This window comes from Rousettus aegyptiacus, unplaced genomic scaffold, assembly GCF_014176215.1.
Source record: "Rousettus aegyptiacus isolate mRouAeg1 unplaced genomic scaffold, mRouAeg1.p scaffold_m13_p_6, whole genome shotgun sequence".
NCBI classification, from domain to species: Eukaryota; Metazoa; Chordata; class Mammalia; order Chiroptera; family Pteropodidae; genus Rousettus; species Rousettus aegyptiacus.
The window spans coordinates 78,937,122-80,090,554 of NW_023416309.1; the positions used below are offsets into that span (position 1 = coordinate 78,937,122).

At 39.2% G+C, this 1,153,433-nt stretch overlaps 23 protein-coding genes, 4 long non-coding RNA genes, 3 other non-coding genes and 10 pseudogenes across 69 annotated transcripts; 23 read left to right on the forward strand and 17 right to left on the reverse strand.

The window, feature by feature from the left end:
- Positions 1-4,181: 4,181 nt before the first annotated feature.
- BHLHA9 (basic helix-loop-helix family member a9) lies at positions 4,182-4,865 on the forward strand. The gene has a single exon (XM_016138744.1). The coding sequence runs from the start codon at positions 4,182-4,184 to the stop codon at positions 4,863-4,865; it is 684 nt and encodes a 227-aa protein (XP_015994230.1).
- Positions 4,866-11,673: 6,808 nt separating this feature from the next.
- Positions 11,674-28,939, forward strand: TRARG1 (trafficking regulator of GLUT4 (SLC2A4) 1). The gene is made up of 3 exons (XM_016138984.2): positions 11,674-12,382; positions 24,593-24,725; positions 26,156-28,939. The coding sequence occupies exons 1-3, from the start codon at positions 11,996-11,998 to the stop codon at positions 26,167-26,169; spliced, it is 534 nt and encodes a 177-aa protein (XP_015994470.1). The 5' UTR covers positions 11,674-11,995; the 3' UTR covers positions 26,170-28,939.
- An 18,831-nt stretch (positions 28,940-47,770) lies between these two features.
- LOC118604646 lies at positions 47,771-47,889 on the forward strand (annotated as a pseudogene).
- Positions 47,890-52,277: 4,388 nt separating this feature from the next.
- GOSR1 (golgi SNAP receptor complex member 1) lies at positions 52,278-101,873 on the reverse strand. Of its 2 annotated transcripts, none has more exons than XM_016138987.2 (9): positions 101,765-101,873; positions 99,364-99,478; positions 95,544-95,631; positions 95,100-95,207; positions 92,394-92,485; positions 89,952-90,026; positions 70,001-70,030; positions 59,123-59,205; positions 52,278-56,313 (listed from the first exon to the last, which is right to left on the reverse strand). In XM_016138987.2, the coding sequence occupies exons 1-9, from the start codon at positions 101,793-101,795 to the stop codon at positions 56,189-56,191; spliced, it is 747 nt and encodes a 248-aa protein (XP_015994473.1). In that variant the 5' UTR covers positions 101,796-101,873; the 3' UTR covers positions 52,278-56,188. The 2 variants fall into 2 exon arrangements, with proteins under 2 accessions (XP_015994473.1, XP_015994472.1); XM_016138986.2 differs by having other exon boundaries at positions 99,358-99,478.
- On the reverse strand, positions 60,035-68,163 carry LOC118603848. Its single transcript, XR_004951356.1, has 2 exons — positions 67,950-68,163; positions 60,035-61,864 (listed from the first exon to the last, which is right to left on the reverse strand). It is a non-coding gene; the product is annotated as an uncharacterized LOC118603848 (long non-coding RNA).
- LOC118604303 lies at positions 93,450-93,568 on the forward strand (annotated as a pseudogene).
- Positions 101,874-116,157: 14,284 nt separating the features above from the next.
- CPD (carboxypeptidase D) lies at positions 116,158-172,158 on the reverse strand. The gene is made up of 21 exons (XM_016138988.2): positions 171,353-172,158; positions 166,066-166,313; positions 151,150-151,292; positions 150,337-150,506; positions 149,148-149,497; positions 148,581-148,772; positions 147,039-147,206; positions 143,455-143,564; positions 136,152-136,254; positions 135,527-135,669; positions 134,054-134,223; positions 132,380-132,703; positions 130,177-130,372; positions 127,828-127,963; positions 126,963-127,094; positions 126,165-126,260; positions 125,997-126,061; positions 122,731-122,862; positions 122,003-122,188; positions 121,589-121,688; positions 116,158-120,253 (listed from the first exon to the last, which is right to left on the reverse strand). Exons 1-21 carry the CDS (start codon positions 172,078-172,080, stop codon positions 120,027-120,029), a joined length of 4,119 nt encoding a protein of 1,372 aa, XP_015994474.1. The 5' UTR covers positions 172,081-172,158; the 3' UTR covers positions 116,158-120,026.
- Positions 172,159-190,981: 18,823 nt separating this feature from the next.
- On the forward strand, positions 190,982-191,355 carry LOC107507640 (annotated as a pseudogene).
- A 13,353-nt stretch (positions 191,356-204,708) lies between these two features.
- TMIGD1 (transmembrane and immunoglobulin domain containing 1) lies at positions 204,709-213,416 on the forward strand. Its single transcript, XM_016138753.2, has 5 exons — positions 204,709-204,790; positions 206,408-206,686; positions 209,692-209,970; positions 212,311-212,414; positions 213,352-213,416. Exons 1-5 carry the CDS (start codon positions 204,709-204,711, stop codon positions 213,394-213,396), a joined length of 789 nt encoding a protein of 262 aa, XP_015994239.2. The 3' UTR covers positions 213,397-213,416.
- An 18,535-nt stretch (positions 213,417-231,951) lies between these two features.
- BLMH (bleomycin hydrolase) lies at positions 231,952-272,939 on the forward strand. Its single transcript, XM_016138989.2, has 12 exons — positions 231,952-232,140; positions 232,456-232,653; positions 235,405-235,514; positions 236,081-236,222; positions 236,813-236,901; positions 238,241-238,333; positions 252,915-253,070; positions 253,962-254,120; positions 254,233-254,300; positions 255,306-255,423; positions 258,025-258,094; positions 271,946-272,939. Exons 1-12 carry the CDS (start codon positions 232,128-232,130, stop codon positions 272,095-272,097), a joined length of 1,368 nt encoding a protein of 455 aa, XP_015994475.2. The 5' UTR covers positions 231,952-232,127; the 3' UTR covers positions 272,098-272,939.
- Positions 272,940-282,908: 9,969 nt separating this feature from the next.
- Positions 282,909-318,927, forward strand: SLC6A4 (solute carrier family 6 member 4). Of its 6 annotated transcripts, none has more exons than XM_036222574.1 (15): positions 282,909-283,169; positions 294,234-294,345; positions 294,649-295,116; positions 297,344-297,478; positions 297,952-298,171; positions 299,051-299,189; positions 299,726-299,860; positions 300,220-300,323; positions 301,413-301,540; positions 301,799-301,911; positions 302,569-302,700; positions 303,659-303,758; positions 305,200-305,300; positions 308,616-308,783; positions 311,466-318,927. In XM_036222574.1, exons 3-15 carry the CDS (start codon positions 294,774-294,776, stop codon positions 311,538-311,540), a joined length of 1,893 nt encoding a protein of 630 aa, XP_036078467.1. In that variant the 5' UTR covers positions 282,909-283,169; positions 294,234-294,345; positions 294,649-294,773; the 3' UTR covers positions 311,541-318,927. The 6 variants fall into 6 exon arrangements, with proteins under 6 accessions (XP_036078467.1, XP_015994476.2, XP_036078466.1 ...); XM_016138990.2 differs by having other exon boundaries at positions 294,234-294,312; XM_036222573.1 differs by having other exon boundaries at positions 294,239-294,312.
- Positions 318,928-319,229: 302 nt separating this feature from the next.
- Positions 319,230-358,268, reverse strand: NSRP1 (nuclear speckle splicing regulatory protein 1). Of its 2 annotated transcripts, none has more exons than XM_016138993.2 (7): positions 358,206-358,268; positions 356,934-357,027; positions 329,180-329,236; positions 324,948-325,076; positions 323,442-323,649; positions 322,398-322,506; positions 319,230-320,748 (listed from the first exon to the last, which is right to left on the reverse strand). In XM_016138993.2, the coding sequence occupies exons 1-7, from the start codon at positions 358,223-358,225 to the stop codon at positions 319,701-319,703; spliced, it is 1,665 nt and encodes a 554-aa protein (XP_015994479.2). In that variant the 5' UTR covers positions 358,226-358,268; the 3' UTR covers positions 319,230-319,700. The 2 variants fall into 2 exon arrangements, with proteins under 2 accessions (XP_015994479.2, XP_036078469.1); XM_036222576.1 differs by lacking the exon at positions 358,206-358,268 and adding an exon at positions 357,746-358,197.
- LOC118603842 lies at positions 335,620-355,988 on the reverse strand. The gene is made up of 2 exons (XR_004951331.1): positions 351,168-355,988; positions 335,620-337,082 (listed from the first exon to the last, which is right to left on the reverse strand). It is a non-coding gene; the product is annotated as an uncharacterized LOC118603842 (long non-coding RNA).
- A 6,215-nt stretch (positions 358,269-364,483) lies between the features above and the next one.
- EFCAB5 (EF-hand calcium binding domain 5) lies at positions 364,484-475,308 on the reverse strand. Its single transcript, XM_036223339.1, has 27 exons — positions 475,048-475,308; positions 470,679-470,849; positions 469,558-469,594; positions 464,220-464,269; positions 463,783-463,845; positions 462,760-462,844; positions 455,734-456,310; positions 447,158-447,314; positions 437,454-437,523; positions 434,410-434,477; positions 420,574-420,729; positions 404,915-405,014; positions 403,085-403,595; positions 402,516-402,931; positions 400,954-401,031; positions 400,765-400,857; positions 398,967-399,181; positions 397,623-397,779; positions 391,966-392,255; positions 390,384-390,553; positions 389,670-389,898; positions 387,927-388,079; positions 383,335-383,438; positions 381,139-381,392; positions 379,660-379,946; positions 375,874-375,970; positions 364,484-364,674 (listed from the first exon to the last, which is right to left on the reverse strand). Exons 2-27 carry the CDS (start codon positions 470,715-470,717, stop codon positions 364,484-364,486), a joined length of 4,647 nt encoding a protein of 1,548 aa, XP_036079232.1. The 5' UTR covers positions 470,718-470,849; positions 475,048-475,308.
- On the forward strand, positions 474,798-694,361 carry SSH2 (slingshot protein phosphatase 2). Of its 6 annotated transcripts, XR_004951359.1 has the most exons (17): positions 474,923-475,078; positions 528,305-528,385; positions 572,911-572,954; positions 635,372-635,475; positions 640,428-640,492; positions 648,611-648,732; positions 652,884-652,952; positions 653,702-653,767; positions 656,998-657,192; positions 660,995-661,088; positions 661,219-661,347; positions 668,758-668,804; positions 672,466-672,612; positions 675,912-676,112; positions 684,357-685,191; positions 687,386-690,059; positions 692,658-694,361. XR_004951359.1 is itself a non-coding variant. In XM_036222626.1 (16 exons), the coding sequence occupies exons 1-16, from the start codon at positions 475,016-475,018 to the stop codon at positions 689,459-689,461; spliced, it is 4,335 nt and encodes a 1,444-aa protein (XP_036078519.1). In that variant the 5' UTR covers positions 474,805-475,015; the 3' UTR covers positions 689,462-694,361. The 6 variants fall into 6 exon arrangements, 5 of the variants coding, with proteins under 5 accessions (XP_036078522.1, XP_036078519.1, XP_015994480.2 ...); XM_036222626.1 differs by having other exon boundaries at positions 474,805-475,078; positions 652,887-652,952; positions 687,386-694,361; XM_016138994.2 differs by having other exon boundaries at positions 474,806-475,078; positions 687,386-694,361.
- Positions 579,902-595,372, forward strand: LOC118603850 (annotated as a pseudogene).
- LOC118604607 lies at positions 627,804-627,922 on the forward strand (annotated as a pseudogene).
- LOC118604453 lies at positions 643,687-643,767 on the forward strand. The gene has a single exon (XR_004951757.1). It is a non-coding gene; the product is annotated as a small nucleolar RNA U2-19 (small nucleolar RNA).
- Positions 643,945-644,013, forward strand: LOC118604452. Its single transcript, XR_004951756.1, has one exon. It is a non-coding gene; the product is annotated as a small nucleolar RNA U2-30 (small nucleolar RNA).
- A 153-nt stretch (positions 694,362-694,514) lies between the features above and the next one.
- CORO6 (coronin 6) lies at positions 694,515-705,009 on the forward strand. 4 transcript variants are annotated; one of them, XM_016138996.2, is made up of 11 exons: positions 694,515-697,416; positions 698,559-698,819; positions 700,228-700,350; positions 700,802-700,931; positions 701,026-701,207; positions 702,392-702,511; positions 702,953-703,057; positions 703,148-703,293; positions 703,639-703,696; positions 703,798-704,028; positions 704,114-705,009. In XM_016138996.2, the coding sequence occupies exons 2-11, from the start codon at positions 698,622-698,624 to the stop codon at positions 704,237-704,239; spliced, it is 1,419 nt and encodes a 472-aa protein (XP_015994482.1). In that variant the 5' UTR covers positions 694,515-697,416; positions 698,559-698,621; the 3' UTR covers positions 704,240-705,009. The 4 variants fall into 4 exon arrangements, with proteins under 4 accessions (XP_015994482.1, XP_015994484.1, XP_015994485.1 ...); XM_016138998.2 differs by having other exon boundaries at positions 704,117-704,239; XM_016138999.2 differs by lacking the exon at positions 702,392-702,511.
- Positions 705,010-705,229: 220 nt separating this feature from the next.
- ANKRD13B (ankyrin repeat domain 13B) lies at positions 705,230-722,364 on the reverse strand. Of its 3 annotated transcripts, none has more exons than XM_016138995.2 (15): positions 721,749-722,364; positions 712,000-712,135; positions 711,783-711,907; positions 711,651-711,696; positions 710,866-711,009; positions 710,587-710,776; positions 710,443-710,509; positions 709,334-709,415; positions 708,492-708,556; positions 708,133-708,263; positions 707,852-708,009; positions 707,570-707,722; positions 707,296-707,459; positions 707,142-707,218; positions 705,230-706,629 (listed from the first exon to the last, which is right to left on the reverse strand). In XM_016138995.2, the coding sequence occupies exons 1-15, from the start codon at positions 721,860-721,862 to the stop codon at positions 706,401-706,403; spliced, it is 1,881 nt and encodes a 626-aa protein (XP_015994481.1). In that variant the 5' UTR covers positions 721,863-722,364; the 3' UTR covers positions 705,230-706,400. The 3 variants fall into 3 exon arrangements, with proteins under 3 accessions (XP_015994481.1, XP_036078524.1, XP_036078523.1); XM_036222631.1 differs by having other exon boundaries at positions 706,432-706,629; positions 707,310-707,459; positions 721,749-721,887; XM_036222630.1 differs by lacking the exon at positions 705,230-706,629 and having other exon boundaries at positions 706,648-707,218; positions 707,310-707,459; positions 721,749-721,887.
- Positions 722,365-725,816: 3,452 nt separating this feature from the next.
- Positions 725,817-741,181, forward strand: GIT1 (GIT ArfGAP 1). Of its 4 annotated transcripts, none has more exons than XM_016139001.2 (21): positions 725,817-726,138; positions 731,633-731,766; positions 732,236-732,348; positions 732,470-732,575; positions 733,123-733,340; positions 733,424-733,518; positions 733,855-733,897; positions 735,705-735,731; positions 735,913-735,961; positions 736,427-736,499; positions 737,071-737,168; positions 737,479-737,590; positions 737,726-737,859; positions 738,011-738,163; positions 738,269-738,499; positions 738,589-738,642; positions 738,833-738,919; positions 739,040-739,113; positions 739,223-739,405; positions 739,539-739,602; positions 739,760-741,181. In XM_016139001.2, the coding sequence occupies exons 1-21, from the start codon at positions 726,087-726,089 to the stop codon at positions 739,970-739,972; spliced, it is 2,313 nt and encodes a 770-aa protein (XP_015994487.1). In that variant the 5' UTR covers positions 725,817-726,086; the 3' UTR covers positions 739,973-741,181. The 4 variants fall into 4 exon arrangements, with proteins under 4 accessions (XP_015994487.1, XP_015994488.1, XP_015994489.1 ...); XM_016139003.2 differs by having other exon boundaries at positions 725,982-726,138; positions 738,011-738,118; XM_016139002.2 differs by lacking the exon at positions 735,705-735,731.
- A 357-nt stretch (positions 741,182-741,538) lies between these two features.
- On the reverse strand, positions 741,539-745,392 carry TP53I13 (tumor protein p53 inducible protein 13). Its single transcript, XM_016139004.2, has 7 exons — positions 745,247-745,392; positions 745,022-745,090; positions 744,761-744,802; positions 742,979-743,107; positions 742,642-742,842; positions 741,995-742,550; positions 741,539-741,907 (listed from the first exon to the last, which is right to left on the reverse strand). The coding sequence occupies exons 1-7, from the start codon at positions 745,325-745,327 to the stop codon at positions 741,795-741,797; spliced, it is 1,191 nt and encodes a 396-aa protein (XP_015994490.1). The 5' UTR covers positions 745,328-745,392; the 3' UTR covers positions 741,539-741,794.
- Positions 745,393-747,209: 1,817 nt separating this feature from the next.
- Positions 747,210-752,796, forward strand: ABHD15 (abhydrolase domain containing 15). The gene is made up of 2 exons (XM_016139005.2): positions 747,210-748,206; positions 750,262-752,796. The coding sequence occupies exons 1-2, from the start codon at positions 747,326-747,328 to the stop codon at positions 750,785-750,787; spliced, it is 1,407 nt and encodes a 468-aa protein (XP_015994491.2). The 5' UTR covers positions 747,210-747,325; the 3' UTR covers positions 750,788-752,796.
- A 4,267-nt stretch (positions 752,797-757,063) lies between these two features.
- Positions 757,064-891,463, reverse strand: TAOK1 (TAO kinase 1). Of its 2 annotated transcripts, XM_036222273.1 has the most exons (20): positions 890,804-891,463; positions 838,706-838,927; positions 817,671-817,742; positions 816,595-816,696; positions 815,122-815,167; positions 814,471-814,567; positions 812,622-812,735; positions 807,680-807,771; positions 797,143-797,236; positions 795,432-795,513; positions 792,827-792,994; positions 790,857-791,060; positions 788,416-788,550; positions 784,953-785,189; positions 783,323-783,451; positions 781,100-781,303; positions 779,006-779,245; positions 775,291-775,503; positions 774,227-774,409; positions 757,064-766,294 (listed from the first exon to the last, which is right to left on the reverse strand). In XM_036222273.1, the coding sequence occupies exons 2-20, from the start codon at positions 838,835-838,837 to the stop codon at positions 765,833-765,835; spliced, it is 3,006 nt and encodes a 1,001-aa protein (XP_036078166.1). In that variant the 5' UTR covers positions 838,838-838,927; positions 890,804-891,463; the 3' UTR covers positions 757,064-765,832. The 2 variants fall into 2 exon arrangements, with proteins under 2 accessions (XP_036078166.1, XP_036078167.1); XM_036222274.1 differs by lacking the exons at positions 812,622-812,735; positions 814,471-814,567; positions 815,122-815,167; ... (2 more) ...; positions 838,706-838,927; positions 890,804-891,463 and having other exon boundaries at positions 795,432-795,487.
- On the forward strand, positions 766,926-767,044 carry LOC118604483 (annotated as a pseudogene).
- A 27,197-nt stretch (positions 891,464-918,660) lies between the features above and the next one.
- On the reverse strand, positions 918,661-918,776 carry LOC118604885 (annotated as a pseudogene).
- Positions 918,777-940,868: 22,092 nt separating this feature from the next.
- On the reverse strand, positions 940,869-945,080 carry LOC107507642 (transcriptional activator GLI3-like). Its single transcript, XM_036222276.1, has 2 exons — positions 944,776-945,080; positions 940,869-941,380 (listed from the first exon to the last, which is right to left on the reverse strand). The coding sequence occupies exons 1-2, from the start codon at positions 944,937-944,939 to the stop codon at positions 940,900-940,902; spliced, it is 645 nt and encodes a 214-aa protein (XP_036078169.1). The 5' UTR covers positions 944,940-945,080; the 3' UTR covers positions 940,869-940,899.
- A 6,249-nt stretch (positions 945,081-951,329) lies between these two features.
- On the forward strand, positions 951,330-951,448 carry LOC118604209 (annotated as a pseudogene).
- A 136-nt stretch (positions 951,449-951,584) lies between these two features.
- LOC118603803 lies at positions 951,585-955,112 on the reverse strand. 2 transcript variants are annotated; one of them, XR_004951286.1, is made up of 3 exons: positions 954,947-955,112; positions 953,511-953,599; positions 951,585-952,558 (listed from the first exon to the last, which is right to left on the reverse strand). It is a non-coding gene; the product is annotated as an uncharacterized LOC118603803 (long non-coding RNA). The 2 variants fall into 2 exon arrangements; XR_004951285.1 differs by having other exon boundaries at positions 954,894-955,112.
- A 138-nt stretch (positions 955,113-955,250) lies between these two features.
- NUFIP2 (nuclear FMR1 interacting protein 2) lies at positions 955,251-983,695 on the forward strand. Its single transcript, XM_016139008.2, has 4 exons — positions 955,251-955,632; positions 960,316-962,040; positions 973,083-973,115; positions 975,238-983,695. Exons 1-4 carry the CDS (start codon positions 955,344-955,346, stop codon positions 975,288-975,290), a joined length of 2,100 nt encoding a protein of 699 aa, XP_015994494.2. The 5' UTR covers positions 955,251-955,343; the 3' UTR covers positions 975,291-983,695.
- Positions 983,696-984,347: 652 nt separating this feature from the next.
- On the reverse strand, positions 984,348-984,466 carry LOC118604529. The gene has a single exon (XR_004951777.1). It is a non-coding gene; the product is annotated as a 5S ribosomal RNA (ribosomal RNA).
- A 471-nt stretch (positions 984,467-984,937) lies between these two features.
- On the reverse strand, positions 984,938-989,572 carry CRYBA1 (crystallin beta A1). The gene is made up of 5 exons (XM_036223340.1): positions 989,528-989,572; positions 988,406-988,524; positions 987,046-987,187; positions 985,522-985,664; positions 984,938-985,085 (listed from the first exon to the last, which is right to left on the reverse strand). Exons 1-5 carry the CDS (start codon positions 989,570-989,572, stop codon positions 984,938-984,940), a joined length of 597 nt encoding a protein of 198 aa, XP_036079233.1.
- Positions 989,573-1,016,569: 26,997 nt separating this feature from the next.
- LOC107507643 (gap junction delta-2 protein-like) lies at positions 1,016,570-1,022,854 on the forward strand. The gene is made up of 2 exons (XM_016138748.2): positions 1,016,570-1,016,596; positions 1,021,973-1,022,854. Exons 1-2 carry the CDS (start codon positions 1,016,570-1,016,572, stop codon positions 1,022,852-1,022,854), a joined length of 909 nt encoding a protein of 302 aa, XP_015994234.2.
- Positions 1,022,855-1,031,119: 8,265 nt separating this feature from the next.
- MYO18A (myosin XVIIIA) lies at positions 1,031,120-1,121,063 on the forward strand. 17 transcript variants are annotated; one of them, XM_036222065.1, is made up of 46 exons: positions 1,031,120-1,031,258; positions 1,040,019-1,041,099; positions 1,072,946-1,073,023; positions 1,074,286-1,074,321; positions 1,076,346-1,076,433; positions 1,076,613-1,076,719; positions 1,076,834-1,077,010; positions 1,077,368-1,077,581; positions 1,077,707-1,077,849; positions 1,078,453-1,078,553; positions 1,079,411-1,079,474; positions 1,079,716-1,079,860; positions 1,080,181-1,080,201; positions 1,081,420-1,081,431; positions 1,082,050-1,082,226; positions 1,082,425-1,082,515; positions 1,082,808-1,083,000; positions 1,083,807-1,083,893; positions 1,086,065-1,086,206; positions 1,086,360-1,086,519; positions 1,087,277-1,087,463; positions 1,087,776-1,088,019; positions 1,090,459-1,090,568; positions 1,093,654-1,093,719; positions 1,096,847-1,096,975; positions 1,097,663-1,097,806; positions 1,098,198-1,098,287; positions 1,098,438-1,098,557; positions 1,098,771-1,098,882; positions 1,099,321-1,099,448; positions 1,099,746-1,099,900; positions 1,101,699-1,101,822; positions 1,101,908-1,102,108; positions 1,102,667-1,102,777; positions 1,103,281-1,103,385; positions 1,103,713-1,103,859; positions 1,104,257-1,104,370; positions 1,105,714-1,105,830; positions 1,106,023-1,106,106; positions 1,106,547-1,106,684; positions 1,108,337-1,108,522; positions 1,108,897-1,109,036; positions 1,109,832-1,109,876; positions 1,113,081-1,113,203; positions 1,114,550-1,115,844; positions 1,120,484-1,120,597. In XM_036222065.1, exons 2-45 carry the CDS (start codon positions 1,040,101-1,040,103, stop codon positions 1,115,838-1,115,840), a joined length of 7,446 nt encoding a protein of 2,481 aa, XP_036077958.1. In that variant the 5' UTR covers positions 1,031,120-1,031,258; positions 1,040,019-1,040,100; the 3' UTR covers positions 1,115,841-1,115,844; positions 1,120,484-1,120,597. The 17 variants fall into 17 exon arrangements, with proteins under 17 accessions (XP_036077958.1, XP_036077965.1, XP_036077962.1 ...); XM_036222072.1 differs by lacking the exon at positions 1,114,550-1,115,844 and having other exon boundaries at positions 1,120,484-1,121,063; XM_036222069.1 differs by lacking the exon at positions 1,109,832-1,109,876.
- Positions 1,056,979-1,057,097, reverse strand: LOC118604634 (annotated as a pseudogene).
- LOC118603781 lies at positions 1,064,925-1,066,866 on the reverse strand. Its single transcript, XR_004951245.1, has 3 exons — positions 1,066,612-1,066,866; positions 1,065,267-1,065,434; positions 1,064,925-1,065,184 (listed from the first exon to the last, which is right to left on the reverse strand). It is a non-coding gene; the product is annotated as an uncharacterized LOC118603781 (long non-coding RNA).
- On the forward strand, positions 1,119,691-1,119,810 carry LOC118604492 (annotated as a pseudogene).
- On the forward strand, positions 1,120,922-1,121,843 carry TIAF1 (TGFB1-induced anti-apoptotic factor 1; the record flags this gene model as incomplete). Its single annotated transcript, XM_036223341.1, is given in 3 exon segments — positions 1,120,922-1,121,269; positions 1,121,271-1,121,378; positions 1,121,380-1,121,843. Coding segments are annotated over 3 exon segments (570 nt in total), but the record flags the coding sequence as incomplete, so codon positions are not given.
- An 11,947-nt stretch (positions 1,121,844-1,133,790) lies between these two features.
- On the reverse strand, positions 1,133,791-1,145,498 carry PIPOX (pipecolic acid and sarcosine oxidase). Of its 2 annotated transcripts, none has more exons than XM_016139026.2 (8): positions 1,145,049-1,145,498; positions 1,143,683-1,143,831; positions 1,137,091-1,137,304; positions 1,136,641-1,136,823; positions 1,135,970-1,136,122; positions 1,135,463-1,135,621; positions 1,134,800-1,134,875; positions 1,133,791-1,134,510 (listed from the first exon to the last, which is right to left on the reverse strand). In XM_016139026.2, the coding sequence occupies exons 1-8, from the start codon at positions 1,145,160-1,145,162 to the stop codon at positions 1,134,380-1,134,382; spliced, it is 1,179 nt and encodes a 392-aa protein (XP_015994512.2). In that variant the 5' UTR covers positions 1,145,163-1,145,498; the 3' UTR covers positions 1,133,791-1,134,379. The 2 variants fall into 2 exon arrangements, with proteins under 2 accessions (XP_015994512.2, XP_015994513.2); XM_016139027.2 differs by lacking the exon at positions 1,145,049-1,145,498 and adding an exon at positions 1,144,358-1,144,474.
- Positions 1,145,499-1,153,433: the final 7,935 nt, after the last annotated feature.

The window sequence follows — 1,153,433 nt, forward strand, 5'->3', positions numbered from 1 at the left end:
ATCTAGGGGCAGGGTCTGAGTGTTAAGATGCTGCTGCAGCTACTACAACCACATGGTGAGAACCACAGCTTTAAGACAACCATCAAATTCCTTCTATGTACTGGGGCAGGGGTCAGGGAATTCTAAAGCATGTCTATTTGGCTGCAAGGTTTACTTCCTTTTAATATTGAGCTTCTATAGACAAGTTAATACACATGTTTGTGGCTATCAACACATGTGAATGCCTATAGCACTGGGCCTGTTATATAATAGGTGCTCAATAAATGTTTACTGGATTTGAATATAGAGATTGTTTGATCAGTGTAGAATTTCCAGAGTTTCATGAATATCTTAATATTGAGGACTGAACCATTTGTTCAACATTCATCAAATATTTCCTTGTACCTAGTATGTACCAAACACTGTGCTAGAAACTGGGAATATAGAGGTGACCCAGATGTGGACCCAGCATGAACATAAAAGTACAATATGATCTTCTAAATTCTAAGGTGGCATTTAGAAGCACAGGGGAGCCCTGTGGGGGAGGGCTGGTGGCTGGTTTCACAAAGGAGGAAAAATTAGCAAGCTGCATGGAGGCCAGTGACCACTTCAGGCGGTTGAACTCAGTCCAGAACTCTGACAGGCAGAGACCTGGAGACTTCCCAACACTGCATGCAGGTTGCTGTAGGCTGATTTTGAATCCCCTCAGGCTTCTCCTGGCTCACTGGAACCTTGCTTACCTGCAGTAGGGTCACCTGGTGGGCACTGGCCTGTCATTTCTGCTCTCTGGTGCTCTGCCTGGAGCCCCAGCAGCCATCATTTTGGCTGTGGTCAGTTCAGCTGAATTATCCAAAAAACTACAGGCAGCAAATCTCAGCCCAAGAGGCAGGCAGTTGAGCTGCTCTGGACTTCGGGCTTACAGCCCATATTCTCTGTTCTTTCCTGCCTGTCTCTCTTTATTTGGGAGATGCCCCCCATCAACTGACTCCCCTCCAGGTTTTCTCTATATTAGTCAAACTCTTTTTATTTTCACATTTGATCAAAACTATTTGAATATCTCACTGGCTTTTGTTTCAAAGGGCAGATGCCAGGCTTCTAATACCTGCAAGCAGTCAGTGAGGGCTGTGTGGGCTGGGCTTGGGGTGGGGGTGCTCTCTGAACTGAGAATGCAGGTACAGCCCAGAGGGGTTAAGAGATTAGTCTTCAAATAGGAGCCATGCTGCCTGATTTAAAATTCTGGCTCAGCCACAGCTCAGCCCTCTAACTTGGGGCAAGTTTCTTAATTCTCTTGAACTCTCAGTTTCTAGACTGTAAAATGGGTATTATAATAATAGCACCTTCTGCATAGGATGGTTGTGAGGCTAAGATAACGTATTTTTAAAAAGCACTTAGTACCATGCCTGGGTTATAATAAGCACTCAATAGAAGTCAGTACCAACATTATTAAGATGATTATTGTTATTATTACTAATTATTACTAAGCAGCATCCTGTCCATGGTGGATTGCAAGTTCTCACTGAAGAAGGAAGAGTGCTGGAAGCAGTTTAAGCTTGTTTATCACCTGACTGGCACCCTTCCCTTAGTTCCTGAGCTGCTCCAGGCAGATTCTCCTTTCTGGGAGGCTGCGCTGGGGATAAATGGGAAGGGAAGTCTTCCTTGGATATGTGGTCTCCATCCTTCATGGGTATTCGAGTGCTCTGAGTTTGCCCATCAATTTCCTCCTGATCCTGGGTCACCCAGGAGCACCACAGGGCGAGGGGATGCCTGTTAATGGTCACACTCAGGCTGAGGTTATGATCCAGGTAACCAGATGCAGCATTTCTTGAGGCCCACTCTTCACCAGGTTCCATTTCATTGAGTTCTCTGAGGCTAGTATCACTCCCATTTTGTAGGTAGAGAACTGAGGTTCAGAGCTTTTCTCAAGATGTGTATGAAAATGTCAACCATCAGGTGTGTTTAGATCCAAAGCTTATACTCATTACCACTACACTACTCTATCCTACACTCAGGGTCTGCTTCATGGATGTGGGACTTGGGCTTAGAAGGGCCCCAAGCTTAGTTTAGTGCTCTGCTATCATCATCTTCAAATTCTTAATAATTTTTAATAAAAGCCCCACGTTTTCATTTTGCACTGGGCCCTGCAAATTGCGTTCTGGTCTTGCCTACCCTCTTTTGTAGAGAGGGTGTCTTCTTTACAAAGAAAAGCAAACTGAGGTGCAGAGAGGGGAACGTGACTGGCATAAGGTCACTTTGCAAATTGGTGGCAAAATAAGTCTCCTGACTACCTGTCCAGTAGAATTCTCTGGAAGCACGCCTGTGCCCAACTATGCCCTAGTTGGGGTACGTTCTGGGAGAGGACACTGAGTAGGGGGTACGAGAGAAGATCTCTCACCCACCAAACCACCTCTCCCACCTGGCTCCTCTGGGACTGAAAGGCCCACCTGCTGCCTCGTGGCCTGCCCATCTTTGAACCCAGGGGTCATGCTTTTCTGAAGGGCTGGGGAAGACCGATGAGCAAGGCAGTGAGTCGAGTTTCTATAGAATGGCACTGAAGCACTAACGGGCATGGGGTGAGGGTGGGAGCAGAGGAGGCCATGGAATAAGACACTCAGGAACAAATCCCTCTGGGCTTTGACCTGATTCCCTTCCTCCCACTTTGAGACCCATTGAGACTGACATCCTGTTACATGGACGGGTGGATATGAATACTTAGACATCTGGGGACTACATTTTACGTAGAATACTCCTTGAGGCATGCATTTCTGTGTGACTGCATGTGCCTTTATGTATGTGCGTCTGTGTTTTATGGGAATGGTAGGAAACATATTGAGCATAGAGAAGAAAACATCCAATTCTAGCTGCTTTCTCATTCACTTTTTAATTTCACAGATATTTCATATTTGGAGAATATAGCCCCAGAAACACAAACATTCTTGGATGCTTACAGTCTAATGGGCAAGACAGATAATAAAACAAATAGTCACACAAACACTTATATTTGTTTCCTAGTGCTTGGTTCTTTTCCTCCACGGAGTAATTTGGTTGCTTGGTTCTTTTCCTCCACGGAGTAATTTGGTTGAAAATAATGGGGTTAATGGTATACTCTTTGGAAGACTGCATGGGAACCCCATACCCATCCCAGCTGACACCACAGCAGGCCTTGGCATTTTGGAGGCCTTCGGATCATGGCTGGAAATGAAATTGACCTACGTGCTCAAAATAACTCACCTGTGGATGCCCAAAATTCCATTAGGGGGTCTTTCTCTAGGATTACACATTATTCTTTTACTAACACCCTGTTTAAAATTCAAATTCCTGGGAGTAGGGGTGGTAGGTGGGCTCACTGATTTTGTAACATGGCAGGGCTGTGTCATGAGACAGGGCTGCCCAAGGGCCCTGGTTACCACCACAGTACTTTGTCCTACACGCAGGTGCTTTTGATGGATACTACAAGGGGATCCAGCGGGCCACAAGACAATCTTATATATTACCCTCTGCTGCTAACTCAGCCCAGCTCTGCCTATGGAAAGAGAAGCCAGGGGGAGGTAGGGGAGAGCAAGGCCTAATCAAAACCCAGACCCAGAGTTCCATAGCCTCACTCTGGTAGCTGAAAAGCAGGAAACTCCAGGCCCATTTACCTGCAGGGCCTGCTGTATCAGATCTATCCCTCCCTCATCCGTCCTGCTGGAACAGTCATGTTTCCTAACTGGTTGCCCACAGGACTTGACAAGAACTTTCAAGGTTCTTGAAACACATTCAACTACCACTGTGACCTTTCTGTGTGTCTATCAGCTCTTTTGCACAGAGGCCAACTTTTGGCATTCTCTTTGGGGTGAAGAGGAAGAATGTGGAGCCCAGGCACCTCCAGAGGAGCCCTGGGGTGAGGCAGGGCAAGTTCTCTTGGCAGCTGGAGCACTGTCCCAGGTGCAGCCTGGCTGCTAGGTCTGGTCCCCCCTCATACAAGAATCTGCATGTTTCCTCCCTTCCTTCCTTTTGGTCCCTCCCTCACCAACCTACCTAGAGGCAGGTAATAAAGCAGGAAGGAGATGGATGATGGGGAGGGCGGAGAGCCACGTGGTGCCATAAAGCCCAGCTAGAGAGGACGCATCCTGGGAGTGTCCAGCCTTCAGGAGCCAATACTCAGGACGTGGACTGTCAGCCTTGTGGGACAAAGCTGGGGCGGCAGGGCCCTGGAGAAGGCCATGCACCGAGGTGTGCCAGGACCAGGCCTTAGGGGCCTGAAGGGGGCAGAGGGCTCTGCTAAGGATTCGGGAGTCTCTCGCCAGGAGGCCGGGAGAGATTTTGGGGTGCTGAGGGAGAATGGCGCCCCCCGCAGCCTTGGCGAGGCAGAGGAGGTGCCAAGTAGCAGAAAGAGGGCGCGGCCAGTGAGGTCCAAAGCTCGGCGCGTGGCGGCCAACGTGCGGGAGCGCAAGCGCATCCTGGACTACAATGAAGCTTTCAACGCACTGCGCAGGGCTCTGCGGCACGACCTGGGAGGCAAGAGGCTTTCCAAGATCGCCACGCTCCGCAGGGCCATTCACCGTATCGCGGCGCTCTCCCTGGTCCTGCGCGCCAGCCCCTCGCCCCGCTGGGCTTGCGGGCACCTGGAGTGTCATGGCCAGGCCGCGCGCGCAGGGGTCGCTGGAGACTTCGGGGACGCGGGCTCCAGCTCACTGCGGCCCGCACCCCCGCCCGCTGGATTCTTCGCGCCGCGCTGCGCCTCGTGCTCTCCGCACACCCACCTTGGACGGCCAAGGGTGGTGGCCGAGGGGCAGGGCTTGTCTCAGGCCTCCGCGGGAAGCTGGCGCCGATGTCCAGGGGTTCCTTTTGCTTGGCCGCTGGAACACCCGCGAGCGGGCCCCATGCTGGGTTACCAGCACCCTTGACCTGGCCACGCAGGCGGAGGGAGGCCGGCATGGGGAAGCCAATGGCAGAATGACCACCGCAGAAAACGTCCCAGACCAAGCAAAACTGAGTGGGCTGAGGCCTGAGGGGAAAAGGAGGTGGCATTGCCAGTGGGAAGAAACTCTGGGCCCTGGGGCTGCACATTCCACTCTCCACAATCCCAACCGGGTGGCCGGTTGGAGAAAGCAAAATCCTGCCGGGCTCGCTCTTACATTTGGACTTGATGAACCCTTCTTGAAAAATGACTTGCATTCCTGTGCCTCTGAGCCCTATTTTCTCTTGCTGCTTTTTAGGAGAATGGGAGATTTTGGGCAGGGGGACTTGGATGTGGGAGTGCGGGTGGCAACCTGGTGTGATCTGATGGCACAGTGTGGGGTCCTCTGCCCCTACCTGTGCTGATGCCCCAAGTCTGTGATCTGGGAAAGGCAATCAGTAGCAGCCAAATAAAAGGAAGCTATCACCTCTGTCTACTGCCAGGACTCTATTGGGCCCAGTGGCCCAGGGTAGCAGGGGCTTGAGGCCTGGAGGCTCACCGTGGAATGTTGAGTCCCAGTCTGAAGCCCATAGGTGGGTACCTGGGGGCACTGGGTCATGGCAAAACCTCAGGAGTGAGGGGCACTGTGGGAGAGGACATTATTTGGAGAGGGGCCTGGGAGGCTGAAGATGTCGTCAGCTCCATCTCAGGACCTGCTACAGACCCACTATCTTCAGTGAGCCATGATGAGGGTGGCAATGGAAGCAGAGTCTGGGCTAGTCTCAGGGAAGAAAGCTGAAGGTAGGACCAAGGATTGGGCGTGGGGGTGGTCAGCGAGTCCTGTCTGAACCTCAAATGATAAGATGGAACTCCCAGTGAAGAGTGAGCCGGAACAGCCATGGCCTCTGTGATGAGGGGCAGACTTGGAATCTAGGGAAGAATATGTGGGTGAGGTTAAGGGAAGTGGGGCCTCAGGCCAAGGTTGCTGAGGAAGTGGGAAGCATAGCCAGCCCCTCAGAGATGTCTGGAGAGCTGCTCTCATCTAAGATAAATACTCCTTTGCTAGTGTCTGGCCTTACTCAGGCTGACCGGGTTGGTGGTACAGGTGCTGCTTGCTGAGTGAGGACCCAGGTGTGCGACGGGAGAGCCTAGGGCATTCTGGTCTCCTTGGAGAGCTGGGCTCTTGCCAGCTGGGAGGAAGAGTTACACAGCTCAGAATGGGGGACCGTACAGGAGCTGGGGAGATGCTCTTAGACCCAGGGAGGAGTGAGGGTTCTCCAGAACAGTCGAGGTGAGGCTCGCTACCATAATAGAAGATGTCTTTACTTTCTGCACGCCCTGAGACTGTACACTCAGCATTCTGTCCTCAGCTCACAGACTCCAATTTCACAGGCTAGATGGCTGTGGCACAGATCACAGAAATGCTTTGACTTTTATCATGAGGGTCATGGGGTCCAGCCAGGCATAATATGTGGAACTCTGGTGCCAGGCCTGCCCACGGATCCTTTCCACTCATGGAGAGGTAGTGGCATGGTCTGAGAGTGCACAGGATCCAATCTCTGCTCTGCCACTTACTATATGTGACCCATGGCATCGCCACTTAACCTGTTTAAGCCTCTAGTTCCTCACCTCTGACCCAGATGATTCCACCTTAGGGTAGCTGTGAAGATTAACATTCCTTCATAATGTATAGTTTCTGGCAATTAGAAGGTGTTCCATAAATGGTTACTGTTTATGAATTATAATCTTATGACAGACCAGACTGGACAATACTTCCATCTTGCTTCAGCCTCAGGTTTTTATTCTCTGGAAACATGATAATATGACCAGGAAGTCCTGCTTTCTTAAATTCAATGATAGAAATTGCTGAGGGTTCTTGCCCAGCTGCACTTTCAGCCCTGGGGTGGCACAGATGCCAAAGATGCCCCCTGCAGGTGGAAGAGTGAGTGTGCAGCAGACCGGTGGGGCCAGCTGGAGGGATGTAAAAGTGTTTCTCACTTACTGGCAACCTGACCTTGGCAAATCTCATGACTTTGAGCCTTGGTATTTCCATCCATATCATGGGCTTACATAATAACTACTTACATCAGAGGCTGTTGTGCAGACCAAATGGCATAAAGCATTTAAAGCACTTAGCGTAGTGCCTGGCTCAGGCAAGCACTGACTGAGTGGAAGCTATTAAGATATATTCTATTCACAAAGTTGTTATAAGTAAAGATTGCATGGGAAGGTGTTTTATAAACTAAAGTCCACAGCACATTAATTGTTATCATTATTTTATCAGGGCTATGTGTTTGAGTGCACACATCTGTATGTTTGCCTGCTGATATGTATTTGCCTAGCATTCAGAGGATTTTTTGACATGCACATATTATGTGCATTTTTATATAGATGTGTGGATGTGTGAATACTTATGTGTGCATATGTTTATGTATTGACCTAACGGATACCCCTGCCACCCTTTGATGCTTTAGGGGATCCTAGGCCAGAAAACTTTAATTATGTGCTTCTAGGTTTTCTGGAACCCTTGCTTGATTTTTTTTCTGCTTCCCAAGACCATATCCATTCTCTAGGATGACTGATTCACTGTGGAGAGAAGATAAATCTGTGATTGTTTTTTAAAAATGGAAATTATCAACCGAGACCAGATAGGTTTGTCCAAACACAAAGAAAAATAGTACAAGGATAGGTATTAGACGATTATACAATGGGAAGTACTGGAGAGAGAAAACATGTGAAACAGAGCTGTTAAAAGTTGTAGCCAAAAAGATATAAGGGACCAATACACCTAAAGACAAATTATTTATCTATAAGGTTAGTACCAATTGCCCACTCAAATAGTGTTCAAGGGAGAGAGTTAACTTTAAAGCACAGAGAGCGATAACAACTATAGCACTTTCAGCAGCCGTACAGCTCACAAAGTGCTCTCACGCACTTAGTTTTTTGACTTGTCTTGGAAGTCTGTGCCTTCCAGGTCCTTCCCTTGTGTTTTCCAAGTCTGTGCCTGCCAAGTCCTTCCTTCCAAGTACTTCCCATCACAGGAACAGTACCTCACCTCTCTAGCAATGAATGAGACATACCAGCAAAAATAAAAAACAATGATAAGACCCACTGTTGTCAGGGATGTGGAGAAAAGGGCACATTTACAGATTTCTAGTTGCACTGTGTATCTGTTCCTTTTTTGGTAAAGAACAATTTGGGAAAATCATAATAAAAATATTCCAAGGGAATAATCTAACAGGAAAACAAATTTGCCAAAAGGCAGTCCCAGCAGTACTGTTCATAATAGTGAAAGATTTGAAACAACATAGATGCCCAGACAGAGAGGCCTGGTAAAGCACTCTTGTATTTTACTGAATGAAAATCATGGTGAGTTAACAGAGTAGTTCACAAAATGACCTGTGCTTACTGATTATAACTATAGATAAACGTGTAGGTGCATGAAAAGACCTTGAGAGAATTTGGCGTGATGTAAACAGAGTTAATGTTCATTAGGTTTTTTGTCATTGTTTTTAAAAGATGAAAGATTTGTCTCCTTAGGGCACCCTCCAAAGAGGAGTAGGAAAATGTTTTGAAAAGGCAAGGACACAGTATCTTGAGTGGATTCCTTTGGAGGGACCCCACTTCACAGACGTAAACTTGCGGCGCCTGGTGTTGGGAGCAAGATCACACTGAGCTTTCCTCCCTCTGTGCATGTGTGCACGCATGCGCAGATGCCAGAAGGTCGCTGTTATTCCTGGAGCAGGGTGAGCTGGGCCCAGAAAGACCTCAGTGAAGAGGAATTTGCTTAATTACTCCTGCCATGTTAGCTTCTTAGGGTTTCTTAACACTCAGTGAGACACCAAAAATAAAAAGGACTGTGGGACACAGACATGGGGACTCTATTACCTCTTCCCCTTGGATTAGGGTCCAACTTAGCTACCCTTCCGAGGTTCGCTTCCCTTTCCATCCCACCCTCCAAAGGACCAGTATGCAGGTCCACTTTCCCCTTCGCTGTTTACATCTCAGCATCTTTCATGCTCAGGGTTTGCTGAGGTTGGGGGAGGCAGGCGTGGAGTGAGTGTTGGTGTGGACACACCCTGGGCACTTGCTTGGAGTCTTCATCTTCCTGTGGGGCACCTGGCTGGCCTTAACTGTGAGCCTGGCACTGAGCTAGGGAGCTAGGGGTATGCCTGCACCCTCCAGGACCTCGCAGCCCAGTGCGGAAGGAAGACAGAGAGGAGAATGACTTTCTTCAATTTTCTATGTCTACACCAGGGAGTAGTCAGCTGCAAAAGAGAGCCAGGTGTGGGCTCACAGCTCAGACCCCTGAACTGGAGGAGCTCAATGCCCTCCCTTCCTAAGGCTTCAGCTGACGCAGCGGCTCTGCAGGAAATGGGCCCAGGGTTCCCAGATCTTCATTTTTAAAGCTTAACATCCTAATTAATATGTGAAATGGATTTTTAAGAAAACACGTGTTTAGTCAATACTGTGCAGGCCAAACCCACTATGATGATTATGGTCTGTGGGTCTCCACTTAAGACTTCAGCTTGAGGGAGTGGGGAGGCGGCTCCTGTGGGTTGGAGCAGGTTCAGTTGGCTCAGCAGCGCTGGAGCCCAAAGCAGAAGCTCCCTCTGAGCCCAGCCTCTTCCCCTCCTCCTGGTCTCCACTCCACCTCTGGTTATTCCCCTCAGCACCATCAGGCCACTAGATGGCACCATGAGCCCAGCATCTCACAGGGGTCGAACAAACCTGAGTCGGCAAGCTCTGACCCAGCCCACCCAGCAGCCTCACAGCCATGGCCCTCCCTGCGGACTTCCTGGATTTTTCTCTTCTCTTTGAGTTTTTATTAAGTTAAAAAGTTCCCTTAATGCCAGATTCGTTCTGTCTTCTAGTCCAGCGCTGCCCAATAGAAATATACGCCAAGCCACGTTTTTAATTTTCAAGTAGGCACATTAAAAAAGTAAAAAGACACAGGTGGCATTAATATTAATAATGTTTTTTTAGCTCAATATATCCAAAATATTACCATTTCAATGTGTAATCAATGTAAAGAGTATTAGAGATATTACACCTTCTTTTTTATTGTACTAAGTGTTTGAAATTCCATATGTGTGTTATACTCACAGCACAACTTGATTTATACTCATAGCCACATTTCAAGGGTTCAGTGGTCACGTTTGGCCAGAGGCTATGGAATTGGGCCAGGGGGCTGTAGGCCCCATGGGGACTGAGTCCTGTCCCTTAAGGGTTAGCTCCCAGATTATAGCATGGAATTCTGTCCAAGCTGGATATTGACTTAGAGTCTATGGGTCTCAGGGACCCAACTTGCCACCCTCTGCACGAGGTCTCATATTTAAAAAGGCATTAGCACTTTTTTTGGAAATTCCTGAGTGTAGGAGCCCAGCTCAAAGCCTCCTCCTTTCCTGGCCTGGGGTGCAGAAGGGGCTCCCCGAAGATCTAGGTAAAGCACCCCCTCAATCTCATTGCCCTGGTGGTCTGCGTTTTGCAGATAACAATGGGTTTTCTTTACTGAGCAAAAATTCTTAATTTAGTACAGTCATATTTACAAACCTGAAATTTGTCACAAAGCCATAAACTATTTTTGAAACTTATTTGCCTCCAGGAGTCCTTTTGGCTCCTCGGGCTCTCTCTCAGGCCCTAGCGTGTGGCTCTTCTCTGCTCCCCCACCTCCTGCTAAAGGCCGTTCTTTTCTCTCTCTGTCACATTAGACTCCCTCCTCCACCTGTCGCTGCCCTTGTGGGAAGCAGCGTTTCTGAAGCCAGTTAGATACACAATCCAAAGCCATTTCTTTCCACTAAAATGGTTCATTTTGCTTTAAACTAGCCCTTGGACTGGACAGAGACTTAACATCTGGTTTGGACGCAGTTTGAGATCAACGTCTCTTTCCATTTCTGGGCCTTGGTTTTCTCATCTGTGATATCAAAGGATTTGAACTCTGCCACCTCTGAGGTCTCTTCCATCTCTAACTTCCCACCTCCCATCATGCATGACCCCAGGGTTCGAAACTATTTCCTACACCCTCCCCCAAACAACACACACCCACACCCTGGTGGTTCCAGGTCACTTTTATAAAACAGTGTAAGGAGAGATATTGGGGGTGGGACGGAAACAAAGGGAGAAGATGTAAAAAAGAATAGAGATGGACAGTAAGAATCAGAGCGGACAGGCAGCCAGAACCCAGGCCCTCCGCAGTGGACATGTGCCCGCAGACGCCCCTGTTGGAGGACATTTGACCACTCTTCGGAATCATAGAAAAGCTCTGAAGGGCATGAGATAGGGCCAGGGTCCCCCTAACACCTCTTCTGTGCCCCTTTGTGAGGGGCTCCCATCTCCCCCACCCTCCAGGATCCAGGAGCTCGGAGCCAGGCTCTGGACTGCATGCCTCTGTGAACTGGAAGTCAGGGTCAGGTGGGATGTGACTGGTTCAGGACCCAGGGTTTCCCAACGAAGAGGAGATAGCATTAGCTTGCTCCAGTAGAAGAAAAGCATAGGGCTCGGTTTCCCAGGATGGTTGAAGACATACTGCTTGTGACCCACTTCGTCTTTTTCCCCTTCCAGAGCCTCCAGCCTAGAGGAGCAGGTCCTGTGGCTGCAATGGAAAGCAGAGGCTGACCCATGTCCATCTGGGCTGGGCTTGGCTGGGCAGAGCAAGGCTGAGCTGGGGCAGAGGCAGAATGCTTCTGGGTGGTCTCTGGGGAAAGAGGAATTGAAAAGAAAAAGCATCTCTGAGGAGGGCAGGGAGGGAGGCTGCATGGCATAAACACACACACACACACACACACACACACACACACGCCCTGACTTAGCCTAAGCCTCACTCGGGAGAGGAGCATCTTCTTTCTGCTCTTGGAGCTGCTTTCTGTTACTTCCCCGCCCATCTGTGCTGTCAGCAGCAACCAGCAAAGTTGGCCTCAAACTTGAATGCAACTGAAACCTCCAGCTTCCAGGAGCTCCTCGGGGCAGCAGGCAGGATCCAGCCTCTGAACTTGGCTGGCCTGGAGAAGCTGGCCCTTTCGGCTCACAGCTAGCCCTGACCTGTAGGCCCTCAGTCCGGGCTGAAGAATGGTGCGCTGAGGTCCCTCTGGAGCCCCTTGTCACTGCCTAGAGCTGGAGCAGCCCAAGGCCCAAACCGACATGGCCAACCCTGTGCAGTCTCAGTTTTCCCCAGCACGGGAGCCAGGTCCCGTCTCACCCCTGGACCTGCCGGAGATGGAGATGCTTCTTACCAAAGTGGAGGGCAAGGACGACAAGCCCCTGAAGCTTCCCAAGTCCCTTTCGGGGGCTCTGGATCTGGAGCAGAATGGCCACGGTCTCCCCTTCAAGGTGGTATCTGAGGGACACCGGGAGGCCTCCCTCCCCCGATCGCCGTCTCGGGCCAGCTCGAGGCGGGCTTCCTCTGTTGCCACTGCCTCCTATGCCCAGGACCGGGAAGCCCCTAAAGACTACCTAATCCTTGCCATCGCCTCCTGCTTCTGCCCTGTCTGGCCTCTCAACCTCATCCCCCTCATCTTTTCCATCATGGTAAGTGCTACTCTTTGTTCTGGAACAGGGGCTGGGCCCAGGGGGTGGCAGGCATGTTCCCCTGGCAGGCACCATACATCCTGCCTAAGGTGTAGAGAAAAGAGCTGAGTGCCGGGGGCTTGGGGAGAGACTCCCTTCCTCAGGCCTGCTACTCCCTCTTGGAGAGGGGTCCATGGGCCTGGAGAGCTTCTGTTTGCTGATCTCTTCCATCTCTGCTCCTTGGCGTCACAGCTTGACTGCACACAACTCTGATGAGGAGAGGCCCTTAGGGAGCCCCCTAGAGGTAAATTCTGTATTGCAAAAAGACAGCCAAGTTGGGGGTCTTGGCTTTCGTGGGGTTTGGGGGGCCTGTCCTGAGGAGTCATTCTTGAGCTGAGCCATGTATCAGCAGCAGAGGCTGCAGCCGCCATGGTGTCCCAGGGCCTGTTCTCTGCCCAGAGTCGCTGGCTGCACCCCTGGGGCCTGGCCCTGCCCCCAACAGTTCCTCACGACTGTCCCCCATGCCAGCCCTGGGCCACGTGGGTGTTAGAACCTTCACCAGCTCTGGTTTCCAAGAGCCAGCAGTGGCTCCCCTGCCATGCACTGAGGGCTCTGGTTTCTGATTCCCCTGAAGCTGCTCCTCGGGGGGACAGTTCTCACTGGGGCCCTCTTGGCCTTGGTGATTGTGCCACGGGTGAAAAATGTGTCAGAGGGCATGGCTGCCCTTGCCAAGGAGGGCACATAGGCTAGTCTTTGTTTCTCACACTCTTGTGCTTCGGGGTATTGCGTAAATTGTCTCATAGTGTCCCCAAACCAAGCCTTTTGGATAGAGATACTTACAGAGGAGGCACAGATAATGTCGACAGATGTTGGCAAGTGACTTTTGAAGTCTAGGAAGGAAGGAGAGAGGGAAGGAGACTGGGCAGGCAACGACTTTCAGAATGAGGTTAGGAGCAGGGAAGAGCAAACTGTCAGTCAGTTGGGGCCAGAGGAGTGGGTGGGGAGATAGTGCCTGCTTCCCTCTGGAGTGACTCCACTGCTGAGTCATCTATCACTGAGTTTCCTGGAGCTGTGGTCACTCCGGCTGCCCCAAGCCTGTCCTCTGAGAAAGCCCCTATTTCCTCAGACATCTCCATCCTTTACTGATGCCCAGTCTGTAGCTGGGGAAGCCTTTCCCAGCCACCAGCAAATCCAACGCCACCTACCAGGATGTCAGGGGACACTGGCAACGTTTCTGAGTCCAAGGGACTTGGTGTGGGCACAACAGTCAGGGCTGGGCAGGGCCGAGGTTAGGGCCTTTGAGGAGCTTCCTGTGCTACCTGTTGCACTTGGGGGCTGTTGGGGGCAGGGCCAGGCCCCAGGGGTGCAGCCAGTGACTCTGGGCAGGCCCAGCCTCTTGGTTACAGGGAGAAGCCCCAGGAGGAAAGACAGACTTTGGGGAAGAAAACCATATAAGGGCCCAGGAGAAAACAATTGCTAGATTCTGTCTCCTGGTGGTGGTGGCAGAGCGCAGGCTGGGTAGAAGCTGCTTGTCAAAGGAAACCTGGGCCCAAGACTATGAGATCACTGAATGCCCCCCCCCTCCCCGTGCATTTCTACATCACTTTCAGGTTCTTAAGTCAGGTCCAATGGTCACTGGGCCTGGGCCAGAGAATAAGGTGCTAACGCAGACACCATCCCTGATTCCCAGGAGGCTCTAGTCCAGTGGGGAGAAACTTGTAAACAGATCCTTAAAACACATTGCAAGAAGTATCCATGCTAGACAAAACCACAAGGAATTGTGTGGCCTCGGGCAAGTCACCTAAACTTCTCTTCTCTTCAGTATTCCCATCTGAAAAATGGGTGTCACCATAAACCTGCATTACAGAGCTGTGTGAAGGTGAAATGAGACGAGCCATATAAAGCGCTTAAGAACGGCACCCGGCACATAGCAAGTGTGATTATACGGTGACAGTAATTTTGTGGCTGCTGAGCGTCTCCTTGGTGAGGGATGGCAGCCATCACAAGTTTGTTGTGTGTGGGATTTTTTTTTTAAAAGAGCATTGAGATATAGCTCACATATCATACAATTCACCTATCTGAAGTGCATGATTCAATGATTTTTAGTATATTCACGGGTAAGTGCAATCATAACCACATTAAATTTTAGAACACTTTCCTCACCTCCAAAAGAAACTCCATTATCTATTTTCTGTCACGACCCCCTATCTCTCCCCCGATTCCCGCCAGCCCTAAGCAACCACTAATTTTTCTATCTCTATGGAGTTGCCTCTTCTGGACATTTCATATAAATTAAATCATACAATATGTGCTCCTTTGTTACTGGCTTATTTCACTTGGTATCGTATTTTCAAGCCTCACCCGTGCTGTGGCATATACATTGTGGGAGTTTGAAGCCGCAGAGGGGTGTGGTCAGATTTCCATTTTGGTGGATTAATCTTGTACAGGGTGAGAGGAGGGACCAACGGGTCTCCTCTGAGCCTGGAACCTGGGAGAGGGCATGTCTGCAGGAGTACAGACGAGAGATGAAGAGGCCTAGACCCAGGGCCATAGCAAGAGGCGGAAGAATTTCTGGAAACCTTCTAAAAGTTGGTAACAGACCATTCATTCATTCAGTCACCCATTCACTTGAATGGAAAGTTACTTGTTTGGAAGGAACTAAGTGGTAGAAGATGATTAGACTCCCTGCCCCCACAAACGAATGTGCCTTTTTATGAGCCAGGCACCATGCTAGGCATTTGGGAAGTAGACGGATAAGATGTGGTTCGTTTGGCATGAGAAGGATGAGAGTGTGGTAGAGGGAGGCAGGTGGGAACTTTCTGTAGGGATTTGAGTTTTATTCTAGTGGCTCTGAGGAGCTCCTAAAAAATGTTTAAGCAGTGGTGTGATATGGTCAGTTCATATTTTAAAACCAACAGCCTACTGCATTGTGGGAAAGGAACTAGAGCAGGCAGGGCTGGGGCCAAAGAGACCCTGGAGGAGGCTCTTGAGATAGTCCAGACAGGATGTGAAGGCATGAGCTAAGCAGTGAGCTTAGAAAGGAGGGCGCTGATGAGGGAGGGACTTGTTCATGGGGTAGGTGCAACACTTGTTTTAGACTCCTGGCTATCCAATTCAAAAAGAACAGCGCTATGTTAGAGACCTCTGGGGACCACAGCATTTAAGGGGTGGACAAAGGGAAGTGGACAGAAAAGGGTTTGAAAAGAAGATTCTAGGATGTGGGAGGAACACTGGAAAAGAAGGAGAGACCCCCTTTCCCCCAGGGAGATTGAGTTTGAAGGAGGGCATGGTCAACTGCAGCAGAGAAATTAGGTTGAATAAGAATGGGAGTGTCCACTGGTTGGCCATTTACGGACCCTTGGTGACCCTGGTGATGGAGAGGCCAAGGCAAAAAGGAAAGAGGTGATTGATGAGATGAAGTCCCTGAAGAACAGAGAAATGGGATGCAGAAGTATGACCCCCAGGAGCCTGAAGGAGAAGCCAAGAGGACAGAGCAGATAGAATTACTCAGAGGAAAGGGATTTGATTCATACTGTATTATAGGCTCCATGCCACCAGGGATGTGGAAGGCGAGGTCATTTGCTGAGAAATAAGGGCCTAGTGGCAGAGGGGAGGAGAGGCAGCTGGGAACAGACAGGTCAATGGCCCAAGGGCTCTGCTGAGGCTGAAGACCATAGATTTGAGTTATTATCAGCCTGCATGGTAGTGTGGTTCTTCTCTGGCTGTAAGTACAGAGTCACAGATGTGACACTGGGCCCAACCAAGGCTGGGGGATGGCAGAGTAACTATGAGGGCAGGACCAGATGGCACAGAAGCTGATGGCCAGGGTGGCTGAGATGATGCACCGAAGGATCAGTCTGGATTGGGAGGGAGTGAGGCTGGAAGGACAGAAATAGACTTGGAGGAGAGGGAGGGGTCACAGGTTGGGGCTCAGAGAAGTCGAAGGGCAGGTGCCGTGAGAGGGAGGAGGCAAGAGAAAGGTTGCGAGGTTAAGATTTCAGAGGGGGAGCCAGGGCAAGAGTGAAAAATAGTTGTGGAAATAAATTTCTAAAGGGAATTGCTAGGAGCCAGGAAGAAGGAACTGGAGAGAGCCCGGCGATGAGAGCTCTCACTGACACTCACTGTGTGCCTACTGTCAGGTGCAGGTCCAAACCCTTTACATATACCATCTCATTTAATCCGGACTATAACCCTACAAGGTCTAGGTATAGTTATTATTCTTGATTTATAGATGAGGAAACTGAAGCACAGAGATGCGAAATAACCTGCTAGCGATTATGAGCCTGGGGCAGGATGCCTGGAGCCCGAGCTCATGTTCCTGACCATTATACTGGCCTGCCTCCTGGCAGTCAGGGGGAGCCCAGTAGGGAGCATTACTGGTGTAGTCAACATAGTCCTCACTCTTCTGGGAGGCAGTCTAGTTCCTAGGACACACCCGTTCCTCAGGGAGGGAAGGAGTCAGTTATTCATCTAGGGCTGAAACACTTGGTCCCACCCAAACAGAAGGAAGGGTGAAGGAGGGACAGAAAGTGTGGAAAGAGAGTAAATCTGTTGTGCTGATAACAGGTCCTCAGGACAGACTTCAGAACTCCTCGTCTGAAACATCCCACAATGGTTACCAGGTGAAGGGTCAAGCCCTTGATCTCAGGGTGGAAGGAGGCCCACAGCCCCGACAGCCTCTCTAGAGCTTACTGTTTGCAAAGCCTGCTCTAGTATGAGGCAGACAAACTGGCTCATTGTTCCCACTTAACAGCTGAGGTAGCTGAGATGTGCAGAAGAGTGCCTTGCCCCCAGTCACATAACTGGTAAAAGGCACATTAGCTGGATGCGGAATCCAGTGTTCTCTCCATGGCCCCACGCCACATCTACCTCTGGGGACAAGGATGACATGTCCCTCTCAGGAAAGCCAAACCTTTCAGGCATTTGGGCAGGGAAGGAAGAATTCTACTTCCTTCCGTCTTTTTCTCCCACCCTCCCACTCTTCCCGCCCCCACCTAACTCCATCAGTGGAAGACTAATGAACCAGCAGCATCCTTCCCACTTTGGCTTTGACAGGAGCCTGCTGTGTCCAGAGCTGGGGATCAGGGGCTCTACCTCAGGAGCTGATCAGACCTAGCTCCGCTCAGAACTGCAGACTCCTAGCGTGGCCAGGGCAAGGCTGGCTTCATCCATTTTACTCCTGGGTCAGGCTGAGAAATGGCCATACCCCTCAATGCCAGCAAGGTCTTCTGTGCATGAGGGGAGCTGGACCCCAAGCAGTGGGACTTCAGTCAACAATAGTGAGAAAATAAGCATCGGTTAGACCTGAGTGAGTGTCCCAGCTTTGTCCTTTACGAGCCATACGATCATGTCCAAATCACTCAGCCTCTGTCAGCCTCAGCTTCCTCATCTATAAAATGGGTATAATAAAATTATCTACCTTGTAGGGTTGTTGGGAAGATTAAAAGAGCTAATACATGTGAAAGCATCCAGCACAGAGCCTGGCTAGTGAATGCTTAATTAATGGAGTGGTTGCTGTTATTAACACTAGATGAGATTTTGCAATGTCAGAGGAAAGGGCAAATCCCCAGTGGTTGGGCAATTCTGACATTTTGGGGATAATGGAGTCTCACACCTTGTTACACCATCTGGAGGAGGTGGGCAGCCCTATCTTCGGTTTTGGTAGAAGCTTCTGAGAAGTCAGTCCCTTCTTTGTAGATTGTTACTGCAATCTACAAAGGCATTTGTGCAGGGAAGGAAGAATTCTACTTCCTTCCGTCTTTTTTTCTCCCACGGAACACGGCAGGGGTCAAGAGTGACTTCAATACTTTCTTTCTTAGGCATTTTTGATAACCTAGTTATTTAACTGATCTGTCACAGGCTCACTTTCATTCATTTATTCATTCATCCACTCACTCAACAAGAATGCTGAGCTCCAGCCAGGGCTGACTGTCAGCAGATCAGCTGGCTTAAAATATTGACAGACTTCGAATCGATTGGTAAATGGCTGCTGTCTCAAGCTCCTAAGTATTTCCAGTCCCTCCCATTCACCATTGCAGTTACCCTCCCCTGGACCACCCCACCACTCTTCCCCACTCTCCAGCAAATGAAGCGTTAACCTGTAGTCAGAAATAATTGTTGCAGAGAGAGGGCTGTGAAAGGGCATGGAGAAGCGCATCCTTTTGCTTTACCTGAGGGGAAATGCTTGATCTCAGTGGGAGGGCTAATAGATGATCAGCTCTGACACATCTTACTTACTTACATGTTACTTCTCAGACCTTCTGGGCCTTGGCCTGAGCCTCATGGGTAGAGGAAGCTCTTTCCTGAGAAATTCTGTTGCCACCTTCCTCTGGCTGGCTTCAGCCTCCGGCAGCTCTCCCCAGAACCCTCCTCACCTCCTACCCCTCTCAGACTTTTCAATGTCTTTCTTCCCTGACATATTAACTTGAATTCATTTTCTCCCTCACCATTCCCACAAACATTGCAATCACAAATGATCTATTAATTCACAGTCATTATGACCATTACTGCAATGATTATTATTGTGCCTTCGAGTTAAGACATTTTGTACAAGGAAAAGTGAAGCCACTAAGTGGGGATGAGAGAGCAGCTGATAATTTACTCATAAAAAGAAATGAAGGGGCTTCTTCCCCTGGACTCCAGGGATGGACCTTTCATTAGGTAACTAATGGGGATCTTCAAAATGAGTGCCAGTTAGCAGGGAGACACTTCTGTATCTAAAAGCAGGGCTCTACTGTTAGAGGCAGCGTTTTCTTTCCCTTTTACAGATCAGAAAACTAAGACTTACAGAAAAGTCATGAGGTTTACATTGGATAGTGTATATAATGCATCTGATGCGACAAAGCAGCCACAATCAGGTCTGCCCTGTTCCATTCGGCCATTTCCAGTGCATCTCCTTCAGTCGGGTCTCTTGGACTCAAAGGAGCATGCATGCCTGAGATGCGGGTGCTTACTTCTCTGTGGATAAAGAAGAGATACTGGGCTTGGTGCGACTGAAAAAACTCTCTTGCCTCCTCTCCTCACCTCTCATATTCAAGCAACCACACATACACTCCTCTCCGTGGTCCTGAATCATCACTTCACGCACAACTCTTTTTCTGGAAAACGGGGGTGGGGGGCAGGACTCATCTCAAACTTCGTGCTTCTTCCTCTGTGTGCCATGCTTACTTCTGAGAATGAGTCCCTTGGTCATGGCTCAAGGTAGCCCCAGAATTTCTAAAGCTGAATTTCCTGGCAGTCTTTGAAGCCTTCCTGTATGTTGCCCCTTCCCTCTTCCAATGTTGCCTTGGTGTTGGAAAAAAAAAGTCCTGAGCTCAGTGACCTAGGCAGGAAGTGGCATAGGTTAGCGGGTGGGGCCAAAGCCCAGATGCCAGATATCTTTCCTGTGGGACCCACTGCCCTTATTTCTTTAACAAATCTATTAACTTTGAGCATCCCACTGGCTAAGTTCAGTGGTTAGAAAACAGACTCTCCTCTTTTTCTTTTTCTCTCCTCTTTTATTCTTTATTTTATTTACTGAATTCCTACTAGTGTCTGCCCTTATGTTATACAAGAGGAATACGAAGATTTAGGATGCCTGGTCCCTGCCTTCAAGGTGCTTCCAGTCTAAAGAGAGAGTCTGACACAGCCACAAGAAATAATAACACAAAGTGATAAGGGAGAAAAAGAGAGAAGCGTAAGATGCTATGGGAGCCCCATAGAGGGGTCGATTAACTGTTTGTTAGAGCCAAGGAAATTTTACTGGAGGTGACTCCTGAAGGAGGAGGAGCTGTTGAGATGGCAGTATAATAAGGAGGAAAGGCATTCCAGCAGAGACCACAGTACATACAAAAGCGCTGAGGCATACAAATGTATCTGTTTTATAGGGAGTCATGTGACCAGGCTTATATTTCAAAGACCTTTCACCTGGGCTGTCAGGAAGAGGTTGGATGTGGGCAAGGCTGGAGCTGAGATACCAGTGAGGAGGAGGCCAATGAACTCTCCAGATGAAATGCATCGAAGAAGTGAGCTAGAGCTAGGGCAGTGGAGTTGAAGCTAGAGACGTAGAGACATACATGAAGGACATTAGAAACGTCAGGAATTCTTACCTGGTTGTACCTGAGGTGGGGAGAGACAGAGAGGAAGTCTAGGATGCTTTCCCAGAAATAGAAGCTGTGAGAAACAGCCACGCAGTGAGGCTTTGCTATTCATGGTGCACCCTGCCAGAGTGAGGAGACTTGCTGAGGCTGGGCGTCGAAGAGGAGAGCAGAGGAAGTATCGAGCTTCACAGAGGAGACAGATACCAGGAGGAGCCTCCCACACGCTCCCAATCCACTGCCATCACAATCGAACTGGGGGCAGGGGAGAGCAGGAGGAGGAAAGAAAGAGAAAAATGAGCAGTTGTGGCTTCCTACATGGGGGGAACATGAAAATAACATCCTAACTGGGACATTTCTGAAAGTGAAAGGGATGATCTTAGTAATTTCACCAAGATCTGCCTAATAGGCTTTTCGCCTAGAACAGATTCTCCCTTCTCTGCTGGGGTTGGTGTGTTATTATCCATTTTCTTTCTCGGACTCAATGGAGGGAAAGGAATCTCCTGATAACAACCACAAAAATATTATATTACTATATTTATTGAGCACTTACTATTGCTAGGCATCATGCTAATCCCCCTTACTTGTATTATCTCATTTAATCCCCACAACAATGCAATGAGGTAAGTAACTTTTTTATCTGATGAGGAAATTGAAGCTTAAAAAAGATAAGCCACTCATTCATGGCCACATAGTTGGCAAATGATGGAGCTGAGACAGGCATCCAGGACGTCTGGCTCCAGAACTTGTGCTTGCATCCAGACTGCCCGTCTGAGGGGCTAGAAGCTACACTTATTCCTGGTTGGGTTTCTGCCATGTCCCAATGCACTGGTGAGTCTCAGAGTGGCCCACTGCCTGAGCCCCACCCCATGCCCCCTCCTCAAGCTAGACCCATCTTTTCTTTCATCTCTCACTGGATGACGTTGGTCCATTGTCCCTGAGAACTCCGAAGTCCAGAGGCATAAACATACAGCTTCCTGCCCAGACCCACCTACAGAATGAGAGGTGTGAGTGCACCTGTACCCACATTCATCCAGTCTCCAAGGACAAGAGTTCATAGTTCATCCCTGTGCTCACATTTATACCTCAGCCTTTCTCTGCTGCTCTGGGACACTGGGGCATCAATTACTCCTTGGTTTTCTCACCCTCTCCCTCTTCACTGAGTTTTTTTTCCTGTCTTGAAGAAATCCTCTATTTGTCTCACCAAGTTGTATGCTCCCCAATGCCTAGAGGACAAATTCTAGGTTGTTTCGTGAGAGTCAGGGGCCTTCTTGGTCTGGCCTTTCTTCACTTCTCCTGTTGCTTCTCACACCACCTCCCCGCATGGTGCCCTATGCTTCAACTCCAGCTTCTTATCTGTAAAATGGCCTAATAACAATCTTAACTCAGGAGTGTTCGCAGGATGAAATGCCGTAATGGATGGCAAGCCCTTAACACAGTTCCTGACATGAGGCAAATATTCAGATAATGTTAGAGATTATTATTATTCCCACAGTGGTGGAGGAATCTCGGCGGGTTCCATAAGTGGGTGGCATTGAAGCCGGCCATCGAACGATGGAGAGGAGGTGAACACGTGGCACTGCAGGGGACCAGGAGTGCAGGCAGGAGAAATAGCACGAGCGAAGGTACATGGAAGTTAGTGCCCATATGCTGAGAGGATCAAACCGGCTGGGCCCAGAGGCTGTGGAAGAGAATACTGGAGGATATAATCAGGAAATGCAAAGGCAACTTGAATTTGGGCTTTGTTCTGGTGACGGTGGGGCCCATGGGAAGGTGCCAGGAGGGCGTGATTACCTCGGCCGCCATAATCTTGCTGAACTTTTGCATCAGGTCCTGATTCCCCACCTCCTCTCTGATCCCACACTACAACCAGAGGGGTCTTTTGGAAACCATTCCCCTGTCCCAGCCTTACATTTTCACTGGGATAAGAACCAGCCTCTTCCTGTGTGAGCAGAGCCCCTGGCCCGGCCCCACCCACCTCCTCTTCCTCACTCTCTCAGCTCCATCCACCCTGGCCTTCCTCCAGTCCCACCTGCTTGCTTCAGTCAACAACAGCGTAATGAACATCTACGTATTTGCCATGCAGGGCCTCCCTGAGGGCCTTTGCACATGATGTTCTCTTTGCCTGGAACCCTTCCTCCCTCCCTCCCTCCCTTCCTCCCTTCGTGTCCGTCTGTCTGTCTGTCTGTCTGTCTGTCTGTCTCTCTTTCAAAACCTATTTAATTCTTACTCATCCTTCACATCTCAATCCAAATGTTCTTCCTCCAGGAAGTCTTCTCAATTCTCTCACTTTTATAAGTTCTCATGGTACCGCATACCTCTCCCTTGTAACACAACCCATAGTTGCAATTTTACCTCTATTTGTGTGATCACAATGGAAGCCATCCTCTTCATCCTAAGCTCTGTGAGCATAGGAACCGGGACTCTTGCACACTGCTGCATCCTGGGGCCCTGGTGCAGTGCCTGGTGTGAATACCTGAGGAGTGAAATGGTGGTGGGAAGAACAGAATCGAGACCAGAGCTTCAGGGGACTGTTATTATGGCTCTAGTGGGAAGTGGCTCCTGGCACTAGGATAGGTGCAAAGGAGGAGAGTTGCAATGGAATTGACTAGGAAAGGAAATTGATTAGTAGGGGGGGATGAGAGAGGGGTTGGGACTGAGCCCATGGGAGGACTCTAGGCTGTGGCCAGTAACTGGTGCTTGGACAGGTAGAAGGAGGAGCCCAAGGCTAGGAGCAGATCTGGAAAGTAGGAAGCTACGGTTTGGGGCAAAGCAAGTTTGATGTCACGGCTGTGGTAGGAGGGTGGTGTTGGCCTGGAATGAGCTTGGAACAGGAAACTATGGGGTGGGGATGGGGCCTTGGTTAGAATTCAGAGAGGTAAAGGGGACAGACCCTAGGGGGAGGGGCGCCCACACGAAGAAAACAGAGAGGGGAAGAAAACAGAGAGGGGAAGGGTCACTTTTCTGAACTTTGGCTTCTTTAAAAGTGGGCAATACTGTCAATCTCATAAGATTATGAGGCTAAATGAGATAATTTAGGTACAGTCCTTAGCAAGTTGCCTGGCACAAAGTAAAGGCTCAGTGAATTAGCCTCCTCATCAACATCATCATCATCATCATCATCATCATCATCATCAAGATACTTGACTGTATTTCCGTGCTGAACTCAGGATCCTCGAATAATCAGAAAATAAATAAGTGGCCTGAGGCTTTGAGAGCAGTCACTCCTTTAGTGGACTCCTGGCTGTGCTTATTCTCGAAGTCCAAGAAACATCCAGGACTTCCAGAGCTAGAGGAATCAGGTCGTGGGCCAGCCTGGTCAGCAGGTCGGCGCCTGCACTGCCACTGGCAGGGAGGCCTTCCACGGAGACGCCTGGGACATGCTTCCTACTGAGCCACCCCAGGAACTCTGAGGAGCCTCTCTGTCAGACTGTGCACGCTCACCCTCAGCCACCCAATTAACCAAATTAAATAGAGCCAGGAAAAACCAAGCGCACTGAGAAGGAGTGAAATATATCAAACGGGGCCCCTGTGAAGCCATGCATGGCTCTTCCCAGTCCCAGCATTCCTGATTCAAACCCAAGACAGCTGCCTTTCTCGTGTGATCTGTGAAGTGGGCTTGGTTGAACAAGGATGTGGCTCCTGGGTAGAAAGGGAGGACCAGTGAATTTTTTCCTTTTGTGGCAACAGGGGTTTCACAAAGGAAAGAGGGCAGGTTTGTTTGGCCATTGAAAAAGCCACAGGGGCTGTCTCAGGATCTTGGTACAGCTGCAGCAGTGAGCCTAGGCTGGGGGTCTGGAGGAGCCTGGCTTATCTGCTTGCACCAGCTCAACATGGCCTGGACCCGGTCCACCTTCTCAGGCTCTCAGTCTCCACTGTACTACCCTGTGGTTCTGTAGTTCTGCGTTGCTTGGTTCTGCTTCCAGCTGTCCCCAGCCAGCAAGGGGAAGGTTTGGTTAGAGGTCCCCACAAGAGGTCTGGACCCCTTGAGTCCTGGCCACTTCTCCAGGAGGAGCTGGCTTCCACATCTGAGGTACAGCTGCTGGACTGCAGGCTGCAGTGGCGATGAGGTGTGTTCTGGAAGCTTGGGCGAAGGGGCCCCCACGGGGCTGCCAAGGACAGCCATCCTGAGGTCTCTGCCACCCTCTCTCTGTAGTCTCGAAGTAGCGTGCAGCAGGGAGACGTGGACGGGGCCCGGAGGCTGGGCCGCCTGGCCCGGCTACTCAGCATCGTCTTTATCGTCATGGGGATCATCATCATCATCGTGGCCACGACTGTCAACTTCGCAGGTGAGGCCCAGCCATATGCCAGCTTGCTTGGTGTGTGGGAAGCTAAGGGGGTAGCTTGGCCTCCTGGGGCAGGGGCAGTGGGGCGGGGAGAAGGTAAGGGCCCGGGGGGCCACAACTCATCCTCTCACTCCAGAAAAGCAACCCAATTCCCAGCTGAATGGGACTGGCTTTCTGAATTGTCTTATGCCTCAGTGGACCAAAAGGAAAGTGGGGAAGAGCGTGGGCCTAGGAGTCAGAGGCTCCAATGGCCCTGGGTCCTGGGCTGGTGTCTGGTTGAGCCTCACAGGTTTTATGTCTGAAGTACTAGGAAGAAGCTTCTAACACAGAGGCTTTTGTGAGTCACAAGATAATGGACGTGACTGTCTATAAACTGTGGGCTTGCCACACAAGCGCCCCTGCTGAGTCAGCAGTGACATGCCCCAAGTAAACAGCGCGTGTGGTGGAAGTCAGGAAGTGACACCTCTGTGAGCACCCAGAGGTGGCCCGGGGAAGTTATCCAGGCAGGGGATCATTTGACAGGGTGCCTCTAAGCTGTTCACAAGGTCCATGTGGCTTCTGGGCTATGTGGGTCGGCATCATCCATCTCCGTCCCTTCACGCTCTTGCATGGGGAAGCCCCCGGGGATCTCTGTCCCTTGCCATGATTGACCTAGCTTTTCCCCTAAAGACCTTGCTACTCCAGATGCGCTCCACAGACAGCAGCAGTGGCTGCTGAGCCCGGGAACATGTCAGAAATGCTCGATCTCGGGCCCCACCCCAGACCCACTGAATCAGAATCTGCATTTTAACTAAGATTCCCAGCCCGTTTATTAAAGTTTGGGAGGCACTGGTCTAGAGTATGAAGTACTCAACTTGGGACAAAAAGCCTGCGATTTAGCCGTGGGGTCCTGGGCAACCCTGACCGCTGAGGAGAGGGAAGAGTTCAGGTTTCTAATCAGCCTGCCTGGGTTCAAAACACACATCCTCCACTTTTCACCTGCCTGGACTGAGGCACATTCCATGATCTCTCTGACTCTGGTAGACACGCAGGTACGTGGGCGGCAGGAACCCGTTCTCCCCGGCATTAGCCCCGGTATCATTACGGTGCCTCAGTCTCCTTGGTCCTGCTGCTGCTTGTCATTTTAGCCACGACTCTTTCAATGGCAAGTGACAACTACTGAGCTCAGAATGGCAAAGGAAATCGTTTAGCTTTTACTAAGAAATCCAAGCATGGACCTTTCTGTGTTCAGAGGTCACCTGCTCAGCTCTGAACGAGTCACCCAGACTGCAGCCCTCTCACTGGAAGTTCAGTTCCACCAAGAGCCCCAACGCAGATGATCCTTGTTGTCATGTCCCACTAGGAAGTCCTCAAAACCCCCCACTCCTCAAAACAGGGACCTGAAGACTCCACGTTCTGAGCTCTGCTCTGACATACTGTTCTTTTCTTTACAGTTCAGAAGAAATAAAAGTAACCAGGATGCTGCTGGCAGAGGCAGGCTCTGGCCAGCTGGAATGCTCCCAACCCACACACCCCACACACAGCAGAGCACAGGACAGTGACTGCCCAGGGCCCACCTGTCCCTGAGCTCCAAAAGCACAAACTCGGAGAGAAACCCCCATGTCACTCCACTGTCAGCCTATATCCGATGGGTAAAAACGAGTGGAAGAGAGGAAGGAAACTGAATTTACTGTGAAACCAGAGAATAACGTGGTTTAATCTCATGGACACAGCCCAGCATTTTGACTCCAGTGTTCTGGCTTGTTTCTCATCCCTGGCATTTACTGAGTAGCATATATTGCCAGAAGGAGAAGAAACCAGCCCCGCAAAGAGCCAGACTATGGTGGGAGAGAAGCTGCACATTCCCTGCATGACCACGAGCAAAGACGTGTGGGACTTTCTTTGTACTTTTGTTGAGGAGAGAGAAAAAAGACTGTGTGCATGCCTTGTGCCACATGCTTGCTGCAACCCCAGCCGATGCCCGGACCGCAGAGGTGAGCAGCCACTCAGCACGTGTCCTAGAACGTCCAGCACGCAGATGTGCAGCTGCCCTGGAATGAGGTGACGGCCATATTTCAATCCTCCGTTGCAGGGTAGAGGTGCCAACAGGCATGTTGGCGAAGACAGGAACAGGGACAGTACAACCCATGAACCTCTCTCCCAAACTCGTTGGCCTCAGGAGCATCTCTGCCGAGAGCCGTGGTCCCAGCGAGCCTCCCAGGATGACCCAGTCCACCTGTTGTTCCCTGCATGTGCTTTAGCCTGGGGCACCAACTGAGAACCCCTGGGTCATGACCCCACAACCTCCCTGCATCAGCCGGTGAGGAGGAGCCGGGGCCTGAGCTCTTTCCTGCCATGGCCCCCCACAGTCTGGGGTGCAAACCTGTGGCTCCATGCAAAGTGGCTCAGATGGTGTGTGGGCGCCTGGCTTTCAGTTCAGCTGCATTGTATGCTCTTTGCTTCACCCTGTGCTCCTGGCCATCCACACAGAAGAGGCTTCCCGTGGAGGAGGCTTTGGATTCACCCCTGGCGGGGGGCGGGGAGAGGGATTCCTGTGGGCTCCCAGGTAGTGTCTGTGCTGCCTGTATGGGAGTAGGCCAGAGAGTTTTTATGAAGATTTGTTGTTTCTCAGCCTAGAGATTCCAAGACAGAGGAAAGAGCCTGGCTGAAGGATCCAGTCTGCAGGAGAGTCGAGGGCCCTGGGTTTGGGAATACACTCACTTGCCTGGGGGCAAGGAGCTGGACATCATGGCCTTTGTCTCAGGACCTAATGGGACACCCGAAAGGACCAAGCAGGGCCCCTGGGCCTCCTATCTGGCTTTTGGCCCCACCTTCTCCCCAGGCGTCTCTCTGGTATAGGCTTGGCCTATAGGGACCTCTCCTGCACACAACCTTCCCCACTGGTTTTAGCTTCCAGAATCTTGGAGCGGGATGCTCCAGGCTTTCTTGCCCTGGGAGGCCCTACTTAGCAGCCAGGGTTACTGTGCCCTTCGGGAGGGTAGGCTCCCCACACACTGCCAGAATGGGCCCAGGTTGGCCAAGAATGTTTCCTTGAGCCCATTCAGAACCCTCATGCCTCCTCTTGGGGCCCCTACCAGTCCCCCCCCCCACCCACACCCTCCTCAGAGGCCCCTGGGAGGGAGCCTGTTAGTGCAGAGGCTCTGTCTGCCAGGAAAGGCTCTGGGTCCAAAGGGTGCCTTCTAGGAGTGACCGTGTGACCACCAGGTTGGGAGGGTGCAGGTCCCAGGGCCCCTCGGTAGATCCCTCTGGGGTAGGCTTTCCTGAGTCAGTCCCCGCCAGGAAATAAACTCCAGCCTCTTCCAATCCTAAAGGAAGGGCTGGCTGGGTTTGCTTTATGGGACCTTTGAGGCCAAAATACAAGTGCCGTTTGCTGGGGGAGAGAGGAGATGAGCCCAGAGTATCTGTGTCACTTGCAAGTTCAGGTCAGGCCAGGGGAGATATGAGGTCTATGGAGTCTGACATTCATAGGCCCCAGCTCTGGAAGGAGGGTTCAGGCATCGATGGTCTCCCAGCAGGCCCCAGGGGTCCTCTGCCTCAACATTTCAAGGAGAAGAGAGAAACGAACCAGACAGTTTAGGCCTCATGGGGAAAATGATGGCGGAGATGAGACTCTGCAGCCCCCAGGCACTGGGACTGTCACACGCAACCAGGGCTGCCCCTCCCCCCACAGTCATACCCATACACACACACACACACTAGTTCACACTCAAAACCCAGAACAGCTGAGAAAGAGAGAAGCCACCAGCAGACAGCCACAGGGATAAGCGCAAGCTGGAACGCTATTTCATTCCGGCAAGAACAACCCCAGAGTTTTCTAGTTGTACCAAGAATGTAGCTCAGAGGTTCCAAGGTGTATGAAAGGGGCAGAGGCCCCAAGAGACCAGCTCCTCCAGCAGAGAGGAGCACAGGGCCTGAGGACAAAAAACCCTTCAGAGATAAGACTGGGGGTGGGGGCGGGAAGGTCTCCACCACACTGACCCCCATAGGCAGCCTGGCACCCCCAGGCCTTGCTGAAGCTGGAACTGGCCCTTCCCAGCTCTATTGTGGGTCCAGCTGCTGGCTGCATGAACACATTTGTCCCCAGCTCGGGGAGCCGACCCAGCCTCTCCCCGTGTCCCATGGGGAGCAGCAAGAACTACCCCTCACCGCCGGCACCACACTCACCAGGTCACTCCTCTGTATTTCTCAGCATGGAAAGAAATAAAGCTGACTGTATGTGTGTGCTGTGGGCCTGTGCATTTGTGCTGCTGGGGTCAAGGGTTTCCAAACAACTGGGTTGGGGGCAGTTCACTCAGCATGTCAGTCCAGGGTCAGGGCTGAGAGCCGGGCACTGGGAAGCCTGGGCACCATGGCCAGTGCAAGGCACTGCCCAGGGCAAGTCATTGTTCCTCTGTGTGCCGCAGTTTCTCTGGTGAGTAAGGCTGGTCCCAACTTCCCTCGTTGGTTCTTCCTGAATGTGAACAAAGATCTCAAAAATGAAAAGAAGAGGGCAGGAAGCCAGCACTTGCTGATAGCCCGGTGCATTCTGGGCCTTTTACACATACCGGTAAATCCACACAGCTGTCCTTGAGGGCTACTGTCTCAGGTCCCATTGTGCCTGGCACACAGAAGGCACTGAATGAATGCTGGTAAACTGACCCCACCCTTAGGTCTGACTCCAACGTTGGCTTCTTGCCGTTGCACTGTTGCCCAGAGAGGAAAGCCCTACAGAAGGAAAAGGAGAGGTAGCTGCATGTTGGGGGAAGAAGCAGAGACCCCTTCCCCAGGCTGCAGGATGAAGCAGGCAGGGGTCGCTTGACTGTGGAATGTGGCAAGAGCCTCAGGAGGGTAGGCCAAGAGCGGGGGTGGGTGCGGGCAGAGCCGCCAGGCTGGGCAGCCAGAGGGAAGGGAAGGAATTGCCACATGGCCATGATGAGCTGCCAATACCAAGGGCAAGAAGCTGGGGGAAGGAGAAGGGGAGGGCACAAGGTGGGGGTGGGGCAGGAAGGGAGAGAAATCCACAGGACCCAAGAGACCATGGAGCAGAGTGGATCAGGGGATGGGAGCGGGAGCCAGCTTGCCTGGGTTCAAATCCTGCATGGCCTCGTTTTAGCTGAGTCCACCTGGGGCCATGGGAGCACTTTCCATGTGCCAGGCGCCAGGCTCTATGCTTTGTGCAAATTATCTCACTTAATCCTCAGAATACCTCTAGGTGTTTCATCCCATTTTCCTGAGAAGAAAATGAAGCGTAGAGACCTAGTGACTTGCCCAAGGCCATGTAGCCGTAGCCAGGACATGGCGAAGCAGGACAGTTCTCCAATGCTTTGGTGGTAGGAGCCTCCCCTGCCTTATAAAGTCCGTAAACTATTCCGAGGGAGTCGGCCCTTTCCATGTCCTTTAACTGCACTGCCTGGCACTGTGACAGTCATCTCTCTCCGCCCGCTTTTTGTTTCAGTGCGGCACTGTGATCTTTTCAAAGGCATTTTAATCACCCCCTGGGGGTCTAAATTAAGATGAAACCTCACCTGTGTAATGCTACCAATTCAATGCAGGTGAACAGCCACCTTCCACACACGGCACTGCCAGGAACAATCACAGCACTTTACTGTCTGGCTTGGTGGCCTGGATGTTTTTTTGGCATCATTTGTCAGACACAACCCAATTTTAGAAACTTTAAAACGGAAAAAGGAGGGGTAATGTGTCTTAGAATCAGTAAGGGAAAAGTTGGAGCTTCCACAAATGACAGATGGCTGTGCCCTGGGAAAAGTTACCTGGCCTCACTGAAACTTGACTTCCCACTTATGAATGGAATGGGGTGACAATCTGCTCTGCACACCCGATGGGCAGTTGGAAGCCTGATGACACTTTCTGGTGAACCACGAGGGCTGGAGACACATGGGGGACACAAATATCCATTTCCCAGGGCCCAGCTTGGAGAGTACCCCAGAATCTGGGAGGTTCGGAGTCCCTGCTCTCCTCTACTCCCAGCCCTCAGGGTAAAGGAGTGTGAGCCGAGCAGGTGTAGAGTGGGCTTCTCAATCCTGGCTGCACATTGGAATCACCTGGGAAATTTGAAAAATGCTGATGCCTGGCTGCTGCTCCTAGAGAATCCGATTTAAATGGTCTGGGGTGTGGCCTGAACATCTGAATCTTTGAAAGCCTTCCAGGTGATCCCAATGGTCATCTGAGGTTGGGAACCACCGGGCTAGACTCTAGAGCTTTGCTACGCAAAGTTGCAAAGTTAGCATTGGAGTAACTGGAGCTGTCAGAAATGCAGAAACTCAGGCCACACCCTGACCTAATGACTCAGAATACCTGCCTTTACCAAGATTCCCAGGGCTCACTGCACTTTAAAGCTGGGGAAGCTCTGGACTAGGCACCCGAAGCCAAGTGGATGGGTTTTGAAACAGCTTTGCCTCAGGAGCCCCATAGGCACAGCTTCTCCAGTGGGTCTTTGATCTCCTCTCTGCAAATTATTGTTTTTTCTTTCTTTCTTTCTTTCTTCTTTCTTTCTTTCTTTCTTTCTTTCTTTCTTTCTTTCTTTCTTTCTTCTTTCTTTCTTTCTTTCTGTGAGGATCGGGAGGCGTGATGAAGGCATTCCTATTCCTTCCGGCCTTCCTTCCTTCCTTCCTTCCTTCCTTCTCTCTCTCTCTCTCTCTCTCTCTCTCTCTCTCTCTCTCTCTCTCTCTCTTTCTTTTTCTTTCTTTTCTTACTACAAAGGTCTATTGTAACCAATTGAGAAAATCTAGGCAATACTAAGAAGCAAAGAGGACAAAGGGAGACATCTCACATAAGTTTGGGGGTCTCGTAGAAGAGGTATGCACCCCACTTACCAGAGTGTTTGCCAGTGAGTGAGGCTGCAGACTTTGCAGAGAAGGCAGCCTGTGTGTGTGGGGCGGTTGGGGGTGGGGGGGGGAGGGGAAGGGGATGGGTGTGCCCCAAAGGCACAGTTTTCCAAGGAAACATGGACCTTCTCCTTTTCCCAACTTCTGGCTTCCCACTCTGGACCTGCTGGAAACTGCTCAGGATGGAGAAAATCAAGCAGGTATCTTAAAGCTGCTTGGATGGAAACTTCTACTCACAACCAAAATTAATGCCCAGTTTCTCCTGGGTCTCTAGCCCCCAGCCCCTAGGCATGGGAAGACGAGTGGAGGAAGGGACCTTGGGAAGCTGTGCTGTCTCTTGCACCCGTATCCTGTGGCAGGAATTTTTACACCCACAGTTGGTCCAGGTACATATAGTCCCTTTGAGCCGATGGAAATTATAAAAAGGTCCCCTTTCTGGGTGTGTTTTTAGCCTTGTTCCAGCCTGGTGCCAAGGACAGCTGGATTTGAGAGGCCTGGGCACAGATGCGTGCCACACTACCCCGCTGCAGGAGGGCTGTGGAGAGTCCCTTCCTGATGCCAGGGGTAAAGTTGTTCAGCTGGAAGCCAGGGCCATCTGCCTCCTGCATAATTGATCTGCCCCCTGGCCATGGACATAAATAATTCATCAGGAGAAGGAAGTGCTGAGGATTGCAAATTATAGGCATCCAGGCTCCTCCCCACCTCCCCGCTCAGGCTTGCTTTTCTTTGCTTAAGGGGCTTCTGGGGAGGCCCTATTGAATCTCAAGTTTCTCTTCCTGTCCACAGGGCAGGCCCAGGGAATGCCTCCCAGGTTTGCGTGGCAATGAAATGGTTCCAACCAGATAGAGCTGCCTGTAGCCCCAGGAGCTGGTGCCCATCCTTGCCGTTTCTGGTCACTTGGGGCTCTCATCACATGGCCTGACTCACACACTGAGCCCTTTAACAGCTCTCTGATTAGGTGGAACGTTTTATGCCTGAGAAGAACCTGACATTACCCTGACCTGCACAGTAAACATGAATCGTTACCATTGGTGTCATTTACAACAAATGGTGGCTTCTTTCATTATTGCCACATTCTTAGTGGAGGGCTGAGGGCACCAGTTGGGAAGGGGGTGAGCACTGGGGGTAAACCTGGTCGAGGTGGGGTGCAGTCAGCTTCAGGGGTGTGGAAACTCCGGATACGGGTGCAGGTGACCGGGACTGGAGGCGTGGGACAGGAGGTGCTAACAATGGTAGGGATGACATTCAGGTTTCCTACGGTGATTTTCCTTCTCTGATCAAACTTCAAACAACAGTTTCAGGGGCTTCAAAGTGGCCGGGAAAGGCAGGGGAGTGCCCAGGCGCGGCAGGTGTTGGATCTGCCAGCTCGGGCCATTTAACCCATGTTTATTAATGGTGCCGAACAATGTACAATCTCAGGCCAAACCCAGGTGTGCAAGAAACGTTTACATTTCTTTGTAACCAAATTTAATTTCTCCTTTGCTCCCTTTCTGCCTGGTGGCAGAAATATAAGTTCCGTCAGCTCAGACTTCTTTCCCCTTTCCTGGGGATTACAGCAGGCCGAGGTGTCCAGGACAGTGGCGGCGACAAGCTGGTCCTCGCTGTAGTCACTGAGACATCCTCGTTCCGTCGTCCTTCGTCCCTGCAGATGGCTGCTGCGTCGAACTTCCGTCCCCCACTTCCATCCCAGCTCTTGCCCCATCGCTCCTCTGACTTCTCACGTGCCCAGGGATAATTCAGTTGTTTCCTTACTGAGTGCGTTAAGAAATGTTTTTGTCTGAGGCCCTCCAATCGCTGGTCTTCACAAGATAGTAGTCGTTGTTGTTGTTATATGTTTTTGTCATTTAAGAAGTTCGGAGGTAGGCAGCCCAGGGAGGTGCGATGCCTCCATGAAGTCATCACCCGAGGTGTCTTTGCTCTCCTTGTCTCACCATCCTAGCTTAGGGCTACCTAATGGCCATGGAATGGCTGCCACACCTCTAGCCATTCCAGGTGGCAAGGGGGAGGAAAGGGGAGGAGGGCAAAAAGGGCATAGGAAAGCTGAGCAGGTTCCCTTCAAAGAGCTTTCCCGGAAGTCCCATTTAGTGACTTCCGCTTGACGTTCTGACCACAGCTGTGTCCCATGGTCACCCCTAGTTGCAAAGGAGGCTGGGTATGCTGGTGTACCCAGGAAAATCAAGGTTCCGATAGGAAGCAAGTGGGAACTGAAAACGGGTAGCAACCAGTGTTTGCGGCTGCATTTGCTGTGTGGGGCTGCGGAAATTCTGTCAGGCTGTCCCAGGTGCTGCCTGCCCAGATCCACTGAGGAATGTTGTCTTCTCCAGATTCTCCTTTCTACCTGCTCAACCAGAGAAAGGTGCTCAGGGCCCCTCTGTTCTTGGATCCTATACGCCGGTCTGAGGTTGCATTACTACTAAGGCCACCACGGGAACTCAGCCTGAGAGGAAGGATAGGAAGAGGGCCACCACTCCATTCTTCACTTTTCCTCTGACCAGAGATTCTTAGGATCCTTGCTCTGACTCATCTTACATTTATTCTTCTAGATCTATTTCTTAAGCTCCTACTTCTTTCTATTCCTCCTTAAAGACCAGCCTTTTGAAACTCAAAGCCAAGAGTTGTCTCCTCTTACTTTCTGCTTTTTCCTGGGTTTTTCTTACCTTGAGGTAAGGTATATGAATAAATGGAGAAGAGTATTCAAGGAAATACAGGAAAATGGAAAAACGTGGTTAATATTTCAAAATAATGCCCGATGTCGCCTTTGTGATTCTATACCATTGTGCCGAATGTTTTTCCTTGTTGTGTGAGCAGACGTACAGGAGTAAAGCATGTGTGGTCTCCGCGGAAACTTGCTCCAAGTCTTAGGAGGGGAGAGACGTGTAAAACAGACTGAAATCTGGGTGTATGAAAAGATGGCAGTGAGCAGAGGGAACCACAGCAGCTCAGAGGAGGGGGTCAGATGAGCTCTGAGCTGAGTGAGTGCTGGCCTGGGAAGAAAGGAGCGTGAGGAAGGGCATCCCAGGAGGGGACAGCCCGAGCAAAGACCCAGGGGCCTGAAGTGCTGTGTGCTGCAGAGGACGTCATGCTACCTGATACCCCAGGAAGGGTAGGAGTAGACAGGCGGTGAGGACCAGATCACAGGAGGCCTGGGAGCCCCTGCCTGTGGCCAAGGCTCCATCCTTGACGTTTGTTTTGTTCCTTGCTCCTGTCATAAGTGGAGACTGCTGACTATACCATCTCCTCAGAAGCAGGGCCTTCGCCTTGGGCCGCTTACTCTTTGAGTTGCCACGTCGGAGGGGATGTCTGCTTCTTACCACTCAACTGCTTTCATCTTCCTTATTAAAGCAAAGAGCTAAGATGGCCAACATGAACACCAGCATTATTATTATTATTGCAGTTGGTTTGCAGCCAGCAACTGGTAAAGAGTACGAGGTTGCTTTTTTGTTTTGAAACAGTATTTGCAATATACTGGCATACTTGATACTTTTCATCTCTTTATTGCACAAGGTGAAGCAATAATTAAAAATAAAACTTTTTGAGAAATCCTCTAAAGCAGGAATCTGCAAACTTTTTCTGTAAGAGGCTGGAAAGTAAATACTTGAGCCTTGGCAGGACATGCGTTCTCTGTTGCAACTACTAAACTCTGCTATTATAGCCCTGAAGGAGCCGCAGACTACAGGGATACCTCGTTTCATTGTGCTTTATTATATTTTTTACAAACCGAAAGCAAGACCCTCCATCAGCAAGACTTGCTTTATTGCAGTGGTCTGGAAAACGAACCTGCAATATTTCTGAGGTACACCCATATGTAAATGAATGCGTATGATGGGGTTTCCACAAAACTTTATTTACCAAAACATATGGTATATTAGAATTGGCCTATGAGCCATGGTCTGCTAACTCCTGCTCTAAACTCACTCAATATATTAGCTCCTTTGGCAGGAACTGGCTAGTTTTTTTTTGGGGGGGGGGGCGTGGTGAAGTAGGGGAGCCAGTGGTGGGTTGGGCCGAGGTCCAGGTGAGAAAGTGCTGGCTCGTCACACAGCAGTGTTAGGAAGGCAGCTAGTGCACCTAGCTCCTGCCCAGCTGGTGACTAATTCCTTATTCCGGGTAGATTAATGATAGTGGTGGGGTCGATTAACAGCTCATCCTACTATAATATCTTTGAAAAACACCATTTAAAGATGAAGGGGAAAAAAGTCAGATTATTATGATCTAAATTGGAAACAAACATGGACTCTAATTAATTCCAAATCAAAAGCTCTTACTGCACACTCCCAAGTGCCAGGCCATGGGTGGGAATCGGGGGCAAGGTGGGGAGACAGCCCCAGGAGCTTGTGCCCTGCGTCAAGGAGCTCCTGGGGCCTCCAAGGAGGTGTGCGGAGCTAGCTATCTGCTGGAGTCCTAGTGACTACCCCAAAAGGGAGACACTGAGGCAGGGAGACGTGCCTTGGCCCTGTGGTTGGGAAAGGGGGCTCTGCAGAAAAGAGCTCTATCATCAAATAGATCGGGGAAACACTGAATTAAATAAGGTTAAATATAGTCACTTGAATGTAAGACTTCTCAGAGCCTTTACAATCCAGCGTGCAACACAAATCTCTAAGAGAGGACAGAGGCGCAGCATTTCCTAAATTTAATGCACTGCCAAAAACCCTTTCTTTGAGGAGTATTTTCTCGCAAACTGAGCCAAGCATTTTCCTGTTATTAAAGACTCTTTGTGACCATCATTTTTTGTGGCTGTATAACAGGTATAAACCATCACTTATTTATTTACCTTTTCTCCCATTGCTGAGCACCTAGGCGTCCAGTTTTTCTCTCTTCCATTTTTTTTTTTTCTTTCTTGCCTATAATTTACAAAACAGAGCTTAAGCACCAGGGGAGCAAATTCTGAAGTGCCCCAGGAGCAGCTCTTGCTGTTGAGGCCTCCTTGGGGTTCAATGCTCTCAGGAGCCAGGGAGAGGAGCCCCACCTCCCCATGGAGGCAGCTATTTACCATGACAACCACTTGGGTCAGGGAAAGAGAAGATGCTGGCAGATGGGGCTACACAAGGAAGCTCCCAGGGCTGGGCAGCTGGAAGCCTGGGGTGCTGAGACTGATGAGACCTGACTGTTGGGGGACCCCCTGGGAATGATGGATGAACCTCTAAGCTGCATTTACTTTCTTCACGGCTCCTGGCAGCACCAGGCTACCAGGACTGAGAGCCAGACGCCTCGTTTTCGCCGTGAATTTGCCTGTCAGGGCCAAGTGGGAGGCAGAGGTCAGAGCTGGACAGCTGGTGGCTGGGGGCAGACTCGCCTTCATTCTTGCCTCAGTTTGCTTCTGTGTCTCCAGTTTCCTCACTTGTTTTTCACTGGATGAAGAATTTTCTTCCATATATTTCTTAATTTGGGTTGAATTCCAAGCTCCTCGAGGAAGTTTTCACAAGGATCCCCTTGTGCATAGCTGCCTGCCAGAGGAAGAGGTTTCTGGGTGAGAGGAGACCTAGTCTTCTCGGGAACTTTCCCAGGAATGCAGTGAGCATAGGGGAAGATCACGGTGCACAGACCAGCGTCTGATGGGCCAACGTTCACTCTGACTCTCACACGTGCACAAATGCCATTAAGCAACCCTCCTCCAAAAGAATTCTCTGTGACCCTCGAGCTATGCAATATTCATTCTTTAAATTTTTCTTAAAAAAAAAAAAACAACAAAAACAAAACATAAAAGCAATACAAGTTGTAAACACCCAACTGATATCGGCAGTCACCTATGGGGTGGGAGGCAATCGAAGTGGCCTTCCGGTTTTTATTCCATGTAACTCATGCCTCAGAATCCACGACAAGCATTTATTTCTGTATTACTTTTATAATTTAGAATTTGATTTAAAAAACAGAAATGGATGACGGAGTAAAAATATTCCCCATAATCCATTAGCCAAGGCAATCGATGGAAATACTGAGCCTTTTTCTTCCAGGCTTTTAAAAAGGAATTTGTTTTTAATATACGGCAATAGTCGCTTTATAATAAAAGGGCTCTTTGCATTGTAGTCAGACTTTGCGGTGCTTTTAAGTAGCAGGTGCCTTCGGTTCCCCTCTAACGTGCCTCTTCACATACTCCAGCATCACCTGACTGAAAGGATACATAAATGGGCACAACGTGGGCGGGTTAGAAGGGGTATTTTCAGAGGGGCTGGAAGCCCAGAGGAGCTCTCTCCCTTCTCAGACTGACAGGGCAGGTCTCCAGAAAAGCTCCCTCTCTCCAGGGACCTCCCCAGGACTCACTTCTGCTGACCTTTGCTTTGGATTCAGTCTTGTTTTGGGCCCTCGCCCTAGAACTGGATGCTTACATCCACAGTCTCCTCTCCATCCCTGCCCCCTGGGTTCCCTTTGCTGCGAGCCTGCCCTCCCATTGCCCCAGATGAAGGCAGTTGCCTCTGGTACCTCCTCCTTCCCCTGCTAGAAGTTGGAGCCCCTCTTCTATTTGCTAATCTTTCTGAGGGCCTGTGGCTGCGGCATGATGTTCACTTAAGGGGCCTCTTGGATGCTGGAAAGTCCACATAACAGTTTTGAACCCTGAGGTAAGAATGGCCCTGCATGATCTCCTTTTACCCCTCAAACTCCACTCCATGGCCCTCCCCAAAGCCACCCTTTTGTTGAGGGCTTTGAAAAGCTAAGGGAGGTCTTAGAGCATGGAGGTCCCAGGCCAGGCTCCCTCAAGCTGGTTGGCCAGGGGAGACATTCTAGGGTCTCAGGACATTCCCTAGAGAGGGGGACACATAGTTCCAGGCAGGGCTGGGCTGTCCTCCCAGGGGAACCAAGCATGATGAACTCATGTTTTGATCATGGCCCATGGGAGCTGCTCTTGGCACTGGTTAAATAGGCAGGAGGTAAACACACAGCAATGAGACTGGGGACAGTGGCTCCCTGCGCAGTGGGTTTAATTATAAGATCAACAAATGATGACTGAACAGAGTGGGAAAAAGAGAGGGAAGAACCTCTCTCACCAGATCCCACCTCCACCTTTCCATTGCTAGTGTGTAGGCTCGCTCTCCTCCTGGGTTACTTCCCCTAGAGTGTGGAGTGCATTTTCATTCTTTACTTTGGTTCTGATCACACAATTAATAAAACCTCATTGTGGCAAACTGGGAAAATGCAAAAAGTATAACGAACAAAACAAAAATATCCCCAAACTGCATACACAAGCCACGCTTTTTCACATGAAATGGCCTTATTTAGCACTTGACACCATCAGAACGCATCTTGTTGATTTTTTTGTTTATTAACTGTTTCTTCTCACCATAATCTAAAATCAAGTTTTTTTTTTTTTTAAGTGTTTGCCATTGGGTTTTGGGTTTTTTTGTTTGATTGGTTGTGTGTACATAGTATACACAAGTTGGGTTGTACAGAAGCCCAAGAAAGAGTCTGTCTTAAGTCTCATACACAGTTAATGCCCAGGGCCCAGGAGAGTGCCAGATACATAGTAGGTGCTTTACTGCATGTCTGCTGAATGAATAAATCAACGGTGATGTGTATGTTTCACTCAGTTGTGATCACCCTGTTCATGGTGACTTCTTCATGTCCTTTATGCCAGTGGGATGGGGTGGGGGAGAGCGGGGCCTAAGACAGTAGAGAGCATGGAGAAAGAAGTCCGGTGATGTTGATATCCAAGTTACAGCTCTGCCCAGGAGCACCACTGAGCTGGGCAGAGGGCAAAGGAGCATCTCTCTGCATTAGGCCCCACATGGGACTAAATCATACATTGGGGCATTTATACAAGAATCTGAGAGGTTAATTGAACTTGCTCAAGGTCTTGCAACTGGTCAGCCATGAAGTTAGACCTAGAACTACAGGTATAATAATAAGAGCGTCCTCATTTAGAAAAAAAAGTGTCAAATCAGAAGTATGGGTTGCATTTTAAGAAGGCTTTTAACTAAAAAGAAGCTCTGAAGCACATCTCAGGGACTTAAACATCCTTTCCATTTGGACACTGATCAAAAGCCTTTGTCTGTGCTGATAAGAAAATGGGGTTCACAAGGTTGAAATTCAACAAAAAGGTTTGGTTAGCTTATGTGAAGCAAAGGTCTGTGGGAATTTAAAATTGGGTGACACTTTGTTGTCATCAATGCAGGAAGATAAAGGTTCTCTTGCTGTCAGATTGGTTTAATGTAAGAGTTCATCTTAACCCAACTGAAACGCAAAGCTCTGTAGTTTGTAAAACATATTTTAGATAACTGTGAAAAAATTGTGATTTAGGAAGAAGATGGTAATAATCCACCAATTGTACATATTCATTGCTTCAAATGAAACCAAATATCAATTGTGCTTTGAATTAAAAATAAATTATCCCACCTTTCTGAGTCTTGTTCTTTCAAAGCTGAAAATACCTCAGAGCACTTTTGAGATGACTGTTGCAATTCACTGTCTCTCATCAGCAACTGTTTACAAGTGTGATCCCACAAAACAGCTTCTGACAGTTTCTAGCTCAAATTTCAGTGCAGATCTTTTTGTCCCCCAAACCCCAGCCCTTTCCCAGCTGTCAGTACTCTTTCTGGTCACCTACAGACATCAGCACTTTCCCAGCCAGAACTGTATCTGGTATGGATTTAACTTCACAGGCCAAACCATCGTTTTAATGAGAAGCCTTAGAGTTCTCATCTCTGGATTACCGCTCATGTTTCTGGGGATTCTGTTCCTAAAAGTTTCCTCCAGCTCAGTCCCAGCCCCAGTGGGAGACCTGCTCACCCCATCGACATCAAGGGCAAAGTCCCATCTGCCCAAGGAGCCTCCTTGAGAAAGCCACACCCCCACAGAATGTACTCCTCAGAGAGCCTCTGCCCCAGAAGCCTCCCTGGCTCAGTGGCACCTCCCTAGGGCAGATCAGGGGTGCAGGGTGGTTGGGGGTTCGCAGGAGCTGAGCCCTGGAGGCTCATTCTCAGGAGGGTACTTGGTCCTGCAGGGAAGGAAAACCACCTCCCTTGAACTTTCTCCCTGCTCGAAGGAGAGATTCAGTCACGCAGAAATTAAGAAAACCCTCCATTTGGGAATATGGTCATGTGATTGGAGAGCAAAGAGACATGAAAAAGTCACCCCCTTTACAGATGGCTAATAGAGGGCAGATAGGTAGAGCACAGATTAATGAAATCCATAGTAAACTAGATTTTCATTTTCACCAAAAACTTCAGTCTAGTTCTTAATGCTAATTACCTGGAGGAAAATCATGAGATATTCCCTTCTACTCTCAGCTTTATTTTAGATGAACAAATTCACATTTAACTAACATTTACTGAACATCTACTATGTACTACTTACTTTCACATACCCTTCTCATGTGACGACCTCTATTAGTCTTTCCATTTCACAGATGAGAAAACACAGGCTTATCAATGTTGACGTTATTATCCAAGGACATAGAGCCATGTCCACTAGAGAATAAAAACTGACATCTTTACCTTTTACCCTGACAGCAAAGAATCCTTCCTAAATCAGTTTTAAGCTCACAGTTTTTTAAAAAATTTAAATTGTGGTAAAAAAAAAAAAGATCTAACATAAAATTTACCTTCTTACTCATTTTTAAGTGTACAGTTCACGCAGTGTTAAGTACCTTCACATTGTTGTGCAGCCATCACCACCATCCATCTCCAGAACTCTTTTCATCTTATGAAACTGAAACCCTGCACTCATTTAACTCAACTCCCTATTACTCCCATCTCCAAGTCCCTGACAACCACCATTCTACTTTCTGCCTCTAAGAATTTGACTGTTCTCTGTACCCTGTGTAAGTGGAATCACACAGCAGTCGTCTTTTGGTAACTGGCTTCTTTCACTTAGCATAATGTCATCAAGGTTTATCCATGTTGTAGCATGTGTTAGGATTCCCCTCCTTTTTAAGGCTTAATAATGTCCCATTGTATATACATACCACATCTGGTTGATCCATTCATCCATCAGTAAGGGATAACTTGGATTGCTTTCACCTTTTGGCTGTTGTAAATCATGCTGCTGTGAACATGGGCGTGCAAATATCTCTTAGAGACCCTGATTTCAATTCTTTTGGGTATACACCCAGAAAATGGAGTTGCTGGGTCATATGGTAGTTCTACTTTTAATTTTTTGAGGGACTGCCATACTGTTTTCCATAGTAGCTGCACCATTATACTTTCCCACCAACAGTGCACAAGGGATCCAATTTCTCGACATCCTCACCAACACTGGTCTTTTTCTTTTCTTTCTTTTTTTTTTTTTATAGTAACTACTATAAGGGGTGTGAGGTGTCAGCCCTCGGTTTTATATCCTGCTCATTGCACCCAATAACAGGGAGGATGTAAAGAAAAAGGGGCTCTGTGTATATGGACAGTATTCAGACAGATATTAGGATCTGCCAGTAAAAGGCACTGAAATATCAAGTAGGCCTAAATTAAAGGAGGGAAATACCATGTACAGAGATTGGAAGTTTCAATATTGTAAAGGTGTTAATTCTCTTCCAATTGATCTATATAGTCAGCATAATCTCAACCAAAACTCAGCAGACATTTTGTGGAAGCTGAAAAAGCCCTTCTGAAACTTACATAAAAATGCAAAAGACCGAGAATAGCTAAGACAATTTTGAGGACAAGAACAAATCTGCAGGACTTAGACTATCGGACTTATTATAAAATTCAGTAATTAAGACAGAAGGGTATTAACTCAGAACAGAAAAAATAGGTAGAAAAGAATAAAGGTCATATGGTTACATATAATTAAGACAGAAGGGTATTAACTCAGAACAGAAAAAATAGGTAGAAAAGAATAAAGGTCATATGGTTACATATAATTAAGACAGAAGGGTATTAACTCAGAACAGAAAAAATAGGTAGAAAAGAATAAAGGTCATATGGTTACATATATGGTTACTTGATTTATGACAAAGTTGACACACCAGTGCAGTGAGGAAAGGATGGTCTTTTCCACAAATGATGTTAAATCTACTACATATTCATATGGGGAAATGAATCTTGACTTCTACTTCATATCTACATAGAAATAATCAACTGCAGGATAATTATCATTTTAAGTATGAGAAGTAAAACAAATACAGTCTAGAAGAAAATATTGGAGAATATGCTCCTGGCCTGGGATGTAGGCAAAGATTTCTTAACAGGATACAAAAAAACACCACTGTAAAGGAAAAAAATTGATAAATTGGGTTACATTAAAATTAAAAACTTCTATTCATCAGAACCGCCATTAAGCAAGTGAAAAGACGAGCTACAGGGCGGGAGGGTATATTTACCCAATAATGGCAAAATTGATTAGAAAAAAATAATTCAATTAACACATGTGTAAAATGTTGAGGGGCACTATATAAAGGATATCCTTATAGTGTGAGCATATAAAAAGGCTTAAATTCATTAGTTATCAGAGGAATGCAAATTCAGACTGACAACACAAAGTGTTAATGAGGATGCAGAGGAACTGGAATATTCATACATTACTCACGGGAGCAGAAACTGGCACAATCATTTTGGAAAACTGACAGTATATCCTAAGGCCGAATATATGCATAACCTATAATCCAACGATCCCACTCCTAGGTATATACAACCTCAGAAAAGTGGTTACGTATGTGTCCCAAAACCCATGTTCAGGAATTTTTGGAGCAGCACAATCTGTATTAGTTCCAAACTAAAAATAAAAAATATCCACCTACAATAAAATGGCTAAATACAATGTGGAAATTTATACGGTCAAATACTCTAGAGCAGTGGTTCTCAGATGTTAGTACACATCAGAATCGCCTGGAGGGCTTGTTAAACTGATTGCCGGGCTCTGTCTACCTGCCTGTCCCCTTGCACCACACAGAAGATGTTTCACCTTCCTTTCCCTTAGCGGCCCTCACCATAGTTGAAGATGGCTGCCAGCCACCCCTGAGTGTTCTCTCCTCTCCCATTTGAGCAAGAGGTGGGACTAAGCAGGCATAAGAGGAGGCCTGGTTTCTGATCATTAGCATAAACACACAATTCTCTCTTCTGGCAGGTCAGCTCTGCACCCTTGGCTTTGCTGATATACTGATGAGCATTACTTCACAAAACTCTGACAATGTAACTAGAGCATAATTATGGGTAGCCATCTTTATCTCTATTTTATAGAGAAGGAATTCACCATTAGCTGGATTAATTGCAAGGTCACGCTGCCAGGCAAAAGTAGAGATGAAATTCAAACCCACATCTTCTGGCCCTGGGTGTGATGCTCCTCCCACCATAGCTGGCTGCATCCCCAGAATGCTAAGCATCCTCCTCCCTCTTCTCCAACCATCCAGCTCCTACCAAGTTCCAGGTCCACGGCGAGGCCCTCTTTCTCCAGGAAGCATACACTGCAACCCAAAGCAAGATGCTTTTGCCTGATATGAACGTAGTATTGCTTAGCTACAAAATTTTTTGGGGGGCATTAAAAGCTCAGCCCTGAAAGAGCTCCGATAGGCAGTGTCTGCTGTTTCTGCAGCTAATTGGCTGTCTGGGGAGGTGGCTACAGCTGCGGTGAAATGTTGATCTTTCAGCCTAATCACTCAGAGTGAGCTGGGATATTGCTTCCTCCATGCATCAGCATTTTTTGAAACAGCTGCTTATGACTTTGACAGAGCCCAGTGGAAAGGGGGACACCCTAAGATTAGCCTGTGGCCTGGAAAGATTCAGCACCAAGGCCAGCAACTCAAGCCGCGTTGGAGGATAAGAAGCCACAAAGCAGAGGCTCTTTGTCCTGGCTGCAAGTTGGAATCACCTCGAGGGCTCCACTCCTGTCCAATTGGATTGAAACTTCTTGGGGTAGATCTGGCATACAAAAAATTTTAAACCACTCTTTTTTCCAGGTAATCCTAATATGCAACAAAGATTGAGAATAACCATAGTAATGAATCAACAAATTGGAGGTGGAGTGTTCCAAATAGACAGCACTGGGGGACCATGAGACTTAGAGTTTTAAAAGGAACCTTTCACAGAAGGTCATTTAGTTCTCCCCCTCAGCCCTGCTTCCGTGAAAACTATTTCTGGCCTACTCTCGATAGGTGAGTGCTACTCTCTCCACTCTGGCGCCATCCTCCTTGGGCTCACTTCTTATATCCACTAGAAATAGCCTAGACATTCCTCATGGCAAACTAGAGAGCTCACCTGGGTCCAAAAACAAATAAATACACACACACGCCCAGAAAGAAACCAGACATGACAGCAGCCTGGGAGTTGGCAGAATGTATCCTGCTTTGAGGATTTTAAAAAAGAAAAATCAGGTGTTGCTCAGGTGTTTATAATGTGATAAAAATTGGAAACCACTTTATAGTTTAAAAAATAGGGTGTTGGTTATATTTATACAATTAAACATTCAGGAGATGGGTGTCTGCATATTGAAATTCAGTGCAGCCATTGCAAAGTATGCTGCAATGAAAATTTAATGACAGAAGAAGCTGTGCATGCTCTAACACATGAAAATATCTGGTCACAAGATAATATGTATTCCAATGTTAAAAAGTGCATGCAAGTGTTTAGATATTTTAAAAATAAAAAACATGCCAAGTGTAACAGCCATCCTCATAGAAGGTCGGAGAAATTGGTAATTTTTATTTATTTATTTATTTATTTATTCTATTTGATCCTAATTTCTCTAATAAACACTCCATAAGAATTTGCCATTTTCAACAAAGGGAGTTGTAGGTTGAAATAAAATTTCATAGAATAATCAATAGCATTCAGATAATGACAACAATATAGATCGTCCCCTGGAATAAAGGACTTCTTTAAGACAAATGTCCATGTTCCTTTGAAGTTAAATATTAATCTGATAGAATGCAGCCCAGGCTAGGAGATAAATTTTAGTTTATGTAAAATTTTTATGAACTGATTAGTGGGTCGGATCAAAGAGCAGGACCAGAATAGAGTCACAAAGAGGTCTTGGAAGAATAAAGCATTTCTTGTTAATTCACTACCACTTTTCTAAAAGGACATGAACTTGGATGAGGCATTTAACTACCCAGGGTCGGCAACACACCTACAAACCTAAGTCATGCCCCAGGTGGGAAGTGGGGCTAGAAGCAGAAAGCAGACAATGAGAAGGAAACTTTAGCCAATCTTTCCTCACAGATAAGCTGGGAAAGCCACTCTTGGTTCTCTTTCCATAGGCACCTTCGGCAGGGAAGAAGAAAGGTATTCGCTTATGCTTGATGGGGTCTTAGAGGAGCCCTGGACCAGATGTCGCCATCGTCACTCATGCACGACCATAAATGATTAAGTATGATTCAATGTACAGTGCTCAAATTTCCATTAATGCTTCAGTGCTTCAATTTCCTACCAATGTGGAATTTCTGAAGTGCTCTTGGCTAAACAGAACAGTCTCCACCCATCCATTAAAAAACACAGTTTCAATACTGACATTTTCCAAAGCAGCCTATTTCTCTTTTTAAAACTATAATTGAAACAATTTAAAAAATGCAGTATGTGTGAGTGAGAAGTTAAGAGTCCATTTCATCTATGACTTCCAGTCTGCTTCATCTGTTTTCAGAGGCAACGGCTCATACCACCTTCCCGAATATCTTTACCAACATTCTACATGGAAAATAACCCATAAAAATGGGCAAAAGATTTGGACATTTCACCAGAAAAGAAATATAGATAACAAATAAACACATGAAAGATGCTTAACATCATTAGTTATTAGGGAAATGCAAATTAAAACCGCAATGAGACATCACTACACACCTATGAGAATGGTTAAAACTTAAAAGACTTATACTAAATGTTGGTGAGGATGTGGATAAATTGGAACTCTCATAGACTGGATTGTAAAATGGTATACTTTGGAAAACTTGGTGAGTTCTTACAAAATTAAACACACACTTGCAGTCGATCCAGTCATTCCACTCCTAGGTATTTACCTAAGAGAAAAGGAAATATATGTCCATACATAGGCATGAACATGAATATTCATAACAACTTTATTTGTAATGGCCCCAAACTGGGAACAACTCAAATGTCCAACAACAGAAAAGTGGAATGCTAGGCAGCAATGAAAAAGAACCATCTCTTGGTACACACAACAATATGGATAAATCTCAAAATAATTATGCTAAGTGAAAGAAGCCAAACCTACTCCAAAAGAGAACATATTGTATGATGCCATTAATAAAACTTTAGAAAATGCCAACTAACCTATAGAGATGGAAAGCAGAGCAGTGGTTGCTTGGGGTGAGGGGGTGGGAAGGGGTTGCAGGGAGAGATTTACAAAAGGGCACAAGGAAATTTTGGGGGATGATGAATACGTTCACTATCTTAATTATGGTGAATGTTCACTTTAGAAATATGGTGCTTATTGTACGTTAATTACACTTCAATAAAACTGTTTTTAAGAACACATATATGTGTATGTGACATGTGCACATCATTTTTTCCCCATTAAACAACATATCTTGGAGATCATTCCATATTAGTCCATAGTAAGTTAGCTTTTTAACAGCTGAATAGTATTCTATGATCTAGATTTACATAATTTATTTAGCATCCTCCTGACGGACATTTAGTCTTCTAGTCTTATAGTTACTTATAGTCTTTACAGTCAATACTGCTATGAACTTCTAGATATATGCATCTTTTTGCACCTGTAAAATAAATTCTTTGAAGTGGAATTGCTGAGTCAAAGATTAATTTATGATTTTAATAGAGACTATGAAACTGTCTTATTTTTCGCACTGGATCAAGTCCTGCCTGCTCTGAAATGGAAGGAATGGTCCCCATGTGGATTAAAGGCACTGCCAAGCAGCTATCTGAGTTCCACAAAGTAAGACTTCCTCGGTGACCATGCCCCTACGAGCTCATCGTGCAGTCCTGGGTTACGATCACTCTGTTTCCAAGCTCTCTTTGGCAATAGGATTGTCTTGAAATAGTTGTGGGATTCAAGTACCCCATACCAAGGTGCCTACTTTACCCGACTAATCACAGGGAAAGAAAACTGAAGGACTAGGCTGCTGTAAAATAGTGAGGCTGCGATTAATGACGAGACCACAGTGTCTGACATTAATTTCCGAGCGTCACGGCCACCACACTTCAAAGCACGGCAACTGAATCCTTCCACTTATCTCTCCCACTTTCTCAATAATGATTGAGCACCTACTATGTTTATTGATAGGGGTTGTGGGAGCACAAAGGAAAATAGGAGGCAAAAAGGAAGAGCAGGTCAGGAAGTCTTCCCAGAGGAAGAACCATTAGTCTTTCTTCTTGTAAAAAAAATTAAGGTGACTATGGCCCTGCCACCCTGAACAAGCCCGATCCCATCTGGTCTCGGAAGCTAAACAGGGTTGGGCCTGGTTAGTATTTGGATGGGAGACCACCTAGGACGACTGGGTGCTGTAGGCATAAAAAAAAAAATTGAGGGTGAAATTCATATAGCATAAAATTTATTTTTTTCGAGTATACGAGTCAGCGGCATCTAGTGCACTCACATCGTTGTGTGACCACCACTTTTATGTAGTTCCAAAATATTTCATCATCCTGAAAGGAAACATGTGCCCGTTAAGCAGTAACTCCTCACAGGTAAGATTTTTTTTTTTAAAAACAAAGAGGAGGTATTTCGTAGGCAGACTTGGGAAGGAGGGCATTCCAAAAGAGAAACCTTATGAAGTCACTTGGGATGGTGCAAATGTGAGCTGTGGGGGTGAAGAAGTGATGGGGCGAAGCAGGAAGGAAGAGTGGGGTGAGGGGCAGTGAGGATCGTATGTGTGCCGGCTTTGTCCGAAGCAGCTCGAGCCAGTCAAGGGTGGTACGGAGAAACTGGTGGTCACAGGACCCATGTGAGTAATCTTCACCCCTGGAGGGATATTGTCAACTTTGATAGGAATTCTATTTGAGCCAGGGTTTCTCAGCCTTGGCACTACTGACGTTTTGGGCTGGATCATTCCTTACTGTGGAGGGTTGTCCTGTGCATTGTAGGTTATTTAGCAGCATCTCTGGCCTCTACCTACTAATAACTAGTAGCATCTATCCCACTGTACCCCGATTGTGACAACCAAAGATATCTCCAGGAATTGCTAAATGTCTCCTGGAGGAGGAGCAAAATTGCCCCCAGTGGAGACCCCTGGAAGGACTCTGACCATGTACTTCACGATTCTAAGGATGAGCAAATCACATAGCTCTGTGGGAGGAACCCCTCCAAGCTATATGGGGACAACAGAACATGGGGCAGGATCACCTTTGAGGGCCGGGTTTGGGTTCTAAGCTTAAAAACACAAAATAATGTTTAAACTTTGTAGCATATTTTATTCCTTTCTCCATTTGATCAACAACCACTTAAGCCTACTATGTGCCAGGTACTGAGAATACCACCACGGATATGGGTTACTGAGGGATTTGGCATCTCATTCTTTTACCGACCCATTCCCACAAAGGACATCTCAGTACCCTGTTTCTAAGACAGCAGTGGCTCATCGTGGGAGGGGTGGGAAAGGGAGGAAAGTGGGAAGACTGAAGGAGCTGTGGGAGAGCTCCCTGTGGGAGACTGGGAAGTGGTAGGTGAGGAGGGCCATGGGTATCAGCTTGTGCCTTGCTCCCTGCTGGTGTCCCAGTCCCTCACAGTGCTCCCGGGAGCGGCGGCTCCTCAGGGAAACGGCTGTGGGGTGGGATGGGGTGCACCTGGGAGGCTGAACCCCAGGCCCAGGATCTTCTTGGCTGGGATCCCTGTGCCCAAGAGTGACATAGGAGCAGAGCAGCTGGTGGCTTCAAGGAGGACTATGTGGGCTCAAATAGGGAGCATATCGGTGGTGTCCAGTGTGAATTACAGTGTGTCCCAAATGTTCTGGACTGTGAGACTCTTGGGGACTTTGTACACCTAAGAAGCAGAGAAAGGAGATTCAATTATGACCAAGATTTTTTTCTTTCTTTTTTTTTTTTTGCTAGGCCCAGTAGGATGGGGACTCTGAGGCAGAGTTAACTGAATTTAGAAGTTATGTGAGTTTCTGCATGAAATTCATACACATGATATAAGGATAAAAAGAACACTGCCCTGGATCTCCAGGGACCTGTGGTCTCATACAAAACCCCCTGTGCCCCCACATTTGTTGAGAATATTCTGAGGAATTATACACCATTGTAATCTTTGATTTCAACAACTGCATAAAGTTGCTAGAATCCATTTTGCAGATGAGAAAACCAAACTCAGTGATTTAATAATTGCCCGTGGCCCCAAAGTATCAGATCCACAGCCAGAATACAGGCCTTCTGACTCCAAGCCTTGTTCTTTTCACTGATTATAGTTCACACGGGATGAGGAAACTCTGGTTCGGCTGATGGCTAACAATATAGTAAGTCCTTACTTAATGCGGATATAGGTTACGACTTTAAGCAAAATGATGTATAATGAAACCAATTTTACCATAGGCTCATTGATATGTATGTACGTATACATGTGGGAATGAAACAAAGTGCTGGCCGTACCTGCCATGTGTTAACTCACTATAACACACTGGCACAGATAATAGGGAACTGCCAGATATTCTTGAACAGTGTGATGAAAGGTTGCAAGTTGTTTAGGAAGATAAACTACACAGCTATGTGCGGATTGGATTGAGAGGGGTTATATGAGAAGCAAGGCATCCAGGTCAGAGGGCAGCTGTTACATGCAGTCCAGTAATGGAGAAGGCCCCAGCTTGTGGGCCATGTGTCAGAGGGCAGGAGAGGGAAATGGAGTCTGAGGGTGAAAAACACAGAATGCCACATTCTTAGCATATTATGCACGATGAGTGGGAGAACTGTAAGAATTAAGTGCCACATTCATTTACAAATAATTTGTCACTTGGGGGAAAATAATTATGTTTAAACCACACTTTTTGGCACTGAGTTAAAAGTAGATGCCAACCATTTTGTGTGCTCCGTCTCAAGCTGAAAACAATTTCAATAGTAAAAGACCAACTAGATGTTTGAAAATATCTGAAAGAAATATACTAATTAAGAAAGTGACTGTTTCCTGAGAGCTTTATATCTCCGAGGAAGGAAACTAAAGACCACAGATGAGGATAACAAATTAGAAGATAACTTTACCAATTTTGTTGATCTCAAGAAGCTAAGCAGGGTCAGGCCTGGCTAGTACTTGGATGGGAGACCACCTAGGAATACCAAGTGCTGTAGGCTAAAAAATATTTTAGTACCCAATCTTCTTAGCTTTTGAGCATCTTCCGAGAGTAATAAAGAGCTTTGCAAGCAAAGCTGCCCTGCCAAGTGGGAAAGCTTAGCCAAGTGGAGCATAAGACATGAGGCTAAAGTGCCTTCCTCTCTGTTACAACTTAGCCAGCACATCTGGATCTTCGGGAGGAGGAATATACTTGTTTTTCTCCTGGCTTTTGCTGTAGAGAAACAAGAGAAAAATGTCCTGATAGCGAACATCTTCGGTGAGATTCTGCAGCCACCTGTTTTTACTTCTAGGTATCTCTGGTATCAGACAAGGCATGTTGGGCAGATCCCTTCCCAAGGAAAGGCCAGATTAAATAGGAGTGGTTGCCTGTCAAAACCATTCCACCTGGAAGGGAAATGCGCCACTACCCTCGTTTGGGTGGCACTGGCTAAGGATCTGTGCCTAGGTAGTTAGCCATCTCTAAGAAGACCTGTTTCCAGACTAGAAGGTACAAAGAGCGGGGCAGAAATTTTGGTTTAAATCAAGTCACTAACAAAACATTTTCTACAACTTCAATGTATTAGTTCTTACAAAGGAAAAGTCATTTACAAACAATTTTTTTTTTAAGCGTTTTGCTAGTAGTTAGCAATCCTTGAAAATAATCAAGTCACAGGGCTTTAAATACACTCTAAATGTGTTGCCTTTAAATCAGGCCAAAACTGGTGGTTCTTTTATAGCTTCTCTCCTAATTATGAAGTATAGTTTAAAGTGTATTTTGTGGAACTAGCATAAGGTTTGGCATCAAAGAGCCCTCAAGATTCAAATCCTTGCTTTATTGTTCAGCCTGATTTTGGGCAAATTACATAATCCTTCTGGGCTTGTTTCCTTATCTGTAAAAAATAAGACTACCTCACTAAGTGGGGTTAGATTTTATGTATGTCTCTGTGGGGGTGTGTACATACAGGACGAGGAACATGTTAACCAAAAAAAGGAACCCAAGGAAGAGGCGGCACTTTAGAGATTATGTGAATGGATAGGACGGAAAAAGCTAGGGTGGGCAAGAAAGGAAGAATAGTGTGGTCAGATAAAAATGAAGAAGAGGGGTACGGTGAGTCACTGCTAATGGGGACAGGGTTTTTGAGGTGAAGAAAATGTTCTGAAGTTAGATAGTGGTGCTGGTTGCACAGCGAGTATACTAAAACCCATATGTACACTTTAGAAGGGTGAACTTTATGGTATCTGAATTATACCTCAATTATACTGTTATTTTAAAGAAAAGGATGCAGAAAACATAACAGTTGGAGAGGTAATGGGAAATAAGGAATTTTGAAATTCTCTGGTGGAGTAGAGAATCAAGTTCTGATCTATAGAATAAAAAGTCATTATGTAGGGAGGGTGGGAACATTTTTCTTGCTAAATTCTAAATTTTACATTCCCATCATACCTTTAGTAATTTCATTTTGATAAGAGATTCTCCACTTCTTGGGCTAAGTTTTTTTCCTGGGATATTCATATGATGATTGTGAATGATAGCTGATAGCTTTTTAGTACCTGTATTGTTTTACCCTGAGTTTTTTAGGACATCGCGATCCCAAACATCTTGATGGCAGTGTTCCAATACAAACAATCACAGGCACAACCATTTAGATTTCTAATTTATTATTAAATTACATAACAAAGCTTCTTCTCTATACAGTCTGAAAATGTGCATTTAGATGAGAACAAAAATTAAATACAAATACAATAAAACTGGTTCCAAGAAGCCATTTTAAAAGCAAAAAATTAGAAAGTGCATTTGGAATAGATTTTTGAAGATTTATATTGGCATTTTTCACAAGGAAACATCTTCCACCATGGTAAAGTGTGATTGGAATTGATTTCCCTTCCTCTCTAAGAGCTAAGAGGATGGCAATAAATGCAAATACGTTAATACTAAAGTGAGACCTTGGGTACAGAGAAAATGAGAAAGACCCCTCAAGACAAGGCTCAGCTTTGTCTCAGCTTCTGATCCAATAAACATCCTTAAGATTCAACTTATTCTTTCCTCATTTTCTTTTCCCCTGTAAAACTTAAGGATATGCAGATTTATAAAGGAAGAACAAGATTAGTTTATAAAGACCATGATGAAAAGCTCTGTATCTTTTTGGAGATCAGGTTAAACAACCCTTAACCCAAAAGGAGAATGGAACATAACCATTTTCATTTACTGAGTAGACTCCATTTGCTCTTTAGTTACATTTGCCACAAAATTCGGTGTAACACTAGACATGGCCATTTATCCTCAACAGCTTAATGTTGCAAGTTAGAAAACCCAGTCTATTTCCAAGAAATCACATCTGGCTAATGATCACGCAAGGTATTAGAAAAACATAAAACCTAGTCCAGTTCTTTAAAGTCCTTTTCATCAGGTTGAGATTGTTAACAGTGAAATAAAAAAATTAACGGTGGGAATACAAGTCTAAAGCGCCTCAATTCTAAAAGTCATTATATTAAAAGGCTCAATAAGTACACTTTTCTATTAGGATGTATGCAGCATCTAATAGTAAAGAACTAAATATTATTTGGTTCCAGGTACAAAAAGTGCCCTCATGATGTCTCCTCTCATTACCCATCTCCATTCTCAGGATCTTAATCCCCTGCCTGATCTGAGCACTGGGCACTAAGGAAAAAGTGAATTTTGGTATAAAGGAGAGAGGAATTGTAGAGAAGGAAAGCCCTTTTCCTAACAGGAAATAAAGAGTGAGCAATGCAGGTTTATAGGAAATCCTTCAGCATCTAATAGTAATAATAAAAAAGAATGTAGAGATAGCCAGGACAGATCAAGTAAAGCAGCTGGCTATCTGTGCTTGAACTTGAGTAGTAGAGTTATTAAACATTTTTTACTAAAGCTATCAGCACATGTTAAAAGAAAATCTCAGAAGTATACCTTTTTGAATTTTCTGTCCTTTATGTTGCCATGATTTTTCAAACTTTATGTGAAATGAAAAGTTTTGAGTGGTTACAAAAAAGATCTCAAAAGGAAAGATCCATTATATAAGACAATGGCTCAGGGAGAATACTTACCCTAAGACACAACATTTGGGACTATGAAAATACCTTCTGACCTCCCAACTCTGACTGGCTATGAAAAGCAGCTTACTGTTGACTCCTGAGCCTACCAATAGGTCTATAAGAACAGCAAGAAAGAAAATCAAGATGGCTTTAAAAAAAAAAAAAAAAAAAAAAGGAAAATGGGATGAAACAAAGAGTTCAAATCTGCTACCAGGGGATACAAATTGAGCCTCTAATTGTAAGTGGCATACTTCCATTTCCTTGCTCTAATGTTTCTTTCTGCAAACAAAGGATCCGAAAGAGGAAAGAATGAGCACTGTTCCAGCTATCTACTTTTGGCCCTGGGTCACCGCACTATGAGCTAAGGAACTGGGAGGTTAGTCAGGAGGATCTGACACTAGCATCTACATCACACCTTTTCAAATTCCTCGGAAGAACTAGTTTCTTTATTTTCATAAAGAAAATAACCAACACAATTCTATTACTTCATTTAAGCAGAACCTTAATGGAAAAGGCTCATCAGTCATCAAAAGTGTTTGTTTGCTTAGCTGCAGAAGGTTAGATTAGCTCAGGTTCTAGTTTTACTGTCACACAATCAGCTTCAATGAATGCACCAAATAATCAGACCAGTGAAAAAGACTGGTAGTATAATTAAATAAATAACTTTATTTATAATATTTCAGATTTTATAAATGCCAACTATATAGCAACTAAAGTTCCATATTCTAGCTGAGGCACAACCACCAATCAAGGCCCTTTGAAAAATCAAAGATAATAAAATATCAGGGGAGAAAAGTTTTGTTCTCCCAACAGAGAGTTTAATAAATGAACTTATTTCTCTGATCCTTTAATGTTCACATTGGGAAAACTTAAACTTTCTTTTAAGGGCATCCCCAATCAACTACTGATCAACCAATCCACATTTAGAAAAATAAACCCCATTGTTAAAAAAATATATATCAAATGCCCTTCACAACCAACATAATAAAACTTTGACACCAGAATGGAAAACTTCTCAGCCTCTGTATCAGACCACAGATTAGTCTACCCATCATCCTGTATATTAAGTTCATCTGAATGATATCATTGACACATTAAGATGTAGTTAAGAACTACATGCTAATAACCTTTTATTCCCCATGGCACAATATGAAGCCAAACTGTAAATACCATAATAAATTCCAATAGTGAGAAGCAGCCTTCTTTCTTGGTGAGGAGTGTAGATGCTGGAAGTCTTCAAACTATTTATGATAGTTCAGTTAGACAAGTAATGAATTACAGAAACTGAGAAATGGTTAAACTTAAAGGAATTCTGGTGGGTAGCTTAATATTTTGTCACTGTCCAGGGATGATAATAGAAGGGCAGGTGCAAATGGAGATAGAGTCTGTCACATGCACCTTCTACAGTGAAATCAATCTCTGGATGTTTGGAAAAGCTCAATAGATTTGGAATGAATAGGTTTTCAAAGGACATAGAATTCCTAGTACATCGGGCAGTAGTTCTTAAAACTTCTGTTCATAAATCGTGAAGCATCTACAAATGGAATTTTCTAAATGGTGACCCCTCCATGTCTTTTTTCATGTGGCATGCTGGGCAGATCCCACTGAACCTGAGCAGTCCCCTCACTCCATGACCAGTGTTAATCCTGACATGATGCGGCAGAGCTGGGGACACTGACAGACACTGGACATTAGTTTCTTTTGTCATGGTAGAATTGAGATTTCATTATTTAATAGTAGCAAATATTAATCTAATAAAAGCAATAACTGAATCCTTTAAAAAAAAAAAGCGTCGTTCTTGTTGTTTTTCCAGCAATACAGTTAACCCCAGTGTGCACACACTTAAAAAAAAATTTTTTTTTTTTTTTTTTTGCAGTGTTTGTCTTGTTTCAGATCACCTCAACTCTGTTGAAGTTGGCCTGTCAGCATCTCAAAGAATCTATGAAAAATGTAATTTTTCTTGAATACCAAAAGAGCTGGGGACTCAGAGTAGAAACTTTTTAGCACAGGTTACCAAGAAACGACCTGTGATTTTTCAACATAAGTGTAAACAGAAGGACAAGAACTATTTTTATTCACAACCCAATCTGGTGGCTGAAAGGTAAGCAGTCTTTGGATATAGAGAGACCTGGTTTTCTGAAGAGTCCAGCTGTTAAGACCTGGCTTGTCATCGGCCTTCCACACTGTCACTGAAGCACAGAAGCTCTGTTTCTGATTGGTTTACTTACCTCCTCGGGAGACAAAAGCAACTGAAAACTTTTTCTTTCTCTTGTTTTGTTTTTCAACTAAAAACATAAAGAAGTGTGTATTAGAAAAGACAGTACAGAAAAACTGTGGCTTCAGCTCGCCCTGACCACATCACCGAGTCCATCACTATCAGTCTTGAGTTAATCCTGCAGGTCAGGCTAATTATCAGGACAGTCAATTTCTTCTTTCTACTTTTCCTTATTCTAGATCAGGGAGTAAAAGTGGTGGTTGTCAAGAGTCCCTGAAGATGTCCCATCAATGGAAAGCATACAACAGCAACAGGATGGTACAGACACCAATGACGCCGCCCAGGATGAGTGAGTCTCGCCGCTTCCTAAGGTTGATCCGCTGGATCAGGCTGTTCACAGCAGGAAAACGATCTTTGGGGAATCGTTATTAAGGTCATATTTGGAAAAAGCCTCTTTAGTGAAAAGTCACAGAAATCACAAAAACAGAGATCAGTGGAGTCCAGAAATAATAAGTGATGGGAAGAAAATCACACTGAGTCTTTAGCAAGCACACATGTCAAAACTGGAAATGCCCAAGTCCCAAACAAATTCAAGTTTCCCAGTACACTGAAGTACATGAGTAATAATAATGAAAAGAAAAAAAAAAAATTAGAGAGGGAGAAGAAAATAACAATGACGACAACTACCATGTATTGAGGGATTACTGCCAGGCTTCACTGAGGTCAGGGTGGGCTAGTGTGGTCAGGAACAGAGGCGTAGGTACAGCCAGCTACGATCGCCACCACCACCCCCATTCCATCCCACGGTTCCTTTTCTCTCCCTCCCTCTCTCCTTCTCTCTTACTATGTCTCTTTCTCTTATTGTCTCTCTTTATCTCTTCTCTCAAGAGACTGAAAGGTTTTGCCACAGGCTTTTGAAGAGTACCTGATCTTCTCCCTACAGGATGATAAACCCCCTTGGATTTAGGCAATTGCTGGGAACCAACTCCAGGGTCTGTATAATCAGGCACTGTGAACTATTTAAAATATTTTATTTACATTGCATCAGTAGGCAGGATATGGTAGGGAAGTGAATTAAACTGTTCTGTACTATTGGGAGAACCTAAAAAAGGAAAGACAAGAAAATTTCAATTTTAACTATTCTATAGCAGTCATAACTATATTTTACTTAGTATTTCAAACTATCTTAATACGCTTACTTATTTGTATGTTGCAGACCACAGTACATGCCTGTGCATCCTACACTGTTTTGCATTTCTAGCAGTGCGGACTATACACCTGCAGGTGCATCCTCTTTGTTAATAGAGGTATTATAACAAGGTTGAGAAAACCACCAGCAAAATCACCTAGGATGGTAAAGAGCTGGAATAAAACCTACTCCCCATGAACCATCACTTCATTTTCCTGCAACAAAATGACTCCTAGCAGAGACTATACTTGTATATGTATGTATTCTACACATTGCATGATCAGGACCATGTTTTCTTCTGATAATGAATTTCTCTGTGCATTTAGAACAGAGCTTTATACACCGTAGGCATTAATGTGTTTCCTGAATTAATAATAAAAAAAATAATTTACAGAAATAAACCTTAAAATGTAGAACAAGAGGCAGGTACAGGTACTTTTGCAAGGTACAGATGTCATATAGGCAAATGCTTATTCCTCCCTTGCTTCGTAAAAGGAGGATCAACAATCCCCTTAGAGAAAGTATAAAAACTTTTGGCATTAGGAAACCCTGTCTATAGTGAACATATTTCTGTCCGACTTACTTTTAGAGACCCTTCCCTCTCCCCTTCTATAATAATCTAATTCAGTCCATGTAAGAGGGTGGAGCTGACCTTATCCTCTGCCATCAGGTGTACACACAACCTCAGGATGGGCCGGCAAGGATACATCCCTTCCCTTCACCAGTGACTTGGTTGGGAATAGACAGTGACTCAAGCTGGGGGCAAGCATAGTCCTCCTGGGACATTTTCCATAGCTGTCAGAAAAGACATCTTTTTCCCATGGGGATTTCTGAACTGATAGGAGGTAACCCTTGTAACCATCTCTACCACCATGAGGTCAACACACAGGAAAACAGAAATAAGAGATGGAGTAAGTTGGGGGAAACAGAGAAAGGAAAGGCAGACTCTTGATAAAATCTGAGCCGGTGAATCCAGCCATGCCTTAAGCCAAATTCTACCTCTGAATTTTACAGAGATAAACAAATTCCCTCCTTTTTCCTTGAATCAGTCCGAATTTGGTTTTTGTTACTACCTCTCTCTGGAGTCCTGACTAACTCACACACATTTTATTTGATTTTTTTCAACACACATTCTTTTGGAATCACTGTAATTTGTGATAATGGTAAAATGAGATAATGTATGTAACAGACTCTGTAAAATATATTGCCCTATATAAAATATAAATAAGTCTGGATGTGTGATTTTATACTTAGGGTGACAAGGCAAGAACAAAATTTACAAAAACCTAAAAAATATCAACATATTTCAGAATATTCTTTTTCTTAGGCAAATAAAGTATCAAACTAAAAGTGACTTAAAATTACCTAAGAGAAGATACTCAACTTTTGAAAATTATATAGGTCCTTTCCCACTTAGTAGTTTGGGAAGGAAAATTTTTTTTCCTAAAAGGCTTGACTTCTTAGAGAAGCGATAAAATGTTTGAGTAGCAAGTTGATCAGTTTCCCCATTGAGTTTCTCAGAAGTCTCAGTAACACTAATTTAAATTGGAAAACAGAACAATGAAAAAGGTATAGGTCACAACAAACAAGCAGCAAATCTATCCTAGAGTTCAGCTCGTGTATAACAAATCACAATGAACTCTATAAGCAGTTACACGCATGGCTGTCTCCTTCCTCCTGTGCATCTATCACTGACATATTCACCAAGCTGAAAAGAAAACTGATATAATTTATGATGTTAGGTAAGAATAATGTATACTGTTGAGTTCTAACGTGAATACGAGAGCTTTTGAAAATTCACACTTTTAATTTTTTCTCAATCTACTACTAATAAACCTCTGGTAATAAACAGTATGAACTTTCACAACGTAGGAGTGCAGGGCATATTCATGATATGTAATTAACGATGGCCTTTACTGCTACTGATGATGGCAACTTGCTGGAGTATGTGTGTATAAGAGAAAGGAAAGCATGCACAAAGATGTTTCCCCCCACAAAAAACATACAGATTTCAAACTTTCAAAAAGGATACTGGCCAAAGTGTTCATTTTGCTCTGAATTGATTTCAACATTCCTCTCTGTGAAGTCATATTTTCTTTTGTTGCCATAGCAATGCTGTAAGGAAGAAAAGAAGCTAATTAAACTGGCATTTAAGATTATTCTGCATGGATCCATCATACCCTTAAAACTGAACAGAAAACTAAGAACGTCATTTTGAAAAGCACTGGGCATGAAAATGAAAAGCAAAAAACAAAAAACACTTCCCAAGACACCTTCCCATTGTTCTTTTTCTGAATGACCACTCCATTCCCACTGTCATTTTCTGATTTCTTTTTGGGCAAGGCAGGAAGCTATTTCCTGCCGCACCCCGCCCCAAGTAACAAAATAAGACATTAACAGACAAGTTGCATATTATAAGAGTTTCTTTAAATGGCTTTAAAAGAGGCCAGCTACTAAAATACCCATAATTGGGAAACACTGTTGAGGGAAGTAGGGAATTACAGCATAAAAGTAGAACCAGAAATATAAATTTCACAAAATATTCATATATAACCAGCCCTCAATTTATGAAAAGATTATTTTCCAAAATCCTACTTGAGACCACCCAAGTGGATTTTAGGACACACATGCAACATGCTGCTGGATTTCTAAGCCAGGTGACAAAAGGTCATAGATTCACTGAACGACTGAGAGAGGAGGAAAAAAGTCACTCTTTGTAAAGTTTCTTCAATGTGACTATTTTGATGTCTTTTTAAAAAGAATCTCCATATCTTTTGTATCACTGCCAGGTTAACTTTCAACAGTCTTATCTCTATTAGAATCCTAGAGGCAGGGTCAGTATCCATTTTGATATGTAACACACAGGGGAGTGTTTTAGATACTGATATTATAAAAAGCAATAGGAAATAGAATATCCTTGAGTGATGCTGAAAATATGTGAAACTTTTTTTTTTTTTTTTAAGCCTATTGTATTGCTTCTAAAGAGATTCTGGGAAGACAACAGTCAAAGCACAAATTACTGACCTCACCACTGGCCCAATTACCTTCACGGAGGAATAGAAGAACAAAGGCAGATATGCTGGGGAGGGTTCATCTGAGGTCCCAGGTTCTCGTGAGATCTCCAAGGAAGAAAACCAGGGAGGTCTACACGCTCTCAAGCAAGGGAAGAACCAGGGAACTGATGGCAGGGAAGACTAGATTTTTCTTCCAGGCTGGGGCAAAGGCCTAGGTTTCACTGCATGTTCAGGAGGACAGACAGTGGAAGATGTGGATTTGCATGTACAGTCCCTGCAGCTAGAAAAGGACCTGCCACACACAGCCAGAGAGACCTATAAGCAGAGAGCTGATAAGCTACCAATTGGTATGATACCCAGCCCCTAAGAGGAAAAATTGCTGGGCCATCTACTACCACCTAGTATTGGGGAACTGACTGGACACACTTTTGGACAGGCAATACCTGGTATTCTATTGGAGGAATATGGTAGAGCAAGTACTATGAGCAAATGACAAATGAATCAAAATGGAAATTTTGAGATTTGAGAAGGAAAAGAAGAAGAGAGAGTGTATTCAAAGATATATGAAAGGATATTTATTGAAGAACTGTTTGGAAAAGTAAAAGATAAAAAACCAAAAACGAGAACCCCGCCCCCCCCATTAGAAACAATAGTTTCAATTATGGTATAACCATAATATTAAATAATATTTGGTTATTAAAAGAATGAGACATTATTTCTATTAACCAGAAGAGATGTTTATGATATACTGAATGATTAAAGCAAGCCACAAAATGTGTAGCGCATGAATCTTTTCTTATTTTAACGATCAAAACATCTTTGTGTATGTTTGTATGACAGTAAAAAAGGTATTAGAAAAGATACCCAACTGTCAGTTAATATAAATTACCTCAGGAGAAGGAATGGAGCAGCACTACGAGAAGATGCACCTTTTTTTTTTATACATTTATAGAATTATTTAAATCGTTATAATAAGAACATTGTACTTTTATAATATGTAAATATCTACTAAAGAAAATTAAAAAGAAAATTGGAATAACTCTACCTGAGTGATTCAGAAATGTTAACATTACCAGCACCAAAGCTACTACCATTATTCACTTTTGTACCACTATGAGTCAAGTAATGATTTATAAAAGCTTTCCCCAGATCTTAGAAAAGCTCAAGAATTGAAGAGATCAGGTATATCTGATGGCAAAACAATGGCATAGGGCTTAAAATAGAAATTTGTGGAAATTTGCACAAGGAGTTTTCAGAACCCTAAATTACCATCCCCAAACCAGGTGAAGATCTAACCTAAGAGAAGAGATCTAGAGATACTGACATTTAAAGTCCCCAGTGAAAACAGCTAGGTCTCTTCCTGATCACTTAATGTGAGGCCTACCACTCAACAACAAGTCCCAACACCCATGTATACGGTTAGCATCTGATCACTAGATTCTGGAGCCTCACCCTTAAATATGAATGAAGAGCCAAGAAGCAACAAGCATTTGAGGAGGGCCTCTAATGTAAACGGCAGAGACCCAAACAAACCAATCGGCAAACAGAAAAGTGAGTCTGAGGAAATATAGGTAATATATGAAGCACATGAAACTCTAAAATCAAATTATACTTAATGTCTTCAGAGGCATAAAAGAAGATATCTCATCCATGAAACCTGCAAACACACAACTGTGTGTGTGTGCGCGCGTGCATGTATGAGTACATTCATCCCTAGGGAAAGCGTGTGTAAATTTAAAAAAAGAAAAGTGGAAATAAAACTGTAACAGAAGTGTCGGAAGAACAAATTGAGTAAACCTCCCAGAAAGCAGAAAAAAAGGCAAGTGGAAAAAGAGAAAGGGAAGAAAAAAAAAGGGAAGAAAATTATAAACACAAGGTAATTACGTCCCAGAACTAAAGATGAATTTCCAGATTATAAGAGCTTATCAATGCCTATTGCAGTGGACTGAAAAAAATGCATGCTAATAAGCTCATCATGGTGAGGTTAAAAACAAACAAAAGCAAAGGGGAAAAGGGAAGTTCTGAAGAACTTTCAGAGGAAAAAAAGCTTGTATACAAAGGATCAAAATTTTAATTGACATTGGACTTAAAAAGCACTACTGGAAATAGTGCCTTACAATTTTCAAAATTATTTCTAACCTTGAATTCTAGGTTTCCTTGAATTCTAGGTTTCCTTCCTTCCTTCCTTCCTTCCTTCCTTCCTTCCTTCCTTCCTTCCTTCCTTCCTTCCTTCCTTCCTTCCTTCCTTCCCCCCCACCCTCCCTCCTTCCCTCCCTCCCTTTTCCCCTTCCTTCCTTCCTTCCTCCCTCCCTCCCTCCCTCCCTCCCTCCCTTCCTTCCTATGGGGACATTGGTTAATGAAACCCAGTAAGTTTCAGGTGTACAATTCAGCAGTAAGACATATGTATATTTCATTGTGTGGTCACCATCCATAGTTAGATTTCTTTGTTACCACATAGTTGACCCCTTTTACCCCACCTACCTCCCCCCTCCCCTCTCCCCTCTGGCAACCACTAGTCTATTGTCCATACCATGAGTCTCTGTTTGACCTGTTTGTTTATTGCTTTTAGGTTTCTATTACACATATAAGTGATGTCATGTGGTTTTCAACCTTTTCTGTCTGGCTTATTTTGTTATGATTATCTCAAGGTCCATCCACATTGTCCCAAATGGTAGTATTTCATCTCTTCTTACGGCTGAGTAATATTCTATTGTATATGTGTACCACAGCTTCTTTAGCCAATAATCTATTGCAGGACACTTTGGCTGCTTCCTCGTCCTGGCCACTGTGAATAATGCTGCTATGAACATTGGTGTGAAAATATCTTTTCAAATGTGGGTTTCAAGTCTTTGGGGTAAATACCCAGCAGAGGGATTGCTGGATCATATGGTAGATTAATTCTTAGTTTTCTGAGGAACCGCCATACTGTTTTCAATAGTGACTGTACCAATTTGCAGTCCTACCAGCAATGTATGAGGGTACCTTTTTCTCTGCATCCTCTCCAACACTTGTTATTACTTGTCTTGTTGATAACAACTATTCTAACAGGTGTGAGATGGTATCTCATTGTGGTTTTGACTTGCATTTCCCTAACAGCTAGCAATGTTGAGCATCTTTTCATATCTTTGTTGACCATTTGTATGTCTTCATGGGAGAAGTGTCTGTTCAGGTCCTCTGCCCATTTTTGATTGGACTGTTTGTTTTTCTGTTATTGAGTTGTATGAGTTTTTGTATATTTTGGATATTAGGCCTTTATCAGAGGCCTTGCTTGCAAATATCTCCTCCCATTCAGATGGTTCTCTCTTTACCTTGTTGACAGTTTCTTTTACTGTGCAGAAGCTTTTTAGTTTGATGTAGCCCCATTCATTTATTTTTGTTCTTACTTCACTTGCCTTTGAGGTCAAATTCATAAAATCCTCTTTAAGCCCAAGGTCCTTGAGTTTAGTTCCTATGTTTTCTTCTCTGCATTTTATTGTTTCAGGTCTTAATATTCAGGTCCTTCATACATTTTGAGTTATTTTTGGAGTGTGGTGATAGACAACAGTCTAGTTTTATTCTTTTGCAGGTGGCTTTCCTGTTTTCCCAGCACCACTTATTAAAGAGGCTTTCCTTTTTCTACTGTATATTTTTGGCATTTTTGTCAAAAATTATTTGCCCATATAAATATGGGTTTATTTCTGGACTCTAAATTGTGTTCCACTTGTCTGTGTATCTATTTTTCTGCCAATACCATGCCATTTTGATTGCTATTGCTTTGTAGTATAATTTGGAGTCAGGCAGAGTGATGCCTCCAGCCTCGCTCTTTTTTCTCAGGATAGCTTTGGCAATTTGGGGTCTTTTGTGCTTCTATACAATTCTAATGATTTTTTTGTTGTATTTCTTTAAAAAATGCCGATGGGATTTTGATGGGGATTGCATTAAATCTGCATGATGCTTTAGGTAATAAGGTCATTTTTACTATGTTGATTCTTCCAATCCAAGAACACGGAATATCTTTTCCATTTCTTTGTATCTTCTTCAATTTCTTTTAATAGGGTCTTATAGTTTTCTTTTTATAGGTACTTCACATTTCGTTAAATTTATTCCTAGGTATTTTATTCTTTTCGTTGCAATTGCAAAAGGAATTATTTTTTCCACTTCTTTTTCTGACAATTCAGTATTAGAGTATAGGAATGCTATGGATTATTGGACATTGATTTTGTATCCAGAAACTTTACTGTATTTGCTTACTGTTTTCTAGTAGTGTTCTTGTGGAGTCTTTAGGGTTTCCTATATAGAGAATCATGTCATCCACAAACAGTGACAGGATGACTTCTCCATTTCCTATTTGGATGCCTTTTATATCTTTCTCTTGCCTGATTGCATTCACTAAGACCTCCAATGTTATACTGAATAACAGTGGCGATAGTGGACCGCTTTGTCTTGTTCTTGATCTTAGAAGAAAAGTTTTCAGTTTTTCACTATTAAGTATAATGTTGGCTGAGGGTTTGTCATATATGGCTTTAATTATGTTAAGGTATTTTCCTTCTATACCAATTTTGTTAAGTGTTTTGATCATAAATGGATGCTGTATCTTACCAAAGGCTTTTTTCTGCATCCATTGATATGACCATATGATTCTTATTTTTTAATTTGTTTATGTGGTGTATCGCATTAATTGATTTGCATATGTTGAACCATCCCTGTGCCCTTGGGATGAAGCCCATTTAATTGTGGTATATAATCTTTCTAAAATGTTGCTGTATTCAGTTCGCTAGTATCTTATTTAGGATTTTTGCAACTATGTTGAAGAGAGATATTGGTCTGTAGTTTTCTTTTTTTATGTTATCTTTACCAGGTTTTGCTATTAGGGTAATATTGGCTTCATAAAATGAGTTAGGAAGTTATGCCTCCTCTTTGATTTTTTGGAAGAAATTGAGGAGAATAGGTATTAAATCTTTGAATGTTTGGTAGAATTCACTGGTAAAGCCATTTGTTCCTGGACTTTTACTTTTTGGTAGGTTTTTGATGATTATTTCAATTTCCATACTGCTGATTGGTCTATTTAGATTTTCCAGTTCTTGATTCAGTCTAGGAAGGCTGTATCTTTCTAAGTACTTGTCCTTGCCTTCTAGGTTATTAAATTTGATGTTATATACTTTTTCATAGTATTCTTGTATGATGTTTTGTACTTCTTCAGTTTCTGTCATAATTTCTCCTCTTTCGTCCCTGATTTTGTTTATTTGTGTCTTTTGTCTTTTTTTAGTGAGTCTAGCCAGGAGTTTCTCAATTTTATTAACCTTCTCAAAGAACCAGCTCTTTGTTGCATTTATTTTTTCTATATATTTTTTTGGTTTTCAATTTCATTTAATTCTGCTCTAATTTTGATTATTTCTTTCCTTCTGCTGGCTTTGGGCTTCATTTGTTCTTTCTTTTCTAGTTTTTTAAAGATGAAGTGTTAGGTTGTTTATTTGGGCATATTCTTGTTTTTGGAGATAGGCCTGTAATGATAGGAACTTCTTATTACCGCATTTGCTGTGTCCCAAAAGTTTTGATATGTTGTGCTATCAATATCATTCGTTTTTATGTATCTCTTGATCTCTCTTTTTATTTCTTCTCTGACCCAGTTATTCTTCGTAGCATGTTGTTTAATCTCCATGTATTTGTGGTTCTTCCTGCTTTCTTTTTGCAGTTGATCTCTAGTTTCAAAGCATTGTGATCAGAGAATATGGTTGGTATGATTTCGACCCTCTTATATTTGTTGAGGGTATCCCTGAGTCCCAGTATGTGGTCGGTCCATGAGGATGTTCTATATGTACTAGAGAAGAATGTATAAGCAGCTGTTTTGGGCTGAAAGGCTCTATAAATGTCAATTATGTTTAGCTGACCTAATGTGTCATTTAAGGATGTTATTTCCTTATTGATTTTGTTTGGATGATCTATCCATATCTGACAGTGGGGTATTTAAGTCCTCTACTATTATAGTGTTTTGGTCTGTTTCTCCCTTTAGCTCTGTTAGTATTGCTTTATCTATTTCAGGGCTCTCTGATCAGGAGCACAGATAGTAATAAGTGTATGCCTTCTTGGTGTATGATTCCCTTTGTCATTTTGAAGTGTCCCTCAGTATCTTTACCTTTTTTATTTTGAAATCTATTTTGTCCGATATTAGTACCACTACTCCCGCTTTTCTCTTAATGTCATTTGCTTGAAATAGCATTTTCCATCCTTTCACTTTGAGTCTATATTTGTCTTTGGAACTGAGATGTGTCTCCTAGGGGCAGCATATGGTTAGGTTTTGTTTTTTGATCCAATCTAAAATTATGTGCTTTTTTATTGGTGAGTTCAGTCCATTTACATTTAGGGTGATTACTGAAATATGAGGTTTCCCTATAGCTATTTTATCTTTTGTTTTTTGGTAGCTCGGTGTTTCCATTGCTTTCTTGTTCTTGTGTGTCTGTTTTGTTTTGTTTTGTTTTGTTTTGTTTTGGTTGGGTTGTGGGTTTTCCATCTGGTCCTTCTTGTTTTATGTTATATACTTCAGTTCTGAATCTTTGGCATATGGTTACCATTACGAATAGGTAGAGGATGGTTATATATATAGTAGTCCATTTTTTTCCACATTTGCCTTATCGCCATTCCCCTTTGCAAATATGGATCTCTGAATCTTCCCCTTTTCTGTTATTGTTGTCTCAATTTGTTTCTATGTATGCTGAATGTTCATTACTATCTTGCAATAGCAAATCTCTTGTTATTGTTCAGGTTTATATAATGCCCTGTTCTTAATAAGGGTTGCACTCCTCTGCTTCTATCTGCTTGCTAGTCACCTTACGCATAGTTATGCATTTTTTTTTTGTCATTTTGTTTAAGGTGAGCTGACCCCTTTCAGCATTTCCTGTTATGCAGGCCTCGTAGTGGAGAATTCCCTCAATTTTTTTTATGTCAGGAAATTACCTAGAATTCTGTACCTTAGCTAAACAATGAATCAAGAACATGGGTAGAATAGACTTTTTTAGGTGTGGGAAGTCCAAAAAATTAACCTCCTGTTCTTTCTCAGGAGACCACTAAAGAACATGGTCCAGCATAGTGAAGGAATAAACTAAGAAAGTGGAAGACACTAAGTCCAAGAAACAGGTGATCCAATAAAGGAGATTAAAATAATGATGAAAAGGAAAACCCAGGACAAGAACAGTATTATAGGCCTAGAGAACCAATAAAGATTAGAGCAGAAGGAAACAGGCAATGCCAACTTTATCATACATTGAATTTTAGATCCAAAAAATAAAAAATGATCACAAGAAGAGTCAAACTAACAATGTCCTTTGTATTATTAGTTCTTATTCATAATTTCTCAGTTTAAGTGTATGTCTATGACAGAATATGATACATTTAAAATGTGGTTGTTTTAAAATAAATTTAAACAGTATTTTAAAATAGGTATTATGGTCTTGTATAAAGTTACAAAATTCAAACCTGGGCTGAGCAATCTGAGGCCAATCTTTGAATCATATATGCCTATTTTTAAAACTAGGACTATCACCATCATCCATGCACTCTGACTCAGAAGTAGATAGAGAAGATTAAAAAACAATTTCCGCAAAGCACTTTGTATCCCTTGGAGAATGGATATTATCAACATACATTATGTTATTATCTTGTTGAATATGCATGATTTCCAGTACCACACAAAGTATATCTAGACATACTTTCCCATCTCATTCCATCATTTAGAGTCAAGCTGAGTGAAGTCGAGGCTGTTGTTATTTCAAGGGTCAAATACTAAGAGGCAAAACATAAGCTCCAAATAATATATAATGCTTTTAAAATGATAAATCATTGATGTGCTTACTGGAACTTCAACTTTCTTACCTGTTCTGTGAACTACTCAGACACATACGTTTCCAACAAAAGACAACACTAGTTATACATTTAAAGGTTAAGGATTTATATTAAAAATATTGGTTCAAGAAATTGATGTCAAAGTTTATAATTAGTTGTGTACATATTTTTAAAACATTTCACTAAAAGGAAAAGGTAAATTTTTACATATAGAATATGTAAAAGTAATTATTTGACAAATCAATTTTATATTATTCATAAGTAATCACAATTAGCTTTATATTTAATGAAATGTCACTTGTGATATTATAATATATTACAACAAAGGGAACTAGTAAAATAAAAAGACCTTCTAACTACACCTTTTTTGCTTTTTAACTAAAAAAATATTAGTTAACAGTGATACAATGGTTCTCAAACATTCCTATCCTATGAGGTACTTCAAAATTTTTATACTCATATATGAGGTCTTAAAGTAAGGCAACTTTGAATTGAAAAGCTTAATTAAGGCAGCCTGACTCTAGAAGATCAGGCAGAAAGAGGAAGAAATAAGCAGAAGAAAAACAGGAAAAGGATTATAGGGAAACTTTAAAAATCTCTGGCAAAATGTGATCTGACTTTATGTGCTGATGAAAGCGATAACATTGCAAGATATTTCAGCTGACAATTAGACAATTATGCAAAAACTTTGTTCAGATGAAAGACTCAGTGCATGCCATTTAAACAAAATTCCCAGATATGATCAGTTTATTATAAAAGATTATGACTTATTAAATTATTAAATAACAATAGAAACATTATAACCTATTAAATAAAATAAGACTGCGTGAATCCACATCAATATAGATTATTTAGGATATAAATACTGAAATATTTAGGGGTGATGAGGAATCACGTCTGCAACTTACTGTCAAATAATTTAGAAATAAGCTGAAAAAGCAAATGTCGCAAAATATTAACATTTGAGAAATCTATGTATAGGGTATATAGGAATTCTTTGTACTATTAGAACTTTTTCGAAATCCTAAATGATATCAAAACAAAAAGTAAATTAAAAAAATGTGTTGATAATAGAGCTACCATTTACAGATTACCTACTAGCAGCCAGGCATCGTAGTAGACATTTTACTCCTAGTATGTTTAACCTTCACAACAATCTTTTAGGGTAAGTCTTAACATCAATCCCACATTTTTAAACACCTAAGAAAATGAAGGTCCCAAGAAATTTATCCAAGAACAGAGCTCAAACAAGAGTATAGCCAGGTTTCAAAACCAAATCACCCTCTAAAGCTTGTACTCTTTTCTACAAGATGGTAACACAATAGTGGTTTAGACAGAGCTCTAGTTCTACAGTTAGAGACTCAGATTTGAGGACTTGAATCTTTAATGCTATTAGTCATGTGACCATTGGCATATTACTTACCTTAATTATTTTTTTTTAAAGTATGTAAAGCACTTGAGCATAGTACCAAGACCTATGGTAAGAATACCAACATTTGTTGTTTCATTCTACCTTTCCTGAAAAACGATGCTTTAAACATTGCTGAATTCTAAAGCACAGAGACCATACCTAGTTAATGTGCTTTCTTACTTTCATAAAATAAGTATTTAAAAATTCACTAAACCTTGAGAAGCAATTCAAACCAACAAATAAATCTCCTTAAGAAATTACTTCAGTGTTATTACAGATAATACTAAATATTACAGCAGATTGCCTATAGCTGCTGTAACAGAAACCAAGTCTACACAAATGGTATAAATAAGACATTTATCAAGCACATGCTTGAGGTTGTTTTCTATTAAAAAGTGAGAATAAAAAGACTGAGGCTGAAAATACTGAGTATGAATTAATTGAAAAAAGCAACTTATGTAAAACAGCTTAATTCTGGAAACACATGTTTTGGGCTTCAAATGTCTCTTATAAGGGAAAGACATAATAAAAATATATCACCATCTAATGAAATTCTCATCTTTAAGGAGAATAAATTAACTTTAACTCTGTTATAGGTTTAATCTTATCTGTTCATTTATGTACAAACAAACAAGAAACACAATAAAGTAAAACAAAATATTTTTCCTACCTTATTGTCTCTTCTATCAGACGATCTGAGCTGCAGCAAAAAACAAACAAAACAAAAAAACTTCAATTTCTGGAATTATTAAAAGCACATTTACTGGAATTATTAAAAGCACATCTAAAATTTGTACTTAATTTTTCTAAATTTTATAGACAGATTAATTTTCCAGTCATTTATTAAACAGAACACCCAGACTTTTGGAAGCATCTGAAAAAATTCTGGACTCTGAAATTAACTTACTTACATGTAAAATTTTCATATTTTTTTTATTTGTTGGCTTAAATTTCTTTCTTCCATAGAGAAACTTAAGATTAAAGTCAGAGCAGTTTTAATGTCAGCATAATAAATGAAACTTCTTTATTCTAAATATCTCAAAATTGTCAATATTGTCTATTCTAAATTTAAGAATTATAACCAACTTGTTGAGATGGGACAGGCAGATATAGTTCTGATGCCTATAAGCAGTAATTATTTACATCCTAAAGTTCCTTCCTTTTTTAGAAAACTAAACCAAATTTCAGCTTACTACACTTCAGAATTCATGAATCTGAATAAAGAAGTCAAATGCACCTTTGACCTGTGAAATATTTGCTTTTACGCATCACACAATGGAAAGAAAGAAACTCCTCGAAAAACCATTTTAGGGTCTACGGCCATGCCACCCTGAACAAGCCCAATCCTGTCTGATTTTCTTGGAAGCTAAGCAAGGTAGGGCCTAGTTAATACTTGGATGGGAGAGCGTCTAGGAAGACCAGATGCTGTAGGTGTAAAAACAAAAACAAAACATTTTAAGGAGGAATTTATAGGTAGCTAAGTTTGGTAAAGGGACAGTTTTATTTTAAATGTTAGCTAACTTTTCAGCTTTTGAAAATTTAATATTATTTTTAATTTATTTATTTAAATTAGTTTCAAGTATACAGTACATTGGTTAGACATCTATACAGTTCATAAAATGATCTCCCCAATTGCTCTGTCCCTCCATTGGCCTTCCACTTAGCCATCATATTAATGCTAACTGCGTTTCTTCTGCCATGCTTCCCACCCCCATGACCAACTATCAACTACTAATTTGTACTTCTTTAACCCTTCACCCCATTCTCCCAGTCCCCCAAACACCCTCTCCTGTCTGTCACCAAATTGTCCACTATATTTGTCAATCTGTTTTTGATCAATTTGTTCTTTTTGTCCCTTAGATTCTGCATATAAGTGAAATAAATGGTATTTATCTTTCTGTCTGACTTATTTCACTCAGCATAATAACCTCTAGGTCCATCCATGTCGTTGTAAATGCTAGGATTTCTTTTTTTTTAATGGTTGAGTAACATTCTAATGTGTATATGAACCATAATTTCTTTATCCAATTATTTGTTGATGGGCACTTAGGTTGCTTCCATATCTTGGCTATTGTAAATTGTGCTGCCACGAATAATGGAGTACATAGATCTTTACAAATTATTGTTTTGGTGTTCTTTGGATAAATACTCAGAAGTGCAATTGCTGTGCCAAAAGGTACATATCCATTTTTAATTTTTTGAGAAACCTCCATACTGTTTTCCATAGTGGCTGTACCAATTTGCAATCCCACCAACAATGTATGATGGTTCCCTTCTCTCTACGTCCTCGCCAAGACTTATATTTTGGTAAAGGGATAGCTTTAGTGCAGAAAGTAGGGAAACAAATTACCAGACAACTATTTCCATTTGGCACAGTGCATGGTATACAGCAGGCACTCAAATAAATACTTGCATATTTTCCCCCAATACTTTTTTCCAAAGGAAATTCTAAGCAAAATGAAACAAAAACAAATTCATAGATATGGACAACAGATTGGTGGTTACCAGAGGGGAAGGGAGTCTAGGAGGGCAAAATGGCTAAAGGGGGTCAAATATATGATAACAGATAAAAACTAGGCTTTTGGTGGTGAGCACGCTATAGCATATATAGATATCAGATTATAATGTACACCTGACAGTTATATGTCATAAACTATCACTTCAAAAATAAATACATTCTGTAAATAAGTTAAAGTTTCACTACAAAGTAGTGAACCAGGAAATCTAATTTACTGCATGAATTAGGGAACAAAGATGAGCTTTAAAAATTTCATAAATATATAAATCCTATGATTAAGAATTTCGAAAATTTCAAAGACACTAGAGGAATTAAGAGACAGACTATATGGCTTTTTAAATGCTGCCTCTACCACTTATTAGCTATCTGACATTAGGTAAGTTACTCTATGCCTCAGTTTTCTCATCTGTAAAATGGCAATGGTAATAAGACCTACTTGTGAAGAGGATTAAAGAAGTTTATATGTGTGTGTGTGTGTGTGTGTGTGTGTGTGTGTGTGTGTGTATAATGATTAGAACAGTACCTGGTACATAGCAAACACCAAGTACTTTTTGCTATTATTACAGTAGTTTCGCAATAACTACAGACTATTTCCTAATCTAAGCATCAAGTTGATATAAATTTCCAGATAAACCCAAGTTGTAGTGAAATATACAAATTATAAGTAAGCATTTATTTTGTTAATAAATGTGTTTCAAAGTGCCCCTGAAGGGTACTGGATCGGAGAGGGGCTACAAATATAATGCGCAGATCTTAGAATGGAGAGAGACAACACATATGCCTACAAGTGTCTTGGTAAAGTGGTCATGAAAGAGGGAGTGGTTAACTAGACTTGGGTTAATAGCTCTTTTTTCAAAACAATGGTTTGGTTGAGTGTCCTTATCAGGGCCTCTTAGAATATCAAAGGACGTAAAAATAAAATACAGTCATGCCTTCTGTAATGGAAATGCATCCTTAGGCAATTTCATCATTGTGCCAATATCAGAGTGCACTTACATAAACCTACTACACAACTAGCTATATAGTATAGCCTATTGTTCCTAGGCTACAAACCTGTACAGCATATTACTGTATTGAATACTGCAGACAACTGTAATACAGTGGTAAGTATTTTTATATAAAAAAATATCTAAACCTAGAAAAGGTTCAATAAAACTATGGCATAAAAAGATAAAAATGGTACACCTGTACAGGGCGTTTACCATAAACAGAGTTTAGTAATAGAAGTTGTTCTGGGTGAGTCTGTGAGTGAGTAGTTAGTGAATGTGAAGGCCTAGGACTGAAGACTTTATAAACACTGTACCACAAGCCCTCCCCTTACTTCTATCTCGCAGGGTCAGAAACCAAATATTGGTTCATAGAGCAGCATTGACCATAAAACTGTCAATGCTGCTCTATGAACAGGCGTGGGGAGGACTGATGGGAAACATCTAGGAGAAACTGGCAGGGTAAGGCATAGATCACAATTATAGTGATTGTCAGGAGAGAGTAAAAGGTGCCCTGAGGATCAGCAGGAATATGAAATCAAGATGGAGAGATAAAGGAACATCAGGGACTGTCAATGGCAATGTGGTTTTGGCTACTGCACGTTGAAGCAGGAGTCAGATTAAGGAACTCTGTTGTATTCATAAAAAAAAAGGGGGGGGGTGTTTAACATGGAGAGGGTGTAGAACTGAGAACTAAATATTGTGACTTTGGAATTTTGTTTTTGGTTCCATTGACCCTATCTGGCACAAAGGGCTCCTTCTGGCACTGAATTGATGGAAGAAATAAAACAGCTAGGCTTTATATCATTACAACCTGATATTTCCAAAGTACAGAAACAAGCTAGTCTCATACTACCACAGAAAGCTTCTACTAAAGTGGCAGTGACACTTAATACTTTTTAAGGCAGCTCTGTAGACCTGTGTCCTTGTACAGGATCGTAGGCCCTCAATAGGAATAAACCACAATGTACACTAAAATCACAACGATGTACTCTGAAGACCATCAGACTGTATCTGGGGGGTGGGGTGGGCTGTAGCACCCTCTGAATATGTAGTGCTGGGGGGACAGGCTCCTCTGTGCTGAAACAGGTGAGTAGCTGACTAACGGCGATGTAATCGGTGCATTCGAAACTGAAGTGCTGTGAGTGAGAGGGAATCTATCGGACTACCACTGCATATGCACTCTTTTTGACTGAAATGTTACTATGTGGAGCATGACTGTATTTAAAAATCCACAAAGTATATGAAATTAAATAACTCGATTGCCAAATTCAACAAACTAGTTTTGTGTTAATAGCTTTCATGAAGATAAAATCAATTAAATAAAGTACTAAGTGCAAAAGAGTAGACTATTATTGATTTGTTAACTTTGTTAAAAATAATACCTAATACTTACGGAGAACCTACTATTAGCCATGTACTATTCTAAATGCTTTATTTGTAACTTCATCCTCACACCTCTATGAGATTGATGCTACCATTCTCATCATTTGCAGATAAAGAAACTGAGGTCTAGAGAAGTAAACTACTCATGGGCCACATAATTGTCAGCACAGCTAGGACTTACTCGAGCAGTTTGTCTTCAGAGATTTGGTTCTTACTATCTTTATATATGCGATCTCTTTTCTCCTCTTTCCATAATCGGTTCTAGTTTTCCCCTACTACTTCTAGATCATCACTCGTTGCTACTCTTACAAAAATCTATACTCTGAGGTTCATTCTATTTCTCTGTCCTTTCCCTTTCTTCTCATCTAGTAACTTCAGGTCACTGGAGGATCTCTTCATTCCAAATTTTATCATCATTCTAGACAATCTTAAGACACAGAGAACAGACAATCTATACCCTAGACTCACAGTTCTTTGACCTCTTTTACTCCAAAGAATGAACACACGATTGCTCCTGTAACTTCTTTAGTCTTTCTCAGATTTGGTAACTTCTCTCCTTTTCCAGTCATCATTCAATTTTTGTCTTAATAACCAGGTAAAGGGATCCTCAAAAGGTTATTGAGACAAATAAAATTAACTTGGTAATCATGATTTCCAAAATTTTAAAAGAGAATTCGGCAATATATTAAAAGAAAAATTATACACCATGACTACGTAGGGTTTATTTCAGGGATGTAAGGCTCATTTAATATTCAGTATCAGTCAATGTAATCCACCATAACTGGCTTAAAAGAATTTGACAAAATCCTCAGAAAACTAAGAATAGAAGGGTACTTCCTCAACTTATAGAAAGCATCTATAAAAATTTACTGTAATTAACAGTGAAAGACTGAACATTTCTCCAAAGATTTAGAAAAGGGCAAGGAAGCCCATGTTCAGTACTCTTATTCAACATAGTACCAGAAGTTCTAGCTAATGAAATAAAGCAAGAAAAGGAAATAAAGCAAGAACAGGCATACAGATTTGAAAGGAAAAAATGAAACTATCTGCATATGGCAAGACTGTCTACATAGAAAATCCCAGATAATCTACATAAAAACTCCTAGAAGTAATAAGTGAGTTCAACAAGGTCACATGATACAATATAAACATACAAAAATCAATTGCATTTCTATATACAGTCCTTGACATATAATGTTTGACTTATGATTTTTCAACTTCACAATGGTGCAAAAACGATATGCACTCAGTAGAAACTGGCTAAGTTAAGTTATGATGTTTGGTAGGTTAGGTGTATTAAATGCATTTTCGACTTAGGATATTTTCAACTTACAATGGGTTTATCAGGACATAACCCACTGTAAGTCAAGGAGCATCCATACTAGCAATAAACATGTGGCCACCAAACTTAAAAATATAATACCACTTATAACTGTTCAAAAAAGAAATACTTAGGTATAAATCTAACAATACCCTTATAGGACTTGTATGCTGAAAACTACAAAATGTTGATGAAATCAAAGAAGATCTAAATAAATGGAGACATAACCACATTCACAAATTGGAAGACAACATAGTAAAGATGTCAATTCTCCCCAAACGGATATACAAGTTTAATAAAATTAGTTAGAAAATAAACTCATATTTTTTCAAAGACAATGTTCCTGAAGAAGTGAGGTTGAAATGGCCACTGAGGAACAACTTTCTATGATACATCGAAAGAAAATTCTTTGATTTTGTTTGTGGCACAGATATGACCCCTGCTTTATGTAATGAGTACTTTCCTTAAAAGGTATGCTTTCTGAAAATGACATTTTGACCAATTTAAATCACATTTAAAATGTAATGACTATTTTATTTTCATGAATCGAATTAAAAACCTCATAAAGCAAATACTCATGCCTCCATTTATTTTTCTTATAAAACTAGATTTTCAATAATGTTTCTTAAAAGATAAACTTTCGCTGTGATAGTCATTTAATGTATTTGAAAGCAACAATTTATCTTTATACCATGGTTAATTTTATAGTACCATCTGCATTGCAGTCAAAGACAACAGTTTGCTGGATTCACTTGAAAAGAAATCAACCCAATAGGCTTTATGTTAAAACAAACAAACAAACAGCTAAGATAATCCTAAATATCTTACTCTATGGAGGAAGAAGGCTCCTCTTCCCCTAGTATCCTTATACAGTGGCATAAGCAGAGGAAAGCCAGTGATTTAAAAATTTCTTCTCAGACTGCCCAAAGCCTCCAAGTCCTTACTCATTTGGCTAAGACCTCCACTAAACAAACATCATTCATTAAAAGTATCCTGGATATAGCAGATACAATTCAGTAACAGAGTGGCTCCATAAAAATGGCATACTTAAGTAAAAATACAATTTAAAATTGCTTTCCTTTGGGGCATAAAATATACAATCAAGTAAAATTACCCTTCTTAAACAAGTACTTACAACAGCCCAGAGGCATTCCATAAAGTCACCCAGAGTCTGTAATTAAGCAACAAGTAAGTTTCTGTTTCTCTCAAGACCAATTTAAACTAGTTGAAAATCATGAGCTAAATTTCATCACAAATTGTCCCAAGGAATAATTAAAGCCACATTTAAAAAATTCTATTTTCTTCAAAATAATTAATTTCTCCTATATATATATATACTGCAATTGCAAAAATTTCAAGAATAAAAATAGGATTTCGAGCCTATATTTTAAAGCAATTTAAACTAACAAAATGTAAGAATTTGGCAAAATCACTCAGAAAACATCTAATTAGAATCCTCTCTTAATATTTAAGGGTAGGTCAATAAGTAAATGATAAGTAAATCAGTAAGTAGTTAATAAGAGAAAACAAACAAGTACATAATAAATAAAATTAAAAAACTGATCTCTTTGTAAATTACAGTTAATGAGGTTTTCACTAACCAATTAGATCAAGCACTAAGCTGATGTAGTCTTTCACTTACAGTTAACCAGTGAGACCCTTAAGAACTGTGTCTTATTTCAACATAAATCTCTTTTAAAACATGTTAATACAATTAAGTGGCAGCAGGATACACGGAACTGTTTTAGTGCTAACAGATTTTTATTTTACAGGTAACATCTGAAAAATACAAAAAAACAAAGATGAAAGTAGAAATCATTTATAACCTCTCTACCATTAATATTAATATTGTGGCATATTTCCTTCCAGTCGGGGTAGACCAAGGAATATCTACTTGCTTTTCTCATGGTATATTTTATCACAGAAAAATTTTTTTTATAACCACATGTAGTTACCTTAAAAGTTAAGCACCTCATAGACTCAGAATTCTACCCAGTTCAGAGAGAGAAAAAAGAAAAATAAAAGCTTAATTATTAGTAGTGATATCTTGGAATGCCACATTTTCTATTTTTCTTAAATTAGTAGACTTATTCCCATATATCCATTCTCTCCCACCTGTTAACATCTTGCATTAGTGTGGGAGTCTATAGTTTACATTAGGGTTTACTCTTTCCATTGCACAGCTCCATGGGTTTGGGCAAATGCACAGTCATGTATCTACCATTACATTATTATACAGGATAGTTTCACCACCTTAAATATCTCCAGTGCTCTACCTCCTCCACTCTTCCTCTTCCCATTCTGAACCCTTGGTAACAGCTATCTTTCTACTGTCTCCAGTTTTGCCTTTTCTTGAATGTCATATACTTGGAATTCTATAGTATGTAGCCTTCCAGACTGTCTTCTTTTATGCATTTAAGGTTCTTCCATGTTTTTTTCAGTTTGATAGCTACATTCTTGTATCATTGAATAATATTCCATTATATGGATGTACTACAGTTTGTTTACCCATTCACGTAGCTTGGTTGCTTCCAATTTTTGGCAAGAACGACTAAAGCTGCTACAAACATTTGTGTGCAAGTTTTTATTTAAACAAGTTTTCAATTTATTTAGGTAAATACCTAGGAGTATGACTGCTGGGTCATAGAGTAAGACTGTTTACCTTTTTAAGAAAACTGACAAACTGGCTTCCAAAGTGGCTGTACCATTTTGTATTCCAAACAGCAATGAGAGTTCCTGTTGCTCCACATCCTTGCCAACATTTAGTGTTAGTGGTTTGGATATCATCCATTTTAATAGGTGCGAAATGGTATTTTATTGTTTTAATTTGCAATTCCCTTAAGATATATGATGTTGAACATTTTTTCATGTGCTTATTTGCCACTTGCATACATTCTCAGATGAAGTGTCTGTTCAGGTCTTTTGCCTAGTTTTTAACTGCTGAATTTTAAGAGCTCTCTGCATATTTTGGGTAACAGTCCTTTATCTGATATGTTTTGCAAATATTTTCTTCCGGTCTGTGGCTTTTGTCTTTCCATCTTTTGACAGTATCTTTGAAAGAGGAGAGGTTTTTAATTTTACTGAAGTCCATCTTACCAATTTTTTCTTTCATAGATAGTGTTCTTGGCACTGTATCTCAAAACTCATTACCAAACACAATGTCACCTAGATTTTCTATGTTATAAAACTTCTATAAGTTTTATAGTTTTGTATTTTACATTTAGGTCTATGATCTGTTTTGAGTTGTTTTTGGGAAAGGTGTAAGGTCAGTGTCTATATATTATTTTGCATAAGGATATCCAGGTGTTTTACTGCCATTTGTTGAAAAGACTATCTTTTTTCCTATTGAATTGTCTTTTCTTCTCTGTTGATTTTATTTATATGGGTCCATTTCTGGGCTCTCTATTCTGTCCTTTGATCTATTTATCTATTCTTTCATGAATGCCACATTGTCTTGATTGCAAATAATATATGCAACAGGAAATCAAGTTTAAATGGGGAAGAAATTTTTTTTTCCCCTTGTAAGGTATTTTAACCAAATATTTTAGTGCAAAAATATTTTTAATGTCAATAAATCTGTTCAATTATTGAATAAACAAAGCTTAAGAGAGAATGTGGGAGTCACAGTTGCCATTTGTTGTTCTTTAGAGAAATGGTATTAAAGACTGAAAAATCCTGAAAAACTACTTGAATCATAAGGAATCTATGAAATATTAAGTAAGCATTTTCTAGTTTGTTTCTGAAATCTCTAAAAAATAACTTGTGTATCAATATAACCTGATCTGTTTATATAAAAATGGAACTACATTTTTTATTATATGTATGTTTCTCTCACATACTTATAACTCAGAAAAAACTTTCATAAATATAATCACAGAAATTCAATGATATTAGCAATCATGACATTCATGAAACTATAAAAATAAAATGACTAGTTTCTCTTACACCCTAGAACTGGAGTTTTGGTCATGTCTCTAGCACTTGGCTGTATGAACTCACCTAATGGAGTTGTCATAAGGCTCAAAAGAGATAACGTAACAAGAGTATCTCATAAACTGTATAAGCCTACAGATATATGGTTGATATAGAAAAAAGCACTTTTATGCTTCATAGTCTCTTTCTTACTCAGCAATCCCTTTTTCAGATTCTCATAGATTGCTCATATTTCAAAGGCTAGCTCAAAAGTTGCATATTCTTTGTGAAGCATTCCCCATTCCATCTATATATCCAGGCAGAACTAAGTCCTCTTTATGTTTTCATAGCTCTTTGCGCTCCATCAATTCATTCAAGAATATAACGAGCATTTAAGATATGTCAGACACTGTAATATGCACTGGAGGAAAAATATCGTAAATCTGAAAAACTGAAATTTCTTCATATAGATTATCTCATTTGATGTTTTTTAAAATATATTTCAAAGGATATTATAATTATATGTTTATTATATCTCTATCCAGAATGACTTCCCATGGGAAAGAGATTGAGTCTGATTCATCTTTGATTCCCTATAGTATAGTATAGTATCTAACACACAGGAGATACTCATTAAATGCTTAATAAATGAATAAATAAATGAACAGATGCCTATATGGCTGGTACCTATTAAGTAAAGGGCAAGAGTAATATAAATGAAGAGATGGAAAGAAAGATACAATGTTGAAGGTTTAGGCAGTAGGTTAATCATGTAAAGCCTTAGGGGCTGTAAAAAGTTTCTAATTCATCGGTAGGGGAACAGAGAAAGGAATGGAATATTAAAGCAAAAATCCACTTCGATAAATATTACTAGAACAAAAGATTTTGCATAACTACACTATTTCTATGTCTGGCTTGGAGTATAGAAGAGAGTATAGTAAACCCAGAATGAAATGACTAAGTTGTCTGATGACTTCCCTGGAGTCCTTTTCTTCTGCTGGAAACAGACTTTCTAAGTTTACTGGCCACAAGAATGGATTCGTGGCAGGCTGGACCAACCACAGTCACCCATCCCTTAGGGCCCAGAGACATAGTCTTATATCTACCAAAGAAACTGAATTTGTAATTTAGAAATCTTGCCATAATGAAAACTCCAGGCTGAGATGGATTCACTCGTAAATTCTATCAAACATTTGAGGAGAAAAAAACACCAAGCCCAAACATTTGAGGAGAAAAAAACACCAAGCCTGCACAAACTCTTTCAGCAGACAGAAAGAACTCATTTTAATGGGGCCATTTACCCTTACATTAAAACTGGCAAAGACATTTCAAGGAAAGAAAAACTAAAGATATTCTTCACAAGCATAATGTAAAAATCCTTAACAAAAGAAACCCAGCAATATATAAAAATGATAATAAATATATTAATGTAGGGTTTATCCAAGAAATCAAGGTTGGTTTAATGTTTAAAAATAATGTAATTTATCATATTATAGCTTTAAAGGAAAAAAAATCAACTGATCATCTCAGTAAATGCAAAAAAGACAAAAAAATTCAACGCTATTCATAATAAAAACTTTTAGTAAGAGAAAGCCTTGAAACAATGATACTGCAATAGCAATAAGCACATCTAGCACACAGATCTTTGTTTCTGAACGCTTCTCCAATAAAAGGAACCAATGTTGCTTGAAAAGTGGTTGATTCTAGAGCTGAAGCAGGGAAAATACAAGATAAGCCATGAACATTTTGTAGTGCCAGACTGTAAAGGAAGTGCTCAAAAAAGGATGGGCATATCTAATGACCAAAGATACCTAAAGGAGCTCTCAGTGGCCAAAGGTGAAACAATCTGACTAATAAAGTAATAACAGTGCTGGATTATAACCCACAGTATAAGGATCTATGAGTCTACATTGATAATTAAATAAATGATGGAGAAAGGATGGCTCTAGTGAGTGCAATCAGGCAAGAGAAAGATATAAAAGGCATCCAAATAGGAAATGAAGTCAAACTGTCACTATTTTCTCTATATAGAAAACCCTAAAGACTCTATAAGAACACTACTAGAAACAATAAGCAAATACAGTAAAGTCTCTGGATACAAAATCAATGTTCAATAATCCATATCATTCCTATACTGTAATAACAAACTGTCAGAAAAAGTAGAAAAAATAATTCCTTTTGCAATTGCAACAACAACAAAAAATACCTAGGAATAAATCTAACGACACATGTGAAGGACCTATATAATGAAAACTATAAGACCCTATTAAAAAGAAATCGAAGAAGATACAAAGAAATAGAAAGATATTCTGTGTTCTTGGATTGGAAGAATCAACATAGTTAAAATGATCTTCTTACTTCAAGCATTATACAGATTTAATGCAATCCCCATCAAAATCCCATCGGCATTTTTTAAAGATATACAACAAAAAATCATCAATTTCATATGGAAGCACAAAAGACCTCGAATTGCCAAAGCTATCCTGAGAAAAAAGAACGAGGCTGGACGCATCACCCTGTCTGACTTCAAATTATACTACAAAGCGACAGTAATCAAACAGCAGCAAAACAGACACATGGACCAGTGGAACACAATCAAGAGTTCAGAAATAAACCTATATTTATATGGGCAAATAATTTTTGACAAAAATGCCAAAAATATACAGTAGAGAAAGGAAAGCCTCTTCAATAATTGGTGCTGGGAAAACAGGAAAGCCACCTGCAAAAGAATAAAACTAGACTGTTGTCTATCACCACACTCCAAAAATAACTCAAAATGTATGAAGGACCTGAATATTAAGACCTGAAACAATAAAATGCAGAGAAGAAAACATAGGAACTAAACTCAAGGACCTTGGGCTTAAAGAGGATTTTATGAATTTGACCTCAAAGGCAAGGGAAGTAAGAGCAAAAATAAATAAATGAGACTACATCAAACTAAAAAGCTCCTGCTCAGCAAAAGAAACTGTCAATAAGGTAAAGAAATAACCATGATAATGGGAAAATATATTTGCAGGCAATGCCTTCGATGAGGGCCTAATATCCAAAATATACAAAGAACTCATATGATTCAATAAAAACAAACAAAAAAAAACCAAACAATCCAACAAAAAATGGGCAGAGGACCTGAATAGACACTTCTCCCCAGAGGACATACAAATGGCCAACGAACATATGAAAAGATGCTCAAGAGCACTAGCTATTAGAGAAATGCAAATCAAAACCACGATGAGATACCATCTCACATCTGTTAGAATGACTATAATCAACAGGACAAGTAATAACAAATATTGGAGAGAATGTGGAGAATAAGGAAGCCTTATACATTGCTGGTGGGACTGCAAATTGGCATGGCCACTATGGAAAGAGGTATGGAGGTTCCTCAAAGAACTAAGAATTGACCTACTATAGGATCCAGCAATCCCTCTACTGAGTATTTACCCCAAAGACTTGAAAAGCCATATCCCAAAAGATATTTGCACACCAATGTTCATAGCAGCATTATTCACAGTGGTCAGGATATGGAAGCAAACGAAGTGTTCTATGATAGATGACTGGCTAAAGAAGCTGTGGTACATATATACAATGGAATACTACTCAGCCATAAGAAGAGATGAAATATTACCACTTGCAACAACATGGATGGACCTTGAAATAATCATACTAAGCAAAATAAGCCAGATAAAAAAGGTTGAAAATCACGTGATATCACATATGTGAGATATAAACCTAAAAGCAACAAATGAACAGGACAAATATCAGAGACTCTTGGACATGGACAATGGACTAGTGGTTACCAGAAGGGAGGGAAGAAGGAGAAGAGGGAAAATAAAATAATAAAATGTTAAAAAAAATTATGTACATATAATATGAAAAAAAATATATACTGGCATTTAAAAAAAGAGAAAGGATAGCTCTTCCTCACAGAATTACAATCAATAAATGTACAAGGAATAATGGAAACCAAAAATTGCCAGTAGGCAAACACCACAGTAATAACTGGGGAAGGAAGATTAACTAATGGATGCTAAAATTAGTGGGAAAAGTTTGAGGAGAAACAGAGTATTGCATAGTCTCAAAGCATCTTCTCCTGTATTGATTACAATTGTAAATACAGTAATTTTACAGTGGAGAAACCTAGCAGATACTACCTAACAAAGCAATCTATGTTAACATTATCAATACTGCTGTAGGTGTAAAAAAATAAAAATTAAACGACAACAACAACAACAAAACCAAATAAATCTCAGAAACATTATAATAAGTGAAAGAAATATATATTGTATGTATTCATTTATATGAAGTTCTGGAAAAGGTAAAACTAATCTATAGTGACAGAAAGAAGGTAAGCAGCTGCCTAAGATGAGGGACAGGGACTGATTATAAAGGGGCATAAGGAACTTTTCTGCAGTGATAGAAATGTTATGTATCTTTACTGTGATGAGCAGTTTAAAAAGTATCTACATTTGTTAAAACTTATTAATTGTGCATTTAAAATGGGTACATTTTTATTATAAGTAAATTATATCTTGTATATTTGATTTTTACCAAAAAAAAAAAAAAAAAAAAAAAGGCAGCCTCAGACTAACTCCACATGACCTTTCAGTTTACCCATCCACTGCTTTGTCTTGCTTGATTATAAAGCTGCCCTTTCCCGGCCATGGGTAAAATAAAGTCTGTAATCTGGAAGAGAGTTTGCACGTAGGCACTAAATGAATGACATTTCTAATATACCCATATTGATAACTTACCAGAAATAATACAGACTTTTGTTAAAAGGAAGATATGGTCATAAGGTTCACGTTTCACCTTTTCCCAAAACCTGTTCTTAGCTCTATTTGGTCAATGTCTACTCATTGTTCAAGACTCAAATCAAATGTTTTACTTCTATAACACCGTTCCAGAGTTAAACACTCCCTTTAATGTGTCCCTATAGTAGTATGCACAAATCTCTCCATATAGTAAAGCACTACAATTACCTGTTAACATTTCTGTTCTGCCCCCAACATCCTAGCAGAGCTCACTGAAGGCAGGGCAGAATGTCACTATATGTTACTATCCCGCCTCCAACACCTAATACAATGCCTTCCACATCGTAGATGTTCAACAAATGCTGGTTAAAACAACAAAAACTGATGCAAAAAAAAATTACATGTACGTTCAGATAAATGCAAAGAAACAGATGAAATGCAACTGAAATTTGAGAAATTCCATCTAAACATAATGAAGGTTGTAAATAAACCATTCATTACATTAACGAAAATCCAGTGAGTTATAAATGAAAAAAAAAATGATTTAAAGATAAACTTTTAGTTTTAATAGATAATCAGGGTTAGCTGACATTCATCTAGTCCTATGTCATTTTGGGATTGATGGGCTAGAGGGCTAGAGTCTCTGTCACCTAGCTCTAAGCACACAATTCAAGGGTACTAGTCTATTTTTCCATTCTAATGCCGCTGTGGGCAAGAACGGCTCAATGTAATTTGAGATTTGGTCTACTACATGTCAGGCACCATTCTAGGTAAACACTTTACACTATCATCTGAAATCATGTAATACTTTTCAAAGCAAGGATTAAATTTTCCCCATTTAAAAGCAGTAGAGAGTCAAGAGTGTTTAAGGCTCTTTCCCAAAAATATACAGTCCATACTGGGATTTGAACTCCAGTCTGTAGTGCTTCAAAGCCAATGTCCTATCCATTATACCAATTCAAGAAATAAATCCATTAAGGTTTCAAAGTCAAGATAAAAGTGGCATATTAATGAGGAGAAAAACTAAACTGTTAAAAAAAAAAAACCCTCTAAAAACCAAGGGTATATTTGTATGTTCTTATGATATGATGTAATTAAATGGAATTATATTTTAAGGATCGAAAAATTATATTATTTTAAATACCTTGACTACTTTGAAACACTGCCAATGGTCTTTTTAATGTGTCAAGAATATTAAGCTGCTGTGCTTAAAACATCTAGTCTGCAATTCCAGTTGTAATCATGACATGCCCGCAAATCAGAGTACTTCCATAAAAACAAACACAGCCTCCAAGTATGGATGAAATTTCTCAGCTTAACTCCTGAGTTGGTTCTATAGAATTTTGAAATTTGTCACCCTTCCTTCAGTTCTTTTATTGGTTTTATTACTCTTGGCAATAAAAAGAACCTCACCAGTTGCTTTTCCTATAAATCTGTAAATGAAATTTTTGATTTCTCTTTGCTAGGTCTTTTTTATAGCTGCCATCTCTGTGGAGGTGGAAGTGTTATGAAGTGTGTCAAGGACAAATAAACAAAAATAAGAGGGTAGATAGCAAATAAGTTTAATCTTGTAGACTAGCTGCAACTAATTTCTGCCTGGAGCAGTGTATGTGAAAGGATTCTGAGGCTGCATGTGAAGTCATTCAGGAAGTAAACAAAAAAAGAGTAGTAAGAAAGGTTTAGTGAAGAACCAGTAACCTTCATTGTTAAAGCAGCCTAAGTTTTGAAGGAGGGAAGAGATTAACAGTATTGAATTAGGTAGAACAATATGAAGAACAAACAATGTCTATTCAATTTGGCATTCAGGAGATCAATGATGTCTCCAATGGCAACATGTTCAGTAGAATTGTGAGGGGACAAGTCAATACGCTAAGAAGGAAATGATTACTAATACAGAGATATGGGCAAGTATATGGGCATACCTCAGAGCCATTGCAGGTTCAGTTCCAGACCGTGGCAATTAAGTAAATAAAGCAATAAAGTGAAACACATGAATTTTTTGGTTTCCCGGTACATACAAAAGTTGTTTACACTATACTGTTGTCTGTTAAGGTTGCAAAAGCATTGCGTCTAAAAAAACCAAAAGTGTATGTTTTAATTAAAAAATACTTTATTGCTAAAAAATGCTAACCATCATCTGAGCCTTCAGTAAGTCATAATCTTTTAGTTGGTGGAGAGTGTTGCCTTGATGTTCATGAAAATGCAATATCTGCAAAGCACAATAAAGTGAAGCACAATGAAGAGGGGTATACCTGTATTTATAAACTATAGAAAAAGAGCCAGTACATAAAATGACTAAAGAGTAAAATACTTGATATAGCAGATAAGGATAGAAACCAAAGCCAGATGGAATGTATTAGCCTTCTCAGGGAGAAACATCTCATTCTCTAAAAACTATAGGAAAAGGGTACTCCTATAGGTAAATCTGTAGTAAAGAGCAAAAAGTTATAAATTTCAATGAAGTATGAGGTGAGGACCTCTCTTTTAGGTAAAGTGACAGGAAAGTCAAGAAGGGGAATGAGAAGTTTTGGTAAAGTTCCTGAATAGAATGAGAGAACTAAATAGTGTCAAGCAAGTAAAGTAAAAAGCTAATTCACATACTTCTTTCAAAAAGGAAAACATAAAGGAGCTATGAAAGAGAACAATTCTATAAAGGGAGAGAAATTAATCTAAATAGAAACCAAAGAGCTCTACGGTACAGTAAAAAACAAATAGCTAAAAGCTTGACTCTGGGAAAGACAAGTGTAAGATGAAAGCTCCCTTATCTATCATATAGGAGGAGAAATTACTGTCATCCTTAAGATAAGCTATTAGATGATAACATTTATTTTTAGACAGAAAGATTATTAAAGGGAACTGATAAAAACAATTCATTTCAAAGTCTGTTTTCTTTTTAGGTTTGGCATTCATATATTAAAAACTGTCTTGCCACTTTCAAGGCAAAAATATGTACTTTTAAAATCAGTTATAGAAACAGTAACATAAAAAAAAATATTCTGAGGAATCAAAAATTTAAATATGCTTCCAGTCATAAAAAGTCCGACCTTGCTACATAAAATCAAACTAGTTACCTGAGTTACTGGGTATAAAACTGTTTTCATGAAAGATCAAAATAAAAAGTACCCTAGCAGCAAATGTGGCCTATTAATTACATATGGGCTTGATGATATATATCATCTTTTGCTGTCTATCTAACTTTTAGGTTAATTTAACTGTTACTTTTTATGTTTCTTTTGCTTGGCTGCTTAACCTACATTTTCTCCAGTGAAATACATTCTTTATATTTAAAAAAATTGACTGAAAATTTTTACTTATTTTTGTGGAATGAATTAAAAAAAAAATTTCAAAATATTAGTATTACTGAGGGCCTTGGGGAATGTTTACATATACACCACTAATGGGATTCCAAACTAGAAAACCTTTAGAGGGAAATCTGATAATACTATATCAAAAGCTTTAAGAATGAATATATTCTATAATCCTTCCATTCCAATCCTAGAAATTTATCATAAGGAAATAATTATGGATACATGCAAAGACTTTAATATGTATAACAGTAAAAACTGAAAATAATCCAAAAAGTCAACTTTAGGGAAATGGTTACACAAATTACAGTTTATCTGTTTAGGTAATATATGCACTATTAAAAGTTAAGAAGTCCTTCTCACTCTCTGTCTCTGAGAGGAAACCACACTCTGTCTGTGGAGTGTTACACCCCTTTTCTAATAAACTTTCCTTTTGACCCTTAAAAAAATCTATCCAAAAACAAACAAAAAAATTATCAAATAACTTGAGAAAGGCTCACAATCTACTAATGAATAAAAACAGAAGCTGTACTAATAAGTGATTTAAATTGTTTTTTATGTGTTGTTGAACTATTCAGACTTCCTAAAATGGGTACAATAAAGAGTACTTATAGTTTTTGTATTAAAGTTACTCTGAAAAAAATCTTGCTAATTCTTCCATAAAACATTTCATAAATAAATTACGAGATGTCATTGAAAAAAACAGAAAAAGTTTTTCATATTATTTTGTACACATTAGTCCATAATTTTATATTACCTAAGTAGCATTTGTAATTTACACAAATATTGATTTTTCAAAAATGTAAAAAGGAAAATATAAGGGAGCAATGAAAAATTGGAAGCTCTGTATTCTAATACTGAGAGCAACAACTAAGCCCTTGTTTTTAGTCTTAATAATTCCTCTAATTCATCAGAAGCTCACATTCCATTCACCTTCACCCTGTCTATTTCTTTCTGTATAGAATGAGCACATACAACCTTTCCACACTAACACTGAAAGAAATATAAGGAAAGCATGTCATATATAAAATTGTCCTAGAAACGAAAATAGAAAATACCCTTTTGATTTCTAATCCTTTTATCGTCTTTATAACCCTAAACAATTATTTAAGCTGTGAGCTCTGAACTGTTGTAATTTTTCCCCTGTAAGATGGACAATATTAAACTCCTGAAGATTTTATTTGAATTATTAAAAAAGGCAAAATTGCAAATTTTCATGTAAAATTTATAATAAACAATGTATTCTAAAATAATAAAGAGATATTAATCAGGTGATTACTCGTATACTCTTTTCAGCAATAAATTATTCTTGAAGTAATTAAACTACTGTATGTTTCTTTTTTTTAGGCAATAAATATAAAAACATTGATACGATCTAATCTTTATTTTGTGCTACTTGAGAATCCTATCGCCTAAAAATTACTCTATACGCCAAGAATATATTTAATACAGTTTTGGATGTAATGCAAAAGTTCTTTTTATGATGGTATTTATCATAAACGAAAGAAACACCGAAGCTATGAATAACTACAAACCAAACATGCTCTAGGAAAGACTGCCCCCTTGTGCCAATCGATAATATTCAACAGATTAGACACTAAAAGCATCCAGACTTATAAAAAGACCTTGATCCTTCTGTGTTCTGATTTTAACAGCTTATATTTAAAGTGGTAATCTTTAAAGAAAAATAAAATGAATAGTACATTAAGCTCATATGAACATGACTAATTTATGACATTCAGCAGCAAATAACATAATCCATGACATGTAACTCATGAACAGTAGCTGCTCAAGTGCTTAAAGACTGAGCTCACATATGTTAAGTAATTTTCCCATCTTTAAGTTCTGTAACAAAATACTGAGAAAATAATTTTAAAAATCAGTACATTTTAGAGAAAAAATAAATAAAATGAGGATAGAGTATGGTGCCTTGTAGTAAGATATACATGTACAGTTCATCCAAGGTTTTAGGCATTTCTTCTAAATTCTTAAAAAACGGTATTTTCTTTGGATTTGATAAATGGCTAATTACCCTTTACCAAGCTTCTTGACATATATAAGTGGTATCAGGCCATTTGAATATAAGTCAGCATCAGTATTACTACTATTATTTCTAATAACCTAGAATAGCAGACAGGAGTAGTAGAGCAATTGACTTGCTAAAGAAAAGAAGCATTAGGCAAGAACAGACATATTACAAATAACAATAAAGTGATGTGAATGCAGACTTTGTATAGTTGACAGCATAATTTCTTTCATAGTTACGGTCAAAATAGTTGCAATTCTATTTCCACTAAGTAGGATCATTAGAAGAATTAAATAAATTAGCATTGATAAAGCACTTATTATAATAAACACCATAAAATGTTTCTTATGTAAGTAAATGAATTAATAAGTATGGAAAACTACATAGTACAAATATATATATTCAATAATACCTACTTTCGAAGGTGATCATGTTCTTTCAAAAATAGTTCAGTTCTTCTGTTGTTTACTCCAGACCCACTTTTATAGGACCTAGAACAAAATAGAGAAAACTTACAAATATTTTTAGCAGATACTGCAAAAAAAGATTAAGTAACTGAGTCTAGTAATATCCAAAGTGGACAAATTGAGGCTCTCCACAGCTTTGAATGAAAATGAAAATGTATAATCCTTTTCATCATCTTCTAAAAATGACATCTATTACAAATAAATATGAATGCCTTTCTAATTTAGAGTTTATTATTTTTCACTAAAATAATCCAACATTCTCATACAAACAGAAATCTTACTTTTCCTTTTGTTGTCTATTATCTCCTGTATCTTTATTTTCTCCAAGTGGAAGTAAAACTTTAGAATGATTACTACACAGCACATGGGGTGGGGGAGCTACAGAAACAAAATGTTTCCTTCACAATGGCACATGCATTCCATCAACTGAAGCCTAAGGAGCATTAAAATGAAGCTAAAGATCTGTCAATTTTGGCATAGTTAAGGATTTCTATTTTGGTCTTAAGTGCATTGAAATTTATCAGAAAACGCTTTGTATCATTACTATCAACACTTTCATGTTTCCGTTCTTTACTTAAAGTGTCAAGAATAAAATAAATTCAAGTAACTGAACACATACTGCGGCTAGACAAAAGAGTGTCATGCTGCTAAAACTCAAACTCTGGCTAAGAATGGTAATGTGCAAGTGCAGCAGGAAAGAAAACACCAGGAAAAGCAGCCTGATGTAACTAAGGACATGTTGGATTTGGAAGACTTGACGATTTGGACTTAAATCTATATTCTATCATTTATTAGCCAGTTAACTTTAGACAAGTCTCTTAATATCTAGTTTTATAAAACAGAACTAATAATTTCTATCTATACCAGAAGATTACATGAAGCCAAGAGATAATATATGGAAATGTGGTATGTAATTGCGAAAAAACTTAAATCGTATTCTGCCTCATGTTATATTAATTTGAAATGTGCCTTACTCCCCTATGGCAACTAGATTATAAACTCTTAGAGGGCCAAGTTGGTCTTTTCATTATGACCTTCTTCTGTGACTGACATAGTGTCTTACTCATGCTTGGTAATCAGGAAACAGTTTAATGAATGCATGAACTTATTTTTTTTATGATCATCTTTCAGAAAGCAAGTTATTACAGTGGGCTGTATTCTAGTGATTTTTCACAAATTGTGAGGAAACAATGCCTATACATTAAAGGCTATCCCCTACACTGGTTCTAAATGCTTTCCTTAAGAGATATATGTAAATAGACTACACAGAAATTAAAAGATTTACATGTTTCTGAGAACTAAAAGTATTACAGAATTCCTAATTATGGTAAAAATGTTTCTTCTTTTACTCCTATATGTTACACAGAGTACATATGACTACATTAAAAACAGATAAAAGAGACAAATGATAAAAGTTAGTTTTCTAAGATAATTTCTGGAGGTAGAAATGTAATTTTGGTGGCTGGATAATCCTGGGTTAGAGTTTTAGATGCACTGAATATTCAATTATTTCTCCTGCAAGACTGTCTTACTACTACAACAAAATTAAGGATCTCTGGGAAAATTCTTCTCAGAGTACACATGATTTACAGCAGTTCATTATATGGTAATATATACCGCAGTTTATGAAACATAAGTGTCATACTTACAAAACTTAAGTATCATAAACTTAGCACAAGTGAGATAAGCATCATTAGATGGTCCAAAAATGGGAAGTCTTCAGTTTTAATTAGATACCAAATTAATTTAACCTTGTCAGCTGTGTTCAGTTGCAAAAAGAAAAATGTCAAAAATGTGTATGCAATGCTAGATTATTAAAGATGAGGTAAAGAGATAGAAGAATAAATCTTTAAAATTTTGGATTGAGATCAGCATAAAAATACTGGAGATCCTTAAATAATTTGATGTAAAACTGAGTTTGTATAAAATCTAGAAAAAGAAACAGGTATTTCAGTTCTAGGTAAGTAAAAGCTACTTTGATAACTACCTGAATACATAACTATTGGGGCAAGAAGAGGGTAGTGGGAATAGGTGGTAATCAGGAAGGGAAACACAGCTTTAATTACTGGTAATGTTATAATTCTTAAGGCAGATAGTAGGAGATGAGAGAAAAACTCATGAAGATATCATCTAAGCTGAACTTTGAATTAAGATAGGAAGGTCAAGGTTGGCAGGAACCATGATAAAACTAGAGGAAGCTAGAGATAAGACCAGCAAAGTAGATTAGGACCATACTGTAGCAGCAAAGTTTAAATAACAGTGAAATGAGAATTAGAAACCTTGAAATCTAAATCATAGTTCTGCTGCTCAATTTGCTATTAATCATGGATATATTCTAAATCTAAATCTGAATAAACATACTTCAAAATAATATAAAAAGAAGTAACTTACTCAATATCCTTTCGTACTGATCCCATGAGATTCTCCCTTTCCCGTACTGCCATAAAATTTGCTTTGGTTTTATGGAATTCATGTGTATAATCCTGCAATAAATCAATATCCAGTCTCAAAAGCTAATCATATATTTTCATCTTGAGTCAGTTAGTTACCCACTGTCATGTTATAAATTTCTGTCAAGAAAACTGTTACTGAAGAAATCAAACTGCTGAGAGATAAAAATAACATTATAATAACTTTCTTGAAAAGTGACCAACTTCTTTTAAATGAAAACAATGCAGTGCTAGAATAATAGTGACACTAAATCACCTTCTTCATTATCTTCTAGAGTACCTTGTTTTATAGGACAGAACTGTAAAGAAATAAATAATTTTAAGATAAAATGACTTCAAATAGTCTAGGATAAAACTTAAGGGACTTTTTCTACTCATTGGTGCACCTAATGGGGCTTATTTTCATATTTCATCCTTTTGAAATTTTTGGAGAAATTGAATTCTTAAACCATGAACAGAGAACAGAATCAAGAGAACTATAAACTTACAACTCTGTCATAATAAATTGCCTGTTGATGAACATTTTAGTTGCTTTCATTTTTTTGCTATTAAAAAATGCCCCAATAAATATTCTTATATATATATTTTACTGAACGTTCTTTTTAAAGTGTAAAGATTAGATGCCTAGCAAAATAACTGAATCAAAAATATTACATTTAAATTTAGGTAGCACTTAACTGCACCAATTTATGTTCCCAGCAAATGGATGAATGCCCATTTTTCTATACTCTTGCCAATTAAAGGCTGTAAGTGTTTTAATATTTGCTAATCTAACAGGTAAAAAATCATCTCATTTTGATTTCTGTATTTTTATTTGGGAATGTAGCTGAACATTTATTTATGGTTTTTGGCTACTCATTTTTTATAAACAAGTTCGTATCCTTTGCCTATGTTCACATTAGGTTCTCTCTTATTTCTATTATTTCTCTATGTATTAAACAAATTAGTCATTTGTTGTAGTTTCTGGTATTAGGTGTTGCTTAGAAAGTCCTTTACTGTCTATGGCCATGCCACCCTGAACAAGACCAATCCCATCTGATCTTGGAAGCTAAGCAGGGTTGGGCCTGGTTAGTACTTGAATGGGACCCCACCTAGGAAGACCAGGTGCTGTAGGCGTAAAAAATAAAAAATAAGGGATTGTAAGCTGACAAGGTCCTTGCAGGGGTTGTCTCACATAAAAAAAAAGTCCTTTACTACTCAAAACATGTAGTTTCATCCATGCTTCATTCTAAACCTTCAAGGTTTTTTTACATATAAGTCTTTGATCTATTTTGAATTTATTCTGTGTAGGAGGAATGAGATAGAATTTAAGAGTTCTCCCAAATAATTCACCAATTGTTACAGGTCTACTTATTCTATTATCTTTCTCAAGTTTTTAATTTTTTATAAATAACTTGTCAGTTATTTATAAATAACTGTCTTAATCTAGCTTCTTAACAGGTTTAATATCTGGTAGAACGAGACATTCTTTACTAATCTTCATTTTTACATGTTTTTTTCTCAGTTATTCTTGTATGTTTATGATTCTAAATGAACTTCGGTATCTTTCCAATTTGAAAAAAATGAAACAAAAAATCCTGTTATTTCTATTGGAAAAGCATTCACTTTATAAGTTGATTTAGAGAGAAATCTTCCCATCCAAAAGCAGAGTAAATCATCTATGTTTCTCAGCAGTTTTATATATACAAGTCCTATACATACTTAATAAATTTATGTATAAGAATGTTATAATATTTTCTAACAGGCTATTGTTTGCATGAGAAAAACTATTTTTATATATTAATTTTGTAATCCACCATCTTACTGCATATATTTCTGATACTTTTCAAGTTAGTTTTCTTGGTTGTTTTAGCTATACCATCTCATCACTGCCATATAATACAAATTTTGTCTCTTCCTTTCCAATATTTAAATCTTCTTTCTTTTTACTGTCTAATTGCACCACTAAGAACATCCAAAACAATGTTAAACATCTGTGGCGATTGTGGGTATCCTTGTTTGTTTCTTTTTCTTTAATGGAATGCTTTTAGTTCATTATTATTAAGCATGATGCTAGCGTTTAATCTGAGATACACATTTTTGCACTAGACTGATAAAGTATCCCTCTAGTCCTATTTTTAACAAGTTTCTAAAATGAGAAATGGTTGCTGGCCTTTTTTAATATTAAAAATATTTGCCTTCCTATTTGTATACTACATAATATCCCCATATGTAAATCTTTAAGAGTTTATTTTTGGTACACTTTTAACATTTTCTTAAACAATAGACTAAATACAGGAAATTACTCCTCTTCCATGTCATCTTCAAAGCCTAATGAAGTATACCCTAAACCACTATATTACTGCCTATGCATGACCATTGGCTATTTCACTGCTAAAGTTAGCTAGTGAGGTCTCCCATAGTAGTATATTTACCTATTGATGAATATTATTTAATTTTACCAGGCAAAAGCAGGAGCTATTAAGCATTTTCAGAATTTTATAATACCAAGAAAAAAAAGTAAAAAAAGACAAACTTCTATAGGGTGGCATTTATCCTCTTAGAAGATTTTTCCTTTTGTACTCTTAAATATACATGGACACATTCTATTCAGGGATTTAAAAAAAAATCTTATAATAACATAAAAATCTCAAGCCCAATATATTACCTGCAATATGTCTCTATGTCGTTGTAATGTATGCATCAGTGCCGCGTTCAAGGAGGGGACACCTGCACTGTTGGTATATTCTGCCATTTTATCGTTTACTCCTGTAAGCTAAAAAATAAATAAATAAATAAATAAATAAATAAATAAATAAATAAATAAATAAATAATAAAGAAGAAGAAACAATAAAAAAATTTCAGAAAGTACTATCGAAAGATAAAACAAACCAAAAACAAGAAGGCAGAGGCAAGGATTCATTTCTACTAAGTAATACATAAAAGCTAAAATAACATCCTTGGCTGTCATCAAAATTCAAGTGGTCTGGGAGGCACACAGCTTGAATGCAAGGTGATTTCAATAAATATGTCTACATTAATATAATCTAGTACCATACCTAACAAGCATACAGTTATTAGCAAAACAGCCATTTAAGAGAAGGAGCTTACCCTTGCCAAAAGCTGTTCAATCTCAATTGCCATTGTTTCAAACATTCTGTCTTGGTTTGATCCATTTAAAAGGGGTGTTGTGTCAGAACTAAAGAGACATTCAAGTAAAGAGAATCCATTACTTAAATCTAATTTTTAAAAACTTCTTAAAATAAGGCAATTATTCTTAAAGAGGTCAAGTGGAATCCCAGACATTCACTGTTTCTTAAGAAGCTATAATTTTTATAGAAGTTTTCCTGTAAAGATCACACGTGTCCTAAATATTAAGTTTAGTATAAAATATAACTGAATATAAGATTTTCCCAAGCTTTAATACATTCAATCTTAATAACGTAGAGACATTCCAAATGTTTTTTTACTGTTTCCAAATGAAAGTAACTTAAGCCATGGCAGTGCCCAATTACATCTTGAAGCTAAAAGAACAAATTATCTGAAAAACTGTAGAACTAATTAATATGAAGTATAATAGGAGCCATAAAATGTATTATGGATTATGCTATGGAATCGGTGAGGAATAATCTTTTAAATTTTTGCCCCAAAGCAATTATGGTTGCTTAGACCTTAAAATAAGTTCTCTTTTCTTTACTTGACTCTTATCAAGAATAAAAACTGAGATTTAAATGATCCATAGATTGGATAACTAGTTATTAAATAATCAGGAACTGGCTTTAAGTCTAACAGAGGTAGCCATGTCCAGTAGGGAAGTGGTAGTACCAACCCTCTACATTTCCACTTACATTGTACAATTGTTTCAGTTTTCTTTCACAAAAATGTGTTGACCTCTTTTAAGATCTGAATAGTCAGTCAAAAATCTAACTTTTTAAAAGTGAAACTTATGTCTGACAGATTAAAATTCTAAAACCACATGCCCTGAAAGTTTCTTTTGCCTCTTCTGAAAAACCACTAACCTTCATTAGGTCCCCAAGTGGTATGTATTATCATACAAGCAGCTCAATACAGATCTTAGTTATACTGAACACAGATAAATATCCAGGCAATGACTATGCTCACCAATCTTACTGACGACTTTGTCCTGCCCTGTGACAATGACTGGGTATGGCAAATGAAAACAGATTAAATCATCAGTTTAACATCAAAAAAGTATCTTAGTTACTATTATTTCCCTTCTCCATATACACTTCCACAGGAATAGTAACAAGTAGAAAAATAGACAAAAAGTAGCTGATAAGGATTTTTATTTTAAGATGTTTAACTAGGTCCAAATTTTTATTTATTCTTGAAATATTTCAATCTATTTGCCTTAAAAAATATAAAAATATCTAATTCTTTATTAAGTCTCAGAACCAATCCAAGGTTCTGTGGTTATCTCTTAAATGAGCCTAGGCAAAAATGCTCTATATACTACTAACACAGTGAATATAAGCTCCATAAGGCGGAAAAATGTCTCTGTTTTACTCACAGGTAAATGCCTAGCTCCTAGAATACAGCTTGGCACATGGTAGATGCTCACTGAATATCTGTTGAATGAATGAGGAGGCAATCTCTACATTCACCAGTCTCAGAAGAGTATGTGAATCTAGAGAAATGGTCAAAAACTCATTCTCCACAACACTAAAATTCAGTTAAATAATTCATTTTATAGGTATGTGATGATTCACAGACCATTAAGTTCTCAAACAGAAGGTAAAAAAAATTGATCCTGGAAGGAAAATTCTGAGTTCATTCATTATGACATGTTTTTAACCTGAACAACAAACAAAACACTTTAGAATGCACACTGGATCTTGATCCTCATGGCCTGAATGGGATAGTTAGGCTGAAGTGATTCCACAAAGTCAGTCCCTAATTTGTTGTATTTGTTGTAGAATTTAAGAAATGTCTTCAAGGTAGTTTTTCCTTTAAAGGAGTCACAAAAGTAATCAGTTCATGAAGTATGGAGAACACAGAAAAAGCATCATGTAATTTTAGCTTTTAACTATCTAAAGTTTTAAAATTGTATAATCATTGACGTAGCTAAAAGGGGGACTTAAATTCAGGAAATATGCTTTCTAGTGATAAGTTTACTCATAGAAAAGAACATTCTTCATTCTCTTAACTTGCTAAAGGCAGGCCAAAGCAATGCACTGCAATTAAAATTATGTGACAATTCAAAAGCTTACTTTTAGAAGCTAGAGTCAAAATGTTGTTCCTGCTAGCTTTCATTCTTTAATAATATGCCCTATTAAAAAGAAGCAACACTCTGGTTACAGTGTTGGAATGAGTCTATTTGTTAGAATGTGCAAAGAAAATTTTAGAGTGTGGGATGTGAAACAGAACGACCTGGGTTCAAATCCAAGCTCTATTTTTGCTATTAGCTGAAAAATATCCTATCCAGCACTAATTCTTTAAGAAGTATGTACAATAAAGAGAAGATCACAACTAATAACTCTGCTACCCATCAGTTTCACTGCTAGATATATAAAAACATTTTTATAAATAAAAGCAGTCTTTATATAAAGCTCTTAGAACAGTACCTGACACATGATGAACACTGTCAGGTATTCAAATTATTATTAATTAGCAAAAATTGGAAACAATGTCCATCTACAGAATACATTGTGATATAATCATACACTGTAATTCTACATGTAGCAAAAAATATACCAGAGTTAAATGTATTCATAGTTTAATCTCAAAGATGACCTTAAGCGAAAAGCAAAATAACTATAGTAGGATACTATGAATTGTTTAAGATTACAAACAGTACAGTAAAAATACATAAAGATTATGGGGAGGAAAAAAATGAATGCTGTCGGGGCCTTTGACTAAATTGGTAATGATTATTTCTTAAAGTGGGAGATAGACACATGGGGATCCATTATATTATTCTTTATACCTTTCTAAATGTCTTAAATATTTCCTAATATTCTTGAAACAAGGAGATAGCCTAAAGTGAGCATAGGATTCAAAGACTGAAAGAGAATTACTGTACAATCCAGCAATATATATAATGGAACGCTACTTAGCCCTTTGCAACAACATGGATGGACCTTGAGGGTATTATGCTAAGTTAAATAAGTCAGACATAAAAGAACAAAAACCATATGATTTCACTCATAGATGGAATAAAAAAATAAAAAAGAACACAAAATAAAACAAAACAAAAAACCAAACTAATAGATACAGATAAAAGATGGGTGGTTACCAGAGGAGAAGGTGATAGGGGGAGGGCAAACATGGGTAGAGGGGGTCAAATGTACGGTGACAGACGGAAACTAGACTTTTGGTAGTGAGCACACTAGAGTGCATATAGATATAAAATTACAATGTGCACACCTGAAACATATAATGTTATCAATCTATGTTACAATTATTTTTAAAAATTAATAATATATTTTCTATATGTTCAATATAGCAGTATGCTAGCTTTCTCAAAAAAGAACCAAAACTAAAATAGCCTAGATGATTAATAGTGAGAATACATATACTACATCAGATGCATTCTAAAATGCCAGAATAGCTGTAAGTATACTTTGCATCTGGATAGCTCCTCAGATCCATTTGGCAATCAGAAGGTATAAAAAATATAATGTGGGCAAATCAACCACATTTTCTTTCACTGACGGAGCTATAAACTTATTTCTGGCACAAGCTCATTCTTAAGTCTTAGCATTTTCCTCTTGACACTGTCATAATCTTTGCCTAGGGATACCAAAAAAAATAGTCTCAAGAATTAAGAATTTTTAAAAATCACTATTAAAAACTAAAAATAAAATAAAAAATTTGGCAATAGGACAAATTAGTTATATATTTTAGTTTAATTTGCAATGCTATAAAAATAGTTTAAGGAATAAGAGACAGAATCTGGTAGTACCTATACCTGTCGCGTCTTCCATCTCGGGCACTGCTGTGACTGTAACTTGTACACAGTTTACTGAAGGAAACTAGTTTCAGGTCAAGTTCATTTTCGAGCTGTCGAGCCTGTTTCCTGAGATCTTTAAAAAATTATAAAAGCAAATAATTAGACATAAAAAAATCCATTGGTAGATATAAAACTCACAAAACTATTCTGAAGAAAACTATGAAAATGATCATATACGGATCTAGATTCCCCAATAAAGAAAAGTGTTGAAAGGAATAAACTAAAGACATACCCAGAAGAGCAAATTGTCACTTATTTAAACTTCAGATGGGGCAAAAAGGGGAGAAATAGTGGCAGATGCAAATTTTCAGCTTTAGTCCAAACATAGTTAGACGACAAATGTTCTAACATCCCTGAAATTATTTCTATAGCAATAAATAATTTTTGTAATTCAGGGGAAAATAGAAGAAAATGCAAATCACAAAGAAACTGACTATGGTTTACAATCAGCATTATATCAATTTACCAGCTAACTTTATAAAAAAGAAACTATTACTGTTTTTGACAAGGATTTTCCTATCTCTTTATGTTCCAAAGCTTTATTAGGCTTATGAAATTCTTAATAGTAGAATGACAGTGACTGAGCATAAAGAAAATAAGCATTGACCAAAATAAAATCATTTTCTTTTAAAGCTTACTGAAAGAAACTTGGAGAGGCTGAAATTAAAATAAACAATGTGCTACTAATAAGATCAAATATAAGTATGACAAAAAAAAGAGTATAAGTTTTGAAAGAACAGGAACAAACAAGCAAGCAGAGAAATTGGTATAGTAGTTTGGTATCTAAGTAGTTGATTGAGAGGAGCCACAGTTCAAAATTCTACATCTAGATGTGAGTACTCTTATTTATGGAGAAGTGGCAGGTCAAAAATAAAAGGGCTGAAATAGAGAAAGAAAATAAGATTCTCATCTTTCAGAAATAAGGAACATAAATGTTATTTCAATATACGTACCAGGAACCAGAAGTAGGAAGCACCATAATACAATGAAACATATTTTCACAGAGACCAAATCTTTAGAATCTCAGCTCACTCTAAAGTTCTGAGATTCTGAGAATTGACTCTGAGATTTTTTGACCATCTACTTAACCTATGAACCTCAGCTTTTTGTTTATTAAACCCCTACCTTCGGGGCTTTTCTATGCATTAGTAACCATGTCTATAAGGCACATGACACAAGAGTAGGTTGTCAATAATAAGCTGCTATAATTATTACAGCATGGTGCATCAAAAAACTGTTGTCTAATTACCAGCATTAAAGATAACAATAGCCACTTCCACATAACTTAAAAATATTTTCTAGCTAGTACACACATTTCAGTAATTTTTAATATGTTTTAAACTATGAGCACACTTCTCTGTAACAAGCTACTGTCTTCCCCAGTAGAAAACATCAAGTAAAAGCATTTTGAAAGTTACGATGGGTATAAATGGATGAACCTAGAATAAGTATGTTAGATCCAGTGGTTGATAGTGGCAATACTGTTTTCTGTAGTGGTTTCCAGAGGTTTCAGTGGGTAACAATAGGAAATAAATTAAAAGGGAAAAAAGATTCAGAGAACAGTTTCTACGTTGCAGTAAAGCAAGAGACACTTGAAAGAAAAAGGTGAACCTTGTTTAATCTTTGCTTACTATTATGGTCCATGAATGAGTTTTACATGAGCCCACTTTATCCTATCATATTTTCAGAATTAAATAAATGGACTTGTTAAATCGGAAGATTTTGTTTGTTTGTTTTGGTAGAAGAGGTATAACAAATGCAATAATTACAATTCACACTGGTTCTCTCAACTTTCTCTTTTTAACAAAACCGATCTCCAGAGCACAGGGTAAAGTTATTTCCTCTGGCTTCAAACGCAACACAACACCCAATCCTCCAAGTCCCAGGCTGAAGCAACCAAGGGGATCTAGTAGGAGACATTCCGCTCATACACCTTTCCTCGACAAACCAACTAGACCGACAAGTTCTTCCTTTCTCTTTTCCTACTCAATTGTTTAAGCCCCTGACCCCTCCGGTCTACTGCGCTCTCGGAGTTCATACCCAAAGACTCGTCGTCCGAGTTCCGCTACCCTCCTCAACCCTGTTCTCCGGCGACTCAGGCCTGTCTTTCTCTACATCCCTGCTCAGCCCTTTCCGTTCAACTGGTGCCCTGGGTCCCGCTGCTATTCAGGTCAGCCCCCTGCCCCAGACCATTCGGTCTCCTAGGTCCCTAGGCCTCGAGGTTCCCACTAGACAAGCCCAGCCCCTCAGCGCGCCCGCTCTGGAGGCCCTGCTCTTTCCTCTGCTGCCTTGCCCACGATCCGTCCTCATTCACCCCCTCCGCCCCTAAGCGAGACCCACCCAGAGGCCTCGTTCTCACCTTCCCAATAATTGCTGGTTCCTGCCGCCATCTTTGTTGTCCAACGTCAGTCGGGATTGGAGAGTAGAGTTGGCGCGAGCCAGAGAGTCACCTTCCCGCCTTCTTCCGCCCTGGAGCCTGGGCCGATGGGATACGCGAACTTCCACAGACACCGCCGCCTGGCGGTCAATTCATCTTCTTACACATTTCGAGCAGCAAAACTGAAAATTACAGGTTTAGCACACCTGACACTCCCTGTCTTTCCAGTTTTCCTATCGGTTCTCGCGACCCAAACTTGCATCATCGCTGTAAGCTCGGCTTATCCCTTTCTTAACAGGGGCTTACCTGGCTAAGAAAAATCATCCTTAGACGCAACTCCCTGTGTCCCTCACCTTTTCTCAATGTATATCTTCAGGCAGCCTCTTTTCTTTCTCAGAGCCAGAAGTTCTTTCCTCCCAAGACCAGTCTTCCTCCTACCTGTGTCTGTGCTCCATTATTATATGATCTCTGACTACTATTTATTTGCTCTTCTTGCCACCTGTTCCTCTGTCTGCAGTAATTACAGTCCCAGCCCTCTTTTCAGTCCAGCCACCAAATCTAGAAAATGTGTACTAGCTGCTTCCATGTGCCTCATCCTGACCTATCAACTTGTTAAAATTTGCTGTCCTAACTCACTCTTTATAGATACATAAATCATCACAGTCTACTTGTGTCCACATTTTACCAGTTTAAATGAAATGTAGAAACCTTATCTCCCGTAAAAATACTTAAATCATACCTGTTCCTTTCCCCACTCCATTTATAATTGTCTTTAATATTTCCTCTACATTCATTGAGAATCATATCAGATAATGTTATAATTTTTGCTTAAACTGTCAACAAATTTATAGAATTCAAAAGAAGGAAAGCCTACTGTGTTTACCCGTATTTTACTCTTTCCATTTTTCTTCATTCCTTCCTAATATTCCAAGATGTCTTCTTTTAGCCATTCCTTTAGCCATTTTTTACAGAGTAGGCCAGCTGCAGACAGATTCTATTAGTTTTTCTTTATCTGAGAAGGTCTCAATTTCTCCTTCATTCCTGAAAGATATTGTTGCCAATAAAATCTGAGGTTGACAATTTTTATTTTTCAGCGCTTGAAAAAAATGTAGCAATTACTCCTGTCCTCCACAGTTTCTGATGAGAAATTGGCTGTTACTAGAATTGTTTTTCCATTGTAGACAAGGCTTCTTTCCTCTTCGATTTCAAAATTTTTTCTTTAGTTTTTGCAAGGTTGATTATGTTGTGTCTCAGTGTAAATTTCTTTGGTTTTATCCTGTTTGGGATTTGCTCAGCTTCTTGAATCTTAGATTTACGTTTTGCCAAATTTAGGGCATTTTCAACGATTAGTTCTAATACTTTTTCTGTTCCATACTTTTTCTTCTCATCTTCTGATGACTTGAATGCTAGATCTTTTGCTATAGTCTTACATATCTCTGAGGCTTTACTAATTTTTTCAGTCTGTTTTCTGTTGTGCAGATTGGGTAATTTCTACTGTTCTATTTTCAAGTGCATCCACAGGCATGTCTTTCCCTTGTCCCCTCCATTCTGCCATTGAGCCCATTCACTGAGTTTTTTATTTCAAATATTCAATTTTTTGGATCTAAAATTTCCATTCAGTTCCTCTGTATATCTTCTACTTCTTTGCTGAGACTCTTTTTTTATCATTTCTTCTAAGTTTATTTGTAATATCTCATTAAAATATTTTTTTATTATATCCTTGTCAGATAATTGCAACATCTGTGTCATCTTGATATTGGCAGCTGTTGTCTTTTTTCATCAGGTTGAAATTTTGTGGGTTCTTGGTATAATGAGTGATTTTAAAAATTGTATCCTAGATATTTTAGGTATTATAAGACTTGATCTTCTTTAAATTTCTGTTTAAGCAGAACTTCTTTGACAATGTGCTGGTGGGGAAGGTGGGGAACTACCTTGTTATTACCAGGTGGGAGTGGAAGTTCAGACTCTGCCTTGGCCTCTGTTGATATCCCCAGTGTTAGTGGGGTGTCTTGTTACTGCTTCCTACATGGCCTTCACTGTCACCAAGGCACGGGGGTCCTGACTCCCCATATGGCCTTCTTTGACGCCACCCAGGCAACAGGGAGTAGTACTTCATTACAGCCAGGTGAGGATGGAATGTAGGCTCCCTACTCAGCCTTTGCTGACAGAAGGTAGACACAGGCCTGTGTTTTGTTTTGTTTTGTTTTCCTGTAGAATTTGGCTGGAGTAGTTCAATCATTGTCTAAAATTATTCTGTCTTAGTAGGCTGCCTTTTTCCTGTTTTTGTTTGTTCTTTTGTTTTTTTGTTTTTTGTTTTGTTTTGTTTTGTTTGCCAGAGAAGGCTTTTCTTTGGAATTTTTTTTTTTTTTGTCTGCACCCTTTGACATTTCTGGGTTGCCAGCTTCTCTAGCATCCAGTATGAGATGTTTGAGGGAAAAAGAAAAACCAGGGAACTTACCATTGTGTCATTTCTTGGATCATGAGATCTCTAGCTAGTCTGCCTTCTTCTCTCTACCTTACCGAGTCTTCTTACCTGTTTTATATATAATGTTGTGTTTAGTGAAAGTTATAGAAGAGAAATACATCTACTCTATTTTGTCTAAAAAGTCTCCATTTAATTTAAAATATTTTAATTCTCCACTAAAATTCTTGATCTTGTCTTCTACTTTCTTGAACTGATCCATTTTAGTTTCTGGCTGATAACTGAAAACTCTGTAACTCCCATAAAACTGTTTATATTTTTTTTCCTAATCTTTCATCATTTGATAGTCTTTTTTTTTTAAATTAAGTTTATTGGGATAATATTGGTGAATACGATTATATAATTTTCAGGTGTACATTATAATTTAACATCTGTGTATTCCATTGTGTGTTTACCACCCAAAGTCCAGTTTCCTTCAGCTACCATATATTGGATCCCCTTTACCCGCTTCGCCCTCCCCCTACCCCCTATATTTGACCCCGTTTATCCCATCTACCTCCCCCCTCCTCCTCTACCCCACTAGTAACCACTAGTCTGTAGTCCTCTGGTAACCACTAGTCTATAGTGCGTGTCCGTGACTCTGTTTGTTTGTCCTGTTCGTTTGTTGCTTTTAGGTTTATATTCCACATATAAGTGATATGTGATTTTCAACTTTTTCTGTCTGGCTTATTTCGCTTAGTATGACTATTTCGAGTTCCATTCATGTTGTCATAAATAGTTATATTTCATCTCTTCTTATGGCTGAGTAATATTCCATTGTATATATGTACCACAGCTTCTTTAGCCAATCATCTATCATAGGACACTTCGTTTGCTTCCATATCCTGACCACTGTGAATAATGCTGCTATGAACATTGGTGTGCAAATATCTTTTGGGATATGGCTTTTCAAGTCTTTGGGGTAAATACCCAGTAGAGGGATTGCTGGATCCTACGGTAGGTCAATTCTTAGTTCTTTGTGGAACTTCCATACCGCTTTCCATAGAGGCTGTGCCAATTTGATGTCCCACCAGAAATATATGAGGGTTCCTTTTTCTCCACATTCTCTCCAATATTTGTTATTACTTGTCCTGTTGATTATAGCCATTCTAATAGGTGTGAGATGGCATCTCATCGTGGTTTTGATTTGCATTTCTCTAATAGCTAGTAATGTTGAGCATCTTTTCATATGTTCGTTGGCCATTTGTATGTCCTCTGGGGAGAAGTGTCTGTTCAGGTCCTCTGCCCATTTTTTGTTGTATTGTTTGGGTTTTTTTGTTTGTTTTTATTGAATCATATGAGTTCTTTGTATATTTTGGATATTAGGCCCTCATCAGAGGTGTTGCTTGCAGATATACTTTCCCATTCTGATGGTTGTCTCTTTACCTTGTTGATAGTTTCTTTTGCTGAGAAGAAGCTTTTTAGTTTGATGGAGTCCCATTCATTTATTTTTGCTCTTTCTTCCCTTGCCTTTGAGTTCAAATTCATAAAATCCTCTTTAAGTCTAAAGTCCTTGAGTTTAGTTCCTATGTTTTCTTCTCTGCATTTTATTGTTTCAGGTCTTATATTCAGGTCCTTAATCCATTTTGAGTTATTTTTGGAGTGTGGTGATAGACAAGTCTAGTTTCATTCTTTTGCAGGTGGCTTTCCAGTTTTCCCAGCACCATTTATTTAAGAGGCCTTCTTTTTGCCACTGTATGTTTTTCACTTCTTTGTCAAAAATTATTTGCCTATATAAATATGGGTTTTCTTCTGGACTCTCGATTGTGTTCCACTGGTCCATGTGTCTGTTTTGCTGCCAATATCATGCCGTTTTGATTACTGCCGCTTTGTAATATAATTTGAAGTCGGGCAGAGTGATGCCTCCAGCCTCGTTCTTTTTTTCTCAGGATGGCTTTGGCAATTTCGGGTCTTTTGTGCTTCCATACAAATCTGATGATGTTTTGTTGTATTTCTTTAAAAAATGCCGACGGGATTTTGATGGGCATTGCATTAAATCTGCATAATGCTTTAGGTAATAAGGTCATTTAAACTATGTTGATTCTTCCAATCCAGGAACATGGAATATCTTTCCATTTCTTTGTATCTTCTTAGATTTCTTTTAATAGATTCTTACAGTTTTCATTATATAGGTACTTCACATTTTGTTAAATTTATTCCTAGGTATTTTATTCTTTTTGTTGCAATTGAGAAAGGAATTATTTTTTCCACTTTTTTTTTTCTGACACTTCGTTGTTAGAGTATAGGAATGCTATGGATTTTTGAGCGTTGATTTTGTAACCAGAAACTACTGTATTTGTTTATTATTTCTAGTAGTGTTCTTGTAGAGTCTTTAGGATTTCCTATGTAGAGAATCACGTCATCCACAAATAGTGACAGTTTGACTTCTTTGTTTCCTATTTGGATGCCTTTTATATCTTTCTCTTGTCTGACTGCACTCGCTAAGACCTCCAATGTTATATTGAATAACAGTGGTGATAGTGGACAGCTTTGTCTTGTTCCTGATCTTAGAGGGAAGGTTTTTAGTTTTCACCATTAAGTATAATGTTGGCCGAGGATTTGTCATAGATGGCCTTTATTATGTTAAGGTACTTTTCTTCTATACCAATTTTGTGAAGTGTTTTGATCATAAATGGATGCTGTATCTTGTCCAAGGTTCTCTCTGCATCTATTGATATAATCATATGATTCTTATTTTTTAATTTGTTTATGTGCTATATCACACTAATCTATTTGCATATGTTGAACCATCCCTGTGCCCTGGGATGAAGCCTACTCAATCACAGTGTATAATCTTTAATATGTTGCAGTATTTGGTTTGCTAGTATCTTATTTAGGATTTTTACATCTGTGTTCATGAGAGATATTGGTCTGTAGTTTTCTTTTTTTATGTTATCTTTACTAGGTTTCGGTATCAGGGTAATAATGGCCTCATAAAATGAGTTAGGAAGTATTGCCTCCTCTTCGATTTTTTGGAAGAGTTTGAGGAGAATAGGTATTAAATCTCCTTTGAATGTTTGGTAAAATTCACTGGTGAAGCCATCTGTTCCTGGACTTTTCCTTTTTGGTAGGTTTTTGAAGATTGTTTCAATTTCCATACTGCTGATCGGTCTATTTAGATTTTCCAGTTCTTCTTGATTCAGTCTAGGAAGGTTGTATTTTTCCAAGTACTGGTCCATTTCTTCTAGGATTATTATATTTGGTGTTATATACTTTTTCATAGTATTCTTGTATAATCCTTTGTATTTCTGCGATAACATTCGTAATTTCCGCTCTTTCATTCCTCATTTTATTTGTGTCCTTTTTCTCTTTTCTTTAGTGAGTCTAGCCAGGGGTTTGTCAATTTTATTAACCTTCTCAAAGAACCAGCACTTTGTTGTATTTATTTTTCTATTGTTTTTTTTTTGTTTGTTTTGTTTTCAATTTCTGCTGACTTAAGGCTTCATTTGTTCTTTCTTTTCTAGTTTTTTAAAGACGAAGTGTTAGGTTGTTTATTTGGGCTCGTTCTTGTTTTTGGAGAGAGGCCTGTAATGATATGAGCTTTCCTTTTATGACTGCTTTTGCCGTGTCCCAAAAGTTTTGATATGTTGTGCTATCAATATCATTCGTTTTTATGTATCCCTTGATCTCTCTTTTTATTTCTTCTCTGACCCAGTTATTCTTCGTAGCATGTTGTTTAATCTCCATGTATTTGTGGTTCTTCCTGCTTTTTTTTTGCAGTTGATCTCTAGTTTCAAAGCATTATGATCAGAGAATATGGTTGGTATGATTTCAACCCCCCTATATTTGTTGAGGCTATCTCTGTGTCCCAGTATGTGGTCAATCCTTGAAGATGTTTCATATACACTAGAGAAGAATGTGTAAGCAGCCATTTTGGGATGGAAGGCTCTATGAATGTCAATTATGTCTAGTTGGTCAAATGTGTCATTTAAGGATGTTATCTCCTTATTGAATTTTTGTTTGGATGATCTGTCCATATCTGACAGTGGGGTATTTAGGTCCCCTACTATGATCGTGTTTTGGTCTGTTTCTCCCTTTAGTTCTGTTAGTAATTGCTTTATATATTTCGGGGCTCCCTGATCGGGAGCATAGCTAGTAATAAGTGTATGTCTTCTTGGTGTATGATTCCCTTTGTCATTATGAAGTGTCCCTTAGTATCTTTACCTTTTTTATTTTGAAATCTATTTTGTCCGATATTAGTACCACTACTCCCGCTTTCCTCTGAATGTCATTTGCTTGAAATAGCATTTTCCACCCTTTCACTTTGAGTCTATATCTGTCTTTGGAGCTGAGACGTGTCTCCTGGAGGCAGCATATGGTTGGGTTTCGTTTTTTGATTCATTCTGCAACTCTATGCCTTTTTATTGGTTAATTCAGTCCATTTACATTCAGACTGATTATTGAAATATGAGGTCTTCTTATAGCCATTTTATCTTTTGCTTTCTGGTAGCTCGATGTTTCCATAGCTTCCTTGTCCTTTTGTTTCTGTTTTCTTTATTTTGGTTAGCTTTTGTGGGTTTTGTCTCTGGTTCTTCTTGTGTTATGTTATATACTTCAGCTCTGAATCTTTGATGTGTGGTTATCATTACAAATATGAAAAGGATAGTATATATATATATATATATATATATATATATATGCATTATATATATATAATGCATTTTCTGCCGTGCATGTCTGATCTCCTAATCTCCATTCCCCTTTGTGAATTTGGATCTTCGAATCCTCTCCTTTTTAGTCATTGTCTCAATTTGTCCCTATATATGCTGAATGTTCATTGCTATCTTGTTATAAGAATTCACTTCTTATTATTTAAGCTATAATGCCCTGTTCTTAGTAAGGGTTGCACTCCTCTGCTTCTATTTGCTGGATAGTCACTTTACCCCTAATTATGTATTTTTGTTGTTGTTATTGTTTTATTTTAGGCGAGCTGACCCCTTTCAGTATTTCCTGTAGTACAGGTCTTGTATTGGAGAATTCCCTCAAGTTTTGTGTGTCTGGAAAGGTCTTAATTTCTTCTTCATATCTAAAGGAGAACTTAGCTGGATACATTATTCTAGGCTGGTAGTTCTTTTCACTAATAGTTTAAATATTTGATTCCATTCCTTTCTGGCTTGTAAGGTTTGTGCTGAGAAGTCCGATGATAATCTAATGGGTTTACCTTTACATGTTACCATTCTCTTCTCCCTGGCTGCCTTGAGAATTCTATCTTTGTCATTGATTTTTAATAACTTTAATACGATGTGTCTTGGTGAAGGCCTTTTTGGATTGAAATAATTGGGTGTTCTATTGACTTCTTGAATTCCAAGCTCCAGCTCATTCCTTAGATTTGGGAAATTCTTGTCCACTATTTGTCTAAAAATGCTTTCTAGTCCCTGCTTCTTTTCCTCGCCTTTGAAAATGCCTGTTATTCTTATGTTCCCTGATGGTATCAGCTAATTCTTGTATTTCTCTTTCATTATTTTTCATTCTTCAGTTTCTTTCTTCAATACCACTGATCCTTTCCTCCACTTGGTCCACTCTATTTCCCAAGCTTGCTATTTCATTTTTCAACTCTTGCAGTGTGTTCTTCATCTCCAGAAATTCTATTTGGTTCTTTTTGAGGGTTTCAATCTCCTTCCTCTGCTCATCTAGTTATTTTTTCAATTCCTGAAATTGTTGATATGATATGTTTTCAATCTCATTGAGTTTTTTCAGAAGTACTATCCTAAATTCTCTGTCATTTAAATCGCATATTTCTATGTTTGTAAATTTATTTTCTGGAGATTTTTCTCTTTTTTTTCTGAGATGCCTTGTCACCTTGGTTGTTTATGGTGTTTAATGGACTATTTCTCTGTCTGGGCATTAATGGAAGTGTATTATGCTGTTTTCCAGAAAGGTTTATTATATAAAGGTTTGAATATAGTCTGTTGTGAAGAAGGCGCTTTTCTTTTGGTTTCCAGTAGGTGGCGTCTAAGCTTCTTGGATTCCTGCTTTATATAATGCCTTAAGATACCTGTGGTAGCTCTTACGTGTAGATCCCACGCTGAGATGTGCTGGTGTGCAGTTTGGGTGTTTTTTATTGAGTTTTAGATATTCAGCTTATTGTTGTTTCAAAGGGAGAGTTCTGGGGACATCTTTCACTCCTCCATGTTTTCCATTGAAATGCGACTCATAGCACAGGTTGTCTGCTGGGAGTTGAAATGTAGCCTACAGGACTGGTTGCTTTTGCTGCAGTTGGTAAGGCCGCTCACAACAATGGCCACCCAGCTGTGAACACTTGGTCCTGAATCACTCAGAGCTGAGCTTGATAGCAAGCCAATAACTGCCCCAGGCAGTCTGCTGGTTGGGTGGGCGTGGGGTCTCAGAGAGACAGTGGCAGTAAGAATAATACAGCCTCAGTCTTGCTGCAGATTTAGTAACTGTTGTGATTTCCAGCATAAGGCCCAGGTCACAGCAAGACCAGCTGCTGTCTGAGACTGGCCCACAAGCCCTCAATATCTGCCCAAGTTTTGTTGGCAGCAGCGATCTGCCTGACCTTATCTCTGAAATGGGGCTCACAGCTGTTGCTGGGATTAGAAACGCAGCAGCTCACGCAACAACGCAACAACGCAACAACGGCCGCCCCACTGTGAATAATACTTCACTCTGAATCACTCAGCTCTGGGCTTGGCAGCCAACCATAAACAACTGCTCCTGGCAGTCTGCAGTCTGGGCAGTCTACAGGTTAGGCAGGGCAGGCTGATCTCCTCAGACCAGGGCTCTGTGGGAAGGGTCTGCACATTCAAGCTGGTGTGGTCTGTAGAGGGGCCAGACTAAGGCACAATGGTGGCTGCCTTTCTAGCCCTCCTTCTGACACCAGGTAATGGAGACATTTTCAGAAAGAATCCCACGTGAGCCTCAGACCTACCACCGATGTCCCGGGTGAGTGTCCGCAGGTCAGAAAACCTTCGTGAGGGGGTCTTTCAAAGGGACGTCTAGGGGCTCGGTTGCCTTCCGTCTCACCTAGACTGCCAGAATCCCCTTTAGTTTCTACAGAGTCATTGGAATCTCCTCTTCCCTGGGCTGAGACCCTGGGCTGGGGAGCCCCCAGATGTGACCAGGACCCCCCTCCTTCAGTAGAGCCTCTGCAGCCTTGCTCTCCCTCCTGGTGATCCTCTACCACCTGTGAGTGAGGGGCCAGCCGGATTCGGGACTTTGCCCCTCCTATCGGCTTCAATGTGGCTCCTTTATTGCAGCTTCCATTTTCTTAACATATCAGAAAGTTCATGTACTTAGCATCAAGCAAGAAGCAATTATGAAGTAATTCAAGTTGTAGGAGCTCAGCCTGTGTTTTGTTGTTGTTGCTGCCTTGTGAACAGTGTGGCTAGAGAGGCTCCATCCTCATGAATGTTCTGTTTCCACTGTTGCCTCCCAGCCTTGTCTCCCCACACCCCAGCCCAAGCCCTCCTCCCTCTCGATAGTCTTTTGATAATAAAAGTAACTTTTAATTGGATGTTGTATATTGCAGATTAAAACTTGTAGTAATCATTTGAGGCTCCAGATGATATTTTCCTCTAGAGATAGTTTACTGCTCCTTCTCTCAGGCATTTCAGATAGGGGTACATTGGCTTACTCCAATAAGGGATGAGATTAAGAACAAGTGGGATTGTATTTTTGTAAATATCAATCTGTTTCTGATAAGCCCTTACTTCTAAAGTGTAAGCCATTAAGGTGCCCTAATTGAAAGCCTATTGACCAGTGTCCCCTTCCTTGATAGGTGCTGAACTCATATTTTTCCTGATCCACTGATAGTGCCTAAAGCTTCTGCTTGGGTTCTCTGCCCCTTGCCTCGCCTCTCTGATAGTCACCACTTATGAATCAACAAATGCCTCAAGGTAAAAACTTTACTATCGTGTTCACCCCTGAACTTCTTTTGCTCTAGGATCTTGATTCCAAAAGTCCTTGTTAACTTTAGTAGCTCTCCAATCCTTCAGACAGGTGTTTTGTTGTTGTCGTTGTTTTGTTTTTTAATCCAGGTTTTCTAATTGTTCTTGATGGGAAGTTCTTTCTGTTCTTTCCAATCCACTTATAGATGAAAGTAGAACTAAATTCTTATTTCTAATTCACCTGTAGATTATTTTGTATCTTTCACATACACAATCATAACTACCAGTAATGACAAATTTGTTTCTTCCTTATTAGTACTCATTTATATATTCAGCTTCATGGCTGAGATCTCTTCTGTCAATATGGCAAAGTTTAGGTACTTGAGTGGTGTTTTTGTTGGTTTGTTTTGGTGATATAGAGGTGTTTTAAGTGCTCCAATTTTGCAGTTTCCATTTATCTTGCAGGACTCTAAATCTTCTTCTTTGGCTTCTTTTCTCTTTCATCACCTAATTGTCAAAGAGTACTTCTCCATTTCTTTTCACTTTTTTTCCTTCACCAAAAGTTATGTTTCAAAGACTGCCCTTTTAAATCATGTCTGTCCCTTTAAATTGTGCTCACTTTGAAGTCCCTTGCCTGTAGTTCGTGCTCTCATCTGCCTGAACATGATTTTTAGACCATTCAGACCCACTGGCATCCCTCTTCTGTCTTTCATGCAGTTTATCTCCATCTTCCCTCTCTCCACAAAGCCTCGTACTGAGGTGGAGCTGGGACAGGCCTATGAGAATACCTGCTGAAATTTGGTGATTTTTCTCATTTTATTCAGTTCGAAGATTCAAAATTCTCTGACTTAAAGTTATGCTGAAGTGTGGTTTCTGAATAGATTTACTTTTTCTTTTTGTTTTGTTTTTTTTTTTTTTTGCATTATTTTGCAATAAAATATTGGGACACAGGTAGCTTAGATTGCCACCAATGTTTTCAGCTATCTAAAGTTCACCTTCATTGTTGAAAGATATGTTCAATATAGAATTCTGTGTTCAGAGTTATTTAATGCTTTGTCCAGTACTTTCAAAGTATAATTTCTCTGTATTCTGGTTTCCATTGTTGGGAGTGAGTCCAATCTCTTCCTCTAGTACTTTGAATTTAATTTCTTTTCTCTCTCACTAGTTTACTTTTTTTTTTTTTTTTTTTTTTTGCCTTCGGTGCTCAGCAGTTTCACTGATGTGTCTAGACATAGATGTTTACTTTTCCTTGCTTGGATTAATTTTCATGATTATTAAACATGTATTAGTCTTATGTTAAACCCACATCTTTACCCTCTCCTTCATATTTTCTAACTTTTAGTCTCTGTGCTGCATAGGAGAGAATTTCTATGGATCTGTCTTCTAGTTCTCTGTATCCAATCTGCTATTACAACTATCCATTAACTTTAGTTTCTACACTTTCATTTCTAGAAGTTCTATTATTTCAGTTTTCTCTGGTAGTCTCAGATTTATATTTATTTCTTTGAAAATAGTATATTTGTTTTATAGTTGTTTTACAATGTTAACATCTGAAACTGGTATAGAACTTTTTCTTTCTTACTGGTGGTGTCTTATTTCTCTACATGCTTGCTTATCTTTGTCCATATTTGGTCAGTGCCCTTGAAAAACTGTGAGGTCTCCTCCAAATCTAGGATGGAGATAACTTCCTCTAGAGAAGACCTGAGTTTAACTCAGCCCCCTAGAAGTAGTAGCACATGGCTTGACGCCTGGCCCACCCAGCCAATGCATACCCAACTAGGTTCTAGACATATTTTGAATGTGTTCCATCCAACTCCTGCTGATTAGAAAACTGTAAGATATAATCCTTCCTCTTTGGCCTCCCACCATCCACACCTCCAAATAAAAAAAAAAAACCTAGCAGCCAACTCTATATTTTCAAACTTTTTTTTGTAAATCTAAAACTATTCTAAAATTATTTTTTTAAAAATCTAGCAATCATCCAATTTAGCCATTACCATTATCAGCCCACTCCCCATCTATCCCATTCCCTATCTTTAGGAGTAATTCTGGGCACCTCACAGCTTTCAAGCTCTAAATCAAAAGCCTGTTTGATCTTGAAAAACTCTGCTAGGAACCATACAATACATAATAAGTGACAATAACAATTATAAGTGTTGGAATAACTTCAAATACTTAAAATTAGTAGTGGTTCAGATCTAGCAATCTAGACCCTCACCATGACCTTTCACTTTGGCTGAACTTAAGTGATAATCCCAGAATATAAACCATGTCGTAACAATTTCTCTTTAATCTTCATTCTTTGTACATGTTCCGTCTTAGATTTATCCACTTGCCACTTTTATCTTCCACCTATACTTTTAACTGTATCACAGCTTCTTCATAGTGCTTCTCAATGACTCAATGAACTGTCTTTACTGAATTTGAGTCATCTATCTCAATATAGTACTCCCACTTCTGGTTACCATATTTTCAATCTAATTAATCTTCTCACCCTCCTATCTTCGAACTTCAGGCTCTAAACTTGAACACCTTTCTACCTCAATCCTTGCTCACCTCATCTACATTTGTTCACATAGTAATAGGAAATAGGAGTCCCTCTAATACCAACCAAAATGCCAAAGAAATACCATGGTTGCTTTTAACATTCTATTGGTGAATGTAAAATGGAAATTGGCTTTATATGTGGATTTCATTGAGTTTAAATTGTGGGTAATAATGACATTTATCTGAGGTTTGCAATAAATAGCATAGAATTAGTTGGCATTCTAACCGCAAGTGAGGATAAGAGATAAAGATCTAAATGATGGCATTTATTCATAACTGAGTAGTGTATTAGCCTTGAACTTTCATGTTTGCTGAGATCAGCTTCTAGAAATCTAAAACACTGAACATAACTAGATTACTGTTGCATGATACAAACCAAAAGGTTTGTATCAAAAGCCTCTGATGTAAATTCAGGAAAATATTTCAAACATTGGAGGAGAAAGAATCATCACCGCTTTTCAGATATCTTATAGCAGTTAAGGCTGTTTTCACTGAATAAGCATAAAAACAAACTTTACTGCCATGCTATAGGCAATCTATGGAAACACATAATGAAAATTTGTTGTTTTTTTTTTTTTAGTATTCATGTTTAGAGATTTTTTCTAAATTAAAAAGACCGCCTATAAACAGGTCTTTGTTTCCATATTTGATAACCTTCAAGAGGATCAGAAAACAGACAATGATGCTATTTACAACAGTCATTCTTCTGAGTCAAATATTATATTGGGCCCTTTGCTAACATTATTTCATTTAGTTCTCATTACAATCCTATCAGGTATTATTCCTTAACCAGCAGAGAAAATGAGACTCAGAATGTTAAGAAACTTGTACAAAACAAAGTCACATAGGGAGCTAGTGGCAGAGCCAAGAATCAATCATAGATTGGTTTAACTGCAAAGTCCATGCTCAAATTTCTATGCTGTACTTCTTCTACAGCAGACTTTCTTTTTAGAAGAACCAATCAGTATAGAAGTATAGCTTATTTCCATTTCTGTTTCTCTGGTCAGGACTATGAGTTCCTTGTCAGCACAGCCCATGTTTCTTATATAATTTTAAAACAAAGTTAGTTTTCCCAATTCCTAATAGTGCAGCAATCTCAACAAATTACTAAATGAATTCATCACCACTGTGACAAGAAATGCCAAGACAAATTTTTCTAACTGAACTCATCTATAAAAAGGGCCAAATTCTTAACAAGTTTAAAATGGGTGCATAAACCTTTTAATGGCCAGTTTTGTGGTGTTTATTGTGTAATGATTGGACATATGTCGATTGAGCTGAGCTACAAATGGAAAGGAGAAATGTGGCTACTATATAATGTGATTATTTCAGAAATAATCACATTTCGAGCCAATTCATGAAGACCAAAACACTACACACTGTATTCGTAGCCTGGTATTATTTTTCTCCTAGTATAGGTAGAAAAGCTAAATATATCACTTTCAAATTGGAACAATAATTTTTCTGGTCTATTGCTTTTGAAAAGAGATTATGAGACAAAACACAAAGAAAGACAGACATCATAAAATAACTTTTATACAGGATTAGTAGATCTGTTTACATATAAAAAACAAAGGACCTCATTACAGTTAGATTTCACATAAATTACACATCAACTTTTTAAAACTATGATTCAATTTTGTTTAAAGTCCCTTTTAAAAACTTCATTTTGAAGGCACAGTGCATGAAATAAACCAAAAACTGAAGCACTTGAGATGAATAAGTGTTGGGCACCTCATAGATAGCTATAGATTGTTCTGGAGCTGGGAAATGTCACTCAAAAAATGGAGAGGTGAAAATTTGATTTTTAATTGAAGCATAAAAAAATACCATTATGTCATACCTCCAGAAAATCTGCAGCATGGCCAGCATAAAATGTAGCTAGTACATTCATGTTATGCCATTTATAAAAGTGATAATCATACATATTTACATAATTTATATCCAATTACCTCAAAATGGTAGCCTACTTTCAAATTTCATAATAGTCTGGCAAATTAAAATCAACTAGGACAATATTCTGAAAGTCAAATGGAATATTAATTATTGCTAAAACAGAAGAAATGAGTATTGGGAGATATTTCTTCATGAACTAGAAATCCAAGTTCAATAGACATTAGTCAAGGGCCCTAATCATCCCCCCAAAATCTGCTTTAAAACAAATCAGAAACCCAGAGAGTTAACAAAAATTGCTAGACAGCAAATCATTGAACATCAACCACAATGGAATTTCTGTAATAACGATAAAGTTGCTGCTGTTAAAAACAATTCCACCAGAGAACCATAACATAGGGCATTAGTACAGCATTCACAGCTGAGAAGCTTTCAATATAGCAGGGACAAAACCTGGCACAAGTACATTCCTGGTCACCAGAAGATAAAACTATTTACTGCTGATAATAAATGAAAATGGATGAATAGGTCATGGTTACTGAGTAACCTGGTGTTAGCTCAGAAACACAATAAGCTCAGGCATAAGCACTACCTTTTATTTATTTGTCAGCTCATAATTGATTTAAGTTCAACATTCATTAATTCAGCAAATCTCATTCAGGTAAAAGTTACCAAAGATAAACCAATCAATCACACTGGGCCAAGTATACATTATGTTTCCTTTCTGGAGGAGGACAAAGTCAAAGCAAATTCCCTCCAACAAGAATTGCAAACAATCCTCAACTGGATGGGATCCCAATCACTACCCAAATGTTCAGCAAAATATATCAAAAACAAAGGGTCTTTCCTTCTGAAATTAACTTGAGTTCATCTTATAATCAGTACAAGTACATTTACACAGGCAGACACTTTGCACAATACCTACTCAATCACTTTGTTTTTATTAAGGAGCTGGCGGGGGAAGGCTTCCAAACTGATCATCAGGACAAAAAAAAAAAAAAAAAGCCTTGTGAGTAAATAAAGGCACAACTCAGGTTTGGGCAAATTTCTTAATACTGTGATACTTACTTGCTTCCATGACTCCAAGGAAATGGAAAGTCTCTAGGAGAAACACTGAAAAAATGCATTCCCCATCCCATATGGCTTCAATGCCTTATGCAGTTAACGTGGTCTAATATTAGATTAGGTCCACAAGTAAAAGACAAAGCAGGGCAGAGAACACAGTCTTAGTAGTCATGATCCTGTACATTCATGTTAATAGGCAACACAGGCTGAGAAAGCCTTGTTTTCCAGAACAATGCATTACTTAGAAATTAAAGATTCAAGATTTATAGCAGAATTTGGTTTTCTTTTCATGAAAAATTATTAAAAGGACTATTTGTATGTTCATTTCTAAAAATATTTTACACGTACTTAGAAGATGTGGACTCTAGCCACTGTGATGTACAGTTAAAGATATGTTTCATTGGAGAATTTAAAAGGCATCCTCTAGTGAAGACCTAATTAACTAAATAAAGGCTGTCACATCAACTTTGTTTTATTTCTACCTGTAATCTCTCAAGCAGAGCTAGCTACTCATAGGCCCTTTGTTGGTTTTCTGACTTTTCATTCTTAAAAATAAAGCTAAGAAGAGCAATATTCGCATCATCCCCTAGGAAAATGTAAAGTATTATTAGAAGAAATTAAATCATGTATACTTCATTAAGTATTAGCACCCTACAAACTCTGTTCTATGTATCTGGGGTAAGAGTAGGGTGGCAAGGGCTCAAAATTTAGTCGTTAATAATACAATTAATATCAGAATGGCTTAACCTTGAACCACCCAAATTTATCATAGATACTCATTAATAAATATCATGACTTCATTATTCCTGCTAAACCAAATCTCTTTTTATAAAGCCATTTGGGGTGCATTCCTCACAAAACTTGGTTGAATGACCTAGGTGGGCTGTACACCACTCCACATGAAAGCTTGGGATAATTGATACATTAATAGATACAGAATACAATTTGAAAGGATGGGAGTAAGCTTTTTGACCCCCTGATTTAGTACAAGTTCAGCAGCAACTTGGCCATTAAAACATTCAAAGGTATTAAACCATTAGATCATTGGTAAGGCCTACACTTAAAAAAAGCATCATTTCCACTGAATAGCATGATATTACAGACACAATAAAATGCAAATCTTTCAGGTCTTTCCAATAACCCAAGTGTCAGTGAAGATGATACTTTGTCACCACAGTGTTATATATATCACACAGCAGTTCATTGTTTACATTTTTTAAATGGAGGGAGCCATTTTAAATGCTTTTAACTGAACTTTTAACAAATCTGGTTAATAAAAAAGAGACTATCAAATGAAACATTAGGACCAAGAACCCAATCACTTGCAGATGCCTATATGAATAAAACTGGCCAAGCTATTTAAATAACAGTATGCTATAACAGGGCATAGATTTGGACTGGATCATGAAGTGCAAATATTTTGTGTTCAAATGTAGGTTAAGAATGTACAAGTAGGTTTCTTCCACTTCCAGACATTTTCAGGAGAATTCAGATCTTGCAGATTGTTGGGTAATCTGAAACCATAAGTGTATAACATAGAAAAAGGTTCAAATTTAGGAAATATTAAAGAATTAGGCATTCCTAGCATAAACTAGTGCTTCACAGATAAAAAGCAGCAGCACCTGTGGGTTTTTACCAAGTTAAAGACAGGCAACATGAGTTTTAGCTTTTCCTAGATCTCCCTCTTAGCTCCATTCACATGGACGTTTAGATCTTTTACAACAAAGTCAACAAGTTCTTCCTTAAAATGGAGATATTTAGAACTTTGCTAAACCTTAAAGAGAGGTAGTGAAATCCTGCTTAGAGTATATAGCCCACCAGTTCTGATCTAGCCTTGGAATAGGTAGAAAGCAAATGCAGAAGCCCATTTATTCATTTCCCAATGTTATATATGTTTAAAAATCAACTCAGCCTCCATTAAACCTGAATAATAAGAGAAACTCCAGCTATTTAATAACTAGAGAGAAGTACTCCTCAGTAGGTTGGGAAAACCTTGAGTTTTTAAAGCTGTATGTCAGATTCTGACTGCTGTCCCTGCCTTAATATTTCTGGATTCTTTTGGCCATTTAAAGAAAAAAGCTAAAGCCACTAGTAAACACCTAATGTGCAAAATATAACATCCACTAGTTGGCTTTATGCAGTTATTACAAGCTCTAAACAGCTCATCTTAAATTAAAAAGAAAAACAAAGTGGCTGTCCCATCTCTGCTGCATAAATACAAAGCAGATTTTTTTTTTTTTAAGGTAAGAATACTTTAAGGAGAGGAAGTTCAAAACTGTCAGCCAAATTCACAGAGAATACAAATTTAGCAAGTTAATTTCCCAAAGCTCTTTGAAAAAGCAAGACAGTCTCTCTTCTTATTGCAGTGTCTCCCAAAAGGAACTGTAATTTTGCTTGGTACTTATTCTGGGAGATATGCAAAGTGTGTGTTTCAGTGTTTGCTAGAATATAATGTTTCCTCTTCAGTGTCCGTTTCATCCTGGAACTCATGGCTTAAGAGGGATTTCTTGGAGCCAGTTGACATCATGCGAATTTCATCTTCATACTCATCATGATGCTGCCTGAGCCGATGAAAGCCATCCTTGTGTCTGTTAGACTTGATCGAGCAGATGCACCAAATAATGCAAGCTGTTAGGATCAATGCTGACATGGTGGCACCTGCCAAAAAAAAAAAAAAAAAAAAAAACCTACGTGAATGGTGTTCTACTTTAAGAATAAAAATAAGCAGCTTCTTATACTAGCGCTTCATTTATTTATTTTTATTTCATGCACTTAACTTTTTATTATAGAAGCAGTACATCTATAGTATGCAAAATTATAAAAATACAGATAAATAAAAACACTAAAAACCCAAACCAAAAACCCCATATCAAAATCATTTTTAACAACCCTAGTGCATATTTTCCCAGATTTTTCTTCATGCATGTGTATGTATATATTTATTTTCTTTTGTTACAATGAAATCAAACTGTCTACTGTTCTGGAACTTATCAATGACTACTTCTCCTTTCCAATAAATTTTCATCTCATTCAAGCTTTATTTAAAATATTTGTGCATACGGCTATCAGAATAAGAGTCTTATTAAGAGAAACTGATAATAAAGTCATAATTAAAATTAAGTTCACAACAGCAATGGGTGGCAGAGCCAGAGTTAAACCATGGCTGAATTCTAGCTCCCAGGTTTCTAAAGAACTCTTTACTTTAAACATTCCACAACAGGCTCTATGATTTGACCATGTTTCCAATATATCATTCTCCTTCAATGAAGGATCTCCCTCCCACACACTCTATAATAAAATTTCGTTATTTTGTATCAAGTCCAAGTTGCACTTAGAAATAAACTAAGGCTTATTTTGTCAAAAAGACAATACAACACAATATTTATTATTTTACCACAAACTTTGTCATTCTAACCTTTCAGTAATTCAAGCAATGGCAAACATTGATCCTAGCGAAAACAAATATTTCTTCCATGATCATGGAAAAATAGAATTACTGTGTCATCGTTCAAGGGATTTAGAATCTTAAAGCCAATCATTCACTGAGTCAACAACTCTTCATTAAGATCCATGACATGCCAGCCATGGTTCTAAGGCACTGGGGATGCAGATGAACTCCCTGCTCTTTCTGAGCTTAAGTTTCAGTGGGAGAGACTGAATGCAGACAGATAAATGCTTAAATATACAATATAATGTCAGATAGTGACAAGTGCTATAATAGAGTGGAGTGGAGATAGTGACAGGGGTACTGTATCAGCTAGGGTTATCAGGGAAGGCCTCTCTGTGGAGGTGACATGAGTATAGACCTGAAAACATGAGGGAGCAAGCCATGAAAACACATAGGAAAACAATGTTTCAGAAAAGTCATGTTTAGTTAAGGAGACATTAGAAGAAAAGTGTTTAGCTTCATGTGATTCTAGAGGCGATCCACTCTCAAATTAAAATGTCAGGACTGGTGTTAACTTCAATCACTAAAAATTTAAATTTCTTTACCTGATACAGTTACCACAAGCTCCCTTGGCAAACCAAATATCCGGTTATCTGTGTCAAAGACTATTACCACAGAACTAGCTGCATCATGATGCACAAAGACCTAGAAAGATAAATAGCAAGAATTATGAAAAAGTTTACTTAAGGTATATTGTATCCTTGCTGTATCCCTAGGGCATTTATAGCAAACCAAAGAGAGAATTCATTGTCATTTCAAGTATACAATATGCTATAAAAATTTCCCTTTTACTGCTAAAGGATAGAGAGATAACAAGGTATCATAATCAAGAGTTGGTCACACTTTTTATTTCTTTATTCCTCACAAGCTTTCTAACAAGTGTTTCAAAATAAAACCGAATTATTAAGAATAAGGATATACACTTATTCTTGGGATAGTGCCCAATTCAGGGTTCTTACCTGTGAATGTTGTTGCTGATACCCATCTGCGATTGCATTGATGTTGTGGACGCCTGGTGCCAATAGGACATGGAAAAAGCCTCCCTCTTTTGTGTGTACTTTTATTCCTTCATTGAGTACAATGACTGCTTTAGAGATTGGCTTTCCAGTCTTGTCTTTAACAAATCCATGAACTCCCTTGTGAACCTGAAAAAATGTTTAAAATATAAATTTATGTCTTCATAATATCAGATAACCTAGAGGCAATAGCTTGAGGTATGACAAAAACAACAAACAAAACAAAAATCTCATAAGACTGGCTATTTGTCCTTCCCCACTGACTTACCTTCTTAGCTATTCATTCACTGCTTCAGAGGCATAAATATAGAATAAGGAAAAAGAAAACTCTAATAGAGTCAAAGTCTAAAGTGTTAGAGCCCAAATCTTCTGATGCCTTCAATGATTTACTTTCTACCACAGTATACTGTCTAAAGTAACTCTGTGTGATATTCAAATGATAGAATGTGCAACATATCACAGGGTTAAGTTACCTGAATTATAGCAGATTCCAGACATATGAACTCATGGCACCTATTTAGGCACTATAAATTGAACAAAACTCTCCTTTCGATATACATTTAAAATAAATATTATAAATTTTTGGTAAAAGATTAAGAAAATGTTTTGACAAAGGTTTTCATTGAACATATTCCTGAGAATTTGTTTCTAGTTAAAAGGGAAAGACTCACCTCTACCAACATGCTAAGAAGAGATTTTTTATTTTCTGCCCACAAGGAAAGGAGTTGTGCTGCGCTAGGAAAGTAGCAGCAGCTTGTGTACACTGTGATTTCCGGACAGTGGCCATAGGTGACACTATAATCCTGGAATATAAAATTCAGAAACAAATGTAGGAAAATTAATAAGTAAGAGTGAGGCTTTGTAATGTAACAAATGGAATAAAAAGAAAGCCTGGATGATGAAAACAAAGAATATGTACAGCATTTCCCAACAAATATAAATAAACTACTTGGTATCATAATCAGTCACAAATACGGCTGCTCCTAAGAGGGCCCTTGAGACTAGGAACTATGTCTAATTCACTTTTGTATCTCTGGTGCTTCCCACAGTGTCTAGCAGGTAGAGGGGTTTAATAGGGTTTGCTGAATAAATGAATGAATGAATAAGTACATGCAGTAAGCCAGCTTCCTTCTAAATCCTGGAACTTCATTGTTGTTCTTGGAACTCTGGAGATTGAAACAGAAGGACTTGCCCTCTGATATCCTGGACCTGTGGCCTCAAGCCTGATTGTGACAAGTGCTACTGCTTGAAATATAACAATTATCCAGGCACAGAAACTGCTTGTGTGAATAAGTTCCAAAACCTAACTTACCACTTTCTCCCCCAAATCTGTTCTTTTTCCTAATTCAGTTAATGATATTAACTCATTTTCTCATACAGACATGAAATATCGTCTGACTCTACTTTCTTGCTGTTGCCTGTAATTTGCCAAATCCTGTCAATTCTACCACTATAATATCTCTGAAACTTCATCCCTTGACCATACCCCCATTGCTACTACCCCAATTGAGGCCTTCATTATATCTTGTCTAGGCTCTTATAAACCAGTCTTCCTGCATCACAGTTTCTTCTTCTTCCTACCTTAACCAACTGCTAAAAGATTAATTGTTCCATAGAACAGCTCAGATCACATCACCATATACCTGCTCAAAACCTTCAGTGGCTTCCCATTCCTTACTGAAAGCATTCAAAGCCCCAAACCCTCTTTTCATTCTTGTCTTCCACTACTTTCTACTATACCCCATAGTGCTTCCTCTTTCTGGAATGTCCTTTTCCATCCTTGTACCCAAATGCCATTTCTTGTATGAAGAGAAGGCTACATCTCTGACTAGATGGAACCTTTTTTGTCTTTAATTACTGATGACACGTTGAGAGTTGTTCTCTTCTAAATCAAATCGATTAATTCTGTAACACAGTTATTTGTACAATGGGCCTGGGAATGCATTTTATTTATGACTAATATAGCAAAGTACCTCACACATCGTTTTTAATAAATAAAGGAGAGACGACAGGTAGAGATGGGAATGAAGTTAATTTTCTGATTGCACATGTGAATGGAATGATGATCTAACTGCTTATCTGCTAAGAACTCCTAATTTGAAGTGGATGGACAACCGATTAAAATGGTATCAGAAAGAAATTAAAGAAGGCCTAAGTAAATAAGAAACATACTGTGCTCATGAATAATAAGACAATGCTGTGGAGTTGTCAATACAACCCAAAGTAATCTACGGATTCAACACAACCCCTAACAAAATTCCAATAGCTTTTTTTTTTTTCTTCAGAAAAATAAAGGCTAATCTTTAAATTCAAATGCAATTACAAGGAGCCTTGAATAGCCAAAACAATCTTGAAAAATAACAAAGTTGGAGTACTCACACTTCTCAATTTCAAAACTTACTACAAAGCTACAGTAATCAAAACAATGGTACTGGCATAAAAATAGACATATAGACCAATGGAATAGAATTTAGAGTCAGAAAAAAAACCCATACACCTATGGTCAATTGAATTTGACAAGGGTACCAAGACCAGTCAATGGGGGAAATAGCCTTTTCAACAAATGGTGCTCAGACAACTGGATTTCCACATACAAATGAATTAAGTCAAACTCCTATTTCATATTATACACAAAAATGAAATCAAATACAAGAGCTAAATCCATAAAACTCATTAGAAGAACACATAGGGGTAAAATCTTCAAGACCCTGGATTTGACAATGAATTCTTAGATATCGGGGCGGTGGTGGGGGAGCATCAGCAACAGAAGTAAAAAAAAATGGATAAATATAACTTCATCAAAATCAAAACTTTTGTGCATCAAAGGAAATCATGAAGAAAGTGAAACCACTACCTATGGAATGGGAGAAAGTATTGGCAAATCAAACATCTGATAAGGGTTTAGCATCTATAAGATAAAGAATACTTGTAACTCGACTACAAAAAGACAGACAATATAATTTTAAAATGGGTAATAGACTAACAGATTCTCCAAAGAAGATATATATGGCCAAAAAGCACATGAAAAGATGCTCAAAATCATTAATCATCATAGAAAAGCCAATTAAAACTATAATGAGGTACTACTTTACATCTACTAGGATGGCTTTAATTTAAAAAAATGAAAAATAGCAAGTGTTGGCAAAGATGTGAAGAAATTAGAACCACCATACATGGCTGGTGGGAATGTAAAACAATTCAGTTGATGTGGAAGACAGTTTGATGGTTCCTCAAAGGGTTGAATGTAGAATTAGAATATGACACACAATTCCACATCTAGGTATATACTCAAAAGAATTGAAAACACAAGCTCAAACAGATACTTGTCCATGAATGTTCATTGCAGTATTATTCTCAATAGTCAAAAGGTAGAAACAACTCAAGTATCCATCAACAGATGAATTGATAAACGAAATGTGGTACATACATTCAACAGAACATGTTTCTGCCATAAGAAGGAATGGAGTACTGATACATGCTACAAAATGGATGAACCCTGAAATTATTATACTAAGTGAAAGAAGCCAGACACAAGGGAGGACAAATATTGTATGACTCCATTTATATGAAATATCTAGACGAGGCAAAATACATGAAGACATAAAATAGATGAGAGGTTACCAGGCACTCAGGGAAGGAGGAGTTATTGCTTAGTGGGTACAGAGTTTCTGTTGGGGGGTAATTAAAAAGTTTTGGAAATATATGGTTTGAAATGGTGCTGGTTGCACAGCAGTGTAAATTAAATTAATATCACTGAATCATACAATTAAAAATAATTAAAATGGCAGAAAATGAGTAACAAAATGCTGTCAGAAATTAAGTTGAGGGTTATCAGATCAAGAAAGCCATGCTGCAGGATGCCATTCATTTTGCTTATATCAGACAAGTCAATGGCCAATATTTATATGCCATTCTTACTGTGTTCTACAACACATACCTTCATGCTGCCCAGGTGACTATGCCATTCTGCTCCACGCATTACTCCTCCTGGAATATTCTCATCTATAAAAGCATTAAGAGATGTAGGATTAACAAGACCATAAGGCAAGACCCCGTCCCTGCCCAAGCAGTAACAACAATAACAAGGGGTAGGGAAAATATTTACCTGATTTATTTGGGCAACTGGGCTGACCCATGTGCATTGATGGATGATTATTTGCATAAAGAGATGCTAAATGCTTCAGAGTCTCTTTGTTTTCCACTACAAAAGAAAAATTCAGAAGTCAGTGGAGAAATCCAAAAGATTTTTCTCAAAGTTCAACTTCATGGATACAAGCCGCCATCTTCTCTTTCGTGCACACCACTGAGGAATTATAATTAACCACACAGTTCTGTTTAGCTCAGGATAATCAGACTCAGAAGACATACATCTTGCTTATATGAAAAGGTACTATAAGCTGCATTGAAAACAACACGAACTTTCTCCATATGTAATGGCCCCAGAGAGATTCAATGAGCAGCTGTTTAACTCACCACAAGGTACAATCAGTCAGCGAAGGTTTAAAGCAGGGGAGGGTAATTCTGTATTGTTAATTATTTGGTTACATATGAGTTTCTTGAGGCAGGCATTGTGTCTTACTCACTTTTGTATTCCCAATGTCTACAGACATAATAATTGCTCAGTAAATGCTCGTGGTCTAAATTGAGCAGATGTGACAAGATAGCTATACTCCATAAAGCTAGACCAGAGATCTGACCTCTCTTTTCCAAGGAATCGTTTGAACTGTTGATACATGTAGTATTCTTAGGTTAGTTTATTTGCTCAAAGAATGTGCTCAAATGCTCACCATTTAAAAACAATTTAGAAGGAACAATACCTAATTGGAATTTCCTATCTAAGCTTAAATAGTGTGTGTGTGTGTGTGTGTGTGTGTGTGTGTGTGTGTAGTGATTTTCCACATACCTGTTTGTACTGGCTTGTCATATGGGTATGTGACCAGCACTGAACCACCATCCAAAGCAACAGAAAGACTGAAGTCCTGTTTTTGAATCAAATTTTCAATGATGGCTTTAGTCTCAGGCTGGGAGGCATTATCTAAAAAATTAAAGAAGTAAAATATAAAATAATATTTTAAAATTTTAATCTACGTAGCTGAGAAATATTCTCTACTTGACCACAATCAGAAAGCTAACTTATAAAATCTGTAGTAAATACTTTATTACTCTATAAGCCACTATCTCTAGCAAGAAAGATACATTTTAAAAGGTAGGTAATTCTGAATTTTACATACTTTGAGATAATATGTAAAGGTCAATGACTCTAATCAAGTTAAGAAAATTCTTATTGATAACAAAAAGGGGTGGATATATCTTCTTTTAAAAAATAATTTAGGGAATAGATAACCTATCTTTTACAGAAAAGATTTTCAGAAAGCAGGGTATTTTCTGCAGTATTGTTTGCAAAAAGCAAAAAGTTAGGAAGAAACTAAATGTCCATCAGTATAGAAATGGTTGAGAGTATTGTCACACATTAACAGCATACTCAGATGCCATTAATGTGAATGTTAAAGAATGTAAGTACTGAAATGGAAAGATGTCAATGATATATTCAACAAAAAAGTTGCGAAACAATATGTATAGTAGATAATCCTATTTAAGAAACAGGCCTTTTCAAATCAACATGCACACACAAGTTACGTTAATCTTCCTTCTCTCCTCCCAAATCAAGTAATTTGGAATTGTGGATGAAGGCACATAAGGTGAACACAGAGCCAGAGTCTTCCCTCAAGAACTGCAAAGTAGTTTAATGGCCTAAAAATTAGTCTTACTTGTAAAGTCTGTATCTAGGTCTTTGCCACGAGCATTTGCTTGTCCTGTATTTGAAGTACAGTCTTTCTCTTGTGCTCTCTCTCTCCCATCTGGATTTAGAGAAGGGACAACCACAATTCTAGTCCTGTCAACCAACTAAAAGAGAAACAAAAATAAATGAGTTTATTAGCTGTAAGTGGAATCAAAAGGTACCTACCACCACTCAAACAGAAAATTTTTATTGTTTGTTTTAAACACAGATTTAAAAGGCAGAAAAAAATAAAAATAAAATTCTTTCTTGTTCCAAGTACATTAAAAAAGGGAAACAAAAACCTACTGCAGAACTAATGTTCCCAGAGAACTCTTGATGACTTATAACAGGAGTTAAGAAACCACTGCCTGCAGGCTAAATCTAGCCTGTTGTCTAATATTGTAAATAAAGGTTTACTGGCATGCAGTCACGACCATGCCATAACTGTTTTTCTGCTGCAATGGCAGAGTTGAGCAGAACATCTGTTCCACAAAGCCTGAAATATATACTATACGACCCTCTATAGAATAAATTTGCTGACCACTGGCTTAAATCAACAATAATGGTGAGATTTTATTTTCCAGATCAGAAACAAGAATTCATAATCTGACAAATATCAACATGTATCTGAAAATAATGAGACTTGAAATCAGCATGTCAAAAAAAATGAAATATAATATTTGTCTTACCTATAATTTCTCTTCCAGATGATCTATAGGCATCAGTACCTACATTATGTGTCATGAACTAATTTCTGATATACTTCATCCTATGAATTTCTAATACTAAATCAGAAAAAGTGATCTCTATTTTATTTATTTTTAAAATAGTCTACAGATAAAAAATATTTGAGACCCTTTAATTTGTTCTTAAATCTCTCCCTGGTGAGATTTTTTTCTAAAGTATACATGTTTGGGTTTCACCACAGGTCTCTGGGTGTGTATATATTTTCTTGAACTTGCCAGACAATTCTGACTCTTGGCTCAAACAAATGGCAACCTAAAGTGATCCAGTTCACGCCCAATTAGGCCAATACAGCAAATTCTCATAAACTAGGAGTTTGAAATTCCTAGTAGGTATTTTAATTAGGGCATACAGTCTTTTATAATCATAAGATCAGTAGGTAGCAACTCTGCCCAAATATTAGAATAACCTAAGGAGCTTTTAAAGGAATATTTATGTCTCTGGGAATGGAGCCCAGTCGTTGATATTTTTAAAAACTTCCCAGATGCTACTAATGTGTAGCCAGGGTTAAGAACCACTATTCTAGGTACTCTCCTCATTTAAAAAAGAACAAAAAATGTCTTTGAGATACTCCTTGCAACACACATGAACAAGTCAATGGAATTTAACTTCTATTATAAAACTATTATAAAATAGTTACTGATCTGATTTAAATTAATCTCACCTAATTCCACAGTTCCCTTCTGATCCTAATCATGACACCAATTCTTTCCAAATCTCTTTTAGGGGAGGCAGCATGGTATAACAAAACAACAGCATAGGCTTTAGAGTGCGACACTTCGGTTCAATACCAGCTGTGCCATTTACTAGCTGTGTGACCTCCTGTAAGTTATCAAATATCTCTGCCTCAGATGTATAAAATGGAGATAACATAATCACAGGGTTGAGGATTAAATTATGATGTCTGTAAAGTACTTGGTATAGAACTTGGCAGACAGTAGGTGTTAAACAAATGTTAGTTCCTTTTTCTTTCCTAAATTCTATATAGCCAGTGCCAATTACTGAGTGTTCTAGAAGAATGCACACTCTTACCTTCTGATCTCTAAGACAACACAGAACTAGGTTGCTTAACTACACACGACCAAGCCTCTAAATCAAAGTTCTTTTCTACAGTAATGAATGGCTGAGGTAGAAATGACAAATTTCTTTTCCTAAAATTTCTTAGCAGCCAAGATGCCCAATAATTTTATATTTATTACATGAAAAGAAATATAAAAACTATTTGTCTTTCACCTCATTTTTCAATATAGTATCACAGAACTAAGTAACTAGTAATGGAAGTCCCTCGAGTTAGAATGTAAGTAAAGATTGGTAGAGTAACTTGACTATTAAAAAAGGGAGTAGAGGGCTGAATGCAAATCTTTAATATTTTTTCCTCTAGGTGTCTTATATCCAAAGAAATATAATAGAAAGACACTATTAACAATGAGTATATAGAAAATGCTACATTTTTAAAGAGTAAAGTTTATAATGCACTAATGGTGCTTCTGTGTAAGATCTAATAGGAAATTAAATTTTCAAAATGGTGCCTTGATATTAATGTATCACTGAGCTTTTCCCTTTTAGAGCCTATCAATACAGGCTATTCTCTTACTTGGGTAACAGCTGGGTTCTTTTTGTAGTTTAGGCAGAGAAATTCTGCCAGAGCCAAAAGCAGTTCAGTTCCAACTGGAGCATTTCCATGGATACCCGCAACAAAGCGAATCTTTGGTTCTTCAGGCTCAGATACGTTGGGCTTATTGGATATTTCAAGGGACCAAATATGACGATATTCAGCACTCTGTCCCAAACTTTCAAAGACCAGAAACAAAAAGTCAGCAAGTAATCAAGCATTATGTTAATGCTAACATAATAATTTTTTAAAAAGAAAACATGAGAAGCCTTAAAAAGTCTTTAAAAGATGAATCACTGTGTCAGAAAACCTTAAGAAAATTATTTTTCCTTGACCAAAGAAAGTCAAATAGAAGCTGACATATTATCAGATTCAGGATATATTATGATTTAGTTCAGCATGCCTCCAAATTCAGTCATTCTCATACCATCTTCACAAAAAGATATCCTATCTTCTACAACCTATATTACTATTTAGTTAACATATGTCTTTTAAATCAATTCAAAATCTGTTGGAAAATTTTAAATACAGACAAATATAGTGAACCTTACTTTTTAAATCTAAATTAATTTATGTATATAAGACATTTTATATTTTATTATAAATGCAATACCAGTATCATAGTAAAAATGATTTAGGATGCTGTTTGCCCAAGAGCACTGAAAATTAAGGCCTGCTTTCTTTAATATAGAGATTTACAAGAGTTAGAAAAAAATATATTCACATTAAAATGAGGAGGATTAATAGAATAGAAAATTATTGCTTTCTGACAATGCTATACAATGATATTTAGCATCTATTTATTGGTGGACTGCCTAAAACTGTCTTGAGTCCCACCATTGGTAGGTGTTGTCTATTTTGGGGGAAATATTTAACTAAAAAGTTACCTTGGATTGGAAGATTAAAAAAACTTAAATGAACTAAGTAAATGGAGAGCAAAATAATTTCCAATTTTTTGTTTATTTTTAATTAAGAAAGTCTATAAGCTCTATATGGCACTGAGATGGACAATGTTAAAACCTGAACTGGGCAGAAATATTCAAGAATCGGCTGAGGAAGAGAGGTAATTAGTATTGCCAAAGTAAATATTATTCTTTGCATCTAGGGACATTATAAACCAGTATTTGATTAGCTAAATTTGCTGGTACAATTAAAAGGACCAATGAAGAATAAAATAAAGTAAAAAAGTAAAAGGCTAGATAATGTTCATTAAGTATACAGTGGAAAACCACAAGCTCAGGCAAACTGTAAAGACTTTCAATAGGCAAACATTAGAAATCAACAAGTCAAAGAAATAACTTAGGAGTAACTGTAACGAGACCTAAATAGGATTTCTAATGAAACAGTGAAAGTAAGGCAGAGAAACCCTAGAAAGTAAAGGTAAAAGCTATCTCAGCCATTCGTTTTATTATTTATTTATTTTTTAGATGAGGCAACCTTGGTTGATCTTACAGATCGCAAGGACCTTGTCAGCTTACAATCCTTTATTTTTTACTTCTACAGCATCTGGTCTTCCAAGGTGATCTCCCATCCAAGTACTAACCAGATCAAACCCTGCTTAGCAGCCAAGATCAGATAAGGCTGGGCTTATCCAGCGTAGGATGGCCAGAGACTCAGCCATCAGTTTTAGATAAGCCAGTACTGTATGTATATTTTCCTGAGACCCTCAATCACATATGTCCTTAAGGCTTCTGGGAACAGCAACAATTCAATGTGAATAGAGACTGCAGTACAGAAAATAACAGCAACCAAGCTTCATTTTCTAATTTGAAAAAAAGAAACGATCCCTGACAAGTGAGTTCATAGTTTCAAAATTGTCCCTTGCCTCCAGCAAAATATAACTAAGTAATATTTAGCCATGAAGCTGAGAAGTGGATGGGGTTTTAAAATCTGTCAAAGTAACCAGTATGAAGAATAATTTTACATTTCCTGGAGGGAGGTACAAGACATACACTAATCTAACAAGTAATTCTCCTTCGTGTTCCTCATAAGTTTCCAAGATTCATTGTTAGAAAGCTCTCCAAGTAAATGTTTCAAAATAAGTGAACTTCAGCTCTCTGTATCTTTGGTTCCAAAATAAATTACAAAAACCAACAAACATGGCTGATGGTGACTATAACTTCCTTTTTTAAAAAAAAAAAAAGTAAAGAAAAAAGAAGCAAAGCAGTAAGAAGGTGATACTTACCTGGTAAGATTTGTAATATGTGGATAGTTCATCACAAGTCCTCTCAGAAACTCTGATAAGTCTTTGTATGAATGATATCGATAAAGAGCCAGATTTGAAGAGGAGCGCAACATGAGATCTTCCAAACCATTCTCAGCTGAAAGATCTTTGATTAGAGTTTCAAACTCTTTAGTAGTTGGATCACTGGCATCATCAGCATTAGTGCTGTCCCCCTTTCCTTTCTTTGATTCATTGTTTGAATCTGTTGAAGATCGAACAAGCGTGAAGTTGACCTGAATAGCACCTTCACTCTTTACGGTCACATTCTTGGTAACTGGATTATACCTGTGACAAAGGAGACAGATCAGAGCCACACTTCTGCAGCTGGAGTACCCAAGTATTGGGGAAATAGAGGTGTGCAGAGAATACGAGAATCCTTGAGAAAATGTGGTATATCTTCCTAAAAGAGTAAAAATTTTAACTTTGTGATAATTAATATTTGTTTTGAACATTAAACAAGGAACAGATATGGGTAGACTGTAAAATATGATTAAGTTTTTAAGATTAAATATATGACTTCAAAAGGAAGTTTATACTTGTAGTGAATGCCTCCGTATCTCTTGGAATCTGAGTTCACTTATCTGTCATCATGATATATGGCTGGAAAAGTTTGAGAAGTACTAACTTAGGACATTATCTACCAAACACATCATTCTTGCCCTATTTTGCAGATACTTTGCTGTTTTAGATTTCCAATACTATGCCGAAATGGAAACAAAACAGAAACAGCCTCATTACTCATTAGTGTCAAGTTCTAACCCGTCCATTTATGGACCACTAGATATTTGAAAATCATTTCCTTAAAAAAGGTTATGATAACTATGAATGTTTTCCTACACTTACTCTTACTTCAATGGGTGTTCAAACTAACTCTTCAGAAATAAGATAGCTAGTAGGGGGAGGGGATATCTGTACTTATCAAAATATAAAAAAGAAAACTGCAAGAGGGTAAAAATAATAAGTTTCAAATTAAACAGTCATGGGTCCCAATTCTAAACTGTTAGTAAAAAAGTGGGAAAATAAAGAAAACTAAGTTTTTCCAACGAAAAAAGGTCATAAGTTCATTTTTTTTTCTTTTTTAGTGCATATATCTTTGTGGAAAGAAAATCCATAAAAGATGAAAAAGGCCTTTCTTAGAGAATTGGAAATAAGAAAGAAAATTTCACCGAAGCAATAAAGCAAATATACAATAATAAAAATGAGTGTCTGTGCAAGAGCTTTACAAGGGTACAAATGTAAAGTGGTGGTATTTATTGGACGACATGACTGAAATATGCAGCAAAACAGGAGTGTTTTTTCCCCCAGCTAACAGGCACTTCCCAGAATAGCTACCAATAGAGAAAAAAGTCACTCGTTATGGCTTTACATCTATCTGGACAGAGGACAGGTGATCTGAGAGGAAGAACTTAGAAAAGGCCACTGTTCAAAGAGCCTAATTTCATAGATTTCTTACATCTGATAGTTCATATATTCACTTTGCCACCAGAGGTCAAATGTGTAACCAGCTCTAAACTTCCCCGTATTAAACACAACGTTGCCTAGCCTCTCTAGGGTTTTCTAGTAATAATCTTCCAGAATGGAATCACATTTTGTCTTATCCCCAAGCACTCAATTTCAAAGTATTCAGTCACTCACCCTCGAGCAGATGCTGTGATTTTATAAGTTCCTGGAACCAAGAGACGCCAGTAATCTCCAGTTTTGTAAGTAGTCACTGGGTGATTAATTTCAGCAACACTAATGGTGGCATTTAAAATACCCCTGCCATCTGTGGCATCTAGGACAAATCCTTTGACACCCTGATGAACCTGAATAAAGTACAAGGACACCCAGATTTCAATAGTAAAGATTATTATCTAATTATTCTGGGAGCTCACATGTGAAATAACAAATTGTTAATAACATAAACATGTGGAACAAACAGGAATTTAGGAGTACAGAGTAAAGCTGAATGTAAATATCCACTAAACAAAATATTTTAGTTTTCAAAAGGCTGATTTTTCATAGTCTAGGTTTGTCTTTATCATAAGTAATACAATCTGACAATTTCCCCATATTTCCAGCGCATCTGACAATTTCAGAATATATAGGACATTCTGCAAGACAATTGGCCTTGCTTCTTTAAAAGGAAAATGTCATTAAAAAAAAATGGAAGGACTATTCTAGATTAGAGAGAATAAAGATATGTAGCACCTAAATGCAATGCATGAACCTTGACTTGATCCTGGGTCTAAAATATAGCTATAAAAAAAACATCTATGGGACAAGAAGGGGAAAAATGAATATGGACTAGGTACTAGGTAATATGAGGGAACTACTGTTAATTTTCTTAGGTGGGTTAATGGCATTCGGGGATGGCATAGAGGAGAATATCTTTATTTTCAGAAGATACATTTAGAAGAAATATCAATGGCTATAATTTCCACTGAAATAGTTCAGCAAAAATGTGTGTATAATGTATATAAAAATAAAGCAAATACAGCAAAATGTTAAAAATTGTTAAATCTAGGTGAATGAATGGTAGTGTTTGTTGTATTTGTCAAAACTTTTCTGTAGGTTTTAAATTTTTTAGAATAAAATGTTTAGTATGCAAACTCAAAGCTTTTATACTACTCCACATAGCAAATACAATAAAGCAGAAAAGTACTGGCACATAGTATTATTTGGTTATTCTAATTATTAACCATTATTAGCCTATTTCTTAAAGTCTTTACTAAGTAGCCATGAATATCCAAACAAAAGGAAATTAATCATTTCACATAAACCACGGGCGAAAATAAAAAGAATAAAAATATTTACCCCATAGTCCATCTTTCTATCACTTGACAAAGTTTTCTGTGTGTATCCAATTTACATTAGCCTTTTATAAAGATAGCGTAAAAAGTAACCACTAACCATCACTATGTTATTTAATCATTTTCAGCTCTTCCCCATGCATACAAATAAACTCATTTCCATCCACAAATTTTCTAGATAAATGTACTAAAACATGAATAGGCTAAATTAGAGTTCAAAGGGGTATATTTTAAAATCACTCCATGAAAACCACATGTACCCTCAAAATTTCTTTGTTCTTGGGGGAAATTTCATACTTTGCTCCTGACTAGTCACCTGTTTCATAAACTGGATTAGAGATCTTCGATTCTGTTCCCAAAATTTTGGCAGATCCTTTTCAAATGGGTATTTCACACAACCCAGTTCAATAGTCACTTCAAAGCAATTTGTTTGTAAATAGTTCCAGTCCTGCATACCACCTAAAGGATAAAATATTAAAATCAGTCACTCTGAAGAAGTTCCTACTAGGTTGAGTTCTCAAAAGGTAAGCAACATTCCTAGTAAAAAGCCAAATTCATTTTTTCTCAGCATTGGTTGAAAACCAAAGTATGTTCATTTGAGAGCTCATTTGTGGTACAGATAAAACACTTATACCTTCATGTGCCAGAAGAATTCAAGTGTAGATTATCCTCTTCTTATTAGCACATCTAAGGTTCTTTGTAATAGCCAGAGGTAAAATATAACACTTTCATCCAATTTTAGTACATTATGTTTACACAAAGAACATCATAAGTAAAAATAGTTGAAAAGTTTATTTAAATGTTTTAAACTATTTAATATTTACATGATATTTTAAAAGAATGATTCTTTCTCAAAATTAAAAAATTAGTAACAAGCAGTACCATCCAGCGGAACAGAAAATCAATCAAGTTATACGGCCTTAGTATAAAAGAATGTTTACCTGGGACATTATACCAACTAGCTCCATTTGTTATTCCATGAGGAAAGTATTCATTAGGGTACATATTCTTGCAAGGTCTACCTTGAAACATCTGAGAATTCTCCTGAAGAAAAAAAAGAATCTTTACTTGTATTTGTTTGTATCTGCATCAAAAAACACAGGAAGGATAAGGAAAAATAATAAAAGTGGCTACCAACAGGGTGCATGTAGAGGTGGGAATGAGGTACATGGAGCTGTGAGAAGCAGTGAGGCTTTTCAATCAATGTACAGCTTCTTTGCTATTTTGACTTTTAATATATGATTTTATTACCTACTTTATAAATCAAAATTAAACATGCTTGTGAAAAAAATGGTATTTACTTCTTTCTCACAATAATTTAAAACTCAACAGAACTCCTCTAAAAAAAAAAAGCAAACAAAAAAACTGTTCATATTCATATTTCCATTTCATATTTTCAAGAACCTTGAAGTCCAGAAAAGATAATTCACATACAACATGTGTAAGCAGCTTTCTCTGACTTCTAGGGGGACTAAGATGGCCCCTCTGTGCTTTAACTGCACCCTGTACAATCATCTGTTGCACCTTTTATTTCCTAAAGAATATACAATACTCCTTGAAACCACTGTGTCTTTGTGTGCTCAGTATCTAGCATAGTTTCTAACATAGTACATGTGCAATACCTTGCTCAATGAAGAGTAAAAAAAAACACTGTGGGGGTACCAATAAATGTGATTGGAATCTAGAGAAGAGAAAGATTACTTCTGACTAGAGTGGCAGGGGAATTTTCCTGAAAAAAATTAAGCTTTGAAAGATGGTCAAAACTTCATTTCTCTCTTTTGGAAATAGAAAAGTACAGAAAAGGGTGAAGAGAATAATAATCTCCCATTTTTCTGCCACTGAGAATTAACCTTTTAATTTTTTTTTATAGTTTACAGTAAAGGGAATAATGGTGTTTTTTTTTTAAATTAAGTTTATTGGGGTAACATTGATTAATACAATTATATAATTTTCAGGTGTACATTATCATTTGACACCTGTATATTCTATTGTGTGTTTACCACTGAAAGTCCAGTTTTCTTCAGCTACCATATATTTGTAAACTTTTAACTTAAAAAACATATAAATAGCCCCTTTTCATCAAAGCTTAATATACTAATTACAGGCTATGATTCCACTGCTCTCTTATCAAAAAATTATTATTTTTAAATAACTGTGATGCTTGCTCTCTTGCTTTCCGGTTTTTCCACTAAAGACTTACACACTTCTTCTATGTCTCTCTCTCTCTCTCTCCATTTCTATTAATATCTGTCCATCCATTATTAATTACAAATTATTTAGATAGAATATTGTACTAATATATATGTTATAAACCTGCATAAAAATTTTAAAAACTTAAATATAAAACAGATTTTCTAATATATTCTTCCTACGTCTTTACTGGATCATCTAGTATATAAATCTCATTCTGGACACTACAGTTCTAGGCAGTACTAATATTTAGCCTTTGTTCTCAGAGCAATAAGAAGCCAGTAAAGATCTCTAAAGAAAGGGTCATATGATATATTCATGACTCTAAGATGTTTCTTCTGATAATAATGTTTAAAAATGGACCAAAGGCCCCCCCTCCCCCCGCAAATAAAAAAAACATCAGAGTACTACTGAAATAACCTAAGTGAGAGTTAATGAGCACATGAAAGGTTGTGGCAGTTTTATTTTACCATGTCCATTTTACTATCTCCCTTAATTCTTACTGTTCTACTTTGATAATTTTTTAAAAACCTAATTAAAATCTCTAAAGCAAACAGTTTGACAACTTAAAGAAGGATGAGAATGTAAGTGCCCAGTCTCAGTTTGTATACAAATAAGCAAAGAGTCTAAAAGTTATATGCCAAGATATCAAATGATAGATGATTTCTAGGTTTATTTTCTTTTTGCTTGCCTATATTCTCTAATTTTTTCACAATAACTTTCATTATATGATATAATTTTTTAAAGAGGCATTTATATGGTGGTGACAGGTAGAGAAATTGGATGCAACTGTCAAGAGTGTAAAAATGGCTAAGGATATATTGTGGAGAGAAAAAAAAAGTAAAAGACACAATGCTGAGCCAATGAAAGAGAAGAAACAAAGCAGAGCTCTCTACCATACGAAGTGACAAAGACCAAGGGGGAGAAGATAAAAGTGTCAGACTTCATGGTCAAGAAAGTTTTAAAAATAGATTTCTTTGAGAGGGCACTTCCAGGTCAAACAATGTAGGTATAAAACCATAAGATACTGAGGCATGAGAGAACAGTAATAGAGACAAATAGAGACTATTAACTTTACTTCTCCTCTTCTTTTAAGTTTCTTTGAAATAATTTTAGATTTGCAGAAAAGCTGCATAAATGGTACAGAGTTTTATCTGCATAAACAGTACAGAGTTTTATATACCCTTGACCTATTCTCTATGATTAGCATCTTATATAACCACAGTATAATTATCAAAACAAGGAAATTAATACTGGTATAATATTTCTTAATTGAATTCACTGAATTTCATTATACTTAAAATACAACTGAAGTTATTATAGAAAGATAAGAGAATCCAGGCAAGCAAAATGAAGAAAAATAGAAGCCTAGAAGTCAGTAATCATTTAATATTTTGTTATGTAAGATTTAGACCTTTTTTGACCCATATATGAACTGAGAATAGATGCCCCCCCCCCCATCTTCTTTAGGTTTTCAAAATCCACTTGGATATAATTCACACAGCACACAACTCACTCATTTAAAGTGTTCAACAACGGTTTTCAGTATATTCACTGAATTGTGCAACCATCACCACAATAAATTTTAGGACATTTTAATGAAAATGTCCTAAAAAGAAATGTCCAAAAGAAACCTATATCCATTAGCACTCCCCATCTTCCAACCTATTCCCTGTCCCTCGCCAATGCACAAGCCCTAGGCAACTACCAACTCTTTTTTGTCTCTATGGATTTTCTTATTCTGGACATTTAACAGAAATGGAATTATACAATATGTGGTCTTGTATGACTGGCTTCTTTCACTTAGCATAATGTTTTCAAAGTTCATTCATATTGCAGCATTTATTAGTACTTTATTCCTTTTTTATGGCTGAATAATAGTCCATCATATGACTATATCATACTTTGTTTATCCATTCATCAGCTGATGGACATTTGGGCTGTTTCCATTTTTGGCTATTATGAATAATGTTGCTATAAACATTTGTGTATAAGCTTTTGTTTGAAATTGTCAGGTCATGCAGCAATTCTATATTTAACATTCTGAGGAACTGCCAAACTGTTTTCCAAAGCAGTTGTACCATTTTACATTCCCACTAGCAAAGGGTTCCAATTTCTCCACATACTCATCAATGTTTATTTTGTTTTTTAAATAGCCGCCCTAAGTGGGTGAAAGAGGTACTTCGAGGTTTTGATTTGCATTTCCCTGATGGCTAATTATACTGAGCATATTTTTGTGAGCTTGTGGGTCATTTGCATATCTTCTGTGGAGAAATATGTATTCAGATCTTTTGCCCATTTTTAATTTGGATTGTCTACTTATTGTTTAGTTATAAGAGTTCTTTACATATTTTAGTGTAAGATCCTTGTCAGATACATGGTTTACAAAAATTTTCTCCTATTCTATGGGTTGTCTTTTTACTTCCCTGATGCTATCTGTTACATGTTTAATTGTGCCCCTCAAAAAAGATATTTTAAAGTCCTAACCTCAAGTACCTTAGAATGTGACTGTATTTTATTATAGAGGTAATCAAGTTAAAACAAGTTAATTAGGGAGGTCCCTATTCCAACATAACTGGTGTCCTTATTAAAAAAAAAAAAAAAAAAAAAGGACAGACACAAGAGAATGGAATGTGAAGACAGAGGGTTGAAGTAATTCACATAGAAGCCAAGGGGTGCCAAAGATTGCCAGTAAAATATCAGGAGCTAAGAAGAGAAAAGGAAGTATTCTCATACAGATTTCAGAGGAAACATGGCCCTGACAAAACTTTTTTGGACTTCTGGTCTCTAAAGCTGTGAGACAATAAACTTTTGTCATCTGAGACCCAGTTTGTGAACTTTGTTTTAGCAGCCCAAGGAAACTAATACAGTAGGTTTTGCAGCAAAAAGTGTTTTAATTTTGATGTCCAATGTATCTTTCTTTTTTGTCATTTGTGCTTCTGATGTCTTATCTAGGAAAACACCGTCTAACTCAAGGTCACAAAAATTTATTCCTATATTTTTTCCTAAAAGCTTTTTAATTTTAGCTTCTACATTTAGGTCTATGGTACATTTTGATATAGTTTTTGGGTATAGTGGGAGGAAGGGGTCCAAATTCATTCTTTTGTATATGGATCCAGTTTTCCCATTACCATTTGTTGAAAAAACTGTTCTTTCCCCACTGGCTTGTCAAAAAATCAACTGATCATAAACCTAAGAGTTTATTTCTGAACTCTCAATTCTATTTCATTGATCTATATGTCCATCTTTATTTCACTATCACAGTGTTTTAATTACTGTAGCTTTGCAGTCAGTTTGAAATTGGGAAATATAAGGCCTTTAACTCTTGTAATTTAGTCTTTATTTCTGAGATAACTCTTTTTCTTCTGTTTCTTTCCTGAGTTCTATCAACTCTTCTTCATTTCTTCTTCTTTTTTTTTTTTTTTTTTTTTTTTTTTTTTTAATATTTGAGCCTACATGGTTAGTCTCAGTGTGTGTTTGGGTATATTTAATCTGTTTGGAGTTTAGTTTTCTTTTTCTTCTTATTTTTTGGTAGTGGTGAGGTTTCCTTGGGTAATATGTGTGAAATTTCATTTCCTGATTTTCTGCAATGGTTCTCCATTGGTTTTATTTACCTTATGTTCATTTTTATAATATTGTGCTATTTTACATGATTCCTAGTTAATGGTGCCCCTTTCTGTCAGTCTAGTAGTTGAGGCGTTTTAGTGTTGTTTTGTTGCTGTTGTTGTTTGTTTGTCTTGGTTTAAGAGTGGGGTTGCAAGTTCTCTGATTTTACAACTCTCCTCTGTCTTGGACAACCTTATAGTTCCCCTTTTTCTTCTTATATTATTTTCTTTTTCCTTTCACTATTCAGTTGCCAAAGAGCACTGAACTTCTTCATTTCATTTTGCCCTTTTTCTCCCTCAGAAGCTATGAGTTTAGAAGATGTTCATTAAGATCCACCTAACCTTTTAAATTGTGTCTATCCCTTTAAATCACAACAGATCCTTTAAGTTGTAATATGCTTTGAAATCTCTTCCTTGTATTCTAGTGCTCTCAAGTGCCCAGTAACTTTTAAATATTTTCAGATACAGGGTGTATTTAATGTTTGATGGTCATTCCAAATCACCTTTAGGCCTGCCTATCATTTGCTCCCCTCTTCTGTCTTCACAGATTTTCTTGGTCTGGGCAAAGGTGGACTGGGTACATCCTAATCATGATAGATCACAACCAAGAGAAATGAGGCTGTAAGTGAAGACTAAGGATTTTAATTATCACCTTTCCCATGTGTAACAAAAAAGAAATAAAGATCCGATTCTAGAAGAGGTACTTATGGTAGGATGAAGTAAGGGAGGAATATTTGGGGTAAGAAAAAAATAATTGAGAGGACAGAATGTGAGTGAACTCACATTATGTTACTGAAAGTTCTACTTTAGTTCAAAGCAAAGTGATCTACCGAGAATAAGGAAAGTAAAGCTGGGATTAGAGGCTCAGGTAGAGGAGGAAGGCTTAGAATCACCATACTGGGAAATGAGCCAGGGTGTCAAGTAACAAAATGTAAAATATTGCCAAAGAGAACTGAATGCTCAGCTCTTTAAGTTAGAGAGCATATATGTGTAATGTAGCCAATTGCCATGACTGTGTGACTTTTCTGGACTATACTTTAAATACTGGGATGGAGAAAAGAGAAGGTAGTAATTACTGAGGACTGGATATTAAAAAGGCTGATACAGCAAAAGGATATAAAAGATCCTAAGATGTCAGTAAGAGCATCACTGAAAAGTATGTCCATGAGTCTTAGCTGAGTAGAAAGTAAATCAAATCAGAGTTAAAAGGTCAAAGAAAATTTAAAAATGCTAAGGAACTAGAAGTCACAATGAGGGTGAAAAGCAGAACTGTAAGAATAGGCACAGACTGTGACAAGGATATGAGCAAAATCTTATCCCTCAATTTTAATTTTGATGATTCTGAGGGTATCCCATTCTTCTGTTATTACTCCATGTACACCTCCCTAAAAAAGGTGTGCCCAAGCAGAAGACAACTATTCTTTACAGTGAAATAATAGATGCACTTCCATCAGAAATGCTGCACAATCTCATAAGGCCTATTTGTAGAGAATGAAACAGTGGGAAAAATGGATGAGAAATGTGATTAGAGAGCACAGAGTTATAGTATAATAATTTTTGTTATCTATAACTAATAAAGTCATTGACTGAGTCAGTAGTAAGATCAAAAATTGAAACTAACAAGCCTAGTTCCAAGCCCCAACTTTTAACGCATTTTCTAAGAACAAGTTTTAAATTAAATTTTCATATCCACATACACATACAAATATAACATTTCTAATTGTAAAGTAATATGTGTTTATTATAGAAGGTTTAGAAAATATGGAGATTTCTACCTGTTTTCTCTTGCTGCATGTTACCATAGGCTCTTAAATACCTTAGACCAGAGGTTGACAATTTTTTTTCTGTAAAGGGCCAGATAGTAAAAATTTTTGGCTTTACAGACTCAAAAGTATCAGTTACTACTACTCAACTCCACCTTCTGCGTCTATTGAGATGACTGCAGAATTTTTCTTCTTTAGTTTGTTAATATAGTGTGAATTGCACTCATTTATTTTCAAGTGTTGAAGAGAAAGCAGCCACAGACAATATGTAAAAGGATGGATATGGCTGTGTCAATAAAACTTTACTTGTAAAAACAGGTGGTGGACTGCATTTGGCCCCAGAGCTATAGTTTGTCAATCCCCATTTTAGACTAATTTACTAGGTTTGTAATTTAAGCACTTGTCAAATGAAATACTAGCATATATTATGTCCTAGGTACTGAGCTAAAAACTGTAGATGAAAAAACATTACCTGAGCTGAAGAGCTATTAGGGAAAGACATGTAGTTTGTTAAAAAGTGAGTTGAGAAACAGAGGAGAAAAGTGAGAAGGCTGCCTGAAAGGAATCATGGAAGGCTTAACTGAGAAGAAAGCACTTGACTTGAGACTTGCAGGACTTTTTTTTAATGCATTTTTTTAAATGACAGAATTGGTTGTCTAGCTCATTATGTTTAAGCACAAGCCTACCTTGGAATAAGAAAGTGCTATTTGTTGAAATATAGCATCATCTGGTGATTTACTGTATGTGGCAAGCCCTTGTTCATCATCATCAAAAGGGTAATTAACCACCAAAGACCCTATAAGGAAAAAGAGGAAAATGTATTATGTTATCTGTTTCATGATGGATCATTAACATAAAGTAAACTTTTTACAACACTGCCAGAGACAGGAAAACAAATACAATTTTTCAAGGCTAATTTCTTCAATAGAAATGAAAAAGCTACTAATTTCTTCAACAGAAAATCAAAGTAGATAATGAAGTATTAAATACCTATACGTGACACTTACAAGTTTCCTTAACTGGAAAGGTCCTGAGAATTAACCTGAACTTAAAGATATAATATACATGTCAGAGCTAAACTTCAAAACATACAGGCTTAATGTAAACAATTTTACTTTTATAATATTTAGGATCAGAAAATTTGAGCAAAATTTGACTTTTTTCAGTAAAATTCAGACATTTTAAGGTCATGGAATTCTAAAATAAGAAAAGACCCTTGAAGTCCAATTAATCTATACATCTTATTTTGCAGATGTGGAGTCTAAATCAAAGAGGTTAAATGGCTTATGTATGGATAGCAAAGCCAGTCCAGAACTACACTAAAAAAAAAAAATGCTAAAAATATCTCTTGTATTAAATATATCTTGTATTAAAAATTAGTTAATTGGAGTTATATAATTTTTCATGACCTGAGGTAAATAAAGTGATGCTTTGAAACATATGTAAAAGATATTAACTCTCTTCACAGGGCATAAAGCAGTTAGGGTGTTTCTCAGAAAAGAACCCTTAACTGCACATGCCCACTCCCCTACCACGGGATCTAACCCTTTATTTTCCTATTAATCACATTGTTTTCATTTGTCTATTTGTTCATTTATTCTGCCTCTACTAAGCCATTCATCTTTGCCTTTTTTATCATGCTATTTCATGAGAATGGAAGTAAAGGAACATATTCAACTTGAACTCAGATGAAGTAACCCTGTATAACAAATACCAGAAACATTTATATATCTAGAAAAAATGTTCTTTAAAAAGTGTGAAAACTAAGCTCATTCTATTTCCCAAAATAGTTCTAACAAGAACAAGTGTATTTCAACACCTCTTCTTAGACAAATTTCTCAAAAAAATTTAATTTCACCCATATCTAAAAATTTAAACCAAAAAAAGTCAACATCAACTTCTACTCAACACTGTTTCTCAAATGGCTAATTTTCAAAAGGCCAAAAAACAAAAAACAAAAAAACCCACCTCGCAGGCCACAAAAGACTTAACGATACTTCTAAGAAAGTTAATTTTTTAAAATAATTAGTATTGACACAAAAAGTATAAGCAATGAAAGAAAAAAATAGATAAATTTGACTATCATAATTAAGAGCTTTTATGCATCAAAGGACATTATTAAGAAAGTTAAAATACAACCTATAGAATGGGAGGAAATATTTTTAAGTCAGACATCAGTAATCAGATAAGGGTCTAGAATCCAGATTATATAAAGAACTACTACAATTCAGCAAAAAGATCCCCCTAAAAAAATTAAAAATAGACAATAGACATGAACAAATATTTATCTAAAGAAGATATGCAAGTAGCCAAAAAGAACACAAAATGATGCTCAGCATCTTTAGTCATCAGGAAAGTGCAAATCAAAATCACAATGAGATGCCACTTTTCACCCACTAGAATGACTATTAAAAATACAAAACAAAACGAACAATAAGTATTGATGAGGATGTGGAGAAACCGGAACCCATTGGTTGGAATTTTAAAAAGTTCAGTTACTGTGGTAAACATTTTGGCAGTCCCTCAAAAAGCTAAACACAAAATTACCCAAAAGAATTAAAAACAGGGACTCAAATAGGTATTGTACTGCAATGTTTGCAGTGATATTATTCATAATAGTAAAAAAGTGGAAGCAACCTCAATATCCACTGATGGAGAAATGGAGAAACAAATTGAGGTATATGCATACAATGGAATATTATTCAGTCATAAAAAGGAATGAAGCTATAATATGAACAAACCTTATAATCATTATGCTACTTGACAGAAGACAGGCAAAAAAGGCAACATATTGTATGATTCCATTTCTATGAAATATTCAAAATAGGCAAGTCCACAGAAGCAGAATACAGACTGGTAGGTACCAGGGCTTGAGGGGATGGGGGAACAGGAAGCATCTCCTTAATGGGTGAGGAGATATAAACACTGTAGATCTAGATAGAGATGGTGGTTGCACAACATTGTGAATACACTAAAAAAATTATTGTATTGTTCACTTTAACGTGATTGATTATATGTTATATGAATTTCACCTCAATAAAAAATTAGTATCAAAATTTACAAAAAGGAATTTACTTTTCTGTATAGTCTTTCAAAAATCCTCCTAAATTGAAATCTTCTTTTAAATTTATTTGATTGAGATATAATGCACATACCATATAATTCATCCATTTAAATTATATAATGCAATGTTGTTTAATATAGTCACAGTGTTGTACGACCTTCACTACTATCCAATTACAGAACATTTCATCACCTCTCAATAAAAGTATACCCATCAGTAGTCACCTCCCATTCCCTCAAACTACTATCCATTACTTCCTTATCTCTATGGATCTGCCTATTCTGAAATTTATAAAAATGTAATCATATAATACATGGTTTCTTATTTCTGGCTTCTATCACTTTAGCATGTTTTCAAGGCTCATCTATGTTACATCATACATCAGTACTTGATCCCTTTTCATGGTCAAATATGAAATGGCTATACCACATTTTATTTATCTAATCATCAGTTGATAAACATTTGGGTTTTTTATACTTTTTGATTATGAAAAATTCTATTATGAACATTTACATACAAGTTTATGTGTAGACATATGTTTTAAGTTCTCTTGGGTACTGACACTGTCACTCTTATTCACACAACCCTAGCTGCACATTGTGATAATTTTTAATCTTGACCTCTTATTTTATTCAACTCATCAATTCCTGCTAAATTATTTGGAAGTATATAAGCTTGAACACTACACGAGAATGAGATCATTGTACTACAGTTAAATATATAGCAAGTAATAGGTAAAAGAATGTCAAATTTTAAACCTATATAAAAAAGTATTAAACTTTAGGGAGAAAAAGGATGAAAGATATTTGGATCTAATAGTGTTTAATTTTTATAAATGACAAAAAGCATGTTACCAAATTCCCAGTGAGGAGGATAAATATAAAACACTTGTGAGGGATAAATTTAAAACACTTGAAGAACCAAGTGAGAGAAAAAAGAGAGAGGGACAGGGAAAAGGTGGGAGCGAGGGGGAGAAGGAAGAAAGGAGAGGAGAATTATGGGGGAGGGGTGAGAGAGAAAGAGGCAAAACACCCAGGAAATAGGCTTAAAACGTAATAAAAAAGGAACTTTATTGTTGTCTGCCACAAAAGCAATAACAGGATACCCAGTTTAAGATAGCCTAAGACTATAAACAGATAAAATTCCACCAAGATTTTCAAATGCTCTCAACAAGAATTAATTAGTAGAGTATCAAGTTGCTATTACCTCCATGCAGGTTTGCTGACAGGACAAATGGATAGGCCTTCATCCAGCTCATTACAGCAATAGTTTCAGGTTGGGCAGGATCTGTGATCTGAACAAACTGGTCTGGGAAATTTCGGTTTAAGTCAAAGTTGTTGCTGTTATTTCTGCCAATTACACTTATTGAATCTCCTGCATGATAAAGGATTCAAATTTAAGCCATATTTCACTTATATTTTAATCCAATGCATACTGCTTCAGCTATTTTAACTCAGAGGTAAGTATGAACATATCAGGTTTCACTATAATCTATCACACGATAATTAAAATGCACATCTTTTTTACATCGTACATTTAAAAAATCTATCTCTTGCGCATCTTTTGAATAGAGAGGTAAAAACATTTCTTTTTCGTTTCTGCCCTCTGGGCATACTTGGAAGGTAAAAAAAAAAAATCCAACTACACAAATTATATTAAAGTTTCGCTTAATTGTCAATAGTTCACATACAATAACTTAATCACAATGTTAAGTGGACATGACTGATCAGAGGGGAACTCTATTGTATTGGTATAAAGGTCACTAAAACATGGCAAAGAAACAGACTGCATGAAAAGAAAATTGTGGATCATATTAAAGTGATCACTAAAAGGTAAGGTCAGCCAAGAATACAGTTGGATGTTTAACCTAATGGAGGAGACAGGGTTTAACTTAAGTTTATTCCATTTTAATATGAGTTGGGAGCCCTATTATTGTTATAATGAGGAAAAAATTGCAAGTGAATGAAGAAAACAAACTGGAGGGCTTATTAGTAGTAGATAGTTCCACCTTTCTGAAAAGTCTTAAGGGAGGACTGTGAGAGGGATTTGTGAAGCTGACAAAGGATGAGGTACTTTGGGGAGGAATTTTAATAATATATATAAGGATTAACCTGGTCATTCATTAGTTGGTTCTCTCAGTGTTCAGTCAGTGACAGTAATAACTTATGTGGCTACATATCCATATTGTGGTACCTATTCTACTCACTGGTACTATTGCCTGGAAGAAAGCACAGCTTGGGAAAACATGGATTCTTACTCTCCTAGTGTTTTGCATAAGGTGGTCTGTGTAAGCCACTAGCTCTCCCTGCCCTTGCTAGCCCAGAGGCGGCAGAGGAATAGGAAGTCAATAACTCAGCAGGTTTAGAATATGCAGGGGTAGAACTGGCACTCAAAACAGTCACTGGTTTCAAAAGATACTTGGTTTGAGTTTTCACTTATGAGATAAGGTTCCCTATTTAATAATTAAACAAGAATCATTGTTAAATAATTTGTAAAACTCATATATTTTTAGTAAATAAAAACTATTACATAAGTGGAGAACTCCATTAAATATAAACTTGATCACATAATTATTAACTGTACTATCCTTTCATGCAAGAATACAAAAGCTAGAACCAATTATAAATTATAAGAATAAAACAAGAAGAATTCCAGGAAAACAACTAGATCAAATTCTCTTCTATCCCAAATAATCATGCCATATGATAATAAAAAAGGCTAAGCATTAACAGATAGCTTATACTTTACCTTCCTGGGCCTTTTCATACCCATCAGGATTCATAGATGGCATAAGGTGAATTCTAGTGCTATGGACCAAATCTGTTACTTCAGGGTCTGTTCCAAAGTTCTTACAAAGGTATTCTATGAGGTTCAGTAGCAGTTCTCTTCCAACCACTTCATTTCCATGCATATTTCCGATGTACTTAAATTCTGGTTCACCTGAAAACAAAGTAATTACATAGGACTTTTTTTCCTTTCCATTTATCATGAACTCTCTCTACTTTTCCCCCAACATATGCAAAGAAAATATAACCAACCTTGCTAGAAAAAAAAGAAAATTAATTTGATAATCTATATTAGGCATAGTATTTAACATACTGCATAGATTAGATTCTCTCTGCTAATATTTTTATTTTTATATGAATCAAAATTTAAAAAGAGACATTTCGACTACAGCAAGAAAAAGCATCTTAAAAAACAGCTTCCTTACTAATATATACATGCTATATGTGACCTTTCCAGATGAAACACAGCAATATAATACAAAGCTCTGAGAGGCAATACTGAATTTATGTGTAAAACGACACCAATTACCTGGTTCATGGACACCTGGATTATCAGATATCTCCATTACATAAAGTTCTCTTGATTCTACTGATTTTCCCAATGAATAAAGCCGAGTGATGTTAGGATATTCATTGGCAAACCTTCGCAAGAAGATTTCCATATCAGGGAAATGGTGGTGGTGAAAGTCCTTTGGTTGAATTGGCTGGTGAGATGACTGCGTTCCAGGAGAGCTATTAAGTATAGCAACTGTGCTAGCAGTTACTTTAACCTCAGTAGAGTCAGGGATTACTGAAGTCACAGTTGGACGAAGGGAAAAATTCACCTCTGTAGCTGGTCCTTCTTTCACTATTATATTATTAACAGTTACTGGCATGTACCTGAAAAAAAAAAATATTTGAAAAAGGAGATGGCTTGGAGTTAAATTAAAAAACACCATGCTTCAACATTGTAAAAGTACAAAAACCTTTCCAAATTCTAGCACTTAGAGGTTTATCAAAATGCAAACTAAATAAACATAAATGTGTAAATTCGAGACTTTTAGGATATTATCTCACAGAGAATCCCCCAATTAAATCTTTAAAGAACTACTTCTCTTACCATCTTCTCAGGTTCCACAGATTAGAATGCTTACAAAAAATTACATTCAAAGGAGAGAATATAATGGAAGATGGAAGTCATTAATCCATTGTAACCATTGCTACAATACTCAAAAAAGGGATACATTATCCAATTCTTTGTAGTCCCTTACCAAACTGACATTCCAACTACTTTTCTAAATGGGAAAGTTTAAAATTAAATGAAAGGTTATCAATGAAATCCTTAGCAAAGTGAAGGGGAGGGGTGAAACCACTCATTTCAGATATTAGAAAACTAATAAAGACAGCTCTTCAAAATGTCTTTTATGGAGCCTTGAGTTTTTTGTATTCTGGTAGTTAATTAGCCTTGAGGCAATGCTTTACACAGCTGCCCATCTTTTCAAGCTTTTAAAACTGTCCTTCCTCCCAAGTGTACAATTATACTTCATATTCATTTGTATTATTAGAGAATGTGACAAAAGACTCCGCAATAGTATTTTCTCCTTATAAAAGGGGAAAAAAGAACAGAGAACATGGAAAAATAAAAGCCAGATACAGTAAATAAGATTTTCTGGACAATATTTCTGTCTTAGATATAAAAAAAAGGCTTAGTATTTTAAGAGTCTAATTTAAATTCTTACCCAGTTAAAACTGCTGTAATGTTATAAGTTCCAGGAACAAGTAATCTGTGGAAGTCACCAAATTTGCCTGTTGTGATATTATGATTAATACCAGCCACTGAGATGGTTGCATTCTCTAAGCCAGATCCCGTTACTAAATCTTTAACAAATCCTTTAACTCCAATGTGGACCTGAAAAAGAAGAAGCAAAGTAGACTGCTCAAAGACAATTTGGAAGGCAAGAAAGCATAATCTCTCTGCATTGATACAGAATTTCTAAAAAAGTAAGGTTACTCCCTCTTTTTCCCTGAAATATTTTTGTATCCCTCCAAGTTAAAATAAAATGTAGACAAAAGTATGAAATTCTTAAGCTGAAGTCAATATGTCTGAAATCTAGACTGGTTAATGTGCTTATGAAATTTACTTTCCTCAAAGCCAGACTTCTAATAATTTCTGGTATACCCAATAGTATATTAGCCTACCTGATGTTTAAATTAAACTTATGTCTATGGTACAAATAGTGATAAAAGCTTTCTAGCAAATATGATCATATGACATTCTAAGAACTCGGTAGTACAAATTTGGCTATTTCAGTTTGCAAACGTGTTCTAAGACAGTCAAAGGAAACCCTTTGGAGAGACAAGGAGGCACAGCTAGAATATGTTCTAATAGATTCTAATATAAGTTTGTAAAGATAGTCTACAATTTTAAATAATAAAAACAGATAAAGGGTATCTAGTATAGATTGTTATTCACATGCAACCAAACTTCCCCCTTATTTAATCCATTATTTCCATACCCCAACCTTCCAAACTTTTCAGTCAGCTACTTTTACCTTTTCAATCAATGTGATCAAAGACTCACGATTGTTCTCCCATTCTTGTTGAAGCTGCGAAGCAGGTGGATATTTGCAACAAGACAGTTCTAATGTGATCTCAAAACAGTTGGCCCATACATAATTGTAATCTTGCATACCACCTGTAACATGAAAGAAAAAATAAGTTTACCCTCAATATTTTATTCTCAAGAAGACCAAAGATATTAAATCTGCCATCTCTGCATGCATAAATTGTCTTTTTATTAAATTGTTTGAAAATGGAGAAGGCTCTTAAAATAGAGGAAGGAAGGTTAAAGGCACATACATTGACGAGGAATATATGTAAAGAAAATATATCTGATTGAAAGGATGAATAGTTATGAATAGCACAAACACACCAGTTAACAATAGCAATAATGATAACAGCTCTACCTGTAAGACACATTCTATGAGAGCTATGTGTTATTAAAGTTTAATCTTTACAATAGTGGAGTTAGGTATTATTATTTCGCCCATTCTATAGAAGTGAGGCACAGAGAGGTTAATCTTTTCGACAGAAAGAACATGAAAGGTAAATATGATCTTCAAGTTGTCAAAGATATTCATGTCAAAGCATTATTAAGTGCCTACTATTCTAACTGTACTCCCTTTTATCAAGAAGGTGGCAAGAGGAAAAGAAAGGCTGTATATAGGGTGGCGCAGTTACACAAATCGGGGGTGGGGTGCGGTGGGGAGGGGAAACAAGACAATAAATCCTTTCAAAATGTATTTAAAGGAAGAGGGCAGTAAAAACGGGAATAAGCATCCACACTCAGTCACTTTCACTATTTCTACACCTTTGTAAGTCTACACACTCATTCTGTAGAAAACCTATTATCATTCCTGTCACTTGATTTTTTAAAAAATACTTTATTTTTTAGGGCAATTTTAGGTTCACAGCAAAACTGAGGTAGAAGGTACAGAGATTTCCATATAACCTTAGCCCCCATACATACATAGCCTCCATTACCATTATCTCCCACTAGAGTGTACATTTGTTACAAGTGATGAACCTACACTGACACGTCATTACCACTCAAAGTCCACAGTTTATATTAGGGTTCAGTCTTTTATATTCTATGAGTTTGGACAAATGTATAGTAATATGCTTCTACAATTATAGTAACAGAGTTGTTTCATTGCCCTAAAGATCCTCTATGCTCTGCCTATTTGTCCCTCCTCCCCTCTAAGCCCTCCCTGCTAACCACTGATCTTTTTACTATCTCCATATGGTTTTTGCCTTTTCCAGAATGTCATATAGCTGGAATCATATAGTATGTAACCTTTTTGGATTGGTTTCTTTCATTTAGTAATAGGTATTTAAGGTTGCTCCATGTCTTTTCATGATTTGATAGCTCATTTCTTTCAGTGGTGAATATAGTCCATTGTTTGGATGCACCACAGTTTATTTACCCATTCACCTACAGAAGGATATCTTAGTTGCTTTCATGTTTTGGTTATTATGAATAAAGCTACTATAAACATAACTGTGCAGGTTTTTATGTAGACATAAGTTTTCAACTCCTTTGGGTAAATAAATACCAAGGAGCTCAATTGCTGGACTGTATGCTAAGAGTATGTTTAGTTTTATAAGAAACCACCAAACTGTATTCCAAAATGGCCATACCATTTTGCATTACCACCAACAATGAATGAGAGCTCCTGTTGCTCCTGATCAGCATTTGCTGTTGTCAGTGTTCCAGATTTTGGCCATTCTGGTAGGTGTGTAGTGGTAACTTATTGTTTTAATTCTCATTCCCATGATGACCTATGATGTTTATTTGCCATCCATATATCTTCTTTGGTAAGGTGTCAGTTAAGGTCTTTGGCTCATTTTAAACTCCGGTTGTTTTCTTATTGTTGAGTCTTAAGAGGGTTTTTTTGGGGGTATATTTTGTATAACAGTCCTTTATCAGCTGTGATTTCCTTCTTTTGGGAGTTGAATGATATTTCATTTTATGTATATATTGCATTTCTTTTTCCATTCATCTGCCTATGGACATTTAGGGTGCTTCTAGGCAATTGTGAATAATGGTAGAGATGGGTGTACCATCTTTTCAAGAGGCTATTTTCAATTCTTTTATATCTATATACCCAGATGGTATATATGGTATTGTTGAATGTGGTAATTCTATATTTAACCTTGTGAGGCAGCTCCATACTGTTCTCTGTAATACCTGTGCCATTTTATATTCCCACTGTCCATGTAAAGAGTTCAAATTCTCCAAATCCTCATCAAAACTTGCTATTTTTTTTTGTTTGATAGTGGCCATCCTAAGAGGTATAAGATGGTTTTGATTTGCATGTCCCTGATGATCAATGATACTGAACATCTTTTTATGTTTGTTGGCCACGTGTATATCTTTTTTGAAGAAACATCTATTCAAGTCTTTTGCTCATTTATTAATCGTTATTCTTGTGTGTTTTTTTTGATGAGTTGTAGTTCTTTATATATTCTGAATATTAACCCCTTATCAGATATATGGTTTACAAATATTTTCCATAGGTTGTCTTTTCACTGTTGATTATTTCCTTTGCTGCACATAACACTGAAGTTTCTGAGCAGAGGTGTGGTAATGATATGAAATGCCTTTTTAAAAGATCATTCTGACTGCTGGGTGGAAAATGATGGCAGCAGAAGCAAAAAGAGAAGCAGGGAAATGAATTAGAAGAGAATAATGGCTTGAACTAGGTTGGTGGTAATGAAGAGAAGTGAACAGATCTGGATATACAAAGGACTTGTTTATAAGGAATCAAGAATGACTTCTAGATTTCTGGCTTGAGAAACTAGAGAGATAGTAGTGCCATTTGCTGAGAAGATAAAGGAGAACAAAAGCAGATATGGTATGCCTAAGGCTTTATTGTTGGTCTTTTCTTACTTATTCCCTTGGTGTCTCATGCAGCCCCATAGTTTTAAATATTATCTATAGGATGACAACTTTCAAATTTCTGTCTCCAGCCCAGACCTCTTTCCCAGAATCAAGCCTTGCATATCCAATTGCCTATTCAATATCTCTACTTGGATATTACAAACCTAATATAGCTTCATCTTCCCCAAACCTGCTCCACCCACAGTCCCTCCTACCACTGTTAATGACACTTTCATCCTTTTAGTTGTTCAAGCCAAAAGCCCAGAAGTGACATTCCACATGCAAAGTGTCAGGAAATCATGCTAGCTCTAACTTCAAAATATATCCAGAAACCAAAGGTTTCTCCTCACCTCCACTACCACTACCCTAGTACAAGCCACCATTCTTTTCCCCCTGGACTTCTGTAATCACTCAACAGATCTCCCTTTTCCTGCCCTTGCCCTTCTTCTATATTCTTTTCTCAACAGAGATGCCAGAGTAATTCTGTTGAAATGTAAGTCAGATGCTATTCCTCCATACAATGATTTCTGATATCATTTAGACTAAAAGCCAAAATCTTTACAGTGGCCTAAAGCCCTACATGACTTGTCTTCCACCACTCCTCTTCTCTCTTTAACCTCCTTTCATACTCTCCCCAGCACTGGGTCTGCACCTGCCACATTGGCCTTCTTGCTGTTCACTGGATAGACAAGGGACTTCCTGACTTTGGGTCTTTGCTCTAACTGTTCCCTTTGCCTGGAATGTTCTTCTCCCAGATAGCCCTACTTGACTCTCTCATCTCCAGCTCTCTACTCCAATTTCAACTTGACAATGAGGCTTAACCGTACCTCCCTACTTAAAGCTGCTACTTGAGAGGGGAGGTAAATGAGGGGGGCGAATTTAAATCATTTCTTCAATTAAAAATAAATTAATTAAAGTTGCTACTTACTTCTTTCCATTATTATCCCAAGCTCATCCCACTATTACTCGTAATTCCTATCATCTTTTTCTACTTTTGAATTTTTTTCTATAGCACTTAATAATTTACCTATTATGTTTATTATTTAGTGCCTGTTTCTCCCTGCTAAATCATAAGCAAACCCACTGATGGATATCCCAAGCACTAAAACAGTGCCTGGCACATAGTAGTCCTTTAATAAATATTTGTTGAAGTAATGAATGTAAGTAGGTTGGGGCAGTAGGAAATTAAGACTGATGTTTTGAGTGTATTAAATTTGAGATGCCCATTGAGCATACATGCAGAGATGTCAAAAAGACTTTCTTTTGTCAGCATATATACAGGTTTATAACCACCACAAGCTCAGTAATTTGGTCTTAGCCTTTTTTTCTTAAAAGGCAAGGTATCCATCTTTTGCCTTTCTATTTATCTTCCAACATCTTGGCAGTCACTTTGGGTCTAGCAGGAAACTGGTGAGGTGCTGAGTTTCATATCCCTTTGTAGTCATATTGTCATTAAGTGATATTAGTCACCTTTAGTCATTGTTGACCTATGATCATCCTTGGTAACTCTTACTTGTATGTACACATGCATATTTATTAACTCTTTCCAATTTTTACTATATATTGGTCACAGTAAATGGTCATTGTGTGTAAGATATTATATTAACATTATAGGGATTTATACATAAGAGACATACCTTCATTCAGAGTTTATAGTCTTGGTGAGGAAGCAGAACACATAAAAATAACAATTTCACAGCAATGTTAAGTGTGAACTAACCTGTTCTTTTTACATATGTAAAACTTGATAGCTGTGCTAAATTGCAAAAATGTTTGACTTACATTTTAATTATACTAGAAGGCAGTGAAGTAGACTACTTACAACACTATAATCACCAGGCTTGAGTCCTAGCATTCTTTTGTTTGTCCCTTTATTATTTTACTTTGGTAGCAATTTAAGAAATAGTAGCTAAGAGCAACAAGAAGACCAAATCTACAGTAATATTTTAGAGTGTTATCTAATCAGCTTTTTATAGTAACTTTAATAGGACTGTAACCAGCCAGTTCCAATCAATGATACATACAAATATAATCCCAGGGTAGGGGTGGGAAGGACAGAAGTCTTCCAAAAATAAGACTTAATTCTAAGAGAAGAAACTATATTCAGTGGTCTTTAGTCCCACAGATCACTATCAAACTGTTTTCCAAAATGGCTGTGCCAAATCACATTCCCACCAGCAACGTATGAATGTTTCAGTTGCTCTGCATCCTCACCTAACAAGCTGCTCGAGCAACTGCTCACCCTTTTTAATTTTAAGTATCCTACTGGTTTGTAGTGGTATGTCATTGTGGTTTCAGTTTGTATTTCCCTGATAACCAATGATATTACTCATCCTTTCATGTTTTTGTTTAGCATCTATTTTGGGAGACCTTAAAAACTAGAGACTATAAGTGAGATTATAGAGAGAAGGGAGAATAAAGGAATCTCATAAAATTTCCTATGAACTCCTGGGCTCAACTCTGAAATGTATACGTGTGGGTCTGACCCTAAAACTATACTAAAAGCACTGAACACTGAACTGCAGAACAGACCACTACCCTCATCCCAAACTGCTGCACACACAGGAAAGATCTGAACAGGCAGTGCAAAGGCTTTAAAAACTGAACTGATATTGGAATCACATCACAGAGAAGGTGAGTCAAAACTTGCAAATCCTAACTCGGTCATTAATTGCTCAAACAAACTAACAACAACAAAAATCACTATTTGTTATAATATTTAAACAAGGCTCAGATCTTGTAAAGTTCAAAATGTCCAGGATAAAATCCAAAATTGACATTCAAAGAACCATAAAGATGTCAGCAACTTGCAAAGAAAAAATAATAAATAGATACCAAACCCAAGATGATGCAGATTTTGGAATTATCAGACTAATCTTAAAGTAATTATGATAGACATGCTCTAAGGAAGTAATAAGATTAAACATTCTTGAAATGAAATAAAAGAAACAGGAGACATAAAAAATAAAATGGAAATTTTATAAGTGAAAAACATAATAACCAAAATTTTAAAATTTATTCAATGAGTTCAAAAGAGGAATGGAAATGACAAGGGGAAAGACTGAGTTAACTTTAAGATAGATATGTAGAAACTATCCAATGTGCACAACAGAGAAAAAAATTTTTTAAACAGAACAGATTTTTAGGAATATTACCAAAAGGTCTAAAATTCTTGTCATTAGTCTCGGAAGGAGAGGAAAAAGTATGCCATGTTAAAAAAGAAAGAAAGAAAGAAAGAAAAAGTTGAAGAAATACTGGTTGAAAACTCCCCAAATTTTGCAAAAGACAGAAACTTACATTTCAAGAAGTTTAGCAAATCCCAAAAAGAATAAACTCAAAGAAAGTCATGCCTATACACTTTATAACCAAATTGTTGAAAACTAAAGAAAAAGGAAAAAAGCGTTTCAGAAAAATGATACATTTGTATAGAGAAACAATTCAAATGACTATGAATTTCTTATCAGAAACCATGAAGGAAAGAAGGCACAAAATGTTATAAAAAAAAAAAATTGAGAATCATCAATCCAGAACCCAGAGTTTTATATCTAGTGAAAATATCCTTCAGAGAATGAATGTAAAAAGACATTCTCAATGAAGGCTAAAAGAATGTCACAAGCAAACTGGCTTTAAAAGAAATGGTAAAGAAAGTTCTTCAGGAAGAGAAATGACACCAGAGAAAAACTTGGAACTTCAGGAATGAAAAAACAGAAATGGTAAAATATCTGGGTAAACATAATAAACTATTTTTTCCTTAATAAACTATTTAAATTCTTTAAAATATATATGATAGCAAAAATCATAACACTGTCTGGCGGGGTTTTCAATGTATATAATACAAATGATGACTACAATGAAAGGGTGAGGGGCAAAGTACATTCACCTTGAAGTTGAAGTTGTAAAATATTAATTCTAGGCAGAACTGTGAAAAGTTAAGTAGGTAAACTGTAATTCCTAGAGCAACTACCAAAACAAACTTTACAAAGAGATATAGTAAAAACACTATAGATAAAATCACTACTAAACAATCCAATAGAAGGCAGGAAAGAGGAAGCAATGGAATAAAAAACAGAGAAAACAGGAAAATAATAAAAAGGTAGACCTAAATCCAAACATACCAATAATTACATTTAATGTAAATAGTATAAACACATCAACTAAAAGAAATTGTCAAAATGAATTAAAAAACAAGACCCAAATATATGCTATCTCTAAGAAATTCACTTTAAATGTAATGGTATAGGCTAAGTTAAAAGTAAAAGAATGGAAAAAGATATGCCTTGCAAACACAAATCAAAAGATGGAGTGGCTATATTAATATCAGATAAAGTAGACCTCAGAGCAAGGAAAAGTGGCAAGGATAAAGAGAGAAACTGAATAACCATAAAAGGTTCAATTCACCAAGACGACATAACGATCCTAAATATGGCACCTAACAACAGAACTTCAAAGTGAGTGAAACAAAAACTAATAGTTTTAAAAGGAAAAATGGAAAAATCCACAATTATAGTTGCCGACTGCACATTCCTTTCTCAGTAATCAATAGGACAAGTAGACAGGGAAACAGCAAAGGATAGAATTAAAACACACCATCGAGGAACTAGATCTAAATGATAATTAAGTACACCCCACCAAACAACAGCAGAATACACATTCTTTTCAAGTACACATGGAATATTCACCAAGATAGACCATATCCTGGGTAATAAAATAAACAAATTTAAAAGAACTGAAATAAGACAAAATGTTCTCTAACAAGATGGAATTACATAGAAATCAGTTACAGAAAGCTATCTACAAAACAGCTTTCTCTTAATGAAATCCCATTTCCTTTGAGTCTATAACAATGAACTATTCTCAGAAGACAATTAGTGAGTTGTGATATATACATAATCAATCTTTCTAAACTCATAGGAGTCAATCAATACTCTCAGAAGAGTAGCAAACTTTTACTTTGCAAGACAAAAAACAATAAAGCTATCCTAACTTTAGAAAATCAAAGTCTTTATTCACAAATAGCAAGTTTTAGTTTAAAAATTACTTTAAAAAGTTATCTAAAAAACTAGAAACAAATGGGAATATTAAATGAATTATGAATAATTTAAGAATTTTTTTGTGAGATGCCACGAATGTGTATTATTTGCCATCTGTATTAAACTTAACATTTATTTTTCCGATACTAAATGTCAAAGACTGTATCATAAGTAATCTTATCTAAATAGCTGGTTCAGATTCATTGTCTTGATTTTTTCCTTATACAACTCTAGAGCTCACTGTAACAGTGCAACCACTGATCTGCAGATAGGCCTGACGCTGTTGACAGCTGTTAACTACTGTCAGATTAAGTTAATACCTTTGTTTATTTTGTATGCTAATATGTCATATGGTTCAACATAGATTGAAGGATGAAATAACAGATTTCAGAATAATATCTTTATCTAATCAAAGAAAATTTGAAATTTGGAAGTGAAATATTCATTATAGGCATACCTCAAGGCAATAAAGTACTATACTAGAAGTATAAAGAATCTGTTATTTGTCTTACTTATTAACAGTCATAAATAAGTAAGATTCTATTATCCATTAGTCTCTCTCAGGGGACTATCTAAACCAATGACCTTCAAACTTTATTCCAACTAAAACAATTTTGAAAAATTATGCAACACTTCACACAATTTAAGTTGGTATCTAAAAGTTTTCATCTTAAGTTTGAATAGTTGCAAAAGTAATATGTTTACTTTAATACTTTCTGCATAATGTAAATTTTATATTTTAAATAAAACTTTTACATTTTTAGATGTAGCCAAGTAAATATATTATAGAAATTTAATTATCTATAGACTCATCTATTTAAAACTTGTATACCCTTTTCTTTAACAGTAGAAATTTTACATCTTCCCCTTTTCTCTTTGAATTTTCATTTCCATTTCACTTTGTCCAAAGATTGTTATTTGAATGTGATATACTTGTATGCTTGAAAGTCTTTTATTGATCATCCTATAATACTTCAATCTATACATATTTAAATTTTTCTTATTTTCCAATGACCTTAATGCCCTAAGTATTAAATTTTTGTCTTCTAGATTGAATTATTACAATAACTACTGACATACAATTTATCAGAAAGGCATTGTCTTATTATAAACTTTGATAAATAACAAACATAACAGGTAACAATTACTGAAAACATACCTTTTAGTGAGAAGTTTAGAGTGATGCTTTTATGATACTATTAATCACAAACTGTTCCCTTTGTTTTGGTGCCCTGAAAGTTTCTAAAACTGAATAAATGTACCACAGTGTGATTCAGATAGGTAGAAAAAGCATGTCTATCTTTAGTCAAGTGGGAGAAGAGAGTATGAAATAGCACCTCTGCAGCAAGTATACTTCTCAGGAAGACCAATTTTAGGAAAAGAGAAGGTATGGAAGAGCTGCAAATTTCCTTAAAGTTATATCCAAATTAACTAGTCTCTTTCTATTCCCCATACATACCTCAGTTTGAAAGCCATTGATTTTTACTATTTCCTCTGTTCACAAGGGGATTTGACAAAGAAAGAGAAAAGGTATAAATTTGTCTTTAGACCTACATATCAATCCAGAAAAAAATTGAATGTAATGTCCTTTGAAACCTACAACACTTTCATTCTTTTTATCAATGTCAAAGAACAAAACTAAAAGTTTAACCATTAGGAGTCTGTCCAGTATTACTGACAAATTGTGATCAAGACTAATTGTTATAAGTGGCTAAATTTTCTGATCAAAGAATCTATTCATGACCATTAAGCTGCTTTATTCCATATGTCTCACAATTAATCTTCATATGCTTTAAGATACTCAATTTCTCTTTATCATGGAACCAGTCCCTATTACTGTTTTCACTACAGAGATATCTAGCTTTAAAGGGATAGGGATGGGGTCGGGGGGCTTAAATAAATTCAGTGCTTCATTCAAAAATGGGGCATTAATGGTTTACTGTTACGTCTTTAGCAAATCAATGCTTCAGTGGTAAGACAAACATAGCAATTTTTTTAAACTTGCCTCAGTAATCCAACTATAAAGTATCAAACTGTATTATACAAGAATCCTATATATTACAGAAAAAAACTTCAATGTATTTTTTTCTTTAGGAAAAGCATTTTAGAGTGTAGGAATATAGATAGGCAATTTCTACTCTAAATTCGGAACTTACTCTTATTTCTTTAATAAAACTACTTCAAAAGATAGTGAGTTCTCACAACTTTGAGTTTTGTGAACAGTTTATTTATAGAGTTATTAAGTGATGATTTTGCACTTCTTGAAATATTTTTAAAAGCTCATTATAATGTTCATAAAAATTTTTAAGTGGAACATATGGGTCAAATCAATGGAAAAAACAAAGGTTGCCCTTGAAAAAAATTCCCATATTCCTGGTCTTTAAATTCAACTTCATTTTGACCAGTTCTTAACTGGAGTTGGTCTTTGTATTCTGAGCAACTTATCTTATGAAAATCTATTTCCTTCACCACTCCCACTGAATCTATATTTGCTAGCGTTATAATTCTACAAAGTTAAACTAAATTACACAGTCCTGCATCTGTTTGCAGATAAGTTTTATCTAACTTAGTCAATACTCTCTCTCATAGCTCTCTGAACTGAATTTTCCTTTTTTTCCAAAGAATTTTCCAATTCTCCATCGCCTGAGTTAAATAGAAAAAAGGAGAAAAGAAAGCACATCTAACTTTAGACATCGGATCTCAAGATTTAGAGGCCAAATCCTAAAGTAGTGTTTAGTGTTTGGTTCTCAACCTTCATATAAGTCTATGATCGCATTATAAAATATACAACGACACCACTTCCAGAGGTAAGATTTTACATTAGGCAATATTTGTTTACTAAAGCAAACTCATGACTCAAGCAGAAGCAAGTATTCTGAATATTGTTTTACCTTGCCACTTTCCTTTTAAATTAGGCAGCACTCAGATTAAAGGAGAGAAAGAAAAGGCAAGAATGAGCTCCAACCAGCTCCTGAATGTACAAGATTAGGTAAAACTAAATGCATTTTACTAATGGACATCTGAATTAGAATATCAACAGTATTCTTAAAACATGAACAACAGGCTGAGAATATAGGAACTGTCAGCATTCTTTAAAGAAAACATCCCAGTATGAAATGCCAGAAGTACATTCACTTTGGAGATGAAAAAGTACTCGTGTGCGTGTGTGCGCGTGCGTGCATGTGTATACAGTCTCAACAGACAGACAGAAAGATAGACAGTCAAGTGCAGCTTAATGACAGCATTCTGAGAAATGCGTTGTTAGGCAATTTCATATTGCGCAAACATCATAGAATGTATTTACACAAACCTAGATGATATAGCCTACTACACGCCTATGCTGTGTGGTACGGGTTATTACTCCTAGGCTACAAACCTGTACAGCATGTTACTGCACAAAAAAACACAAGATTAAATCAAACACAAGAAAAATTATGCAATCAAGACTCAGTAAATACGAGATGCTTGAGGCTGCTGCCAGCATACTGCTTTACAACAAATGTTTTTTAATAAGTAGTAAGAATATATTCTAAAATAATGATAAATATTATAGTAAATACATAAACCAGTAATATACTTATCTATGATCCTTATCAAGTATTATGTACTTTATATAACTGTACATGCCATACTTTTATATGACTGGCAATGTAGTAAGTTTGTTTACAATGGCATCACCACAAACATGTAATACTGCAGTATGATGTTACAATGACTACAATGTCACTATTTCAGCTCCATTATAATCTTATGGGACCACCATCATATATGTAGCCTATCATTGACCTAAACATCATTAGGCAATGTTTGACTGTATATATACTTTAGTTGAACTTCTGGCTTCAAGTAATTAAATTATGCCAGAAAACAATATCACTTCAATTTTCAAAATCAAGTACACTGCCATATGCTTTCCACATCTCTCATGACTCCTAAATTTCTTTACCATCTTGACCTCTCTCTCAAGCCAACTGTCCACTGGGTACTTGTAACTAGTATATCAAGTACCACATTCAATTTTTACTCCTCTCCCATCTAAAGAGAACACACACACACATGCTCCTCTAATTAATTTTTCCCATTCATTATCATTCTTACTTATCCAAGTTCAAAATCTCCAAGGTATATCTTTGGGTCCTTCTTCTCCTTGACACTCGTCTACCATCTAACTGATGATCAACCTGAATTGTTCTTGCACAATTTCTTATGTACCACATCTCATACTCCCTTTTCATTCCCACAGTATCCCTCTAGATAAAGCACTAATCTCCAAAAAAGGCTTCACTCCAAATGATTAAAAATCTCCCCAGTATCTCTCCCTCTAGAACTTTCTCTGCCAACACATTTTATATAAAGATAACACCAAAATGAAAAACACAACACTGTCCTTATTATCAAAGAACTCACACTCCAGCAGGAGACACAAAAAACTATTAATAGCATAAGTAGATAAGCATTATACTGATGGTATAATCGAAAAGCTCTAGGAAGGCATGAGAGTGAAAGTTACTACAGAGGAGGCTTCAGACGTTACAGCTGAACTGGAGAAGAGCTTTCCAGACAGAGAACAGCCCAACATGTAAAGGTTCACATCTGAGGGGAAGGACAAAAGTTCAGTCGCAAGGAGAATTAGACTAGAAAATGTCGGCTTGAGTCAAACTGTGGAATTTTCAGCGTCACACTAAGAAGTTTAGGCTTGATCCTATTAAAATGTGAAACAAGCACATATATAAGAAGGCTTTAAGTTTTTGTGTTTGCTCCTTTTTTTTAACATATAATTTTTAAAACAAAGTAACACAAAGCACCCATAGAACCAGGAACATCTTCCAGAAGTGTGACCAATGATAATTTACTTATCATCTACACTTCAGATAAGTAAAGAAACGCTAGAAAAATGAGATATGAGAGCGGGAATTTTTTGCTCCTCCTGTATCCCCATTACCTAATACAGTGTATGGGACGTGGCAGGTACTCAGTAAATATTTGCTAAGTGAGTATTGCACACAATATTTCTTCTTTCAGGCCTTAATTTCCTATAGTTCAAAAGGGTTAAACTAGATCAATATATTCACTTTCAGCTCTAAAAGTCATACTTCTTTGAACTAGAATTTCTAAATATATAATGTAAGACATCAGTAAAATTACTCCAAGACATCCGGGTCTGAAACATGCCTAGTCACAAGGTTTCACAACATCTTACAACATCTTACTTATGCAGTTTCACATAAGATAAACAATGAATTTACTCTGCTGAAAATATTGAAACAGCTTGATATAGCTGAGGTAGAAAGAAATATAAGCTAGCTATTGTAGAAATAATATATGTCTGACCATTCAGATAAAACAAGAGAAGTTAATGTTCGTAAAAACAATAACAATAGCAGCAGCAAAATTTAGCTTCTTCAGATATTTGAAGAATCAGAAAAATCTGTTACCTGGTTTAACCAAATAATCTTACTGTGAAGGCAGAATTCTTAGTTTTTAAATAGTATGACATAGATTAATCTCCCATAATTAATTGTTAATTAGAAATTACTTTCTAACTTTTTACAACTTTTTCCAAAAAGAAAAAATAAATCATTTTTAACTCATTATTTTAAATATCTCAAATAATAGAGCAACTTGACTATATCACAAAACCACCAGTTCATGAAGTCAAGTTTTATTAAATATATTTCCTAAAGATTGAAATGGAATTAAACATTAAAGAATATTCCTTATCTATATAAAACTTAAATGGTTTTTAAATCATCTGTAATTGTTATGAACAGAAAGTTTTGTTTCTAAATATTTCCAACCTCTTTGCGGATGCTTGTTATATATAAGAAACACTGGTAGAAACTATAGGGAAATCAGAAAACTCTAGAAAGTATTGAGTCCTCACATGTAGAGCCTAAGTTGAGTACACATGGCTTAACATAAAAAGTCAAAAGGTAATTCAAAAGTTTAAATAAAGGCACCTTAAGAGAAATGTCATAATTTATACTTTATAATATGACTAACTGCCTATAGAAAGGAAAGGAAGACCTAAGACATCATGGGCAGAGTTTAAGAAGAGAAAAAGTTCATACTGATGACATTTCTATGTTGACTTGTACCTTCTGCTTACTCTTAATTAAAAGGTTTAAACCTGTGCAGAAAAACAAAGAAGTTGTTATTCAAAGGATGCCAAAGGTTTAAATACAACAATAGCTGTTTTTATAACATTTAAAAGAAAAGGTAAACAATTCAAGCTTACTTTAACAATTCTTTTAAATATAGCATTCCATGAGAAATTGGAAACCTTGTATATTACTGATGGGAATGGTGCAGCCAATGTGGTAAACAGTTTGGTGATTCCTCTAAAGCTAAATATAGAATTATCATATGGCCCAGCAATTTACCTCCTGAGTATATACTCAAAAGATTTAAAAACAGAATTTATCATCATTAAGAAAAGAGAGTGTTAATATGACTGTTCTAGATCAGAGAAACTAAAAAGATACAAAGCTAAATGCAACTCTTGAACCCTGAGTAGATCTGAGCTGGAGAAAAAGGAGCTATAAAGGATATTTTTGTGATAATAGGAGATATTTGAGTTACAGACACTATGTGGGATGATAGTATTGAATTATTGTTGATTTCTCGGTTATAGTAATAAATGGTACAGGATTATACAAGAGAATGCCCCTGTATTAGGGAAATACATACAGAGATACTTAAAGGTGCAGTGTCATGAAATCAGCAATCTACTTTTAGTTAGTCTGGCAAAAGAGAATGTGGGAGTGGGTGAAGGATGGAGAGAATGTGCTGTAACATGTGGGGAAAAATAACAGTTGTGGAATTTAATTCATTTACATTATATATGTACTGTGGCTTTTTAAATTTCAAAATTAAAAAAAGATTTAAAAGAAAAGGAATTCCTAAAAGTATCTTTTCTTTTTTTTTACCACTGTATACTTAAGAAAGCTAAATGAACAATGGGAAAAATATAGCAAATTCAGTGTTTTACACACCTTCTACATCATACCAATGTGCACCATTCGTGATCCCATCTTTGAAAGTCTCATCTTCATCTCCAGGACAATGAGGTGCCCCAGTTTTCATGATGGGGTGGTTTGAAGCATAGGCTTTTGCCAAGTATTTAAATACTTCATCATCTGAGGTTTTGCTATAGATTCCAGTGGCCTTATGTTCTGGAGAATCATCAAAAGGATAGCTTGCTACCACTGAGCCACCATGCAGATTTCCAGAAAGCACGAACCTTTGAAAACACAACAAAATCATATATCACTAAAAAAAAAAAAGGGGTGAGGGCACAGAAAACATCATGTATTTACAGATTCTACATCTCTCATAAATAAACTCAGTATCTTTCTTGAGACCTAGAAGATAACTCTATCGGTTGTTATAAGTAGACCAACAACAACAACAAAAAGAAAATAGAAAGTAAGCTTTATCAATTCAACAAATTTCAAACAGTTCAAATTAACCTCAAATAATTTGAAAGAACTTTCTCATCATTGAAAAAGTAGCTGGATAACAGAATCTAAATTAATGTTTCAGGAAATGTCTTATTTGGGGAATTGCAAATTCATGTATTAAATATATCAACCTGCCAACATTCAATCATTTTTTTGACCTACAAAAATGCCAATTTCCTATAATTCAACCTAATACTTGTATTTCATAATGTGTTAATTTTGTAGAAAGTGTGGCTTGTATAAATATTTGTTGCATACATTAGCTAGATTAATAACTTTCATGCTTTTAATATTACCATCCAAGGAGAATTTTTAAGATAGGGAGTCTAATGTAAAACAGGATGTATTTTCTCTCACCCTGGGCTCACAAAATACTAAATTCACATTTTCAACAGAGAAGCCACAATTGAGAAGATTCAGGGCTGGGTAAGGGAAAACTTGATACACTGAGCTGCTTTCAGAGAAAAACAATACAGCACATAAAAGACTAGCCCCCTTATGCCACTGTAAAAGCATCTCTCTTTCTAGACTCAAGGTTCCTGATTGGGCCATTATAAAATAAAATGACATGGAGACAAGGCTGATCCTATAAAAGAAACATTTTTATTTTTTTATGTTTTTACTTTTAAGTAAACCTATTTACAATCTGGTCAAATTTATAGATACAGAAATACGCCTTTTATGGTGAAAAGTAAAGGCAAAACATGCTTAATTCCCATTTATACAACTTTTCCTCATGAAACAGGTTAAACCACTATGAGTAAAGATTAAATACTCTTCTCGTTGCACTTTAAATTGGATTTTCTCGCTTCTGCCTTTTTGTAGTTGAATGAACTGACCTACAGAAATTCTAAAGAGAGTTGATATATAACATTTATTTCTATATGCTTGAAAGAAAATTAAACCTATGACATGTTAAGTATGATCAGCACCATTCCAGAGATCAAACAATGAAAATTACACAGAATCTGTTCATCAATAGATGAACTTAGCTATTAAAGACAGTGATTAAATATTAGAATAGACTATGAAAAGATATAGTTAAAAACTAATATTAATATAATTAGTACTCTTCCAGACACCAGAGGACAATGCAATTTTATATAGTGGCAATAACACAGGTTTTGGAGCCAGCCAAATATGGGTAAGAACATTTGGTCCCTCAGGCCTGTCTCTCACTAATAACATGAGCAAGAAAAGTTACTGCCTCTAAATTCATTGAACCTTAATTTCCCCTCTCATCTGTAAAATGGAGATTAATGCTACCTGCTTTCCAGGGTTGTTCTGAGAATTACATAAGATAATACACATCTCTAGCATAATGACTGTTTTACAGCACCTGCTCACCAAATGTTCATTCTCTGGAGAGATCTAGCATCCTGCTTTACGGAATCACTGCCTTACAGACTACCATTCCACTCCCCATTTCCACTGCCAGGCCTTGGGTGACAAAAATGATACAGAAACAAAAACTAAGTACATACTTTAACATTCTAACTTCACCTTACCTATCTCTCCCTCATAGCTTAAGGTATTAACAATTTATTTTCTGGTTTGTATACCTAAAATAATTTAAATACCTTTTTCTACCCACTGACTTTGGGAAAGTTACAAGAAGGCTGACCCAGTTTAGGCAATCTATTTAGCAACAAATTTTCTTGAATGTCAACTATGTGCCAAACATTCTACATACTAGGGAATACCTCAGTGAATAACTAAAGACAAAAATGCCCTCAAGCATTCATATTCTAGTGAAATAAAATGGATAACCAAATATTCTAAATAAGTGAAACATACTACTTTATCTTTTCAATTAAAACTTTAAATTCCCCGATTCTCTACTAAATGCTGTTTTTTACTTTGTTAAACATTTCTTGTAACACTTCTCAGAAATATCATTAAAACAGCCTAACCAAATATGGTACTTTTAGTACATTGAAATATTTGCAATCTAGTTAAGTGATAAAATTGAATTATCAGATTTTCCTTACTCTACTTACACAGTTATAAAAGTACCAATGCCATTCTTATAATGAAGATTTTAAGAGAAAGTGATACCTATTACAGTCTTTGTCAAAACAACTTTGTATTTCAATCCAATTTTATTTGAAAGGTATGTTATGGTTTCCATTCAAATCATTCTCTTAAGTGTTTCTAATACTTGACTTTAGCAACATATACCATTCCTCGCATAAGATTTAAAGTAGCTGCTAAAATTATTACAAATATTATAAACAAGAATCTATACATATTAAAAAGTCAATCTCTAAGTTAACTCTATTATGCTCTCCAGATAACCCAATAAATAACCTTTAAAACTTAAGAGAACTTGATGTCTGGTAAACTAAATTCAAAAGACTCAGGAAACTGTAGATATATACACAAGCCCCCCAAAGTAATCTGCACTCACCCCCAACAATATGATAATGCTTTCCACAAACATACCGAAAAATTTTATATGCTAATCTATTAAAACCTAAGCAGACATCTTTAATTAAAGAAATCGAGTGTGACAAAAATATGGAAATCAAAGAAAATAAACTTCATTAAGCAGGAGGAAATGAACCTTAAATTTTTACATATTCAAAATAACAAAAATCTATTTCTAATATAATTGGGTGAATAGGATATCAAGATATTATTCAAATGATTTGTTTCACAAGATAAAATGAAAAGGGTCATTTCCCCATACAGGTTAATGTTTGCAGTTTTTAAATTTTCTATCCATAGCTGACTATATTTAGGCATCAGTCTCAAACCATATGTGTGCTTGTGTTTTGAATTTTATTCACAGATCAGTGTCTTTGGTTACTAATCATTAAAGAATATCTATTTTGAATTAATTCTTGAAGACTGAGGATGGATGGATGCACTTTCCACCCTATATAGTCACCTACTTACTCTTCTGATTAGAGTTACATGTTTGAAGAATGGTTGGGTATGATTATGGCAGTCCATAGTCACAGAACAAAATGACTTGCTATGTAATACCGACTGACACAGATAAGCTTTTAAAATCTTCATAAGCTCCTATCATTGAACTAATTGGCCCATACCATAATGTATAATCATTAAATACTAGTGATGTGAAAGAGTTAGCCAAAGAGCAAATTTGGGGCCCCAGATTTAAAGTTTAAAGCTTTCAGTATAGCTTCAAGCTGACTTGGATCCAAGACAAAGCTTATTTTCATTTTTGGTCACAGCGGAACTAATACTGAAGAGAAAAATCTAGTCACAGAATTTACATTCCTGCAAGGGTCGTGACAGGGCATTTTGAGCATGTCATTTAAGAAATGCAAACAGTGCATTTGATATATCATTTCAGAAAAAACTCTGGTCATCATAGCTTCAGACAATAAGATGTAAAGTCATATTTCTTATGCCAATGTTCAAAGATCATGACAAGGTTATCTTTAAAAGAAATCACATGTGAAATTAAATATCTACAAAGGATCTCAAAAGGAGTAAGTGAAAGGTGGAAGATAAAAGGAATCTAGAATTGTCACAATTCCCACAAATTTTCTAGGTGCTATATATATTGAAGTCTTGTAGAAGAGATGATTCCAAGTCCCACAGAGAAACTTCTTTGTTCGTTATGACTTTTATCTTATCTGTCAATCAGAAATCATCTTCAAATTGAGATGAAAATATTAACCAGCCTTATGAAGACAAAACTGGGGATATGCTGGCAAAGCTGATCCTTGTAAAAGGGAAGAGGTGCTTGCCCACTTCAGACATTATTCCATCTGAATTAAGCTCCCTCTTCCCTTATTCCTTTAGTCCTCCTTTTTGATGAAAATCCTACCCATCGCTCAAGATTCAGTTCAAGTTCAACTCTTCCACAGAGAGGATCCATATTATTGCAGCCCACACATATTTTGCCAGTATGAACAATTCCTGTAAAGTTTAACTGGGTACATAAATACACCCCATATATATTTATAATATTTCCTTGTTATATACCAATTTCTTGAGGTCCTCACGCTTTTAATTTTTTAAATCCCACATAGTGTTTAGTAACACTTAAGGTGTGTATTAAGTGTGACAATTAGCTAGCTATTCAGTTAAAGCCCACTAATAAAGTGACATCAGAAACCCTTCAGTGTAAAATGAAGCAGCTCACAGATGAAGGTTCCAGATCTGTACAAGTTCTCCAGCCACATCCATAATAAGCTCCTTAGCTGAATCAGAGGTGGTAAAAACTGGAAGAGAACCAGTTTCTGTCAAATAACCTAGAGGGAGACCCTGGGAGTGTCCTTTATCATTTCTGGGCTAGTCTCCCTCTATGGCTGCTGCTAAGAGCACTGACTAACAATAGCCTGAGTCTAAGTCCCAGCTACACTCTGTACTATGTAAATTATTTAACCAATCTGACCCTCAATTTCCCCATATGCAAAGGTTGTGGCCACGGAAAAGGCTTAACAGAGTACTTACAGTAATAAGACAATCACAATATTGACAGCTTATCTATAAAATGAGTGGGCTGACCTAGTTTATCTTTAAGGTATCTTCCATCACTCACGTTCTATATAGTCCTGTGAAAATAGGGAACAGAATATCAGGAAAGCGTCTCCCTTCCAGGCAAACTGCTTTTTTTGCATCCGTTGAACAAATGACAGCCTCAAGGCAGCTCTTCGCGGACAATTAGCGGGACAGGAGGCTACGCGGCTCTGTCCCGATTGTGGTATGTCGCCCTCCACCCTAACTACTCCGGTCCCTAAGGCCTGGAAGTACTGTTTGAGCGCCTACTGAGTGCGGGACCCATACTCTGCTCCTGGAGACTCACGTGGACGGTGGGGGTAGAAAGGACTACACTCACTTGTTCCTGCGGATCCAGTCAATAAGGGCGCGCACTTCGGGCACGTCGTCCAGGGCCGGGGGCTCGCCGGTACTGAACTGGTCCGGGAAACTGCGGTTGAGGTCGCGGCCGCGGCTGTTGTCGCGGCCGCTGGACCCTGGAGGTCCACTGTCGCTGACGCCGCAGTCGCCCTCGCGGGCGCGCTCAAACCCATCAGGATTGAGGCTGGGCAGCACGTACACGTCGGTGGTGTTTAACAAGCGGACGAGGCGCGGGTCCCCGCGGCGGTAGCCAGCTGCCAGCTCGCGGGCCAGGTAGATCAACACCTGGCGCGACACGGTCTCGTCGCCGTGCATGTTGCCTACCAGCTTCACTTGTGGCCGGCCAGGCAGGAGCGGCCCTGACGCGTCGGGCCCCGTGTCGCCGTCAGCGGGCGGCGGCCCCAGGCCGGCGGTGAGACGCAGCACCCACAGCGGCCGGCCTTCCACAGAGCTGCCAATGCTGAAGAGACGGGCCAGGCCCGGGGGCCCCGCGGCGGCCGCCTCCCTCAGCGCCGAGCCCAGCTCCTCTTCGTGGTAGTAGTGGTCGAACTGGCCCTTGTCCGTCTCAGCGCCCGCGATCGTCGTCGTCGCCTCCGCCTTCTTGATATGAGCTGCCTGGGCCGAGCTCCGAAGCAGCAGCAGCAGGCACAGCAGCAGTGGGAGGTGCCCCTGCCGCCAGGGTGGCCGTGAGTCCCAGCCGCTCGCCATCTTCCAGCAAGCAGCGCCGCTAAGCCCGGCTCCGCTCCCGCGGCTCCGCGCTTGGGGCGGCGAGGGCCCGCCGGATCCCCTCCGCACCTAGCAACCCCATCCCGCCCACCGGCCTCAGCCAATCGTGAACGGCTTTGCTGCTGCGTCACGTCGAGGGGGCGGGGCTTCGCTTAAAGCAGCCGATTCCCTCTGGGTGTGCCTGCCGTGTGTCCCAGACGAGTGCGGTCACTTTCTTCTTTCGCTAAGGTTTCTCTCTCTCTTTCCTCCTCTCCATTTCCTCTTCTGCATTTGCTTCTTCTCTACTCGCTCTGTATCCTTTATGACTTACCCCTTAATTTTCACTCTTGTTTCTCTGACTGCTCTTACTAGCGTCCTTATCTTTGTTACAGCTTTCCCCAGCTGCGCTTTAACGCTTAGAACTGAGAATTGAAAGAATCAAAAGATTCAAAAGAATCTATTTTGGAAAAGCCAAAGGACGACTTAGCCTTTTCTACCTTGCACCCTTTCCACCTGGTTGTCCTGCCTCACCTTGAGCCCAGCGCCTTGTAAGCCAATGAAAAGAATGGGACACTTGGCATGGTAGAAGCCTTGCTACCTCACAAGGCAGTCCATTCCAATCTTAGTTTCTGCGTTGAAAGAAGTCATCTTCTTGTTGTGTAGCGGAAATCTAGGTAGTAAGCTCCTTTTGTGTTCATGTATATATTTCTTAGATGTTAACCCTGGTTGTTTCACTGACACAAGTTCTTGTGTGTGTTGGTCTCAGCCCTCTGTACGTAGGCAGATTTCATTTTGTTGTTCACTTGTCCACCTCTCACAATTGTCTGGAGTGAGTTATTTGTTTAAGTGTGACATTAGACAGCAGGTCTAACATTTCTGGAAACACTTGCTTGGTGAGTATAATTCCTAAACTCCAATAATCTGTCAAAGCTGGCAAGTACAATGTTTTATCCCCTTAAGAGGCCTTTTAAACTGGTCTTTAAAGTAGGCATTAGTCACTTTAGCTTGAAGAAACACAAAACCTCACAATCTTTTCATCAAGTGTGAAATTCTACCCATCTAACAACATAATTGCCATAACTATTGTATTTCCTTATTTCAGAGCCCGGCATTTCAAAGCTCCTTCCTTGAACTATGATTGAAGCCTAATATGATTAGTAAAAAGTTAATTAATTCATTTATCAAATATTTATTGAGCAACTACTGTATGCCAGAGCTAGGTGCTAATAAGCAATCTATTCTGCTCAGTGGGAGATTCGATACAGTTTTTGATAAGTGCTGCAGTAGAGATATGAGAGACCAGGTGTGGGGAAACCTCATTCATCCTGAAGAGGAGGAAGGAAAAAGGAGAAAAAATGCCAGTAGAGGGGAAAGGAGGGATTCTGGGCAGAAGGAGGAGCAAGCACAAAAGGCTGCAAGGCTTGATTGCAAATACTACGTGTTCTGAGAACTGCATGCAGATCAGGATTATCGATGTGAAGGCTCTCATAGGTGTGGAGGTGATATGACAGGACACAAGCCAGAGAAGCAGGACCAGAACCTGAAGAAACTCACAAGCCAGGCTCAGGGGAGCACTTGATCTGAAAGACCATGGAGAGCCACTGATGGATTTTAAGGTAGTTTAGAAAATCCCTCTGACAGTAACATGGAGAATAGAATGGAAGGCCTAAGACTCAAGACTGAAAAACCTGTAAGGAAGATATAATCCAAGAAGATATTATGAGACCTGAACCCTTAACGGCAGTGCCAGTGGAGGTGGAGAGAAGGAAATGGATTTGAAAGACCTTTATGAGGGAAAGTAGACAGGATCTGGTGATAGAGCAGATTCTAGGCTGATTCCAAGTTACAGCCTAAACAATTTGCAGGTGTTTGCTGAGGTATGTAACAGGAGAAAGCACAGGCTTAGATGAAGATGATGAATATAGCACAGTCGCTCTGATCCTGTGAATGCTGTTTCTCCTCCATGCCCCATTTGGTCTGGTCTGCATCATACACAGCAGCTGCAACTCATCAGAAACAAAACCCCAACTCTATACAGAGACCAACCACTATTCCCCTAGGAGTGCTTAGTCATTACATTATGCACTTTTTCAATAATCCAAATCAAAGAAGCCCCAGGAGACATGTTAATGTCTAATCAAATATTTCCTTTTCTACCATTTTCACTCTCCTTTGAAACCTCTTCCTGCCACCTCATTCCTGTAACCTCACCCAGTGAGGCAGTCTTGAAACATAAATAAACAAGCGTAAGGACAGTGAAATAATGTGAGATAACTTGAGCCAGTGTCCTCCCAGGAATCCTCAGGCTCCCAGTGATGTGTTTGCAGCCTCTTTCAGGTCTGGAGCCTCCATCCTTAGCAGGTACATTGTGCCAGTGATTAGAAGTGAAAACCAAAGATCCCACCCCCTGGTCACTGTTCACTGGAGGGGAAACCTGCTAAATACCTCCCAATTGTCCCTCAGAACAGGTGTCCCTTTCCTCCTCTCCCCAAGAATAAGTCTTGGGTGCACAAGTGAGGGAACTTGTGAAAAGACTTCCTGTTCACAGAAGCAGAGTGGTTATGACCTGGATTTTTAAAAACAGGGCAGAGCTGTTAGATGGCCTGCCTTACTTCCGTAATCATTTTCTTTAAAAGACTCATAGATTTTTGAAGCATAGCATAGATCATGAACTTGTAAATATCACATTGTCTGGCAGAAACACCCACAGATTCACACATCCAATCTGGCAAATGTTTATGGAGCACCCACTCTAGTGAAAGGTCTGCTAGGCTAGGTACAAGGGAATTGGAAGATGAATGAAGGATTCTCCTGCCCTAGGAAGCTAGAGTCTAGTGAGGGAGATATAGAATATAGACCAGACAAGATGTGTCTGCAGGGCCAATGTTATGTAAAAGGCACTGTGCTGAACCCTTTACATTGGTTCATGCATTTAATCTTCACAACAATCCTGAGGTAGGTACTATTATTTCCATTTGAAAGATAAAGAGATTGAGGCATGAGGTCTGGAAATCTGGCTTCAATCTGTGTATTTAATTTCTATAATAAAATTAGTTCTATGTAGTGAACCAAAACAACAACAACAAAACCGATATTGGAACGCAGAGGAAAAAGCAACTGATTGTGATGAGTCAGAGGAAACTTCAACAATACTATTAAATCATGAACTTAGACATCAGAACTGAGTTCAAATCCTAGATCAACCATTTTCTAGCTGTTTTAACTTGGGAAAGTTATCTCATTTTTTTGAGAATTAAGTGAGATAATACATATATAATATTTAATGTAATACTTGATAGTTAGCATATAACAAGCTTTCAGAAATCATTATTTTTATTGTTTTTATTAATAACAAGAATTCTCAAACAGGAAAAAAAATGGAGAAAAGAGCACTTGAAGCAGGGGGACAAGAGACAGGGGCATTAGTGAATGGTAGCTGGCATATAAGATGTATTGGAGCAGCAGGTGCCATAGCTATGAGAATAAGATGATGCCAGATGATGAAAAGCCTTGACTACTATGCTAAGGAGATTTTGCTTGATTCTACAGCAAATGGAAAATCCACAGAGAAATTTCTGAAGGGAGTGGTGTGGATCACATCTATGTTTTAGCAAGAGAATTTCAGGGGCTGTATGAGACAGAATAAAGAGCAATATTACCATACAGACAAAAACTGATTCCAGCAAGATTAGTGAATACAAAAAGGAGAAGATAAATTAGAATGACCTTTGGGTTATTGGATTGACAAGATTTAGCAAGATTGGGTAAAGAAATGAAGAATAAATAAAAGATATTTCACAAACTGGTGAAGGTAACCAGGTAAATGGCCTTGCCAGTACCTAAAACAAGGAAGTCAGGAAGAAAATCTCTTTGAGATGTGGACTAACTTAAATTGACCACTAGATTAGCAGTGCAGAGGTTACTAATGACCTCTGCACTACTAATGTTGTCATGAAATGGTGCAAGGAAAACCTGAATGGACAGGAGAGACTAGAGGCGATGAAGTGCAGTTGGTGAAATAATTATTTTAATGATGCTATTAAGGGAAGTAGAAAAATCAGACAAAGCTGCATGGTGATGGAAGGCCCAGAGAGTTTTTTGGGCTTCGGGTTTTTGGTTTTTTTTTTTTAAGATGAGAGAAATTACAGATGGTTCATATAGTGATGGGAATGATCAAGTAAAGAGGAAAACTTTGATAATGTATTGAGGCAGGGAGCCTGGAATTGCTGGAGCCATGCCTTTGGATATGAGTAGTTGAGAAAGGATAGGTCTAATACACCAGTGGAAGGATTGGTTTTAGGTGGGAGCACAGACAATTTATCTGTAGTCACAAGTGGAAAAATAATATATGGGCATAGGTACAAGTGAGTGGTAGGAGAGATGTTAGGAGCTATGAATGTTCTCTGCTGATTGCCTTTATTTTGTAAATGAAATAGGAAGCAAGGCCATCAGCTGAAAGTAAGGATGTTATACTTGGTGTTGGAGGCTTGAGGAAAGAAAGATGTGACATAATCATTTAAAAGAGTGGGAGAGAGAAATAGGAAGTAATAATAGTTTTCAGCCATTAACACTTAATAGGGACCAGCAGTTTTCTAACTTGTAATCTAGACCTGAAAGCTAATGAGACATGGAACAGAAGGGTTTGTTTATTTGTTCGATGAGAAGGCTATCTGGGAGCATGAAAAGTGTGGTTACAGCCCAAATAATTGGGTTCTGAAAAGCCGGCCTGTGGGGCTGAAAAGTCCCTGAGAAGATAAACATAGAGACAAGGGAGAGGAAAAACTGGATCACAATTAAAATCTCCATTTCAATTTTGCTCCATGCCCAGATCCTCCTAGTGTTAACTCATCTAGACAAGTGGCTACTCATTCTGTTTCTCCTCTGCAGGAGAAAGTCAAATCCTAGCAACTCGCAGTCCAAGAAATAGAGATCAATGTAGTAAGAAATTAAGTCATCTCAGAACCCAAAAGCAACCATCTGAAATCAAATTTGGGGTTTGAAAGATAAATATCATGTCAATCACCGTCTGCATAATAATAATACCACCCAATGTGTACATGTGCTTTCCTGTATTGTTGTCTTAATCAGTACTCACAACTCTGAGGGCTACCAGGACGACCTAGAAAGTTTTTAATTTTAAGCTGCCACTAACCAGCTCAGGCAAGTCACATGGTGAGACACATAGCTGGTAACTCCAGCCCTAACTGCAAAATCTGTCCAGAGGTCCTGCCAACACATTCCAGGGTTCATTGCCCTTAGCTCAGTCTGAGCTATATGTATATTGTGTGCACATCTAACTGGGGAAAAAATGTGGGAATAATTTGCTGATGTGTTCCAAGCAACAAAAAGCAAGAATGATTTAATTTCTGAAGAGGAATTTTTTCGATGAAACGAAGTCCCAAATCGGACGAAACAAGAGAATTTTTAAGAGAAACTTTGACCACATCAGTTCTTGCAGGTGCTGTTGGTTCATACCCAGACCTCTTTACCAGACCAGCCTACCTCTCCACTAGCTGCTTCTTACACCGGAACCCTTCAGAAGATTTCCCCTAGCTGACAGGAGCTGCTTTGCCAAAAATTACTGCGAAGTTACACACTCTGCCTGCACCCTCACCCCTCTTACCACTAGGGTCCTCCAACTATCTCACAGATGCAAGGGCCCTTGCCTCTGAATGAAACAAAATTTGGAGCAATTTATGCTTCAGAGCTTTCTGTGGAATCAGGCGGAGGTAAGAGTTCTTTCATCCTTGTTTAGCTTCTTCTTGCATCTTTTTCTTCCTTATTGGTTTCTCCTAACAGCACTCCCTAAATAAATTATTCATCCACGAATCCCTGTCTCAGACTGAGCTTCTAGAGAACTTGCCTTCAAACAGCCAGATAGGATGTAATTCTGTAGTACTTCCCTTTATGAGTTAGATGGAATATATTTTGCTTTATGTTTTTGTTTGTTTTTTGTTTGTTTTTATTTTAATTTTTACAGAGTTTGCTTTTACATCCTTGGCTTCTTTATCTTTCCAGGTCAAAAATAAATGAAATATGTTTATCAAAATCTCTTTCAAAATGTGCTCTTGATTAAGTAGGCCTGTTCCATTTTAAATTTTAGTTAGGCCTGTTTGTAGGTTATAAATATAGAGCCATGACAGTAACTTTAATCTCTATTTCCAAAAGACTCACTATAAGCCAGCATAAAATGGACAGCCATTCTATTCTCATAGGGTAGGGAAGGAGGGAAGCAGATACCTAATACTTTCTGTTGTATATGTCAGAAAATCTGACTCATTCTAGTTTGAATAATAAGTGGAATTTATTGGCTCGTATAACTGACGAATCCAAAGGAGAAGTCTGGATTCAGGCATAGCTTTATCCTGTGGCTGAATGGTCCACCAAGCGCCTGGTTCTTGCTGTCCCTTGGCCCTGCCTTTTACAATGTTGATTTTATTCTAAGTCTGACTACGCTTGTGGTCCCAAGAGGGTTGCCAGAATCTCCCAAAGCCACATGCTTTCTCATTTTTACTGAGTAAAAAACAGAGGATGCCTTTGTTTTATCGATTTTACTGAGTTTTACTCAGATTGGTCACATGTCTAGGTTACATGTCTACCCCTGAACCAATCACCACAGCCAAAGACGAAATATGCTGATTGGCTTTGCTTAGGATATGAACTCCGTTGGTGGGGCCAGGGATAGAATCTGATTCCCAAGAATTATATGCATCCCCAAATGAAAATCAGGGCCTATGGCAAAGGGGAAGTGGGGAATGGAATCTGGGAAGACAACCAATCAATACTGACTTGCTTTATCACGCAAGTGAAATCAGTGGTATGTTTTATTCACTCAACACTTACAAGGTGTATCTGTGGGCCCTGTCTGGGGGTGGGCGTTGAGAAGGAAGAAGAGAGCGAGAAAGGAGTGCCGCAAAGCAGTGAAATAACAGTATGTTCAAAGTGCTGGTAACTAACACCTGCATGGGCCTTTAGAGTTTACAATATGCAGCTTGTCTCACTAATCCTCATAATTTGAAAAGGAACACTTGTCTTTATATTTGACTATCCAGCATCTGATTCCCTTTCCCTCATTTGAGGAACCCTTCACCTTAGGGTCTTGGTGAAAGGCAGGGCCTTCCCCTGCCATACAGGCTGAAAATGCCAGGTGCTTGCCCTCCCAGGATATGGGCACATAGTCTAGGTTTGGCCAGGAAAATGAACCTATAATAGACTTTAACTTGGGCACTAGTGACACAAAGATGCAGAAATTGTGGATACTTCTTTTTGACTGTTATTGGTGAGGGTGGCAGCAACACAGTTTCTGCGGCCAATGAGCAAACAGGACACCCAGCTTCTAGCAACAGTGGTGATGGCAGGACAAGCTGTAGCAGTTGGTATTTGGTGACTGTGGCAGCAGTCTCCTAAACTCTGCCACTTGTTTTGGGGCTGTTTTCCTATCTGTGTATAACCTCTGATTTTCCAGCTCTCCTAGCAATTCTGCAAGCCAACCAATATCCTTTCAATAGATTGATTTTCAATCAGAATCAGTTTCTAAGGGTGCCGTAGCTTACTGAAATACAACGCTCTGAGGTCATTATTACCATCCTCATTTTCCAAATGAGAATACAGGCTCTGAGAAATTAAGTAACTGATTCCTAGGACTGTACTATCTTCCAACTTTAAGTCCTATATGTTTTCAGTATATGCCTTATTTATAAGCAAAGAAGAAACTGAGAAAGTCTCCCTCATTCCCCAAACAGTCCCTTACTCTCCCATCTGTCTAGTGCCTAAAATGTACCATTAGAAAAGGATTCCTCTGAGTTTGAAAGGCTCTTCCCTCAAAGGCAAATGCTCCAGGGATCTTGAGATCTTGTCAGCTGACACCAGGGATGGGATGGGAAAGGTGGGGATTCTTACTTTAGAGAGGGCATTTTTTTACAGCTGTTTGAGAGCGAAGGCCCATGAGAGTGGGCTACAGGTGAGTGGGACAGGAGAGGAAGAGAAAGGCTAAAAGGAGAGGAATAAGGATGCCATGTGCCTGGGGAGAAAAATAGACCTTGCCTCCACATTTCTTAGGAGCATCTTTAGCTTGGCTTAGTCTACCTGGGTAAAGAGTGAAGGGAGGTGTCAGTAGGGGAAGCCCCGGGGAAGATTAGATGGCTTGATACAGACGGTTCTCAACCTTGTTTACCCTTTAGGTTCTCAACCTTGTTTACCCTTTAGAATCACCGAGGGAGCCAGTGCATGGGGGAATGGGAATGACGTCTTGATGGGTACAGGGTTTCCTTTCAGGGTCATGAAAACATTGTGGAACTAAGATAAAGCTGATGGTGGCACAACAATGTGAATGTACTAAATGCCATTGAATTGTACGCTTTAAAATGCTTGATTTTATGTTACATGAATTTTACTACAATTAAATAAAAATGTAAAAAATACCAGCCCCCTGCGTTCCCTGAGAGGTGGGAGAGAGCAATAAAGAACATCACGAGAGTGGAGGAGTTTCAGAGAGAAAAAGAAGTGGAGGAAGCTCTTGAAGAGTGTGAGACACAAGGAGGGAGGGTGTGCTCTATAATGGGCGCCATAACTTTCTTCTAGACGCCTTCAAGATAACTTCAGTGAAGACTTAACATACTTTACTTTTTAAGGCTTTTATGGGAGTTGTAGTTGGATTTTTTATTTTTTTATTTTTATTTTTGCTACAACTCTGTGCTGTGGTAGGGCTAAGTATAGCTTAGTTTTACTTGGGTTATACCTTATATCTATTTTATAGGTTCGCTCAATCTTGGCCCTAGATTCTAGGAACAAATTCGCATGAGCCCAAGTTTTCTCTTGCCCAGATGTCATAGGGTATGCCCAATTAAAACAGTAAGAAACTGGGACTGTGTATTCTTGCATAAAGGCCCCAGAACACAACTCATATCTCCTAACCAGAAAAATATCCAGTTACCAGGGATGCGCTGGCAGCCAGCAATTTCAGCCTTTAATTTTGATAAAAATACTTGCTGAGACTGACTTGGCACAAACAAAGCATATTCACACTCAGCCAGCTGGACTCCATCTCAAGAGTACAAGATGAAGCTCCAGAAGGTGAAGAGATTGATGCTATTTATGGGAACAATCTGCAATCTTTCTGTTCTGGGTCTGGGTGAAAATAGTGCAAAGAAATTATAGCATTTATAAGGAGAAAGCAGCTATAGAAATGCTGCAAGCCCACCCAAGAACCAAAGGTCCCCAGAGCCCCTGAGTGCCTGGGACACAGAATATGGCAGTGGGTTTGCAGAATGACCCTTATAAGAAGCAATTTCTAGTTCATGTGCTCAGTAGAGACAGGAAACACTTTTGCTAGCAGTCAAAGAAAGGAAAGGACAATGAAGCCAGATAAAACAAAGATATCTGATGCAACCAAAGACAAGTCAGATGGGTGGAAATTATAGCAAATCTCCAGAGGTACCAAAGTAGATGTTCCCATCAGGTTCTGTAATGCTGCTTCCCAACACCACCCCGCCCTCCTGACTCCCATCTTTACCCGCTTCCCAGCATTTCATTCTGCATTTCTATTCATTTATTAAATCATCCAACAGATCTTGACTAAACACAGTTTCTATGCCAGACCCAGTACAAGGCTCTGGATGTATAGAACCAAGGAAAACATGGTTAAAGCTGGTTTAAGAAGAGCCTCAGAGATTATAAAAAGTACATTCAAAATAAAATTTTATTTTTCAAAACGACACAAACCTTATACATATGCTAGAATTAAAATAGCTTCTTTCTAGCTTTGAGGATTACTAAATTCAAATTACCTTAATTAAAGATATGCGTTTTTCTTATTCTTATTTTGGTTGTTCCTACTTTGCTGGTGCCTTAGGAGGATAATCCAGCTATGAAAACTTTCCCTGACCTTCAAAAACTCATGGGAGGATGACTTTTGCCTCTCTGGCTTCCATGACTGCTCTATTCTTTCCCAATTTCTGGTAACCACCATGGTTCTTAGTGATGGGAAGAGGATAAGATGGCAACGGGGAGAGGAACTGATAATCTGGAAAGGGGGCAAGCTGCTTGCTGACAAAATCCCATGAAGTCATTGGGCTCTCGTTTCAGGATGCTGAATGAATTTTTGGTAGCTGTGCTTTAGGATATAGTGAAGGTTTTGAGAAGAACACCAAGATATCAGAGGGATAGAGTGGCTTTCATCTTATAATAAATTAAGTCATTTCATACTTTTAATACTATCTATAAATAGAAAAATTGGGAGGTCATATGACCCAAATCATAAAGATATGGCTTCAGCAAATGTGGTGTTGTCCATCATATCCTTGAACACTAGAATTAGAGGTCACTTCTTGTAACTGAACTCAGGTACCGATCAAGTTCAATAGCAGAAGTCTGGGGATGATATTAAGTCAGTCAGGACTTGGTGAATAGCAGGTCCAGAGAAAAGCAGTGTAGGAATGGGTCAAGGCCAGGGAGGAAAAGAGAGTTCCAAGGTGGCTTCCAATAAACAAAATAACTACCTGGAAATTTCAAGAAAAAACCAGAAATTTCCAAAGTTAAAAGTTGGACAAAGAGGAGTTAAAAGCCAATGATTTACCAAGAAGAATTTAGTTAGGTTCTAAAGGTGAGATTAAATAGTCAAAGGAGAATATGGGAAAAGAGAATGTCAACGTGTTAGCAAGGTGGAGTAGGCCGACTAGGAGGCCTAAATGGGATTTTGGTTACTGGGCCCAACAGAATGTTGCTTGCATGGATGGCACTCCTCTCCCAGTTCTTAAGTTAACCTGAGAGGTCACACAGGCCAAAGGAATTGTTTCACAGATGATTAGATAAGCTCATAGCTGAGAGATATACAATGAATTAAGATTAGATATGTCTGGGCTATAGCCCTGACTTGTGGTTGTCAGTGAATTAAAGAATCAGGGTTCTCAGAAAAGTATAAATTTTTCTTTAAATTCAGTGTGCATATGTAGATACTTATTGCTTTATCTGCCTCAGAGAGTCCTCGACTTCTTTGGAAGCTGCCTTTTCCCATTTCAAACATGGTTATGGTATGGTTGCCTAATTACAGTTTCTCCATTTTTCAGCTAGGGTGAGCACATAGCCCAGGCTGGTCTCCACCGTAAATATGGTGACTGTTTCTGGAGAGGCATGTATCTTAAGTCAAGATAATGAGAGTTCTCTAACTGGAACGGATGGGAAAATGCTTTCTTCCTTGTTCATTTGAAGGCTGTATGGATGAAAGTCTAGACTTGCTTGAAGACTGAGTTCCAAATTAGTGAGGACAATGAATTTCGAGAATGAAGCTAACAGGCAAAGAGAGGCAAAGAGTAGAGGACAGACAGGAGAGTGATCTGAAGGTAATTTCAGTCACTCCTGAGGGCAGCTCCACCTCTGCCCTCTATGTTTTAGTTGCGAGACGCAATATTCTGCTTTCTACTTAATTTAAATTGTATTTCTTTAACTTTTCTCCAAAGAATCCTGTCTAAGCAAAGCCATCTGGCAATATTCCCTGAAATTAATTGCCTGGAGGAATTTGTTAAAAGTTGCACAGGTACTACCTACCACACACCAACTAGAATAATTAAAAATTTTAAAACAATATCAAATGGCAAAAATGTGGGAAGCGAGGGGTAAATGGTAAAAATAAAATAAAACACTTTGGAAAACTGTTTGGCATCATCTAATAAAGTTACACATACACCCATCCTATGAGAGCAATTCCACTTCTAGACCTTTACCCAAGAGAAATGAAAATATATGTCCACAAAAAGGTAAATAAGAATGGTCACAGCAGCTTTATTGATGCTAGCCCCCAACCAGAAGCAACCCAAATGAGAATGGATAAACAAATTGTTTATGGTTGACCCTTGAACAATACAAAGGTTAGGGGTACTGACCCCTCATGCCCTGCATAGTTGAAAATCTGCATATGACTTTTGACTTCCCCCAAACCTTAACTACTAATAGCCTATTGTTGACCAGAAGCCTTATCAATAACAGTCAATTAAGACACATTTCATATGTTATATGTTCTATATAATGTATTCTTATAATAAAATAAGCTAAAGAAAAAAAAATGTTATTAAGAAAAATCACAAAGGAGAGAAAATGCGTTAACAGTACTGTGTGCATTTTTTGAAAGAAATCTGCATATAAATGGACCCATGCAGTTCAAGCCCGTTGTTGTTCAAGGGTTAACTGTATATTTATGTAATTCATATACATGAATTACAACAACGAGGATGAATCTCAAAAACATACTGAACAAAAATGCCAGGCACAAAAGCGTACATAATGTATAATTCCACTTACTTTAGGTTCTAGAACAGGTAAAACTAATCTATGATGATAAAAATCAAAATGGTGGGTTTTGGGAGAAGAGATTGAAAGGAGGCACAAGGGAACTTTCTGAGGTAATAGAAATGTTCTATATTTTGATGAGGGTGGCAGTTACATTGATCAATATATTTGTCAAAACTCATAAACAGTACACTTAAAATCTGTGCATTGTATTTTATGTAAATTATACCTCAATTTTAAAAAAGGATATTCGTACACATATGTTCATAGCAGCATTATTCATGATAGCCAAAAGGTGGAAGCAATACAAGTATTCACTGACAGAATGGATAAACGAAATGCAGTATATACATATAATGGAATATTATTCAGCCCTACAAGGGAAGGAAATTGTGACACATGCTACAACATGAATGAACCTAGAGTACATTATGCTAAATGAAAGAAATCAGTCACGAGTAGACAAATACTGTATGATTCCACTTACATGAAGTACCTAGAGTAGTCAAAATCAGAAAGTAGAATTATGGTTGCCAGGGGTTGAGAAAAGGAGGAAATGGAGAGTTGTTTAATAGGTACGAAGTTACAGTTTTGTAAGATAAAAAGAGTTCTGGAGATACATTATGGTAGGGGTTACAGAACAATATGAATTACTTAATACCACTGATCTACATAATCAAAAATGGTTAAATTGGAAAATGTTGTTATGCGTATTTAGCACAATCTAAAAAAAGAGAATTGAAAATGAGTTGCATAGGGACTGGCATGTAGTTGTCTACTTTCTACTTTGCCAAGTAAGGACACTGGAAAGCAAACAATCCACCATCTACTGTTATCTGCCTTTCATAAAAGGAAGGATATTTTTGAAATTAAAAATGTTAAGAAAGAGTCAGGATAAAGAACAGTTCTTTCCCAAAATATGATATTTGTACATCTTTTCCCACATTATTCTTATTTTTTATTTCGTTGCAGATTAATAATAAAAAATTCTTCCCATACAAGCACCAGTTTGAAGACTAGAGTTTGGAATTGCTACCGGTAGATACTTCAAAGTGAGGTTTGATGGCACCACCAGTGATTAAAAACTCCGAGTCCCTCGAACCATTATTCTGACCCAATATGACATTTTCAGCATCCTGAAAGCATGTTTTCATTCACATGTAGAAGAATATCATGCAAAAATGTCCCAGAGACAGCTATTGAAAGACCAAACACCAGAAAGCTCTCTGGACCAGAGGATAACAGTGGGAGTGAGAGTTAGGAAAGCAATGTTCTCACTCTGACACCATCAGATAGTGCATTTGTTTCTCTCCTGCACCTACATTCTAATTTGTGTGCCTTTAATGAGGTACTTGCTTAGCCAGCAAAAGCTCTCACAGCTGCTGCTTCCCAGAAGCCAGGAAGTGCTATAAACCAAAGTTGATACAGTCAGAGAGGCTGAGTTTGAGTGGGTGGTGGAAAAGTGAGAAGAAAATGAAACAAGTTTGAAACCACAAGGAAATTTATAGTTGATTCCAAGATTCAACCTTTGCAGTAAGTGGAGTCCCCCAAAATTCTGGGAGCCTGAACACTAGTACTAAATTTCATGTACCTGATTAGGAAAGAGGTGAATGAGCATTGCAAAGTGAGGCAGTCCAGGAATTGGCAGGGTCTACATGAAATCTACCCACTTCATATTGCTAAAGAGCATTAAAATATTTTATTAAATTGGCATAACAAAATTCCTTTAAGATACATTCAAAATTATTTACGTATTAGAAAAACAAGATACAGTCGAAAGGAATCAGTGTCATGTGATTAATATGGTAATTGCAGCCTTTGTATACATATGTATCAAATTAGACTTTAAATATATTTTCTATGTCATTTCCTCCCAGGTAAGTAGCTGCAAAATTAGAAAGAACTTGAATATGTTAAAGCACATTAAAAAAAAAATAACTGTATGCTTTCAGAAAAATTGCAAATAATGACAATTTTTTATGCCCTTGCTACCCTACTCAAGCTCTCATACCCTATGATCCCATGAGGAAGCCCTCCTCACCCAGCTTGGACTCTGACACCCCCACCAGTTTACCTGTCGTGTGAATACCTTCTTCATCAAGCTTAGACTCATACTCTGCTCAGAGCCACCATTACCATCACCATTATTCAATGTGAATGCCCTTTGCCACCCTGCCTAGACTCCAAGTTGTTACACTCAAGCAGCCCTCCAACACAGGAACCTGTTCAAATTCTGACATTCACCCTGCACTGGGCTGCTTTCCTGAGTATATGTCCTCTTTGCTCCACTCGGGCTCCGACACCCGTGCTGAGCCACACCACTGTATGGATGTCCTCATGTTGCTTGCCAGTTTTTTCGTTAAAACCTGTAGGTCCTATTTTGTACTATCTGTAATTGTTTTGCCTTATTGCTAGATTTACACTGATTCAACTTTATAATTAATCTTGTTATATCACATATTCCCCATCCCCTAGTTTTCGTTCTAAAATGTCTTTAATTGTCTAGATTTCATCATCAGGTAGCTTTTTTCAAGAAATATTTACATGTAATTTACCGGAGCTAAGCCTTTGCATACTTGAGACTATTTTTTGGTAGCTTGCATACAGAGGTAGAAATTCAGATGGGTATAAAATTCTTGGGTCACACTCATTTTTCCTTAGGACTAATCATTGCCCTGTCATCTTCTGGCATGGATCACTGTTGCAAGTAAATTTGAACCCAGCTTTACCTCCTCCTATTACAAATGACTTGTGTTTTTTGCCTAGATACTCCTAGGATTATTCATTTAGTTCATGAAGTTTAGTTACTTCATGTGGCTATGTCATGTTTCTATGCCTCTGTTAACATTTTCTTAGAATTCAGTGTGTCCTTTAAATCTGTAAATTTTTTCTTCATTTCAGGAAAGTTCTTTCATTTGTTCTGCTCTCTACCTGAGAGACACCAAATATGTATATGTTGGATTTCTGTTGTGTTATCTCAATGTATATAATTTCAATGACTTTGAACTTCTATAAGGTGTCATGGTTCAGTCTTCTAGAACAAAAACATTATAGGCTGGTTGGCTTATAAGCAACAAATATTTATTTCTCACAGTTCTGGAGGCTAAGAAGTTCAAACTCAAGGCACCAGCAGATTCGGTGTCTGGTGAGAATCTGCTTCCTGGTTCATAGATGGCCATCTTCTCATTGTGTCTTCACATGGCAGAAAAGGCAAGAGAGTTCTCTGGAGTCACTCTTTCAAGAGTGCTAACCCCATCCTCCCTTCTACTCTGAGAGCATGTGGCATAAAGAATAAGGAATTGATTATGATGTCCAGCAGCAGCAGTCACAGAAACACCTATTTACAAAGGCTACAACCTCAACAGTGGGGCAATGTCCAACGCCACTGGGGACTGGAGTCCAACCTGTGGCTTTTAATACTTCAGCAGTTATGATTGCAGTGTGTTTCTGGACTGATTTATAGCAATATTCAGAAAGCTATGGTCCTGGTTGCTACTGGGACCTCCTTGTTCTGACCATTTTTAGAGCCTACTTCTCCATCCTTTAATAAATTTTCATTTGTGCCTAAATCATCCAGAGTTAGTTTATACTGCTTGAAGCTAAGAACTCTGACTGAATAATGATTAAATTTTCATGTTCATTGTTACTATTATAGTACATCATATTTCCAAAATAAAAATGATCAATAGCTCAAGAGTGGTTCATTAAAATATTAATATACTATTAGGGAAATGCAAATTAAAGCCACGATGAGATACCATCTCATACTATAATCAACAGGACAAGTAATAACAAACTTTGGAGAAGATGGGGAGAAAAAGGAACCCTTATACACTATAAATTGGTGCAGCCACTGTGGAAAACAGTATAGAGGTCCCTCAAAAAACTAAGAATTGATCTACCATATGATCCAGCAATCCCTCTACTGAGTATTTACCCTAAAGACTTAAAAACTCATATCCAAAAAGATATTTGCACACTGATGTTCATAGCAGCATTATTCACAGTGGCCAGGACACGGAAGCAACAGAAGTGTCCTATAATAGATGATTGGCTAAAGAAGCTGTGGTACATATATACAATAGAATATTACTCAGACATAAGAAGAGATGAAATACTGCCATTTGTGACAACATGGATGGACCTTCAAATAATCATACTAAGCGAAATAAGCCAGCCAGAAAAGGTTGGAAATCACATGATATCACTCATATGTGAGATATAAACCTAGAAGCAACACATGAACAGGACAAACAAACACAGACTCATGGACATAGACAAAAGACTAGTGGTTATCAGAAGGGAGGGGGAAAAAAATTAAAAAATAAAATGTTAAAAATAAAAATAAATAAATAAAAATAGAAAAGAAAAAAATATTAATATAACCCACAGCTAAAATTATATGTAATGGTAAAAATCAATTGTATTTCTGTACACTAGCAGTGAACGATCTATAAATGAAATTAAGAAAACAATTTCATTTACGATGGCATCAAAAAATTCAAATACTTAAAAATCAATTTACCAAAGGACTTGTACATCAAAAATTATAAACATCATTGAAATAAATTAAAGACCTAAAGGAATAGAACAGCATCCCATGCTCATGGAACAGAAGACTTGATATTGTTAAGATGGCAATACTCCAAGTTAATATACACATTCAATGCAACTTCTATCAAAATATCAGCACCCTTTTTTAGCAGAAATTGATAAGTTGGTCCTTACATGCATATGTAAATGCAAAAGATTTAGAATAGTCAAAAGAATCTTGAAAAAGCAGAACAAAGTTGAAGGACTCATACTTCCTCATAACTTCCTAAAAAGCTACGGTATCAAGACAGTGTGATAATAGCATAGGATAGACATGTAGATCAATGGAATGAAACTGAACATTCAGAAATAAAACTTCCTATTTGGTGAATCGATTTTTGGCAAGGGTGACAAACCCATTCAATACAGAGAAAATAGTCTTTTCAACAAACAGTGCTGAGACAACTGGATATTAGTGTACAAATGAATGAATTTGGATTCATATCTCGCACCACATGCAAAAAAAAAAATTTAACTCAAAATAGATCATCAACCTAAATGGAAAAGCTAAAATTATAAAACTCTTAGAAGAAAACATGGAAGTAAATCATTATATCCTTGGATTAGGCAACATTATCTTTGATGTGACACAAGAAGTATAGTTGCAAAAGAAAAAATGATAAATTAGACTTCTTCTTCTTCAAAAAAACTTGTGCTTAAAGGATACCCTCAAGAAAGTGAAAAGACAACTCATTAAATTCGAGAAAATATTTTTAAATTATATATCCGACAAGGGGTTTGTATTTAAAATACATAAAGAATCTTACGACTCGACAATGAAAAGAAAAACAGCCCAATTAAAAATGGGCAAAAGATTGGAATAGGCATTTTCCAAAGAAGATTGTACAAATAGCCAATAAGCACATGAAGAGATGTTCAACATCACTACTCAGAAGGGAAATGGAATGGAAATGAAAACCACAATGATATTGCTAAAGGGTACAGAGTTTTTAATGGAGATAATAAAAATGTTCTAAACTGATGGTGCTGGTGGTTGCACAAATATGCAGTACTAATGACCATCGAATTGTACACTTAAAATGGGTGAATTTTATGCAGGCGAATTATATTTCAATAAAGCTGTTACCAAAAAACCTACAATGAGATGTCACTTTATATTTGACGGATAGCTGAAATAGAAAAGACAGACAATAACGAATGTTGCCGAATATGTAGAAAAATTGTGCCCCTCATTCATTGCTGGTGGGATTGTAAAATGGTGTAGCCACTTTGAAAAACAGTTGGCAGTTCCTCAAAATGTTAAATACAGAGTTAGCCTATGACCCAGAAATTCCATTCATAGATATATACCCAAGGGAAATGAAAACATATGTCCACACAAAAACTTGTACATGAATGTTTATAGTAGCATTATTCATAATAGTTAAAAAAAAAAGGAAGCAATCTAAATGTTCATGAACTGATGAATGAAAAAACAAAATATGGTATATCTATACAATGGAATAGTTAACAATAAAAAGGATGAAGAAATGATACATGCTACAACGTGACTATATCTTGAAAACATCATGCTAAGTGAAAGAAATCAGACATAAAGACCACATATTGTGTGATTCCATTTATAGAAAATGTCCAGAATAAGCAAATCCATAGAGATAGAAAGTATATTAGTAATTTCCAAGGGCTGGGGGGAAGAGGGAAATGGGGAGTCACTACTAAACGGCACGAGGGCCATTTTGGGCATGATAAAAATGTTCCAAAATTGGGTAGTAGACAGAAGGAGATTTGACTTTGAGTGTTGCACACACAATGCAGTATACAGATAATGTATTATAGAACTGCATACTTGAAACCTATATAATTTTATCAACCAATCTCACCTCAATAAATTTAATTTAAAAATTGGATGGTACTAATGGTTGTACAACTCTACATACATTCTGAAAACCATTGAATTTCACACTTTAAAGGGGCAAATTTTATGTGAATCATATCTCAGTAAAACTATTCCGAAAGTTTTTTTAAAAATCATGAAGATTGTGGGGCGCCAGGGGAGTGCGCTCTGGAGAACATGGCCACCGTGGACCCTGCCCAGATACCCAAAGCGGACATTCACCCTCATAGCGTCTTCAAGTACTGGCTGATTGGAGTCCACCAGCATTGCTCTCCAGGCCCCCTGCTGTGGAGAGCGAGGAGATCAGTGTGGCTACAAGTGGGCCAAACACTACGCTGATATCTACGACAAGGTATCTGGCCAAATGCAGAAGAAGGGTTATGACTACAAGTGTCTGGGAGGGGGGCACATCTCCCACCAGAGCCAGGACAAGAAGATCCACGTACAACTACTCTGTGGGATACAGTGGAGCCCAGCACTCCATCGCCCCCCAAAAAATCAAAGCCAGGTACTTGGACTGTCGGGTCACCTGGGCTGAACATGGCTACTGAGGCCCACCTTCAGCCTGCTGCCCCTAGCTGCCCATTTGGAATCCCGCCCTTGAGGCCCCCTCCTGAGGCCGTGGGCTGTACCCCTTCACTCCATGCCACCCTGGCCAGGCCTGGGAGACAGACACCAGCCTGGCCCCAGTGCCCAAGTTTACCTTGGGAATTAAAAGCATTGTCACTCCTGCTGGTCCCTGGGGGGATAAATCATGAAGATTGTAATGTTAATGCCACAGATCAGAATAGCATTATAAAGTTAAATAGCGAACAGGGCTCTAGTGAAAATGAGAGTATGGCTCTTTATGTTATTGGCTACACATCTGAAAATATGATTGTTTTGCACAAGTAGCCAAAAACTAATAGTGCCAATTGTAAAAGAGATGAGTATCTGAAAATTGGATTGTACTGGGCTAGTAATTTATTTATCTCTATTTCTCAGTGTATTGTTTATTATGAATGTGTTTGCATATGAGCATAAAGCCACCTATGATTTTTTATTATTTTCAAACAAAACACAATGACCTCTCTAGTAAAGAAGTGATATTCTTTCTAGAATAAGAACGAAAACAATACTTTCCAAATTGATGAATTTTGTTTCTAAAGGCAGACACAGAAATTGCCAAAACTATAGCAATATCATTGAAATCTAAATTTCTTCAGCAAAACAATGATATAAATCACTCTATTGCTGAAAAGGTATAAATTCAATTGAAAAGCTAATGGCATATTTTATGTTTGAAGAGAAAGCAAACAAAAGTCTGTAATCTGGTGACATTCTAGGTTGTGGCAAAAATCCAACAGCATACAATGTGAAAGAATAATTATTATCCTGTGTGCATCCTGGAAGATATTTCCCTTTACACAGGAAGGAAATGGCTGATATGCTAGGTACAAATCAGCCCTTGGCATGTGTGTGATACTTGCATGAGGGGAAAATGTTCTAAGATGTTTTATTCTATTTATCATTGCTGTGGAAAAGGAGATTTTTCATCTATAACAATTATTTTGTGAGAAAATATACATTGAATTCAGTACCGATAAAAACCTGGCCATATGTCTAGCAAAGAAGGGTGTTAACTACAGGAATAAAAGATTGCTCCTGAATGTCAATCCACACCCTGCTTCATTTACAGAGAGCAGTTAATTAGCAGACAATATGCACCCTGACCTTGAATCAGGAAAAAAGGAAAGAGTGAAGATTACAAATATGATCAGGTTGCAGTGACTGAATGTCTTTTCAGCATGCTGCAAAAAGAAATAAATGACTGCTTTTCTGTGCAGAGGCATGTTGCCTGCCAGGGAAAGGTGTGCCTGCAAACTTTTCTTTTTTTGATAAAGAAAGTGATTAATAGTATTTCTTTGTGATACTCATAATACCTATAGAGATATTTCTCTATTTTCAAGTGGATTATCTCAGCTGTGTTCAAAGTCTTGCATAGCCTGAATCTGTCACTTCAAGACTGATACAGCAACGAGTTTGAAAAGTTGAGAATGGGAATAAACTAGCTAAATTTCTTAAGAAGATATAAATGACATATATTAGTTATTTATTGCTGCATAACAAATTACCCCAAAATTTAGCAGTTTAAAACAACAAACATTTATAATCTCGCAGTTTCTGTGGGGCAAGAACCTGGGTGCTGCTTAACTGGTTGACTCTAGCTCAGGTTCCCTCATGAAGTTGTGGTCAAGCTATAGTCATTTTAAGACTTGACTGGAGAAAGATCCATTCCCAAGTTCATTCACTCAGGTGGCTGTTGGCAGTACTCAGTCATCCCTGGCTGTTTGGCTGGAGATAGCCATTCCTTGCTATGCGAGTCTCCCTTAAGGTATCTCGCAACATGGCAGCTGGCTTTCCCTAGAGTAAGTGAGCGAGAGAATGAGAGGGAGGAGCAAGACAGAGGCCATAGTCTTGTAACCTGATCTCAGAGGTGACATCCCATCACTTCCACCCTATTCTATTTGTTAGAAATGAATCAGTAGGTCCAGCCCACGTACAAAAACGTGGACACCAGGAGGTGGGGATCCTTGGGGCCCTCTCGGAGGCTGCATACCACACTATCTATATACTTCCGTGGGTATGGCTTTACCAAGACTGGGGTCCCACCCAATTTATCAGGTCTTAGTCAGTGAAGTTCTCTACTCTGCCACCTGGCATGGCCGGAATTCTCAGTGTTCTGTGATCCACAAGACAGAACTTGACCAGCCAGCCATGTTAGTTATTGAAAATGAGTGCAAATTCAAAAATGAAATCCTAATTTAGAAGTCCAGTGCCCTTGGGTACACAGCTATTACAGAATTGGTGGGTTTCCGCCGGCCCCCTTAAGCTGGCTGTTTGGTGGGACAGGTCTAAGCATATTGTTCTTCTTTCCCATGGCAGAGACAAAAGTTGTCTTCAGTAAGCATACTCTCTTAGCCAGGATACATTGAGAAACTAATTCATCCCAATTCCTAAAATGGAGTTGGTTTGACCTGACCTAAGAGGTCAGTGGAGAGAATTTGACCTGAGAGAATGCTCGTCTTTATGGCTTGGGAGTTTGCTCTCAAACTTTATGCATTTTATTTGCTTAGGCCAGTCAACCCAAATAAGGGTGGCTTGAATAGAGGCAATGAGTCTCTTATTGTTCTTCTCCACCAGGGATTAGAGATTGATGGTTTTCCTCCAATCCTCATTTTCATTTTTGTCCTTAGTAATAAAACCCCTAAATATAAGTTGGGAACATAGCTGCTTGGAGTATAAAAAACAATGACTATTTTTTTTTTTTTTTGCAGTTACATGTGGTCAGGTAACTGTGATCTGACCAACGAGATATAAATGATAGTTGATATGAGTAATATAAGTGGTTGGTATGAACAATTTCCAGAAAGTGGCCTTTAAGGAAAGTAGTATGCCTTACTTTGCCTTTCTCCTTTTGTTTTGCCTAGAATGTGGATGCAACGACTGGAACTTCTGAAGTAACCCTGGGAATAGAAGCCATACAGAATAAAGCAACATGAAAGGACACTGGCGTGCCATACCAATCCTGGGATGACTATCTCTGGACTTATTAAATATGAGAGAGAAATAAATTTTCACTTTTGTTTAAGTCATTTCCATATTTTTCTGTTACTCTTAACTGAATCTAATCTTAACTTACGATGTGGCTTTATTCAAGTCTAGATCCCAAAAGTATGCAATTCAAATCTAGTCTTACCATGACCTGAGCTGCCCTGCTACTTCCTACACTGTTCTTCCAGTGGACAGATATTTTCTATAAATATAGGGCAAAAAGTTATAGAAAATGTTGCCAGGTTCCCACTGGTAATGGTTGAAGACCTAGGATGTGCTGACTGGCTGTATCCAGAGTATGGAGCACCTGGAAAGGGCTGAGTGCTCTTGCTGAACTGCAGGGATGGGACTATGTCAGGGCAGGGATTCTAGTCCTTGGGGTTCTCTTCAGGTAGCAGGATCAGCAGGAGGCTGTGGGCCCTGCACTGAAATCTCCTGACATTTGCCCTGGCTGTTGCCTACGTCCAAAGGCCTGACAGGTTCAAGATCTGTAGGTCAAGTCCTTGTCTAACTCGTATATGCAGAGTCAGTAGGTACCTTTAAGAACAAGGAGTGAGAGTTTTCAGGGACAAGGAAATGAAGATAAAAGACAAGTGAATTTGTCTTCTGGAAGTAAGCAGGGAATAGACACAAACAAAAAATCCACATCAAGCACCAACATTGACAGTGTTTGCATTGTGTGGTGCAACGCCAGCCAGAGGCCTCTGGGGAACAAAAGCCATGTCTGTTTTCCTTTCATGGCCTCTGCTTCACAGTGTCAATGACTTTTTCTAGTGAAACCCACACCCAGGCTTATGCCAGGACTATACTCAACTCCCACTTTCCTTTTCACAGCATGCCAAGGAAGTGACTTGCCTCAGAGCACACACAGGGGGCATTTCTGGAGTAGTTTGTGCTGATCACCTGATGATAGCCGTGAAGAACCCAAGGTACTCACTAATTTCTCAGGCCCAAAGTGTCCACATTGTAAAATACAAGTCCTGCCTTCTGGAAAGGGCAGGCATTCACCTTAGAGAAAAGGAGATTTTTGGCAAATTATAACCAGCCATCAAAATCGTGGACTGTGCATATTTTTTTAAAGTTTCTAAACTAAATTTTAGTTTGATAAACTCACTCCATTATCTTCTGGTTGTTTTCTCTTGACTTATGTTGGCCCAAGAATGCCTCTAGTTCAAAATCTGTTTCTCAGTGTCTATTATTTTAATATATTTTAATATATTAAAATATATTTTCCAAAATTAGTCAGAGGGATACTCCCTGGTCCAGAATGGTCAGTGTGGGAGGCTCAGTGTGGAAATGGAAAGGACATGGGTTCTCAAGTAGGCAGATCCACACTGAAATTAAGACTCTCACGCTGGAGTCCAAAGATACTATCCATAGTTGTGTAATAGGAAATGAAGGAGTATATGCATTGCTCAGAGTTACAAAGGTGACCAGGTGAGGAACTTAAAGTATTGAAAAATCTTAGTATGAAGCAGTTGGGGAGGTGAAAGGGAAATGTTGTTAATGCACCAGAACCTTATCTCTCACAGCAGGAGGTCAACTGATAAATCAAGAAATGATGGTACACAACACAATATACACATGATGTATTACGAATTGTACACTTGCAACCTATTTGATTTTGTAAATCAATATCATTCCAATAATTTTAATTTTTAAAAAAGTGATTTTTTTTCAACAAATATATATGATGTGCCAAGCACTGTTCTAGGCATGTAGGGTACAAACAAAATAGAGAAACAAAGTCACTGCACTCATTATACTACTAATAAGCCTATTGGTTAAGGATAGAGATCACTAAGGTGATCTACCAGAAGAAACAATAAAAAGTCTAAAAAGAGTTGCCTTGGGAGTGGACTTAGGAGAGGGGAGGGGTTGAGAGAGAAATAGGGCAAGGGATTGTTTTTCCTGACAAACCCTGCCATGCTATTTGATTTTATATATATATATATATATATATATATATATATATATATATATAGAGAGAGAGAGAGAGAGAGAGAGAGAGAGAGAGAGAGAGAGAGACAGAGAGAGAGAGACAGACAGACAGACAGACAGACAGACATGTTTGATACTTGGATACAAACATTTTAAATTAACAAAATATCTTACTACTTACTAGCTCTATATCCTTGAATAGAGCACTTAAATTCCCTGGGCCTCCATTCTTCATTCTTTTGTCTGGAAATTTGGGATAATAATGCTACTGTCAAAGACTATTTATTGCAGGAGTACTTGGCATAAAGTAGGCACTAACGTGTCCGTCCCCTCCCTTACGTCTCCAATTTAAGATTTTGCAGTTCAAGGTTTTCAGGATATAAAACGACATCTGTTCTCAGGTCTGGCCTGAGCAAGTCTCATCTTTTCTTTGCCTGCCTCTGTCCATCTGAAACAAAGATGCTCATATCAAATTTTCCTGAGTGCAAAGGGAATGGGATGTACTTTGATGAAAACTGAGTGTCTTGAAAGAACAGTGACCAAACATAGTTTTCATTTGGACAATACTGTGCAATTGTTGATATAGTCTTTACTTACTGTCTATTCACTTATGGACAGCTAAGGTAATTTGCTGTCCTGACTACGTTATTGCCTCAGAAGATTTCACAATCCTGTACGTAATCCCTGAGACACTGAGGGCCTCATGATATGAGCACGAGAATAATTGTGAATTCAAGAGTGAGAGGGAGAGAGGGAGGCAGGGGGGGAGAGGAGAGAGGAAGGGAGGGTGAGAAAGAGAGAGGGAGCAAGCAAGCAAGCAAGCAAGCAAGCAATCACTGTCTGGGATCAGGATATAATTAGCAGAAAAACACTAAAGATAGCAGCATGACAGAGCAAGGATTGCTGACATCCAAGCTGGCTATGAAGGGGGAAGTGTACATATGTGATTCTCTGTGTGTTTATACATACACAAATACACAGGGTGATGTGCTTGCAGGCTCTGTGATGTGATGTGACGTGTCAGTATGTGTGTGTGAGAGGGATGGGGAGTATGTAAGGAGTGGAATACAGGTAGTGATATGCTGGTAGAGATCTAAGAAACAGTCCCGGAAAGGAGATCCCTGATTTATAGAGGTTACCAATTTTGATGGTGTAAATACTCCACTGTGGCTGATTGCAAGCTACTAAGTTAAAGTCACTGAATGTAGTTGAAAAGAAATGCTCAGAGTCAGCTCTCACCAGTCAGTACAAGCCACTTCCAGCACACTGCTGGCTGCAGGTTTCCAGCACCATTCTCTTTCAAAAAATCTCCCAGCTCCTAAAGTTGTGGATATTGCTTTAGCTTTTATTCCACAATCTATCCATACCTCTCAAACGGAATTGTTCACTCAACACTGATTAATTTTTTAGTCCTTTGAAAAGGTCATGACTCATCACAGCCCATAGGAATTCTAGAACTGGAATGGTTTTTTTCCTTCAAAATCTACACAATGTTTGGCAAGACCATTTGTTTATTCAGAAAGCAGCCAACAGGAAGCTGCTGGCCTATCAGTGACCCACACTGCCCCTAAAGATTTAGCAAGTTTCTGCTGGCCAAAGAAAGCTACCAGCAGGCAAGAGGGTGCTCCTTTGCTTTTGGTGCCCCCACAGTTATGGCTCTTTGGAAATTAAGTGGCTGCCTAGTTCTTTGGCACATCTATGAATCTCCTCCTCGTCTCACAGAAAACGGGCTCTCTTTAGTTTCCAATTAGGGTCAGCGGGGGCTTCCCTTTGAAAATTCCCCCACCTCTTTCCTCTCTGAAATCCTGTATCCTGAGCCAGACAGGGCTAGATCCAGGCCCTAAGGGGCCTGATGTTTGTATACTTTGGGGGGCCTTCTTTAAGGAAAAAAATACAAAATTACAAATATAAAGCTACTAAGGTCAGGGCCTTTAGAAGGGTCCTGTGAAATCAGGATCTTGAGCGGAAGCTTCATTAACTTCTAGTAAATACACCCCTGGAGTCAGACTACACTCAGAAGGAAATAGATGTTTGCCTGCCATTGGTGACTGGTGGAATGTCCTGTATTTTTCCTCTCGGTTGAGGAGGAAACTCCAACACCCCGCTCCTCCTTAAAAACTCTGCCTAGGAGCCTGATACTGGAAGATATTACCCCAGCACTTCTGAGGAAGCCATTTTATTCAGCATCACTCCTGTGTATCACACGGCTACTCCTCACTGCTTGGTACAAAATACACCAGTGACACCTGTAACAGGCAGAGACCAGTCCCATTGGTCCAAGGAAGTATCTTCTCTAACCCAAGCAAAGCCTAACTCCAGAATCACTGTGGATGAGAAGGGACCTCTAGTGGTCAATCTCAAAGGTCACATCACTTCTACCTATTCTCTTAAAGGTATTCTAGCATGTCATTTCTAGGGTGTCAATTCCAAGAGGTTGAGGAACTTTTGGTTTAGGTACAGCTAGGTTGTGGAGGGTAGAATCGCTTTTGCTGAGTGTTGTGTAGAGAATGTCGTGAATATTTTTCTGTTTACGCACAGACAAAATTTATTCATAGAAATAGAAATGTGACCTCAGCCCAAAGTAATAGATGTTCTGCATTTTGAAAGCAGAGTATTATACTACAAAAGAGTGGATTTTAATCTTTAAAAAAAATCATGAGTCCTTTGAGAAGCTAATTAAAACATCAGAGACTCTTCCTAGAAAAATACCCATGTGGATGTATACACATACACACACGGACACACACAAATGTTTGCCTGCAATTCAGACATTTCACTGACATTAAAAAGCCCATCCACAGTGGTCCAAGAAGCCAAGTTCAGAAACTCTGAAGTAAGGCATTTGGAAAAGGATGTGGTGTGGCAGCCAGGAATCTTGAATGGATTCTAATCCCTGCACAACTTTGGACAAGTCCCTTTAACCTCTCTTAACTTCATTTCCTCGCCTATTACAAAAAAAGTGGAGGATTAGACAGATGTAGAACTGCCAGATAAAAGACAGAACACCTAGTTAAATCTGAATTTCAGATAAACAATGATTTTTTTTTTTTAGCATTAAGTATATCTCAAATGTTGGCTTTCTTGTGGCTTAATGGATAACTGATGCACAGGACATGCTTATACTAAAAAAGTATTCATTGTTTCCAGGAAATTCAAATTTAATAGGGTATTCTGTATTTTTATTTGCTAAATTTGGCAATCCTAGACAGGAGGCTTTCAGGTCTTGATTTAGGGTCTAAGATTTTTGGTGATGATTTTTGAAATCCTAATGGAGGATGAGAAGTTAGAGGATCATTAATCAATGTTTAAGCTGGAAATTGCGAAGTCTCATGATCGATTATAAGCCATTTAGCGAACACTATGTGGGATTCTGGATAGAAAAGTCACCATGCTGGGTCCCTGCATTGCTCAAGAAACACTCCATCATTGCTAGGCTGTGACTGCCAGATTTCTAGCTTTTCTATCACTTTAAAACCCTCAATTTCATTTCCAGTGACCTCGCTAGATGACCTTGCTGGCCTATGACCTTCTAGCCATTTGCCAAGCTGCTGCCTCTGTCACATCAAGGTTGGTGACAGTAGATGTGAAGGCCTTTGGAGATGACATTGGTCAGCAGTAGCTGTGCTGCTCTTTAGGCCTTTCCTACATTATGGTTGCTTTTTTTCACTACAATACAATAAGAAGTACTATGAGTTCTGTCCCTGCAGAATCAGTCTCTCATAGAGCAGCCCTGTGTATACATTCTCTTCTAGGACAGAGCACCCAACTTGCACCTTTAATTTATCTCTGAGTTAGCATGCTTCCTGTCTCTCCCTCCCATCCTTCCTTTGTCTTTCCTTCCTTCCTTCCTGCCTCCCTTCCTTCTGCTATTTCTTGAGTACCCACCATGCACTGAGGACTGTGCTAGGTACTTCCCCTTACTTGAAGGGCTTCTACCTTTGTTACCCTCATCAATGCTTAGTTTCATAGCTTGTATTTCTCAAAATCATGAGAAACTTGCCTTCGTTACAATTCTCAGGCAGACAGATTACCAAAGCACAGTCATCTAATTTGGTTGTTAAAGATGAGATTCCTAAATCTCATCAGAACCAGTGAAGGAAAGGTGCCTGGAGACTCCTCAGGTACTTCTTATTCTTACCTAAATCAGAAGGCCTTGGCTGCCACTTCTTGGACCCCCTTCTCTGTCCAGAAGTGCATGAGCCTGATGTGGAACGGATTGGTTTCTACTCCCAGGAATTTCCAGATTCAAGGCTGCATTCTTTCTCTCCCTCTGCACTTGAGTTACTTGTGGAAGCTGTGTAGTATTAGACTCTATTAATACTTCAAACAACCAACCTACTTAGGTTTAATGGTTAACTACTAGGCTTCACTACTTCTGACGAAATGGTTTCCCCTATTTATTAAGTCCAGGAAAAAATGTTCCAGGGGCAACTTATATTACCGTGGACTTGTCATTTCTTTGACTCTCCAGAAGAGGCACCATGATACCATTTTTAAATTCTGAAATCCCTCTCCAGCACTGATTAAACTCTGACCTGGCTCTTGACCATCATTAACTTTCTCCTCTAGAATGTAAAGCCCTTGAAGACCAAGAGCTTTGTTTTGCTCACCTTTGTATCCCCCAGGGTACCCACTTAATGTTATGGGATTCGGGGAGTACTATTCATCTTGTAGACGATACAGATTTGCATAAAACAATTTTCCACAGATGGCAGTAGAGTGATTTGAGAAGCCAAGTAGTTTATTAATTCATGATAAAGACACCATATTGGCTTGGATGGCGCTGGCATCCCTTGTGCTAAGAGTACTTAGCACATAGAGGATACACAATAAAAACCTAAATATTTTCTCCTAACATTTTAATTATGAAAATGTCAAATATACAGAAAAGTGTAAAGAATGGTATAATAAACATTCATTTAACCCTATCTAGATTCTCGATTAAGTGTTAATTTTTACTATATTTGCTTTGTGTATGTATATATTTATTTTTGCTGAATCACTTGCCACTTGCAATCATCATAACACTTAATCCATATATATTTCAGCGGGCATCTCCTAAGAACATTTTCCTATATAACTGCAATAGCATTATCACACATAAAAATAATTAGCCATTATTTCCTGAAATCATTTAATATCCAGCTATAGAAGTTGATGTTGGTGCCCTACCCACATCCCTTTGGCTGACCTAAAGATCACCTGTAAATAGTTCCTATATATAGCAGGTGAATTCCTAAGTGTCTTTGCTTAAGCATTTATTGCTGGACAGAGGGAGTGCACTCTGCCCTCGTGGGGCAGGCTGAAAGTGCTGAGGAGTCAACGCTCCAAGAGTGTTCTTCGATCAATGATGGAGATAAATGGGTGGATAAATACCGGAGCTTCCTTCCCCCTCATGAGCTGATTCTGCGGTATGTTCCGGTATGTTCCACAGAACTTGTCAAAGGGCTCACAGTGACCGTTGCCTACAGCAGTAATCTGTTTATTGACACACCCTTTGTTGGTTTTCCTCCCTTCCTCTTCTCACTTCCTTACTATGCTTCCTGAGATCAGCTTTAAATAAATACTCACAGCCAAAGCTTTGTCTTAGGATCTGTTTTGGAGGGACCTAGAACCAAGTCATCAATTCATTGCTAAATTCATTTTTAAATGATAAAAGTTTAATATCCTGCTCTTAGAACCATAGAGAAGCAAACTCAAAACCTGCTTAGATGGCTCTTGAAGCCCAGCCAGCAGGAACTGCTCTTAGTTACGGTTCCTACTGGAACAATGCTATAGAGAGGTCCATACTTATTTATTATGCCCCGCCAAGCCTATGTTAAAAATATAATAGCTACTGCTTATTAAGAGCTTACTGTGCGGTCGCTTCACATGCTTTATTTCGTTTAATCCTCACACTAACTTCGTAGGGAGGGCATTATTATTTTCCCCATTGTATTGATGAAGAACCTGAGGCACATAGAGTTAAATAACTTTTTGAAGTCACACAGCTAGTAAGAGGCAGATCCCTGGTGTGGTTAACCAATATGCTAAAGTATGCGGATAACCACAAATACTATATATTCTATTCTCATATAAATGGGAACAATAGTACATGTCAGATAAAACTCACATTGTAATAACACCAAAAACATATGTATCTTTTACCCTTAATTGCCAGTTCTTATAAGTGTAAAGCAAGGATTCTCCAATCAGGTGAGAGTCTCAAAGGAATAAAACTTTCCCCATCCATGGCTAGTTTGGTACAGCTTACACAATGGGTTTGGATTACTAGTATTAAGTGATACTTTTCCAGCACTATTGTTTTGGCTGCTGTGAAAATCAAACCTCTCCTCAGACTTGCCTTCATCACAATTCTCAGGCAGACAGATTACCAAAGCACAGTCATCTAATTTGAGCATGACAATACTCAGTGAGATGAGCTACAAATTTTTGTGTAAAATCAGGCTTTCTTGAAAAATTACATTCCTGTTAGTAATATCTGGCCCCACCTAGTAACTTAGGTACACATAAACACTTAGATCTTAAGAAAATATCTCCCAATTATTGTCATCTTTAAGAATCCATAAAGAGAAACAGACTTTGAACCCACTTTAATTATTGACACGACCTACTGTCATAAAGTGTTCAAATTCAAGTATTATAAAGATGGCAACAAGGAAAGGGTTCTCAGACAGAGGAACGATTGACGGAGGAAGTTGGCTTTTCAGAGTTCGTCGGGTAAGTGGTCAGACTTTGTCTTGTATAGAAAATAAAGAGTCATGAAAATTAAAAAGAAATCAAGTGAGGGAAATTCATTTTGAAAAGTTGCAGTCTTGGTGGGGTGGAAGCGAAAGGTAGACATCAATATTCCTCCTTAACAGGTTCACAAGAGCCCTGCCAAGAAATCCATACTTTCAGTTTTTATTGAGAACCTAAAGGGGACAGTGCTTGAAAAAACTCTATTAATAATCAAATTCTGAAATCATCACTGTTACAAAGCTGGGATAGCAATCTTTTTGCAAAATTTTAAAATTATATAAGAATCAATATTATTACTAAATACATCTTATTGAAAGATTAACGCAGGCTTGCCGGCCAGAAAGGGTGAGCCTGGCAGGAATGATACCTGTTCCTGTCAGGACAGGCCTGGGATGGGGAGAAACAGAGCAGGCCCAAAAAAGTCATAGGTACGTTCCAGCTCTTGAAAGTTAATATAAAACTCCAAGTTGCTAAGGTCCGTGGAGTGGCCAGGGACTGAAAGGGATTAATGGCAGTTTCTTAAAGGAAGAGAATATTAATCTAGGCAGTAGGATGGTAAAAAAACATGGTCTTGAAAGTCCCGTGTTCAAATTTTAGCCCTGACATTTACTGTCTTTGGGATCTTGAGCAAATTATATAATTTCTCCAAACCTTTAGAAACGACCTCATGGAGGTCATTAGGGGCTTAATTGAGATTTGAAGAATGTATGTAAAGTGTTTAGCACAGTGTCTGTTGTATGGCTATATTTACAGTGATACTCTTGAAAGAAAATGATATGACTTTTTTTTTTTTTTAACGCCTACAGCACCTGGTATTCCTAGGTGACCTCTCATCGAAGTACTAACCAGGCCCGACCCTGCTTAGCTTCTGAAATCAGGCACGTTCGGGTGGCATGGTCGTAGACCAAAGAAAATAATAAATACACATTTTTCCTAGATGGAAATGGAGAATATTTTAGGGAGAGGGATTTCAGCAGCCAAGGTGCAGAAGAAGGGAGAAAAGAGGCCTTCATTACTTATTATTTTCAATCCATACTAGGTTAAGGGGAAGGAGTTTTATGAGGAGGACAGTTTTGGAAGGATGGCGGAAACCATTAACATGTTTAAGATTAGAAGCCATGTCGCGATTGAGTCTTTCCTAGGGTACAAAGCATTGAACCTACAGGATTTGGAATGGTCTCAAAAACTCTTGTTAGTAGACTTTGCAAAAATGACCCAAGAGAGGCTTTCAAAACAAGTTTCACTTTGTCCAGTGGGAACTATCTGAGAATGAAGCAAGTTTCATTTCTCTTTCTGATAAAATGACAGACAGTCTCGATTTCTCTAGGGAAGTCTGGTTTACCTTCCCCAGAGCTGCCCTAAGCTTCCCTATATCTTGTGACTTATTTCCTTGTGTTTTTCTTTTTTGTTGTCTTCATATCTTAATACTAAAAGTACTTCGAATTGAAGTAGTCAGAACAGGATTGTTTAAAAACGAGAAAAAATACCATTATAATTGGGATAACTAATCTGGGACTTCACTGTAGGTGCATAATAGACAAGAAGAAGGTTCATAAACCCAGTGTAGACTAAAGTACAGAAAAAACTGCACTCTTCTCCCCAACAGATCTGGCTCAAATTCATTAAAGATGGCATGGAAGAGCAGTGGACTAATGCGAATGCACAGCTATCTTCTCTTAGTGATTTTATTTCTGCCTCACGAGATGACCTGTAAGTTTGTATTCTTATTAGCCTGTTTTTAAATAAATAAAAATTTCAGATTAAAAAAATGATGAGTGGGCATTGGGAATATCCATAACCAAATTGAAATGACTACATAGTTAGTATAGCTCAGAGTACAGGAGTCAAAAAACATAATAAAAAATTAAATGGAAAAATATTTTTATGGTTCTGATATTATAAGCAGGGTGAAGTATTCTGTATTCTAGTCTCTCCAGAGCCACAGTTAGAATTTTCCTACTTTTTAATGCATTTAATTACTAATCATATCCAAAATAATCTTCTGCTGTTTATTTGAACATATCACTTCCACAAAAATCTTTCGTGCACTTGCTCCCCACCCCAATCTGGAAGTAGCTTTTCCTGGCCCCAGACTTCAAAAGTAATACATAGTCGTTGTAAAATAAATTAGGAAATATGTGAAAGAACAAAGAAAATTAAAAATCTCTCTAAATCCCATTATCCAAAAATAAACCACTCAATGTTTCGGTGTATATTCTTTCAGATAAAAAAAATATATACAAAGCAGCCATCTCATTATTTCCTTTAGTAGTTTATGCTTTTTAAAGGAAAAACTAACATGTTTACAGAATATATTAACCAATATGATGTAGGGGGCAAGTTTTTGGCAGCTAAGGTAATTTTTAGCTTTTGCTGCTTGCTTCTGAAACAGGAAAGTAAAAACTGAAATTCAAGTATGTTACTATATAATGAATGGATTTCTAAAAATCAGAGCTGAAAATAAACTAATATATATCCTGATAATCCACCCCACAACAACTTGTCTACCCCGCAAACCACAGCTGTTTAAACATCTTTTTATTTTACTACACTGCCAAAACAATATTAAAACATCAGAAATGCAAGACCAAATCCTATCATCTAATCAGAATTGTTTACCCATATGCATATTCGATGTTGATATATTTACAGTAATATTAGAGATGCGGTTTACATTCCACTTATTTACCTAATGTTACATCTTAAATATTTTTCCATTTTGCTTTAGTCCTTTTTCCTTTGTATTTCCCTACTCCCATGCTCTTACTTTGCTACTTCCACCCCCTTGGGGTAAACAAGTCTGGTAAGTATTTCTCTACTGTTTTCTCTATTTTTATCAATCTTATTCTATATATAGATAGAATTTTTCCCAACACTTTCACTTTTCTCATAAATGTGTATGTGTGTGTGTGTGTGTGTGTGTGTGTGTGTGAATGGAGTAGTTCTGTACATACTGTTTTATAGCCCAGTGGTTCTCAAACTTTGCTGCACATTAGAATTGGTGGGGGGCTTTTAAAAAACCCAATACCCAGGTTGCACTCATACCAATAAACAAGAATGTCTGGGGGTGGGGACATGGCATCAGTAAGTTTTTTAAGATTCCCCAGGTAATTCCAATGTGCGACAAATTTGGTAACCATCATTTTAACCTTTTCCTTTTTTTCAGTCAATAACACATTATGGATCTTTTTTCCTTGTAAAATCATACAGATCACTATGACTGTTTTTAATTGTTGCAGAGTATTCCATTGTACTGATGTAACATAATCTGTTTATGGCCATTGAGATTGTTCTCTCTATCTTAATAGTTTCTTCCTGCACTCCCAGGTTCTGTTTTAACTGTGAATGGTAAGACTGAGAACTACATTCTGAATACTCAGCGTGGCTTCCAAGAATCTCTGAACTGTGCTGTTCAAAACCACACTGGAGAGGAAGGACTTCTCTGGTACCGAGAAGAAGGGACAGTGGATTTGAAATCTGGAAACAAAATCAATTCCAGCTCTATCTGTGTCTCTTGCATCAGCGAAAACGACAATGGAGTCACCTTTACCTGCAAGCTGCGGAGGGATCAGTCGGTGTCCATCTCAGTGGTGCTGAATGTCATTTGTGAGTAAGGGGAAAGAAACTGCTAGTCAGTCTGTGTTGTCTGCACTACATAAAGTGGTAGTTGAAATCTGGGTCTAAAGAGTGTATGCATTTTAACTTTTGCTTGATATTGCCAAATTGCCTTATTTATGTTCCCATAACAAAGTGTGAGTGTGCCTATTTCCCTACACCCTCATGATCACTGAATTTAAAATTTGCCAGCCTGAGAAGATATTTATTTTTATTTTTCTAAATTAAGAATGACAGTGTTCATCTTTTTATAAATGTACTGGCTGTTCATGTTTAAAACCCCAAAAGATGAAACTCTTTGATGGTTGGGTTCTAGAAATTAGTAATCCATTGGTGGCACTATATGGGGTAGTGTGGATGGCATCCTAAGGGTGATTGATGTGGGATAAGGTGGTAATATGGTATGATTGGTAAAAAGAGCTCTGGACTCAAGTTTAGCAAATTTTTCTGTGAAAAATTGATGCCATTGCTCCTGAGATTTAAACTCAGGATGAAGAAAATGTGGAGAAATCCAGCTCTGGAAAATACTGCCATCCTGCAGCTCGCATTTCCAGAGTGACTCATTTGCTTGTTTCTGGGCAAAGAAACTTTGTTTTTCACTTTCTATAAATTAATAAAATGTGATTTTTAGCAAGCTTCTTCCTGCCTGCTTTGATAGAACACAAGACTATCAGTGGACCTTGGATGTCTTGTAATCCCTATAAAATGATAGATGAAGAAACTAAGGCTCAGGCTGGGCCTGAATTATCACAGCTGGAGTTGGGAACAAAACACAAATACCTAGGCTCCTAACCTACTGTTTTTCCCATTATATCTTTGTAAGAGAGACATGGCAGAAATGCCAATAATATGATTTGGTGTCTTTAAAAAAGGATTTTCATTTTTCTAGCCTGAATCTACATTTAAAATCATCTTTATAACAACCTCCCAAATTCTGTTGCTGCTAAGCACATATAAAAAACAACTGGTCTGTGACTCACAGTGTCAATAACTGACACAAACACATTAATCAATAAATCAAAATGAGCACATAAAAAGTGACAAGAATAGCACGAACAATCCTGAGAAAGTATTATTATTGTTATGAATAGCAGTTAGTAATACACTATTTAGGGGAGTGTGTACAGAAACAGGTCTTTCATATGTATAAATTGAGATTACCTCTTTTGCAATATCTATCAAAACTTAAAGTTTGCCTGCCCTATGACTCAGCATTTCTGCTTCTAGATGTTAACCTTGGAGAAACACATGCACATGTGCCTGAAGAAACATATACAAGGAATGTTTATTGAATCATTTAAAAATATTTAAAAAATGAAAAAACCTAATGTCCATCAAAATAAAATGATTAAGAGTCATATACTATAGCACTTTAAAAGCAATGGACTAGGTCTCTGTGATTCAATGTGGATATATCTCAAAAACATGCAAGTAATTGAGAGAATGAAGTCTTTTATGTAAATCCTTCTCACCCTCCTAAAACAATACAATACATTTCCTAGGAGTACCTTATATGTATAAAAAACTAATTTAAAAAAAGATCTGCAAGGGTTTACATCAAACTCATAGCAGTGGGTATCTCTGGGAGAGGATCAGGAAATGATGAGATGGAGTCAAGGAGGACCTTAACTATATCTGAAATGGACTAGTTTTTAAAAAGTGAATACTTATGTATAGCTAAGATGCATAAAAATTAATTTTAAAAAGTTAAATAGAAATGAACAACTAATAGGATCTGTGGAACTGGTTGGAAATGGTATATTTGGCAATGATGTTCTCTATTCTAGCAATTTCTTACATATCCGAATATCATATAACATCCTTGGATATGGATATGGAATTCAAGCTCATTCCAAAGAGCAACAAAATGTCATTCTTCTGGGAGAGTTATTAATAGCACAGCCTACACAGGGTCTAATTATTCAGTGTGCAGATTATACAAGCTCCTTTCTTCCTCCTTCTCTGCCTTCATCTCTTTCCTACTGCCCACTTTTCAAGCATTTTATTACACTTTTGTACCTTGGCCAGAAAATGCAAAGGGCGTAAAAAAGAAAGGAGAATCAGCTCAGCCATTTCTCCCCCTAGATGTTAGGTATGTGGGTTGGAATTATTTGCGAAGGTAAATGTGTTTGACTATCTATGGGTCTACAACTGCCCTTATCATGGCAGGAGTAGAGAATTGCTCATGCAGAGGGATGAGAGGGACTCAGAAGGCCACGCTCACCTTCCAAAATGCCAATGTTGTTACAATTGGAACACCTTCTGGAAGGAGGACGTTCTTTCTAGAGGATCCCTGAGGAAATGCAAATATGTATTGGTAAATATGTGGCTGGGGCAAATGTGGTTTGATAAATGAGAAAATAGAGGATGTGAGACCCCCCCCGAAACCATCACCTGAAACCATCACCACCAGCAGCACCAAGATAATAATAGTACTTACTAACTAGCACTGTGGTAAATTCTTTATAGGCATTATCTCATTTAATCGTCACTGCAAACCATGAGGTAGCTATTATCCCATTTTTTAGATGAGGAAACTGAGTAGTTACTTAACAGTTAAGTAACTTTCTCGAGGTCATAGTAAGTGATGTAGATGGAATTAGGGGTAACTGCAATACCTGCTTTCTTAATATTATCCAACATTAGCACAAATTGGTTTATTAACTCTCAGAGAGCAAATACTGAAGGCTTATACTCTTGAGGAATGTAACAAATTGTCTACTTGGCACAGGGTCATTATTATATATATTTGTTTCACCGTTTGTCTTCCCCACCACATTAAAAGTTCTATGAGGTTTGGAACCAATGTATTTTTTTTTTTTTATCATTATATCCTCAGTTCCTAGCCCAGTGCTTGGCATACAATAAATAAGTATTAAATAAATTTTCATCAAATGAATCAATAAGTACATGAAATAGACTGAAGAAAAATCTTGAACATTGACAGTAAACTATTGTTTATCTGCTAATGAAACCTAAATGCTTGAGTCTTGCAGTTCCTCCTCTCCTAAGTGGAGATCAGTTCCAAACAGTTGAGGAAGACAGTGATGTGAAGTTGGTTTGCAATGTGAAATCCAACCCTCAGGCTCAAATGATGTGGTACAAAGACAGTAGCATCCTGAATTTAGAGAAAAATCATCACCAAGTCCAACAGACAAGTGAGTCTTTTCAACTGTCAATCACCAAAGTCAAGAAATCTGACAATGGAACCTACAGCTGTTTTGCAAATTCATCTCTGAAAATAGAGACATTGGACTTTCACCTCTGTGTCAAAGGTAACTCTTTTTTAAAATAATATCCAGCACAATGCAAAACTAAGATCAAATGCTCAGTAAATATTTTTCATGACAACAAATGATTATTAAAGTTGTGATTAGCAGCTAGGATTTCCTTTGAAGAATTGTCCCCATCCAAGAAGTTTTCCACTAAGAATTGTAGTACTTCCTTTTAGGAAAAATATGCCCATTCTATATAGAACACTGCTTTTTGAACAAAAGTCCTTTTCTAGAACCATGTGGAGACAACGATTCTTGTCAGCTGTTATGTAGGAGTATTTCCATGAATTTTGGGCAACAAGGTTTGTAAGAACTGGACTTTCAAGTTCACAGCCTAATGACCAACACGTAGAGAAAAAAAAGATACTGACTAGATAAGAAAATGGATCTCTAAAACCACTCCTAACTCTGAAATTGAAACCTATAGGCTAATCAGAAGAGGGGGTAGGAGGAAATGGAGATAAAAGTTCTTTATTTTGGCTTCATGTTTCATCTACCAAGGTCTATAGCCCTGCAATACAGGGAACAAATGAACTCCAACTGTTTTTCTCTCCTCACATTCCTTTTTCGTACAAAAAGAGAGGCAAGATACTTGGTGTAACAGATGCAGAAAATGCTCATGCACATATTTCCTGGTCTAGGGACAGTATACTAGGAGCAACCAAACAAGGTGAGGCTCCCATATCTTGTTAGAACATTATTTACTTTGTCATTTGCCTCCCTGTGCCCACTTATTGCCTTTCTTGCCAGTTCCCAAGAAACTAACTGAACACTTGCCAGAAGTGTTAGACTGATGTGACCATAGGACTTCTATTTCCTCTTCTTCACGGGGGTCTAGGACACCAATAGAGTGGCTGCTGGGAAGAAAAAACCTGCTGCTGGTTGAATGCCATCACTGTGATTACTGGTGTGTTTAGTTGTTTGTCCTGCAGAGCAGCGACAGACAGTATACCAAGAAGCTACTTGCTTGAAAAACCAAACCCACAAATGACCTAAGTATTCATGGGTTAGAATCAGTGGAATAGCACCATATTGAAGCCTGTGGCTATTCACCTCCCCCAAGACCACAAAAGCCTGGTTAGTGGTGGCCTCAGGCCATGCCATTCTAACTGGTTTTAAAGACCGCACAGAGACTAAGGAATTATACCGTCTCTCTTGGTTAAGAAGGAATCGTGATTACTCCATGTCACATAACAAATATACAGCTTGTGTGGCAAGCAGGATGCCAGCTTGACAAATTGGCCTCAGAGGGACGGAATCCTGTTTGGAGTGGAGCTCTTCCAAATGAGCTTGTTTTTCTTATTTCTTCCTGCTTTACTACTTTCCAGGTTGTTGGCTGCCTTTGCAATATCAGCACTCTGCTGCTGGTAGTCAGGCTAAATGCCAAGTTTATTGTGAGCCTCTCTCAGCTTTACAATTCCACAGAGTAGTTTCTAACTTAGGTCATGCAAAGCTGGAAATAGCATCATAGACCTTTTATTTTACTTTTTAAATTTTATTTATTTATTTATTTATTTATTTTTACAGATCTTTTCTTCATCATAAGATTTTAACCTACGTGTTGGGATTATTGTACCATAATGAATATGGGGAGAAAAAACATACCAGGTCTGGTTACAAATAAGAGAGTAAAACAGGGCAAGGGGAGAGATGCTGTTACACTTGCTAAAGTCGCTTTCAACAGAAATTTGGAATCCAAAGTGAGCCACTGGGTCAGGCAATTTATTTAATCTTGTTTATGAAGTGAAAGCTGTCTCATGTAGCTTCATTGTCACCTTCTTGGGGCACTATCACAGTACAGCTACAAGGGTCCTCACTGCTCCTGGGGGCCACAGACCTCTGTCCCCTTAGTCCAGCAGGCTTTTTACCTTTTCTCTTCTTGCTCTTAAAGCTTTTCTTTCTCTCTTTCTCCTTCTGAGATACCTCCCAATATCTTTTGGGATTTTCAAAAGGCAGGAAAAGCCATTGACGTTGGCCAACTTCTGCTTTCTCCATGGCAAAAATTATGAATGAAGGAAGCACAAAAGGTCTGACTTCCTGTTTGGGAAAGTTAGTCATACTACCATAAATTAACCGTCCACAAAGGAATGGATTCATGAGCTGTCTCTACCAGTTATTAGTTCTGTGACTTTGGAAAAGTAAACTAACTTCTTAAAGTCCCTGGTTCCCCGCCTGTAAAATTGGGAATAATAATACTTAACTTTGGGGTTGTTGGGAGGATTTAATTAAGAGAACGATACATGTAAAGTGCAAGGCAGCATGGCTGGGACATATTAGAAGTATATAAATTAGAAGCATATCAATGTGAGTTCTCATTCCCTGTGTTTGCATTTTCAACAGACAGAGCTGTGACTGTACCAGTAGAACCCATTATTGCTGCAAGTGTTGTGGTCTTTCTGACACTGTGCTTTGGACTGATTGCTAGAAGAAACAAAATAATAAAGGTATTTAAGTATTCTAAGCTATTTTAGGTTAAAAGTTATCTCAATAAAGGTAGAGAACTAGCTATATAAGTGACTAGAGTTAGGAGCCATACTTGGACAACTTGGTCTCTTTACAATGAGGTCTAACATGGAAGTTGCTCAGGGAATGAAAAAATTGTATATATATTAGGAATACAGATTTATGAAGAATAGAAGTGCATATGGACGAGCCCTGTAGGAAAATCGCTGTGGTGTTAGGGGTAGCAGATTTGGAGCTGATTTTTCTACCTTTTGTTTTCTCTTTATTGTTGCTATGGTGCCTTTGGTATAATAAATAAATATAGAAAGGAGCATCTGCTCTGGAGTGGCACTTGCCACTCACCTCTTGAGTACAACCATAAGCCCTGGCTGTGGTGGGCTAGAGTTTGAATTGTTGAATAGTTAACCTTGTTGGTTAGCATGATGTAGAGTGCATGCATGCATGCATAGGTTAATGCCAGGTATTTGACTCCACCAGTTAATCCAGTGCCAAAGGGAGTCAAATATGGCAGAAAGGACAGTGTGGCCGAGGCTGAGTTCATTATCCAGCAAAAGGCATTCTCCATGAAACATGGTTACCGGGTGTTATTCAGGACAACATGTCTCCCAATAAGAAATCCACCCATTCCTTGTTCCAACCCAAAGCAAATTTTTCCTTAAGAATCCTGGAAGCATTTTGATTTAAGAGTTACATCTTCTCTATGTTCAATAAAAATGATTAATGTGGCCAGAGAAGTAAGACCTGGAGTGTAGAGGTGGCTGTTACAGCCACCTGTGTATCGGTATGTATCTTTCTAGTTAGGAGATTAACAGTCATTTGTGTTTCCTGTCCCTTGAGCCACCTTGATGCATTCAAAGTGTTTAGCCATGGGACTTAGAAAGCAAGCAAATTTATTGTCCTTGTTGTGTTTGCCTTTAGCTCTGCATAAAGGGTCAAGATCCTCAAAGAGAAACCGCTTTGTAAGTAAGTACTCTGGGCTGGGGCCAATGATCTGTCATAAGCAGATGGGTAGCAGTGGTGTGCATCATAAAGCCCATCCCGGGCAAATTCCTCCTGAGATGGGAGGTGCTGGAAGGTGAAGGGGTTCAGAGGAGAATGGAGTAGTGTAAGAGAATCTGACTCCACTTTAGAGGAAGACAGGTGAGGCAGATCGAAAGGTTTTCTAGAACTGAGAATACCTTTGGTCTTAAGCCTACTTTCTCTTTAAGCAATTTTGGGGTCATGCTTGTGCAACTGCATTTTATTGCTCTATAATATAAATATAGCTACCCCGAGGGAAGCTACTGCTGCATTCTCCTTCACAGCAAGGTCAGAAGCCACATTCCTCAACCTAAATCCCGCCTTCTCTTTGGAGCTGCCTTTGGTCTATTGGCTCTGGCACATGTGAAGTGGGCAGTGGGTAAAAAGAACACAGGCATTCTTTCCAGGAGTATGAATTTTATTTTTAATTTCTTTATTGCTATGATGATCATTATAATTAATTTCTTGGTTGGTTTCAGATGAGGACGCTAAAATGGCATCTAATACAGCAAGAATTATGTATCAGAACCTCCTCGATTTATGTAGTCCCATCTGTATTTATTGCTATTATTAAATTCACTTCTGTCAAATTGTCAGAGATTATGAAGTGTTTCATTAAGTACTTAACAGTAGTTGTTATGACTAATTTAATATACTTTCAGAACAGTTTTAGGGAGAAAGCTATTAAGAATGAAAAGATTTTATTAAGTCTTCTTCTCGAAGGGTATGTTATTTGAGATTCATTCCAAAAAGGTAGGTAATCATTACCATTTAGAATATATTTTTCTAGGTGGGAGATGAACAAATCAGTGCAACACACAAAAAATTTGGGGGAGGGAGCAACGGAGAGTGATAAATTTTTAAGTGGCTAAGGGAACATGTAAAAAACATCAATTATCATCTACCGTCACTGTTGTTTTAGAAAAGAAATGTTTTAGGATTAAAAAAAAATAGGGATATAATCTCAGAATGTAAAATACACCCTTAAATGGAAGAAATTTAATATTAAAAATTTAGCATATGTCCTTATTTTTCGTGGTTGACAGTCACAAACTTTGTGAGCTTTATGTAGTGATGAAGATGAGAACAGCAGGGGACAGGGACTAGTCAGCATGTTTATTTACAAGTGTCCCTTGCCTCTTTTTGCATAGTTATCTGTAGAGATCTAGCTATATCAATTATGAGTCAGCCCGTGCTCTTCTCATATCCCTCATATACCTTGTAGGTCTTTTATAATTTATCGCCGACTTTCTCTGCTTCCATTCTGTCTTCATTTTTTCCCCCATAATAGTCTCTGCTTCATTTTCCCACACAACTGGCCCAGGTTGAGGGGAAAAGCAGACCTGGCTAGAAACATCTTGATATTTATGCTCCCTTCCTTTATCTTAGAGAAAAAAATTTTGTTTAATATTGCAGTAGCTAAAAATTCCACAGTGAGAGAGGGAGGAAGAGAAGAAGGGGGGTAATAGGGGGTGTGGAGAAGAAGGGAGAGAGAGGCTGAGACCATTAAAGACTATAGTTTACAGATTTCTCCGTGTTCTTGGAAGCCCTAGCAGGTTTTTGTGGGGAAAACTTCAGATCATACCTCTCATTCAGGGTTTCTCAAAATAGAATTTGGAAGGCCTGCGAACATGGTTTAAGGACAAGGTAGGAGGACTGTGAAAATATGGAAGTTTAGACAATTATGTAGAAGCATAGAGGCCATAAAGAAAAAAATATTTCAGGCAATGGTGGTTTGGGATAGTTTAAAGTTGAAGAGGAGACAGAAAATCTCTCATATCTAATTGGACTTGGGATCAAAAAACCTGAGTTCCAATTCTGGCTGTTTCCTTGAGCAAGTCTCTTTTCCACTTTTGGGCCTTTGGAAAATCAGAAGGTGGAATTAGGAGGAGGATTAGGATTAATTTTCATGTTACTTGAAAATTCTCAACAGATTTCCACATAGTTTAGTTATATGCTGGACGGAAGTGGCATAAAAGAGGTAAAATGCAGTACCTTTGCCCCATCTAGAATTATGAATCAGCTTTGTTCTAGGATATGTAACAATCCTTGAGAATTACAGGTCATTACTGAAGAGTTTCCTCACCCTTATAAAATACGGTGACCTTGTACATTAGCACAGACAAGGAATATTAACTAGTTTTAACAGAGCACAGCAATATCATAAAATGGTCATCGCATTTCATTTTGTCTTAACATTTTTGAACAAACAGAGCTTGTATTAAAAACTATGTCTATTGTTTAAAATTAGAAGATAGACTAGAGGCTGACTTAGAAGGACATGAAATTCAAAAGAAGCCCCTATAGCTTTTCTGAAAATGTCTTATATACCGGCTATGAGATTCTAACATTTATTCTCCTGGTTTTGACTCTTAGGACTACAAATACCAGTGGAAAAGAGACAGACAAAGGCAGTTGCTCCCTTTTCAACCTTTTTACCAATAAGGACATATTTTATATGATTTTTCTCCTCCTTGGGCCCCATTTTTTGAAAAAACTAGTTTATCAAGCAAACTTTATTAATTAAATAATAGTACTCTATTTCCCAATTTTTAAAATATTTATCAATGATATCTACTTGCCAATCTAAATTTTTTTCCTGACAATACAATTATCCAGTTCATGTAAATCCACCTAAAAGCAAAGAAATCTAGTACTTTAGTTAACCTGTGCAGTCTTTTAGAGGTTAACAATATAATCATTGACAATAGACTTTTTGGATCACTGAAAAAGGCTTACAAATTCCCTCACCAACTTCACCTCTGTCATCACCATCATCATGATCACTTTCCTAAACCTATTGTCCAGAGGTCATAAACTCAAATTTTTACAATAGTCAAACAGATCACTAAGTAAAGCTGGCTAGATGTAAAACAATAGGGAATAAAGAGTACTATGGCACATAGAGAGCACAGTAGTTATCACCGGGGACAGATCTGATTTTTTAAAGAATTCAGAAATCTGAATTTTATGTGTAATTTTCTTAGTTAATTTTTTCTTACCCTAATATATGTCATTCTCTGTTAGGTAAGTTTACAACCCAGTGTTGACTTGGGCTTTCACTGCCTCATGAAGATTTTTGTGACACAGCTCTAATATTTTTCACTTATAGCCTCCTCTCCCCACAAACTCAGGTATGATCACAAGGAACTAACTTAAAAGACTGTTATATTGTGCTGAGGACTTTATCTGTGATTTGATTCTATAAACAACCCTATGAAGTAATCACAATTATTCCAACTCTGATGATGAGGACACAGACTCAGAATGCTTAACTAATTTACCGAGAGTGACTAAACTGGGAATCATACCAAGCTAATCCAAAGCCTGGGACTGGAGTGTGGCAGAAGATACCATAGAAGGAGCAAAGGTTAAATAATAAAGACAAACTTCACCTCTCTCATAATTTGCCAAGAGTGATGTCAGTATCAATCCTACTTCTAGTGATCTGTAGAGAATTTATTTTAGTAAGTAAAGGAAATTTAAAATAATCTTAGCTAAAGAGTGTTTTGAATATGTTACAACACTCCTCAAGATAATTTGAGTGAAGTGTTGCAGGATTGGAGCTGAGAATTGCTGCTCTAAATATTTTCTTGTCCTTAGATGATAATAATCACCAAAGGGTTTGCATAGATAATTTCTTGTTGGTGCAACAACCCTAAAAGGTAGGCGTTGGAATTCCATTTTGCAGATGATGAAATTGAGGCTTAAAGAAACAAAATAATTTGCTCAAAGTCACACAACTAGTATGAGGTACAGCAGCTGGAACTCAAACTCAGGGCAGTCTTACCCCACAGTTTGTACTCCTTCCTCTACATTGCACTGTCCTGGGAGAGGAGCTGGAGATAAAAGTACTGGAATGTGATTGAGTGCATTTCACTGCTTTAGGAGTTTGGGGGTTATAGCAGAGATATTTATCATTCACTGACTACCCTTGTGCTCTTCACATTTTCCTGTCCCCTTGCCATTAGCTAGTCTATGTGACTAGTTCGAGTCGAGGAGCTATGAATAGAATTAATGGTGTCACTTCTGGGCAGAGTGAAGCAAAATGGGTGCATGTTCTTTAGATGCTTTCTTCTGACATGGCAACTGTGGAGAGATACTGGAGCCTGTCAGCCTGATATTCTGAATTACTATGTGGAACAAAGCTACCTTCTCACATGTAAGTGAAACAGACCCATGCGTTAAGCCACTAAATTTTAGGATTAATTTGTTACTGCAGCATAACTTAACCTACCCTGACTAATGCAGGTATTTTTGTTATGATAAGAATTCAGGAGAAAGTTTCATCTAGTTTGATGAAAGAATGCTTAATTTCAGGGGCAAGTTCATAATAACCCTGTCCCTCCCATCAGAGACCCTAAGTCATATAAAATGCTGAATAACCTGCAATAAAATAGTGTTTTTTCTTTTGAATAGACATATCTATTGACAACATGTCTTTAAAAAACAAAACAAGCAGTAGTGCAAGCCAGAAAAAAATTAATTAATTTGTCCTATTTTATTTTAAAAAATCCAGATTATACTTAATCTCATGCCAGGGGCTATAGAAAACAAAATCTATACATTAATTACAGATTCTTTAACACTGAGGTAATCTTTTCTCAAAAGTCTATCTCTGCAATATCCAGGTCGTTGTATAGCAAACAACTTACGTTTGGATAGTTTTTATTTATGTAATACTGGAAAACCTGGAGAATACTACTGAGAATTCCCAAAAACCCGAGTTCTCAGAGAATTTATGTATATATTAAGAAAAAAAATTAGAGATCTGATGTTCCTGTCAATAGATTCCTACGGTAAAGTGTTGGTGTAGAAACTCATGAATTATTTGTCTCTATTTCTTTGGATGTTCTTCATAGCAACAATAGTATCAGCCTCTGTTTAAATTATAGTTATTAAGAAAAATCTTTTACATTCCCACATTATCTTATAGTTTATAAAACATTTTTGCACATATCTTGTTTGATCCTCACAGACATATTACAAAATAGGTAGTGCTGTCATTATGTATGATTCACAACTATAGATACTGAAGTCCAAGCTCACACAGCTAGTAAGAGTCACTCCTCTTATCCTCCTGCCTTTTGCCTCTAAGCAGGTACTACAATTGCTCTCAGTTTTGTACAGGACAATCCTTCAGCCCTTTTGCCTTATGAGTGATCGCTATATACCAGGAAGAATGGAAACAGGAGAAGAGAAATTAAATTAGCACACGCAATTGTTAGGAATTGTCAAAATTTAGTTCTCTGAGTTACCTAAAGTATAGTGACATTGCATAACAATAGTTACACTCCTAAAAGCACTTAACCTTGTACAGTCCTAAGCACTTTAAATATATTGTAACTCACTTAATCCTCATAACAATCACATAACAATGTTCCTATTTTTACAGGGAAGAGAAACTTAGACACAGAGAATTAGGCCGTGTGTCCTGGATCACAGCTTCTTAGTGGCTGGATCAGGATTTAGATCAAGGCATTATGGATCCTGGGTCCCTAACCACCAGGCAAAATTGCCTCTTACATTAAGAACTAACATATAGTACAGGAAAAAAGCATATATTGTCTCATTTAACTCACATTAGTGACACATTTAACATCTGAATTAAAATAGAAAGTAAACACAGAGAGATAGAGAGGAAGGGGAGAATGGGTTTTAAGAAAAGGTGGGTGGGAGACAGTGAGAGAAACAAGAAGAGCAACTTAAAAAGTGTCTGCTGTGAGGCTTGCCATTCAAATCAAAGAATATGTGCCCTGAAATAAGGATAGACGAGGAGAATCAGTTCCCGTGGCCAGTCCTAAGTCTCTCATGGATTTTAAAGTTGTGAGCATCTCATGTACTAAGGATGAGTCTTGTGTTCAAGAATTTGCATTTTTTTTTACAACATGGCCCCTAAACACAAGCCAACTACTTCATTTGGTTCTCACTAGAAACTAGAATGAAACTAGTTCATTCTATGCCATACTAGCATAAAAACCTGCTCTGCTGTGCTTATTAAGAGGAGGTGTTGAAAGTGATACTTTCCCTAGAAATTTCCAAGGATAATTTTTACATCAATCAATTTTTTCCTGACTCTGGAACTTAATCCTTAAGTAAGCCACAACCCACTTGTATCATTGAACATGATCAGTGCTGAAGGGAGTAGTTGGAGTCATGTAGTTTATAATGCAACTCTGCTGTATATATTCAATATTGCTCATAGAAAAGTTTTAGCTACCAGATGTACACAGAGCTACCAGATGCACAAACAGTTGCTTTGAAAAAATGACCTCTCATCCTGGCTTGGCTACTAATGATCTATCTGCTCACCACAACGATAGCAAATAATCTTTCAGAGACTGTAAACTAAGGGACAAGACGAGAAGATAATCTCTAAGATCCTGTAAGCCCTCATATTATATGATTGATAGTAACATAAATTTAAAAATAATGAATCAACTCTTAGGAGGACTTACTAACTTCTTATGTGTCATTTTGCAAACTGTATGTTACTTCTGCAACAGATTCTCGGCTCAAAACAGGTCATTTTTCACTCCAGCTGTCATTTGTAGGTTTTACAGGAGGCTCAAGAGCATCATTTAAAACATTCCACCAAAAAGGATACAAACTTTGTTGTTGTTAAATAATCATAGCCTTGAATTCCTGAATTTTATAGTTATGGCACTCATAAAAGTGTTTAATAATAAACTTGGATTACTTGGAAATCATCTAAAGGACTTTGCTCCAATTTGAGATGTGGATCATATTTGTTTTTAAAAAAATATTTAACAATTTATTAACAAGTTCATATATCTGCTAAAGATTTCTATACAATATCTCCCCCCCCCCCTTTAATTCCCCCCACTTCCACCCCTGACCTATGGATGTTGTTGTCTCCCTTTTTTTTTAAGAACTGGATCTCTGAAGGCGGGGTGTCTCCCTCCACATGCTCGCAGTGCACACCCAGAGCCTGGCACACCTGGGGTACGGTCTGTGGCTCCACCTGGGGCGCGAACCCAGGACCTTCTGTGTAACACAGACATACTAATTATTACACCATGGAACTACCTCCTACAGTATCTTTTGATCATTCTAAATGTAGGCATAATTCATTTTATGATTCCACAATGCTATTAATCATCTAATTAAGGCTTCTATCATTGATCCTTGTTTGTCTCATTGAGGTCATCATTATTTCTACCTATGTCAAACAAATTAAAATGGGCCAATGTGAGACTTAACAGCTGCATATGTATGTGCCTAAGAAAAGCTTCCTGATTGTGTTCCATTTGTCAAAACCTAGAGTAAAAGTGTTCATAACCTAAATCATCTACCGATGGAATATCATCTACGAATGATTGCTTTGTTGCAAGTTTAAAAATAACATAGAACAACACTCAGCAATTTATAAATCTGCAGGTTTATTGTTGACTGGCATACCTAAAGCACTTGAATTTCAAAATGCTTTCACTTGCATTATATCATTTGATTCTTGGGCTTAGAGAGTTTAAATTCTTAGTCATTGGTATCAGATACCTCGATATATATCCTAACTCTACCCCTTTACTATCTGTGTAACAATGTGTAAGTTTCCTAACCTTTCTGCTCCTGCATTTCCTCATCAGTAAAAAGGAGATAGTAATAGAATCTACCTCCTGGCATAGGGTTATTGTGAGGAATAAATGAGCTAAGATTTGTACATTGTAAGACCTGCGGCATAGTAAGCACTCAATAAATTTTAGCTATTATAGCTAGTGCCCAACTTTTCAGAAGAGGAGACCGAAACTCATTAGATGATTGTATATGCCTACAAATAGTAGTTAGGACATAAAACCAGGTCTAATAGCCTTCAAACCTTGGCCTCTTTTCTAAACTACATGCTGCCTTTCTTATTTAACATAAGAAATCAGATTTTCTAATTGAAAATTTTTAAGGAACAAATTATTTTCTTTCCAGTTCTAAAAAGAGAGACCAATTCTTTTTATCTACTTTCAGGATGAAAAGCATGATATCTTTTTTTGGTTTTGCAATTATCCTGTAAATGTGTTCAGTTTTACTTCTATCTAATGAATCATTCTTCTCGGAACAAGATCAATGACAGAAAAATAAGTTGAGATACAAAATTGGAAGTCTGATGAGAAAATATTACAAAGGGTACGTTTTGAAAAATGTGGATTTGAGGGTGGCTCCGCAGTGTAGTGGTTAGCATGTTTGCTTTACATGCAGAAGGTCACATACGGTTAGCACCCCAGGTGGAGCCACAGACCATGCCCCAGGGGTGCCAGGCCTCCCCCAACCCCAGGGACACCAGGCCCCAGGTGCATGCCGTGAGCGTGTGGGAGGAGACGCCAGCCTTCAAAAATCCAGTTCTTAAGAGGAAATGGCAACATCCATAGGTCAGGGGTAGAAGTGGGGGCGGGGAATTAAAAAAGGGTTAAAAAAAAAAAAAAAGAAAAATGTGGATTTGAGTCACCAACTCCTGCATGTTAACTTCATTTTATAAAGATAAAATTGTTTATTTTTTTTCAATTACCATTGACCTTCAATATTATTTTATATTAGTTTCAGGTATACAGAATAGTGGTTAGACATTCATATAATTTACAAAGTGATTCCTCTGACTACTCTAGTACCTACCTGGCACACAATGTTGTTAACTATATTCCCTATGCTCTACTATACATTTCTGTGACTATTTTGTAACTACAAATTTGTACTTCTTCATTCCTTCAATTTTTTCACCCTGCCCCCACCCCCAATCCCATCCCATCTGGCAATCATCAGTTCTCTGTATCTATGAGTCTATTTCTGTATTGTATGTTTGTTATTTTGTTCTTTAAATTATTAGTCTTTCTTTCTGGTATTAGTCTTTCTTTCTTGACTTATTTCACTTAGCATAATACTCTCTAGCTCCATCCATGTTGTTACGTATGGTAAAATTTCATTTTTTTATGGCTGAGTAATATTCCATTGTATATATGCACTATTTTTTCTTTATCCAATCTTCTGGTAGGCACCTAGGTTGCTTCCATATCTTGGCTATTGTAAATAGTGTTGTAGTGAACGTAGGGGCGCATGTATCTTTTTGAATTTGTGTTTTGGATTTCTTCAGATAAATACACATAAGTGGAATCGTGGGCTCATAAGGTAGTTCTACTTTTAATTTTTTGCGGAATCTCCATACTGTTTTCCATAGTGGCTATACCAATTTGCAATCCCTTCAACACTGCACGAGGGCTCCCTTCTCTACATATCCTCGCTAACACTTGTTGATTTATTGATGATAGCCATTCTGACAGGTGTGAGTGATATCTCATTGTGGTTTTAATTTGCATTTCTCTGATAATCAGTATGTTGAGCATCTTTTCTAATGTTTATTGACCATCTGTATGTCCTCTTTGTAGAAGTGTCTATTCAGGTCCTTCATCCATTTTTTAATTAGATTGTTTGGGGTTTTTGGTGTTGAGTTGTATGAATTCTTTGTAAATTTTAGATATTAACTCCTTATCGGATGTATCATTGGTGCATATTTCTCCTATTCAACAGTTTGCCTTTTTGTTTTGTCAATGGTTTCCTTTGCTGTGCAAAATCTTTTTAGTTTGATGTAATTCAATTTGTTTATTTTTTCTTTTGTTTCCCTTGTCCAAGAAGAGATATCAGAAAAAATATTACTAAGAGCAACGTTGGAGTGTTTACTGACTACGTTTTGTTCTAGGGGTTTTATAGTTTGTGGGTTTAACATGTAAGTTTTTAATCCTTTTTGATTTTATTCTTGCATATGACATAAGAAGGTGGTCCAGTTTTATTTTTTTGCATATATCGGTCCAGTTTTCCCAATGCCATTTATTAAATAGACAGGCTTTACCCCATTGTATATTCTTGCCTCCTTTGTCATAGATTAAATGATCGTATAGACACGTGTTTATTTCTGGACTCTCTACTCTTCCATTGATCTATGTGACTGTTTTTATGCTAGTACCATGCTATTCCAATTGTTATAGCCATGTAGTATAGTTTGATATCAGGTAGCGTGACACCTCCAACTTTGTTCTTCTTTCTCAAGATTGCTGTGGCTATTTAGTGTCTTTTGTGGTTCCATATAAATTTTAGGATTATTTGTTCTAGTTCTGTGGAAAATCTCATTGGTGTTTTATTTGTATCTTCTTCAATTTATTTCTCCAATGTCTTATAATTTTCCAAGTAGGTCTTTTACCTACTTGGTTAAATTTATTCCTAAGTAATTTTATTTTTCTGATCCTGCATGTTAATCTTATTTCTGAGATTTTTATGCTTCATCTCAAGAAAAGTCTCTGAAAAGAGGATGAGAATGCTGTAATTATTATATTTAAATATTTGCTTCAGATACTAAAGATCAGTAGCTCATCAACAAAAGAATTATTTTAAAAAGCTATGGATTTGTTTGTAGCAATTTAAGCAAAGCCAGTCTAACAGCACTCCTGAAAGAAAACCAGGAACTTTGGTCTCCAATGGTATTTAATTATTATTTCCTCTCAGATCCAATTTCTCCTTTTTTTATCTCTATCATTTTCTCTTCCATTTGCCTGCCTTTTACTTTTATCTTCATTTTGATCGTTCTATAGTTCCACAAAATTTAGGTTTTGATGATCATTTTATAAAAATGATTAGTACAAAGAGAAGACTTTTTAGAGTAGTCCACCTGGGACTTCCTTGTGGCCGGAGTCTTATACAGCATTATATCAGTATCTAATTTTGTAGTTCACAGAGATCTTCCTTTCTCCCTGGAAAAACTAAAGAAAAATGGAGGCAGTTGCCCTGCATATTTTAGAATAAGGTCACAACCCCTCAGTGAGCCCAGTTGGCCCTCCATGTTTGGCCCCTGCCCTCTCTCCCTTTAGTGCAGCTATGCTTAACACCTTCAGTTCCCAAAGACTTGTTGTCTTAAGACCTTTGCATGAACTATTTATTACCTCCAACTAGAATGCCTGTCCTTGGTCATTATCATTTAACAACTCTTAATTGTCCCAAACTCAAAACATCTGTCATCTTTTCCAAGAAGCTCTCCTTAGACCCCTCAGTCTGATTTAGATAACCCCTCTTCCATGCTCCACATTATGCTGTGCAAACTTCTACCAAAGCATGATATTTAGGGTTATGATTAAGATTAAGATGATTCATTTCTAAAATATATGCCATATGCATCCACCATTTTTCATCTCCACTACTACCTTCTTGATCCAGGTCACCATTTACCCTTTGCCTGGACAAAATATAGTCTCCTAAAAGTCTCCTGCTTATGTTCCTATATCTTTTTAGTCCATCATTTACACTGCAGCCAGAATGCTTTAAAAAAAAAACAACTTCATAGATACAGAAATATAGTGTATAAAATTAGGTATAGTGAATAAAACAAACACTCATGTTCCTTGCCATTGTTTAAGAAATAAAATATCTCAATACCTTTGAAGCTGACTACGTCTCTTTTCTAAAGGTGAATACTATCTTGAATTTGATGTTTAATATGCCCTTTAAAAAAATTTTTTTTTATCATGCATGTATGTATCTCCAAAAAATACATTGTTCAATTTTGCTTGTTTTTGAAGTTTAAAAAAATGGTTGTGTGCCATTTCCTTTGCAATTTGCTTTGTGCACTCAACATTACATTTCTGAAATTCAGCCAGGTTGATTTTCACTTCTTTGTAGTATTGTATTACATGAATATGTCACAATTCATGCAAATTCCTGTTGATAAACTATAGGATTTTTTCCAGGTTCTACACAATCACCAACAACGCTAAAATAAACAGTCTTGACTATGACTCCTAGTGCATGTATACAAGAATTTCTCTAGGGCAAGGCTGCCCAACAGAACAGACTAATGATGAAAATATTCTATATCTATGATGTTCAATATGGTAGCTACATGTAGTTGAGTACTTCAAATGTGACCACTACAATTGAGACAGTAAATTTTTAATTTTATTTAATTTCAATCAATTTAAATATAAATAGCTACAAGTGGCTATTTATATTTAGAAAATATACCCGGAGTAAAGTTACTGGCTTATAGAGTATGTACATCTTCAGTTTTACAGAACATTGACAAATGTTTTCCAAAGTGGTAATATTAATTTATACTCCCACAAACAGTATTTAAGAATTATCAATAGTACTTTTTAATATCTGCCTTTAAAACTTTTGCCTATCTAACTATAAAGTGACATCTTACAATTTTATTTTGCATTTCTGTTGTTACTATTTATTTGCCAGTCATGCTTCCTTTTTTTGTGAAATGCCTATTTAGGCCTTTTTTCCGTTTTTCTGTTGGGTTGTTTGTCCTTTTCTTATTTATATTTAGGTGTTATTTATATTTCTAATGTTAATTTTTCTAATTAAATATGCTCCAAATATTTTTGGTGTATCCTTAAAAACATATATCAGATCATGTTCCTTAATTCTTTCTCACTGACCTTGGAATAAAATCTAAACTCTTTACCATGGTGTAGTGAACATTGTGGTTGACTCCCAACATCCATCCCACAACTCTCACCACCCACACTCGGGAGAAGACATACAATTTGGGGAATTGACTACTGTAGCAGGGATAGGCCTGGCTGATATAAGGGTAATTCCATTATCCTTGCCAATGATTGGTTTAAGAAAAGGCACATGACCTCGTTTAGACAATAAAGTTCAGAGGGAAATCTGCTGAAAGCTTTTGGGAAACATGGTCTTCACTTTTTGGAGGAAGTGAAAAAAAGCCAGATGTTTTTCCATTGGACCTGAAGGAGGAAGCCTGAGAAGAATGAGTCCAAGGATGGTGCTATTACTGTAGGTGGCAAATCCCAGTGCTCTAAACAAGTTGGGTTCTTTATGACCTCTTTAAGCTTCGCTTATTCCCATCTTTGGGCCCTTGCACTTGCTTTAATTTCTTGCAATTTTATCCCACTGATGCTTATATGGCCAGATCTTTATTGCTATTCAGTCTCAGCACAACAGTTACCTCCTAAGAGGAGCTTTTGATACCACCACTATCCCTGGCCAGTCCCTATCATATCATGCTGTTTTATTTTTTATACCACTACTGAAATTATTTGCATATATTTCTTTATTATCTGTCTCTCCCACTGGAACATAAGCACCAAAGGATGGGAACCTTGTCTGTCTGGCTTTCTTTTGTATTTCTATATCTAATACAGTGCCTAACCCATAGTAAGTGCTCATTAAATATTTTTTTTGCATTAATGTAAAAAAAATAGTGATTAATTTTTTTTTTTAATTTTCCCCACTGGATTAAAGCTTCTTGAGGTCAGGGACCAACATCATTCATTTTTGTATTTCAAGTGCCTAGCACAGTTGCTGTTCAATAAGCTGTTAAATAAATGAATGAAAAAGAAAGGCAGGAAGAGAGATATATGAAATATTTGGGGAAAATACAGTACCACTTATTGCCTTTATGGGCAATATCACTTGAAGAAGATTCTCTCCCATTCCTCTCACTGCCTACAAGAGGATTTTGTGGATATAGTAATAGCCCCATGATTAAAGAATATATGCCCTTCAAAGCACTTCACAATTTGGCTATAAACCATCTTTTCAGCTTCATTTCTCACCTCTCATACATCTTCTTTTCCCCTACCATTTACTCTATACTCTCGCCACACCAAGTTCTAGTGCAGTTGAATTTTATGCAAGTGATATATTCCTGAAAACTTTACATAAAATTAAAACATCTATAATTCAAGATTTTTAGTAATAGTATTTAGAAAGATGATTTAGTGATAAATGTAAATTTATCAAAGGGAAGAAACTATTTTACCAGCTAAAATGTCTCCGCCATGTGGCAAGAGCTTAAAGTTTCTAATTCACTAAGCTAACCACCAACTTTGAAAGTATGCAACTCCTGACAAATGTTAAACATTGTGAAGGCTTCACATTGCTTCAAATTTTGTGCATATAATAAAGTGTTATTAATATAGTTTATAATAAACTATTTCAGATTTGCATAATTCAAATACTCACGAAATTTGACCAGACTTTCTCATCATTCCTGAATCATTCTTAAGCCCACTCATGCCTCTTTACCTTTGTAGAGGAAACATCCTCTTCCTGGCATGCTCTTTGAATTGTTAGCACCTAGAACAGTAAGTAGTAGAAATGTCATATTTAGAGGTAGGAATAATATTGCTGGTATAACAATGTCATTCCAGAGCATTGGAAAATGTTTAAAACACACACACACACACACACACACACACACACACACAATTTACAATGAAAGTAAAATATATTGAAACACTTAAAATATGAATCTGAAGTTCACTGAGCAGAGGGAGATAAGGGTTGGGTTAAGCCCTCATGGAGTGTAGGAATGGCAGGGAAGGTAGAAGTCCTAAAGCTGCCAGTTACCTATACTCAGACAGGTGTATTCCACATTCTGGAGGAAAGTTATAGTGAAGGCATGTAAGCTTTTTTGGGCCCAGAAAGTCCCAGGATCCAGTATCTGAAAGACTTAGTGGTGTCAGCTCCTGCTAGTTTTGCTCATCCCAAGGAGGTGGAAATTACGAGGTTAAGGGTAGGAATTGAGGGTAAAGGAGACAGGTAGTCCTTCCAAATTCTACCTAAGTCACTGTAAATCAGGGGTTGAAAAACTCAGGTATTAACGGACAATAAATGTAAATGAGTATAGCAAGCAAGATATAAAGAAAATTATGTGGGCCCCCTTGACTATCATGAAGAAACAACAATATTTTCAAGAGAAGCCAGCAACACAGATTTGTGTACAAAATTTCCCAATTCTAAATACTGGCTCAACATTTTTAAAATACCACACAGGCCAAACAGTACATCTAGGTGCTGAATTTGGCCCCGCAGGACACCAATGTATGACCCAAAATTTACTATCAGTTCTGGTGAAACATCAGGAGGCTTTCTGACCAAAGCAAATCTCAGAGTTAATTGAGGAAACACTTAAATGTGAATAAATTTCATAGAATTGCAGAATATTTGTGTTAGACTCTAGTCCGAACTTCCGTCCAACATAAAAATCTGGTCTTTTCCATCAAAATAGAAGCATTTGGCCAACACGTGGTAAAGACTGGTGGACGGCAAAGGAGGCAAGGTCACAGGATGGAGAATTTGCCTTGAGACTATCTTCGTTTACTTTAATTGGGGTGGGGGGTGGGGGAGTCCCATGGAAGCAATAAGCAGAAGGCATATCTGCAATGGCAGGCAATACCACTTTACAAGACTTAGAAAGATTCTTTTCCCCCCCTAATATTGTAGATTTCATACTAGAATTCTGTTTCTGGTTGCTTTCTTCCATGTGTCACAGGACCTAAAAACATCTCTTTTGGATGGAGTTAAAGGGGTAGATACTAAGAATTCTATTCTTGGGGAAATGTCCTCGTGGGTGGGTCATATAGGGTGGACCCATTGGGAAACCAGTTTTCTTCTGCACCTCTTTTCTGTGCCCACACAGAAAAGAGTGCATGGGTGTGTGTTGCTGGGTGGAAAACTGGTACTAAGGGTGCCACCCTAAAAATGAGGGCAGAGCAAGAGAGCTGGCAAAATGATGATGATAGGAATCTCTGAGCATGGGGCGGAAAAGTGTAATCGTTGGCTAAAAAGGGTGGCAGTAGCTGTAAAACTGGTCCCTTCTGCTCCCCCAGTGATTCCATCCCTCCTTTTTTTCCTGGGTTCTTATTCTAGCAATTGTACACTCTCTGGCATATATTTAATTACTTCATCACTTCTGGTTTCTGCTTTTCATCTTCTAGGCCCCAAAAGAGTTTCCTGTATATTTTCTTCCCTCTCAACTTACTATAATGTGGCTTCTGCCCACGCTGTTCTTTCACTGAAGCCGCCCCTCTAAGGTCCCTTTCACCCAGTGTGCCAAACTCAATCTTACCTTTCTGAAGCTTTCGCTCCCATTCACCAATTTTTCCTTCTCTTCCTGAGATTTAGGACATAACTCTCAAGGCCTTCTCCTACCTGCTTGTTCCTTTGCTTTCACCCACTCTCTAAATGTTATTGTTTCCAGAGCAAATGATACTCCCATGTGGCATTCTTGTAAGCAGTAGTATAAGGTGCACCATACTCTGACTTAGTATGGCCCTGGACCAGAGTACACGACTTAGCAATCAGAGCTTGAACTGGACTTCAAGCCCACCCACCCCACTCAGCCTGCTACCCTTGTGCCATGAACACCCTGTACAATTGCATGCTGCTACCAAGGGTGCAATTCTCAGTCCTCATCAATTTTTTTGCTTCATTATTTCTCTTCACAAACTTGTTGCCTTCATTGTTCTAAGACAGACATGTTCTACTTAATCTCTAGACATCTTTTCATCTGCCTCCAGGACTTTTCTTCCTGGGTGTCCTGTGGGTACTCCAAACTTGCCAAGTCCAAAACTGAATTCATTATCTGCTCACTCACATACTCCCAAATATGTCTATTTTTTTGTAGCCCCTCTCTTGGTTGATGACACCACCGTCCAGCCTCTCATTCAAATGAAAACTTCCAGATTATCTGTTTTATTTTCCTTATATAACTATTAGAATTATCTGCATTGATTTGTTTACCTGTCTCCCCCATTAGAACATAAGCACCAGGGGGGCAGGAAATTTGTCTGTCTTTCTACAGTTTAAGGCTTTTGTCATCTCCCAAAGGCACTACTGGAATAGTCTTCTAACTAGTTTCCCTATCTCCAGAATCTCTGCCCTCCAAATCACCCTCCCCACTACTACTGGGTTTCTTTCTTTACACAGAACTGGGTATATTACTCCTTCATTTAAAAACCTATTTTGGCTTCTAATTAACCACAGGATAAAGTCCAGATGCTCAGGTACAACATATAAAACCCATCGTATCCTGATCCAAACCTACTTTTCTAGTCCTACACCTTGCCCCAGATCTCAACACCTTCCTTGCTCTTAACCACATCAAACTATGATGCACAGTTTTTTGAACATGATTTTACCACATGCTTTGACTCCTCCTCTGTGCCTTTGCTGGTGCCTTGCATGCCCTTCTTCTGCTTTTTTTTTTTTTTCTCTTTGCCTTGTACAATCCCATCCACTCTTTAAGATTGTGCTTACTTGTCACTGCCCCCCCCCCCCACCCGGCCCCCAGGCACCTCTGGCCCTAATTAACAGCTCTCCCTGTTTCTACAGTATTATTTTGCATTTTTCCTATTACCTTGTGAGTTTCTTAAGGGCAAAATTAAGCTTTGTTAGTCTCCATATTATCAGCAGCTTACCCAGTGGTACATGGTAGACAGTGAATAAAATTTTATGAGTTGAGTTTGGCAGGATGCTTGAATATCATTTTGTGAGAGGACCAATGATTTCTTTCAGCATAATTTTCAGCCTGTTCTTTTTTTTTTAGACAGTGGAAAAATCTCAGAATAGGAGATAGGTGCTATGTCATATCCTCAAACTTTTGCTGGGTCTCTCTAAGGACATAGATATTGATTTGTCAAATAACTGATTGGTGTCTTGATTTTTCCAGATATTAGAGTTCCTTGGAATCAGTGATGACTTTCAAGCTAAGACCTAGATTCTAGGTTTCACAGAAGACTCATTGTTGTGAGTAGCAGAGTCAGGGTTTTCGATGGTAAGGCAGGTATATTTTTATTTATCACCTGTGTGTTCCATTCCAACATCTTATCAAGGGTGAGATTTCACAACACAAAAAACAATATAAGAGTACTTCACGATCTCAAAACTTTGGAAAACCATTGTGTTATCTTGGTAGCAGGGATGAATGGGGAGTCATCTGCAGATTTTGTAGAAAGTCTGGGAAAACAGTATTGATGCTTAAGACTGACCTCTGTCATTCCCTTTAGTTAGCCCCACAGCACATGTTGGGCTAGGTAGCAGACACTGACTTCACGAAGCCTAGAATGGATAGTTTTCTTGAAATGAGCAGATGCATATTTGTAGAAAGTGGTAGCAGCTTCTGAGTGGGAGAGAGCTTAGTACTAATTTCCTCTCAAATTCAAGAACTTGGTTCTGACTAGAATCCAAGCAACAAGTTGCCATTGAAAATGCAGTGATTGGTCAGCTAAGCCTGCCCACAGAAAGAGCTGTTGGGTACATTTTTTGTGATGAGTCAACTCATCCTAAGCCTTGTGCTTATATGTGAGGCCTCTCAGCTCCGCCCTACTGCCTAGAGGCCCCCTTTTGTCTTCTGAAAAGGCTTAATGGGGTCAATTCCCCAATGCTAGAGTCTTCGGGCTCTGAACTCAACATGGAACCCCTCAGGTTCTCTCAGCGTAGCAGGCTTATCCCAGTAGAGCGCCCCGGTGGCTAGGAAGCAGAATCACTGCTGGCTGAGGGCGCCGACGCCGCCCGGGAGGACTGTGGGCAGCCGGGAGAGGGGGCGAGGGCCGCCACAGTCTCGGAAGCAGCCCGGGGTGGCGACGCGGGCAGGACAAAGCACGTCAGCGAGCCCGCCCCCGTCAGCCCTCCTCCGGGCGGGGCTAGCCCCGCCGGCACTGACTTAGCAACGCGAGGGTGGGAGTTTTGTCCCTCCACGGACCCCGTTTTTCTCGGCCTCCGCGCTTCGCCGCCACCGTCCCCTTTCCTCTTTCCGGCGTTCCGGGTGCGAGGGGCAGGTAGGGTCGCGCAGGCAGCCGCCGGTGTGCAATCTCGGCACTCGCCTGAGGACCGCGAAAACTACCGTTTCCCCTCCGGGCAGCGTGGTCGCCATGAACTTAGCAGGTGAGGCGCCGTTCTTCCCCACCGGGTCTTTGCTGAGGTTCTCTCCAGGGGCTCAGCTCGGCCCCTGAAGCCGGCGGCGGGGAAGGGCCAGGGTTGGGACAAGGAGGGGTGATGGCGGGGATGGAGCTTTCTGGGGAGGCCGGAGAGGCAGGGAGGAAGACAGCATCGTGGGGAAGGACGTGGGTAAAGGGCTTCTCCACTACGGTGATTAACTCAGGTTGCTCTTACAAAGTTAAGAACCAGGAGGTGGGGAGTCCTGAATCAGCCCTCTTCAGTCTCTTTTTGCTGTTATAATCCCATTTGGTCTTCCGACAGGGCTGAATTCGGAGAAGGTAGCTGCTTGGATTCAGAGACTGAATTCCGACCCCCAGTTCGTACTTGCCCAGAATGTCGGGACCACCCATGACCTGCTGGACATCTGTCTGAAGAGGGCCACGGTACAGGGTGCTCAGCATGTGTTCCAGCACGTCGTGTCTCAGGAAGGCAAGCCAGTCACCAACCAGAAGAGTTCAGGTGAGATCTTAAAACTCATTGCACACTTTACTTGACCCTCCTGACTGCATCCCATTTTAATAATGGTATTAGGGGAGCGGAGATCTGTATTGAAAGAACTGGTAGTACATTCCTAGAGAACAGGCACAGGTAAAGGCAAGTTCAAGAACATTTCTTTGTAACTCGTTTCGGTGCTCTATGGCTTGTTAGTATATTCGATTTGAGCATTAAAATGAGAAGTCCATGGTCATCTGGTTGTAAGTCACTATGTACTGAAATTATGTGGTTGCAGCCCTATATCTTGGAGGTAGATGCTTTTGGTACAAAACAGCCCATGCAAAAATGTTCATGCCCTCGAAGACCTACCCCCCCCAGTTGCCCTGAAGGCCATATACACATGTATGAAATGGAAAATACACAATTTAATCCCATCGACATGTCATTAAATGTTATTTTTAAATATACTTTTTGGTTGCAACTTTGCCAAATGTGCAATGGCTCAGTTCCCACAAATAGAACAGTTCGTAATACAGAAAAATACTCAGTTCTCATGCCTTATTGGTCAAGAGCTCTTCTTTTGTTATCTGCTGTCTAGCACCACTGTTAGAGAAATAGCTACAGTGAAGGATTGGTTATCCAGGAATCTCAGTAAGGAGGACATTCTCACAACAAGTACTAAAGGGACTTTTTAAAGTCTGCATTTGAAAACAACTCCCAGTCTGTTTGTATAGACAGAAAGCACTTCAGTGCTTGCTTAGAACCAGTCAGAATTTAGTATAGCTATATTTTATCGTATGTAAATTATTCCTCAGTAAAGTTGACTTTTAAATTTTAAAGAAAAAATCATGACCTTGCAATAATTGTTTTGCTATGGTAGAAAGTGCTTGGGTACTGTCGACTGACAAGCCCCAAATTGTACATGTAGTAATGTCACAGTGGTCCTATGCAGTTTAGATTGCAGTGACCTCTTAGGGAAAAGCCTGGAAATGTTCATTTAGAAGGGAACAGGTGTTATATGTTTTGTTGTGTCACTTTTGTTTTAAAAAGATACAAATAGCACAAGTTATGTAATTTATTTTCATTCAGTTTTTATATTAATAGTTCATATAGATTCCATCTAATAGGAAGTAACATAGTAGATATGAGAGAGGTAGGGTACAGATAAACCCAAGGTAAAGATGAGCTGCTATACTGTTAATAGTGACTTTCAAAGAACGCTATAGTTACTTATTTTTAATTGTTTCTTTGTCTCATTATAAAATTACTGTTGTTCAGTGAAGAATATTTGCAAAATACTAGTAAATTTTTTTTTCTGTCAGGTCTTTATTCTATGTGTGCATGTGTTAAATATGGGATACCTTACATGTTGTTAGGTAACCTACCTACCTTTTTCACTTACTATCAATTTTGAACATATTTTCATAGAAGTAAAAAAGTTAAGCCCAAATAAAAGTCAAGTTTTCTACCCTCTGTATTTTTCTTCAGAAAAGAGTTACTCTATATTTGAAACCTTATAAAGACTCTCAAAATGAGCACTCTCACTTTATTTATTTTGAAGTATAGTTTGGCAAAGACATTACTCTGAAATGACCTTAATCATTACTAATTTGGGATGCTTATAGAGATCAGTTGATTGAATCAGTTTTTTGAAAAGGCAGAAAGTTTGAGCAAAGTATATTCCTAGGACATGACCTCACATGGAAATGTTGGCTATCATTGTAACTAGGCCTCCTAAAGATCACTTAAGTCAGTATAGGAAATGGCGACATTGCAGAGTTTGTGATTATCCACCTACAAGACAAATAAAGAATGTGATTATATGGTTGAGGCATGACATAAAGTGTTCAAAGACAGCATCATGCATTGATTCAAAACATCTTTGTAATTCAGACATACTTGATGGAAGAAAGATGAGTTCTGATTGAAAGGGTGGATCTAATCATGGCAAAGGCACTGATGCCAAGATACATGTGAAGAGTATGAATCCCTTTGAAAATGACATGTGAAAATGGAAAAAACAATGCTTCTACATTAATCTGTTTTGTTAACATGACTTAAAATGTCTATATATTTAAATTACTAACTTAAATATTATAGGGAGATAGTTACTATTTCATCTGTACCTTAAGCATTTATGTAATCCAGTTAAACAACTTTTTAAAAAATTTTTCTAGGGAGAACGGGGAATGGCTTATGTTAGGGTCACCTTATAGTAAAGCATATACTATATATTCCAGATTAAAGGGCAGAAACTTTAAACCTTTTACCACATATTGCCAAATTGCCCTCAGATGTTTAATACCTATTTAGACACCTGTCCAGAGTGTACTATAGTGTTATTTCCCCAGGTACCTGCCAATATTGGGCATTATCAATTAAAAAATGTTTCCCCACTTAACAGATGTCTTATGATGAACTTAAATTTTTTTTTTTCTTTTTGCCATTTGTATTTACCCATTCATGATCTCAGCTCATTTCTCTAGCAGCATTTCTAAATGTAATTTTCTTAGGTGATTTGTAATGGATTCTTTTGTGATATGTAAAGAGATTTTTTTTGGTATATTAAGGATATTAAACCTTTACATACATATAGTGCAAATAGTAGTTACTAATTTTCTTGTTTTGTTTTGTAGTTTGTTTTTAATCTTTCTCTTTCTGATTTAGTCTTATATTGTCCAAGATCTTGTCTTAGGTTCATTGTTGGGAAGTACAGTTGGAACAGTGTAATCTACATGAACACTCATAATTTATTGGTTTGCTTTCTTGTTTCAGGGCGATGTTGGATCTTTTCTTGTCTGAACGTTATGAGACTTCCGTTCATGAAAAAATTAAATATTGAAGAATTTGAGTTTAGTCAGTCTTACCTCTTTTTCTGGGACAAGGTATGGGACTGATCCCGAAATATTCTTTTTGTTTTCAATATGAACCTTGATAGGGACTTTTTCTTCACTTCTTCCTTTTCCAGTTGTAGTCTGCCTTTCATTATAGATGTGACACCATTAATTTGATTTCCAAAGTATCAAAAGTTGACTTTTCAAAGGCAGAACTGCTTTGTTTGGTAGGTGGCTACTTTCTGCAATGAAATAATAAGACTACTGACTCACCCTACTGCTTCCCTGTTTCTTTCTTATTTAAAACTTTTTATTTTATTTCAATAGTTTTTCCTTTTGGCATATTTATTTAGGTTATTTGGTCGTAATTACCAACTTTAGTTGAAAAATACCTACTATGTATACTTGAAACTAATATAATGTTATGTCAGTAATACCTTAATTAAAAAAAGCCCTCCAAAACCTCACATAAAACTAATATGTCAGTTATAATCAATTTGAAAAAAAAACAACCTGCTGTGTCGGGTCCACAGTAGTTCCAAGACTCCTGTTCTGTTGATAATGCAAATAAAGGTATTAGTTCTCTTTTCCTTTAATTTTAACTTTACTTACTCTAGGTTGAACGCTGTTATTTCTTCTTAAATGCTTTTGTGGAAACAGCCCAGAAAAAGGAACCTGAGGATGGCAGGCTGGTACAATTTTTGCTTACAAATCCTGCAAATGATGGTGGACAATGGGATATGCTTGTCAATATTATTGGTAAGAGCCTTTCTCTAATAGAAATAAAACTCAGCATGATCAAGCAACACTCTTTAGTTAGGCATAGGCCATTTATTTGGTGACTATGTACAGAGTAGAATTGGTCTCCCAGAACGGTATATAGTTAACTTTAAGAACTTTATCTCATACTGTCACCTATAAAGTACCTTTCTTAAATGAGAGATAAGGAGATAGGTACTGTGAAGGGTAGGTTGGAGAAGTAAAGGTTGCATTAAATAGAGCTCTTTTCCTATAAAACAGCTTATCTCTTGTTCATTGATAGAGTCACATACATTGAAACTGCAACTGTTTGAAAATGTCCTTTCTATAAAGGGTTGTCTTATGGAAAAACCTGATTATTTCTGAGCACTTTACAAAGTATGAAAGCTAAAAGAACAGAATTAATTCTAAGATGGATAAATATGCAGGTTATTACCTGTTTAATAATATTAAGCATAAGATTGTTAAGTTTTCTGAATTAAACCAGGAAAACATGGCCTATTTCGTAAAGTAATAGCTGTTGTTGCCAGGGTTTGTAATGCTGGAGTATACTTTTACCTTATTGAACACTAAAATTTGTTTTCTTTTAGAAAAATACGGTGTTATCCCTAAGAAGTGCTTCCCTGAATCTCATACAACAGAAACAACCAGAAGGATGAATGATATTCTGAATCACAAGGTACAACATATGGAGCAGAATGGGATAGAATTTAATGTACTTTATCTTAAAATTCCTAACTGATTTTCTAAGGGGATTCTTGGACATTTTAGTATGCATAGTCTTTGTACAAGATAGCTACCTCAGTGTTTCTAAAAAGCAACGTGGCTACATATTAACTTTAAAAATAATTGAGACTAGGGTGTTTTTTTTTTCTTTTTAAAAATCCTCCACTTTTATTTCTATTGATTTTAATATTTTCTTATTTGTACTCAAGAAAGTTAAGTCCTGTGTTCAATTAATATGGGCCAGAAGTACACTGAGTCCTATGCTTGTCACTAGAATCTAGTAGAGGTTGGCTGGGACAGCTTTATGTACTAGTAAAACCAAAAAGAACTGTTTGTGAGACTTCCTTAAAGAGTATGCTGAGTTCAGAGGCTTTCCCAAACCACATCAGTGTAGTTTATTCACACATTAAAGATTTGATGTAGTCACTGAACTGATTTTTATTGCTTCATTTATCTTAGTAAATCATCCTTTCTTGTCTACGTAACCCATTTTCCAAGGAGGATTGTAAATCCTGTGAGGATGCTTCTCTGCCAGCCAGACATCTTTTTGAGAACTTGAAGTTACTAAACCCTGCTGTCCTGATCTATGAGGCTAAAATTGGATTTGTCATTCTTGGGAGAAAGATTACATTTTAAAATAAACTGTACATATGTTTCCCCATATTAGAAGTAGATTATTTCCCAACCAGGAAACGCAGGGGGCTGGGGGCGGGGGGTAGTTATTATCAATAGGCTAAAAGATCACTGGGTATATTTTAGATGGTAGCAAGATCCTCTTTAGCACCATGGTTGGATTTGAGATTCACCTTTATCTTAAGCATATCTCAAAATTGAAAACAACAAAGATGAAAATTATATTGGGGGTTGACATAGCCATGGTCACAATGATTTGGCGGAGAAGTAGAGTCAGTAAAATTCTAAATAAAAATCTATTAGAATGATTTAATGGCATAATCATCTTAAGTCTCCTGTTTTTTCTAAGGGTCATGGACATTATGGAATCAGATGTTTTCCTCATAGCCAGGCATGTACTGTCACAGAGAGTACCATCTGTTAGAGAGCAGGAGCTGTTCATCTAATATTTGGGGGAATAATCCATGTGTTTTCTTTTTCATGGAAAGTGATTTTAGCTATGTGTTTAAGTGGACTGGGTGGGGAAAAACACATTTGCTTTTATGAACTTTCCCTTGGGGCTTAGTAACACTTCAAAATAGAACTAATGTTGATCTGTTAGGCTCATTTACGGTTGAATTTGGGTAAATATTGGCATGTCAAATAACTTTCTGTCATAGATGAGAGAGTTCTGTATACGACTACGGAACCTGGTACACAGCGGAGCAACCAAAGGCGAAATCTCAGCCACACAGGATGCCATGATGGAGGAGGTAATAACAGTTTTTTGGATTTTTTGTGACTCTTCTAAAGAACTCTCAGAATATTCCTATCTGTTAAACGGATTAGGAAGTGTAGTCATTGCAATAACTGCTGAATTCAAAATTTCTTATTTTATAGCTGTAAAAACTGAAGTATAAACTTTGCATTTTAGTATGGGACTTGAATGTCCTTCCATCATCTAATTCCCAAGTTAGTAGTATAATTCATAAATATTGAATACTTTCTGTGAGTTTGGCACTAGGGATTACAAAGATGAGAAAGACAGTCTCTACTCTCAAGAAGCTCAGTCTCTTGGGGAAAAGAAACACGTGAATAATTATAATAAATCCTGTGCTAGAGATGTGTAAAAAAAGGATTTGGTAGCCATAGAGGAGGGAGTGACTAATTTAATGAGTTAAAGGTTTCATAGGGAAGGTATTTAAACCAGCTCTCAAAAGTTCAGTAGGACTTTACTAGATGGTTAATAAGGACTGTTCTAGACAAAAGGAATTGCATGAACAAAGGCGGAATCCTCAGAGAATAGCATAGCCGAAACATGAATGTTGTGAGTGTGATTGGTAGCAAATTAAGCTAGAAAGGAGGAGTTGCGAGGGATCTCAGGAGAGTCCAGGACTTTTGGCTTTATTCTCTAGGAATAAAGATGGGAAATTATCGATGGCTGTATCAGTTAATATATGTGTACTAATGTATCGATGGTTGTATCAGAAAACATTCTGGAAAACCTAAAAAGCATTAAACGAATATAAGATTAGGTAATATTATCAAGGAAGTTAAGAATATTACTTAATACCATCCATAATCCAGATGAATATGCATAAATCTCTGAAATTACTTTGAGAAAAGAACAAATATTTCCCTCTTTCACCTAGTGGACCCATTACTAGGAATCACTGACAATTTTCTTTCAAGATTGTGGAATTTAAAATGACCTAAATATTTTACTGCAATAGACAACACTCATGTTTTCCTTTGTATTTTAGAGAGGGAGTGTAGTGTATTTGAGTGCCGGGTCTCTGATGTCAGTCTAAATTCTGATCATCCATTACTTAATAGCCATGTGATCTGAGACAAGTTCTTTAATCTCTCAAGTCTTAGTTTATTCAAGTGTAACATGTATAGCCTAGTGGTTAACAGAATAACAATTTCTTAGATATTTGTTGAATGGATGAATGCGGAGGTTTCATTTTGCCAAATGCATTTCAATTATCTCATACTTAACCCTCTCTTCTATTTAAGAGAGGCATTTGGGTGTAGTAGAAAAAAAATAGGCTTTGAAGTTAGGCACGGGTTTTAATTCTGGCTCTGTCACTTAACAGCTCTGATTTTACATTAGATACTTATCTGAGATTCAGTTTGGGTTTTGAAATACATTTCTCATTGGATTTTTATGGGGCTCAAATAAAGAATTAAATCTAAGAATGCAAGGCATAGTGCCCGGCACATAGCAGTTGGTCAGTAAATGTTCTCTTTCCTTCCTGCTTGGAATGATTTCTCTTGTTGAAGCCGTATCTCTTGTATAATTCGCTTTCATTTATGATTATAGTAAGATGGTGGGGATATAGTAAGGATGAATCTTCTATAAAGTTATGGAAAATGACTCAGATAATACTTCTTGCAGATTTTAAGCATCCTGTTGGCTTTTGACATTTGCTTTAATGATCTTCTAAAGGATGTATATCTTTTAAAGGATGTATTGAAGATCTACTCCTGACCATGAGATTGGCTGATAAGAATTAGGGCAGATAAGTTTTATATCTTTCTTCCCCTACCCTTACCTTGAAAAAATAGTAAGTCCCGAGGATGGATGCTTTATAGTGTTATTTACTTAATGATTCTGCCTAAACTGTTGACTACAGAATTCTGTATGGTAGGTTTTTAGATTTTACAATCCTCCAAATGACTCCTCTTTAATGAACCTGACTCTTTGGAAATGAGGAATGTAGCTATGGTTTTAAAGCCATAGATTAGTACCTATGATGTGCCTAGCCTTTTAGGCATGTTAGAATGATAACTTAAATCAGCAGCCATGAAGCTCCGAAAGCTTTGAATGAAAGAGGTCTATGCTAAAGGCATTCTTTTTGAGAAAGAGAAGAACAGGTTGCTAGTTGAGATTACAGACAAGGCATATCTGTTCGGAAATGTGTTGTTATCTCTATTGTGATCTTTTCTCAGTATATCTACTCTTTTTTTTTTTTTCCAGCCTCCAGATCCCCTTAGGATTAGTAATGTATGCTCTACCAAAACTGTTAAAAACAAAACATAAAGACTAGATACAGTATTCATCAGTGCCATGAAGAGACAAGTAGTGATTATTTGCTTAGGAAATTCTATAGCAGTGGCTCTCAGCTCTGCTATAGAAACAGTATAGTCAGTCCTAGGCTTACTCCAGACCTACAAAATTGGTTTCCCTGAGAATAGAGTCTAGTTATCTATATTTTATTTTTTAATTTTAAAGATTTCTTTGATTAAAAAATATTTTTAACAACAAAAATATGAAAAGTCTTTTTCCCATCCTGTTCTCTATTATCCCAGTTCCCACACACTCCCAAATTAGTTTTATTAGTTTGTTATTAGTATTAGCAGTTAGTTATCCTTTCAGAGATCTTTTATTAACAGTACAATACCAGTATATATTATTTTCTTCCTCTTTTTTTTCTTTGCACAGATGTTGTTATGTTATTCATATTCTGTATAGCGCTTTTATTTTTTATTACTCAACAATGCCTTGGAAATCTTCTCATATTAATATATAAACTTCTGCATTTAAAAAACAATTTGCATAATATTCTGTTTCTGGATGTACCATAATTAATTAGTCCCTCTTAATGGACATTCTAGTTATTTTCAAACTTCTGCTTAAAAAACTTCAATAAATAATCTTGTACATGTGTTATTTTGCATATGTATGAGTATGCCTGTAGGTTATATTTCTGTAATTAGAATTTTGAGTCAGAAACATGCATTTGTAATTTAGATAGCTAATTCTGAAGATTAAATCAATTTACACTCTCATCAGCAATGTCTCATAGAACCTATTTCCCTTTAGCTTTATCCAGGCAGTGTACTTATCAAACAATTAGATTCTTACCAATCTGATAGGTAAACAATTTGGTAGGTTAACTATCTCACTAGTGGAAAGCATTCTAAGCATGCTCAAGGCAGATTTGTTGAGCCATGAGTAGTCTAGTTTACCTAGAATCTTAGGGAGGAGCTAGAATGGTATTTCTGAAAAAGTGGTTTAAAGTTCATCTGCATTAGAATCAGATACTTGTTAAAAATGAAAATTCCTGGGTGCCACTCCAAATGTACTAAATCTGAATTTCTGGGGATAGTCCCTATAATCTGCATTAAATCAGTGATCCTGAGGCACATTAGAGTTTGAAACTAGAAGAGTAATGTGGAAAGTTAGAATTAGACATATATAATAAAAGTTTTGAATACTAGCGTGAGAATTTGTCCAAATTCAGTAGGAAATGAGAAGTTGGAAAGATTTTTGAATAGAGAAGTAATGTGCAGTGAAGCTTCATGTAAGGAGATTAATTTTGTTAAATGGGTAAAACTGGAAGAAATAGAGGTAGGAAAACCAGTTATGAAACTGTAGCAGTCTAGGTGGTACTAATTTGGCCTGAACAAGACTGTAACAATTGAAATAGAAAGGATGGGAGAAATGTGAGAGGCCTTAGAGGAAAAATCTGTAGGACTTGGCAACTTATCTGCAAAGTAGGATTCACCATTAAAAGTAACTTTTAATGTTTTAAGCCTGATAACTGGGATAATACTGCTGCGATTCCCACAAATAAGTCAGAGATGCTCTTTTCAGTCGTGACCATGAAGAGGAGGAACAGTGGTTTTAAATTGCCTAGTCCCAAGTCACAGTTCATTTGGAATTGGGTTTCAAGTACATGGAAACAATCCTGGAGCTTAGGAAAAAGAATGACCTAGCAAAGTGATAGTGATGATAGTACAGATAGCTGAAGTTTTAGGAATGACTGAAATCCCTGAGGGAGAATAGGATCGAACAGGTCTAAGCAAAGAATTCTAGCAAATACCTATTCCATAAAACATCTATTTCTGTAAAGGCAAGTGCCAGAACTATGTTGTGATATAGGTGCTAGTATCAGTGTCAGATCCTGCAGACAGGTCAACAGGTCAAAGAATATGAAGACAGAAAAGGCTGCTGAATTTCCTGAATGGGGGTTTGTATTAAGCAGATCAGTATTTCCAGATGACATATATAGAAAGCCGTAATGACTCAATCAGAGAACTATTTATTAAGACTGATAAATGAATTCAGTAAAGTTGCAGTATACAAAAATTTGTTTTGTTTCTATACACTAATAATGAACTATCAGAAAATTAAGGAAACAATCCCATTTGCAATTGTATCAAAAAGAATTAAATATCAAGGAATAAATTTAACCAAGGAGGTGAAAGACCTATATGTTGAAAATTATAAGATATTAATGAAAGAAATTGAAGAAAACATAAATAAGTGGAAAGTTATTCAGTATGCATGGATTGGAAGAATTAATAATGTTAAAATGTCTATTCTGCCCAAAACAATATCTAGATTCAATGCAGTTCCTATCAATATTCCAATTGCATTTTTCACAGAAATAGAACAAACAATCCTAAAATTTATATGAAACCATACAAAGCCCTGCATAACCAAAGCAATCTTGAAAAGTAAGAAGAAAGCTGGAGGTATCACCCTCCCTGATTTCAAACTATATCGCAAAGCTATCGTAATTAAAACAGTGTGATATTGGCATAAAAACAGACACATAGATTAATGAAACAGAATGGAGACCCCAGAAATAAATCCACATATACATGGTTAATTAATTTGCAACAAAGGAGTCAAGAATATACAACAGGGAAAGGATAGTCTCTTTAGTACATGATGGTTAGAAAACTGGACCAACTATCTTACATTATACACAAAAATTAACTCAAAATTAAGTTAAAGACTTAAAGACGCAAAACTATAAAACTCTTAGAAGAAAACATGGTCTGTGATATCCTTGACATAGGTCTTGGCAATGATTTTTTGAATCTGACACTGAAAGCAAAAATAAAAAAGTGGGACTACATCCAATTAAAAAGTTTTTCATCAAAGGAAGTCAACAGAATGAAAAGGCAACTTACTGAATGGAAGAAAATATTTGCATATCACATATCTGATAGAGCCAATATTTCAAATATATAAAGAACTCATACAACTTGATAACAAAAAAAAAATTCGATTTAAAAGTGGGCAGAAGATCTGAATAGACATTTTTCCTAAGAAGACATACATATGGCCAACAGGTACATGAAAAGATGCACAACATCATTAATCATCAGTCAAATGCAAATTAAAACCACAACAAGATGTCACCTTACACCTATTGAAATAGCTATTATCAAAAATACTAGAAATAACAAGTTATGAGGATGGGTAGAAATTTAAGTTAGTATAGTCACTATGGAAAACAGTGTGGAGGTTCCTCAGAACTTAAAAATAGAACTACCATATGATCCAGCCATCCCACTTCTGGATATTTATCTAAAGAGAACAAAAACATAATTATACATCTCCATGTTCATTGCAGCATTTCTTATAATACCCAAGATTTGGAAACAATCTTAAATGTCCATCAATGGGTGAATAGATAAAGAAATAGTGTATGTACACACATACTATGGAATATTATTCAGCCATAAAAAAAAAAGAATGAAGTCTTGCCATTTGCGACAACATGGGTAGACCTTGCAGGAACTACACTAAATGAAAAAAGTCAGACAAAGACAAATACCACATGCACTCTCTTATAGGTGGAATGAATATATATATATGGTTGCAAGAGGTAGGGAGAGGGGTGGAGGGTGAAAGAAATGGGTGAATTGGTTTTTTAAAAAAGTTTGAATAAAGGAATGAGTAACAGATGTGAACAAGTAACAATAACAAAATAAAAAGGCGAAACAAAGCTTTTTTACAGAGAAATGTAATAATGTTTAGGGAATGGAGGTAGAAGAATAAAGAGGACTGTTAAAAGCATACCATAATGAAATTCAAATCAATCCCAAGCCTTTTCTAACTTCCTTTGACAATATTAGTGAACTCTACACTGATCTAGTTCTAAAATAGGAATTAACAAAATCAAATGCCTTCTAGACTTGACCTTTTTTTTTTTTTTTTTTTTTTTAACAAATAAGTTTTTATTTTCTCATATCACTCAGATTAATGCCTCCTTTGAGAACCCATTCTCTGGAAGTGGCAGAATTAACCCCTCAGCAGGTTTGAGGTTTTCTCATATTTTGTTCCTCTCCCCACCCTAGGGAAATAATTTTTATGTCTAGGAGCCTGAATGAAAGAGAAGAGAAAGAAACTCAACTCTCATTCCAGTGATATCTCCCAAATACTTTGTCTGCTGACGTTTTGCTGTTGCCCTCCTCGAGGTCATCAACCTTTGGAGGCCAGAAATTGTCCTTTTTTTTTCCCTTTGTTTTCATATATTTCTTCCCAGAAAAAAAATAGGCATACATAGGGAATAGAAAAAATGGGGAAAATAGTTAATGCTTCAAAAATATTACTCTGCCACTCATATACTTTCTTCTGTTATCACTGTGTCTGGGTTTTTAGATAGAAGAACCTTGGCTAATTTAAATATAAAAGGAATATATTAAGTAATAAGAAGTAGCTCACTGGATCTCCAGGAAAGCTGGGAGAACTGGACTTTGAATGTGGAAATGTTAGGAATGATATCCAAAATTTCACAGCAAAATTGGTTTATCTCATGAATCTATTGCCACCAGTGGGCACAGACTCCTCTGATGCTGGATACCTGATGTTATGGCCCCTAGAAGCTAATGTAGCTTCTTGTGCTACCTTTCCCTCACCAGAATGACTTCTGGGCAGTCCCCATCTCTTGAAATTATTAGCTTCTGAGTCAAAATCCAAAGTGGGTGCATCTCACAAGCATATCCAGGAATATAGCCTTGTGGCATTCCGACAACAGGAAGAACAGGGAAAAGGTGTCCAGTTGCATTGGTGAGATTGGAGCTACTTCCCACCATGAATCCTCTAAGATGGCTAATCCACTGAACACAGTGTATTTGACCCAGTTTGCAGCATGCTGATGTGCTCAGCACTGCCTATCCTCTAGACCCTGGCCTTATGCCTCCTTTCCCTGCCAGAGTAGGTCAACAGTGGCTCACATTTTTCCCCTGAACATAAAGCCAATACTGACACTGTCACCTGGCCTCCTGCCATCATTGTCTCTGCATATCCCCTTATCCAGGGTGGGACCTGGGTTTTGGCATTGTCTCGGGAATACCCAACAAGTAGGGAGACTCTATAATACCCAGCATCTATAATACCCAGCATCTATAATACCCAGGCTCCTCCAGGGGCTGTCCATAGAAACCACACTACACATCCCAGAGGTAAAAGGTAATTAAGGTCTCAGGGGGCATGTTTGGTTAGCAACAGGAGGTGGGAAGAATCCAGCTGGTATGGATTTCACTTTTTTTGTGCCCTGGACCTCTCTTGCTATCTAGTGAAGGCCGTGGCTACTCCCAGAGTTGCTAGATTTAGCGGGGGTAAAAATGTGGGACACCCACCCAGTTGAGTTTGAACTTCAGATAAAAATGCATAGGACTACAAAGGATTCATTTATATTAAAAATGCAGTTCTAAAAATATTAAGTGATAGAGTATAATATGTATTTTAAAGAATTTAAAAAAAAGATCTAACAATGGGTCTAATAGGTATAATTTTCAAATAGTAACAAGAATCAAATATTTTGAGACATCTGCATCAATTAATTGATACAAAAATATTTGTGATGCCTATTGGTGACAAAGGAAGTACTGCTAATACTACTGTGGCATTTTATCTACATTCATAATAGAGGGAAATGATAAATTTCTGTTAGAGGTTGGTGAAAATAACAATGTAATTTCTTTTCCCATTCAAGTTCACTGATCCTCCTGATTTTTATTCACTTATCTTTAGGCCTCCCTAGACTCAAAGTAAGAGCCTATAGAACCTGGCAGGGAATACAGTGTATGAGTAAAACAAGCAGAATCAGGCATGGCTTCGCATCAGAAGAAGGCAGCTCTACTCAGCCACTTGTTACCTTGTAGGAATGCAGGCCCATTGCTGTCTGTTTTTCTTTTCTCAAAGAAATGAGAAATCATTTTAACATGCTGATAACTAAATAAAAGTTTAAAAAGAAAAATTCTTTGCAGGCCAAATTCAACATCTTTGTGAGCTAGATTTGGCCTGGGAGCCAAAAGTTTGTCCCTCCTCTCTAAAATATATTTTTCAGACTCTCTGAGCTGCTTTGGATTTCCCTTTCTCATCAGGTTTTATCAGGCTTTGTAATGCAGCCGCTTCCAGGAGGCTGTAGCCTCACATCCAATAATTAGTAAAATGAAGTATATATAGCTAGTTTAAAGATTATCATTTTCTATAAGAAAAAAATCTTAGTATAGATCCTTTATGTTGGAAGAGTAAAGAAGGCTGAAAAGGATCTTTTCATCATTTTCAGCTATGAAATAGCAAAAAGTGTAAAACCAGTTTTTGTTTTTTAAAAAAAAAGCAGATTCTAAGCACTGGGGCTATAGTGATGACCAAGATAGACGTGATCCTTGCTCTGATGAACTTTACATACTAGTTGAGGGAGACATAGTGCACAAGTAGATAAACTGTCTGCTGTGATATGTGTTCTGAAGAACATAAAATAGCGTGGTCATGAAAGACCTTTCTGAAATCAAATCTGAGCTGAGACATGAGTAACAAAAAGAATCCAACCATGTAAAGATCTGGATACAGAACATACCAGGTAGAGGGGACAGTGAGTACAAAGCCCTTACTAAGATGCGAGAAAGCTTGGTATTTTTGAGGAAAAGAAAGAAGGCAATGGTACTTGAGCTGAAATAGATCTTGTAGAGGAAATGGGTGTTTTGAGAATGGATTATAAAACAGCAGGAGAGGAAGTGAGGTGACCAGTAAGGAGGGTATTGTGGTTGGTTGTGTAGATGAGAGTGGTTTGGACCAGGTTGATGAGGTGAGGATGGAGAGGAATGAATACATTTCGGGGTATATTTTAGAAGCAAGCTGTTGGGACTTATGTAGAGGACAAGGAAGAGGAAAGAAGTGGGTGATGCCATGGTATCTTAAAGTGGAGCAGCTTGCAGATATAAGAAAAGGCCTTTTGGTGGTTAGGGCAGTGTGTGGGAACCTGTGTGGGGAAAGGAATATGTGGATGAGGGACATAATCTAAGAAGGAAAATTTTGGAGGAGGGACAGATTAGATGTGGCCTAAAGTAGTGCTTTCAAAGTGTAATGTGCCTGCAAATCCTTGGAGATCTTGTTAAAGTGCAGGTTAGGTCTCAGGTGGGGCTGGAGAGGCAGCATTTATAACTTTTTTTTTTATTCAAACACCACTCTAGTAGTCTCAAGATCGTTTGGCTAATATCATCTATATGTAGCTCTCTCTATGAGCTTATTTTCTTTAATATCACAGAAGGGTTCATACCTTTTAAGTGTACCTTCTTATATGTTTTCTCTCCCCGAAAATATGTTTAATGCCTCCAGAAAGTATCTTCCTACCTTCTAGGTGGTGGTTTTTGTTTTTTTTGTTTTTTTTTAATTTAAATCAGTCTTTGCCTTTCTTCCATTTTCCACCAGAAAACTGTAGAGAGCTGTATTCCTTTCTCTCCCCGTTTTCTGTATGTCAGTAGTCACCAAGTACCTTTTCCTTTCCCCTTATAACTAGCTCATTTATCATCAATACTAAACTTTCATCAAAGATTAGCTATTTTCTGTGACCACTTTTGTGTAGTTGTGGCCATTCTATTCCGTGATCAAGAGGTCATTTTACTTTTGAACCTAGTTTGTCCATCAGTAAAACTAAAAAGTGGAGGTAGATCATTTAAGGACACTACAGCTTTGCATTTTTCTAATATAAGTAACTAAGAGTTTTATAGTGCTTTACACTTTACTGTATCCTCTCTCAGTACCGTATCTGCCTGTAGCTGGCTTTAAACTCATTCTTCTAAGTGTTCGTGACCGACCGTCAACTATTGCACTCTCCCATCCTCCTTTCACTTGATGTCTGTTTCCCAAATTAGCCATGGGTATGGAAATTGACTCAGTTTTACATCATTTGTTTTTAAATTGGAATTCACACATTCTTTCTCCATATTCCATGTCTCATGCTGTCTGTGTTCTTTTTTTCCCCCCATTCCCTTTCCTATTACTCATTAATATTCAGTCTTTATGACTTGTATTCAATGTCCAGTGTCCTTTTGTGTTCTGAATGCCAAGTGCACCTTGTGAAAAGCAAGTGACACTCCCGAGTTGCCCACCAGAGAGCAGACTTGGATATCCAAAGCTTACTGCCAGTTTTTTACCTTTGGGAACAGAATGTTATTTCAGAACAGCAGAGTTTCATCAAGAAAATATAGTATCAGAGGCCCTGGAGGTTATACTTTGGAGAATTTTTTTTTTTTTTTTTTTTTTTTTTAATTAGAGCTTGTTTAACTATTGTTAGTTGGCTTGGAGCCAGGTATTCCTTTCAAAGTGTTAAAAACTGACTGGAATATTCACGAATGGCTTTGGATAGTTTATAAACTAATATAAAACAAAGCAACATGTCTCAGATTACATTTTTACTGAAATCCAAGAGAAAGATGTCACTGTTATCCTCATTTGTGCTTTATATAAATCTTTGATTTAAAAGATTCAGATATATAAAATATATGCAGTAGGTGGGGTATTAAGAAAGCAGGCAGTCTTAGATCATTACCTGGTGATTTTCTCTAGAACAGAGGCCAGAGCAGACATTTCTGAAGGGAGAGGAGGGTAAAGTAAGGGAAGAGGGTGAGTGGGCTCTGTCAGGTTAAGGACGACAGAGTTGGGATCCAAGGAGAGGTATTTTTCTTATAAGCTATAGCTTTGTTTTGCTCTTTAAGCCTTCTCTTTTGCCTGCTTTTCGGGTACCTTTGGGATTTGCTCAAGTCATCCTTTGTGATACCTGTAATCTCGCCCTGGTTGAGACCATAGGGATAGAAATACCCCATAAAATTAGTAGGACATATTTAAAAGATAAAATAGCTCCACTGCTTCCAAGAATGACTCCAACATGAGTAGGATTGGCTACCCTAATCTTATCCATATTTGGTACACCTCTCGAAATTTAGAAAGATGAAGTAAGGCAATCACTCTATCCAGATACAGAATTTGCCAGTGTATAAGATTTTAATCTATGAATTGAGAAAATAACAGTGTATTTTGGGAGCCATTCTTCTCTTAACTAGAGGGGAAAAAAAGGGAAATGTCCTTAATTATGAATGGAATCGATAGGTTCTGCTTTGCTGTAATTGGCTTATGGCAGATGCAAATCCATGGTCTGTCAGTTGGAATGGACTAGAGCTGGCAGCATGTTTGACTTAACTCCCAAGTTCTGGATGTGGAGTCTAGGAAGACATTGTCGATACATATGAGTAAAGCCTTGCTGTCAGCATGTTTTTAAAGAGAGCAGAAGCCCAGTTTGAATTCCTAAGTCAAATTTCACACTTGTCACTGGAGAAGAACTTTTGATTTAAGAAAACCATTTTTTTATATTAGTTTCAAATATACAGTACATTTGTTAGACATTTACATAGTTTAGGCAACGATCCCCCTGATTACTCTTTCTCTCTTCGGGCTCTCCACCTAGGCATTACATTAATGCTGACTGCATTCCCTATGCTGTGCTCCCCCCATCCCCATGACTACTAATTTGTACTTCTTTAACCCTTTACCCCTTTTTCCCAGCCCCACAACCATCCTCCCCTCTGTCTGTCTCCAGATTGTCCTCTATATTTGTGAGTCTGTTTTCGATTAGTTGTTCTTTTTGTTCCTTAGATTCCACATGTAAGTGAAACCATTAAACTTCTAGAGGAAAACATTAATCCCTCTGATATTGCTACTAGTAATTTCTTTTCGGACATATCTCCTCAGGCAAGGGAAACAAAAGAATAAACAAATGGGACTACATCAAGCTAAAAAGATTTTGCACAGCAAAGGAAACCATCAACAAAATGAAGACAGCCTACTGAATGGGAGAAAATATTCACTTATGATACATCTGATAAGGGGTTAATATCCAAAATATATAAAGAAGTCATATAATTCAACAACAATAAAAAAACAAATAATCCAATTAAAAAATGAATAGAAGACCTGAATAGATATTTCCTCAAAGAGGAAATAACAGATGACCAATAGACATAAGAAAACCATTTTTGATGTGGTTCTTCTAGGGTTCATTGGAATATGTCTAAGACCTAATTTCTGTCTCTGGTAGATTAAGTCTAGCTGGGAACACATTAGAGAAACATAAATGGCACTGGAATCAAATGTTAAATTTTATGGCAGAAATATTCAGAGAGGGAGCAATTAGTGTGAGCTGAAGTAATAAGTGAAAACTTTCTGGAGAAGGAGCATCTTGCACTGCGATTTAAAGTGTGTGACTAGGATGGGGATCTGAGGAACAGAAGAGACAACAAAGTTATGAAGGCGACGACAGTGAGCTGAGTGTATTGAGCACACAATAAGGTGGGACACAGATAAGCCTGACTAGAGTGCAGGGTTCATGAATAATACACAACAATAAAGAACAAATTACTGACATTCATACCACCATTAGTGTATCTCACAGCATTTTGTCAACAAAGGAAGCCTGATACAAAAGAGAGTATGCTGTATGATTCCATTTATGTGCAATTAAAAGAATAGGCAAAACTAATCAATGGTTATATTATCAAAATGGTGCTTACCTTGAGGAAGGTTTGTGTTATTGACTGCAAAGGGTCCAGGGTCCCTCTGGAGCCTTGTAAAAGTTCTGTATGTTAATCTAAATGATGGTTACATATATATATATATATATATATATATATATATATATATATATATGTAGAAAATTGAGCTGTATACTTAAGATTAGTGTGCTTTACATATTTAATAAATACAATTTATGCCTGCGTAAAAAAGTAATAATAAATCAGGTCGTGGAGTTTAAATTTGTTGTGGGAGGTGACAGGGAAGCATTAATGATCTTCAACAGGAAAGTGACTTGAAGAAAGCGGTGATTCTAATATTATTCTGTAGTGATGTGGAGAATGGAACAATTTTCAGATCAGCTATTCTATCTAGATCAGATAAGGTTCTAGATGCTATAGGAGACACAAAATATCCAAGACCTGGTCCTTATCCTTAAGAAGTTTGTCATCTTTTGGAAAAACTAAGAAAGTTACAGTAAATGATAAATGCTTAATTCATCAAAGTCAGATCTGAATCCAAATCCTAATTCTGCCATTTATTGACTTTGTTACTATTTCCTTGATCTTTGATTTCTTTATCTATAAAAAGTGGGAATGATATCTGTCACTTATGTTAAGAGGAATAAGTATTCAAAGATTTTGTATGGCACAGTACACATCAGTAAATGTTACTTTTTTAAAACCATGTACCCATGGAGCAATATTTTTTTTTTTTTTTTTTTTTGGACTGTATGTGACCTAAGTTTAGAGCATGGTTGTGCCACTTACTGGCTATGTGACCTTAAGTAGGTTCTTAATTCTTTGAGTCTTGATCTCTTTTGAAAAGAAAAAAAGGAGGAGAAATTATACTGTAAGAGAGTTCTGAGAACTTAACAGATGTGTAGTATCTAGCACAAAATAGACACACTTAATAAATATGATCCATTTCTCTTGAATGTATTGGAGTTTTCAAATGTGTGGTACAAATCATGCAGGCAGTAAGTGATGAAATTGGATCACAGTGGTAACTGGGGCAGAGAAAGAAGAGGTAGATCATAGTGTTGTATTTTTTTAAAGATAATAAATAGAAAATTTGATATAGAACAGGAAGTACTTTCTATACTCTGACTTTATCCAAGGGATGTCTCTGTATTTCTATTTCTGTCTTTCTATAAAATGAAAATAATAGTAAACGTATTCTTGGATTATAATGATGCTAACTTAAAGGTATTGTGCCTTCATTAGAAAATATGTTATGGTCTCACAATACAAAAAATAGTACCTTACTACTAAAAGTTGTTCTTGTTCTTGTTCTAATAATGCTTTTAACATGCAGTGTCATCCAAACTCCAGCTGAAAAGTTAATGACTTTTTTCTGAGTGGAGACCCCCATCACAATCAAAGTGAAACCTAGAAGATTAAAGGGAAGGAGATCCATTTATAAAATATGACATTATTTGTCACTTGAAATAATGTTTCAACAGTGAGCAGTTTCTCAATTAAGGAAGTTTAATTTTCAGGGCAAATACTGAGCTCTAAATATTAACATTTCAAAATTGTATTGTTCAGAGTATTTATTTAAGAACTCAGAGTTGACAGATATCAAATCCCGAACATCAACCTTCTAATTTTGGAGCAAGAATTGATTTCCTGTGAAGTTTCTGGCTTGTATTTGGCCACTGATTTCTTGTATTTCCCAAGCTTGAGGAAAATGAAGAGGTAAATTATAATGGTTTCCCCTAGCCATCTCTCTTTTGTCTTCCTTTTTTCTTCCAGATACTCCGAGTAGTGTGCATCTGTGTTGGTAACCCACCAGAGACATTCACCTGGGAGTATCGAGACAAAGATAAGAATTATCAGAAGATTGGTCCCATAACACCCTTGGAGTTTTACAGGGAACATGTCAAGCCACTCTTCAATGTGGAAGATAAGGTTGGAGACTGACACTGGCAGTTACCACTGTTTACTTTTAAATGCCTGTTGACTACAGGGAAGGGTATAAGATTCCTGGGTTAACATGCATGATCATCAAACTAGAAACTGAACAAACTTTTTTCCCCTCTTCCTTGAAGTATTTTATGGACCTAAAAAAGATGAACAAATCAGGATTCCCAGTGCTTCGCTTCAGAAACTTTTCTAACTGTAGGGCAACAGTATTAGTTTAATTCCTACGTGCTCCCCTGATTTGAGCCCAGAATCATTCTCATGTACAAAGACAATAAAAGTGTGTTGGGTGTTTCTTATTGTGGTTTCAGAGCATCTCTATTCTGTGCCTCTCCCCTTTTCCCCACGGCCAGAACTCTCATGAAAGGGAGCAGTGTCCCATCCTGGTTTTTCTTGCTCTCTTCAGGTCTTCTCCACTGCCCAGTGAGAAGACCAGAGCCCTTTTCTTTATTGTCATCTTGACACTCTTATAAGCAAATGCCTTTGTTTTATGGTTGGAATCCCAACTCTTTCTGAGGTATTGCCAGGTGTTGAGCCTGTCTTGTAATTTGAGAGTAGGGATGTTATAGTGATGGATCTCCATCTTGCCTTACTTAAGTGCATGCAATTCTTCAGAATTAGTTTGGAGGCAATTCTTGCCAGTAGGAAAGATGCAGCTCCCAAATGTGTCCCTTGCACTAATTAGAATATTCAAGGACCTTTCTCACTGTCTTTGCCACCTTTTGTTTCTTTGTTATTTAACAATGTGTTTATAGTGCTTATTCTTGTAGGCAGAGGTGGTGAGCTTTAATGCAGACATGTGAACTTAGAGGAGAGGTGTGTATTTAGCTTGATATTCCTGGTTTTATGTTCTAATAAACATGTTATTGATCTCAATAGATTTGTTTAGTGAATGACCCTCGGCCCCAGCACAAATACAACAGACTTTACACAGTGGACTACTTAAGCAATATGGTTGGAGGGAGAAAAACTCTATATAACAACCAGCCTATTGACTTACTGAAAAAGATGGTTGCTGCCTCCATCAAAGATGGAGAGGTTGGTATTTTTTCTGTCTTCTGCATTGGGGTTAAAACCTCTTCTTCCACTTCTTTGATGTAATAGAAAGGTAGGACTTATGCTGACTTTATTCCTTCCTCTTTGTTTGTAGGCTGTGTGGTTTGGCTGTGATGTTGGAAAACACTTCAATGGCAAGCTGGGCCTCAGTGACATGAATCTGTGAGTACAATAAATTTGAAAAAGAAAGTCATTTGTGGTTTGTTGCAGTTGGAGTTCATCCTTGGTATGAAATGACTCAGCCGAGGTTCACCCAAAGAGTAAAGTTGGCCTGAGGGTGTGTCTCTTTGGTTCCCTCTTGTAGAGTTTGAGGACTCATAGTAGAATGCTACTTATTTATATGCACTAACCTAGGAAGTCAAGATTATACTTTGTGTCTCAGTTGAAATAGTTGGATGTGCCTGAGAAGCCATAGTATATGAGAAAGACACTTTAAAAAAATAATTCCTTGTTATGTAAATCTGTTCAGCACATTAAGGAATGTAATAAAAGGTTTCCCAGACCTCTTGTTTCCTGTTTGAGCCATCTAAACGACTCTTGCTTTGATCCCTTCTGTATTTTGTCTTTGACAAGGAGGACTAATTTACATACACACTTTAAAGCATTCCTACTGGTTGTCCTTGAAAGTGAAGGTTGATTTGTGAACTAAATCATACAAGATTTCTTGACTGTTAAAAGATACTACTTTAGGGTTATTTATGGGAAGTTGAGTAACTTGATAGTTAATAAGAGAAAAGAACTTTGAAAATATTCTCCAATATTTTTGACATTATTTATTTAAATTTGACAGTCAGCAGTGGTCTAAATGAATTCAGAAACCGAATGGTTCTACCACTATAAAAGAGACCATTTTTGAAAGAAGTCACTTCAAAAGTGTTTTAAAAGTTTGCTCACCAAATTAAGTGCTGCAAGCCCATCTTGTCAGCTTTTTGACATGGGGACTTTATGTTTAATCGTTTCATATTTTCTTGAGTACTTTTCTGACACAGTAGAGACTGGAATCCCATTGAGAGACTAAATTCTGAATGTACCAAGTTCTCTGAAGAGCTACAACACACATTTATTTGGAGCTATTGGGCCCCTTCAGTTCTGTGTTTCTTTTACAACCAAAAGCTAGCTTTCCTCTTGATTGTACTCCCTTTATTCTGTACTGTCATTTTTTTACAGCTATGACCATGAGTTAGTGTTTGGTGTCTCCTTGAAGAACATGAACAAAGCTGAGAGATTGACTTTTGGTGAGTCACTTATGACCCACGCCATGACCTTCACTGCTGTCTCAGAAAAGGTATGACCTCAGCATGCCTACTGCAGTGTTTTCACAGATGGTCCCACGTTTTTCTTCAGACTATTTATCCAACAGAGCTTCATTCATAGGGTATATGATTTCTGTTAAAGTTAGTTTCCAAGTAAGACCTTGTACTTATGTCACAATGGGTGTGGCTGCATGCTCAGAGGCAATAAAAATAGGAGGTTTCCATGAGGAACAGAATTTGGGTCAGCAGGGAGTAAGAAGTAACTGCTTTCCTGTAACTTTGGAAGTTCTTGGTGTGAAAAGAGGTCAGCAAGGGAACCTGGAAGAAGATAACTTCTTTTGTATAAGGAATTTACATGTGCCCTGAAAGTGTTCGTATCTTGATGATTTATGTTCAGACTTGCCTTCCTTTCATTTGTCATTCAGATTCTTCTACAATAAAATGTCAGTAACAGTAATTTGTGGACTCTGTGCCCATTACTAGATTTATACAGAACTTCAGGAAATTGGATGTAAAGTATTTTGAATTTTTTATGAAATACTCTCGTAACACTACTATTTCTAGGACACAATTTGTTGGAAACAACTGAAATTTTATCTTTCACACATAAGCCTCCCCATTTCTAGGCTGTAAAAGGGATATTTTACACCTGTGCTCAGGAATCATAGGAAGAAAAGACCTTAGACTGCTTCAGTTTTTTATCACCTTAAACAGAAATGTTCTTTTTCTAACCTATCTAATACTAGAAAGAAAGTTACAGAATAACTACCGTGACATTAGAAGCAAAACATTAGAAGGAACTTTTCATAAAATACTGTAAATAGTAAAATATTAAAAGGAATAAAATAGAATAAAATACTACCAAAATAAGTTGTTCATATTTATATGTTTGGACCTGCTATATTATAAAATTCAGTGGATTTACAACTAAAGCTCTATAAATTAAGGTTAAACTTTTAAGTTATTTAGAGGACTATTAAGAAACAAACCTAAAGGTCTTATAATTTCTAAGAAGGGTTGGACTTTTATCATTTTTCATCTCCGTTAGAGAGTATTCTTATTTTTCAGAAGTAGAAATCATAGATACCATATCATTTTCTCAGAAACTTTCAGTCTTTGATTGGTGTGGTTTATTAATGTGCCACTTCTTCCTCAGGGGAATGGAGTTATCATACATGTTAATAATATAAAATACTTTATATTATCATAATTGGAATTTTACATTGAGATTTTTCCCCTCCCTCCAATTTGAATTTTTGACCACTAAAACTAATTTGCATTGCATTTGAACATTAATACAGAGATAAATGCTATTAGCTGTACTCTAGGGTATTCTTTCTTGTTTCTCATTTCTTAGAATCTCTATGGGGGAGGTTCAAGTCTTATTCTATATTTGTAGGTGAGACAGAGAACATCTTTCTCTAGGTCATGCAGAATTCATTGGCAAAGTAAAGAAGAGGAAACATTTTCAGATATATAACAAATGGCGGAGATTCTAGCAGTGGAAAGTAAAGATGGACTATAATGGGTAGAGCAGAAAACCAGAACAGACATTTAATAAGCTAGCATTAGAATATATAGTCTGATAATGTAGTTTGGAAGATTCCTGAGGCTAAGATTAAAGAGTATTACAGATAAGAGTGTTTGAAACTTGTGGGTTTGTTTGTTTTTTGAGACTGGAAAATTACTAAGATCCAAGAAAACTGCCAAGAGTAGAGTCAAATCTCATGTAAGTGAGACTCATGCAGTTATATACAAGTGGGAGTTGACAGATGAAATCATTAGTAGATAATACAGGAGCCAGCTCTCTTCTCATGCTACAAAGATTTAAGTTGTTTTGACATCGGCAAATGCCCTGGGTAGACATGAAAGAGAAAAGTCTTTTCCCAAATGGAGCCTTCTTCTTGTCCCTGTCTGTGTCACTGTAGTGAAGACTGTTAATGGAGGTTTTCATCATGTATATCATTGTTCCTTTAAGAAGGTGAAAATTGAGCTTATTTTATTAATACAGATAGAAGTGGGAAAGCAGTAGTACAACCTAAGTTTTGTTTTTTGCTTTGCTGTTCAGCCCGTATTGTATTAAATTCAGTATTAGTGTAACTGAATCAGTAGGAAAACACATTTGGAGAGTATCATTACTTGGTTCTCCTAAGTAGGGAATTAGGCAATATGATGAGAATTTTTTTGTTTTTTTTCTAAACTGACTAGATCTTAGAATCATTTGTAAAACAAATACAATGGGATGCCTTTGCAAAGAATGCTGATCAATTAAAAGCAAGAGCCACGGACTGGCTTTCAGATGGTGTTCACTGCTTTTAGTAATTTAACATTTTGTTTTTCTTAGCCAAGTAGCATTTTAATATGTGTATTTTCTGTATAAAATACAATGTAAAGGAGAAAATAGTATGTATTGGTTCCATTGTTTATTACATTTTACCCCAAGAGATTCAAACTCTACTTTAGAGTATCTCTTTAGTTATATTAGGAAATACATGGTCCTGATCATGTGTATCATGTCTGTATAGAGAAGGCTATTTCTTCTGAGTGGCTGACAAAGAGTTAAAATTACATGACATCTCACCAAAAGGGATCTAGTTTCAGACTATACACTGTTATCCACTCTTTTTTTGCAGGATGATCAGGATGGTATATTCCTGAAATGGAGAGTGGAGAATTCATGGGGCGAAGACCATGGCCACAAAGGTGAGCTTAATATGGTAATACCAACTCAGGAGGACTGGAGTCTACTTTACTGTCTGCTTCCTAGGCAATATGGGTATAAAGCTACCCTGGTGTGGAGCATTTTTCAATAATTTGTCCCTTTGGATAAACTATTTTAGAGAAAAATCTGAGGATCTAGTTTACCCCCAGGATTTCTATGACCAGCATGGCATGCTGGAACCCTGCAAGTTGATTCCGAGACCAATATATGTTGGCATTTGTCCCAGACCGTGCTGACCCTGCTAGACCTCTTTGTACCATTCATTTTGGCCAATGAGAAGGTTGAGTGCCCTTTACCGGAACACTTGCTGTATATATAGTGTTTGGCATATTTTCATCTACTGCACTAACTCCCTAGAAAGTCAGAGCCTTCTGAGTGGGAGAATGGGATTGGCAAGAAACTTTAGGTATTTATTGGAGACTCTAGAAGTTGTCAAGTATAAAGAGGAAAATGACACTTTGGTTACTGCTTAAAGCTGTTTTCTTCTGACAAATCAAAACTCAGGCATAAATTTTAAGTAAATTATAATATTTAGACTAACAAAAAAACCCACAAGTAATAAATGAGTTATAGAAAAATAAAAAATATGGATAAGCAAAAAGAAAATTAAAATCTCTAATAATCTACCACCCAGGGATCATCACTGATAAATCGTTTAGGGTATTTTCTTGTGAATTTTTGAGACCATATTTTTAAAGACTGTTTTCGCAGTAGATAAAAGCCTTTTAAGGAGCTTTTATGCTCTAATTTTTAGGATTTCAAACCAAAAGTGATGACTACTACAGAGTATTATGTATGTGAGCATGTATTTGCTTGGGTGTTATGCACTGGTGTCAACTCTTTCAGATTTCATATCCTTACTTTTAGCTAATGGATGCTAGCTAGGAAAAACACATTAACCTCAGCTTACTAGACTAGATAGAAGACTCAGAGGAAGTAGGTAGGAAAACCAGTGAGATACCCAGAAACTTGGAATCAGACTTCAGCATACATCTCACCCAAGCAGAAATCAGCCAAAATTTTCTTAGAGCAAAACAGACAGAGACAGAGAAATAAAATAGAGATTTCAATTATTTGCCTAGTGCCTTCCTTTATGTTTAGAATAGGAATTTTCCAACTATTCCTTAAAACCCTAGGATTTACAAGGGTAAAAGTTGGAGGAAGAAGAAGGATGTGGAGGTTTAGAATTAAGCAGTTGGGGCTTCAGTTGTTTATATTTGAAATTTTCTGTCTTAAAAGAGCCCATTAACCTAAGTTTTGAACTTGATAGGACTTGAGTATGCTGTGATTGAGCAGCACAGGTCGGGATATGATGACCAAAACCTGAAGGCCATCTAATTTGTCATTCCAAGTCTTTTTATCTCCCTATGAAATGGTCCTCGGTGGGTTTTGGCTAACTTTCTTTGGGATCTGCTGTGAAACTCAGCAGCTCAGTGTTTATATGTAAACAGATACAAGCGCTGTTAGTGCATTTCTGCTCATCATAAGATAGTTGCATGTCCTCCCGTGATTTTTGTTATTGTTTTGTGATTATGTGGTGCTTATTAAATTATTATTATGAATTAAAGTGCAACATAGTTTTTAATTGGTGATTTCTTACAAGATGAATTTCATTTTCAGACAAATGCACATTGGAATCAGGTAGAGAGGAATATAAACCTTAACAAAGCTAGCAGAAAGATTAAAAATAAATCACAATTCAGTTATATCTGTAAATTGGTGATAATTAAGTGGATGCAAGAGAATAGCTTATTTTAAATTGGAGGGATTTGATATTTATAACATTTTAAAACATAATATGTTGCTTCAGATGAACCACTAGCTTCTCTTTCATTTTTGGTCTAATTTTATTCATGTGGTTGGGTTTGTTATCATAAAGGTTAATGTCTAGGAAAAGGACTAAAGTTATGGTCTGTTGAGATGATCCTGGATCTTTTGGCTTGCTTTTGTGATTTTTAAAAAAATCTTCGACAGTCACTGAGTTTGTAGATAGTAGTGATATCCATTTGAAAGAGGATAAACACTTTTAAAGTCAGGCAAATGCTCTGTGTTTTGGGTAGTCTATTACTTTGAACGTAAGTACCTACTCTTAAAGAGGATTCTGGGCCACTTTACAATTTTTTTTCCCATTCAACTGTACCTCTTTACTCCTACTCAATAAAAGTTTTTCCTCTGCTGACTTACTTATTCTGTTATTACAGTCATCCTTCTGTGTCCATGGGGGATCAGTTCCAGGACCCTGTGGATACAAAAATCCACAAATGTGCAATTCCCTTATAGAAAATGGTGTAGTATTTGCACACAACCTACATACATCCTTCCATAGACTTTAAATCATATCTAAATTACTTATATATCTGATACAATGTAAATGCTTTATAAATAGATGTTATACTCTATTATTTAGGGAAGATAATGACAAGAAAAAAAGTGTGCATGTTCAGTACAAATACACCCATTGTAGGCCTAACTACATAGTTAATACACGTCAGCAATAACATAAGATTTTTTTCCCAAATATTTTCAATCTGCAGTTGGTCGAATCCATGGATGTGGAACGTGCAGATAAAGAAGGCTGACTGTATGATGTGAAAACAGGTCTTGATTCCTATGATCTGCCTGTAATCCTTCTTTGTAAAATCTACAGCTATCTAGTTAAGATTAAAGTAACTTTTTTGTTGTTCTGAATAACTGAAATGCCTGAGATTATACAGGGCAAAGCATTTCAGTAGAGAGCCAAAAGATAAGGAATTGAACCGAGTGAGGGTAGGGAATAGTTCTTTCAGAGCCAAGATAAATTATTCTCATGTATTTCTTGGTAATGAAGACTTAACAGGAAGGAAGGAAAGAAAACATGATCTAATTTAATTGGCACACTTGGCCTAACCTTAGGAGAGTACGTAGTATGTTGTTATGCTGGTAATGTGTGTTTATCCCAGCAGGGCCCTCTTGTCTGTTATCCTGGTGGGTATTGGCGGGCACATCTGAAGCAGAACCTCTGCTCTCTCACAAGACATGACAATCATAAACATCATTGCTGGTATTTGATTTCTGGAGATAACATTGTTAACAGTTTGTTACTATTCTCTTTGGGATTTCTCCCTGTTAAGATCGATGGTTTCTGAAAAAGCAGTGTCGATAATACAGCTGGAGGTAAAGAGAACAGAGATACCTGGGCAGGTTGCCCTTGCCCTCTGCCCAGTCCTGGCTTTAATCTTTCCCATTGGTCATGTTCATGGTCCTTCCTGTCCAGAGACTATTAAGTAAATCAGAAAACCCAGCTGTTTCAGAAAATGGACAGAGGTTCCTTCTCATCACAAGAGACATAAAAGAAGAAATTAATTCTTGTCTTACTGGGCCTGTTTGAATACCTCATGTTGGTGAATTTTAGTTCTTAGTTAGCTGGACTGAAAATTAGATGCATGTCTAACATGTCGTATAAACAACATGGCTTTCTTTTTCCCCCTGCTTCTTGAAGTACTTGACTGCATTTTATACCTTGTTTATGGATCATGCCAGAAACGGATTTCACAATTGGATGAAGGAACAAACCTTGGAACTTGGTACATTGTCTTTCATTTTAAAAAGTTGATAGGCTTGTTAGAGTAAATAGTTTGTAAAATTTCATCTGAAAAGAACATAATCTTTAAGCCAAAGTGACCCTAGTCTGATACTAGAGACTATTTTCTTAACCACTAAAAGGTGCTCAGCTTCTCTGTTCTAGTAGTATCTAGTCCACTCATGGAAATAACATAATTCATGATCTTTGGTGACCAGAAACTAGTGGCTAAGGGGACATAAAACTATATAAAGGATCTGAAGACATGTAAATGTCCGACGACAAGAGAAAAAGCTCTTAAAGCACCATTTTGAAATGCTGGGAATATGAATAAGGAGGGAGGGATGGGCATCTTATGAAAGCTTGTGTCCAAAGTTGGCACATTGTGTGTTGGGCAACTAAAAACTAGATAATGGCTGAAAATTTCCCAGAATTCTTTTGCATATGCTGCTTTATAATATGTTTTGTTGTTTTTTCCTTAACTTTTTATCATGGGCAATCTCAAGCATGTATAAACTTAACAGAATAATATTAAGGACAACACCCTCACCCCCACCCTGCACACACACAATGTGCCCATTAGTCAGCTTTAATAGTTATCAACATTCTGCCATGCATATAACAAAGTGTTTTAGGTAGTCATTAAATTAAATTCTTGGATGGTCTTCCTAATGAACCAATCTTTTTATAGAACTTCTTTATGATTGGTTCACTTAGTCGTGAAATATGGGTGTTCCAGCCCTAAAGGTTGGTACAGCAGAGCTCCGAACGTAGAATTATCATAATGTCGTTCTTAATGCCTTTTTAGTCTAGTTTCTTAATATAATAATAAAACTTTTAAGTGAGAGTAGGGGGAATATTATTCTCTAATTTTTCAATGGTCACTAAAGGAAAACTATCTTTTTAAAAATTCTGCTCTCCAGGTTTTCATTTTGAACCAAGATTAGCATTTCATTTTTCAAATTGCTTGTATGCCTTTCAAATACATGAACATTTGAAATTGTTTTGAACCCATATTCTTCATCTTTTTTTATAAATAAGTTTCTCTGTTCATGATTTCATTCTAATAAAATTTTCAGACTTTCTCCTAAAACGGAGTCTCTTGATAACTTCAGTTAAAGAGACTTTGGCATATTACAGATTAATCTGGAAAGAAACCTGTGTGGTTGATTCATATTATATCTGAACCTCTACTGCTTCCTGAAAACCAGTAGTATGGCCTTTAATTTGCCTCACCAGCCAAATTAACCTATGTGATTTTAAAGACAGTATGTCCCCAGCAAGGTACAAAACTCATCATATTCTTCATATAATGTTATATTGTAGTACCAGGAAAGACAGTTAATACTTTTTTGATTGTAGATCTTGGACAGTAATTTAACTCCTCATGGTTAAACATTTCTCTATCAGTAACATGGATAATTACTGGTTTTTTATGAGGTCCTACTGTTTCTTTGACACACATACTTTCGCTCGCTCTCCTCCCCCAATACAGAGATACATAATATATGTATATAAATATGTAAATATATGTATATAAACACAAATACATATGTATACAAATACATATATATGTATTTATCCATCAAATGAAAAAATGTATGAAAGCAGTTTTCAAACTGTACTATTATGTAACTCTAAAGAGTTTAATGAATATTCCATATATCTTTCAGAGGTACTCAGGATGTATAGTTCATAGCATCTTGTTGCTTCATAAGAATTCAAAGTTTGCTAATGTCTTTGTGTTTTTCTTCATGGCATCAACATAGAGTAACTCAGGATATGAACATGGGTGATTATGCCCATGTTTTATGTGGGAGAAAAAACTGAAACTTATTGAGAGGTTTTGACTTATTCAGTTGTACAGTGTCAGAGGTAGAATTGGGATTCAGATTTCTTAATTTCACATAGGCAGCTTCCCTAAAAATGTATGTTGCCAATTAAAGATAACTGATTATTTGCAGATCTTTTGAGATTCAGTTTTGGGTTTCTAGCACAAATAATGTAAATTATAGACAACAATGAGCTGAGCTTGCTGAAACAAGAGAAAATTACATGTGCTAAAAATAGAGGCTTCTGATTTCCTGAAAAGAGGCAAGATACAAATTTGTTATGTCATCTCAGGGTTTTCCTGTCTACAGGCTTGGGGAAAGTGCTGCTACCATCAAAAGTGGGTATCTGAGTTCTTGTAGAGGGACTTCTCACCCTCTATTTTTATTAACTAAAGAGCATGCATGACCGGGCTAAAGATAGTACATTTGAGTGAACCAGAGGAAACACGTACTTTCCGATTGCTGCTTTCTTATCAAAGTTTGTGACTAGAAGAGGTTACCATTTGTGCGAGGGAACATTCTATGGGACAGAGGTTCCTAACATAGAACCAGGTATTAGTTTCAGGGAGAAATCCCCTCATATTTAGTATAGATTTTTGTGTGTATATTTGCTTTCTCCTGTGGAGGGGATCTGCTATTTTCACCAGATTGTCTCCAAGGTACATTTGCATTGGTTTGAGGATAAAGGTTAAAGCACAGAACCTGGGACCAGACTGCCTGTGTGTGCATCCTGGCAACCCCACCTTTTGTCTGTGTATTTCACCTTTTGTCATGGCATTTAACCTGTTAAGCCTTAGGTTCTTCAACTATAAAATGGGGAAAATAATTATACCTATCCCAGTTATTGTGAGAGTTGTGCTAGGCATATAAGAAATACTCGAAAATATTAGCTATCATTGCCACTGTTGTTAATGTGGCAATGATAGCTAAAGCAGGGAAACAAGAACATAAGCCTCCTTAACCTTTCCCTTCTAGAAGATGGCTGCCTAACTTGCCCATGGTTCTAGCTTTAGATCTCTAAGAATTCAGGATTGCACCCCAGTGCAACCATTGTGCTATATCACCAGTTTACTGGATGGATGGCTCGTCATGTGGCCTTAGTTTCGTGAGAGAGAGCAGTTCAGGTGAATAAACCTAGTGCTGAGAGAAAACCATTAGCAATAGCATCACCTCACATTTATTGATGGGATGCAGAGGACCATGCACAGACCATGGTGAAATGAATGTCTCTCTTCCTCAGAGGAGTTCAGACTTACTCACCAGGGACACAGAAAGGAATTTGAAGAGGGCCGTGATGTGACAGAGTGACATTCATGGTGTGCTCCTCAGACTGTAAGATATAGGATAAGTAGACTGAGAAAAGCAAGAGAAGAGATGAATTCTCCAAGAAGGCAGATGACGAAAAGGAAGAACCAGAAAGGGCTTAGTGGGGAGATAATAGGGAGACATTGAGGCTGAGGTTATTGGAACAGATAAGGAGTTAGAAGCCAACAGACTTGATGATGTCAGGGAGAACTTGTAGAAAACATTACTACAGCAGAGCAGTCCAAAAAAATGAGTCAAGGAAAATGCTTTGGACTTTAAGGCAGTTTTTGAAAACTTTAGGAAGAGTAGGGGTGGAAGCCCAGTGGTCCTATTATGCCACATTAGCAACATTTTAGTACTTAATTCCTTCAAATGCTAGGTACAGTGTGTGTATGGGAGGCGGATTGAAGCTGGGCTAATTGAAGCTGTAAATCTTGCTCCATAAGGTAATAGTCATTTATTATAAAAACATGAAAAAACAATTATTATAAAAACATATAAAAATATAAACACAAGGGTAAGTAAAAATATAGCTGATAAACTGCAGAAGAGATGGGGAGTGATTGGAAAGGCTGAGTGAAGGCTCCTTATCTATTCTTCAGGGGTGAGTGGAGTTTGAGGAAAGATGCTAGGGTTGTGGCTTTTTTTGGAAAGGAAGTAGGAGGCCAGCCAGGAAAACAGTAGCTCTTAGCATGTAGAGCATTCTTTGGGCAGGTCTGAGGAGTGAGGCCAAGAAATAATGTGACCTGCTGTCCATGGAGCTTTTGAGGAATGATCAAAAAGCAGACTTTGGCTGAAACAGGGTAGTGATAGTTGGGATCAGCGAGAAGTCACTGAGTTTCTACAGGAAAACAGACCCTTGGATGACATCTAAATTTGTGTTTTCTTCTATCCAACAGCAAAATCCTGGCAGAATTGTGTGTGTGCTCTCAGACTTGCCTGGGTTGTGCTCGGTGGTTTAGTGAAAGGGGAAATCCGACTGGTTGGTGTGTGGCCTTCTCTCCCCAGCCCACAGGTGGACAGACTTCTGGACTCTTTTGCAAAGAGTACTTCCTCAGAAAGTGTAGACTTCTGCTGACTCAGCTTTGTTGTGGTTTCATGGTTTAACAACCCACAAACCAAAACACTGCCCTTTCCCTACCACACTTTTCGCTCTGCTTTTTCCTGGTATATTTATCAGGGAAATGGTATCTTCTCTAGCTTTTGTTTCTAAAAGAGGCCACGGTTAATATCCAGCTATGAGGGTATTCCTTCTCTTATCATCAGCAAAAGGTTCAGGAGCATGAATAGCCGGACTTTTATGTTTACTCTGGAGGAAAAAGAAGCCTCTTAGATGACTGTCCAGATGTCTGGCTTATAAGTGATGGTTTTGGTTCCCTTCCTCTGATTGTGTTTCTGTTTTGTTTTGTTTTGCTTTGCTTTTAATATCCAGCCCATGCTGTTCTTCATCCTTTTAAATACATTCACTTAGAACACATGCCATCTTTTAAAAATACAAAATACCTCATAATAGGACCCCACAAAAACTGGGTGCATGACTCTTAATATGGGATGTGTGAACATCTGGAATTGGTTCCAAACAGTTAGGTGTCTAAGCTAAGTTGCGTGCTGTTATCTGTTGCCAAAGCCATAACTACCTACCACATCTCTTTGCTGCTCACTGCTCTATTGGAGAAAGCCGAGCCCCACGTAAAAGACTGAATTTGATGTTGAAACCTGGAGCGTGGGCTTTTCTTACTGGCTACATAACTTTAGATGACCAGCCCTGACTACCTCTTAGTGTGAGGATTAAAATCAAAACAAGGATAGTGGATGTGGAATTGCTTTATGAAGTGTAAGCTCCCTGCAGACTTGTATGTATGTGCGTGTTTATTTTGTTTTGCCTTCTAAAGTGTAATTCATTTAACAAATAAAATTACATTATTCCAAAATCAAAATACAAAAAAGTATATAAAGAGGTATCTTGCTTACATCTCTGTCACTCTTCCTTCTGTTCTGCTCCTCTTCTTTTCAGGTTGCCATTTATTTCTCATACTTTTCTCATGTTTTTTAGTGCATCAAAGGTAGCATACCTTATATGCTGCTCTGCATCTTGCTTCACTTCACTTGACAGCATATCTTAGAGGCATTTCCTTATCAGTTTCTGTGTCAGTACAGTTCGACATCAGTACAGCTTTATTATCTTCCATTGTCTGGATGTACCATAGTTTATTTAACCAGTTCCCTTACTAGTAGAGTTTCTAGTCTTTTGCTATTGCAAACAGTATTGCAATGAATTAATATATGTACAATGCTTAGAACAGGGCCCGACACATAGAGCTAAATAAGTATTGGTTATTTTTTATGCATAAATACACAATGCATAATTTATATTGTGTGCATGCAAGTACTATGTGTGTGTAGGATGAAGTCTCAGAAATGGCATTGCTTAATGAAAGGGTAAATGCAGTCAAATTTTTTTAAGTATTGTCAAATTGCATTCCATAGGGATTATGTACGTTTGCAACATACTCTGTACAAACGTAAGGTGTTATTAGGGCATGTTTTACACAGTGGGTACCTAAAAGAAATGGTTGACAGATTGTCACTACTTAATTATCGGTTAAAATTGTGTATGTTCATAATTGGGTACTAGACTATGTCAAGGCCCTAGTAAGTGATGAGTTTTTCATTGAGATTATTTCTAATGTTTTCTTACCTCTTATCCCAATTTTTTCTCTTATTTATTTTTCCATTAGAATATTGCCATTATAATAACAGAAAAATGTTTTTATGCATTTACCAAATTTAGAAGTCATAAAGGAAAAGATTGATTGATAAATTTGGCTTTATAAAAATAAAAAAATTATAGTAAACTAGAAAACATCATAAACTAAATTAGAAGGCAAATTGCATAATAAGAAAAATGCATCCATTATTGTAGTATATAACTGTATAATGCACTATTACTCATTGCTATGAAAAAGGTAAAACACCAGTTAAGAATAGGCAGATGTTCCAAACAGGCACTTTACATAAGAAAACTGTAAATTGCAAGCGCAGGCTCACACATGCACACACACACAAGGTTCAGATTGGACCCAAAGAGAAAATCGTAATTATGTGTACCAAGTACTGATGAAGATATAAGAAAATTAAGTAGATAATTAAGGATGTAACAAAGATTTTGTTACAAAAATGTTTATAGCAGTATTGTGTCTAAGCATGAAAAAACATTTTATGTTCCAACAGCAGGGGACTGATTAAATACATTTTGATTTACTCATATAGATTCAGCACTTTAAAATTATGATGTAGATAGATGTATTCTTTTATCAATACAGAAAGAGCAAAATTGGAAAATAGCCTGTGTAGTACTTTGTAATAAAAGAGCATTGTGATATCTCATTTTTATTAACTGTATATAGTAACGTGTAGACACTATCAAAGGATACATGTAAAATTGGAAGAGGGTTTATCCCAAGGTGGTGGAATTGTAGGCAGTTTTTAAATTTATATTTGTCTTCTCTCTCTCATCCACCTCTTCCTCCTGCTCTTTTTTCCTTCTCCTCATCTTCCTCCTCCCATGTTTCCAAACTTGTTTATCGTGGGCATAAATTATTTAGATAATAGTTAAGGAGCCAGAAAGCGATATAACATTTCAGAAACTTGGGGGAAAAATCACCTACCCTATGGTAAAAATTATTTTATTTTTTTTCCCCCTGTATATCTGGATCTGTAATACAGTTGTAATAATATAGGATATACTATATTTATATACTTTCATTGCTTTTAAACATTTTTCCATGTGCTGCATAGTCTTCACAATTTCATTTTAAATGACTGATATTCTCTAGAGTGGTTTCTCAACTAATATGAAGTTTGAAATGCAAGACAAGTGTTAGGAAGGTTTTGCTTTTCTTTCTGGAAGCCTTTCTTGAAACTAGAATTATCACTGTTAGGTGAAAGATTGGCAGTGACTTAATGAGGCCTCAGTAGCCTAGCTTCCTTAAGTCTGCGCTTCCAGACAGACCCATCAGAGCAGAACAGATTACTCGATATTGTCACACCTTTTTTTAAAGTAGCAAAAAAAAAAAAAAAATTAGCCACAAATAGTTTGTTACTGAGGTGAAATACTTCATATAACAAAGCCAACAAAAAAATATAAAATAGATCTAATTTTATGTAAATGATAACATATTTGTCACCTTAATCTAGTCTGAGAGGTGTTTAAATCTTGGATCTGTGGTAGGATTTCAGAAAACTGTTTTCTTGGGTAAAGGTCTTCTTTCCTTAAACTAATCCATTTGAAACTATTCTGTTTCTGAGTAAATTTTGCCTAACTGTTCTAGAGCTATATCTATTTCTTTTTTCTTTTCTTTTTTCCCTTTTTCCTCGGGGAGTGCCCTTTTCTAGGCCAGAGGGCTTAACAGCTAGAAGTTGTGAATTTTCTCAAATCAAAATGGCAACTTTAAAGCTGCCCGAGTAGGTACTTAGCTCACTTGGGTTTCAGACATACTGATCCTAATCTTCTCAAAATCCAGGACACACAGTATCAACAGTTACAGCGGCCACAAGTTTATTATCTACTCAGAGTGCAATTACTTGGCAGCCACCTAGACTGTGAGGTCTTTGTGGGCCCCCAAAGAACTCATATCCTGAAGCAAGAGTCTAATCAAGGCAGGTCCTCTTGGCAAGGACACTGAAAGGGTGGATTGCAATTGATAGGAGTTTTAATTTGTGAGGACTTAATCTGATCTGCTTTTGGAACAAGATGTGTAGATGTACTTATTGTCCATTTTCTCTGTGCATTTTTGGAAGATTCATTTGATTGTGTGATGATAGTATTGTCGTAAGGACACAGAACTTTATTAGACATATCTGGCTCTATCCTTCACCTGCCTCACTGCCCAGAGGTACTCTAAGGATTTATTCAGCCTGCATATGGTGAGGGGAAGGACAACTCATATCTCAAATGGATAGTGGTTAGTAGTCTGGTCTGCCCACACTGTGAAAGTTCCTTTTTGGGAAGGCAGGTGCTGAGTATCTCAGGAAGCAGTTACTTAGGATGTAGCAAGAAATAGTACCGGTTTGCCCTTCACCTGATCAAACTTTGGTTGCTAGAACTCAGTGGTAAGTAGGGGCCAGGTCTTGATTGACTGACACAAGCAAAACCAGGGTCTCTGGAGTATATAATCAAGACAGAAACCAGAAACGGCACAGGCTACAATATCTGTCTGTGCTCTCCTTCCCTGTGTCTCCTGCCGAGAAAAGCAGCCCTGGATCAGGAGGCTGGCATCAGGGGACAAGGATGCATTCCCTTACCTGACTTGGTTAGAGCACTTGAGCACTTTTCTAGGGCATTTTCTTGTGAGGGTAAACATGCTGTGTCACATCAAGATGAGCTGGCTTTAACTTCTGTCAGAGATGAAGAGCAGAACTGGGTATAGATGACCTCACCAAAGCAGTTATGTTTTCAAGTTAAATAATGTCCTCTGCCACATCATTTAGCTTACAAAATTAGACTCACCATCTTGTTGCCTTTTAATTATTTAAAACAGTCTTGCTTTTAGAGCAGCAGTTAGCAGTATGGTCTGAGGACCCCTGCAGGTCCCTTTTAGGGGGTCTGCAGGGTCTTCCCTTCTCCAGCAAGCAGCATATCTGTCTGGGGTCAGAGTTTCTTCATCTGCTTTAGCTAGAACAACAGATTGTAGCAGATTGAACACAGAAGGCAGGTACAAGAATTCAGCTGCCTGCTATGAAGCCAGACATTAAATTATAAAATAATGCCACTTTTCTAACTAAAATATATTATTTATATTTATTTTTTAATTCTTATTTTTAGATGAATTAATATTTTTTAACTTTCTGCTTTAATTTCTATCATAAATATCAGTAGTCATAACTTACAGACAATTTCTTGGATTCTTAATAATTGTAAGAATGTACAGTCTTGGTCCTGGAGCCAAGAAGTTTGAGAACTGCTATACTAAAGGACCAGCTTCGGAGAAATACCTACATCCTTTTCCTTTCTCTGGTCCTATATAGCTTTACACAAACACTCTCAGAGAAAATTGGCTCAAGTGTCTGGTATACAGTAAGTGCTAGGTATGGTAAGATGGTGGTGATGATGATGATTGTTAGTTCCTATGAGTCCTTGTCTGTGTTGGTCCACACAGTGCCCCCGAGTCCACACAGTACCCTGTGCTCCTTCCTTGGCCCATTCTTGTTTTAAATACACGCTCTTTAGTCTCTTGCTTTAATTTTGCTCTTTATATTAACAATGGCCCAGGTGAAGCATTATTTTCCCCTATTTAAGTTTGTTGGAAGTATGTTCCAGAAGGGGAATTTGTGTTGTCCTAGTGGAAGTTGAGATATAAGTTAGTCTTCCTAAGAGGAACAGGCAGGTTTCTAGGCTGGTTACTTAATGACACCACACTTTTTGTCTCAGCTGAGTTCTCAGTGTGGGGGCTTGGTACAGCTATGTCTCTCCACAGCCCTACTACTGGAGAGATTCATAAACCCTAGGGCCTTACAGAGGAGGAGAGGTTGAGTGGGTATCTCAGTCTTCCAGTTCTGCCTGCTCCTCATCACAAATGTCCTCTTAGGAGTGACGACATGGTCCCATCTGGATTCCCCTAGCAGTTTAGTTGGTTGTTGTAGGAATGTATGACCAAGAGAAAGGAAGAACAGCCAGGATGCTGAGAATGTGGGTAAGGTAAGAATAGAACTGGTGTGTTTGCCCTAGAGATGAATACCCTCAGTGTGGCTGTATGAATAAGAAATATTTCCACCTACCTTCTGGCGTCATCCATTCACCTTCCGTGAGGCAGTCTGGATAGTGGAACAGCACAGGATCTGGTAACAGCCTTAGGTCCAGAGCCTAGCTCTGAACCTCACCTGTGTGGCAGGGCACGTCACTCAGTTACTCTGCGCTCCAGTTTCCTAAGTGATTAAAATATAGCTGTGCCTACCTTATGTGCTTCACAGAATTGCTAAGAGGACTTAGATGAAGTGACATCATAGATGGGAAAGCTGAAAAACATGTACAAATACTAGTTTTGTAAAAAGGCTTCTTTATAGTGCCGGGGGGGGGGGGTTGTCTGCTCTCTGCCCCTTGCCTTCTGGACTCATGAGGCTTCTATTCTTTCCTCCAGGTTACCTGTGCATGACAGATGAGTGGTTCTCTGAATATGTCTACGAAGTGGTGGTGGATAGGAAGCATGTGCCAGAAGAGGTGCTAGCTGTGTTAGAGCAGGAGCCCATTGTCCTGCCAGCCTGGGACCCCATGGGGGCTTTGGCCAAGTGATACTGCCTCCAGTTCTTTTCTCCTCCCATGGAACCTGAAGTAGCTGCAAAGGACAGATCCAGGAACTGAAGCCAAAGTTACACAGGTGACTGTGTTCCCACAGGACATAGTCAGACTCTGGGATTTCTCCTCCAGGAACCTCTTTGGGGAAGTGTGCTTTATGTTGAAACAAAATATTCTTAAAGAAAATAAAAGGGAAAGATCAGGACACACTATCTACTCTCCTCATCTCCAACAGCTCAGGTTCTCTTAGCATTTTAATCAGATGTAATTGTTTGTCTTAACTCTCTCAAAAAGGTTTGGATCATTATCTGTTTTAATAAGACAGGAGAGGATGAGCAATTGAGGAGTATGGAGAGAAAATGGACCTAATGCTCCCTGTTCCTACAGTAGAGTTAGGGGAGGGTAACCCTAAGATTTGAGCTCTCAAAACTGCATGCTGCCTGACAGTATCACTGTCCTTCCTAGATGGCAGTCACTGAATTCAGTTTTTCCAAGGTAATTTTATGTTCCTCTAGCAGCCCAGGAATGGGAGGTTGATCAAGTCTGACATGATTCCTTCCTGTTCCTCTGAACTGTGGGGGAGCACAGCTCTACTTGAGTCAGGATTAAATAGGGGCTGAGAGAAATTTGGGTGAGAGAACAACCAAAACCTTATCATGATCTGAATTATAATTATTAGATCATGATCTGAATTATAATTACTAGGGGAGCTCTAGCCAAATGGTTTAACTTCTGCCTCCGAAATTGGGAGTTGGGTGGGCAGGAAAAGGGGTACCCATTCTTTCTGACAACTAGATGGTGCTGAGAAGCTTTTGAATAAAATACTTTGCTAAATGAGAGTAATTGACTTATTTAATAATCTAAGAAGTTTTTCTTCATTTAGCTGCAAAGAAAAGCAACCAGGTGGCTCATGTTCTACAAAGTGAAAAAACAGCAAGATGGTTCAGGGCTTTCCTGCTCCAGCTTATCTCTGGGCTAAATGACCCTTCCCAGCCAGTGCTGATCCTCTCTGGCTTCTGCAGAGGGCTTCCAAGCACCTTATTTAAGAGGGCCCATGCCCCTGCCAGTTAACCGTTCTTTTACCCAAATCCAGAGTCCCTACAAGGGTGGGAAATGAGGCTCTGCTGGGTCCAGCCTTAGAATGGGCTGGCGGGTATGTATTTTGCTGAGACTGGTCTTCCCTTTCACTGAAAGCAAATAAACAGCACACTAATCAACATATCCATCAGCGCCTGTGCCCCCTACCTTTCTGGCTCTCTTAAGAATCTTCTCAATCTGAGCAGGGGATATGTTTTATCACACCACTTTCCAAGATAACATTAGATAAAGGCTTAAGCTTTGATCAAAGTGTTTACAAAATTCTGGTAATCCTTTTCCAGGCATGATAAATCCATTTCTAGGCACATCATTGTGAAACCCTAGAACAGATCTTAGACGCATCCAGGAAAAAAAGGAAGATTATCTCCAAGGAAAAGAAAATTAGATTGATAGCTAACTTTTCATTAGCAACTATATAAACCAGAAGACAATGAAATATACCTTCAAAGTGCTCTAAGAAATTAACTGTGAATATAGAATTCTATACTCAGTGAAACTCTTTATTTAAAGAACAAGGGTGAAATAAAAGACATTTTCATTCAAAAAATTCTGCCCAAACAGAAGGGACAGTCTGAAATACAACAAAGCATGTGTATCAAAGAAAGTGATAAGTACAAAGTGATGGTAGATAAATCTTAGAGTTAAAAAAATAACTCAAATACATTGAAAATAACTAATTAGGGAGAGGAGTGGTTGGAATAAACATATTCTAAAGTCCTTATGTCATTCAGGAAGTAGGTAAGTGTATTAATTAGACTTTAATTATATGTGCTGAAAATATTTGGATTACTAAAAAACAGAGGATGTAGTTCCCGAACAAGAATATAATCGATCCATAAAAAAGACAAGATAGGGGAGAGAAAGAAAAATGCAGGGCAAATAGTGTCCAAAATCAGGTAGTAGAAATAATCTAAATGTGTCAAAAATTACAATTTATGTAAGTGGGTTATATGAAAAAATAGCGTCCAAAAAAAAAAAAAAAAAAGACATTGTCAAACTAGATTTTTAAAAGAAATTCAGCCATAAAGTGATTACAAGAGTCATCAGCAATTTAGGATATAACAAAAGTATAAGAAAGATATATCAGGCAAAAACTAAAATAAATATGGTGTAGCTATACTAATAACTAGCAAAATTAGGGCCACTCTGAACAAATAGATCAACTCTAGGTATGTTATCCACAGCCTCCCTGGAGTTGTATAACACAGTAACCCTGGAACTAGGTGTTCAAATAAAAAGCATTACTAGAGGTAGAGTCACTTCATAATTATATGTTTACTTGATTCTCCAGAAAAATATAGAGGTTCTAAATTAGTATGTACCTAATAACATTACCTCAAAATATACAAAACAAAAACCGACGACTATGTGGAAGAACAGTATCGTAATGGAGGATTTTAACATCTCAATTATTGATAGATTGACCAAAAAAATCAGGTGACTATATAAAAGAATTAAATAATTTTGATGTGGAACACTGCATCTAACAATTGCACATTCTTTTTGTGCACACTTGGAAACTTTTTCAAAAATCGACCACATACTGGGGGGTAAAGTGAACCTCGACAAATTTCAAAGGATTGTTATACAGTGCAATTAAGTTAGAAACCAAAATTAAAAGATAACTAGAAGGCCATATATGTTTAGAAATTAACTCATAGGTCCAAGAATAAATGGAAATTTAACTGGAACAATAATAAAAATATTGTGTCAAAATGAGAAGCAGCTAAAACCGTACTTGAATATTATTTCTTAGATTTATTAAAAGTAAGAAAGACTGAAAATTGAACTAAGCGTCTCTTTCAATAAATTAGAACAGCAAAGTAAATCCAAAGAAAATAGGTAAAAAAGATGTGCAGGAATTAAACAGGATCAACAAAGCCACAAGTTCATTATTTTAAAAAAAGCAAATTTAACATTTCTGGTAAGCCCAATCAAAAAAAAAAAAGCACACAAGAAATTAAAAGGATACTATTATAGATGCAGTATTTGAAAAACATACTCTTTGTCAAGTGACAAAGGTATTTATTTAGAAGACAAATCCACAAGCTCAGCAAGAACAGAAGAGAAGCTAGAAAGAGGCATTGAAAGATACAGCAGAGCTGAATGAACCCTGAGCCGGTGGTGGAGACAGCTAATGATAAGCAAAGCAATTTATGTTGTATAATTCCCCAAAAGCTCAGGTGTGGTAGCACCAGATAGCCTTCCTCCCAGAATTGGGAGCGAAAGGAGGATAGCTGAAGGGTTCAATGTCTGCAGATCCTCTCCACTGCTCAGCAGCCAACTCAAGATTTATTTTCAAGAGGGTAAAAGTATGGTCTGGAAGTCAGAGCACAGCTGAGGGTGAAAGTACTACAATGAGATTAAGTGACTATTTGCATTCTGAATGTTCTTGGTCATTCTGGACTCCTAGAACTCTGGTGCCAGAAGATTAAAAGGCTTCTTTGGAAAATTGTAATTAGCTCGAGAGGAAAGATGTAAAGAACTATTTTACGGCATAAAGAATTAGTTTATAAGGCAGGCATAACCCTGACAAGAACAATAAAAGAAAAACATTATGTGCAAATCTCATCCGTAAAGGTAGATACAAAAGTCGCAAACCAAATCAGCAAATAAAAAGATAATCTTCATAACCAAATATTTAATAAAAGTTATTTCTCAACATTAGGATCCAATGGGGGGAAACAAAGAACGGTGGGTATGTTTTCTCTGCTGAAGATAAGGGAAAATGGGCCGAAGTTTTAGCCAGAGATCTGAACTGGAAGAATTTAGTTAATATTTGGGTAACTAGTGAGCTCAGAAATGGGAAAATGTGAATTATTTCCCCTTTAACTCTTTGGAGTGATACTGTGACCTTTGGAAAGTCTTCACCAGCCCCAGGACTCCTCTCGAGGACATGTAGAGTCATGCCGACCCCACACATCCCAGAGGCCAGGACCTGATAACGATGCGTGCCTTCAGGATGTGGTTGTGGACTCATCTGCTTGTTCTGGCTTGTCCTGAAAGAGCAGCTTTTTTTTTTTTTTTTTTTTTTTTTGGTGTTGGCAGAACCAGGGCACGTGCGCTTTAATTCCCATTCCTCCAGCCATGTGCCATGGGTGTGCATTGTTGCTTACTATGGCCATAGTCATTGGCAAAGCTGGAGTTCTTCTTTTAAGTAACTCCAGATGAGCATTCTTATATTTAGGACAACTTGTTCAGAACCACAAAATTGTTTCTTCCTCCCTGGAGTCTATGATACAGTTTGAAAACAAGGAATAAACTGGTCAGAGTTGTTTTGTTTCCCTTTTCAAACTCCAAGCCCTTTACACATCCCCATAAAGAGAAAGGAGAAGAAAGGGAGAAGGGGGATGTTCAGGTCCTACTGGCCGCAGTTCTTTGGGAACAGGACTGTGTGAAGATGGGAAGCACGCAGTTTCCCCTCTTGTGGCCCCTGCCCACCTCTCCACACTCAACTTCCTCTCTTCTTGTTCACTCTGCTACAGCCAACCCACTTCGTCCCTCAACCACACTAAGCTCATTCCCACCTCCTTGCTGTTTCCTCTTCCTAAAGCTCTTCCATCTTTGTGTGGCTGGCTTCTCATGATTTAGGTCATGGCTGGACTGTCAAGGCCGTCCTGATGACCTTAACTAAGTGGCCAGTTCCTCCTCCCCACTGCCTCTACCACCTTAACACCTGTCTATACTGGAACTGGGGTCTGTTCACAGTGCTGCTCACTTTCTGAAATGTTTTCTTTATATGTTTATATGTTTATGTCTGTTTTCCCCAAAGTTGATACTCCCTATCAGCTCCCTACAGGCAGGGGTTTTATATTTTTGTTCACTACTTTATTCACATATGGTTGGTTGACTGTTTGAAAATGCCCTATATTCTGACAGCTATACTTAATTAAAAGTTTATACATAAGATCTGAAGTCTGATGCCCTATAACTTGCTCAACAGGAAGGAGCAGAACTAAAACAAAGCCCTTGTGATCTTATTTCCATGCTTAACAGAAAGGTCTAGATTTCATGAGGGTAACTGGCATCAGGGGAGTAGAAGAGGGAGGGGAAACAAAAAATGGTTTATCCCTTCTCTCACTGCACCTTTCTTGTTTCAAATCGGCACAGCTCAGTGGGAAGCTCAGGGCTTTTGGATACAGGCAGCTAGGCTGGCCGTGCTGTTTGGAGCCTCTGTCAGCAGGGACAAGTTACTGAACCTCTCTGAGCTCAGTCACCATACCGCTTTTATTGAAAAATTATATTTCAGTGTATTAAATATGAAAACTCACAGTTCAAAAAAGATGAAATAAATCTATCATTTACTTCCAATAACAGCAAAATAACAGTCAAAGGGTCTATACTGCCTATTACCCATATGGTAGGAAAAGAACAAAAAAGAATGCAGATAATGTGGCTGGTAGATGCTCAGTAAAGTATAGTTTTTATTAATAACCAGTTCTCATAGAGCTTCTCCAATGTGTCCAGTATTATGCCATGTCCTGTGGGGGTTAAAACGATTTCCTGCTCTCCAGAAGTTTATCATGTAATTGGGACAATAGGATATAAATACATGAGCTCGTTGAAAAAGAAGGTGACTTTATTTGAGTGAGGTCTAATAAATGTCATAATAGTTACGAAAGGGCTTGAAGTTGAAATAAAAAGAAACACTGGCTGTTTTTAAACAAACTTCTAACTGGTGAGCACAGACATCAAGGATGAGGGTGATCAGCTTACCAAGAAGAGACTAACGGAAAACCTCCCTATATGCAGAGGCACAAGTTATCTCAAAGTTCTTGGACGGGAAGAAGAGCCAGAGAGAGGGTGGTGGTTTTACATTCTTGAGCAGGCACGAGAAAACCGGAAGCAGCAATGCAGGAGACAGGAATGACTTTGGGGACTAGAAGCAGAGGACTTGAGTTCTAAAGATAATTCTCTCCCTCTTGATCGGATCCTGAGCGAAGTCCTGGACTTACCTCTTGGATCACAACATCCATGCTAGTAAATTAGAAAAAATATTTGCCTCTTTCCTAAGGATAACAACACAACAAAAAAAAATTACAATGGTGCTGAGTAATTTGGCCCCGTTTGGGAAGGAAACAGGTCTGTGCTGCATACAGTGGAAAACTCCTTTAAGCTTCTTCCCTGCTTTGTGATAAGCTTGGGAGATTGGGGCCCCCTGGAATGTCTTCTTGGGTTCTTCCTTTCCCCTGTCTTTTTTTTTCTTCCTCTCCCACCCCACTTTCATAACTTTAAAAAATGTTTCTTTTCAGAAAAAGTTATAAAATTATTACCTACTCATGGCAACTATTTAAGTAGTATAACAGGGTATACAATGAAAAAGCAGGGTTCCCTTCTACTGCTAGTGCCCTTTCCCTCCAAGGCACTTACTAGTACTAGTTTCTTCTGTATACTTAGAGGAATTTCAATACACACATCAGCCTGGCTCCCCCTCTGCCCTCTGTCCCTCTCTCTCCAAATTGGAGTAACACCTGTTTGTTTTTTTCCTTTTTCTCAACAGTAAATCTTGCAAACCTCCCCAAACCAGCCCAGATAAAACTGCCTCACTCTTTTTATGGCACTCCATCATTGGATGTGCCAAGATTTGCTCACCAGTCCCTAAGGCACTGGTTTTTATGGCACTAAATCTGTTAGGAGTAAAAGGCATTTCCCTGAGTAAAAGGCATATCCCTCGTTACTCATCGCCAAAACATATGTTTATGGGGCCTGCCGTGTGCTGACATGGTGGTAGGTGTTGAGACGTGGAGAGAGGTAGGAACTCTGAGTCCCGTGGAGGAGGTGGTATTTAGGAGATATTAAAGGGCTATGACAGATTCTGTGTACATAGGGTTATGGGAGCCCTTCCTGGTACTCTGTGCTGCTCCTGGCTTCAATTTCTCTGCCAAGGAGGAAAGTAAAAACAGCTGCCCTCCTGAAAGTGACCCAAGCTAAGGATATTTGCAGTCAGGGAGGGAATCTTGTAAGAAGGAAGTAAAATTAAAAAAACCCTGGCTCAAAGACATTACAAATAGAGCACAGGGTACCCACAATACCTATAAAATCGGAGGGAACAGAGTTTATCTAACAAAGGCAGTAGGTTCATAAAGAATGGGAGAGAAGAGGCTAGGGAAAGATGACCAAAGACATAGTTCATCTACTTTCAAATATTTTGTCTTCCTCAGGGCTGACCCTGACCCAACCTCCCATTCCTCTCCCATACCTTAACACAGTCACCTTCCTGACACTTCTGAAGGGGCTTCCTCTCACATTCCCTTTGCCTTGCTGTCATTTGGATCAGAGAGGGTGCCCCAAGGGCCTCCTACATAGGCCTCTGTGGGGACAAGCTCAGGGTTCAAAGTGGCAGCAAATCCTGCCCTGGAGGTGCTGTGCTTCATGCGTGATTGAGTGTGAAGGCAGTCACCAAAACTATTTCACCCCCCAGGAAAAACCAGGGCAGGGTGCCAGAAAGGGATGGAGCAGGAAAACACTCTCAGGACTGGGAATGCTGCGGAAAAGGCCAGGAGAGGGGATGGGCCTCATCTTCCACTATTGTGTAAACAGACAGAGGCAGGACAGACAGATGGCACCAGGGCTTCCGCAGGGAGAGGCTCAGACTTACACCGTTCGTCCTGGCCTGGATCCACAGGGGAGCAGTCGCTGGGCCTTGATACACCCAGAAAGTGGGTCTTCTTGGTGGCAAGGGGAGAGAAGGGTGGTGAGGACATGTAATTATTTAAATGTGTTCCTTAACTCTCAAAGCTAAAGGTTGTTTACTCTGCAGCCTCACAGCAGGCCGAGGTTCCGCTATTTCTGGGCACGAGCTACTGGAACAAAGAGACATTATCACTGAACCGTGATCTCCTGGCCTGTCTCTTCGCCCAGTCACCCAAGTTCACAACATCTTTGACAGCTCCATCGCTTTCCGCATACACCAACCTGTCAATGAGCTGCACCGGGTCTCCTTCTGGTTCCTGACTTCCTTCCATCTCTCCCCTGTTCGCATTGGCGCCCCTCTGCCTCACACCTGCCCTCACATCCCAAGGAACCCATCTGCCTCCAGCCACCCCCATTCTGCTGTACCTCTAGCCCAAGTGGATCAAGTCATTGGATCCTTCCCCAAAACACGTCTTTCCCCCATGTCTTCGCCGCTCAGGGCTCCCTGCTGCCTTTCGTGTTCAGCATGGCTCCTCTCCCCATCTCCCCAACTCTGAAGGGCAAAGGCTACACCTTCTTCAATGCCTGGCAAGGAGTAAGTGCTCAGGTCACGAAGGAGCTGCAGCGGAGGGGGACAGCTGCAGAAGGCTGATCTTTTTGGACAGTAGATGATGTCTGTCCACTCACCCTGAGTCAGTGTCGAGGACGGGCAGTCAAGCGGAGCTCCACAGGCAGTGAGAATAGGGTCCCAGAACAGAGGCTCTTTGCGAGGGAGGGAGTCAGGGTGCTGGAGAACAGCAGGGCAGTTGTGGCAACGAGAATGGGAAGCAAGACAGGGAAGGGTTAGCTTTAGGAAGGAGAGAAGCTGGATTTGCTGAGGTAAAGGTGGGGCAGCTGAAGCTAAGTGGTCTCTGTGGAATGGCACCTACAGGGGACAAAAAGGAAGAGAAAGCACATGTGTAGAGAGAGAATGGACCATCTGGAACAATTTTCTGTGAATTGTGCAAGGGAGGCGATAAGGAACGAAGGAAAGGTCCAATCTGTGTCATTTTAACGTCTTTTTCTGACAGCCTTCCTCAGCCAGGGTGCACTGCAAGAGGCGAGAAGACTGCCCTGGGGTACTCCAGAGCAGAAGAGAGAGAAGCTGGAAGTCTCTCGCAGGAGAAGATGGCCCTGACGATATCACACGTGTCAGCCCCTGCGCTCCCGACGGCTGGCTGGCGCCCACCATTACTATGATTCCTATCTTACAGAGGAGGGACACAAAGGCCACATAGGCTGAGATTTACCTTTTGTGGGACAGTACCATGTTAGAGCCTGGATTTAACCCAGGGACCCACACCAAAGAATGCGGTTCCAAAAGGGGCCAAGGGTGGCTGGGAAAGAATAGGTTTCAGGGGGTATAAAGAAGGCCAGGAGCGGTGGGGTCAATGGTTCATGTGACTTTGGAATAGTGTTAAAAAACCACGTTGAGCCAGCGGGGAGAACAGACTGGGTGGAGACCAGAGCCTTAGCCAAGGACTGAAGTCACACCATTGCCTCTTAAAGCCTTTGGTCCCCTTCCCAGTGCCCTCCTCCCTTTGGTCTGCCCTGCCCCCTCCTCTGAGCCACACCTTACTTTTGTGTAGTCCCTTGTTTAGACAGAGCTTATACATTAGTTTACAAAGACCAAGTGGAACCTGGGATGCAGCAGATTCTGTGTTCATCTGGAAAAAAAAATTAAAAAGCCAACTGATGTGGGCTGTGCCACCCCCGCATTTAGGCAGGAGATGAAATTCTCACACTTGCCCAAGAACCACCAGCCTAGCTTTGGTGCCCTGAACAGCACACACAAGCAGCTAGCTCACCAAAGCAGGCTGGGTGCTCTCGGAAACGCGCCCCACTCTCCTTGCAATCGCCACCGTGACGTCTAGGTGGCACCAAAACCTCACACTGATTCCTCCCAGGTTGGGGTGCCGCCCACACGCGAGGACGGAGTTATTCTACCCGAGTCCCTCTGGATGCCGGCTCAGCCCAGATGGATGCGAGCTCAGCTTTCTGGATTTCAATCCTCCAAGCACAAGGGGGCTGCAAACTTGTCATTGCTATTTCCTTTCTGCCTTCTGCTTTGCTAGGTCCCCGCCTCCTCCCGGGACACGTAGGTGGGCAGCCTTCGCTCTCGCTCAGCTTCAGGGATATCCCAAAGCAAGTACTGCATCTGTTCTCTTCAAACGTGTTAAAGAAAAAAAAAAAAAAAGAAAAAAAAAAAAGCAAAACAAACAAACAAAAAGACAACAACAAAAAAACCTGAAAAAATAATATAACACATTTCTTTGTAAACTTATGTGTTTTTTTTCTTTTTAAATAATCAAAGTTATATAGTCACATGGTTCAGAACCTGGTTGAACCTCTTTGGGTAATTAAAATACTATAGTAACTCATCCACTCACTCCTAACACAGGCATGTACGCTTTTGCAGATCGCCACCCATGTAACTGTTCTGTGACTGCTTTGAACTGCGGCTGATTCACAAAGTGGAAGAGAATTCTTTCTTTTTTCTTTTCTTTCTTTCTGCAAGTATTCACTGTGAGCTACTAGGCCGGGCGCTGCCCTGCACTGTTGGAGGCACTAAGGATGGAGAGGAATTAGACAGGGTTCTCCTGGCTGAACTCGCAGCCCGGTGATAGAGCCAGATACACTCAGGGAATGCCAGGTGCTGTTAACTCCTGGGAAGAAAAATAGGGCAGGATTTTGGATGGGGGTGATGGGGAGGTGTCAGTGGTCAAGACAGGTAGCTCTGAGGAACTGACATGGAGCAGAAATCTAAATAAAATTTTGGGAGCAATTGGTAGGGGAGGAACTCTACCTGTCAGCGGCGGAGCAGCCACCATCCCCTGAAAGGTTAGGAAGTAAGAAAGTTGGGTGTTCTTGTCTCTGCTCGGCCTGCGGCCAGCCCCTCACCGCCCCGGGCTCCCTCTCTTTCTAGAGCACTGACCCTCCTCGAGAGCGTGCGTGTATGTGTCACCTCCTCAGTGCTCAGCCCCCGCCCCCCTTTCCACTTAACGCCCCCAAGCCCCTTGAGCGCGCACAGGCGGCCACCCCCTACCGCGGGAGGAACGCCGAGCCGTGGCCGCCGGGAAACGTAAAGTTTGTGCCGCTCAAAGTGACGCAAAAATTCTTAAAGAGCTCTTTGGCGGCGGATATCTAGAGATCAGACCATGTGAGGGGCCGAGAGTACAAATACCGGCGCTCGGGCGCAGCTCCCGCACAGGCAGCGGCCGCCCCGGGTGCCTCGAGGGCGGGAGGGTCGCCCCGCCTCCGCGAGCCCCGGGACCAGCCTCCCCACGGACTCCCGGCAGGTGCGTCCGCTTTCATTCTTGCTTCTAATCCGCACTTCTTTCCAGAACTTCGTCCCTCTCTGTCTCCCAGGCACTGGCGAGGGCGTGTGCGCGTCTGGCTCTGCGGCTGCGGTTTCGGGAAGAGCGAGTGTGGACCGCAGTGGGGCCGGAGGGAAAGGTGACCGCGGAGTGGACGAGCGGGCTCTGGAAAGCTCCTTTGTCTGTTGCATGCATGGGCTTTGTGGTGTCCCGAGTACCAGAGGAAGACCCTGTAAAGACGGTCTTAAGCAAAGAGCTGTCCTGCGCTTTGGGAAAAAGTTGCTTCGGCTTCATAGTTTATGTTTAATTGCCGTGGCGTGCAGGTGGCTGTATGCAAAGGCATTTTTCTGCACGGAGGGTTCTGGTTGTCATAAACGCCTAACTATCTAGAGAAATCTATGAATGACACTTAAGTGGCGGCGAGCCTCCAAGTGAGCTTGGGTTACTTTCACTGGCAGAGCCGCCGCACACTCAGCTCACAGGCCATTCAAAATTTATGTGAAGCCCAAACTCCAGCCAGTTGAAGTGTGTGACCATCAGTTGCTTGAAAAATGTGTACAAATTTGTTATTTGAAAGAGCTCTCTGGAGCTAAAGAACACTACGGAGCATATTCCCTTTTGCACTGGGTCTTTTGCATAATGAATTTCGTTTTCAGTTGGGGTTCTAAGAATTTGAGAGGGGTAGAACTCCTGAGTCAGAAATAACAAAGGCTTGTGTGTATGTGTTTTTATGATCAATTTTGTCCAGAAAAAAAAAATGAACCAGGTCAATGGATTATTTATGACCCTGCTAGCACTCCTTGTAAGAGGAGATCAAATGTTTAATGTGTTTTGCCTTCAGTTACATAGTAAAAATGTCTAAGAAAGCAACATTGGACTTTGTTTTATGAAATGGAGGGGCATTGTGGGCAGCATTACCGGTTGTGTTTCTAGGAGTGGAGTTAAAAACACAGCTTTGAGTCTTTGTCCTATACTTGTTTTTGTGTGGAGCCGCTGATGCCCAAAGGTTCAAGTTTTCTTACCACAGACTGGGTGGCTGCTTCCAGCATGGGTAAGAAGCAGGTTCTTATGAAGCTTGTGCAAACTGAGCAAGCCATTTGGGGCAAGAATAAGAGCCTGAATAAGAGCAGACTGAGACTGCCTCACAATTAATTAAAAGTCTCCACAAGAGTCTGGCAATCCATCTAGGACACTTTAGAGGCAATTCCAATAAAGATATTCAAACCCATTTATTTCAGTCTCCTTGCTTAAGAAATACATGTAGTAGGAGTAGGGGGTAGGGCGGGAGTGGAGATGGAATAACATTGAAGTTTTAATGGAATCAGCAAGACCTCAGAAATTCCTGTTTGGGGATTTTTAGAATTGTCTGAGCATTTTGATGAAAGTCAGAGGGGCATGACAAAGAGTTTCACCAATGAGTGTGATGATAGTGGAATAAAGTACTGGGCTGGAAGGGGTTGTCTCAGACAGAAGGCTTGCAAAAACCTTGGATGACACCCTTCAAAGAGGAGCATGGGTGATTCCAGAAATTTAGCCAGTAAGTGGCAGTTTCTTTTCCTTCATACTCGTTGAACGGCGTAGGTTGAGAAAACAAAGGCAGAGCTGCCTGAAGAAGTTTAATTGTAATTTGGCTTAATGAATCAACAGGATATGGTCATGACTTAACTTTTTTAAATCAAGATGCCTGGATGGCCAGAGGAAAAATTATGCAGTCATTTTTCTGTCAGTTTGAGAAAGTACTTTGGACCTTAGTTATTCCATCACAGATCAGCTCCTCTGGGTCTCATGGTCCTCAGTCTAAGTGAGGGAGAGCAGGGGGTCCCACACAATATGATGTCCAAGTCCTCTCAGACTCATTCTGTGACTGTGACCTTAACTTTTTTGCTTTAAGCAAACACAAGTTGAAATGATGGGGCAAAATGTCTGTGAGTCAGGACTTTCTACCCAGATGTTGCTGTCAAACCAGGGTCCTCTGGAGACTTCTTGGATTTCACTATAAGGTGGAGCCTTTGCAGACTCTGACACATGCAAGTCGAGTCGTGCACCTCAGCCACTTCTAACCAATGGCCCGAGTTCCCAACTCACCAGGTCCCCTTTGCAACCTGCCCAGAACGTGGTGCGGTAGAAATGGTTTCCAGGCAGTACAGATTTGGGCTGTGTGGTTTTCTTCCCAGTTACTGAACGGTTGCCAGTTGTCTGCACACCCTTGAGGTTTGTGCATGGAACAGGCTGGCGTGTGGAGTCAAAGGTCTGATAAAAAGCCTCGTTTCTCCATTCCTGGGGCAAGTGATGCTGACTCACCCTGTTTCTGTGGGTTTTGGCACTGCTGCCCCAACCCTGGACCAAGGTTATGTGTCACTTTCTGGGTTTAATTGGACAAAATAGCACGCTAAGGAAAAAAAAAAACTGTTATCTGTCTAGGAAAGACCCAGGTGGAACACAGGTAAAACTAGCCTTTAAAAGAAACCTGGCATAAGTGATGTTCCGTGGGCAGAGGGGTGAACTGCTTTTCTAGGGTGGGCTCGAGACCCGCCCCCCCCCACACGCACATTGGCCAACACAGACCCCTTATTTCTAGGTGGAGCTCATCATTGTACTGACTTGGGTCCACCTTCAGAAGTGGTCTCTGAGTAATGTCTCTGTGAAGGGGGCATTCCCTCCAACCTAGCTTTTGTCAGCTCTCAGTGACTGGGAAGATGAATGCTCATTTATTGAATATCAACAACACGTTTTTAAACCAAGTGAGTGTTTTCTCAGCCCTGTGTCTAATGGGGTGACAGAATGAGTAGAGACAAGGTGATTGTGACTGCATTATTTTCTTATTTCCCTTGGCTCTCTCGGAAACTGACAACAGCTCCCTTGCTGCCACCCTAGGCTTGTAAAAAGCCAGGGCCAAATAGCCCTCCATTAACCTCAGAAACCCCTGGACTGAAGAGCCAAGAGATGAACCCCAGTGACATGGATGTGGAGGTGATGTCCCAGGGTTAGCTCAGTGACCAGGGTCCCCAGGCACTGACAAGTGGCAGATGGCATGAAGAAGGTCTCCTGGGATCCGAGGTCCGGATCTTTGTATAATCATTTGAGGTAGGGAGGAAAGAGGTGAGAGGGAGGTTGTGACAAAGCCAAGTGGCAGATCTGGGAGAGCCGGTTGTGTGCTGTGGGAGAATCCGGAGCTGGAGGCTGGTAGGCAGGCTCTGTGGGAAGGAGCAAGCCAGTGGGCCTTCACCTTCTTGTGTTTTTGTGTTGTCTTCTGGGCATATTCAAGGAAAAAGACATTCTTTTTCCTTTGTTACTGAGCTGCTGAATGAAAATAGAATAAATCTAATCTTTTCCTTTAATTGAGGGGCTCCGGAGACTAGGGAGAGGCAGAGTTGAAAGGGATCACCTCTGAGTCCTCCATGGCTTGCTCAAGCTCGCTCACAGCCTGTAAGGACACAGCCAGGCCTGGAACCTGAGTCTCCCGCACTCAGTTCTTTTCTCTCCCCTGGGTGTGTTGTTTTTAAATGCTAATCTAGTTAGCTGGCTCTTTCCCTGGTCTCAGAGGAAGAGAGCTTGGGCTGGGAGGAAAGGGGAGGGAAGGGATTGAGGGCCGGGAGAAGATATGCTATTCTGGGTGCACCACCAGCTGCAGGGAGGTTTGACTGACTGGAAGTTTCCCAGCTCCTCTGAGAGGTAGAATTATTTTTCTCACCCCAAATTTTTATTTCGAAAAATTTCAACCAAAAATGCAGAGAAATGGTCCAGGGAAATCTCACCCAGATCACCAGTTGTTAACATTTTGACATATTTGTGCATGTACTCTCTCTCTAATTATACATATATATAATTTCTGCATATATTTTATATATATATATAATTTGATACATTGTATATAACATTTGACATTATCAATGTAATAATTATACAATTTATATACATATATAATTGTGTTGAACCTTTGAGAATTTGCAGATATCCAAGTACTTCCCCCTAAATACTTCAGCCCATGTCTCCTAAGAACAAGGATATTCTCCTACAGAACCCCATTATTATCACATTTGAGAAACTTCACATCGACAAAATATTATTATCAAATATATAGCCCATAAATTTCCCCCACTATTTCAAAGATGTCCTTTTTAGCTTCCAGGTTACTTTTTGAGACCAGAAACTCCTAGGGACTGGAAACTATCTCTCACATCTGGAAACTAGATCTAATGATCTGTGTCATGATGAACTGATTTTTTTATGAATGTCCCCAAACTGTGTGTGTGACTCCTTGTTAAACATATTCCAGAACTTTCTGACTTGAAAGTAGAGGCAGGCAGCTTCAATTCAAGTGACACCCAGATCGCAAACCTCTGGTGGCTGAAGAGTTGGCCACACCCGGCCTTCAGGCCCCCCTCCACTCTGCTACCTGACCCCATCTCTCTCCCCTCTCCGTTCTCCCCCCATTTTGTTCTCTCACCCAGAGAAATGGGCCCAGTTCCCCCGCCCCTCATCTTCACATTCACGATTCACGATTCGCGTGGTATTTAATTCCACCTCAAATGCTTTTCTCCTCCCCTTCTCTCCCCACCTTGCTCAGCTGCCACAAGTAACTCCACTCTCCTGTCATTATTACACTTTCCCTGGGGCTGGTTGTCTTCTCTTTCCTCCCTCCTCCCCCTCTCGGCTCCCTTTATGGGTCTAATCATGTCTGTTTCACACAAAATTTGTCTTAGTAATATTCCTATGACTGAGGAAAAAGTGTTTGGAAATGCTCTCAAGTTTTTATTATCTCGATTTCCATTTATTGCATAAACTGCATTATAACAACAATAAAGGAGTGTTTAGAAAGTGTGACGTGCCGAATGCTGCTTAATCTAACATCACTCGTTTGAGTTTCCCAAGTGTCTTTCCTGCCTTGTCCACGTTATAACATATAACAGCAACAGAGCGAAAGCAGTTTTGTTTTCTGCAAGAAGTAAGTTGTGGAGTTAAGTATAACAAGGAATTCGTGTCATCAACTTCTGAAGCACTGTAAAGGTGCCTAAAAGACCCCTGCGTGGAATCTATTCAAGAATGTCTCTACTTCCTTGTTCTTCTGTCCAATTTAGTTTTCCTCAAGAGCCAGAAAGAGTGTTAAAATAAATAAATAACTTCTGATCAGTTTCATTGTCATTGTCATTCCCAATCCCACCCCCTTTCGTAGTACTTAACAATGCTCCGTTTTACAGCTCGCATTTTAGATGTTTTAGAATTTTTACGGTTAAACTAGGATTCTGTAAACCAGCTTAGGAGACTAACTAGTGTTTACAACATTTATTTCTATGGGTAGAAAATATATTCCAAGTTCCTTCCAAACAAACGACTCACAAATGAACATTTGGAACTTAGGCCATCGACGGTTGTGCCTGCCGGTATTTGTTTCTAAGTCTAAAAAGCACAACTTTAATACGCTCTTTTTTAATCCAAGATATGTCAATCTTTTCCAGTCTATAGTCCATTACAATTATTGTTGGTGACAGTTCTCCATCCTCCCTTAGGATGCATGGCAGATCTTCCTGATCGGTGAGAGCAGAAGGGGCAGGGCCCCTGGGAATGGCACTCCGGGGAAGAGGAGTGTCTCCCCTGAGGCTCAAGCCCTGCCAGCGTGGCCTCTGAAGTTTCCCAGGCCCTGTGCCCAGAAACCCGAAACAGACCCTCCGTACTGGGAGCTGTGCAGTGCACATACCGGTTAGCAAGTATTGAACACAGGGATGTATAAACCGTGGCTCCTGCTTCCAGGGGAATGCAAAACCAGTGTGTGTAAAAAGTAACTAATGAGACCCGAAAATCAATGATGAATGATGGAGTAGAGAGAGATCATCTTGGGCTGGGGTGGCGAGAGGAAGCTTCATGGAGGGGTGTGGATAGAAACTTAAGCCGGAGCTCAGAGGATGCAGGGTAATTAGAGGGAGCAAAGGGGCAAGGCAGGGATGCACTGGGCATGCTCAGCGGACCACCTGCCCCTGATAACCTGGGTGCTTGTTAAAGTTCAGCACTGACATGGATCCCTTGAATTAGAATCTCTGGGAGAGCAGCCCAGGAATCTGCTGTTTACAAGTTTCCCAGTGACTCCATGCATGGATCAGAGAGGGCTCATGGAAGGAGATGGAGGCCCCAGCTTCCAGCTCAAGCTGCCCACTCCTTGTGTGCTAGACTATGAATCCCTTAGCCTTGTGGGCCTCAGTTTCCCTTAGTTGGTAAGAAGGAGAAAAGCAGAATGGGTTGCATATATGTGGGAGCATAGTGGCCATCAACTCATTGTCATTTACTGAAGCTTTCCATGTGCTTGACCCTGAGTTAAGTACTTATATTTTTATTTAATTCCCACAACAGCCTTTTGGAAGCAGGGAATTTTAATGATCTGTTTTATATATTTTATAAATAGAAGCTCAGAGAGGTTAAGCAACCTGCCCAAAGTCACATAGTAAGTGGTGGATCTGAGGTTCCAGCACAGATCTCGAGACGGGAAAGCTGTGAGTTGTGGATATATAGGAACTATTAAGGGATGCCTCAAGGAGGTAGTTAGTCTAGGGCTTAGCTGTACCTCTTCACTAAAGGAGGACTGTTCATGCCTGTTAAGGCCAAATTAATTTCTTTTTATTAAAGGCAAAATGAGTAATCCATTGTACTTTTGGGCAGCCTCTAGACTGATCTCAACCTCATGGCAAATGACTAATCCTCTAGATTTTACTTTCCCAGGCACAGAAAGTTCTGGACAGAGACCCTTTTCCTTTCTCATGGTAGCTAGCCCATAGGCCCTGAGGATTTTTGCCTACTTAATTCCTCTCCAAAAAATTAAACTGCCTGACTCTCTCATACAAGGAAGTCTTTGGATAATGAGATGGCTGGGATAGTACACTTCTACTCCTTAGGTCCAAAAAACAAGCAGATTTTCTCCACTCTCGTCATTCATATCATGAAGTCTCTATTTTGTTTGAAAGGTGACCCAGGAATCCCTGTCCTGTGCCTCACAACATGTGACACTCACAGTCATAGAACAGCCCCTTCAACAGATAGAAATACGAACCGCCTTCTTACACTGTGGAGCTTGTGAGCCAGAATCAACCAAAATGCAGGGCCCTGTGACAGAAGCTGTGCCATAACAACAAAAGGAAGACTTTTAAAACCTGAGGGCAATTTGGAGCTAGAAATGTGAGGTATTAAACATGCTGCACCAAGTCAGCAGACACCTCAGCTTACAGCAGGAGGTGCAACGGCCCTAAAGGTAGCACCAGCTTTTCCTACCAGTCAGATTTTGGCCTTGTACCGTGAACGCCATGAAGGCAGGACTGTGCCTGCTTTGTCTCCAAGAACCTAGCGCATAGTAGGTATACGGCATATCACTGCTGAATGAGGGTTGGCCCGTGGTGGAGGGCCAACTCTGTTAGTTGTGCCAGAGATCCGTGATTCCTATTATCCTTGATAGGTGTCTTAGGACCTTTAGACTCACTCTGAATAGAGGATGCAAATTGCTACTTAGCTATATGACCTGTAATTAATCTTATCTCAGTGGTAAACCCATAATCCATGCTGGGTTTTCTTTAGTTTGGTTTTTGAAATGGAAATCAAGTGTCCTGAGAAATGAATTTGCTTTGATCTCTACACGTGAAGTCAAAGTACAACATTTCTATAGTGTTTCTGCTTAGAAGGTGCTGATGAGTGACAAACAGACATGTAAGGACACGGGCATTTCCAAAGGCCTGGGTGGTTTCATGACTAATCACTGTAACTGTAATTACATGCTTGTTCAGATACTGGTTTCCCTGGCTACAGAGATAGGGATGTGGTAAGAATGGAGATTGGATCAGAAGTTTAGTTAGAAACAATTCTTTTTACTAGGGGGGAGATGAGGTGAATTAGCCCACCAACCTGTCTGAGAGGAAGCAGAAGTGTGAACAGGGAGCCGACTGTCAGCCCATCATCTTCACCACTGTGCTGCTTCTTGTGCATGGTGATGTGGGAGATGAAGCTCCTGCGTGTCAAGCTGTGGTCCCACTGAGGAGCTGGGTTTTATGTGGCATCACCCATGGCCTGTCCCTGGACAGCCCGGGACAACGGCATACATTCAAGGTGCTACTGACGGCTTCCAGGGCTTTTTCTGGCCGTGGAGAAACTCAAAGCATGCCTAGAAGCGGTCCTAGCTATAATATTGATCTCTTTTGCAATATCTCTATCCGGCAGGGTAAAAATATCTTTTAAAAAAGAAAGCTTCCATGAGACCATTCTTTGAAGCCAACCTTCTTAACAACTCTTACCTCTGTATACCTCTGTATACCTGGGCCAGCTTGCTCTCAATCATTGTTATCCTCTGGTCTCAGTAGAAAAAGCTGGTCGGTGCTGTGTAGAATCAGAAAAGGGGGAAAAGGAATCTGGGTCCACAGGCAGCATCCCACATACAGAAAGGGGCCGAGGCCAGGCCATCTGCTCTTCGCTGATCCAATTAGTACCTGGGAGGGGTTTTCTTCTCAGATGGAGATGCCAAGGAATGAGTTGAAAAGCAGACATGCTTCTCTACCAGTTTGGTGGCTTCAAGTGGCTATCACTTATCTGTTTGCATGCCAGGCTCTATGATCAGGCGCAGGAGCACAGTCGGAGAACCCCAGAAAGCAGAGCTGGATAGAGGGAGACCAATTTCTAGGGAGAAGCAACCCAAGGCTGTGAGTCGGGTTGAGGAACACTCTTCACAGCTTTCCTTATGACTTGGGCCGTTTCGGCCTGTTGATAAAATAATAAGAAGAAAAAATGTGTCGGGGTATTTCAGGAAACGAGACCTTTGTAATTCTCAGAACGAAAGTAGACGATAGTGTATTACTCTTCTAGAAGCTACTCATGACAGTTGCCAAGAAATCAAGATCAGATGCCTTGGGGACTGAACCTCTGAGGACCCTGAAGAACCCACATTGTCCCCTAAAATTCACCAACACACTTTTTCCAACTTCCTTGAAGAGTGCCCCAAGGGAGAAAGTTAATGAAATCTAGAACAAATCACTCGACTCCTGTGGCAGGGTGACAAGTTACTAGCATGGCTAACCGTTTCTTGCCCCTACCAACGTTTCCCTTTCATAGCCAGCGGTGGACATGCCAGAGAGAGGGTGGGCGATACATTTGCTCTTGAGCTTCAATTTAAATGAGAGAAAAGTTGCAGTCTTGAAGCTAGGAAGAAGTTCCTACAGAAAATCTTGGGTAAAATTTTGAGGATGGAGAAAGGAAGATCAAGGCAGAGGACCTCAGCCTCGGGTAGGCTCCGTAAGTTGGGCGCCATCTGGTTGCACATGGTAAAGCTCTTTATCTCTGCCATCTGGTCTTCCAGTTAGTTCTTCAGTTTTAATGCGGAAAGCGTGTTGTTGATACAGGCCAGAGGGAAGAGCAGAGGCCTTCTTCAAACAACACAGCCAGAGACCACCCCAAGTCCAGGTTTAATCTAGCCGTGAATTTAAATATATTGGCATCATCTCTCCCTCTAAAAAAAAAAAAACCCCAAAACAAACAAACAAACAAAAAGCGAACTTAAAAAAAATTTCTTGGCCTCATAAATGGTTATTTATGGTAGATGAGAGGATGTGTGGTTATTTTAAAAGTTCGTCAAGTCTAACTGAGGTCACAAGGAAAGGGGAGCAGGGAGAGGCTGGACAGCAACATAAAGGTGAACAGAATGGGGTTTTATATAGATCACTCAGTCAGAAATTTGTATCCTTCTATGAGTGGTGTTTGCATCCCAGAGCCTGGGATAGGGTCAAGGAGGGAGACCAAACGGCTGCTAGATATGCTAGATAAAAGAGAATTCAGGATTCCTACCCCACCTACACACACACACACACACACACACACACACACACACACACACACACACACTGGCTCCATAGAGTTGGTTTCTCTCTTGCTGCTGTAATATTTCTGGCAACAATCAATCCCTTAAAAAATTTTTATTTTCTAGTTTATAGAAAAAAAAGAACCCAACGAACATAAAACTCCGATTACTTGTGTCCCTTGGTGTTCATGTCTAATCCTTGCCAATATTTATGTACATAGTCACCATGGGACCCTACTGCTTTGTGTTTTAATTTTTCACTCATTATGTTTTTGTTTTCACATTTCCACGTGTGCATAGTTAAGTTATAGTCATCGAAGGCCCCAAGTAGGTAGGATGCATACACTGCCATTTTTATTAGCCACCAATTCCTGGCTGTCCTCCGACTGTTGGAGTTGTAAGATTAGGATCAGACCTTTGCAAGTATAAATAGTGGTGGCAGATGCCTTTTCCTAGAAAGATATGTGATCTGAATTAAGCAGAAACATCCTTCAACTCCCAGACTGTTGCAGGAGTTAGAAATGTTCAGGCCCAGAAGAAATGAAGTTAGCTGGAAGGGTTTGGCTGCTCATTACTTTATAACAGGCCATAGGTTTAAAGTCCAAAAGGACTCAGATTGCTACCCCATGTTTGACGTCTCGGACCTCACTACAGAGGAGAGTAAGCTGCGCTGCCGAGCTGAGCTGACGTCCCTGCACCCTGGCCCACAGCAGGGATAGGAAGGCTCAGCGGCCCGGGCGGGGCCAGCTCTCCTTACCACGGCATGTGGGGACAGAGACACTAGCCACGCTGGCATCTGCCACCTCCGTGCTCTTTCCCTGGCTCCTCCAACTTGAATGAGAGGTGACTCCACCTGCCCACTGTTGCTGGGGAGTGGGAAGAAGAACGAATGGTGAACAGCAGTGTAAGGCCCAGGTGGACTTGCAGAGGTGTGATGGGACACAGAAAGGGGAAGCACAGATGGACTGGACGCAGCTGGATGCAGCTGGAAGCTGCCCAAAGGCTGCTAAGAGCTGTGCTACGGGGAGAATGAAAATGTCCATAGTTAAGGAGCTCAGGGTGTCTCACAAAGGGTGGCCTTTTCACCTCTATCCTGTACTTTTTTCTTTCTAAGTCATATTGATAGTGTACATGAAATATATTTTGAGCATTCAGCTTAAATGATGGAGCGCTCTGTCCTTATCTACCCAAATATCTAAACTACCTCTTTATTTTTATTCTTTTCCCAGCACAGCATCCGAGACAGAGTAACTACTCTGTGAAGCTTTGTTGAAGCGAGCCTCCTTCTTACATTCTTCTGAATTACTGGTAAACTCCAGCATGAGATTCCAGTCCTTCAAAGTGAAGTCCATATTTTGTTCTTAAATAGAGCCTGCGCAGGACCTTGGCAATTTACTGTCTACTTTCGATTGTTTTGTTTTGTTTTTGCCTTTTCAGATTACTTGATTGTTGTTTGATACCTTATAAAGGTTGAAGAATATAGTTGATTTTATTCACTGCCATGTAGCAAATAGGTGTCTCACATTTAACAGATGCATTTATAATCCCATTAGATAGTGTAGTTTAAGACATGTGATGAGTTAATACCCAAGACAAGTAATACGCCTAATTCCATTCTCCTTTCTCCATGTATCTTTCTGACAGAGCTCTCAATCCCATTGATAAAAGCTCTGAGGACATCTACAGATCCCACACTACACTAAGAATTCAGTTCAGGTCCTCGACAGATGGGCATCTGTGTCATCTACTAGTGTCATATAACGAGCAAGATGGAGACCACACCTTTAAAGTCCCAGAAGGACCTGTCAGCGTGTAAGGATGGAGATGATTGTCAGGAGAATGGAATACTGCAGAAGGGTGTCCCCACCCCTGGGGATAAAACGGAGTCTGGCCAAATCTCCAATGGGTACTCAGCGGTTCCAAGCCCCAGTGCAGGTGACGGCACTGAACACTCCATCCCGGCCGCCACCACAGCCCTAGTGGCTGAGATTCATCAGGGGGAACGGGAGACCTGGGGCAAGAAGGTGGATTTCCTCCTGTCAGTCATTGGCTACGCCGTGGACCTGGGCAACATCTGGCGCTTTCCCTACATCTGTTACCAGAATGGAGGGGGTCAGTATCATGGGCCACCAGCAGAAGCGCTGACCCAGGGGTGGTCTGTAGAGCCTCTGGGGAGGTCAGAGGATAAATCGTGTCTTTTCTGTCTTAACTGATATGAGTCTGGGAATGTGATTGCTTAAACTGTGAAGCTTATCTAAAAGATAAACCTCTGGTAAGCAAACACTCTAAGTCAGTATGTCTGAGGCTCTCTGGGTTCTGAAGTTGGATGACATCTCCCAAACCTGACCCCGGCAGGTTTTCAACATCATTAGTGCTCCATTTGCTAAAGAGCCCCCTCCGCATCCCTGCATTTTCTAGGTTCCACTCTGCGCCCTTCGAGGGTCGCCCGGCAGCACTGTGCTGTGCTCTGTGCTCTTTCATTCCTCCCGTCAGGCTCTGCTCAGAAGACGCCAGAGAGGGTAGATTGGTGTACGGAAAGACTGGGAAGTAGCTTCAGCGTCCCAGATCCTCCCGGGCCTTTGGACCTGGGTGAGGTCAGAGAAAGGTGTCAGCTCAGGTCCAGAGTCTCAAGTCACAATGTGGGCATGATCCAGAGCTGAACCCAGCCACGGCATGATATGGGTGCCACCCCCAAACCATGCATGGCCGTGCCTTATATCTCTTACAAGAGCATAAGAGTTTTGAGGCCAGAGTCTATTTCTTGTTCCTCTTTCTGCTCCCAGTGCCTCAAAGGCAGTTGTAGATTATGAAAAATAGTAGCTGCATGTAGGCATGAATATGAGAGCCCTAGAGAGTAGAGCAGGAGAGAGGAGCGAGTAGGTATGGGGCCTCTGTGCCGACACTGGACTTGCCATCAGAATAGGAAAAGGAGAGATGGAAGTCAGATCAGTCAATATATATTTTGACAGGATCTCTGGCAACATATTTGGGAAGGTAGCTAAAATAAGGTTTGGGAGATAATTAATTTGTGTCCCCCTCATGTCTTCCATTACTTGACACAGGGTTGCCTGGATTTGATGCTCTTAAGGGCCATGGTCCATGCAGCTGCAAAGGCAGTTCTGGTTCGGGGGTGGGAGTTGAGTTGGGGAAGCTCAGTGCTCCCCACCTGGAAGGAGAGGAGGTTGGAATGACCTTATCTCCAGCTTGAGAGGACTCACCTTTAGCATTACGTAAGAGGCTGAGTCCCCTATGCCATTTCCCCTACACTCATTCTCTACTGTAAAGCCAGGCAAGCAAACCTTTTGGACAAATGCCACCATGAGAACACAAAGTAGTTCTTACTCTCAATCCAGATGTTCCCAAAGTGATTATAAGTCAGGTGAGACCTTTCTGAGCCACACTGACTTCAGGTTTCTAGGTTTAAAGCACTTTATGGGAGGGAAAGTTATCAGAGATAATCACAGCTGGCCCATCCTTTGGGCTAAAACTCAGGCTGTCAGTAAGCAGTCCCTAACTTGGTATTTCCAAATTCTGCCTCAGCCACGAAAGCCAGGAGACACAAGCATCACCAGAGATGCAGCAGCTTCATCATTTCTTGGTCCGTGACAAACTACCCCTTTAAGCCACACCTGCAAAGGTGGCTCAGGGAAAGCATTTTGGCTCAGTAGAATTATGGAAATATAGCCAAATATTAGTAATCAAGTGTCTGGAGCCAGGGATAATATAGATTTACAAGGATGCTAATTCAGTGACTCATAGATTATTATAGCTGTTGTACAGGTTGTCACAGGAGACCTGTCATAGGAGAGGGTCCCAGATTCTAGCCCATGTACTGGTTGTATCAGAATCACCTGGGGAGCTTAAAAACATTTGTGTTATACCCGTACCTGGAGCTTCTGCTTCAAGAGATCATAAGCTCACCAGGGATTATGATGCATGGCTGGGTTTGGGAACCTGAGCTCTCCTCAACCCTGTCATTTTATAGGGGAGGAAATACTCAGAGGAGAGAAGTAGCCAGTAGCCCAGGGTCCTCCAGGCAGTTAGAGGTGGAACTGGTCCCAGTGCCCATTCTGTTGATTCCCCAATTCAGCCTTCTTTCCATTTCCTCTCTGTCTCCTCCAAAACTTCTCTTATGCTGTGGAACTATGTCTGCTGCTGCTTCTGACAAAGCGCCAAGACCAAGGGAGGGCAGCGTGTGGCCACTCGGCACAGGGGCCTTCGCGATGCTTGAGCATTTAATGGTTCTGTGATTCTCGGCGTGACCTTCAGTGTCCAGATCACTTGGGCTATCTTGAGGCAGATGTGGACAGGGAGTGAAATTGTCTTTCATCTGTCACAGGGGCGTTCCTTCTCCCCTACACCATCATGGCCATTTTTGGGGGCGTCCCGCTCTTCTACATGGAGCTTGTGCTGGGCCAATATCACCGAAATGGATGCATTTCGATATGGAGGAAAATCTGCCCTCTTTTCAAAGGTAGCTGAAAGACTTGAGTTGGGGGGGGGGGGAGTGGGGGAGTGGGGTGGGAGGGTTTTCCAAGAAATGGTGATTTCTACAAGTGGATGAGAGCTGGGGACCTTCTTTTGCAATCAGTTAGGCCTCAGGTCACCCTAGGAGATAATTCGGGTATAGTAATTAAGTTTTTGACTGCTCGAGTGGCATGAGATTGTTAAAAGGAAATAATAAATGGCAATTAAAAGGAAACTAAATAGAAAAATTTTAAAGCATTAACAGCAAGTAACTGAAACATAACTTTGCAAATACATATAAGGCATTTACCACATTGTCTCTTTTCTACCATCTCCCCGAGTCTTTGGGGAATGAAATGAATGGGCGGCCCTGACATTCCCACCCCCCGCCCCAACCCCGTAGGGCCCTCCAAGGCCCTGTTTCCCTCTTTCACCTTCGGGCTGCCTTTTACACTCGGCCCCCCTCACCCTGCCTCCCAGGGATTGGTTACGCCATCTGCATCATCGCCTTTTACATTGCCTCCTACTACAACACCATCATGGCCTGGGCGCTCTACTACCTCATCTCCTCCTTCACGGATCAGCTGCCCTGGACCAGCTGCAAGAACTCCTGGAACACTGCCAACTGCACCAACTACTTCTCCGAGGACAACATCACCTGGACACTTCACTCCACGTCCCCCGCAGAGGAATTTTACATGTAAGTGCCTGTAAGTGAGGGGGTGATCTGTTGGGGACAGGCCACTACCCTGGAGTTTGGCTTCTTAGGACAGAGGTTGGGTGGGGAGAGCAGGAGCTGCAGGGGCAGGACTCTTCACCTCTTTCCTGCCAAATTTCTGAGAGAAGCAGCTGTCAGGGTGAGTAGGCGAAGGGCAGGGCCAGCCCAGGCCAGATTTGGAGTTAGGAGACTCCACCTTGAGTGCTCTGTAACCTGGCCCTCTGTGCCACCCCACCCTTTCTGATGTGCCATTCCAGGCGGCTCCAACATGCCCAGAACAATCCCACCTTCAAGTTCCCAAATTATAACCCCCTACTTCAAAACCTCCCTTCTTCCTGGGCCCTCCTCCCAGCCAATGTCATGGAAGCAAAGCCTTCTACCACCTCGGTAGTTTTGAAACTATTCAAATAGTTCCTGATTTTGTGTGTTCACTTCATAAGTAGGATATACCCTTCTCTGGAGTAGGTGGTATTTTTAGTGCTGGAATTTCAGACAATGGCAGCCCAAAGAGAGCTGTTTTGGGATAGGGAAGGGACCCAATTCCCACACAGACAAATCCTCAGGTACCCAAAAGTCTCGTTGGTCATGTTTCCTGGTTGGTCAGGTCCCAGCCAGGGAAGGAAAGACCTGGCTGTCGGCCTTTGGGCTGAGCACTCTTCCCGGGGTCAGTTGCCTGAATGTGCTGCCTTCTCCTTCAGGACAGGCAGAGCCGATCCCAGCTCTTCCTGAAGGCTGGTGACCACTAGACTCTTGCAGCACAATGCCCATTTCTTCTCTTGGCCCGCTCCTGGAGGTATCAAGACGATGCGCTCAGGTCATGGTTCAGGCCGTCTCACGGGCTTGCTTTCCATTTCACTCCAGGCGCCATGTCCTGCAGATCCACCGGTCTAAGGGACTCCAGGACCTGGGGGGCATCAGCTGGCAGCTTGCCCTCTGCATCATGCTGATCTTCACTATTATTTACTTTAGCATCTGGAAAGGCATCAAAACATCTGGCAAGGTAAGGAGGACTCTGGCTGCAGATCCAGGCTGCCAAGGGGCCCCAGAGAATCTCAAACTCAGCACTCGGGGGACATTGTTTCCTTCAACCCCAAACACATCCTGTGGTGCTCACCAAATCTGTTAGAAAATTCTAGAAGTGGGCCAGTCTCAAGAACCATTATATGATTTTTTAAAAAATTTCTTTAACTCGCTGGTAGTAGCACAATGAATAAGAGTGGCAATAATTTATTGAAAATCCATCACAGACCATGTTCAATGCTTTATACACACTGAGTGCTTGATTTTTGCTGCAAGATATTTCCCCCATTTCACAGATGGGGAGTGGGTGTCGGGGTAATTAGTACCAGCAAGCGGTGACTCTGACCCCTGTCTGATCCTAAAGGCTGTGTGATCTTTCTGCCACACAATCCTGTCTCTTAAAATTACAGAAAAGAGAGAGAGAGAGAGAGAGAGAGATCTCCTTTTTTGGAGATTTTCAAGAACAACAAATCGCCAATATCCACATGATGACAACCTGTTTTTTCTTCCTCACAGGTGGTATGGGTGACAGCCACCTTCCCATACATCATCCTTTTGGTCCTGCTGGTGAGGGGGGCTACCCTCCCTGGAGCCTGGAGGGGTGTGCTCTTCTACTTGAAACCCAACTGGCAGAAGCTCCTGGAGACAGGGGTAAGACAGTGAGAAAAACGATGTGCACCTAACTGAGATTTTACTAACTGAAGCCAGTCTTCTAATTAGGATAGTAGAAACAATGGAAATACGGGTTTAATGGCAAGTCCGCAGTGGTATTTTAAACCAAAAATACAAGCATGAAAAGTATAGTTGAGGCCACTGGATTGGTTTATGCCTACATGATAGGAACAGAAATCACATTTGTTTGCACTTGGTATGTGGCCATCCCTGCAATGAGGCTTGAGAGCTGGTTTTTCCTGTCTGCATGTGGCCATGTAGAGGCATGAGGATGCTGCTGCTGGTACCCAGCGTTGGCTGGGGCCTCAGCCCTTGCCCTCATCTCTGCTGTGTTCCAGGTGTGGGTAGATGCTGCTGCTCAGATCTTCTTCTCTCTTGGTCCTGGCTTTGGGGTCCTACTGGCTTTCGCTAGCTACAACAAATTCAACAACAACTGTTACCAGTGAGTATCAAAGGCCCCTCAAGCAAAGCTTAAAAGTGGGGTGAGTGTAAGTCCACTGGTCTGGAGGAAGGCGATCGAACTGATGGTCTCAAACCTGGCTGGGCTCGGGCCATGTTGACATTCGGACCCTCAGAGGTGCCATAGGTTCCTGACCAGTTCACCCATGGTCAGAGCACCCACCAAACCATAGTCTTGCCCAGGTCACTCGGGGCTTGAGAGAAGCCCCAGGTCACCTCCATTTTGTGAGAGTCTCTGTATAAAAAAATTAATTAAGAAATTCCAAAGCAGGTTTATAAAAAATCACAACAGACATTAAATGTTTAGATTTGATTTATTGTCTATAACAACAAAAATTATAGTGTGGTAATTTGTTTATATATAAGTACACAAAAAGTATAATGATTGAACTATTTTGAGCAATAGGAAATGCTATAATTTCTGTGCCAAAAACCTCATTTCAGAAATTTTGACGAATCAGAGAGTATTGCACCAATTATGATGTGAATATCACTCAATGTCTTTAAAGTAAACTTTGTTTTAATGTTCTATCACAGATGGCAATGTCCAGCAATCTAATCATGCTATAAATAAGATAATTACAGAATTAATTTTTTTAAAGAAGGAATTCACAGGCACTTTCAGCAATGTGGCCTTGCATCGAGACACCAGCCGGAAGTTGTGTGATGAGGCCAATCTTCTTTCAAAAGTGTGGCTGTCATAACCCCATTTGCACATAATGTCAAAAGTCTAAATTTGATGACTTCACAAATGTGAGGACAAGGCCTCCTTCTGGCCCTCACTCCAACCCAGGCCCTGCTTCTCAGCAAGCTTGGTTGGAAATGAAGAGAGAGGTCTGTGCCATGCTGGTTCCCAACAGGACCGTCTCTTAGAACCACTCCTGACCTGCTGTCCTCCCCATGCTGTGTGTGGCAGCTTGTGCATCAAGGCTGATCCAACCAGTCTGAGAAGCCAGGTGCCATGAGGGGACCCTGTGAGCTCGGCCTGCTCCCCTTTGCCATGGCTGGAGACAGATGCTCCTTATGCTGGAAATGCTGGAAATGTCTCAGCTCTTTTGATTTTCTACTCCAGAGACGCCCTGGTGACCAGCATGGTGAACTGCATGACGAGCTTCGTTTCAGGATTTGTCATCTTCACAGTGCTCGGGTACATGGCTGAGATGAGAAACGAAGATGTGTCTGAGGTGGCCAAAGATGCGGGTAGGATCCTGGGTTCTGTTTAGGTCTCTTGCTTCCACAGAATTGCTTTGCTGCTCTTTGGATTTTTTTCAATATCTAACTTGAATTATTTCTAAGTGTTTCCTTTAAAATTTTCAAAGGTTTTAGAGGAACTTACTGCCTTGGAGATCTCAACCCTTTCCGTGCGTTCAGGCCATGGTGGGGAGCGGGGACACTTGGCACCCAGCACCACGGCCTTGACTACACTGTGGGCTCCTCCTCTCTTCCCCTCTGTCTCAGGCCCCAGCCTCCTCTTCATCACATATGCAGAAGCCATAGCCAACATGCCAGCGCCCACGTTCTTTGCCATCATCTTCTTCTTGATGTTAATCACACTGGGCTTGGATAGCACAGTAAGTAAAAGGGGGGGGGGGGAGGAATCCGACTCTGGGGTGGAGGAAAAGGAAACTGTACCCATCCCCGCCCCCGATCCGGGCCACCCCAGGCATGTTGGCTGCTCCCTCCAGGTGCTCCTCAGCCCCTCCTCCACTCCACATCTACTATGTTTACTGTCCTCTAGCACATTAGGGAGTCAGTAATGGATAATGAGGGTGAAGCGCCCAGTGCAGGCCAGGGGCTCTGGATACGTAAACTGTTATTATTGTGCACTATCCCTTGACCACACAGTGGCACCTAAAGGCAGGGCAAGGTCATTCTGGTGTCCAGTGCCCCGCTACCCCCATCCAGCTCAGTGCCTTGCACTTATTACTGTGGAATGAGCCTCAGCTTTGAGTTGGGCTTTCTGTTGTAATCAAAGTCTCCCCAGGAGACTTCACAAAAAGAAGTCTTGTCCGTGTGCTATATTTTCTTTCCCTAGTGTCCTTAGAGATGGGTTCTAAATGACAGTGTAAAACAGGGAATTATATTTCCAGTGAAGGCTGGTGAATAAGGGGGACTGGTCATGATTACCTAGACTTGTCACTTGGCAATCTTAACCCCTCCTTCCTGTCCACTGTCCTAGAAGATTTGTTTCAGACCCTCCCCTGTGACAGTTTGTGCATCCCTCTCAGTTTGCAGGCTTGGAGGGGGTGATCACAGCTGTGCTGGATGAATTTCCACACATCTGGTCCAAGCGCCGGGAGTGGTTTGTGCTCGGTGTGGTCGTTACCTGCTTCTTTGGGTCCCTGATCACCCTGACTTTTGTGAGTACCACGACCCTCAACTTTGAGTCAACCTTCTCTCGGGCAACAGAATGCAACAAGAAGCCATTCCTTTCCTTCCATCCCTCATGGTGCCTTGGTTTTGGGGTTGTCACTGCTTAGAAAAAAGATTGTCATCAAGGATAAGAAGAGTCGTTTCTGGTGACATCTGTTTGTAGAATCTGTGCATGCTATCTGGACGCCCTTAGCATTTTATAGTAGATCCAGCTAGATTTTCACCTTCATAGAATATCTAGAGAAAAACTAGAATTTGATTTTCCAGTTTATTTTCAGTCCTTAGGGCTGTTCTCATGAGAATATTTCCCTAATGTCCTCCTCCAAGAATTTGCAATGGTGAAGGAGTCAGACCCTCTCCAGTGCTTTATTGTAGTAGCTGAAGGAAATACTGTAAAATATGCATCAGACAGTACCCACGGCATCTTAGGTTTGTGTCCTCCTGACTCAAGGCAGATTGTGCGGATATGCATCTTCTTGCCATGACCCTAATGGCTGTGGAGCTTCAGTGAGGTGGTGGGGCCCTGAGCAGGACCCAAGGGATTTGTAAGTAAGGAAAGAAGGCAAAACTGTGAGCAACGTGCTCAGTAGGTCTGGTACTGTTGAGTCCCTCAGATTCAGTCTTTAGGGACCGAATCCTTTAAGGACCAAGGTTAAGAACACAGTTGGTGTTCAGTAAATTAAAGGAAATTGGAAATAGATCCAGAGGCCCTTTTGAGTTTGTCTCTTAAAGCTTGGTGGGGAGAGGAAACAAGAAGAGAGTGCTCCATAGGGAGGGATGAAATCTGGCCCACACTGGCAAGGCTCCAGGATACTTCTCTTAGGTCCAAGGTCGACATTTTCCAGACTTTTCCTAAGTTATGAAGGTTCTTTTGGCCCCTGAAGACCCTAAAGAGGAGGCAGTGCTTCAGAGGGCCCTTAACCAGGCTCATGATCTCGTTTCCAGGGAGGGGCCTATGTGGTGAAGCTGATGGAGGAGTTTGCCACGGGGCCCGCGGTGCTCACCGTTGCACTGATAGAAGCAGTTGCTGTATATTGGTTTTATGGTAAGATGCTTCCTTCTGCCAGCCAGGATCTTTTCGACATCAGCCTGTAGCCACCAGAATAGCGGGGGGCTGATTCGTCAAAGAAAGGCAGGGCCATGTGCCAGATGTCACCTCCTGGTGAGTCTGTAAAGTAGGCTCAGCTGAGTGACTGCTTCAGAAACAGGTCATCATCAACTCCACACTCTCTATACCAGATCGCTCATACCCGTGGGAGGGTGTTTTTTTCATTCTGGGTTTAAATGTTTCCCCAGTGGAGAAAAGCTGAAGTGGTTCCCTGTAGCTCATCCACAGTGGATGCTTAAGATCCCCTCTAAGAATTGGACAGAACACAAAGAACTAGTGCACAGTGAATGCATTTGCAGAGTGTACTACTGTCAGAGAGTGGCCCTCAGTTTAAATTTCCCAAGAGCTCCCTCGAGGGCCCTGAGACAAAGCTGAACAGCTTCACTTTTAGGGAAGAGGCGAGAATGTTCCTGTTTGTATTATCTGTCCTGGAAGATCCCCCAGTTCACTTCCTTTGATCCTGGGATGGATTCTGATAAAGGTGAAACCACCAGGAGCAGAGAGAGAGAGAAAGAGTGAGAGCTGACATGGATCCATTGTCAGGGGCTCCAGGAGCCCCTGGGTGGAGGTGGGAAGGGCACAGGCAAGTAAAGTGAAGACAGCCAGGTTCGGAGATGCCTCTCTTCATCTTCGCAATCAAGAAGTGACTGTTTCATTCTGGAAACGTATTTATTTTCCTAGCTTCTATGATAATAAAACAGCTTTAGCATGTTTGTCATTACACATAATATGATGAAGGGGGCCCCCTATTTTGAGTTACATGGGAGCCCAGTGTTTGAAAAAGAAGTCCTCCCCAACTCCTCAGCAACTCAGAGAACAAGGTTCAAAGTGTAGGAATCGCCGCAGACCTGCTGGAGAATCGCCGGGTGCTCTCAGGGCAGCACCCACAAAACAACCTTCCTTCCCTGTCTCAGTTTCTCCCCAGAGTTTGCACTTTTCACTTTCAAGCCAGTTACTTTTTAGAGAAGGACATTGATCTGGGCAATATTATGGTTAAAATTTTCTCTCGAACGTTTCTAGTGTATGGTCAAAGTCAGTCTCTGTTGAGCATATTCATCATCCCTTTCTTTTCCTACTGTAACAATAAAATGAAATACATGCTGAGACTTTAGGAAGGCAGTGTGGGCACCAAGAGGGGGGCTTTTGGTTCCTCCCCAAATGTCCACCTATCCACCCACTCTATGTAGAAAGAACGTTGCTTACTATGACGTGCAGTTTTGTGACGAGTCCTCTTTGTCCCACTTCCAAACCAGATTGGTGCCCCTGAGCCCCTCCTATGAGAAGTTCCAGAGCTGCTTCTCTCTATGAGAATCAAAGGATAGGACAGTCCCTATTCTCTCGTATTTAATCAATATCTTTCTCTTTTGGATGATTTTAGGCATCACTCAGTTCTGCAGTGATGTGAAGGAAATGCTCGGCTTTAGCCCTGGATGGTTTTGGAGAATCTGCTGGGTAGCCATCAGCCCTTTGTTTCTCTTGGTGAGTTATCATTTCCCTTCTCCTCCTGGCCTTGGAGAAACACTTAGAATTGATCAATTTAATTGAAGTTTAACATATATAAAGAAAAAGGTGCAAATCAAAAGTGTACATCTCAGTGAAATTTTATAAATTGAGCATGGCTAACCACCCTTCTGGCTTTTCACATCATGGAGTCCTTGGGGATTCTATCACTTTATTGCACCACCCCCCTGCTCAATGATAATGATAAATAACAATTATTAAATATTAAGCGCCAGGCCAGACTTCGTGCAAAAGTTACTCCCATTGCTTTCTTAATCCTCACAACGATTCTATGAAGTTGTATAGTTCTAATACCCTGTTATACATTTAAGGAAACTGAGGCTTAGAGATGTTAAGGGTCCAAGGACCGAGGTCACGTGACAAGTAAGAACTGTTCAAGACAGGGGAAGGATGAACACGATGATCCTGATGTGTGACCCGAATCAAAAGTAGAACCTATTTATTGTCAGAGGACCTGGGCAAGACAGTTCAGTGCCAAGGGTTGCCCGTTTGCCGAGATGTGTTCAGTGTTCCCTTCATCCTCGTTGCATGTGCTTCTGCTTTTCCTCCTGGCGTCCTTCTGAAGGAGATGTTTGCCCCAAGATGGATAAGTGCCCTGCTAGCATCCCAGGTGAGCTCTGAGGTAGCCTGAGGTAAAGTGAGTCCGTGCACATCAGCAGGGACTGCTCTCCTGTCCTTTCGTTTATCTGTAATTTTACAGGGGCGGAGGAGCTTTTTGATCTTTTAGAGACAGGAAGGTTGTTACACCATTCCTTCAGCCTAGCTCCAGCTTACGGAGTATCTGGGCCACCGTTTTGTCTGAAGACATCTCTGCCTTTGCCGCACATCTGTGCCTTCCCCCTCTTTGAAAACAGCTCTTTTGTGTGTTTTTACTTTCTCGGGGCAGCCCTTTACTTTTGGTACTTTTTGTACCCACACATTAACCTGTGAGATGGACAATGTGCTCATTCTTGCCTTTGCAATGCTGCATGTGTCTCTTTCTACCACAGAATCCTTCCTTTACTTCCATTACCCTGGACCCTGGAGGCTTCCCAAACCAAGCAGAGGGTGTTCTCAGGGCCCAGGGGCCCTGGTGTGTGCTCTGGGCTCCAGTGTTCCCCCAGATCTTGGCCCGGTAGTTTCTTACTACCTCATCAACTCACTGTTGCTTTTACATAAGTTTAAAACATATATATTTTTAAATCCAGAAATTTTAGTTCTTTTCAGTGAGAGGTTGGTCTGAAGCACCTAGCCCGCCATTACTAGAAGTCCCGACATAAATAGGTTATTAATTTATATTATTACCAGTGCTTCTCAATAATCTACTTAAATCCTTTTGTTTTTCAAAGGAAGGAGAGACACCGGATTAGTTCCTTGAGGGAAGAAGTCATGTTTGTTTGTTTGCTTAAGTATTCCCCACACGTGGAAAAAATGAAGTCCAGGGCTGAGATTTGGGAGAGGCAACTAAGGCACTCATCACAGGTGTGAAATTTCAGGAAGTGCCAAAAATCTCCGTAATTAAGATAAATGCTATTTTAAGGCAATATTTTTTAAAAATCAAAATTATTGCAAAAATATCCCAGTGACCAAAATAGCAACATTTTAAATAAACACAAGATCCGACCCTATATTTGGATGACTTACCTCACTCACATCATCCTACTCTGGTCCTATCTTTTCAAAATATTATTTACCTTGATTACTGAAAATCTGTTACCCCTTTAATTATTATGCCTGCAGTGAGTACTTCATATGCCTCCCCCTAATCCTGGCCCCAGACATTAGTATTTGCATTTTTGTAAACTTCTGGTTGTTTGGCAGAGTGGGTGAACTCTTGGTGGACAGTCAATAAGTTTGGTGTCCAGCAAACCCCGCGTACAGATCTGGGTTCAGGCACATTACTCATTAAGTCCTGTGACATTCGCTCTACTCACTTCTAAAGGCAAGTGCTCCCAGGCATGATGAAGAGGAGGCAAATCTGTCTTCTTCTGAGTTTACTTAACAGGTCCCCTGCTCTGGGCTTTTTAAGGCTGCTTTAGGTAAATAATGAGTAGCTTACTAAAAATATTCTTTTTTCACTGAAGCCAAGTTACAAAAAAAGAAAATACTGTATATGAACATGGAGAGGCTGGGAAGTGTCGGGGGTTGTCTGCAGCAGCACTTACCGGCTGCAGCAAGAGCCTGGCGCCTCCCAAACTGTGCTGGCTTTAACACCTGACATCAAGATGAGACAAGTTGCAGCAGGGATGGCTCCTAATCAAACCTCTGTTCCCTGTTCTACAACTATCTTCCTTAGTGCCAGGTCTGGGGGCGAGGAGACTAAGTAGAGAAAAAGGTTTGCGACTGGCCAGGCTCCTGTTTTGAAAGCTCCTGTTTTGAATGTGTGTTTAACAATTTCCCTTTTTATTAACCTCAGACAAAGAAAAAAAAGATATAAATAGATGTTTAACCACACAAATAATTTACATTACTGTCTTCTTTATGACTATGAAATAATCAAATAAAATTAAATCAAGAGCAATAACGATTTCAGCACAGTGGTTACTAGGCAAAAACTGTTATTTACGCTCTCTCTGGAAAGCAAACTGAAATAAGAAAACTCAAACTGAGTGTTGGGAGCACACTGTGGAATTTATCTGGGTCAAAATTTTCACTGAAGTTTCAAGTAAAATGTCTAGTTAGCTGCTTTTTTCCTTCCATTATTCCTTTCATTACAAAGGCAGTCATTCAGTGTCAAGATTCCTTGAGGCAGAACCATCCTTGTTGAAACTCCAGGCTAAGGTGCTTAATGAGAACCTTATTATCTCTCCTGGACTTAGGTACCTTCCACTTGACCAAAAACAATCAGTGCCGAGAAATGCAGGGGTGAATGAAAGCAGAGCAGAGAGAAACAGGAAGTCCTAGGACTGGCAGGGGCCTTGGAGAGGTCACCCAGCTTATTCCTCATTGTCTGATAAGATGGCCCAAAGCACTCCTGATGAATGCCAACCTCTTCCCTTTCATCCTGAAGTGGGTGCTGTAACCCCCTTAAATAATGTTCTGAGGCTTTGGCATTCCCACTGTAGAGGTTGAGGTGGGAGGTAAGGAGGAAAATCAAGATAAACATCTGACTGTGATTTTTACAGCTTAGGCACAGAAATTAGTGAATTCTCCATGTTCAATCTAAGGCATATCATATTTTGGGAATTTCCTGAAAGTATTTTAGCTTTAGTATTTGGTGTTCATGGTATCAAAACTGTCTCTACTTGCACAAGTACTGTTAAGATTTTAATGTTTTTTTGGGATTTGTTTAAGTTCATCATTTGCAGTTTTTTGATGAGCCCACCACAGCTACGACTTTTCCAGTATAATTATCCTCACTGGAGTATCATCCTGGGTTACTGCATAGGAACCTCATCTTTCATCTGCATCCCCACATATATAACTTATCGGCTGATCACCACTCCAGGGACATTTAGGGAGGTATGTGCTACTGTGTGCATGTGTTCAGACTGGTAATTGTTTTGGGAAAAAAGGGTTCTCTTGTTATGCTCTGAAGGATACAATTCCATCATATGAAATTCACCAGGCGGCTATCAACCTTGCATATTTATATACCTACATCGTGTAGACCTGTAATGGCTGCCACTGTCATTTTAAGGCATCTCCCATAAACCTCAAATACAACAGAAAAAGAGTGAGCTGGTCATTGGGTGCACCACAGCATGCAGCTTGGGGCGTGTCCAGCAATCTAAACTTACCAGATAACTGCTTTGGTTCCTGCTCGCCATTGGGCATAGACATAAGATTGGTGGTGTCTGGGATGATATACAAATTTTGATTTAAGTGGAGAGTACAGTGGAAATGTCCGTGGTCAGTTTGCTAACAGCTATTTTCAAAAGTATCATCAAATAAAGATGTTGCAACAATATCATAGTTTTAGCTCTAGCCAATGGAGTAAAAAAAAAAAAACCAGTTGCCATTATAGCAAGACTCACTTCAGTAATGAATAATGAACTATAAAAATTTTAATAACAGAACCTTAAAATTTATATCATATTGTATACTTTTCAAAGCATCTTCCCGTAGATTATCTCATTTTGCTATCAAAATAAAATCTTGTGAATTAGATGGGCAGATATCATTAGCAGACAAAGATGCTGAGGCTGGGAATAATGCTGCTCAAAATTTCCTTCCTTCAGTGACTTTTCCATGGGCACACAGTACAGGGAGGTTCAAAATCCAGGTGTTCTGATTCCAGGTCCAACGTTCTTTCACTTTTAGGTGCATGTCTTGAAAGACATGCTCAGACCCAGAGTCATTGAATTTTGTTCCTTCAGGTTGTTCTCTATGGTGGTCATGATGGTCCACTGACTGTTGAAGATATATGCACCTGCAGCCTGGAAATCTCAAGGCTGGAGTCATCAACCTGATTAGGTTATTATCACAGAAGCCCCTAGTAACCTGCATAAAGATATTGGGAAGATGGCCCCTAATAAATAAGCATTTATAGATGTCAGCAGTGATCCACTTCTTTGATTATGACCTTGGAGAAGGCCAGGGCTTAGAAATTATGAGAGCAACTAAAATGCTCCAAAAATATGGAAAATGTAGGTAGGCCTGGCATTTTGGCAGGTTAGCAGCCAGAAGGGCACCAGAATGGGTGGGTAGGGGATAGGGCACAAAAACCAACTATTCTATTAATGTGGCTAATTGTGGGCCTTGTGCCCACCATTCGCCATACACCATACTGCTCTCTCTGCACAACACTTAAGACTAGTTAGAGTGATCTGTGTCCAGTTCACAGTTAGCAAGGTACAATTTTGTGTAATCGCGTTTCACAGTCTGTTTAATCAGGTTACATGTTCATCTACAGGAAAGATGATCTGTGAAATTTTGCCTTCTATGATTCGACATGTCCAGGTAGCTGCTGAGCACTGCAGCACTCCTTTTTAATTGGGTTTCCAGTGTGAGATTGCAGTATTTGAATGTTAAGGTCATTAAGAACACAACATGCACAATTTTGTGAATTTATTAACTCTGAGAATGAAACTTTCTGAAACTTTCTGCTCATTAAAGAAGAACAAACTGCCAGCACTAAGAAATAAAAATTTCTGATCCAAAATAAAAAGGACAGGTAGTAGCGCTTCACCTAAAATCGACATATCAAAAGATGCTTTCGGATCCAATTGGGCCTGTGTACCATACAGACTTTTGCCATCGAAGATTTTACTAAGCAACTTAATATATTTTTTAAATAATTTTTAAATTATAGTTGACATACAATATTATGTTAGTTGCAGGTGTACAACATAGTGATGACTATTGATATAATTTACAAAATGATCGCCGCACCCCAGTAAGTCTAGTTTCCATAATAAAGATTTTTCTAAGCCTCTACAGTGCTGCCATTTCTTTCCTCACATCCCTGAGCTGCTATATGTCATCCTGATGCTTTTACAAGGCGGGTTGCCTATTTCATACAGGAGCCCAAGAGTATTTCAGATCTGTCTTAAAGCTTCTATGTACTCAGCTTATTTTAATGTAAATATTTTCAGCTTTTTCCCTGTGAGCATGAGATTGCTTTAGGAGTGATAATCTTAAGGGTCACATCTTTTTAAATTTAATTATGTAATAATTTGTACCCTTGTATGAACTAGCCAGTACTCCTTTATAGGTGGATTCATTAAATAAGTAACAACTTGGCTGTTCTAGTGGCTAATGGCACTGTGCCTGTAGTGTGTGTATGCAGGGCTGAGGGGAGGGGAAGGGCTCAGGATCCAGCACTCAGTCTGCTCCACAAGCCCTGTGTGGCCACATGAAGCCTCCTCCATCCAGAGAAAAGGTGCCCTTACCTGGGTCATCAAAGGGATGTTATAGGCCAGCAGAGGTTCTATTGACAGCTCATCCTTTTCTCCCATTAGTGATATAATGACTTTCTTATTAGTTTATAGATGTTTATAGTTCTTGAATATTCCAGTTTTATCCATAGTTGAGAATGAATAAATTGGGAATGCCTTCCTTAAGGAAAGTCAATGAGACTATTCCAACTATTAACTGCCACTAAAATGCTATACAACTTTGTTTTAATATTAATATTGAACTATATTTACAATACTGTTAAATTACAAGAATGTTTATAACATTATATTTTCTTCCCGACAGCGTATTATTAAAAGTATCACTCCGGAAACACCAACAGAAATTCCCTGTGGGGACATCCGCTTGAATGCCATATAAAGTGCTTCAATGAGAGGAAAACGGCTTCCCAACAAGCTCTTCCTCCACTTCTGACAAGTCATGCCACGCCTTCTCACTCTAAATGAGTTTCCAGCTAAGCCTGACAATGGAAGGGTCTTCTTCATTGAGACACAGTCCTAAAAGACTACGGTGCCCAGACTCTTATGGCCTCCAGCCACTTCTTTCTGTGAAATCTCCTGGACATATTACCATGTTAGACTCTGTGATGCAGCTGAACTATTTTGGATGTGTGAGGGTGTATACGGAGGTGATGAAAACCACCATATAGTTAGGATTGGGTTTAGAATCAACTCTGTGAAAGTCTCCTGTATCATTCCTTGTTCTGATCATTGGTATCTGACGTCTGTTTGCTTCTAAAGGTTTCACTATACATGAATGCATAAACCATGTAGGAGAAAACAGGGATGCTGTCTTGCTAACCATGTATTTTCAGAGTAGCATAGAAATCTATAGTTGGACCTACTAGAACCCTGCAACCCATGTGCTGCTGTGGAATCAGGAGAGAAAGATGTAAGAAACTAAACTGAAAAATAATGTGTACATGTGAGCATGTGTGTCTGTGTATACTGTTGTTTCAGTGAATCCTTCCCTTATTCCAATACTTTGGGCCCATTACAAACTATATGAATTTCCTCTGATTTTTCTTACATTAACAAATTCTACCTACTCAAATGTGTATGTACGTTATTATTTGAAGAGTATACTTACAACATGCTCTGCCTCCTTCTCTTTTTCTAGTGACACTACATGAGCTCACACACCTTCCTTTATGGGCCAGTCTTTGGCATCTGCTGCACTTCATTGCCATCTCCTTGTCTCTTTCTACTAAACATTTAGGATAATGTTCCACAGGCAAATCTGGCCTATTTCATTAGTCACCGTGGCTTGGCCAGGAACTACTTTGAAGATGGATATTGACTAATGCACCTCAGTTGGCTATCTGATTCAAGTTCTGTATACTTCAAATGATTGAGTTTGACCATTGAGGTTATTTTGCTTTATGAAGAGAATAAATCCAGTTCTTGCTTATAGCATATGTAGACTTGGCACCCTAACCTAAATCAAGGTCATCCTCAATCCGAAAGTAATTGGAGAGTCTGGGATAGCCTTAAATGGCCCACCCCACCCCGGCCCCCGCCAACTCCTTGACCCTTCCTGGTTGAATACCAGGACTGTGAGCCCGCCAGATAATTTTCAAGATTGAAACTAAGTAAGGCTAATTGAGAAAGGGTCAGTAAATAACCTTTCATTCCACATAAAACCCTTAATACGGACCCAGTAAATTTGACCTTCGGTTGCTTGTGGCTCTCAGATGCATAGGTAGAGAAGCAAATTATACCTTGCAGTGTGAGTTTTACTTATCGAAATCTTAAAGGGAATAAAAACATAGTTAATGATAAAAGGACCCAATCATCTAGTCCTACATCATTTATTTTCTCTATATAAATCAAATTTAATTCTAACAGCCCTATATAGAAAGAAGACCCATATAGCAGAGGCCTGGTTTTATTCATTTATAGTTCTTCTGTTCGCTTCTTTTTCTCAATCTTCTCTGGCCATCTTCCTGTATTCTCCCTACATCTTTCTATTTCTGATTCTTTGTTTCTCCTAGCAGGATGTTTTCCTTATAGATGATAGTTGCTGAGAAGTTTCCTAAAGTATTAGAGGTAAAAACGAGGGGGATTAAGAAATATTCTGTACCTTCATTATCTTTACTTTTTCATTCTTTCTTGTTACCTTATTTCCATTCTCTTTGCTTTCTAGCATGCTTAGAGAGGTTTTATAAGTGGCAGCATATTCAGTGGTCAATAACTTTGCAAATTTTAAGAATTTGTTTTATAAAGATATTCAGATATGGATTCTCCCCAGTCCACACACATTTATGCAGTCTCCAAAGATAACATTTTTTAAAAAGCACTTTTCAGTGTTAACAAGACAGGTATTAAGGGAAGTATATAGGTGTTTTGAAAAGTTTTCAAACTTCAATAATTTTTTTAAAGAATCTAAAATCTCTGTTCTTCATAGTTTGCATTTACTTTACCCCTATTTATCAATACTACTATGGACTTTTTCAAGGAAGGCTTTAGGTAGACATACTTTAAAATAATCTTTTAAAGAACTTTTGAATCTAATGTAGCATTTACCTAAAAATATAAACTAAAAATGGAATTGTAACATTATTTATGTACTGAAGTTAATTTTTTAATGTGATTTTGTTAGTAAAAAATACCCAAGAAATAGGCAAGACACAAGACAAAGACATGGAGGCCATTCAATTGACAAGTTCTTTTACTGATATGCAGTGAAGTCCAAAGAATACATCTCCCTCCCTTCTAGAAAACTTACCACCCATTTACAATTAATTCCACTTGTGGTATGGAATGCATATAATGTATAACGTAAATTCATTGCCCTGGCTGCCCAATCTGGATATGTATGCAAAGACCCTAACAAACTCAAAAATCAATAGAATAGCTCCAAAATCAAATAATGAAATCTCAAAATAAGGCAAGTTATTGTCAGATGAGTCACTCCCTCACCATTCTTTTTACTTAGCTTGTTACTTTGGTGCCACTAATCTTAAAATTTAAGTGCAAGGATGAACTTCCAGTTAACTCACACACCCCACCCCATTCCTTAAAAGGGAGATTATTTTCCTGGAAGAATTGTATTCTTTCTGATAAGTAGAAAAGACTGGCCTAATTTTTCTATCTGTTGTATAATTGATTTGGAGTTCACTGTCAAAGCAAAGCTTAAAACTATGGAATGCAATAGCTCAATTGTGCTTTTACACATATCTTCGATAATGTTAAACTATAATGTGGTATAATACAAGCCTAGTTCTTTTCTAAGCATGTCTCTTTACTCATAAATCAACACTTGGTGCTAAAGATATCATTAAGGACAACAGTAATCAGAGGGCATTTTTCAACCTCCCATCTTTTTTTTGTTTTGTTTTGTTAGGAAGGGGTGAAGAAGAGCAGTTAAGTTCCTCAGAGAGACTATGCCACAAACTGCCATCTCCATAAGTAATGTAATAAAAGCAAAATAGTCATATGCTATGTGAGAAGTTGTTTAAAGTTATCATTGGGCTCACACATTATTAAAATGCAAGGAGAGTTATACAAAGGGTCTAAATTAGGAAAGTGAGCTTAGAATGTGCTTGCTTGAGAAGCATGTTAGAGAATGAAATTCATAAATCCAAATACAGAAATGTTAAGACAGGGAATATTCCTACACTATAGAAAGCTTCTTTGGTCCACTTGAAACAGTCTGAGTTTTTTCTTCAATATCAGAAATGTCAATATTTATTAAAATTTGTTGTGTCTAGTTTCATGAAGGGCTGTTTCAAAGCTCTAAAATTTTTTTTTACTTTCTGTAGTATCACCCTTTCCCCTCATTGCTTAACTGCCTCTAAATTTTAATGAGAGAACAATATTTTAAAGTCCAGATAACTATTTTAGAGGCAGGAACAGACCTGGTAACTAAGCTAATTTCTCTGCTCTTCTTGGGACCTGGAAATTTCTAAAGAAAGGTGAACTTAAGTTTTACTTCCTCTACTAGAATGAAATAATACCCCTTTCAATCAGTTTAGTGGGTATTTACCACAGTGGAAAAGATTTTAGGATGAGATCTTAGATATGCCTATCCTTTTGTTTCATATAGATAGAATCTATTCAATATTATTTCTACATTAGGTATTTCAAAACACCTTTTCAAGAGGAGTCTTTTTTGGGAAATGACACAATATATTTCCATTGGAATTTTAGGTGGTATTTCTCTTACCAATACATCACAAAATTCATGCAAAACTGCTGTGCTACCACCGCTGTAAGTTTTTGTTTGTGTTTTTAAGCTATCAAAATAGATTTTCTTCACTGGCCAACTCTAATTTAGAAACAGTGTGTATTCGTGGAGCACTTTATCTGCTGAAGAAGAACCTTACACTTAGTAAAGAGAACAGGTAACATCAGTCCTTCAATTCTATAACTGAAGACTCCAAATATGATAAATTCATTTCTAGCAATTTGTAAACACTGACATTCCGAACTACTAATATTTGGGGAGGAGTTATCCCATTTTTATGCTAAAATATCTAAATTCCTATAAACAAATAAGAGCACTTGCAAATTTTTTTTAAAAGGTTATTTTGAAAGTTTGTTATTTGAACTCTAATATTAAAGGTCTACCTATCTTAAGAAAACTTGATATAGAAAAAATATATTTTAAAAGATAAAATTAGGGACTTTAAAGAAGAATTTGCAGTTATTTCTCCAATGGCATATAAATATGATTTGACTTACAATTTTTCAGGATACTTTGTGCATTGGACACATCAATGAGGTACTTCAAACTCTAGATTATGGTTAAATTATATAAATGCTATTTCTTTTTCCCTCATTTTCACTTTCTCCCATATTACTTACGGCTAAGAAGAAAATTTCTTCCACTATTCACCTCTGTAAATGGTGGTAATATGAAATTTACCAATATTTTTTACATGAAACATTTCATTTTTAAACTTTAATGGCAGATTTAAACATGTTTTATTTGTATAAGAGTAGTCTCTTTAAGATGCAAACAATGCCCCTATATTAGTTTTTCAGCATTTTATCATAAATGCTCCAAGTTAGATTGAGACATCAGTAAATGCCTTACACTGTGAACTATTATTGTAATAACTTTTGTTCATTAAAAAAACCTTTCACACCCTTAACTAAACCTCTTAACTATACATGTCAAAACATTTACACATCTCCCCCAAACATCACTGCATATCATTTACAAATATGTAGTATCAAAACCACTTAGATATTAAATTTCTGTAAAGCTAATGTTTACAATTCTTTGCAATTTGTGCAGAACTTTATATGCTTCCACATATATCTGATTTGATTATCATAGCTCTGGATGACAGATGTTATTGTCCTAGTTTTGCAGATGAGGGGCCTGAGGCTGAGAGGTTAATCGATTTGCCCAAGTTCACACACCTAGAAAATGCCTAGGTTGGCCAAAGGTTACTTGTATGTCTTTCAAATCATCTATAGAAACTCAAAAACACAGATTCTAAATCCAAAAAAGAAAATTATGAGGGATATGTTCCCAACAAACAGGGACATTCATTCTCCTACATAACCACAACACAACTATCAAAATCAGGAAAGTAACTTTGATACATTACTGCCATTTAATCTGACCTCATTCAATGATTTTTTTTAACAAAAGGACCCATTCCAGAATCACACTTCTCATTTAGTTTCATGTCTTTTTTGCCTCCTTCAGTCTGGAAGTTTCCCAGGCTTTCCTTGACTTTTGTGAACTTGACACTTGACGACTACAAGCCAGTTATTTTGTTCAATGTTCCCCGATTTAATGATTGATTCCTAATGATTAGATTCAGGATATGTATTTTGGCTGAAATATGACAATGATGTGCTTTTCACTGCATCGTATCAGGTAGAGCACGATTTGATTTGTCCCCATACTGGTGATATTAACTGCAACCACTTGTCAGGCTTTCCACTGTATTCTTTTGTGATTAAATAGTATTTTTTAGGGAGCGATTACTCTGAGACTGTGCAAATTCCTTGTTCTTCATCTAATTCTTCATTCATTTTTAAAAGATACTTTAGTCAGTGGATTATAATCCATTATTTTGCTGTTCAAATTATCCTATATTGTTAATGAGAGGCCTTTCGAGCGGCTTCTGTCTTTTCTACATGTTCCATAATTCTTGAAAAACTTCCTTACTTTCTGGAATGACATCTCAGTATCATGTACTTTCTCCACCACAGCCATTTATTATTTTTAGTGAAAAATGTATTTAGAAACCAAGATCTAGGTGGTAGGTTTTGCTCATTGCAAGTAGTGTCACTGATACCAAGTCCTCTCACCGGACAGAACTAAAGTGTGTATGTATGTGTAAGCACATACGCATTTGCATCTATAATTATCTCTCACGAAAATATACTTTCACACCACTACTTCCAATTCCAACTCAAAACTACAAAGTTCATTTTAGTATTCTCTCTTCATATTTATAACCCCTTCTAATGCAGTGTGAAACCTGGCTCCCATTACCCTGAATATTTTATACTTATTTGATCAGTTGCCTTGAGTGCCAGCAATATTTCATTGCTGTTGCTACCTCTACACAGAAGCCCTCATAATCCATTCAGGTTCTGACATTTTGTGCAGCGATTGCCCCCCAGAACAAATGCCATTCTTAAATAGCTCAGGCCGACAATCCTTCAGCCCTATTTGAATCACTGGACTGTGTAGTGAAGGGGTACTCTCCCAAGGGAAGATCAAGGAACTGTTCCCAGAAAAGGGGTAAGTGCCTGCCAGAGAGGCAAAAACGTCTGTTATATCTGGGGAAGGAGAGAGAAGAAACCCTTAATTTGCAGCTTCTCCCTGAGTTATGTCAAGCTTAGTTATAAAAGTAATATAGTCGATCCCTGAATAATACAGAGCTGAGGTTAGGGGTACTGATCTCTCAAACAGTTAAAAATTCATGTATAACTTTTGACTCCCCCCAAATTGAACAATTAATAGCTTACTATTGACCAACTAAAAGTCTTACCAATAACAATTAACAAATATTTTGTATATGTATTATGTACTATATTCTTACAACAAAGCTCAAGAAAATGTTAAAATAATTTATATTGAAAAAAATCGGCATATAATTGTACCCACACAGTTCAAACCTATGTTGTTCAGGGATCAGCTGTAATATTTCCTAAAGCATCCAAACCGCTTTGTGAAAGTCTCAACTATTAGAAGAAGGAAATTAACAGCTTCTTATCAGATCCCTGACTCCAGTGTCTCCCTCTTGCATATCTGGTTAATCTTCCAAATATAGGGCACTAGTTATAACAACCCTAAGGAACCAAATTTTCTATCAGAGTTGAAGATTTTAGTCCAGCTCATGGTCTTCCATAATCCCACCCAAGCTTTTTCATAGTTACATTATACTATATCCCTCTGTGCACATAGAATCAGTGCTTTTTAAGTATTTGTCACCATCAATGATCCATTTTAAAGTATTGGGATATAATTAATATTTAATGTGTCAGTCAAGAGATAAGAGCATTAGCTTTGTTACTTTTCCTTTCTGGTTTTAAAGGTATAATAAAATGATTTATGAATGCTAAATTTGATCCTTATTATAATTTTTTTCTAAAAGTCAACATTCTTATTAAACAAAGTTTATCTTAAAATGTGGTTAACTATGATAAAGTAAGTATGAGATATAAACAGCACTTTCTTAAAGGGAAGAAGATCGATTAGAGAACTATTTTCTCCATATTATTCATCCTTTCCCACGAATAAATTTATAATATTTAATTTCAAATGGTAAGTTTCAAAGACTTAGAACAGAGTTTCTGGTTTTATTTTGATGTATGAATGGAAGCTATAAGCTGTATTATATTTTTTAGGGTATATAAAACAAGACATGTTCATAAATAGGCCAAATGGATCTTTAGTTAATTTCATTTAGGCTAAATATCTCCATCTTTTCACACTTAGCTAAAATTGATTTATATACATAACCAATTTACTAACTGGCACAAGTTTCAGAATTAAAGTGATTTCTAATGAAATACAAGAGAAACTGTGGCACAGGTGAGTGACTTTACTTTTAAAATAAAATATAAGCATGAATTACATGTATACACATACCATTATTTTTATTTTCAGTTAAGCCAAGTATGCTCTGAGCTAAAAAGTTATTAGGACAAGATGTACATCCATATTTTACAATTTAATACAAATTTAAAAACAAAGTATAACAATATTCCCTATTGTTCAAATGTACATAATTTTATCTTTAACAATATTTATAAAAGTTTCTGGAACAAAGCCAACATTATGAGAGTTGTTTAAATCATTTTTTAATGGTTGTACTGTAGCTAATATTCTCCAAACACCAGGATTTAGTAGACTGTTTAGGTTGGCTAAATACAATCAAGAATGTGGTATTGAAAAGTAAATATTATATATCAATTCAAACATTCAAGATAAAAGGACTTTTGACTTAAACCAAAAATAAATTTTGAAAATATATTTCAAAAATACCCTCCCAACCACTATTAACATGCTCTTTTATGTGTTTACACAACATGTTCCAGGAATTCAATCATCTTCTTTCTCAATATATGTCTTTGTATTAACCCGTGCCATTTGCCTGGCCAAGTACCTGTCTCTAGCTGACATTACGGTTTCTTCATTGTTCCGCTTCGCAAACTTGTTCAAGGCCTCGTCTGGTCTCTCTTGTTCTTTGCCTATCTCGTGGCATTCCTCTGTGATTCTGTGTTTTGCTCCCAGTGATGTTTCAGAGCTAGAGGGTTTCTCTGGGCTCCTTTCTTTGTCCTTTTCCATGTTTCTCATTTTACTGGATCTTTCCTGGTCCAGAAACCTATCCTTTGCCCTAGAATTCGGGCTGCTTTCCTTTCTGTCTCGCTTTCTTTCTGAAGATTGAACAGTTATTTCTTGTTTTTCTCTCTCTCTGTATTTATCACTGTTTTGATATTTTTCTTTCCTTGCCTTCATATGCTCCTCCTTTTCTTTGTCTTTCTCTTCCTTCTCTCCCCCTTTCTCACTGTGTCGGTCATGATCGTTTCGTTGTCTGTTTCTTTCTTGTTCTCTTGTGGGATATTTCTCCCTTTTCCATTCTCTGTCATTTCTTTCTATTTGGTCTTTTCCCCTCGGTTTATCTTCTTGTTCATGCCTCTTCCAGTGGTAATTTCTATGATTGGCTTCTCTGTGCCTATGAGAATCCTTTTCTTTTCGATAATCACGGTCAGTGCAATAGTTCTCCTGGTCCCTGGACTGTCTCCCTTGGTGCTGGTCTTCCTTTTTCTCATGTCCTCTTGACTTGGAACTTTTTGTGTGGCGTTTGGTACTATGCTCTCTTTCTTCACTAGGTGATCGAGAGTTGGTTTGATTCCTGTAATGCCTGGAGTTGTTCTCAGAGGTCTCTACATCCTTTTCCCTTCTGCGGTTCACTTTATTTTCTTCCATTTCGTCATTCTCACTGCTGTTAGCATCAAAGTCACTGTCTGCATCTGGGTTTTCCTCTACCTTCACAACAGTTTGGAGAATGCATTTCTCATGCAGTATTCTGTTCTTTGAACTTACTTCATCAGAATAACCCCTTGATTTCTCTTCCTTTATCCCAGACCTTTAAAAAATAATATAACACTGAATGCTACATTATCAATTGTAGTAAACAAATGAAGTGTTCATATAATTCTTCTCAATACTTCATATAACTAAAATTATATATACCTTCTGATTACCCAAATGCAAAAAGGTACTGATGTCTATTTACCTTGTAAACATATACAAACTAGCATTTTAAAACCATTCATAATTTTCAACATTGGTAGAAGTGCAAAAGAAAATGGGCCCTTCTGTATCGGACCACCAGAACCTTCAGGCAGGGATCTGTGTAGTCTTCAATTTGCTAAGCACGGACAAAGAATACTTGGGGAAGGTAAGATATATTTTGGATCTTACTAATCTTTTCACAACATGAAGTTGTGGTTCTTTGTTGGAGTTTTATTTTTCTTTGCAAAAAAATTTAAAGTCCTGGAAATAGATGAAGACATTTTTTTTTTCCCCACAGCAAAATGATAGTAAAATCTAATTCTAAATATCACTAAATAAACACTCTTATGATTAAAAAGGCACCAGTATCCTGATATACCCCTTGGCACCTATCACAACAGAACGGAAATATATGAATCCATCTAGCTATTATAATCAGTAACACTACAATTGTTTACATCATCTACATTTTCCCAGCTGATAAACATGATTAATTTATTTATATTATTCACACATTCATTCTTATTAATCACACTAAGAGAGCAACAACTATGGTTCTTTAGAAACTGCTAGCAGAACTATCTTCGCTAACATATTCACTAATAATTATAAATTCTATTAGACTCTGAGAAGTGCAACTATGAAAAGACACTATAAAGTTTCACAGCTGGCCTTACAATTATTCTGGATGAAATTTTAATAGAAATACCAATTTTCCATTCAAAATCTTCAATTTTCAAATATATTTTCTTAGACTCATAATTCTTATCAATATTTTAATCAAAACCTAGCAGTTGGGGGGATAGGTGGGAAATATAAGCCTAATTCTTTCTCTTCATCCTTAATTCCATTCTACCTTTCCCCAGCAACAGACTCAGATCCTCTTATCTAAAAGTTTCTGTTCCCCAAAAAAGTTTATTTAAATACAAATTTAGAACACCTTCTCCCTCTACTTTTAGCTATATACTAATGGCATAATCATTTCACCATTCCTATTTAGTACCTTATAATTTTATTCTGAAATCCTCCAATCCTTACTTTCCAAACCAATACCAATAGAAATGTCTATAGAAATGATCATGCCCTTATCTGTGCTGTCTGCTATGGTTAGCCACTAGCCAAATGTAGCAACTGAGTACTTGAAATAAAAAATTTAATTTTTAATATTAAACAACCATACATTTCCAGCCCTTGATATGCAAATCTTACATTTTATGGAGGCTAGGTTTTACTTATAAAATAAACCATCTCTCTTTCTATATAGTACCTAAACATATGTGTAGGTTTACTGCAGAATAAAAATGATCTTGAAGTAAATCTATAGGTTTTTAAATTAAGAAACTGTAAATCCCTATCCATTCTTTCAATTAGGTCAGGTGTGGCTAACAAAACAAATATGCAATGCTACAATTCTCTATCTTTTAGAGGGTTTAGATGATCTTACAACCACAGATCATGAGCAGTATCTTTCTTCTAAATATTCCATATATCACATCTTACCTGGCTTCACGAAAGCTGCATGTAGGTACTTCCTCTTCCCCAACTGCTTGATTTAATAGGTGCCTATAAAATCCACTGAGATCTTTCTGCTTGGTTACATCCAAACGTGCTAAGAGGGAAAGCAAAAGTGAGAATATATTCAATGAGGCAAAAATGCCGTTTAGTTTTACAAGAACAGAGTACATAACACAGTCTGTAAATTATTCTCTAGATCAACAGTTGGCAAACTACAGCCTCTAGGCCAAATTTGGTCTGCTGCCTGTCTTTGTAAATAAATTTTTATTGGAATATAGTCCTGTCTATAAGTTTATGTATTATCTAGGGCTGCTTCTGCATTACAAAGGCAAACTGAGTAGTTGTAACAGAGATCATATGATACACAAAGCCTAAAGTGTTTATTATCTGGTTCTTTACACAAAGTTTGTGGACTGGTGCTCTAGATAAACACACAGTACATGCTTAGACCAAGTCTTACAGATTTGGTTTTCTTCCACTTAAAATTGATGAGCACTTGCCAATTAAGCTATTTATAAGTACATATTTTACTTAGATCTTGAAAAATGATGAGTAGAAAGCACTGAAGTAAAGCACTAAGATATTTTTTGGCCTCTGCACATCTTTGTTCTGTCTTGAATTAATGTTATTGTTTTTCTAAATGCCCAGTTGATGCTCCTTGGTTGATATGCCTCTAGTTTTCTCATCCCCAAAAATATAGCTAGAATTTAAATCTCAGTTTATATTGCTTCTGACAAATTTCATGGTATTATTCCTTATAATAAATGTTTTCGCATTTAGAATCATTTTCCAAGGCAATGACTTGTAATGACCATAGTTTTAGACAACAAAATAAGATGTAATAGTTAATGAGAATACAACTGTTGTTTTTAGTTAAAATCTCCTGTAATATTATATTGTATACCTTGAATTCATATACATAAATTTTGACCATAACATTATAATCTAAAAGTTCAGTGACAGAGCAAACGGCTAACCATAGGGCAGAATTCTGCCGCTTCTGTTTCCTTCTACCCTCTCCCATTTCACCTTCGAGTGCAGCAGCTCTCTTTTCTCTTTCCTCCTCTTCAGCTCTCTCTTGCAGTTTTTTCTTATAAGCGGATGTCACAAATGCCTCTTTATCATCAAATTCTCCCTTTTCCATTTCTCGTTCTCTCTGTATTTTCTTTTCCATTCTTTTTTCTTGTTCTTTTTTTCTAATTTCAACTGCTTTTAGTAAGTTGTGAATATATTTGGGCTAGGGGGAAAATATGATTATTTAGGAAAGAGTAAAAGATAATAATTGTTAATATTCTAGTTTTTATCATGACTTAAGATTAAAATATCCAATACAAACAGGAAAGATTGTCATCTTCTCAATATAAATTTACTAGCAAGATGCAACGACATGGATGGACCTAGAGGTTATTATGCTGAGTGAAGTAAGACAGAGAAAGATAAATATCATATGATTTCACTCATATATGGGGTATCTAAGGAACAAAAAGAACAAACTAATCAAAAATAGAGTCACAAATACAGTGGACAATTTGGTGATGGACAGAGGAGACGGGAGTTGGAGGTTGAGAGAATGGGGTGAGGGTTAAAGAAGTACAAATTAGTAGTTGGTAGCTGGGCGTGGGGATGGGGAGCATGGCAGAGGGAATGCAGTTAGCATTAATATGATGGCTAAGTGGAGGGCCTGGGGAGGGAGGGAGCAATTGGGGAGATCATTTTATGAACACTACATATGTCTAACCAATGTACTGTATACTTGAAACTAATTTAAATAAATAAATTTATTTTTAAAAATTGACTAGCGAGAGTGAAACTAAAATTCTTTTCCAAAAATATCTAAGTGTAAAGACAAAAATTTTTCAAAGTGCTATTTTATTATTTTTTAATCTCAAACTAAATAAGTAATTTTCCATTTTTCTCACACTTTTACTGGTTATTGTCTTAATACTTCTTCAACGGACATGTGAATTGGAAAGGTTCCTACTAGTTTTTCACATTAGTTAAAAGATGATTATTTAAAATAGTTGCTTTAATTTCACGCCACTTTGTTGATAGATATTGTATGTAATATGCAAATATCCTTAAAACTCAATCTGTGCTTGTGAAAGAATGATAGATAATTTGAACTTAATTCAATTCTCCCTGTCTTCAAATTTTTTTCAAACTAAAAATCTGATATGTATACAGATGATTCCATTACCAGGTAGGAATAAAAAAATTGAGAGGATTGATAAAATACAAAGATAAACAAGATCAGAACAAAGACTTCCTATGAAAATTTTTTCAAAAAATTATTTACAAAAATTTTAAAGCAAAAAACAAAATTTACAAAGCTGTGAGATGATTCACTTGTTCCTGTTAGAATACTAAATGTAGGGCTTCCTGGGTTCTAAGTTCAATCTAGAATCACTGGAACTAGGGGCTCTTCACACTTTAAATATCTTAAAGCTTTTTCTCAGATCGTCTTCATGTGCAATAAAATTAAGATACAAAATACAAGTCAAGGTCAAAGAAAGTTTGTTATTTGTAGCTACAAACCTTTCGGTCTTTTCCCAATAGCAATTTGGAATTACTTTCTTCTTTTTTTTTCTGCATTTCATCATAAATACTGTCATATTCATATACAGTAGAATCTTCTGCAAGGGCCTTCTGGATTTCTAGTTTGGTCTTAAAAAAAAAAAATTAAACATGTTTCAAAAATATGAGCTAGCTAAGAGATACCACAAAAAGTCTAAGTAATTTTACTGAGACAGGATCATAAATCAGAAATGTATCATAAAAATTACATTTTTAAGGCAACGAATATGAAAATCAATTCCAGAGCCACGCTGCCTAGTTTTGAATCCTAGCTCTATACTTTCTAGCTACTCTGGCAGGTTTGAATGGTCTTTCTGTGCCTCAGATTTCTTCATCTAAAAAAAATAAAAATAATTATCTACACTGAGTTATCATGGTGACAATAAACTTAAGAACTGAACCTGACAGAGAGTGTTTAATAAATGTTCACTATTATTATCTATTCATGTGTACATTAATAAAATTATTCACATAAAAAGGTCAGAAGGTCCACAGTATAAGAGAAACATCTAACCTTGGTTTTAAGATGCCCATATTACATTACATACTAAACTTTCTTATCATTTTTAGTTGTTTCCAAATGGTAGGAGATAATTTTTTAAAAGCTCCCAACATAGCAGAAAAATGAGGACATTTTATAATTAATATTTTTGCAATTTTAATTGTATAAAGTCCTCTGCCTTTGTTCATTATGTTCCTTCTATCTAAATGTTCTTCCTGCTTTCAAAATCTTATCGAGGGCTTCAGGGCCAGCTCAAACTCTACCTCTCAATCTTAAATGAAGCTATTTGTCCTCAGGAGGACTTTTACCCCCAACGATTTCTTTCTGATGGCACATTCTATACTGCAATATTTAGCTCTTAATAATATGTCTGATGTTATCGCTTTCTAGTTGTTTCACAAATCTTAATCTCTTGTCCCAGCTTATAAATTCCTGAGGCACAGAGGCCACACATTTTAACTTTTTCTTTAATTGCTACATAGCCAACTGCAATGTGCAAAGAGGGATCCTTTTTAAGTGACACGGTGATATTGTAATTATTCACAGAATCAACCTAATATTCCTGGGTTTTTGAATAGTAATTTTCTGGAATACTATTATTGTAAGGCATAAAAATTTTTTTAATTTTCTTACTTTTCAACATTTACTCTAATCTCAGAAAAACAATGATTCTCCTGCCTACATGGTGAATTAACACTGTTGCTCTCTCCCCAAAACCAACCTGGAGAACTGAAAGAGGAAAACATGGAATACAAGAAATAATCATTAGCAAGGGAAAAGGGACAGTAGGGCTATTTTAAATTGATAACATGCCTTTATATTACTGGGACAGTACCAGGAGAGCACCTGTATAGAAATAAGTCATTAACTTCAGTCTCAAAATATATAAAGCAAAAGACTGAACAGAAATCTAAGTAAAAATAGACAAGTCCACAACCATAGTAGGGGATTTCAACATATGCCTCTCAGTGATCAACAGAATAGACAAAAATTAGTATGACTATATATGGATTAACACAACCAGTCTAAAACATTTTTCAAGCATAGAAGATATTTATAAAAACTATTTACTGGATCATAAAGTTAATATTAACACATTTTTAAAGATATGAAACAATACAATGCATGATCTTGGAACACAAAGAAATCATGTTAGAAATCAGTAACAAAAAGGTAACCCCAAACCCCTATATGTTTAGGAATTAAGTTCTAAATAACCCATGGGTCAAAAAAGCAATCATAATGTAAATTAGAGAATATTTTGAACTGAATAACAAAAGTACCAAAAAATTTGTGAGATGCAGAGATACCAGTGTTTAGAGGGAAATGTATAGCTTTAAATACATATATTAGAAAAGAAAAAGGACTGAAAAAGAGAGCTATGTACTCATCTTAAAAAGTTAGAAAAATAACAAAATAAACCCAAAGAAAGCAGAATAAAGAAAATATTAATTTGTGATGGCATAAATGAATAAAGCATAAACAAATTTTTAAAACATAATTATCATTAGCTCTTTAAGACCCGTCAAACCTTGAGATTGTAAGATTTTTATTTTTTTTCAATCGAGAATTACAGTGAAAAATAAGAAAAATTATAGGCCAATTTCACTTATGCAAAACTCAACGTTATACAGAAATCCTTAATCAAATTTCAGTTCACCAAATGCAATGATATATAAAAAGGATAATGCCTTAAGCCTATGTTGGGTTTATAACATTTATGGTACATTATAATGGGACTTTTCTAAAGTTGCACCGACCTTACTTTATTGGTATGAATCCAACACGGTCATAAAGTATTATCCTTTTTACACAGTTCATTCATGATTAAAAAATAATAATAAAATCTCAAATCAAGATTAGAAAAAACTTCCTTAACTTGACAACACAAAGACCTATAACAAATATTATATTTAATGATCACATGTCTAAAGTTTTTCCAATGATACAGGGAATAATGTCATCAGTTCTGAACACCTGAGGTTCAGATAAAAGAATAAAAAAGAAAGAAAAAAGTGACCTATTAGAGAAAGTACACCATTTCTAAGAGTATTTTCCTCTTAGATTTAGTAAATGCAATCAAGCTAGTATTCTTCATGATAAAAGTTAGGAATCAAAGCACAAGACAAGAGCTGAAACATCCAAGTGGGAATAAGGTGAAAAGTAGGAAGTATAGGTGGGAAAGCAAAGTAGCAGCAGGCAGATTAGAGGTACTTAGAAGCACTGTAGCAGCATTTCCAATTTCCAGGCAAACCATGAAAAAGTGGCTATGAACAAGCCAGAAATAAGAACTAAATTAGATTTGAGATTTATGCTTTAAGTGACCAAGAAAAGGCAGCACAAAAATGTCAAAAGAACTCTAGAAAATAAGATACCTACATGACCTTGGAGAAGTTACTGGACTCTCTGGTACTAATTCTCCCATTTATATAGCAAAGAAGTTGAACTTGATGGTGTCTCCAAAATTCTACAGAGCTCTAAATTTGGACTCAGAGCACTGCAGCATTTATGTTAATCACAGTTAGATTTTTTGTTTATATTAAATCATTTTGCGGCTACTGAGTTATACAATACACTAGGAAACTAAGATAAATAACTAAAGTAATTAAAATAACTAATAAAATATCTTAATATAACTAAATATAGAATTCTGTGCCCATTCCCCAGGCAGTAAAACAGTGGTTAAAAGCTTAGACTCTGCAATTTCACTGCCTGTGTTTGAACATACCTTGACCATTTACTAAGTATGAGACCTCATAAAAGTCACATAAATTCTTTTTGTCTTCATTTCCTCAACTACAAAATGGGGATCAAAAGGGTATTTATCCCAGGATTGCGGTAAGAATTAAAGATAATTCTTAGAAAGTAGTTGCTATAATGTCTGGCACAAAAAATATGTGTAACAAATTTATCCTTATGCCGGATTTTGGTTAAATGAGGGAGAAATAGGTGCCGAAAATTACAAAAAAAGGTGGAGGAGGAAAGAATTCAAACTGAAAGGAAAGGTACTTTGCCACTGTTTAATTTCACTATGTTCTGCAGCAGCTAAATCTACTGGTGTCACAGTAGAAAAATTAGTAAGTCTTCAGGCTTACTTCTGTTATTAGCTGTGTGACCATGAGGGGTAATTTATCCTTTGGAAGTCTCAGATTTTTTAATCAGGACCATAAAGAAGTTTGTAGAGTTTATAAAAAGATAACGTATGTATATAAAAAGTGCTTGGAAATATACTATATAAATATGAGGTGCTATCAAGTCTATTAAAATTATCTATAATTCCCCTTTCTTGGTAGATAAATTTCAAATAATTATAAAATAGTGAAATATCACTTTGGTTGTAAAGGATTTTTTAGCAAGTAAACTCACTAGTAGGAATTATTAGATCATATCATATAATCTACTATCAGACTACTGAGTCATCTGAAAGTAGAAATAGGTTTAATCTACAACAGCAATAAAGAGCTAATAGTTCATTGTGGTTTCTCCTTTAAAACTCATACAAGAAACCAGTGATCTATATAAATTAAGAAACATCTCACATTTTCAAAAAACAAGGTTCAAGATAAAATTATTATTTTTTTTTATACACACCCATTCTGTTTAGACTCAGCACCTAGATACCAAAACTGATCATTAAAAATATAAGCTGAAATACTTCACCAAATACATTTAACTTACTCTTTGACTTTACCTGTTTCATTGCTTGCTTTTTAGCAGCTTCCCTCTGAAGGCTTTCACTCACGGAGGTCTGGAACACAAAAAAATGTTGTCATTGTTTAACACTTCTTTTCCAATATTCTAACTGGCAACTCATTCCTTATAGTTAAAAACAAAAAAATAATTTAAATTAACATTTTTAAAGTCTTATTCCTAAATTTTTGGAAACAAATGAACTTTCACTGTAAATCACTGGATTAAGCTGTAGGTGTAAGAGATAACAGAATAGTATAGGACAAAATGAGGTAACAGGGTTTTTAGTCCCAACTTGACCATTTAGTCATTCAACCTCTGCGGATTTCAATTTGCTTTGTGTATTCGTGTGAATGTGTGAGTATGCATGTATTAGTTGAGAATTGGTTAGTTCCTTCAAATACTATGATGGTATGATTCCCAGCAACAAAAGCACTTATTTTGATATTTACCACTGAATACAATGTATAAAGCTCTTAGTGTATGCTTAAGGTTTATGGGCAGCCAGAACTATCTAAAGTTATAATCATTCAATAAATGTGTACTGAAATGCGTACCATATTAGGCATTGTTGTAGCTTCTGAAGATAATAGAAAAACAACAACAGTCTTAGAGAGATAAATGGGCTGAAAGAGAAGACAAATAACTAAAGAGATGATTATAATATAAATGTGGTAAGTAATATAACAAAGGGATAAAAAAGGACTGTGGGAGCACAGAGTATAAGGAAACTAAATGTATGAGGAATCAAGAAAGCACGCCCAAAAAAGGTATAATATTAGACAAATCAAAAAGAATTCAAGAGAAGGCAAGAGGAGTATAGGAAGTATTAATCACATGGGCAAAAGTAAAGACTTACACCTAAGACAACAAATATAGTTAGAATACTTCAGTAAAAATGTTTCCTTAAAAGTATAATGCTTTGTAAACATACTAACCAACACTGAAATATACGCTTCAAAAAGGTAAATGTTATGGTGTGTGAATTGTCTTAAAAAAAAAAATTAGGCTATTGATAAATGTATTTTTAATTAAAAATATAAGCCTCAGCCATAGGACTATAGTTCTCCAGACTACTGGAATTTACTGTTTTCAGCTATATAGTATCAATTGGTGCTTCCTTTGTTTTTCATGGCAACAAACAGAACAAAATAAACAAACCTAATTCTAGTTTCCTATGACCATGGAGACAAATACAGTTAATACACAAAGGCCATACAAGTAATAGAACACTGACTATACACTTCTTTTATTTTATTCAAAGAACTAAGGATATTTTAGATAGTAAATTCAAATTTCCTGTTACCTTATATGACATATTTTTCACTAATTAGAATATCAATATAAACATTCAAATATCAGATGATAATAAGCATATCTCTTCTCCAGTCTGTCAAAGTTCACCTGCTGTCACTTTAAAACTGATTGTTTCAACTTAAACTCAACTATTTTTCCTGAACTTCGAAAAATAAAACATAAGGCTATTATATTTAGACTTTAAAATAATGTAGAATAAGCAGGCTGGGAAGGATCCCTCCATTATAAGGTATATATATATTTTGAGACTTCTCAGGAGGCTTTGTTTCCATGTTTATAGCTGTTTAGAAGGACGAAGTCTGACCTTTGAAAAAACTCAGATGTTAATGGAGGGAGCAGAGGGAGTAAAGTAATTTTACATATCCTATTTACAGACTTATATCCCTGGAATTTCAACAGCATCAGTAGGTATAGAGGTTAACTCTGAACCTAAACTGAAAACTTCGGCAGGGTAATCTTTCGAAACTCATTGGATTATCAGTTTTCTAGTTAAAAGAACTCTGACAATTAAAGGTGACGACTAAAATGCCAACAACTTGTTTAAACACATATACATATAAAGTTAAAAATGAAGGGTAGCAGTAAAAATTTAAGCTGTCTCTATAAGAGTGATCCTATATAAAAATGAATAAATGTACTAAATGGTATTTTAAAATCTATATATAGATCCACATTGCGTTAAGGGTGGAAAATTTTCAAATGGCCAACTCCTGCTTCCATTGTTTAAACAGGGTGTAGTTCTAGGAAATATTCTGTGTAAAGATATGCTAATGTTAAGGGTGGAGTTATCCTGTGTAAAGATATGTTAATGGCCAGCCTCTACTTCTGTATACCTGCTTACTTGCTTGCTAGTGGGGGTTTTGGGGCTTTTTAAGCTATCCCTTTTGGAGGCTCGGGGCTGATTCTCTAGTGGGGAGAGTCAGTTGCCAGCTGGCTAATAAAGGCTCATAATTAATCTCAATCGGCTCCGTGGGTCTTAAATTTGATCACACCACAACAGTTGGAGGCCCCAGCGAGATTCTCCCCAAAAATAAAAGGGGAGCATCTCCTAAGACCCACTACCCTGGCCACCTTGGGTGAGGACCTGCCCCGTTAGGAGACGGCCGCTGAGAGACCTTCCTCAGCCCCAGAAGCCAGGCAGACTTGCCTGGGAGGGCAGGCGGACAAAAGGTACAATTCTGTAACAACTGGGCATGAGCCATCTGGAGCAGCTTCACCGGTGAGTCAGACTGCACTACAGGTATCCAGGTTTCTGCGTATCCGATGGGGAACTAGTGGAAGGTTGGATGCAGCAATACTTCCCTAGTTCGGTCAAGGTCTGAGACGTCAGGATTGACTTCTGGTATTACAGGTATTCAGGTTTCTGAGTATGTTTGTCTGAGCCCTAGGGTACGTCTAGGTTTCGGCTTAGACCTGTCTGCCGGTAAGCCCTAGAGCTTGTCTAAGTCTCGGCTTTGACCTGTCTGTGAGCTCTAGGGTACGACGTCTAAGTTTTGGCTTAGACCTGTTCCTGTCTGTGGGCCCTAAGAACTAGTGGAAGGCTGGATGTGGCACAACCTCCCTAGTACGGTCAGATCCTGACCCAGCACCTGCCTGATATGCTAGCGTTTTGTGTTACTTGTAGTCTGTTTTGTCTGTCTGTATTGTGCCTGTCTGTCCGGACTGGTCAAAATGCACTGTTACCTTCTTATTGCCTTGGCTTTCATAAGCGTACTCCAAATATCAATGTGTGGATTGATATTGTTTCTGATGCCCCCAAGTATTTGAAGGACTGCCGCAGCGGAAAAAAATCAAAGACGACTCCCAAGTCTGTCCTTCTCTCTACACCAAAGGAGCAAAAAGAGAAACCATCTGGACAAAAACCTAACCCTCTTTACCCTGTCTTACAGGCGCCCCCTGAGAACTCCGAGCTCACTAATCCTCCCCTCTTATGCCCCTTGTGATCTGGTCCTGTCTCCATCTAACAGGGAGAAGAACCCCTCCTGAGTCCTCCCCACACCCACACTGGGGTTGTGTACCGACCCCCACAATACCCTGATACTGTCCCTGTCGAACCAGTCAGCAGTCCTGGCCCCACTCTAGCAACTGGCTCCCCCATTGAGGGAAAAACTCAGAGGCCATTCATGGTCTGTGTCTTTTTCTCTACCAGCGATCTGTACAATTGGAAACACCGGAACCCCTCATTCTCAGAGAAACCCCAGGGATTAACCTCTCTCCTAGAGACTATTTTCTTTACCCACCAGCCGACCTGGGACGACTGTCAGCAACTCCTCCAGGTCCTGTTTACCTCAGAGGAGCGGGAGCGGATCCAGAGGGAGGCTGCAAAGGCGGTATTAGAGCCCAACGGGCAGCCTTCCACTGACCTGGCCCGCATCCAATAGGTTTTCCCGAACACCCGTCTGCCTTGGGACCCCAACACCGACCAAGGTAAGGAGGCTCTCCAATGATATCGCCAGCTTCAGCTCCAGGGCCCCCGGTCTGCTGCCTGACGACCCACTAACTTATCTAAGGTAAGCGAGGTCATCCAAACTAAGGATGAGTTGCTGACGGCATTCCTGGAACAACTCTTAAAAGAGTCGTACTGGTTATTTACCCCTATTGACCTGGAGGACCCTAATAATAGGAGGGCTGTGAATTTAGCTTTTGTCAGTCAGTCGGCCCCAGATATTAGAAAGAAAATGCAGATGATGGAAGGATTTGAAGGAAAGAACCTATCTGAGCTGGTCGAGATAGCCCCAACAATAGAGATGAGGCAGATATAGCACAGACTAAGAAGATGACCAAGGTCCTGCTTGCAACCATGCAAGAAGCCCAGCCAAAGGAACGCCAGGAAAAGGCAGAGGGTGAGAACAGGCACCTAGGGTGAACAATGGACCCAGGAGATTCAGGTTAGAGAAGGATCAATACGCATATTGCAAGAAAAAGGGACATGAGAAGAATGAGTGCCCTGAAAAAGAACAAGAAGCCCTCCAAAAGAAGGCCCCCCTCATCCTCTGAAGACACAGAATAAGGAGGTCAGGGCTCTTACATTATGAGCCCCTGGGAGCCCAGGGTAATTTTAGAGGTCAAGGGCAAGCCTGTGAACTTCTTGGTGGACATAAGAGCTTTGCAGTCCACTGGACCGGTGGATTTCCAATGCTCAAATCAACAATTGGAGATAGTAACTCGTAAAATTTAAAAAGCAGAATCAGTAAGATTTTAAAGGTCAAGTCATTCCAAGTTTTTAGAGATATCCTTAAAATACCAGTACAAATTTTAAGACCTAACTTTTTTTCCCCCCTCCCTCCACTTCCCCCCCTGACCCATGGATGTTGCCATTTCCCCTTAAGAACTGGATTTCTGAAGGCAGGGCGTCCCCTCCCACATGCTCGAGGCATGCACCTGGGGCCTGGCGCACCTGGGGTGTGGTCCCCTTGTCTTCATCTGGGGAGTGAATCTGGGACCTTCTGTGTGCAAAGCAGATGTGCTAACCACTACACTATGGAGCCACCTCCAAAATAGAAAGATCAGTATGATGAAAAAAATCTCAGGAAAATATATTTTAAAAAACCAGTAATAGTAGTTCCAAGTAAAAGAATATAAAATGTCTGGTCCATTTTATACATACTAATATACATAGGCAACATAAATTGCAGATTCAAGAGAAACACAACTCAATTTTCTTAGTCTTTACTCCTACCTCCATTGTTCTGTGTAGAGAATAAACAATTTTTAATCAATCTAATGTTTGTTTCACTGAATTGCAGTCAGACAGATATCTGACTAAAAGAGAGACTGTTTTAAAAGCCTGTGCAGTTAGCTCAGGTACATAGAAAATACATACATGACTGTGCACCTGTCTTACATTACAATGTATGTTTAGATGGGATGCCTCCTAGATCGGGATAAGGACTAAAAGATAAATAATTATGTATTATAGAACGCCTTTGCCGATACGTAAAATATAGTCTAATGACACTGGAAAAAAAATTGTAGATGCTGGACGACTATTTATATTAAATTACCTTTCTTCAGTCATAAAATTTTTTAAATTAAAAATTAACTAATAAATCACAAAAAAACATATGGGCTTCTTTCTGAAATAAGAGATTTAACTATCCACATATGCAAAATAACTCAGCTACAAAAAAAACAAAGTATCAATCGTTTTTCAAATGGTTTATGGATACAATTTTCTGTTGTACTCTGAAGAGTTAAAATATGAAAATTTCTTTTTATTTTTTTAAACTTAGCAACAATCATTTATTAAAAAGGATCTGTAACTCAGCAATCTCTATCATGGGCTTTATTTGTCCATATTCACATGACTCTTTTCTAAGTACAAAGCCTGTTTAATAGTTGTGAAAAAAATACACAAAATTTTTATTATATAAGCTCAGACAGAACAAGTAGACATGACTATGCACAAAAAAAAATTAGAAAATATAAATGTCCATTAACTAACTACATGAAAAAATGTTCAATTTTTACCAACTAAAGAGATGAAAATAAAAACATTAACTTTCATCATCTATCAAATTGGAAAAGATTTTAAAATTATATCATCCAACACTGGCAAGGTAATAAGCACATAACTCTACACAGCAAAAATGTGAAATAGCTTCAATTTGGTAAATGTATTAAGAGCCTGAAAAATATCTATTCTTTTGATTTAGGAATTTATTCTAAGGATATACAGAAAGATACACAAAAAGGTTTATGTATGATAATCACTGTTTTACATTGGGATACATATTCACATTAGTGAAAAACTTGAAGCAACCTATCTTTTAACATCAGGCAATCCAAAACCAAAACTCACAAGCTGCTCAAAAAGTACAACAGAACTTTCTGAAATAACTAAAATGCTGAGTTGTATACGGTAGCCACTAGTCACATATGGTTATTGAGTTTGTAAATGTGACTTAGTGTGACTAAAGAACTAATTTTAAATTTTTATTCAAGTTTAAAATTAAAAGTCTCTATGACACAGTGCTTACTTTATTAGACAATCTAGAGTAAGGGTCAGCAAATTCTCTTTAAGGGCCAGATGGTGAATATTTTAAGCTTGTGTCAACGGGGCCTTTGCTACAACTATTTAACTCTGTCATTGTTTCACAAAAGCATTCACAGACAACAAATAAGTGAATGGCAAGGCCATGTTCCAGTAGAACTTTATTTAAACACAATCAGAAGCATTTCATTTAACATACAAACAAGAAATGATGCCCAGTGAGGCTCTGTTCAACATACTAATGGAAGACTTGACTAATATAATAAAACAGGGAAAAAAAGAGGTAGAAGGAAGAGAGAAAGCAGATGGTATAGACAAATTATTACAATAAATGAGTTTAGAAAGACTGCCAGATACAAAATCTACTTACAAAATCAATAGCATTGCTCTATACCAGAACAGTGAACTGGAAAATATACTTGGAAATAAGGTACTATTCACGATAGCCATTAAAATGATAAGTATCTAGGAATTAACCTAAAGATCAGGCACAGAACATTAATGGGGTAAAAACAATTGCCTCTTGAAAAAGTCCAAATGCATGGAGAATTATACCATATTTACAGATAGTACCTTAAAGAATTATCTATAAATTCTAGAAAGTTAGTTCGAATACAAATCAGGAATTTTGTTTTAGTTTTCAAGGAATTTCACAAACTTACTCTAACATGCCTATGTAAGAATAAAGGTCTAAAAATAGTCCAATCAAGTTTGAAAAAGAAGTGTATGGTATGGGACTTATCCTATTAAATAGTAAGATTTACTGTGCCAAACAAACAAACAAAAACTGTAACAAACAAAACAAGAGCTTAGCAGCAGATTCATAGATATATGGGAACTTGACATGATAGAGATGACCCACGAATCAGAAGGAGAAGCATGCATTGTTTATAAATGGTATTGTGACAACTCCATTTTAAGAAAAATGTTAGATCCCTATTTCACAACATATACAAAAGTGAATTCAACATAGACTAAAGACTTATGTGTAAAGGAATTACGAATCTATCATAAGATAGAAGAATGTCTTGGTAGCTTCAGGGTGGCAAAGACCCATTTAAACAAGACCTCTAGAGCACAAACTACATGGAGGAAAACTTGAATACATTAAAAAGAGAATTTATGCTCTATTAAAGATACTACATTATAGTTATTTCTAAGCTGTAACAACAAATTAGCTCTCAAATATTGGACTTAAGTTTATTTCTCTTAGATTAGTGTTCCAAGGGGGCAGTTCAGTTTGGCAAGAGAGCTCTCTGTTCTCCATGGTCATTCAGAACCCCAAGCTCTTCCAAGCTTGTTGCTCTGCCATTTACTAAAGTATAGAAAAAGTTGGGTCATGCCCTGAAATAATAAACTGATCTTTATTCCAATTTACAACAAGGTAAAATAGAAGTCCAAATTAAAGAATTTTCTTTTTATGATATAGTTAAAATATTGAAAGATAAAAACTTCCAGTCAAGAATACTCTACCCAGTGAAATTATCCTTCAAACATGAAGGAGAAATAAAGGCTCTCTCTGACAAACAAAAGCTGAGGGAGTTCGTCACCACTAGATCTGCCTTATAAGAAATGCTGGAAAGAGCTCTTCCACCTAAAATGAAAAGGCAAAAGAATACAAAACTTTGATTAATATGATAAATAAAACCAGAAAATTGAAACGCTACTTCAAAAATGGGTGTTAATAAGTTTAGTTTAAATGTTAAGGGGAAAAAATACATTAACTGTAGTTACTTCTCTTTGATAACAAACTCACAACATAAAAAGGGACAATTTGTTCCAACAAAAACATAAAAAGGGAAGAAGGGGAGTGAGAAAAGGACAAAAACTGTATAGGCAAATGAAGATGAGACACTGTTAGCAGGAAAAGGGCTATTTTATCTGAGACATTTTTACAAAATACATGTGACCACAAAAGAAAAATTGAAAACATAAAAAATGAGGGAACTAGGGAGAACATAGAAAAAAACCGCCAAACGAAAATGGCAGACAAATGCAAGGTAAAAGAAGCAAACAATGGATATAGAGCAAACAAAGAAAAGATAAAATGGCAAGAGTAATAAGCCCTCATATATCAATAATTACCCTAAATGTAAATGGGATGAACTCACCAATCAAAAGACATAGTAGCTGGATGGGCTTAAAGAACAAACAAAAAAAGATCCAACTATAAGCCACCTGCAGGAAACTCATCTCAGCTCTAAAGACAAAGAGAGGTTCTAAGTAAAGGGGTAGAAGACCATACTCCAAGCAAACGGCAGCCACAAGATACAGTCATACTTATATTAGACTAAAAAAGGTGAGACAAAAATGGACCTTATATAATGATAAAAGGGATAATCCATCAAGAACTCATAACATCTATCAATATATACACCTAACATAGCAGCAATAAAATATATAAAGCAACGAGAGACCTAAAGAAACAACACAGTAGTAAGGAACTTTAACATCCCACTTACTTCAATAGATAGATCATCCAGACAGAAAGTCTACTAAGGAAAAAGTGGCCTTAAAAATGACATATTAGATCAGATGCACTCAATAAATCTATGCAGAACATTCCACCCAAAAACAACAGCATACACATTCTTCTCAAGTGTACATGGAACATAGTTAAGGATAAACCATATATTGGGACACAAAGTAAGTCCAAACAAATTTAAGGCTGAAATCATATCAAGTATCTTTCTGACCACAACAGTATGGAACTAGAAATCAACTATAAGAAAAATAAAATAAAATAAAATAAAAAACATGTGGACATTCAACAACATGCTACTGAATGACTATAAAATAAGATCAACGGGAACCAAAGAAGAAATTAAAAAATACATGGGGACAAATGAAAATGAAAATACAACATACCCAAATCTCTGGGATACAACAAAAGCAGTACTGAGAAGGAAGTTTATAGTAATACAGGTCTACCTCAAGAAAGATGAAAAATTTCAAATAATAATCTAATCATATACCAGTGAACAAAAAAAGGGCTCTGTATAAATCTGACAAGTTCAGTGACTGAAAGTAACTTCACAGGGTAATCTGATCTTAAACTCCTAACAGGGCAGGTCATGGTAGATAGTTACACTCCAGGCCTACCTACTCCTTTAGTAAAAAAGTTTATCTTTGCCTTTGCAAGCCCTGTCCATTGTTCTTCTGCATTTAGGTTAACAAACCTTTGAAATGCCAGAATAATCATCTTTTTCAGACCCTTTGGAAGCATAACAACCCTCAAGGGAGCACACAATCTTGTCGATTATTCTGTAATCCAATCATAAATTTCCCTGCCTTGTTTCCTCTCACCTTCATGTAATTTTCCTTACATTCTCTCCTTAATTCCAAATATATAAAAAGAACTACAAAACTGTCATTCACCAGAGCATCTGAGCTCTTGCTTTCAGAATGTCGTCAGTTTGGCTTGGATAAATTCTTATGAAAATTCTCTACAGGTTCAGACATCCTTACACTGATATGGCCAAAGTAACCAGAAAAAGAAAACCGAAGTCCAAAGTCAGCAAAGAGAAAAGAAAATAATAAAAATCAGGGCAGAAGTAAACTAAATAGGCTAAAAAGACAATAAAAAAGATTGATGAAACAAAGAGCTGGTTCTCTGAAAAGATAAACACAACTGACAAATCTTCAGCTAGACTCGTTAAGGAAAAAAAAAAGTAGGCTCAAATACAGTCATGTGCTGCTCAACAATGAGGATACATTCTGAGAAATGCATCGTTAAGCGACTGTCATTGTGCAAACATCATAGAGTGCACTTACACAAATCTAGATGGTATAGCCTACTACACACCTAGGCTACTGCTCTGTAGGGGACGAAGAATAATTTACCCTCTACACTCTGGGTTCTTGGCTAAGACATCTCTGAAATAAGAAAAATTAAAAGAAGAAAATCAAACAAAAGTTTAATAACATGTATACATGGAAGAGACCTAGGAATACGCATTAAATTCGCTGAAGCCACCACCTTAAATACCATCTTCAGCTGAAGACAAAAGACGTTGGAAGTAGAGGAGAGCTGGTTATGGAAGGTTATCAAGAAAAGCACAGTATAAAAGGGTAAGGTTATACATATGTAAGTCAATACCTTCTATACTGATAAGAGTTTCTAGAGGTAAGGTTATCCCCCTCTTCCTGGTACAGCCAGGGAGACATCATTACAAATGGAGATTTCCCTTAGAAATGTAAATGTCTCACAAAGGGTAACTTCTACCAGGTTTTCAGAGCTCCTCTCATGTCTGCCATTTCTTAAAATTAACCAGTCTAAAATAATCCTCATGCCAAATACACATATATGCAGGTAACTAATTGTTCCCCTCCAACTCCTAGGCTATAAACCTGTATAGCAAATTACTGTACTGAATACTGCTGTCAACCATAAAACAATGGTAAGCATCTGTGTAATGTGGAGCACTACAAGACATTATGATGGTTACTGCATCACTAGGCAATAGGATTTTTTCAGCTCCATTATAATCTTATGGAACTGCTGTCACATATGCAGTCCGTTGTTGACCAAAACGTTATGTAGTAGTACATGACTGTAACTGATAATAGAAAGAAAAGAGGAGAGCTTCAATAGATACCACATAAATATAAAGAATCATTAGAGACTATTTTAAACAGCTATATATCACCAAATGAGAAAATCTACAGGAAATGGAAAGGTTCTTAGAATCATACAACCTTCCAAAAATGAATCATGAAAAATATAAAACGTGAATAGACCAATCACTAGTAAGGAAACTGAAAGAGTAATCAAAAACCTCCCCCGAAAACAGAAGTCCAAGACCAGAATTCATTGATGAAATCTACTAAATATTCAAGGAAGATTTATCCTCAAACTCTCCCTAAAAAGTGAAGGAGGAAACGCTTCTTAATTCCTTTATAAGACCAACATTACACTGATACCAAACTGCGGGATGGGGGAGGATTAAAAAAATATATAGACCAGTATCTCTTGAACATAGATGCAAAAATTTTCAATAAAATATTAGTAGAAAACAATACATTCAAAGGTTCACAGACAATGATCCAGTGGGATTTATTACTGCAGGAATGCAAAGGTGGTTCAACATCCACAAAACAATCGATGTGACACAGTAACAAAATGAAAGATAAAAATCATATGACCATTTCAATAGATGCAAAAAAAAAATTTGATAAGACACAATATCAATTTATTGATAAAACTCTCAAAAAATGGATTTAGGAAGAAAGTACCTCAACATAATAAAGGCCACACATGACAAACCTACAGCTAGTTTTGTACTTGAAGGTAAAAAGCTGAAAGCTTTTCATCTACAATCAGGAACAAAGATACCTCTTCTCCTCACTATTATTCAACACAGTATTGGAAGTCCTAGGTATAGCAATCAGGCAAGAAAAAGAAATAAAAGGAATCCAAATTGGGAAAAAAAAAATTAAAGCTGTTACTATGTACAAATGACATGATTTTATATACAGAAAACCCTAAAAACTCCATCGAAAAACTATTAGAAAAAAAGTTGTAGGATACGAAATAAATATACAAGTCTGCTGCATTTCTATATAATAAAAAAAAAAAAATCAGAAGGAGAAATTAAGAAAACAATTCCATCAAAAATAATAAAATTCTAGGAATAAATTAAACCACAGAGGTGAAAGGCCTGTACACTGAAAAGTGTAAGAAAATGTTCAAAGAAATAGAAGAAAACAAAAATAAATGCAAAAATAGTCCATGTTCAAGAACTGGAAGAATTAACATTGTTAAAATGTCCACATTCCCTAAAGCAATCAACAGATTCATGCAATCCCTATCAAAATCCCAACAGCATTTTTCACAAAAATAGAAAAAAATCCTAAAATTTGCACTGAATTATAAAAGACCCAGAATAGCCAAAGCAATACTGAGAAAAAAAGAACAAAGCCTGAGGTAATAGGCTCCCTGAGATTTCAAACTATACTATAAAGCTTTCTAAACCAAACAGTATGGCATTGGCAGAAAAATAGAGGAATCAATAGAATAGAGAATCAAGAATCCAGAAATAAACCCACACATATACAGACACCTAATTTATGACAAAGAAGCTGAGAACATACAATGGAGAAAAGAAAGTCTCTTCAATAAATGGTATTGGGAAAACTGGATAGCCACATGCCAAAGAATGAAACTAGATCACTATCTTACATGACACATAAAAATTAACTCAAAATGGATTAAAGATTTGAACACAAGCCCAGAAACCATAAAATAGGCAGTTAGCGCCTTGATATTGGTCTTAGCCATGTTTTTATAAATTTGACTCCAACAGATATATATCTGTATCTCATGTCTATATACATATCTATTTCATACCTATCTCATACACATAGTTATGAAGAATGTCATGAAGGATGCAGTTCTGAAATAACAATCTTTATCTGTTTCATGTGACAATTTCCCTGCTATGAAATGACAGCAAAAAGTGGAAGGAGTGTAAAAAGGAGGGCAATTTTGGACTGCTCATAAAGAAAACAGTTCTTTAACACATATAGTTTAAGATGTGGATTAAAGGAAAAAAAAAAAAACAAACTCAGAACGTGGTTCTCAACACCCTACGTTGCATCAGTCAAAAACAGTGGTAGCGAAGCCACTCTTTATAAGGTTTAGTGAAAATATATTTACTATATTAATGACAACTCTTCCAACTATTGCTTAATTCATCAAAAAGAAAAACTACATTTTATTCTACTTGGAAACCCACACTTATTTTCCAAAGGAACATTATTAACTGTGTTAGTAATAACTTAGCACACTTAAAATCAACTAAGGTCTTGTAATCTTCCCCATCCAGGCCAAATTTTAATAAACTACACTTGGTAATGTATTTTTTTAAAAGACAAGTAACAGTTTGGCTCCTAATATATAATCACAACAACCAAGTCAGGTGTGCAGAGTCCCCAGTACAGACTTTATTAGAGTTCAGTTATAAATACACAATCTCTTGACATTGAAGATGTAGTTCTTGCAGATAAAGCCCAAAGGCAGGAAATGAATCTCCTCCCAAATGCTGCATCTTATCTTCAAAATAACCTCAAATTATTACTAAACTAATAAAGTAATTTTGTTTCTGAAAGTGATCTGATCTTATTTTCAGCTTCTGATAAATCCAAGAATGAGATGGGGGATTATTGCTTTTTGTCTGACTACACACATTGAAACATAACAAAAATAAAGAAAAAAAATTTTAATGATTTTTATAGTAAAATTATAATAGACAATATCAAAACCTGTCAGTATATGAAGATATATATGGTTTTGAAAATATAGAAGGCTAATTTTGTTATTTAACAGCAAATGGAAGTAAAGCATTTACTATCTTCTAATCAGAAATTGTCAGTTAAAAATGATAAACAGTGTAATAAGACTGTATACAAATCAAATAAAACAACAAAAATATAATTATGGTTATTACTGCCTTCGTGGAATTTTTCTAATATAATGATTTTTAGCTAACGGCCACACCCAAAATGGAGATTAAGATTCTATTAAAAAGTCACAAAAAAGCCAGGCAACCAAATATGACTGTCACTCACAAAGATATAGAGCACAAGAAGCATTCAGATGACTAATGATTAATGATAACAATTACTACATCTGTTATTATTTTTATTGTAGCAATACAGATAGCTACCATTTATTATACTTCTACTCTGTGCCATGCACTGTACTAGGTTTTACTATCTCTAATCCTTAAAGCAAACTTTTAGTAGTAATATTACAGAGATTTTTTAAAAATGCGCAACTAAAACTAGGGCATTAAGCAAATTACCCAAGATCTTAAAAGTAGAAAAACAATGCAAGCTTCTGATTCAAGATACCAAATAAATACAAGCCACAGTCTCCTCCTCCTCCAACCCTCAAAATGACAAAAAAGAAATCCATAATCATGCTAGAAAACAAGAAGCGGTACCTTCAATGGACTGGAAATTTGAGGAAAACGGAAGGCAAGAAATCCATCTGCCCACAGAGGTGGAATGCTAGAAAAGGTGGGAATGGTTCTAAGGTAAGGAATACAAAGAGCAGAAAGCAGAGGAGAGAGATTAATTGGTTTCTGCATTAGAAGCAGTAATGCAAGTGGATCCTTTTTGGGAAAAAGTAAATGACAAATTTCATTTCTGCCTTTAGTTGGGAATGGTGAATAAAGGATTAGAGAAAGAAATCATTGGAACAGAATAAAAATTCCAAAGGAAAAAATCCACGTATTTATGAAAATTTAACATATTTATATATAGTAAGTCTTTATATTAGGGAGGAAGGCACAGAATGGTAGTTCTCCATCCTACCATACTCAACACCCATCTTTTGTAGGAAGTATTTGTTAACATCTTTATCTATACTGAAATGAAATGCATAGACAATAACTTTCTACACGATTTTTAAAATTATATATGTACTACTTCTTTCTAATCCAGCTTTGGATGCACACATTTAAATATCCTTACACAAATGTAGAAAATAAAGGGAAAGCAATTTATAATAGAATAACATACTGTATTTCAATATGTAAATGCAATGACATTAGAAGACAGTAAGTTAAAATTCTTCTATCATGCAGAATCAACATGACCATTAATGCTAATGATACGAATGCATAGTCGGTGACTCAAATACAATGGTGACAATGGTGAGTGACCTGATTTTCTTAAATGGTCAACTCTTGGTAAAGTTCTAAATAACATAAGATATAATTTTCCCTCAACCTACAAAACAGTCACTTTAGGAGAAAATTTAGCCTGCATTTTGCCATGCAAAAACAATACTTATTTTTAAAGTATTTTATATTTTATTAAAAAGACTTTTATTTAATACAAATAAAATGTGCAAAACATATTTTGAGTTTATGTGAGAAAAGAACGTAGATCCTAGGCTCATAAAATTATAAATAACTTTTCATTTATATACATGTTGAGTGGGATTTTACCCATATGGATAGAGTTCATGAGATACAGAATATCTATTCTCCCTGGCCACATCCAAAATTGGTATCAGTAATACTCCCTCCCTCTCAATAACTGTGATAAGCAAAAGCTATTCGATAAATTTCTTAACGCCCCTCTGGAGGTAGTAACACCCCCACTGAAAACTCTTAGGATAAGGCTACTCAAAAACAAACGAACAAACAAAAATACTGGACAACAGAATGTCTACCTTGTGGAAATTAATAGCCCCATATCCTAAAAATATTCCTTAGTCACTGGAAGGCAGAGTTGTGTAATTTCACATGATAAAAACCATGTCTCTTTGAAGTTTAGCTGATCTTTGCCAGTTCCCCAACTAACTCTTTTTCTATTGCTTTTGCAATCTAATCTCCCAAACTTTTAAAATTCCATTATAAATTGCCTCTCAGAGGGAATACATTATTAATGTTTAAAAATATGGACTCTGGAAAGAGGCAGAACTTCTGGGTTCTACTTCTATTACCTAAGTACTGCGTGATAGCAGCCAATTTGTTTTTTTTGTTTTTTGGTTTTTTTTGGTTTTTTTTGCAAGGCAATCTTTGGTTGAGCTCACAAATTATAAGGACCCTGTCAGTTTACAATCCCTTATTTTTTATTTTTATTTTTTTCAGTCAATTTATTTAACTTCTTGACACTTTAGTTTCCTTAGCTACAAAATCTTTTTCCTTTAGCTTCTTCCCTTTTAACTTAAACATGCACAAATCACTTCTATTTTAAGACAACAAAAGGGAAAATTCCACCAACTCTACAATTATTCCTTTGAACTATCATTTCCATTTCCTTCCCTCTTTGTTGTCAAATTCTTTCAAAATAAGACCATGAATTAAATCAAATGAATTAATGATCAGATAATAGAACAGAAAAGATGGAAAGGGAGACTGTAGAGCTAAGAAAACATATTGAGGATGAAAACATCATTAGAGCTAACAGATAAGAAACAGAAAGAAACAGAAAAGACAACTGAAACACTGACGAATGTTGAACATAATCATGGCTAAATGCAGAGAAAAAGATAAATACTGAGTAATTCCCCCTCGAATCTGTTTAAAGCTCTCATCCTACCCAGCTCTACTTGTTCTTGATCCTTGTCATTTTCTAAATTAACATGTAATTTACCTATCTGTTAGTCTATTTATCACCTCTCCTCTTCCCATTAAAATTAAATTTAAGTTCCACAAGGGCAGCAGACGTGTCTTGTCTCACTGGCACGAAGCAAGGAATCACTAAATATTTGTTGACTGAATAATGAATAAATGCATGATGACATGGAAGACAAAAAGATGACCCTCCAAAAATGATAACCTAGAAAATGGATCAGAAAAAAGTACTCTGATACAATGATAAATTTCTATGAAATGAAAGAAAAGTTAAATATTTAGATTAAAAGCAATAACATGTAACTCAAAGGATAGAGAGATAACGGATATAAAGAAAATATTCACCAGGTGTGCAAGCCAATTAATTAACAGTCATTTAGAAGTGGGATAAAAAACTATAATATTGTACTTCATATGACTATTCAGTGCTGGAAAAACAACTTATGTCCACAGGTTTTGAAATAAATTATTATTCTAGAAACACTATTCTCATTCAAATTAGTTAGGTGGTAAACACAAAAGACAACCATTCCTTAACAATCAAGACCTGAGGAAATAATGCTCCTTTTGCACTGGCAAAAGGACTAGTAGAGTGCAATGAATCAAATTAAAAACAAAATATTACAGGAATGCAAGGATGATTTAACTTCAAAAATTTAATGTAAACTCACATTAATAAATGCTAAAAAAAATCACAATTTAATACTCATTTGTGATAAAACTTTTTGGTAAGCTAGAAATAGTAAAACTTTACAGCAAATATCACAGTTAATCGTGAAACTTTATTTAAGCAACTCCTATTAAAGTCAGCGATTTAACGATGTTTCTACCACTGCTTCTATTTATATTGTAGTTTTCAGGCAATGCAATAAGACACACATAACACACACAGAAAGAAATACATGGCAAAAGAACTGAAAATAAAATTATCCTTATTTTCAGACAATACGATTATCTACAAAGGAAATCCAAAAGAATTATCAGGCATACTATTAGAACGATATAGGTACTAGAATTAAACCAACAACAAAAAAATGAGAAGCATTCAGATACTAGTAATAACAAATTGGAAAAATTTCCCTCACCCAAGAGCAACAAGGGCTATAAGGTATATAGAAATAAATCTAACAAAAGATGAATATGAACTCTATGGAATAAATTATAAAAATGTACTACAGTATATATAATACACCTGAACAAATAAAGAAATATGCCAAGTTTACAAATGAAGGCTGCAATATTAAAATATCGATTCTCTCCTAATCTATAAATTCAATGCAAGTCCAACCAAAATTCCTTTAGTTTTCTTATTATGAAACTGAAGATGACACTAAAATTCACTTAGATGACCCAAGTCAATTTTAAAGGACAAGAATAGGACACCATCATGGAGAAAAGGCTACAGAGAAGAGAATGTAAGATAATACACAACTCTGCAGCTCAAAAATAAGGAGTCTGGCCTTTATCCTAAAAAAAAAATAGGAAGTCAATAGTTATTTTAAAACAAGCAAGATGACTTTGATTGAAATATGCAAAAATGTACTGGAGAGGCTTCAGAGATAGCCTGGGAAGTCACGGAAAATGGCAGAGTATGGACCAACAAAAATTATCTTTTCCATAAAAGCATGAAACACACTGGCAAAAAAAAGTCAGAATCAGCTTTTTTACAACTCTGGAAATTAATTAAAGGCTTACAGCAATCCAGGGAGCAATTATTCAAGAACACCTGGAGAGGAGCTCGCAAGATGGTGTAGAAGGTAGAGGTTGTGCACACCTCCTGTAGTGACTATACCAAAATTATAACAAAATTGCAGAGCAACCAATACACGGAGTCACCTGAGGAGTGGCTGAAGAGAAGCCCTACAACCAGATCATCTCAAAATGACAGGAGAAGCAGAGATGCAAAACAGCTCGGCCTTACAACTGTGTGTGGCCACTGAGAATTGAGAAGGCTATTTTAGCTGCAGAGCCACCTCTCCCACCTGAGAAGTGAGGGGTCCCAGCTGCACACTAGGTTCCCCAGTACAGGGTTCCAGTGCCAGGAAGAAGAGTCCCCACAACCTTTGGCTTTGAAAACCAGCAGAAGTTGTGGCTGAGTGAGATGATGGGCTGCAGGAAGCAGAGAACTTCCTCTTAAAAGTCCCATGCCCGGCTTTACTCGCTGATGGACCTGCTTGCTCTGAGCTCCAGCACTGAGGCAGCTGCTTGCAGGGTGACAGGGACATATAGGGAGGTGCTGAGCTGTCAGCTTCAGGGTGAAGACTGGAGGGGCAGCTTGCTTCCAGACAAAGGTGAAGCAGAAACCATTCTTCTTTTTGAGCCCCCCTCCTCCCAGCCTGCAGACATAGGTGCCATCAACCTAGAAAACACAGGTCGCTCTGCCCAGGGAATTCGAGACTCCGCCTCTCCCAACTTGTGGGCCTACCCAAGCAGATTCCAGTGACTTTTTCCATACAAACCGGCTGTCTTGGCTCCTGTTGCAAATTTTCATAAAATCTATCAAATTCTCACAAAACCCAAAGCAGCATCGTCTGGCCTCAACATAGTCTGTACCTCTTGCTGAGAAGTCTCAAGCTCCGCACTAGTGGCAGCCAGCCTCGGTTTCTGACTTGCCCCCTCGGGGCTCCTATGAGCTCAGCACAGGTGGCAGTCGTATGTGGATTGCTTGGTGACTCTTACCAGGTGGCCCCAGAGGGCACAGGCCGTAGCTGAAGTTGGCCTGCAGCTAGACCCCTCCTAGGACTGTGCTACCGGCCCCTATAGCACACTTACTACATAAAACCACTCTACTAAGACCAGGAGACTTAGAAGCCCTATCTAATTCATAGAGACACAGGGAGGCAGCCAAAATGGGGAGACAGAGAAGCATGTCCCACAAATGAGAACAGAACAAAGCTCCAGAAAAAGAATTCACCAAAATGGAGACAAGTAATATACCAGATGCAGAGTTCAAAACACTCGTTATAAGGATGCTCAAGGAACTTAGGGGAAAAGTAGATGAACTTTAACAGAGGTTAAAAAACAACAACAACAACATAAAAATGGAGATATAAAACAACAGGAAGCCAGTCAAAAATGAAGACTACAATATCTGGGATGTAGAGTACATTAGAAGGAATCAGTGGAGTGGATGAAACAGAGGACTGAATCAGTGACATGAGGATAGAGTAGCAGAGGACACCCAATCAGAAAAGCAACAAAAAAAGAATCCGAATAAAATGAAAATAGTTTAAGAAGCCCCTGGGATGTCAAATGTGACAACATCTGCATCATGGGGTACCGGAGGAAGAAGAGAGAGTGCAAGGAATTAAAAACCTATTTTAAGAAATAATGATAGAAAACTTCCCTAACCTGGTGAAGGATATAGACATACAATCCCAGGAAGTTCAATTGTCTCAAAGATGAACTCAAAGAGACCCACACCAAGACACATCATAATTAAAATGCCAAAGGTTAAATTCAAAGGGAGAATCTTAAAAGCTGCAGGAGAAAAGCAACTGGTTACCTACGAGAGCTTCCATAAGACTGTCAGCTGATTTCTCAACAGCAACTTTACAGGCCAGAAGAGCCTGGCATAAAATATTCAAAGTAATGAAAACCCAGGACCTACAACCAAGATTACTTTACCCAGCAAAGCTATCATTTAGAATTGAAGGACAGATAAAGAGCTTCCCAGACATGAAAATGCTAAAGAAGCGCATCATCACCAAGCCAGTATTACAGGAAACGTTGGAGGAACTTCTTTAAGAAGAAAAAAATACATATGAAAAGTCTAAATAAAGAATGGCAATAGCTATATATCCACTGACAAGCACCTCATTGAAAAAGAATTAAGTGCTCCAATCAAAAAGACAGAGTGGCTGAATGGATAAGAATACAAGACACTAACATATGCTGCTTATGAAGAGACCCGCTTCAGATTAAAAGACACACACAGACTAAAACTAATGAGATGGAAAAAGATATGTCATGATAGACCTAGAGGGTAGTGTGCAAATGCCATATGATTATACATATATGTGGAATCTAAAGAACAAAATAAACAAAAAACAGAATCAAACTCATACAGAAAACAATTTGAGGGTTACTAGCTGAGAGGCAGTTTGGGGGGCCAGTGAAAAAGAGGCAAGAGATTAAGTAGTACAAATTGGTAGTTACAAAATACATAGAGACAGAAAATACAGCACAAGGAATATAGCCAATAATATTGTAATAACTATGTGCAGCATCACGGGGCATTAGATTTATTGGGGTGATCACGTTGTGAGTTATATAGATGTCTAATTCCTATGTTATATACTTGAAACTGATTTTGTATGCTAACTAGAACTAAAACCTAAACTAATAATAATAATAATAATAATAATAACTAAATCTCAGTAAGAACGTTGAAACATTTTAACTTGCCCTACTTCCATCATTCCTTTCAAAGTGCCACAATAGCCTAAAAACAGCAGCCCACACTCATAGTAGAAACCAGCAGTCTGGCAGCCACTGGAGAGGGGGCTGAATGAGGTTAGAACTCTTTCAAGACCCTCCCTATCTCAGAGAATTATTTTTGGACCTCTCTGGTAGTTCCTAGAAGACACCAACCACTTTCAACTATGTCTTTATTTGACTTGACAGAGCTGCCAAGTAAAACAGTCTTTTCCCTGGGGGCAGCTGTCAAAAACAATCGAAGACAACTGTTGAACATCGGGGTTGCCTGAGGCAGTGGATAATAGCTCTAACAACTCAGATAAACAACAGGCTAATGGAACAAAGCTTAAAAAGTAAAGCTGAGGAATAGAATGTCCATAGGGGATTTTAAAAGCTCGAACATATACCTGGGAATCATGAAGTCCACATACATACAAAGACCTTTGTGCATGATCAGGAAATACCTGAGAAGTTCTAAACTCTCACAACTCATCACAAGCAAGAAGTGAAGGATAAAGCAAAGTTGTAAAATGCCTGGCTGTGTACTTAAGGTGTATCCTACACAAAGGGACTCAGAACCTCTAGACAGATCAGAAACTTAGTTGCAGGTATTTCAGGAAATCGCTGTCAAATATTGGCTGACCACTAAGTTAATAATCAAGAACACTTCCGTGGCCACAAACAGTGATGAATACAAACTTTAAGAATTCAGAAAAGTCACTAACAAAAACTAAAAACAACAAAAACATAAAAAACAACAAACAGGAAGAGGGGAGGCTATGATTCCCAGTCACTACATTATTTTAAATGTTTTCAACTGAAAATTATGAGACATGCAAAGAAACAATAAAGTGTGATCCACACACAGAATAAATTCATTCAAAGAACTAAAGGAAACTATGTCTATAGAACTATAAAGTATGAGAACGTTTCAACAAACAGAATACCAATAAAGAGAAATTATAAAAACAAACTCTAGAGTTGAAAAATTCAATAATGCCTGTCCATTATATTTCAGACCAAAAAGACTTTTTTGAAATAATTTACCCATGTGCCGACATAAGTAAATTTGGCCGAAACACAGATTTAAACAGAGATTCACAAAGCAATGGACATGAGGACTCAAGATTAATACCATTTCTTTTCTAAAAAAGAACAAAAATTCCTACTTGATTTCATCTTCATAATCTGGGTTCTTTCAGCTACTTCTGTAATGCTCTTATCCTACAGGTAGATAAAATAAGAATAGAATTCCTTTGCCATCTCTCCCACTCCTAACAGAATTCTATCATTTATTGCTATCCTTCTAGCATTTTTTTGTTTCACTCTCAGACATCAGGTCCAGCAGGTCATGGGATGAATTTTGAAAGCCCTCATTGCTAATACTGCTATCGGAGATATGAATTTCTAGAAATTCAGTTCAGTAGCATATGAGAAAAATGTAAACAATTCTTATCCATCATTGAAGTAACCCAATTTCCTGCCATTTTCACAATATGCTTTGTCATGTCTACACAAAACTGTCACTTTATTTGAACTATACCAGACTATATCCTGAGAAATAGGAAATTATAACTGATGAAAAATCACAACTGAAACAATTTATTGATTCAGCTGTACTACAATGTTCAAACAAGATTAAAATTTTAACTTTTTCCTACCATTAGAGCAAGCTAAACAGGCTTCTAAAATAAGACTAATTTTTCAATAGAAAAACAGACCTATGAAGACTGCTTTATTTTTTCAGGAAAGTGTTTTTTAAAAATTGGAATTAAAGTGAAGAAAGATTAAGATAGTGAAAGCAATGAAAGCATATCATGTAATTCAGTATCCTGTTAACGTTTCTAACTTTTGGAATATACAATTATGGTTATCTTTTTTTAAAGCTCTTATCTCCCATTCTTCAAAATTGTAACAATGAAGTGAAAACATAATTTAAAAAAAAAATAAAAACCTTGATACTATCATTAATAAGTTTTCATTTATTTTCTACATATATATGCACATAGTTTTGTCTGACCATTTGTACATATTTAATTTTGTTTTCTGCTTTATTCACCTTTAATTCCATGTTTTTAAATAATTCCAATATTCTCTATCTCCTTCTCATATTATGCCTTTAATTAGATGAAATGTTATTTCCTTGTATATTTTAGTATAATTTGAAAATGAAGTATCTTACAGGAATTCCTTAAAATTCACCATAAATTTTTCTTAAAAATATTTTTTCAATTACAAAACTATTGCAGAAATTTGGAAAATACAGAAAGGTATAAAAAACAAAATAACTCATAAGTTCACTGCAAAGACAATTACTATTAATATTCTGAAATGCTTTTACTTTTTCCTTTGATTTTAAGTATAACAATTTTGTATACACATTGCACCACACTTTAGCCATGCTTTCACTGCTGAAAGTTGAATTGACTCTAGGCTTTTGCTATCATAAAAAAAAAAAAAAACCTAATAAAGACCTCTGAATACCTATAAGTCTTTAATACAAATTTCTGACAATTTCCTTAAGACAATTCTTAAAGGGAAAATACTGGCATGGTTTCTGTCTTCTGATTGACACAGTGAGTTAAATATACTTAACTTTTAAAGGACTGATACAAATTCAAAACTCTTTCCAAAAAGGGACACCAATTTACACTAACAAACTCTGCATGCCCATTTCATCAAAACCTTATTATTTTTTACAAGTATTTGTTAATATAGTAAAAAAATGGCAGCTCAATGTTGTCCTAATTGACATGTCTTAAATATAGTAATATTAAATATTTTTAATGTTTATTAGATACTTATATTTCTTCTGTATTTGTCTATAAATGTAGTTTCCTCACTCTCCTGTTGGGGTTTTAGTGTTTTTCTTTGTTTTTATAAATGCTTTATACCTATGAAAAAGAATGCTTAACTTATAAAAAGACTAAACCATGACTTTCTGAGAGTCTCAAAGTATAATCATTACTATCATCCACCATTTATCTGACAGTTTATATATAAAACTAAATTAATAAATTTTAGCTATCTAGTATAACTTAGTACTCTCTTTCAAAGAGATCAAGGAATTTTGTATCTTTATCTAAAAGCAACAATTCTTAGGTTACATGGATCATTCCTCTTCAGGAATATGTACTATATTGCAAAATGGGATCTCAGAAGAATATCATTATCTAGAAATAAGCATATGAACTGCCAAAACTAAAGGAAAATTCATTATGTTCTGTGAAATGAGTATTTATCATGGAGAAATATCTAAAAGGAAGTTCCACACAACTTTCTTTGACTTTGTCATGCAACATTTAACTAATCATGAACCACCTTATAACACTTGTGAAAATTAGTTATCATATGTATTTTTGAGAATTGTATAGATCAGAGGTCAGCAAGTTAAAGCCAAATCCAGCTGCCTCCCTTTTTGTAGTTTATTAGAACACATCAGTCATGTTCATTCATTTACATATTTTCTACTGGCTTTCACTCTATGAGAGCAAAGTTGAGGAGCTGGCCTACAAATCCTCAAACATCTACTACTTGGCTCTTTACAATATAGTAAAATAAATATTTTACTCATTCTTGAAAGCCAGCACAGATATCCATATCCTGACTGATGGAGCTCATACAAGAATCGCATGCAAATAACTTATAATCCAAAGTATAAAAAGCTAAGTGCTCCAAGAAAGGTATAGAGCGTCAGAAAAAGGACGAGTTTGTTTCCAGGATGGGAAATCTTAAAAGCAGCAGCTTCTGCAATGGATTTTGAAGGATGGCTATAATTTTGACATATAAGATGGGAAGATTTCCAGTGTGAAGAAAAGTAGACTTGTGAAAACCAACATATATGCCAGTGTACTTCGCATGGAGGAACAATAGTTAGGAGAAAATGATAATAACCACTTGAAACCAAAGTGTAGGAAAGGCTTTTAGTATCAGGATTAGCAGTGCAGATTTAAATACAATTAGGTTCAAGAACAAGAGAATAACAGTGATTCAAACTGAATTTGAGGAGAGACAGGTAATAAGGAACTTAGTTACAAAGCTAGAATAATCCAAGAGAGTAATTAATGAAGGTGGTGGCAATGGGACTGGGAAAAAATAAGATAAACACATTACCATCATAGCAAAAACACTCAAACCCTTATGATCAGATAGTAACATTTAGACATACTATGACCCTCTTAAATCATATGGGGCAAAAACTCTTCATCTCTCCTACTTCTGAACCAAATAATAATTCCTAATTAGTTCTAATAATTTTAAAAAGAACGTTAAATAATAATTTAAGATACTAGATTATCACTATCCCATTTTTAAACCAACTCTGGGTACAAGTACATATTAAAATAGAATTCATTTGCTAGGGCCCTTCTGTTGGACCACTGAAAGGAAAAGTCTGATCTTAAATTTGGGCTCTTGACTCCTTCAGCTGAACTGCTGAAAACAGATGGATTTGTTTCAAAGTAGCTCCCTCCATGCATACCAAATGCCCTCAAGAGGGGAACCTTAAATAAAATAAAAAATGTAAACCAAAATATCTTTCTCTATATTTTCTAAAGCATCAATAATTTTATAGAGCTTTTACAGTCAAACCTCATATGTATTTAAATAATATACTCAACCAAAAAATTTACTTATTAGTATGAGGATAAGCTGGAATTCACCAAACTGATTTTTTTTTATATAGGTAAGGAAATTATGCTAAAGAAGAGTTTTATATTCTGTTCATTAAAAACAAAGCTGCAGCTCCCTTATCAGTGGGTTCTGGTTGGCCTCCTCTTAAAGAAGACAAAAGAATGTATATTGGAGGGTAGGAGAAAGAGAAAAGACAAGGTATTTCTCCCTGCTTTTCTAAGACTGAATCTCCCTAGTGGCTTCAACTCCTTCTGAAAATGTCCAGTTCCCACAAGGTAACCCCAGTCCCAGCCTCCAGGACCTGTCTCCTACCTGTACTCCTCCATTTATCACTATTTGCTTCTTATTACTGCTAATCTCTGAACTGCATCACTATCTTTGTTTGGCTTCTCAAGTATTCTATCACCTATGTAGCCAATTTTCTCTACTAAAGTCCTTCTACAAAAAAAAAAAAAAAAAAAAGAGGATTGAGGAAGGGAAAGAAAAACAAAATGGCCTAGACCTATCTTTTCTGACTCTAGCGTCCCCACTGTCCAGCCATCACTAGTCTCATTTCACAATGGAAAAGAAACAGTAATAACATAAGTAAACTTTCTAGATCGCTTGTATAAACCCATTCTTCTCAAACTGGAGTATATGTTGCTTTGTATTATTACATGGCGTGCCAAGATGATTTATGTGAAACTACAGAATAAGCACGCTATATTTTTCTGTTGTCTCCATGGATAAATGATTTAAAAATTATTTGTACATAAAATAAACCACAAGGGTGCTACCAATTCAATGGAAGAATAATCTTCAACAAGTGGTGTTGGGACAACTGAATATCCACATGCAGAGAATGAAGTTGGACTCTCTACTTCATACCGTATAAAAAAAAATTTAACTCAAAATGGATCACAGACGTAAATTTAAGAGCTATCACTACAAAATTCTTAGAAAACGTCAGCACAAATCTTTGTGACCTTGGATTAAGCAATGGTCTCTTAGGTATGATACAAAATTCTTAGCTATCACTACAAAATTCTTAGAAAACTTCAGCACAAATCTTTGTGACCCTGGATTAAGCAATGGTCTCTTAGGTATGATACCGAAGCAGAAAGCAACCTAAGAAAAGAAAAAAAAAAAATACACTTCCTTAAAACTGAACTTTTGTGCTTCAAAGGACATTATCAAGAAAATGAAGAGACAATCCACAGAATGGAAGAAAATATTTACAGATTATCACTAATAAGGGACTTGTATTTAGAATATGTAAAGAAATCTTACAACTCACAACATGTCAACCAATTAAAAAATAGGCAAATGATATAAAGACATTTCTCCAAAGACGATATACACAAATGGCCAACATAATGGCCATTAGTAAAATGCAATCAAAACCACAATGAAATAGAGGCAGAATGTGGGAAGTAGAATGAATGCAAAGGAGTATTAAAGAACTTTCGGGGCAGAGGGGAATGTTCTATATCTTGACCAGGGCATAAACATTTGTCAACAGTCTTCAACTTGTACACTTAAAATCCATTAGTCTTATTATATGTAAATTATACCTCCATTTTTAAAAAAGGTGAGCCATCTAGAGTCAATTTCTTCAACAGAAGGAAAGCAAGAAGCAAAGTATCAAATATGTTCAATTACCTACCTATACTATTACATAATTAGTAAAAACTGAAACAGAAGCTATTTTTCTGCCAAAGTAAAGGAAGTACCAGAATGATACAAAAGTTCCTTTAGAAATATAGAAAATGACTGAGGTATTAGATAAGCATATATTTGGTTTTGTTTCTGCTATAAACCGTGGGTTTCACAGGAAAACATAAAATGTTCATGTTAGATGTTATTACTGTAGTACTGTCTATAGTAACTTCACATACTATCATCATTAAAACACCTAGCAATTACACTTATAAGACACCGATCATAAAAGTACTCTCATTAAAAACTCTTTTGCTAATAAAAATCTCTAGGAAATTGGTGACATCTTGATAGCTTATTTTCAGGGAACTTTACACCCACAATTTTGTTACATCAGTATTAGTTGCCTAAAATGACCGCATACTTCCTTAAAAACAACTGAAGTTCATAGCTTTGGGGGAAAAAAATCAGACTGTCCATGTATCACTTACGAAGGAAAAAAATAATCAGCGGAGCGTCTTTCTTTAAATATTCCCTTTGATAATTCTTGAAATGATAACATACTCCAAATACACTGTATTGACAAATAACTAAGCCAACAACATAAAATTCAATTTTAAAAATATGTATTTCCAACAATTCGGTAGAAAAACAGGTTCCCTTACCTCATCATCATCATCAGAATCATTCCCAAACACTGATGGTTTCTGCAAAACAGGGAGCAACTGCTGTGCTTTCTTTGGCAAAATAAGGCCATACCTGCATTTTTTTGAAATAAAAATTACACCATTATGTTTAAATGTTTAAAAATGATGTATTTACTACTTCTTCCAGATGAAGCTACCAATTCAAAATGTCATACAGCCTATGAACATATAACAACACTGTTTCTGATTCTCAATCATCGCAAAAACCCTAAATGTGTTAAGATTTTATAATTATTACTCTAAGTAATTATTTGTGGACAGGGGCCAAACTTAAATACCATTTTAAGCAGAGAAGTAATTGAACTGTTCAGAAATGTTTTAGATGGTGAAATGATAGTAAGGTTTTAAAAAGAACATGTTAGTGGAAAGCTCAGTTTATGTCCATTAAAAATAAAAAAAAAAACTCTAAATTACCCTTGTGGTCTAACAAGAGTCAAGAAATTTTTTTTTTCCTACTGGGTACTTACACAATTTTAAATAAGTTATTGGGTAATATCACCCACAAAATTTTTTTTTAAGATTACATTAACTGAGAAACCCAAGTAGTCATAGGGTAAATTTCCATTACACTTTAGTAGGCTCACTTGCTTTATCTTGAAGCGTCTGAGAGAACATCCCATCAGAGCCAACTCATTTAATTTCTCACATTTTGGCCTTTAAAATGCAGCAATCTCAGAAAGCCACATCAAAGGACTGTACAGCAAAGGGAAAACTTCCAAGAACAATGTTTCTTTTGCGGCAAGGTAAACCCCAATTCCTTATATGCCTACCCTTTTCTGTGGCTTCTCAGCACATTCCTAAAACGAAAAGGGAAGGCGGGAGTCGGGACTTGAGCTGCCAAGGTGAAAAAGGCCCGCTAAGGAAGCCAGGAATTGTCTCTTCTCATTGCCTTTGAAGGCATCCAAACGGGGAGAGAAACTCAAGCGCGGGGTAGGAAGCAAGACTGAGGGGCCTCAGACCGAGCTTTTGGAAAATAGAAAAGTCTCGCTCTCTGCCCCTCAGCCTAACTTCCTTTATTTCCTCACAAGTTTCTCCCTCAAACTTCGGGCTTCCATCCTGGAAAATGTGAAGGGGGAGGGGAATACATGTTCCTCGGGATTTCTCGCTTTTTCCCGTTTCTATCCCTGACGACACAGCCCCTCCACTTCCAGCGCACTTTTACTCCTCAGCCAAAGACAGTTGCCGTTGTTTCTCATTCCCCAGCCTGACCCTAACTCCCGGATCACTCACTGCCTGCCCGGAATCGCCATCTTGCTCTCGTCTCCGCTGAACGTGGCCGACGCCGACGTGACGCTGACGCAGACGCTGACGTAGTCACGTAAATTCTCGCGCGGTTTTGGAACCACCCTAGCGGCTGGATCCCTCTTCTGAGTTAATTTCACACTGTTAGGAACCGGGTTCTTTGGCTTTTGGTTTCGTTTGGAAACCCTGGCGGCCTCGAAATCAGTGAGAACAAAAGAATGACAAAATTCTAGGCCAGTGGTCCACAAAGTGTGGTCCCAGGGCCAGGAGATACCATCATCCAGAATTTGTTAAAAATGCAAAATTTGGGGCCCTATCCAAGATCTATTGAATCAGGAATTGGGTTGGGGTCCAGAAATCAGTATTTCAACGAGCCCTCCAGGTCATTCTGATACGTTTGAAAACCACTACCCTAGGCTATTAACTTTTTTTTTTTTTTAACGTCAAATGTTCAATCTGAGTATACCTGGCTCAGGGTAATTTGATGAAAATTTCAAAAGATGAAAATCTTACATGCTGGTAGTGTCTCATAGGGCAAAAATGATTAATAATACTATGACATCTCTGGGTATAGAAATCAAAATCATGTACCACACTTACTCTAGTCACAATCTGTGTACCCACTCACTCTTGGCCCATTCCAAACTAGTCTTATAGCAGCCCAAGAACTCAACTACAGTAGGATGTTTAAATCTTGAACTCTAATTGTGAATTTGTCTATTTCTTTGAATTCTGTCAGTTTTTGCTTCATGTAGAAGTTCTGTTATTAGGTATATAAACATTTAGAATTGTTACGTCCTCTTGCATTGAGCCCTATACCATAAGGAAATGACCCCTTTTTTTTTCTGTATAAAATCTTCATATTTATTCCATAAAAGTGGTACCCCTCTCCTATCATCGGAAGTTTCTTCTCAAGTAAAAACAGGATTGCAATGCCATTATCTTGAATTCATGACTTCCCTTCAAATGTGATTAATAAGGAAACATAATGGTACTAATGATTTGTCCGGATGCCAAAATAATGTCTAAAATGTTCTCCAAACACTCTTCTGTAAAAAAATTCTTTCTCTGGAATTGAAGAAATGACTCTGTTTCTCTTAGCTACTTTATCCGCTATTAACATAACCAGCTTTGATTGTTAGCATAGTATATCTGTTTCTGTCCTCTTACTTTTAACCTTTATTAATCTATTTATGTCTGTATTCAAAGTGCATCTCTTAGTGATAGCATGCAGTTGGGTCTTGCTTTCTTATCCAGTCTGCCAATTGTTTCCTTTTAATTTGGGTGTTTAGAACACTTTTCATTAAAGCGTTTATTAGTATTGTCAATGTAAGAAACATCCAAATGTATAAAGAACTTAGGAGTTTATTTGAGCCAAAATGACAATGGCTAGGAAGCAAAATCTCAACGGATTGAGAAAATGCTCCAGAGAATGGCAGTTTTGTAGTTTATTTAATACATGAGAATAAAAGGAGGAGAGGTAAGGTAGATTAAGGGGGCAGGAGAAAGCAAAATGGAAGGGGAATCTCTGAGATTGGATAAAAAGTAAAATTAAGAGATACATACTTTTACATTGATGTGTTAATAATGTTTACAGCACATAGAGATGGTATGTGGGAAAGAACAAGGAGGGATTTGCTCTGGTTGTGCCCTCAAGTGTCTGGAAAGCAGATTACTTTGACATTTCAAAAGTATGTTATCTTAGATGCAAAAGGACAATAGGCTCACTTAAGGTAAAGCTTGACCTTTGTCAAGGAAGCTACAGGCCTAGGACATAACTACCCTCCATGACTCATTTTTAGTTAGAAACTTTTATGTTCAGACCGTCCTGTATGGTTACTTTAGGTTTCTGAGTTTGTAAAGCCTGCCATGCAGGCCTACCTTGAGTTTGGCAAGTTTAATTTGTGGCCCCTTTTTTCATCCACAGCATGGTTGCAATTTGTTTTCTATTTTCCCCATCTATTCTTCTCCCCCCAACTGCATTTTTTGGCACTCTTTTGGATTAATTATTTTTATGATTCAGTTTAAAATTTTTATGATTTAACCTCATTATTGGCTTCTTAGCCACACTTCTTAGCTTACTATTTTTAAGGTGTTACTTTAGGGATCCCTGTACATATCTTTGACTTAGCGCAGTCTACCTTCAAGTAAGAGTATACCACTTTATACACAGTATAAAAAAAACTTAACAAAAGTATACAGTACTTCCATTTTCCCTCTTTTAGACTTTGTGCTATTGTTGTCACACATTTTACTTCAACCTATATTATAAATACACAGTAAATTATTTTTTGCTTTAAACTATATTTCAAGAATATTTTAAATAATAAAAATATTATGTTTACCCGCATATTTACCTTTTCCAGTGTCTCCATATTTTTGTGTAGATCCAGATTTCTATCCAGTATAATCATCTTTTTAATTATATCTTTATTAAGATATAATTCACATACCATATAATTCACTCATTTAAAGTGTACAATGCATCGGTTTTGAGTGTATTCAGAAAGTTGCACTACCATCACCAAAATCAATTTTAGAATATTTTCAATATCCGCCCAAACGATGTACCCATTAGGCACTTCTATTTCTCCTAACGCCTCCACCCCCAAACCAAGCAACCGGTAATCTACTTCTGTCTCTATGGACTTGGGATTCTATCAGTTTTTGCTCCACATATTTTGAAACTCAACATTAAGGGAATAGAGATTTAAGATTATTATGTCTTAATCGACCCCTTTTTCATTATGAAATGACCTTCTTTATCATGGTACTATTCTTTGTTCTGCAATAACATCACTACTTTGTGTGATGTTATTATAGTCACTTCAGCCACTCCAAATATTTTCTTTTGACGGTAACTCCAGGGAAAGCGAAAAGATGTTCAGAAGGGAAAATAATTATGAATAGGGCTTACTCATGTAGTAAGCCCTATATAGCATACATATTCATAATAATGCAAAAACTGAATATTGATCTATTCTAATCTAAATTACAGTGTAATTATATTGAAAAGAATAGAGGGATAGGAAATGTGTGTGTGTGTGTGTGTGTGTGTGTGTACGTTCATGCTGAAATAAAAGTTTTGTGGGTCATAGGTCTCTGTGACAGCTACTAAGTTCTATCCTTGTAATGTGAAAATAGTCATAGACAATATGGGCATGGCTTTTCCAATAAAACTTTATCATAACAGGCAACTGGGCCAGATTTAGCCTGTGGGATGTTGATTAACTCCTAAGCTAAAAGAATTGAAAGTAGTTGACTTAGAAGCAAGGGAAATAGGGGTGAGGTGGGACTGGGAAATGCTCTGGTCTTAACAGACCTTGTACAACAGGGTGACTCTTTATGAGCACGTGTTACTTTGTTTAAAATAAAAAGAATCAATAAAAGGTAAAAATAAAGGCCCTGCCAGAGCTGTCTCCCTCTTGCTTAAAGAGACTGGGGAATTAGTTACACAAAGTTATAGCTCAATACCCTACATAAATGCAAGCTTTTGAATTGGCATATTGAATTGTATTCTCCCACTACCCTTGTGAGATTTCCCAAAAGCTAGAAGGCTGATTTCTCAGATGCAGTGTTGCAGAGTTCAAGTTTTTCGATCTCTTGGTAGGGTCTGCAGAAATGGTTGTATCTACAGTAGTGAATCAGAAACACAGAGACAGCTTCTAACATTTTGAACCCAAGTTCGGGAACTGCTCCTATGGCTATTTATAGATTGACTTGTCCATGGTTTGGATACTTTTATATTAGACTTTATATTAGGTCTCCCTTTGACAAGGGGTCAACCCCAATTTAAGCAGCTGGGACTGGAGTGTCAGGTCACATGGAACAAAACGTAGCCACCTAGAGGTGACTCACTCACTAGTTGCAAGACAGTCTGAGCTCAGCCAATAGATTGAAGACAGGTAAAATATGATTAATGACTAGTCAGTGGAACACCCACTAAGGGTAATTATCATCCCTAAGGACAAAGAAATAGGCAATATTTAATTGATCTTGTCTGTTGAGAGTGGTCTGTATAAGATCATATAGGAGAGAGTTAATAATGATGTGGGGTGAGGTTAGGTGGAAGTAGCATTGCATGAAACCTTACATGAGCAGAATGAAAAGTTCCTAAAATACCTGCAAAGGGTCTTCTGAATTAGTAGGTTGGGGATGTCTGTGGAAATTAAGGGCAGCTGGTTGTTTGATCATGTCACAAGAGACCACATATTGTATGATTCCATTTATATAAAATGTCCAGAATAGGCAAATTCATAGAAAAAGCAAAATTAGTCGTTGCGTAGGGCTGAGGTGAGGGAAAATGGGGAGTGACTGCTAATGGGTATGGGATTTCTTATGGTGGTGATAAAATGTTCTAAAATTGATTGTTGTAATGGTTGCACAATTCTGTGAATATTCTAAAAACCACTAAATTATACACATTAAGTAGGTCAATTGTATAGTATGTGAGTTATATATTTCATTAAAGCTGTTAAAGGAGCCAAAAGAAGCTTTTCTGAGATTCCAATATCATTGTATTGAAACCTTATGTTGTTCTTGGACCATGGAAAGCTGTAATTATAAAGGGTAGTAGTCTGGATGGTCTACACCATACAGTGTCATTGTTACCTAAAAGATATGGAGATTCAATAAAAAATTCAACTAATCAAGCCTAGGCTTCTGAAGTATATGTAATTGTAAGTAAATCAATAAATCTATTGGGTCAAATAGATTTAAATATAACTCTATATTTAAATTTTTGTGAAGTATAAGTAACATCTCCTTCACTAAAAAAGTAAGCTCCTGGTATTAAGGATAGTATTTTATTTAAATGATGGTTACATACATTCAACCAATCTTTCTTGTTCGTTTAACTTTAAAGTAGTTTCCAAAAGACATAACATGGTATTAGCCTAGTAAAGTTTAGAAAGTTTTAGTGAGATGTCTGGGGTGCTGGCAAAGGCAGTAAACCAGAAATTAGGACACATGGGTGCTAGGTCCACCCTGCCTCTGACTAGCTGTTGTTATCTAGGTAACTCACTCACTCTTTGAGACTGTTTCCTCATTTATAAAATGGGGATAATAATATTAAGACTGCTTACTTACAGGTTATTGGGAGCATGAAATGAATTAGTATGTGAAAATATCTCAAACAAGTTAAAGCACCACACAAATGTGTGATATTTGTTGTCATTAATCTAAATGCCATTTGGTTAACTTAACTCCCATGATAGTGGTTAAAAATGAGCATTCTGCAAAAATTTCCCCTCCTTGCTGCCTAAAATGCCATTTGTATCCACAGTGAACTCTTTAGAAGCTTGTTCTGAATCGATCAGGATATGTGGCTATCAGTTTAATATCTTCAGGAACATTATTCCTAGAAATGTTGCTGCAAATGCCCTGAAACAGGCTTATAGGTTAAAACTGGGCATACGATCATCCAAGAGATGAGGACTGGTAATAACACTGCCATCTTATCAGAAAAGGTTAAAAAGGGACCTCCAATCTCAAATTATAAGATGTTTGGAACACATCACATTTTGTCAACCAAATAAAGAAAATGTAGTTTAATTTCCCAAAGTTTTTATTAAAAATGAACTCTGTCATCAGATATTTTATTTCAAAGATGAAATCTCACAACAGAAGTAAAGTTTGCTCCAAAACAAGCTTTAAATAAATGTAAATTCTTTTTTGCAGTTCTTGAACTTGAGTGGTTTTTATTATAAAGACGGGTGTTCTCTTTTTTCAATGAGTCATAGACAAACATTTTCCCACAAAATTTCTATTCACTGAGATAACTTTTAAGTTGTTAAGGTAAGTGAGGCGGGTAGGGAGATAAAAAGAGAGAAAAGGTGCTGCTCATATAAGTCTTTGAAAAATTAGAAAAACAATTCCCAGTTTATTTCTTAAAATCTTTATTATTTGGTACTTTTTTGATGTAAAAACTGCTATTTTTCCCCCAAAATCTTCAGTCTTTACTTTGTACCTTAAAAGATTAAGATAACTTTACCCAATTAACCATAGTAGTCACATGGCAGATACAAAGCTAACTAAAAGGAAATTTTAAAATATATCCTATAACATACATTTGGTTATGGCTACCACAACTGGATATTTTTTAGATCAAATTTCTTCTTAGGTAGCACTTTTGGTTTTAGAAAGTGCTGAGGTCAGTGTCTAGGAGCTGAATATGTCTATGTGGCACTCCTTTCCAATTGAAAATATTTTATAGTTAAGAATAACGAACATAACAAAAACATCCTAAATACAGTACCAATTCCTTATTATTTATCGAACAAGCTTCCACTTGGCATTTTTGCATACACACAGGAGTCAGTCTTGGAGGGCAATGGGGGTGTAATAGCACTATTTAGTTTTTTGTTTAACTGCATGAGAGCTAAACAGATGTGTGACCAGTGGTATAGGTACTCGATGACAACATTACCAAATTTCCATACTTCGATTCGAGAATGACCTGCATCAAGACAAAAAAATTAGTGTAGATAGTTTTGTACTCTTATTATTAAAATTTAAGTGTTATGATGAAAGTCCAATAGATATGTTTTGAGTCAAAGGATGGCAGAATCTTGTTTAAATATGTAATTATAGGAAAATGGATAAATTTTGGTATATTCATCTAATGGACTACTATACAGTATTTAACAAAGCTAGAGCTACCTATATCATGTGGATAAATCTCAAAGACATTGAGCACAAAAAATTATAGAGTAATATATTCTTTGCGTACAATTAAAAAACAGTTTTAAAACTTGCAAAATAATATTATATTGTTTATGGACTCATAACCATGTAGTAAAAGAAATCATTCATGAAACTGATAAACACCAAATTCATAGAAGCATTATCTATAGGGAGGAAGAAAAGAGAATAGGATCAGGGAGGGGTAGAAAGTTTAAACTGTTCCTAAAATATTTTATTTCTTTAAAAAAGTCTGACTCAAATATGCATAATGCAAAGGTTGGATATAGAATGTGGTTCCATAATGACTACACAGGTGTTAGTCTCTAACTTTATGTTTGGAATATTGCCTAATTTAAAATCATTTTTAAGTATACAATACTGCACATCATTATGTTTCATTTGCAAACTATTGAACTGCCGTTTATAAATTTATACTTTCCCAGGAGTCAATGACTATTTTTGGATAGAATGGTCCAGTGGAAAGAGAATATACTTTTGGAGTTGAACAGATCTGGGTTCCGATCTTGACTACCCCAATTAGTCTTCTGACCTTGAGCAGGTCACTTAATTGCTCTGAGCCTGTTTATTCTTCCGTAAAACAGGGATAATACTGCAGAATTGTTATAAGGATTAATGAGAAAAGATCTGCAAAAATCTGTCACAGAGTAGCTACTCAAAAAATTAATTACTATCCTTCTTTCAAGTGTCTCCCACCCTCAGGTCTATGTTTTATTCAATTTTGTTAATTCTAGTGTCTAAGACAGTACCTAACCCAATAAATGTTTACTGATTTGAGCTGAATAAACCAGAACTGATACTTATAATTGAATAAGAGGAATTAAATTTCATCTTCTATCCATAACTCATTAATAACAATGACAATCATTTATAGTTATCTATTAGAATGACAAAACAGAACATATTTTATTTCTCTATCTTCTATCAACATGAGGGAACAGGTTCCCTAAATTAGATTTAGCTTTGTATGGTTTTGAAGGTATCACTATGATAAAAGGTACAATATGGGATAGGAAAAGCACATAAAATGTGGAAAATACAAGTCTCAATTCTTCAGGCCTACTTTAAAACATGCGGACACAAGGGTCTAAAATTCTTTTGAGCATGTGCACACACAGGCACTCTTTTTTTCTAATTGTAAGTGTTCAATAAATGTTGAATTGAAATATTAAATTATGTCATACATTATTTAATATTTCAAATGCTAAAAGTCTTTTTAGATTATAGCTCAGTAATATTAGTAACAATTATAATAAAAACAGAAGCAAATGCTGGTCATGAGAGCATATTAAAAACACCTGATTTATTTTATGTTATGGGCAATACTAGACCAATCAATATATATATACTTAAAATATTAACATGCATTTGTTATAATTGATCCCCTTTTGTATTTATTAGCTCCCTGGTACCTTTACAAGGTAATGTTATAGGCTGCAAAGATTACTCCGATTATCTTAATGTTCCAATGTTATGAATCTAAATTAAAGTGCACCCTAGAACACTCCTAAAACCAGTTCTGATTTTCTGAGATATAACAACTCTGCTACTCCCCACAGCTTTTATTCTGCCCTTCTTAAATCCCCATTAAGAGCTCTGTTCCACTGACGCCTGCCACAGTGCTCTTATCTGACATCCAAATGAACAGACCCCTATCTGCAACCATTATTAAGCTAGTCAGCCATCTCCATGGTGATTCAAGGACACAAGGATGAGTGAGGTCGCTCCCTTTCACAAGGCCCTGTTGCTTATTTCCTGTCTTATTGTTACCAGGGACAGAAGCTCTGAACCTGTCTGGGCCGTCGTTCCTGTTTTCCTGCCCTTTCCAATGAGAGATGGATGCGTTAACAACTGGCTCTAATGATTCCTCTAATGAAGCCTCCTTTGCTATTGGGTTCCCATTAACAATGGTTGAGCGCTACTGTCCTCTTGTGGTGGATAGGTGCCAGGTCTTTGCAGCTTGGTGGATGACAAAGCCCTTTGGCATAGATTTTATAATTCTTTCAAACAGACACACTACATTTTTTTTTCTTTTCTAACCATTAGAAATAGTGCTTTTTTGCTTTGCCCTGGTAAGGATTATAGTAAATTATTTGGATACATCTGAACTAAAATAATTGCTGAGTCAACTCTTGAATCTGTTTACAAACCTATTACTTTAGAAATATTTTATGGTATTTTTGTAGGTTCCAGTTTAATCAAACTTTTAATTATATAGGGAATTCATTTTGCTGAAAACATTGGGACACTATAGGATATTTCTAATTAAAACTCCATTCTGGATCTCTCTGCTTTAACACTGGGTTAATTTAAATCTTTTAGGAATTATAGACAATTAGAAAGTTGAGCAAAGCAAAAAAGAATGAAGTGCTTAAGCTTTAAGTCCAAAATTTAAAGTGTAACTTCGCCTTTCAACTAACCCAAGATCAGCAGTGTTTCCTGAAAGTTCCTCTTCTTACCATTAGTTCTCTTAGTTTTAGTTCTTTTATTTCTATTGTTTCACATACTCTTTGTCACCCCTTGATATTATTGCCACATACAATGAGCTGGAAGTTCTATGCAACATTATATACTTAAATGGGTATGTATGTGCAAATTTCATATGTAGGCAGGAGAACTCATATTTACCATGGTAGTCGGACATTTAATATGTCATTGTTAATTTAATGTGGTCCCAAATGTGGAGAGTTTAGCTTCCAGCCATCAGGAAAGAATCAACATTAAATGAGGAGGTAAAAAGACATTTTTTCTTGAGTTATCAAAGCTTGGGTAGAAGTTTGCTTCAGGCCGAACATTGAGTTCTTGCAAGTATATTAATTTCATTCCTATTGTTATCATAATTTCTATATAATATTATACTCATTGGCTTTTTTAAATGATGTAGCTATAAATCAAATTATGTATGAATTTTATTCAATTCAATTTATCTTTATGAAAATTCATACCTTTATGCAGTGGCCTCCAAGCCCTTTGATCATGGACCTCTGTCACTAATAAATGTTGAGCATGATCCCCATATATGTTTACTTATTTATAAATTAGTTTAAAACATTTTCTAAAAAACAGATATTAGACATTGATGGGAAAAATTATTACAAATAAAAGTCCCACAATATTTTTCTTGTATTCTAATGGTATAGGAGTACCAGTTATTTGTGTCTTTTGTTCGCTCCTGTTTGTTTGAAGCTCAGTGGGGGAGGCCTACATTCAGGTGTCTCAGTATTCAATAGACACACTGATACTCTCCCCATTTTCACTCTGTTACTCTCCTCAACTGCGTATGATATCCCCCAACCTAGAGACTCTCTATGTTACCTTCTCCAAGGAATAAATTTCTAGGGTTGGGAGCTGAATTTGCCCAGTGGTGTGATGTAGAGAAGATTAGATACAGAAACCAAAACACTAAAACAGAGAATGAGGAGAAATCACAGGGAGAAGAAAACTTCAAAAAATAATTATCATTAATACCCTCAGAGAGATAAGACGTTGAATTCCTGAAACATAACAAGATGTTGCAGAAAGCAAATATTTAAAGAATAACAACAACAATAAATCTATCAGACATTAAAATATGCAGAAACAAAAATTCAATAGAATTAGATGGTTGATAGAATGTCTTAGAAAGTGAAACAAAAAGATAAAAAGATGGAAAATCAGAGAGAAAATATAGATTTTTGAGACTGAATATAGGAGATCCAATATCTAAATAATAGGAGTTCCAAAAAGAGAACACAGTGAAGAAATGCCAGGGCAACCATCAACCTCTAGGTCACTTCTGTGTAAATGACAACAAAGCACCTATCATGGATGAATTCACTCTGTGAGCACACAGTTTGGTAAGCAGACAAAGATGTGTGAAGAAAAAGATGCCCCTTCCCCAAGTAGATGTATCCTTAAGCTAAAGTACACAATTTAGTGAATGAAGTCCTGGTTACATTTCGGCTCCCATCCACCTTCTCAGCAGAGCATCTTTGTGCAGTGCACAAATTAACACAGCCATAAGTAGCAACCTGAAGCCATGGAGGAAATCATCAAGGACTTAAGGACCTGAGTTTCACAGTTGAAAAGACCCACTGAATGCTCGAATCAATGGATAAAAATAGACCCATAAAGAGGCATATCATTATGAAATTTCACAATCTGGGGGATAAAGGACAGCTTCTGGAGAGAAAAAAAATAAAGAAATAAAGAAATAAAGAAATAAAGAAAGAAGGAAGGAAGGAAGGAAGGAAGGAAGGAAGGAAGGAAGGAAGGAAGGAAAGAGAGAGAGAGAGAGAGACAGAGAGAGACAGAGAGAGACAGAAAGAAAGAAAGAAAGAAAGAAAGAAAGAAAGAAAGAAAGAAAGAAAGAAAGAAAGAAAGAAAGAAAGAAAGAAAGAAAGGATTCAGACTTCTCAGTAGCAATTTTGGCACTTCCCAAGTTTCTTCTGATAATGGAGCCATTTCTTCAAGTAGTTAAACAAAGTTTCCATATGATCTAATTTTATGTCAGTGAGAACTAAAAACATATGCTTACATGAAAACTTGTAAATAAATGTTCATAGCAGCATTTATAATCACCAAAAAGTAGAAACAACCCATATGTCCATCAGCAGATAAATGCATAAATAAAATGTGACATATCCGTACAATACACTATTATTCAGCCATAAAAAAGCAATGAAGTATTAATACATCCTAAAACATAGATGAACCTTGAAACATTATGCTAAGTGAAAGAAGCCAGATATAAAGGCCACCTATTGTATGATTCTGTTTATACGAAATGTCCAGAATAGGCAAATCTATAGAAACAGAAAGTAGATTAGTGGTTGCCAGGAGCTAGGTGGGGATCGGCAAGGTAGAGTGACCGCTAATAGGTACTGGGTTTCTTTTGGAGTGATGAAAATGTTCGAAAATTAGATAGTGGTGATGGTGGCACAGCCTGGTAAATATACTAAAAAATACTGAATGATACGCTTTAAAATGGTGAAATTTGTGGTATGCACATTATATTTCAATTTCTTTAAAAAAAACCAATGGTAGGGAATATCTTCAAAATTATAGTACCTGATAAACTACAAATCAAATGTGACATTGAATAAAATCATTTTCAGACATGAGAGCTTTAAAAAAATTTACCATTTATGCACCGTTACTCAGAAAACTACTAGAGATATCTACCTCAAAACATGGGAGTAGACCAAGAAAGAATGAACCAAGAGAACAGCAAAGTCCTATGATAGTGGCAAAATAAATTTCAGAAAGGCAGTTGTGTAGCAGATCTGCAGTAGGGGAGGACTCCAGATAAAAAGAAAAGATTTTTAGAAATGGTGGCTTCAAGAATAAAAAGAAATTGGAACTTTGAAAATTGCCTTATAAAACTGACCTTTTGAGAAATTTTATGAAGAGACAAATGGAAAGAGTGGGAATTATCAAGAAGTACAAAGAAAACTAAGCAATTTTTAAAATAAAGGGCAATTTACTTCATGAAAAACTAAAAGTGAAAAAAGGAGCAATCAAAATATGCTATAACACTCAACTGTGGATAATATTTGCATAAGCAAAATTATGTAAACATGACATTTCGATTTAGTCCCCAACTGTAATATAGCTACATTAGGAGGATGAGGTGAAAGAACGGTGATGTAACAGAACTAAACTTTCATCTGTAATGAGGAAATCACTTGACAAAGTTTTAAATAATCAAAAGATAGCAGTATTGCATAATATTAGAAATAAAGAAATGTGCGAATACCATAAAAAAACAGTTAAGAGTCAAAAAGAATTGCCTCTAGTGAGGCGAACTTGAGAGAGTGAGGAGAGAGAAGAGGGATGGGCTAATAATGACTTTTTTGTTAGCAGGCATTTAGTTCTAATAGATCTTTTAAAGTACTTTAATAAAAATATAATTTTAACAACCCTTAGGGGATGAAAGATGGGTTTAACATCACTGAAATGAAAAAAAAAAAAAACGAGTGTCACGGGAACTTGAAAAATATGCTTACCTTAAATTGAAAAATGTTCTCATTAAACTGATTTTTAACAGCCTTTATCAGATATAAAAGCAGCAGTGATATTACTTAGACAAAATCATTTTTAGTTATTTTTCTTCATTTAAATAACTGCTGTTGAAAAACTTCAAAATTTAACACCAAAAGATATAATAAGGAACAAAAAGAAAATTGCTGAGTTGATTTTTTTTTCTTTCCTCCACCTCTCACCCCCATGACTTGGACCAAAATTGGAGTCTGCTTGCATGGGAAATGGTCAAGCATCCAAGCCCCAGGTTTTTAACAAACTCTCAACAGTCTCCTGAACAGTGTGTGAATGAATACTTGTCTAATATCTTAACTAAAGGGCTCTTAAGAAGTTCTTGCCAGGAAAAAAGGGAATCTATTCTAAAACTGAACAGACTTTTTCCTTCTCTAGAGCCTGAAATCTATGAACATCTCATAAATGGCACACTCTAGGCTCCCTGTTAAATCCAGTTTAACTGTGATAGTCACTCTTTGACTACAAGTAGGAGCCAACAACCTTGGAAGGGATCACCACCCAAGAATACTAGGTCTAAAAAGTTGGTAGAGAACTGTTACCAAATCCAAGCCAATGGCAGTATACAAAGGGTATACTGTGTCCTTGGTATCTTGTTGTTCATTTCACTCTGGCTCATAAGAGCCCAGCACATCCTTACAGTTGCAGATTCAGTTCATTGCTGTACTTATATTTGTTATTTCTGGACAATTGGTAGAATCTTGTGAAAGTTTCTTGTCTGATCTTTAGCCATGTAATGGGAGGTGAAGGAAAGAGTCTGGTTCCACTTTCGGAATGGAGAGGGACAGAGAATAGCACTTGGTAGAGCCATCATGGTGGCAGTAGCAATTAGAAAAAGATCTCCTGGAAGGTGAATCTGTAGGACAAACATTAATCAGTTGTGAGCCCAGTATTCCTTCCCCTCATTGGTGGGGCATCTCCCTCCGTTGTCATCCTTGGAGAATCACGATGGCAATCATCTTTACAAATAATAATAGCACTGAGGCTTTGGCTGCTTTGGCAGAGGAGGAGTCCTGGGACTCTTGCAGGAAAAGTGGAAGGCCTAGGGAACACCTGCTGAGAACAGTATCTGTGGACATATAGACCCTTAGTTTTCGATATGGGAAGGAAGTACAGCTATTTGACAGAAATACAGGTTCTAGACAGCGAAATGATTCTGGTCACATTTCAATGGAAGACAGCTCTTTTTGCCTTGAAGTCTAAGAACATTTCCTGGTATACAACATCTGTTCAAACCTCCTAGGTGGGGGACATGGGACAGGTATGGGGCACCCTACAGAAAAGCCAGGCAAGACTGACAGCAGAGGTCCAAAGTGGAGTGGGGAGAAAAGATCCTTAAGAAGGTGGTCAGGTCATGGGTCTTCAAGTAGAAGAGGACAACTACTGGGAGTACTTTAGGCAGAAGGTAGCAGGCAATTTATGTGCTACTGTAGGTACAGCTGTCTGGGAGTGGTCACTGGAGTCACTGGGTCCCCTACAGGGAAATATGTCAGCAACATTCATACGCTATGGCATAGCCTTGGTAAGCCAAGCCTGCTGAACAAAGTGGCTCCCTCATAGGTGACTGCCTCCCTCTAAAGGTGACATAGCTACCTAGAATGCCGTCAGAATCTAAAATACCCCTTTCTAGAAATACAAATCAAAATCACAATGAGATATCATGTCACACCTGTTAGAAAGGCTCTGATCAAAAAGACGAGTGTTGGTGAGGATGTGAAAAAATAACAAGTGTTGGCAAGAATGTGGAAAAATGAGAATATTTGTGCATTGTTGGTGGGAATGTACACTGGAACAGCCACTATGGAAAAGAGTATGGAGGTTCCTCAAAACATTAGAAATAGAACTACCATATGATCTAGCAATTCCACTTTTGCGTATATATCTGAAGGAAATGAAATCACTATCTTGACGAGATAGTTGCACCTCCCAGTTCATTGCAGCATTACAATAACCAAGACATGGAAACAATAACCAAGACAAGGAAATCGTGCCATTGCAACAACATGGATGGACTTGAGGACATTATGCTAAGTGAAATAAATCAATCAGACAGAGAAAGACAAATACTATATGACCTCACTTATATGTGGAATCTAAAAAAACTAAACTCATAGAAATAGAGAACAGATTGGTAGTTGTCAGAGGCAGGAGTTGGAGGCTGGAGAAAATGGGTGGAAATGGTCAAAAGGTACAAACTTCTAGTTATAGAATAAATAAATTCTGGAAGTATAATGTACAGCTTTGTGACTATAGTTAACAATACTGTATTGTTTATTGGAAAGTTGCTACAACAGTAGATCTCACTAGTTCTCATCACAAGAAAAGAATTGTACCTAAGTGTAGTGATGGATGCTAACTAAACCTATTGTGGTGATTATTTCACAGTATACACATATGTCAAATCTTTATGTTGTATACCTTAAACTAGTACAATTTTATATGTCGTTATTGCAGTGAAATTAGGAAAAAATAAAACGTAACTTTTCTGAACATTAAAAAATACTTCTATTCAGAACTAGGATAAAGTGGTGTAAAAGTTGGCAGCAGAAGCCCTAAGGAAGTGCAGGCATATCATCAGCCCTAATTCTATTTTTTTGGAAAAATTGTTAGTTTGGAAGGCTTGGTGGATTAGAAGCTATGCTAACAATCCCTCCCCATTCTGGGCAGAACCTACAGATACTGTTGGTAGCATTTCATTCTGAGTGGGGTCGTTGAGTAGGGGCCTTACTTAATGCTACTAAAAGGCTCAGATAAACTTAGAGCCACAGATTGCAATGCTGGAAGACTCCCCTCTTTCTGGCACAAAAGAAAATGTGCCTTAAAGAGTTCCCCTGTCTTTCCCCAAATGAGGACCTTAGAATTTCCTGATATGACTTCATCTGAAGGAGAGAGGGTTGGTATCTGGGCAGCTGATGAACTGTCTTGATTGCTGCAGAGGCTGTGATAATGCTATAAAGACTTGGTGGTGGTGGTGGTAGGGGAATCTAGGGGATATTGGTTTCTGGCTGAATCTAGTTTTGTTAACTGCAGTTGGTATTCCTGCCACCTAAGAATACTGCTGGGAAAGAGAAAGTGGTAGGGAGCTCAGGAATCAGCACAGATGAAAGTGGAGGCAAGCAGAGGAAACAAATTTGCATGGTTTCTGTATATGACAACAGGAGGTAGTTCTGATAAGCAAATCAAAGGTGGAGCCTGAAGAGATTTCTTTGAAGCACTGGTACAATATCATAGATGCCTTCATCTGGAGATGAACTTAAGGGCTGAGAGACATTTCCTGAATATACCTGCCACCTAAGAATACTGCTCAGTGAACAGTAAAGTATAGACCAAGTATGTGCAAGTATATATATGCAAGGTGGAGAGTAGAGGGGCCTTTCCTAATCTCCAGATTCCATCTGACAGAGCAACTAGTCGTGGATGCCTGAGTTCTCGCTCAAAAAGGGAAGCATCAGTCTGAGAGGATACAAGTGACCCTGACAGCAGAGTCTGGATCTAGGCCAAGAAGCTGGCAGGTTGGGTGGGGACCAAAGTGGATAGGGCTCAGGAAGTACATCAGTTCAACAAATTGGTCACACGTGGCGAGTGGTGAATACTGGGGCTTATGGTGGGGACTAACTCTACTCCAAAAGGAAGAGCAGCAATGGGGCATTGATATAGAAAACATTTCTTCAGAATTTTTAAGTCCTCAGTGAACAGTAAAGTATAGACCAAGTATGTGCAAGTATATAGTGAACAAGTAGTCATTTTCGTTGTTGCTGTTATTGTTTCCCTTGAATGACTTCCTTAGAAGAAGTGATACCTGTAATACCTATGAATCCAGAGGCTCCTATGAATCAGCCCAGAGCATTGAGGCTACAGTAGAAGCCATTCCAAATAAGAATTCTAATCTTTACTCACATTGCTCATAGTCCACATTAACTCATGTTAACTTTTATTTGAATCTCATGTTCTCTCTTATTCTCTAGCACTCCTAAACTTATGAAACTATCTTGCCTTCCTAGGCAAGGAGATCTCTCTCATCCTTGCATACTGGCTCGCTGTGATGTGCTTCCCCTGTACTACATGCATCCACTGCCACAGACACCTTGAGGAGTGTGGTTGTCTTCCTCTGGGTTGCCTTTTCCTTCCTCTTGTCTGAGGAGTCTCTCTGGTTTTGACCCTCACGGACCATTTTATATCACATAAGTCCAGAAACCCTTCTGACTTGGTCCAGAGTCTCCACAGAGCGTAGGAGGGGGATGGGGAAAGGGACAGGATTAGTGAGAAATTTCTGCAGAGCCATTTTCCCTATTAATAATTAGTTTTTCATAAATAACAAAAAAGAAACAAACTTTATATTTATTCCTTACTGCTCTATTCACATAAACAACCTGAGGTCTATGTGCCTGTGGAGGAATGTGTGCTCGTATATGTATATTTACTCTCATATGTGGCTAATTTTCTGTGGCCAAAGAGCTCATCACCTTCTCCAATATGGGAGCCTCACTGCTCTCAATTCCTGGTGATTCTCCTCCTCCAAAAAGTCTACATTATTTGTCTCTAAAGACTAATAATCTAATATTTGCTTTGATTCTTCATTGAAACTAAAGATAATAACAGTTCTTTTATTTAATGCTCTTGTTTCTTATCCTCACTGGAGCCCCTATTCACTTTTTTTTTTTTAAATGAATAATGCCCATACAGTCAATAAGTGGAACATAAACATGCTTCTGAATTCTCACATGTGTGGCATAAGAAGTCACTTTAGGGAATGCAGTAGATTGTATACAGGGTCCCTCCTTTTAAAAGGCTATAACCAGAACTATTTTTTTTCCTAATTGATGAATTGATGAGCCACTTGCTTTACTCAAGTATCTCTGAATGGCAACTGCTTTTTATTGCTGTTAGTATATATTTAGAACATAATTAAGTGAAAATTTACCTCTGATATATTCATCAATGAGCTTTAAATTAAGTCTCACATGTTTAGCAGTTGGATCAAAGGAACAAATTTTCTCGACTAAGTATCCATCAACGTACTGTGAACAAAAAACAAAACTTATGGGATCATCAGCAAGTGAAACTATAGTACTCAATTCACTAGTTTAAATAATTTTATTTATATAAATTTGAAAACAGGCAAAACCAATTTACAGTGTAGGAAGTCAGACTTCTGGTCACCCTTGGTGTAAGTGTGTGTGGGGGGGGGGCGGGGATAGTAGGAGAGGGTACAAAGGAAGGCTTTTTGGATACCATTGACGATGTTTCTTGATCTAGGTGCTGGTTATAAATGTTCATTGTGTAAAATTTATTGCATTTGGACACTTATGATTCATGCAATTATGATTTATATACCTAAATTTATGTGGGTTATTTTTAATTTTAAAAAAAAGAGTACTTATAAAAAAAATAAACTTAACCACTGTTTCTGGTCCAGATGGTAAAATAGGTAATGCTGTGCTCACCTCCTCCCACAACCACATTAGAATTACAAATAATTACAGAATTACAACACAATTCCAGACCAACCATCATTGAGAATCACCTTAAGTCTAACTGAAGTCCTATAACTAAGGATATACAGAAAAAGCTAAATTGAGACTGATAGAAGGAACAAAGATGAAGAACACGCTGGTCCTACACCCACACGGAGCACTTAAAAATAGAAAGGGATATCTCGGCTGCAGAGGTCCCCCCTGAGGAGTGAGCAGTCCCAGCTCCATACCAGGATCCCCAGCCCCAGCCCAGTGTTCCAGGGCCGGGAAGAGAAGTTTCCATAACTTTTGGCTGTGAAAGCCAGCAGAGGTTATGGCTGAGTGAGATAGAGGGCAGATGGAGTCCCAGGCATTCCTCTTAAAGGGCTTGCACATGAACTTACTCAATGACGGACTCACTTGCTCTGAGTTCCAGCACTGGGGCAGCAGCTTGAAAGGTACCAGGGACATACCATAAGAAATGAATTGTCTGGTTTCAGGGTAAGGGTTGGAGGGGCAGCTTCCTCTCAAACAAAAGTGCTGGCAGAAGTCATTGTTCCTTTGTTGAGCCTCCCTTCAAACAGGTTGCAGACATAGGTGGATGCCATATCTGAGTCTCCATCAATCTGGCTAATACCATTTGGCCTACCCAAGTGAGAGCCCACCCCACTCAAATTGTGGGCATACCCAAGCTGCTTCCAGTGGCTTTTCTATACAAACGACCTGTCTTGGCTCATACTGTGGACTTTACTAAAATCTCTTAAAGATTCACAAACCCCAAACATGCAGCATCTGGCGTCAACATACCCTGTTCCTCTTGCTAAGCAGCTCCAAGCCCAGCACAAGTGGCAACCATCTGTAGATCACTTTGTAGATCATCCAAGAGGCCCCAGGCAGAACACGAGCAGCAGTTGACCTTGGCCTACACAAGAGCCCCTCCCTAGAGGCCCCAGAATGAACACCTCTGGTGACCAGCTTCAAACTACACCAGAACACCACCCAACTACCTCCACAAGACACACTCCCAAAGGGTAGACTGGGCAGGCACCAGAGCCCTGCTAAAGTGAATCCTGCTCCATAGGGTCAGCCCCTGCACAACAGCTCCTCCACTGTAGATGTGGCCAGTCCTCACGATCAATCAGCCTGAGGGTCAATCCCTCCCATTGACATGCAAATAGCAACCATGGCTCAACTGCAACAGAAGAACGCATACAACTCACACAAGGAACACACCTGGAGCACCTGGTTCAGGTGACCAGGGACACTGTGCCACTGGTCCCCACAGCATACCTGCCATATAAGACCACTCTATTAAGACCCAAAGACATAGCAGCTCTACCTAATACAAACACGGTAAGGCAGCCAAAATGAGGAGACGAAGAAACATGTCCTAAATAAGAGAACAGAACAAAGCTCCAGAAAAAGAAACAAACAAAATAGAGATAAGCAATCTACCAGATGCAGAACTCAAAACACTTGTTATAAGGATGCTCAATGATCTCAGTGGGAACTTCAACAAAGAGATAGGAAACATAACAATCGAGATAGGAAACATAAAAAGAACCAGTCAAAAATGAAGAATGCAATAGCTAAAATGAAGAATACATTAGAGGGAATCAACAGTAGATGAGATGAAGCAGAGAACCGAATCAGTAATTTGGACGATAAGGTCACAAAAAACACCCAATCAGAACAGCAAAAAAAAACAAAAAAAAACAAAAAACAAATGAAGATACTTTAAGGGGCCTATGGGACAACATCAACCATACCAACATTTGCATCATAGCATCATTGGGGTACCAGAGGGTAAAGAAAGAGAGCAAGGAACTGAATACTTATTTGAAGAAACAATGACAGAAAACATTCTTAATCTGGAGAAGGAAATTGACATACAAGACCAAGAAGCACAAAGAGTCCAAAACAAGATGAACTCAAAGGGGCCCACATCAAGACACATCATAATTAAAATGCCAAAGATTAAAGACAAAGAGAGAATCTAAAAGCAGTGAGAGAGAAGCAGTTAGTTCCCTACAAGGGAGCTAACACTGCTAGCTGACTTCTCAACAGAAACTTTGAAAGCCAGAAGGGAAATAGTCAAAGTGATGAATAGTAATGACCTACAACCAAGACTACTCTACCCAGGCAAACTATCATTTAGAATCGAAGGACAAATAAAAAGCTTCCCAGACAAGGAAAAGCTAAAGGACTTCATCAACACCAAACCAATATTAGAAGAAATGTTAGAGGGACACAGAAGAAGAAGGAAGAGGAGGAGGAGGAGGAGGAGGAGGAGGAGGAGGAGGAGGAGGAGGAGGAGGAGGAGGAGGAGGAATCAAAAACACAAATAAGTAAATGGCAATAACTACATATATACCAATACTTATTTTAAATGTAAATGAATTAAGGGCTCCAATCAAAAGACACAAGGTGGCTGAATTGACAAGAAAACAAAAGCCTTACATATGCTGCCTATAAGACTCACTTCAGATAGAAAGACACACAGACTGAAAGTAAAGGGATGGAAAAAGATACTTCATGAAAATGGAAACAAAAATAATTGGGGGTAGAAATACTTATATCAGACAAAATAGACTTTAAAACAAAAGCTATAACAAAAGACAAAGAAGGACCCAGCAATCCCACTTCTAGGTATTTAACCGAGGAAACCCAAAACTAGTTCTAAAGGACACATGCATCTCCTATGTTCATTGCAGCATTATTTACAATAGCCAATAGACAAATGAATAAAGAATAGGTGGATACATATATACAACAAAATATTACTCAGCAAAAAAAAAAAAGAATAAAATCTTGTCATCTTTAACAACATGGATAGACCTAGAGGATATTATGCTAAGTAAAATAAGACAGAGAAAGACAAATATCACACGATTTCGTTTATGTGTGGAGTATAAAAAACAAAATAAATGAACAAACAAAACAGAAACAAACTCAAAGATATAGAAACAGAGCATTTCGATGGCTGCCAGATGAGAGTGGGACTTGGAGATGGGTGAAAAAGGGGTAGCAATTAAGAAGTACAAATTGGTAGTAACATAATGGTCTTGGAGATTTAAAATATAGTGTAGAAAATATAGTCAATAATATAATAACTATGTATGGTATCAGATGAAGACTAGATTTATTATAGTGATCACTTTGTAAGTTATATAAATTCTAATCACTATGTTGAAATTAACATTGTATGTCAACTATAATTAAAAAATAAAAAAATATGTTTTTAAAAACCTTACCAGTTTACACTTATTCCAATTTCCTAAGTTATTTGATAATTCCAACTCTGGATGAAAGAATAAGATAACCCCTTTCAGGATGTCTTGTACTAGTTTTGTGTCGGCTTTCCACTTCTGAAACTGGCGGTCTGGTGGAGACTTTTGCTCTGCTAGAGCCTCATAATCATAGAGCAACAGTGTTACAAAGTTCATGAAGGTAAGCAGTCTGATGCTTTCCTGAAGCTCCTGCAGCATGATTCGGAAGAAGAGAACTCCTGCCCGCTGGACTTCTCCTACATTTTCAATCGCTGGAATAACAAACAGAATGACATCCCACATGGTTGTTTAGTATATACATTACTTTTTCATAGGATTCTGAGCATAATGTGGCAAACTTTTTTTTTTTTCAGGAAAAAGAAAGCCATATCCTATGGTTTTAAACAATCTTAGTTTCTTTAGTTATGAAATCAAAAGACAGAAATGAAATTACACCTGGTGAAGTTCAGAAAAGAGGCTTTAAGGAAAGGTTAAAACTCTTGTTTTAGAGTTAGACCTCGGTGTTAATACCTACTCTCCCCCTTATTAGTTCTGTTGTCTCTGTACCTCCTCTTTCGTTTCTGTGAGAATAGGGCTGATCCCTGTATCTCTGGTGAGCTGTGAGAATTATTTGTAAAAGTACTTAGTCTCAGGCCTTACACATAGCAGACACTCAAAAGACATACATTTTCTTTCTTTTTCTTATCCCATCCTATATAATTGCTAGAAATCTTTCAGCTTAATTATACATGTGCTGACTTGTCTAATTTTATTCACTCTATTCCAGGTAGACAAAGGCTTCCATGCTTTCTTCTTCCCTCTTTTCTGCACAAATTGGTTTTGTGCTAAGAGTAGCCTAGTGGATGTAAAATCACAAGGATCAAGGTCTGGTTCTGGCTCTGCGCCTAGCTTGCTATTGGACTTTTACTTTGATGGGCTTTAGCCTCTTTATCTGTAAAATAAGATGTTCCAATGAGTTAATACTATGTAATATAGTGGAAAGAGGACCAAACCGCAGTGCAAATCTAGTTTTCACCACTTGTTAACTGTGTGATTTGGTGCAAATTGTTTTGTTTCTCTGGACTTTACTTTCCTCACCTATAAAATAAGTCATCACCATTCACCTCATAGAGTTACGATAAGGACAAATGGAAATAACGTATTTAATGTACTTGATACAGGTTGGAGCATTTAATAAATGCAAGTTGTATATTGCCTTTAGAGTCCTTCCAGTCCTAAAACCATGTGATTCTAGCAAAGAAAATGTGATTTTTTTTTTATCCTTTACTCTTATTTATAGACCATACTAATCAGCCTTAGACCGCATGAGGGAATTCCTTTTATGTGGAAAACCTGTATATTTCAACAACTCATTTTAGAAAATGCATCTTTTATTGCATCGTCTATGATTTCGCCAATATTTATGAAACCCATAAATCCAGACTGTCATAACATTCACAATACCTAAGACACGGGTTTTCGTTATTTCTCCAGATAATTCGCCCAGTATGTCATAGCAGGCAGCTTGGGTCACCTTCGCCATTTTCTGTAGATCTTTAAATTCTCGATACAACAACATCCTATTCCTGCCAATGTTAAAATCGAGAGCTCCCAAAGCCTCTCCTGTTCTCTCACGAAGTGGAATTGCTATGTGGTTTTCTCCACAGACAGAGGCCAAAACAACTTCTGAGCTGTCCGTACACTTAAAGAGGAAATCTCTGAAACCAAATCCAAATAAGCATAAGGATATAAAACAACAGCCTGTTCATACCCAAACATTGAATCATTCTCTTTTATGCCCACTACACTCCAACCCACCAGCTCTTGTTGCTATTTTATCTGCCTGGACCACTCCACCCCTTGATTTCACAGAGCTGTCTCCCTCAGCTCACTCACTTGTCTCCTCATAGAAAGTCTTTTTTCCCTGATCACACAATCAAAGTGGTAGCACCTGAATCATTCCATCATGCTATTTTGCTTTACTGACTTTACTAATACTTATCTAAGGAATTCATCTTTTGTTTACATGTTATCCAGTAAATAAATTTTTATTTACATATCGTCCAGTAAGTATTGGTTGAATGCCTGAAGGAAGGACGAGGGTGTTAGGTTCTCTAGAAGCAGAATCTTAGAAAGATATGCTTATGCAAATGATTTATTGAGGGAATTCTCTCAGGAGAAAGAAACCCGTAAGGGTCTGAGGAAAACAAGATAGAGCTATGTAAGAATGTGATTTCAGGTGAAGTCTAGCCACAGCCTGATCTCGAGGGGAGCTCTGGAAGGCAAATTGTGCCAAAATCTGCCCCATCTTGAGGCAAGGAAGAGGTCTTTTGTCAGTCATTGGCTCTAAGTTGCTCTGGGTTTATGTGGGGAGGGTGATTACATAACTCTTCAGCATCTCTTGGTGAGGGGTTCCCATCTCTCAAGGGTGTTCTTTCAGAGAAAGTAACAGTGTGAGTCATTAGCAGTGGTACCTGCAGCAGCTGGCAAAAGATGTATGGGGGATCTGGGCAAGGCATGGACATCAGCTGCTTCAATGAAGGACCTGAGGTTTCCAGAGAAATATAATGACTGCTTCTTTCTCTAGTGAGGTGTGAACAAATCCCTTTTTCTCTCTTTCCCTCTTTCTTCATATATATCAATATTGAGATGTCATTCCTCTGAGGTATTTGTAAAAATGTTGGTGATTTGCATAGCCTCAAAAAGCACATTTTTAGTTCATAATATCAATCATAGAATGACAGGTAAGATTATGTCTTTCTTTCGTTTCCCCACCCCTCCCTGAAGCTGAGCCACCATTTTGTGTCTTTATGATAAATATTAATGGATACATCATGCTAAACTTTCCAAGCATAATGATAAATTGGTCAACAAATTTCCTCAAAAGGCACCTGCTCTGAGTTACATACACGAATCTAAAGTTATGAGTCTGGATGTTACAAGGACTTCTGTAAAACTTGACTACCACAAGAAATAACTGTGGAAAAGAGCTTATAACTGAATGAACATTCTGTTATGAGGCTAAAATAAAATTTAATTAACATAGATACTTAAATATCAAATTAGCCTAAAGTCTGAGATACATTATTGCCTACTCACTACACTGACCCCTTAAGAAGCAGTTGGCCCTTTTTATAACAGATATGTTCTCGGTTAAGATCTGCTTTGCATCTGTCCACAGTTTGATAGTGTTCCCTGTATTCCAGAGGTTAGAGGCATTTAAAGTGACCTAGAACTGAGTACTTGTTAAAGACAACATTCTCTGCCTTCTCCCTATTTTCATCCAGCCTGCCTTCTTAAAAATATACATATATACTTGTTCCAAGCTAGCTAGCATTAAGAGGAACTCTGACAAGTAATGCGGATGTATTTGTCATAATCATGGTGAGATTTTGTTGAATTCCATGTTTACAAGAAAATCACAGAAAATAAAACACTATCATGCTTAAAAATACCAATGACATGTGTTTTTAAAAGGACTCGAGAGGGAAAGGAGTTAATATGGCCCATGCAGACAAGAGTATTTCTCTAAAACCAAATCCGAATGGGAGTCAGTAATACAGTAAGAGGCAAAAGCTGTGTCTTCAGGTCTATCGCACTGAGGGATGAGGGGTGTCTTCTGACAGTCAAACAAAACAGACATGAAGATGCATCTCATACCTGAAGATGCATGTTTTTCTGAAGATGGTTGGGGGATTTTTGTGGATTTCTGTTAGACCCAGGGACCCTGTCACCATCATCTTGCGTAAAACGTAGTCTGAACCCTTGAAAAGAGAAAGATTTCATTACAGAGAAGAATAATTAGACCTCATATTCTCATTAAAGCTTATGGGGACAGATAAATAGAAAAAAAAATAAGAAAACTTTAGATGATCTCTATCTTTAGGTACAGTGACATTTACTTATTCTGTACCATTAAGGAATGAGGTGCTCTACAAGATAAAAATTTCAAAATACAACATTCTTTTAAATGCACAAACTTATTTTTATAATTGTGATAGAATAGTGTTTATATTACTTTTCTGATATTAAAAGTGCATTGTAGAACATTTGGAAAATACAGAAAAGCCCCTTCCCCCCCAAAAAAAAAGTACAATAAAAAATATTCTCCAGTGAGGTCTTTATCTTTACTACCTCATCAAAACTGTTATGTCAAGGTTATTAATGACTCTCTCATTGTCAGATTCCTAATCCTAATCTTCCCCTACTTCTCAGCAGCATTTGATGCAAGGAACAACTTCCTTCCTGATATACTTTCTTCACTTGGCTTTTGGGACACCACTCTCTCCTGATTCTCCTCCTACTTTACTAAGCACACCTCTAAGTCTCCTTGCTTCTTGTCTCCCTCACCTCTAAGAGGTTTTTCAAACTGTAGGTCATAACCTACATATGGGTTATGAAAATATTTTAATGTCTTTTTAAACAGCTTTATTGAGGTATAATTGATATACAAAATGCACATAAGTGTACAATTTGATGAATTTGGACTAATGAGTCTTGGTAAAGTTTTTTTGGTAGAGACTATTTTGTTTTAAGGAAGTTATATTAACATAGTCTGTAAAATACACTAATCTGTAGGAAAGACGAATTCATTTGGGAGAAGCAAGAGGAGTTTTTATGCTCTCCTTAAAAAAAAATCCTTTTATTAAAAAGGAAAACTATGATAACGGGATCTATGAGGCTACATGATGAATGATGCTTGGAAGAACAATTGTGAAATTTTCCCTTGCCTCTCTAAACTCCATGACGTCATGTTCTGGATGAAATGTTTTCAACAGAATACTTAGCAAACTGTAAAGATTAAACCACATTGGCAATTGGGTTTCTAGTTTCTTTCCTAATTTATTTCTTCCATGATTTGTTATTTGGTGTTATGTATACTAGACAGACCCTTTTTTAGAATGTGCTTCTCTGTTTAAATCTTTAGCTAAAACCAAACAGTCCCTCTCCTGTTTCCCCCACAAAATTGTGTGTATTGACTGCCGTTAGACCAGAAGCCTAATATAAAAAATGAGGGGCTTGTAATAATATGTCTGAAAATAAACTTGTTTTTCTTTTACTTGGACCAAGATACTATAAATTCAGCAAGTGCCTTGGCAATTATTTGATAGTGAGATAACTACTGCTAAATAAAATTTCCTAGGAAATCATTTAGAGAAAGAACCACAATTACTTTTCCCTCCATTTTCTTCTGCTATTGTCTTGTTACTTTTTCCTCCTTTACCTTTCCAATATCTTTTCTTTCTCACTTTTCTCATTACACATTATCTTTAGTATTTATCCTATTTTACTTTTTTCTTTCATGACAAATATTTTTTAAAAGAATGAAATAAAATAGACTAGGAAATATCAGAAAACATCAATTGTGGTAAAAGTAGGTATTACTTGAGGGAACTTCTGTTTTAAGCATGTGTGTATGTTTGTAAGGGGTCAGGATATAAACTATTTTTCATACTATAGGTCAAGGTCAACAGAATTTTGAGCCACAATGATTCCAAACACCTGAAATGCCTCAGGGCTCAGACCTCAGGTTTTTTTTTGTTCTTTTCCTTATCTTTACTCATTTCCTTGGTCATCCCATCCAATCTCATGGCTTTTGTTTTGTTTGTGGTTATTTTGGTAAAATATACATAGCATTATATTATCATTCTAATCATTCATAAGTGTATAATTCAGTGACATTAAATACATTCACAATGTTGTGTAACCCAGTCTCATGGTTTCAAATACCATTTATTCACTAGTCTGGATTTCTCCCCACACACCAAGTTCATATGTCCAACTGCCTATTTAGTTATCTGCACTTAGATGTACAACATTTTAAATTATAGTTTTAAATTATAGTTTAAAAATATATTTTTCAATTTAGTAGATAAGTGTTCTTTTATTTAACTTTGTATTTATTTCATTATGAGAACAATTGAACATTTTTTTCATGTTTATTGACCACTCGTGTGAGAATTTTTTTTCCTAGACTTGTCCCTTGCTTATTTTTCTTTGGATTTCTAAAAATCTCATTGATTTGTGTACAACAATGTTCACCCTTTGTCAAACATGTGGCAATTTCACCCTAGTCTGTCAAGGGCAATTGTTATTTTCTATAACTTTGGTTCAAGAAAGTTTTACTTTTCTATATTGTCAATGTATCGCCCTTGCCTTAATTGTTTCAACCTTTCATGTAAGGAATTAGCCATATTTCCCAGACCAAGATTATAAATTTCCTGTCATCTCTCATTTTTTTTTAGCTACTCTCATGTATTTATTCTTCCTCCAGATGAAGATTAAAATCATTTGGTCAATTAAAAAAGTCATTTTGGGATCTTTTTGGAATTTTGTTAAATTTATAAATAATTTTTGAAAGAAATTGTATTTTTTCAAATGGTCTCGTTGTGAAAAAAAATCATGATATGACTTTCTATTTTATAAAAAAATTTGTATCCTTTGGTAAATTTTTAGTTTGTTTCATGTAGGACCTAAGGGTGAGGGGGTGAAGCAGGGAGAATAATCCAGGCAGAGTAACAGCATTTTTAAAGTCTCAGAGATAGGAAAAAAATTATTTTCTATTATGCATGGTTGGATGTGAAACATTAATTGTGGCATTATATTTTTTCCTCCTCCTGATAGTCTTCCCCCTCCTTCTTCCTTTTCATTAGATCAGAAAGTCTGTATTACTTTAGAAAAAAATGTGATGAGACGAAAAGCAGAAAGCACCGGCTAATCTCTAGCTTTCATTTTTTCAAACACCTACATTGATATGATTGAAGATTGCAAGTGCTCACCATTTGTCTCTCTCAAATACCTCAGGGAAATAAAAAACCAAGGTCTTGGTTTCCTTGCTGGCTGTCAGCCGGGGGCTACACTTAGCTCTCAGAGGCCTTGGGCCTTTATACACAGCCCTGTACATCTCAGAAACTGCAATGGGGTATCAAGTTTTCCTCATACTGTTATCTCCCTGATTATGCTCTTATCCTCTCATCTTTTAGAGACACATAGCCATCAAAGGTTTTCTGCTTTTAAAATACCACTGATACATTTTACTTTTTTGAGGCACAGAGCAGGCTGGAGAAGAGAGTAGATCTAGAGAGGCTGCAAAAGAGGAAGAGGGTGGCTTAGAAAGTTATCATAGTTGAGTGCTTGAAATACCTCAGCTATTTTTAACACCAAAACTTTACTGTAGTGTTCCACCTAGGACAAACCCCTGACCACATCCTTGGATAGCTGTAGTGGTCTCTGCCTAACCGTGACTCCACCCAGATGCTGCTGCTGAGTGGTCCTCCTCTCCTCCCCTCTGGGGATGGTCTGTACCTCCATAAGATGGCCCTGAGTGAAATGGATAGTGACCTTTGTGGTCTTGTCTGCAGCACTGTGACTCTGAAACTACACATCCCTGAAACCATGCTGATTGCTATGGGTGATTTTAAACTTCTTCATGGTACCCTAGGTGTCATTTCCTTTAAGGCCCCAACAAGGTGCTTCTTAAGTGTGGCGAGACACTGACCAAGTGGAATCCACCTTGGATCCCACATCTTCAGCCCCATTGTGACTGTGGCCTAGCAGACCAGGTGGTCTACCTCCATACTAAGTGGTCCTCACACTCACATACACATATTCCATCCCAGTTCTGAGGACACTTGGAGGCTCCCACCTCCACTCCACCCTGGAAGCAGCACCCACAACTTGCAATTATAGATAGGGGGCCTTTTAAAAAGGAATGTGATGTAATTGTGTTATTCTAAAACAACAATGCCTCATCCCTTCCCACTTCACCTATATGATTCTGGTGGGAGCTGTCAGTTACAGTAAACTCCCCATCCTGACCAGAGGGTTTTCCAAACTGAAACAGGAAGGAAAGATTCTTTTCTAGTTACTGAGCATTTGGCTTGCCCTGTGGAGAAAGCCCATCTTTAGCCAGAAGGGCAAAGCCAAACTGTAGAGGGAAGCAAGCACGAGAACTGGGGAGAGAAAGAACTTGATGGTACCAAATCCCCGGATCTGGTCATCCTGGAAGCCAACTTGACTCCTGCCCCTTCGTCATTTTGGTCACATGAGTTAATCAATTCTTCCTTTTATGTAAGGCAGTTTGAGATGGAATCTTGCCACTCACAACCAAGGGTCTTGAGTAGAGATCATGAGAAATATGCTCCTTGTCATGCTAATAGCTAATGAAATAAGGTTTTTAAATATCAGTAAAATAATAACATCTAGAAATTCTGTTACCTTGGGAAGGTGTAACACTGACCAGCCTTGCCTACCTGCTCTGGACCAGGCTCAATGAAGTACGTAGTGATGGCAGTAATGTCTGGTACAATGTCGTAGAGCCAGCTGATGCCAGTGATAACAACATGCAGGATGTGCTCCCGACTGTGGACATAGTGATAGGCAGTGCTAAAGAAACTGGCAACACCCTGTAGAGATAGAAAATTGTAATTGCCTTTTCTTTTTAAAATAGCAAAATAATTAGTAATGTATTAATTGGATTATCTTTTCATTAATAATAATCTTCCTACAAATTATTCATCAGTTTTCAAAAGGCAGTGTTCCAGCTTCTACTATATAAAAAAAAAAAAGATCATTATGAAATCAGAGGTGTAAGGAGAGATCTACTGTAAGATCCATATAAATTATTATGTTTCCTGATAATCATCCAGGGAAATTTTATGGTATGTGCAATCATAGCATAGCGTCAGAAGAATAAGACAAAACTTTGAAATGAGAAAACAAATGCTTAGAAGCCAAGAACTAAAGCTAGCCTTGGGAAGATAGGTAGGAGTTGCCCTGATCTGATGCAGTATTAATGCCTACATCTTTACATAGCTACTGTATTCAGATCAACAGTAAAGGATGTACTAGGTTCTGAAACTTGCAATATGTTAAAGTTAGTCTCCTTATAGGCATAAAGAGAGCCTCTTTGTAGAGAAGGAATGGGATGTCCTTAGAACTCTGCAGTCTTGTTAAGAAACTCCAGAGACCACAAATTCTTCAAAAATACATGCATTTTATATTAGGACCCAAGGCACCTAGGGTAACACAGGAGCCTTTACCTCCAAGGGCTAGAGCATGAACTTATAATTAATTTTGACATGTTCTCCGACAAGGTTATAAATAGCTCACCTACTGATAACTCCCACTCCTCCATTTTGCTTTTTAATATCTTCACATCATTCTTATGTTAGGTGAGAATGAATCTTATTATTAAAAGGATGTCCAGAGAAAAAGATTCTACCACTTTCCATACTTATAGATCCAGTAAGTAGGAGGAGAGATTTTAAGATAATGGTAAATAAACATAGAAAGCCAGGGGCTTATAGGGGAACAAATGATATGAGCATAGCAATTTCCCAATTGCTGCTACATCCCAATCTATTGTCTCCATAAAGGCTATCAAACTTCCTTCATTGCAATATCTATTCATAAAATTAAATTTAAATGCTTAAAGAAATAATCCAGTTATTTTATAGTCTTAAAAGTGCCTATCCTTTTTGTGATAGAACTTGAAAACATTACTACTCAAGAAACATTTATGCTTTTTCCTTTATTCTTCATCGTCAAAAAATTATAACACTGATATCAAGAGTTATGGAAATGCATATCATATTTAACATTATCTGTTAAAAGAGCAAAGAATTTCTGGGCACCACTATTAATAAAACATAAATATGTACTTATTCTTCCTATATGGGTCTTAGCTGTTTAATAGCTGGATTTCGGTTCTACAGAATAAAATTATGTTTCTATGATTAATGAAATGGAACACATATTAACAATCTTCCCAGAGAGTCTGAGGCCCATATGTGCAAGTGAGGCTGAAAGTCCTTCCATGTGTAATGGGAACTTCTACAAAGACTGACACATACACATAGGGAACTGGAACCAGTATGATAACATTATCTAAATACATAGTTCTACTCTCATCCAGTTTCAGGTTCTGCTTTTTAAAAAGAACAGAAGGAGAAGCCATCCTACCATTGCTAGTCACAAATTCTTCTATGGCTTACCTGGTAGAATCTAATTTCGTGAGGTAAGAAGATGTTTATTTCATGGGGATCTCTTAGGGTATCAATAGCCATGACCCCAAAGATTCTCATATATGCATCCTGAAGAGGCAGAGCCAGGAATGATCCATTTCGATCAGTCTTCTTGCGGGAATCATTCCAGAAGAAAATGTTCCCATGGTGCTGAACTTGGGGTACATGTATTGGTATCCCTTTGTCCACTACTGTAAAGCTGAGGAATAGGAATATAAGGATAGGAGAAAGGCACAGGAGGGGCTTTAAATCATGCAGGAAATAAAACCAATTCTCTATTAAATCATTATCATTATATGTCAATGAAGTGGACTCAAAATTACCAGTTTGTAGAGTCCAACTTGAGAAAAAGATTTAAAAAAAACAAGCTTAGGTCATAACTGAGAAAACATATATAAACAGGATACAAGACACATAACTTGTAAAGCAGTCAAAAATAATTAAGCTGATATTGTGAAGCAGAGTCTCTATGTGGCAAATTAATGCCTAACCTGAGTTCTAGAAATGATCAGGTAAAATCATGTAAGATTGGAAACCTACCACCTCCCGGGAGTTCTAGAAGCATTGGTGACCTGAGACAATTTCTCTCTTGGGCAGCTAACTAGGATTTTAATGCTAGCTTACTTCAGAAAGGGAATTATTATTTTTAGAAAGGTAAAACCAACCTTTTCAAGAAATTCTTACCTGATTCCCTTCATGTCCCTGTAGAGTACTTTGTTCAGTACAAATGGAGCATCATCTAAAGTACAAGCTACATTCCTCAATAGAACAGTCCCTCTATTAGGCAGCAGTAGGTTTTCTTCTAAGAGGGAAATGTGAGCGCTAATCTTCTTATTTCCATGGGCTTGAGCATCCTATGGAAAAATGTTTCTGACCATGTATTAGCCAGCTAGTTTGTACATCTGACTCCAATAATTTCATTTTCATGAATAAATGATGGGGATATTATCATTTATGGGCAGTGAGGAAAAGACTGATTCCACTGCTGTCCCCCAAACCTGAGTTTTTTAGTGAGCAGCATAGATTTACTTAATGCCAACTAGACTGGTTTACTAAGAAAAAAAATCTCTCAAAGTCTACTTAAATTTAGAGGTTTAAAACTTGGATCCCTTTGAACTATAGTTATATTGTCTGGGCTTCAGTTAAAAGTATTTATTTTAGGAAGCTGGTACAAGATGGCTTCAATTCACTCATATTTCTTAACCATCTACTATAAGGTGAATGTGGGAGAAAATGCTCTCGAGGAATTTTTAACACAGTTTGGCTATGACATTTGACTAACATCATTTCAGAAAAGGATTTCCTGGGACCCCAGATCGCAGACTTTAGGCAACTACTATTTCTAATGGAAATAACTGAAAACTCTCTGTACTTAAAATATTATGTTATTAAGAATATTACATGTTAACATATATATTGAGCATGTTTATAAATTGAGGGACATGAATGACATTATATTTGTTTCCACTTTCTATATATTTGGGTTTGCTTTCCATGCCTTTTCTTCTTCTGCCTTTATTACTCCTTTTATTCTACAAAGTCTATAGAGTAACTGACACAAATGTGGTGAGATTTCTCTTAGGGTACTGCAGATCTCTGAAGCAAGTTGGAATAACACCTCTTTTTCTTGATTGGTCTCTAGTTCTTGATCACCTGGAATGATACAGGTTCCCTGGATCAATGAAATCTGTGATATATGTAGAAGATAGCCATACTGTTTCTGAGAGGAGCAGCAAGCTGGGAGTCTTAGGAGCAGCAAAGCTTGAGCAGTGGCCTATCAAGATCATATGTTTTCAGTGACAGGATTCTGTAATAGTCTCAGCTTATTTCTAGGCAGTGCTATGAAATATTGTGTGATGTTGAATTCTAATTTATAATGACTTTATACTTTAAATAGTTTCTTTTTAAATGACTCCCAAAACATCATGCAAGGGGAATGTAGCTTGAATTGCTTGCACATCTCCCTACTGTTGTTTTTCAGCCTATTGTCTCTTCTAGGCTTATTTGACTCTAGGCACCCATTAAATTAGAAATCTCAAGACATAATTAGGTCTTTTATACTTTTCCTCTCTGCTTCTACCTCGCCATCCTACAATCATTCCAGTTGCATCTTTCCTAGGCTTTGGGTCATTGGAATGAATAAAACATCTACAGCAGTACCCAGAGAATTTTAAGAGAATTTAGTGTGTGCTCCTCCTTTGCAACCATTGAACATAACCTCCTGTGAGGAATCTTTTCCTTTTATCTATCATTTTAGAAAATATACCTGTGTCAGGGCCTTAAAGGTCTCAGTGTACACTGGCTCCAGGGATACTCCACTTGTCTCTGAAGCACGTCGAATTTGGTGCAGCCACTTCCGTCTGGCACAATTCCTCAGATCCTCAATATGGCTTCTTTCTAAAGCAGTCATCAGAAACTCCACAACACTTTCCAGAACATGATCTTCATTGCCCCTCAGTTCAGATACAACCAATTCTATGTATTTCTGAAACTGTTTTGAAGACAACCTCACTTCATGACCAGGGTGTGGCTTTGGAAATTGGATGTGTAGTTTAGCTAAAAGATATAAACATAAAACCAAGAACTAAACAAAAGTTCATTTGTCAGTGGAGGCAATTTTCATTCTCCTCTTACAGCAAATTGAAGCCCCTGACAACTGCTCCCCATGGAAAACTCCCATGGAAAAGGTATATCAAAGGCATCTCTAAGCCCAACAGAACATCTTACAATGACTTCCTTTGCTAAACTCAAGATGACTCCTACATCATCTTCTCTGTTTTTATTTTGTTTTGTTTAATTCTATCACTTAGGTGAAATCCCAGGGCCAACTTTGATTTCTCCATACCTTTTGCCTTCCATATCCAATAGACCACTTAGTCTTACCCTGTTAGTCTTTGACTATGTATCTTGTGGACATTCCTCTCCATTCCTATTTCTGTAATACCAAACCAATATTAATCACTTTATAATTGAATTACCAATAGTAAGGCTCAAAATGCTAAGAGAAATAAGTCAGATAGAAAAAATTGAGCATATCATTTTATTCATATGTACAATATAAAACTGAAAGCAACAAATGAACATGACAAACAAAAAGAGATTCATGGACACAAACAAAAGTTTAGTGGTTACCCAAGGGAAGTGGGAGAAGTGGGGAGGAGGATAAGGGTAAAGGGGGGGGGGGTCACATATAGAGTGATGGAAGGAACTTTTGGTGGGGAATACGCAATGTAATAAACATATGATGTATTATAGAATTGTACACTTGAAATGTATATAATTTTATTAACCAATGTCACCCAATAAATTTAATAAAAAAGTAATACATCAAAAAAAACCCAGTAAGGCTCAATATATATTTATAAAATTAAATTAAAACATAACTTGCATTATGTAATTCCCTGGTTCAAACCATATTTGGATCCAGTCCATGTTCCAATAATATTTGCCCATAATACCATACAGAAATTATTTGCTCCAGTATCCCCATTCCACTTATAGTCCCTGACCATGCCTTGCACACTTCTGTATCCATGTCTCTTTTATTTTTTTATAATACAATCATAAATCTACTACCAAACCTGAATATTACCAACAATTTACATCTCCCTTGCTGTTGTTAACTCCCCGGCTCCCCATACCTCCTACCAATTTCCTGAAATTTTGCTTTTGCTTTACCTTTTCCTTCCTTTTTTCTCCAATAATATTATTGTTTGTGTGTGTATGTGTACTTCTAAACAATATGTAAGTTCCTTCTGCCTGTTTGTATACTTTAGAAAAAGAACATCATACTATATGTAGTTTTCCAGGACTTGCTTTTTCATTCAACATTATGCTACCATATCCATCCATGTTGTTCTTGTGACTGTGACTTATTCATTTTCACCATTATATAATATGTCATTCTGTAAGTATACCACCATTGATTTATTTATTCTCCTGTCAGTGGACATGTCGGTTGTCGCCAATATTTTGCTTTTATGAACAGTGCTAATAGCATTTTTGTACATTCCCATGTACAAAAGACATGTATAAATGTCTTTGACTTTTATTATAAATTAATCAGTCACAGAGTATGTGACTTTCCCCCTTTAAAATTCAAAATCTCTCCTTCCTCAGGAAGGCTTTCACCATGATTTCACCCTTCCCTAAAAGACAGAAGCATTCATTCTATACCATTTATTTGACAATTAACAAATACCACTTGCTACTTTTAGTCATCTTGTCATATAAAAGCATCTCATTTCTGGAGTTGGACTTTTGTTGATTTTTGCTCTTTAGCATCCACTCATCTTTCTCCTGGTACTTATATCCCAAATTTAGCTTTGGAGAAATTACTTCACTGCCACTTCAGTTCATGTGTTTGAGTAGGGTTCCACTTGTGGTTCTAGAGGTGGAGCATGCATCTCAGACCTAAGCTAGAGTGGCCGGTTTAGTCCAGACTAATACCACACTCTGCTTGAATGATTAAGAAAAGGACATTTTCCTTCTTATTCTTATTGGACTTGAGTAAATCTATGAGTATGTGAGACTGGACCTGGTCACCACAAGGATAAAGGCTGTATAAAAATGGAGTTGACATATATTCTTTAGGTCTTTTACAAACTTTACACTACACTACACTATTTTCTTAGATTGCATCTAAAAAGAGTTTATTTAATGAAGTTTCTAAAGGCATAATGAGTTGGTTTCCATTTATAATATGGGGAGGTTTCATGACACAAAACCAGAGGAAAGAACACTACACAATGGTCAGGAGAGCTGGGTTCCAATGGATGGACATAGAGGGTATTGTGCTGAGTGGAAGACATCAGACAAAGACAAATGTCATAGGATTTCACTTATATGTGGAATCTAGAGAAGTGGATAAACAAACAAAAGAGAAACAAGCTCATAGAGAGCATTTTGATGGTTGCCAGATTGAGGCGGGATTGGGAGAATGAGTAAAGTGGGGAGGAGATACAAACTGATAATTACAAAATAGTCATGGAGATGTAGAGTATAGCATGGTGAATATTGTCACTAGTATTTTAATAACTATATATGGTGTTATATGGTTACTGGATTTATTGGGGTGATTGCTTTATAAGTTATATAAATGTCTAATTTATATTAGACATTTAAGTGTACAACTGTGTTGTACACCTAAAACTTATACAATATTGTATATCAACTATAATTGAAAAAAAAGAAAAGTCATGAAATAACAAATGTTAATGAGGATGTGGAGAAGGAATCTTTGTGCACTATTGGTGGGAATGTAAATTGTTATAGTCATTATAAAAAACAGATGGAGGTTCCTCAAAAATTAAAACTAGAACTACCATATGATCCAGCAATTTCACTTCCAGGTATATATACAAATAAAACAAAATCACTATTTCGAAGAGATATCTACACCCCCCTTGTTCACTGCAGAATTATTCACAATAGCCAAGATATGAAAACAACTTATGTCCGTCAAAAGATGAATGGTTAAAGATAATGTAGTATATACATACAATGAAATATTATTCAGCTGCGAGAAAGAAGGAAATCCTGCTATTTGCAACAACATTGGTGGATCTTGAAGGTATTATGCTAAGTGAGATGAGTCAGGCAGAGAAAGACAAATACGATATGATCTCATATACGTAAATCTAAATAAAGCCAAACTCATAGAAATAGTGTATAATGGTGGTTGCAAGGGGCTGTGAGCAGGGGAAATGCGGAGATGTTGATCAAAGGGTACAAACTTTTGTTATAAGATGAATAAGTTCTAGGGATCTAACATATAGCATAGTGAGTATAGTTAACAATATTGTATTATATACTTGAAAGTTGCCAAGAGAGTAAATCTTAAATGTTCTCACCACAAAAAAAGCAATGGTAATAAAATACCTAAGAATAAACTTTAAAAAGAGTATGAAAGAACTATACCTTGAAAACTGTTATTAAAATAAATTGAAGAAGATACAATGAAATGAAAAGATATGCTGTGTACATGGATTGGAAAAATCAAGTGTTAAAATGGTCATATTACCCAAAGCAATATATAGATTTAATGCAATCCCCATCAAAATCCCAATGGCATTTTTTAAAGAAATAGAACAAAAAAAATCATCCAATTTGTATGGAACAATGAAAGATCCCAAAAAGCCAAAACAATCCTAAGAAGAAAGAACAAAGCTAGAGGCATCACATCCCCTGACTTCGAACTATGCTATAAGCAACAATAATTAAATCATTTTTGGCAGAAAAATCGATAACTATTGGTATTGGCAGAAAAAAACAGACACACAGACCAACAGAAAAGAATCAAGAGGCTAGAAATAAACCCACATATATATGGGCAAATAATTTTCTACAAAGGAGTCAAAAATATAAAATGAGGAAAAGAAATCCTCTTCAATAAATGGTGCTAGGAACATTGGAAACTCACATCCAAAAAAAATGAAGCTAGACTGCTATTTGTCACAAAAGATACACAAAAATTAACTCGAAATAGATCACAGAGCTAAATATAAGACCTGCAACAATAAATGCATAGAAGAAAACATAGGTTCTAAACTTATGGTCCTTGGTCTTAGAGACAGTGTTATGAATTTGAACTCAAAGGTAAGAGAAGTAAAAGTAAAAATAAATGAATAGGACTCTATCAAACTAAAAAGCTCTGCACAGCCAAAGAAACCAACAAAACAAAGAGACAATTGACTGATTAGAAGAAGATATTTGCAAACATCACCTCCAAAAGGCAGCTAATTTCCAAAATATATAAAGAATTCATACAACTCAACAAAAAAAGCAATTTGATTAAAAAGTGGGCAAACTACTTGAAAATGCACTTCTCCCAAGAAGACGTACAAATGACCAACAGATAATATGAAAAGCTGCTCAACTTCACTAGCTATTAGGGATATGCAAATCAAAATCACAATGAGATACCACTTCACCCCTGTTAGAATGGCTATTATCATCAAGGTAAGTAATTAACAAATGTTAGAGAGATTATAGAGAAAAAGGAAACTTTATTCACTGCTGGTGAGACTGCAAATTGGGACAGCTACTATGGAAAACAGAATGGAGGTTCCTCAAAAAAATCAGAATAGAATTACCATATGACTCAGCAATCTCTTCTGGGTATCTGCCTGAAAATTTTGAAAACATTTATTTGTAAGGATATATGTGCCCCTATGTTCACTGCAGCATTACTTGTGGTGGCCAAGACATGGAAACAACCAACGTGTCCTTCTATAGGTGATTGAACAAAGGAGATGTGGTACTATATACAATGGAATACTATTCAGCCACAAGAAAAGATGAAATACTGCCATTTGTGACAACATGAATAGATCTTGAGAATATCATGCTAAGTAAAATAAGTCAGAAAAAGTTGAGAACTGTATTTTTTTCACTCATATGTGGGGTGTAAAATTGAAAGCAACAAATGAACAAGACAAACAAAAGCTCATAAACACAGACAACAGTATAGTGGTTACCAAAGGGAAAGGAGAATGGGAGGAAATAAAAAAAGTAAAGGGGTCAAACACAGAGTGAAAGAAGAAGATCAAACTTTGGGTAGCGAACACACAATGCACTTAGAATTGTACACCTTGGTAATTTTATTAACCAATGTCTTCCCCAGTAAATTTAATAAAATAAAAGAAATGGTAAGCATGTGAGCTGATGGAGGTGTTAACTAACATTACTGTGGGAATAATTTCACAATATATAAGTGCATCAAAACAACACATTGTACACCTTAAACTTATATATCAGTTATATTTCAATAAAACTGAAAAATTACAACCACACTAGTAGGTATGAAGGTGGTACGTCATGGTTTTAGAACAACCATTGTTTAACTATATATATGTCACAGTATTAAGAAACCTGAAGCCAAGATGCTACTACACTTAAATAAGAAAATTATTATATTATTACCTTTCTTCATAGATTCTTTTTCCATTCCTTCCTTGTATGTGTACAAAAGTTCATCAACTTCCTTCAGATCCAGGAAGCCCGAGCCATCACTGTCCCACTTCTGAAACAGAGCTTCTAGGAGAAGTCCCCGTCGGACTCTGGAAGCATTTTGTCTAGCCTAACATACACAGGACAAAAAAGCAAAGAAGATGTGCCATTCATTGTACGAGCTGGCATCCTAAGTTTATTCCCCCTAAAGAGCAGTACTTTTTTTTTTTTTTTAAAGGCTTTACTTTGGGGACAAAGCATGATATTAATGGGAAAATTAAGCATTTAATTTTAGTCTTCTAAATACCATTTCTGTTTCACCTCTAGAACAAAAAAGCAGGCATTCTCTGCACTGAATTAAAACATTAATTTAGGAAGAGGACTGCACTCCTTAAGAATCTTTAAAATATTCCTTTCTACTCACTCACTGATTGTTCGGGAATGTGATAAACACATGGGGTGCTCTGCCTGATTTCTTAGTGGGATATATTCTGTAGTGAAGGGAGATGAATGGCAGGGTTCAAACAATGAAAGATGATTGTATTCAAAAATTCTTTTTTATATTTAACATTGACCTAACTTGACATTAATTACCTTTTAGATTTTTTACTAGGTTAATTACGTCAATTAGATAGTAATTTAATTAACATCTAGCTAGATTTAATTGCTAAAAGAAAGTGAATATATACCATTTGGTTGAATAAGGAGAACTGCAATAGAGGAAACAAAAGAGATATCAACTCCATTATTAGACTGAAAAGACTCATAAGGCTGGTGAAGTTACTGAATATGCCTGGTGAATCTAATTTACACATATCGTTTAAGAGCACATAAATTGTTTATATTAGCTAATGTGTGTGCATTTATCTATCACCCAAGTAAGTTCTTAGGAAATAAATACTACCTGGGTGAAGTGCACATGAATAAAAATATATATATTCAAACCATAACCCTACTATATGCACTTATAAACGAACTCACGCAGCAGACAGACAGACAGATACACACATCTTTGCTCATACACATATCTGCTCCTCGAAAATCTGCTCTTCAAACTTCAGAGGAGGAAAAACAAAGCTGTACAATAAACCATCTCCTGCTCCAGCAATCATGATATTGTTAGGAAAATGAGTCCTTTAAAGTGTAATCTTAGAACATTTGGCAATAAAATAAAATATTTAATGGCTATACTCATTGAAATAGACTGACAAGTTTGGTGTAAATTTTTAAAGACGACCCATACAAGAACAACTGAGGTAGAGAGATTTACTTATAACAGTGACTTCACTTGTTTCATTGATAAAAAATATTACTCACCTCTTCTAAACCACTTATTTTCTCTTCTTTTGTTTCAACATAGCTTCTCTTAAAAAAGGAGGCGAGGGTCTCACTGACAATCAAGGGAGTATCTTCACCAACAAATGTCTCCAGGAGTTGCACAAACTGGAGCAGATTGACGGAAACACCATTGAAGGCACTCCTACCTTTTACTTCCTTATAAGACTGAATATTTCTGATAATTGAATGTAGGTCTATCAAGCAGGAAACACACCAAACAATAAAGTGAACAATTTTCTCAAAGATCCAGGAAAACATACAAGTATTTATTGTAATGGACATCTGCTATTTTTTTTTCCTATCAGGAATCCATGCTCCTTTCATGAAGACAGCACCCCTTCTTTAATTTGACCAAAAAAATCTCTCCCTCATTGTCAGTTTAGATAAAGCAGGTGGTACTGAGTCTCCTCAACCCTTTCCCAAGGATGGCCACATGATATAGGTCTAGCCAATGATTTATACATGACAGCAATGTAACACACTATAGGCCAATGAGAATTATACCCAGAACTTTTAGGGGAACTATTGGAATAAAAAAAAAAAACACACTCTTTTTATACTCTGAACTTGTAGGATGTAGGCTTAGAGATACTCTCATGGACATCTTTGTCACAGTATCAAAAAAAACAACCTAAAATTGAAAGTTACCCAGAGAGGAACGGGGCTGAGAGGCAGAGACAGTGTCCTATGGCTTTTGTTGAACCCTTGGAGTCACTGTGTCGAAAGCCAGCTGCAATTTCTACTTGCCAGTTAAATAAATTTGTAAATACCACCACTACAATCTCTTCCCCAAAGAGTCTTTAATATATTTATCTTGGCGATCAGTGTTATAACATAAAGAATATTTCATAAAATTTCAATTCAGTAACTGAAATTTTATTTATTCATTAATTTAACCATTCATGCCATTATGCCATCCATGTGAAATTTGATGTCACTTAAAAATGATCAACCATGAAGTGGATGTTTTGATTGTTTAGATTTTTAAAAAACATGGGAAAAAAAGATCATCCATGCAGTTTTTATAAATAGTAAAGCAAAATTGAAAGAAAGAAGTAAGACCGGAAGAACATAAACTAGTAGGCCGCAAGAGCTTGACCAATGTCATGCCTTTTCACCAAAATATTTTGAGGATAAAAAGTTTGTTATTTAACCCAGACTTAAATGAGAAAAAATTTGTCTGTAGGAAGAAAATAATCTTGATCTAATTAGTTCTACTACTTGTCGCTGAAAAGTAAAATGATGAAATAGTATTGCAGTCAAATATGACTACTTGTTGGAAATATCACTGTTAAATACATGGTCTATCTCAGGCTAAAAGCTATTCTTTGCTCTCTCTCTCTTGAGATTATTTTTTATAAGTCTTCAAAAACAAGCTAGACTCTCACCTGTATCACATGTTTGGATATGGAACTACTAAGGAGAGGAACGCTAGAGTGATTTCTAAAGAGTTCTAATATCTAACATCTGATTCCCTTTGTATACTTGGATCATAGCTTCGAAGCAGTTGTAGGACCATGTAATGGGAAAAAAAAACCCAACCATATACTAATGCATGTATTTTAAAGCAGAACATTCATCAATAGGTCATGCCTACTACCACCAAAAACATTCGTCTCATATGTTTAGATCCATCAGCTCAGGGACAAAATAATGCAAGGATCACACTGCTATTGTATTGTGGGTAAATCCAGTCTTTATCATGGGGTACCACAGTAAATTAAATTCATCAATTGGACTGCCATATATCCTTCTTAGTTTTGTTGTTAACATGTACCTGTGAATCTGGAGTTACCATAGATTAAGTTTGCTTGTTCCTCATCTTCACATTTGGCATACTTCTTCTCCAAGTTACAAGTCAAAAGTTCACCTATAAAATACACATTCTATAACATAGCCAACTTAACTTCACTTTCACAATATTTTTGTTCTGGAGTATAAATGAAAGGAAGATCAAATGAGTCACCTGACCATGATTTTCCTTCTATTTTGGGGGACTTGGGTTCACAGGATTTGTCTTTCTGAAGTTCCTCCTTTGCAGTTTCTAAATGGTACAAAAGAAAGTACCTATGAGTTGGACATTATGTATTCTATTAAATATGCTTAAGTTAATGAGTGAGAGAAATACCTTGCATATAGAATACTAAAAACTTTATTTCAGGTGCTCTCCAATAGATATTGTATCATAATCAACAACAATGACATCACTTAACAACTCTAGCTGTTAACAGAAGCTCTGTGACAAAAGCTATTTGTTTATGTAGCCCCAATTTGGCCATGCAAAATGAGGGCTACATTTCCTAGCTTCTATCATAGCCAGGTGTTCCTACACGCCTAAATACTGACCAATGACATGTGAAGGGAAGTGATGTGATATCTATCCTTTCTCCTTTCTCCTTACTTGTTGGTCAGAAAGAAGATATGGTTGTGAGCCATCTTGGACCATGTGGTTGGAGGAGACACAAAGTAGAAGGAGCTTGAGTCACTGCTGATTTCATGGGGCTGAGCTGTCATATAACTTTTGACTTTTGTCATATAACTTTTGGGGAAAAAACTCTTATCTTGTTTAGACACTGTTATCTTATTTTGTTTTTGTTTATCTTTTTCAGACACTGTCATTTTCAATCACTGTTACATATAGCCAAAATTATGTCCTCACTAGCATAACATCAGATTAAACAGTAACTTTGCTAATTTTTAAGCAGCATTCTTACTATGTAAGAAGAGCCAGAAATTAGTAGCTCTGTTTTGTGGAGAAATAAAGACAGTACTGAAAAAAAAAATGAAAGAAATCAAATTAGTTGATGATAGTGTAGAAACTAGAACACAGGTTACCTGTCTCTTAGGAGTTTTAAATAAGAATTTTCTTCGGGACTGTAGATTTTAGAATTAAAATGTGGAACTTTAAAAAATTATGCCTAACTGAAGTCTTAAGTGGTATTGAGAGTGACCCTCTAAAAGATAAGAATTTTTCAAAAAAGGGCATAAGTTGGTATAGATGATTCAGAATAAATGAATGAATGAATGAATGAATGAATAAATAAATAAAACGTCTTCTGCAGATAAATATTTGAAATGCAGAGTGCTTTCTGTCTTAAATGACTTTCAGAAACTCTTCTAGAACATGTCTTAGATGCAACTGAAAAAGGCAAGATCTATTTTATAGTTGAAATAGAAGAAATTTTAAAAAGTGGCTTCTAATACCAGATACCACATTTAAAACAAAAGGTCTTCTACTGCCTTTTCAGAGTTCCAATGTAAATTTCTCTATGTAACATTACTAGATTTCTTCCTTACAAATGGGCTCCTAGGGCAAAAGGAATTCTAGATAAGTTGACAATGGAGGCTTTCTGGTTTGCATTTAATTGATGGTTCAAGGTCTAGATTTATACTGAGTAGCAAAATATGTCTGAGGTTTGCATGACCTGATATGCCAAAAAATGCTAATTGAAATGTATTTTCTGAAAAGACTTTAAAAACCATTCCACAAAACAGGGAGCTAATGTTGTAGGAGAACTGCCTTACTACCTGAAAGATGATCTTTTTTACTTAATATTCTATCTTCCTCTTGTAGTTCAGAAATCATGAATAGTTCCTCCACATATACTTGCTCCTGAGGCCTCTCTTCCTGTGGAGGGATTTCAATGTTCTCAAAGTGAGTAGCCTCCCTAAACTTTTCACTTGATCGTGAAGTTGAGTCTATGTCCTGTTGTTCTAGAATTGTCCCTCTGGGTGGTTCTTGTTCTTCAGTTGACTCTTTTTGTGGTTCTTCTAATACTGACTCTCTGTGTAATCCTTTGTGTGATCCTTTTCGTGTTACTGACTCTCTGTGTGAGCCTTCTTCTGTAATCGACCCTCTGCGTGGTCCTTGTTCTGCAATTGACCCTTTGTGTGTTCCTTTTCGTTGTATTGACCCTCTACGCGACTCTTCTATTATTGACCCACTTTGTGGTCCTTGTTCTACTAATGACCCTCTACGTGACTCTTCTGCGATTGACCCTTTTTGTGGTCCTTGTTCTACCACTGACCCTCTAGGTGACTCTTCTGCGAATGACCCTTTTTGTGGTCCTTGTTCTACCAATGACCCTCTACGTGACTCTTCTGCAATTGACCCTCTTTGTGGTCCTTGTTCTACCAATGACCCTCTACGTGACTCTTCTGCGATTGACCCTCGTTGTGATCCTTGTTCTATTACTGAGTCTCTATGTAATCTTTGTTCTGAAGTTGATCCTCTGTGTGTTCCTCGTCCCATTGTTGACCCTTTGCCTTGTCCTTGTTCTGTTACTGATTCTCTGTACAGTTCTTGTTCTCCAGCTGACTCTGTATCTTGTCCTTCAGTTGAAATTTTGTTTGATTCTTGTCTTGCAGTTGTCTCTCTCTGCCATTCTGGTAGGCTTGGGGGTAGTGTCGATTTTCTATGTGTATCATGTTTATATTGATCTTCCAAATTTTCTAACAATTTATTTTGAGTTTTGCTAGCATGTTTTTCAGAAAGTAATGTATCCGTCTCCAAGAGCACATTGTCAAAGTCTTCATAAATGTGTTTTTGATTATCCATGTCTCCCCAAAACTCAGGCAAGTCTATTTCTTCGAATTCAACGAATGGCCCTAATACAGAAAACAAAACATTTACCTAAAAAATTGATCTTGTAATTCAGAATCGGAGCAAGTAAATTAATACAAAAAATTGAGCACAGTGATTATAATATAAGCCTATTGCTTCAAGTAAATATTAATTACCTTTTCCTGTAATGCAATAAAAAGCAAAAAGGTATCCAAAGGAACATAAAAGATGCTCCCTGTTGTGAGTTAAAAATCATCCTTTCCTAAAAGGCACGGTTTTAAAAACAAACGTGATTCCTCTTTGCTAGTTGGAGAGTTGCCTAAACTTCTAAGGCAAATAGAATTTAATCTTTACTCTTGGTCCACCCATAACAAAGCTAGCAGAGGGATGAGGAAGTTACACATGTCTTCCACCTTAAATACCCTTTCAGTATCTACAATTTCAAAATAAAAGCAAATCTCTATCCATGATAATCTTTCAGTGGTCTATTTTTTCCCAATGTTTATTTTCTCTCCCTTCCTACTTCCCTACCTTTCTATCTCCTTCATTCCTCAATTCTTTTTCTCCACAACTTATGTGGACACCTACTTCAGAATTCTAGGGAAAGATTGGATAGTATTCGCCAGAATCCCAGTGTTAAAAAACAACAACAGCAATAAGAACAGAATAACCCTGAAGTAAAGGACTATAGAGAGTGGGACCATACCATAAAACTATCCCTCTCTCTCCTAAAACATTTAGTATTTAAGCTAAATTGTGATTCCCATAGTTTTCAGAATATTCTATGTATATCACTCACAGATTTTTGAGTATGCGAGTAATACATTTTCACACAGAAATAAAATATTGACATTCTTTGGAAAACCTATCCATTCAAAGACTTTCTCTTTAAAAAAATAAAAATAAAATCCATAGTTTTGTTTGTTTTGGTAGTGATATGAAAAAGGTATTTCACTGTATAAGTACAGCAAAGGCATACAAATAAAATGCTTGGGAGGAGGAAACATTTTTCTTAGAAATCTTAGAATTCTAAGTTGGACATTAAAACTGGAAAATTTACCATTACCAACTTAAGTTCTAAAGCATTCAAATTATTACTAAAACACTTCTTCATTTGAATGAAACAAAAATTGAGTTTTACCTAAGTTCTAGCTTGACAACTTTTAGTTTTGAACTGTAGTGAAAAAATCATCCCATTTGGTGAAGAGCAAGGGGAATTTTGTGGGGAATGAATGACGATATAGCTGTCATGATCTAGGAAATGTATGTAAAGAAATTCCACAGAAGTAGAATGACCTTGTATTACCATATTAGTGTACTGTATCATTCTGGTTTAAGCATATTCCCTCTGAGTGGCACTTACATTGTCTTGGGTTTCGAAGTAAACTTCTAAGCCTTTTTGAACTTTGGTCATAGAATGTTTCCAACAAGGCCAATGTCCTCTGCCGATTCAAAAACCCTACCTAAGCAGAAAGTTTGCAATTAGTTGTTATGGGAAATTTGAGATTTTTATGTAGGTGGAATATGGCTTATTGAAGGATTTATCATCAACACCACCGTCATCATCATGTACATAAAAGCCAAAGGGTCAAAATCAAGAAAGCTATAACTTGCCTCTTTAGGGTTATACTCTCCTTCTCCAATCTGTGACATTTCAAAATGCCTTGCACTTAATAGAGGTTCAACATACATTCATTGTTAATGACTTAATTGTTAAATCCAATGTACGATGTTCATTTCTTTGCTAATCTGACCTGAATATGACACTTGGAACAATTAACTACTCCCTGCTTGCTCTTATTTTGCTTTGTTTTTATATTGGGAAAACTTTTAATTACTGAAAAATAAGAAAATAATAAAAGTAACATTTGTGTTGTCAACACCCAAAAGTGATGATTGTTAACATTTTCTGTACACATTTTAAAAATATATAACTGATAGTATAGTATATGTGTCCACCTTAAGACTGTTTTTAAATATGAACATTGAGATCTGATTCATGTATGTAAAGAAATATATTTTATTCCTTTGACTGCTGTATGGTATTCTATAATATGAAAACATCATAATTTTAAAAAACATCTCTCTTTAATGGCCATTTAGGTCATTTTGAGTATTTTGATGACAAAATAATGCTGCAATAAATATCCTTATATACATCTCCTGCATATATGTATAAACATTTCCCTAGGGTAAATTACTAGAAGGACAACAAATGGATTGTACACTACGTGCATTTTCAACTTTAGTAGTTCTTGCCAAATTGCTCCACAAAATACTTATATCAATATACAGTCTCACCATTACTGAATGAGAATATCATTACTCCATATTCATCCAATTTTAACTTGATATTGTTAAAATTCATAATTTTTCCCAATCTGATGGATAAAACCTTATATATTTTAATTTGCATTTCCTTGATTATTAGCGATGTTAAGTATATTTTCATATGTTTATTTTATATTGGGGTGTCTTCATCTATGAATGGCTTTTTCATATCTTTTTCCCTTTTTCAGCTAGGAAGAGTTGTCTATTTCTTATTAATTTGTAAATCTTTAATAATGATTATTCTGTTATTTATATAGTAAATATCCTTTGTAAGCTTATTTCTTAGTTTTTAATTTTAATATTGGTGAGTTTAGCCATATTGATGTTTTTAATTTTGAGGTAGTCAAATGTATCAATTTGACCTCTATGGTTTGTGCTTATTAGGAGTATTCTTTAGGAAATATTACCTATACTGAGGTCAAAAGATATGCTCTATATTTGCTTCTAAAATTTTTAAAATTTGTTTTCCACATCTAGATCACTGATCATATGGGACTTACTTCTTCTTCTTAATGATGTTAAAATACAATTTTATATTTTTTCCCATGTGGAAAGCTAATATCCCAATATCAATTATTGATTACTCCTTGTCACCATTTTTATTGCACTCATGTTATACTCTAAATTTCCACATTCTCATGGATCTGATGCCAGGATCAATATTCTGTTGGTATAACTTTATTTTTAAAAATCAGGGAAATTCACTCTTAGGGCTTCCGGACTCACTCATTCTGAGCTCCGGCACTGGAACAGCAGCTTAAAAAACACCAAGGACATATGAAAAGGAACTGAATTGTCTGGCTTCGAGGAGAGGTCTGGAGGAGCAGCTTTCTCCCAGACAGATGTCCTGGCAGAATTTATTGTTCCTTCGTTGAGCCCTCCCCATTCCCTGCATGCAGATGCAGGCAGCTGCCATTGTTGATCTTAATCAGGGTAACACCAGTCACTCCACCCTGATGATTCCCTGAGACTCCTACTCCATTCTACATGTAGGCCCACCCAAGTCACCTTCAGTGGCTTTTCCACATAAATGGCCTGTCTTGGCTCATGCTGTGGACTTTCCTGAAATCTCAAACCCAAACAAGCAGCACCTGGACTTGGAATGCCCCATACTTCTCACTGAGGAGCCCTAAGCCTGGCCCAGGTTCGTGGCTTGGCCTCTCAAGGCACCTCCAAGCCCAGTGTCGGTGGTGGCCATATGTGGATTGCTAGGTGACCCCAGGCAGGGCACAGGCTGTGGTGGACCTTGGAGTCCCTCACAGGAGCCCTTCACAGGAGACTGCAAGGCTGGCATACCTTGTGGCTGGCTTCAGACAGAGCCAGAGCACCACCTGGGGCTGTATCCAATGATGAAACATCAAAAGGCAGATTGGTAAGGCACAGAGCTGCTCATGAGGTCAGCTCCTAACTGGCTAGTCCTCACAACAAATCATCTGAGGGTCAATTCCTCTCACTAACATGCAAAGAGCAACCAAGGATCAATTACAACAGAAGGACACATAAATCCACACAAGGGACACACTTGGAGCACCCAGATCAGGTGACCAGGGAAGACTGCACCACTGGGCCCCAAAGGATACCTACTATATAAGGTCACTAAGACCAAGAGACAATAGGACTAAGACCAAGAGACATAAGAACCCTAATGAATACATAGAAACAAACACAGAGAAGTAGTTAACATGGAGAGACAAAGAAATATGTCCTAAATGAAACTACAGAACAAAACTCCAGAAAAAGAACTAAACAAAATGGAGACAAGCAATCTACTAGATGCAGAGTTCAAAACACTGGTTATAAAAATGCTCAATGATCTCAGTGGGAACTTCAACAAAGAGATAGGAATCATACAAATAGAGACAGAAAACATTTTTAAAAGAGTCATAAATGAAGAATGCAATACCTGAAATGAAGAATACATTAGAAGGAATCAATAGTAGCAGAGAATCAAATCAGTAATTTGGAAGATAAGGTAGCAGAAAAGACCCAATCAGAACAGTAAAAAGAAAAAAAGTCTGAAAAGATGAGGATAGTTTAAGAGGCCTATGAGACAACAGCAAGTGTACCAACATTCACATTATAGGGGTACCAGAGAAGAAGAGAGAGAATTGAAAATCTATTTGAAAAAATCATGATGGAAAACTTCTCTACCCAGGCAAACTATCATTTAGAATTGAAGGACAGATAAAGAGCTTCCCAGACAAGAAAAAGCTAAAGAAGTTCATCAATACCAAACCAGAAAAAAATTAAAAATATGAATAATAAATGGCAACAACTACATGTCTACCCATAATTACTTTAAATGTAAGTGGATTAAATTTCCAATCAACAAACATAGGGTAGCTGAGTGGATAAGAAAATAAAACCCTTACATATGTTGCCTACAAGAGACTCACTTTAGATTGAAAAACAGACACAGACTGCAAGTAAAGGGATGGAAAAAATATTTTATGAAAATGGAAACAAACCAAAAAAATCTAGGGTGGCAGTACTTATACCAGACAAAATAAACTTTAAAACAAAGTTTATAACAAGAGACTATGAAGGACCCAATAATCCCACCTCTGGATATTTACCCAAAAAACCCAAAACACTAATTCTAAAAGGCATGCATCCTTATGTTTATTGCAGCATCATTTACAGTAGCCAAGATATGGAAGCAACCTAAATTTCCATCAATAAATGAATGGATAAAGAAGAAGTGGTCCATATATACAATGGAATATTACTCAACCATAATAAAAGAATAAATTTTTGCCATCTGCAAAAACATGAATGGACATAGAGGGTATTGTTCTGAGTGCAGTAAGTCAGACAGAGGAAGACAAATACCATATGATTTCACTTACAAGTGAAACCTAAAACAAAACAGAAACAATCTCATAGATACAGAGAACATTTTGATAATTCCCAGATAGGAGGGGGTTGAGGAGTGAGTGGAAAAGGGGAAAGGATTAAGAAGTACAAATTGGTAGTTACAAAATAGTCATGGGGATGTAAAGTATAGTATTAGGGATACGGTCAATAATATTGTAACTATGTATGGTGTCAGATGGATATTAGATTTATCAGGGTGATCACTTTGTAAGTTATATAAATTTTAATCACCATATTGTACACCTGAAACTCATGCAATATTATATGCTAACTATAATTTAAAAATAAAATAAAATCATTTTCAGAAAATAAGAGAAATTCTCCCCATGTTTTCCTTTTTAAAATTGTTTTAGCGTTATTTGGACTTTTATTTTTCTATATAATTTTTAAAAGCTAACTCTCTTTTAAAAAAATACAAACACAGTGACCCTAACTTCTTTAAAAAAAAAATACAAAATACAAACACAGGGATACACTAAAGTAGTTCTAAAGAGAAATTCATGACAATACAGGCATATCTCAGAAATCAAGAAATATCTTAAATAAACAATCTAAACTTACACCTAAAGAGGCTAGAAAAAGAACAGCAAACAAACACTAAAGTAAGTATAAGAAGGCAAATAATAAAGATCAGAGTGGAAATAAATGAAATGGAGTCTATAAAACAAATACAAAGGATCAATGAAACCAAGAGATGACTCTCTGAAAAGGCAAACAAAATTGACAAACCTTTAACTATACTCATCAAGAAAAAGAGATAGAGGACCCAAATAAATAAAATCAGAAATTAAAGAGAAGTGACAACTGACTCCACAGAAATACAAAAGATTTGAAGAAAATAGTGCGAACACTTATATGCCAACAAATTGGACAATCTGGAAGAAATGGATACATTCCAAGTAACATACAATCTTCTAAGAGTGAGTCAAGAGAAACAGAAAATCCGAGCAGACTGATTACTACAAATGAAATCCAATCGGAAATCCAAAAAACTTCCAGTAAACAGAAGTTCTGTACCAGATGGCTTCACAGGCGAATTTTACAAAACATTCAAAGAATTAATACCTATTCTTCTCAAACTATTCCAAAAATTTCAAGAGAAGGGAAAACTCTCAAGCTCATTTGATGAGGCCACGATTACTCTGATTCCAAAACCAGACAAAGACATTACAAAAAAAAAGTTATAGGCCATTATTCCTGATGAACATAGATGGAAAAGCTTCAATAAAATATTAGCAAACCAAATTCAGCAATATATTAAAAAGATCATACACCACAATCAAGTGGGACTTATTCCTGGGATGCAAGGTTAGTTCAATATCCGCAAAGCAATTAATGCGATACACCACATAAACAAAATGAAAGATAAAAATCATATGATCATATCAATAGATGCAGAAAAAGCATTTCACAAAATCCAGCATCCATTTATGACAAAAACTCTCAGTAAAACTGGGAATAAAGGAAATACTCAAAGTGATGAAAAGCATGGTACTGGCATAAAAATAAACATATAGTTCAATGGAACAGAAGAGAGAGCCTAGAAATAAACCCATGCCTATATGGTCATTTAATCTTTAACGAAAGAAGGAAGAATATCCTATGGGTAAAGATAGTCTATGCAATAAATGGTGCTGAGAAAACTAAAAGGATATGTGCAAAATAATGAAACTTGACCATCCTTTTACATCATATACAAGAATAAACTCAAAATGGATTATGCTGAAACAAAAGACCTGAAACCATTAAACTCCTAGAATAAAATATAGGCAGAAAACTCTTTGGCATTGTTCTTAGTAATATTTTTTCTGATATATCTCCTCGGACAAGGGGAACATAAGAAAAAATATGTAAATAAATAAATGGGGCTACTTTAAACTAAAATATTCATGCACAGCAAAGGAAACCATAAACAAAATGGAAATACAGCCTACTGAATGAGAGAAGATATTTGCCAATGATACATCTGATCAGGGGTTAATATCCAAAATCTCTAAAGAACGCATAAAACTTAACACACACATACACAAAAATCCTATTAAAAATTGGGCAAAGGCCTTGAATCAGCATTTCTCCATAGAGGACATACAGATCACCAAGAGACATATGAAAAGATGCTCAACATCACTAATCATCAGAGAAATGCAAATTAAAACCACAATAAGATATCACATCACACCTGTCAAAAAGGCTATCATCAATAAATCAGATAACAACAAATGTTGGTGAGGATGTAAAGAAAAGAGAACCCTCATGCACTGTTGGTGGGATTGTAAATTGGTCCAGCCACTATGGAAAACAATATAAAGTTTCCTCAGAAAGGTAAAAGTAGAACTATATGACCCAGTAATTCTACTTCTGGGTATTTATCCAAAGAAACCAAAAACTACTTTGAAAAGACATATGCACAAAAAACTAATTTGAAAAGACATATGCACCCCTGTGTTCACTGTAGCACTATTTACAATAACCAAGATCTGGAAGCAACCTAAGTGCCCATCAATAGGTGATTGCATAAAGAAAAAGTGGTGCACATATACAATGGAATATTACTCAGCCATAAATAAAATGAAATTTCACCATTTGCAAAAACAGGGATGGACCTAGAGGGTATTATGCTAAGTGAAATAAGTCAGACAGCAAAAGACAAATACTATATCATTTCACTTATATGTGGAACCTAGGGAGCAAATTAAATGAATAAACAAAATGAAAACAGACTCAGATACAGAGAACAAACTGGTGATTGCCAGATGGGAGGGTAGTTGGGGACTGGGGCTTCTTCCCTATTAAGAAGTACAAATTGGTAGTTACAGAATAGTTAAGGGGAAATAAAGTACAGCATAAGGAATATTACTATAACTACCAAATTGTCTACTATATTTGTGTCTGTTTTTGGTTAGTTTGTTCTTTTTGTTCCTTAGATTCCACATGTAAGTGAAATCATATGGTATGTATCTTTCTCTTTCTCACTTATCTCACTCAGCATAATAATCTCTAGGTCCATCTATGTCATTGTAAATGGTAGGATTTCATTTCTTTATAATGGCTGAGTAATAATATTCCATTGTATATATGAACCATAATTTCTTTATCCAATCATCTGTTGATGGACAAATTGCTTCCATATCTAGGCAATTATAAATTGTGCTACTATGAATATTGAGGTGCATAGATCTTTATGAATTATTATTTTGTTTTTCTTTGAATAAGTACCCAGAACTGTAATTGCTGGGTCAAAAGGCATGTCCATTTTAAATTTTTTGAGAAATTTCTATATTGTTTTCCATAGCAGCTGTACCAATTTGCAATCTCATCAACAGTGTACGAGGGTTCCCTTTTCTCCCCATCCTCACCAACACTTTTTTTTTTGACTTGTTGATGATAGCCATTCTGACAGGTGTGAGGTGATATCTCATCATGATTTTAATTTGCATTTCTCTGATGATTAGCGACCTTGAGCATCTTTTCATATGTCTATTAGCCATCTGTATTTCCTCTTTGGAGAGGTATCTGTTCAGGTCTTTTGCTCATTTTTTAATTAGATTGTTTTGTTGTTGTTGAGTTGTATGAGTTCTTTATATATTTTGGATATTAACCCCTTATCAGATGTATCATTAGCGAATATCTTCTCCCAAACAGTCGGTTGCCTTTTTGTTTTGTCGATGGTTTCCTTTGCTGTACAAAAACTTTTTAGTTTGATATAGTCCTATTTGTGTAATTTTTCTTTTTGTTGCCCAAGGAGATATATCTGAAAAGAAATTCCTGTTAGTAATATCAGAGAGTTTACTGTCTATGTTTTCTTTTAGAAGTTTTATGGTTTCAGGTCTTACATTTAAGTCTAATCCGTTTTGAGTTTATTCTTGTATATGGTATAAGAAAGTGTTCAAGCTTCATTTTTTAGCATGTATCTGTCCAATTTTCCCAACCCCATTTATTGAAGAGACCATCTTTACTCCATTGTATATTCTTGTCTCCTTTGTCATATAATAAGTGAACATATAGGCATGGATTTATTTCTGGGCTCTCTATTCTGTTCCATCGATCAATGTATCTGTTTTTATGCCAGTACCATGCTGTTTTGATTACTGTAGGCTTATAGTATAGTTTGATAACAGGTAGTGTGATACCTCCAACTTTATTCTTCTTTATCAAGATTGATGTGGCTATTTGGGTTTTTTTATGGCTCCATATAAATTTTAGGATTATTGTTCGAGCTCTCTGAAAAATGCCATTGATATTTGGGGGCACTGAATCTATAGATTGCTTTGGATAGAATGGCCTCTTTAATGGTGTTGATTCTTCCTACCCATGAACATGGTATATGCTTCCATTTTTTTGTATCTTCTTCAATTTCTTTTTTCAATGACTTATAATTTTCTGAAAACAAGTCTTTTATCCTCTTGGTCAATTTGATTCCCAAGTATTTTATAGTTTTCAACACAATTGTAAATGGGATTGTTTTCTTAATTTCTCTTTCTGGAAGTTCATCATTGGTATATAAAAATTCCACTGACTTCTGAATATTTATTTTGTAACTGCTAGTTTACTGAATTCATTAATCAGTTATAACAGTTTTTTTTTGTGGAATCTTTAGGGTTCTCTATATATAGAATCATGTTGTTGGCAAATAACAAGAGTTTTACTTCTTCCTTTCCAATTCGAATGCTTTTTATTTCTCTTTCTTGTCTTATTGCTGTGGCTAAAACTTCCAACACAATGTTGAAGCGGAGTGGTGAAAGTGAGCATCCTTTTCTTGTTCTTGATCTTAAGGAAAATGCTTTTAGCCTTTCCCCATTGAGTATGATGTTAGCCGTAGGTTTCTCATATATGGCCTTTATTATGTTGAGGTTTGTTCCCTCTATTCCCACTTTGCTGAGAGTTTGTATGACAAATGGATGCTGGATTTCATCAAATGCCTTTTCTGCAGCTATTGATATGATTATATGGTTTTCATCTTTTGTTTTGTCAATGTGCTGTATCACATTAACTGGTTTTCAGATATCGTACCAACCTTACATCCCAGGAATAAATCCAACTTGATCATGGTGTATGATATTTTTAATGTTTTGCTGAATTTGGTTTGCTAATATTTTATTGAGGATTTTTGTATCAATGTTCATAAGAGGTATCGGCCTATAGTTTTCTTTTTTGTAACATCTTTGTCTGGTTTTGGAATCCAAGTAATGATTCCATTTGAATCAAGGTGGCCTCACAAAAGGAGTTAGGGAGCCTTTCCTCTTCTTGAATTTTTTGGAATAGTTTGAGAAGAATAGGTGATAATTCTTCTTTGAATGTTTGGTAAAATTCGCCTATGAAGCCATCTGGTCCAAGACTCATGTTTTTTGGGAGATTTTTGATTACTGATTCTATTTCCTTGGTGGTAATCAGTCGGTTCAGATTTTCTGTTTCTTCTTGACTCAGTCTTGGGAGATTGTATGTTTCTAAAAATGTATCCATTTCTTCCAGATTGTCCATCCAATTCATTGGCATATAATTGCTTGTAGTATTTTCTTATGATCCATTGTATTTCTGTGGAGTCCGTGGTTATTTCTCCTCTTTCATTTCTGATTTTATCTATTTGAGTCCTCTCTCTTTTTTCTTTGATGAGTCTGGTTAAGGGTCTGTCAATTTTGTTTATCCTCTCAAAGGACCAGTTCTTGATTTCCTTAATCTCTGTATTGTTTTTCTAGATTCTATTTCATTTATTTCCGTTTTGATCTTTATTATTTCCTTCCTTTTATTCACTTTGGGCTCTGTTTGCTTTTCTTTTTCTAGTTCTTTTAGTTGTAAGGTTAGATTGTTTATTTAAGCTTTTCCTTGTTTCTTGAAGTAGGTTCTGTATTACTATGAATTTCCTTCTTAGGACTGCTTTCACTGTGTCCCATAGATTTTGAGTCATTGTGTTTTCATTTTCATTTGTCTCTAGGTATCTTTTGATTTCTTCTTTGATCTCATTAAGAACTCATTCATTGTTTAGTAGCATGCCATTTAGTAGCATGTCATTTAGTGTTTGTGTATTTTCCAGTATTTTTCTTGTAGTTGATTTCCAGTTTTACACCATTGTGATCAGAGAAGACAGTTAATACAATTTCAATCTTCCTAAATTTACTGAGACTTGATTTGTGTCCTAAAATGTGGTCTGTTCTTGAAAATGTTCCATGTGCATTTGAAAAGAATGTATATTTTGCTGCTTTAGGGTAAAATGCTTTGAAAATATCTATTAAATACATATGTTCTAGTGTCTCTTTTAGGCCCATTGTTTCCTTGTTGATTTTTTGCCTGGAAGATCTGTCCATTGGTGTCAATGAGGTGTTAAAGTCTCCTACTATGAGTGTATTACTATTGTCCTCTCCTTTTACATCAGTCAATAATTGCTTTATGTATGTAGGTGTTCCTATGTTGGTTGCATATATGTTTACTAGGGTTATGTCCTCTTGATTTGATGATCTCTTTATCATTATGTAATGCCTTTCTTTGTCTCGTATTATAGCTTTTGTTTTAAAATCTATTTTATCTGATAGAAGTATTGCTACCTTGGCTTTTTTTTTTATTATTTCTGTTTGCATGAAATATCTTTTCCCATCCCTTAACTTTCAGTCCGTGAGTGTCATTTGATCTGAAGTGGATCTCTTGTAGATAGCATATGTGTGGGTCTTGTTTTCTTATCCACTTGGTCACCTTTTGTCTTTTGATTGGAGCATTTAATCTGTTTACATTTAAAGTGATTACTGATAGGTACATTGCTACCACTATTTTATTATTCATATTTGTTATTTCTATTTTTTTTCTTACCCCTTCTCTTTTTACAGAAGACCCTTTAACATTTCTTGTAATGTTGGCTTGTTGGTGATGAATTCCTTAAGCTTTTTCCTTAAGCTCTGGGAAGCTCTGAATCTCACCTTCCATTTTAATCAAAAGCCTTGCTAGGTGGAGTATTCGTGGTTGTAGATTCTTGTTTTTCATAACTTTGAATATTTCTTGCCACTCCCTTCTGGCCTACAAAGTTTCCATTGAAAAATCAGCAGACATTTGTATGGGGGTACCCTCGTAAGTAGCTAGTTTCCTTTCTCTTGTTGCATTTTAGATTCTCTGTCTTTGACCTTTGGCATTTTAATTATGATATGTCTTGGTGTAGGTCTGTTTGAATTCCTCTTCTTTGAGACTCTTTGTGCTTCCTGAACTTATATGTTTAATTCCTTTGCCAGGTTAGGGAAGTTTTCTGTCATTAATTCTTCAAATAGATTCTCAACCCCTTGTTCTCTCTCTTCCTCTTCTGGTACTCCTATGATCTGGATATTTCTTTGCTTCATGTTGTCCCAGAGATATCTTAAACAATCCTCATTTTTTAAAATTCTTTTTTCTCTTTGTTGTTCTGATTGGGTGTATTCTGCTACTTTGTCTTCCAATTTGCTGATTTTATCTTCTGCTTCATCCAGTCTACTGTTGAATCCTTCTAGTATATTCTTCATTTCAGTTATTGTATTCCTCATTTCTGTCTGGTTCTTTTAATGGTTTCTATGTCCTTTTTTACACTGTTGAGGTTCTCATTGTGCTCATCCATTCTCGCCACAAGTTCATTGAGCATCTCTATAAACATTATTTTGAATTCTGTCTCTGGTAGGTTCCTTGCCTCCATTTCATTTCGCTTATTTTCTGGAGATTTCTCCTTTTGTTTCATTTGTAGCATGTTTCTTTGTTTTCTCTTTTTATTAGCCTTTCTATGTTCATTTCTATGTGTCAGGAATATTTGTTTCATCTCTCAGCCTTGGCCAGATGGTTTAATGTGGAAGGTGTCCTATGTGGCCCAGTGGCACACTCTCCCTGATATCTTATGCCGGAGGCTCTGGATGTCATCTTTGTGTGGGTTGTGTGTAATTTTCTGTTGTTGCCAATCCTTTATTGTTATTAGCAGATCAGTGGATGGGATTAATGCTCAGGCTGACTAATCGTGGGAACTGGCTGCACCTACAGGGTAAGAGTTGTTGTGTGGAGGCTGATCCCACAGAGTGAGATTTGCCCTAGCAGGTTTGTGTGCTTGTTGCAACGACCCTTTGCATCACTAATGGGACTAGTCAGGAGTTGCTCTGTTGTGGTCTGGTGCCAGTCACCAGATGCATTGGTTTTGTGGCCCCTTGGGAGGGGCTCCTTCATAGGCCAAGGTCAGCTGCTGCTTTTGATTGCTCAGGGCTACCCAGTGAGAACTACAAAGTGATCCACAGGTGGTTGTTGCCTATGCTGGATCTATAGGTAAGTGGAAGAGATAACACTGTAGGCAGTGGTCAGTTATCCCCCATCCCTGACCTATGGCATTTTAGCAAAGGGACCAGTGCTCCTTAAGGCCTGACACTGCCTGTCAGTTGCCTGTAAGTCTCTGAAACTGGATGAGCCTCTGGGTGATATGCATGTTGGATGGTGCAGGAACCCTGGGAGTCTCCTGGTCTGTTGAGTAAATTTCCCCCTGCCACTGCAGTGTCAGTTTACATGCCAACGCTGTCTCTGTGGCTCCCTGTACAAGTTTCCACCTATAGCAAGGTCAGCTGTTGCCCATCCTGTGTCTAAATGTGCCACCCCGGGGCAGGGACAACTACCTATCAATGTGCAGTGGGCACTTTGTGTATTGGATGGAACAGGAGCTCAGGGAGTCAAGGGCCATCAGACCAGTACAGACCCCTATAATCCCCTCAAGAGATATTGCAGCTCGTACAGGCAGCAGTGGTCTGTCCACAGCTATTTTCTTCGAAATGCACTTACTACGCTAGCCAGGGTCTGTTGCCTGCGCTGACTGCATAACCCCAGAGCCAAGCAGGGCTTGTCAATGGGCTGCGGGCACTTTGTGGCTTGGGTGAAGTGGGATCTCAGGGAGACAAGGTCCATCCAGCTAATACAGCCTCAGTTTTGCTGCAACTTCTGTGCCTGGGTGTTCCCATAGCTTCGATGTGGCTTTTTTATATTATCAGACGTAGGTGTTATGATCAACTGGACTTCAGGTGATTCTCCACATTGATGATTTTATAATTTGGTTGTAATTTCAATGCGGACAACTTTGGAGGGGAGGCTCTCGAAGTGATCCCTACAGGGACTGCCAGTTCTAACTATCTATTCAATTTTTATGAAGGCTGCATGATATTCCGAGATGTAAATGTACCATCATTTAAAAAACATTCCCCTACAGACAAGCATTGCCTTAATCACAATTCTTCTTCCCCCCCCCTCCCTTTCCTTCTCTCTTTCCCTTTCTCTTTCTCTTTCCCTCTCCCTCCTTCTTTCATGTATAAACAATGTCACTGAAATCATTCTTGTACATGTGATTTCTATTTACTGGTGCTTTTATTTCTTTGGGATAAAAATTGCAGGAATGGAATCATGTGATTGAAGGGTATATGTATTTTTATTTAAATAGATATACACAGATAGCTTTACAAAGGTACTATAGCTATTAAATTTTTACCAGACATAATTGAGAAAATATTTTTCCTCTATCCCTACCAGCAATAGATATTATCATTTAAATATATTTTTGCTCATCTGTTGAGTATACAATGATTCCATAAATCATGTGTTCATATCCTTTGCCCATTTTTCCTTGGGGGCTTATTTAGCCTTCTACCATCAGAGAAAGGTGTATTTAGTTCAGTGACAGACATAGTACCTGTTGACTCTAACCACATGGAGTTCATTCCACTGAGTCATTTGAAAGTTTTTGTTTTTGTGTTTGTTATTTATGACCATGATTCTTGTCCTAATCCCAGGTGTCTTCCTGGGGATACTCCCAAAACTTTTACTGCCATCTTTTCTGCACGCCCGCTCCACCTCACACACAGGTGTTTGTGAATACTCATCACCTTTAGCCACAGGAGTGGGACTAATCTCAAGCCCACCCACTTAGATCCCTTCTTCTGCAGTGGTTAGCCTTCCTCTTTAGTGTCATGTTGGATTCAGAACTGCTCTATGAAGCTTCCACTCTCTAAGCTACACCCAGGAAATGAAGCACAAGCCATGCTGTTCTTAAATTTCTCCTCAACCTACTTGATATTTTCAAGAGTGTTTATAATGTTTCCTTCAACCTTCAACCCTGATTGGGGCTCAGGAATGAGGGATCAGATATTAACTCTGACTTAGTGACCCAGACGACCTCTAACCCCTAGTCACATCTCCTCCAATCTCCTTCTCCCAACAGCTGGTCACAATTTCCCAGTGATAGAAAAAGTTCCTTGATGTCATATGTTGCCTTCTTTCTTAATCTATGATTCTTCACGTTTTCTCAAGGTCCCAGGATTTTCAAGTGAAAGTACAGGCTTTTGAACTCTTGCCTCAGCTACTTGTTAAAAATATCCAGAAATGCAATTAACTTCTTTATTTTAGACTGTATCTACCTTCCCTACAAATCAGCACATGACTACTGTTTGAATACTACGGGGGAAATGCAAAAGGCATAAGAAAACCTCAGTTAATTTCTCCAAATATTATCCCACTATGTTTGTTATGGCACATGAGTTGATATTAAATTGGCCAAGAGAGGATAGTTGATATCCATGCATTTACCAGGGAGTAAAATCTTGACCTTTATGTCATCCAAGATCTATTACAAACTCTGTTAAAAGAAGCAGTGTTCAAGGAGAATTTCTTGAAAGACACATAGACATTTCAGATTTTATAAAATATATTCCTGGCTTAAGCCAAATTAGCAGAGATCTGAGAACCTAGATTGCAATATATTGATGCTTTGAGAATTGTTTTTTCTCAGTTGTAGTCAAGTGTGGCATCATTTGCTTACACTTAAGGTGGTTATGAGAAACTGCCCTAAGAAAGTAATTGATTCATTTATTATACGTCCATCATAAAGGATATTCACTTCAACACATAGGGCCCCTTTAATGAGTACTTGTGGAAGAAACTCCTGACTCCAAACCCCAAGTTTCTGTACCTCTTCTTAGCACCAGTTTGTATTTATCATATCAACATTTTCAATAGTGTTTAGTCATGTTTCCCTTTTCACATTCACTGACAGGAAAGTTAGATTCAAACTTGTAGACAGCCAAGAACAAATATTTAGGTCATTACAGTATGCATTCAGAGCATCGTTCCCAGCTTCATTTAGTATCCTCTCTCTTATTTTTTACTTTTTTCACCCTACTTTTAATTTATGTTCCTTTGTTGCATTTTATGTATTCTGGTAAGCTTCTCTAATTTTTTCCTGGAATATGGGGATACAAACAAAGTTCACAAACAAATATGTATCAGTAAAGTTTGTGTCTATTTTTGCAATTCTATTTGATATCCTCGCACACCTCCAAAATAGTGTTCTTAGAAATCATTTTTTATATAAACTTTTCTTGTTTTTAAGAAGCAGCATAATAAAATATGGTAGGCTTTCTATTCTGAGCAACTCTTTTCTATAGGAAGTCACTGAAAAAATCAATCTTAAGCAAAAACAATCTTAAGCAACCCATTCTTAAGAATGGGAAAGAGATTCGGAGACAAGTTATACATTGTAAAATGCCATGTCATGCAAGGTGTGACTCTGTAGGCTGGTACAAGTCTCTGATGAGAAAAGTACAGAAATTGAGAATAGCATCTAGAAAATTTCATAGCAATTTGAGAAAGTAACAGACAATAAATCAGATTTGAATCTGATAATAAAAAAAATGTGGGTTGTATTTTGTATGTCTTTTTCATTTCTACTAATCCATTTTCATTGAGTATCAGTCCACAATAGATTGGAAATTAAAAACATCACCATCAGCAATGACTTAAAAACTGGTCTTTCGCAATAAATAGTTGGAGAAGCATAGCTTTAAGGTTTTACCCTACCTTCCCACGGTCACAATACAGGAAGAGTTCAGCAAACATCTGCCTCCGCATATCAGTTTTTATGACCTCCCGGAATTCATCAGCACAGTGGCAAAGGTGCTTAAGGAGTTTCTCAAACATTTCACTTTTAAAGTCTGCAATGTGTGAAGAGATGTACTGCAAAGGAAAAGAGGATAGATGATTTAAAACCATGCTCTTTACTTGGATTTTCCCAAGGATCAGTTGATGTGCATGAAATTATCAACTGCAATTTTTTCCCATATCATTTATTTGTCACTTAGATAAAGCAGTTTCATGTTAGTGCCATTCTACAGGCTGTGCTGCAGAGAGAGATATGATCAGTACAGTCCCTAACACCATACAACACCAGTAGGACTAGATATTTTTGGAGAAATTTCCCTCTCTAGATCACATCAGCAATATATAGGGCAGATTTTTTACCTCATAGTATGGAATAGCAGCAACCACAGAATGTTGCCTGTAAATTAATAGTTTTAAAAATTGGGTGCAGTTTTTCTTTCAATGTATGGCATATAATACCATCTGTTTTAATGAACTGGGTACATTTAATTATTAGAGTGTAGGAATGGATGTTTTTTGTTTCCTGTTTTTTGATATTACAATAAGGTATTCTGTGTCTATGATTTTCTTTTCTTTTGAAAGTGTAAAGTCTGAAACATCTATACTCTGGGTCTTTTCTCTTGGTCCCTGTTTGAATAAATTCTCTGAAGCAGGATTGCTAGCTTAGAAGGTAAATGCATCTGTATTTTTGGTAGGTTTCGACGCAGGCCTGTACCCTTTTGTGCTCCCACCACTAATGTATGAGTATATTTTTTCTCAGCCTCACCATCAGTGTATATTGTCTTCCTTGTTTCAGCTAATTTGATAGGTCAAGAATGTTACATTCTTGATCTACACCTGACTATAATATCTCATAATAGAGACAAATGGCTCAAGCACTTGAATTGTTTCTGAGTGGACTCTTTCTGAAGTTTTAGCGGAGTTCACAGTCAATGATTTCCTCCTCTGCCCCAAGCACAGCAGTAACCAAATTTGTACTGGTAACCAAATTTGTTCTCAATGATCCTACATCCACAGCCACATGATGGAGCTAGGGGAGGATATTAACCTAAACAAAGCGATTCAGATTTTCTCCACTGGGAATTGGGAATTAGGACTCGGAAATGTCCAGTTGGTGTCTAAAAGAGGCTGGACCTGCAAATGTAAACTTAACAATTGTTGGATGACCAGATTCCTGCACATGAGCTGAGGATGCAGAGAAATTCTGTACATAGAGACAGGTGGATCAGAATGCAGAGAGAGCATCAAAAGCAAAGACTCTTGATGTTTTCCAAGTCCCTATTTTAGTCTCTTCTGAGGCCAGACCATATTCTTATACTTGGATTCTGCACATTTCATTTTTAGCTACATTAGCTCAGATTGCTTTCTTGTAATTAAAGAATAATAACTAATACAGTTTGTTTAAAATGAAACATTTTGTTGGAATATTTTGTTGACACATAATTTCTGAAATGAAAGATAAAGTCGATATTTCACTTCCTCATTAAAATTATCTAGGCAAATTTAGAATGTATTATGTAAGAGATACATTAGGCTTGAATCCATTCTAATGAATCATAAACCATTATTCAACTAGTTTAGAGATCAAAAGATAAAAATTAAAAGCAAAGAGCTTTTCTAAATATTTAGTTTCCTTAGCTGCCTAAACCACATAATTCTTATTATTCTTGATGAATCAATGAGTACAGTTAAGGTCTTATCTGTTACCTCGGGAAGCAGAATAACATAATGGTTAAGAACTCACATTTTGGAGCCTGTCTGGGTTCAAATCCCAGTTCCTATATTTACTGGCTGAGTAACCTTGGGCGAATCATTGAAATTCCCATTTTCTTCATTTGCGAAATGGGGTCATGGGGAGGATCTTGTGTATGTACAGCGCATTGGTATTTCATATAATAAGTTCTCTATAGCTATTGTTCTTTTTTCCTTTTGAGCTAGGTAAGAAATTGACCAAAAAAATTTTCTTTATAGATTAAAAGTCCAGTCAGCTGACATACATAATTAGAAGGAAAAACCCAATGAGATCAGGGGCTCTTTAAGTGTGGTCTTTTGATCACATCACCTGTGAGCTTGTTAGAAATGCAAATTTTGGAGCCCTACTCCACACCTACTGAGTAAGAAACTCTGGAAGTAGGACCCAGAATATAAGTTTTAAAAAGCTCTCTGTTGCATTTATTTTTTGTTGCATTTATTTTTTCTACTTTTGTTGTTGTTGTTTTCAATTTTATTTATTTCTGCTCTAATTTTGATTATTTCTTTCCTTCTGCTGACTTTAGGCTTTATTTGTTCTTCCTTTCTGTTTTTTTAAGATGAACCATTAGGTTGTTTATTTGGGCTCATTCTTGTTTTTTGAGATAGGCCTGTAATAATATAAACTTCTGCCTGACTTCAAATTGTACAACAAAGTGACAGTAATCAAAACAGCATGGCATTTGCAGAGAAACAGACACACAGACCAGTGGAACAGAATCGAGAGTCCAGAAGTAAATCCATATTTACATAGGCAAATAATTTTCAACAAAGAAGCCAAAAACATACAGTGGAGAAAGGAAAGCCTCTTCAATAAATGGTGCTGGGAAAATCGTACAGCTGAAACTTATTAGATTCCTTACCCAACGTCACCATAAATAAGTAAATAAATAAGAAGGACATGTACCAATAACTCTTTAATAAAAAAAAAATGCAGCTCTTGTGCTTACTCAATTTTGAAAACTGTTAAACTAGATGATCTGGGGCAACTGATCCTAATTATACCAGTATCCTAAGATCCAGTTGCTTGATTCTTAATCATATTTTGCTTGAATAGCCGGTATTTTTCTAATTACTAAGGTAGAATTATTGAATAGTTGACATTTTCTGGCAATATTGTGGCTCAATTCCCTAATGCTGAAAACAATTACTGATTCATGAAAAGAATCATCCTGTTTTATATTAAGCTTTTTGGAATTGACCTCAAAGCCATATGAGTTTTCTGGCTGTGGGAATGCTATTAAAGCAAAAATTAGTTTAACTGTTTCTTTGAGACACTTCAACATTCTGGATTTATAACCTATAGCTTTTCTGAATGGTCATTTTCTATAAGTGTGAGCTGTATGTCATAAAGACTACCAGTTACAAACTCAACTATAAATAAAATTCCAAATAGAACAATTATAGCAGTTTGCAGGTATCTCTTGTAAAATCAGAAAAAGTAAAAACATATAATAGCCTTGTGTTTTCATATCTTCCTAAGGAATAAATCAATTAACACCCATAAACCCCAAAATGATTGCTTAAATTAATCTAAGAATATAATTAACTACTAATATCCTTCACTTTAATAGTTCTGTGAGCTGGTAAACACTTAAATTGTACTTAATTGGATTGTCTTTGTGTGCTGGGTTCCAATGTAATGAATCTGGGGCTTTTCCTTTCTGACTTGAAAACTCAAAATATTAAGAATATGATGTCACATTTAACAAGTTCGTAACTACTATTAGATTCTACAGCTCTTGGCCATTGAGATTCACACTTAATTTAACTAGATATACTGGAGAGTTGCCGAACTGGGTGATGTAAGAGCAATAGAAAAAAAAAACTGTATTTGAAAATGATCTTAGGTATTAATTTCCAAACTGGTAGCAAATAATATTTTCAGGAGTGTCTGCAAACCAGGACTAAGGATATTGAAATACACAAAGTATATTTGCTATCTATCATTGAAGAGGTGGTGTGTTCACATAGTTTAAATATACTTTAACTCTTTTGCTTTTTAAAAATTTGCTTAACAAAAGAATGAACAAAATCCCCATTTAATGTCCAATAATAATAAAAGTCACAGACTGAAACACACAATTTTACCCCTACTGATGAAATGTAACTTAGACAATGTTATACGCTGAATCGTGTCCCTAGCAAATTCATATGTTGAAGACCTAACCCCTAGTACCTCAGAATGTGACCACATTGAAATAGGATCTTTAAAGAGGTAATCAAATTAAAATGAGATCATTAGGGTGAGCCCTAAGCTAATATGACTTTAGTTCTTAAAAGAGCAGGAAATTTGGAAACAGACATGTACAGAGGTAAGACCATGAGAAGACATAGGGAGAAGATGGCCATCTACAAGCCAAGGAGAGAAGCTCTCAAAAGAAACCAACCCTGATACCTTGTCTTGAACTTCTAGCCTCCAGAATTGTGAGAAATTAAATTTCTGATGTTTAAGTCACCCAGTCTATGGTACTTTGTTAAAGCAGCCCTAGGAAGCTAATACAAATAATAAGGAATTACTCATGAGGCAGTTCTAGGATTTTTGCATTTCTTACAGTTGAAGACCACCTAGGAAGACACGTACCAACTTGGAAGATAGTTCACCACAAGCTCTTCCATTTCCCTGGCCTAAAATTGCCTTTTTCCCCGCAAGGTTTCCTCATGTAGTTTCACAATATATTGCCGTCTCTACTTCCCTAAAGCCATCATTCTGTCCTTCCCTTCCACAGCTCAAAGCACATGAAAAACAAAATAAGCAAAACAAAACGAAAATTAAAAAACACAAAATTATAAATAATAGAATAGAAAGCCACTCAGATATATACTATTTTAGGGGGAAATACAAAGCCTGGATTTAGTAGAATAAGTTAAAGAAAAGACAATCTTTGGGTATAGTTGATGAAGCTTTTCTATTTAAAATGTAAGCTTTGAGCCATGTTGATTTGAAAGCCTCAGACTATGCAATTAATATAAAACAACCGAGCATAACAAAGTGACCATCTCAAAGTAGCCTGCTATGGAGCAAGAGCAGACCGAGTTCCAAAGAAGAGAATCCAGCAGAGGCATGGCCCTTATTTCTCTTGGCCAAGGGATGCACCAGTTCCTCAGTGTGGCAGAATCCAAAGTTGTTTTTTGCATATAATTATTCTTAATCCCATTATATATCCTCAGACTACTTGCAGCCCAGGCCCACTGAAGGATGCTCCAAGGAAACTGACCCTCACTTTATCAAGTCTCACAGTAAACAGGAACGTGTTGAGTTATTTTCACTTGCTCTTGGTAAGTGGGTAGATGTGTGGCCAGAGTCTCCATAATGATAAAGTGAGAAATAAGGTCAAAGCAAAGCGAACTCCTCAATTAGGGTGACCGACTGCCTCATTTTGCCTAAGACTTTCCTGGTTTTAGCAGGAAACTCCTAAGTCCCAGGCAAACCAAGATTCTTTGAAACCCTATACCTTAATCCATGCCAATAGTCTAATTTCTGCGAGGAGCTTTGGGAACCTCTGTTATATGATGCAGAATGCTTCATATTCTGCATCATATCCTGCTTTATATAACAAAATATTTCTGTAAGTATCTGTATCCTTTGCCATAAACTTTATAGCCTTTAACTGTGTCTGTGGCATCTTCTTATCACCATCCCATTGGGACAAATACACATAAAGCAAACTATATAGTTTTATCCTATTGTATGCATTCGCCCATTCTCAATTCTTTGTTGTATTTATGTAATCACAAGACAAAAATATCTAAATGTTTGTTATAGATAACTGAGAATGATGAACACAAATGATAATTCGAGACATTAGTCTGGAGCAGAACTGATAAGCAGGCCACACTTCCTTAGAGAACAGTCCTTTAAAAGGATTCGCTCTTGTCTGAGAAAGCTATGCTTTATATTACTTTGGAGAGAAGAGTTTAGGGGACCTTGAAAAGAATAAATCAGGAAAGAATATAATCCAGGCAGAGCCAACTGATAGTACCAATGGAAATAGAAGTGAGTCACCAGAGGTGGAGAAAGAGGATCTGATAAGAAGTCACCTCCCTCAGCGACTTACTCTGAGGTCTTTGGAGGCTCTCCTCTACCTGAGGCCATCCTTTCCCCTCACTCCACAAACCCTTCTCATACTAAAGATCTTGTATATAGTCATCATCAATGGTTTATAAATAAGACATTCCTTTCCCTGGCAATGCATGGTGTGCCCTCTTTTTCTGATACAATTTTTCTCACAGAAATAGTCACTCTTATTAAGAACTCCATTTCAAGCACATTGAAATCAAAGACCCCAGCCACTATATGAAATACTGCTTCTATCTGGGTAATAAGTTCCAAGTTCTAAACAATCAATCACGTTACAGAAACTTTTTTTTTTTGGAGAGGGGCATATAGCCAGCCACTTGTGGGAATGTCATTTAAAAAATTATGGGCACTTTAACAACTCAAGGTAACATTTACCTTAAGACATACCAAGAAAAATTTAGACATGCTTATCTCTCAGAATTCTCTTGAAGCAGATTAGTAGGAAATTCATCAAAATGAAGGGTATTGTAGAGTTCAAAAAGCTCAGGAATATAAGAGAACATTCCTACCTAAAAAGTTAACTAAATTTTCTATATCCACTTTAATGATATTTAGATAAAAAATATATACTTGAAATGGTCTTCTATTGATAAACAAATTAACTAATCACATAGTGAAATAAAAGGGTAGATCCTCCATAATATTGAAATCTGGGAATTTCAGGACTGGGCCATTTATCAGCACCTACTTACTCCTGGCCTGAACACAAGACAATGCAGTTCGTATTGCTAACAGGAGCCCACAGAATTAACTCTAAGAGTTAAGACTTCTGTTCCTTTTCAAATTTGTATAGGGAATACAATATCTACTTGAAAAACTCAATATCAGTGTTAAAACCTTTTTAAAAAATAGTAAGTTTTGTCTCCTAGAATGAGTTGTCTTTTGGGAACCAGAGTATCCTGAGAATTTAAAACAAGCCTGACACTCTTCCAAAACATACCTCGTATGTACCTAAATATTCAACTTATAAAACAAAATATAACAGTCTCAAAGAAACCAATATCATATATATTTTAAATTGCTCCCGTCAATACATAAATGTTTAAAGCATCATTCTTAAGGTTCTTTTAAAGGAGATACAAGGTATGGCAGGTAGAAGAAATTTAAAACTCATAACCACCAGATGAGTTTCCTACATGAAACCTGCCTCACTGAATTCTCATTTTTCTTTTACTATGCATCCCTTGGCAGGGATGAATATATTAATTCATAATATTTTTTACCTGTTCATCACTTCGCAATTGTCTTTTCGTGGTACATGTCCTTAATTTGCTTTTATTTTGATCCTTCCATTCCCTGGATCCTATTCTGGTTTTATCAGCATGTCTATTTATGCATCCGCATGCGCGCGCGCGCGCGCGCACACACACACACACACACACACACCACACGCCTGCATTTGGTCGTTAAGAGTAAGAAATACAACTTCTAATTTTGACATTTCTCCTACCACAGAGAGTAAATATTCAGTATATACTTAATAGCCAAGAAACTAGAAGTAAATATTCTAAAATAGTTACTTTTGGTCTTTATACTAGAATAAAGTAGAGAGTTATAGTAACAAAAACATCATATCTGTTCATTTATCTACCAGAAAACAGTTAAGCTAGGAAAAAAATATGTACACAGAGGCATCTGTGACCACCTCTCCATTTGTCTTTTTCTCTGCAGCAATTATTACTTAATGACTTCATTTTCTCCAAACATGATCCACCCTGAATGCTAAGTACACTGCTCATTACAAACCATCAGTAGAGCAATTGCATGGCATAGTTTCTCCACTGGATGGCACCTGTGTGTAACATCTTGACTTAAAGCCTGACATTTATTTCATTTTCTTCCAGTTTCGTTAAACAGGTTCTGACAAAAGAGCCTTAAAGCAAATATTTTTAAAAGCAAGTATTCCAAACACCACTTCTATGTCATATGTCATATAAGATAACTCCATGATTTATTGATCAGATAATTAAATATGTTCAATAAATATTTCTACACAAGAAATACTTTCTTGGTTTCTAATTAATATAACAGTTCTCATTTATAATGAAAATACATGAATATGTGTTATTTCCATTTCAGGAAGAGAAGCTGGGAAATGTCAGGAAAACTAATATTAATAGCCCAAACTACCCATTAAAAACAAAATTAGATAGATAGATATCCACAAAGGTATTATGTAGAATGTTAATGAGTTTGTATCAACTATTATTAGATAAACATCACTCGTATCCATTTTCTCCCTTAATTGTATGGATAATTGTATAATGGATGAATACACATATATTCATCCATGATATGTATATGTGTATATATATATGTTGAATTAATTAAAATTAATGAAAGGAGAAAAAAGTAAAATCAACATCATACTTTATAACATTCAGCACCAGAAAACAATGTCTATATTGTCTTGAGGTAAAAGAAAATGTGATTCACTTATAGTGTACTCATCCAAGGTATAATTTTAGAGGCAATATGCAGACATTTTCAACATAAAAGAACTTAGAAAATATAGCATCTATGTGACCTTCATGAAAAAAATTGCTTTACAATAAATTCAGCCATTTAAGAGATAAATCAAAAATAAATAACCTAGAAATGGAAAAGCCATTTAAAAAGGAATAGGAAGTGAACTTCAAATCCATTTAAATATAAGACTAAGATTAATAAACTATGGGAATAGTAATTATAAAAAAGAAAGTGAATGGTAAATATCTGGATAAAATAAAAGTTAGAAAATAACTAATTAAAATTGGAAAATACAAGAAAAAATATGGAAAGAGGTGAGGAAATATTAAATACCTTCATCTTTTTTAATAGGGTGTCGATTGTTATTTCTATAATTGAACTATGTGATTTAAAAAAATAAGTGCAACCTTTCTGATCTTCATCATATGGTCTTTTTTTAGAATGATTTTAGAATAACTTTTGTAAGAAGATATGTTCAATTTCAGCAATTTTCTTATTTTTACTTGCTTCTCTTTCTTCAGTTAGAATCAAGTACAATTAAATGTTTTAATTTTGTGTAATTAAAATTTCATAACAAAATTTATGATCATTTACATTGCCAAAGACCCATCTATCTATTGAGACAAAGTATGTAAAGCTGTTTAAAATGATGCTATCCTAAAGGTGACATTGGTTATTTCTGGGTAAGAAATTTATGGTGATTTTAAAATTTCCCTCTTTGTATTGTTTAAATTAATTTTTTGGTCATGATAATTTTTACAAAATTGAATAACTTTTTCTTGGAAAGTTTTATAATAATCATGGTTTTAAGAATTAATTCTAGGTTATGAGAATATGTATATAGTTATTTTATTTTTATACTTATCTCTGTTTTTAAAATTCCTCACCCCACCCCATTTTTAAAAGTTTAAGACTATAATTTCTCATTTGAGTAAACATTTAGTAGCCTTCCATAAAATTTGGTGTAAGATTTTGGCCCAAAAATTATTAAAGAGAGAATTTTTTAAATTTCCAAATTGTCGGGCTTAAATAATTTTAATTGGCTTATTATTCCAGTTTTATTACATAATAAGAGAGTCTAATATGTCAGAACTTATAAGGTTTTCTTGGTGGCCCATTTATAATAAATTTTGACCAGTATTCCATGAAAACTGGAGTAGTATCACTATAGGGAATGAAGTTTGATTCATACTTATATAATAAGTCTTACTGATAATATAATAGGTTCTTTATATTCTTATTTACTTTTTACCTCTTTGACTTATCAAATACTTCTTTAAAAAAATTTAATTCTTCACACTATATAGAAAAATGAACTCAAAATGAATCAAAAATTAAATAGATATATACACAAGAGTTAAAACCATAAAATATAAATGTCTATCTTTATGACCTTGAATTAGGAAATGATTTCTGAGATATGACACCAAAAGCAAAAACAACAAAAGAAGAAATTAGAAAAACTGGACTTCGTCAAAATTTAAAACTTTCATGCTTCAAAGAACACCATCAGGACAGTAAAAGGATAACCCCCAAACTAGGAGAAAATTTTTGCAAATGATTATTAGACAACGGATTGTATCTAGAATATATAAAGAATTCTTATGACATAGTAATAACCCAATTAAAAAATGTCAAAGTTTCTAAGTAGATATTTCTCCAAACTAGATATGCAAATGTCCAATAAACACATGTAAAGATGCTCAGTACCATTTTAGCCATCAGGAAAATGCATTTCAAAACCACAGTGAGCTACCATTTCGTACCCATAAGAATAAAACCAAAAATAAAAACCCAAAAAAATAACAAATGTTGGCAAAGATGTGGAGCAAATGGAACCCGGTGGAGAAAAGAGTATGGCAATTCTTCAAAAGGTTCAACACAGAGTTATCATGTGACCCAGCAATTCTATGCCTAGGTATATATATACCCAGGAGAATTGAAAACATACGTTCACACAAAAACTTATATACAAATATTCATATTTGCAATAGTCAAAAAGTAAAAACAACCCAAATATCCATCAAATGATGAATGGATAGATAAAATGTGGTATGTCCATATACAGGAATATTATTCTGCAATAAAAAAAATGAAGCACTGATACATGCTATAACATAAATGAAACTTGACAACAGTATGCTAAGTGAAAGATGCTAATGACAGAAGGCCGCATATTGCATGAAATTTATATGAAATTTCCAAAAGAGGCAAATCTATAAGAGACAGAAAGGAGATTAGAGGTTGCCTAGCCCTGAGGTTAGGAGAGAAATAGGAATGACTGCTAATAGGCATGAGGATTCTTTTCAGGGTAATGAAAATGTTCTAAAATGGATCATTTTAATGGTTACACAATTCTGTAAACCTACTAAAAGCCACAGGTGAATTGTAAGGGATATGTAGGAGGTTGAATAACAGTCCTCAAAAATATCAGGTCTTAATCTCTGGAACCTGTAAATATTACCTTATATGAGAAAAGAGCCTTTGTAGCTGTAATTAAGTTAACATGTTCGCGATGAGGAAATTATCTTGAATTATCTATGTGGGCTCTAAATGCAGTCACATGTATCCTTATAAGACAGAGGCAGAAGCAGACTTGACAGGTAGAAGAGGAGGCAACGCGATCACAGAAGCACAGACGCATGATGTAGCCACAAGTCATCAAGGAATGCAGGCAGCCAACAGAAGCTGGAAGAGGCAATTCTCCACTATACCCTCCATAATGAGTGCAGCCCTGACGAAACCTTGATTATGGCCCAGTGATAACAACTTTGGGCTTCTGGCCCCCCAGAATTATGAGAGAATAAATTTCTGTTTTTTTAAGGCACCAAATGTTTTTTATATATTCTATTATAATGTTCTATAAACTCGTGAAGCTTAAAAGTGTCCTATCATCTTTAATAATTTTAAATTTTATAAATGTAAAACTTTAACATTTACAAACATAAAAAATAGTCTTGGTTGCATTAAATGATTTTTAATCTTGAAATTTTCTCAATATTGTTTGTTTGACTCCTTATTTTCATTATCAGATATTCTTTCAACAATTCTCATAAGTTACCTTTTTGGTCATTTAGGTATTTTTCTTATAAAGTAGAAATAGCTTTTTTTTTTAATTATCAAAAATCACCAATCATAAGATAAACTATTGATTTAACAACAGATTATAGGAGTTGGAGAAGAGAAAAATATTATTTCATTAAATGTATACATTGATTGTAAGATGCATATTTTTAAACAATGCTTGATTGAGGTATGATTGACATGTAAAAGTTATACATACATATTTAATATATATAATTAAATGAGTTTGGGGTAAGTATACACCCATGAAATCATCATCACTAAGGCAATATAAACATCTCCATCACCTGTAAGATGCATTTTGATTTCAGAAGTGCAAAAAGAAAACTATTCATCTTAGAAATGAGGAAATGGGAAATATGAAGAGGTCTCCAATCACATGAAGGAACAGGCAAAGTTACATTTTAACATGACATTACTAGAAAAGACCTCTCTTTGAAAATTGAGAAGACCTGGAAGTTCATTTTTACAACATTATTCTAAGACTAGTTGTCTTAATTAAAAAAAAATTACTCCAATGTTGTTATTTTGGCAATTTATGGGTAAAATAGGGACTCTGGAATAAATCTATTTTCAACTGAAAAGGGGCAAAAAGTCACACCATGATTAATCTTTTCATTTCAGTCTGTCAAATTAAATTGCCTTTCTCGAGAAATATAAAAAGACAATGAGAGGCTGAAAGCTTTGCCAACTTTGTCAACAACAGGCAAGATAACAGAAGACCAAATGGAACTAGGATTTTTTCACCACTTCTAATTTATCTGGGAAAATTAAAGAAAATTTACTGAAAATTGTGATTTGCTATTTGCAGCTGAGTTTTTTAAAGTAAAGGAAAGCCTCTTTTCTGTCCTTCCAATTTTGATTTATCTGACCAAAGAATAATTCATGCATTAAAATATACACATTCTTAAGGAAATTCGTATCACAGAGAATACTCTTCTTTTTGGAAAAACTGAATTTATGTGGGCACTAAAAAATTTCAGTCATTCAAATTTTGTAAAATGTTCTACTTTTACTTCCCATTGGGAAGAAGGAAAGTGATGTAGAGGAAATTTCATGTGGAATATTAGTTACTTTTAAAAGAAAGTTTTTTAATAGAGTGGTATATTGGGTTAGTCATATTAGGGGGAAAGTGAAGTTAGATTCTCACTTCATTATTTATCAAAATAAGTTTCAAATTAATTAAAAAATAAAAAGAGCTAGGAAAAAAAATGGATGGATATTTAGTTGAGTTTGGAAAGGACAGAACCTCCTAAGCATAGGAGCCATGGAAAAGACCTCAATAAATTTCCATACATAAAAGTTAACAAAACTTTCTGTAAGTTAGAAATTTACTTAAGTTAGAAAACAGCTTTTAAAATTTTAAAACAATTGAAAAACTTTGAAAAATATTGGTTTTTTAAGTTAGATTTAGATACGAAGGTGGTTCAGAGTATGGGCTCTGGATCGCAAGGGAGATATAGAACAACTTTGACCCTTAGTTTGACCCTGTGACTCGTGAATACCAAATAGACAAATACAGAATCCAAGAAAACACAGAACATAACTAAGACAGGATTGCCAATTCTTATCTATATGGTAATCATATCAAGAAAGATTTCAGATATCCTTCATACAGAACCTTGAAATTGTATATAGTACATAGTTATCACCTTCAGTGGAGCAAGGTTGTAGGAGAGCGGGAGAAAGTTACTTTGGCTCAGACTCAGAGAAAAACGAAGGAAATTAGAAGAAAGACATGAAAAAATATAAAAGCAGACTATAGAAGACTTAGGATTCTGGTACCATTAATTACTTCTTTTGCTTATTCCATTATAATAGAATCATATTTTCTCAGATGCAATATTATGTAGACTTTGAAACCAAACTGACTAAATACAAATTTCCCCAGCTCGACTAACTGTGAGACCTTGTGCAAGTTACTTAACCTTTCTGCATCTCACTGTGTTCATCTACAAAGAAAGGAATAAGGACTGCTGAGAGGATTACCTAAGTTAATATATGGATAGCTTAGGACAGTGCCTGGCCCATAGCTAAGTTTTAAATCTTATTATTATCTGAATAACCAGATTTCACTAAATACAAGAGCTGATTTTTCTTGATCTTACCTGAAGATGTCAGTAAAAGTTTTTCACACTTTCACATCATGATACCACTGATTGAAAAAAAAATTGAGATGCCTTTGTTTACAAGATGCAACCTAATTTCAGAGGCATGAAATTATTTTAAAGTGTGCATCTTAGAATTGATAAAATAGTTATTATGCTTTCATTTATTTTAATTCTAAGTTAATGTAGACATGACATCTACCAAAAGACAATTGAAACTGGGAAAATAATTTGATTCGAATAATGGATAAAGTAACTTCTTACTTCTGTAAATTCCATTTTGTTCAATCTTGGTTCCATTGAGTCAGCAATATTCAATTGTTTGCAACATGCTTCTAATTATGGAATAAAAGTTATTTTCTAGTTAGTTTGGTTATAATACATTCATATTTTATATTCATATTACAGTGCTTTAAAGAAGAACATAAAAATATTTCTTAATTAATGTCCACTAATATTTACAATAAAGTAAATGATATATAGTTCGGTAACATTCCAATTACTACAAAATTATTATTTTTCCGGGTTTTCATTTAACCAAGCAACCCAAACACTGAAAAAATGTGCCTACCTTTTTAATGACCAAGTTAAGATAAAGCAAAAACAAGCATGCGCATCAATAGTATAAAAGACCACTAAAACCTCTGTGTTAGTTAATGACTATATTTATGCTAGCAGGTTCTAAAACACAACACTTACACAAACTTGCTCTTAAGTGTTTTATTTTGTCTTTTAATGTTTCTTAAATTAAATAAACAATATATAAATATGTTCTTTTAGTAAAAGATTCAAATAATGCAAAAATATAAGCAGAATAACATGAATATCTACCTTTTCCTCTATCCTCCACTAGTACTCACTCTGCCCCAGAAGAAATCTCTGTCAATAGTTTATTGTCACCCTTCCAGCAATCTTCATTTTCTATACACACATACACTTTTGTTTTTCTATATATAAATGTGATCATGTTGGTCAGCAACTTGCTTTTTCCACTTAACCAGTCATCTTGTAGATCTTTTCAAATAGGATCTGGAGCTCAGGGGAAGGTTCGGGATGGGACTATGGCTAAAAGTCATCAGCTGAAGTCATGGGTTTGAATAGGAAAATCCAGGGAGTGTATAGTGTATAAAATGATAATAGAGCCAAAATGAAATTCTGGAAAACAACATTTACGGTGCAAAGAAAAGAAGAACAAAGAAATAAAAATGCTAAAAAGTGATCTAGAAGGAAAGATCAAGAAAGAAAGAGATCATAAAAACAAAGAAAAGAGTTTCATGAACAACAGAGTAATAATTAATGGTGAATGTAGCAGTTAGTTTGAATAAAGATTTTTTAAACTTCCATTTAATATGACAATTATGTGATCCTTATTGATCTTATCAAGATACAAACACACAAAATTATATGAGAACTCAAAATGAAAGAACTAATACATTGGCTTCCTCTCCTACTTCTAACAGTTACTCCTCCTGTTAATCATGGGCTAGTACATAAAAAGATTCTTCAGTTATTCTTGATTTTTTTAACTGCTTATTATGAGATGTCAATTTTTGTCACAAGAGGATTGTATAAACTTTAGTATTAGCTTATGCATTAAATGCTGTTATCCCCAACCCAGATCTTCCCCCAAATTCTGGAAGATTATGCAAGCCAGACTGGTTTCTACCAGTAACAGTTGTTAATGGGTGTTTGTGTCTGTTCCCTGGCTGGAGTTTAAGCAATTTAAGGTCAGGAAATATTTCTTAGTCCTCTTTGCACCCTCTACTCTATCACAGTATCTGGAATTTAGTAAGGGCTCCAAAAGTATTGAGTGAATAAATGGTACAAAAAATAAATAGTATAGGAGGAGAGGAGAAACAGTCACTGTAAACTTGGAGTAGTCTAAATTTCTCAATTTTATCACAGTCTTAAATAGTGCTCTCTTAATTCATTCCCTCTGTACCTCCATTAATAACTAAATAAGTAAAATAAGTTATTTCAAGGATTTTCTGAAAGGGAAATTGAGGTTGTGCTGACTATGAAGAAAATTATAGTGTTTAGAGAGGATGAAAAGGTAGAAAGAGAAAAAAAACATTGCCATCAAGGTCCAAGCCATGTTTGAGGACTAGTGATCTAGAAAGCATATTTCATTTTTAAAAATGAGAACAGACTTTAGACAATCTATTATTATCAATGTAATGAAGTGGTCAATTGAATAAAAATCAATTGGATATAAATTATATAAATCTCAGGACCCCAACTCTAGTTCTCTATTCAACAAGTCAGATTTTTATTTTTACTTTTTTTTTTTTTTTTGCTTAATCTCATACAAGAAAACAAAAGCATCAAAATCTGTGTCTATCCATTGGGGTGGTACTTACTATCTCCCTCCTTCCCAGTGAGCGTGGAGGAAATTTGTAGGTGAGTTTTTGTCATCATAATGATGAGGAGAAGATTAGGGACAGAACTCCTACAACTCCTGCAAAATAAAAACTTTCCCCTTCTTGCCAGATATTCAAATAGGTGAAAAAAAACCCTGCTTATAATAATTCTGAATCTAGAATCTATCTGTATTTTATGTATAAACACAGAATATATTTTTGCTATTGAATTTTCAAAAAATGTAACCACTATAAAACTTTGAGAGAGGATTGTACTTTGCTTCATTCTGGAAATTTACCAAAAATTGTTCACCATTTCAGGAAATTAAATAATGGGAGGTAATATCATAAATTGTATCTAAACTCCAATACAACACACCTGTGTCAGTCTGCATTTTATAGCTCTCCTATTCATGGGGATTCTACATATATATACAAATCCATTCATTTGCTCTTATTTCAAAATGCCAAATACAAAGAAATGGTCAATTGGATATATTTTATTTTTTAAATATCTAAACATTCATTATAAGTAGGTAAGAATTTCTGACTACTACATTATGTCTTAGAGCGAAGTTATAACCAAGCATCTATATATTGAAATACAGAACATATAATTTTCTTATGTCTTTTCTTGTATTTCTCCTTTATATCACAAAGATATATGACATTATATCTTTCTTTTAAAATTCTACTTACGTAAGTAATATTTTCTAGGAATTTCATTGGATAATAAAGAGGTATTATAGAATATTTGTAATAAAGTGGGTTACTAGATTAAAAATCACTGATTGCATCTCTGCTTTTCTACATTCTTCATCTGGAAAGAGCAAAAGAGCTTACGTACATCTGTAGAGCTTTAAGTAACACTTATCTCAATACTGACTCATCTTATCAGCATTACCCACGCCCCACCTAAAAAAAAAAAAGAGAGAAAAATGTAAATACTATAGTAATAGGCATGCTTACCAAGCTGGAAATCTGGATTTTGAAAAAAATCATAAAGAACATTCTGAATCTGCAAATCAAAGAGATCATGTATTACTTCTCAATAACCATATATTTAGTATTTTAGACAAAAAGTTATCTATATTCAATTTAAGTCCTGAGTAACCCTTCTAACCCAGGGACAGAAATAGTAATAATTAACTATTAATAAATAGTTATTATTCATTATTTAAATGATAAAATAATAATAATTTAGGTCATAGAATATTTCAAGGTATATAAAATGCTTTCATGCATGTCCTCAATGATTACCAACCTTTTTGTCTAAAAACTAGAATGCCGAGAGTGATCCTGTTTTGCCCCTTCAAGGACACTTCTATCAACCCTTAGACATGGGCATGATGGAACTAAGGCCCCTTTGGCAACAAACATGGTAATCCAAAGAATCCTCTATAACTCCTCATTTTTCAATTATAAAAAACAACAAAAAAGAAACTTTTAGAGTTCTTCTTGATCCATTTAAAAGAAAATAGACTTTATTTTAGAGCAGTTTTAGGTTCACAGCAAAATTGAGCAGAAAATATAGAAAAGTCCATATACTCTCTCTCCCGGACCACATGCACAGCTTCTGATCCATTATCAACAACTGCCCCCTCCACTGTGGTACATTTGTTATGACTAATGAACCTTCATTGAAATATCATAACCCAAAGTCCTTAGTTTATATCAGGAATCATTCTCAGTGTTGTATAACCTATGAGTTTTGACAAATGCATAATGACATATCCATTATTATGGTATCATCAGAATTATTTTGCCACCCTAAAATCCTCTGTGCTCTGCCTATTCATCCTTCCCCCCTCACTCCTGGAAACGATTGATTTTTACTGCCTCCACAATTTTACCTCTTCTAGAATGTCATAGAGTTGGAATCACACAGTATGCAGACTTTTCAGATTAACTCCTTTCAGCTAGTAATATTTATTTTCATATCTTTTCATAAATTGACATGTCACTTATTTTTAGTGCTGAATAATAGTCCATTGTTTGGATTATCACAATTTGTTTATCCATTCACCTGCTGAAGAACATCTTGGTTGCTTCCAAGTTTTGGAAATTATTAATAAAGCTGCTGTATACATCTATGTAATATTTTTGTGTGGATATAAGTTTTCAATTCTTTGTGTAAACACCAAGAGACATGATAGCTGGATCGTATAGAAAGAATATGTTTTGTCTCGAAAGAAACTGCCAAATTGTCTTCCAAAGTGGCTGTACCATTTTGCATTCCCATCAACAGTCAATGAGAGTGCTTGTTGTTGCACATCTTTGTCAGCATTTAGTGTTGTCAGTATTCTAGATTTTGGCCATTCTGGTAGGTGAGTAGTGGCATCTTGTTTTTTTGTTTTTGTTTGTTTGTTTGTTTTTGTTTTTACTATATCTCCTATGCTTTACTTCAGGTGTCCCCAACGCCTGGGTCACGGACTGGTAGCAGTCCATGGCCTGTTAGAAACCAGGCTGCACAGCAGAAGGTGAGCAGTGGATGAGCGAGCAAAGCTTCATCTGTATTTGCAGCTACTCTGAAGCGCTAATGTCACCACTTTAGGTCATCAGGCATTAGATTCGCATAGGAGCACCAGTTCCTGTTGCCAAAAAGGTTGGGAACTGCTACTTTACATCCATGTAACTATTTTGTTTTTATAAAAAATATTTTTATTGTATAATTTATTGGGTATAATTTGTTGCGATATACAATATATACTGGTTAATATTGTTAAACTAGTGAGTAAATGAAGATAATATTTCAGGGCCCATTTTAATTTTAAAACAATTTTTTGCAATTACTATGTGAAAAACATTTTTTTTGAGTGTCTTGATTTTATTTATTTATTCTTTTGGCTCTAACCATGTTTTTCAATTGCAGTTGACATTCAATATCATTTTATATTAGCTTCAGGTGTGCAGCATAGTGATTAGATATTTATATAATTTACAAAGTGAATCCCCCCAATAAGTCTAGTACCCACCTGGCAGTACACATAATTATTACAATATTATTGACTATATTCCCTATACTGTACTTTATATCCTCATAACTATTTTTTAACTACCAATTTATACTTCTTAATCCCTTCAATATTTTCATCCAGGCCCCCAAACCTCCTCCCATCTGGCAACCAGTTTGTTTCTTGTGTCTATAAGTCTGTTTGTTTGTTTGTGTGTTTGTTTGTTTGTTTTAAGATTCCACATATAAGTGAGATCATATAGTACTTGTCTTTCTCGGTCTGACTTATTGCATTTAGCATAATACCCTCTAGGTCCATCCATGTTTTTGCAAATGGTAAGATTTCATTTTTTTATGGCTAAGTAATATTCCATTGTATATATGTACTACTTTTCATTATCCAATCACCTATTGATGGACACTTAGGTTTTTGCAGATCTTGGTTATTGTAAATAACCAAGTGAACGTAGGAGTGCATATGTCTGCAGTGAACATAGGGGTGCATATGTCTTTTCAAATTAGTTTTTGGTTTTCTTTGGATAAATATCCAGAAGTAGAATTACTGGGTCATATAGTTCTACTTTTAACTTTCTGAGGAAACTTTATATTGTTTTCTGAAGTTTCTGTACCAATTTACAATCCCACCAACGGTGCATGAGGGTTCTCTTTTCTTTACATCCTCACCAACATTTGTTGTTATCTGATTTATTGATGACAGCCATTTTGACAGGTGTGACATGATATCTCATTGCATTTCTCTGATGATTAGTGATGTTGAGCATCGTTTCATATGTCTCTTGGGTATCTCTATGTACTCTATTGAGAATGCTGATTCAAGTCTTTTGCCCATTTTTAATAGGATTTGTGTGTATGTGTGTTGATTTTTATGCATTCTTTAGAAATTTTGGATATTAACCCCTTATCAGATGTATCATTAGCAAATATCTTCTCCCATCCAGTAGATTGTATTTCCATTTTATTGATGGTTTCTTTTCCTGTGAAAAACCTTTTAGTTTGATGGAGTCCCATTTGTTTATTTTTTTCTTATGTTTCTCTTGTCCAAGGAGATATATCAGAAAAAATATTACTAAGAGCAATGCCAGAGTTTACTGCCTGTGTTTTCTTCTAGAAGATTATGATTCAAGGTCTTACATTTCAGTCTTTAATCAATTTTGAGTTCATTCTTGTACGTGGTGTAAAAAGTAACTTAGTTTCTTTTTTTTTTTTTTTGCACATATCCATCTAGTTTTCCCAACACCATTTATTAAATAGACTGTCTTTACCTAATTGCATATTCGTCCCTCCTTTATCATAGATTAGCTGGCTATATAGGCATTGGTTTATTTCTAGGCTCTCTATTCTGTTCCATTGAACTATGTGTCTGTTTTTATGCCAGTACCATGCTGTTTTGATTACTATAGCCTTGTAATATAGTTTGACATCAAGTAATGTGGTACCTCCAACTTTGTTCTTCTTTCTCAAGATTCCTTTGGCTATTTAGTGTCTTTTGTGGTTCCATATAAATTTTAGGACTATTTGTTTTAGTTCTGTGAAAAAATTCCATTGGTATTTTGATAGGAATTGCACTGAAGTCTATAGATTGTTTTGGATAGTATGAACATTTTAACTATGTTAATTCTTCCTAACCACGAGTACAGTATATGCTTACATTTATTGTATCCTCTTCAATGTCTTATAATTTTCCAAATATAGGTCTTTCATCTTCTTGGTTAAATTTATTCCTAGGTATTTGGTTTTTTAATGCAATTGTCAATGGAATTTTCTTATTTCTCTTTCTTAGTTCATTATGGGTGTATAAAAAGGCAACTGATCTTTGAATATTAATTTTGTGCCATGTTACTTTACTGAATTCATTGATCAGTTCTAACAGTCTTTTAGTGGAATCTTGGAATCTTTAGGGTTCTCTCTATATAGCATCATGTTATCTGCAAACAATGACAGTTTTATTTCTTCCTTTCAAATTTGCATAACTTTTACTTCTTTTCTTGTTTCATTGCTGTGGCTAACACATCCAACACTATGCTGAATAAAAGTGGTGAAAGTGGGCATCTTTGTCTTCTTCTTGATCTTAAAGAAAATGCTTTTAGCTTTTCACTGTTGAGTATGATGTTAGCTATGGGTTTGTCACATATGGCCTTGATTGTGTTGAGGTATATTTCCTCTATTCCCACATTGCTGAGAGTTTTTATCATAAATAAATGCTGGATTTTGTCAAATGCTTTTTCTGCATCTATTAATATAATCGTATGATTTTTATCTTTCATTTTATTTACGTGGTTTATCACATTAATTGCTTTGTGGATATTGAACTAACCTTGCATCACAGGAATAAATCCCACTTGATTGTGGTGTATGATCTTTTTAATGTATTGCTGAATTTGGTTTGCTAATATTTTATTGAAGCTTTACCATCTATGTTCATCAGGAATAACGGCCTATAATTTTTTTTTTTTTTTGGTAATCTCTTTGTCCGGTTTTGGAATCAGGGTGATCGTGGCCTCATCAAATGAGCTTGAGAGTTTTCCCTTCTCTTGAATTTTTTGGAATAGTTTGAGAAGAATAGGTATTAATTCTTTGAATGTTTTGTAAAATTCGCCTGTGAAGCCGTCTGGTCTAGGACTTTTGTTTACTGGAAGTTTTTTGATTACCAATTGGATTTCATTAGTAGTAATCAGTTTGTTCGGATTTTCTGTTTCTCTTGACTCACTCTTAGAAGATTGTATGTTACTTGGAATATATCCATTTCTTCCAGATTGTCCAATTTGTTGGCATATAAGTGTTCGCACTATTTTCTTCAAATCCTTTGTATTTCTGTGGAGTCAGTTGTCACTTCTCTTTAATTTCTGATTTTATTTATTTGGGTCCTCTCTCTCTTTTTCTTGATGAGTATAGTTAAAGGTTTATCAATTTTGTTTGCCTTTTCGGAGAGCCAGCTCTTGGTTTCATTGATCCTTTGTATTGGTTTTATAGACTCCATTTCACTTATTTCCACTCTGATCTTTATTATTTCCTTCCTTCTACGCACTTTGGGTTATGTTGCTTGCTATTCTTTTTCTAGTTACTTTAGGTGTAAGGTTAAATCATTCATTTGAGATTTTTCTTGTTCTTGAGATAGGCCTGTATTGTTATGAATTTCTCTTTAGGACTGCTTTTGTTGTATCCCATAGATTTTGGGTCATTTGTTTTCATTTTCATTTGTCTCAAGTTATTTTTATTATTTCTTCCTTGATCCCATTGTTAACCCATTCCTGGTTTAGTAGCATGTTATTTGTTGGGGTTTTTTTCCAGTTTTTTTTCTTGCAATTGATTTCTAGTTTCATACCAGTGTGGTCAAAGAAGACACTTGATATGATTTCAATCTTCTTAAATTTACTGGGACTTGTTTTATGGCCTAACATGTGTTCCACCTTGGAAAATGTTCCATGCGCACTTGAAAAAAATGTATATTTTGCCACTTTGAGGTGAAATGCTCTAAAACTATCTGGTCTAGTGTATCATTTAATGCCACTGCTTCCTTGTGTCAATGGGTGTTAAAGTCCTCCACTAAAAAAAAAAAATAATAAAAAAAGATAGAGTCCTCTACTATGACTATATTACGGTCAATCTCTTCTTTATGTCACTCAGTATCTGCTTTATTTTAAGTGCTACTATGTTGGGTGCATAAATGTTTACAAGGGTTATAGTCTCTTATTGGATTGATACTTTTATCATTATGTAATGTCCTTTTTTGTCTCTTATTATAGCCTTTGTTTTAAAGTCTATTTTGCCTAATATAAGTTATTAATACCCTAGCTTTTTTGTTTGTTTCCATCCACATGAAATATCTTTTTCTATCCTTTTAGTTTCAAGTCTGTGTGTTTTTTGGCCTAAAGTGGGTCTCTTGTAGACAGCATACATATGGGTTTTGTTTTCTTATCCATTCAACTATCCTATGTCCTTTGATTGGAGCATTTAACCCATTTATATTTAAAGTGATTACTGGTAGGTACATAGTTATTGCCATTTGATTATTCATATTCCTGGTCTTCCTCCCACCCTTCTTCTTAAAGAAGTCCCTTTAACATTTCTTATACTACTGGTTTGGTGGTGATGAACTCCTTTAACTTTTTCTTATCTGGGAAGATCTTTGTATCTCCTTCAATTTTAAATGATAGTCTTACTGGGTAGGGTAGTATTGGTTGTAGGTCCTTACTTTTCATCACTTTGAATATTCATGCCAATCTCTTCTGGTCTGCAAAGTTTCTGTTGAAAAATAAACTGACAGTCTTATGGGAGCTTCCACGTAGGTAAATAACTGCTTCTCTCTCGCTGCTTTTAAGTCTTTCTTCATCTTTGATCTTTGGCATTTTAATTGTGATGTGACTTGGTAAGGGCCTCTTTAGGTTTATTTCGTTTGGGACTCTCGCTGCTCCCTGGGGTTGTATGTCAATTTCCTTCTCCAGGTAAAAGAAGTTTTCCATCCTGATTTCTTCAAATACATTTTCAATTCCTAGCTCTCTCTCTCTTCTCCTTCTGGTATACCTATGATGCAAATGTTAGTATTCTTGATGTTGTCCCAGAGGGCCCTTAAACAATCCTTATTTTTTAAAATTATTTTTTCTTTTTTTCAGTTCTAATTGGATTTTCTGCTACCTTGTCTTCCAAATTGCTGATTCCATCTTCTGCTTCATATAATCTGCTATTGATTCCTTGTAGAGTATTCTTCTTTTCAGTTAATGTATTCTTCATTTCTGACAGGTTCTTTTTTTTTTTTTTCATGGTTTCTACATCCTTTTTTATGCTTATCATTTTTTTGTTGAAGTTCTTACTGAGTTTCTTGAGCATCCTTATAATCAGTGTTTTGAATTCTATGTCTTCATTTTGTTTAGTTCTTTTTCTGGGGTTTTTCCTGTTCTTTCATTTAGAACATGTTTCTTTGTTTTCTCAATTTGGCTGCCTCTATGTGTTTGTTTCTATGTATTAGGTAGATTCGCTATGTCTCCCAGGTTTGGCAGATTGGCTTTATGTCGTAGGTGCCCTGTGAAGCCCAGTGGCACAATCTCCCTCAGCACCTGAGCCGGGTGTTCCAGGAGTGTCCCTTGTGTGGGTTGTGTGTGCTCTCTTGTTGTAGTTAAGCTTTGATTGCTATTGGCAAGTCAGTGGTTGGGGTTGACCCTCAGTCTGACTGGCTGTGAGAAGTGGACATGCCCACAGCATACAAACTACTCTGCAAGAGCTGACTCAATGGAATGGGATTTGCCCCAGTTCTGGTGCTTGCTAAGATCACCCTTTGGGTGTGCCACTTGAAGGGCTAATCAGGTGGTGCTCTGTTGTGGTCCGAAGCTGGTCTTTGATTCTCAAGCCTCTTGGAAGGGACTCCCATGCAGGCCAAGGTCAGCTACTACCTATATCCAGCTCAGGGCTGGCTGGTAGTAGCTACAAAGTGATCTGCGATTGGACATGGCCAGTGCTAGATCTGGAGGAACATGGGATAAGCTATGCTATAAACTGAGGTCAGCTGCCACCAGCACCAGGCCCAGGGTACCCTAAAGCTTGCCACTACCTGCTGGCTGCCCATAAGGCTCAGCTACTAAAAGAGCCTTGGACAGTACTTGAGTTGGATGAGGCAGGGCATCAGGGAGTCACCAGGATGGAGCAAGTGGTGTTCATCAAGTTAATGCAGATTCAGGTTTTGCACCTGTGCTAAGCCTAGGGCCATTCAGCAAAAGGCTCAGAGCACACCAAACATACTGAAGCCATCACCTGCCTGGGGCACATGGACCCCCTAGAGTTGTCCAAGAAAGATTGCGGTGTGGGCCAGGACTTGATGCCCAGCGCCATAAGTGCCTCCAGCAGTATACAAGCCAAGGCCAACTGCTTGCAGCTGAAAGAGCTTCCTATAGCTCATGGTGCATGGTGCACGAGGCCGGGCTGGCTGTCCATCATTAGAAGTACCTCTGGAAGTTGGTGAGTTGGGTAGGGCAGGGTCCCAGGGAGTCACCAGGTTAGAAAGAGCAGATTTCACCAGATAAATTCAGATTCAGATTTGACCCTGTTGAGGGAGGGCTCAACATAGGAAAGATGGTGCCCACCCTATAGGCTACACAGCAAGAGAACTCAACACAGGGATAATGGTGGCCATCCATCCAGCCCTCACCCTGAAGCCACATGACTCCATTTCTCCCTATTTGTCTCTGGTGCCTTCCGAGCTGCCATCCTTCTGCCAGAGCTCAGGATGAATGCCTGGGAGTGAGAGAGTCTGTGTAAGCCCTCAAAGAGGACATCTGGATTTCCAGCAACCTTCTGCCTCACTCAGAAAGAAAGAATTCCTATTGTTTTTTACAACCATATGTTGTGGGGGCTCCTCCTCTCAGCATTGGTGCTCCAGGCATGGGAGCCTGGTGTGGGGCTGGGATATCTCTGCCCCTGAGATATCCCTCCCTATTCTCAGCCACGACACGTGGGTATGGAACCATCCCGCTTCACATCTCTGTCCCTTCTACAAGTCTCAATGGGGCTTCTTCTTTATATCATTAGTTATAGGATTTCTGTTCAGCTAGTCTTCAAATGGTTCTCCAGGCTGATTTTTCTATAATTTAGTTGTACTTTTTATGTCATCATGGGAGGAGGCAAGCAGAGCATTTACCTACTCTGCCATCTTGTCAACTTCACTGTTGTTTTAATTTGCATTTCCCTGATAATATATATGGAGCGTTTTTTTCATATGTTTATTTGCTACCTTTGGAGAACTGTCTATTCAGGTCTTTTGCCCATTTTTTAATCTGTTGTTCATTTCCTTATTGTTGAATTTTAAGAGTTCTTTGTATATTTCAAATAGTCCTTTATCAGATATGTCTTTTGCAAATATATTTTCCCAATCTGTGGCTTGTCTTCTTTGGTCTATTTTTATTGATTTTATTTTTTTAATCTTAATTTTTTTCATTAAATGTATTGGGGTGACATTGTTTAATAAAATTATATAGGTTTAAAGTATATAATAATACATCATATGTATATTGTATCATGTTTATTTTACCACTTAAAGTTGAATTCCTTCTGTCACCGGATATTTGACCCCTTTACCCTTATCTATCTTCCCCACTTCTCTCTCCCTCTGGTAACCACTAAACTATTGTTGGTGCCCATGAGTCTCTGTTTGTCTTGTTCATTTGTTGCTTTCAGTTTTATATCCCACATATAAGTAAAATCATATGGTTCTCAACTTTTTCTGTCTGATATTTGGTCTATTTTTAATAATTCACTTTGAATCAAAAAATGCTTGTCATTTTATCTAACCAGTGAGTATTCTCATATCTACATATACCTAAGAGAAAATATTTAAATCTTATTAGAGTAAAGGTATTTTCTGGAGCTAAGAGACATAGCCTCTGAGCCCAGAGAAGTAATTAGTCACAAGTATATAAAAAACAAACAAACAAATGAAAGCTATATCTGTAATAAAGAGTTTACAGACCCCAACCAGAGTCAATATTTTAGAATATTAGCTATATTTAAAAATAAATTCTCAAAAGGAAATTGAAGAAATCTACTCTCATGGACTAGATGTATCAAGAACTAACTTACCTCAGCAGGACTGAAAATTTAGAGGGAGGCTTTTAGCATTTTACTCAGTATTCTAGCAATCACCCTCTTATTGCCCACCCCACCTGCCCTTCACAGATACCCACCACTATCTTACCACTATCATAGGAATCATTCCTTTGGGATCTAGAATCCATTCATTGAACTGCTCCTGCAGAGCCTGTTTCCGTGTGTTGGCTACCTCGACTTTGACTTTGTTTATGCTTTCTCTTTGTTCTTGTTTCTGTTTAACCTTCTCTTTCATCTTAGAAACTCTGAAGATCATAGAAATAAAATATATGTTGAGTTAAGACCACTGGATTCGATTCAAATTGTTCAAATGTCAAAATACAAGAATTCAGAAGCTCATATAAACTTTGTACCTATCTTTTCTCCATGAAATTGTCCTTGATTCAAGCCTGCAGCACATTAATTATAGGTTACCTGCTACTATTATTTGACTTTTTGTAGAGGTGTGCTTATTTTACCCAACTAAATACTATACTTAGGGAGTGCTAAGAATATTCCTAGATGTTGCCACTTATATACTAAAAGCAAAGTTGAATGCACTAAGGTCTTAATGTGGTGTGCTTCTCTCTTCCATGGACATAGCAATCATGTGGAAAGACTCTGATTCAAGGTCTAGGATAGGATCCTGAAAGCTGTGTTTATAAAACAAGTATCTCAGTAATTCCGATGCCTTGGACCGAACTTTTCATTTCTGTCTAGGACTATATATTGCCAATTTCTTTTGTCTGGACAGAGTCAAATACATTGAAAGCCCCTAAGCATTATAGTTATATTTGTACTCAGGCAGAGCCAAATCACTCAGCTAGAAAATGTGCAAAGAACTATAATTTTAATTGTGCCTATGTTAATCATCCCTATTAGGACTTCCAAACCCTCAAACTGTTTTGACTGAAACACAGAATGTCTCAGAATAATAAAAATAGCTTCTGCTTTCAAATACAATTTTCCAATGTTTGAGACAGTTCTTCATCTTTCAGAGAAGAAAATCTAGGGAAATCTGACAGATTTTAAAATGAAAATAAATTTTCAGTAAGTGCTGGTAAATTGGATACCTTTAATAATCAAAACAACAACAATAACGACAACAACAACTACAATCTAAGTCATTACTTTAGGCCCATAAAAAGCCTTTGAAATTCTCCAGGAAAATATGCCTTCAAAAATAAACTTTGAAGCTTGAAAATGAAAACAAGCAAGTGGTTTAATAATGTAGAAGGGCCTGTTTCTGAACTACTGGAAGGATTAATTAGTGCTTCAAAGGAAGTGCTAAGTTCCTCTGGTAAAAATGCTAAGCAGCCAAACCTCTTCCACTTATCTCAGAGCCTCCAGTCCCTTCCTGTGCTGGCTCTCCTTCTGTTCTTCCCCTACTCTTTCTCCTTCTGCTGCTTTATCTACCTCTCACTCTCCTTCTCTTTCTCTCCTTCTCTTTCTCTCCTTTTTTTCTCTTTTCCTCTCTCTATACATTCTCCTTAATTTCCGTCTTCATTCCTGCATGACTCTCTATTCTGTATCTATCTTTCTTCTAGCTTTTTCTCATTATTCATTCATTCACTCACTTGCTCAATAAGTCACTTATTCACTCGTTACACTCATTACACAAACATTTATTGGGCACCTACAATGAATTCTGCTATTATAAAGCTTAGGGTCCAATGCAGAACAGTATTGTATAGTCAGTACTGGGTGTCTCCAGATTCTCATGTGTATTAGTCACTGCAGCACAAAAATAGATTAACAAAATTGGATTTCTGTCATATTTCCATCTGCTTGAAATAATTTTATTCCTCTTGTTGCTTGACTAGCTCCTCCACATCTTTTAGGTCTCAGCTTAAACATCATTTCCTTCCACTTATTAATGTCCACATTTAGAAACAAAACCTAGTTTTGTGCTTCAGGGCCACCGTACATGAGACTCCAAATATAATCTAAATAGATTTAAAATAGATTATGTAACTCATTCAAAGAATGAATAAAATTTCTCTTCTGTGGTCTGCATTATCTTATGAAGATATCCACATCAATCAACAGAATTCCATAACATCCAAAACTCTTAATTTTGGTCAGTGTTGAGTAGGCACAACCTATTCAACACTGTATAAATATAAGTATTAACCCACATTTAAGGAGACTGGGAAGGAGGAAACACTCCAGTGTGGAGTGCCCAAATGCAAAATCGGGCACAAATTCTTCCCATTTCTGTATGCATGTCTTTTTGTATGGAATATATCTTTGCACTTCCTCCCATCAAGAGGTGGAGTCCATTTATGCATCCTTGTCTCTGGTTGTGGCCATGTGACTTGCTTTGGCCAATGGACCATTAACAAACATGATAGAAGGTTGAAAAGTGCTATCAATTATACCACAATAAAACTGGGAAGAAAGAAGAAAAGAAAGTGCTTGAACATTGGGGCTTGATCTCTTTTATTGAACTTAGGAGCCCTTCCACCACCACCCTGGAAATGAGCCTAGGCTAACCTTCTGGATGATGACTCAGTTACATCCATTGCTTTTACAAACAAGTGATTAATAGACAAGGGATTAAGGCTATCAATTGACATCTTATTGCAATGCATAAGTAAGTCTGACTGATACCATGTGGATCAGAGATGAGCCATGAACCCAGACCAAAGTTACTATCCCACAAAATCATGAGCAAATACATGATAATTGCTTTAAGCCACTAAGTTTTGAGGTATCTTGTTATGCAGCAAAAGCTAACTAATAAAAGTTCCCTATCTTAACAAGTGTTTTGATATCTTTAAAAGAAAAGTATAGTATAAATCTAACTGATTAAAGAGTAAAAGTAAAAATGTTTCCCTACCCTAGTTGTGACAATCCAAATTCCATCCATCCATTCAAGCTGTACAAGAAAAATCTTCCACTTAGAGCTGCATTTGCCTAAATTATGTCAAAACTGGAAGTTGTATTTCATCAAAACTGGTTCTAACTAGCCTAAGTGGATGGATAATTGATCATGAACTTTGAGTGACCTCTGTATATCACACCATTACTGTAACTAAATGAAGACTCTTTCTTGACTGTTAAACAATGGGACTTGTTTTAATCAGTCATGTAGAAACCTATGGACTCACTCTGTCCTATACAGTGTGATAGTTACCAGATATTATAAGTGTAATTATTATGAAGTTCCTAATGCTTAAAAACCCCTTAATGTTCCTCTTTAACAGCAAATTCAGTGAATTCTTCACTGGGATATAATCCCTTGCCTGAAAAGTTAATAAACTCAGTGTTTGTTTTTAAGCTCTGGTGGTCTTAATTTCACAAAGCTAAACTGGACTTCTTGCACATCCATTTTATTCCTGTAATGAGTATTCTTATAAAAATCCATATATCACATGTGTCCATTTAATTATTATACTTAATTTTTATTTTCTTTTTGTTTATTCAACATATATCTTATGAAATGAGATTCCAAACATAAATGTAATGACTTAAGAAAAGTCTCAATTACTGGTTAATCAATGATATTTAAACAGATAAATAATTAGAACAATTTCAAATTTTAAAAAATGATGAAGAACATTTATCATAGTTTCCATTAAATATTGATGATTAATTCCAGAGATTTCAACATTAAATACGCAATTAACAATAAGGTATGAGAGAGGGGCTGAGGGGAGGTACATGGGGTCAAGGTGGTCAAATATGTGGTGAAAGAAAGCAATCTAACTATGGGAGGTGAACACACAATGTAAATATATATACCTTATTGTTAAAATGTACAGTTGAAACTTATTGGATTTTGTTAATCAATATCACCATGAAAATAAAATTATTAAACAAATTTTTTAAGATAAATACTCGATTACCCCAAATTAAGACATCTGATAGTAATGTTACTATCTAAAAAAAAAAAATGCAAAAAAACAACAACAAAAAAACGATACAAGAAAACTTTCATCATGAGGGCAAAAGCCAGATTAGATTAGTTAAATCAAAGTTAAATGGTATTTAAACTGAACTCTAAAGCAGGGGTCCCCAACCCCTTGGCCGTGGACTGGTACTGGACAGTGGTCTATTAGGAAATGGGAAGCGAGAGGCAGGCTAGCAAGTGAAGCTTCATCTGTATTTATAGCCACTCCCCCCCCCTCCCCCAGTGCTAGTGTCATCACCTCAGCCCCACCTCAGATCATCAGGTGTTATATTCTCATAGGAGTACTGGTCCCTGGTGCCAAAAAGGTTGGAAACTGCTGCTCTAAAGGATGAGTAAAATAAGGTAAGGAGGAAGAAGAGCGATACAGGCAGAAGGAATAGCATAGGTAAAGATCCTGAGGTAGAAAGAAGCATAGTATGTTGGAAGAACTGAAAGAAATTCTGTGTTTGGAGTAGAGAGTGTGAGGAGAGAGGCAGAAGCCAGTGCTAAAAAGAAAGTCAGGGATCAAGTCATACAAGGGATGTCTTATGACCTAGTTAAGGATTTAGAACTTTATCCTAAAAGGTTTTACATTGAAGAAAAACATGCGTCTCTTTCCCTTTTAGCGTTTACTCAGTTTGTATTTCCTTAATACTTGAACATTTATACTGACTTATTTTTCTTCTTTATGTAGCTGTGATAGAGAAAGTAATTCCATGGAATATTTCTTTGTGATTCTTTCTCAACACAGATTAAATGTTACATGATTAGTCCATAAGGCTGATAAAGAGTAGTCAAAGGAAAATGCCCAAAAGATACCTCAGGGTACATCACAGATACATAGTGATTATGAAATAAGTAACAGATGTAGAGATCAGAGATCATTACCAAGCCAAAATTAGTTATGCATCACTATAATTGCCATACAGGAAAAGATCTAAGTTTTTGCCTTGGGTTTCTTAGATCTACTTCATGGTTCATTTGAACTCTCATTCTAGGATTAGGACTGTGTATCAGGACTCTGGAGAAAAGAGAGGAAATTTATAGTATAATAGGCCCCACTTCTCTGGAATTGTGTGAAATTCTAACCTTAGTAATCATTTTCTATAATACTTTTTGTTTACTGTTTAAATGTTTTTATTTTTGGAAATATCATAAGCAAAATTGACCTTCTGGGTGCATAGGTGTACAAATTTCAGCACACATATATAAATATGTCTAACCATCACCATAATTAATCTACTGAAAATTTATAACCCTATTTTAAGAGCAAATTCTTTCATTATTAATTCATAAGGCAGTAGCGACTTATAGAATATGTGTTCTAATATGTGTCAGAGAGAAAAAATACCAAAAGAAAGATGCTAAAAATATATATGAAAAAAAGCAAAATGATACAAACCTAACCACTTCAATTTTATACCTTAATCTTCTAGAAATCCTGATGAAAAACAATAAAAACATATTTCATATATAAAACAAAAACAGCAGAAATATTTCACTTTTCCGATAAGTGCCTACTACCATAAAAATTGTTACAATTAATAAGAAATGTCTTCTCTATCTACTATCCTTAGATACCAAACAGAGATGAACCTTTTTTTGTGCTGGGAAGCAGACAATTGAAAACTTTGAATCAGGTTCTGGCAAATGAATATTTTAACATTATCACAAGAAGATAAAGTCTTAAAAAAATCGTCTTTTTTCTTGAAAATAAATAAGGAAAACTCTCATTTCCAAAATAATTTTCCAAAGCCCTCTAATGAATTGAGAACAACACAGTGATATAGTTCAGAGATTTAAAAGCAGGAGTGTTTTTGCTAAGATGCTGGATATCCAAGCTTTAAGTCAATAGACATTGTGCTATTGTAAAGCATCCCTAGGATTTCTGAATATTCTACAAAAGCCTGACATTGTCACATGTCGACATAGATCTTGGATTATTGCCAGAAAGAGACGGAGTACTAATCCTGACAATACAGGCGAAGAAAGTATCTTTGATTACTTTAACTCTTTCATAAAATTCCTACAACAGTATTCCTCCTATAGATACTAGGGCTCTTAACAAACCTCAAATGACTCTAACTATTCAAACTCCTAGTTCAAGAAACATTCGTGAAATAAACTAATCCTCTTGTGTCATGCTATTGGTTGGCAATGGATCCTAGACCAAAGTTCTATTGTGCCTATAACTACTCTTACTATAGATATTAATAAGTGCCTAGAGTTTTATGTACTGACTGAGATTTAAATATCCCTAACAGGAGAAAGGATTTATCAATATGTTGATTTACAGCCTTGACACCAGTTACTAAATTTTAAGTTTTTTTAAAAAATGGAAATAGATCTAAGTGCAAATTTGGTTTATTGCTCTGCAAGAACAGTTGGTGAACAGAAATATTCTTTAAGTTATTTATTAAATTTAATGACACTGCTCCCTGCTGCTGTCAGAACTTTTCACTAGTATTAAAACTCACTTAATTTGATTTTGCTAAATGATTGGTCTGGAAACTTTAGTGTGCATAAAAACCTCCTGTGAAACTTGTTTTAAATACATTCTTTGAGGTTCTGATTCAGATTAGAAATCGATTCACTTCTGATATTATTGGTAGGCAACAACACACTTAGTTTATTCTGAGGAACATAATAAGCTTCTAATTAGTTGCTTACTTTATAGGAATGATACTAAAACAAGTCACAAAGAATTTTAGATTCCTTTATAAATTTTAGTTTAAGTATCCATGCCAGAAGATATTAAAAGGAAAATGTGAAGATTCAGGAAGAGAATCAGAGATTCAAAGTGCCTTATTTGTTTTTTTTTAGGTCTGGAAGAGGCCAAACAGATACTAGACTTGATCTAGACTAGGGATCAGATTCTACATTCTAGGGGCCAAATCTGGCTTGCTGCCTGGTTTTGTTTCCAATCAAAAGTTAAAATTAGTTGTTACATTTTAAAGTAGTTTTTAAAAATAAAAATAAGAATAATACTTTGTGGCATGTAGAAATTCAAGAAATTCAAATTTTAGTATCCATAAATAAAGTTTTATTAGAACATGGCCATGCTTATTCATTTACATATTGTCTATGGCTACTTTTATACAACAGCAGAATCAAGTAGTTCTGACTCCATTTTCCCGTTAAATTTATAAAATTTATTAATATTTTCATGATTTTGAGTCATAGTTCAAAAGACTTTTTTTCTGGTTGTAAAAGAATTTAATCCCTGGTTTCTTTTAACTTTGAATGGCTTCAGTTTTTATATACACAAATTTAATAAGACATAGTGTATATGGACAAAAAGCTGAAAATAAATATAAAACCTTATTTAGTATTATTATTTTAAAGGTATTTTACGTAAATTGCAGGATAAAGAAGTAATTCTGTCAATTTTATTAGGAATCAAGGTTTTCAGTGTAATAAATAAAAATACAAATATAAAATCAAGGAATTAGGTAAAAACCCTGAAACATTGTATTTGATATGAAATGATTAATATGAACTTATTATTTTTAAAATTATATTAGTTAATAACGAAAGCCTAGAAGCAATGACGGTACAATATTTACGAGCATTCCTAGCTCCCAGATGAGTGATCCCCATTAAAAGGAACTAAGAATCCTTAAAAAAATACCTGAAGCTTCCAAGACTAAAGGAGTAATATTGGAACATAGGAACTAAAGTTGGGTCAAGTTGAGCATCAAAAAGAAAAAATATGACTATACTAGATTAAAATACATTGAATATATATTAAAATCCATGTGTCCATAATGTCACTGGCATTGACTATTGATGATAGACAGGTAGGTAGGTAGGTAGGTAGGTAGGTAGATAGATAGATAGATAGATAGATAGATAATTTATTCTGAAAACCTGGAATTAAAAGGTAAGAAATAAATATTTATTCTGTCTTACCAGTATAAAACATATTTCAACATAACCAAATATATACCAACAAAGTAGGATTTATTTCAGAAATTACAAAATAGCTCAACATTAGAAAATCTATTAATAAAGTTCATTATTAATGAATCTAGGGTGAAAATAAAATGATCATCTCCATATGTGCTGAGAAAGCATTTGACAAAATTGACAATTATTCTTGAATTTTAAAAATCACTCTACAAGATAGAAACTAGGTGCATTTTTCTTAATGTGATAAAATATAAATATTTTTCAAATATTTAGTTATGGTAGTAATATAAATATATTTAACTGTTCTGTTAAAGCAGTATTAGAAAAATCATTTCTACTTAAAGTCATAAACAAGACAAGGATGCATATTTCACCACTATCATTTAATGTTGATTTGGAGGTAATAGCCAATATAATTGAACAGTAATTATTTATGGCAGAGGGATAGTATTGGGTAAATAAAAGATAAGAATGGATAACTTTTCCCTGTATAACTCTATATGTTTTGGCTTTGAACCAGGTAAATATGTTGCCTATCTGAAAAGTTAAATTTTTAAAAAGTCTCTACTCTCATATACCTTATTTTCCAGTGCAAGGAGACAGAGAATAAATGAATATATACTTGGGATCTTAGTGAGGCAACTAAATCCATGAATACAAGGAACTTATTTAATATACTTTATTAGTCTTCATTAATGCCTTATGGTGAAGTACATAGTAGTAGTAGCTCAATACTTTTTGAATAACTATAAATTACTTTTTTTAAGTCCTTTTAAGTTGGTATGATTATGTCATTGTTTGATGCTCTTTTCAATATAAGGAGCTAAATCATCCACTGACAATATAACTGGCAATATATAATATTACAAAAATAGTACCTGTTGGAGATAGTGCTAGGAACATGTATCTTCAGGTCTTCTGTAACATCTCTCATTACCCTCTGATAACCAGACATTCCTGAGTCTTTGATATAATTAGGATTGTTTCTCATTAAGTATTCCCCCAAATAATTAATTGGATCAAACTTGATTGGAATATCAATTTCTGTCAAAAGCTCCCTGTTTTCCACTTGCATTAACATTTTTTCCACACCAGGAACTAAGGTGGGTAGAAGTTTGTCAAGCAAATATGCACGAGTGTTCAGTGTCATGTTTTCAGTATTAAACCACTCTTTGGCCAAATTATCCTTAGGGAGTTTTTTCTGAGCCTTTTTTTCTAGTTCCTTCTTCTGATTATCCTCATATATTCTTTTCTGCTGCATTGCCTGAGCTCTTGCCTCCACTCTTTCAAAAAGATTTTTCTTCCATGGTTGTTCTAGCTCTGAATCCAGGAGAGTTTGATCTAAGTTGAAAATCACTTTTGCAGGTTTTCTTACCACCATATTCTTTGAGACTCCGATGTTATTGTCCTTTATTGAACCAGCTGAGATTTCTGGCTGCCCCTCCAGGTCTAATTCTGAAGGGAAAAAAAGTGAAATGTAAGAAATATTAGAAGTAGATTTTAATCTATGTTACTTTATAATATCATTAGGAAAAAAGAGTTTTTTACATACCTTTACACGTTGTATTTAAACACAGCTGAAAGTAACAAAAAATTAGACAAGAGTGACTTTAACTATAGGACATTTATTGTTGACTTAATCAGAAATCATTCAGCAGCTCAGTGTTTTTCATTAAGTACCTAGCCTGTTTTGTTTTTCTTTATTCATTTTTGTGTGTGTGTGCTTGTACCTCAGGATCACAAGATAAGTATTGCAGCTCCAGTCATCTCTTCTTTATAGGAGAAAAAAAGATTAAGAATAAAGGGGATTTCTCCTCTTGAGGTTCTGTTTTATTATCCAAGAGAAGAAGAGCCCAGACTCTAAAACTTTCTTTACATTTCATTTAGCCTAATTAAGTTACATGTCTACCCCTAGCTGGTAAAGGGAAAAGGGATAATTATGAATAGTTTTGACCAATCATAATTTATTCTTTCATGTCAGGATTTAGGTCAAGTTCTTTGATATCAAGTGATTTCCATCTGCTATAAAATTGGGGTTCAGTGGGCAGGGAAAAAAGTTGGGAAATGTCTGCTGAGTGGGCAGTAAAGAGAGTCTATGACACGTTTATTTAAATAAAATTCTTTCCATGCTTCTATTTCCAGCCTCTTTTATGTGTTCATTTTAAAAATGTAGTGTGATTTTATTTTAGACCAATATAGTAGATTGAGAATAAGAACTTGCATTCTCTCCATACCAAAATCTTTAGAAATGACAGAAAAGGTTGTATGCATGTATATTTTAATATAAACATAAGAATGCTGGCAATTATGAAGGAGAACTTCAATAGTCAGAAATTTTGAGGGTCTCTGAAAATTATAGGGTAGGGAGGATTAGATTAAAGAAAATATAGAACTAAAAAATACAGGAGAAAAATATATACTGTGAAATTTGGGAGCAGCTTTGATGTGCTCCAAATTTTAAAAAATGTAGATATGGGAAGCAGGGGAATTAATGACTTTTTGTATGCCTTCATCCTTTTTTGAGCTACTCGGCAGACACCAGAGGCATTCACTCCTGCATTGGGACAAGAGGGGTTGGAACAGAGAAAATGAATTGCTGACAGATTTCACTGTCTGCACATCTTATTCCTCATCCATAATCACTGGTAGCAGACTACAGAAAACAAAAACCCCATCCACAAAAAAGCAAATGGGATTCCCAAATGCAAATGTACACACACACATAAGAATCACTAAATATTTAAATAACACTATCTCTGTGACTAAATTCGACAAATGCAGTAATTAATAGAATAAATGTAAGGAGTCTCTAAAAGAATTGTTATTAATATCCTCAGAGCAGATAAGTTAGAGAAAATAAAAAGAATTCTATATATTATGAAAAAGTAATTAAGAGAGTTTGGACACCTACTGCTCAGATCTTGGTTGCTAATATCATTCTCCAATTTAAAAAATCAAGACTCACTGGAGAAATGGCTGATTTAAGGACAGGGGAAAGAAATATATATGATGAGCATAGAGCATCTCGTAGTGCCACAAAGTAAAGAAGTGCTCAAAAAAACTCTACAATGATTGTGGTATGTCAAAGAGACACAGTAGCCAACTAAAGGAGCTCCTAATGGCCAGAGATAAAACAATTTGAGCAACAAAATAAAGTAGTATTAGATTACAACCCAAGTATAAAACAACTATCCATACTGATATAAATAAATACTTGAATGGCTAAATAAATAAATGGGGGGGGGGGGAGACAAATGTCCTGTGTAGAAGTATTCCAAACAACTTAATAGATACTCTGCCCTTGAGGAGGTAAAGCATAATTCTCTTCTTAAGTGTGGGTTGTGCATTGTTAGTTCTTCTCAAAATTACAATATGGAAATAGGGGGAAAGAATCACTTTACAGCGGACAAACCTGACAAAAACTATTTCGGCCAGATGAAAAAGATTAACGTCAACAATAAAAAGTCATGTTGAAGGACAAGTAATAATTACTATATGATCCAGCAATCCCTCTACTGGGTATTTATGCCAAAGACTTGAAAACCCATATCCGAGAAGATATTTGCACACCAATGTTCATAGCAGCATTATTCACAGTGGCCAGGGCATGGGAGCAACCAAAGTGTCCTATGATAAATGATTGGCTAAAAAAGCTGTGGTACATATATACAATGGTGTATTACTTAGCCATAAGAAGACATGAAATACTGCCATTTGCGACAACATGGATGAACCTCGAGATAATCATGCTAAGCAAAATAAGCCAGACAGAAAAAGCTGAAAATCGCATGATATCACTTATATGTGAGATATAAACCTAAAAGCAACAAATGAACAGGACAAACAAACAGACTCAGGGACATGGACAATGGACTGACTAGTGGTTATCAGATGGGCTGTGGGAGGAGGGGAGAGGTATGTGGGATAAAAGGAGTCAAATATATGGGGGTAGGGTAGGGCAAAGTGAGTAAAGAGAATCAAATATATGGTAGCCGAAGGAACTGGACTTTGGGTGGTAATCACACAATAGAATATATAGATGTTGAATTATAATGTATACCTGAAAGTTATATAATTGCATTAACCAATGTTACCCCAATAAATGTAATAAAAAAAAACACACAGAAAAAAAAAGTCATGTTGACAGTATATATGATATGTTTGATAGCATGTAATGAGAACAGTATTTTACCTCTGTAGTCTTCCTCCCCCAAACCCATAACCCAGGCTAATCTGATAACAGACAAACAAACAAACAAAAAAGCCCTTAGACGAATCCCATTTAAGGACTTTCTACAAAGATACATGATAGTATTTCTTAACGCATTCTTTATTTCTGTCACGTGTGATACTGGTGATCACTTTCTCTCTAGTAATTATATATATATAGTGATTATTATTTGTCTGTCCAAATTTCTCTCATTCTTAATTCATTTATTTTAGATAGGGCTGACCTCACCCATTTAGATCCAGGAATGGGTGGTGATCCAAACCTGACCACCAGCAAGGTCATTAAAAATAAGGAAATCTAAGAAACTGTCAGAACAAAGAAACATCTAATTAAGTAATCTATAAAGAAACTTTAGAAAAGCCAACATTTAATCTAAAGAATGTCCTAAATCCAATAGTGGATATCATTTATGAAACTCCCTTCCAAACTTTAATTTCCTCCTTGGCTAATTCTCTTATTCCAATATGGGGAAGTGAGTAGGATGGTATAATTGCTCTCCTTTACCTCTCAGTTGGATTTAGAAACAAACTGACTACTTTTTTGGGGGGCGGGGAGGAGAAGGGAGAGTTCTATTCTGTTTCATCATATTGCTTTTATTTTGATTTTTAATAGGTGTGAAAGAGAGCAATTCTTTAAAGTCTGCAGGTTCTAATGTACTCTTTGTCTCTAATCTTTCCAGCATAATCTAAGAAAAATATTCCTCCTCCTGCTTTAAGAGTAGTGCTACAGATGTACAGCAAATTAATATCTACCCATCTGCCATGGTTCATTAGCAAACTCACACATGAACTAGGGCATTCTCTATCTTCTTTGCAGCCTGTTAGTGCTCCTCTAGTGTGCTTGGCTATTATAGGTTGCTAAGCAATAATCCTAGTGCTTATATTATTCCCAATGATACGCAGAATGGAAGTAGATGTGTGTTTGGTTACAACTCTAGCCAAACATTTCTCTCACAGGGCCATAAAACCAAGAAAAGAAAAGGAGGCACAGCAATAGCAGAGTCAATAAATCAAGATTTATTGAACAAGCCTATCTGCAGCTGTCTTTTGATTAAGGGACCTCTGAATTCAAGGATCATAAATTACAGCACGGCCCCAATAGAAAATTAATCCAGAGAGTCAATTGAATATAGTTTTAAACAAGTACTGGTTCTTTAAGCAGGTTTGTGCTTGGACATTTCTAAACCTTTTATGGGTAGATTGATTCATTTACATGTGTACTCAATAAATAATTATTGATGTCTCACTTTGTGCCCAACACTATGCTAACTAAGCACCAAAATTCTATTTCAGGGTTGTATTCCTAAATTCTTTCTGAATTAAAAGCCTTTCAAATTCTGCCCCAACATATACATCATCATCCCTATATTAATTTGTCTTCTAACATATAAAGATCTGTTTAGGCACTATGGGCATAAATGCTTTCAACTAAATGAGTAGGAACACAAAAGAATACCTTACTTGTATTTTGAAAGGTCCAGCCTTATATGTGACTTTTATCATTTCCTGCACTTGGTACATGGCTCACTGCTATGTATGGCCTCAGTAAAACCCTCTTTAAGGACATAAACAGGAATGAACTATAATCCATAAGCGTTAGTAGACTCTTTCTTCACAAGAAGGCAGGTAACATTAGTGGGACTAGCTCTTGATTAAAGTGGTGAAAATTGACCCAGCAGGGCTATTTAACTAGATGTGTAATGTTCTCTTTAAACAAGGGCTCTGAAACTCAGCTGGTTTGGTCTTATCAAGATTTCTTACCATTTCTACATAATGTGGGTTGACAACTGAGAAAGCAGAGGAAAAGAAGCACTACTAAACACTGCTAGAATTAAAATTCTATAACTATATAGAAAAAGGCGTTTTCCTACAGAACTTTGTTAATCTTGGGGCTGTGTAATGAGAACAGGCTTGAGCAAATTGATAGTTTGAAAAAAAAGATATCTCAAAATGCAAGTTAAGCTCATAGCCTGAAAAGTAAAATAATTAGGGTAAAGAAACGAGGAATTCACATTTAACCACAATATTTTCTATGCAAAGATATATGCTGGAGAGTATTATGGGAGCTACCTGGCAAGATGTCATCATTTTGACAAGTATGTAACAGGGATAAAAACACTTCCTTCGACATGTTGAAATTGCAGCAACAGTTCCTCTTCTGACTTCTTACACACGCGCGCGCACACACACACACACACACACACTCACAAAAGGAGATTCAGAATATTAGGTTTAATTGTGACTGATCACAATAAATAAGTACATTGCATTGCATTTACTATCACAACAAGCAACTGTGATATTTTCAGCATATATTGTATTCTGGGATGAATAGATTTATCCAAACAATAGAATACACTTAGAATACACAAACACAAAGAATAGACTTACACATATTTCCCTCTAGCACACATGGAAAAGCAATAACAGAAACTGAAAGTACAGAAACAAGAAAGATAAAAAACTCTCGATCAATACGTTTTCTAGAAAGGCAATAAATTACATGAAGGAATACATGTTTGAAGTTTTGTGGGCGCAAATTTATCCATAACTGATTAACATAAATACCTAATTAAATTTATAAAAACTTACCTAGATCACAATTCTGTTTGGCATGTTTAAAATGAAAGAATTCATTTATAAACCTGACCCAAGTGATTCAGGTAAAGGCAAAGTGTGTGTGTGTATATACATATATATATATATATATATATATATATATATATATATATATATATATGGACTAGTGGTGGTGGAAGGTAGGAGTGAGAAAGAAGTAAAATTAAGAAACTGGTATGGGGGCGGAGTAGAAACAAGTGGAGAAGGACTTGGCAAGAAACTTTTTAGAAGTTAGTGAAGCTATGAAAATCATACTAAGTTTACAATAAGCACAGAATAAGTGTTGGAAAGTTTGGTTCTTAATGCGTATGTATTAAAATGTGCATTAAGAAATAATAAATCATTCCTTTTAATTGGTTTAAGACAAAAAAAGCACTTTGGAGAAAAGCAATCATCTAAAAATTATAACTAGAATCCATATATAAATTTCTAGTGTAGAAAATGCTTTAATAATAATTATTATTATAATTCAGCCTAGCACAGCCTACCATGTACTAAACACTCAATACTTGTAAATAGAATTAATTGAAATTGTTACATTTTAAATATTGTGAAGAATTTTTGTGGTTCAGGGTTTTACTATGCATCTGAAGTTAGAAGAACTGTGGCAAAAGGGATCAATGCCCTGCCCACTTATTCGGTATCTTCTTGATCCTATATATTTTCACTATGCATAATTATGTTGGATTTCATGGATGGAACAAAAGTCATACAGAACGAATGGGTGGTCAAATACAGTGGTAAAAAGAAACAGAAAAACAATAAGCAAGTCAAATCACTAGGGCTCCTCATTTTATGTTTGTATTAATATGTTGTTTGGTTTGTTTCAGTCAGCAATCTTAGCTAATTTTCACTTTAAGTACAAGATAAATAGTCATAAAGTTGTCTCAAAGTATTACTAGAAGGTGAAGGGAATATATTTTAAACTATTTCCAAAAATGCATTTAAAACACCCCTTAGGATATTTTAAAAGGGCAAAATTGTAAGGAATGTATCCCTAATGAAAACTTAATAGTTTTCAATTCTGTTGTACAAAGGAAAAGCTAGTTCTCTACCTTGGGATTTGATTTCATTTGTTGCTTCTTTTGCTACATCGTCGCCAGTGTCTAAAACACAACTGTCTGGTGGATTCTGTAAACTCTGAAAAAAGAAACATCAGTTGTTTTTCCTCAAAGTTGCATCAGCTCCAATTAAAGAATGCAGATAAATGCCTTAGTAGTTACCAAACATTCCTACTTAAATTTGCTAAGATTTAATGCTTTATATGAGAAGCAAAGTAGTAATCAGTCTACTTACTGCATTAACAAGGTAAGATATATTTGCTCAACATGTTAGCACAACTTCCTATTGCTAACAAAATAACAAGCCAAGAGTATTATCCTAGATGTAATTTAATCCTTGAATTATACAATACTTAACATAATTTGAGACTATAGCACAGTTAAATCAGACTTTTCAAAATGCTACTTTCTTTTACTATCAGGATTGCCTTCCATATTCGTTGTGGAAAAATTTCATCTTAACTGAGGAAATTAAAGATTGGTTTCATGAACAAATAATGTCAAATAGCTTTTGTACTCATGCTTATGTACTTCTAAAAGAATAATAATACTTTAAGACTCACATCAGTCAACTCAATAATAAATCCATATAACTATTTTCAATTGCCTCTCCTTTTCTATAAAATGTTTGTCCTCATATAAGTCTTGTACTTACTTAAACACAAAGTTACTTAAATGATTAACATGGAAGTTACATTTTCAGAATGATGGTGAAGTTACCCTAAAAACTAGTGGTTACTGTACTTAGGGTAATGGTTCTGTTTTATTTATTTATAATTTATCTATAATTCATTTATCTATAATTCATAAATAGCTCTTAACAAATAATTTATCTATGGAAGCTTCCTGCCACTGATTTAAATGAATCAGCTTAATGATCAACATGAGTTTGCCCTTTTCCATTTGCCACTTTATCTGTTTGAATACTTATATCTTTTCTTTTCCTTCTTCATAAGAAAATTAACTTGTCCAGTTTACTCTCCAGCATCAACATCTGATTACTGATGAAAACTCTACCTCTGTAGGCTCATTCACTTTAGTAGCTTCCTGTTTCTTTTCTTTTTCTTCATTTCCATTTTCCTAAGTGGAAAATAGCAGTGTTAGTAAGTGGTATCTAAAAGGAACTGGAGATAAAACTAATATTGTATACTATAGTATAGCAAGCTTTTTTATGTTAAAAAAAAAAAAAAGTAACATGGTGAGTAAACATTATACCAAATAAAACCACACCAAGTATTTACATTAACAAATTCAAATATTAACAGTAATCAGGCCACTGCTTCTTAATTGACCCCTTTGTTTCCAGCACTTTTTTTTGACAAACCCTGATGCAGAATATAAAAAGAGAAATAATTAAATGATAGAATATAATATTGCCTCTCAATTTTCCCAAGAGTGTTGAATCTCAAATCCTCTCATGGTGAAATGGTTAGGAACCTATTTAGGCCAGGTACCTGAGCAGGTTTAGGTTCCTCTTCAGATGCTGACTGACTCATCTGGACCACTAAAAAATATCACCAAGTGGTAGGGGTAAGGATTATTAGACCATTATTAATAACAAAAAGATACAAAGAAAATATTAATAAACAACAAAAAGTACTCTGAAAGATTAAAATCTTCCCCACCCCCAACACACCCCACCATTCTATTGAATAAGTTCTCAACTGCTAAATTTTTCAAACTGTACTACTGTTATTACTGTTATTACTGACCAAAGCCAGATTAGTGGTAGGCTAGTGCTCAGGCAGACAGAAAAATGCACCATAGTAATCATCATCATTATCATTAAAAAAAAGAAAAAACCCGGCAACAGTAATGCAATTGAAATTTTTAAAACATTATTATCATCCTAATTCATTTCTGAAATAATGATCAAGGTGAGGTAAGGTGAAACTTTGGTGGCTACCTAATTCATGTGAGAAAGGCTGATAGACCTTAGAATAATCTCACTAAAAAGCATCTTTTTGGAAGGGGTGTTCTGAGATGAATGTGATTTATATGGTTTATTTATTCACAGTAATGAATTAAAATGGGTAATTACCAGATCCCTACTTCATTGCAAATGACCATAGATCCAGTCACAGATTATAAAAATCACTGCTATGCCAAAATTCATTTAAGAGTTTGTGTATATTCAGACTAGGTGCTACGTAAAAAGTAAATTCATGGCCTCTGCTTCATAGGGCAGTTATAATCTAGGGATTCATAATTTGAAATACTGTTTTAATCAATATATGTTCTACGCGAATAAACCAAAAGTACTGCCTTTGGAGATGACACATTCTAACACTTAAAAATAGCTGCCATGAACTTTTTTTGAAGAAGGTCATAAATAATAAATAATATAAACTAGATTTCTTTGATAGGTCCCAATTGTACATTCTCACAGATGGCTTTCTTTGCTTGTAGTGTCCTTATCCTGAAATTACTAAGAAATGTCCTTTCATTTATTTTAAAATCTGTTTTGTTTGGATGCACCCAGATAAATCCAACTCAATAAATCTTTATTGGGTAACTTTTATATGCAAGTACTACTGTTATTACTGTTATTACTGGAGTTAAAAAAAAGATAAAAAAAAAAAAGATGAATAAGACCTGACTTTGAAGAGTTCCCTGTCTAGTGAGGGAAAAAGGGATAAACAGATACAATTCAATCTGCAAAGTGCAAAAGTAGAGGTACGTATAATATGTTAAGGAAAAAAGAGGAATATACAATATATTTTCTCAGAGAGGTCAGGGAATTTTTCACAGAAATATAGATTTTCAAGTTGGATTCAAGGGACTAGTAAGATCTTTTTGTGTAAAGAAGGAAGAGTAATTGAGGGAGAAGAAATAATACACACATATAAGGGTATGAAAATTCAAAAAGTGTTTGAAGCACTCATGTAGAGAGCATAGTATATAAAAGAAAGTGGCAGAAGATGAAGCTAAAAAGGTAACTTTTCGATTTGTAAAGAGTTATTCATGCTAAATCAAGGAGTTTGGACTTTATTCTTTGCTTTGTAAGCATACTAAAGATGTGATCAAATTGGTGTTTTAAAAAAGTTAATCCCACCAGCAAAGACTGGAAGTGTGAATGACTACTGGAGGGAAGAGAGACTAAAGGTAAGTTTTGTACCTTAAGTGTGAATACCTCACTATCCTCATTCTAGGCTCTGCCAGACATTGTCAGTACACTAACCATATCCCTTTAGCTTCACTTTCTCAGTTCATGCAGCTGGTTTCTCATTGCAAGCACCTGCAATTCTATCTGAGGGCTTCCTGTCAGTCTAAATGTGAAAACAGGCCAGAAGTACTTGGGAGTTAATATCTTACAGAGACCCTCAACCAATGAAGGATAGGAAGTTGCATATAGTCCCATGGGTAGAACATTTTTCAGATATATTCTATACTGTCTCCCAGAGTTCCTCAATAGATTGAGCTTCAGTTGCCCAAGTGAAACTTAACCAATAATATAGCCTTCCTTCATTTAACTGTATTACTTCCCTATTCCCCTACCACTGTTTCCTGGAAACACCTCCCAAGTGAACTTACACTCTACTCCCTGGATCAGGGTCTGTTCTAAGGGAACCCAAACCAAAAATACTATAATAATCAGCACTGAGGGCATAGCTGGACCTAAGAAGTGAAAGAGGTTAGTTAGTTAAGGCTCACTGAGTGTCTTTGTTTTCTTCATATTTAGAAGGCTGAATGGATGGTGATGCCATTACGTGAAATAATGAAAGGATAGAAAAACAGTTTTGAGGAATGATACGAGTTTGAGTTTGAGGTGTTACATTTAAGATACCTGCTTGATAGTCTGAAAGAAATATCTAATAAGAATATGAATGCCACTGAAATATATTATGATGCATTGGCATGAAGTTATGTAGAATCGAGTTCATTGGAAAATGATGAAGCATTACTCAGTCTGAATAGCAGTAACTTGCATTTTAATTACTCAAAGTGCATAGCATTCTGCACACCTCACACTCCCACTCATGATATTCTAGAGTCATTCCACTTAGTTGGCTGTGAGATAACTTTTGTGAATTTAGTTAAAGACCTTCCACAACACTCTCAATAGATTTGTAAATTGGTGAATTGCAACATTTGGCATCTTGGTTGGCAAGACTGTCATTCATATATAAAAGAGTAGCCAATTATCCTTGAAGAGGGGGTTTCCTAGTATAAGAAAGAAATCATACATCATTCTGATTACTCAGACTAATAAAAGATAAGATATGTCATTTACTTGGGTTGCTGGTGAATCTTTATCCCCTGGGTACTGATAGAAAGATGTATTTGTAGGAAGATGCTAGTAGAGTTTACCCAATAAGAATAGCTAAGAGAAGAAAAAAAAAGTCTTTAGATAAACTCTTGATAACAAAAGGAGGGCTGAGAAAGAAGAGGCAGTGAAAGATATTGACAACAATTGAAAATAGGAAGTTCCTAGGGCTGTGCACCTGCATATTGCTGGCCTGACTCCTTTTATAAGCCTCTACGGCTGTGCACACACCTGCAGCAAGTCCCTACAGCCCCACAAGCATATACCAACAGCTAACGCCCCCATAACTGCCGGTGGGCCCAGGTTTAACTTTAACTTCTGTCATTGTTCTACATGGCTCCACTCACCTACAGTTACCTTTACCATTATAGACTTTAAAGGTGCCTTCCCCAATTCCCATCATTGACTTTCACTGGTGAGCACATGCCCATGACTAGCCTCTATAGCAATAAAAGTACACATTTACAGCCAGGGACCTTGCAGCTACTTGTGGCACCTTAAGTTAGTCCCAGCTCCTACTGCTGGCCCTGGCCATTATCACTGCACATGTGTCTGCAACCAGCCTTTGCAAATGGCCCTGCATCCAAACACGTGCATACCACTGGCTCCAGCCACCACCACCACTTAGCATAGTCCCTAGCCATTAAATACCTCAACACACCTTGCAGTCACTGTGGACTGCCCACAGCTCTCATCAGTGATCATGCAGTTGTTGATGTCATGGGCCACAGCTGCACCATCTGATGATACACTATGTATCCCCCCAGTCCAGAGGCGCTACATGCCCTCACGTTTGGCACCCTCTTCCACTAGACCTAGGATCACAGCATGTTCCAGCATGCCTCTGCCTGAAGGTGAAGGTCTGCTTCTTCAAATGCACAGACACTTACAAAGGCTAGGGGCATCACAAAGAATCAGGGAAACAAGACACCACTACAGGAACACAATAAACTTCCAGTAATGGACTCCGAAGACGTGAGAGTCACAAAATGCCTAACAAAGAATTCAAAATAATTGTTCAAAAGGTACTCAGAAAACACAGATAAATAATTTAATGAAATAAGGAAAACAATACAAGAATGAAATAAGTTCCACAAAAAGATAGAAAACATAAGAAAGAACCAAACAGAAATTTCTGAGCTGAAGAATACAATGACTGAAATAAAGATTTCAACAGAGAGCTTTAATAACAGCCTAGACCAAGCAGTAGACAGAATTCACTAACTCTAACACAGATCATTTGAAATTATCTAGTCAGAGAACAAATTTTTAAAAAATGGAGAATGAAGAAAGTGTATGGGACTTATGGGACACCATTAAGAGAGGTAATCTATACATTATGAGTCTGAGAAGGAGAAAGAAGCAGACAGCTTATTTAAAAAAAAATAATGTCTGAGAACTTCTCAAATCTGGAGAGATTTGGACGTCCAAGTTTATGAAGTTCACGGGTCCACAAATAACAACAAACAACAACAACAAAAAATAAGATCCAATTATACACTGCCTACAAGAGACTCATATCAGCTTTAAGGACATCTAGGCTCAAAGTGAAGGGATGGGAAAAAATATTTCATGTAAGTGGAAACCAAAAGAGAGCAGAGGTATTATACCTGTATCAGATAAAATAGACTTTAAGCCAAAAACTGAGACAGTCATTATATATAATAAACAGGTCAATTAATCAAGAATTATGGGTTGCAGAATTATAATATTAATTGAATTCACAGTCCAGCCATGTGAAAATGGGGCACTGATTGGGAAGAAGGGAGACACTGAAATTTGGAATGGGGACATTTAATTGGATTAGGAAACTGATAATGGTAAACTCCTGAGTCAAACTCTGAGCCTCTTTATCAATGGAAGCAGTTTATTCACCTTTATTTGTAGAAACTAGCCTTTCGTAATTGAAAACTTTCTAATAATCTCATCTGGGACAATTACTTTGAAAGGGGATGCACATTTTTCCTCAAACTCACCACAACCACTTCTTACTTCTAGTAGAGTCATAACTAAAATCAGATCTTAAAATGTGCCAGCAGGGAAAATGCAAAGTCTGACCAGAAGATAATATTGTTTTTATAGCAAAAAATTTTCACTATTTGCCTTATACAGTGGCAGAAACCCAGGGAATACATGTGAGACAATATTATAAGGGAGCTAAAGCAAAGAGCACAGAATATAATACTGAGTTAATTATAATTTCTTGATATGGATACACTTATCAGAAAATAAGGATTTAATGTGTTAGCATTTACATCTGGAAGTGATACTAACTATTTACTTGGTAAGTTTACTGAAACTTTGACTCCACAGTGGCCTATGTTTAATTGAGATACCAGAAATTCCCTGACATAATGTAAGAAGAAATCCAAATGCTTAGGTAAGATAGGCATGTTGCAGTAGATTTATCACATATGACCTACATTTCCACCGCACCCCCCCTCCCCCAAGTATCGTCTAGGGAACTCTGGGGACATCCCTTTACTAAGGCATTGAAAGATACAGTAGAGAGTAGGAGTACTTACATCCTTGTAAAGCTCTATGGTAGCTTTCTTCCATACACTAGGCATGATGGAATGACCCAAAGTAGCAGAGGCCAAATACCAGTGGTGGGTACATTTACCATAAAAAGAAGTAGAGATATAGTGGTAATCAGATGCTTTGACCTTTAGTGATCTTTATTATTAAATGATTATGGTGGCCCTAGGAATAAAGTAGACTACTAAAATGTTGATCATCTACACATAATATTAATATATGGTGGCCAAAAATGACTTTAGTCACTGTAGTGGAGAGTTCTGACTTCTCACTCAGTTTCCAGACCTAAGCCCCTTAAATGAAAAGAAGACTAGATTCCTTTAAGGAAGCACTGCCATTAGTATATACTGAAAATCTTCCTCTAAGTCTTTTCCACAGGGACCTGTGGCCATTTCCTAATGACTGTGTATTAAGGAAAAAGAAATATCTAGGTTTTTCTAAACACTAGCACTAAAATGATATTAATTCCCGGGGACCCAAAAAATACTGCAGTCTTTCAGTTTAAGTGGGGGCTTGAGGTAAAAAATAATGCAGTCTTTCAGTTTAAGTGGGGGCTTAACTCAAGTTTGAATCACAGTAGGCTGAGTATGTCCATAGAACAACTCTAGTAATTTCATCAGTTCCTGGATATATAACTAGAATAGATACCTGGTAACTGGCAGAATTTCCATACTGGCTCTCTGATCCTGGAATAAACACCATTATAATATGAAGGGACAAGTCAAAGTCCTTAAGAACCTCCCTCCTCCACATACACAAATACCAGGAGATTAAAAATAGTTATTGATTTCCTGTAGTGGCATAATGGGGAATTACAGAGATTAGTGACACCAATAAAGATCTGAAAGAAGCAGGAGTGATGAAACCTATCTCAAGCTAATTTAACTTGCCTGTTTGGCCTGTGAAGGACTGGATAATTACGAATGACTGTATTATTACTGGAGAATGACAAGATTATTACAAATTTAATCAGGTGATACCTCCAATTACGGCTGTTCTTCCATATGTAGTATCTTTACTAGAGCAAAACAACATAGCCCTGGCAACCAAGTGTGCAACTATTGACCTAACAAATGTTTATTTCCCCATACAAATTGTCAAGAAACACCAGAAGCAAGTTGCTTTTACTCAGCAGGGCCAACAACATAACTTCACAGTCTTGTCCCAGGGCTCCATCAATTCTCCTGCTCTCCGCCACGGTCCAGAGATACTGAGCATCTTGACTTTCCTCTCAACATTGAATTGGTCTGGTACATTGATGACATTATGTTGATCGAATCTGGGGGGCAAGAAGTGACAAGTGGGAAAAAAGTAAGAACTATCAGAATCAAATATAATTTATACTTGTAAATTTTGAATTGTGAAATTCTTTTAAATTTATCACTTATTTGTATAAAACAAATTATCAATAATGACTACCAAGAGATCATTGTTAAACTGTCCCGTTCAAGAATTACATGCAGTCATTTCAATCACAAAACCCTACATAAAAAAGTTACATTTATAGAAATAATCTCAGGTTTTTCATTAAAATTTTGAGAAGAATTTGGAAGCTTACATACATTTAATATTTATCACTATCTACTTTATCTTATTTTTCTCATTATAATTAATTATATTAAGAAAACATTTTTTTTTTCACCAAGCCACATGTAGTTGCCTCCAAATCCCCTTTAATTTATTCCAGTATGCTGTACAAATATCATTCCTATGGATGTCATGATATGAAAAAAGGTTGAGAAACATTACTTTAAATTTTAGACCAGGATTCTTAACCTTGTCCCTGCCACCCAAAGGATTTCAATGAAATATACAATCATATCTTTCGGAGAGATGGTTAATAGTTCTCATCAGGTTCTCAAAGCTTAAGAGTCAGTTGATCTCAGAAATTTTAAAAGTTCCTTTATAATTTCACCCTCGAAGAAATGATGATACAAGTTAAGGGTTAAATAAATTCCAAGGGCACAAGTAGGCCTCTATTATCACATGTGAGAAGTAAAAAGGTGCTATAAATGTAACTAGGAGGACTTTTATCTCTGGCTAACTCTCTTGGGAATCCTGCTCTTAGCCTCTCTCTTCTCAAATTCATCTAGTGTTGCAAGAAGGTTCTAGGATTTTCTCTCTATTTTAAATAGATACCTCCTCCCTCAGGCTCCAGAAGACCAAGTAGGAACCAGAGTGGAGCCCAGAAAGAGGTATGTATAACTGGGACAGAGGACATAGATTTCAAATGCTCACATGCCATCCAACTCAGTTCACAAAGTAGCATATATTGAGATCTGCAGTCAAAGCCAGAAAACCAACATCATAAAGCATACATTTGCCCAGAACTTCTCCTGTGTTTCTAAACCATTTTGTACATATCTAGACTTCTATATATGTATCTCTCTTGGAGCCTAGCAGAGGTGGCTGGAGCCACAGTACCACTAAACCTTATTGTAATTTTTTGATGTGGTTTTCCCTAACAAGTTATTAACTGCTAAAAGGTAAATAGATTCTTATATTGTTCTTAAAAGCGTCTAGTATACAATACACACTAAATATTTTCTCAATTAATGAATAAATTAATGAACATGTATCAAAAATTTCTAAATCTAAGTTTTTTAAAAAGGTTATATACCAAGAAGAGATATTCCCCATAAATTAATAAACTAACTTCCTGATACAAACTTCAAGTAAATTTGGGTACCTTATAATCCCAGTTTTGACCAGGATTTCATCACCTCAGATATGCTGAATGAAGATGTTCTATACTCATCTACAGATGAGACATGTCTTGACCATTAATCTACTTTTATTATTAAAAAAAGGCATGAATCATGTCTTTTAGTTCCTTTTATTCCCTTTTTGCTTGATACTGTTTTCTCTATATAGGGTATACTCAGCAGAAGCTGATCGAACTTGGAAGAAACTTTAGAGAATAACAATCTTAATCACATACAGGGCTTTACAGTTTATCCTGCACTGTATCATACATTATCTCATTTGATCGCAAGAATCCTTAGTTAGGGCTCCATTGTAGAGATGAAGAAACTAAAGTTCAAGAAGTTTAAATAAACCTCGAGATAATCATGCTAAGTGAAATAAGCCAGACAGAAAAAGTTGAAAATCACATGCTATCACTCATATGTGGGATATAAACCTAAAAGCAACAAATGAACAGGACAAACTAACAGAGACTCATGAACATGGACTATAGACTAGTGGTTACCAGAGGGTAGGGGTTGGGAGAGAAAGGGGATCAAATATAGAGGGGTAGGGGGAAGGAAGGTGAAGGGGGTAAAGAGGATCAAATATATGGTAGCTGAAGGAAACTGGACTTTGGGTAATAATCACACAATAGAATATATAGATGTCGAATTATAATGTACACCTGAATATTATGTAATTATATTAACCAACATTACCCTAATATGCGTAATTAAAAAAAATATTCAGTATACACACACACACACACACACAAAGTTTAAGCCACTTGCTTAAGGTTTTACATAGCTGGGACTAAAAGCCAGGTCTTCCGATTTCTATAGTAGTGCTCTTTCCTACTGTAAAATAAATGGAATTGTCATCTTCTAAAAGAATTTAAAATTTTATTGCTACAACACTTTGTAGCAATATAAATACTAAAGTACATCACTAAGACATATTGATTTGAATACATTTTCTAGAATGATACTCTAGTTTATAAATCATGTTTCATTTATTTGAGTTCATTCAGATTTTGGCTATGCATATTTCTTGGCGATGCATATACTTCCTGTTTGGTCTCCTAAGCTTTGGTTCAAAGTTCTTCTGAACTTTGTCTACTCTTTTCCTGTTTACCACGTGACTATGGGAAAAACACAGTCAAGACTGTTTAACTTGCGAACCATACATCTTTAAATTTGTCTCGCAGGCACTCTTGACCACCACCAGGGGGCAAAAGCCTACAAGCTGGCTTCTCTGTAATACATTTCTACATGGGACTGTACTGTACAGGGACCCTCTCTGAGTCTGATTCTTGATGAAACCTCCTTGCTAATTATTTCAACCACAGGGCCCCAGGGATAGAACAAAGGCTCAGCACAGAGGGCTCTAGTGGCACTTAACCATACAGAAGCCAGAAAGAGGTCATGACGGCTGTCAGTTTAAAAGAAGCAATGATATCCAAGAGTTTGAGTGACAGATAGGTGGGCTTTAATAATTGCAAACTCCTGAATGTGTATTTTCTACAGCTTTGATGTGTATGGTGGTATTTACTAGCTCATCCACTCAAATTGAGAAATAGCTTTGTCAGTTCTCTTTCTCTGTGTAATCAATGGTTTTTACATAGTGTGATCTTTTCGCCTTTTTAATCTTGATGTTTCATTACCTTCGTGGCTTATATTCTGCTGACGGTTTCATTTAAAAAGTTATTCCTCATTATAAGAATATTTAATCTACATTTCACGTATATCTATGAAGTAATGAAATCTAGAGACAAGGAGAAGAAACCTCAAGAGGCAAATCCTCTTTAAGAGAATTTCTTCCCAGCAGGAAGCAAGTGGGACGTTAATAGCAGGTTGAACCCTTAAACTCTGTGATCCCAGCTTTCTCGGCCTCCCAAGCTCACTCGCCCTCTTTTCACCTCAGGAATAATGAATGAGTCCTTAGAGGCCAAGGTAACAGAGGAAGCATGAGGCTACCATTAGGCTTCCTAAGGTATAAAATGAAAAATCTTTCTTCCAAAAAGTCTTATCACAAAACATGGACTCTGAGTCTGAAGGGTGGGAAAACTCAGAAAAAGCCCCCGAGAGCCGGGTCAAAGCGGGGATAAAACTGGTCGCGACCAGAGGGTACTAGCCCAGTTACTCCCACCCACGCTCAGAAAAAGCGTTTGAACCCCTGCGGAGCCCTTTCCCAGAAAACGAGTTTGCGTCAGGTTTTCACCTCAGCTTCTTTTCACTAAGGTTGGTTAAGCTGTGCGCCCCACCTCACAAAATGGTTGTCTCGGAGGAGTGGGTACTCCAGTGGCCCCAGACCCGGAGCCCTCACCTCACCCCACTCCCCAGGCCCCCGCCGGCAAACAGCGCGATTCCTGCGCGGAGGAAACCGAGAGGGGGCGTCGTCCTGAGGCGCACACTCGCCGCCAGCTTCCGGCAACTCAAGGGTTACGGCGAGGCGGTGGCGCGCGCCGAGGGGAGAGGCGGTTGCTGACAGGTGGCGCCTGCGCACTGGGAGCGCTCATTGTGCCCCGCAGCTGCCGAACCGCCCGCCAGCCCGCCCGCCAGCCGCCGGTTCGGCGCGTCAGTCTCCGAGAGTCCAGTGGTGGGTGCGGAGCCTGCAGCCGTTCCCGCGGCCTCCCCCTATTCCCCGTTCCCCTCACCTCTACCCCCACACTCCTTTCCCCATTCCGGCTCCGTCACCCTCCCGTCCCCCACACTCAGGACAAGAATGCCCTGCCCGGAACAACCCAGCAGCGCCTAGATGGCTTTGGTCACGGTCCAGCGGTCGCCTACCCCCAGCACCACCTCCAGCCCCTGTGCCTCGGTGAGTCCCTCTTGGCGGCCGCTCCGCTCGCTTCTGTCACTGCGGCTCGGCTTTGCCTCAGCGGATCCCGCCGAGCGCCAGTGCGCACGCGCCGCGCCGCTTCCCAGGCCTTGGCACTCGGCTGCCGCGAACACCCCACACTCCCCATCTTAAAGACGAGCTGCAGGACATTAATTTTTGCCCCCATCTCTCTGTGCACCTAGCTCTCACAATCCTCGCCCGAACCTCCCTGTGGCATGCCTGCCTATGGCTTGAGCACTTCCTTTCGGGAATGAGTCATTCTGGCTTTTCTTCCTCCCCCTTCCTTTCCCCTCTTGCTCTGCTGCAGGGGGAGGACCATGGGACAACTGCGTTGCCCCTTATACCCACCCACGTCCCCTCACCCACACCCATTTCATGGACCCGTTCAGTATTCGCGCACTGCACGCCCTTCTTCAGGTTCTCCGTGATGTGTGTCTTCCTTCTAGTCACTTGCTGTCTTTCTTGTGATCTGTACTGTTCGGGCTTCGTTGGACAGCCGAACGGTAGTTACTCCTTGGTTTCTTCCCTCCTCTCCTCCCCCAAAGTGTAGCTGTGATCTCTGCTTCTCGGGTCTCTTACCTTTCCTCTACGCGGTCCCGAAACATCTGGCGCTGCTTGATGACCAGTGCCAATGCATTTACATCTTACAGACATTTATGCCTTACAATCATTGCTCATGATCGTTCTTGTTCTTCGGTTGTATTTGTTTGGCTCGTTGGTTCAGATGCCTATGTCAGTGAAGCATGCTTCAGCGGGAAAATACCCAGTAACCAGCCTTTTTCCTGCAGGGCCCTTCTTTGCCTTTGCTCTTAGCCCCACCCCCACTCCTTTACACTCCATTCTTTTAGGCTTTATTTTTGAAACTATTTATTTTTCAAAATAAAATATTGCACCAGAAGGGCGGAATGGAATCTTTAAAAAAATCCAAATGTTTTAGAAATAACCCGAATGAAAATATGGGAATTGGAAAAAACATCTTTAACTTTCTATAGAATTGTAATTTTTAAAACAGTGTTGGTGGATTTTAGTAGTTTCAAGTTGCAAAAAGGTATTCAATAAACACTGTCACTTTAGTCTGTAAAAAATTGGGTTACTCTTAATATTTATATGTTAACTAAGGTGTGAGCTTTGATATCTTGAAAATATACTGGCTTGTAATTTCAGCAGTTTCCTGAATTTCAAAATTTTGCGTGTACAGTGGTGGTTTCTTTCTTCTTTTTGTTTTCTGAGCTTTCTTTTGCATTTTGACCAAATTGACAAATATATCCTAAGTGATTATATTTCAAAGGTTAACTTACCTTGTGTTGTTCCAGAGTGCAGAACTAGGATCCTTGGGTGGAAGTTCAGCGAGGCCCAATGATTGTAAGGAAGAATTTTGTAACAATTGCAAAATAGTCCCCATTGCTGAAATTTTTCAAGCAAAGGCTGGGGGACCTTTTGCCTAGGAGGTGATAGAAAGTGTTCCTGTAATGGGGGACTTCTAAGGCTCTTTTCAACTCTTTAGATTCTGTGATTTGAGAATAATTGCACTTCAAAGCTGGGAAACATTTTAAGGTCCTCTAAAGACAAGTATCATAGGGATAGAAATTTAATACACAGTACTTTATTTTTATATGTAGTACTTTATGTTAGTTTTCAGAGAGTCATTAACATACCATTAGACCATCTAATTCACTCCATTAGTAAACTCTTTGAGGGTAGTGGTTACCAGGCCTGATTTTGGCTGGGAACGCAACCGAAGGTTAGGGTCATGCAAATAAACTAGAAACCAGAATTATGGTTACATAATTTTCCCTGGGCATTGTTGAAAACAGTTTATGCTATTAACAGTTTATGTACATAAAGTTATCATACTGATTTTCTTGAGGCGAATGATTAGTATACAGTAAGACTGTATTTACTTAATATGACTTTATTAGCCAAACTTGGTTATTTTAGAGTCTTGAGGTATGTTAATAGTCCCTTTTGACATAAGTAATTAAATTGTTCATGTGGTAAGCTCAGTTGTTGAGCTAAAAGACTGATATTTCTGCATCTACTTGTTATCCTAGCCTGATTATTTCAGTTGTTTTTATGTGGTCCAGGGTGCAAAGGAATCCTGGAACTGGTGTATGTGTAGAACAGTCAACACTGTTATTATGACTGATGAGCCAGTTACCTTTCCCTTTAAATCGTCTTCCTATTTCACTTCATCCAGAGTTGTGTTCAACTGAGTTATCTCCTGGTCCTTGTGTTCCGGTATTTGGCTGCTATCTGACTTGCCTATATTTGCTGTTGCTTTCATCTTTTGCTGCATGAATAGGTTGAGTTGTTTGTTTTAAAAGAAAGAGCAAAAAGAGTCTAGAGAACCATGAGAGGAGAGATTTAATTTTGTGAGGCTGGAAATTTAGATTTTTTTAAGTTAATCATTTTACGCATTTTATTATACTTTTTTTACTATCAGAAGTGGAACATTTTAATACTGTCGGTTCTTCAGTATTTTATTTGGGATTAAACAGACCTGTTGACCATCTATTGGGTATGAATGACTATTATAAACACTAAGATGTATAAGAGATATACTCTGTTTATCAAGATCATGTAATCTTGGGAGGGAGGAGGAGGGGATAGGAGGAAGAACAAACATGAGGGGTGAGGGTAGAAAAGGAGAGTGAGGGGAATGATACTATATGTACATGAACAATCAGTTTGTAATGGCCATAGCTATTGCCTGAATTCAGACTGAGATAAATTAATTAATGGCAAAAGTAATAACAATCTCTAACATATCTTGGGTCTTCCTCTATGCCAGGCATCATGCTAAGTACTTTACATGGATTAATTCATTTACTACTCACAAGATGCCCAAAGGAAGTTGCTATTATCCCCATCTTACAGATGAAGAAACTGAGGCAAAGAGCTATTATGAATGTACCCAGTGACACTTAGCTGTTGAAGCTGTAATTCAGACCCAGATGTGTCTAATATAGAATCTGCCATCTTATTCCTTTGTGGTAGTCAAGGAGAAGTGTACATAGTTGGTGGCTCTTGAACTAGACCTTGAAGGATAGGTTGAATTTCTATAGATTGAGATGGAAACTGGGAAGTAGAGAGTATTCCAGATGGAGAGAAGCTGTATACACCAAGACTTAGAAGCAGAAAAGTACAAGGCAAATCTTAAGGACTTAAGTAGACCAATTTGATGAAGGATTTGTTTGGAAAGAGTAGTAAGAAATAAAGGTGAGGAGGCAGCTAGGGCTATACAGGGACCGCTAAACTTAGGAGTTTGAACTTGATAAAGAAGGTAATGGAAAGTCTTCGGAGGTTTTTGAGCAGATATGATCGCAATGGTGTTTTAAGAAAATTGATCTAGCAGCTGTGGGCCAGAGGGATTTGAGAGGGAGAGAGCAGCCATGAATGGAGCCAGTTAGAAGTTGTTACAGTAGCCCAGATGTGAAATAATCAAGGCCTGACCTGGGAATGTGAAATGAAAATAGAAAAAAAAGGACAGATGTGAGGGATTATGGAGAAGACACAAAGGACCTGGGGACTGATTAGGTATAGGGGAGGAAGAGTCAGAGATGCCAACTTTTGGAATATACTGTTCTTCCTACATAAAGCTGTTTTCCAATTAATTGGGGGGCACTTTAAGAGTTCTCTCTTCTATTCTTTCTGGCGTGAATTTTCTGAATGGATACCTATGTTAACGTAGGGTCATATAGACACAATGGACTACCACAAAAATCTTTTGCTTTTCTGTAGTGCTTTATACTTTTCAGAGTGTTTTAGTGATCATGATCTAGAGCATTCTAGAGCAGCCTCTAAGTTATGCAATTCAGGCACCAAAGTTAAAGGACTTGCTAAAGGTTACAAAACAGATTGGTGTAAAAACCTGAACTAGAACTGAGTTCCTTGGCTCTTGGTCCACATCTCTTTCCATGGTGTGATAAGAGAAACAGCATATAAGTTTCTAATCCTGAGAACTTGACTGCCAGCCTAGTAAAGGAACCAAGACTTCAGATACAATCAAGAACTCTCTCTTTGTGGTTCATTTATATTTATACAGAACAGAATATCCAAGTCTGTGCAAATCGTTTTTAGGTGATACCGTATTTGAAGCCTATTATCTCTTAGTTTACACAGATTTTTTCTAAGCTTGGATATTTAGTTTCCTTACTCTTAGAAGATTATTACCAACAACAAAAGTAGACTAGAACATAGCAGGTGCAGCTAAAGGCAGGTACCCTTATAGCTCTGGAAAATGATAGCTGATGATTTTACAGAAAGGGAAGAGGAAGAAGTCTTGTAAATAGTTGGCCTAAGGAAAAAATTTAGCAGTTATAGACTAATATCAGGACAGATACCCACCTAAAACTCCCTCAGAACTACTATTATATGGTCATAATGACAGCTCAGAATTATCATAAGAAGGCTTAATCTTGTTTTATCTTGATTAAAACAGTCAGGATTGAGTGAAGTATATTTTTAGATAGATGTTCATCCAAGCTTCACCAGTTTTGATGTTTAAGTTGCACATTTTAATTAATCAGGAAAACCATTTACACATATGTTTTATCTCCTGATAATGATGAATAAATAAGATGTTGTTGAGTTATATATATTCAAATATGACCACACCTCTCTCCCTTGGCAGAGAAAATAAACTCATAGCAAATATGAAATTGACTTATATGAAGTATAAATACTCAAAAGTGATGCTTTTTAATTTTTTAAGACAGCTCTAGAAACTTTCTTAAACTGTGGAGTTAATATATGGCCATTGTAGGAAATTTGGAAAATACAAAGAAGCACAAAAAAGATAATAAAAGATATGTTCCATATAGCCGTGTGGGTATTTTACATAGCTGAAATGCTGATGTATATATAATTTTATATTTTTTAAGTGTGCTATATATCATAGATGTATTGCCATATCACTTAAATGGCTGCATTGAGTAAGTTATAACTCATTCTGATCATTCCATTATTGGTAAACATCTAGGTGTTTTCCAACTTTTTTTCTTTTTTTGCTATTATAAATTACGTGCAGTGAACATCATTGGGAATAAATATTTAACTGCATTTTGGAACATTTATTAAGAAACATTTATTTCAAGAAATAAAATTACTGTATTACAGTGTACAAGCAATTTTAAAACTCCTATTACATATTTATACTTTCTAGAAAGGCTGTTCTAATTAACATTTATTTCAGTCAGCATAGTGTAAGAATGCTTGTTTCTCCTAGCCTTAATAACACTGTATATTCTCGTTTCATATTTAATCATTAGAAATTTTCGAGGATAAAGATAGTTGATTTGATATGTATTTTATTATTAGGTCGAGTATTTTTCAGATGTTTGTTAGGCATTTCTATTAATTTTTTTTAAAAGATAGTTTTATTGAGGTATAGTCTACCAACCTTAAAATAAATGTTTTCATGAGTATACAATTCAGTGATTTTTTGAAAACTTAGAGTTGTGCAACCTTTTCTACAATCCCGTATTTCCATTTTATGAGCTATTTATTTATTCTTTTCAGTCTGTGTACCCTCTTGATATATTATGAATATTAATCCTTTATTAAAACTATTTGCTTTTTAATCATATTACCTTTAAAATAGAGTGTATACTCCAGGGTTTCGCTAGCAAGACTTTTAATGAGCCAGCCTTGCTTATTATCTCTTTAGCTTTTTCTCTTCCCAAGTCCCTGCCTTGCACATTGCTCAGGCAAGCTGACATGTCATGCTCTCTTTTATCTCTAGGCTTTGCACATGCTGTTTCCTTTACCTAGAACAATTTTCCTTCATCTCTTTACCTGACTAATGCCCTACTCATCCTTCAGGTCCCAACTTAAATGTTACTTCTTCTGGGATGCTTCCCTGACTCCACTCCCAGACTATGGTAGGTGCTCCTTTTATGCGCACCATAGTACCCTTACTTACCCATCATGGCTCTTTTCTCTTTATTGTATTTGATTGTTTGACTGCTAACTAACCTTTAAGCCAGGGTCTATTTGCGCATATTTTTGTAACACCAGGTTAAAAAATATTGGACACGTGAATCAATGGATAGCTCGATAGATATAGTCATATTTAGCAATCTTTTCCATGTTGATTTCTTACATTGTTTACAAGCTTTGTTCTGTTTCCAGAAGACCAAAGAATATGACCACCTTTAAGACTTTTGATACATATTGTTAAATTGTCCTCCAGAAAGGTTAAATCAATCTTGGTTGACAAGCTGTGTTTAAAAATGTCTGCTTCACTGTATCCTCATCCATTTTCTTTATCATAAGAGCTATTTATTGAACAGCTAGTACTGTGTACCAGATGCTATGCTGAGTACCCTATATGCATTATGCTATTTAATTTTTATATCACCACTGTGGGGTAGGTATTATTATCTCTGTTTTACAAAGAAAATCGAGTCTCAGAGAAGCAAGATGAATTGCCCAAGGTTATAGATCTAGTATCTGACCCCAGAACCTTTCTTCTTAACCACTAGTATTTTATTGCTGGTTTAATTTACTTTTTTTTTTTTTTATCAGAGGTTAAACATTTTTTCCAAACATTTACTATGTTTTGTAGTCCCTATTTTGTAAATCATTGATGTAATTAGCTCAGCTTTCTCCATGGATAGTTATCTTTTTCATGTTGATTTGTAAATATTCTTTATATACTAAGAATATTAACCTTTTTCTGTTATATTGCACATTTTGTCTCTGTTTTTCATTTGCCATTTTGTTTCATTTTATTAATTTTTATGTACAGATATTTTAAAAAATTTTAATGCCATCATTCCCAAGTCTTTGAAATTTTTTCCCATTGTTTTTCTACTTAGTTCAAATTTCCATCAATAGAGAAATATTTGCCTATATTTCCTTAAGTTGTTTTATAGTTTATTTTGTATTTAATTTTAATAATCTGAAATTTATTTTACTATATGCTATGAGGTAAATATTAAAATTTTTTTCAAATAGTTAACTTATCCCAGTTTATTTGATGAAATAGTCACTCTCTTTTTCTAATGGTCTGTAATTCCACTTCTGGGAAATACTAAATTGGGATATAAGCTAGATTGTGTTTCATCAAAGTTCCATTGCCAGTCCCACTGGAGTTTAGTTGGTTTAGCAGTATTTAGTTGGTTTAGTATTCATTAACTTGTATGGACAGAAAATAAATTTAAACTAGCTTAGATTTTAAAATTTGACTCAAGTACCTGGGAAGTCTGTAGAAAGAGCAGGCCTTTGGTACTCAAAAGATATCTTCAGGTCTCTCCTTTCTATCCGGCTTTAAGTGAGATGGAGCAGATTCTAGATTATGCCTATTTGGAAAAAGGTACTATGCAGATCCTGCACCACCTTCCTATATAGCACCATTAAATATTCCTGGTTCTAGCAGCTTTACTGTTTTTCCATTAAATGCCCGCTGTCATGCTGGCTACAGCGTGCCTGGCCCATGGTTCCCTAGATTTCTTGAAAGACGGGAAATATTTTGCTTACAGAGTGGGACATGATCTGCTTAGAAATAAATGAGAAGTAGTATACTATGTTCCAGCCTAGGTTTTATGGAACTGTGTGATTCAATTTTTTTTAATGTAATTTAATACCTTTTTGTATCCTGTGCTATACTTACTTGATTCTGAATATATCTATTTATTTCACTCATTCATACCAGGACTGAGGATCCAGCAGCCAGGTAAGGTAGTCCCTGGGCTCAGGAAGCTTACTTAGAGTATAAGTGGAAAAAATTGGTATTAAATAAGTAATTAGAATACATTATAGTAATCAAAAAATATATAGGCCTTTAGGAAGAAAGAGAAGGCTAGTAAGGACTCTTAGTTAAGCCTTAAAGAGTGAGTGGGAGTTGGTTAGCAAACAGGGTTAGAGATGAGTAGCATGAATTTAAGGCACAGTACTAGAAACGATATATGCTGGGAACCACAAACAGTGCAGTACTGATGCTGTGTAAAATGCAGAAACTGATGCTGGAGAAGTAAAGATAATTTGTTCTGAATTGTAACAGCTATGACCTTACTCTTTTTAATCTTTAATAAAGTAGCATATGTGTTCTCTTGGCTTTCCTTTAAAGTGAATTTGTTAAAATTTGTGATGATGAGCAAGAAACCTTAACATATAACTTGTCCTAATAGCTACCACATTTCAAGTGTTTGCTGTACTGTAGACATTGGGTTTAGTACTAAATAGGCATCACAACAACCATTCGAAAGAGTTCTATTATCCTTTCCATTTTCTGAATGAAGAAACTGATTTTCAGAGAGATATATAGATTCCCCCCAGCTAGAATTGGCAGAGCTGGGATTTAAACTTTGATTGTCACATAATCAGAGATTAAATTACTTTCTGGGTTTTAGAATTAGTCTCTATGTCTAGGTGTTGTTTGATTTCTTCCTTTTTTTTTTTTTTTTTTTTACCATTGTGCTTCATGGTCACCCTACTTTAGTTTGAAATCACTGCAGTTTGAATCATTTTTCTGCTTGTGCCTTGATAGACTGTTCAACAGAAGTTTGTTGGGAGCCTTCTCAAGCACTGTTGGATTATGTAAGGCATTAATCTTGCTTTAGAATTTACAAGTCTAGTGGGGGAAGGCAGCTATAAACTAAGCATGTATAATAATAATAATAATAATAATAATAATTATTATTATTATTATTAAAAAACCCTAGAATGGTGAATGCAATAGAGGAGGCACAAACCAAGTGTGTATATGGAAAGAAGATATCACTTCTGGAGGGGATAATGGACAGGGAATGTAGAACAGACTGGAAAAGATGGAGAAGCAAAAGATCTTTGTAGCTAAGAAATTGAAAGTTATGTTATTTACTTCTAAATATTGATACCTTTCAGTTTCATTTATAATTAGAAGCCAATTTTATCTGCAACATTATTATTGTAAGATATTCTTATCTAAGTTATTGAGCCAGAGACCAAAACTTCTATCTTTGGAAAGTATATATTTGGAGGTATTACCTTGCCCTTCACCTGTTCTTCCTCTCCTACTTCTATTCCTTTTCTTATCAAAACTTAAAAAACAAAAACAGAAAACACCACAAAAATCCAACCTGTTCTTTACAGATTCAGACAGATAGGGGAATATATGAAATTGTTTACTGAAGTTTAAGAAATGTTTATGCAACTTGCTCATTGGAGCAATGATTCTATGCTTGTTGCTTAGACACTTTTATAGAAATAGCAACAATTTGAGAGAGCCCCTTCTTAACAATTAACAATATTTAGCATGTCTCAGATGAGAATTAAACCATATGTTAGCTTCTTATAACATATTATCTTAATCTATTAAGGAAGCTTATTGATTCTTTGGGGTTTGAGAAAGCAACTGTGGTTTAGAATAAAAATAGTATCTGCCAGTGATTCTAATATAGTCCACATGAGGGTGGGGGAAGCCCTAAAAGTATTTTCTCATTTCTTTGTTCTTTAGCCTTTCAAAAATACCTATAGCAACATGAAGCAGTCCAGCAGAGTGGTTAAGAGCGTAGTAGGTTCTGGAAACTGCCTGAATCTGAATCCTGGCCTTACAGTTTACTAGATTTAGGCAAATCACTTAACTGCATTATGCTTCAGTTTGCCCATCTGTAAAATAGAGGTAATAAATAGTACTGCTTTCACAGAAGTAAGCATTAAATGAGAAAACGACTTAGCACCATGCCTGGCACCAAATAAGCATGCACTCTTGAAGTATTAGTCATTTTTATAATGATGGTGATTTGGGGTTGCTATTTGGTTATTAAGCAATTTTTCATTATAATACAAATTTGGTGGGGAAGATATTTGCTTTATGCCAGTTTAATTCAAATGAATAGCCTATTTCAGGGATTTATCTTTATTATTATTTTAGATTTCTTTACTCAATAATAGCTTCATTTTTTAAAATTAGAGAGTTTATTCTGGTTGCTAATCTCCACGGCAAAGTATATTGTGTATAATTTTGTAATGACCCTGGAGCACCATACAGAATGACTAATGCAACAGTAATCTTCAAAAAACTCCTTCCTTTGAGAACTTATCTGTTTACTAGGCCATGTTTAGCAGAATATTACTATTGGGTGTTTTGCTGTTTGGTAGGAGAGATCATTGCAAGTGGGCACCTTAGTCTGTATAGTCAAATCAGACCGAATGTGTTGGTGTTTTTAATGACCAAGGCTATAAATCATGTAGCCAAATAGAATAGAAATTGACAGATATTTTTTAAATATAAAGAATCTGAGGACACTGAATGTATTCATGGGTTTAAATATATCTTTGTACAAGGAAACAATAGTTTAAGAAGAATCATTTGTCTAATCCAGCTATACCAAGCAGTTGGCAGTTGGAATTGAATGCAGTTTTTAGAAGATGAATTTCCAAAGCAACTGAATGAACTCTCATATAACAGGAGGTCTTTGTTTCAGACTTTGGTTGCATTTTGATTACAGTTTTTACTATTGAACACTGTCAGAAAATAGAGACAACCTATGTCTTCCTGGAGAGTAGTGAAAAAAATTACACTAAGCTTTCAGTGAGTACAATATTTTGATTCGTCTTCTTGATCTAATACAAGGTGCAACTTTCTCTGAGCATTTTTATATTGGTTCTGTTGTTTTCAATTAAACTTCAAAGGAAACTGCACCGACTATAAAGGAAATCTGGTTAGGCAAGGTGTGGCTGAAAACTCCAGCAGTTCCTCCACTTGCCTACAATACATTCTTGCGGGATATAGAATCTTGAAAATTAAATTTAAGGCTTTTAGTAGAACAAAAATCTTAGGAAATTTCTACTTTCGCACCATTTTGTAGGATTTTAATCTATAAGATTAAAAAAATTATTAAACCCCTGATGAAAAGTCTTACCTTCTTGAAATTGTCTTATAGAAGACTATAGTAGTGGTGCAAAATGAAAATCTTTAAAGGCACAAGGTTGATTTGGACCTCTTCGTTGCAAGAGTTTGTTCAGAATGCCAGTCTGCTGAAAGTTAGAAATAGAGATGTTGCATACCAATTTGCCTTTGGTTTGTTTCTAGTTATCCTTTCAGATGATTCAAGGCACCTAGGGGAAGACTGTTTTTAGCAGGTCCTGGGCTTATGCTTTCTTTTTTTTTCATAGATTTTTTCTTCACTTTATTGAATTGCATTCATTTGCAAACCTTTATAAAGTCCCTATTGTGCAAAAAACTTTAGATCATTTAAACTGCTAGTAAAATCTATGTTTTTTAACACATTTCCTGTTTGCCCCGAGAATATTCACTGGCAGTACTTGCGGCTGCATCATTTATGCTGAGATAACTCACAGATTACAGTCCTAACTAACCTTATCCCCAAAATTTGCCACGAAATATCTTGCTTTTATTATTATTTTCTCATCGGTCTAGATTATTGATAGCCTTTGGGAACAAATGACATCGTTCTATTTATAGCATTCTGTTTTTATCAGTAGCATTTCTATTTACAAAATATAGTGATTCTTGATCACTGATAATGTCAAATCCTAGAAAACGTAGCATCCTTACACGTGATGTTAAATTAACTCTGGCAGCCTGCTGCACTTTTTTTTTCCTAAATGGGGAAAGGGTTCTTTGGGTGGTAAATACACAATAGATATACAGATGTCAAATGATAATGTACACCTGAAAATTATATAATTGTATTAACCAATGTTACCCCAATAAACTTAATTTAAAAAAATAAGAAAAGTAAATGGGGAAAGGGTTAAAACAAGTTGCCTTATCTTGAACATGTGATTTAGAAAATTGGATGATTGAGGTTCTGTATTTTATCCTTTCTTTATTCTGCTGATATACTGAAATCTCCCATTTGATTTCATATTTTTTTTCTATATTTTACTTGTGGCTCACATTTCTAAAATTACCACAATAGTGATTCTCTAATTAAAAATAACTTTTTTGCAATAGTTATGTGGCCTCTACAAGTGAAACTTTACAGTGTAGAATTAGATTATATACAGACCTAAATTCAAAGATGAAGAAAAAAAGTATGGAAATGGACAGTTACTTTTAAAAAATATTTGAATACACAAAATGTGTGGGCCCATAGTTGAAAAAATGCTTTATAAGATAGTTATTTCTTAACCACTCCCTAAAATTAGAAAGTTCTTTTTCCTCATTTTGCTTTTTGCCTACTTCACTCGATTTATTACTGACTTTCCAAAATACTATTTTGGAAGTTGAAGGCAGAATTTCTTTAAGATCTATAGACAATGTGACAGTGATGAAATTTAAAAAATCTCCCTAAACCTTTCTTAATTATATTCTTCTGAGGAAAAAAAAGTATTTTTATACTGGCCCTTAGTATACTTTTCTTCCCTGCCAAATCCAGACCCACAAGGGCAGTCTCCCTCTCTGGCTAATTTAGAATGATTTTCTGTGTTAAGTGCTTGTTTTCAAGGAAGTAAGCTTCATTAAAGCAAGTGGGTTAAATTGGCTTTAGGTTCTGGATCCAGATTTTGGAGTTAAAATCCCAGCTCTCCCAGTGACTAGGTGTAGACTTTGGACAAATCACCTTTCTAAACTTCAGTTTCCTTATCTTACAGGATTATTGTTGGCTTTCATGAAATAACTAATGAATGCTTAGTACAGTGTCTAGAACTACAGTATAGTGAGTGTTCAGTAACTGCTAGTGATTACTAATGTTAAGCAGATTTAATTCTTTGCCTCTTGCACAGTATTACATATAGCACTTAATTTAAAAAGATTATGATAGCTTGGCTTCCAAAGCATAGTTATTATAGATCATATATTTGAATCTTTACTGAATTGTGTCAAGTTTGTATTACTCTCAGATGCATTACTTTATAAGAAGTTGTACACCCTGGATTGAAATTGGCACAGTCATCTTTGAATGGTAATGGAGTAATATATAATGATGTGTATTCGAAGATAGTGAAAACTATAGCTGGTTTTATAGATAGCTCCTATTAAAGTTATTAAAATTCTTTTTCGATAAACATGCAGTGAAATTTTGCACTGAGCCTATGAGTTCAAAATGAATGCTCAATGAGCATACATGAGCGATATTTTAAAAATTCAGTCCTTCATCTTTACTATTTGTCCAAAGGATTGACAAGAAGTAGTCTTCGACAGTTGAGATCTGTGTCATTTCTTGAAACTGCTTCTAGTGAAAGTCTACGTTATTTAGCTATCCTAAATGACAGCCTTTTTGAAATGTACCACAACATTATCCCTCACCTGTGGTGTCTGAAGTTTTTGTGAAATTCTGTCTTAATAGAACCCTATTAGAACCCTAAACCTTTTCCCGGTAATGTGCAGTAGTGGTATAAGCTTACCTTGCTGCTAAGACCACCAAATCACAACCCTAGGTTCTTTTTTGGGTAATTTTGAATACAGAGAATTTTATGTTTCTTTGCTACTTCTATGTAAAAATTCAGGAGGTTTCTTGGACCTTTAATTATTATTAAAATCTTGAGATTTATTTGTAAATATTGCTTCCTTGGGTTTCACAGAATTTCAAAACTCAAAAGTTAACTTTTCTAACTCATCATTTTAGTGTTACGTAGTTTCCAAAGTCCGACTTCAGAGATAAAGGTCAGAATAACTCATCAGGAGAGTTTTTGCTAGAGTGAGAACCCTATACTACATTTTTAGTAGGAATCGATGGGAGGTTTTCTAGGTTGTTAGGCATTCAAGTGGACTCGTGGGTTCTAGGCTAGACTTATGTTGAAATATAAATAGAAAGTCACGCTTTTAAATGTGGCCATGGCATCAGGCAGATGACTGAAATTAGTGAAGCTGGCCAAATGGGACCTGTGGTAAGTTGGAGACTATGAATGAACTTTATCATCAGGGGTTGCCAATTATGACAAAGTGAAAGTAGACTCAATGTCAGAAAAGTCTTCTATTTCAAGAAACACTAGTGATGCAGTTTGTTAAGTGAAATCTCCTGATTTTTAAATGTTGGCCAATGAATGTCTGGGAATGATTTTGACTATGAGTAACAAAAGACCAAGTTTAAACCATAAGAATATTTTTGGTTTATCTCGCAGAAAATCTAAAGATATATAGTACAGGACTAACTCAGCAGTTTAACAATGCCATAAGGATCCAAATTCTTTATATCTTCATGTTCTGCCGTTAATAGTGTATTGGATTCCCATTTTTGTGCTTGTCTCCACATAAAATATGTCTGTTGTAGCTGTAGGCAGTACATCTATGTTTGATCCAAGAAGGGGTAAAAGGTTCAGTGCCAGCAGTTAGCTGTACCTTTAATTGGAAAGCAAAAGTTTTCCTGGAAACCAACCCTACATTCCTAGCAGACTTCTCTTTAAGTCTCTGGCCAGAACTAGGTTACATGGTTACCTTTAAATGCAAGAGATCCTGGGAAAGCAAGTATATGACTTTGAATCTTACTCATTGAGTGGCAGCAAGGGAGAAGGATGTTTGGAATGGCTGTTGTCAAACGTTGTCTGTCATAACAACTAATGACAATTTAAAGAAATGTATCTTGAAGGCTAAACAGAACATGTTTGTGGCCCAGGTTTACCTTGTGGCCACCAGTTTGTGAGCACTTTATATCAGTGATTTTCTGCCCAGTTTTTATACTCTTATTACTCAATCCTGGCTTTTATCAGTTAGTAATTTTATTAGGTTTCTGGGGTAACCTAATAAAAATTAAAAAACTTGAGTTTAAGTCCTGATAGAGACTTGCTAGCAGTGTATAATATTGGACGAGTATGCTTAGTCTTTCTGAGTTTCTCATTCTTCAACTGGAAAATGAGCATATAACATAGCAATATAGCATAGTGGTTAAGTGCAGAGGCTTTGGAATCAGAAAGACCTAAATTGAAATCCTGTCTCTGCCAAACTAGTTGCATAATCTGTGTACATGCTAATTCTTCTGTAAAATGGAATTAATAGTTGTACCTACCTCACAGAGTCTTTATGAGGACCAAATGAGATACAGTGAAGTCTCATCTTAGCAGAGTTCAAAAATTAGCATATAAGGCAAAAATCAAATTAGAGGCAAAATTTCTTTGAAAAAAAAATCTCTTCAGTCACCCATAAAGAACAATATTCATGGTTTTGGGCATACAGATCTATAACTGTGACTGTCTGAGGAGACACGGTTTCTCCCATCTCATGCTTTGTTACATGTACTTGTTGCATGTAATGGCAGGTAAAATCATGTATACTATAACATAACTTATGTTTTCATTCATCTTTATTGTCTTCTGTGTACATATAATCAAATTAGCATAAATTAAATGCACATTAGATGCAACTCCAGAGTTATTATTTGTGAGATACCTAGCATAGAACCTGGCCTTCAAAAATGGTAGCTGTCATTACTGTAGGTACAGGGTATGACGTTTGAGGATTAAAAAATTGAGATCGTCCAGGGGCTCAGCTTGGCTCCTGATGTGCAACGAAGACCAATGATGATTTTTTTCTCCTGCCACACCAACTAAAATTTATAATGATTGTGTGTGGCCAAGCGAATAATGTCCCTATTTTAGGAATTTGGATGAGATTATCAATTGTACTTCAAGGGAAAACTCATGTAACTACCTCAAAATTTATAGGCCACACTTAACATGATCCCTCAAAATAATATGCTAATTTTCTTTTTTGTTGTTTAAATTGTGAAGTATATCATTTACACAGAAGAATATTTTGATTTTTAAATGCCAAAAAGTTTTGCTCCCTTTCAAATTTATGATGTAAATGTTTCAAAGGGCAAAGTGATATTAAGAGAAATGCAAGGTATCGGGAAGCCCCAATGATAAAATTCATCTGGCAGTCATTTTTCAAAGATGTTAACCATTTTCAGCTAAATCTACATTGAGCAGTTACAGGTGATCTGTTTTACAGTGTTGACACATATGTCTAACAAGAGCTTATACTACTGACGAAAAATACTTATGACAAATACAACAATATGATAACCTTTGTACACTTAACTCTCTGAATAACATGTATGTGTAGCTTAAAATACTTTGAGACTTCAGTTGCTTGGGTCAGATTGTGGTGCTCAAATATAATGAATCATAGAGTGAAGCATAAATATAGCTTAAGAAATTGTGATATAGGAAGACAAATAGTGCCCCCCTTTTCTTAGAGGAAATATTTATTTTCCATATTACAATGGACAGGAATGCAACCTCTGAATGTTTCCTTGAGGATCCAAAATTTAAAAGAATAACAGTGATAGACAGTAAAACTCTAAGAGCAATAATATGCTTTTGTTCAAGTGCTGTCATGTGTTTTCCACTAAAAGTAAAGTTGTCTCAACTTGTACCTTATCACTTGTTGCTTGGTATAGGATTGTCTTGTTTTTAAACAAGGAGGAAAATCTTGTTTTAAGGTGACTCATAGTGACGTAGTATGTTAGTAACGGGGTGGTGTTTCTTTGCTCAGTATGAGCACTGGTAATAACAGAGTTACTGGCAGTTTTCCTGTAGAAATTAACTCATGTTGGGAATTCTTAGGAATCTGTGTTTACAGGTACCTGGTTCCAAGAAGTCTTCTTATAATAAGAATGGTTAACTATCACTGCTGTGTGACCATGGGAATTTAAGGCATGGCATTTATCATATTTAAGTTATAATTAGCTTATACTTTTAAGACTAAGTATCTAACAGTCTCTGTTATCTGTGGTTATTTTTCTCCTACTGTACCTTGATACTCGTTCATCTATGATTGGATGATTTATTCATTTTAATTAAATTTAGCTACCGAATCCTTTTTTTTTTTTTTTGATCTTACTGTGGTTGTGGAACTAGGTCTAATGGTAACTTGGTTTTGATATCGTTATAACTGTACAGATATTGCCATGATACCTGGAAATACTGTTTGCTAGTAGAAGGAGGACAGGTATGGATAACTGGAAAGATACATAAACATATTCTTCTAATTACAGAGATTTATAATATTCTGTAAGAAAAGTTTTATCAAAACTTAAACTCAAGCCATTTTTACAGTAAGGAAGAGTAGTTTTAATGATACATCTAAAGCTAAGAGAAATTTGGAGAAACTCTTAAGAAAAACTTAAGAAAAAGATTAAAACATGATTTAGTGTTTGGCAGGGTTGATACATTTTGACTGATTGATTGACAGTCTTATCTTGGAGAGAATTAGGGAGATTTTAAAAGTAAGAAAACATTTAAGACCAGATGATGAAGAGTAGCCTAGTTGGCTGTGGATCTTAGTTTTTTCTTTATTTGGAAAATTTCAGTTAGTTAATAAGTTCCAGGATATAGTATAATAAGACTAGTTCTTTGAACAAACATTATAGAGCTTATATATTAGAAAGACTGTTGGCTAGTTCCTAAGGATCATAGACAGTGTTCTTGTACAAATGATGCAACATTAGCTTGATATTTTAGGAGCTCCTTTTTGTTACTGCCTTCAATTTTAAATATCTCCAAGGGCAGCAAATCTTCCTTTGAAGGTGAATTTGATTTTTGGAAATAGCCAAGAATAGCTTGTCTCCATATTTGATGAATATTAATTAAACAAACCAAAACATTCTTTATATTACAGGCTCTAGGGGTACAAGAATGTTTAAAATAATCAGTCCCCACCCTTAAAGCTATAGGACTGTGGTTGGTGCATAACCCTGGGGCAGATGGCACATCAATATATTCTTAGGGATTTGGCAGGGAGATGCAGAACAGGGGAGGGTGCTCTAAGCCATGGACAAAATTAATAATTTTAGTAAAAGAAAGAAAAGGGAAAGAGACTTGTCTATAAATAGATAAATTTTTGTGAATCACAAAATATCCAAGCAGATATTCCTAAAATGTTTCAAGTAGTGGAATCTTATAGAACCTCTCAAGAAAGTGACTTGAAGAGAACATTAATTTAAAAATATATTTTGTTGTGTTGGCTAAAAAAGAAACTTTCATTAGTTTATTATTTTGTAGGATTAAATTGAATTCTTTATTTTTATCTCTCAAGATATTCTCAAAAAGTATTCACCATGTGAAATTAATATAGATTTTGTCCAGTATTTCTTATCTCTCCTAGATGCCTCTATCACTTATGTTTTTTTTTTTAATATCTAGAATAAAGAAGACAGTCTCCTTTCACAGCAAATATGAGGGGAAGAGGGGGAGAAAGAGGTAGCAAAACTGAAGAATATTTTAAGCAGATCCATCTCAGAGACAGAGTAGTTAAGATTAGATACTTTTTTTTCCTTGAAAGATGTTAAAGATATTAAATTATAGAAACAATCTTTAAAGTGAAAAGAACACATTATTGAGATTGTTTTTAGGGGAACAGGAAGTGGATGACAGATAAGGTGACTTTATAATTTATATCCCAAATGAGGATAATAATGAGAATGAAAGGAGGTGCTAGTAATCATATCACTTACAACAGATATTAACTAGGATGTGCAAATGGGGATATGTGGTATTATATTCTTTGAAATCACTTTACATAAGTTATTTCTTTGTTTTCTCATAGAAATTTTATACATATACATATCTTTATAGCATTATATTGGGGTTATTTGTAAGGGTCAAATTCCTCTGTTAGACTGAAGTCGGGAACTTTTCTTGTTCAGTATAGTAACTCCCTTAGTGTCTGAAATATTATAAATATGTAATAAATATGTGTCAGTGAAGGAATGTTACCTCATTTAATCATAGACTTCCTCTTTAATAAAATAAGACAATTTTGGGGCTGATAATTTACCTAAGCATATTGATTGAATTGCTTGTATTTTATGATATAAAATAGGTTGAGAATGAATATCGAAATTTATAGGCTGTGTTTTACATTTGTTATAGAGAAAATTTAAAGGATAAGAATGAAATAATATATAATTAAATCCATGAAGAAGACCATTGGAATTAACCAGAAATAACATGTGTAAGAGTGAGATCACATGTGCAAAGACATGACAGTATGACCATTTGTAGAAATACATATGATTTGATTTGACTGGAGTGGAAAGTGTGTGTTAGGATGGGGCATGGAGAGAGACGAGACTTAAGAAGCCAGATCATGAGAACCTTACATGATGTGTTAGGAGGTTGAATTTTTTTCCTGAAAACCATGAGGAAATACCGAATTTTAAGCAGAGGAGTGATATAATCTGATTTTGCACTTTAGAAGGATAACCATCGGAAAATGTATTGGAAAGAAGCCAGATGTACTTAGTTACGAAATTGGCGAGCAGAGGAAAAGATAGTAATTGAAAAAGTATGGCTTCGGTGTTTCAAGTTTGGAAGCTTGATGAAGAATAGTGTTTTCATTGAGCTAGGGAGTACAGAGGCCGATTTAGATGATAGGTTAGGAAGTGAGCGTCTTCAGTTTCAGCTATATATGAAACAACCAAGGGAAGTGCCAGGTTGGTTGGATACATCTGCTGCTCAGCAAGGAAATCCAGGCTAGAGAGAGTAAATGATTATGACCAGTGTATAAATATGCTGCGATAAATACTTTTATATTCATAGTGTCATTTAATCCTTGTGAATGGGTTATCATTGTTCCCATTTTATAGATTAGGAAAACAGGATCCAAGGTTATACAGTTAAGTGGCAGAATCACTTGTTCACTGTTAAGCTCGATTGGAAACATAAGGGTGTGAATGAGATCACTTATGGTGAATGTACAGGGTGAGGCAAGTGGAAGACTAAGTGGTAACTAAGACCCAAGACAATTGAAGCAGATTTTGGGGGAACTGGGACATTTGAGAGGCTAGACGAGGAAGAAGATTCTGCAGATAAGACTGAAAAAGAACATCAAGAGTGATGACCCAAAATATGTTCCTCAATCAATTTATTATATAAGATAGTTCTTTAAAAGGAAGAGAAAGGTTCTAGAGTCAAGTAAATTTGAGAAGCACTGCAGAACCCAATCTTGTAGTCACAATGCACATCAGTATTGATGGTGAGAAATCCTGTAGTAAAGAAACCCATTTAACTTTAATACCACATTTTCCAAACCTAGTTGATCATGACGATGCTCCTCTTCTTTTGCATACATTCCATTGACATCCCAGGACTGAAGAATCCAGGTGAGTGTGGCATCACAGACTCTAAAGCAAAAAGGGTGTTTCAAGAGGGAAGTGGTCACTGTTGGATCAGATGTCTCAGAGAGGTAAAAAAGGTAGTTGACTGGCAATTATGAGGCCACTAGTGACCTATGTGAGAAAAGCTATGGTGGAGTCGGTGGTCAGAAGACCATTGTGTTGCAGCAGCTTGGAAGATAAATGAGTGGTGAGGAAAGGGAGCTAGAAAGTAGACTCTGTTCTTTCCAAAACCTTGTGTCTGAAGGGAAGGAGAAGAAAGTAACTAGAAGAGGGTATAAGAGTGAAAGAAGGACTCTTTTGTGTTACTTGGAAGAGACTTGAGAATATCTTTCTGCTGGCAAGAAAAAGGTCAAGATATGCTAGAGAAGAGAGGATGATTCATGGACGAAAATTGTGATGAAATGACAGAAGAGATGTTACAGAAGGCAGTTGGAGAGATTAGATTTGGAATAGAAAGTATTGCACTGAGCTCTAATACAGTGATTCCCTTAGGAGCTCCTTTCCAGGAGGATCGTGTTTTGGGGACTACTTTTTATAACCTTATGTATTTGGTTTTTTTTCTTATTGTCACTTCCTACTGTCATTGTATCTTCCTGTAGTAACTCTTTATTTCTACTGATTGGCTGCTTCATATCTGCTTCCAACTAGGAAACCAGGAAACCAAATTTTTCAGAATTGCATAGAAAGTAAGAGTAAATAACCTGAAGGTCTAAAAAGCACCGCCGCCTCTTGCGCCCAAGAGATGGATGGAGTTCATAAGCTTTGGGTCATGTCTTTTCTGTACTTAGAATCTCTTTTTTGGGGGGTGAGATGGTAGGGGGGAATTGCTTTGGAATTTCTACATTTTCCAAATAGATAGAAATACCACATAAGTGATATCTAGAAGTTTTTAATATATATATATTTGCTATTGAAAATATCTACTGATTTAATTTCTCAACTTTTTAAAATTTAAAATGCCATTTTCCTCATTTGAAAAAGCTTCTTGGTGGTAGATATCTTCAAGCTATATACTGTTTGTACATAATCTCTTCAGTTTAAAGATGGCTTTTAACTAAACTCTAAAAAGGAATGGAATGGACAAGTCATAAGGTTCTGAATTACAACAATTAAAATGTGCAAGACTAAATATTCTTCAGTTAGTAGGACCAGGTATTTGTGGTGTGGTCTATAGCGAGGGCTTTTGATTGAAGTGAGTTGTTATATAACAATGCTCTTTGCTTTTATAGCTATTTATGGTTCTTTTGTCTAGAGCTAGATAGTTCTTTTGTTTAAATAAGTCTGGAAATTCTGCAGTTACCTTTGCACTACTTTTCACAAGTCATAAATATACAGGCTATTTCTTTTCTTTCTTTTCTTTTTTTTTTCTTATTCTGTGACTAGAGTATATGCTCAGAATTTATTTGGAATTTATTTAGAAATGTAGCTTAAATCTGGTAGGCTTCATCCAAATAGGATAATGCAGGAAAGTGTATTAAATGTGGTCACTAACCATCTGCACTAGACACATGTGGGAACCTAGCAAAGTAGGTTCATGCGCCTCAACTCTGTTCCACCAAATCTCTCTTGATGGGGCCTGGCACTGTTTTGTTAACAGGCCAATGGGTGATTCTCATACATTGTATGAGAACTACTGGTATGGATGATCTAGGCTGTGATTAAGACCAACCCAGCCTGGTTCTTCCGTTGAATGTAGCATAAGTATCTGTGGCAAGAACCTAAATCAGATGAGTACATATCCAGGAGCTTTTCATAGGATGATCTTTAAAAATTTTTTCAGACTTATTATTTTTTAATAGCCTTATTGAAATATAATTCATACTGCACAGTTAACACATTTTAAGTATTCATTGGTTTTGGTATATTCACAGATACATGCACCTATCACGACAGTCTATTTTTGAACATTTTCATCACCTCAGAAAGAAACCTCGTACCCTTTAGTTGTCACCATCTTATTCTTCTAGCCCTAAGCAACTACACTAATTTTCTTTCTGTCCCTATAGAGTTCCCTATTCTAGACTTTCATATATATGGAATCATATAGTATATTGTCTTTTGTGACAGGCTTCTTTCACTTAGCATATTCTCAGGGTTCATCCAGATCTAGTATATATTAGTATTTCATTCCTTTTTATAGCAGAATAATATTCAGTTGTATGCAGATACCATATTTTGTTTATTCTTTTTGTTTTGATGGACATTAAGGTTGCTTCCATCTTTTGGCTATTATGAATAATGCTGCTATAAACATTTTTGTACAAGTTTCTATCTAGACATATATATTCATTTCTCTTAGGTATAGAATTCTAAAGAGTAGAATTGCTAGGTCATCTGGCAACTTTTAAAAATCGTTTGAGGAACTATTAGACAGTGTTCCAAAGTAGCTACATCATTTTACATTCCTTGTAAAGGAACTTAAGTGTATGAGGGTTCCAATTACTCCCCATCCACATTAGAACTTTTTGGTTCTAGGCATCTTTATGAGTACGACGTGTTGCGTTTCCCTAAAGGCTAACAATGAACATCTTTTCATGTACTTCTTGACCATTTGAATATCTTCCTTTGAAAAATGTCTATCCATATACTTTGCCCACTTTTAAATTGGGTTATTTCTCTTTTTATTATTGAGGTTTTAAGAGTTCTTTGTATAATCTAGATATAAGTCTCTTGTCAGATGTATGATTTGCAAATATTTTCTCCTATCCTGTGGGTTATCTTTTCACTTACTTTAGGGTATCCTTTGAAGCACAAATGTTTTTAATTTTGATGACATCCAGTTTACCTATTTTTTCTTTTGTTGCTCATGCTTTTAGAGTCATAGTTAAGAAACCTTTGCCAAACTGTAGATCATGAGGTTTACCCTTTGTTTTTTTCTAAGGGTTTTAGAGTTTTACTTTAGCTCTATGATCCACTTGAATTAATTCGTGAGGTAAAGGTTCAACTTCATTTGTTTGTTTGCATGTGGCTATCTTGTTTTCTCAGCACCATTTATTTGTTCTTTCAAAAGAAATGACTCAATTTTTATATAAAATGCCTTTCATTATTTTAAATTAGAAAGATGGTAAATTACCTATGAAAGAATGTATATGCTATTTCAATTTTCTTTCTTGACTTTGTCTACTGTTTCTGTCATTGAGGTTGTTGTTAAGACTATAGACATATAAACCATAAAAATATTTGGTTTGTAAAAATTACTAAGTTTTTACTTTGCATTCGTGTGGAACCTATCCCAGAGGGTTTCCCAGCTTTCCAATTGTCTCTGCTATGAAACTAAGTCTTACGTATAAAACTCCAACTGTTTTCTTAGATTTTGGTGGGAAAGGAATACATGTCTGATTCTTTCCAAAGTCTTTTCCAACCATTCCATGGAACCATAAAGACTCCCCAGTTGAGCTTCATCAGTTTAGACTTTTTCTTTCTGGAATTTGTCAGTTCTATGGTGGGTCCAGTGCAGTCTCTGTTTAAGCACAGTTTCTTTCATTATCTTCACATATACAAAATAATAAAAACTGTTTTGCATTTTGTAAGAGCATCTTACTTTTTATAAAAGAGAGAAGGGCAAGTTTTCTTTATATTAAATTACAAAGCTGAAAATACTTTTCTTTCCTAAAATTAATATTTAGTAATAGCATCCCCGAACTTCCAGTGCAGAAGATCATTTAAAAATAAGTCTGTTTCTTGTCCCATGATGACCAGAAAATTTCTTCTCTCCAAAGAGAAAGAAATAAGAATAACCAACATTTATTGAGCACTTATACAGTTCTGAGCTCTTTATAGGTATGCTTGATTTAGTCCTCACGTCAGCTTTCTGAGGATAGGTACTATTATCACTCTCATTTTACAGATGAGGAAATTGAGGTGCAGATAAGGAGTAAAACAGGATTAGAATCCAGGTATTCTGACTTCAGAACCCATTGTGTTAACAGCTAAGTCAAAGACTGGGCTGCCTTATCCATCTTGTCTTAAAACTCCAGTCGTATTTCTGTATGTCATTTTTAGTGGTTCTAAGAAAGAAGATCTTAGAAATATACCTAAAGTACTCTTCATTAAACAATTCTATATTGATCCGATCCAAATGTACAAAAATCTTCTTGCGTGCTCTAAGACTTTAATGTTATGAAATGTGTTCCATGGTAATAGCTTGCTTTTATAACAATTAATTACTGATCCTAAGTATTACATTACGTTGTTACCAAAATAGCATACATAGGGTTATTATCAAGTAAAACAGGTGGCCCCAAGGTAACACAACCTGCATGTTGTGGAAGAAATAACATTGGCCTGATAGGAGAGCTGTTCATCTAGTTTTGCTCTCATTTAACTCTGTGGCTCTGGCCAGTCCCTTCATCTGTCTGGCTCTAGTTTTCTCATCTGAAAAATAAGAGTCGAATCTTTAAGGTCCTGTTGAGTTTTAGTATTCAAAGATACTGTATACTTTTGGCAAAGTGTCTTCAGAACCATGGAATAGTGGTTGAAGAAATACTGTAATTAGGTTTTGTTACTTGGATTTTATAGTGATTATTGGTAGGCATGCAGAACAGGCTAAGAGATAATTCTATTAACTGACCTCTGGATTTGTGTCCCTGTACAGGAAGCATGATTTATATGCTATGTCTTGGAAATGTATTTTTAGATGCTCTTAGTGTTTTATTAAGGATCTGCCCAGAGATAGTTCAACAGAGAACAGAGACTCTTCAAGGCTTAACTATACTCACTAATAAGTTAATACATTACTGACTACAATTAGATTTTTAAAAAATTGGTTCGAAAATAATTCTTAGAAATGGACCTTTGGTACAGGGGTAGGAATAGGAAGAACAATGGAGATTGAAGGATAATTAATGATCCAGATTTAATTTTGGCCTGGGAAACTGATAGACTTTTTTAGGATATGCTTTCTTGTTTGTTTTTCAGTATACCGTAACTATTAAACCCTTAATAATTATAGTGGCTACCATTTATTGAGTATCTTCTCTGCCTGGCAGCACTTTAACAAGAAATCTGTAAGACTTATATGAAACATATTGAAGGATATTAAAGAAAACGGGAATAAATAGAGATCTATCCATGTTCCTTAAAGAGAAGACAATATTGCAGAGACGCTGTTGTACCCAAATTAATTTACTTTCAATGCAATTCCAATTAGAATTTCAACGGACTTTCTTTTGGAACTTGATGAACTAAATTCTAAAAGTCATATGGAAGAGAAAATGCTTAGGCATAGCAAGATAGTTTTAAATAAGAGAGTGAGAGATGTGCCCTAGCAGATGTCAAAATGTGTTATAAACCATTACTAAAGCAGTATAGATTAATGGTACAGATACAGATCCATGCATATACATATATGGATTTACTATATGATAGAACTATTTCAAACCAGTGGGTATAAGAAGAACTAAAACTCAAGTTGGTTGCTTTCCAAATGGAAAAAAGTAAAGTTAGAGCCCCACATTAGATCAATCTCAAAAATAAATCCCAGATAGATTATAGGCCAAAACATTTTTTAAATATATAAAGTTTGTTAGAAGAAAAATAGAAGAAAGTATGTTTATGATCTTGAGAAAGGAAAGACTTTTTAAATCACAAAACACAAAAGCCTGAAAAGAAAGAAATTTGATTATATCAGAATATAAAATTTGATACAAGACATCACAATTATATTAGAAAACAAGCAACAAATGAGAAATATTTGCAATGTATATAGCAAATGCTTTGTATTCAAGATACAGAAAGGACTTCTACAAACAATAAGAAATATACCCAACAGAAAAAATAAAGAAATTTATAGAAGAGGGAATAAAAATGATCTATAAGAAAATATGTTCAATTTCATTAGTAATTGGTGAAATTTAAAAATAAGATACAATTTTCACCCATGGGGTTATCTTAATGTGGTAATATCTGGTATGATGAGGGGATAGGGAAAGAAGTATTCTCATAAACTGTTTATGGACATAAAATTGGTATAGCCACTTTTGGAGGGCACTTCGGAAGTAATTGTTAAAATTGAAAATACCTGTAGCTTATGACTCAGCAGTTCCCTGTCTTGGTATCTTCCCTAGAAAAACATTCTCAAATGTAGACAAGCATGTGCTGCAAAAACGATCATTGTAGCATTGTTTGTAATAGCAAAACAAGACAAAACAAAACCAAAGAATATGAGTGTCCATTAATTGAGGAATGCTTAAATAAACTCTGGAACACTATGCAGTGCTTAAGCATGGAGTAAAATGTATATGTCCTAACAGGGAAAGATTTTCTAAGTAGCATATTAAGAAAGCAAATTACAGAACAGCAAATACAATATAATACTATTTGTGTAAATTAAAATATTATTTATGTAGTTGTATAAATATATATATATATATCTAAAAATCTGGTAGTAGTTATACTTACCTCAGGAGGAGATTGAACCTGGGGTTTCTAAAGGGAACTTTAGGTTTATTAGTGTAGTTGGAATTTTTTAACAACGTACTTTTGTATTATTTGTTAAGTTTAAAATAAACTAAATTAAAAAATATATGGTGATAGTAAATTTTGATTTACAAAGCATATTTTAAGACACTTTGCACAGTGCAAACTCATTTTTACTTCATATTCATTTTTATATGTGTATATCCAGAAGGTAACACATAAAAACAGTGAATCTCCTGGATGGTAGAATTATGGATGGTTTTAAATACTTGACATATTCCTTATGCTTTTATATTTTTAATGTTTTTTTTTAATAGTGAACATATTTGTGTAACAGAGGCAGTTTTTAAAGAAAAACGAAGAGGCCCTCTTTTAAAAAATTCACTTAAATCATGATATTCAAGTTTCCCATAAAAATTACTCTTACTCAAACCTAATATTTACTGATATCAATTTGGAGGGTGGTGGTAACCTATATATGGACATGGACTTTCTTCTTCAAAAAGCTGTAGATTTACAACTTAATCCACTTTAAAACCATGAAAGGCATTGTTACATTTCCTCTTAAAAATTCCAGTTTTCTATCAGCAATTTTAACATAACAGGTCAAATGGGAGTACTTTATAGATCATTTTTGAAATCGTTGTTAATGGAAATGCCCAGAGAGTCTACATTCATTGTTTATGATTATATTAGAGTGTGAGATGCCTTTGATTTTTACAGTAGATTCTTAAAGATAGAGAATGGTAATATTTTTTACTTATTTTTTTAGTCATAAGCTTCATCTCCTTCAGAGAATGCACATGCTTCTAAAGGCAAGTGAGATGTTTTTTCCTCCTGAAACCAACCAACTCTCTGAGTCTCTAAGAACACTAGCTAGGTGTCACTTCAATTCTGACACTAACTACCCAGAGTTAACTTCAGATTCTGTAGGTTTAAGAGTTCAATCCCACAGGACTGCTCTGACTTCAGACACCCATCTCAAGTATTGGGTCCCCAGGTTACCCACACTTCTGTTCAATTTGGCTACAAAGTCAGGAGTTCCCACAACCCCCCTCTTCAAGTTCAATTATAAATGATACAACCCAGGAGAAGCCAAATGGGAGGGAGGGCCATAGAGCTTTCACACCTCCTCCAAGCTTGTCACCCTGCCAAGTACCTTGATATGTTCACCAATCTGGAAGCTCTCTGAACTGCATTTAGAGGTTTTTATGGAGGTTTCATTACCTAGGCACAATTGATTAAATCATTTGGCTATTGGTGATTTACTTAATCTCTAGCCCCTTTCCTCTTCCTGCAGGTTGGAGGGTAGGGCTGAAATTTATAAGATTCTAATCAAGATCTTTCTGGTCACTAGTCCCCATCTTGAAGCTGTTTAGGAACCTGCCAAGAGTCACCTCATTTGAATAAAAGATGCTCCTATTACCCTTATCACTTAGGAAACTCCAAGGGTTTTAGAAACTTTATGCCAAGAACGAGGAACAAAACCAAATATCTTTCTATAATATCATGGCAGAAAGCCCAGTCTTCAGTTAATAGGAGTTGGGGGCTAAGTACCTGCTTGGTAGAATAAAGGTAGTTTAGTTGTGAACTTTCTTTCATAATTCCCTGAAGGTTGAATAAGACTTGATGAGGTAAAGAAAGAGGAACAGCTAAGACATGGAAGCCAAAGAAAATGTCAATATTCTAGATAATAAAGCACTTAATGGGGGTGGGGGAAGAGAGAGAGAATGAGATGCTAGATTAGAGAGCTAAGTACACAAGGGCCAAGTAGTGGAAAGCCTTGTATGTGTTGGTACAAAATGTTGACTTCAACTTTAGCCTGTACTTCTCAAGCTTGAAATTGTATCACAGTCACTTGGAAAGTATGTAACAATGCAGATTGGCCTAGGGATGTGCATTTTTATGAGCATCCTTTGGTATCTCTAACACAGTTAACACTGCTTTGGGCAATGAAGAACAAAGGGTTTTATTCACAGAAGTAAGGTCAGAGGTGTGATTTAGAGTGTATCATTGCAGTGGCCAAGTCCTAGGACTACCAAGGCTCAAACTGAGACAATGTGGTTTGCATAGAGAGGACGAGATAGATTAGAGAAAAATATAAAAAGTAAAATGGTAGAGGCTTGATGATGGGTTGTGAGAGGCAGAGGGAGAAGCCTAAATGGACAGTTGCAGATTTTGAGCTTGGTTGAACGGAGTAGTAGATGGTGGGTACTATTAACAAAGATTCAAGAAGTAAAGCTTCAGTGGGAAGATGAGTTCAGTTGTGGTCATATTAAGTATGTAATTCTGTGGAGCATCTAAGCAAATATGTTCTCATTAGGCAATAGGATATCCAAGGGGACTGGGGTTGAAAATTTAGGAGTAATCTGTTTACAGCCTCTTGTTGAACCTCTGAGATATGGGATCACTGAAGGAATACCCGTGGAGATAGATACCAAGGACAGAACCCAAAGAGCCCCTCATGTTTAAGGGATAAAAGTGGAAAAGGAATATCTATCTGACAGAAACTGAGAAGCAACAACCAGAAAGCAATTTATGGAAGACCAATAGAGAATAGTATTACAGATCCCAAAAGAGTAGAGTTTTTGGAAGGAGTGAATGGTCCAATTCTGTCAAGTGCAACTGAGAAATCCAATAGGACAAAAGTGTTCTGAATTAGTAATATGACAACCCCCAGTGACTCTAGTGGAGAGGTGGGACAGAGAAACCCGATTATAGTAGGTTGAAGAGGAAATTGATTAGGTAGAAATAATGAGTAAAATATTCCTTCTGAAAGTGTTCCTGTGAATGGAAAGAGAAAAAGAGGATTGTATGTTGGATCGAATGAAGATTTGTTTTGTTTTGTTTTTAAAGTATAGCATAGATTTAAAAATGTCTATATGCTGAGAGAAATGAGCCAAGGGATGGGAACGAGAGAATTGATAATTAATGATACCCAGGTCACAGGGGTGGATATCTAGAACACTGAATAAGTAATTAGTCTGGAATAGGAAAAGAGCTAACTCATCCTCTGTGATTTAAATGTCTATTCTCTATTATGATTGAATTTTAGTTTTCAGGATGATGTTCTCATTCTTTACTCCCTGTAGAAGTTAAAATATAGCCAATGTGTAGTTTTATCAATTTGTACATCGATAAAAATTCCCATTAATAACTACTATTCAGATAATCTTGTATGTCATATATAATAAGGTTCATACTAATTTATTGCTTTGACTTCTGTATGGATTAGCAAAAATATTTCTGCAAAATGATAGGAAAATGTATCTTCTGTTCCTTTTTATATTCTTCTTTTCTTCATTTTACAGACATTCAACATTTAGTGGACACCCATAGAATGACAGCTTAAACAGGATTTGGAAAATGTTCGAATTACAAAGATATAGCCTAAAATATAAAAGATACTCATCATTCACAGGGTTTACAGTCCTTGAACTTATTAACTCTATAAATTAACACCAAACTCAAGTTTTAGTAGGTGCTTTTTAGGTGCTTTTCGTTATATAAAAATTCAGCTTGTTACTAGGCATAATTTAAAGGGGAAAAAATGTCTTGAATGATGACTTGGTAGACTTCCAGCCTGGAATATCATTTCATTAAAAAACATATTGTAGGGAGTGGCTCCATAGTGTAGTGGTTGGCATGTCTGCTTTACACGCAGAAGGCCCTGGGTTCGCACCCCAGGTAGAGCCACAGACCACACCTCGGGTGCACTAGGCCCCAGGTACACGCTGCGAGCGTGTGGGAGAAGACACCCCACCTTCAGAGATCCAGTTCTTAAGGAGAAAGGGTCAGGGCTGCAAGTGGGGAAGGGGAGGAATTAAAGAGAGGGGGAAAAACATGTATTATAGAGTTCTATGGGAGAATAGATGGCTACATTGAGTATATAATGAAAAAAAAAAGTCCAGTCTTATTCATTCTCTAGCATCTTAAGTCCAATTATAAATCCTTGATTTCAAATTTGTTGTGTTCATTTGATGGTGATAATAGTAGTAGAAGGAAACATAGCATATCAAAATGGATTTACTAGAAAAAAGGCAGTGTGCTTTTAAAAGGATTTTGGTAAGTGTGCCACATTGCTTTCCAGAAAAGTTGTATTAGTTTACATTTCCACCATTAGTGACAGTGAGTATGCCCCAAACGTTATTTTCCCAAATTTTAAAATTACATTCCTTTTTCAGAAAAAGTTAAGAAAATTGGTATTGCATAGCTTTTCAGGAGACTGGCAAAGTTGATAACTATGTACCAAGCTATGTATGTCCTAGAAGCCTCCAGCCATTGAGTTCTATAACCAGTCTGCTTCCTGAACATCTTGAGAAGCCAGTTATGCAGTCTGTTTTTCAATGGAGATGTTTAATGCATTTTTCTTTTTGAAGAAAGTTGAGTTGCTTTTACAGTCTTTAGGGAATTTTCAAGTTTTAATTTCATCTCCTGTGAGTAATTTACATAATTATTTTGTTATTAATGAAGAAAATTTTGTTGTTAATTGAAAAATAGGGACTACAGATTGTTTATAATTCCCTAATTCCTCTTAATAGAAGGATTTAATTTCTCTTTTTCATTTTAAAACCATCATACTATTCTTCAGTGGTCAATTGATAAACCTATAGCTACTCTAACTGTGGTTCAGGAAATCTTTAGTACTTCACATATGTGTAGATGTTAGCAGTGTTATTAAATTCTAGTTTCTAGTCTTTAGTTCTTTTTAAAACTCATTAGCCATTTAACACTTTGTTCATCTTACATTCTATTTGTGATCACTGGTGTTTGTATTTGTATTTGAAGACATTAATCACAACTCAGAATATATAATGGGCACATAGATACTGCTCTGTATCTTTCAGACCCCTTATATCTAGTGAAATATATTATTCAAAGTACAATATGTTCACTTTCAGTTTGATATAAATATTTTTCTGAAAAGAAGAAATCTATCTATAAATGACTTGTGGGATATGCTGTTTGGTTCTGTGATTTTGAAGCTTAATGAAAAGACTCCTGAACTGAGCCAGGAATCCTGGGGTCTAGCCTTAGCTCTGTCACCAATTAACTTTGTAACCTCGAACATATCACTTATTACTATACAAAGAATATGACTTATATGATAGTATTACTCAAATATAAGGTAATATTATAAGGGGGAAGAAAAAAACTTGGTGTTCAAGATTTGAGATGGTAGGGAAGTAAATTCCTTGATTAAATTTCACATGTGCTATTAAAGAAGGCAGCACAGTGCAAAGTAGGATCAAAGCTCATTCTACCAGAACCAGGCAGGTAGCATGATTATGTGAATTGGGACTATATGTATAAGAATTAGGGAATAGTTGGAGTCTGTGACAAATCAGTCTATGTCTATCTCTTGCTTTAAAACTTCAGATTAATAACAAAAATACTGTGAGGGCTATACAAAACTTCTCCAGGCAGGATTCTTCCCATGAGCCTCTAGTTTTCAACTTCTGGTTTAAAGGAAAGAATGCTGGACCAGAAATGGAAGTCCTACTTCTGCCATTAATTAGCTGGGCAATCTTGGGCAGATCATTAGATTTCCCTCAGCCCCAGTTCCCTCATCTGTGTAAGTTGAACTAAACTCATCTGTAACGACCCATCTAGTTTCTGAGAATTATGTACTTTTTTTTAAATTTTGTATTTTTATGTTAAGAAGCTTATATTCTGAGAGCAGCAAACTAATTCACCTGAGTATATATTCTGTCTCACTATTCCCCTTCCCAGGCAGTTGCTGTGTCTAACCTCTATTATTAGCTCAATAAGGTTAGGTCACAGATCCAAGGAGCCCAAAGAATTCTGTGATACTTGATTATCTTAGTTTTATTCATTAATTGGCCAGAGTAAGTAACTATGGCTCATGCAAGACTTATTAAAGAAAAACTAGGAAAGAAAATGTAATGTATAAAATTTTCTACCTTTTAAAATTCAGAAAAAGAAACTTCCTCTGATAATATTACTTTTTTGTAACTATTAATTGCTCCTCTCAAAATCCCAGTCAAGGCGAAGGGTAATATTGGCTCTATTTTACATTTTAGAGGTGGGAAGTATCTCAACATTTACAAATTAAGTGAGCTGAATTGAAAGCAGAATCATGGACTCCAAGATGATGCCTAGATTCCAAACAACCAACCCCTTTGCGGTATTCAACCTGCTGCCTCTACCCAGACGGATATACAAGTGCAGGCTCCTCACATTTCTGTATGTCTACATCTTCCCTGTGCATTAAGGTCCAGTTTAAACATCTCTCTTCCACAAAGCCTCTCTAATCCTTGAACAGAAAGTAACCTCTCCTTTCTATGTAGCAATTCTTTTTCCCTTCTAGTACTAAACTAGAGCCTACTTAACAATAGACTCCACATTCGATTCATCCTTATATACTGTTCAGCAGAGTGCCCTTTATAGCAGACATTCAATAAGATTGATGGTCAGCTAGTCACAGGAATAGTAGACAGATAAATGAATGAAGAAATGAACAAATGAATGAATGAATGAATGACTAGAAGGCTTTTTATTACAGCAGGATGTGTACATGGCTTGCATTTGGCTTGTGTTTTTTTTTTTTTTTTGATTCTCGAGAACAAATTATTTTGTAACATTGTTCTTTAAAGCATCTTCATCATTCTAACATTATTACATGTGTAGGTGTCAAGTTTTAGAATATCCAACATTATATTTATGGCATTAATTAAGCTTTTATTAGCTTAATTTTCAAGAGCCTTGGCTGTGACTTGGAAACAATGCATCTTGTTTTGAAGACTTTCTCATGGGCCAGAGGCCTCAAATAGATGTCACATGCTGTTTGAGCAGATCTAACAAAGAAGACAGTTGATTCTCTTTGTTTTAAGTAGTTTCCTTGCTCCCCCCACTCCTTTAGGCTTAGTTTGACTCTGGAAGTATTTATGGACTTTAAAGACAAATTATAATTTCCTTTTTAATATCCATTTCACCTAGTAGATACTCAATTAATATTGGAGTGAATGAAAAAATGAACAGCAGAAAGCATTGTAGCGAAGTGGGAACAGCATGAGCTCAGTTTGAATACTGATTCTACCTCATACTCATCTTGGATTAATTATTTGACTGAGTCCCTGCACCCTTATTCGTAATATGGAAATTATAATATTTAATTATAGATTTTTAATACTCTTAGTTTTAAATATTTGTCAACAGATATGCTGATCTTTTTTTGGTTTGGAAAATAAAGAAAGGATAGGAAAAGTCTCTAGAAGAAGTCATATTTAGGTTTGAAGAATGAGTAGGAGCCACAGGAAAATAAGGAAAAGAGTAGTTGAATTAAAGAGATTAACGTATGCAAAGGCCCTGAGATGGAAAGAGTTTGGCATGTCTGAGAATCTGAAGGAAAGCTGGTATGGTTGATCAACATGCAGTGAAACAGAATGAGGAAATTAGAGAAATAGGCAAGGGGCAGATCATGCAAGGCTTTGTAGACCATAGTAAGAAGTTTGGATTTTTTTTTTTTTGTCCAAGAGATGTGGGGAAATCATTGAAAGGAAACTGTATTCCTATTTGCAAAAGATAGCTTTAGCTGTTCTGTGGAGAACAGATTGTAGGAGATGTGGTTGGAATCGAGCAGGGCAGTAGGGAGGCTATTTCAGGTGAGATAGGAGTTGAATAATTCCAGGTAGAACCTGCAAGGCTTACTGATAAGTTGGGTGGAGGGTTGAGGCAAAGGAAAAAGTCAAAGATGACACCAGCTTTCTGATTAGAGCAACTGGGGTGTATGTTTTCGTTTTCACCATTTTCTGAGATAAGGAATACTAGGCCAGGGCTGATTGGGAGACAGGAGTGGGAGTTAGAATGGAGAATTTACAGATGACTATGAGATCCCTAGTGGAGATGACAGATAATCGAATATAGGAGCCTGGAACTTAGAAGAGAGTAATGGACTAGGGGTATATATACATTTGGGAATCATCAATGAATACTTGATATTTAAGGTTCTGTGACTAATGAAATCACTTTAGGAAGGAGAGTTATAGAGAGAGGAAAGAAGGCTCAAGACCAAGTTTTTTATCTTTTGAGATTCTGCATCATGTTAATTAACTTAACTTTCTGACCTAGTTAGATGTTATCTGATGGTCACACAGAATTCTTCTGCATTTCCATTTTCTCTTTTCCAGCCCCATAAAGGCAATAAGTAAAATAAACCCAACTGTAAATTTTTTAGTTAAAAAGTATTAATCTGAAAACTCTTTTAATTAAATGTCTTTCTTTAGTATATTCATAAACTTTCCTGGAAATCAGCCATAATTTTGAACACTTTTAAAGGAGTGCAGATGTAGAAAGTGAAAGAAACTGGTCCAAATATCAAATCTTCTGATGAACTTTTCCTAGGAGATTGTTTATAAATCAGTCGGTCAATTTGAGGTCTTGTCAATAATCTCCCCCAAAACAATGTAAAATGTGGAGGTTGGAGGGAGAACCTTCCCTTGGATTGGAGTTTCCGATTATTTTAAATTTGCTCTATTCAGAATAGATCATATGTCCTAAACTAATAGTAGAAGTTAATTGATGTTTGCCTTGGTAGGTAATGATAAAGTTCAGCTTTTCTTCTGGATATGTGGCCTTTGTTTTTATTTTATTTTATATACATATTTCTTGTCTTCGTGTGTTTGTTCCACATGTTTCTTTAGAGATTTTTGAGCCAGTCGTACATTTCAAAGCCTCTTTATTTTAAAAATTATATTAAAAGCCATCCTACTCAAGTTGCTTTTTTTTTTTAAGGTAACCCATTAGTAAGTGTGGATAGTTTGTTTTGCTTTCGTGTTGTCTTGCTTGCTCGTTTCATTAACCCCGTAGCTGTAAAACTCATTATTTAAATTCTTTTTTCAAACATAAAATATTTCAGAGTCTTATTACTTATATCTTATTGTGCCAAAAAATACCTTTTAGGCTACCAGGAATTTTCACCTGCCACTGTAAAACCCTCCTCTGTGCTCCATATCACCATGTTAAGAGAGCACTAGCCCTTCCACCTTCCTTAGTTCGTATACCCACCTACCTTACATAAACATCATTAAACTTTTGTTGGAGGAGGAGAAATTTGTCCTTTTTTAATGTAGGCTCAAAGCATAAGAATACACACTGATTTTTATTGTTGCTATTGTATTGTTTCTTGGAGGAGAGCCAAGACTTCATGCTAATATCCAGTGGGTACTAATAGTCACCAATTCCTATTGTGAGATGCTAAAACAAACTTCAAGCTGTAAATTTTCAGTTTTCAAAAATCAGAACTGGAGTTAATCTGAAACCAATATGTACATAATTGAAAAGAAATCATTTTACCCTTCTATAATTTTGAAAACCAAAAAGCAAGCATGTTTAAATTAACACTACTTTCCATCACTGTTTTTCTATTAAAAAAAATTAAGATTATTAAAGGATTTGGCTAAAATAAGAATCTCCCTCTGTTTTATAAAGATATTCATTTCAATGTGATGTAATATAACTATTGACCTATTGTCAGACATTTGGGTTCCAATATGGATAATTCTTTTTTCTTTAATGCCAGTTAATTTTTTCATACTAGACATATGTAATTTTTTTAAACATTTTATTTTTTATTTTATTTATTTTCCCCCTCCCTCCTAATATGCATAATTCTATTGGGAATATTTTGTACATAAATCTTTACATCTCTGATTATTTCTTTAAAATAATTTTTAGAATTTGCTGAGTCTAAGATATGAACATTTTTAAGGTTTTTGATACAATGTTATATTACTTTTCAGGAAAATTTTATCATTTTACACTCTCAATCATTGAAGTGCGAAAGTTCCTTTCTCATTTCCTTAGTAGCTTGAGAAACATTTATAATCTCTTTGTCATTCTGAAGGATGAAAATTGTATCTTGTTTTATTTGACATTTTTGATTAACTAATAAAGTAGGACATTTTTAATTCTGATTTCTTTTAAAAAATGAATCAGAAAGCACTAATGTATATCTTGTATTCCTCACTGAGATGAAAAGGATTTGCTTACAAGTGCTGCAAGAGAGTATATTTTCAAATCTTGTTTCTTGAGAGATTAGATGGAAACTTTCAGTTCTGCTATGAATATCTCAAACTTTAACCAGTGTTCAGTAGGATATTAACATTCTAAATCCAGTGTTGCAGAACATAAATTTGCCAGTTCTCCGAAAACATGGGAATACAAATGGAAAATTCAACAGCCCTAATTCAGTGACTTGCTTATGGTCCACCAAAGGGCAAAATGCGGACAAGACTGCCAGCTGCTCTACATCTGCAAGCATTTGTGCAGAACTAATTTTAATAGCAGATGTTGGAAATATTTAAAAAAATACAGCCTCCCCTCTGTGAAAGTCAGAACTATCCCGTGACTTCTCAGATGCCCCATAACCCTATTAGCCAGAGTTTCATTCCTAAAATTCCATATTTTGCTTCCCTTTCTTCTCATGTGAGAAGTTTCAGAAATACTTAAGGGAATCTCACTTCAGAAAGTCTTGATACGCTTTAGTTGGTTGCCTATGATGTTGTCATATTTAGAAGACTGTGTACAATTAGTGTTTACCCATGAAAGATTTTATTTTGACTTTTGGGGATGCCCAGACTTTATTTGCATTATATTCATTATAAGAAAGCCTATTTCATCATTTTGTATTGAGATAAAAGTTACAGGTAATGAAAAGAAACTTTAAGAGAAAACCATTATTTTTATTTATCAAGTGGACAGTGAAGGCAGGGTAATTCCTGTGGGAATTTGCTGAATCAGTTTCTGAATGATGCCACATACAGATTTGGGGTTTATGATATCAGCACTTCAGGTCTCCAAAGGAGCGCATACAGGCCCAGATAGGTGCCTCTGAGGCACTTGTCAGTATCTTCACTCACATTTCAGAGTTTAATAAAATCTGTTTGTTTTGTATTGTTTTTTGGAGGAAGAGCTTACTACTAAAAGGCTAAGTAAATTCTTTCATTGTTATTATTTCATTTTTAGGTTTATTTCTTTTTTATTTAATTTTTAAAACTAGATAATGCATTCATAAAATTCAAAGACCTATAAAAGTGAATATGTATAGTTAAAAGTTTTCCTACCTCTGTCCTCAGGCCATCCAGTTCTCCTTTTCACATACAAGTAATGTTATTAATTTTCTGTGTCTCTTTCTAGAAGTACTCTATGTATAGACAAACAAATGTGTGTGCCCTCACACGCCATTTTCCTCTTTTACACCAGTGGTACCACACTGTACACAATATTCTGTACCTTGCTTTTTTTCACTTAATCTAATTTAGGAATATTCCATATTAGAACATAAGAGCTCCTGGTTTTTATTATTCCTAGGTAGAATTCCGTTGCATAAGTGTACTATAATTCATTAACCAGTCTCCAAATTATTGTTATTGTAATAAATGCTGCAATGAACAACATTAGAAAAATGTCATTTTCTAAATTACAATAAATTCTACAAATAGAGTTTCTAGACCAAAGAGAAGGAAAAGTTTTATTTTTAATAGATATAAAGCTAAGATATGATCCAAGAGTTCAACCTTACAAACTAACCCTGAAAATAGTGGTCATAGTTTGCTGACCAAAGAGTCTGATCTGCATCACTAAATGAGATGACTTTAAAATATTTTTCTTTATGTTAAGTAAGGATGCTAAAGGATTACTTTCAGTAATGATTACTTTTCAGTGATGGCTAATAACCTTATTCACCAATTTAAATTATTTCCTTATTGCCATGGATAGTTAGGCAATTACATAATTCTAAGGAAGTTCATTTGTTCAACTTGCCACCATCCTAAACACTGCTCTATAGTTATATAAAAAAACAAACAGCATCATGATTTTAAACTCATTCGCATTGTACTTGGCTTAAACATTTATTAAGTTCCTGTTCCATGAAGACATTGTCCTCACCCTCAAGATCATTGTATAGTAGTTTATAATCTGGGCAAAAATTCAGAAAGGTTTTTTTTCATCTTTTAATATTATATCATGATCTGAACTATATCTGTTTATTTTCACATCAATAAATGGTACCTGGCTAGCATCTTTTCATGAGCTTATTTGCTGTGTCTTTTCTTGGTAAAGGGTCTGGTCAAATCTTTTGCCTGATTAGTAAATATTTATCTTCTTTAGTTGTTAAAATCATTTATATTATATAGTCTGTATACAAGTACTTTGTCAGACATATTTCACAAATATTTCTCCTAGTCTGTAGCTTACTTTTTATTTTCTTAAAAGTCTTTCAAATAGATAAGGTTTTTAATTTTGTTGAAATATATTTTATAATTTTTTTCTTTTATGATTCATGCTTTTTGTGTCATTAAGAAATTTTACCTAACCCAGTGCCGCAGAGATTTTCTCCTATATTTTCTTCTAGAAGTTACACCTATTTTTTGGCTTGGTAACCATTTATATTGTCACAGTGAGTCTTCTCAATTGAGGAAATAGGTTCAGAGAAGTTAAAATACTTTGCCAAAATCCTTTAGCCATTAGTTGTCACTGTGTCTTCTGATTCTAAATTCTTGTGCTTTCCCCACTGTACAAGTCTGTGCATATTATGTCAGAATATGTGCATAGTAAGATCATAGGCCCATATTGGTCTAATATATCCCGGAGGTGATTATTTAGTTTATCAGTTCCCAAAGCCTTGCCTTCCCTCATTTCCTATTGGGATCTACCATTTGTTTAGCAAATTGATCAGAGGGCAAGCAAAGGAGGAATTGTTAAACTTACTAATAAAATGTTATTTTGTTTAATGCCTCATAAAAGATATTTGTAATTACTTGAATTCAGTCCACATTTTGATTTATGGACTACAGTATTAATAATATAAAAATGCATATTGAATAGTCAGCTAGTAAATTTTTATTGAGTGCCTATTATAAATGCCAGGCACTGTGGTTAGTTGCTGGGTGTACAGTAATGAGTGAATTGGGTACACTTGATCTTTTCCCTCATGTAACTTGTAGTCTTAAGGAGTGGCTTTCAAATTCTTATAACTGAGATCTGCAGTAAGAAATACATTAACATTATGACCTGTTATGCTTGTGTAGGTGTTCTTGCACAAACATACATATCAAAAACAGAAGTTTTGTGAAACAAATTTTCCTCTTCCTTCATGCAGTGTATTCCGATGTTTTTTATTCTATTCAGATTAAAAAAAAAAACAAAAAACAAAAACAAAAAACGCTATGTTGCTGCAAACCACGAAATTGATTTCATAAGCCAGTAATGGGTCTCAGCTTTAAGTTTGAAAAAATGAGTGGAAGCCGATTGATTACTGAATTTTGGAGGGACTTTCAAAGAATATGTTTGTGGCCAAGAGGCTTGCTGGGAGAGCATGAATAGGCTGTCTCCTTCTTGAGATTTCACCTGTCCTTGACCAAAGAGGACAGAGTATAACTATACTTTCTCCCAAAACACACCAAAACTTTCAAAATTTCAGAGGAAGTGCTTTCTTCATAAGATTCTATAGTGCTAGAAATGACAATGCTTCTTTACGTGTTCTCAAAATTACCAGGCTCATTATAGATTTAGGAGTAAGTGGGATATAACTAGCTAAGGAAATTTGTCATTGAAAAGCTAATGTTCAACAATACAGAGAAACCTGAAAAACTGTTTCAGTAAGAAGATTAAAAAGTATCTTTCTTCATTTGATTGTTTGGAATTGAGAAAACCAGGTATAGTGAGTATTATTACTTGGCTAGATGTAAATTATGAACAGTCCTTAGAGAAGGGCCTTTTATGAGCCCTAACAATAAGAAATCTTTCTGCCAAAATATGAAACTGTTTCTTATCCTTTAAGCAGATAACTCAGAGATTCAAAACACAAGAGGGATCTATTTATTCATTTCAGTTTGCAGTTATTTGAGGATTAGAGAAGAAAGGACAATGCTTCAGAAATTTGAAATTAGAGACTTTTAATCAGTAAGTTTTATTCTGTGACACTGTGTAGTCTGGTTTCAAATTGGACCTAAAAACTGGGGTTTTGGTAGTGAAGGGTTTTGTTTTTTAACTCACGATGGGATTGTAACTACTTTAGTAGTGTGATTTTTACTTTGAATTTTTCTAATCACGTTCCTTTGACAAATCCACATGAGTTAATAACATTGAGCTAAGGACTTAGAGAAAATATGGTCCAGATTTAAAATTCCTAGAAGGTCAGGGTTCCATTGCATTTCATGGGTGGGCTAGTCCCCTTTCTAATGAAATTATTTTGTTATGGCAAAGGGATGATAGTAAATTCTCATCATATTTTAAACAATAATTTTCTAAGATTCACATGGTTTACTTACCAACCAAGAATACCAATATTGTTCTTATACCAATATTTATTCTCTATCTAAAATAGTGAAAATAACAAAATGGGCTTAGGACAGCTCCCAAGTCAAAGGTTTTTCAGGATTGTACTGTTTGTTGTTAACCTCAGTTAGAAACTAGTTTATTTGGAAAGAATGTCCTTGGTTTAGGGAAACAGAGACCATCCTCTCTAGAGGATATGTTAACATGAAAACTAAGATTTTTCTGTTGAAGGGATGCACATTTTCTTTCATAGAAATTATCCTTCTAGAAAGGTATTTTCTGCTGTAATATTGTGGTTTCTGGCAATCCTGACCAAGCTCTGACAACTCTGGCTCTCAGAACCTGGTGCCTATGTAGGATGTGGCACTCGCTTTGCTCAGAGGCTCTGCCTGGGCCTAGAGTTCTTCCTTGTGCTGACTAATGTCCCATGCAAGCAGTCTGTGGATAAACTCCAGGTTTTTCTCTGGAATCAGGACTGTGGCTATCATAAACTTTTATGTTTTAGTATTTATCACTGCTGCTCATGAAAAGAGCTCTCGTTTCACTGGGCCTGGGCCCTGTGCAGAGGCTGACATGGACTTTGATTTCTGCAAGGGTCCTTCCTGCACTTTGCTTCTGTTCCTGAGAAGAAGCCACTCAAAAGCAGCTAATCCTTTTCTGTAAGTTGCTTTTCAGAGGAACGCCTTTCTGTGATAGTAATCAGAGGGTCTTGTTTACAAGGGTCTCTGCTAAGCCCCTGGCCTGGCACAGTGACTCTTCTCTTGTGAGTTCCCTGACTCTGCATCCTTCTTTGATGCTTTCCTCTTTTGGGTCTCAAGTCTAGTATCTTTTCTCTTGTCAGCTGGAGCTAAATCCTTGTCCTGGCTCTTCCCTTTGGCCTAAAGCTTACGGAACCAAGGCATTCCCTTTGGCTTCCATGAGGACACACAGCAGCTGGAAAGATGCTATGGCTCTAGTGGAAACACTATGGAGATTGGACTCTGAGACCTTAGAAGACAGCCTAATTGAGTCAAGGATCATTTCCAGGAGACAGCCTTGTCGCTGGTCCTGGAGCCCTATCTCAAATTTGTCTCACTAGTGAGCTCCTCTCTAAGGAAGGCATGACTGGCTTGGATTTGGGGCAACCAACATTCTTAGTTGCAGGGGGTACTCCTTTGTCACTGGAGTCACTCCTTTGACTACTTTAGGTTTTGGGAGTTCCTCACCACAATAGCTTTTATGATGTCTTCCAATTGTGGTATAAGAGTTAAGACCCCCCTTGATATTAACTACCCCCTTGGAATCTCTGGCCCTTGAAGCAATTTCTGAATTCATCTCCAAAATCCTTTTCCTAAAATGAATACTAAACTTAGAGAAATGTCCCCTTTCTTTGATGAGTTCTTCTCTCTAGACTCTCTTTTCTCCTATTCTCTGGCTCTGGGGCATTGCTATTTTTTGTCTGGAATATCTTGAAATACTTCCACTCTCATTCCTTTGCTCATTTCCTGACATTGTTCAATTTATTGCTAGCTCTGGGCTGTTATTAGCCCTCAATAAAGTCCCACTTTTCGAGGTTATCTTCTATGATGCTGAAAGTCTTTTTCTCCCATTTAAGAGGAGTGGGGAAGACTTCATAGGCCCATGATTGGTATTTGATAGGGAATGTTCTCAGAATTCTCTGGTGGAAACTGAATTTTGTATGATACCCTTGTCTCCTACCTGTATGAGAGTTTTCCTCCAGGGAGTTTGGTGGTTTCACCATGGTGTCAGTCTCCGAAGTGTGGGTGACTGGGGAGAAAAAGGCAGAGTAGGGCAGATTCTGTATTTGGGCTTCTCTCTAAACAGTTTTTTGAATTCGAGGATTTTGAGAGGCAGGCCCTACCTTTACCACACTCAAAACTGAATGTGATTCTTTTAGCACATATTGAGATCTTGGATCAGGGAAGGAGAGCCCTGGATAGGTATTCAGATATTGTTCCTCTAAGATAGATTTAACAGTTGATAGAACTATTTCTCTAGAGAATAGGGAGTGAATTTTCTTTGAAAGATTTTACCTGAAGTTTACAACCTTTCAGCTCCTTCTGGGCAGCTTCTCTCATCATAGACCAGTTTATCAATTAGGATGCAAAACTGACCTTTACTGCAGTGTGAGGAGATCTTATAGTCAGAATGCTATATAGGAGCTTAATTACAAATAGAAAGTCATCACTCCATTTTACTCCCAGTTGAGCCTTTTAGTCTTTAATTTTAGGTATCTCTAGACTTCCTCGTTAATCAACCAAGATTTCTTCTCCAGTTCTAGAGGTAAATCTTTCAGTTATTGTATTTATTGAAGAAGGAATAAAGCTCTTTACTCACTGGGAAATAGGCCTGGCCTAAACCATGGTTCTAAGTGAAAACTGTTCTTTTCACAATCATCTGAAACCTGACTTGGTAATGTCTCAGGATTGTTTCTCAGTAACAGCAATCTTTCTGCACTTGTCTTTCTTTCCTGGCACACATCCCCAGACAGTTGTCCAAGAGAGGCTTTTCTCTTTCTTACTCAGTGTCTTGTGTCTTCGAATTCCTCTTGTTTTCTGAATTCTCCTAGTTTCTCTAAAATAACCTTCTCTGTGCTCTTCAAACCTACATTCCCCAAAGGAATAACAGAGCTTCACTTCTTTGCATACTCTACAGAAGCAGACAGTGGTCATATTACATGGTAGACACATTAGCATCTCTAAAACCCAATTTACTTTTATAGCCCAAGTTTCAAACTAAGCTACACAAAAAAATTTTTTAAAGGTATTTGTGTGGCAGGGGTTTGGGATAATTGATGATTGTGTTTAAACCACAGATAGCTCTCATACATTGGTTTGAGGAGGGAAATAAAAAATTTGAATTCTAAGGTTTTAAAGGCCATAAAGATGATATGTAGGATGACTTACCAAATAAATAGGGACCAACATGCATTGTATACTTTCAGCACATATTGAGTTAAGCTTTTTGTACGTTCTTGTTTGGCTAGCCTGCTGTCAGCTCATGAAGTTGACAGTACTGATTTTTTTTAAAACTCCTACACAAAACAGGAGGGAAGCAAGCAGCTAACTTGTTAATAGCAGAAGCCTAACTAAAAATTGAAAAAATAAAGTATTTGGTTTCTCTATGGATTTCATATCAAGATTAAGCCACCTAATTAGAAACTAGAGACATAAATCTGAAGTTTTCTTTTGTATCTCGAGATTCCAGATCTAGAAGTTCTGAGTTTCTATTTTTTTCTCATTCTTTTTGTGGGGTTTCAGTGAGGGTTGAGCATCTATCCACTGTCGGTTTCCATGCCTTTCCCTGTATTTATGAATTTCTTTACTACCTGTTTATTAATTTGTTCTTCTGCGAGTGATTGCTTTTCAGAAGCCACCATGATACCCAGCTTAGTTACCCTATGCAGGTGTTCATTAAATACATAAATGTCCCTTTATGTAAATTGAATAACCTGTGCATATGATGACCACTTTTTCATCTCACTAGCAATATACTAATTTCCTTTTGTTGGTTTTGCTTTCAAGATCTAGTTTTGGAGTAATATGATTTTACCATTCTGGTTCTAAAGCAGTGATTTAAGTGCTATCTACAGATACGTATATTTGAGACTAGTGGTTTTGGATTCTTTCCTCTTTTCTGCTTTGCCATCCTTAGCATGTTGCCTTGGGTCCTTTCAAGATCGCAAAATGGTTGTCACAGCTGTAGACATCGTATCTTTGCACCACTGCATCCAGAGGCAGAGAAAGGGCACTTTCTTTTCTCAATTCTTCTTTTTCAAGGTGGAAAATCTTTCCCACAAGACCATGGCAGACTTGCCCTCAGGTCTTATTGACCAGGATTAGGATATATGACTGTGTATTAGCTTCCCAGGAAGCTGAACTGACAGGTATGATATTTTCAGCTTCTCATTGGTAGGACTGGTAGGTGTGAGAGGTGAGAAGTGACTGTTGGTGGACAATGGAGAGAATCTACCACAAGGAGATAAGACTATGATCTATACAAAGGTTAGAGATAGTTCTAGGCAATTTATCAATATACTGAATTGCTCTGTCTAGGCCAAGGGTCAGCAAACTTTTTCTGTTAAAATTTTAAATATTAAGTAGTAAATATTTCAGTAAATATTAAACATTTATAGTAAATAGTAAATATTTTGGGTTTCGATAGCTACAGATGGTCTCTGTTGCATCTTCTTCTTTGCCTTTTTAAATTTTTTTTTAACCGACCTTTAAAAAATGTGAAAACCATTCTTAGCTTGCTGACCATATAAAAACAGTTCATAGTTTGCCAGCCCCTGCTAGGAAGGTTCAGAGGAGAAAGAGATCAGTGAAACTGAAGTCATCATTTTGAAGTTTCCTGAAATTCTGGGATTTGAGTGGTGCTTTGAAGGATGGATAAGATTTAGATTGAGGACACTTAGGTTGTTTCCATGTCTTGGCTATTGTGAATAATGCTGCATTGAACATAAAGGTGCATATATCTTTATGAATAAGTGCTTTCAAATTTTTTGTGTAGATACCCAGAAAAGAGATTGCTAGGTCATATGTTAGCTCTATTCTTAATTTTTGAGGCGTCTCCGTACTGTTTTCCATAGAGTCTATACCAACTTGCATTTCTACCAGCAGTGTATGAGTATTCCCTTTTCTCCAAATCTTCTCCAACACTTATTTCTTATCTTATTGATAGCAGCCATATAGTGGAATACTATCCAACCGTAAAAAATGATGAAATATTGCCATTTGCAACAGCACAGGTGGATCTTGAAAGTATCATGCTAAGTGAAATAAGTCAAACAGAAAAGGACAAGAAGCATACGATTTCACTCATATGTGGGATATAAAACAGAAAGCAACAAACTCATAGACACAGAGAACAGTATAGTGGTTACCAGAGGAGAAGGGGGATACGGGGAGGATGCAGAGGGTAAAGGGGATCAAATATATGGTGACAGAAGGAGACTAGACTTTGGGTAGTGAGCATACAATGCAATATACAGAAGATGTATTATAGAATTGTATACCTGAAACTTATGTAATGTTATTAACCAATATTACCCCAACAAGTTTAAAAAAAATTTTTAGATTGAGAGAAAACTTTTTTTTTCCTGAAGAGAGTGTTAAGTGGAGAAACAAGCCTCTGATGCCATAAAACAGCTCTGTGTTACATACAAAGAGTGCAGAGCAGCAATACCTTTGCTTGGCACATAGAGAGTTAGGGAGTACTGTGGCATGAATACCTGGACTGCCTCAGCCACTGACATGCCAACCTGCTGAGTAGCGCTGAGAAATGAAGATGCTCTTTTGGCTTAAAGCCTCTATGTTGACTTGGAGCCCAAGGGAGGCAGTGTCTCATGTAACAATTGTCTCTTCAGTAGGAGCTGTTGCTACTATGACTAATTAAAGGACAAACATCATGTGTTTAGGATAATGAAGACTGTTGGTCTCTTAACCATACCTGTACACAAATATTATAACTCATCTTCAATTTGTATTATTGTTATTGGCAGCAAGGAAGAATTGAAACAACTAATGCTAAGCATTTGTTGAATGCTTTCTGTGTGCCAAGCTCATAGAGATACAAGTTGAAAAGCTCACAGTCTAGAGGGAGAGAAACAATATATAGAGACATAATTACAATAGAGTGAGATAGGGTTAAAAATATATATGTGCTAGAAACTGTGGGTGCCTAGAAGGCACACCAATTCATCTTGATTTAAACTCTCAAGTAGACTCAGTCTAATTATTGCTGTCCTTCTATGGCTGTAAATTATATCCTTAAAACTAGCCAATTATCTTGCAGATCTATACCATTAATTACAAAGAGGCCTATGTGAAATATTATGATTGGATCAAAGACAATTCATCATCTCTCTAGAAAAAATAATTTCAAACATTCTACTGCTACTACTGAGTTTTTAGGATCCTCTTGATGTACAAAGTATATAGCTATAGTGTTGCTTGGTCACTTAATTTTGTGCTTCCTACTCTACTGGTATGAATATCAGGTTCTAAAAAACATTTATTTTCCCCAGTAAAACTTGCAGGAAAAAAAAAGATTCTGTGGTAGGCAGAATAATGACTCCCCAAAGCGTCCTTATCTTAGCTCCCTACGAACCTGTGAGTATATTATGTTATGTTGTGGGAGATGGGAATTAAGGTTGCAGATGGAATTAAGCTTGCTAATCATATGACTTTAAAATAGGAAGATTTTCCTGGATTACTGGAGTAGGAGGTAATGTAATCAGAAGGGTCTTTAAAATGGAAGAAAGAGACAGAAAGGAGCTTGCTTTGATATATGAGAAAGACTCAATCCATTTTTGCTGACTTTATGATGAAGGAAGGAGGCCACAAGCCAAGGAGTGCAGGTAGCCTCTAGATCCTGGAAAAGGCAAGGAAATGGATTCATCTGTGTAAGTTTATTAGGGCTGCCAGAACAAATACCATAAACTGGTGGCTTAAACAATAGAAATTTATTTTTCTCACAGATCTGGAGACTAGAAGTCAGAGGTCAAAGTATTCATAGGGTTGTTTGTTTTTTGTAGATGCCTGTTTTCTTCCTCTGTCTTTACATGGTCTTCCCTCTTGTGTGTTTGCCTTGATCTCGTTCTCTTACAAAGACACCAGTCATATTAGATTAGGGCCCCCCCTTATAACCTCACTTTAACTTAATTACCTCTTGAAAAACCATATCTCCAGATACAGCAACATTGTGGAGTACTAGGAATTAGAACTTTAACATACAAATTTGGGGGAGGGGGACACAGTTCAGCCTATAACACTCCCATAGAGTTTCCAGAAGGAACATGGGTCTGCCATCACTTTGATTTTAGGACTCTTCTAGAACTATAAGATAATAAATTCATGGTTTTTTAAGCCATCAAGTTTGTGGTAATTATTACAGCAACTTAGAAAATGAATACAATTGCAAATAACCTGAATTTATTAATAGGAGACTGATTAAATTATGGAACATCTATACAGTGGAATATTATACAGTGATCAAAAATAGTGAAATGTTCATTGATAGGTAAATGGATGAACAAAATGTGGTATATACATACAATGGAGTATTATTCAGCCTTAAAAGGGAAGAAAATTTTGACACATGCTACAACATGGGTGAATCTCGAGGACATTTTACTAAGTGAAATAAGACAGTCATAAAAAGACATATACTGTATGATTTCATTTATATGAAGTATCTAGAGTAATCAAACTCATAGAAATAGAAAGTAAGATAGTGGTAGTTGCCAGGGGCTGTGGGAGGGAGAAATGAGTTTTTTAATAGGTATAGAGTTTTGATTTTGCAAAATGGGAAAGTTCTGGAGACCGATCAAACAACAATGTGAATATGCTTAACACTAATGAACGCTACACTTAAAATTGGTTAAGATGGTAAATATAATGTTACATCATTTTACCACAATTAAAACATTTTTAAATAGTGAAACAAAGATACTATGTTAAAAAGGCAATGGCAGAAAAATAGGTGTAGTGTTCTTGCCTTGTATATTTTAGAGAAAGGACATATATATATATATATATACATATGTAATGCTTATATGTACACAGTATCCCAGAAAAGATATTCAAGAAACTGGCATAGTGAATATTTCTGGGAATGGGATTGTACAGAACTAGGAGATTACAGGACTGGGATGGGAAGAAAAATTAAATATTCTCTGACATTTTCTGAATTTTGTTTACCATACACATATATTACATATTGAAATAATGATTTTTACTGAGTTTATAGACACAGGAACAGATTAATGGTTGCCATGAGTCAGGGGTGGGGTGAAGGGAGTCAAAAGGTGCAAATTTCCAGTTATAAAATAAATAAGTCATGGGAATGTAATAATAATTTTAAAAAGAAATAATGATTTTTAAATGTGTTTCTTAGGCTTAGGGACCTCAGAGAGAATTTTCTCAGTTAGGTCATCCTTAGGCTATGAAATAACTTTATTGGTCCAGTTACACCTAAGTGTCAGGGTAAATAAGACTTACTTCGTGTCTTGGCCTTTAAAGGTTAAAAGCTCTTAATCCCAAAGTGGTCATCAGGCTTTAGGGTACACATGTATGTTATTTATGTCTAACAGCATAGTTTCAAAATCTCTAAGAACAATTACAATGTATATTTTTCACTTAAAACACCCAAAATAGTTGAGGGGGAAAAAGATAGAGGAAAAAGGAAAGACAAAAGAAATGTAATAGTCAGTGTTTTCTATTTCTTAAAATCACATAACCTATACCATATAGAATAAAAGAGACTTAACGGTAACAAGTTTTGACTCTTGTGGGATTATTTCTTAAAACTTCTGCTTGCAAATTGTTAGGTAACTGCACAAGTTAGATTTTAACACTCTTCAAAACTTCTTTCTTTGCACATGAGTCCTTTCACCATACATTCCATATAAAGATTGTAACGTTTTATTACTATAGTTGTTGCTTAGAAACTATTCTTGAAACTTCTTGTTATATATGGATGTGTTTTCCTTACTAACAACCTTAGCCCACGTTTTTCTCAAAACAATACATGGCCAAGGGGAATATTTCCACAGAGCTATATCCTTATATTTGTGGGTCTCGCATATCCATAAAAAATAAAAACAAAACACTGTTTTTGGAAACTGTTCAGATATCTTTCCCTTTGGTTTTAGCTACAGTTTTACTGTAGCTAACTCAGCACCCCAAAAAGTGCTCAGTGGGGTTACTATAAATTATAATTAATGATTCATTGTGAGCTCAGTACTTCAGAGCTATGTAGGGAATACAACTATGTATCTATTTGGAAGTGAAACACTTATAGTTTTATAGAAGCAAAATTTCCCGAAATGGCACGTTTCTTTGAAAGCGAATATAACCCAAATGTGTAAGCCTTTTTTTTACATGTAGGAAGAAGATTATTATTACTGTAATAATATTTGTCGTTGTTGTTGTTGTTGTTGTTGTTGGAAACAGCAGTAGTAGTAGCAACATCAGAAGCAAAGTCATGCTAAATGTTTTTCTTATATTACCTCTCATACAGTCTTCCCAACAACCCTATTAAATAGATGCTATTGTTGTGCCCATTTTTATGGATGAGGAAATTGAGCTCAGAGAGATGAGGTAATGTGTTCAATATCACAAAGTGATTAAGTGGCAGAACCAGGATATGAGCTCAGTTTAGTTAAGATTTAGTCTTGTACTTCCAGTGCAAGAATATGAGTTTGACTTTATTCTCTTCAAAATTCCTACTAAAACAGCCAAAGGGGCATTAAAAAAAGAAGGAAGGAAGAAAAAGGAAAGAAAATTGATATCTGCACTACAAACTGAGGAGGATCACCATCCTCATGCTAGAAGAAACATTAGAGGACTTTCCACAATGTGAAATTCAGGCGAGACCAGGTTGAGGTAAGGGCCTACCAACCTGAGAAGTACTATATATAAAAGCCCACCTTGGAAGTGAGTTAAGGTAGCATCTTTTATTCCTAGCTTACTAAAAATGTTTAAAGTCAGAAATGACTGTTAATTTTATCTGTCAACTGTAAAACAAAATTTGACTAGATATTCCTTCACCGAAAATGATTTATTTGGAAAAAAAGGATTGCAGTTCCTTTTGTGCAGACATGGCGAGCCACATGCACCATACTCCACAAGAAGAAACAGAAAAACCCTTTCGCATAGGGGAAAAGGAAGTTGAGGGAAAGAGCTGTTACAACCCTAGACTGTTATAAACAGAGAATTCTTTCCATAAGGCTTTTGGGAGGACATAGGTATGCAAGGTCCTCCCACAGTCCCTCCTGATTCCTGTCTAGGTTAAGATCTCGATCATAAATTTTGACATCTCAAAATTTATTTAGATAATCTTACAGTTTTCTTCTTTGACTTAATGTCATGCTAAATTATATTAATAGAGTTCCTAAATATTTATACATTCTTGGAATAAGTCTTTTATAGTCATAAGTAAGACAGTTCACTCTACAGAACAGTTCGCTCTGCAGAACCCAAGAACTAGGAATTGGAATTACCAAGTATCTCAGAAGGCAGAGGAAAGAACTTGAAATGTCCTTGTCTTCCATTAGGATTCTTAGAATTTAATTTAGAACTAAATATGTTAGATGCAAATAGATACTTTTCTACAAACTGATTATTTTTAATGCTACCAGCACACTTAAATTGATACTTTGTATATTATTGAATTGAATTTCAAGTAATAAGTATGCAGTAAAGTCTTAAAATAACTATAAGAATGCAGGTATCATTACATGACCTCTTTAGTGAAAAATCATTTTCAAAGAGCTAGTGTAAACATGCTGAAATGTGTACAAGAATGAAAACTTTAAAATCTTAACTAGTTTAATTTGGATTAATTAATTTATTGTTTTCTCTGTTTTCAGTTTATAGATGCTGTGGCAGTGACAAATCACTTTTGATATGCTTAATATTATCTATGTTGTCATCTTTTGTGATAAGAGATTTGGGGAAAATTTAAAGCGGCTTTGATTTCTACTTATTAATTCCTTCAAATATTTAGTTATTTATTAAGCTTTTTGCTTTTCTAATATGATTTTTAGAAAACTTCAAGTATTTTGAAGACTAATTAAAAAAAAAGACAAATGAAGAGTAAATGTTATTTTTCCCCCTCCAAAATGCAAGGGAGTAAGAAATAAAGAGACTACATTTGTAGGATTTAAAAAATGATTTTAAATACTTGGTTGTTTTTGTTTATTTTCTAAAAGAGGAGGAAGGAGGAATGATAGAAGATTAGACTTGGTTATAAGAAGGAAAACCAAAAGTAGACAAAAGATCATGGTAGGAAAAGGTAAGAAGGAAATAAACCAGTAGAAAGTAGTTACCAGAAATAATGACTCTGAGCTTTACTTTTTTTCATTTAAGTTTATTTGCACTTTCAAACTCTTAACCTCTGCACATATTCAGCTGATTGAAACACAGCCTCAGCTTTGAAAGATCAAAGTAGAGTCAAGTAGGATAGCCATAGAGTAGTTATATATGATTAAGGTTAAGCCAGTGGTGGTGAGAAGTTTTAGGTGTTTTTTTTTCCCCCCCAAGAACTTTATTGAGATATAATTGACATACAAAAGACTACACATAGTTAATGTATACAATTTGAAGAGTTTGGACATATGCATACACCTGTGAAACTATCATTATAATCAAGGTAATAAACATACTTATTACCTTCAAAAGTTTCCTTGTGCCCCTTTGGGGTTTTTTTTTTGTAGTTATTTGTTTTGTGGTAAGAACATTTAACAAGATACCTACCCTTAAAATTTTTTTTTAAATGCACACTGTTGTTAACAATAGGGACTGCGTTGTTCAGCAAATCTCTAAAACTTACTTATCTGGCATATCTGAAACTTTATGCCCACTAAAGAGCAACTCCCCATTTCTTCCTCCCCCTCAGCCCCTGCAACCACCACTGCTACAATAAATTTGATTATTTTGGTTGCCTCAAATAAAGGGAATCATGCAGTATTTGTCCTCCTGTGACTGGCTCATTTTGCTTAGCATGATTTCCTGCAGGCACATCTCTATTCTCATGTGATATGTATATACCACATTTTCTTTATCCATTTGTCTGTCAATTGGAATTTATGTTTTTTCATATCTTAGCTCTTGTGAAAAATGCTACAATGAACATTGGAGTGCAGATATTATTTGGAGATCCTGATTTCAGTTCTTTTGGATTTATACCCTCAAGTGGGGTTGCTGGGTCCTATGGTAGTGAGAAATTTTGATTACATAAGCATATATATTTCTGTGTAGGGATAGCTTGGTTTCTAGCAGCTGTTACCTAACACATTCGAATGGAACTTAATAGGTCAGAGTTGGAGCTTTTTCTCTTTTTTTGTGTTGTTAGTTATAAGGGGAAAGTACTCTCTGTTACCAGCTAATTGTTTCACACCTTTGTCTCATTTTTCTTATCAGTCTTTTAGACAGATTTTGAAAAAGATTGGAGAGTGGAAGAAAGGTTTTAAATTGTTTTCTGGAATCTGTCAGGGATTTCAGTAGGGCATGTCTTTTGCCTCTTCTTATAAACACTTGTTAGCAGAAAGCTAATGAGGCCAGGCTAGTGGTTAGATAGATCTCCCAAGTATGTCCTGTTATATTTTAAAGCCTGTCTCTAAACAGTTATATCAAATATGTACCTTTGAATATGAAGATACACGAACACAATTCTACCCATTCTGGGAAGAGTCCGGAGTACATATTATGAAGAATTAGCACCATTTTTACAGAAAAAGGACATCCAAATTGGAAACCAAAGAAATGCTTCTGCTAATCAGACATAATCAACTTTCCAATCACCTAACCAATCGCCTGTTAGCTTTATTCTCTCCAAAATAGCCATCGCTAATCACAATTGCAGCTTCTCGCCTATGAGCTAACACTGACTCAGTGATTTCTGCTGGCTTTTTCCTTCATGCTCTGTGGCCCCCTTCTTCTGGATCTCTGAAATGATCTTGTTTGTATTACAGAGCTCTCATTTGGAAGGCAATGAATCAGCAGCGTTACTTTGCTGTGAATGTGAAGAATCAGAAATCTTTAGTGATTCCAATGTACGTAGGTATACGATTTTATACAGCCTTTGGTGATTCAAATGAAACCTTTTGGGTAAATTTGGCTCTAAAATACAACTGGGATAGTGGCTATATATTATTTTATCTATTTGCTTCACTCAGCCAAATAGTCTGGGAAGGTAAATAAGTGACTTAGAATGAATGCACATATAAATAGTATTATGTATTTATATGCATAGTAATCTCTCCTCAAAGCATTATCTATCAAAGTAGGAAATGTATCACCCTGGAACCTTGAGTGAGTCTCCCTCAATAGGGAATATGATTGTTTTTGTGGGGTTTTTAACCCTTTTTTATGGTCAATAGGATCCTTTCCCTGTGACAGCTGCTTGGTATTGGTGCTGCCACTGGACCTTTATTCTCCACATACATAGACCTTACATATCTTGGCTATTGATAATGTTAAGCCAAATAGTATTATAATTACTGGGCTGGAGAGTCAGCTAGATCATCTCAAATGTAGAACTAATTACATTTCATGAGATGTTATAAATTTTATTTATCTCATCTGACCTCCAGTTGCTTTAATTATTGTAAATTGCCCATGGGATCAGGCTGAAGTCAGAGAATGACTTAAATTGACTTTTTAAAAACTTAAAAAGTTGAACCCCTGCCTTCCCCCTCCCTGTAAGCTGTGCCTTTCAAGTATATCACTGTAGGACTGCCTGCTCTTATACTGTCTTGAACGTGGGATAATGAAGGTGATCATTATGGTAGGACCTCATTCAACTATTGTATTGATTTACCTGGCTGCATTTCATTCAACATTGATGAAAAGTCTGGAAAGGCATGAAGTCTTTTATTGTGACTCACTAGTAGCTGGTGTGGTGCTCATTTCCCTAGTGCTTGAAAACATTAACTGATAAATTCATATGAGCACTCATTTATTATCAACATTTGAGAGTGGAAAGGTTGTATTCTTTGCCCAGTGTCGTGTGATAAGCGAGGGCAGCACTGACGTCAGATCTCAGCTGACAGTCATAAGTAAGCTCATTATTAGCAAGTGGCATTATGACTGGTGGAATGTGTACCAGTCTCCTGTATGTATACAGGATTAATTTGTTCAGTCTATAGTAGAGTCCTCTAGACCTAGACTGGGTTATTGTTTTGGCTGATTTTGTCTTAAAGAGACCAGCGAATGACAATCCACATGAAGAATATTCTTATGAAGTTGAGCACATGTGATGAAAAATAACTCTAATTTTAATGGTTTTCTTCCTTAGAAATAATTAGTTGGGTGTATGTATTTGCAGATTACTCTAGATTGCTTTATTTTATTGCCAGAACTTTCATTCATTTAAATCAGATTTGTTGTCTTTTCCTCTTAAAGAGGCAAAGGTGGTTATGTGTACTTTGCTGGTGTTTTTAAAGGTATTGGATCCTCCCTCCTGTTTTGTTTGCACAGGGAGTATTTCCTACACTTTTTTCACTTTTCTCAGATCCCCATTCCCACCCTTACATCAAAGATTAAAGAACTCCTTCCCAATTTCAAGGTTTAAACGTAAAAACAAAATTATTTATAGAGCAAACAAACAGATTGAAATCCTCACTTTGAATTTTCTTCAAAGGAAGTGGTATGGGATCTTGATAACTATTTGTAATAGAAGTTAACTGATGTAAAGAAGAGCAGAAGATAAAGTCAATCACTGAATAACTTCCTTCAATCTTGAGTTGACAGAACTTTGGTTAGCTATATTCGTTTATTTACTTATGCATGCATTCATCTATTCACCAAGCATCATCAGGCCCAGGGCTGTGGGGGTTAGGTATAAAATATATAATCTACTCTATAAACAAACTTTAAGCAATAAGAAGAATATGGTCTGAGGTTCTAATGTAAAATATGGTGACTCTAGTTGATAACACTGTATTGCGTAACTACTAAAAGAGCAGAACTTAAACATTCTCACTAGAAAAAAAATACATATGTGAGGTGATGGATATGTTAATTAAATTAGATAGGGGGAATCTTTATACAACGTATATGTATATGAAATCACCACAATGTTCACTTTAAATATCTTACACTGTTATTTGTCAGTGATACCTCAATAAAGATGAAACTTTCAAAAAAATCTACTGTAGAAAAATGGATAAGCTATGCTTCAACAAATTAGTTTTATGGATATTCATGGAAAGTCATGAAATGGAGAGGAGAAAATCATTTGTATTCAATAAATAGGGAGAAGAGAAGAAATCTGTGGGTGACTGGAAGAAAATTTGGCTGGAGGTAAAGAAAGAATGACTCTATCTGGAAGAGGGCCGGCTGCCTTAGATCTCTTGGGGCTTTTCTCGGAGGAGTATAGCCAGGTCTCTGTCCCTTCTTTAGTCTCCCCCAGGTTCTAGGGAACCAGGTAAAGCTTAGAAGCAGCTACTTGTTCCTTCTCCGGTGTACGGGGTTGTTGGAGGCCTCCATAATGGGAGGAGGGACTGCCTGCCCCAGAACAAAATGACAGTGTGATTAGAAGAGATCATAGAGGAAGGAGATACTGGCTCTAGCTGCAGGAATTTCACTTTGGCTCTAGATAGGAAAGAATGTAAGCAGTGACTAGAGCAGGTTGGGATACTAGTGGCTTCAAAAGCCACTGAAACTCCTGAGTGTCCTCTCTATTTCCCATCCCATACCTACTGCTATCCTGCCTCAAAGGAGAAAAAACTGCATGAGCTGAGATTCCAATTACTATTTGTGGAGAATCAGCTGAAAACAACTGGATTCACTACTGTCGTAGGGTTATTTCTTCCCCAGCCTGGAGGTCAGGAAAATTCTTGTTATATTACTTTATTTCCTAAGAATACAACTAATTTCTTTGCCTCCTTTTCATGCTCTTCAGATTCCACTCCCACCCCATCAGACAAGAAGAGGGATGCATATAGGTGGTTATACTTTTTTTGTGGTCTATTCATTCCTTTGCTTGGATATTACATCCTTGTGTGGAATGCATTTTCCCTCTGTGGAATCAAAGCAGCTTTTATGTTTGAATAACCCAGTGAAAGGAAGAGGTGCTAGCCTTTTGTTATTAAAGAAAGAAAGAAAGAAAAAAAAAAGCCACTCTCAGAATCAAACGTGGAAAAGGCAGACAAAAAGAAAATCTAAAATATAAGAATTATTTGGTTTATATTTTGAAACTGTAGATTTGCTTTCTCCTTTAGGGCAGGATAAATATCTTCAGAATAAAAGAGTATCCTTGTAGATGGCAGCTTTGGAGGTTTTTACATGTTCTCACTTTGTGAGGTGGGAGAATGGCTTTGGAGAGAATATTTAACCTAATACTAAGTTCAAAATAAAGGATTTAAGAATTTTTTAAAGTTATTAGTATTAAGATAAACCCTAATTCAGCGCCTACTATGGAGTAGTGTACCTGTGGATTAAAGATAGAAGAGACTTGAATCTTCAAGATTCATCTGAAGCATCCTAGTTTTCTTATATGTTTTAAGTCTTGGAATATGGTGTGTGGGATGATAAAAACAATGAATGATTTGTTAGCTCAGAAAGTAAAACTTTGGAGGGGTGAACTGCTATCATTAAATTTACTTTTGTAAGTCTCTAGAGATTATCAGTACAAATAAGATGCTTGTAGATAAAACTACAGCTACAATAATAGCAAACCGGTTGTCTGGAAGGTGATGATGGTGTCTGGGCTGACAGCGTGTACATCAGTCATTCCTGATGATTTGTGTTTACCTTTTCCTTTCAGCTCTATACTGTGTATATTTTTTATTTCTTTTTTTAGACTCATTTGCAGAGACATCATTTCACTAGCCAACACACACAAATATAAAAAGAAGAAAAGGGAAAATTTGTTGCCAAGGAGATCTGGGTTTTATTATGGGGTTCAAATGGCCAGTTAGCCAACAGTTAAGCAGCTGTCCAACAAGAGTTTGGGATTGTGTGAATTGTTTCTGCATAACCTCTGCTGATTGGGGCACCTGGTCAGAAAAGGGGATAAAAGTGTTGTTGGTGGCAAAAAAACATAGTTTCACCATGATCAGTATTATTATTTTTTCCATTGGAAGGGGTTCTGATCCAAATGATTTCACTAGTAGAAATCTCCTGTGATGTTAAACTTATTTTACTTTTTCAAGAATGAGATATAAGAATAGCTTGACTATTTTATCCTCAAATAACAAATGAGAAGTAATTTTCAACTTTTCTTTTTTAAAATTTTACCCTCTTGAGTTGCTTATTTGAGGAGAAATAAGATTTGTAGTAATCTTGGGTACAAAGGCTATTTTTTAAATTAGCTTTATCATTTACTGAGTGGTTCTCATCATGGCTGCACATTAAAATCACCTTGATGATCTTTTAAAATAATTTAATAACAGGGTCTCTCCCCCCCCCCCAGTCCAGTTAAATCAAGATCTATGTGAGTGGGACCCTGGAATTGTTTTTTTTTTTTTTAAATGCTCCCAGGATTATTCTAATATGAATCAAGGATTAAATACCACTTTTTAAACTCTAGCAGTGCTAATTTTTGCACCTCCAAATCAGAGCTTCTGTCTGAGACATGTTAATATGTCTTTCTTTGAAGGGCTGATAAAATGTTATATTGACTGGAATTATAAGAGTTGACTGCATACATTTGATAGCTCAGGTACGACATAATTAACATCTATTCCTTAGCTAGGCTTTTGTTAAAAAAGAGGAGCAAGGCTCTGAAATTAGGTAATTCAAATCCTCAGTAATCCTGTGACAATGAAAGGTAAAGTTTTCTATGAGGTTATTACTCTTCCTGTGTCAGTACTGCTGGGAGCTCACATAAAGATGAAGAATTAAAGAGCACTATTGAAATAAAATATACTGAAAAGCACACTTATTTTTCACTTTTATGTATATCTTGATGAATTTTCACAAACCAAAATTTTCACAAGCACATCAAAAGCTGTGCAATCTTTACCTAGATCAAGAAATGGAGTATTATTATTCCCCTCCATAAGTTCTCTCTTCCACCAACTCCCCCTACCTTTGCTCTCTTCTAATCATTACTCATCCTCCCAGCATCATTCCCCAGAGATAACCAGTATCCTGACTTCTTGACCACATGATTTTGATGTGAACATCAGGCTATGTGCTTTAGAGCAGGGATCCTCAACCCCTGGGCTACTGACTGGTACTGGTTAGTGGCCTGTCTAGAACCAGATTGCACAGCAGGAGGTGAGCAGCAGGTGAGAGAGCAAAGTTTCATCTCTATTTGCAGTCACTACCTAGTGCTAGCTAGCATCACTGCCTCAGCTCCACCTCAGATTATCAAGCATTAGATTCTCATAGGAGCATAGGTCCCAAAAAAGATTGGGGATCACTGCTTTAGAGGACCCTTCTGACCTCATGAGCCGAATCAGCTCGACATCACGTATATAATAGTTTAGGAGCTCAGGCTCAAGGTTCAGACAGCCTGGGTTAGAGTCCCACTGCATACTGGGTTTGTAACTCCACTTCTCTAAGACTCACTTCCACCATCTGTAAAATGGAGATAATAATAGTATTTGTCCATAGAGTTGTTATAATTAAATGAAATAATTTATGTAAAGTGTTTAGGGAGCCTGGCACATTATCTGTGCTGAGAGAAAGGGCAGATAAAGGATTCCCTGGTGTCACCATCTCTTCAACAGAGTCAGAACAATGCTACTGTTATTTATGGACACAATTAAGTTCATAGTCCAACCCTGGAGAGAAGGAGGAGGAAAAAGTGGGCATTCTTCACTATCCTTGATTTGGCTTGCATGACTAACTTGTGGCAGCTTCTAAAATATATTATTTAAATTCATAAATTGACTATCGAAAGGCCAAAAACTTTCTCTTATGAATCTTTATATTCTCCACAGAGCCTACCACAGTAACTTGCAAATTGCACATAGTTAATGCCTTGGCTAAAGGAATCTAAAAATGCTTTAGGCACACCATGCTTTCCTGTACTGGATTTGTATTGGTCAGAATTCTGGTCCTTCTTTTGACCAGAGACATATTTTTGAGACATCTAGCATAATAAGACATAGAATGTAGCCAGTGAAATAATTGTAGGTAGAAACAAGGATCCTAATTTACAAAATCAACCAAATAACAAACTCCAACTAGCTAAGCTTTCCTTCCATAATATGAGGCAGGACTTCCTCAGACTTTATTTTTTCTTTTCCAGATTATAGCTTGGAAATAATTTACCCTTTGGAAAGTAATAAGCAAGACAATTTATAGAGCACTTACTATTTTCCAGACATGCTAAGTGATTTACATACAATTTAATGTTGAATCCAACTCTTTTAGTATTTCTTGTTTAAAGCTGAAGAAACAGAGGTTTGTCTAAAGTATGTGACATGCTGGTGCTAACAGCCAGTTCTGCCTGACATTTCCTGCTCGAGCTCTTAACCTTAGGCTGGATTGCCTTTGCCCTTGAATGGAATATTTTTATTCTGGTCAGGGGCAAATGGAATAGTGGTTCTCACCTCTGGCTTTGCACCCTTTCAAAAACATAGACACTCAGATCTCACTTTTGGAAGTTTCTCATTCCGTGAATCTTGGATGAGTTTCAACATCTTTATTCTTTACAAAGCTCCACAGGTGCTTCTTCATTTAGCCGGAGTTGAGAATTGTGGCTCTTAGAAATTCCCTAGGGTAGAATTAAATTAAAGTTTTGGGAACATCTGAAGACTGATTTTGGAATATTACAATGACACATTGTTATTAGAAGTGTAGAGAAGGAGGAGATAGCTTAATAACAATTAGGTTTCAGGTTTCGGGGAGTGAGTAAAACAGTATTTATCACTGGAAATTGGATATATCACTGAGGTATTTTATAGCCAGATTAATTCTCCATTCTTTCAATAAATTTCTTGAGTGTACTCTAGCACAGTCTTTCTCAACCCTAGTTTGCCCTCCCAGATCCATTTTCTCAGTGCTTGGGGTGGAGTCCTAGTGAAGTTGCAGTTTCAGAGCTATTAGACAAGAACTGCTAACCCTGGAGAGGGCAGTAGGTGGCCCTGATTAAAACCAATGTCTTGGGAGAGTTGTAAATTTAACAAATTCTTGATCTTGATGGGTCCTGTCTTCTGAGTCCTTCTTAATGAGTTTTGTTTATATTTTTTTCATCTTACTGTGTGCTTTGGCAACAGGGAAGGGTTAGTAATTCTTCATTTCACTTTAAAATTAGGAAAGTTGAGTTACAAAGGCTATGACTTGCTGAGAACTATAACTGAAATAATGGCTAACATTTGTTGAGCATTCACCATGTGCCTAGCTCTATACTAAAGGTTTTACATGTATTATTCCATATTATACCTTTGACATGAGTAGTATTATTATCCCTGTTTTGAGGAAAACTGAGCTTATTTATTCTACAATTATTTGAGTCTGTTCTGTGGCAGGCACCATGCCAGGCAATGAGTATCCAGTGATGAACAAATCAAACCCTGCCCTTATGGGATTTACATATCATGGGGAAGAAATGTAAAACAAATAAGCATTCAATTACAAAATGTGATAGTGCTATAAAAAATACAAATGAGGAAATAATAAAAAAAAAATAACAAGGCAAAATACCCATTTAGATAAAGGAGGTCAAGAAGGGCGTCTCTAACTTGGTAATATTTTAGTTCAGAATGGTTAAGGATTTACTTAATGTCACATATCTAGTAAGTGGGGAAGTTCAACTCTGATTCCCAAGGCTATGTTCCATGCTATACTGTCTGTCAGATATGTGCTTGAAATCTACTCCAGGCTTGTGGCTTTCCTCTCTGGTCTGACCAGTATTCATACCATGATTGTACCAAATTTCCAGAAGGGGCATCATAGAATTTATAAATAATAAATTATAATAATAAGATAATTCTTTCAAAAGAAATCTGCCTCCTAAAGAGAACCCTAGAAGGCAGCAAGAAGAAGAGGGAGCAGAAGGGTTGCAAGCAGTATATGATTCAGCAAATGATAGAGAGATATACCTCCAAAGAAGCTGAAAATCTGTGCCATAACCACATTAGCCTGGGAGTGGGTGTTCAGTGTTCCAGTTTGGATCAACATCTTATTTCCTGATCTTACTTGAATTTAAAAATTTTGAAGAGCCTGATCCAGGAGCCAAGTGGAAGATTGCTCATGGAAGAAGCTCACAAAGGAGTATTAGATGGTATTAGATGGTGTTAGTATTAGATGGCTAGAACTTCAAGGTGCTTGGGAAGAATATGGGAGAAAGGGAGATTGTGCTCTTGGGAAGGGAAAGGAAAAAGGTGAACAGTGAAATACAACCTTGAATTCAACTGATGAAATCTTCTGAATCTACTGCAAAGCTTGGTTTGCCATGTTACTTTCTTAGAATTTTCCAACAGAGTCCTCTGAATTGCCCTTTGCTCCAGAACAATTTGTCCTTTTACACCCTTTCCTCCCAGGAAATAATAGCAATTCTTACGGTGATCAGATTCTGTTGAAGTGTGATGCAAGTTTTTTGAGTCTAGATTATCAGCCTAACTGTTTAGATTTGAATAGTGCCTAGTGTAAATTTCTTTTTGGAAAAGATTGGTGCATATTCATATATATATGTTACTTGATGATTGTATCGGTATATATTATCAATTGGTTAGATCCTGGCAATCTGACAGTTTAGTCAAAAGTCATAATAATGTTCAAACTCTTTGACCCAGAAATCTAATTCTGGAAAATTTCCTCTGAAGAAATTAAAAAAAAAAAAATGTAGGTATCCTAGCCAGCTGAGCGACCCTGCCCTGCCTCCTACCAAGACCTCACCAAAATTCCAGGAATGTGCCAGGGAAACCATGATGCTCACTTTTCATAGATTTGCTGGGAATAAAGGCTACTTAACAAAGGAGGACCTGAGAGTACTCATGGAAAAGGAGTTTGCTGGATTTTTGGAAAATCGAAGAGACCATCTGACCATGGATAAAATAATGAAAGACCTGGACCAAGACTGCAAAGTGGGCTTCCAGAGCTTTTTGCTAATTACTGGGCTCACTATTGGGTGCAATGACTATTTTGTAGTACACATGAAGCAGAAGTAGGCAACACTGAGCAATTACTTCCACCCTGATACAAGCTCTTCCAATGAATCACTTAAGGCAGGGATTCCCACCCTCGGGCCGCAGACCACTATGGTCAGGTCTGTGGCCTGTTAGGAACTGCACTGCACAGCAGGAGGTGAGCAGCAGTGAGCAAACAAACCTTCAACTGTATTTGCAGCCACTCTCCAGCACTAGCATCATCGCCTCAGCTCTACCTCAGATCATCAGGCATTAGATTCTCATAGGAGCACTGGTCCTTGGTACCAAATAGATTGGGGACCACTGGCTTAAGGAATCTTTCTACCTCATAGCATCCCTGAATTAGGATTTCGTGAACAGATTGGGACCCTTTGAAAGTATACAAATAAAATCCCACTCCCATTTGACAAGGGAAATAAAAACCAATTGAAGCCAAATAAGCTTTTGATTTTTATATTGCTTATATCCTGTTGCCCTCAATAAATTTCTTTTTCTTAAAAAAATAAAAAATATAATAAGTAAAAGTTTAATGAATATGTTTGGTAATAGGAGACAATAATGGTTAAGTAAATTATGGTAATATTAACTCATGAAGTTAATGAAAAACATGAAAACTATAATGAAAAACATGAAAACTATAGTTCTATAAGAAATAGTACAGAAATGTTAAGTGACAAAAGTAAATAAAATGGAAAATTTTTTATTTCTACCTTACTCTTAGGATAAAATAAATTACAGATGGATAAGAGAATTAAATGTAAAAAAAAAAATGGCATTACAAGGAAGAGCATATAGAAGAAACATTTCTTATAATCTTGGAGTATGACACAAAACCCAAAACCATAAAAGAAAACACAGATTAATTCAAGTACATAAAGTCAAAAATTTTACATTAAAAGCTTCTATAAATAACATCAGAAGAACATATTAAGAGAAAGATTTTTAACATGTGACAAAGCTAATTTCTATAATACATAATGCATTCTACACATTTTTAAATATCAGAAACGGTAGAACGATGCAAAAGAAATTAACAGACTTTAACAGAAAAAGATATACGAATGACTCTTCAACATGTGAAAAGATATTCATTAGTCCTTGTAAACATTTTTTGCCTCTCAGATTGGCAAATATCAAAAAAATTTGCTATTGCATTGTATTGGCAGAAGGGTAGTGGAAGAGGCATTGCTATATGTGTATTGTTAGTAGAATGTAAATTAGAATAACCTCCACGGAGGACAATTTGGAAACATCTGTCAAAATTCTGAATGCTCATAGTATTTGCTCCAGAAAGTTTTATTAGAAATTTATCCTCTAAAAAATTCCTCTATTTATGAAATTTCGTATATTCAAGGATAGTCATTGTATAACATTTTTGATAATAGCAAAAAATTAGAAGTAGATGTCTATCAAATGTTTCCATATCAACTAATATGGAACTGTCTCCTTTTGCTAAAAGAAAATACCAGAGTGCAAGGCAGTATTTGTATCATTTGTGTAAAACAAAATCAGAAACAAAAACTAACAGAAAAAATTTATTTAGATTCTTAAATATATCTAGATTGTATCTGATAATATACATAAAAATTTTAAATGGCAATTATTATCTTTAGGGAGAAGAACTTGTGTTGGCTAGAGGAGCAGGTGTGAGATGGAGACTTACTATTTAATGTTTGTCATATTGTCCTTTCTGAATTTTGTACCTTGTGCATGTGTTACCTACTTTTTTAAATACTAAAACCATTTAAAAGAGTCAGGGTGGGGGACAAAATTTCATAGCCATCATTTATTCATTCCACAAATATTATTTTAAAAGAAAGAAGAAAAAGATAGCACTTTTTCTTTCTGCCCAAAACCTAGAAAGAGAGACAGATACATAAATAAAATTATTGTGGTAGGTGTAATATGGAGTAGATGTGTTAAGTATAGTTGTGGCACAAGAAGAGAATAATCCTTCTTTGCTTGATATGTCAAGTTTAAAAACGAAAATTTACATATATACTCTGATTACAACTACATAAAAGCTATATATAAATAAAAAATAACAAAGAAGAATTGAAACTCAGAGGAAGACTTAAATATAAGAGTTTCATTCAGGTGGTGAGGATATAAAGGATTTTGGAGTGTCTAAGTTATTTATTCACATTTTAGAATCAAGTTTTTTTATTATTTACTTTATATTTTTAAAAAATAAAGTAAAATACAGGATTCTGTAAGCTTTTAGCTCCAGTTTAGCATCTCTTACTTGTATTCTTAAAGATGAGAAGATAGGAAACACTGTATTTGCCTCTACGTTAATAACAGGGGATAAACTCTTCACCACACACACACCTTTCTACTTTTCTCCACTATTTAGGCCTGAATCTCTCCAGGCTACTATGAAGAGCTTTGGACCTGATTAGTGTACAGGTTTTATCTGTGTAAGTGTTTAATTATCTTCAGAGGGGGTTTCTTTCTAAATTTTTTGGTATATAACTGCCTTTTTCTTTCCCAAGGAGCTTCTTTAACGCTAGCATACCCTCACCAGAGCCATTTTTAGATGCCTTAAAGGTGAGCCGCAGAGCAGCCAAGACTATATTAAGCAAGACTTTATGCCCCTTCCTGTTATGAGCTACATATAACAAGTAAATACCAATTAAAATCCACTGGAACATTAATCACATGTGATGTTGCTGTGTCATAATACTTTAAATTCTACCATGTGAAGTTACGTCCAGGTCTTATGATCAGTTCCATCTCTCATTAAGTCAGAATTTAAAGCACTACTGCTTCATTTCCTTCTCCATTCGTGGATTTCATTGGTCTGGTTCTGTGCCTCTATCTTGAACTATTTAAACTGGCTCAGTCTGGAGCAATGGCACCAGGCACAATACCAAAAAAAGTGGAGCAGAACTGGTCTCGATACTTCTTTCACTGCCTATAGTCACACTTCCTTGCCTGACCCCTATACCTTCAGGGCATGACCTTTTCATTTCTTGTGTATACCTTTTATTCAGTTATTCTTTCAGCAAATATGTACCTCCTATGTGCTAGGCACTCTGCTGTTTGCTGGGGATATAGCAGTACATATAACAAAGATGTTGCCTCCCTTTGAAACTTATGTTCTAGTAAGGAAACGTGGCATCAAACAGCTAATTATGTGGTGAATTTTTTAAGTTTTAATTCTGAAAAGAGGAAAGTACACCATACTATGAGAATATAGCAAGCCAGGACCTGAGTTGCTTACGTGTTAGTGGTCAAAGGAGGGCTTCCTTGGAGAACTGGTGTTTTGAGTTGTGCTCTAAAAGGTGAGTCAAAGTCAACTAGAGAAAAGTTGAATGGAGAGAGTAGGAAAGGAAATACAGGTCAGGACACTTATGGCATATTTAAGGAACTGAAAGAATGCCCATGAGGTTGGAACATAGGAAATAAGAGAGGAAATGCAAGATGATGCTGGGAAGGTCAGAAAAGGCCAGATGGTGCAGAGTCTTGTAAGCTAAATTAAGGATTTTAGACTTAATTCCTCAGACCATAAACCACTGAAGAGTTTTCAGTTGACGAGTGAGAAAGTTAACATTTTTGAAAGGTCTTCCCAGCTTTACTATGGAGAATGGACATCTGTTGAGTTTATTTTAGCCATAGACAGTTGGGACTTCATTTTTTTGTGATTTAATTTGGTTAACCTATTCATTGGGGGATGGAGCTCTTGATAAGAAGTGTGGTGGTGAAGAGTGTGTGACCCTGGATAAGTTACTTCTGTAAGTCTCAATTGCCTTATTCCAAGAATGGATATAACAGTATACCTGCTTCATGGGGCTATTGTGATGATTAAATGAGATAATGTCTGTAAAACACTTAGATTAAGGCCTCCTGGCACATAGTAAGCCTGTAATAAATGTTAGCCACTGTAATGGTCTAACAATCTCACAGGGTTTACTGTTCCTCTGAGAACTACCCATTCTTGGTGGCCCTTGGAGTAGTTTTCCATCCATAGATCGATCACATGTGGACTTGTCTAGCCACCATCACTGCATTATGGGAATCTGGCCTATTTAACTAGTAGAGAAACATCATGCATGAAGTTTAATTTTACAAATGTCTTTTAGAGATGGAAATAGAAGCTGAAGAATAGTTGCTTGCTTTAACCCTAGCTATAGTTTTGCTTTGAAGCTTGTTTTTTACAATTACCAATGAGAGGGTTCTGACACTTGGAGGAAACTCAACAATGTAGTTAGTTGCTTGGAAACATCTGTTTCTCAAAATACTAGGTAACTACTGTGTGTAAGTATACTGCCAAGCAAAACGTCAAGTTGATCAATGTTAATTGTTGACAGTATTTGAAATGTTAATAACATCTCCCCATAAACTGCTTTTCCAAAATAGATTGTTACAGCTTTACAAAAGATTTAAATGCCACTGATTTCTTCATTCAGCGAGATATAAGTCTAGGTCTGGAAACTAGGTGGGATCTTCTAATTTAATATTTTCTAGAAGTTAGTACACAGAAAGTGTGTTTTCTCTGATGCTTTAAAATTTGCCACATTACATGCTTACAGAAATTCTCACTGTCTGACTTTTGTTATCTTTAGCCTATTCTCCAAAATTGTACATTTCTGCCTTTGATCCATTGTGGAACTAGGGAGAAGGGCTAAATCATACCACCTTTATATGAGGCCTGCGGAGTTTTGGGAAGGTGGGAATCTGTTCTAAAACTTTGCAGTGGATTCAGATCCTGCCCATAAAATCGTGTGTGTGTGTGTGTGTGTGTGTGTGTGTGTGTTTAAATTTGTCTTTAGCTTGATGACATAGAGGGCAGGATTTGAAAAGGAGTTTTGCTGCCAAGTGCTACAAAGGGAAAAATTTTAAGTTTCTTATGTAGTCAATGAGAGTTCACTGCAATCAACTTTACTTACTAAATTTATCAGAGACTTTCTGTGGTAAGATGGTTCGCTGATAGTGAATAATTCCATTTTTAAAATACAAGTGAGCTTTATGTGTTTTTTTTTTCCTCTGTCCACATGATGGCAGCAGGGAGGGTGTTGAGTGGAAAGGAATAGGCCAAAAATAGTGTTTTACCCAGCTGTTAAAGGAAAATAAACAGAAATTCTACCGCATATAACTATCTTCTTTAAAATGATTAAGTAATACATATATAGCATTACTAGTAAAACCTAAGTGGGGTGGTCTTATGTTGATCTAGAAAAATGTTCACGTGCAGACGCTGTAGCTATGTTGGTTTTTTAATAGACTCTATTCTATTTTGTTTTTCTTTCATTGTTTTATATTTGTCCCTCTCAACTTCAAGAAGCTATACTGAAGAGCATACCAAGTCACAGTGTGTGCTACCTAGAACTTCCTGGGAACTGAGCATTTTATTCTTGTTGAAATTTTTTTACCCAATTTTAGAAGAACGACACATGGGAAAACCAACTTTATTTTATTACTGTTGATTATTACTTAAAATAGGAAAAGGAACTTAATCCTTTCACTTCTTCATCAACCACTTAGTATATGCCACACACTGTTCTAGTTGCTTGGGATACATCTGTGAACAAATCCAAAAAGCACTGCCGTATGAAGCTTATAGTCTGATGATTGTTGCCATTTTACCTTCTGCCTCTGCCAAGGGAAGTACTGGGTTCAAATCCTAGCACAACCAAATGTTGTCTGTGACCTTGGAAAGTCATTTCTCCCTCTTTGACCCTTATAATTGTAAGCCTAGTAATCCTGTTGTCATGTTATCATTCATTTGGGTGTCTTAAAAATCATGCATCACATTGGTTCTTGTTAATTGCTTGGATTTGTACTCAGAGTAGCCTTATGCAAAATAACTTAAAGAAATTTTGTCCCAGGATTTACCTGTATATGCTCCCTGGTGTGTTGTTATAACTGATCTGAATTAACATCAGCAACAATTTGTATTATGAAAGCCAAGGCCACATGAGTTTATGTTTATAGAATTTAATCTCGCACATGTCATCAAAGTTGGGAATGATGGAGGAAATGAAATAACAGAGTTCTCTGAGTAAAATAGCTGCTGCTTTTCTGGTGTGGTATGCTTTCCTTTTGAGAGCCTGTCCTACTTCATGCAATTCTGCTGGAACCAATAATCACCTGGCCCTGCTTTTCTATCACTGGGCTGGTCGTGTCTACAGACCCCTATCAGGCTGGTCAAAGTACCTCTTTGGTCCAGGGTAGCACATGACCCAAGCAGAGCCAATGAGAGTCATGTTGAAAGATAGGTACAGATGCTAGGGGTAAAAAGGATTAAGTTCTTCTGTACTATGATTAAGAGGATGATAAGTGCTTGGTGTGATTAGCGAAGAATAAGAAGGAAGCATAGTCCAAAGAGAGAGGGAGAGGAAAATAACATCAAATTTCTGAATCCTCCTTGGATTTACTAGTTATGTGAACCACTACTACTACCTTTTTTTGTTTGTTTTTCGTAAGTTAGATTGCTTGTGACTGACAACATCTTGTATAATACAGTATCCTTATTTATTACTGTGATAGTCATTCGTTTTTGCCAATATTTCTGGTTTTCCTTATTCCAGATCCTGGTAGGATAATACTATCTAAGGGAGTTAGGCATGGTCATGTGACTGCTTTGGCAAATGAGCTGTGTGACTTCTGTCACTTCTAGGTGGAAGCCTAGAAGTCTTAGCTAATGCATGATTCATTATATTTCATTCTCCCCGTCACAGTTATTATCCCTGTCATAGTTACCCTCTCATATCCCAGATGAGAGGGTAACATGGTATAGTATCTCCACCAACCTACATGTAGCATAAATGGGAAACTTATTTTAAACTACTAAGATTTTTTAAATTTATTTTTAATTATAGTTGAAATACAATATTATATTAGTTTCAGGCATATGGCATAGTGATTAGACATTTATATACATTACAAAGTGATCACCATAAGTCTAATACCCATCTGACACAATTACTATATTATTGACTATATTCTCTATGTCATGCTTTACATCCCCATGACTAATTTTATAACTGGCAATTTATATTTCTCAATCCCCTTCACCTTTTTTGCCCATCTCCCCTGTGTGGCAACTATCAGTTCATTCTCTGTGTCTGTGAGTTTGTTTTGGTTTTGTTTGTTTTGTTTTTTAGAGTCCACATATAAGTGAAATCATGGTATTTGTCTTTGTCTGATTTATTTCACTTAGCATAATACCCTCTAGGTCCCTCCATGTTGTCTCAAATGCCAAGATTTCATTCCTTTTTTTATGGCTGAGTAATATTCCGTTATATATGTGTACACCATGGTGAGGCAAATGTTATTAGCCAGGTTAATGGAGAATGACATATTGACCCACCTGTGCCAGGCTAGCTAGGTGGGAGAAGAGCTCAACTAGGAACAGTGGTGCCCACTAGTGGTTCCATCTCCTGAGAGAGTTCGCACCAATCCCTGCCCTTCTAGCCCTCACCCTAAAGTTAGTCCATTTAATTCCTCCCCATTTGACCCAGACACTTCTCAAACTGCTACCTGTGTGCTGGAGCATGGAGCAAGTGAGTTTGTTCATGAACTCTTTCAAATATAGCATCACGGTCTCCTACAACCCTTTGTCATACTCGGATATAATTCCCACTGGTATTCCAAGCCAGATGTTATAGGAACTCTGCTTCCTGGTACAAGTGCCACTGGCTGGGGAGCCCATTGTAGGGATCAGACCCTCACTCCTCAGGGGGACCTCTGGAGTCAAGATATCCCTCCTGTTTATTCATCACCACACCGTGGATGTGGGACCTGCCTGTTTCTCATCTCTGCCCCTCTTACCCATCTCCACGTGGCTTCTTTATAGCCTTAGTTATAGGACTTCTATTCAGCTAGTCTTTAGTTGTAATCTTGATGTGCTCGTGAACAAGTTTGTTTAAGATTTACATGCTATATGTTCATTACAGCCACTCTGACTGATACTAGTGTAAAATACATTTTTCTTTATTAAAATATTCTAAGTATTTCAGGTGAAAAATATTTTAGTATGACATCTAAAAACACTAATGTCCACAGAATGAGATTATTAAATATTTAGTATATGAAGTTATTCTAGTTCATTATTAAGCTGTAGTCTGGAAGCAAACAATTGCACTTCCTGGTTTACCATACAGGAACTAAATTTGCTTTTAGAGCTGTAATCTCTGACCAAATTATAGTCGCCTGTTTCATGTTATGTGGCAGGACAAAGTCTATAATGACAGGTGTTTATAACTCATACTACGTAAGCACTCTAGCCTTGCCCATGACAATTTCTCTTATGTGGCCGGGACAATGATGACATCTCTGTCACCAGGACTTGCTATCTAAAAATAGAGAAACCAGACAGGTAGGAGGAAAGGTTCAAGGACAAGTTGAACAAAAGCCTGATTTGCAGTCACATAGTGTCAGTATGGAAGCCTTGAAATTAACAGAGCCTTTGGGAGATAACCATCAAAGAAGGTGCATGTAGTCTACAAAGTGAGTGTATAATATAATACAGGCAGCAGTGAGCTCTGTGGACATGAACATCCTCTTTGAGGCAATGCCATTTGTTCATGCCACATAAATATCCTCTTTTCTCCAACCCCAGCAAGATTTTTCACTGAAATTTTAGGAAATATTTTGCTTGAAAAAGTTTTAGGGAGTATTTTGCTGAGGGGGCTGCTGCGGAGAGAAAGAGAAAGAAAGTAAGAGGGAGAGACAGAGACGGAGATAGGCAGACAGATTGTGAGAGAGCTTGATCTTCAGTATCTGTTGAACTCTCCAGCTCAACCGAAGTGTCAACATAGTCTCATGGGCATAATACATTAGGGCACTATGATTTTTCTACCTGTGTTTCCTCTCTTACCTTTGATTGTATGCATGGGAAAATGTGGTACATATGTATTTGTCAGGACTCTTAGTACAGAGTAATAGAAACTGGTTTACATAGGAAATAAAGGTTATTTGTTGTTGAAAACAAAAGTTATTTGTTGTTTCATGTAACAGCCAATTAGAGTATGGCATCCTCTTGCCAGCAGTTGGCTTAAGCATGAGTGTACAATTCAGTTCAAAATGGTCAAGTGAGAGGGAAGCTGGGGAGTGGGTGGGGGTGCAGGAGGCTTCTCGGAAAATTTTCCTTATACTTAAGAGACACAGAGGAAGAGCTGTTTTCTTCAGCTGACTGTTCTTGGATATGCATGTGATGGATTTGGAATGTGGCAGTCATCTTGGAACTATATTAGCCTGAGAGCAATGCTGACACAATCAGGATGGCAGAGCAAAAAGATGGGGAAAAATGCATTCTTGAAAAAGTTCAGCTACTGACTTGACAAGGTGATGCTTTTCCTTATTGTTTAAGCCATTTTTTGGTGGATTTTTTTTTCTTTTATTACTTGAGACTAAAAAACATCCGGAGTAATACATAGAGATATTTTAGGTTCCTCAGACCGAAAAGAAGCTGTTTGCTGCATAGTTCCACCGGACCTAGTAGAGCGCCTTGCACATAGTCGAAGCTCAGTAAATATTTGTCAGATAAATGTGATTGTCCTTATTTGTATTTATAATTGAAGCACTAGGAAAAAAACACCTTTCTTCCCCTTCTCTAACAATTCAGTACAAAAGTTATTAGATGGGACTAAGCATGATAGGTGTCTTCAGGTAGGCATCAAGGCCTAGTGTGGGTGGGATAGTGGAGCCCAAGAAGAGTGAGGAGGTTATTGACATGGAGGAGGTCCCCTAAAGCCAATTGCTGGAGGCTGAGTACAGTGAGGAGGAAGTCTTGGTGAGAAGCAAGGATTAAGGAGCAGCCCCTGTTGAGCCTTAGAGCCTGAGGAATGGGAAGAAGAGGAACATTGGCCCAATGCAAAGTGCCAGATCCTGAGTGGAGTGAGACGATACCTGCTTATATTGGAAACTTTACTGTAATTTTATAATGACATGTATCTAAAATGCACCTCCATTTCATTTTTTAATGAAAATTTTACAAATTTTTATTTGTAAAATGAAAACATTTTACTAACATTTGGCTAACATTTCTAATGTGCCTTTTAAAATATGAAATTACTATTTAATATATTACATGAAATTTCTTAAAGACATGTCTGTTTGATTAAAGCAACTTCACCTTCCCAGCAAGTCAGCTTATTTTCTATAATGCATAAATTTTGTTAATTATAATCTGCATTTCACCTGTATAGAAAATATATATATATTTAAATTCCCTCCACACACACAATTCCACTCCTGACCTACGGATGTTGCTGTCTCCCTTTAAGAATTGGATCTCTGAAGGTAGGGCATCCCCTCCTACATGCTGGCAGCATACACCCCACTAGGCCCCAGCACACTCGGGTATGGGCCGTTGCTCCACGGAGGCTCGAACCCAGGATATTCTGCGTATAAAGCCGATGTGCTAACCACTACTCAGAAAATATCCTTCATTTTAGTTTTCAATGGAGTAGAACTAATGTATTTACTTTTTTCACAATTGTACTATGGCACTTTAAAAAAATTTCAAAGGAAACCTGAGAGAAATTGTCTTTTAATAAAAAAAGATCAGGCTCACTGATGTCCCAAATTCTGATTTTGTAAGCAAAAATTGCATCTACCATTAATAACAGTACAACAGCACAATATGGTTGCAATCACTTTGCAAATGTGATTAGGTAGTCAAAATTAGCTCCATTTATTAATGATAAATATGGCCAACCCAGGCCCCACTGTGGTCTTCAGGCAGAACTAGAGCCAAGGCCAAGAGCTATATATATTGCCCATTAAATGTGCGTTTATGGAAATGAGAATTGGAGAAAACTAGGATCAGAAGAAAGGAAAGTGAAAGAGTATCTCGCTCATATGAAGTTTTTCTTCAATGATTATATGATATCATTTTAACAAAAGCTTTCCATATCTGGAAATTTGTACTACCTCAAATTTGTCTAATTTAATGAGGTTGAGGAAGTTTAACACTTGTAAGGAATAGAAAATACATTTACAGTATTTACTGAAAAAAAAATCCATGTATAAGTGGAACCTGTACTGTTCAAACTCAGGTTATTCAACAGTCAACAGTATAATTCAAGGAAGAAGATAAATTCAAGAAGAGCAGGAATTTAGAAAAGGAGAGCTCATACCCAATTGAGGGATATCAGAGACTTTAGGATTTTTCATGATTTTTCTTCCTAAAAAGCAGAAACCAAGTCCTTGATGAAAGAGAGTCAAAGGAAAATATGGTTTCAACTGAGGCATTTCCTTGGGAGATGGTGCTAAGAATAAATTGAAATGGTTTGGAATTCTGAATGGACTCTTTCAAATGCTTATAGATGGTATAGAAGAGAAAAATGGAAGTGTCTGGAGTTCTTATGGTTGACGGTTTCCTCAAGTAGCAGAGGTAGAACTTGCTGCACAGTCCAAGGACCCCTGGGAAGAGAAAGGAGGCAAGGGGCTGATCTGAATTTCATATGTATTGAAATATTTTTTTTATTTTTCTAGCTAACTTTCCAATAGGCTTCTTTATAATTTAAAATCCAAAGTCTATATTAATGGCCTCTGGTTGAGCCTCCAGGACAGCACTCTTATCAGAAATTAAATGGAAGTATTTTTAAATTTGTTTTATTCAGTAAACCAATTATAAGGGATGAAGAGAAGCCTTGAGCAATTACTCCTAGAAAAGAATTGGGTTTTTTACTACACAGAATAATAGTTGGGATCTGGGGCATGCCGTCAGTATATACATGTGATAAACACCAGTAATACTATTTTATTTCCCAACTATTTGTAGTTGCAGTTTTACTTTTGCTTTTGTGATTATTGGATTTCTTCTTATTAGATTGAAGCAGGAACTGGATCTATTTTATTCTCAACACCTAGCACAGTGCCTGGAGACTAGAGTGACTTGAGATTTTTCTCAAATAAATAGGCATGTAGATCTGAAGGATCATATCCCATTTTTCTGTGGTGGATTCATTTTGAAGAATCTAAGAGTTCTGACTCATAGAGAAACAGATTTTGCTTTTCTTACATAAGCTTTTTTTTTTGGTATTGCTTTTTTAAAAAATAAATCTATTTAAATTAGTTTCAAGTATATAGTACATTGGTTAGACATCTATAATGTTCATAAAACGATCCCTTCAATTGCTCCCTCCCTCCCCTGGCCCTCCACTTAGCCATCATAATGCTAATTGCATTCCCTCTTTCATGCTCCCTGTGCCCAACTATCACCCACTAATTTGTACTTCTTTAACCCTTCACCCTAGCCCATTCTCCCAGCCTCCCAACCCCTCTTCCCTCTATCTGTCACCTAATTGTCCACTATATTTGTGAGCATGTTTTTAATTAGTTTGTTCTTTTTGTTCCTTAGATACCACATATAAGTGAAATCATATGGTATCTATCTTTCTCTCTCTGACTTATTTCACACAGCATAATAACCTCTAGGCCCATCCATGTCGTTGCAAATGGTAGGATTTCATCTTTTTTAATGGCTGAATAATATTCTATGATATATGAATCATAATTTCTTTATCCAATTGTCTGTTGATGGGCATTTAGGTTGCTTCCATATCTTGGCTATTATAAATTGTGCTGCCATGAATATTGGAGTGCATAGATCTTTATGAATTAATGCCTTACATAAGCTTTTTGAGATATAGAACTAAAGTTAACTTGCAACCTGTTGTATCCCCTTTAGTTTGCATTTATTTTGCCTTACATTATTCACATCACTATTGTCATTGGTCTTTATTTTAATCAACATGAGGGCAAGAACCATGTCTTTTGAATTAGTTTGCCCTAACCCCCTGGTATGAAAATGTCATGGGACTAGTTAGTGCAAAGTAGAGTGGTTTAAAAGTAGATTTGTTTTACTTCACTACAGAGATGTTTTTAATATTTCTTATATTTTACTATGTAAAACTATTTTAAACTCTTTACTTATGTAGGCTAAGAAAAAATATTTATGATTCCAGCATTGATTGTTAAGTTATCTATGCAATGAAGTTGCTCTGAGACAGCAGTCCCCAGTCTTTTTTGCACCAGGGACCAGTTTCGTGGAAGACAGTTTTTCCATGGACCAGGGCGGCAAGGTGCAGGAGTGTTTCAGGATGATTTAAGCACATTACATTTATTGTGCACTTTATTTTTATTATTATTACATTGTAATATATAATGAAATAATTATATAACTCACCATAATACAGAATCCATGGTAGCCCTGTGCTTGTTTTCCTGCAACTAGATGGTCCCATCTGGGGGCGATGGGAGACAGGGACACCCGAAGTATATTGCTTACGTCCAGTCTACACCTTAATCTCAGTTTGGTTGCTGTCACTGCAGAAAACCCTGCTTCACAAAGATAGGATGTTGGAAGTGGAAGCAGGCTTTCCACCGCTTTTGTGGCAATCTCAGGATATTCTGCCTTGACTTTAATCCAGAATGTATGGAGATTTGAAGTTGTCTCAAGCATACTTTTACAGCTACAGTCATTTGTGATCTCAAGCAGTTGATTCTCTTTTAGCACAGACAGAGTCATTTCACCTGGCTTATTCACAAACAGGTTATGGATCCATTCCTTCCCAGTTTGAGGGGGTTTTTTTGGTTGGGAAGAAGTGCTCAAACTCTATTGCACCAGCTGGGAGAAAGAGCGCTCTGGCTCAGTCTCTTTCAAAATATCTGTTAATGTTTGAAACATGTCAAAAATCCCAATGTTCACTTGTCACCCCCATAATTCCAGTTTAGCTTTGAATATAGCCATTTTATCTGACAACTTGAACACAGTTTTCGTTCTCCCCTGATGTGACAGATTGAGTTGGTTAAGCAGGTCGAATATGTCACACAAGTAAACTTAGATCCCTTACATGTGCAGTTCATGGTATGGTTCCTGCTCCTATGAGAATCTAATGCCTGATGATCTGAGGTGGAGCTGAGGTGGGGGTGGTGGCAAACACAGATGAAGGTTTGCTCGCTTGCAGGCCACTTATCTCCTGCTCTGTAGTCCGTTTCCTAACAGGCACAGACCAGTACTAGTCCATGGCCCAGAAGTTGGGGACCCCTGCTCTAAAGGCTGAGGATCAGATCTGAATATATTACATAGCTTTCATAACTATCCCAGATAACTATCTATTAATGATTGCTTGCTTCCCATTTGGATTGTGCAGAGTATTCATTTATGTGACTCCTCAAAGATACGGAAATTGAAATTTATCACTCCATAAAAACTCAGTTCCATGATGTAGTCTCTGTGGAAGCACTTGAGGCTGAGAGTGACTATACTATACACATATGTTCATATAACAAACATAGGTATAACTGTAAGCCATTATTGATTTTCTTCAAAGCTTATAAAACCACTCTTGATTTTCTTCAAAGCCTAGTTTTTAAAAAAATTTTGGTCTCTTAGATCTTATTGAAAATATAACATGAAAGCATTTTGTATGTCATCTTAATTCATTTTGATAGTTTGTTTTTTTTAATCTACAGCATATTTTATAGCTACTATTTTATTCCATAGTTTCAGCTGACTCTGTTTAAGGTAAATGAAATAGAGCTGGGAGTGGCCAACACTGAGTAGTCTTGGTTATTCCTTTCATGGGATATTAAAGGCATTGTTTATCAGGAAAGTTATGGTTTTTAGGAAATTAGACAGTAATAAATATTTCCTAGTAGTTGCTCAAAGGTGTTTACTGACCAGGGTATTATCTGGGGAATGCCTTTTTATAACTACTTTTGCTTCCAGCAATTGTATTTTTATGGAATTGATGGTACCTTTTACTGGTTCTTTGAATTTATGCATACAGTTAACTCCCTATTAGGATTGTACTGGTTTCTCAAGAAGAAATATTTAACTAATGACAGTGAGGATAGATGTTTTCAAAGGTAAGCTTATTTATATTAGAATCTGTAAATAGGGGAGGGGGCATCCTATTAGATATACCCATTTTGCCTTTTATTGTTTACTTTTTTTCCTCCCTTTTCCTTCCCAGTTCTATGCAGTTTTGGGTGAGAGGAGAGTCTACATCAAAGAATATATTACTAATATTATAAGATAATTAGCAAAATAATCTATTTCATCATAGGCTTTCTGTAGTTATTTGTTTTAATTGTCAGAATTCTAATGACCTTAAGCATCATTGATGAGGTATATTCTGAGCTCCCTGAGGATGGCAGAAGAGGATTGCATTGAAAAGTCGGTTATAACAGATTCTTATGTCCTAGATTGTTAATTGGTGAGGAGGTTGCAGAGAGAGATGCATCAATAATATTTTTTTGGAGTTTAGAGCATTAATATTTTCTAAAGTTATCTCAAGATATAAAATTCAAAGAAGACCAAGGAGAGACCTTCTTGTGTAAAATGGAATAGAAAGGTAAATAGGGGCCTTATGGAAAGTAAAAGTGAGGCTGGAAGAAAAAATGAGACGTTTCGTGGAAGTAGTTAATGAAAAACAATAAATACTTAACAGAGTGAGTAGCTAAGAAGCTTCTGAGGTGGGTTATATAGTCTGTAAATTGATAATACATGATGTTGATTTTCAACAAATTGGAGGGCGGATTTAGATGATTGAGTGCTTTTCTCTCTCTCACTTTACCTTTTTCTTAAACAGTATTTTTGTATTCATATAGTTCTAGTTAGACTTATATTAGTGGGGGAGGTACTGTGTTGTGATATTAGAGTCAGTGGGTTGTCAAGGTTAACAGAGACTATGAGTGTAATTAAAATCTTCCTGCATTAGGTTGCTAATTAAACCTGCTCTTTTCCATGTTTTTTTTTGTTTTGTTTGTTTTATTTTGTTTAGATTCTACATATAAGTGAAACCATGTGGTATTTGTCTTCCTGCATGACTTATTTCACTTAGCATAATACCCTCTAGACCCATCTATGATCCTGCAAATGGCAAGATTTCATTCTTTTTTATTGCTGTATAATATTCCATTATACACACATGCACATGTGTGCACACATGCACACACACCACATCAATTTTATCCATTCATTTATCTATGGACACTTAGGTTGCTTCTATATCGTGACTATTGTAAATAACACTGCAATGCACATAGGGGTACATGTATCTTCTCAAGTTAGTGTTTTTATTTGAATAAATAAAATTGCTGAGTCATATAGTATATCTATTTTTAGTTTTATGAGGAATACTGTTTTTCATAGGAACTGCACCAGTTTGTAGTTCCACTAACATTGCACAAGTGTTCCCTTTTATCCATGTTCTCTTCAACATGTGTTATTTGTTGACTTTTTGATAATAGACATTCTAACTGGTGTGAGGTGGTATCTCACTGTGGTTTTGATTTGTATTTCCCTGATTAGTGATGTTGACCACCTTTTTGTGTGTCTGTTGGCCATCTATATCTTATTTGAAGAAATGTCTTTTCATGTTCTCTTCTCATTTTCGATTGGATTATTTACTTTTTTGTTATCGAGTTGTATGAGTTTCTTTTGTATTTTGGATATCAACCCCCTTATGGATATATCATACGAATATATTCTATTCAGTAGGTTGTCTTTCTGTTTTGTTGATGGTTTTCTTTGCTATGCAGAAAAAGCAAGGCATGTTTTAAGTGTGGAAGACTTTTAATGATTGGTCTTATGCTGTTCTGTGCATTAGCAAGGATCACTAACTAGGCCTAACTTGTATTAGGAATTAGATCACATTCTGATTTATAACTTCATTTTTTCCCCTTCATTTCAGTATCTATGTTTCACTTCGAGTAAGGTTGGAGGCTTTGGGTTTGTCTGTTTGTTTGTTTGTTTGTTTAAGTGGCAAATCAACTTTTTCAGCACTTTTGTTTTTTAGTCTTTTGTTTATAGAAGCCAAATAAAGTCTTAGAGGTAGATCAAGGAATTAGACAAGGGGTCATAAGCACGTGTTAACCTATCATACTCCTCAGAATTTAACTTATGTCTTAATTGTTCAATACTAGGCAAAGACTGAACATTAAAATTACATACAACAGTTTGCTGCAGTGCCCTTCAAATCTTTCCAGAAGTTTCTCTAACAGCAGAGGAACCCCTGGCAGTCTGGGTATATAGAGTTTAAAGGAGCCTATGACAAGGCTGAAATTTATTTGAATTCTTATGGTTTACTTTAATTTCATGCAAATATTTATGTATCTGTATCTCTATTACTATAAAAATATTATTTCCCATCAGGTAAAATGGACCATTTGGGAATATGCTTTATATTCATCCTTTGATTTCAGTAATTTACACCACACTAAAGCATGACCGTGAGGTGCTGGTATCCCAGTTTTAAAAGCACAGCTCTAGAGAAAGAGGACATTGAATAGGATAGAGAAATCTGTGAACTTGAGCTGAGTTCACATGGTTATATAGTAGTTTAGGAGCTGCCATTCAAAGAAGGAGGAAAGGGAATGTGTCATTTATTCAGGTAGCCACTTGCCAGCAAAGGCTTTTACTTGTTGATGATATTCCAGCTTATTAATTATGTCTCTTTTAAAACATCGGTTAGATGATATGTATAATCTTCTACTGAATATCTCAGAAGACATCTAATTACGAAAAAGAACAGACATCTGCATATTTTTCCCATGTCCCTACTCCACATTTTAAAAGTTTTTTTCTGATTATAACCATGATCATTGTAGAAAGTTTAGAAAATATAGATGATCATAAAGAAAAAAATAACCACTTATAATCCACATCCCATAAGAAACCTGCTTTTTCCCCCCAGTAATCATTATACTCTGATTATTTTTTCATTTAAATAGATAACATAAACTAATGGCTTGATAAAATTTTCTTATGTAGCATTTACCTCATTTACTAAACTTTTCCTGTCTTTCGTATACCAAGGTGGCTTACAACTTGTTTGCTATGATGAATAGTCTGTAGTTGGAATTCTTGTACATAAATCTTTGGGGATATCTCTGATTTTTTTGTACTAGAATACATTTCTAGACATGAAATTATAAAGTAAAAATGACCCACTTCTAAAGCTTTTGATACAGATTGCCAGAAAGAGTTCCCATTTTCCTAATCCCTTGATGGTATTGCACATTATCATTTGTTTTATGTTAAATAATTTAATAGGGAAAACATGGCACAGCATCTTTATTAATATTTTTGTTTTTTTAATTTTAAGTTACTATATTTTTACTTTTCAGCCCATTTCTATCTCTTTTGTGAATTATCTGCTCCTAGCCTTTGCCCATTTTTCTTTTGGGATGTTTGCCTTTTTCTTATTGATTCATTGAAATTCTTTGTTTATTGAGATTTATTAATCCATTGTTTTATATATGGTAAAAATATTTTTTTGTTTCTTATTGGACCTAACTTTTTAAACACTTCCCTCCCTCTTTGCATATACACTTTTATTTTTTAATATATGGCATGGTTTTAAAATTTATGACTACATAAGAACACATACCCATTCATGTGAAGATACTAAAAAGTAAATAGGCAAATTGTATGGTATGTGAATTATATCTCAGTAAAGATGTTTAGCAACCATAACAACAAAACACATACTGTGTGCCAGGTATTTGGATAGAAAGACAAGACACAGTCCCCATTTTCAAAGCTCACAATTTAATGGGTCTTCCTAGCTTCCTATTTTCTGTAGGGGTCAGAGATAAGTATTACCACTCCCTCCCTGATAACAGTTCTTATGTTAGATATGTATAATTTCCTTTTTTTTAATTTAAAAAATTATAAATACATTGAAATGCAAATTAAGTCTCAATGGAAAATAATTTTTTAATATTTTATCCTTGAGTATGCGTATCACTAGAGAATTATGAAACTTAGACTAAATTATTTGCTTTACATTCCATTTATAAGTAATTTTATTTGTGACTGCAAACACTTTATTTTAAAGAATAACGTCTTACATTTTTACACTTTGAAGAGAATGATACTTATCAAAAAGTTATAAAAATTTATTTTTAAAAACTTTAACTAGTTGATAAATATATAATTTTAAATATATATCAAATAAATATATAGAAATGAGTAGCTTTTCTATATTTCTAGCAATAACCAGTTCAAAATATAATGTAAAAAATTCCATGTATAATAACACCAATAAAATCTATAGGTATACATGTAACAAATCATAGGACTCAGATTTTTTAAAACTATTATATTCTATGGAGGACAAAAGAGAAAACTTACATTAGTGGTGATATAATCTGTGTGGCTGAGTGGGAAAAATCAGGATTGAAAAGATATAATTTCTTCCCAAGTTAATTTCCAAATTAACATTAATGTCGTTCAGTCCAACTTCTAAAGAGATATTTACAGTGGGGGAAACCTAACAAAGTTATTCTTAAGTTCATTTGGAAGAAAGAGACTTTCACAGTCAGATATTGAAATTATTGAAAGCTTATAACAATCAATAGTGTGATGCCAGTATAGAAAAGAAATAGATTAATGTAGCAGACTAGAAAGCTCAGAAGTGGACCCAAATACATGGAAATATTTAATGTATAATTAAGGAAGGATTTCAAGTCAGTGTAAGGGGAAATGGGCCCATAACCAGATAGTACTGAAATAACTGATTAACTACTTAGGGAAAAAAATTAAGATATATTGTATCCTAAACCATAAATCACAATAAATTATAAATAAATTAACGAGCTAATTTTGGGGGGGAAACATACCTAAATATTCAACTGAAAAAAAGAAAAGCTATAAAGAAAAATATTGCAGGTATGACAATCTAAAATAAAATAGTAAATAGAACTCAATCCTAAAACAAGAGGAGGATGATTTAGTTTAGTAACTTATGACTACTATTGACAGTGTTGTTCCATGTATCTTTGTTTTTAATCAGAATTCTGTTGTGCAAGTCTCTAAAATGATTGACCATGTGAAAATGTGGGATAGGTATGACTATGAATATTCTTGTGCTAGGAATTATTACTACATTTTTGTATTTAAATTATGTATAGTGAATAATGTTTGAAGACTTAATCTACAACATTATAGAAAATGAATGACCTCATTTGAAGGATCTGTCCTACTATACTTGGCCTTTCTTTTATGTTAGTCATCCATTCAACAAATATTTATTGAGCATTGCTAGATGCTGAGGATGTTGCAGTGATTAACATACAGTTCCTGCCTTCAAACTTATAATGTGGAGACCAACAAGTAAACAAACAGTATGAGAATTTCTATACCAGACAACTATATGGCTGCACTTGGAAAGAACACAGAACTCAGTGGTAGAGGCATCGAGGAAAGCCTCTGGAGAAAGGAACACCTAAGCTACAGGCCGAAGGATGTGTAGAAGCAGGCAAGCAAAGAGGGTAACAAAGTTGATACTAGGCAGAGGGAACGACAGAGCAAAGTCTAAGAGACAAGATGGCCTGGCTTGTCGGAAATACTACAAAAATTTCAGTAGAGCAAAATTTACTTGCAGTTGAAGGACCTATTATCTGAAACTAAAAGTCATTTTCCAAGGAGAAAGAAAATGCCTGTGATACTAGTATTGGTCAGGAATGGAAGAAAACTACTTCTAGCTAATGACGGGAAGTCAACCTACTAAATAGGATTGCCCTTGTACCTTTAATGATGGACATTTTGCAAAAGATCAAAACAGAAAATGTATTTATAGTACTGTGCAAAATCTAGCCTTAGTATCTAAAAAGTTTGATGAAATTCTCAGCCCTTTTATTTAGATGTTAATATTCATGCTATGACCTAGTTAGACCTGAGGACTCCCACCAACACCCCCATATAACAACTCCTCAGCCTGCTGAGGCAATTGCTCATATAAGAAACTCTTTATGATGGCCTCGCCTTACTCTGACTTTAAAGGGATATGAGTCCTTAACACCAAGCACTCACTCAGATAACTAAAAGGAGAACCTAGATTGAAATCATGGTCCAGATAGCATACACATTGTTAGGCTTTGGCTTGAGTGGCGGTTAGAATGTGAGTGAGATGGGTGGAGTAGCTAGATTAAGGTAAGGTAGCTAGTGATGATGAATGCTGCTGTCGGCATTCTAGGTATGCTTGTCATGTATAAGCACTGTCAGCAAAGTCAGATTCCCAAAGTATAACTTTTCCACTGGTCCATTTTGCAATTAAGAATTTTTTGCAATTTTATACCAAAGAAAGCTATTCTGTGAAAGATTTACCTGCCAGCTTAAGGCTCTGTCCAAGGTTCAAGGCACTGAAAATGGTCTTTAAACAATAAATTCTTTTAGGATTGTCTGTGGACGCACTGTTTCGCCTGTTCAACCACAGTGTAAGCTTTGACTTGTCTGCCCTCTAGTGGATATCTGTGATCAGTGTCTTCTGACTTACAGAAAAATACTTCTTCCTAAAATAAAGATCTTACTGATTGGCTTTCCAAGTTTAAGCCTGTTTCCTTAAAGAATGTTTTATTACTACCAAAGCAACATATTTATAATTTTATGCAATTTTTGAGATGCTGATACATACCTTCCCTGCCTTTCCCATAGAATCAGGTCTAGACGCCTGCCCTCTGCAACTTATCTTTGTGACCCACCACCACCCCAACGTGTCAACCATATTCCTGCTCTTTCCTTTTGCTTATATTTCAAATGCCCTGTCAGTCTCTGGGCCTCTTCAGATCTTTCTCTTCCTTCAAGATCAGACTCAGCTCATTTGTTTTTGTGAACATTGTACCCACAGTAGTAACTCTCTTCTGAACTCCTGTGAAATATATTTCCTGTGCCATACATTTACACTGTGCTTGTTGGATCACCATTTCCTATATAACAGCTTTACCTCCTCAAGCAAATAAACTCCTTTAGTATGGTACTGTCTCACACTTCTTTGTGTCCCCTATGAATTCTAGCAGCGCTCAATTAATATGTTGTTTATTTGGCATTCAAAAATATCCAGTATCCTGACTATATTTTCCCTTGTTGATGGCTAAAAAGCTGATTATCTGGACTTAAATATGAATATTAACAAAATAGCAATGTATTTCTCTCTAATCAAACTTGTCTTAGCAATACATCTGTGCTTTAAATATTCTAATTTCTTTTGGTCAGAACCATTAATTATATATATTAACTCCTTAGTTTGGAAATGACCTTGAGAATTTTTTTAAAAAAACATTTTAAATAATATTTGGTAAGTAATCAATGTTGCTGCATTACCTTTCTGCATGTGTTCTTTGGTCTTATTTCTGAGTAATGTTTCAGGTAATAATTTTGGTTGGTCATAGTCTAATTCTTTATATCTATAAACAATTCAGATGTATGATATTAAGAGAAATTTAATAAGCAGATTTTACTTAGCATCCCTCAGATGTTATCAGTGCCATTTGTAGTTTAAAAGCCTTGCAGAAGCATGGCAGTTGTTTAGCAGAGGACTGGTGCTAAAACGAGAAGCTAGGCTAAGCAATTGGACTGTAGCTAGTAGGACACAAAGAAGAGAACAGATGATAAAGGCAAAAGGAACAAACAGGCACTATCTCCAGGATTAAGATAAGATCAGAATCAAGGATTTTCAGCCAAACTTTAAAGAAAAGATGTTATCAGTAGAGATGATATTCAAAATATTTAGCAACTGGTATAGCACAGCTATTAACCAATCAGAATAGGCAGGAGCAAGACCTGGAAATCCTCTGTTGTGCCATGCATTAACCTATTTGTCTCAGCATCATGAAACATTCAGAGGGGCTCTAGGCAGCTACTAATTACCATCAGGTAGAGAAGTATTTCAATTTAAAAATTAGTGTAATTGTACCACTATGTCCTGGCTGAGCATAAGACCTTATGATCATATTGAAGAGTCAGGATATAATGAAGGAATGGACCAAGTGTGGGGTCTTCAAAGAATGGGATGTGGAATTTTTCACCACTGGCCCCTCCTCAGGACTAAGAAATGAGGCCTGGAGATTTTTGTTATTAAAAAGTTCTGAAGGGAGCTAGAGTTAAGAACAAGTGACTTATGAAGTTTACATATTGCATAATTGTCAGATGTACCAGGTTCAGAACAAATTAAGACCTTTTCTTTTTTAAAACCAAATAGCCTCATGGAGTTGCGTCTCTAGTGAGAGAAAAGACAGTATAACAACTCTGAAATTATTGCCAGTGGGTGAGTTAAGTTGTATATACTAAATAAGTTTTTAAAGCATACTAAGGATTGTAGAAAAAAGACATCCAGCGACAGCTCTCAGTTGTAACCCATAAACAGAATTGGGTAGTGCTGCAAGAAAGATACACATTAACTTCAGGTCTGGAGGGAGATAGACATTCTGTCAAATAGTAAAAGAAATGTCATTAACTACTACTGGCTTTTGGAACCAACTCTGAAAACTGGGGAAGGATATAGGAGAGAAGTTAGGGCCTTCCAGGTTGATGAAACAGCATGGACTACCTTTGAAGAATGATGAATGGTTCAACTTAGATTGGAGCACGTGGAAAGTGTAAAGAATCTTGAACAATTAGGTTTGGAGAAGTATTGCTTAACACCTGGCTAGCAGCCTAGTGTTTTTCAAGGCAGCATTTTCTTCCTCCCATTATATTTCTCAGCAGATAGGACGATGCTTACATTTTCCAAACATCTTTTACTTAGCAGCCTACATTTAGGCTCAGATATTAAGTAAGACAAACAAGAATGCATTAATCTTTCAATTCACACTTAATGGTTCCTGAATACTCTAACATTAAATGCACATTAGAATCTCACACTATATTGTTTATAGGTGAAATTTTTCTTAAGAATATCAAGAAGTAATTATATCCTTTAAATAAAAACTGTTTAACAATGGGACTCTGGGATATTTTTCAAAAGCCAACAAACATATATTTAGTCATTTAATTCATTAGTCCTCCTCCCATCAGAAATTATTCACTAAGAAGAATCTAAGAGCTATCTCTATACTTTCTCCTGATCATTTCTAATGTTCTGAGCAGATGAACTATTTGGCACTTTTTACTAACACTGTGTGACACTACTTGAGAAGGTGGATGTTATACCTGGTGTATGCACTGGGTAGAATAGAATGGTAAGCTTTCTCCCTTTAACTATTATCTCTTTAAATGCCTCTATTTAGAATAACTATTACCTGATAATTACTCTTATTGAATAAAAAGTGTTGTATATTTGCATTTTTGTCAGTGAGTTCTATTGAAATAAACATAATTGAACATTTTCTTCATTCCTTTTAAATCTATTTTACCCTAAGGTCTACAATGCCTTAATATACTGAGTTGAAGGGAAGCAAATCAATCATTAGCCTAACTATTATAATATTAATCTAAGAAAGAAAGAAAAAAGTCATTAAGAAACACCTTAATGTTATGTTAGAAACACCTCTCTCCGAGGATGTGGAGAAAAGGGAACCCTCACACACTATTGAAGGAATTACAAATTAGTACAGCCACTACGGAAAATAGTCTAGAGGTTCCTCAAAAAATTAAACATAGATATACTTTTTAACCTAGCAATTGTACTTCTGGGTATTTATCCAAAAGAAAACCAAAAACTAATTCATAAAGATCTATGCACCCTTGTGTTCCTGGCAATGCTATTCATAATAGCCAAGATACAGAAGCAATCTAAATGCCCATCAACATACGATTGGATAAAGAAGTTTTGGTTCATGTGTACAGTGGAATATTACTCGGCAATAAAAAAAATGAAATCCTACCACTTGCAACATCATGGATGGACCTAGAGGTTATTATGCTGTGCAAAATAAGTCAGACAGAGAGAGATAAATACCATGATTTCACTTATATGCAGAATCTAAAGAACAAAAAGAACAAGCAAATCGAAAACAGACTCACAAATATAGAAGATGATCTGGTGATGGCCAGAGGGGAGAGTAGTGGGGGGCAAGGAGAAAGGGGTGAAGGGTTAAAGAAGTACAAATTAATAGTTGAGAGATGGTCACAGAGATGGGGAGTAAGGCATAGGGAATGTAGTCAGCAGTAATATAATGGCTATGTGTAGAGCCAGATGGGTAATAGAGTAATTGGGAAATCATTTCATAAATAACATAAATGTCTAACCAATGTACTGTATACTTGAAAGTAATAATAAATAAAATATTTTAAAAATAATAGAAACACTTCTTTGACTTGCTTTTTTTTTTTTGATGCCAAAGGAATTTTCCACTCTTTCATCACTATTTCAGGTGTAGAAGTCATAGAAGAAAAGTGAAAAAGAATATCGTTTTATAATAAGCCAATAAAATAGATGCTGGGGCTGGCTCCATAGTGTAGTAGTTAGTACATCTGCTTTACATTCAGCAGGTCCTAGGTTCGTGCCCCAGGTGGAGCCACAGACATACCCGGGGTGCTCCAGGCCCCCCGAGTGCGTGGGGGGTGCTAGGCCCCAGGGGTTCACACCACGAGCATGTGGGGGTAGACGCCCCACCTTCAGAAATCTAGTTCTTAAAAAGGGAAATGGCAACATCCATAGGTCAGGGATGGAAGTGGAGGGGTAGAATAAAGAGAGGGGGGAAAGAGATATACTTTCTTCTGTAGCATCTTCCCTATCCCTTATCTTGGGCTATCAAAGATAGATTCAAAGTATTACAGTCAGATTCTTAGTTTAGAGGCAGCTGGTTATAACAGAAAAATAGACCTGAGTTCAGATCCTGACTACACTAAAAATTGGCTTTGTGACCTTGAGTCCACAGGATCATGGTACACATTAAATAAAATAATATAAAGAGTCTATGGCCATGCCACCCTAAACAAGCCTGATCCCGTCTGATCTCGGAAGTTAAGCAGGGTCAGGCCTGGTAGTCCTTGGATAGGAGACCACCTAGGAAGACCAGCTGTAGGCATAAATTAAAAAAAACAAACAAAAACAACGGTGTGGCACTGATATGAAGATTGACAAATAGATAAACGGAATTAAAAAAAAAAAAACCCAGGAGTAGACTTCACTTATACTGTCACTTGATGTTTTACAAAGATCCAAGTAATACAATGAGGAAAAGAACGTCTTTCTGACAAATAGGGGGAAACAAATGAACCTTCACCCCTACCTCACACCATTTAGAAATAGGGCAAAAGTGACCAAAGAGCAAATATAAAATGTCAAGAAGCAAATTTTTTTTTTAAAGTTAGCACCTTAATATCATTAATTCTCTCAGCTTTTCTCACTTTTTCTTCTTGTCAGTATTCTTGTCTCCTTGAAGATCTGTGTAATATCTTACCACATAATAATCTCTAACCTAGGCCAGGGAGGGGTGAATGATAGGCTTTTTCAGTGTGTTGGGAAGGCAGTATATATATATATATATATATATATATATATATATATATATATATTTAACTTTTTTAAAAAATTAGTTTCAAGTATATAGTACATTGGTTAGACATTTATATAGTTTGTGAAATGATCCCCCCAAATGCTCCCCTCATGACCCTCTACCTAGCCAATGTATTAATGCTAACTGCATTCCTTAGACCATGTTCCCCATCCCGGTGACCATCCATCAACTACTAATTTGTACTTCTTTAACCCTTCACCCCATTCTCCCAGCTTCCCAAACCCTCCACTCCTCTGTCTGTCACCAGATTGTCCACTATATTTGTGAATCTGTTTTTGATTAGTTTGTTCTCTTTATTTCTTAGATTCTGCATATAAGTGAAATCATATAGCATTTATCTTTCTCTGTCTGACTGAAAAGAAATACCTTCTAGGTCCATCAAAGCAATATCTCTTTCCATCTCCTTCCTTTTTATATGTAGGGGTCTTGTTTTCTTATGCATTCATCCACTCTGTCTTTTGACGGGAGCACTTAATTCTTTTCCATTTAAGATACTTATTGTAGGAATGTACTTGTTACCATTCTTTATTCCTGTTTTTGCTACATGTTTTTTTCTTCTTAAAGAAGTCGCTCCAACATTTCCTGTAATACTGGCTTGGTGGTGATAAATTTCTTTTGCTTATTTTTGTCTGGGAAGCTCTTTATCTGTCCTTTGACTCTAAATGATAGTTTTGCTGGATAAATTATTCTTGGTTGTAGATCCTGGTCTTCATCCTGTCTAATATTTTTTGCCAAGCCCTTCTGTCCTGCATAGTTTCTTTTGAGAAATCAGCTTCCAGTCTTATGGGCGTTCTCTTATAAGTACCGATCTGTTTTTCTCTTGCTGCTTTTAATATTCTTTCTTTGTATTTAACCTTTGGCGTTTTAATTATGATGTGTCTTGGTGTGGGCCTCTTTGGATCCCTGGTTTTCGGAATTCTCTGAGCTTCCTGGGTTTTTATATCCGTTTCCTTTACCAGGTTAGGGAAGTTTTCCATCATAATTTCTTCAAACAGCTGTTCAACATCTTGATTTTCTTCAATTATGCTGATCAGATGGATATTTAGACCCTTAATAGTGTCCCATATTCTCCTTAAATTATTTATAGTCTTGGCATCTTATTTCTTGCCGTTCTGATTGCATGTTCTTGGCCTTCCCATCCTTTAGATAAGGCATTTGATCCTTTTCTTTATTCATTTTAATTAATCTTTTGTTTATTCCATTTAATATACTTCTCATCTCAGATAATATATTCTCCATTTCAGATTGGTTCCCTTTTATAATTTCCATTTCCATTTTTATGTTTTTTATCTCTTTGTTGGAATTCTCTACACTTCCCAAAAGTTCATTGAGTATCTTTATAACCAGTATTTTGAACTCTGCATCTGTGAGATTGATTACTCGACTCCATTATATCTGGATCTCTGTTCTGTTCTCTCATATGGTTTCCACTTCTTTGTCTTCCCATTTTGGCTGCCTTTCTGTGTCTGTTTCAATGTCCTAAGCAAAGCTCCTAAGTCTCCTGGTCTTATTAGTGTGGCATTGTGTAGTAGGTGTCCAGTGGCACAGTCCTGAGAGGGGTTCAGCTGCAGGCCAATTTAGCCCAAGCCTCTGCCCCTCCTGGGCTACCTGTTAATATTCAGCAAGCAATCCACAGATGCTGTGCTTATAGTTGCCTCAAAAGGCCACATCAAAAACTAATAGGCCAGCTGCCCACAGTGTGAGTCTATGCGCTGCTCATCAAGGAGCACCTGACTTGCTTGAGGATACACCTGGATGTGGCTTGGCTGGGGCCACGAGTTGGGGGAGGCAGGTTTCAGGGAATCCTCTGGGCGGAGCGACTTCTGTTATCCAGTTTGATGACGTCTCAGCTGTGGTGGCGCTGTGTCCAGAGCACTGGCGGTGGGGAGAGCTCAACAGGAAACAATGGATACCATCGGCACTTCTGTACTGAGTGAGTCTCACCGAGGTCCTCAGTCCAGCAATGTCGCCTTGTAAGTCCCTGGTGCCCCCTGCATACAGCCAGATCGGCACTGGTGCTCAGAGCAAGCAGGTCCGTCACCACGAAAATCTGCTCGTAGACACAGCCTCCCCCCACTTTTTTTCATGACATACTTGTGTCTCAGCTGGTTTTATTTTCTATTTTTAAATTTATTAATTATTTTTTTTAATTGAAGGAAAGATTTAAATTTTTTCTTCCCCCATCTACTGTCCCCCTCCCCTCCCCCACCCTTTGGTAACCACTAGTCCATTGTCCATTTCCATGAGTCTCTGTTTGTTCTGCTCATTTATTGCTTTTAGGTTTATGTCCCACATATAAGTGATATCATGTGATTTTCAACTTTTCCTGTCTGGCTTATTTCACTTAGCATGATTATTTCGAGGTCCATCCATGTTGTTGCAAATGGCAGTATTTCATGTCTTCTTATGGCTGAGTAATATATTCCATTTATAGATGTACCACAGCTTCTATTGTAGGACACTTTGGTTGCTTCCATGTCTTGGTAACAGTGAATAATGCTGCTATGAACATCAGTGTACAACTATCTTTTCGGGTATGAGTTTCCAAGTCTTTTGGGGTAAATACCAAGTAGAGGGATTGCTGAATCATATGGTAGATCAATTCTTAGTGTTTTGAGGAACCTCCATACTGCTTTCCACAGTGGCTGCACCAATTTGCAGTCCCACAAGCAAATGAGGGTTCCTTTTTCTCCACATCCTCTCCAGCATTTGTTATTACTCGTCCTGTTGATTACAGCTCTTCTAACAGGTGTGAGATGGTATCTCATTGTGATTTTGATTTGCATTTCTGTAATAGCTAGCAACATTGAGCATCTTTTCATATGTTTTTTGGCCATTTGTATGTCCTCTAGGGAAAAGTGTATGTTCAGATCCTCTGTCCATTTTTTTATTGAATCGTTTGGTTTTTTTGTTGGTATTGAGTTGTATGAGTTCTCTGTATATTTTGGATAGTAGGCCGTTATCGGAGGCGTTGCTTGCAAATATATTATCCACTTGGGTTGGTTGTCTCTTTACCTCGTTGATGATTTCTTTTGCTGAGCAGAAACTTTTTAGTTTGATGTAGTCCCATTCATTTATTTTTGCTTTTACTTCCCTTGCTTTTGAGGTCAAATTCATAAAATCCTCTTTAAGTCCAAGGTCCTTGAGTTTAGTCCCTATGTTTTCTTCTATGCATTTTATTGTTTTAGGTCTTATATTCAGGTCCTTAATCCATTTTGAGTTAATTTTGGTGTGTGGTGATAGACAACAGTCTAGTTTCATTCTTTTGCAGGTGGCTTTCCAGTTTTTCCAAAACCATTTATTGAAGAGGCTTTCCTTTCTCCATTGTATATTTTTGGCTTTTTTATCAAAAATTTATTGCCCATATTAATATGGGTTTACTTCTGGACTCTCGATTCTGTTCCACTGGTCCGTGTGTCTGTTTTTCTGCCAATACCATGACATTTTGATTACTGTCGCTTTGTAGTATAATTTGAAGTCGGGCAGAGTGACGCCTCCAGCCTCGATTTTTTCCCTCAGGATGGCTTTGGCAATTCAGGGTCTTTTGTGCTTCCATACTAATCTGATAATTTTTTGTTCCATTTCTTTAAAAAATGCCAATGGGATTTTGATGGGGATTGCATTCAATCTATAACTATGTTGATTCTTCCAGTCCAAGAACACGGAATATCTTTCCATGTCTTTGTATCTTCTTGGATTTCTTTTAATAGGATCTTAGTTTTTATTACATAGGTCCTTCACATGTTTTGTTAGATGTATTCCTAGGTATTTTATTCTTTTTGTTGCAATTGCAAAAGGAATTATTTTTTCCACTTCTTTTTCTGACACTTTGTTATTAGAGTATAGGAATGCTATGGATTTTCGAACATTGATTTTGTATCCAGAAACTTTACTATATTTGCTTATTGTTTCTAGTAGTGTTCTTGTAGAGTCTTTAGAGTTTTCTATATACAGAATCATGCCATCCACAAATAGTGACAGTTTGACTTCTTTCCTATTTTGATGCCTTTTATATCTTTCTCTTGCCCGATTACATTCACTAGGACCTCCAATGTTATATTGAATAAGAGTGGCAATAGTGTACAGCCTTGCCTTGTTCCTAATCTTAGAGAGAAGGTTTTTAGTTTTTCACCATTACGTATAATATTGGCTGAGGACTTGTCATATATGGCCTTTATTATGTTAAGGTATTTTCCTCCTATACTGATTTTGTTAAGTGCTTTGATCATAAATGGGTGCTGTATCTTGTTGAAGGTTTTTTCTGCATCTATTGATATGATCATAACGATTCTTAGTTTTTAATTTGTTTATATAGTGTATCATATTAATTGATTTGCATATGTTGAACCATCCTTGTGTCTCTGGGATGAAGCCCACTTGATTGTGGTGTATAATCTTTTTAATATGTTGCTGTATTTAGTTCGCTAGTTTCTTATTTAGGATTTTTGCAACTGTGTTCATGAGAGAGATTGGTCTGTAGTTTTCTTTTGTGTGTGTGTTATCTTTACCAGGTTTGGTATCAGAGTAATATTGGCCTCATAAAACGAGTTGGGAAGTATTGCCTGCTCTTTGAGTTTTTGGAAGAGTTTGAGGAGAATAGGTATTAAATCTTCTTTGAATGTTTGATAGAATTCACTGATGAAGCCATCTGGTCCTGGACTTTTACTTTTTGGTAAGTTTTTGATGATTGTTTCAATTACCATACTGCTGATCAGCCTATTTAGGTTTTCCAGTTCTTGATTCAGTCTAGGAAGGTTGTATTTTTCTAAGTACTGGTCCATTTCTTCTAGGTTATTAAATTTGGTGTTATATACTTTTCCACAGTATTCTTGTATGATCCTTTGTATTTCTGCAGTGTCTGTCGAATCTCCCCTCTTTCATCTCTGATTTTGTTTATTTGTGTCCTTTCTCTTTTTTCTTTACTGAGTCTAGCCAAGGGTTTGTCAATTTTATTAGCCTTTTCAGCTCTTTGTTCTATTTATTTTTTTCTGTTGTTTTTTGTTTGTTTGTTTGTTTGTTTGCTGGTTTTCAATTTCATTTATTTCTGCTCTAATTTTGTTGATTTCTTTCCTTCTGATGACTTTAGGCTTCACTTGTTCTTCCTTTCTAGTTTTTAAAGATGAAGCATTAGGTTATTTGGGCTCACTCTTGTTTTTGGAGGTAGGCCTGTAATGATATGAACTTTCCTGTTATGACCACTTTTGCTGCATCCCAAAAGTTTGTATGTTGTACTATCATCATTTTTTTCTATATATTTCTTGATCTCTCTTTTTATTTCTTCCCTGACCCAGTTATTCTTCAGTAGCATGTTGTTTAATCTCCATGTATTTGTGGTTCTTCCTGTTTTCTTTCTGCAGTCGATCTCTAGTTTCAGAGCATTATGATCAGAGACTATGGTTGGTATGATTTCAATCCTCTTATATTTATTGAGGCTATCTCTGTGTCACAGTATGTGGTCAGTCCTTGAGAATGTTCCATGTGCACTAGAGAAGAATGTGTAAGCAGCTGTATGAAAGGATCTGTAAATGTCAATTATGTCCACTTGGTCTAATGTATCATTTAAGGATGTTATTTCCTTATTAATTTTCTGTTTGGTTGATCTGTCCATATCCGACAGTGGGGTATTTAGGTCCCCTACTATGATAAGTGTTTTGGTCTGTTTCTCCCTTTAGTTCTGTTAGTAATTGCTTTACATATTTCGGGGCTCCCTGATTGGGAGCGTAGATATAAATAAGTGTTATGTCTTCTTGGTGCACAATTCCCTTTATCATTATGAAGTGTCCCTCAGTATCTTTCTTTTTTATTTTGAAGTCTATTTCATCTGATATTAGTACCGCTACTCCAGCTTTTCTCTGAATGCCATTTGCTTGAAATATCATTTTCCACCCTTTCACTTTGTGTCTATATTTGTCTTTGGGGCTGAGATGTGTCTCCTGGAGGCAGCATATGGTTGGGTTTTGTTTTTTGATTCATTCTGCAACTCTGTGCCTTTTTATTGGTGAGTTCAGTCCATTTACATTGAGGGTGATTACTGAAATATGAGGTCTTCTTATAGTCATTTTATCTTTTGCTTTCTGGTACCTCAGTGTTTCCATTGCTTCCTTGTCCTTGCTTTTCTGTTTTCTTTATCTTTTTGGCTTTTGTGGGTTTTCCCTCTGGTCCTTCTTGTTTTATGTTATATACTTCAGTTCTGAATCTTTAGTGTGTGGTTACCATTATTAATATGTAGTTTCATACACACACACACACACACGTACATACATACATACCTACATACATACATACATACATACAGTTGTCCCTTTTCTTCTGCACGTGCCTTATCTTCATTCCCCTTTGTGAATTTGGATCTTTGAATCCTCCCCTTTTCAGTCATTGTTGTCTCAATTTGTCCCTATGTATGCTGAACATTCATTACTATCTTGCTATAGCAAATCTCTTCTTATTTTTAAGCTTATAATCCCCTGTTCCTAGTAAGGGTTGTAGTCCTATGCTTCTATCAGCCTGCTAATCACTTTACTCCTAATTACATTTTTTTTTTTATCATTTAGCTTTAGATGAGCTGCGCTCTTTCAGTATTTCCTGTAGTGCAGGTCACATAGTGAATTCCCTCAATTTTTATATGTCTAAAAGGTCTTTATTTCTCCTTCATATCTAAAGGAGAGCTTAGCTGGATACATTATTCTTGGCTGGAAGTTCCTTTCATTTAATAGTTTGAATATTTCACTCCTTTCTGGCTTGTAAGATGTGTGCTGAGAAGTCCAACAATAATCTAATGGGTTTTCCTCTATAGGTTACATCTTCTTTTCCCTGGATGCCCTGAGAATTCTGTCTTTGTTATTGATTTTTGGTAATTTTAACGCAACATGTCTTCGTGAAGGCCTTTTTGGGTTGAGATAATTGGATGTTCTATTGTCTTCTTGAATTCCAAGCTCCAGCTCATTCCTTAGATTTAGGAAATTCTCATTAACTATTTGTCTTAAAATGCTTTCTAATCCCTGCTCCTTTTCCTCGCCTTTGATAATACCCATTATTCTTCTTTTTCGTCTCCTGATTTTATCAGCTGGTTCTTGTATTTCTCTTTCATTATTTTTCATTCTTCTGTTCCTCTCTTCCTTCTGATTTATTTCTAGATTTATGTCTTTGATGTCACTGATCCTTTCCTCCATTTGGTCAACTCTCAAGCTTCTTATTTCATTTTTCATCTCTTGCAGTGTGTTCTTTATCTCCAGAAGGTCTATTCAGTTCTTTTTGAAGGTTTCAGTTTTCTTGCTAAAGAACTCATTCTGCTCATCTAGTTGTTTTTCCAATTCCTGAAATTGTTTATATGGTTCATTTTGGAACTCTGAGTTTTTTCAGAAGTACCATCCTGAATTCTCTCATGTAAGTCGTATATTTCTATGTCTGTAAGCCTATTTTCTGTAGATTTTTCTCTTTCCTTCTGAGATGCCTTGTCACTTTGGTTGTTCAGGGTGTCTAATGGACTATTTCTCCACCTGGGCATTAATGGAAGTGTATTCTGATTTTTTTTTTCCAGAAAGATTTATTATATAATGGTTCCTAGCCTGTTGCAAAGGAGGTGTTTTTCTTTTGGTTTCCAGAAGGTGGCATTTAAGCCTCTTGGAGCTCTGCTTTATATAGAGTCTTAATGATGTCTTTTTTTTTTTTTTCTTATAGATGTTTAATCATGTTCACTACCCTGTCTCAGTTCCTGTCAAGGTTAGCGGCAGATTCCGTAGCCTTTGCTCAGATTCCCCTGGGGCTCCGTGGCTTTCTGCCTCGGAGGGTGTCGGGGGAAAGGCCCTCTGAGTTAGTGGATGGGGGCTGTGCCTCAGCCTTCGTTTTGCAACCACAGCTGGTAAAAATCAACTGTTGTTTCTCTGCCATCCCCGTTTTTCTGCCATCCTCATTTCTCTGCCTTCTGCCCTGATGACTGGGCATTGCTGCCAGCTATGTGGAGCTCACAACACTCCCAGGCAGGGCCGTTCTACCTTCTCCCTCCTCTTACAGGGTGCTCTGGTGGCTGTGAGAGGCAGCTTCTTTGTTGCTCCCAGTCCACCACCCGACACCGGGAATTCTGACCTGTGGTAGCTCCTATGTGCAGATCCCACATTCAGACATGCTGATATTTTTTGTTGAGTTTTAGATATTTAGCTTATTGTTGTTTCAAGGGTTGAGATCCAGGAACGTCTCTCACTCAGCCATGTTTCTGATGTCACTCTGGACATGGCCCATTTAAGAGGCATCTGCTGCGGCTGCAGCCTCCATCTCACTCAGCCACTCGAGACCCGGCAGCTCCTTGTCCTCGCCCCATCCTACCTTCTGCCATTGCAGGGTAATTTCTTGGATTTCTCTCTAGTTGTGTGGCTTGTTCGTCCCAAGCGATTTTTCCTTGCTGCTGATCCTTGTTTCCCTCACAACTTTGATTTGGTCGCCAGAGGGATGAACAGAGCCTCTAGCATCTACGCCTTTTTTTTTCTCTGTCAGGAAGGCAGTATTTTATCAGTTTTAATTCTAGCTTCACAATATGAGTTTCCTTGGGCAACTTCTTTCCTCTTTGTGAATTTCAGTTTCTTCATTTGTAAAATATTCATATCTTGTTGAGTTTAAATTGCCATAAGTTGTAACACCCTCAATGATTTTTGGTGCCACTAAGAAAAACTAAATATTGCAATTAAACTATGATTCAGTGATTTTTTTTATCACATTGATTTATCCTAAGTTATGTGCGTATGTTAGAATCAGCGGAAAATATGGTACCATCAACCTTCTGAGTTTATAAGGAAAAGGTAGAACAATGTACTTAAAGTGTTGAGCAAGGTGTCTGACATGTTATACTAAAGAAGTGGTAGCTATTATGTTGGTGGTAATGGTGATTTGATAATGAGCACTTTGTGAAGTGGTGCTTATTGTTTAGGTTGTTCTTTGGGGATAAGAATCATTAATAGGTCATCTTGGTGAGATTTGGTGGTGGTAGTCAGAATGCCCACTCATTTTGAATTTGTAGCACAACAATAATATAACAATATATGAAAGAATAATATAATATCTTCATTTGGCTTTTAGAAGTAATTCTTTTAATTGTCAGTACTTTGTTATCAATGAAATTTGTAGACTATCGTTGAAATTTCCTCTGGGAATAAATTCTATTGATTTATATCAACCTCCTGGGTTGGTTGAAGTCACTTTTTATAGAGAGAATTTAGTTCAAGTGCACAGCATGTAAGGGATATTCCTACTAAAAAGCTTAGTAAAAGTGCATTGTTGATATTGTGATATGAGACCTCAGTTTGTAACTTATTTTTCTCATTTTCCTGTCTATACAGGAGGCAGACAGTGGGGAGGAGGAATGCCGGTCACAGCCCAGGAGGTATGTTTGTTCATTATATCCTATAGCATTTCTGTAGTTAATGCTTTTTCTCTGATTTTTTACTCTGGTTTTCCAAACTATTTGATTGGTATCTAATGGGATTGCTTTAAGAATCCAGTTACTGACTCAAAGATTTTAAATGGTAGATTGCATTATGTTGTATACCTGAAACTAATATAATTTTGTATGTCATCTTACTTCAATAATTAAATAAATGAAGTAAATAAAATAAGTAAAATGATAGATTGCTTATTAGAAAATGCAGAAAGGCCAATATTGGTCCAATTTTGAACCAAGTCTCTAGAACTATCTTGAATAATAAAAAAGCAAAAATTCTTTACCTTTTAGGAAAATATCAACTGAAGAAAATTTTAGCCTTTAGTTTTGTACTTATATTTGTCATTCATTTTGATAGATTTTGCAGTTCTTTTACTTCCCAAATACAAAGGATATACTGAATAACTTACCCAGTTCTTTCAAATACAATGAAACTTTTTTTCTCCCTCTCAAGCAGTAGGGGGCATGTTATTAAAAGGGTACCAATATCTGCTACCATTAAAAAAAAAAATTATGAGACATCTAGGAAGTGTATAATATTTCTGTAATTTCCTTTAAGTAGTTTTTTAACATTTAAATGTTAGTAAACTTGTATTCTCTGAACACAATCACATGAGCCATTCTATATGATACAAAGAAAAGAGACAATAAGCATGCTCATTGTGGAGAAGCTGGCTAAAGGAAATGTTTCCTTAATGATGAATTATCAGGTGTTTGTTGATATATACCTCGCTCTTAGTAACTAAGGTTATTAGCAATATTTTTCCAGACTTGGTTATCACAAAAATTTTGGCATAAAGCTTAATTTTTCACCGTCTCTTAGCCAAGATCTGACAGTGAAGTGTCATTGTTTTGCATAGGGCTAAGAGATAGAAACCAGAAAAAAATTTTACCTGAATGCTTACCAGAGGCATCATAACCTTATTCCCATTGAATAAAAAAGGATCCCAAAAAATTCTTAAATTTTCTATTAGACCAAATTTAAAGATCTCTGGATTAATTTTTAGCTTTACATATGACTTGGCATCTACTGGGATAACTGTTGTTCCAAAAAAATTACATAATGATGAGGCAATGAAGTTTATTCTCTTATTCACAGGACTGAATTATCAGTCCTGTGAATAAGAGACCCCTGTTTTTAAAGTTGTTGGCAATAAATCATAAATATGATTAGCAGAGGGTTTGTGTAGGCTTCTAGTCATGAGAAAAAAAGTCATTTATAGAAATAAATGAAGAGAAATCTAGTAGCACCCATTTGAAAAAATCAAAATTTTAATTGCCTATTGTACTTTCTTACAATGTGTGTTTCCCAGGCTGTTTCTAAATATAATTACTTAAGTTTGACTCAAAGCAAAAAAAACTCCTAAGTGCCAAATGAATGCCTCTTGAGCTAGGTGATTTGCAAGAGGTTGATTTTTGTGTGCTCGGCTGCTACAGATTGTTCTGGCATTCTCCATCACTTAACTGAGAATAAACCAGCATGGAGTTAGCATCTTTTCATTGAGCGTGCCTGAACTCATCTTGCTAGTTGTTGGTTCAATCGTGCTTTATAGTAGGGAATTGAATAGTAAAGTGCATATCATTAAAACTAATACCAGTTCCAGGTAATAAAAAACATGTTGCATTAATGATCTTTTATTTTAACCAAATTTCATTTATTTACATCATGTTTAAAGTAATCTTTTAATATAATTAGCCCAAACCACGATGCCTTTAAAAACCAATGTGCACAGGCAACAACAACAAAAAATAAATATTTTAGACTACATCAAAATGTAAAACTTCTGTGCATCAAAGGACACAGTCGACAGAGTGAAAAGGCAATCCACAGAATAGGAAAAAATATCTGAAAATAGTATAAGGGGTTAATGTCCAGAATGTATAAAGAACTCTTATAAGTCAACAACAAAAGACACAAACAGTCTGAGCTTGGGCTCTTATAATAAAATACCATAGACCGAGTGACTTAAACAATAGGCATTTATTTCTCACAGTTCTAGAGGCTGGGAAGTCCACGATCAATGTGCTGGTAGATTTGGTTCCTGGTGAGAGCTCTCTTCTTGACTTACAGACAGCTGCCTTCTTGCTGTGTCCTTACATGGCTGGGAGTGAAAGAGTGCTCTGATCTCTTCCTCTTTTTATATGGCTACTTATCCTTTTCTGGGGGCTCCACCTTCATGACATTATTTAACCTTAATTAGCTCTCAAAGGCCCCCATATCTAAATGCCATCTCATTGGGGTTTGGAGCGTCAACCTATGAAATTGGGGTGGTACACATTCCACCCCTCCTCCTAAAATATTGTCCTTCTTGCATACAAACTATATTTATGCCATCCCAACAGCCCCAAAAGTCTTAACTTGTCCTAGCATCAACTCTAAAGTCCAAAGTCTCATCTAAATACCATCTAAATCAGATATGAGTGAGACTTCAGGCAAAATTCTTCTCTACCTATGATCCTGTGAAACCAGATAAGCTATGCACTTCCACATACAATGGTAGGATAAGCAATGAATGGACATTCCCATTCCAAAAGGGAAGAACACAAAAGAAATAAGAGGTGACAGGTCCCAAGTAAGTCCAAAGTTTAGCGAGGCAAATTCCATTAGATCTTAGGGCTCAAGAATTATCCTCTTTGGTTTGATACTTTGCCTTCTGGACCTATAGGGGCAATGGTCCCCCTTTCAGGACCCACTGGAATGGTGGTGTCATCCCTGCGAGGCAGCCCTGCACCTTTGGCTCACTTGGAGTACTATCCATGCCATGTTCTACAAGGGCTGACCCACATGGCATGCTGTTGAGCAGTGGCCCTGCCCTTTGAAACCAGGGTAGAGGCCATCTTATATCTCAGGCTTTGCACTCTAGGCCTGTGGTGGGAGTAGCAGTCCTGATGATCTCTGAATCACCTTTGGGGTCCTTCCTTTTTCTTGAAGGATAATGTATTTCACATTTCCTTAATTTCTAATCATTTTGTTTCCTTTAGTCTTAGCTGGCAGTGTTTCTGCTGGTATAATTTCTATTCCTGCTTCTGTTGAGATAGCCAGTTAGTTCTATAGTTCACACTCACATTAATTTTACCAAATGGTTGGTCACCACACTCTTGGTGTTTTCTTCTGAACGTGCTCTCATTTTTTGTAATACGAACAGGCTGAGAATTTTTTTTTAAATTTTAAGTTCTTTTTCTTTTTCTGCTTCACAATTCTTTCTTCAATTCATTTATTTCTTCAACTGTTTAACTTTAAACAGTCAGGAGGAACTGGACTGCTCCTTCAACACTTTGCATAAAAATTTCCTGAGCTAAATATCCAATTTCATTGCTCACAAGTTCCACTTTTCACAAAACACTAGAACGGGACCACAATTCAGCCAAGTCCTTTGTTACTTTATAACAAGGATTGCCTTTCCTCCACTGTCTTAACATGTTCTTCATTTCCGAGATCTCATCACAATGGCCCTTATCTCCCATATGTCTACCGACATTCTATTCGTGAATATTATGTATTCTCTAAGAAGATGGAAAGCTTTTTCTCCTGCTCTTCTCTTTTCTTTCTGAGCTCCTGCCAGGATTGCCTTTTAACACTCTCTTCTTGGCAATCTCAGCCTTTTTTGGCATACAGCTCAAATCTCTTCCAGCTCTACCCCACTACCCAGTTCCAAAGTTGCTTCCACATTTTTAGATATTTGTTACAGTAGCATCCTACCCCTCAGTACCAAAATCTATATTAGTCAGGGTTTTCCAGACAGACTTAATGGGAGATAGATAGCTAGCTAGCTAGATTTATTTATTTATTTATTTATTATAAGGAATTGGCTCATACAATTATGGAACCTGAGAAGTCTCAAGATCTGGAAGTTGGAGACCCAGGAGAGCTGAAGACATAACTTCCAGTTCTGAAGTCAAGACTGATGTCTTAGCTCAAAGTCAAGTTAGGCAGAAAGAATGAATTTTTCCTTACTCAGCCTTTAGTTCTCTTCAGGCCTTCAGTGGAATAATGAAACTCACCCACATTGGAGAGGGTAATCTGCTTTACTCAGTCTACTAATTCAAATGTTAATCTCATCCAGAAATTCCCTCAGAGACATAATGTTTAATCAAATATCTAGGCACCCTGTGGCCCAATCAAGTTACATAAAATTAACCATTATATAACCTCAATTAAAAATGGGCAAAGAACTTGAATAGATATTTCTCCAAAGAAGATAAACAATGACCAATAAGCACATGAAAAGATGCTTAACTTCACTAAGCATTAGGGAAATGCAAATCAAAATTATAATGAGATATCATCTCACATTCATTAGAATGTCCGCTATCCAAAAAACAGAAAATAACAAGTGTTGGTAAGGATGTGAAGAATCCGAAAGCCTTGTGCACTCTTGGTGGGAATTTAAAATAGAATTACCACATGATCCAGCAATTCCACTTCTGGATATGTACCCAAGAATTAAAGGCAGTCTCGAGAAGTTCATACACTCATATTCACAGCAGCCAAATGTCCATTAACAGATGAATGGATAAACAAAATGTGGCATGTGCTTACTTACAATAGAATATTATTTAGTCCTAAAAAGGAAGGAAATTCTGACACGTGCTACAACATGAATGAACCTTGAGGACATTATGCTAAGTGAAATAAGCCAGTTACAAAAGGACACGTATTATATGAATCCCCTTATATGAGGTACCTTCGGTGGTCAAATTCTCAGAGATGGAAAGTAGAATGTTGGTTACCAGGGGCTGGGGGAAGGGGAGGATGAGAAGTTATTGTTTAATGGATACAGAGTTTCCCTTTTGGAAGCAAATAAGGTTCTAGATATGGATAATGATGATAGCTGCACAACAGTATGAATTTATTTAATGCTACTGTACACTTAAAAATGGTTATGATTGCAAGTTGTGTTATGTGTATTCTACTACAATTTAAAAACAAACAGGCCCCTTTTTAATGACATTTAAATTCTGGGAATAATTCGTCTTTCTCAGAAAATAGGCATAAAAAGATAACATGATTACAGAACTAAAAACCAAGTCATGTGTCATTAGTTTTCTAGAGAAAAGCTAAAATGGATGAAATTCAATGCCAATCTTCCCTTTGCATACTTATGAGCTCATAGATTTTATTCTTGTTGTGTAATGACCCACTTTGCTGACTGAGGAACAGCTGAGAAGGTAACTATAAAACTAAACCATAAAGCATGCCAATATTAAACTATTTTGACCTATAAACAGCTATCTCATATGAGACAACCTACTAAAATTATAACAAATGAAAAAAAGAAATATGCCAGTAAAATAAAAATTTGAAATCCAAAGACATCTTTTTTAGGGTGAATAGCTGTGGTAGGATACAAAGTACTTTAGATTTAAATTAAGAAAATAAATATTTTAATTACAATAGAGTTATTTCATTCCTGTCTATACCAACTTTAAGAATTGTATAAAGTTAAAAGGAATGACAATTTAGGACATTGTCTTTGGGGTGAGCAATTTATAGTACTATAAAATAACATGGTTTCAAAGACTTGGGAGAAATTGTTCTTTTTTAAATGTTTTTCCCCAATTCAAGCAATACATATATGTTGCCAATTTTTATTTTTATTTTGCAACTCAATGCAAAGTAACTTTTCATGTTCAACCCAAAACCTCTTCTGTTTTTAAGCCTCGTTTCTTCCTCCTTAGTCTTCATAGACACAAAGATTTATTCACTATCTACTGAAAAAGTTCTTCACCTTTGAAAACATATTGTTTTCCCTAAGGTACTTCAAACCTAGCAATGAAAAGAAAGTTTTCAGCAAATAGAGGAGAGAGAGAGCAATATGGGCCAGTGGAGTCTCAGACAATCTCTTGGAAGAGCCAGGTCTTGAATAAATGAATTTAGATAGGAGAGCAGAAGACCATTCTAAATGTAGAAGGATGGGAGAGAGGAGAAGGAAATCCTCAGTAATTTGGAAATAGATGCTAATGTGTTTGGGGGACAATAAGAAGATAATTGTCTATGTCTTAAAAGCAGAAGAGTTTTGGTGTGATAGATCTTTGTCTGGAGGAATGACATGACTGCCAAAAGAGAGTCTAGCAGTGTTATACAGTATAAGAAAAGGCAAGCAAACTCTCCAGGAAGCTGTCGCAGGGAAATGGCTAGAGGTGGGCAATCACCTCCCCATCTGACAGCAACATGAGGACAGGGACTGTCTTTTATCTTAGTATCCACAGCAATTAGCATTTAGTTGACGCTCAGTAAATGCTTGTGGAATGAATAAATGAGAATAGAAACGTTGATGTCTTTACTAGAAATGATATCTTTACTAGAAGTGAATCAGGGCATGTCTTTGTGTAAGATATAGTTTCACAGTGGCACTGTGTTCCTAATTCACTTAGTTTGTGGAAAAATCTTTCCTCTAGATCTCTGTCTCTGGTACTCCATCAAGTTCTTTATCTTTTATTTGTTTTATTTATTTTGTACTTTTGAGATATGATATCATTTAATTCCAGCCTATTTGGTAGAATAATTTTTGTATGGATTTATGTATCATAATGACAATAAATGTACTACATTGCCTATATTTTGGCTGTGAAGAGTACAGATGTACTTCTACTTCAGTATATGTTCCAGTTAAAGAGTATATTAACCTAAAGAATACTTTACTTCCAAAACTGAAACCCTGTATCCATTAAAGAATAATTCCCTATCCTCCTCTTCCCCTAGCCCCTGGCAACCAACATTCTACTTTTCATTTCTGAGAATGTGACTACTGTAGGTACCTCACATAAGGAGAATCATATAATATATGTCCTTTTGTAACTGGCTTATTTCACTTAGCATAGTGTCCTCAAGGTTCATCCAAGTTATAGCATGTGTCAGAATTTCCTTTTTAAAGCTGAATAATATTGTATGTAACATAAGCCACATTTTATTTCTCCATTCATCTGTTAATGGACATTTAGGTTGCTTCCACCTTTTGGCTATTGTGAATAATGTTGCTATGAACATGGGGTACAGATTTCTCAAGACCTAGCTTTTAATTGAGTATTACCCAGAAGGGAATCATATAGTAATTCTATTTTTAATATTTTAAAGACCCACCATACTATACCATTTTACGTTCCTACCACCAGTGCACAAGGATTTCAAGTTCTTCTCATCTCCACCAATACTTGTTATTTTCTGGGTTTTGGACAGTGGACATCCTAATGAATGTGAGGTAGAATTCATTGATTTAAAAAAAAATAGAAAGTGGTAAAGAGGAAAAGTCCATTGTAAATATGAGCTGACAATTTAATCCTTATATTTTATCTTTTTATTTTTTAATTTTGAAAAATCTCTTATTACAGAAAAGTTACAAATACAGTATAAAGAATTATTTTTTTGAATTATTTGATAGTAAGATGTTCCACTAGCTCGTTTTTCTGTTTTAAGAAATAGAATGATGACATCAGCATTTCATAGAGAAGTGAAACATTTATTGAGCTTATAACAGAATATATGTGTGATTGATTGATTGATTGGTCGATTTACAAAAGTAGAGCTTTTCATGTATTAAAAACTGCTTCTAACTGACCACATCGAAACTGTACTTCTTTTGCCATTGGCCCTTCTGAAGTTTAAATCTCTACCTCCCACTACGTGGGTTACTCTTCTAATTTGAAGAACTGTCAGCTGTTTATAAAACATTTGGGTGTGACCACGGGGGGGGAGGGTGCAGTGAACTATTCTCTCATCTCTGAGTTCTGCCATTGTATGAAGTAGCCCCTTTAAATTGCTGAGTGCACATTTTTAAAGGCTCTTTTCCTAGCCACTTGACAGGAATAAGAATTTTCATTTCACTGAAGTACTCTTTATTTCTGAAGAATGTATTCACAGGCCCTCTTTTATATTTATCTGGCATGTTCTGCTTCTGGTAGCAATAAAAGGCATTCTTAAATCTGATTTGAAAAGCAAATCTAATTATTGCAGCCATGATGAAATTAGGTATATCTTTTAAAGCTAGGTAAATAATCTTACTTTTTTTCCCCAGATGTTATTCTTCATGGTATAAACAAACATACAAAAAAAGCAAATTTCTCTCCAATTCTTGATTTTGCCAAAGTTTTGAAATAGTTGTTTTCTTGTATTGTTAAAAACCCAAAGACCAATAAAGTATCAAATACCTATCACTGCTGACAGAAGATTCTGAGAAGATGGTGGAATAGGAAGCATCAGGACTCTGTGTCTTTACCTAGACAACAACTGCACTGCAGTATCTGTCTGATATAACTATTTTGGAACTCTGGAGTCTGTTGAAGACTTGCAACTTCCAGGGGAAGACTTGAAAGATAAACTGTGGTCAATTTCAGCCCTTAGCTTTTAGCAGATACCCTTCCCCCACCCTCAGCCCATGGCAGGCAGTTCTGCATGTGTTCCTGAAGGAGCTTGCACACAGCTCTAGAAGACAGGATGGGCAAAAATGACTTTGTCTTCCCACCATCGGGGATCTGTGCTCTGATAGCTTATTGCTGCTTCTGATCACAGAGGTGCCTGCAAAGAGGCAGGCAGCTGTTGTTGCACCTCCCATTGTCGCAGGATCCTTTCCCTCCAGCTGAAATGACTTACAGACATTTAAATGGCTGGCAGCCTTTTTTATCTCCCTTCATTGTTTGCTTTTTTCCCTTTTGGAAGCCAGACATTAAAGACTAGGACATTTAAAAATAACTGCATATGAGGTGATAATTAGAAAGTGACCACACGTACCCACAGATAGGCCAAAAAGTGACCTTAAGTTTATACCTCAGTCTGATCTATTGCATAGAGACAGCTTGCAACAATCAAAATGATAATGATGATGATGATGATGATGATAATAATAATAATAAATAGTAAATCTTGGGGAAAATGGAGAATCTATTTTCCAAAATTACTACATTATTAGATTCAAATGTCCAATGTTCAACCAAAAAAAAACATAAAGCATACAAAAAAATAGGAAAGTATGACCAATTGAAAGGAAAATTGTCCCTGAAAGAGACCTAATGGCAGATATACTATATAAAGATTTTAAAACAACTGTCTTAAAGATGTTAAAATAACTAAAAGAAGATGTGAAGAAAATCAAGAAAATTATGTGTAAACAAAATCGAAATATTGCTAAAAACTTAAAAAGAAACCCAAAAGAATTTCTGGAGGTATAAAGCACAGTAACTGACATGAAAAATCCCTAGATGAATTCAAATACAGATTTGAGCAGACAGGAGAAAGTGTTATCAAACTTGAAGATAGGAAAATGGAAATTCTCAAGTCTGAGGAACAGAAAGAAAAAAGACTGACGAAAAGCAAACAGAGCCTAAAAGACCTATGGGACATTATTAAGAGGGCCAACGTACATATCGTGGGAGTCCCAGAAGGAGGAGAGAGAATATTTGGAGAAATAATGGCTAAAAATTTCATTAATTTGATGAAAGATGAAAGAATATAAATATCTAAGAAGGTCGGTGAACTTCAAGTAAGATGAACTCAAAGTAGAACTATACTGAGATACGTTATAATCAAACTTTCAAAAGACAAAGAATCTTCAAAGTAGTGAGAGAGAAGTGTATTGTCACATATGAGGGATCCTCAATAAGACTAAAAGCAGATTTCTCATCAGAAACTTGGAGGCCAGAAGACAGTCAGCCAATATATTCAAATGCTAAAAGTAAAAACAACAACAACAACAACAACAAAACAAAAACCTGTCAACCAAGAATTCTATATCTGGCAAAATTGCCCTTTAACAGTGGAAAATTAAGACATTCTAGATAAATATAAACTGAGGGAATTGGCAACCACTAGACCTGTCCTGCAAGAAATGCTCAAAGGCTTCTTGCAAGGTGAAATGAAAGGACACCAGACAGTAACTGGAAGCCATATGGAGAAATAAAGATCTCAATAAAGGTAAATACAAGGATAGTTATAAAAACTAGTATTGTAACAATGACTTGTAACTATACTTTTTTCCTATGTGATTTAAGAAATGAATACATTTAAAGAAAAAAGTTATTAATGTAAAAGCTAGTGTTACTATAACTTTGCTTTCTAACTCCAAATCTTGTTTTCTACATAATTTAAGAGACTACTGCATTTAAAATAATGATTATTTTATGTTTTTGGACACATAGTGTATAAAGATGGAGTGTTGCGACATCAACCACTAAAAGGGGTGATGATGGAGCTATAAAGGAGCAGGACTTTTGTATGTTATTGAAGCCAAGCTGGTATATGTTGAAATCAGAGTGTTATAACTTTAGATTGTTAAATATAACTTCCATTATAATCACAAAAATATTAGCTACAGAATATACAAAAAAGGAAATGAGAAAGGAATTTAAACATTTCACTACAAAAGAATTGAAGGACCAAAAAAATGCTGTAAGGCATGTATTTAAAAAAATAGCACAATAACAGAAGTGAGTCCCTTCTTATTAGTAATTACCCTGAGAATGGATTAAACTCTCCAGTCAAAACAGATTGGCATAAGAGTTAAAAACACATGACCCAAGTACAAGAAACTCATTTGAGATTCAAAGACACAAGACAGGTTGAAAATGAAAGGATGGGAATGTTTCCATGCAAATGGTAACCAAAAGAGAGCAGAGGTAGGTATACTAATACCAGTTAAAATAGACTTCAAATTAAAAAAAAAAAAATTTACCAGAGACAAAGGACATTACATGTTAACAAAAGATTCAATACAGCAAGAAGATATAACAGTTGTAAACATTTATACATCTGACAACCATCAAAATGTGTGAAGCAAAAACTGATAGAATTGAAAGGAGAAATAGACTAAAACCAAGGGGACATCTCCCTTAAGAACTAGATGGATGCTGTATAATATCTAATGATTAAATAAATGGCAATAGCAATGAATTTTTAATTTTAGCTACAGTCCAATATGAGGTTTCCGTACATTTTTGAAAAAGTCCACTTTCAGTAATTGCAAAGTGCTATACAAATATTCTTTATAGAAATACTTCTTTTAAAAGGGCATTGGCAGGGAGTTGCAAGAGAGAGCTAAAGCCACAGCTACTACCATCATCTCCAGTGTTCTACATGTGGATGCAATACCCCCCTTGGTACCCGCATGTACTTCTACCAGTTATGGACAATCCAGATGTAGCTCTTCAGCGATGTGAGTTGGAACTTCTTGCATCAATGTTTGTTCATCCCATCAAGGTCCAAAAGATTCAGGCTGGAGACCACATCCTAGGCTTCAGATTCTGAAGTCGCATCATAAGGCTGGTGGAAAACACAATTATTGGTTTTCAAATGGAATTAAACCAGATTAGAGCGACCTTTTATTATTAGCTAAGCCTTTGTATGGTGGATCTGTAGAACACAACTGGAGCATCCATCACAGTTGTGGCTATTACTTAGAACGCCTTTTTCGTTTGGCTCTTAATGACCACAGCCCTCTATTGAAACAGTTTGAAATTGATGGTGAATCCTTTGACCTAAGACTGTAATGGGACATGTCTCCTAGAAGTGGCAATGTATTTTGTCATGCCCTGTAAGGAAGGTCTTGAGACCTATTCAGCTCATGGATCCTAGATAAAACAAAAGTTTTTAGAGGAATCGTGTACTCCTTAGGTCTATCACCTTAGGTGACTAATTTTTGGCACTCTCAAGGAATATCTTCAACAATTTCGTACTTTATTTACACAGACCACATGAAAGAGGCCAACCTTGGGAAATCTCTGGCTTTGGGTTATCACTTTTTGCTGAGTCCACCAATAGAGTCTTCCTCAGTACTGAACTGTCCTTCAACCCTCAGGGCTAGTGGGCAGCAGTGCTCTAAGTGATTGTGGCAGAAACTGTGCCAACTGCTGCTGGAAGGAGTCTGTAGAGGCAGATGTGTAGATTCTTTTTTTCCCTTGTCTTAGGTCATATAGCTACTCAGTGTTGGATCAAAATTGAACCTACTCATACTACTACAGAACTTGTACTCATTTTTTTTACTATTATTTTTTCAATTATAGTTGACATTTAGTGTTACTTTATATTAGTTTCAGGTATTCAGACATTAGACATTTATATAATTTACAAAGTCTAGTACCCACTCAGCACCATACTAGTTATTACAATATTACTGACTATATTCCTTATGCCACGCTTTACATCCTGTGACTATTTCATGACTATTGATTGTACTTCTTAATCCCTTCACCTTTTTCACCTAGCCTACACACTCCACTCCCATCTGGCAACCATCAGTTTATTCTCTGTATCTATGAGTCTGTTTCTGTTTTGTTTGTTCATTTATATTGTTCTTTAAATTCCACATATAAGTGAAATCATATGGTATTTGTCTTTCTCTGTCTGACTTATTTCAGCAGATGTGTAGGTTCTACTAACCAGAGCCTAATCCTAGAAACTATTCATAATCCAAAGTCCTGCTAGGGCTACTGTGTTCCCCTTGCCATTGAGTTTTTGAGGCATATGAAGAGCTTTTTCTAGATTATGTTTAAAAGTAAAACCAAAGCCATGTTGTAAGGAACTCAAAAGTAGAGGTAGAGTAGTGATGACTTATATTGATATTGGCTCACCAAACTTAGCAAGACCATTAATTGGTATTATCTCAGGGTAAGGCCCTACCCTACAGACAGAACAGTGCAGCCAAGGAAACCCAGGGAATGAGTTTGAAGAGTAGAGATGGAGTAGTGATGACTTGTATTGGTATTGGCTCACCAAATTTAGCAAGACCATTAATTGGTATTATCTCAGGGTAAAGCCCTACCCTACAGACAGAACAATGCAACCAAGAAAACCCAGGGAATGAGTTCAAAGGCATACATCCAGGATAGGAGAACCACTATATTAAGGACTTTTTTTTCCCATCAATAACAACAACAAAAAATCATAACCTACAAGTTAAAGACAACTATATATCCAAAATAAAAGACACATTCACAGGATAGTTTCACATACTTATGAAAAAGTTTCAGTGAATTTGCTGTTAATCCTGCTCTAAAATTATGTTGAATTTTGGGGTCTGTTCTGTATTAATTTGGTTTATAAAATTAGCAATTAAAGTTCTTAATAAGTCACATATCTCTCTAAGGAAAGACTTCAATTTTTACTCTTTTTTGTCTCCCTCTAGGCTGTCAGCTCTTATGCATTCCTCATTTTTGCATTCCCGAGGTCCAGGCCAAGCCCTGGCAACTAATAGGCATGCATTACCTAAACGTAAAATTGCTGAGTAAAAAATGATAAATGTATGAATTGACACTAGGGAAGCTTGTATAGCAACGGGCATCTTGTAGCTTTAAAAGTAATTCATGACTGGATGATTACCTTTTATAGTGCTGTTATCTTCTCCCAAAATTATTTTCCCAATTAAATAAAAGGTATAATTAATTTCATTTTTTGAAGAAATAGCCCACAAATAAGAACCAAAGATTTGCCCATTCTTCTCCACTTCTTCACTCAAACCCCCAGAATTAGAATCTCACTTTTCACCAGGAAATATTCAAGGAATTTAAAAAAATTAATAAAATTAATATACTTTCCTTTTCGTTTACTACAAATTATTCATTTTAGATGAAAGGGTAAGAGGAAAAGTCTATTCTGAACACTTAATTCAGAACTGCTGAGTTCAGTATAAGGTCAAGTTCCACCCTCCCCCACTTCTCTTATATTCTTATGTTTATGGCTTGAAATAGTATAAACTGTAGGAACCCCTGATATACATAATTTTCTTTACCCGGAAACACACGCGCACACACACACACACACACACACATCCATCTATATGTGTGTGTTTGTGCACAAGGTATACACAAGCATATATTTCAGGGTAAGAAAAATTTTATATATATATATGTATGTATGTATTAGTATGTATGTATGTATCATCTGTGTCTATTTATGTTTTAAATATATATTAAAAAAATACGTGCTATAGAAAGATTCCCTGCTATAACCCAAATGAACTCTCAATTGCCATCGTGTCACTTCAACATTCATAATTATCTCAAAAGATGATGAGTAAACCATCTAATGGAGAATTTTTACAAAGTGAAACTAAAGAACACTTACTAGAACTAATATGTTGAATATTATCTGTAGACTATTTGTCTTCAGAAAAGGTAGTTCAAAATGCTTGTCATATTTTCATCAGATGCTTTTAGAGAACAAGATTTCTGAAAAACAATATTTCCCAGGTAAAGTTAAAAATTTATTCCAGAGCAGTATCTGTTCTTTAAATTAGGATTAAGCAGGAAATGTATATAAATTATAGGCATACAAATATTTTCTATCAACCTGTATAATGGCATTTTTGTAGATCAAAATTCAGTTCTGTTTTAACCTCCCTGTTTAGTTAGATAAGATTCCAAGTCTACAGTGTTGATTTTCTTTTTATATATACAAAGGGGTCATTAAGGGAAGTGTGGACATGTAGCAGTATAATAGAGGGAAAGAGCAACGAACTAAGAGCAAGAAGACCTGATTTTAGTTTTGTCTCACCTCTTACTATGTTAAGCTTCAGTTTCCTCATCTATGAAATAAGGATGACATCTGCCCATTTATCCTATAGGATTGTTGAAAAGCAAATAAAATAGTTTATAGAAAAGTTTTAACAAATATTAAGCACCAAATATTATGGCAAGATAGAAAGTGATTGTACTTTCACTAGTATTTGACTAAATTCTTTTCTATTTTATTTCACAAACACAGCCTAACTTCTCTGTCTGTTACTAACCCTTTACATCATATGGTATTAAGATCATGAATGAGAAAAAACAAGGACAGAAGTTGTAGACTTTAGATACCAATTAAGTTCTTATTTAACAAATGTAGTATTGCATTTGAAACTGGAGCTTCCCATCTCTGAGTCAGTAGGTCAAATCTGATTCAGCCTGGATGATTATTACCTAAAGTCACAGCCATTTGGAAAACCCTATTTAAAGGTACTGATCATTTTGTTTCATCCACTCAATGAATTTTTATTAAGGAAAGACTCATCGACTTGCTTCTCTGACTCACTACTATTCCACCATCCTGAGGCAGAAAGAATGTATGAATAAACATAATCAGCAGACTATTCTGGTGTTAATTATTCACTGGGAATTTCCCCAAGCTAAGCAGCCATTTGGAGAGAGAAGGACCTGTTATCAATGACCTAACCCAGCCCTAAAACAGCTGTTCTGCTGAAACACCGAACAAAACGTCAGAAAATTTAGAAACGGTTTGAAACACATAATTAGTTGTGAGCCACCTTTGCTTACAACAGTCCTTACTCCTCAGTGGAAAAATTCTCACTACATGTTCTAACAGAACACTTTACTTCCCTTTCACAGCACTGCTAACACTATTGTTACATGTTATTTGTTGTCTATTCTTGCCACTTAAAACTGAGTGAGGGCAGGAATGATCTCTATCTCGTTCATGGTTGTATCCTTGAATTCTGGCACATAGAAGAAGGTACGCAGTAACTTTCAGAAGTAGGAATGAATAAAGAACCAAACTTTTCATCCATTTACAGGCTTTGAGAAAAGATATTTAGCTTCTTCGAGCCCACTCCCCCAACTCTGTAATAGAAACAAGAATATTTTACAGTTTTTCATAAGGATTTAAGATAAAAGGTTAAGTGCCTATTACAGTTAATAGGCACTCAACAAGTAGTAACTATTATTATTTTTGCTATTCCTTTTTATCATTATAAACTGAGTTCTTCTAAAACTAGGATTATAATTTTATGCCCATAATAAACAAATCTTAACAGTACATATTTCAAAAACCTTCAAAATCACTACAGCCTAGTTCTTCATCCAAAAAAAAAAGCAGTTAATATTAAGATTAAAGCCTTTTTCAAATAAGTTAAAATATGCCTAGGAGGCCAGTTTGTTTTGTTGTATTTTGTTTTGTTTAACTATCCCTCTTCTTAAGAACTGGAACATCTAATCCATGGAATCGCTTTTAATATGCAATTAAGTTAAATGATTATCTTAGGTTAATGTACGAATTCTATAGAATACCAAATGACTCAATGTTAAGAAGAACAAACGTAGGGCTTTTTATTAAAAGGACGATCTATAACATATATTTTTTACACACATAGTCTCTCTTACAAATATATTGCTGCTGTATCTTTAGCCATATAAAATATTTATAATTGATATGAAAATATAGGCCTTATAGAAGAAAAGAAAATAAATAAATAACCTGATGGCCAGAAGATACATATGAAATTCCAAGTTCCTTAACCATAATTAGGTAACTGTGCAGGTGCTCGGTTTTTGGAGTACTAAGTTCCACAATGTAAAGGTCACTAACTGGATTCTTTCCCTCACCCCCTGGTTTTGTTTTTTACAACTGTAGTTTTATTTTGGGTGTACTGAACTCTAAATGCCACATAGCATGCTGGTAATTTTGTCTGGTGGGAGTTTGGGAACTGGCCTGGATTTGAGGAGGCGAGGATTACTTAGCAGCACGGTAATAATAATATAAACTAAGAGATTGATTGAGATTGCCAAGGGATTGGTTGAGATAGCCATTATTTTAACACACTTATCTCTGATTTTGCATCTACTCTTAGGCCATACAAACACATACAGAAAGGCAGAAAATAAGCCTCTACAGATCTCTTCATATGTCAGGCATATGTCAAGAATGAGAAATTAAATTATCCTTAAAACACACACACACAGTTACATTTTTCTGTCACTAGACATTTCTGGAAAATGGCTGACAAGCTAATTTGATATGGATCTTTTAGGTTCTAGTGTGTGAACACATTTAAGAAGGTTTTGAATCTACAAAACATTCTAATGGTCTTGTCATCTATACCTTTCTGTTTCTTAGAGTTTAAACTCTTTAAATATTGTATCCTTTAATTTAAAAATGCTTGCAGGTCAAGTTCAATTATTGTGACAATGTCCTCTTTTGTCATTGGGTTAAATATATAAATATATAATGAGGCTTGTTTCCATCATAAACGTGATCAGGTCTTTATCAGACTAAAAGAAATTAAAATATAATTTTAAAATACAATTCCATAACCTCGCTTTCACCTGAAACTAAAATTTTATTTTGATTTCTTAAAAGGACAGTGTGCTTACGGCCTTCGTCAACTCCCATTCTCTCTTAATCCATGAAATCTGACTTTTGTTTCCTCCACCACTCAAACTGCTACTCTCGTGAAGATTTCTAGTGAATACTTTTTAGTCCCCATCTTAAATGATACTGCTAACCATTCCTCTCTACAGTTCTCCTTTGGCTTTCTTATCATCATTCTTTTCTGGTTCTCCTTATGTTCTCTACCCATAGCCTCCCAATTGGTTTCACCAGCAATTCTTCCCCTGTCTAAAAGCTAATTTTCACCAGGAAACCATCCTTGCCTCTCTTTTACTTTATAGTATAAATAGAAACTTTCAAATTTTGGAGGGACATGGAGTCATTTGAAAAGCTGATTAAAACACTAGACCTTTCATCAAAGAAATGTGTCCATACAACTTAAATTTGCATATAATTTCAAGGGTGTTTATGGCTTCACATTCTCTATATGTAGTCCCTTGGCAACCTCATCCACCTCATTCTTTATGCCTGTGTGCCAAGAACTTTCAAATCTATCCACCTCAGATTTCTTTTTGAGCGTTAAACCCTATTTCTAACTGCCTACAATTTCTTGTGTATTCTGTGATTGTCTTTAATATATTTATCAAATTTATTTCTCTTCCAAAGTTTCTTCCTCCACTTGTTAAGGACCCCACCATCCACTTAGTATTTTAAGCTAGAAAATTCATATTCATTCCTGAGTTTTCCCCCAAAATTCAATCAATCCCTAAGCCTGTCACTTCTACCTCCTGAACCTCTTCCTAATGAAAAAAAAAAAAAAAAACCATAAGAAAATGGTTATAGACTGAAACAAAGTATTAGTACAGATGAAACCATTTTAAATTAGTGAAAGTAACTTCTTGAGCAAACATCCAAGTAGGAATCGTTGGCATCAGGTTTAAAGTAGACTTGGGCAGACTGATCCTTATATCCTATTGTAGCAGTACAAGCTTTATCATCTGGGTGTTCTTGACCATTTGGCAAAACCTATTTTAATCGAATTTTAAAATATAACATAGAGTTTATTTTAGTGGCAGGATTATATAAAATATACATACACATTTTTATCTCAAACTTTTCCCTTTCTCTTCATAACATCTGCTTCAGCTTACTCTAGACCCTCTTCTTGCTTGAATTACTACCTCCTAATATGATCTCTTTCCTCTGAGATTTTAAGAAAAAGGGTCCTCGGGAGAAAACATGGCTACTCCCTCATGTTTTTTGGATGCCGAGCAAAATTTGAACTCCTTCGGAGACGTGAGCTTAATAATAAATGGAACACATCCATCATTCAAGTAGTATCACCCATTATAGTCCAATATCAGTATGGCCCTTTGAAGATGGGGTGGCTGTGGAGAATTAAGATTCCTTTAAATAGGGATAACATCTTTACAAAGAAGACTAATCTTATAGCCCACAAAGGCAAGTATATGTTTTTGTTCTTTTTTTCAGTGGTGGGATTTCTTCTTAAAAGAATTAAGTTTTAAATGTGTAGTTAGGTTGCACTTTGGAATACATTCAACTTTTAAAAGTGTCAGAATGGAGGGTGAGAGAGCTGTTGGTTTTGTTACAATTTAATTGACTATTTAATCATCCACCTCTGTTCCAGTAATATCTAGGATAAATTACTCCTGGTAATAATATAAAAAGAAAATAACTTTCTTTAATTGTAGTTCATTTAGTGTTAGCTAAATCTGTCATAGGCTCTCACTGAAAGCCCAAAATTTTCTATGACATGAAAAGAACCATAATTATAAATGGTTTTCAGTAATCAATAAATTTCAGTAAGGACTTTATTTTTAACAGTCATTTATTATATCTTCCTATTTGCTCAGTTTTTAAAAATAAGCTTGGACATACATCCCTAAATGTCACTGAGATAAAAAAAAAAAAATTTTTAATAGCATCTTACTTTTAATATCGACTCCATGTTGAAATGATAATATTTTAGATATGTTGGGTAAAATGAAATATATCATTAAAATTAATCTCATCTTTTTTTCAATTGTAGTTATGAAAAAAATGTTTTAATTAATTTATTTTAATTATTTTCAAGTATTCAGTACATTGGTTAGATATCTATATAGTTTACAAAACGATCCCCACAATTGCTCACTCCCTCCCCAGTCCCTCCACCTAGCTAGTAATGCTAAGTGCATTCCCTGTGTAGTCTATTGTTCTTAATTATGTGGAAAGAGCACTGGTATTAGAGTGAGGAGACCTGTGCTTGTATTGGTTGCATGACCTTGAAAAGTACATCCATTGAGACTTACTTTCTCCTTCCTTAAAAAATTAGCATGCTTATTTTGAGGCAAAAATAATATATACATCAGAAAATAACCTCAAGTTGCAGGCAAGTATTATTGCATAAATGTTATGTCACAGTGGCATTTTATCAATAGTGAATGTCTTTTGTTTTAATTCTTCTCATAGCTTTAGCAGAGCAGTTTCCTAAGGTAAAGAATTTAGAATGTTTGGGGGGGGGGGACTATAAAAATCTTTTAAAAACTTTTAAAAGTATTTCTCCTCTAATTATTTAATATACTCATTTTATTAGAGATGCTTATTAATCATAAATAGTTTTCCAGCTTTGGGCTTAAATCATAGTGAGAGAGGGATTTTAACAAACCATTTTTATGACCTCTCCAAAAAAAGATGGAAAAGTCAAAGCTGAAATAACTGTTTTACAAGAACTATGTGAAGCTAAATCTCAGAGAAACTGATCTTTTCTCTTTTTATCTGTTATATACCATAAAGCAAGAGCTCAAACAGTAAGTAGACTATCGAGCCTAATTATTGTTTTCTGTAAGTAGTATAGGTCCTTAAGTATCTGAAACCAGTTGATATCCTACCTCACTGAGATTTTCAGACAAAATATGAACTAGAGGTTTTTGTTTTATTTTTTTTTCAACATTTTATTATATAAGAAGTAAACATGGAGATAAGTTATATAGTAAACACCCAAAAGCACATCCCTCCTGGAGTCACAGTTAACCTATTGCTATACAGTATTGGTCTTAACAGATATCTACTTATCTATCTATTCCTGAGCTAGAAGTTTGTACACAGGAAAAATTTTTTATTTACTCTTTTATAAGTATTTCATATAACACCCTTAAATTAAAAAAAAATTAAATGTTTTAGAAGCTAGAATTTTCTGAATGAATTGTAAAGAAAAATATACCACATACATAATATAAAAAACATGAATAGAAAGATAAACACCAAATTCAGGAGGATAATTACATGTACAGAGAGGGAGGAAAGGGCTCATAGAGAAGTTCACAATGAGCTTTAACTGTAACGTTTTACTTCTTAAAATCTGAGGAGTAAAATGTTAGAACATGATATTGCTGTCTATCGAGTGTCTGGCTGTTCGTTATTCTCTCTGTTCTTTGCTGTATGTTTGAAATATTTCACAATTAAAAATTAAAGGAAAAATTTCCTACTTAGTTTTTTTCTTTTCCCCTGGCAAAGTGTTTTTCACTTAAGATCTTTTGTCCAGTCAGCCTTCCAGCTGAGGTGGATTGAATAAAATTTAACAACACCACATCCTTCCTCAGTTATTTGATATACTAGCTAAAGAATGATTACAAAGTGCCCCCTTTCTACCAAGGATTGAGGAGTATAACTTTTGCATACTTCTTAGTTTTGCCTAACTCAGAGGGGAAAAAAAAAACCTCCTCATATTGTACTTAAATTCCTTGAAGCTATTTGACATGGTTGTTGATAAGTATATAACTGTGTAAGTATGTAATTTTGCATGTTCACCTGATTTTAGAGAAGAAAGACATGGAAAGTGAAATATGGCAAGGGAAGCTGATATATTAAAACTTGTAGAGATAATAGATGCTACTCTGCCAGGACCTGGAAACTTGACCAGTCTAAACAAACTGTACAGTACTAAGTTGCTTGTGAAAGGGCTGAATCAGTCCTGCTGCGATTTGAACTTTTGGTCCTGAAAGTCTAGGGCAGACTTGAAAATAAAAATAAAGCCCTTACCTATAGGGTTGTGTTCCAGACCCTCTACTGGATTCTCTATATAAAGGAGGCGTCTATCGAAAGAACCAAAGGTGGCAGGAGAAAGATGAAGCAGTGAAAAGGAATCTTAGGGGCTTCTTCCTATCCTAGGTGTGAGGGAGTGAGTGCCCAGGGAGAGAAAATCTCCATCATTGATGTATTGATTCCTTCAGGAAATATTTATCTAGTGCCCTAAGGAAAATATGGTGGGATGTAGTATAAGGGCTCAACCAACCAAAATATATTTAGTGCTTATGACTTGCCTAGCACTGTGCTAGACTCTATGAAGTGCATAAAAGAGAGTTACCATGTCTAATTTGCTCCAGCAGAGATTATGTGGCATAAAACAGAAAACCTTGAATAATAATATAGATTGTAAATTCTAAAGGAGTTAAAAATGTCATAGTATACTATAAACCAAGAAGTAAGCACTGGACTTAATCAGAAGACTTAAGTTCAAATCCTAGCTCTGATACTTGCTGTATAAACTTGGGGAAGTCCCTTAACTTCTGAGCCTCAGTTTCCTCATTTATAAAATGAAGCCTAGCAAGTTTTGCTTACTTACCTATACACAGCATTGCATTAAGAATCAAGTGAGGATGGATGTAAAAACACTATTGAGTTCCTAATTATTGAAAGAAATGAGAAATGAACTAGGCCTTGAAAAATGTTTTACATGGATAACCTTAAAGGCTAGACAAAAGTGGGCTCAGGGAGAGAGCAACTTGAACAGAGAGGAGAATGAGACTTGGATATAAGAGGACAGTATAAAAACCACCTAATTATAGCAAAGATTTGTTTTGGGAGAATGGGTAAAAAATACTTTTGCCATAATGACTGGATTATGGTAGGATTTAAATTATAGAGGGCCCGAAGGCTAGAAGGAAGAATTTGGACATGATCTTAAAGGGAATAAGGAAGTATTTGGGGGTATTGAGTAGGAAATCATGATAAGGGTATGTAACTCATATTCATTTTGATAGTCAGTATCTAACAAAGTCCCTGGCATACAGGTATTCAAGATTAGTCCAACTCAATTCAGTTAATCTGTCAACAATATATGAAATGAATTGGATATATCTAAGCCTGGAGTCTAGTTTCTTATCACCTAGATATTAATCTGGTTTATCTTCTTCTTTAACTGTAACAAGGAATGATAATACCTGCCCAGCTAATGTGTTGATTTCAACCGTCAAATTAGATGATGCCATCATTATCCACAAATACATTAAATGCCTTCATCATGTTTGATGCTATGTAAAAAAAAAAAAAAAAAGGAAACCAAAAAATCTACAGACATAATAAAGATGTCTTGTGATGGATATTATTAGTTTGAAATGCAGACTTCTAAAGGATCTAGTAGCAAGAGGATGGTATTCAACAGCTAAAGGATATCTTACAGCTATATTTATTACTGAATTAGGTCCCTATTATTGTCAGAACCTATGAGGCCTAGCTAGGGTCAAGTAGAGAAGAAACCACCAAGTACAGTAAGATAGGTATTTCAGGTCTCCAGAAATTCTTCCTGTTGGCAATAGAACTTTTCAGACTTAACCTGTTCTGTAGTGAACCCCTATCTTCATGGAGACAGTGTAGAATACTGGTTAAGAAAGCAGGTTCTGGAGCCAGAATAACTAGCGGGGTTTGAAATACTGCTGTGTAGCCATAGTCAAATTATTTAACCTCTCTGAGCCTCATAAAGATAATAACAGAATCATAGAGTTGTTTGTAAGAATTAAGTGAGATACTGCATGTAAACTCAGTGAATGTCAGCTTAACAAATATCAGTTACTGTTTTTATTTCAGCCTCTATTTTTTGTTACTCCCGAATTCACTTCCCATTTTTCTAACTCTGTCTCACCCCATTATAGGACACTGAAGGCCACATTTGGCTCATTCTGTAACATCTTCTACAGCACTAGGAGCAAATAAGATCTTCAAATATATTCTGAATTTTAAAAATTATATAATCTTCAAAGTAGTTTAAGTATTACATATATTTAGTTATATTCTAAGTAATTATTGGAAATCAATAATCCATGATGTAGTTCTTCATAATATTACTTTTTATAATTTAGCGTATTTTTAACTGCCAATTACACCTCTAGGTATCCATCCAACAAATGTATTCTCATGTATGCACAAAGATGGTGTGAAAGCATGTTCATAGTGATACTGTATATAATAGTAAAGATTGGAAATAACTTAAATGTCCACAACTTAAAAGTAGAGGACTGTTTAAATAAATTACATATAATTATAAAACAATACTATGCACTCCTTTAAAAGAATGAGGTAAACTATATAAACATGGAAATGTCCAAGATATAGTGATAAGTGAGAGGAAAAACAAGAAGCAGAGTAATATGTATAATATATTTCTTTGCATGTGAACATGTGTGTTTCTTAAAGGACAGCTACAATATATTAATGTTTGCATATGCAAGGAAAATTTCTGGAAATAGTATCAGTCATCCCTGTGAGTAGGATGGTGGGGATGAGAAGATGACTTTTACCTCTGAATACTGAAAAAAAAAGTTTTAATCATTCAGCATGTGATACTTTTATTATTTCTTTAAAACTAGTTTTCAAAAAGTGTTTAAAGAGATAGAGGCGATTATATGGTTAAATGTTTTGTAAGATATGTTGGATGTGAAAAGTGATCTATAAATGCCTATTATTTTTACTAAACAATAGAGTACGGGGCTTTTGTAACCTGAAGAAAGCAGCATTTCAGCATCTCTTCCTACTGGAGCATATGGTGGTTAAGACCATCGGGGATAAATGCCTTAGAGATTGCCTCTCATGGAGTTGATATGCAGATCTTTTAGTATTCCCCACTGCTCTTATGGTGGAAAATTCCATGGGAAGGAGTAGAAGGGCTCAGTGACATTGTTCATCCAGTTTTTAAAACTATTGTCAGATATTCTTTTAAATAAAACTATTAGCCACATGGTGATTGCAAAGCCAGATTGTTTTTAAGAACCTTTGTTTACAGTGTTTGGTTATTGTATGAAGAGTGCTTTTGACTAAATGTAGAGCGATATCTCATGGTGCTGTCTGTGCAACAAGTTTGAAAATTAGAGGTATTATCTTGAGAGTTTTACCTAGTGTTTTACAGATTAACAGGAGACAATGTTTTGCAACTCCAGGTAACAGGCTTTTTGTTTTGTAACTCTTTAAAGTGTTGATTTTCTCCCTTTTGACACTCAGGGGATTAATTTACTATTTATTTCTCTAGATCATACCCTTAGAGAAAACAAAAATACAAATAGATCTTCTGATTGGTATACAATTTTTTTTCTTATAACTTAGGTATTTTTAAAATAAAGTTATATGTTAATGCTATTTCAAAGCTTAAAAATAAAAAAATCCAGTGAACACTGCAGATCTCACATTACTATAGATTGCGACACTGAGTTAATGTAATTAACTACCTGTCAAACAATAATAATAAAGACCCTCAGGATGAAATGGTGGTATGTAGGGGAAGTTTGCATGTGTTTTAATTTTCATTCATTTATCAACTTCTCACCCCAAATACAAACAAATATGACTAGCTTTCTGATATTGGAAGCTGATTGGCCAATTTACGGATGATAATAATGAAATTTTAGTACTCTCTTGTTCACAAAGCACTTTTGTCTATGTATCTTAATGAAACTGTGAGGTAAACATTACCATCCCCACTTTAGGATTAAAGAAACTATGACTGGAACAGATTAAGTTTTGACCATGGACAAAGTAAGTCGAATCTAAACTTCCGATATCAGACTCATTACCACTTTAGTGTTGCCCACTTTAGCTACTTTTCAGATTAATGGAGAAGAGCATAGAGTATTATTTCTAGTCAATATCTTCATTTTCTCAGTGAATAAATTAAAATGAACAGTGGCCTTGACCTTAAGGTTGCCAGACTTCAGAGTCCCTCTGCCCCTACTGCCTCCCCACCCAACTAACTCACTCTCTCTCTTATCCTCCCTCTCTCCCTGTCCCTCTCCCCACCCCTCAGCTTTCTTAATGACCTGAAGAAAAGCACTTAGGTCTTTCCCTAGTAAGAGTTTCTACCTCAGAGAAATAGTCAAAAGATAAGATACATAGAGGAGTTAGAAAAGCAAAAAAATAAATATAAAAAATTAATTACAGTCATGTATTCTGATGTAAAATTCTTCACCAGAGACTCCAGCCTCTCTGGTTTTACTTCTGAAGGGCAATCTTGACTTTTCTCTTAGCTCTTAAGCTTTCAGAGCCAGTAAGTCCAAAGAGTAGGTTTTTGTGCCAGGCATTCTTTTAAGTGCTTTACATGTATTAATTAATCCTTACAATAACTTTATAAATTAGGTACTAATACTGAGCCATAGATTAAATAACTATCCAAGTTTTCACAGCTAATAGTGTACTAAGATTCAAACCTAGCCTGTTAATTTATTCCAAGGCTAGGATTTTTACCTGCTGGGCTCTTCTTTGAACTGGATAACTGTTTATCTTAAATGAGTTAAATGCATTTTTCAGAATCTCCAGATTGAATGAAATTCCTTTCCTAAGGTTCCCAAATCTCACAAAAACAGGTTTGGGGGCATTCCTTTAAGATTTTATTATCCCATTTTACAGATGAAATTAAGTGACTTGGCCAGAATCTTAGTTAATTATTAAGTGGCCGTGTTAGAACTAGAACTTAGCTTCCTCTGGGTTTTGGCACACTGTTTTTGGCACTATAAACTAATACTTTCACTTTTTAGCTCATTAGCTACCATCAGTTCAAGTGATCCACCCATTGTGAAATTTTGTTACAGCAGCTAAAGCATGTCCACATCTTTCACTCACATGTCAGTGCATCTTTGTGTCTTTCCTGGAATACAGTTAGGTCAGCACATAAGTCTCTGGTTTTATATGGTTTTACAGTGTTTATACCTTATGGAGGGACACATGAAGACACCTTAATGGAAGTACCTTATGGATATAAGGGACAGCTATAACTTTAAAAATCTTTTAATGCTTTAACATATAATTCTATAAAAATTTAATTTGATTATAGCTAATAGTGTAAAGAGCAAAATTAACATTTTAGAATATCCATATTTCTGAGCCTTGAAATGGTCACCAAATGACATGACAAAATTTGTTTCAAATCTAACTCAAGCAAGAGTGTAAAGAAATCCAACAATTTTTCTACAGGGACCTTTGTGCAGTTTTGTTTTTGTTTTTGTTTTTAATAGAAAGCTCCTTTTGACTTCATGCGGAATAAAAAACTAGCTTAGTTTATTTCGTGCTGCTCAGTCTAATTTGGAATCATTTTTGAAGTCCTAGATGCTTGGGTACAGAGAGCTTGCTCCCTAGAGCCTTATTTCCTGACAGTGCAGAGTAAAAGATTAAATTGAGCTGAAATGAAATTGACTGACATTTTGACTCTGCGGATTGTGAAAAGAAAGGGAATTTGTTCAACTTTTTAAAAGAAACAGCAGAAACAACTATTTCCTTCAAGGTACCCCAGTTTGCAAAGATTATTTAATTTTTTTCTTAAAAAACCAAGAGGCAGGTTCTAGCATTTTCCCAGTTTCCTATATTACAATTCAAAGGGAAAATTTAACTATGAAAAGCTTTTGAAAAGGCCTGGATGGGGGTGTTAAAATACTCTCCTTCGATGAACAGGCAGTGACAGGTCTTTTAAGGGGAAACAAAAGACTACGCACTTCTAGGGTGTCACTATAGGAACCTATTTATAAAAGACAAGTATACATATTTATGGAATCTTTATCTCTAGCATTTTTAAATGCAGGAGATATTAAGTGTGAACTGAATAAGATACATTTCCTGCTGACTTCTTTTTCAGACAGATACGATGATTATCATGCCATCATCTTTCCTAAAAGGCATCATTTAGTGTCAACTTCAATAAAATCATGATCTCTCATGTGTCATGAAAGGAACTGGACTCACCTTAACAGTGCTATTCTAAACAGCCTGCTGCCTTTTTTTGATCACTGAAGGAGGTTGTAATAAATTACAATCTGGAAGAAGTTTCAAACTGCCAAGTTTGCCAGATATTTAAAGCAATTTATTTTGGGGTGTATCAGCAGATTTTTTCTTGCACTGCCATTTGAGTGTCTGCTGACGCAGCCTGAACAAATCTTTCAAATATTTTTCTTCCTAGAGATGGATGAAGATGATGATGCACTGGACTCCAAGGTCCAGACCTTTCATTAACTCTTCACTTGCCAGTTGGTTCCTTCCTTTTACCAGATCTGTAGTAAATTTAGACATCTATTTCCAGTATGAGTTTGCAGTATTTTGCATCCTTCAGTGCCCCAGCAACAACTCTTAAGTTCTATGGAAGGATTGACTAACAAAAGAGTGGTTTTAGGCACAGAACTTATAGTTCAGATTATTTTATTACTAGTATTTTGCCAAATTGCCAAACTTCCCAACAGAAAGAGATCTGAAAATTTATATAAAACAAAGACTTATTTTTTCTTGATTCTAACATGTTGTGCCTTACAGTGACTTTTCTAATTTTAGTCTCGTCTCATAGTGAAATCTTTTTTCTTTTAACATTTATGTTCGACTCTGGAATTCCTAAGGCAGCTTTATTGATATGTATTTTAGCCATTTATTCAGAAAAGCTAAAAATACTGGTGCCTAAAATATTTGTTCTGATAAGACTGGAAAGCAAGAGATAAGCAAGCTAACTTTTATTGGGTGCCTGCATGGGGCCAGCCCCTTTTGTAAGCCACTACAAAGCGCTTGTGGGAGGGAAGAGATTCTCATTTTACAAAGAGCTGGTTCCTGGTCAGGTGAAAGGCACTGTTCAGTGAGTTAAGAACATGATAAAGGCTTAAACTCCGGAAGGCATCAGGGAATAAGGTTTGGTGAGAAAGGCCCTAGATCAGGAGTCATAAAACTGGAATTCCTAAGTGACATTCAACAAGGTCATTTGGCTAGACCCCAAATGTTTATACACATCTGTAATGTGAGGATATAATCTCTAGCCTGTCTTCCTTTCTAGATCATTTGGCACCTTATAGTTCTCAAGCACAGCTACACATTGGAATTACCTGGGAAGCTTAGAAAACTACTGACTTCTAGATCCCAACCTCAAGAGATCATGATTTGATTGGTCTGAGGTGCAGATGGATATTGGGATTTTTTAAATCTCCACAGTTGATTCATTTGTGCAGCTAAAGCTGTGAATCCTTGGTTTGGAGATGGTTAGGAAAGCCCCTTGTAAACTTATTTACAAAGTTTAACACGTTACCGACCGTGTAGATAGTTTTCTTTTCCCATAGCTTCAAATGTTTTGCTTTAAAAAAAAAAAAAATCCAGCTAATCTGTGAATGGCCCCAGTCTTTAGCACATAGGAAGCTTGATAAATATTTGTTGCTTTTGTGAGTGTACAGCCTTTTAAAGTTTTAGGATCGTTTGAAAAATGAGGTTTGTTTGCGGTTCAATGTATAGAGCGGGTTAAGAGACAGGAGCTGTCTTTTGAAACATTACCAAGAAATGCAAGCCTTTCTTGCTCACCCTCAGTTCGCTTCACTCCTTCGCCCACGCCACGGCGTCTTGGGGCCCACCCTTGCCCCCAGGTCCGGACGCAAGCAGCGGGACCTGGTGGGTGCCACGAGCTCCGGGGCGGGGCGTCAGCTAGGCCGACCCTCTGAGCCCGCCCAGCCCACTCCGTTGCGGCGCCCCGCCCCGGACGCGGGTTGGGGCGGGCTGGTGGCGGCGCCCGGCCCCTGGGACTTCACAGCCGAGCCCCTGGGCTGCGGCGGCTGCCTTCGCGACCCGGCGGGCCCAGTTTGGCCGCCGGGAGCCCGCGCTGCCCGCGCCTTCTGTCCCGCGGAGCCCCAGGCGAGAGCCTCGTACCCGAGCCCGGCGGGGGCCAGGATGCGGACCTGAGCTCCTAGAACCGGACTCATGACCCTGAGCACGTTGACCCGCGAAAGGAAGGCGCCTCCCGCCTGCACCTGCAGCCTCGGTGGCTCCGACATGATCCCCTACTTCTCCGCCAACGCGGTCATCTCGCAGAACGCCATCAACCAGCTGTGAGTGCACCGTGCGCCCTCCCGCCCTCCCGGAACCATCTGAAAAAGTTTGCTTTCAGCAGCCGCCTTCCCCAGCACCCTGGGGAGCCAGCGAGCGAACAAGGGCGAAATTGCCCTCTGCGTGCTTGGAGGTCTTGGGACGTCCGCAGGATAGTGGGGTGGAGGTGTAGAGTAGGTGGAGGCAGAAAGTGTCCCAGAAGGGTGGACGGACAGAAGAATCGTTATTGCGAGATTCCAGGAAAACTTTGAGGGAATCTGAAAGTAGGGTCGGTTGTCCCAGGGAAGTTGTCTGTGGTGCCCGAATGACAGCCGAGCCGTATGGCACTCGGGAGTCTTTGGGGGTGAAGGGCTGTCTAGATTCTGAACCGCCGGCCGGAAACGCTGGGACTCCGTTGCGGATCCTGCTGGTAATCAGGCTCCGGTGTTCGTTGTTATGTTTTTTGTTTCAAATAAGTTTGCGGGTGACCATAGGTTTCTGTTGCAAGGCGTTCACACAAAGAAAGACAGTTCATTCTTTGCTCCCGCTGATTGTAGTCTGGAGTTACTTCAGAAAGCTGGATTTCAGTAGTATGGCTGTTTTTCTGTCTTCCCCTGTAGTAATAGGTGCTCACAACCCAATCGTGCATGCACACCTTCATGTACTAAAGTGCAAGTTTCAAGCACATCTTTAAATCAGCACTATTTTTAAAGTCTTTGGCGTTGTCCTTTTACTTTTGTGGTTTAGCCATTTCTGAGAACTGTGTGCTGCAGCTTGTGGTTAATCTCACCTCACAGTTATAAAGTGCATCTATTCAAGTTGCACCTGTAGACTTGTAGAGTGGTTCAGGGTTACTTGATAGCAACAACTTGGTCTTCGTAGTGTATTAGCACTCACTCTGAAGTGGCTTGGGGAGATTTACCTTCTGAGGTTTTTCCACACTCCTGGCTCTTAAGGCCTCTGTCTTCTTCCCAGGTCGACCCTGAAGAACTTTTTAATTTAATGTCCAACGTTAAATAGAAACTTTCCATTATCTCTTGTTAAAAGTCCCAACAATGCCATGTAAAGTGATTTATAGATAATCTTACATCTAATTTATTATTTTAATTAATGGTTTGCACTCCGAACAAATCAAACTTATTTGAGTTTCCACTTTTTCCCTATGTGTAGATTCATAGTAGAGATCCCCCCCCAAAAAATAGCCACCCCCAAAAAGTGGTTTTACTGCTCCATACTGTAAAGTCTACAGAATTAAATCAACTGCTTATTTGTATTTTCTCTTAAATAAAAAGGACAAATGGAATAGAAGGGAAAGAGTGACTTATATGAAACTGGATAACCAGCCTCAAAATAATAGTGTTACAGTACTTTAAAAATAATAATAATTTTTAAAAAGGCAGTGGGAGCAATCAACATGTCCAGTGGAGGAAGAAACAAAATGTGGTATATGATACAACTGAATATTATTCAGCTTTAAAAAGGAAGGAAATCCTGACAAATTCTCTAACATGGATAAATTTTGAAGACATTATTCTAAGTGAAATAAGCCAGTGACAGAACAAATACTGTATGATTCCATACATGAAGTACCTAGAGTAGTCCAGTTGCCAGAGGTTGAGGGAAGTTTGTGTTATATAGATACAAACTTTCATTTGAGGAAGTAGTACTGGAGATGGATGATGGTGATGGTTGCCCAACAATGTGAATCTATTTAATGCCACTGAAATGTACACATAAAATGGTTAAAATGGCAAATTTTATGTACATCATTTTTAAAAAGATTAAACAAAATTCGAAAGGCAGAGATTTTAAGCTTTTCTTGGGAGGTGGAAATTTTGAATCTTGTTTCCTAGTATAATCAAGGCCAGATTTCTTGTCCTACTCTTGTCTTTGGGTAAGTCATTTGATTTCATTTTCTTCCACTGTAAAATGAAGATACAGTAGTTCCTACCCCAGAGGGTCATAAGAGATCATATATGTACAGTAACACTCTACAAACTATAAATTCCTACAAAAGAAAAAAAAGTTAATTGAAGTTAAACAATAACCAATAGCTACCATTTATTGACCACTTGTCGCTGTGTGAAGAGTTTAATGTATGTTATCTCATATAATCATCAGGGCAACCCTATGAACATATTTGTTCTGTTTACAGATAATGAAGCCGAGGCTTAGAGAAGTTAAATGCTCAAGGCCATATAGCTGGTAAATGACAAAAACTGTCCTTAGAAACCAGGTCTGTTTCCTGGACAGGTGCTATTAACCACTATAAAAATGATATTCTGTTTTAGTAGTTGCAAGGCCACTTTTGAAACACTCTTAGGAATTATCTTTTAACTGCTGACATCTTCAACTTAGTAGCAAAAACATAATTGTTATACTAGGAATTTTGCTGCTAAAGTAGCCTGTTAAAGAATTTGAAGAATATTTCTCTAGAGATTTTTGTCTCTTTTTTGCCACGTTTTTTTCCCTTAAAAGTCTTGCTAATATTCAGTTATTCTAAAGTGTATTTGTTAGTATTGCTTTAGTCATATTTTTATTTAGCACTTCTAGTGTTACCCAGTTTATCATCATTTAAGTATCTTTAGGGATCATTCTGAATAAAACCCTAAATTTTATTCACTTAAATATTTGCATTTTTGGCACCTAGTGCAGAAGTTTTTAATTTGAGAACCATGGTCACCTAGAGTTCCATGGATTGGCTTCAGAAGGTCAGTGAACACCTTAAGATCATATGAAAATGTTGGGTAGATAAATATATTTTTAAAATCAGATTCTCAGTGTGATTTCAGAAAAGGGCAAGAATCTCAAAGGGAAGTATTGTTTATAAAGCCTGATACTGTAAAACTCAACTGATGTGAGCATTTATTTCCCAGTGGTGCCAGATATGTAAATAGCAATGACTAGTGGAAGCAACTAAAAGATTAAGATTTAGGGTCCTAAGTGAAGACAGACTCAAAAAATTCAAAGTGTTTGGGGAAGGGAGTGCTCTTAGCCCAGTGGTTCTCTTGTCACTGCTGAGGACCCACTCAAGAGCTTTTTCTCATTTGCTGCATCAGATTTGCTGTGGGTTTAGAAACCAAGTAACAAATCCTGTGAGAACTGTGTCAGTAAAAAGGCCAAAGTGAGATCCTAGGGGCTCTCTTGTGGAGGAAGTTCAGAAACTTTAAAGTATGGCCTTTGGACACTTGTTTTGGTGACTTCACAGGCTCTAATTTCTTGACTTTCAACTATTATGTATTGTGTAGTTGAAATTAGAGAATAGCTGGGGAGCATAACTTTTATTGGAAATCATGTTAACCAATATTAGATTAAGGTCTCCCTTTGCCATTATATAAAACTCATCAAATATGGTGTTATTTTTGACAATGAAGAACATTAAGTGATTGTATAGTTACTATCGTAAGTGTTGGTCCTACTGGAAAAAATATGGGAGCAACTCAGATCATCATCTAATCAAACTTTAAAAGTCTTGTATCAGACTACTCAAATGATCATGAAAAGTTCCACACCTTTCAAGAGTATACATACTTTTTAATAAAAACAAAGTCTAAATTTCTGAAAATACAGGAACTTATTTTTAGAGAGCCAACATTTAATCTGCGAGAAGTGGTCACTAAGTGGGCCAAGGTTATATGCAAAACAAATAGCTTTTTGGAAAAATAGGTGCGGGAGCATTTGAGATCTTGCTTCCCTGCATATGTCGTTAGTTTGGCTCAAATAAACTCTAATAAAAATTCAAAAAAGTAAAAGTAACATGGTTCTTTTCGTGTCCTCAAACATTCAGAGAAGGTTCAGGAGTTAGTAGATAAAATGCTGGCAAAAGGTGCCATTAAAACAGTGTTCCCATTATGAAAACCTCTGATCAAAAGTCTTAAAACTTAAGTACTTGAGAGATGATTCGATTTGTTAATGAGGTTACCTTGAGCTTTTATCCTTGACCTAAAATACTTGCATGTATTTACTTGATTTCATATATGAGTTTGACTTTCTAGCTGAACATCAGTGCTTTCTAAAAGCTCAAGCTAATCTACAGAGGAGCATATCAAGATGATTTTCCAAAACATACCTTTTCATAAAATTGAAAAGTGGAAACAGTTTAATTTTTGTGTTAACTAGTAATAGTACTAGTGCTCTTTCAGTTTTGCTTTGTAGTTACCCAAATTATTTCACATGTGCTCATCTCTAAACTTAAGTTTGCATCAGAATCACCTAGATGACTTATTAAATTTAAAACACAAATTGCTGCCCACACTCCAGAGTTTCTGATTTTGTAGGTCTGGGGTGGGGCTAAAGAATTTGTATTTCTATCAAGTTCCTAGATAATGCTGGTCCAGGGACCATGCTTTGGAGACTATACCCTTAAAGTATTCTTCTGAGATATATTGGGCAAGTTGTCATCCACATTTTATAGAGTAATAAACTAAAAAAATTGAAATGAAGTGATATTTTTACATGGGGGTTTCATGATTTGTTATTGGTAGAACTAAACTAGAACCAGCATTTTCTGTCTTGTGATCCAGAGCTCATAGGATTTACACTGGACATGAGATGGATAGATAAATTAGATAGAAAGATAGATAGATAGATAGACAGACAGACAGACAGACTAGATAGATCTTTGTATACATATGGAAACATTTCTTTAGATAAATTTCTAGCAGTGGAATTTCTGGGTCTAATGGAATGTATATGTTAAAAATTTGATGCATTCCACAAAATTGCCTTCTTAAAAGGCTTTGCCAATTTGCTCTTACCAGCTATAAGGATATATCTTTCTCTGCACCCTCTACCCTGGTAATATTAATAATGACATTAAATAGTTAATTTTTTGCTGTGTGCCAGGCATTATTTTGAGCCCTGGGCATATTAGCCCATTCTTTCTTCTTAACAATCCTTATGGGTTAGATCTTACCCTCAATTACAGATTAGAGGCACAGAGATGTTGAGTAACTTGTCTAAAATCATACAGCCAGGAGGGAAACACAGGCAGCCTGATCCTAGGGCCCCTGCTCAAAATTCTTCTCTATTTGCAATCCTCTTATTACTATAGAAGTTTAGCATCTTGTTATATTTTTATTGGCCTTTTTCATTTTTCTATGATTTGCATGCTTGTACTTCTAACCGTTTTCCTATTATCTGTTTTTTTCTTTTTGATGTTCCTTGTATATTCCGAATATGTGAAAAAATACTTTCTACTAGCTTGTTGGGTGCCTTTAACTTTGTCTTGCATAAGTTTTTAATTTTTAGGTAGTCAAGTCTATTAACATTGTCTCTTACAATTGTAGAATTTTGTATCTTGCTTTAAGAAACCCTTCCCACCCACTCCCAGGATTATAAAAGTATTCTTTTATATTTTTTCTAATATGTCTATACTTATAATATGTCTATACTAAATATTTTACTCTTTAAAACATCTGGAATTTATCTTTATAGCATGAAGTAGGGATCCAACTTTACCTTTTTTCCAAATGATAATCAATTAGTTATTCAATATCATTTATTTAGTCCATTCTCACTTCACTGATTTAAAATGCTACACTTATATTAAGTTCTAATAGATATTTAGAGTCTGCTACTGTACTCTTAAGTCCTATTAAGTTTTTCTGTTCATACACCAATACCATACTGTTTTACTTAATATAGATTAGGTGGTTATTTTGATATCTTGTATGGCATGGCCTACCTCATCATTATTATTTTTAAAAATATATTAGCTATTCTTGCTTAGTATATTTTCCAGATATGTCTGAGAAACAGCTTGTCAGTTTTCACTTTTAAAAAGCTTGTTGGAATATTAGGGTGATCACTTTGTGGGTTATATAGATCTTTAATCACTATGCTGTACACCTGAAACTAATATAATATTGTATCCCAACTATAATTGAAAAATAAAAAATATTATTTAAAAATTCTATTGGAATTGTGATTAAAATTGTACTGAATTAGTTTTGGAGAGAATTAACAAATTTACCAAAGAGCCTTCCCAATAAAGTATATGTGTCTACTTATTCACTGTTTTTAAAATGTCCATTTAAATTTTACACTTTCCTCATATAATAGTTACTTTTCTTATTAGGTATATTAATGAGTGTTTCATAAAGTTTTTATTGCTCTTGTGAATGAGTTCTTCTTTCCCGGGACATTTTTCTATTAGTCACTGTAGATGTTTAATAAAACTGTTGCTTTTGTTTTTATATCAGACCACCTTACTAAACTCTTACTTGTTCCTAATATCTGATAGATTTTCTTGACTTTTCTGAGTGGATCATTATATCATCTATAAATGAATTTTGTCTCCTGTTTATAACTCATTGTTTTGGCTAGGGCTGTAGTAATATTAAATAGTTGCAGTGCTAGTATCCTTATCTTGTTTTCCATTGTTAAAGGAATGTTTGTTATGTTTTGTAAATAGGTGTATTGTGTGCTGTAGGTTCTGACATAGACCATTCATCAAATTGAGGGTATTTTGAACTACATTCCTAATTTTAAAAGATTTTAAAATTAGATGTCATTATTGAATTTTATTGAATGCTTTTTGGACATCTATTAGAATGATAATTCATGCTTCCCTCTACTGATAATGCAATGACTTATATTATGAGTTGCTAAAGTTGAATCATATTTACACACTGTTCGCATTATTTAACATATTGCGGGATTTGGTTTACTATTATTTTGTATAAGATTTTTTGCATCCAAGCATTCGTTGAATCTTTGGTGTTATCTTTGTCCAGCTTATGTCTGATTTGTAGAATGATTTAGGTATAGCTTTCCATCTTTTTCTATCTCTGAAACAGTTGTCTGGCAGAAATTATCTGTATTTTAAAAGCCTGGAACCAAGAAGTCCTAAACCAGGTGTTATAATTTTATGATTTTGGGGTTGTTGTTGTTATTGTTGTTGTTTTTTGCCTTTCAAGTTCTTTAATTTCCTTGTTCTCATTGAACAAGTGTAATTATTGTCCATGGTACTTTTTAAAATCTAGATCTTGTCCTCTGCAGAGATGGGCAAATGTTATTAGAATACTTGATAATTCAGTGGTTGAAGTCAGGCACTTATTTGTGATTTAAAGGTTTTTTTCCCCCTCTGGTTGGCAAAGAGACTAATATTAATACATAAAAGAGGCATGAGATGTCTCTTTGACTTTAAGTTAATACTGTTTTTGTGGTTATTTCTGATTCTTGAATAGAGAATATATCCTTAAAATGTGGAATATTGTGTAAAGGATTATCAAATAATTTTACATCTAGTGAATCTTCTAGATGTTATGGCCTTAAAAGATGAAGGAAAGTTAATGATCCGTTGTCAGCATATGAAGGTGCATTTGTGTTTTCATTAGCAGTGATAACTTTGTGTGGCTTTGTCTATACTTATGCTTGTTTGAAGTCAACAGAGCAGTAATTGGCTTGGAACCAAAGTGGGTAGGGGGAAAGAGCTCTTAACTTTGGCTTTAATGGAACCACGTTTAACTGAAGAGTAGATCTGCACAATGAAGATGAACAAGAATAATGATGTTATGAAGTGCTCAAGTCAAAATTTCTTTTTGATAAATCAAGTGGATTTTCTACCTCTGGCTTGTGTGCTCACCTGTAATCACTCCTGAAATTGGCCAATTTTTTTAAACTTACAGTGAGAAACCACTGCCCAAACCCAAATAATTAAGGATGTTCTCTATTTCTAAGAGCTGTAGACCTTGGTATAATAGAGTGGCTTAAACTTCTACAGATTATCTTGCTCACATTTCTTCTTGGGTCCCTCTAGTAAATGCAAGTCCTCTTAATTACCATATGTTAAACTACCTTGGGTCTAAAGAACAGTGGTGGAGATGTAATCACATATTTCTAAAATTCTAAGGTGAAAGCCAAAAAATAAAGGTATCTTAACTATTTTAAGATAGGGTTAGTATAGCTTTGCATTGTTGGCTGATGCAGGATGTTGCTGCCACTAACGTAATTAGGTTTAACTTGAAGAAATGTGCTAAGAACATCAAGGCCTTTCTAGGTGTTCCTGTGACTTGGAAAGGATGTAGCAAGTGATTTATAAATAGATTGCTAGTGTTGCACACCAAGGGGCAAATTTGGACTCCTTTTTTGCAGATTGTGTGAAATGAGCAATTCTTGTTTTCTGCATTAATCTGTTTTTAGAGGAGTGTGACCCTTCTTTTAGCAACCTGAGGGATTTGGCATTAGTTGTGTCTATTAAAACAACAGAATCGAGAAGCTTGAATTACTCTCAAATAAAGGAAAACCTCAGTGTAAGCCTATTCTAGAGTTGTTTTTTTTAAAAAGTTGTGACACTTTAGTTTTCCAGATGTAGAAGGCATAGAATTATTTGATTTTTTTGGTGATGAACTAGATGGTTCAAATTGTTGCATATGTTTGGGGAAAGTATCTACCTCACTTCAAAGAACCGTGATCAAACAAGATAATAAAGAAAAATAAAAATTTCAGATGTGAAACTTTTACCATCTGTACTTAATTTTTATTGATAAAAGAGTCATGCAGACATTCATGATTCATAACAGGACATGTCAAGCCCTGAAATTTTTAGTTGTGAACTGTATATTGCTTGTTTTCTGTGGCATCTATTCATAAAAGTTTATGCCACCAACTATTCTGTTTGCAACCCAAGAAACAACCTTCAACACCTGAGCAAAAGGCTGATCAGGTTTATGAGTTCAGCATTTTGTCTGTGTTTAGTCTCTGCTATTCTCTAAATTTTGTATAATAAAAGCCAGTTGATCTCCATGAGGGATTAATTGAATGAGAATGTTTTCTGATTTTTCTTCACTGATTTTACATAAGTATGACTTATAACAGAGTTCTTAAGGGAGATGCCATTCCTTTGGGACTCTCCTCTGTTCTGGGTACCTTTAAATTGCTATGTTTCTTCTAAAGTTGACATACCCAGTTCTCAAGAACACCACAAAATTTTCATTTTCTACTATTATATCATCTTTATTTTTGTGGAGAACTTTAGTTTGAGAAGTTGGTGCACCTATGGGGATATAAATTCTCAATGCAAATTTCACTTCCTAAGAGATGAATGAAATACAGTCAAACCATGTGCAAAACTGTACTTCTATGACATTCTTTTGACCAGATTTGGTATAGATCATTCTGTCAGCTCCACCTCTGATGCTCCTCCCTTCCCAATAAAATTTCACACTCAATTCTTAAAGTATCCCATTTCTTAAATATTCTTTTTAAAAATTCTTGAAAGATCTTGAGTCACATATTCAGAATCTGGTCATTTGCTCTTGTAGCTAATAGTCATAGTCTGGTGTTCAGAATGAAACTGACCTGAGTTCCAATCAGAGTTTCACACCTATAAACTGTGAAGCCTTCAACATAGCATATATAAACACTGTCCACCTTAGTTTTATCATCAATAAAATGGAGCTTATAATACCTATGAGGATTAAATATAATATTTGTAAAGTGCTGCTAATAGTAAGCACTCAGTAAAGGGTAGCTAATATTTGCTCTTTTGACGTGAGCCAAAGCATAGGAGAAAGAATTAGATTACAGAGTGGTATGCCAGTCTGATGGTAAAAATTCTGTCATTTGCATCATTGTCATAATTGCACCTATCCTGAGCAAAGAATGAGAGATACAAAGAAATACAAGATAGCTTCTACAGTCAGGATGCTCAGTCTGTTGAGGATATAAGTCAAGTCAGTAAAAGGATAAGAACACAATTCAGCACATGCTAAGTGCCAGATGAATGGTGTGCAGTTAGTTGGTGCTTTAAGTATTCAGAGGACAGAAAGGTATTGTAAATGAGCCAATTAGTAAAGGCTTAATAGGAGTAGGATTTGAGCTGGGACTCTGACCTTTATTTCTGGCCCTCCTAAATGTCTTGATTTGTGTAAACAGAGGTAAAGGGGTACTTGAGTGGTAAGAGAAAAGGAAGAACTAATGTGGCATGTTACGGCCGTATTACAGATAGTTTTCACCGAATAATGGCTATTAATCATTTGTGCGAAGAAGGGACTCTTAGGCTTTTGTATAGACTGGTGATATTCTTTGGGAAATTGCTATGGGCATATTTTGGATATATGGGCAGAATTTTTATCTAGTTTTTATTGAGTACCCTCTGAGTACACAGCCCAGTAAACCAGCATTTGCAAACTTTACATACCTCATTTAGGAAGGCTGCCAATTTTACAAGGTTTTTGTTATTGAATCAGTACCAGTGGCTGGGAACATAATGTGAAATCCCCACAGGCAGTATAAGAACAGAAATCATTAAACTATTTGCTAGTTGCTTTATGGTTAAAAAAAAGAAAGCGGAGAGGTGGGGCGGAGGGGAGCACATTCAAGTAATCCAAAGCAAAACCTCTTTCTCTGCTTCTTCCGGGTGCTCAGCAATAGATATTATTACATCAGCATCATGTGGTAGGCACAGGGGGCTTATGATATTTACAGTGGAGTGAGCTATAAGGGGTGGGGTGTGCTGATTGCTATTTTTCCTTGTTCTTATAGGCTTCACTGCCAGTTTAATGTCCTGGTTGCCAATTAATGTCATCCTATTTAGTGTTCTCTAAGCAATGTACAGCTCCTTAGTTTCTAAGTCAAATACACATGGAAACCATCCTAGTGGACGTGGGGATCTTTTACACACATAGTAAGCCTACAATTATACATCAATTAATAGAGATCAAGAACTATGTAAATGCCATGTTACTTACATTAAGCCCAAATAATATTAATTTAAAGAAGAGTTGCTGCAACTGCTATAAATTTAGCAGCGTTTTATTATACTCTCCTGCACTGAGAGTAATGGCAAATGAAGACCACGTAAGAGAAACTACGTATTTATTTCCATTTAGTGATTCTAACTAAACAAATATAAATCCGTTGTAATTTTTTTTCAAAATTAAAGAAAAGCTGAAGATCGTAGACTGGCTAGTTCTCTCTCTAAAGATTAATAGCTGTTGTTTTAATCATACTTCCTTGGAAGTACTTGAATATACTTGAGAACCAACCCACTTTGACTGTGGCTGTTAATGAATTGGGGCTTGCTCACTTCCATTGCTCTTCTGTGGTCAGTCTCAGTTATCATGGTAGTTGACTATGCCCACACTGCTGGATTCCCTTTGTTTTGTTGACATTTTAGATGGTTGGAGAAATTCTTAGCACGGCCATATTCCCCGTTGTCAGAAAATGAGAATGTTTATTATGCTTTAAAAATAACTTCTAGTCTCTTCCTCAACTAAAATCAAAATCAACAAATAAGTATTGAATACTAATGCTCTTTATGGCAATCTTGCAGATCAGCTTAGGGAAAATTTCCAAATGAATTGATCCCTTTTGCTTCAACAACTTGTCTGCTTTAATACATATAAATTTAATATCTCATTCCTTACCACTCACTCAGCTTAAAAGTAAACTTGGCTGATTTTTCTTTCATGGAACTAGTCTTACTGCTAATTAAAAATCAATGAAGCAAAATGTATTGTTTATTTTTTAATATTTGTAGGTAATGCATTTTTATTATAGAAAAACCAGAAAACATTGAAGCATTCTTCCTCCCCACAAAAATCATTACTCTTATTCTTATCTCCCAAATATATTTACTGTTAACACCATCCAGGCTTTTTCTATGTATGTATATACCTTTAAAAATGGAATTGTCCTCTACTACTTCATATCTGACTTTTTTCACTTAGCATATTGGGAACATCCTGCCATTGTCCTCAAATGCATTTCTTTCACATTCTTTTTAAGAGTTGTTTGTTTTCCACAGAACTGATTCAAATTCTGCCCTATTGTTGCACATTTTAATTGTGTCCAGTTTTCTGCAGTTATAAACGAAGTTTCACTGAATGATATCCTCATGCCAAAATCTTTGTACATGTCCCTAAAGAAAATATTCTAAAAGTTCTATTCTGGGCTTGCTAGACCAAAGAGTTTACATATTTCTGGGGCTTTTGATAAAGTTTGCTAGTTTGCTCACTAGAAATGTACAGTCTACATTTCCACTAGCAATTTCAGTAATTCATTTTCATAGCGTTCCTTAAATAAGTAAAATTGAAGTAAATACAATTTTAACCTTCAGTTCATCTGAACTACTTAGCTCAGAAAAGTTGATCCTTGTTTGCCTTTTCTATGAGGAACGTATTTCACACCTAAGCACTGATGGAAAATGCTTTCATTTGTAAGCTATTTGAAAAGAACTGGTGGACGGGTGAAATAATAGTACGTTGATAAGATGAAGAAACTAATTATCCTGAGATGTCATTGAATATATACATATTGCTTATCAATTTAGCTTTGCTCCCTACATTTTCATTGTATTCTAAAATCATCACCATTTTGACAGAGTATTTTAGACCCAAAAGATAAGTAAAAAGACTTACCTAGCATCCTACAGCAGATTAATTCATATCTTAAACATTTCATTGTTTTCCCTTTAGGAAGTGTTAAGCATAATTTAGATTTCCCATAGTGCCATCTTACTAAGGATACTGAAATTTAAAAGATAATCAAATACATTAGTTTGTTAATACTGTGACTATACTTATGAGGTAAGAATTTCCTGATCTTATTTATAGGAAGCAGTGTGTATATTTCTCACAGGTTAGATAAACTTTTTAGGAACAAGCTGTTATAATTTTTGAAACAAAAGTTTTCATCTTTGAGGCTATATGAATATAGGAGAAAGGAGAAGAGTGTATATATTTCATAAAGCTCTTAAAGAATCTTATTTTGAATGTCATTAGCAGATCTAAACAGTATCCAAAGGGCCTTCTGGTGGACTTAAATTTAAAAAGAAAAAAAAAAAAGACAAGAAAGGAATGTTAGAATGCAGGCCACATTTACTTGCTGAATTCAGTAGTATTGGTTGCCTGCATCTATCTGAAACTGAGCTGGTTCCTTAATGAAGGTGTATATTTAAATCATGGGCAGAGAAAGTGTTTTCAGGTGAAGTTTCACTTTTTGTAGTGGCAGCAGTCCCGGACATTCTCCTCGAACACAGAGGATAAGTTCAGTACCTTCTCTTCAGATGGTATCTCTGCCCACAGCTCATCTGTTACATAGCAAGCCCTTTGTTCACCTGAGAGTGGACCTCTGTGGGTTGGCCTGTCCAACTACTGACAGAGACCGAAGGTGACTGATAAGGAGTCCAAAGGTCAAAATGGACTAATGTGGGGTCAGTCTGGCTTTGAGGGGAAAAGGCATTTTTTTTGGCCTGCAGACATCAAAAACTGAATTGCTGCCTGGGAAATGTTCAATTCATCAGCTTCAGCCTTTCAGCTCCAGTCAATGAAAAACCGCCAGCTGTTTCTGCAGTCAGCAGGAGCAGAAAAGAAACAAAACATTACTTAAAGGGTGTGATTTAATTGAATTGGATTGTGTTAGAAATTTCACTCCAGAGATGACTTCTGTGGCAATGTTACTTTGCTTACTGTGTGATAGCAGATATCAAATCAGAAACCAAAGATAATCCACAATCACTAGAGTTCTTTACTGAGTTTCAAAATGTAAAGTCAATTAGATTTGATTCAGGTATTTCATTACTAACATCATCTTTTGGACTGTTGTTATGATATAATGGAGCATAAAATTGGAAAGGCAAATGACGTTCACATTTCGAATTTGAGCTACTGCTTTTTAATTAATTGGCTTTTTCTAGTATTTTACAATTTTTCAGAATTCAGATAGTTCAAAAATGTGCTCAACAACCTGATTAAAAGTCTACTTTTAGTGATCATTCTTTAAGTTAACAGTGGTCCTTGTATATGGAAATATTGAGACTATAAAGCTATTGTCCTTGTCTTCTAGTCTAGTGGAAAGATTGTGAGCAGAACCAGCTCCATAATTTTCAGGGCCCGGTACAAAACGAAAATGTGGGGCCCCTGGTTTAAAAAATTAAAAATTTCAAGATAGCAACAGTAGAGCCTTAAACCACACGTCGGCCCCTTCCAACCATTGAACCTTTCAGCTGCATAGATGACACATCCATGAAGCTGGTCCTGACTATGGGATATGAAATTAAATAGACATGAAGCTGATCAGAGCTTTGCTACTTATTCACATGTGTCTTTCTGAACCTGTGATCTCTCTTTATTATGTATCTTCCTATACTCTGTCTTTTTCCTGTTCTGTTCTATCCTTTCACCAAAGTTGGAGAACCTACAGCAAAGAATTGGGAGTAGGTGTACTTCTACCCATAGTCCATGTGAGTACATTCTGGAATATTTCCTTCTGTTGGGCTAGTAAAACAAACAAGATCAGGATTTCTTTAAGAAAAGGTAATTAATTGATTTAACTAAAAATATAAATTCTATGTGATAGTTTAAAAAGTGTTTTCACAACTAATATAATAGCAATTACACCTTTGAGGCAGTATTTTACCCCTCATTTCATAGAAAAGAAAATTAATTAAATTAAATTAATTAATTAAATTAAATCAGAGAAGTTAAGAAATTTTTTAAAAATCAGCCAGCTGGTAAGTGTAGTTCAAGCCCATCTCTTCTAATGCTGTGCTTTCTCACTATTTCATTCTGCTTCTAGGTTCTTCAAGACCAAGGATAAAGTGTCAATAACTTGCTTTCTCAAGATTAATCTGTTTTAGAGAATTTTCTATCAATTTTCCAAGAGTAACTGCTAGAATTTAATCATTATATGCAACAAGTTTTTACCTCTGTTCATTCCTATAACCCTTGCAATTAAACCCTTATAGTAATATTTCAGCATCATTTTAAAGGAAAGAGATTGAGGTTCAGAGATAAAATGACTTGTTCAAGGTTCTGTAGTAAGTACAAGAGCAGTGACTGAAATCCAAGCTTATTACTTTATGCCCATGCTTTTGTGCTAGGCTATGTTTGTCTCTAATTTCATATCTCTACTTAGTAAATATCTATTCATTTATTTATCGATCATCTAACAACGTTCTAGGCACTGGGAAAACATCAGTGATTCAAAAAGACTCAACTCTTAGAACTTACTTTCCAGAATGTAAAATAAACTATTATAAATAATCAGTTGATGATATTGCTATATAGGAAAAATAAATCAGTACAAAAAGATGGAAAGTAAGCTGGGAGTTGGGGGTGCTATTTTAGATAAATGATCAGGAAACTAATTGTTGTTTAAACCACAAACTGAAGTGTAGACATTTGATATAAATGTGTAAATCAGTTTTAATATAAGTAATATGAGGCCACTGCATTTATGGACATAATAGTGATAGATGAGGGTTGTAAACTCATAAACATTAACCTTTATAATAAAAGTTACACCTAGCATTTAACCTATTTTCCCATGTAGCATGGATCATAAAATCATAAGATTAATGAAGCTTTAAATCTAGTCACTTCCTTTTGCTGAATCACCCCACAGAGCAATGTTTAATGTAATAGTGATCTTAGATTTCTCACACTCTTAGAAAATAAGTACTGTAATGGCATAGTACATGAAATGCTATGCTCCGGATAGCTGTTAAATTTTCTAGAGCATCCAACAGATTTAGGACATGTAAAATCTCATCTAGTCAGATTTCATTTTAATAACTTTCAAAATCTTGTTCAAAATCCATTATTGTTTTGAAATTCTGTTATATCTAGTATTGCAGGGCTTCAGTAAGTGAACTTTCACCTAATGCTTGGAAATCTGTATAATATAAACATGTTTATTGTAGAGGAATTTTCAGAAATGGAGAAAAGGGGGCAGCATGATGGGACAGGTAAAGGACCTTTTCATGGGATTTGCCTCTTATGTGCTTTAAAATGGCAAAGGCCAAAGTATTAATAGAAGATCTTTAGAAAGTCCTAACCCTTATCTAATTCATGTGTGTTTCCTCTGGTTTCAAAGTTAAATCCAAGCATCAGTCATTCAGTGTTGTTTACCTCTTATGAAAGCTGCATTGTTATCTGCTAAAAGATGAGGGGGTAGTTGTAGGGACGCTGTTAATTCTCAGCAGCCCATAGTTTTTTTAGGGTACTTACCAGGTACCTTTAATCCAGAGTTTTAGATTAAAGTTTGTGAATGAAATCATATGCAAAGTGGATCTATGTATGATTAGTACTTTTTTTTTTCTGGAGGAAAAGTCCCATAGCTTTCATCAAATTATCAAAGAAATCTAATAACCTTCTCCCTCAACTCCCCTACCCCCAAATTAAGAACCTGGAATAGATTGTTCTAGGAATTTGATTTAGAAATTAAGTAAACTCTTTTTGAGCTTTTCAAGATTCATTTACCCATTCTTAAACAATCACTCATGATTTCCCCACACTGATTTTGAGCTAACAGTTTCTATTAAGAATTAAGCAGCTTTTTGAATTCTCTCTCTTGTCATAATCTTGGAATAAACATTCTAAGAATGGTACTTATTTAAGGAAAACTTGGAATATTACTGTAAATCCTGGATATGTGTGTCCTCAGCAAATAGTCAGAACCTATGTCATGAGGTACAAAGAAGCAATATTGTGGTAAAGTAGTTCTGGTACTTTGAACCAGAAAGGCAAAAATGACAGAGTTGTTACTGTATTGAAGAAAAAGATGAGGAAAAAGGAGAATTTCTTTTTTTGTTTTCTTTCTTTTTTTTTTTTTAGAATTTCTAATTACATTTTATCCAGATGCTTATTAATTATAAGGAGTTTGTTGGGAGGGGACTGTTACCCTAGGCTTAGACATTTAGTGTAATGAATGTGTTATTTAACTCATTTGTACACTGAAGGTCAAGAATTCTCCAACCCATTAAACCATTCTGTATTATTAATATCAATTTATTCAGGCTACCATGAATAGTTATGAGTTTTCAGAAGTGTGAGCTGTCAAGTTTTGTGTCCCATTTTTGCTTTCTTGCCATCTTACTTTATTTATTTATTTAGACCTTAATCCAATGCCTGTTTGCTCTGGTGAAAAAAATTCTGTGTTTTATATATAAAGCCTTGAGAAAACTCAGACCAGTGTATCTCTCTTAGAAATTAAACACTCTATTAAAAAAATTATTTATTTTAGAATTTTTTTCAAGAGGATTATTTTAGTTTTTCACTGTCCATTAGTATTTAGATATAGATGTTTTTCACCAAGTACAGTTTTAATGCAAAGGAAACAGAAAATGGGGTTTTTCAAAATTCACTCTTGAAAATATTGAACTATTTTTGTAGCTTTTAGTTTTAGAAGTAAATATTGGAAAATGAATATACAAGTATAGTATATACAAGTATGTAGTATATAAACTGTATACACTATACAGTTTAGTTGTTTTCTCTTCGGTAACTAAGCATGTTACTGTAGAAATGTTAAAATATGAAGAGAAAAAAACATTCAAAATGTCTTTTTAGCATTGACTATTAATCTAAAAAAATGTAAAGCAGATTCCATAAGCCTCTTCAGTGACACTAGAAAAACTTTGGGAAAACATCCAACATCTGCTTATCTTTCCTGCAGTAGAAATGTTCATAATTGAGTATGCAGTTTCCTTTGAATGAAGATAAACAGATTTCTATTTGTTATACTTAAATGTCAGAAGTATGTTTACCACATTCTTTAAATGTATTTAATTTTTTTCTCCTGACAGTTGGGGAGGTACCAAAGACATATGATTATTATTAGGGTTTTCTTAGCTCTCTTGAAATAACTCTGCTTTTTCCCCACTTGGAGCTTCCTTTGTTGGATTCTGAGATTTAGAGGCTGTCAGCTAGACTCTGCTGAAGGACTCTACCCAGTCAGACCCTGGTGTTTTTGATATAGTGGTGATTCCTGGGTTGAAACCTGTTTGTTCCAGTACCCAGGAGACCAGCCTACTGAACATTTTACCCTGTCGACCTGGGCAGCTCTCTGTCTCTGGCTAAGGCATGGCAGGCAGTCCTGGCAAGTGAGTTACCCAAAAGATATTCACTGCTTTGCTTTAGTCATGACTGTACCCCACTTAGGTGTGGTAGAGATTGCTCTATACATACTAGTGTTATACATCTATTCAGAATGAAATAAAATTGAGCATTGTTATATTGGTTGCTGAGAAATGCATTAATATCCTTTTTGTTGTTGTTGTTAGTGTCTTTCACCCTTGGCTCAGGTAATAATCCCACTGCTGTGATCCTAAGCCTCGGACTAAGTCTCCTATCTTTAATGGGGGTATGCATACCTGGTCTAAATATAGTGAGGTATGGTATTGGCTAATATGGGGAGGGACAATAGAATGACCTTAGCCAGTCTTCATTACAATTTTATTTAAAGAAATAGGGACACTGCTAGTTCCACTTTATAGGCTGAGGTACTCTTTCCAGCTGCTTAGCTTCCTCAGGTAAAAAAGTTTTCTGCACTAAACCAAAAAGTTATTTTAAAAGCTAAAGCAGATCACTTCAGAAAGAAACCCGTTCATTTCATGTGAAAACATGTATAGAGGGTGGTTTCTTTTTCTGCTTCATTGACTAAAGTTAACATTTATTCAGAATGTAAAGGTAAAACCTAATAACTCTAGAATAATAACTTGCATTTGTATAAAATTGATACTTACTATTTTCTAGAAAGCTTCCACAAACTTTGTCTACTAAGAAGAAAGGATATTTTATCCCTAAGCATATGAGACAAGGTAGATATTAACTAATCCTATTTTACAGATGAAGAAACTCAGGTAAAATGACTTTCTAGAGAGCTAAATCAGTAATATGGCCAATACAGGTGATTCTAGTATACCTAACCTTTTAGCACAGACAGCCTTTTTTTACCTTTTATGAGTGTAAAACTATCCAAGCAGGTTTCCCATCCCTTTCTTTTTCAATTGACCAACATTGGGGTGGGGGAATTGTGGGGGATTTTTGTGTGTGTTGAGGAGTTTTTTGTTTTTGTTTTTCAGAAAAAAAGTTTCTGGTAGAAGCAGCAATCCAATGAACAAATTAACCATTTGGTTATTGAACATAAACCTATATGGTTTAACAGTCACATTGGCCAAGTAGCCCAGCCCATTGTGACGTAACCTTTAGAGGCCTTTTCGAGAGTTACCTCTTCTGCTATGATAAACCTAGTAATATTTTTCCTGGTTAATATTTATACTATAGTAATATGGTGATCTCATCTCGAACTAATAGAGTACTTCTAAGAATCCTAGTGGTAATCTTTTTTATAAAGCTTAAGAGTTTATAATATTACATGAGGAAATCGAGATCTGGTTCATTAGTGACAGAGCAAGAACTCCAGGTCTTCATACTGTCAGTTCCATGCTCTTTCCTCTCTACTTGTTTCCCTGCAGCAGGTGAGATACTACTTTTCTCTTTTGTGAATAGAGAATCTGTCTAAAGTGCTAAAACTGACTCAAAGGCACCCAGCTATAGGTGAAGTGGGATTAGAAAACCCAGGTCAGTTGAGTCCTGGCCACGTATGTACCTACTGTTTACTTGCCTTCCCCTGAGTCAATGAAAATGTGATCTGAGTGTTATGATCCCATTTGTAGACAAGAAGAAGCAAAGTTAGTTGCCTATTGTAACATGGCAGCTTTACTTAGATTTAGATATATATTGAATCAAATATTCCTCAGATTTAACTCTAGTCCTTTCCTCTGGATATCCTGTGGTTCATCTTTTTAAATTCTCCAGCAGCTGTTTTACACAACTACTGATTTTAGAGATGGAGAAATTATCTGTGAGAACTGTCTTGTAGTCTTTAATAATGAGTAACTTCATTTAACCAAGAATCAGAAAGATTTAGCAGTTCTTCACTAATGTGTTTTTCTAACGTAATGCAGATGAATTTGTAAAATTCACTTGCTTGCTTTTGACTGAAGTTGGCCTCAAGTTTCTGATTCATCTCTTATTAGTTATCATGTTGAGACAACTAAGCTTTATTTATTTATGACTGGTTTAAAATGATGGGTTCAAAACTTAGTTGCATCATCTTTCATTTAACTTGAGCCTTGACTACTTATCAGTATATTGTCATATCCGTTGAATAGGGCTTAAGGAAGGAGGGAAGTCTTGTGTAAAAGCATTCTCTACAGCTGTTCTTCCTTGATGCTGGAAGTTTGGTGCCTGACAGGAAATGATATAGACATGTGTGATAACAAAGTGACATGAGGAAGAATTGCCTAGCTTGTCCAGGATGATTGGCTATCAGCTGGCAGATAGGTTCAGGCAGATTTGATCTCCAAATCTGAGGATTAGCAAAGAATAACTAAAGAGAATGTTGAGATGGTAGGGGAAAACTCTATTTTGAGAAAAGTTTGGACAAAAGCAAGTGGTGTGAAAGTTAATAGCCATGTAAATAGACCCTCGTGCCTGAGTGTTAAAGGGAAGGGTCTATCTGAAGAGTCAGGAAGTATGAAGAAAAAGATGTTCTTTGAGTACAAGGAGTTTGCACATATCACGACTTTTTCTCAGGTTTTTCTTAAAATTTGTACCAAAAAAGTAATATAGATATCCTTCCCAAATATCCATCTTTCTTTATTCCCATTAGCAGATCAATCAGAACACCCTTCTCCCTTACTTGGACTACTAAAGTAACATCTATCTCTGTTTCTAAGTCTCAGCCCTTTCCAGTCCATTCTCCATACTGTAGTTGGAGGAATCTTTCTGGAAATGCAGACTATGATCTCTGTTATCTTCAGAGTAAAGTCCAAATTCTTTGGCAGATCATATGAGACCTTTAAGATCTTTACCCTGCTTACCTCTCCCCATCTTTACTGTGACCCTTCTACTCTTTTCCATATAGTAAGATAATGTTAGCAGTTTGGGTAGCATTATCTTAACAAATCTATATATATATATATATATATATATATATATATATATATATATATATATATATATCAGCTTCACTGTCATGTTAGCAGCAAGGGGAGCTAATATACGACCTAAAAGAGGCCAATGTGCCTGAACAAGAAATTGCTAAATTTTTTTGTAGTTGACTTGCCCAGAAGACAGATGTAGGATAGTAGTAATCCATACTTCTCAGAAAAAGGAAGTTCGCAACAGAATACCAGATTGACCTTTTTGAGAACTTTGCAAGTAAGTTTAAAGTTCTTTTGTGAGTAGAAGTTCCCCACTGGCATAAGGCGTGATTGAAGGCTGCAAACAAGAACAAGTAAGGCAGCCTCTCCCTGTAGTTTGTGTTGTATACATGTGGGCTTGCACAATAGCCACATGAACACCAAAGAAGAGGTTTTACAATGACTTTCATACTTTATTATTCTCTGAAGTATGCTTGAGTCTTCAGGATCATCCTGTTATTTTCAGATCACCTGTAGATTGGGGTACTATATAAAGCAATGCGAAGGCACTCTCCCTTCATTGCCTTATACCAAAAAAGCATAAGGTATAGACCTAGGAGTATTCATCTTACTAAACAGAAATAAAGTTTAACATACACCAAAGCAAGACAATAGAACAGATGAACAAATGTGTGTATTTTTGCTTTTACATGAATTTTTCTGTACATGATAAGCATTTTTATTTAGAATTGGAATAAGAAGTGGAGAGTAGCTTACCTTGCTTCTCACTCAGATTTTTATACAGTAGGTTATCTCATCTCCCGCAGAGATAAGCTCTCTGCAAAGAGCTGAGTGGCACTGCTGACAACCTCAGCAGTCACTTGATTGGAGACATTTGGGCAGCTTGAGGCCCCCTTGTTTGAGTAGTAGATATTGCTGATGGCAAAGCATCTGGGGCAAAGGTGGCTCATAAATGAGGAACTTAATCTAAGAAACTGTTTCTCAGCCCTAAGGGTTTTAATTGTTGGTTTCTTCACAGCTCACTTTCTCTCAGGCTCCACCCCTCACTTTGGAGAACTTGTTGACTACAGCTTTACTTTTTTCAAGTCTTGCACAAAGGCAGATGTCTCTGAAAATGCAGCTTACGCAAAACATCTGTGTGCTTGACTCTGTTCCCACGGTGTGTTTTCCTGTACTGCTCCCTCCTGCTTTTTGGTCCTTTTTAAAAATTGAAAACACAGTATTAACAACATCATGGAAAAGAAATTTGCAAAAAAAGAAAAAAACACCCACAGTGCCACTTCCCTTACTAATATAGCCATTTCCACTCCTACCATATTACTTTTGATTCTTCACGTGCATAGCTTTTTGCCTGTTTATATTATTATTTTTTTTTTAAGCAGAAGTTCAGACATTTTGTCATCCAGCCACTTCCCTGTTTTTTTCCTGATTCTGGCACCATCTTTTGGTTTTTGGTCTTGAGTTACCGAAAGGGCTTTTGTAGCTTATCAGCATTTTGTCATTGAGCCCTGATTTTTATTTTCCTTTTCTAGACCCTAGTATTTTAGTTTTCAGACTATAGCTAAGATGCAAACTTTATTTTTAAAAGTAAGACATATATACATGTAGGGTTTTAAATTTTCTAATTTAAAAATTGGAGTTTTAAATTACACTGACTTTTCAAACATTACTGTGCCCACCCCAGGGCAGCCTCATGTAGAAAAAAACATGTCTACAAAGTAGAAATAATGACTTGCTGCATTAAATATACTTACTAAAATTTAAGGTAAGCATGTGAAAAATGAATAGAATATATGTTTTTTTACCCTAATAGATGAAAAGAAAGGAAACATATAAGGAAAATAAAAGCAGTATAAATAGAAAACACAAAACTAGTCCATATATCAGTATTATAGTAAATATAAATTTATCAGTTCATACAGCCAAAAGGAAAACCCATATCTACACTTTTTTGCAAGCCTCACCTTTCCCAGTACCTGGTTAATCTTGTCAGTAGCAGTGCTGCACTTATAACTGGTTGTCTACTTATCAAAGCTGTCTATTCGTCTTGCATTTTGTTTTTTTTTTTTCCTAGTGAATAAGTCCACATCTCTGCCTCGTTATTTTTGCTTTCTTGTTTGACAAGAAAAGGAATAAAATGAACTGTGTCTTCTTGTTTTGGTAGATTGTTTAGATGTTGAGTATCTTCAACCACCTTCCCTTTAGAAACCATGGTCCCTTGAGGTTAGACATTTAAAGGGTGGACCTCTGTGGTGTGTAGGGTTTCCTGATGACTAAGGAAGTCTGTAAGACTTAATGTACAGCCACACTAGCTGTCTATTGCCATGTGAGAAGATAATAGACCTTCCTTAGGATTGCAGCTTTCCTTCTAACCATTGTACAGAAATTTTGCCTTTGGCAGTTAAAATTTCCTTTTGTTCCTTATGTTTTCCTGTGTCCTATGTTGCCTTTTGGGGTAGTTTATAGGACCTAGTTCAACCAGTAACTAGAAACAATTTAGGCAGCAGGTGTGGGATTGTACTGCAATGTTTGTTCCTACATTGGAGCAAATATATGATGTTTTAACTTCTTTTCCTCCAGAAAGTTTAAAACACATATGAAATTGAAATTTACTCTTGGATCATTTTGATTTGAATATTTTCCTCTTTTTTCCAAATCCTGGCTGAAATGTTTGGAAGTCTCATTGCTTCACATTGTACTCTAGAGTATTGCAAAATACTATGTGTGATCTATTTGTCCCTAGCTGTCTGATTTATTATGAATACTATCTGGAAAATAGAAGAGAAAGTGTTGTGGGTCATTGCTTTGTCATAAATTTTTCTTAAAATGTACATTTAGTGATTTTGAAAAATAAATTATTCAACATTACATCTGGCACCAAGAAAGTTTTAAAAATTAAATTTGCAATGAACCAGTAAAATAAACTTTTCATGTGTCTTAGTGGTGCAATTCTGAAATGATTGTGTAAGGGGGAAGAGAGTAGGAAGTGAGGAACACTGAGTTGGTTAAAAATGAGTTAATTAAGGACTGCAACTGACACTTGCTTTCTCTTTTTCCCTCTTCTTTGACAACTCATTAAATTGTCCTTTGAACTTTACCTTTTGCTATTTGTTTTCCTTTTCTAATCCTCGTCTTCCTGCTCCTCCTTCATCATCATCAGCAGCATCATTATTATTACTATTTTACAAAAATTTACTGCTTTTGTATGTGACAGGACCTAAGCACTGGCAGCAGTGTTCCTCCTGGATTTCATTATGCTCTAGTACAGGGACAAGAGGATCTGTACTATGATGTTGTAGAAGTCCGAGTTAAGTATGAAGAGTTGAAGGAAGCAGGAGTTGGCAATGAGACCTGCAGAGAGTAGGGAGAGTTTGGAATAGCAAAGGAAAGGAGGAAGGGGGGGGCTATCTGGAGGTGTTTATATAGCCAGCTGAGCCAACTCAGTGTTGTTACTGTCACCTCTGACATGTTTGGCACTGAGACCAAGAATGTGCTGCAGCATCCAGATGCATGGTTTTATAATCCTCACTGTTGTGCTGCCTTTCTGTCATTTATTCTATATATGTTTATTGAACATCCACTTAATGTCAGGCACTGTGCTAGATATTAGATAGATAACACTAGACAAGGCAGATATTCCCGCTCAATGAGCTCACTGCTCAGATAATAATAACTCATCAAATCCTATAATTTTAAGCCGTAGTATTATGAAGGGAACTTGGAAACAAAGAACAGATTGTAGGGAAACTTACAGTTATGAAATAGAACATGGGACTAGGTTTGGTTAGGGAAGGAAGAAAAACCAAAAAGGGGTTGATGGCTTGGAAGAAAATTGAGAAATTGGGGACTAGGAGTTTCCCTCAGGTTAAAAGAGAGAATGAAGACATGAGAGTCACAAGAGATGGAGGTTATAGTCAGCAGGTGAGAGTTTGGTTTCTGAAATCAAGTTCATCAAGATCTAATCTCTTCCAAAGGGACTCTGGGATTTAGAAGTCTAAATGGAGTCCAGCTGAGGGGTTTTTTTAAGATTAGGAGGATGAGAAATTTGGGGGCAAAGCTATCAGATGTTCATCTATATAAACAATAGAATCAGAGAAGATTGAGCAGGATAAGCGATGAATAAAAGATAGGGCCAAAGATATCAGACGATGACAGCAATAAAGACTAGAAGATGGCCTGAGCCTCACAAGAGGTTTTGCATAAGGGTAAAAGAGAAATGGTCTAAAAGCAAAGTTTGACTTTTTGGCAGTGCTTGAAAGCCCAGCTTGCATTCTTTCTGCAGGTGTGTTTTAAATACCTGGAGAGGCGATTGTTGAAACACGCAAATGAAATAATTTTTCAGATGTTGAACAGTTTTTCTGAGTTGATCCCCTTTTGTTTATTACTACCAACTATTTTAAATTTGTTGTCAAGTAATATTGGTCATGTCTGTTGGTAATCAATACATCCAGCATTTTAAATATTGAGAAAAAATTGTTCAGGTCTTTTTTTTTTTTTTTTTTTTTTTTTTGTCCAGACAGCTTTTAAGTTTTATCTTTTCGAAATAAAAGTATTTAAGTCTAGAGTGTAGGGCCACAGGACTGAGAAGCTTTGTTAATTCAATGTATAAAGGAAACAGGCTCCTTTGAGCTGAGGCAGTTTGTCCTTTCCTTGAAGTTGGACCTTCTTGAAAATAAGACTCCTCACCACTGTCAGTCACCAGGAGGTCTAGGATCAGTTGTGCTTGGAATTTGCCTAAGACCAAGATTGTCTATAGGCACCTAGGGGGCTTTTGTTGTTGTTGCTTGGGGAGGGGGTGTTATTTTGAGATGGCTGCTGGAGACAAGGCTGAAGTTTGTTAGGGTAGCTGCAAATGGACAGAGACTAGAAGGCAGCAGTGGTGTCATGAGTAGGTCTGGTCTCTGGTCTCAAAAATGTTTTGGGGCCAGGCTGCTCAATGTAAGTCCAAGAGTGGAGGATCTAGAAAGGTGAGTGTGCTCTTCTCAAAGGTATTCAAAAATTAAAATGATTTTACATCTACAGCCATCCTACCCTTAACAAGCCCAATCCCGTCTGATCTCGGAAGCTAAGCAGGGTTGGGCCTGGTTAGTACTTTGATGGGAGACCACCTAGGAAGACTAGGTGCTATAGGCATAGAAAAATTTTAAAAAATAATAAATAATAAGGAATTGTAAGCTGACAAGGTCCTTGCAATCTGTGAGGTCAACCAAGGGTTGCCTCACCTAAAAAAATTAAAAAAATAAAATAATAAAATGATTTTACATCCATGCTGTTCTCACAAACTGTGCTGCATTAGGCCCACCTGCTACTAGTTGGAGCCCTGCCCTAGAGCCTCTCTGAGGTCCCTCCAGCTCTGACTTTCAATATTTGGTTTTACTTTTAAAACCCAAACCAAAAGCTAAAAATTTTAAATCCCTGAAAGGAGGTCAAGTGGATGCGTGACTACATAGCATCTAGAAGAAAGAAGGCCTTTTGCTCTCAGAGAAGACTGATGAGGAACCAAGGACTGGGCAGGCGTCCACTTCTTTTCCCATGTAGGCTTTTGTGCCCTCCTGCCTAGACCCCATGGTCTTCCTAATTTTTTGTTTTTGGCATGTAGTTTTTGATATTTTTTAAAAGCAATGTTTATTATCCAGCAAACTTACTAAAGAATAACAAAAAAAGAAGCAACTTTAGGAAACAGCGTGAGAGGATTTGCTTCATGGGAACATGTCTAAATCTTTCCCACTCACACCTGAACTTTGTCTTCAGGATGCTGTGAAAAATAGAACAAATGTCACACCAGGCTTTATAGTGAAATCCTGCCTTTGTTCTCTTTAGATGGACTGACCAGATGTGTTTTTAACTGTTAGTTGCTTCGAATTATTAGGTTACCAATATGTCCTGTTGTAGTAACATCTAACTCAAGATAAAGGGTTAAAGTGCTACCCCGGGTGTCAGATGACATGGGGGTGAGTGGTCTCTGCTGCACGCTGTGTGACTTGGGGCAAGGAATGAAAGCCTCTGAACTTCACTCCATATATCAGATTCTCTGTTGCAAACTCAGAAATGAATTTTAACTATTTAAGCAAAATATTTGTTAAAGGGATGTCAGAGCTCACCTAATAGACGGGAGGCTAAAATACCAAACTCCGAGAACAGGCAGGGACCAAAGACATTCAAGACAGGCCAGGGAGCAGGGACAGATTGGTCTGTACCTTGCCACTTTCCCCATGGTAAATGTGACCATTTCCCCACTGTCGCTGTTCCCTTGGGTCACTTGCCTAAGATTCAGTGGAGAGTTTCCAAATGGCCAGGCTTAAACCACTTGCCAGCTTCCTGTAAGGCCCCTTGCAGTTCCAGAGTTGGAGGCCACCAAAACCATGCATATTTGGGGGATTCCCCAAAAGGGTGAAATTAGGGAGGAGAGATCTATTGCTGGACAGCCAAAAACAATTGTCAACTCAGATGTATCCCAGTCTGTAGAAATGGGAAGGTTGAATTGTATGGCCAGCAGTAAAATTATTGCTCCTGGATTATGTTTCTTTCTGAACATTTCTAAAATGCACATGTTTGAGGCAAAAATGGAATCCATAATTATAAGATCATATCAGTAAATAATCATTCAAAATGAACAAATAAAAATTTCTAGGAGTTTTTTTTCCACCTCTTATTTATGGCCTATAGGAAGATTAGTCCTAATGGAATTTGTCCCTCAGCCTTGAACAAACAGACCTTTTTGTTTTCCCTTCTTAGATTGTAGAAAGTAAGAAAGAGGAAAAACAAATAGCTTCATCTGAGGGTAGTTGTGCAACAGTTTAAGTGGAAGATTAGCTGGAACTAAAATCGTCTGATGGTTATAGTTAATGAGTAAGAACTGGATTCTTAAGCTCTTCTCTACTTTGCCAATCATTGCTCTACTAATGCATCCCAGTCTCTACTTGTCTGCTGGCAGAAAGACAAGTAATTCTGCCTGGATTCATAGGCATATGACTGGGAGTTTATGTCCTGGGAGAGGGGGTTCCAGGTATCGATTGCCATTCTAATATTGTCACTTGAATGTATGTCACTTGAATGTCACTATCTGGTAGTGTGCTTTTGACTTTTGTAGCCATGTTTTATACATCAAAGCACAATTACTTTTTATTTCCTGTGTTTGGAGGTTTAGCCAGACTTTTTTAGTAGGCACTAGCATTGATAGCTCTGTGGGCCTTTGGCTTCTGGTCTGATAGTTGAAGCTTTTTATTATGAAATTTTCTTTTTATGTGTTTATGTTCACACTAAGTGGGGACATGAACCCCTTTCCACCTAGTGAGATTAACAGAAGCTTCATTAGTGTCTTCGGTTTGAAAAATCAAGCAACTAAATAAGCAGAGAAAGCTTATCAAGACAGGGAGAATATTAGGAGCATAGAATGTATTTGAAAGCTTCCCCCAGATGAATATTCTTCAAGACAGAACTATAACAGCTTAGATTATGTTTTAGATTTGATTTAGTTTAGATTTAAATTTTATTTATATTCCAGCCATCTCACCTTGTACAATTATATTGTGTGCAATCGATATTACATAATAATTTACCTCTAAATTTTGGTTTCAGGCAGAAATACCAAGCAAACTCAAGAGTTTAGCATTATAAACATTATAAACATAAAAATCTACTTCCTTCATTTTAATGTTAAGATAAAAGTATTACACCCACTTGCTGAAACTTGATTTTCCGTGGTAAATAATTTCTTCTTGTGTGTTGCATGTAAAACAGAAGAATGTCTCTCCAACTGACATTCAGCAGTTTGGCCAGGTGTGTTGTTGCTTTGTTTTGCCTCCTTGGCCGGCCTGCTGGTCATGCATGATCACCCTGGCCACATTCCTCAAAGATTATTCCAACCACAAAACAGTTAAGTATTTTCTTCCTTTAACTGACCTTTTCATCTACGCTTTGCCTGAGACGAAATTACCAGTTAACAAATTTCATGTTTTAGGAAGTGATTTTGATTGGGAGGGATTGGCACAGAGTGCTTCCCCAAATTTATTTAAAGCAGAGTATTCTTTCCTCTATTTTTGAGACTAAAATGCTACTATCATTCCCAACAGAAGTCACAGTTCTCTCTCTACTGTCCAGCCCATCTGGATTCATCTCTCAGCCAGATGTTCTTCATTCCCCTTAGTATAGTCTCTCTGTTCATGGCCTTGATAGAGAGAACAAAAAAGGAATGAGAAGAGTTGAGAGCTAGATGGATTTCAGTTCTCTCACTTCTGTACTCTGCTTTTAAATTCTGTTCAAAAGCTCTGTAAGGAGACACATATTTCATCTTCTATAAACTATATCATGAAACTAGAGCAGCACAGTAGAAAATGATTCAGAGCATGAACTTTCAAGTCAGACCTTGGTTTGAGGCCTTGCTCTAAAGATTACTAGCTGTATGATCTTGGGCAAATAACTTATGATCTTTGAGCCCCTGAGTCTCTTACACGTAAGTTGAGGGTAAAAAAAAAAAAAGTGGTACCTGCTTCATAGGAGTGCTGTGAAGATTAAAATAATGTGAAGTGCCTAGCTCAGTGCCTAGCATATAGTAGGCATCTAATCAAGTTAGCTATTGCTAGCTCATTTCATATATCTAACTAGGGATGAGTTTCTTTTGTTGAGCAAGTGATTTTATGGCAAGAGAGGAATAGATTTTCAATTGTATTCTGATAAAGATGACAACTTTACTGTCGCTGTGATAGAAAGATGATCCCGTGTCATTTTATCAAGCAGCTAATTTGTCTCCATTTTTAGATCGATAGTGATATTCTCTTTATCTTGTGTTTTCCTTAATATAGGATTTTTAAGTCCTTTTGGGTTTGCATTTAATTAGACATCTGTAATCATGCATGGATGGCTTCATAGAATTTACTGGGGAAGTCTTGTTTTGGAGCCAGACTAGAGAGAACTGGTCAATTAAGAATAAAAGTATAAAAGTTTTCACCTGACTTACAAATTTTTCATTAGAGACTAACTCTTTTCCGATTGAATCTTCAGGCTGCTGTTTCAGAAAGACTAATATTTACATAAATTAATCTCTTGCTATTCTAGCAAGATATACTAAGCTTTCCCCCTTACACTGAAGTATGTGTGATTAAATTTGCATATAATTTTCATATGCAAATAAAGCACTTAATTTTCAAGTTGAACTTGATCCACCTCAACTCAGGAGGTTGTGAATTTGATTTTTTCACTTCCCTGTTACCATAATGCCATCACATCTTTGATAGCATTTATAGAGTTTTGACATTTATAAGAGATTTTTGTAATCTGCCACATTCATTCCTTGTGACCAACAGTATATGCCATTTTTGTGATAACCTGAGAGTCATAATCTGGGGTTACAAAATAAAGAGGATTAATTGTATCATGTAGAGTGTGTCTACCGTGACTCTCTGGGACCCTATACTGTACCTAGAGCCGTCTCCTGGCCCAGCTAACTCTGTTGTGCATTTTGTTTTATCACAAAATTTATTGAGAATTGTGTAGATGATTCAAATAGAAAGGCATCTTTTTCCCTTTGCCACATGTGAGTTTGACTTCTGGTCTTCCTCTTATAAACAGAAACTTTCTAGGTAACTTTGAGTTGACCAAGGGTCCTTGTCCACTCACCCAATCCTCCCCTTGTGAAAGCACTACATACATTTTAAAGCATATTTAGATATGCTTTAAAGCATAAGCAGTAAGTGTATCTAAGAACAGTATTTCAGAACTCCAAAAACCAGGAAGGGCATTTTTAAACTAGTATTTGTCAAAGAGAAACTACCTCTCTCAGAAAAGGAATGACTGAAGTATGCCTGGTTGTTTTCAGCTCTTAACAAATATACTTCTTTTGTAGATGTAGAGACTACTTTGTTTACAGGAAACCAAAGTGCCCGCAGCTGTAACTTTGGTGATAGGTAGAATATTTAGCCTTTATATTTAAAATATTTTCATTTACTCAAGCAGACAGTTTGCTGTGTTGGCAGAAGTGTGAATTTCATTTCCTGTCTGTGGTGTACCCCACTCATCCTGTCACTCAGACATTTTGTTTTAGGTTGTTCCCGTAATGTGAGTGACCCACAGCAGGGGAACATGTGCATACCACGAATGTAACAAGAGACAAGACTTGTGCAACAGACCACAAGAAGAGCGCAATGCTTTATTTAAAGATGAAAACAAAACAACATAAAGGCAGCCCCTCCCAGCCAGCATACAAATTTTAAAGTGGTGTCTGTGGATTCTTATGTTTATTTTTAGAAGCCATGTTCCAGTCTATTTGGCAGGTTACCTCAGAGGTTTATCAGCTTCATGCCACTTGATTAAAGGATAGAATTGAGTCAGCAACTGACAACATTAGAGAGGTGACTTCATTTCATTTGCTAATTAATTTATCATCAGACATTTGTATTTATTGTCTATTAATCTGCCACATATGTTGAGTTCTGTAACAATAATTTTTTACATATGAGATTACAAAATTTCCATTTCATGGCATGAATGAATTCGATCATCAAATATCTATTGAGCGCCCGATATGTGCCTGGCACTATTTCCAGTGTTGTGGATACAGTGCTGACCAAAATAAAATCCTTGTTCTTCATGAAACTTTATTATAGGAAGATAACCACAATCAAGTATACAAGTGAATAAATATAATTTTAGTGCACGATAAATATCCTGAAGAAAACAAAACAGAACAAGATAGAATATGATTGGAATGGATAGAAGGGGGAGTGATGATACTGGAGCTCTGACTTAGTGATAGGGCAGGAGAAATGTGTCCCAAGTAGAAAACAAAAAGCACAAAGGCCCTGAGAAGGGGCCTGAAATATGGAAGAAACAGAAGGCATTGCAACTAGATCATAGTAAACAAAAGAAGAGATGGAACAAGATCAGAGAAGTAACTCATCAGATGTTACAGGGCCCTGAAGTCTAAGCTAAAGACTTCAACTTTTATTTATAAGCTCAAAGGGAAGCCATTGGAGGGTTTTAAGCAAGAAAGTTACACTATGTGATATATGACCTATAAATTTAAAATACAGAGATCTATAAACAGATCTATAATTAATCACTCTGGTTGCTGTTTGGTAAGTGCAGAAGTAGTTGGAGACAGACCAGTTAAGAGGCTTTATGGTGATATAATATCTGGGATTAATTTCACTTTGGGGACAAAGCAAAGGATGGTAAACAAAATTGGCCATGAATTAAAGTTGAAATGTATGAGAACATGAGAGTTTGTTACGTTATTCTGTCTACTTTTGTATATGTTTGATGTCTGTAAAAAAAAAAAAAAATGCTTTAACAAAAGCTTTTTACAATGGTCTAAGTGAAATATGATGGTGCCATGGACCACTGTTAGAGTGGTAATGGAGATAAGTAGGCAGATTCAAGATTTATTTGAAAGTAAAGCTCATAGGTTTTATCTAATGGAGTGTGTGTGTGTGTGTGTGTGTGTGTGTGTGTGTGTGTGTGTATTTTTTTTGGGGGTAGGGAAAAAGAGAAACCAGTGATGACTTATATATTTGGCCTAGACAACTTGAGTGGATGAAGCTAGGGATCAGGTTTATGGGGGACTCAAGAGATTAGCTTTGGCAATGTAATTTTGAGATGCCAATTAGTTTTCCAAGTGGAAACATTGAGTAGGCAGCATAATTTACAATACATTAGCTAACCCTGAATAGCATACATACTTATATACAAACTTAAAACCCTCCATTATATGTTTGTAAACTTTGCCATTAGTGATTTAAAAGTTCTACCTTTTTCGTATTCTGTGGGCAACAATGAAAGACTTAGTCTGTTGACAGGAAATAATTTAGATATATTTTCTATAGATATCCACTAGAATTGTATTTTGAATAGCCTCTCTCTTGAGTAATTCTCCACTTCTGTTGAACTGTCGGTCACATGAAGAATGATGTTAACATGGAGGGCAAACTCCATGGCTTTAACACACTTCCTGTGTACTACTCATTTTCAGTACATGTCAGAATGCAAGTTGGTGGAAGTAAAATTTTGAGTAACACTTTCATGTGATATGTATTTTAAACACAAACCATTTTTTGCAAACTTTGGATATATTATTAGTAACTAAGTATTTCAGCATATTCACATCTGATTAGAACACTATTGATAACCATAGAGCTAATAATAGTAACTAATATTTACTAAAGGCACCACTTTCAGAAGCTGTATTCTTATTGACTCCTTACAACACCCTCATTTTATTATCCCTGTTTTACAAATAAACTGCTTTAGGCCCAAAAACTTCACTCAGGTAAGATGTAGCAGAGCCAGGATTCAAAACCAGGCATTCTGGTTCCAGAGCCTTTACTCTTTTCGTGTGTGTTTCCGGAGACTTTACTCTTAACTGCTACTGTATAATGTATATAGAATGTTGTATAAGTTTTGTTTCAGAAAAATTGTCTAGAGTAGAGAGGGCTATGTGAATGACCAGTCTCTTTTGATTTTATTTTTACTTCATCCCATGAAGTTGGGATTTTGAGAGAGACAAGAGAGAATGATACCAAAGTGGGTCTCCATCTTACTCTTTAATTTCCTTCCTTAATTTATTTTCTTTTGACTTTTTCCTTGTAGCATCAGTGAGAGCTTTCTAACTGTCAAAGGTGCTGCCCTTTTTCTACCACGGGGAAATGGCTCCTCCACACCAAGAATCAGCCACAGACGCAACAAGCATGCAGGTAAAGCTTGACGTAACCCATTCTTTCTTTGATTTTTCTGTTCTGAAAGTCTGGCTACCTCATCCCATTTTACCAACAGTTCTGTAACAGTGAAAGAAAGCACGAGACTCTCCTATGAACACTTCTGTTTCACTCTCATAGATCATTTTTATGGCACTTAGCAGAATACCTTATATATCTAATAGATGTTTAGTAAATTTTTGTTGGAAAAATAATGTTACAAAAATACTCTAATAAAGTCTTATATGACTTCTCAATTAAGGTATTGATAGCTAAAAGATGTTCAGATGTTCCCTCAGATCTATGCAAAATCATTTCAGTTAACCAAAGGTTACAGTTGTTTTTCCTGTCTGCTCTCTAGTGATAGTATAAAGAAAAATGATATGATATGATAGACAGTTAATATATATACTAAGAAAAAGAAAACTCAGTGTCATGCTTGTGATAACAAGAATTATTATATCACATATCAAAATGCCAGTTCTTAAATGCTAGAATCTTCTTTTTGATTGTGTTTACACTAAAAAGACTAGAAATTTAACTCAGAGGACTTTTGTAGAACCAAGGAGTCATCAAATAAATATTCATCTAGGGATGAGTATAAGACTGACTTTGAAATAACCTGTTAATCTGTAACCAATTCTAATATGAGGATTTCCTCCCCACATATCCAAGCAATTCTTGGACACCAAGTGGGTGTCCTATGATTAACTCAATTCTGACACTGTTTACCTGGATTTAACATCAGATCCCACAGGTTAAAAGCTTAGTTGTACAAGGTTGGCCCCTCCCCCCCCTTTAGATGTCAATCACAAATCCAGGTTGTCTGTGGATTGGAGTTTCCAATGACCTCTTCTTTGGGTTCCATTAATTTACTAGAGGGGCTCACAGAACTCTAAGAAACCTATTATAAAAAGGTGTAACTCAAGAACACTCAGGTGGAAGAGATGCATAGGGCAAGGTATATGGGAAGAGACACAAAGCTTCTCTGCCCTCTCCAAGCATGCCACTCTCCCCAAATCTCCATGTATTCACCAACCTGGACACTCTTTGAACCCAGTCCTTCTAGGTTTTTATGGAGGCTTTATTACATAGTCACGATTGGTTAAATTACTGGCCATTGGCCATAGACTCAACCTCCAGACCCTTCCCCCTCCAGACCCTTCCCTCTTCTGTTCCCCTGCAATCAGCGTCTATATTTAGGTGCTTTCCAAAAGTCATGTTATTAACAAAACAAAATACACCATTATGGCTTTCATCACTTAAGAAATTCCAAGGGTTTTTAGCAGCTCCGTATTGGGAACAGAATGAAGACCAAATATCTATTTCTTATTATAAATCACAACAACACACCCACTAACAGTAGTAAATACTTTTATATTTCCATATGTTGGATTTTTCTAAAGTCAGATGCACTTGTGCTGATGAGGTTAAGAAACAATCTAGGGAAAGTGGTCTCTAGGTATGGAATATCCACAGTTTAGGAAGATCATCAGCTTCGTGCATGTCTTCTAACAGCAAGCCTCATATATGTCATTTGGGGGAAAAAATAAAAAGAACAGTAAGTGGAGAAATCCTGATCTGTGCTATACAAAGAGTGGTTGCTTATTCTCATATATGTGCGACTGTACTGATGTGTTACCTCCAGGAGTGGAATAAACTGGAAGTACTAGGAAGAGAACAAAAACGACTGCACACTTTGAGTGTGTAAGTCAAAGGTGAAGGCCAGAAATACTAGATCCCATTGAGAAAGTAGTTGAGTTAACTACAGTCCAGATAATCTCAGCTATTTTAGTGGCTGTCCTATTTGTTATTTGGACCTTCATCTAGTTACAAATGTAGCAGCTCAGAATTATAATCCATCTCATTGGAGAGTATTATCCTCCTGCAAAAATTCTCCAGCATGGAAAATTTTTTAAAGAGTAAGGAGAAAAACACTCTTTTGAAAATTAGCTTTGGATTACACTTTCTAGAACCTTCTTCTTCAATGCCTCCCACCAGGGGAGAGGGACACTTTTCCCCAAAATATGAATGCATAGAGGAAGTTGACCTGGCTAAGCTTTGTATTTCTGTTTCATGTGGATATTTATCACTTACAGTAAAAAGAAGACCAATTATTGGTTTAAATCCAGCTTGCCTTACTATAAAATGTTAGGCAAATTGCTCTGTGACATGTAAAGTAGACGGTCAGTGGCTTTTAAAGCTCCTCACCCTGGTTGGCCTTTTTCTTTGGTCTAACTTCTACATTCAACTGCCATCCAGGTTTCTACTTGACCTTGTTCACTTAGCTTTCCCAATACTAAAAAGAAAAGCAGATTTAACACATACTGAATGAGTTTGATATGTAATCCAGACCAGAAAAGACGAGGCAGTGTGCGTATAAATGCAGCTCACGAAGCCAGTTCTTCACATGTGCTGGAGCTGCTTTGGCTGAACTCGCGGTAACTGAAGGACGATGGCAGAATTGAGACCAAATCAAGGGCATACTATGTCTAATTGTACTTTCTTATGCATGTTTCTTGAACTGGTTAGAACTTCTTATCCGGGCTTCATTTGAAATATCCAAATAACTTTTCGTAATCAAAAAGTGATCATATGATTGAATATCTGCTAACATTTTAAAGGGAAATAGCAAAAAGTCTTTAAAAATCAAACCGAAATTGAAACTTAGCTACTCTCAGTGAAATATGTAGAAAACTCTAAGGGAGAGATCTTGATGGTACCACTATATTGCTTCTATTAGTCTGTGAAGGACAGTTTCCCAGTAGAAAATACCCAGTTTTCTCATGACAGTACTTTCACCACTAACAACCCTGAGCTTCCACATACCTAACCTTACAAGAGGAGCCTCACTGTGGGAGAGGGAGGGCTCCCTCCCTGACTCTTATCTGACCTTCAGAGACGGCAGCAGGCAGCCGGATCTTTGGGCCAGTAGTGCTTGGAGCCGGGACTTAGGGCTGCTGTTTGCCCAGAAATTGTTCTCCAGAAGTTCTCCGCCCTAACAATCCTTTCCTCAAGTTATTTGTCTTGATAGAACAGAAGGAAACTTAATTGTTAAAAAGCTTTAGCTACTTAAGTCAGTTGTAACTTGTTACTCTAATCATTCTTCATTGTTTACACTTAATATTTTGTCTCCCCACGCTGGGTCTTTTTTTTTTTTTTTAACAGCTTTATTGAGATGTAATGCACATACTATATAATTGACTCAATTTACCCATTTAAAGTATACATTCAGTGATTTTTTTAGTGTAGTCCCAGAATTTAGTATATTTGCGGAAAGATGTACAACCATTACCACAGTCCAATTTTAGAACATTTTCATCACCCCAAAAAAAGAAACACAATACCTATTAGCATTCACTCCCTGTGTCCCCCACCCTCCCTTCCAGCCCTAAACAACCACTAGTGTACTGTTTCTATAGGTTTGCCGATTCTGGGCATTGTATATGAAAGGAACCATATAAACAATATTTTGAGACAGGCTGCTTTCATTTAGCATGTTTTCAAGGGTCATCCATGTTATAGTATATATCAGTACTTCATTTCTTTTTATGAACATAATATTCCAGTGTACAGGTATACATAGCACATTTTATTTATTCATCAATTGATACACATTTGAGTTGTTTTCCATTTTTTGACTAATATGAATAATGCTCTGTGAACATATCTGTACAAGGTTTTGTGTTGGATTGTTTTCATTTCTGTTGGTTTTATAGCTATAAGCCCACACTAGTTCTTGCTCATGAGACTTAGCTCTGGGTTTGAAATGTAGTAGAATGGACCTGGCCAAACATAATGACTCTCTTTTTTAATTTTGAAAGTTGAAAGAGTCTACAGTAATGGAATTGGTCAGAAGCCAGCAGTGAAAATGGGAGGGGAGGGGACCGGGGGCAGGCGAGGAAGAAGGGCAAAAACAAACAAACAAAAAAAAACTATTCTCTAGGAGAAAGAAAGGTGAAAAAAAGAGAAAAGGCTTTCAGACTTGCTGACCTTTTAGACAAACCCGTTTGCCAACCTACTTATTTTTCTTCTTACCTTTCTCCACTTCATGCAGATATCTGTATTTCATCTCATAATTAATAGCTGTGAAGTTACTTAGAGGAAAATTATGCATGTATGTACCAAGACCAATATGAGAACAGGTTACACTGGCATCCATGATGTTTATGTGGCTGTGTCAGTCTCCTTAGACTCTTAAAAAAGGGCTGGACCTGGATGGGCAGGAATGAAAGTTTTTGTTCTCTGATTGTCATCATTTATGACAGCACATTATCTAATTATCTCCTACTAGCCACAGCCTCAGATTTCCTAGTGCAGAATAGGCAATATGAGGAAATCTATAATAGTTTAATACAAAGAAATTGCAACTTAGTTTTATAGAATATATAAGAACAGGTGGTTCACCATTTTAAAGCACCTAATAATGTAATATATTCACCATATATAATAAAAAAACTTTCATTTTAATATCAACTATTAATATGGAAATCATTTTAAACTATTGACATTATTCTAGGGGGAATCTAAAAATTTTCTTAGGTTAAGTGCTACCGGAGATTACAGTTACAGAAATACCAATGGCAGATTCCTTCATGTTACTTTCTGTGGGCCTGAAAGCACAGTTAGTGTTGTCTCTGCCCAACAGATCTCACCACCACTCTCATCAACATCCACCATAGTACAAAACAGATTAGTTTCAAGTGTACCTTCTACAGCACAAACACAAAGCAAATTTTAATGTAATATGTACTAAAAGTGAATGTATAGGGATGCAGACTACCATTCTTTCCATTAGAAAAGAAGTCAGTAATCATATTAATTTGTGTCTACTGTAAAGTCCTTCAGTGAACTGGAACTTTTCTTTTATACAAGTCTTTAGAGTAGAAGGAATCCTCCTTGTTGATATTACAATGGAGGATAATTATCCTTTGTTTTGTAAATTTCACCAGGTGATCTCCAACAGCATCTCCAAGCAATGTTCATATTACTCCGCCCAGAAGACAACATCAGGCTGGTAAGTTAGCAGTATCATTATAACTTTCTTCGTCAAAAGACTGTCTAAAGTAGTGAACATTAAGCAGTTCCAGGAACTCTGTGGAATAGAAAAGAATGACATGTCCCTATCATCAGAGAGCTTAGAATGTAATTGAGGATACAAGCTAATGTGAAATGACATGAAATAATTTGATGGTTCAAGACTTGGCGCCAGTTTTTAAGTTATTGACTATACAGCAATTGAAGTTCAGAAAAGAGAAAACTTGGTGACTTGACCTTACTGAGGAAGGTTTTGTGTAGACAGTAGAATTTGAGCTGGGTCTTGAAAGATGATGAGATTTAGATTGGCAGAAAGACAGTAGATAGTCATTCTAGATGAGGACACGACTGAAGAAAAAGCCCATATAGGGAGGGACAAGAAGAGAGTGACAAGACCAGGGCTTTGTGCTAGTCTCAGAATCGGGAGACTTAGGCATTAGTTTTTACTACTCATCTGATGCTGGACAAGTTACTAAGCCTGTCTGTGCCTGTTTTCCCGTCTCCTTTCTACCTCCCACAGTGTAGAGAATCAAATGGACATGAAAGCATATTGAAGAGTATAAAGTGCTGTCTAAATATGGGAATTATTATTACTATAAGGAAGATAAGATACTAGAAAACAAGGCAGGCAAGTAGGGACTTAATGCTCTAAAATAGAGGTTTCACACTGGCAGTCTATAGGCCAGAGGTATGTTTTGTTTGGACCACACAATGTTTTGGGTTTTTAAAAATCTTAGCCAGAATTTTGAATTCAGTGACTTCACATAAAAATTCACAGTTGGAGCTTTTCTTCTAAAATCAAAAATGCTGGCAACAGTGAGACCTTATTCTCATGCCAGACTCAGCTAGCCATGGAGAAGAGGGCATTGGTGGCCTAGGTTCGTAGTTTACCATAATTCCCATACCCTATTTTCTCCTGGACTCTAAAGCCAAATGTCACTGTCATCATTCCTTCAGTTTTCTTATAGTAGAACATCTAATAGAAGTAGGAAAACAAAAATTAGTTGAGCATATTTCTTTGTGGAAAGTGAGAAGTATTTCTACTCATTTATAATTCACGTGGCCTACTTTACTCATTTATATTCCTTACCTGACCTTTTAGATTAAGACCTGGAGGTGGTACCTCTACCTCTTCAGTAAGAAGTAGTGAAGCATAACAGGTTTCTGAGCCAAGGAATTACTTGGGACAGCTATAGTATTTAAGAAAGATTCCTTAGAAGCTAATATAGAACAGAGGGGAGGAGGTGGCCATCTTAATCAGGGAAGCCTGTTGGATGGTTATTGCAGTAATCCAGATGTGTGGTGATGAGCCCTTCTAGAGACTGAGGGTAAGTTGAAAATTGGATTTCCATAGACATGCTACATTCAAATAGCCAATCTCCGCTTTCTGTCTAAGAGAAATAATGAATAGAATACAGGAATGACTATGAAAAGTTGATCAATTGAATTTTGATAATTACTGATTCTTCATTCACTTATTCTGTGTAAATTTTCTTTTTTTTTTTTTTACTCTTTCTCTCTCTCTCTCTCTCTCTCTCAAATGCTGCCTCTGTCACCTCCTTGACATGGCCACTAATTTTTGTTGAGAAACTTCTTTGAGATTTAAAAGAATTGAAATGAATCCTTCCATAATCATTTTATATCCTAATCCCTAAGTAACATTATACACTTACGTAAATTTTAGGTAAATCTGGGAGGGTGTGTGTCTGTATTTCTATAAGTGAACAAAGTGGGTGCAGTTCTTACAGCATTAATATTCCAAAATAGTGATACTCAAACTAGAGTACATCGGAATCACCTACAGAGCTTTGTTAAACTGCTACTCACGACTCCACCTGAAGAGTTTGGTTTGGGGAGAGGGAGGCAGTGAAATTTGCATTTTTAACAAGTTTCTGAGTGATGCTGCTGCTGCTAGTTCAGGAGTCACACTTCAAGAACAATTCTTCTAAATCTGTAATAACATTTACTTGTACATATTGGATGTCCAATACGTATTTGTTGATAGTTTCCAAAAATTTTGTGATTTGGTAGAACTAAAGCTGACATCTATTACTCACTCTCTTTTTCTCATTGGGTAACCTCTGGAGTTAGGATTGTACCTCTAAATGTTAAAATAATTTTAACTACAAGAGCCATGGGAGAGCAATAAGAAAGCAGTTAGGAAGGCAGAATTGGCAATTAAATTTTTTTTCTCAGCTAAAAGCAGCTTCAACTGCTTTACATTTATAAAATATAAATTCAGAAAATGTAACTGATGCCTCTGAATTAATTCAGAGTTCAAATGACAGGCCACTTTACAGTTGTTTTGAATTGTTACAAACACATAGTCATTATGCTTCAGATTATTGAGTGAGTCATCTTTAAGAAAATGAGTGAATACATTGTGAGCTTTGGACAAATTAGCACTTTTCTAACTGAAAGGAGCATTTGTAGGCTCAAAGCAAAGCCTTTTGTTTTGAGTTAAATTTGGAATGCTAAAACTCTCATTCTGAGACTTGTGCATAAGGTTAAGAGTTTGATAGTCAACTAAAAGTCCTGCCTTTAATTTTTTGATAACCCAACAAATCCAGTCACCAAATCCCACATTCTGCTTTAGCATTGAAAACACGACTAAAACAGTTTTTCCTCCAGAGAACCCTGTGTTCAAAATACAGTCTCAAGCATTAACTACAGTGCTTAGGAAACCTAGCTGGTACAGTGAAGACAGTGGTTTTATAATACTCTTGCACACTACCAAAGACCCATTTATTTAATAAAATATAGACTGGTAAATTAAGGACTTTCCCGACATTTGAAGTAACATCAACTAATGTTTTTAACCAGAGCTGAGGTGCTAGTAAGATACAAGGATGTGTTTTTGAGTACGTTGCAGAAGAGTTTAAGAAAATTAGTTTTTCATTTTTTAGTACATTGATTATTTTCCAAAAAGAAATAGATTTATTTTTTCCTAAATATAAATGTATTATTATTTTTTTAATCAGACAGTACAGCAAGAGATTAAGAACAAAGCAAAAATTACTTTGTATCCTACATGCTGAGAAAACCATTCTTAGCTCTTTGGATAAGTGACCTTCTAGCTGTGGGTGGGTGGGTGGGTGGGTGTGTGTGTGTGTGTGTGTGTGTGTGTGTGTAATCATACATGTCAGATTCTCTGAGATCTACTCTTGCCAAAGTGGACAGCGACAAAAATAGTTAAATCTGAGCATCAGAAGACCTTTCTAATCTAGCAAATGCATGATATCTGTAGTTCTGAGAAGCAAAAGTATAAAGTCATTTTAAACAGTAAGGGCGTGTGTGTGTGTATGTGTGTGTGTGTGTGTGTGTGTGTGTGTGTGTGTGTGTAAAACTGACAATGGTAACTGAGGACTCGGCAATGGATAAATGAGGTTGTTGGGGGGGGGGGTGTATGTGTATAAAAGTCTAAGTAGTTTTGAGCCATATGAAAATGTCTTACTACTGACCTTTATAACTATGAAGGTTTCTGTATTTGATCTGAGCTCAGAATTAAAAGAAAATAAAAACGTGAGGTTTGGGGGATTTTTTTATTTGTTTGTTTACAAAAATGAGATGAAAATGTGCTATTTATAACCTGCTTTCTTCACACTTTATCATGGATATTTTTCCATATCAGTAAATAAATCTATTTTAAATGGCTGCACAGAATATGTCAGATTTTTTTAAATTTAAGAATTTCATGGTGATAGATTAAAAAAATAAAATAAAACCCAGAGATTCCCTCAAGCTCTATTTCTTTTGAAGACAGTATTCTTTAGTTTATTAGTGTCACATCTGAAGTCTCTTTTAATTTTGGATATTGACTTTGCTTTGTTCTTCTGGCTAGAATTTAATATTTACATACTTTTGAAACCTTTCTCTCTGATGGATTGGGTGAGCTGCCTGTCTAGACATTGAGACTTTATAATGTGGCTTCCTGAGAATAAACATTGCATGCAGGGACATGATGTTAGACTCTTGGTGGAAAAAAATAAAAATAAAAGGCAAAGGTGCAGTGTAAGCTTAGGGGGGAGTTTTTTCTGATACTAGATGATGCTGAGAAGAAACGTTATATCAGATGGTGTTTGTGAACTGCTTGTAATAAGATTTAGCATCTAAATTAGTTACTGAGGAAAATTTTAACATCACTTTTTGGTAGATGAACTTGAAAACAGGTTAGGTTCTTACCTCTCAGAAATAAAGCAGAGTCAGGAAATGACTATCTAGACCTACCTCAATTCAAGGATTGCTGGTTCCAGTTCACCTTAAACTTGTAGTAGGATTCCAAAGTTAGGTAGTAAATAGGCTTTCTTGGAATAATTCTCTCAGTTGCCTTTGCTGCCAAGTTTTAAAATCCAAACTATTGTTTTGTTTGGATAATTAGAATAAACTGCAATAGTATCTTTTTCAATGAGGACGTTAGCTAATCAGATGCATCCGAATCATTGTCTTATTCAAGTCATCTATTCCATGTAAATTCTGGAGACTGCAGAAACATTGGAATTGCTGCCAATTCTAATAATAGGGTATTAGGTACAAACTACCACTTTAAATTACATTTGTCCAATCGGCTTGATGAATTTATATAGATTTTGTTAATCTTCTCCCCAACAGAGGACTATGCAATAAACCTCAGACCAAGGTGGATATTAGTTTTTTCTTTATGCTGTAGCTCTTAAAATTTTGTTGAATACTTTAACCTAGAATCTCGAAGCTTAAAAGGAATTTTGAAGTCTCAGCTGCATCCCCTGACATTACTAGATTTTTTCTGTAAAAAAGTTCATTTCCTTCTAATTATGATGTAAGAGTTGAATTAATATCATGGCTCCTGACCTCCTGATTAAATAAAGCTGCGCTTCCCTTTAAGAAGAATTCAGTAATTACTTACAGGTACTATCTAGAGGTCCGTGATCAAATCCCAAAACCTCTAAATACTGTTCTTCCATCTAAGAAGCTTAAAATTCAGTGACTCTGAGATATGCCAGTTACTCAAACCTAAGTCAGTATGGGATGACTGGGACTTTTCCCATTAGATTTAGGATCTTCTCTTGTGATTAGATTAAGCAAGGGAGGGCCAAACATTTGAAATGCTCTTAATATGATTAATTGATTGATTGATTGATTGATTGATGAGAGAGAGAGAGAGAAAGAGGAAGGAAGGAAGGAGGAGAAGAGAAAGAAAGAAAGAATACACCTACTATACTTTTTTAAAGGAGGCAACTAGTGTTTATACTGAGTACCACAAAGAAACTCTTGCTGCTTACCTGCTAACTTAGCCTGATAACTTGCATTATTGTTAGAACTTATGGAGGTTATTTTTTTTCCTTTTATCAGCTTCATCTTAGCCAATCAGTTGGTGTAGAAGCTGTGGATAAATTATCAGAAGCACAGTTCAGTTGTTCCCATGCCATTTGTATTTGAGCCTTGCCAGAAATTCTCAAAGCTTTGACCGAGGATAAAAGAGCCTTTAATATATTCAGGAAACTGAACAGTTAGCTCAAAGCTTGCCGAGGCAAGCCCAAGTTTAGATATATAATAATATCTGACATCTTGTTTATAAGAAACTCGAGTTTACTTGCACTGGGTTTCTGGTTAGTTTAATATTTTGTCAATCATTTCTAGAATCAAGAGAGTCAGTGCTACCTCCCAGTCTTCCTATGCATTTACTCCTGTCCGTCATTCTAAGTGTGTAATGCTCACTTGGTCTCAGCTCACTAGGGCTAGACCTTAATTAACTTACATATTAGTTTCTCTTAGCTTCTCACAAGTGAATTTGTGTTAAAATGCTCTATTACATCATGGAACATAGAGCCAGCAGTACAGCTCTCTACCTTGCATACTTGGAATCAGAATGGTGGATATTACATTCTTTTCCCATCAGCTTTTACTAGAAACAGGCTTTAATGTAGCCACTTCTTCTGTTAGTGCTTCCCTGGCTTTTCCTAGGAGTATCAGAATAGAGTCAAAAAGATGCCAGGGAATCTCACCTCTGCCTTGCTAACTGGGTCATTTGAGCTGTGTAACTGTGTGTTTTTCTCTTTGCCTGGCCACTTTTGGAATAGTGACTGATGTAAGGGGAAAGAGACTCCAAGAAGAGCAGCACTAGAAGAATTCCAGATAGAAATTTCTGTCAAATTTCTGACAAATGTCTTGAGCCAGTTGATGGGTTTGGAACTCTGTTTCTCTTCTGAAATAAGGAATGGTGGTTGGCATATTTTATACAGAAGAAATTGCCTCCAGTGTACATTTTCCTGGCTTTTTATTAATAGATAAAAAGAGGAGAGGACTAGACGGTGCGCTCTTTCTCTTTTTCCCTTGAATCCTCAGCACTTGTACTTTGATTGTATGTATATACAGTAGATATATAGTAAATATTTGAATGAATGTTGACCGGAAGCCATTTTACTTTATTTTTAAGGTATATAAAGTATCTTTTTGAGTTTCTTAAGAAAATTTCCAAACACATGAAGTAGAAAATATATCCTCATGAACCCATTACCCAGCTTTAATGACTATCAACATTTGCCAGATTTCTTTCATGTGTCCCCTTCTTTTTTCCTTGCTTTTTTGGAACATTTTTAACCGTTTTATTGAGGTATAATTGATATGCAAAAAGTTGTACATATTTAATATATACAACTGTATGAGTTTGGAGATAATATACACCCATGAAACCATCACCATAATCTATGCCATAAACATATCCATTACCTCCAAAAGTTCCCTCCAACTCTATACTGATGATGATGATGATGATGATGATGATAATGAAGATGATTAAAACACTTAATATAAGACCTACCCTCTAAGCAGATTTTTTTTTAAGTAGACTTTATTTTTTGGAGCAAGTTTAGATTTGTAGAAATATTGAGCAGGAGGTACAGCAGGTCTTCGAATAACATTTCATGAAAATGTTGATGAGATTATAACTGTAGGAACATAACTCTTGTTTATATCAGTTAGCCTGTAGTAAAACTATTTTTGTTATACATCATTTTGCTTAAAGTCGCAGAATCTCTCTATCAACAATGTTGAGAACTTACAGAGATTTCCCATATACCCTCTATCCCCACTCATGCATAGCATCCCCCACCAGAGTTGTACATTTCTTGCAATTGATAAACCTATGCTGACACATCATTATTAACTCAAAGTTTATCGTTTACATTAGAGTTCATGCTTGCTGTTGTACATTCTATGGGTTTTAATAACGACATGCATCCACCACTTTAGTATTATACAGAGTAGTTTCACTGCCCCCAAAATCCTCTGTGCTCCCCTAACCCCTGACAACTAATGATCATTTTATTGACTATGCTTTTACCTTCTCCAGAATGTCATATAGTTCGAATCATATGGTATCTAGCACACATATTGGCTTCCTTCACATAGCAATATGTCTTTAAGTTTCCTCAGTGTCTTTTCCTGACTTAAGAAAGAGGCATAACCACAATGTCATTATCACATTAACAGTAAATTCTTAATATCATCTAAGACCCTGTCCATATTCGAATTTTCCAAAAGCCCTTTTAAAGTATCATAAATTAACAATAAAAAAACTTTTGACAAAAAATGATATAAGCTTCTGAAAAAGTAATTTCTTTGTTATTGAAACTAAAGAAAAGCTTTAGTTTTTAAAAGTAGCCTATAATCTGTAAGACTTCAATAGAGCATCTCCTTAGATATTAATAGTTTGCTTCACATTATAATTGTTTATGGAACATGGATCTGTATGTCCAATGCTTACATTTATGTAACTGATTCAAGCTTTAGAATATGCACTGGTGATTATTATTGTAAACTGTGTTTATCGCAAACATTTTTTGAGCATTTACTCTATGCCAAGCAGGTAAGCTTTGCATCCATTATTTCATATAATCCTTACAACTCAATGAGATAGGTATTATATCTCCTGTCAATCGATTTAGTAACTTAATGAAGGTTTTATAGTTAATGCATGAGTCGGGATTTGAATTTAAGTCTCCTAACTATGGGTTCTGCTGTCTCCCTGAATATGCTTTAAGATGCTGATATAAGAAAGAGTGAATGATCTAAAAGTGAGCTTCTAACTTTCTTAATTTCTCTGTTGTCTTTTAACCTTCAGGCTGTAAGGCTAGAAAGTACTTACCAGAATCGAACACGCTATATGGTAGTAGTTTCAACTAATGGTAGACAAGACACTGAAGAAAGCATCGTTCTCGGAATGGATTTCTCCTCTAATGACAGGTATGGGAGGATGAGAAGACTCCTTTTTAAATAACTTATTCCATTGCCTTTCGAGTTATCACAAAAACATCTTGGGCAGTTTTACTCTTAAAGTTTAGTGCTTAAAACCAGAGAACACAAAAATAGCCTCACAATCTTGAGAGACAAAAATGTCTTATGAATGTCTTTGGTAGTGTCTTTCTAATTGACACTGTTCTTTACCTTCTCATCTTTAGATGGTAATGTTATAAAGCAAATGGTTTAAACGTATATCCCCAGGAGAAAAAAAAAGCTGTGTTTTCTTTGTAGTTGACTTTATTTTAAGCAGTAATGATTTACTTTGGTGATTCTAGGGTACACACCCCTTGTGATATTGTACCAATGCCTCCTGGGCTCAAAGAGAGCCCACTTTAACGCCAATCTCTTGTTTTTATCCATGGCCTTACACCTTGCCTTTATGAAATGTTTTGCTTTATTTTTCATTCTGCGTTAAAAACTATGGGAGCGGGGGTGATTCTTTAACTCTAAAACAGAACCTTTTATAATCATGCACCTTTGGCTTTAGTAGCACGTTACATCATATGATTAAAGGTATCAGACATCACACAGAACCTGGCTTTACTGTGTCCCTGAGGTTTGTTGCTTTCCCTTTTTATATTCCCACTTTTTCTGGAGAAGCCTTGGGAAGACTGTGGAATGTGGCTGCTAGGCAGATCTCTGCATTCTAGATAATAGGCCTCAGGAAATCCTGCCAGATGTCTCAAAGCACTGACTTCCTGGCTCAGGACTAGAATGGAACTGTGGTGTAGCTAGGGGTGTGACCCAGGCCTGGGAGAATTTAGCCACAAAGAGAAGAGGAGACTGGGAATGATTCTAATTGTCCTGATGGTTGGGGGGAGGGGAATGGATCACACTGTCACTAGAAAGTTTTCCAAACTAGTGTTTACCAGAGCTTGTACATAACAATCGACCTGAAAATAATTTGTGGGTTCACAAGGATCACAAGGCCAGAGTCATTACCTTGTATACCAGTTACAACCCCTAATTGTATGCTCTGAAATGTGGCTTCCTAAATTGTAAGCCACATTTAGGAAGCTTTTCCTCTTGCATGGTTTTAACCTCTGGTGCTAGCTCAGCAACAGACCTTTCAGTAAACATTTATCCTGAAAGAGCACCTGCCTTGCCTACATTCATTAGTATTTTAAGACTATGAATAGATTTTATTCCTCTAGATCTGTACTGTACGGTATGGTAGCCACTAACCACATGTGACTATTTAAATAAATTAAAATTAAATAAAACTAAAATTTCTGTTCCCCAGTCACGACTAACCACATTTCAAGTACTCCAGCTATATGTGGCTATCATATTGGACAGGACATGTATAGAACATTTCCATCGTTGCAGAAAGTTCAGTTGGATAGTGCTGCTCTAGATCTTATTTCCTTTGTTTCATTTGTCCTGACTCCTCCCTTGGAACTCTCAAAACAGGAACTGGGGCTACATGAAAACTTCATTTGAGTCTTCCCTTAGAGAAGGCAACAATTTCAGATTCTCCTGACCCAGAGTGTGAGAAATCAGATGTCCAATCTTATCTCTTTTACTTTATCCTGAATATTCCCAGAAATCATAAGATTGCTTATGAAGATGGGTGCCCAGTATTTTACGCTCAGTGAACTGCACCTATCTTCAGCAGTTGTGCCTGAATCATATCTAACAAAGGAAAATTTTAGTTTATGGAAGACAAATTGATATGAAAAACTATAAAAACTAGTTTTCATTCTGTTAGGTAAACTTGATAGTATGAATTTCCATATATCTTCTGTTTGAATGAGCTCTTGGACAGTAAGAGAAATGCTGCCTACTTCAGAATAATGGTACTCAAGTAATCTAGTATCATTTTTAATCTTAATTTCTGTTGAAGGAATTCGTATCATTTTGTATCTTAGAATATAAAAAGTTCATGTTTCAAAACAGTATTAAACCAAAATAGAAACCAGATTGCTTATGACATACTCTTCCCAAGTTCTCAAAATATGTTACAGCAATTCATTTAGCCTATTTACAAGTTCTTTGAGTATTGTGTCATATTTTGAATACTAGTTTTTTTAGTACACATCATAACCTTGGTTTCCAAATTGCATTGGATATATTTCAAGTTTTAAAATAATAGAAGTTCATGGTGTTGTTTTATAAAATTTTTCTTTGTACCCCCAACATCTTGATTTGTCTGGTACATGTAGACAATAAATATTTGTTGAATGGTTGAGCATCTATTAAAATAAGTAACTATAATGAAGAAAAAAATCTCATGAGATTCAAGGTAAAGTGGATAAAAACACAAAATGTGCCTAATTCAGGCCTCTCTCTTATATTCTGTGAAAAAGCTATTCCTTACTGTAAAAAAAGCACTCTAACCTGAATAAAAGCTGAAAATGTGATGTTTAGTTCCTACATATCATTGTCACCTGACCAAAATTTAACTGGTGTCTGGTTACAAGCTCATAACTTTCTTTATCTTCTTCTGTAGTTGCTTAATTTCTAGATTTGTCACTAGGTTATCAATCCTTCATCTTTATACCCAAATTATAGTTGTTGCTAGGAATCTGGCTAAGCACTTAATAACAACAACAACAAAAACTAAACTAAAAATAGCTGCGCTCCACCTTGGGAAGCCATTTTTGAAACAAGTTTTCCTCGCCCTCACTCACCTCATCCACTGAACAAAAATAGTGGTGGTGCTATCTTTCTCCCTCCCAGATTCTGGCATGATAGTTGTGCGTCTAGAGTTCAGGCCCAGGGTTCTAGTGTGGATAAGCTGTTGCAATCTTGTTTTGAATCCCCTGAACTCTGGAATCACTAGTGGAGTGTTAAGTAACAGACCAGCAAGTGCAGTGTAGACACGGCCCAGCTAGGGAATGCCCTTCATTAGCCCTGTAGTGACTCCAACAGTTAAAGCTTGGCATTCCTATTGTTGATTTTAATACATTTTCATAATGTTCCCCTCTCCCAAAATGCACTTTTGGAGCACCTGTTATAGATTCATAATCAACATTTGTTTTATATCAGTATATTAATATATATTGTTTCACTTTATTAAAATTTTTTATGATAATCCTAGAAGAGTAGGTTTTGTTACCTCCATTTTAAGGTGAAGAAATTAAAGGTGAGAGAGGTTAAATAACTTGTCAAAAGAAATTGAAGTACTGAAGATCAGATCCAGATCTTTTGACATAACTGCTCAATAAGTGGTAGTTAAACATTTTTTGGTATAGTATCTAATTTTATCTTCAAAACAGCTCAATAAAAAAGATATTTCTATCTCAGTTTTATAGATGAGGAAACTGGAGCACAAAGCTATTAAATAAATAATTTGCCTAAGATTATACAGTTAGTGCCAGAACCCAGGTTCCAAAGGCCTTCTGACTCCAGAGCCTGTACTCTTAACCGTTCGCTGTTCCATCTCCCACATCCAAGGTTCCTTCTACTATACTAGTTTCCTCACTGGGCTAGCATGTGATTTAAGTGGTATTTTAATGTACCATACTAGGGCTACCCTTTTTTGGGTGTTAACGTTCCTATTCACTTTGCCTTTCAGCAGTTCTAGTTCAGTGCACAGTTACCTAGCACTGTTGTATTTAAGTTGTGTCTATTTTCTCTCTCTAACTCGATCACAAGCCATTAACAATTACTTTTTTGTATATTTTAATTCCCTTTTTTTTTTTTAGACTATTGAGTGTATTCTGGGGTTCAATAAATCTATGTAAACCTCAGAATTAGAATTGAGCAAATCACATAGAGGTCTTCAGCAACCAGCAGTAGAAATAATTCTTGGAATTGAGTTGGGTGCTGTGACTTTGGGCTGAAACCTGCCAATCATAAGTCAGCCGCAATCATTAGGATTTTTCAGACAGTACCCATTTTGCAAGACAACAATAGAAGGAGCTCAGTCAATGTTTTTTGTTGTTGTTGAATATTTAAGGACCTAACCTGTTTAATGCAGCTCTTGAACACATACATTGGAATGATAGTAATATAGAAATTTCTTCACTCTAACACTTATGCTAAAATTTAGAGCTTAGAGGCTTATCTTTTGTGTTGAAAGAGTTACTAAAACAAAGAACTGCTGCCTACAATAACAGGAAGTAACTGGACTATTTCTTGTCTTGCAGTAGCACTTGTACCATGGGTTTAGTCCTGCCTCTCTGGAGTGACACCCTAATTCATTTGGATGGTGATGGGTAAGAGCTTTTTCTTTTTATTCTCTTACAGAAAGCCAAGGGGTGGGGTTCCATCTTAGTGCCCATTCATTCAGCTGAATGGGAGGCCCAATGTGCCCAACTGAACTGTCGTGTCAGCAGCTCAATGAGTCCTTTTAAACTCCTATTTTGTAAAGTGGAGTGAAAATGCAACTTGCCAGGGCCTCTCACTTCTGTTCTTCTAGGCTGACTATGGTAAGATCCAAACAAAGAAGAACTAGTTTGTTGGCTCACTCTTTAATCTGAGCATGTGGGACTGTTGCAATGCTCTCCCAGAGGATGATATGTTCTGTTTCAAATAACCTCTTGCTGCCTCTGCCAGCTGTCAGCCTACAATATAACCCCTTTTCTGTGCCAATTCCTTCTAGTGACCCTCCACCCCCACCTCCTGGTGTTTTTAGAATGTGTCCCCAAGAGACCAAGATGTTTGCTCCAATTTATAAAACCAAGATAAGGTTTGCTAAGAACCTACGAAACTTCCAAATAGAAATATACAGCAGAACAGTTTGTTAGGAAATTATATGTAATTCCCTAATAACTCTAATGTAGGAGTCCATTCATTCTATTCAAGTCCTATACTCTAGTTAATTTCTTCATGACATGTCTGATGATTCCTTCTACTGAGCCAGAGGTTGCTAGCCTGAGAAACAACCTTGAAAACTCACAACTGAAATAACCCACTCTCATTTGTGGATTTTTGTTTCATTCTCTCTTTTTTTTTTTTTTTCCAGTGGGTTCAGCGTATCAACAGATAACAGAGTCCACATATTTAAACCTGTATCAGTGCAGGCAATGTGGTAAGAGGATGTTTAATATCACTATAAAAGTTTTTAAATATGTTATTGGAGCATTATTTTGTGAGAAGTAGTATTTGAAATGGTACAATTCTCTATGAAAATGATCTGTTTATATAGAATTTTTTGTGCTCTGTTTGTGTGGTCGTCATAGTTAAAGATGACTTAGAAGTTCAGTTTTCAAATCCCAAAGGAAGGTCTTGAGCATTGGTGAACGAGTAAAATTCAGAGGCGTTCTTAGACTTTGGAAGATACGTAATGGATAAGATAGCCAGTTGGAACTGAGTTTTAAAAGGACACATTGACTAAGTTAGTAGCAGTCTAGAGCCAAGTCTAGAACATCATGCCACTAGTACTATGCCTTAAGCTTTCATTTTCTTAAGGTAATCAGGGATAGCGCTGACAGAGTTACCTTATAGATAGATTTTCCATTTACATTGCTGGCAGCTGTCTGCCAGACTGTTTGCATAATGCAAATCCTAGAAAAAACATCATAGTTATTAATAACCATCAGCTGGTGTACTTACACTTTTGGGTTACTTACTATAAGTGTCAGGCACTGTGCCTAGTGCTTTACATGGATTACATCTAATCATTACACCAAGTCCCCAAAATAGTATTATTAGCTTCTTCTTATGGATGAGGAAACATTTTTTAGAGAGGTTATATAACTGGTCTTAGAGTATCTCTGATGTTTAAACAGAATAGACTCTTATTCTCCTGTTCTAGATTATCTAGAAAAATTATCTGATAACTAGGGAATGATGTGACTCTAAGATTCAGAGTCTGTCTCCTAGTCAGAGATTTGAATTTTAGTTCCTCATTTGGTTGCCTGTTTTGTAGTAGAAGTCCCCAAGAGAAACAGAATGGACAAAACATAAGGCAAATAAGAAAGAAATAAAGGAACTTGGAAAAGACTCCAAGGAGATAATTTACTCTTGAATAACAGAATTGATAGGCTTAAGGTGGGTGGGGTCCTGAAACAGAATAACTGGACAATTAACAGTCTTATCATTTTGTGCAGTAATAGGACTGAGTTTCAAATGATGTATTTAGACCAGATTTTTAGATTTAGGGCATATTTCACAGATAAATTTCTCATGTAAAACTTATGACTGCCTTTGACTAAGGCCCAGTTAAAAGGCAACTGACTTATCTATTCCCAGGTACCAAGTAAAACCAAACAGCATAATTCCCATAAGGGACAGTGTATTCGGTTATATTTTGGGGAGGAATACAAAGCAGTCTTAATTCTTAAGACAGTGAAGATTTAGTAATAACCTTAGTTCAAGCTTTCGTGTTCTAAAGTAGACTGACTAGTCCTAGCTCTGTTAGGTTATTGCCGAATAAACTTTTTTCGTTGTACCACATGGGGAGTAGTGAACCGAAAGTCACAGGGAAAAAAGATATAACGTATGGATCAAAGCAGCATTTAGACCAGGTGTTTCCTTCATAGGACGGTAGTTAACTGCAGCCTCTCACTACTGTATGCAGCTGAAATCTGAGGTGGCCAAGCCTTGAGTGTATTTTAGGGCACTCACACCAGGTGCTTGTGGCATATGCTTTTGAAGCACGTGTTTCCTGGTTGACGTAAACATGCATTGAATATCCTGTACATGGCACTAAGCTTGCCCTTACCTTTAAATCTGTGTAATAAAACTGAAATTCACTGATAATTTTCTGAGAATTTGACTTATTCTCGGAGAATATGGCTTACTTTGAGTAATAGAAAGCATTCTAAAAGATTCTGCAACTTTGTTTTTAAGAAAAAGTCTGTTTCCCTGATAAAAATGGACTGGCATGTTTTTCCCTTATCAAATTGGGAATGGTGTTATTTTTTTAATTTACATTATGTGAGATCGACAAAGACTTATGAACAGATGTTATATATTATTGGTGGGAGAGTAAACTCGAACAACCTTTCTGGAGAATGATTTGCCGGTATGCCTTATCATTTTGTGTGCCCTTTGACTTGGTAATTCTATTTCTAAGAATTTGTCCTAAGGTAATAATTATAGGTGTGTGCAAAAATTTTATCTGTATGAATGTTTATGGGTGTTCTGATAATAGCAAAAAATAGAAAATAATTTAAATGTCTGAAAAATAGGAATCAAATTATGATATATCCATGTTACTAAATATGAAACCATTAAAATTGTCTAGTTGAAGAATATTTATTGACATGGAAAGATGTTGATGACAAAATAAAAGGACAAGTTAAAATGGTATGCAAAATATGGTCATATCTTTATTACAGATCTGTGCATAGACAAAAAGATTAGGAAGATCTATACTTAAATCTTAACAGTGGTTATTTCTGGGTGTTTGGATTACAGTATATTTATGGCTTTTTTAGGAAAGTTTGGCCTTTTACCTGAGGTCCCTAAATTTTCTAAAGTGAACAGGGATTACTTTTTGTTACAAGAGAAAAAATAATAGCAAATAAGACATTTTATTCAACAAATACTGTGCTCCAGCTGTGAACTAGGAATTCTTTTAAACACTTGAGATACATCAGTAAACAAAACAGAAAGATCCATACTCTTATTGAACTAACTTTCTAGTTTCTGGCTTTAGCTTTTCCCGAGTATATAACTAAAAAGATACATTTCAGTTTTGTTTACCCTTCTTGGGTTCAGGAGTTCAGAGTCAGAGATTTAATTAGCCTCAGTATAACCAGAACTGTTCTTAGAAAGTAGCACAAGTGTATGAATAGTGATTTAAAGAAACTGAGAGACTAAGGCAGCAAGAATGATAAATGACATTAGATCAGTACTTCCTGGACATATTCTCAAGGCTTAGGGACGTTTATCTATGTGATCTTTGTGGAGCGTTTAAGAATCATAGGTAATGTATGATTCTGCACCAGGGGAAACATATATAGTAAATGGTTGAAATCTTTAGTTTTCTAGTGATATGGCATATTCACAGCATGGTTCCAAATATAGGATTATGAGTTCTGTAGATGCCTAAACCTATTTTTTACAAGTGGGTTCTCCTGCTTCTCTCTACCCCCACTGTAATAATGTATCCTGTCTTTCAGCAAGAAATGTGTAGTCAATTGCTATGAGTAGATAATATAGTATAATCAGAATCAGAAAATCTTGAATTTAGGCAGTAGATTCCTAAATTCTATAGGATTTAAAGATTGAAAGAGTTTGGGGCATACATGGATCATTGGCCTTTTGCTACCTGCATAGTTCTGCAGTGCTTATTCCCAGCGTATCTTTCAGGTCTGCACTACAGAGTTTACACAAGGCTTGTGAAGTGGCCAGAATGCATAACTACTACCCAGGCAGCCTTTTTCTCACCTGGGTGAGTTATTATGAGAGTCACATCAACTCAGATCAATCATCAGTCAATGAATGGAATGCTATGCAGGACGTGCAATCCCACCGGCCCGACTCTCCAGCTCTCTTCACTGACATGTAAGTCAATTTGCTGAGGATCCTAGAAGTCCTCTCTATTGTATTCTAGGATATTGGTAGCAACATGTTCCTCCCTAATCTCTCCTTTTGGGGAGTTAATCTTACCCAGCAATATTAGTTATTGTCTACAGTGCAGGACTGGCACAAAAAGCACCCTATTCTTTCTGTTCTCTGCAAAGACCTGAGGAGTTTTACTCATGGACATAATGGAGTCTCCAGAGTTAAGAACTCCAGTACCATAAAATCCCATTAATTCAGATGCCACTAATTTGAAATTTGAGTTTAAAAGAGTTGGGCTAAAGTCTGCCTTTGCAATATCTGGGAAAGAAATATTTGGTAAGCAAATTAATGACATAATGAAGCTTTTAGAGGGATGTTTCCAATACTTAAGAAACGAGATGTTTCCTGTCAATTTAAAAGAATGCCTAGGTTCTTACGCTAATTTTATACCGATTTCTGTTCAGATTTTTAAAAAGAAATTTTATAATCCACATGTCTTAAGTCAGCCCTACCTTTGCCTTGTTAAGTCTTTCCCAGTAAGATTTTGCTAAATCTCCATGGTATACTGTGAGTTGGATAAAGGCCTGAGGTGGAACTGATGTTTATTCCCCTTTTAGGTCTATGTGTTGAAACTTATAGATTGTTTTAGAAATTTTTATGTGCTTAGTTCCTGCTTTGAAAATTAATCAGGATGTTTATTTTGCTCTGAATTGATCTTTCTGCACTTCATTCAACAGCTGGGAAAGACGAGTAGCTGCTTACTATCTGACCTTACAGATTCCTGCAGATTCCTAAAGTGATACCAAAACAGTTCATGATTTTTTTAAAGGCTTAATTTAGATAAGATCGTGATCAATAATTTTTACTAGAAAAGGTGAAATTTTCAAGAATTGTGTGAACAGAACAGTCAGAAAAGCAATGGAAGCTATTTTTTTCTAGGGTGTTATTGGTACTAGGACCTCTTCTTCACTAACTCTAGTCCTTTCAAGATCCCACAATAACAAAAAGATAAAGACTAGTTTGGCCTTTCAGCTGGAACCACTATCTTCTAGTAAATCACCAAAGTGACCAACACAAAGGGAAACAGGAAAGGCACCCGCCATATGTTCTCTGGGCCTTTTAGAAAACATGGAGTTGTTCCTTTAGCCACATACATGCGAATCTACAAGAAAGGTGGTATTGTAGGTATTAAGGGAATGGACACTGTTCGAAAAGGAAGGCCCCACAAATGTTACCATGGCAAAATGGAAGAGTTTACAATGTTTCTCAGCATGCAGTTGGCATAGTTGTAAATAAACAAGTTAAGGGCAGGATTCTTGCCAAGAGAATTAATGTACCTTTTGAGCATATTAAGCATTCAAGGAGCCAAGATAGCTTCCTGAAACGTGTGAAGGAAAATGATCAAAAAAAGAAGGAAACCAAAGAGAAAGATTCAAATGAAGCGCCAGCCTGTTCCACTCAGAGAAGCTCACTTTGTGAGAACCAATGGAAAGGAGCCTGAGCTGAAGATTAATTTGGCTTTCAGAATCAGGAAATGTTACTCATTTCCTGCTTTACAGCTGGTTGATGGATATCAAAAAATGAACATTCTGAGCCAGGCTTACATAAAAGAGAGAAAACTCTTCTTATTTTTTATGATTTTATTAAAGAAAAATTGAAAATTATAAAACACAACAACAACAGCAAAGAAATTGCCCATAATCTCTCTATATCCCCAAGCAAAGGACATAATGTAAAATATAGTCCCTGGCACATGGTAGAGGCTTATTAAATGTTAGTTCTTAGTATGTACACTATAACCCCAATTTTAAGATGATTTTTAGACAGTGTTTATCTGTTCATAGAAAAAATAACTGAAAGTTGTCAGTCATTCTTAATAATGATCGTCTCTGGTAGAGAGATTTTCAGTGATATTTATTTTCTTGTGTTTTTACGTATTTTCCAAAGTTTTCTTCATTGACATCTAGGGAGAAAATGTGTTTGTGTTGTAATGCTTTTTCCATTCTCTCTTCCTCCCTAACTGGACTAGAAAAGTCTTAAAAAGTATGCTGAAACCACAGGAAGAATGTGTGCCAAAATGGACCTACGTGCTCTACTATGAAAAAGTTTGTTTTAAAACTCAAGGAAGGTGAAGAAGGGAACATATGTGTATGGTGCCTCCAGTTTATGTCAAATGCTATGCCAGGCACTTCATACAGGGTATCTCATTTAATCCTCGTAAGAACCTTGAGACAGATATTATTACTATCCTCATTTTATATGACAGGAAAGAGACTCAGAGAAGGGAAAGAATTTGTTCCAGGTCACACTACTAGCAAGAAGCAGGACTGGATTAAAACCCAGATGTATCTGTTCTCAAACCACTCTGCCTCAAATGTGAAGGATTGGAGTAAAGGTTGCTAAACTAAGGAATCTAGACCATTCATACAGGTGCTAAAGTTTGTTTTTACTAGTACTTCTTTTTATAAAAGACTAATGTGTATAGCTTTCTACCATTAAGTAAGCTCTGTCTAGGAAAAATGGTGGAGAGCATGTTTAAGAATTTTAATCTTAGTCAAGACAGGGATGCCTTGCCTAAATGACAGGGAAATGGCACAAGTATAAGCTATATTCTGCAGGGTTTATGAGAAAGTAAGAGGCCAAGTGGTAGAGAGCCCCAAGGTTGTGGAGTCAGAGCATCCATCTTTGGAGATTACCGAAGCTATTTTTGCAGCCAGTGATAAGACTGTAGGCAGCAAGGGCAGGCAGGATGCCTGAAGGCTTAGTCCATTTCTATCTCCAAATAAGGAGGTACAGAGCAGATACCATTTTTGAATAGGTAGGAGGGAAAGATGAGACAGAAAGTGCTCTCTGTCAGCTTCACTCAAATTCTGCATAATATGAAATAATCCTTTTAGAGATAAGCATCCAGTTACATTGAACCAATACCTGTCTAGTAATTGGAGAATCAGCTTCCTAGTTTGATTTCATATTAAAGTTCCAAGGGTAATTTTATTTTTTAAAGACTCAAAAAACTAAGAGAAGTAACATAATCCTGCAGGTAGAGTGTTAGGTTAGGCTGAGAGTTCTAGTTCTCCTGCCAGCGTTTCTGATCATTGGCAGGTCATTTAACCTTTCAGCTGTTTATTTCTTTTATCTGTAAAATGGGGATAAAAATTTCACAGAGCTATTGTGAAAGCTTTTGTGGAAAGGAAAGCATTTTGGATGGACGTATTCCAGGTAGTTAGTTTATCCTTGAAACCTATTTTGGAAGAGAATTTGCCTCATTGAAGAAGGCAGAAATCATCCTCCCTCTTTCCCACTTTCTAGAACCATAGCAATAAATAATGAGCATGACATGGCATTTTAAGGTACAGGAGATCAAGTTCACCACTGGTCTATGCAGCTTTGTATTCTACCTCAGCAGGTAGTGTTCAGGGGTACTTGATGGGAAAATATGGATTATGGTCCTCCATTAAAGTATTACACTCAGTATGGCCTGTTTGTCTACTCCTTCATGGATAACGTGAATGTGTGTGTGTGTGTGTGTGTGTGTGTGTGTGTGTGTGTGTGTATACGTGAATATATTTAAGGGCTTTTAGACATGTACAGCATCTTCAAGTAATAATGTCTGCATGTTTACATTCTATACATTCTGAAAATAAACTTTTTACAATATCATTTTCTTTTAGTCATGCCTCCAGAATATAAATTCGAGAGTAATAGAGGCAAGGCCTGCCAATTTGGAAACATAATCAGGTGGCACATTCATTAAATTAGTCAAATTCCTGCCTAAGAAAAATCACTATTTCTCTCTTCTCAGACCAACCGAACGTGAGCGAACAGAAAGACTAATTAAAACCAAATTAAGAGAGATTATGATGCAGAAGGATTTGGAGAATATCACATCAAAAGAGGTATGAGATTTTAAGTCTTCATTGTTCAAAGGATAAGAGTGGGATGGGTGTGGGGCTAAAAATTGTGAATGATTGAAAGTATAGGGGGACTTTCTATAGAGATTAGTGTAATATATCATCTTTGTTTCAGATACGAACTGAATTGGAAATGCAAATGGTATGCAACTTGCGAGAATTTAAGGAATTTATAGATAATGAAATGATAGTGATCCTTGGTCAGATGGATAGCCCTACACAGATATTTGAGCACGTGTTCTTGGTAAGTTTGGGGGCCACTTTAAGTGGTATGCCGAAGCTAGTTCATACCAACTTGTTGGGGGGAGCAACTGTTAAATTTCTTTATGTTTGAATAAAATGTAAATTACATTAAAAACAAAGGTAATAAATACTCAAACCTTATCACTTTCTAATTATTTCACTATTACCTGTGTTCTAATTATTTCACTATTACCTGTGTTGTATGATGGAAATGTTATACAATGGTATGCTTCTGCTTATTTCTTCCCAATTCCTCATTCAGTGACATCAAATTGGTGGATTAAAAATTGACTATGATGGGAAAATTTACACCAAGGAAATTGGCATATGTTACAAATCAGGCCTTTCCCCAGGGGTTATTAAAAATCTCATCTGTTCTTCATAATAGCGGAAGTCTGAAACAGACCAGTTCATAATAGTTTTCTACAGTATATCCAAATAGGATGATCTTTAAGGTCACTCTTTCAGATCTGCCAAATGTGTCTAAGATCTGATATATCTGAGAAAAGCAAGTGGGAACTAATTACAACTCAGAGGCTGTTGGACTTTTAAACATTTGGAACCTTGTAGTCACATTTTGAGACCCTGAAATACTTTTGTGATTACCAAAAATCAATGACAAAATTGTTCTTCATGATTTTCAAACATTCAGTGACCTGTAATTAGCCCAAGGAGACTCTTCTGACAGATGGATTAGGAGAACTTCTAAAACCTTAAGACACATATTCCTCTTATATGTTAAAGAGTTCTAGTGTTTTTCTGTACATAGTAGTGGGAACAAAGTTAACAAGGATAATTAAAATGGGAAGGGAGGGTGTGCCAAAACCTCATTTTTGTTTCCACTTCTAATACTTTAACCAAAAATGCTAGCAAAGAACTAACTGATTGGTTTGAATTTCACTTCCTTTCTGGTGAGGTCATTTGTGAACTGTGAAATGATTAGAAGCTGGGAAACAGGAGAGAAAGGAATAAATGCCTAGGGATTGACTAAACTGGATTGTTTCACCTTGAATATTTAAGAGTTTATTCACTAAGTAGTCAGACTTTGTGACATTGAAGGCTTATACCCTGAATTAGCTTGTTGACACTATAGAGTGTGTGTGCTTGCGGAGTGATTCATAGTGGTGTATGGCTATGAAATTACTCATGAAAAACTGTGAGCTGGGAAGAAAACTTCTTTTCCATTACTTTAACTTGACCAATGTATGTTGCCATTTCTGACTATAGATCATACTGCAAAGCTGCCATTGACCTTTCCATTTGTAAAGCACCTGTCTTCGTTGGCTTTTATGTGTATTTCCACAAGGATTCAAGTATTCCATGCTCTTTTATTTTTTTGGAGAGAATTTTTGTGTTATCTATAGAAAACTTGAGTCACTCATTCAAACGAACCCTGCCCTAAACTGTCTCCATGTATCATGACATTCTTCTAAAAAGAAAGTGCCTATAGCCACAAATGGCTCGTGTTAGAAAGTGACCAAAGCTGTAAACTTAGAAGTCACTTTTCTGTTGAGCTTGGATTTTAAAATCTAAAAAGGATATAGACATGATGAATATCAAATACAGTCAATATTTGACTGGTCAACCTGTTTAATTTCAGTCATACTTCCAGCGTCTCTAATGCCACCCCCTCAAGCACTACCTTCTACTTACCTCCCTTCCTTAAAGGATGTATTTTAGGACGTACGAACAATTTTAATATTACTCTAAGCAGAAAGAATAATCCAGTTCTCTCCAAATTACAGTCCCTAATCAACTACAAATGCATTCGAGTATTTGTACCAATAGATTCATCCTATTATTTCATGATTATTGGCACATTCTTCTGTCTTGGCATTTTTTTTTTCTTATTACAAAAATAATTCATGTTTATTGTGGAAAACTTAGAAAATTTTGGAAGACAATAGATAACATTAAATCATCACCAAGAGAGATAAGCACTATTATCTTTCATTATATAATACTGCCTTCGAGTTTTTTTTTTAGAGTGTATCTATGTACATATTCCCCTTCAGATATATTCTGTTTTCAAGAGAACGAATATATTTTTTCCACTGTGAGTATTTTTCTAATTTGGAAAAAAACATTCAAACTGGAAAATTCTGATATTTAACTCTTATTCAACAAAATAAGCACATAAACAGGTTGTCTAAACTTATTGTACTTCTTCCTTGATGGCTTCCTCCCTTTGTTTGCACCACCATATCCTGTGTCCAAACTCCTATCTCTTCTCCATTGAGTCTGTGCTCTGCTGGCTTTCCCAGCAATTGACACGGAAAAAGAGCTCTTATCCAAGCTGCTAGTGGTGGTGTTAATTTTCTGCAAAGTCATTTCATCTTGTGCATAGCTGCCATGCCTGGAGTGCAAGTAGATTGTGTGAAGGGAAGCAGCAGGATTTCTCCCTTCACTTTGGAAGAATGCACATCTCTGCAGTGGACTGCACAGAGATGTTTATTTGGAAAGGTGTCCAGCTGGTATGTAGAAAAAAAATGTAGAGCATAGTTTAAAGAAAATCTGCAACAAAAAGAGAGGATTCATTGGTTGGAAGCCAGGGTGTTTCCAGAAAAAGTTCTTCCACACCCTTAAGAGTGTACTGTTTCTCTGAGCTGGAAGCCTTTGCCCAAGCAAATCTCAATATCAACAGCTCTCCTGGAGGCTGTCCGATTTGGCTGAGAAAAAGCTAGATGTGAACAGAGACCCTTTACAGAAAGGCAGACAGCTTTCTTAGTTAAACAAGGGAAACATGGGAATATTGTACACACAACAAATCCTTTTTAGAATAGTGTTTATTTTTCATAGAAAAATTAAGCCTCAAATTGGTGATTACTTTTACAGTAAGTACAGAGAAAAGAAATCAGTCACTTGGGTCTTTGGGCCAGGGTACAGTATGGGGTACCACAGTGAAAGATGGAAATGCAGTTGCTTAAAAATGTATCATAGTCCCAAGATTTCATTTTACATTTCAGGAAAATTAGAAAATGCTTTGCATAACTACATAGAACATAGTGAAAACCCTCATAGAATTATGTCATTGTAAGCCTGAGAAGCATGGAGGAAAAAACAAAGATTGAGTCTGTGGAAAACCCCGGGGGGCTATTATGAATGGCATTTGTACTGAGGGCAGAAAAGTAATTACACCATGTTGACTCCAGTTCTTTCTCTCAGGTTGAACTTGAAACAACCCTGACCACAGCCCAAATCACTTCATATGGGTTTCCCTGAGTCAGTAGCCGGTGCTTTTAATTTATTTTGTTTCTGGATATGTGTCATTTCAGATTGTCAGATTGAATTTTCCCTGGCCAGGTAGATGAAAACCATGGACTTTTCCCATCACGTCAGGGTTATTTTCATCCAGCTGGACAGAGTTCCTCAGAGGATTTAGGTTTCTAAATTAAGAAGTTAGGTGGTCACATTTCCCTGGCTCCAGTTTAGCCACTCGACCCTTTATTGCTTGGCTCCTGCCTCCTTGAAGTCCTTTGTAGTTCTTCCTCTTTCTCTGGTGTGGGAACTAGTTTTCTAAGGTTGAGCACAAGCTTTCAGAACCTTCTATATTTTTTAAAAGCAAGTCAGCTGAGCCCTGGTTTGTAGAAAGGATCAGTCGTCCATCACTTACTGGAACTTCACCACAGTATCCTTGAGATTTCCCAATGCAATGGTCAAATTACAGATCACTTGTAATATGGTGATAGTGATTACATAATAACTAACAATTTCAAAGTACTTCATTTACTTAGCTCATTTGATCATTCATTCAACAAACATCTGTTGATATTTATTTTGCCAGGCATAAGGCTAGATATTTGTGGAGTGTGATCTAAAGGAGGGAGTGATGAACCATATCAGATAGATGATCAAAGAAGGCCAATGGAATAAGGATACAAAGGTGATTCTTGGATTAGACAATTAGAAGAGGTCATTTGTAACATTAGCAAGACTGATGAGGGCAGAAGCCACAGTGCTGTGGGTTGAGACACATGGGAAATGAGTAATGAGAGAAAGTGAATATTAGATTATATTTCTGTGAATCTTGGCTATGAAGGAAAGGGGAAGAGGACAGTGTCTAGAGGAAGATTCAGAATGAAGAGATAGTTTTTCCATTTTAATATGGGAGAACTGGGTTTTTTGTTTGTTTGTTTCCTGGCTTTAAACAGCAGAAATTTATTTTTCATAGTTCTGGAGGTTGAAAGTCAGGGTACCTTCACGATAGAGTGAGGGCCCTCTTCCGGGTTGCAGACTTCTCTTTGTAATCTCACATGGCAGAAGGAATTGGGAAAAACTTCATAATTTGAAGGGAAGTACCCATTAGATACATAGGACTATGGTAGGAGGAGTGTTCTATTTTATAGATAAGGAAAGTCGAAGACATGTTAAGCAGTTGGCCCAATGTCCCACAGTAGGAAGGAGAGTTGAGACTGGAACCTGAGTCTTCTAATGCTAAATTCCATTTAATGCATAATTCTGAAATAGGTAAATTCTTATTGTTAAATGTTTGCCTTTTCAAAAGACATAAACAGAGCTCAAAGATAAAATTGGCCTGAAACATTGAAAAAATTCTCACTTTTAAGAGAGATGCAAATTGAAATTACACAGAGATAACATTTTACACTATCAGATTGGCAAAAATTCAAAAGTTTAAACACATTTTGTTGGTAAGGCTGTAAGTGAAGTGGCACTCTCATATATTGCTGGTGGAATGCAGAATTGTTTCAAACTCTATGGAGGGGAATTTAGCAATGTGTAACAAAACTATGCATTTACCAGTGACCTAAGTATCTTCCACGAATATGAAACATTCATAGCAGAGTAGTTGAATAAACTGTATCACTACCCAATGAAGTACTTATGCAAATGTAAGAAAGAATAAGGAAGATCTCAATGAACTGTGATATAGAGTGATTTAAATATGTTTAAGTAAGTGAAGAAAGTGAAGAGTAAAAAAGTATAGTTAGTATCCTACTTTTGTGTAAGAATAGTAATAAGTATATATTTGCTTATAGTTCTTTCAAAATAGAACATAGATAGAATAAACCAGAAATTAATGAAAATGTTACTCACGGGAATTGAAGAGATATAGGGGTGGGAGTAAGACTTCAAGTTTACTTTCAAATAAACTTTTGATTTCCAACAATGTAAAATTTTACATATTCAAAAAACTCAGGAAAAATGGAAAAAGTACGCCCTCAAATTAAATACAAACAGGAACAAATGAACCCAAATGTATGTCAAATTGATAACCTCACAGAAAGAAATTAATTCAAATAACTTAAGCATAATACTCTAATTGTACCACATAGCGGGATATAATAAGGAAAAACTGCAAAGAAAATTTGACTTAACAGCTTTGTTATTAATTATGGTATTGGTGCAATAATGTTGAAACTATTTTGTAAGTAGAGCAAATTAGTTGTTGGGAACCAAGGTTCTCATTGTAGAGCAGGGAGATATAAATGAAGCAGGGAGCGGGGGGAGCAAGAAAGAAAGGAAGAACCTTGTGGTGTAGAATTTGAATCAGAGGTACCAGTATAAACTTAATATATTTTTGGAAATATTTCCCAGACCTATTTTAGAAGAGTTTTAGAAGCAGTGACAGACACCCAGTAGTTATGAGCATACCTCATTAATGCCCAGATCTTAATTAGAAAATACTATTTAGAAGTTCCCTAAAAGAAGCCACAACTCCTTGAGGAAATGGCAGATTTCACTCACAAAGTGACTCTAGAATGATATTTTTGTACCAAAACGTAAGGAATTAGAAAAGACTGATGGAGTCATATCAAAAGCAACCTGCTTAAAGAGATTCCCATTGGCAAAATTCAAGACGATTTGAGTGTCCAAAGTTTATATACATGACGGTAATGGATTGTAACATACGAAATACAAAAAGAATTCAAGAGTCCGTAGTGACACTCAAAGGGTGAAAAGATTGATTAGATGAAGCTCTCTTGTACAGAAAAATGCCAGCCAAGGTGCAGAAGGAATGATGGAGTTAGAAAATCACCATTGTATAACCTCCAGTAAAGTAATTGATTTAGACAAGATCAGCAGTTAATGCTAAAACAAGATATTCACATGGCTTCAAAGATTATTAATGATTACTAATTATTTGTAAAGGAGCCTTTACAATAGAAGCATGTGGCAGACACAAAGGTACCTACCAAGAATTCAAAGTCAGCATAATAAATAATGAGACAAACTGACATATGCCTCATGATTTGATGCAGTATTAAGTACACAACATCACCCTTATAATACTCTCGCCAAGAGTGCTTGACCTGACTCTAGTCATCAATTAGCATTCTGACAAATCCAGCTTGTGGGGTGGTCTCCTAAGATTGCAGACCTGTAGTCTATAAAAATGTCAATGTCATGAAAGTAAAAAAAAAAAATAGATGAGAGTGGGCTGTTCTAGGTTAAAAGAGAAACATGGCAGCTTAAGTGAAGTATGATCCTTGATTGAGTAAAGTACATTTTGCGGACGATTTTGAAATTCAAACATGGACGATGTATTAGATTGTTATTGTAATGATGTTATTTTTCTCAGTGGTAAAAATGGAATTACATAGGAGAATGTTTTTGTTCTTAAATGGTACATGATCAAGTATTAAAGTGAAGTAGTATGATGCTCAAATTACTTTCAGAATGGTCAGTGGAAAAGGATATATATTGAAGGAAAAGAGTAGAGAGAAAGTAAATGTGTCAAAATATTAAAAATTGATGTATCTTCCAGATAGTCTGTAGAATCTCTAAAATTTTTCACATTGTGTTTTCCTCATTTGTTTAACAGAAGCTGCTGTTTCACTCACACACACACACACACACACACACTCACACACTCTACTTCCCCAATTCCTTACATGCAACATAATGAACTACAAAGAGTGTGTGTGTTAGAATGAAATCTAGGTTTAATTCATAAAAATGCCACTTTGTTCACTCAACAAATGTTTATTGAATACCTGCTGGGTACCAGGAAGTATGCAGGGATTCCCATAGGAACGAGAGAAGCTTATATTATAATAGAGGAGAGAAGTCGGAAATAAGCACATAAATATACAAGTAAAAATTGTGATACATGTTATTTAAAATAATCAGAGCACTATAAATAAGAATAACAGACATTTAACTTAGTTTGGATGATGGTCAAAGATGCATATTTCCAGCAATATGCTCTTAAGCAAAAGTTACCTGAATTCTATAAGGGTTGGTTTTCTTATCTGTAAAACTTTCTTTAACTATCCTTTGTGAAAACTAAATGTGGTAACATGTGAAGTACCTGGCACATAGACAGGAAACTCAGTAGATGATTGACCCTTTTTTAGAAACTCTGCTTCTTCCTCACAGGACTGCTGTTCAATTATTGTATTTGGTTCCTATGATAATACTCCCTAACTTTGTCTTTTTGGTTCCAAAGGGCTCAGAATGGAATGCCTCTAACTTAGAGGATCTACAGAACCGAGGGTAAGCATCACTGTTTTATCTTTACTACATTTTCCAGTCAAAGAGGTGTCAATAAGTAACTTTAAGCTTAAGAGTTAATGCCAATTGATTCTAATCAGGTGTAATGTAATAAAAATTAAAACTGCTGTTCCTGCACTGTTTCATCCTCCCACTACCAAACTGAGCAGTTTAAGGATTCCCAGCAAAATTGAGGAAAAGGTACAGGGATTTGCTATCTACCCATTCCCCAACACATACATAGCCTCCCCCATTAAGAACATCCCCACCAGCGTGGTTCATTTATTTCAACTGATGAGCCTACATCGACACATCATAACCACCCAAAGTCCATAGCTATGGTTCACTCTTGGTATTATACATTCTATGGTTTTGGACAAATGTATAATGTCCAAATTATGGTATCGCATACTATTTTCCCTGCTATAAAAATCCCCTGTGCTCCATCCATTTATCACCCCTGCACCCCTAACCCCAACAATCACTGATCTTTTTACTCTCTCCTTAGTTTTGCCTTTGGTTCCTATTTTTATGTAAGGGTACACAGGACTGCATATGTTGGGTTCACTGCTGTTAATCTAACATTTATTGAGCATCTTCTTTGGGCCCAGCACAGTGCTAGGGGCTAGGGATCCAAAGATAAATGAGACTCAGTCCCTGTCCTTTTATAGTAAGGTGTTTGAAGACTAAGAAGGTTATAAATGTAAAATTAACAAGCTACCTTTTATTAAGAAATGTGCTTCTAAGAAACATAGTTATTGAGTTTTATTGTAGCAGTTGAGACCATTGTGAACATTCAGCAGGCAAAAAGCTGCCATTCTTCCCTTTTTACTTCTTAGCTAATGTGTAAGTTTTTCATTGAACTTGGCTTTAGGAGGTCAGATCATCCCAAAAAGAAAAGAGAAAATTGTGTCTGGAAATTAGCCATGCCAACTCTTCATTGTGGACATAGATAAGACCTACTGAGACTCAGAGATAATGATGGCTGCCTGGCTGGCTGCTGGCTGCCTGTTTTCTCAGCTACAAGTCAGCCTTCTGGTTATCTTTAACATGATTAGGTGCATACTCCCTACTTTTCCCCCAGAAGAAAGGTACCTCATAATTGCTAAAGTGAACTGGGAGTAGGACGTAAGCCAAACTATTATTAAAAAAAAAAAAAAAAAAAAAAGGTCCAGTGGGAATCTGGTTACTTGATGTAAGATATGAAAATAAATAGAACTTGGAAAGTTTAAATTGATAAGGATTAAGTGTAGAGTTCTTGAAAGCAGAGATGGTGTCTTAGCTTTGTGTAAAACATACATCTACCTAGTTTAGAGCTTTATATCAAGAGAGTACCAGTAAATGTGAAGGAATGATAGAAAATTTGACAGTATGACTTGTGGGAAACTAGCACATAGATACAGTGTTTAATGTCAAATCTGAGATTTTATATAGCAGTACTTGCCAAAAGCATTGGAATTGCATTATGCATACATACACTTTACTTTAGAATACACTGACTTTTGACTTATAACCCAAGCTGGAGATGAGACCTATTTATTTTTACTACTTACAGGCTAAATTATAAAACACAGTTATATATCTATTTGCCTTAAAAGACAGTATGGTTGGATATTCAGTCATCTACTTAGATGTTGTTTCTTAAATTTGCTGATTCTTAAATGTTAATGGGTAAAGAATTACCATTCAGGGATCTATACACAAAAATGTTTACTTCCTCCTATGGATGATTTAAGGGATTTTTCTAGAGTAAGTTTGACATTAAGACCACCTTCAGCCAATCTACTGACTTTAGAACCCCAATTAAAGATACTTCTCCATATCGAGATAACAAAGAAGTTTCAAGGAGTGACTGACTATTCCATTTGGTAATGGCTGCCGAGAGTCCTGTAATGAAAAGGATTGGGAAACCGTCTTGCCATAATCCATTACTGAAGTACAGGATTGGAGGTGGGAGGTTGCTAATCTTTATTTTAAATAAAATAAGAGAAGTGTGCTTGCCTTTATCCCAACCAGTTTTACTAAGATATAATTCACATACTTTACAGTTCACCCTTTAACATGTACACTTAAGTGGTTTTTAATATATTCCTAGTTGTACAACAAGCAACTTAAAACATTTTCAACCCAAAAAAAGACCTGCACCCTTTAACAGTAACCCCCGTTTCCCTTCTTCCCCTTACTCCCTGGAAACTACTAATATACTGTCTGCCTCTATAGATGTGCCTCTTCTGGACTATTTCATTTAAATGGAATCATCCAATATGTGGTCTTTTAGGAATGTTTTTTTGTTCTTACTTAACGTTATATTTTCAAGGGTTATTAATGTTGTAGCATGTATTAGTACTTCATTCCTTTTTTATTACCAAATAATATTCCATAATATGCCACATTTTGTTTATTCATTCATCAGTTGATGGACATTTAGGTTGTGTCACTTTGGGGCTATTATGAATACTGCTATGACCATTTATGTACAAAGTCTTATGTGGACTTATGTTATTATTTATTTCTCTTGGGTTTCTATCTAGGAGATGAATTGCTGGGTCTTATGGTAACTCAATGTGTAACTTTTGGGGGAACTGCTAGACTGTTTCCCACAGTTGCATGTGCTTGCCTTTTAAATTTAAAAGAAAAAAAAATTCTTTCTAGTAATGGACTTTAATGCTAAGTTAAAACAGATTCAAATCATATCCCAGAAAATTTTAGTCTCTTAACCTTAACCACAAAATTGGTTAGCTATGGCTCTCCCTTGCTGTGGTTATTTCTCTGACTTCAGAGACTAGGTTTGTAGAACCCCACATGTGGTTCTGAGAAGGAAGCAGCTTCTGCAGAGAAAAATTAATGAGTCTGTGTTGTGTTGTCGGAGTGAACTCCAGTGTGTCTAAGTCCACACGGCATTGAGAAAAGATAACCCTATGGCAAATTAAACCCTAGCAGTTGAGGTTGCACAATAAGAGAGAGAGAGCAGAAGGAATTTTTGATACAGAAACTTTTCTGCAGGCCTCTCAGTATGGGAGAACTCTCAGACACATCTGCTGCCATAGCAGCCAGGAATGCATCTTAGAGAGTTAAGAGAGTTTTAAATCCAACTTTCCTCTGACTCTCCCAGCCCTGGCCTCATTTGCATTTCATATAGTTTAGAGAATAGTAGAGCAAAATCTGACAATCTGGCATTTAGGGAGATGGGATGAAAATTTTCCCCCTTTCTATTTTTTTTGTTTTTCTTGAGATACATGATTTAATACAAATGATTTCCATAGAATAATATTACTGATAATTTTAGTGACTAAAGAGGAATTGTCAGATCATGGGCCGCAAGTTGATTCTTTGGAATAAAATACGAGACATGTTTTCAAAAGACTACCAGAGATGAGATTGTATAGATTGTATAATTATACATAAATTGAAAATGGAATTTAGATGTCAAACTTGGTAGACAGCTTTTCTCCCAGTAACTCCCTGGTGTCTAGGTATGCCCAGGACTTTGTCATATAATTTCTGTACTAAATAAGTATAGCCTCTTAGATTTTTTGTTTTCTTCAATTTTTTAGTGCTTAATTTCAGCCTAGGGAATAAACAAGTTTTAAATAAGAAAAACAGTGCTGGAAATTAGATTTAGCTTGAGTAGTAGAGCCCTTATTCTCCCGTGGTTTTCTTGCAGAGTGCGGTATATCTTGAATGTCACTCGAGAGATAGATAACTTCTTCCCAGGAGTCTTTGAGTATCATAACATTCGGGTCTATGATGAAGAGGCAACAGATCTCCTTGCTTACTGGAACGACACTTACAAATTCATCTCTAAAGCAAAGTGAGTAATGGATCCTGAACACATATGCTTACTCCTGTTCCTTGTGCACCATATATGTCTGGGGCCCAAAAGCTGTATATAACTTATTAATGGTACTTTGCCGGGAAACGAAGTAAAGAAAAAAAGACAGGTTTCTTAATCCTAGGGAAAGATGACTTAGTTACTTAATACTTTTCCTTTAAGTAGATGAAGCCCCTAGAAGAAAATAATCTCATGTTGGTTATTTCCATTGAGCACAAAATTAAAGTAAATAAACAAGCTGTGGCAAGAGAAATAGAAATGAGGAAGAAAGAAATTCTGAATGAAACACTTATTAAATTGCTAATGGGGACATTTGAAAGTTATATAATAGAAATTAATCCAGATAGGTAGAATATGGGGTCCTCCTCTCTGAAGACAAGGAAGTAAACGTAATGAACTTTAGAAATCTTTTCTCCTTTTTTTTACTTTTATGATATTATAGTTAGTGAAATTTTTCTCAGGCCTTTCTTTGATGTCTTTCTTAAATTAATTGGTCCTTTTTTAAAAAATTGAATTGGTTCTTTTAGTGAAACTATTTAATGTTCTTAATTTAGTGTTTAGTGTTAATTAGTATTTAATATGTCAACACTGATTTTTTTAAGTTTCTTAGGATTTCTTTGTCAATCTTATTTATGATTTCAATAGAAAGAACCATAAATGAGCATGTCAGTCACGCTCTCCTTTCTGGTGGGACCACATTCAAATCATCCCTGGAAGATGAGAAGCACTTCTGTTTTTAAAGTCCTCCTTCAAAAATGATTCCATACTTCTCTTAAAGACCTTTATGATTAGGAAATTCTTCCTTTTAGTTATTCTAAATTTCCATACTCTAGTTTTGAGTTCTTTCTCTCAGTCTCTAGCCCGCACCTAAAAGAGCATTTTATATTCTTGGATCCTATTACTAAATTATTCCCAATAATAATACCACTCATGGCATGCTTACTATGTGTCAGGTACTTTACATTTATTCTCTCATCTTTTCCAAAACTCAGAGAGGCATATATTGTCATCCTTCTGTACAGATGTGGACAGTGTAGAGTTAAGCTTCAGAGAGGTTAAGTAACAACTGGTAGAGCTAGGACTTGAACCTAAGATCATGTCTCATACCAAAGTTCATCACGTATATAGGAATGGTCTAGTCACTTACAGAAAATGGACTGGAAAAGACTAGGCAGGTTGTCAGGGTCACAGCTAAAGAGGCAAAAGTTCAAGGTGAGACCCTTGTCTCCATGAAAAAAAAAAAACGATTTTAACAGGGCCGGAATTAGGGTGAGATTCATGAGGCACCCAGGTTACGTTTAAGCAACTCTCACTCTCAGGTCAGCACCTGAGAGTGAGTACCTCCTTAAATGGCACCCTGGGCATCTCATGTGTTTCACCCTAAACAGGGCCCTGAATTCCAGACTATACAAATGAGTGGCTTTAGGATTACTAATGTGATGCCAAGCTTCATTTGGACAATCTAGCACTGGACAGGGTTGGGAGAGAGGCAGTTGCAGGATGAGTGTTAAACCTAAAAGCTGAAGTTGGATTAGGTGAGAACTGACTTCACATCTTTTGTTACATGAGTTAGGAACCATCCACTAGAACAAACAAACAAAAAACACACAAACCCAATTCAAAATGATGAAATGTTTTCATGGGAGTAGATTTTATAATTGTGTTTCTCTTAGGGTTGCCCACATTTGAGCACCTTCCATGCCTACAGGAATAGACCTGAAATTTAATGTGTTAAAGTTGTCAGAGCTTGATGAGAACATAGAGAGTAGGTCTGAACTTTCATCTGAGTTACTGTGCACTGGCTTCCCAATTGTAGTATAAAGGAAAACCCTTTGGTGCCATAAACAAAATAAGTATTTCCTAGTCACTTGGGATAATCACAGAAAGACACATACCAACCTTAGGACACCAAAATATTGCATCTAATTGCAAGGTTGTAGGTTGATCTTCCTTTTGAGACTGTTTCAATTATTCCAGACCATTCTCTGCATTCTTGTATCTTATCTGGCTCACTCATGTTGGCACTTAAACCCATGCTTCCTTGCATTGGCACTTAACTCTTTCATGTTACTCTGTCTCCAGCAGAAGGATAATAAGCTTTTGGAAGGAAGCTTGTCTATTATAATACAGTAAGTGAGTGAATAGATTTCCTGTTTAGGCTGACATGTACATTTTTAAAAATTTATTGGAATAGCCACTTAGGAAGAATTCCAACCCATGTATATTATACTAGTGATAAGAGTAAGCACTTTTTTCCAGACTTTAAAATGTTCCTACTCATAGCTGACATCTAATCAGCAGATCCATAAGTTTGTTCATACATTTAGAAAATATTTGAAGGCTTATCCTGTGCCAGACACTGTTATTAGCAGAATTAGCGTAACTGAGTAATGTTCCTATCCAAGGTAATACAGACTGCATGTTAAGACTAAGGGGTTTTGTTTTGTTTTTTAGTATCACTTTATGGTAACTTTGTTTTCTTGTTCTTCCACTCCATTCAAAAAAAAAAAAAATTGGTAGTTATTCATTCCACCCTCCTCACTGAGAAGGCCGTGTGGTACATCACACATGGTCCCCTCCAGCTCCACAGGTTGTCCTGCCAGTCCTTAGACAGAATATGGGTGGTGGTGTGAAAATTAATTTCCAGAGCTACATCTGAGTAAAGAGGAGGGTTAGTTTCATCTGGTTTGTGCTTTCCTCTAGGGCCAGAACCCTTATTGGAACTTGAACTGGAAGCAGTTCAGAACACTTGGATAAATTAAGTGAATCACTGCCACACCTGTAACTCAAGAGCAGGCCAGCCATGAAACATGCCCCTGGGGCTATGAAGGGACTGGCCTCCAACCACATACAAAATGAGGTCCAGTCTCTGAACTGAAAAGTCTTTTGGGACACTCTGTGACCAACTGTCATTGCAATTACCGTTTTGCATTTTAATTGTCTGCTTCTCCCACTGAATCCTAGCCCGTAGAGAAAAACTTATCGTTGCTTTGCAATATCTTGCTCATTGTCTTACATGTAGTGAATACCTAGTAAATGTTTGTTAAATGAATTAAAGAGGCTTAATGTTACCATTGAATATTGTTTGAGTACACTAGAATTGCCTGCCCTGGAGCACATTCGATTGTAGATGTCTACAAGTACACTAAGGTGGAATGAATGGATTGCATAGCAAGAAAATGAAAGGACAGGGCAAAAGACTTGGAAACATTTAAAACCCAGCTTTTAAAGTGTACTCACTGTTGTATTTTCCTCCTTACCTCAATCTCTCAAACTAGGAAACATGGATCTAAATGCCTTGTGCACTGCAAAATGGGGGTGAGTCGCTCAGCCTCCACTGTGATCGCCTATGCAATGAAGGAATATGGCTGGAATCTGGACCGAGCCTATGACTATGTGAAGGAAAGACGAACTGTGACCAAGCCCAATCCCAGCTTTATGAGACAACTGGAAGAGTATCAGGGGATCTTGCTGGCAAGGTGAATCCTTAAGAGACTTTCTCAGATTTTCCCACCTTTATGCTCTCTAGGGCAAGGTGAAATGTTCTTCTCTGCTGATAGTTCAGCCTAACTTCAATGTGTCATATGTTTTAAAAATTGAAATCTCTATCCATTTTTAAAAAAATAAGTATAAGCATTTAAGATTAGCACAGAAGATTAGGCATTTAATCAAAACTAAAGACATTTAAGCTAAAGGATGGAAATATTATTTCCTTATTTCAATTCTCAACTAGGTACAGATTTTAATGAACACTTCTCCATACCTTCTAATGCTAGATGCAGCTGTCTTATCAAAATGAATACTTATTGCTCCCAAGGTAATGCTAGGCATAGCTGGAATTCTTAGAAATTTTCTTAAATCATTCGTTTAAAAAAAGAAAAATGCCTGCTGTTTCTTCAGACATCATTTTTTATTTTTCAGTGCTCATTTTCACTGAGCTCTTTCCATTGATTTTGGTCATGTGACAAATGAGCAGAATTGAGATATATATAACCCATTTGAGGTATAAAGGTACATCCCAAAAATAGCTCTTTTTTTTCCCCCACATCTTTTAATCTCATTTTATATATAAACTCAATAGCCATAGAGAGCAGTTGATGTTATCTTACTTATTTCTCCAGGTCTTACTCTTATATATATTGATGGCTATTTTTTCACAAAAACTGTTCTTCAGCCTACCCCTCTACCTAGTACTCGTCTTTAACTGTAGCAATGTTTATTGAGCACTAACACTGCATTTAACCTTCACTGTTCCTTATTTCCCCCAGCTTTATTGAGATATAATCGACATACAGCATTGTTAAGTTTAAGGTGTATAATGTATTGATTTGATACATTTATATATGGCAACCTGATTGTCACCGTTGTATTAGCTAACATCTCCATCCCTTCACACACTTCTTTTTTGTGATGAGACTATTTAAGATCTCCTCCCTTAGCAACATTCAAGTGTCTAATATAGTAATATTAGCTTTAATTACCATGCCATACATTAGGCTTCCAGAATTTGTTAATCTTAAACTGGAAGTTTGTACCCTTTGACCAGCATCTCCCCATTTCCCCCAACCTCCACCCTTGGTAACCAGCACTTTACTCTGTTTCTCTAAGTTTGGCTTTTTTAGACTTTACATATAAGCGACACCATAGGATATTTGTCTTTCTCTGTCTACTCAGTACTAGGTCTTGATCTCTCTGTATCAGTAGAAACTAGCTGTTTCTACAATAATTTGATAATTGGTTATAAAATGAGTAATTAATTTCACTATTTATTGCCCCCTTTGGTGGTGAAACCCACCTTCATCTACTCTCAGGAAAAAGATTCAGGTATTAAACCGGATTTTAAGGATCAGTTTCCTGAGATGCCACATACCGAAGTTCTATAGATACTGTATTTTGCTTTGTTCTTTCCATGGACACATGTTCTAGGTGGTTTTGTTATGGTGAAGGCATAGCTGCCTAGAAGCAGTTGGGGCTCATGCCAGAGTTTGACTCCAGTGAGTCTCATGACTCAGTCTTGACTCTTGAATCTGGGCTGTGTTTCCCCTGAACAAAATGTTAAATAGCCTTCCAGCCTATCCAAGCAGAGGGACCCCCTCCCACCCCTGAAATATTGTGAAAATGTGGCCACAGCATAGCAGTCTGGTTTCCACTTAAAAAAGTAAACCCCTCCCACTTACTCAGTACTTGGCATAATTTCATCTGAGCCGTTCTCTTAGGGGGCTGGGAGGATATACAAGTCTCCACCACTTACAAAGAATTTATAGGTCTTTAGGGCCAGATTTTGATGACATTTTTAGATTAGATCAGAAGGTAGGACACAGCAGTTCTTTTTGGCATCTGAGGATTGGATGAGATATAAATATTGTATATTCCCAGACACATATGACAGATGTTAGGCAGTGTCCTCACGTGACCCGCTGAGAGGAAGGATACTACGTGTTCTGCCAATTTTAGTATTTATTCTGGAATCCCAGGCTACTGCAAGCTGTTGAGTTGGGTTTTTTAGTGTATGTGATTTTTCTTAGATGTTAAAGGAATTTCAGAAAAATCTTAGAAGGGCAGTATAAACCCACAAATCACTCTCTGCCTCTTTCCTTTGTGTTCCATCCCGCCTTACTGGATTTGATTCATGGAGGGAGGGGCAAGCTCTGGGGAATGAGGGAACCACAGAATTTGAGTCAATAGACCTAGTTTCCATTCCTAGCTCACCCCCTTGCTGCACCTCTGAGAAGTTAATACACGATTCTGATCCTCACCTGACCCTATCTATACAATGAAAATCAGGAGACCTACTTCACCAAGTTATTGTAAATAAAAATGTATATAAATGTACATTATGTACTGTTAAGGGTTGTTCAGATGTGATTCTCATCATTTCCTTCCTCCAGAAAACGCATATATATGTGTGCTATTTATTTCTTCCTCCTTGACACATGTACATGCCATTTATTTGCTCCTCCTTCCTCCAACCACTGCCTCCCACCACCCACAGACATACCAACTCAGTTAGAAACTGGAATAGGAAGTGGTCCTGGAATTACATGTATCGTGTTATCTCCTGGATTTTAAGAACTAGAATCCATTACTGGGTTATCACTTAGGCTGCTTTCAACTGCAAATAATAGAATACCTCCATCAATCGGGATCTCAAGAAGAAACTGCATACTTGGGTTAGGATTATTTGAGGAGGGTTTTATAAAGGGACTGTTTACAAAGGCATGGGATTGAAGTGAAATCGAGGGACTTGTATCACCAGAGCCCTTTGGTAATAGCTCTTAGGCCCAAAGAGGGAGCATTTCTAGAACCTAGAAGGCAAGTCTTGGAAAGAAAGGTGCCTTCAGAGAAGAGCAATAACCTTTAATTACGGGACACAGCCAGCCTGAAGTGATCCTGCAGAGAAGGGCTCGAAATTATCTGCCTTTACTCTCCTCCCTCCAGTCTCTTGCCGGGGTATCCTATTAGCCAAAGCCTGTGGAAGTCAGAAGACTAGGGGGCCCGTTGATGGTGTCCATAGATCAGCCTTGAGGTCAGATAACAGAGTAGAAAAGCTGACGAGTGGATCTGCAGGGCCAAACAAGATATCTGGCCTAACACCCAGCTATAGGTGGTTTAAAAAGTTGGACCATTTAACATCACTTGTAGCACAGAAGTAGACTCTAATAGCTTAGTGATATAATCAGGGACTTTGATACTCTCTATCTTTCTGTTCTACCTTCCTGGATAAATGGCTTGGTCCTTGAACTTGTCTCCTCATGATTGACAGATGTCTTCCACATTTCTGGGCATCTACATGTAAATTCCACCGCACCTGGCTGAGTGAATGGGTGTTTCAATTATAGGGGGAAGACCTTTCCCAGAAGCTCCCTAGTAGACTTCCCCTACAGGACTCATTGGCCAAGACTCGGTAATATGCCTAAAACTAATCACTGGCCAGAAAAATAGAATTTCCTGAGTTGGCTTAAACAAATTCACATTTACACTTTGGTGCTTGGGAAGTGCCACATTCTCTGAACCCTTGGGACAATAACACCCCAACCAAATCAGGCCTCTGCCATTGAGAAAAGAGTGGGAGTGCCTGTTAAGTGTACAGCCATTGAGGTCTGCAGTCTGTGGTGTGTGTCAAGAAATGGCACTTGCAAGATAACCTGCCAAGCTAACCTACCCAGTGATTGGGCCCAGCAGACTCTTGCCTAGCCCCAGAGCGCTGCTCCAAATTTGTCAGCTTAGATGAACAAAGAAAGAGACGACCCAGACTCCTGTGACTATCCAAAGCTCTGTCAAGCTCTGTAGCTCAGGTAACCAAGAGAGGAAAGTTCTTAGAAAAATGCCACTCATTCTTTTTGCAAAAAAATTCTACTTTCTGCCGAGGTGCTTAGATCTCATGTTTCATATCTTCTCCTAGGAAGCATGTGGCGATTATCCCAAAGAAATAGAGCCCTGATCCTAGCATTCTCTAGCCTCACAGTTGTCCAGATTGGTTGGCACTCAGTGCTTAACTTGAGGTAGCAGCCCTCTGTTTGAGGCTATTAGTTTGGTACTTTGACCTCTTGGTAGCAAAGAAGTTTAGCAAAGTGACACCAGGTCCTGTAGGAATTTATGAATTGATTACAGTCTCTTAATCAGAATATGAGGGTATGGGCCAAATAGTAATAGCCCCCTTGAAATACAAGGGGCTTTTTGCATCCTTCAGTATGTCTTTAAGAGCCTGAGGAAGACTGATATTTAATATTCTCCCTTAGACTTAAAAGGGTATGGCATCACAAAGCCACTGATATTGTTCATATCTAATATTTTTTTACGTTTTTATAGTTGGGGAATGGGAGTGAGGCAGGAGGGAGAGACGTGTGTGTGTGTGTGTGTGTGTGTGTGTGTGTGTGTGTGTGTTGAAACCTTCCATTAAACTGCCAGCAGCCCTGTTTGTTATTCTGCACTCTGATCATGCAGGTATCTGGCAGATTTGTGTTCCATTAGACAAGTTCAGATTTCAGGCTTTTGCAAGCTGACCATGTGTCTGTGATATTAGGTTTCAGTGTATAAGGCAAGGAAGAAAAACTGGGTGGTAGCCAGGGAGAGTTTGTGCCACATGTCCTCATAGATGTCAGTTTTGATTCTTTGAACACCCCTGTCACTAGGGGCAGAGGCTTTGCTGGTGGAGACATTGAAGTCTAGTTAGCTGGTACACAATGGTCAACCAGCAGGAGGGAAACCAAGAATGAGAGGACATGGCTCCTGGTCAGGTGACAGCCAATCACAATTGAAGTTTAAAGGATTTTCTTAATAGCTTTTTAGAGAAATAATCTTAAAGCATAGCACACAGAAAATGCTCAATTGAAGTTTTTTCCCTTCCTTCTCCTCCTTTCTACAGGCTGCCTAATGCCCCAAGAAGTAACTATAAATAGTCTGATTTCACCATAACTGATAATCCATTTTTAGCAGTATTTTCTTCTATATAACTTTATCAGAGTTAGTGCTTTATCAAACATATAATAAACAAGAAACCAAGAAAGTGGAGGAAAGAGAATGGGATATCATGTGTATCCTGTCATTTAACTTCCTGTTCATTTACTAAGTAAAAGGCCAAATTCTTACCCAGAATGGCCCAGTCATCTCATGTATGTCAGTGTGTTGATGTGAATCCAAATTCAGGTCAAAGGCCATTCAAGGGGGAAAAGAACCTGAGAGTTGATTGCATCATCCAGGCCACAAACCAACTCCGAGGTTCTTTTGGCAACTTGTTTACTTGCTGCCTACCTGGAATAGGTTGCAGGAGGAGTCAGCTGAATTTAAGCATTAACAGTTTAAAATAATAAATATCTAATGTTTTAATGTCTATCCCTACACGTAATGGAGCATTATAATAAACCGACTTGGGGAAAAGCTCCACTGGAAAACAGTTTGGTGTTACCGAGTAAAATTTATGATTCATACATGCCCTGTGACCCACCTTTTTGGCTCCTATATATAACACATTTGAGAATCCAAAGTGTGCACCAGGCAGAAGAATGTCTATGGCAGTGTTGTTTGTAATACCCAAAACTGTATCAACAAGATGGATAAATAAATTATGGCATATTCATTATACTCTGTGAAATTACAGCTGTACACGTTAGTCAAAAAAGCAGTTGTCGAAGAACATAAAATTCAAAATATGCAAAACTGAGCAATCTATCATTAAGAACAAAACGTGATAACTCTATAAAGAAAAGAAAGGGAATGATAAGCACAAAATTCAGAACAGAGGTTAATAACCCCTGAGAGGGGAGGAGGAGGGAGGGAACCTAGAAGAGCCACGTGGAGTAGCAGTGCTTCAAAAGCCATAGTAATGAATATCTTGACTGTAGCAGAGAGCTGCCTACCACTCTCACCACAGGTCCTATTATAAAAATGAAAAAGGAGGCAGAAGCAGACCAATCTTCAGACTGGGATATTTCTTTCTCCTTTACAAGTAAGTGTCAGTTTAATTCCAGAGCCCTGACCCAATATTTTCTGATGATTATCTCCTCCAGGAAGAGAAGGAAATCCCTGCTGGACAAAGCAGCTATGATGTCAGCCACTTCCTCTGAAACATGCACTGTTTGTGCCTGTTTAACTTTGGTTTCTCATTCTCTCTTGATCGGTTAGTGATTTGCAGGCAGTTTTTACAATCATACTCCAGAGGGTTCTTGGGATCATGAAAACATCCCATTTGCCTTTTGCCTGATAATATGTTCTTTTATATTAGTAGAAGGATGAGAACAGCCATTCCCTGAGATATCTTCTCAGTCATTTGCATGACAGGAATTGTCCTGCCATGGAGGCCGAGAGGAGTTGGTACAGATTTGAACATCTTTAAGATAGGTGAGGGATAAAAACTAGAGAACACACAAATTTTTTTTTAATCAAAAAATAAAAAAATTGAAGAACACAGTCACATTTAGGTCAGGAAACAAGGGTGTCTAAATATAAAAGAAAGAATTTTAAAGGGAAGTTCTTCAGTATTGATGCGTCACAGTGTGTAGTTTAGGCCTCACCAAGCAGTCAGCTTGCTTCTCCTGACAGCTACGCACTGGTTTGGGATGTGTGATATGTTGTCTCCTCCTAGGGGTGGCTGGAGTTCATGCAGCTTGGAAAGAGTGAAAACCCTCCAGCTAATTGATTATAGCTTGTCTTCATAAACTGATTGACCTGCTCCTTACCCAGAAAAGCATTCTCTGGCTGTGCAGGCCTGAGTCAGAGAGAGCCCCACCCAAGCAGCAGACAGGCAGGGGGAACTGAGAGCAGGTGCAGAGTTGAGAACAAACAGGGGCCACATTAGTGCAGGCATATGACTCAGCAGAGATTTACAGGCCTTGGAGGCAGGCGTGGCCCTGAGCCCAGGGTAAGTTGTTTTGGGCTATTTCCTATTCTACCCTGTTGTTAGGTTGCTCTTCGTCAGCTTGTAAGTCATGGAAATCATACCCATAAGCCATTTAGTGACCTATTCCTTTGGGCAGGTGATCCCAACCAGCCACAAGGCCATCTTTCTCTTTTTGGCTGGGGCTTTGGGAACTGTGCTTCCTAGTTTAAGAATGTGGTTTGAAATGAAATCTCATTCCCACATCATACTTTCCCTTCATAAAAAAACAAAAGGATTAATGTGTGTCTGGGGCTTTCTTTGGCCCACCTGCTCTTCCAGGTGTCACCTTAGCTTGATGATTTTTATCCAAAGATCCTTATGAAAGGAGCTTGTACTTTATGCTCATTCTCTTACCAGCCTTTTTCTCCAGATTTATTAGACTCATCTTTGCTTTCTAATTCAAGAAAGCTTACCACCGGCCTCACACTTCCATATCAGTGATTAATTCTGTATCAGCTCTTCATCCCAATTATGAGGATTTGTAATGCGCTCCAATAGATCATTTGTTTCTCTTCATATTGCTTGAACGCTGTTTTGTTTTAATTTTTTTTTTCTGGTTATTAAAGTTAAACATGCTCATTTTAAAACTTCAAAAATCATAGAAATACAGAGTACAGAGAGGAAAGCCCTTCCCAAAAGTATTTTGGCCTTCCTTAAAAAACTGTTACCAGTTTGGTGTCATTCCTCCAGATATTTTTCTATACTTATTCTAGCATGGGAACTGACCATTCCAAACGTGTTTAGAGTGCTTTTTCACTTAGTAATACGCCTCAGACATCATTCCACTAAAATACCTGTTTTTAACAGCCTCTAGCATGTAGGTGTATGGACAGTAATTTAAATAAATTTTTTTGGTGGCTTTTTTTTTTTTTAGGATGACAGTGTTATAGTGAACATCTTTCTGTGTATATCTTTGTGCATTTATAGTAGTATTTCTCCAAGAAAAATTCTTAAGAAACAATTGCTGATTAAAGGGCTAAATTATGAGAGCTATTTTCAGAGTTCACTCTTAAAAATGCTACAAATCACATTTCTACCAACTTGTGGGAGGGCTTGTTTGGCCATACCATCATCAACAGTGGGTATTAGCAAGCATTTTACTTCTTGTTAGTCCGACATGTAAAAAATCAGATCTCATATTTATTTGTTTTTGTTGTTTTGCTTTGTTTTCATTTTTCACTTTTAGTTAAATTGATCATCTTTTCAAATGGTTATTGTCTACTTCCACTGAGCATTGCAAAGCATTTTTCAGGTTAAGATTTAAGTTTACCTGGGAGCAGTTTCATGAAAGGGTGTTGATTATTTTCACACATCAAAGTAAGAGATTTCTTGTGTCTGTCCTCCACAGCAAACAGCGGCATAACAAGCTCTGGAGATCTCATTCAGATAGCGACCTCTCAGATCACCACGAACCCATCTGCAAACCAGGGTTGGAACTCAGCAAGAAGGAAGTTACCACCTCAGCAGACCAGATTTCTGAGGTGAAGGCCATAGAGAATCACCCACCCACACCTCCTGTCTTTGTGGAACATGTTGTCCCACAAGATGAAAATCAGAAAGGGCTGTGTACCAAAGAAAGAATGATCTGCTTGGAGTTTACTTCTAGAGAATTTCATGCTGGACAAATTGAAGATGAATTAAACCTAAATGATATCAATGGATGCACATCAGGGTGTTGTCTCAATGAATCAAAATTTCCTCTTGACAACTGCCATGCATCCAAAGCCTTAATCCAACCTGGGCAGGCTCCAGAAGTGGCCAATAAGTTCCCAGACTTAACAGTCGAAGATTTGGAGACAGATGCACTGAAAGCGGACATGAACGTCCATTTACTGCCTATGGAAGAGTTAACATCTCGCCTGAAAGAACTTCCTATGTCCCCTGATCCTGAATCACCAAGCCCCCAACCCAGTTGCCAGACTGAAGTCTCAGATTTCAGTACAGATCGCATTGATTTTTTTAGCGCCCTAGAGAAATTTGTAGAGCTTTCTCAAGAAACCCGGTCACGATCTTTTTCCCACTCAAGGATGGAGGAACTGGGAGGAGGAAGGAGTGAGAGCTATCGATTGTCAGTGATAGAAGTAGCCCCTTCCGAAGTGACAGCTGACGATCAGAGAAGCAGCTCTTTGAGTAATACTCCTCATGTGTCTGAAGAATCTTCAATGGATGAGGAACAGTCAAAGGTAAAATCTATCATTATAGTTCCCCACCTAATAAAGTTCTCTTCAAAGACAGACTGTTTGGGATTCTGCTATGTTCATGTTATTTTCAATGTTGCTAAATATTTAGAAAGGCAACATGAGAGAGTCTGGCTGAGACTTTCCTGGAAAACTTAGAAATTTTTTTTAAATCAGTTGGTTTTTGAGATATTTATCTTTCGTGGTTTTTGGTGTCATTGGAAGCACTTCTAAGAGGGGAAGAGGGAAAAAAGGGATTAGCCAAAAAAAAAAAAAATGCCCCGGCTGAAAAAGAAGAGGTCCCCTACTTGGACCTCTGCAGTTCAGATCAAATCTCACCAGTAATGAAATGCCAGGGACTCATACGCTGCCTGAGTGAGACTTGTTTCTCTCTGAGAAGATGGATTTGTTTGGAAAATTCTTTTTGTCTCAGAAAATTCAGGCTAGACATGTGTAAATAGTTGTTGGCATAGCACCTGATTCCTTTGCCGAGTTCTTGCTCTTAATAAAGTTCTGAATTGTTCCTCATCTCAGACCTTATAGTATTTAAGAATTGAGGGCTGGTTTAGGGGAATGATTTGAGAGTGAACAAAATCCCAAGATTCTTCTCAGTGGCATATGGAACTCTTTTGAGCCATCTCAGACCAAGGAAAGAATTATCGTATATCATAATTTCTAAGAGTCACACTCTTTCCCATTTTGACACTTCCGAAATTGGGATGCATTTTAATCAATATAATTGCAGTATAATACAGTAGTTGGGAAGTCCTTGGTGACAGATTTACTCTAACACACCAGACCTCACTTACTGAATTCGGTGGAGCTGAGCAGATTTTTAATGTCTCAGGATGTCTCTCCGCTTATATTTACCATCTTGTCCATTACTCATCCTTCCTCTCTCTTCTCAACTACCCTAGGGCAGTCATTGCCTCTGCTTCTGTCTTCTCCTATCCCCAAAGGCTATGCCTCTGTTTCGTTTCTGCTGGGAAATCTGAGTGCTTGAGCTCTCCTTTGAACCAATTGGTATAGCAGCTCTGACAGAAATAGCTTTTTTGCAAAATCCCTGGTCATATGAGCACTCTCTCCACAGTCTGTGCACACACCGGACCCGCTGTGGCTTCTCTCCCAGTCTTGGCAAGTTTGCCTCTGCCTGATGTCCCAGCAGATTTCTCCCAAAGGCATAACTGACCTTGTTGGTTTACTGTACTAGCTCTGTGGCTCTCTTTTGAAGGAGAAAGACCAGAAAAATTCCTAGGGAAATATTGTACTTTGAAGGCTTATAAAAATGTTAACAAAGTAGATTGATGGTCGTAATGATGTCATTTTAAAAAGTGTCCAACGGGCCGTTTTCAGATTTTGACATTCCTTTTTTTTTTTTTTTTTTTTTTTTAACAATAGGACTTGATTTTGCATTGGCCAGTTTCCTTTGGCCTTGTCCTAGGTCCACCTGGGAATTTGTAACTGGTAGAACAGTAAAATGTCAAAGTCACGGTTTCTAAGTTAACTCAGGCACATGGCTAAGCCAAATAAACCTTTCCCAGAAGGAACCCTGTGAAACTTGGGAATCGTGTGATCGGATACAGAGTGCCCTTATGTGCTGGGATGCTGCTGCTAGGCGAGGAAGTGGGAGGACGTGGAGGAAGGCTGGCAAGACACAGAGAGAAGACAGCAGAGAGTCTCCAAATCAGACATCAGATGATAGCCTCATCCATCTTTCCCTAGCATTGGGCATACTGAAGGTGGCCACTGAGCCCTTGAATGGAACTCTTCTCTCAGACTAGGTTAGAATTTAACTAAAAGTTGATAAGCCAAAGAGGAAAGGTTTCATATACCCGAGTATGGCCTAAATTCTGAAGGCTTGTGGTCTTAGAAAAATTAGGAACCTCCAAGGCTATTTGCTGTTTATTTTTGGAGCAAGATATTAGATTGGAATCCTGTTGGAGTAAACAGAACAGAAAGTTCAGTAGACAGTGATACAACCTGTAGCCAATTTTGTATCTCTGCATTTGATTAATCTGTTTTTTTCTTGTGTGACAAAGCAGATGGTCAGAGTACAGTCCTAGGCAGAGGACAGCACTCCATGATTTGTGTTCTCATAGCCAGAGGGTTCTTCTGGATCAGAGGATTAGTAAGCAAAAAATTTGGCATTTTCAATTAGACTATAATTCACCAAAACCATCTCATTATTTTCTCTTCTTAGGCAATCTCAGAACTAGTCAGCCCAGACATCTTCATGCAGTCTCACTCAGAAAATGCAATTTCAGTCAAAGAAATCGTCACTGAGATTGAATCTATCAGTCAAGGAGTTGGACAAATTCAGTTGAAAGACATTCTATCCAATCCATGCCATACACCAAAGAAGAACACCATCCACGAGATGCCCCTTGAGAGGGCCCAGGGCCCAGAGAACAGACCTGGAGATACGGAGCAGAATGAAGGTTCCTGCACAGCCCAGCCTGAACTAGCCAAAGACTTGGGGAAGTGGGATCCAGAAGGCTGCCTAACCACACACTTATTCACAATGGACTTGGAAGAAGAGGAACCAACTGAGGGAGAGCAAGAGCTCTGGGGCCCAGGGATGCACCCAGGTGCCAAGTGGTGCCCTGGGTCCGTGAGGCGAGCCACCTTGGAGTTTGAGGAGCGCCTGCGGCAGGAGCAAGAGCACCATGGTGCTACCCCTACTTGTACCTCATTGTCCACTCGCAAGAATTCCAAGAAAGATTCCTCTGTGGCAGACCCAGCACCAAAAGGGAAGAGTGATGAAGCCACCCTAGAACATTCATTTGTCGCCAAGGAAGCAGAGACGAACAAGAGCAAAAGGAAATGCAGTGGGTCCGAGGCTGGCTCACTACCCCATTGCGAGCAAGATGCCATTGTTCCAGCACCCGAGCAGCTGGAGTTTCACCCCTTGCCAGCTTCTCAGCAGTGCCCAGGGTCAGATACTAGAACAAAGCAAGAAGGAGTCCTAAAGGTGCATAGGACTATGGTTTCATGCCAGAGAGCTGAGACACAGGCATTTCCTCTTCCCCTTCCCAAGAAGATAGAAATCATTGAGTATACCCACACAGTTACATCACCTGATCACAATGGGCCAGGGGGTAGAATAGCCACCAGTGAAAAGAGTGGGGAACAAGGACTGAGGAAAGTGAAAGTGGAGAAGTCCATCACTGTCCTCTGTGCACTGGATGAAAATCTAAACAGGACACTGGACCCCGACCAGGTTTCTCTGCACCCCAAAGTGCTACCTCTGCCTCATTCTTCATCTGAGCACGACAGGCCCACTGATCCAGCCTCCACCATGAGCAGCCCTGCAGGCAATAGCCCATCAGCAGCCCAGGACACAGCAGAGCCTTTTGTCAGTCACACAATTCAAGTACCATCTGCGAGCTTGGATTACCTGAATCCCCAGACTGTGGTTCACCTAGAAGGCTTCACAGAGCAAAGCAGCACTACAGAAAGCGAGCCCTCTGCAGAGCAGAGTAGCTGGGAAGAAAACCAGGAGGGCCCCCTCTCCAGTGGCAACAAAGTGCCATATAAGGGCTCCCCATTAAGTAGTGAAGACCTAAGTTTAATTAGCAAACTAGGTGACAACATTGGGAAATTACAAAAAGCACTGGACCTGTCACCTGTAGCCTGTAGACTCCCACATAGCTCTAGTAGTGACAATATAAAGGGTCTCAGCCACAGCCCCGGTGTGGTGAAGGAGCGCTCTAAGGAAATCGAGTCTCGAGCAATTTGCCAGTTAGGGTTCACCAAACCATCCCAAATGAGGCGGTCAGCTTCCCTCACCAAGTTAGGTTACTTGGACCTCTGTAAAGACTGTTTACTGCAAACAGAGCCTGTCTGCTCTGAGTCCCCTCATCTCAAACTGCTTCAGCCCTTCGTCAAAACAGACTCAGGCATGCATACCATGGAGGCCCAGGGGCCCCCAGGAAACCCAGATACCCCCCAGAACCCAGAACCCACCAAGTATTTTATAGAACAACTTAAAACAACAGAGTGTATCGTGCAGAGCAAGCCAGTGGAGAAGCCCCTTGTACAGTATGCCAAAGAATTTGGTTACAGTCAGCAGTGTTTGCTCCCCAAGGCTGGACCTGAATTGACTAGTTCTGAAGGCCTTCCTTTGCTACAGACCCAGGGGCTGCAGTGTGCAGGCCCAGCTCCAGGGCTGGCCTTGGCGCCCCGTCAGCAGTACAGCAGAACTCACCCTCTTAGGAGACTGAAAAAAGCAAATGATAAAAAACGGACAACCAACCCCTTCTTTAATACCATGTGATTCTGAGCCTACACACGTGACTTTCTAAAAGAAATGTTTGTAAAAGGGGCAGGTGTAATACGTAAGGAACATGCACTTTATTGGTTAATTTTATAATATTTTGGTCATTTTACTGTTCCTGGCGCATGCAGGGTTTGGGGTTTTTATTTCTCTGTGTCTGTAAAAGAGAGATTTGGATGGCAAGACCTTTTTATCATTTTTTATTTTTAGAAAATTCAAACCTCAAAAACTCATTTTTAAAGAACACCTTTATGAAAGGCAAATTGCTGTTTTTCAATCAACTGCCACCTGCTCCTCATTTTGCCCTCTGAGAAAAGGCATACTTGCTTGATTAAGAAAGGAAGCAGATGGGGACAGTGGAGACGAAGCCGGAAATTGGAAATGCTCCCCCGGGCCTATGTGTCTGACGATTTGCTCTCTAGACCTGATGCATCAGATGGGCTGAAAGGCAGCCCGACATCAGCATGCTCTCAGCTGTGACCCCCCCAACCCCAGCCCATTGGAGTTCCTGAAGTGGGAAGGTTCTGCTTTGCTTTCAGAGGGGGTCTTCCAGAAGTAATTTCTTCTATTCTGGAGTGGATCATTACAGAAAAGCATGGTAATGGCTGGCTTTTTAAACTTACCAAGCAAATAGTTCTTTTTATTAAATTGTAAATGAACCCCAAATGAAATTCGAGAAGTCCTCTGTAGAAGTAAGCATAAGAAGGAGGAGGTGAAGTAGGGGGAAGAGAGGCTGCTGTCCACTATGTTCAGGGTCCCTGGGCTCCACACAGGTGGTCATCCAGCTCCTCCTTGCCAGGAAATGTGCTCTGCAGCATCCTCCCAACTCAGATACGATAGGGACAAGTTTGAAAAACAGCAATTGAAAGTCAGTGTGTTCTTGTAAAATGAATACATGTGTAGGGTTTTAACCCTTTCATTACTTGAATAATTCTGTGGGCCTTCTAAGTTTAATGGCCATATTTTTTTTTTCAATTTATTTTCTCCCCTCATGCTGTTTCTCCCAGTGCTGCCTATTTTTTTTTAATTTCATAGATGATATTTGAAATGTTACATTACATGTGTATAACCTCCATTGAATGCAAAGTTTTCTTTTTGATGTTATCACTGTTAACACTTGATGTAAGTTTTTTTCCCCCTTTTTTTCCCTGGAAGATTTGTCATTTCTCTAGTTTATACACAGTATTTATGTAGATGATGTCACTTTCTTACAATGTTTTGTTGTTGATATTGTAGGGTCTTTTTGATTAATTCTTTTTAAGTAGTAAAGCTACAACTGGAAAATACACCACAGAAATAAAACTGATAGGTGTTGGTAGGAATCTGCAGAGTATTGACAGTGTTTTTAATTGTTTAAATGAGTACTTCTAATTGCCAGCTCCTGCCAAATTATGAGTTAGTAACTTCCTCCTCAGAGAAACCCCTAAAGGTTCCCATTAGATCACAGTTTGATTGAAGGCTGATTCCTCTTTGAGACTGAAATCCCAGAACATTGTTTGCCAGTAGCTGAACCACAGCCAGGGAGGAAGTGCATGTGAGTGTTGCTGCTGCCCAGGATGGACGTTCCTAATGAGTTAGGCCAAGGGGTGGAGGAAAGCCTCAGCCACAGGCAGGCACCTTAATGACTCCATTGGGATGCTGTTGCTTTGCTGCTGTTGTGGAGATCCTCAACATAGGAGCACCTGCCATGAGTCTAATTCAGCTTCTTGCAGAAAATGTATTTAGGCTGGAATGAAACACCCGTTACAGCTCATCAAAACTGAAGAGGTTTGCAGATTTGCTCCCTGTTTGCTTTGGTTGATGTCCACATTGCTGAATGACTGACCGAGTACAGACTTGAGGTTTAGGTTTTTGGTTTATCACAGCACTGAGAGGAAAAGACAAATGCACAGACTGGTAAGGTGATGTCAGAGGCCAGTATCTAGTGAGGACAGTTAGTAGGATGACCCAAAGGAGAGGGAAAAGGTTGGCTGATCCCACCCATAATTGCTTGAGGAGTGTGAATCCAGTTGCCATGTGGAAGCTGTGGTTGAGTCTGACATCACTGCTAGGAGGCAGATTGGACAGAAACCTACTATAAGTGTATTTATGGTATAATAATTATACATATCTGTCCCTAATAGATTCCTTAAGTGTTTAAATGTATCATCTACACAGCTTTGTGACTCTGATATAATTAATGTGTTGTGAAGTGTTTTGTTGGGTGGCATACACCAGTATGAGGAGGCTTGCAAGACAGGGTTATGAATTTCCAAGTTCATTGATCTAAACTGCCCTGTCTTGAGGAAATTCCACTGCCACTATGATGGGGAAAGGACAGGAAATTGTAGTAGGGGTAGGGAGAAAAGGATTTGCATGGAGATTAAGTACAAGCAAGATAGTTAAGATTGTACTGTTTTCTCTCCTCGCCCTGCCACTGTGTTTAACGTTCACTCTCAGTGCATTAAATAACAACAGAGATGGGGAGGAAACCCTCTAATGCTGTGAAGAAAAACAAGGAGAGTATAGAAAATTTTCTTGCTCTGCCCTTTTTTTGGTTTTGTGTTAATCATTTAATTTACCTGCCTAAAGAAACATCCTCTACACTGGGTCTGTAATTCATGGGGTTTTGCCAGCCCACTCAAACTCCCACAACCAAGTGTTCTTGTGTTATTTACATAGCTGAGCGATGTCCAGGGGAAGAGCACGGTGAGCTATCAAGGACTTTTCAGACTTCTCTTCAAACATTTTTATAATCTCAGTTGGCCCGTTTCCCTTTTCTGTTCATGGAAAACCCAGCCCTAGAACAGGTCTGGTAGAGAGATGCATAGCAAAAGTCTTGACCTCTTCCTTGGTGCCTCTATTTTGAAACCACCACAGTCTAACTGACTCTCAGTTACTCTGGAGGAGAGATGGGGGTGGGGAGGGGTGGTATGGGAGGGGAATTAAGAGAGAGAGTGTATGTGCGTGCGCGCGCGCGCACGTGTGTGTGTGTGTGTGTGTGTGTGTGTAAAAAGTAATGTTCTGGTGCATAGGGTTAAAGCCCCAGAGAGAACACAGGCTTTGAGCTGTAATCTGGATGGTTACCTGGTCAGTAGAAAGGAGAGAAACCCCAACCCTTGATTTTAGAAACACTTAGGAGTAGTGTATACTATAGTAGACATGTAGTACTGTAGTGTTGTAATATTCATCACTCCTCATTTTGATTGCCTTTCAGATTCTGAAGGTTTGGGATCATTCTAGCATCTCAGCCTCTTTCGGCTGCTTATCTAGCATTATCCTGGTTCTGTACCTTTTTCCCGGCTGTATTTCCTGTTTCTCATTTTGGGAATTACCAAGAGCTTCGAGGACAGCCTGAGGATGACAACCTAGGCTCTGAGGTTCCCTTCTACTAAAGGGCCCCAGACAGATGCTGTTGGGTAGACCTGAAGCTTTTGAGACATGGCAGCTCACAGAAGTCTTCACCTGTTCCATCTGAGGATTTTAGTTCTGAAGTGATCTAGGCATGTTTGGTAAAGAAAGATGTTTTTGTGGGAGTTTTGTTTGTGTTTTAAGAAAGCATTATGCAAAAGGAATCACTTTTAAGGGCATTTTTAAATAAAGCCATCGTTTGGCTTTTTTTGGACAACTATTTGTGGATACCTTGTTTACATTGTGTGGGTATTAAAATGTGTATCATCTTGACAGCAGCTCAATCTCCTCTAGGCAGCCAGACCTGGCTGTCCTAGGAGTCCTCACACAGAGCCAGCCTGTAATGGTCAGCCCTCATGGGAAAATGGGGGAAACCTGGAGCTGACTTCCATCTGTGTCCAGTATTCCCTTCCAACACCCTGTATGGAAATAGTCATTTCCTCAGTGATCGTGTGTCTTATAGTGATGGTCGTAATGGTGAATGGCTAGTGTTGTTTTTGTTTAATTTCGTTTTGCTTTTTGATGGTAGACGAGATGACATTTTAGCTCCTTCAGCACCAATCCAACTTAATAGGATCTTGGACTTTGTTTTCCCTTCCAAACTAAAAAAAAAAAAAAACAAGGCATGTTTTAGGCATAAATGTATTTGCTGCCTCACCTCATCCAACCCCTGTATTAGGAAAAAGCCTGCCACTAAAGCAGGAAGCTGCACACTCCTAACCTTCTCCCAGGGATTGGGGTCCCTTGATGCCATGGGGAGCTATTGCAAGGTGCTTCTGTACTTTTTTAGCTTGGAAGTGGAGGGTGACTAGGCCTGGCTCCTGCTATGAAAAGAGAACCAGCCTCATTTTCTCAGTGCCCAGAGATCTAAGACAGAATTTCTAAACTGGAATCACCCCTCATGGGCTTGAAGATGCCACAAGGGGTATATGACTAGCGCTGCCATCTGTGTGTCCTTATCGTGACACTGGTTCAGCATCCTTTATACACATGCAGAGCGAATGCCCAGGGCTTAACTTGAGCTGATGTCCCAATCTGAAAACTGGGTAACTGGCCCTGAAATGTTTCCTAATCAGTAAGCCCACAGGGAATTGTTTGGTTTTTATGTTTTATTGGATTTTGGTTAGCTTGGTATAGGTTAAGGTGCCTTTTTTTTTCTTTTTACATTGTTTTGTAGGATTTGTTATAAATGTGGAAAACAAGTCCAAAAGACTGTCCCATTGACTGTTACCTTTGCCCCAGGCCACCCCAAACTTTTATGCTTACATTTTATTAAATAAAGCAGGTGCTCCCTGGAATCTCTGGGACCTTTTTGAGGCATTTGAAGCAGAATATAAAGAGTGGTCTCATCTCCTTCCTGAATCTTCCTGGTGGTTGGGATGTTCCACTTGTATCATAGGTTTTTTTATTACTGATGTGCTCCGCTGTTTTTAAATGTGAACTTGTGCGCAAATGTGCAGATTCAATGTTCTTGTTACAGACCGAATAAATTTTTATTTTGAAGATGAAACGTGTACTTGATCAGGTGCAACAAAGGGGGTGGGTGCTGGAAAAGGTAGAGGGACTAGAAGAGAACACTGACGATAAAGCAATTCTCATTCATTTCCATCAAGCATACCCTTAAGAGATAGCTGAGCTCTGGGGGGGGGGGGGGGGGAGTGTAACTTTCTAACTCCCAAAAAATAAAGATGGGAAATAAGTTCACTGAAGATTATATCAGATGTTGTGGCTCCAGTCAAGTGACCAAGCTGGGAACTTGCCTGGTCAAAGAGGCTCTTGCCAAAGCCATCACCTGAATGTTAAGAGAATAAATAAGCATAGGGGCCAAAATTCCTCTGCCATCTGTGGTGCAGAGTGCTCTGGAACAGCTGCAGTGACCTGTCCCGGCAGGTACTGGATATCTTGGGTGAGAGACCTCACAAGCTCAGTACAAGACACAGCTCAAAGATTTCTAGAAATAGTGCACAACTTTCCAAAAAAGTAAAAGCTTTAACTCTCCTACCTTTAGAAGAGAAGAAGCATTTGATGTCAGTGTTGGAGGAAGGGAAATAGGGCCAAAGGGCAGTTCTCTGAAACAGTCTGGAAGTGGAAGGAAAGGTTCCCCCACTTCTCCCACCCCTGCACAGACTCATCAGGAGATATTTAGTGGTACCATTCACCACATATAAGGCAACACTATTATGTAGGAAAAGCTCATTTTCCAGTTACCAAATTTCTGACAAAATAATTTTCTGGTTGCCAGAGAAAACACTGCCTCGAACTAAAGTTGTTAGCCTGCTTCATTCTGAATCATCCATATCAAATGAGAGGGGCACGCTTCTGGTCTCTGGCTGCATGATGGTCTCAGAGTGCATGATGGTGAAGGGGAAGATCATTTCACAAAATATTCTAGGGGTGCCCAGAGTCCCTGACCAATCTAAAGTTTAGTCTTGGCTTTCTAGCCAAAGAAAATGGACCAAATCATGTCTAAGTTGCCAGGTCACCTCTTCCAAAAAAATGGCTTTATGAAAGATGAAATCCATGCCTGTCTTCTACTTAATGCAGTTGAGAGCCCAATTAAAAGTTCAAATGGATATCAGGAAGTGAAAGCACCAAGCCCAAGCGACTTCTTCCTCTGGTTCTTCGTGCCTTGGCTCTGCCCACCCACAGTTCTGCCAGACCTTAGCAGCCAGAAGAAGGCTAGAGGGCTGGGCTGAGCCATGCCAAGTCCAAGCAATACCTTTGAATTCCAGCTCCTGTACCTGGAGAGCACCTGCCCTTTCCCATATGATGGAACTGAAGGCAAGATGGATTGAAAGATACCTGCTTCCTAATCCCCCAGGCTCTTCCCTTTAAAATGGTGTGCCTAGCTCTATTTAAAGAGGAGTGGAAGAGAAAGAAAAGATGCCGGTAGGAGGCAGCATGTCAAATTCCTTCTCTGCCAACAAGTGGCGCAGAGTTGGAAAGAACCTGACCCGGCCCTCTTCTTTTGACAGCTCAGAGGGCTGCATAAACAGGGTGATTGAGCCAGGGCTGGAACCCTGTTTTCTCATTAGCCCAGGTTTCCTTTCTTCTGTGCCACAAAGTGAAAGAAACTCTCAGTATCAGCCACTTGTGGGATAAAATGTCACTGTCCTTCAAGAAGAGGCAGAAATGCATGGTGCTGAAAAACAGAACCAGACACCAGACCACTTGGGTAAGAACTTCAGCTGCACCAACTACCAGTTGAGTGATGGGTAAACTACTCAAGCTCTTGTGCTTCAGTTACCTCATCCGTAAAATAGGGATACTAATAATACCCATCTCAGAATGCAATTAATATGTGTAAAGCCCTTAGGACAGTGCCTGGCATGTAAGTATGAGCTATTGTTCCTAAGGAGCAACTGAATCACTCATTCTTTTCCTCCTAATCATGAGCCTGAATCTTTAGGTAGAAGATCTACCCTTATGGCCCCCCATGCCATAAATTATTTCTGGAGCACCTGTAACGGCTTCTCATTCTGTTCCCCTACAAGCCATTGCATACCGGGACTCTTTCTGAGAAAGCTTTGTGGGTGGGTGCTTTCCAGATTCTCATCACCTTTCCTCCCCTTTACCCTAATGCTGATCCCTGCCCTCCAGAAGGCTGTGTTCCATTGATTCCCAGCTATGCCTTGGAGAGCGAGAAGTAATAACTGGCCCCATGCTGCCCTCCAAGGCCTTATGATCCAAAGGAAGAGATCCAGGCAGGGATTGGTGCAGAGTAGACTGCAACTACAGGGACGAGTTGTTCTTCGTTGGCTGTATTTTGATCAGGTGTCTTTTCATCTCAACTTTGGTCAAGACTCAGAGCGGTGGTTCCTGAGGTGGGTGGGAAGAGGCGGGGTCTTCCCTGGAACAGAATCGGGCACCAATTCAAACAGGGCGCAGAATACCTTAGGGGTCAGGCTGGACGTCTAAAATTTGATTGGCCAAAGACCTACACCAGAGGGTCAAGGTGGGTTCACTTTTCTCCCCCAGCGCATCTTCCGTGACCTCTCCCCAAGGGGGTCTGGACATGCCTTTCCAGCCCTGGCCCAGCCTGCTGGGTTGAGCTAAATTGGGAGCGCGATTACAGCAGGAATGTGGCGCGAAAGCACCTGATCTTGCGCTGCCGCCGGCTCTAAGAGGAGCACGCCCCCTCATCAGCCCCCCTCTCTTAGCGCCCAGCTCTGGGTTTGGGAACCTGGACCTCCCCAGCCCACCCGCGTGGCATCAAGAAAGAAGCGCGCGCACACGCACTTACTTTTGACGCTTTTCTGCCGCGCGAATCCAGCAGCGCTCAACTTTCCCGCCGCTGGAGGGAGCGGAGCTGCTCTGGCTCCGCCCCCTGCCTGGGCCCCGCCTCCGCAGGTTGATGGCAGCAGCAGCTGGGACTGCAGCGGCGCCGGGCCCCGAGAGCCCGGAGTAGCGGCCGGAGCTCGCAGCCGAACACCCGCGCCCCAGACGCCGCAGACACCCGGAGAGGCGGTTCCGGCGTCCTGACGCCCCTTTCAGCCCCAGCGAGCCCCCAGCCCCCTCCGCAGAGGAGTCGCAGCGTGAGCGCCTCTCGGCCAGCTCAGGACCAGGTACCCCCCACCACGCCGCCACCGCAGACAGCGGAGCAGGCGAGGTATCGCCGGAGGGGGCACAGGTCTGCGCCCCCTCCCCCGCGTCCACCAAATTCGGTCCCGGGCGGGGCAGACTTGGTGTCTATATTTGGATGGACATCGGCCCTCGCAGACACCTCGTCTCACAGGAACGCAGTGCCGGGGCAGGAGGCCTCAGGAGGGTGTGGGAAGGCCCGGCCTCAAGCCTGGGGCTGCAGAAGCGGCCTGAAGGGCACAGGGATGCCCGGGCCTGGGGAGGGGCAGGAGTTAGTGTCTAGGCTTTGGAAGAGCTCGGAGTGCCCCTGGGGAAGAGGTAGGGCAGGCCCTGGCTGGAGAAAAGGCACCTCACTCTCCCCACTCCAGCAAATCTGTCCCTGGCCCCAGAGGTGAAGAACCCCACCCCCAGGAGTGTCAGTAGGAGACAGGTCCCATAGGAGTAGCGAGACCTAAAGTATGGTGGTCAAAAGTCAGAAGAAGACCATGGTTAAGGCCTTTTGGAGAAGTTAGTGCAGAAGGGAGTGGAAGGAGGAGAGATCCACCTTACCCTATATCCCGTCAATAACATGGAAGGAAATCGATGAAAACAGCCGGAAGGACTCAGGTTAGCTGACAGAAGGAATTTCTCCTTGGCAAATTTTTAGAAAAAGGCAAAAACCCATCTACCTGAATTTTGCCAGAAATGCAGAGTTTAGGATCTTGGAGGGCTGCTGTCCTAGCCCCATAGCTGGTCTTGGGCCAAGACCACAGGGCCCAGGCCTCTGATATCTGGGAGATAAACTACTTCTGTGAAAAAAATGCTCATCCAAGGCTGGCTGTGGGAGAGCAGCCTGGCACTGAGGCTCCTCCCCAAACCACTTCAACCTCCAGGAAGCTTTTGGGTCCAGTCGGGCTCCATTGCACTCCCTCCCCCCGCACCAGTCTGTGTCTCTAAGGGGAAGTCAGGCCCCAAACTCTAACCCCTTGCATTAAGTAGCACTTTATAGGTGGCAACTTTCCCGTACCTTAATCATTTTGAAGAAAAGTCCCTGCTTCTAGGACCAGACTCTTTATTATACCCAATTCCTGGCCAGATACCCTTCTCACTTGCTATTCCGCCCACATACTCTTCCTCCCTCCCACAGCTCACAGGACTAAGGACCAAAGGCATTGCTGGGCACTGAGATCCTCCATCTCTGCCCCCAGCCATGAGCCGGCGTGTGGTTCGGCAGAGCAAGTTCCGCCATGTCTTTGGGCAGGCAGCAAAGGCTGATCAGGCCTACGAGGATATCCGTGTGTCCAAGGTCACATGGGACAGCTCCTTCTGTGCCGTCAACCCCAAATTCCTGGCCATTATTGTGGAGGCTGGAGGCGGAGGTGCTTTCATCGTCCTGCCTCTGGCCAAGGTGAGGGATGAGGGGAAGGAAGCAGGTGGGAGGACACTGGCTGTGGCTGGCCCCTGGAGACTCCTGACAGCAGCCTCCCCTAGTTCCCTTACTCAATCAGGAGGGCAATTTGTGTGGGTTGGCTGTTCCCCAAGCCCTCAAGGACATGTTGGGAGGCTCCCTCACCCTTCCCAGAGCAGCAGCAGCACAGTGGCCTGCACCCACTCACAGCCCAGCACCCTTTCCCAGCAGGGACCAGGAGGAGGTGCTGGAGATAGTTGAGAAGCAGTGGAGCCAGGGCCTGGCCAGATTCTCTTTCTATCTCTCCTAATGCCACACCCCTTCATGTTTTGGGTATGGGGATCTTTCTCTCCAGCCCATGGTGTCTGTTTAATTAAATCATACCCCAGAGCAGCACACTGAGGACAGGGTCAGGCTCTACCCAGAGTCTCTGGTCACCTCCCCACTCTGGTTCTTGCAGTGAGGTAGAATAAGAGCTAAGGACAGAGGGATACAACACATAAGGCCGGAGCCCTCCCTACCCCGGGGATGGGAGCCAGGCCATGACAACCACCTTTGCTGAGTAATCTCAAGCCCCTCAGCCATCTCCACCCCCAGGATGGCCATCCCAAGGCATGACCTTGACCTGGATTCTGCACCTACACCTTATTAGGGGAGGCCCCACAGGTGTCAGGGTCAGAAAGCGGCCTGACAATAGCCAGTGACTCACTCCAGGACAATGCAGACACCATCCAAGGACACTATCCTCAGGGCTCAAATTTCAGCTGAAGCTGCCTCCTCTCCCAGTACAACTGTCATTCTAATGCCACACAGCCACCCCTCTCCCCTACTGCCTGTTCTGGGCCAATGCCAGCCCCTGCAAAGGCCTCAGAGCCCCCCACAAACAGCCCATAAAGACCAAAATAGATGGGCCCCAGCTCAGGTTGGGGGATAGCAAGTACCAAGAGTGCCTGCTGCTCGTGGTTGCAAGGTAAAGCCAGTGAGATCAAGGGTAGCTAGGAAAGGGCTGTCAGGCACTGCACTATATGTATTATCTCACCTTGACCTCTTCCTCCAAGGGCTTCCCATAGACATCCCATCTGGGGAAACAGGCTCAAGAACAGCCTCCTCCAAGTAGTTGTTTTGAAAAAGCACTAAACTGAAAGTTCAAGTCTTGACTCTACCAGTATCTTGTGTGTCCTTGGTTAAGTCATATGACCTCTCTGTATCTGATTCCCCTATATTAAATGACTTCAACTGTCCACCTTCAAGGAAGTACAGGAAGTAGGCTGGATGGGGTTGGAGGTTCAGAGAGGGATCCACAAAGAGATAATAGATGATAGAGAATTGAGATGTAAACGGGTCCCCTGCCCACCCCCAAAAAACACACAGGAAAGTCGTTCCACATCTTCTTCTCCGACTCCTCCAGACAGGGCGAGTGGATAAGAACTACCCGCTGGTCACTGGGCACACTGCCCCTGTGCTGGACATCGACTGGTGCCCACACAATGACAATGTCATCGCCAGTGCCTCAGATGACACCACCATCATGGTAGGAGCCAGTTGGACGCTGCTGGGCACTGGGCAGTGGGCAGGGAGGGCTGCCTTACCTGTGCTGGGAAGGTAGTAAGGGAGGTGCTGGGTCCCAGAGCCCTGCCATGCCCAGCTCCCAGGCTATTTTTAGCTACCTGCCCAACCCCTCCCAGGATGCACTGCTTAGGACTAATTATAGCCATGGCCAACTTGGGGCCCGAAGAGCAGGGCGGCAGTGCTCTGAAGTCTCCCTGCTGTGGTAAATAGAGAGGTCTCTGAAGAGCTGGCAGTGCTCCCTCCTGGCTCCCAGCTTCTTCTGCCCTAGGTAGGCACCATCACATCTTGTTCTGCATCTGATCCCATTCAAGAAAGCCAGTAGGGTTGGGGTGGGGCAGGGGGAATTAAGGGAGGAACACAGGGACAAAGTGACTTTTCATCCCACCCACCCTCTGCCTTTTCCTCCTACCCAGGTGTGGCAAATTCCAGACTATACCCCTATGCGCAACATTACAGAACCCATCATCACACTTGAAGGCCACTCCAAGCGTGTGGGCATCCTCTCCTGGCACCCCACTGCCCGGAATGTTCTGCTCAGTGCAGGTCTGGAGGCCTAGGGAGGGGTCTTTACTATAGATCTGGGGGCAGGGGTGGCACAGGCAGGGCCCAGGTGATAGGGCTTGTCCATTCTGAGCAGGTGGTGACAACATGATCATCATTTGGAACGTGGGCACTGGAGAGGTGCTCCTGAGTCTGGAGGACATGCACCCGGACATCATCCACAGTGTGTGCTGGAACAGCAATGGTAGCCTCCTAGCCACCACCTGCAAGGACAAGACCCTGCGCATTATCGACCCCCGCAAGGGCCAGGTGGTGGCGGTGAGTGCCTGGCCGGGCCATTCCCCAAGGACCAGTGGGCCCGACCCTCTGAGCCCCTGGTCCCAGCTCTTACCTCCCCCGCCCCAACCCTAGAGACCAGTGCTCCCACTCCCAGACCCCAGCCCATCATGTCTGCAAACAGCTCCCTGCCTCAAGTAAGCCCCCAGCCTGCAGTTATCTGCCCCACTCTTCCCTCCATTCCCCATTCCTCTCTTAGGAGTTCAGAGGAGGGCTCCTCGATTTGTGATTGAGAAGGGGAGAAGCTGCAAACTATCCTCCCACCAGAACCTGCATGAAACCTGGGCTCCTCACCTATCAGCTGACACTCAAAGACATCCTCTGGGGTCTGGGGCCTGACATTGGCTGGCAGACAGACCCCTTCCTACTGTAGTTGACCCGCTGAATGGGAGAGAGGGGGGCAACCTTGGCGTTGCTGGTCCCAGCAGAGTGCCCTGGGAGGGAGGTAGCACCTGCCTTACCTGTCTAACGCGGGGCGCACGCGGCACGTGCAAAATCTGCACCGAGTGCGCTTGGCCGGCGGCGGCGGGCTGGCGGGCGCTCTAACCCACTAACCCCGCGAGCAGGAGCGAGCCCGGCCTCACGAGGGCGCCCGCCCGCTGCGGGCCGTCTTCACCGCAGACGGGAAGCTACTCAGCACCGGCTTCAGCAGGATGAGTGAGCGGCAACTCGCGCTCTGGGACCCGGTAGGCCAGGCCGCGCCGGGCGCCCGCACGCGCTCCTTCGCTGGGTCAGCCTGGAACACCCTCTCAGGCCGTAGCCAGTACTCAAGAAGGCTGAAGTGGAGCGGGGAGCTCTCATCTGGGAACGGCCTCGCTGAGTCCCCGGGGAGCCACCAAACATCTCCTACTCTAGGGATGAGCCTCTGAAAGCGCTTAAGGGCTGGGCATCTGCTGGGAGGCGAGCCTTCCTTCCACTTTCTCCGAGCCTAGACTATCTCCAGGCCCAGGGCCAGTCAGGGTCCCTAGGAAGCTGAGTACTTAGGCCCACTTTGTCTCGTCCCCCACCCCGACTCCGCCTCACCACCTCCCACCCCTGTCTTACCTCTTCCCTCCCGCCCCCATCCTCTACACCCAAGTCTGCAAGCTGGTGGCTTGGCCCTCCAGGCTCCCCAAGGCAGGAAGCTGGTTGACGCCTTTCCCTGTCTCCCCCCACCTCACCCCCAGGAGAGGTTTGCAGCCCATGAGGGGATGAGGCCCATGCGGGCCGTCTTCACGCGTCAGGGTCATATCTTCACCACGGGCTTCACCCGCATGAGCCAGCGAGAGCTGGGCCTGTGGGACCCGGTAACGCAGCTGGAAGCTTGGGGTTTGTGCCCCAGGGACTGGCATCACGGGAGAGGGACCAGGTGCCCCCTACCCACAGGGCATGCCCACCTGGACAGGGCTGGGAGCAGCTGCCATCTTTGCAGCGCCTACTGTCCACACCCCACTGCCCAGTTTTGCTGCATCGCCTGAAGGAGCCCTCGCTGGCGCCCCCACCTGGTGATGCCGAGTCCCTGGGGATGGTTTGCAGTGACTGCATGCAGCGGCGGAGGGGCGTATGTACAGGAGCGAGGACTGGGGGTAATGTGTCCATGGGCGGGGCTTGCCGCTAAGTTCACCAGAGCTGCGGTAGAAACGCATGGGAGTTTGGGGCGGGCAAGAAGCGTAAGGAGCTTCAAGGGTTCAGAAGCGGCACCGAAGGCACGACAGGGCTGGTCACGCCTCCCTCCTGTGCTCGGGCAGAACAACTTTGAGGAGCCAGTGGCGCTGCAGGAGATGGACACAAGCAATGGGGTCCTACTGCCCTTCTACGATCCCGACTCCAGCATCATCTACTTGTGCGGCAAGGTGCTTGTGGCTCGGAGGGGAGAAAAGGGGGCTGGAAGGAGATGTGGAGGGCTCCTTCCAGTTGCATTAATGAACTAACTGGTTTTGCAGGGCGACAGCAGCATTCGGTACTTTGAGATTACCGACGAACCACCTTTCGTGCACTACCTGAACACGTTTAGCAGCAAGGAGCCGCAGAGGGGCATGGGTTTCATGCCCAAGCGGGGACTGGATGTCAGCAAGTGTGAGATCGCCCGGTCAGCAGCCTTTGCCCTTCCAGCTTGCCTGTCTCTGTCCCCACTTCCCATCGGAGAAGACACAGGGGCTTCTCCAATGATGTAACCTTTGGAAAAGAGTGGGTTAGGGGGGAGCCAAACAGGCTCGTTTCCAGTGCCCGCCCTAGCGCTAACTAGTTTGACGTTCTCTGAACTTCAGTTTCCTCCTCTGTAAAATGATAAACACCCCATCAGAGGTGTTTTACCAGCTAGCGCCAACAATGTGTTTAAAGTATAATGCATAGTAGGCGCTCAGCAAGTGTTAGCCTCTAAGCCCTTGGTCCCAGGCAAGAGACTGCAGGGATGCTGAACACCACTCCCTTATAGGTTCTACAAGTTGCACGAAAGAAAGTGTGAACCCATCATCATGACTGTGCCCCGCAAGGTGAGGGCCTGGGAGAGGGGCTGGACGGGCTCTGAGGCTGAAGGGAGCAGAGCAGGTCCAGGACGATTAACAATTGTTCTGTCCCCCCCCCAACCCCTCAGTCAGATTTGTTCCAGGACGACCTATACCCAGATACTCCTGGCCCCGAGCCAGCCCTAGAAGCAGACGAATGGCTAGCGGGCCAGGACGCAGAACCCGTGCTCATCTCGCTGAGGGATGGTTACGTGCCCCCCAAGCACCGCGAGCTCCGGGTCACCAAGCGCAATATCCTGGACGCACGCCCACCCACCGGCCCCCGCCGCAGCCAGTCGGCCAGTGACGCCCCCTTGTCGGTAAGATCCAACCCAGCTCCACCCAGGCCCAGTCTACACGTTCCCCTTCCTCCCAACATGGCTTCTTCTGTCCTCCACATCCCAGCAGCAGCACACCCTTGAGACACTGCTGGAGGAAATCAAGGCGCTTCGCGAGCAGGTGCAGGCCCAAGAGCAGCGCATCACGGCCCTGGAGAACATGCTGTGCGAGCTGGTAGATGGCACAGACTAATGTAAAGGCTCAGAGCCTGGAAGGCCCACCCCGCCTTTTGGTCTGGAACGGACCCAGTCACTCTGGGCTGGGGCCAAGAGTGGGACTGGGAAGGGAACTCCGTCCCTCACAGGAGGCCTAGGACAAATGGAGCCTCGCATCTGTCTGGCGCCGGCAGGTCTGCGTGCCTCGTCCACAACTCAGCAAGAGCTGGCCTTGGGTGGCCCAGGGTGATGGGGCCTCAGCAATGGTGCTGCTTGGTGAGGCGGTGTCCCCTTCGTCCCCTACCCAGGGCAGGGGAAGTGCTTAGTATTAGCTCAATGCTTGGAGATATTGGGGAACTTGGGATTGACCTCAAAGGGGTAGCAGCGATCCTACAGGTGTCCTGAAAATTACTGAGGAAAATTGCAAGGCTTCTCCCCTCTAATCGGCTCACTTGACTCCACTACCCCGAGTGTGGTAAGCTGGTAGGGTGTCACCCCAGTTCTACAGACATACACAACCTGTTGGCTGTAGAGCTGGACCCACTGGTTACACCCAGCAGAGGGCTCTCTCTTCCTTCTTCCCACTCACAGGGGAGGGTGGCTTCCTCGCTGCCCACTTTGCCCACCTGAGAGCAAATGGGAGAACTGGCCTGAGGAAGCAGGTACACACATACACACACACACACACACACTCACTCTCTCTCTCTCTCTCTCTCTCTCTCTCTCTCTCTCTCTCTCTCACTGCCCCCAGCCCTCTGTTGTGGCCTTGACTCTAAGAGGAAATTAAATCTTTTACTAAGTGCTCAATATGTATCTCCTGTATGGGAGGGAGTGAGGGGAGGCAAAACTCTCCAGCTTCTGCAAATGCTACCCTCAAGCTCCGAGACCCCCTGACAGATGCAACCCTGGCTGGGCTCAAAACCCACCAAGCATCCTCTTACCTCAGTCTTCCCCACACTGAGGTTCAGAAGGACCCTCCAGACCTCAGGCGGGCATTCTTCCCGAGTAAAGGCAGGTAGGAAAAGGCTTGGGTTTGAAGCCTCTTTAATTTGTGCCTCAGAATCAGTCTGGTGCCCCTGGCATCAGGGAGGGGGTGAGAGGAACAGTTTCTCTTTGTTCTTCCATCCCTTTTGTGTCCCCTCTGAACCTTCCTGGCTGAGCCAGGAAAGCCAGTATGAGAGAACCCAGACAAAGGTTTGCAGTGGGCCCCTGCCCCTGACAGGGTCTGTGCTTCTCTGGGTGGGTCGGGTGGGGCAGGGGAGAGCCGGGGGTTAGCACCATTGGATGAAGGGTTTTAGTCAGCCCCTGGTGGGCGCAGTGGGACACACAACCACAGAGGGCTAGCAGCAGCTGGTGGGAAGGGGTGGTGGTGGTACCAGGGCCCTGGGCGACCCCTCTCTGTCCAGTCTAGTATAGGGTCTAGTGTTTTCCCCCAGCCCAATATGCCCCCCCATTTGCCAAGACAGCATGAGGGAGTCAAGCCTTGCCCAGGTGGGTGTGTGTGTGGGGGGGGCGCACCTTGGGCACCCTCCCTGATCACAGAAATATGTCTTGAGGAAGGGGATTCCAACCTTTGGCCGCCAAAATTGAAGCTGGGACCACCCTGAGACCTGGGAGGGGTGTGGGGGGCTGGGGGAGCCAGGCACCCCGCTAAGTGCACTTGACGCTGAAATGCTGGGGTGGGGGAGGGGCTGGGCCCTTGCCGTGCTGGTTTGTGTCTGGAACAAAGCAGCAACACAGCACGGGGGGAGCTCAGCTGTCCCCCGCCTCCTCCACCCCCAGGGACGAAGAGCGGAGATGCAAAGGCTTCAAGGGCAGTGTCCCGGAGTGGGGTCTGTGAGCGGAAAGTAGGGCTGGCGCCAGAGGAGCAAGGATGGGGACACTGCTCCTCTAAGGACCCCTCTCCGGCTCAGGACTGCCTGGCTCTGCCCTTGGACAGGCCTGAGCCCAGGGGAGAGGGGTGGGGTCAGGACACAGCAAAGCAAGGAGACCCGGCCATGCCAGCTGCCTCCAGGACCCTGGCCCAGAATGGTACTCTGTGGCCATGCCAAACCCCTCCCGGTCCTGTGCTTAGGGCTTCACTACGCCCCTGTGGCGGTGGCTCCGGCCTCTAGCCACATCTGGGCAGGCATACGGGGCCAGAGAGTGTCTCGCTCCTGGCAGGTCACACGTGGTGTGGCCGAGGGCTTGCAGTGGCGCTACTGCTCTGTTAGTGAGAGCTGTAGGATGCGCTCCAGCTCCTCCTCCTCCTGGCGCACGCGCCTCCGCCGCTCCTCCTGCTCCTGCGCCGATAGCTCCATGGCCAGCCGCAGCTGCTCGTCGTAGGTCCGGAACACCCGGCCGCTGGGGCCCGGGCCGGGGCTAGGCCGAGGGCTGGGAACCGCGGCACGAGGCGCAGGCTGGCGTTGCGGCGTGGGTGGGGTACTCCTGGGGGTGGAGAAGACACGTCCAGGGCTCTGGGCGCACCTGCCAGGTGAGCACAGCCAGGAGAGCACAGCCAGGAGCCAGCATGGAGGCCCCCCAGGATACCTCCAGTGGAAGTGAGGAGTGCCACTTTATCTCCTCGGATCCTATCCAATTGTGGCAGATCCTAACCCCTACAAGCTCATCTTCCCAGTGGAGGGGTGCCCAGGGCATGTGGGCATATTCTAGAACCCTGGCCCCTACATTCTCTTTGGTGAGGGTCTAGCTGCCACAAGGCCTGGTTCCTCCTCCTGGGCCTTTTTTAGAGTACTGTTCATCTACCCCAGTATCAGGAAAGGGTGGTGATACAAGTCATCTTGATACCCGTAGGGTCCCAAGCGAGGGTATCACGGTTTCTCTGGACCAAGAGGGACTCCTCAGCTGGCAGTGTCCTCATCTACTATGACAGGGTACTGGGGTACTCTGTACATGCGGGGTGGAGGGACAGGTGTCTCCAAATCCTGGCAGGTACTGACCTGGCTTGTCGGTGCCCCTCGTAGGACATGGGGTAAGTGCCGGGCTTGCTGTTGGTTAGTGCCTCCCAGATGGTGACCTGGAGGGAGGGGGCGTGGGCCAGTTGGCTATGGTGGTGCAGCCGACTGGTTGCCTGGCATAGCCGCGGGGACACACCTGGTCATACTCACTGCCCGCCTCAAGCAGGCTCTGCTGGATGGCGAACTGCAGCAGGTCGTCATCATCGTCGCGGGTCGCCGACTCCCGCTGGCCTCCCAGCACGCTGTAGCCACGAGGGGCCTCAAACAAGGCTGGGGAGATCTCGCAACCGCGGCACGAGGCTGAAGGCAGGCTGGAGTCAGACTGGCTCCCCAGGAAGGGGCAGTGAGCACCGGCGGGTGGGGATGGAGAGAGTAAATGGAAGGAGGGCTCAGAGGAGGACAGAGCTCACTTGTGGAACTGGAGCTGCTGACACTAGAGGAGTCGCTGCCCGGGGAAGGGGTCTCGCTGCCGGGGCTGCCTCGCACCAGTGGCACCGGCTCGTCGCAGCCGTTGAGGTTCCCGAAGGTGATACGGGCGTTGAGGATGTGGAAGATCGGGATTTCTGAAGATTAAGAAACCATCAGGCACCACCACCCGCCCCCTCACACCTTAGCACCCCCCCAACTCTTTGCCTCATCTAAGCCCCATACCCCTAACAGCTGCTGAGAGGAAATGGGGGTGGAGGTCTCACCAATCTTGACAGGGAAGCCAGGAGGCAGGCGCAGGGTAATGAAATCCCGGAGCTTGGCAAAAAGTGCATTGCTGACAGCCATGAGGTCAATGATGGGGGCCACCTGCTCACACAGGGACAGGGGATGCTCCTCACACAGCCACAGCTTGGCCTTGAACCTGCTCCCCCCGGATCCCAAGGGGTGAGGGACATTGTAGAAGCCATGGCCTCCCAGCATCTTCTGGAGCCCCTGCCCAGCTCTGCCCTGCCCATCCCTCCCCAGCACCAGCAGGGGGCCTCACTTCTGTGTCTTGGTGGTCAGTTCCATGGGGCGGCCCATGTCACGGTTGCCAAGCTCAAAGTTGGGATTGAAGTACTCTTCTGCAGTGATGGCAGTGGGGTTGGCTTGGCTCAGAGTCTGAGTAATCAGGGTCTGTACCATACCAGGAGAGACCCATGAACCCTTCTCTGTCCCTTGTTCCAGGCCAGACATTTTATTACAAGCCCTGAAGCTGTCCCCGCTACCAATGTGGAGCTGACATGGCCTTGGGCATTGTGGAAAAGAGGTCCACACAGGCCATGCTAAGCAGGATGCCTCCCAGGCCTCCTCCTGAGCCACATTCACACCCTTCCACCCAGGATACCCATAGCACACACTCACCCCATTTTGAGGGCCCCCATGCTGCTCAGCAATTCCCAGGAAGGACTGCAGAGGTGTCTTACAGCCTACAAGAAATGTGGCATCTCAGAGGACACAGAAGCCCTCAGAAGTGACCGCACCCAAGACCTAGGGAGGAAGCTGGTTCCTGAGGGAAGAGGAGATTGCTTATCCACACCACACATCCAGGCACCTTCAGCTGAAAGTGACTGAGGAGTCCAAAGGGCAGGGCCAGGACCACTATAGGCACATCTGAAATAAAAGTAGGCCTAGGGCTCCGGGTAAACTTCCAAAAGTGTCAGTCTCCAGGTTGGTGACACTGGACAAAAAAATACCTGCCTTTAGTGAGCAGTTTTGGGGTATGCATGGGAATGTGTATGTTTTGCTTCAGGCACTTCTATATTAATGACTTCATTTGTTCTCCTCTGAGGTAGGAACTGTCTCTCCACTTAGACAGACTAACTGATGCCAAGAGAGTCAGGTGCGGTATCAACAGATACAGGACTGTCAGGGCCCCCTGACTTTCTCCGCCAAGAGTATACGTCCCACTAGACTAGAATGGCCAATAAATAGCATGCATGACATTTCTCTCCCTTCCCAAATCCAATGCAAACATTGTATAATGTAAATCAATTCTGTCCCATTGAGCCCAAATGCTTTAGAATCATCTTAGCAGCGCTCTAAGCAGCCACTACCAATCATTAAGATTTGGCACTTGAATTGAAACCTATTTGCCTGAAACAACTACCCTGGCTTTTGCTAGGATGTCAGAGGGAATACTGATGTAGGTGCTCAAGTGGAAGCTGGTTCCTCCCACCTCCCGTGATATGCCTCTACCTCATTACCTTTGACCTTGCCCTTGTGCTGTTCTGAAAGATGCTCTGTCCGTGTCCGGGTAATGAGTTCCACGTTGGATGCCCCATATACCTGGGGAAAGATGAGGAAAGAGCTTAAAGACAACTCCGAAACCCCCAACAGCATTCTGAACACTTTCTGCAAGGAAAGGTGGTTGGGTGGGGAGCGAGAGCTGTTTGCTCCAATCTCCAGGCCTTTGGGTAAGCACTCTCCTATCTCAGGGCTTTTTTTTTCATTCATTCAACAAATACTTTGTGAGGAACCTTTATGTGCCAGGCCCTGAGGCAGGCATCAGGAATATGGTGCTGAACAAATACAGTTAGACACAATCCCTGCCCAACCGAGGCTCACAATCTAGTTGAAGAGACAAGAAAATGGACAGTTATAACACAGTGTGCTACGTGCTCTGGTGTGGGGAGCACAGAGCCGTGGAAACAAAAAGCAAATACTTTGACCCAGCCTACAGAACCAAGGAAGGCTTCCAGAAAGAAACAATACAGAACCCTGCAGTATCTGTTAGTACCTTCATTAGCGGCAGCACCATGTGGTCCCACATGAGTGATGTGGGAGTCCCAGAGTAACTGACAGTATAGGCCTGGCTTTGGAGTCAGGCAGCTAGGGTCTGAACCTTAGCCGACATGGTTGTGTGACCCTGTACATGTTATTTAACTACAACAAGCTTCCATTTCCTCATCATAAAATGGGCTGATATCCTACTTCATAGAGGTGTTGTGAAGATTAAATGGGATACCGTTGCAAAGAGCTCAATGAACATCTGTAAAATGGGAATAATAATAGCCCTACCCAAAAGGGTTGTTGCTAGGATTAAATGAGCATGCATGCGTATGTGTGTGTGACATACATACATACATACATATGTACATATAAAATGTCAGAACAGTGCCTTGAACATGAATATAGTAAGAGCTCAATATATTCTGGCCTTCCTCATCAGTTGCCTCTTAGTCTAGAGCCCTTCCCTCCATGCCGCATAGCCTCTGTACCTCCAAGGCTGAGACAGGGTGGTCAGAAATCCCCTGCCCCACTCACTGTAGGCAAGATTGTGGTGGGGTCTGGCACCCAGGAGCTGGGGCCTCACCTTGGCTTCGTACCCATTCACCATCTCAGTCTTCTCACTGCGCCAGCCTAGGATGCCAGTCTTGTTCCTGGGGAAGCAGAGTAGTCCAGGTGAGGGGGCACCTCACCAGGCTGGCTCCAAGCTATCAAGGTCATGCTCACTCACCTCTCAAAGGAGATGTTCTTGGTGTCAAGCTGTGTGGTGACGACGGGTGCGGTGAGCCGGCTCAGCACCTGCTCCTCGGTTGGCTGGGAAGCAGCCAGCAGGAGCTCGCGGTCCTGCCCGGCCAGCGCCAGAGTCTCCGTGTACACCACCCGGCGGTCATGGTCAATCTCCATGACCACGGCACTTGTATCTGCCAGCCACGGAATAGCACAGGGGGGTCAGGGGTGACATGGAGCTGTCTCCAGCCTCCCGCCCTGCCCCACTTCCCGCCTGCCTGACCTTGGCCCCTGAAGACGAAGCTACGGTTCCCTCGCTGCCACGTCATGTGGTCAAAGCCCAGGAGTGTGGTGTCTACCCGAAGGTTCTGCCCACTCTTCCACACTTTGTAGGTGTCACTAGGGCAGATCTTGGATACTAGGGGCACTAGGTAGAAGCAAAGGTCAGAGGTGGCTTCAATTTGCCTGGACCACCCAATATGGGCTACCTCAGGGCATGGGGGTCAGGGGTGTGTCCGGGAAAGGGTAAGGGAACTGGTGTGAGAGAAGCCCCTCCCCCAGTGACTCCCACACAAACATAGACTACAGTAACTCAGATATGAGCAATCTGGGGTCAGGGACAGGTGTGTCTCAGCTATCACCAAGTCCCTAGTATCTACCATTTGTTAATTTGTTCATTCAATCTTTCATCCAACAAATATTAATGAATATTCCAACAAATATTTATTAAACACGTACCATGTACCAGGCACTATTCTAGTCACTGGTGATTGCAACAGTGAACGAGACAGGACCCTTGCCTTCTTGAAGCATTGTGACAGGTAACAAACAAATGAGCAAATCATTACAAAGTAAAGGAAATAACAATAATGGAATTGAGACAGTGTCTGAGATAGTGTCTGAGACAGTGTAGAAAGGCCTAGCTGTGGAGCAGGCACTGAGCGGAGAACTAAAAGAAGAGGAGCCACAGAAAGAGCTATGAGCAGAGTGCTCCAGGCAAGGGAGCAGCAAGTACAAAAGCCCAGAGGTGGGAGAGTGCCCAGAGAGGCCCCCATCAGCCCCTCTTACCCCAGCTAGTGAATTCCCATTTCATCTCCACGTAGAAGTCCTGGGCCTGGAGGACAATAAGGAGAGTGGCTAAGTCTTTGCCACAGACACGGTTCAGGGCTAAGATGGGGAGACTGAGAGGCTGGTCCTCACCTTGCGCAGCTTCTCCAGGAGCATGGGGATGCCTGCCAAACGCTTCACCACCCTCTGGTAGTCCCGGTACCGCAGCACCAGCTGCACTAGCTCCAGGTCTCGGGTACTCACAGCCTCTTGAAGCACTGGCCGAGGGGGAGGAAATGTCACAAGGCAGGTGAGGATCTGATGCCGGGGAAACTCTGGCAGTAGGGCTGGAGTAAGCAGGGGTGCCTACCTGTCCAGCCACTGCGATTCTCCCTGCCCACATCTGCACCATGCGCCAGGAGTACACGGGCACACTCAAGGTGCCCCAGCGTAGTGGCCAGGTGTAGAGGAGTCCGCCCACGAGGATCCAGCTGCTCGATGTCCACCTGGAGAAAGAGGTGAAGAAATAGCCTCGGTCACTTCTGAGGCAGCCCATCTGAGCTCAACAGCCTCCAAGCAGGCAGCAACCAACTGGCTACCCTGCTTTGCCCATCTCACAAGGCGATGGAAAAAATGGACACAATGAGCTGCGGTCAGGTGAGTGAAGAGGGGCCTGCAGGACAAATCAGGAAGTAATTCTGAGAAAGGGAGGGCATTCCTCCTTTCCTGTGCACCTAGGTCCCCTCACTAGGTTCACTGCTCCAGTGTGCTGCCTGCGAAGAGTAAGCCTGGGGCTGCAGAATGATCTAGAAAGGCTTCCGGTCAAGGAGGGCACCTGAGACAGGATTTATCCTAGCGGCCCAAGATCACAACTTCAGGAAGGGTCAGCAATTTAGATCATTGACATTATCACTGAGTGAAGGTTAGCAGACAATTGCAGTAATACATCAATAGAAATGAAAGAATATGTTCCTCATACAACTTTGAACCCATGTCCTGTGCCTGTGGAACACTATGTATTAACATTTTTATAAATCCTATTACTGTTTTGCAAATAGCATGATTACACAGTATGAGTTTCTGTTGGGTGATAAAAGCATATGTTTGTTAAATATAAATATTTAAATATGTTTCTGGAATCTAAGACTTCTAGTTAAATACAGTGAACTGATCACATGCATGTAACTCCTCCTCTCCTTCCCAAAATTGATTAAATGCCAGTAAAAGGTTTCTACTCCAATCATGATGAGATAGCTAAATTACCCTTCAACTATAAATGGAGAAAACTACTGCTTCAAAATATATAAAATAATTGTTTTTGGATATTAAACAAGTAGTCCAGGGCTGTGACCCCTGAAATAAGAGAAACAAACAATATCCTAAGATTGCCTGGAATTCAAGACTGAAATTCAAAGGGAGAATCCCCAGCAGAACATAGTAGTCTCATTCAGGAGTTGAGGAAACAGAGACAAGAGTTCAGGGAGGCTAATGTAGCTAGAAGTTGCAGGGAAGAGTTCTAGAAAGGAATGAGCTATGCAACAAAAGAACTCCAGAAATCTTCATGGGGTCCCTTTGGGTCTTTGGTAAATACTAGACTTCATATGTGTAGAGTGAAACTCAACACGACCAGGCAGAAAAGGAGCAATAAGTTGCTAAATTCTTAGAGCTCACCCAGGGCAAGGTGACATTCAAGCTCCAACCTACTACAGTGAAGAGTACTTGATATTTACCCAGGGAGGGTATTCAATAGAGACCCAAGAAGGGTTATGCCTTAGTAGCAAGGCTAAACCATCTCTAGTGAAAAGGCTCACCTAGACCCAATCTAATAAAAATTTAAAATAAGCTCAAAAGGATTGAACTGATTTGCAAGTAACTTGGTCTGCCAGAATAAATCCTAACGCTCTTTAAAGAAAGACAGTAAAATTCAAATGCATAACATCACAACATTGACCATGTCCAACATCCAGTTAAAAATTACTAGACATGCAAAGAAAAAGAAAAATATGATCCATAATTTGGAGAAAAATCAAGTAATAGAAACAAATTCAAAAATAATAAAGATGATGAATGGCTTAATATGTTCAAGAGTTTAAAGAAAAACATGAACATAACATTTATGGGGAAAGAAATAGGAGATAGCAAGTATAATATCTGAAATGAAAAATCCGCTGAGTAAAATTAACAGATTAGACATTACAGAATTTTTAAAAATCAGTGAACTTGAAGACACAGCAATAGAACTATACAAACTGAAGCACAAAGGAGGAAAAAAAAAATATTGGAAAACATGCAAAGAGCCTCAGCAATCTGTGAAATGCTACAAGGTTCTAACGTAAGAGTAATTGGAGTTCCAGAGGATAGGTTAAAAAAAAAAATGGGGTAAATAAGGCAAATTTAAAGAAATAATAGCCAAAACTTTTCCAAATTTGATTTTTTAAAAACCTACTGTAGTGGGTTGAATGGTGGTACCCCCATCAAATATATGTCTGTGTCCTAACCCCCAGAGCCTATAAATGTGACCTTATTCAGAAAAAGGTCTTTAGAGATGTAATTAAGTTAAGGATCTCAAAATGAAATTAGCCTGGATTATCTAGGTGGCCCCTAAATCCAATACTTGTCTTTATAAGACACAGAAAGGTATGATACACAGAGAGGAGAAAGTCTGTGTGGCAATGGAGGCAGAGACTGAAGTTATACAACCACAAGCTAAGGTATGTTTGGAGCCACCAGAAGCTTGAAGAGGTGAAGAAGGATTCTCCCTTAGAGCCTTTGAAGGCAGTGGGGCTGACACCTTGAGTGTGGGCTTCCAACCTCCAAAATGATGAAAGGATAAATTTTTGTTGTTTTACCACACCCAGCCTATGGTAATTTGTTACAACAACTAATACAATGATATATCCACAGAAAGAAGAAACTCAATGAAGTCCAGGCAAGAGAAACATCAAGAAAACTACACCAAGGCCCATCAAAATCAAATGCTGAAAACTAGTGATTAAAAAAAAAAAATCTTAAAAGCTTTTTAAGAAATGAGACACGCTATATACAGAAGAACGAATATAGGATATACTACATACTTATCATCAGAAAACATGCAAGCTAGAAGACGATAGAATGACATCTTTAAAGTGCTGGGGGAAAAAATGTCAAACTAGAATTTTATATCCTGTGAAAAGTATCTTTCAAAAATAACGGAGACATAAAAGAGTTTTGTGAACAAACAAAAGCTAAGAGAATTTATCACCAGAAAATGTTCAGAAAATGTTAAAGAAAGTTATTCAGGTAGAAGAGAAATTATAACAGATGAAAACTTAGATCTATACAAAGAGTGCCCCAAACTAATAAATTTGTGAGTAAGTATGTCAATAAAATATTTAAAACTTACAAGAATAAAGAGATGTCAATAGATGAGAAATTTCAGCACATCTTTAGAACATAGAAAGTGGCTGGGGCGTCATTGACTTAGAGCAGCAGAGGGCATTCATAAGCACTCACAGACGGGAACCCCAGTGAATAGCAGTGAATAGCAGCAAGCCAGATCACCCCCTAGCACCCTTGAAAGGTACAGAACATGCAGGCAATGGAAACACCGGAGGTGAGAGTGAGACTCAAAGCTGAATACAGAGCACTGGTTCAAATTCAGAACCTCTGTCCCCACTACCCGATCTTGTAAAGCTGGGAGTGCCCCTCTTCCCCTCCATAGGATGCCACGGGTTTATTCTCTGTAGAAACTGAGCTTGAGATGCACTGGACTCAGGGACATTGGCCTGAGGATGAGATTATGGGGCTGAAAACAGGTAAGCAGTGAAAACCAAGTCTCTCCCCTGCCTTTGGTCCTGACCCATTGGCAGCCAGACTATACACCACTGCTCCATCCTACCCCTAGCAGGAGATTGGTGAATTCTTCCTTGGAGAAACTGGAGGCACCAAAGACCTCTGGTTACAGACATTGGAGAATCCTGCAGTAAGCAGGCCAGCTTGCCACCCAGTTATCTGACAGTAGCACCCATGCATCAGCGAGTACCACAGCCTCATTCTTAAATATGCCCCAACGGCCATGGGTAACTGGACATTTGAGGAAAGCCACCAACATGAAAGGAAACAAAACATGTACATGGATGCTAAATACCCAGAGGAAACACTGTCAATGTAGGAAACAGACGAAAATATTTTGGAAGAAAACAGTAATTTACATCCTCAGAAAAATATGAAAAGATAATTGTATTCATGCAACAGAGTAGGACATCCTGACCTCCCATAACTTCTCTTCTTTCCCTTGCTTCCTTCATTCCAGCTACTCCTGGACAGCTGCACTTGCCCCAGTTCTACCATCACACACATAAAAAACACCTCAATTCACTCCCTTTTCAGGTAAACAAAAAGAGAGAGAGAGAGAGAGAAAAACAACTTTGAAATTGTGTTTATCTCTTCCTTTTTTCTCACCTTCCATATCTAATCCATCAGCAAAACCTGACCTTATAGGCTCTACCTTCAAAACAGATCCAGAGTCTTCTCAGTTTCATCACCTCAGGCTTCCATCCTGTCGTAAGCACCTGATCTCTCACCTGGTGGTCTAGTTGCCTCCTCCCTGACCTCTTCACTCCTTGTCTGGTTCCTCAGGTCTATTCTCTACATGGCCCATCACAGCTACCGCGATCCTTTGAAATGGTCTTCAGGCTCCAACACCCTTTAGCTTAAGACCTTCCCACAGCTTCCCATACATGAGCCCTGGACATCTCCTTGAACTCATGTGCTCTCCCACCTCCCCTCCAAGGTCCGCCCCTGCACACCGGCCTTCCCTGTAGTCATCTTCTCCTGAATACCCTAGATAGCCGCAAAGCTTTCTCCCTCACTTCACTCAGGTCGCTGCTCAAATGTCTCAAATGTCACCTCCTTAGAAAGGCCTGCCTTGACAACCTACCTTAAATGACAAGTGCTATTTATTGATTGCTCCTTATCCTGCTTCAGTTCTCTTCCAACATTAAATTGCTTGTTTGTTTTTTCATTGTCTCCCTTACCTAGACTGTAAGTCCCACAAGGGGAGGGTCCCTCTCTATTTTGTTCAATGCTATACCCCTGTCCCTAGACAGTTCTTGGCATATAACTTGTGCTTAATAAATATGTGTTAAACAAATGTGTAGATGACTATATTTAAGGGGCAATGGGGAAAGGCAATAAAGTGTAAAACTGATAAGCCAAAAATAGTCGTAGAAGTATATTGTTTATAATTATGGAGGTAAATAACAGAACAGCCTAAAAAGTTCAAAGTGGTCACCTCTGGGGAATGAGATAGAGAGGTGGGGAGAGGTGGAGTGAGGACGGCTGCCTTTCATTATCAGCCTTCTAGCAAGAGTTAAATATTTTAAAACATGAGTATGAACTCCTTTATCAAAAAAATAATAACTTAAATTATTTATATAATTTTTATAATCCTGTGTTCACATTTCTTCATTTTTAAATATTCCAGGAGCTTCAAAGCAAACTGCGCCTGGCCCCTGTGGCTGAGAGATGTGAGCGGCCCTCCTGCTGCTCCTCCAGGCCAGCTCTCCACAGAGGGAGGCACTATTTCCTCTTTGCCTGTAATGGGTTGGGCTGGGCGCCTCGGTCCCAAGCTGGGTGGGGTCCTGAGCCAGGGGGTGGGAGTGGTGAAGGACCTACAGTTTCTGAGCTGGCTGGGCAGTTAGGAGGAGGCCTTCCCATGGGGTTGCAGCTGAGCTATCCATGCCTCCCACTGGCCCTGCCCCACGTGGTCTGCTGCTGCTGCTAATAAGGCCCCAGGGAGCTGGCAGGGCACCCTGCCCGGCCCCAGGGCTCCAGATGCTGCCTGCCTCCCACCCGCTCAGGTACCTCAGCTCCAGGCTCCAGAGAGAAACTGGCACTGCCTGTGGGGCAGAGGTGTGCCTCCCACCCCCACTCCTCAGAGGCTCTCCCCACTACCCTCCTCAGGGTCCCTAAGGCACCACTGTTTTCCAGGGCCAACATGCATCCTGCATAACCCAGCCAAGCCCCAAGGAAGCTCCCCTGACCTGTTGAAAGCAGGGCCTGCAATAGAAGTGGCACCGTGCCCTGGGCCCAGGTGGGAGAATTCATTAATTTCCTTAGCAAAGGCCTGCAGCTATTTAATTGCTGGAATTAAAAGGTTTCCCGTGAAACCTAACACCCAGCCCTTCCCATCAAGAGAACGGAAACTGCACCCCAGCAGGCCTCAGCTAGAGTCAAAAGCAGGGGTCTTTCCAGCTTAGGAGCCAGGGCTCCTTGGACAGACAGCTCCCCGCTTTCATTCAAGCACACACCTGTGCACACTCACACACACATGTGTACTATTACCATAAGAATATACACTCATGCTCCTGCCTCCACACTCATAGTGCATTTGCACTGGAAGTATGCAAGCACATTCGTGCCCAGCTGCCCTCTGGCTCTGCAGGTGTCTCTACTCATGTGTAACACACATTTATTGCCAGTATATTTGTACATATACACCCTTTGCACCCACATGCACTAGCAGGGTATTTTTCAAACAACTTGTTTAGCATTAGCAGAACCCCTTTGCTAGGTGCAATCTTACAAGGACACACCAAATTTATAGACTAAACATAGATGCTGGAGAAGAAGGGCGAGGGGCTCAGAGTGTGGGGTCTTGCCTGCTCAGCCTTTCTCTCCTTTTCCTGCCCCCTTCCTTATCCAGCCCCTAGGGAGGACAGACAGAGAGTTTGGTGTAGTATTGCTTCTAAGCTCTCCCACTTTACCATGACGTGTAGGGACAGTTATGCCTGAGTTGCTCAAGAGGGAGGGAGGCAGGATGCTTCCTCAAGCTAAACAGGTGGAGGTGGTACCTGTTAACTCTCCCTCTACCCTGCCCCCTCCATTCTGTCCCATACAACCCCTCCCCTCATCCTAGACACATTGATTTTTGGTTTCCGGGGTTTGTGGCTCTTTCCCCTAAGCTTCCCAACTCACCAGCTGTGGTGATGGCCCACAACCGGAACTGCCCACTTTAAGGGGAGGGGAGATCACAGATGCTCTTGGCTAGCACAGGTACCTTGGATGAGGCAGCCTCTGCCTAAGCATCCAGGGGCCCCACAATCCTATTTCTCCTGCCTCTAGGTCAGAAGGATGAACTAGGGAAAGAAGAAAGAAGGGCCATGGTGGAAGCAGCCCCAGGAAGAAAGAAAATGTTTCCTTGGGACCACATCTGACCCCCTCCTGCTCTTCTCGGCCCTCCCACAGAGAGCTATACAATCTAAACTCCACCTCCCATCCCCAGGGAATACCAGGCACTGGTGACTCCAGAACCAACCTCGGAGGCCTCGCCAGCCAAGGGGGAACTGGTGCACCCAGTGGCCTACAACCTTGGTCCCTTCCCAACCTGGCAGGGGATGTGAATGGCAGGAAGCAGGGTACCCAGCAATTATTATACTGCTGGGTGCTAGCTAGGGGTGGTCATGGACCCTTCCCTTCACTAAAACAAAAACCAAAAACAAAAATGCCCACTGAGCACCTCCCATCTCCCTGCTACTCCCTGCTTCCAGCCCCCAAATGAGCTGGAGGAAGGGTGTGGCTAAGCAAAGCTCATGAACCTGCTCTGAAGCCTCATGCCATGCCCTTCCTCAGGGAGCCAGCATTGCCACGCATGTCCAGAGGCGGGCCTCTGTAGGGCTTTCTTGGTAAAGAATAGGCAGCTACACCAAGTGAAGATAGGGAAACCCAGCTGCTTGCTGTGTGCTAGAGGAAAACCTGGCTGTTTTCTGTGACAGTTGGCGCCAGGAGAACCAGAAGTTGGGGACACCCAGCTGGGATGGCAGGGGTCTGTGGAGGTTTCATTATGTTAAGTGGCTTCCTGCAGGCCCATCCCCCGCAGGAAATGGCTGGATTGGGCACCCTCAGCTCTCCCTGGGAACCTGATGCCCTGGGGGCTGAGCAAAGCACACTTGGATCCAAGTATCATTCTGGGTCAGTCCCGGAGCTAAGATACAGCCAGGAACCTCTCCCACCCAGACCGATTGGCACTCCCCTTCTTAGCATCTCCAGAGTGAAGGAGATGACTGGTCTGATTCCTTTGTGATTGAACAACGGTTAACCTCAACCAGTGCCCTATATTCCCCTCGGCCTGGATAAGGGCAGGTGGTATCCATTTCAAGTAGACACGAACTCACCAGGGTGGAGGGGGTGGGGAGTGAGGGTGGGGATGGAATGAATCTGATGCCTGGTTTCTGTAACAGCCCAAAGAGAAAAGAAGAGGAACACACGCAGCAACCCTACACAACCCCTACCTTCAGTGAGTCAGTGCTCCCCACCTCGACCTCACCCCAGCAAGATGGCTGCTGACCTGAGGACTATCAATCAGAGGTTTGGGTGAAAGACTTTTCTTCTAGGGCATTTTGCTTCTCTCCAATCTGCAAGAAAAAGACCACCCACCCTCCAACAAAGGAGTGCAGACTGAGGCATTCTGGAGATTTGGCCACTAGCCCTCTGCCCAACAATCATTCAACTCATCATCCCTCAACCATCCCATCAGGAAGTTCCTTTCAGATCAGACTTAAGTCCCTCTAGCTGTAACCTCTATCAGAGGCTTGTCTTCTTTTGCCCTCAGGGGAGGAAAGTAGAGAATAGCCAGAAGAGACAGGGCTGTCTGTGTCTCAGAACCCTGCACATCAGACTTGCTTCCCTGATCACAACGCATCACCAGAACGGAGTCTTTGTTTCCCAGGAACTACTACTTTGACCTCACTTCCCTCACCAGGCCTCTGTGGCTGCAAACTACTTCCCTGATGACGGACAAACAGAGACATGAGCTAAGGGGCAACATGGAACATCCCTGTGTAAGCAGAGGTACGATGGAAGTGGACATCTCAATCAACATAAAGGTTTGGACCTAAAGGTCACTCCAACATTTCCTGGGACTGTTATGTAGAGCTGAATGCTATGCTGGCCTGAGGGGTCAGTGGTGGACTTCAGGGACACATTCTGACCCTCACCTCACTTGCTGTCTGGTGATATCCTGCTCTCTGCCTCACTCTTCCCTTGGGAAGCAGATGGTTGCTCAGACTGGAATTCCTGTGACTCGGGAAGTGGCCCTCAAAAGGTATATTCCCCAAAGGGACAACTCCTGAACAAAGTGCTCCCAGCCCATGGCCCCCAGGTCTCAGACCCAGGCCAAGTCTGCAGGCCTCAAGGTGAGACAACTCAGAGCAGGCTGAGCCCATCTCTATGTCCTGCCTTTCCACCTTGGAGAGAGTCATCGATGCCAGGAGTGCCTACTTGTGGCCTGGGGGCCAAGGACAGAGTTGGGAAGTACTTGTGACCTGTGCCAGCCTTGATCCTGAAGAATGGTCAGAAGACCCCACCTCGCCCCATCTTCCTGGAGGCCACTGTCCAGCCAAAGCTGGCTGACTCTGGCCGAACCAGAGTCCACTGTGTGTCAAGAACTTCAAACCTTTCCTGTGGCCAGTGACCCCCAGCTTCCTCAGAGCCTAGAAGCCAGGACCCAGCACCAGAGGGCAGGAGAGCGCCTTTCAGCACCTGGACAAGGCCCCCAAGGCTTCCCCAGGAGGATCTCTCTCCACTCCCCATTCCGGAGCCCGCTCTGGGGTCTGAGGGATCCAGGGGCTCTGCCCAGTCTGAGTAAACAGACTAAGCACTTATGGTGAGAGCAGAGGGCACTGGGTGGGGCTAGGATGCCTGGGAGTGTTACACAGCCTATTCTCTGATCCTTGACTTGTGAACCACCCCCCGCAACCCCCCACGCAGGCCTTTCCCACCTCCACACACTCACGCGGGAGGTGTCGCTGCTCGGCTGAGTGGGGCCGATTCTCCCACTACATGGAACACAGACCTAGCTGGCAGCCCCTCCCCCGCAGCCCTCACTGCCCCAGGGGAGGAGAAGAACAGTGTTCCCTACCTCAATATTAGAGGGTCCAGGACACATGTGGGTAGCCCGTCCCGGCCGGAGGGGAGCGGGCGGGGGCCGTCCCCATCACCCTCTCCTGGTCCACAAGCACAAAAGCCACGGTTCGAACAAAGAAGCGCCGCAAACTAGCCGGGGAGGCGGGACAGCCCGCGCCGCGCCCTCTCCCCATGCCCCGCGGTGGGGTCCCCGCGGCGCCCCGACGGCGCTCTTACCTGGCCGGCGCAGACCTCCTTCTCCAGCTCGCGGTGGCGGTTGTGCCACACGAGGAAGTGCAGTGGATACTTGCCCTCGGGCCCCTTCCTGGCGGAGGCGTTGGCGGGTATCATCGCCCGCTCCTCATGCCGGGGCCGCGGCGCCCGGCCCGGGAGGAGGCACGGCGCCGGATCCGGGGCTGGGGGCCGTGGGGCAGGGGGGCGGGCGCTGCCTGCTCGCAGGGCTGCGGCGCGGGCATGTGCGAGCGGCGCCGGCGGGCGGGGGCGGCGTGCCAGGCGCGGGGCGGGCGGCGCGGGACGCGGGCGTCCTCGCGAGGCGGCGGCGACGGCGGGAGGCGCGGAGAGGCCCCCACCCGCCCGGGGAGAGAGCGGGCACTCAGCGGCGCGGCGCGGCCTCGCGACTTGCCTTCCACACCCCCGCACACAAAGACAGCGCTCCGCGGAGAGAGCAGGCGCCCGCAGCGGGTGCGGGGGCGCACCGGGCTCTGGCCTCGGGGACGCCGCCGCCGCCACCGCAGGGACGCGCGCCCGCAGACCCCTGCTCCGTGAAGCCGCATAGCCCGGCCCTCAACCCCAGCGGCGGGCGAGGAATGCGGAGATGCGGGAGAGAGAGGAGGGGGACCTGGGTGCCCGGGACTGAGCTTGTTACAGCTCGGCCCCGCGGCATCATGGGGCTTGTAGTCCGCCTCGTAAAACTGGGGGTGGCGGGTAGCGGAAGAGGATCCTGTGCTGTCTCCCTCATCCCATGAAAGCGTAGAGAGGCAGTCAGGCCTGGCCGAAACGAAGGCATCATCCTGACGGCAGGTGGGCTGGAGCGCAACCTCACCCGCTGGCATTTTGCCTTTTGCTGAGGATGAAGGGGGCTACAGGCCTTGCTTCAGCATTGCGGGAGCGTGGGAAGGTGTGGCCTTCAGGATTGAGTTTGGGTCCCTGTGGAACCTGAGGAGGGATCTACATTCCCAAAAAAGAGTGACCGATCAGAGACTCCTGAGAATGGTAGGGGGCCTTAGTACCAAGGGTCACTGGAACGAACAGGGGTCTGGCACTTGAATTATTATATAGGAGTCTTCCCTGCCCTCATAAAGTTAAACTCTATCTTCTGCACTTGACATTAGAAAAAGAATGTCCACTAAAGCTGGGAAGACAGTGTCTCTCCCCCATACACTGTCTTCTGAAAGGTCCAGAATGGGGCTGGACAGAGCAGCAGGTGGCAGCACCCCACCTCAACCCTGTGTGGTCCCCTCAGGAGAGGAAATGACTGATTCCAGAGATTGTCTCCTTTCTGAATAACCCCAGAGCAGAGAGGTTCTTCCAGGTGGATCTCTGCAGACGCTGTAGTGAAAATGGATTTGGACCCTGTGGCCGCCCATTGCAAGGGCATGAGACCTAGAGGCTTAGGCCCAGTCCCTGGAGGGAGGAAGGACTGGGATGTTAAAGACACCTGAGTTCTAAATCCTCCTTACTAATTGCCTAACCTTAATTGAAGTAAATTGCTTAAATTGTTTGGTTTCTCAGACCACTCACCTTTAAAATAAAACTGGATACTGCCTCCTGGGTCGAGCTAAGGAAAGTAACTGCCCTGGAAACAATGCATCCCTTCCCTAACCAGGCGGACTGAGACAGGTTGTGGGGACTAGACACAGTGCCTTCTTGAGCCCACCTTAGAACAAGACTGGAATAAAGAATTCCACACCAGCCCTAACTTAGAAAAATCCAAGAAGTGTTTATGTGGGAGGTGCTAGCAAAAGCTTGCAAACTCTTTACGCCTCTCTCAGGTTTCTTTGTGTGGTCCTTTCTCCTTCCTCCTCCACACCCGGCAGTGCCAGGTCGGGGCGGCGAAGGATGAGGGAGGAGTAGATGGATGGCCTCGCCCCTTTCTCCAGCCTGGGAAGAGAAAGCCGGCGTCTCTCACAGCCGGGGACCGCTGCCCACCTCTACCACGAGGGGTCAGCAGAGTGTCGTGGCTGCAGCCAGAGTTGGGGAGGGGGCTGGAGCTAGGGAAGGACGACAAGGAGTGGCCGGGAGAATGCCTGTACGTTTCCTTATTAAATTGTTTTTAGAACCTTGTGGGTGATTCCTCTTTAACTGTCCTGCTTCCTGAGGTGACGATATCTCCAAAGGGAAATCGTGAAATCTTTTTATCCCTAGCCCCAAGCCCAGAAGCTCGGCCGTGGCAGGGCTGGGGGCTTCCGGAACAAAGTTGGGAGAGTAGATCCAAGCCTGGGCCAACCAGGAGATGTGGGGCAGGGATGGGGGAGGGGAGGAAAGGATGTTGGAAAAAGGGTGAATCATCTTTTTTCCCCTGAAAAGTCTTGGGATTCAAGGAAACGGGGAGCTCAGCCTGGATTGTGGGTCCTAGTCCCTGGGCAGCCGGCTCTCTTTTTGCCAGGCGGCCCACACACGGGCTCTAAACCCAGGCTGCTTTTCCTCCGGCCTGTGAGCTCCAGCTGCCACGTGCTCGAGACGCGCCTACACAGCAGAGAAACAAAGACAGCCAAGCGATGGGGCTGCCAGCGGAGGCCTCGACATTTAATAAATGAAATTCCATAGTTGGGGGTCGATCAGGTGAAGGCGCGCCAACCGCTGGTGGGCTGTGTGCCAGGTAGGAGCGGCCAGGCCACTCCTCCCGTTGCCGAGACTAGGGCCACCAAGCCCATGGACTGACTCCTCGGTGTGGGCGCAGCACCGGGCGGCAAGTGTCCCACCCCCCACCCCACGAGGTATCCTTGCATAAGCCCCGCCAGCCCGCGGCTGGTTGTGGGGGGAGGGGAGGCCTACAAGATTTTTTTAAAGGTGTGATTATAAATACATCCTGTGGATCGCGATTTCAAACAAACTTGTCAATCTGGGCTGCAGCGAAAAGCGATGGAGGCAGCTCTGCACGTATTTCGGGTGATGTGACTCATGAACATTACTTGTCTCCCCCAGGGAAGCAGCCTGTCCACCCACAAGTCAGTGCTGCTCTGGCACCTCTGGGATAAAATCAACCAATTCCGGCACCCCTGCCGAAGGACTCCTCCTACCCCCCACTCCTGTTACTAAGCAGGATTCCCTGCTTGGGAACTCTCAGTTCTGTCACCACGGACCTGGCCTTCAGGCCTGGTTCTGGACACCCCTACCTCCTCCCAACAAGCAGAGTGTTCTGGCCTTTTGTTGCAGCAGGGATGGGGGCTGGGTGCACGCGGGACACACGTGCATAGGGGAGCATGCTCAGTGTCGGAGTGCACCCACGTGTGGCCTGCGCCTCTACTTTCTGTCCCCCCACCCACCCCTGCTAAATCTCTGTGAAGTCCAGGAAGGAAGGCAGCCACACACACACACAAAAAAATAGTCCCTGTATGTTATATGCACACTCCGGTGGCCCAGAAACACAGTGGATGTATACAAGACGGATGACAAGTAGATATTATTGCACACAGGGACAGTGGTCACTCCTCCGGAGGTCTTAAAAAACCACCCATATTCTTTTCTCTCTGGATAGAAGCATTGAGGAACGTTAGAATGTATTCTGAGCCCGGAGGTAGGGCTATACAGTGCATGACCTCTCTGGCACCTGGGCGTCCATATTGTTGGCGGTGTGCATAGTCAGCAAGGGTGTGATCACATACGCACTTGGACACACAGATGTGAACACATGGGGGACCAGGACGCATATCTCACCCCAACCAGAGATAGGCGGAATACCCCAAACCACTGCCCTTTGACGAGGAGGGGACCTGGCCCTCCAGCTCTTCATTCTCTTCTCTGATACCCAGCGGCCCTGTCTCAGGGCCCGAGCGCCCGGGCCACTCTGCCATCTCGAAAGTGAAGGGGATAGGGCTGAGAGGGTGACTTACACTGCCTCCCGGCCAGGGGAGCGCCAGAGCTGGGGCCAGGGCCCGCAGGTGACGCTGCCCACTCAGGCCTGGCGGCGGCCGCGATCCCTTTAACCGCTCCCGCCCTCTCCCGCCCGCGCTCCCGGCTTCCTTTCTCAGGGAGGAGCGGCGGGCTGGGCCGGTCGGCGGGGCGGGTGCGCGGGCTGCCCCTCCCCCGGTGGGCAGGGCCTGCGCCGCTTCCTGCGGGAGCTGTCGCGAGCCGCGCAAGGGGCGGAGAGAGCGAGCGGCAAGCGGCGGCGGGGCGGCGCGGGGCGGCGCGGGGCGGAGGGCGCCCGAGGGCCAGCGGGCAGGCGGGCACGGCGGGTTCCAGGCCAGCTCCGGGGTCGGTCGGTTGGCCGGGCGCGCGGGGGCTAGCCGGGGCCTTGCCGGAGCCGGGCCGGGCAGCAGGGGCCGCCGCCGCCCGGGCCCGCCGCCCGCGCCCCCCACGCTGGCCCTGAGGGCTGGGGCCGCGTCGCCGCTGAGGATGTCCCGGAAGGGGCCGCGAGCGGAGGTGTGTGCGGACTGCAGCGCCCCGGGTAAGCAGGGCCTGGCTGGGGGCGGTACCGCACACCCAGGCCGCCACCGGGCGGGCGTCGGGGCCTGGCAGGAGCGCCGTGCGGGGCCGGAGGGTGGGGTGGGGCTGGGGGCTGCGGCCTCCTGCCTCCGGCCCCCGCCCAGGCCACTGCGGAGCTACGTCCTTGGCGGGAGGGCTGGCCTGGGGGCCCCTTTCCCTCGCGTCCGCGGACAAGCGAGGAAGGACATTCCCGGCGCCGCCTCCCACCCCTCAATCTGAGGGAGGCGGGCAGCTAGCTGCTCGCCCCCCCCACCCCCACCCCTCATCTCAGTATCCAAACGGAAGAGCCAGCCTGGGGTGGCAGGAGGGCTGTGGCGGAGGATGGCAGGGTTTAGGAGGTGGGGGCGAATGTGGTTTTGTGTTATCTCAGTGCCACCCCCGCGTCTTGCACCTGCTACTCGCATGGTCTTCTGGCCCGCTGGGGTGGCAGAGGGCAAGGGGTAGAGACCTGGGCAGATGGGCGGGGTGGAGGTGGGGGTGGGCTTGGATACTATTTCCTCTGGAGCAGATGAGGGGGTAGCTATTCCTAGAACTCCCTGCCCCTGGCTTCCAAGGCTGGGATTCCTTGTACGGCCTGGGGCCTGGTGTTCAAGGCCAGTACGAACCTGGGCATCTTACCCCGAGGCATCATCCCCAGGCCGCCTAGTGACTGGAAACAACTAGACCCGGCTTTTCCTGTGCCCTAGTAAGGCCTGCTTGGGAAAGGTGGGCTTGGCATTGCCCCAACTTAGTACAGACCCCTCCTCCCCAAGCCCAGTCTGTCCAGAAAATGGATAAGGAGTAGGGCTGAGAGGTGGGTGCCTTGATTCCCCAGGTCCCACTGGTTTCCTGGACTGCCTTCTCGCATTTACGGTGGTGTTTGCCTTCTTCCGAGCAAAGTCAGGTCCAGGCTGATGTGAAACCTCCTGACCTGCTGAGGAAGTGAGGAACAGTGACCCAAGAGGCTGCTCCCTTTTGTTGTGGGAGGACACTGCCAGTGATGGGACTCAGCAGCTGGCCTGGGGAAGGAAGCCCTGGCCTTTTCCCATCCCCTCTCTAGAAAAGGAGCTCTCTTCCCAGAGGGAGACCTCTGGGCAGGCTAAGGGGGTCAGTGAGCTCAAGGGAGACTGGGCACACTAAGTGTGAGAGTGTGGGGCGCTGTTTTATGGGGCCATAACTTCCAGCCACACTTTGGACAGGCCCAGGACCCCAACAGTTTGAGACTCACAGATGCTCTGGTGGTTCCGATGGCTCCAAGCTATAATGTTTGGGAATTGTAGATGCCTGGCAGAGGCATGGTACACTGTGAGTAGTTATGACCCTGAGTCCTCCTGTCAGGGCATGCCATGGTCTAGAGGGCTCTGAAGAAGCTTTCAGGGGGGTATGTGTCCTTAACCCTGATTAACTGAAAACTATCATCTCCTTGCTCTAAGCATGGGCAGGTCTGGGGATGGGGAGACTAAGAGGAGAGCTTCGCTTTTACACGTCTGTCCCAGGCCGTTCTGCACCTCTGCTGGGTGGGTGTAGCATATTAGGGAGAGCAACTAGGGCTGGTAGAGGGCCGCTTAACAGACATACTATCATACAACACTGGATTTTAGTGTTGCCTTTGTTTCCTTCTTACTCTCCAACCCATGGTAAGACTTTCCTCACTCTGGGCCTCAGTGTCCTCAACTATGAGGCAAAGAAATTGGAGTAGAAATGATTTTTGAGGACCGTCCCCTCTCTAAATCTGTGGTCCAGATCCTGGGCTTAAGGGACATAAGACAGCATCAGCAAGGCAGTTGTCCTTTCTTCAACAGTTTGGCTAAAATCTCTGGATGCTCAGTGGACTCGAGGAGGAGTGGTATGTAGCTAGTGTGCTGGACTGTCTATATCTCCTATCCCCAGTCCTTGTCCCACAGAGGCATTTGTGTCCTGGGTACCTCCTTTTCCCCTGATCCAGGATATAGGTCAGGGAGAGGCAGATGGTAAGAAGGTGAGGATGGGGAGGTGGGCAGGGTACTGACAAAGCCTTACCCCTCATTCCACCCCAGCACCTAGCATGATGCCTGGTATATAGTAGGCACTCACAAAATGTTTGGATGCTTGTCAGGACACCCACTGGCTACTTGGGGCTATCCCATATCCCACCATATGATGCATGGAGTAGCATTCTCAGTCTGGGAACAGTAGCAGCCCAGGTAACCAGCAGTCTGGGCTTGAAGGCAACCAACAGTCTGAAGCCCAGACCCAGAGCCACCCCTCTAGTGTACACCTCCTACCTGGCATCCTAGATGTCTCTCATTGTGATAGGAACCTTGCAGTCCCAGCCCTAAGAATGAGGTTGTGGCTTTTTTGGTAGTTGGTTAATTTGGAGGTCATGGAGGTAAAAGGTGAGATGCCCAAAGGCCCCTGTCCTCCTTCTGCACCCAGGCCTGAGCACTAAGAAGATAGATAAGTGCATGTCGTGAGGCAGCTAGACATGGCATGGCTGCTGTGGCAGCTGTTGCCACCTCTTTAGGCATCGTCTGTGTCCCTTTCTGTCTTGTGAGGCCAAGAGAGGGGCAGGGGTTAGGCAACCTGGAGAATGTGTGTTCCCCCCTTCCTTCCCCTCCACTCACGCTGTCACACAGTCCTGGCCTAGCTCTTAAGGGCCCACTCCTCATCCATGGGCCTCCAGGTCAATGTTTCCATGTTGGCAGCCCTAGGCACAGGAGTAAAGATCTACAAGTGCCTTGGATGAGCAAAGCTGGCCATTTGGGAACCTACAGGCTCATTTGTCTCTTCATAATGTAGATTGTCGTGGAGTGGGGTCAGGGTTGGGTTTTTTTCCTCTTTTATTGAGATATAACATGTATGGCAAAATACCTGTACCTTACTATTTAGCCTGATGAGTTTTTACATGTGTATATAGTTGTGTATCACCACAATTCCAGTCAAGAAGTAGAGCATTTCCATCACTCTGCAGGGTTTCTTTATGCCCCCTTCCAGTCAGTACCCCCCACAAAGGTTACCAGCATTCCGACCTGTATCCCTATGAATTACTCTTGCTTGTTTTCAAGATGGTGGGCTTCTTGCTCTTCCCTAGTGAGGATCTGATCCCTAGCTTGGGAGAGACTAGTCTTTATAGCAGATCTATTGGCCCCAGAGGCCACTTATGGCTTTAAGTGGTGACATGAATTTACTTTAGTAAAGGCCTCCATGGGGTTGGCACTGGTTAACATTATCCCAGGACCCCTCCTGCCACTTGCCTACACATACCAGACCCTCACCCTGACTGGAGGCAGAAGTCCAGGAGGAGGGTTGGCAGGATACTGAGAAGGTCACCACATCCTCTAGCCCTATGTTCCCTGTCTCTTCCCCCAAATTGGTCCCTTTAATCTTAAACTCCAATAGCCATTTGACTTTTCAGAAACCCTGCCTGGCCTTTCTGCTTAGGACCTGGCCTAGGCGGTGCTTAGGGCTTCTGCTTGGTTATGCCCGTTGGGCATAAGGAGTAGGTAGTAGGATAAGAGTGGGCTTCTCATCTGTGTCATCCAGAACGGAGCTGGTGCCAGTGCTCCCCAGACCAGGACTGTGTCCCTTGCCCAACCTTTCTATTTCAGGCCATGTGGAGGAGAAGAAGGACCCTTCCCCCAGCCTATGAGAGTGCAGAGCAAAGCTGTGGACCACATTCTCTGGGTCTTGGTCTCTTGGTCACTGCCATATTCAGGGGTTTGCTATATCTGGTCTGGCCCTGGATATCTTGCTAGTCTTCCCAGGCCTGGCTTCTCTGGTAGAGCCATGGGCCTAGGGTGGGGGTGGAGGCCTCAGGGCAGCCCATTTATGATCCTGGTCTGGGCGGCTCCCTGCTTACAGGAAACCCCACCATTTCAACAAGAGGAATGTAGGCTGCGTCATTTCCAGCTTCCTGCCTGGGCTGCCGGAGGTGGCTGGAGGGCAGACCCCTGACCCAGTAGTGTTTCGGAGTGGGGGGAGGGAGTTTTCCATGCCTGGGGTGCCTTACTGCATGGGTAAAGCCAATAATATAGTGTGCCTTAGGGCTCCCCCTCTGGGCCCCAGGAATCAGCGCCCCAGGAAGGTGTGTGGCGAATACCATGTATATCCCTCTGTTGCCCTATTTTGGGGACTCCTTAAAGAAGCCCTGACCTGAAGAGCTGAGCTCCCTCTTTTACTTCCTCTTTCCATGCCATGAGGGGATACTTGCTATGCTGCACCCTGACTCAGAGCCTCCTCACAATTCTCCTGGGAACTTTGATGGAAGTCCTTGCGGGGAAGGGTCTAAGAATCACCTTCTGGTTGGAAAGAATCTTGTTACCCCTGAGCACTATGGGGCAAGGCAGAGAGCCAACACCCTCCTCCCCTAGGACAGGCGGGGGCCTGGGCAGAGCACAATGTCCTGGGAGAGAGACTCCCTGCCCCCACTCTCCAGTGGCACACAATGGCTGCTTTCTCCCCCGTGACCTTTTCGAAGTCTGAGCTGTATACAGCTGTCTCTTCCCCCTCTCCCAAGGGATCTGGGATGGGAGGCATCTCCCCTGCTCTTGAGAAGGACTGCAGGGGCTCCCACCCTGTCCCGACCCCCCTTTCTTATTTCCAGAGTTCACTTCTCCCCAGGGAGTAGAGAGTGGCTCCCAGAGCCCTTGTCCACTGGGAGCTGCCCCCTTCATAGCAGAGGCAGAGGAACAACAGAGTTATGGACATGGCATGGTCTCTGGTATCTAAGCACCTGGGTCCACACCCCAGCAATCCCACTCATTAGCTGTGTGACCTTGAGCAAGTGCTCAGCCTTTCTTGACCACTGTCTTCCTCAGTGGTAAAGCAGAGATAGAGCATTCCCTACTTTGCCTGACAATTATAAGAGGCATCATACATAGAACACGCGGTTGTACACAGTGGGTACTCAGTCAGTGTTACCTCCTTTGCTCTCTCCAGCCCCCTTAAGAGGGGCTCCAGCTGTGTCCATCAGTGATGGTGACAGAAGGCTTAGGCATGAAAATGCCTCTTGCCTGCCAGGACAAAGGCAGAGTCAGGAGCCCATGGAGGAGTGTGGTGGGCCAGGCGGGTGGCACTGACCCAGATACAGGAGGAGTGCCTAGGGATGTGTGGCATGTAAGCATCAGGGTTGCATCCCCTAGGGAATTCTTGCCTCCCTTGGGGGAGGGCTAGGGGAGCAGTCTTGTTCCCTGGGGAAAGGCTGTGGGACTGGAAATGGTGGCTTTAGGACAGGAAACTGACCACTGAGTAGGCCCTGGGGACCACACCCTCTCAGAGAGGAAAAGATATGTAGGAAAGGACTTGGCTCAGTCGGTCACCAGCTTTGAGCCTTTGGGGAAATGCCTCCCACTGGCTCGCTCAGCTTCCTCATCGGTAACCTGTGCCTACTGGTTGAGTAAATGTGTGTGGCATACTAAGCACAGTGCTGGCCCGGAGCAGGTGCTCAGAGGGTCTCAGCTGAGTCTGGCTATGGCTGATCCTCGTCCCCAACCCTGCAGACCCTGGCTGGGCCTCCATCAGCAGGGGTGTGCTGGTGTGCGACGAGTGCTGCAGCGTGCACCGGAGCCTGGGACGCCACATCTCCATTGTCAAGCACCTTCGACACAGCGCCTGGCCTCCCACACTGCTGCAGGTATGGAGCGTGGCCAGGTGGTTCCTCCCCCACAGAGTGTGCTGAGCACAGGCACACTTTCCTCACACCCACATATATACCTGTCTGGATTCTGCAGCTCTTAGGGGGCAGCACCCACCTGGGGCAGAGCCAAATCCCGACCCTTTCTACCCATCCATTCGCCTATGGAGAGAAGAGATGTCCGTGACTGGAGTCAGACAGACCCGGACTCTCACCCCAGCTCTGCCACTTACTAGGTTGGCCATGTAGCATTGAGCAACTCACTTAACCTCTCTGAGTCTTGGCATGCTGGCCATGCAACCTGAAGTGCTAAACAGGACCCACATCTTTGTGTGGCTTGACTGGATGGAGGTGCAGGGGTGACAGGTACACAGTAGGCCCATTAGTACAATCTGCAGCCACACTGGCTGTGGCTGGTCCCCAGCTCACAGTGCCCAGAGCGCTCTCAGTTGGCATCTTCTCCTTGCAGATGGTGCACACGCTCGCCAGCAATGGAGCCAACTCCATCTGGGAGCATTCCCTGCTGGACCCCGCGCAAGTGCAGAGTGGCCGGCGCAAAGCCAACCCTCAAGACAAAGTCCAGTGAGTCAGGCTGGAGGCGTGGTGGCAGGGGCTGTGTGGTCTGGGACGTGGGCCCAGGAGGTGGCTGGGTGATTAGCTTCTCCCACTCTGCTCGCCATTTTCTCCTGTGTGCCCCACACAGCCCCATCAAGTCGGAGTTCATCAGAGCCAAGTACCAGATGCTGGCATTTGTGCACAAGCTTCCCTGCCGGGATGATGACGGGGTCACTGCCAAAGACCTCAGCAAGGTTTGAGGGGCCCCACAGTGGATGGGTGGCCTTCTCTTCTCTTCTCACCTACAATTCCCTGAAGGCCTCTCCTTCAACACTGAGCCCTAGGCCTCAAAGGCAGCCAGATCAGGCAAGAACAGTGGGCACAGTGGACGGACAAGATTGCATGGTCTGGCTACACGCGGTCAAGTTCCCTGAGCTCCTAGAATACAGGCTGAAATTCCCTAGCTCTCACCCAAAATCTGGGGAAACTTGGGGCAGTTTCCTAGCCTGTCAGAGCCTCAGTTTCCTTATCTGTGAAATGGGAAAGAAATAACAGCATCTACCTCATAGATAATGTCTGTTCTAAGCAGAGCATGCAGCACGTGGTAGATGGTGACAGACGACAGTGATTATTCATTGATATTAACTCCCAGTGGAAAGGCGTTTTTTCCTTCCTGACAACCCAGTTTCAGCTGGGCCCTTGGAGCTTGTAGGAGTCCCAGGTATAGCCTGGACTAGGTGCAGCTAAAGGAGGGGAGGGGCCTCACATACACACATTTGTTGCACACTCTGCTCCTTTCAGCAACTGCACTCGAGCGTGCGGACGGGCAACTTGGAGACATGTCTGCGCCTGCTGTCCCTGGGTGCCCAGGCCAACTTCTTCCACCCAGAGAAGGGCACCACGCCTCTGCATGTGGCTGCCAAGGCGGGGCAGACACTGCAGGCTGAGCTTCTTGTAGTGTATGGGGCTGACCCTGGCTCCCCTGACGTTAATGGCCGCACACCCATCGACTATGCCAGGTGAGGGTCGGCTGAAGGGTGAAGCTTGGGTGGGCGGGGGAGTGGGCTGCTGCTGCAGGCTGAGCCATACCCCCTCCCCACAGGCAGGCGGGGCACCATGAGCTGGCTGAAAGGCTAGTCGAGTGCCAGTATGAGCTCACTGACCGGTTGGCCTTCTATCTCTGTGGACGAAAGCCTGGTGAGCAGAGTTCAGGGCGGGCCTGGCTGTACCAGGCAGGTGGGACCCAGACACACCCCAGCAGCAGGTACCATGGTGACAAAGCCAGCTGGGGAACAGTGTTGCTAGGCAACTGGCTCCTGTGAAATTGCTGCAGGCACTGGGCTGCAGTACTTTGGGGTAGGGAGTAGGGGTGGGCATGACTTCCAGCCAGCTCCCAGGGCTCTTGGGGGTGGCCTGCCCTCCTTCCTTTCCCTGACGTTCCTGAGTGCCAAGCCCTGTTCATAACAGTGAGGTGGGCTTCCAAATGCTAAGGCTACCCAGCGCCAGTGACTTGGCATTTTTATTTTTGCTCAGATCACAAGAATGGGCATTACATCATCCCACAGATGGCTGACAGGTAAGTGCTCACCTAAAACCTCTTCCCAGAGGTTGTTAGAAGCCATGTGGGTGCCTGACCCCCAGAGGTCCCACCCTTCCTACTCCCCAAGCTTTAGGGGTCTGGGACCTCTCCCACCCTCCCACCTCCTCACCCCCATCATGGGCTGGAGGCACAATTATTTCATAGGTCATTCCTCACTCCTTAATGCTGGGCCCCAGGGCAGGTAAGAAGTGTCAGTTCAGCATATGGCCATCAGAGCTGAGCCCCCTCCTGTCAAACACAGAGGGCTTGAGTATAAGGAGCATCCCCAGGAGAAGTGGATCACTGGGTTCTGTTCCCAGTGGCACTGACCCCACTGTGAAGTCTTTAGATAAACTTCTCTTCAGTGCAAAAGTGGTGGGTTCCAGATATTTGACTAACTTTGGGACTACTGGCCAGGACTCTGTAGTGTGCTCAGAAATTAGGCAGGGGCCCAGAGGCAGGGCATGGCACAATTTAGGTGTTTCTGCCTCCAATCTGCCAGACGGCAGGTGCTCAGGCTCTGGGGAACACCCCCCATCCCTCACCCAGCTCACAAGATGGGTGCTGGTGCCCCCTGGTGGCCATCTCTGATGGCCACGTCTTCATGCTAAGCAATGCCTTCTGGCCTGCATCTGGAGAGGAGACTCCTTCCCTCTCCAAAGGCCAGTGTGTGCAGATGGGGACGGTCAGGCCTGGACCCCTCAGATCCCTGAACCTGGACCTCTCTTTTGAAACGCCAAGACTCCCTACTACTTCTCTGGTCTGATTCTGCTTGGTGTATGTGCCTGTATATGTGTATTGGGGAGAGGGGGGGTGCTATAAACCCATATGGGCATGTACTCAATGAAATGTTAACCAGGCATCTTCCCAGTACCAGCTGCTGTTCTTGGCACTGGGACACAGAGGTAACTCAGACATGATCTCTGCCCTAAAGGAGCTCACAGCCACTTCAAACAGTTAGAGTTCAGTGTGGGAAATACAGCAAGAAAGACAGTCATAGATGTTAGACATGACAGAGGCAGACTGAGGCTGGAGCATAATGTGAGAGGCAGGGAATCCCAGGAGCAAGACTGGAATAGAGATGGGGTGTGAGAGTGGCCAGTCCTGTGAGCCCCAGCAAGAACTGTGACCGCCCAAAGGGCAGACAGGTTCTAAGCCTGGATGCGTGGAGTCAGCTCTGCTGCTTACTGGCTGTGTGACTTCAGGCAGTCTACTTAACCTCTCTGAGCCTTAGTTACTTTTCCTGGAAATGAGGGCAGCATCCTGTCTTTCTGAGCTTTCGAGAGTATTAAATAAGATAATGCAAACAAAGCACTTAGCATATTTTTTTAAGTGAACTTTTTGTTAAAATATGCCATGCATACCTGTTGTTGAGATGTTTCTATGGCCAGGAGTAATATAGCCAGATAGATGCGTTAAAAAGATCACCCTGGCTGCTGGGTGGAAAAAAGGATTACAGGGGCAAGACTAGGAGTAGGGAAAGGATTAAGGAATTATTGCAAAACCCCAGGCAAGAGGAATGATGGCAGAACTTAGGGAAAGCCTGGCAAAGGCTTGAGGGTGAGGGAGATTTCAAGCGACTCCCAGGAGTTGACGTTGGTGCTGGATGAGTGGGTCACTGAGAAGAGAAGTGAGCTGTTCAGGAACAGGTTGAGGGGGGAGATGTGTTCAGTCTTGTATACTCTGGGTCTGGTGTGCACACGGAGGTGGGTCTGAGCTTGATGTGGGAAGGCATGCGCTGCCCTGCTCCTGGGTAATTGCTGCCTGTCCTGTTCTTCCTTGTGCTGCCTTCCTCTGGACTTAGATCTCGGCAAAAGTGCATGTCTCAGAGGTATCTGACATCTGCCATGGGAGCAGGCTCTGGAGGTCGGGTGGGGCAGGGTGGTGCTGCTTGTGTGACATCTGGGGTCTTTTCTCCCTGGGATCCCTGCATGTTTGGGAGGTCATTGGCAGGGGCCTGGCCATCTCTCATGTCTGGCCTCTCTCCTCTTCCCCATTCCGGTCTTCCACAGCCTGGACCTGTCCGAGTTAGCCAAAGCGGCCAAGAAGAAGCTGCAGGCGGTGAGTGCTCAGACAGGCCCCTAATGATTGCACCTGCTCTCATTTCTAACCCCCCACCCCTGCAATTGCTCCCCCTCCCTCTGACCTGGTGCCCTTTTCCAGGTCTTCGACCTGCCCTAACTCTAGCCTCCCTCCTCTTTTCCATCTCCTTAGGCTCCTCTTTTCACCTTCCCACCCCTTGTCTTTGATGCTGGCTCTGCCTTCCAAAGGCTCCCAAGGCCCTGGCTCTTCCTCTGACCTACAAGGGCAGTAGCTGGTTGCTCTAGTCTCCCTTCTGTCCTCTCCCACCTTGGAGCTTGGCAGACAGATCCCTACCACTGTTTCCAGTTCTGACACTATGGGGACTGAGTGGCACCAGGGGGCACAAGTCGTTTCCCCCATCTTATGACATCCCGGTGAGCCGGCCCTGTTGCCGCTGAGGGCCAGTTGATCTGACAAAGCCTGTGTACCCCTCTGTGCCTCTAGCTCAGCAACCGGCTTTTTGAGGAACTCGCCATGGATGTGTATGACGAGGTGGATCGAAGGGAAAATGACGCTGGTGAGCCGGGAGGGCATCGGAGGCCTTGGGCAGATGGGGCAGAGGACGCAGCTGCTGGGAAAGGGCTAGGACCTGGTGTGGCTCTTGGGTTCTTTTACTGAAACTAAGAAGGGGTGCCTGGGGTTGGTCTTATTGGCCTGCATATGAAACTCTGCCAGCTGTGAGCCCACCTGGACGGCTTCCCCAGCCAGGCAGAGTATGTTGAGCTAGAGGCAGCCGGCCTGCTCCTCCCACCCCACCCTGGACCGGGGCTCATCTCTGCTCTGGCTGCCTCCCATTTTGGCTCTCTCCCCAGTCGTACTCCACCCCCCTACATCACTCCTTCCTGGCCACAGCCAGATTCCAGCCCAAATTATGGGCCGGGCTTGGCACGTGGGAATCGCCTTGTTCTTTCCGTCAGTTCCCAGCTGGCTGTGCCCAGCCTTGCTTCGCCCGTCTAAAGACCACCCGTTTTGAACACCAAGCTTGGTGGGTGTGGGGAGGAGCTAGGAGATCACTGCTTAGTGCTTCTCTTGTTCAGCCCATGGGCCTGGCCACCTTGGACAATCTGCTTCCTGCCCCTCCCCCACAGTGTGGCTGGCTACCCAAAACCACAGCACCCTGGTGACGGAGCGCAGTGCTGTGCCTTTCCTGCCTGTTAACCCTGAATACTCAGCCACACGGAATCAGGTGAGGGGGCTTGGTGGGGAGCCTGGGGTGGTCTCCCTCCTTTCTGGGCTTGCCAGCTCTGTGAGCCCTGCCCTTTGTCACTGGCTGTTGCCTGGGACAGGCCCTACGCTGGGGCCTGTTATTCTCCATCCCTGGCAGAGGCCTCCCTCCAGGTCCAGCTCCCTGAGGTACCCTGAATCGTGCCATCCCTCACCCCCTGCCCTGGCCAGGCGAGCCGGGCTGGAGTGGTTTAGCTGTGGATAAAGCAGAGAGCTGACAGCAGATATCAGGGCGGGGCCCTCATGCCAGCCTGGCCCTTTCTGCCTCACAGGGGCGACAGAAGTTGGCCCGCTTTAATGCCCGAGAGTTTGCCACCTTGATCATAGACATTCTCAGCGAGGCCAAGCGGAGACAGCAGGGCAAGAGCCTGAGCAGCCCCACAGGTGGGAAGGGCAAAGGTGGGGGTGCAGGGAGTGGGCACTGTCCCAGGATATCCTCTTGCATAGCTCCCTTTTGGGGGTGGCATGATAGACGGGGGTGGTGTGGCTAAGCCCTGAGTGACAGGTCTGTGCCCGCAGACAATCTCGAGCTGTCTGCACGGAGCCAGAGTGACCTTGACGACCAGCACGACTACGACAGTGTGGCCTCAGACGAGGACACGGACCAGGAGCCCCTGCGCAGTGCCGGCGCCACACGGAACAATCGTGCCCGGGTCTGAACGCTGCCCCTCCCCAGGCCTCCGCCAAAGCCAAGCTCTGCCCTCTTATAGCCAGGGCCTGGGGGACAAGTAGGCTGGGAGCAGCCCTCTGAGGGCATTTGTCCCCTGCCCCTGATGGCTGACCAGCTTATGTCTCACTCTGCAGAGCATGGACTCTTCGGACCTGTCCGATGGGGCCGTGACGCTGCAGGAGTACCTGGAGCTCAAGAAGGCCCTGGCTACCTCTGAGGCAAAGGTGCAGCAGCTCATGAAGGTCAATAGTAGCTTGAGTGACGAGCTCCGGAGGCTGCAGAGGGAGGTGAGGGCTGCTGCTTTGGTGGGAGTGGGGGCTCCCAAGGCACCAGTGGGGAGATGGGGGTGCTGCCTAGATCCTCTGGAGTTTCTGACACCACTCCACTCTCAGATCCACAAGCTGCAGGCGGAGAATTTGCAGATCCGGCAGCCACCAGGGCCAGTGCCCACACCCCCACTCCCCAGCGAACGGGCAGAACATGCGTCCATAGGGCCTGGTGGGAGTGCCCACCGCAGGGACCGCCAGGCCTTCTCCATGTATGAACCAGGCTCTGCCCTGAAGCCCTTTGGGGGTCCACCTGGGGATGAGCTTGCCACTCGGCTACAGCCTTTCCACAGCACTGTGAGTTGCTAGCTGGTCTCAAAAGGGTAGGGAAACAGGGCTGGGACCACCACAGGGCCCTCCATGATACCCACTGTGCTTACCCCCAGGAACTAGAGGATGACGCCATCTATTCAATGCACGTTCCTGCCGGCCTTTACCGGGTAAGCAGGGCCGGGGGCAGGTGGGTCCATTTCTGCAAACAGGTTCTGAGCCCCGTGGGTGCCAGGCTTTGTGCTGGATGCTAGGCACAGGGACGACTAGATACGCACAGTCCCCACCCTCAGTGCAGGGAAGCTGGAAGGCGGGTGGCAGAGAGGAGGAGAGACTGACTCCAGCCCTCCTGGGTTTCAGATCCGGAAGGGGGTGTCGGCCTCAGCTGTGCCCTTCACTCCCTCCTCCCCACTGCTGTCGTGCTCCCAGGATGGAAGCCGCCACACGGTAAAGCCCCATCCCCTGCGCCCAAGGCATGGGCTAAGTGAGATGTGCGCATGGGAGGTGATGGCTGTGTGGGTCTGTGAACATGCACCTCACCTACCACCCCTCCCCTGTGCCCTCCAGAGCAAGCTTTCTCGCCACGGCAGCGGCGCTGACAGTGACTATGAGAACACGCAAAGTGGGGATCCACTGCTTGGGTGAGGCACCCTGGCAGGGGGAAGGTCAGGCGGGCCTTGGAGTGTCTGTGAGGGCACAGGCAAGGGGCCTCACTGCTGGAATGTCTCTCACTCTAACCCTGGACCGCAGCCTGGAAGGGAAGAGGCTTCTAGAGCTGGGTAAGGAGGAGGACTTCCACCCCGAGTTGGAAAGCCTTGATGGAGACCTGGACCCTGGGCTTCCCAGCACAGAGGATGTCATCCTGAAGACGGAACAGGTCACCAAAAACATTCAGGAATTGTTGCGAGCTGCCCAGGAATTCAAACATGACAGGTATGGGGATGGGGTACAGGCTCATGTGACCTCTGGGTGTTGCAGAGGTCAAAGGAGGGGCCAGTGCTCCACTATCCCTGGGGACCTTCCCTGAGAGCCCCCCTAATTTTTATACCCTCCCTTCCCTCCACAGCTTTGTGCCCTGCTCAGAGAAGATTCATTTGGCTGTGACCGAGATGGCCTCTCTTTTCCCAAAGGTACAGGGGCTGGAGTGAGGAGCAGGATTGGGAGGGCGTCAGGATGGGGCAGGTTTAGAGAATCTGCTCTACCTGGGTGGAGACACAGACACACTGGGTCTTGATCATGGATCATGGTTTGAAGTCCGAGGCCTAGCTCCTTCCTCCCTCTCCCCAGAGGCCGGCCCTGGAGCCTGTGCGCAGCTCTCTGAGGCTGCTCAATGCCAGCGCCTACCGGCTGCAGAGTGAGTGCCGAAAGACAGTGCCTCCAGAGCCTGGTGCCCCCGTGGACTTCCAGCTGCTAACTCAGCAGGTGATCCAGTGCGCCTATGACATCGCCAAGGCTGCCAAGCAGCTGGTCACCATCACTACCCGAGAGAAGAAGCAGTGACCACTCTCCCTGCACCCTCACCTACACCCTGGGACCTCACTGGCCAAGGGAGCTGGGCCACTCCAGACACTAATCCCCACCCCAACAGAGCCGCTGGCGCAAGTGCCCTTAGTGCTGCCCTCTCCCCTGGCAGCCAGGCGCCCTGGTGCCCGTCCCCCTCAAGCCCCCAAGGATGGGGAGGTGGGGTGACAGGAGCTTCTGTCCCCTACATTCCATGTACCTCCCCCCCCTGTACATAGCATCCCCTCCCTTTCTAGTGTGCAGGGACCTGTAAGGCATCACTCCCAGCCCCTTGCCCTCTGGGGCACCCTTAGCAGAGGGTCAGGTGGGGACACTCTGAGTAGGGCAGTTCCCCCTACATACACCCACCCCCATGAGCCAGTCCAGCCCTATTGGGGGCTGAGTGGGGCATCCCCCTTCTTTGTACATAATCTCTGTGGATGTCCCCACCCTGTAGCCACCAGCCCCCATGCTGCTCTCCTTTAATGCCAAACGGCCCCTGCCTAGGGCACAGGCTACAACCTGTGTTCCCGGGGTCCCCAGCAGCAAACACTGGAAAATCTTTTTTTTTTTTTTTTTTTTCCCTCTCCTCTATTCCACCCCTTAATTTTAACATTGTGGTAACTGAGTGTCCCTGCGTGCCTGTGTGTGAGTGTGCGGGACGGCAGTGCCGTTCCGGAGGCCTGGCCCATCTGGAGTTTTGTGAGGGGTGAGGGAACCAGAGCAGTGGAACCAGCGTTGGGGGTCAGTCCCCCCTCCCTCATTCTGGGGCCAGGGACTGCCAGGGTAACCTGCCGGGGTCCTGCCCACTGTCTCCCCTCATCACTCCCACCACTCATGCCCCTTCTCTATGAACGTAAAACCACTTCCTTCCATCTCTCCGCCTCCTCCCTGTGGAGGGCGCTGTGTGCTGGCTGGGGCAAAGAACTGAGCTCCTGAGCCTGGGGCTGGCTCCCCGGGGGTCCCTGACTTGGCTGAGAGGCCCCTCCCTATAACCTCTGAGAGGCCAGCACCTGTGCCTGCAGTGTCTGGGTATCTGGAACCCGGGCTGCAGCCTGGGAAGGCTAGAGAGGCAGATGGTAGCACCCACCAGCTCTTCTCATTGTCCTGCCTCTGTCCCAGGGGACCAGGCTCTACCTGTGTGGTGGTGGGTGGGCTGTCAAGATGTGTGTCATGTACATTTGTATCAAAAATAAATAAGTGACCATGTGCTGTTTCTGATGCTTAGAGAATTGAGGAGGGGACCTGGGGAGGTGGCAGATAGGAACTGGAGAAAGACAAACCTGGCAAGGACATGAAGCAAATGAACACACTGCAACTGCTCCAGACTCCACTGAGGAAAGGGCTGTCTTTTAGAAATGGAGCTCAGAAATAAGGTTTCAGTGAGTCACACCCCCCCACACACACTTTCCCATGGTAGCGGGAGCGGTTCCCCTAACACTTATAAAACCTTGCCTCTTAAGACCAGGTTGGTGGTGCCCAATTTGATTTTATAAACATCTCAAATGGTCTAGGACAGTGTCCTGAGATGGGAGTGAGTTTGTGTGGCAAGTGCATGAGCTGGACTCCAGGCTCTACTAAAATAATTTAATTAGAAATAACAATGAGTTTTAGTAAGGGAGGCTAAAACAGCTCTTTCTCCCCTGGCTACCTCTCCCCACTAACCTTATACATTAAGGAAGAACCCCTCTGCAGATGTGTAAGCAGGCCTGCTCCATCTGGCCACCAGAGGGCAGCCCTGGGTGCAATCCACGTGGCAGAGGTCGCGGCCTTCTGGCCGGAGGAGGGGCCGAACCTGCCACAGTGGCAGGGCTGGGTCAGGTCAGTCGGAGCTGTCCCCATCCGGGCCGCTGTCCGGCGTGGGTGGGAGGAGGGGTCTCCGGCGCGAGCGCTTAACCCGGCGCGGAGGAATCAGCAACCTCCCCTTCAGCACAGCTATGGGCAGGATGGGGAGCAGTCAAGGGCAGGGAAGCCATGGTGGGCAGGAAGGGGCTGGGGTGAGTAAGGAGGGGAACTCCTCACCGGCGACTGTGTCCTGGCTGTCCACTAGGGGCCCCCAGTAGATGCTTTCCCCGCGTCGGAAGTTTCGGTGCAGCCGAGTGCAGAGTGTGGCCAGGGTGAGCAGCACCAACAGGAAAGTCAGGGCCATGGCAGCCCAGGCAGCCTCCTCCGTGCGTGGAGTGGGGCCCCTGGCCGCCCTCGGAGGTGCTGCTGCCTGAGGGGCCCGGGAAGCCTGACTTGGACAAGCACAGCCACTTGGGCTGCTTTGCCCTTTGGGCACCTGAGCCTCTGTCTTGGAGCTGGCATTGCCTCCAGGCCTCCCAGGCAGCAGTGCGGCAGTGGGCACAGAAGGGGCATTACCCTGCTCACCCAGGGTTCCTAATATGGGCTGCCTGGGCTCCAAGCTCCATGGTAAAGCAGAGGGTAACCTCAGAACTGAGGGGGTAGGCTGGAGACCAAGGGCAGCCCGCAGCCCACGCCTCTTGGCACCACCAGGAGAGAGCTGCCTGAACCCTCTAGATGCCACCTCTCTGCCTGGGGGCCGCCAGCTCCGCAGAGTAAAGGCCAAAGTTGGGGCCTAAGGGGAAAAGAAACAGCACTCATACTTTCCCTGCCCAGATAACCCAATGACCATACCACCAACCAAGCCTGGGCCCAGCACCCCTCACCTGCACACACCCTGTCCGAGACAGCTTCCCTCTGCCTGGTGCTGGCACCAAGGGAGAGGGCTCAGAAAGGCTGTCAGAGTGGAACCATGCCTTCTCCTTCCTCTGCTTCCTCCTCCGCCTCTTCTTCAGCCAGTGGGCAGCCCAGGCTGGCTCTACCCATGCCATCTCCAGCGCCACTCCCCATGCTGCCAGCACCAGGGGCTATGAAAAGAGGTAACTGTTAGAGCTAAGATGAAGGTGGGAGTGAGCAAGAGGAAGCCCCTGAATTTTCCTTTCCCTGTACCTGGGGCTGCCGCCTCTGCTAATGCCAGACAACCACCTTTCACCAACCACTTACCCGATCCCTAGTGAGGCTGAAGTCAGGGGCCAGTGAGGGCTGGGCCACACAAACATGGGCCAGAAGGGCAAGCTGGAGCTTCAGCCAGGGGTGGGCACAGGGATGGTAGAGGAAGCTGACATCCTCAGCCTGGAAGAAAGGCATGGAAACGACAAGCCAGGCCCCAGGTCCCTCCCTGAGAATCTTAATTCTATCCTGGGGGCCAGCTTAAAGAAACTTCCGGGATGGCCACATGACCCTTCCACCATCACGTCTCAGGACAGAAAGTACTGGCGTGCACTGCCTCTTGCCGCTGAGTGTTCCTTTCACCCCTCTTCCATTAAGTGCTACCCCTCAAAGTTCACACCTCCCATGACAGCATGCTTGGTTAACCGTGTCAGACTCTGACCACACTCTTTTAGCTGTATTTCTCTGTATCTGCGATGATGGCTCTACAGATCCCCAGTCTAGACTGTGAGCATCCCCTTGATGGAGACTAGATCGTCTATTCATTGATTTTATCTATATATTTCTCCCCAAAGCATCCAAAAGCATCCAGGGCAGGCAGGCAGCAAGTGCACAATCCCAGGATGGAAATACTTTGTCAATTACTAATTATTCTTTGAGCTGACCTGATGCTCAACACTGTGCCAGATGCTATAGGAGATGCCATAAGAGGACTCCCAGACTCTATTTGCACAGAATGTAAAGGAAATTCAGGGAAACAGAACCAATGCAAATGAAAGAGCAAACTAATAAAACTCAAATTGATTAGCTGTTAAATTATAAGAGATAGGTTGTAAGCATTACATGAATATGGAGAAGGTGATGAGTAAGGGCTGATGTGATTAGGCAAGGTCTCATGGGAGAGCTGACTTGTACTGTGCTTTGAAGATGGATGAAGATGAGTGGCAGAGGCCAGGCAGCTAACTGCCTCAGCTTTGGGTCAGGACAGGCCAGGTGTAGAAGAGAATATGAAGGAGCAAAGGTACAGCAGTGAAAAGAGCCTGGCACTCACATGTGTGGTAGGTGAGCAGACCAACACGACTGGAGAGGAACCACAGATTTGGAAAGGTCAATCGAGGCTTACTTAACTAGGTAGGGCCTGAAAAGCCAGGCAAGGAAGTATAGCTAAGATAAGGTGGGGAATAAGGAGCCATTGAGGATTTCTGAACAGTAAAATGATTTAATGAAAGGGATGTCTGAGGAAAGGAATCAGGTAGGCGGCATGAGGTCTCTTGGCCTGGAGCTATTATGAGGATCAAAAAAGTGAGATGTTTCAAAAGGAAAACTAAAGGGGACAGGGAAGCTATGACTGGTAACAAAAATAGAGAGGCAGCCATACAAAGCGAACCGACAGTTTGGAACTTGGTAACCCAAAGCACACTCTTTAAATGATACAGCTTTATATTTTCCAAAGTGTTGTCACACACTATTCATTTACTCCTTTACTCATTTAGTGGGTAGGGACATCACTAATATCCTCTTACAGAAAACTGGGGCCCAGAGAAGTCAGGAGACTTCTCACAGGCACACAGCAGAGTTGGGGCACGAGTTTTTTCCCTACTACCCTCGGAATTCTCTCGCAGCCTCCTGCCCACACAATCAGCTACTCAACAGCATTCCTGACACAGCACAGCAGAGGACAGAGACCTATGGCTCACTGTTTTGGGACCAAGAGCATTGCCTCTTCCTGACGAAGTGGTAAAGGATGGGGCTAGTGAGCAGAAAAGGCAGAGAAACCCTGCAAGGAGCTCCATGTTTCCAGTGCAGACACCAAGGATGAATCCTGCTTGTACTTACCTGCCATGTGCTCACTCGTGTGTAGATCACTCTTGGTGACACCTGTATACGGGGAAATAAGAGAATTTAAAGTATCTGGGAGAGTCTGTGTGGGGATGGGGAGGGTATAGCAGGCCCCATGCCTCCAGGTTTGGATGGGGCGACCGAGGGCTGGAGGAACCGGCAAAGGTCCTCAGAGGGTTACTCAGAGGGTGCAAAGTGGACAGAGTGGGACTGGGCTACCCCTTTGACACCCTCTCCCACCGTCCTGCAGGCTCCTACCTTTGGGGGTAGAGGCCACAGGCCCTCGGGGCAACGGTCACCTGCCTCCTCTGCCGGCTCAGTCACCACCTATGGGTCCAAGACGCGGAAGAGCTAGGGCCCTGGCCTCAGCGAGGGCCCTGCCCGCCCTCTCCCCAGGCCCAGCCAGCCACTCTTTCCAGGAGGAACTTTTGGCAAAGCGCTGAGATCCCGGGCCGGAGCCTTCTCAGGAGCGGGTTGCCTCACCTCAGTGGGACTCAGGATCCCGGCCAAGGCTGCAACAAGAAGCAGCTGGGGCGAAGGCGGAGAAGGCAGAGGAGGCGCCATCCCGGGCGGGGCGCGCGGACCCGCAAGCTAGGGAGAGCGCGCCGCCCCGCCCCTGAGCTCCGGCGCGCTCACGTAGAGCCCCGGCTCGCGCGCGCCGTCCCACCCCCACCGCACCCGACTGCGCGCCCCGACTCTCCCAGCCAGCGCGCGCTTCGCCTAGCTCCGCCCCCGCAGCGCCGCTCCTCTCATGCCCCGCCCCCGCCCCGCCCCAATACCCTCCCACAGCCGCGGACGGTGCGCGCACGCGTCCTGAACCCCAAGCCGGAAAAGTTTTGTATGGGGGAAACTGGTTCAAGCGCAGCGCGCTGCATTGCAGGCGGGAACCACCTCCTCTGCCAGGCATTCGTCCCAGCAGGTCTCCGCAGCTGCAACGCCTGGGTGTGATCATGCAACTGGGCAAACTGGGGGCGGGGAGAGGGAAGGGACCCCTGTGGACCGGGTTGCCCAGGAGGAGAGACGGGTACTCTTCTCCTGCAAACCCGCTTCAGACCTGTCAATGTGAAGGGCAGAATCAAGGAGTTTGAGCTGCAAAAGGAAGAGGTCACTGCTCTAGAGCTTCGTCTTCAACCTATCCCACTCCTGCCCTCGCAAATAGGGCCCCGAAACCGGAGGAGCCTTGGGCGCGTTCGGGTCTGCTTTGTTTCCCACCTCCGCGTCTGCTCTCATTCGGTGTCCAACTTGTGTCCAGGAAGACATTGGTCACCGTGAAGCGGAGGAGCCGCGGGCCTCGCCCCCCTAACAGGGAGCGGTGGCCAGACCTCCCCTGAAGAGGGACGACGGCTTTGCTGCCCTGTTCCCGGGGCCTTTCTCCTTGGCTCGGCTCGGAATTTGAGGAAAGATGGGAACGTGGGTGGAGGGTGAAGGTTGACATGCCTAGCCCCAAACTCCCAAATAGAGCAAGAACGTATTCTTTCAGTAGGCTCTCACAATCCTGTGATTTACAAAGGGGTTCTTCACCATTCCCCTGTCCCTCCAGTAATTACCGTCTGTCGAGGTGATTGAAGAGACTCCAGTCTACTCCCTGCCACGACCCCATCGCAGGTGACAAGCATCTCTCTCTCGCGCCCAGCACCGTAGTGAGTCCTTTTCCCCAGCTCATTCTCGGAGGCTTGGGGCTGTTTCTTTCTGGGGAAGTCCTTCCTGGGGAATGGTGTTAAGGATTTCCTCTATCGGAAGCCAGGCTACTGGGCGAGCCCCAAATTCCCGGGGGGACGGAGACAGGCCAGGGAATGAGCAGACCCCGGCACTCTAGCCTACTGCGCAAACCCGCGGTCGGGGCTGGACGCCTGCCCTGGTCCTTGCCGGCCCTGAGCCAGCCCTCCCGCCCGGCCATGGTGTTGAACAGTTGCCTCTCCCCGCGGGGCCGAGACAAACACCGAGGTCAGAGAGCGCAGCCGAGCGGGTGAAGGGAGGCGCGATTCGTGGCTCCCGCTGCAGCTGCGAAAGCCCGGGAATCCACGCCGGGAGCTGCGGTTTATTCACGTCTCCTTTTCGGTACTTCTCAACAGCGGCCCCTAAGGGCGCAGTGACGCAGGGTCTCCCTGGCAGCTACACACAGCGCGGGCCGGAGGAGCAGGGACAGGGGACTCATGCACATCCTGGCTCCTCGAGCCTCAGTCTCGGAGTCTCCCCACTTATCTGCCGCCAACACCCCACTCCCCGGCTCGCTGTCCTCCCCACTCTCTTCCGGCTCTCCGGCGCGTGCTTGCTCCCTCTGCGTGGCCTCCACTCCTTTCACCCTCTGCTCCTGCTTGTCGCAATCGCTGTACAAAGGGCTGGGGGCGGGAGTGGGGGGCGGGCGAGGGGAGCCGGGCCCGAACTGGCTGCCTCCGAGGGGCCGCGGCCAATCCGGAGCGCCCCCCGCCCCCCGCCGCGCGCGGGAGGGCCCTGGGCAGCCGCCCGCGGGCGGGCGGAGCCGCGGGCAGAGCGGGGAACTCGCCGAGGGGACGGCCCCATCGCCCGCCGCCCGCCGCCCGCCGCGGCGTCTCCGGCCTCGCCATGCCGCCGTGGGGCGCCGCCCTCGTCCTGCTCCTGGCCGCGCTCGCCCTCCTTGGCCTGCTGGCTCCGCGGCTGCGGCGTCCCGGGAGTCGCGCCGTCGGAGACGGGACCCTGCCGGCGGCCCGGGGACAGGACGACGACGAGGCGGTGGACATCGGAGGCCCGGCGGACCAGTTTGGCAGCGGGCGCGAGCCGCTGCCCGGCGGGTGCAGGCTCATCTGCAAGCCGTCGGCGCTGGCCCAGTGCCTCCTGCGCGCCTTGCGACGCTCGGCAGCGCTTGAGCCGGGCCCGCGCTCTTGGCTCTGCGGGCCCCACCTGCAGACCCTCTGCCACTTTGTGTTGCCGGTGGGGCCGGGTCCCGAGCTGGCCCGGGAGTATCTTCAGTTGGCTGACGACGGGTTGGTGGCCCTGGACTGGGTGGTGGGACCCTGCGCCCGGGGCCGCCGGGTCACCAACGCCGGGAGCCTTCCGCCGGTGCTGCTAGTGATCCCCAATGCGTGGGGGCGCCTCACTCGCAACGTGCTCGGCCTCTGCCTGCTCGCCCTGGAGCGCGGCTACTACCCGGTCATCTTCCACCGCCGTGGCCACCACGGCTGCCCGCTGGTCAATCCCCGGCTGCAGCCTTTCGGGGACCCGTCCGACCTCAAAGAGGCGGTCACTTACATCCGCTTCCGACACCCTGCGGCTCCGCTCTTTGTGGTGAGCGAGGGCTCGGGTTCGGCGCTGCTGCTGTCCTACCTGGGCGAGTGCGGCTCTTCCAGCTACGTGACAGGCGCCGCCTGCATCTCGCCAGTGCTGCGCTGCCGCGAGTGGTTTGAGGCCGGCCTGCCCTGGCCCTACGAGAGGGGCTTTCTGCTCCACCAGAAGATCACCATCAGCAGGTGGGTGACGAAGACCGCAGACGGACAAGGGGAGGAGAGGGCGAACAGGGGTCTTGGGCTCACCCAGACAGATACGGCTCTGCCTTGTATTGAATCAAACAGTCTTAGGGTAATTTGGGCAAAATTTTCCTCACACACTTTGTGAAGCCGTCCAAACCTTCTAGATAGAAACAGGTAATCAGGTTTAAAAGCCGTATATACGACTCATCAGCATCATTATGCTAGAACAGGAACTCTTGCCCTGGGCCCCCTAGCCTCACTTCAGCCCCACTGTATCCTAGCAACCTGAGCACCTGCCCCATCCGCAACAGAGACAGCGCCTGACATTTACCACTTAGTCTACAGCTCGTCAAATCAGCAAAGAGGGCTCTGGAAGCAATTGCAACGGATTATCTGCCTGGAATGTTTCCTTGTAGTCTCTGAGTCTAGGGAATCAGAAATTAGGTGATATTTGATTTATTAAAATACTTTAGACCTGACAAATGTTTTACATATTCCTAGGTGTGTACTCGATATTTAATGCAAAAAAAAATATTAAAGAATATTTAAGCATAAGTTTTTTCTTAAATCTCTAAAAAGAGAACACTCTACCCTACCACTAGGGTAACAGGTGAGATTTTTTCCCACTGACAAGGCTGGAGTGACATCCTCACAGCACATAACCAGTCCTCAGCTTACACTTTTCCTAGGAGATGACAGAATGAGGCCAAAGATATTACAGCAACAGTGTAATGTGGCAGAAAGACCTGGGATATGTGGTTCAAATCCTAAATTTCCAGCAAGTTAGTTAACCCCTTGGAGCTTCGCTTCTCTCTGAAGTTAATGGAGTTAATAACTACCTCCTAAGGTGGTTAAAAGCACAAATGATATAACAGAAGTGAGGGCCTGGTACTGTGTAGGTGCTCAATAAGTGGTGGCACTTGTGATTTCTCTTTCTTTTCTTGTTACATTTTGCCTCTTGTTCTAAGACCGTCAAACCCCGAGCTGAACAACAGCATGCTGCCATGGCAACCCTGAGCTGACTGAGCAGTCTGGGAGCAAGGTGCTCTCATATGGCTTAATTGCCAGTTTCCATCCCCAAATGACCACCGCTAGCGCTGACCCTGGCACCAGCTGGAGGATAAGGTCAGAGAAGTAGAGAGGAAAACTGACCCTTTAGAAACGGCACTGCCCATAGAAGTTTGGAATGAGAAACTCAGGGCAAGCTTCTTTGGATGTTCCTCGGAGATACATATCCATATTCAGTGGGCTAATGATGGATTGATCCACTCAAAGGTCTGAGCTGCCCATCCTGGCCTTCTCGTCCGGGTGCCAGGCTCTCTCTAGTGAGGTGGCAACAGCAAAGATGTTCTTCTTCCCCAGAGCAGTTGCTCTCAGGCTCCCATTTGGTAATCACCTTGTAAATTAATTACACTCCCGTCACTTCCTCTGCCACCCAGCCCTCTCTAGGAATTTCTACCTCACTGATCAAGGTTACACTTATTTGTCATTATCTGGATAGCATATTAGTTTTTAAAACATAAACTAATATAATCAAAAGTAAAATGTTAATGATGGGGGCAGGCGACACCTACTGCTTTGGATAGTCTGAAACTATGAGTTTTAGGAGAGGTTCAGGAGGTGACGGTTCACAGCATGTTCCCCACAGAGGGTCAGAAGTTGAAGTCAGGAGGGGAGCTATCACGGTAGCTTAGTGCCTGTAAAGTCAAATGCTGCCCCAGGACTGGGCAGGTAATGAGGAATGGCAGGCCTGGTAGGAACTGTGACACAGGAAGGAGGGCGAAAATACCCGATTGTTCCCCTCAGAAATGCCCACCCATGGAGCCAGATCTTCTCATTTCCCTAGAAAAGCCAGAGAGCTGCATTTTATGGAAAATCTCTAGATTTTAAATGATGACAATGAAATGGAAGTTTTAGAAAACACTGTATCGCCAAAGAAAGCCTTGATGCGCAGAATCTGGCCTGTGGGCTGCCACTCTGTAACCTCTGCTGTTAATTTGTTTTCTCATTCTTCCCTCTCTTTCCTGCCTTCCCCACTCAACTTCCTCCTGCCAGGTATGCCACGGCCCTGGAGGACACAGTGGACACTAGCAAACTGTTTAGGAGCCGCTCCCTGCGAGAGTTTGAGGAGACCCTCTTCTGCCACACCAAGAGTTTCCCCATCAGCTGGGACACCTACTGGGACCACAACGACCCCCTCCGGGATGTGGATGAGGCAGCTGTACCTGTGCTGTGTATCTGTAGCGCTGATGACCCTGTGTGCGGGCCCCCAGACCACTTTCTGCCCACTGAACTCTTTCACAGCAACCCCTACTTCTTCCTCCTGCTCAGTCGCTGTGGAGGCCACTGTGGCTTCCTGCGTCAGGAACCCTTGCCAGCCTGGAGCCATGAGGTCATCTTGGAGTACTTTCGGGCCTTGACTGAGTTCTTCCGAACAGAAGAGAGAATGAAAGGGCTGAGCAGGCACCGAGCTTCTTTCCTAGGGGGCCGGCGTCGCTGGGGAACCCTGCAAAAGCGGGAGGTCTCTCCCTCTTCCGGCCTGGAGGAGATCTTTAGCTGGAAGCGATCTTATACAAGGTGAGACATGGCCCAAAGAACCTATCCATCCTGCAAGAAAGGACAGAGCTGGGCATGGCAGAGTCCTGAAAAGGTGGTAAGGCCTGAATGGGGCAAGCAGCTCCAGGTCTTTGCCAATGATTCAGCCCTTTTTTTTTTTCTTAAACTGATCTGTGGAAAGAGATGGAATGTCCAGCTAGCTGTTGCTCACTTACCCTGAGCAGAACTCCTGCCCAGGCTCTACTCAACACATTCCTGCTCACGCTGATCAGCAGTGGGTGGGTATTCCCAGTCACTGTCTCCTGTCACCGACCTGATAAGTCAAAGAATAGTACCGCTTAAATCCATGGACTCTCCCTAGCAATGACTACAAAGAAGATGAGTTTATGTGTGTCATTGGGCAGCTGTGTCCCACATAAATAATCAGCTCTGTGACTCTGATTCTCAGGCTGAAGCCACTTGATGTAGAGAAGACAGGATGTTTGTGTCTCGGTCCCACTTCCCTCATTTCATTCTGCGGTTAAGGCACTCTGCTGACTTCATGCGGTGGCAGCCGTGGAAGCTCGGTTCGCAGGCCTGCGTGGCTGCGTCTGTCTTGCGTGAGTGTGAGCAAAGCAGCAGAGGCCGTAAGTGCAGTGCTGAGACTGAGTCGGTGAGAGTGACAGGGTAGAGTGCGAACGCCTGCCTGTGTATGGAATACTCCCATCCAGTCTTTCAGATGACTTCTGCAAGTCTAGGTTGGGAATGGGGCTGATTTGCAACTTGAGCTTAGGACCTTGAGCCTCACTGGACAGATACCAATGATTTTAGGAATAGGAAGTCTTTGCATGCAGTTTGCTAGACCATGGCTCAAGGAGCCAGACTCTCAGGCACTCTAGCTACTCCCTCTGGTACCATTTCTGGGGATTACTCCAGAGAGCCCTAGTCAGAGTTGCTTTTCTCCTATGATCTGGGTTTTCTCCAAGTGGTGAAAAGTATAAAGTTCATATCTTAGGGCTTTTCTGATTAGCTGCCCCCTTTTCTAACAATATTATTACTTCTCCGTCTTTAGAGCCTAGACAAACAACTGGAATCAGAGAAGACAAAAGTTCCAAGAGGTTGGCTAGAGCTGACTCAGTAATTTATCAATATTTCACATTACTATATGCTTTTTCTGTTCAATTTTTTAAAAGGCCATCTATGTAGATGCAGAAAAAGCTTTTTCCTGAATCTGGCCACTTGGTGGCTGAATGTTTAGTTTTGTGAGGAATAATACTGAAGACCAGAGTAAGATAAGGCAGATCGTGTGGATTGATCCATGCAATCTGGTTTGGATTAGGTCATTGAACAATACAATTGGACATCTGTTTCCATATGTTGCTAAGAGCTTTGCCCTGAAGTTTTACTTTAGTTTGTCATTGAGAAAGAGGGCACCCGTTTTGACAGAAGCTCCATCCTGGCCTCACAAAGAGCAAAGCAATTTTAAAGAAGAAAAATGTTTACTGAAGCCATGTCCTAAGGCTTGGTATGAAGACTTACTGGGCCATGATTTCAGGTTTGTTCTTCTAGGTCAAATAAGAAACTGAACTACCCAAGAATCTAAACTGAAATGCAGACAACACAATTGTCTAAGACACATTTTCCTGTCAGGGAAAAAAAAATTACCTCCCTTCTTTCCACCTTCTTAATATTCATCATCAAATGTTCTTTCACCGTTTCTGAGCAGGAGAAACAAGGAACTGAAATTCAAAGAAGCCACGGTCCTGTTTGTTAACCACCTCTGTGTAACGTGTGGTGAGGGAGAATTAAATCAGGCCACTGCTCAACCCCAGCGTCTGGTACAGTGGGGATTTCAGTTAATTAGGATCCTGTAGTGCCATATGCAGGACCCTAGCTAGGATCATTCAGAACTGAACACAAGATGGGAAGCAGCCCAGTGGGTTTTAAACACTCCCTTTTCTGGCTGAAATTTCTTCTGAGAGCTAAATCTGTATTGTTTCTCTAAGCCAGATACCACAGAACTCTAGTTCTTTAAGAAAATAGCTTTTTGAGAAATCGTGGTTGGTTTTTCTTTCCCTTCCTTTCATATGCATACACACAGATACATATATTTATCTCCTCACAAGCTTTCTTTGTCTCTTTGTCTCTCTGGTAGTAGGGGCGGGGCGAGAGAGAGAGGGGCGAGAGAGAGAGAGAGAGAGAGAGAGAGAGAGAGAGAGAGAGAGAGAGAGAGAGAGAGAGCGAGAGAGAGAGAGAGAGAGAGAGAGAGAGAGAGAGAGAGAGAGAGTCTTAAAGCTCTCAGAATGGCAGGACAGCCCTAGTTCTGGTTTCATTAATTCCCTTGGACCACAACCCTCATGACCCTTAAGTATTTCTCCTCCATGTCCCTTGTGCCAGATGTGCTCTTAGCCTATCTCAGGAAGATACTTCTCTCTCATCTTCCCTTCATTGCTTGACAGCATCACTGCTTTTTAGCTCATTTTTGCCAAGAAAGTCTAGTTCCTGTTCAAGCAGGTTTTTAAAACCCTGTCCTTCAGTCTAATGATGATTAATAGTTAATTACATGGAACCAGCTGGAGGAACCCCCTATACACTATTCTGAGAGAATGTGTGGTCCTTGAACAAAATGACATATTATGAGTTTGAGAAAGCAAGAAACAAACAACAAAATAAAACAAAGCCCAAAGAAGTACCACTGAGTTGGAGTTTTCCAGGTAGCAAGTCTTTAGCAATCTCACCAGTCCTCATTCGTTTGCCTCCCTTTTGGTCTCTTCATTGTTTATAAACACTTTCAAATTGTAAGGGGGGGGGGTGGGAATCCCAATAACTTAAAGGAGGCATTATCTCACAAGTAGAGACTGAGTCTTCTGTCTCTACCCATTGGATCAGAATGCAGGAAACAGACAACTGCCTCTGAAGGTTTGAGTTCTACTAGGTTCTGACCTCTGATACTGAAGACTGTGCTAGATTATAACTTCTTTTAAAGATTTAGTATTTTATGTATTTATACATAGGTTTCCAGCATGGCTTGGCTGGAGAAAACAGTATGAAAAAGAAAGCACCAAATCCTGACACTATGAAGACATCATCTCTGTTTTGAGTGAAGATATACTTCCTAAGACTTGAAAACTGTTAGAAAAGAGGTCTTGACACAGGAAGTGTTATCATGGCTTTATATATAACCTCAAAACCACCCTTGAGTCAGAAGCTTCTCTGTACTCATCTTCCATCCAGACCACAAGATCCTGTTAAGTCAGTCACCCTCAGTAATGCCAAGGTCTCTTCCTTTACAAATGAACTCTAGCATGAATTGCTCTCAAGCAGATACACTTGGCCATTTTGGTAGAATTTGGTAACAATGCCGATAGGAGTATTTATGATTCTATAGCAAGGCCACCAATGATGGCATCGGAATTTTTTTTTCACCAGTTATCACAATTGGCAGAGGTAAGATCAAGAAGTGATACCTAGGGAGTATCTGAGTGCTCAGATAGGGAATGAAAGCCTCAGGAAGCAGTAAATCCCACATCATTGGTGGGACGTGCAAGCTAGGCTGCCACTTGGCATACATCATGGAAGGGACGTGTGCTGATAAATAAGGGTGGCTTAGGTTCCACATAACACATCTGAGAATCAGTGAGTTAAAATCATGCTAAGGAGTGCAGTGGGTTATAAAGACCTCTGGCTGATTTATGTACTTGAAGATCAGGAGATCACAGACCTGATCTGGATTCTGAGAGTTGAGAGACGACATAAAGATTTTAATGAAAATCACCCTACCCAAGCGACCAGATGTTGTTTTTAAGATATCCAATAATTATGCTCTAAAGTGTCCGAGAAGAGGTAAAAGTTGGAAGGAAAAGTGGAATTTCATTAAAATAAATAAAAAACACTAACATCAAAAAATAAATGCCTCTAGCCCCTCCAGTCTTCCCATGTAATAACATAATACTTTGCCTCTGTGTGTTACTAGTGTGAATAAAAATCTAACTTGTTTGCCTCTCAATAGTAAATATATTGCAGTCTCCCTGCAACAATGGAATGTCATTATTTTTTAAATCTCCAGAAACAAATGTGTTTATCTTCTGAAGTCCTCTGTGTACTGAGCCATGCTTACCTATCTGTAGAATTAACAGAGCTTCCCTGCACATTCTCTCCTCACTGGTTGTTGCTTCACTTCTGTAGATCTAGCCTTGGGTCTCCTAACACTAACCAGTGGTGGCTCTGTTTAATCAACAACCAGGCCTCTAGCTCTAGGTTAATAATTTCCTTGCAGGTTCGAAATTCTCTAATCATCAATGGTACCTACAGAGATATTTTCCAGTGGCCAATTAGTAAATCGTGTTGGCGAGAGTGCTGATGTAGTTTGGAGATGTGGGTTCTAGTTTTTACTTCATCAGTGACTCGTATGACCTTGGAAGAGTTATGAGTTGTTCCCTATGAAAAGACTGAGACTGTGAATAGGCCTTAATTCAGGAAGTGTGTTAGGATGTAATCAGACAGTAAAAGCAGAGAGATCCCATTCTCCATGTTTACTTAATTCCTCAGTTGGAGCTCAAAGGCCTTTCTGGTGAGGTGGCATCTACTTTCAGATCAGAATCTATTCTCTAATTCTTACAAGGCCGAGAAGTTCCAGTTATAAATTCTACTGCAAAGTTAGAAAGGGCCTGAAAGAGCAGCACCTTTTGAGGCTCACAGGCTGAGGCCTGGATTGCCCAGTTTTGGGCAGTCTCCCCTCTCCTGGTACTAACACACACGCACTCACTCACTCTGAGAACCATGTTATAGCTCATAGGTTTCACACCAGTTTGTTTGTTTTGGCCAAAACCTATTTTCCTATTTCTCATGGATGAATTTTCTGAGATGTGACTTTTCTCACAATTAGTATGGTGGGGCTAGACAACCAGAACCCAAATCAGTGCTACTATTTATGCCATACTTTGCCTTTTCCGTCATTCACTGGATGACTCCATAATGTAAAGGGTTTCAACAAAACGGTAAAGAATGTCTTCAGAGCTGCTGGAGTGCACAACTCTGTGGAGGAGCCATACCCATTAATTAGAAATGACACCCCTAAAGTTATTGTATAGCTTGTATAGCCTTAGCACCCTCCGCAGTCTCGTCTCCATCTACTTATTAAGAACAAGCACCTGAAAATATAGTAGTAACTAAAGTCACTAATTGCCCATATTGCATACAGAAAACCCTAGTTCTACAGCTGGAATTACTGACAGAGATGAAGGTGGTAGTACTAGCTTACAACCACTGGAGCTATGGAGTTAGTTGACCACTGTGGTAAATTTTTATTTATGTTCATATTTCTTTTACAGTCAAGTAGGACAGGCTTTAAACCCTAAGCATAACTAAGAACATCTTTGATGTGTTTAGCTAATGACATTTGTGTTGTTGATACAAGCTAGAAGCACATGTTTTACGATACTCTCCTTTCACTATAGTTTGAAGAGCCCAATAATGGGGATAAAGCAGAAAGAATTTTTTTTTTTTTAATTAAATCCTTTTTGAATTTCTCCAAATTTAAGGTGGGATGCTGGAAATACTAGAGGTAGGGACCTCTAGTTGCCACATAGTTGTTTGACCCAGGCAAATTAAACATTATATAAATGTTAATTTCAAAATAACTGACTACCAACATTCTAGGAATTAAAATGGCATACTAAAAAGTTAAAAACACCATTTCCTGATAGTCTTCTCTCCAATAAAGCAGGTAATCCCACTAATTTTAAAAAATGACACTTAAAACCATTTTTTAACTAAAAAATACATAACCCCAGTCCATGAAACCCCTCCCCCCAAATTAGTTTTCTGACAAAAATGTCACTTTGTGTTTTAAACAACAGAACTGGATTAGACATTCTTCTTCAGATAGGGCTTAAATGTGATGTTTTTCCAATCTAGACAGATAGGCCCAGATGGAATCACCTTTTGAAGCTTCATGCAAGGTCTGAGAACTGCATACATCTGTGTGTCCATATGTGGGAGGACTTGTAGTTATGTAGACCACAAAGAGGTCAATATAAAACTTAAGGACCTGCATCAAACTGTTAGAACCTAAAGAATCATCTCACACCCACACACCAATAGGCCACTTCACTCTCTGGGCAAATAGAATTTGAGGAAATTAGACTAGAGGGTTTATGTCTATATCAGAGTTTCATTCTTACCTATATCCTACTCATTTTTATAAGCCTAACATCCAGCACAGTACATGAGATTCAGTAATTATCCAATAGTTAGTCACTGAATTGAAATATATTTTATCTTTATGGAAATAAAATTACTTTAAAAAACTGAGCAGACACTCTGTGTACTAAAATTACTTTATTACAGTTGATTTTTTAAACATTTCCTTTGCTATGATACAAAGGATACTTACAAACAAAATATTACATGTAACCTTGTTTTCGCTCTTATGTTCTGACAACTTGGTAACAGCTTTAAATGCACAATCTATACAATTAATACAGGTTATATATGAACTATAAGGTATGTTGAACCAGAAGAATACTGACAATATACTGTACAATAAGCCTTACCAGTTAGTGCTGTGGACCATGTCTACCAAAAGGAAAATGCACATCTGTACAGTCACCTTTACCAGCTGGTGCTGACAGTGAGGGAGAGGCTTCTTCCCCATTGCAAACCTTGGTAAGCCTCCACTGTGGGCGTTTGTTTGGTCCGAAAATTGAGAGGACTGTGTGTATTTAAACTTAGTCATCAGTAAAGTGGCAGAACATCACTTTCAACAGGATAATTGCTCACCAAAAAGTCAGTCCTAGATTTAAAAGACCAAAAGTCCTCTGTCCACTACAAAAACCCTACAGGCTCAAGGGCTTTAGGAGATGAGAAGATGAAGGCTGCCAAAAAAGGAGGCAAGAAACCAAGCCAAAATCTAGGTCTTGCAAAATCATCATTTTCCCTTCACCAAAGGGAACTAGAAATGTACAAATTCATTGATGAACCTCAATGATAACATATCAGTAGCTGATAACCCTCATTTTATCTGGACCCCTGACTTGTGGGAATAGCTGAAAGAGATTGTGAATAAATATATACCATTTTTAGAAAAGAAACTCTTGCTTAGTTAAAATATTCCCTTTAGCCACCAAAGCTGGTCTTGGGCTATTACAGGTGTGCATTTGTCTCTCAATGGTCTACTCAGAAATGATAAGGTTACAGCTTTTTTTCTTTTCTTTTTTCTTTTTTTTTAAATAAAAAAGCAATTGACTGAAGCATTTTCATTTTTTTAAGTAAATAGCAAAAATAAAAATAAAAACCAACCCTGGCATTTGCACAAATAATGCAAATGGAGCGATATGGCCTTTAAGGTAAGGAGTTAGTGGAAAGGAAGGGAGAAGTGAAGAAAACCCGGAGAAAATGATGTATTAATTTTTCTTTTTAAAAATTTCTACATGTGCAAAAAAATCATGCTGGTTGAGGAAAACAAAGGGAAATGAGTATATAAAACTAAAAACATAAATAAAATGTTTGTATGACTGGTAAAAGCAGAAACCAACCTGGGTTACAAAAAAAGGATTATACATTCAAGATGCTCTTAAACCCAGTGGGATAACTTATGTTAAAACTGTGTTAATAATTACGTTAAAATCTCAAGTTTGTTTTTAAATCTTCACAATACAAGCAAAGCTGTTTTAAAATATACACTATACATATTTCTCATAGTCTCTCCAACCTCATTAATGCGCATTAGGCTATGTTTTTCATATACTAAAACAAGGGGGTTCTGAAAGCTAAATAACTCAGTGTAACCCATCCATTATTTAAATGTTTGTCTTAAGTTTTAAATGGGTTAAAAATTTCAGCAGACTTACATAAATAGGATTTAGCAACACAACTGTTAATTTAAAAAACTCTAAAGCATTTACAAATTATCAGGTTGGAATAATCTGGGGAAGTTATGTGCACTATACTTAAAAATGTTATTTACATCAGACCATCACTTTTGTAAAAATTTCTCTAAAAGATAAAAGACAAAATAAAATTAATTTGGAAAATTTACCTAGCCTAACCTCGTAGAGAAGGATCATAAAAGGAAAGGTAAAATAAGAACAAAATTATCTAATAGAAACCCCACATATCCCTTTCACTTGGATTTTGCTCTATGAAACCACCTGCAACTCCTAATAGGCTCATATATCAAGTGTCAAGATAATCTGATAAAATACCTTGTCTGATAAATTACTGGCCTCAAGTGGTTTTTTTTTTTTTTTTTTTTTTAAATTTCCCACCTTGTATCTCTGGCTTGGATTATTTTAGGACACGTGTATGTGATTAATTGGAGGGACGCTCTAAGTAGGCACAATTCCCATTTAATGTGGAATAAAAAGTATATCACATAAAATGTTGGGAGGAGTGGTATTATGTGATATGAAATGCAAGGAAGCACATTTGGAATGGACACCAAAAAAGAGCTATCTGGCAGCATACCAGGGGCAGCCAATATCTGAAACTAACTATACTTGTCTATGACAAAAAAAGGGGTTAAAAGGGTTCTGGGACTCCTCCACCCCCCGTGTGTTTGATATGTGCCAAATAGTCACATGGATCAGCCAGAATCTGCAAACATTAAGCAGTTACATCTTTTTAATAGTACAACTCACTCCATGACCATGTGCAATTTATAGTATCAATAATGTTCATGCTGAGGCAATGTATTTGAGGGCTCAGGAAAAGCAAAATGTGCCACTGAGAGAAACCTGTTCCCGTACAACTGGCCTTCATGCTTTCTAGTGGCCCTAATATACCTCTGATGCTAAGTCAGGCCGTGCAAAAGCAGAGTACACACTTTTCATTAACATTCGTATCTAATTCGTAAACTCCACTGACCTCAGAGTTGCCATAGAAACATTTAACACAAGTACTGAAAGCATACAGATGAGGGTTCATGGACTTTTAAAATTGCATTTCCCATGTCTATGTTCATCAGATTTAACTACCTTAGGCTACAAGGCATATTGGAAAAAAGTTAAGTGGGGATAATGACAAAAGAATATAGGTATTTCTCGAAATAGGAAAAATGCTCCAGAAATAGGATCAATGTACCAACAATACAAATAGTTCATTTCATTTGAAAATTCAGCTAGAGCGCCCAATAAACAGTTCCAAGCCATAATGTTACCTGCATAATTTACATGAATATTAAAACTCTTGCACTTTATCAACAAAACACACTTCTGTAAACATGGCCACTGGGGGAGGGAGGCTCCCTACCTCATTTATGATTGAGGACACGTAATCATTATATTAAATGACTTCACTTCAAAAGATTTTAAATCTGACCAATGATTAAACATCATTTCCCTGTTTAACAACATTAAGCATTAATTCTAAAAATGCCATCTAGGACAGTTTCAGGGTTAGATGCTAGGACCACAACCAGCAATGACAGCAACTCCTCTCTAGCTGGCACAGACTTATAAACTTTAGTACAAAAACAAACAAAAATACAGAAACTAGGTCAATTTGTTAGCTACATATTTACAGATAATTACATGAATTTTCACTCACAATTGCTAAAAACTATGAGTGAAAAGGAAACTGTGCAGGTTGAAATTACCCGTACTTTGGGGGAAATTATTGGGCATCGAGATACCCTTTCATTCATTCAGAAGTTTCATCTTCTCTCCACTTTTTCATGGCAAACTACCTACAGATGTTCAGATTAGTATATCCAGTGGGTATCTTGTTTCAGAAAAGATTAACCTTTTTCTCTATTCAAAGAAGAATCTCTTGTATATTTCAAAACAAAAACAAATCCAATACAGCTACATACATACATACACACAAAAATCTCCGAAACTTCAAAAAGTTACGATTGCTGGGAAAACAGTCAACAGTGCTGGTGACATAGTAAATGGCTCCCCAGTTTTAATTCTCTGCCTTTATTTTCTTTAAAGGGTATCTACTTTGGGGTAGATGAGAAGGAAGTGCAAGTTTAAGAAACCCACAACAGGCAGATAAGGTGCATATTAATTTATGTATTTCTTATAACCTGAAGGCTACCATAAGGCCAAATGGGTTCTCTTCCCTTGCATGGGTGAAAATTTGGAAGTCTGAATATAAATGAGGGGGAAATTATTCAATGTTACTTTAAAGGGGGCTATTGGAATTCAGTAGAAAATAAAAATGCACAATAAAGGAAGAGTTCTCAGCTTCACTTTCTTTTTCTAGACAGTGTTTAAAACTTACTTCATTAGTTATTTCCAATGTAGATCTACTGTAGTGATTTCAGAAAAGTGCAGACAACATAACCAGATACACAGCAAAACAGACTTCAATCAGTAGTCCTTGCATACAACAGGCAAGTCTGCTAAGTGTACAGCACACTCTTCCAACTTTAAGGAATCTGAGGATGGGAAATGTCCAGTTCTTAATAATGAAGACTGAGTCCCTTTTCAACAGCAATGCTACAACCTGGTTGGGGCACTATCATGTTAGATGAGGGAAAACAAAAGAGAGAATCTGTTCTTCTTGAATAATGATCTGTATTTTGGTAAGCAACTCAAAGATGACAGCCACGTTTTGATTTTGTTCCTTAGAAAAGGCTGTTTTCTACCTAAGAAACAAGAACCTCTTCTTCTATCATTATAGGAGATTCACACTTATATACTTTAAAAATATTATTTTCTGACTTGAATATGCACTAGACACTTCACATTGTTAAGTATGGGACAAAACACAGGACCATATAAACCTCCTAGGAAAGGGTAGCTGTGTTGGGCCAAATCTCTGCTTTAATAGTAGTGGCTCAGGAGTGGAAGGTGCACAAAAAACCTTACTATTAGCAAGCAAGAAAAGGCAGCTAAAGGGAGAAAGCCCCATGCCAATACCATATCCTTCTCTCCCAGTGGCCATTTCCTGTTCATTTTATAATTCAGTAGAACCTTAGATGCTTTAGCAGTAATTATTTTCTTGGCTGTTTTGGTTTAGCAAAATTAATAATTATTATTAATGGAGTAAAAAGAGGATCAATGACATCACTATTAAGAAGTATGTATAAGAGTGCACATGAAGTTTGTGTGATTTACTGGTTCTTTTTATCGTCTTTGCAGAGGAATCACCACCAGTGCTTTTAATTTCCATGGTTCACTTCTCTCTGCATCACTCATCTTTCATTGCATCATAACATAAAGCCATAGAAACTGGCTCCTTCACCAGCACTATTTTACTGCATTGCAATTTATGGTTCCACATTTTACTTAACTTTCTTTCCACCCACACAAGTGCGAAGAGGAGATTAAAAAAAGAAAAGACTGCATCTAATGACCATGTTCTCATAAATATCAACCCAGATTACTTTCTTAAACACATGCATACTTGCCTTAACTGAGGATTGAAATAACAAAATAACAGAACCCTAAGTGCCCTGATGGAAATGTACAGTATGAGTTATATCCATCTATCTGTACATACATATAGACACTCATATGTATATACAATATATACATACAAATAACAGCTATACCAGAAATGTGCATATTTAACACAGTTTTAAAAAGCCAGTAGATCATGGTATAATACAATTTATTTCCACTAGTGAATGGCACAAATGGAGAAAATGCAAAGGAGGTGTTTCAAGTACAATAAAGTCATTTTTCACAGGTGAAAATAAACAGTATTATTCCAGTGTCCAACACAATGTATTTTATAAAGTTTAAAATGCCAGACATTTAGCACTTAAAGAAGTAGAAAGTTACTAAAGTCTGCCTTATGGTCTGAAAGACACTCATAGAGTTTTTGATTTTTGAAAAGGGGGTGAGGAAGAGTAGGTGGGAGTGGAAGGGTGTCAAGGACAGCTCCTTTAGTGTCCTGAATGGTGTTTACCTGATGTCTGGGCAGCTGAAAATCATCATGACTATGCTAAAGAGTTCAATTTACAAATAAATCCTTGGCCCAGAGTACCAAATATATTATACTTGTGGGTGTGGCATCAAATGCAGGGTTATTTGTCTCTAGTCACAGAATGACTAAAAAGAATGGCAGCTCTGAATAAAAATAATATAAACATACTTTCCAGCTAACATTATCTATAAAATGAAGAAACTATAATCTGGTGTTAGAGCTGAAATTAAAATAAGGGGAGGAAAAAATATGTGCAAAAGGAAGGGAAACCAATTAGGAAAAATGTATTTCAAGGTATGGGGCTTTCCATTTTAAAAATGCTAACTGAAGAAAGGGAGAGACAGTGAACACAATAAATTTTTTACTGCCAAGCTCTGGATACCAGATATAGCATTTATGACTTTCTGATATGCTGGACAAACTTCCTACACTTTTAATTTTCTTAAATACATGTATATCGGGTGAACACCAACACTGGGGAGGAGGTAGTATTAATTTGATCAAATGCTGACATTTGTGTACTGATTCAGAAAGTGCCTGCTTCTTTCTTGAGGATCTCTCAAAACCTTTCAAATCTTCCTGCTACAAGCTTTACTTTTTGATGATTCCTACCATGTATGAGATTCCTCAGAAGTGAGATTTTATAAACACACACATACCAATTAATTTGAATCATTTTTATAAACTGTATATATTTTAATTAAAATTTAATGGCATAAACCATGTATACTCACGAACTACATGTAAAACTAGTTGCCACACAAGTAAATCAGATACAAAGTCCTACCAGATAAGACATTTAGCGTCAGTATTCAGGCCCAATTTTGCGAGTACATATGTTCCGCATGAACTCAGTAACTCAATTTGACTAATTTAAGCCCACAAGTGGACTTTAACATGTATCACTGGTAATACTTTGGATTTTTTAAAGAGGTCTGTCTACAAAACTGATCTGCTTCCCTAAGTCACCCCTCCAGTATAGAGGGGCTAATAAAAATTTTTAAAAAGGTATCAAATTCTATTATATTTTTGGACATTTAAAATTTTAAAGCTCTCTTCTATCATTTACCTCCACACAGGTAGATATCTCAATTTGTTTAAAATATTGTATAATATTTGAATGCAAAAAAAATATTGAGAAAATTAAAAGCTCCTTTCATTAGATATGACGAATACATGCGATGTTCAACTAAAAACTGCTGATCTCAAGCATAGCCAAGAGGACAATGTGTCAGAGTGCTACCTGAAACACCGCCTAAAATTGTGTATGAATTCTACTGTGATATTAGTTTAAAAAATATTTATGTTAAAATATTTTTCTTCCAGTTACCTTTAAATGAATGCTAGAAACTCCTGAAAGGAAAGATTCATGGAGATTGTACTGACATTCCTGGGGAAGACTTAAATTTGGTTGAGAAAACCAAGATTTCAACAGTGAGAAATTACTGTTTGTTCATCAGTCTGGTCTAAGAGAGACTTAAAGAATTCTAACTTGGAGCCCCTCGAACTATATTAAAAATCAGGATCCAGAGTTAGAAGCAAGAGTTTTTCAAGACAACTGGAAAGGGGGCAGGACAATTAACTTGTAAGAAACTCTGGTATGTCACTGGAAAGAACAGTTTTTTCTCCTTCAAGTACTCATAGCTCCTTACCCACCTTCAACTAAATTTCCACACTGGCATTGGAATACCATGTAACATCTTTCAGCATTGGGTTGTTCCTTCATTGCAAAACAAGACAAGACAAAACAAAAAGCAAAGCAAAGCAAAACAAAACAAAACAAAACATGACCCTCTCTGGAAAAAAATGTTAGCTTTTGTCAAGAGATTCCCTGACCATTATAACTTACTTTATTTTTTCTTTTTTAATTTGCCAAACTTGCTAGTTCCTTTTCAGTAGTAATTTAGCACTGGGGCTAGAGACTTCTGGAAGTGGTTTTCCCTATTGTATGATGTTAATATGATGCCAAATGGTCACTAAGTCTCAAGGAACTAGAAGTTTGTAAAGTACTACAGCAACAAAAACAGCATTAAAAAAAAAAAAAATAGAAGACGACATGCACCAAAATCTACAGTGGTGATGAGGTTAGTCAGCAGCTGGTAGTCATTGGCTCAGTGATTCCTGGTTCACTGTGGCAACTAAACATTTAAATAATTGGCTATTCTACTTGTAAACAGGAAATCCCATAAGCCAAAATGGGGTAATCAAATTAATGTTTATGTAGTGTGATGAAAATTCCAATAGATGACAGTTTACAAATATGGCATCATTCAAATACCTTTGGCATTTGATTTGTATTGGCTGTATGTTTTGTTTTTTTTTTTGTACAAAGTAAAAGTACTTTTTGGGGTCTTGGGAGTTATAGAGCTTAGCTAGGATGAACTATCACAGTATAAGCAACAAAACATCACAATATACAAGCTTCATCTCCTCCCTCTGCTGCTGTACCATATGAACTTTCAGGGACCTCTCTCACCCTCTGGTCTTCCCCCCCTTTGAAGGCTCACAGGTTTGTTGATGTAATTCCTACACCACTGGGGATCTCTTTAAGCACCTCCATCTCACCATGCCACAAAGAAGGCACAATTGAATGGCAAAAAAAAAAAAAAAAAAAAAAAAAGTCACTGATACACCTATGCAGCATTCAGAAAAAGAACTAAGTTGTTTTCTACTCTGAAAAAGTCAATGCAATCCTTTAGTGTTCATGGATTTCTACTTCTTTACTCCAAATGAGGCTGAGAAGTCAGATCAATTTAATAAAAAAAAATACATTGGGGATACAAGTGTGTTTCCATAATAACTTATTTCAGCATATGCTGCCTGCTGTGAGTGGCTCATAAGAATTGGGGGTATGGAGAAAGGCTTTAGATCTTTTCACAAACTTCTTAGGATACAGTTGCCCAAAAGTGATGACTCAAACCACTTTGCTGCATTCTGTTTTTGCAGCTTTCAGGATTCCCCTTTTCATAATTTCTATCAAAAGATTAAACAAACAAACAAAAAAAACCCCAAACAAAACCCGGCAGCCAAATACTATGACATCTCAATTAGTAAACACAAAACAGAATGCTTTACAAAAATGAATAAAATATACCATATGCACTCAGCTTCCACACTGTAGTACCCAAGTGAGGAGGCTGCTGTGACGATGTCTGTAGGCAGTTTCTTTTGGCAGACAGCTCCAGCGGAATTGCCACTTTCAATTATTAAGTTATGTATAAGACATGTGTGACCCATTGGATATTTGTGAAGTGACACTCGTGCTTCTGCTCATGCCCTGCTCCGTCCGTCCCCCAGAAGCTGTCCGCCTCAGAGCCTGAGGGCTATTGCGGACTCCCATACTGCTACCTCGAGGTACCCCTTGGATTGGCCCTGAGGGGTGCCCCCATGGCTGGGGTCCACCTTGCATTGGATGGCCCCAAGCTTGTGGTGGGCCGCCCATGGGATGACCCCAGTGAGGTCCTGGACCCCCAGTAGGATTGTGAGACCAACCAGAAGCTCCTGGGTAGCTGTGGCTGAATGCCTCAGGGGAGAGGTTAGAAAGGACCATGTTACTAAAACCTAGTCTCATACTTTCAGAGTCAAAAGCTTCAATTTCTCTGGCTTGACGCTCCAGCAGGCTTCGTATTCTTTCTGTGCGTTCATTCTGCAAAGCCAACATCTCTTCTTCAATCTGTTGGGGATTGGGGGTGGGAGGGATGAAGCAAAAAGAAAGCTGACTTATTTTTAAAAATCTATAAACTAAGGAAGCAATAATTACTCAGGTTTGAAGTGAATCATAAAGTTCACTCTGGCTACTTGGATGTACAATTAAAAATCAAAGAGATGTACTGTTGGAATAATACATAATTTATATTTCCAAAATGTGCAACATCAAGTCCTTAAAAGCAAAAGTAATAACCCCTATTAAAATAATAAATCGAGACAATTATCATCAGTAGCTACTAAATCCATTAGGTAAAAAGTTGAAAGAAAAAGAAAATGGGCAAGGGGAAACCAGCCTTATCAGACATACCATGATATCATTCTAATAAAATTAATGTGGTGATGGTATAGGAACAGACAATTCATGAAATAGAAATAGAGGCAGATCTCAGTTTGTAGGTTTTTAATGTACGACAAAAGCAATTCAATGGGGAAAAGATGAATTTTTAAACAAATAACACAGGCGCAATTGGCCAGCCAACTGGAAATAAAAAATGGCATCCTATCATATACCATAATCCAGATGAACCAAAGCCTTAAGTGACAAATGAACAAAAAAACAAATACTATAATGTTTTCATTAAAGAGTGAGGAGACTTGTCTACGGCCATGCCACTCTGAATAAGCCTGATCCTATCTGATCTCAGAAGCTAAGCAGGGTCGAGCCTGGTTAGTGCTTGGATGGGAGACCACCTAGGAAGACCAGGTGTTGTAGGCATAAAAATTAAAAAATTAAGGATTGTAAGATGACAAAGTCCTTGCAATCTGTGAGGTCAACCAAGGGATGCCTCGCCTAAAAGAGTTAGGAGATGCTATATACCTACAAATTAGTGGTTGGGTAGCCGTCATAATCAGTTCTGGAAAACTGGAAGATGTTACAAATAAACACAGTTGACTGTATAAAATTTTTAAAAAATGTTACAAAACTATACTAAAGTCAATAGACAATGAAAAAGAAAGTTGATGGAGAACCTTTTTATGAATGATCAGACCGACTGTACTTGAACCCAGTAATCAATATATCACTTAAAAGTGGAACAATCTCAGAAGAGAAAAAGAAATGGTATAGATGAAAGAGGCTCTGTTCATCCCCCTGGTGACCAAATCAAAGTTGTGATGGAAACAAGGAGCAAACAGTAAGGAAAAATCGCCTGGGATCTAGATGAACAAGCCATACAACTAGGGAGAAATCTAAGAAATCACCCTGCAATGGTAGAAGTTAGGACGCAGTGAGGACATGGGGCAGTCCAGTCTAGAGCAGCTGAATGAGATGGAGGCGGCAGTAGCGGCAGCCGCCTCTTAAAGGAGCCACCTCTGCGAGCGGATTTTCGTGGTGACAGACCTGTTTGCTCTGAGCACCAGTGCTGATTTGGCTGCGCGCAGGGGACACCAGAAACTTACAGGGAGACATCGTCAGAGTTAAGGGCCAAGGCAAGACTCGCTCTGCACAGAAGTGCTGGCGGTATCCACTGCTCTCTGCTGAACCCTCTCCAATACCTGTGCACCTGACACAGCATGGCCATAGCCCAGACATCATTAAACTGGATAACAGAGGTCACTCTACCCAGGGGATTCTCTGAAACCCTGCCTCCACCAACTCGTGGTCCCACACAAGTCACATCCAGGTATATCCTCAGTGAGTTAGGTGCTCCTTGCTGAGAGGTGCCTAGACTCACACCGGAGGCAGGTGGCCTTGATTTCTGGTGTGGCCTTTTGAGGCAACTATAAGCACAGCATCTATGGATTGCTTGCTGAATTTTAACAGGTGGCCCTGGAGGGGCAGAGGCTTGGGCTAAATTTGGCCTGCAGCTGAACCCCTCTCAGGGCTGTGCCACTGGACACCTACTTCACAAATCCACGCTAATAAGACTGGGAGACTTAGGAGCTTTGCTTAGTACATAGAAATAGAAACAAAAAGGAAGACAAGGCAGCAGAAACCATATGAGAGAATGGAACAGAGATCCAGAAATAACGGAGTCAAGTAATCTAACAGATGCAGAGTTCAAAACACTGGTTATAAAGATGCTCAATGAACTTTTGGAAAGTAGAGATGAATTCATTGAGAACTTCAACAAATATAAAAGACATAAAAATGGAAATGGAAATTATAAAAGGGAACAAGTCTGAAATGAAGAACCCATTACCTGAGATGAGAAGTATATTAAATGGAATAAACAAAGGAATAAACAAAGTGAATGAAGAGGATCAAATGACCTATCTAGAAGATGGGAAAGCCAAGGACATTCAATCAGAATGGCAAGAAAAAAGATGCCAATACTATAAAAATAATTTAAGGAGTATATGGGACACTATTAAAGGTCAAAATATCCATCCGATTGGTGTACCTGAAGGAAAAAAAGATGTTGAACAGCTATTTGAAGAAATAATGACGGAAAACTTCCCTAACCTGGTCAAGGAAATGGACATACAACTGCAGGAAGCTCAGAGGACCCTGAAAACCAGGGATCCAAAGAGGCCCACACCAAGACACATCATAAATAAAATGCCAAAGGTTAAATACAAAGAAAAAAAAATTAAAAGCAGCAAGAGAAAAGCAGTTAGTTACCTACAAGGGAGCATCCATAAGACTGGCAGCTGATTTCTCGAAAGAAACTGCAGGACAGAAGAGCTTGTCACAAAATATTCAATGTGACAAAGACCCAGGATCTACAACCAAGAATACTTTATCCAGCAATGCTATCATTTAGAGTTGAAGGACAGATAAAGAGCTTCCCAGACAAAAATAAGCAAAAGGAATTTATCACCACCAAGCTAGTATGACAGGAAATGTTGGAGGGACTTCTTCAAAAAGAAAAAACATGTATCAAAAACAGAAATAAAGAATGGTAACAACTACATTCCTATCAATAAGTACTTCAAATGGAAAATAATTAAGTGCTCAATTAAAAGATAGAGTGGATGAATGGATAAGAAAAAAAGACCCCTATGTGCTGCCTACAAGAGACTCATTTCAGATTAAAGGATATATATAGACTAAAAGGCAGGAGATGGAAAAAGATATTGCTTTGATGGACCTAGAAGGTATTTAAGTCAGACAGTGAAAGATAAACATTATATGATTTCACTTATATGTGGAATCTAAGGAACAAAAAGAACAAACTAATCAAAAACAGACTCGTAAATATAGTGGACAATTTGGTGACGGACAGAGGGTAGGGGGTTGGGGATCTGGGAGAATGGGGTGAAGGGTTAAAGAAGTACAAATTAGTAGCTGATGGATGGTCACGGGGATGGAGAGCACAGCATAGGGAATGCAGTTAGCAGTAATATGTTGGGTAGGTGAAGGGTCAGGGGACGGAGGGAGCAATTAGGGGGATCATTTTATGAACTACATAGATGTTTAACCAATGTACTGTATACTTGAGACTAATTAAAATAAATTTTAAAAAGTGGGACAATCTCTTATATGATACAAAAGGAAGTACATAGTAAACCTTATAAAAATTCCTTACAAAATTAAATAAAAAAAAAGGAATCTAAATATAATCATACATCTAAATCTAATTACCAGTTTACAGGAAAATATGAAGGAGAGAATACATTAAATGACATGAGGATGCAATCAGCCAAATCCTGAATGTGAGAATTCCTACAGAGCAAATGATCAAATCCACAATTTTTAAAAGGAGGGGTGAATGGGACCTGGTATGGACTAAAAGACAATTAAGCAAATGTCTGGACCTTGTTAGGGCCCCAATCTGAATGAACCAACGTAAAGAAGACATTCTTTTGAGATAAAAGGGGAAATTTAGACATGGACTGACTATCAGAAAGTATTAAGAATTTATAATTTTGTTAGATATCATGGTGGAATTATGGTTAACAAGTCTTTATATATATTTAGGAGTGAAATAATGTTATGTTGGGATTTGCTTTAAAGTACTCCATACACTCCCCCCTAATTCCTGCCCCTTTGATAAGTTGTGTGTATGTGGAACAGGGAAATAGATAAGAAAAAATTAGCAAAATATTGATAACTGTGAAAGCTAGGTGATGAGCACTTTAGGGATTTCATTGTACTTATTCCACCTACTTTTGCATATGTTTGAAAATTTCTGTAATAAATTTTTTTAAAAAAAGGAAATAAAGAGAATTTGTAAAAGAGCAATAAATAATCATGTTTCAAGATATTTGAGGACTTAAGCTAACTGTCATTGCTTTCTACAGAAATCTGGCTCAACAAATACATTTAGTTTTTATGTAAGTTTTAAAAAGTGCCCTTAAAAAAAAAAAAAAAAGATTAGCATGGGAAACACATGCAAATAAAAAATTGCAATAGAATATAAGCTATAATCAAAGATTTATAAGGTATAGTAGAAATACAAAGGGATGGAGTGATTCACTCTATACTGAACAGAGAGTAGGACAAAGAAATCTTCTCAGAGAAGGTGGTAGAGACTAGATTCTGAAGAATGAATGCAGGTTTACCAGGCAAACAAGGGGAGGGAAAGGTATTTTCATCAGAGGGAATATGTAAAGGCATGGAAAAGTGATAAAATAAGTGTTTGGGGAATTACAAATAGGCTAGAATGGACTTAAGTAATAAAAGTTTGAGAATTATTCAAAGTTCTAAATATTAAAGTGTTACAAAGGTTTAAAAGGGCATTTCATATGAAGGTTGAAGAACAGCTTAGATGTATGTGAAGGCTTCTTCTGAGGGTAAGAAATCAAATTGTTAACTGTGATGATTTCTGAGTGGTGAAATTAAAGACATTTGAACGTTTATTTATTTATTTATATTTATCCAGTTTAAAAAAATGATTATTTTTGTAAAATAATTTTTCCACTTAATATCTATACATAAAATACTCAATTCATATAGAATTAGATTTATATCTCTCTATGGATTCAAAGAACTTCAACTTTTTCTTCTAAATATTTTATATGTAAAAATTTCAAATATCCATCCATTTAATTGGAGAGATCTAATAAATGATGGGAATGTACAGAGCATATAATAATCTAAATGCCTTGCATATTATTTGAAGAAAATTCATAAAAATATTAAGCATATTAATGCTTCTTAATCTTTTATCAAGTACTGCTTCAATTTCATTTGATTAGTTTTATCCTTTAAAAAACTCAGAAAAGTTTTCAATGAAATAAAATAAAAACTAAGATTTATGATAGCCTACATTAATTCTCATTTCTTTTAAAACAGGCTACTTTATTGCAAATTAAAAAGGTGTTTTCATTGGGTAGATGAGTTACCATAAGACTTCTGAGAGACTCTCCCAAACTATTTTTTGAAACTAAATGTGGTATTTTTGTGTGAATATATTCAGTTTCACATAGAAAGGTCTTATAAGATATTTCAATTATCAATTCTTACTTCAAAACTTTCAACCATGATGTTGATACTAAATGAAATATTGAGACAACATTAAATGAAATGATACTACAAAAAAAGTCCATTTATACTTTGGAAATAATGCCACTTTTTATGTATTTATAAAATTCACATGGAATTTAACATTTATAGTTATGCTGTCATCTTGCTGAAATTTTAATGTGAATGAAGTATGAGAAGAGTTATAATAAAAAGACCTCACGTGAGTCAAGTGAGGCTTACTCTGTTGGTGTCTCAACCTAAAAGAACAATTCTTGGTTCATTTGGAGGCTTATGACAATCTTCAAACAGAATTATTTTTCATCTAGAAACAATGTTCACTCTAGTTCCGTCTCTATTTATTTTCAAATAACTGTTTCTTATCTGTACAAGAAGTACAAAGTATAGAAAATATATACCTGTTAAGTTTTCAAGGTTTTTGTAGAGAAGGTATATAGCCTTGGTAGGTGCCAAGTGACCCTAAACTGCTTTATAGTCATGTACTTCATTTGAAGTGTAAACATTAGCCCTAAAAATCAAGTAGAACCTCAAAGCACTATAGATTTATAAACCTATTGTTCTTTTATTATTAATACTAAATAATCTTTTCATTTCCCATTATCGAAGTAACATTAACCACATTAAAAATAGTAAACTGGGGAAACAAACTAATCTACCATATTAATATGGCCACTACTAGCATTACTTCAACTCAAAGATCTTTAAGTGTGATTTCTTTTTTATTTTATCTTATTTATCATCATGTGCTACCATATTCAACACAGTAATAGTAAAACTCTCTTTGTAACCATCATTTAAAGGGCTGAATGATATTTTATTAAGTGGCTTGGCCATAATTACTTGATTTTCTCTCTACTTTATTCATTTGTTTATTTTAGAATTTTTATGACTTTATCTGAGCCAAAACTGACATCATATGTTGGGAGCAAGATCTCAAATGCTCCTTATCTCTCTATTTTAGATGGTCAGGTGTTTTAAGCCATTACAAAATATGCTGCAATTATCATATTTATGCATATTTCTCCCCATAGTTTGGATTTCTTTTCTTCAGAATTCTAAGTCTTAAATACTTCACATTTCCAAAGCTCAGTACAGACTTCCAAATTACTTTCCAAAATTTATTAAGAATGCATGAGAGTGACACATCACCTTCACCAATGAGGACTAGTTTTATACTCACATTTTATTAGGCTTTGTAGAACATGCAGGCTTTGGTTCATATAGTGAAATGACTAGCACTGTCATTCATATAGTGAAAAGACTCCACTAGGTGGAGCTAAAAATACAAATATACTTTAAAAGTACCAATATTTCTCTCACGATGCTATTCCTGAAATACTATAGGGAGTTTTTCTTTTAGTAATAATTTTGAAGCATTAGAGACAAAACTTTGGACTGAATTTTAAATATGAAAGTTGGAATCAGATTTATGAATTTGTACACGGGACAATTTTTCTCAAAATGTTTATGTGTTTCTCTTTCCATCTTGAATATAATTGAAATAATTTTTAGAATTAAGTACCTCTCAAAGAAGCCAGTAATAAAGACAACTGTGCCAGAGAAACAATAACATCTTATTTAGGTGGGCTTTTTAAAAGTATATTTTTTAATTTAATAAGGCATTCTATCTTTATCCTAAGAACTGTAGGAAATAGAGGAAATCTATGAGCCGATGGTGCAGAAACAATGACAACTTTTATTAGGCAAGACCATTAGGCAAGTATTAACTTATAATGGATTAACGGACCTAAGACTATCAGCTATTGGGAAGTTAATACTCAGGAATTCTGAAACATAGCTTTGAATCATGTATACAACTGATATTCTACTACTTCCTAACAAATACCTTCCCTCTTTATCAAAAACCTTCTGCCCATCACCCTTTACAACACACACACACACACACACACACCCCTTAAGTATCTTAAAGGATAGAAATGAATTTGGTGATTAGTTCTATTCTCTAATGCATCTGACAAATAAAAAAAGAATTAAAAAAAAAAATACATCTGAAAGTAACATTTCCAGCCTGACTTTTCACCTGTGTGGAACTGGTTTTTTACCTTCTGTCATCTAGTAATCTTCCACCAATCTGTATACTTCCAGGCCCCAGATGTACGACTAAAATATACATTCCTGACCTTTTGTCCCTGCCTCTGACAGGGAATTACTAAGGTTCTTTTTCTTCACTATCCAAGTTTTTCTCCAATATCCTTAGGCAGAGCTAGGTACACAAAAGTGAGGAACATGGAGCCAGAGTTACTATCTCACAATTCAACTGTCTTCACATAATCCATACCCTTTTTCTAGCAATTACTACTTAATTACATTCCCTTGATATCTAGAACTCTTTATAAGGTTCAGTACTGAATCATTAATTTTAAAGGAAAAGAAAACCATAATCAAAACTAGATATAGGAAATATAGTATTGTGAAAACAGCCACCTCTGTCAATATGAAAATATGTTTATAAAATGTTTCTGAAGAAAGCACATACAAGCACAATTACCTTCCTTCTATTACTTATACCTTTTGTTCTAAGAGTGCCCTGCGGAGGGAGACCCTCTGTTCAAGCTCCCGAAGCTCTCGATCATGTTGTGCCTCGGCTTGCATCTTGATTTTGCTCTGATATGCATTCAACAGCTCCAGTTCCTGCTGTAGCTGCATCTTCAAAACCTGGCACTCTGCTTCCTGTGCTTCATCCAAACGCAGCTGAAACAGAAAGAAAACAGATATATCCTACTGTGAGCTACCTATTCATGACCTATGGAAAAGCGTGTGAGAGAAGACAGATTACTCTTGTAGGATACATCATTGTTCTCTCTTGTATCTTAGAGTAAACACCTCTGAAAAGGGATGGCACAGTAACCAATGGTGACGTAAAGAGAAAGCTATCATAAGCTATTTGGAGCATGCCTAAATAACTAAATCTTTCTTAAGAAATATTTAGAATCTGATTAGGTGATATAAGACTCTGAATCTCTTTTCTCCAATGGAAATAAATGCAAAACAGGGACTAGCAAAACTACAGCCTATGGGCCAAATCTGGGCAGCTGCGTGCCTGCGTGTGTGCATTTTAAATAGCCCATTAGTTAAGAATGGTCTTTACACTTTGAAATTTTAAATGGCTGCATAAGTACCTACAGAATATCATCGATTTTGCCTCCTGGCCCACAAAGCCTAAAATACTTAATATCTGGCCCTTAAGAAAAAGTTCACAATGCTCATATAGACAATACTTTTTATTAGCACTCAAATGTGACCATTTGGATTCCTAATTAGTATTTTTTGCTCAGTGCTTAACAATGCTGCTGTTCTAACCTTCATAAACTGTTGGGATATGTACTAAACATCTGAGAGGTACCAGCAGAAAGCCTATTTAGAACTTCATGTCTAAATGGATCAATGAGAATTCTGCAAATATGTCTGCTTATAAGCAATGCTGAGAACAGGAAGAATACGAACCACTACCACTATTTCCCAAGTTGTAGAAGAGCTATCACTTCCAACTAATATTTTAATTGCTGGGATTTTATTCAGGTGGCAGAAAGAAAGGGGCGCTGAATTGTTTTGTCTAAATAAAATAAACTCACAGCTTGTGTGGACAGCATTTCATTAATACTGTGGTCATACTGCTCAGCCAAGATGGCTAACTTCCGGGTCTGCTCCTCCTTGAGGCGTTTCAGAACAGCTTTGTGCTCACTCTTTGGTGTTGTCTCCAGTAGGTGATTTCTTAATGCTTTGTACTGTCTGGTTTGGATTTTGCAGGTGTCCTGAAACTGCTTTTTTATTTGTAGTTCTTTAGACTAGGAAGAAAAAAACAGATGTATATAATTTTAACGTATGGTATTTGGTATACCTTATGCTTACATGAAAACAAAGACTACTTAAAGAAAGGGAGAGAAAAAACAAAAAGGTCAGTTCACGAAGTTGTAGGTACTGGGTCAAACCACTGAATTCTATGACAAAACTCTTAAATCATGAAAATACCATGCACCTCATTTATCACAGGTCTTCAAGCAATATTCATTATTTTGCTAGTAAGTTTAGTGACTTGAGTAAATAGTAAATTTTGTTTTGATTACTGTATATATTGATGATAGAAAATTCTATCTCTTTTTATGCATTAAGTGTAGTACATATAAAAGAGCACTTATTGGCCAGACAATAATTTATAAGACTCTGAGGCATAAAATAAGCATATTTACTTTTGTTTCTTATCTGAGATACTTGGCTCCAATTTGTTTTAATAACAGTCTCAATCCAACTTCATAGTTTGTAACAGACCCCATAAAAACTGGGTATTAGTAACTAATACTGTTGTTACAACTGGTCTTTATCTTAAGGGAATAAACTAGGTAGACACATACTTAGTAACAGTTTACTCTTTAACTCTGCAAGCAAAACTTGAATGTCAATAGAGTTAACTAATCTTTCAAATGTCAAACAAAAGTTATGGGCAAGGGAGGAGACAACCCTTCTTGGGATGATGATAAACATGAACTACATAAACATTTCTGTGATAAAATAATTTGAGTTCAGAGATATAAGAATTTTGGCTTTAGTTTTTGGTTAATCATAGGTTAGGCATCCCATGAACTCAGGTTTTAACAAAACTTAATAAGGTGAAATATGTTTCTATAAGGTATACTTATAGAAACATATACTTATAGAAACATATACTTATAGAAACAAGCCTACTATTGAGAATATACTCATTTACTATACTAAGGCAGAACCTACAGTTGTAATTATTTTACCTTAATATAAATATCACCAGATATTAATAGGTCGATACAGTGTGCAACAAATGCATATATGACCAAAGTAATACACTTGTCAAGGAAGTAGTTGTTTGCCTCCCCCACCTATTCTACACTATCAAATATAGCCTTTCCATATTTTATACTAACTAAGGCACTAAGTCATGGTCATATACCTTTATTTTGTGAAGGGTCAATAAATGTCTAGCTAGAAAGAGAAACTTTTGGCTTAGTTATGCTTAATAGCATTGCTCTTAAACACTGTCCTCAGTTAAAAAAAACTCTTCCAAGTTAGCCAGGAACGGAACAATGAAATTTAGACATTCTCTTCTTCCTCTGTATAGTAGCCTCCAGTCTTTCAAACTTTATTTTTAAAATATTGTGCCCAGATAACTATAATCATTCCATATCATTAGCCTAATGAGAAAAAAAACTCCTTGAAAATAATTTTTTTCCACTTAATGATTTTTTCCCAGTTTTACTGAAAAATTTTTGATATATATCATTGTAATGCACAGAACATGATGGTTTGATTTACATATATTGTGAAATTATAGTAAGTTCAGCTAACATCCATTTTCCTCATACAGAGAATTTTTTTTCTCAACAAGAAGGGTAATACTTATACCAAGAATAAACTACATACATCAGTGTTTGACTCAGTGAAAGCGAGATGAATGTAAGTTAGTTGTTTCAACTCATTTAACACTGACAAAGCACCAGTTGGATGGCTAATGAAGAAACAGCAGAATAGGCAATAGGTGTTTACGAAACACATTTCATAGAAACGGTACTCCAACCCCAACAAATCTTGGTCAACTTAAATGCTCAAACTGTAGCTCCACCTTTAAAATCTTGGAAAAAGTTGGAAGAAGCAACTATTACTTAGATACATAAAAACGGGATAACTTGGTATTAAAATCTAGTCCGTTTTATTCAAATTGAGTAAGTAGGTCGATATACACAACTAAGAGCAACATGGTGATTTTCATGTCTACTAAACTAACAAAACAATTTCTTTTATTGGAATCCTTGAGCTCATTTGTCATCATAAGGAGGCATTCTATCCAAAGTCTGACTATGACTGTGAAACATTATTCTCCTCACTTTTTGTATAGTACCTGTGAAAATCAGACTAGTGTGTACAAGTTTTCAAACTGAAAAGGCTCTAACAACAGGAAACTGTGTTAAACATCAAACAACTATTTATCTCAGAGAAATGCAGTCATGTCAGATTTACAGTATAACTACAGAAAACTATTAAGCTTTCATATGGTTTACTTCTGGGTACTGCTGACTTTAAAACCATAGTTAATTTCACAGACATGTTGTTTTAAAAATCTATTCTGTAGCCAAAGAGTACATAATTCTCTACTAAAAAGGCAAAATAAATCTGAAAAATCATTATGAATTGCAATTTTTCTAAGTAATGACTAACAAAAGTTATGTGGGTAGTCAACATAAGCTACACTATAAATGATATTAATTAGCTGTTTTGATGACACAGCAGAGTGAAATTTTACTCAGGTTCACAACAAAGGGAAAAACAGCTGTGCTTCTTTATTTGTTTAGAACAGCTTGTTTGAATGGATGTGGTGTAGCTTCTAAATTTTGACTTAGAATACCTCTGAATGAATTTCACTTCATTCCAGGACAGTTATTCATTTCAGACCAAGAATGGTTTTATAGTTTAATTATCAAATAGTTTTGAAAAGAAAGAAGGGCTTAAAAAAGGAAATACTACGGAATCTGGGCCTTACTGGATATAAATAAACATTTTAAATGTGAAGACATGTACAGATTGAGGCAATAATATGGTTAGTAGCCCACAGAGTAGGTGGTTTTTGTTTATTAGGATCCATGTGACTATATTCCTTCAAATATTTATTATAAGTCATAAAACTTGAAAATTTCCTGGAATTGTTAACTCTGGTTGATTTTGGTGAATGGGGCTGGACCAGGTGGCTGAAGAGACAAGGGGAGAAAGGGAGACCTTTACCTTTTATAATATGCTTTGGTATCATTCAAATTTCATGTGAATGAATTCCTCTATTCAGAGCAAATATAAAATTTAAAGTCCTGAGATGATTCCACTATTTGTCTTAAATGAGTATTGACCATGAAGGGAGAAGAATTAAAAAGGTATTTTTTCATTCACTGGCTTCTCTAATGATAAGAAATTTAAGTGTTTGTTTTGCATACAAATCATATGTAGAGCAAATAACATTCCAAAACTATATTACTTGGAACTGATAGAAGCCAACAAATTAGCATGTTAACATGTAATATCAGCATTGAACATCTGGGTACATTTAAAATAATTTTGATTCTTATTTATGGCACTTCCCACAGTTAAAATTTGGCCATTTTGGGGTACTCTGCTGAGAAATACATAAGCGAAAGTCTGTAGCTATAGATACTCCACATTAAAACTAACCAAACATACTTAAAATGAAAGAAAATAGTCAATTTCTTTAAGACTTTTACTGATTATATGGATGCCTTTTATCTCTTTTTCCTGTCAAGAAGCTTAGGCTAAAGGTACCTTCAGGCTCTTGGGCTGTTGCCGAACCTCCATGACATGCTTTCGTCTTAGTTCTCGTTCTCTTCGCTTATTATATTCCAGCTGGTTAGTCAGCTCAGTTTGATGCTGCAATCTGATCAACTCACAGCGCATCTTCTGAATTGTGTTGAGGTGGCGGAACTCCAGTTCCTGCATGGACTCATGCTGTCGCAGTAGCATGGCATGCTCTAAGTCCTTTTGGGTCTGCCTTTTATTTAATTCCTAATCCATAACACAAAAGACAAAGGTGTACTTTACTACTATATAATGCTAAGAAAAAATCCCAAGAAACAGATGTAATCCTCTTATTCAATAATGGCTTCATAGTAAATATTAGAGTTTTATGACTTTTACTATAGTAAATGGGCAATTAGGAGCACAGATTTTCATATTCTGTTCATTTACTATTCATTAATACTATTTAACGCAGTAAGCTTAAAACACATCAAATCTATCTCAAGAGGCTTAATGTCTTTCCTTATGTCCTTCCTTCTTTTATTGTTTCCTAATTTTATATCTGAAGAGGGCTCCTAAGATATCCTTTGAATTTCTTCGGCCTACTATTCAATCCTACTACATGTTATATACCTACCATAGTGTGGTGATTAAGAACATGGATTCTAGAGCTACTCTGACTGTATTCTAATTCCTGCCTCTGCTTCTTATGAGCATTAAGTCCTTTGGTCAGTCCTTGTGCTTCAGTTTCATCACTTCTCAAACGGAAATAATAATAATATTTTATAGAGTTAATGCGAGGATAAAATGAGTTTGCAAATGGAAAGTTCTCAAAATGATACCTAGCACATGATACTCAATAAATATTATTCCTTTTTTTGGTTTAAAAAGAACGAGTATATAATATACACAAATGTAGAAGTAAACTTGTTCCTTTTGCCTCTGCAAACCCATTCTCCAGAGGCCAACAGTTGGTACAAATGCTTCCCAACCTTCCCTTATCCTTATTATGATATATCTATTATATAAAAACATAGTTTTAAAAGCTGAATAATAATATATATTATAGGCATGTAATATGTTTTCTTCACCTAACAATACAATGGGCATATATCTAGATCAGATCAGTACATATAGATTTTTTTCTAAGTTTCATAGCAAGCTTCTGCTTTGCAATACCATAATTTTTCCATTTTTTGCTTTATAAACAAAATTCAATAAATATGCATGATGCATCATATAATCATGTTATTTCTTCAGGATACATTTCTAGAAATGGATCTGATGGGGAAAAGTATAGGTGCATTCTACATTTTAAAAGCTACTTTTCAATTATGCTCCAAAAGGGCAATATCAATATATACTCTTACACTTCCCCTTGCCACTACTAGGACTTGATGTCACCAATCTTTTAAATTGTTCTTATCTAATTAATGTAAATTTTAATAAGAATTTTTTAATTATTAGTGTATGTGAACAATTATGCTATATTTAAAGTTTATTTTAAGCCACTCTTGGAAATAAATTTACCTATGCTCATAGGTATCTCTGATGAGAACAACTGTTTATTTCATTGGTATAAGAGTTTCTACATTTTCCCAATTAATAATTACATGATTATTAAATGTGTTAAGTAACACACTTCGTGACACTCATTTCAGATCAAAAGGCATAAATTATCCAATTTATTTTCTCACATTTAAAAATTCTTTCATTAATGATTTAATATTTATTATTTATTTAATAAATATCATATTTGTTGAATGCTTATTATGAGCCAGATACTAGGATATAAAGACCTGAATAAAATCTGTGACTTCATATAATTTCTATCTTAGTGGGGGGCAGGAGAAAGAGACTGCCTCCAAAAAAGTATGTGTACATAAAAGAGAGAGAAAGTACAAGGAATATTTTTAAAAAGGAGAAGGATTTTGTCATCAGGGAAGACATTTCTGAGGTGACATTTGAAGAGAGATATGAAAGAAGGGAGACAATAAGTCATATGTATATGAAGGGAAGAAGAATTTAGGCAGAGGGAAGTACAAGCACAATGGCTTTGAGGTTAGGATATGACTGACCTATTTTCAGGAAATATTCTGATTACACATCATTCAAACATACCTCTCTGACAAGATCCTGCTCCAAGTTATGGCGCCCAAGTAACATTCTTCTCTTGAAGCGACGGCATTCCAACTCTAGGTATTGTCTCTGACGTCGAAGAAGATTAGCCTCTTCTTCTGCTTGGAAATGCTGTATATTCTCCTTTTGCTTTGAAAGCCACTCCTGTTTTTCTTTTTTTGGAGTACTCTGGTTTTCATTCAGCTCCTAGCAACATAAAAAAAAACTTAGTTCAAAATACATAAAAATTAACTACATGAATCTACCATTTGGTATCCGGTAAATTTAAATAAAAGTACTTTATCTGTGTCCTCTCAAATGCTCAGGCAGGGCAATGACCTTAAGGAGGTGGGTAATATTTTCTCTTTCCTTGCATTACCTATGAAGTAGGTAGGACAGGAAAAGAAAAATGTACACTAGAAAGCATATATACCTTTTAACTTGGTACAGTGACATTTATGATAGTTTCTAGCTTCGAAAGCACAAAATGATTGGTAGATGAAGTAAAACACATCTTCCTGTAAATGCTTCCTGAGACTAAAGGCAGTGCTTTCAGATGAAACTTGTATGTGAATTAAACTTAGGGCTAAAATAGTTATGTTTCAGTTCTTGGTTTGACAGTCTAAACATAGGACAACAGAGAATAAACTCTCTAACACTGCTCTTGTTAATATTTTTTCTGATATGTTGCCTTGAGCAAGGGAAACAAAAAGAACAACAACAACAACAACAAAAACAAATGGGACTACATTAAAATAAAAGGTTTTTACAGCAAAGAAAAACATCAACGAAATGGAAAGACAACCTAATGAATGGGAGAAGATATTCACCAATGATATAGCTGATTAAGGAGTTAATATCCCAATTTTATAAAGAACTCCAGCAACTTAACACTAAAAAAACTAAAAATTAAAACTGGGCAGAAGACCCAAAAAGACATTTCTCCAAAGAGGACATACAGATGTCTGATAGACATATGAAAAGCTGTACAATGACACTAATCATCAGAGAAATGCAAATTAAAACCACAATAAATATTACCTTGCACCTGTCAGAATGGCCATTACCAATAAATCAACAAACAATAGGTGTTTGTGAGGATGTGGAGAAAAGGGAATCCCTCATGTACTGTTGGTGGGACTGCAAACTGGGGCAGACACTATGGAAAACAGTATGGAGGTTGCTCAAAAAATTACAAATAGAACTACTATATATGACCCAGCAATTCCTTTCTGGGTATTAATTTGAAGAAATCTAAAACATTAATTTGAAAAGCTATATGTACCCCTATGTTCATTTCAGCATTATTTACTACAGCCAAGATATGTAAGCAATCTAAGTGCAATCAATAGACAACCGGATAAAGAAGTGGTACACACACACACACACACACACACACACACACACACACACACAGGACTATTACTTGGGCATAAAAAAGAATGAAATCTAACCATATGCAACAACATGGGGTAGACCTGGAAGGGATTATGTTAAGTGAAACAAGTCAGACAAAGACAACTACAATATGATATACCATACTTACATGTGGAATCTAAAGAATAAAGGAAAAACAAAACAGAAACAGATTCATAGATGCAGGGAACAAGCTGATGGTTGTCAGAAAGAAGGGGACTGGAGGTGGGGCAAAAAAGGTAAAGGGATTAAGAATTACAAATTGGTAGTTATGAAACAGTCATAGGGATGTAAAGTAAAGCATAGGGAATATAGACAATAATATGAAAATAACTGTATAGTGCTAGGTAGGTACTAGTCAAAATTACTTCATAAATTATATAAATGTCTAACTACTATGCTGTATACCTGATACTAATATAGAATAATATTGAATGTCTACTATAATTAAAAAATCAAAAAAGGGCGGGGGTGGGGGAGTGAAGGGGAATAAGTGGCTCAAACTTCCAGGTCAAAAAACAGATTAAGTCATAAGGGTGTGATGTACAGCATAGGGAATGTATTAAAAAACATTGTGATAGTGTTGTATGATGTCAGATGGTTGCTGGACTTATGGTGTTCACTTTTTTAGGTATATAAATGTTGAATGACTGTGGAATATACTTGAAACTAATACAATATTGTATGTTAGATAATATTTTAATAAAAATCTTTAAAAAAAGAAAAGAAAAATTTACTAATGGTTCTTTGAGTTGATCAACACTGGACGTAATCAACATAACTGGCTTGAAAATTTTATAAAATAAGTACCTCCTTAAGCTGTTCTTTTCGAAGTTTATATTCTCTTTTCTGGGACTCCAAAAAGCTATTTAGTTCTTTCTTCTGTTGGGCCTGAATATGTTGCTGGAATTTTTTCTCTTCATTGGCCATCACTTTAGCCTTTAAGAAATTTTAAAAATGGATCTAATTAGTTAAGTAGATAAGATTCAAAGCAGCAGTTTAATATTTATCACCAAGGATACCATTATTCTCCCTCCCCCCAAAACGTAAAATCAGTATGAGCATTACCAAAATAAGAACTCTCAAAAAAATTATTAATAAGTATCACTCAGCATCTTTATATCTGAATTTTAGAGAACCAGTAAAACAGAACTCATCTTTAAAACGCTGACCTTTAATAGCTTAAAAGTTTTCACTTTTTTTAAATTTAACGAGTATGCCCTCCCCCCACTAAAACTAAACAAACATACATTTATCTAAAAATATAATTAAATCATTATCTTTTATCTAGATTTATTTGTATATTAAATGACCAACATATATTAAATAATGTAAAACTGTTAGATATGTATTATTTCTGATTATATATGCAATGCATATCCATTGTAGAACATTTAGGAAATACAGAAAACACAAAGAATAAAAATCTTATATGATTTTAGTACCCAGAGATAACCGAAATAAACATTTTGGTGCATACCTTTCCTAATTTTTTCTATGTACACATATTTTTTAAACAAATCTGTAATCTTATTTCGTGAATTGCTTTCCTAAATATGTTAGTTTCTACCTCTTTCCAAGTTATTAAAAATACTACACAATGCCCAACAAGATTCTAAATATCTGTACATTCTTTCACCAAATTATTTCAAATTCAAAATTTATTTATACCATAAATTATTTTGCCAACTTCTCTACCATAGTGAGAGAGTGGTTTTTTTTTCTGGGAGCAAGGGTGGACAGAATAGCTATGATAATGCCTCAATGTACACTAACCAGACATATTTGATGATATTGAATGAATTTACTGAGCTTACATTTTACTTGGAAAAAGTGACTATCCAAATAAAATGAAACAGATGGAACACCAAAAACAGAAGAAAAGGTTTCACATAAGAAGAATCCTTAAAAATACACCTTTATCATGTAATGGAATGATACTTATTTGTAAATAAACAAATGGGCTAAATCTTAATCTCTCTTAATTTATAACCTCTAACATGCCCTGTTTATATTGTAATAATCTTCAATTACTCCGACATAAAAATCCTGCTATAAATTTCAAAACATTTACAAAAAATACAGAGAATTATGAAGGCTTTTTTGAGACCACAAAAAATTATGATTTTGTGAAATCTAAACCACCTCTTCATGGGTAATCTATCAAACTCCTCAAATAACCAGGGTACCTGAGGCCTAGAACAGTTGAATGACTTATCATTGTTAACATTATGAAACTATCATGTGTCAGGAAATGATCCCTTGTCTATTGGTTCCCAGACTTAGTACTTAATATTATAACACATTATGTTAATATTTCTCCCTTTCCCCAAATGATTTTCTTGGTTCAAGAGAACAGATACCCTAATATCAAAATGCTACTTTGATTAATTCTAAGATGATCACAAGCTAGGAAAAATAATAATACTGAATCAGCCACCTCTTTTTCCATAGCAGCCTGATGTTTCTTGATAAGTTTCTCCATTTCTGCAGCAAAATTGTTACGCTGAGTTTCAAGATCTTTGTCTAATCTGAGGCGATGTTCATCCATCTCAGCCTTTAACTTATTTTCTAGAGTCATCAGCTGCTTTTGATGTTGCCTCCTCATTCTCTTATAGCCAGACATCTGTTCTCTAAGCTCTGAGTCCTGCTCATGTTCTTGCATTTGCCTCGTAACCTAGATGGAAAGAAAAGAATAAAACAAAGCAAAACTTTCTTACAGCATTTGAGACCACTGTACTATTAACTAAATAGGCAAGTAAAGTAAGATATTCCAGCTAGCAGTTTCCAGTTAAATTTCTAGTGAGTCTTTTAAACAAGTAGACACGCTGGTTCTAAAATTAATATGGGAATGTAAAGAACCCAGAATAGCCAAAACAATCTTGAGGAGAAAAAAAGTTGGGAGATGTACACTTCAGTAATCAAATTGGTATAGTTGTTAAGGATAGGCTGAAAAGATCAAAGGAACAAATCAAATCTAGAAACAGACTCATACATATTCAGTCAACTGGTTTTCTACCAAAAGTTAATTGAAAGAGGAAGGGAAAGTGTTTTTAACAAATCTGGCCAAAACAACTGGTCCTCTGCATAAAAAAATAAATAAATAAACCTTGACTCTTACATCATTCTATACACAAAAATTAATTTGAAAAGAATCACTTAACCTAAACATTAAACCCAGAATCATAAAGCAGAAGAAAACATAGAATATCTTCATGACCTTGGAGTAAGCAAATATTTCTTGGACAGTACACAAAAATCAGAGACTACAAAGAAAAAATGTATAAATTGGATTTTTGGGGGTAAAATTCACATAAAATTAATCATTTTAAAGTGAACAACTCAGTAGCATTTAGTATATTCACATTATGCAATCACCAACTCTATCTAGTTACAAAATATTTTTATCACCTCAGAAGAAAACGCTGTATCTCAAGGCAGTTGCTCCCCATTCTCCACTTCTACTAACCACTAATCTGTTTTCTGTCTCTATGGATTTATCTACCTTGTGTATTCATATAAATAGGATCATATAATATGTGACCTTTTATGTCTGGCTTCTTTCGTTTATCATGTTTTCAAGGTTCATTTATGTTGTAATATCATGTATCAGTACTTCATTCCCTTTTATAGATGAATAAATTCCATTGTGTATATATATACCATGATTTGTTTATCCATACATCTGTTGATGAATATTTGTGTTGTTCCCACGTTTCAGCTATTGTGAATAGTAATGCTATAAATATGTATACACATACACTTGAGTACCTGTTTTCAATTCTTTTGGGCATATACCTTGAAGTAGAATTGCTGGGTCATATGATCATTCTACATTTAACTTTTTGAGAAACAATCAACTGTTTTCCACAACAGGCAAACCATTTTACATTCCTACCAGCAATATAAAGGAGTTCCAATTTATCCACAAGTTCTCGAACACCTGTTATTTTCCGTTTTTTTTTTTTTTTTAATAGCCATCCCAGTGGATGGGAAGTGGTACCTGTACCTCACTATGGTTTTGATTTGCATTTCACTAATGACTAATTATGCTGAACATCTTTTCATGTGCTTGCTGACCATTTGTTTATCTTATTTGGAGAAATGTCTATTTAAATCCTTTACCCATTTTTTAACTGCGTTGTTTAAACTGAATTTTAAAACTAAAAAAAGTCAATTTCTCATCAAGATAACAGTAAGAAAAAGAATAGGTAAAGCACAGATGGAAAAATATCTATAAGATCTAATACTTGTACCCAGACTACATAAAGAACTCCTAAAAATTTATATGAAAAAAAATGAATAAGAAATCAGGTAAAAGACTTGAAGAGATAGTTCACTAAAAACCAAAAAAAAAAAAAAAAAAAAAAAACCCCCACAAAGACAACACTATGAGATTCCATTTGATACTAACTAGAATGGCTAAAATAAAAAAGACTGACAATGCCAAAAGGTGGAGCGGATGTAGACTAACTGGAACTATAACATACTGCTAATGGAAATGTGAAATGGTACAACCATTTTAGAAAACTGTCTGACGATTTCTTATGAAATGAAGCATACCTATACTCTATGAACCAGCAATTCTACCCTAGGTATTTACCAGAAAGAAATTAAAACATCATGTTCACATAAAGCTTGTACAAGAACATTTATTACAACCTTGTGTGTAATAGCCCAAAGTGGGATTCGAGCCAAATGCTCATCAATAGAAGAATGGATTAAAAAAATAGCATATTCGCACAATGGAAAACTATTAGTAAATAAAAAGACTGAAAACAACGATATGGATGAATCTCAAAAACATTGAGCAAAATAAGTCCAACACAAAGGAATACATTATTTGTGATTCCATTTATATAAAATCCAAAAAAAGTTAAACCTAATTATAGTGAAGAAACAGAAAGTGGTGGTCATGAGAATGGAAAACTGACTAAAGTGGAGTATGAAGGGAACTTTCTGGGATGACAAAAAATTTTACACATCTTATTTTTTTAGGTGATGGTTAATTTAGGTATGTACCATTGTAAAAACTCTTCAAACTGAATACCTAAGATCTGTGCATTTTACTGTATGAAAAAACGGCAGCAGAGTGAGTTATGGTATATGGTAAATATAGTGAAAAATATAGTTATGCTCTTTTATGGCATGGTGTTCTTGACCCCATGCCATACAGACTCATGAATCATAGCACAGGATTTATAAAATCTATTTATGTACTTGATAACTCAGAAAACGCTCATCTCTTTTTTCTTTCTGTCATATCCTTCAATAGCCTACTTTTCCTCTGATATTTCAATGTAATTTCTTTCTATCCCTAGTATCTTTTATCATGTTGTGGTCCTACTCATCTGACCATGGTATGGTTATAAGTACACCACTGTAACAACATTCTTGTAATTAAAATTCCATTTTTATTGTTGTTTGGGAAATCAGAAGAACTACACTTTGAGTATATCAAATTGATTACTTGATATTTCCCAAACATTCTCCCTCATTTTGGCAAGCCTCAGTATTTATTTCCTTATTGTTAATTCTCATGTGAAAATAACATCTCTCTCTCTCGTGCCTAAAACTATTTAAGGCTCAACAATTTGTTTTACAAATACTTCCTTTATGCTCCAAATTAAAAGTAATCTGAATTCCTACTTAGTACCTCGTAGCCTTAAGCATTTAAGACAGTCTAACATATTAGTTATTTATATATATGTCTTGAAGACATGATTAGTTTAACATCTCTCAGAGTGCTTTCTATAATCTTTCTCATAATAGGCATTTAAGTGTTAAATGAATGTTTTGTAAAATAAACCCCAAATACAAAAAAGTTAGATATAGTTATACTTGAGTATAGATGCCAAGGTCCAACATGAAAAATATATTTCTAATTCAGGGCAAGTACATACCAGTGATGCCGTCCGTATAGTAGCAAAGTGTTCTCGATTACGATAGTGTGATTTATGACGAGATACTTGGGGCGGAGATTGTGGATCTGATGCTCTTGTTCTAGGATCTCCCTCTTCTCTATAATTTTCTTCTTCCTAGACAAAGAGAGAGACAATACTATCTGAAGTCAACAGTTCATTTGCACTTGCAAGAAAATTAGTTTAAAGAAAACTTGATCAACAAATCTCAAAGATATAATATTAAAAGCAAAAGCAAACAAAAATTGGCAATGTTAATATTTCATTTTCAACATAATTAGAACCAGGAGACATTATTTCTTCAGTGTATGAAATAGCACACAGATAAGGAAATGTATAAGACTAGATTTATATCCTACTCATTATATGCAAAATTGAAAAGCTTTAATATAGCTTAAAAACAAAGATGATGAAACGCAGCTAATAGTTTAAACAGCAGTAATAAAATTTCTCTAAGGCTCTTGGGTTTTAGAAGCAATAGCATAGCTAAAAAATAGCTTTACAATACTTCTGCCATTTGTCCAAGATAAATAATAAAAAAAGCTGTAAACATTTTAAGAACTAATGGCCTTCCTTATATATTACCTTAGTTCATTAACTGAAGAGGAAGTCAATTAGGTAGCAATCAATTAATTGTGGGCTTAATCTTTTCTATCACTGATTCTATTGCTGAAGAATACAAAAATTAAACATGATTTTGCTCTGAATAACATTACTACTTAACCAATCATTCCTAATAACTTTGGTGTATGTGGTAAAATATATAAAATTTGCCATTTTAACCATTTTTTAGTATATGATTAAGTGGCATTAATTATATTCTCAATGTTGTGCAACTACTACCACTATTTCCAAAACTTTTTCATCAGCCCAACTGGAAACTCTGTATCCATTAATAAAAACTCTCCATTTCATCCTCTACTCAGCCCCTAGTAACCTCTAATCTACTTTCTATCTCTATGAATTTGCCTAATCTAGATATTTCAAATATGTGGAATTATACAATATTTGTCTTTCTGATCTGGTTTATATCAATTAGCGTAATGTTTTCAAGGTTCACTCATGTTGTAGTATGTATGAGAATTTCAATCCTTTTTATAACTGAATAATATTCCATTAGATGTATATACCACATTTTATTGATCCATTCATCTGTTAATAGACACTGGGTTGGTTCTTGCTTTTAGCTAATGTGCCTACTAACATTTTAGGTAATATCACAAGGTGTAAAATTAAAAATGAAGCATTCCTATTAAATGTTAAAAGGAACTAACTGATCTTCAAATACTTTCAAGAAAATTTAAAATTTCACACTCTAAAGTGCAAAGAATAATATGGCAAACATCTATATTTCTGACACCCAGAATTTATAATTTTCTGCAACTATGTTCAGTTTACTTTAAAGATATAAACATTATGGTAATGCAAAGGTTACTTTTTAAAAAATGCATTTACTAGAAAATTTGCTTCTCTCAAAAATATTTTCTTTTATACTAATTTTATAAAAGGTAATACATTTATATGATTAAAAAATAAAATAAATTAAAAAAGAAGACAGTGAAGTCTCCCTCCCATCCCTGCCCTTTCATCTCAGTTCTCTCAGAATAGCAACCACTATTAGATTCTTATGTATCCTCTGGAGAACCTTCTGGGTACACAAGCAAATAAGAACATGTTTTCTTATAGTTATCTTTTAACAGGTAACACTGTTTTGTACCTTTCCACTTTATTTTAACAATAGATCTTGGAGGTCTTTCCAGTTCTTGTTTCAGAACTGATTACAGAGGCACAGTATTCTACTAAATAGAGGTACTGTAATCTGGTTAACCAGTTAATTTTTTGCTATAACAAGTACTGCTTCAATAAATAACCTTGTACAGATTTCACTTTGCATGTGTACAAGGCACATCTATGGAGTAAATTGCCAGGTCAAAGGGTATCTATAAACACACACGCACATACATACATACATACATACATGAGCTATAAATTGGAAAGATGTTGCCAATTGTCCACTAGAGAGTGTACCAATTTACATTCCCATCAGCAATCACTCAAGTGTCTCTTTGCTCAGAGCCTGGATACAGAGTGCATTTAAAAACTTTTTCAGTATGATAGCAAAAGTCACTTTTAATCATCACTCATCTTAACCATATCTCCTATTCCCCAAAGGCAGTATGATCATGAATTTCATGTGTATAATTACTATTTTTAAGCACTTTATTTTTCCACCTAAGTAATTTCAAATAATACATTATACTGTATTTCTACATTGAGAATTAACAAGCCTATTGCCATTTTAAAACAAGTTACCTAAAAATGTTCCAAACTTCTGAAACAGCAAGAAAAAATATTAAACTAATCAGATGAAGAAAATTATTTACAAAACTTAAATTTTTTTTCAATGAAACCCAGATACTCACAGGTTTTAAATGGATGACAGAACTATTAGACATCACTGTGTGATCTCCCTCCATCATGTCTAGCTCACTCTTGTCATCTGAGGCATCTGGAAGACTGTTAACACTACTGCTTTGGCTACTGGCACTGATGGACATACTGGGAATAGACTGATTACTTCCAACACTATTCACGGTTCCCGTCCGTCCAACACCATGATCTTGTTCCTAGGGGAAAACAATTTTAGGTTCAAATATCTATATTTCTTTTGAACTCTTGATTTTAAGAATCTAGCATGTTGCTTGGCAGTCTTTAGAAAGTCAGAGGTCTATCATGAGAAATTTCCTTTATATGTCAAGATCAGGAAGATTACCTACTATTACTTGACAGTAAAACAAATAAAAAGGGCCAAAAAGTAAAAAATAAAAAACCCAACCGTATAAAAAAGTTAGTTCATCAGTCTTGGGTTATTTCCAAAGATGTAGCATTTCCTCTGTATTGTTTCACATTTTTTGAAATCCATTTCTAGCACACATCTCATGAGTTGTATGTATATAGTCTGCTCTTTTCTCGATGATTCCTATGGTTAAAATAAGCTCCAACCTTTATTTTGGAAACGACCTGTAAACAACCCCTTTCAGTTGTTATTTTTTATTAAAGCCTTTTATGTTTTCCTTTCTTCCGCAGAATATAATCTCTAGCCCATCCTCTACCACCAAATAATTAACATTAATTCCTATCTATTTTTGTGTAAATTAAAAATTACATATTACATATATATTTAATCACAATCATAAGAATGTTTTTCTGAAGTAACTAGGCAAACGAAGGTATCCGAGCACCAACATCATTGAATGTCATACCATATCAAAATTTGATAAGGCATGCAATTTAATAAATTTAGATACATAGTGTGTATGTATATATATATATGAACTTTTTTTATATCCCTAGCCTAATAGAGATGCTGTTATAGATTTAACTACGTTAGAATTTTATTAATTTCACAAATTTATTAAATATTTCATATATTTAAAATAGCCCCCCCAAATTTTCTAATGACTATTGTAAGAACTAAAGAAATAAAATAAAAACAAAACCGAGAAAAAAACCCAAAACTGTAATTGAAGAAATTCTTGTATTTTATGGTTCATTATGCAGCACTATTAAAAAGAAAAGTAGGTAACTACTGTTCTTTGGTTTTGGAGTACAAAGTGATCTCTTTCACTGAAAAGCAATACAAAAGAATCAAAGCTTTGAAATTCTGACAGGAACAAAGAAAACTGAAAATATTTAGAGTAAGAAAGATAGCTTCGCAAATAATAAACTTCATATATATATTTCCTTGTGAGCAAGTTCTTTAAAATTTCTATTGCAAATTTGTTTTTCTATTTTTTCTAAAAGGCAACATGGAAAGAACTTGGCCTTGAGAGTCGGTGATACATGAATTCAAACCTACATGCCTTTACCAATAGTAAGTTAACCATTCTGAGCCTTGTTTTTCCTTATCTGTAAAATTAGCATTTTAGAATTGTGTAGATGGAATGAAATTGCTCAGAACTGAAAAGAATCAAGTGTTCCTGGTGACAGAGTAGACGCTTGGTAACTATCTAATGACTTCTGAGTGAGTACTATCAACTTCTACAGTCTGTAATTTCAAATACTTCCAAAAACACATCCCATGGAACTGAACGATCAGGCAAAAAAGGGTTCAGTGGCCAAGAAATTTGAGAGGGACTATAGTGAATAAAACTTAACAGGTTTCTTTAATAAAAGACTTTTCAGAGCTTTACTAAACCAATGAGAACTATGAAGCAACAGGTTGGGATTAAATAATGCAAAATCTTTTTCCCCACCTGGGATCTTATAGGACCAATGTTAAGAAAACACAATTTGGAAACCACTGATCTAAAAGATCCATGACAAGACAAATTATGTAAGGAAAGAAGCCAATAAAGAAAGCTCAATATTTGAATAATTTCTAAGTTAATACCTCTTCTTCTTCCTGTGCTTCTACTGCTGGTCCATTATGTGCCTCCTGGAAAAGGAGTTTCTTCATCTTTCGATATTGCAGATTGTCTAGCTCTCTTACTGCATCCTTTGTTCTTTGAATGAGATCTATTAACACTGTTTCAGGGCGCTCCCGAAGAACAAACATGTGCTAGATAAGAAAGAGTAGAAGGTAAAAGTCAGGTTGAAACCTAACTATTTTTTCAATTGGTATAAATATACCCCTTCTCAGACCCTAGAGTACTATCCTAAACAATCATGATAGATTATGCATATAATCTATAACTTTCTAATTCTATTAACGTTTCTGACTTCCTACATTTACAAAATTGTCATATACACATACACACTCTGTGCCTACATTAACTAGCCCTATGCATTTTATAAAAACTTTGAACACAATACCGCAATCAAAAAGTCTAGTTAAACACTAAGAATTGTCTAATTAGAGCCCTTAATAAATGTTCACATATTCTTAGAACTACCAATTTCATAGAAAAGGCATGTTTGGTTCTGAGTTATATTAGGTTTCAAAAGAAATGTATTTGCTAATTGTGGTTTTATGTTATAAACTTGGAAACTATCGGTTCTTTTATATGTTGCCTAAACAACATCATAAAACACTATCAGTGATTTTTACTACTAACATTTAATAAAGCTTAACCTTATCAAATACAAAAAAGTAGAAAGAATAATTCCACCATTAGAATTACCACTGTTATATTTTGGCATGTTTCTTATTTGTTTATTTAACTTTTTAATTTATTTTCAATTATAGTTGACATTCAACATTATATTAATTTCAGGTACATAGCACAGTAGTTAGACATTTACATAACTTATGAAGTGATTCCCCTGATATATCTAATATCTAATTCCCCTGATATATCTAATACCCCCTAATATAATACATACATATTCCCTATGCTGATAGCATATTCCTTTTCAGAAATTTTCTATGTATAGATTTTGTTTTGAAGATACATAGTTAGCATATAGATTATAGAAAGATACCTTCTGCCTTAAGTTCATGAGATACTCTTGAATTCTTATAATACTTTTACTTTCTTTGTTAGTTTAAATTTATTGCTTTTCTATGCAAAGAATTGTAACTATAATATTTTATTCTACTTTCACTGTCATAAGTATCACTTCAAACTTATAAACATAATGCCCACACAACATTTCATCAAATGTTTATGCCAAAATTATTTAACCATTACCCTAATTCTGGATAGTTATTTCCAATTTTTAATTGAGATAAATAGCTTCATATATTAAAAAAGATTTTTTTCTATTAATTTTTTAAAATGTAGGACCGTAACAGATATGTAATTAGGGCAAAGGAAAAGAAACACTTGATAGATTCTTTCTGTCATTTCCAATAAGGCTTTGCAATACATGCTATGGATCAGGTAAATGAATACTACATGCAGACTTGGGGTCTAATCCCCAAATACAAAGTACATGGCCCTGGTTGGGTGGGTTATTATCAAAAGAGTTTACACTTAGGAACATCTAAGAAGCCAGTCACATTCTTCCTTTTTCCTTAGTCTTAGCTTCTTGGTAGCCACCACTATAATATTCAGTCTTCTCATCAAAATTAATTTCTAAGTTTGATAATTTTCTATATATAGATCTTATTTATTTTTCACTAATGTAATTCCTAGCTATACTAAACCTTTTGCTGGTATTATTTATATCTATTTATTCTATCAGTGAAAATAAAATGAACCTCTTTGAAATTCTAAAACATTCACGTAATAATAGTCTACTTAAATCTTGCAGTGAAAAATCAACAAGATTCCTTAGGGTCACAAATTGATACAGTGAAATCCTACTTACTAACATCTTATCTAGATGTTTTTAAAGAAGGATATTAAGTTCAACAATACTATTATTGTTATTAATAAGATGGTGAACCTCCAAATGAAATAATAAATTTTTGAAAACAGAAAGCGTACACCAACCATGGATTTAAATTAGGCAACTGAATTTATTTAAAACTAAATAGCATTTATATGATTTAAAAAATATTTTCGTTACTAAGTTAAAAAAGTATATTTCCAGAAAACAAAAATACAATATCCATTTTTAATAGTTTATTTTGAAATCTTTTCTCCTATGATATTTATGGAAACATATTACTACATGTAATTTTTCTCTTTCATATCATTTTAATAAAAGACAGGTCAATATATAAAGTACAGATATAAAAATTAAATTCAAAGTTAAATCATGTTTTACCACTTTCAAAAAATAACTTATTCCAAAAAAATTAAATTTTATACTTATAACTCATGAATATATTCTTGCACATATGAAAATTTAGCTACTTGACACTATTTTGAATTTTTAACTATATATTCTATTCAGCCATGGTAAAAAGCAGGTAATCAATTTTAAGGGGAAAAAAAGGAAAAGATTTAGCATCTAAGAGAAGTTCTAGTATATAAAATTAGCATTTTAGTAAAAACGAATAGAGCACACTTAATATTGAATATTCAGAATCAAAGAGGAATAAAACACATTTTTAAAAATAATTTCTTAGAGGTAGAAAACAGACTTAAGAGTATAACAGAACTGACCTTTAAAAGTTCCTCTGATGTAGGGCGATCTTGAGGGATTTTCTGGAGGCAAGAATCTACAAAGTTGCGAAAATAATCAGACCTATTGTAAAGGAAAGTATCAAGTGAACATTTTGCTATTTCCTTTAAAAAAATCCACAAATCAGGTTATGTGCCCATTCATGGGAAGGGGATAGGAAAATAAATTATAAAAAAAGCAGACACGATACACTATATATTTTATATAAGTCTACGAATATGATCTAAAGCAATCAATGAATTATTATTTTTCAAGGAGTTTTAAACTTGCACAGATTACTTAAAAATTCTGCTCTCACATATTTAAATATTACTATTTGTTCTAAATTGAGGCAAAATTAGGGAAGCCAATCTTTTTCTTTTTTAACATTCAAATGTAAGGTAACACTGTTCTCAAATTTTTTTCTCTTTTCTCTAAGCTACCTTTCTTTCTTGTTTGCCCCTTGGATCATCTTGTATACAGCATGTTTCAGAACATCACTCTATTTGTTTTGGAGGATTTTTTATACCTGAGTATGAATGGATAAAACTTTGATTAAACCCAGGAAACCAATTAAGATATTTTAAAAAACATCAGAAGTCTGCAACATATTATTATAGTGTTGCTGATGAGAGTTCAGTAAGGCAGTAAGTAATAATTACTCCATCAATGTTTATCTTCAATAGTCAAATAAGATTTTAAGTTCCCTGCAGGCAAGAATTCTTTTTTGAATCCTCAAAGTATTAAACACAGTATAAAGACAGTCTGTGTTCAATATATTTATATTTACATGTATGATAATACTAAACTCTGTGCCAAAAGAGTCCTCCTACATATCTCAACATAAGTAGCAAAGACCTATGAATGTACCTTAATTATGTAATTAAAAAATTAAGTATCACTAATTTATGCATCTGCTTATAAATTTAAAAATATTTATTAAATATACTGGATAGTCCCCTAGAATTTTTCGAATGCTAGATACACCTGAGGAATTAATTTCCCACTAAAATTTTTTATCACTGATAAAAATCCTAGTTTTCTAAAACTCAATCTGTTCTACATAACTTTATATAAATGAACTTAATTTTATCAAATCAAAGAAGCACTAGGAAAAGGAACATCAGAGCATGGTGAATAATAACATAACAATTAGAATGATCTCAAAGTTATGGATTATCTGGTAATTTTGATAAATTATATACCATTCTCCAACAAAAATATTATAGGTATGACAATCTACATATTTTTGTTATAAAATATTAATGTTTAAATCATGCTATTTATTACATAATCAGGATTATACATGTTTCTAAAGTTCAAAGAAAAAATAAACTTTTGTAAAAAGCAATACTTTTTGTTTTCATGTGGCATCACTGAGTTATATATATGCTATAAAAAGACATAATAAAAAATATAAGAGTAAAATAAACCTATTTTATTTATATTTGCTAATAGTTTACTTAACACAGGTTCACCGAGGGAATTTCACAAGCCAAGAGCATACAAGATAACATTCTTAATAAGCCAACGAAAATAATATACTCCAAAGCAATAATGAATTAATTATACTATTATTCCAGGAAATAAACATATTTTAATATCTCTTCAGGTAGTTAATACATTTTACCTAGTTGAAACAAAATCATTTTAATATTATGAAAAGCATTTAATTTATACAATGCTGAGTAATGTATTTCTAACAATACTCACCATTCATTAGACTGTAGTGTAGGGGATTCATTTTGGGCTATGTGATATAAGGCACTCATTGCATTCATATTAAATAAAGGAGGTTTCCTTTCCGCTGTAAGAGAAAGAAAACTTGCCTGTTAAAATACATGCCAGTTAAATAGGGGCACAAAAGTATTGTTAGAAAGTCGTTGTTTAAAAAAATAACCTCAAATTTAGCAAAAAAAAAAACCTGCGAGTTCAAAAAACGTTTTCAAGTGAATTAGTTCAGAGTAAATTGCTGACCTGATGCCCCACAATTCCTAAATACTTAATGTTTATTTACTATAAACAAGAACATCCTACTAAAGAACTATAATACATCCATTAAATCAGGCCATTAATACTTTAATTCTCAAACACTACTCAAATTTCAATCAAATATCAACAGTGAGCTTTGATCATTTGCATCCTTCAAGGAAATTGTCCATTTTATCTAAGTTGTTAAATTTATTAACACAAAACTGTTCATAATATATCCCTATAATTCTTTTAATACCTGTAAAATCTGTAGTGATGACATCTTTCATTCCTGATATTGGAAAGGTGTGTCCTTTTTATCCTGATAAATCTGGCCAGAGGTATACCATTTTATTGATTTCCTCAAAGAACAGGTTATTTCACTGATTTTTCTATTGTTTTTGTTTTCTATGTAATTGATTTCTACTTTGATCTTTTTAATTCTCTTTCTTCTACTTATTTTGAGTTGAATTTGCTCTTCTTTTCCAATTTCTTAAAGTTGAAGTCATGACATTGACAATTTTGAAGATACAAGACTCTTGAATGCCCCTCAATATGGTTTTGTCTTATGATTAAATTTGGGTTATAATTTTGCCAGGAATATCACAGAAGTAAATGTTTTATTTTTCTCATTGTATTCCATAAGGAAGTGCATTATTTCAAATGGTCCTGCTATTGATGTTCACGTTGATCACTGAAGGCCATGATTGCCAAGGCTTCTTCATGGTAGTTTCTTTTTTTCATTTGTAATTAATAATTACTTTGTGAGGAGTTACTTTGAATCTATATAAATAACCTGTTTTACATAAAACTTTCATTTTGTTCTTTATTGTATGAACTTATAGATTTTCATTTTAATAAGCTACAATGTGCTACTCTCATTTATTTTGATATTCAAATTGCCTCATATCTGAGCAGTGAGAATGTTTTATGATGGCTTCTGTCTTTTGGACATGGTCTCATCATTCCTTGATCTTCTCCTTGCTTTCTAGTACGCTAAGATGTTCTAGGCTCTTCTGGTACTTTCCCGACCATAGCCACTGGATCAACCATTTCTTGAAAGAGCTATGGCAATATGTGTGCTCACTGCTACTGAGGTATCACTGCTTAGATCTTCTCACTAGACAGAGTTAGGGAACACATACATACAAACAATATATTTTATACATACATGCACATTAAACGTCCATATATGTTTACTGAAAACAACTGCATTTATAACTATCTCAGATCTCACTGAATAGTATTTATTCTGGCTTTCTCTTTCCATTATTTTTAAAATCTTTCTCTGACAATGAAAACCTTTGATCTCATTATCCTTAATATATTTTCTTATTTGAGAAATTCTCCCTGTATGTCTCCCATCTTTGTCACCACCCTCTTTCCTGAACAGATGCCTCACCTTTCCCTTTGAAGCTCCATTACAAGTCATTCTTCAGTGTGAATGTCATCTTCATCCACTCAGTTTCTGATACCAGATCCAAACTGCAGTGAGATCCTCCTCATCAGTCCTTGTGAAGGAAGCCCTATTCTTTTTGCTGAGACACTGCCACTATGTCAGGCCAACCCTCAAAATGTACATCCTCTTGACTCTGACCCTATACACTAGGACACTCTCCCTGCTGTCACCTCCTCAACCCCCTTGGGCTCTGACATCCAATGCTGAGCCACCTCTATGTATAAATGCCTCAGTCACCCCACTAGGGCTCTGAATTTCCAAACTTGACTACCCACCTGCATGAATACCCTCATCAGATTCTGTTTCCATATATGAGGCCATTGGTCTGTGGGAACCCTTCCTCTAATCACATGACTCTGACACTCCATCCATGGTTCACCAGCTAAATAATCTGGGAAGGGGATGGAGTTACTAAAGAAATTCTGAATGAATGAAATAACTTGTTTCTATGATAATTTAATAAAATATTTAAATCTTTTAATGGTGTACCATCAGTGTATCGAAAATATGCTTTTTGATTTTGTCATTTAGTACAAAATTAAATATTTCTCAAATCTGTCAAAGAACAGTGAACTTAGCTAAAAAAATCTGTCAAATCTAAAATGTGGCAGACTTTGGTGAATTCAAGTAACACTTTCTATTTCAAATTCTTATAAGCTACTACTACACTAATATGATTTAAACTAAATTTATTTTTTAAAAAAGTAACAGAGATCCTTTTCCTTATTATCTTGTACATGTCTCTCAAATGTCTCTATCAAATGTGGATTATTTCCGTAAAAGTAAATTTTGAGTTGATTTTTGTGTAGGATAAAACATAGTAATTTAGTTTCATTCTTTTGCATGTGGCCGTCCAGTTTTCCCATTACCATTTATTGAAGAGACTGTCCTATCCTCATTTTTAGCTCCTCTGTCATAAATTAATTGACCATATATTCATAAGTTTACTTCTGGGCTCTCTAGTCTCTTCCATTGATCTATGTGTGTGTTTTTATGCCAATACCGTACTGTTTCAATTGTTACAGTTTTCAAATACAGTTTTAAGTCAGGAAGCATGATGCCTCTAGCTTTGTTCTTCCTCCTCTAGATTGTTCTGGCTCTTTAGAATGTTTTGTGGTTTCATACAAATTTTAGGAGTTTGTTCTATTTCTGTGAAAAATGCCACTGGAATTTTGATAGGTTTTACATTGAATCTGTTGATCGTACTTTGGGTAGTTTGGACATTTTAACAATATTAATTCCTCTATTCTCTGAGCACAGAATATCCTATTTATTTGTATCTTCAATTTCTTTCATCAGTGTCTTATAGTTTTTTCAGTGTACAGGTCTTTCACCTTCTTGGTTAAATTTATTCCTATATATTTCTTTTTAATGTAACTGTAAATGGGACGGTTTTCTTAACTTCTGTTTGTTATTAGTGTATATAAATGCAACTGTTTTTGTATATTGATTTTATATCCTGCAACTTTACTGAATTCATTTATTCTAAAATGTGTTGGTGGAATCTTTAGAATTTTCTATATATAATATGATGTCATCTGCAAATAATGACGGTTTTACTTCATCCTTTCTGATCTGGATGCCTTTTATTTCTTTATCTTGCCTAACTGCTCTGGCTAGCACTTCCAATACTATATCGAATAAAAATGGCAAGAGTGAGCATCCTTTCTTGATCCTGATCTTAGAGGAAAAGCTTTTAGCTTTTCATCATGTTAGCTGTGGGCTTGTCACAATAGCTGTGGGCTTGTCACAATGGCTTTTAGTATGTTTAGGTACATTCCCTTTATACTCAGGTTAGTTTTTATCATAAATGAATGTCGAATTTTGTCAAATGCTTGTTCTGCATCTACTAAGATGATCATCTTGAAGTGTCCTTGTCTGATTTTGGCATCAGGGTAATAATGCTGGCTTTGAAAAATGAGTTTGGAAGTATACCCTCTTTTATTTTTGGAAGAGTTTGAGGAGGATTGGTATTAAGTCTTGAAATGTTTCATAGAGTTCACCAGTGAAGCCATTTGGTCCTGGACTTTTGTCTATTGGGAAGTTTTTGATTACTGATTCAATCTTCTTACTAGTAATCAGTCTGTTCAGATTTTCTATTTCTTTATGATTCAGTCTCAGTAGGTTGGATGCTTCTAGGAATTTATCCATGTCTTTTAGGCTGATGGATAATTGTTCATAGTATAATCTGACCCTTGAACAACATGGATTTGAATTGTGTGGCTCCAATTATTTACGGACTTTTTAAAATAAATATATTGGAAATTTTTTTGGAGATTTTCTTACTACCATGAAGCAATAATGTCAATTATGCCAGGATATCATAAAGCATTTATATCGCTTATTCTTTGTTACTGATGTACGAATTGTCACACCTGTAAATAAGTATAATTTTTTCACATTATCTTTACATTTTTTATATATAATTTTAGTAACATGTATAACATCTACAGTGTTTTGTATATCAGACAATACTGATGTAGGTACTGACAGATGATTCATCTTGTAAACAGATGACATAAACTTAAGGTATTGACAAATACAGTAATGTAAATGTATTTTCTCTCCCTTATGATTTCAATAACATTTTTTCCTCTAGCTTACTTTATTTTAAGAATACGGTATATAATACATATAACATTCAAAATATGTGTTGACTGTTTATATGTTATTGGTAAGGCTTCCAATTAACAGTAGGCTATTAGTAGTTAAGATCCGGGTAAGTCAAAACTATACATGGAATTTCAGCTGCACAGGGGTCTGCACCCCTAAGCTCTGCATTGTTCAAGGGTCAACTGCAATCTCTATCTCATTATTTCTGTGGTATAAGCTGTAATGTTGCCTTTCATTTCTGATTATATTTATTTGAGTCCTTACTCTTTTTCTTGGTGAGTCTAGTTCTATTTTGTTCTTCAAAAAACTAGCTCTTAGTGTTTCACTTAATCTTTTCTATCGACTTTTTTAATTCCGCAGTTCATTTACTTCCACCGATCTTTGTTATTTCCATCCTTCTACAAACTTAGGGTTTAGTTATTTTTCTAGTCCCTTGAGATGTAAAATTAAATTATTTATTTGGGATTGTTATTTCTTAATGTAGGTATTTATCACTGAGAACCTCCCTTAGAACTGCTTTTCCTGCATCTCATATATTTTGGATGCTGTATTTCTATTTTCATTTGTCTTGAGATTTTTAAAATTTCTTTTGATTAGTTGTTTAGTTGTTTAGTAGCATGTTATTGCTGTTGTTTTATTTTGGCCTCCCCCCTCTCTTCACTTCCTACAGATCACAGCCCCCTCTCTTGCTCCCAGGCACGCTCCTGGAGGGGAGCTCCCTCCCTCAGGCTTGAGAGACTCTTTAGGGCTCCCTATTGAGTCAGGACTTTGCATATATAGAGTCTCGAGGTACCATGGCGAAGTGTTCCAGTCCACTCCTACTGATTCCCAATGAGGAAGCAATAGATTATTGTGTAACCTGGCCTGAGTACCCTGAAATCTGGGCCCAGATCTCTTTAGCACCACCCAGGGGACCTGGCCTCTGAGCCTCAGGCTGAAAATCTTGACTCTGGGCCTCTCAGACTTGGCCGGATCCCTCCCCTCCCCATAGCCCTGCCACCACCTACAAGGTCTCCACTTGCCCTGGAGCCCTCATAGGACCCTATGCATCATGGCCTTGGAGATGAGGGTCTTCATGAATCACTCTGTGCCCCAGTGGTCCCAACCCCAAACCTTGCCATTTGGTCCTCTCAGCCCAGGGCCGGGCTGCGGCTGGTCTAATCCCTCCCAACTCCCATAGGAAATGTCCTTCTTTGGTCTGTTTTCCCCAGCTGACTAATTCTCTAGGAGCAGCTGTACATGGAAAATCATTGCCATCAACCCTGGGCTGGATAGACCCTGCGTTGGGATAGCGGAGAGGGAATAGGCGCCTTGAAGCTTGTGGGAGAGGCTGAGGCAGTTAGTGTGCCGATCTCTTCTGGGGCCTACTTGACCTTCTCTGGGGTTCTGTGTCCTGTCAGTGACTATGGCCGAAGGTGATGCGAACAACCGAGACCAAGTCAAGCTAGAAGCAGTGACACTTCCTGGGCCAACTGGAGTGGACTAACTCCCCTGTGTGCCTTGGGATCTGGAAAGACAGCCCTCCACCCTTTGGGCTCATTGAGACTCCCAAGTCTGGGAACCCTCTCCTCAGATTCCACTCCCTGCCACCAGTGTGCCCATCCCCACTCCTCCTGGCTCCCTTCTCTCCAGTAGCATGTTGTATAATCTCCATATATTTTGTGAGTTTCCCAGTTTTCTTCTTGTAAATGATTTCGAATTTCAGACCATTGTGATCAGAAAAGATGCTTAGTATGATTTCAATCTTAGATTTGTTAAGATTTGTTTTATGGCCTAACGTGATCTATCCTGGAGAATGTTCCACATGTGCTTGAGAAGAATGTGTATTTTGTTACTTTCGGTTGGAATGTTCTGCATATGTCTGTTAAGTCAATCAGGTCGAAGGTGTCATTTAAGGGTAATGTTTCCATACTGATTTTCTGTCTGGATGATCTACTGATTGATGAAAGTAGGGTATTAAAGTCTTATACTATTATTATTGTATTGCTGTCCATTTCTCTCTTTAGGTCTGTTAATACTGCATTATATATTTAGGTGCTCCTATGCTGGGTGCATAAATATTTAGAAATGTTTTATCTTTTTGTTGTACTGACCTCTTTATCACTAGGTAATGCACTTCTTTGTCTCTTATTACAATCTTTGTTTTAAAGTCTGTTTGTCTGATATAAATATAGATGTCCCATATTTTTTTTTGGCTTATAGTTGCATGGAAGGTTTTCTCCATCCCTTTTACTTTGAGTCTGTGTGTATCTTTACATCTGAAGAGTCTCTTGTAAGACTAATATAGATGAATCTTACTTTTTTAAAACCATTCAGCCATTACATGTCTTTTGAACAAAGAATTTATTCCATTTACAATTAAAGTAATTATTGATAGATATCTACTTATTGCTATTTTGTTCACTCTTCTCTGATTCCTTTGTTCCCTTCTTCTCTAGCTTGCTTCCTTTGTGATTTGACGATTTTCTTTAGTGGTATGCTCAGATTCCTTTCTCTTTATCTTTTGTGTCTTGACTGTAGGTTTTTACTTTGTGGTTATCATGAAGTTTACATAAAACAACTTAACATTATAATACTCTATTTTATGTTCATAACTAAAAGCAAATGAATTTTAAAGCTCTACATGTATACTCCCCACACTTTCTCATTTTTGTTACAATTTACAACTTTTTATCCTGTGTATCGATGAACAAATTGCTGGTGTTATAGTTGCTTTATTTTATTTTTATTCCTTTATATATTTTTGAAATTTGATATCCTCAACATACCTTTTTAATGAGAAAAAATGATAAATTTTATTTTTATAAAGATGATTGTATGACGGTGCGCATAACCTAAAAAACAACTAGGTATCTTTTTCATCAGATTAATTATAAACAAACATACAAACTCAACTATGAAAAATCCTGCACTTTAAGATTTCTTGATTGTAAGACATAACCAAATTATTTTAACCTTTATGATAACAAAGTATGAGTGAATTGTATTTATTTAGATCTATATTTATCAAAATCAAGAATAGCACAATTGATTTGTTTGTTCTCTTATGTACAAAAAATAATTTTCTTTAATTCAATATCCCTATTTTAAAGTAGAAAAACACATAACAAATTTCCCAAGACTGACAACCGACTGCTTGGGAGAAGATATTCACTAATGATACATCTGATAAGAGGTTAATATCCAAAATATATAAAAAACTCACACAACTCAACAACAAAAAAACTAACGATCCAATTAAAAAATGGGCAGAAGACCTGAACAGATACTTCTCCAAAGAAGAAATACAGATGGCCAACAGACATATAATCAGACAGGTAACTAATCATCAGAGAAATGCAAATTAAAATGAGATATCACCTCACACCTGTTAGAATAACTATCATTAATAAATCAAAGAACAAGTGTTTGTGAGGATGTGGAGAAAAGGGAACCCTCATACATTGGTGGGATTACAAATTGGTACAGCTGCTATGGAAAACAGTATGGAGGTTTCTCAAAAAATTAAAAATGGATATACCTTTTGACCCAGCAATTGCACTTCTGGGTATTTATCCAAAAAAATAAATAAATAAAAATAAAACAATAATTCATAAAGATCTATGCACCCCAATATTCATGGCAGCACAATTTACAATAGCCAAGATATAGAAACAACCTAAATGCCCATCAACAGACTGGATAAAGAAGTTATGGTTCACATATACAATGGAATATTATTCAGCCATTAAAAAAATGAAATCCTACCATTTGCAACAACATGGATGGACCTAGAGATTATTATGCTGAATGAAGTCAGAGAAAAGATAAATACCATATGATTTCACTTATATGTGAAATGTAAGGAATAAAAATAAAACAAACTAATCAAAAACAGACTCACAAACATAGAGGGCAATCTGGTGACAGACAGAAGGGAGGAGGTTTGGGGGACTGGGAGGATGGGGTAAAGGGTTAAAGAAGTACAAATAAGTAGCTGATAGATGGTCATGGGGATGGGGAGCACAGCATAGGGAATGCAGTTAGCATTGATGTATTACTGGCTAGCCGGAGGAGAGAGAGAACAATTGGGGATCGTTTTATAAACTATATAAATGTCTAACCCATGTACTGTATACTTGAAACAAATAAAATAAAAAATAAAATATTTCCCAAGACTACATATCCAATTTGCATTGAAAATCATGCCTCTTGACACATATTGTCTAGCAGGGTAGCCACTAGCCATATGTGACTATTTAATGAATGAAAACAAAATTTAAAATTTAGTTCTCAGTTGCAATAACCACATTTCAAGTACTAGAAAGCCATGCAGATATAGAATATTTCTATCGCTACAGAAAGTTTTATTGGCCTGTGCTATTCTAGACCTTTCCCCTGGAATCGGAATCATCCTTAAAATACAGTTCCTGACTTAGCACTTCATAATTCAAAACATTTGTAAGTAAAAACCTAAAACCTAAAAAATATCATGATAGACTATTTAAAAAGTTGAACAGGACTCCAAAATAAGGAATAGTTACAGTATGAAAAAAAATGAATTAAGGGCTATTATAATGTCAAAAATAACAGAATTATAAAAGTTATATTTGGAAGTCTTGGAGTACAGGGAGAAAAAGGCAGGGATTGCATGAAGTTTGAGAAGTGAAATGGAGCCAGGGTCTTTCTGTGGTCAGGCAGGGCAGACTGGAGTAGGGAAAAAAAATAGTTGAAGATGATAAATGTATGCCTCATTCATTTAAAATTATATAAAGACAGTCACAGCTTCTGAAGTTGCTTTGTTATAAGTGTAAAAACTCTCATTGTGAAAGAATTCTATATTATGAACTATAATAAAAAGCTAGAAAACCTAGAAAAATAAGAAGCCATTTCGCAGAAACCGCATAGTTTAGACAGATTTCTTCCTGAGGAGTACAATCAGCCAATTAATATTTTCTAAGCAAGTAAATATTAAAATATATCAATGATATCTAATAGGACCATTAATGCAATTTCACTATCACAAAGGGACATAGTATGTAAAAATACCCCATGGGCAGGACATTAACCAGCTTCTCTACATTTATCCAGGTTTCTTAAGAAATTAATTAGGATCTTCCAGTAAGAAGAATCAAGGATAAAAAAATAGAGTTTAAGACACTTACACATACTTTCAAATTTAGGAAACATTTTATAAACCTCAAATTGAGACTAAGAATTCAGATTAGAATGACATGAAAATCTCCAAACCTCTGGTTACTGATGTTGTCAAACTTTAAAATAAATATGATATAAACCCTGAAGGGAATGGTTTATGTAGGAATTCCAACAGAAGTAAAAATATTTAAAGATTATTTTGGAAAAATATTAGACCGAAAGATAGAAAGTCTTGTAATGGAAATTACAATATTTATCTACTGTGTATTGACAAGCAAGCTTTGCTTTTATTATATCTCAATTTCCCTATCTACTTGTTTCAGAAAACTACTGACAAATCCAGGTTGATAATGATTTATCCAAGTTACACATGAATTTTACTTTTAATGTGTTATTTTTAATCCTGTCGTGACTCAATATTTTCCACTTTTAAATAAAGTTCAATGGAATATTCTTAGAAGGAAAAGAAAAAGGTATTGGGCTAATGGAGGGAAGCTTGGGGGAATCAAGAGCAAGAAGATGGTCATGTCTTTAATTACAGTGACAATTCAATTACCCACCTGGCTCATATACAAGGGGAATGTTAATAAAGTTATGATGGTCCACTGCCTTAAGCATAGCTCCACTTATGGGCAACAGAATAAAATGTGTGCATAAAATTAAACTGCTACAATGGTATACAGCCTGACATCTAATTCTCATACCTAGCTCAAGGTCATAATTATCCCAGGTAGGGGAAATTCATGAATGCTTTAGAGACCTTCTATAGATAGTAAATCTAGTAACCATAGACATATTCTAGGTGTTTGACAAATACTCATTAATGTTGAACAAAGATACTTCAAACTTAAAGCCACAGTGGAAAATTATTTTAGACCTAATTTAATGAAGCAAATAAACCTAAACAATACGTATACATATGTAAATTACCAGATCACCAAAGTGAAAACTCTAAGTTTTTTTCTCCTTAATAAATGACATAAAAAAATAAAAGCCTGTAATTTGGTACAGACATTGAGGAAAAACATTGATCAAAACTTACTGTACAGTTAATAAAAAAAGAATGCTTACCTAGTTCAATACATGTTATTCCAAGAGACCATACATCTACTTTGCCATCATACTGTCCTTCATCCATGGCTAAAATTACTTCTGGGGCCATCCTAAAACATAAAATGTGATTTAAATTAAAGTTTAAAAAATGTATATTATTTATTAAAAATATAATGAACATCTATATGGAGAACACCTATGTGAATTGCAGACAATATATCTGGACATAATTTTTATAAAAGGAAATGAATGCATTACAGGTTGCGAAGTAAATATTTACATTGCACAGATAATGTGAGACTCATTCTCACCATCTGTCATGATCACATAATAACTTCCTGAAGGAAAGATGCCCCAGAACAGGGCTGTATTCTGCATCTGTTTTAAGTTTGCAGATTCTAATACTGTATATCCTTTAAGCCAGTGGTTCTCAAATTTTGGTCTCAGGGTCCCATTACAAAAGTCTAATTTTTGCTAGAAAGACTGAATTCTATCATTGGCAGTGAACGACAGCTATTTTCTTTGAAGTGACAAGCTCACGCCATTAATTTCAGAAAATATCTACCACAATAACACTGAATAACCATCGTTTGTCAGTCTTTCTTTCAAAGAATAGTATTCCACAATAAAAGAGGCTAGGGCAGCTCAAAACTAAAATATTCAGACAATTATTAACCATGTAAGAGTCTTAGTTATAAAATGAAACATCAATTCATGTCTTCGACTAGAGTCTATAATGTTCTTGATGGTACTTTAACCTTACACTTAATTTGCACTTGTGTTAAGCACAGACAGACACTTAAAACAGTTGTTGACTGCTTCAATGAGACTATCACCAGGGGCTTATGTGTGTGTGCATGTGCACCCATGCATGTGTGCATTATGTAAAGACATATAAATATGTGCCTAGTTCCTGTTTCCAAATACACTATACACAAATTAATAAATATGCAGATAAAATGAACTTTCAATTGTAAATGACAGGGTGTTTCCAATGTGTTCTTTAAGATGTTGGAGTAAGTTTGGGAACTTACTAAATTAAACAAGTAATTTTGTTTTTTTTATTGTAGAACTTCCTAGGATCTTCTTAATAGCTAATATTCACCATTAATTTCTAAAGAGGGAACCATTAAGAAATATTACAGAACACTTTTTTAACAGAAGGGAAGGGTATGCTATCTAAACTAGGATTCATATAAAAAATTTTTGGTCTTCTAGAGCAGTGATCTTCAAATTTTTTTTATTTATTTACCTTAAATAAATTCATAAAAACTATGTATCCCCTTGCACATTTTTGAGTCAATAAATTTTAAAAATTTAATAGATGAACACACACACACATAGTATACTGCATATATGATTTAAAGATACTTAAAACTTGGAGCCACAGAATAGCTCATCCAATTTATCAAAAATACTGCCATGTAATTTAATTAGAAAAACCAGTGTTCATGGTCATATCAATCAATCAAATCAGAATCATTGGTCAGAAAAAGTTTGACTTCATTTTTAATACAAATAAATGTTAATGTGTTCTCATGACAACCAACTCAGTTATAAATTCTACACTAGAAAAAAAGAAGGGAGGGAAGATAATTGGGGAGAAAGAAAAAACAAGGAGTAAAATGAAGGAAGGGAGATGGCTGAAAAGGCACAAGGCCTTACCAAGAGCTGTGTCCTGACTCTTCAACATTTCTCGTAGATGCTATATATATTTTGAAACTGTCCCTCTGGTGTTGCTTTGAGACTTTTACATCCCAGAGCAATGCATCATCGTAATATTCAGGATGGGTAATTTTTTTTTTTCTTTTATAAAGTGGGAGAAAAGAGATGTGAAAGGCATGTCAGAAAAAAAAAAAAAGATGTAGTGGACCTACGACACCACTCTCATACACATATGGTTAAAAGTTGAAGATCTGGAAAATTATTCCCTTCAAACTTGCTGACATTAATACAAAATTATTTAAGGTTAAAATCTGATATCTAGAATTTGATTTAAAATAACCCAGTAGGTAGAGAAGAAAGAGAGAGGAGTAAGTACATAAGGCAGGACTGGCCATGGGATAATGTTGTTGGGATAAGCAATTGATATGTGAGGTTTTATTATATACTTGTCAATTTTTATGTCTATTTGAAATTCTCCATAATAAAAAATAAAAACAAAACACAAGATTCCAAATTAGCTATCAGTCTTGAGGCACCCTTAGTCTGAAGATCACTGATACGTAGTAAATATAAATCTAAAGAAAACACACAAATTTCCACTTAGCATTTCGATCTTCTCCCCACTTCAATTTTTTTTCCCTGGCTTTACTGAAATATAATAGACAATTAGTTGCTTGTACTTACATTGTACAATTCAAAGAGTTTTTTTCAATTATAGTTGGCATACAACAGTATATTAGTTTCAATTGTACAGCATAGTGATTAGAGATCTATAAAACTCACAGTGATTACCCTACTAAATCTAGTACTCCACTTCCCCCTTATGACATATTTGTTAACTATTTTCCTTATGATACACTTTTTATCTCCATGTCTATTTTGTAACTATTCATGAGTACTTCTTATCTCTTTGCCCTTTTTAGCCATCTCCCCTAATCCCTTTCCCATCCAGTAGCCCTCAAAATATTCTCTGTATTTATGAGTTTATTTCCATTTTTGCTGTTATTTTATTCTTTAGATTCTACATATGTATGAAATCATGCGATATTTGTCTTTATCTTATTTTATGCAGCGCAATACCCTGTAGGTCCATCAAGGCATTATCTTTTTCTATCCCTTTCCTTTTAGTCTATATGTGTCTTTTAATGTGAAGTGAGTCTCTTGTAGGCAGCATATGTCGGGATCTTGTTTTCTTATCCATTCAGCCACCCTATCCTTTGGTTTGAGCACTTAATTCTTTTCCATTTGAGATACTTATTGATAGATACACAGTTATTACCATTTTTTATTCATGATTTTGATACACATTTTTTCTTCTTAAAGAAGTCCCTCCAACATTTCCTGCAATAGTGGCTTTCTCGTGGTGAATTCCATTAGCTTAGTTTTGTCTGGGAAGCTCTTTATCTGTCCTTTGACTCTAAATGATAGCTTTGCTGAATAAAGTATTCTTGGTTGTACATACTGGGTTTTTATCACTTCGAATATTTTGTGCCAAGCCCTTCTGTCCTGCATAGTTTCTTTTGGATGCTCCCTTATAGGTAACTAACTGCTTTATCTTGCTGCTTTTAAAATTCTTTCTTTGTATTTAACCTTTGGTATTTTAATTATAATGTGTCTTGGTGTGGGTCTCTTTGGGTTCATCTGTTTTGGGACTCTGAGTTTCCTAGGATTGTATGTCTATTTCTTTCACCAGATTAGGAAAGTTTTCCACCATTATCTCTTCAAATAGTTCAACTTCTTGTTTTCCTTCAGGTACCCCTATGACACGGATATTTTTATATTAATTGTGTCCTATAGGCTCCTTAAATTATTATTATAGTCTTGGCTTTTTCTTGCTGTTCTGATTGAGTGTCCTTGGTGTCCCCATCCTCTATATCGGTGGTTCGATCCTCTTCTTTATCCACTCTGTTGATTTCCTCTAATGTACTCTTCATCTCAGATAATATGTTCTTCTTTCCTGACTGGTTTCCTTTTATGATTTCCATTTCCATTTTTACATTTTTTTACCTCTTTAAGTTCTGAGTTCATCTACTCTTCCCCTCAGTTCATAGAGCAACTTTATAAACAGTGTTTTGAACTCTGTTAGATTGCTTGACTGCATTATTCCTGGATCTCTGTTCTATTCTCTCATATGGTTTCTGCTTTTTTGTCTTTCCATTTTGGCTGCCCTTCTGTGTCTGTTTCTGTGTACCAAGCAAAGCTCCTAAGTCTCCTGGTCGTATTAGCATGGCTTTGTGTAGTAGATGTCCAATGGCACAGTCCTGAGAAGGGTTCAGCTACAGCCTGTGCCCCTCTGGGGCCACCTATTAAGAGTCAGCAACCAATCTACAGAAGCTGTGCTTATAGTTGCCTCAAGAGGCCACACCAAAAACCAAGGTCAGCTGCCACCAGTATAAGTCTTGGAGCTGGCTCAGCAAAGAGCACCGAACTCGCCAAGGATACATCTGGATGTGGCTTGGGATAGGGCCACGAGATGGGGGGGGCAGAGTTTCAGGGAATCCTCTGGGCAGAGTGTCCTCAGTTATGCAGTTCGATGATGTCTCAGCTATGACAGCCCTGAGTCTGCACACTGGGAGAGAGGAGAACTCAACAGAGGAACAATGAATACTGCTGGCACTTCTGGCTCAAGAGAGCCTCACCTCTGGCCCTCACTCCGACAATTCAAGTGTTCCCTTGTAAGTCCTTGGTGCCCCACCCCAAACACCCAACTTGGCACTGGTAGTCAGATCAAGCAGGTCTGTTACCACAAAAGTCTGCTTGCCAACACGGCTCCTTTATAAGGCGTCTGGAGCTGTTGTAGACTCTGTCACACTCAGCTACTAAGGACCCAGCAGCCTCACATCTTCGCCCACTCCTACCTTCTACCATTGCAGGATGATTTCATATTTTTCTCCCTAGTTGTAGTGCTTCTGTTCATCTAGATCCCAGGCTACTTTGCTTGCTGTTTGCGCCTTGTTTTGTCGCAACTTTGATTTGGTTCCAAGAGGGATAAACGAAGCCTCTATTATCTAAGCTATTTCTTCCCTTCCATCCTACTTTAATTTGTATTGATTTTCTTCACTTCCACACCCAATATGTAACACAGATAATAAGAAAGAAAATGTAAAGGAGACAAATGAAAAAATAGGAGATGTGAGGACAGCACTCCAAATTTATATTTGAAACTATAATGTTTAAAGTTAAAATGTCCAAAATAGCATTATATTTCATGAAAAAGATAAGACATCTGAAAAAGTACTACCATACATTGCCTATTTCAATTACAAGGATTAATACCAAACAGGATCACTCTTACCAATATGGCGTTCCCACAAAAGAATTGGCAGGCGATGCCATGGAAGCAGATCCAAAGTCAGCAAGTTTCACCTGGCCTGGTTCAGTCAGAAGAATATTTCCTGCTTTGATATCTCTGGGTTTATGAAACACAGAAAATTATTTCTTTTCCTTTCTTTGGATTATGTTGAAAATGATAAAAATTGAATAAAAATTTGTAAAGTACAGAAGAAATCAAAATAATTAATTTCTAGAATAATCTCTCAATTGGAAAAAGCATTAAGATCCCAAAATAAAAATTATAGAATTCATAAAATATACAGGAATAATTTTTTTAAAAATATACCAATTTTTTTCATATTTAATTAAAAAAAATTTTAATGTAAGTATAATTGGTATACAATCTTATATTGGTTATACAATATAGTGATTCAATATTTTTATACTTTACAATGTGATCACCCCACTAATTATAGTAATTATCTGACACTGTACACACTTATCACAGTATTATTGAATATTCGCCTTCTCCTTTTCATGTACTCAACTCCCTCCCTTCCAGTTACCATCCTTTTGGTCTCTGTTTCTATGAGCCTGTTTTTTGTTTTGTTTTCTTTTAGATTCCACATATAAGGGAAACCATATAGTATTTGTCTTTCTCTAAATGACTTATTCAACTTTGCCTAATACCTTCCAGATCTATCCATGTTATCGCAAATATGCCTCCAATTTTTTAAAAAAGCGTTATTCATATCAAAGCTTAGCATAATTCTAACTTCATACAAAATGACAACTGGCATATATGGATAACGTAATATTAATCATAACCTAATTTACTTTCAAGCTTACTTTTCTAAATAAGCAAACATACTATCCATGCAAACTAAGAAAATTATGAATATTTATAAAATAGGAGTATATAATATGTCCAATGGGTACCATAATTATATTTAGCCTTTAAAAAAAAAGACTATATTCCAAGCACTTGTTAATCCTTACTATAGTACTATAATGGCTATGATACTAAATCTATTTTCCCTCTATTTGTTTTCAAAAAATGAAGAAACACTCTGAAGTTGAGAAGGCCTTAGGTTCTAATTCTGTCTCTTCCATTCACTTACTACTAGCACTGGATTTCTCTTAGGCTTACTATCCTTAACTAAAAAAATGATAATCCATTAACTCACAATAACTCTACTATATAGTTTAATATGTATTACCTGGTTCACATAATCAAAAAATGTTTCCTTCTAAAACAGGCAAAGTCAATACCAATACTAAAAACGCATTATAAAATGGTGTAAAATCTTAAAGTTACTATGCATTATCAAGGATTCAAGGATTAATACTCAAAAGTATAAAGAGTCTTAAGTAGCTTTTATATGTCCATGTCATGGAATCAATTGAACAAATCTGGCATTATCAGTTACCAGAAAGACAAAAGATCTAGGCTTAATTCTAGTCTACTCTATCTGGCTTTGTAAACTTCAGAAATTGGTCACACATTGAGATATCAGTTTCTTCATCTGTAAAACGAAAAAAGATCTACATGGATCCCTAATGTCCTTTCCATTCTACAAATTAAATAATTATATAATTAAATTTCTGCCCCGAATCTATAAAATACACATATTTCAGAAAGCCCAGCAGCATGGGTAGACAAAGATAAAAATTATCCTAAACAAAGAGATCAAGTGTTCCAGTGTGTTCTTTTTAAGGCATGGTTAATCTAAAAAATATGAGTTTATAATATTCTGAAATGCTTTAATTTGGCTATAACCAACAAAAATTTCAGAGTTAATGAGTTCCAGTGCTGATAAATGCAACAAGCCATTTGCTTATTAATGTATGATAATTTTCAAAGTGCTTACCTATGGATCATGGTATGAGAATGTAAGTAGGCTAATCCTTGGAGAGCACCATGTGTAATTGCTGCTATTTCCACTTCTTGTAATGGCTTTTTGTGAACTTAAAATAAGAATTTATTTGAAAATAATTATTATGTAAAACATTTTTGTTTGAAATAATAAATATAAGTATCTAATACATGGGGCAATTTATAAACACTAATATTTAGCAAGAAGGGATTTGCTTCCCAAGATAAAACAAGGCTATTGAACATTGTAACTAGTATACGGTTGTGCCAAACTGTTAAAGTATAGGTCATAGCCGATTTTCCTCTAAGTTAACAACATTTAACAATTATTTGGTGATTACAAAATCAAAAGTAACAAAAGAGAAGTTCTCCCTTTATTTTCACATATCTTCATTCAGAACAAAAGGAACAAATCAAGCTGAACGAAAAAGACCACAGAAAAATGCTTAAGTCATAATGAAAGAAAATTCATCTATTTTATGCTACTACATAAAATTTAATGAGGATAGTGTATACCATGCTGAGAATCTAGAAAAGGCTAAGGTTTTTACACTTTTGGAAAGTTTTTACATTATTTAAACAATCTCTTACTAAATTCTCATTTTATTTTCCTAATACTTTTTCTTCATACTTAAAGGAAACCTACCTTCCAGCAAATCTGAAGCGGATCCTAAACAATATTCCATTACGAGCTATATGGGAAGAAAAATTTAAAAAGCATTAAAATATATTACTGAAAAGATTCTATTTGAGATAGAATAAATTCACCAAGGAGATCAAGAAGATAGACATAAACTCTAGTCATCATTTAACTTAAAAATGTATTTATGTATTTTAGCAATTTGTTAAATGTATATATAAAGTTAAGCCAACAATACTTTAATTTTTTATGATACCAACATGTAATCACTTGTACAAGATGTGTATATATATTACTAACTAAAATTATAACGAAATATACATATTCTGTTACTATTAACCTATTAACAGCAATACTGGTAATAGTTAGGGGGCAGTAAACTGCCCTCTGGAACTACAAGTACAAAGTTTAGGTTATAGTTTAAATGTTTCATTTAAAGCAAACAGAGTACCTCCTATGTGACAGGTATTTTATATATATCAACTAATTTAATCCACTTTATTAGATAGGCCCTATTATTTCCTTGTTTTACAGAGAAGAAACTTGAGACAGAGAAGCAACCAGTCCAGGGTTGCCGCTTTTTTTTAACCATAGTCTTAAGTTTAGGAGTATCACTACAAACACCACCACCAAAATCAAACTGGATAAAAATGCATCAAAGAATATAAATCCAAATCTAAGTTCTGTACGCTAAAAATAATTAGCTGTGGCTTATTCATTATTCAAAATAAGGGATCATTCTTGTTTAAAGAAAAGTTAGCTTTTCTCTTAAATGATGCAGTTATTATGCCTATAGCATTATAGGATTACAACCTTGTCACCTCAGTGGTAATAACAGGGCAAAATTAATCTCCACTTCTTGCAATAAAGTGTCTCAATTCTCTACCTTTAGTATTATTCATCAGAGGAATCATAATCAGTTCAAATTTTACCATGATTCACCAAGATGTCACCATGAACTAGGTGGTTAAATACATTTATGTCAAGAAGATACAGTAACTTTATCTTCGAGTAACAGAATTGCTATCACAATGTTTGCTAAACCATTTAGTAGTTTCAAACTACTAAAAAATGTCAAAGAACATTGTACCATGTGCATAAAGGTCAGCTAAAACTCTACAGCAAACTTGCAAAAATTCTATTATCTCTCATTGCCTAGGAGTTCTAGGAAAAGCTGCTCTTCCTTTCTCAGTATAAAATAACACTGTAAGGCGCGTTTTTTTTACATTCCTATATACATATTTTTTTTACTAGTTTCAAGTATATAGTACATTGCTTAGACATTTATATAGTTTATGAAACAATCCCCCTAATTACTCTACCTTCCCTCTGGCTCTACACATAGCCATTACCTTAATGCTGTCTGCATTTCCTACATTTCAAGGTGTTTTTGCAAGCTTCACATAACCATTAAGAGACATTCTTAAATTAATTAATTCTATGCCCAAATCAACTATCACAAGGAGAACAAATACCTACCCATGCTGTGTGCTCACGTAAATAGCAGCCCTTGTATTCTATACTGTTGGGATGTTTTATTCTTTGCAGAAACTTGACTTCCTTAATAATATCCTGCCATTTCTGTGGGAAGAAAAAAGAAGTAAGAAAAAGAATTATGAACAGCTGCTTTTCCTTACAAATTTACTAAGAAAAAAGTAATTACTTAATTAAGGGTCAATAAGAAAATGTAACTTTGCTCTATTTGTCATATTTAGGTTAAATGTCAAAATATCAAGTTTAAAAGAAATTGCATTCATATAGTTTACAACTTAATTATATAATTTATAAAATTATTCAAGGTAGGACAATTTTAGTCTGATAAAACATAATCAGTGAGACTTATTAAAAATTTACAACTACAGACCACAAATGTTGTTGAAAATTATATACCATATTTAGTGATTTTTCTTCAAAATTCAATTTCCCCTTTCTTACTTGCAGCTTTATTGACATATAATTTATATACCATAAATTTCACCTATTGTGTCTTTGACTTATATATCCTACCAAATGTTAAGGTCTTGTTTGTTTTTTAAATTCAAATGAAGTAATTACTCTGAGACATAAATTTGTAAATGCACACTTTCTAAAATGCTAGTGAACAATTAGCTATTACTTAGGAAAGTTAACAGAAAAAATAAGAATTATAAAAACATTTTCCTATGTATTTTTACTAAGAGCTTTTCTCATTGACACCTACTAGGCAATACAGATAAACCACTGGTCATAAATGATATACTGAAGCCATATTCTAAACATAGTTATTCTTAAGAAGTAATCAAGGAACTCTAAAATCACAGGTTCTTGGGTGTATAGGCTTAATAGGTGTGGGATGAGAAGCAGGAATTTATTTTTTGTTCTTGTTTTAGTTTTTTCAAGCTTTACCACTGACTTGGGTACATTCAGTATGTGAAAAGAAATTCACTGAGATATACACTTAATGTTTGTAAACTTTTCCTTATGTATATTTTGGAAAAAATTCCCACCTACCCCTAATCAAAAATAGTATGTTGTTTTCTAACATAACAGTAAGAACATATATATTTCACACCTACCTCAGTAGACTGCTTTCCACTATAAGACATTTTCTTGATAGCCACCACTTCATTGGTACGCACATCTCGTGCCTAAAAACAACAAAGAAAGAACAATTGTAGAAATTAACAGATTGAATCTGGCTAATCATTTCTCTGACAATAAAATCATTTATAAGCTACCATGTGAAAAAAGGACATCAACGTGGTTTTTAAAAAAATGATAACTATACAGCAAAATGTATCAAATTATCCAGGAGTTGGTATTTTGGGAAGAAAAAAAGCAGGTTTATCTTTGGTCTAGTTGAGAGGAATAATATAGAAATTTGAATAGTACTATAGATGAAGAGACAAAACAAAACTAGTATATACAAGTGTATGTTAATACATTTTGAAATCTCAATGAAACGGACAATCAATGGTGGCAGACTAAGAAGAATAGAAAGGGATTATCTTTAAAATCATCTTGAGTGGAGCTATATTGCAGAGAAACATGGAGGAGTAAGAGATGTCCTCACATCTCTCTCTTTGAAACAACAATAAGCTGAACATCTAAAACACAACAAAAAACACCCAAACTGCACACAAGCACATCTGAGCATAGGATCTGTGCATAAGAGCTACCATAGGTCAGAACTCCAGGTGTCAGGCAGTGGACTGGGAAAAATAAAGAAACTGCCTCTAGTAGCTCTCTGCGGAAGGAGGGGGAGGGGAAAAAGTGCAGTGACTTCTCTGAACAGCCCTGCCTAAAAGTGCTGTGAGTTCCATGCAGCCAGCAGCAGGGCCCAATCATCAGAACAGAAAACAGAGAAGTGGGACGGGAGCACAGAGAAACAACAGTTGATTTTTACCAGCATGGTTGCAAAATCGGGCTGAGCCTCATCTCCCAACTCCCAATGGAGAGAGTCCCTCCCCCCATACTCTCTGAGACCGATCACTGAGGAGCCCCATGGGAATCTGAGTAAACACTGCTGAGACTGTCACTGATACTGACAGGGACTGAAACTTAGGGTAGCGAGTATGATTAAATTAAAAGAACATAAAGACATTATTTAGGCTTTATATAAAGCAAGGATCCAAGAGGCTTAGACGTCACCTACTAGAAAACAAAAGAAAAGCACCTTCTTTGCAGCAGGCTAAAGAGAGGGCTTTATATAATAAATCTTTCTGGAAAAATAGCAGAATGCCCTCCTGGAGAAATAGTCCATTAAACATCATGAATAACCAAGGTGACAAGGCGTCTCAGAAAGAAAGACAAAAATCTCCAGAAAATAAGCTTACAGACATAGAAATATGTAACTTAAATGATAGAAAATTCAGGATAGTACTTTTGAAAAACCTCAAGTGAGTTGAGAAATGAGTAATGTCAACAATTTCGGGAACTGAAAAAACTAGATAAGCAGAGCAAGGAGACTGTAGCCCTCAGTAAAACAAACAAACAAAAAACCCAAAAAAACAGAATAGATCTTCTGCAGGTAAAAAAACACATTGCAAGAGTTGAAAAATGAAATAGCAAGCTTGAGAAATAGAGTCGACCAAACGGAGGAAAGGATCAGTGATATCGAAGACAGAAATTTAGAAATAAATCAAAAGGAAGAAGCGAGAAACTGAAGAATGAAAAATAGTGAAAGAGAAATTCAAGAACTAGTTGATACAATCAGGAGAGGAAACAAAAGCATAATGGGCATTATTGAAGGCGAAGAAAAGGAGCAGGGACTAGAAAGCATTTTCACACAATTAGTAGATGAGAATTTCCCAAATCTAAGGAATGAGCTGGAGCTTGGAATTCAAGAAGTTAACAGAATACCCAATTATCTCAACCTAAAAAGGCCTTCACCAAGACACACTGTATTAAAGTTATCAAAAATCAATGACAAAATTAGAATTTACAGGGAGAAGAAACAGTAATTTATAAAACGGTAATTTATAATGGTACCTTAGATTATCCTCGGACGTCTTAGAGCAAACCTTATAAGCCAAAAAGGAATGGTTTCAAATATTTAAACTATTAAGTGAAAGGAACTACCAGCCAGGAGTAATGTATCCAGTTAAGCTATTCTTTAGATATGAAAGAGAAATTAAGACCTTTCCAGACATACAAAAACTGAAGAAATTCTCCACTACAAGACTTGCACTACAGGAAATCCTGAAAGGGGTCAAGGAAAACAAAATGACAAAAAAATAAATATAAGTAGGAGTAAAGTGACTATCAGGCAAATAGAAGCAAAGGAGTGCAATCCTTACTAAGAATAGGGCATTATAGCTTATATAATAAGAAAAGAATTGCTAAAGCAAGATAGTACTGAACATTCAGCATAACTGAAATAACAATGACTGAAAAGGGGAAGACTTAAAGATCCAAATTCACAAAGAGGAATGGAGATAAAGCACATGCAGAAGAAAATAGATGACTGTTATATGTAACGATCCTTTACATATTCGTAATAGTAGCCACAAACCAGATTCAGAACTGAAGTATATAACATAAAACAAGAAGAACCAGAAGAAAAACCCACAAAAGCCAAACAAAATAAAGAAAACAGAAACACAAGGACAAAGAAGCAATGAAACACCGAGCTACCTGAAAGCAAGAGATAAAATGGCTATAGGAAGACCTCATTTCAATAATCACCCTAAATGTAAATGGTCTGAACTCACCGATTAAAAGGCACAGAGTTGCAGAATGGATCAAAAAAACAAAACCCAACCATATGTTACCTCCAGGAGACACAGCTCAGCTCCAAAGACAAATATGGACTCAAAGTGAAAGGGTGGAAAATGATATTTCAAGCAAATGGCATTCAGAGAAAAAGGGAGTAGCGGTACTAATATCGGACAAAATAGACTTCAAAATAAAAAAGGTAGAGAAAGATACGGAGTGACGTTTCATAATGACAGAGGGAACCACGCACCAAGAAGACATAACACTTATTCATTTCTATGCTCCCAATCAGGAAGTCCCAAAATATGCAAAGCAATTACTAACAGAACTAAAGGGAGAAACAGACCAAAACACTATCATAGTAGGGGACCTAAATACCCCACTGTCAGATATGGATACATCATCTAAATGAAAAAAGCAATAAGGAAATAACATCCTTAAATGATACATTAGACCAACTGGACATAGTTGACATTTACAGAGCCTTTTCATCCCAAAACAGCTGCTTATACATTCTTCTTTGGTACACATGGAACATTCTCAAGGATTGACCACATACTGGGACACAGAGATAGCCGCAACAAATATAAGAGGGCTGAAATCATACCAACCATATTCTCTGATCATAATGCTCTGAAACTAGAGATCAACTGCAAAAAGAATCAGGAAGAACCACAAATACATGGAGATTAAACAACATGTTACTGAAGAGATACACAGAAACGTATGATAATGATAGCACAATATATAAAAACTTGGGACATAGCAAAAGCGGTCATAAGAGGAAAGTTCCTATCATTACAGGCCTACCTCCAAAAACAAGAACAAGCCCAAGTAAACAACCTAACGCTTCATCTTAAAAAATCAGAAAAAGAAGAACAAATGAAGCCTACAGTCAGCAGAAGGAAAGAAATCGTCAAAATTAGAGCAGAAATAAGTGAAACGGAAAACAAAACAAAAAAAAATAGAAAAAATAAATTCAACAAAGAGCTGGTTATTTGAGAAGGTTAATAAAATTGACAAACCCTTGGCTAGACTCTAAAGAAAAAAAGAGAAAGGATACAAACAAAATCAGGGACGAAAGCGTGGAAATTACAACAGACACTGCAGAAATACAAAGGGTCATACAAGAATACTACGAAAAAGTATATAACACTAAATTTAATAACCTAGAAGAAATGGACCAGTACTTAGAAACATGCAACCTTCCTAGACTGAATCAAGAAGAACTGGAAAATCTAAATAGACCGATCAGCAGTATGGAAATTGAAACAATCATCAAAAACCTACGAAAAAAGTAAAAGTCCAGGACCAGATGGCTTCACCAGTGAATTCTACCAAACATTCAAAGAAGATTTAATACCTATTCTCCTCAAACTCTTCCAAAAAATCAAAGAGGAGGCAATACTTCCTAACTCATATTACGAGGCCAATATTACTCTGATACCAAAACCTCGTAAAGGTAACACAAAAAAAGGAAACTACAGACCAATATCTCTTATGAACACAGATGCAAAAATCCTAAATAAGACACTAGCGAACCAAATACGGAAAAAGATTATAAAAGATTATACCCCACCATCAAGTGGGCTTCATCCCGGGGGCACGGGGATGGTTCAACATGCGCAAAACGATTAATGTGATACACCTCATAAACAACTTAAAAAATAAGAATCATATGATCATATCGATAGATGCAGAAAAAGCCTTCAGCAAGATACAGCATCCATTTATGATCAAAACGCTTTACAAAATTGGTATAGAAGGAAAGTACCTTAACATAATTAAGGCCATATATGACAAACCCTCAGCCAGCATTATACTTAATGGTGAAAAACTGAAAACTTTCCCTCCAAGATCAGGAACAAGGCAAGGCTGTCCACTATCACCACTGTTATTCAATATAACATTGGAGGTCCCAGCGAGTGCATTCAGGCAAGAAAAGGTATAAAAGGCATCCAAATAGGAAATGAAGAAATCAAACTGTCACTATTTGCGGATGACATGATTCTCTATATAGAAAACCATAAAGACTCCACAAGAACACTACTAGAAACATCATCTAAATGAAAAAGCAATAAGGAAATAACATCCAAATGCAGTAAAGTTTCTGGATACAAAAATCAGTGTTCAAAAATCCATAGTGTTCCTACACTCTAATAATGAAGTGTCAGAAAAAGAAGTGGTAAAAATAATTCCTTTGGCAATTACAACGAAAAGAATACCTAGGATTAAATCTAACGAAACATGTGAAGGACTTACGTAGTGAAAACTATAAGACCCTATTAAAAGAAATCCAATAAGATATAAAGAAATGGAAAGATATTTCATATTCTTGGATTGGAAGAATCAACATAGTTAAAACGACCATATTACCTAAAGCATTATACAGATGTAATACTACAATCCCCATCAAAATCCCATCGGCATTTTTTAAGGATATAGAACAAAAATTCATCAGATTCGTATGGAAGCACAAAAGACCCGGAATTGCCAAAGCCATCCTGAGGGAAAAAAACGAGGCCGGAGGCATCACTCTGCCCAACTTCAAATTACACTGCAAAGCGACAGTATTCAAAACAGCATGGCACTGGCAGAAAAACAGACACACGGACCAGTGGGACAGAATCGAGAGTCCAGAAGTGAACCCGTATTTACATGGGCAAATAATTTTCGACAAAGAAGCCAAAAACATACAGTGGAGAAAGGAAGCCCTCTTCAATAAATGGTGCAGGGAAAGCTGAAAAGCCACCCGCCAAAGAATGAAACTGGACTGTTATCTATCATTGCACGCCAAAAGTAACTCAAAATGGATTAAGGACCTGAATATAAGACCTGAAACAATAAAATGCACAGAAGAAAATATAGGAAGTAAAGTCAAGGACCTTGGACTTAAAGAGGATTTTATGAATTTGACCACAAAGGCAAGGGAAGTAAAAGTAAAAATAAATGAATGGGATTACATCAAACTAAAAAGCTTCTGCTCAGCAAAAGAAATCGTCAACAACGTAAACAGACAACCATCCGAATGGGAAAATATATTTGCAAGCAACGACTCCAATAAGGGCCTAATATCCAAAATATACAAACAACTCTTACAACTCCATAACGACAACAACAACCACCACCACCACCACCCAATCAAAAAATGGGCAGAGGACCTGAACAGATACTTCTCCCTAGAGGACATAAAAATAGCCAACAAATATTTGAAAAGATGCTCAACGTCGCTAGCCATTAGGGAAATGCAAATCAATACCACAAGGAAATACCATCTCACACCTGTTAGAATAGCTATAATCAACAGGACAAGTAGTAACACATATTGGAGAGGATGTGGAGAAAAAGGAACCCTCATACACTGCTGGTGGGACTGCAAATTGCTACAGCCACTATGGAAAACAGCACAGAGGTTCCTCAAAAAACTAAGAATTGATCTACCATGTGATCCAGCAATCCCTCTACTGGGCATTTACCCCAAAGCCTTGAAAACCAAAATCTGAAAAGATATTTAATTGCACACCAATGTTCACAGCAGCATTATTCACAGTGGCCAGGAAGGACATGGAAGCAACCGAAGAGTCCTACAATAGATGACTGACTGGCTAAAGAAGCTATGGTACATATATACAATGGAATATATTACTCAGCTGTAAGAAGACATGAAATACTGCCATTTGCAACAACATGGTTGGACCTGAAGATAATCATGGTAAGCAAAATAAGCCAGATAGAAAAAGCTGAAAATGACATGATATCACTTACATGTGGGATATAAACCTAAAAGCAACAAATGAACAGGACAAACAGAGACTCATGGACATGGACAATGAACTAGTGGTTACCAGAGGGTAGGGGGTGGGGGAAGATGAGGTAAGTAGATGGTATAAAGGGGATCAAACACGGTGGCATAGGGGGAAGGTGAACTGGGTAAAGGGGATCAAATATATAGTAGCTGAAGGAAACTGGTAAACACACAATAACACATATAGATGTCAAATTATAATGTACACCTGGAAATTATATAATTGTATTAACCAATGTTACCCCAATAAACTTGATTAAAAATTTAAAAAATTAAATTAAATTAAAATTAAAATAAATAAATAATCTTTAGCTGAAAATAGTTTTACCAGGGAAATGTTCCAGAATATAAGGAGGAAAAAAAAAAGCTATGCCATTAATTTTATGAAGCCAGTATAACCGAATAACTAAAACTTCACAAACACCACAAAGTAGAAAGTTAGGTACCAATTTCATTTTTAAATACAGACAAGAGAATTCTAAATAAAATTTAAAATTCAAATATTACAGGGCATTAAAAGAAATTTTTATTTGGATAAAATATAATCACAGACATTCAAATGATTTTAATGGTAGTAAAACAATAATTTATCACGGTTTTTCAAAAAAGTCAAAGGGAGAAACACAACGACTCACACACACTCAAAAAATGCTAAAAATGCAGGAAGATCCCAACTCTAAATGTATATAATTGCGAAGAAGGCCAAACTGTTAGAAAACCCAAATTCGAAATATAATTCCCCAAAATGATAAATCATGCATATTGTAAACAACTCCTTATCAGGATTAAGGTAGGACTGCTGCAATGCTATCACAATTATTATTTACGTCTTGTGGAAATTCTGAAAAAGGTAAAAATATAACAGACACATAATATTTAATTCTCTGGAAATAAGAGCCAAAATCTCATTATGTGTTTAAAAAAAATGATTATGGTTATGAATATATATATATAAAGCATAAGATTATAGCTGCAAAGTATTTAAAATGAGTTTAGCAAAAGGATCAGAACCACCTCAAATAATCTGTGGAAGAAATCTTGTTCAATTCAGACTTTAATAAATTGCCAAGATAAAATGTTCTAAAATTAGATTATGGTGATGGCTGCAAAACTCGTATTTACTAAAAAGCAATGAAATGTACACTTAAAGTTGGAGAACTTACGGTATATAACTTATACCTTAGAAACTTGTTGAAAAAGACAGCATATATATAAATTATACCTCAATAGAGTTGCTTTAAGATACTCTGTTAAGTGGGTCCTGGGAATAACTAATGACATTCCAAGTTCAATTACCAGTGGATTGGTTAATGGAAATTTGTATCACTTATTATAAAGGCTGAAGCAGATCTATCCATGTTAAGCTCTGCTAGAATATGAATTTATTTTCCCAAAACATTCTCTGGTTATCTATCTGTGAGCCTATTGATTTTAATCAATAGGTTTAAACAACTATATTCTTTTCTAACAGCTTTATTGAAATATAATTTGCATACCATAAAATTCACCATTTCCATGTGTACAATTTAATGGCTTTTAGTATATTCACAGACATATGCAAACATTACACTAATTTTCGAACCCACATCCAAATTCTTCATTTATAAATGATTAAATGATAAATTTTGTGTATTTTACAATAAAAAATTTCTCTATTAAAAAAACTGTACCACTTTAGCTATTACCCTCTTTATCCCTTTTCTGCATCCCCTCAGCCCTAACCAACAACTAATCTATTTTGTCTCCCTAGAGATTTGCCCATTCTGGACACTTCAAATAAATGGAATCATATATGTGGTCTTTTGTGAATGGCTTTTCACTTAGCACAGTATTCTCAAGATTCATGGTGAATGATGTTGAGTATCTTTTCATGTGCTTCTTGACTATTTGTACATTTTCTCTGGAGAAATGTCAATTAAGATCCTTTGCCCATTTTTAAATTGGGTTGTCTTTTTTATTACTGAGATGTAAGAGATCTTTATATATACTAGATGCAAGTTCCTCATTAGATACATGATTTATAAGTATTTTCTCCTGTTTGGTTGTTCTTTCACTGTTTTGAAGCATAGAAGTTTTTGATTTTAATAAAGTCTGATTTATCTATTTTGTTGTTGCACATGCTTTTGGCATCACATCTAAGGACCCTTTGCCAAAAGCAAAGTCATTCAGATTTACCCCATGTTTTCTTCTAAGAGTTTTATAGTTTAACTGTTACATTTAGGTCTTTGATCCACCTTGAGTTAATTATTATATATGTATGAGGTAAGGGTCCAATTTCATTGTTTTTCATTAAACAGCTATACTTTTATTTAGCCTAAGATAAAGCTTAATTTAAAAGTAGAAATACTAACTGCAATGCAATATCCTGGATTAGATTCTAGAACAGAAGAGTGAAAAACTGGGAAAACCTGAATAAAGTTAATAGAGTGTATCAATGTTGACTTCTTATTTTCTTAGTTTTGATAAATGTATCATGGTTATGTAACATGTTATCATTAGGGGAGCTCCGTGAAGTTTGTAAGAAAAAACTCTTTACTATTATTTTGAAATCTGCAAATCTAAAATTGTTTTTAAATAGAAAGGGACTATAATTTATTAAAATCCAAATTTATTAGTAATAATCAAATTAAGTGAGCAAATTAAAATGATATAAATTTTGTCTATCATGTCTAAAACCACAAAAAATAAAAGTATTTAATGTTAACCATGCTTTTTCCTCTCTTCAGGATCACTTATTGTGCTTACTTATGTTTTAATAATCTCCTCTAATGTAGGACTGTTCCTTAACTTTTGTCTTTCATTACACTGGCGTGTTTGAAGAATACACTGTGGAATTTTATCGAATGTTACTAAATTGGTGCTTGGCTGACATTTCTTCAAGATTACATTCTGATTATACATCCCTGGCCAAAATACAAGAATGATATTGTGTCCTTTTCAGGGTATCCTATATGGAAGTATACAATGTCTGTCTGTTCCTTATTGGTGTAACTAATTTTTATCACCTGCCCCAAAAGCTGTTTTTTTCCAAGGTATTCAGTTACAGCTACAAATTCTTACCTTGTATCCAAGAAGCAATCAGTGGAAAGATACTTTTAAATTATGTAAACATCCTGCTTATCAAACTTTCCCACTAGATTTAGCAACTATTAGAGATTCTAGCCCCAATTTTCTCTATGATGATTACAAAATGTTGATATTTTCCACATCGACCATTGCTTTTACATTTATCAGTCAGCATTCTAAGAAAAAAGCCTTCCTTTTCATCCATCTATCCTCATTTCTTATGGAAATTATGGATTCCTATTTTACTTAATAGCTTATAATCCCTTGATATCTTTATATTGATGTTCAAATTGTTCCAGATTTATCCAGTGAGAGCCCCTTCAAGCTGTGTCCGTCTGACAGACCGCATCTTTTTTTAAGCCCTTTTAACTCTGTCACAATATGTTCTAAGGTTTATCTTTTATGTTTCCTGTCCCCACAACAAAATGAGCCATTCCTCTAAGGAGCTCTTGTCCCTTTTAGTGAAGAATTCAAGATCAGAGTGCTAAGTATGCTTATTGCTACTAGGGTGTCACTAAAACCACAGTCTTGTGGAATTAGCTCTAATTAATTAGTTCATATTAATACATCCAATTCCTATCCAATCCCACATGGTTCTTTCTTACCTCCCCTGATTCCATATTTCTATCAATGGAGCTCAGCTGCAACAATTATTTCCCTTAGTCCTCTACACTTAATAAAAGGAAATTTTATTCTATTGTATATGTGTATCTGTGTGAATGAGGGGAGGCAGGAAGGGGAGAGAAGAGAGAGAAGAGAGAGGAGGGGAGAGAAGAGAGAGGAGAGGAGAGAAGAAGAGAGGAGAGGAGAGGAGAGGGGAGGGGAGGGGAGGGGAGGGGAGGGGAGGAGGAAAAAGAAGAGATCTTACTGATACTTCCAATTCCAATCCAACACCACGGGGTTATTTTTAGGTTTCTCCCTTTTCTTATTTACAAATAAGGAATTTACTTCTTTCTTGGACAGTAAGAAAACTGGTTCTCATTATCTATAATACATTTACATATTAAAATCTACTATACATATACAGAAGTTTGATTGCCGAATTATATCCCTGTGACAAAGTGACTAGAGTTACTTCTGTCTTTAGCTTTAAGATGTTCAGCCAAAATATTACTTGCAAAAGAACTTTAATTCTTTTCCTCCCCATCCCCTTTTCTGTGTTTGTTATTTATAATAGTTAGGCTTATTTGTTACAATCTCTATTCCACTTGAGTTTCTTCCCTATAGCATAGCTTTTATTTTTTTTTTATGACCATTTAAATGAACTTGGGTAAAATTCAACCTTTGTGGTGTAGACAATGAGTTAGATTACAGTTTTTCGCAATTATGAATAAAATTGCCATAAATATTCACCTAAAAGTTTTTGCATATACTTGATTTTTCATTTTCCTTGGATTAATATCTAGGAGTGGGAATGCTGGGTCATATGAAAAATGGTATGTTTTAACTTTATTTAAAAATTGCCAAACTCTTTTCCACAGTGATAAGACTGTTTCACATTCCTACCAGTAACAAACGAGATTAGCAACTGCTTCGCATACTCACGAGCATTTGATTTTTTGTTTTTTCTCCTTGTCTTTATTAAGTCACTCTAATAGGCATGTGTGGTGTCTCATTGTGGTCTTAGTTCGTATTTCCCCAAGGACTACTGATGCTGAAACTCTTCATATTTTTATTGACCAGCTGTATTTTTGGGAGGTGGGGGACGGGGTGATGTTTCTGGTTAGACCTTTTACTCAGTTGTTGTTGCTGTTATTTTATTGTTGAGTTTTGAGAATTCTTTTATGGTCTGGATACAAATCCTTTGCTGAATATATGACTTGCAGATATTTTCTGCAAGTCTGTGCCTTTCCTTTTCATTCTCTTAATATTATCTTTCAGAGAGCAGAAGCTTTAAATTTTGATAAAGTTCAATTTATAAACTTTGTCTCTTATGGATAACGCTTTTGATGTCCTATCTATGAACTCTTTGCATAATTCAGGGTAATAAAGGTTTTCTCCTATATTTTATCTTAGAAGCTTTATAGTATTATACTCTTCATTTAGAACTATAATCCTTTTCCATTTTTGTATAAGGTATGAGTAGTTGCTGTGGCGCTATTTGTTGAAAAGACTACCATTTATTTCTTCATTGAATTATCTTTGCCCCTTTGTCAAAAATCAATTGACTATATTTATGTGGGTATATGTCTGGACTCTTTAATTTATATATTTACCCTTTCAACAATATCATACTATCTTAATTACTGCAGGTTTACAGTAGGTTTTTGAAATCAGATAGAATTCTTTAACTTGCTCTTTTTCAAAATGGTTTTGGCTATTTCGGTTCTTTTGTCTTTCCATAAAATTTTAGAATATGCTTGTCAATGTCTATTTAAAATGTCTGCTGGGATTCTGATTGGGATTGCATTGACTCTATATATCAAATTGGAGATAACTGATAGCATGACAATATTTAGTCTTCAATCCATCAACACGGTATTATTTCTCATCAGTTATTCAGGTCTTCTTTGTTTTACGGTTTTCAGCATACAGATCTTGCATTTTTTGTTGGATTTCTACTCAAATATTTCATGTTAGGAGTACTATAAAAAGTACTTTTAGAATATAAGAAATTCCAACTGTTTACTAATATAATAGAAATAACAATAAATTTTTGTGTATTGATCTTTTATCCTACAACCTTGCTAACCTCACCTATTAATTCTAGGAGTCTTTTTGTAGACAGTAATTTTCCAAAGTAAATAATCGTGTGGTGTGTAACATGGTAAAAATGGTAAATATGTAGATAAATTTATAAACTATTCTTGCTCTTAGATTCTTTAAAATACATAGATTGTTTAAAGTGAAAATTATGATACTGAATTTTGGATTCATAATTATGTAGATGCAAAAAAACAAGGCTAGCATAAAGGATATAGAGAAGAACCATGATTTCTACATTTTCCTTAACGTGATTAATAATAACAAATGAACTGAAAAGAATGCAGGATATTCTTCTAGTAGAATAATAGAATAGAAAAAAAGATTTAAAAAGTGTTTGTATACATAAAAAATACAATGTAGAACAAAATTACATGAGCTCTGAGTAATTAAAGAATAGTACAATACTATATAGCATCTATACTTATTGCCTGAGAATAAAAGAGAGTAAAGATAAAATTGCTTGTAGCCTAAAGACAAAGTTAAGGCTGTCTAAAGTAAAAAAGGAGTAGGAAAGAGAAACCAGATACAATTGATCATTTTGTTTCAAACCAGGAAACTGTCTGTGAAGATCCATTTGGGAGCTATTTTGATGAACCAATAAGAATTACCTGAAATCACCACATCAATTAAATTATATGTAAATGGTATTTCTATATTTCTTTTGTACACTCATTACCTTTTTTCTTATAACACTAAAAAATTTGTTATGATCACTGAAAATTTAAAACCTGCCGAGGCCCCAAAAGAAAACAGATTAGTAAAATCTTACACTAGGAAATAAGAGATAAACATTCATTTCATTTTTTAAAATGAAGAAAAAAGCTTTAGTGAAGTAAATAAATGACTTCTCTTGCTCTTACATGGTCTGCCATATTTGTTGGCAAGCTACCTGATTCCCAGGCCAGTGTTCTGTGGCCTATCCATGGATATAATGTTGGTTCTATTTAAGGTATTGGAAACTGAAAGAGAATGTTTTATCTTCCTGGCAATCTAGAGATAGTGGTCATTTTGGACATCTGACTCTTTGGTTTGGTTTCAAATATTTATTATGATAGCAATCTTTCATTAGCTTGACCGATGAGACAGCCAGCAGAGCTGGCTCAAAGAGAGTATTTTTAAATTTAAGGTAATCTCTACTGCCAATTAGTAAAAATTCAGAGATATAAGAACTATTTTTAATCACTTACAAGAAAGATTTCCTTTATATACTCTATAGATAGATATTGCACATTTAGCGCTGCCATGGTGAGAGGAAACAAAACAGAAGTACCTATTCTTGTATGCACACATACACACATATGCAACACATAGACACATATACTCCCACCCGTGTTTACCTAATACCACAAAATATGAAGGTTAGTGACCTAAAAATGAAATTATAGAAAAAACATTCAATTCTGGGCTATATTCAAACTTTGCTCATCTATATGGTGCACGTTTCCCAGACATCAAAACAATTAACAGAAAACATCTGCTCAGAGCAGTTACCTGACTCCTCTGTGCTTTCATGCAGTGGTTCCTGAGGTTGCCCTAACCTGAACTTAGGTTTCCTGACTTCCTAAGTCACTTTTTTGTTTCCTTCCCTCATTTTATTATACAAATCTGTCAAACATACAGTAAAGTTGATGTAACATAGTGAATCTTTATGCCTTCCACTTGGTCAGAAATTATATAAACTTTTTCTATAAGGAACAAGATATTAAATATTTTAGGCTTTGTGAGCCAAATACATATTCTTCTTTTTCTATTGCATTTCTTTTCCTTTCTTCTTCTTCTTCTTCCCCCCCCCCCCCCAATGTAAAAACCAATCCTAGTTTGGCAGCTAAGCAAAATTAGTTCACAGGGTAGATTAAGCCCACGGACTATAGTTTGAGGGCTTCATAATCAGCCTCCCTTCTTACACTGCCGGCACATGTAATCTTTCCTCCACACTGCTACAAGAATAAACTTTCTATATCACAAATGGAAATAAAATATTTCTGTTGCACTTTGGCAGTTCCCTCAAGACTTCAAAATAAGGCCCACATCTCTTAATATAGTATAGGAAGTTCTCTCCAAGAACCTTCATTTATCTTTCCTTTTTACCTTTCTCTGATCATATTCTCAGTTCCTACTACAACCTTAACTCAATACATACCCACTTCAGTCAGACACTTCAACAAAGACTACTGGACTGGTAAGTTCTGGATTTGGGATAATGCAATTTTATAGTTTTATTTAAAAATTTTAAACTGCTGATTATTTTGCCAATATGTAATTTAATTCAGTCCCTTTAATGAAACGAAAAGGACAATAATATTACTTCTCCCACTAGACAGATCATATAGAAAGGTTTAAAGAAGAAGGAAGCCTACTGAAATTCTATACTTTTCATGAGTAACAATTAAAGACCAAATGCTCCAAAAACATATATTTTATTAGAGAAGAACATATAAAAGTCCACCATGCAGATGCAAATAATATTAACCAAGGGAAATTTCAATACTAATTCTTGCCATCATGCTTGTGTTGGACTTTCCCTGAAGCCCGAAAGAACCATAAAGCAGGCATATATGTAAAGCAATTTTATGAAACTTCTGTAGAGCAACATATGCATGCAAGGCTTCAGAGACTAGAATCCATCAGAGAAGAAGAGCACACGAAGTAAACTGTAAATTACTCCAGCTTCACCCTTGAACTTGTGGTATAGGAAAATAGAGTCCAAGGAGGAAGTTAGGCTGAGGAGACAGAGGCCAAAGACAGGCGCTTCCAGAGTGTCTAGGATTTAAAAGGCACAATCTTAGAAGAGGTGAAAAGAAACAGCTCAAAAATCTGCAAATTCTCAATAGTCAGCTCCTAACCATGTATCTTTCTAAGACTCCCAGAAACTCAGCAGAAAATAGCAGCTGGAAGACTAAAGAGATAGAGCTTTCAGAAGACACGTACTAGAGAGATGGAGGTTTGAATTCGAACCCACCAAGATGAATGAGCCTTAATAAACACCCTAGACATTCAGCTGGGAGCCCTAAAGAGAGCCATGCTTTAAGGAGTAACGGCTAAGGTCTAGTAATAAGGGCAAAACTGATTCAACTAGTTTAAAACCAAGCCTCAAAGTGATTCAACCGTATATTATCAGCTTGCCAAAACAAATGAACAAACAAATGTATCTGTTTCTGAAGAAAAATAACATCGTTCAAAACATCTACAATTTCTCCTCTATACTGAAGAATAACCAATAAAAAATTACAAGTCATTCTAAAAAGTGGACCAGATACTTAAAAGGAAAAAAATCTAGATATATAAACAGATCCAATGAGGATTCAGATATTGGCATTATCGGAAAGAGACTTAAAAAAAGGAATCAAATAGATATTTTAGAAGCAAAATATATAAGAAAAATTGCACAAATAACAGGAGAAAAACAACTGAAATACTCTAAGATTTTTTACATTGTTTGAGAAGTGCTAATTTCACTATAATAAATCAGGAATATATATAATAATCTCTACGATAACAAAATAATATCAAAAATGCATAATTAGAAAATTAATAGAAAAAAATTATATGTCACTCATAAGTTTTTATGTGCTGTAATTTGATGTTTTGATATCTGGGGCCTTGTTAACAAAAAAGGTCTGCCACTCCCAGATGTAGCTAATTCCTAGATAGTAAATAAGCATATCTTACATATATAAACCACCAATCTAGAGACTGTATCTCCAATGATTACACTCTGGGCCCCCTATTCCCTGCCCTATTCACCACAAGGCCAAATACCAGACAACCAGGGACAGCCCCTACACCCCAGAGTTTGCTGAAATTATTTTAACTAGCTAATCCTAACCTTGCTTAGCCTGCCTCACCTGTTCCTTCCCACAGAAACCACAGTAAAGACTCTTGTCCATGTACTTCCATCGATTTCTCTGCCTCCTCACTGAAACGAGTGTTTCCCCATATAGTCCCGTATAGCATGGTGTGCCGCCTTCTCTTAGGATCTGAAAGTATAACAAACTATCTTTCGAGTGGCAGTTGTTAACTGATCTGCTGGCCTCCCCATATCTGAATAATAATACAACCTATATTTTTAAACAAAAATAACAATAAATATTTGACTAATTCAAAATATGGCAAGAAGGAAGAATAAAGGAAGAAAAGATAAACAGAAATCAAATAGGAAAACAGACTTACGCTCAAGTATAATTAGTAAATAAAATTTTAAAGACGAGAGAGAAGTGATAACCGACACCATAGAAATACAAAAGATAATAAGGAAATACTGTGAAAAATTATGCCAACAAATAAGACAACCTGGAGGAAATGAATAAATCCATAGAAACATACAATCTTCCAAGACTGAATCAGAAAAAAACAGAAAATCTGAACAGACTGGTGATATTAAGGAAACAGAATCAATAATAAAAAAAGACTCCCAATAAACAAAAGTCCTGGACCAGAAGACTTCACAAGGGAATTTTACCAAACATTCAAAGAATTAACACCTATCCTTCCAAAACTATTCCAAAACACTGAAGAGTAGTATGGATCACAAACTCATTTTACAAGGCCAGCATTACCCTGATACTAAAACCAGACAAAGACATTACAAAAAAAAAAAAAAAAAATTTAGGCCAACATCCCTGATGAACATAGATGTGAAAATCCTCAACAAAATACTAGCAAACTAAATTCAGCACCATAAACCATGATCCAGTGGGATTTATTCCTGGGATGCAAGGTTGGTTCACTATCCGCAAGTTAATTAACGTGATACACCACATAAACAAAATGAATAAAAATCATACAGTCCTATCAATGGATGCAGAAAAAAGAATCTGATAAACCCAGCATCTATTTATGATAAAGATTCTCAGAAAAGTGGGACAGTGGGGACATACCTCAACATAATAAAGGTTATACATGACAAATCGAGAGCCAGCATCATACTCAACAGGAAAAGCTGAAAGTTTTTTATTTAATATCAGGAAAAAGACAAGAATGTCTACTTTTACTACTTTTATTCAACACAGTATAGGAGTCCTAGCCATAGCAATCAGACAAGAATACAAAATAAAAGGCATCCAAGTTGGAAAGCAAAACTATTGTTATTTGCAGATGACATGATACTATATATAATCCAAATATTCCACCAAAAAATATTGGAACTAATAAATGAATCTACTAAGTAGCAATATACAAAATTAACATTCAGAAATTGGTTGCATCTTTATACACTGAAATAAACTATCAGAAAGAGAAATTAAGAAAACAATCCCATTTAAAATTGCATCAAAAAGAATAAAATACCTAGGAACAAATTTAACCAAGAAGGTAAAAGATCCGTACTCAGGAAACTATAAGACACTGAAGAAAGAAACTGAAGATACGAATAAACAGAAGGATATACTGTGCTCATGGATAGGAGGAATTAATACTATTAAAATGTCCATACTACTCAAAGCAATATATAGATTCAATGCAAGCCCTATCAAATTACCAATGGAATTTTTTTCACAGAGCTAGAACAGTGCTAAAATTTATATGGAATCACAAGACTCTGAATACCCAGAACAATCTTGAGAACGAAAAATGAAGTTGGAGGTATCACACTACCTGATATCAAACGATACCACAAAGCTACAGTAATCAAAACAGCATGGTACTAGTATTAAAAACAGACACATATATCAATGGAACAGAATAGAGAGCCCAGAAATAAACCCATGCATAGTCACTTAATCTATGACAAAGAAGGCAAAAATATACAATGAGGAAAGACAGGTCTCTTCAATAGATACTGTTGGGAAAACTAGACAGATACATGGGAAAATACAAATCTAGACTTCTTTCATATACCACATAAAAAAATAAACTCAAAACAGATTAAAGACTTAAATGTGAGATCTGAAATTAGGCAGTAAACTGTGACATTGCTCTATTTTTTATTTTTTATTATTTTTTTGGATATGTCTCCTTAGGCAAAGGAAACAATAGAAAAAATAAACAAATTAGGACTACATCATACTAAAAAGTTTTTGCACAGTGAAGGAAACCATCAACCAAATGAAAAGACAAACTACCACAAAGAAGAAAATATTTGCCGATAATACATCCGATAGGGATTAATATCCAAAAATATATAAGGAGCTCATACAACTCAACTGAAAAAAAAAAATCCACAGAGAATCCAATTAAAATATGGGCAGAGGACCTGAATCGACATTTTTCCAAACAGAACATACGGGTAGTCAACAGACATAGAAAAAGATGCTCAACATTATTAATCATCAGGAAAGTTCAAATTAAAACCACGAGATATTACCTGACACCTGTCCAAATGGCTATTGTCAATAATTCAATATAACAAGTGTTGGAACCTTGTACACTGTTGGTAAGATCGTATATTGGTGCAGCCACTATGGGAAACAGTATGGAGATTCCTCAAAAAATTAAAAATAAAACTAGCATATGTCTCAGCAATTCCACTTCTGGGTATTTATCTGAAGAAAACAAAAACACTAATTCAAAAATATATGTGCACCCCTTTGTTCCTTGCAGCACTATTTACAATAGCCAAGCTATGGACGCAACCTAAGTATCCATCAATAAACGAATGTATAAAGAAGATGTGGTACATGTATATAATGAAATATTACTCAGACATTAAAAAAAAATGAAATCTTGCCACTTGTGACAACATGGATGAACTTGGAGAGTATTATGTTAAGTGAAATAAGTCAAATACCATATGATTTCAATTATATGTAGAATATAAAAAAATAAATAAACAAAACAGAAACAAACTCATAGATACAGAGAACAAATTGATGGTTGCCAGAAGGAGGGGATGAGGAATGGATGATAAAGGTGAAAGAGATTAAGATGTACAAACTGCCAATTATAAAAGCAGTCAAAGGGACATAAAGTACAACATAGGGAATATAGTTAATAATATTTTAATAACTGTGCTATCAGATGAGTACTAGTCCTAGTGGGGTGATCACTTTGTAAGATGTATAAATGTCTAATCACTATGTTGTACAACTGAAACTAATGTAATAATGTATGTCAACTGTAATAGAAAAATAAATTTTAAAAAAGATCAACACACATAAATCAGCTGTGTATATATATTCTACATGCCAGCAATCGACAATCTGAAAAGGCAATTAAGAAAATAATTCCATTTACAATATTATCTAAAAGAATAACAGACCAACAAAGCAGAAGACACTGAAAACTATAAAACATTGCTGAACAAAATTAAAGGCCTAAATAATGTTTAGAAAGACATCGTGTGTTCATGGGTTGGAAGATTTAATACTGTTAAGATGCAATTACTACCAAATGTGATATACAGATTTAAATAACCCTTATGAAAATTCCAACAGACTTTTTGCAGAAATGGAAAAGCCAATCCTGAAATTTATATAGAATTACAAGGCGCCTAAAATATCAAAAACTATCCTTTAAAAGAATAACAAAGTTATTCCTTATCTGAACCTTACTACGGATTCACAATAATCAAAACATACTAGCATAAAGATGACTTATTATAAAGACAAATGGAATAGAACTGAGAGTTCAGAAATGAACCTATTCAATGTGGATAATTGGTTTGACAAGGACATCAAGACAAATTCAGTAAAGGGGGAAAAAAATCACCTCTTCAACAGCTGGTATTGGGACAACTGGATTTCCACATGCAAAATAAAAAAGCTGGACCTCTCTCACACAACATATATAAAAATTAACTCAAAATGGATCAATGACCTAAATATAAAAGCTAAGAACATAAAACCCTTAGCAGGAATCATAGGGGTAAATCATCATGGCCTCGGATTTGGCAGTGGATTCTTAGACATGACACCAAAAATACAAGTGACAAAAGAAAAAACAGATAAACTAGACTTCATCCAAATTTAAAACTTTTACATATCAAAGGAGAAAATAAAAAAGAAATAAAAGAAAATTAAAAAAATTAGAGTGGGAGAAAATATCTGCAAATCATATATCTGGTAAAAATTTAATATTCAGAATACATAAAGAATCCTTACAACTCAAACAACCAAGAGGCAACTAAATTTTAAACTGGGAAAAGGATTTGAATGTCATATAACGTGAGTGATCTATGAAGTGATGCTAAATATTACAAAAGTGATATAAGCTTTACATAAAGTACAAATGTTGTATGATTCCGTTTACATAAAATATTAGGAGAGGCAAATAATAGAGACAAAAAATAGTTTAAAGGTTACCAGGAGCTGCGTGGATGGGGAAATTCAAAATTATTGCTAATAGATACAGAGTTTCTTTTTGGGTGATGAAAGTTTTTAAAATAGTGGTAATGGTTGTACGATGTTGTGAATATAATCAATGCCACAAACTGTACACTTACGAATCATTAAACAGCAATTTGGATAATTTTTTAGCATATAGTACACACATAACACACATTAAGAAAAAAAGACTCTGATACATCTCCTTCTGCTAAATAACTCTAGATTTTCACAACACTAAAACTGACTCTGTACGGAACTTTACAGAAGTCAGTGTTCTGTAATGTTTAATTTTATAGCAATACAAGTGATACAACTCCTAAAAACAGTGTGCTAAAATTCTAAACATGTAAGTTAAAGCAAAATAATATTCTTTACCACTTTCTCAATAATCCAAGAAGCTCAATAAATGAAACTATCTACTTTGATATTATACACACACATCTATGCAAGTGACTACAAAACAGACTATGGCCTGTGTCTCTTTATTGTTTTTTACTCTGAAAGGACTAGATATTATGTAAATGCTGGTCAATGACATGAAGCCTTTAACACTTACAAAATACACTGCTCCAAAGCTGCCATGGCCAATTTCTCTGAGATCCGTGAAGAGCTTCTCTGGATCTTCTTTGAAGAAGAGCTCTGCAATTTCAGGGTCCTTGAGGCTGCCTGCTCTGTTAGTTGATGGCATCCTGCTGGGCAATCAGCTGTCTGATTCTAATTTTATACTGCTATCCCAATCCTTGGTTCATCTGTATGAATGAAGCCACGTTGGCATAAACTATTGTAGAGAAATAAGAAAAGAAAAAAGTCAGGAAAAGCAAAAGCTGTTAAGAATAATTAGTTTAAGATCATTTTCCAACAGAACACATAAAATTATTTCAGGTCTAGAATTTCACTGAGAAGAAAGTATGGTCTAGTAGTGGAGTGGTTCCTAAACCAAGTTCACCATCATGATCACCTGTGGTGTTTAAAAAAGAAGATTCCTACTATACATAGTACATAAGCATATACTATCCATATACTTTTAAAAGTTAAATAAATTTTTATATCTTAGAAGGTTTTATGTATCAGTACTTAAAACACATACAACTCAAGATGCACCCATAGTATATTTCTAACAACAGGAAGAACTCCATGTATTAATGATCTTCAAATATAAGAAAATACACAAAAGATTTCATTCAGTAAGCTCTTTCTTTTCCTTTCAGATACCATGTGCCAGTGTTTAGTCAACTATAAGACATTCCAGAGAAAAATGCAATGGGAAAGTAATGAAGTTAACTCAGACAACTGCTTCCCCTATAAACCTGATTCACACAAAATATGGCCTTTATCAAATCTGCTTCATTAGATAAGCAGACACTAGAGATAACCAGTAAATCCCCTGGTGGTTCTGCTACCAATACGTTTATATCACATTACCCAATTTTAAAAATGACTCTGATAATTGAGAAACTTCAGATCCTGGGTTCTGAAATGACATTGCCTGGATGTGAATCCTGACAATACTATTTATAAACTGTGACTTGGAAGGCCTCATTTTCCTAACCTGTAATATGAAAACAATAACCTAACTCAGAGTAGTTATGAGGGTTAAATAAGTTAATATATGTAAGTACAGACTAGTACTCAGGTGTAGTAAGCACTACATTAAATGTTAGCTATTTTAACCTGCTTAAATTCACTAATTAAAAAAAAAACCCTCCATAATCGATTTTGCTAGACTTCTAAGGGAAATTAAAGCTCTAGCCAATGATCCTCATGCTCTTTAACTTTTAAGCAGCTAACTACATGTCTTATTTTTAGTGGACAGTGAACCAATTTTAATTCTTGCTAGAAAACTTCTTTGTAACTAAACACATTTACATGTCTTTTGTATCTCCCCAAATTAACACTACACTGTAATAAAAATATTATTTGTTAATTGTTATTTGTTATTCCATTTCTCACATACTTTCAAAATTGCCCCATAACTTTTACCAATTTCCCTGCTCTGGACATAGAGTTCTTTCAAAATATATGAGCAAAGGAAAGTCACCTAACTTCTCACTCCTAAAATAAGAAGATTGAATTAAATTCCATATAAAGTGGAAATAATCTACCTGTAAAAAGAAATCTTCAGTGTTACTAACACCTTACTCAAGAATTTTGAATGATCAAGTATTAGTACCTTTATTACAAGAATTATTTTACATTAAAATTTTCTAACTAGTTCCATGATTTGCATCTTCTTTCTTATCTAACAAATTCCCACTCAAAATCTTTCAAGATTTAGATTAAATGTAATAATGTTTGTAAAATCTTAATTCTAGTAGGAAGAGCTAGTCACTCACTCTTCATGCTCCAAAATATCCTGCAACATTTACTGTTATTACATTGCAATTATTTATCTCTCTCCTACACAGGCAGACATAATATGTCTCATTCGTTTTTATATTACCTCCCTACATTATACATCCTACCTCCCACAGTTAGTATTACTTAAATATTCGTTGAACTAAAAAAAAAAAAAAAATACTTATGTATTCTCTTGATACCACCCCTAAAAGTGATCTAACTTTCACAAATATTTACTGAAGAAATATGATAAACAAGACTACTACATGTAAAATATTAAAACTGACAGCACAGAAATTGAGTAAATTCATAAGGATAGCCACAATAAATGAGATAACAGTTAATACTCTTGAAACAATTGGAAAGGCATAAGTTCTTAGAAAAATAGAAATTACAAAAAAAATGGAAAATTTAGAACTGAAAAACACAGTATTAGAAATTGAAAAAAAAAAACTCATTGTACAGGTTCTACAGAACAGAGGTGACAGAGGAAAAGAACCAGTAAACTAGAGAATAGAGCAATGGAAATTATCTAAACTGATGAACGAAAATAGAAAAAAATGAATAGTACTTGAGCAACTTGTGGGACAATATCAAATTGTCTAAGTTTCACACTGGTGTTACAGAAAGAGAGGAAAATTAAATTGGTAGAGAAATATATATATATTTTTTTAGTAATGGCAGACAAAGTCCCAGATTTGACAAAAAAGAGGTTCTAGAAGCTCAGCAAAGCCCCAAACAGGACAGATACAAAAAAAAAAAAAAAAAAAAAAAAAAAAAAATCAAGCTTCTGCTCAAGATGGCAGAGTAAATAAACACTGTGCGCACCTCTCTCCATGACTATTTCAAAATTACAGCTAAGCTACAGAACCATCATTGAGAACTGACTTAGGTTTAGCTCAAAAGAAGTCTTATAACTGAAGATCTACAGAATAAGCCAGTTCAAGACTTATTTTAGGAGGGGCAGAGAAAATGTACGGACTGGTCCCACATCCACATGTGGCGGTTAAAAATGAAGAAGGGTATATCTTGGCTGTGGAGGTTTCCCCTGAGGAGCAGTAGGTCCCAGCCCCACACCAAGGTTCCCAGCCCTGTATGCACTGCCGGGAAGAGAAGTCCCCATAACTTGTGGCTGTGAAAACCATTGGTGATTGTAACTTAGTTAGACGGAGGGCTGCTGGAGTAACAGGCATTCCTCTTAAAGGGCCCACGCACAGACTTGCTCACTGACTGACTCGCTCTAAGCTCCAGCACAAGGCCAGCAGTTTGAAAGACACCATCGAAATATGGGGAGGAACTGTTTGGCTTCAGAGAGAGAGATGGAGGAGCAGCTTTCTTCCAGATAAAGTTGTGGCAGAAGCCATTGTTTCTTTGTTGAGCTCTCCCCCAAACCAGTCTGCATGCACAAGTAGGCACCATTTCTGAGTCTTTATCAACCTAGCTAACATCATTTGCCTTGACCTGGGGATTCCCTGAGATCCAGCCCACCTAACTTGTGGGCCCACTCAATCCACTTCCCGTGGTTTTCCATACAAATGCCTGTCTTGGCTCATGCTGAGGACTTTCCTAAAATCTCTCAAAGGTTCACAAACCCCAAACAAGCAGCAGCTGGCCTTAGCATGCCCCATACCTCTTGCTAAGCAGCCCCAAGCCCGCACTAGTGAGTGGCAGCCAGCCTCAGTTCACAGCTTAGTCTCTAATAGGAACCCTCAAGCCCAGCACAAGTGGCAGGCAACCATCTGCAGATCACTTTAGCTTATACAAAGTGGCCCTGGGCAGGGAACAGACAGCAGCTAACCTTTGCCTGCACCAGAGCCCCTCACTACAGGCCCCAGAACCAACATACCCTGTAGCCAGTTTCAGACCACACCAGAGCACCACTCAACAACCACCTCTTCAAAACAGACAACTAAAGAGTAGAGTCAGCACTCACCAGAGCCCTGCTAAAGCAAACCCTGCTCCATAGAGTCAGTCCCTGTACAATATGTCCTGCACTGTAGTCATGACCAGTCCCCAACCAATCAGCCTGAGGGTCAATCCCTCCAACTGACATGCAAACATCAACCAAGGTTCAACTACAATAGGAGGGTACATACAACCCACAAAAGGGACATACCTGGAGCACCAGGATCAGGAAACCAGGAACGCTGCGCCACTGGACCCCACAGGACACCTACTATATAAGGCCACTCTACCAAAACCGGGAGATGCAGTAGTCCTACCTTATAGAAACAGACACAGGGAGGCAGCCAAAATGAGGAGACGAACACATCCCAAATGAAAGACAGAACAAAATTAAAGAAAAAGAACTAAACGAAATAGAGACAAGCAATCTACCAGATGCAGCGTTCAAAACACTGGTTATAAGGATGCTCGATGATCTCAGACAGAACTTCAACAAAGATACAGGAAACATAAAAAAGAAGACAGAAAACATGAAAAGAACCAGTAAGAAATGAAGAATACAATAACTGATATGAAGAATAATGCATTAGAGGGAATCAACAGATCAGATGAAGCAGAAGATTGAATCAGAAATTTAGAAGATAAGGTAGCAGAAAACATCCAATCAAAAGAGCAAAAGCAAAATCAATTAAAAAAAAATGAGGATAGTTTTTTTTTTCCTCTTTAATTCCCCCACCCCCTACTACCGCTGACCTATGGATGTTACCATTTCCCCTTGAGAACTGGATCTCTGAAGGCGGGGCGTCTCCTTCCACATGCTCAAGGCATGTATCTGGAGCCTGGCACACCCAGGGTATGCTCCATGGTTCCACCTGGGGTGCAAATCCGGGATCTTCTGTGTGTAAAGCAGACGTGCTAACCACTACACTATGGAGCCACCCCCAAAATAGGACAGTTTAAGGGGGACAACATTAAGCATACCAAAATTCACATCATAGGAGTAACAGAAAAAAAAGAAAGCAAGGATTTGAAAAAACAATGACTGAAAACTTCTCTAACCTGGTGAAGGAAACAGACATACAATTCCAGGAAGTACAGAGTCCCAAACAAGATGAACCTAAAGAGGCCCACACCAGAGACACATCATAATTAAAATGCCAAAGGGAGACTCTTAAAGGCAGCAAAAGAAATAGCAGTTACCTACAAGGGAGCTCCCATAAGACCTTCAGATGATTTCTCAACAGAAACTTTGCAGGCCAGAAGGGGTTGGCATGAAATATTCAAAGTGATGAAAAGCAACAAACTACAACCAAGATTGTTCTACTCATCAAAGCTATCATTTAGAACCAAAGGACATATAAAAAGCTTCCCAGACAAGAAAAGGCTAAAGGAGTTCAACACTAAACCAGCATTACAAGAAATGTTAGCGGGACAAGAAGGAAGACGAGGTGGCAGGAGGAGAGAAAGAAGAAAGGGAGGGGGAGGGTGGAGAGAGAGAGAAAAAAGGGTGGGGGAAAGGGGGGGTAGGGAGAAACAGGGATTCTCAGATGAAGAAAAGAAGCTAAGAGAATCTGTTGCCAGTAGACCTGCCCTAAAAGAAATGCAAATTACTAAACAAAAGAAAGCTGGAGTGGCTACATTAACAGACTTCAGAATCACAAGAGATAAAAAGGGACATTATATAATAACATGATTCCATTCATCAAAACCAAAGATTGTATTTGCCGGACAGAAGAGTTTCAAATTACATGAAGTAAAACTTGATATAACTGAGAAGAAAAGACAGACAAGTCTATAATTATACTGGTAAATTCCAATACTCCTCTCTTGGAAAATTTTTTAAGTATCTGAAAATACACAGAACAACAGTATGGAACAACGCTATCAACCACCTTGACCTAATGACATTTCTAGAATACTCCAACAACATACATATACGTTATTTTCGAATGCATATATGATATTCACACCAAGATAGAGCATCTCCTTGGCCATAAAACAAATCTTAACGAGTGTAAAAAATTTCAATTCATACAAAATATGTATTTGTCCACGGTGTATTTAAACTTAAAACTGGTAACAGAAAGATATTTTTTTAAAAAAGTGTAAAATTTGGAAATTAAACAATACACTTCTAAGTAATACATATGTCAATAAAGAAGTTTCAAGGGAAATTAGAGTATATGAATTGAGTTGAAATAAAAAAAAAACAACAAAATTTGTAAGATACAGCTAATGCAGTGCTCACAGAGAAATTTAAAGCACTAAATACTATATTTGAAAAAAAATCTCTTATCAATACTCTAAGCTTCCATCTTAAGAATACAGAAAGAGAAAAGTTTTAAATATAAGAAAAATACTAAAGAACAGAGCAGAAATCAACAAAATTAGAAAACAAAAAGCCAGAGAAAAATTAATAAAACCAAAAGTTGTTTTTTTTCCTTGGGGCCAGGGGAAGGTGTTAATAAATGAAACTGAAAGACCATGTCAAATAACTAAGGAAAATAAGAAAAAAAAAACACAAATTACCAAAAAAAAGAAATCAAAGAGGAATATTACTATAGGCCCTACGACACTAAAGGATGAGGAAACGCAATGAACAGCTAGCTCTAAGCTCATAAATTTAACAATGTCTATGAAATAGACAAATTATCCGAACATGACAGATATAAACTACCAAAGCTCACTCAAGAATAAAAAGATAATCTGAAGTCATATGTACATTAAAGAAATTAAAGTCATAGCTTAAAATATTTACAGAGAACTCCAGTCCAGTGAAATCAGAGTTTCACTATCAAATTGAATCAAACATTAAAGAAACAAATAATAGTAATCCTCCATAAACTCTTCAAACTTATAGAGAATACTTCTAATTCATCATATAAGGCCATTATTTATCCTATCAAAAACAGACAATTATGAAAATGAAAAATGAAAATTTTTGATCAATATCCCTCATGAACATAATAGCAAAAATTCTCAACAATGTATAAGCAAATCAAATCTAGCAATACATAAAAAGATACTACATTACAACAAGTTGGATTCATCCCGGAAATGTAAGGCTAGTTTAACATTAAAAAATCAACATAATTCTCTATTCTAACTAGACTAACGAAGAAAAAAATGTATGACCATATCAACAGAAGCAGAAAAAGGATTTGACAAATTCAACACCCGTTTATGATAAAAACTGTCAAAAAACTAGGAATAGAAGGGAATATCATTAATCTGGTTAAGAGTATCTACAAAAGCCCACAGGCACATCATATGCAATGGTTAAAGAGTGAAAAAGCTTTTCCCTAAAGGTTAGAAACAAGATAAGGATATCCACTCTAAACATTCATATTCAACATTGTACTTAAAAGTTCTCATCCATGCAATGAGAAGAAAAAAGAGAAAGAAAAATATGTAACAATTAAGAAGAAATAAAACTGTCTCTAGCTGATGACATTGTATACACGAAAAATCCCAAGAAATGTAGAAAACAGAAAGGGATGAAAATGAAATATTTAGATGAGTGTAAAATTTTTGAGAATTTACATAGTAAGAAATATAAAACCTTGATGAAAGACATCAGTCAACTAAATAAAAAGATGTACCGTGTTCATGGCCCAATTCAATGTTGTTATGAGCTCTGTCCTCCCCAAATTGATCCAAAAATTAAATGACTCATAGATTCAATGTAATTTCAATCAAAATCCAAAAACATTTCTTGTAGATACCAACAAACTGATTCTAAAATGTATATAATCCAAAGGATCCAAATTAGTCAAAACAATTTTTTAAAAGCAGAATAAAATTAGAGTACTCACACTACCAGATTTCAAAACATATAAAGCTACAATTATCATGATGTGGTAATGGTGAAAGGGTAGACATAGAGTTGAATTAAACAAAACAGAAGTCCAGAAATAGTCCCACACAAATATAGTCAATGGATTATGACAAAGGTACAACAGAAAAAAAGATAACCTTTTTTTAAAAAACAGTGCTACAGAAGTTGGACATTTGTATGTATGAAAACGAACTTTGACTTTTATTTCACACCTGACAGAAAAATAACTCAAAAAGTTTCATTTATCTCAATGCAAAAAGTTCATACTACAAAACGTTTAGAAGAAAACACAGGTAAAAAGTTTTATAACTTTAGGTTAGTCAAAGTGTTCTGAGATATGGTACCAAAAGCATAATCTATAAAAGCCAAAACTCATTATTTGGACTTCACTAAAATTAAAAACTTTTACTCTTGCAAAGGACACCTTTAAAAGAATGAAGTCAAGTCAAAGACTGGGAAAAATTATTTTCAAATCACTTATCTGAAAAAGGATTTGTATCCAAAATATATAAAGAACTGCAAGATCTCTATAATGGAACAAAGGGATGCACCTTTGGATAATAAAACTATAAAAAAATTCCCAGAAGTTATTACTATAAATGGCAAGACAGTGGTTACTTTGGGGAAAAGGAAGGGTTGTAATTGGGGTGAGATGTATGGAAGTACTTCTGGAGTGGCTGGCAAAGTTCTATTTCTTGTCTTAGGTAGTTACAAGGGAATTTTATTTATAATAATTCATTAAGCTATATATTTGTCTTGTGAATTTTCTTTATCTGATTTTATAAAGAATAAAAAAATTATATACATAATAAAGTTTTTGCAAAGAGGGAACAAAACAATATGGTATGGATTATTTTTAGGTAGTTAGGCTAGTATTATGGACAATATCTGCAAGACTATATTTCCCTTATATTTCAAATTTTTCAACAATAGTCATATGTTCAATTTCTACAAACATGAAAAAAGGTTTCTAAAAGATCCAACAATATTGGTGCATATTCTCTGGGAATACACACATTTTGGACAGGACCAAATGCCCTCAAGGGCATATACAATCTTCTTCTTTTAATTTTTTTAAAAAAGTTATTTTTAAAAAATCTAATCTGTTCTTAGGGAAAAATATCATTATAGTAACTTACCATATCCTTCCTATTACAAGAGAATGATAAAAAGAAATAACAATCCTATAAATAGAAAAAGACAGTTCTAATGTTTCTGGTTCCTCAAAAATAGACCACAGAAACCGATAATTTATTAGGTTATTTAGGGTTGAGTATAAAAGGCATACACAATTTTTGCGGGTGGTACCATTCTGCTCAATCTTAAAACATACATCTCTAAGAAAGCTGAAGAAACCAGAATTTAAAAAGTATATAATTTATATTAAAATCTCACCAAAATAGAGATTTTCAAAATTAAGTAACTGTTCCACATTTGCCAAACACAAATAATTGACAATATATCAGTCAAAGCAACAAAAAGAAGATGGGAGAAGGGTAGTAATAATCACAGCATATTCAGTATTACTTGAGAAATGCCACTGGGAATAACGGTGATGATGTCATGGTATCCCATCTTTTAAGAACATTAGGAATTCCACAAAAAGGACATTGCTGGTCTTAAAAGCAACTGATTCAATACCACAAAGCCCTGTATCTTGTTAATCAGGTTTCAGGCCTGGAAAACAGCCAACTTAATCAAAGGTTCAATCCTTTTAGAGAATGTCTCTTTACACAGAATCATTAGAGACAGATTATACTATCTTATTATATCCTCCCTTGACACACACACACACACACACACACACACACACACACACACACACACACACACACACAGAAAGCCATACGTCACCATACCAGTAACTAGAATGATAACACAACTGAGAATGTCATCGGTAAAATAAATTTGACATTACAAGAACTCACATCAAGGCTTAATCTACACAAATGATTTGCTTCCTGGTATTCAATCTACTTAGGGTTGGAAGAAATTAAGAAATTATTTGGTTCCAAAAGGTCTTTTAATGGTGGGAAATACAGAATGAACTACCAGAACCACCTTCAACTACTTGAAACTGAAATGAAGAAAAAAGATGAAAAGCAAAGATAACATTATTAAGGAGTTCACTGAGTTACTGGGTAGGAAAGCATGCATGAGGGCAGTATTATGAATAGTTTAATTTGGGGCATTGATAAAGGTATAAAGATTAGTTTTTGTTATAAAACAAGACACAGATGCATAAGTAATATGTAACCACTTATATAAAAATAAGAAAATATGTATCTATACACACAAAGGTAACCTATGGAAGGATATACCAGAAACAAGGAGGTCTGGGAGGCTCGTTTTTTCCCTATGGATTCTATCTTTCAAATTTTTGTCCCCCAAATGCAAGGATTACTTCTCAGTTTTTTAATTTTAAAGAGATGCAAGTAATGTTCTTTTCAACAAAGTCCTTCATTATAAAACCTTACTAGTTAACCATTTTATGCATGTGTTCTTACTCTAATTAGACTAACCATGTGAAATTTTTGTGCACCTTTCACATCTTACATGTAATAAGCACTTAATAAAATGTATGTAATTAAGATTAGAAATAGCATTGTTAGTATCTTCTAATGTTTGGTACAAAATGCCAAACTGTACTTTGGTGTTTATTCAATATTTACATAAAATAACCAATTCTATAGGATTTTTTTGTGGGTGAAGAGATAAATGAGTTTCATGGTTTATACAACTTTACCATGGACTAGAAATCCATTGCAAACTGGCAACAGTTTATCTTCATTATAAGAAAAACACCTAGAGCTAAATCTCAAATCTTTACATACCAAGAGATAAAAAATGTGCTACTCGTATACCTTGCTTGTGGGCTTTCTTTCTTTCTTTTGGAGGTGTGGGGAGTGGTGGGAGGATTTGTTCAGTCATTATTAAATTTGAAAATGACAAATCAGATTATGTAATGGGGAATTTCAGCATAACTAATTTAAGTGTTGATTTAATAACTGAAATCAACTTTACCTCTCCACATTTACTAGCACAAATGGTGTTTTAAAATACTAGATTATTTAAAGCTCATTGTTAATGGATCATTTCATGTAAACCCATAAAATATAATGAGAATATAAAAACAAAACTTAGTGGGGAAAAAAACTATATTAATAAACCTGAAGGGTTTTTTTGTTCCAGAAGGATAACCATTTATAGAGCAAAAACCCAATAAAAAAAACTATCAATCAACCAGAGTGATTAAGTAGGAAACAAAGAAAGGAAAAAATCACTCTAAAACAATGTAGAAAAGGAGAGATACCAGGAAAGCATAATTAAAATCAAAACAACATGACAAATAAGCCTTAAACATACTGGTAAAAATAAATTAGAATAAATTACTCTGCTTCAAATCCTCATTTTGGGTAAAAAAAAAAAATAGCCAAACCCATTCATTTAAGGGACATATATAAAACAAATGAAACAAAAGTTGAAAACAGTATGATGTACATGTTTGGGGGGGGAGGGGGGAGATGCAGAATGGTGTAAATTATAGTATGCTCCCATTTTTTAAAAAAAGATGGGAAAAATACATGGGTGTATGTATGTATTTGATTGTACATGCACAGACTGTCCCTAGAATGATGTTCCACAAATGTATAATTACTTGTCTCAGGGGAAAGGTACTAGGCTGGACTTCTAGGGATAAGGGTTGTTTTTACACTATAGTTAAGTGCACAGCTTCTGGGGCCAAAATGCCTGTGATACAATTCCATCTCCCTTGCTGTATGATGTAGGATAAGTCACTTCACCTCTCTTCGTCTCAGTTTCCTTACTGACAAGATACACACCTGTAAAATAGTACTACTCTTAAGGCTGTTGTATTATTATTGCTAAGTAGTTTTATATTGTGTGGATATACTACATGAGTGATTTTTTAGGCAACGTATTATTGTTGACTGCTGGCAAACTAGAAAGATAAAGAAATCTTAACCCTACTATTCTATTTAATGGTGAAATACATTGCTATTACAGGCAAGAAAGATAAGAATGTCTCCTACCTTCTATTATTCAACATTATTCTAGAAGTCTTAGCTTTGTTAACATATGCCATAAGACATAAAGAATTCCTACAAACCAGTAACAATGACAAAAAGTAAGCAAGTTCTGTGACTAATACGCAATATAAGAATTACTTTAAATGGTCATTAAAACATATAAAAAATATGCCAGTAAAGCAGAGATAAACAAAATGAAGAATATAAAAATAAAGAAAAATCAATAAAAATAAAAGTTGGCTCTCTGAAAATATAACAAAATTGACAGACTTTTTCGGCTAGTCAGAATACGAAAAATGAAAAGGTTCAAATTACAAAAATCAGAAATGAAAGCAAGACACTACTAACCTTTCAGAAATAAAAATATATGAATACTATGACCAACAACTTAGCGCAGACAAAATTATCAAATTTCTAAAAATTACAAAAATTGACTCAAGAAAATAGAAAACCTTATAAGAATTTTAATAGACTAAATCAGTAATTGAAAAGCTTTTAACAAGCAAAAAGTCTAAGACAAGATGGCTTCATTGGTGACTTGTACCACATACTTGAAGAATTAACAGCAACTCATTCTGTGAGGCCGTTATTACCCAGATAAAGACATTACAAGAAAATTCCAAATCAATATCTTTTATGAATCTAGGTGCAAAAATTTTTAACAAAATAAGCTAGGACAAAGTGAAATTTATTCTAGGAAGGGTGGTTCAACATATGAAACTCAATCAATATACCATATTAATAAAATGAAAGAAAAAACACAATCATCTCAATAGAAGCAGAAAAGGCAATTGACAAAATCCAACACGTTTTCATGATAAAAACACTCATTAAATTAAAAAGAGAATGGAATTTCCTCAAACTGATTAAAGGCATCTATGAAAAACCCACAGGTATCATGCTTAATGGTAAAAAATGAAAAACTTTCCTCCGAAAATCATTACAACAAAGACGTCACTCTCAACCCTATTCAACATTGTTCTGGAAGTTCAAGTCAGGGCAATTAGATAAGAAAAAGAAATAAGTTATCCATATTAAAAAGGAAGAAGTGAAATTATCTCTATTCACAGATGACATAATCTCATCCACAGAAAAACATAAAGAATCCACAAAAAAAAACCATTACAGGTTTGGAAAAACATAGTGGACTGAGAGACATCGCCACATCTCTCTCCTTCAAACAATAAGCTGAACATCTAAAACTCAACAAAAAACATGCTAACTGCACATCAGCATGACTGAGAGCAATATCTGCACATAAGAGCTACCACAGATCAGAACCCCAGGTGTCGGGGTGGTGGGTTGGGAGAAACAAAGAAGCTGCCTCTAGCAACTGGAGCTCCCCGCAGGAGGAGGGGGAGGGGAGAAGGTGTGGTGAGTTAAATAAATAGCCATGCCAGGGAGAGCAGTGAGCTGCATGTAACTGGCAGCAGGGTCCAGTCATCAAGGCAGAATATAGAGAAGCAGGGACAGCAGAGAAACAACTGCTGATTTTTACCAGCCATGGTTGCAAAACGAGACTGAGCCGCAGCCCCTATCCCATAACTCAGAGGGCCCCTCCCCACATATCTTCTGACACTAAACACCACGGAGCCCCAAGGGAATCTGAGCAAACGGTACCAAAACTGTCACTAACACTGACAGAGATAGAGACTGAGGGTAGTGAGCGTGATTAAATATCTATAGGAAAAAAAGTCATTACTGAGGCTTTAAATAAAGCAGGGATGCAAGAGACTTAAACGCCACCTACTAGAAACCAAAAGAAAAGCATCTTCTTTGCAGCAAGCTAAAGAGAGACCTTTATATAATAAATCTTTCTGGGGGTGGGGTTGGGGGGTGAAGCAGAATACACTTCTATTAATGCCCAGCCAGAGAAATAGTCCATTAAACACCATGAACAACCAAGATGCGAAAGCATCTCAGAAAGAAAGACAAAAATCTCCAGAAAATAAGCTTACAAACATAGAAATATGTGACTTAATTGACAGAGAATTCACAGGATGGTAAAATATCAACAATTTCAGGAACTGAAAAAACTAGATGAGCAGAATGAGTTCTTTAGCAAGGAGACTGAAATCCTCTAAAAGAATATAATAGAACTTCTGGAAATTAAGAACACACTGCAAGAGTTTAAAAATGAAATAGCAAGCTTGGGAAATGGAGTTGACCAAATAGAGGGAAAGATCAGTGACATCAAAGACAGAAATCTAGAAATAAATCAGAAGGTAGTAGAGAGAAAATGAAGAATGAAAAATAATGAAAGAGAAATACAAGAACTAGCTGACACCAACAGGAGAGGAAATAAGAATGGGAATTCTCAAAGGCGAGGATAAGGAGCATGGAGGGATTAGAAAGCATTTTCAGATAAACGGTGGACAAGAATTTCCCAAATCTAAGGAATGAGCTGAAGCTTAGAATTCAAGAAGTCAAAAGACCACCCAATTATCTCAACCCAAAAAGGCCTTCACCAAGACACCCTGTATTAAAATGATCAAAAATCAACGACAAAGATAGAATTCTCAGGGCAGCCAGAGAAAAGAAGACGGTAACCTATAAAGGAACACCCATTAGATTATCCTCAGACTTCTCAGCACAAACATTACAAGCCAGAAAGGAGTGAATCAAATATTTAAACTATTGAGTGAAAGGAACTACCAGCCTAGAATAATGTATTCAGCTAAGCTTTCCTTTAGATATGAAAGAGAAATAAAGACTTTCCAGACATACAAAAAAGAGGGAATTCTCCACTACAAGGCCTGGACTACAGGAAAAGGGTCAAGGGGTCAGCTCATCTGAAACAAAATGACAAAAAAATATACATAAGTAGAAGTAAAGTGACTATCAGGCAAACAGAAGCAGAAGAGTGCAATACTTAATAAGAATAGGACATTATAAGCTTAAATAATAAGAAAAGAATTGCTAAAGCAAGATAGTACTGAACATTCAGCATAAACAGAGAAAACTGAGATAACAATGACTGAAAAGAGGAGGACTCAAAGATCCAAATTCACAAAGGGAAATGGAGATAAGGCATGTGCAGAAAAAAATGAACCACTGTATGTATGTATGTATGTAAATGTGTAACCTACACACACACAAACACACTACTATTCTTTAAATATTAAATATTCGTAATGGTAACCACACGCCAAGGATTGAGAACTGAAGTATATAACATAAAACAAGAAGAACCAGAAGAAAAACCCACAAAAGCCAAACAAAATAAAGAAAACAGAAACACAAGGACAAAGAAGCAATGAAACACCGAGCTACCTGAAAGCAAGAGATAAAATGGCTATAGGAAGACCTCATTTCATTAATCACCCTAAATGTAAATGGTCTGAACTCACCGATTAAAAGGCACAGAGTTGCAGAATGGATCAAAAAAACAAAACCCAACCATATGTTACCTCCAGGAGACACAGCTCAGCTCCAAAGACAAATATGGACTCAAAGTGAAAGGGTGGAAAATGATATTTCAAGCAAATGGCATTCAGAGAAAAAGGGAGTAGCGGTACTAATATCGGACAAAATAGACTTCAAAATAAAAAAGGTAGAGAAAGATACGGAGTGACGTTTCATAATGACAGAGGGAACCACGCACCAAGAAGACATAACACTTATTCATTTCTATGCTCCCAATCAGGAAGTCCCAAAATATGTAAAGCAATTACTAACAGAACTAAAGGGAGAAACAGACCAAAACACTATCATAGTAGGGGACCTAAATACCCCACTGTCAGATATGGATACATCATCTAAATGAAAAAGCAATAAGGAAATAACATCCTTAAATGATACATTAGACCAACTGGACATAGTTGACATTTACAGAGCCTTTTCATCCCAAAACAGCTGCTTATACATTCTTCTTTGGTACACATGGAACATTCTCAAGGATTGACCACATACTGGGACACAGAGATAGCCGCAACAAATATAAGAGGGCTGAAATCATACCAACCATATTCTCTGATCATAATGCTCTGAAACTAGAGATCAACTGCAAAAAGAATCAGGAAGAACCACAAATACATGGAGATTAAACAACATGTTACTGAAGAGATACACAGAAACGTATGATAATGATAGCACAATATATAAAAACTTGGGACATAGCAAAAGCGGTCATAAGAGGAAAGTTCCTATCATTACAGGCCTACCTCCAAAAACAAGAACAAGCCCAAGTAAACAACCTAACGCTTCATCTTAAAAAATCAGAAAAAGAAGAACAAATGAAGCCTATAGTCAGCAGAAGGAAAGAAATCGTCAAAATTAGAGCAGAAATAAGTGAAACGGAAAACAAAACAAAAAAAATAGAAAAAATAAATTCAACAAAGAGCTGGTTATTTGAGAAGGTTAATAAAATTGACAAACCCTTGGCTAGACTCTAAAGAAAAAAAGAGAAAGGATACAAACAAAATCAGGGACGAAAGCGTGGAAATTACAACAGACACTGCAGAAATACAAAGGGTCATACAAGAATACTACGAAAAAGTATATAACACTAAATTTAATAACCTAGAAGAAATGGACCAGTACTTAGAAACATGCAACCTTCCTAGACTGAATCAAGAAGAACTGGAAAATCTAAATAGACCGATCAGCAGTATGGAAATTGAAACAATCATCAAAAACCTACGAAAAAAGTAAAAGTCCAGGACCAGATGGCTTCACCAGTGAATTCTACCAAACATTCAAAGAAGATTTAATACCTATTCTCCTCAAACTCTTCCAAAAAATCAAAGAGGAGGCAATACTTCCTAACTCATATTACGAGGCCAATATTACTCTGATACCAAAACCTCGTAAAGGTAACACAAAAAAAGGAAACTACAGACCAATATCTCTTATGAACACAGATGCAAAAATCCTAAATAAGACACTAGCGAACCAAATACAGGAAAAAGATTATAAAAGATTATACCCCACCATCAAGTGGGCTTCATCCCGGGGGCACGGGGATGGTTCAACATGCGCAAAACGATTAATGTGATACACCTCATAAACAACTTAAAAAATAAGAATCATATGATCATATCGATAGATGCAGAAAAAGCCTTCAGCAAGATATAGCATCCATTTATGATCAAAACGCTTTACAAAATTGGTATAGAAGGAAAGTACCTTAACATAATTAAGGCCATATATGACAAACCCTCAGCCAGCATTATACTTAATGGTGAAAAACTGAAAACTTTCCCTCCAAGATCAGGAACAAGGCAAGGCTGTCCACTATCACCACTGTTATTCAATATAACATTGGAGGTCCCAGCGAGTGCATTCAGGCAAGAAAAGGTATAAAAGGCATCCAAATAGGAAATGAAGAAATCAAACTGTCACTATTTGCGGATGACATGATTCTCTATATAGAAAACCATAAAGACTCCACAAGAACACTACTAGAAACATCATCTAAATGAAAAAGCAATAAGGAAATAACATCCAAATGCAGTAAAGTTTCTGGATACAAAAATCAGTGTTCAAAAATCCATAGTGTTCCTACACTCTAATAATGAAGTGTCAGAAAAAGAAGTGGTAAAAATAATTCCTTTGGCAATTACAACGAAAAGAATACCTAGGATTAAATCTAACGAAACATGTGAAGGACTTACGTAGTGAAAACTATAAGACCCTATTAAAAGAAATCCAATAAGATATAAAGAAATGGAAAGATATTTCATATTCTTGGATTGGAAGAATCAACATAGTTAAAACGACCATATTACCTAAAGCATTATACAGATGTAATAATACAATCCCCATCAAAATCCCATCGGCATTTTTTAAGGATATAGAACAAAAATTCATCAGATTCGTATGGAAGCACAAAAGACCCGGAATTGCCAAAGCCATCCTGAGGGAAAAAAACGAGGCCGGAGGCATCACTCTGCCCAACTTCAAATTACACTGCAAAGCGACAGTATTCAAAACAGCATGGCACTGGCAGAAAAACAGACACACGGACCAGTGGGACAGAATCGAGAGTCCAGAAGTGAACCCGTATTTACATGGGCAAATAATTTTCGACAAAGAAGCCAAAAACATACAGTGGAGAAAGGAAGCCCTCTTCAATAAATGGTGCAGGGAAAGCTGAAAAGCCACCCGCCAAAGAATGAAACTGGACTGTTATCTATCATTGCACGCCAAAAGTAACTCAAAATGGATTAAGGACCTGAATATAAGACCTGAAACAATAAAATGCACAGAAGAAAATATAGGAAGTAAAGTCAAGGACCTTGGACTTAAAGAGGATTTTATGAATTTGACCACAAAGGCAAGGGAAGTAAAAGCAAAAATAAATGAATGGGATTACATCAAACTAAAAAGCTTCTGCTCAGCAAAAGAAATCGTCAACAACGTAAACAGACAACCATCCGAATGGGAAAATATATTTGCAAGCAACGACTCCAATAAGGGCCTAATATCCAAAGTATACAAACAACTCTTACAACTCCATAACAACCACCACCACCACCACCACCACCACCACCACCACCACCACCACCCCCCAATCAAAAAATGGGCAGAGGACCTGAACAGACACTTCTCCCTAGAGGACATAAAAATAGCCAACAAATATTTGAAAAGATGCTCAACGTCGCTAGCCATTAGGGAAATGCAAATCAATACCACAAGGAAATACCATCTCACACCTGTTAGAATAGCTATAATCAACAGGACAAGTAGTAACACATATTGGAGAGGATGTGGAGAAAAAGGAACCCTCATACACTGCTGGTGGGACTGCAAATTGCTACAGCCACTATGGAAAACAGCACAGAGGTTCCTCAAAAAACTAAGAATTGATCTACCATGTGATCCAGCAATCCCTCTACTGGGCATTTACCCCAAAGCCTTGAAAACCAAAATCTGAAAAGATATTTAATTGCACACCAATGTTCACAGCAGCATTATTCACAGTGGCCAGGAAGGACATGGAAGCAACCGAAGAGTCCTACAATAGATGACTGACTGGCTAAAGAAGCTATGGTACATATATACAATGGAATATATTACTCAGCTGTAAGAAGACATGAAATACTGCCATTTGCAACAACATGGTTGGACCTGAAGATAATCATGGTAAGCAAAATAAGCCAGATAGAAAAAGCTGAAAATGACATGATATCACTTACATGTGGGATATAAACCTAAAAGCAACAAATGAACAGGACAAACAGAGGCTGATGGTTATGAACAGACTAGTGGTTAACTGAGAGTAGGGGAGAGGTGAAAGTGAGGAGGGGAGAGGTAGACAGGATATAGGCGGTCAAATGTGTGGTGACAGAAAGAAATCTATGAGAGGTGAACACATAGTGTAAATATATACTGTTAAATTATACAGCTGAACCTTATTGGATTCCGTTAACTAATGTCACTAAAAATAATAACTATATATTGCATCTAATAAATTAGTCCAGCAAACTTTCAGAACACTCAATACATAAATATCAGTTGTACTTCTATACACTGGTGATCAACATTCTGTAATAAAATTAAGAAAAAAAAATTCCGTTTACTATATAGCATGAAATTTATAATGACAACACTATATATTTTTCTACTTTCTTAGAATTTAGACATGTGTTTTAAATGCTATAGGCAGTTTTGAAAGTTTGTCCATTAAAGTATTAAATGATGCCTTACTTTTCCTTTTTGACAATTTATGAATCCCAACCTATGGAAGCGAATTCAAAATATCCAATATCTTAATATTAAAGAATTCATCAAAGGTCTTAAACTGCAATCTCTGCAGGAGTTAGGCAGATAACAAATTAGCAAAATGGATAATGTTAGAAACACATCAAGAGTGTATATGCCGCTTTTAAAAAAGACAAGTCCCCATATGGGTCCAGTCAGTTACTGCCAAATAAAACAGCGACAATGCAGGAACTTGACCCAACTGATTAGGAATCATATCCTAGAAAGAACACACCAGTTTACTAAAGTCTTCTTTTTAGAGAATCTGAAGTTTCTGAAAATCTCATTTGGTTACACCCTACATATTAAACCTAAAAACTTAAACCTTATTAGTAATTTGCCTGTTTTTTTGTTTTTTTTTTTTTTCTCCTTTTTCATTCAAGTAGACTGCAGGGGAAACCACTCACATTTGTAAACTGTAAAATATATAACTATAAACTAATGTACAACAGATATCTCTGAATGGATTAATTCTGTAGATAATCATCCTACTAGTTTGCTACAATAAATAGTATAAAAATATCCAATGCAAAAAAACAATTTTAAAAATTAGGGATACTTAAGTATCCACTATTAGCAAAATCTTACAAAGGAGAGTAACATTCATATAGTCCATTCCCTTATAAACAAACCTTAAACTTCTGAATGAGAAATGGGCCAAGAATATACGTAACTATGAAAAACCAGTATGTAAGTCACTATACCTTAAAAGACACATAAAACTGTACGTTTAGAGAGAGAGACCATCTTTCTTCTAGATGAGGGGCACACAAGAAAGGGTAGATGGCAAGTACAAACATATGAACATGGAAAAACACAAAAATTTTGAAGACATCCCTCCCCTCCCCCAATTGCACAGGCATCCCACATAGAGTAAAAGCATAAGTAAAAGTTCAGAGAGATGCACACATATACAAAACTATTTCCAAGAAGATTTTAAAAGTTGATACAAGGGCTTGCTTCTAAGGACTGACATGGAGAGACTATGAATATTGTTTTATAATTTGACCAGTTTTTCCTCCTGGTTCGAGGAAGGGAAACTCTGAAACCTTGGAATTTCCCAGGTAATAAGCATGTCTTTGTTATTCAAAGCCAGTCTGTTGCCAGTGATTTAATCAACCATGCCCACATAGTGAAACCTCAATTAAAACTCCACATTGAAGCACGTGTGAGCTTCCTGATTGATGGAATGATACTTCCTGACTCGACAAAGAGAGGAAAATGGCAGCTCTGCATTTGCAACCCTCCCAGGCTTGGCCCTATGTATCTGGTAGAGCAGTTTCCTGGGTTCTTTGATTTATTCTAACAAATTATCAAACCTAAGGGGAGTCATGGGAACCCCCTGGATTTGTAGCCAATTGGTCAGGAGTGTGAGTGGTCTGGGGAACCCAAGAACTTGTAGCTAACATCTAAAATGAGAGTAGTCTTGTTGGGGACCATGTCCTTAAACTTGTGGAATCTGATCTCCAGGTGATTAGCATCAGAACCAAACTGTATTTTAGACAGAAAGGAAATATACTTTACATCTGATCTTATCATTCTTTCCACATTTAAGTAGTAATTTTTACGTTTTGTATTTTTAAGTTTTCATTTATTCCTTTCCAAGATGGCTACAAGGACAAGATATAATACATGTGAAAGCACACTGTAAAATTATAAAACCCTATATAAATGTTAATATAGTTAAAGAGAACTAAAATAATCAGGTCATTTCAAATGTATTCTGTGATATACACAAATTTTCTTGTACCTATAAAAACTGTCTCTAAAAAGATACTTGGAAAATGATAGCATTAGTGGCCTCTGATGAAGGAACTCAAGAGCATGAGACAAAAATGGGAGGAAGACTTCACTATTTTGTGTTTTTTGAATGGTTATTCTACTTATTTAAAACCGAAAGTTAAAATTAAAATTCACTTTGTGACCATAGCATTTACATGAAACTTAGTACCAAATAAAGTTTGATATTTTCTTAATTTGCAACCTTCCACAAGCTCTTCCCTCTAAGTGTTCCCTTATCCTCATCAACAGAGATTGAGAACTAGAAAATAATTAATATAACCACTAAGAATTATTTACGGTACTTGATGAATACCTAAATGTTAACTGATAAGAGCCTCTCTTTCCAACTGTTTCTCTTTAATAAGATCATATGGCACTTTTACTTTTCCATTCTTTCATTATTTAATAATGTAACCACTATTATAGGAGGGGAAAAGCAAGCTACAGCACAGTGTTACAACGACACAAAATTCTGTTAATGTCTCACTCACACATATACTTTTATTCCCTCAAGTTTGGAAAGATATAGACCAAAATATTGATAGTTGTTATATGTAAGTGCTAGGTTTTAAGACTTATTTCCTTCATTTTGCTTATCAGTATTTCTAGTGTATTTTGCTGTCAGTGTAGTTTGTGTGAATTTTTTAAATGCAAATAAAATAGATTTGAAACAATTTTTGAAAGTGTTCAAAACATAAATGCAAGGTAGGAATGAAGCAGAAATTTTTTAAATTTAATATAACTAAAAATTTATAAATGTTACAACTCTGCAAAGGTGAAAGATTTTTGCTTTTTTTTTTTAAAATTCCAGGCATACACTGAAAAACATTCTTCTAAAAAGTTATTGGGTCAAATATTTTTGGGGGGAGGGAGGGTCCAGAAAAAAGACTGTCAAACTATTTAGATAGCTACAACTCCACACTAACAAATTTGAAAATCTCACAGAGATGATTTTCTGTCAAAACAAAAATGAGTTACAAAACTAACCTGAATTCTTCAAAATGTCACGAAAGACTAAAAAAAAAAAACAAACAGGGAAATGTTCTAGAGATTAAAGTAGACTAAAGATATATGGCAAATAAACACAACATATAGTCCTGGATTGGGGCAGGGAGATCCAACTTTAAAAGACACAACTGTGACAAAATGGAATAACCTGATAAGAGTACTACACTGTTAAATTTTCTGTCTGTGGCAATTTTTGTGCTTAAATAGAATGTCCTTGTTCTCATGCAACACACTTAAGTTTTTAGTCATGGCTACGACTAATTCAAAAGTTCATTTAAAAAATGTGTGTATATGTAAAATAGCAATAGTTATTATATGTTATATGTTAACAATTAATGAATCCTCATAAAGAGTACAAAGGGTATTCAATGTACTAATCTTGCAACTTTTCATTTAGTTTTATATTTTTTGAAATAAAAAAGTTGGGAAGGGCTTGGGAAAACTAAAAACAATCTTAAATCCAACAGTTTAAAACAATTACTAAAAATTGCCCAAGAGGTAAAAAACCATAAGAGAATAAACAGAAAGAATGACAGTGTTACTTCCAATTATGATTTAGAACTTGCTAGTTTTATTGGTGAGTAACTGTCAAACTCCAAAGTAGAAAAGTTAGGAAAACTTTTAATTTTATTTGATGCTTGTATAACCCTAATATCAGGGGAAAAAAGCCAGCAAAATGAGAAAAGTCATTTTACTCTGAATTCACATAATGATGGTATTTCAACTGAATATTCAACAAATAATACTGGAACAATGCTTAAATTTGAAATTACAGATATGAATGCTGTCACTATCCTCTCAATACTCCTCCCCCATACCTACGGAAGACAATGCTAATCCACTACAGCATTCTTCAAAGTATAGATGCAGTTATACAGTCCCTATCAGCATTCATAAATTTTATTAGTCCGAAATAGAATATAAAACCTATTTCTCATTTCCAGGTTTTCTGCTTCAAAAAAACTAAATTAGATTTGTATACCTTATATATCATATGACAATCAGAGATAAAGTGATGAATTTAATCAGAAATGAAAACTGGAAAAAAAAAGCTGAAATTTTTATTTAATACTAGAAAAGGATTAAATATAAAAATAAGAAACCCCAAGAAAAAATAGTAACTAATATCTATGTAAATTTTAAAACATGGTTTTCCCAAAACACAGCTGAAAATTAATAGATAAACCATGAACTGCTAAAAATATTTTCAAACTAGTTTATATTATTACAGGATACCAATAAAGAAAATAATATCAATAGGCAATCCTCAAATAAGGAATATACCAAGTAAGCTCACTTAATACCAAAAAAAAAATCACACCAATAAAAACACACATGAAAACAAATAATATTTTTAGAAAATTGAAATTTCAAGGATTTTTTTTTGATGGCAGCACCCAGGGCTCTCAAAAGTACATTCTCATACATTCATAAGAATATATGAGATATAAGAATGTATAATGATTGACGTTTCTGGAAAGCAATGCAGGACTAAGTACCAAGAACCTTAAAAATATTCTGCCCTTTGACTCAATTCTACCTCTAGGGATTAAAGAAAAAAATCATAATAAACATGTTCATAACAGCATCATTTATAAGAGCAAAATGATTAGAAATGATCTAAAGATCTATCACTAGAGGGAAAAGTAGGCGAATCAATGCGACAAACTTCTATAAAGCCATTTTTTAAATTTCATTTTCAGAGAATATTTATGATATGGGAATGTGGCCATAATAAAAGCTTTAATAACAGATTGAATATCTTGTATAAATGCAACTTAAAAAATTATGTAAGTAACATTTATCATTATGTCCTACGTACTAAATTACATCCATTATTTACTTTTTCCTCTTAAAGGCACTACTAAATAGCTCTTAAGTAGAGATGTTATGAAGATTAAGATTTTACACATAATATACTTAACGAAGTACACCTGGCACATAGCAAACCGTAAAGTTTACTTTCATTATCCTCATATTACTGATGTGAAATTCAAGATTCAGAGAAATCAGGTGATTTGCTAAAATCACATAACTAATAAGTAGAACAGAAATCTGAACGCAGAGGTTTAATTCTAGAATTCCTATTCTCAACTACTACACTGTATATTGCCTATACATTAAAAATACAGAGAAGCAACAGTAAAGGAAATACACCAAAACAGTGATATCTCTATGTGGCAAAATTGGGGATGGTTTTTATCTTCCAAATGTTCTACATCTATAAATGATTTACTTTTAAAACTTTTCCAGAGACTTTTAAAATATCATTAACACACACAGATACCAATATTACAATATCTAGAAGTTATAAAATCTACATGAAAAGCTTAGTCTTGTTAGTTGAATATAGTGGCAACATATTTTCTAATAAAGAGAAACTACTAATCTAAGCATAATAATCAAAATTTAATAAACAGAATAATTTTTAACTTATTTAAGAAATATTAGTCACATCTTTTTTTCCAAGAAAATTTAAAGGAAATAGTTCAAACAATCAATATGCCCAAATGTATAAAGTAATACTGTGGCGATTTATTAGTGCTGCATCAAATTAATATGATGGCAAAATAAAGAAAAAACACTTTCTTTCTGGTATAACTATGCCTATTAAAGATCTACAGTAACTTGGATATTTGTAGTTAAGGTAAGCCAATAATAATTTCTTCATTACTAAAAGGAAGGAAATATTTAACTTCGATATTCAAAATAGACTGCTTTTAAATTGTTATTTTAGATTCAGATTAGCCCTTTCAGCCCTCCTTTTACTAATCTTTCCCACAGGATATATTCTTGGTTAGCCATTCTCCAAAGGAGAACTGTCCTAACATACTCCCATTAGTTGCTTTCTAGATTGAAGAATCTTTTCAGTCTCATCAGCTCTAATAACTGAGAGTCAAACTCTATTAACATGACTTTTTTATTAAGAGTAATTCAAGAGATAACTCTGATAAAGCCCTGGAAAAGTATTAATCAGCTTTGTTTTTAGGGACAAAAGAATGGGCAGCCCATTTCTTTACTACGTAGAAAGTTCAATGGTACTATAAAATTATGTATTTGACATCTCCACTTGAGTATCTTAAAGGAACTTCTAACTCAACATAATACAGTTGCTGAAACCAACCTTCTGTGTCCTATGTAAAATAAAGTGAACCAACCTAATGTATCCAATTCAACAATTTGAAACCTAAGTATTATTTTTTGATACCTCCCTTTCCTTCACTCATAACCCAATCTATCACCATGTCTTGTAGACTGGTCCTAAATCTTTCTCAAATTGGCCCACCTTCCTCGATCTCCACAATCACCTCCGTACTCCATCAGGCTACCACTTTATCTCACTTGGCTACTTACTGTAACAGCTTCCAGAAGGGTGCCAATGCATCCACATTTGGCCCACCCTCCTCCATTAAGTCTACTACAACCGAATGACCTTTCTAAATGCAAATCTGATTATGTCATTCCCTCTATTTAAGTGTTCAATGCCTTTACAACTGTACTTTGGTTGAAACAAAAATCCTAATGTAACGTTCTCATCTCCTTCCAACTTCCTGTGCTCTGAAGACATAGGCCTCACGGTTTATTACCATGCTCCTCTTTCCATTGAGCCTTGAACATACAGCAACTAATAACACAGGTTCTGGAATCATATTATCTAAGTTACTAAATTGGATCTGCCAACATACCAACTGTTGGCAGTTAAGTTGATGGGCAGGTGACAATCTCTGACTTCGGCTTTCCCATTTCTAAAATATGGGCTATCATAATACCTAGCATGGGGATTTTGTGAGGGTTAAATGAAATCTGTGTTGAGAACATAGTGCTCATACCCAGTAAGCACTGCATGCCAAACTCCTCTTTCTTCAATTTCTGGTTATTACCTGGTTATCATCTCCAGTGGGAAATTTTCCCCAACCTACCTCTTCTTCTAGGCACAGTTAATAGTTGTGTGTGTTCGTATATGTGATGCTTCCATAAGATCTGCTTATTCAATTAGCACCTACATCATCTTACTGCACTGAATTACTTGTTTACATAATTATCTCACGCTACTACTAGGTAAGTTCCTTGAAGGCGGAGCTTATCATTTCTTTGATTCTTATATACCTAATACAATGTCTCTAGTAGATAGTAGGCATTCAAGAAATGTCAGAGTGGACGATGAAAAATATGGTTTTAAAAAGCACAAGTTGTGAAAGTATATATAAAATTTTGGTATGCATTCATATTTTGTCAAAGGGTGGTCCATAGCCACCTGTATGAGAGCTGCCTACTGTTTTTAAAATGCATATACTCCTGGGCCCCTCATCAAACCTAAATATGAGTTTCTGGATGCATGGTGTAGAAATTTGCAAACATTTTTAGGAGCAGTTTTTGATGAGCCAAAGGTTGAAAGTCGCTGAATTAGAATAATGAAAGCTAATACAATTATTAAATGTAAAATTCTCCCTAACACAGACCTAGCTTAGAAGTAGAAAGGAGCAACAATTTAAAATACAAACAATTTAGCCTATACCAAAATCATGCTCAAATCTGAGAATAACTAGCAAAATATAAACTATTTTGGATCCTTTAAGACAGATTTGCTTTCAATTATCTCCATTATAAATTCTACTATATGAAAATACAATTTTAAGTTATATTTCTAAGGTTTGTGCCCTCCTAGTATTCTCGAAAGAAAAGGCAGATGTCCTGGTTTAGCAATGCACGTTTTATGGCTTTCCTTCCAATCATCACACAACTAGACAACCTGTTAATATTTAGAGAGAGAATGGGTCAAAATACAAACCCTGCCTTTTTGTCATTTTTGTTCAAATGGAAGATAAAGCTCTTGTGAGGTTTCCCAAATCTCAATGTAGTTTTCTTCTAATACTAAAGTAAAATTACAAGATCCAAATTGAATTTTACTGCCAACAAAATCTGATATATTGATTAGATCTTAGAATTTCTTTCCTTCAAAATAAAAATAGGGAACATTGTATGAGAAATACAAATAGATTCAGAGCATTAAAGGTAAAAGGAATCTTAGATAACCTTTAAGTCAATATTTATATTATGGATGAGGGCCTAAAGAGTTAAATGATTTACTTAAGATCACAATAACAAAATTGGAACTAAAAATCTAAATTTACTAAATGCAATGTAGTATCCTGAACTAGATCCTGTAATAGAAAAAAGGACATCAATGAAAAATATGGATAAATCTGAAGTCAGAATTTAGTTAATAGTATTACATCAATATTAGCTTCCTAGTTTCAACAAATATACCATGGTTATCTAAAATGCTAACATTAGAAAAAGTGGAGAACTCTGTGGTATCTTTGTAATTTTTCTGTAAGTCTAAAATTGTAAAAGAAAAATAAAAGCCTTATTTAAAAAATTACAAATCTAAAATTAATTTCTAATCTAGAATGCTTCCCTTTTGATTCCATAAAAAAACCCAAACATATAGGCATTAAATTCTAGTACCAAGAATTCAGAGGTGACAAAGCACTACACCTCCCTAAAGCATCTCTGATTAAAAAAAAAAATGAAATCTTCCCTGTTTTTGTTTAATAATGAAGGGAACTAACATTTACATTGAATTCATCTTATATTGCAGGCATTTTGCTTATTTTATTGAATTCTCACAACTGTCCTAAAATAATTATCAAACCAAATTATATTTGAGGCTCAGAGAAGTAATTTTCTCACCATAACATAGCTGGTAAGTAACAGAACCAGTAAGAGAACCAGGTTTCTGATACACCTCATCATTAACTTTCTCCCAGTCACCTACCAGCGGTCCTCAACCTTTCTGGCACCAGGGACCAGTGCCCCTATAAGAATCTAGTGCCTGATGATCTGAGGGGTAGAGCTGAGGCAGTGATGTTAGTGCTGGGGAGCGGCTACAAACACAGATGACACTTCACTCATTGGGCCACTCACCTCCCGATGTCCAGCCCAGTACCTAAGAGGCCACAGACCAATATTGATTCGCATCCCAGGGGTTTGGGGACCTAGGCACTTTAGAGACATCTGTGTAGCTGAAGAAGCAGTTGTTACTAAATGTGTACAGATTCTACCTTCACATCAAACCCTCACTCCCAATCAGAGTCACTTACCTTTTGTTCAGGTCTCTGTTACCTCTTGTCTGTTTTAGAACAAAAAAAGCCTCTCAAACAAGCATTCTAATCTCCACAGTCTTTGCCCTTTAATCCACCAGGATGTATGTGTATAGCTGCTTGCTGGCCTCCCAGTGTCTATCCTCAATTTTTAGTAATGGTACTAGATTTCCTTTTGGGAAATTACCTCCCTATGCCTAGGCAAAACTATCTATAAAGATGTCTAGTTCTCCTGTCATAGATAAATAAATGGACACAAACCAAGCAAAACCACTCTGTTTTCGGAGATTCTGAATTTTGAGCAAATGACACAGTTTGAAGGAAAAAATGAGTGGCATTCATTCTGGTGACATCCTGATTGTCAATCCATTCCTGATACCAAGACCCCAGGAACTGCCCTAGACTGGCTCTCCAGCCTTTCTTTTGAGTTTCTGAGCAATTTAATAGCCTTACAATAAATTTATTTTTTCCTTAAGATTGTGTCACTTTTCTGCTTACAAAGACCCTAATGAATAGAGCAACCCTGACTCATATAAGATCTTTAGTAGCACTCAATCCTCCTGCTCGAAAACTTTAAATGGCCCACAACTTCCCACTATTACAAACTTCTCCAGGTTGACTTTTCAGGGTTCTCCCTAGTTAGGTCCAATCTACGTTTCTAAATTTATTTCTCACCAGTGGCATTACACATATTTATTAGTGCTAGTATTATCTGAAATGCTATCCACCAAACATCATCTCTGCCTATAAATTTTATCCACACTTCCAAATCTATTTCAGTTGCTCCCTTGCGTATAAATTCTTATCAATTCCACTAACCCACTAGGATATTGTAGAAAAAAGTCCTCATGCCACTTTGTATGTTTTATTACATATTTTCCATTCACTTATTTCTAAATGGGATACATTCTTCCACCGACCCCACTAACTCTTCCAACAGGCAAAAAAAGAGTGAGCAGAAATATGTCAAATACGTGCTGTCACAACTCAATCAATAATAATATCACTACGGCACAGGGAAGAGAGTCAATAATATCATTATAACCTTACTTAGTAACAGATGGTTACTGGATTTATCATGGTAATCAAATCATAAAGTATATAAATATAGAATCACTATGTTGTACACCTTAAACTTATATAATACTGTATGTCAACTATACTTCAATAAAAATAAAAATAATAATGATGCTGCAATATTGTCCATAACACAATGAAAAATTTAAACCAAGTTGTTTTTGAAACAGTGTATGCAAATTTGGAATCGATGTCTGCTTCTGAGCAATGACAGAATACCTGGAACAGGATTTACCTTCCTGTCGCAAATGCCTGCAAAACTGGAAAAATATATAATTCGTTTTCAGACTTTGGACAAGAGGCAACACATGACTTCAAGCTCTGAGAGGAGTGAAACAAACAAGGTAAATTCTATGGTTACTGGCTTTCCACTTGGAAACACTTTCCGAAATGCAGTACAGGGAAGGGCATTCCAAGTATGGCGGTCTCTCTAACTGAAAAGACAGAGATCAGAGTTCAGTTAGGCCAAGCAACAGAAATAGAGAAAGTGGGCTTTAAGGGATATAGAATTCCAGAACTGTTCAGGGGATAACTTCAGTATCTGACTGAATACTAAGTCACACATGCACAGGGTAAAATTCTACAAGACCAGGGAAAGAACTGTTAGGTGGCTGAATTCCCAGATGCCACACAAGGCTGAAAGATAGAATCCCAAAACAACCACAGTAAAGAGTCCTTGTTGAAGATCTGGAGCACTCAGTAGAGACCCCAAAAGGGTCATACCTTAATAACAGAGCTAAATTAGCCCTGGCATAAAAACTTTTCTAAATTCACTTTAACAAAGCTTTAAAATAGCCTTGAAAGGATCAAGCTCATCCACAAATAACTGCCAATCAAAACAAAGTATAACATTCGTTAAAGACAGACAAAAATAGTCAGCATACAAAAAAGTAAAACTGACTATATATTATACTCAATTAAAAATTAAAGACATACCAAAAAAATATGAAACATTAGCCATAATCAGTAGAAAATTTGTTAAATCTACACAAAGGAACGAAGAGCAATAGAAATGATAAATAACATGGTATAAATATAAAAGAACATTTTAAAAGAACTTTTAATTATCTTTAAAATATAATGGACTATAAAAAACAACAATGAAATCTAGAGTTTTGAACATACATACAAGTACAATGTATGACAATAATAGCACAAAGGATTAGAAGGGGAAATAGAAGGATGCTGTTGGAAGGTTCTTACATTATAGGTAGTATAATATTATTTGAAAATGAAATGTGATAGGGCCTACTGTAACCCTAGAATAACCACTTTTAAAAATTATGACTTGTTAAGCCAATAGTAGAGATAAAAATGTCAATCAACAGATGAATGGATAAACAACATGTGACATATACATATAATAGAATATTTAGCCTTTTAAAAATAAATAAAATTCTTGAGACATGCAACAACATGAATGAGACATGAAAACATTATGTAAGTGAAATAAGCCAGTCACAAAAGGATAAATACTTATGATTCCACTTATATGAGGTACCTAGAATAGGTGAATTCAGAGACAGAATGTATAATAGAGATTATAAGGGCCAGAGGAGGAGGAAATGTGAGCTACTGTTTAATGAACACATGCTTTCTGTTTGGGATGATTAAAAAGTTCTGGAGATGAATAGTGGAGATAGTTGCACAACACTGTGAATATACTTAATGCCACTATTGTATATTTAAAAATGGCTAAAATGGTACATTTTATGTTATGTATATTTTACCACAAATAAAACAAAATGCTTAAAGAGTGCTGGAGTGGCTAAATTACCAAAGGACCATTCAGAACAAATAATATTACCAAAGATAAAAAGGAATGCTTCATAATGAGAAAATGACAAGTCATCAAGAACACAAAACAATACTAAATATGTATGCACCTAATAACAAAGCTTCAAAATACATGTAGCAAAACTGAAAGGAAAATAGACAAATGAACAATTACTGTTGACAATTCAACATTCCTCTCTATAACTGAGATAATGGTTAAATTAATAGGTATATGGAAACTTAAATAACACTCAAATTAACTTGACCTAACTCATATTTATAAAGCACTCAATCCAACAAATGTGGAACACACATTATTCTCCTTTGCTTATAAACATTAACCAAATCTGAATATACACTGGGCCATAAAACATGTCTCAATAAATATAAAATAATCAAATTCATATAAAGTATGTTCCCTGACCACAGAATTAAATTAGAAATTAAATGAGGAACCTTCCTAAATATTTGGAAATTGAATATTCCTAAATAACACGGAGTTGGCCAAAGAGTGGGACACAAGGATAATTAGAAAACACTTTGAATTGAATAAAAGTGAAAACGTGCTATATCAAACTTTGTGCATTGCTAAAGACGTACTTAAAGGGAAATTTACGACATTAAATCGTTATATTAGAAAATAAGATTTGAAATCATAATAAAACGTACAATAAAACTGAAAAGAGAACAAAAGAAACCAATAAAGAAAAATCAATTTCACCAAACTCTAGTTTTTTGAAAAGATAAAACAGATAAATCCCTAGCCATACTGACCTAGGAAAAAATGAGAAAAGATACAAATTATCATATCGGGAATTAAAGAGGGGTTATCATTAAGACCCCATAGACATTAAAAGAATAAGGAAATATGAATAATTTTTACCATTAAATTTGATAACTTAGGTGAAATGAACAAAGTCCTTGAAAAAATGCAAACTATCAAAATTAACTCAAGAATAGATAACTTAAATAGCTCTGTTTCCATTAAATAAACCTGAATTTGTAGTTAAAAGCCTTCCCACAAGAAGGCTTCACTGACCAAAAAAAAATTTATAACTTTTACACAGCAATGAAATCTGGCAAACACTATATTAACCAAGTGAGGACAGCTAATATCACCAGTATCATGTGGATATCATGTACCTCCTAGACATGATACAATGAGAAAGGCACTACATCTCTATGGTATTCTCTCCCCAAAACCATCACCTCTAATCGTGAGAAAAACAGACAAACCTAGATTGAAGAACACTATTCAGGATAGCTAGCCAGTACACCTCAAGACTATCAAGGTCATGAAAAACAAGGACAGAAAGAACCGAGAAACGGTCACATTCCAAAGGCAACTGTGACAGAAAGAGAATATTAATGAAAAACCTGGTGAAATCCAAATACAGCTTGGAGTTCAGTTAATAAGTAATAATATACCCACGTCGGTTTCTTAGTTTTGGCAAAAGTACAATGAAATGCATAGTCTCAGGATATTAACTAATTACAAAGGGAAAAGTGGTCATTAAAATGGAGAAATGCAGCAGGTAACCACTTTAAGCAAATGAACCAGTTTAACATCAACAGTAATAAGAAATACCAACATCAGATATCATATCCCTGATATGCTGCACTGAGAAGGGCACAATACCACTCAGCAGTATTCTTAACAAAAATACGTACCCTCGATCTAATCATGAGAAAACACCAAATAAACCCAAATTGAGACATTTTAAAATTAACTAACCAGTACTCATCAAAAGTGCCAATGTTGATTTAAAAAAAGGGCCAAGATTGAAGAAAAGTGTCAAGGTCATGAAAGAAAAGGTACCATCATAGTCTGGAGGAGACCAAGGACACAACAACTTGTAGTGTGAGATCCTGGAACAAAAAAAAGGTTATTAGTGGAAAAACTGGTAAAATCCAACTTAGGGCTGAGGTTAAGTTCATAATATTAAACCAATGCTAATTTCCTTGTCCTGGTAATTATTATATTATTATGTAAGTTTAGGAAAAGCTGAATGAAGGGCATATCTAAACACACTACTATGCAAGTTTTCCATAAGCCTAAAATTAGTTAAAAATTTAAAAAATACATTCAATTATAGCTGAATAAAGCTAGGGAAAAAAATATTAAAAATGCCTGACTCTTTAGTGAAATTTCCAAAGTTATAAGCCCTTATCTACTGAGAGCTATGTATTAAAATGATAGTCTAGCATTTACTTTGATTTCTATAATTAATCCTGGAAAGAATATTAAATTTTCACAATACTTCTTCCTCTACAGTTAATAAGTTTTATGGTATATCAGAATATTAGAAAATTGAGAAATGCATTTTATTTTAAACAATTATTTTAACAGTAAAGTAAAAAGAAAACTATCACAAAAAAAGAGGGGCAAAACATCCTTTAAAAATGTAAAAATTTTGTGGGAGAAATATCAGTTTTGACCATATGCTAAAATATATAATTATCATAGCAAGTCATTAACATTAAAGTTTAATAATGATCCACATTCCAATATTCAAATATATACAATAACTCGTAGGGGAAGAGGGAATGATTACAAGATCAGCATTCTTATTTCTATCAAGCTCAAACCAACTTGCTTTCATTTGACACAACTAGACAATATCAAAACCAACCAGTAAAACCAAAATAACCATAATTTGTTCAATATTTACTAGGCCTTAACCAAGTCCCAGGCACTGTCCTAGATGCTGAGAATTCAGAAATGATTAAGTGGGAGAGGAAAATATAGAAACAATTATTTTCATTTATCACTTATTAAATAAAAGATGAGTAAAAAATAATACCTGCCTCAAATAAGCTTACCCCTTTCTGAAAATTAATGAGTTCAAAATTTGCCTCTAAAGTACCAAGCATGACACTAAATATAACTCAGAGGGAAACTAAAATCTCAAATTTCATTCAACATAGCTTTAAAATTAAACCAGGCTAAAAAATGACAAATATATGCCTTCAGCTTGCATTAATGGAAAAAGCCACTCAATATGATCTACTGTATATGTTGTATTAATTTCTAATACATAGCCACCCCTTTTATGATGATCCAATTATTTCCCACAAGGATGGTTTATAATTTTTAAAAAATGTAACAGAAAATAACAACTGTTGGAATAGATGTGAAGAAACTGGAACCTTTGTCCACTGCTGGTGGGAATGTAAAATGGTTCAGCCGCTGTGGAACAGTTGGCAGTTCCTCAAAGTTAAACACAGAATTACCATATGACCCAGCAATTTTATTCCTAGGTATACACCAGAAGAACTAAAAACAGGCACTCAAAGAAGTACATATACACACATGTTCAGAGGAATACTATTTACAATAACCAAAAGGTAAAAACAGCCCAGATGTCCATCAACAGATGAATGGATAAGTTGTAGTACATATATATAAAAAGGATTATTATTCAGCCATGAAAACAAAATACTAATACATGTTACAAAATGAATAAAGCTACAAAACATATGCTAAGTGAAAAAAAAATAGATACAAATAGTTGTACAATATGATTCCATGTAACTGAAATATGCAGAATAGGCAAATCTACAGAGATAGAATGCAAACTGGTGGTTATCAGGGGTAGGAGAAAGAGAAGAAGAACAAACAACAGCTTAAAGAGTAAAGGGTTTGGGAACAACAGCTTAAGGAGTAAAGGGTTTGTTTCTATAGTAAGTAAAATGCTTTACTTTAGAGTAGAGGTGGTGGTTGCACAATACTAAATGTACTAAATGCCACTGAATTGTTCACTTTAAAATTATTAATTTAATGTTATGTGAATTTTGTAAAGTTTATTTTAACCATTTGGGATAGAAATATTTCCTAACTGTATTAGATACTTCCATAATTGTGTTTCCCTTTTCATAAAGCAAAGCACACTAAACATACTACTATTTTCCTGTAACTCAGGATCATCGTTGTGAATAATAATGACTGTACGAGTAAGTCATCCCACTTCTGTCTTAATTATCTTTGAGCCTCAGCTATCTCATCTGTAAAATGTCATATTTTGGCTAGATCACAGGATCTTAATGTTTTTCATTTGCAAAACTTTATTTGTGCACTTTACTGTTTGTATATTCTAGCACAATTGAAAAAAAAAAGATGCAAATAGTTGCCAGATGATACTATACCTTTGTAAGTTAGAATGGATAACAGAAGGGTGGTGTTACAAGATAAATCTTACAGTAATATGTAAAAGGAACTAAAATGAGAGAATAGATTTTTAAGTCATTTAAAAGGTAATATATCAGCTAACGTATATAACACAATATGCCATATGCTGTTCTATGAGCTATACATATAATGGCATTGAATCCTCTTAAGAACTCTATGTGACAGGTATTATTACTATCTCCATCTTGCAGATGATGAAACTGAGACTCAGAGAGGTTTGCAATTTGCTCAAGGTCACAAAGCAATGAGAACATCCATGATAATAAACCATCTCTTTCACCACTCTAAAGCATAGAATACCCATGAATATACAATAAAACAAAAACCAAAACAAACTAAAAGTGGCAATCTTAACCTACCGGTGAAAACAAGAACTAAAACAATGCTAATAGGGACAGAGTGCATCCAGCAGCAACATCCCTTTTCCTCATCCTGTACCTTCAATGTCAGTACCATCCTTTCACTAATTTTAGTCATTATTCCTACTTGACTATAAATCTCACTCAGCAAGGTCACCATCTGCATAATCAATCACCCTTACGTCCCCTACTCCTAAAATAAGGTTTCGCAAAATAAGAAGTAGCTTCTCACAAGAATAAAAATGCTCAATGGGTTCACTAGGGTGACAGTTGCAGCCACTGATCTATACATTAAAAATGTGTGAATTTCACTGCAAGTAAATTACCTTGGTAAAGCTGACTTAAAAAAAAAAACATGTTATTAACATTGAAAAAGGTAGGTAATTAAGAACCTCTTGCAAGAGGAAATGAAAATGATCCATTTATTTTAGATATATTGAACCTGATGTGTCTATGGATATCTAAGAAATACAAGAAATCTCAGGTAGGTAGATGGATATAAAGGAAAGGGTTGGGAGAGGCAGTGGAAAGAGAGAAAGAAGATCAAAGAAAGAAACAAAGAAAAGTATCAGGTGCTAAGAGACATCTACAGTTGGGAAAAGTCAGAAAGAAGAACCAGTAAAAAATATATTTTTAAAGAAGGAAGTGGTAACTAGTGTTTAGCATTGTAAGTGGAAGACATAAAGGACCACACATAAATGTAATCTCCTTGTGAATTCTAAACCTGTCTTTCATGAACACCTTTTTTTTCCTAGCACTTAACAAAGTACTTTGCTCACAGGGAGACAGTCTCTCTAAACTCAAAGTCCCATTCCCTGAAAATATAATACACAAATAAGAAAAATTTTTTACTTTTTTTGTGCACACTAAATTACTAAGTGAAAAAAATACCAATAGGTTATATATCCTAAATTAGCCAAGTACACCATACAATTAACTTGCTAACAGAAAACTTCTCAGGTCTCTTCTTCTCAAACTTTTGATGAAGTAATTGTAAATGTTTACTGTTCTTCTGCAGACTTACATATTAAGGGGTATTTTCTCCTATGCCTAATCCATCATTCAAATGTTTAATGCCAACTATCTTTGAAAGGATACAAAAGAAATGTGGTTGCCTATGGGAAGGGGTACAAGTTGAGTATAGGACATGTATGACAGGATAACTTTCATGTTGTAACTTTTTGCTTCTTTTGAATTTTATACCATGTATAACTTATTCTAAGTAACTTTCTTCCATTATTTAAGGCTTTTCTGATTTTAAGGCAAAAGCTGATTTTCCAAAGTCCAACTGGGCCCCAACGTGTAAGGATAGCTTGGATACTGGAAATGCTTTGATTAACTTCTCAAGGGCCTTCCCCATTATAGAGGCTTAGCTCTATCCATTACCTTCATGTCAAAGTACTCTCAGCCTCTCAAAAATAAGCACTTTCCTTCCAAAAGAGGTAAGAAGACAGTTTTACAGATCCAATTTGCTTCCTTTAATCTTTCCTAAGGCTTTCTTACAAAAAATCCCTACATCTGACTCAGGCTCCTACTTCACTTTCTATTCCTAACAGCCAGACACCCTCTTATTTTAATTACCAACACCCCCACGACTAGCAATTCACAAACCTGAAAGGAAACTTTAAAAGTAATAGAGAAGCAAATCACATACACTACCATTCCATATATACAAAGAACTGATGAAAGATTCTCACACTCAAAATAGGTAACCTTAGAGAACAGGTTCGGTAGAGCGATACAGGCAGAAATCAGACAGAAGTTGGTTAAAAAAAAAAAAGAAAGAATGGACAAGAAACAGCTTTTAAACCCGTGACTCTTTAAAATGCAGTGAAATAGTCTAAACTTGTGAAATTTCAGAAACAAATCTTAGAGAAAAATGTTGTTTACAGGAAGAATACATGCCACTACTATATCATTTAACAATATTTGATTGATTAGCAATCAAAGTTTTTTTTCTCTCTCCACCCTACTGCCAAGTAGGTGCTACTCAACCAAGTAAAGTACAACTAGCTCAGCCTTTAGACACACTTCTAACTCCATCACTTATGCTACGTGATCTTAAATGAGTTATTTAACCTCATGAACATCAGTTTCCCCACTATAAAATAGGACTGCCATCTACTCTGCAGGAATGTTGTAAAAAATAAAAATATATCTTAAAGTACCTAGCATACAGTAAATGTTCAATAAATGGTAGCTCTTATTACTAAGATTCTTACCACAAATTTCAACATAATTCACTTTTTACAAGACTAAATACACTGTAACTCAACATATGACAAATATTTACCATGGTTGAAATATTTCAGTTCCCTTCAGAACACACAGCAGGACTGCACTTCCCTATCCTCTGTGGAATCTCTTAAGGTCACATGACTTGTTTTAGCCAATGAACAATAAACCAAAATGTCAAGACCCTCTTCTAGGTAGACACTTTAAGAGCCAGTAATCAGCAACCACCTCCTTCCCATTGCCATGGAGATCATGGAACCGTGTGTTGATATGAAACTTCCATCAGCCTGAAACCCTGCATATCGAGAACAAGCAGAAGCCCTCAGCAATCCACACTATACATATAGCACACAAGCAAAAACTTTGTCCTATTAAAAGCTACTACATTTTTGAATTGTTACCCCAACATAACCTGGTCTCTCCTGATATACAACCAAAGCCAAAATCATTATCTTTCCCTTGTTACCTTACAAAATAGTCATCCACAATATATCCTTTCCCTACCTCTAGAAAGACCCCAATTCCATCAATTTTTCTGCCTTAATGTCTCTCAAATCCATCATGTCAGCTCTAATACTTTAGACTTCTGTAATAACCTCTTAACCAATCTCCTATTCTGCCCATCTATTCTCCATAATACCTCCAGAGTATTCTTTTAAAAAGCATAAATCTTATATTATACTTCTGCTTTTATGTAAATTTCATATCAATTAGGAATACAGCAAAAACTGTCCTTCAAGAAATAACTGTTAAGATATGCTAGAAATGTTCCAAATCTTCTTCTGCATGGAGGTTACATGAGTAATCTCTGCAAAAAATTAAACACTTAATATTTATGCTCACATTTAATATTTATGTACTTTGCTGCATTAATTATGCCTCAATTAGTTAAAAGGAAAAAAAAAATGTCCCCAAAGTACCTTTTCAGCTTCTTTTTACCAAATTAATCCATCCCAAACCTCGTAAATTGCCTATAGCCACAAATTATTAGTAATCACCCTCTTAGATATTGATCTTTCATACAGGTATATAATACCCTTTCACTTCTACTTTTCCTCAAGACCCATTTAAAATCTCACTCCCTCAGGAGACATTCCACCTAAACATCCCTTAACTCTACTTCATCTGTACTATAACAGCACTTTGTACATTCCACTGATGGTAATCTTAGCATTCATTACACCAGTTGGTCTCAGTCAGAGGTGATTTTGTTCTCCAGGGGATATTTGGCAATGTCTGGAGACATTCTGGATCATCACAACTGGGGGAGGGAGTGCTACCGGCATCCAATGGGAAAAGACCAGGTATGCTGAAAAATATCTTATACTACACGGCACAGATCCCCTTAACAGTGAATTATCCACTAAAACGTCAATAACGCCATGGCTGAGAAATCTTGCACTGAATTATTGTATGTATTTGTTTGCAAGTCTATATCCCTACTAAATTGAAGAATGGGAGGGGATCAAGTTTTACTCATTTCTGTATCCTGGCACAGTACTTAGCAAAGAACACTCAAAAATGTATACAACACCTATTCTTCTCAAACTATTCCAAAAAATTCAAGAAAAGGGAAGGCTCCCTAACTCCTATTATGAGGCCACCACTACCTTGATTCCAAAACCAGACAAAGACATTACGAAAAAAGAGAACTATAGGCCGATCTCTCTTACAAACATTGATGCAAAAATCCTCAATAAAATATTAGCAAACTGAATTCGGCAATACATTAAAAATATCATACACCATGATCAAGTTGGATTTATTCCTGGGATGCAAGGCTGGTACAATATCCGCAAAATCAATTAATGTGATACACCACATTAACAAACCAAAAGATAAAAACCATATGATCGTATCAACAGATGCAGAAAAAGCATTCACAAAATTTAGCATCCATTTATGATAAAAACTGTCAGCAAAGTGGGAATAGTGGGAACATACCCCAACATAATAAAGGCTACATATGACAAAACTACAGCTAACATCGCACTCAAATGGGGAAAGGCTAAAAGCATTTTCCTTAAGATCAGGAACAAGACAAGGATGCCTATTTCGATACTGCATTGGAAGTCCTAGCCACAGCAATAAGACAAGAAAGAAATAAAAGGCAACCGAATTAGAAAGGAATAAGTAAAACTCTCCTTATTGGCCAATGACATAATAGTACATATAGAGAACCCTAAAGAATAAAGATTAGAACTGATCTATGAATTCAGTAAAGTAGCAGTTTCCAAAACAAATGTTCAGAAGTCGGTGGTATTTTTATACTCCAATGATGAACTTTCAAAAAAAGAATTTTTTTTTTTTTGGTAACATTAATAAAATCCAGTGAGATTCAGCGGTACAATTTAACAGTCAGGCATATATATATTTACACTGTGTGGTCACCTCTCATAGTTAGATTTCTTTCTGTCACCACACATTTGACCACCTTTACCCCATCTACCTGCGCCCTCTCCTCACTCCCTACCCTCTGGTAACCACTAGTCTATAGACCATGTCCATGAGTCTCTTATTTGTTTGTCCTGTTCATTTGTTGCTTTTAGGTTTATATCCCACAAAAAAGTGATATCACGTGATTTTCAACTTTTCTGTCTGGCTTGTTTCACTTAGCATGATTATCTCAAGGTTCATCCATGTTGTCGCAAATGGCAGTATTTCATGTCTTCTTGAGGATGAGTAATATTCCATTGTACATATGTATCACAACTTCTTTAGCCAATCATCTATCGTAGGACACTTCAGTTGCTTCCATGTCCTGGCCACTGTGAATAATGCTGCTGTGAACATTGGTGTGCAATTAAATATCTTTTCAGATTTTGGTTTTCAAGTCTTTGGGGTAAATGCACAGTAGAGGGATTGCTGGATCACATGGTAGATCAATTCTTAGTTTTTTGAGGAACCTCTGTGCTGTTTTCCATAGTGGCTGTAGCAATTTGCAGTCCCACCAGCAGTGTATGAGGGTTCCTTTTTCTCCACATCCTCTCCAATATGTGTTACTACTTGTCCTGTTGATTATAGCTATTCGGGTAGTGCGATACCTCCAACTGTTCAGATTCTCTGCCCATTTTTTGATTGGATTATTATTGTTGTTGTTGTTATGGAGTTGTAAGAGTTATTTGTATATTTTGGATATTAGGCCCTTATCGGAGGCATTGCTTACAAATATATTTTCCCATTCAGATGGTTCTCTTTACATTGTTGACAATTTCTTTTGCTAAGCAAAAGCTTTTTAGTTTGATGTAGTCCCATTCATTTATTTTTGCTTTTACTTTCCTTACTTTCAAGGTCAAATTCATAAAATCCTCTTTGAGACCAAGGTCCTTGAGTTTAGTTCCTATGTTTTCCTCTATGCATTTTATTGTTTCAGGTCATATATTCAGGTCCTAAATCCGTTTTGAGTTAATTTTGGTATGTGGTGATAGACAATGGTCTAGTTTCATTCTTTTGCAGGTGGCTTTCCAGTTCATAAAGAGAAATTAAGAAAACTACCCCATTTACAATTGCGTCTAAAACTATAAAATACTGGGAATCAAATTAACCAAGAAAGTAGATCTGTTTCCAGAAAATTGTGTCATTGAAGAAAGTAACTGAAGAAAATACAAATAAATAGAAACATATACCCTGTTCATGGGTAGGAAGAATCTACATTGTTAAAATGGCCATGCTACCCAAAGCAATCTATCGATTCAATGCAATCCCTATCAAAACACAAATGGCATTTTCCAGAGAGCTAGAACTAATAATCCTAAAATTTATATGGAACCATAAAAAAACCCGAATAGCCATGGCAATCTTGAAAAAGAAGAATAAAGATGGAGGTATCACACTACCTGATATTAAACTATACTACAAGGCTACAGTAATAAAAACGGCATAGTACTAGCATAAAAACAGATACATTGATCAATGGAACAGAATAGAGAGCCCAGAAATAAAGCCCCACCTACATACTCACTTAATATATGACAAAGGAGGTAAGAATATACAGTGGAGTAAAGACAGTCTCTTCAATAAATGGGGTTGGGAACATTGGACAGATACATGCAAAAAAAAGAAGCTAGACCACCTTCTTACACCATATACAAGAATAGACTCGAAAGGATTAAAGACTTAAATGTAAGACCTGAAACCATAAAACTTCTAGAAGAAAACATAGGCAGTAAACTCTCTGATATTACTAACAGTAATTCCTTTTCAGATATATCTCCCCAGGCATGGGAAACAAAAGAAAAAATAAACAAATGGGACTACATCAAACTAAAAAGTTTTTGTACAGAAAAGGAAACCATCGACAAAACAAAAAGACAACCAACTGATTGGGAGAAGGTATTCGCTAATGATACATCTCATAAGAGGTTAATATCCAAAATATATAAAGAACTCATACAACTCACCAACAAAAAAACAATCCAATTAAAAAATAAAAAATGGGCACAAGACCTGAACAGATACTTCTGCAAAGAGGAAATATAGATGGCTAACAGATATATGAAAAGATGCTCAAGGTCACTAACCATCAGAGAAAGGCAAATTAAAACCACAATGAGATATTACCTCACACCTATCAGAATGGCTAGTGTCAATAAATCAAAAAACAGCAAGTGTTGGCAAGGATGCAGAGAAAAGGGAACCCTTTTACATTGTTGGTGGGATTGCAAATTGGTACAGCCGCTATGGAAACCAGTATGGAGGTTTCTCAAAAAATTAAAAATGGATATACCTTTTGACTCAGCAACTGTACTTTAGGGTATTTATCCAAAGAAAACCAAAATAATAATTTGTAAAGATCTATGCACCTCAATATTCATGGCAGCACAATTTACAATAGCTAAGATATGGAAGCAACCTAAATGCCCATCAACAGATGACTGAATAATGAAGTTATGGTTCATATACACAATGGGATACTCAGCAATTAAAAAAAAATGAAATGCTATTATCTGCGACAACATGGATGGACCTAGAGGTTATTATGCTGAGTGAAATAAGAGAAAAGATAAATACCATATGATTTCACTTAAATGCAGAATGTAAGGAACGAAAAGAACAAACTATTCAAAAACAGACTCAGAAATACAATGGACAATTTGGTGAAGAACAGAAAGGAGGGGGTTTAGGGGTTAGGAGAATAGGGTGAAGGGTTAAAGAAGTAGAAATTAGTAGTTGATAGACAGTTACGGGGATGGGGAGCACGGCATAGGGAATGCAGTTAGCATTAATATACTGACTAGGTGGAAAACCAGAGGAGAGAAGGAGCAATTAAGGGGTAGTTTTTTAAACTATATAAATGTCTAACCAATGTACTGTATATTTGAAACTAAATAAATTTTAAATCTTTTCAAATGTATAATAAATGCATCATCACTGAACCTATTTTGATAAAAAGAGTGCTTAATGTAGCACTCAGAAGTTATATAATAAATACATGTGTTATTACCGAACCTTATTTTGATACCAAAGCTACATAGCTTACTAGTTAAATAAACTAGTAGTCTTTAAATTTGAATTTCATCAATTACTATTTTGATTTGGTATTTTCATAGTTTCATACCAACGAATGTATTTTTATGATACAAAGAATACATTTTTATGATACAAAGAATATTTTCTCTAGTTTTATTGAGAAATAACTGACACACATCACTATATAAGTTTAAGGTGTACAGTATGACGTTTTGATTTACATATCGTGAGATGATTACCACAGTAAGTCAACATTCATCATCTCATATAATAAATACAATTAAAAAAGGGAAAAAATGTTCTCTGTGTGATGGAACTCTTAGGATTCAACGCTTATCTACTTTCCTACATATCATACAGCAGTGTTAACTATAGTCATCATGTTGTACATTTTCTCTAATATTTTAATCACCTTCTTCCAACTCTCTCTCCCCTGCTACAACCTCCGAACTCTGGTAACCACAATTCTGATCTCTTTTTCTATGAGTTTGGTGGGGTTTTGTTTTTACTAGATTATACATTTAAGTGAGATCATACAGTATTTGTACTTCTCTGACTTATTTTACTTAGCATAATGCCTTCAAGGTTCATCCATGTTGTTACAAATAGGATTTCTTCATCTTTATGGCTGAATAATATTCCATCATATATATAAATATACATCACAACTTCTTTATAAATTCATTCATCAATTAACACTTAGGTTGTTTTCATGTCTTGTCTACTATAAATAATGCTGCAATGAACATGAGGGGGTGCAGATCTTTTCAAGTTAGTGTTTTCCTTTCCTTTATATATATTTCCAGAAGTGGAATTGCTGGATCATATTTTTGATTTTTTGAGGAACCTCCAAACTGTTTTCGATAGTAGCTATACCGATTTACAATCCCACCGGCAATGCATAAGGGGGGTGCCTTTTTCTCCACATTCACATCCAGCATTTGTTATCTCTTGTCTTGTTGATGGGGGCCAGTCTAATAGTCATGAGGTGATATCTCATTGTGGTTTTAATTTGTATTTCCCTAACGACTAGTGATGTTGAGTATCTTTTCATATACCTGTTAGCCATTTGTAGAGCTTCTTTGGAAAAATGTCTATTCAAGTCCTTTGCTCATTTTTAATTGGATTATTTGTTTTGTTTTGTTTGCCAAATCTTAAATTATAACCTATGTGACTATATCAAGAAAGTGTTAAATTTGATTTCTATATTAAGCATGAATAAACCAAACAGCTAAAAAACTATGCTTCAAAAGAATTTTTAAAAGAACACTTTTTAAAAAGTTTTAATCTTATATTAAAATTCCACCTGAATAAGATAAAGTAAAATAATGGATATTAAATGTGTGATACTATTTCACCTAATTTTAATACAATTTGTTTAAAAAAAAAAAAAACCAGAATAGTGTTGTACCTTAACATATTAATAGTCACAAACAATTAAACAGTCTTTGCATTATTTAATAATATTTCCTATCTCAACAATAGAATCATTTTGTTAATGATTGGATTTACTATCTCAAAGATAGTCGTAAAACACATTTTAGATGTTTGCTTACTATACCTACTTCACCATTCCTATCCTAATATATTCTATGCCATCGCCTGGAAGGTTTAATGAAAATCTTTATTTATAAGCCCCTTAAATTAACCAGATGCCTTGTTAAATTTAGACATTTGGAACTGAAAGACTATAAAATATTGGGAAGCTAAATTCTCTAACTTAAAGTAAATTTTTGAAAGAATGATATATTATTAAAATATCTACAGTCCATAACTGATAAATAAAAATAAAAGTTCTTTATGAGATTCCTATTTAAAGTTCTCAAAACATACGACTCTCAATATGTTTGTTCTTATTGATCAAAAATTTTTTTTCAAAAATCACATTTGGTCCTCCTTACAGCAAAAAATCCAATTCAATTCCAACACTAAAACTACTAAATTGAAAACGAACAAAAACCCCCACCACCCTTATCATTTATTGGATAATTAAATAATAAATGGCATCTATTTCAGATGAATTCAATCAGAAAAATAAATATATTTGGTAAAAATCCATTATTTAAGGTTTTGATGTAACATCTTTTACTACAGCAGTAAACTCTCTTGTAAAACTTATTCTTCTAACTTACCAAATTATCTAATACCTATACAAAAACAAAATTCATGTATCAGGATTTTAATTTTTGTCTAAAACCATGCTATTCTTGAAGACAGTTCTCTCCAATCAGTTTAGTATACAATAATATGTATACATATGTATAATCAGTTCAATCAAAATGTTACATAAACAAATATCCATATCCTATATTTTCTACTGCTAGCAATCAAGTTCCTCTCCTACAGGACATTTCTTTCCTAAATAGAGAATTTTCACACCTTCCTTCTAAAAATCTTTTTACTCTTAAAATTTTATAGCATTACTTATAGAAGTAAACATTCATACATAATACACAAAAATATTTTGACAGTACCTAAACTGAAGACAAAAGGATCTTTTCATTTCTTTATTTTCAAATTATTCATGCTTTTCTGGATAATGAAAAAATTTTCAACAATAATAATTATATATTAAAGAATCTGAAAGTGAGTACATTACATTGTCCCTCTGGGACTCAGGACTCTTTAAAGAAACCTACTGAAATACTGTCCTCCTGTATTGTAATGATCTTGATAAAAAAAAATCACGATCATCACTGACCATTGACACAATTTGAGATTATTTAAAACACTATATATCAAATACTTAACACATACCATAAAGTGTTTCTGTGCCACAAGGAAGAGTAAAGTTTCCTTATCAAGTACAATACAGGCTAATCAGTAATTTTATTCTTAACAATCAAAGATATGAACGCTTTTGGCAAAGGGATAAAGCTTTTCCAATTGTGAGTGACACTAAACTCCCACATGTAAAAAAGGAAAAACCTTGACCTTGTTTAGTAATGCTATTCATCAACTTTTTCTGCAATCTCTCTCTGTGTGAATAAATCAATCCAAAATATAAACTAGAGACTATCACTAGATTAAAAACATCAACTAAAACATAAAAATATGGTTAGATGTAATGGATTGAAGCATGTTGAAATTTAAAAAATACAGTTCACCCTTGAACAACACAGGTTTGAACTATGCGGATCCATTTATATGTGAATTTTTTTCAATAAATACCTGTACTGTTTTCGATCTATGGTTAGGAGTCCATGGATGCAGAGGGCTTACAGTATGCACTGATTTATGCCAGGGGACTTGAGCATCTCAGATTTTACTATTCTCAGGGAGTTCTAGAACTAACTCCCTTCAGATACCAAGGGACAACTTAAGTTTTGGGAGAGTCAAAAGTTATACATGGGTTTTCCACTGCATAGGACATTGGCACCCTGAACACCCATGTCATTCAAAGACCAACTGTATACTTAATATACTTATTTAATACATTTAAATAGGCACATAATCTTATTAAAACATATACTGCAATTAATATTTTTGAATTAAATCTACTGAATAAAAATAAAAGATTTTCTTAATATGCACCAAAATTTTTTTTTTTAATTTTGCAATTCATGAGAAACTTACACAGGTAGGATATGTCACTAGATATGGATAACACATGTTCCTCAATATAAATACCTAAGAAGTCACCATCATACCCAAAACTGGTGGTAACCTGCCCAGGATTTTTCTGACAGATTCCTCGGTACCCTACAAGCTTTGAGACCTAAGAAAGGTAAATATGTACAACTACCAAAAAGACTAGCAAGTAGAATCAGGAGAGACTGAAAGCAGAGTTGAAAGAAAAAGAAAAAAGATATTCATACTTCAAAGACATGAGAGTAAAAGTAAAAAGGATGAGTTGGAAAAGAAATTTCAAACAAATTAAAATACAGGGGAAAAAATGCTTACCCTTACTTACACACCACACATTGATAATTCACATTATTTTTCATTAAAAAAAAAATGTTACTGTGACCCACCAAAATGAATTCACAAGACACTAATGGGTCACACCATAAAATTTGAAAAGCACTGGCTTAGAGGAACTGACAACCATAAGAAGGTCCTTGCTTTCCTAAAGCTAGTTTGAGAAAATCATTCAGAAGATGGAAAAAATAATAAGATGGATCCTTCCAGAGCAGGGACTGTGTCTTACTGGCACATAATCACTTAATGTTTGCTGAATTAACACACCGTGGAATATAAAGCACTTTCGAGGTGAGGACACACCTACAAAGGATACCTTAAAAAAAAAAAAAAAAAAACTTACGAAAGCATGAGTACTTAGGATGCCTTCAAAACCAAAACCAGGGATTGTGAAAAGAGCTCCAGAAGGTAAAGGAGGGAGATACTAAATGAATCTTAAATAAACAAATGAAGTACCAAAGGGAAAGGAAATTTCATTCTTTAGGATAGGTTTTATATCCAACAAAGGAAAAAGAAAATCTCTTGTGGAACTGTATAGGAGTCCATTCTAGGTACAAAACGTTTGTAAGCTAGCCTGGTTAGAAATTCTAACCATTTCTTTCAAATATATGTCAAGCTCCAAATGTATAACTCCAAATTCAAATCAAATTACGGAATGCATTTATTTTTAAATATTACCCCCCTTATAGTCATTTGTAAACATTTAATAAGCAGCTAGTGTGTGCTAGCCAAAAATTTACAGAGTGCTTACTATGTATCAGGCAATATATTAAGTAGTTAACACGGGTTATCCCATTTAAATACCTAACAACCTTGTAAAGTGGATATTACCTTCATTTTATGAATGGGGAATGTCAGGCTTAAAAAGTTACATAAAGAAGTTACACAGCTAATAAGTGGTAAAATTAAGGTATATTAAGAACCAGTTTTATTATTACTGGTGGCTGCAAATCAGAATATTTTGTTCCGTTCCATTATTTGTTAATGCTTTTCTCAGAAACTAAATTTTGCATGTCTTTCTGAATGAAGTGATTCATCTACTTCTAAATGTGTATAACACTATTATACTGAATAATTTTATTGAAAGAAAAATTAGCCCTTAACTTTAAAGATAAATTAGAGGCCAATTAAATGTAATTATTTGTAAATAATATCACTGACAGTGGCATTTTTAACAGGCTATATATTATGCAGAGTATTTAGTAACCTCTACTTTTATTTAAATGCCAGATACTTATATTCTGAAAAACCTTTCCACCTTTTATGGGTCACTTATTTTGTCATTAGGTGAGAAGATGCAGCCTTAGACTGTATTTCAAAACAAAAAGCCTGTTTCTAGCACAAATGGAAGAGACTGATATAAAAATAATTGTTACCAAATGTTGACAGACACATCCCAACTGAAAATGTTTCTAGTCCATCGATACAACTTCGTAATTCATGTTGATTTTTTAGAAGAAATGACATCGCTAATGAAATTAAATATTATTTTTTATCTCTAAAAACTAAAATACTTTAATCCACAATGGAATATAATGGAATGAAATACAGTTTTGTATCTTTTTAACATACATTTTAGAATCTGAAATCTTGAAGAGTATCAAAATACAATCAAGCTACGAACAAGTACAGAAAACTAAAGGCAAATTACATTGGCACTCTGTTTAATGAAACAATCTCAATTTTATGCAAGATTTGACTACAAAAATAACACTTTTAGAAGATATTAATTTATATATGATCCTGAACTGAATAGCAGCCCTTAACTAATACTAATTTCAAAAAGGTTAAATTAGTATGAGTGCAATTATTATAAGAGACTCCTGTTGACCAACATGAGATCCAATGGAAAAATTAATATTAATTGGTAATTGGAATAACAAGTTAACCTCAACTCTAAGTTCAATACCAATAGTTGGTCCCTAAATAACCTTATGATCTACTAAGTATTCATATCTACTAAGTACTAGTGAATTTTTAAAATATACTCTTTATGGTTAGTTAAGAGCATCCAGTCTCTCTGGAATTCTTTAACTAATCAATTTCTTTCTTTTTAGTGGGATGGCAATATAACATGAGACCAAATAATGTATATGCCTTAATATACAGAAAGCTTATTTTATATTAACACATATTCAATTGCCATATTCAAAGTTCTTCCAAAATCTTGTTATAGAAAATACAATAATTATTTTCTATTCAGTTCATTCATACTTTAGGTCCTATGCACTGTTGTATTTCTTAAAAACCTCTCAGAGTTTAAATTTGAGAAACTATCCTTTAGTTTGGAAGGAAGTTTAGTTACTGTTAAGATAATCTTATACTATTCAAAGGCTTTAAACAAAGCTGAGTCTAAGAAATTCTTCCATCTATAAAACATAAGAATTATAGCCAAATTAACAAATCAGATATCAGAATGCCAAAAATTAAGTCATTAAAAGAGAATTCAGAAAAAGGACCAGTTGTGAAAGAACAGGAAGTGATGTACACTGTCATTTTGTAGATGAACTATTTAGAAACATAAGAAGTACCATGCTAATCTGAAATCAACTAACCCAGACTAAGAGCTCTCAGTATTCCTTTCTGACAGTGGCATCAGAGGTCAGCTGAAATAACCCTGGGGGTTTTTTCCTTAATAATGAACTTATCTAATTGATCAAGAACATATTTTTACCACTTTTAGTAGAATTCCTTCCAGCTATGGAAAACAAGGTTTCTTTATAGCTGTCCTAAAGAGTACCTCTTAGTTCTAACAGTAAGTAGTTTACCTATATCCTGTGTACATCCTTAAGTGTTGTAGCTTTTCTTGATAAATTCTCTCTGCCTGCATCTTTCCAAGATAAAAACAGTCACTCTTTACTGAACAGTATGCTGGGGTTCATACATGCTAGTGTATATAAATTAATTATCAACAACAAACCATAACATAGAGGATTAGACTTTACGGAATAATTTGCCATATGGGGGAGACTATACACCACTACATGCATCTTTTGTACCATGAAATACAGATTCAAATGAGAAGTGTTGTTAAAGTTAAAATAAATTCAGATGAAAATCAAAAAAATAAAGAAAACGAGAATTCCATTTTGAGGAAACAGTAAAACTGATTTAATATGCTATTAATGTCTCCCTATATCAAAGTTATGAAGTAAGATGACAGAAACTAAATTAGTGCCTAACACTACTACTAACATCTTTAAAGCCCTGTCTTAAAATAGGTATCAAAATAAAAAAATAAAAAAAAAGGAACAACAACAAAAGAGCTCTTATGACCAACATTAAATGCACATGGCATCTGAAAGTATTTAAAAATAAGTCACCCAATAAATGAAGCTTAAACACCAAATACAACTTGTTAATAAAATATCAAGACAACTCATATCTGTACATATTTAGTCATCTCCATTGCTTTGTGAAAAATTTAATTCTATGAATATTCATATATTGAACATTTTGAAATCACTTCATCAGTAAATTTAATTTTTTTTTTTTAAGTTATCGACAGTAGACTTTTTGTGATCAAGACTACTTTTTGATCACAAAAAGCACTTGGCAACACACTTCCAGAAAGTCAAATTTTTTATTCTATTTACTTCTACTCTACTAAGGACAAAACCAAGTACTACTGTAAACCAGATAAGAGGATCTGTCTTAAATATAACATGAAGCAAAAGTGGAAAAACGACTTATTTACTACAGAAGAGGGGTATAGATCCTATCACAACATAATTAGGCTAGTGTTTATTTTTTCATTTCTGTAAGAAACAAAGCACTTGCAACAGAAAGATATGTAACCTAAACGTTTTCAAAAAATTCCAATTTCGATGTTATACAAAACATTAACCCTAAAAATTCACAGCTCAAGAAGGAATGTCCATCAGACTGCCTGTCTGTATGCAATAATCTTTAATAATTCTCAAGAACTACAAAAGTCATAGGAAGAAAATGTGAGGGAAGTGAGGGGGTAGGGAGTACAAAATTATTTTACTTTAATCCCAAAGAAAACCGAATATGCGCTCTTTCTCGCGCGCGCGCGCGCGCGCGCTCCCTCTCTCTCTCACACACACACACACACACACACACACACACACACGCACGCACGAAATGTCAATCCAATTTTAAAAGAGACTGAGACATAAAAACTGTTCTAACATGGCAGGGTCCTTCTCAAGAGGCCATATCTCCCAACAATAACAACAGGAATAGATATACTTCCCAGGGACAGATCTCAGGGGAAGAGTATTAAACTGATACTGTTATCGATTTAAAACCAAAGGAAAGAGAGTAACCTTTCCAAGGAAAGCGCCATTACTTCCCTCTCCTGCTCTCCCTCCCTGCAGGGTACACACGGGCCTGTGTATGAAGAAACTGCCTTGGACTTCTGCAGCATTGCAGTAGACTAAAGGATGAGGAAGGGGGAAGGGTAGGGGGTGAGAAACGCTTCCACTACCCCTACAGAAAAGAGGTATAGATTTCCTAGGGGTGGGGGGTGGAATCCACCCAGGAGGCTACCCAGAACAGACTCCCTTCCCAAGAATACACAGACACTACAAAGGAGAGGGAGGAGCAGAGGGACCAGAAGGGTAAGGGACCTCGCGCCTTTTAAACTGGGGTGCACGTCAACTCGGTCTCCCTCTGAGGGCCACACCTTCTTTGAGACATCCCCTTCCACCACTCCTTCCGCTGACCCTTAGGAAAGAGGAATGTAATTGCTCTTGTCCCTCAAAACAGGAGGGCGTCCAGCTCACCAGCTTGTTCACCCCACCCACAGAATCACAGACCCTCCTAGTCTCCCTCCCCCACCCCACCCCCACATCCCTTCTTCCGCGCGGAGGCCAGAGTGGGCCGAATTTCCCCGCCCCCTCCAAGTCTCTTTCTCAAAGCAGAGGTGCCCTTACCCTTTCGCCGGCAGGTCTGGGGCGGAGTAGGCAGGCGCAGCCCCCTACAGCGCTCAGGTAGCCGCTACACTGGAGAGCGAGGAGTAAGGAGGAGGAGGGGGTCTGGCGACACACTGCCGCGCCCCCCCCCCCCCGCGCGGAGCCCCAGCGAACAGCCCAGCCCAACTCTGCGACAAGGGGCGGGGGGGGGGGGCCAAGGGACGACCGGGGTCGAGGAGGTGCCCTCAGCGCTTGGGCTCAGCTAAGATGGCGCGGGGAAGTGCCGGGAGCCGCTGCCGCTTCGGGGGAACCGGCCCGGGCCTCGGCCGCCTCCCGTCCGCACACAGCCGAGGCCCTGTCGGTCCCCCGCCGCGGCCCCTCGGCGGGCGGGCCCACGCACAGCCCTCTGCCACCACCACCACCCCTGGGAAGGGGGCGCTCACAAAGGGAAGAGAGGCCGCGGGCCGCCCGGCCGGCGGCGGGGCGGGGTCCCCAGGGGCCGGGAGGCCTCAAAGGTTCGTGGGTGCCTCGCGCTCTCGGCCCGCGAAGGGCGCAGGCAGGCGGGACCCCTCCTCTCTTCTCAGGCAGGCGGCGGCACCGACTCACTCTCTTTGCCACCCTCCCTCTCTCTCCCCGAGCCCTGAAGCCACAGAGCCCGGCCGCTGCCCAGGTTCCCCCCCCACTTCCCCGACACCACTCCCCTCCTCCAGACAGTCATCCCAGTCTCCGATCTCGCGAGATTTCGCGCCTGACAGGCCCGACCCCGCGCGAGACTCGACTACGTACGCGTGCACACCCTCACGGGAGCGCGCGAATACCTTCACTGGGCGGAGTCTCCCGAGAGGCCCATGCCCCAACCTCTGTCCAGCCTGGCTTCGCTCAGCTGGCTGAGCTCCTATGCCACGCGGGTGTCAGGTGCATTCATTTCACCCTGAAATCTGAGAAAGAAGAGCTTATCTGCTCTCTTTCCTTCTTCCCACTCCCAAAGATCCGTCCCGGACTAACCCTGAGATTAAGAAGTTTGCCCTGACATGTAAAATATCCCATTCTTACACACCTTAGTTAACCCCTCCGTGGAATTCAGAGGTAAACTGGTCAGTGTAACCAGTACGTAATTAAGTTTTAGAGATTCTAATAGTTTATGATAATTTTTGGAACAGTAATAAGAATGAGAAATCAAAACCACCCTGTATGTTGGTAATGATAGGAAGGAGACAAATTCTTGAAAACTTTTTATGGATTTTTTTAATAGATTGAGTGGTGAGAAGTTTTTGGAACAAGAGCAGTAAACAGAATCCTAAAAGTCCTAATGCAGGAAAGAGGTAAGCTCATTTTTTTATGGTGAAAACTTTTTTAGAGGAAAACCCCTTCAGTGGACTATAAAATGCAATTTTATTCAATAATTAAAAGGTGCGCTTAAAGAGTAGTCATAAAAAAAATGTCAATTCTTTAATCGGTTAAAAAACTGAAATAAATAGATCTGTTGTGTGAGACTTGTGAGTAAAAACGTACTCTAGAACACTTATTGGAAGATATACTCAAAGTAAACTAGCCGTGATCAGAAAAAACAAACTGTTTCAGTGTGATATACATATAAATTGTTTTGTATATTCCCTCTCATAGTAAGAGTCCTTGCTCTGTGAATCAGTCATTTCTCTTTTCATGGTCAACCACTATATGGTCAATCACTCTCAAATAGCAACTGCCCCTCGGCATAAAAAATATTCCTTAGTTTCTCCTTCTTTGGGGTTGGGGGGAATTACAATCTTTACATCTCCCCCCTTCACAGCCAAGCTTCTTAGAAAAGTTGCCTATCTTCCCACCTCTACGGGACCTGACCTTGCTAAGGTCCAGAGTGACCTTCTAGTTGCTATGTCTAGTGGAGTAATTTAAATTCTTTTCTTCTTGACATCAGCATTATTTGACACAGTTGATACTCCTCCAATCTCAAAACTGTGTTCCTCCTTGGCTTTTTCAACACCACTCGAAACCAGTTTCCCTTCTATCTTCCCACCCCCAGGGCCTCTTTTCCTCCACCCATCCCTTAAAGATGCCCCTCCAATCCTTATCTTTCTTCTGAAAATGTTATAGCAAGAATGTTCTCTTCTCATTATTTCATACATTTGAGAATGGAAAGAGATTCAGCCTTTCCCATGGAATTTGTTCTTTTTTTTTTTTTTTTTTTTTTTACGGAAAATTTCAAACACACAAAAGGAGTAAGATAGAATAGTAAATCTCCATGTGTCTATCACCCAGCTTGGACTATTTATCAATACTTTATCATTCTTTTCTCACCTATTTCTTTACAACTCCTGATGTATTTTTAAGTAACTCTAGTTAAACACATCTTAACATTTCATCTATAAATACTTCAGATGTATCTCTAACAAAGGCTTTCGTTGCAACATAACCACAATGTGATCACACCTTTACAATAATTATTTAATACCTTTTAATACCCAATCCGTGTTTAGTTTTTCCCAATAGTTTCCAAAACTGTTTTTTTTTATAGTCTATTTATCTGAATTAGGATCTGAACAAGTTCTACACTTTGGATGTGATTGATAAATATACCTCTTCAGTCTCTTTTCATGTCTAACAGTTTCCCTTCCTTTTTTCTTCCTTCCTTTCTTTTTATTCCTTCATTTCTTTTTTATATTCAGTTTATTTGTTGACGAAATGAAATTATATATCCTGTAAAATTTTCCACATTCTGAGCTTGGCCAATTGCAACTTCATGATGTTATTACACATTTGCTTCATTGCCCACATATTTTATAAACTGATAGTTAAATCTAAAGGTTTAATGTTGTATAGGTGATGTTTTTACATTTTGTATCTGCCACTACCTTATTCTCACACTTACCTCTATCTCTACCAGAAATTATAGCACCCCCTACCTCCCACCCTGTTTCCCCAGCAGATAGGGCATCATAACAGTCCCTGGCTATCTTTATTATTATTATTATTATTATTATTATTATTATTATTATTATGTTTGTGCTTATGATCTAATGACAATAGGTCTCGCTCCTCCGTTTTTCAAATTACACACACACACACACACAAACACACACACACACACACACACACAGAGGCTTATCTCAACATCAAATTTGTTCAACAAGAAAGCATCATTAGTAGGCATTGCAAAACTTATCAATTATTTGATCTTTAAAACTGTATCAAAAAGAAAGAAAATTACATTCATTAATGATAGGAAAATAATGTCAATATCATCAATAATGTCGATGGTTGCAGATATTGCTCATTCTGTGGGATGAACTTATGAACATTTCTCTGACTTGTCCTGTTCTTCATCCTCACTGCCTCTGCTATGGTGGTTTATACCTTGGTTTCTCACCAGGGGTACTGTAATTGCTTTCCAGATATTCTCCTTGACTCTCAGGGTGCCACATTCTTGATACTAAGGTGAATGACTTTAATCTTCCAAAGATGCAGTTTCTGAAAGCCGAGTGTGTCATTTCTCTACTTAAAACTCTCCCATGGCGCCACAAAGTCCTCCAAATAAAATCCAGACAAAACCCCTGCATATTTCTCTAGCCTTATTTAGGATGTTCCTGCCATCCTGAACTGTTCTGCTAACTGCTAATATGCTGCCTCTAGGATGCAGCACTGCATTCCTCTGCCTGAAATGTCTTCCCTAGTTGGCTAATAATCCTTCCAGATTCAACTCAAGGCTCACCTCCCCGACAGGCTTTTCAAAGCTCAGTTAGGTATCCTTTGGGCCTGTATATCAGAGTCAAAAACTGTGGGGAGAATAGGTATCAACCATGTTTTGACCTTGATAAAAATTACCCAAGCAAAGACAAAAACACTAATAAGCAATTTCTAAACATCTTGTTTAATTCTCACAACAGACTTGTAAGATAGGTCATATCATTATTACCTCCATTTTATAGGTAAGAAAACCAGGGTTCAGAGAGCTTATGTCACTTGCCCAGAATCACCAACTAATGAATAAGTGGTGAACTAGAATTTGAACCCAGTTGTGAATGAATCCAAACCACACTCTCTATCTACCATATTGTACTCCTGGCACCACCAACCAAGGAAAGTGTGATGCCATGTACACATTTCTAATGTATGTTAAAAGATGCCTGACCATGTGTAATGTCATTGTATTTGTTGTCACACATGTATCTGTGTGTGAAAAGATAACTTGTAAATGCGTGGGTAGGTACTCTAATATGGTATCTATCCAACAAGAGTATCTTTTTAGTGTTGTCACTCAGTAAAAGATCAAGTCATGTTCAACCCCACACAACAAATGCTTGTTGAATTTTTACTGTGTGTTAGGCTTAAGTAAAATACAGAAGAGGTAAATGAAAATAACGTTTATAGAATTATTCTGTGCCAAGAACTTTATGAAGCAAGTGCTTTATGTTCATTATCCCTTTGAACTTCTTAATTATCCTAAAAGAAGCATAATGATGATGATTCCCATTACAGAGGACGAAAGCTCAGGAAAGTTAACTAACTGTGTAACATCACACAGGGAGTAAGTGAAGAACTATTAGATTGCAGATTCAATCTTAAGACCCTGTTTTTCTCACTACCTCCCAGTCCCCTTCCTCTCCATACTAAGAACTCAAAATCCTACTAGAGAGAGAAAATGTGCACACACAAAACATTTAAATAACAATGCAGAACGACCTATGAGCAAGTGATGCACCGAATCAGACCTTAATTTTACTTTTCTGGCCTCAGTTTCCTTTCTAACTACAATGGATTAGAATTATCTCTAGAGTCCTTTTAGTTCAAAAATCTATAATTACAGGAATGATGCAAATAATGTGTACAGATAACTCAAATTCTGAAGAGAGAGAGAGAGAGTGTGTGTGTGTGTGTGTGTGTGTGTGTACATGCATACTTAGAAACAGAAAGAAATCCTTCTTTGGGTATTTTACCAGACTCTTACTAAAATCTTCATTGGTCATGATGATATCTTCACCCAGCATTAGCTAGTATATATACTTTTTGCAATTACATCATGATTACTTATGAAAATCTCTTTTTCTTCACAGAAGGCAAAAACCAAGAAAGCTGAGTATGTAAGAGGGTAGTTGTTGAGAAGGACATGTCTTAGAATTTCCAGTTTAGAAACCGTGGGTGAGGCTGATAATCATTGAGTAGATAAATTTACTGGAAGCCCATTCAGTGCATCCTGGGCTGTTATCAATGCATCCATATATTTTGTCTTTAGGCCCCAGGGTCAACTAAGGCAGGTTACAGTCTGGCTATCATACCTCACTCATGCATGTCTACAAATGGCTGCCTAATAAGCAAGCATGGTTTCACAGGCTGAAAAAGAAAGCTCATCAGGTACAGAGTTGTTCTTGAGCTCTGCTTTCCCATGTAATTGGATCCATTTTTAAAATTCCAATCTTTTAAAAATGCCTACACATGGAGGTAGCAGATTTTTCTATTTCAGCCTACAGGAATAGATAAATGCTGGGCCGAGATCCCATAAGGATGATAGAATACAATTCAGTTTAAGAAAGTCCTGACCTAGAAATCTTCAGTCTCAAGTGTCTATCAGATAAGCATCTGCAGTAAGCCATGAATAAGTTAAAGCAGCTGCACCAGAGTCTAAAAAATATCCGACACTGAAGATGTCAAGTAATAGATGTGAAGGTAGTGCAGCAGTAGTTAAAAAGACTGATGCGGAGTCCCACCTCCATCACTTTCTAGTGTCAGTAACTACATTACTTAGTTGGTTTAATAATCAGGCTGAGTTCCTTTCCTTATCATCTGACATGGGATTAATATTACCTTCCTCAGATGGTTGTGTGAGGATTAAATAAGATAACATGTAAAGTCCCTAGCCCACAGAAAATGTTTTAAAGTGTTAGCTCTTATTTTATATGTGTAAGAAGGTAAATGTTCATCCCACTGCTCTGACACTACCCTTTGACAGGCACCTCATGATCAGTGCATCATGATTGTCTAGGACATCTGTGAATGTGGGAAGGGTTGGGCAGCATGTTTGTGGACTGAGAGGTTTTTGGAATGCATCTTCGGGACTAATTGGTGATTATGTCATGTCCTTATCTTTAACTGATGTCAGCCAGTATTGAAAAAAAAAAAACAAACTACACAAATTCCTACTAGAGTTAAACCACATAGGATATGAAACAGAAACATCTAGCAATTAAAACAAAATAAGTTAATATTTTATTGTCCTTGGGCCTCCTCTTCAGCTTTCTCTTTACTGGGTGGTAATTCTATGCTAGTAAGAAGTCTTTTGGTTCAATGTGACCATTCAACTCACTTTAAAGAGAAAAAAATGGAAATTTATTAGACCCTGTAATTAAAAAGTCCAGTGCCTTAGGAATGAAAAGAATTTTGTTAGGTTCTCATCTCTTTCTGTCTCCCCTTTTTCTCTCTCCACACACCATGCCCAGCTCCCAATCACTTGGATATTTTTCTAATAGATTAGATGTTGTCATAAGGTTGGGAGGAGCAACTGGAGGGCTCAGGTGCTTCCCACTGCTGCCACCTAGTTTAATGTAGCCCAGCACTGCTCTCATTGGTACTGTTTATACACAGGAAATTAATCAAGGAGATTTCTAATACTGCTTTTAACCAGATACTTCTTTTATTGATATATTGTATTGTGATCACTAGTGACATGAACCCTTGTACCAATATTCAGGTTTATACCACTTAAACTTGCCCGCTATGTGACTTTCCTATACAATCAGCTCTCTCCTACCTGCTGAGCAGGGACAAAGGTCTAATCTAGTTATCAGATGGTACCACATAAATAGTTATCATGACACTAATCCTTTATTTCTCTTTATAAATATTCTGAACACAGAAATGTTACATTGTAAATGTAGAAATAGAAGGCATTTGGGACTTTGTGAGGATGAGCAGGCCAGAATTTGGGGCTTATGGACCATAGACATGTTTCCATAAGAAGTTTAAGCAGGCTTCACATAGAACATGCTGAGGAGAACTTTTATCATTGTAGTTTATTTCATACAACAGAGGGAGGCTAGACTGGGGTGGGAACAAAGTGGAGTGGAAGGAATAGCCACAGAAATTTATATCTACATCATCCCAGTTTAATGACCCTGAAAGTAAAGGAAAGCTTCTCACTCTCACATAATAGTATGTAAAATCCAAAGGAATAGCTCTGAGTTGTCCAGCTTGGGCCCTGTGTCAGAGGCCCCTCTGTGGGCTAGTCACTTCACCAGAGGGTGAGATGTTTTGATTGCCCTAGCTGGGATTGTGTGTCTACCCTGTAGCAAGAGGCTTAGAGTAACAGCCTCACAAAAGCAACACAGAATGGTAGAGGGAATTCTCTAAAAGAATATAGGATGCTTTTTGCCAGGAGGAAAGAGAGAAATTCTGGACAGACAAAAATAGATATTCACTACATTAGAATAGAACTGCTGGTAAGACCAAGTGATATGGTTTTGTGGGGAGGTTAGCTAGAGTAGGATATATTAGTAGCATTTGCTATGATCAGATAAAAGAAAGTAACTATCACCTGGTTACCATAGAACTTTCATATCTATGACCTCTTTTGTTCATCACCATAACTCTAAGAAATGAGTAGGGCATAGCCATTTTACAGAATATACTTTTGAGACTCAAGTAACAGAGAAGCACAGCAGAAAACACATGGCTGACATATCAGGACCAGGTGAAAATCTGGTATGTATATCAGTTTGGAAAGCAGGTACCTTCCAGACATTCTTGGAACCTTAGAAAATATCTGGCATATGCAGGAACCCAGAAGATGCCCATCAGCCAGACACATAGTGCCAAGGCAGCAGCAACTTCCTAAGAACCCTAGCATGTGTGTGCATCTTTTCCTAGAGTTCTCTATCATATTACTGTTGCAATTAGTATCCTATACGCTGCAGGCTAACAGTTTCCATTCACTCATTTTTATTTGCACTTCCCATATACAACCCAATTTCTGGCACATAGACAACTCACAATAAATGTTTATGGAATAATTGAATTGATAGATAGCAAACATTCGTTGAATGTCAATTATGTGCACTATGCTAGGCTCTGTAGATATGATAATAAGATACTATTTCTATTTTCGAGATCATGGCCTAGTGGAAAAGGCCAATGAATAAACAGTTCTAAGTCATTTTGGATTGTAAGTGACAGAGAACTAGACCTAAAGTAGTTTAAGAAAAATGGAATATTTTGGCTCATATAAGCTAAGAAGTATGAGGTCCAGAGTTAGGGCTTAAATGTTCTGATTTCATTTCCAGAACTTCCACTGTGTCGACTTTGGTCTGGGGCTATCCAAGAGGTAGCAGTAATTCCAGTCCTTACATCCTATCAAGGCAATAGAATATAGTGGTTCAGAGTGAAAACTGGTTTCACACCTGGACTCACCACATATTGGTTGAGAGACCTTTAGCAAACTAATTGAAACTCTCTATGCCTTAGTTAAAAGAGAACAATAATCATACTGACCCAACATAGTTATTATGAGGAGTAAAGAAAAATTCAGTGTTCAAAACTCTCTCTGGCATAGAATAAGCACTCAGTAATGTTAATTATTACGTTATTATTATCATTACTGTGCTCGACAAATTTCAGGAGAAAAATAATAGGATTTTCCCCAAAAAATGCCAGATAAGTCTTATTTCATTTTATTGGCTTTAATTGGATCATGTGCCATTCCCTGAGCCAGACCTGGGAGACTATCATACACTGCATACATTGATTGCTTAGGCCTGATAAACAAGTTCTATCTCTAGAGTGCAGAGTAAAGTCGACTTCACAAGAAACACACAGACTGTGAGTAGAGGAGAGGCTGGTTCCCAGCAACTAAGGTAAAATGACCAGAAACCAAGGCAATGGATGACAGGCAGCAAAATCGAGATGAGCAGCACAACAGGCTTGCTGATAAAGTTTGACCAGTACTATGATCAAGGTAAGCAGGAGAGCCCATCTGAGGAGCTTTAGCCCCATACTGAGAAGAACTGACTTCTTTAATCAACTAAATAAGTCCTCTAATCCCAAAGTGGTTTAGGTAAAATATACATAACAAAATTTACCATTTTAACCATTTTAAAGTGTACATACAGTTCAATGGCATTAAGTGTATTCACATTGTTGTGAAACCGTCACCACTATCATCCATTTCTAGAGCTTTTTTCATCTTCCCAAACTGAAACTCAATTCCCCATCTTGCCCCTGTGACCCCTTCCCAGCTCCTGGTAACCACTATTCTACTTTCGGTCTCTATAAATTTGACTACTCTGTATATCTCACATAAGTGGAATCAGATAATACTTGTCTTTTTGTGACTAGCTTATTTCACTTAACATAATGTCTTCAAGGTTGATCCATGTTGTAGCATGTATCACTATTTCATTCCTTTTAAAGGTTGAATACTATTCCATTGTGTATATAAATCACATTTTGTTTATCCATTTGTCTGTCAATGGACCTTTGGGTTGCTTCCACCTTTTGGCTATTGTTAATAATTCTGCTATGAACATAGGTGTACAAATATCTGAGTTACTGCTGTCAAGTTTTTGGATGTACAGAGGTTGAGCAATGATAGAAAAGGCAACTTTATTAACTATTTTTTTCTCGTTTTGAAAACTTTGTTAAATTCCCATACTACTATGCTACATCTGCCTTCCCACTTCATTGTCAAACCATAGAGTCAGCCCTTATTGCTGAGGATATACATGAATACAGAGATTTCCCCATCACCACCACTGGACTCGATCTGCTTTGGAATTGGATACTGCACTGAGAAAGTTAGCTTTCCTCTCAGATCAGACTCTTTGAGTAAAAGGAGAAGTTTCAGACTGAGAAATTTTGGTTCCCTGGGAGAGAATATCCCAGCTGTGAGAAGCCCGGAGTTCTAAACTGTCAGTTGGTGACTGCCTGTGAAACTTGTCAAGATTCCTGACAGCTCAGCTGAGAACCTAATTACCAGTTACAAAGAGAGACAGGAAAAACGTGTTGTCAGAGTGCGCCTGGTCAGAGAGAATGAGGTACAGTGTCCTGGCCTCATCATCAGCCTCCTTCTTGTTTCAACTAGAGCAAAACACATTAGTATAATTGACATTACACATGTTTATTATCTGGAACAAAGGAACCATGTCAAACCACAGCCTTATGTCAGCTGAGCCTTTAGTAATCATATAAATTGAACAGTGGCATTTGACCCAATTGTGCAAATACTTCCGGTATTCTTAGTGCCAAGAATGATACCAAACCATCTTTAACCTTTCTCCTGGAGTTTACACAAACTTTAACCAATCCCCCTTTCTTGGAGTGAAGAGGAGCAGTGATCCTCTGTTCTGGTGAAGCCCAGAGAGAGATAATAACTTATCTAAAGTTACAGTCAATCAGCAACCCTGCATTTTATCTTCCAAGGAAAATAGATTAGTATCGACCATGCTCAGGAGCAACGTGAGGAAACCAGCAATCTTCACCAAGAATCCCTAAATTGGGGAAAGTAACATTAGCATATTCACATGCTAGTTTTTCCAAAGTCTTGGTCCATGAGTCTTGTAACACACACACACACACTTTCCTCTTGCCTTTCTTGCTGCAATTTTATCAGCAACACCTAACCATGGATGCTAACTTTCTCAATGGGAAAAAAATTTTTTTTCAGACCCTTAAAAGTCAGGGACCTGGCACTTACAGCAGCCGGAGGTAGGAGGAAAGAAAAAGAGTTAATATTACTAGACATATATCTATCATGTTCCAGATATTATGTTTTATCTCTGTCTAATTTAATCTGTAAACCAACTGGCAAAGTAGATACAATTATATACATCTTCAGATGCCATACCTGGAGCTCAGAGAGGTTGGGTAAATTGCCCAAGATGACACAGCCAGTAAATGGCAGAGCAGAATTTTTTTATTTTAATGTATTTTATTCAATTTTTGGAACAGGGCTTGGAACTCACTTCTCTCTGGTTCTTTGTAATGCATTATGCTACCTCAGTAGAAGTGCAGAAACTAAAGGGACTCCCAAGAGATAAAACTGGTAAAATCAGCCACTCTGAGCTTCCAGTGCATTTGATTTTCTTATATGTGTATGGATTCAAATTGCCTGGTTACTTTACAAAGAAGGCATTCAGCAAATTACTCTGTCAGATTCAAAGATACTACAAAAGATAGAGAACAGGGATGGAAAATGGGAGGAAAGAATGGAAAAGACATGAAAAAGGAGAAAGAAGGACCAGGAGGGGATATGCCTGGGAAATGTTTTCAGGGGCCTTCCACCAAGACCCAAAGAACAGTGTAGAGTTGATACCCTTTTTTTGCTACACTCACCATTTATTTTCTCTTCTCCTATAAAAGGATTAGCAGGATGGGCTCAGTGGGAAAAGAGGCCCCTGTGGGATCCTGTTACCAGCCATCTGTGTTCTGTTCTTTACTTTTGAACAAGACAGCTCCGAAACTCTGAACTGGAGAGGGAGTTGGAGCTGCATACAGATCAGCAGAGCTGTTGCTAACAGCTCTGACGCCTGCCGGATGACTCAACCCTCTGTGCCTGGCAGAGTCAGCTGTGGTCCCCTGGAGCCTCCTACTCTAGAGAGAAAATCAGAGATGTGGGAAATGGCTTGGAGAAAGGATCAAGATCCTTGATCTTAGGCAGGAATTCAGGCTGGAAGGATAGGTAGAGGCACCTTGAGTCTTCACTTAAGAGTTCTGGCTGCTGATGGGGGAAGGAGTAAATGTGTCAGTGAGGAAAGCACAATTCTTTACACACTTTAGCTGCTCTCAAGAAGAATATGCTGTCTGGAGGATGGCAGCCAGCAAAAGCCATATGGCTGTGTCACCAGGAATTCAGCCCAAGCACAAATCTCACTCACTTCCTTGGTAAATTTTACTCAGGTAGAGGCATCTCCTGCTGTTCTCTCACTTGAAGGAACCTAAGGACTCTTTCTGTCCTTATACAGCGCCATTAATGCTTAAGAACATTATCAGGCTAAACAGTTGCAACCTTTAGACCTCTCCCCTGGTTACTTACTCAGATCTCTAAGATAGGGGCAATTAGAAGGAAGTTACTTGTACATTGTGCCAGGAGACATCTGGATTTACCTTATACTAATACATAAATACTCTGCTCCACCGACACTCTCCTTCAATAACCCTAGGCTTCCTCAAAGAGCTTTCCTTTCGGTTGGCTCCTTATCACTCACTCACTCACTAATAAACAGCCCCCGAAGTTTGGCTTTCTGTTCCCATGGCAACTCAAAGGAACCGGTTGAAACTGCCAATAAAGGCATCTGCAAGAGCTCCCTAAACCAGGACTTCGTTCAAAACAATAGTACAAAGTGGAATCACCACTCACTCTATCCACTTTCCCTGCCACACCACATACACACCCTTAATTGTCAGTTTTATGGAGATATTTAGTTATTAGAATAGCTGAGAAAGTGGTTGTTTTGCCCAATGAAAGGTTTTCATGTTCTAATACAATCTTTTCTTTAGATACTAGCCTAGAAATATGACTGACCTACCCAGTATTAGCACCTCTAAGGGCCTGTGAGGTTACAAAATATATCTGTATGTGCCTTCTACTTATACTTTATCTGTAACTATAGGAAAATCCTAGGAATTTGGTATTTCAGAGCTACAACTACTGGCTGGTTTCCCACAAAGGGTGAGAGGTTTCCTGATGGTCTCATATATGTGTGAAAGTGCTTTGTACCCTGTATAGCAGTGTTCAAATACTCCTATTGACTACTATTCCCTGTCCACATTCCCTTTTATTTCAAGGCCATGTTGTGTTAGACTCTGGAGCCAAACTTACTAGTTTGAATCCCTTCTCTACTCTTTACTTTGCACTTTTGGCAAGGCTTTCTCTGTTCTTTACTTTCTCCTTCTGTGAATTGCAGAAAATAATAGTATTTACTTCAGAGGGCTTTCATGAGAATTAAAAAATTAAAATATGTAAAGTACTGTTCTAACAGTACCTGGTTTTATATATCAAGTATGCCTCTAGACAGAGTATGCTACTGAGAAACACAGACAAGATACCCTGTTCTCAAAGAGTTCACAGTCAGATATCCACATGGTAGAGATAGACAAACCAATAATTATAGGTAAACGCTTCTCTAAATGGAGAGAGAACAGAGAAGGGGACTTAGAAATTCAGCCTTGAGTAATGCGTGGGTTTTCCCAAAACAAAGAAAGGCTCATCAGTTAGACACTCTGGGTTCCAAAGGACAACTCACTTCATTTAGCCCAACAGCGTTATTTTAAAGATATATGTCACAGGAAGCCAGAAAAACTAACAATCCAGAAGAGCATTTTAGGTATTTCCATGCTAATGCTCAACCATAAGCATGAACTAGCTATTTCCCTTCTGGCAGGGCCTCTTTTAACACTATGAACTGTTTCTTTATTCCTCACTTTGTATTTACTTTTATTTTTTAAATTATAGTTGACATTCAACATTATATTAGTTTCAGGTGTACAGCATAGTGGTTAGACATTTATACCACTCACAAAAACTTCACTTTGTACTCATGTTCTCTACCTCATACTTTCTATTTCCTCATAGCTATAGCTTGCCTTGACCCCTCACGATTCTGAGCTTATCTCATGGTTTTTCTTTTTACACCATTTTAGCTCTTGTTCTTGTCATTTATAGCCACATTCTCTCCTTTTTCTAGCTCAAATTTTAGAGAGTGAGAAGAAATCTGATTGACCTACTTCTTTTTTGGTGCTAGATATGTTGTAAGTTGTTGACCAGGATCTGGATTGTCCACCTTTGCATCAGGTGCCAATTCTGTTTCAGTCAGCTAAGGCAAAAGTACCTCCATGAACTGTACGTAACTATGGCTACCTAAGCCCTGCCTCTTTAACAAAGGCTGTAGGTTGTGAAGTTTCCCATGGCAAGGATATGTGAATGTAGCAGTCACGATGTTCTGTTTAGAACAGAAAGAAGAAATAACATATGCACAGAGCATGGAAAAGGAAGTGCAGTGGGTCTAGAGTTGATTCAACAGATATTTACAGAACCAATGCTAAATGTCAGTCACTATGCCAGGAGTGGATAACCAATACCATGATAAATGTTATATAAACTGCTATAGGAATCTACTGCAGGGCCACCTGAACCAGATATGTAGTGTCAAGAAAGATTTCTTAGAGAAGATAAATTCTACTTTGCTACCAGAAAGAGGAGCAGGATTTCAAAGAGCATGGCATATTCTAGGGTCTGAAAATAGCTTAATGAGGCTGCCAGAAAACAAGAGGGAATAGTAAGAGGCAGGCAGGGAACACATTGTTCAGGACCTAATAATCATATAGCTACCATTTATTGAACAGAGAACTGAACACTGTGTTAACCATTTTATGTACATTACCTTCTTTAATCCTCCCAACAGCCCTTGTGAGGTACTTAATTATTGTTCACATATTTTCCAGATGGAGAAACCAAGACTCAGTGAGATTTAGTAACTTCCTTTTTGTTACTTAACTAGCAAGTGCCCAAACTGCTAAGTTATACTTACTGTGTGGGTCATATTAAAGATTAAGAACGCTGGGAAGTCATTGAAAAGTTTTAAGCACATTTGCATTTCAGAAAGATTACTTTTGATGTAGAATATAAAATGGATTACAGGGAGCAAAGAGGGGCATAGGAAAACCCCTTGGGTTTCTATTGCAGACCAGGTGAGAGGAGACCGTAAGGTAGACTAGGTTGATAACAGTGACATGGGTGTAGTCATTCATTTGTTACTTTAATCAATAAATATTTATTGAATTTCTACTAAGAGTGCTTGCTAGGTCCTAAGGCTATACAGATAAATAAGGTATATGCGGTCCTTGCCCTCACAGAGTTTATCTAAGAGGTAGAATAGACAGGAATTAGTGGAGTTGAATGTGGGAGTGATAGAAGAGGGGGAGTTTGGGGTGATCTTGTAGTTGACTCCAATGCCCTTGCCCTTTCCACCTCACTACTTCCCCTAGAATTGTGAATGTTCAGGTAGGGAGCAGAAGGATAAAAGGTAAAGTTAGGAAGATGATTTGGGAAGAACTTTGTATACCATTCTCATCAGCTCAGACTTTATTCTGGAGACTTTAGGGAGCCACTAAAAATGTGTAAGCAGAGAAGTGGCTTAACCAGATGTACATGTTAGCAAGATCAAGATTTATCCCTCTAAAACGTAGAATTCCTCCAGGGCTGAATACCAATTTGAAAGGGTGAGACTGCTTAAATCTTCTTTTCATATTCTGCCCTCTAGTGGTAAGAAGAAAAACAGCAAGTTCCAACTCCACAGTTTTGTAAGGAGCACCCCCAGCTTTGATTTGCCTTGAATCTCACCTTGAATCTCACAGCTCCTTCATATCTCCGTTCTGTTGCTCAGTCTTCAACAGAGACCATGCATTTACTCTCAGGTTCCCCCAGTGCCATGAACACAGCTCTGTCTCTATATAGAGAGCCCTCTTTTGAGAATTCTCACCAGCCTAGTTTCCAACCTCCCACCACAGTCTCCACTCTCTTCCTCTTTTCAGTGCACTGGCAATGCATTTCTTTCAGTAGGCTGCCAAAAAAGATGGCAAAGTCTACCACTGCTGCCCTCAGGTGGGAACCTAAGGAAGTGCATGTCGCATTTCCCCTGGAATCACTTCTCAGAAAGTCAATTCTTAAAACTTGGTATCTTATTGAGCATCTGCTTCATTTACAACTGAGTTATAAAGGATAGTGTCCCCTCCTGCTTGATGCCTCAAATATAAGGAAGCTCAAATATAAGGAGGATAAAAAAGCAGAAGATCCTCCTCTCCATAAATTCAGCATTGTCACTATACCACTACCAGCAACAGACTCAGAAAACTTTTCCTAGGCTTGAAAATAGAGAGTAAGGCAGATGTAGGGTAGGCTTTTAAAGGATGTCACTGCTTTACTTGAAAAGAGGTATTCTCTTTATCTCACACCTTTTTTCTCATCCCTTTGCCTCAGAGTCCCTGTCCTTCTAAGATGGAGCTCTGATAATGTCCATTGTAATAAGAGTCTTATTAGTCTACATAGCTTGGAAATAAATACTGGAATCACTCCTCAAAAATCCAGGTTGATTTAAACACCCTCTGGAGATATTCCTTTGGCATCCCCACCAATGCTAATGAACTTGGGCCGCAGTCTCCTCCACTCATTGAACCAGCACTTAGTGGCAAAGTGATTCTTTAAATCTAATCTCAGCTAAAATGGCTCTTCTACTTGCTGAAAGGGTGATTTTGTGAATTAAATGCTGGTGCTGTTTTTCCGATTTAGCCCATGTGCACCACCCACAGACAATTTATTCCAGAATTTCTTTTAAAGCCAAAGGCTTTAAGATTTCTGACCAACAGATCCCTCCCCCATTCAAGCCTTCTATTCACCCAGGAATTTGCGATGGAAATAGTACTGCTGGCTAAAGTGGTGGCATACCAGTGCAGCTGAGAGCTGAGTGGCTGTTGCCAAGGGGGTGAGAGTGTTTGTATAGAACTGCTTAAACAAGGTGGTAGGCTTGAAGGCTGCTTAGATCCCAAGGATTCTAGAACTGAACCAACCCCCTCATTTTACAGATGAGGCAATAGAGGCCCAAAGACTTAGTTAAATAACTTATTCAAGGTTCCAGGGCAAATGAGAGACAGCATTGTGCTCTTTGCAATACATCGCCCTTTTCGTTAAAACACACATGCTGGTTGAGTGGATCCTCCTCCAGCAATTTCCGCTAATGCCACTGTGCTATTCTAGCACCACCAATTCCAGATAGAGGTGCCAGAAAATACGGGACTGGCAACAATGGGTATGTGAATAACCTTGCATTTGTATGCATACATGTGTCCATCAGATTACATATGCACACCTGAGGGTGATTGTGCTAACTAGGTATTTGTATAGCTTTGATTACCAGAATTTCTTAAAATTCGTTTTTCTCATGAGTGAAATTTAGGTAAGAAGTAGTACCTATCTCAAAGGATTAAATGAAATAATATATTTAAAGTACTTAAGCACAGTAGCTGGCAAATAATGTGTTGGGCATTATGTTGTTTCTATTGTGTCTTTCTGCAATGGATGTGTCAGGGATTGCCCTTAAGGCATTAGACTAGATGCTTTAATTTTTCATTTACTTTTCACAAGAATCTCCTGAAGTAGGTTCTCTCATTTTCTATGTAGCACTGATGAGAAAATTAGGCCTAGAGAGGTCAAGTAACTTGCATAAAATCACAGGGCTAGGAAGTGCCTGAGCAAGAATCAAACAAAAGCAGGTCTGTCTAATGTTAATGCCCTCAGTCTTAATAGTTAGGTTATACTGCATCTCCTGTAGAAAAGCAGAGGAATAACTGGTCTATTCTAGTGTCTTCAAATTTGTTTGCTAGAACTCTAAATCCGAATAATTAGATACATGTTGCACATGGAGTGAGCCGGCTCATACATATAAATACGTTTTAATTAAAGCCATTGAAATATAAGCAGAGTTTGTTTTCACTTCCCTTTAATTATAGTTCTTTATAGAGACCCTATTTAGCCATTTTGTACAAGAGACAATTTCCTAATGACTGAATACTATTTTATTCAATATCCTATTGTTTCACAACTCCTAGTTGGTCCTGGTGAGACATATGTAAAAAATACCAATCTAATTGAAATCATGTCACTAAATGCTTAGCATCCTACTTATTAGTAGGCTATCTAGTCTTTGAGTTATCTTAGGGCTAAAGACGAAAACTAAATATCTTTCTTTAATAGATATACTCTTGTTCTTATTAAAAATACCGGTTTTAGGATCAGCCAGAGTCTAAACCAAATTTCTCTTGTGGTCAGTTTCTATCAGATCAATTTCAATCAGAGCTTAGTTCTTGGCTGCCCCTTTTTCCTACTCTCTGTTTTCTCCCTGAGTGATTTCATCCATTTCCGTACTTTCAACTACCCCTGCTAGATAGAAAACTACCATATCAATCTTATCCATTTGATAAATATTATTTAACTCCTTGCTGTGTGCTATAAACTGGACCTCACTGGTCTAGTCAAGCTTCTTTTCTAAATTCCAGTCCATATGTTTGTGGAACATCTTAGATAGGATGATGTGAGTTATCTGAAACCTCTGTAAAAGTAGCTCTGAGCAAGAAAATACCTTCACTTCTCTATACTCCAGTCTTGGTATTACCTCTCTGACTCTCCTTATCCTTGTATTAGCTATCCACAGTCACTGATATTCTCTATACAGACTCAACAAATATTATTTCAGGCCATACAAAAATTAAGTAGTATTAACACCCCCGAAACAAAAAAACCTAGACCTATGTTATCACCTTCTTCACCAAATACTCTTGATTCTTAATTTCATCCAATAGAGGCACTATTTCTCTAAAAATTTCCCTATTCCTCCTGATTGCCCTAATATAATCCACTCCCCATTTAGTGGCTAAAGTAATATTAAACACGATCTAGTCATGTTATTCCCCTGCTTAAAACCAGCCCACAAACTTCTTTTTACTCTAAGAATGTAATTCAAAGTCCTTACTGTAGCCTAAAAGAAACCCTGAATAATCTGGCCTCTACTGACATCTGTTCTCATCTTGTGCTACTCTCTTTTGCTGTACTGCAGCCATACTGGCCTCCTTTCAATAACTCTTACTTGCCATGGGACTTTAACGAAAGCTCTTCCCTCCGCTCTCGTCATGGCTTACTTCTCGTATTTTGAGTCTTGGTCTGAGGCTATTCTTCTTCTCCAACCTGGCCTTCACCTCTAACCACTATTCTTTCTTACAGTACTATTCGTTTCTTCATAGCATTTATCCCAATGATGATGTTATAAATTTTTAGAATATATCTACTATCTGCCTCCCTTACTAGATTGGAGGTTCCATGAGGGCAGGGACCATGTTTGCTAAGTTCATCAATGTACGTCCTGCACTTAGCAGAGTGCCTGGGACATAGTAAGTGCTTGTAAATGGTAGCTAATATCATTATTCCTAGTAAACTTTTTTCTTATTCTGTAAAATAGTTGTTTCAAAGTTTTACCACTCTGTTTAAACTACCTCCTCTAATCTGTAACTTTTTAAAATCTGACCAGAAATTACTATCCTATTCTCATTTTCCATGATTTTCCTTAAATACTCTACATTTGACAGACACTGGACCACCTGCCATTCCATCACACGTCTAGCCCATTGTTCGCACCGTTCCTCTGCCAGAAATACCCTCTCTTTACCCTCTTCCCAGTGCTTGTTATCACTTTGCCTTAAAGCCCAGTACAAATGGCATACTCCCTTTTCAATTTTTCCTAATAGTGTATAATTAACTGCTCCATTATAGGCACTCTCAAAGCCTTTCCCAATGTTCATATAAAATTTTCTACATTTTATCTGTGTTATTTGTGTGGGTCTCTTACCATGGGGGGGTGAATTCTTTATGGACAAAAAAATTTGTTTTCAGCAGAGCTCTTGATGCATGGTATACAGTTCAATATTAATAATCAATTTAATAAATACAGAACAGAATACCTCTAAAATGAATTCAGTTTGTCCCAAAAGCTAGTAATAAGAGACCTGCTAGGACTCTGAGAAAAAGTAAGGGCTGTGTTAACCATGCCTCAAATACCTCTTTTCTTCAAAAATCACAGAAATCCTTAGAGAAGTGTCTCTTTGGATTTTCTTCCCATATGGAAAAACAGAGAAATCCAGGAATGAAGTGAAAACTTGGTGAAATTAGGGATCCTTGGATTGACTAGTAGGGCTTTAAGAAAGTTGAGTGCTCACTAAGGAAAATGGGAATGTTACCTCTTTCTACTCCCCTTTGTGATGAAGGACTGGTTCCTACACCCACCCTCTGACATTCTGATTTAATTGGTCTAGCATATAAGCATGATACTTTTAAAAAGGTCCCTATATGTGCAGCCAAGCACTGTAGAATGGTGTTGTAGACTGAATATTTATGTCCCCCTGAAAATTCACATGTTGAAGCCCTAACCCCTAGTGGGATGATATTTGCAATCAGGGACTGTGGAAGGTAATTAGGTTTGAGGCCCCCATGGTGGAATTAGTGTCCTTACAAGAAAAGGAAGAAACCAGAGTTCACCCGCTACCTGCCTTGTGAGGATACAGTAAGAAGGCTGCCATCTGCAGGCCAGGAACAGAGCCCTAACCAAAAACTCAATCATGCTGGCATCCTGATCTTGGACTTCCCAGCCTCCAGTATTGTGAGAAATCAATGTCTGCTGTATAAGCCAGCCAATCTGCATATTTGTTATAGTGGCCTTATCTGATTAAGACAATTGACAATCCATTGGTCTTTCATGTAGTAGTGAACAAAGATTCAACAAGGAACCGTTATCATACAAAACACTTTGGAACACTGCTAGGCACATAGAAAATGGTCAATAAATGTTAGCTAGTCATAGTAGTAGCAGTATTAGCATTATCATAACCATCTTCAAGTAAGTAGCCAGGGGTTGTTACATCCTGTACTTCCTTAAATTTTTAGGAAAGAATTACTGGTGGATTGTTTTTCTGATACAGAGATTAAGATTTAGAAGAGTTAAGTGGTTTGACGGAGGTTTCAGAGTCAGGATTGAAATTATGACTGTAATCTGAATGTCTTTAATTACACCTGGTTAATAGCGGGAGAAACAATCTCCTGTTTAGTGTTACTCAGAATAACAATTACTAAAACTAATATTACTATTTATATTTACCTTGTTTCCTTGGCCATCATCCACTTTTGTTTTCCAGATTAAGCCCCAAGAGAGGCTTAAACAAAAGTCGATATGAATTAAAACCAAATACAGGTGGGCAGAACTTTTGGGCTTAAAAACCTAATGATTTCACCTGTGAACAATTAACCTGAAGAAATCAGATTGCTAAAGACAGCCTTTTTCTAGAGGTTCACTTCTTATTTAGTACTCATGCCTTTCTACACTTGTTGATATCTACAATTGTTCTCAGAGGATAACTTCTAGAAATGAGTCCAGAAGAGGGAAAAGGTGAGACGTGCAATGCTGACATTATCCCAATATCCCCAGAAACCCAGGTCAGTCAAGGATATGTATATTTTTTGTATATCTTGATTATTTTACTGAGTCCAAAATTGGACCAGGTTTTTGAGAGTCTGACTTTCCTGAGATGAGAGAAAAACCCAGAGATGCGCCAGATTCTGACCATTTTCACTTGGCTAGTATTCTTCCTTAAAGAACCAAATCAAAGTAATCTCTTTTGTGACATTATAACATTTTCCTCTCTGGCCATACATTGGAACCACTTTCATTATAACATTTATCATTGAATTAGAACTATTTGATTACTTACCACTTTTTTTTTTATCTTGCTATGAAAAACTAAAAGGATCTTATCCTGTTTATCTATTCTCCTAACAATAGCAATTACACAATAACTGACACATTGGAGGTGCTCAGTAAATGATAGCTAAACAAATGGATGCATAAATTGGTCTCATTTGGGCCTGAAGTTATGACACAATTGCAGAGGATGTGTTTTGTTTTGCATTATTTAAGCTAGTATCTGTGTATTACACTAGGTGATTAACTGGATGATAAACTTTATTTTGCTCTATTCATCTTTGCATCTTCAATAGCATCGGTGTTCAAGAAATATATGTGAGAATCTGTTCTGCTTAGAAATTTAATAGAATTCATATATATTAACTGGGGCAAAGTCCATTATAAATCTAACAGGCATTTTTTGGATTCTTGCTATATGTAGAATATGATGGGAGATAGGATGTATTAGAAGTTGGGTCAGGATTAGTCTGAAAGGGGGTGTGAATCTGGAACTCGATTTTTTTAAATTGTCAATTTGGGATCATAAAATAACAGGGCTTTTTAGTCTATAGGAAGAATATAATCAAAAACAGGCAAGAGTCAGGGTAGAGTATTTGGGAGGCAGTGATTGGGTAGCATTAACTTTGTAGTCATGGGTTCTTAACCAAAAAAGATATGTGAATGACTAACAAGTACAGGAAAAGATACTCAACATCATTAGTCATTAAGGAAATACCAATTAAAACCACAATGAATATCACTTCACACTCGTTAGGATGGTTATAATAAAAAAGATTGACAATACCAAGTCTTGATGAGGATGTGGAGAAGTTGGAACTTTCATACATTTTGTATTGATGGGAATATAAAATTATACAACCACTTTGGAAAATAGTTTGAGAGTTCCTTAAAACATTCAACATAAACTTACAATGAGTCAGAAATTTCACTCGTAAGAACCACCCAAGAGAAATGACAACATGTCCACTCAGAAACTTGTATATGTTTATCTGTAATCGCTTAATTCATAACAGGGTTTCAAAAGTGGAAACAACCCAAATGTACATCAGCGGGTGAATTGACAAATAAAACATGGTATATCCATACAACAGATACTGCTCGCAATAAGAAGGAGTGAAATGACACAATAAATAACATAGACGAACTTCAGAAACATCATGCTAAGTGAAAAAATTCAGACACAAAAGATTCCTTTTACATAAAATATAGGATTCCATTTGTATGTGTTCCATAAAAGGCAACTCTCTAGAGACAGAAAGCTGATCAGTAGCTGTCTGGAGCTAGGACTGGGAGCAGGAATTGACTGCAAATGAATACAAGGGAACTTTTTAGGGTGAAGAAAATATTCTAAAACTGATTGTGGCAATGGTTGCACAACTCTAAATTTACTAAGAATTATTGAATTGTACACTTACAATAGGTTAATTTTATGACATATAAATTATACCTCAATAAAGCTGCAGGGGAAAAAAAGACACAGGACAAATCCCGACTCTATTACTACCTACGGACCAGTTATTTTAGCTCTGCAAACCTCTATTTTCTCATCTGTAAAGTGGGGATGATAAAAATAGTACTTAGCTACCCAGTGAAGACTAAGAAAGATCGTGCAGTAAAGCATGTAGCACATAGTAATTTCTCAGTGAACGTTAGTTCTTGTTATTAGGAGTGTTATCAGGAGATGGTGAGGTGAGCTGCCTGACGGGATAAGCACATGGCCTGTATTGGAAGCATAAGTGCTGGGGTGCAACAAGCGAGGTAGGACTAGATGATAGAGATTATGATGTTTTTATTTATTTTCGAAAGGTGCATGGAGATTTTGGGGGAAGAGAAGATATTCAATCTCAAGAAGGAAAGAAACTAACTGTGGAACTTTTTCCCCCTCATTTCTCTAAATTATTCCTCTTTTTAAATTAATTTATTTTTTATGGTGATATTGGTTAACAAAATCCAGTAAGTTTCAGCTGTACATTTTAACAGTAAGGCGTGTGTGTGTGTGTGTGTGTGTGTGTGTGTAGTGTATTCACTTCCCATAGTTAGATTTCTTTCTATCACCACATATTTGACCCCTTTTAGACAATCTACCTCCCCCTACCCTCAAGTAACCACTAGTCTATTGTCCATGTCCATGAGTCTCTGTTTGTTTGTCCTATTCATTTGCTGCTTTTAGGTTTATATCCCACATAGAAGTGTTATCAGGTGGTTTTCAACATTTTCTGTCTGGCTTATTTTGCTTAGCATGATTATCTCGAGATCCATCCATGTTGTCACAAATGGCAATATTTCATCTCTTCTTATAGCTTAGTAATAAATAATCCATTTATATATGTACCACATCTTCTTTAGCCAATCATCTATTGTAGGACACTTTGGTTGCTTCCATATCCTGGCCACTCATTGTGAATAATGCTGCTGTTAACATAGGTGTGCATTTATCTTTTTGGATAAATGTTTTCAAGTCTTTTGGGTAAATACCCAGTAGAGGGAGTGCTGGATCATAGGTAGATTCTTAAGTAAAACTGCAACCCATTTTTTAAAAATTGCAAGTAGGTGGCAGTAAAGAACACACTGAATACTAGTATGGTTTGGTGCCACTACCTTGATTTGTGCTAATGCACTAGTTTTACTCACCATTGCTTTTGCACAGTTAGTGCAAATGCCAACACAGTGAAAAAGGCAAATAACATTTTAGTATTGTTATGCATATAAGCCATTCCCACCCACCCAAGAGTCCTCAAATCACTTTGAATATTACTGCTCCAGAGCTTTACCATCCAAAGTATGTTCTGAAGATCAGCAGAAATATTGTTACCTGAAAGCTTGTCAGATGTGCAGAATTTCAGGCCTAAATCCAGATATACTAAATGAGTATCTGTATTTTAACAAAATTCTTAGATGTTTTGTACTCATATTAACATTGCACAATAGAATCAACTGGTGAGCTTTTAAAACAGCCATGACCAAGTTCTCTAAGACCAATGAAATCAGGATATCTGGAGCCCCCAGCCTTGGTATTATTTTTAAGCTCCCTAGGTGATTCTAAGTTAGATTGAGAACTACTACACTAGACTTTCCCCCCAGGAAAATACTCATGGACACATTTTTTAAGACTCTTTTATTACAACAATTTTAGGTTCACAGTAAAATTGAGAAGATATAGAGATTTCCCATACATACATAACTTCCTTCATTATTAATATCCCCTACCAGAGTAGCACATTTGTCACAATTGATGAATCTGCACTGACACATCATAAGCCTCCAAAGTGACACAATATTTTTGCATATGATTTCAAAGAATGTAGAATACTCTAAATGTTGTCCATGAACTCCAGATTAAAAACTTTTATACTAGATCCTTTAAATAAAAGAAGCGCAGATCAAATAAAACTAGGAGAGAGTTGCTTATCTTCTGGGCAACCTGATAATAATAATAATGGTCATAGTAATAATAATAAATTACCTTTACTGAACTGTATATAGCTGTAATATTTTCAGCTTTTATTACAGGCACTATAAGAAACAGCCCTTCAAAATTTATCTCTATGCTTACAATAAGGAGGATACTGTTGAAGGTGACATTGTTCACCAGATTTGCAATCAGAGAAAGCACAGGAGAAATTTATGTCAAGTCTTATCTTCAGGAAGGGTGGTGATTTTCCTCAGTAAGCAGGCTGTTATCCCCTATGAACACTGCAACTTAATCACATTCTCGTCTTTTTGTTGGTTGTCAGTGAACTTGAAGTCAAAATTGTTTATTGCCCTTATTAGCAACTGTATAGAGCTTTATGGTATGCATTTTTGAGATTCCCTCACTCTTAGCTCCATTTTACTTTCCTACCTTTATACTCCCTTTGCTTCACCTTTCTAACATGTAGTATATTTTGTCTTGCTATTTGATTTTGCAACTTTCTAAGCCAATTTAAGTTCTTTGGAAGAAGACAAACTATAGATAAATGAATAAATGAGTTCAATTAAAATAAGGTGATTCTGTGTATCCCCATCCTAGAATCTCCATTAAAGACAGAACTAGTCATTTTTATTGGGTGGGCTTTTAGATGAGATACTTTAATTATATTTAATAGTCATGAAATACATATTTATTAAGCATCTATTACTTGTCAGGCTCTAGGCTAGGCAGGTCATCAGGAAGTAGAGGAGCCCACTTTTCTTCTTTAACAGAAAAGTTAAACACAAAGAAAGGAGGCAGACAAGTCCTCCAAGTGAGAATAGAAAAAAATTATTTATGGCTTTAAAATCTTTATATTCCTTGACCCAATAATTTACTTCTGAAAATTATCCTAAGAAAATAATTTACTAGTATAAAAAAGTATATGTGTGAAGGTGTGTCATTTTTATAATAGTGAAAATAGATTTTTAAGCCATGGTGTTAGATGAACAATTGTAATAGCTACTTCCTAGGGAGGTATGATGATTAAAGGAGATAATTACTTAGTGTAGTGCAAAGTAAATGCTTAATAAAAGGTGGCTGGCATATACAGTCAACTAATATTTGACAAGGAACTAAGAATACTCCATGGGGAAAAGATAGTTACTTTAATAATGGTGCTGGGAAAACTGAATGCCAAAGAATGAAATTGCACCCCTATCTCTTACTAGTCATAAAAATTGAAATGGATTAAGGACTCAAATGTAAGACAATAAAACTTCTAAAAGGAAATATAGGCAAAAAGCTCCTTTACAGTGGTATTGGCAATATATTTTTGGATATGACACTAAAAGTACAAACAATGAAAGCAAAAATAAACAAGTGAGACTATATCAAACAAAAAAGCTTATGCATAGCAAAAGAAACAATCAACAAATGAAGAGGCAACCTTGGAATGGGAGAAAGTATTTGCAAATCATATATCAGATAAGGAGTTAATATCCAAAATAAATAAGAAACATATAACTCAGTAGCAAAAACAAACAATAACAAAAATAATTTGATATAAAAATAAGCAGAGAACATGAATAGACAGTTTACCAAAGAAGACATACAAATGGCCAATGAATACACGAAAAGGCAATCAACATCACTAATCATCAGGTAAATGCAAATCAAAACTACAGTGCGATATCACCTCACACCTGTTAGAGTGACTGTTATCAAAGAGACAAGAAATAACAAGTGTTGGTGAGGGTGTGAAGGAAACATTTTTGCACTGTAAATTGCAATATAAATTATATTTTTTCAATATAAATTGATACAGTCACTATGAAAAACAATATGGAGGTTCCTCAAAAAATTTAAAATAGAAATACCACACAATTCAGCAGTCCCACTTCTGGATATTTATCCAGAAGGAAATGAAATTGTTACTTTATAGAGCTATCTACACCCCCATGTTCATTGCAGTATTATTCACAATAGCCAAGACATTTTAAACAACCTAAATATCCATCGATGGATGAATGGATAAGTAAAATGTGATATATACATAGATACATATATACATACACACACACACACACACACACACATATATATAATGAAATATTATTCAGCCATAAAAAGAAAATCCTGCCATTAGTAACAACATGGACGAAATAAGAGCATTGTGCTAAGTGAAATAAGTCAAACAGAGAAAGACAAAAACTGTATGACTTCATGTGTGGAATCTAAAAATGCTAAACTCATAGAAACAGAGAACAGATTGGTGGTCACTAGGGATTAGAGGTTAGGGGAAATAGGTGAAGGTGATCAAAGGGTACAAAGGAATAAGTTCTGGGGCTCTAATGTACAGCATACTGACTACAGTTAATAATACTGTGTCATATACTTGAAAGTCGTTATTCTCACCATAACAACAAAATGGTAATTATGTGAGGTGAAGGATGTTTTAACTAACCTTATTGTGATAGACATTTCGCAATATATAAGTGTAACAAATCATCACAATGTATACCTTAAACTTATACATTGTTATTTGTCAATTGTATCTCAATAAAGCTGGCAGGAAGGTGCCTGATCTTATGCTAACAAGCAATCCTCACCTTTGCAATGCTGATCTCTTTCTCTTCCCTGATATTCTATGCTTACGCTTAACAGAAACTTGTGCACTTGAAAAGATGCCTTAGGAAGGCAGGAGAACCATACCCAACTTCTGCTTCCTCATCACTCAGGTAGGTCCCTACCACCTCAATTCCCCAACTTTTGCACATACACTACCTTAGAAGTAGAATCAACAATACTTGCTGATGATTTTCTTGGGGGATGGAAAGATATAGAAAGAAAAGAATCCTCTTCCTCCTCCTCCTCTTCACCTGAGTGTATCAAACTTAACCTGTTCCAAACTGAAGACATTAGTTGCTCATCTAGAACCTCTAATACTGTCCTAAGTAAAAGTATATCCTTCTGACTTCCCTTTTTCTGATAAATGATACCATGATTCTAGTTACCCTTACTCAAAACATCAATATCATTGCTTTTTCTTTTACTGTTTAAAAACTAATTTAATGATACATGCCTATTGCAGAAATATAGACAGCAACAATTTTTAAACTTAAAATTCTCTGTAGACAATGGTGTAAATAACCATTTATATATATATATATATATATATAGAGAGAGAGAGAGAGAGAGAGAGAGAGAGCACGAGCGCACACCTGGTCTTCCTAGGTGGTCTCCCATCCAAGTACTAACCAAGCCCAACCCTGCTTAGCTTCCGAGATCAGACAGGATCAGGCGTGTTCAAGGTAGCATGGCTATAGACAAATAACCATAAATAAGGAACTTGTGAAATAAATTATGAAACACCCATACAATGAAATATCATGGAGCAATTAATTTTTTTTTAAAAGAGGCAAAATTTAAATTTTATATTAGAGATAAAAGTCAACTTTCTAAACTATAGGTAATCCTTGTAGGGAAATTCTCTTTTGCCTAGATTAGACAGAAAAGTGAAAGAAATGAGTATATTCTCTTCATTGCCCACAAACTTGCTTCTCTTAAGTGTTTCAGTTTGGAGAATGGCAGTATCATCCACCTAGTTGCTGAGAGTTATCTTCAACCACTCCTTATCTCTCACTGTTGCAGCCATTAAACAACTTCTTCTATAACTCTTGGTTCTCTTTCAATGCTCAACCACAATATCATCTCAGATCTCCAGGATTTTAGAATCTCCCTCCTCCAATTGATCTCCCACATTGCCTTGATTGTTATCAACCTTGGAACAGAATAATAATAGGCAATTTTTCTGCTGTTTGCTTCTAAGACCTACAGGAGGAAGTTTAATTATGCAACAGACTCTGAAAAAGACATGCCTTTACTTATGCATAGTATGATGGTTTTCTTCTCTGCCCGGTGAATTCCATCTCATCTTTTAAGGCAGCTCAAATGTCACTTCCTCTTTGGCTCTGCCGGCATTATTATACCTTGTCCATGCTTCCAAATATTTTGCATATATCAATATTATGACACTTATATTACCTGGACTTATATTGCTTAACTTTTATCTATACCAGGAGACCCCAACCCCCAGGCTGCAGACCAGTACCTGTCTGTGGCCTTTTAGGAACTGGGCCACACGGAGGAGGTGAGCAGTGGGCGAGTTAGCGAAGCTTCATCTGTATTTGCAGCAGCATCCCAGCCCTACCATTGCCACCTCAGCTCCACCTCAGATCATCAGGCATTAGATTCTCATAGGAGCACTGGTCCTTGGTGCCAAAATGATTAGGGATCGCTGATCTATAGTTCACTTTTAAAGCCACCTTTCACTTCCTTATTTCCAGTTTTTGCATAAACGGAAGCATGAACATCCATTTCATATAAATCTTAGCAAATATCAAGCAAATGTTTTAATGTATCTATGTTTACATTTGACTCAAATTTGGGTAAAAGCAAAAAATAAAAAATGGAAACACATCCCTTATCCTCTGCAACCATTTAATTGATTTGGGGTTACAGTCATTTAGTTTTATTGTAAAAAACGATTTTTAAATAGATTTTTAAAATCCGTATTTATGACAAATTTTTTTGAATAGTTCGTCAATAAAGTATGAAGTAATGAGATGTCAAAAGAGTATCAAACATTCTACCAGTTAGAGTTTAAAATTGTATCTTTCAATATCTAGTTGTAATACAGGCTTTTGTATTAAGAAACACAATTTCTGCAGTTTTATATTAAAACTTATCTGTATCGGTTAGGACACTTGATGTTGCAAATGGTAGAAAATCCAACCAGAACTGGTAAAACAAACAAACAACCAACAACAACAACAAAACAATTTTATTGGTTCACATATCAGTCAGTTTTTTGCTTCTGATGGAGCTTGATCCAGGGCTCAAACGATGTCTACCTCCTTGGTAATGACTTCATCCTTAGGCGGGTTCTCCTTTCTTGCTGCCATGCTGGCTGCTAACAGGTTCTGGAGTTATATGCTTCCAATTAGTAGAAAAGATTTCCCTAATTATTGGAACAAAGGTCCCCAACTTAGTCTAATTAGCCTTGAATATCTGTTCTTGAGTCATATGCCCATTCCTGAACCAATGAAGGGCAGAGGTGTTAAAGGAATATGAGATATGGTAATTGGTTTGAATTGCTATATAAGAGTTGCATATGCAGAGAAAGAGGAAAATGAAAGTGAAAGGAAGAAATATTGGGTCAGCTATTATTTTAAAATATGCTTTCCATAGGATAAATGCTGTAATCATCGACTGCAACGTTTATGGACCTTCTAATTTTCGAAGCAGCTCGAATTTCATTACACTAATTTTTATTGCCTCTGCTTTCTTGCTACAAGTAAATTTATTAAGAAAAAGGAGATAATAATTGTCTTGATGTTTCTTAATAAAGAATAAATTTATTTTGGACATGGTTCCATAGTGTAGCGGTTAGCACGTCTGCTTTATATGCAAAAGGTTCTAGGTTCATGTCCCACTGGAATCATAGTCCATGGTCTATGGCCATGCCACCCTGAACAAGCCCAATATCTGATCTTGGATGCTAAGCAGGGTCAGGCCTGCTTAGTACTTGGATGGGAGACCACCTAGGAAGACCAGATGCTGTAGGCATTAAAAAAAAAAGAATAAATTTATTTTTCCTTAAAAATCTTTTCTCCAATGTTTATATTTTCCATTGTTTAGAGCCTTCATTTCTACAAGCAGGAATTTCATCTTACACAAATCAAATACTGGGAGTGCTGTTAGTAGGTTTCAGGACAGTATTTTGAGCTTGGTTGGATTGTAGACTAAAGATGGCTTCATCAACTTTGACATGGAGAGACTCAGGATATTTGAGCATATATGGAATTACAGTGTCATCCATCTCCAACGGTATGCCAGAGATTTCCCCAGCCATAGGTGAGTGAATGGATTGAACCAGAAGAACTGGCTTTTCACCATGATCATCTTGAGTAGTAGCTGATGCCAACACAGATATATTTGACATACCATGCATGTCCTTGCATACAAACAGGGACAGGCTTCTGGATGGATGCTGGTCTTCCTACTTTAAAGTTTAGAAGGCTATGAAACCTGAAATACCTGTAACTTCCTTGAATTTTTTATTTGGATATGGTCCTGAGGCAGAAGTGTGAGGGCAAATAGCCATGGTCTGGGTTGTTGTACTGGAGATCTGATAGGTTGACTTGACTTCTGGAACTTGTGGTGGTCTGCAGGTGCTAAATGATGGTTTAGGTGCTGCTACTGCTGAGTGGATAGCATAGCATCTATTCTGAGATAGATAAAGTTTGGCTCTGACCACAGGCTTACAAAGATGTGCACTCCCATGTTAAAGCTGAGAAAGAATTGGCATGAAGTTATTTGCTAATATTGCTGCTGCCTTGTGAGAGTTAAGTATAGGATTGCCTCCAGCTCTCATAACCACCATTCTCTCCATATAGCTCTTTATGAAGAGAGCCTGATGCTCCTCTTTGCTTTGTACAATAGCTACATATGGAGGTTTGGTGAGCACAATTCTTCTGTTTATTGCCATGACAGCTTTATTAGGTTCTTCAGGAAACGTAAAGCAAATATAGGCAAAGTCTTTGCTGTGGCCAGCCTCGATCATGACCCTGGCACTAGTGGTTGTACCAAAGGTAGAATTTTCAGTCATTTATCATTAATTTTTTTTTTATAAAGCTTAGCATTCTTGCACCTGGTGAATTTATGCTGTTTTATTTGCTCATGTTTGTATTTTAATCCAAATTGTCTTTCTACTTTGTTATGTGCTCTACCAGAATAAATTTGACTTCTGTTAAGGACTTTTCCATTTATTCCTTTGGCAGCTTTCTGAGTATCTTCAAAATTCTCAAAACTAACAAATCCAAAGCCTTTGGATTTTCTACTTTCATCACTCATTTGGTATCGAGTTACACCTCAATAAATATAATATTATATATAAAAACTCTAAAGATTCTATCAAAAAAATTGTGAGAGCTAATAAATTAATTCAGTAAAGTTACAAGATGCAAAGTCAATATATGAAAATCAGTTGCATTTCTATACACTAATAACAAACTATCAGAGAAATTAAGAAAATGATCTCATTTACATTTTTTTAATTATGTAAAAAATAAAATACTTATGAATACATTTAACCAATGAGGTGAAAACTATACACTGAAAACTATAAGACATTGATGAAAGAAATTGAAGAAGACACACAAAAACTGGAAAGATATTCCATGTTAATGGATTAAAAGAATGAATGTCATTAAAATGTCCATACCACCCAAAGCAATCAATCTACAGAGTCAGTGGAATTCCTATCAAAATTCCAATGGCATTTTTCATAGAAATAGAACAAACAATCTTTAAATTTGTATGGAATTACAAATAACCAAAGCAATCTTGAGGAAAAATGATAAAGCTGGAAACATCACACTTCCTGATTTCAAACTATATTACATAGGTAGAGTAATGAAAATAGTATGGTATTGACATAAAACAGACTCATAGATCAATGGACCAGAATAGAGAGCCCAGAAATTAACCCCTGCATATATGGTCAATTACTTTATGACAAAGGAGCCAAGAATATACAAGGAGGAAGGACAGTCTCTTTAATAAATGGTGATGGGAAAACTGTACAACCACATGCAAAAGAATGAAACTAGACCATTATCTTATACCATATACAAAGATTAGCTCAAAATAGATTAAATATTCGAATGTAAGACCTGAAACCATAAAACTCCTAGAAGAAAATGTAAGTGATAAGTTCCTTGATTTCAGTCTTGGCAATGATTTTCTTGGATTTGACATCAAAAGTAAAGGCAATAAAAACAAAAATAAATAAATAGGACTACATCAAGCTAAAAAATTACTGCACAGCAAAGGCAATCATTAACAAAATCAAAAGGTAATCTACGGAAAGGGAGAAAATATTTGCAAATTATGTATCTGATAAGGGGTTAGTATTCCAAATATAGAAAGAACTCATACAACTCAAGAGAAAAAAAAAACAATCTAATTTTAAAATGGACAGAGGATCTGAATAGACATTTTTCCAAAGATGACATACAGATGGACAATAGGTACATGAAAAAATGCACAACATTACAAATCATCAGGGAAATGCAAATCAAAACCACAATGAGATATCATCTCATACCGGTTAGAATGGCTATTATCAAAAAGAAAAGAAACAAGTGTTGGCAAGCCCTTGTGCACTGTTGGCAGGAACATAAATTGGTGCAGCCACTATGGAAAACAGAATTAAGGTTCTTCGAAATATTAAAAATAGAACTACCATATTATTTAGCAATTTCAATTTTTATTTATTATAAGGAAACAAAAACACTAACTCAAAAAATTTCTGCATCCCCATGTTCATTGCAGCATTATTTACAATAACCAAAACATGGAAGCAACCTAAATGTTCATCGATGGATTAATGGATAAAGAAAATGTAGCAAATGTATATATATTCATACAAACATATATGTATATATATACACAATGTAATATAATTCAGCCATAAAAAAGAAGGAAATCTTGCTATTCTGACAACATAGACGGACCTTAAAGGTGTTAAGTGAAATAAGACAGAGAAAGACAAATACCACACAATCTCACTTACATATGGACTCTTAAACAGATAAACAAACAAAAAACCCTACAAAACTAAATCACAGTTGCAAAATAAATAAGCCCTGGGGATGTAATGTATAGCATGGTGACTACAGTTACTAATACTGTTTTGTATATTTGGAAGTAGCTAAGAGAGTAGATCTTAAAAGTTCTCATCACAAGAAAAAAAAATGTAACTACGTATGGTGATGGATGTTAACCAATGCGTTGTGGAGATTATTTTGTAATATACAAATATTAAATTATGTTGTTCACCTGAAACTAATATATGTTATATGTCAAACATCTCAATAAAAAGCAGGTAAAATAATATTCCAAAAATATAATTAAAATCTTACTAACAAATTTAGGAGTCAAAATTCTTTGCCCATTTGCCATTCTCTCTGCTCCACTTTGTGGCTGCTCAAAGTATTTTATAATTTCAGGTCCCATGTTCTAAACTGAACTTGACTTCTACTCTTTCTTCTCTTCAAACTTACTTTTAGTGAAAATATGGTTATCACTAGTTTTAATATTTTTATGAAAATTATCTTTCTACCAAACCTAATAGTTTCTTTAAGATGACTTTAGTTCTCATTTTTTTTCTCAGTTTAAATTATTTGCTCTGCCCAGATATCTAAATTTTTGAGACTTTTCTCTACCTCTGATTTTTTTGAGGCACTCTAAACTGCCTGACTAGTGAGAGGCCTATGCTAGCTTAGGTTTTCTACCCTCCTGACTAAAGAAAATATACCAGGTGCCAGGAATTTGGGGGGCTATATTAGAATTCTACCTAAAAAAAAAATTTCTTATAAGCATAACTATGTGTTGAGAAATTATTTTAAAATTTATCATTTTACCTTTCCTATCATAATATGTCCTCAGTGAAATGTTTTTCAAATCTACTTGATATCATATACTTAGTTAGGAATGCAATGTGTTATTGTTTTTATGAGAAAATTTAGACTGCTTCATGATTTGATGTTATAAAAATAGGAACTGCTAATCAATCAATAAGCCAATAAACAATTTATTGAGCATTTACTATGTAAAGGTTAATGTGCTAGGTACTGAATAGAATACTAGTTTCAAATGTATATGGCGGTAGCTTCCAAGAAACTTTCAGACTAACTAAGGAAATATGACAGAATGACCCAATATAGTCTGGGATAAGGATAAGACAGTCTTTTATTTCTAGTCTTACCTTGACTCTCTTATTTATGGCTTCCTGTGCCTTGATCCTCTGTCCTCAGAGGAGGAAAAGAAATATCTGAGTAAATCTGAAACACAACGAGCTTCTCAGGGAGTTCTCTGGACTAGATATAAACTTGTTTAAAGCCAGTCTCACCTTGACCAAGACCTCTGGAACAAGCTAGAACAAAGCTAGAGCTGATCTGGGTGAATTTATTTTACAGCAGTTGCCTAACAGACACTAAATTTCCATTTGCAACAACATGGATGAACCTAGATGGTATTATGCTAAGTGAAATAAGTAAGACAGAGAAAGACAAATACCATATGATTTCACTTACATGGGGAATCTAAAGAATAAAATAAATGAACATACTAAATGGAAACAGATTCATAGATACAGAGAACAAACTGGTGATTGCCAGATGGGAGAGGGGTTTGGGAGGGCTGAGTGAAAAAAGTGAAGGGATTAAGAAGTACAAATTGTTAGTTATAAAAGAGTTACAGGGATGTGAAGTACACCATAGGTAATATAGTCAACAATATTGTAATAACTATGTATAGTGCCAGGTAGGTACTAGACTAGTAAGGGGGAATCATTTTATAAATTATATAAATGTCTAACCACTATTTTGTACACCTGAAATTAATATAAAATAATATCAAATGTCCAAAAACACCCGTATTATCTTATCCACAGAATGAGATATTTGTAAATCATATAGCTGGTAAATATCTGGAATATATAAATAACTCCTACAACTTAACAACAACAAAAAACGAACAACCCAATTCAAAAATGGGCGAAAGACTTATCTATTTTGAAGAAATGTCTATTTCTTCAAAGACGATACACATATGGCAAAGAGGAACATGAAAAGATGTTCAACATAAATAACCACCCAGAAAAGACAAATCAAAACCTTAAGATACTATTTCACACCAAGAATGGCAATTATCAAATAACAAACAAACAAACAAACAAAACAGAAAACAACAAGTGTCAGTGCATTACTGGTGAGAATGAAAAATAATATAGCCATTGTGGAAAACAGTTGGATAGTTCCTTAGAAAGTTAGGTTAGAATTACCATATGATGTAGCAATTCCACTTTTCAGTATATACTCCTAAGAATTGAAAGAAAGAACTCCAATGGATATTAGTATACCCATGTACAAATAGCAGCATTATTCACAATAGCTAACAAGTGGAAACAACCCAAATTTCTACTAACAGATGAATGGATAAACAAAAATGTAGTATATACATACTCTGGAATGTTCAGCTCTAAAAAATAATAAAATTCTTATACATGCTACAACATGCATAAAATTGAAGACATTATGCTAAATGAAATAAACCAGTCATAAAGGACAGATACTATATGATCCCACTTATACGAGGTACCTAGGGTAGACAATTTCATAGAGACGGAAAGTATAATAAAGGTTACTGGGGGCTAGGGGCAGGGGGCAAAAGGAGTTATCATTTAATAGGTACAGAGTTTCAGTTTAGGATGAGAAAAAGTTCTGGATATGAATATTGGTGATGGTTGCATAACATTGTGAGCATGCCTAATTCCATGAATTTCACACCTAAAAATGGTTAAGTGGCAAATTTTGTGTTATGTGTATTTACCCAATCTAAAAATATTTTTAAAAATTAGTGTAGATTTTTTAAAAAATAAACCTGCCATCTCTAGTGGATGGTGCAATCATTGTCTTCTCACTTGTATTTCATCTTTAGTGAACTTATTCTTCCCAAGTCCCTTAGAAAAGAAAGCAACCTAAGCAAACTAGACTGGTCAGATTTTCAATCCCAGCAATTTTGTATTGAGTAGCTGAGAGAATAAGGCAATTAGTTAATGGTGGGTGCTTGAACAAAAAGGTACTGTAGAGGCTAGGTCATGGTAAATCAAAACCATATGGAAGCTGAAGTTTGGTGGATACACAGAAGCTCATCTGCATAGAAAATAGAGACAATAGACCATGCAGACCTATGAGAGGTAGAGCAAGGAGCCTGGTTTACCACTTCATTGGTTGTCCTCTTCTGAGCTGGTAGTATTTAATTTTATGTGGTAGTATTTGTCTTATACTTCTTTGACGTCATGAATCTGTTCACTTATCTCCATTACCATTACTATTGCCCCAGATTGAAGCTTCATCATCTTTCACCTGGATTTTTCCAATAGCCTGCTCATTGGTCTCCTTCTTCTACTCTTGCCATTTGCCACATTATGGTCAGAGTGATCTTTAGGAACATAAACCAGATTGTGTTACATCTCTGCTTAAAATTCTTATTGTCCACAATTGCTTTAAAATGAAATCTGAGCTTCCTTATACGACTTTAAAACAACTACATGGTTGAGCCCTTGACTTCCTCTCCCGTCACATCATATATCATTCCTCTCCTCATTATCTTCAACCACTGTAGTTTGTGTGCGGTTTTTGTTTGTTCATTTGTTTGTTTTTGGTGCTGTAATCTACTTTTCCACCTGGAATACACTTCACTAGTTTTGAAGGTTTATTTTTTTATTGTCTTTCAGGTCTCAAATCAAAGAAGCATTACTTTAACACAGTGGTTCTCAGTTGAGGGTAATTTTGCCCCTCTAGGGACTTGGTAATGTCTAAAGACATTTTTGATTGTCACAACTGGAGGGGTTATATGTAATGGCATCTAGCCTAGAGGCCAGGGATACGACTAAACATGTTACAATGCACAGGACAGCTCCTTGCAAGAAAAAATGATCTAATTCAAAATGACAATAGTGCAGAGGTTGAGAAATCCTACAAATAACACTTTAAATAACACCTATTTTAAGTGGTTCTATGTCATTGCCCCGTGTATTTCCTTCACAGCAGTTATCACAGTATGAATTTATCTTCTTTATTCGTTTGTTTGTTAATTCTCTGCATGTCCTACTAAAACGTAAGCTCCATGATGTCAAGATTCTTATTTTTCTGGTTCACTACTGATTACTGAATGAATGATTCCATATACCTGTAACTACTCAAATACTATGTTTTCTCCACTAATTTAGAGTTTTATTTTACAAATTAATTCATTTCAAACAAAGCATCTACTTTTATTCAACTTCAACCTCTATTTCTTGAGCACTAGTTATGTGCCAAGCAATGAGCTAAATGCTATGTATGTAATAGGAATAAGACATGGCCCTTGGTATAAAAAAAGCTTGTAAGTCAAGGGTTGGGGAGGGATATATGTAAATAAAAAGGCCACTTATAGTTTGGGATGCTACGGGGAATCAAAGAGAATATATATTCTCTGCTCTCAAGGGGCTAAATCTCTTTAGTGGGTGTGTGTGGGGGGGTTGCAAGATGGGGTGGGGATGAAATATGCACACAAATAACTCCAAAGAGCAGAAAAAAACACAAATAAGAAAAGCAAAATCTCTAACAGCTATGGAAATCAGAGAAGGCTTATAGAACGGGTGCTCTTTTATTTGAGACATATAAGAAGACAGATGAGAGTTAGATAAAACAAGAGGAAATGGAGAGGATGGGAGAGGGCATTCTAGGCAGAGAAAATGGCAAGAGCCAAGGCACAGATGTATGTGTGCCAGGAACAAGTAGACGTGTTTGGCTAAAGAATAGGAGACCAGTGAGGGCTTAGGCTGGAAGGACTCTGGGTCCAAACTGGGTCAGTTGAGTATGAATACAAATGACCCAAATCTTGCCCATTTCCTATAATTTAGAGCAGCATTTCCCTCATGCACACTGGGATAGGGAAGCTTAGAGAAATCTGGTGACTCATAAGAACTTTATTGCTTTGACTGTCAGAATTTTGGAAAGGTTTCTGGCTTACCATACCTCCCAAAAGCACGGTATGATGACACTCACGAAGGGACAGAATTCCTGATATAAAAATAGGGACACTTCCTGTCTCAGTGTTTGAACAAACAGTGCATTGCCAGATTTTAGTTTATTTGTGTGTGGGGGCGGGGCGGGGGCGGAGAGATAAGAAGGGTCAAAAAGGAGTACTTTTCCGTTCATTCCAAGGTATGATGGGAATGAGTGTACACTAAAGAAAGGAGGGCGAGGAGACAGGAGGAGGGCCAAATAACAAAAAGAATTGATCAGTTTGTTTGAGAAACAAGCTATGCTGAAATATTTATTTGCAAAATTCCAGTTGCCATAGCAATTGGATGCTACTCTTTCCATTGTTCCTCCTTTTATCCTTTGCATGGCCTTTAAAGAAGTTGTTTCCTAGGCAGATGTAGTTCTTGACGTTTATCTTAACAAAAATTTTGGAACATTTCTTTCCACCTGCTATTTCTTTTCCCTTTTACAGTCTAAATTCAGCTAGCTACTCATCTGGGAAGAGCTGGCTGGTGCTGGCCATTTCAAGACTAGGATCTTAGACTTGAAGGAGCATTACCAAGCCAGGTCCAAGTGGAAATGCTCAACTTCTGCCTTCTGTATCATCTTAGCTTAAAAATCAGTGATAAGTATAGGGATTAAGTAAAATATATAATGGCTTAAAAAATTGCAGGTTACAATATAGTCAAAATTCTTTGAAACTCAAGGTGAGAATTAGCCCTTAATTGGAAGGAACAATACTGATTATTAATGTCACACTAGTTTATCCCATTGGATCCTCACAACAACCCTATAAACCAATCATATCTAATATTTACTGAGCACTTACTTTGTGCCAGATGCTTTTTAGACACTGTGCTATCTCACCTAAGCTCTCACAAGAATCTTTGATCCAGATAATTATACTTATTTTAAAATTGAGAAAAGAACATTGATCTAACAATTATTGAACATATTCTATGTGCCAAGGCACTGTGCTAGGCAACCTGCATTTTCCCATGGTAAACCTCTGAAGTAGGTCTGTATTTCATTGGAGATCAAAGAAGTTAAACAGCTTGCCCGAGTCTACATAGCTAAGAAGAGGAAGCAAGATTCAAAACTAAACTTTCTTATTCCAAAGCTCATGAGCTTAAGCACTCCAAAAACAGAAATGGAAGTTTAAAGAGTTGAAGAGAATCACCCAAGTTTACACAGCCACCAAGTTGAAGACTGATACCTGAATTCAGATCTGTCTAATTTCAGAACTGAAATGTTAACATTTCACAGTAAGAAAAATAATGGAAAATAATTAGTTCTCTCATTTGAAGCTAATTCTGAAAGCAGAGATGTCTAACTGGGTTTTACTTCACTGTACTCTTTAAATACAATTCTCTCAGAAGTTAATTTGTAAATCACTAGCCAGACTTTTTCCTATCTGGCCAATAAACTGTGAGCTTATGGAGCAAATAGTTCCTATTCTAAAGGTATTTACCACCTATATAGGGAGCCTAGATATTTAAAGATGAGAGAGGCAAGTGAGAAGGGGAAGGAGGCAGACAGACAGATAGGAAGGGAAGAGGGAAGTGAATGAATAAAAATAATAGTATACGAAGTGAGCTAAATGAAGTATTTATTTTTATCTCCAATTTCCGGGGCTAGAGGAGATGGACTTTCACTACCTCCATTTTGTAGGTGAGACCAAGATGGATTTTGTTAGTAATTGGTGAATGTTCAAACTCGGTGCTTTTCATACTTATATATGCAGATGAATCACCTGGTGGATCCTATTAAATGCAGATTCTGTTTCAGGAAGTCTAGGACTGAGATTCTGTATTTCTGTCATAGTCCCAGAAGATGCCGATGCAGCTTGTTGTGGATCACACCTTGAATAGCAAGGCTCTAGCTTAAGTGATGTGATTTATTTTAATTTAAAAATTATGGACATAAATATTTAGAAGAAAAAACCTAATTCATGTTAAATTTTAAGTATTTACATTTCCCTTACTATTTAAAGATTATCATGAGGGTTTGCTTCCTTCAAACATAATCTCCACTATCTTGTCATAGAATTCAACATTCTTCACTCTTCAAATTCTCCTCTAAGTTAAACTATCCTTATGTGAAAGTTTTACTCAGAGGTAAATATGTAGGCCTGCTTGCTTACCTGACTACTTCCTTGCTTGCCTTCCTGTCCTCCCGAATCCCTCTCTTCCTGAACAATTCAGTCCAAAATCTATTAGGTGAGTAAGGTGGGTATCTACAGGGAAGAGGGTCGAAGGGCAGTGTCAATTGGGTACAAGTGGGGTGAAGTATAAGAATGTTTGCTTGGGGAGGGGGCATCATGGATACAGGCAATTAATCGCTTTGGAGAATTTGGGGAAATTGATTCAATAAGTAAATACTGAGGATATTTCACTGTGGGAATTACAAACAGGGAAAGGAAGAAAAGTAGACTGGCCCTTAAGAATTAGACTTATCAATGTGAACTCATAGTTTAAATATATAGAGATGGAAATAAGAATATAGATACACAATACATATATATACAATATTACATATTGTACACAACATATATACATATCTTAGTTTCTAAATAGTACTCTGTTAGAAGATATCAGGATATCAGAATATGCTAGGAGAAATAGCATATTCCAACTCTGGAATATGGAAAGTACAAAACGAGCTTGGAAAATCTTTTTAAATTAAATTTATTGGGGTGACCTTGGTTAATAACATTATATAAATTTCAGATATACAACTTTATAATACAACATCTCTATACATCATTGCATACTCACCATCCAAAGTCTAATCTCCTTCCATCAAAATATATCTGGCCCCCTTTAACCTCTTCATCCTCCACCTATACTTCTTCCCCTCTTGGAACATCTTATTGTGCCAAAAAAATAGAACCATACTCAAAGAATGATGGGAGACTGTCAAAAGGACACAGAAGGCAGCTCAAAGGGGCTAAATGTGAAATAATTAGAGCATCAAAATAAGTAATGATAGTAATGGATTATATAAAATAGAAATCCATGAGTCCACATAATAAACGAATAAACAAATGGGAAGACTAGAAAGTTTTCTTTGCACTTGAATGCCAACCAGTGAATGTAGAAAGAATACTGGAACTAGAAAATCACCATTCGGAAACCACTGCAGTAGTAGTTAATTCAGCCAAGAAACAGTGTGGATACTAAAATTAGTGAGCATAAATTTAATGAGGAACACAATGTTTACATAGTCTCAAAATAGTTAATTACACAAAATATTTAATTACACAAAATATTTAATTACAAAGTGAAAAACAATGACTTTTCCATGGAAAAACCTGGCAAATACCACATTAATCGAGTAATCAAATTAATTACCACTAACTAGTAATGAGGCAAATTGAAATTGTGTACCTCTTGATAGAGTGAAATAAGAAAAATGTAGCATTGCCTCTATGATAATTCTACCCCCAAATGCAATACCTGAATCTAATCTTTAGGAAACATCAGACAATTCCTAATGAGGAATAGACTACATCATTGACCTGTAGTCTTTAGAAATGTATGGTATTGAGAGTCAAGAAAAAATCAAGGAACTACTCTGTACTAGATTGAAGGTCGCAGCTAAATGCCTATATATGATCTATAGCTACAAAGGACATTATTGGGACAATGGTTGAAATTTGAAAAGATTCTGAGTATTAGGTGATAGTCACGTATCAGTTTTGATTGTTGTATTGTGGGTATATAGGAAAATATCCATGTTTGTAAGAATTAACCTTTAAAGTCTTTGTAGATAATGGGCATCACGTTGGCAACTTTCACCCAGATGGACTGGCATGGAGGAGTTATTTGTATTATTCTTACCAAAAAAAAAAAAAAGGAAATCTATGATGTTGAAAAAAATGACTAATTAAAGAACTCCACTATGAATCAATGACATCTATGATTTGTACAGGATATTAATATCCGTGCAGTATATTTTCTGACGCTAGCCTACGGGCATGATGACGTTAAGTAATCATTATTTAGCAGTGTACTGGACTCAGTATGTTGTCTACTTAACTGTTGCTCCTTGCTCCCATACTTTCTTGCTAACAGAACCACAGTTTTGTCAAGATATAGGTATCTGGATCCTTCCTATCTCTAGGAGGTGCACTTTTATTGATCTAAGCCAATCATGATTTAGGCATGGGCATGTAATATAATTCTAGCTAATAATTCATGAAAGTAGATCTGCTGGGGTGAGGGGGGGAGGAACTTTTGGGGACATTTTTTTCCTCACTACTCTGACATTCACAGAATGAAACGGTTATTCTTGATGGCTTCATGTCTATAGCAGTCCCCCCTTATCTGCAGTTTCACCTTCCTCAGTTTCAGTTACCTACCATCAACCATGGTTCGAAAATATTAAATGGAAAATGCAAAAATAAAAAATTCATAAATTTTAAATTGAGCGCCATTCTGAGTAGTGAGATGAAATCTCATACCATCTTGTTCCACCCTGCCTGGGACGTGAATCATATCTTTGCCTAGTGTGTCCATGCTGTATATGCTACCTGCCCATTAGTCATTTACTAGCTTGTCATGGCTCGATGATCCAGGATCACCTGAAGCAAATGATCCTCCTTCTGGGTATTATCAGAAGGTCAATAGTAGCCTAATAATATATTACAATGTCTAAATCGTTCACCTCATCTCACCACACAGGCATTGTATGATCTCACATTGACACAAGGAGGATCAATATAGTACAATAACATATTTTGAGAAAGTAAGAGAGACAGCATTCATGTAACTCTTATTATAGTATTGTATTAATTGTTCTGTTTTATTATTATTAATCTCTTACTGTGCTTAATTTATAAATTAAACTTAATCATGTGTATGTATGTATGTGTGTATGTATGTATGTACAGAAAAAAATCACTGTATATGGTCTGGTACTGTCCTCAGTTTCAGATATCCACTAGGGGTCTTGGACCATATGCCCTGCAGATAAGGGAGAACTACTGTACATGTGATGTCCTGAAACTGCAGCAGCTATTTTGCAACCATGAGACAAACCCAAAGACAAAAACCAACACACTGCAGTTAACAGAGCAGAAAAACAGAAAAACGACCCCATATCCTTGACAATTAACCAACCTAGTAACACCCCTATCTCCTGCCTATTATATAAGATAAATTTTCCTTATTTAAATAATTTGAGCTGGAGTTTTCTGTTACTTGAAACTAAAAGCAGCCTAATTGAGAAAAACAGCCAAAAGAAATTTTTAGTTCACAGATTTTCTGAGCTCGATCTAGTTCCCCTAAGAAAAATATTCCTCTGCCTAGATAAACTAACATGCACCCTGTTTCCTCAAACTTGGATAGAGTTTGAGCTAATGGAAGAAGACAATGAGCTGGACACTTATTTAGCTCACACACAAAGCTTGACATGAGGTTTCTAGTAACTTAATTGTTGTGCTGGCTTGAATATAAACTTTTGACATGACACTTCTCATGAGCTGGACTATTCTACTTGATAGATAACAAAAATTTCCTCCAAGATTTATATGGTACAGTTCATTCTTTAGCATAATATCAATGATATATGCTATTGTTTACTTTTTCTCATCCCTTTATGTAGTAGCAAAATTTAAGACTAATAAATACAAATTTTGTGTAAATCTTTGGTAACTGCATAATAGATTCTCACTGAATAAGCACATCCCTTTCTTACCCTGCCTCCTCAGCCATATACCATAAGTGCTTAAAAAGACTTAGTATTTCTACCCTATTTTTAATAATTTTCACTTGTTTTATTATATTTTTCCCAATGTTTGATTTATGTGCTTTTGTTATTCTTTTGGTTACATGCCCATTTTTGGATTTGGAATAATATGGTGGTTAAAAGCTTCAGATTTGGGTTTTCTTCTTTGCTATGTGAATTTTTTTTTCTGTGTGTTTTTAAATGTTACATAACTTCTCTGAGTTTCAATTTTATAATCAATCAAATGGGGATTCAGATATCACCTACCTTATAGGGTAATTGTGATAATTGAGTGAGAAAATAAATAGAAAGTTCTTGTATAGCACCCAAGACGCCATTTGATAACTCTTATTAAATAATAGGAATGTAATATTAAAGCATCACCTATGTATTATCTTATGTAACTTTCTGTAGAATTTTACTATTATAATTTGTTAAACTGGTTCCCTTTTAATAAACTTCAGGAAATAATAGTTGTTAAGGGTATTTAACTTTGGAGTTGAGTGGAACCATGTTTGAATCCCATTTCTACCACTTTTCATCAGAATGATCTTGAGGAAATGACTTAACCCCTCTAGTCTTCAATTTCTTCATCTAAATAATGAAAATCATAAACCTACAGTTGATCTTCATTATATACAGGTTCTGTAGTAGTGAATTTGCCTCTTTGCTAAAATTTCTTTGTAATCTTCAAATTGATACTCATGATGATGTTGTGCATGTTTATGGACATGTGCAGAGCAGTGAAAAATTTGAGTTACCCAGCTTGCACGTTCCCAGCTGAGGTTGAACAAAACAATGCTTTGCCTTCTTGTTTCAGCAATCATACGGTAAAACAAGTGTCCTTTTTATGATCTATTTAGTGCCACATTTTTTGAAATTTTATGCTTTCTGTTGGCAACTTCACTATTTAAAATAGCTCCCAAGCATATTGTCAAACTGCTGTCTACTGTTCCTAAGTGCACGAAGGTTGCTGTGGAGAAAAGCTGTAGAAAACACACATTAGATAAACTTCATTCAGGCATGAGTTATAGTACCGTTGACCACGAGTTCAATGTTAAGAAATCAACAATATATATTACATATGGTGGTTTTAAACAGAAACACATAAAACAAAGTTATGTATTGATCAGTTCATGAAAATATTATAACTAGAAGCCTGCAAGAAGCTAACCCTTTATTTCCCTTAGGAACAAAGGTTAGTTTTTCACTAATTCAGTGTTCAGGACCATATATGGAATATAATTACTGTAAATAGTGAAACTTGACTATATCTCATAAGGTTGTTATAGCAGAACTTAACTGAACCATTGTGTACCAGTGGTCAGCATTGCACCTGGCACATGGGGGTTAGGCCAGTGCAGAATGGAGTGGAGGTGCGACTCTACATCTATTCTTATCAGTTTGATTCTGACACTTATCACATGGTTCAAAATAGAGGTATATTTGACTGAAAACCATAAAAATCTAGAAACCGCACAACAAATTCTCAGGCTAAGCCACTGGATTCCCCTTGAGAAAGCTTCAAATAGACCATTTTCTTGCAAATAACAGTTTACTTTCACAAAAATAGATGACCTAGCTCATGATCATAATTAGCTTTCTGGAATTGGATGACAATTGCAAATAAGTGAGACAGTTCTCTCTTTTTACTTTCCTGAACTGATAAGTAGCTCCTATTTTTCCTCAGAATGGGCACTTTCATGTAAAAATGCCATCTTTTGTTGATTATTACAGTACACATATGTTTATGAAACATCATAAAATGGGCAAGTGTTTTACAGATGTAATATAATGAATTTTCACAAAAGATTCAAAAGGAAACCTATAATTCTCATTTCAAAGATGCTGAAACAAGGCCCAGGAATAAAGTTAAATAGTTGAGTCATAAACCTGAATAAGACCTGTCTGCTACCACCTGTGCATTGTTATCATTGAATTGTTCTCTGTTCTTACTAGAATGAGGAACAGTGGAGCCTAGACATACTTTTCCATTAGAGATTGTACTGGTCTTTCTTCAATTATCCAAAGGCTCCAAGTTTTTTTCTGCCTTATAGTCTTTGCGTATGTCATTTCTCTTCCTGGAATACTCTTATACATCCCTTCCCTAACTCCTACTCATCTTTTGGGTCCTAGCTAAAATGTCACTCAGAGAGGTCATGTCTGACCACTCCCTTCTCCTACTCTAAAACATCCTCTCCTTCAATTCTCTTTCATAACATTCTGTACTTTCCTCCATAGCACTCATCACAATTTGCAATTATTTATCTATTTGTGTACGGATTTGTCTGTCTTCTTCATTAGGCTCTCAGCCCTATGCAAGCAGGTACCTCATCTGTTTTATTCTCTACTGTAAATCCAGTGCCTAGCACAGTGCTGCATACATAATAGGCTCTTAAATAAATATTAATTTAATAATAAACGAATGAATGAAACGTTTATCATGCACTACTAGGGTGAAAGATAGCTTGGGGTGAAAACGGATATTACTAACAATATTTTAATGATCGGTGTTAGGTTTCATCATCCTTTACTCCCCCCAACCTCTACCCTTACCAACAAGTAGCATTTTTCTAGTACATCTAATCTCCTAGTACCAGATCTGGTCTCTATAAATTTGGAGACTGGTTTTTGGAACAGAAACATCTACCAGGACTGATATGATTAGTAGGATTTTAGTCTTAAAAGTTCTTGCTGAAAAAAGTTTGATTTCATATCATTTTGGAATAACTCCAGGCATTCACCATTCAATGTGAATGATTCAATATTATTCTGGAATAACTCCAAGGCATTCACCATTCAGAGGAAAGAACATTTGTTTTGTTTTGCTAGAACTGAACTTAAGCTTTATGAAAGACACTGCTGCATTTATAGATAATTTTGTGCATTTTAGGTATCTAAGAATGGGTATGGCTTTTGGATGATTATAATATATTCCTTCTACTTGTATTATTATCCTACAAACTTTTTACTATATATTTTAATTAGTAACTTTTTTCCTAATTGTAAAAGCAAGCACATTCTTTGTAGAATTTTTGGAAAATGCAGAAAAGCATGAAGGAGAAACAAAAAGTATAAAGAAACAAACAACAATCACTCAAAATTCCACCACCTGGAAATAATCATTATTAACACTGTGTTATAATTTCTCTTGGCCCTGTTTCTGTGTGTGTATCTTCATAGGCATACACACTTATATGTAATACATATAATGTATATATTTGTATGTATACACAATATATGTACATAAAAACATAGTTTATACATATAATATATAAAATATATACTTATAATAAATATAAATAATATAAACATATAATGTAGTTATTATTTAAGGGGTATGTAAGATACTTTAATTTTATTTTGTATATTCTGTTTTTTGTAATCCTCTCAATAGTTTTGTTAGAAAATATTATTGTTCTCATTTTTCAGTTGATTAAATGAGACTCAGAGTAAATTTGTTTGCCTAATGTCATTAGTAAATGGTAGATCTGAGATACAAACCTACATTCGATTCTAAAGTCTATAATCTCAACCATTATGCTACAGGACTGCCTGTACATGTCCATATTTTAAATCAAATTGGAATTACCATAGAAGTAATTTTTATTATATTTTCTACAGCAGTTCGTTTTGTTTACTAACCTAATTTTAATGGTTTTATGATATGTCTTAAGATTATTAAAATAATACATGAATGAATGAAATATCATTGCACACTACTCTGGTAAAGGATAGACTGGGTAGATGCTCTGATGTTTAACTCTTTCTATTATCCCATTTTTCTTAATCTTTTTTTCACATTCTGCATGATTTTCTTTTTCTTTTTATGTATTTCCTTTTATATATATTCTTTGCTTTTCAAGTCCCATTTAATGCTTTGGAAGTTATACATACTGTTTTTATTCTAAAAGTGCTTACTTTCAAATTAAAGAAAAACATCTCATTTTCGATATTACAATGAAATAATAGCTTTTGATTTTGCCTGTGCAAGATAGGGTATTTAGCACACTTTTATTTCCTCTTATTCTTTACCTCCCACTCCCTACCCCTCCCAGCCTGGTTTTGTCCATGTAATCTGGTCTTTTCAACCTTGATTATTCCTCTTGGAAAAAGTAATTTCTTTTCTTACATTATGTATTTTCTTTTAGGAGAGTTATTTTTAGATATTCAAATAAACTCTATTTTTTTTTATGCATTAGTCTTTTTATGCCATGACTTTCTTCTTTATTCTTGAGTTCTTATTCAGCAGTATATGTATGAGCAGTTTCTTCTTTCAGAACAGATAACCTGGGTGGTGTCATTTTTGCCCCCTTTATATCTCAGTACTTATTTCTGAGCCCTTCACAATTGCATGACAACTTGGCTGAGTATAGAATTCTTAAATTACAAACATCCTCAGAATTCTGTAGGATATACTTTATTGACTTGTATTTTACAGAATTGTATAATTCTGAGGCCAGCTTGAGTTTAGCTCCTTTGGACATAATCTGAGTTTGTTCTTGTTTTGTTTGTTACTTTTCCCTGATTGGATTCTCGAAGGTTTTTATTCTTTATCCTTGAAATATTGAAATACGCCACCTGGCCAGTCTAGATGTTTATTTCTTTTCATTCATTTTGCCAGCACGTTTAAGTCTGAGGAGAATAATTTAATTATTGCATCTATCCCTACTCTATTTCCCCCTTCTGAGATTTCTACTATATTCAATCAATTTATTCAACAAATATTTATCGAGCAACTACTCTGTGATGGGTACTATTTTAGATATTGGGGATATATCATTAAGGAACATAAAAGCTTACACTTCTGTTGATTGGATCTTCTGAATCCACTCTACATATCACCTACTTTTGTTTGATTTTTCAAGGGGACCTCATCCTTTGAGCTGCAGTATCTTTTATTAGTCCTATGAGTTTTCTTTCTTTTTCTTTTCTTTTCTTTCTTTCTTTCTTTCTTTCTTTCTTTCTTTCTTTCTTTCTTTCTTTCTTTCTTTCTTTCTACTCTCTCTCTTTTTGAGGCAAAAAGTTGTTTATTTATATTCGATTCTTTTAACTCGTCTAAATTTCTCAATATTTTTCATGAATTTCTGATGATAAAATATACTGAAGGCACAGAGATGTTGCTGGTTCCACACATGGCAGATGAGGACCAGATATTCTGAGCTCAGCCATGGCTTAATGCATGACAGTCTCTCTAATGAGAGGTCACATACACAAGCTGCTCCTGGGTGTCAAACTCCTATGTGCAGCCTTCCCAGTGGCAATTTTTCTCATAGATGACTTTAGGCTCTTGCTTGCTTTCGTCTTTGTCCCCTTCCTCTTTTACCAGGGTGGTTTCTTCTGGCTGTTCCTGCTGACCCTGAGGCCCAGGGCTGAGGAGGTTTTCGTTGGGTTTGATCTTGGACTGCTTGTTGTGCATCAGGTCGCCAGTGCTGCTTACCACAGACTCACTCATGGGTTTGTTCTGATATGAGGACTTAGAAGGGCAAGAGCTGACCTGGATGGGGTTCAGAACCAAAGGAACCCCAAGAATAGGCCTCTGTGTTGGAAAAGTTAGGGCAGGATGGATGAGAGGAGGGCTATGTCCAAAGACCAAGCCTAAGCTCTATTGTCAGCTTAAGATTTGTTGATGCATATAGAGAGACTTGAGTGCAGAAGGGTAGATGAAACTCAAGGCAGGGCTGATTGCACTCACAGATAAGCAACCACAGGAGCCACTTGCTGAAGAGTTGCTGTGGGAATTATTGAGAATTGTGACCAAAGAGTTGGGAGACATCCTTATCATGGTCTGAAGGTCAAGGCTATGATTGAACAGTGGTGATAGGAACAGTGTATGTTTTTGGCTTGGCCTGGCTGACAGCCAGGGGCTGGGGAATCTAGTGCTATCCATGGCATGAAGATATTCCATGTGGATGGCCCCAGCGCCAGTGGTTGCAGCTGAGGAAATGAAGTTTGCATAGGGGCTGCTTTGGACAACTAACAGAGCCATCTGATGATAGTACTCTACTGGACTGACTCCAGCGTGGGGAGCATCTGTGGGGCTCAGCCCCTGGGCTGCGGAGATCATGTTGACATACAAGCTGCTATGCAGAAACCGGATGTAGTCCATGTAAGGATTAATGTGGGGATTTGGAGGGCTGAAAGGAGACTCAGGTGCAGGTAGATCCTAATGAAGAACAGGTCTGAATATGTTGGGCTACTGGATAAGGTGGAAGGCATATGCAATGGAGGAATCAGAGATGGATTATAATGGTAACGCCCCTCCTGATGTCTTGCATAGATTGGCACAGGAGGATGGAATGCAGGAATAAGCTGAAGAGGGTGGTAGTGAGGCTCCATGTAACCATTCCTGGGGTCCATGGCAAACACAACCCCAGGGTATGAGATAGAGGGCTCAGCTAGGTGGGGCAGGAACCCATGGACCTCCTTCTTGATCAGCGAGGCCCTCTTATCACTGAATGTTGAAGGCTCCTCACTGATCTTGCTGAGCCCCTGGACACTCTGTGGCTGCATAGTGACTGCATTTCTTCTTTCTCTGTGATAGCTGTCAGCGGCAAGCTGATCGAGAAGGGAAGGTTCGATGGTGAGACACCCAGTTGGAAGAATGCACAAGAAGCAGACATGAGAATGAAACGGCAGGCACCAACTTTATTGTGGGAATGCAGTTCTATTGGGGGGAATGTGGTATTGTGCACACTTCTGCTCCCCTCTCTCATGCTCCCCTTCTGCTCTCCAGGGGACTGCATGGCTCCACACATAGCAGAGTACAATAGTGTCATTCAGCCACATATGCATGATACAAAAAGTCGAAGTATGTTTACATATTTTAGGTGCCCTACTACACTAATGTAACATTCCAAATCCGGGTCCTACTCCTAGTCGGGAGCCTGGATCACAACCAGAGACCCTTGCCCTGGACCAGCCAGATCTTGGACCAGCTGGGCTTGGCGCACACATTCCACCCCTACTGGGTCACAGCGTAGGATCTGGCCTGGAGGGTGCTACCTTGGGCCCACAATCCACTTGCCATTTCTGGAGTGGCTTAGCCCCGTGTGGCATCACTCCCAGGATTATCTTTACCTGCAACTTCTCTGGGTGCTGCTCAGCACACCAGGGGCACTGTGACACAGCAACTTGTACTTGTGCCTGCATCAACGATAGCCCCCATCATTGGTACCTGTTCAATGGTACAAGCTATCTGTGTACCAGGCATCCTCAGGGATGGGAGTCTGACCCTCTACATAGGAACTCGGTGTGTCTCCCATCTCAGTAGGTTCTACCAGGAGCTCTGCTTGGAACTGTACCTGTCTCAATAGGGGGTGCAGTTGACCGGACAGGGGGCTCGCAGGAAACTGCGCCTGCTGCTCTAGGCAAGCCTCCCATTTTGTCAGCATGGGGGTCTGAGCAATTCCCATACAAGGAGTCTTCCTTTAAGACTGCAGCTACCCCTCCACAGATTATGGGATTATGGCCAATGATGGCCTCACAGGCCATCAGGGCTGCACATATGGCAGCCAGTTGCTTCTCTATTAGAAACTTCACTTCCATGCTTATCAGAGAATACCGTGCTTCCGCGCTTTTCAGAGAATACCACACTTCCATGCCTTTCCACAATTGGGACCAGAAGCCTATCTGTACCTTCTGGGACCCATGCTTCTGCCACAAGCCCCATCCAAACCCTGCATCATCCACCTTCACTATAAGCAGGAATGGGAGGCCTGGATCTACAACATGTAGAGTTTTGGCTTGTGCTACAGCTTGCTTTGTAGCCTTAAAGGTTTCTTCTATCTCACTGGGCACCCCATCGCACTAGATAGTGCAAGGATCAAAACCCCAGTAGTCCCAAATAAGTTTGGAGCTGCTTCACAGTCTCAGGTCAGGGATATGCCTGTATCTTATCAATCACTGCCTCTCGCATTACTTTTGTCTTACCTGATTAGACAACTTCCAAGAATTTAACAAAGAACCCAGGCCCCTGGATCTTGTCCTTGTTGACTACCCAACCCCAGTCAGCGACAGCTTCTTGCAGGGTGGTCGCTGCTGCTTCTAGTTCTGTAAGAGAATCAGAAGTTAGTATTTATATCATCAATGTGATGATACAAGTGCACTGTGGGCAGTTGTTTCCATGTGGCTAAATTTTGAGCCATGAGACTATGGCACAGGGTAGGGCTAAAGAAAAAGGCATTTGCCAAGTCTACCACATAATGGTATTGTCTAAGTTCATGTGGCAACTGGTCCATGATGTACCTAATGTTCAGCACAGCAGCAAGCAGGGGCGGTGTAACTTTATTCAGCTCCCAATAGTCAATTGTCATGCACCAGGAGCCAACCGGGTGCCCCAGCCAAATCCCTAATCAGGGAGATAAGTGGCCAGCCACACCTCACAAGTTGTGGCTTTCCCAGAAATAGGAGTGAATTGCTGGTCAGGGCGCAGCTGATTCCACAGCACCAGCAGCACTTCATTAGGTTGCTGCTCAATCTTTCTTGCAGTAACTCCTGTCTCAAGATCAAACCGCATTTGCCTGTGGCTCACTCTCATAGCCTAACGGGCTGGGCGCTACTCTGCTCCCGCTCTTCGGCCACACCTCTGTCTGTGCACTGGCTGGTCTGGGAGTGCAGCAGGCAGTAGGGTGCACACTTGGGTGGAACGCTTCTTGCATTTCATTTTCATATCCCCCAACCTAGCTATAGCGGACGTCACCTCGTGGATCTGCCTATCCACATAAGAGGCCAGCAGTGCTGCCATTGTGCCAAAAGTACCGGCCAGGCTAGAAGTCAAAATCAAGTCCTTTATATGGGTTATAAATCCCTCTTCATCAGAGCTTGTATACTGGGTGCAAAACATCATCTGTCACATGCCCATTTCCCTAATTATCTGGTCCATCTGCTCACTGTCTCTGGCAGCTCCCCTGGGTCAGCTCACACTGTCTGTGAAGCGGACATGAGCCAGTTAATCAAGGAGTTATTGCCTGCACCCCTCGCCCTATGTGCCACATTCCGGAGGCTCTGCCTGAGGGACAACGTCACCATTATGGAGGCTAGCGGAACCATCCCTTCCGGAGATAATTCAATCCCTTCTGCCTCATCATCCTACAGCTGAAGCAGCCACCCCGAGACTGTTTCCCTGGCTCTCTGCGGTACCTGTTTCGTCAGGTTCCAGAGTTCCGTGGGGGTATATTGGATCAAGGTGGTTCGCTTTTTAATCTGGGGGGCACCATTAGCTTGCCCCCCACCCCAGCCCAATGGCTGTTCCACTTCAACCTGCTGCTGTATCACTGGCCGCACCTGCCACAGTACCACTGGTGAGCTCCCAGACCGGGACGATGACAGCAACCAGTCAGGACCCTGCAGAATACATTCTGCTGCCACCAGCCGCTTTTCCAGTGCTTCTTCCTGGTGGTGTAGCTGCTGTACCCGCAATGCCTGATCCTGAACCTCCAGGCTGGCCTGCCACAGCACCGCCAGGAACATCCAGGCCACCCAACCCGCTGCCTCTGGTGAGAGTTTGGGACATTTGGCTCCAACATCTCCAGGGTTTTCTGGATGTTCTCCAGACAAGGCTTCACTGCGTCTCAATTCTCCGGGGGCATCCACGTGGCCAGATATGCGGCCACGGGTTACCACTGGGAGGCTGGGGGCCACATGTCCTCCACCTGGGTTTCCTCTACTCAGGGACATCCGGAGTACTGGGGGTCATACTCATTTCATCCCGCTGGCTACGCCAAGTGTTAGCGCAGCTGATTGAGAAGGGAAGGTTTGATGGTGAGACACCCAGTTGGAAGAATGCACAAGAGGCAGACATGAGAATGAAATGGCAGGCCCAACTTTATCGTGCAGGGCACAGTTCTATGGGGAGAAGTGCAGTCTATTGCACAGAGCACATGGTATTGTGTGCACTTCTGCTCCCATTTTTGTGCTCCCCTTCAGCTCTCCAGGGACCATATGACTCCACAGTAGGTCTGTCCAGGACTTTCATCCTTATTGGAAGTGGTGCTGGAGGCCATGACTTTCTTGCTGACATCTGTTTGAGTGAAGCATTTCACTACAAAATTCTCAACTTTTTTCTTCTCAGTGGTCATGGATCTGTGATACTGGGCCTCCATGATGTGTTCTCCTTACTTCAACTCTCTGCTACCAGGAACACCCGTCCACTACCAGGAACACCTGCCCACTACCAGCACTGCCTGGGAGCTCAGGGTGCACTTGTGTTGACTTGCTGAGCGTCTTGACTGAACAAGTCTTCTTTTTTTGCTCATCTTAACATAGAGGAGAGTCTACGTGTGTCCAGTTTCGATTAATACTTATTTAGAAATTGCAGTGGGTTCTATTAGAGATTGAAATGGGTATGTGTGTATATCCTGACTATCTCTCCATCTTCCTTTACCTAGCCTTCAACCTTGAGTAAGGAGATGCTCCTGGAATTCCATCAGGGTGATGACATAGTTCACAGAAGTGGAATCTTGAACTGGCCCTTCCTTCTAATTGAGCCCTTCTACATTCTAACTAGCAAAAATACCTCAAAGTTTGTGGCATATGGAAGTTTTTTCCTCTATGTTTATTCCTTTAATCTTTTCTATGTGAATTTAGAATGAGGTGATTTAGAAGCTTGTCCGCACAAAGCCATTTTATTTAAAAAACAGAAAATAATTTTTTCTCTGTGTTAAAAGGATTAGAAAAATGCTCAAGACATATTTACTTTTGAAGTTTTCCATAAAGGATCACAAACCCCTTGGGAAGCTGCATCGTCTATTAAGAGTCAAGAGAATGGAGGCTAATTATGACATGTAATTTCACTGTGGCTTTGAACAAACTATTTGGACTTTAGGTTCTCTAATCTCAGATCTTCTTACGTCATAGCATGACAGGGAAGGCACCAGGAAAAAAAGTATGGAAGCTCTTTGAACTGTTCAAAGATAGACACTAAGGAAATTTGAGGACTTTTCGTTATTGTTTGAATGCTATTATAGCTTTGAGCACTTTCAAGCTAACCCAGTGTGCCTGCTTGAAGGATAACAAATGAGGCCTGGTTGCTAGAAAACCTGGATATGCAAAGCAGTTCTGAAGTGTAGCAGAGAAGGGACACAGCTTTGAACACTGTCATGTGGCATAAGATCCAAGAATGATAACGTGAATCCACTTTTCTGTTAGGTCAAATTATTATGTCAGGCTTATCTGAAATTAGTTGACCTCTCCTCTTCATGGAAATGAAGGCCTTTGGGGTGGGTGAGTTGAACCTTAGTAAACAACTTTTCTGGCCAGCATAGGCAGCAGATGTTGTCTATCTTTATGAGATGTTTGAAAATGTGCAAAAAGAAATATCCATATGCTTATCTGAGAAAGTTTAAATATCTTGTTACCCCAGGAAAAACTCTCCAGGTTCCACTCCTTCGTATCATTATCTGTCCTGTATTTTATAATTCAATTTATTTATGAAATTCCTAAAAGATTTAGGAATTTTCCCTAATCATGAGGAAAAAATATTGTGTTCACTATGATCTATGACACTGCAGCTGTTTCTACACTAGAGAGATAAATGGATCTCTATGTCATTTGTCTCAGACAAGTGACTCTTTAAAGTAATGGACATGAAATGGAGGAATAAGAATTTCTCCATTTGGTGCAATGTTATGCAAATGCATCACACTTGTAATGTAAAGCAAAACAGAATAGGGCACCTTGATTTGTTCTACAACTGATTAATCACCTGCTAGGTGCCAGATACTGCATTAGGAGCTAGGTATATATCAGTAAACAAGACATAGCTCCTGCCCTCATGCAGCTTCAGATCTATTGGGGAAGACTAAACAAATATATTAATTGGGATAACGGGTTATGAACGAAATGTATAAGATGTAATAAATGCAAAGAAGAGGAGGAGAGGAGAGATCTACTCATAAAGGGCAGGGAGAAAACATCTTTGAAGTGACATTTACATTAAGTTTTATAATTAGAAGGAACCTGCTATGGGAAGAGCCAGAAGAGAAACATTACAGCAGAGGAAACAGAATGTGCTAAGGAACAAGTCAGGTGAATAGTTGTGCTACTAAAAGAAATACTGAAGGAAATTAAGAGGAGCATATATGTGGTATAGAGAGAAAATTGATAATTTATCTTTGGAATTTGTTAAGTTTAGGACACTGACTAAATTCTTGTCATTTCTACTATGGTGCCTGGGCAGAATGTGTAGGTCCCCCTTCATAATGTTAACCTCGTATTTATATTTTATTTTAGGAATCAGTCCTATGATATTTCTAAATTTTCAGAATAAAACATTGCTACTCATGCCTGAGTAGGAGTATGGAATAAGAAAAAACTCTACTAAGATCTATGATGCTGCAGCTGTTTCTGAATTATGGCGATAAATGGTTCTCTATGTCACCAGTCTTAGAAAATATGTGGCTATTATTTCTTTTTAGTAAAGAACATGAGATGAAGAAAAAAATTTGTCCAATGTTGAGCAAATGCACTTTACTAATAGCACACAAGCTGAGGAGAATACAACTATACTAAACATATATTGAACATCTACCATGTGACAGGTACTATGCTAGGCTCTAGGGATAACTGAGAGAATAAGAGACAAGACATGGAGCTTACAGACTAATAAGGGAGATGGAAAAAAAAAATTTAACCTATGAATAAAATAACTGCAAAGTGTGGCAAGTGCGATGAAAGAAACAAACAAATACAGGAAATAAGTTGGGGTGACACTTTGAGTCTTAGATAGGAAATTTAGGGAAATCTTCCTTTAGTAGGTGACATTTATTTAAGCTGATTTCTGAAGGATGAGGAGTCAGTCAGACCAAGGTTAGGGGTATGGCTGGCCATTGATGAACCATAAAATTGTCTTATGCAGTTTTTGGCCCTGAAAAGTTAAAGTAAACGGAATAGCTCATGTTGGAATATTCAGTAGTAGTAGGTGTTGGGAGTGGTCTGCCCCTACGGGGAATATTTTTTCATTGACACTGTTTAAAATTGCCCACACATGGTGATAATAAAAAGTAGACTGACATTTTAGTCAGTTTTACTATTATTTTAAATTCTATACAGACAATGTCTCCGTTGTGAGCTAAATGGTGACCCCCCAAAAGATATGTCCACATCCTAATTCTTGGAATCTCTGAATATAACCTTATGCTAAAAGAGTAAACATTACCTTATGTGAAAAGTTGTGATTAAAAATTTTGAGAATGTATATCAGATTTTTTTAAGTAAGCTGAATGTAGATATTAGACTGAGTAATTAAGTTACTCAGTTCTTAAGGTATATATATATATATATTAATAGATTTATCTCTGTAGAATTTGCTGCTGTATTGAGAAAAATGTTTCTTACATCTGAGTTTGCTTATACCCAAGTAACTTCACCGAGATTAAGTTACCTGCCTGACCCATGCAGGCATTTTATAGTGCAGTTTCTATTGTACAAGGAAGCCTCCAGGCAGCTCAGGTGGGCCCTCTTAAGACTGGACTACAGTCCTGGGCCTGGTCACAAGTTTAGATTCAGATGCTGACCAGCATTAGGGGCACTGAATTGCACTAACCAAACTCACAAGTCTGGCAAATGACAAAATTCAAGTGTTTAAAAATATTTACTAATTTAATAAATGATGAGGAACTTATGTGTGCTGATTAGTATACTTCCTTATAGGCAAGTCACATATAATGGGAGATTATATTCAGAATACAGATGATAACATCAGAGGAATAAGTTTGATAAATGTCTTAATATTAAGCAGGCTGAGATGACCTTTAATGATCCCTTCAACAAGAGTATAATATTCACACCCTCCTGTGAGTCCCTTCCCTTATTTGTAGGTTAGACTCACATCTAATGAATAGATGAACAGCAGAAGTGATGAGATGTCACTTCTGAGATTAGGTTACAAAAGGACTGTGGCTTCATCTCCAGTGCTCCCTCTTGTTTTGTTGCCCACTCTGAGAGAAGACAATTGCTATGTTGTGGGCTGCCTTATCGAAAGGCCTCTGGACAACAGCCAGTGAGAAACTGATGTTTTTGATCCAACACCTCACAAGAAACTGAATCCTTCCAACAACTACATGAATGAGCTTGGAAACAGTTGTCTCCAGCAATCTCATGAGACACCTTGAGGCAGAGGCACCCAGATATGCAGCACCTGGATTCCTGACACTCAGAAACTGTGAGATAATAAATGTTTTAAGGCATGAAGTTTTAGAGTTAATTGTTATACAGTGATAAATAACTAACACAATACCGGTCATATAACTTTTGACATACTGTACTAATTTAAAAACAATAAAAGAATAAGGAGGGAAATAAAATTAATATGTTGTAGTTTTCATGGTTACACTATTTTCTTATAGCTTGTTAGGCATTCTAATTACTCTGACTAGATTCTCTATTAGTGGTTAATTTCATCTAGTTTATCTTGAATCTTACTAGTTCAGTTCTCAGGAAGTGACCTTTTATTCAACTTCTGGATGCATCTAACTATGGACACCAACAAATTGCATATACATACTGACAACTAAATATTTATTGATTCATTTATACATAAATTCTTTTTGTCTACTGGAGACTCAAAAATAAATCCAAAATAGCATATTAATTTCATTAGTCTTTTTGGGGGATTAATGTTCACAGGAGTCGAATGCTGAATTGATTCATTTTTTAAAAAAGCAATAAGGTTTAATGTACAACATTTAGAAAAAATAGAGAAGCAAAAAAAAAGAAAGTGAAAATCAACATTGAACTTGCTACTCAGAGAGGACTGCTATTGAGACAGAATGTACTACTGATTTTAGCTGACAGCATTTGCCTATCGTATTCATTTTTTTTTAACATTAAAAATAAGACTTTTTATGTCACCATTAAAAATCCAAATTTTAAACAAATTCTTGGACTGGTGGCTCATCTTCACCAGCTTGTTCAAATTTAGCATCTCTCTCATCCCCAGTACCTTTTCCAGAATGACTACCTTCACCATGAAGCTCCATGAATTTTTCTGATTCAAACTTAGGCTTCTTCAGCATTTTTTTTCTTCCTAATAAAGACATCATGGAAGGAGCATTTGAGATCTTGCTCCCTTGCATATGTACTCAGTTTTAGCTCAAATAAACTCTTATTTAAAAAAAAAAAAAAGATGTTATAGAGTGGATAGATAGGCAAGCTTTTTCTATGTCTTTTTAATGCTGTCTGCAACCAATCAATTAATTTAGTTAGTTAGCTGTAATCAATTTATCGACCACTTTTTGAAAGTCATTTGTCTGCACCTCTTGGGTCATGATTTCCAACATCTTCTTCCAGATTTGGTGAACCTGTCAGTGCTTAACATAAGAGATCTTCCGAATCTGATTTTTTTTTTTTTTTTAGTAAAACTAACAAAATAGATAAAGCAAATAATCATCACTAGCCTTGACATCAATATGATATTTTCGATTATGGTCTGTCAGTGGAACACATTTCGTTATGGGTAAGATCTGTGCCATGAAAGTTAGGCTGTTTTTGCCCTGAACATTCTCGGTAATTAACTTGAATTTCCTAAATGCAACTTCATTCTGCAGATCAACAAGGTTCACTTCAAAAAGACAGCCCTTGAGGTCATCAGATAACATTTGATTCCTTGAGTTCTAGTGACTAGTGTTTTTCCACCATTTCTTATATTAATCATAGCCGGTACTTTCATATCATACCAAACTTTCAAAGAAAATGAATTGACCACTTTCTTCTTGGCAGCCTTTTTGTCTTTCATAAGGCACTTGTACTTGCAGATCACCATGGTGCTGCTCAGAGAGCCAAAAGGCTATTTGCCAATTTTTTTAAAATTGAGAAATAACTCTTTTCTTGGTTAATGCGATAATTGATTTCTCTAAAACTCAGTTTCCTAAATGAAATATCATATCTGAAAGTTTAGCTATATTATCTAATATTCAGTAAGTTAGCACCATCAATATTTAATATTTAGTACCACTTACTTTTATAAACACAATACTCAACAACTTTATTTACATTATCTTATTTACACTTCAGTACACCTTGTGAATTAGGCACTAATATTACTTCCATTTTTCAGATGAGTAAACTAAGACTTTGAGAGGTTAAATGATTTGTCCAAACAAGGTGACAAAGCTAAGCAGTTTCAGAACAGAGGTTCCATTCCAGTTCTAATGACAAAACTTATACTACTCTACTATAGGTTCTCCCTCAAACTTTTTCCCATAACACTTACATAAGAGTAAAATGTCATTTTTGAAACTTTTATATTTAGAAACTCCTCATATTCTACTTATTGAAAGACTAACCTAATTTACCCATACCTCTGTTCAATTCCTTTGAAAGTTTTTTGAAGTTAGTGTTTCTAGGCAAAAATATTATGATCTAAAGGAAATATACATGAATAAAATTCTTTCCCCATTGAAATAAAACTGTAGATATTACCAGTGATTTGCCTCATTTTGAAATTGAAATAATAATCAGAGAGACAATTTCTATTTATATAAAACTACATAATAGCCTATGGACATACTGCTCTGAATGTGCTCAATCTCATCTGACCTCAGAAGCTAAGTGGGGACAGGCCTGGTTAGTACTTGGATGGGAGACCACCTACGAATACCAGGTGCTGTTGGAGTTAAAGAATAAAAAATTTTAAAAATAAATAAGTAAATAAAATAAAACTACATAATACTGTTTTTGATAATAATTTTTATAAAGTTATAGCTAATTGTTACAGTTGAAAAACTATACAATTGCTAAATTTCCCACTATTGTATAGTTTTATTATAATGAAATAAAAAAGTAATCTAGGAAGAAAGAGCCGCAATATGATCATGGAATTTTGCCTAGTCTCCATATTTTAGAGAGGAGAAAACTGAGGTCTAAACAATTAAATATTTCTGTATCTCTTAACTCATCATAGTATACAAGTATAAGATTAAAAGTGTGTGAAAAGTGATTTGCACTTGATAATTAATAGTCTTGCAAATATATTTAACCAAGTTCTAAAACTGTATCAATAAGAGAAATAGATTTTAAAAATCCCTAGTAACAAAAAGCTTAATATATGGTACACAAAAAGTCCCTAATAAATATTCATGAATGAAAAAATGAATAAAAAGATTTCATTGCTTTTATTTTTCAAGTTCCCTCATGATCCTTGAATTCACATTTTATATATAATCATAATGAATACATAATGTATAATTTACTTTGCTTTTTGCACTTGAGTTATAGTGTCAACAATTTTTCATGTTGTTATATGACTATAACCTCTTGAAGTACATATTGAAGTTACAACACTTCTGAGTCAGATTCCCAAATGACTGTTAACAGGGGTAAATCAAGGTTTTGGGGGCCCTCATTAAGGAAAAAATTTTTAAAAATTTGTTACTTTAAAAAATGTACACCATAATGAAAAAATATCTAAGTCTTCCAAAAGACCATTTCTAGGGGCCCTCCAGAGCCTGGGAGGGACCTGTGCATTGAGGACCCTGAAACTTCATTACTTTCACAGTACATCTGCTCCTGTTGATAATCAAACACCATTATGGAATAGCTTAAATTTTTTTAGAGGTTTACTAGAATTTTAGAAAAGTATATCACCCTTTGATAGTGTTAGAAATTCTTTCCATCGAGCTGACCTTTTTCAGGTCCCATTATCAATTTGGTGGCTTTTAATTATAAGCAATCCTCTTAATTTCTTCAGGCCTCAAATTCTTCATCTGTTGAATGGGCTTAATATCTATTTCAAAGAATTACAAATGAAAACAAAGATAAAATATTTGGTAAAGCTCCTGGAAAATAGTAAATGCTCAATAAATATTAGTTATTACGATTATAGCAACAGTTAAAACATTCATCTACTATATATGGGAACTGCCTATCTCTCCATTACCACTTTCCACATTGACTGTAGATAAAATACAGTGTAAAATGAATTTCAAAGGGTTGTGCAGATTCAATTTTTATTATTTTAATTTTTTAAAATGTTATTATGAAAATATCTATAGAGTAGGACATTTAGAAAATAGAGAAAAGAAAAAAAAGCACCCATAACTGAAAGAAAAGATATGCATTCTACTGCTGTATTTCCATACTTATTTAAAAATTCATATTTTTACAAAGTTATGATAGAATAGCATTTTTTTCTTATATCACAAACCTTTCTCCATACTACTACATAATATTAATGAAACATTCATTATAACTAGGACATCTGAGAGCAAGGCTTAGTTTCCTAAACTTCCTACAACTATATGTGAAGAAACTAAGGCAGACTGAGGTGTGATAATCAGAAACTCAAGAGTGAGTGCTTTTGATTTGCCTGAAACCAGAATGTCGAAAATGTAGAAAGAGAAGTTAGAACTCAGGAATTCTTGCCTTCCAACTAAATGTCTAACTCAACAAAAGAATATAAAGTATTATCACTATAAACCTAATGCTATATACACTTTTATTTCTTCTTTAAGAGGTGGAGAGTGATGGAATACCTTTCAATGGCAAAGACTTATTTGCCATAATGTATTATTATTGGGGTTTTAGTTCTCAAAACTGGGTAAACATACTCTACCTCAAAAGAGACTTTTCTTTAAAATTTAGCAAGGCAATACAAATCCTCAACATATAGAACAGGTCACAGTCTGGACACGGTTATCTGGATTTAGTGACATTTACTGTTGGAAATAGGTTCTTACCTTTCAATTATGCTATCGTGTTGACATTCAATGATTTCAGAGCACAAACGCTTCCTTTTAAGCTGCTTTGTTCCTTTAACATTATCCTGCTGGAGAAATTCAAGCCACATTTTAAAAATTATAAACTATAACATATATTGAGTAAATAATTTATGTATATTCTGAATGAATGGATTAAAAAAAAATATGGTCTATACAACGGAATATTATTCAGCCTTAAACAGGAAGGAAATTCTGATACATACAACATGGATGAACCCGAAAGACATTATGTTAAGTGAAATAAATCGGACACAAAAAGACAAATATTGTATTATTCTACTTGTATGGGTTATCGAAGAAATTGAAAATACAATAGTTTACACCAGAGGACTGGGGAGAGGGGTGTAAGGGGAGTTATTGTTTAATGAGCACAGTGTTTCAGTTTGGAATGATGAGAAACTTCCAGAGATGAACAGTGGTGATGGTTGCATAATATGAATGCACCTGATGCTACTGAAGAGTATACTTAAAAGTGGTTAAAATAGTAAATTTTATGCACTTTTTTTGTAAAGAAAAGTCCCCCAAAATCACATACACTAAAAAAAGTGTATTATGCATATGTATTCAGTTTAAGAAATAATTATAAATATATATTTATAAATATATATATTTTATAATTTAAATATATATTTATTTTTATTATATATGTATATATATAAAATCATCACCTCGGTCAAAAAACTTTATCAGAAGGTACCCCTGCGCCCCTCCCCATCACAACCCTTTTCTTTCACAGTAACCACTATACTGGCTCTAATATTTGCTTTTAAAAATCTGGCTGTGATGTGATAATGCAGGATAAGTTAAATCAACACTACAAAATGCAACAGAGTATTTCTTTAAATTCCGATATTTTCCATAAATACAAAAAAAAAATTTAACGTAGTAACTTCTAAAGTGCTCTTTTCCTTCTTTCGCTCTTGAAACTCTTCATATTCTAAAACCTATCTTAGTTCCACAGTTGACCTCACCTGCAGAGTAAAAAAAAAAAAACAACAAAAACTAATTCTGTGTAGATTTTAGATTTTGATTCCTCCCGCTCTCCACTGCCTCCAACTACAAAGAAACAATGATTTAAACCCTTTGTGTCCTTTTAGAAAATTACACAGATACCCCATTGTGAAACCCTATAATCCCTTCGTGGAAAGGAAGAGATTAGCATATGAATACAAAGCAAAATGAATCCCGAATACAAAATGATCTACTGATTTGTGAAGCTCTTGTATTCTCAAAAATGTATTTATTTCCTCTTTTTTGTATTGTCCCTTCAGTGGTCGGTTAAGGGAATTGAGCTTCCCCTCTCGTTACCCGGAAAAGGATTTAAAGAAAAAAAAAACCAACAGATCGTAGGAGGTGCAAAACCAACATATGGCTCCCAAAGCCAGTGGAATCACCCGTGGAATCTGCTACATTCGACATGAGCTTGCTTGCTGGCGAGAAGTGTAGAAAGTGCTGTTCGCAGACTGCGAGGTGAAGGCGAGAAAGCGACAGAACAGAGAACCATAGTGCTGACGTTGAAGGCCCGGCCCTGTGAGGTTGCACAGGGTAAGTGGCGTTGGCCAGGAGGCTGTGGCCAAGGGGAAGGAAAGAAGATTTGGGCTAGGGGCGGGGCGTGCGGTGCAGCGAGCTTCCTGATTGCTGCAGTTTGGCTGCCAATCTCGCAGAATCGCTGGGTTAACCAGTGCGCTGGCGAGACGCGCTCAGATATACTGAGTGAGCCTGAAGAAGCAGTCTCAGATCCTGACGGTGCAGCAGCCCGCAGCCTCAGCCAGGGAGTCCCAGCCGCTTTCAATGGAGGAGAAGCCCGGCCAGCCACAGCCTCAGCACCATCACAGCCACCATCATCCGCACCATCATCCCCAGCAGCAGCAGCAGCAGCAGCAGCAGCCGCCGCACCACCACCACCATTATTACTACTACAACCACAGCCACAACCACCATCACCACCACCATCACCAGCAGCCTCACCAATACCTGCAGCATGGAGCCGAGGGCAGCCCCAAGGCCCAGCCAAAGCCGCTGAAACATGAGCAGAAACACGCCCTCCAGCAGCACCAGGAAACGCCGAAGAAGAAAACAGGTCTGGGAGGGAGGACGAGTGGGGGAAGGGGAATGGGGGTGGGGGGTAGGGGAGATGGGGGTGGGGCTGGATCTGGAAAGCGCGGACCGGGTCGGGGTGCTTGCGTGCGTGTGCGCGTGTGTGTGTGTTTGTGTGTGTCCTGTGGGTGCGGGGAAGCCCCCTTTCATTCTCAAAGCTCGGGCTGGGCCACGGGGTTTGCAGCGCCCTCTCCTTCCCCTCAGCATGGGAGAGGCCCAACCAGGCCAGTGTGACCTTCCCGGCCCCTGCTCGGGCTGAACGGAGACCCAGGGGGTCGACCTTGGAGGTCTAGTCTTATTCGTTTCCCGTTTATCTGCCTACGGCCCTGGAGGAACCTTTATTTGGGGGCCCTGAGTTGGGGTGAACCTAGCCTCGCCAAAACCATTTGGGGTGTAACTCAGTAAGGCCTAGGGAATCCCGACGCTGGTGGTGTCGCGAGACCCTTTTGCAAGCAGTGTGGAGAGGGTAGGTGGGCAGAGTTGAGGAAGTGTCCTCCCTCACCCGCCACCCCAAGCCCACCTGTGGCCTTGGGGTTCCCCGTCTGGGGGGGGGGTGGTTGGTACCCTTGTCTCTCGTGTCATTTCCACCCTTAGACGCCCTTTTGGGCACCGGACCCCTCAGTTTGGCCCCGCGGCTGCTCCCGAGGCCCGCGCCCCGGGCTCGCTCCCCCCAGAGCCGGCGCGGCTGGAATGTTCTCTCCTCCTCGCGGGGCCGCTTCCTGTCCGCCATGTTGGAAGCCGATTCCTGTCACCGACTCCGGCCCACTGAGGAGCGAAGGGGGAAGGGTGTCGAGGGGCACCCAGCCCTTCGGAGCCGGGTGGCTTGGGATCCCTACTGGCGGTCTTCTTGCCCGCCCCCCCTCACTGCGGGGGCGCTGCCGGCCCGCGGCCTCCCCTCCCCCCGTCGCCGGCCGGGTTGTGTAACCCGGTGGCGGCCGCGCGGCCCCGGGCGGGTCCCTGGGGTGAGGGGCGGGGGCGGTTGGGGTGGGGGAGGGAAGCGGCCACGAGGGGAGCGGCCTGCTTCGTGCCCCGCGCGCCGACCGCCGCGTTTCCCGCTCCCGGGTGCGGCGATAGGCGCAGGCGGTCCGGGCCGGGAGCCGGCCTCGAAGCGGAGCCGAGGGAGAAGGAAGCCACGAACAGCGGGCGGCGTCCACGGCGCTCCTCGGGACAGAAGGGTTTGGGGGGAGCACATTTTGGGTAGAGGCGGTGCCTGAAGGCCGGGTGGGGTACCCAGCGGGAACCGGGCTCCCCGGTCACGAGTTTCTCTGCCACAGGAACCTCATCTCCTGCCAGGTTCGCTCACGATTCTGCCTCTCAGGCTTTCACTTGGGCCCTTCTAGCGGCTCATTTTTCAAGAAAAGCTTGTTCCATCTCCTTTCACTCCCCGCTTCCCCCCCCCCCCCCGCCCCAACATTTACCTTCTGGGCTTAAGTAATGTTTTTGAGGAGAGAGATTTGATTGGATGGGGGAGAGGGTGAGTTTTTTTTTTGACCCCTATTTCTTATCCTTAAGGGTGAACCGAGGTGGCTCATCCATGAGGTTAGTTCACTACCATCTTGCTTCGGATGAGGCTTTTTTTCCACATGTTGAAAGATGTTTTCTCTTTTTCAATCAATATTGATCCCCAAACTCTTGTTTTTAACAAATGTTAAGTTGAGGGTAAAAGTCATTTTAGAAAACATTTGAGAAGAAATGAACGTTTGTAGCCAAGCAGATTTTTTAAAAATAAGGGTTCTTTATACACGGAAGAGAAATGAAGGGAATGGTAAAATGAAAATTAAACCCAGAATGTCAAGTGTGATAAAAGCAGTTACTGAGAGGAAAAAACCCTGCTTTTCTATTGTAGATTTAATGTGACTTGAAGACTGAAATTGGAATGTCAAACCTTCCATTTTGGAGGATAGTGTGCAGTAGAAATGAACATATAGATGTTTAGTGTTTAATCCTAAGGATTTGGGACAGTTTAAAAACTTAGAAATGTACAACACTAGTTTTTTAACATTACATCGTTTTCAATTAAAAGGTGAGAAGATCTTACCTTATGATTGCTTGGAATATAACGCAGGTTGGAAATTTTATTTTTATCCAGCAGGTATTAATATGTCCCTGAACTATTAAAGGTGGCATCCTTCAAATTAGTATGTCTTTAACCCCAGGAGAGGACAAAGAGGAGAAACTGGGCTTAGCAATTTTGAGGGAACATAAACATTTTAAGCTGAGCAGTTTTTCATGTGAGGCCTGGTCACAGTACTGTTACCTCAACATGCATAATGCTAATTTACCAAGAAAGCTTGTGAGGGTTTAAAAAATGGATCTGCAATATGTTGAGGTGGGGCCTTATGACCCATTACCCACAAACCTATAAAGAGGAACAGTTTTTCTTTACCCAGAAGAGGGCGCAAGAGAGCGCCAAATGTGTTCAGTAATTTCAGTTTCTAATTCAAAAGCTAGATTTATCGGGACTTAAATTTTGCTGGACCCATTTGAAGTAGAGTTAGATGCTTTAGCATGGAAACCCTAAAAAAGGCACTAGGAGTCTTTTGATTTCTCTCAAGTAATTCTATAGTGTTTACATTTTTCTTAAATACTTAAGTTTTTAAAAAATATCTCGCAGACTTTTTGCATACCGACAAGGTTACCCTGGTAAAATTTTTATATAGTTGAATGAGAAAATGTTTTTGTCATTAAAAACTTGGGGGTAGAAGTATGGTGGCTTCTAAACTGTTTAACTTGGTCACTTCTGATATCAGAGCCACTATATGTTAGTAGTTTTAGGAATAATTTTCTCACTCCAAGTCTTGGCTTTGGTCCAACTTAATTTGGACATTGAATTTTTGGGGGTTTTGAAACTGCTTACCTTTGAGATGTGGAAAGTTGTCAAATGGTCCCAAGGGTACCTGTTTAGCCTGTTAACATGTTAAATGGTACATGTAATTCTCTCTAATCTAGAGCTGTATGTACATGGGTAAACTTAGATATGTATTAAAAACGTTGAGAGCCTTAATATTGGAACTTTCTGTTTAGAAAAAGAAAAGAAAATTTTAGCAAACATCCTAAGCGGTAATCTCATCTTTACTCTTTCATGGTTAGAATTTTTCCACCAAAAGTTTGACTTGATTGGCTTATGATAGCTTTTTCAGCAGTGAAAAAACTAAAATGTAACTCTACAGAAGTTAAGAACTTTTACAAAATATGTTCTCTCATGGTATAAGTTTTGTGCTGCTCTATTAGGAATGATTATGCTTATGTATGTTTTCTTGAGTTATTTACTGAGAAGTAATACAGTAGAAGGAAATGCCTTAAATACTCACTTTTAGTGTTCCCACCTTTTTCTCTGATGTAAAATGACTTAAAATTATAGTAAGCCCCGTTGTGAATCTTCCCAAATTATGTTCTGTTCCACAAGTTATTCTAAAACAATGATTCTCAAACTTTTTTTTTGTATTTCTTCTACTTTTAAAACATGCAAAGAGCTTTTAATGTGAGCTATATTTATTTATATTTATTATATTGGAAATTAAAATTTCAAAACAAGACTATACAAGCTCATGTGCCTAAGAACCTTCACAGGGTAAAGGCCCAAGAGAATGAATGAAAGTGACGAAGGTAAATTACTTGGTGTTCTTTTTGGATCCTCCTTCCCCTGAAAAACTGCTTTAAACATGTGTGTGCACGCATGCACGTATGTGTATCCTATTGTGTATCTGTTTCTAGCGAGCTAACTTCAAGATGTTTTGGGAACATTTCATTGAAAAATAGATAACTAATATCACTGTTTTACTAGTAAGGAAATGGGAAAGGTTGTTGACTCAGTCGAAGCACCTATAGTAATCGTTGGTGGAAGTTGAAGGTCTTAAACTTGAATACAATGACACACTAAAATAAGTTACCTTTCATTGTAGTTTTACTGGTAAATATTTTCTTACTGCATCATTTGGGTAGGCAGTATGACAGTGATAGGGACCCATGTTCCAGACAGACTGGAGTTTAGATTTCCAGTTCTCCCACTTTGTAACTTGGGCAAGTTACTTAATTTCTCTGAGTTTGTTTACCTAAATGTAAAATGAAGAAAATACATCTTAGACACATTGATACATAGATGTTTTGGTTTTGTACTATGATCTAATTGGGAAATGTCAAAACTAACTACATCAGTAAGTTCACAGGTGTTAGATTTTTGTTTGACAGAATGCAGTATCAACTGCTTATGGTCACCACCAGCCACTTATGGTTTCATAGAAATGGAATATTCATTTTCTCTGTAATACTTAAAATTTCTTTATCAATATAACTCGATTTTTTCCAGAGAGTAGTTCTGCTCTTAATTGTAAGGAAACTTTTATAACAGCCATGTGAGAATGATAAGAAGGTTGATTCTGTTAAACAAGATGTTTTATGGCTTGCTGCTTAAGAGGTCATGTTCTTTTTGAACTTGGACTTTGGTTTGAATCCCTGCTTAGTTCTGTATCTTGCTTAGTCGACTTCCTAATCGGTAAAATGGGGTTAACAAATGTCTTCTCATAGACTATGAAGTAATAACATAAAGCTAAAGCTCATAGCATAGTATCCAGCACACAGTAAATAAACAGTGCTTTAAATGTTAGGTACTACTGTAATATAATGCACATACTGTAATTTTTAAAAACTTTTTTTTTTTCCTCCCTAGGCTATGGTGAACTAAATGGTAATGCTGGAGAAAGAGAAGTATCTTTAAAGAACCTGGGTTCTGATGAAGCTACCAGCCCTATTTCCAGGGTCCTCAATGGCAACCAACAAGTTGTAGACACTAATCCGAAGCAGACTGTAAAGACCAGCACCTTTGGGAAAGCAGGAATTAAAACCAGGAATTTCATTCAGAAGAACAGTATGGACAAAAAGAATGGAAAGTCTTATGAAAATAAATCTGGAGAGAATCAGTCTGTAGATAAGAGTGATGCTGTAGCAATTCCAAATGGTGTTGTAACAAATAATTCTGGCTATATTACTAATGGTTATATGGGCAAAGGAGCAGATAATGATGGTAGTGGATCTGAGAGTGGATATACCACTCCTAAAAAAAGGAAAGCTAGGCGCAATAGTGCCAAGGGTTGTGAAAACCTTAATTTAGTGCAGGACAAAATAATGCAACAAGAGACCAGTGTCCCAACCTTAAAACAGGGACTTGAAACTTTCAAGCCTGACTATAGTGAACAAAAGGGAAATCGAGTAGATGGTTCAAAGCCCATTTGGAAGTATGAAACTGGGCCTGGAGGAACAAGTCGAGGAAAGCCTTCTGTGGGTGATATGCTGCGGAAAAGTTCTGATATTAAACCTGGTGTGAGCAGCAAAAAATTTGATGACCGGCCCAAAGGAAAGCATGCTTCTACTGTTGCCTCCAAAGAGGATTCATGGACCCTATTTAAACCACCCCCAGTTTTTCCAGTGGACAATAGCAGTGCTAAAATAGTTCCTAAAATAAGTTATGCAAGCAAAGTTAAGGAAAACCTCAACAAAACTGTACAGAACTCTTCTGTGTCACCATCTTCATCTTCATCCTCTTCGTCATCTGTTGGGGAAACTCAGACCCAATCTTCAAGTCGGTTATCCCAAGTCCCTATGTCAGCGCTGAAATCGGTTACTTCAGCCAACTTTTCTAATGGACCTGTTTTAGCGGGGACTGATGCAAATGTGTATTCTCCAGGGGGTCAGCCACTGCTAACTACTGCTGCTAATACGCTAACACCCACCTCTTCTGGGACTGATTCAGTTCTCCAGGACATAAGTCTGACTTCAGCAGCTGTTGAACAAATTAAGTCTAGCCTTTTTATCTACCCTTCAAATATGCAAGCTGTGCTGTTGAGCACAGCACAAGTGGATCTACCCTCTCAGACAGATCAGCAAAACCTGGGGGATATCTTCCAGAATCAGTGGGGTTTATCGTTTATAAATGAGCCCAGTGCCGGCCCTGAGACTGTTACTGGGAAGTCATCAGATCATAAAGTGATGGAGGTGACATTTCAAGGGGAATATCCTGCCACTTTGGTTTCACAGGGTGCTGAAATAATCCCCTCAGGAACTGAGCATCCTGTGTTTCCCAAGGCATATGAGCTGGAAAAACGGACTAGTCCTCAAGTTCTGGGTAGCATTCTAAAATCTGGGACTACTAGTGAGAGTGGAGCCTTATCCTTGGAACCCAGTCATATAGGTGACCTGCAAAAAGCAGACACCAGTAGTCAAGGTGCTTTAGTGTTTCTCTCAAAGGACTACGAGATAGAAAATCAAAATCCTCTGGCATCTCCTACGAACACTTTGTTAGGCTCCGCCAAAGAACAGAGATACCAGAGAGGCCTAGAAAGGAATGATAGCTGGGGTTCTTTTGACCTGAGGGCTGCTATTGTATATCACACTAAAGGTAACTCATTTGTTTCCTATACAAAAATTCCTATTTTTATGCATTTATTAGCTATTAAGAGTGAAATTTGGAAATTATGAGATTTCTTTAAGAATTTCGGAGCTTAGTTGAGAATAATAATGTGAATAAGCGACTGATAAACTAATTCAGGGTCTTTGGAAATAGTACAGTTAAAATTTAGAAGAAATGTTCACTTTTCCAACTTGAAAGCATTTCTTTTTATATAGACAAGTATAATTGATGTGCCTGGTTCAAAGAATAAAGGGGTAGAGGTGAGGGTGGTGGGGTCCCTAAAGGAATGTTATATATTTTCTCTTGAACATTCTTAAAGTTTTTTCAAAAATTTTTCTTTTAACAGATACACCTTTCTCCTTTGCTTTTTCTATCATAATGCTTCTTTATTAGTGAGTTCACGTAATAGTTTCACTTTGCTGTGAAACTATTTTTAAGGAGAAGAGTCCAAAAAGATAGTGTCAAACTATTTTTCTCTTATAATAAGGAAAAATGGATGCCAGATGGTAACTAGAAAATAATTTAGACAAACTACAATGGCATGCACAATTAGCATTGTAAGGACCAGGCTCTTGGGAGGCTATATTTCTCATAGCCCCAAAGCCCGTATTAAAAAGGAACCAGGTATCTTTCAAGTTCCGTGCCAGCAATAACTTCTTTAGAATGTGGTTTATTTGTCTTTAAAATTTACTGTATGGCATAAGCTAATTTAAATTCATAAAGCTAATGGAGTTTAATGAATGATATTTATAACTTCTGTGGTTTTGAGAACAGAGGTTTTCAGTCTTCCACCTTGATCCCTCCAAAACCCCAATAGAAATGCATACTTCAGGCATGCATGCACACTCCTAGTATATACTCCACGTTCCCATTTAAATTTTTTTTTTTAATTTATTTTTCAATTATCGTTGACATACAGCATATTAGTTTCATGCACATTTTTAACAGCGGCTCATTCAGGCAATCACTTGCTACTACACATAGGTAGGATCAACATGCATTGTGGGGATGAGGTAATTACCATATGCTCCTTGGAAGAATCACTGCCTCAGAGATCAATAACAAAGCTACTTATGTGCCTTTTAAGAAAACTACCTAGTCTGCATTCCTTTTTTTATCTGCAAACTGTAAGACACTTAGTGAAATAAACAGATGTCCTTTTTCTATTTTTCTTTTAAAAAAAAAATGGGAGTAAGTAGAATTGTCTTATGGGAGTTTAGGAATAGAAATCTTGGCAGATAAAATTACCTGTCTTCACTTTTCTCTCCAGCACTGCTCTTTAGAAGTAAACATGAGTTAACGAGGAGCCGAATGTTTTTAGAAAAGTTAGGGCAAAAAAAGAATGCTTAGTTTCTTAAGACGTGGTTCATTGTTAAGTTGAATTCTGTCAGGGAAGTTGAGTGTTTTTGGTGTTATTTTCCATGCCATCTGTCTTTTAGAGACTATTACTTGAAAAATCTTTACCAAAGAATTATGTACCTAGTGGTCATTGTGTGAGCCTGAGAGGAAATCTGATTATGTTAAGTTCTCCCACAACTTGCAGAAAATTTCTGGGACAAGTTGTTCCATTTGGTGGGTGGTTGGTGGTTTTATTTGTGGTTTTTATTATGGAGAATTGTAGGCCTTTTAAAATGGGAGTATTATCTCCTATTTCTAGGTATTCTGTATGCATTTTCCTTATCGACAGGATAAGTATGAAATCAGTGGTATTTAGGTAAACTAAATGCCCCTACATGAATGCAGTTTTATTTATTTTTGGTGGTGTTACTGAAAGGTTTGCTTTAGTAAAGTATATCAGTTTGAGTTTTGTAGTTGAACATTATTGAGGTTAACTTGATATAGATTGTTTTTCCCCTTAGAGTAATAGGTAATATTCAATTCAGTTAGGTCACAAAATGGCAGGTTCTTTGAATTCCTGCCAAATGTAGAGTGGTCCATTAAATCATTTGAATTTGTTTTAAAGCACAACCTTTTAAAGATCTGCAGATCTTGTTCATAAGTGAAGGCTTGCTTTTTTTTTTTTTTCTTTTAAGTTAAACTCTAAAGAAGTAAATCACTTGGGCTTATTGGAATATCGTTTATAAAAGAGCACCTGTATTATTTTTTTGGTCTTTTAATGTAGTCTTTAAATGTTCAGAAGTACTCTCTTAGTGAGTTGAATTTAGCCTTAGAATTGGAAGGTCTATGCATACTTCCTAACTTCAAAAATAAGCCTTCAGCAACTTTATTTGAAAGTTATAGGTAGGAGGATGCTTTATGTCAGTTCAGTTGGAATGGTGCACTTTTAGCTTAAACGATACTCGCAGCTTTAGAAGTGCTGCAGAGATATAAAAAAAAATTTTTTTAAATCTGAATGGTCAGTACAATAGAGCATATGAAATGAAGGTACGTTGACACAAATAAGGGATTGATGGAGATTCTGGTTCTTGGGATTTTTCTTTTAGCTTTTGATATATATTATACTACTAACTTTAAAGAAATAAGACTGCTAATTTATGATATATTGAGGCATATAGTTCCATTACATAGCAGTATCAATATTTAAGGTAAGAGAGGTCTTTTTGTTTATTTAAAGTGACACTTAGGAGGGAAAGCTTTAATAAAGTAATATCTTTTTAAATTAATCATGAAAAAATTCTAAGTATACACAAAATAGAGCCAGTAATATAATGAACCCCAGTGTACCCAGCATCTAGCTTTGGCATTTAAAAACATCATTCTTGTTTTACCTGCCCACCTTCACACTTTCTTTTTTAGGAGTTTTTAAAAGCAAATTCCAGGTATTATAACATTTTGCTAGTTGATACTTTGAGTATGTTAGAGGATAGCTTTGAATGCACATGCCCAGAACATATAACTGTTGTCTCTTTCAAAGCAGTTACTCAGAATTCTTAGTTTAGTGGAATTCTTTGATTTGTTGTCATAAGCTTATAACACTAAATCCTCATTTTCTGAGATGAATCTTTAGTTTTGAAATGGTCTGATTTTTGAAGCTGAGTTTGTTGAAATAAGGTAGATTGATATGAGTTGTGCATTTTGGTCCATGTTAATTTAAATCAGGTTGATTTATCTTGCCTGGCTAATTTAAATATTTCACTGAATATCAAGCCTTCAAAAGCTATCATTTTGGAATGTTCATTAAAAAATAACGATATGGTAAATTTTACCCAGCACATATTGATTCAGGGGAGATGAATTGAGGTTTAATCCTTGATGGTCAGGGTGAGTCAGTGTGAAAGTTATCTAGTGTAAAATATCCCTGAGGCAACCTTAGGCTATGGCATAAAATTAACTAGAAGATTTCACTTGGGGGTGGGGGGGGAGAGAATTTAATGGAGTAAAAGTGGAAAGAGTAAGTGCATGGTATGTTTTCTTGGAAGCAGCAGCGTTTAAACTGGGTGTTGATAGATGGGAAACATTTTTGACTTATGGAAATGCAAGGAAGAGGAATGAATATAAGAAGAGAAATGAGTAAATGTAAATATTGAAAGGGATCCACTTTGGATGTGCTGAGGGGATCTCAAAAAGAGGAAGGTAAGTTGCTGCCAGGTCATGGAGGTTTTTAATTTCAGTCTGGAAGTGGAGAGAGTCACTGAATATTAAGGAAATAGGCTGGTGGAGTGAAAGTAATTTAAACTGACAGAAGATGGGTTTTAATGCTGCTATCCCCAGTTTATGTACTTGGGCAAATCGTATGTTACTTTTTAAATTCAGTTTTTTAGTTCACATTTTCCACCCATCACAGTAACATTTGATTTTAGCTTACTAAAACTAGTAGCTAAAAGTTTGATGAAGAAAAGGACATTAATAAGGGCTTAAATGTCTCCTCACAAATTATCATTTTTAAAGTAAAAATAGTAACTAGAATGAAGAAACCAGGCAGACACTGTCTTAACCAAGGGATCAAGATAAAATCATTCTAGTTATCTGTTGCATAACTTCTCCAAAATTTGTTGGCTTAAAACAATTTATGGTTTTCATGGTTCTGTGGATTTAGTGGGCTCAGCTGGGATCACTCATGCAGTTATAGCCAGCAAATGTTGTCTAGAACTTATTTCATCTAAAAGTTCAATATCAATTTGGTTAAATATTCAAGATGGCTTCTTTTACTCAGGTGTCTGATGGCTGGAACACTTGGTTGTTGGCCAGCCTTCTCTCTTTCTTCAAATGGCTAACTTGAGCTTTTTCACAAGGTGGAGGTCAGAGTGTATAAAATTTCCAAAGACAGCATTTTGATAGACCAAGTCAGAAGCTGCATGATTTCTTCAGACCGACCTTGTATTTGTCAAGCTTTCAATAATAGAGGCAGTGTTTGGTGGTGTTTCAGAGCAGAAGCTTTGGGATAAGACCTCAATTTGAATTCCAGCTCTTTTGCCACTTCATTGTTGTTTGGTCTTGGGTAAGACACTTAGAAATTCTCTAGGACTGTTTCATTATCTGGGCTGATGACCCTCTTCTCAAAGTTCATTTGTCACTTTTAAGCCTGGGTTTCCTGATTTTATAAAATCATTCTATCCGATTGTGCTCAAGTGCTTTAAAAATTGAGTTGGTATTAAGCAATTGATTTGGAGATCTGTGTTCAGGTAGATTAATGTAGCACCAATTTGTAGGGTAGAATGGAAGCCATTTTTCTGATGACTAAAAGTGGAAGATCAGTTAAACTCAGAATACTCCAGGCAGAGAAATAACAAAGATTTTTCCCTTTTATATTCACAGTCATGTGAATGTATTATTTATTTTTAATAAGTATTTTCACTTTTACTGCATTTTATTGTAATTGCTCCATGATTTCTCACTGCTGTCTTTCCAATAATCTTATTAAAGGTACCTGCAGATTCGACTTTGGTTTCAGCCCTAGTTAAAGTTCCTAGATTTGGGAAAGGTTTTTTTTCCCTCCTGTATAAAATGAGACATGTAGGGATATGTAACAGTAGAAGATCCTTCCTTTCCCCCAATGACTTGCCATTTTAGCATCTATACTGGGTGCTTGATTTCTCATTAAGTCTGCTTTATGAGTGCAATTATAACGAATTTACTTTCGTATTAGTCTGAAAAGTAACTTATAAGGAATTTGCAGAAGCTAAAATTTAACCCCTAGATTTTATTAGCTTAAGAACTGAGGGTGAGAGAAGTAACTACCCATGCTATGAAAACAAATTGTCTATTACTATCATTTTGTAGTAGCAGTTTCATTCCAAGGAACTTCAATTTGTGGTTATTTTACCTTTAAAAGTAAACCAGATTAGAATAAGTATAGCAGTAGAAATGAGCAAAAAACAAAACCAAAAACAAACGCCTTGGGCTCTGAATTTTTACTGTGTTTATTTAGAGGTGATCCAGACAACTCTTTTTAGTCTGGTTTGGTGTAGCTCCAAATTGGGACTACAGAACTGAAATTGATAAACTGAAGCATTTGTTAAGCATCTGCTGAAAGGCAGTGACTTCTAACTACCTTAATCAAATTTGCTTGAAAATGTACTGCATATCTCTATGGGTATAGTCAAAATGTAAAAGAAAAGAGTAGGGAAATTTTTCTGACAAAGTTTGCAAAGAAATTACTTTGAAAAGCATAAGTAGGTACAATGGACTGCTTGAAAAAGTGGAAATAAGAATAGTAAAACATGGTTTGGGGATAGCCAGTAATCATCCAAAGATGGGCTGATCTGGATTAGATGCTGGCAGCGGGGGGAATCCCAGAATTTTAAAATGTCACCATTTCAGTACAGGTAAAACTTATCAGATTTTGTTAACCAATGTCACCATAAAAAATAAATTTAAAAATTTCAATAAAGTAAAATAAAATTGTTTTAAAAAGTCACCATTCCAGCTGAATTTTACCGAGTTTGAAATAAAATGGCTTAAAAGGGTTAGAAGGCATATTAATGGTAAATTGATCTGGGGGTTCTCAACTGTGGGAGTCAGCTTGGTTGCCCTTATATTTGGTGTAATTTGGGGGGGAAGGGGAGTCATTATATGCTTTTTAAAATCTGAAAATTTTAAATGAATTTTTTAAATGCTCTTTTGAATTTTAAAGGCATAATAATAAGCCTCTACTTGGCTTTAACCTTCTTAGCTTCAGTCTTGTTCTTCAAAGGATTTTAGAATTAAATGATGAATCTATTTGTTTGGACCATATGAAATGCTGTTTTTGTAGGTCAAAAACAAAGGTTGAATATCAGCAGTTTCAGATGGGTTCTACCTAATATTATTTACTTATAGTCCTTGCTGATTTATGAGTGAGTAGTTCATTCAAATCAATGTTTATTCCTTGTGCCCAGCACTGTGCGAAGCAATGGTGATAAATAGATGAAAAGAGAGGGTTCATGTTATTGGGGAATTCTAATAGGAAAACATAAATGGAAAGAAATGTATTACTAGTGTGAAAGCTCTGTAGAGAAACATAAAATATTTAAAATACAGTTGGAACATAGAGAAACCTCGAAGGTGGGTGGTTAGGACCAGGATCTACTGGGGAGGGATTCAAAATTAAGTGGAAGTAGGCTTACTTATTGTACAGAGAGTCCGAATAAATTTTATGCAAGACAAACACAGATCCATTCTCCATGTAGGCAGTGAGAATTCACTAAAATGTTTTGAACATTGTGGTCACTTTCAAATTCATATTTTTAAAGAAGAGAATAATAGCTGTGGTGTGTAGAAGACAGAAAGTGGGGTTCAATTGATGGCAAAAGAGGCCAGTTAAAAGAGCTATGTTTATAAAAAATGCCATTCCTTGAACCACGGCAATAGCATTGGGCTAGAGAAAAAGGGATAGGTGACGGAGAAGTTACAAGTGTCTTTAACTTTGGGTAAGAATTGCTGTAGCTGAACGCTCCCTCCCTAAATTCTCTAGTTTTGCATTTCTTTAATTCTACACACTCTCTTGCTTTATACATCTTCAGTATATAACCTTTCTGCTCTCATTCTTTTTTCCTCACATGATAGTGTTTCCTTAGTTTCCTTTTCATGCTACTCAAACTCTTCTGAGTAATCTCATCCAATTTTATCACTGTGTATTAAGCTTAACACTTCAAGTGCTTTTACTCTGAATTCAGAGCACATGTTTTCTGTATCATTCCAATTATACGTATATAAAATTGAATTCATTTTTGTTCAAACCCTGCTCTTTCCTGCCTCCCCTCTCAGTGAATTAACATATAACCCTTTTCATTAGGTTATATGAGTCCTGTCTCCAACATCTCCCTTTTTTTCTTTTCCATCTCTAATACAACTCCTAATTTTACTTTTACAGTAACATACTGGGCTCTTTGTATTGTCATTTCATCCATTCTCTTCAGTTACCTCAAGGAATCATTACTGATTTTTAGTGCCTAACCTTAGATTTCTTCAGTGGCTTCCCTTCACCTATATGATTAAATAATAAACTTTTCTTTATATATGCCTTCGTGTTCCTCTGAATAGCAGAAGAACATTTTTCTAAATCTTTGTGTCTTTCAGCCTTAAACTATGTGGGACCACTAACACATGAGTCAGCAAACTTTTTGTATAAAGGAGCAGATAGTAAATATTTTAGGCTTTGTGAGCCATAGGGTTTTTGTTGGCAATTACTCATAAGTTGATTCTGCTTTGTACATAAAAGCAGCCATAGTGTTTCAATAAAACCTTTTTTTTTTTTTGTAAAAAAAAAAAGTGGTGGGTAGAACCTACATTCTGACCCCTGCTCTAGCATACCTTGTTCTTTTTAATACTGTCAAGCTTTATTCATGCTGATAGATTTATCTAGAAAAGCTGAGGCAGAGCCTGCCTTTCTGTTTTTGCATCTATGTCCCTAACCCATAAATATTACTTTATAATCTATTTAGGATTAAGAACTTGCAGGTAATTGGCCATTAACTACAGGAAACATTATGATAAGGAGCTACATAGAAAGTCAGCTTTAGAAATTGAATATTTTCTTCATTTGGTGGAGAGGCATAACTAAATTTTTGAAAATTTCAAATTTGGATGGTGATCTGAATTACTAAATTTTAACAAATTGCCTACTTTGGTGTATCTTGAGAGCAGAAGAAACCTTACCTTAAAATTAGCAGGTTTAGCCCTGTGGCCGTTTTCCAATAATTATTTGTATGATTGGATTTTGTGATCCATCTTAAACTGAGGGGTTTAAAGATTGTGTGTGTGTGTGTGTGTGTGTGTAGAAGGAGAGGATGGTATTAAAGTAAAAGGTTAATTACTATGTTATGATTTTTGTATAGTTGAATGTGCCTTCTGTACCCTTATTTATACTATTCATATGTTCAGCTTCTCATGATAATTAAAATTACACAAAGTAGCCCATTTCATTTTTAGAATTTGAATTGAGACTTTGTAGCCTAAAAGAGGGCAAAATGTAATTCACTATTTTCATATGTTCTCTCCAGCCTTAGTAAGGCTGTTTGAGCATGCACGTAATCATGCAAACTTTTTATTTCCCCTTCTTTCTCATTTCAACTTTGTGTTTCGTGAAAACTTTTAAATTCTAGTCAAGGAAATCAAGTTGCTACTGGTTGCAGAAGTAGTTAATATTAAATAACAGGAAGGGAAATTGTTTTTTGCACTGTAGATAATGCTGATTTATTTTGGGGGTACAAGGTAGGCTGGCCCATGGCTAGTTTTTTAACTAAGTCATACTTCCCTTTTCTTAAGAGTTATAATCAAATTTACTGCTTTGGAGCCCATATTTGAGAATAATAAAACTTTCTTATCAGAAATCATTTAAAATCTATAATATTAAGAGTAAAACCTAAAGCCGAATGTTCTAGTTTAAGCTAAGGAAATGTCTTCAGTCCGTTGAAGAAATTGGGTGTTGGCAAATACAGTTAATCCTTCAACAACACAGGTTTGAACTGTGCAGGCCCACTTATATGTGAAGTTTTTTCAATAGTTACCAGTACTGTTTTCCGTCCACAGTTAAGTGTCTACAGATGCGAAGGGACTGTGTGCATTGATCTGTGACATTTTATGTAGGGGACTTGAGCATCTGTGAATTTTGGCATCCGCGGGTGGTCCTGGGACCTATCCTTTGTGGATACCAAGGAACAACCTAAGTTTTTGGGAAAGTAGTATGGTTGCTACTGTGACTCTTGAATATTGTCCACCCTAGTCCCCCCAACCCCCGCGCCCCCCCAAAAAAGGGACAGAGGCAGGTTGAGATTGCAGTGGGGAAGAAAAAAGGAAATGCTATAGCATAGGTGGGTTAAAATGAAAAGTTTGATTACTTTTTTTTTTTAACAACATAAAAGTAAATATAGCTTTATCTTTGCATTAAGCAAACTTACAATAATGAGTATCAAGTGATCTATGTATACAGAACTCAGGAATTTATTTGTTGCAAAATGTGAGATTCCTGTACTTTCTCTAAAAAAAAATGTTAGTGTGTTGGGCGATTTTTTGTGGTTAGGTCAACCAACGGAAGGCTTATCTTTGGATTTCTTAAAATAAGCCATTCTGAGATAACAGAAATTTTTAAGGTAACAGCTCTAATGACTATTTCAGCTATTCCAGATTGTCTAAATTATTTTAGAGTGATAAATATGAGCACTATGACTAGAATTCCCTTCCTGGTATACCTTCTTTTTTTCCAGAGTAGATTGATTACGATTCTCTCTCCTTAGACCTTTTAGGACAAAGGAATTTTCCTTCCCTTCTGTGGATGGATAGGCATCTGTCCAACATTTTAAAGCCCATTTCATCCAACAAAGCTCTTGGACCAAGTGGCAACCATTGCATTATTTCCCAGTCTTTGTTTAATTACAGAATTGCTTTGATACCTTTAATGGAATTCTATCTGGATAATTAACTTTGATCATTTTGAATAATTAATCTCATGTTCCAAATATCCAGTTCTGACAAATTTTCAAAAAAATTTAGCAGCTTTTTACATTGACCTGTTGGGCAAAGAGTAATTTTTCTGGTCCCTAACCTCATCCATACATATAAAACAAAAAAGTAATAATTTTAGATCTATACACCTATTTTTTATTCTTATTTTTTTAACCTCAGGGAGGGATTATGTTGTACCTTAACTATAACCCATGTCCAGATACAGCCTATCTTAATGAGCTCTGGTTTTGTTTTTCTTAACTGTAATTGGTTGCTGATAAACATAGAAAACAATTACACAAAATCTAGTTAAATAAAGTCACCTTTTTATCTTTTCAGAATAGTAATTGTATGGCCACAGGAAGATTACTTATTCTCAGTGTTAGTATAGTTCATTCCTGTTACTAAATGGTTTTTGTTTACATTAATATCCTCAGGGTATTTCCTTTCAAGTTCCAATTCTTAGGTTCTTGTGGTATGATAGTCATCTACTGTCTTACTCATAGGACTTGGAATATCCCTTCTGTGAAGCTTTCTAGTATGCTTCCAGGTAGTTTTTCTTGCTTGCTTTCTGTATGTTACTATAGTTCGGTCATTTACATATTTCCCTTATTGGAAGATACTGAAGTAAACACATTGTAGATTATCACATTTGAATGGAATTGGAACAAATGAAGATTGTATGTTATTAATGGATAAGCATTTTGACCTTATGGGTTGAAATAAGAGTAGATGTGGTTTGAAGAACAGAACCATTTGCCTATAGCAGAGTTAAGTAAACTTTTAATAAGGTATTTTCAGCATCAAGCGTAATCATATTTGATGAATGCTTCATTCAGAAGACTTGAGTACCTTGTTACCCAAAAATACTTGGTGTTTTTTTAATAACTGAGCTATTAAATATCATTTTATCTATATCGTGCCTCTGAATATCTTTGCTATTCGTGTAGACAAAACTGTTCTCTTGGCAATTTGATTTCAGATAGTAATTGACTGTGTCATCAACACTTAAAGCAATCTGAACGACATTTTTAAGAATGATATGAAAATACGAATTTTGTCTGAGCTTTATAGAACTGTGCTATTTCAACTCTCCTTCCAGCATAGCAATAACCAGTGTAAGTTTTTTAACTTAAAGTGAAAAGCATAGCTTTAAACTTTGCTCTTCAAAATTCATTGTATAAATTAATCTTTTTTTTCCTTTGCAGAAATGGAATCTGTTTGGAATTTGCAGAAGCAAGGTAAGAATGGTTAGGTTACCTGAAATGTTAATACTAATCACTAATTACTGTACATTATTTTTGTGTGGGAATAATGTGAATAGTGGCCTGCCAAATAAGTAGACTTTGTCTTTTGAGTTGTTTAATAACTGCAGTCAAAAAGCACTACCTACCATACCAGGACCGCTAAGGATGGGTAACAACAAACACTGTCAGTGAAAAGAATGTATGAAAGCACTCTTTATCTGCTAGATGAAGAACATGATTATTTTCTTTTGCCCCTGATTATGACAGTAAGACAGACCATATATTTTTTCATCTAGGAAATCAACATAAGTGTTTCTACTATGGCTGGTCTTTATATTTGGTAGATGAGAGGTTGCTTAAGAACTGAAATTCACATTTCAAAAAAATATTAACTGTTTTAGGAACCTTATTAGGGCTGTATATTCTGAGAAATCTAAAGAATAGCAAATTAGCATTCTTCAACATACACTCACCCCACCCCCCATAAACAAGATGTTACTAGCAGGAGGGCAGAGGAACTGGATAATCCACATTTGGATTATTTAGAATTTTCAAAAAATTGATATTGAGTTATCCTAATTATTGTGTGCCTTCTTTCCAAATATATTAAAATATGTTAGTTGTGAAATAACCTGCAATAAAGTGAGAGTTCTGTTTGGAGAACTAGTCACTAAGAGATTTGGCTTTTCAGAACCGTGTAATTAACTGTATCTCACTTCCCATCTGCTTTGCTCAGTAATATGATTGAATTTTGGGTGAATGTGACATTCCTAGAATTTTAGAACTTGAAGATTCATATTATAAACTCTCTTCTATCTTATTTTACAAATTAGGAAACTGAGGCCCAGAGAGGTTACTTATGGAAACTAGAAACTGGCAGGACTGGAATGTAGGGTTCCTAGATTTCCCAACATTGCTCCTCCTTCCAACTTATTCTTGTTCTTAAGCCAGATTGTGTGTGTGTGTGTGTGTGTGTGTGTGTGTGTGTGTCTGTCTGTCTAACAGCTGTGGCTTGATAACTAGCAAGTTCTTAAATTATTTTGAGTTGCTTTCTGTGTATCTTTTTTGTTTGCTTTCTGTGTTTCTTTTTTGTTCAAACACATGAAAAAAAGGTAAACTGGAAAATATATCCTGCCAAAGTAGACCTTTGTTTTTACTGTAAAATAGCTACTATTTAAGAATAAGCATTATCTTCATGGCAGGTTGCTAGTAGATGGTTCTTGTAGTCCTTGAAAAGATAATATCTCTGGACTAAATTAGATTGACTCTTAGGCTTAGGTGAGCTTGATTTCTTCATTATTATTTTTAGGCCTTTACAATATTTCCATTAGGTGACAGGTTTTATTGATTGCCTATTTTTTATTAAAGCATGTACACTTAAAATAGCTCTTGTTATCTACTTATCAGTAGCAATAGTATGGAATAAAATCATTGCCTCTTGAGAATAGGGGAGCATACAGCTAAATAAATATGAGTTTAAGAGAACACTGGAGTCTTTACCCAGACATACTCTCTTTTATACTTTGAACCCAGGAGAACCATGGTCTTCTGTTTCTGAGGATAAAGGTTGGTGGTGCTATAGCAAATTAGGAAGAAGGAAGAACCTAAGTCATGATTAGGACTGAACTGATTGTTTTGCCAAATTAACCTGAAGTTTTGGTGATAGGTGTTACTTGAGCAATTCTAAGCTAGGCAGCCTACACTGGTTAAAATAAAATTTGACTTCATTTTGCTGAAAAGAACAAAAAATAAATCCAAGTGTTTGTTTTAGTATTGGATGATTTAAGCTTTATTGTTTTGGTCTCTCTTTTTCAAATGTACTACTTTTATAATCAGGAAAAACAGAAAGGAAAACCCTTGTTAACTGAGCTCTCTAATCTCTAGGAGTCCTCATTGACTAGAGGACCCTGTTGCTAGGAGTCTATTGGGATGCTGAACTATTAGGTTGAGAAAAAGTGGATTGCACATGTGTTAATACAAAGAAGAAATGGTCTTTAAATTGTATTTTCATTCAGGTTAAATGACGGTTATTTGGGTTTTGTTATTGGAACATGGGTATTTGGGGATTCTAGACCTTATTTTTATTTATGTATTTATTTTTTAACCTTCCCTTCAGATCCCAAAAGGATAATCACTTACAATGAAGCCATGGATAGTCCAGATCAATGAAGGACCAGACTGCCTATTTGTAACCTTCCTGCAGCATTAGAGCCACCGTTCATGGGGGACACAAGGCTTTTATGCTCCTAGATCTTCAACGCAGCAGAGGAACCATAAGTAGAATCACAGGATAATATATACATATATATATATACATATATATATATAGTTATTTAAAAAAAGGCAACTGAAAGTAATTAGACTTCTTAAGGAATCAAATTTATTTCAAGAGACTACACATGGTTATTTAATCTCCGGTACTGAATAGTCTTTTTTTCTTTTTTCTTTTGTTAATTTTTGTTTTTAAGTGTGAATGCAAGTGGTTAATGAATACAGACTTGTTAACAAGCGTGGTTCTAAAGTTCCTGCTGTCATCAACTTGGGCAACAAATGACCCACTGGAAAGGCAAATCCACTTAAGATCTCCGTATCTTGTTCTGTGACTAAAGTGATACACTAATCAGGGGGAACCCAGAATGATTCAACATTTTCCCCCACTCCTCCCTTGATGTTTTGGTTATACTTTGAGCCCTGCAAGAATGCTGGATAAATGCCTTGAAGTTTGCAGGGGTGTATTTTTTTAGCGAATATGATTTGCATGTCTTGCCACGAGTTAAGCAGCCTCTGTGGGGTTTTGGGGAAATATTTTCTTTTATTTTTTGTGGGGTAGGGATAGGGGAGGGCATTGAAGTTCTACAATTCTGGAATAGTTGGTGATACATAGTTCAGTTGGCTTTGGTTACATGTTGGACTTTAATAAGTGAAGAATCCATGAGTGTCATTTAAAGAAAAGTTACAGAACAAATAATTGGCTTTAGAAATTTCATATGGAAAAATACTCCTGTGCCCATATTTTAATGTATAAGTGGGAGCAAAAATATATTCTGCTTTTCAACTGTAGGTGCTCCAGATTTGCCCTGTCACTAACACTAAATGTGCTGTTTTCATTGTTTTTCATCAAACATCTAAAGAGAAACTTCTGTACCTTTCTGTAAATTCTCTTTTAATTTCTCAGAAATATCTAAAAGGGGAAGAAAAAATTCCATGAAAATGATAAAAATTTTTCATGTTTTTAGCCAGTGAGGAGGTAATAAACCCTGCCTATAGAAGGTGTGTTTTCATGCAAACTATACTTCTGAGCTTATTAGCTTCTAATTATATCTTAATAAATATATTTTATAACTAGAGCAAAATGGTTTTTTTAAGGAAAATAATGTGAAATTCTGGAAATTTTCTTTTGGGCAGAGAAGAGCATTAGCCCTGTATCATCACATTGCCATTCTGTTGCACTGCAGCTTGTATATAGCATGCTAAAATAAGTTTATTGTGTGTGTGAAGAAATGAAGGGTCCAATTTAAGATTGGGTGATGTTTAGTGGCATAAAAACAAGTTATCTGGCCTGATGTAGCATCACATCACACACACAGAAATTAGTATATCCATGTATGTCAAATACAGGTTACAATAGCTGGGCATTTATAGAGAGAGGTGTAGTCTTCTAATAAAAGTAGACTGGATCCCCTAGGGTATTTGGGGAGAAAGTAACTACTTTTGCTCAACCCCTTTGCTTAAGAAATGTCCGGTTTTGAGCGACTGTAGTATGGATGAGTTTTCTTGTTTTGTTGACTATTTGAGGCTTTTAACAAGTAGTTTGTGAAGGAAGCTGTTGGACTCAACATAGAATAGAGAAAACATCTTTATCGTCTGGATTTCTGCCCTGCTTAGATTTTAAAAGTATAAGCATGGATTGCCAATTCCACTTGATGTAAACAAAATTTTTTATACATAATATATATATATATATAAAATAACTTATTGTATCAGTCCAGGTTCAGAAACTTGTGGTAGGCCAGTTCCAGATAGTTTCATTTCACCTGTAAACTGTATCACTTTTACTGATATTGTAATTTTCAAATGTATAATATGTTTACAGATGTGCCCTGCATTTAGTCTGCCTTGTTCCTATTTTGATTTTTGTTGAGTCTCCTGCCTGCTTGCCAAAAGCTAGGATGCTTCAGGCCCGTGTACAATTGAAAGCAGAGGCATCCTTGAGCTTTAAAGCATTGAACAAACTGGAAAATGCAACATACCACATACTGAAGTGAAAGAAGTCTGTGTTTTTGTGTTTTTTTTTTTAAATAAAAATTTCAAAAAGTTAAAAAAAAAAGATATAAGGTTGATTAAAGGAAAAAAAGGCTCCAGTTTGTTTTATAGGTTTTAAAGTTCTGCTGTGTGTTCAATTGCCTTGTGTAACCACTTGTCGCCTTAGGGCCAGATTCCAACCCCACCCCTACTCTTGTGCCCCGTCCTTTTTTTTTTTAATGTCATTTTGCTTTCCTGGAGTTTTAAAGCTCTTCTGTCTCACAACTCACAAGAAACTTTCTGGGTTTGTGACATAGAGAGGTTGAATGACTATATATTTAAAAAGGAAAAACAAAACAAAAACAAACAGCCTCATCTGAATTGGGCTTTTAAATCAACACTTACAAACTATCTCTAGAAAGCTATTGTTGCTTTCCTACTTCCCTTCCATATTCCTCAGGCCTCCATGTTTAGAGAAGCCAAAAAGAGAATGTATCCCTTCTCTGTCCAAAGGTTTTTGAGAGTCTCACTTCTAACTGAAACAATGCAACATTTCACTTTGATTTCTCCACTAAAATTTCCTTGATTATATGGTTAGAGGTATAGAATTAGGAATGTCTCTTAACCTTCTGGGAAATCAGTGCCCCATTATATTAACTGTCAGTATTTTGGGGGCATTGGGTTAATGGACTTAATTGCCTAGGTACAAGCAGGACTTTGGGACAGATATTTTTTTTGTGCTGTTTGGTAACACTTAACTTCCTACTTGTCGCAATCTTTCTCCTTAGGTCCTCACACAATTCCTTACAGAGCACTTATTAAAAAAAAAATCTTAAGAGTTGATCTGTTTTCTGATTATTTTTGTGTAAGCTTCTAAACTTCAGCTGTGATTAATTTAGCACATTTAAATAACATTAATGTGTTATTGTTTGGTATAATTTTCCTTCAACTCAGAGTATTAGTACTGTAGCATAAACCAAATACAGTCGAGGGGATTTTTAACATCCCTCCATTATAAAGACTGAAAAAGGTGTGTGTCTGTGTGCGTGTGGAGTGCTTGTGTGTGAGGGAAAGGAGATATTAAAAATTAGTAAATGAATGTGTGTAAGACATTATATTAGTATTCAAAGAATGAACTTGTATTTATTTTGTGCCATTTGTTTTCATTACACAGAATAAAGTCAGGTGGTTTTAATCCTTTTTAAAGGGTAGTATTTGAAAAATGGCACTAAGAATGAAATCATGACCTATTTTTTTAATAGCTATGAAGATACTAATTATGGGTGAAGATTTCTTTTTAAATTTGTCTTAATTGTAGGCTTCTGTGTCACATACCACTCTTGTAGATGTCTTGAATAATTTCCCTTCCCCACAAAAGACAGGGTGTATTTATCTTTCTCTCTATTCACCCCCACTTTGCTGAACTGTAGTTAATAGCATAGCCTTTCCCCTGACCTCCTAGTAATGAACTTTCACATAAAGTATATTTACAGCATCTGTAGTTTTAATCCTTCCTCCTCTACTTTCTAGGAGGGGATAGATAATAACTAAGAATTTGTTAATGCCAGTTTTTTTTCCCCTAAAATAAATGGCTGGAGAGGTTCTCTCCATTTTAGAACCATTTTGCTGTTCTCCTTAATCATCTGCTTACCTAGTCGTCACTCAGAATCTGCAAAAACTTTATTAAGGAAAAAAGTGCTGCATCGTTTTTTCAAATAACAGTTTTTAGGGAAAATACGATAGCTCAGTTATGAGTGTTATCTATTATATAAGATATGTTTATTCACAAAACATTACATGGCAGCAGTAATTTCATACTTGGTCATTAGGCTTGTTGCTAACCCAGTCAGAGGCATCAAATAGTTTACCTTTCGTTGTAAACTTTTTTAAATATGAAAAAGCCTTTTAGTGTGAAGTCGAATGTCATGTACCAAATGACCACAGGCAAAGAAATCTGTAAGAGAACTTTACTTGATTTTAAATTCTGCTAAATAAGAGGGAGTCATTCTTTCACGGCTTTCTTATTTAGAGAAATTAAGTCTCATTTCCAGGGATTATGAATATAGTTATACCACTGGACCATATTCTCAAATAACACATGATCCCTCTTGTATAAACCTTTGCTAACTGTGCAAAACAGACTATATAGTGGGACAGATACATATTTTGGACAATAGTTTTTGTGACCAGGTGTGTTGATGCTGTACCAATTTGAGGTAGATTCTGATCAGGCATTGTCTTTTATTTGGTTCTACCTAACTTTAACTGCTGGATTTTAAAAGGGTAGGATTGTTATCTCCCCCCAAAAAGTATTCATCTTTGTTTAAAGGGAAGCAGCAAAGGACACGACTAGAAGTATAATAGCTGCTCTAAGTTTGCAGAGACACATAGGTTATTCTTAATGCTGATGCTATTTTTATTAATGGAATTAATGGACAGTACCAGGATTCCTTTATGGTAAAGGGTGGACTTTGAGTGTCATTTCAAAGTTTTTTTAAAATATATTTGTTCAGATGTATGAGAACCAAGTATACACCTGAATTAATTTACAAAGAATGATGAATCATTGGCTTCACTCAAAAAACACTGCTTTAATAAGTTTTAAATTTCACATGGTTTTGCTACTCAAGAAAGGTCTTATGAATAAATGGTGTTTTAAATTGTCTGCATAATCAAAACACCCAAGGAAACATGAGTGGTATGTTGATTTTGCATTACTAGGAGTGTTAAATAGCAGTTATGAGCTAGAAACCTATGGAACAGCTATCCTCATGTGATGGGATTGTTGATTTGGACTTCCCTATTTTATCATACAATTTTGTTTATGTCCAGAGTTCTAAAGCCATTTTATAATACTGCAGTATCCCTTTTCTACAGCCTTATTAAAATAGCTACATTTTTCCAATGCAGTAACCCTTTTCTACAGCCTTATTAAAATAGCTACATTTTTCATTTCAGTTTCACTTTCGTTGTATATTGAAGTTTTATTCTATAGACCAACAAACGAACTTGAGGTAAATTATATAGCTTTCCATTTGTCCTTTTTTTCCTCAGGTGCTAAACAAGGCTCCAAAAATGGATACTGTTTTAGTAATGTCTGCTTTATTCTTAAAATATTTCTTTTGCTGGATGTAAAATTTGTGCTAACAAGGTTTTAATCTGTAAATATGAATGGATGCCTTTAGTTTGCCCCTGTCTATTATTACTCTTTCATTTATCTTCTATTGAAGAGGATTCTTTCATGATCTTGAAGACATTTCATTAGGTATTGTTGCATTTTTAGAATGAAAATACAACTTTTCTGTCTTAGATTAATCCTGCTGCTGCTATGAGAAACTGAAAATCAAGAATGTGATGCACTTTTTACATTACTATATACCATACCTTTATTGGTTGCTTTGATACATTTCCTGTAGCACAGCCACTAACAAAAGTGAGTGAATTAAAAATTCTCTTTGGGAGGGAATCAGTACAAATAACTTCATGGTATTGGCCTATCAAGGACAATAACTTAGGAAATTAAAAATTCTGTTAGTATACTTTTTGGCCTTAAAATGTCTTCTACTACTGAAAACTTTTTAAATTTTAGTTTTATTTTTATTAATTCCTCTCTGCCTCAAAAAAAAGGAGCTGGGAAGAATGGCTTAATGCAAGTGGTATCCTTGGTTTGTTGCTAATCTATTTTAGGAAGAAAACAATTGTCTACTTATATAAGCTGGGGACTTATTTTTTTGTTTGTATTACAGAAGAAATAGTGCTATCCTAAGCCAATCAAATTTATTTTAATCAAATCAATCAATTTCAACTATTCTGCTTCTCTAGTATATTTTTACTTAGCAAAGTTAAATATAGTAGGAATGCTACTTAACAAGAGGAAAGTCATTTCTCAAGCACATACCCAAACTTTAAGGAGATTGAACCCAAAATAATGGAGGAAGAAAACACCAAATGGGGTGAAGTATGAGAAAGATATGTGGTCCAAAGCTATCTGGTTATATTTTGATGTTGCCAATAATGCAAAGCCAAAATTTTAATTTGCTTATTTAATATATTTGTTGGCCAGAGATCTATTTTTATATCAATGTGCCTTGCATGTATATTAAAAAAAAATAAACATTGGAAAGGCCATGTAGTAATGCTGAGATAGTTAATGGTTCTTACCACCTCACTAATTTTTATGCAGTATGAAATGCTCATTCTATCGCCCACTGGTGCTCTCTGTTTAAAGTTACAGATCTTGTCACAAACTGGAACTATTTTATAAACTGGGGAAATGATTTAATTTGCTTTTTTGTTGTTTCTTTTTTCATTTGTAGTCCGTTAGTGGCTGTTCTGTAGTGGGAAATAGTAAAAGGATTCTTCACTTCCTTTCCCTTCCCCCTCAACACCTTCAAGTAATGTGATGACACCATTTCTTGTGTGCTTTGAAAAAAATTTTAGCTTGCTGTTTCCTTTAGTGTTGTTTAAAAAAGTGTTATAAAAAGCATTGTTTGCAAAATCTAGGGAGATAATGGAGTCCGCTTTAATTTGGAATTCTGTGTGAGCTATGATCCAAGTTATTGGCTCTTTCAAAAAGTTTTTTATTGTTAAAGCACCTTGCCTAGAAAATTTTAAATACTTATGTCTGCAACAATTGTCTCAAAATAATGAACTGTGCAATTCTTGTCATTAAAAAAAAGATCTGAACTCTCCCTAATGTGACTTGTTAGTTTCTCTGTATTTCCTGCCAGTGTAAATGTGAAAAGCTTTGCTTGCATTACGTTTTAGAAATGCATTTTGCACACTAGAATTTTGCTGAAGCTCCATGAAAAGGTTAGATCTAAGTAGACGAATAAAGCTATGCACATGTTTTGAAAGTTTAATTTGTGTGTCATTACCAAAAGTGACCTATCCTTATTTGCTGTTCTTAGTGTCACCATCTTTAGAAACTTAGCTCAAAGTTACAGTTCTGGGCTAGCTCATCAGTGGAGCTAGAAAAGAAGAAAACTGACACCTTTTTAGTAAACCAGTTTAAATGAGAGCTTGACTTGTATCTACTAAAGGGCTTTTCTTGAAACAGGGCAGTTTTCATCAGTTTTATGAACTGTTGGATGCTCTACTTCCTCAGTGAAATTTTTGGTTTATTTGATTAAATGGGAAGTAATTCAAACTGAAATGAAGGAAGGTCCTTTGCCACATGGAGTTCTGTGACAATTTTACGACTTAAATCTGGTTTAAAGGTAGGATAACCTTTTTACCTTGATCACTTTGGTATAAGTTTAGTTTAATAAATGAACGATTGACTTGAGATTATAATCATTAGGTTGTTTAAAGATCTAAGCACAGCTTGTTTTAAAGATAAATATGTGTCTTTTAAAAATTGCCCAATTAGAACAAGTGTAGAATTTGGGCAAATTCAGTGAAATTGCTGCAGTCTGCATGTACTAAATAGCCTTACTTCACATGTATGTGTGCTTAAAAGATTGTGTAGATGTACTGGCCAGGTTTTGTCAGTCATTTTTAAAAGATTGTTTTATAATCTCTTCAGGACCTTTGTAGAAGAGGCTAATAAGTTTAAATAGAAGAGAATACAAATGGTATTTTTTCCCATGCTTCTAGTTATAAAAAATTTGTTTTATAGCTTTTTCCTATGTGTAGAAGAGGGTTACTTCTCTGTCATCGAGTGTGCTCTTGATATGTGTTGACTTTGAAAACACAGCAAAATCCTGTATCTTCACTGAAAGTGACAGTTAAAAACTAAATCTTACTAGTCAAGACTCCAAAGGTTGCCTATAATGCATGGCCTTAAAAGGCATAAATGTAGGGGTTTAGCATCATCTTAGATGGTTATGGCTACTACTCAGAATCTACAAGTAAGTAGTTCACTTAGAACACATTTGAAGGAGCAAAGTAATTTCTGTCTTGTGTGCACTGGCATTTAGGAGCTGAGTTACCTCTTAGTCTAGGGGAAAGGATAATTAGTGGACTACAGTTATGTTAGAGGATGTTTTTCCTTCCCTCTCCCAGTTAAAATTTTTCCAGTATTTGTTTTGCCCAGTCAAAAAGACTTTTTTTAGGTAAAAGAACAGTGGCCAGAAATTTACCCTTTTGCTAAATGCTTAAGTATTTGCCATAGCTGTTTTTTGATGTCATGGATTCTGAGGAAGTGTCAGTACGTGATGATCTTCCTTTATTGATGTCTTACTTCATGTTCAGTGTTTTAAAACTATAAATTTCAAACACTACATCCATATCCAGATTTACTTATTTTACCAGAAAAGAAATTGAGAAATTTGTAGATCAAATTAAGAGACAATAAGTGTACATTGTTGAATAAAAAAAAATTTAAAGTTTCTGAGGTGTTTGTGTTATCTTTTGTGTGCTTTAACCAGTTACTGAAAACTAAGTCAATATTGTGATACTGATAACGTGTATTTTCAAAGAGTCAAATGTATAAATTTAAGCCTTAAATGTACCATGGTCATATGTCATGTTTTTTTGTTTTGTTTTGTTTTGTTTTTTGTAAGTGCGAAGATACTTCCAGGCACCATGCTAAGCTCTCTGCATGGATTGTCTCATTTATTAATGCAACTCTGTGTTTTTATGCTCCCCTATTGTGATTATATGAGTCTTAGGTTAATTGACTTGCTGAAGGTCACCTGGTTAACATAAAAAAGTCAATATTTGAACACCAGTAGTCTGAATACAGAACCATGTGCATAAAAAAAAAAAATCACCTGGCAGCTTTGTTTAACATACAATTCTAGGCCCAACCCCCAGAAAGTCTGATTCTAGAGGTCTAGGGTGAACAGGTTATTAATTTGCTTAGAAATGGCATGTTGATTGAAAAGTTAACTGTGAGAGCAGCTATCCTCCCTTTTTGCCTGACATTGAGCCTTACATTCTTCCAGTTGAAATAAGAAACCAAAGTTGAGCTAAGCAATTAAGCAACTCAGAAGTTGCCAAGATTCTGGATTTATTCATAACTTTTTTTTTTTTTTTACATGCCTACAGCACCTGGTCTTCCTAGGTGGTCTCCCATCCAAGTACTAACCAGGCCCAACCCTGCTTAGCTTCTGAGATCAGATGGGATCTAGCATGTTCAGGGTAGCATGACTGTAGACTATTCATAACTTTTATGTAGAAATATATGGTGATGCATATTTGAGAGACGTCCTAAGTTTGCTTAGCATTGATTTGTTGCAAGATAAAAAATGCAGACGTCAACATCGTTAGAGTAGAATGAGGAGAAAAGATGCAAAAACAATTACCAAAAGTGTGTCACTATATAGAATGATATATTAGGGTTATATGTTTAATGTTATTTGAGATAGGGAATACTTGTTCGTGGCCTGGATACAAGGGAATTTGAGGTTTTCTGAAGATTGTCTTTAAAAATTCTTAGCTGCTTAACTGTAATTTATGTAAAGCATGGTAGTTAATTCAGCCTGCAACATTATTTTTTTTTAAATGACATTTATTGTGGATTTCAGCAGCTAACATTTGGAAGCAATGTCTGAGTATAACATAAAACTCATTCTAGATTGTTAAGCAAGGTCTCATGCTTGAGAAATTCTCTTGGAGCTCTTTACCCACTACTGTTGGATACGGCGAATTGATTGAATCTGGGAAGTTTGGGCATGAGAACCCCACTCTCTCCAGTGTTTATAGTCTCCTCCATGATGGTCACATTCCAAGATATACTGATAGCCACGGTATCCAGGATACTGGTAGCAAACCCAGCTAGAAAATCCAAAGCACATTGGATTGTTAAAACCAGTTAGGAATGTGATCGACACCCCCAAACTGGATCGTCTTGCCTCAGCACAATTGGTACAGAATATTTTTAGGCTTAGAAAATGTGCCAGGTGCTGCTTGTGAGCATGATATGGCTACAGTGAATTGAAAATTAACCTTGATCATGAAAAAAGGTGTAAGAGTAGTCAACATAAATGGTTCCATAGAAGTCTGTTAAGGGGGAGAAAAAACTGACCTTCAGTGGTAGTTGGTACCAAGAATTCTAGATTCAGAATTACTAATAACTAGACTGACAGCCATACCAATGTAATGTTAATGTATGAAATTTGATAAGACATGACTGTTGATGTATTAATATTCACAAGGTTTACACCTACAAGAGTTATTTTGAAATGTGCTCCAACCCTGTTTTTGCACTTACGCCCCGCACTGTATCTTCATGGAACCAACTTCGTTGTTGAACCAACCCATGGCTTGCAAAGAGGGGTAGTCATCACAGATCTCCCACTGGCGTCCAATAAAGTTTTCTTTTTCAAAGATGGTAATCTTGGACTCCTTATGATTCTGTAACCCAGAATTTTTTTTTAAGTTTAATACAAGTGTTATAGCTATCTTAATTTTTTAGTTACCATTTTTTTCAAAATCAAAACACTCGGGGTTTACAGAAGAAAGTACATGATCTCGATTATAAAAATATTTCAGACAATATGGAGATATATAAGAAAAATTTTACCCATAATCTTGTTTAATCCAATTTAATATGACATTTAAAATGTACAAGAAATTGATATAGTACTTTGGAATATGAAGTACTAATGAAAATATAACAGCAGAAAAAAATACTTGCAATACATAGCCAACCAAGGGATTAACATTCACTAATTTGGAAAAATGATCCCACAAACTAACATGGCAAGTAAGCCTCTGTGTGTGTGCATGGTGTTGGAAATAACCTAAAGACCAGTAGGGGATGTGAATACAAGCATTAAGGTAAAGACTGACCTGAATGAAGTACAAAAAAACAGTCAAAACTAGTCCTGGTGATAGAACATGGGGAAGAGCAATTGACTGGGAAGGGAACTTTGTGGGGTAAGGAAAATGTTCTATCTCTGAGTAGGGTGTGGGTTACATGGGTGTACATATTTTTCAAAATTCATTAGCATGTACATTTAGGGTCTGTGCATCTTATGTGTAAATTGTGCCTTAGAGGGAAAATGTGAATTTAAAATGAGATGAAAGCATCCAGATAAGTCAGTACTTTTTATATATAACTATTTAGGTTACCTTCACTGCTTAAATTTTGGTAGGACTTTAAGGTGAGATTATTAACAACAAATCACAAGAAAATCACATGATGTAGACTAATATTTGGAAAAAATTGTTTCCCAGTATAGGGATCATTTTCAACAAACTCTTGAAGATCATCCTGATTCTGCTTGAACTCTTTAAAGAGCTTGGAAGCATCCTCATCTGATGTAGAATTGAATAATGCTTAGTTTTAGAAACAAGGTTATTATGAATCAAATATGAGAGACACTGGAAGACTTGCCTATTTCTTTAGTCATTCCACTTACTGAAGATAACTTCAGTATTAACCTATTTCTCAGCAAAATGTTACACAGATTGAAATTTAACTGGTCAAGGATTTACTTTTCACTACAAGGTAAGTGCTCTCACTAGTTACCCTATTGCACTTTTGATAGTCTGGGCTCTTGAGTATCCACTTCCTGCCACCTATAAGGAGGCCTTTACTTCTAGCTTAATCAAAATACTATCTAGAGAAAAATCAAATGACGGTCTTAGAAACAGAGGAGGCAGTGTCTCTTATTTTTATCTTTCTTCCTGCCACATTTCAGCATAACTGATAAGTAACGTGTCAAGTCTATATGCACCCTCTCTTGCCCCATTCCCCACATGCACAGAAATGAAAATTTCAGAGACTCACAGCTGAACAGATGGGGCGGAAAGACATGAGGCGCTCAATGTGGTAGGCATTACTCCCACTCCAGGCATCCCAGCGAGGGTATTCTCCTCTCTCCAGGATAAACTGTTGCCCACAGAAGCTGGTATGCTCATAACCAATCCAGCTGCCAAAGACAAGTAGTGGCATTTGTTCGCAGTGTTCAGAGCCTATGTGTTCTCATAGAGAAAGCATCTTTTGTTTTAGGTGTTAATAGCAGGGTAACATATCAAGCCAATTCCAATAGAGCCATACAAGTAACACATTTATCTCACAAGGTGGAGAATGAGCTGGCAGCTGCACTAAGCAAGTTTGTAAATGTGATATTTGTTTTAGGATTATCCATTGCAAGGGTCTACTTCACTGGCCTGAGTAATAAGTATTAGCAATCAGTCTAAAGTTATATTTCCTTTCTCTCCAAGTTACCTTATTCTCTACTTGGAGCTCCAGGTTCAGGATAAAGTGACTGACTACTGCTTTGGCTCCAGCCAAACCTATTGACTTCTTCCTAAGGAAGCAAAGGGATGAATAGGCAGCTGATGGATTTCCAGTCTCTTGTTTTTTTGTCACTGTGGGTTCTTTCTCCTGCTGTCACATACCTATACCTTATTTATTAAAACACCTCAGGTGAATTTTTCACAACCAAGTCTCTTAAAGTATTACTCCTTTTAAATAAAAGGTTAAAGAACTCAATTGTGGTGGTGAGCAACTTGTAGAAGCCTATCCACCTGCAAAGCCAGTTGGGCAAAGGAGAGTCCTTTCTTCTGTGTTTTCTGGACTGAGGATAAAGGCCTAAACTACCCTAACAAGTGTCAGAAGACAAAGTAAGTCTTGGAAGACTTACTATGAACTAATACGGCTTTCAAGTCCTGGGGTTGAGCACTTTTTTACACAGAGAAATCAGCTAGTGGTGTCTGCTCTGAGATATGCAGGAGGGGAATTAGCTATAAAGAGGCTGCAGTTTGACAGTTACTTCTCTATTCTCTACAGGCAACAAAAGCTCAAGGGTCCTGTGGCTGTTCTGAGGGAATCCTAAGTAACAGCCTATGCGCTCCAGAAGTACAGATTTAATTATTGTCACTGCCCTACCCCAGGGTATATATTTCTTTAATTCCCCCCAAATATAGTACCAAGCCACTGAAAACCTCATGTTTCTTCTAACTTTGAGTTACTAAATTTCACATGTAGTGATCTCTTTTAAGATTACATCAGTATGGAGGCCTCTCTCACAGAAATGATTAGAGTCTGGGGGAACATCTTTCTTCTCCAATCTCTACCTTTACAGTCCTATGTCTGAAGGGACTGCAAATAAGGGGTCTGAGGTTCTACTGAGGTCCATACTCACGCGCCACATTCCACCTTGAGAGATCGAACATTATCAAAACTGCGCTCAGAAACATTTGGGCAGGAGCTTGTAAACTCCATCCTCTTGCCCTGGAAGTTCTCCTGATCATAGATGGTTATCTGAAATGGGATTGAATAGGAAAAGAGAGCAAGAATATCGTACATCAGAAAGAACGGATGACCTGGTCAACAATTTAGCTTGTGTCTGACCCTGTGTTTTCTATCACTAGCTGTAGCCCAGGCGGCCTGATGAGGTCTCTGCCAGTATAGACAGGGTAAGTAAGAAGGGGTTTAAATACCACTGTTTGGTGGTGTTAACATGCCCAGGCTAAGAATGAGGCGTGGGGTGAGTTTATGATAGGAATGGTCTGCCATGGATGATACTGGCCCATTGGACAGACCAAGGACTCATGAATTTATTCACCATGCTTCCTACATAAGTGTGACCCAGGAGCCAGGATTCTGGGAGTCCCAGAGCTCCATGCAAATTATTCCTTAGCTTCTCTAGCCACACTTGCTATAGAAACTTAAGGTGTAGAAAGAAAGTTGTAATGAATCCTTTTTATGCCTTGAACTAGAACTTGGCTCTTAAACCTGGCTAGAGGACAAGTCCCAAAGCTGTAAGCTGCCCTCGAAGTTGACTCAATGAAGAGGGTAAGAGTGTTGGGAAAAACAATGAAAAGCCTGAGGATCAGCCACTTCAGGCAATGGTTACAACCACCTTCAGGATGTGAGTCAGGAGACCTGGATCCTATCACTTACTTGGGACCTGCCGGCAAATCTCTCTTCATTTCTGGGCCCTCAGTTTCTCCATGGAATAATCCACTCTGGGCTGCTCTACTTTAAGATGATTTTAACAGTGTAGAGGAACATTGAACTAGGAAACGATGTCATATCCCACCCATTATGGGCTTCCGGGGTCATCCTTCTTCTGTTCAAATGGGACATCCTAAGAGATCCTTCCTGCAAGAGCATCTTGGACCTTGATTGGATTCTTCCCCTACAAACTGGTGTTTTATTGGTTGGTCACTGTCCCATGGAAAAGCACAGCCTGCTCTGTGGCAGCATCTCACCCCCTGCTCTGTTGGAATTCTCAGTTTTCCATATGGTAGGGTGAGCTTACCTTCCATGGCCCCACGGACCCTGACATGGGGTTGGTTTGAGCCATCTTGGTGGTTGGAAGGGTTTCTAGAAGACAGAACACACACCAAAGATGTGACCTTTAGGATGGGGGATGCGGTGGTAGAGCATAGGAGAAAGTAAAGGAGGTTCGAAGTCCAATTGACTTTGGCTGGGATCCTGGCTCCGCCTCTCGCTAGCTGAATCTCAGTTGTCTTCCATCAATAAAGCTTCTATGTGTAGATTTATTGTAAGGATTAGAAGCAATAATGCAGATAAAGCACTGCACAGTCATGGTGGCCCCTTGATAAACGTAGCTCTTGTCCTCTTGCCTGCCACTAGGCACCCCCTACAGGTGGCAGCATTGCCTCAGTCTCACATACCCCAATATAAATTCCTTGGCAATCATCTAATTGTGACCCCTTACATTACCAGTGTGTGGTCTCACCCTCACCAAGATCCTCACAGCCCTCAAACTAACCAGTGGTACATTGCCATGCTACTATTCCTTCCTTACCCTTCTGTCTTCTGGACCTATCCAGCTTTGGCCTTGCTTCCTCAGAGAGACTTTGCTGCTTTCCCCAGCCCACAGTGACTTGCTTTCTTTCCTGATTTCTAGCACTCATCACAGTACTGATATGTGTCCCTACTGAATCTATCCTGGTGAGTATCTCAAAGGCAGGATTCTGGTCTCCTGAGTGACTGATATAGCACTAAGCTGGGTCCATGTTTGAAGCAGTGGTGAATTGGAAGTGGGAGGATGGGCGCAGTTGAAAAATACTTATTGAAGGAAAATGAGGAAGAAAAGAGGTTAGTAATAGCTAACATTTAACAATAAATCACTCTATGCCAGGCCCTATTCTAAATGCTCTACATGTATTTTTATTATTATTATTATTATTATTATTATTATTATTATTATTATGCCTACAGCACCTGGTCTTCCATCCAGGTGCTAACCAGGCCCAACACTCCTTAGCTTCCAAGATCAGACATCAGGCTTGTTCAATGTGGCCTGGCCATAGACCATGCATGGACCGTGGCTCCACTGGGGCATGAACCCAGGACCTTCTGCGTGTAAAGCAGACATGCTAACTGCTACACTATGGAACCACGTCTTCTACATGTATTAATACATTTAATCTTCACAACGAGCATGTAAGGTAAATACCATCATTACTCCCATTTTATATACTGGAGCTCATAGATTAGGTAGACAGAAAAGATGGTAGGAAGAGTAAAGAAGGGAAAGATAAGGTGAGAGAGAGGAGGGAGGGAGGCAAGAAAGAAGTCAAGCAGGGGTGCATCAGGTTTCTTGACTCACAACAGCCATTCATGGCCCTTTTCTCTGGCTGCTATCAGGCCCAGGGACTGATGTGTGTAAATTCTATAATATATCTTTCCATTCTGAACCTCTGAACAAGCATTTTCCAGCTCCTACCCTGCATACCTTCTCCCTATACCCCAGAAGGCTGTTATTTCTTGGGACTCCCTTCCCCCTCCCAGCCATGATTGCTAGGGCAGTGATTATTGCCATTTGAGTGTCTCCTGTTGGGGTGACAAGAGAAGGTTGCCTCCCCACAGAGTTCTCCACTTTTCTACCCCATCCTAGGAGACTCTGACCACAAGGCAGGAAAACTAGACCCCCTCCTGGGCATGTCTCTGCAGGAGAAAGAAAGGAAGGGCCAGAGCACCCCTTAGGACCTTACTCACCCAGCTCCTGCTGCACAGTCTGGGTCTCCATCTGGTGCCACTTTCTCTGTGGCCCTGCTCTTTATAGCCCTGCAGACTGATGGCCTCTGGCCCTGTCAGCACTCTTCTTTTTCTCTGCTTTTGTTCCCCCTGATCCCTAGAGCTTTGGTGGCTCAGCTTGCTGGGCAGGCATCCCTCAGGCCTTTGTTTAAACTAGGGAAACAGAAATCCAGGGAGGCCCCACTGCTGTGGGTAAGGCTGGCGGCTGCAGACCTTACTGTGATCTTGATCTCAGAGCAACTGGGAGGTGAGCACAGGTCTCTGCATGAGTGTTTGTCTGCTATCCTCCAGATTCCTCGTGCCACCCCAGGACCTTCTTAAGGCCCCGTGTCACAGTGAACACATCAAATTGCACCTTGCTTCCCATATAGAAAATGTATTTTTGTTGTTGTTAAAAAATGTGAAGGGTTATTACAATTCTGAACTTTATTAAGAAAAAAAATTGTTCACTCTGTTCTTGGGAATCTTCATTATACTATATTTATATATAAATATGTAAGAGTTAAATTCGATTACAGTTGACTAGTAGACATGAATCTCTCTGTAGCTATTTTATTAAATATTTATTCATTTTAATTTTGCAGTTTTCTTTTTAGAATTTGGAGCCAATAAAACTTTTTTTGGTTTTAAATAGACTGCTTTAGGGCCTTGGCGGTCTCACAGGCACAAGGTACTATACCTATAGTACCCTAAAGGGTAAAATTATGTCTCTTTGAAAGTTTGGGGCATTTGCTGATGGTAGTGTAGGGGAACTGTGGCCTTCCCCAGGAGCCCTGAAGGGGAGGATCTCAGCTACTGTGAGAAGCAGCAGGCTGCAGTGCATGGGGAGGGCTTTGAGCCTGGCAGGTAGGGATTCAAATCTCAGCCCCCCTGCCTGGGTGACTGAGCAAGTTACTCAGCCTCTCTCAACACCCCCCAAAAAGAGGTAATATCTGTCTGACACATTGTAGGTTTATTATTACTTATTACCCTACTCTTTTCCTGGTGACAGATACTGAAGAAAATCTCATAGCAGTTTGGAGAGAGAAAGCAACTTTTCCCAGTGATGTTCTCTCAATTCCTCTGCCAATCTCTCTAGCCTATGACTCAAGGTTCATTGGAGTCCCCTTTTCTCAGAACCAAAAATCAGGTGGTGAGTTCTGGTATGTACATAAGTATTTTGTAGATTTGGTTGGAAATTTTCAGATGTACAGATATGATGCTAAGCACGATGCACTACCCCAGAATGTTTCTGCTGCTTAATTAACTGGTGATGTCTGGATCAATGGTTGGCAAGGACAGAGTTGCCATGGGGATGATCATGGCAGACTCTGGCTGGCTGGTGGCTATACAAGGGTTTAAAGCATCAGCTGTCCATGGCTGGTGGCTCTTCCTCACTTTTTCTTCTCTTCCTTCACAGAATGAGGATCCTAGGGAAACAGTTACTTGGCCATGTGTTCATTTATTCATTCATTCTCTAACTCTTGGGCTGGCTTAGGTACTCCCTCAATGTGTTCCCATGGAACCCTGTACTTCCCCAGTTATTGCATCAATCATGCTATAGAACTTACTTTAGAAACTGGAAATACTTTAGAAACTGGAACAGAGGGCAACTGAGGTGCTTGGGGTTCAGGTATAGAACAGAACTTTTCACTGTATATTTTTCTGTACTTTTTGAGTTTTGAACAATGTGAACATATTTTCTATCAAAACGAAGTTTATAAAACGATTTCCCCCAATTGCTCCCTCCCTCGCCTGGCCCTCCACATAGCCATCATATTAATGCTAACAGCATTCCTCTTGTGCTCCCCATCCCCATGACCAACTATCAACTACTAATTTGTATTCTTTTAACCCATCACTCCTTTTTCTCAGCCCTCCAAACTCCCTCCCCTCTGACCACCACCAGATAGTCTTCCGTATTTGTGAGTCTGTTTTTGATTAGTTTTGGAGCCTGCATCTTAATCAAGCATGCTAGGTGATTTTTATTTTTTCTAAATAAAGAATCTGATCGTTTAATTATCTGCTTCTTCCATTAGCCTTCATGCTCTATGAGGGCACGGACTTCATCTGTCTTGTTCATCAGTATATCTTCAGCATAACTCCTAGCTCAAAAAATGTTTTGAATAAATGAAAGAATAAATGGATGACAAACTATGGTGGTGTTTTGTGACTCTGGAGGCACAGAGTATCCATGGTACAGTCCTTACTTACCCTACCCATAGCTGCGCTGCTTCTTTTCTACTTGTGCTTCATATACTCTCAGCAGTTTAATTTGGGAGCTTTACTGAAGAGTTAGTACAGTAAAGACTGATTGAGCCAATTTTTTATTTTTACAGAAAAGTGGGGCTTTTTAAATGTTTGATTGAGAAGCCAGACACACGTGAACAAAACTATTGTGTGTGGCGGGGGAAGAAATCATGGTTATTGTGCAAACAATTCACCAATATCCATCCGATATTCCTGGAGTCGTATGCAGACCCAGCCTGTCTTCCCTGCCTTAAGTCTGAGGAAGTTGGAGAAGGATTGTCAGATGTCCAGCGCTAACCACCATTCTTTCTAAATATCATGTAACATGGTTTTTAACTAAGTTCTAGAGGATTCCCCCTCTGATGTCGTCCGGAACTGTTGCTTCACCTGCCCTTGTTGATTCTGGCTTTGGAACTCCACTCCCCAGCACTATCTCCTCCCAGGAAAGTCTGGACACAGCCACTCCAGGAGTGGGAATGCAGAGAGCAACCAGTTTATAATCCTTTTTCCCAAGCTGGGTTTTGATCTTTCCTGTTCATCCGCTATTAACAGTAACTCCAGCTTACTGAGCATTTACTATGAACTAGACAGTGCTTCCTTTATCCTCACAACGACTCCATTAAGTAGATCGTTATCATACCCATTTTATAGATGAGTTAACCGAGGTTTTGAGGGGCCAAATTCTGGGCCAGGAAACCCAGCAGGGACTTGAATATATGCCTAATCTGACTCAAAGCCCGTATTCTCTCTTCTGGGCAACTCTGACTCTCTGGCATAAAGTAGGATGATATTATCTACCTGACCAATCGCTGTCAGATGAAGGGAGATGAAGGCGTTTAGAGCATCATTAGGTACTCAGTTAGAACTCAATAAATGGTAACTACATTATTAATTGTCCAAAGCAGATACCCATCTTCTGCCAGGTTTTCATAGAGACAAGTGAGAGCAAGCAGCAAAGATTTTAGAAAAATTAGCAGATCAAAAATGTTTTCTTTGAATTTGGAAAAGACCACATTCCTTCAGCTTTTCTTTGTTTCCAATATTTTTCTTTGTTCAATTTCAGCAGTGTATTCTGTCAGTCTAATTTTCCAAAGGGCACTGATCTACTGGGGACATGGATTTCAAACCATGTTCTCAGTCCACACATTCATTGCACAAGCAGTTTGGGTAACTGGCTGTCTAGTAGGATAGGCTATTAGATTTGGTGGTGATAACTGACATTAAGGGGAATGAGACGACCCCCTAAATGCTACATGGTTAATTTGAACCTTGGGCTCCTCAGCACTAGGGCTATATGCCAAGCATGGCAGAAGCTCAGTAGAATTTTATGGATGGCTTAAACCCTCTGGCCTTCCCTCTGGCCCAGGGAGCCTCACAGGATGAGGCCCAGTGTGGGAGGGTGAGGTCATGGGGCCAGGACAGCTCCTGGACTCAGCACTTTGTGGCAAGAGCATAATGAGGCTGACCAGGCGGCTGAGTAGCACTTCTGTTGTTTGGGAATAAGCAGGATGGGTACAAAGCAAAGGGCCCAGTCAGCGTTCAGGCAGCACCTACCTCCCCCACAAGGGGCTGCTTCTGGGGGACCTTTTTTGCCTTGTCCCTTGCTACTCCTTTAAACAATCGGGAGTGCCAGCGCCCAAGGAGCCTGAGAAGGTGCAAGAACTGGAAGAGAACTTGGGCGGCATCTCAAGCCTCCAGTGCTTTCTGAGATCTTTCTACAGTCATCCATTTCTCCACTTCCAAGCTTGAACAGATGCTCACCTCTTGGGGAGCTATTGTCCTAAGGGCCCAGCCTCCCTAGCCTGTTTTCTCTGTATGTAATTGGCTTGAGGGGATTTCAACTCAATTCAGTCAACTGAATTTCCTGATACCGCAGCTTAAGTCATTTCCTCTTAACTGGAACCTTATGAAACTGTTAGAAACATAAGTACAAGGATGACTTATCCTACTGGGTGATGTTCAGCCCACTCTCTCAACTACAGCTGAGCAGTCCAACTCTGTCTCATTTAGAGTGAACAGATTTAGCAAATAAAAATACAGGATACCCAATTAAATTTGACTTCCAGATAAACAGTGAATATTTTGTAGAATAAATAGGTCTTGAACATTTTTTATACTAAAAAAATTATTTGAGTATTCTGTATTTTATCTGTTAACCCTAGTCTCCTCCCACTTTTGTCTGGAGCACCCTGTGATGCCCCTTGCCAATCTGCTTCTCTTTTGTCCTCTAGAGATGACAGTGTAAAAAGCACCATCTTCAGAAAGCCTTCCCTGGCATACCCAGACCCCTTAGCCACCCCACAACATCCTATAAGAAAGGGAAGAATGGAAGAGAATCAATGTGTTTTTAAGTGTTTTCCCAAATCTTATCTTATTTAATCCTCCCAAGCCCTGTGAAATATGCTTAACTAATCCTATTTTATAATAGGAAAACACACACACACACACACACACACACACACACACACACACACACACTCTGGGAGCTTATGTTACCCAAGGTCTTATGGCTAGGAAGTGACAGAGCCAGGTATCAAACTCAATTCTTTTTGGTACCAAATCTGTATATTCTTTACCATGTGGCTTATAGGAGTCCCTTACACTTCATTTGTGTGCCAGACACAAATCACAGGTAGTAGCCGTAAAAGCAACTTTATTTTCATCTCCTCTGCCCCTTTTCTTTCTTCAGTGCAGCTAGTTTCTCTCCCTTGTCCTGGATGTAAACTTGGGCAGTCCCATAATTTTTCCTGGCCACATTTAGTTAATAAAAAGTTGGATGGTTAGTTTAAATAACAAAAGACAGTCTCAATTTTCAATCAGAACGTTCAGTTCACTCTACTGTAGTAACCAAAATTTCCATTTCGATTCAAAGGTTATCTCCCTGCTAGGAGATAGGACTTGCTTTAGGTAGAAAGACTACTCCAAGAGAAAGTGTACTCTTTTTTCTTTCTCCCACTTACTCACTGGTTTCTGATCCTTCCAGAGTTGAAGAAAATGGGAGAAGGAGAGCAGAACATTTTTTACTTGACGGTCCAGTTTGGTAAGATGGCTTCACACTGTGCCTGCTAACTCTTTAGATCTACCTATCTAATGAACACTTACAGGTTCTTGTGAGAGCCCACCTGCAGTAACCTTGACCTATACCTATGCATCTCCACTATGGCCATTGTTCCTTCTTACAGCCTCTGGGCACCTGTGGTCTACTCCTAGCTTCACTCTGCTGAGGACTCATTAACCCTCCAGGAGTTCTAGTGGACTAAATCTGCTCCAGCCCCACACCAGTTCCTTCTGAGGCGTGACCCATCTCTGGTCCATGAGAAACATTCACATGAACTTTACCATGGCAAATTCTGATGTGTAGGCTGACTCTTTTTCAGCCTCCTCTGCTTTGCCTCTTTAATTCTTTCCCCTGAGGGGTGGTGTGGTTCACAGCACAGCTTTCTTCAAAAATTCTCTTCACAGTTCTGTCTCTAATCTCTCCAACTCCTTATAACTTTGGGGTAAGAAGGAGGGTTAAGAGCCATCAAATCTGTTCTCAAACACCTTTGAAATTTCTGTATAGTGGTCTGTCACATCACTCACTTTGGTTTCTGACATCTACCGTTTTAATGTCTTGGCCAAAATCCCATGTTTATATCCTGTTGCTTGCGTGTGCTACTTCATTGCTCCCTTCGTGCTGCTCACCCACCTATGCTCCCTTTACTTCCAGAAGGAGACCTTACATCCTGTTTCATCAAGCATGCATTTCCTCAACTTCTTGACCCTGGAACCTATAGTACCTGCGATGCTATCTATTTCCACACCCACCCTCACATCTTCGCTTCCAGTCTCAGATGCCCATCACTTCCTTTCCTGGATAACATACATTTCTACCTTCCAAGGAATGTCATTTAACCAAGTAGGCCCCTCAGATCTATAGTATTTAAAAAATAACTCTTATAATTTATTACAAAAATATATGTAACTTCAGAAGTCAAATGTTAATATAAGATGTATAATTAATATTTTTAGAAACTCAGCAGCCTGGTACTCAGAGGTTACCATTTTCAACTCTTTTAGTGTTTTTTTCTGGTATTCATTGATTGTAGACAGTATGTACCGATTCGCTATCTTGGCAGGTAAGATTTTAGCTCTCTTCCCCGTTCCCTCTCCCAAAGATATATTACAAATTTTGCTTAAATTCGTATTCACTGAATCCATTTCTGTAACTTTGTAAATATTGTTTCCTATTAGACCAAGTAATTCATGATAACATTTCCTTCCTGAAATATATTTTGCTTTTCCTAGAGTTAAAAATCGCCTAGTTTTTTCATAGGTTGTTTTCCAGCACAAATACCTCTTAACACCATATTCTACATGTTCGAACCTATCAGATCATCTGTTGTCTCCATCTTTTCCCCCTAGAGACTTCCGTCTGCTCCAGACTGAAGAAGTTTCTCTATGTACAGTTGCACAGGTATTGCCCAGAGACTTCTCTTGCTGACACCCTAGGAATTCCTTTTGCTTTGTTCAGGGTTGAATCTGTCTGTCTTTCTCATAGTTTACCCTCTTGTTTTAATGAAGCACATTCTGTAATAGTGTTCTGAGAAATGGTGCATGGAGATACATTTTTAAGATCCAAATATCTAAAATTGTATTTTCATACAGTGACATTTGATTGAAGGTTTGGCTGTGTGTCCTTTGTCTCCTGTCTGCAATGTTGCTGTTGAGAAGTGCAATGCCATTCCTGATCCTTTGTAAGAGACTTTTTTGTCTTTCTGGAAGCTTTTGAAATCTCTCTCTCTCTCTCTCTCTCTCTCTCTCTCTCTCTCTCTCTCTCTCTCTCTCTCTCTCTCTTTTTTTTTCTCCTTTATCTCCATTGATCTGAATTTCCTGAGGCTGTGAAAGCCTTTGTGAAAGTCTTCTTTCCTTTATTTCTCTGGACATTTCAACCTCAAGAAAGGTATGTCCTTTAATTCTTGGAAATGTTCTTGTATTATTTCTTTGATCACTTTCTTACCTATTTAATAAGTCTCTTTTCCTACAACTTTTATTTATTAGATGTTAGACCTCCTGAATTAATACTCTAGTTTTCTTATATTTGTATTCTATTTTTATGTCTCTGTCTTGTTTGTTCTGATGTCTAAGAGATTTCCTTGAATTTAGCTTTTAATCCTATGTTAGTGTCCTATTGCTGCTCTAGCAAATTACCACAAACATAGTGGCTTAACCAACACAAATTACATTTTTAATGGCCAAAATGTTTGTTTTCTCTGATTGTTTCATTTTTTAAGCATTCTGTTCTTGTTTTATAGGGGCAATATTTTTTTTTATCTCTCTGAGAATACTTTTGCTTCTTTGAAGTTTTCTTCTTCTCCATATATTATCTCTATTCCCTTCAGGTTCCTTTACTTCTGTATGTTCATTTTGGTTTTTTAAATATTGGAGTCTTTTCTCAAATGTGTTATAATCTGTGAGTATGCTTTTTTATTGAAGAAAAAGCTGATTGGGAAAAACTAATTGGAAGTTCTGGATGCCTGGCTGAAGCGTGTCAACTGATAGCATTTCCTGATACAACAACAGGTGGTCGTATGGGAATTGTATGTTGTATGATTTTTGTTGGGAATCAGTTTCTGTAGATATTTTCCTTGGGTTAGTTCAGTTTCTCCTGAGAATGACTCTCTGATATCTTTCTGGCTGTTAGTTTTCTGGATCTGGGTGGAGGTGACAGGTGTAGTAAAAGCTTTCACTGACTCCTCCTAGTCTCAGCTCAGCGCCTGGCCTCTACCCTCCTCTGTGTCCAATGTCCTGTCCCCTGGGGCCCCTCTTATTCAAAATCTATGCAGTCATATCTCCTGAAGGGTTTTGACCACACAATGGGTTGGGAGGGTCGGGGAAACTGAAAGCTAGCTCCTCCTTACACAGATCTTCACAAAGTCCTCCTGTTTTGCACATCCTTGTGTAACCCCAGCCTCTCATGGGTATTTGGTGCCTCCAAGTCCTTGCCCTTTTCAAAGTTCCAATGAGTGTTCCTTGCTGTTCTTTCCCAAATTTAACTGTTCTTTTTGTTGAGATATTTGCCATTCCCTTATTCACTTTTTTAAAAATAAACTTTTATTTAAAATTTCAGAATAATTTTATATTTACAGAATTAATTAGAAGATAGTACAGAATTCTCATCTATCCCACTCCTAGTTTTTCCTATTATTAACATTTTACATTAGTATGGTACATTCATTGCAATTAATGAAGCAATATTCATACATTATTATTAATGAAAGTCCATACTTTATATAGATCTCAATTTTCCCCTCATGTCTTTTTATTTCTGTTCCAAGACTCCAGTAAGAATACTACATTCCATTTAATTGCCATGTCACCATAGGCAATTGTGACAGTTCCTCAGACATTCCTTGGTTTCGAAGACCTTAACAATTTTGAGGAGTATAGGTCAGATATTTTCATAGAATGTCCCTCAGGATTTGTCAGATTTGTCAGGATTTGTCAGGATTTGTCTCAAGATTAAACTGGAGTAATGTGTTTGGGGGAGCAAGATACCCAGAGGCAAAGGGCCATTCTCATATCATGTCAAGGGTACATAATTATCAAATGACTCATCACCCTTGATGTTAATCTTGACTACCTGGCTTACGGTAGTATTTGTCAGGTTTCTCCACTTGAAAAGTAATACAGTGCTTTTGGGAAGAAAGTCACTGTGCACACAACCCACGTGTAGGGAGTGGTGAGTTAAGTTCCACCTCCTTAACGGCTCCCATTCATCTTTTGTCTTAAATATCTGACTACAAGTTGTATATGTCTGCTAGTTTCATCAACAATGAAACTTGTATTTCTGTTTTTTCCTCTCCATGTTATGTTCCTATAATTTTTAACCTTTCTCCTACTGCCTCTTTTTCTTCAGGCTAAACCTCCCTCATCTCAAAATAAAATTACAAGTTCACCTAAAACTCTGCTTCCCCTTCTGGACATCACCCACTCTCCTTCTGTTTATCATAGTTACAGGCTCTAAAAAAAAAAAAAAAAACAGACTACTTCAATGTCCTCACTCCCTTCTCGCTCTTCAATAACAGCAATCTTATTTCTTTCCTTGCCACTCTTCCAAAACTACTTTGGCAAGGGAGACTAATGACTTCCATATTGCCACACTCAATGGATTCTTTTTTTTTTCTCTATAATATTTGGCCTGTTGAACACGTTCTTCTTTAGAAACACTCTTTTCCCTCAACTTTCAAGTCACTGCTCTCTGCTGCTCTTCCACAATCTTCTTAGTCCATTCCTTTTCCTCTTCCTGTCAGTTTCCTTAGGATCTGTTCTTGGCCTCTTTTCTCATTCTGTATTCTCCTTAGGTAATCTCATCTACTCCCAAGACTTCAACAGCTGCTTTATGCTTATGACTCCCAGTCCATATGTTAAATTCAGACGTCTCTCTTGGTATCCTAGAGCTACTGTACAAATTATGATGGTCTTGACTTAAAACGACAGAAATTTATTCTTTCACTGTTCTGTAGGCCAGAAGTCTTAACCGCTGTGTTAGCAGGGTTGATTCTTCCTGGAGGCTCTGAGGCAGAAATGGTCCCAAGCCTCTCTCACAGGTTCTGGTAGTTGTCAGCAATCCTTAGTATCCTTTGGTTTATAGATGCACCATTCCAGTCTCTGCCTCCATCTTCACACGGAGTTCTCTTCTGTAAGTCTCTGTGTCTTCATATAGCTTTTCGATAAGGACATCGATCACTAGATTTAGGGCCAACTCTAATCCAGTATGATATCATCTCAATTTTCCTAATTTTATCTGCAATGACCCTATTTCCTAACAAGGTCACATTCTAAGGTTCCAGGTGAACATGAATTTGGGAGAGAGACTATTCACTATTCATTTCAAGTTTTGAGTATTCAGCAACCTCCTGGACAGCTCCAGTTAAATGGCTTACAAAAGATTCCTCAAACTCAACATGGCCAAGCTGATCAGATTATCTCCACTGTCACCCATATACTCAACTTGATCTTCCTCTGGATTTCCCTCTATCAAGGATGACACCGCCACCTACCTAGTACCAAGCCAGAAATCTGAGAATCAATCTTGACTCCTCTCTCTTTCTCGCCATCATATTCAACCTTTGAATCTTGCTAATATTACCTCCCTGAGAGTTCTATATGTACCCACTTCTCCATCCCTATTGCATCAGTTAGTATTAGTTTGTCTGCAAGTAAGCAATAGAAAATCTAATGCAAACTGGCTGAGACAATAAGAAAATCATTTAGGTCACTTAACAGGCAATAATGCAGTAAGGTAAACTTCAAGCTTGATTGATGCAATGATGTTTCAATGACCTGGGTTTTTTCCATCTCTATTCTAATGACTTCAGTGTTGGCTTCATTCTGAGCCTGGTCGCTTTCATGATTGTTGGAGGTTTTCCAGTAGCAGTTAGGACTGTGTACTTAATTGTTCTCATCCATCAGGAGAAAAAGAGAGAGTAGCTTCCTGTGGCTTTCTAAAGAGTAAGGAAGAACTTTCCTAGTAGCCTCCAACATTCAAACCTTGTGCCCTTCTGGCCAGAATTAACAAGAGCTAACATTTTGTCATATTTGCTTCAAACTTTTTTGAAATAAAACTTGAAGATAATATTGAAGATCTCTTCGTATTTTCCACTAGTCTTACTCCCCTCTTCTACTCCTCAGAAGCAAACACCTTCTTAAAATTGGTATATATGCTTCCCATCTATGTTTGTATATTTTTACTACATACTTACACAAATAAGAGTATAGTTTTTGTTTTAAAAAGCATATAAATCTGTAGGCATAAAAAAATAAAAAATAAGGAATTGTAAACTGACAAGTTCCTTGCAATCTGTGAGGTCAATGAAGCATCGCCTCACCTGAAAAATAAATAAATAAATAAATATAAAAAAGCACATAAATAATGTACATGTAAATTGTATGCCTGTACATGTATATGACACATATAAATTGTCATTCAAAATCACTTTCTTCCTTCAATATTATATTTTTGAAATCTGTTCATGTTCATTTATGTAGATCATGTTCACTCATTTTATGGACTATAAAATATAGAATATTCTACTATTTACAATCTTTATGTCTTCTATTTATCATTATTTTCTGTGCTTTCCTTCCATTCCTCCTGCTTTCCAAGATTGGTTAAACATCTGTAATGTTTATAAAATGATCCCCCAATCGCTCCGTTCCTCCCCTGGCCCTCCACTTAGCCATCATATTAATGCTAACTGCATTCCCTGTGCTGTGCTCCCCATCCTCGTGCCTAACTATCAACTACTAATTTGTACTTCTTTAACCTTCACCCCATTCTCCCAGCCTCCCAACTTCCCTCCCCTCTAACTATCACCAGATAGTCTTCTATATTTGTCAGTCTGTTTTTGAATAGTTTGTTCTTTTTGTTCTTTAGATACTGCATATAAGTGAAATCATATGGTATTTATCTTTCTCTGTTTGACTTATTTCATTCAGCATAATAACCTCTCAGTCCCTCCATGTCATTGCAAATGGTAAGATTTCATTTTTTTTTAATGGCTGAGTAATAGTCCATTTTATATATGAACCATAATTTCTTTATCCAATCATCTGTGGATGGACATTTAGGTTACTTCCATATCTTGACTATTGTAAATTGTGCTGCCTTGAATATTGGAGTGTATAGATCTTTACAAATTATTCTTTTGATTTTATTTGGATAAATACCCAGAAGTGCAATTGCCGAGTCAAAAGGTATATCCATTTTTAATTTTTTGAGAAACCTCCATACTGTTTTCCATAGCGGCTGTACTAATTTGCAATCCTACCAACAATGTATGAGGGTTCCCTTTTCTCTGCATCCTTGCCAACACTTGATGTTTTTTGATTTCTTGATGATAGCCAATCTGACAGGTGTGAGGTGATATCTCATTGTGGTTTTAATTTGCCTTTCTCTGATGATTAGTGACCTTGAGCATCTTTTCATGTGACTGTTAGCCATCTGTATTTCCTTTTTGGAGAAGTATCTGTTCAGGTCTTCTGGCCATTCTTTAAATGGATTGTTTGTTTGTTTTTTTTTGTTGAGTTGTATAAGTTCTTTATAAATTCTGGATATTAACCCCTTATCAGATGTATCATTAGCGAATATCTTTTCTCAAACAGTCGGTTGTCTTTTGTTTTTTGATGGTTACCTTTGCTGTACAAAAACTTTTTAGGTTGATGTAGTCTCATTTGTTTATTTTTTCCTTTGTTTCCCTTGCCCAAGGAGATATATCTGAAAAGAAATTCCTGTTAGTAATATCAGAGAGTTTACTGCCTATGTTTTCTTCTAGAAGTTTTATGGTTTCGGATCTTACTATAAGTCTTTAATCCACTTTGAGTCTATTCTTGTACACGGTGTAAGAAGGTGGTCTAGCTTCTTTTTATTTATTTATTTTTTTTGCATGTATCTGTCCAATGTTCCCAACCCCATTTATTGAAGAGACTGTCTTTACTCCACTGTATATTCTTACCTCCTTTGTTATATATTAAGTGAGTGTATAGGTGAGGATTTATTTCTGGGCTCTCTATTCTGTTCCATTGATCAATGTATCTATTTTTATGCCAGTACCATGCCATTTTTATTACTACAGCCTTTTAGTATAGTTTGATATCAGGTAGTGTGATACCACCAACTTTGTTCTTCTTTCTCAAGATTGCCATGGCTATTCGGGATTTTTTATGGTTCCATATAAATTTTAGGATTTTAGTTCTAGCTCTCTGGAAAATGCCATTAGTATTTGGAGAGGAATTGCATTGAATCTATAGATTGCTTTGGGTAGTATGGCCATTTTAACAATGTAGATTCTTCCTACCCATGAACAGGGTATATGCTTCCATTTATTTGCATCTTCTTCAATTACTTTCTTCAATGACACAATTTTCTGGAAACAGATCTACTTTCTTAGTTAATTTGGTTCCCAGGCATTTTATAGTTTTTGACTTAATTGTAAATGGGATTGTTTTCATAATTTCTCTTTCTGGAAGTTCATCATTGGTGTGTAAAAATACCACTGATTTTTGAATATTTATTTTGTAACCTGCTACTTTACTAAATTCATTGATCAGTTCTAACAGTTTTTTTGGTGGAATCTTTAGCGTTCTCTCTATATAGTATCATGTCATCGGCAAATAATGAGAGTTTTACTTCTTTCTTTCCAATTCGGATGCCCTTTATTTCTCTTTCTTGTCTTATTTCTGTGGCTAAGATTTCCTATACAATGTTGAAGAGGAGTGGTGACAGTGGGCATCTGTGTCTTGTTTCTGATCTTAAGGAAAATGCTTTTAGCCTTTCCTCATTGAGTATGACGTTAACTGTAGGTTTGTCATATATGACCTTTATTATATTGAGGTATATTCCCTCTATTCTCACTTTGCTGAGAGTTTTTATCATAAATGGATGCTGGATTTGGTAGAATGCTTTTTCAGCATCTATTGATATGATCATATGGTTTTTATCTGTTGATTTGTTAATATGGTATATCACATTAATTGATTTGCAGATATTGAACCAACATTGCATCCCAGGAATAAATCCAACTTGATCATGGTGTATGATGTTTTTAATAAATTGCTGAATTCAGTTTGCTAATATTTTGTTGAGGATTTTGCATTAATGTTCATAAGAGATATTGGCCTATAGTTTCTTTTTTGTAATATCTTTGCCTGGTTTTGGAATCAAGGTAATGATGGCCTCATAAATGGAGTTAGGAAGCCTTCCCTTTTCTTGAATTTTTTGGAATAGTTTGAGAAGAATAGGTGATAATTCGTCTTTGAATGTTTGGTAAAGTTTTCCTATGAAGCCATCTGGTCCAGGACTTCTGCTTTTTGGGAGGTTTTTGATTACCGATTCTATTTCATTGGTAGTACTGACTGAGATTTTTTAATTATCTTTTTTTTTTTTCTCCACTGGTTGGAAAAGTATACATTCTATTTCTAGTATTTAGAATTTATATTTTAATCTTAAATATCTAGTTTCTCTGTCCTTCTGAGTCCGATAAAGATCTAATTCTGAACATTGATTACCATCTTCTATGTTACTGTTTGGTTCTTTATTATTTTATTTTACTTTTTTAGTAACTAATACTTATTTAAATTTACCAATTTATTTATTTATTATTCCTCTCATTTCACTCCTTCCTTCTGGATTTGTCTTCCTTCTTACTAAAGTAATCTTTAACAGTTCTTTCAGCAAATTTCTAAATTTAATAAACTTTCTAAATCTTTATATGTCTGAAAACCACTTAGTTCACCTTCGCTGTTGTTGTTGTTGTTGTTGTTTGTTTTTTGCAATTTCACGAGCCTTTATTAATGATTCTTTCATGGGCCTTTCGTGCATGCCTCAGTCACACACGTGGTCCTCAGCCACCACAGAAAGGAGTACAGAGTATGCGTTCCATGCTTCACCATCTGAAATTACAGCAGCTGCCCAGACTTTTAGTGGCCCAATTGCAGCCAGCAAGAGAGACTTCTGTGGACACACATCGAGTGAAGGAAGGAAAAACCCTTTCTTTTAGGGAATCATGGAGACATTCAACCCCTTCTAGGACATCTGGGTTTTTTCCACCTCTGCCTCAACTGTACATATGGGACAGTGCAGGGATGAGACAGCCCATGTGGAAGTCCTTGAATTTTTCACCCTTATTTTTGTAGGTAAGTATAGCTAGAAATAAAATTCTTAACTGATGGTTATTTCTCTCAGCACTTTCATAATATTATGCCATTGTCTTCCAGAAACTTCATCAAAGATGATAAATCCATTATGTATCTGAATATTTTTCCTACATAGGTAATCTGCTCTATTTAGGAGCTTTTAAGATTTTCAATTCATCTTTGATGCTCTGCAATTCCACAGGATGTGTTAAATATGGACTTCGTTTTTCAAATTCTATTTGGGACTTGTGCTTGTTCATTTGGCTAACTTATGTTTTTCTTCAGTTCGGGAAACTTCTCCATCATAACCTGTTTGTATACTGCCTCTCTTCCATTATTGTTATCTCTTTCTCCTTTGAACTTCTATGTATCATGTCTTTTATTCTCTTTCTTATTTCATATTTCCTTTTGTACCACATTTTGAATGATTTCCTCATATTTATCTTCCATTTTATTAATTTATAGCAGAATCTAGTTAACTGTTTAATAACTTTATTAAATTTTGTTTGAAAAACCTAAATCTCTACAAGTTTCTAATTTCCGGAATTTCTATTTGATTCTTTTACAAACCTACTTTTCCTCCAATATCTCATTTATCATATGGATTCTATTTCTTCCTTTACATATTTGAACACTTTAACCATATTTATTTTAAGTTAGCTTTCATGTTTCATAAATTGAAGCATTTTTTTCAAATTGTCCTTTTTTCTGTAAATCCAGGGGAAAGTTTTTCTCATTGATTGTATCTGCCATTTCTCTGTCATGACATTTGCTTATTTATTTGTTTCTTTAGGGGGCAGGCTCTTGTTCATTCTCTAGGCTTTGGAGGAATTCCTATAGGGGTTATTTTGTATTCTTCTTTGCTAGTACCCTGTGAGTTTTATTGCTTTTGGACCAATTTTTGCTAATTGCTTAGACTGGATTCTCAAATAACAAGTCTAACCCTGTAATTGGCACATACTTAGAGTTCTGATTATTCCATTCACAGACCCCAGGTAGATACAGAGTTCTCTTGCTGTGCTCCATTGGCCAATGGTGAAGTTTTTCTAGAACCTGTTTTATCTACAGGACAGCGCTTTTGTTCTCTCATTTAAGCAGGAAATCTGGCTTTACCTCATGGGCTAGAGGTCACATCTCCAATCCCTAGAGAGGCATTAAATTCCTGATTCTGATACCTTAAAGGACTCTGAGCTTCAGCCTGTGATAAGTGAGTTCTGAGTGTATTCTATGCCTGGTCATGAGGGACCTATCAAGAGTTTGTTAGATAAGTTTTTTGTTGAAATCTAACATACTTATAAAAAAGTGCACAAATCATGAGTGAACAGTCTTATGAGTTTTTATAAAGTGCACATACTTGTATACTGCTACACAGATCAAGATAAAGAACTGGCTGTCCCTGCATAAGGCTTCTCATACCTCCCCCAGTCACAACCCCCTCCGAAAGGTAACTACTATTCCAATTGCTAAAAGCATTAGATTCATTTTGGCCATTTTGTACCTTTTACGCATGGAATCATATGGTCTGTATTCTTCAGTGTCTGGCTTCTTTCTCTCGTCTTTATGTTCGTGAGATTCTCCCATGTCACTGTGTATATTTATAGTGTGTTCATTCTCAGTGCTGTGTGATATTCCAGTCTATGAAAATACCATAGTTTTTTAGTATATTTTAGTGTTGGTAGACAGTTGAGTAGTTTTCACTTTGGGGTTATTATAAATAATATCGCCATGAATATACTTATATATGTTTTCGGTTAAGATATGTAAGCATTTCTTTTGAGGAATATACCTAGGGGTGGAATTGCTAGGTCATAAATATGCTCAGTTTTAGCAGACATCATCAAAAAATTTTCTGAAGCTGTACTAATTTACATTCCCACCAACAGTGTGGAGCACCTTTCATGTCTATGGACATATAGAGAATTCAGAACCAGAGGAGACCTTGTCCCTCAACTATATGAGATTGAGAATTATTACTGTATAGGAGAAGAAATCAAGATTGATGCCATATCCCCTGGTTTATAATTTTTTTATACTTTGTGACATGTAACTATAAAGTATATCAAAATTACTACAATTTTTGTTGTCGTTGTTTTTGAGTTTTTACCGTGTGCCAGGTGCTGTTCTAAGATGCCATTTCATCCTCATTACAACCCTCTGAGGTAGGTATCGTTATTGTTTCAGGTGAGGTAGCTGCAACCCAGAAAGATGAAATAACTGGCCCAGTTCCCCAGAGCCTGAAGCAGCATCCTGACTCTGAAATCTGGGCTCTTCGCGATGTACTGCAAATATGCTCCTGTATTCTCATTCCAGTGTGTGTGGGCTCAGCCTTTTTTTAAAAAAACTTTTGCAGCTTTTTTAAATATCTAAAACACAGAGCCACATATTGCCAGATTGACTTCTTGAACCAGATGAAATTAGCCCAACCGCATCTTGAAATTCATGTCTCTGTACCAGTGGATAAAAATAAGTGAGCAGTCACCTTGACGAATTCTGCCCCCAAAAGTCTTGTTTCCGCCTGGTGTACCATTGAGTTACGTTGGCTCAGTGCTGGCACATAGTGGCACCTCAGTAACAGTGGCTGAACAGAATTGAAGAAAAATTCACATCTGTGTTGTTGACCAGAGGCCTTTGGGCTGCAGCTCCTGTCCTCTAATCTCTGACCACCAGGGGGCACATGTCTGTCTTCATGTCTAGTCTCCCACAGCCAGTTATCCGAGGACAGTTCACTGGGTCCCAGGGAAGGAAGGGGCTCTGCTAGAAAATTCTAAATTTAGAAAAATGAGATACGAAAATTGGTTTTTTTAGAGACCCCAGAAATAAATTCATATCCATACGTTCATTTGATATATGACAAAGGAGGCAAGACTATACAATGGGGTAAAGACAGTCTCTTCAATAAATGGTGTTGGGAAAATTGGACAGATACATGCAAAAAACCCAAACTGGACCACATTCTTACACCATATACAAGAATAGACAAAATGGGTTAAAGACTTAAATGTAAGACCTGAAACCATAAAACTTCTAGAAGAAAACATAAGCAATAAACTCTCTGATATTATTTCTAGTAATTTCTTTTTTTCCCTAGTAATTTCTTTTCAGATATATCTCCTTGGGCAAGGGAAACAAAAGAAAAAAATAAATAAATGGGACTACATCATACTAAAAAGTTTTCCAGTGAACACACAGTGAAATATATATACACCTTACTGTTGAATTGTATACCTGAAACTTACTGAATTTCATTAGCCTATGTCATCATAATAAAAAAAATGAAAAATAAAACAAAAGTTTTTGCGCAACAAAGGAAGCCATTAACAAAATGAAAAGACAATCTACTAAATGGGAGAAGATATTCTTTTATGATAGTCTGATAAGGTGTTAATATCCAAAATATATAAAGAACTCATACAACTAAACAACAAAAAATCAAACAATCCAATTAAAAATGGGCAGAAAATCTGAATAGATATTTCTCCAAAGAGGAAATACAGATGGCCAAAAGACATATAGAGAGATGCTCAAAGTCACTAATTATCAGAGAAATGAAAATTAAAACCGCAATGAGATATTGTCTCACACCTGTCAGATTGGCTATCATCAATAAATCAAAAACAACAAGTGTTGGTGAGGATGTGGAGAAAAGGGAACCCTCATACACTGTTGGTAGGATAACAAATTGCTACAGCCAGTAGAGAAAACAGCCTGGAGGTTTCTCAAAAAATAAAAAATGGATCTACCTTTTGACCTAGAAATTGCACATCTAGGTATTTATGCAAAGAAAACCAAAACACTAATTCATAAAGATCTATGTATGCATCCTTGTGTTCATGCAGCGCTATTCACAATAGCTAAGATATGGAAAACCTAAATGCCCATCAACAGATGATTGGATGAAGAAATTATAGTTCATATGTACAATGGAATATTACTCAGCCAAAAAAAAAAAAATGAAATCCTACCATTTGCAATAACATGGTTGGACCTAGAGGTTATTTTGCTGGGCGAGAAAAGCCAGACAGAGAAATACCTTTTGACTTCATTTATATGCAGAATATAAGGAACAAACTAATCAAAAACAGACTCACAAATATAGAAAATCTGGTGACGGCCAGAGGAAAGGGAAGTGAGGGAGCTGGAAGAAAGGGGTGAAAGGTTAACGAAGTACAAATTAGTAGCTGAGCGATGGTTATGGAGATGGGGAGCACAGCATAGGGGATGCAGTCGGCAGGAATATAAGGCCTAGGTGTAGAGCCTGAAGAGAGAAAGAGCAATCGGAGATCATTTTATAAACTACATAAATGTCTAACCAATGTACTGTATACTTAAAACTAATAATAAAATTAAAAATAAAAATAATAAAACACAGGTTACAGCTTGCTTGTTTGCCCCAGACCTATAGAATGAGACTTTCCGGGATTAGGGCCCTGAATTGTATGCTAACCAAAGTTGCCAGGTGATTTTTTTCATGCCCAGTGGCTCTGTATTTAGACTGCCTATATTCAAATATTGACTTTTTCACATGTTAATTGGGTGACCTTGAAGAGCAAGTCAGTTAACCCAACACTCAATATACTCATAACAGGAGGTCATAAAAACACACCTAACTCTTAGAGTTGCCATGAATAATAAATGAGATAATCTGTGCAGAGAGCTTAGCATGGTGCCTGGCAGTTGTCTTAGCATTTATAAAGTTTAGGAGGTTATTATTATTAAATAACCTTAGAAGGGTAGTGTGATAAGGGGGCAAGAGCAGGATGGTTGGGAACTGAAAGAAGTTTGAGAAATAAAATTCCAGTCTAGGCTTTGCTACCCTCAGCAGCTGTGTATCCTTGGGTAAGTCACTTAACTTCTCTGAGCCCCAGTTTCTACACATATAAAATGAGGGAGTAGGATTAACTGCCCTGTGAGATCTCTTCCATGGCTGATGTTTTATGAAAACTTAACATGGGTTTGAAGATCCTCCTGAACACACACACACTCCCCACCTCTATAGCCCCTGTGTGATTGTATTGCACCAGTTTATATTGTTAATTCTCTTCCCTGCTTTTTGTGTAAAGGGCAAGGCTCATGTCTTCTTCATCCCAGGGACTCGGAGCCTGGCACACTGCCTACCACATGGTTCCTTGTAATAAATATCATTTATACTGAGGAAAGTAGAAATATAAAGTGTGACACAAATATGAAGAATTAGGATACATTATATTCCGAGTTGATCTGTGGGATAGAGAAGACATTTGGGCCAGGAATGGCAGGAGGAGCCTGGAGACCTAAGGTGGACATGCTGGCGTATCGTGTGGATAGAGAACCAGGTGTGGGGAATGGGTTAAAGAAAGAACAGGACGAGGTGGGAGCTTATAATATATTTTACCTACCAGCCTCCTCCTGCCACTGGCCTCCTTTTTGTTGTTAATTTGGTGAGAATCAGCAACGGGGTCAGTGTCTAGTATAGTAACCTGCATGTGATAGACCTTCAAATATTTGAAATATTCAACTGGGAATCATGACGTGAGAGCCGGAAGGAAACAGAGTTTTGAGGCAGTTCTTTCATTTCCATAACAAAGCAAAAAACTATGAGCCAGAAGGACAGAGTTCCTTGCTCAAGATGACACGTCATGTGGTAGTAGAGAGGGGAATGTGGGCCTTCTTACTTCCACCCAGAGCCCTGCTTTCTCTGCTGCCTTTGGGTGAGCAATGAATGCGCACACACGTGAGACCCCTTCTGAACTTGTGGTCAGATCTTTACAAGTCTTTTGTTCTGTCCAACTCTGTGTCCCACTCCCTCCTACACGTGCTTGCTTCGGCCGCACCTATACCAGCTGCTCCCTACACGACTCTACCCGAGTGTCTCCCTGGCATTTGAAATGCAGAGAGCCAAAACCAAGCTCATTACCTTCGTCCTGAGTCTTCCACCTCCATTTTGGTTTTCTCTCAGCAAATAGTGCCACTGTTTATTATTCCATTACTCAGATTAGAAATCTAGGTGCTAATTTTGACTCTTGCTTCTCACTCACCCATCATCACCAAGGCCTGTCAATTCTACCTTCTACTCTCTCTCCTTTTCATTTCTGTTGCTACTACTGAGGCTTCAGTCCAGAGACTCGTCATTTCCAGGCACATTACAGACTTCTAACCAGTCTCACTACTCTCCAGCCACCCTCCAGTCCCCAGCATCCCAAAGTGTCCCCTGCGGTCTGTGAAATAATATGAACCTGCTCAAATATTCATTGTGGTCCTGCACACGGTGCTAAGTGAAAGATGAACAAGAGATGAGCAGGGCAAGGCTGATAAAGACAAGTAAATGGGTAATGACAATAGATCATGGTGAGTGCTATGACAGGGAAGGATGTAGTGAGATGAGAGCCTCGGGTAAGACAGACACCGAACTTGGCGCGTTGAATGAGTGAGTGTGAGTAAAGGAGTATTCCTAATCCTGTGAGATTTCGATATGATTTCCCCCCTGTACCTCGTGGACTGTAAACACACTACATATTGTGAATGTCTGCATACACATGTGTCTGTTCAGACTGGATTCAGCTGTGAGTGAGTGACAGATAACCAAAGGAACAGTGGTTTAAACAAGATAGAAGTTTCTTTTTCTCTGACTTCAAGTCCAGACCTAAGTGGTCCAGAGCTACTGTTGTGTTTTCTAAACAAGGTTGCGAATACTTTGACATTCCTCCTATTAGTAAGTGCAGGTCTGTGTCCCTTCTCCTTGAATCTGGGTAGGTTTGTGACTGCTTTGGCCAATAAAGTAGGTGGAAGTGACATCAAGTGATATGTTAGGTTTGCTTGTAAAAGGTCATGGAGTGTCTGTCTTGATCATTAGAACACTTGCTCTTGGAGCCCTGAGCTGTGATGTAAGAAGTCCAGCTCTCCTGAGGCCAACGTGCTGGAGAGGCCACGTGTGGGTGCTCCAGTTGACAGTCCTAGCTGATTCTTCCAGCTTTCTTGACAAGATGCAGACATGTGAGTGAAGCTGTCTTGGACCATCCAAGCCAACCTGCATACCAGCTAAACAGTCAATGGCACAACAAGCAAAAAATCCACCCAGCTGAGCCCTGCCTGGAAGTTGCACATGTACTTCCATGTACATCTATTGACCAGATGTAGTCATATTGCCACCTCTCGCTGAAAAGAAGGCTGGTAAATGAGATCTTTATTCCAGGTGGACATTGCCCAGTTAAATAAAAACTTCTATCACTATGGAAGAAAAGGAATCTCATGTTAGGGAAGGTCGGCAGGCTCCGTCACTGTGTGTGTGTGTGTGTGTGTGTGTGTGTGTGTGTGTGTGTGTGTGTACATTCATCCAGGGAGCACTGGACTTGGAACGGGTAGCTCTGGTCCTGCCTGAAGTCTCACCTCTCAGGGCCAGCCTACTGGCACCTGCTTCACCTGACCCCTGCTCTCTACCCACATTCACTTCTGGGTAGATGAGGGGGACCTTGGTTTCCCAGAATCCCCCAGATAAGAGAAAAGACAGGCAGGAGGTAGCTCCAGCCTCGAACTCTAGGCAATTCTTCTGAGCCTGGCCTAGGGAGCCCATTACCAGGTGGGCCAAGGACCTACGGTCTGGTCTTTGGTCCTAGGGAGTAACCTCTCTTCTAGCCAACTTCCTACTTCTGCATGCTGAAACCAGTTAACAACCATGTTTCATCACCTGTGGGAGGCACCTGTTTAACTTGCTCATAGGCATTTCTCAATGCTGGTGAATGAACAGCCTGAGTGACACTGGTTAGCCAACTAGTGAGTCTTTATGGTGCATCTGGGCAGTGTGGTCAGTGGGTTGCTACACAGTTGGATAAACATAATTAATTTGGTTGGAGTCCAAACTGGGTGAGAGTCAGACTCTACACTTATAGGTTGTGTGGTCTTGGACAAGGCTCTTTGAGGGTTGGTTTCCTCATATGTAAAATGGAGATTATAAGAACTACCTCACAAGATTTTTCTGAGAATTAAATGAAATAACATAGGTACAGCACTTATCATAGTATCTGGTCCATAAAAAGTACTCAATGTTTACTACTACTACTACTACTACTACTACTACTACTACTACTATGCCCTGCAAGGCTCTAACATCCCCTTCCCCAGGGAAAGAAGAATTAGGAGAAAGAGTAATAATAATAATAATAATAAGTTTGTGCATGATTATTGATATAAATTTTTTGAAATAGTACCCATTTTTTCCTTACTGGTATTTTAATACCTCATCCCCACCATTGCCCCCTTTTCAAAGAGCTGGTTTATCTGTGCTCATTGGACCTCAGGAGATGATACTTCAATATTAAAATTGCTTTCTGGCCTAGCTCTCTATACATCTTGACTTTGGGGGAATGGAGAGGCCTGTAAACATAGACTGAATTTTTGAGGAAAATACTACAAGTGAAAGCTGGATGGGGTAAATTTGAAGGGAGTGGGGCTCCCTTCAGAAACTAGAAAAGATTCCTCCAGGTTGAGGGGAGAAGGGACAGAGGGGAAATGATGATTGTGTAGGTGGCCATGAGTCCCAGCAAGAACTTTATGGTATACTGAGGAGCCTGGGGCAACAAAAAGGGAATGGTGGCATGGGGGTGCTGGCAGATGGGAGCTTGGCCTCCTATGAGTCTGGGACCCGCAGTCCTGGCATAGATGTAGCAAAGAAAGTCAGCAGACAAGACATAAAGGACATCTCAGCAGCAACCCTGTGCAGGTCAATGACTGGATGGACAGTGAATGACCCAGTGATACCAATCAGTGGCAGATGATGTAGAGGGACGAGTGGTTGCACCCTTGTCCTAGGACACATTAACAAAATCCTGGTGTTTGCAGAAGGAGGCAGACCCTAAAACATACTGGAATTAAGCTGAGTGATACAGTTTAACACAGGTATAAAGTTCATATCGATTTCTTAGACCCTACAGTAGAGGACAGAGTCATTCCTGCTATGCTTGTTTTGAGTGCTTTATAGTTTACAATAGGAAGCTGTGGAGGTGGGGTCACCAGACCTGGGCTTGAATTCTGTGACTCCAGCTAAGTTACCTAACCTCTCTGCTCCTCAGTTTCCTCTGTTACAATGTAGGGTTCCTAATGTCAACCTTACAGGGCCAGAGAAAGGATATGAATGAGACAAGAAATATAAAATTCCTATGTATCTGGCAATGGGAAGCCATCCAATACTTGTGGGCCTGTTACAGGAATGAGGGCCAGGGAGGTGAAGTGAGTGACCCAGAGTCACACAGAAAGTGATAAAACCCTGGATCCCTGATTTCAGGCTCAGTTGCTGAGACAGGTCAGGAAAGCCAGATAAACTGGGAAGGGGGCTTGCTCCTGGGGAGGACTCCTAAATTTCATCCCCAAGCTTCCCCAAGTCCCTTCCACCAAGCCAGGAGAAAAGGGCTTCATTCAGAGAAGCTTCCACTTTGGGGATGGAATGGCCACAGCCCCTGGTTCATTCCTGCCAGTGTCGGCCAAGCTCTCCTGGAAGCCAAGGGGTCTCAAGCCAGGCCTCACTTGTCTCTCCACAGGGGTGACCACATAGACTCTCCAGGGCATTCCCACCTGTAGAGGGAATTTCCTGAATCTGTAGGCTATGGCCACAGCTAGGTTGAGCGCTGGAGAGGTGGGGGATTCTCGTGGCTTCCGTAGTGCAGAGTGGGCAGGATTCTGAACACGAGGGATGCCCATTGTATCTCCCAGCTTTTGTCCCAGGCTTTTCTGAGTTTTCCTCCTGCAGGGCCCCCAAGGCTTGGGGATAAACAGCCCATGTTCAGCTCATTTCCTGGTCTGCAGCAGCCTGGAGCAGGCAACAGATTTAGTTTGGCCTCCAGCTCTCAACAACTACCACTCTCTTGCAGGTAAGGGCCCTGGCCCTGGAGGTTTCCAGAATCCAGAGCCATCATAAGAGAGATTTAGAATTGACCAAAGGAATATCTTGCTGATGGAGAGAATGATAAGGCTCCAAACAGGCTTTGTCTATGGGACTGGTTCAATGGCAGTTCGCCCCCCGCCCCACACCAGGGCCAGAGAGTTGTACAGGCCTTTCTCTCATGCTTTATCTAAACCATGTTTCTCTCCTGTGGGAGGCCACATAGTACAAAGATCACAGGCTTTGAAGGCAGCAGACTGAATCGAATTCCTGGCTCTCCCATTCGGTTTTCTCATCTGTAAAATGGGGATAATCATGTCTACCTCAATGAGCTGTTGGGAGGATTTCAATAAGAACGTGGATGAGGAGCCTGGCATGGTATGGGTGTTTCCTGGAAAGAAGGTGGATTCAGAAAGGTTTTCTGTTGGTTGAGGAACTCCTGGCTGCCCGTCCTGGGGCCATGTAGCACAGGGATTTGGGGAGATACAGAAGAGAAACTTGCTGCCTTCTTAGCCCAGAAACTGAAGATTATGAATGGCAAACATGATGCCAACAGGCAGTGGTGTGCTGGTAAGTGTTTAAAAACTGGCTCTCTGAAAAGATGTATATAAACATATAAGTTTATTAAACTTTTTATTTGTATAAGGAATTGTAGCACATAATTTATAGAAATAATAAAATATATAATATTCTTTATTGTAAATTCCATATAACCAATTTATTCCTACATAATGCTTTAACTGATTTTAAAGAACTCATAGTTGATTTTTATTGATTTTTGAGGTCCACTTGTATTAGTCACAAAACTTAGGTTACAAATGATAAACAAGTGTAGTTTTGACATGAATGTTAGTTAATATTTTAGTTTAAGTTAAGGCAAAAGATGAATGTGAAACAATGATTTTTGTCTGAACTTCACAAATTAGCCAACGACTGAGCAACTTCGCTGAATTGTAAAGTAGTTTTCAAACCTGGAAGGCTATTTCCTTAAATTTTTGTGCTATTCACAATGTAACAACCACAGACTTGACACTACTAGGTTTAATCTACATTATTAACATTTTCTCTATCAATATCTTAAGTCTAGACAACAAAACAGTAAATCAAGCTCTGTTTTGTAGTATTTTCCGATTTCCATGGTATAAATACTCCTACTGTGGCCAATTTCGTGCTACCAACGTGACATAACTGAACAGACTTGGGAAGAGATATGCAGTAACACACCAATATGTACTATTTCTAACATATGATAGACGTTAATGATTTCAAGAACATAGATGATAATCAAATGGGATAAGATAATTAGGACGTTAGGACTTTTGTTTTAAATATAATCTATTTCGTTGTAAGTTTACATAATTTATTGTTTATGATGGCTGTGCTCAACAACTGACTCTGGAAAATTGACAGTCAGCCCTTGTGAGTTGATACAGGCCAACTCCAGCACACCACTGCAAAGGGGATCAGTGTGTCTTATAAGTGGGCGAAGTGGGCTGGGTGTGGCTGAGGGAGTTTGGACAGCATGCCCTACCCTAAAGAGAAGGCCACTAACCCCGGTCCCAACAGTTATTGTCCATGGGATATAGGGCTAAATCACTAAAAATTGTCCCAGATGACCCATTTTTTCAAAAGAAGCCAGAAATGTAAATTTTTATGTGATTGTATTGCCTTAAAAAAAAATGGCAACAAATCAAGACATTTTTAAAAACACAGTGCTAGCCAAACAAAACATATTTATGTGCAGAATTCAGCCTACGGACTTCTGTTTATGACCTTTGCCTTCACATGTGCCTCATGGGCTGTCCCGTTGGGGACTCAGTGAGCAGGGCCAAGATGAGAGTGAGGTGAGTGAGGCTCTAGTCTCAGGCACAAAATTTAAGAGATGCAAAAAACTCAATAATCAAGATAAAAAATATTTTAATGCAATATTTAAAAGATTAAAACTAAAACAAAACAAAACAAATCCTTGTTGTACAAAATAACATTTTCTGTGAAGACAGGATCAGTAACAGAATTGTGTCAGGCCACATTGAAGCCTGAGGCAAAAAGAAAAATCCATAAAACTGATTTAGGACTAGAGGAGCTTAAGGACCCTTCCATCAATGTCATTCTCTGGCCCTGTGTCCTAGGGCTTGGTGAGAGTGGGGATACTTTAAGAAATGGAGCTGGAAATCTTTCTAGACCTTGGCTCTTCTTGCAGGTTTCTGTGATCTGTGTGTCTCCAAGCAAGGCCCAGTGAAGTCTGCCCAGCAGCCTCCCCAACCCCAGAAGATCTGAGTTCAAAGGAGGAAGGAGCAGGATCTACCAGATGTGGAGCTGGTTTGCATGACAAACCCTTAGTTGCTGGAAACGTGGAGATGCACTGCTTCTGACTCTGCAAGGTCCTTGCTACATGACCTTGGGTGGCTGGCTGGAGCATCACAGTTTCATGATATAGGGCCTGATTTCTAGTTAGTTGCACATAGCATCTTGTTTGCCCTTTTTGGAGTTTTCTTTTTTGGATCCTAGAATTTTAAGATCAAGTCTTTCATCCTCTTTCTCCAAGCATGAAAAAAAAAAAAAATTGCTTAGCTTAGACCAGTAGTTCCAATGGGAGGTGATTTTGTTCCCTAGAGAACATTTGGCAATAGAGACATTTTTGATTGTCATGACTTGGGGGGGAGGGGTGCTACTGGTATTTAGTAAATAAAGGACAGAGATGCTGTTAAACCTTCTACAATGCACAGGACAGTTCCCTATAATGTATATAATCCTGTCCAAAAATCATGAAGTTGAAGCTGAGGTTGAGAAACCCTGGCCAACACAGAGAGATCTGTGTCCCACTTTCAAAGTTCTCCTGAGAGGCTATGTTCTCATCCATTGCCTTAAAGCCCTGGCAACCAGAAACATCTAACTTCATTCACTCACATTGTTATTTTAGAGCTTTTTCTCCATTTAGCCTTCGAGGGATATAAAAAGTAAGTTTCTCAATCTTCACATTCTCCTTGAGCTAACTGACACTTTTCCCTCATTATTTCTGTGCCTCTGTGAGTCCTCTCCACCCTTCTTCTGCCTGGGCTCAGATTAAGAGGAGGAAGGGCTCAGTTCTCCTTACTTGAATTTGAGAAGGATCCTGGCCTCTGCTCTATGGAGAGGTAGGCTTGGGAGCTGGGAGATGAGCAGGGGAACCTACCAATGAATAATAAATATTTGAGGAATGAAAGGCAGGTAGTTTATACTTGCTGCTGACTCTTGGCTGTCTTTGCTTGGCCAGAAGAGAAGAAATTTCCCAGAGGTCTCCATCTCCCAAGCGCCTCCTCTCTGATTGAGCAGGCAGGCATGGAATGCCAATTTTGTGGCAGGTCCTACTTCCTGGGGGAAGTCAGACTGAGGGTTTCCAGTATCTTCTTCCATTTGTTGCTGAGTATCTACTAGGCAAGGGTTTTTTAACGCTCGGTTATCCATTTTTGTGTGTGTGTGTGTGGTAAAATATAGAACATACAACATAACATTTTAATCCATTTTAATCAGCGGCATTAAATATATTCACAACATTTAGCAGCGATGACCACTGTCCATTTCCAGAACTTTTTCTTCATCCCCAGCAGAAACTCTGTACCCATTAAACAATAACTCCCTATTCTTCCCTTCCCCCAGCCCCTACCTGGTAACATCTATTCTACTTTCTATCTCTATGAAGTTTGAGCAAGGAGTTTTTGTTTTTTAATGCGTTATATGTAATCATCTCTACTTCACACATGAAAAGACAGAAGTTAAGTAATGGCCCCATAGTCATATAACTAGCAACTAACTGACAGAGACAGGATATGAACCCAGGTCGGTTGTCATTCATTCATTCAATAAACGTGTATTGAGCACCTAATTCATGTTAAGCACAAGAGTAGTGACAAATAAGATATAGTCCCTGTCATGAAATGATTCACATCTAGTGATAGACATAAATTTTGTGTAGATAAATGTGATTATATGTGACCAAATGGAAATGATAGTCATTATATACAACAGACAATGTACTAAGCAGGAGACCACCATAAGGGTGATCAGTTCTTTCTGGGGTGGGGTCAGGAAAATTTTTTAGAGAAGGTTCTGCTGAGCTGAATGTTGGAAGATAAATAAGACAAGAATTAGTTGGAAGGAGAACGGGGCTGGAGAGGCAGAGGGAGCAGTGTAAGTAACTGCTGAGGAGCATGAAGCTGCCTAGATGTGTGTAAGACTTTCAGGAATTCTGAGAGCTAAAGGTTAAGAAGAGCCCAGATGGAACTGGAGGTGTAGTCAGAGGCCAGATCGAGAAGGGTCTTGTATGCCATCCTAGGGAGTTGGGCTTATCCTGAGGGCAATGGGTAGCCATTAGATAGTTTTAAGCAGGGAAATGAAATGACCAAATATGCACTTTAGGAATGCAGCCACTGAGAGAGGTAGACCAGAGGGAATAAAACTGGAGGCAGAGCAACTTACTGGGATTGTAATAATCCTAGTGAGAGAAGATAAAGGGCTGGACTAAGGCTTTGCCATGGACTGATAAGAAGGCAATAGACGAGAGACATATGAAGGAGGTAGCATTGAAGGGGCTCCATTAGCAATTAGAAGTGGAGAGGAAGCAAAAGGGAGGAATTATGGGTAACAATCAGGATTTTGACTTGGACGATAGTACTATTCACCAAGACAGGAAGAGTTGGTATGGGGGAAGAATAAGTATACCTAATATTCATGAAGTACTTGCTATGTGCCAGATACCTTTCTAAGTCCTTTACATTTATTAACTCAGATAACCCACACAACTCTATGAAGTAGATACTGTTATTATCTTCGTTGCACAGATAACGAAGTGGAAGCAGAGAAAGGTTAGGCAACTTGCCCAAGGTCACACAGCTCTGAGCATCTAATTCTAAGCCAGTGCTTGTAGTCACTATGTTGCTCCTTCTCTAGGAAATAAGTTTAGTCCGGACATGCTGAGTTGGAGATGCTTGTGGCTATCCTAACAGACTGCATCCTCCAGGATCAGTTAGAAGTTGGAGGTATCTTGATGAACACTGATGTTTACATGATGAAGAGTGAAGAACAGCACATTGACTAAAATGGAGGAGCCAGGAAGATAAGAATCAAGAGAACTTGGTTTTTGAAGGTTAAGGGGAAGAGGAGGTTCCAGTGGCAGCTCCAGGATTCTGTTTAGGAGGGGATAAAGAAAGACAATCAAGTTGGCAGTGGAGGCTGGGTCATGTCTTGACCCTGAGTTTGCACACTAAGCATGCTGCTATATTTAGATCGTATGTGTATTTGGGAGACTGAAAGAGGATGCTGATGAAGACAATGAGTGTAAATGTCCCCCAAAGTATGCCTTTGAAATGTTTTCAGTAATTTTCTGGATCAGAAGCTGCAGAAATGCAAAGATGAGATTTTTGCAATGTGAGGCCTTAAAGAGCATCCACTGGGCAAGGACGGGGGTGACCAAAAGTTATATGTTACCCTGGAACCTGGAGGAAGGACAAGCTAAGTTATGAATAGTCTGCTGTGGAATCTTGGGGAAAATATGCCTGGTGCTATTTAGGTATTTTTTAAAAATTCCCAGGTCATTTGGAAGTTTTGAAATTCCCAGGTTGTTTGGAAGTTTTGAAAGCCCATTTAGTTAGAAATCTGCAGCATACGTGTGCAGACTGTCTTGGTTAATTTGGGATTGTGTTGGGGCTCCTGAGAGATTCTGCTTCCATCCTTTATTCTTCAGTGTCCTTTTCTCTGCCAGATTGTTCTTGTCCTTGTTAGGTAATGAATGGCACGCCTGCCTGGGCGTCAGGCACAGATGGAACTGGAGCTCTTGCTGTGGGCTAGAAATAGTGATGCAAATAACTAGCTGCTGGGGCTTTATATTTTCACCCTCTTCCCCTTCTACTTTTACTCCCCACCCCCGCACTTCTATTCCTTCCTTAAGGCTTGTGATTTCTGTGTCCACAGATGAGTGACTGGTCGTTCCTGGGCAGGCTCCTGACGCAAGTGCAAAACCATTCCACCGTGGTTGGCAAGGTGTGGCTCACCGTCCTCCTGGTCTTCCGCATTCTGCTGGTCACCCTGGTGGGAGATGCAGTCTATGGGGATGAGCAGTCCAAGTTCACCTGCAATACGCTGCAGCCTGGCTGCACAAATGTCTGCTATGACCGCTTCTCACCTGTCTCCCACTTCCGCTTCTGGGTTTTTCAGATTGTGCTGGTAGCCACTCCCTCTATCTTCTATGTCATCTATGTCCTGCATCAGATAGCAAGGGAGGAAAGAGTAGATATGGAGAGGGAGTGCCTGCTGGATACATTGCAAAAGCTAGCATCTGGGGGAGCCCTGCAGAGACCCAGGCTGGGGCTCTTGGGGTCTTCTCACTTCCGAGAGGGACAGCTGCTGGTGGGAGAGAGGGTTCTTCCCAGATGCCTTGGAGCTGCAGCCAGGAATCCAGGCCTGCGGTCACAAAGAGTCTTGGCCATCTACATTGCCCATGTGGTGCTGCGGGCCTTCATGGAGCTGGCCTTCCTGGTGGGGCAATACTATCTGTTTGGGTTTGATGTTCCATACTTGTTTCACTGCCACTCTTATCCCTGTCCTACTAGTACTGACTGCTTTGTATCCAGGGCCACAGAGAAGATGATTTTCCTGAACTTCATGTTTGGGGTCGGGGTGGGCTGCTTCCTCCTGAACCTGGCAGAGTTGCACTACCTGGGCTGGGTCTTCACCTGCCGGTTCCTCTTTGCAGCCTGCACCAGTTGCTACCACTTCTGTGGGCAGCCTGCCCATCCTCCACTGCTCTACTCTGATGAGGACAGTACTGGGCTCCAGGTGTCTTCGTGCCTTTAATAAGTGCCTAGGCAGTGCAGTCCCCAGCTGGTGTGCTCAGGCTTCCTGCCTAATGATGAGAGGCAGCTGCTCTGGGTGGAGGCAGGAACTTGAGATCTGACTGGGCAATGCCACCTGGCAAAATATCCTGCCATAACCATTGTTCTCCTAGTCGATCCTTGAGGATGAGGAATGTGGAGTGAAAGTGGGGAATCCTGCTTCCTCCTGAAAGCCTTACCTGAACGGATAGATGTAGGATAGTGAAGAGGGAGGCCTCTGGAACCAGTCTGCCTGCGTTCAGATTTCAACTCTGCCGCTTACCAGCTGCATAACCTTTAACAAGTTGCTTAACTTCTCTGTGCCTCAGTTTGTTTACCTGAAAAATGGAAATAATAATAATAGATCCTATTACATAAGAATGTTGTGAGAATGAGATGAGCTTATATATGTAAAATGTAAAATGCTTACCAATAGAAGCTGGTCATAATAAACATTAGCCATTGTATTATCCTTAGCTGCCTAGAGTGTTGCTTTGCCTTGCTGCCTGGTCCTCCCAGAATCATGTTATCGACTGTCAGCTCTTCCCTCACTTTCTCCTATGACTGTTATTAGCTCTGTTTCCACACAAATCTTCCTTCATATCCTCTCTTATACCTGTCTTCCCCACCACCTTCCAGTTCCCAAATCATCTTCCTGGCTTAGACTTTCATTCTCGCTCTCCTGGAGTGCTACTGCTCAAGCCACCAAGCACCTCCAGCCGGTCCTGTCCCCTCCCTCCATTCCAACCTGCACATTCCTCTCTGTCATCTCTCCTTGAAGCTTCTCAGCACCTTCCATGAGCCAGCCAGGATCTCCTTTTCCAGCTTAATCACCCACTCTAGCCTTTGCCATTCTAGTCTCACTAGTTGCCACACCTGCACCGTCAAGGGCTTCCTCCCACCCTTTGCTTGTTCATCCTTCTGGGGAGCTCTGCCCTGGCAGGCTTCATAGCCCAACTAACTGGATTCAAATCCTGCTCAGCCACTCATTGGCCATGTGACCATGTGACCTTGGGCAAGCTGCTTGGTGCTTTGCAGCTCAGGTTCCTTCTGTATATAAAGGAACTCATAATACCTACTTGACAGGGTTGTTGTGAGGATTAAACAAGATAATGTAAATATAGTGCCAAGTGCACAATGTTTCTTTGCAAGCAGTAAGTGCTATTATTATCATCTAAATTCTACTATTATGGGGTCAAATCTGACCCTCTTCCTCTAAAGCCTTCCTTGACCCTTTCTCTGGTCTTTTTTTCCTCTGAGCCTCCATGATGCTTCCACTTGATAATTAGTCATGTACTGTTTTGTGACTTCCCCTTTGCTGCAGCCTTGAGTGGTTATATAAATCCATCCTGCTGTGTAACTTTGCTCATGTCTCTAGCTTGTCTTTGCACCGCAGTTGCAGGCAGTGTGGTAATACTATGCTTTGCAGGAAGAGAACACACCATCCTGCTCTTAGCTTAGTGCTTTGCATGGAAAAGGGCCTCAACTCAGATATGCCATTTTAATTTAGTTTTGCTATCTTTATGCCAGAATTAGGAGTAGGTCCAGAGAGGGCTACACCTGAGGCATGTCAGAAAACCAGAAGAGACGAACATTCCTCCATCTCTTTCTATAACTTGGGCTGGTTTTAACAATCCTTTAACAGCGAAGAAAGTTCTTTCCAAGATCTAATTGGAGTCCCACTTGCTGTGGTGGAAGCTGTTTTCCTTGGGCCTCGGGCTATTGATGTATGTAGGTCCTGATTATTTCCTAGGCCAGGGCTCAGCAAGCCATAGCCTACAGGCCAAATCTGGCCCTCCACCTCTTTTTGTAAATAAATTTTTATTGGAGCATACACAAGCATTTGTTTATGTATTGTCTATGGTTGCTTTTGTGCTACAATGTAGAGTTGAGTAGTTGAGACAGAGGCCATCTGGCCTGGAAAGTCTAAAATATTTACTATCAGGCCCTTATAAAAAAGTTTGCTGACCCCTGTGCTAGGCCATTGGGGGCCTTTGAAGAATTCCAGTCTAGGAAGTGACATGGTCATATCTATACTTTAGATCGCTCCGGCAGCCACATGGAGGAGGGGTTGGAAGGGAAGAGGTAGAAACAGGTTACCAGGAAGAGGCTGTTGCCATTGTCCAGCTGAGAGCTGATGAGGCCTGAGCTGAAGGGATGGCAATGGAAATGAGCAAATGATTTAGATTAGAGAGATATTTATGGAGTAGAACCAATAGCACTCTATGCCTGAGTGGATGGGTCTAAGAGAGAAAGAAGAGGCAGGCAAAGTGGACTTTTGACTTCATGGACTGATCATTAGGATCATTAACCAAACGAAAGTAGTCAGTGAGGAAGGTTGTACATTTGGCTTTAAATATGATTCATTTGGGGTATTTGCAAGAAATGGTGAAAGAACCAGGCTAGCTTCTAGAGTGATGTCTACCATGGAATTTGGGAGTTATCTGTTGTGTGGGAGATGGTTGAGAGTCCTGGGAATGAACTAGATCTCCCAAAGAGGGGCCATAGGATTATAGGAGCAGAAGGCAGAGGCAGAAATCTGGGAAGCACCAGAATTGGAGGTCATAGGAAGTATATCCAGCAAGGAGATCCAAAAGAATTGGTACTGGAGGCCAAGTTGAAAAGAGAGTTTCCAGAAGGAAGGCAGGTCAAACAATCAGTAGTGAGCAAGCCTGAGAGGCAGTTCCTAGAATTAGCAATTGGGAGATCACTGATTAGGTCACCATCTTGTCCCCTTTTGCCTGGGACTTTCTGTTTTGTACTGAAAATCCCACATCATGGGAATGCCCTCAATTGTGGGCAAACCAGGACAGTTGGTCATTCTACTGAGGACCCTGCCAAGAACGATGTCAAGAAAAGTTTAGTTTGCAAAGTAACTAACTTCTGGAAACATCATTTTCCCAATGTTGATAAATCTATGTCTTAGTGTGATCCTCTTTGAATCACTCCAAGCATAATAACAAAACAAAGCCCTATTTTTGTATAGCACTTGACCATGATATGACCTCATTCGATTCTTACAACAATCCTGGGAGGTAGGAGGTTGTAGCTCTAATTTTACAGAAATGGAAAATGAGAGGTCAAGTCATTTGACTAAACTTTCATGGCAAGTAAGTGGCAAAGACAGTCTCAACCTTAAGCCTTGTGACTACAGAAGGTTGTGCCTGGCTGCCTCCACATCCCTGCTTGTAGATGTCTATAGTCTAAAACACTGGGCTTGTGGCTGGGGAGCTGTGGATCCCCAGATCATGGTAGAGTGATTGCAGAGGCTAGGATATTCTTGGAAGCACAGAAAGAAAACCACAGCTATGTGTAGATCATTACAGTAGTAAGCCTGCTGATTCAGAGAAAGCCTGATACATAAACCAAGGACTTTAAGGGTCTGTAAGTGGGGCTATATTTTATGCAATAGCTGAGTTCTTTAAAAAAATTTTGTGGCAAAATATGCATAACATAAAATTTACCATTTTAACCATTATCAAGTATACAATTTGGTGGCATTAAGTACATTCACAATGTTGTACAAGCATCACTACCATCCATTTCCAGAACTTTTTCATCATCTCCAACAAAAACTCTACTCATTAAACAATAATTTCCCATTCCTTCCTCCCCCAAGCCCACGGAAACCTCTATTCTACATTCTATCTTTATGAATTTACATATTTTAGGTACCTCGTATAAGTGGAACCATATAATATTTGTCCTTCTGTGTCTGGCTTTTTTCACTTAGTGTAATATTCTCAAGTTTCAATCATGTTGTAACATGTGTCAGAATTTTTTTCCTTTTTACGGCTGAACAATATTCCATTGTGTGTAAATGCCTCATTTTGTTTATCCATTCGTCTGTTGATGGGTGGGTTCTTTTTATATCCTTACACTTCTAGTAAAGACAATCATATATTTTTAATGTTCAAATGTCATTTCAGAGACAATAGGACCCTATGTACCTCCTGAAGAAAACAATCTACACTACCTGTGAAGTATTCTTGCCAAAAAATAAAACTAAAATCTGTTCAAGCCTCTAGATCTATATACCAATTTATAGGAAATACAGAGGCCAGAGCATCATATTAAACTTCATCATGGGGATGCAATTGGCAGAGTCCAGACTGGAAAATCTACAGGATAAATGACCTAGTTTCTTCAACAAACAAGTTGCCGGTTGGTGGCGGTGGGGAGAGAAAGAGACAGAAGAGAAAACTGTAGATTAAAAGATACTTAAAAGTCATGTCAACTGACTGCAATGTGTAGATCTTGATTCAAACAAAAGCAATTTTTAAAAGGACATTTACGGATGTAATTAGAAATTTGAACATTGATTTTTTGGTTTTAATGAATTATTGTTTAAAAATTTTAGGTGTGATAATGATATTATGGTTTTGTTTTAAAAATAATCCTTGGGTGATCACTTTGTAAGTTATATAAATGTCTAATCACTATGATGTACATCTGAAACTAATATAATATTGCATGTCAACTGTAAATAAAGGTTTTAAAAGTAATCCTTATCTTTTAGAAATATACACTGAAATATTTTCAGATGAGATGATATGGTTCTGGATGCGCTTCAAAACTATACTGGTAGGAAGGAGTATAGTTGAAACAAGATTTCCATGAGTTGATAACTATTGAAGTTGTATGGATACTTTGGGGTTTGTTATATTGCTTTGTTTACTTTTGTATATATTTGAATTTTCTCAAAATAAAACTTTTTATGTCATTTCAGAGATGTGGGTTTTCTTTTTCTTTCTTTGTTTGTTTGTTTTTTTTTTTTTTTTTTTTTTTTTTTTTTTTTTTTTGAGGCAGGCAATTAATCTTTAGGAGTTACCCTCTTCTAAGAATTTAGCTTTAAGTTACCTGGAGAATATTTTCCACCCACACTCCAAGTTTTTATGCTAAGAAATAAGGTATCTTAAGCTAATAAATGTATTCGAGGAATGATATTCGAGGATGTTCTTTTGTCATCTGAACAACACTTGCCATGAGGCAGATTTCCAATTCCATGGGGTTTTAAAAAAAGCTAGTTTACCTGTTTGTCATCCTTTATGGAGGGTCATACTGCAGTAGCCTACTATGTGACAAAAATATCATCTCTCATGCTTTATATTTGCCATTTTTTTCAAGCCTCACAATTATTCTGACTTATATATTATTATCAGCTTTCCATTTTACAGATGAAGAAGTGAATGGTCAGAGAGATTAATAAGGGCTAATACATCTGTTAACCACTGCTATGTGTCAAGTAGTGGACTAATTGCTTTAAATGAATTTGCTCGTTTTATCCTCTCATGTCCTTATGAGATAGACATTATTATCATCCCCATCTTATGGATGAGGAAATTGAGGCTTAGAGAGGCTAACCAACTTGCTACCAGCTGTTAGACCAAGTGTCCTCTCAATGTGAGGCCCCAAAGCCTACGCATTTCCCACTCTTCCCAGGAGTTCCCATATACCCAAAGTCTATATAGTTTGCATTACAGTTTACTCTTGGTGCTGTAGAGTCTGTGGGTTTAGACAAATGTATTATGACATGTATCCATCATTGTAGTATCATATAGAGTAGTTTCACTGCCCTGAAAATCCTCTGTGCTCCACCTAGTCATCTCTCCCTTCTCCCCAACCCCTGACAACCTGTGATCTTTTGTCTTCATAGTTTGCCTTTTCCAGAATGTCATAAAGTTGTAATCATATAATCTTTTCAGACAGACTTCTTTCACTCAGTATTAAGCATTTAAGCTTTTTCCATGTCGTTTCATGGCTTCATAGCCCATTTCTTTTTAGTGATGAATAACATTCCATTGTCTGGATGTACAAGTTTATCTATTTAGCTACTGAAGGATATCTTGGTTGCTTATAAGTTTTGGCAATTATGAATAAAGCTGTTCTAAACATCCGTGTGCAGGATTTTGTATGGATATAAGTTTTTAATTCATTTGGGTAAATAATAGGGAGTGTAATTGCTGGATCATATGGTAGGAGCATATTTAGTTTTGTTATAAACTGCCAAACTATCTTCTAAATTGGCTGTACCATTTTGCATTCCAACCAGCAATGAATGACACTTCCTGTTGGTCCACATTCCCACCAGCATTTCGTGTTGTCTGTGTTCTGGATTTTGGTCATTCTAATAGGTGTGTGGAAATATCTCATTGTTGTTTCAATTTGCAATTCTCTATGACATACGATGTGGAGCATCTTTTCAAATGTTTATTTGCCACTTTTATATCTTCTTTGGTAAAGTGTCTGTCTGATCAGGTTTTGGCCCATTTTAAAATCAGATTTTTTGTTTTCTTATTGTTGAGTTTTAAGAGTTCTTTGGATATTTTGGATAATATTTCTTTATCAGATGTATCTTTTGCAAATATTTTTTTTCAGTGTGTGGCTTGTCTTCTCATTCTCTTGACACTGTCTTTTGCAGAGCGGATGTTTTTAGTTTTAATGAAGTCCGGCTTATCAATTTTTTCTTCCACAAATCATGTATGTAAAAAATCACTGTCATACTCAAGATCATCTAGGTTTTTTCTTATGCTATCTTCTAGCAGTTTTATATCGTGTTTTACATTTAGATCTATATCCATTTTTAATTTTTGTGAAGGGTATAAGGTCTGTTTCTAGGTTCGTTTGTTTGTTTGTTTGTTTATTTATTTATTTATTTATTTATTTATTTATTTATTGGCCTGTGGATGTCCAGTTGTTCCAGCACCATTTGTTGAAAAGACTAAACTCATTTGATTTTCAAAATAAACTTTGATACAGGCAGTTATTATCCACAGAGAGACACAGAGAAATTTTGTAAATCACCCAGGGTAACACAGCTAGAACTTGGCAGAGCTGGAATTTGAACCCAGGTAACCTGTCTCCAGAGTCCATGCATTCAATCCCTACCTATAATAATAATGTTTCCCTCATAGGTTTGTTGTGAGGAATAGAGATAGTGTCTAGCACAGGAAGTGTACTTCCTGTCTAGTGCTCAGGAAGCAGTAGTGATAGTCAGTGTCCTAACTAGCCTCCAAAGTTCTCCTCAAATGTCATGTCTTCAGAGCAATTTTCTTTCCATGCCCCATCCCCATGTGAGTTCCCTGAAAAATAAAATAAAATAAAAGCGCCATATCTGATTTCTCTGTGTCCCCAGAATGTCTGATGATGCACTTGGCACTTAGCAGGCTCTCGGTCAAAGTTTATTGAATTGAGTTTGGTTGTATGTTGTCCCTTTATCCACAATGCACATCCTGGTTGTACTCTGTTCCTCAGGATCTCCCAGCTCTTACTTAGCTCTTTGCTCCTGAGCCCCCCTCCCTTCAACCTTCCCTGATCTGTCGGGTTGGGCCACCCCTGCCTGGAGAAGCTCCTCATTGGACTGTATGGAGGCAGCTGCCCTTGTCTGCACACCTTTTTTCCTGTATCACTCTACTTAGTTTCTTCCATATTCTGGGGTATCCAACTCTAGCATGGACACTGCCTGTAGAAGTGCCCGTTTCTCTCTCTCTCTCTCTCTCTCTCTCTCTCTCTCTCTCTCTCTCTCTCTCTCTCTCTCTTTTTCTTTCTCTTCTGGTCTCTATGCCTCTGGCCTCTCTCAGGATGTCTACAATTCTGAATAGAGAAGCTCACTTGATATTTACAGGACATGAGAGACCCAGAGGGAGACCTCATTCCAAAGAGCTTCTGAAAGGTGTTAATCCTGACATTGTTGGATTCTTAGGGAGTGAATGCCACTTCTGGCTGTAACCCCTAGGGCCCTGGTACACCCCTGAGGCAGGGCTCTCTCAGATCAAGCCACCAGAAGTATGTGCCCATCTTTGAGAGTACATTCTGTTTGTCTCACCTTGGATATGGCAGGCAGTGGCTGTTTTGGACTGAGCCATCTGGCACCATCCAGTAGCCCTACATCTGCCTCTGCAGAGCCACCCTGGGAAGATGTGGCCAGCAAGACTCAGTTGCTTCCTCTGAACAGCACTGCCCTGGGCAGCATCCTCCTGGACACAGCCAGCGGAGTCCGGAGCCTGCCTTGGACAGAAACTGTTCTTTACTTTTAGCATTGCCCTGGTGCCTTCTCTGGGCGTGTCCAGCAGCCTCCAGTGCCCAGCGCAGACAGGATCTGCAAGCAGGGCCTCTCGGACACGGACTGAAGTTTCCCAGGGCAGTGCCGGGTGCCCACATGGCCCTCTCTGGAGGCGCGCCCAGGCCCTGCCCGGAAGGCGGGGCGTTTATCCCCGGAGCCGCCAGCAGGGAGCTCCCTTTCGGCTCGGCTCGCGCGGCGGCGGGGGGGCGGCGCTGCGCTTCGCGGCGCTGAGCTGCGCTGCGCTCTGCTCTAGCCCGGACCGGGCCGGGGCCGCTGGATGCCGTGTCTCAGCTTCTGCTGCCTGCCGGGCGGGCTCCGGCGGCTGGTGAGTGCGGGATGGCGGGGGCTGCCGCTCGGTGGCGAGCCGGGTCCGGCGGGGCGGCGGGGCCGGTTTGGGCTGCGAAGGCAGGCGGGCGGCGGGGCCCGCCTGCTCCTCCTCCTTCCCTGTCCCCTGGAAGCAGCGGCCCGGACTCCCGGCTCCGGTGCCCGGCCGCGCCGCGGACTTCGGCGCCCGGGAGTGGGGTCAGATCAGCAGGGGCTGGGAGGGGGAGCTTCGGCCCCTTTTGCCAGCCCGGGGAACGCAAGGAGGCAGGGCAGGGTGGCCTTCGGTTTGGGGGAATTTGGGGATTGGGGGAGCCCAGTTGGCCCTGAGCTGCGGGGTGGAGGCTGCAGCCTCGGGGTAGGGGGCTTCTCGGGGCCAGGCCCAGGGCCGCCCAGACAGACCGACCCACGGAGGCTCTGAGAGAGGCTGCGGGGAAGGCGAGCACCTCCACCGAGCCCTTTATCCCTCCCAGCGGCCTTCACCCTTTCACTGCCAGGCCGACAGCGGGCTCCTCTCAAAGGAGCAGCTGCTAGACAGCTGGCCAAACAATGGAGACCCCGCTTCCACAAGCCCCCTCCCCTTGGGACAAGAAGATGGGGGTGGTGATGAATGGTAGGCTTTTGAGATTCTTCAGTGCAGGCGGTCCCCTGTGACTGGCTACTCACCTCACCTTTCCCTGCAAAGGGGTGGGGTGTGTGTGGGAAGGTCGGACAGCCTGCCCCAGGCCTCTGGGAGAGACTACCCTGACACCCCGCCCTGATAACCTGTCATGCCAGTAGTTTCGCCAATGGGAACGGAAGGTGGTAAGGTTAGCTGTCCCCCACCTCATGTTGGGGGTTGCTGCTTGGTACCAAGCCTAGTGAGCAGTGGGTCATGTTCCTGGCTGAGCTAAGGCCTACAGGGACACACCACACTTTGGGGCTTTGTTGTAGGGGTGAGGAGGTGTTGCCCTGGTGCAAGGCACATATATCCTGCTGATTAGTTAGAAATACTGCCAGCCAGAATGAGCTGGGGGGTCGGTGTGGTGGGGGAAGGCAGCCAGTTTGTTTTTTAAGCAGTGCTCCTTTTGCCTGGTTTGGCATGTGTTTGGCAACCTCCTCATGGTTTGCATTTGTGTAGGGAGGTCTAGGATGATGCTTCCTAGGGGGAGCTCTCCTAGTGACTTCCTGCTTGCAGATGGTCCCCCAAAATTATGTGATTCCCTCCTCGCTTCACCTTACCAATGATTAGGTCTGGTTTGCTGGTTTACGTGGGTTTGTTTTGACTTTTGAGTGCCTGGCATGTCTGTGGCTTGAGGAGGCCTTGTAAATCCTCCCATGGAGAGTGAACTGTGTGAAATATATATCCATTGGGCCATGCTGGAAGGGAGGGAAGGATGTCCAGGTAGCTAAGAGCAAGATCACCTTAGCAAGACACTGACTCTAAAAGTTCAAGCTGCTTTTCCATGTACTTACCAGGTCTGGAGCCCTTTTCTTGGACAGGTTGGTATCCTGTTGTCATGGCAATTGACCCAGCCTTTCCTAAGGGTCCCCCACCCTTTAGGTTCAGGGGCTATTTTCTATTTGTGGATATTGAAAGTTGCTCTCCTGAGGTCTGTGGCTTCCTGGCAGACCTTGCTGGCTCTTTGTCAATGGCCTGCCACCTCTTCAGCTTCCGCTCTGACTTTTTGTAATGAGGGCTTTCCAGGAAACATCCTCCTGGTTGCTGGACATGACTGGTTATATATATCCTTGGGTGGAGGTATGCTTGTCCATTTGGGGTTGTGAACATTTGGGCTGCTGCCTCAATTCCAGGAAGACAGTATGGGAAACTATTATGCTGGGGGTTTAGAGGAATGAGAAGGGTAGGAGGTGGGGGTGAAAGGTGGGGGTGGTGGGGGGTAGAATGCTGATGGTCACTTCTTTTGGGAGCTTTGAACTTTGAACAGTTGATGACCTGGTGCCAGGCAGCTCTGACTATCTAGTTTGTTTACTCTTTCCTGATCTGGCTTAGGTGCCAGGGTGTGTGCCTAAGGGTTTCCTTCCATGCCCCAGGCTCTCCTCAGATGCCCTCTCATGGATTATGCCCTTCCTTACTCCTGCCTGGTCCCTCAACCTGACTCTCTGGCAGCCTGGGCTGCCAGCCTATTGCCTGGAGCCTCATTCGCTGACCCAGCTTGAGGCTCATTGTGTCTTCAGAAGTTGGGCCTGAAAACTCCAGGGTCCCCCAGAGGCAAGTACTTAAAGGTAGACTGGGTGGGACAGAGCTGAGATTTGTGTGAAAGGGAGAATCCACCCTACTTGGGTGGAGCAGGGAGTTGTTGGAACTCAGGAAGCCTTGATCCAGACTTGGTGTGTCACAGGTCTCCAGGGCGGCAGTTGCTATTCTTGCTCCTTCAGACCAAAGGTCTGTCTGTCCCCAACCAGACCTCCCTCACCTGGAGTGGACACCACAGACTGGAACCAGAGCATCCATGTGAACAGAGTCCTGTTGGTGACCCTGGGCCCCAGGCCTTGTCCCAGGTCTCTCCTGGGCATGGTGGGAAAAGCTGAGGTCATTTAAAGGTTTGAGGGGATATAAGAGGGCCCAACCCACTCTGTGCTAAGATTAACAGGTTCCCCCAGATTTTAAGTTGGGGACTGGTTAGAGTTTATAAGTTCTGCTTTGGGTCAGTTCCCAGGGTACTTTAAGATCTGCCCACTGCACCTCACCCCCATCACCATTTTTTGAGGTGGACTGAATTAGAGAGTGGGGTGGTATAGTGGTAGGAGCTGGGTTGGAGGGTGGGGAGCAGATCTGGAAAGCCTCCAGTCCTGCCCCCACCTTATTTTCTTGCCCTTTCTCTGGAGATAGGAATTGTGTGGCTTATAAATTATCCGCATTCCTTTGACATTTCAAATAGCTTACAGTCGGGCAGCAGTTTAAATTGTGGACTGATGATTTTACAGGGCCCAGGGCTCTTTCTCTTTGCCAGGTACTTTATCGTCACTTACAAGGGATTATTTTTATTATTCTCTGATATTCAGAGATATTGGGTGATGGGCTCAAGGTCACACAGCAAGTCAGAGGCAGAGCAGAATTAGAACCTGCAGTTTGTGGTTGAGCAGAATACCTCTCCAGCAAAAGCAAGGGCTTGGGGCCAAGTCTGAACTCTCAGGCGCATGGAGATTTTATAGTTGAAATAGCTGAGGCCTAGAGAGGGGTCGGGACTTGCTCAAGGTCATACAGAAAGTGGGGGTGGAGGTGAGTAGTGTTAGCTGGGTTTAGCGCCCAGCGGACTGCTGCAGGCTCCGCAGAAGACCTAGGAGGTGCACCTGGAGGACCTGGCTGCTGGCACCTCTCCCGCTCCCATTTCTCCCGGGGCCTGCGGAATCGCTGCGTTCCGGGAGAGACGGTATCGCAGCGGGAGGCGCCTCGGAGCTGCGGCTGCGCGCGGCCCGCTGCCTGAAAACGCTGGGGGCGGGTGGTTCCCCGCACGGCGGCGGGTGGGGAAGGGAGCCGCGAGCCGGCGGCGGGCCGGCTGATGTCATGTGAGAAGCGTGCAGTCTAAGTGAGGGAGCACACCTGGAGCCAGATAAGCTCCGTGTGACCTGGCAGTGAGTCACGAGTTGCTGCGGAGCTCAGCAGACCTGCCGGGAAGAAGCTCGGCAGCAGCGGCAGCGGCGGGGATAGGAGCCACCCTGCGTTGCTCCGGCTGGAGCCGTGAAGCTGGGCCAGGTGTCTGTCCTGTGAGCCCCACCCGGCCGCTTTTTCAGTCCTCGGTGTGGGCCAGCTCTGAGATAAAGGCCTCAAGGCTGTAGGAAACGGCCGCTCAGGGAGGTCAGAGGCCAAGAGAGAGAGGCCAGCTCTCTTGGGAAAGTATTTCCTTTGCATTTATTTATGAGTGTGGTCTGGAGTGGGGGGTGGGGAGTGGGGGGGACTGACCCTTTTAAGTATCCACCCACAGCAGACAAATCTAGGCGCCCTTGTCTTGGGACTCTAATATTATAGTTTCCATTTCCTGGGATTTCTACTTTGCCAGATGCAGGGTGACCCATTTAAATCTGTCCCCACTTAAAGCAACAATGAGAAGATCCGAGTCCCCCCAAGTCACTGAAGCTTTTTCCAGGCATGAGAGGGCATTCTTTGAACTTAACATTGTAAGCCCTGTTTACAACTTTAATGCTAAACGAATTGCTTACTACTTTGTCAAACCTTTTTTCTTTCTCTTTATTTTTTAAAACAATCTTTACAATCCCAAAAGTAACATGTGCTGAAAAAAAGATTTAATTCAAAGGAAGTATACTAGGTAGAAAGGTAGTGTTACTTCTCTTTGCCTCTACTCCACAGAAGATAACCATGGACAAATTTTTTGTAATGGAGCTTTCTGGACTACTAGTTATATACATTTTATATATTGTATATAGCTTAATATATTATGTTACATAAATATAATTTATATAAATATTAAAAGTATTTTTTTCTATAGGAAATAAATAATGTGCAGAAAAGTAGAAGAAAAATTACATGTAATTCCACTATCTAAATCCCTTAGGCTTAAACACACATGTACACACACCAACTATCTAAATATTCTCATTGTAAAAATTTAAAACAATATAGGTAAAACACTAGTTTGCTTTGACCCTTCTGAAGTTCCTCTCTCTGTCCCAGATTGTATATACAATTTTTATGCATATATGAATATTATACATAATGTGCATGTATGTATATGCATACCTATACATATAGTTTTTTAAATTTTAATAAAAATATATATTATCTAGCAACTTACATTTTTCACTTAATAATATAGCATTGACTCTTCCCAGGTCAGTACACACAAATCTATCTCATTCTTTTAAATAACTAACAAGTTCTATAATTTAGCTATTCCCCTAGTGAAGGCCATTTATATTGACAGAATTTTGCTATTACAAACTATGCTGCAAAAATTAGCCATGTTTATTGTATAAATATACCTATAGATAGGTGTCCTATCAGAGGAATTGCCCAGCCAAAGAATATGTATACTGAAATATTTTCATAGGTACCACCAACTTGCCCTTCTTATGCCAATTGATACTCCTACCACCATGTATGAGATACCCTGCTTCCCATCTTCTAATTGATTGATGTTATTAACCTTGGTAGGTTTTACTAAACTGCTAAGTGAACAGTAGTATACCTCTTTTATTTCACATGTCTGTGAATATTACCGAGGCTGAATAGCTGTTTGTATTTGTTGGCCATTTGTATTTCTGCATCAATGAATTGCTTGTCCTTATTCTGGCAATAGCTTTAATGGGCCTCTGGACTTGATCCAGTGTGATCCAGCTTGGCCATGTGCTCATTGGATTACCTTCACTTCTTTGGACTTTACTTTCTATATACAAAGGTCCTATCCAGCATTAAGATTTTTGTCTAGACTTATTTTAGTCACACTTGTGCTGACAGTCATTTGAGTACTTTACTATCCTCTCTACCAACTCATTTAGATGATAAGAATGTGCCTTGCTACTATTGGGTACCATTCTTGAGGGCTTACTTTGGGCTAGGTGTTATATGAAGGGCTTATATACATATTTCATTTAATTCCCATTGTCTTATGTGGTAGATACTATTATCTCCATTTTACAAAGGAGAAAACAGAGGCACAGAGGCCTTAAGTGACTTACCAATGTTGTATAACTATTAACTCAGATTTGTTTCCAAATTTGTTACCTGACATCTGCAACCTTAGCTTTTTCATTAGTTTTAGTTATGTCATATCCCTTGCATCTAATAGGTGCTTGATAGATACATATTTTTTCTAATATTTTATCATAAAGCTCTGCACATATTTAGAAAAGTTAAAGAATTTTATAGTGAACAACCTCCTACCTCCTGGATTCTACCATTAACACTTTACTATCCTTTGCTTTATCACATATTTATTCCTCGACCCATCCATCAAGCCAGCTTACATTTGTGATGCATCTTAAAGTAAATCACAGACATCAGTATACTTTGCTCCAAATACTTTAGCATACATATCATTAACTAGAGTTCAGTATTTATTTATAGTTCTTTTTTTCTTTTGGGTGAATATTTCACACAATGAAATGCACAAATCTTATGTGTATGATTTAATGAACTGTTGACCAATGTATACACCTGTCAATCCAAACCCCCTATCAACATGAGCATCACCCCAGGAAGTTCCCTCATGCCCTTCCTCAGGCAATCCCCACCCCTACTTCCCAGAGGTAACTACAGTTCTAATTTTTTTTTTTACTTTTTAACCCTAGGTTAGTTTCACCTATACTAGAACTTTGTATAGATAGTACCATACAGTATGAACTCTTTTGTCAAAGAATTCTTTTACTGTCACTTGACATAATGTTTTTGAGATTCATTCCTGTTATGTATATCAGTAATTGCTTCCCTTTTTTGCTGAATAGTATTCCATTGTATGAATATGTAAATTGTTTCTCCTCTTAATAAACTGATAGATACCTATTTGAGTTGAATGGTCCTTGCCCTCAAAATGCTTTCTGTCTTAGAGTGATAAAGCAGTTGAATTGACTGAGTCAATTGTACTTTGCTTTGATTTTTGAAGATAGTAGGGTCAAGATGATTTAGGTACATCCCCTACTTTGTATAGATATTCTAATTTACGTGTATACTTTTCCTCCACTTAAAATTAGGAAAGGCCTCTTGGAGTAGGGTGAGGGGAGAAAGGCAGAGAAGGTCAGAAAAACTGTAAGTGACCTTCACTGAAGAGGTTAAGAGATGAAGGAGAGGTGGGTAGGAACTGCAGCATGGAATGGAGAGTGGGGAGGTGGCGATGTTGTTGCTGAAGACTTTGGACCTGAGAACAAGAGATGCTGGAAAGTCCAAGGTCTACAAAAATGTGACAGAACCCAGATCTCTAAGGAATTGAGAACAGAGGAGAGCATAGGAGGAGCAGCTGCAGCTGCATTGCCAGTCTGACCCTGGAAGGGGAGGCTGCAGGTAGCTCCAGACATGTGGCACAGGGGAGAACCCAGGCCACCGCCAGGCCTGGCAATCGTAAGGACGACTGTGGGGAAGGGGTGCCTTGTGAGCTTTGTAGATAACAGTAGTGAGCTCTGTAGATAACAGTAGCAAGATGGGCGATGAGGGAAGGGCTGAAATGGATTCAGTCTCCAAAGGCCCCAGGGTTGGGAAGAGAGGGGTGACTTTGGCAGAAAGTTAATAACTAACCTGTGTCCACAAGAGACTTAGATATTTGGAATTTTAGAGCTAGAAGAGACCTAGATTATCTAGCAAAGTGACAGGCTCAAGGTCCCCTGGCTATTTGTTGGCAGAATCAGGTCTAGGTACCAAATCTCGTAACATTTCCAGCCAGCACTATCCCTTGTGCAGCTGTCGTGACCGTTGTTCTGCCTGTCTTGATAGTGAGGGCAAGCCGTTGCTGAGACAGGGTTTTATATGAAATTACTCCTCAGGGACCTTTTCAGCCCTAACATTCTAGAATTCTGGGGCCCGTTTTCCGTTGATATTGATCAAATATCTAGCCCCTAGGAAAGAGTCAGGATTGGGTAAGGATTGCTTAGTTGTGGGGGTTGGGTATACAGAGGGGAGAGGGATCTCCAGGGCCTTGCAATAGGTCATCATTGGAAGGATTAAGCCTGTAGGTCCTGTGTCTGGAAATCAGAGGAGGAGGCCTTTATGGAGAGTAAAAAAAATTACATTTAGTTTCTAATTAGGTGGTATGGCCTACTTCTACTTCTTGTTCCCTGATGGTTAGAGTAAGAAAGGCTCTCTCACCTCCACTCCCACCAGGTTTTTCTTAGTCCTGACCCCAATCAGGTGTTCATAGGGGTGGGAGTAGGTTAACTCCATAGACTCACGTGCCCTGGAGCTGGGTTTTTCTTTCTGGCTTCTATATTTAGGTGTTGCTCTGGGGAAAAGGATGTGAGTTTTTCAGGATCCTGTTTATCCAGCAGACCCCACCCACCTCTATTCCCACCTCACAGCTGTCTGTCCTCTCTGTTCAGTCTGGAACTTCCACTTCCCTCCCTGCTGCACTTTGGATGCCCAGGCCCTAGAAAGAAAACAATATTTGCTATTGAATCCTGGCATTGCCACTTATTAGATATATGACAACAAACGTGTGCTTAATTTTCTGAGCCCTGTTTTCTCATTTGTAAAGATAATGATGCCTACCTTGAAGGGATGCTGTGAAGTTCAAATGAAGTAGTTTGTATAAAGTGCTTGGCATTATGCCTGGCAAGTGGTAGTCATTAAATAAGTATTGGTTCTTTGAGGTCTTCTGTCAAGCAGTGGCTAAGGCTGCTGCACTAGGGATAATAGGCTTAGGAAGGAGCCCAGTAGCATGTGATGTCTGTTGCCTTTAGGGACATTGGTTGTGGGGAGGTGGTGGTACAGAGCCCCTCTCCTTTTTCCCTTGTATTTGAATCTTAAGTCCCAAGTTGGTTTGATGGCATCCTCTTGCTAGGAGGTTAGATCTCCCAGATGCCACCTCCATGAACACCTAAGCTTGAGTCTATCAGGAATCATGGAAATGAGAGACTTTGGACTTTAGAACCTTATTTAAACCTCAAGTTTCCTTATTTGTAAAATGGGGGTAATAATAGACTTCCTCATAAGCAATGTTATGACTCTTAGCTTAACTGAGACAGTATTGTGTAAAGCAGAGCACCTGGCACATAGCTAGCACTTGGTGAGGGAGAGTTATGCTCAGTAGTTCGCCATGTCTGGATGGGAAATGCTGGAGGAAGCTCCAAATAATCTTCCTCTCTCTCTGTCTTTCTGCAGCAGCAAGGTGGGGCACAAAGGCCCTGTGCTAAGCACACATAATCCTCTGGGGGTTGCCACCCCTAAAAACATCATCCCTACCATGTTTAACCTAATGAAGAGAGACAAGGACAAAGATGGCGGGCGGAAAGAGAAGAAGGAGAAAAAAGAGAAGAAGGAGCGGATGTCAGCGGCAGAGCTGCAGAGCCTAGAGGAGATGAGCCTGCGACGTGGTTTCTTCAACCTGAACCGCTCCTCCAAGCGTGAATCTAAGATGCGCCTGGAAATCTCCAACCCCATCCCCATTAAGGTGGCTAGCGGCTCGGACCTACATCTGACGGACATTGACTCCGACAGCAACAGGGGCAGCATCATCCTAGACTCCGGCCACCTCAGCACAGCCAGCTCCAGCGATGACCTCAAGGGCGAAGAAGGCAGTTTTCGTGGTTCTGTGCTGCAGCGGGCAGCCAAGTTCGGCTCCCTGGCCAAGCAGAACTCACAGATGATTGTCAAGCGCTTCTCTTTCTCCCAGCGTAGCAGGGATGAGAGTGCTTCCGAGACCTCCACCCCCTCAGAGCACTCTGCTGCCCCATCTCCACAGGTGGAGGTGAGGACTCTAGAAGGACAGCTGGTGCAGCATCCTGGCTCAGGCCTCCCTCGACCAGGGCCCCGGTCCCGAGTCCCTGAGCTGGTGACTAAAAGGTTTCCAGCTGACCTGCGCTTGCCTCCAGTGGTGCCCCTGCCACCGCCTGCCCTCCGGGAACTGGAGCTGCAACGACGGCCCACTGGAGACTTTGGCTTCTCCCTGAGGCGCACAACCATGCTGGATCGGGGCGCTGAGGGCCAGGTCTATCGGAGGGTGGTTCACTTTGCTGAGCCTGGTGCGGGCACCAAGGACCTTGCCTTGGGGCTGGTGCCAGGTGATCGTCTGGTGGAGATTAATGGCAACAACGTGGAGAGCAAGTCCAGGGATGAGATTGTGGAGATGATCCGGCAGTCCGGGGACAGCGTGCGACTCAAAGTGCAACCCATCCCAGAGCTCAGCGAGTTGAGCCGGAGCTGGCTGCGGAGTAGCGAGGGACCCCGCAGGGAGCCAGCTGATGTGAGTGTTTCCCTGGGCAGCTGGGGGTGAGCAGGGTTGGGGATTGCTGGCATCTCCTACACTTGTACTTACGTAGATGATTAGAGTACCCAAGAGCTGCAATCTAGTGAGTGTATGAACGGTGAAGCTGAGCCACTCCTTGGGCTACAGGGACCACTTACCTGGCTTGTGGGAAGGAGTAACCTTACTGGAGGTGAGACATGATCATACAGGCTTCATGATACAAGGGTGCGTTAGGGGTTTGGGCACCATTATTCCTGAGCCCTAAATTGGGGCGTGGAGGCTAACATGTGCCATTCCAGATAGGAGAGACAGTCTTTACCACTAGTCAACTGGTACTGGAACTAAAATATAGAATTTCCATATTATTTAGGTATTGGAGGTACCATAGAACATCTGGGATATATAGCTGCTTTGGTAGCTTCTAGGGACATGGCCTCAGGCCTCCTCTTACCCCTGAGTGAGTGAAGAGTTGAATACCAGGCAAGGTTACAAAGATAGCAGGGGCTGGATTATGAAAGACCTTGTCAGTCATGGTAGGAGTTTAAGTTTTATCCCAGTGAAATGGGACCATTATAGGATTTGAAGCAGGGAATGACTAGGTTTGATATATAAAAATCACCCAAGCTCTAAGAGTTTTATTACCTCTCCTAGAAGAAGAAAAAGCGTGGCCCTGGAAAAGCAACAGAGATTAAGCCTACAGAGATAGTGTCACCTGACTATCTCTGAGACACTAACTATTGTCCTGCCTATGCAAAAGAGCAGTGGAAGGGGGTGACATAGGAGCAGAAGAGATTTAAATTAGGAGCATCTATCAGATTTAGCAGATATCTGTTTGTTTACCAAGGACCAACTGAATTTAACTCCTGAAAAGATGGTCTCTAGGGGGATGGACATCTCTAACCCTAGATGCCTTTTGGTAGGGTGGCTAGATATCAGTTTGGAATGTTCTGCCTGGAGACAGTACATGAAGGACAAGTTGGCCTCTGGCCATGCCTCTCTCCCAGCTGTGTCTTTTAGGACTGTCTACATCTGGTCCCTGAAGACTGACCAGTGCACAGTCTGGCCAGGACCTTTCAGCACTAAGTGACCAGTCAGCTGTGTCCAAGTCAGAAGTGGGAGGAAATGCTAAGGAAGCAGGCAGGGTCCCGGTCTTAGCTTTCTCCCGGGGAGGGGAAGTGGCTACTCAGATGGTTGCTCAGCCTAGCAGCAGATCAGGCCTGGAGGGCCTGGGAGCAGCAGGGTCAGACTCTGTCAGGAAGCGCTGGAATTGGGTTCCAGACCTTCCTTTACCCTGGAGCTGGTGGGGTCAGGCAGCTTTGCTAGTCAGGAAGGGGCAGTGAGTGGGAGGGAGCTTGTGGTGGAATTCAGGGAAGAACCTGGATACATCTTTCAGAAACATATTGAGCACCTACCATGTTAGCCACCAGGCTAGACTGAACTCAGGGAACCACAGTTTAGAGGGAATGTGGTCTTTATCTCAGAATCAAAGACCATACTATGTTGCCATGTCTATCTACTTTCTCCCAGGCTACTATTGCTTTCAACGGATGGAATTTTTTTCTCCTTAAAGAATGAATTCCTTAGGGGATTGTTGCCAGCTCCCTGCTGAACCACAGCACAGGCCTCTGTGGGGCTTAGGGCCTGGCATCACAGATGCTGCTTAGTTTTCTCTTTATAGCACAGGGATCATCCTGGCATCTCACATTTCCCAGCCACTCTCCTTCCCAACTAGCTGCAACTACCCCATCCCTGGGGAAGTGAATGGTTTAGCTTTAGAGGTCCGGATGGATCGCACCTCATGTCTGGTATCTCAGAAATGCCGGCTTACTCTCGCCCCATTAGGCAAGCCCAGCTGGTACCCAGAAGACTTTTTCCCCCGGCTGGGCATCCAACAGGGGACACAGTAGGAAAGCCCCATGTTCATATGTCTCCTAGAGCCATCTGACAGGACAATAAGAAGCACAGGGCTGAGAGAAGTCCCTTATCTTTTCTTACCTGGGTAGGTGGTAGGGACTCATGCCACAGCAGAGAGGAGCAGCATTCCAGCTTCCTGGGACAGACCCCAGAGCCAGTGTGGGAGTGCTGCAGCCTCTTCTGAGGCTCTCATCCTCTATCTCCTCCTCTTCTCACTCCTACTCCTGCTCCTTTTCTTGGCAGTAGTCCTAATCCCAGTTCCACGCCAAGAAAAGAGTCTTCACGCCTCCTCCAGACTCCTGGGTAGGGTACCCTGACAACTCTAGCCCCACAGGAACAGCCCTGGTGGCCACCCTGCCATTCAGGCCATCCATCAACTGTGTCCACACATTGCCTGTCCCCAGGGAGCTCTGAGGGAGCCGGCTAGCCATCTGTTCCCTTTCTGCACACAGATGGGGGCCAGGCCCCATGGCGCCTGTCCATGGCCTGTTCAGAAGGCCCCAGGGAGAGACAGTCCCTTAGGTTTCCTTCTCACATGGTGTGTGTCCAGAATGCTTGGCTCACACCTTGTTTGTGTATCCCTGTAGCTTCTAGACAGGGCTTCATTGGGAGTAGGAGTGGGCCACAGTAGTAGTATAGACTTAGGGCCTGGTAGAAATCACTCAGCAGGCCTGAGAGAAGCAACACTTCTTCTGCCATCTATTCTTCTACTTACCTACCTATTAAATAAACATTTACTCAGCACTTACTGTGTGCTAGGTCCTGGGATTCCCGGGATGCAGCAGTGAGCAGCACATAATCTCAGCCCCAAGGAGAGAGATGGTCAAGTAGCAGACAATAATAATGCCATTTGAGAAGCTCAGTTACAGAGTCCAGTATAGGGTCTTAGGGAGCCCAGAAGAGGGACTTCAAGTACAGTCTTTAGAATGAGTCAAGGAGCTGACATTTGGATAGGAGATGAGTATAGGAAAGGCAGGAAAGAAAATCACTGTATTGGACACATGTCAAGGCCTAGAGGTTCAAGAGAGAATGGCACATTTGGGGAATAAGGCTGGGGGACAGTATATAGGGGACAGTACTGAGAGAAGTGAGCAGGGACCAACCAGGTCATGAAGGCCCTTGCAAGTCATGTTAGGGAATGTAAACTTGAACTTAAGGGCAATGTAGCAGTTTGATCAGGGAGTAATAGGGATAGATTTTACAAAATCTCTCTGGCTGCTTATGGAGCATGCTTTCAGGTGCAGCAAGGGTAGCTGTTGGTGGAATAGTGAGAGAGCTATTGTAGTACTTTCTTGTATAATGAATGGAGGCCTGAACTTAAGTGGACGCATTGGAGATGGAGAGAGGTATCAGAGGTGAGCAACTAAGGCAGGCTCTGGAGTCTTGGTGACCAACTAGTGTGAGGGAAGGAAGGGAGGAGAGGTCAAGTGTGATTGCCAAGTTTTGGGGAAGTTGCTAAGTTCTTTCAGGGAAAGTGTTTTGGGGTCATTTGTTTTTAGATCAATTACTCTTAAATTTTCTAAAGGCAAAGAGTTATATGAGGCTGATGAGATTAATGGAGGTATTGGTAAAGATGAGGATCTTAAAACCCTAGTTGGGTCAAAATTCTTCTGTCCAGTTCCATGAGTCTGGGTGAGAAAGTCAATGCCTACTGAGAAGGAGTAGAGGCCAGGTGGAGACTAGGGTCCGGGAGAAAGGAGAGCCGCTCCCTTAGTTTGTATCCTCAGCAGGTTCATTGTGGGGGCCAAGTGGATTGTCTAGGAATGTAGGATGTTTCTGCTGACCTCAGAAAAGCCCACCTGGCTAATCCCTGCCAAAATGTGATTGTCCTGCTGCCAAGAGCCAGACAAGCTAGCTGGCCTTCATGGGAGCCCTACCCAGAAAGCCCTGCTTCTCTGAGCTTTTGAGGATAGGGTGGGAGGGGAGAGGTGGGAGTTTAAAGGAAGGCCTACCTCCCGCTCTCTCCAGCTGTCGGGCGTTTGCCAGAGATCTGTAATACAGTTTCTTCTCCATTGGACCTTGGGGTTTGCCCACCAATGTAGTGCTGTGAAGTTAGTTCATTAAGAGTTTATTATATCTAAACCAACTTCACACTCAGGAGAACCTAGAAGAGGGAGTGTTATGGTAGAAAGAGCATAGACTGTGGAACAGAAAGACCTGTGTTTGAGTTTTACTAAAGTGACCAAACTTTTCTGACCCTCCGTTTACTCATTCCCTTATACATTTAATAAAGTCTGTTAAAGAACCAAGTGCTCACTGTACTGGGCACTGGGGGATAAATTAATAAAATAGTATCTTTCCTTAAGGAAGCATAAACCTAAGTAAAGAAAGGTGACCGTGAACCATAACTGCTGTCACAGAAGTCTGTACAGGTAAATAGTGGGTGGGAAGGAGGAAAGGGCCTGTGCCACCTAAGGAGAGGCCTCTTAGAGGATATGACCCTTGATCTCTATAAATGGGCCTTATTCTCTCTTCCCAGAATATGAGAAGATGAAATCGGAGAAAAATGCATACCCAGCCAACTCCCTGCAGTTTTCTCTGAGGAGAATAAGATTGGAGCTAAAGGGAAACTTGGCTTTTATTCTGTATTCTATATTTTGTGGGTCTGTATTTAAGGTAAACATGTTTATGTATTAGATGAGATCACTTATGTAGACTTTGGCAGGTAGTAAATTAGTATCTTTCCCTCTGCCCAGACTCTAAAGTCATCCAGGGAAGGTAATTTTGCAGCCTCCTTAATTAATCCATCCCAGTGCTCTCTTATCCTTTTTCCTGGTAAGGCTTTCTTTCCAGTGGGAATTCCTGATGCTTCTGTCCAAACACTTTCGCTCTAGCTCTGAAAGATAGCCAGCTGAAGGGAGAGACGGGACACTGGGTGCTTCTTAGCTTTTTTCAGCTTCTTGGAGTCCAGCTTCTCAGGTCTGCAGGCATGGACATCAGTGGCCCTACAGAAGGCTGGCCAGTCAGGGGCCCCTTTGCTATAGTGGAAGCCCTGGATCCCTCAGCAGAAACTGTATGAGCCTCATCACCCTTGTCCCCAGGACCCTTGGGTGGTGTCAGGAATGAGGCCTGCAGGATTCCAAGAAGACCCTAGAAATTGCAGGTCTGCCGTGCCAGTGCTGAGTGATGGGCTTTCTCTGGGGCTTTTGCCGGTGCTGACACGGCTGGGTGCTACCTGGGCTGTGCGCTAGAATGCTTCTATCCCTAATGTTACAGCAAATGATCCTTGGAGGGTTTTTCGTTTTTGTCTTTTGTTTTTTAAGCAGGAAATTTTTACTTTATTTTGTGCCAAAGCTTCAGGCACTTGTGGCATCAGATTTTCACCATGTGAGAGCCAGTCCTGGGGCCTCAGAGTAGGACTCAAACTGAGTTCTTTTGGTAATGAGGGGCCAGTGGGTAGGGGTCAAGAGCATGAGAACTGATAGGTAAACTGTCTTTAGGAGCATTTGGGGGGTTATCTACCCTGGATTAGTGGGGTACAAGGGACCAGCAGGATGGAATAGTGGACTAGGTCATTTCTATCTTCTAGGCATCCCTCCTCTGTCCTCAGAGGCACCATTCTGGCTTTTTCCAGATGAGATGCTAGACAAACTGCAGCCCCAGAGTGCCCTGACCACCCAGCCCGTGGGTGGTGGGCACAGTGCCCAGGCTACATTGAACTGGGTGTGGGTACATGTCATGGTCATTGGTTGTTTTTGCAGGCACAGCTTGGAGCCCTGCTGCAGGGGTAGTGCCTTGATTGAGGTAGCCCACCGGGGCCCTTTCCAGCCCTGGCCAGAACCCCTCTGGCTCATCCGATACCCCTGGCCACTCTGCCCTCTGCTCCCTTCTAATCACTCTTATTTACATTTAAATGGTTCTGGAAAATACCAGATATGCAAGCAACCAGACTGGGGTGGGTGAGGAGTGGGGTGAAGGGGAGTGTGTGGCGGGTGGGAACACAAGTATTTTAAAAATGCTGCAAATCTCTACAGCGTTTCCCAGAAACCACAAGCACACGTTCTGCCTGCCAGCAGGGCTCCCGCCGCCCCACTACACTACACGAAGCTGCTGGGTTCTCCATACCGTAGCCTGGGGTGGGGGGGGGGACCGGTGACCCAGTTAGGGAGGGGACACCCCTGCTGTCTGGGCAAGCTGCCTGGTGCCTCCATTGTCAGTCCTGGGCAGTGGGTACGGATATGCCCCAGGCATCCAGCAGCACCGTGGGCACCCACCAGGCCAGACGGGCATTTCGAAGGAGTGGAGTCTTCATGGCTCCCCACTTCCTGCCGAGCAGTTTGGTGGGAGGGAGGTAGGTCAACCCTAGAGTCCCGCGGGGTATTTGGCAGCAGCTTCTGTTCTGTTAAATATAGGGGACAGTATCAGCGAAGCTTATTTTTTCAGTTGTTGGCTCTAGTTTGGTTGGGAAACAGTTTCCTGAGACCTGGGTCACCACTCCGGCTCCCTTAATCTCTCACTATACGTTCCTCAGCATGGCATTCTGCCCTGTCACAGCTTAGCCCAGCTGCTTTACACAGACTCTGGGGTAGGCTGTTTGTCCAGTATTCTGTGTGGTGTCCAGAATAGCATGTAACATACATGCTCTGTAAGTGCTATTTAATTGATCTGGTAAAAAGTCAGCTGAACAGAAATGCCCTGAGGGAAAGGCATGGAAAATAATAGCAAGGATGAGGATCATGGCTAGCATTCACTGTATGTTAGGCATTCACAATATGTTCTAGATGTTTTTTATATACTAACTCATTTAATTTTCCCGACAACATTTTGAAGTAGTTATTATAATAATCTCTACTTCACCAGTGAGGAAACTGGATTATAGAGAGGTTAAGGTTAAGAAAGTTGCCTAAGGGTTAAAGGCTATTAAATGACTTGTCAGGATTTAAACTCAGGGCATCATCTCCTTGCTCTTCACTCGTGTGCTCTGCAGTGAGTCCTCACTTAACGGCATCGATAGGTTCTTGGAACTGAGACGAAACAACTTAACAAAACTGATTCTAGCATAGGCTAATTGATATAAACAGGAGTTAAGTTCCTGTGACATCTCATCAACGTTATAATGAAATGACATTGAACGAAATTATGTCATTTGTTATTTGAGGACCTGCTGTGTAGGATACGGAAAGGCAGTATCTGGATATCCTCATACATCCACTGCCCAGACCAGGCCTGGGCCCTTCTGCTGCCCTGGAAGCCTTTTCTCTAGGAAAGAAGGGGAAGCCAGAGTGACTGGCCACTCTTGCTCTTGCTCTGTGGATGACGAACCACAAAAGGGTGTGGCCATTGCTCTCAGACTCTCCTGAGGATTAACTATGGGCAGTGAGTTCAAAGGGCAGCAGGTGGAACTTAATCTGGTAAGACCTAGGAGAGATTCTGGAAAGGTGGCTGAGGAAGCCTTAGGAAGAGAAATGGCATCATTTAGGTGTGGTCCCCCAGTGGTGGTGGAGGAGTGTACTTTCATCCCTTACACATCTCCCATGCGAGATCTTAGAGGGCAGGAACGTTGCCCCTTGCCCTTTGGGCCCTTACTGACATGCTAGTACTGACCTCTGCAGCATTTGGGGTGGCAGGATCTCCAGACTGTCACCTATGACCAAGAACAGGTCCTCTTCTGTTGCATGAGGGGCTGAGCGCTGTTGTTTCATAGTATGCACTGTGGGGAAAAGGTGAGGACGGCCTGGCAGAGTGCCTAGCTGGTAGTGGGTGTATAACTCAGAGTTCTCATTCACTTCTGCCATCGAGTCCCTGCCATTCCTTTTGTCTGTAATGCTTTTCCCTGTCTGCCCTCATTCACTCATACTCATTGGCTCCAGTTTGAATTTCACCTCCTCAGGGAAGCCTTACCTGATCTTCTCAGAACATGTCAGGTCTGCACCCTGGCATTATCCCATCCTTCTTCATAGCATCCATCAAGATTGTAATTAATTAGTTATCTTATTTCTCCAGGGCTGGAGTACTTCATGAGAGTAGGGGACATTTGTTGAAGTACTGGTTTCCCATTTCTGTTTAGTTTTCCATGGGCTAAATCAGTTTGGGTTCCTAGAACATTCCCCCCTGGCCTTGGTGACCTGTCTGCAGTATGTTACCATGTTTCTTGTGTACCTGGGCACTCAACATCTCCCACAGGAGTGGAGGAGAGATGATCTCTAGGCACCCAGGAATCAAGGCCTAGGGAAGAGGCTCTAGGAGGAGGGTCCCAGGGATGGCCTGCCTCCTGCCTCTGAACTAGAGCCCCCAGGAAGGCACCAGGATTGGTTAAGAAGCAGATTCAGGGTCACGTGGGGTTGTACAGTGTCCAGCCCTGGGAACTGGATTACAGAGAGGTTAAGTAAATTGCCTAAGTTTTGTTGCCTGAGATTCCCCAGGGGACCGTGGAAGAATGTGCCTGTCTTACTGGCTTCAGGTCTCTGAGGGGGTGGAATGCTGCCCGGCAGGGTTCAAAGCTTTCTCTTCCCTTTTGCTACTTTCCCTGGGCTGCCTCTGTGCTGGAATGTCTGCAGGCTGGGAATTTTCACAGTAAGGATTTTTCCCAGTCAGAGCCAGCTGGAGTTTGGGGACAGCTCCTGGCTGGGCTCAGTTCCTACCCTCTCTGGAAGATGCAGATATCTTTCTCCCCATTGGGCCAGGCGAGGGGGAACCTGAGCTTCTGAAGCTGGGGCTTCCTGCTGGGGTCTCATGAGAGGCAGTGGGAGGCCTTGGGGACCAGACTCTACCTCAGTGAGGAGAGACGTGGCTGTGGCCATATCCCACAGGTCTTAGTTCCTCCAGCCATACATGAGTCATGAAGGGGAGTGCCTCAGATTCCATCCTCAGGTGGGGATGTGCCTGCCAGACTCAGGTTCTCTGCTCTGTGGGGGCCACCCAGCCTTGGTGGGAGGTGGCACTGCTGAGTTTGTCACCTATATCTGTCCTTCACTCTCTGGGCCCCACCATACCTCTAGGGCCTTTTTCTCTTTCTTAGTGACTTGTCCAGTCCCCTGTGCCCTTTGCTCCCTCCTTCTGCTGGCTCCTCCCTTCTATTCCTTTTTCTGCAAGGAGCTGACTCACTTCCTCTCTCCCTCCCCAGTTTCTGTTCCTGCCAGGCCCTGTGGCATGCAAGGGTACCCACAAAGAGGGAGATTTCTCACAGGGCACTTCTTGGGCTCTTTTCTCTGTCAGCAGGACCAAGGCTGCCCCTGGCTCTGAGCAAAAGAGGGCTGGGGGTGGGTTTGAGTGGGGAGGGAGTATGGCTCTGGGCTGCAGGGAAGGCCAGGTGCAGATGGCCCCAGAGTCTTGGCACAATCAAGGGCGGATGTCAGGAATCCTCGAAGAGCACTTGCTCCTTGTCACACTGTGGGCTTGGTTCTGTGTAGGAGAAAAGCCAAAGATGCCATTCCTGTGATCAGGGAGCCTGTGCTTTCTCTAGAACAGAAGACATCTGCGAAAAGATCTCAGCTCAGGGTGGCATGGGCTAAAGGCCAAGCAGTGACAGCACTGTCAGGCAGCATGAGACAGTCGTGACTCTAGGATACGCAGTTTCATGCCCAGCCCCATCACATCAAGAGAAAAGTGTCTGGAGATCCAGTGGAGCCTTCCAGGGATATGGCGAGGGGAGAGTCTGATACTATCTCCTGTGTTAGTTCTTTCAGCTGGGGGCCTGCATCCTGCTTTTTCCCACTCCTGCCTCCCTCATCTGGGGACTGGTTTGGTGATGGAGCTGATTGAGGAAACACTGGCTTCAGACAGTGAAAGGTTTCCTCCCTGAGTCAGCTAGCCTCTTCTACCTCGCCCTCCCCAGAGCTGTCCAGACTATGGGAGCCTTTGTGCTTGGCACTTCAGGCACTAGGGACCCAGCCTGTGCTGGGCCTGGCACAGCCTTGCATCCTCCACCACAAGTAGCCTAGGTTACCTAAAGGATACACAGGCACAAAGTTAGGTCCCCACTCACTTGACCATGCATCAAGATGAATAGAGGCAAAAGGGAAACTGGGCCTGCTACCTGCGAAGCCTGAGGGACTGCTGTGTGCGATCTTCCTGGAATCAAGTGACCAGCACACATCCTTATTCCTTTTAGCACTTGGCTTTGCAAGGCAGAGTCCCCATTGCATGGGCAATCTGCAGTGGCCTCAGGATTTCTGGGCAATGACAGGAGTTTGTTGTTTAGGTGAGGTTGAGAGCAGCAGGCAGGAATTAGGCCTAGGCTTGGAGAAGGTAAGGAGTATCAATCAGCCTGGCCACCTCTCTCTCCCTGGTGGGATGCAAGCCTCTGCCCCACTAAGCAGGCACACAGATGCCTGTCTGCATTCCTCCTCCAGGGCTTCTGATCATTCCCTGCCCTCACCCATCATTACTCGTCCCTGACCTGGGTGGCAGAACCAGGCTCTGTGACAGGACACCCAGCTTGGAAATGGCCAACACACAAACACACACACACACACACACACACACACACACACACACACACTCACACTCACACACATTCTCTCTCTCTCTCTCTCTCTCTCTCTCTCTCTCTCTCTCACTGCAGAACTTAGTCTGGATTGTCCTTTTTTCCCAGACTCTTCCAAAGCATTTCTGCTATCAGCTTCCAGTCCTAACCAGCCCTCACTTTCTCTGTCTAGAGGAAGTCTGGCCTCAAACTCAGAGGACCTGGTGTCTGAGTTGGGGAAGACAGAATTTTCTGGATTTTATCAGGGCCCTGGGTTCCCCACCCAGCCCTGTGTCTTCCTTAGATCATTGGTTTTGATGTCTCTCTTCTGTGACTGCCATGAAGAGTCCCATACCTTCCCTCCCAACCCATTCTCTTCAAAATCTAAAAACTTCAGCTTGTTGTTGCTGGAGAAACAGAAGCTTGGCAAATATGAAGTTGGATAGAAAGGCTGGTTTGGGCTTTAGGACCTGCTTTCAGCCCATTTTGGAGAGGGAAGGAGAAGGATGGCAACGTAGGCAGAAGGGTCAACAAATTGGGAGTTGCATATGATTATTAATGGATTATTAATATATTGGGTACAGCATGAACTCTGGAGATAGACTGCTTGGGTTTGAATTCTGGCTCTGCTGCCTACTAGCAGGTGACCTTGGAAAAATTATTCACTTTTTCTGTGCCTTGACTTCTTTATCTGTAAAGTAAAAATAATAATTATACTTTCCTTATAAGGGTGTTTTGAGGATTAAATGAATCAATACATAGAAATTCCTTAGAATAGCATTATCATCATCATCATTAATCTGTCTCTGAGTTTTGGGAAGCACTTGGTGCCTGGGAGCTTGATAGGTCATTTGCCCACAGGCCTGTTAATGACTCAGTTCTGCTCATGGGTGGAGGGAGGGGTGGTTTTACTCTTGGCACCAGTATGGTGCTTTTGGCTTACTGGCCTTCCAGGTGGAGGTAGGGAAATAAATCCCAGATTGGTCCCCAAACTTACTCAGGGCCACAGGGTAGCCTCAGAGTGGGATTGCTTTGCCCTGGGCTTCTAATCTAGTCTGTAGTTTGATGCTAGTTTTTAAAAATCGTGGTACTTTTCCTGTGACTTCCTCCAGTCAAATTCTTAGCTGATGCCAAAACCTTTGGAATATCAGGGTTCTTTCTACCTATTAGTTTTCCAATTGAACAAACAAACTCTACTTTTTTTGTGATATCTCTCCAACTTATTTTGTTTCTTCATGCCTGTCTTGCCTTTGACTGCCCATCTGTGTTAAGGCTAAGCAGGAACTGAGGATGGAACTGAGGCACAGAGCAGAGGCAGCCCTGACCTGCCATTTCCCGGGTCTGTTCTCTGCTCCTTCCGTCACGCATATGAGCTTGCCCAGATCCTCCTATTGGATTTTCTAATGACTGTAGCAAAACCTTTTAAATTAGGCGCTTGTTATAGAATGTGATAGCAGTCGGATCCATACCCCGTTCCCTTATCCTCCCTGAGGATCCAGAGTTGGGGAGCTTGTTTTAACCTCTCTAACATGTTAAGCCTGCCCAAAAGTTCTTTCTCTACCATGTCCTTCTCTCCTTCCTCATTTGGTTCATCCAGCTGGTGACAGAGGGTGGTGTCCAGTTATGGCCCCCACTGCCCCATAGCAGAGTTTCTGGGACAAGGCTTCATTGGACTTGTTTGCCCTTGAAAGCTCAGGGTTCTGCTGGGACCTCTCTCTTTGGGAGCACTAATATAAGATGAGCCCAGCAGCGGGTGATATGGGGAAGCCCTCAGGCCACTACATTCCAGATGTCTTACCCATACATGGTCCAGAGACTGCAGAAACAAGGAAGGATTGTATGGCACTGAGGGGCTTTCTCCCAAGCCCGGGATGTCCTGGGGTGGAGTCGGGGGTTGGGTCTGGCTTCCGTTCAGCCTTGCCTTTTCATTTTCAGCCTCTCTGCATCCTAGGCTTCTGCTCTCAGGCTGGGTGTTAACGTGTGGCCAAAGTCCCCTCTCCCACTTCTTTCTGAGGGCTAGAGATCAAGGCCAGGCGCCTGGGGACAGGAATCTAAGCAGACTCTGGGGCAGGGGTGAGAGAGAACAGCAGGTGGTCAAGGGCGACACCTGAAGGAGTCTTTGGCAAGGATGACCAGAACAAGCCAAAAGGAAGGTCTTCTAGGCCAGATGGAATTCTGCAAAGGTGGAGATGTTCTGTAGTCTGTGCTTTCCAACTTGATAGCCATTAGCCACATGCGGCTGTTGAGCACTCGAAATGTGGCCAGTGTGACCAAGGAACTAAATTTTAAATTTGATTTGGTTTTAATTTAATCCTCACTGTTTCTGTTTAACTTCAATTTAAATAGCCACACATAGCTAGTGGCTACCATATTGAACAGTGCAAATCTAGACAGCTCTCAGAAAGAAATGGTGAGGTGCTCTGGAAGGCTTGTCTCCTCTTGCAGCTCCCTGCGGAGGCTCGGGATGGTGGCATTTTCCCTTCCTTTCATGAAGGAAGTCTTGTCCTCTCTGGCAATTTCTACACTTCACCAACTCTGGAATCCTGATATCCCAAAGCCAACAGGTCCCTGGCTGTGTGCCACCACAACTGGGGCAGTGCTTCCTCACTCATCAAGCATGTTTTCTGCCTGGCGTCAAAACACAGGTGCTCACATGCCCCAGTGGATTTGGCCAGGGCTGTTAATGCGGAGGTGGTGGGTTGGTAGGAAAGTAGAAGCTTTTGCTTCTTCCTTCCTGCTTCTATAGGGATTGGGTTTGTGCTTTATTTTTACTTCAAAGAGGCCTAAAAACAGTTCCAGTAGGGCCCTGCAGAGGTGAACACACAGATCCTCAAACATTTTTTGAATGTTCAGTGTTTAGAGAAAACCGCTTTCCTAAAGGAGCCTCTGACTTTGAGAATAAACACCGCAGGCCTCCAATTCTCATACCCCAGAAGACCTTCCTGATATATTTTTTGAATTGGTATGGCTGACCCTTAAACTGGCTTTTCTTTTTTTCTTCTATGGAAATAAAGAAGAGTTGTCATTTATGAACAATACTTCATTATGCTTATTCTCTCATGTCTGCCAGAGGGGGTGGGAATATTGAGTCTGTGGTGCATTTAGCAGACTCAGAAGTGACCCAGGTCTTGATGGGATTTGGGGCAGGGGTGCGGAGGATTTTGGGAAACCGTCCTTAAGCCTGGCCCTTGGCTTTGGGCCTTGTGGGAGCTTGAGGAAGCAGAGGCAATTTGGAAATCCCCAGGGGCCATGAGGAAATCCCCAAGCTGAGGAGTCAGCAGGGAACAGGAGGTCTGACTAGAGCTGCCAGTCAAGTGGTCCCTGAAAGCAGCCAGGACCCGAATCTGAGGGGGCAGACCTCTGGTCTTAGCAGAGAACAAACCCAGATATCCCTGCTTGGGCTCTGTGCCCATGAGATGGTGTGGTGTCACCAGGCTCTGAGCAGACCTTTGGGTTTGCCAAGGCAGGGGCTGGGAGAGTATGGAGCCCTAAACCTCAGTGACCACTCTGGAGCAGTGATCTGGTGCTGGCCACTCCATGCCCACTGATCTTTCTGGATCGCTTGTCCCAGACCTCTCCCTACCACACAGGCTCAAGGTGTCCCTGGAGTCTTGTTTGTTCACGTAGTCATCCCTTCATCCATTTTATTGCATCAATAAGCATTTATTGAGTGTGTACTATATGAAGAGACTGTTTTGGGCTTTGGGGATGGAGCAGTAATGAAAGCAAAGTCATCCTCGAACTCATACTTTGCTTTCTCTTGCCCTGTCCCTTCAGGGTAAGGACAGAGCCACTTAACCCCCTCAGCTCCCTCAGCCTCGAGCTCTGCGGGGTGCCTCTTGGGGGCGGGGCCCAGAGGCCAGCCCTGCGGAGGTGAAATCCTGCAGCCTCGGCGCCTGTGGGCCCGTAAGAAGGGGGCTGCTGCCCTCTGCTGGGCTCCAGTGGTGCTTCAGGGCGGGTGCATCCGGGGTTCCGGCGCATGTGCTGGGCCTGGCTCCGCCCACAGCTCCGCCCCTGCGCCGGCGCTGGGCAGGACCCGGAAGCACAGGCGGTAGTGTGGGCCCGGAGCTTACCCGCACTAACTCTGAGGAGTTCCGAGAGCTGGAGTGCCTGGGCCCAGCTCTGGGCGGCCCAGCCCAGAGTGTGCATCTTTTATCGAGGCAGGTTGCCTCTTGGCCCTCCTTTCCCTCCCTGCGGCCATCCCTAGGCTTCTTCAAGGGGGTCGTCGGTCTTCTTCCACTTTGGTATCCACTGGTCGGTCATCAATGCCCAGTAAAATTTCAAAATAATTTTGGTATCTCGAAAGGTACCAATCATTGCCTACTAAAACTGGTACTTCATAAGAGAGAAGAGATTTGTTACCAAAAACAAACAAATAAGGAATAAAGGATAACCCTTCCCAAGAGAGGAAAGGCACTGGTGTTGAGGAACTGAGAGAATGCATCTGTCACCTTGACAGTGGGGAGCCCTCCTCCTGTAGGAAGCATAAGTGTTCCAGGCCTCCCCCACCCTGTGAGCTGAGTGCTTGAAACAGGACACCCCTGAATTTCCCTAAATAAAAAGTTCCATTAGTGACATTTTATACATTACAAATTAGTAATAATATAAGCATCATACAATTAGTATACATTTATGGAAACAATGTTTATAGCTTTTTTTAAAAAAAAGGAGTTTGGTTTAAAGGAGAACTAGTGGGACAAATAGGGTCAGAGGAATATTCTTTTGTTAAGATGTTAATAAGAACCTCAGCCTAATGTTTTCCAAACTATCTCCCTCTAGCCTCAAGCTCAGTCTAGTGGTGTGGGGGCTGAAAAAGAAGCAAGCATTGTGCTTCCCCACAGTGTTCACCTTGAGGTATTACGCATCACTACTAATTGAATAAGTGAAAGACTTCTTTAACTTCTCAGAGTCTCCTGTCTTGCCTGCCCCCAGCTCTGTTTGGCCACTCTGCCTGGCCCCCTGCCTGAAACAGAGCCAAGGACCTTTCACTTACCCCATACCACCAATATTGCAGAGGAGAGTAGTTGAAGCTATTACTCTATCTAGATATCCCTTTGTTCCCCATTCTGTTCCACCTGGATTTTCGTACCTGTACCTTTCAGATCAGTTAGTTAAACTCAATGGATTTGAACACCAGCTATGGTCCGTCCTAGTGCTGGGGAATAGGATGGGATCTAAAAGAAGTAGGAAATGGTCCCTGCCGTCCAGGGAAAGAAGGCTTAAACATATGACACAAATAGATTATTATCAAAACATTAGTTTATACTGTATAGTCGCGGTATATACACATTAAACTTCAATAAATTCAACTATATGGTTGTATAAGAACCCGTAATACTGTTGTCTAAAATAGTAAACATTGTATTTTGTGTATTTTTGTTATAAGCTGCCCTTGACTATACATTATGCTTTTATGTAGATATATAGAATAATGTATACAAAACCATGTATACTATAATTTGTAGGCAATTTAAAGGATTTTTTTTCTTTAGGCGAGGCAACTCTTGGTTGACCTTACAGATTGCAAGGACCTTGTCAGCTTACAATCTTATTTTTCATGCCTACAGCACCTGGTATTCCTAGGTGGTCTCCCATCCAAGTACTAACCAGGCTCGACCCTGCTTAGCAGCCAAGATCAGATGGGATCAGGCTTGTTCAGGATAGCATGGCCATAGACAATTTAAGGGATTTTTAAGAGTAATTTTGACTATATTCTGTTTTTGCCTTACATGCTGACTTTAGAATCTAACCCCATGTAGTATGTGACTCCACTGTATCTAATAGAGCACCACAGTAAGTATAATCAATAACTACCATACATAAGTAGTGATGCTCAGGTGTAGACAGTGAATGCTATGGCTTTAAATTATAATTTAATCACTACCTACAATTTGCCTGGTGTTTAACATGTACTTTCTTTTAAAATTCTCACAACCCCACTCCAAAAAAAAAATGGAAACTTAATAAGCTGAGTAACTTTCCCTTAGGTCAGACATCAAGAAAAAGGCTGTGCTGGGGTCAAACCCAGGTGTATCTGACTATGAGTCCATGCTTCTTCACTACATTACCATGTAGGCCTTGGATTTGGGGGAAGGCTTCATAAAGGAGGTGGAACTTAAGATGGACTTTGAGAGATGGGGAAGTTTAGGAAGGTAGAGGGGCTGGTGGAGAAGCATTCATCAGTCAGGGCTAGCGATGAGGGAAGGCAACTGTGGGAAGACCTGCCTGAGAGAGTGAAAGCCAGGTGAGCTGAGGAGAGGGAGATAGGAAAGTGAAGGTGACGTGCAAGGAGGGGCCTGACTTTGGAGTCAGGCCAAGGGTCCTGAAGGTGGTCTGCTCTGGCTGGTCGTGGGAGTGATCACATGCTCCGCCCCCACCCCCCACCCCGAACCATCAGTTGAGCTTACTGAGACATGGATCAGGCCCTGAGACAGCACCAACCCGTGAGCAGCAGAGGGACTGGTTGTGGTTGTGCGTGAAGCTGAGCAGGTTGCCAAGGCCTCAGATTTCCCCTCTGAATGAAGAGGTCCACCTTTTTCATGAAGGAAAGTGAAACCAATTTGAGATGAGTTCCATCTGTAACACCAGTCATCTCAGAGACAGAACTGACAGGATCCTCATCTGAATAGGAAAGGAGTGGATGGTCACGTAGCTACTAGTAATTCAGAACAAGACTGTGCAGATACAGTGACACCTCAAACATCCAGAAATCATCTTCTAGAGCACTGCTGAATGAGAGGTGGGCCTAAGAAGGCCCTTGAGCAGCCAGAGTAGAGGACACCGAGTCTGTATGTGAAAACCTAGGCACTTCACTCACAGGAGAGCCAGCAGGCTCTGACATCTCACTCGCTCTGCTCTGGACTCTGTTCTCAGGCTCAGTTATCTGGTTTTCTAACCTTTGGCAGCAACAGCTCATTAGGAAGAAGTGAGACTGCTAGAGATAGGCGTGCTGACAAGCAGAGTGACAGCTGATATAGCCTGACAGAGGTAGGGGACAAAAGAACTAAAAAGCAGATATATGGACACAAGGGATGTCTGGCCTTCCTAACATGGGCATATAGTGAGACTTCATGTTGACTGTGGTACTTACACTGAGCTGTTGTCCTCTGAGAGTGGCTGGGGGCATTGCCGGGCCAGGGGGCGGGGCAGAAGCCAGGTTAGGAAATCAGGAGTCATTGCATGGGGACGACTTGCCCTTTGGAACAGGGTGGAGTAGAAGCAATCGGGTTCAACAGAGGAAGCTCAGAGTTTGAGATATTTGAGATTATTAGTTCAGTGTTTTACTTGAGAAAGAGAGTCTATAAAAATTTTATTTTTGTGATTGGAAATAGCAGTAGAACTTAGAAAACTATTGAAGATAGGAAATATATTGTTCCTAAAGGGTGTAGGCTTCAGTTACCTGGTAATTTTGCTTATAATGCCTCTTTTTTCCCCCTAAAGATCACAGATAGATAATAATAGTTAAAACTTATTGAAAACTTATGTGCTGGATACTGTTCTTAGAGCTTTGCAAGTACTAATTCATTTAATACCTATAATAACCCTATTTGATAGACACTATGATTTCCCATTTTACAGATGAAGAAACTGAAGCCCAGGATTAAGTTGCTTAGTTTACTGTATGGAAGAGCCAAGATTGAACCAGACAGTCTGGCTCTGGACATCTCACTAACTTAACCATGGTACACTAGAAATAATTCCTTCAAAGCAGTGGTTCTCAGATTCACTTAGAGGCCGAGTTAAAACACAGATACTGGGCCACATGTCCAGAGTTTCTGATTCAGTGGGTCTAGGAAGGGGTCCTAGAATTTGCATTTCTAGTAAATTCCTAGATGATACCGATGCTGCAGGTCTGGGAACATGCACTGAAAACCGTAGCCCTTTCACTCACTGAGATTTCGCCAGTCATACTAACCATGTGAAAGAGACAATGCAGCATAATCCTCATTTTACATATGGGGAAAATTTAAGCCGCCTACCCATAGTGACACAGCTAAGTCATTCATTCATTCATTCATTCATTCACTGATTCACTCATCGACAAAACAAATGGGTACCTCGGCACTAGGCCTTATACTGGCCTTTGAGTTGAGCAGTTCTCAGCCTTGACTGCATATAAGAATCACCTTGGGGAGCTTTAAAAAAATCTCAGTGTCCAGGCCTCCCTCCCAGACCAATTAAATCAGAAAGGGAGGGACAGGGGGGAGCCAGGCATTAATATTTTAAAGTCCCAAAGGGGATTTCAGTGTCCAGCTAAGGTTGGCATCACTGTTTCAAGTAAGCACCAGGGATGCGAAGACCTGTGACACAGAACATGCCCCAGAAGGGGCAGACCATCTTCTGGGGAAGATACCCACTCGTCGGAAGCAGAGCCGGGAGGGAGCCCAGTGTCCTAATGGCCCAGGGTAGCTGTGCTTGCAGTAAGCAGTAGGTAAGAGGCAGAGCTGGGCTTTGTCCTTTCAGGCAGTGTTTTCCAACCTGTTATAGAGAAAGTGATACTGTTTACAGGATCCAAGGGGCTCACAGGACTGGCCTGGGTGACAGGTCTGGGGGTCTTCGGCCACCCTGGTTGGGCATTGGTTGGGAGATAGCTCTGCTCCAGGGCTTCCTACCAACCCCACTCCACCATTATTTTTTTTCTTGAAGAGGAAGAGAGAGGCAGTGACTATTTCCTTTTCTCTGCAGAGCTGACAGCTTCTGAGACAGCTTCAAAGGGCCTGTCCTTCCTGCCTGCTCCCAGCTCCTCTCTCAGCCTCTCTAGGGTCCCCAGCCTAGGTCTGAGCATTCTGCGATGCTAACTGGACAGCTGGGCCATGGTTTCTCTTTGAGAGGAGCCCTGACTTTTCACCAACAGCCCTTGCTCATTGGCCAAACACCCACAATTTCCTTTGTCTTCAAAGCCAAGCTCCACCTACCACACCCCCACCTACCTCACCCTCCTCTATGCCAGCACAGTCACTGCCCGTGTGGGGAGAGGGCTGTATACACAGAGTGCACTTGATTCCATGACCCCAGTGTATCTATTATAACGAGGCAGCAACAGTGGGCCTCAGACTGATAATATAGGTCTCTGCTCCTGCTGGACTTCACAGGACGGCTGTGCAGCTGCTGTTTGGGCACAGTGTGCAGTGGGCCTTGTGTGTTGTAGTGGTTGTGATGTTACCAGTTGTCTTGGCCTCTGCCGCAGTAATTAGATGGCTGGGGTGACCCTATGATTTGTGTATTCTGAAGAACACTGCTGTGATTGAGTGTTCATGTGTGCTCGTGTGTATGTGTGTGTGTATGTGTACATGAACGCATATGTGCTTGTCTTGATCCTGGCCTGTGGGGCGGGGGCGCAAGTCTTAAATTCCTCTGCTATTTTTAGGGGCCATATCAGCTCAGCTGTCCTGGAGCTTGGGTGTGTGTCAGTAGGAAAGTCCCACCCTCCCAGTCCCTTTCCCCTAACCCCCCAACGCTACCTGCCCCTCATCCAAGCCCTTACTCTTAGAGCCTCCTTCTTCCCTACTGTGCACGCTGTCACACCCTCTCCCTCCAGGCAGCTTACCTGGTACCCACAGTTCTTTAGGCTACTCACTCTGGGTCTGGCTCTAGCCAGGGCTGGGCAGTTCCAGATGGGAGGGGCCTGAGGAGAAGGAGGGGAACGGGGGCGGGGCTGCAGCCAGTGCTATTTTGAGCTGCTAACGGAGCAGCATCGGAGAAGAGTCTCCTTGCTCAGGGCTGTACCTAACCAGGCCATGCGGGTGAGTGTGTCCCTCTGACCCCCACCCCGGAAATGCCCTAGGCTCCTCATGTTGTTTCCTCATTTAGGGAAGGAGGAGCCTATTTGTTATTTCACCAGATGTGGCTGATGTGGTGGGGGAGGAGTGGGAGATCCTTGGAGGCTCCTCTCTGAGCTTCTTGGAGGGGAGGGAATTACCCAGCCCAGGCAGCCTTACCACTGAGCCTCATGAGGCCTCCGAGGTGAGGGCCGGGGCTGCTGGGGCTGACTCAGGACTTTGGGAGCTTCAGAGGAGGCACCATCTTCCAAACCTCAGTGTCCTGAGACTGCATCAGCTTCCCCACAGGCTGTGACACACCCTCCCCACAAACCATTAGTGCTTAAGGCTTCCATTCCTTGGAATGCTGTCTTCTTCCAGGACCTGGAACCCCAGCACCTCCCAGGCCTTTGGAAGTCTTGTCCCTGGTTTGTGTTGCCAGCGTAGTCCTCTACCCACTCCTCCTCCTGTGAGACAAGAGAGAGAGACTCAAGAGGGGTGGCCCTTGGGGTTGTCAGGGTCTCCTCCTTTCACTGTCCGCAGGAGTGGACTCGGCACCACCTTCTTCATTTCTTTGGGTCAGATACTTGGAAGGGCCACAGATGCCATATTGGGGATATCCTGTCTGTCTGTAGGTCTCTTTTTTAGCAGAGATTACTCCAGAGGAGTAAGTTCCTTAAAAAAGCAAGTGAGGAGAGACCTAGCAGCCTCCTAGTCTGCTCTGCTACCCCCTGTGCCACCCCGCCCAGCCACCAAGAGTTAGGTATTCGGTTGTGTCAGCAGTTGGCAGTGTGTGGGCTGGCCGGGTGCAGAGGTGTATTGGGAGCCTGAGATGTGCCTGTGATCATTTGTGTCTCTTTGTGCCCAAGGACTGTCCCAGCCCAGCCACAAAACCGGCACCAGGATCGAGGTTTGTGGGCAGGCCGAGGGTGGGGCCAGAGAGACTCCTCACCCTGACAGGCGGGTGCTTCCTGGTCTAGTCGACTCCCCAGCCCTCTCAACCTGGGGCCACCAGGCCACCAGTACCGGGTTGCAGATTTGGGACCATGCGTGAGGATGGCCAGACAGACAACAGAGTGCCCTGCAGAGGGGCGATGAGTGTCTCCGGGGAAGAGAGGCTTCCAGCAGGTCTGGCCGTTAGAGAAGGAAACCCTGGCCCTCTGCAAATACGGTGGCAGCAGGAAGCCATTCCAGTGCACCTGCTTCCTCCAGGCTGTCTTGCAGGCCCTTGCTTGGCTGCTTTCTGTTCCGCCCTGGGGTGGGGGAGGGGTCTCACTGGAGGCAGGACCAGAGGGGCCATGATGTCCCTGCCAGGCTCTCCTCACCCTCCCTCTCTGTGTGGCAGTGTGGCCTTCAGGCCACTCCCTGCAGAACCGCTATTCTCAAGCAGCTTGGTCAGATCTTGGGTGGAGAGGCAGATCATCTATGGAAACCCCGGCTTTCTACCCAAATTGTTGTTATGGCAGGCGATGTCATGGAAGGACATCAGTACAGGTGAACTCAGATGGAGGGCAGGGTTTGCTTTCATCTCATAGAGTGAGCCTCAGATTCTTGCTGGAGGACAGACCTGGATGTGAGTCCTCATGTGCTACTTACTGCTGTGAGGCCTTGGGCATGTCATTTCTGAGCCTCCTTTTGCTCATTTGTAAAGTAGGACTCATACCAGTATTTACTTCAGAGGGATGTTGTGGGGGTTAAATGAGACGATGCTTGTAAAGAGTTCAGCTCAGTGCCTGGCACTTAATACAGGGATCTTATTTCTTCCCTACACCTTCTTCCTGCCTCCACCCCAGTCCTTACATAAGTTGGTGCTAGGTTAGGATTGGCAGGGAAATGGTCACCTGGGACCTACCTTCTGCACCTCAGATGGGGAAAGGAGAAAGAGGAGGATGCTGTCTTTCTTCCCCAAATGAGAAGCCCAGAATATGTGTGTTGGCAAAGGGGAGATGTGCCGAGTTCCCTTGGGCACAGGCAGGGGGATCTTCTCGTTTTCTAGGCATGTTCTCTCAGGGCACTTACTGCCCTTGGAGTTTCACAGTATGTGGACATCTGGCATGGGCACTTGGACCTGGATGCATTTGTCCTGGCTGGGCATTCCATGCCTGAAAGGGTACCTGGTGGGTGGAACGACTGTCCTGGGGGCATTTGCCCCAGTTTCTCCTGTGAGGAGCTCAGAGGATTGTAAGTTAAGAGCAGATAGTCCTTTCTGGCAATGCAGAGGGTAAAACCTAGCCTGGCCCAGCTCCCTTAGTGTTAGAAGTCTTCTGGGGCTGAGTGTAGAAGGGTCCCTCGGCACATTTCTTGGGTTTCTCCTCTTTGAGAACAAATATTTTTAACTATTATCTCCTCTGCATTTTCTTTTTTATTGACTATTTAGTCATCTTTACAGTAGAAATAAACAGTAAGTAGCAAATATATAACAAAATAAATAGCAAGTGTTTCTGTTGTATCTACTTCATGCACTTTACAAGACTATTAATGATCACTGTATATTATTTAGGTTCCAGTTTTTTTGAATTGATGATATTTTTGGTGGAGTTTTCCATATGGCTACATTGTCCACGTATTTGTTAGTTTAAATGACAACATAACAGTGCATTGTACCAAAGTACTATAGTTTACCCAACCCTCCCCTAATTCTAGGCATTTGGGTTGCTTTCAATTTGGCGCTATTATTATAGAGTACATCTTTTAAAATATTTGCGTGGGTTTGCAGGTTTTTTTCGTTCTCTTCCTTTTTCTAAGTCAGCTCAGTGCATATACATTCCTGAAGATGGGATGGCAAGGCCAACGGATGAAGTATTTTATACTATCGTTGCTCCACAAAGAGCTAATAAACAATTTCAGTGTCCCAGCCCTCGCCACAACCCCATGGCACTGAGTTTACTATCTATTTATTGTTGCTAAGTTTAGAGCTTATACCTCCCTTTTTTTCCCCCACATCCCTAGGAATCGGGATGGGCAAGTGTTATTCTCCATACTTCACAGCTGGGGGAGGAGGTTTGCATAAAGAACCCCCATTGCAGCACTGTCATACAAGCATTTATTAAGTGTCCACAGTATGATGGGTAAAAGAGAGTCCTGCCCTTGAGGTACTCAGAGTTCGAGGAACTTTATAGACACACAAGCAGCTCACCAAGATCCATCCTGGTTGTGAATCCCAGGGCTGCCACTTACTAGCTACAGTGAGTGTCTTCAGCAAAGTACTCACCCTCTTGATTTCCTTATCTAGAAAGTGAGTTGTTGTGAAGATTAAATGGAAACAGTCTGAAGTGCCTACCACTGTGCCTGGCTCATAGTAAGTATACAGTGAGCATTAGTTTCTCTTCCCTTCTTCAAGAGAAGAGGCCAGAAGTGCCAGAGAGGAAGGAGGTCAGAATCTCAGCAAGTGGTGGGATTGTGGTAGGGTCTCCCTTCGCAAGTCCAGAAACTCATTTGGGCGTGTTGGACACTAGCGAACGCCATCCTGTTAATCTGTGCTTTGGCTTGACCCGGACCTCCTGAACCTCGATGATGATTCAGAATATTAGCCAGAGTTTGAAACTAAGGGTAAATTAGCCCCTCTGACCCTGCCTAATACAGCCGAAAAGATGGGCCTCTAAGAGAGCAGCACAGGCTTTGCAGTCAGAGCAACTTGAGTTCAAATCCCAGCTCCACCACTTACCAGCATTGTGACTTAATCTCTGAGTCTTTTTCCTCATCAGTAAAATGGGAATCACAATAATTCTCATGTCATGAGACCATTATAAGATTTATACTCGAAAAACATATATTATTATTATTTTTTTTATGGAGTTTACAGAGTCCATCTAATTGAAAGTTGTTCCATAGTCAGTAGATAATGCTGTTGTTGGAAATGGATGAACTCTGTAGAGAGGGAACAGGTCAGGAAGAGAGGCCTTGGCTTCCAACCACCCTTGCTCCAGAAAGACAACAGTTCCCAGCTCTGCAGGTGACTGTAGCAGAGACAATGCCACCATCTTTGGGACTGAGTTCCTTACCTGTTCTGTATTGGATAAAGATAGGTTATTCTTGATCTTAAGCAAATCTTGGTTAAAATTCAGTGATAAGGAAGAGAGGATAAAGACCTGGGCAATTCTGCACAAAAGCCACAGAGCGAATTTCCTCTGGGGACAACCCCACGTTTGTGTTCAGAATGATGCTCATAAGGAACAGCTGATGTGAAGGAACTGGCCCAAGTGTGAATGGTGTCCTTACACCCTAGGGCAGATGTGCTCCTCCGGACAGAAGGAAACCTGGAGCAGGAGATCAAAGAACAAATGAGTTAATTAAACAAACTTAAAGTCTCTAGGATATGAACTAGGTAATAAAATAGAAAAGTCAGCAAAGCAAATTAAAAATAACTCATTAAAAACAAAATTTCTTTTAATTTTTCGCTGTTAAATCATTATAAACAGTAATAAAAATGAACCAGTTCTTAAATACCATTGAATTGAACAGCTTCTTTGGATGACGTCTCTCCTTGGGTTAAAGCAGATTCTACCTAGTGATTTTCAAGAGGAACAGGTTTGGTCCTCTAGGGATGGCTTTATGTTCTCCAGGCCTCTTACCCCTGGTAGGGAATGGTGTGTTGCAGGCAAAAGGCAAAGTTGCTTGGGTCCTAGAGCAGCTCCCTCAGTCCCCTCCCAGGTCACAGGAACTTTGGTTCCTGAATTGAGGGCTTGAGTGCCTCTCCCCACCCACACTCTTAGGGTGCCAGACCTAGGAAAAACTTTAGCCATTATCTAGACTAGTTCACTTTCTAATTCTACAAAGAAGCCCAAAGAAGTGAAGTGGTTTATTCAAGGGCACACAGCTTCCAAGGGCAGGAAATTCTAAATTCTGTACTCTACCTTGCCTTCCCCTTCTAATATTTTATTCCTCACTCCTCTGATCTTTTGAGCTTCGTAATCCTTCCCTCTCTGCTCCATCCTGCCTTTCCCCTGTTGCCCACAGTGTTTGTCCTGGCAGGTCCTGGCCTTTAGGAAGACTCCGAGCCCCTGCGAGACCCTGGCCACCCCCGTTTCTTCTCTGACCCAGGGTGCAGGCTACTTTCAGTGCTATGGCCTTTTCATCAAGGTTCGCCTTCTGGGAGCAAAAGGAAAGTTGGATTTCAAAATCTTTACACTTTTCCTATGTGCTTGGCATGGTGTGTGCAGACAGTAGACTGGGTGTGAGAGAGGGAGCTTTGGAAGCTAAAGATGGACTGCGGCATGTGTGTGTATTTGGGGACTGCCGAGAATGACCAGGGGGCCAGTGAGCTCACTCTTCTCTCTGTATAGGCTCATGCCGCTGAGTCATGCTCCTCCCCTGAGCTCCACCTCTAACAAGCTGAGCTGCCTTTTGTCCCACTGGTGCCCCTCCAAGTTAACTCTTCCACAGCCTTCCCACACCCCCTTCCCACCCACCCCCACCTCTACTGCTTTAACTCACCTCTGGAAATGTGGGCTGCTGTAGAGGTACCGCTGGGACTGACTTTGGCTATGAGATCTCGGAACTGGGTCTCCCTGGGTCCGGTGGGCTGTGGAAGGTAGGAGAAGGAGCCAGGCCTCTGGCTGCCTGGGTCCAGAGGGTGATTCAGGCTTCAGACCTGGGCGTGCCTTTGCTGCTCACAGTTCCCAGCTGGGCAATGACCTACTACAGACAGAGCCCTTTGCGGGGGCCGAGTGGGGGGGAGGGGCGGTAGTGAGTCAGCCTCAGGCTAAATCCAGAGCTGAGCTCAGAGCTGGGCCTAGTATCCCAGATATTTGGGGCGACAGCCGGTGTTTCCCAATGCCTCACCACTTGGGTAAGACTCTTGGGGTCCCAAGCTCAAGCCACTGGAGGGAGGAGGACAGATTTGGAGCTGGTGAAGGACGTGGAGTGGACTTGGAATCTGGGCCATCCCTGTGCCCAAGCTAACAGCACTGTGTGCAGTAATGAGTGTGTGTGTGTGTGTGTGGTTTGTGTGCACTTGCTGCCCCTCTAACCTGTGTGCCCTGGAGCTAGTGCATGGTGTGGTCCCTGGGGGCGGGAGTGGAGTGAGGGATGGGCATTTGTGGGGGGCCATGGGGGTGGGGGTGGAGTGAGGGATGGGCATCCGTGGGGGCCACAGGCAGATCTAGTGTCTGCCACTCCTCTTCCTTCCCTCTCCACCAGCCCCTCCCTTCCCTTTCTCTGCTCCAATCTTAATTTCTAAGCACTAGAGTCCACTCTGATGAATTGCCTTTCCTCCCTCTGACCTTGGCAGTGTGAATTAACTTTGAATCTTGAGCCCACTGAAAATATTTCCACGAGCAAGATGCAGCGTTACAACTGCAGCAGCCATCATGCTGGTCAGTGCCCTAGGCACTGCTAATTAGAGCTCAAAATTAGCCGGAAGCTGGTTACAAACGGAGAGTCCTCCCAGGTGGATAATTAACATGACTCTAAGGATCTTTTCCTTTAGGAATCAGAGACTCCTTCTCCAGCTCCTACTGCATTGTGCCTGTAAAGAAAGGCATGCCAAGAGTGGGGTAGGACTGGTAACGGACCTGTCTTTTTCTGTAGTCCTAAGTGACTGAATAAAGAAGAGAAATGAAATCCACTAGGACTACCTGAGCTTTTGGAGGTAGAGATGCTAGTGAGGGGGCGAAGAGACAGCTCTCTCAGACGGAGGCCCAGCCCCTCTGGGTCTATTTTGAGCCAGTCTCAACTGAAAGAACCTTCAGAGCATCTATATTGTCTGTCCTTTTCCCAGATGCATTATAATATCTGCCATTGGCCCCTGACTCTGCTCCTCCCCTCTGACTCTGGCCAGCTAGCTCCTGGGCTGAGCACAACCCCTGGACAGAGCAGCCAGAGCTCAAGCATATTTCCTTTCTCCACACCCTGCCCCTCATCTTGAGGTTCCCTGGCTAAGCTGCATGGTTGGCAGTTTTGTGGGTCTGAGGTTGGGAAGATATTTGGCCTCCTGAATCCCTGTCTCCACCCCACTTCCTGCCTCCAGTCAGAGCTCAGCGTCTGGTTGGGAAGACACTCGGTCTCTGTGCTGGGGGAAATTGTATGGAGCCTAGAAGCAAGCCAGAGCCAGCCTAATGGGGCCACCTACATCAAATTCTGCTGGCCCCAACACTGGGCTTATTCCCTCTCTGCAGTCACTAGGTCAGCGGGCTCTTGTTCAGACCACTTCTTGTCTGAGCTAGGAGTGATTCTTGCAGTTTAGACCGAGTTGAATTAGCTAGATCTTTCTATCCAACCTGTAACCAAGGCCATGATGTCACTCTCATGGGTGGACCTCTTTGGACAGCCCCAGTGGACCACGTGACTGCTCACTAAGGGCAAGTGTACTTGGCTTTCACCCCACAGAGACTTTTCATTCTTAAAGTTGTCACTGGACAGTTTTGACCCCAGGACAGTATATCTGTTGCCTAGGTCTGTAGCTCTAGTACTTCTGAACACTGAGGAGCTCTGCCCCTCAGGGAGACAGCCCCCTCAATGCTTGCCTTCTGCAGTTTTAGTGCTGGGTCCCCCAGCCCTGACTTGCCAGTGACTTCTTTGTCTGCTCCCTCAGGTGAAAGAGGAAGACAGAACTCTGCTGAAGCCTGGCCCTCCTGGAAAGGAGGAAGGGGCTGTAAGTGCTTCTGTGAGATCCCTGTGTGTGGGTGTGCCTTCCATAGGCTAGCCTGGGAGACAGTTCCACAGATCAGGCAGGTGTAGTAGGGTGCCACTTCCTGTACTGGGTGGCTGGAGGGAATGGCAGTAAAGGGGCAGGAAGTACAGCCTATGTGGTGCTAGCCTGGGGTGTGTTGAGAAAGGAAATGGGAATGCCAAGGCACTTTGCGGACCTCCCCCAAAGAACTCCACCCGCTTTAGTTCCTACCTTTAGTTCTGGTTTCCTGAACCTTTGGGACTAGAGAGGCTTAAATGGGCAGACTGTTAGGTCAGGAGCACCATATGAGAGCTCAGCTGTTAGGACTCTTCATCCTGCTCTGGGTGGCACCAGACAAGGGCACCGAGGAATTTCGCTGCAGCTGCTGCTGTCTCTTCCCAAGACCCTGTCAGCCGCTTGGTACGGGTGACCTGGAGGCAGGCTCCAGCTTCCCAGTGCCCCCCTAGACATCCCCCACCCAAGTTATTCTGCCTTGGGAAAGAAACCCTGAAAAAACCTGGGCTCGTTTAAGGCAAGAAAGGGGAGACAGTTTCAGAAGAGCCAGGTCTAGAGATGTGTAGTTAGGAAAGGGCTCCTGTTGACACAGCGGGTGGGAGTGCCCAGGGCCCTGAAGCAGAGCTGGGTCACAAAATTGGTCCATATGTCATTACCCCAGATAGTGCCTGTCTCGGCTCCCCCACGTCCTTGGATGGAGATTTGATTAGCCAGGCGTTGCGACTTCTGCCTGATCTATAACCAATCCTGCAAGGCCAGCCTGTGATTTCAAAGGGATGTGTTTGAGATATGGATGGGAGGGACCTTGGAGTATGCCAGATTTTTTGTGAAAATTACATGTAAGGTGCTTAGAAGACTGCCTGGTCCATAATCCGCACTGCATAAGTGTTAGCGGTTACTGTTGTCTTCGACTGCAGTTAGAGGGGACAGGAGGAAAGTGAGAAGAGGAAGGGAAGGGGCCATTCTGTTCTTGTCAGGATGAGTAGGCTCGGGTCTGGCTGCCCAGAAAATCAGGTGATAGAAGGGACCACAAAGCCGGGAAGCCCCGGAGTAAGGCCTAGGATTGATGATCGGATTTGGTTGTTTGACCTCTCCATGTTCCATCTCTGCTGTGCTTGGGCTGTGAGGGAGCGGGCTCTCCGGGACTCAGCCTTGGTTGCTGCCCTGACAGAAAGCCAGCAACCCTGAGGCACCGCATGGTCTCCAGGCCCTCTGTGCTGGCATCTCACAGCTCCATGCTAAGCCTGGAGATAAACAGCAGGTAACAGCAGAACCTGCTTGTGCTTTATGGGAGAAGCCACACTCTTAGATGCAGTTGTCCTAGCTGGATGGAAAGCCTCTTGGAGCTATGTTATTTGGCACATAAGTAGATGGTCTGTTCCAGGGCTAGGTGTGAGGTCATGCTTCTTACTTCCTCTGCATGGGGTGGGCAGGGGCACAGGGGCTCATGCTAATATCTACCTGTATCTGTGACTGTAGCTAGAGGGCAGCTCAAAGGACAGCAGTGGCCCATCTAGGAGTCCTCAGCCTCCCACCAACTCTGAATCTACAGAAACCAAGAGCCCTGCACCCACACTTGCCATGAATGGCCTGGGGGCTGCCTCATCAGAAGCCTCGAGTGAGGAAACCCCGGGCTTATCCCGGAAAAGAGTAGCAAATGCAGTGAGGAAGGTGGTGAGCAGGGTGATGCCTGGTGAGGAGCCTGGGAGCACCAGGGAGACTCTGAGCAAAGGGGTCAAATCCCCTGAGCACCCAGCTCGAGGCAAGAGGGGAGAAAAGGCAGCTTCTGGTCCCAAGCCACCACCTCCACCACCTCCCCCTGCTCCACCTGCTCCACCTAAGCCTGAAGCAAAGAAGGAGACAGCCAAGGATGAGCTCTCCGTGGGCCTGAGGAGCCTGATGTCTCGGGGCCGGGGCAAGGACCACAAGCCCCGCAGCAGGCAGTCTCCTGGGAAGGGGGAGAAGCCCTCTAGCCAGGAGCCAGGCTCCTCAGGAAAACCAGGCTTCCCAGAGGTGGTGGACTCCTCAGCCAAGCCAGTCTCCCCCACCAAGCCTGGAACCCCAGAGAAGCAGTGTTCCCTATCCCCATCAGAAGAGCTGGCTGACCCAGGCTCTGCCAGTCCGAAGCTGAACCTCACTGGATTGCAGCAGTCCAAGTCACCAGTCCCTGACGTGCAGCAGGAGGTACCCGAGTGTGTCACTAACCTCTCATGCTGTTCACCATCCTTGCTTAAGGGCCAGGCACCCTCACAACCAGCTTCCCCATGTCTCTGCAGCCCCGCATGACTGAGAGGCTGGGCCCAGGCCATTGCCGATGGCAGAGCTGCATGGCTTTCCTGGACTGAATGCCAGAGCTCGTGGTGGCCTAAGCTTAGGGATAGGATCTGCTAACCAGCATGCTGCTGTTCTGAAGGAGTTGAGGCCTGGTCCCCAGCTACATGGGGTCAGTTTGAGGCTCCAGACCCCAAGTCGAGGACCAGTGCGCTAGCAGATCAGTGCTAGGGTGGAAAGACAGAACTTCTGAAGTCGAGTGGCCTGTGTACGTTCACATCCCAGCCACTTATCCCGTGCAGGAATAAGAAGGTCCCATCTCTGAGCCTTCATCTGTCAGGCGGGGACGACACAGGTCCATAGTCCCTTCTCTGAAGCCCTTAAGGCCAGAACTATTTTGGAAATTAGTTATTTTTGTATTTTAGGATATCATATTGTTGTATTTTAGGATATTTTAGAACTGTATATAATGAGCAGCAACCCGTAACCAAACCCAACATTTAATAAATATTAAATACTATTAATATTTAATAAAACCTATGAATGTTCATGTTGCAGGAGGGTAGAATATAAACAGGTTTTGCCACCAAAATAGTTAAGAAAAATCTTTTGTTTGGGGGACCTTTGGATTTTGGAATTGCAAATAAGGGATGATATCTGCTTCGGAGTGTTTCTATGAAGGTTAAAAATGATTCAGGCAGTCAGTGCTCCCAGGCCAGTCCCTGGTGTGGAGGGTGCTCCATAAATGGCAGTGTCATAGCGGTGCTAATAACAGTAGTTATTAATATCATCATTGTCATCGCTACCTTCCTCAGGCCTGCCAGCAGTCCCCTCTGGCAGCAGGACTCTTGAGGAGCCCTGAGCCTGGGTGGCTAATGAACACAGTGGGCTCCCTTTGGATCTGGGGCCCTGTCTCTCCATAAAATGTCTTTCTTCTGTGTGGGACAGGAGGCTAAGAGGCAGAGGGGAGGCCCAAGGACGATTAGTCTAACCCCTTCCATTGGAAGGTGATGCCTGCTTGGCTGGTTCTTGGGTTGGGGACAGTTCTCTTTAAGCTTTCCCATTTTGTAGACCTTTCTGAGGCCCTGTGGGGTGGGTGTGGGTATGGGTATGTGGAGGGGCACATCAGGTTTCACCACTGCTTCTCTGTGCTCTTGCATGCTCCTTCTGGCAAGAAGGGGAGGGGCAAAGGGATGAGGGGCAAGGCAAAAAAGCCTAAGGCTTGTCCTGTCTCCCAGCCCTAGAGGCCCTCCTGGGATTCCTAAGGCTCCATCCAGAATTTGCCATACTCCCATTCCATTCTCAGGCTTTGAGGAACCTAGAGAGGAGTAAGCTGTAGCTTTCCCCACCCCTCCTGGCCCACTCTGAATCAGGGAGGTGACCTTCTGGCAAACAGGCATTGGCAGGGGTATCTCTGGCCTGATGGGCAGGGCATGAAGCAAACCATCAGTCTGAGAAGAGCCTCCGAGGAGCTGAGTGTGTCGTGTTTCTGTTCTAGGCCAGCTGCCCTCCCTCCAGCTCCCTTTCCTCCCACCTCTCAGTAGGCTGGAGTTGAGGGGCTGAGAAGAGCTCTAACTTGGAGTTCAGCCACTGTCACTTGGGGTGATGGCGCAAGAGCCAGAGGGTGTGTAGGAGAACAGGACTGTCCTGGTGCTGAATGGTTAGGACGGTGGGAAGAACTAACCCCAGAACTTGCAGAAAGCTGTTCTTTTTTCTCATCTAGTAGTTTAAAAACTCAAATTGGTGCCCGGCTTGCCTCCCTGACTCTACTTCACTTACTTGCTGAGTCCTAGTGGCTTCCTAGGCCAGAAGCTTGGCATGCTGTGCCCCCACCACTTCCCTGGCCATGACTAATATGGATTTAACCTCCAGGCAGAAGCTGCCACCGAGGTCCAGCTGACCCCCGCAGAGGAGGCCCACCAGCGGCTTGAGAGGATCTTCACAGCTCCTGTAATGCCACCCCTCGTGTGTGGTTCCTCTGTCCCTGGCACTCCTCTTTCCTGAGGCTGGTGGCCAGACTGTGTGTGTCTGTGTGTTTTGGAAGGAGCACCTGCCTATGGAAGAGTGCTCCATGGTAGCTTGGGGGCCCTCACAGTGGTCTTTCCACTTCAAGAAAGGGAAGAAGGGCTCTACAGAGGGGTCAAGCACAGTGAGGCCTGTTCCTTCAGGGAGCCCAGAGCCGTGTGCCTGGGGGAGGGGTCCCTCTTGGCTGGGTATCCAGCCCCCTTCCCCAGCCCTGTCCTCCTTCCCTGGAGAATATGTCTTGATGCTAGAGTCTAGTAGGTGTCGAGGCAGGGAGCTGACACTCCCCTTTTGGATGCCCTGACTCTCTAGACCCAGGTGCTTGTTAACTCCTTGTCCATTTCTGACAAGCAAGGTCAAAGGCCTGGCTGACTCCCCGTCCCCTCCAGAAAGGCCTTTAAGTGACCAGACAGAGACAGAGAGGTCAAGGCTAGCAGCAGGGTCCACCCACTGTGCCTTGGTACTTGGGCACAGTGGACTCATATGGACCCATATGGGATGATGTCTCCACTTGCCATGGGGTCGTGAGTCTGCCTGGGACTGGTGCAGGGATGCAGTGGGGGTTCGAGGAAGGCGTCCTAGACTTGGGACTGCTGGTGGTCTTGTTCTATGAGAGGTGCAGGGATGACATCTCTGAAGGGCAGTCCTAGGCAGTGGGAATGGCATCCTTGAGTGCGTGTTTGGAGGCCAGGGTGAGCCGTGTGTTGGGATCTGTTGGCTATAGGGGAGCTAGGATGGAAAATGCCCTGGGTAAGGCCAGAGGCTTCTGGGGGGCCCTAGACCTGGGTATGGTGAGGTGGCCTGGCCTGGTGGCACACAGAAGAGAAGCCTAATTCAGAATGGACTAGATGGCCAGCCTAGGAGAGACTGGGGCCAGAGGCAGAATGGCACACTCCTGCCCTGGCCACGGGGAATGATTTACCAGAGTATCTTCTCTGAGAAGTCTGATGGTAACAAGTGTCTCTTCACCTTTTTTCCTTATCTGGCCTATCCTTAACAGAGCACAATTCACCTGCCTAGGCTAGCAACCCCCTCCTGGTGCTAAGTGACTCCCATCTCCACCTTGTACCTTGGGCAGCCTGAGAGTGCCCACCCGCTTGGCCCAGGGTGCTTGCCAAAGGGGACATGCTGATTGTCTACTTGTCTTCACCCCTCTTCTTCTCTCTCTCTTATTTGCTTGCTGCTGGTAGCTGGACCCTGAGGCTGCTTCTCCTGCCCACGGCCAGGTAGGGTGCTCCTGCCCCCCTCAGGAGCTCTCCACTTCCGGTGACCACCTGCCACCCCCGGCTTGTACCTGGGCTGGTATCTGTGCTCGGGCCTCATGTTGGAGTGTAAGGCCTCTTCTCCCTTCCTACTCCCACCTGGTGTCTGGGGAGATCCTCGGGGGAAGCAGTGACAGGAGTTTGAGATGGGGCAGCTCTGTGTCAGGCCCCTGGGGAATGCCTAGACCAAGTGTCACCAGTGGAGTTGGACCTCTGTGGCTCCAGGTTCTTAGCCACTGAAGCCCAAGGGCCTGGCCAGTTTTAGTCGCTAGGTGCTTCAGTTCTGCTCACTCTGGGTAGAGAAAGCTGAAAAGGCTGAATCCCTGCCACCCCACCTCAAGCACGAGGATGCGGCACTGTCTGTCTCCACCTGCGGACCAATGCAGGGAACCCACCTTCAGATCAGCTCTAAACGAATTACGGGCTGTGACACTTTGGCGTCGCCCTATGTAGCAGGCTCCAAATTCTGGAACGTACCAATTTAAGACAAAGGTTTTACTTTCTCATGTAATTTTAAAAGAACACATAGTTTTGTTTTATAAAGTTACATTTTTTTCAAATATATTTTTCAAATGTACTAACCTTTTTCTTTTTTTTTAATGTTTTCATTTAACAATTTAAAATATTGACGCCCCATAGTGATCCTCCAGTTCGAAGGGTCATACCCCTCACCGTTCATGATTACTGGAGTTTAGGGGCCACGGGTGTAGTCCAGCCTTCCCACCTGGTAGCTGAGAAGGGCAGTCAGTGACGGAGAAAAAGTTCTCTAAAACCAGAATCCAATCTGGAAGTAGAACCCAGATCTCTTGCAGCTCTAAAAATTGTGACAAAAAAATATTTCCTCTTGCTATGTTTTTTTTGTCCTTTCCAATCCTTCGCCAGGGGTCAGTGTCACAAAGCAGTGTATTCGACCCAGGTCTCATGAGGGTGGGGGTGGGTAGGACGAGCCTGATGGCTGCTCCATGCCATGGGGCATCAGAGCTACTGGATGACCCTGCTGCCCTTTCACGCATGCACGACAAAAGGAGTCTGAACTATCTGTCTCCTATTTGCCGAGCATCCTTGGACACCGTTTCTGCCCAGCTCAGGTCCTTCGGGAGCGCCAGGTTTGGCAGCCCCACACCCTGTAAATGTTTCTTTCTGACTGGTGACCACCTGGGGCCTCCAGGGTCTCCCAGTTCCTCTATACCCTTTCCAGTGCCTATCCATGTGGCATGCAAGTCTCTTTCTGTGTTTAGCAGAACAGTGCTGTCCCTCCTCACCTCCCTCATATCATTCCGGCCATGCTCCCTCATGCCCTTGTATGGGCTTAGCATGTCCACATAGGTCTGTGCACCTTCCACCCTGTGAGGAGGAGGAGCAGGGAAGCTGGCATGTGCATCTGGGTTCTGCCCCTCACCCAGGAGAGCATCCTCTGGAGAGGAAGACCAGGCCGAGGCCAGGACTCAGGCCCCACTTTTCATTTTGCGCTCCAAAGTCCTCAGTAGACTTTCTCCTTAGGTCCTGTTCTTCCCCAGCTTGGTGAAGGAGGGCCTGTCAGGATGGGGGAGAAGCTAGGCCTGGAAGGTCACAGTAGCCATGGCCCAGGGGAGGAGTGTGGGTTCAGGACACTGATCCTATAGACGTCACAGGGAGGTCAGGGAGAGGGCAGCTGAAGGTAGACCCTGCCGATTTACCTTCCTGGGGTCTGCTTTCTCCTGGGTACATGTTCCCTGTGTCCCTTTCCTTCCAGATGCTCAAGGTTGGCATGACCCCTAGCTTTGTCCTTGTCCTCAAGATTCCTCAGGGCTACCACTACCTCCTGGCTTCCCCACCTTTTTCCTCTGACACCTCTGATGTCCCCTGTTCTGTGTCTGCCACCCAACTGTCCCACTCGCCCAGTGGCTCATCTGGAAGCCCTTCCCTTCGCATGTCTCTTCTTTCCTACAGTCCTTGTCTCTGTTTTCCAGAACAGCCTCTGACTATCTATTCTTCCCCTCCTCTGATAGGTGAAGTCAGAAGAACAGATTGCAGCTGAAGAGGCCTGGCATGAGACAGAGAAGGTGTGGCTGGTCCATAAGGATGGCTTCTCGCTGGGTGAGTTTGGGGAGGTCCAGCGGCAGATGCCTGGGCCTCTCAGGTATCAGTGCGGCTGTGCCTTCCAGGTCTGGTGAAGGCTGGGTGGTGAGCGACAAGAGGTTGGTGATACAGGGGGGAGGAGGCCAAGGGTGGCAGAGCCTTCCCGGGGCCATGTCTGACTCTGCCCTACTCTGCAGCCAGTCAGCTCAAATCCCAGGAGCTCAGCTTGCCCGAGGGGAAGGTGCGCGTGAAGCTAGACCATGATGGAACCATCTTGGACGTCGACGAGGATGACGTAGAGAAGGTTGGCAGGAGGCTGGTAGAGGGCACAGGAGGTGGGCCGGGCCGGGCAGGCTTGTCCACTGGCAGTGCAGACAGGTTCTGCTTCTTCATTGCTCTCCTGCCTATGCTGTCACAGGCTAATGCTCCTTCCTGCGACCGTCTAGAAGATCTGGCCTCCCTGGTGTACCTCAATGAGTCGAGCGTCTTGCACACACTGCGCCAGCGCTATGGCGCTAGCCTGCTGCACACATATGCCGGCCCCAGCCTGCTCGTCCTCAGCCCCCGTGGGGCTCCTGCCGTGTACTCCGAGAAGGTGCGATGCCCCCAGGCCACCATGTTGCCACACGGATCCACCCGCCCACTATCTACCCCACCTTTTCTGGCTCTGCCCCTTCCCCTGGGCATTCTCCTGGGCTCCTGTACAGTCTCACAGCTGACCTTGGGGAGAAGAGTCATCTCAAAGGGTGTTGACATAAGGCCTTCCCCCAATCTCTAACGCAGGCTAGGGTTTGGCTGGTATCTGCATTTTTCATACACGGCCTTAGCCTCGGAATCCCTCTGTTACCCTGGAGTGAAAGACCCAGAAAGATGGAGACCTTTGGAGTGAGGGGTATTTGAGTGGGACCAGCTAAGAGCCTACCCCTTCCCCCTAATCCCTCTCCCACCCAAGGTGATGCACATGTTCAAGGGGTGTCGGCGAGAAGACATGGCACCCCACATCTACGCCGTGGCCCAGACTGCATACAGGGCGATGCTGATGAGCCGTCAGGACCAGTCCATTGTCCTCCTGGGCGGTAGTGGCAGCGGGAAGACCACCAGCTGCCAGCATCTGGTACAATACCTGGCCACCATCGCAGGCACCAGCGGGAATAAGGTGTTTTCTGGTGAGGCAGGGACAACTGAGAAATTGAGAATGGGCTGGGGGAGGGGTTGGGGATGGAGGCTTCTCCTAGGTGCCAGCTCTTTTCTCTTTGGCTTTCCTGATGGCCCCCGGGCCTGTCTTCTGTAGCGGAGAAGTGGCAGGCTCTATACACGCTCCTGGAAGCCTTTGGGAACAGTCCCACCATCATGAACAGCAATGCTACCCGCTTCTCTCAGATCCTCTCCTTAGACTTTGACCAAGCGGGCCAGGTGGCCTCAGCCTCCATTCAGGTGAGGGGACACTCGGGGTACCAGGAGATTGGCTACCTGATTTCATGTCTTAAAAATCAGGCTCTCTCCTATGCCTCGTTTTTCTGGGATTCTGCCCCAGCAAAATGGGCCCTGGCACTGGCAGGGCTGGCGTCTCCGCCCGAGCCTTCACCATTCCGCTTCCTATGCCTCCTGCCCTGGGTGGAGCATGGTTCAGCTTCTTCCCCAATCCTGCCCAAGCCCTGGCCCTGTGCTCAGGGGCTTCTGTCAGGCAGGGTTCACCTGGGGAGGACTGGCTCATCAGTAGAGTAAGGCCTCACCAAGTCTGACTTCCTTCCATCCTAAATGAAATCTCTCACCACAAAGTGTTCAGCTCCCCATGAAAGCTGTTCCTGGGGACTAGGCAGGGCAGCAGGGGTCCCTCCATGATCTGGGCCTGTCTCCTTCCTTGTGGCTCTGGTCTCTGCCTGGGTTTGCTCCTGAGGTGATCTGGCTTCTGGTTGAGCACCTAGAGAATAACAAGCAGCCGCTTGTTCCCATGTGCCCAATTCCTTCTTCTATGGGGTGGGTGAAGCTTGACCTGGCACTACCCTCCTTGCCCATACCCTCCATGCTGTGCTACAGACGATGCTTCTGGAGAAGCTGCGTGTGGCTCGACGCCCGGCTAATGAGGCTACATTCAACGTCTTCTACTACCTACTGGCCTGTGCGGATGGCACCCTCAGGTGAGATGGGACAGAGGGAACAGGGAGGGTGTTTTGGACTCCAGCCCTCTGAAAGCTCCTGAACTTTGCCTCTCAACTGCATTCTGTACTGTTTATTGTGTGTCTACTACATGTAAGGCTCTGAGCTAGGTCCTGGGGATGGCAAGATGAATGAGCCCTAGGCCCTGCCTGGCAGGAACTCCCTGGCCCCAGGCACAGGGGTCTGGCTACGTACAAGGGGCACAATTGGCCCCTCAGTTTTCCCAGGGCCTACCTGGGATCTCTGCCACCCACCAAAGCAGGTCTGGAGAGGAAAGCAAGCTGAGATGCTGGTGGTCGGGGACTTGCCTGCAGTCACACAGCTAGTATGGGGATGAGATGGTATTTGAGTCTACACTGGGACCAAAAGCCCAACTCTTTTTCAGTGCCCTCCAAGCTGGCCCCCATGCCCCCATGTTGGCTTCTCTGGCAGGCTCCTCCCTTTACACCTTTCGACTTGCTTTCTGTGTTCACTGAGAGGATAAATGATAAGGTTGAGCAAGCAGCCCATGGCATTTTCCTCCTCATCTCTTCTTGTAACTGAGGGCGCGGTCTCTGTCCTGGCTTGACTCACCCTTTAGGCAGGTTCCCTGCTGCCTTCCAGGGGTCTGGCTGGACACTCACCAGGGCATCTCTGGTGATCTGTCTTAAGGAGTCTGGTGCTCTGACCAGGCATCCAGGCCAATTAAGAAAGGCAGTAGCAGCTACCTGACAGTAGGGCATGATGGGCAGACAGAACTCAGAGTCTGGAAGCTAAGTTTGTCTCTCTCCACCCTGATAGGGAGGTGGCCTTGGTGTAGGGACCAAGCGCTGTGCTGATGCCTCATTTGTACCCCTAGGACAGAGCTCCACTTGAACCACTTGGCAGAGAACAGTGTGTTTGGAATTGTGCCACTGGCTAAGGTGAGGGACCAGGTTGGCAGCCCTGGGCCTTGGGGGTTGGAGGACCCTCAGATGGCCTGGAGTGCCCCGTGGGAATAGCAGGAGCCCAGCTCCAGCTAGGCGGCCCTGCCATAGCCTTGCCCTCCCTGGGGACCCAGCAGCATGGGAGTATGCTGGGCAGGGGGGCGGGGTGGAGGGGTGAGGGTAGGAGGCATAGGGCCCCTCTGAGATCCAGTGCCCATGTACCCATTTGTTCCTGCAGCCTGAGGAGAAGCAGAAGGCGGCTCAGCAGTTCAGTAAGCTGCAGACGGCCATGAAAGTGCTGGGCATCTCCCCCGATGAACAGAAAGCCTGCTGGCTCATCCTGGCTGCCATCTACCACCTGGGCGCTGCAGGAGCCACCAAAGGTAACCTGCAGTGGGTCTCATCAGCCAGGCTTGGCGCCTAGGAGACCTCATGGGGACCTTCCCATTCCCAGTTTCTCCTCACCCAACACAGGCTCATCTATTACCAGACACCCCTCTTTTGCTGTGCCTCTTCCCAGCCCCCGATATCAGAGCAGAAGGCCCCCAACACCCAGAGAAGCACCTCTGCCAATGATGGCCTGAGGGCTGAACTGTAAATCAGGGTGGGGGCTTTGAGGGCTCAGAGACTGAAGTGAAGAGAAGGGCCCCAACTCAGAGCAGCCCCCCTGGATTAACTCTCCTTCTTGTTCCCTTCCTGACAGAGGACCCTGAGGAGCAAGCGGGTAACTGACATTAGCCCCTCCCTGGGGTGCAGGGGCCACGTGGCCCCATCTTGGTGTTTGCCCTGGGCACTTTCTGGGGGCTGGGCTTGTTCTGTCATAATGGAGGGCACTGGCCTGGGAGAAGCCCCAGGGTTGAGGGTGGAGAGGGCACCTGCTGCGGGACTTCTCGGAGTCCCCAAAATAGCTGCTTCTATCTGTTTTGCATCCAGATCCTGGAACCTCTCAGGATGCCCTCCATGGGGCTTAGGTGGGCTAGGGTAGGCTTGCTTCCTGGGGCTTCCTGAGGCCAGTTTTCCCTAAGTCTTCCTTTCTCTCCACTGGTGTGGTAGCAGGTGTCTCTTCCTTTGCATGTCAGGGTGGAAGCCACTAGAGGGCAGCAGGCACCGTGGAAACAAATGAGTCGCAGCTTCAGCACTTGTGCTTGGGGGCTTGTGAATGGCTAGAGCTTGGTCTGGCTTGGAATACTCTGCTGCCTTCCTCTGAGATTACATTGATGGGTGGGCGCTCTGCCTACTGCTTCACCTCTTTCTCCTCCAGTTTAGGAAAAGAGGTGCTGCCTCTGAACAGCACCTGGGGTTTTGGCTTCATCTTCCTTGGGGTGTGAAGGGCCCCAGGCTGCTCAGTAGGAATGAGGAAGCACTGGTGGGTGGGTGAGGGTGCATGGAGGAATAGGCACCTGGGTTTTAGGCTCCTTATGATTCCAGAAGATAGCATCCCTACCAGAAAGGAAGTAGGCTCTGAGTTAAAGACGTCTCCAGACTATGTAGGTGGGCAGGAGGGTGGGCATATCACCTGTCTTGAGGAAGTTCTTTCACTCTTAAGATGATAAACCCAGGTTTCCTATAAACCCTACTCAGTGCCGATTGCGGGTGGAGAGCTCTGGGTGTGTCAGCACATGGGCCTTTTTGAGCAGGGTCCGTTACTCCCTCAGAGCTTCCAGTGTTTTCCAAGGTGTGTGTTTATCTGTGTGTGAGAATGTCTTTTAGGTCTTTCTTTGTGGATGAGTGTCATTGTGATTACATTCATAAACGTACTCCTTTGAGATTGTGCGTGTGTTTATGTTTCTGAGTCTGAATATGGTTGTTTTCCTGCCCGCTCATCCTCACAAATCCCCACCCTTTGCAGTCCCTTCTCGTGGGCCTGGCGGGCTCAGTTGATGACTGTTTGGTAACATGCTGTTTTTCTTTGCATGCTGCATGCTGGTCCTTTGCCTTACAGAAGCTGCTGAAGGTAAAACCTTGTTTCTTGTCAGTTTTCTCTAATTGCCATGATTAGACACACGTTGGCTGAAACACGTCTGTCTGCGTGGGCTGCTCCCTTTCCTCTGAGGCTTTTTCATATCCCCACTGTTGGGCCATGGGTGGGTGTTTGTGGTCTCTCCTAGCAGATGCCTGGAGGTAAGAGGGAGGATCCTAATGAATTCATGAAAGGGGAAGGCACTGTATTTCTCATGATCTGTCCCCCAAGGCACAAGTGGCTCTCATGCTCATTGAAAGTGGGCCGGCTCATCCATCCTCTGACTATATTTCCCAAGGTTGGCACTCCTGAAGCCAAGCCCTCTAAAAGGGTGTTTGCAGCTGACTGGGTACCCTCTGGTGACAGCTGTTTGGAGTTATCTCCTTTTCTAGGACTTGCTCATTCTCTCTGCCCCAAGGGACACAGGAAACACTGGCAGCTGCTGGCCGGCCTTGTTTTACCTGGACCCTCTAGTGTCATCAGGGCTGGTTTTTTCTCCGGAAAATACCCACTCCCAAGCTCTGTGGGAATGGGGAGCCAAAGAGCACAGTGGTCATCACATGGCCTAAGGAGGAAGATCCAAGATGCCAGATCCTTTTTTCTACCCCATAGCTGGGCGCAAGCAGTTTGCCCGCCACGAGTGGGCCCAGAAGGCTGCATACTTGTTGGGCTGCAGCCTGGAAGAGCTCTCCTCGGCCATCTTCAAGCACCAGCACAAGGGTGGCACCCTGCAGCGCTCCACCTCTTTCCGCCAGGGCCCTGAGGAGAGCAGCCTGGGAGATGGCACAGGTACCCTGGGCTGGAGGATGTGATTGGGAGGCCTCATTGCCGTCTCTGCTGTGAGGAGACTGCTGGAGTGAAGAGCTCAGATCAGTGGAAAATGCTTAGCCCCAAGGCCCCTGCTGACTTGGCTTTGGGTAGGTAGGGAGCATACCCAGGTGGAGATCCCAGGGAGCAGGAGATAGAGCTGATCCTCTTGCCCCACAGGCCCCAAACTAAGTGCACTGGAGTGCTTGGAGGGCATGGCGTCTGGCCTCTACAGCGAGCTCTTCACCCTTATTGTCTCTCTGGTGAACAGGTGAGTGAGTGCCGGTCAGGAGGGCTTAGGAGCTCTCTGGCTTCCTGCCTTGACAAAGGCGGAGTTGATGCCTCTGAGCTTGTGCGATTGCTGAGGCAGAGCCATCCTCCACCAGCAGAGGGCTCACTGTCCTTGTAGGCCAAGAAAGGCACACCCAGGATCCTGGGTACCTGCACAGAAATGGAGACTTGGTTTGGGGCAGGGCGGGCTGCCTGGGCACCAGGGGCAGATAAGTGGGGCCTGTGTGGTGGTACTGCCCTAGCCAGCTCTGACCCAGGCTCTCCCTGTGAAGGGCTCTCAAGTCCAGCCAACATTCACTCTGCTCTATGATGATTGTGGACACTCCGGGCTTCCAGAACCCTGAGCAGGGTGGGTCAACCCGTGGAGCCTCCTTTGAGGAGCTGTGCCACAACTACGCCCAGGACCGGCTTCAGAGGCTCTTCCACGAGCGTACCTTTGTGCAGGAGTTGGAAAGATACAAGGAGGTAGCACCTGACTTTGCCTCTGCCTGCCACCCCTCCATCCCCTCTGGTCTTGGCATCTGTGGATGAGGGAAGGAACCACCTTCCCTGCTGGCTGCTCCCTCCCAGCTTTTACTGTCTTGTCATTTCTGTCTGCCTGTGCTTTCTAGACTAGGTGTTTTTTCTTGCCCCAGAGCCATCCTCACTCTATGGAGAGTTTCCTCTCCAAGAAGCTAGATGTATTCAGGGTCTAGGTTGCCCCTCCTTGCCCACCTTCAAGGCACCACCTAGGCCCTGTGAATTGCCACTGTGCAGTTTCTGCTTCCACGTGTGTGGGGCCTGGCCTTCCCTGTCTCTGTCTCCTGATCTGTTAAGGTGGTAACTGATTATTAAGGACCCCTTCATAAAAGGATGTGCCAGATGGGACAAGATCTGGAAATCCTGCCTCACATAGAGATGAGGGACATTGATCCTGGAGAGGTTATTTGTTGGAGATGAGAGAAGATACAGGAGGAAAAGGACAGATTTCTTCGATTGTTTCAAGGATGTGTGTGAAAGTAGGCTTTCTTCACATAGCCTATCAGTGGATGTGAATAACAGGAATACGTGACTTTAGCTCAGTATAAAAGGAAGTTAGAAGAAATTTAGCTGTCCAGAGATACAGTGTGGTGCCTTGGGAGGTGGTGAGTGTTTGTCAGTCAGGCTGCTGGTGGCGAGTCCCTGCATGGGATGGGAGGTCAGACTTACCCCAGTGTCCCCTCCTATCCTGCTCATAGAGCTGCACCCCACACGTGGCCTTGTGCTCACTACCACTCTGCCTTCTTTCCTAGGAGAACATCGAGCTGGCATTTGATGACTTGGAGCCGGCCACAGATGATTCTGTGGCCTCTGTGGACCAAGCCTCCCATCAGTCCCTGGTAGGAATTCTAACGAAGCCATAGGCTGGCCTTTTCTTTTCCCATTCCTCTCCTTCAGCAGAGCACGCCCCCTGCCCCCGCCCGCCCCGCGCCCCATTTGAGCTGCTGCCAGTGGTGCCACTGGGGGCTGAGTGGGGCCCAGCAATCAGGCCTAGACGTCCTACCCCTCAGCCCTCAGCCAGTCTGGCCAGGAAGATGGTACTTTCTTCTACTGTGGTTCAGTGGGGAGCCTCAGCCACTGGGTGTCTGAACCAGACAGGAACCTGTACCTCATCTCTTACCACCTAGGGCTCAAGCCCTGCCCTGTGACTGGCTGAGCCTCAGGTATGTCTGCCAGGAGCCCTGATGTCTCCTAGGCGAAGGCCTAGGTGGACCCGGAGGTTGTAGTCATTCTTTCCCATTGTCCTCAAGAAGAGGACTGATGCAGCCTACAGCCTAGCAGAATGGGGTAAGGAGGCAGCACCGCCCCACACAGGGAAACAGTGCCCAGCTACAGATTCCCACAGAGGGTCATGTGTGACCCCTCGCCCTTCACCCTTAAGGGTGGGCTTTGTCACCCTTTGAACTAGTGTCTTGGGCACCTTGCTGCCTGGGGACTGGCTGGCCTCATGAGCATTCGATATGTAGTGATTGTCTTCAGTTAGCGAAGTTGCATAAGGTGCTTTATTAGAGAACTGGCATCTCTGCTAAGCTGTTGATCTCCCTCCTCTGCTTTGAGCCCAACCTCCCTCTCCCTTTTCCTTGTGGTGAGGCCCTGCTGGGCTAGCAAGGGGGCGGGGCCCCAGGGAACATGTGGGTCCCCCGGGGACAAATGCTTAAATTGCCCAAGTTCCACATCTCCCCAGGGAAGCTGGCTTTTTTTTCCTGACACCCGGGCGCCTGTGGTAGCCTCCCTGAAGCACCTTTGTCATTCCCAGGAGGTACGAGGAAGTCATTCCATGTTGCTTAGGAGCAGCAGTGGGTCAGACAGTGGGTTTGGATGGGCGTCGACAATCCTTTCCCTTCGTTGCTCTCCCTATCTGATGGGTCTCAGCACTGGGTAGCTGCACCTCTGGAGATGAAGCCCCTCAGTGCCCAGCCTGCCACTCACTATCCAGTGGCTTTGTTGCTCATTCCTGCTGGCAGCTCCAGCCACTCTGGGACCTCAGTTGTCTGTCAGTCATTGGCCATATTCTGCTTCCTCCTTGTAATCACACCAACTCCCTTGGGCAACTATGGGGAGGAGATACAGGCAGCTGGGGTCCAAGAGAGAGAAATGGCACTTCTGTTACTATTCTTGTCTTCTAGTCCCTAAAGGCCAGGCAAAGATGGGATATGGGGAAGGCTCAGGTCCTTTTTGCCCCCAAAAGAGGAATTCCATAGAAAAGACACCTTCAAACAAGACGTGGCCACGGACCTAGGTTGTTTGGATTGCATGGGGTATTAGAAATAAGAATTCAATATTGCTACCTTCTCCTGAAAAACTGGAGGATTTATCAACACTAGGCCAACATTCTTCCAGGACAGCAGTTGGCTGCAGCTGAACGGTGGCGCTTTTCTTTAGATTGGGATACTGCTCTTTAGTCATCTCAGTTCTGCCCATTTGGGCTCTCACATCCATTAAGTCACCTGTCTTACGTTTTTCACAGTTGAGTTTATGACTCCGTAGTGATCCCACCAGTAGTGCTCTGAGACCTCTCTGGGTGCTCCCCTCTCAGGGGACCATGGTTAACCCCACAGCTGTTACTTATTGATAGCTTCCTTTGGGCCATGCACTACTCTGAGAGCCTCACAGACTTTATCTTGGTTAATCTACATGTGAGGTGATGCCCAGGGAGTAAGGGCAACACGGGGCTCACACAAGTCTTGCATGACCTGCAAGGGGTCAGGGATGGAGGAGAGCATCTGGGGGTGGGCTTGGCTTAATAAGAAGCCTTTAGTCTTTGATTACTTAGGGCACGAGTCCTAGAAATCATACTCTGCTGTGGACTTCTCTCTCTGATCTCTTACCTCCTCTTTTTCCTTGCTGCCCACCTGTCCCACAAGGTGTCAGCAGTGAGTGGCAGGAGCTGCAGTTTGTGTGTGCAGCGTGTGTGTGTAGCCTGTTTATATAGTGTGTGGTTGGGGACAGGGCACTCGCTTCTTTTCCACAGCTCTGTGTGACACAGTGGGTTTTCTTTGCTTCTCCATAGGTCCGCTCACTGGCCCGCACTGATGAGGCAAGGGGCTTGCTATGGCTTTTGGAAGAGGAAGCTCTGGTACCAGGGGCCACTGAGGATGCCCTTCTGGAACGCCTTTTCTCCTACTATGGTCCCCAGGAAGGTGACAAAAAAGGTAGGTGACACCCCTGCAGGGCAGCTCCTCTGTTTCCTCTCCAGAGGACCCATTTATATAGGTCCAGGTGGCACTGTGTAGGGGCTTGCTGAGTCCCTGGACTTTTTTGGGCCTGTGCCCTGATGACCTGAACCTTGCTGCTTCTACCATCAGGCCAAAGTCCCCTCCTGCGCAGTAGCAAACCACGTCATTTTCTCCTGGGCCACAGCCATGGCACCAACTGGGTAGAGTACAATGCGGCTGGCTGGTTGAGCTACACCAAGCAGAACCCAGCCACGCAGAATGCCCCCCGGCTCCTGCAGGACTCCCAGAAGTAAGAACACCACTCACTCTGCCCATGTTCCATCCCCAGGGCTGTTTGAGTCTCCTCTCATCTCAGAGGCCCCCTCACCAGCAGGGTAGATAGACTCCACCTCCTAAGTGGCAACAGCCAAGGCTAGTTGGCCTTGAGGGCATGGGGTGGCCTCCTGGAGTAGAGGTGGGGACAGACATGGTTGAAAAGACTTATAGTTTTAAATTCGATTAATGCTCCCACATTCTTCACGGAAGGCAGGAATAGCCTTAGAAACACCTCATTCATATAAGCCCTGTCATCCATTAATTTATTCAACAGATAATTATTGGATACTTACTCTGTGACAATGAATAAAACACAGATCCTGCCCATGTGGCGTTTACATGTTAGTCGAGGGAGAGCGATAATGACCAGTAAACACCATAGTAGATTATATCTTCTGTTAAATGTTGAGCTCTGCTCTCTCCTGCCACTTTGGAAGCCTTTCCCCACCTTTGCCCTTCCTGGTGATGAAGAGCAGACCACCCACTCTGTCTGATCCTGCCTGCCCCTCGGCTTCTGCCCACCCCGGTTTTCTCTTCTCATTGTTTGGAGATTTCTCTACAGTTTCTCTGTAGGGTGTGGGACCTGTAGCACCGGCCCCCGTAACTTAGGCCCCTGGCCATGGTGGTGGTGGTGTGGAGCTTGTTTGGTTCCCTAGGAGCTGGGAGAGAATGGCTGGTCCTGCTCTGTGAATGTGACTTCTTTCCTTCCTTTGCCCTTCCGCCTCTGGCAGGAAAATCATCAGCAACCTGTTTCTGGGCCGAGCGGGCAGCGCCACGGTGCTGTCAGGCTCCATTGCAGGCCTGGAGGGCGGCTCACAGCTGGCGCTACGCCGGGCCACCAGCATGCGGAAGACCTTCACCACAGGCATGGCAGCCGTCAAGAAGAAGTCACTGTGCATTCAGATTAAGCTGCAGGTGGTAAGTTTGCCAGCCCAGGCCTCAGCATCCTTTCTTACCCCTGGTGCGTAGCCTGGGCATTCTGGGCACACTCAGGTCACCCAGTGCTCACTCGGTGTCCCACTGTGACTTGATTACTATTGCTGGGGTCCCATTGTCAGTGCTGCTTGCTGCCTGCATGGCCACTCAGGCCTAGTGAGGACAGAGTTGTCCTGGCCGGTGGTGCAATACCTGCCATCCTGCAAGCAGTGGAGATGCTAGCACTAGTCCTGCTTTTCTGGGCATGAGATGGACCATCAGAGTCCACTGAGGGCCGTCTTTGCCCTTTGGCAGGATGCTCTCATCGACACCATCAAGAAGTCGAAGCTGCATTTCGTGCACTGTTTCCTGCCAGTGGCAGAGGGTTGGGCTGGGGAGCCCCGTTCTGCCTCCTCCCGCCGAGTCAGCAGCAGCAGTGAGCTGGACCTGCCTTCGGGAGACCACTGTGAGGCTGGGCTTCTACAGCTGGACGTGCCCTTGCTCCGCGCCCAGCTCCGCGGCTCCCGTCTACTTGATGCCATGCGCATGTACCGCCAAGGTGGGACCCCTTTCCCGCTCAACTCCTGCTTCTCTTTTCTGGAACTGATCCTGCTCCTCCCCACCTCCCAGATGGGGCCTATGGAGTTAAAAGGATACTGCCTTCCCCTTATCTCTGGACTGGTCCTCAATCTTTTTTCTGCTCTGGTACCTCTTCCATGGGGTCTCTCTTCTTGTCTCCCCAGCCCAGTCTGTTTCTTTTCACTCTGCTGACTCCCCTTTCTCCCTCCTCTTCCTTCCACATTCCAGTACTCTTCATCCCCAGTGCCCTCCCACCCCACATGCCTTCTTCCTACGGCTCGCCCCTTCCCTGGAGGGAAGCACACAAAATCAACGTGCTTTACCTCCCTGGTTTGGATAGGTCAGCTCTGCCCACAGCAGCAGGCCCAGTGCCCTCATGGAGCCATCTGCCCAGTGAGGTAACTACCTCCAGGAGCAGGCAGGTGACCGGGAAAGCCCCCCAATGATAAATGAGGTACTAAATCTTTCTGAAGTGCATAAAATTCTCCAGAAAGGTCAGACAAACTCTTTTTATAGACCCATCTGGAGTAGAGGACAGAGAAAGTGATAGTAATAGTAGTTAGCATTCTTAGAGCATTTACGGTATACTAGATGCTATTTTAAACTCATCACACAAATTAACTTATTTAACCTTCAAAACAGCCTCATGAGATGTAGGTACTATTATCATTCCCAGATGAGACTGAGGCTCAGAGAAGTTAAGTAGCTTGCCCAAGGTCACACAGCTCATGAGTAGCAGAGTGAGATTTGAGCCAAGCAGACCAGCTCATGCCTCTCAAGTAGTATCATTTTCCTGAGAAGTTATGAGTTGCCAGGTTCTTGCCCTTTCTACCTTAGCTAAAAGAGCAGGCAGGGTTTCACCCACCCACAGCCAGGTCCCCGTGAGGCGTCTCCATGGGCACTGTCACTTTTCCTCAGCAGCCAAGCCAGGAAACAAGCTCCCTGCCCTGCTCTAAATAAATCATCGATCTGTCCCTACGTCTTGATACAGAGTTGGTGTTTATTATTTCAAAACCAGATTGTTACCGCTCTGAACCAAAATCAATGTGCTTTACTCAAACAAGCAGATCGATGAGGCCAGCAGCAGCACGGCCCCCCTCACTCAGTCCCCAGCCACCATCGATAGCACTGATGATTAATTAAGATGCCAGGCATCCGGACCTGCTATCCTGGCCCATCAATTTAATTGCAATTCAGATACAATCAATAGCTCACTTTGTCTTGGCCCCTCAGTGGCCCCCGCCTCCTGTTTCAATTATCAGGCACATGCATCAGCCTCATCTCCCAGTTGGAGGGTTTCCCAGAGCTAGCTTGGCCAGTGTAGCGGAGTGAGCCCCCAACTGGCAATCAGGAGCCCGGGTTTGGAGTCCAGTTCTGCCTCTAGCCACAGCCTTTGTGACCTTGAGCAACCCAGTTGCTCCACCTCTCAGGCCTCAGTTTCCAGTCTAGAGGAGGAGCTGTATCAGGTCTAAGACCCTTTTTCGTTTTGAAATTCTGCGATTCTATAGAAGTGGGTCTCTTGGTCCTCCGCCGTGAGCTCTGGTATCCTCAGGGTGACTTAGGGTAACCCCCTGCTTGCCACTATCCTGACCTTGCTGCAAGTCAGAAACCATCTCACCCTTGCCCCAACCACAAGCCCAGACAATAAATGTAACACTCTTTAGGGAAAGAGAATCTACAAGTGTTTTTGGTTACTTGGCCTAGGGCTCAAGGTCACGATGGGGGCAGGAAAGGAGCTCTTTCTGATGTCCTGCCCCAGTGGACTGAGGAAAGAAAGGGAGCATAACCCTCCAAGTGAGCCAAGCTTTCTACATATTTTATCATTTAGGCCCCATGACTACTGTGCAAAATAAGTGGTAGAGCCTCCATTTAAAGATGAGGAAACCAAGGCTCAGAGAGGTTGATTGACTTGTTCAAGGTCACATAATACTAGGAGCCAGGGCCAGGATTCCATACCCAAACCCATGCATGTTTCTTCTCAGCTATTTTTTTCTTATTATTAAGTAAGTCTTCAAGACGTTGTTCTCTGTGGGTTATAACAGAGTCATAGATTCGGAGTCATAGGTCATTCAGGATTTTATCTCCATAGCATTCCTTCTAGATGGTCACGCACGCCCTGTTTGCACGCCTCACAACAAGGAACTTGCTTCCTTCTTAAAGAGCCTATTCCCTTTTTAAACCTTGCAGTCCCTCTGTGGGGCATCCCAAATGTCCTCTCAGCCTCCTGTCCCTCGCTCCTTCCTCCTTCCTCTCTGTTCTCCTTTCCTGGGCCCGCCTCCACCACGAGTTCTCCTCCCCCAGCAGTTTCTTCCCCTTCGGGTGACTCTCCCCACGGGCTGCCTGGGCACCAGCGGCTGTTGGGGCATGCCAGGAGCAGCGAGGCGCTGACAGACCTGACCCTGATCCGCTCTCTCTCTAGGTTACCCTGACCACCTGGTATTTTCCGAGTTCCGCCGCCGCTTTGATGTCCTGGCTCCACACCTGACCAAGAAACATGGTCGCAACTACATTGTGGTGGATGAGAGGCGGGTAGGTCTGGGCCTCAGAGCCACACCCGACCCCTCTCCCTCTGCTCAGACCCCTCGGAGCAGCTGCCCTTCCTTGCCTAGAGAAAGCCGGGCTGGCCCTTGCTCAGTCTCTCAGTTTGGGCCAACCAAGATCAGAACAGGATTGCATGGCTGTCAAGCTGTGGCAGTAGGGAGAAGGCAGCTTGAGGCGTAGACTGCAGAAGTCAAAGTCCTCCACCTCTCTGAAGGCCCAAGTTGGGGGTGTCTGTTCTCTTGTGAGCCTGACAGTCCTCCAAGAGCCTCCCAAGTAGCAGATAAGAATTAGTGTTTTTCTGTACCACTGGTAGCACCTGGGCCCCTCAGCCTTGACCTTCACATTAGGAACTAGTTTCTGCAGAGGGAGCTGCGCTAGGGTAAGCCTAAGGTTCCCAGGCCCCTTGTCAGCCTGGATTGGTGAATACCTGGCTGTAGAAGTAGATGTCTCCCTGACATTCTTGACCCGGCTCCTCAGAAGGTCAAGGGCTTCTTGAGCAAAGGAACCCACCTTCACTGTGCTCTGGCCTCAGGTACCCAGCCTGACTCTGAAAGCATCTCAGACCTTAGGATGGCTTCCCTAAAAGGAACCGTGCTGTGCGGAACAAGGCAGAAATTCCCTCTTCCCCTTCCCCCCAGAGTCACAGACCACATTCATGGCCTCAGAGACATTCTCTCCATCCTTGCCATCCAGGATCTGCCAGTATCCAGGGTGATCTTAGTGTGAATGTAGGTGACCTGTCCCACACCTCCTCTCTGACCCTTGACCTCCATTCCAACCTCCCACTCGTGGCTACACCCAGCACCTTGTCATTCCTGGACATGTTCTGCCTCTGAAAACTTAAATTTCAGCACAGCCTTCCTGACCTCAGCCTCCTACCTGTATGTCTCCTCTCACCTTCTTGGGACACCTGCTCGTTGACTCCATTGAGACCTCTCGTTTCTGGGCCCCAATACGTTTTCTCCACACTGTCTCTTCCCTTCTGACTTTGCTTCCTTTTTCACTTAGCCATGACACAGTGGTCCAACCTTCCTGTCACTAAAGCCTTCATCAACTCTCCTGAGCCTCCCTTTGCACCTGCCCTACCTAAGCCCATCCCGAAGGGCTAGCCTTAGGGTGCCTGCACTCCCAAATTTCTGTGGGGGGAATGATATAACCGAATGAGGTCTCCAGCTCCAGCTGGGCCCTTGGGTGACCTGATAAATTTTCCATGTGCCCCATCCTTACCTGGCCCCAGTTCTAAGCTCCTACCCTGATATTCCATTCACCCCCTTTCTCCTCAAATCTTCCCCAGATCATCTTCCTAGCAGTTGACCTTGCCTCCAAACGCTAATAAAATCGAGGCTCCAAACTTCGTCCTGTCTTCTGTACGCTGCTTTTCAGGGGCCTCCTTCTTCCCCAGCCCTCCCCTCATCCTGTACCTTCCTGTGCTCTGGAACCCCTTCTGTTCGGTCTCCCTGGAGACCTATTCCATCAGCGATAATTTCTCCCGTTTCTTCAGCTTCTCCTCCTCTGCTGGCTCTTTTCTCAGTGAAGAAGCATTCTGTAGATGTTGCTCTCAGAAAGGAGCTGTCTGTCAACCCTCTCATGCCGGACTATTGTCTTTCTCTCACCTGCTCCATACCATCAGTACCTCCTCTCCTCCTGCCACCCCAACCCCACCACCACTCACTTCTCCACCCACATCTGCCTGATTCCTGTCCCTAACACCCTGGGACTCGTCTTCCTGTCTCTCCATGCCCTTTATGTTGCCAGAGCTGAGGGACACTTTTCTATGCTTCTTGGCAACATGTGACTGCTGGACAACTCTGTTCTTTTTGAAACATTCTCTGCTCAACTTCTTTGCCGCCACACCTGGTGTTCCCCTTGTCTCTTTTTTCTTCCTTTCTCAGTCTCTCTGAGCTTTCCTTCTTCTACTTTCCCCTGAAATAAAGATCTCTTTCTTCTTGAAGACTTTTTCCTTGGCCATATGTGTTTTCTGTTCTACACCTTCTTCTGGGGCAACCTCATTCATACCCATTACTTCAATTACCATGTGTATATTGACAACTCTTAAGTCAGTATCTCTAACCCAGGCCTCTCTCCTGAACTCCAGACATGCATTCCTATCTAGCTGCTTTCTGGAGTTCTCTACCTGTATGCCTTATAACGCCTCAAACTCAGCATGTTCAAGCCAAATTGATGATATCTCCCCCCAAACCTACCCTTTCTCTTGTATTCCGTACCTTGGAGAATAGCACCATTATCCATTTAGTGACATAAGTCAGAAACCTCAGCGTGCCCCTAATTTCCTTCCTCTCATCTATTTGTCCCCACACCTAGCAAGGCTCTCTCTCTCCCTAACACCTCCCGCATTTCCCCACCTCTCTTCCCTTTGCATCAGGTTCTGGCCTTCTCTCTTATGGATTACTGCAGTAGCTGTCTAAGGGGTCTTCATCCATTCTCTGCCCTTGTTCAAGTAGGATCTCCGTAGAATGCAAAGCTGATCCTGTCCCTCCCTGAGAGAGCCCTCCAGAGGCTCTCACAGCACACAGGCTCCACATACTTTGGCTACTGTACCTCTCTAGTTGTACCTTAACATCCCCACCCCCGCCGCCGCGCCGTTTACTCCGAGTTATGCTAACTACTTTCCTCAGTGCATTCTGTTGTCTTGTGTTCCCATGCTCATGCCGGTCCCTCTGCCTGAAATGCCCTCTCCCTCCTGAAATGCTCCTCTCCCCTGCTTTGTCTGGCTAATTCTTACTTGTATGTAAAGACTCAGCACAAGCAACACTTCCTTCTGGATGCCTTCCACAGTTCTCCTTGTCTGACTTAGATGCTTCCTCCTCTGTGTACCTCAGTAATTCACTTGTCTCACACCCCAAAAAGATCGCTTGTTCCTTTTCTGGGCATCCTTATTCCCTAGAATCTAGCACAGTGCCTGACCCTGTGGAAGCCCACCACGAGTGCTTTTTGAATAAATAAGGGACTGTCTGAATGGAGGATGGGGAAGGATCAGGTGACTGGGCGTAGCCCTGTGTGGAGACGGGGAGCCCCTGGGTGGGCTCCCTGACAGAGGTCTCTCTCTCTGCAGGCAGTGGAGGAGCTGCTGGAGTCCTTGGACCTAGAGAAGAGCAGCTGGTGCATGGGCCTGAGCCGGGTGAGTGGTCCCTATGGGAAGGCAGTCGAGCCCTCACTCTCTGGTTGCCCTTGTCTACCTTGTCTACATGACTGACCCTCCCCCACCTGCCCTCCTTGCTCGATTTAACATTAGAAGTCTCCTGTGACCCACTTCCGAGTCTTGCCCCCAGCCCTCCCACCCCTCAGCCACTCTGGGGCTGTCCTTCTTCTTAAGCTGTCCCCTTCAGGGCTGGGGGCCAGGAAGTTACATATTTCATCTACTGCAAACTTGACTCTGAAAAACTGGCTTGTTCAGTGCCATGAATACCTCTGTGATGTCAAGGAGGGAGTGGGTTGTAAGGTGGCCCTGAACTTAGCCTGGGTCCTAGTGTGGGAAGTAGGGAGGACAGAAAAGAGGATAGCTTGGAGAAACAGGAAGGCAGTAGACAGAGTGCTCCAGAGGGCAGAACCCCCTTTGGCAAGTCGCTAGGGCTGCCAGGGTCCCAGAAGGGCAAGCAGGAAATGGCGAGGCCATGCCGCCACCACCTGCCCACAAGCTGAATTCCTCATCTGAATGGAACGTGGTGCATAAAAAGCAGGCACGCCCGGCCCCGGGTGCCAGTCTGCCTCATCGCTCCGTACCAAAGGGTCAGCCGAGCATCTCTCCCACGGGGCAGGGATCCCCACACACCCCTCTCTCTTGAGACTGCAAGGCTTGACCGCAAGGCCACGTATGTGCTCCAAGGGCTGCGGTGGGAGGTAGAGCAGTTGGGAGCCAGGTGGAAGGTTCTGGACCTGTTTGTCTGTCAGCAGACAGGGAAGGAACTGCAGGTCCCAAGGCCTCATGGGGAGTGTGAGGTGGAACGAGATGTTGTTCACCAAAAAGGCTTAAGTGTCGTTTGTCCGTTCTGTTCTCTGTTCTGCACTCTGAGTCATATTCTTGGTTTCTCCTAGGCCCTCCCTCACTGGGAATCCTTTTCCCGTCCCCTCACTGTATCTTGGTCTCTGCTGTCCCCGGTTTTCCCTTGTCTTTTTGGCACTGGCAGGTCCCTGCTGGTCCGTATTTCTCAGTTTCTGGTTCTACTAGTCTTTCTTTCCTTGGTCTCTGTGTCCCACCATCTTTCCATGTCATTTTTCTGGTTTTGGTTCCTGCTGTCTGGCTCACCGCCTCTCTCCCTCTCCCAAAATGTCTAAGCTCAGGGGCTGCCAGCTGAGCTTTTTCCCTGGGGAGCCTATCATCAAAGATTTCACTTCAGTGTCTTGGTCTGTCCCTACATGGGCTCCTGCCCCTCTGGCAGGCTGAGCTGCTGCTGACTGGCTCTGAGAGTGGCACCTCCTCCAAGGCATGTCCTGAGCAGGAGAGGGCCTGTTCAGGCCGGTCCTCTTCCCAGCTGCCATCTCAGTCCTTCCACATTATCCCAGTGCCTGGCTAAGGCAGCGGAGCCCCAGGGCCCACTCCTGCTCAGGGCAGCATTAGGGGCAAAGGCAGATATTTGGTCATATCTGATTTGGGAGGGAAGTTTTAGGACTTCTAAGTTATGGTTAGCGCTGACTTGTAAGCAATTATTCACTGTGTTTGTCACACTGCTTCAGAGTAGGGGTTTCAGTCTGAGCCCACAGGACCTTGAGGGTTGAAGCAAGGAGTCTGGGAGTCTGGGATCCTCCTATTGTTGTTTGTAAATTTGTATACATAGGTATGTTGGGGGACGAGGCGGCCCTGACTTGTCACTTAATTCTCAAAAAGACTCTTTACAAATGTATAGCTTTTCAAGAGAGGTCTGAGGCTCGCTGCCTACCCTCTACAACATGCTTTCTCTTCTCATTGTGTTTTGGGGCCATTCTCTGTACCCCCATCTGGCACTTTGCTTCTTCTGCCCTAGTCAGACAACTATGCACGCTGACCACTAATATGTTTGCCCACCTCTGAGAGGACTTGGTTATTCCCTAGCCTCTGGTGGAATCTCAGGCTCACACACTGTGGGAAATCGAGGCTCTGGTAGGGCTTGGGACCCATGAGAGATCCCAGGCACTCAGCCCTACCTGTGGGATTTGGGGAAGTGTTGCAGAGGACTGAGCTGGCCTCAGGGGAGTAGGTTTCCTCAGAGTTTCCAGAGGCAAAGCTTTCTCAGCAGAAAGCATAGGCCGTTTCCCCACTGCTCCCTTGAAGGGAGGCCTCAGGATACTGTGCCTAAGGGTTCTGAGTGTTTCCTGTGGAGGCCACATCTTCTCTTTGCCCCACAAAAGGGAATTTTCTGTGTCTTGGGCAAGGGGGTCATATACCTAGGTATCCCTTGCCCTCTCTAAGAAGACTAGAGCCTTTTTTTTCACCTGACCATGTCCCCCTTTCTTCTTTCCCTCTTAATAGGGAAACTGTTACCTAGCCCCAGCTCAGGGCACCAAAGAGTGAGAGGAAAAGATGGGTGTGAGGGTGGCCAGCTGGTTCCTCTCACATCTGCCCTCCAGCCCCCAAACCTGTATGACAGGTCTCTGGACGGAGCCAACCCCCACCCACCACACTGGCTTCTTCATGAGATGAAACCTAGATGTGTGGGTGGGGGTGGGGTGTTGGCACATGAAAGAGGAGATGTCTGAAATGAAACCGAGTGGGCAGGGTACAAGAAAGGGCCCCAACTCCTCCCCACTCCCCTTTCTCTGCACACTGCTTTCTGGACCTTTTTCTTCTTACCCAGGTACACCAGCATCCACTGCGCCTGATCTCAGGCAGTTGGATGCCAAAGGCAGCTGGAGCCCATAGTTGGGCCCTGTGGTAGGCAGTGGGCACAGGGGGCATGGACAATGCTGCTGGCAGTCCTGAGGGAAGAAGCCACTGCTGGTGTTCCTGAGGGGAGTCCTCACCCCATTTGACCAGTGGCTGCTTCCTTTCCTTCTTGCCTCAATCCTTTCCCTTGGCTTCCTTCTCTTTTCATCTCTTTTTAAAGTTAGATTTTCTACCTTACTCCTCACCTTCTAAAACGTCCCCATTCCTCCAGCCTGGCCCCCCTCCTTCAGCCTCCCTGGGGCCTCTTCTTGCTTCTTCCCTCCACTCTTGGACACTTGGATTTTCAGGCTCTTCTCAGGCCAAGGCCCACACTCCTGGGCCTGCTGGTTTCCTAGGCCAGGCTGCCCTGGCCCAGTCTCTTGCCAATACCTGGCCTGCTTCTCCACAGGTGTTCTTCCGGGCAGGCACATTGGCACGTCTGGAGGAGCAACGAGATGAACAAACGAGCAGGAACCTAACCATGTTCCAGGCAGCTTGCAGGGGCTACCTGGCCCGCCAGCACTTCAAGAAGAAAAAGGTGCTGCTCCAGGGACATCCCCATCCCAGGTCTCATCCTAGCCAGGCAGAGCTGAGTGCCTGGGGTGGGTGGGGTCGGGGACTCGAGGGAACATGCAGAAACTGGTCTTGGGGCTATGAATTATTATTATCTGGGGGAGAAGAGGCAGGGCCCTCCCTAGGCCAGGCTGGGGAATGGGCAGTTCCCTAGTGCCGGTGAGAGTGCTAGTGTGCCCAGCGATGATGCCATGTGGCCTGGACCAAGGGTTAGGGTGGGGTGGGGGAGCAGGGCATGGGCAAAAGTGGTCTCTGGATCATAGACTGCTCCATGAAAATTAAGGAGCTGTGTCAGCAACTCCTTTTCTTATTAACAAGTCCATAAAACAACCAGTACCGCCGCCTCTTGTGTTTCAGCAAGATTAGGTTTTATAGTACATCCAGGCCAGGGTGCTGGAAATAATCAGGCAGCAAATAAAGCAGATGAAAGTATTCCTAATGATGGTGGAGCAGTTAGTGCCCAGTGTGGTGCTCCCAAAGCCAAGCTGTCTGTTGCCTACTTTCTGAGAGACGGAAGGAGGCTAGGGACAAAGGGTGTCATCGGGAGTGTTTAACTCTAAGTCAGATGACCAGACGAGCAGCCCAGTGAGGAGGATCCTGGCTGGGCCTGGGACTAAGAGCCCTACTGTGTGCCACCCCCACCCCAACTTAGATCCAGGACCTGGCCATCCGCTGCGTGCAGAAGAACATCAGGAAGAACAAAGGGGTGAAGGACTGGCCCTGGTGGAAGCTCTTTACCACTGTACGACCCCTCATTGAGGTGCAGCTGTCTGAAGAGCAGATCCGGAGCAGAGATGTATGTAATATCCCAGGGAGGGCCAAGTCACTGAGAGGAAAAGGGCTATAGTTCATCCTTGTGGGCAGAAGTATTACCAGCTTTTCTTGGGCTCCCAAAGGCTCCTTTGTTTAGTTCAGAAAGCTAATGTCCTTGAACTATGCCCAACAAACAGAAGGCATCCATCTGGGGTACTGACTGAGTCCTTGAGTAGCCTCTCAGGATAAAATTTCAGGCATCCTCATCATATGGGGAGGGTCTAGGGATAGGAGCTCTGGGGATACAGTGGCTTCCTGTTCCCTTATGTACTGGCCCAAGCTTCACCAGCTTCATTCATCCCAAGGGTACAGACCCCGGGCCCCAAACTCTCGCAGAGCCTCTGACTCACTTTGCCATCCTTACTGCACCCTAGGAGGAGATCCAGCAGCTGCGGGGCAAGCTTGAGAAGGTGGAGAAGGAGCGGAATGAGCTGCGGCTCAACAGTGACCGGCTGGAGACCCGAGTGAGTGACTCCCAGCACCAGACAGACTGGCCCACCCCTGCAAGGAGGCTTGGCCCAGAAGCTCCTTTCCCCCCCTGCCCCGCCCCTGGGTGTTCTGGCTGAGTGAGGCAGGCATTTCAACTGATGGCATCTTCCCTCCCCCAACCCCAGATCTCAGAGCTGACATCGGAGCTGACAGATGAACGTAACACGGGAGAGTCTACCTCCCAGCTGCTGGACGCGGAGACCGCAGAAAGGCTCCGAGCTGAAAAAGAGATGAAAGAGCTGCAGGTGAGGGCAGGGCTGGGGCGGACACAGTCATGCTAGCAGCTGCCGCATTCTAGTGCCCACCTACTTTCCCCAAGGACAGGTGGCATCTTTGCCACTAGCCCAGCGCCCCTATCTGCCCTGGGTAAGCATGCAGCCATGGTCTGTGGTTCAAGGGTGTGGTTGGTACTGAATGAGGGGGCGGAATGGCACACCTCGTAACCTCCTCTCCTACAGACCCAGTACGATACACTGAAGAAGCAAATGGAAGTGATGGAAATGGAGGTGATGGAGGCCCGTCTCATCCGGGCAGCCGAGATCAACGGGGAAGTGGATGATGACGATACAGGTGGGTCTGAGGCCAGAGGAGCTTGGCAGTGGCCTGAGCAGCAAGCTCTGATGCCTGTTCCACCCATTGTCCAGGCCTGTTTCTTGTGTGTAGGTCTGTTATAAGGCTACCGTGAAATAAATAGAAAGTAGAGGTGCCAACAAATGCAGGACATTATCATGAAGGACTGTAATGACGATGATAATGACAGTATCTGAGGGCCAAGGTCCAGCAGTCCCTGGGGAGAGGACCGCACATACAGCCACATCACCCTCTCTAGCTCTCTCCCAGCTCGTGGCTCCTTCCACCTTGGCATGAAGCCATCATTTCAGAGACCTTTCTGAGTCCCTCTGGCTGACTCCACCTGCTGCCCCTCCCTGTCCCATCCTTCTTCCCCTCTGTCCCTTCCTGGGGACTCTCAGAAGCTTAGTCCTCCCTCGCCTGCCCCTAACCCCACAGGTGGTGAGTGGCGCCTGAAGTATGAGAGAGCTGTGCGGGAGGTGGATTTCACCAAGAAGCGGCTCCAGCAGGAATTCGAAGACAAACTGGAGGTGGAGCAGCAGAACAAGAGGCAGCTGGAGAGGCGGGTGAGTCTGTTGGAAGTAGCAGAGGCCTGAGCCTGGGAGGAACTGGGAGGCTGGGTACCATGTACCTGTCCAGTGAATAGCCTGAGCATGCAGGCCCTGGGAGCAATAGCCTCTAGGTGCAGGGGACAACCAGGGGCAAACTGTTGTTAGACTGTCTTAGTTCCCTGGATGTCCCTGACTTTAGCCCTCATCTCTGGGTCTCTTCCTCACTCACCCATCTCCTTCTCCTCACCTTCGCCACCAATACTTCCGGGCCTCTCAATGGCTGCTGACCCTGCACTCCATCTCGGCCCCTAGCTCGGAGACCTGCAGGCAGATAGTGATGAGAGCCAGCGGGCTCTGCAACAGCTCAAGAAGAAGTGCCAGCGGCTGACGGCTGAGCTGCAGGACACCAAGCTGCATTTGGAGGGCCAGCAGGTCCGCAACCATGAGCTGGAGAAGAAGCAGAGGAGGTGGGTAGGGTCCCTGCCCTGGGCAGAGACGACCTCCTAGAACAGCCCCAGACAGGGCTCCCTGCCTCTCCTCCAGGAAGGAAAGAAGGGAGGACCTGAATTTGGCCAGAGGCCTTGCCTGCACAGTCACGAGGTCATTCGTTCTCCTGGAATGTGAACAGGTCTCACCTGACCTCTGAGGAGCACTCAGACCACATCCCCACTGAAGGCCTGCTAGGCCTCTGCTCACAGACGTTCTATCCCCAGTGTGTGCTTGTCACCCTGCCTGCGCCCAGTAAGGATGAGCACCAGCCAGGCCCCATGCAGGAGCCACTCCACTGCAGCCCTGCCCTTCGTTCCCACCCAGCTCCCCATCTCTCCCTTGCCTCAGCTATACACTCTCCTAATATCGTTAAACTACCGTGCCACTTCCATCTCATTATGGTAATGGCACAAAGGAGGGGGGCAGCCCTCACAGGAGAGAATCCAATCTAAATTAATTTCCCTGGCTGGGGATGGGAATGGGATGCCTTTATTAGCGACACCGAGGAACCCACACACCCTGGGAACAGCAGGGTGCCCCAGGGAGTGGGAATAGCGCCCAGCTCCCCTCTGCAGGGAAAGGGTTCTCAGCAGAGGCACTAGTTGCCTTGGCGAAGTGGCAGCCCCACACCCACAACCCTGAGGAAGACACCTGCATAGCGAAGTCCTCCCAGTGAGTCCGGGTTATCCTCTGCCTCCTGGGCTGGGCTGCTGTTTTGCAGAGAGTCAGAGGAAGTGAGGTCTTATATACTTCCCTCCCAGCACAGTAACTGCTTCCCTAGTTCTCATCTTTACCCCCACCCTCCCTTTTACCTAGAGGCAAGCACCCGTAGCGGGACCCCCTTCTGAGCACCCTGACGACAGTGCCAGCGTGGCCTAGTTACCATCTTGCTGCCCTCCCCATTGGGCAACTTGTTAGGTTTCAGCTGCCTGGAGTTTTCTTTTCTTTCTTTCTTTCCTTTCTTTTTCCTTCTTTTTTTCTTTCTTTCTTTTTTTTTTTTTTTTTTTTTTTTTTTTTTTTTTTTTTTTTGATATAGGGTTGGGATAGGGGGAAGCTACAGGAACCTGATTAGCTATTCAGAGAAGGTATTTCAGCAATTTGCTCCTTATTTAAAGTCACTGGGCAGGAAATGGAAGACTGGGAAGTGGATGAGTAAAGAAGGAGGCCCCCAACTGTGGACTGCACACCCGTTGAAGCACAGCACCAGCTGGGCACAGTGGGACTGCTGGCTTCCAGCCCAGTGTGGGGTGTCCTGGTGGTGACACGGGTGTTGCTGGGGCAGGTGGGCCAAACTCTGGTGCCAAGGGTCGGGGGCAGGAGCGGGCTGCTCCACCTAGATAGCCACACTATCTTCCATTGCCAAATCGTACTATAGAAAGTGAGTTAGCTGAGGTAGGACGTCCATTTCCACCCATCCTGATGCCCTCTCTGCGCTCACCCTGGACCCTCACCTTTGAAAGGAAAAGGTCAAGACTTAACGCCTGAGGAGAGTATGTCCACCTCTTCCATGACAGCAGTCTGTGGATCCTCTTAGGCCCACCAGGTGACAGGGCCTTTTGGACCCACTCGATGAAATACCCCCACCACATCCCAGACCAGGTCGTTGAGTAGGATCTCAATGGCCTGACCTATAACCCTTCTGAATGTTTAGGCTGCAAGTCCCCCCTCTGCTTGTGTCTTCTTCGTATCTGTGGTACTTCCTGGCAGCCTCTGGGTGCTGGAGACCCGGACTCATCCTTTGTCTGATGGAGCCACCATGGCCATGCTCCCTCACAGGTTTGACAGCGAGCTCTCACAGGCGCACGAGGAGGCCCAGCGGGAGAAGCTGCAGCGGGAGAAGCTGCAGAGAGAGAAAGACATGCTCCTCGCTGAAGCTTTCAGCCTGAAACAGCAACTAGAGGTGCGTGGGGCTGCCCACCCACACCCCGTCCCACTCACAGGCCAGGGTCAGCCCAGGGTCAGCCCTATCTTCTCTTTCGCTTTAGGAAAAAGACATGGACATCGCGGGATTCACCCAGAAAGTTGTCTCATTGGAGGCAGAACTCCAGGACATTTCTTCACAAGAGTCCAAGGATGAAGCCTCTCTGGCCAAGGTCAAGAAACAGCTCAGGGACCTGGAGGCCAAGGTCAAGGATCAGGAAGAGGAGCTGGATGAGCAGGCGGGGACCATCCAAATGCTGGAACAGGTGCTGGAGGGCTTGGCTAAGGGAGGCACCACCATCCCCCAGAGCTAAGTCAGGTTGTGGGCCAGAAGAAGGCAAGATCCCAAATGCAGTCATTCGTTTGCTCCATTCATTCCCTTCTTTGCAAAATGTTGAGTGAGCACCTGATCTGTGCCAACCACAGTGTGAAGATAATTAAGCTTTCGTGGTACTTTCCACAAGAACAAGTCTTGATCAAGGTGTAGTAGTGAGGGGTTCAGTAGTGAGGTGTGCTCACCCAGCCTGCCACTGAGCCACCATGTTCATTCAAGGAGCTAGAGCCTGGAAGCCAAGTAGAAAAACTTCAGGGTTGTCCCCAGCCCCAGCAGCCTTCTCTGGGCCTGTGCTAGAGAAGCCTGGTAAGGGAGTTCAGCTTCTCAGGAGAAGCCCACTGCCACAGGAGCAAGATGGGAGCAAAGGGAACCTCTTCCAGAGATGTTCCTTGCTCCTGAGGCTGGGGAGAGCTGCCTATCAGGGTGCAGTGGACAGGGATCAGAGCACTGCTGGGAAAGGAACCCAGTCCCTACTCCCTCCCACCTCCAGGCCAAGCTGCGACTTGAGATGGAGATGGAGCGGATGAGACAGACCCATTCCAAGGAGATGGAGAGTCGGGATGAGGAGGTGGAGGAAGCCCGGCAGTCATGTCAGAAGAAGGTGAGGCAGTGGACACTTACTTGGTCCAGTATAAATGCCAGTTCCCCCATCACTGCTTTAAAGTGAGGGGATTTCTGCCTTAGCCACGCTATCTCCCGTTGCCATTCTGCACCAGGAATCTGGCATTAGCTGGGAGGTGTGCTCTTGGTTTGTAAAGAAGCTCGGGTCCTTGAGGAGCTAATGTTCCCTGCTTTCTGTGCCATATGACAGTCCACCCTGTGCCACCCTGTGCAGTCAGCCTGGCTCAGTGGGAGCTGCCCACTCTGGAACAAGGGGTCTCACACTGGCTCAGGGCCACTGTGTGTGGCCTGCCATTCCTCCTCTCCCTCCCAGGCTGCTTTGAAACCCTAGGAACTTCACATTCGGGGTCTGACCCCTCCGAGGTCATCCATGCTCATCTCTGCCCCACTGTTTTCCCTGGGCGGGGGAGGCCAGAAGGAAAGGGGTCTGGCTGGCATCAGACACTAAAGGGACTGATAGGCTCTGTCCCCATGGTGCTCCAGTTAAAACAAATGGAGGTGCAGCTCGAGGAAGAGTATGAAGACAAGCAGAAGGTGCTGCGAGAGAAGCGGGAGCTGGAGAGCAAGCTCACCACGCTCAGTGACCAGGTGAGTAAAGAGTGTTGTCTGGGGCCTGGCCAGCTGCCCACTCCATCCAGCCTTAGGGATGAGAATCTTAGGCATAGAAAGCTGGCAACCAGGGGTAGGCGTGCTGGGCTCTATAGATCCCATGTTATCACTTGTGGAATGGGAGCGATAACCATACATTGCACATGCTAGCTTTTTCTCATTGGCTGGTGTGATCCTGGTACTTGCACTGTGGTTGCTCATTAGCAGGACTCTGAGAATGAGAGCAAGGGTGAGGTGAGGGCTTGGAAAAGTCAAAAGGAGGCCCCATGGTGGAGCCCAGAGCCCCAAATTCTTATGTCCACCCAGGTGAACCAGCGAGACTTTGAGTCAGAGAAACGACTTCGGAAAGACCTGAAGCGCACCAAGGCCCTGCTAGCAGATGCCCAGATCATGCTGGACCACCTGAAGAACAATGCACCTAGCAAGAGGGAGATTGCTCAGCTGAAGAACCAGGTATCTGCAGAGAGAACATTGTCAAGGGGCAACTGAGCTTATTTTTTTCAGTTCTCTTTCTCTCCCTCTTGTCCCTCTCAGTGGTTCTTGAGTCCTTGGGAAGGAAGGTGATAGGGAAGCGGGAAGAAGCCACTTGTAGCAACCAGACTCCACAGGGTCTATGCATGTTGTACAACATGACCACCAAGCCCTGGGATGCTGTGGTCAGGGCCCAGAACCTGCCCCCTGTCACGGAAGAAGGTGCCTGTGCATGCACTGGTCCTGGGATCCAAAGTGAACAGAGGAGGAGAAAGAGAGCGCCTGGGTTCCTTTTCCCCTGTCAACACCCTGCAAAGCCCTCCTGTCCCCAGGTAATGGCTGATGTCTTTCCCTGGGGTGGGGGTGGCTCTATGTCCAGCTGGAGGAGTCAGAGTTCACCTGTGCAGCCGCCGTAAAAGCACGTAAAGCAATGGAGGTGGAGATCGAAGACCTGCACCTGCAGATTGATGACATCGCCAAAGCCAAGACAGCGGTGAGGAACTGGGGTGTGCACGTCCCAGCTAAAGGAGAATAGAACTGTGACAGTGGCTTCCTTCACCCCAAACAGCGACCCTTCCTCAGCCGGGTCCCTTCATGCCAGGGCTTTCTGCAGGGAGATCAGGCCTCTCTCTGTTTCTCCCACTGATAGCAAAGGCCCAGGAGGGGGTGAGGTGGAAGAGGGAACTAGCAAGGGCCCATCTCCCTGTTTAACCACCTGCCTGTGGGAGTTTGGCCGCAGGCCCCAACATCATAAATAAAGGCAGCTAATGTGGCTAAGGGATGTAAGCAGGTGCCTGGAGATTAGCGGAAGCACCGATAAGAGGATGGGATGGCTGGTTTCCCTCCCCTTCCCCTGGCCAGCCCACTGACAACCCCAAGTGGCAGCTAATTAGAGCTCTTATTTAATGCCTCCCTTTTAATTTCCCACCTCTCCCACGGCCCATCTATCGGCCGAGAAGTCATTACTGGGATGCAGCCACCGGTACCACCTCGGGCAGGGAACGGGGCAGGGGAGGAGGCTGGGCTTGGCTCTGGGCTCCACAACCCCCTAGCTAGCCACCTGGCTGCTGATGCCAATCTCCCAGGCTTGATTTATCCCCGTGACATTTGTGCTCCTCAGCAGTTTTCAGGTGAGTAATTCAAATTCCTTAATTGTGTTAAAAAAGGCTGTTATAAAATTACCATTTTATTTAAATCCGAGTTAATAAATTTCTTGGCAGAGGCTTCCCCAGCTCCCCACAGCCCAGTAACAAGATGGATGGGGCAGAGAAGGAGCCAACGCAGTCATTTTGGTTTGGAATTACAGGCTAATAGATTCATTCATTTCCTGAAGCTGCTGTTGGCTGTCTCTTCCCCTCCCCTTGGGAGTGGACTGGCTGCGGGGGCTGGACAACCAGGAGCAGGTGGTCCCAGGGGAAACCAGAACTCATGCCAAAAGGACTTCGCAGATTTGAGGGGACTTGAAGGGGGTACAGGGCATGAAGGTTAGAGCCTACACTGCCAGTGCCAGGATGATGGGTCACTTGTTCTGGGCAGACCTTCTCTAACTTCTCATTAACCTCCAGAGAGCTGCCAGAAAGCAGCTGTCATTTAGCCGTGGGTCTGCCTGTGCTGCAAAGCCCGTATCCTCACCTCCCAGGTCCAGAGCAGGATAGGCAGCTCCTTAATTGTCACTGGTCTTGGAATCTGCTCCAGCCGCTGGACCCAGCCTCATCATCACCCCCCCCCCCCGCCCCCAACCATTGGAGTTGACATGGGGAGGGTTTAGGCTTACCACTTGGGACCATCAGGCACTCCAGGCCTGAGGCCTTCTGATCTGTCTTTGTTTCTGTCCAGCTGGAGGAGCAGCTGAGCCGCCTTCAGCGTGAGAAGAACGAGATCCAGAACCGGCTGGAGGAGGATCAGGAGGACATGAATGAGCTGATGAAGAAGCACAAGGCAGCTGTGGCTCAGGTACCCTGCCCAGGAGTGCCCACCACCCCCTATGCCACAGATACTGTCGTCTGGTCCCCCTCAGAGGTCCCCAGCACAACTGTTTCTTTAGGGAGGTTGCAGTGCCTCTGATCCCTGGCACTCAGGGTGGGTAGAGTGGGCTGAATTCGGAATTTATGGGGGATCCCACTTTAGCGCTCATTCTTTTCCCAGGCCTCTCGGGACCTGGCTCAGATGAATGACCTCCAAGCGCAGCTAGAAGAAGCCAACAAGGAGAAGCAAGAGCTCCAGGAGAAGGTGGGAACCAGGGTCTCCCTTGGTAGAAAGAGGATGTCGGGGTCACCATGAGCCTGGAGGGATGAACCTCCAAGCTCACAAGGAGAGCAAGCACTTCTCTCTGCCGTCAGTAATCCACAGGGCAGCATCAAGTGCAAAGAGCTAGGCTTGGAGCCATATTGCCATAGCAGACATTTTGGCTTCAGCTGCCCCATTTCACATTTCTATTCCCTCTCTGGTCCTTAGCTTTTTTTTTTTTTTTATCTCCAAAGGGCCAAATCTGCGCCAGTGCTGGGCCAGGTGGGGAATGCCTCTGGCTCTGGGCCTCATCCTTCCACCTCCCCTGTGCATCCCTCCCTCCCTCAGCCTTCTGGTCACCATGGTGATCTTGCCAGGCCCCAGACACTGCCCCCTCCCTTCTGGGCTCAGTTCTTTCTTCTCTTCCTGCTCCCCATCCCCAGCTACAAGCCCTCCAGAGCCAAGTGGAGTTCCTAGAACAGTCCATGGTGGACAAGTCCCTGGTGAGCAGGCAGGAAGCTAAGATCCGGGAGCTGGAGACACGCCTGGAGTTCGAAAGGACCCAAGTGAAGCGGCTGGAGGTGGGTGCACACTTCTGGTCCGCAGCTACCGGGGCAGAGCTGCCCTAGCAGCTGGAGCCCCGCATGCTGAGCAGGGCTGAGCAGGCCCAGGATGCGCCTCAGAGGCCTCTGCCAAGCTGCCAGGGCAGCTGACGGGGCGGTACCTTCTCCCCTGCCCGCCCGGCCTGCTCTCTGGGCACCGCAGAGCCTGCCTGCTTTACATTCTGTTTCCGTGTTTGCTTTCTGCCAAGGGACCAGAGCAGCTTAGCTTTTTGTCTTCATATTTTCCTCCACCATGAGCTCCCCCCCGCAGGTCTCCCTCACTCGCTCTCTGGCAGGGTCATAAATATGCAACAAATGGCGCCACTTCTGTGAGGCTGAAGTCTGTTCTCTCATCTCGTTGCTCTTTCTCTCCCTCCCCTTTTTAATTCCCTTTATTCCTCACTTCTTCCTACCCTTCTCGTCTCTGATTTTTCTCCTTCTCATCATTTTTCTCCTTTTTTGCCCCATTCTTTCTTCTCTTTGTGTTTTTCTTCTCCCCAATCTTATTCCTTTTTCTTACCCTCTCTCTTTCTTCCTTTCTCTCCCTCCCTTTCCTCCTCTCCCTCCACTTTTTCTGTTCATCTATCTCTTTTCTCCTCTTTTTCCCCCTCCTCCTTCTCAACCCGTAATCTCCATACTCCAAATTTGGTCTTTTCTGTTCAATCTCCCAAAGCCAGCATGCTCCAGCCCCCTCCCTCTCCTGCAGAACAGGTAGGAAGGAAGAGACAGGGAGAATTCTTTCTCTGGGTTTATACCCTTCTCACCCTATTTTTAAGTTTTCATCCCCCTTGAGCTTGTAGGAATGCAATGTAAGAATGTCTGAGCACCCACAGTTCTCCAAGAGAACTATGTTCACGAGTAAGGAGCATCCTTGCCACCTCCCCATTAACCCCTCCTCAGCAGAGCAGGCACTGGGGTATGAATGGGCATAGGTACTGGGGGTGGCAGTGGCATCCAGAAGGCATTAATACCCTTGACCTAGGAAGAGTATGGCTGAACCTCCCAACAGGGCATCACAGTCCTCAGGAAAGCTAGAGAGAGTTAGAGGAGATTTAATCACAATTCACATTCTCCCTTGGTAATAAATACTTTGATCCCCATTTTACATACAGGAAGGGTCAAGTATAGTGTCACAAAGCTGTGTAAGGGGCAGAAGAGGCCGTTGGTGTGGTAGATACAGGGCAGACCTGCTACACTTGTCTTCTTTTCTCATGGGCCCCCAGTCCCTTTCCTCAGCTCTTATCTCTCATTTTCCCTTCTGCTTAGAAAGGCAATATTGTGGTTTAGACTTACAAAATAAGAAACACAGATGGCCCTTGAGATCTTGTAGCCTAGCGCTGTTATAGAGACATGGAAACTGGGGTGCTGAGTGGTGGAGTCATCAGGGGCAGTCATCTGCCCTTCATCTTCCAGACTGCCTTATTCGGTACTTAAAAGACCCCGTGGGGACTAGATGTATTATTCTCCCATTTTGCAGAAAGGCAAAGGAAGCCACATCAGAGGGCTTTAGTTGTTTACCCACCTATCAGTGAGCGGTGGAGCCAGAGCTGGACCCAGGCCTGACTCCAGAGCTCCGCCACACGCCTCTCTCTACCTGGCTGATGGGCTTCTCTTCCCACCTCCCTGTCCAGAGCCTGGCCAGCCGGCTCAAGGAGAACATGGAGAAGCTGACTGAGGAGCGAGATCAGCGCACAGCAGCTGAGAACCGGGAGAAGGAGCAGAACAAGAGGCTACAGCGGCAGCTCCGGGATACTAAGGAGGAGATGGGCGAGTTGGCCAGGAAGGAGGCTGAGGCAAGCCGCAAGAAACATGAACTGGTAATGCACCACCCCTCCCCCCAGGGCCCCAAGCTGGCAGCCCTCTGAGCAACTGCTAAGGATACACCGCACCCCTGGGCTGGTATTGGGCTGCACAGAAACCATGGTTTAGACAATAGGAGGGAAGAAGACATGTCAAGAGGACAGTGATAGAAGCCCTGAGGGCAAGCCAGGGTCCAAGGGTGGCACTGGAGTCTCCATCAGGTGAGGCCAGGCCTCAAAAGCCCAGCAACACCAGAGCAAAAAATAGCTCTGCAGACTTGCACCCATGTAGCTTCTGCCTGGCTGGGAGAGCCCTGAAGCAAGCTTTTTCTGGGGCAGCTGGATGAGAAACTAGCCCTCCTGTGAATTGGACTGCCCACTCTTCCTCCTAGGAAATGGATCTGGAGAGTCTGGAGGCTGCTAACCAGAGCCTGCAAGCCGATCTAAAACTGGCATTCAAGCGCATCGGGGACCTGCAGGCCGCCATTGAGGATGAGATGGAAAGTGATGAGAATGAGGACCTCATCAACAGGTGAGGGGGGCCTCAGGGCACCTGACGTCGGCACAGAGGCCCTCTTGACCGCCTCTGGACCAGGCCACCAGGTAGAACAGCTGCAGCCTCTGTCTTCCCATCACCAAGCCACTGGTCCCAGCTCCCCGCGTTGCCAGACCCCAGCATGGACCTGTCCTGCAGTAGCTGAGGGCAGGACAGGTGCTGCCCGGCTGAGACTGACTCCTCCTCTCTTCCTCCCCATCCTCCTTCCCCAGGCCTCTCTGGGAACTGGCTCTCCAGTTCTGCCTGCTCAAGATGAGATATTCCCCCATTTAGCTGCATTTCCGATTGTGCCTGCCCCACTCTGGGGAGAGCGGAGATTTAAGGGCCATGGTGCCTTGTTACCATACCAAAGATTTTCTCATAAAACCTACCCAGGGAGTGGTTTAGGAGAGAGAATGAGATTTGTAGTCTTAGGCCGAGGAGGAAGTCATGAGGCAGGCAGACCAGCAGTCAGAGGTTTGAGGGGTCAGGCCCTGGAGAAGCTCAGAACGCTGTCCTAAGCAGACCCCTCAGACCTGCCCCCTTCTCACTTGAGGGCCAGGGCTCCATCCTGCAAGCATATCCCAGGGAGCCTGCTCCTTTGGGGCAGGGGAGAGATGCCCAGGGCAGCCCGGACCTCCCTCTGAGGACAGGCCACCTGATCTCAGTCAGCCAGAGCCATCTCTTGCTGAGGAAAGAGGAGTCCTCAGCTGAGGGGTCCACCTTAGTTTGCCCCTTGATTTTTCTGTCTTCTTCTGGCCCCCTTGCCCACCATTTTCTCTCTGTTTCCAGTTTGCAGGACATGGTGACAAAGTATCAGAAAAGAAAGAATAAACCGTGAGGACTGGAGCGCATGCGCTCTCTGTCTCTCTCAGCGTGTTGTCTAACCCCTAACACTGGCCTGCCACCCAGCCCATTGCATGCCGCATGGGGACACAGAGCCACTCGCATCTCCTCTGAGCTAGGCTCTCACACTAACACTGCTGACTCTGTCCTAGAGGAAGGCAGGCAACAGGCTGGGCCCTGCATCAGAGATAAAGGGCAGGCAACATGGCGTGCCCCCCCAGGAAGGCTCAGGCTGGCCCTGAGGGCCTGAGGCCCTTGATGGGCAGCATGGGGGCTCCATCAGAAAGGAGAGCTCAGCCTCAGTTGATGGTACCCACAGTCTGCCTTCCTGAGTTCCAGCCCTCTTCTCCCCAGAAACCAAGTATAGCTTTCTCCCTGGCCTATTTCTCTGAAGAAAAGTCTGTTTGGGATGGATTCATCCACACCCTTGGGCTCCCTTAGAGCCTGAGCTACCTGAAAGAAAGGGTATGTTTCATTTTTAAAGGTCTGCCACCTTCTTTTGGCAGACAAGGATAGAAGGTGAGGGGCATCTAGCAGTCACTTATTTGGAGAAAGCATTCAGGCAGCTAATTACGGGCTACTCTGCTGTGGCAGGGGAAGGGAACATAGCCAGATGTGTTTACTTTACTCCCTGCGGGCACCTCACACACCTCTGGGCAGAGGGAGGCCCCTGGACTTGTGCTGGTGCTGTCCGTCACATGGCAGGAAGCCCAGTAAATCTACCCCTCTCATTGTTTCCTTCTTTCTGGGTGGGCGCTGGACAGCTGGTACAGATGTGCACGTCTTCAGGCGGATCAGGGTGATCCTCCATCAAGTTCGACAGGGCTGTTTTGGGGAAATTGTTTTTTTAGCGTGGTGTTGGGTTTCCTCCCCCACTCTCTCTTGCCTGACAGGCCTCTTCCCCTGGCCAGGATGGGCTGGCAGCAGTGCAACGGACTCCGTGAGAGCTAATGATAAATGTAATAGTGTGTAACAGTGATAGAGGGCCGCTGGAGCCCAGTTGTCACACACAATTAATATCCCCCGCTGTTCTGTCTCCGTTTGTTTGTTCCCCCGCGATTCGGCTCCCAGTTAACTAATAGCACATGAGCCTGGACATAAATTGTATTTGACGCGAGGTTTAATTCCAACCATTTAAAATTTCAACTGCCCCCTGAGCCTGCCTGCCCCTGGAGTTTGTTTACGGGCCTGATTATTTAAGGAAAAGAACCCAAACATCATCTATATGCTTGAAACTAAAGGGACAGCCAGGGCAGACAGGCCAGCTTCTCCACCCATTCGTAGTTCTGAATATAAGGAGAAAAATTCGTATTCTGGGCCCATGACTGTCTATCCCCTGTGTGTTCCAGCCCCGCCATCCTTGGGCTGTAGAAGCTTCAAGGACTGATAAAATGCACATTTGAGATTATATTCTAAATCATTGCCAGACTCAACACATGGGTGCATGCACACACACACACACACACACACACACACACACACACACCAGTGTGCCCTCACGCAGGCGCACAAGGGTGTGCAGTCCAAGCCGGGTTCCTGCTGATGGCAGAGAGGTGATGTGGCTCCTTCCTCAGCAGCTCTGGGTCCCAGCTCCAAGTTATTGAGTGAGCGTGCTAAGGCGGGCAGAAAAATAATGTTTCGATTTACTTAGAGATACAGTTGTTATTGCCATAACCTTAATGAAAGCAGTAAACAGTGCAGTATTAAGGGAGATTTATACAGAAACGCTTTTAACATGTAGACATAGATTTTGCAATGCATACAGCACCTCCTTTCTAAAGGCAATCAATATGGTTATGAACGGCGGTGATAAATTACAGGCTCTGAGCCAGAGGAGGAGGTTTTTTGCACGGGTGTATAAATCAGGTGGTATTGGCGTTTCGTGGGGCCCATGCACCACAGTAAATCTGCCAGGCTCGGATGGGCATGGGGCTTGCATTAGCGGTTTTGGGGCTGTCTGCTAAACTCCTGTTTACCCAGGGCATTAGCCAGCCTCGTCTTTGTTATAATTCTGTGTTTGACGGAAGCCGATAAAATGTGCCTTTTTATTCCCCTCCCCACGAGTCATGCTCTCTCACAGTCCCCAGAACAGAGTCTGATGATTTCGTGTGTGCGTGCGCGCGTACATGCATGCATGCACACATGCCTATTTATTCAAGAACATAATTCAGGAACAGAGCTGCTCCTGTTGACACAGATGAAAAGAAATTTATATCAAGGAGAAATCCTAGCATATCCATAGCAAGGGAATGTGATGAGCAGACATTTTGCAGAATTCTAGAAGCATTCTCACTCAGAAGCTGTCTCCAAGCCTCTGCTGTTTTGTGAGGGGGTCACTGTGATTTCAGCCTCAGAATTTGACTCCTTTGGGTTTTCCTACATGTGGAGAGGACTCAGGCCAGCTTGGCCAAAAGAAGCAATGGGGAGCAAGAGCTGGGGGTTATCTGAGGGGGGAAGAGGAGACTTGGAGAAACAGAGCCCTTTCCTGGGACTTTCTGGGCCCAACTGGATCTCCAGGGTACAATTTGAATACTGAAGCCCTTGCCAGCCCCTTGGGAAATGCTCCTGGTCCCTTCTTTTCCTTTCTCTTAAAGGTCATGGCAGTTGCAGGATGGGTCTGGGATATAGCCTGTAGTGCCTAGATTTGTATTGCCACCAGCTAAGGAGACTCCAGGATCAAGCTAACTTAAAGTCATAATGAAGCCCTTCTCTTATCTGCCCTGTGGCCAGCAGCCCAGCTCTTGCAATGAAGGCATGGAAAATGGCAAATCTGTAGCCACATTTTGGGCAGACAAGAAATATCAGAATAGGCCTCGGAGTAGCTGGAGGGCTCAGGACTCCTCTTTTTAACAAAAAGCCATTTAGGTATAATTGATGAATGGATGATCTCTTTATCATTCTCATTGGGTTGGTTAGCTGAACAGCAGCCTATCACACAAAGCGGAATGGGAGGTGCCTTCATGCTCCCCAGGGTCGTCTTGGTGGCTGTCACACAGTGTGGCCTGCTGAGTGGGACAGGGTCCTTGTGCTCCACCTAACCTTTCTTGTTCTCCTCCTCGACTCACTGATGCGCATGCCACCCTGCATCCCGCTCCCACCCAAGGCAAACTTGCTGCCACTGCAGCGCTTCCTACTGGGCAGCAGCTGACCACCTCTTCCCCAGCCTTGCCTACCCTTCTACTCCTCATCCCACAGTGAGGGGGACTCAGACGTGGACTCAGAGCTAGAGGACCGGGTCGACGGGGTCAAGTCATGGTTGTCGAAAAACAAGGGGCCTTCCAAGGCAGCTTCCGATGATGGCAGCTTAAAGAGTTCCAGGTAAGCGTGTGGCCTTGAGCTAGGAGGCAGAGTCACCTCATGTCCCAGGGATGGATGAGCAGTGTCTTGATCCCAAAGAGGGCAGGCTTCATACCACCTGTGTCTCTTGCATGGCATGTGTGTGAGGGGCCCTAGCGTGCCCCCAGCATGTGGAATGAGCACAGGAGGCTCTAGGTTTCCTCTTAGTCAGGGTCTGCAGTGCCCTTATTCTACCCAGGTAATATTTTACTATCAGGCTCAGGGCTTTGGTTTGGTGTAGGTTTAACTTCATCCCCACTTATTCCTTTAACAAATGTTGATCGAACTACCTGATAGCTTGTAATCGACTGGGGTGGGGCTCAGGGGTGCTCTGGATCCCACAGCCCTGGACAGAGCCTGCGCAGGCCACCTGTGGTTCTTTGAGGTCTTAACAGGAATAGCTACAGAATAGTGCCATTTCTGTGACTCCCCTGTCACAGCTATAGACACATTTCCATCTTTCTCTGCCCACTCTCTCCTTCCTATAATCTTTTCACTGCCCCCCCCATGCTTCCTGCTCATACCCATGGCAGGGGGGCTTGCTCCCCTATTTTCCAGCCTAGTCACAGCCTTCTGATCACACAGACAGTTACCCCTGGAATCCAGAGCTCCACCTTCCCCAGCTCTCGCCTGTCATCCAGCAGGAGGAAGAGAGAGCAGTCCCCTGGCTATTTTCCTGCTGGCCACCCCTCACTCGAGTTTCTCCCCAACTCAGAGCCATCCTCATCCCCCAGGGCACACCCTTCCCTCACCCCTCCCAGAGACTGCAGGTGGGCTGGGTAAAAGAAGTAATCCCTCTTCTCTAACTCCCTGGAGGTCTTTCCCAAGTCCAGCCCCTCACCACTAGCACCCAGCAGCCCCCTCTAATTGGTTTAATTTATTCGGCTGAACAACATTTTGTTATTGCAGATAATGCCGCCTTCCCTGCCCCACTGCCGTTTCACCACGGCGTGGCACGAGGCTCCAGGTAGTTGACAATGAAATAAATTGAACTAAACGTTTTAGAGGGGGAAAAGTGATGAAATAGAACAATAGTCTAATTTACATGACATTCTCCATGAAGCTATTTTCACTGACGCAAATTATTTTGCTTCATTTCCTCAGAAGCTCTCACTGCCACTTTGCCAGGGCTGCTGCCGATTTCTCCTCCTCCTCCTCCTCTCTCCTCCTTTCTCCTCCCTCCCCCTGTGCCTTTATTCTCTAGGTTAATGTTTGTTCCTCTCTCTCTCTCTCTCTCTCTCTCTCTCTCTCTCTCTCTCTCTCATTCTCTCTTCGCTGCCCCTAATCCACTACTGGTTCTCTCCTCCCCGGCCTCACCTCTCCCTCAGAACGGCCCTCAGCACCCTTGGGAAGGAAGGCAAGGAGGGCAAGGGGGTGGAGGAGAGGCCGGCCTCTGCACTGAGCTCTCTGAGCTACCGGAAGAGGCTCACCTTGAAGGACTCCATCGGGGGCACTGGGGACTCCAGTTCGCTCTTCAGCACCCTGAGTGAGCAGGCCGCCTCCCCTGAGAGGCCCCCTCGGAAGGCCCGCCCGAGCCCCAGGGAGGAACCAGGCCAGGGAAGGAAGTCCGAGGAGCCAGATGAACGTGGCTCCATCTCCTCTGAGGTCGGGAGCCGTGCTGGCAGGGGTATGGAGAAGCGGTGGGGCTCAGACTTTGACCGGGCCTCGGCTGTCTCTGCACCTGTCAGCCGGGCCTCCTCAGCCACACGGCATGGCTCTGGTGAGGATGGGGCCCGTTCCTCCATGAGCTTTTCATTGTCAGGCTCACCTAGTTCCCGCCGCAGCACCTCCCAGCTCGACAGCCTGTCAAAGACTCTCAGCCCTTCCCTGAGCCGGGCCTCAGGCCTAGGCCGGGCGAGCCCTGACTCCCGCCTGTCCCTGGGCCGGAGCTGCCTGGATGAGTGGGATGATGGAGCCAGTGTGGCCTTGAGTGAGGCCCTCTCCCAGTACAGCCACCCGTCACTGGCCCGCAGTCTGTCGGTGCCACCCCGGTCACACTTCTCAGCCTCTGCCACGGATGAGCCTCCCGGCTCCAGCGTCCGCCCTATCAGCCGTCACTCCTACCTAGACCCCGACCTGGAGGCCGCCATCAATGAGGTTTTGAGCTACAAGCCCGTCCCATTCCAGCGGAGCAGCCTGGAGCCCAACTCCGAGGAGGACGACCGGAAGAGCCTACAGAGTGTCCGGAGCGCCCAGCTGGACCCCCTAGAACGGGCCACCAGCATCCGCCGCTCAGCTTCTGCTGCGGATGTCTCTCGGTCCCGGTCCCGCAGCAGCCGGAAGAGCCGGAGCAAGAGAAGGAGCAGCTCCAGCTCCAGCTCCAGCTCCAGCTCTGAAGATTCCTTAGAGCACAAGCGGCGGAAGAAGGGGCGCTCCCGGAAGGGCAAGAAGAAGTCCAAATCAAGAAGAAAGAGAACGGAGACCGAGTCCGAATCCTCCTCATCGACATCCAATGGCTCTACTGTCTCAGTTCACAGCCGCTCCAGCGTGAAGAAGGGCCCGGCTGTAGAAAACGAGACTGGGCAGGCACGCAGGCCATCTCGGAAGGAGGAGAAGCAGCGTAAGAAGGAGGTGGACAGCCTGATGATGCGGTACCTGTACCGGCCCGAGAGCGACTAGTGTAGTAGGTGGCACCTGGCGTGGAGTGCAGCATGGTGTGTGCCACTCAGTGTGAACTAACATGCTCCTGCCCCACCTGCCACCACCTAGGCCCCTCCTGCATTCCTCTTGGCCAGGCTTGGCCTCGGAGAGCTTGTTGGCTACCTCGGACAGCAGGGGCCAACTAAGCTGGTTAGTCATTCGGAGCTCCGAGCCAAATCAGCTTACCCTGGGCCAGGGACCCTCTAGCTACATGTGCCCCTCTTCATTCACTCAATCCTCACACTAATCCCATAACAAAGGTCTGATTAGCCCCATTTTATAGAAGAGGAAGCTGAGGCTCAGGAGGTTAAATCACTTGCTAACGTCACACAGCTGGGAAGTGATGTTGCCAGGGTCTGAATAGAGTCTATCCAACTTACCCCTTAACCAGTTCTTCATACAGCCCAAGGCAGAGCATGTGGGCAAAATGATCACCGTGGGTGCATAGCAGCACCCATATGGGAGCTCTTGACCATGACCCCAACAGGCTGGGCCTGATAAGGAGCCCTTACTGACCCACCCAGTGTGGGATGGTGTATCAGTGGCCACCAGCTGTTATGAGGCCTTTTGCTTAGCTCTCCCCCTGCCCTGCAATACCACCTTCCTCCCTGGCATGGATCTCAAGCCTAGGAGTACAAGGCTCACAGGGCTGCCACCCCCACAGCACTGTACCCTACAGTAGGCCCAGAGATGCCTGATGCCTTCCCCAACCCGCCCACCCGAAGCCCACACATGGGCGTCACCTCATTTCATCTTGTAAAGTTTTAATGAATAGAAATTAGGAGCTGCTGAGTGACAGCCCCCTCCTGGTTTTCCAGCCTCCCCCGGCCTTCTCCCTGTAGGGAAGAAGATCTATCAGTTAGGTCCTTTCTGCCCACACCCCCACCTCGGAAGAAAGGCAGAGACTGACTCATTGGAATGCCATTGTTGCCAGTTTCCCTGGTAGGTGGTGACATTTGGATCACCCTGGTTATGTGAAGCTGTTTCTGGCTTGGTATCCTCCCAGGGCAAGCTTGCTGCTTCCCAGGAGGTATGACCCCAGAGCACAACCCCCTGAAGCATGAGTATTTGTTTCCGAGATGCATGAACTAACATACCTGTCGCATGCTTGTGGGCTTCTTGTGCAATGGAGCAGCTGGACAAGTACACTGATTTTGTCCCTTTTATACCGAAGGGACTAGTTATGTTTTGTAGAATGGAGCAAGCGCCAGTGAATGGTATCCGAAGCTATTTGGAGATGGCAGATAGGATGCGGGAGATGGAACTTGAACTCAGACCAGGCTCATGGCCAGCTCAGATTCCTTAGTCCCTGAGCTGCTGTAAAACCAAGCCCTTGGGCTCAGCACTGCTCTGTCTCTTCTCTTATGTGGCAGATGCTTGCAGATGCTCTGGGAAGAGCAAGAAGAATCTCAATTGCCCTAGGGAGCAGTCGTCAGCTCCGTAGTGAGAAAGGACAGGAGTCATATGTATCTATCACCTCAGCCTTCGCCTCAGTGGCTCCGCTGAGTGCCCTGCTGCCCCAGTGCAGGAAGTCAGTTGATGGACCATGTGGGGAGGTTTGGAAAGCAGAGAGGGCCAGGCCCTTCTGAGCACTGTACTCCTACCCAAAGAGGGAAACATGAGCCTAACCAGGCCACCCCACACTGACCAGCAATTGTTCCTTCAGCTCATCGTCACCCTTGGCCCCACAACCAACAAGAACAAAAACACATAAAGCCTGTTTCTTCCCTCAGCCACCAGCACAGTTCCTCTTGTCCACTAGCAAAAGAAGAGTAGCCCTGAAACTCTACACACCACCAACCCCTTCCAAGGAGGGAGGGATTCACTGTGGGGAGAGTAGGCACCGAGCCAGAAGCTAGCCAACCAATAAGAAGCCAGCAAGACAGGGCCAGGGGAGGGAGGACCTGGTTGGACTCAGCATGGACTGGCTTTGGGTGGATAGACTGCCAAGAGTGGGGGCAGAGGCAGAATAGTGACTTAGCTTCTCATCTGGTGATGGGGACCAGTGAGAATTCAGAACACGAAGCCATCCATAGCTAAGGCAAGAGGAGGGGGCTGCCTCCCTAGGCTCGCCCAGTGGGAAATAGCTTATGTACCGAATTGTTTGTGACAGCGCTGAGCAGGAGACACTGGCTCGTGGGGAGGAAAGCTTTTTAAACAATTTGGTTAAAATGTTCAAATTGCCAGCCCTGGCTCTTGCCCTGAGGAGGGGCCTAGCTAGCTGCCTGCCGTTGGCTCTCTGACAGCTGTGGCAGTAGGAGCAAGGGGATCTTGCAGCTCCACAGAACAGGGGAGAGAGGCATGGAGTTCACTCTGCCCGGTGCCTCTGCCACTGTCCAGCATCTGAATGGAACAGTGTTGAAACCCAGCTGTCATTTATCCAAGTGTCTTCCTGGCCAGCACTGGAATGTGGGAGCAGAGGCTGCAGCTCCACTCTAACAGGTGCTAGAATGGAAAGGAGCACCCTTGGCTCTCCAGCATCACCCCATTTGCATCTGGGTCCCAGCCCTGGCATCAGCCTCACCCCCCTCTGCCCACAAAATAACCCCCACTGTCTTTCTACAAAGCCAGTCCTTCTTTACCTAACTGCAGACCTTAGCACTGTATGCTCAGAAATTCTGTCTAAAATATAAAGCCAGGTTCCCACTAACTTAGAATTCAAACAATCCGAAAGCTAAAATAACCCAGATTTTTTTTTCTGTCGTATAGTCATATTGAGCTTTATAATTTTGTTCCTGAGACACCCCAGAGTCCTTAAGTGTCTTTGGCCCATCAAAGTAAGACTCATTTATGTTCAGTCTAGTTTGTATTAAATGTGTTTTGTGCTATTTTGATTCCTTTAAAAATGGTAATTCATTCATGAGAAATACGATAACTATTAACCAGACTGCCCCATTCCTGAACCATTTTGCATAATTGAACATGTATTTTATCAGGCTGTTTCTTCTCCCCAGAGAGAGAGAGAGAGAGAGAGAGAAAGCAAGAGACCTATCTTTACACATCCCCTGGGCTCTCATCCAGGCCAGCAGGGAGAATTCAGGTTCAGTCTTGTTTTTTCCTCGGTTCACCCAATCTAGCATCAAGGTGGAATTATCAAAAGGCTTTGTGATCTAAGAGTCCCGTGTTCAAATTTACACACTGGCTGTATGACCTTGGGCAAGATGCTTCATCTCTTTGAACCATGAAATGTTCTCTGGACATTTCATGAGGTCATTGTGAAGAATAAGAGCATATCCAGAGTGCCTAGGAGAGTGTCTCACAAACAAGAAGTGCTCACTGACCAAATTCTTTCTTCAACACAGAAGAGCTAAGAATGTGATTCTTCTTGCATAATTCTGTTTCCTCTGCTATGGGTTTGGGGAGAGAAGAACTCTGAAAGGGCTAGTAAACAGGGGCCCTCCAGATTCTTACAGTTGTTGGCAGCAGTATCACAGGATTCCTGTGGAGGTCTGTTATCCCACTGGAAGCTCTCTGGGACCTGAAAGCAGGGCTGTGTCCCTGGAAGCACTTGGTCAGGGACCCATTGAGTATAGGACGCTGGCAGGGGCTGGAGCCACTCGGCTGCATTTTCTTCAAGAATGTTGACATTACAGTGCACTAGAACTGGCAGAGGCAGTGAGGTGGGGGCAGGGGAAGGCAGCTCTGAGGCTTTGGGAAAGAAAGCAAAGAGGAAACTGGTACTGGAAGATGAAGTTCCATCCTTGCTTGATGCCATGAGCCTGCTCCATCCAGGGGTAATGCTGCTCCACACCTTGGGAGTGGAGGCTCCCAATGGGCTGATGAAAACTTTTAAGGAGTTAGGTTATAGTACCAAGAAAGAGACAGTTGGGTCTACGGCCATGCTACCCTGAACATGCCTGATTCCCATCTGATCTCGGAAGCTAAGCAGGGTCGGGCCTGGTTAGTATTTGGATGGGAGACTACCTAGGAAGACCAGGTGCTGTAGGTGTAAAAAAAAAAAAAAAAAAAAAAGGCGGAGGGGACAGTTATGCTACCCTGAAACAGGTCTTGCCAGCCCCTACATCCTGAGTCTCCGTTCCTTGTGGTAAGTAGGTGATACCATGGTCAAGGGCAGAAATTCTCAGTCCTTAGGAAAACATGATGAGGAGAAAGGACTCAGATCTAGGCATATTCCATGGAGAAAGGCCCTCCTTAGAAGGAATCTTCTTGAGAATAACTTTTAGACAAATTGCGATCATGTAATCACCAGATCTCCAATCTCCATGTTGGTGTGGTCCACGGACTGCCTGTGCTAGAATCTTCTGGGAAGGGTATTGAAAATGCAGAATTCTTGGATTCCACCCACGAGCTAGCAAATCAAAATTTCTGAAGGGAAGGACCCAGGAATCTGCAATTGATTCTCATGCACACTCGAGTCTGAGATCCACTGCTCTACAGCTTCGCTTTCCTCAAGAGTTTTCTAAGTTTTCAGAGTCAGAGCAATATTTTCTCTTACTACTCTGAGTATCTTTTGGGAAAGTGAGGGGAAGTTTTTACTTAGCAACTTGGGACTTTTGGGGAATACAACGACTGGGCCTGGGGGGCCTCCCCAGGACAGAAGGCTTTGGTGCTGAAGGTTAGGAATGTCATTCCTTTGTGACCTTGATCCTCTCTCCCTGCAGCCCCACCAGCTACTGGAAGTCCCTCGCCCCTGACCGGTCAGATGATGACCATGACCCTCTCGACAGCACCTCCAGGACCCAGCACTCCCACAGCTACCTGAGTGATAGTGACACCGAGGCCAAGCCAAGGGAGACCAACGCATAGCCCTTGCACCCGTGGGTTACTGTTGCCACATCGCCTTTCCCAGGAAGTGGCGGGGCACAGGTCTCCCCACCTGACTGCTCATCTGCAGGGGAAACGCCTGACCCTCTTGGGTCAGGGGGCTTTCCAGGCTGTGGGGTCTGATGTCTCCACATGGAAGAGGTGGGGGAAGCGGAGTTTCTGAAAAGAGAACTTTTTATACCTCCTGCCTCCAAAATGCCACACTCTTGGCTTTCACCTTGGGCCGCTGTGGGCAGTGGCAGGTGGTTTGGCACTGCATGGAGCCAGCAAGTTGACCTCCATCTCAACCCTCTGCTCAGGGACGGTGGACAGATTACCTGCTGGGACATTCTAGGTTGCTGGGTCCATGGAGAGGAGTTGGGGGCGGGAACAGCAATTCCTTCCCCCTGGCTTGGGGTGAGGGCTTTCTCTTCTCAGTGCCTGCTGTCTTTTTACTTTTTAATTTAAATATCCAATCTCTCCATCACAGCTGCATCCCCGAGAAAGGGGGGAGGCTTCGTAGCAGCTGGGGCCCCAAAACAACTAGGGGAATCTCATCTCCATGTTCGCTCTTCAGAAAGCAGTCCTTTCTTTGTGCAGCTGGAGATACTGGTGAGCAGAGCTGGGTCCAGGTGCTTCTGGGTTTGGGTTGAGCAAGCCTACACAGACGGGGTGCATATGTACTATCCGGAACATTCAGCCCCCACTCCCTCTTCTGCTCACCAATGTGTTAAGTGCAATGACCTATTTAAGAGTAAACCCATTCCACCTATGCCAGTTCAGGGCTTATCCACACACTGCTTCCCTCTCTCTCTGTTCAGGCTGCCTGGACCATAAGCTCAATTTGAGAGGGAAGGGCTTGGTTTGAGGGCTTGTGATCAGGAAAACTGAAGAGGGAAGGTTTGGTCAGTGCTAATGTATTAGACACGAGTCCTCACCCTGTGTCCTGAGCCTGAGTCATTTTTCTTCCAATCGCCCTGCCTCCCAACACACGTATCCCAGATATGGCAACGTTTGGCCTGACAGTCCCAGCCCTCACCCTAAAGGTCATCCACCAACATCACCAGACTTGGGGGCCCAAGGGCAGTGCCTGGTGCTGCTCCCATCTGCTGTCCCTTTTCCTCTCCTGCAATTAGTTTGTACTCATCGGGCTGTGCTCTCTCTTCCCTGATTACCTGATGTATGGAAATAAATGTCCTTTCCTCCTGGCTCTGCCAATCTTCCTGCCTGTTCCTTCAGGCTCAGTTAAAGTCCAAGGTGCTCATGGGAGAGCACTTGTCAGGATTCTAGTGGGGACCTGGGGGAATCACTCTGGTCTGCTCCCACATCAGACCAGTGCCATCTAGACAGCTTTGACAAGTCATTTGGGGCAGGCAGAGGTAGAGGGATGAGAGGATTGGTCAAGGAAGACACAAACTCCACCTTTAATTTAAAGAGCCTATAGTTTGTAATTCAGGTTGGCGCAGCCCCCAGGCCTCTTCCTCCCTTGGCCTCCACTTGGGAACATTGAGGTCCCTCTATTTAATCTCACCAATTGCAGAAATCTGTCATGCCCTTTTTTTTTTTTTCTTTTTTAATTTTAGTCATTCCAAAGATGACTTTTTGATCAAAACTTGGCAGAACTCTCTCTGGCCCCAGCGCCACAGGGCAATGTGACAGGCTGGGAGTGCTGGCTTCTCAGCCCTGCTCAGTCTCTGCCCTCCTGCCCCAGTCCACACTTGGTCCCCTCACTGACAGCTAAGTGGCAGTTCCGGGCAGAAGGACTAGAAACAAAGGACTCCCTCCTCCTTCTCTTCTACCTTTTGTAATTCAATCAGTTATAATCCCTGCACACAAAGTGCTTACAGCTGGTTGATCAGGCTCCCCTGGTTTGGGCAGGTAGGCAGCAAAGAATATCAGACAACCCTAATGCCAAGGCTCTAGTGATGTCAGCCACCCTGAAAATGTCAAGAAAGAAAAAGGAGAAAAGTCACCCCCAAAAATGAGTGGTAGAGAAGTGTAAAGTGAGTTCATCTTAAACTTAAGAGACTGCCCTTCTCCACTGCTACTTAAGGTTGAATAGAGAATAGTAAAAGTGAAGTTAATTTTTTTTTTTTTTTAATCTACTGGCTCTTGTTCAGTTCTTTCACTTCCGTCTTTTACTCCTGCCTTCAATTATCTTGGTGCATTTCCTGTTTTCAGGAACTGGTGTGACAAAGTCCCTGCCAACTACAGACCCGCACTGACTCGGGCCTGTGGTTAACTGCAAAATCTAGTATCAATCTCTAATAGCCTGGCCTGGGGCAGAGGGCTTTGTTCAAGTGAGAAAACTTTATAATTCATTTATTCATCCACTCAACAAATATTGTGTAACTTTCTATTATGGTCTAGGCTCTGTTCCAAGTGCTGGGGATGGATGAGGTCCCTTCCTTCATAAAGCAGATATTCCAGTGGAGGGTTTAGACAATATGTACTGCACCTACTAATATGTGCAAGCTTTGGGTGAGTAGAGAGGAGTAAGTCATAGTGTTTGTCTTCCAAGGACTCATGGATTAGGCCTAGGGCAGATCCATGCAGAAATAGTTGCATGATGCATAACAGACAAGTTATTTTGGGCATATTATGAGGGGAGGCATTCTCACTGCAAGGAGAGGGGAGGACTGGAAAGGCTTCTAGAAGCTGGTAATTTGATCTGGGACTTGAAGAAAGGATAGCATTTCCACAGGTAGTTAACAATGGGACAGATGTGCTGGTAAGAAAGCAGAGCTTAAGCAAAGGCTCTGAGGCAGGGAAAAGGGGTGGCAGGGAACTCCATAAGCCATCTGGGAAAGCTAGACGCCAGCTTACATGACCAATGCTTCTCAGCAAGGGTGCTAGGCTCCAGGCTGGGGAGGAAGCAATCCCCTCAGCACCAACTCCCCAGGGGAGTCCAGGAGGCTGCAGATCCATCAAAGCTCATCTTAATTTGGGGTGTGCTATCAGCTCTGTAAGTTCCTTCTCTCACCTGTACATTTGCAATAGCTCTGGTCCCTAAGATGTGATTCCTGCAAAACAGGCAGCAAATCTGTTCCTGTGCCAGGCTCAGAGCCACCTCACTAGATCCTCCTTTCTAATCAGCCCCTCAGGATGGCTCTGAGTCCTGGGTAAGAGGCATGAGCAGGGCCAAAGCCCTGTGAGTCTCCGCGTGGTGCTCAGTCTGTACCCAGAGACAACAGTAGCACACAGTGACTCCCGAACTACCTCCTTTTGTCCTGTGTCCTCTTGGCAAATTATCCCAGTTGTCCTTCCCCCATACCCCGCCCCCATGCCTGGTGGCACAGACACTTAGCGATTTGCTCCTTAATTGTCCCCCAGCTAGGCTGCGCAGATGCCGCTCTTTAATCTCTCCTGATAAATGAATCGCACCGCTCCTTTAATCATATGTTCATATCCAAGCCAATTTGAATCAATTTGGCAGGGAGCGTGTTGAAAGAGATGCCATGACTGCTGCTTCTCCCTCCCAGAGCCCTGGAGCCAGCACGTCTGCTGTCCTCAAGCTCAGCAAAGAGCCCAGGAGGCCCATCCAGGGAAAGGATCTCCTACCTGAATGGTGGGGACTTTTCAAAGTCAACGGCTCATTCCTGTCTCCAAGCAGGCCGGAGTGGGACTGGAAGGAGATGGATTCCCAAACGCCTCAAAAGTGGAAGGGAGGGAGATGAGTTCACAGCCTTCCTTGGTCACTGAATAAAGGGCCCATTATCATCCCCGGGAGAAAGTGCTGCCTTAAATCTAGCCTTAATCCTTTCTGTTCCCCTTTCATTTCCTCTGAGCTGGTTCTCAGGGAAGCTGGAACACTCCATCACCTTTTATGTAGCTACACATTCAAGACCAGTCTATGATAATTTGTCCTTGCCTGTTACTACTACTGGCTGCCACCCCAACTCCTTTCTTCTTTCCCCAAGAGGTATTCTTTTCTAAATCCTCCAGCCTGGTGAGCAGTCCCAGACTTGCTTGGTAAGCTACTAAGTTTTGCCACAGTTGGGGCTGTTGCTTTTTCACCTACAGAGTGATGTCTACCTGCGGTACAGAAAGCAGAACAAAACATGAATAAAACCTGCTAAACTGAGTGCTGCTGCCGCTAGTACTAAGTCCTTGGAGAAAGGGTTTAACTGCTGGGCCTCAGTTTCCCCACCTGTAAAACAAGGTGGTATTGCTGGCAAGAACCATTTGGCCCCTAAGTTCAGAGGGAGCCCCTGAATGGTGCCAACAACCCACGCCTTCATCACCCTCGGAGCGGAACCCAAGGGACCGACAGGTGGCTTTAGGGGGGCTGCGAGATCCCCATACTGGAGAAGGGACTTCTCCCAGCAGGAGTTCTGTTGGGGTTGGTTCGGTCAAGCAGGCCGTTTGTGCCTCCACATCATCTTCATGTCCTCTCTGTTTTCCTCGAGGGCTCTGTTGGTGCAGGCCGGCGCCCTCCCATCGCCTGGGAAACATCAGCATACTCATATCTTAATTTGCATGGCCCGGGGGGCCTCTACAGCGCTGGGCCTCTGGCTCCGCCTGGACCTGGAGGTTCTTCCGGGAAACCACGCCTGCTAAAATGTTAGCTCTGCCAGCCGCACAGCCAGCCAGGGTTGCCCTTTAAGGATTCCAGAGGCATGAGGACCCGGCTCTTCGCTCAGCAACCGACGATAGTTTCCCACCCCTTTAAGGGCTCTTGGAAATCCTTAGCAGGAGCTGAAGCCGACTTAGCGACTGGGACTTTCCGGCCTGTCAATGTTGACCCGTGGAATGACAAGATGATAAAACCAATAATAGTTCTCATTTGTTGAGCACTCAATATGTTCCCAGTGCTTATGCACTTCACCAACATAATCTCATTTAACCTTTATCACGACTATGTGAAGTGTCCCTGTTCCCATGAGGAAACAAACTCAGTGGTGCTATCTGTCCTAGCAGGGTCTTCAGCTTGGTTCCAGCAACTGGCCAGCGGACTCCGAGCTATTCTGGCCTTGTCAGAGTGTGAAGAGAGAGGCGAGAAAGCCAAGAATTGCTGTCACGGTCCTCATCTCAAATCTCTGTGTGCCTGGTATCCAGAAGGCCTCGCCCTAGGAAGGAAACATTTATTGGCAATTTTAAGGGGAAATGTCGACTACACATTTGTGCTGCTCCCTACAACTTCAGAGCACCCCCTATACATTATCACCTTTGTGATTCTTGCACACTGTGCCAACAATATGAGTAACAGTTCCACATGGCCCGGAGTACATATTTTAAGCTATAGTCACCTCGGTCTAATTTCATTACAGTATAACGGAACAATCCAGACCATTCTCTGGGATTTCATCTGGAAGGAGTGGTTTCCAGAGCAATAGCCCTTTTGGAATTAACAAGAATGCTAGATTTGTTTAAAAGAAATTTTACAGAGAAATTGAGTCTTCTGTAGTGTAACCCCGGTGATGGGGCATATACATAAGGGAGATTCCGAAAAGGATGTGTGCTTTGCGATTAAAGTCAGTGACATAAATCTCCCAGTGGAATACTTAAATGTGCAGATAGAATTTGCTTTAGATATCAAAAGTCAGCTATGACAGTTTTACCAAAAAACCTCAAACAGGATATTAAGTTTTGACACCATCCAGGCAAATTATATTTGAGGTGGCTTAAGAGTCAAAGAGTTTCCACATTTTAATAAATTTTGATATGTTTTGTGCCACATCTATGATCTGACTAGATTAGGAAAAGAAGCAAATGGATTTGGGGAAGAGAACACTAGGGAATTTGAAAGTAGAGAGTAAAAAAAAAAAAATGGAGTTTTGTGTTTTTTTTGTTTTTTTTTTTTTTAAGAAACATCCTAATATGAGGAAGATGCAGCCAATGGCTTCAGAAACATTATGTCTTGAAGGTCAACAATGACTGCTAACCAGGCAAATTTAAAATCGTTTGTGGTGAAATCATATTTCTCACAGACTGGCATCAGTTGCAGGTTGGCACTCTTCCTTGAGGGCTGCTTCTGGTCCCCACAGGAATACTGTCCTCTGGAGAGCAAGGGAGAGGGATCTCAGTGAGCGGTACTGCCCCAGAAGGTTCTGTGCTAGAAGCACCGATCTCATGGCCTGCCTTTGAGGGTCCCGGAGCTCATCTGTGGAGCTATTCTTTCTAGTGGACCATATCCTGAGCCACTGGGCAGGATTTAATAGCAGAAAAGGAGTTTCTGCTCCAAGGAGCTGGCAAAATAAGCCTAGAGAACCAACTCAGAAGTAAGGCAGTCTTACAGCTCTGTGAATTGGTTCCTAAGGGAACATGTACACGTGACAAAAGTACATGTGAAAACACAGGTAAATAGATAAATATTAGAAGGGAGCTTTGAAATTATAGTTTTGTTTGGGGGTGTAGGTTCATAAATGAAGTATCTGTGCTTATAAGTTTTCATACGATTTTTTTTAAAGTCAGTACAGATATGTGTCTGTGCCAAACACTAAAGAAGGCCCCAAATTGTCCTATTAGTGTGACTATAAGAGTAACTTCTTTCTGGCACTTCATATATAGAAATAGTAGCCGTGGGGCGGGGTAGGGGGGGAACCGTGTGGCAAAGCTGCTTAGAAACTGCTTAGATCCTTTGCTCTGGGAAAGCCGTTCTTAAAGCAGCAGGCATCTCTTGGCATGGCTGTGAGTGAAAGCTGGGAAAGGAACAGATTGGAGGGTGGAACTTGAACAGGGTATTTAGGGGAGAGGAGCGGCAGGTAGAAAAGAAAAGAATAGCATCTAGATCGTGCACTCCCATGTAGCCTGGAGCCCTGCAGGTGACGAGTTTAGGTATGGTTTACCTTGTGTTGGTAAAGGGACTGGTGATGGACTGGGGTGAAGAGAAGCCAAGCGCCAGGAAGGTCACTTAGAATATTTGTGTCATGGTTATTCACTTTCTTTTTTCTTTTTTAAAGATCTGTGAGGATGGACATGGCTCATTGGCCAGACTTTGTGCCTAGCTGATAGATTTGTGTTTCTCATACCTGACTCCAACTAAGAAGGTTTATTTAGCCCCTTGAGGAAAAAGTATTTTTGCTCTTTCAGAGAGTCAAGGAACCCGTTAGTTCTCTGAGAAATGAGAAGGTATTGGATTTAGAAGGGGCACCAGGGGTTTCAGACATTGCACAGGATCAGGGAGGAGTAAGCCCCCTGGGGGTGGGGGTGATCTTTGTCTCCCTCCCCTCCCCCTCTCCTTGCTCCCCAGTAGAAATCAGCTACAAATCTCAGCTTGTTGGGAACAGATGGCCTTGGCTGACGAATAAGCCACCGCAGGCTGCTCCACCTGTTCTCGGGCTGGAATAATCAGCTCGAGACAAACATCGGTGCTGAAATAACTCATGGCAGCGGGCGATGCACAGGCATAGATTCCAAAAATCTCTTAAATAGATCCCCTCTAACTCTCTCCCCTCCCCAGACCCTAGAGGCCATCAGGGGAAGGTAATGGAGCAGAGAAGACAGATAGAGCCCCAAACTGAGCATGATGCCTGAACTGGTGGTGCCAAGGGGTGGGACTGGGGGAGGGGCTGAGTTTTGCTAGGCATAGGGTGGAAGGCAGAGTGGGCGGGGGAGCATTCACCTGGCAGGGCAGGAAGTTATTTCTCAAAAGAACACAGAGCACATGAGAATGATTGGTCCACGTCAGGGACAAGTGTGAGGAGAGTTAACCAGTTGGGAATAGTAGAAAACTGAGAATTGGGGATTCATTTGAATTTTGTTCACTAAAAGAGGGATATGCAAATAGTATCGAGCTATTAGCAAATCTCTCAGCAGTTCATACAGCTCTGCCAGCAGCTGCGGGGGGTGTGTGCCCGGGTGCCCCTACTTCTGTGGACTTGTGTTCAGCTTCCTCACCTCCTTGATGAAGTCAGCTGGGCTAATGTTCCCTGGCAAAGGCAGATGAGCCCGTCAGGGGAGAGACAGCACAGGGAAGCAGTGGTGACAACAGAGGAAGGGGGGTCCGGCTGGTGTGGGGGTACAGCTTCCTGTGGAGTCAGTCAGGAGAGGGCAGGGACTGAGAGAGAAAAGCAAAGCTGATTACTTGTTCTGGGTTCCTCAAGCAGAAGGCTCCCTTTGCTCCATCTGCCCACCGGGTGCACAAAGCGTGGAGGCTCTGAGTCCCCAGAAGGGTGCAGAGTCCTTGGACCCCCTCCTAGTTGCATTCTAACTGCCAGATATCACGACCCACGGGTGGTCCCTGCGGCTCTGCCTGAGGCCCAAGGCGTTGGAGGACAAGGCCCTCAGCTAATATTTAGAGTCCTACACAAACCTGCTCCCTTTGAAGCCGGATGTGCTCACAGAGGTGCTATGATGGCCCCTCCTGCTCAGTGCCTGGCTCTGTGGTTCTCACCCTGTTACATATTAGAAACACTCAATAAGTTGTTTTTGTTTTGTTTTGTATACAGAAAGTAAAAAGAAGATAATGAGGTTCTTTATCCATCAAGCAGCTTCTACAATTATGAACACAGAGTGAATCTTGCTTCACCTACACCCACCCACTTCCCCATTTCCTTCGCTGGGTTATTTTGAAACAGACCCCAGGTAGGGCATCCTCTTGTTAAGAAATATTTTAGTATCTATTCCTCAAAGGAAAAAATTACTCTTAAAAATGTAATCACTGTACTCTTACCACACCTAAACATTTATATGTATAAATATTAGTTTGTTCAAATCAGGATCCAAACAACACTGAGGAGCTTTTCAAGAAATACCGTGCCCAGGGCCTTCACCTTCCAATTTAATTGGCCTTGGGTGGGACCTAAGCATCATATTTTTGAAAGCTCCCTGGGTGGTTTTAATGTGCAGCCAGGATTGAGAAATGCCTTACCTTTCCCCCTACCCGTTTCCTGCCAACTCCTCGACCAGGTTGTTAAATACCCCTCCCTGCTCCAGCCAGTAAACAGGCAGCTCCCAGAGCAGCTGGCACTAGCATTGCCTACCTGGCTGAGTAGAAGGCTGCCAGCCCCTCCTCTGCAGGCTCCTCTTTCAGGGTAGGCTCTAACTCTCTGTGGATACAAGCATTCCTGTTCCCTACAAATTCACATACAATGTGCACCTGTTCCTATCTCTTTCTTTTCTTAATAGCCTGGTGCCTGTCTTGCCTTGCAAGTGTAGCAGGATTTTTTTTTTCTTGAAAATAGCGAAATTCCTACCTCAGGAAAACATGAGAACTTCCCTGGGGGCTGTACTCATTTGGCTGCTCAAGTGGCTCACCGCAGCACTGGAGCTGAGCAAGGGGCCTGCTCAGGGCTTGGCAGCGGATGTAAGAGAAACTGGAGATTGAGTGGGACTTGAACCCAGAACATTTGGGGGAATCTTAGAAACCTTTCTCTCTTGAGGTTGTTGGCCCCAGGAATATTTTGGAGAATTATACCCACATCCTTAGCTCACAACCAGCTGCCTGCCTTCCCACCCTACCCCTCCACTAGCCTGCCTTTGGATTCACTCCTCCCGCCTGTGTCCCCCGACTCCATGCCTCACTGAATGTTGGTGAAACAAATCTAGTCTAAAATAATGAGCAATCAACTACCCTGATGCTTGGGGCAGGCTGGGCAAGGGCTTAGGGGGAAGGGGTAGGGAGCTGAATCATTTATAAAGCTTAATAAAGATGCAGATGAGCATGCTGACTAAGAGCCCCAGAGCTGGGCTTATTCATTATTCAAAGTTATGTAAATGCCACTGGGTCCTGTGTGTTACAATCCTGCCCCTTGTCCCTGCTGCTTCCCCCAGCCTGACATACCAGGCCCAACTTGTGCCTTCCCTTCTCCCCCACGCCTGGGTGCTTTCATTCACCCTGCCTGATGCCCTGGCCCACATACCCATTTCACACTCCGTCTCCAGGGTAATAAAAATCTTCTACCTTCTCTCTAGTAGAAAGTCTTCCAGAAGCTTGTGGGGAGGCCCTGGCCTTCAGACAAGCCTACATAGGCCCACATAGATGGGCTTCTCATTTTTAAAAATTTCCAAGGAAAGAATGCCATAAGAGTGCTCATATACATATTTTAATATCTCACAAATTTACTTAGTGGGATGGATTTCCTGAGGTCTAACATAAACCCCTCTGGCTGCACTAGAAGCTCACTATTGAAATAGAATATCCACTAACCAAACTATCTTTAATCAGTCTTCCGAGAAGTAAAATGCAAGCATTAAGTCACACTCCAGCCGACTGTCTCCAGGCTAACTCATCCTTGTTGCCTCCTTGTTTACCTTTCTAGACAATTGAACTGCCTTCCAACATATACTCACACTCTTTAAGCTCTTAAACCTGTTCGGGGATGCCAAACTTTGGTGAATATTTAACTAGAACTACACTATATGCCTTCTCTTTCCCACATCATGATTACTGATTTGTACACCACAGTTGCCTATGTCTCAGGACTCAAATTACTTTCCTCTGATTCTCCTCTCTCTGTACCAATCTTTCCCTTTTTCCCCATCACCCCCTAATTTTTCAGCTTGGTGAGGCTGAGAGATGAAGAATTGGGTCAGAGGCGCAACAGCATCGATTGCCTCCGCTTTCCCTTCTTTTCTGGACTAGCTCTCCTCCCTCCCTACCCCCAATCTATTTTTAGCCTGCCTCTGTCTTCCTTAGTCTGGTTGGCAACCATGCTGGCCTCTTTCTCTTCGCTGCCCTTATCTCTCTCCTGCAGCCCGTGCAGACCTCAGCTGCCCTTCCAGAGGTTTCATTGCCTGCTCGATTTATTTTGATTTTCTTCCATCTTGAAGATACGTCGTGTCTGCCTGAAAGGGGGGATGCTTGGCCACACTGAAGCAGAAGGGAAGCAGGGAAATAGTGCTGGTGGGTCTGTATGGGCAAATTCTTCAATGTTACTAAACCCTTATGGTGTCCTCTGACCCCTTCTACAGTGGTTTGTCCTCTCTTCTATGCCCATAGACTGTTCCCTACATTTTCTCTTCCCCTCTATGACTCCACCCCACCCCCAATAAGAAACGCTAAGTTCCCCCACTTGGGCATTCGGGACCATCTTCCTTTGGTTTTGGGGTGTGCAGCATTCCTGGAGGTCCTTGACTGCCTTCTTGGCCTGCACATTGCCAGTCTCTTCTTATTCGATTCCCGCTTCTCTCCACTTGACCCTGACCATATCCTTCCTACAACACCCGTCCTATCCTTCATGCCCCTGTCCCTCCTTGCACTCTATTTCTAGGACACACTGGCTCATTTGTAAAGGGCCTTAGCCTGCTTAGGCAGGGCTTGTCAGCATCCCCCACTTGTCCTTTCTCAGCTTCCTCTAGACATTGGTCCCCTCCTTTAGCTGTCACCAGCAAGCTGAATTAGACTGGATATTTTAGAAGGGGAGCTGCAGCTGGCTGGGGGAGGAGGGTGGCATGGAGAGAAGCAGAGGCAGAGAGATCTGTGGGCAGCCATGGAACAAGAGAGAGAGATTCCTAACATCCAACCCTGGAGTGGTTCTCCCCAACTTTACCATCTCAAGAGCCGGCTGGATCTTATGCTGATCCCTCTCTGTACCTCATTTTTCTCTCACATACACAATACCTTGCTTTACAATTTACCACATTCTCTTACATATATCCAGATACCTGCATGGCATACTCCCTCTCCTCCGAATCTGCTCAAATGCCCCCTTCTCAATAATGAGTCCTACCCTGACCACCATCAAAAAGGGCAGCCCCACCCCTGCATTCTCTATCTTCCTCACCCTATTGTTTTTCCCCAGTGCGCCTGTCACCTTCTAACGTATGATATAATTTATGTATACATATCATTCACATTTCTTCTCCTCACTAGACTGTAAATGCCACAAGAGCAGAGTTTTACATCTGTTTCATTCATGAATACATCCACAGTGCCTAGCACAGTGCCTGGCACACAGAAGAAGCTCGATATTTGCGTATTGAATGAATAAATGACTGAATGATCTTATTTGATTCTTACATACTCCAGTAGAGCTGGTTGACATTGTAATTCCCATTTTTTTTATCGCGGTAAAATATACATAACATAAAATGGACCATTTTAACCATTTTAAAGTGTACAGTTCAGTGACATTAAGTATATTCACTTAAACCATGTTTATGTTTGTGATGTGTTAAACCATGACGTTGTGAAAGCATCCCCACCATCTATCTCCAGAACTTTTTTATCTTCTCAAACTGAAACTCTGTGTTCATTAAACATTAATTCCTTATTTCCACCATCTCCAGCCCCTAGAAACAACTGTTCTACTTTCTATTTCTTTGAACACGATATTGGTCCTTTAGTATCTGGCTTATTTCACTTAGCATTATGTCTTCAAGGTTCATCCATACCGTGGTATTATGCCCATTTTATAGATATGATTATGATGATGATGATGATTATTCCCACTTTACAGAGGATGAGGTTCAGGGAACCATCCGAGAGTACCTAAAAAGCAGACTTGGCATAGAGTTGCTAGGGTCGGCTGGCTTTTATAATTCCCTGGAGAAATCAGTGCTAATCCATGTGCCTAGGCCTTATAGGCACAGCAGTTGAAGAGTAACTTCCTCTCTGCTTTATCTCCTTTGGGAACTCTTATTCTCATTTCTCACTCTTCCCCACTCAGTGACTTCTCCTAACATTTCCATTGCCACCACCCCCCTCCCCACAGTCCCAGTTTTTCCCTCCCCAGAGCACTTTAACTCCTTTCTCTTGGGTCAAATTGGCCTGGTCTGGAGATCTTCCTCCTTGGGTTTTATCTGAGTGTGATAAGTCTTGCCTGAGTCCCTATTTGCACCCCTCACCTCTCCTCCCACCCTGGGGTAGTTATGAGCCTGTTCCCTTTCAAAGCAATTAGTGCAAGGAGGCCAGCTGACTCAGTGCTAATGCTGTTTCATTAAGTGGGAGCAATCCTAATGATAATAAAATGGCACATTTAACATTCAAACATTGAAAAGGGTTTCTAAGCAAGTGTGTCTCTCTTTCTTTCTGGTATAACAGCTCCATCTTCATAAGGACCTGACAATACACCTTAATGAGAAACTGGAACTGAGCCTCTTTACAGAACCAGAGAGAGGATGAGAACCAGACAAAGAATCCAGAAAAAGAGAGTATATAATGCATCAAGAGGATAAAGACCCCCAAGAATTCCTAGGGTAATGGATTATGTGGTGCTGATTTAAACAATTAAACTCTGAAGAAATGAGGTCACATGGAAAATAAAGCCAGCACAGACTTTGATGCAATGCCATAATTTATTTGTTTATTCAACACATTTTTTCAACAAACATTTATTGCGTGCCCAAGATGAGCCAGATTTTATGAGAGTTTGCGATGGAGGGTAAGGGAACTAGTCTTAGTAAAAGGAACTCTAAGGGCAGCAATCATCTACAAATCATCTTGTTTACCATCCCCTGGACAGCTTCAGTAAAATCCATGTTAAGTTCATCAAATGCCCCAGCGAAGAGAATCTTAGCAACTGCTTTTGTCTCCTGAGCCCTTATGTCCCTTCATCATTAAGCATCCACCTCAAAGGTCCTTGCTCTTCTGTGATTATAGAATATCTGATTGACTTTCTGGAAGCAAAAAATAAAAATAAAAAAGAAAAAGAAAGAAAGAGAGAGAGAGAAGGAAAAAGAAAAAAGTCTTGGGATTGGGGAGCTGGCCAGGAAAAGAAGAAGGTAAATTCAATCATCTGGTGTTTACTGGGAACTCAAGAAACCAGGAGAAAAGAACATCTCACAGCCACTTTCTCCATCTGAGAAGATTTCCCCAGCAAAGGGCTTTATTCCCAGCTCCTGTGCACCAAAGGGAGGCTGCTGGTTAGGGGTCAAAAGTGAGCTTTGCCTATGCCAGGGAAGCGGCCGATTCGAAAAGGTGTCAAGTCATAGCATGGTGTTAATTTCATGCTTAATTCATACAAGATCTTGCCTACAACAGGGGACAGCTTGAATCCATGCCCTAGAAAAAGGAAAACAGGTTGTCAAGCATCCTCAGAGACAGGGCTGGGCCCTCTGGAAGTCCTCTGCACAGTCCCCAGATAGGCTTGATTCTCTTGATCATATCTCGAAGCCAGAAGTTGCCTCCCATTACGAGTACCCCTTCTCCGATTGCCCTGCCAGACCCTTATACACTCAGTATCTAGGCTTTAGCCCCTATCTAGCCAGCTAAGAGCATGGAAAACGGCACTTTGCCTGGCACTGAGGTAGTTCAGCTTTAAGGCACCCCAGCTCCCCTTCTTCGAGCTCACCAGAGAATCCAGCACCAATGACAATGTTGTCATACTTTGGATGTCGGTCAAGAATGAAGTGCTCATCAGGAGTATTCTAGAAAGAAACAATCACACCTGTGTCCTCCGAGGATAGAGGAAGAAGAACTACAGGCTCAGAAGGGAGGAGACTAGGCTGGAATTTTTTCCAGAAAGAATAGGAATTCAGCATAGGAATGCTCTCTTCGTGCCAGTTCCCTCTTTGGGTATCCCAGACTTTCTCATTTGTCCATCTGCCTCTCTTCTTGCACAGAGCTATGAACACAGTAGGTGCTCAGTTAATGCGTGTAAAATAACTTAGCCAAGATGCCTCAGGCCCTGCTGACATCTGTCTCTTCTCTTTGTCCCTAAGGCCTGCTCAACTAAAATGTCTTGCCAAAAAGTCTTTTAGAGCCCTTCTGGGAAACATTGTGAAGGACTGCCAGGCATAAGCCTAGTTTCCTAATGAAAAGGAATATGAATAACCTCTAATGGGCCCTCTATGCTAGAGGTGAACCGACCCACAGAAATGAACTCCTTTGTTTCAAGTCACACACTGTATCAGGGGTCAAACAGAGTCTGGCCTGAGCAGCTCAGGGTCTGTTTGTCTCCTTCCCTTGTTCTCCAGGGCTGTGAGAGGCCTGGCCCAGCTGCCTGCACCCTTACCGTGTACATGCAGTGCTCCTTGATGGCAGGCTCAGGCTGTAGGTCAGGTAAGTGATCTCTGACAAAGCAGCTCAGGATTTGGACATCTTGGATGTCTGAGAATGCTGAGGGGCAGTCCCGCTCCTCGGGATCTGCATTGTTGCCGTGGTGATAGCAGACCTGGCTCCCAATCAGAGCAGTGTGAGCTGTGAGGGCCAGCCTTCCCCATACCCGCCCCGCCCAGGGGCAGGCTTGTACACAGAATGCCCCCCATTCATCATCCCAGCCCTCCCCATTCCTGACAGATGCTGCTTGTTGCCACGCCAGGTTGCCTAGCTGTCTGGTCCCCGCCAGCACTCTGTTTGCAAAGGAAGGGCTCCCTTTGCTGAGCCTCAGGACAACTATGGGTCTTGCATTTGCAAGTAGTTGCTGCCCACTAGGATTTGATGGAATCTGATGAGGGAAGTTACAGCGGCTTCCCCAAATCTGCATGGGCCCCTAGTAGCCTTCTCTCAGCCTTTCACTCACCTTCATCAGCCCTGGGTACTCCCTGGAAGGCAGGCCATAGATAGGGTGAGGTGCTAGGCTGAAGCCCAGGCCCATAAAGCATGGAAAAGCCTGGGACACACCATAGCTTCCAGGAACCTTCTCTCTCCAGTAACACACATTGATCCGCAAGGTCTTGAAGCAGAGAGAGGAAATGGGAAATAAAGGGGGAAAGCCAGGGAACTTTAAAACAACAACAGTTTCTTCTGGGGTCCTATAGCCTTTCAATACAAGCCCGGATGCCCTGATTAAATCATCCATCTTTTTTTTTTTTTTTTTCCACCCAAGTCTCACGTCATTTACATGTTACATTGTGTCATGGTGCACAAAAATCTCTGAATCTCTATGTCTTCCCCCATTCTTAGTCTTCTCTCGTAACTATACCCGGCCTTCCTTTTTTCCCTCCAGGAGTTAATAATACCTCATTTTACTGAGTGCTTACTATAGGCCAGGCCATCTCCTGAGGGTTTTATATATATTACTTAATTTAATTCTGCAACATCCCTATCCCCCATTTTACAGGTTATGAAACTGAGGCTCGGTGAGGTGAATGAATTTGTCCAAAGTTGTCCGCTAGCAAGCGGCAGACCCAGGACTCAAATATGAGTCCATCTGACTTCAAAGTTTCTTTTCCAGCACCCAGTTCCTTTCACCTGGAGAGGCAGCTCGATTCCCAGGGGACGGAGGAGTTGGTTGGTCCAAGGACCTGCGGTAATGATCAAGTTCTCAGCTCGGTAACTCTCGGAGGTGGTTTTCACCAAGACCGGTAGCCCTGGTTTTATCTCCATCACCTTCTCTCCATCACGCACTATGCCTCCTAGCTGTCGAATTGCATCCTGAAAGAGCAGAAGTAGGGAAGGGTAAATGGCTATGTATGTGGTTGGTTCACCTTTGTGGAGAAAGAGTCATTCACTTAGGGCAGAACCTAGACTTCTTCTCCCGTATTGACAAGGCCTAGCAGGGTATATAAAAGTGCCCTGCCCAAAGGTCAAGCCTAAGCTGGCATGGCAAAAGACCTCATCCAGCAGGGGGTTGGGGGATGGCTGACTGGAACCCAGGATGCCCAGACTAGGCATGTTGCCCGCAGTACTGCACAATATCACCTGGAGAGCTCTGAGGGCGTGGTCTGCATAGAGAACTCCTCCGAACTTGTCCAAGAGCCCCACTTCTCCCCTGGTCAGCTGAATATTGGGGAAACGTTGCTTCAGTTCCTCAGATGAAAGACATTGGTGTTCTATCCCCTGCCTAGACAAAGTCGCCTGCATTGTCTTTAATTCTGGATTCTCTTTCATTCCTAGCAGCAGTAGTCCAGTCTGCCTGTTTAAAAAACAAAACAAAAACAAAGTCACCCGGGTGAAGGTGTGTGTCAGGGCCCTGGGCCATTCTCTCTCATTCTTCAGCAAGGGTCCCAGGGCCAGGCATCAAGAAGTGACCCAGCATCACGTTAGAAAAACAAGTAAAGTCATCTAGATTCTGTCGTAAGAGTCCCAGCGTTATGAGCTGGCTTCCAGCTCCTTCCCAAGTCTGCCCTTGGCTCTCACTGTGTATAGGTTTTCTTATCCTTCATCCCCCCTTCTCAGAATCCATCCTGACATTGAGGGCAGAGATCCTAAGTCTTTTCTTTTATCTCCACACCTAGAAAGAAGTAGGTGTTCAATGAATTTGATGTGATGTCTTCCCCTTCCTCCTGTCCCCTGATCCCATTCACTCTTTTCATCTCTATTCTTTACCCTCTTTTTCCTGTCCCTTTTCTTGTCATATAATTTTTTGTCCCTTTCTGGGTGTCTGTCTGTATCTCGGTTCCTTTCCAGAAGGTACCTGCTTTGCGGAAAGGGTCATAAATTGGAAGAGCTGGCTCTGGTTCCAGTCCTGGCATTCCCTGTGACCTTGCTCTGGTTGCTCATTGCTCCAAGACCCAGACTTCTCCTCTGTAACAGATCTGTTGGACTATTAGTGGTTCCACACCAGAGTGGTATTGTCCCTGATCTGGGGCATGTGGAAATGGCATGGACATTTTTTCCACTTGTTATAATACCTGGCAGTTGCCACTCACATTTAGTGGGCAGGGACCAGGGATGCTAAACCTGCAGTGCTCAGGAAGATCCCACCCAAATGCCAACAGCACCTTCATGCAGAAACACCTGTAGATGGGCTACTAGGGCCCCAACAATTAATTCAGTGATTCTATAATTTTTATATTTCCCTCTATGCTTCTCACTCCCTAAGAGAGTGAAAGCAGTTTCTCTTTAATGCTTTCTATCTCTCTGTCACAATAACCCAAAGCTCCCTTTTTGTGGAAACTGATCTAAACAATGGAAAGGTCATTTTGGCTCTTGGAACCATTCCTGTTGTCCCTCTTCGTTTCAGCAGCCGAAGTGGCCAGCATCAGTCTGGTACATCCCCCAGGTACTGCGTATAAAGCTCATAATAGCCTATAATGGAGTCTCATGGATATTACACGCTTCCAAATCCCACATTATCTGGTTGGGGGGATTAAAGAGAAGATTGGGAGGGGGTAGGGCCACAGTGGGCCCCGAGGCTGGTGTCAGTACACAGAGCCGCGCAGCGTGCCCAATTCATTTGCTATGGCCCCCGCCTACCCAGCATTCACTGCTGGTGAGAAAGCAATGAGTGCCTCTGCCTCATCAAAACTGGAGAAGGATGCTGGAGAAATCCCCACGAGCCAGCAGACAGTCTTTTTCCTGTGGTCCCTAAAAGAACTTCAGATTCAGGTCCTCAGGTAATGAAAACTTGCCTAGTAATCTTCTTGGTCAACAAGGTAATTAAGAAGTCACCCAGGCATATGTTCTTAAGCCTTTTTTGCCCAATGAGGTTGTTGCTGGGAAGAATTCTGTGAAAGACTTGGCTTAACCCTCACCCTTAGCAGTCATACTGTCAGATCCCTGGCCAGGAAATTCCAGAGCAGCATATCCTAACCCCACCTGCAATATGCCAGCCTTCCATCTGTCATATGCACTGAGATTTAGTTCCTTTCCTTTCTCCTTCCTTTCTTGTTTCTTTCCTTCTTTCCTAGTTTCCCTCCTTTTTTTCTCCCTTCCTAGAAATAAGAACTCTTACAGGAATGTACTCTGTGGAGAAAATGAACTCGTGCCAAGACAACGAGCAAATCTGTCAAATTATGAAATGCTGAGTGACGTTCTCATTCCCAAGCCATCCTGTGGTGGATGAAGCGGGAGCTCCCCATCCCAAGGAGTAATCAGCGAGCTGATTCTGCCGGTGAATGTAATTGTGCTGATCGTAATCATTTTGCTCCAGCTCTCTGCCCCTGTGGCATTTATTTCTTAGCCCAGATATTGATCTAACAGTGAGAAATTTTCCATCTGAATTTGTGATGCTGGACCCTCCCCTAGTCCGAAGATGCGTTTGGGAAATTCTCATTTTCCGTGGATCATAGCTGAGCTATTTGGCCTGAGGGAAACCATGCACTGCTGGCGAAATGCCTTGGATTGGAGAGAGATTTTTGACCATTATGAGCAAATCAGAAATAAATGTAAAACGCTGCCTGGAAATGCAAAGCCCTATCATTATGGGAGATAGGTGAGAGGCTCCTGTGGGAAATGCTTAGAGAATTGGAAATCAGTCAATCAAAACCAGGATTGGAGAATGGGCCTTTTCCCCTCAGTATGAAGATAGATGACTTCCATGGGCAGATTGAAAATCATTTAAGTGCTTATTTTCTTAATGGCTTTTCCTAGATCCCAACAAACAGACTGCTCATTCTGAATCAATTTCTCATCCCCGTGCTCTGGGCCTCCCTCTCCTCTTTTTTTGCTCAGACCTAGGATACAAAATTTGGGAAGGAGAAGGGTGAGAAGGGACAAGGGCATTGAAAGAAAAGGAAATGACTGGTAAGGGCTGGCCTAGAAAGAAGTCACCTTGAAGTGAGGCTTGGGTGGTCAGGGAACCCTGAAAAGCACACAGCATCCCACTCCCAGAATGCCATCGGCTGAGTGCAGAGCATTTGTTATGAATTGCACCCTCTTCCCAATCCTAGCTGGATCCAGCACTAGGAAGAGGTAAATCAAAGATTCCTCCCAAGGGTCTCATTGGCTCTATGTCCCAACTAAAGCCACAGACATGATGTGGGAAGTTGGCGATTAGGGATTTCCCCTAGTTACTATAAAAGGACAGGAGGCAGAATGGAGTGGGGAGGATTTAAGAGGGGCAGACAGCTCTCCCCACATCTACCATCTCCCATCCCAGCTTTCTCCTCTCTGGGTTAAAAGTGCCAGGCAAGCCAGCTCTCAGAGTCACCTTGGGGAAAGGATTCTAATAGGGACTTGGTAATGGCTGCTGTCTTCGTTGGTTTTGAAGGAGCTCTTGGCGTTTCATCTTCTGCTCAGTGGGCCGAGGTGGAATTGGTTAACAAAGACCGCTCCAGGGAGGGGATGTGGCTGACAAGCCAGACACTTCGCAGACACAGGAAGCAGCAGCTGTGGAGGGGGCCACCAGGTTGCCAGCAGCTGTACAGCCTACGGCTGTGATCTCGTCTGATATTGTCAGCTAAGCGGGGGCAGCCCAGGTCAGGAGCTAGATAGTAGGACTCAAAGGGAAAAGGCGGGGCAGGAAAGAGAGGGACCACAGAGCTGGGATTTGCTCTTGCTATCAGCATCCTGGCTGTACACATCACAAAAGATTCAGACCTTGTGATCTGACACATGTGTCACAGTCTGTTTCCAGAATATATGCAAATATCCTGAGCTCACCCATGTTTAGTATGCCACTGTCACAGGAAGCGGCAGAACAGAATAAAAAGAATTGGACAACCACCTTAACTACCAACTCCTGAAGGTGTTATTTTTTTCCAATCATCATCAAATAGCATTAAGTAAATACATTCATATCTATCAATTAAATTATGATTGTGCTGGTTCTTCCAGAAGAACCTAGGAGAATAAGAACCACAAAGATGATGAATCATTTAGAGAATCAGAATTAAGAACAAAAGCTAAAAGAATTTGAATGGGAAGTATCTGTTCTGTGTCCCTGCTAAGTAAAAGCACCAAATAAATTAGCATGCCTGAGTAAATAAAGTTAGCCATAGAAAGGACTTGACGATGACGACGACGATGACAATGATGATGATGATGATGATGATGATGATGATGTTATATAATAATATCTAAAAGGCGAAGGGGAATAAGAGGTTCAAATTTCCAGGTATAAAATAAAACAAGTAAGTCATGGGGATGTGATATACAGCACAGGGAATATAGTCAATAATATTGTGACAGCATCATACAGTGTCAGATGGTTGCTGGATTTATCATGGCGATCACTTCCTCAGGTATAGTTGAATAACTATGGTGTATACTTGAAACTAATACAATATTGTACGTTAGCTACATTTTAATAAAAATATTTTTTAAAAAAATAACACCTAGCACTCTATAGGACTTGAAATATTTTTCAAAGCATATTCACTCTACTCTTTCCATAATTGAGGCTATGAGACATCAGAATGGCCTTTTAAGAAAGTCTATGATGTGTCCTTGTCTGTAAATGCACAGTAGTCTTCTGATCTGGGATGATTTAGCCATGAACTTGTTTGGAGACAGGAAGTGCACAAAGTAACTAAACTAGGGGGCCAGCCAACTACCACCCAGGGACCAAAGCAGGTCTGACACTTGTTGTCTGTTGCACAAGCCAAGATGGTTTTTATATTTTTAAATGGTTGATAAAAAGCAAAAGAGGGATATTTCATGACATGAAAATTATATGAAATTTCCATGTTCATAAATAAAGTTTTATTGGAACACAGCCATGCTCATTTGTTTACATGTTATCTGTGGCTGCTTTTACACTGCAGTGGCAGAGTTGAGTAATTGGCAGAGTTGAATAGTTGCAACCGAGACCATATGCCTGCAAAGCCTAAAATACTTACTATGTGGCCATTTACAGTAAAAATAGTCAAGCCCTGCTCTAAACTAAGAGTATAGGATGTCTGTGATTTACACTAACAGGTTAAGGCCCTGACTACTTAGTAGCAACCCTCTAATGGTTGTGCGGATAATTAAATGAGTTAACATGTATCAAGGACTTTTAGAACATCCTTAGTTTCTTACAATAAGCAGCGAGTATATGATGATGATGATTTGTCAAGTACTAACTATTCTAAGCCCTTTACATACTTATCCTCACAATAGCCCCATGAAATAGGTATTATTACCCCTACTTTACAGATGAGAAAGTTGAGGCTCACAGAGGTTAAACAACTTGCTCTAAATCACACAGCTAAATGTGTCAGAGCTGCTATATAGAGCCAGGACTGCCTGGTTCCAGAGTCCTTCCAAATTCCTATCCTCTTGCCAAAAAGGAAGATTGTGAGAATATGAAAATCTCCTTCCCAAGGGTCCCTTTCCTCTCTCCCACTCCAGCAGCCGTTCCCCATGATGTCCACGGTTGCTGCATTCCATGTGTCTCCTCCCACCCTTTTTTCTCCCTGGCTCAATGGAGATAGGACACGGTTGGCCCAGAATAGGTAGAAGGAACTACCATTTATTAAAAGGCTCTAGGCACTGTGCCAAGCATTTCATAAGAGTTTCATTTAATCCTCACAAAACCCCCATGCGAAAAATGAGACACAGAGAGATACAGAAACTTTTCCAAGGTCACACAGCTGGTAAAAAGTAGAGCACAAAGGCACATTCAAGCCTGTCTGACTCCAGAATCATCTTCCATCTGAAAGATTACAGACTCTTCTAATATCTCTTTTAGTCACCTCCTTGTCTGCTGGGAAGAAGTGTGCCCTCCAAGGCCTTTTAGCACAAGATACTCAGCAGTATTCACAGATGGCTGACAGAGAGGGGTCCCTTTGCCAAGCCACCCCTCAGCAAGACATGCTCTTTTATTTGGGTGCTGGGTGCATTAACTGCCTCTGGAATAAATCTGTAATTAGCTGCCCTAGCTCTATTTGCATAATGGATTTCACTTTGTTCTTGAGTTAATGGGGTTTCTGCAACAGAACAGTAACCTCTTGGTTCCTGGCCATTAAAATAACTGCCACCCTGTAGGGTAGAGCCAGAGTTTTGTAGGAAGTTCAGTTAAAAGCCACAGAGAAGATGGGAAGGGAACCGGGGTGGGTGTTTAAAGTTCTCTTTCCCTCGCAGGTTGTCTGCCTTCTTCTCCATGTGTGTTCGAAAGGTCAGTGAGGAGAGGGTCTTAAGGGTTAGAGAGAGCCACGAGGGCAATAAGGAAAGAGCTGCAGGCTCACTCTCTAGCAAGCAATGGGGGTCTGAGAAGCATCCCTATTTTTTTCCTATGGGAAGAAGTATTCAGAGAGAATGAAATGGATTTATAGGAGTCACTCTGGGAGCTGCACTCAGTATGAAAGGTTATGATATTAGTAGGAATATAAAGAATCAAGACAGCAGCCTCCTTTTCTGTATCAGTCCCTGCCCTAAAAGAATCTCAGATGATTCCACAGAGATATAGATACAACCTCTGCTAGCCTTGGGCACATGGTCTGAACCCAGTCCTGGAACTCAGAGCCTAGAGGGAGCCAACTGGAACTGTGGAGAGATCTAGTGACAGGGAGCAGAATGCTTCTATGCATATGGCACTTCCCTAGACCCTGCGTCCCTCCATTGCGTTTCAATTGTTCATGGCACTGGCCCCTCACATACTAGAAGCACCAGGCCCCATGATTCAAGACATTCCTCCTCCTATCCAAACCTGTATAATTGGGTTCCAGTCTCTTGCTCCAGCTGGGCCCATATCTGGTAGCACTCATCCATCATCTGGGTGTAAAAGTCTTCAGGATATGCCCTTCGGATTATCCGGCTCTGTCCATGGGAGCTTCCTCGGGAGTGCGGTAGGAAGAACTGGAAGTGGAGAATAAGAGAAGCTATTACCCCTTGCACTGCCTGCCCCTCCCTTTAGAAACCAGTTCATCAAGTGCTGTCAATCAAGAGCACTTATTCTTCAAATATTTCCATACATTCTCCCTTTATGACCAAGTTCTGACTATTAAAACAGAGTTCTTCATATCATTAACTCAGCTTCCTTTTTTGCTAACATCATTCACATCCCAAAGTCCCTTTGTTAGTTTGTCTTCAGTCATCCTTCCGCTATGTTATCTCACTTAAACTCATAGAGAAGCAGAATTAGAAAGAATCTTTGAGATCATACTAGTCTAGCCCCTCATTTTATGGACAAGAAAACAGGCTGACTATTTCTCTGTGGTTTAAGATCACTCAGGACAAAGAAACCACTTGAGATTTAGCAAAAAGATGAAGAGTTTCCTAAAAGTTTGAACCAAGAATCCCTTAGGCTTTGAGAAAACTGATAAATAGAAAAAGGTTTCTAACCACTCCAGTTCAGTACCAAGAAGAATAAACCAAAACTAACCTGGATAGCTCTAAGCAGAATGAGAAGATAGAAACCTTCAGAGAGTAGGCTGGGTAAACCTATCCCAGGAAGGACCCTGTAGATAAACAGGCCTACCAGCATGTGCAATGGTCATTGTAGACTGCACTGCATGGGAACGCCTTTTCTGTAAGAAAATAGCAAGACCTAAGTCTTATTCCTGTGTATCAAAGAAAGAGGTTGCTATTATCTGGAAATGGCAGAAAAAACAGAAGCTTCTGCGGGGTTCTAAGGTGAGAGGCCAGGAATATACAGGGATGAACCCTACCTCTGAGGCTGACAAATCGGTCTTTGCCTCCGGGCAAAACTGTCTTTACTTAAGGTTACCCCAAACAGAATTGATTCTTTTTCTAGGTCAGATCAACCATTTTGGCAAAGAAGAAGAGGCTGAGTGATAAGAAAGAAGAGAACAGAACTTGGGAACACTTCTTGGTCAAGGGCAGAAACTGGGGTAGTAAAAAGAGGAAATGTGCCTAGAAACCCAATGTGGGACTTAGGGAGGGTAGAACTTTCTTTGCATTGTCATGAAACACATCAGACAGCTCAGCTACAAATTGCACAGAATTTGTGATGATCCAGTCCTTTGGCCTTGAGCCTGCTAGCTTTGGAAAACCCTCTCTAGAGGGAGAGAGAGACAGTTCCTAAGGTCAGGAGTGCAGAGGGGACACAGTACCTGCTCCAGCAAAAGGACCCTCTTTCCATGTTTGGCCAGATGGTATGCAGTGAAGCAGCCCTGGATGCCTGCCCCAATCACAATGGCATCATAGAAATCTTTCGGAGCAGCCATGATGCCCACTAAATCAGCCCCGTAGCCACAGAGCCCACACGCAGAGGAGAAGGCAAACAAAGTAGGCTCTAGGCTAAAAGAGGAAGAGTAGGGCAATGACCAGCCTGGTCAACATTCCCACAATCCCCTGGGGCTGTGTCCTTCTCTTTGCTCCTCCTTCCTCCAAAATCTGGCGCAGGGCTCAGCCTCCGCCTCCCCTGCAGAGCAGAGCTGTGTAGTCTGATTTGTGAGGTTTAGCCCAGCTCAGCTGCCAGCCTCACCCTTGCATCCCTCTAGCTTTCTATTCTTGGCTCAATTATTGTCATGCAAATGGGCTCCTTCCTATGCCACCTTCCTGTCTCATTATGATCTTTGTCTCTGGGACTTCGGCCCTGGAATTTCAATGCCTCCTAGACCAAGCTGGGCACCAGGAATGCTGCTTCCCCCTGCTGGTTTCCCTCTCTTCAGCCTGATTTCCTTTGGAGATTCTAGAGGGCCAGCTAAGAATTTGGCACTATGCCCAGGGTAAAGTCCACCTCCCTGGTGGGTGGTGAGATCAGGGAGAGACGGAGGGGCCAATTGAGAGGGCAGTTTTGTGATTATGAAATTATTCCCAGCATGTTTTACTTTCATTTTTTTTTAAAGGAGAAGAAGAAATTATCCTTAACAAATGGAAAGGACAGAGTAAGAGGAAGAGCCTTCTCCTGAGGCACAGACAGGGGACTAGGTGCCAGCCTTGGGCATGGAAGGGCCCTATAGTGAGTGTTCCCTCTGGGCCACGCAGTGTACTAAGTAAATACTTCCACATGCATTCTGGACAGAGCCAACATTGATAGAGCCTGATTCTTATACAATTTAGGGGGCCTCTTTAAGAAAAGAAAAAAAATTATGAATACAAAATTAGGTTCTAGGATTTGGAAGAGACCATGCAATTAAGGAGCCCCGTGGTTGAAGTTTCATTAGCTTCACGGTAAAACTGCCTCTGCATGTATTGTCTCATTCGATCCTTATAGTCCCCGGCATAAGTATTTTTATCCCTACTTATGGCATGTTAAAGATGGCCCCAAATTCTTTGTCACTCTTCCTATCACGGGCTCTGTGACTCCTAGACCAATAGAATGTGACGGAAATGACACTGGGACACTTTCTAGCCCAGGCCTTAAGAGATTGAGCTTCCTCTTCTTGTCTTGAAGCGCTCGTTGTTGGAACCCCGAGCCTCCATGTTAAAGGTCTGGGAGAGACCACATGCATGGTCCCTGAGACTAGATGGAGAGCCAGACATAAGAATGAAGCCATTTTGGACCCCCAGCCCAACCCGGCCACCAGCTAAATACCACTGAGTGACCCAATTTATGCCACATGGAACAAAAGATTTGCCCAGCCAAGCCCCATCTGAATTCCCGACCTAAAAAACCATGAGACAGAATAAAACAATTGTCATTTTTAGTCACTAAGTTTTGAGGTAGTTTTTTAATGCAGCCATAACCGAAATACCACTTTACAGCCAAAGACATTAAGTCTTAGAGAGGTTATACCTCACCCTGCTAAACATGGGCACTGAGATATGAACCCAGGTTTATCTGCTCCAGAACCTGTTTCCTTGACCGCTGTGCTATCCTGGGAAATAGTCAGAACTTTCCATGGTAGTTTTTATTTGAATATTTTGCTGTTTCTCTCATGGCCATACTGTGAGTGGAAGAAAATAATGGACTGAGAAATCCATGTGACCACAGGGTGCTGCCCAGCCTCAGTGCAGTGGCCGGACCCCAGCAAAGAATCCTCTCACCCCTGAATGACCTTGGCAATGAGCTGTCCTCTCAGCCTTGCCCTTCCTTTCCTCGGAATATAAGGGCCCAGAAAAGGGGTGCCATACAAATGGCTTTATTTTTTCCTTTAAAAAAAAATCACTCTGGAATCCGGAAGTCATCTCAACTCCACCTCACCCCTAACTCGCATGGGATGAGATAGCATCCACCTCACAATTGGACAGCTCCCATAGGGTAAAAAATGGCAGACATAGCGGAGAAAAATGTACTATTTAAGTATGTAAAGGTTTGATGTAAATATATAAGGTCAGCCCCCGGATTTCCCTTGAGAAGATGTCAGAGGAGATAAACAGTTTACGCAGAAGGAAAAGCAGACAGTAAATCTGCATGGAAGTGTGCCCAGTCTCACTAGCAATGAAAGAAATGGGAATTAAATAACTTCAAGGCATGATTATGTGGCTATCAAATGAGCAAAAATAAATAAAAATAATAAAATCTGATGTCGTTAGTGCTGTAGGGACAGAGAGAGAATAAGGTGGCAACCCAGATTGTCTGGGCCTTCTGGAAAGTGCTGGGGCAGTGTGCAAGAATGGTAAAATTGTTCAAAACTTCTGACCTAGAAACTTAACTTGGGGAACTATACCCCAAGGAAATATCCGAAGAAAGAAAAAGACATTTGTTTGAAGACATTCATAGCTGTGCTCTTATAATATAAAAAATCAGAAACAGCCCAGCCACAGGGAATAACTGAACAAACAATGGCACATTGACACAATGGAATACTATGTAGCAATTCAAAATGACAAGTGCGAGGACTGTGGGCTCCACAGAAATGTGTATATGAAATCACACTGAGGAAAAGAAGCAGAACACAAATAGACACATGGATCACAACTGCGAGTTGTGTGTGAGTGTGTGCGTGAGTGTGTGAGTGTGTGTGTGTGTGTGTGTGTGCATTATCAAAGAGATAGAGAGAATTTGGCGAGGTAATTGAGTTTATGCTCATTAGTTTCCATATTCTATAAAAATTGTGTTTCCATTGACAATCTGTAAAAGGAGAAATCCCCTGGGGCACAGATGCTTTAGATCTCCCTGGTCACTGGCTCCAGGGCCTGGGCAAGTGCTTTCTTTGTTCTAATCTCAGTTCTTCCTGCTGCCCCCCGACATTTCTTATTGTTCATCCTCCAGGGGAGCCACGAAGCAGCTCTTAGTCCCCCTCTCCTTTGTTTAATATAATATCCCTTCAGAGATAAAATGACAATTCCATTTCCCCATCCCTACTTCACAAGCTTGTCCTGGATTCCTGGACTCAAGTATTATGCTGCTTGTTAAGAATTTCAAACGGCTCCTCCGAAAGCAGACACTGTCCATGGCCCAACCTTAAAATGAAAAGCAAATCAACTTCTGAAGGTTTCCCCTCTCTCTCGAGGTTGCCTGTCATTGAGGCTGTCCTGACAGGGGGAGGCAGAGAGAAGCGATCCCCCTCAAATTCCATTTTAACACCCATTCTGGATCAGAAGACTATGAAAGGGAGAGCCACAGCCCTACACCATGCTGCTGCATGTCAGCAATTGTGGCTCATGTCCTGGGGCAGAGCCGTGGAGAATGTAAGGCTGAACTGCTCATCTGATGGCTTGATTGACACTTTGCAGATGGGGGTGGGGGAGCAGAGCCAGGCAAGCAGCAAGCTGTACAGCTCAGAAATAATGAGGGTACCCAAATCGAGAGAGAGAGAGAGAGAGACAGAGAGAGACAGAGAGAAACAGAGAGACAGAGACAGAGAGACAGAGAGACAGAGAGACAGAGAGAGACAGAGAGACAAAGAGACAGAGACAGAGAAACAGAGAGAGACAGAGAGAGACACCTAGAAGTTGAATGATGAGAGAGAGGCTTCAGTTCTCTTTCCTCTGACCCCTGCCAAGGAGCTGGACTCTGGGGCAAGGAGGCAAGCAGGCCATCCAGAAAGTGGCCTGAACTCATCTTGCCAGCTGCTGGGGGTGTCTGGGTCCCTGAATGTGCAGAGGACACCAGTGTGAGAAAGTGAAGAGCAGCACAGCTGGATCTATACGTGGTCTCCATGCACACTGAGGACCCACTGACTGTCCCTGGTTTCATCCCCTCTCCTCCATCATTGCTCCCTTTGCCCCAGATCATCCATCCACCTTCCCTCACCTAGATTCTTGCATTAACCTCATAACCAATCTCCTCACCCCATCCTTGCCCCTTTATCTATCCTTCCATGTTCCTGTCAGAGTCCTCTCTCTAAACAGTAAATCTGAACAGGTCACTTCCCTGCTGAAAATTCTTTAATAACTGCCCATTTCCTATGAGGATAAAATTACAACTTCTTAATTTGGCACACAAGGCAGTTTGTGTTCTGGCCTCCGCCTGCTCCTGCAGCTCTACCGTGGGTCTCTTCTTACTGTGCTCTTTAGGCTCTGGCTGCACTGAGCTGAGAGAGCTTCCAGCATTTGCTATGAGGATTCCAAATTCCTTAACATCCCCAAGCCCAACTTGGTTGGCTTCTCTCCTATAGTCTCATCCTGCTCTGTCTAGTCTCGATGATAACATGAGCATAGTGTATTATAATTGTTTGCATGTCTGCCTTCCCCCTAAACTCCTTAAGAAAAAGAGGTCTTCTTTTGATTGTCATTTTTCATAGATAATACACACATGTGGAATAACAATTAAAAAATAGAAAAGAGAACACTGTGAAAGGAAGTCTCCTTCCCACCCTGCCCTCGGCCACTTTTTTCTCCTTATCACATGCAATACTGTTACTATTTTCTTTTGTGTCCTTCCAGATGTTCTGTGGGTATACAAACATACTTATACAGTATATTCTGTGTTTGTTTGTTTCTTTTTCCCCTCCTCTTTAATTCCCCCCTACGCCCCGCCCCACTTCCACCCCTGACCTAGGAATGTTGTTGTCTCCCTTTTTTTTTGTTTTAAGAACTCAATCTCTGAAGGCAGGGCATCTCCTCTCCCCATGCGCTCACAGCGCCCACCCGGGGCCAGGCACCCCCAGTGCATTCGGAGGGCCTGGCGCACCCAGGGTATGGTCCGTGGCTCTACCCAGGACCTTCTGCATGTAAAGCAGACATGCTAACCATACACTATAGAGCCACCCCATTGTTGTTGTTGTTGTTGTTGTTGTTTTAATCTCAAAAGGAGCATACTATACAGCACCTTGCTGTTTCTGTTTCCACTATCTTGGCTTCCACTTGAGTTATATGGAGCTGGCACATTCTTCCTGATGGCTACATAGTATTTTATGGTATGAAGGAGGCACTCGAGACAGAGAAGGCACCCATATGTGTTGGCTGAATGGATGGTGAGTTTCTCTGGCTGTCAGAGGCACCCTATAATCATGTGGCCTTCTAGCCATCTGGTATTAGGTGTTGAGGGAGGTGAAAGTTTCATCTGGGCTGGCTCAAGGTACATCTTCAAAGGTTGACAGTGCCTTTTGTGAGCTGCTGAGGGCAGTGCCCACCTTCAGGCCAGGATTTGGGTGGGAGCTGAACACCCAGAGACCCTGGCTTCTGCTTCCTGCCATGGCTTTAATTTTGTATTTGTTAAATGGCAGATATTAAGGTCAACTCTGCTTCCTCAAGATACAAGAGTTTGATTGCTACACAGTCTCTAGGGGAAGGAGGAAAATAAGGAAAGTTCTGAAAATTGGGACTGAAACCTTTGAGAAAATATTAAGTCATCATTTAGCGTATGAAAATGTTCTCAGAGCTCACTGAGACAAAAAGAAATGCAGTAAAAATGAGGGAGGAGACATTTTTATTGTCCTAAGGGAAAACTTCCCTGAAGATGAACACTGGAATCTTTTTAATCTTACCTCAAGGTCTTTCTATTCCAGCTCTATTTAAATGTGTGTGCATATTTGCACACTCATCGGACCATGGTACCCTAAAATACACCCAGGTGTTTATTAAGTAGATGTCTTTATATACACATGTATATCTGAGTGGATATATTCCCACCATTAGGCTTTTGAGATGGTCCCATAAAAGCTCAGCAGACATGGGGAGAGATGAAAAATCAAAGAGTGCTGAGAATTGATGTCCCAATTCTCACGTTAGAGTGCACTATATCTGGGATGAAGACGACATATGCGTCCTCTGTGAGAATCCTCTCTTCCCTTCTCAGGAGAGACTCTACCCTTCCTTCCCCACACTTCATAGCCTGCATATCAGGACACTCTGAAATGGAGAGCTGCAGGGAGGAATGGGGTAGGAAAAATAAAGTATGTTTTGCATGGATTGGGCTGGCTTGACAGGTGACAAATGGCAACCAAAATTCAGCAGCATGCAGGAAGATTAACTCCAGGGATTCAGCTCTCTGGCGTTCTCCAGTTTTCAAGCAGATATGGTGTTCCCCTCTCCTACCTCTGCAGCCTGACTACGGATGTTGCTGTGTGTTAGGAAATGTTAGACGGATATGGGAGCACAGGTCCTCCCCACTCCGTACTGCCAGGCATAGGATTGCAGAGTCAGAGAATCAGAGGGAAGCCTGAAGGGAGGGAAGCGGAATTCTAGATAATAACTCTTCCATTCCTGTTTTCTGCTTATTGCCTCCAGGCTGGCCCCCCAAAGCCTGTCTGGTCCAACTGAGCACAATGCTTGCAAGACTCATCTCTTACTTCGCTTTCTCACTGCTGCTGCTGCTGCTGCTGCTGCTGCTGCTGCTGCTGCTGCTGCTGCTTCTTCTTCTTCTTCTTCTTCTTCTTCTTCTTCTTCTTCTTCTTCTTCTTCTTCTTCTTCTTCTTCTTCTTTTTCCCCCTGTTTCTGCTTGGGGCACCCTTCCTTCCCTTGATGTCAAGAAAGAGAGATTTGAGGAAAGGCCTTTGTGGATGAATGGGAGGATATAGGGGCCAGGCTGGGGGAAAGGCCTGAAGGCAGTGGAAGAGGGAGAAAGAAAAAGGGAGCCAGGAATCTCAGGTACCAAAGCCACATGGTTCTGCTTCTTAGTGGGAATCTTAGTGCTCTTTCTCCTAATCAAGGTTTTTATGGAAAGTTTCGCCTGCTGGGGCTGGGAAGGCCACCCTCAGCTGTACCCCTCCCTCCTCTTCTCATCCGGCTGCTGGTTTAGACAGGACTTTAACATTTGGGATTTACCAGCCTCTTGAATGAATCTGTGGACTAGTGCCTTTCATCAGTTCCAGAAAACTCTCAGCCATTATCTCTTCTCAAACATTTGCCTCTGCCCTATCTGTTTCCTCCTCTCTTTCTGGGACATTAATTAAACATATATTGGGCCTCTATCCACTGTCTCTCTTATCTTCTCTACCCCTCTCCCCTTTTTGTCTCTCTATACTGCACTCTGGGTAATGTCTTACTATTATATTCTACTTTGCTAATTCTCTATTCTACTACATCTCAGCTGCTTTTAAATTAATGGGTTTAATTTTAATTGCAGTTACTGTGGGGTTTTTTATCTTTAAAAATGCTATTTGTTTTTTAAAGTCTATTTTGTCACCTTACGTAATTTGTTATTCCCTGCAAATATTTTCAAGCTTGTCTTTTATTTCTTTGACCACAGTAAGCATGGTTGTTTTTATAGTCTATTCTGATCAATCTATGATGTGAAATCTTCTCAGCTGTTTTTCATTTGTCTCTTGTTTCTATGATTCTCCTTCATGAGAATTATTATCTTGCAGGCGTGGCTCTCTCTAACCATGTTCAGGTAACTTGCACTGGAACAAAAAAATACATAGGAATAATTTGAATATGAAGAGGCCTCTATCTCGAGAGGATTGTGCTTGCTGCTGCCAGGCACCAGGGGTACCACCGGTCCAGAGTTATCTTAACCAAGTTCCCCATCTGAAGTGCCCGGCTCACTCAGGCACTGTAAACTTGGGCTGGTGTACTTCAATCCACCCTGACCCTGATAGTGGAGCCACAGGGATCTTGGTGTATTGTGGGGAAGATCTTCTATTAGATTCTCCATTATGTGCAGGGACTGAGCTTGGATATCTAAGCACCTCCCTATTCCAGGTGATCAAAATGAAACTTAGGATTGATAGGTGCTCTTTCAGAGAAAAGTGGTTTCTGTGCTCTGGTTTTCTTTTCCATGTTGTCCTATTAATGTCTTACTATTTCCTCAACTCTTTGGGGCTTTTAGGATGTTTTTGATATTTTATACAACACTTTCAGTTGTTTTTCTGGGATAATTGGTCCAAATAACTCAGCCTGCCATTACCAGGCTTCCAACTTCAGTTGCAATCAGATTACTAGTACCCAAAATACTCTCTAGTACCTCCTCCATTTATATTCTCTGTCCCCTTTCTCCTCAGATACAAAGGGCGGGGAGAGGGGGGTGCGGGGAATGGCAACTGTCAACAAAAAAGGCCACCTCCCTTAGAGGGCAATAAGAATAGGAATCTCATAATAGCCACCATGAGAGTCAGATTTAGAAGTGGACCAGCCAGGCTTTGGCTGAAGGACCAGGATACATAGGACAGTAAAACATCATCATGATTAGGAGTAAAATAAAAGAGAATTTTGCTGACCAGATG

What these genes read in the sequence shown, in the direction of transcription:
- BHLHA9 (XM_016138744.1), top strand. Translation starts at nt 4,182, where the DNA reads ATGCACCGAGGTGTGCCAGGACCAGGCCTTAGGGGCCTGAAGGGGGCA.
- TRARG1 (XM_016138984.2), top strand. Translation starts at nt 11,996, where the DNA reads ATGGCCAACCCTGTGCAGTCTCAGTTTTCCCCAGCACGGGAGCCAGGT. An exon ending in CCCTCATCTTTTCCATCATG is followed by an intron (nt 12,383 to 24,592) that starts GTAAGTGCTACT and finishes CTCTCTCTGTAG; the next exon opens with TCTCGAAGTAGCGTGCAGCA.
- GOSR1 (XM_016138986.2), bottom strand. Translation starts at nt 101,795, where the DNA reads ATGGCGGCAGGAACCAGCAATTATTGGGAAG. An exon ending in CTGATAGAAGAGACAATAAG is followed by an intron (nt 59,206 to 70,000) that starts GTAGGAAAAATA and finishes TCTTCCTTACAG; the next exon opens with CATTGCTATGGCAACAAAAG. An exon ending in CAAAATGAACACTTTGGCCA is followed by an intron (nt 56,314 to 59,122) that starts GTATCCTTTTTG and finishes GATTCCCCAAAG; the next exon opens with ATCGTTTTCCTGCTGTGAAC.
- CPD (XM_016138988.2), bottom strand. Translation starts at nt 172,080, where the DNA reads ATGGCGAGCGGCTGGGACTCACGGCCACCCTGGCGGCAGGGGCACCTC. An exon ending in ATCACAGCATCTGCTCGAGG is followed by an intron (nt 132,704 to 134,053) that starts GTGAGTGACTGA and finishes CCTTTGTCACAG; the next exon opens with GTATAATCCAGTTACCAAGA. An exon ending in GTCACCTGGGCAGCATGAAG is followed by an intron (nt 122,863 to 125,996) that starts GTATGTGTTGTA and finishes TTTATATTCCAG; the next exon opens with GATTATAGTGTCACCTATGG.
- TMIGD1 (XM_016138753.2), top strand. Translation starts at nt 204,709, where the DNA reads ATGGCATGGAAGAGCAGTGGACTAATGCGAATGCACAGCTATCTTCTC. An exon ending in AGTGGTGCTGAATGTCATTT is followed by an intron (nt 206,687 to 209,691) that starts GTGAGTAAGGGG and finishes TGAGTCTTGCAG; the next exon opens with TTCCTCCTCTCCTAAGTGGA. An exon ending in CTTTCACCTCTGTGTCAAAG is followed by an intron (nt 209,971 to 212,310) that starts GTAACTCTTTTT and finishes CATTTTCAACAG; the next exon opens with ACAGAGCTGTGACTGTACCA.
- BLMH (XM_016138989.2), top strand. An exon ending in AGGATGCCATGATGGAGGAG is followed by an intron (nt 238,334 to 252,914) that starts GTAATAACAGTT and finishes TTTTTCTTCCAG; the next exon opens with ATACTCCGAGTAGTGTGCAT. An exon ending in GGCCTCAGTGACATGAATCT is followed by an intron (nt 254,301 to 255,305) that starts GTGAGTACAATA and finishes ATTTTTTTACAG; the next exon opens with CTATGACCATGAGTTAGTGT.
- SLC6A4 (XM_036222574.1), top strand. Translation starts at nt 294,774, where the DNA reads ATGGAGACCACACCTTTAAAGTCCCAGAAGGACCTGTCAGCGTGTAAG. An exon ending in CCCGCAGAGGAATTTTACAT is followed by an intron (nt 298,172 to 299,050) that starts GTAAGTGCCTGT and finishes ATTTCACTCCAG; the next exon opens with GCGCCATGTCCTGCAGATCC. An exon ending in CTCCAGGGACATTTAGGGAG is followed by an intron (nt 308,784 to 311,465) that starts GTATGTGCTACT and finishes TCTTCCCGACAG; the next exon opens with CGTATTATTAAAAGTATCAC.
- NSRP1 (XM_016138993.2), bottom strand. Translation starts at nt 358,225, where the DNA reads ATGGCGATTCCGGGCAGGCA. An exon ending in ATGGCGATTCCGGGCAGGCA is followed by an intron (nt 357,028 to 358,205) that starts GTGAGTGATCCG and finishes AAAAAAATGCAG; the next exon opens with GTATGGCCTTATTTTGCCAA. An exon ending in TATTGGGAAAAGACCGAAAG is followed by an intron (nt 323,650 to 324,947) that starts GTTTGTAGCTAC and finishes TTTTCCCCCTAG; the next exon opens with CCCAAATATATTCACAACTT.
- EFCAB5 (XM_036223339.1), bottom strand. Translation starts at nt 470,717, where the DNA reads ATGTTGTTGGCCCTGCTGAGTAAAAGCAACTTGCTTCTG. An exon ending in ACTTCGAAACCCAAGACAAT is followed by an intron (nt 403,596 to 404,914) that starts GTAAGTGCCACT and finishes TTTCTGTATTAG; the next exon opens with GGCCATTCGTTGAATTCGAA. An exon ending in ACGAAATTAGATTCTACCAG is followed by an intron (nt 388,080 to 389,669) that starts GTAAGCCATAGA and finishes CTATCTCTACAG; the next exon opens with GGTGTTGCCAGTTTCTTTAG.
- SSH2 (XM_016138994.2), top strand. Translation starts at nt 475,016, where the DNA reads ATGGCTTTGGTCACGGTCCAGCGGTCGCCTACCCCCAGCACCACCTCC. An exon ending in CAGAAGACAACATCAGGCTG is followed by an intron (nt 640,493 to 648,610) that starts GTAAGTTAGCAG and finishes TTTAACCTTCAG; the next exon opens with GCTGTAAGGCTAGAAAGTAC. An exon ending in CAGGGGATCTTGCTGGCAAG is followed by an intron (nt 676,113 to 684,356) that starts GTGAATCCTTAA and finishes TGTCCTCCACAG; the next exon opens with CAAACAGCGGCATAACAAGC.
- CORO6 (XM_016138996.2), top strand. Translation starts at nt 698,622, where the DNA reads ATGAGCCGGCGTGTGGTTCGGCAGAGCAAGTTCCGCCATGTCTTTGGG. An exon ending in TCGTCCTGCCTCTGGCCAAG is followed by an intron (nt 698,820 to 700,227) that starts GTGAGGGATGAG and finishes CGACTCCTCCAG; the next exon opens with ACAGGGCGAGTGGATAAGAA. An exon ending in AGCAAGTGTGAGATCGCCCG is followed by an intron (nt 703,294 to 703,638) that starts GTCAGCAGCCTT and finishes ACTCCCTTATAG; the next exon opens with GTTCTACAAGTTGCACGAAA.
- ANKRD13B (XM_016138995.2), bottom strand. Translation starts at nt 721,862, where the DNA reads ATGATACCCGCCAACGCCTCCGCCAGGAAGGGGCCCGAGGGCAAGTAT. An exon ending in CTTCGTCTTCAGGGGCCAAG is followed by an intron (nt 710,777 to 710,865) that starts GTCAGGCAGGCG and finishes CGTGGCTGGCAG; the next exon opens with ATACAAGTGCCGTGGTCATG. An exon ending in CAGCAGCTCCAGTTCCACAA is followed by an intron (nt 707,460 to 707,569) that starts GTGAGCTCTGTC and finishes GCCTGCCTTCAG; the next exon opens with CCTCGTGCCGCGGTTGCGAG.
- GIT1 (XM_016139001.2), top strand. Translation starts at nt 726,087, where the DNA reads ATGTCCCGGAAGGGGCCGCGAGCGGAGGTGTGTGCGGACTGCAGCGCC. An exon ending in CTGCCAAAGACCTCAGCAAG is followed by an intron (nt 732,576 to 733,122) that starts GTTTGAGGGGCC and finishes TGCTCCTTTCAG; the next exon opens with CAACTGCACTCGAGCGTGCG. An exon ending in CAGGAATTCAAACATGACAG is followed by an intron (nt 739,406 to 739,538) that starts GTATGGGGATGG and finishes TTCCCTCCACAG; the next exon opens with CTTTGTGCCCTGCTCAGAGA.
- TP53I13 (XM_016139004.2), bottom strand. Translation starts at nt 745,327, where the DNA reads ATGGCGCCTCCTCTGCCTTCTCCGCCTTCGCCCCAGCTGCTTCTTGTT. An exon ending in TGTGGCCTCTACCCCCAAAG is followed by an intron (nt 744,803 to 745,021) that starts GTAGGAGCCTGC and finishes CCCCGTATACAG; the next exon opens with GTGTCACCAAGAGTGATCTA. An exon ending in TCAGCCTCACTAGGGATCGG is followed by an intron (nt 742,843 to 742,978) that starts GTAAGTGGTTGG and finishes CTCTTTTCATAG; the next exon opens with CCCCTGGTGCTGGCAGCATG.
- ABHD15 (XM_016139005.2), top strand. Translation starts at nt 747,326, where the DNA reads ATGCCGCCGTGGGGCGCCGCCCTCGTCCTGCTCCTGGCCGCGCTCGCC. An exon ending in CAGAAGATCACCATCAGCAG is followed by an intron (nt 748,207 to 750,261) that starts GTGGGTGACGAA and finishes TCCTCCTGCCAG; the next exon opens with GTATGCCACGGCCCTGGAGG.
- TAOK1 (XM_036222273.1), bottom strand. Translation starts at nt 838,837, where the DNA reads ATGCCATCAACTAACAGAGCAGGCAGCCTCAAGGACCCTGAAATTGCA. An exon ending in AGCAGGATCTTGTCAGAGAG is followed by an intron (nt 779,246 to 781,099) that starts GTATGTTTGAAT and finishes GTTATGGATTAG; the next exon opens with GAATTAAATAAAAGGCAGAC. An exon ending in AACAGCCCAAGAGCCTGAAG is followed by an intron (nt 775,504 to 779,005) that starts GTACCTTTAGCC and finishes TTTTCTTCCTAG; the next exon opens with TCTAAAGAACTACAAATAAA.
- LOC107507642 (XM_036222276.1), bottom strand. Translation starts at nt 944,939, where the DNA reads ATGGAGGCCCAGTATCACAGATCCATGACCACTGAGAAGAAAAAAGTT. An exon ending in ACCTACTGTGGAGTCATATG is followed by an intron (nt 941,381 to 944,775) that starts GTCCCTGGAGAG and finishes TGCCGCTGACAG; the next exon opens with CTATCACAGAGAAAGAAGAA.
- NUFIP2 (XM_016139008.2), top strand. Translation starts at nt 955,344, where the DNA reads ATGGAGGAGAAGCCCGGCCAGCCACAGCCTCAGCACCATCACAGCCAC. An exon ending in AACGCCGAAGAAGAAAACAG is followed by an intron (nt 955,633 to 960,315) that starts GTCTGGGAGGGA and finishes TTTCCTCCCTAG; the next exon opens with GCTATGGTGAACTAAATGGT. An exon ending in TTGGAATTTGCAGAAGCAAG is followed by an intron (nt 973,116 to 975,237) that starts GTAAGAATGGTT and finishes CCTTCCCTTCAG; the next exon opens with ATCCCAAAAGGATAATCACT.
- CRYBA1 (XM_036223340.1), bottom strand. Translation starts at nt 989,572, where the DNA reads ATGGCTCAAACCAACCCCATGTCAGGGTCCGTGGGGCCATGGAAG. An exon ending in CTCAAGGTGGAATGTGGCGC is followed by an intron (nt 987,188 to 988,405) that starts GTGAGTATGGAC and finishes TGTCTTTGGCAG; the next exon opens with CTGGATTGGTTATGAGCATA. An exon ending in TCCGCCCCATCTGTTCAGCT is followed by an intron (nt 985,665 to 987,045) that starts GTGAGTCTCTGA and finishes TCTGGGTTACAG; the next exon opens with AATCATAAGGAGTCCAAGAT.
- LOC107507643 (XM_016138748.2), top strand. Translation starts at nt 1,016,570, where the DNA reads ATGATGCCAACAGGCAGTGGTGTGCTG. An exon ending in CAACAGGCAGTGGTGTGCTG is followed by an intron (nt 1,016,597 to 1,021,972) that starts GTAAGTGTTTAA and finishes CTGTGTCCACAG; the next exon opens with ATGAGTGACTGGTCGTTCCT.
- MYO18A (XM_036222065.1), top strand. Translation starts at nt 1,040,101, where the DNA reads ATGTTTAACCTAATGAAGAGAGACAAGGACAAAGATGGCGGGCGGAAA. An exon ending in TGGCCTCAGCCTCCATTCAG is followed by an intron (nt 1,077,850 to 1,078,452) that starts GTGAGGGGACAC and finishes GCTGTGCTACAG; the next exon opens with ACGATGCTTCTGGAGAAGCT. An exon ending in AGCACTTCAAGAAGAAAAAG is followed by an intron (nt 1,096,976 to 1,097,662) that starts GTGCTGCTCCAG and finishes ACCCCAACTTAG; the next exon opens with ATCCAGGACCTGGCCATCCG.
- PIPOX (XM_016139026.2), bottom strand. Translation starts at nt 1,145,162, where the DNA reads ATGGCTGCTCCGAAAGATTTCTATGATGCCATTGTGATTGGGGCAGGC. An exon ending in ACGCCCTCAGAGCTCTCCAG is followed by an intron (nt 1,136,824 to 1,137,090) that starts GTGATATTGTGC and finishes CTGCTCTTTCAG; the next exon opens with GATGCAATTCGACAGCTAGG. An exon ending in AGTACCCAGGGCTGATGAAG is followed by an intron (nt 1,135,622 to 1,135,969) that starts GTGAGTGAAAGG and finishes ATTGGGAGCCAG; the next exon opens with GTCTGCTATCACCACGGCAA.